Consider the following 1,121,398-nt stretch of genomic DNA (forward strand, 5'->3'; position numbering starts at 1 on the left):
CAAAGTTAATCAGCAGTGTACAGAGATCTCACGCTAGTATCAATAAGACAGGTATCTATCTGTTAACATGGACTGAAGGAGAAGCATTGGCAGGAGCTTCTAAGCAATTCCCAAACATGATCTTTAAAACCAGAGAAGGAGAGATGATCAGATTCCATCTTCATACTCTGATAGAAACAGTTCCCCTTCTCCCTGGGAGTTGATGATTCTCCTGCACGTGTTAGAACTCTTGGAACAGCCAAATGAACAGAATCGTGAGAACGTGAACTACACAGCCAGTGCTTGTGCTTTCTGCCAGAGCACTGGTGAGAAAATCATCAAACCAGTAAGCAGGGTACTTGCCCAGTAATATGGTAGTACTGGACGGTCGGGACCAGTGCATCCGCTGTATGTGTCCGCTCTCCATTCAGCTCCACGGGCAAGTTTTTTAAAGGCTTCAGCTTGGCAGCTTTGGAACAGAATGGCCCAAACCCAATTCAAATGCCAGAATTTGTTTTAAGAGTGATGTTTATGGTCTAAATTAATAATTTGAAATGTTCCTTCCAGTCACAAATTTCATATGTTTATTTGATTTATAGTGCTTTTTGTGTGTGTGTGTGCTTTTCTTTTTTTTTTACTTTAATTGTACCATGGCCATTTATTTAAAACTACAGACTTTATAGACTCAAATCTAACTTGTGATTGTTTGCTTGTTTTATTACAATCATGAATTACATGCTTATAGATTGCTTGGTGACGCAGTCAGTCAATTCAATGAAGAATTTTAGAGATCAGATAGAAACCCCGGACATCTCCGGGAAGGTTCACATGATTTATTTTTCTATAGTATGGAACCTCTGACTCAGACCGTCAATGTCCACTCCTGATTTCACTTTTATTTCATGCATGATCCTAACCCCGTAGCCTCCTAAGACATGTTGCAACTAAAACACGCCCCTGCGCCTCTGCACTGGCAGGTGTTTACTTTTGCATAACAACAGAGATCATTAGATCTATCATGGCTCCAAATCACCGTTGACACACAGGTGGTCCGATGTCTTTATTACTGATCGCTATTGCATAGTCCTGAGAGCTATTGACGAGGAGGTAAAAGTTCACTCATCATTGCTTCAGCGCTCTCTTATCTGGACAAATCAGATTTAGCCAAAACTTTTTACAGTATGGAACCATTTTCCTATGCATTTCAACAATTACTCAATACCTTACTGTGGAATCAGCTGCCTCAAATTAAGATCGTAGAAAGCACTGATGTCTCAGATTTGATAATTGAATTTTATAATTGAATTATGTATTACCTTGACTTGTTTCTGTGTTTATTTGTGTAACTTGTTCTCACAGTTGGAATTTTTTTTTTACCAAAGTATGAAATAAACAGTCTATGGTTTATGCTGTATTATCTTTTTAAGCTGTGAAAAATTGTAATATGGCTCAGAATCTTTTAAGTCCAGTTCAGACACATGGCACGGGTGCATTGCATTTGGGTTCAGACATCTTATTTGCTCTTAAAAGGAAAAAAAAAGCATGTACTGCGAACAGTGGTGAAACACTGGTACAGAGAGAAAGCAATCAAGCTTTGCCACGTCTTCAAGTTAACAACTCGCTGAACATGTTGGATTTGTGTGGTGTTTTTGTTGTAGAATTCGGTTTCTCTGAGGTCCTTGAACAGAGTCTCTCTCTCGCTGTCCAAGTTTCCATTCATGCTTCTCATTACACAGCACGTTGAGTTTTTATGGAGACTTGTAAAATCATGAATTACAGCACTTTAAAATGGATTTTGACACCATTATGTGGCCGTGCTTGTATAAATTCCTTTGATTGTATAACCAAAGACTTATAATTGTCACAAAACAAGACAGTTAATTTTTTACTGCAGGGTAAATGATTATAAACCAGAAAAGATACACTGAAGGTCAGTTACAAGAACAAAAACTAACATTAGGGAAAGAGTTCCTTTTTCAACCTCTCTCTCTCTCTCTGGTATGCACAGCTAGATTGGAGAGGAGTTTGGGGTTCAGTTCATACTTTATACCAAGAAAACCCAAGTCTCAGCACTCATGCAAAAGGCTCACTTTCCTTAGAACTGACAGCACAGGGGCCCCTCCAGCACACCACCGGCTCCCCCATGAAGTCTGAGTCTCACAACCGCAGACTGCACAGTCTGCATGCCAAAAAATCATTTTTTTTCCGCAATGGAAAAAGTTCCCATTTATTCATTTATTTATTAGTCTTTTAAAAATACAATTATGCAACTTTCTGGTGTGTTACGCATTGTAGACCCAAGAAAAATCAAAATCCTATCAAAACCCTATCAAAACCCTTCAAATGAATGTGGAAAAAAAAGGACTCAAAAGACCACAAACAAAACCTTTGGTGATGAAAAATGTTTAAGCTTTCATTTTCATTTATTTTAATTAGAATTAATAAAACCATCTTGTGTTAAATTATTATAGATATGAATTTGTATTGTGTGGCATTTGCAGAAGTTTATTTTTAGGGTATTATTGCAAGCAATTCAAATTGAATTGCATATTAACTACCATATTTCCTGTTGAAATCCTATAAAATAAACCACAGTTTGTGATATATAGTATTGATCTCTTACTCCTTGCAGTGACACTTTATACAGATTGATTATTTGTGACCATTAAGTAGTATATTGCTGAACGAAATGATTGTTTTCTCAATGTAATCTAGTTCTAATGTTTGTCATTGCATTTTATATTTTTTTAGTATTACTGCATATAGTGGGGTTTATGGTTATGGATAATATAATGTTTGATTTTAATGTGTTTAATCATTCTCAATATAAATTCCATAGGATCTAGTACATTAGTACATATATGTAATTATATTTCAATTTCTCATAATGTGTCATCCTTTTTAATTTTGCAGCTATAATAGATGTTATTTCTTATAGAATTAACATGTGTTACAGAGTTAATAAATTATAATGTCAAAATCATTAGATTACATTCAAAATAATTATAAACTCAGAAGTGTTATTTTTTATAAAAAGTTACTTCATTTTAAAATAGTTTCAATTAAACATTAATTTTATACATTATATATATATATATATATATATATATATATATATATATCAAAAAGATTTTTCACATTAAAAGGAAATAATAGTTATTTTAACAAACCATAATTAGATCATTGTATTTGTTATGCGCGTGTTAATTAGATAATTTATATTTTCATTTAATTTAGCTTTATTTATTTTTTTTACTGGAAGTGAAAATGCAGATTGTATTCAGTCTATATTTCAGTTTTGAACATCTTACTGCTCTGAATCTGCTTTGTCTGAAAGGAGCAAAATCATTTTAAAATTATACAACAAGTCAAATAAAAAATAAAAAATAAAAAGCAATAATTCAGCAGTCCTGACCTGCACATGTTATTTTTCTTTTGGATTCAGAATAAACGGGGTGAAACTCTGCTTGCTTGAGACCCCAGTCCCGGATCACTGTCTATATAATCTTGTGTGTTCTACAGTGCTCTGCTCACACACTTCTGCAGCCTGCCAGAGCTTTTGAAGCAGAGCTGGAGGAGAACGGCGGAGCGGTCAGAATAAAGGTGGCACTCAGTCAAAACAATTCCAGCTATCGCAGCAAAGGCCCTCGCACAGATGAAGAGGCTCCTTTCATGAGCATGGAAATGTGGAACTGATACAGCCAGGGGGGAAGCCCTTGAAGAGACGATCCTCAGGAAACAGTCCAAACAAACAGAGTCATGGGAATGATCTGAATCCCATCTACCTGTATGTGGTGTCTGGCCACTGCTGCATTTACACAATATTACTATTAGAGGTTCACCATATGTTATGCCAATGCTTCCAAACTTCCAGAATTGAAATGTATTTTATATATAGATATTTATTTATTATTACATTTGAAACACTGACCTATGGAATATGTGCATGTGTGAGACCTCTGATAATTGTGGATGTCTGTGTTTATAGGTGCATTTCCAGAGTGTATATGCATATAGAATATGGCACAGGGTGCTGAATAGTACAAGTGGATAACCACTCCGCTGTAGCTCAGAGCAGCTGTGGGCCGCAGATGAAAGTCACAATTAGTAAAGCTAATTTTAATGTCATTTTGTACCCAATACAAACTCTCCAACACATTTCAGATGGTTGTATGCACTAAAATATACACAGGAGATGGAGCACATCTGAGTAACACATTCAGTGACTCCAAAGCAGCGCAGGTACACTTGAACAAACAGCAACTGCAAAAGCAAAACGTACATGACAACCAGAGAAAAGGCGGAAGGCTTGCGAGAGCTTTAAGAGAAATACTTCAAGCAGATATAATGGGAGACACGGGTCACTGCGTGAAAGTGAACGGCACCGGCCCTCGTTTGGGTTTACTTTATTCCTAGTTCTGTTCTGGAGGCCTGTGCGGGTCTGCGCTCCTCTGTGCAGTGTGTGTTAGCTGAGCATGCACAAAGTCAAGAGAACGGAATGGAGCAGCACAGAGATCTAACAATCTCACTCAGCAGTCATGACCGCACCCGTAAACAGGGGGTTACGGCTGGAACAATAATCGATTCATGTCATTAATTCATTATCTCTTTGCTTGTGATTATTTCTTGTGCTGAATAAGCATTATCTATACTGGCAAGAATTGTGATGGTCATCTAAAGCTAGGAAGCATCAGCTGCACTGCTAGCGAGATGTTGGGTCTCTCTGTCTTCCTGTTCTCCATAAAGGGGTGCTGGGGGGTGCCATGCAAATTAAAACTGGGCATTGGAAAATGACTTGAGTTCAGCCCCCCTTCTACTGTGGCCTGGCTTTATTATTAAAATGTCAACAAGAGAAAAGCAGGTAGAGAGAAAAAGAAAAGGAGTGTGCGGGAGACAGGCAGGGAGAAAGTCGCTGCACACTCTAAGGAGAAAGATTTCTATATAGAACTTTTTAAGGTTCTTTGGTGTGCTTCATATATGGAACCCTAAAAGGGTCTATATAGAACCATTTTAGAGGGTTCTTTTGAAAGAACCCTATATGGTTCTAGATTGAACCCAAAGGGTTCTAAATAGAACCATCAAGGGTTCATTATAGAACCCCTATCAAGGACAGGATTAAGGGCACCTTTTAATTTATTTTTCTACTTTTTAGATAAAACATGCTTGAAGATAATCGGTTTTCATTTTTAGCCGATAAACCGCTCATTTTAAAAATCATTATAGTGGGGAGTGCACCATTCTAATCAATAATCTATGTTTTATTTTAATCGGAGTCCGACACAACCGATTCAGTGCCAGATTTTAATATTTGTAAATTCTGATTTGAATAAAATGATGGTGTGAATTCGTCACAGCATTGCATTGACCAACACAGCATGGTACATAATGAAAGAACCCCCCTCTACTGCAGCTCTCCACAGTGTGGGATCACTGCCTGGGCTGTTTCCAGATAACGCAGTATAGAACATTGATTTCATTTGAGTAAATCATACTGAGAGACTAGGGATGAACAATCTGGAAAGAGTTCTGCTATTTTAATTAAACTGGAGTGTATAAATCATAAAAATATCCAAACAGTCCTGGGCACCACAGGAAGGAGAAATGAAGTGGCTGCACGGTCATGCTGTGGATCAAGCTGCTTTCATTATTAATGCTGATAAAATGAGCTACTTGGTTGTGAATATCCATCTTGCAAAAACAGCCACAGCCTCTGTTTTGAGGAATTGATGCCAAAACTGAAGACTTGTTAAAACGGGAAATACATTTGTAGTAGGAAACCAGCGTCTAAAAAATAAAAATATAAATGCAACTGGTATTGTATTCTATTAACACAGTTAACATCCCACTGTACTGCACTATAGCGCTTTTAAAAAGAGACCAGATGGCTCAGCATCATTTTAGTGACACTGGCAGTTACAAAGAGACCCCAGTACAAGCAACACTTACAAGCAGAGATTCAACATTTCCATAATTTCTTATATATATATATATATATATATATATATATATATATATATATATATATATATATATATATATATATATATATATATATAATTAGTAATTCAAACAATCCTCAGGCTGCAGCTGAAGCTGTGAGCATTCAAGTTTTTACTGGTTTGGAAGCTGCTTGTCTCTTGAAACATGTGGTCAGCTGTTGTGCTTGCATGTGGTCAGATGATCAAAGGCTGAGCCTCTCTGTAATTGTCCCCCGCTGCTCGGCTACTCTGTCCAGGATCAAGGCCCCAGCAGGTGGGAGGAAAGGCATGAGAATGGGCTGAGTGGGAATGAGACACGGAGAGAGGCCCAGCCTCGAACAAATAAAGACTTCCTATGGACTCTTCCCTGACACCGCAGTGGCGGATGAGTGAAAAATGAAGCCTGGACACATTTCTTGTTTTTTTTAAAAGCCTGGGTTTTGGGGGGGGGGGGGGGGGGGGGAATGGAAAGAGAGAGGGAGGGAGTGTTCTTTCAATCATTTGTAGCCGGTTTTGATTTTTGTTTTGTGTTTTGGGGTTTCTTCCATCTCTCTTCTGAGCACAGCCCGACAGCAGTGGGGGTACGTTTAGGGTTTGTTTACCGGGCCGGACAGCAAGCTGCTAACTCACACAGCTTATGGTGCTTCACATGTTTGTGAAAATCACTGAAATGATTTTTACTGCTGTCTGTCATTGTTTGCCCAGTGCTGCTGCCCTGCGCCAGATGGCTTTTTATTGTCATCAGTGTCTGCACCTTGCCATTGGATCACAGCGAGCTTGTGTAAGGGAGTGACTGACTGAAGGAGTGCGAGTCGCACGTGTGAGTCAGCAGACAAATGGTGCAGGGAGTAAAGTAACTTAAAAGGATTAAGGGGGGTCTTTTCACAGATATTCAGACATGTTTACAACTCATCTTTAAGCTCCAGATAAACAAAAACTTTCATAAAGGACAAAATGGTATATTTACACTTCCCAATGTAGGAAAAATATTTTTTCAAATGAAGAGGACACATATCCCCTTTGAAAAAAAACATACATGCATTATTAAACAGATACACAGATAGGAAACTTAACATGGTAAAATTGTGCACACAGTGACTGAAGGAGATATATATTTGTTTGCCTGCCAAGATCATCAAAGCTTTTAATTACAAGCTTTTAAATTGTCCAGAATCTTAGAAAATAATTAACCACATCTGACTGAATTGGGCCCTTTTAATTGTCTTGCAAATCCCCATTATTTAATTGCAATTAAACCAGAAAAACATTATTATAATTATTTGTTTATTTAGCAGACGTCTTTATCCAAGGCGACTTACAGAGACTAGGGTGTATGCATCAGCTGCAGAGTCACTTACAATTACGTCTCACCCGAAAGACGGAGCATAAGGAGGTTAAGTGACTTGCTCAGTGGCTGAGGTGGGATTTGAACCAGGGACCTCCTGGTTACAAGGCTGTTTCTTTAACCACTGGTCCACACTGCCTCCTAAGCTTCATAGCAGAGAGCAGATAGCAGCACATTTTGTAGACACAACTATAGCTGGCATGCCTTTGTTTTTTAATAGGGCCTCCAACAATTAAAACCGAAGTTGTAGAGCGAGTCATTGAAGCAAGGGTCACAGTAACACGGCTTCCATTTACAAATGTGTCTTCATTTAGTTTCTACGTTTTCCATGGAAGTAAATTTGCTGAACTCTAAGGGGTTTTATTCAGGTTTTTTTTTTCTTCCCCCTTTCATATTCTTAATCCCGTCTTTGAGGAGGAGAGAGGCAGCCGCTCCTAACGGGGGAAGGCTGGCTGCTGAACGGCAGGCTTCTCTACAGCTGGCACACCTGCTGGTCTGAGGCGTACTCCTGAATTACACTCTCCCTTGATCACAGCTCCCCCGACACCACAGAGACAGAGGCACTGCAGCTACCGGACAGGCACTGGGAGCCCGTGTTAGACTAGTGCAGGAGCTGAGGGACTGGGAGAGAGGCAGTGTGAAGTGCATCTTAGAGCTGAGGGACTGGGAGGGAGGCAGTGGCCTACTGGTTAGGGCTGAGGGACTGGGAGGGAGGCAGTGAGGCCTACTGGTTGCAGCTGAGAGATAAACTAGATTTGTGAGACTTTGTATTGTATTCTTTTTTACTGGATTCATGTCAAGATTGAAAGGAATATTCAAGTATTTTCATGTACAGTGGATTCATTTTCTCTGTAGTGACTCCCTATTTAATTCAGTACTATTAAAAGGAAACAGTCTGCACGTTCTGTAAAAGTCTTTTACAAAAAAAAAACTGCACATAGACCAAAATGGCAAATAAAAATAAATAAATATGTGAAGTTTTCTGTTCTTTACTGATTTAACCCTTTGCTGATCTGTCTCCCGCGCATAATCCTTTACGTTATGTAGTCCAGACCACATATTTTTGACTGTAAAAGTTGTAATATGCTTACTTGTTTCTCTTACAATAGTCTATTAATTCGAGGTTTTGACTAACAAATTAGTTGTGTTTTGAATACAGCTGAAAATACTTGCTGTTTTCATCCATGCAACACAAATGTAATAGAATACTTCAAATTAAGTTGAATGCATTTTATTGTTTTACACTATTAACTATTCTTAAATGACCGAATTTAAGAAAGCCTGATCATACACAGATGTTTCTTGTCTTTAGCAAAAAATTAGAGAAGATAAAACAAAAACAGAAATTGTATTGGATATGCATTCTGCACTTAAAAGACTGAAGGGGGTTTAACTACTGGTTCAGTTAATGAATATCATTACATTATACTAAACCTTACCCTAAACAGCCTGCAGGCATGCTCAGCAGCCTGAACCAGTCGTGCATTAAGCGGAACACCCTCATTGATTTTCAGTTGTCACCTTTTCCACTAACCCTCTGCAGGGCAGACTTGTAGAAGAGGGACCATTGTGTTTAACAGCAGAGTTTCGGCGGGTATTTTAGGCAGCCCAACGTACTGGATTGGTGTGGACCAGATCTATAGCAATCGCCTGTAGCTTTTTGAAGCTCACAAGTTTAAAGCACTTATGGTCTCAATACAGCTCTCAGAATCCACAAAGTACAGCTGGTACACCAAGGTTTAATATAAACCTGTCCCCTTGCAATAGTCTTTTGAGGGTGTGGGGGAGGATTTCAACTTCTGCAGTACTTATTATGAGCCAATCAAACTAAAACGCTTTTGCACTTTTTAAAACAGGATTCATAATTTTTTGCAAAAATGTTAAAAAAAAATAACAAAGGTGGAGGCTTTCATGGTACTAGGGATAGACATCCATTAGCCTTTCAGTCTTAAAAGATGAACAGTATTTGCATATGGTGTTTCCTAATGCCCATCAGGTGGCTGTCAGTTATAGATTAATGAATTGGCCCTTTTGGTAACTGTTAATTGTGCTATTATTATCTCTGTGCTTGTTTAAACATTAACACCTTCAGTTCTTGTTGTCCCATCCCTTGGTGCTAGGCTGAAAGTCCACTATCCCCAGGAAATACACAACTTGTGCCAGACTAGGGTGAGGTTTGCATTGTTGAAGAATGGGGGAATTGCTACTCGGGTCGTTTGTTTAATGTATTTATATATTTGTTTAGCTCTAAAAGCAATTGAGGTAGCAGTGTACACACTGATTATGGTTCATTTCCTGTATAGTCTAGTTGAAATGAATTCTAATGGTCTAGCGGTTATTCCTATGAATCGGGGGATCTGTAAAGCTTGGAAATACATTAGAAAAGCTATTGAAAATATATTCAGATGTTATTGCCAATACAATACTATAGGAATTCATATTCAGTCTTTTTTTTATATATAAGTTATCAAGAGAGGAAAATTACATTTCAGGCCAAATTGGAGATTGTAAACTGAACAGTCTGAAAAATCTTATTCCACATTCACTCTGGCCAAGATAAAATCAAAGCTTATTCCCCAGTTTAGATTTGAACCGAGGTCTTTCATGGCGATTGTGAGGCCTTGCCAGCGACCCCACAAACAATCCTTGTGGATCAATCCCAGAAATCTGCTTTTACCAGTTATGCAAAACATCCCACTAATAACTGGCTCCTCAGAGCTCTTGTGTTTTGTTTTTTGTTTGTTTGTTTTATTGCATAAGGGTCATAACTTCCTCCCCTTTCCACCAACTACAATGGCAGCTCACGTTTCACATCGAAGCTGAGCCACAGATGGCAGATGGTTCTCTCTGAATGTTTAAAGTAATGCTGACCCAAACTATTCTTGTTAACCACTTAATGACCCTCAGGACCTTTTCATTTCCATGCCTATCATAAAAAAACAAGCTGTTTGATTGCCGTTCGACATCCTGCAGCTTTCGTGGGTATGTGTGCTGCAATCTGCATTCGCAAGCGTACACAGACAAGCACGCACCCTCCCTCCCTCCCTCGGCATCCCGCTCTCCGTGTCAATCAGGAATGCAAATTGAAAGCTATTTGAATGTCTGATGAGAGCTTCCTGCTCATTTATGGGGCGGTAAGCATATGGAGGATAAAGGAACGATGGGGACGGGATAGATTAAAAGCAATCACACTTTCAATTTGCAATCAATCAAGCAGTCTTGTTTCCCGTGTGTGTGCGTGCATGCGTGTGTGTGTGTGTGTGTGTGTGCTTTAAACAGATTTCATTAGCCCTCATGCATTTCACTGGGTTTGCACTACGACAGTGATTTCTGGTTTTGTTTTTCCGCTAGGTGTTGGGTCTGGGGATATGACAAATAACAGGTGGTGTGTACTTTAAGGACCAATTTAAAGTAACAACCCTTTAAACAAACACTAAACGGCTGGTTCTCTCACTAAATGTTTTTTAATTTGCAAGAATCCTTTGCAAAAGCGTGCCTCATTATGCTAACATGTTGCATGTATAACAGGCAGTGTGCTGACATTACGGATTCTGTCGGTGAAATGAGGTTAAATGCTCTAAACCCACGAATGCAGACGACCCCGACTCTTTTGCATGGTGGTTAAGGCGCTCGCTTGCAGTGTGCAGGGTCGCCGGTTCACCTGCTCACAGCCTGCTCACACTGTGCACAATCACTACAATACCAGACACCCCACACACAAGGTGTTCACTTATCAGAAATCACAAAAGCAGAGATTGTACTCATGAACTACCAGCAAACATAAAAAACAAACTTCAGAACTATGAAGAACGTTCTATGCACTGGATATTTATTCAAAGCTATTTAGTTCAAATCGTCACGCAAGCAAACAAGCAAGAAATACAGAACTCAGATGCTTAATGCTGAGTTTGAAAGCTGCCTTAACTGTTTTTTTTGTTTTCAATTTATTTTAGACTTGTAATTTAAGTTTTTTTTCCTTAAAGAAAAACAAAATGCAATTAATGAGAATTTGGAGTAAATAGCTTTTGAGAATCTAGGCCAGGAAGTAGTGGGATTAAATCATTAAAGGCTAGTGGTTGATTTTTCACAGGCGATTTATAACAGTTCAAAGAGGCTGCTACAATAAAACTCAGGTACAGCACCAGTAATCTGATAAGGTGTCTCACTATTGGCTTGTAGGCGGAAGGTGTTAACAGCATTGCTGAGCACATGGATTTAATACCGTTCCACTCCAGACCCAATACTGGAAGGATCATCATGTGTGACATTAATTTACCACACTGAACATCGCTTTTAAGGCAGAATGAAATATGTGAAGACTGCTTTGGGGAAACTGAAGGGAAACATGGTCAGCGATTCAATTGTCTTTGTACACTGCTGTGCAAAAGTCTTAGACATCTACTCTGATGCATTATGAGCATCAACAATTTACTCAAAGCCTCCACTAGTGTTTCCTACTATTATAACAACCTTGACTCGCATAAAGAAGGAAAAACATTGAGTGAAATAGCTCGCGTCACTCGATTTTCAAGGTGTGGTATCCGAAGCATAATCAACAAGTACAGAGAAACATCATCTGTAATTGACAAACCCAGAACTGGAAGACCCAAAACGCTGTCTAACAAGGATGAGCAACACTTTATGATAATATCCTTACGGAATAGAAAGAAGACAAGTGTTGAATTGACAACAGAACTGGCAGAAGGCACAGGTGGGCAGCACTCAGTATTCAAAGGTATGAAATCAGGGCTTTATTGTGAAGTGGTCTTTATACTGCCAGGGCTGAGGTTTTACTGTACATCTCGAAGTCTCACTTTTGGGGTACAATACAAATGAAGTAAACCTCTTATTTGAATCGTATTTAGCCTTTAAACCTCACCAGACACTTATTTTAAACTCTGATCAATTCAACCAAGACTTACAGCGATTGGCAGAGTTCTGCATTCCATTATTAACCCTTACCAGCCCAGCCAAAGCAAGGAGAGAGAGAGAGAGAGAGAGAGAGAGTGAGAGAGAGAGAGAGAGAGAGAGAGAAGGGAGGGAGGGAGACGCTCAACTCCAAATAATTATACAGTATCTTACACCTCTACGCTGAAACTAAGTTGCTTTGGTACTGAAGAGACACAGTCAGACCTGCAGATACCAGCATTATGAAGAAAAAAAAAACATGATTATGACGCCAAGAAAATGTTCAGCCAGAATTCTTGCAAGTGAGACATCATTTCTCATCCGTGTGCGCAGTAAGCTTAATCTGCCACTGGTGTTGTGAGCTATTACATCAATTACAGGGGATGAAGCTGACAGCTGTAATTATATATCTCTATGGTGATTATGTATAGCATGTCATGGAGACCAGCAAGCTACCTACTTTTGCTCTCATTTAGGCAGTCAGTTGTCAGAGCAAAGTGGCAGAGTGGGAGTAGTGCTGAGCAGGGAGAGGAATCACAAGAATGGAGCTGGAGAGCCCCCTGTTAATTGCACACAAGACTCTTCATCATTTTCTGGAACAAGTTTAATGCCACCCTTCCAGCAATCTTCATATTGTCTTGTTATAGAACTCAATATAGAATGCAATTTCTTGTTGGCATCCTGCATATCTATCTATCTACATTGTATATATATATATATATATACATACACACTTTTGCACAAACAATTGCTGGGATGATAAAAAAAATATGTAATAAATTGTTGTTAATAATAATAATAATAATAATAATAATAATAATAATAATAATAATAATAATAATAATAATATTGCTATAAAAATTCTCCAAAAACTGCCCCTGCAATCAGTGATATAGTTAAAGATTTCAATGCATCTTAATAACTTGTTTTTTTACCAGATATTTTCATGCCAAGATAATACGTAAAATGAATAAATGTCCAGCTGCAGTATCACATGCACCAGTGCACTGTGCGTGGAAGGACTAGGAATGGATCATATTCTACTGCACAACAGCCTCTTGCCTGTCACATTGATCATTCCCCACCACTTTGCATTCATAATGGACCCCCCCCCCCCCCACCGTTAACACGCGTGATGCACTGTTCCATTTCCAATGGCAGACACGCCAGGAAACCTGACATGGGTGCGGTCGACCAACCTCCAAAGCTAAAACCCACCATACACTCAGCCAGCCAACCGCATGACAGTACAGAAAAGAAAGCCCGCCTCTGGTTTGAAAGGAAGCCAATGGGATGGGTGAACGTATTAGCCCTGTTATTTGGCCCGCGGTGTTGTCAATCACAGCAGATCAGTTTTATACGGTTCATGAACAGAAGCCCAGGGAATGAAACAGGGTCTTGGGTAGAAACTGTATTTTAAAACATAAAACTGAGGTGTTCAATTCCCACTCCTTCATACATGGGAACGAGAGGCGCGGTGCACCATTCATGTTTACAGGTTTACAAATACAGTCAAACCCAGTCCAGTAATGTCATCCTCCAATTACTGTCAACACATTGAAATGGATGGCAGTCAATGGGGACTAGCTCCTCACAGTACACTTTATCACGCTCCGGTTAAAATGTTAACTTGTCTTCTGTTTTTTTAATGCTTATTTTGAAAGGTTATAAACTTGTGCTCAGTCCCTTTGAAGTGATTTTAAAAAGTGTTGGACAGTATTGCAGATATGAATGTAATTTGCATGGTGCAAATTAACATCACAAACCTACCTCCCCACCTTCCCATTGGAAAAACACAGAGGCTCCAGGAGGTAAACACAAGGACCAGGGCCCCACTGACGTCATCATTTCTGCAGGGGGGGGGGGGGGGGACGCACAGACCAAAGTTGGGAGGTGAAGGCACTGTCCCAACATAAGATGATGCACAGCTTGTTTTAGCTAAACATATTCAGAAAACAGCAATATTACGGTACAGAGGTTTTCCGCTTGCAAACTTCATTCATATTAATCATTGTGCTGATTAGCTGTCCAGAAGTTAGGTTTATTTTCCTTTTTAATTTATTACCTGCAGGCGTGGGTTGGCAGGCAGGCAGACGGTATTGAAGAAGGAATCTGCTCACCTCATAATAAATCGATGCCTCAGAGACCCATTCAGCGAGAGCCTGGTAAGGCGAAGGTGAAAACAGTCCCTTAGACCTGCTAATCTGTGCTGGGGTTGTGAGACTGTGGAACAACAGAAGGCAAACACTAAGTTAACCAGCAGAATACTTCAGCAAGTGAAAAATGTGTTTGACAGGACTGAAATATTGGGCCTGGACATGCCTTCACAGTGCCAAGCAAATGGTGTCAAAATCCATAGGCATGCAAGGGACACACCCTAACTCTCCATTAGCAAAACTGTGTCAAGCACTGACAACCTACATATAATGCAGGGATGAAATAAGACTCCCATTGCATAGCAGTTTGATCCATTCCTGGTTTAGTAAGACACACCTGAGCTTGTTACCTATACACTTTGGCTAATGAAGCTGGTAGTAAAACCTGGAATGGGTGAATCTGCTATGCAATGGGTCTTATTTCTTATTGTATTGATAGTGGTATTTGGTATCCACTTGAAAGATAAAGTATAACGTCACGTCCATTGTATGAAGGCTGTTTCTGGTGTTCAGCTGCTACCCCTAACTGCCCCCCTCCCTCCCTCAATTCACCTCCTATTTTCCACATGACAGGGTAGATCAGGAAACATGCTTTTGTCTGGCAAGTCTAACTGGCCTCATCAAACCTGTCACAGACATTTCGTCTGTGGCTTGTGCCACTCCACTCCTTGTCAGGGGGATTATTTACCATGTCATGTGTGCTGCAGTTTGGCGCACACCCTCCTGCACTTGGTGTAACTCATATTCTTTAAGCTATTCAGCCAAAAGCTTCCTAAAAGGAACATTTTCTTGATTAATATTTAAAAAGAAACGGCGTGATTTTGACATTTCCAGAGTCCTTAATGTTGCGTTACATGTGTTACATTCAGTTAAGTGAGAAATATGACGTTGTTTGTATTTAAGTTAAAAAGACTTTGAATTATGAGAGTCTTTTGCATTTAAAGGAATATTAATTTACAGCAGGAATATATCATTAACAAACAAAACTAACAGCTGTGGAAGTAAAAGTGATACATTGTGTGTTACATTGTCTAAATTGACCTAATTCTGAAGATGTTGCATTTTCAAAGGAAGTAGCCTCTTGGTATATTTTAAGACGTGTGTACTCTCTCACGCACGTTCAACACAGCGCAACAGAATCAACACACATACTGCCACTAGCTCCATTAACATCGTACCTGATCCTTACATGATCCTGACCAGCTGTTTGACTAAACTAGGCATGTACCGTGCATGTGCGCTGGCACTAGATTTGAGTACACTTTTTAATTTACAAGTTAAAGCCCACTTTCCTACCCATATAACACACTGCATCGCACAGGATAATGTCTCCTCTATTTAAACCAGCTCTTACTACAGCTCTCATTATGAGACAAGCCCGCTCCCAACAAAAGAAAACAGGGCTGGTCTGGAAGCAGAGAGAGTATGTAATTAATGAAAATCCAGACGTCGTCTTCCGTTTTGATATCCCACAGTCTTTATTCTCTCTGATACAAAAGCAAGGAGCCGGGGCTCGTCTTTTGTTCTCAGTTAGCAGTGCAGTTTGTGGCAGTAGAGGAATGTGTGAGAACGCTCCATCCCTGGGAAGAGTGCCCTCGGGACCGGGAGGCATTTCACCATGGTACCACCACGGCGCAACAAGGCCACCCAAATTTAACCTTACCAGGCTGGGAGAGGAGTTATTAGAGATCTGAAATAATGAAGCCCAAATCGTTTTTTTAGTTATTTACAGCGATCTTTACAGCGCTGTAGTTTACAAAACTTAATTTACTTCTTACAGCAGCTTGCCTCCCGGTTCGCAGCATTAACAGTACGGTTTTCCTTTCTCAAAGGAAATGCACTTTGGAGTGAAGACCTTAATAAACCTGCCCTGCTGTGCTGTCGCCGTTTCTGCTAATTACCCTGCCACATCTGTACAGTGCGTCAAAACAATATTTATGTCACCTTCCACGTAGCACGCAAGGGAAAACAAACATGATGTGGCAATATTGAAAAGCAGTCTAACGCTGGTAAAAATAAAATCTCAAAATGGTCAGGGACACGTAGGTTTGACTTGCCGCTCACAACGTTCTCGCTTGTCTCTAGGTCCGATACGGGGGAGCCCTGTATATCTGAGACTAAAGGTCTGACCTCTCCAATGACACCTCAATTAAAGAAGCTGCACTTTCTTTCATGTAACAGAAATCCTCAGTAGTACACACTGTCATGAGCAATTACAGTTCCATCCCACTGAGAAGGGCCTGGCTGGGTCTCCAGTTTCCACGACGATGAATAAGGACTGCCCACAGAACAATGCTCCGGAGGGCCTAACCCTGAAGTTCAAAATAATGATTCCGTGGACAATTAATTAATAAATAAAAAGCGAGAGAAAAGCCTGAGATGAGATCTGGAGACCGCATCGGTGCCCGTTGTCATCTGTCGCTAATTGAATGTGACGCAATGATCTGATAAAACTCTAGGGGTACTTCGGTTTATCACAGAATATCGAGGCATCCTGTTCTGGGGTGACTGCTTTTGGAGCGGATTTAATTAGCGTACGGTTTATTACAAATTAATAGAGATGGGTGAGCAGTTTAGGGTTGGTAAAAAGGTTTCAATGCAGTTTCAATGAAGTTCACCAGGGTGTGGTGCAGTGTTCATGAGACTTTCCTCAAGGACTTTAAACACCCAACCAACCTCATCATGAGTAACTGTTAAAGAAATGAAGGGATTGATTGGATCAATCCTTGCCACAGCTAGATTTTTTAGAGCATTTTACAGCACCAGACCACTTATTTAGAGGTAAACCCAGGATAACCATGGATAGGTGGTTGATTGAATCCAGTGTGATTCCCCAGTGCTGTAAAACACTCAGCTGTGGCTTTCCCCAGTGGCTATAGGATGATCAAATCAACCCCTTCAGTTGATTAAATGTAAATCTGGTATTGCGGACTGCTATGCACAGAATAATCATCAGACTACCTAAACAAAGCTATCCATTACTTGTTCTGAGTACAGGCTTTGCGCTGGAAAGCGGTGCAGAATTAGTGCAAATGCAACGATAGTGTTCGACTCGGGGCCGGCAGCAAGGGGGGTCCTTAGGGGGCCATGTCCCCCTCAGATTAGATCGAGCAACCCCCTCTGTAGGGTCCCCTTTTCTCACAATGTGTGACGTTTTCTAATCTGAGCATTTCGAGGGTCTCGTCACAGTGCAGCGTGAATGCACACATCTACATCCCAGTTCAACGTCACTGAAATCACTGCTGCTGCTTTCGTTTCTCCTATGAAGGGGGCACACTCTTCTCTTAACACTATCACCCTCTATTGTAGCTTGGAGAAACCTGAGAGTGGGGGTGAGACATTATTAGAAGTGCAGAGAGAGTTTCTCTTTGAACTCCCTTCCTCCTTTATTATCACTTTCATTGTTTTATTTTTAGGGCGATGGATCTGATCATTTAATTGATGTTGCGTCTTCAAGGCTGACCCATCCACAGTGGTTGTTCTCCGGAGAGATTTCACAGAAGCAGCGGGGGACGCAAGCAAGAGTTCCCCGGCTCTCCACGTTCCACCGACCGGCTTTGATGTTTCTCCAAACTAAACCTGCTACCTTTACCCTCTTTGTGTGTTTTTTTTTTTTCTGGATGAAGACTTTGACTGGGATAGTTCAAAGCATTTCTGAGTGATTGCTTTCATGCAAGTGGATGTCCAAGATGTGTCTACGAAGCCTTCCTGCCTCGCAATAGCACTGCCCACTCTACACAAGTATTCAAAACATTCGCTGATGGTGATTAATACAGGGGCTGGTTTCATATCACCGTACGCAATCGAGTAACTTACATCACGGCCCAGATCTGTGAATGATGTCAGCTTTCTGAAGGTATTCAAATTACGCTAAACCAGGTAAGTGGAGACTACTCGTGCATTAGGAATCCGCACTGAAAGACACAAACCGTTTTAGTGAATCAGTTCAAAATGCACGCCAATCATCTAGAATAAGAACAAACAAACACATCTGTCCGACCTTTTGGCGCCTCAAAGGTCAATGTCATTTTTTTGGGCTGAACGAGTTGGATTCGGTGCAGTAAATTACTTCCAGATTTTCACACCTAGGGCCCCGATTTACAAAAAACTAAAAACAGGCAAATTATACTTTTCCATATTTACCTCAACAGTATAACTGAGCAAAACACAGCCCTTAGTAACACAGTGTTTTGAACAAACTGTGCACTAAAATAGTTAAAAGCTAGCCAGGATTCCATTTTCATTTTTACAGATCCTGAGCTTCACAGAGTTACAAACAGGGGCAGGAATCTGTAGCACTTTTCCAGGAGAATTCCTTGAGGACCCGAACCATAAAGCATTAGCACACTGAGAAATGCATAAGCGTTAACAGAATACATTAAACAAATTACAAATGTATAAAAAGAAAATAAGGCTTTATTTTGTATTTCTGTACTACTCTAGAGCACCAAATGCCTGAAGGTCGTGAATAATATAAATGGTGAATGTATTAATGCATTTAAAATTAGCCTGTTAAGACATATAAAAAAGTATGACAAATAATATGAACTGAATATCCTTGTTATAATCTAATAAATAAATGCATGTGATCCCTAAACTCGATACAGTAGCTGGCTCCTTTCTGTCTGAAAAGTGGGGGGCCAGTATCAGCAAATCAAATTAAGAAAGGTCCATTTGCATTGTAAAAACCCATGGATAATCCTGTTTGACCTGGGAACCTGTTTTTTTTTTTAATTGCCTGCTGGACGGCTTTCCAGTAGCAACTCAGCATTCTAAATGCTGATGGCACAGTGCAAGGAGGCTTCCTGGAGAGAGTGGTATCTTTTGACCTTTTCCCAGAGGTCAAAGAGAATTTAACACTGAGATCCCAGATTCTTCCAAGGAGATAATAGGCAGTTTTTCCCCCGCGGGGGGTGTCGCGGAGGAGATAAACATGCAGTATGCATTTACACTCTGCAAATATTACTGCAAATGAATGATTGCATCAACTGCAAATTGACAGCATGTGTCACCAATTCCATCAACTCGGTTTTATTTACTTCCAAGCCAGGGAACTCCTGCTTGCTATCCCGAGTATGTAATGTGAGCTACTTCACACGTAGCTGCTTTTTAAATAGAGACATTAAGCTGCTCAATGCAAGTTTATTAAGAATCATGAGTGGGAGTTTGTCCACAAGAATCAGCCCTATCTAATTATTCCTTCAGTCATGTTTTCCCCTGGTGGAAGATGATGAATTACATGTACTGGAAACAGGAGCTCCCTATTTATCCACAGGTCAGACTGCAGGGCGGCAGAGTCCTCTGGAAGCAAGTTTAAATCTGTTCTGGGGACCTTGCCTGTCCAAATGGGATTTTTACAGGAAAGGTCAAAGCCTAATTAATACAAGCTATCTGCAACACAAAAGAAGCCATTTCACATACTGAAACAGCATCAAAATGGCAAAATCTGAATATGCCTAGAGTGTGGCATTGAAAATGAAGCAAGGAATAAAGACATTTAATCACACCGGCATTGCAATAATTACTTTGTGCTGGGTGAGATAGCAAGGCTAATCCAGAACTTTAAATGAATGTGTATGATGGTTTAAAATGGTAAACGGCTGGTTACACAGCAGGTTCATCCATCAGCCATTTAAACGCTCAATAATAAAACGCTGATGCACAACTAAAAGATTTCAAAGAGACAAACTGCCCTTGTTTTCAGATTCCATGCGGTCTGCTTGGGGTGGCGGTGTACAGTGGCCTAGCCTGCTACTATTAACAGTATTTCTGAGAAACGCCAAATCCCGGATTACAGTAAGTGGCAGGGAGGCTGTGCGTATCTGTGGCTCTGCTCAGGTCCCTGGCAGACCAGCTCATTTCAGCAGCTTCATCCTTTTGCAGGTTTCGTGCTTTATCTAGACTTTCACACTTCTTCTTAGGCCTGCCATCTGACAGCTGGGAGATACAAGTCAGTCCAGCGTGACGGTGTAAACAGAATGGAGCCCCTTGATTTGAGGAGAGCTCTGCTCAGACACTAAGCTGGATAATTACAGGGCTGGAATTTCCAGCAGCTCTTGCCTGCCCCTAAATTTGGATTGCGGACCGACAACAAGAAGATATATTTATATGCTTATTTTTTTTTTGAATGCACTTGGGGAGGTACAAACATCATATTAGAAATTAAGAGCTTCTGTATATATATTCATGTAATATATTAATATATTGTGGCTATAGCCATGCATGCAGGTTATTTTCATTCAAATCTTATTTTATCCAAGGTCATAAAATGTATTTTAATGTTTTGATAAAAAAGTATTAAAACACCCATATATATTCACAAATCTCAGCAGTCAACCCTAATTGCTGGTGGGTACAATTGGAAAGAGAAATACAATCATCAGATTCTTGAACATTTACTGTCGTTTAACCTGCATCCTTACAGGTTAATCAAATAAAAACATGCCAAGCAACAACAGTATGAAGCAGCGAATACGTATCCACACACATAGCAGACATCCATGTTTTACCATTTTGAATGTGAAGCTACAAATATACCAGAGAACACAAACGCTGCCTAAGGGTTAGGTCTGCATGTATGCCTCATTAATAGTCCTTACAAACAGGTGCTGCTGATCAAGCAGTTTGCAGAGCCCTGTCAGACCAATGCAAACCAGCCGGTTAACTCTTGCAGCGACAACAGAAAGTGGATTTGTTTCCCCTTACCCTGATGCCCCCCCCCCCCCCCCGGTTGTGATAATGCAGTCGCTTCTCCTGGCACACACACCCCCTGGTTATGGGGGGTTGGGTCTTGACCTTGTATTGGTGTTTGACCCCCCCCCCCCCCCCCCCCCCGGGACAGGGCCTGTCGTCTGTCTTGGGTTTCGGCTCGCTCTCGCCCGACGCCTTCCACTGCTGCACCTGTCAGCCATCAATAGACCTCCCCCTGGGATCTTTCAGCAGCCAGAGTGTACGGTGATGCTGAATACCCTGCTTAACTCATCACTGCAGGACCACAAAGCAGCAGCACACTTTACCACATCACCGAGTCATTCTGGTTACTGACTGCACAGTCTGTTCTGTTATTAATTCAATAGTCTCATTACTTATTACTTGGAATGACTTGTTTTTCTTAACTAGAGTGTGTGTGTGTGTATATATATATATATAATTAACAAAATATTACGGTTCAAGCAGCATATTTAGATTTTATAATAAAAAATGCAACATATAAAAAAAAAAGACACACCCACACCCACCCACACACACACACACGCACACACACACGCACACCCACACCCACCCACACACACACGCACCCACACCCACCCACACACACACGCACACACACACGCACACCCACACCCACCCACACACACACGCACGCACACACACACACACGCACACCCACACCCACCCACACACACACGCACGCACACACACACGCACACCCACACCCACCCACACACACACGCACACACACACGCACACCCACACCCACACACACACACACGCACACACACACACGCACGCACACACACACTCACACCCACACCCACCCACACACACACGCACGCACACACACACACACGCACACCCACACCCACCCACACACACACGCACGCACACACACACGCACACCCACACCCACCCACACACACACGCACGCACACACACACGCACACCCACACCCACCCACACACACGCACACCCACACCCACCCACACACACACGCACGCACACACACACACACACACACAAGTGAATCCACCAAATCCTCCACAGTACAGTATATACAGGCGGTACAGCCCTCCACAGTACAGTGAAAGATTGCTCACCACCATACAAATGGGACAGTAGTTCTGAAGATGCATAGCCTTCATTAGCACATGCCATGCCTGATATGCTACTATCTGTGTTCTGGGCCATTTATAAATTAAATTCCAAAATAGGACAAGAAATCGTTATTTGGCAGTTGATTAAAAAACAAAACTAGGTTGTCTACCCTGCGTGAATCCCCTGCAGTGAACAGCACTGGTGTCTGTTGGTCAGCGCTGGCCGTTTGCTGGTTTTCAGCCGGTTCTGCAGACTTGGTGCTGGCGAGGAGCAGCTTCAACTGGTCTAACTAAGACCTGTGTGCCGGGTTTAACGCAGATCCCTCCGTGCGTGTTCTGATCACACCAGCATGCAGGATCTGAAGCTAGGTTAAACTGTCATCTTCATCCGTCTGCGTTTTCACAGCTGTCACCTGACACAAACATAAACAACTCTGCTTCCGAAAACAGCGTCATCTGCATTTAAACAGGAGGGCAACAACAACCACACAAACAAACAAACAAACAAACAAACAAAGCTGAAACCATTTTCACTAGCACAGCAGTGAAAGACCACTATTTATTCAAATAGAAGTAAGTTGTTTGCCAGCAGCACCTGTACTGCGTTACGAGATAGGCCACACACAAAGGAACTGTTTAATTTATCCTCCATAGCCTACCATACAAAGTGCACATCGCGAGGTGATAGTGTTAATATACACAGTTAGCATGCGTGTGATTGTGACGTTGCAATTGCATTACTATAAAGTGGCGTTTACTTTAAGAACGCCTGCAAAAAATGCGTTTCTGAACTTACAGTAGAAGTAACAGCTCCGCGCACCGCTGCTTCTGACGTCATGGTAAAAGAGAACCAGCCAGCATCACTTTTAATGATGGATGGGGTGTCCAGCACAATTCTGACAACCAACATCCCGACCTATAGTTTTAGTTTTGACCCGCTGATGTCACTTCCTGAATGACCTGCAATATAATAAAACTTTTTTTTTTTCTTCACACTGTGTTATTTTGAATTTTGTTAGTTGTTCTTTAAACACATGTTAACACCTGCGCTGTACCAGACTGGGGCACCTTTAGGGTTTATTATTACAACAAGTTATCATCCTGCCCTTGTCGTTCATATGAATTGATTTGAATGTAATGTTTTATGGAGTTGCAATAACATATCCCGTAAATACCTGAAAGGTTAATGACTCAATTGCGACTCAAATAATAATTTCCATTAACCGGTCACTGGGGGCTATAATAATGACAGTTTGGTCACACACAGTCCCCGCCGGCAAAGAGACCATTAAATTGCGCTTTATGCAACAGGCAGCCCCATTTATCACCTCTATATGAAACAGATACAGCTCATGGAATGCGATCTGCAGTGAATTACCCTGTATAGATTTCTGTATTCATTGTGCGTTTTCTTAGGTTATGCCTCTGAATTTTGGGTGCTTTTTTATTTCTATATTGTTGTGATCTAAATCAGAAATTATCCTGAAAACAAATGTTCTTAAAGGAAGTATTTTATAGTAAGTACTTAGAAAAGTGTATTTGCACCCTGGAAAAAAAAAGGCATGATAATGCATGATAATAAAACAACTAGCCATATTTTCAAAGGGTTTACTCCAATCTTTATTAACTCTGCTTTCAGAGATCATTTGTTAGGTGTAGCTTGCATTGTATTAGCTTCTATAATTCATCTTCCTGAGCTTGCAAAGGAAATGTGTCCTGCAGATGAAGGTGCTACCCAGACATGCATATTCAAAAACAAAAATGATAACGCTTTATTTTGAGTGGCAGACATAAGTATTGCATTAATATGCAATTAACCACATTGTGTCTAACAGGCAGCCTGTGTAACATTATTCAGGTAGTATGGATAGCTTATAGAATAACATCTCTAACTCTACACAGGCCTCCCAGTCTTTGGATGTCTTTCTTTTTACTGGAGCAGGAAATTACCAAGTCTAAAAACAACATCTTTAACATGCATATGAAATGCGAGCTCCAATGGCAGTCTAAGGATAGACACACTCATGCATGGCATATCTATTTACTGCTTATTAACATGGAACTAAACTTCAGCAAATGGTTCATTGCATATTCATGAAATACTTATCTGTGCCACGCAAAATAAAGAGGTACTGGAAAATTATAACAAAAAGTATTCTTTGCAACAGTAAATGGTTACCTACCTAAAAACTTTTACTGGGTTCTGTATTATATATTGGTGATGATGGAAAAAAATGTAATTCAAAAGTGTTGGTACTGCAATCTTGTTCTTTAATCTTCTGTGTTGTGTTTTATTGAGGATGCATGTTGCAGCCTTGCAGCCATAACTCTGATATAGTGAGGGCCTTTAAGGAATAAGGGTTGGAGCTCAAGGGAGGCTGTAATGAATACCAATTATGTCTTGAAATAACTTGTGAACTCAAATGAAAAGCTCTGCAAGGCAAGTAAGATGTAATTAAGGATAACAATGCTGTTGCATAGATTTCCAGCGCTTTCTCGTCTGCACACACCTTCACATACACATTATATCCTAATACAATACCATGCAGAACACATAGCATGCCATGACTCCAAACACGCTGAATCATTTCACTTAAACACACCATTCTATTGCAGGTTGTAATGACACTTGGATCAGCAGAGTTTGGATCCATTTACTGCTAAAGAGCAAGGTATCTCCACTAACTTTCTGTGTTTTTAATAGTGTCTGTTATAAGTTTCACTGATTGTGTGTCCTCAGTCCTTGTCATGTGTATTCATAATGCACGCCTTTCAGACCGCAACTCTACTTTGCTGTTTCACAAGGCACAATGCAGCTTCTGCATTTACCCTGGGGAAGACTGCTTTGCAGTGCATAAAGGAACCCTTCAGTCCAGTAAACGTAATGATTATAAAAGCCCTTGTGTCATTTTTGTGCAGCTTGCTCTTTGATAAGTTGTGAAAAGATTCTGCTTCGCTTAGCCCACATGGTGATGGTGAAAACAGTTGTGTCAAGTGTGTCAGGAAGCCAGCACACAGGCAATGGTGCAAATTCTGACAGCGCGGCCACGGGGAATCCAAAAACAAGAGCATTTCTGAAAGTGCATAAGAGAGATAATGGGCTCATCATTTTAAAGGATTTGCACAAGCACCCTCCTAGCTGGGAAATCATTCTCACTGCTTACATTTTTACTAGGGCTGTGCCAAAATTGTCTTCAAGAAGTATTTATAGGCAGGTATTCCACGACTCCATTCACTACCATGTTGATTTCAAAACAAGAAAAGCTGTTCCCCTCACGTTTACAATTGAGCGTCAATCAATGGCAATTCACTTCCGCATTGAGTGTTTTAAAAGCCGATTGGAAGATTAAGTTATTTATTATTTTAAACTGACAATGAAAAGCACAATCAGAGGAAAAATGAAAAAGAAGGGCATTTAATTCAAATGCTCTCAAACAAACCTTAAATATATTGCAATATACTGAAAAAGATATTTGCAATATATTTTGTTTCCGCACTTTCTGAAATGCATTTGTTGTTGGCTCAGGGTGTGGTTTCCGTTAACAATGTGTTGATATAGCACTTATTCAGGAGTGCATGCTTTATGAAAATGTCTTTTTAATGTATGAGGTACGAGACTGAGATGGTTCAGTAAAGAAAACTGATACTAGATGTTTTACCATTGCAGGAGCCGGTACGGTCATCACCCTGCTTCAGAACCACCAGGGGATAATCATCAATGGCAAACCTGATATTTCCTGTCAGCCATTTTGTCCTGCGCGCAGAGGTAAACAGTTGGCAGTCATGTGGTCCTCAGACAGGACCCCTGTGAGGAGGCTTGTCCCATTTCCTGCCCGTACACATTCTTCTTTACTTTTGAACCGGGCACTGCAGTCCATCTGTGAGCTTCATAGACTCCACTTACACAACCTGCACACATAGTGTGGATGATAAATGGCCATTGACTTGCCAATGCGGCACAATATTTCAATTTCCTGCCTGGGTTGAGGTATTTCAGAGGTTGACTGGAGTTCATAGGCACAGTATGGTGCCCACTGCTCTGTGAGGCTGTCATTGGTTGACTTGAACCAAAACCTGAACACTTCACTGAGTGCATTCCAGGGGCAGCTTCAGAGGTTGCCAGCTAACCACCAAAAGGGCAAACGCCATGCTTCTGTAGCACACTGATTCAGTCTTTCTTGAGTGTGGGCAGGGAAATGATAGATAGATGGATGGATGCAGAGATAAATGATATCGCAAGTGCAGGTATTGTAGTCTGCCTGTATATATTTTCAACTCTCAACTTGACAAAGAAGTTTTCTAAAAAAAACCTTTCTTTCTTTCTTTCTTTCTTTCTTTCTTTCCATCTTCTCCCATCTGCTTATTCTGCACACCACAGGTCAATGTACCAGAAATAGCATGAATTGAGACCCACAGGCTGGTATTACCACACAAAAACCCAGTCTATGACAGGTAACTCAATGGTTTCCACTAAAAACGGGGTTCATGAGCATGGTATTGTGTGGATTTCTGTTTCCAGCAAGCGCAGTGACTAGGGAAGCAATGTGGGTGACTAGGTGGTGCTGACTACATGCTTAGAGATCCTGAAACCGGCTGCTACAGCTCAGGTCCAGCCTCACCCAGTGACAAGGAGCCAGGGGGCTGTGGAGGTGCTGTGGAGTCAGGATATCCTGGTTTAGAATCCCATTGCAGCCAAGCGTTCAGAAGCAGAACACATGCTCACTGGAAACTGAATGCTGCACATCAGATGCGCTAAATGGAAAAAAAAAAGAAATGTGTACGTCTAAGATCCCCTCTGCTAGCCACGTCACTCACAACAAAAGGGCTTAAATGCTCCAAAGCCGAGCTTCAATTAATGGGCCAGCAGCAGGAACTGACTGGAAGCGCTCAGCCGGAAATTTCATACAGGTTTCCCTGGATCTGCTCCGGTCGATCCCAGCTCGGATTATCAGAGAATTCCAGACTCATTGGAAGGGGGCTGGGGGGGGGCGGGGGGGAGTTGCAGGGCAGCCGGAGATTTCTACACCTTAAAGCTGGGTTTATCATCCACACAGTGGTGCAGCAGTCCTGTTCTCCTGCATAGGGATGGATAATAAATGAAAGCATCCCTAAAAAATAACATGCATGTATACAAACACATGGATTATTAATGAGTTCAGAGCAGGGAGTGGTTGGGAGTTACTGCGGGGGGGGGGAGAGGGGGGGGGCAATATGCTGCTGTCGCTTGGATACCACGGAATATGAAGACTACAGGGGGGTGGGGGGAGCTCGAAGGACAGGATTAAGGAGGAAAATACTGTAATAAAAATGTGAGCCTTGGGGTATGGAAAGGAGTTTGGTGATTTTGTTTCTAATTAAGCTATTATATTGCGTTGAGTTTTTACAGTTTTTATTGGGACAGACTTTTTTTTTAAGGAAACGCTACATCAGCTGAAGTTTGATGACGTGGCAACCGCCAGCCAGCCAGCCAGCTTTTAGAAGGATCAGCTTGCCAGTACATCAGTCCTTGATGCTCGTAGGCACCCTGGAAGGCTAATCGCCTGTCTGTTTTTTAATGAGCTCGTTTTTGATCAAAGGCCTTCCTCATTAGAATAGTGTGACCTTGTAAAGTTTAATAGTGTGATGATGTAATATAATGTGGATATAAGCAGACAGATACAGCGATCATTGTTAATGAATAACAGCATGTGAGTGTATGTACACAATGTATATATAGAGAGAGAGAGAGGAGAGAGAGAGAGAGAGAGAGAGAGAGAGAGAGAGAGAGAATAATAGAGGGGCTTCAGTGAGTTACAGGAAAATAATTTCATCTAGGGTTTCTGTGACGTCATAAATTACGAGAGCAGTTTTCTTAAACGTAGTGTTTCAGTGCTGTACAGACGTTCTGTGTCGTTATCCGTTTCTCCAGTTTCTCTGAGATACGAATGTACCAGCTTTACATCTTTTTTTTTTTTTTAACGTATTCTCATTTTGTTGATCATTACTGAACACTTCTGTCCTGTGGGTGTTGTCGAGTGATTGAAAACGAGACATTTTGTGTTTGAATTGAAAGTGACGGTCTCGAGGAGTCGAATGGGTCAAAGTTCAAGTATATTTTCATCTAGAGGAATTATCACTTTTTAACATCACTACTGTGGTATTATGCCTTTTTTTTAGAATTGCTCAGGATGCAAATATAGTCCTCATCCATGTTTTTTTTTTTATAATTTATGTATTTTTTTGTGTGTGTTTTAATTTTTTTTTATCTTTCCAATATATATTTTCAAAATTAATCTGAAGTGGAAAACCCATAAAATTTGGAATCAGGTCAAAAAAAAAAAAAAAAAGACAACAGCAGGGTAGCCAGAATGAATTTTCCGTTGTTCTGTTTTTTATTTAACAGTATCACATAAGCTTAATTATATGTGTGCCCACCTTTGTTAAGGTGTTGTTAATGCCAGGGGCATGCCTTAAAACTGCCAGTGTGGCGCTTTCTCATTTATTGTCCTCCTCTGTGGTGTCTGCGCTGCACGCTGGCAACATTTAAAAGGAAACATAAAACTTCATGTGGTCGTGTATCTCCGACTGCGCCTGTAGCTGCTTTCAATGGAGATTAAAGCTCCACAAATACAGTAGCAAGTACTGGCAGGCAGAGCTGAGACCATCAGACCTCCTGGCAGGAGGGCAATGGGAAAGCACACAGGCTCTGGACCTGGAGCTGAAGGTTACAGCCACTGTGCCGGATATTCAGAAGCAAAGTGTCTCGTCTCGTATGTGGACAGTAAAGAATACTGTGGGCTAGCTTCTCATAGCTTTTACACTGTGCTCCAATAGCACCTTCAAGAAAGGAAAGCACACCCAATACAGTCACCAAATCAGAAATAAACGACTCCAACATTTCATTTAGGGGCTGGTCAGTATAATTGTAATTAGGGGGGGGGGGTTCTTCTATTTAGACAGAAATGCTGTTTAAAACAACCTAAAAAGCATTGTGTATTTATTTATTTTGTTTATAATAAATGTTTTAATTGCTGGTGCAGCCTCTGTTGTTTTTGCAGTTTAATTTGAATATAAAATTGTGCTTGACGGACAGTGATCTGTGACAGTTCTACAGCAATAGCCAGGGCCGACCCTGAACAGCATTCAAGTCTAGATACTCAGATCGAGCAAGAAATCCCCTTTCAATGTCACTGAAGATGCTGAAGCTGAGACGGTGGCTGTGATTATTTTTCCTTCCCAAGAGCTGGTCAGCGATTTAAGGGAAATGAATTGGCTTTGAAACAGCCACATGCATGCAGGGTCAAACAGAACACAGCCTTTAGTTACAGATTCATAAATAACCTTTGAGAGTTACGGGTTTCCTGCACGTGAGAATCCACTGCACCCCCCCCCCTAAGGAAACAAACAACATGTCCAATAAATACATTGAATCTGCCCTCTAGATTTCAGAACGGCACAGATGATCTGTGAGATCCACAGCCCCAGTGGTGCAGAGCAGCTGAAAGCAGGGCGAGGGCTACAGGCATCGAGAAGGAGCTGGTGCCAGCATGGTGCTGGGGGGGGGGCAACGTCACAGCCTTCTCCACCCCAGAAGCCTTGTGGATTGGAAAAGGGATCTGGAAGATCCTGTTTTTCAGATCAGCTGCTGATCCCTGAATCCCCCTCGAGGCTGTTAGTCATTTCATCTTGTATCATTGCCTTAAGAAGTGGCCACCAGATACTGCAGCACTAAGTGTAGCACAGCAGGGCTTGTTTTCATATGCTTGTCCCTTGTTCTGAAAAAAAAAGATGTCTCTTGATCTGCAATTAAGCCCCCAAACCAAAATGGTTTTAAAGCTAATCTGGAGTTAATTACAGTATTCGTTATTTAAATGATATATATTTTTTTGAATTTGTATTCGAGGTGGGTAGAACCAAGCACTTAACTCCCACTGACTGGTAAATCCATGCCTTTTTAATTCAGATGTCTTATTTCACCTTGATCTTCCTGTCACTCTTCCTCCATGGCACTCTTGGTAAGTGTCATTAATTAAGATGTTATTACAAATGAACTAGCGCCTGCTTTTCTATTTAGGTGCTGTTGAAAAGTCGTAATGGTCAGGAATTCTTCAATGGCATTTATTTTAGAGTGTAAGAGTGATATATATTAGTAAGTATGTTGCTCAAGTCAGATTTAACCTCAGTCCTCTAGAGGTGTAAGTCGAATGTGTTTTATCTGTACTGGCAGACCACCTAGCGTGTTAATACATATAAGATATACACAAGAGGGTTCTGTGCCCTGATCATAGAGTTTATCCATCTGACATGAGCACCATTGCAGGGTTAGTTATGTAACCTTTCTCAGCTCCTCAGCTAACCCCTTATCAATGCTGCCGTATGGGCAAAATGACCATGCAAATTTACTGTGGTAAACTTGCGCCTGTTTCCAGCACCCCCTCCCCCCCCCCCCATGCTAATAGTTTAGCTTGAAATTGAACTTATCCATCACAATCCTTTCTCGGTCCTCTGTTAACATATGAATCCTTTCTATTTGCATGCATAGTGCTGCTTGCCAGCCCCAGCTCTTCCACAGGCCCCCGGCATGGCAATGCTCTTTTGTTTCTTTCTGCATCAATCTAGATCAAGGCCATTAGAGGATATTTGCACTTCCTGTGTGCTTCTGGATTTCACAGGCATGGGGGTCCGGGTGCTGCCCACCGCTCAGGGAAAACATATCTACTGCAGATTGAACTGGAGATCGGACCGGGGCTCCTCTCTTGTCAAGTAATGATGAATGATGATGGGGTTTGTCTTAGCTGCTGACTGACTGATTGATTGAGCCAGTTGCCTGTGGGGGGTGGAGAAGGGCTGTGAGCTCAGCAGGTAAACTCTTGTTCTCCAGCTGTTGCAAACCATTTCAATTTTAATTGCCTTTTTTTGTGTGGGGGGGGGGGGGGGCTGTTTTGAAACACATTTTCAGAGAGGATTAAAAGGATCAGCACACAGTACTAAACTAGCAACTAGCTTTTTTTTACATTTGCCGTTCACAATATTGCAGTTTCTCTCTGAAAAAACAAATGTCTTTGCATTTGCTTGAAAAGCAAGCCCTCTGCATTTGTGTGAGCATCAGAAATGCTTCTCTACTATCTCTATATTGTAACATAGTGTTACTGAATTAGTTAGCATTGTATTATGCTGTCTGCACTATCTCAATAAGAGGGCTATGTAATGACCCTTCAGAGCCACGCTGTAGAGAGAGGGGGCTGGAGGGGGAGAGGAGCTCAAGAGGGCAGATAGAGCTACACACTTTTGTCACATTACTCATTAGATGCACTTACAACAGAACTGTTCTGTATGTGCAGCACAGTGGATGGTAACTGCAGTGTGACTGCATGTCATTTAAGTTCCTTCTTTGTGTAATCAGACATGCTGCAGCAAGGATGCATGTGTCAGAGACAGTCCTCACTTGCGCGGCTCAAACAGACATGCGCTTGTGTCCGGGTAATGTGTTCAGTGGCTGTAAAGTGACTCTGTGGAAATACATGTCCACAACTCAATAAAAAGCAGCAGGTAGAGGCTCCAGGCTGTGAGAGGTGGGGTTGTAGGGGAGCTAAGAGTCTGGAAGTGTCATTGCATTACCTTCTCAGTATAGCCACACCGTTTGTTTCAGGGGGCCTCCATTCTTGGTATGACGGAAACATTTTCACAGGGATACTCAACACCACTTGATTGATGCTGTCCATAAATCCAGCTTGTCTTGTTGGGCCGTGGCGTGCTTTTACTGTGAGCAGGGCCCCTTCACCTCCTTTTATCCCCGGAACTGTAGGAAAAGGACTCCTCCCCTTGGACACAACACGGGGAATCTTAAGTGATGAGAATAAACGAACAAACCCTCCATAAAGCAGTTGAAAAATACATTATTTAAAACAGTTTTGCGAATAGAGCCAAGTATTTCATTTGAAATGTTGGCCACTATATTGAAAATGTTTTCAGAAGTTTGTTTTTTTAATATATGTTGTGTACAAAATAAATGGAAGCCAAAACGAAACTCTGCGAGTAGCCTGTCGAAGCATCATGTAACATAGAGACCTGCTGTTGGAACTTTTCCTTTCTGGAAGAATGCTGACTGAGGCAGGGAGAAATCTTGATTTAATTAAGCAGGAGTGGAAAGGCTTGCTGTCGCTGGGTACCTGTGGGGCAGCTCCTACTGGGATAAAATCTGGTCCAGACAGCTCCCAACGTGTTCATTAGACTCTGATTAGGTTTTACGCAGGTGGGAAAGGTTAGTCGGCACTGACAGTGAATAGTACTGATTGTGTTCAGCATAAAACGCCATCTGTTTCGACAGGGGAAGAAGGGGGGAAGTCTCAGCTACCAGTCTGTGAAAGGTCAGCTTTTTTCTTTTCAAAAGCCGTGCCCACCTGGCTGGGTACAGAGAGAGGAGAGACAGTGGAGAGAGAGAGAGGGGTTGGGCTGATGGCATTGTCGTGGAAAACAAATCAAGGTCTTTACTGAGCTCAGGGGTCATTTTTAATAAGCTTGTTCATGATGAATACAAAATAGGTTGAAAATATGTCACGAGATTCTGTATATTTTCTTTGAATTTAATAGGAGGGCATTGTGTTTGTACAGAATTACATTTGAATTACTGTGCCCTTTTCGCAAACTTTAAGGACTGTTTTAAGGAAAGTTTAGTTAGGGATTTATAATAATGACCCCACACCAGTGTGGGGGATCTAAAGTCCAGGGACCTGGGACTCTGACCAGCTCTTGGAAGCTCATGGTTGATCCTTGCCAGTGGAAAGGGTGAATGCCAAGGAAAACCAGGGAATGTGTAAAATACTGGTCAGTATTTACACCTTCTTGAGAGGTTTGCAAATTGCATCAGACTGGAGGTGAACTTTTAATTTCATTTGCTTTAAGGGAAAAGGACGGTTACTTTTGCAGATGAATCCTTTTCCGTGCAGCTGTTGAAGTATTAAATGGCTGTGGGCAGAAGAAGTGAGCAGGTTTGGGGATGAGAAACACAGAGATGAAGTTGTGCTTCTCCATCTCGTGCATACAAATCAAACCAGATCCTTAAAACAGAATTTTTGATCGTTCTGTGTCAAGTCCACTTGTCTCCGAGCATCATCTCTTTAGCGGGAGACACAGGAGAGTGTTTGAAGCAGCTCCTGGATTGTGTGCAAGGCAGCATTGCTCTCTTACTTCAACACTGTCCACAGCTGCTGTTGCATTTTAATGTTACACCTGCAGAACCGTCAGATTTCATTTATCTCGTTTAAATGAGTGCCTAACTAAAACTACTCCACAAACAAGGCGGCACTATACTGTGTGTTACACACGCATTGAAACAGTGCACTCTGCATCGGCTACATTATATATGACATATAAGCAGAAATCATGCATTTCTGGGGAAAACTATCTAGCAGGTATTTTGTGTTCCTTTGTATTCTGGTATACTGGAGTCCCTGCAAACCAAAGGGACGAGTGAAATTAGCTTGATGGAGCGCTTGTGCTAATAATCAAACAAACGGACTGCTGTCGTTCTCCCACTGAAGCACCGGATGGCAGTAGAGGGGCACTATGCAGAGCTGCCAAGAGGGAACAACATGAAGGGGCTCGAGAGCACAAAACAGCAGGAACCATAGGGTGCGGTGGATTATGAAAAATATCTGACCCACAGAGGTCAACCTGGGCATGCTGAGAGGTCATGGGGTCACCCTGCACTGGTGGGGTATGCTTCTTAAACTCCGTTCCCCCCCACACACACACCCCCTATGGATAATTGTTGACGACTGTAAGTCTGCTAAGAAATAAATAAATAATAAGAAGAAGAAGAATTCTCCTCTAGTTATACCACTCCTGATCTACAGTGCCATGGTATGCTCTGTCCCTCTCCAGTACTCCACTCTCTCCTGGATACAGTGCTCAGGGTTCATTCCATTAGGAATTGATTTGAAAAAGGAATAGGAATTGGAATTGGGAATTAATTTGAAAGAATTCAGAGTTCATTATGGACACTGGACAGGTGTTCAGCCTGGATTTAAGCAGGCTGTTAGTCCGTGTCTGAGGCAGGTTATGATTGATTGTGATATTCCTTCTCTCTACTCCGACACTCTCTAAGTTTTGGCAGGACAATACGAATATAACTCATTTCCAGCTAACATTCGCACCCCACGGCCAGATGTTCCCTTCAGAAAGCCTGTCAGCCAGAACATCTTTCTCTAAAGAAGAAGGAAAAGAATCCTGCAGTGTAAATACTCACCATTCCCTGGATCCGCATCCTTCTTCTGCTTCATGCTTCCTATTTGAATCCTGCAGTGTAAATACTCACCATTCCCTGGATCCGCATCCCTCTTCTGCTTCATGCTTCCTATTTGAATCCTGCAGTGTAAATACTCACCATTCCCTGGATCCGCATCCCTCTTCTGCTTCATGCTTCCTATTTGAATCCTGCAGTGTAAATACTCACCATTCCCTGGATCCGCATCCCTCTTCTGCTTCATGCTTCCTATTTGAACCCTGCAGTGTAAATACTCACCATTCCCTGGATCCGCATCCTTCTTCTGCTTCATGCTTCCTATTTGAATCCTGCAGTGTAAATACTCTCCATTCCCTGGATCTGCATCCCTCTTCTGCTTCATGCTTCCTATTTGAATCCTGCAGTGTAAATACTCTCCATTCCCTGGATCTGCATCCCTCTTCTGCTTCATGCTTCCTATTTGAATCCTGCAGTGTAAATACTCTCCATTCCCTGGATCCGCATCCCTCTTCTGCTTCATGCTTCCTATTTGGTAACATTTTAAGTTGTTGTGACAAACTCTAAGTTGCTTAGAGTTGACGACGCAACTTGGTTTATTGAGGAGGGTTAAGAGGAAAAAAAAAAAAACCCTGAGCACATTAAGACATGTCAGCCTGATATTAGACAGCCTGAAATGTGTGTACATAACCGTGCCATGGCTGAGCACCCCTGCTGAGAAAAGGCACAGCAAAGCTTCTCTAACCGGCATACCTCTGGGATCGCTAATGATTCATTAGTGAGTGTCATTAAGTGAAGCAAATGTCACCCAAGCTTCCTGGGGAAGCTGTCACTCCGTTTCTGAGGAGTGCAGCTCCCTGGGCAGCACAGGCTCCAGCCTGCAAAAAGACAGCGCAGTCTGACATCTGCTGGCAGCTACAAGAACTGCAACACGTTTTTTTTTGTTTTTTTTCTCAACACAAAGCCCTAAAGAATTATATAAACTCGTACATTTCCTCCGAAACGTTACTTGTTAATAACCCCTATTGGAAAAGCAGGCACAGTATGCTGTTTATCATATTCGTTGAGTTCATTGATTGTTTGGCCACCTCAATTTAACAATACACCAAAAAAACAAAAACGTGTTACAGCTGTTTCTGCAAATTGTAATGCTTCCTGAGGTATCAGTCACTTGTCTGTCTTGCAGCAGGAACTTAACGTTTGCTTTAGCTTGTTTTTCCTATGCTTTGCCTTGATTCCCCCCTGTGCTTTACAATACTTTCATTATGTGCAAAATCGTTTGCTGTTTGCAATCAAAATATCACTCAGGCTATCATTTCTCTCAGATGACAGCGGTCCTTTCCATTTGAAGAGGTTTGCTTCCCCAGTTACTCATCTTGACCGGATACTAAGTGTGCTGGCTCTTGAACTCGCATCCCGGGGTGCTGCGGTCCTCCGCTCTGACCGGATCCGGTCCGATCTGATCAGATGAACAGGCTAGACTGGGTCAGCTGAGTGCTCCTGATGGGAGGCCTCTGAGCAGTGATTCTCCCTGGGTATAGAGCTGTTTGCGGTTTTGAATTCTCTGTATACCGAGGTCTTTAGTGAGCTCCTGTTTTCTGAAAGGAGACATGTTCACTTTAACATTAACAACACTAGAACCAAACAAATCTGTCGTGCAATTGAAGGCATCTTCCGCAATCTCATGTTCTTCTTCTTGTTGTTGTGTTTTGATTTTTAATTTAAGTACCACTAGCACGGGATTTTGTATTTTCAAAAAATAGGAGTTAATATGAAAATATGTCTCTGTATGTCTAAACATACACAGACAGACACCGCAATGCAGACATGCACACACACAGATACACTGAAATACACGCACACACATACACACACAAAGCAGCATGTGACGCCTCAGCTGGGCTGTGCAGATAACTAATCTTCCTAAAGACTAAAAGGCAGGTGTGTGCCGTGAACACAAAGGAGGAGATAAACAGGGGGTGGCTGCAGCAAAAGGGATCCCATTGAGAGCCATCATCCCCTCTTCCTGTGCCACTAACCACTCACGCTGAGCTCAAGGAGCCTGGGGAAGAGGCTGGGGCTCGCAGGAAATTGCCCCGCTCCCTTCTTTGCTCGTGCTCAGGGTAGCGTGTGGCCACCTGCTTAATGGCTGACCCCTCTCCTTTATCTGGTTTGCACCCAAGTTCAAGTGCAGCAACAGTTTGCGAGCTCGGGACAAGAGAGACAAGTTCATTGGGAGTGATGGGCTGTCAGCCTTTGATGGGAATTAAAGGGGGTCCGGCAGCCCCTCCCCTCTCTGTGAGTGTGTCTAATGGGGCTCCGCAATTCAACTGGGCTTCCTTTGTGTTTTAATTATTATTTTTTAAATCTTGGTAGACACTCTGGTCTTGTGGTTGCAGGGCTGCACCTTGGAGGAAGTGTGGCCTAATGGTTAAAGCAGAGGGGCTGGTAGGGAGGTAGTGTGGCATGGACTGGACTGGGAGTTAGTGTGGCCTAGCGGTTTAAGCTGAGGGGCTGCGTGGTTTGGTTGTAATGGTTTGAGAGGAGAATCTCTCTGGCTGTATCTCCACCTATTGCCATGGTCATTACAAATGTATGTCCGCATCTCTGGTTTATGACAGACAACTTCTAGCATTAGAAAACATGTTTTTTAAATTAGATTCTTTTTGTGGCCCTTGTTTTTGCGGTTAATGATTATGGTGTTTGTCGTGCTTTTGCTCCTTGATTTAATGCAGATTGACAATAGCGTTTGCTCACAGCTTGCCTGTGGTAGGGTCCAACCAGTTAACACACTGGCACCATGCCCGCTGCTGTGTGCAAGGTGGGTAGGTGAGTCTGCAGACCCCCGCCGAGGGCGCTGTGAATGGCAGACGGAACATTTTGAAAGGTTTGCTTGTCTGATAGTCTCAGCTCCTGTTTGCTGTTCCTGCACCAGTCACAACAAGAAGCCCAAAGCATGTTTTGCAATCAAGTGAGGCCACCTAGCATGCCAGAGGCGGCTGCTGATTGGTCTTATGATGTGTATTTTCAGGGAAGTTTGTCAGCTAGAAAGATTTAATTAAAGTGCACTTTGTTCTGTTCTGGTGCCTGCTCTGTGCTGCCTGTCTTGCTCTCTGCCTGTCTTGCATGAATGAGGCGCCGGTGCTCAGTGGCTGCTCTGAGGATCCTCAGTGAGAGGTCGATGGGGGGAATCAGCCTCCCCTGAATGGGGCTTACATCTAAGAAGACACTTTATTTTTCTACACTTGAAGTTTGTTGTCTTTTGTGTCCATTATCCTATTCAGCTCTGGCTTTCATGCAGCTGTACTTCAACTAAAAAGTCTTTGTGCGGCATCCATGAATGTGCCGAATGTGTCTGTGGCAGGTAGTCCTTACACCAAGTTAATCTCCTGAAAGGGGCTATACAAGCACTTTGAAATTCTCTGTTCCTGATTGAGTGTGATCATCAATCGGGCACTTCTCTCCTTTGTCAGCCCAGACCACTTCTATGAATGTTAAGCACGGACAGTGACAATGGGTGCCAAGTGTAGCAGAAATAACCACCACCGCAGCCAAAGGAAAAACAGAAGTAATTACTTAAAAACTGTTTGGGGATCTGAAACCAACGCTATTGTGCAAGCAGGAGAAGTGCCCTTTTCAAGACAAGCATCGGTGTGTTAAAAACAAAAAGAAAGAAAAAGGAAAAAAAAGCTTGGCTTTATTCTTTAAGAAAATAGATCCACTCTTTCAAACTCCAAACTTTGCTCCTGTAACAACAACACTTGTCAACAGGCTGGACTCTGATGGTGAAGCTCAGTCGGTGCTATCTGCATGCTGTTTCCTGGGATAGTTTAAAGGAGTGGTGATGCTCAGGCATTATGGTATCTGGTCAGGTCAAGGGTTTGATCCCTGCCCTGCTTAACCAGTGATGGCTGGCTGCTTCTCCAAAGGGCTGCTCAATCCCACACAGTCCCACAGCCCTCCTGAGGAAGACTGCAGTCCCTCATCAAGGAGCTGGCCCAAGCAGAATGAACTCCAGCGCAATTCCTTTATGCATTTACAGGCCTTTATGAATACAGCTCTCTGTTATCAGTGTGCAAAATGTTGATTGTGCCCCAATGAACGAAAAAAAGGGGATGAAATTCAACTCAGTTGTTTCTTACACACGTTACACCAAAAGAATCTAACATGTCTTCATGTCTTGCTGTAGTCTGTTCATGGTTTTCCACTGGTAATATCATGACAACCACATGGTATGGGTTTTTTTGAAGTACAAGCATGCACATCTATGCGCTCGTATGCACCCCCTCACACACACACACACACACACACACACACACACACACACACACACACACACACACACACACACATACGAACGTGCATGCACATGCACGCGCACACACACATACACACAGTGTCTCTCTCTCTCACACTCACACACACACACAGTGTCTCTCTCTCACACACACACACAGTGTCTCTCTCTCACACACACACACACACACACACAGTGTCTCTCTCACACACACACACACACACACACACAGTGTCTCTCTCTCAAACACACACAGTGTCTCTCACACACACACAGTGTCTCTCTCTCTCTCACACACACACACACACAGTGTCTCTCTCACACACACACACACACACACAGTGTCTCTTTCTCACACACACACACAGTGTCTCTCTCTCTCTCACACACACACACACACAGTGTCTCTCTCACACACACACACACACACACAGTGTCTCTTTCTCACACACACACACAGTGTCTCTCTCTCTCTCACACACACACACACACAGTGTCTCTCTCACACACACACACACACACACACAGTGTCTCTCTCTCTCACACACACACACACACACACACAGTGTCTCTCTCTCTCACACAAACACACATTAACTATCCACATCTTTCTCTCCCTCCCTGGCTCTCTCCTCTCACGCTGCGACAATTCCTTTCCCCCTAAAAAGCGCTCTCTTTATCCATTGCAGCAATTAACTGGTTGAAAAGTATAATAAGGGAAGCAATTAAGAGGTGACAAAGTAAAAGGAGCTCCCGTTTGCCCTTCGAGGTCAAGTGAGTGTCCTGCCACTGAGCGTGGCAGCAGCAGCACGCCCTCTTTGAAAAGCTGTGTTTTTCCGGAGCACCACCATGGCTCCCTCACCCGAGCAGTGCCGTATCGCTTGTCTCGGCCCCCACAATCTCAATCTGATGATGAGGGCTAATTAGGGGCTGTCTTCCCTTAAACAGGCTGCGCTAATTGCAGTTTGTTCCTCTCATTAGTGTCAAGGAAAACAAAAATGTGTTTCTCGTGCAGCAAGACAAGGTGTAAGCAAGCCACGCAAACGTGACTATCTCCTTTTGGAGATTTCCTTGCTGTCATCACAAGCTTGAGTGCCCTGCTAATCCGCATTACATTGTATAGCAGCAGATATGAGAGGCCTCGCCTCCCACACTCACTTCTTAGAAAACCAATTCACTCCCAAAATAACATTTCAATTTATTTTTTATAAAGGAGGGCTCATTTATAAAGCTTCTGCCTGTTTTGTTGCATTTCTTTAGCGCTTTTGGGTTCAATTTCAAATAAAAGAAGGTGTTTAATCAGATTTTAATTCTGGATGCAAACACTACATAGTCTAAAGAAGCACATTACTTTATATAGTCACTTTATATATTCAACTCATCCTCTTATGACCCTATTTGTGCACCCAGGGCCCGAACTGGGATATCGTTTAAACATCATAATATACCATGCGATAATAACGGAGATGTGCAAAAGTGGATTTACAGGTGTACTTAAAAGAATGATCCTACCATGCTCACGTAACTTCACTGTGCTTTATGCTTTACTGTGCAATGGTGCCACAGCAGACTAACCAATATAAACGTGTTAATGCCAGCTCTGTCTGTAGAGCTGGTGCCTTTCTTATGAAGAGTTACCCTTTCCAAGAAGGAATAAACATTTGCGTCCCATCAGGGTCCAGACACTTTACTGTGTTTGGCATTGTCAGCACCCCCCTCAGTTCTTGAGCTATTCTGGGGTGTTCACTTGTACCCTGCCAGGACAGTATGCTGTTCTCTAATGAAAATAAGCAGCCCTGTGATTCAGGTGTGCGTCTCGCCGTGATTAATTAAGAGTCACAGCTGCAGGTCATGGCAGCGCCCGGGGCACACTTCTCCCTGTGTCTCTTCATCGGAGCAGCTTCTGTAGGAGAGATCCACTGAGTCACGCCACCCAGAATACAGGGGCTCCTCATCCCACCCGTCAGTTTATTAGGGCAGGGAAGAGATCTGTCCTCTTAAACCTGGGGGGTTCAATCCTGGTCCTGGAGGGCCACTCCACTCCAGGTTTACCAGGTACAGTGCTATAATGAAGTACTTCAGGGTTCAATTAAACAAGTTAGAACAGGGTTGGAACAAAGACCAGGAGTGGATGGGCCAACGCTGGCCACCTCTGTCTTCAACAGATCTCTCAGCCCTGCGCAACACTGAAACAAGTCCCCTCAAATGGAGAGTGTTGTTCAACCAAAAGTCGAAGCACAGCTCGGACAAAACGCGCGACGCTTATCTCACGGCCATGTCGTGTGTCGTCTTGATTTCGACCCCCCTGACACTTCTGGTGGGTTAGGAAAAAAAGACCAGAAACTACAAAGAGCTATGTCTCCCTCTTGTGTTCAAGTTTGGTCACTGCAGAGATCAAAATCTGTTTGCTTCTCCTAACAAGTGATCACGTGATTTATCCCTGATGATGGGAAAGGGTTCAGATTGTCTCGTTTTATTTCTTTAGTGTTTTTATGAGTTTATTTTTTAAATTTTATAAAACGTGTGTAATCTGGTTTTAATTATCGACTTAAACATTGAGCAGGGGGTACTCGGGTCCTATTGCATCACACACTAAACAAACACGCCACCAGAAGCTTCAGTTCATTAGTCCTGTACATATTCAATAAAAGACAGCATGAGCACTTCTTAACAGCTACGATGGTACTGAGTGATTCTTTTCTAGCAGGGAAAATAAAAATACCAGACAAAGGTGACTAGCCTCAAACTGCTTACCAATTAAACAATTTAGAACAGGGTTGGAACAAAGACCAGGACTGGATAAAGCAACTTTGGCCCCCATTCCTATAGGACACGAGTGCACAAATCCGATCCATGAGACCGTAATCCTCCGGGTTTTATAGCTATCATTAAATAATTGAATGAAAAAGACCTGAACAGAATTAAGTAATTCAGGGCAGAGAGGAATAAGGACCCGGAGTGCTCCGGACCCTCTAAACCAGGATTATGCTCAGCCTGGCCTCTGGTCATGTTTCCAGTGTAGTTCAGAACACACAGCTGCCGCTGTAAGTACATCACAGAAACAAAGTGAGGAACATGCTGACAGATCAATGCATTATAAACTGAAGAGGCCAGTCAATCTGAAAGCAAACCCCCTCTATAGCACTGTATTTACAGATCCAGCTGTACAAATGCATGTATGAATATGTACAGTGGATCACAATCTTTACAGAAAAATCACAAATAAAACTATGGTAACTAATTAGGAATCTGTAGAGTGGGGATGTATCATCCTGGACCAGGTTTATATCGGGGCAATGCAATTATTAACTAGCAAGAACAAAGACCTGGTGCCCAGTTTAGAGGAGTCTATTTTGGGACAGTTGGTCTACAGGAGACCGGCCAATACAGTCAGTGTGTGCATTCCTACAAGCACCCTGGACAGCGTGTGTGCGGTCTGTGTATAGTTTTTCTTATAGCTTTGTGTGTATTGTATATCCCTTATCGCTAAGCGGAATATGTTGCGTACAGCTGAGCCTGGACATTAGCAGCCGGTTCACACGAATCAGACACGAGTAACTCAGCTGTTACGCAAGAAGATTAAAAACACAGATGTTATCAAACGCCACAAAAATCACAAGGCTAGTATTTATATCCACTACGCACAATACGTCTACGGTGCTGTGTATAGCCAAGTGTGAGCAATAATTAGGGCTAATTAAGCATGATGTAATGTATAACGGGGTGCGTGCACGACATGAGCTAACAACAGTCCCAATCTAATTTTATTACATTTGTCGTTTCCATGTTATTGATGCAAATTGAAAACACGTGTTGTGAATTCAGGATTCCTCTTTTTAAAGATAGCTCTTTTTGAGTGCTGTGTCTTAAAATAGCATCCTCCGGAACAAGCCCATATAAACCTCTGGGTCTCCGATGGTACGCTCCCGTTGTTTAAAGACACAGATGCTGCTGTTCTCCAGAGATAACCGAAGCCACTTGGAAGGGGGGATTGTACCCAGAGAAGAGACCGTGCCGTTTTCAGACGAGATAGCCCAAACGCACGCACCTGTGTGCTGCATCCTGAGGTTGTCTAATAAAAAGAAGTAACATATTTTGCCTGACAGTAAATATGCTGACAGGAATCGGGATTAATGTTGACGAGCAGCACTCCAGCGCCGGCGAATAAAATGGGAGCCCTGTGCTCTAACCACAGCAGCGCGCCGCCAGCGGGAGAGTGCAGAGGTTTGGGGGAGTGAAGAGATTCGATCACGGCACCATCAGCATCAAACTCACAACAAAGCAGGATGTCACCCATAAAAACAAATCCACCGGCAGGAGGTAAGATTACATTATTATCAGTTACAAACATGCATATATGTGTTTTTTATGTGGGCGGCGGATTTAATCCCATTTGGGAAATTGACAGGGTACAGTATATACCCCCATCCCTGATAATGAATCCTTTTTTCAACCCCGTGGATTAAAATGTAATTTATTGCAGTCCTAAATGTGGAACACCATGCTGTTAATCGATAATAGTAGAGTTTATATAAAACGATACAGCCTAATAAAACAAGGGTGTGTGATTCAGCGTTGTCCGGCATGGCATCCAGAGTAAAGCCATGTATATTGACAGTATGTTTACATTTAAAAAATGATATGCATGGTGTATTCTTTACTGTCAGCACACACACACACACATCAGAGGCTTGTACACAGGTTCTAAATCAAAGCCCACACTCTGACTGACAATAACAAGAGAGCTCGTTTCAGGGATGGCGCACAGCGTTGACTAGATCGGCACATCCAGATGTGCATGCTTTCTGAACACCTATCCTTAATAATGAATGTATGTACTGCCGAATTCCGTATTGCAGTTTCACGTTATACTATCGCCTATAGTCCTGTAACAGTGAGGGTATAGTTAAAAGTACACGTATCGATTCAGTGTATATTTATATTCTTTCAACTGCATACCTTGTCTGCACATGTGTACAATCCTACGTTTTTTTTCTTTCTTTTGTGACAGGTTGCTGGATGAAGATTTAAAAAGAAAACACACACATTACGAATGATGAATGTGGGATTTACTTCAGTTATATTTATTTGTATAATTTAGCTTCTTTTCTTTATTTTGTAATTCTATGCGTTGTATTTATTTATTTGTTCAACTATACAATGCCCAGCTTTTTCGATTCCCCCCGTGGTTACAATTCCACTCCGGGCCGCTGGGATGCGGGCGGCGCGGCCTCTCTGTCCTCCTCCTTGGTGAACAGCGTGGTGAAGATGGCCCTGCTCTCCCTCATCGTCTGCACCTCCCTCTTCGGGAACGTGGTGGTGCTTCTGGTGTTCCAGCGCAAGCCCCAGCTCCTGCACGTGGCCAACCGCTTCGTTCTCAACCTGCTGACTGCGGACCTCTTCCAGACCGTCCTGGTGATGCCCTTTGCGATCGTCGCCACCGTGCCCGACGTGTGGCCCCTGGACCGCCGGCTGTGCCAGGCCCTGGTGGTCCTTATGCACTTGTTCGCCTTTGCCGGGGTCAACACCATCATCGTGGTGTCTGTCGATAGGTACCTGGCCATCATCCACCCGCTCTCCTACCCGGCCAGGATGACCCCTCGCCGGGGGACCAACCTGATCGCCTGCACCTGGGTCCTGAGCGTCCTGCAGAGCACCCCGCCGCTCTACGGCTGGGGGGTCATCGACTTCGACAGGCGCCACCACTCCTGCACGCTCATCTGGTCCTCCAGCTACTCCTACTCCGCCCTGGTGGCCGTGTTCTCCTTCTGGGTGCCCGTCTGCATCATGCTGGGCTGCTACTGGATGGTGTTCAGGGCTGCCAGGAGGCAGAACAACCTAGTTCACCCGGTGCAAGCTGCCAAGCACAACCACAGCACTGCAGATAACCATCAGTGCCAAAAGGAGGAGGAGCAGCAGCAGCAGCAGCAGCCGCCCCCGGAGGGCTCCGTCTACCCCATCAGGGTGCGCCACAGACGCTTCCACTACCACTGCAAAGCGGCCAAAGTGGTCTTTGTCATCATGTCTTCTTACATCTTCAGCATGGGCCCTTACAGCGTCCTCGGCACGCTCTCCATCAGCTCCAGCGCCCCCGTCCCGCCCTGGATCGTCTCCCTGGCCCTCGTCTTGTTCTTTTTCCAGTGCTGCATCCACCCCTACATCTACGGCTACATGCACCGCAGTGTCCGCAGGGAGTTCCTGGCCCTGCTCTGCGGCTCCTTCTGCAAGCAGGTGCGACCGCCGCGCGGCTCCGGAGCGGACAGCTGCTTCACGGTGACGGCCGGCCGGCCGACGCACACCCACTTCCCCGGTGCGGCTGCCAGGATCTGCCCCCTGAGGACCTGGGAGGAAGGCACCACGTCGTCCTCCCCCACCGAGGGCATGTCCAAGGAGAGCAGGAAGGACACGACCTCGATCAGCTTCAGCTCAGAAAAAGAACTGAACGTCCTGCCGAAGTGATAAGAACCGCATACGATGTCACACGCTGTATCATCACTTGTACGCTTTTGCAAGCCTCTTGCAGCTATAACATCTTGTACACGGCGGGGCATGGAGTCTACAAGATGTTCGGAGGCACCCTGAGTAATCTCACACAGTCTCAGAGAGAGCCGTGTGTGCACTGTGCAGTGTTGTAGGCCGAGGATCTCATAAAACCAGGGGATCCGAGAGGGCCATGAGAGGTATAAGAAGATATTATTAAAGGATTAGGTGCTTTAGGTTAAATTGGTTTGGTTGTTTCAACAAACCAACTCAACCTCCACTTTCATCCTAATCTAGTTAACTACCTAATTTCACCTACGAAACTTGGACTGCGATGACTGTCCACAACCTGAATTTGGGCACCTCAGGTCTAGATGTATACTAATTACATCCAAGCGTGCATGCATCATGCATGTATTGTACAGCTCAAGTATACTGGTGTACATTACCTGAAAAACCTGATAGGGTTCACATTATTAATAGTGTTTGAAAATCTCGTTGGTACGCATTAGTGACTTTCACCATGAACTCATCTGTTCTTCAGTGTATACTGTTTTGATTCAACTGGTTTTAACACAGCGGCCCCCTTTGACAAACTCAATAACCCCCGAATTCAAAACCGAGGACCGTACAGTAGCTTCTGTACCCCTTGACTGGTTCGGTTTCCAAATTTCTACCATTGCCTCCCACACAGCTGTCACTGGGAGCCCTGTTTTTATAGGGATGTTTCCAGTTTCCTGCTACACATAATACTTTGTAACTGCAAGCAAGGTCTGTGTGGAAGCTGCAATTAGAAGAGACAAAAAAAAATGTAAAAATTCATATATTTGTGTGTATGTATCGGTCTCTATCTGATGTCTATACCTTAGTAATTTCTCAGAAAGAAGTCATATGTCAAACAACTATATTATATCATGTTTTCTAAATAAGAACGATTTGTAATTAGAAAGAACTGGAGTTTTTCTACAGTATTTACCATTGTGAAAGTGTTTTGGCAGGAATGCTCTGGAGACATTATGAAAACCTTACGGCATTCAAGTGCCGATGAATCTGCACTCATACACATTATTTCATTTACTCAAAAAAAAAGTTTCTAATGCAATATCTGGAAGTTTAGACAATCACACTACCTATCGATGAAAATCCAAGAGGAAATGTATTAGCTAATGCGTTTTGTATTGTGCTGTTAATTATTTCATATGTATATAATCTATTTAAATCAAAGAAAGTGAATATTGGTAAATACTAGCTTTTGTAGAGAAGTATTTAATTTTTATAGTTTACAATTTATGGCTCAAACTGTTTATATGATGAAGTAAAACTCTTGTACGTTTTTTTTTTTTCTGAGAATTTCCTTCTTTCAAAAACATGTTGACTTCCTTTGTGGTTCATAAGCACACAGCCATTATTGGTTGTGTTGAACGGTGTATTGGCAGGTCTTTTAAAACAATTAAGGCTTATCAGCTTTCAAAACAGCCTGGATTTCCATGTTACTGCTACCGTTGAGAAGACTTTAAAGAGCAGCAAGCGGGTCTGCAGAGTGGGATTAAACAGAGCGCTGTGTATCCCATAACAGAAGCATCTGTTCTATAATAAAACAATAGATAACAGAACGTTAATGCAAATTTGAGAGAGTACAGAAGCTAATCAAATCTTTCCATACTCCTTCTACAAAGCTAGCAGATTGTCTACAGAATGCTATTACAAGCCAGTGTCCTTGTAGTAGGCTCAATTTGTGTCATCCTGGTAGATTGCAGAGATTTGCTTTCAGCACTGATTGGAGTCTAGTGAGGTAAAGCTCAAGCAGAGACACACTGATGTACCTGTCATTCACAGGGACAAGCAGAGGCAGTATTTTCACCATCAATGTCAGAGAGGAGCTGCTCATCTGCTCCGCGGTGAGAGAAGGGATGCACTTTGAAAAGATGCTTTCGTTTGAAATGCAGGGGAGATCGAGTGGGGGGGAAAGGTGCGTGTCCCAGTGGGGCAGGAGTAATGGAACTAATAAAGTGGTGTGGCTGTTCAGGATTTCTGCAAGCAGCATCCATGAAAACACACAGCTTTGTGTTCAAAGTTTGTAACAATTTTTTTTTAAATAAAAAAAGCACAACAATTTTGGTAAAGGGCACTGGCATTTTAAAGAAATAAAAAAGGTTATTAAAGTATACAGGGTATTATGTACACGTATTTATCAGTTGCTTATTGATGGACAAAAAAAAAAATGTATATATAAAAAGAACACACAGCAAAGGAAAAAAAAACTAAAATCACATTTTAAAGTCATTACCAGAGCAGTTGACATTATTTTCCCTCAAATAAAGGGAGATATTTAATAAAAGGCCAAAGTAGTCTACAGTCCAATTCTCAATTGCCCACCACGCGCAGGTAAACTTCATAATGGCTAGGGTCAGACACCAATAGAGTGTACAGTGCATGCATTTAGATACCTGGTACTCATTAAAACATCCGTTGCAACTGTGGCTGACAGATAACCAAGTAAAGACTGTAGTTGTGACAAGCTTTTGAGTTATTCTGCAAGAAGAAAAGAAAGATCTATGTCTCAATGATTTAAAAAAAAGCTGCTTCAATTTAAAATGGATACATTTACCCCCCTCCCCAAACATGGAATCTTTGGAGTAAAACACAACCAGCCGACACAATGCTTCAGAAAAAAATCAAAACAAACACACACCAAAACAAAAGTAATAAAAACAACAGAATATCGTTTTAGACTTTCGCCAAACAAACAAGTGACAAAAGTATATCTTTAAATCTTAAATATGTCATGTTTTCATACAGTCTTACAAACTTCTGCTATTTATACCAGTTACTGAAAAACAAAAGTGTGCATTGGATTTACCCCCTGCAAAGTAAACCCAGGACCAATGCAAGGCTGTCCGGGACAATGCAGAGTTTCAGTCCACCTTGACCACACTGTAGATCTTGTTTACAAACCAGAAGCATGCGAAAAACCCAATCGTGCCTGAAAATAAAAAAACAAGAGAGAGAATACAAAACAATTACACATGTGAGGTCTGTAGGGAAGCAACACAACCCAAATCTAAATAAAGCTAGGTTTGATAAGGTAGTACAAGATTAGTGCCAGCCAACATATTAGCAATCGCTCCATACGTGGAATAAGTTCTTACAGAAATGCCTGTAGATTTATCTATTTAGGTTCTAAAATGCAATACTCTTCATGTGGTCAAAATTGTAAATACAGTAAATTCATAAAAGAAATAAAAAGCACTACCGGCCAAACGTTTTATCATGCCAGCATCAAGGTTACGAACTACAGGCAAGTCTCCTGAATAAACTCGCTATGCACACATTTATACAGGCGGATGAAGGCTTCTCCGACTGGGAAAAACTGGAAGGAGAACACGATTCCATTAACATCGAAAGTCAAACGAATGATAAAAAGGTATTAGCCCTTTGTTTACATCACACTTTACAGACACACAACAGTGTAGAAACACAGCGCATCATTACAATACCACGAACAACTCGGGTAACGGGCAACTGGCAGTAAAGTACAGAAAAAGAAGAAACCTCGGCAGCTGATCGGGGTTACAAATGATTCTACTGGGAGAAAAAAAGGAGGGGGGGGTTAAAATGCCAATTCTCCCATCCAAAACGTGCGGCTATTCAAGCTGAAAGATATCTTTAAACCTCAGGCAGTAATAAAAGGCTCAGATTGCTCGCAGCTTGTTAGCCAGAAAACTGATTACTGGAGAGAAATGGCGAGAGGTCTCAGGAACCGGGGAGAGGTCCTAACATATCTGAACATCAAGGTCATCCTCCTTGGAACCGGATACAGTCTGAGCAGCAAACCCCCCCCCCCCCCCCCTCATTAAAAACAGAACCCATTCAAACCACAAAGAAATATGTCACTTAAAACAAAATGAATGGCTACTCAGAAAGTCCTCGAATGAATTAATTTTCCGGTACTTCAGTGCTGAGCCAGGAGGCCTTGCGCTGGAAAACAAAGAAGAGCACAAGTAGGTATTCTCTGTACTAACTGCCAGTAAGTGTATGCCCAGAGAACACATTTCACATGCTACCATACTGATTCAGAAAACACTAATATGCACTTCGTTTAATTCTGTAAAATATACATGTCTGTCTACAAAGTAAATGGTAAAAACGAAGCCGATACGTAGCTGTATTGAGGATGAATGTTATTTATACTGTAGATGTATTGAGGGGGCATGTATTTATATTGTAGATGTACCGAGGGTGTATGTATTTATATTGTAGATGTATTGAGGATGCATGTATTTATATATTTGTATGGTACTTTCCAATATTACATTACACAGTGGTTACAGCCAAGCAATTTATATCCATACTTCTGGGAGTTGTATTTTTCTGCAATTAATCAAAAGCAAGACTTTCAATATCCCTCCTTTTGTTTAAATATGTTTTGCAGTTTCTTTTGTCGTTCCATGTGCACGGTTCGTAACTCCAGCAGGTCGTCATGGGGGCGGATTAAAAGCACAAGCAACATGCAGTCAGCCTGTTTATACATTTAGAAAGTTATTTAAAAAGAACAATCGTCTCAGCACAACTAAAACTATCGCATCTTTCAATTAAGAAATGCGTCTCGTAACCCGTCAATCTAAACACTCGTCTTGGGTTCCCGAGTGAAGCTATGGAGAAACTACCATCAAAGCAGCCAAGCGCCTCAGCCATGGTCTTCTTCTAAATAAAAATGGGTTATGTCACAAAAAACCAGACCCCCAGCTGGAAAGCCTTCGTCTGGACTCGGTGCACAGGGGAAGGTTTTTCAGTGAACGCTGCAAACGTCTCTGTAACGCACACATCCCACATCCCTGGTTGTTATCCATCTTCGTGTTTCGAGTGCTAGCCTGGAGACGTTGCCATAACAGCAGTAATAGGGGCTCCTGATGAATCTATTATAATTCATGGCAACAAAAAATGCCTGTTGTTGAAATGTTTTTGAAGCATGGGAGGGAACTGCTTCGAATGAGACCCTTTCAAGTCGTCTTCTTTTAATGGTATCATTAAGGTTGTACACGATTACACAGAGGCTTTTCTGAGATCCCCCACTGCCAATCCTGCCTAACCTCTTTCTCCCTCAAAATGATCTTCAATCATTCCTTTTCATTAAATTATTCTAATGTGAGAAGATTGAAGACCATGTTTTTTCAGTAATCAAGAGAGTAAAAAAATAGCCTGGTTATACTAGGTAAACGGGGAAAGCAGCATTGATTCCCTCAAAAAGGGGTATTTGAAGATCTTTTTATATTTTGTTCTTGTTTTTCTTACGCATTTACTTTAAAATGCTGCCCGCACACAGAATATAGAGATCATCTCTTGGTATCGTTCTCTATAAAATATAATTCACTGTGTTCTTTATATGCATTTAATGCAGTGGAAAGGTATTTTTTTTTAGATATTCAACAAGCCTTTTATATTGCTTTGATGTGCTTTTGCGTACTTGCAAATAAATCCATACATTAAAATAGGCATCATTAAGGGCTCATTGAATCATGCAGATAACGTGGTGCAGATAATATTTTTACAGCGGTGGTAAAGGGAATAATTTAAATTCGACTGCAGCCGATTCCTGCTCTTTTAAAGCTCTGGTACCTCCAGATAAGGCTGTTTTGCACACTGTACAGCCGAGATGGATTCAGAGGAACACAGAGCCTATTGTCTAAGAAAAAAAATATATATATATTAAAAAAAAAAAACCCTCCACAGCTGTGGTGACTCAGAGGCGCTACAAACACATTCTGCAGTTACTAAAAATACATACTTGTATACAATCAGTTTTCATTGAGCTCTGAGTAAACCGGTTTCCATGTTCACCACATCTGAAAATATGCTGGTATTTTCAGCTGAGCACACAAGAGAAGGCAAACCTGGCAAACGGGGACAAGCAGCAGGACAGGAACAGCTGGAAATCTGCGGGCGTGTATAAAACACCTGACGGGATCACATTCCATTAAAACATTGTGGATTTCTTTAATACTTTAATACCATGAAGTATACCGTGATTTATCTGTTGAATAAAACCTTTTTTTTGGCAGGGGACTGGGACAGTATTAATGTAATGCATGCATCTACTATCTGCACTCCCTTATAGCCATCAGGTGGAACGGGACACCACAGACGCACTTAGTGTGGGCACTGTAGGGCAGGATGGAATACTGGGCATGCTTTATGAGCAAGTCAGTTATTGAACATACTGGACTTCACACACACACACACACACACACACACACACACAGCGAGCGAGAGAGAGACACACAGACACACACCCACACAGAGAGAGAGAGAGAGACCCACACCCACAGAGAGAGAGAGACACACACACACACACACACACACACACACACAGAGACACACAGACACACACACACACAGAGAGCGAGAGAGAGACACACAGACCCACACCCACAGAGAGACACACATACACAGAGAGACAGACAGACAGACAGAGAGTATATCTGTAGCCAGACAGCAGCAGTGCTTTTGCCATATAAAACGTTATTCAGACAGAAAGCACTGGGCACTATTTTCATGGCATTATTATTATTATTCCTAAAAATGTGGTTTCCCTTCTGTCTACCAAGAGAAGGTTTTAGAGCAACACACTCAGCTACGCAACTCCTAAAAATAGACTAAAAAAACTACTCCAGGCACGGCACTGATAAGGGGAGCAGAGGCGTTCTTTGTGTTAAAATGCGACATCATGTACCTTGCTTGAGCTCTGCAGGTCATCCTAATTTCAATCACAGATCGTAGTCAGGGGCTGCGATCCCCCTCTATCCCCCCCCCCACCCACCCCCTCCCTCCTTGGAAAGGGATTCTAATCTACATTTCAACACACATACACTAAAGCGATTATTTATATATTCCCCATCTAAAAAAAAGGCTAATGTAGGTTCTGTTTACTTATATATGTGTACTTGCTAATACTGAGGAAGTATTTGCTTTTGAAGCTCTAACAATAAAGAGAAGACTCTGGGGTTTCTCCCACCCAAAAGGACGCTGGCTTTCCATTTCATTACCACTCGTTAGGATGCTGACAGCCTCTCTGCTTGTAAACCCACGGCTCATTAGTTTATCAGCTCTGTCAATATTGGCATGGTTCTCATGTGCATGGCACCTTGCAATAAAAAATAAAAAAAATAGCAATGAGGAAATTGAATTAACTGGGTTAACCACAAATCACGCCTTCTCTAGAACCACATATACAGCCTTCAGACTAAAATGTGTCAACATTTCCATTGCGATTCTGTATGAGTATGTGCCGGCACACCTGCATTTTTATTCTTGTTCATTTGACTTTATATTCTGCATTTGTCTGACGCAACACGGAAGGAAATGGTGCAACAAGAAACGTTACCCATAAATACTCAAGCACAGGGTCTGCCTGCGATCAGAAATGAGCCCAGAATATCCTGTCTGTCTCACAGTCCGCAGCTCTGGAGAAACGGCAAATATATTTGCCCACAAGACAAAGCGCGGATGAGTGTTTTCAGGTCGACAGACCCAAAGAGCGAAGGAGCCTGTAGTCTGAGCTGCCTGGTCGTCCGCTCTGCTGGAGAGGGAGGTCCCTTAACTCCCAGAGAAAGCCGAACAGCACCCCAGGCATTACAGCTGCTCAAGACCGCAGTCACCCACCACGGGGAGCTGCCACTCAACAGCGTGCCCAGGGAGGCAGGGCTGAAAAATCAACACTGACAATAACAGCAGCAGTAGTGGAGCTCCAGTCAAACAGATGTCTTAATCCTGAAATCGCAAAACCAAGCACATCTCCTCTCCCTGTGCTACACAAGGGGGTTCACCATAAAACGGGACATAACCCATTGAACTTGCCATCAAACCGAGATCCTTGTCTTGACAGCAGACAAGACAGCAGGATCTGGTTTTGATCCACTTCACATGAAGTTCTTGAGAGCAGGAGCCGGAGTCAGGCTCACAGGCATCATTTTCTATTAATAAAAGGGGTATTTCAGTCTGTATCAGACATGGGGAAAATATCAGAAAAGGAACCGTCCTGGTTTCTTACTGAGAATTGTATAGAAACGTACTATTCCTAAAACCCTATCTGTGTGATGGGTAAGAAGTGATCCAGCACGTGAACCCTAATCCATAGTGGTTATAATGCTATCGGTTGCAAAGGGAGTTGAGTAACGTTATGGCAGAAACACCCAAGAGAACGTGCATTATTATTTATGAAAGACGCACCTCAAGCACAATGAACACGTACTGTAGTAGAAAATCATGGGGCTTTTACTGGTTTCAATGTTTGAGAGCGTGTAACCATCAGTTTCTTTACTGGCTGGTGGGTAACCTGGTATTTATAACTGTTGATTCACTTTTCCATATATCATTTGTTCTTTAAAAACAGGCAAGTATTGTGATCGTTAACAAAATAAACCCCAACTACAAAAAAAATGTAAAATAATAAATAAAGACAAATCGATATTTTGAACCAAGGATCTCCTGTTGCCCATCAGGTGTACCTTTTTAACCAGTTAAACCTGTCCTCATTGTTCTGTTGTTCGTGGGTTCAATCCACGGTGGGGGACACTGCTGCTCTACCCTTGAGCAAGGTACTTTACCTAGATTGCTCCAGTAAAAACCCAGCTGTATAAATGGCTAATTGTATGTAAAAATAATGTGATATCTTGTAGCAATTGTAAGTCGCCCTGGATAAGGGCGTCAGCTAAGAAATAAATAATAATAATAATAATAATAATAATCACACCCCAGAAACATGCCAGCAACAACATCTCTGAAACTGCCAAACCAGTTACGTTTATTTCACTAAACCCACACGGAGAGGAGATCACAATGTTCCTGAAAGCCAGTAAAATCCTAGTAAACCGTATGCGTGTTGATCATCAGCATTACTGGTACATCCTTCTTTGTGTCTATAATCTCAAGAGGACCAGTACGTTACTGCTATCTCACAACAGTGTGCGACTGCTCTTTGCAGACTATTGAAGGATCTTACCTGTAAAGAGGAAGAATATAAGGACCATGATCATGGTGTATCCGAAGTATAAGATAGTGCTGGCCGCCCCTGTGATCTGTAGCTTGGAGAAGAAGTAATGGACTGCATAAACAAAGAGGTAAACAGCTGTGAAGCCGCTGGTTAGGAATGACCTCCACCACCAGTGATAGTCCTGAAAATGAAAAACAAAAAGGGCAGTTTTATTAGCAGATAAAACTAGCTACGTTCCCATTAGACACACATATCTAAAGACGTACTATACTATTCACACGTACCCCTGCCCGGTTTCCCCGTTTAAAGTCAACATGCACAGTCAAGGTGAACCGATTTTACTGCGATGTAAAAGTTAAGTCGTGCATGCAAAGCCGTCATTCGCAAGCAAGAACGTCCGTATGTTTCCTGTAAGCAGTTTGAAATAGGAACCGACTCGCCGAGCAGTGCTTTCTTCCCACCCACCCTCCCCCATTGCTAACTGGGATACACACGCGTCGAGTGCTACTTCACTATTGCTGCAATCAGCATTATGTGGGTTGAGGGAGGGGGTGACACTGAAGGTTTTCTTCTTGGTAAAATGTATAAATGAATCGTCAGTTTTAAAATTACCTCTGCACAGAGGTGGAAGTAGCACAACAGGATAGTAGCCTCCGAGCAGGTGATGAGGAGAATTAGAAATACCAGAAAGAGGAATCCAAACATGTAGTACATTTGGTGGGACCTGCAAGAAAGAAAGAAAATAAAAACGCCATTTAGCCAGTCACCCACAATTCAGCCCCTGTAGTTATGTCAATTATCATATTGATGATGATGATGATAAATACTAATTACAAAACAATACTTACCAGATGCTGTTCAGAATGAAGAACAGCTGAATAAAAATGCACCCGAAGGGCAGTATGCCACCCATTACGATGCCAGGCAGCGGCTTGGTGAAAAACGACTGCTCTGGAATCTGACGAGGAATCTGGTTTGTCCGCACTGGGTGTTCAATGGACTAAGTAAATAAATACATACATACACATTTTTAAAAAAGCAGGTTTACATACACGTATTACACTGTGATATTAAGCTAGAGCAGGGGCGGCCAAAATTGGCAGTCCTGGTCTTTGATCCAATCCAGTTCTAAATCATCACATCTGATAATATGAACAAACTGAAAAACTCCTTCAAGTCCCTAAAGTACTTAACTGTACCTGTTAAACCTGCGGAGAAATGACTGTTTTCCTCGTCAGAAAAAAAACACAAATAAATTGTTAAAATATCTTGGTCTGTTTCATAAAATGAAGGCTTTAAACAAGTGTGTAGACAACACACGTGATTTAAGCTTTGCAGTACTTACTCTTTTTTTAAATCCAAAGTAAGCCCCCAAAAAGGTGAGAGGCACAGAGATGCCAAACCACATGGCCAGAACCGCCACCAGCGTGCCGAAGGGGATGGCGGCCGAAGAGCCTTTCACCCAGAGAATCAGGTTCATGATGAAGAAATCAGAAAACACGACCCTGCCAGTGCATCAAAAGGAAAGGAGTGTCACTTCTGTTACAAGGAGAACAGACTGCAGAGAACTTACAATTCATTAGATAGCTCAGCATTGGAGGACTTGGAATTTCTGCATTATTAAAATCGAGGCAAGACTACTGAACAAATGAAAGTTCTTCAAAATGCAAGCACTGAGCAGAGAAGGAGGATTGACAATGTGCCACAGTTACTCACCCAGGACACAAGAGCGCTGTCAGCAGAACATTGGTCTTCCATTTTTCACCTCCAAACGCTGAGGAAAATAAGAAGAAAAACAAATGATCACATTGGTGATCATCCACCATGCATGACAAGTATGCATCTGCTTGCAAGACTAAGCCATTTTTAAATGTCTGATCAGACAAGCCTTAAATCCCCCTCACGGTACAGTCTGTCGTAAGCTTCAGCTCTGTTTAACGCACTTACTTTTATACATGCGAGCGGACACGTATCCTGCTGGCGTCCCCAGTAAAACCCACAGCACCACTGAACACGTCATCAGAGCACCCCGGTTTGCAGGAGACAGGAAACCAAGACAGGCCAAAACTGGGTGGAAATGAAAAAACAATATATATTTCAGTTCAAATGTATTATTATTTTACAAGCAGAATTATAGATTATATTAATTATATTGTATTGCTTGAACAAGAGATAGTAATACCGGGCCCAGTGTTTATCAAGAGAGAATGGAGATATTTATAACATTCAGGATAACTGAAGTTAATGAAGTTATTGACGGGGTGAGGGGACAATTTCACTCTCCAGGAGAAATGACCCCAAAAAAATGCAAGACTACCTTAAAAGAAGGGCTTGCAAACAGGGATCTCTTTAACCTTACCTAACACCAGGATATATGTACCTTTCAAAAACTGCCCATTTGACACAGATATAACGAGTGGACGTGCGCAGTGGAAGGTACAATGGCTTTAAGGGCAGTGTGTCTTTGCAGTGCACTCACACAGTGTAATGAAGGTCATTATGAAGATCTGGGTGCCTTGGCCGAGGAAGACAGACAGCAGCATGCCCTTTCTGGGGGGCCTGAAGATGTCTCCGTGCACCTGCTTCCACCCAGACTCCTCCTGAGCCTCCTCCTGTAGGGAGCAAGAACAGCAACACTCGGCTCTGTTAGGGAGTACCCACGCAACAAGACGCGACAGAGAGGGAGCTCAGCTCTGTTACTGAGTACCCACGCAACAAGACCCGACAGAGAGGGAGCTCAGCTCTGTCAGGGAGTACCCACGCAACAAGACCCGACAGAGAGGGAGCTCAGCTCTGTTACTGAGTACCCACGCAACAAGACCCGACAGAGAGGGAGCTCAGCTCTGTTACTGAGTACCCACGCAACAAGACCCAACAGAGAGGGAGCTCAGCTCTGTCAGGGAGTACCCACGCAACAAGACCCGACAGAGAGGGAGCTCAGCTCTGTCAGGGAGTACCCACGCAACAAGACCCGACAGAGAGGGAGCTCCTTACAATGAAGGTCTGGTTTGGTACATTACATTACAGGATAACCACGAAGAATAAACACTGCACTCCAGTATTCAAAGCTCACGCACACTCTAGCACATGCGCTGCCACCATTTGACTGTTGTGTTCTGTGGATGCAAATGTGTTGCATTTAAATATTTACAGCACGCCAATGTTTGTGCAAGCCCACTGAAATAGTCAATGAAGGCACAGCCCCATGGGTTGTCTCAGGAAAGCACAACGCTCCGCTTGCTGTTTTCCAACAGACCGAAGCTGGCTGTCTGTAATAAGCTCAAGATCAGGCTCACTATAGTGAACGTGCACACCTTCAATTACTTCTGCCAGCTAGACTTGGTATTGAAGGGTTAGCAAACTTCACTTTGACGAGCCTGGAAAATCAGCTTAGAAGGAAAGGTATTTGTTGGTCCTTCTACTTCGACAGTTTAGCAAAAACACGATCATGCGCGCGTGTCTGGCGAGCAGTGATCTTCCACCCTGCGTGCAAATGCTGCTGCAAGACTACAGTACCTGATCAACCTGGTTGTACCTGGCGATGTCCTTATGCAGAGTTCGCAGCATGATCATTGCCACCATGCCAGACAGGAACAGCACAATAACCAAGGAGTTCATTATACTGTGGAGAAGTATGAGAATGCAAAAAATTAACAGGGAGCACACACACACACACACACACACACACACACACACACACACACATATAGAATATATTACATAATAAAAGTACCGAGACACAGCAGGCAGATCTATTCGTCCATGCAAAGTAGGTTTAGAAACTAGCCCTGCACCCACCACTGGGTTTGAGTAATAAATCCCTTAACAGGGGCCTGATTGCTCTAACTCCCATCTCCTGATCATTTCAATAGTATACTTCCTTCAGGGGACTTAATGAAGGACTAGAGTGAGCTTCTAAAAATACAAAAAGTTAAACAAAAAATGTGGACGAGCCGTAACAGCCCTCAATAATCAGCTGAAAACGTGAGCACACCCATACACAGTGCAAATGTAGACGCCCACTATATCTCTGCATCAATAATGCATTCCCTTCAGTCCTGCTGTTTTTATTTCTGCATGCGTAGAAAACCCACGAGTGAAAACCCCAGCCATGCCCGCATACAAGGGGAAGCGGGATAAGAAAAGAGAAAGAAATGCCCATGTTACTTTTAGTAATAATTGCTAAGTTCGTACCTAAACCACTGAATATTGGTGTGTGGCATGGATTCAAGAATGTAGTCCCACCGGGAGGCCCACTTGATATGATTGTCTTTCTATAAATGAGAGAAACATCAGCTGCTTTCAGGAATGCTGAGATTGAGTAAAGTGTCCAGGTTTAATAACAACACATTTTAAAACATGGTGGCACACTTACAACATAGTGAACAGAGTAGGTGTAGACGAAATCCAATTTGCCATTAAAGTCACTAGAAACCTCCATTGCAGGACTAGATTCACAATTCAGATTCTTTTCATCAGTGTTCTTGTAACTAGAGATGAAGGGGGAAAAGGATGTACTGTCAGTGCATGGCACACACACACACATTATATATTCAAGCAGAACTGAGGAGAGTTTGTTTTTATTATTATTATTGGTTGCTTCAGTGTGAGGTTGTCATTCATTAACAGCACACATCAAACCCCTTTTAGTCTTTGTTGCATGTGTAAATCACAATAGAAGTTCTACTCTGTCTAACATGCCCTTAATAAATACATGAACACATATATAAATAAATAAAGCATACTTCCCCATTTTTAATTATTAAGCTTGTACGTCTTCATCGGTGTAAAATTAAAACATAAAAGCCAAGCTGCCCTTACTCTATTACAGCTGATGCATTGCGAGAAGAACACAAGCTGTACTTATGTAACCTGATCGATTACATTTAGACGTAACTTTTGCGGTTAACAAAATTAGAGTAAGTTATCACAGTTAAAAGAATGCTCCAAAAAAAATTACACAGTAGCCTGTCTTCTAATGAGGACAATGGCACTTAAGGGGTTAATACAATGCACTACAATCATGTGATATTTCCCCTGCCTGGCAATAAGCAATAATGCATGGTTTTCAACTGACATGCCTGCTCAGCCTTCCCCATTAAATTACCTCTTTGGTTCCAGCTTCGCAGCCACCAGCCGTGCTCCTTCCCAGCCCTCCCCCTCCCCGCTGTGGTACGTAATGGTGATGTCCACGTGATTGAAGAGGTAGAAGGTGTTCTTCTTATTGAACTCGGACTGCAAACAAACACAAGACAAAACTCTGGCTTTTTTTTTTTTTTTTTTTGCTCCCCCTCTGGTCAAAGAACAACACCTGCCCAGAAAAGCACGACTGCTCTAGCTGTAAAGCATAATGTGCAGAGACCAAGGCTTTATAAAACATCTACAAAACTCTCAATGGTATGTCTAATACTTCGGGTGTGACCAGTAGTTGCTACTGCTTACTTTAGTTTTGTTCACCCTTTAATTGGTGATGCTGCTGCTAACTGGTCTGACAACTTAAACTGTTTTTTGTCTATGTGGAATGTGTTAACAAACCTAACTATGTATAGACTTATTATGCATAGTTTTGACCACAAGATCAAGATGGCAAGCTGAGCAAAAAGACTCACGTTAATAACGCAGGCATCTTGGGGTCGCCCATCCTGAGTCACGTAGCACCCAATGGGGAACCCGGGATTGCAATACTTTTGCCCGTCTTCAACATCGTAACACCAAGTGACCGGCATGTTATCAATGATCCTAATTAAAAACAAGAAGAACAGCTTATTTAATGTTATTTATATGTGTTCTCCATTTTGTTTACTATATAAAATTATTTGAAGTGTTTTACATCTTGGAAATCAGAATTTGCTTTAAACAGGGCTCACTGTGAAATTAGCAGGTGGGTTTTTTTACAGCCTCACTGTTCCTATTTCTTCAACATGGATTCCAAGGAACAAGAAAGTAAAAAGTATCCTGAAAGCTTGCATTAAACAAATAACCGAAACAATTTGCCAAGCGCACAGAACACACAAAGGCCCCCCCAACAACAGACTGCACATCATTGTAATAATCCACAGCTTTACTCACCAGTGGTGTTGATAATTGAGTTCCATCCCCTTCTTGAGAAAAGCCATCTTAACCTTGTCATCTGCATTGCTGGGATCATACGTTTTTTTGCAAACCAGCTTGCATTTTTCTTCCTTCATAAAATTAAACTGCAATTGTGGGGAAAAACGTTAGATATTCACTTTATGTGTGTATCAGTAAGTGCATGCAGACTCAATTGCATTATATATATATATATATATATATATATCTATACACACACACACACACCAGGGATTATGCAGTTTTGCATGTATTTGAACATAACAGACAAGGTGGATGTAGTAGCTCTTAATCTCTGGAATTGTACACGTGCGCTGAGGTAAATGTTCTGCGGACATGACCCAATATCTTGAAATAAACAATCACTTATTTCATGTTGCATCAGATACCTTGTAAGGTGAAGACTCAATTCTCTCTCCAAACAGCACCTGGCCCAGGTTTTCGGAGGGCCTCCTCTCAGATGCTTCTTGACAGAAGTCGAAACTTTAAAAATACAAATAAAAAGATACTGCTTGAGCACATTCCAAAAGTGCAGCTCGGCAACACTTCACAAGCTTCACTTTTACCAGGTCTAATAAAGCCTGTGACGATAGCAAGTGAAAAACACTGAACAGCATTGTCTACAGTGCAATTACTCTGAAGTCCACCGTGACAGCATCTGTAGATTTAATAATCCCAACATCAATCCTGAAGTCTTATACTTACGCATCGTATTCATAAGGCAACACCGATTCTACAGAGTCCAGTCTGTTCACAAAGAGTTCAAAGACAGACTGAAATTAGAAACAAAAAAGGAAAACCATCAATAAAAGCTGAAGCTGCCAAATCCAGATACTACAACACAAAGAGCTAGGCTTGTCGGGGTAAAGCGGAGGCACGCTTAACTTAATGTGTCAAAATAATACCACTTCCAACTTGTAGAAAATCACATTGAACCCTTTCAGCCCTGAATTATTTTTGTTGAGCTGAAGAACAGGAACTCCTTTATGAGACACACATGAGAACAGGACAATAAAAGATATATATATTTCATACATTTCTACAATGCCTCAGACTTGAGTCCCATGAGGTTCCACCATGATTTACGATGGCACGTGTTAACATACGGTACTAAGGCGGGACCTTGCGTGTAATGTGATCTGCAGTCTTGTGAAAGGACATGCTTTTGTTTGTTTTATTTTGTTTGCTTGCCTTGCCTTGCAGGATGTCTGTTACTGCTTTACTTCCTTCTTCATTTTACCCCGGGAGTGTCTTCAGGGTCACAGCATGTTAGTGACTGAAGTCAGTCAATAGGGGAAGGGGACGATCTCACCCTCTAATACAGAGCCCCATGGGGAGGTTCCACCCCTGAGCCTAATCACACCACTAACATGAGTGAATGGGCTTCTATGTAAATGACCGAGAGCAATTAGAGTTTTGTTCTTGCATCTGATGTGTACCACACATTTTTGTAAATTACTCTCCATAAGGGATACTTAAGTTTAATGTGTCACTTATTTTTCAGTGTGTTATTTTATTGTCAGTGCGAACACGTACCTCATCTGACCCACTTCTACTATTTTTGTATAGTTCGAAACATTAATTTTCTTTTGAATATTCATAAACTGATTTATGTTTTGTCCCCATTCCTTATAGACTAAAAATATTATATTGTTGTGCAAGTATTTCAATTTAGTTTTTGATCAAGCTAGTAGTTACTATGCCCAGCAATTGCCACAATAATCTGAATTTGATTGGCCAACATAATCAGGTGATGTGTTTGTGACGTGACAGAGAGCCACGTTTAAACGTTTTTCGATCCTCTGAGTCTAAACGTTATTTGATCCTCTGACGTCTAAACGTTATTTAATCCTCTGACGTCTAAACGTATTCTGTATCCTAGGATACAGTGTAGGGCTGCTTATTACAATGTCAGAGTCAAAATTAAACAGCATTTTAATAAAAAAAAAAAATATTGTGTATTTCCTAGAAAATAGTACCCGGAAAATATTTAATAGACAAATCGGGTATAACTCAGTAAAAACCGACGTCCAGTTAAAAAAAAATCGTGTAATTTTTCTGTAAAATTTGTAATAAACCGCAGGCACGGTACACTACAGATACAGTACCCAAATAAAACATTTATGTATTTTAACTTATATTTATTGGACATTATAAAACAGAATTGACTGACTGCCAGTGAGCGCGGAAAACGTATAATGATGTATACAGTACCCTAGTTATATGAGAAAGCGTGATAGTGAAAAACATCCACTTACAAATGTTACCAAAAAAATAAATTCCAAGTAGTGCCCAAGGTTGCAAATAAACTAATACTTCAAACAAGGCAGGTAGGCATGAAGGCGATAGGAAGGATCTTACCTCGTTAGTGTACGTAACTAATGTTACAAGATAGTTTAGTCAAGACACTTCAATGCGTCGCGTTATGTGTATTTATGTGACATATACTTACCTATCCGACAGGACAGCCTGCTACTACTAATACTAAGGGCACGTCACTACAACAAACCCGCCTCATAACGTTAAACTGAAAGCCTTTTAACTCATTATATAAACACAACTGCACCCTAATTGTAACTAAATTAAAATTAAACACATACGGTATGGTATTAGAAAATAAACTCTTGCTTACCTTGCAGTTTGGGCTCCCTTTACCTTCCTCGCAGAAACTTACAGGAGCCAACCCCGGAAGATAGAAACTGTGGCTGCAAGTCGCTGCTGATAATAATATCGTGCAGACAAATAACAAACGAGATTGGGGACAGTGCTTCATCCTGCTACAGGTCTACAGAACACACTGCTGTCTTTATATTCACGCGTTCCGCTGATACAGGGAGCCCAGGCGGCGACTGGTACGGTTGAGCAGGTTGCACTGGGTTCCAGTTTGCACAACCCGTTTTGTAAAGCTGACGTTACTAGAGGAATGGCTGTCACTCCCTCGCAGGCTGCTGGGTAAAAGTAATACAGAGAACGCAAAAAATTCTGGAGCGGCACGTTGTCGTACGTCGTGAAGAAAGTGACAGAACGATGCCTCTCTCTCTCTCTCTCTTTATGATTCGAGGGTTTCGTTTCATTGTGTCACTACCACCTGCTGGATCGGCGTACTACTAACCACAGTCTCACTGTGCTTTTCGTCTGTCTTCCAGTCTTTTATTAGTTGTTTATTTAGCAGACGCCTTTATCCAAGGCGACTTACAGAGACTAGGGTGTGTGAACTATGCATCAGCTGCAGAGACACTTACAACAACGTCTCACCCAAAGACGGAGCACAAGGAGATTAAGTGACTTGCTCAGGGTCACACACAATGAGCGGGTGGCTTAGGTGGGATTTGAACCGGGATCCTCCTGGTTATAAGCCCTTTTCTTTAACCACTGGACCACACAGTCTCCTTTACCAATCCGATTATGAGTTCCGCAGTATTCAGTACGTAACAAATGCCTAATGACATTAACCCTGTGTTTAGAATCTGCTTACACAGATGCAGAATCTCACATTCAAGCACTGATTTAAGCAATGTTTTAGTCTTGGGTTAAAACATTGAGAATAAACATCAAACCCTATCTGACACAGTTAAGATGCAATTAATTAATACAATTGGGCTTCAAAAGTCCTTAACATTTTTTGTTCTTAAACCAATCCTTAAGAGTTTAAATATGTAGTAAATATGAACATTGCTTAAAACAATATGAATCAGATAATAGGCACTCTAGTGATCTATGCATTGAACTTAGTTAATTATTAACCCATGATGTGCCATTGTCCTCATTTGAGGACAGGCTACTTTGTCATTTTGTGGAGTATTTTTTTCAAAGAAACCCCTATTTGTTATTTTATGGGTTAAAATAATGAGTTATCTGTCGGAGGGGTTTGTCGAGATTATGTGAAGTAACCTGGCCATTGCTTTTGATTGATTACTTGTTTTAAACGTGTGGGGGTAGATAATGGGTTTCATTGTTTTCTGTATTGTGTTCTGATAATGCTGTTAACTGCTGTCGAATCGTCTCACATTCAGATTACAAAGGGCTGCTGTCTGAACGCTTCGACAAATGACGTTTTGTGTGCTAAAAAAAATATATATATTATTTCCCCAAATGTAGCCCAGCATCTTTAATTTTATATATTTTACTGGTGTGTGTGGTTTATCTGTATTCATTTATGGAGGCCAAGCGACAGTATACTTGCTAATACAATAATATGTCCATCTAAACGCTGTGGTATCAATGCTAGTCCCATCGTTTTTTTCTCTTGAAAACTGTAACCTGGAGAAGTTCTCATCAAGACGCTGCTGTAAACGAGCTAAGTGTAGCTCATATAGCTTTCCTGAATAAAAAAAATAAAATAAATAAATAAATAAATAATCAATCGACCCACGGCTAACCCCCGAAACGAAAAATGTGTTTCTATAGAAACTAAATATAATCCTTATAAACATTTTCAATTGTTTTGTTATTTAGGTAATAAAAAAACAAGTCTGTTGAATGTGGACCATAAATCAATTATGCGATGTTACTGAACTGAGAGCTAGTGTTGTGGTTATCTAGTTTTCTACACATTAATTGCTATTATTACATAACGGTATACATACATTAAAATGTACAGTATTTATATCTTAATTATATAACACGGTATAAATACAAACTGGCTTTTCCTTTTATGTATGTTTCTACAGAATATTAGTGCTTTTTAAAATCATATTTTTAAAGAGATTGTTATACGGTATCGGTGTTATTGATTTTGGACACTATATTTGAAGATACACCGGCTTAACTTAGTTTACGTTCATTTAGATCTCCAGCAATCTTCCAAACGAGAGCCCAGCATGCCCGTGTATGTAAATATATTACAAATCGCACCCGGGGCGCCGCGCGCAGCCTCGCTCTGAAGCCTTGCACGTGACCACTATAAAACGCCAGCCGCCTTTGTTTGCTTCTCATTGCGTACTTTCATTTTCACAGGAGAGGTAAGAGGGGTTTGTTATTAATTACAAGTGGTGGTAGTACTACTGGGTGTTGTAAAATACATATGTGAATCTGCGTATATCGAAAATGCATGCGCTTCGAAACATTTCTCATATTTAAGAATCGTTTTTTTTTTTATTAGTAAACATTTCTAAACGGTAGTTTAGCGCAGCGCCAACTGGCCCTGTGAATAGACGCCATTTTAGAAAATCTTATACTTATGAAGTTATGTATTGCGTTGTTGATGACGTGTGTGTGTGTGTTTTGGCTGGGCTTTCGGTTTTTATCGATACAAGTAATGTGTTTTAATTCGGTTTGTATTCTCAGCTTCGGAAAGGAAAGCCTGCTTGCTGGGAGAGTCATTGTTTGTAATCCGCCATTTTGTTTGGTGGACCAGCACGTTTCGCGGCCTGTACAGCCAGTAACTGTCACACCAGGCTGTAGATCCCTGCTGAAATAATAATTTGCTTCACATACAAAATCAAATCTGTTACATACTCGTACACCTTGATTGTTTTAAACTAATGTGATAAAGGCGTTGTTGGAAGGACTTGCCATGTTCTAAAACATGAATCTGTACTTCACGTACCCAAATGTATCAGCATGTATTTAAGATGCGCTGATTCATGAAAATAATTCAATCAAACTACTCATTTTTAAACAAAATAACTCATGCGGGCGTGTTCAGTTCCTCTTGGCCCGTGCTAGTTTTGACTCTCGAATATAAGCTAGTATTCTAAACTTTGCATTAACGCATTATATGTAAAGTCCAGTGTGCTGTAGAGCAGAGCCCTATACATCCTAATCAGTACAGCAACACGCGTTTCTATACTCTTTCTCTTTTAGATTATAACAAACAAAAAAGCCGCAATCATGGCTGAGGCTGACCGACCAGGGAAACTCTTCGTTGGCGGCTTGAACACCGAGACAAACGAGAAGGCCCTTGAACAGTATTTCACCAAATACGGCAGAGTAGTGGAAGGTAGGCCTGGAACGTATTGAAGTTAACCAGGGGTCAGTGTAGCACTGTAGTCTGCCACAGTTTGTAAACTAACGTGCATCAACTAGGAAGGCACGTGTTGCAGTATTTCTGGGTGCATTTTCGTCGCCAGCAAATTTACAGTAAATACAGTATTTGGTCGGAAATGCTTATCAACGTGGGTGATTTTAGCAAATGGGAGAAACTTGTAGTTTAAGCACTTATAATTAAGTGAAACGGTTTGAAGTGTGGCAAACCTAGAGAAACAATAGTCCTCCTGAAGACAAACCCTTATCTGTACAAGCTATGATGATAAAATGTGGCTTTGATCAATTATGAACTGATGATGCCTTCTTTGTCCTCTAAGAAGTTCTGAGCTTGCATGCTTGATACATTACTGTGATAAACTATTCTGTACATCAGACTAAATTCTACCTTTTCTCTTTGCTTTAAGTGCTGTTGATGAAAGATCGTGAAACAAACAAATCAAGAGGCTTTGCTTTTGTGACCTTTGAGAACCCAGCTGATGCAAAGGATGCTGCAAGGGAAATGAATGGAAAGGTATTGTCAGCAGGGAATTCTAGATTGTAATGACATCACCGCTGCACGCCACCCCTACCTGTGTCACTGTTAAACTTCTTTATTATTCTAGACCCTTGAGGGCAAACCAATCAAAGTAGAACAAGCAACAAAGCCGTCATTTGAAACTGCCCTTGGTCGACGAGGGCCTCCATCCCTTCATCCAAGGAGCCGCGGACCGCCGAGAGGACCTAGAGGCGCTCGAGGAGGACCCACAAGAGGTAATTGCTGTAGGCAAAAATGTGCACTATTTCCAGCAATTAACATTTTCAGAAGACTTTTCTCAAAGATGGTAACATTAAGTGACCCCAAACCTTTGGCACATATGTTGGCTGTGATTGAAAAATGTGGCTTTGATCAATTACAAACTGATATAGCCCATCCTGTCTCCTCTAAGAAGTTCTGAGCTTGCATCATGTCAAGATGTTTTCCACAGATATATTCTGTCTACAGAATGGTACTTGTAGGGTTTAATATTGTGTGTTTTTTGGCTTTCTCCTCCAAGGCATGTCATCTAGAGGTCCACCACCAATGAAGAGAGGGCCTCCCATTCGCAATGGTGGCCCTCCACCCAAGAGATCTGCTCCTTCAGGACCATTGGGACGGGGTAAGTGTCTTGGCTATTAAAAGGAGATGTGCTTAACTAGCAGCTGCTGTTGGACTATATAACAAACTGTGTACATCAATGTGTCTAGGCTTAACCATTGAGATTTGTGTACATCCTAGTACTGATCTATATGGGTATTTTAAAATTCATTTTGGCAACTTGAAACAATAGACGCTATTCACTTAGTGTAGTGCAGCATTGTGAAAATGCTGTGCTGTCAGTGCTTGTCTTTGTACTAGTGTGAGCTGTGATGAAAAAATGTGGCATTGATCAGTTGTAAAATGATATTGCCTATGTTGTCCTCTAAGAAGTTCTGAGCTTGCATCATGAAAATAATTTACTCCTAGATTTGTAGATGCACTATAACAGGATATATTTGTTTTAAACTAGATAAAGGAAACTAATCCTCCTTCACTTTTTAGCTCCCATGTCCAGGGAAAGGGATCCTTATGGTCCACCTCCTCCACGAAGAGACGCAATGATGTCCAGAAGAGACGATTATCCATCTCCACGAGATGACCATTATAGTACCAAAGACAGGTATGTTTAGTATTTCAACATCCTTACAATTGTATGGCTTTATGACCATTCAGGCTACAATGTCAAAGTAAGCTTTTAGTTTTTGTTTATTTTATAGCCTGTTAGTTATTTATAACATGTGGCCCTTTTTTCTCCAGTTACTCGAGCCGGGATTACATCAGCTCCAGAGATTCAAGAGACTATGCTCCACCACCAAGGGACTATGCTTATCGTGAATACCCACATTCCAGTTCCCGTGAAGAATATGGAGGATCAATGTCACGGGCATACAGGTATTCAGTCATCTCTATGAATATACAATAGTACTTAAATTATACTCCCCTTTTTAATTCGAACGGACTGCACTTTTCTCACCCTCAAAGATGTTTGCCTGGCTTTTTTCTTTAGTGACCGTGATGGATATGGGGGTGGCAGAGAGTCTCGGGGCTACCTGGAACGTCCCAGTGCCGCTTCCTATAGGGACCCATATGACAGCTACGGTAAGATTAGCTATTTATAGTGCATCTGCACTAAAGCTTGTGTAGAAGTACGTTCCAGAATGTAGGACTTTGTGAACATGGAAATAATGCCTCTGAATTTCAAGCTATTTTTTTTCCTGGAAAACCGTGCATGGTAACTTGCTGTGCAGAACGCAGTTCAACAAAATGTCAATTTCTACAAGGAAGCTTGCACTTGACCTTTGCGGAAATCCGTTGCCACGTTCCCAGCTCAAATGGCAAGAGAAAAATGCCAATCTGGTGTTCTGCAATACCACCTGGAATTTCAAAAGGAATGAGAAAAAGGAACGCCAAGCCGCTTCTAAAGGAAACCTGCTCAGTGGCATGTTGGGTGTGTCTTTATCCTCGAGGCAGTAAATGCAGTTGCCACCCTCCTGTAAATTGATGCTGGTGGATAGTTTTAAGGGGGTGCTAAATTTTAGTCTACAATCCCTTAAATTTTTTTCACGGTGGTGGGGAGGGATTGTGTAAACTTGTCCACTGGTTTGAAGGGCTATTTTTAAATTCATAATTTTTGGGAGGGGGAGGGGGGGGTGGGATCTAAAAGAAACCAAAGAAACAATCACAAAACCATACAAAAGTCACTGAAATCCTACCTGCACTTAACCAGTAAATTCAAATGTCCTGTAATGGCTAATGGGAGCTACCCCATGCAACAGCAGTATATTTAAAAAAAAAAAAAAAAAAAAAAAATGCGAAAATGTTTAACTCTTGATATAAACATGCCATTACCTGACCCATTGACCCTGCAGGTAACTCGCGCAGCGCCCCACCTTCAAGGGGCCCTCCACCATCCTACGGTGGAAGTGGCGGAAGCAGTCGCTATGACGATTATGGCAGCAGTTCCCGAGATGGATATGGAAGTCGCGACAGTTACCCCAGCAGCAGAAGCGACCCTTACTCAGCCAGCCGTGGCGAGCGTATTGGCAGGCAGGAGAGGGGGCCAGCCCCACCACTCGAGAGAGGCTACCCTCCTCGAGATTCTTACAGCAGCTCCAGCCGTGGCGCACCTAGGGGTGCCCGAGGAGGAAGTAGATCCGATAGGGGCATTGGCAGAAGCAGATACTAAAATGGACCACAAAAAAAAAAAGCCTGAATCATATACAAAATGTTTTTAGCTCCAAAACAAACAAAGTGAAAAACAAAAGGAGACTGAACTTTTGAGGACTGGACAAAAACAAAACAAGGCTTAAGTTTTTTATTTATTGTTGAGCTTTTCCCATGCCCTACCCCTAACACCTGTTTCATTTGAGAAGCGTTAAATTGAGTGTTTATAATTGCATTTTTTTATTTGTTCGTACTACAGTAAGTTTTTTAAACAGTGATTTGTGTGCTTGTTTAAAAACTTTTTTGTACACTAGTGCTGTTAAACTGAAAAGTATTCTTTCCCTGGAGTAACATGCCTTCATTTACAAATAAAGTTTTTATCAAAATGAAAAATGGTTGGAGAGAACTAAATTTCAGTACCTTGTATGCAAAAAGCTGCATTTCTAAAGCTTCTACTGCCTCTTCCTGAAGTTCAACTGAGCCCCATAACCCCATCCTCTCTTCCCCCATACTGCCTCAAGAAAGTAACTGGAATCTTTAACTATAGATCAAATTACATAAGTCACATTTTATAAGTGCTAAGTTAACTTTACCCATATTTAACTTGCCACTTGTATTGGGCCAATGGTTTCCCTGTAAGGAACATGGGCAAATGTTTCTCACCCAAACTCTTTACAACAGTGTATAGTGTCTCCGTTCAAAAGGATCTTCGTCATGCATAAAGAATAAGCTATGAGGGCTTACAGCGACCTAGCCAAAGAAAACTACAACCAAAACGCAAGCGAGTCATTTCAGCATTCAGAAGGTTTAAACAAGTTGCCCGTGAAACAGCAGATGGTAAGCAAAGCAAACTTTTTTTTTTCCGTCTAAGTGCAATATGACGTGAATAGCCTTCTCCACAGTGGTTGGTACAATTGCACGCACACTGTGCTACATCAGTTTTGAAACTATTACCTCAGAGGGCTGACATCAATCCTTCACAATGAAAAAGCAATGCTGCAGAGCAGCGCGAGCCTCCCAGATTCTGCATTTTGCAAATAGAGATTTGATCTCGATATGGCTTTGTGGTATACTTTTCTATTGACAATCTTAAATGCAGAGCTCCAAATGTGCAGAAGTAAAGCGCCTGATGAAGTGCTTAAATGGAAGGCTGTTCATATTCATCCTAAATGTTTTTTTTATATGTATTTAACTCAAACCGTAAAATGAACTCTATTTAATTGATTGTGGATTTGAATGTTAGGGCTCCAAGTTCAACACTGGGATTTTAAGAACGGTTCTTGGATAATGCAGTAGGTGCAAGCTGTTCCAAAATATTTTGCGGCACGACTTCATGCCTTTTAAACAGGGAGTAAAGGCGACAGGGAAGTGCTCTATTTAAAGAAAAAAAAAAAAAAAAAACACGCAAATAAGTGGACTCAATGATGGCAATGGCTTGGAAGTCAAACTAATCTGGAAAAGTAAAAAGGACCAAAAGCAACTTAAATCTTGGTTTTAATCTTCTGAAGAAAAGAAATATTTACTTTGACTTGGGACAAGCGCATATGTGTTTTAAATGTGATCCTGGGTTTAACGTAAGTGGTATTTCATTTTCTTTTTCTTTTTAAATAGTTATTGGTGGTCTAATGTTCGCTTGTTTATTGCAGGATGACGTGCTGTAGCAGATTAGTTTGCTAAATAGCAATTTCTTCCGCAAATTCGGTCTGAGGTTTGGCCGAGTAAACCAATACCATAAGAGAACTACATGGTAAGCTTGTTTCATATAAATATTGGCATTAAGTTGGTCTTTTTAACTAATTTACTTTCTCGCTTCATTTTTCATAAGTAAATGTATAATGCTACTAATGTTTGTTAATCTTAAACCCTGTTAACAATTTAATAAGAGGGGGGGGGGGGGGGGGGGACACACGCTTCAGTGCTTTGAAATCTAAAGGAAAACTGTTCTGTATTTATAGCTGTTAGGCTCCTTCGTAAAATAGTATATGGATGTTGAGACCAGACCATATTTGAATGGAATGTTTTAACTGGATTGACTAAATGTTGTAACGTTTTGTTTTGCACAGGTGAACCAGTGGCGAGATTGTACAGGAGCGTGCTGTTGCTGCATGGTTCTCTAAAGACCAGCAAAGTCCTTGAAGCAGTGGAAGCTATCATTGAAAGTGATCATTTTGAAGTTATTAACCTTTTTCAATAAAAAAAAAAAAAAATAAAGATTCTTTGTGAATTTCCAATACTGTTCTGCTCTTTTAATATTCAGTTGCAGCACCACTGAAAGGTTGTGTATGCACACATGCATTTTTGCAGACATACCTGGTGAGTGTCCGGGGAAATAATACTTAAGATGGGGGTAGGGGTCTATTAAATTGATTTAAAGTGATGGATCTTAATATCCCTGCCATTCAAATAATACAAAATAAAAAAATAAAAATAAAACTCTTGTAGCAGAAAAATACTTAATATGTAAGCTTGCAGTGTTAGACATGTCTTGTACATTCAACATTGGTTGACAAGTAACTGAAGTGAAATAAGAGCATGTGCATTCAGATACAGCTTGTCGTTTTGAGGAGGGGAGGGGGGAGGGGAGACTGTCCTGTAAACTATTAACTAGTGTAGGCAGTGAAGTTTGAGATACTGTACTATTGAATGTGCCTATCTGGAAGTGCAGAAATGACAGGCCAGTTTTGAATATCCAGGACACATGCATGAATTGGTATGTAAAATCTAGGTGATCCTGTATGTGTTGTGACTTTTGTATCATTCTGAGTTTCAAAAGGATATTCTAATAATGCTATTTTATATATATTTTTAATGTTATATAAACTTCATGAACAAATATATGTTACATCCATTGGCCAATGCACAATCGCAAAACAAAAGAAGTCGCTGAGACCCCGGTCAACTTGGAATAATAGCTGTGTTTAAATACACGTGTCTGTTTCTGCTTAAATTGAAATGGCTTTTCGGGAAGCGAGAAGGGGAGTATTTTTTTTTTCTTCTGCTAAACAAGATCGTGGCTTGCCCACTGTCTCTAAACCCCACATCCAATCAGCAACTAGTGTTGATACCAATAATAATATACTGAACGAAGAAATATCACAAACGCTGGTTATGAGGGGCGCAGGAGCCGCTGCATTCTGCTAAACTTGTTAAACGTGGTTGTACAGAAAAAAAGCAGAAGTGCCGATATCATCGCGGATGTGGGTTAGATATTTTAATTAACTGATCTTGCTTAGCGGGGTGTCACCAGCCCGGCCTGCAGCAGCAATGAACCCGGAGGAGCAGACGGTCACCTGGCTCATATCCTTGGGGGTTTTGAATTCACCCAAAAAAATCATTGCGGACCCAGAGGATTTCTTAAAATCGTGCTTGAAAGATGGCGTGGTGCTCTGCAAACTCATGGAGCGGCTTGTGCCGGAGTCTGTACAAAAGGTAAACTGAAACCTGCCAAATATGGAAGCGTCATTCTTTTTATAACTCTGGGTAGAATGATTAAATTAGTGCGCGGAAATATTGTATTATTAAATACATTATTTTCACTGTAATTCAAGCATGTGTTCCGGCTGCAGGGTTTCAAAGTTATAATGGGCTTAATGTTTAAAACAAAGGCGCTGGAGTAAATAAATGAAGTAAGGAAGCACGCGCTGGTTTCACAGTAAAGCAAACAAGTGCGATTCAGAAGTCGTTCAGAACTCTGAAAATGAAAGCACATGCAAGGGGCACTCAGGCACTGCTATTACTGCTTGTAATTATTGTTACAAATTGTAAGCCATGAAAAAATAATTTTAAGAAAATGATTTAAAAAAAAAAAAAAAAAAAAATGCAGCCATCATGTCTGAATCTTCAGTGTTTTTTTTACTTCCTGTAAATTACCAGACAGGTTTAACGCATTTCAAATGACGCATAATCACTAATAATAATAATATATATATATATTAAAGTCACATTTAAACATACATTTAAAAAAAACAACTCAGAAACAAAACTTTTTTACAATACCCTGATATGATGCTTGGAATGTTATCAGTTGTTTTCAATACAAAGGGTGTGTTACTTCCTTACAGAAGTTTTAGCATGTAGCATGATGGCAATGCGTGAAGCAGTCAAGTTGAAGCATGAAAGTGTCGTAAGAATGTGAGCTGTTGACAGCTACATGTCCTTACAAAGACATGCTGCAGGCAGCTTCTGGGAAATACAGTAATGCAAATACAATGTAGTCAACCAGTATAATACAGTTCATTACTGACTGCATTCAGTATTAGCTATTGGTAAAAAAGCAGTACTACCTTAAAATAATTGTAGGAGCCGAATTGCAATTTTGTATTTAGATTATAAAAAATAATGTATTTTTTTATTTTATTTTATTTTATTTTATTTAGATATTATTACTGTTTATGGATTGGTATGTGCTCATTTTCTATGCAATGCGCCCTCAAGTGGTAGTTTTGTTTATAGCTAATGATATTATTATTTTAGAATGCGGTTTTGAAAGTAAACGGTAAAAAGAACACAGATGACGCAGTGAGTTTTTGTAAGCAGAGGCAAATACAGTTCTTCCCTATAAGTTAGTGATCAGCCTATGTGTCAGCCGCACGAAGAGCACAGCGTGTGGTTTTCACTAACTCTACTTTGCAGAATAAATTATTATTTAACAAATTACATTTGTTGGAAATCGGGACTGTCCCGACCATATAGGGACTGTTGGCATGTGGGAGGGACACTATGCCAGCTTTTCCGAACACACATACGAGCACATTCCACATGCGCATGTGTACCAGTTGATTCATACCAAGCAATATCCACTAAAAAGCATAGCTTTCCAAAACAGTGTGTGTGTATCTTAGATAGATAGATAGATAGATAGATAGATAGATAGATAAATAGATAGATAGATATACGCACATGCGTGGTCTTGGTATAGATTTGCAATAATGTGCTTGCGGTTAGAAAGATATTACTACATTACAATAGCTAGTATAATACTAATTCGGTGCTTAGTTACATTGCCCGTTTTCAGGGTTTTCTTTTTCATTATTTTGGGTTACAGTTAATTTAACGTTTGTTCTAATTGAAGCAACTGTTCTCACTAAGTCTCGACCGATTCAAATGTCGATACTGTGTTCATGGAGATTTCGCAAAACCACAGGATGCAATCACCCAATTGACAATTGTCATTGTTTTCAAAAGTAAAGTTTGGGATCATTTCCGTGCCCTCTTGGGTTAAGAGGATGATGTTTGTTTTTTTGTTGTTGTTTCGCAAGTTTCGGCCCTTTAACAAACCGGCAAGAACTCACGCTACTCCTATTACTGCGCACTGTCAAAGTAAGCAGTATTAGATATTTCTACTACCTTATAGAAACTGAGTGCTTTGCAACTCCCTGGTATTTTACATTAAAATACAGTATCAGCTCCATTGACCAAATGGTGCTCATGACACGGTACTGCTTACAGGAACAATACAATTGGTATCTTGTGCCGTACCCAACCTAGATTAGGTCTGGATACAAGGTAAGTAATCAGCCTTGTACAATGTTCCTGCGACTGTAGTAAAACGACACACGGTTTTGTTAGTAATTTAGGGAAGTGACCCACTCTTCCACTCCGCTGCTTGAGGACACGCAACACGTGTCAGCCGGCACGGTACGTCACATCCTCCCGACAGCTTCCTGGTGTGACAGCTCTGTGAACTGGGGGGAGTCGGGGGGGGGGTAGTGGGGATTTTTAGGCTACTTTCCTAACTGAATAAAAACAAAACACGCCTGTGGCAGAAGCGATACGAAATATTTTGTCAGTGTCCGTGTGTTTAAGATATCAGTTATGATGGAGTGGAAATAGAAGCTCTTACTTTTTTTAATATATATATTTCTGTATTCTGTTTGGTGTTGTTTTTTTTTTTTTAGTTCTGTCAGGAACCGAAAAGCGAGGCAGACTGCCTGACCAACATACGAGAGTTTCTGAAAGGCTGTTCAGCGTTAAAAATCGAGGTGAGTTTAAATTCAGGCGTTGTCCGTTATATTTCTAATCATTCATATTTGTACTGTTTACTTTGAAGGTGTTTTAAACCATGCACAACGAGTCAGCGAGGACAGTTTTCGGTGACATTTTTTTTTAGTGTTATTAAAAGTTCTGTAGTTTGTATTAACATCGTAACTTAATAACGCGAGGGTCAGATGTGTTGTCGGACTGAAAATGACTGTTTGAAAGCATTGGGTAGTCGTGAGCCACATGTATGACTTCCATACTGTACTGCAGGACATGTTACAGTACCAGTAACCTACACTTCGCAGAGCCAATGGCGCTGTTTGTATTCAATGTGTGTACGTGTTTGTGAGTGCATTGTTTTTAAGATTACTTCAGTCTTTCCCATACTGCTGTACATGTATGTCATAAGCCCCTATTTGTTGTAGGGCTTAATATGTTAAGATTTAAACCAGTGGTACCCAAACAGGGGGTGGTGTGGATTGCTGGCTGGTTTCAGGAGGGTGCTGCACATGCACAGATATTCCCTGCCAAGCAACCTGACAAATCAGCGAAGTGGGACAAGCCCACTTATTCATTACAACAGAGTACTCCTGTTTGTGTAATCTGACCAAAAAAATCAAATACAAACCTCTTCCAATTCCGAATGCTGCTTACTGACCGCAGCTGAACCATGTTCCAGGATTGTCAGGGTACTGTGTCCCTGGGTCCCCAGTATAAACTATTACAATAACTGGAACTGAAATTAAATAAGCACAGCCAGTGTGCAAGGAGTCATGGGTCAGAGGGTGTGGTCGCTGACACACTTATCCTCCCAACACCTTGTTCCGTCATCATTGAACAAAAAAAAAAAAGTGCTATATATAAATATAAGGTATTTTTTTAAAAATGCACCCAAATGCAGACAATGCATTTCTTTTCTCAGCTTTCACTTCTACTCTGAAGCTGATAAAGAGGAAGCGACAGACCCCACAGGCCTGTTTGCAAAGTTTCCAGCTAACAGTTTGAATCAGCACGTCTTTTTGTTTGTTTTATCTGAGGTACTGCTGTAATTCTTGTACCCTGTAAGGATTTGTATCCCTTGGTGACAGCGATGTAGTTGAGACGCCCTTACTTGTATGTATTTTGAACTTGCTGGACGTACTGCAGGGATTGCCATTGCTTAGCAGTTTGAGCCACTCCAGTGTGAGTTTAATTCGACACACCTTAGTTTTATAAGTGACTCACCACTAACACTCACAGGAAAATGTGGTATTGCTTAAAGTACAATGGGAGTCATATTTCTCCCCGTACCCCTCACTTTTTTAATGTAATGCACTTCAGTACTAGTAGACAAATCTGCAGTTGTGTGGTTACTGGTGGTGCAATCTTTGTCTAGACTAGTACAGTATATATTGGGCAAAAAGTTTTTAAAGGAATCATCTGTCATTTGAAAATGTTCTCTTTGGATGGTGCTTTTGCTAACGGACTCCTCGTCTGTTCTGGCAGGGGTTTGAAGCAGAAAACCTGTATGCAGGGGAGAACTTCGGCAAGGTGCTCAATACACTTCTGGCTGTCAACATTGCCACACAGGGTAAGATAATAGCAGAGCGTGGTTTTTTTTGTAACATTTGTCCTGTTTTGATAAAAGGACCTTTTTGACTGCCAGCCTTTCATTTCTAGTCCTGACGGTCAACATGCCTTACAGTCTGTTCCCAGGAGCAGTATAAATGAAGCACTGACTTTTTTATTGGCGTGTTTTCTTCATAGTGACATTTTGTACAGCATGATTTTAGCAAAGCAGCGCATCAGTCATTCAACCTCATTGCTATTAAAATAACTGCAGCATAGTGTCTGGATCGACTCTTATGCAAAGTGACTGCTGCTGGACTCCGTCCAGGGCTTTCGGAGAACACAAAGGTGCCCTTTATGGACTCAGTAGTAGCCTCTTCTCCGCTGACAGCTCTGTATGCTTCATTATTAAAATTATTATTTTATTTATAGCAGACACAGCTTTATTGTACTATATTGGCACCCCATTGTGTAACTGAACTGTCTTGAGTTACACTCCTCTTGTATGAACCCTTAACAAAAACACCACAGTATATATAATCTACAGAGTACTTCTATGTTGCAATGAACAACCAGTATAAAACATGCAGGTCTTCTAAAAGGGGTGCCCAGTTTATTCTGTAAACTTTCCATTTATTATTTCATCCCTGGTTTAACAACGAGTAGTTGATTGATGCAATCCAGGGTGATTCCTCAGTGCTGTACAATGCTCTAATAATAGAAAGTGCTTTGGCAACAACTCTGCCAAATCTGTTTTGTGCTGTGGAAAAGCCAGTGTAGCACCTCTGTGAATATTGTCTGAAAAGGGCCACTGTACATCTTGGTAATTAAACCTGGATGGATCTCTGAATCTCAGCCAAATTCTTGCCTTACTCACTGCACAGCAAGCTGCATGCATTGCTAACTGTAATGTGACTTAATTGACACAGACTTGCTGTACATTTGTACCCAGTACGGTCTCTCGTCTGTAGAACTGCCTAGCAAATCTAGATAACAATAGTAAAGTTTCTTCTTGAAGAAACCCACATGGATAGCTCTACTTCAAGCAAGCTGCCGCCCTGCCTGCCTGGATAACATTTTCTTATAGACTGGCTTGAACTTGTGGGACTGGTCGTGAGACACTGGACTTTATCTCACTTCCCCAACAACACAGTTTGTGAGCCGCAGTGTCGTGCCAGCCCGATCGGGAGCGTGCTGGCTATTCTCAGTTGGGTTTGCCTTGCCAACAATCTGCTTCATTCCCTGTCCTTTTTCAAGAGTGCCACAATAGATGGCTCATATTGCTTAGTAGAATATCAAGGTAATCCAGATGAACAGACATCGTCTTTATCGAAACCTATATGACAGTTAATGTGTTTTATTGCTGGCTATAGAAGTTTTTAATTAAAAAAAAAAATCTTTTACTGCTGTTGCAATAAAGAAAAGATTATTTACAATAATGTAACCATCAGTGATGTGCTCTAACTTTATAAGGATAAATCAAAACTGTTTGAACTTGTCATCAAGTTTCGCGTTAATACACCTGTTCTTTCTGCTTTCGCTTTTTGCAAATCCAGTAGAGTAGTAGGCTAGATGCCAGATGAGACACTGTGTCTTTCCATCAGATGAGAAGTGACACAAAGGTCGTTGGGAGTCTCGTGTGAAGTTGAGCTGTGCTGAATTAATTACATGGGTTTCCTCAAAGGAAACACTTCTGTTATGTATTTGTTTATTTGATTGTGTCAGATCGCAGAGGCTAAGCAGGGTCAGGCAAGGTCAGTGCTTCAGCTGGAGACCTCCCAGGTACAACAGCTGCTCTGTAGGATGTTTCTCTGTACTCAGGTTCAGAACTCAACAGATGTCCCAGTACAAGCTGTCTAATGGTATAGCAGTGTCTACTCCAAGAGTTTGTGTCTTTTTAAAGCAAAGGACATAACAAATTGACTAACTGTTTTAACTGAATATGTAGAATACCAATTCGTGCAAAAACCAGGGCGCATAGCTATAACTATATCTACAGGTAAGATCTGTTCTCTGAGCAGTGGTCTTCTCTGTTTTGAAGACATTGTACAATTGACAGACTAACTGACTGCTCACACAGGTAATTGCTGCAGGTCAGTCCTGCCCTGCCCTGCAGAACTCAGACCCTGTCTGCCGTACACCCAGTTATTTAAGACTATTTGCTAATCGAGAGTTTTCTTTAGGTCTTTCCCCGATGTTTAGTGCTGCAATAGATATGTTTTACTACTGTTATTGCTCTCACAATAAAGTGCTTATTTGTGTGGGAGTTTTATTACAGCTGTGTTACAAAAGAATAAAACAAAGTATACAGAATTGAATTAGGATCATAATTCTGCCATGGCTGTATACCAGTAACATTTAATTATGTAAGTAATTTGTTTGGTTGCTGAAAGCAGATAGAATCCTGTAGTGTGTGTTTTTTAAAAAAAAAAAATTTTATCTCTCTCATTGTTTTAGTTGGCGAAATAACCTGCTTATGGTAGTAAAGAAGACACAATGTTATGTTGCTGTTTTTAAAGATCTCAAATACACAACTGCTGCTGTAAAACTGGTTAAGAGTACAGGAATCAGAAACTGAAAGTCAAAGCTGGAAATCTGATACCAGCATTGGGAAGACTTGTAGAATGAAATAGAAAACTAAGAACAAGACCATGTGTTAATTCAAGGCACCAGCTGTCTGCCGAGAGCCTGGTTTGTGACGTGGACACCTGTCTGAAGAGCTGAGACCCACCAGATTCGTACGTGGGCCTACAGCAGTAATTTGATGGATGTATCTTTTAACCATTAAGTTTTGAAAAGTGGTATTCATCAGTGCTCAGAAGTTTACCCTCACTTTTGTTACTGAAGTTATGGGTCAATGTGTCTTTTTTAAAGCTTGCTGTTCACTAATCAAAACATTGAACTCTACATACATTGGTATTGTCCTTCTCAATTTGTTGAGCCTCCCAGCTCTTTTTCTTATTTCTTATTTATTTTTTAAATTTATTATGTTTCTTTTTTCAACAGATCGAATAGTAGAAAGATCATGTCAACGCTCCAACTCGCAAAGTCATAGCCAGACTGCCAGCTCCCAGAGTGCATTGTCTTCCAGAACCACCAAGTCTTTGCGCAGACAATCAAAAAACGGGGTAAATAACTAAAATGAATTATCCCAGATACCCATCACAGCTGGACCAAAGAGACGTGAGATGTGAAGCTAGCTGCGATTTAAGCCCTTTTGAAGCTAAGAATACGTTGGAGGAGTTTTAGAATATTTTGTGCTGGATCTAGTAGGTACCGCACGCTGAAGCTGGTTGCGAAGATGAAAGTAGCTGGTGGTTCAAACCCGGGACTAAGCTCCGAGGTCCTGAGGTTGAATGCCCACTTGTCCTCAGCTGTCCCTGCCACAATGTGTGTGACCCTGTGAGTCATTAGGGGTGCGTCTCTTGTTCTGGGCTTTAGTCCCACGCCAAGCAGGACCCCCCAACTGGAAATGGGATGTCACAGTGCTCATATTTACCAGTTTTTGCATTTGTCGCACTGTTTTTGTTTTCTTCTTTAAGGAAATGACGGAGAACGGGGGTCAGCAGCAGGCAGTGGTGAAGGCCCGGTTTAACTTTAAGCAGAATAACGAGGACGAGCTTTCCTTCTCCAAGGGCGATGTGATCTGCGTGACGCGCATGGAGGATGGCGGCTGGTGGGAGGGCAACCTGAACGGGAAAACGGGCTGGTTCCCCAGTAACTACGTCAGAGAGATCAAATCTTCAGGTAATCTTCCCCAGTACCGGGTCTCTTTGACTGAAGTTGTGTACTCCAGGATACTTCCACATTAATCTATGTGTGGTCTTGGCCAGGCTCTTGGTGGTCCTGCATCACCACAGTCACAGCTGGCCCTTAAGACCCCCTGTGAGCTGACCCACAATTTTTTTTTTTTTAAATAAGGATAACATAAGGGTAACTATATATTATAAATACATTTTAGGTGTCGGCCTCACATGAATATAATGGTCTGCTATGTATTATTTGTCTAATATACTATTCATCTTTGTCATGCCACATTATCAGTGTTGTTTGTGATCTGGCACCCATTTAAATGCTCTTACGTTTAGTTGTGGACTATTTTACAGTAAAGTACATTTCACCAATTTCTGTGCCATCATCTTTACTGCTGTAATAATCATCTTTTTATTTCTCTGTAATTTTCTGCAGATAAACCTGTATCTCCCAAGGCTCTGAAGGGATTCGACACACCTCAGCTTACAAAGAATTATTACAATGTGGTATGGCTCTTTGAACCTTGCACAAAACAAATTACATTTGAGTTGTGATTAATCTCATGCTTATTAATGTGAGAAGGAGGTGGGCCCCCAGTAAAGTGGTATGTACCAGTATGCACCTGACACTGTCCGTCCCCTCTGAGTTCCTCATTCCAGAGCAGAACAAAGCACTATCTCACGTTAGCAACATAATCTTCAAAGAACAAGAAGAATATGAGTCTGTTTGCATGTACTATAAATCAATTGAGTTGTAAGTCATTATTGTATGAAATGCATTATAATTGATTGTTTGCTGTTTTACTGGAAGGCCTGGCAGCGCCTGTATTGCAGTGTGTAAAGGGTTAATGGGCACAGCATTGCTGTCGTCCCAAACAATACGGGTGTTGGCAGGAATTCTGGGTCACGATTGTGCACAGGCTAGGATTTAAGATCTAAAGAAATCTGTATTCACACACTCTGCTCTTAATGCCCACATTGTGGTGGTATTGTAGGCCAGCCTTTTTCCCAGGATTGCAGCTGCCCCCAAGCCATGGCACATGGGTTCTAATGACGTTATAGGCCTTGAGATGGTTGTAGTGCAGAACTGGGAGATAATGGGACTTGCCATCCTGGTAGAACATGCTGTGATTTCTCCAAACTAGTCCAAAACTGTGTGATCCTTTTTAAAATATATATAATTACTGTTTGTCTCTTAAGTCTTTGAGTAGTGTTCGACCCAAGCATTGATATCTTCTGTGGTCTGTATAAGAGCTGCAGAAAATAATTAAGGTCTTTTTTTTATTTTCTTTCAGGTAGTGCAGGATATCCTTGAAAATGAACGCGAGTATTCAAAAGAGCTTCAGACTCTGCTCACCAGCTACCTGAGGCCCCTGCAGTCCAGTGAGAAGTGAGTCAGAGTGGGTGTTGTGTGAGGCGCATGAGGTTGTTGAGTTCTATGAAACCTGCCACACTGGCGTTTTTATCACAGCCAGGGCTGGGGGTCAGCTCCCTTTTCTCAACTCCTATTCCAGTTCCAATTCCTTTTTAAAATCAATTCCAAGCTTGAAGGATTTGGAATTGGAATTGATTTTAGAAAGTAATTGGAATTGATTAAAAGGGAGTTGACCCCAGCCCTGATTCCAGCCCTCAGTTATTATGTAATCCGCGATCTTCGTTTTGATCCTGAACTGTTTGCTGATTGACTTATCAAGCTCAATGTTTACATTTTCTTTTGAAGGTTGGCTACAGCAGATGGCATTTGTTTAATGGGGAACTTGGAAGACATTTTCACTTTTCAGCAGAGTATTTGTCAAACATTGGAAGAATGTACAAAGTAGGTGCTGTGAAGCAAATAATTATTTTCACAACTCATTTGTTTGTTTGTTTGTTTGGAGTGTATTGTTGATATCTGAGGGGGTGGGGAGTAATTTGTAAAAGGACCTTCAACCGGTGTATTTGGGTGAAGCACATAAATGTAGTGTATGTAGTGGTTTAATTTTCTAAAGCTATAAATGTCCATGTGTGAAAAAAAAAAATAGCAGCACAGAATTTCTATTTGTCTTTTTTTATATTTTAGAGTACAAGGTTGCAGCCTTTGGAGCGAAAGTTTTGTAAAACAGGCTCATATATTTGGAATGAATAGTTTACATTTCTTTCTTTTTTTAAAAAAAGAATTGACAATCATTGCACAAAATATTTCTTCAATATATGTCGAGCGTTTTCACACTGAATGCACAAACTTGATTGATGCAGGCAGCTTTCTAGGCTTCGAGGAAACTTCTAACCTGTGTTTCAGGCTCCCGGAAGCTCAGCAGAGGTTAGGTGGCTGTTTGCTGAACCTGATGCCTCAGATAAAGAGCCTGTACCTGGCATACTGCTCGAACCACCCCTCTGCAGTCTGTGTGCTCACTGATCACAGGTAAGCCAGGGCAACTACGTTAGGTATGGTAGCTGGGGTCCGTGACACGAGCCGGGAGACTTTTAAACCTTAAAATATTATGAATATAATACTTTACAATGTGGTCATACTTTAATAGTGTGTGTGTTCACAATCAGTGCAGTCAATCAGAATCTATGTTTATGGACAAAAACATAAAATATATAATATAATCACTGTGTTTTAAGAGTGATTTACTCGATTTCATTTTTTCTAAAAGTCTATTGTGATAAGCACGCTTCCTCCAGACTGCATGTCACTTCCTTTTCTAAACCCCCACTGGGTGGCACTCTGTACATTCAAACGTTCTTTTCTTTAAATAGTCCGGTGCCTGCAGGTTGAGTCAAGTATTGACACCCTGTCATTTTTAAATTATAAATGTAACTGTCATTTAGCTGTAAATGAATACATTTAGTAAAAGCCTGTCTGAATGTATTAGTGACAAGTTAATTCAATATTAATTTAACATTCGATGAGAAAATGTAGTGAACGATACAGTAATACGTTTAGGTGTTGGTAAGTACTGATACCCTTTCAGTATTATTCATTAGCATTCAGTTGCACATCCTCTAGATTTTTGTATACATCACATTGTACAAGCTTTTGCACAAGTCTGGGGGATCTTTCTTTGCCGTTTTTCACAACAGAGGACTATCGACTGCTCTGTACTTGAAGTATTTTTCTTCCCCAGCCTATTGAACTCGATCCTGCAATGCTCGATTGGATTCAGAACTCGAGGTAGTCCATGCTATGGACAGGGTTAAAACAATTATTAGGGGCGCATCAGTGTATCTGTGCATCACACTCGCTTGTACGTATGTGAAAACTCCCACCATTCTAAAGAAGTTAAGAAGATCAAATATCAGCATCCCTTTGATCTACATTGACATCGCAACATGTGCGTGAAAGTAACTTTCCTGGTAACGGTAAAATAACTTATTGTTGCATCTGTAACATGGGCTTAAAAAAGCCAATACCATCCTGTTGGGCTTTTTCAAATGTCACTTTTTATTATCAGTCGTCAATCAATAGAAGTTGTGTTACAACGTTGTGGCCTTTTATCTTTTATTGAGAGTGCTGTTGAGAGATCAAAGACAGGAACAGTGCCTCTTTATCTCATGCAATAGTATTGCAGTGGTTGAACTGAACAGGTAATATGTACGTTCTTTTGAAGAGCAAAAAGTACCTAATCTTTAAGAAGGTTGAATCCTTTTTTAACCCCATGTTACAGATCTGTAGGTACTTCCTAGAAAATGGTATTGGCTTAACAAAAAACGCAATTATGTAAAAAAAATAAATAAATATGGAGGTCCCCTTTTTTCTTTTTTTTCTTCCCCTAGGTGCAGTAGCATGTCAGTTAAGGGCTCTGCAACTTAAAAAGCCCTTTATAGTATGGAAACTAAATGTGTAACCATAGACGGGAAAACTGTGGAAAGGTTCTCTCAGGAATCTTATTTTAGTATAAAACAGAACACGAACGAGGGACACCGCAGCTTCTAATGATGAAAACTCACGCAGAAATGTATTTCAAATGTATTTATTTGTTTGATATATATATTTGAAATATCCCTTATAAAAATAAAAAATAGAATAAATGGATAATTGCTTTAGAATACATTTTAATAAAAATGATGCTGTAAACGTATACTTGTATGCAAGTTAAAGATTTTGGTTTCAATTCGCGGTGTGTGTGATTTGTAGTACGTGACTCTTCAGTTACCACTAGATAAAGTGTTGCATAGCTAGCAACAGTGTTTACAGCAAAATGTGTAGGTTTTTATGCAGATCGTCTGCATTTTAAGTGATAAAACTGCTAGGTCATTTGAAAGTTACGTGATAAGTTTTCAGTTTAGAAATTGGAAAATAGCATTTACTATGTTTTGAGACTAATGCCACCGGGGGCAGTGCAAAAGTTGTGATGTTTAAGAATCACAAGCTTATGGTAACTTGTGTGCGTAATGGTTGTCTGTGCGTTGGGGAAAGCGAAGGGAGTTGTGTAAGGGCTTGTAATCTGTGGCTAGCAGGTTTTCTCGGGATGCAACACATTTGGTTGCTGTCAGGTTTCGGTGAGGTAGACGGAAATGTTAACCTTTCCGTTATATTTAGAAGAATTTGACACGGTCAGGAAAAACAACGACGGTGTTTCCACAGAATTTACTTCAGACGTATTTATTTGAAATGTATTTAAAACTGTTTATGTGTAGACCTTGTTTTGTATTGGGTAAATTAACCTGTAATTTAGTATCTCCATGAGGAGAGCTTGTATGAGTTTGCAAACCCGCAACAGCACCTACCCCTGGTAATATCTCACAAACCATTTAAGCTGGCAACTTCGTATGTTCAGCGTTCTAGAAACGCCTTGGGCAAAATCTAACGGCCCCTTTCACTTTGACCTAAGACGGACGCTATATTGGGGTCATGTAAAATTTATTTCTTGGTTTAAGGGAGATCAAGACCTTTGAGATACTGGTTGCACACATGAATTCCGTTATTATCTTAGTCAGTGTTGATCATGGGGGGGGCGTGCAAAAAATAAAATGATCTTGTGGAATTGAAATGTTTTTCAATTTAGTGAAACGGAACATAAAATCCACCAAATAGTTTGTCATGCATCAACATAAAATAAATGCAATAAAAAATGCTTTCAGATGCTAGATTGCAGGTTAAAGAGGAATGTTATTATGTTAAGGCATGGGAAACTAGACATTGTGAGTCCTCACCACACCTGGAAAAGCACCCTTTAAGTAGGTTATCTTGTTTTCAAACTCTGGGTTTTTTCACCGTTTTGTGGGTTTCTATGTACAGGCAGCCTCCTCGTGTTGATGATTTAAAGTTGGTGAAATTAGGTTTAAAATCAAATTTAAATACTGCCATGTCCTTTTGGCGTAGAATAAACACGAAAAGGAGGAGGAATTAAAAAAGAAAAAGTGGACAGATTTATGAGAATCGCAGAATCCCGTTGCCTTTCTTTTCCACCTGTGGTTTTCTCCTTGCAGCACTGTAACTTCGTGGTACTTATCCTAGTACCGTACCTTATTGAAGCACAGTATTCAAGGCAGTATTTTGAAGGACTGTTCTTGCTTTGTCTTTCCAGTGATGAGTTGGATAAGTTTATGGAGAGCCAGGGTGCCAGCAGCCCTGGGATTCTCACCCTGACCACCAGTCTGAGCAAGCCTTTCATGAGGCTGGACAGGTACCCCACCCTGCTGCAGGAGCTGGAGAGACACGTTGAGGTAAGCCGTGCTCTGGCTGTGTTGTTAGCATTAACTGTTTCGTATATTGCCACCTCATATGGGGGCAGATTAAAAAATAAATTAAAAAATCTGTTCTAGTCTTTATATAGGGACCTGGAAGATGCAAATGCATGATGTCCTCATGCCAAGTTCAATTCAAAATATATTTCTGTCCAGAACTACAGATTTTCTTTTTTTCTGGATGTCTGATCAGCCTGTGAAAACCTCTTGGTAGCATCACGGCTTCAGCTGTTAGTAACCAAATAAAAGTGCCAATTCTGGTAACAGTTTCTAGCCAGTGAGAAATATGTCTGCACCATTGTTGTATAAGGGTACATAATTAGGATAAACAATTAAAAATCTCAGGCTGGTCCTATGTTCAGTAAAAATATCAGCTACAGTTTGTCCCAATATGTTGCATAAGTAATAACACAGGAGGCTTCAACGTTATGTAACAGCGCCTTGTTGTTCACGCTGCAGCCTGTCTGAAAACCTGTTTAGTACATATGTGTTGTCTATTTAGGATTTGTGGTTAAAGCCAGATTCTTACTTCACTCACTTTAGACCAAACACTGTGACACCTAGACCACCCCAAGACTAATTCCAAAAAATTTAAACACAATGCAACACTTGTATAATACCTGCTCCTTCCATGTAATGATTGAAGTGTGAAAATAGCCCCATTATCAGCTTCTCGGATCAGTTCTTTTCTGTTCAAAAAGGAAGCTGAAGCCTGTTGTCACTGCTCGGCTGTGCAAAGATGAAGTAAGGTTTCTTGCCACAATATTGGGGGTTAGCTGTACAGGCAAACAGTCGGGGAGGATGTAGTATTATTTTCTTCTTTGTCTTTCTTCCTTTGCATTGAAATTTCAGTTTGCATTTGTGTTTTAGGTGAAATATCATTTCATTCATTTGTAGTGTCATCTACCAGTTTCACGCTGGTAAAATGTATATTCTGAAGTTGACATTTCAGTAAGACAACATAATCAAGTTTTCCCCCAGGAGAGGGGGAATAAGGACTTGTAGTCCGAAGCATCTTGATATAATTGATTTTTTATTTTTTTTTAATCAGTTATTCACATTTTTTGTGTACCTACATTACCTTTATATTTTGTGACATCAATTAGTATTAAATAGATGTGCAATTGCATATTAAGTTAATATTTAATAAATAGGCAGTAACTGGTTTCTTGCTGAATGTTAACCAAATGTCGATTGAAAATGTAATTGCATATCAAGTCCATTTATATTACGTTTTGTTACCCTTGAAAATATGTAATTTCCCATTGTTTACATGTTTTCAATTAAAAATATAGTTAATCTGACTTAAATGTTAATGGAAAGTAACAAGGAATAATTGAACATGAATTTAATATCAATTGCCTATTTATTAAATATTAATGTAACATTAATTGAATATGCAATTGCATATCTGTTTAATATTAATTTAACATTAATTGAATATGCAATTGCATATCTGTTTAATATTAATTTATGCCATGCAATATAAAGCGTTACCCTTCTTTCTTTTTGATTTTGCTACTTTGGGTAGACGGCGGTTTTCCTTTTTCAAATTAAATATAAAAAAATGTGTTTGTAGGTTGAATAATAATACTAGGCCTGCTGTTATCAGCTTGGCAAAAGTATTTCTGTACATACAGGCCTTTAAGATATTGCTAAGAGAGTACGTCTTGAATGTGTTTTGCAAGAAAACAAACCTGTGCGTAATGCAGCATAAACGGCAAGTTGTATTTATTTATTTTTTTAATTAATTTGCATTTTAATTTCATTTGTTTTTCAATAGGAGGCCCATCCTGACTACAGTGATATCCTGAAAGCAATAGCAGCGTTCAAAAATCTTGTGGTAAGATGATTTCCTGTTGTTTGAGGTACCGGTAACAGTGTGGTGTGCATTAAACCATCTCCATCGTGGGGAGCATCCAATAACACGGGTCACATGCAGTGAAATAAAAGCGGCCAAATTACAATATCAGAACTGCTATTGTTGTCTTCTATACGGTTTGCAAGGTAGTTTTACTCAAAAATGATCATTTGGCTCCATTCAAATTTGGTAACTTACAATAGCATCTTGGCTAAGGAAGCTGCTTTAATAAGTTTGGTTCTGTCCTTGTACTGTTCGAGGAAGCTACACGTTTTGTACTTCTTGTATTCCGTTGATTGTGCCCTGCCTATCAGAGTTGTTTTACTGAGTGGGCAATTTGAAAACACGGCAGTGTCTTAACAAAGCTAGTAATAAACATCTTGAGGGGCTGGACTTCAGAGCCTTCAAATAACCTTCAGAGTTGTTTCGTTACCTGTTTTGTTACCGTTTCAGTTTTTAAATAGAAACGTAGTTTGCAGGAAATCCTTCCTCTCTTTGGGTATATGTAACAAAAATTGTAATCAGACAGCACATGCCTTGAAAAGCAATCCCATGTGGAAAAAGTAAACGAGTTGATCTCAGAAAGAGATTGCAATTTACATGCAGCTGTTTCTGAAGACCTAAACTGTATGCTTTGCGTGTATGCATCAGATAGTATACATGCACAGGGAAGGCGTGAGTCAGATGTTTTCCGGTAGTGGCCCGCATTGTGTCTTTCTGATGAGGGGGTGTTCATTATCAAAGGTTACATTGGGGTTGGTGATTCCACTGGATTTGCATGATTGGTTGCAGTCTTTTGGCAGAATGTTAGTAGGCTGCTTTGTCACAACAGTTGAAATGTTAAGAGGATTAAAAAGGGGGACTCCCTTTTTTTTTTTTTGCAGAACACAAAATCAATACCAATTTAACCTTACCCAAAGGTGGGTTGAGAGTAGTAGAGAGTTAGATATATTTTTGGTTTCTGGCATAAAAAAAATAAATAATTCCATACCACACATATGAATACATTTTAAATGGCATTTTAAATCTGCAGTTATGTTCCATCTTTGCATGTTTGTTTGTTTCTGTTACTACTTGCCATTGTTTATGTGCACAGAGAGAGCAAAGCAAATTAAATCAAAAAATAAAACATGCTTGATAAAATCCCCTTCTTCCTCCTCTCTCGCACCGCAGACGCAATGCCAGGATCTCCGCAAACGAAAAAACCTGGAGCTCCAGATCCTATCGGAGCCGATCCAAGGCTGGGAAGGGGAGAACATGAGGTCCTTGGGCACCGTCCTGTACATGTCGCAGGTCATGGTGCAGAGCGGGTCGAGCGAGGTAAGGACTCGGAGCTAGGCAATATAGAAACACTAACTCGGTACTGCAAAAAAAGAAATTGTTGCACACATATAGAACCGAAATATATTCTGTTTACTTGAAAAACAACATGTATTAAAAAATAATGCATAAATAAATAAGTAAATAAAAAAAAAACGGAAACAAACTGGTTTTGTCTAGATGTGCCCAGTGGAATTGTTTTGTGCTCCATTCATTTTTTATTGAAAAGGAATTTGCTTTGGAACAGCTGGAGGTGAAGAATTGATTTGATTTGTTTTAATGAATATTGTTGAAGCTTCCGGGTATACCAGCTTGCAGGGCTCCTTGGTATCGGAACTGAGAAATAAAACTAGATCATCAGATCAGATTTGCATAGGCCACTATTATCTAAATATCTATGAAAATTACCACAGTGGAAAAAAACCCCAAACCATCCATTGTTTAATCTCCTAGTTTCACACACGTTTGCATTTAAATAGAGCAAGAAAATCGCTTCCCACGGTTATATTAATTTAAATTATCATAGTGGAAAACAACCCCCCTGTCTCATTCCACAGTCTTAAACCTGCAATAAATTCACTGGAAAAAGAAAAGGAAAACATGTTTATAGTGAGAGAGCGCGTACAGTCACCAATATTGTTGACATATTAAAAGGAAATGTAGTGCTGTCAATGAAGACCCGAGTCTTATCAGGATTATCCAGAAACGCTGGTGAAGACTAAGAACATTAACCAAGAAAAACAAGTTTACAGCTCCCTTATTGGAAAGATACATTTTATATGGTGAGTCAAGGTAACAAAAAAAAAAAAAAAAAAAACACCATGGTACTAAAGGTGACTGCACGGATTCAAGTCCTATCCTTGAGGGGCAAATATTTGATATTTACATTTGTTTAAAAAAAAAAAAAAAACTAAATAAATGAATAAATAAGTTGTAGGGTTGTGTTTTCATATTTGCAATAAAACTTCACAAAGGTCACACGTAGACAAATGCAAAACTGAGCCTGTGTTCGTCTTTGTAACGCAGGATAAAGAGGAGCGATACTTCATGCTGTTTCCCTCTGTTCTTCTGATGCTCTCTGCCAGCCCGCGCATGAGTGGGTTCATATACCAGGTAGGTGGGAAGCTTGTAGAACAGAACAGACCCTCAACGAGGCAGTCCTTTAGAGGGATAGCTTTAGCTTCAGCTCCTGGTTCAGTAAATGTTCTTGTTTTGTCTTTTTTTTTGTTCCTCCCCGTTTACATGGTGTGGGACCGGACCGGACCTGCAGCGATCCGGTTTCACGTGTGAAGCTAGAAGGGTCTATAAATAAATAAACCAACCAAGGGCCGCCATGTTGAAACGTTGCATTTACAGTAGTGCTGGCGAAAGGGGAATTCAGTCCAGGTCTTTGTCGTTCACGTTTTGAAAATGAAATCAAAATCTCTTTTTATACATCTACGGAAGGTAGAATACTGCGGCTGTCTTTGTTCCGGTTTTGTTTCCCAGTAAAATGTTCACGGCCAATGCTAAGGAAATACATTTCCCATTCTCCTCTTAATTAAATTACACTAATGACCTGTAAGGAGCTATATGGACGCAGCATTAATACATAGTTTAAGTGTTTACTCGTTTTTTTTCTTTTAAAGGATACCCTTATGTAAAGCGGGTGTAATAATAAAAAACGGTTTGCTGCACTAAGGATTTTTTTTGTTTAACATTTTCATTGGCTGGTGGTGATTTATAATGCAGTTCAATTTAACTTCATTAATCTGCACTGTAAAAACAAGACAGCCTTCTAATCTCTTTGTCAGGGAAAATTGCCATTAACGGGGATGACTGTGACCAAACAGACTGACGACAGCGAGACAAATCAATATGCCTTTGAAATCACAGGTTAGTGCCTCTCCCTTATGAAGCCTCATTAGCTGAGAGCACTCCTTGCAAAGTCTCAGAACATGTGGTAGAACACATTCCTGTTTTAGATACGTTGTTCACAAAAAACACTAAATCAATTTTTGCCCCATGCAGGGAACATGATTGAGCGCATCACAGTGTGCTGCTGTAACCAACAGGAGCTGCAGGAGTGGGTGGAGCACTTGCACACTCTCACCAGAGGGGGCAGTCCAGGAGGAACAATAGTAAAGGTACCAGACACCCATTTGAGCTGCTCTGCATAATTATAGAGTTCGAGCCTTTCTGTGGTGCCCGCCTTTATTGGTGGGTGGGTGGGGGTTTGTGAAGCTAAGTGATCATCCATGGCCAGTCCTGTGCAGTCAGTGCCAGGGCAGCACACACTTTGTAATCGAGTAAGCTTCACATGCATTAAATATCAGTAAGTATAAGAAGTTTGTGTCATTAACTTTTAATATTATCCGTTCCTGTGGTTTTGTAAAAGTATTGGACAGGCAGTTGCCTAGCTGGTCCTTGCTGAGCTGCGCTATACAAATCCAAATGTCATGTTGTGTTTTATTGTGCTGTATTGCATGGCGATTCATTACTTGCTCTGAACCCATTTGCAGAATGTGGAAGGGAGGTCGAGCTCTGCTGTCAGCACTCCCTCCCACCAGACCTTCTCTCAGGTGTTCAGCGCCTCCAGCCGAGGCCCCCTGGAGCCCCCGAAGATCGCCAAGCCCTGGTCCCTGAGCTGCCTGCGACCGGCACCCCCGCTCAAGCCCTCCGCCGCGCTGGGATACAAGGAGGTAAGGACTTCTTCCTGATCGCTTTTGTTTGTGTTTTGTTATTTATTTATTTTTTAAATGGTCTTTTGACACGGTTTTAAAAGCAGTGCTTCTGGTCAGTCTGAGACGTGAGTTGCTATTTCTACAATCGGGCATCCTATCCAAAAACACTGTTGCACGTTCGAGGTTTTGAAACCACAGCAAACAAGAAGTTTGCAGCAAAAGTACAAATAAGAGACTCAACTTCTGTCTATGTAATTGTTCATAGATCTACCCCCACCCCCTACATTTTTTTTTCCTTCTGCAAGTTTTAATACCGTCCAAAAAAAAGAAAAAAAGTTCTACATGACCTCTTCCTCTTTCGCCATATAGATGGATACCAAAGAGATGAAAATCTGCAAACTATCAATTTCAAAGCACTGTTTTTTCAACTGACTATAATCTTTTGCTCCTTGCTGGTACATCATTTCTGAATTGAGAGTTGACATGTTCCATTAAAACTCAAGGTCAACATTTTACTCTTTCAGACAGTCCAATTAGAGTCTGAACCACATATATCTAACTCCCTATGCCTCTCTTCCCTTTTTTTCCATGCAGTCTGATCTATTTCTGTCTGGTTTTGTAAATCAAGTACACACTGATTTCTATCAACGAGGTTGCATGGCTTTGAGTTTCTTTGGGAACTGCATGAGAAGATTTGTTTGGTTTCCCCTCCAGATTTAGCACGGAACTACTGCCTCTGAAGAGATACTGCTTCCAGCACTAACACCAACTAGGGTGGGACTGATCTGTTTTGGGGTTGCGGCGGGCGGGATAGGGGTGTGTGAAATGATCGGACTGTTTTATTCACCAGCCTTTTCTCATGCACATCTTCTCTTTCTTTCCATATTCACTACTGTAGAGGATGTCTTATATCCTGAAGGTAAGGCTAGATCGCTGTTTGTGAGTGTCTCGTGCTGCCAGGTGTGTGTATTTGTTGTGCTGGCTGCTGCGTTGGTGTTTTATTTATTTATTTATGTATGTATGTATTGCTGCCTTATCACAGGGCTCCAGGTGGCAACTAAACCTAAATATTTTAGCAACTTGATTTCTTAACTTGGGTGTCTTTTTTTGATGCTTCTTTCTTTAAAAGACCGGTGGTAGAACTGTTGGCTTTCGTTCCTGCATCCTGACGTCGATACCAAGTTATAAAATCAGGCTGCAGAATAAGTTGGAGAGTTAGAAATCTATGTGCAAAAAAAAAAAAAAGATTGAAAATGAAGGCTCTGGAGGGACCAGGTATCCTAGCAACTTCAGATCTGACCAGGCGGGGGGATTTCTGGATATCTCACCAGGCGGGGGGATTTCTAGTCTCAATTTATACTTTACTTTCAAAAGCGAGACTGTCTGGAGCCCTGTCATATCTTGCTGGAGTTTTCCCCTACTGCAACTCATTTCTTTGTTTTTGTGGGGTTTTTTTTTATATATATTTTTAAATAAGCGTTATAAAGGTCATTTCAATACAGAACATGGGGATCGATATGTTCACTAGTTATAAATTACTGTACTGAAGTTTCAGAAAGGTTTTAATTGAGTTTATCCAGATAAACAGTGTAGCTCTCTTGACTTAGGAGCTAAGGCACTTTTAACCTTATTCCCCAAGGGCTGCATATTGCCGCACATTTCACTAAAGTTACAGCTTATCTCGGTTATGGTTATTTTTGGGGGGTTACCAGTTTGGATTCCACATGTACAGTAATCCTCGACATCCCATTATATAATCAAATGTTCGGAGTATTGCCTGTGTTCTGCCAAGCCAGATTTCCATAGCTCACTTAGCACCCAAGGCATGCTGGTTGTGTTGCACAATCACAAGTAAAAGATGACACCGTTTCAACATTCAAACTCTTTGTCAGGTGTAGTCCTCAAGTACCCCCCAACAGTCCAGGTTAATTGTTTCAATCACTCAACCACCCTTAATTGTCCTCACTCGGTACATACACCCAGCAACAGGGAAACACATTAACCTACAGGTGTGCCTGTAATGCATCAGGTCAGTCAACAGCCTCTTTACAGTTGTCATTTTATGAAAGTACCGTTGCTAGCCTGTGCTGTAGTCATTTTTTTGGCAGAGTAATTTGTCGGTGTATTGCAGAACTTTCTGCAGTAGAATTAGTTTCTCTGCACTTCAAAACCCACGTTGCTCTCATTCTCACAAACCACTGTTCTGTCGTAGGACTCCGGTAAAAGCCCCCGAACAATGAAAAAGTTTCTTCCCAAGAGAAAAACAGAAAGAAAGACATCATCTGATGATGAATTTCTGCTCAGGAAAAGTAAGTTGATTTTTTTTTTTGTGTGTTTTTTTCTATTAAAAAATATATATATATATTTATGGATGCATGCAGTGTTAAAGCATCAGGAATATTTTTACCTGCAGGAAACTGTTCAAAAGTTCATGCAAAAACTCCCTCGATGGGCCTGGCACAGTGCCGTCTGTGTAAGCCGATTTCCTGCCGTGATCGGCATCTTCAACCCATGAGGGCCCTTGCCAGACTGCTTCCCCCCCCCCCCCCCCTCCTCTCTCAAGGGTGTCTTTCACATGCCTCTCCCAGAAGCAACAGAGCTCAGCCAGGGGAGGCAATGGAATACCCTTTTAGTTACTCTCTTGGGCCCACATTGCAAGGCTCTTATGAACAATGCATCACAGCCCCATGCATTAAACTTACTTTTGTTTCTTTGCCTTTTGGTCTGTCTGCCTTTTAATTTCCTCTTTGCCTGAGTTTCTTAGCCTCTCTTTTTTCACAGGCACCGCAGCTCTTGAGGAAGATGCCCAGATTCTGAAGGTCATCGAAGCCTACTGCACTGGAGCCAGCTTTCATCACACCATCAGCTCCAGTAAGGGAACTGCACTGGGACTCCACTGTGTCCTGTTTTATGTAATGTGTGTGTGTGTGTGTGTAATGCATTATACTTTTACCAAAGGTGAAAAATCATAAAAAATCTGTTGGGTAGCTTTTGACGTCACTCCCAGTATTAACTATGAAACTGTGTTGTAGTTACAGTACCCTTTTGCCCCTTCATACCCTTTTAATGAATGCAGTCCATTTGCAGTTTTTTGTCAGTGCTGGTTCTCAGAAACAGGATCTTTAACTTCTCGGTACTCTTGTGTGTATCTGTACAGGATATTTAAACAGACTTACAATGAGATGCAGCTTGTAGACTGGGGCATGTGCCAGAATCTTTTAGATGGGAGGTCCTGATTGCAATTATTATATCAGTATTTACCACAGTGTCATTTTCACCACAAAAAAAAAGAAAATGAATTACTCTAATTTGATAAGGGTTGGTTTTGATCTTCATGAGGAACAAAGAAAAGGAAACGCTGGCTTGTTTTTGTTTGCTGAACAGGACGCTCTCAAGCACAGCACAAACTCAAGATCTGCTGCGCTTGCTTGGGTATTGGGTGTTCTTCATGGGGAGGGGGGATTCATGAAAAATGGTCTTTGCAACTGGAATGATTATGCTGTCATTTACTGTTAACAATATGTGTGTATTTAACATGTCGTAAAACATAATTCACACCCACACTCAACTCTTCTTTATTCACAGCTTCTCGAAAAGAGCCTGTTCCACAGGTGCTACTGCCTGAAGAGGAAAAAATAATTGTTGAGGAAACCAAGAGCAATGGTCAGACTGTCATAGAGGAAAAGTAAGGAGAACATTCGACCGGCCACAGTATATTCAGGCAGACAGTAGCACCACTGAAAACGAGTTGCATCTCCTGCATAAATACTCCGGAACGTTTCGCTGACTTCCTGTGCCGTTCCAGGTCTCCCAGTACACCTAATTGGTCCCACATGAGTTTGTTATGAGTCCACAGTGACTGTTTTAGCACAACTTATAGTAAAACTTGTTCTGTTTCCGTTTCTGTTGGGGCTTGATTTACAGGACTCTCTTGAGCTTGACATACTGCACTTGAGTTCATGTCAGGTTTGTGTGTGTTCCAATACTGTGCTTGGATACATTCCATCTAGGAATAGAAATAAAATGGCAGTAAATTCTGCCATGCAAACGGATACTCCTAATCTCTTTCCTGTATCGTAGCAGTGCAATATAACACCTTACCTGTATTTTTCTTGTCCTGCTTCCTCTCCAGGAGTCTTGTTGATGCTGTTTATGCTTTAAAGGACGAGGTACATGAACTAAAGAAGGTAACGGACCCTGTAGAAGTGTTTATTTCACCCCTGCATCCCAAATGAAAAAAGAAAATTGTAACTGTAGTCTTTTAAGGTTTCTATTGTTCTTTGATCCCCAGCAATGGAAAGAGATCTGTACATGGTATTTTGAAGGCAGGCATATGGAGCCTAATGCTCAGCGCTGTGAAGATTCCCTCTCGCGATTTTAATGAATTACTTCTGTTGCATTTTTTAAAATCTTTTTTTTTTCTTTAGGAAAATAAAAGAATGAAGCAGTGCTTGGAGGAAGAGCAGAGGTCTCGTAAGGAGTTGGAGAAAGTTGTGAGGAAAATGGTGAAGCAGAAGAATGACTGCACCTGGGAGGACACCAGCCATTAACTCCGCTGTCCCCGCGGTGGTGTGTCTGTGTGTGGGTGTGTATGTCTGTGTGTGTGTGTGTTTGTGTCTGTCTGGGTCTGCTCGATTTCTTTGAAAGCTGCTGGCAGTTTCAGCGGATTAACGTTTTCAAAAGGGGAATTACTGGGAAGTGAAACTGGATGGAAGTGCCACTTTCTGACATTCCCTGTGCTCTGCATTGGAAATTTTGAGTTTTTTGTTTTTATCTTTTTTTTTTTTTTTTTTTTTTTTTCAGTTGGGGACGGGGGGGTATAGATTCGGTTTGAAATGAGAAAAAAAAACAAGTGTTATTACAGACAAACAAAATATTTTGCAAGGTTGCAATGTGGTTTCTCTCTCTCTCTCTCTCTCTCTCTCTCTCTCTCTCTCTCTCTCTCTCTCTCTCTCTCTCTCTCTCTCTCTCTCTCTCTCTCTCTCTCTCTCTCTCTCTCTCTCTCTCTCTCTCCTCTCTCTCTCTCTCTCTCTCTCTCTCTCTCTCTCTCTCTCTCTCTCTCTCTCTCTCTCGTCATATTGAATGAAATACCTCATTCGCTTCAGTCTCTGACTTGAACTTTGCAGTAAATTACATTGGAATTCCTGCCTTGCAACTCTTCCATTCGCCCTTCTGGGTGCTCAGAAGAAGCTGTCTGCATGGTCCACTACTGAAGCAAAATAGAGAGTGTAACCAGTGCCTTCTGTCATTCTCACTTTCTGAAAAATCTGTGAAACCAGGGGCCGGAGAGCTATTGGGTGCCTTTGAAGACTTGTGTTGTAAAAGCCATCTAAATGTCAATGCATCAAATGATGCAAAGTGCCAGCAGTGCTCCTGGGGAAATACGCAAATGCATGCACAGCTTTTTAGATAGGAGGTACAAAGTAGAAGTTTCAGCCCTTCCAGGATCCAGTCGAGGTCCTGCATTGGGCTGTTGGGAGTCCACCGGACTTGACGGTTTTAAAATCCTGCAAGCAGCTGTTTGAACTGGCTTCTGATTATGTGGTCTTTATATATATATATATATATATATATATATATATATATATAAATATATATATATATATATAACTGTTGTTCTCTTGTTATTGTTTACTGTTGTAAAATGTTATGACAGCTTGCTTAATGTTCAAAAAACTATCCCACTGATCCGAAACACCTTCTGCTCCAAACTGTACTGCAAAGGCTTTGTTAAATGCGGTTCATTTTACCATGTGTTTTGGTGTTATTTTTTAAATGTATCTATATCGCTCAATCCTGCGTGTGTGTGTGTGTATTTGTACAGTATATGGTGGGTAGTGATGAACATAATTTATGTTTTGCAGTCCTTTTGTTGAATCCACAAAGCTGTCAGGGATATCTATTAATCTAATATAAATGTATAGAATAAAAACTATAGAAACGGGCAAACAAATATGTACATTCTTTTTATATACCAAAAAAAAGCTCTTTCTGCTATTCTTTATTTGAAGATAATCCAGAAATAAATAAAACTTGTCCTATTTATTTTTCATTAATATTATACCATTTTCAAAATATTCTTGGTACTCTCGTGAATTGTGCTGGTATTGGGGTAGCGATATGGGTTTTCTTGCTCGCTGTGGCGACTGCCTTACAGATGCTAATTCTCCTCTTTAGACCAGCATCTCCTCTGAGCTGTACACGGTCAGGTGTCTGGTGAATGCACACCATGCATAAGCCTGCAGGGCTCGACCCCACTGCCTTCCACCCTGCACTTCAGCCATGAAACCACTGCACTGCATCTGTCCCCACACTGTAAACAAACCACAGTCTAAACAAGCAAACAGAAATGTCATTCCCCGATACGCACAAGCGTCCGACCGTTGGGTACTTGATGAACTGCTGGGCTATTTTTGTTTTTTAGCAGGGTGACCCTTGCATTGCTGGAGGACGCGTACGGTTCTGCAGTAAATAAATAAAATGGAACATCTTTACAGACTGCTCCGTTGTAGCCATGCAGTCTTATATCTGTTTAAATCAGGATGTAAATGAATGTGTGTGTTTGGGTTTATAACCCTCCAGTGCTGGATGGGTTTAGTGGGAATTCACTCTAATCTGCAGCTTTTTTTATTATTTACAAGTTTACTGTTTGCAGATGTATGCTATGCAATATTATTATAAATATTATTTTCTGACCGCTCTTAATTGTTATGATTGAGTAAGGCATTTCTTTTAATAAAAAAAAAACTATAAAGAAATGTATGGTGTTTTTATTGCCTTGTGCATCATCATCACACCCACCACCATCCTTCTAATGTTTTTATTCAATACAATATTTCCAAGTGATCTGCGGCAGGCAAAGTTGCACTAAAATGCAGTACAGTAGAGTCTATTTATAATCTTGGCAGGAAAAATCTGTTAAAATCTACATGCTACCGACAGTGAAACGGCAAGATAAGCAATATCAGAGGTGGCAGGGGTTGATAAAATGGTGTTTTGAGTTGTATTTTGCAGAGTAGACAAGATGAAGTGAGAGAGACAAATACAGGAAACCCACGAGTCACAGAAATGTAAATTAAAAAAAAGTGTATGGATTCTTCTGTCCTGTTCTTTCGATGGTGTTTAGATGTGTAATGAAAATGATCAGGTGCCAGGAATTGGGCCCACGCTAAATCCCTCCATCGTTACCTAGGTCTTGTTTTGGATAAGTATTTGGTTGAAGACCTGCAGACTCGTGTGACACGTTTTCAGATCGGCATTAGCAGGTGCTTCATTGCTTGATTACTTTTACTAACACGTCCCTAGAGTTCTTCTAAACACCAGGGCTAGTAGAACCCTTTTCCTCCTACCTTGGCTGGATATTCTCAGCAGATCACATACATTCAAGGTTCATTCAAAGGTCAAGTTGTTTTGAACACAGTTTTAGTTGACTTGCAGTAATGTGTGTTAAACCTTCAGGAAAATTGCACTAGTCTATGACGCAGCTCCAGGCTACTTGTTCTCTGAACAGCGCTCTGATATTGCAGATGAAACACCAAAAGAGCTTGCACTAAAAAAAGGCATACTATAGCAAATATTTAATACCAAGAATTGATGTGTGATTGAAAAGGAACTCATACTGTAGGTGTTTGGCATTTCCTGTGCTAAACAGTTGCATGCAGTACTGACTTGATGGAAGTGGTCAACAGTCCAGTACTGGGGGTCAATTTCTTGTTCATTTCAGTGTTCGTTTTCAGTTAAGTAAGCCTGTGCCAAATTTAAACCGCAATGGACCAGTTATTTAATAAAATAAATAAATAAAAAAGAAAAGAAATGGTCTCACTCGCGGTAATGTCTTGATGTAACTAAAGAATGCGCTTCTTCCTGAGAGGTGTAGAGTAAAATGTTATGACAGGAAAGACTGACAAACATATCCTGTCAGAAGTGTTGAATTGGGCTGGCCCAAGCAGGGGGGGAGCTGAGTGTCACAGTTTCCATGAAGCGGAGGGAATGAGTCTGCACTACATTTACACTGCCTGGAAAAGCTTGCCTATAGAATAAGCGACTGTCTCAATGATTTTCTTTAAATAACTCGCAGCATGCCACTTAGGAAACATAAGTTCACCTTTTCACGAAAATGCAACCTTTTGAAAAAAATCTCTGAGACTGGTGATGGCTTTCTCGACAGGCCTTTACTTTTGTATTGAATCTGAAAAAAAAAAATGTATTTGCCTTAGCCACAGAAAAAGGGCCTGCTTGTATCACAATGTGCTGCTGTGCCCATTGCCTTGTTTCAGGGGTCTTGGATTAGTCTTTTGACAACCCCCCCCCCCCCCCCCCAAAAAAAAAAAAAACAAAAACACAGAGAACTGCACTGGAGCAATAGGCTAAATAGAAATACATTGTGTTATTCCCAACTAATAAATAAATAACTAAAAATGACATTGATCAACTGTCAGACAGTCTGTGTTAATGGACAGTCATGCGCAGGGTGCATGTTGGCGTGTGGAGGTTGTTAGAGGCGCAGGCTCTGTCAATGATAGCTTCTGACCCTGTACTGTTATTACTTTGGTCTATTTTGAGCACAGAGGGGTATTCTGGCGCTCTTACGAGAAAGGTGACGCTGCTGCTGCAGGGGGGGCAGTTCTCGGACAAAACGCGCCAGTCTCATCTGCAGCTGACCTAGGTGAGCTGTACTGTAATTGTGTTAACACCTTAAGGGCTTGCGCCTTCCTGCAGCAAAGTAATGTGTTTCTTGTGAACAGTAGAGGGTGGTCTGTAAACCGTTAATGCGTTGTGTTGATGAACTTTTTGCTTTTGGGGAAACCGAAAGAAGAGCAATAAAACAGACCAGTTCTATTATCACAGTCAAGGGCTTTTTCCTTTGGAAGGTCATACAAGCTGAAATGTTGTAGTGAATATATATATATAGAGAGAGAGAGAGATGGGGAGAAAGATTCCTAGAATGTTTCCTAGTTACTTTGTATATACCATATTTATTGTGACCTGTGTACTGCATCAGTGAGATAATCAAGGAACCACATCGTGTAGCTAAAGGGACTTTGCATGCAGATAGCAGTGTGGATGAATCACATTACATGCTTATCACACAACTTGAGGTGATGTGTGACAAAATGCCCGGCCTCCTACAGATTCATGTCTAAAAGCTGGAATCAATCATGAAATAGAATCGTGACCTATATACATAAATCATTTACAGTCAGACTGAGTAAAAACACAACTACTATGGTCAGAATCAAGGGGCTTATTTTCCAAACAGTAAATTGATTTTCAGTAAAAGTTACTTTAAAAAAAGCTTTTCTGCCTTTGTTTTTCACCTTGAATTCAAGCTCCTGTCCTTTAAGATCTCAGGTAGCTTTAATCTTGGACTCCCTAATTTTACCAAAGAGGGTCTGTAAAACCAGCAATATAATCATATTTTGTCACTTAATTAAACAATAATAACAGATATTTATTTGTAAAAACATATGCAGAGACATGACTTAAAAGGTTAAAAAAAAAAAAAAAGCTGTCAAGATCTTTATCTGTCTTTTGTAGCGGTATGCACTCTCCTGCTAAATATAATAGCTTTGAAAAGACAGCGACCACAAGCGCAAAAGTGCAGGGGAGCTGAGAAGAGCTGAGCTGAGCGCATGATGAGTGTGGGATGAAGGGGTGTTTAGCTGCCTCTACATGTAATTATCTGGAAATTCATGAAGTGTAGAGGCAGAGAGAGAGAGAGGTGTGACACATTTGTTCTGTCAGTAAGATCCATGGCTGGGTTTTGATCCAGGCGGTGTACAGCAGTGTGAAGCTTGTCGTGCCCTGTGGACATTCAGGGGCGCCCTCCACAGTATTTTGGGGGTGGGGGGGTTACGTATTGCTAGGTGCTAGGCCCAATAGCAGTGACTCATGTGTGAGCTTTTGGAACAGTACCTATTGTGTATAAATAAGTATATCTGTCTGTTTGATTTATACCCATTTTAGTAGGCCAAAGAGAGATTGTGTGTCTATCTAAAATGTATCCAATATACAAATGTGATCATAGACCAACAACCAGGCTACTTTACATCCACTCTGTATTGCATAACAAGTTAGCTGCAAGTAGTAATGGACCACCTATTTGTAATTCTTGTCAAGCGAAGCATTTCCCAGGGCTGCTGTTTCCCTTCAATACTGTGCATAGCTATGTACCTTCTTACTAAGAGTTTCATAGATCCCTCCCTACCCTTCAGGTCCTGTCTATGTCACTGCGCACACTATGAGTTCTGCTTTATGTCAATCAGATTTTCAGTTTCTCGAAAAGACCCGCCAGATAGCACATCCTGTGACAGCTCTGTGCACCAAAAGAGCGTTTCCATGACCCTTGTTAAAGGTCAGTAAAACACACAGCTGATTTCTAAGAAATGGAAACCATTAAAAAAAAACAAAGACCCCTCATCTCATGTTGTTTGTTTGTTTGTGGCAGCGATATTGCTTTGGTGTGGTAAATACCATCGTGACCCAGTTTCATAAACCTGATCTGAGCTGCACCACAATGACCACATTGCATTGACTGACAGCTTTATTATTATTTTAATTATGCACATAAACAACAGCGTCATACCTGGAGAGCAGAGAGAGGTGGCCTGTAATCACGTGCCGGCACGATTCTGTTGCATCACTTTATACAAAAGAACATTATCGCACGGTGATTACAGCTCTGCCAGTGGCGGCAGAGAGAAGAGCGAGACAGATTCCACCCTCTAGACCAGATCACCATTGAGTCTCTTACCATAATCAGGAGAGCTCCTTCTACTCGGACCTCTGGTGGTAGACATCCACTGTAAAATCAATGACTGCCTTATGTCGAAAACCTTATTCAGAAGACCTACCAGCTTCAGCAAGAGAGAATTCTCATCTTTGATCAAGAGTAAACCACTCGCCAATAGATCACCAGCCAACAAGTCTGATCAACAGAAAGCCTTGCCAAGGCCCGTCCAGCCCAGCTGGAGACGCACTTGAAAGGGAAGTGGGAGGGGCAGCCTCTGCATCTGAACCAGTCTGACTGATGACATGGCCTCAGAAACAGCGGATCTTCCATGTCAACTAAACACACAGCATTACTCACACAGCCCACCTCGATTATAAATAACACATGTGGAAAAACATATCTACTCGCTATGAAAAGCAATGACTGGTCCCACAAAGACCTTCTAGTTCTGAGATCGGTCGAACCACGATGCACGCGACGCAGGACGCTTAAAATAATAATCTTCTTATACAGCGCCCCCGATATACCCCTGCTATAGCAAGAACACTATAAAGGAGACCATGCCTAAGACCTACAGTGAATGCCTATAGAATATCGAATGGAGTGCTGTAGGGTACAAGTTGATATCCACTCTGCAAGAGCTCAGGGTTGAGTGGGATTAGAGCCTGATTTTATCTTACAGCTCCCTATACTGTACAGCTGATTGTACCATAACATCTGATATAAGGCATTGCAGGTGGCTGTATTACATCAATATAAGGGTCTACGATACATTAGAGCTGTTTATCGTCCCTTAAAAATATGATTTAGAACAAGGGAAAACTGCAGCTCACAAAATGATGCTACATTTTTTTGGATTAAAAGAAAGCAGGAACTACAGAAAAAATGTAAAACATGACGCAGAATTAAACACAATGTTCTTGTTTATATAAATACATTTTCAAAAAATGAAATACTCATGACAATATAAAAGAAACATATTGACTTGCAGAATGATACATAGAACAATTTTAGCAACACATTTGCCGTTACCATAAATACATTTGAGCTCTTCATTTAGCTTTCACACCATTGATGTGAAAAAAAAACTGAATAATAAATTACTTTACTTTTTACTAATCGAAGATACAAAAACACTAACATGTACAGTTCAGTGGTTTTACAAAAATGTTGTGAGTGAGTCAGAGAAAAAAAAATCCCTATTCATTCACAAAGAGCACATGGCACCACGCGGTATGCTCAGGTCTCAGAAGCACGTCGCTTGGAATGAGCAGTTTAGTTTGTTTGAAATTTGACAGAATCAGTGCTGAGAGCATACACAAAAAAACAGAACAGTGATCCTTACAAAACACAGGTGAAAAATCAGGCATGACTCCCAATGGGCATTGGATCACAGCGAGGTTATCCTGTAAATGCCTGGTCGGGCTCCAGTGGAGACTGTGCAGCATTTCAGTCATGACCCCCCAATGCACCTGAATGAACCTGATCAGGAATGCCAGCTTCACAGCATGTGCAATGGTAGTCCAAACAAGCAGGGTCTGGGTGAAATCCTCTGCAGGCAAAATGTGTCCCTCCAGATAACTTTCTGCCCTTGATGGTCTCTGTAGGCACGTGGTATGGCTGCATGCTACCAGGCGATAAGAATCAAGGCAGATTCATGCTCGCTGGCCACGCTGCTTTGATTAGAGGTATGTTTTTAAATTTGATTCCATTCTAGCTGGAGCCGGGAAGCCCATCCTTCTTTAGAAAACGACAGTTGAATGTTTTGAATGTTTCCATTGTGAAATATCCGGACTGCACATGCGTAAAGCGTTCACGTCTCAGTGGCCTTTTATGAACCCACTGTGCTGTGCATGTATTTAACAATCTGTGTCTATGCTGGCATTTTTACTAGGTGAACCGTTTCTCGTTCTGTATCTGTCAGGGGAGACTTCAGGGGATTATATACATTCTATGCACTATGCAAAAATAGAATTGGAAAAATATATTCTTTTTTTCTTTAGTAGAAAAATAAATAAATAATTATATATTTTTTTACATTTTTGATTGGTTATTTTACCATGGAATGAACATAAATACACATGGACTTGCATCATAGCTAAGCTGTAGTGCTACTGTTTAAAGCACAGGATTATTGTACAGGTTCTTTTTAAGACTTTAAGCTGTGCTTGGCATGGTTTATACAAGACACATCTTTCCAAAGTATTGCCTCCCGTCTTTTTTTAACACCAGTTCAATTTACTAAACTAGAACCAGGTAACTAAATAGAATTGACAAAAACAACTAGGTGTGTGTTTTTTTCAGCTTGAATTTTCTCCTTTAAAAAAGTGGGGTTGGAATTAAACACTGGGGCAAACCTATTGAAAATATGCCCCTTTCTTTCCTACAGATTCATAGTAAATTATTATAATGTCAAAAATCAATTACATGGAACACTTATTCGAATTAGCGCTATTCACAGTTCTAGTACTCACGATGCCATCGTCTATGAATGCATCACGAAGGATGTGTTTCAATAGAACTAAATCAAGAATACTCCTACTTCCTGTATACAAGATAGAATTTGTTTTTGAAATATTCAGTAGAAACATCTCATGCGTATCCTATATTGTTCCTGTTGTCTGGTGTTTGACTTGTACACTTGTCGTCCAAATTGAAGCCATAGCCACAGGATGCTGGTTCTTTTTCTTTCTTTTTTTTTTTTTTTTTTTTTTTGCTTCTTTATTGTTTTCCATAGTAAGCCAAACAGTGTTTTTTTCTTTCACAAGTCTATTGCAGAACTAATCCAAACAGTGTTGCCGTGCCGTTCCAATGCAAGATTGATAAATCAGACACGTTCACGTACACTCGGTCATCCTCCTTCAGTGTGAACACCGCTCCCTGATACAGCGTGTGCAGCTCAGGGTATGGATTTGCAGCTACGTCGCGGCCCGGCGTGCTATACGACCTCAACAGCGGGGTCTCCTTTCCAGAAATATCTTTCTGCACAATGCATTGGCTGAAAGGGCTGGTTCGCGGCTTTTTTACGAAGGTGGTTTGAGAATAGATATAGTAATTTCCAGGTCTCTTGATCCGTAAGGAGCCAGTGCTTTCTTCGTAGATCACGGATCTGGTGGTCAACAGCATGTGGTCTTTAGACCAGAGTTTAATGGTGTTTCCTGAAAGAAAAAAACAAAAGCAGGTTATTATTATTATTATTATTATTATTATTATTATTATTATTATTATTATTATTATTATTATTATTATTATTATTATTATTATTATTATAAGTGGTGTGCAGATAGTCGTACTCGTAATTGCCTTTAAGAAGTATTTATCAGCAGGTATTAAATAAATCCATTCATTGATGTGTCGATTTCGAAACAAGAAAAACTGTCCCTCCTTCACCTTTACAACTGAGTACCGAGCAGTGACAATTCACAATTCCACAGTGAGTGTTTTAAAAGCCGATTGGAAGAGAATTTTCCTCTCAACTGGGGCGCTGATATGTTCTACTGCCGTTCTGAGGTTGTAAACTGACAATTAATGTTGTCGGTGCGACAGTATAATTGTAAGTGATCCAGGTGAGAAACAGCATCATTAGAGATCATTATCCTTGAATTCCGGTTGTAGATAACTGCTACAGGACGTTGAACAGGGTTACATTGCAATGCCAAACAACTGACCACTGCACACACACACCATAAGGTGGAATTAAAACAGCTCTCTCCTTACCTGATAGGCTGGTTAACGGGGAGGGAGATCGAACGGTCAGCTGGGCAACTATTTTTGGTTCTTGGCTGTCCTGATTCTGATCTGAAGTGAGTTGACCTGAAACAAGAAATCAGAAAGTTAAACAACAGTACATCATGCCCTTTATTGCGAGACAATGCGGGGTTAATCAACAAATTGTTAATGTTACTAAACCAGGCTTTAAAAAACGCTGATAACACTTTGCATTGTGTCTCCTAATTACTGTGTATTTACATAGCAGCTACTTAGTAAATACATGTGCACTTACACACAATTACAATGTTAGTATGCAGAGTTACAATGGACTTAATGCCTCAATCTTTTTGCACTATATATGGGAGTACACCATTGTATCAGAAAAGGCTTAGGGTTATATCATCCAAAAAGATTCACACATTAAGTACTTAACTATGCATAATAACATTGTAGTTATGTGTAAGTACACACGTATGTACTAAGTAACTACTCTGTAACTAGAGACGCAATGTAAAGTGTTACCCAAACGTCTTTAAATAACAGTTCAATTGTAGATAATAACTAAATAGACAATAACACACCTTTCATCATTTCAGCTTTCTCAGTATCCTTCAGTCTTGAAATAATCTTGACATGTGAAAAGAGGAAAGTAGGTTAGTAATCCACTTTATCAGAGTATGTATGCTCATAGAAATGCTGTATTTAAAAATATCATTTACCCCTGGAAGCAGCTTCTGAAAATCCGTTATGACCTTCCCACAGTCCAGGTGTGTATTTTTGATGTCGCTTCTTGGGTTTTCACATTGCTTTATTCTTTTTAGCACCACCATATCTTCATGGTAGCTCATCAGAGTCTGGACCTGTAACACACAACAGCACACACGCTTAGTCTACAAACACAGTGTACCACAAATATACAGCAGCAAATCCAATTACACAAGAGGAATTAGTCCAAAGAACTGGATGAGCTGATAATTACAATGTAACCAGGCCTGCATTGCACTGCATTGTAACTACATGGGAAGAATCAAAGTTTAGTTAGGTGTTGATCAACTACACCAGCATTCAATTTGTAATTAACCTTGTAGTTAAACAGTACTTACACTGTAACCACGTGCGTTTTACATTATAATCAATGACCCCCAAATAGTATCTCTGTTTAAAGTCTTACACAACATTTCTGTTTGTATTTAATAGTGGGGATATATCATATCTTTATTGAGGTTGTACGTGACCAAAAGTACCAAATAGCTACTTGTAATGGTGATGGAAGAAATGTTATTTCTAGTTGTAATGGCTGCATGTCACCCTAACACATGCCGTAGCAAATCACATGGGAACCTCACAGGACTCCTAGGTTCTGAGCTAGCGTATAAGTATATGTAAAGAAAATCCTGTTCTCATGTATAAAGGAGCTTATTCTTCAACGCGACAAAAATAATTCAGGACTGAAAGGGTTCAAGTTTTTAGTCCATCATCAGTGATCATGGTATCTCATCACACATCAAACAAAGTAGCCCACCAAGACGAGATATCCGATGCATATTGTACTGTGGCTCTCATGCATTGTCACATTGCTAGTAATCAAGCATGTAGATGTAATAGATATGGACTGCATTGTAACTACATGTGTAATTGCAATGTAATAAATGCTATTTAGACACAAGGCTTCTCTTTTCTCTTTTGGGCTCAGTGCCAAACGTTGTGATCAGTTTAGCGCTCCCCGCCCCCACACCTGCCCCCAGCCCCTTTACTTTGAATAAGCTCAAATTGTGCTCATTATCAAAGTGGTTTCACACTTCCTCTACCCGTGTTTTCAATTGTTGTTTAACAGCAATGCTGGTTTGAAAAACCACTTCTCCCCCAAACTGCGTAATGCAATTCACAGTGTGCCGTTCTTCTACTTCTACAGACTGCTTCAGCAAAACCATTTGAAAAAGTCTGGGATTTTTAGCCTTATCGCATATTATCATGCTTTCAACACATTTTCACCACTATTTTTAATACAAATTATATATTATATCTATGAGAATGATGTTAGCCGATTGTTAAAAACAAGTCTAACTACTCATCACATTGTTACCAAATACATTTCCAGACATTAAGAAGGACGGCCCGATAATTAGCCAGGTTATGCAACTGCTGTCAAAGACAATGATTTGCACATTTGGGCCGTTTACACAGAAAACAAGTTGTGCAAAAACGGCGTTCACTTGTGGTTTTGTGACTTTGTGCTTCTGTTAATCACTGTAATCACCTTACTGCCAAGCTGAGAACAAGTCCTGAGTCAGAAGTGACAACACATGGAGACTAACACCAGACTGATTCATGAGTTCATATTAACAATACAAAATAAACTGGTAGCACACTGGATAGCCCAGACAACATGCACTGGGACAGAACCAACTATGATCATAGCTTTCTTTTAAATATAAAAAAATTGAATGGTGACTAATCAAGCCATCCAGTTCATGATGATTAATAATAATAATAATAATAATAATAATAATAATAATAATAATAATAATAATAATAATAATAATAATAAAAACATTCTCTTTATAAATGTGAAATACAGCGTCACCTCTAGGACTAGCCGGTCAACTGCTTACCAGTTGGGAAGTCATTTTGACTTGCCAGCCAGACACCTAGATAAATTACAATCTGTCTTCTAGAAGCAGTAACGTATCTTTAGATTGTACAAGGACTAGCATCATGGCTTCTCTTACTAGCCATTAATAAGAAGTGAGAATAATTCAGCAATCCATAGCAATCAGGGCTCCAGTAATGCTCTACCAGACTAGTTTCTGGGTTTTTGATTCAAACTCAACAGTCACTAGCAAAACTCACCATTTCTGACAAATAGTGTCTGGTTCTTCCACAGAACCGGGAGGTTTTTCATGATCATTTGATCAGAGTTCCAGGTTATGCCAGACTAACCACCCTGTAACATTACTTCCCTATTCGGTTCTCATCCTGGGTCCTTTGAGGTCAAGCTGCTCATACCCCAGCCAAGCCCATCCCATCCCTGCTGGAAATCCCCAAACCTTGTGGTTTGCCCATGAAGTGAACAGCAAAATCTGGGAACTGAAACCCCCTGGTTTTCTGGTTTCTGTAAGTTTCACTACAGAGGAAACGTGACTGCTGAAAAAACGTTTACTTTTATTTTCTGACCACCATTACAATCTCTTGAACCATTAAAGCCATTCAGACAGACTTTTAGTTGAAATGTTTGTCATTAAATTCACTAAGTTTCTTTTATTACGGTATTTCTAAATCTCTTGAACCAACGTGACCTGCTTGAAAGCCCTTTACAGCTACCATCTCTGAACCCAGAAGGACATTGTGCTACAACAGAGAAGAGTCCACCGAGAATCCTGATGCACACACACCTAGACAGAAAAGACAAGCCTCTACTATCAATACACTTTTACTTTTGAATGTCTGCGAGGAGATTGTAAGTCTTCACTCTGATAATGTAAGATACCGACAGCAGTCTTACCTCGTCAATTCTTTTAAATATATACATGAAAAGGAAGGCTGATCCGACCATCTGAGCCAAAATCAAGAAGCCCAAGAAGCCCATGAAGGATCTCATGGTCGGCAGTAGAGCTCTGGAGCTGGGTGCTGGTGGCGGTGGAGGCAGGGTGGTGGTGTAGGTGTTTATCATGCTGTTGCCTGGAGCAGGTGCAGAGGAGATGAATGGAGAAGTGTGTGCTTCAGAGCTCCGTGCTGTACTGAGACACTTCTTGCTGAGCCTCACTGTTAAATGCCACTTCCTGGATGCTTTGCCTTGCAGCGTCTCTGCTTTCTTCTGTCATTTTTGAACCCGCTGAATGCACACGGCCTGTTATCACACTTCACACTTTCTTTCCGTGTGCATTTCCACACATTTTCCCGTTCTGCTGGATGATTGATCGTCATCAGGTACTTCAAAGCTCTACCTTGAGCTCTGTGGTTACACACTTGGCCGCAGCTCGCAGTCTTCTCTTGCTGGGTTGTTGGTTGTTCCACCTTTCCAGTGCTAGTCATTGGATGGAAAACGAGATTTAGCTGGTATACTTACCAACTGTAGAATTCTCTGCCTGTCTAATCAAAATGACAATTTTGTTGTCCTACCGAATCTATTATGGTAACATTCTCATTATCCTCATGCATTCACAAACACAAAGCAAGCCAGATTTATCAAGATCATTACACTAAATTGCAATTTGTATTCTTGTGAAAGACAAATTCAATTGTTTAAGTGGCATAACTAGGAGTCTCTAAATGAAACTTTTATTCTCGCCAGGTACAGAATAATGATTTTAACCCCTTGTTGTTTTCTTTTCCAAGCAGACTAAACATTTTGGCTTGTGCCCTTATCAGTGTTCACCTCATCCTGGCTGAAGTAAAAACTTGGATGTTTTACAGACCCTATCCAACTGCGTGTAAAGCACATTTAATTGCTTACCATAAAATGTAAATTGAAAAGAAAAAAAAAACTCAGTAGAGGTTACTAAATACAAAGCAGCATCTGCAGGGAGGTAACTTAAACAAAACAGCAGTGGGATGATTAAAAATAAAAAATGCAGTACCTTAGAATGCAGCATTTGAAGAGCGCTGATGTGTGACTTGATCATCTGAGCTCAGAAATAAAACAGCTTCCTGTAAATAGCAATGGTTTTGCTTTTAAAAATAACTAATGGGAGACTGCATTAATAAAGCGGGGGTGTGGCGTAAACAGCATGAGCTCTGCTGTTAAGCGCACATACAAATGAACTGATTGCAAAGATACAATAATTACCCAGCCTGCAGAGGGTTCTCATGTTAGCCCTGTAATGGGGAATACAAATGGGTCTCTGAATTGGCTTGCGATCGAGGCAGACCTGTCCCTGACAGAGGCGACTGCTGCAGCAATATTCAGTATCACTGCTTTGTAACCTTGTCTGGACCAATGTCTGGCTCTCCATCTGAGAAGATCCTAAACCACAGGTAAGCACGACTGACTACTGGGCAGCGTACAGCCTTGCACAACTACCTGGTCTGAGAGATTAGACTCTGTGCCCAGACGAGACTGACATTGCTACATAGAAACTTGAAGCTGCACTCTACCTGGATAAGAACCCCCCTGTGTTTGATCTTAGATTCAAATCCATTATCTCCTGCCTTTTACTTTTACCACTGTATGAGGGGTGACCAAACTCAAACCCTCAGCCTTATTGCTGAAGTCTAGTGTTCTCAACACTGCTTGAAAAACTATCAAGTCAAGGCTTGCTCAATCTAGTCTCTACACAAGAGCAGAGTGAGAATGCTCTTGCTGTAGGATGTGGTTTTCTACAGCAGTGACCAAGCCTTGAAATCTTGATAAGTCTTTTCTCAGGAAAAGAGGTATGTTTTGCTTTTTCTTTTATCTCGAATGAAAGCAAATCTAACTAAATAATCTGACATTTCTAAATCATTTTCCAGCTAACGCACTCTTTTTATGCAGAGTCTGCAGTAGAATGAGACAGCAGCCATTATGTGCTTGTGAGTTTACTTCCCATGTTAGGTCAGTGGCACTGTCTGCAGTAAGACACAATGCCAACACGATCCATGAGAGCTTCCCCTCACAGCTCTGCCAGCAATCACACCAATCCATCCTGACATGCAATTCAGCCTTATCAGAGCCCATTTCAAACTCCACTACGATACCAGCACAGAGCTCACTGCTCTCTTGATTTTACAGTCATCGGTATCAGTTAAAAGATCTTATTGTTCCACTCTTGTAGATCTGGTTACAAGCTTTCTCGTAATGACTGTTTTCTCAGGGTGCAGGCCACTGCGCTTCTCCTTGTCTATCTGTACGCTCGTGTTTAGGGTAACTGATACGCAACATAAACAAAACATTAGAAACTCTGCCGACAACTCACACTGAGAGGAAAGACAGCCGAATCACACTGAAAGACAGCCGAATCACACTGAAAGACAGCCGAATCACACTGAAAGACAGCCGAATCACACTGAAAGACAGCAGAATCGGAAGAGGATTCTGAACAGAGCTGCCGTTGACTGCATGTATGGTTAGAGCACTTACTAGGCCCCTGCTCCTTCCTAAACTGTACAAACGTTTGGTTCAACCAAGGCAAGTATATCTTTTTTATTATTATTATTAATAAAACTGGTTAAAGCTGGAATCTTCTGAAACTATTTCAAAGTATACCACGTGACACGAACAAAACTGAGATGATCAAAAGGCAGAGACCGACACATTGCTGACTTTTCATTTACGAGGGTGGATTTCGCAGCAGACAGTTTTATTTTGTTTCTTCTGATATGAAATAGGGTTCTATATGATCGATTTATTTAGCTTTAAACTGCCGCAGATGTCCCAAGTCCCTTGGGTGACCTTTGATAGTTTCACTGTAATTCTCAATATTCATTTGAAATATGCATGCCTTTCCTCATATACCTAGTTTGTACAGAAAACTTTAAACAAAAATTTAATCAGGTGCATTGCATCTACAAAATATATAGTTTAGTTCCAAAACACTTTTGGCCATACACATGGAAACCAGATGAATATCGGGATTGTTAGTGCTGCCCAGTTAATGGGGTCGTGAAACATTTCGAAGTTTTACACACAGTCAGTGATGAATAATGGGACTGTTTTTTCATTAAACAAATCAATTCAAGTTATTACACTCCAATTACCCACAAGACTTGCTGTAACGTGCGGTTCTGAATGACTGTGTCTCTCTCAGGGTCTCCTGTTACCTGTGGTTTTCTTTTTATTGGGGGGGGTGCTATCTCCTCTCAGATCTCACATCAGTTTGATATCCGCCAAGACAGCAGAAAGTATTGCAACCTCAATTCCCAGGGTGTGCAAGTCATATCTGTCTCTATAATCGACTCATCGACAACGACACAGACCCACTTTTCAAATACTGCTACAGCAGCACGGTACTGATCATGAGAGACAATGATGTCAGGTCCTGTCTGACAAACTCTGAGGAAGAAATGTGACCAATCTGTGCGTGAACTTTACACCCTACAGAAGAGCCTTCAGGGTTTAATAATGTACATGTTAATACACTGTGTGTGTAGGGTTCCGCTTATTGTCATAAGAGGCATCATCTCTTGCAGTTTGGGCTGTTCATGCAACAAAGATTATACTCATGAACAACTATTAAACATTTCCATTGAACTTTAGACTTGTGTTCTATGCATGATAAGACATCTATACATGATATGTGCTTGTATTTTGTCAAATCTTAATGTTTTAATTTAGCATATTTTCCTTGTTGCATGCTGACAGCACTCCATCTTATCTTGCAATCTCTCTCGGGTTTAAACTGCCCGACATCTGATAGGAAAGCAGTTGACGTCTACTCCCTTCCTTCACTGCAAGGTAGAACTCATCATCTCATTGCACTGAGCAGGCAGAGTATAACCGTCAATGCCACCAAACCAAGCTGGGCATGGGGGAAAAATGAACTCACACTAGACATCAGGCAAGTGGAAAATATAAAGAGCCTGAGGTTTCTTATAGCAAGGGATTGAAACCTCAGATGCTGCAAGACTGGTGTGTAACTGTACCACAGTATGACACAACAGGACTAAAGGCAAGCCATGATTCACTTGGCATTTTCTTACAGGTAGTTTCAATATTAATTCACTTCAAGATGAATCCTTCGCTGGAAGAAAATAGTTTTCTCTATCGCTTCTTTTTTTTCGTTCTTCGGTAAAAACATTTATTCTAACTGCTTTGTTTTCTCTTCGGAGAAATACAGGATCCCATTCACAAAAAAACTGCCATGTGAAGTTGTGGGCTGCAGACTATGAAAAGCAGCAGTATCACTGGCAATAGTTCATTGAAACCCATTGTACTATGTGATTAGAATTTAAGCTGTTTAACAATAATAACGTTTTAACAGAAATGAGCTAAACAGTGGTTTGTGTGTTTGTTTTCAATGCACAAGTCCAGTTATAAAAGTTCACCTCAGTAATTTTGTATAGTATTTTTGCAGTTTTTTTTCATTCTGTCCCCATGTTTATACTATGCATTGCAATATTATTATAATTATTTATTTCTTAGCAGACGCCCTTATCCAGGGCGACTTACAATTGTTACAAGATATCACATTATACATTATTTTTACATACAATTACCCATTTATACAGTTGGGTTTTTACTGGAGCAATCTAGGTAAAGTACTTTGCTCAAGGGTACAACAGCAGTGTCCCCCACTGGGGATTGAACCCATGATCCTCCGGTCAAGAGTCCAGAGCCCTAACCACTACTCCACACTGCTGCCCCACACTGCAATAGGTTATCATGTTTTTAAAAAGGCTTTACCATACCTCTCTAGGCTGTGCAACGCTTACCTATGCTTTAGTACACTTTCCCTGGGCATTATCACACATATTGCAATGATCTTACCATAGAACATTTTATTCAGGGCAGCTCAGCTCTGAGACTGCTTCAGAGTTGAAAGGTCACAATCCAGGCAACTGCAGGTAACCCTCACGGACTGCAAGACAAGAAGACAGCCAGTGAAGAATTGAGATCTTAGAGAATGCTTGCTCACATTATAGAAATGTAATCGTGAAACAAATGATTGCGCTGCTCTGAGGATTCAAACACCTCCACAGCTGTGCAGGCAGCAGCCCAGCGCATGCTGACAGTTGCAGTAATTTCTTCTTCACCCTTCGAGATAAAGAGGATTGCTGCTCAGAGGCTTGTGGGTTTGAGGCGGGGGGGTGGGGGGCTACAGTTAAAGGTGTTGGAGGGCTTTTGATTCTCAGTGGTTAGAGTGCTAATACAGTAACACAATGCTATTACAGTAACACAATGCTATTACAGTAACAAGGCACGCTGAACCTTGCAGCTTTTCTTATCTTTTGCATTGCAGACAGCAAAATCAGCCTACGCTTATCAATACACTGCTATTCTCATAACAAGACTATTAAGATCCATCTTACTGCAGATTCAAATCAGGGCCTTTCATAACATTGTATATGAGTTGCTTTTAGTTTTTTTTGTTTTGTTTTCCATTTTCAAAGAAAACAGGATCAAGGTAGAGCATTAATGGAGATTCATTAAAAAAAAATGTAGGCATTACTAAATAAATCGTGTGAGAGAGAGAAAAGAGGTGTCATCTGCACTTCACAGCGTTTGTTTCCTGTGATTTTTCTGAGCTGTTTCTCCCAGGCTTGGGGCTTCCCCAGTGCACTGTGTTCAGACGCTGGCTCAGCGTATGCGTCTGCAGCAGGTGTCCAGTTTGCTGGTCACACTCGTTTCTTGTTTTCACACTTCAAAGTAGCCTTGCAGCTGAATCACTTTACACGGAAAGAAGAGCTTCCCTCAACGGGAACTCATTTCTCATCACTGTGCTCTCTTGAAATGTTCCTGTGATTCAACTGTGGATACTTGCCTTTAAGAAGCATTTACAGAATGCCAGTCAAGCGTCAGCGCCCCGGATGAGAAGGAAAATTCACTTCCAATCAGCTTTTAAAACACTCACTGCAGAAGTGAATTGCAATTGATTGGTACTCAGTTGTAAAGGTGAGGGAAGGACAGCTTTTCTTGTTTTGAAATCAACATATTAATGAATGAATATTACAGTTTTCCTCTATTTAGATCAATAGACCCCAGTATGCAATAGAAGCCATTTATTGGTTCAGTCTACCCTCATCAAGCTGGGTCAATATTTGTATTGATCATTTCTTAAAAAGCACAATGAGCTTTCAAAGAGAATTGCAGTCTCTTGAACCAGCAGCTAGCGCAGTGCCGGAATTCCCAACAAGGAGCGCATGACTCCAGGGTGCTGTTCGATCTGCTTAAGGAGCAGCAGGACTCTCACCTGTGCCATTCACTATGTGGATCTTGTGAAGTGGGCAGTTTTGAAAGAAGCACATAATATAAGAAACATGTGGTTCCATTTTTAAAACTGATACCTGGCAATTTAATCAAATTCAGTATCCGGTCTACACATGATCTGATCTCCCTCCAGGAGTCATTCAATTCATTATTGTTTCATTGTCATGAACCACAAACAGAGGAAGCAAATATATGTCCCCAGGATTTGGAGCTGGACTGAGCCAATTGTATGCAACAGGTCAAAGGATCCAACTCATCTCCGTGTTCTGGGTGGAAAGCTGATAGCAGGCTTTATCCAGAGGTTCCGGGGGGGGGGGGGGGGGGGGACAGTGGCATGGGACCATGCAGTGCGCTGTGCTCCAACGGGGAGTTTTCATTATTATCTAAATCATCCTTTTCCTGACTTTGAGCTTAGCTAGAGATCCTACAGTAAGTGAACAACCTTCCTCGTTCCAATGAATCATGTGAAAATGTGACCTTTCAACTCTGCCAGCCCCACGTATTTTACATTTACAGCACATAGGCAAAGTTGAAAGATCACACTGTCACATGATTTGAATTGAACAAGGCAGGCTGTTCAGTGTTCAGGATTCTTGAGATGAGCTCAAAGTAGCTCAAAATCAGGTAAAGGCACATTTTGAGAAAACATATGATTTAATAACATAACCAGAATGATTAGAAACACCATACAGTAGTGACGGAATAATCAAATCAAATAAATTCAATGACATTCGAAGCTCATTGTTCACTTATTGGAAATCTTGCTTATGTGCAACACTGTGTTCCAAAGCTCCATTTATTTTTTCTTTTCACACAGGGAGCTGGTGGCAATTACAAAGACAGACCACAAGGTGTCAGCAGATGCCAAAGAGCTACAGCAGAGGAAGCTGGATCCATGTAAATATAAAGCAGAAGGTAAATTACAAAGTGCCAGCCTCTGTTTGCTGCGAGGCAGCTGACAGACTGCTCCGAGATACCCTAGCAATATAAGAGAATAAAACTACCTGAAACATTCACACAGGGTTATATTCACAAAACATGAAGGACTGAGGTGGAGAAGCTCTAATCCTCTTGAAAATGAGATGGACAAGCTCTCACAAAGCAGATGCAGGGTCTGCTGGAGAAGCTGTGCATACACTCGACACCTTCTGCTGTGCTGGATGTGCAGGTTGTTGGCTATAGTCCTTATAATTACAAAAGCATTTGGATCGGCAGCCACAGATGCTGCTGTGCTTTGCCAGACTGTAATTGCTTCGCTTTATTTTGGCTGTGATGGAACTGGCCCCCAGGGTCCTTTATTATAGGAGCCATTCAACCCAATCTGCTTAGCTGCTAGCATTGCTCAAGAAAGCACGTGAAACGTCTGACTTGCCAGTAATCAGATTTCAATCCCAGTACCTTTATTCTACAGTTCAATCCAAGCCCTGAGCAAGCCCTCATTAGGGCTAGCCTTACCTCGTAATGAGCCAATAAACACAAGGTGCTAATGGAAACGCGACACTGTGAAACCAAGCCGATTGTAAGCATGTTAGCGTAAGGCAGGGGTCTCGAACCCAGGTCCTGGAGAGCTGCAGGGTTTCCTGGTGTTCATTCAGCTGAGCTCTCAGTTACTGAACTGAACCAATCATTGGTTTAATTAGTCCAAATTAAAAGGTGTTCCAGATCTGTAGCCATTGATGATGTAAAGACACCTAGAAAAGCTGCAGGACTCTCCAGGACCAGGGCTGGAGACCCCTGCTGTAAGGTATAGAAATACTACAGCGTGTTTACAATCTGTTCCATGAGGTGAATGTTTAATTATTCAACACAAATAGCTGGGTTCACAGACCCCAATTAGCACTAACCCCGGACTATCCACTGTTACATTAGGTAAGACTCCCATTGCACAGCAGTTTGATCCATTCCTGTTTTTACTAGTTTAGTAAGACACACCTGAGCTTGCTACCTGCACAATGTGGCTAATCAAGCACATATTAAAACCTGGAATGGATGAAACTGCTATGCAATAGGAGTCTTATTTCCATCCCTGATGTAGTTCAAGATTAGTGCAAATGGGGGTCTGTGAAACCGGCAGTCACATCTCCAGTGAATGATTTGAATGTGGTTCTGAAATCACACCCCATACCATACCATAATAAATAAGGAGTGCCGTGCGTTTCACTGAAACTCACCTGTAGCTTGTCATCTGATCTTCAGCTGAGTTTATTATCAGTCTTTCTTCCTGAGAGGATCACCTGAAGCTGCTGGTAACCTGAAAATCAGGTACAGCAATCATGTCTGTACATCTCTGAGTGGCAGAGACTGTACAGCAGTGTGGCTTCAGTCTACAATTATATATGCTCAAAGCAATTCATGTTATAGAAATTGCCAAATCCTGTTTTACAATAATGCTTAATTACACTTGTGTCATTTTTAATGCAAAACGGTCGTTAGGAAAAGGAAATAACAAAGTTCCATTGCCCACCCTCCCTCCATATGTCAACATAGTGAAGGATCCTCATGGACATCATATACACATGCTTACATCTCTGAATTGTTAATAGCAGTAAATATCCTTAAAAGACAACACCTTTGAAGTCCACATTTAAAGGCTACACACTATTCAGCTTAAGAGATATATTTTAATTATTGTAAGCCATGAGACACATATTTAAACACACAAATAACAAATATATTACTTCAGAATGCCACAGCCATATGCATCGTTTCCTTCACGTGTTCACATCAGCAGCCACACAATACTAAGGACAGTAAGCAGCTCTTCATGTCCAGATGCAAGTCACTATTATCCAGAGAGTGAACCAGTACATTCTCCCTCTGTGGCATATCGAATGTTTAAACATACAGTACATGTTGGGTACAGCAAGTAAGACACAATTGGACTTCTAGTTGCCTGGCAATGACATAGCATACCACAAAGGGTCAAACGTGAAGCAGCCAATCATTTTTTTATTTCTTTTCATTATTCAGAATGCTGTTCCCTTATGAGCCCAGACAAACAATAAAGTATTTACAAAAAAATATATATATTCTGTTTTGTTTTGTCTTACTGGGCTATAGCTGACCTTGAATAATACATGCATAACCTCCTGCTGCTGCAAGTAGTCTCCTGAGCGGTGCTCAGCTTATTAAAATGTAAATAATGATATTGATCTCCCCCATACCCTCAGGAACTGTGTGATATCACCCCTTTATAACCCATACACTGTTATATACATTTGAGCAATACCTCTTTATAGGACAATAATATAGGTACTTTACTGAGTCACACGCAATTGAATGTGCAGTACTGGCTTGATCTATGAGAGTGCAGATTAGTAGATTAGTAGTCTGGTAAAAACACGCTTCATAAATTCGATTTACAGATTTAGTGAGTTATAGATGTATGTATAAAACCTTTTTTTTTTTTTTTTTTGGTGATGAATAAAGACAAAATAATTTGAAAATAGCCCCAATTATTAAACTGACCCAGAACCAGCTGGTCATTTGTGAATACAAAAGAACTGCTTCCATATACAGACAAATCGAGCACACCTGTTAAGAACAGAAGCCCTCTTTCCCAAAAACAATTAAAACTACTGTATTTCCACTGGTGTGCAGGAAAATATAACCAGAGATGTTATTAGCTTAAGAAAACAAGGATTAAATACACCTTAGAAAGTACAGTCGTCATTCAATAGTCATTCAGTTCCTGTTGTTACACCAACGTTAGCTATTTGTTCATTTAAAGCAACATTCCTTCCTTGCAACGTGTCCATATATCTGTGGATATTCGTCCTCCACCTGATTTTTATTTGTATTTATGATTTCTTCATTTCTCCATTGAAAACAATGGTTTTCTTTTGAATGGCACTTCAAAATGAGTTTGCAATACTGTGGTTTTGTGTTCTTCTGGGTAGAGTATCACTGATAAATCTCTGAAACCAGGATAAGCGCTCCGGAGCATTTGAGCTGTTATTTTGGTTTGTTTTTTCAATCAGTATTTTGGCAAGAATAGCTGGCTGCAGTGACGCTGTCTCTGAGTTCTATCCTGGCTCACAGTGCCAGCTTGTGAAAAGCAATTGTTCTTCGATTGTGCTCCATGGAGTTGTACTTTAAAATACTTTGTGATTTTCACACACCTGTATAAAGATCAGATGCCAGACTGGTTTATGCATGTTCTAATACCAGTAGAGATCCTTCTTCTTTTCCGGTGCTTGGATCACTGAAAAAGAAATATGAATATGAATATGCCATCTACCTGAGCTGAATTCATCGACAAGCTGTATTATTACCCTAAAGAAATAGCAACCAAAGCTTTTACATCACAGCATCACCAGCAATGGCAATGGAACCTCACCAAAAAGAAACCGCCTGTGCAGTCTAGTACTGTATAGTCTCCTTGAAAGTGTTCCCTGGGCCCACTTCCTTAAATTCCATTTAAAAGGGTTCCAATACCTGAGTCAAGGCTCAGTGCTGTCCCCGCTGCCTCCCTGAAGCGTGCTGGGGGGTGCCCTGCCCAGGAGGGGGGCTGCTCTGGTTCGGAGGCCGCGCCCAGGCTGGTGCTGGCGGTTCCCCTCTCGCTGTGCAGCAGGTTGAGGAAGGAGCTCGTTCCAGGGAGCTCCTGGCCCACGGGGTGAGGGTACACACCCAACGGGGGCCCGAAGCTGCCGCTGTCCCGCACAGGGAAAGGCCAGGGGCCAGGAGGCTGGCTGGGGGAGCTGTGTAACACCCCCGAGGAGGTGCTGAAGTGAATTCGGGAGGAGGTGGGTGCAGGGTACTGACTGCCGGCCCAGGAGGCACCTGGCAAATCCCACAGCACTGGTGGCGAGGGCTCACCTGAAACACACAACAACACAGTGAAGGAGAGAGAGTGAGTGCAGATGAGACACACAACAACACAGAGGAGAGAGAGAGCGAGTGCAGATGAGACACACAACAACACAGAGGAGAGAGTGCAGATGAAACACACTAACACAGAGAGAGAGCGAGTACAGGTGAAACAGACACCCAGGCGGGCCATGGGTTTCCTGCTTCAAAACGAATGGCTGAATGGATTTGATGAGAAGTTAGTGAAGGACTACCCTTTATTTATATATGTTGAGCTTGAAGATCTACACCTGTGGATCTACACTATCCAACACCAGCTGAGTGGTGACCCTCATTTCAGCCTCTTGTTCATTATTGAGATTTGTTGCTAATTGTTTTTATTGTGATGTCAATGCAGCACACAGTTACCATGTGTGTTGGCAGCGCTAGCAGCGCTGGCAGCGCTGGGAGCGCTGGCAGTGGAGGAGACGGCTCTCCATCCCTTGTTCCTGGTGCTCAGGTCCCTGGGTTTTTTGGTTTTGTTGAGGGCTCTGGAGAAGTGCTCGTCCACCACGCTGTTGATGTCCCCCTGAAAGTAGGTGAAGAGGACATAGTTGGACTGGCCCTCGCTGTCTGCAGGCTGCTCTATCGTCATCGGGGGACTTCCACGCTTCCCCTCCATCGCAGCGGCTTCTTCACTCCTGCCAACCATCAAACCATCATTAACCCTGGAGGAAACCAACTGTGTAGCAAGGGTCCTGCTGGAGAGTCACTCCACTAGGGTTAACAGGAAGAATTAAAAACTCCCTCCATCGCTTCAACACTAATCTAGAGCATTAGGAAAGACTATAAGGGGCAGCTTTTCTCCCCTCTGGTTTAAATGGTTACAGATCCTGCTCTCAGGTGGCTCTGCTGTGTTCTCGTTATTTAATTGAACAGCCTTGTCTTGTTCTAGACACATCTTAGATTGTGTAATTTGACCCAGGAGGAGTCTGGAACAAGGGCCTAGTTTTGGAACGGACTAAAAAGGACACTAATGAGTGTTGTTATCTACAGGAGCACAACATGAGCTCAAAAGCCCGAGTTTGAGAGTTAACAAAGGGGATGCACACTCACACACACACACACACACACACACGCACAAGCACAAATGTACACGCATGCACACACACACATGCACAAATGCGCACGCATGCACACACATACATGCACATGCAAACACAGACACGTACACAATGACATCCTGTAGCCATGCTAGATCTTCTGTGGGCTCCAACTGTAAGACACTGATAGAGACAAGTGACGTCACATCACTGAGTACTAGGAAAAAATATGAGTAGGCTACCGACGTAAATAAAGACATTGTATAGAGTCATTCCAGGGGTTACTGTGAGCTTATGTCTGACCAATACCTATCCATGGTTTTCATAAGCTAGCTCGGCTGTGAATAACAAAGCTGCCTGAAAAGTGCAGAAATGAGTCTTAATATCTCTGACAGGGCACTTCACAGGAAGACTTCCAGAGCTCCTCGATTAAGGAAATACATTGATGGAGAGCAGGGATTCTCGAAATATGAATTCACAGTTTAGATGTGTTCTTTTTTGTATTAAATATTGTATTATAAAAGTATGAATAATTCCGTTTTTGTATGCATTCTGAAGACAGATATAGAAGGAGTGTTTCCCCGGTCTCGTGTAATTTCACGGCAGTTACTCTATCCCAGCAGTTAAAGCACGTTCATTCCTATCGCTGTGCACGTTGTCTATGCAGATAGACAGAGCCCCGCTGCTCCCGTGCTGCATTGACCCGTGGGTTACTTCGCTTCTATTTCCTTAACCCGTTTCACACTTCATCTACTTAAACCAGGTCTAAATAATGGCAAATCACAACGATCTTCCATCAATATTTAGAGACTACACATTAGATACTATTCATTTAGAAGAAAAAATGCGACTGAGGGAAACGTATTGCAATATCTTACATGTATAGATAGGACTGAGTTGCTTTAGGAGTATGAGTGCTATGGTAAAGCTAACCCTATACACCCTATACACATCTTTATCGATTCTGTATTCGCCTTGTGTAAATGACTCCCCTAAAATACAGCTAGCAAGTATACATTCCTGAATGCAAGATCATTTCAAGATAAGCCAGCCATGAAAAACAGGTGCATTCGTACATATAGAAGGCTATTAACAAATGACATGCTGTTTTTAATTACTTGCCTGTGTGAGTTTTCTTCTTTGCTGTGACAGTATTCTTAAACTGCGTGATCTTCGGCAATATTGTAACGCATACTAATCCCCCGATCCCCGTTTCTTCAGCAGTGGAAAAACAAGGGTATAGAAGTGAGCAGCTCCTTCTCGTGCGCGCCTCCTCACCTGTAGAATTTCGAGTTCTTCAGGTGCTGTGACGTCACTGAGAAGAGCGATTGCTAATTTGATAAGAGCACTGAGGCTGCGTCCCCTTGCTCTTGCAGCCAATAGGCTTCCCCGCTGAGGTTCGCGTGGAGATACAGGTGTTGCTTCCGTCAGGTATGAACAGAATGCGCCCCGTCAGGTTAGCCTGGCTGTATGGCTGCAGGGTGTCATTGTTAATAACATGAATAAAGCTTCATCCAAGCCACGCACACACACACATATCCTGCTGTTATTATTGCTTCAGCAGTCAGAATGTGCATGTAAAGCCAACCACTTGTACAATTCACTACTAAAGCTGTTATAAAAGAAAAAACAGTAGTGTTTTTTTTTTTTTTTCAAATCTCCACTTACACCTGAAGGGTTGTGCATTGTTTACCTCATCTTAACGACGCTCTTTCCAATTTAGTTTTTATATAACTTTCATATTTACAATACGTAACTATAACTCCTTCGCGTGCTCCGCAGAAATGTGCTCAAACTGGAGTGTAGAGAAAGGCGGCCCCATACTAATATACTATACCTGCCTGTACCCCGAGGTACTAGATAGGGTTACAGTATATCCATATCGATGTGTTTAATACGCGCATGATAGGCGTACGTTTTCGTAACGTGCTTCATTTATTTAATGTGTATTTTAAAGATAGATATAGATATATAGAGATAGACACAGATAGATATATAGATAGATAGATAGATAGATAGATAGATGGATAGATAGATAGATAGATAGATAGATAGATAGATAGATAGATAGATAGATAGATAGATAGATAGATAGGTGAATGTGAAGGGTCGTTATTTTACTTATGAAGCCTGTGTTAATTTGTTTCTGTAACTTCCTTACAGATACAACCAATTGTACTGCAGGACAAGCAATTTTAGGTGCATTATAGAAATTGCAGGGACACCAGTAATTGAAGAAAATGGTCTGTTGCTTACAGTATGCGAGGTAGCATATTCAAACGTTGAAATGAATGGGAAAATAACCCCAGCGTCCTATAAATGAACGTAAAAGGTTCGAGCTCACAAGAGACCAATTACTTACATGGAACCATTGCACCCCAGAGAGCATTTCAATCGATGCCTCATTAGAGATTCTTAAATTCACTTTTCGTTTTAAAGCTTTTTTTTTTTTTTGTCAGCCAACCATAAATTGGGTAACTGGGTACTGCAGCTCTGCCTTTTCAGAGTAATTTCTGTAATGAATGAATGTTTTTTTTAAAATAGCTGCATTGGTTCAGAGATGTGAAAAGGTACAAATCTATACACAATTTTCATATATTTTGCCTGAAGGTTGTTAGATGTTAAAATGCTCGTCGGTACACATGTACGGTAAAGCAACCTCTACGCCATGCCTGGAGCTTCTCTATAAGGAAGATGGATGGGGCTCTGTCCTGGAGACAAACCAAGCACATTATCTGTATGGAATGAAAGTAACAATTACATGCAATGCAAATCACCAGACAACCAGGTCGGGTACTCTGTTTAGATTTGATTTTATTAAAACAGCTGCTGCTGTACACATTGCAACAAAAACAGAAATACAGAAATCAATGGAAAGCAGACCCCAAGCTGCAGTGCCTCCTCAACCGAGTCTACGGGAAAGCCAGCGATCTCTGAATGTCAAATCCATCGCAACGTCTACACCGCTCTCTGTGTGTGTGTGTGTGTGTGTGTGTGTGTGTGTGTGTGTGTGTGTGTGTGTGTGTGTTACACAACAATTAGAGATCGAAAGGCCAGCGACTCAGTGAAAAATTCATCTTCAAGACATACTTACTTTATCTTACAATCATGAAAAAAAATGTAAAAAGACACAGTCGCATACTTCATACACAAGCTTCGAAATCGTCTTGTTTTAGGCATGGTACCGCAGGTATAATGGGTTATCTTTTAGTTAATTACTTTGCAAATGCATTGCAGAAACTGTAAAAAAAAAAAAAAGATTCTAGTATAAACGTCCTGCTTATTATGGATTTGACACTTTCGAAATGCAGAACAACTGCACAGACTGTATGGTTATGTGCTGGCTAGTCATACGTGTTTTACTCTTCATAACCCACTCAGTTCCACTGCAGCCCAGCAATCTCCAGCTCTGGCGAAGTTACCAAACCAAGCAGCAAGACCCCAACGCTCACAGGCCCAGGCACACGACACAATGTCTATTGCATGGACACAGCGGCAGATCTCCGTGCCACTGCCTGTGCATTTACTAAAATCTACCCCTTTGTGTACCAAGGTTACAATAAACTGCGTCTATAACAGTGGATGTGAATGGGAATTTGCGTTTTTTAAAAGTATGCAAAATGCCAGAGAGGGCTCGACCTAATGACTTAAACACCAACAGTATCTACCAGATCAATTGATCCGCCACCCCCCTCCCCCCCCCCCCCCCCCCCCCCCCCCCCCCCCCCCCCCGACACACACGCATTCTATAAGGCAGCTTGTTGAGGCCATTGGGAATAAAAAAAAATGATGTCACAATCACAAGATAATTGATCTCAGGATCTCCAGTAAATGGAAGTCATTACTTCCGTGTTCCAGACACCCATTTATCTATCTCAGGAAAACTGAAGATAATTGTTTCTGTTTTCTCGAGGTCCTGAGATCCCGCTGGCCTCAGGGAGCCGTCCTCGTACTTTCACCCCTGCTGCGCACAGAAAAGCGTATCACAACTGACAATCAACATCTGTTTATTATGTAATGGTAAAAAAAAAAAAAAAAATGCAGAAAATCTTGGATTAAAATGAAAAGCAACGAGAAGAAGAAAGACCAGGAACTGCAAAACAACAGCATTTTTTTCCCTTTTACATCAGGGGCTACTGGTACAGCACTTTGTTTTCAGTCCCTTCCTTGTACAAACAGGGTCTCGGATCAGGAATCGCTGATGGTTGCATTACCCCACCCAGCTGTTCCAGTGGCTTATACATCCTCTCGTCTGTTTAAGCTTCATCCACATCCTCCTTCTCATCCTCGCTGTCTGCCAGGCTGCTGTCTGTCGACTCGACTCCGGGATCCTCCGAAACGCTGCTCCCGTTCCCCTGGGCCGCCTCCTCTTCCTCCACAGGCCCCCCAGGCTCAGGGCTCCTTGCTGGGGGCTCTTCCGTGTTCTCCGTTGGGGGCTGGGGCCCATCTTCCTTGGGGGGCCCCTCCCCTTTGGGGGCCTCTTTCTCCACAGACACAGCCGAGTTGTCCCCCAGGAACGAGGACCATCCTTTCAGTCTCTCGTCCCGCTCCCTCGACGTCTCCTCAATCTGCGCAGAGAGGACATAAGAGATCATGCCAAACTACTAAGAGTCCTGCATTTCCTCTCTCTCTGCATGTAGGCGTGTCTCAACAGGTACAAAGCTGCACATGTCTGGGCACACTTAGACCCTCAGCTTACAGTTAAAACATAAAAAAACAGCAACTGAAAAAACATTTTTAAATGTATTTGAGTATTATTTTACACAGACTAATTCGGATCTGCACATTTCTCAATATTTCAAACAGGTTTATAGCTCATCACTGGAAGTGTTTTTGTTGAGCGGTTCTGTTCTGTATTGGAAAGCTGAAATGTTTGCTCTGTGTGAATGCAAGCTTACAGCACATGAAGGAGAGTGACGTAAGAGACAGTGAAGCTACCTTGTTTGATTATTATGAAAAGCACTTTTAAAGTGCATGAAAACATTAACAGGAGAGGAACACGACTCCTACTTTACCTGGTAATCCGTCTTCCCGTCCCACAATTCTGCAGACAGCTTTCGTCCCCCGAACCAGCGACCATTTAGAGCCAGCTGGCAGACATCCGCCTCCTCAGGCTCTTTGAAAGCTACTGAAGCCACTCCGTCCGGGTGCCTCTGAGACCAGAAACCAGGGGGGGTGTTAAAGTAGCACAGGGGTCAGGGGCGGGAGTTAAGGGGCTACACAAAACTAAAACCATTGTTAATGGGCTGGGAAATGGGTCAGACAGATATACATATGAACGTGGCTCTGGGGATGCAGGTACAGAATAGAAAATAAAATATAGGACAGGGATAGAAATAAGACTCTTGTTGCACAGCATTTTTATTTATTCCTGGAGTTACTGAGAATTTAATAAGACACACCTGAGCTTGTTACCTGTGCACTGTGGCTAATCAATCTTAAAACCTGGAATAAGGGAAGCTGCTATGCAATAGGAGTCTTATTACCATCCCTGTAATATAATACTGCCCACAATGGAAAATCAGACCCAATCAGCCTCCATACTCACATCGAAAATGAGGACTTTCTTGACTTGGCCAAACTTCTCGCACTCTGTCCTCAGGTCCTCTCCGATCTCATTCAGCACCAGCGGATCCTCCTGTGAAACACACAAGCATTCGGACTCTGATCATCCGTCTGCCTCACCACCTCAATGAACCAAGCCTGCCCCGCTGGGAGCACGACCCAAAAAAAACACTGACAGTGACAGACAAGTGGACCCTGAGTTCAACTAAACCCAACAGGACCATTTCCACTGGTCTGGAATCCGTGGGATAAAGGGTTTAAGAGAGCAGTGCCATGTGTGAAAACAGCAACACAGTCTATTGAGGAGGAGTTTTACAAATGAGCTGCTGGCATTTCAGCAGGAAACAATAAATACAGTCTAATAAATTACTGTAGTAAACACCCTCCAACAACACCCACAAAGTCAGGGATTTTATTTTATTGGTATGTATTGCCCACATTTTGTTCTTCTCCATAACATATAGAACACAAAATAAATGGTTGTTTTTTTACTGTGAGTAACTGCCACAGAAAAAACGTGCTACTGCATCGTAAAACTGGATACTTCTTTACATGAGAGAGCAAGTCACGAGACACTAACACATTCCCTGCAGAACAGGACTGCAGGAGATCACTCAGAAACTGATCCTGTGTCCACTGAAGACCACCTGGGGCCCGTCCCAGGCTGATGCAGTCATTACTCTAGTGACATTTCCTACCGTATAGAATGTATCACCATCACGTATTGAAAACTGTCAATGAAGCGAATAGCAATCACATGGGTTCAAGTTGCGTCGATTGTGCAATATTTAGATTGTGTGGTTAGAAGAGCTCAAACAAGGAAGGTAGAAATTGTGCAACACTGGGGTCTTAGACCTAGCTGTAACTTGTTTGGACTGGCAGGCATCTGACTCAGGTGCAGATCTAAACATCTGAAAGCCCTTGTATTCAAGTACCATATTTTAAAGTCCTTTATGTTACTGAGCACTGCTCTAAGATAAACTAATTGCACACAGGTGCTTTAGTTCCATTATCTGCAGAGCGGACCTCAAAATACAAGCGGGCTTGATCAAGTGTTTGTTCTAAGAGAACCTGCTTGAAACGGACAAACATGATGGGAACAGAGAAAGAATAACATACGGCATCCGCACACAGTTCATGCAGGGGCCAGCTACTAATAACATAATGCATCAACATGAGATACTGTAAGATGGGCTTGAAAAGCAATGCAGCATTACAAACTGGGGGACGATGAATTCTGATTCATTTCTAAAACATGCAAACCCATCACAAGAAGCGGTTCATTTCAACACAACCTGTAGTTTATGAATGACAGCAACATCATAGTTGAACAACTATACAATAAAAACGATTGGATTTATAGTATAATGATTTCTATTATACACCATTCGATTTGAACGATACACTGCTGTATAAACGAGACACTCAGGCGAACACAAATATTTTTGATTATGGTCAAATCGAGCAGGGAAGATTCATTCTGCTGTTATAATTTTTTCCAATACAAACTATTCATAGCAATTTCAAGTTAACATAGGAATACAGCTCAAATTTCAGTCCAGCTATTTTAGTAGAACGCACTGCATGTACCAGAGTCCTTGAAACTGACACGATCTCCCTTCCAGTTTGAAATTAAATACACCTTCATTTAACTGTCAGTATAAACTTCTCAAAACTGGTCTCGTTGCTCAACAATCATTAAGAGCTTAAAACACCGGTACAACTACAAAGTGATTTTATACTTAAAAACACACAACTGCGGGCCTCGAAACTGTAATTCAAATTAAAATGCTGTAATTGAACTCGTCTGCTGGGTAAAGTTCCCCTGAACTAAAGAACGAAACGCAGCGTCTGTATAAATTTTGACACACCTCAAATTCCACAGTCATACCGCACACGAGGCCAGCCAGTTCTGCTGGATTTTACTCAAGTGATTATTAGCAATTAAAAAAAAAAAAAGAAAGAAAAGGTGTTTATTTAGTGACTCATAAGTGCGGTACGAATGTGGTTTCAGGCAGACAGTTAATAAATGACAGCACCATGAAGTGGAGGAGGGAGTGGGGATGCACAGAGCCCTGTTTTCAAGGGCATGAGTACTAAATGTAGAAAGTGAAACAGAGCAAGTGCCTTGAGACAGCAGACCTTCCAAGCAATGTGGGTGACAGAGAAGCAGCAGACTTCACTCATTCACACCATGCGTTACACAACCAGGCAATCGTTACTTTGTATAAAGCAGACATTTATTTTACACAGTTAAGGATTCTAGTTTAGGCACTGCGTGTTTTAATATACAGGGTGGTATCTGTACTTCAGTCATTTATTAACTCCTTATTTTTTTTGAAAGATAAAAAAATTCACCAGAAATGTACAAAACTGATAAATAAACAACGTGAGAAGGTTTAAGATATCTACAGAACTTTTAATCTGTTTGATAAAACTTTTAAATACTAGTTTTGTAAAGTCAAGATTATTTTTTTTTTATTATTTTATTTTTTTCCCCTTTCAAAAAACAGAGTTAAGTAGACTGGAGCACTATTGGTAAATAGTAAATATGACCCATTTTATATGCTGAATGCAATGATCAAACGTGTGCCAAAAGAAGAGTACGAAAGGAAATTTATAATTATGAGCAAACATATTTTAAGACAATTATTTCTCTTTTTTTTTCATTTTTCTCCCACTTTGGAATGCCCAATTATTATTATTTTCCTCCTTCACCGCGGCGATTCCCCACACAGCTCAGGGACCCGAGGCTCAGTGGGTGTCCTCCGATCCCACGAGCCAATCAGAGTCTTTTTACACCCAGGAACTCGAGAGCGGATGTCCGCAGGCTACCGGTCTCTGGAGGACAAGGACCAGCCCAGCAAATCTCCGCCCCCATGCTCACTCTGCGCCACAGAGCGATGAGGAGAAACAGTCTAAACAGAATCCCACCTCGCCAACGCCAATGCGGAGCCCCGCAGTCCCCAACGAAACCCGGCTGCGCTCGCACAACCAGGATTCGTACCTGCGATCTCTGTTTGCATGACTCACCTGCATACCACACGGCAGTGCTTTCACCAGGTGAGCCATTCGGGGACCTCCCTTATTTTTCTTTTTTGTTTGCAAAAATACTGCCCCCTCCTGGTTAATTCTGTACTTACTTTTGCTAACATATCAAAACACTCTAAAGCAGATCATTATGATCAGTTGCTTCAGTCCCAAATGGTCTTACACATGTTAATTTCACCAACTAACATTGATATATTTTAAGTGAAGGGGGGCTGTTAGAATGATTCACACTGTGGCTGTACCCATCGCCAAAGATCATGACGTATTTAATAAGCGCACAGCTGCGCCCGGTTGTCCTGTCTGGAACGGTGGCGATACTGAGCCTACCTCAAAGTCCTTGGGATGGAACATGTTCCTGATGATAAGAACCCGCTCGTGCCTCAGTCGAGCCTCGCCTGGCTTCTTCTCTGGCTTCCAGTCCAGCTGCCTGGGAGTGGGGAGAGATGTTAAATATACTGACATACGCAACACAAGCCTGCCGCGTTACTGAGACAGGAGAGGAGATGAAACTGGCTTCCCCTTGTGCGGCACCCACTCTCGTTTTTGCTCAAGGCTAAAACAAGACCCACTTGCCCTTTGCGGTTGCTTCCAGTCTCTCCCAGTAAAACTGCTTTGTAATGGTGGAACTGTATGAAAGACCATCCCTGCACCGCATTATATTTCAATACCAGTTGTGATGTGGACCACCAAGAACTGGGCTGAGAAAACCCAACCCAGAGAGTGAAGGACGTCCACCCACCCCACCTACTCAAACTCAACAGCTGCAGTTTTAAAAGCATACTTCTGTTGCCTCAGGAGCCTCTTGCGGTAGTCTTTGTTCTTCTTCTTCTTCTTGCTGGAGTCGTACTGGCCCTTGAGCTCGAAATGCGCTGCCTCCACGTGCAGCCTGTACCCCCGGATCTCAGACTCATCGATCAGCTTCTCCGCCAGCTCCACCGACTCCTTCTACAGAACAAGGGCACGGAGCCAGCAATCAGAGGGTTTGCAGGGGTAACAGCGGGGCTGGAAATAAGACTCCCATTGCACAGCACTATGATCCATTCCTGGTTTTGCTGTGTGTTTAATAAGACCCTCCAGCTTGTTACTGATGCACTGTGGGTAATCAAGCTCATATTAAAACCTGGAATGGGTGACACTGCTATGCAATGGGAGTCTTACTTCCCATCCCTGATTAAGCAATGCCATTTTTTCCTCTTTTCAATTCCTTTTTAAAATGATTTCCCAATTCCAATTCCTTTGAAGGAATTGATATTTTAGAGACGTAATAATTGTTGTGATTGCTCAAGTGCTTTCATTTGAAGCCAGTGTATCTGACTAACAGTGACTTCAATTGAAGTAATTTGTTGCCACACGTCAGGACACCAAAACTCTGGATCCACTGAAAATCAACATCCCTGGGCTCCCTTCTATGACAGCTGGGGAGCTAAAGACAGCATGGGCTTTGCTCTGATGGGATCTGGAACTTCAGTCTTTGAATAACTGTGTAACTGACTGTGCCAGCACACAAGATCAAGCTGGTTACTGACCTTGAGATAACAACACAGCCCGTCTCCCTTCTGGTTCCCTTGGTTATCCCTGTAGAGCTTCACTTTATACTCCTCTGTGATGGGGTCTCGCATGATAATCCCACACTTGGACATGACCTCCACAAACTCATCAGGGGTGATATCCAGCGGTAAGCCTGACAGAGAAACAGCCAGTCAGAACGAGAAACAGAGAGAGAGAGATGAAGGACAGAGAGACAGGCAGGCAGGCAGGCAAACAGAATCACTTTGACAGAACAGCAGACCAAAACACAAAGACAGAGGTGTCAAACCTGCCATTCAGATACATTCATAAGGTTGTTTCTACAGAAAAAAAAATAAATCACTAGTCTTAACGAGTCTACTGTATTGTGTAACAGTCACATACTGCAATACAGATAAGACTTTATGTGGCACTATATACAGTAATAGCTGTTATTAAAGCTACCTGAATTAAGCGGTCATCTGATTTTACAAGCCAGACTTTGAGTTTCTCTGCTGTCTAGGCCCGTGACTCCCTGTGGTGCCCAGTTGTATGTGTCTAGCTGTCTAGGCTCATCACAGATCTGACTTGGTATTACTGGCAGCGAGGCCAGTGATCTTGCTTACCCGACACGTAGACATTCGTGTTTTTCCCTTCGTCCACATCAAACCAACCTGCAAAACAAAGCAGCTTTTAATAATCATACACAGTAAAAATAATAAGTAATTAAAAAGCAGCATTCTTGTTGTCACTAAAGATTTCAGTAGAGTATCCACACTCAGGATAACTCCAGCTCCATACTCTTTGCTGCATATTCAGCACTGGACTGTGGCGAGTGACGCGAGGTGCCTGACTTTACTGTAACTAAAGATTAAAAGCTGAGCTCCTCACCCGGATCGCATTTCCGCTTCTCTCCTTTCTGTTTGCCCTCTTTAGCCTGTGAAGCCTCAGCGCCATCTGCTGGTGGTTTCTTGGCATCCCCACCCTGGGTAGCAGGGCCCGGCTGATCAGCCGAGGCAGGCGTGCTCTCAGACTCCTCCGTATTGAAGCCATAGTTGGCGTGATAAGCTGCCAGAAAGTCTTCTGTTAACTGCAGGGTGAGATTTGAAGCAAGACTGCAAAAGCCTGAAGCACAAAGTGAACATTAACACCATAATGTTCACTCACGTTAGTCAACAGGGATGGAAATAAGACTCCCACTGCACAGCAGTTTGATCCATTCCTGGTTTTACTATGTGTTTAATGAGACCCCCCAGCTTGCTACTGATGCACTGTGGGTAATCAAGCACATATTAAAACCTGGAATGGGTGAAACTGCTACGCAATAGGAGTCTTATTGCCATCCCAGAGTCAAGTAAAAAAAATTGCAAGGGACGACTGTGAAGCCCTATGGTGGATAGTTCAGTATGATCCCTTAAACAGGACCAATAAAATGAGACGCAGTAAAGCTACTGACATTAGGGGCCAGATAGCTGCAGAAACACCTTTCAACTATTATAAAAATCACTCAGAGCATCCCTTTCAATCCCACATTATCTTCCACGATTGTTTTTTCCCCGCATTCTCTATGGTGGTTTATATGAACTGGATGCATGCGCTGGATACTGAGACATGTCCAAGAGCTCTGGTCATATACACACCTTCGGGAACCATGCCCTCTTTTCGTGGTCCCAGTCATACACCGTCCCGTCTTCAGGATCCACGTAGGTGTTGGGGTCCTCTCCGCCCCCCTCCTCCCGGCTCCCCCCGTACAGCTGCTGCAATCGCAGCTGCTCGTGGAATTCGTTGTTTCCATCAGATTTGCCGCTCATCTATCCGTGGACCAAACAACACACATGGGGAGGGAAAAAAGGCGTGTTTATTTAACTGAAATACCAACCAAAAAGCTTAAGGGGTCTTGAAATCGTCTTTGTTTTGCATTATTATTAACACCTGGTTCTCCTGACGAAGAGGACGATCACACCTCGCATGTACGCCTTTTTTAATCGCTAGTTATATCTGCAGTCTTTGGGGGATGCGTTTTAAATTGTTGCGGGGTACAACAACTTTAAATGCACGTATAACTACCTAACACCTTGCATAGTCTTTACTGACAACCATATATTCAACATTGAAAATACGATGATTCGAAATGGGCAGCGAAGATAGACGTACCGTAAACTGTAACTTACTTAATGAATATATGACAGCTATTTGTTTAACTACCTCTATATATACGTTAATATTAACCAACATTTACAATAAACACAACTCGATTATGAGGAAAAAACTAGTGTCAAAACCTGACAGTAAAATGCACAAAACCGTTGTATACAAAGTAAATAACACCGTACAAATACACACAACATTGTGATTTACAACACACTGTCGCAAACGGATTATACTGACAATGTTCCCATCTTGCACAGTTAAGTGTTTACTACTATTAGTGTCTTAATTACCTCAGAGTTTGAAAGAAATACCCGGACCTTCACTAAGGAGCAAGGAGCACGCGGAAATACTTCCGAGGTCGTAGGGAGGAACTTCCTGTACTGTAGTCTGTGGACACCACATGGTTACAGAGGCTGGCTAGTTATCTGAATGACAAGGATTATATAATTATTTATTTCTTAGCAGACACCCTTATCCAGGGCGACTTACAATTGTTAGAAGGTATCACATTATACATTATTTCACATTATACAGATATCACATTATTTTTTACATACAATTACCCATTTATACAGTTGGGTTTTTACTGGAGCAATCTAGGTAAAGTACCTTGCTCAAGGGTACAACAGCAGTGTCCCCCACTGGGGATTGAACCCACGACCCTCCGGTCAAGAGTCCAGAGCCCTAACCACTACTCCCTGCTAATCCGTGGTAAGTGACGGGAAACGGGTCAGAGTGGCAATTGCTAGAAGCTGTTTTTTATTTCATTTTCTCGTTTATCAAGCCAGTTTTACATAGGGAGGAGGCACTTTTGGGAAACCCTAAATTCGTGTCATAAAAATGAAACAACTCATGTGATTAGCATATCTTCAAGGGTCTGTAGTAGATCAGATGCTCCACACGGTGGCAGCACAGTCCTTTTGGTAAATAGGCACTCAAAGTTAGTGTTAGTTCCCTACCTGCGGATTGAACTAACAGAAGTGTGTGCTACATGTGGATCAGGCTATTCTCTGTGAGCCCGTAATAAATGCATCAGTGCATACATAACCAAATACCCAGTCTTGCTTTCAGATTGACACTGAAAACTAATTTAGGTGTTTATGTGTCTGTGCTGTTAATTGAAACTCAACTCAACCAACGCAAAACTGCACGTCTGCTATGTTTGTAAATCACTGATAAATGTAGCAGCAAACCCTGGAGGAGTTGAAAGAGCATTGCGGAATTGTTATATTATTTACGCACTCTGTTTGTAATAAATGCACATGCTTTTCAGAGTGGATGCTCATGCATTGTGGTGAAATAGGATAGCACTTTCTGTCCAGTAAATGACTGGATTGATTTTCAATGACTCGCTGCCTTTGAGTTATCGATATGAAGGGACTATAACTGAAGCTCACGAGCCAGTGTCGCAGTACGCAGCTGAATTCTCCAAAGTTAATGCGCCCGTTAATATGAATTTTCACGAGCAGAACATTACCGGGTTCCATTTGCCTCGGAGCAATCAAGTCTTTTTTTATTTGTAATTTATTTAAAAAAAATGTTGCCCCAAAAGCGATTGAGGTAAACTGAAAGATAAATGCTCCATATAAAACGAGCCTGTCGATGAAAACCAGCAGCACAGCAACAAGCTGCATGCTTACAGATGCTCATCCGATTATTGGATTGAGTTACAAGGAGTGGATCCAATTAAGAAGGACGGCATCGCTACCAGCCTGCATCTCTTAAACCAGGGGTAGCGATGGAGGTCAATTCAATAGTGAAGGGTCTGGCTGGAATAAGGTCCTGCGATGGAATGGATTGGAAGGGCCAAGGTTGCCTAGCCCTGTCTTAACCTTTCGTTTGCTCTGATAATGTCAGTCCTTCTCTCTAAACAGAAGCACAACACTACGTGTTACACAAGCTTGCTAGTACTAATTCGTTCTGTATAATTCGGTTAATCAGTTAACTAAACAGCCAAATGCGCTTGGCAATAAACCAGTCCCAGATGAAGGGTGGAGAGCAAGTTTAAACTTGGGTTGCGATCGCAAGCTGCCTGCGACACAACCTATTGCAATGCAGACTTGTGATTTAACTTTTTTTGTTTTGTGTTGTTAGCTAAGGCTAGATGGAGAGTCTATTCTGCTGTTATTTAGAGGTATATGAACGTGGTCAAACAGTTGGTTATATTTTAACGGATGTGCTTTGAATGGGTTAAATCAGTGAAGGAAGGCAAGCACTTGTGAGGAGAAGAGTACACATAGGGCAGCAGTGTGGAGTAGTGGTTAGGGCTCTGGACTCCTGACCAGAGGGTTGTGGGTTCAATCCCCAGTGGGGGACACTGCTGTTGTACCCTTGAGCAAGGTACTTTACCTAGATTGCTCCAGTAAAAACCCAACTGTATAAATGGGGAATTGTATGTAAAAATAATGTGATATCTGTATAATGTGAAATAATGTGATATGTTGTAACAATTGTAAGTCGCCCTGGATAAGGGCGTCTGCTAAGAAATAAATAATAATAATAATAACTGCACATTGCTTCATTAAACTCAGCCGTGCGCAAACAGTATTGACTGTTCAATCCAGTCTAATCCATCTGGAAAGAGCTATGACAGAGACAGGTATATTTTACTGTATGGCTTTTCTCTGTGTACGATGCAGTGGGGTGTAGCCATGGATGTCCTATCCCATCATGAATATGTATGTGTCGGACTCTAGTTATCTCATTGGGATCCCACTGCAGCTGCCTAATTCATAAAAAAAAGAAAACGCTGAAAGAAAAACAAAGTGCGCATTTTCTGTCACACCGTACTAATTTCATACAGCGTCGTTCATGCATCCCAGGACGCTTTCCAAAATCGATTCTACAAAACTAACCAAAAGCCTCGTCAAAAAGGCAAGTCTTAGCCTAAACTTAGAAATGTCTCTGCATACTTAATTAAACTGTGATGAGAATTCTACCCTAAAGCAATTTATTATATTGTATAGCTATGTACACTATCGGCAGTGTTAAACAGAAAAAAATAAATGCTCTCTTATTTTCCGATTGCTTTTATTACAGTGCCTGTATTAATGGGGGGGGGGGGGGGGTTACAAGCACATCAAACCCTAACAAGACATTTCTTGAGCGCACTCCCATTTCTTGTTTCTCGGCTTTCGCACTGCGGTGATTTCACTCCTTCATCTCTGTATCTCGCTCTGCACCACTCAGTTAAACATCGTGCCACTGCAGCAGAAACAGTCTAATCCAGGACTGAATGCACTTTATCATGGGGAACTGCCTTCAATTAGGAGGAATAATCACTGTGCTTTGCGTGGTCGCAAGAGATAATCCATTTTCAGTCAATCGGCACATTCTATAACAAGCAAAGTACCTTCAACTTCAAGACAAATCTTTCGATTCAATCTTGATGGATGTTTCCTAACTTGTGAGAATGGGAATTGTTCAGTCGCCATCTGCTCTTTTTAGAGATGCATTTGGGAAACTCTCCCTGTCTGCACAGATATCTATTTATAGCAGATGCAATCAGAAACCTATTTCCTAATCCAATACCAGACAGGTAGTAATCAACGCTCAATATCAAAATATAAACTCTTGGCAAAACATTTCAAATAGAAACATCAATATTTAATAAGTTATGACTAGGCCAGGCTGTTAATTAAGACTCGCTGACCCCCATCAGCCTGCATTAATAATGTTAGGAACACACTGAGACCTGAATGAACCCTCTTGCGTGTTGAGGGAGGCCAGTGATTGCACAGAGACCGGGGGCCAGTGTAAAGTGGGTTTCCCGGAGGCACCTGTTTCCGGATGTGCGGGTGTTCCTCCCCGGGCATGTTGCAGGCACTCCTGACCAGCGTCCTGGCGATCAGGATGTAGTAGACGGAGATGATGGCAAGAGGGACGAGGTAGAAGGTGAGGAAGCAGAGCAGCGAGTGAATCTCCTGCAGGGCTCTCTCTGAGACCGGGTAGGGCGCACACGTCTCGAAGGTGCTGCTGATTCCCATGACATTGAACGAATACAGGTCTGAGAAGACAGCCTCCGGGACTGCGAACAGCATGGACAGCATCCAGATACATCCCACCTTGCAGATGGTCCACAGCACCGCGTCCGAGCCCTGCAGGTCCATCGGCCTGACGATCGCTCTGTACCTGAAATGAGACACAGCCACCCGGCTCACTGCAGGCAGCAGGAATCGCAGACTAGCAAGGAAACACATCTCACAGTCTTGGATGGGTTCTGTTTTGTTCACATTTTGCATAGCGCACAGTGACACTCATGGCCAAATGTACTTGCAGGGTTTTATTTTCCTATGTATACTGAGCATCAAAAGAAACTTATCACTTATATTTGAGCATCAAAAGAAACATCACTTATATTTGGATAAAATTCACTAGATGTGATTGAAAAATGACAAACTCTGTTTTAGAGCAGGTGCAGTGACTTTTTATTGTGCTGATTAACAATTGACCTCATGAAGATGCTGCAAAATGATCTGACGATCTTGGGCAGGTGTTGTGACTCTTGGTCTCCCAGTTCATGGCCTGTCATTGACAGAGTGTGTCTGGTTATACTGTCTCACCAGGTTTGAAATTGCTGACTGTGAGCACCCAAGATGGCGAGCCAAAGTACGCTGCCCTAGTCCAGCCTCCAACATGCCGATTGCACAAAGGCGCTGCTCTCTTGACAGACATGGCATACTGTTTTTTTCTGTGATTTTCTTTATTGCTTGCAATTTAACAGCTGAAATCACTCCATATCCAGTTCCAATCAACTGTCTCACTAATTAGGTGATGAAGTGCATATGCTTCAGTCAGAGTCACTCAAGCGTGTCATGGTCAAGGATGAATGATTAAAAAGAAACCAAAAAACATTTCGTCAATGACCATCATTTATATACCTTATTTCGAAAATAAATGTGTTATAATAGTGCTAAGTCTCTTTTGATGCTCGGTATATTATTGCTAAGGAAACGGTGCCCCCAACCCCCAGCGACTGATAACCATTTTTCTTTTACAAAACAAAAGGGGGACGCATGATATTATGATGAAATTGTACCTACATTCCCAAACTGGATGTTTTCAGCTAATATAACTGCATGTTCATTTCTTCTTTAACATTGACTGAATGATACATTCCGAAGAGGTCAACCCGAGCAAAAACTAGAGGAGCTTGAATACAAAATGATGCATTCTTCAGCTTCGTTTGACCTTTCTGTGGCAGAATTCATTCAAAATTTATAGAGGCACTACGCTTGCAAAAGTCATTTTGCAATGTCCCCACGCTTTTCCCGCGGTTCGGGGGTGTGCCCCTGTTGGAAAGAGACATTTCCTAGAAACTAAAACAGTAATTACTGCTCTTCTGTATTTGTATGGATTGAATGAACCCTTCATTGACACGGAGAAGAAAAGCTAATTAAAGAAAAATAATAATTTACTAATCATCCATCCTGATCACAATCCCAGTTTTAAAAGTGATAAATCTCGTTAAATGCAGATCAAAAAACTAATAAGTTACTGTTTGAAAAAAACAGACCATAGCGGTGCCTGGATTGTTATGAGTTCCGAGGACTGGGGTGATAACAACAGAAGCTAAACAGAGAAAGTGAATCCGTCACTGGGACCGCTCACCGACTGAGGCCAGCTGGATGAAAAGAGATGATCTTGCAGCCAGCTCTGCCAAAGAGCCCAGTATCAGCAAAGTAGCGACTGGCGTCCACCGGCACGCAGGTCAGCAAAAGCAGCAGGTCTCCCACAGCCAGGCTGGCAATAAAGATGTTGGGGGCTGTCTGCATGGACTTGACCGTGAAAAACACTTTAATCAGGATGACGTTTCCTAGGAGACCCACAGCGATGATGGTGCCGTAGACAGACAGGACCGTGCAGAGAACGGCCTGTGCAACGGGCGCTTCTTGAGCTGGCCCGCTGTCCAAGGTGCTGAAATTCTGAGCGCTGCTTGAATCACCGGGCTCGGCGCTGCTGGATGTTGTCGAAGTCTCTTTGGAAGAGCTCATGGGGAAAGTCACAATCTTCAAAATAATATCGTGAATCTCAATTAAAACTGTCTTTTACCACAGACTGTTTTTTTGTTTTTTTTAACACAATGGAACTGCTACACATACTTTAAAAAAGGTTCTGTGTGGGTTAATGCTTACTTCAGATCTGCAAGCCAGCCCAGCGTGTAGTTAAGCAGACTTCTTGTCTCGTGGTGTAAAGTAAGAACGGGTACAAAGTGGGTGGAGCATCTGCTGATTGGTGACAGACGCACGTGCAGTGACTCTTGTTACTCCTCTGGTCAGTGGGGCACATTGTACTGGTTTAGTTGCAGTGCACGTTGCATTTCCCATCAAGCATGGGGCGTTTCTGTACTGTAGTTTTTTGCAAAACAAAACTTCATCCTTGAATTCACAAAACATAATTGAATTGTATAGCCTACTATTCTATAACTATTCGCTCTGTGCTGTTTTGTGTTATAAGTATACATCAAAAGTCCAAGCTTCACTACAGTACAGAACTGTAATCTAAACTGACAGAGCAACTTATTAAAAAATCAACACTTCCAAATAAAGACTACTGTAAAATGCTTTCATAGAGCAAGCTCGAGGCGCGTACTGGCAGTTGCAAGTGGTAGACACACGTCCGGCTGTTCACACTGGACTGTATATTTCAAATATTGCATTTCACTTCAAACATGCATTAGACTACCACAGAAGCACATCGGGTATTGTGACCAAAACATTTTTCCGGGGCCCCTTTTGTGGCTGTGGGCTCCAGGGGAATTTCCCTGCTCCCTCGGTGGGCCTGCTCAATTTGAAGGCATTTACTGAATGTTTTATCGTTACGCATGAAATGCTTATTTTTTTGTCAGTCTTTCTGTATCAAGCACGTTGTGCATTCCGAGCACCGGCCTTCCTTCTGAATGGCTTTTACCTGGAGACCTCAAAAGTCAGATTCAAACAAAAACTCTCCTTGTCACACACTTGCATTGAATATTTTTCCTTTGTTATTTATTTTTTATCTGATTTTCTTTAAAGCCTGCTGTTATGTTCAGCTGTCAACAACAACAGAAAGGTCTGCTGTGTTATCGCAAGCAGGGACCACACAACACGCGGCTGAGCTGACGTGGAAGCTTTTAGGAAGCGCAGTCCTTGTTGTCACATCGTTTGTTTTCCTCTTGACCTAGATGCTCCAAGCGTGTTTCTTTGTGGACCTCTCAGACGCTTTGTTCCATTCAGGACAGAGTTAAAAGTGATCTGAAGGCTGATACGCGGACTGAATAAGAAGCGCCGGGGGTGTGGGGAACTGGAAAGGTCAGATATCTCTGCAATCTTCCGCTGGGTTTCCTCGGTGTACAACGAAAACAACTTCAGGTAGCAGACAGATCCGACACTGTGTGTGTGTGTGTCTCACCGAGCGAAAAGGAGAGATCAAAACAGGGCCAAGGGCGGCTGCTGCGGTACTCTGATCTCTCCTCACACTCCATTACTGACTAAAGAAAGCAACAATCACGAACTTCCTTTAACATACTTACCGCAATTTTGATCACCCGGGATGCATCATTTCAGCCCCCTGTTTGAGATTACTAAAACACCTTTGAAGTACCTGGAAATATCTAATTGCATGGCGCCCCCCTCCCATAGGTGTATCCTGGAAGCCCAGGCTGCTTATGCAATACCGACCCGTTTATTTTAGTTTAATATTCATTCTTAAGATTTTTGAATATGTCGATGCAGGCTACTAGTCAAAACAGCAGTCAAAAAATCTACTTTTAGTGTTGCTATACCTCTTTCTATTAAGTGGTTTATGTTTTTTTTCAACGTACACACAGTGCCAACAGGTGTGCAAATGCTGTAATTGCAGTATAAGTTTGTTATCTGATACAGCAGTCTTCACAAAACAAGCATGCACTGCACTTTACCCTGTGATTATCATACACAATGTGTGCATCTAATGTAGCAATACAATATATAATAATGTTTCTATTACAGCAAACTACAATGTATACAAATATGACAAGGATGTGTCTATTACTCATCCTGGGTTTATTTGTGGATTTATGTGTACAATCGTTCATGATTTCAAGAATGACATTAGACCATTACATAGTTGATTGTGCATATGTACACAATCAACAATCGTTTTCTTTTCCCCATATCTGGGAATGCAATTAAAAGGATGTATTGTCACATAAAAAAAAATCAATGCATTAAAACAGCATCTGAAATTAAGAGCATAAAATACAATTTAACTAAACAATAACAGGAATAATAATAATTAGTGCCAATAAAAAAATAAAACTGGCACCCACAAAGGGCAGGTTCTGCAAGGCTGGCTTTGTGAAGATTAGGCAACCTGAATATGAGCCATTCACTTAAACAGGGCGAGTGTACCCCCAAGAGACTGAATGGTGTATATCTACCAATACATACAGTAATTATATATATTCTAACTATGGTTCTTCTCACTGCTGTACGTCCAGACAGCACCCCCTTGTGGTACTGTGGTGGAAATGTTAAGACTGAAGGACAGTTTAAGGCTGGCGCTGCGGTCCTGGGTCCAGTGTTCCTGACAGGGAGAGGGTGAGAGAGGGGTCACTTCTTCCAGGAGGGCTGCTGGTAGTGCACTTCCAACCCATTCGTCTGAACTCTGAACACGCTGGGGAATGAGGGGCTGCTGCTTGTGGAAGAGGCTGCCAAAGGGTTTTCATAGACCAGATCTGAAGGGAAATAAAGATCAGACAGAGATATGTGTGTATGTGTCTGTCTGTTTGCACCAGGTATAGAGTGTGGCCCGTCTGTCTGCACCAATTCCCCTTTGTTTCAATTTATTATTTTTTCAATATAAAGAATTTCAATCTTCCTCTACATTTCTATTGTTTTTCCCCCCCTTGGAAAATGCCACTGCAGTTTTCTTATTCCCCTTTGGTAGGTTCAGTCCATCAAAATACAGGATACAAGACAGTTGTATGATATAAAACCAAGATATAAACTAACTGCAATAGGAATTAGATTTATTTATTTAATTGTTCGTCTTTTAACACATTATAAAATCCATGCTCTAACCCCACCCCACCCTGATAAGAAACCCCAGCAGGGCCAGAGCTGCTTGGATGCTGCCTGGATGGTGTTTTGAAGCTGGCTGTTGTGCTGTTTGCTGACTCTTCACGCAGTAGCCTCCTCCCAGCGAGGTCTGGCTATGTTTCTTACCTAGGTGGGATCCCACGGTAGAGATGAGCTTCCTCCCGGAGTCAGACCCATTGGAGGTGCTGCTGGTGGAGTTGGACTTGTGAGACTTGACCGATTTCACTGAGGGGCTGCGGGCCGCTTGATTCGCTCTGGACCGGCCATTTGTACCAGACCTGCTCCAGTCTGGAAAAGAAAAGTCGTCTTTCTTCTTAATATTTGTATTAGCAGCAGCTGCATCAGACTTTGAGACCGTGTTTGTGTTAGATGCTTTTTCAACTCCTAACACTATGCACAACTTTTAAGACCTTAGACTATCATTAGAAGGGCAAAGCAATTTAGTTACATCAACACAGTGCACATTGCTTGCCATGCCACCACTAGTTATATCTATAAAATATAAGAATACACAGGGACAGAGAAGCGAGTTCCTGAGCCTCCTCCCCTGTAGAGCCAGAGGGATTCTTTTAAATAGTAACATACCTGAGTATTCGTTAAGCCTGAATCTGCCACAGCACAGGTGGATCCTCCACTGCTTACGGACGTTCTCTTTCAGCAGGCAGTGAAACACGAAGATGAAGAACCCTGGGAGAGGGGTGACGACAATGCAGCCCTATATTGCATTAACAGCATAGCCAGATACCCCAAGGTGACAGCACAGCACAGTGCGGCAAAGCCTAGTGAAAGCATGCTAATGCATTGGCAGAAATGGCCAAACTTGACGAGGTAATGTACAGCGCTTCATTGCCCTCATCCGAATTCAGACAGGGGAACTGTCTTCAGAGTTTGCATTTGCTCTTACCTTGCAGGGAGTTGCAGATGGAGAAAAGGTAGAGGAATGGCACCTTGGCAGGGCCCCAGGCGAAGCAGCCAAAGCCCCAGGTGAGCCCCAGCAGGAAGGTTAGGCTGACCACGCTCTTCAGGTTGGACAGATGCCCGCTCTGGCTGCCTGCCGGATTCCTGGCCTTCAGGCTGTGGATCTGGACCAGCACCACAATGAACACAGCCAGGTTGCACACCAGGATCAGCAGGAAGTAGGCCACCACCGACACGTAGAAGGCCACGTTGTCCTGGACCCAGCAGCTGCAGGAGACCCATGCAGAGAAGAGCAATCAATCACCCGGGTTCAATCCACACACTCCAGGGGTGGTGCAACATCATTAAATCAGCCACAGCAGGTTTGCTTTCACTGACAATGGAGTTCAGAAATACATTGTTCCACATTCTCTCCCTTAATTGTATTTGTTTATCACTTCATATAAAAACAGAAACAAGAGGCGCTACTCACAACACATCCTCTGGAGTCTTGGCTGGGCCGATAGATTCAGCAGACACTCCACTTCCATAAAAGTCTTTGTTGATCGCCAGTACAATGCTGACAACTACCAGTGGAACCCCTGTACAGAGAAAGCGAGAGAGAGAGAGAGAGAGAGAGAGAGAGAGAGAGAGAGCGAGAGAGAGAGAGTAACCGTTTGAATTTTAATGTAGTTTGGGAGGAGGTACATCCTCCAACACATGACACATCAGCCTCTTTATTAATCAGACACTTCAGGCTTTTCAACTTAGATCGCAATGCATTCTGGTACATTTAACCTGTCTCAGGTACCTTTCACTTGTTTCTTTTCTTTAAGACAAGCAGGACTACACTTACCAGAATGCATTGGGGTGTGACTTAAAAAGCCTGAACTGTCCCAAACTGTCCCAGTGAACAGTCATATGGTAACCAAGACTAACCGTAACCATAGCCCCTCAGACAAGCTGAGGCCAGGTACACAGCACTCACCCCAGCCAATGGAGCAGAGCTTGAGGATGTAGGAGTGCACGTAGATGTTGAAGACCTTGACGAGCGCGAAGTACATGTGCACAGCTGCCAGCAGCATCCAGGTGAAGGAGGCCAGCAGGGAGTAGTGCAGGGTGACAGCCAGGCAGATGCACAGGCCGTGGTTACCGAAGGAGGCCAGCCAGGTGTTGATCAGGAACAGCAGGTTCAGCAGCAGCAGGGCGGCGGACAGGTTCATCAGGATCTTCGAGGGGTAGTCCTGACGCAGCTTACTGGCACGAGACAATGAGAGGGCAGGGACATGGGCAGCTAGTTCCCCCGATTGCCACTAACCTTGGGACTACATTACTTGATGTCTGACAGTTCTAGAGGATGGAGTGAGGAGAGGGAGGGAATGTGGATAAGTGCAGGGAGAGAGAGATAAAAATAATGAGAGGTGAGGGAGAGGAAGCTGGGACAGAGATGGGTAAGACAAAAGGAGAGCTCTATGTGTGCCACACTGACTGGAGATACTCACTCGAAGGCTATGTAGGACAGCAAGGTGACGGTCAGGAAGATGGAGGACAGACCACAGCCAACGTACGTGATCATGGTCATGATACGATCATCCAGGGCACTGATTGGGGTCCTGGACAGGTCCTGCACAGACAGGACAGAGGAGGGGAGGGTCTTATTTCTAAGTAACGTTTAGAAGGTTTTTTGGTTTTTTTTGCACTCTACAAAGCTTTCCCTTATTCAATGCCGTACGTAATGCATTGCCCAACATTCAACTTTGTTTGAAAAATACGCTTTGTATTGTTAAATACAAATATTATTTGTAAAGATAGGAGAGGGAGAGAGAGGGGTGGAGGGGTGGTGAGGGTGACTTGCCATCAGCACTCCGAAGTGGGTGAGATGGTCACACAGACAGGTGGTGTGGTTCAGACTGGTGCTGTTCATTCGACAGCCCTCGGAGCTCCAACCTCCCAGCCCATCTGTAACTCAAGAATACACATGCTGTCCTGGCAGTATATAGAGACACACACAAACTGTACACAGGATACAACACACACCTTACACAAACAGACTACACACAACACACACACATATTACATCTCCTCCTTAGTTTGTCCCTTAAGTGCTCCTTGAGTTTAAGGGTGTTGCAGAGAGCAGCTCAACACATTAACTCTAAAAGGCAGAGTGAAAGCTTTACTTACTGTTCCCATTCAAGTCCCAAAACACACACTCCACGGATTCATTGTACTGAGAAAATAAAGAACAAAATAAAGATGTCACAGTGTCAGCACCAACATGCAGAAAAAAACTGTGTTCTCGGTTCCAGGCACGCGTACAGTACGTGTCTATCCTTGAAATACAGCAGCAATTCTAAAAGTGCTCAGGTTACTGTAGGATCTACTGCTGCAGTTGCAGGACAAATGCACTGCTCTCTGACTTTCTGAAGTGCCACAGTAATGTAAATGACATACCATTAACCAAGTGTATTAATGTGGTTTAGGGCTTAGGGTTAGGGGTTAGGGGTTAGGGGTATGTGCATTTAACAGAGGTGTGTGTGGTTGGATAATCTCTCCCAAACTAGATGAAACAGTAGCATATGAAGAATAATATAAGTCCACCTATACTTTACTTTTCTATACTCCAGTGTATTAGTGAGATACAGTGAAATGCTAAATACAAATGTAGTTATTTACAATAATCAAAACAAACAATAACACCAGTAGGAGGCTGTGTGGTCCAGTGGTTAAAGAAAAGGGCTTGTAACCAGGAGGTCCCCGGTTCAAATCCCACCTCAGCCACTGACTCATTGTGTGACCCTGAGCAAGTCACTTAACCTCCTTGTGCTCCGTCTTTCGGGTGAGACGTAATTGTAAGTGACTCTGCAGCTGATGCATAGCTCACACACCCTAGTCTCTGTAAGTCGCCTTGGATAAAGGTGTCTGCTAAATAAACTAATAAATATAGCAAATGGATTATTTAAACACACAGCGAAAGAGAAGGTACTTTAGATGGACTGTTTTTTCTTTTTTTGTTTTAGCCCAGCCTGCACCTGAAACAACATTAGAGTCTTTTGAAGCCCACAACCCCCAGCTCTAACCAGCAGAGACCCAGTGCAAGAGGGACTGGCTGGGCCTGGTCACACTGTACCTGAGACCCAGTGCAAGAGGGACTGGCTGGGCCTGGTCACATTGTACCTGAGACCCAGTGCAAGAGGGACTGGCTGTGTCTGATCACACTGTACCTGAGACCCAGTGCAAGAGGGACTGGCTGGGCCTGGTCACACTGTACCTGAGACCCAGTGCAAGAGGGACTGGCTGTGCCTGGTCACACTGTACCTGAGACCCAGCGCAAGAGGGACTGGCTGGGCCTGGTCACATTGTACCTGAGACCCAGTGCAAGAGGGACTGGCTGGGCCTGGTTACACTGACTGTACCTGAGACCCAGCGCAAGAGGGACTGGCTGTGCCTGGTCACACTGTACCTGAGACCCAGTGCAAGAGGGACTGGCTGGGCCTGGTCACACTGTAACCCAGTGCAAGAGGTACTGGCTGGGCCTGGTCACACTGTACCTGATTAGGCTTTAAGTGCTGGAGAGTTATGGTTACTGGGTCTGTCAGATCACGAATGGTGACGTTGGTCACAGTGGCAGAAACAACGTACGTGTTCAGGATTCTGTCTCTCAGTATTGAGTCCTGAAAAACAACAGAGAAATGCAATTAACACCATGCAATTAACACCATGCAATTAACACAAATCGATTAACACCGTGCAATTAACACAAATCAATTAATACCATGCAATTAACAATAATCCATTCAAAGAAAATAAATAAGACCAGCTGCTAAAATTGTTATTTTCAAATGAGTTTTTCCTTTTACCCTGGTTACTCACCTGGAAGAGCACAGTTTTCCCGTAGAAAGTGAACTGGACCCGAGCCATGGTTCTGTTGCGCTTTTGAAAAAGGTGTTTTTCCAGAGAGCGAGGCAGGGAAATGTACGCCACGGTGTCATCAAACGGGTCCTGATTGATGAAAGTCTGGTTCGGGAGATAAGGGTTCAGGAAGGTAAGCAATACACTGAGACTGCTGAAGACGGAGAAGCAGGGGCATGGCTAGTAACAAGCAGGTTCCAAGCAAGAGCGCGTGTGTCCTGCAGCTAAAACCTGAACTGCTTTCTTTCTTCATCTGGTAAAGGAATTATACATGACCATGAAACTGAACTTGATGGTGGGACCCTGGGAAAGCCAGACAGCCCTAACCATTCTTCAGATCATTACCTGGAGGTCGTGGCCTTGGATGAAGGACGTCACTCCGAAGGCAAGTCCATCGAATTGGGAGGAGTTGATGTTTAAGACCGTCAGGGCCAGCATGGGGGACGTGATGCTGACCGACTCTCCGTCGAAGCTCATCGTGTTTCCAATGCTCTCTGTGATCTCCAGGATTCTGCAGGGGAGGGAGGGCACGGGGTTAAGAGATCAGTGGCTATTGCTGACCGCTTGCTTGCATTCACTTGTGCACATCAATTTGTGAGCTAAAGGAATGCTGTATCACACCTGAATATATCCCATGATATGAGTATTTAATTATTAAGATTTACCCCTTCAGACCGAGGTCTCATCGCAACATACAAATAACAATTACAGTGTACAAACAACACAATAAAAACATGTGCGGTTCAGACTTAATCAGCAGTGTACAGAGATCAAAGAACAGCATAAATAAGACATGTATCTATTTGTTGATGTGGATTGAAGGAGGAGAAGCATTGGCAGGTTCTAAGCAATTCCCTCCATGCCCATTCCTCCTGCCCCCCCTCCATGCCCACACCCCCGCTCCAACTCACTGGTTGGCAACAGGCTGCAGGTTGCTCTCCGTCTCCATGATGTTTGTGACGATGTCGACGATGGTCAGTCCGAGGGAAGGAGTGACCTCCCCGACCTTCATGACCTCCACCACCTTGCTGACAACGATCTCCACTTCCTGACGGTTCATCTTAGGGGAGTTGCTCGTCAGGTTCTTAATCAGCTCAGCGACCACCAGGGCGTTGTCTGTCAACACACAAACGCGCACGTGCACGCACACACATGCGTTATAACATCCCGCCAGCTACCTCTCCCTCTCCTTCTCTTTCACTCCTTCCTCTCTCTCTCTTCTTTCTCTCTAATTCGCTTTCCTTCCTTTCATTCCTCTCTCCCACTTTCTCTTTCTCTCCTCCTCTTTACTGCTCCTCTCTCCTCCATCCCCTTTCCTTCTATCCAGATCACCCTCCCTGCAGCAGCCTGACCCCTGTGGGACTGACCGGTGGTGACATCGACTTTCGCCAGATCTACGATATTGTCCAGGAGGCTGGACACTGTGGGGCAGGAATTCAGCATCGGATTGGCCCACTTGGCTCGGTCAGTATCCCTGTTCACATCACTGCAGACAGTGAGAGGAGAGAGAGAGAGAGAGAGAGAGAGAGAGAGAGAGAGAGAGAGAGAGAGAGCAAGAGAGAGAGAGAGAGAGATACGCTCTTGAGTTACAGCAACTAATTTCCAAGAGTGTCCCAGAGACATCAAACAGAAGAATCAGTCCCAGCAATCATCTCTCCACACAAACAGCATATACACTGCTGTCCTGTGCACACAGACGAAGAAAGAGCACCCCAGGACCACCAACACTGACATGGTAATCCTGCTAATCCCTGAATCAGAGGGTTTCACTGGGATTATATGAACCTGGCTGTATGAGGAAAAAGAAGAGCGAGCCTGGAAAAAGTATCAACAGCAATGTAATAAGCGAACTGGTGGGAATGTTGCTGTGCAAAGTGTTTGCATATTATTACCTCTCTGCTTTATTACCCCCCCAGGAAAACCTGGTTAAAACGTGCCAAACACACCTGCCTCTAATTTAAAATCCGTGCCAGCATCAGAACTTTCATTAAGAGCTTCCGAATATGACTTATTGCTCTTAATATCTACTGAATGTCCTTTATCATTTATGACTGGTAGATTAGAGCTTTATAACCCACTGTGACATGACAATTACATTTTAACTGCATAATTAACAGCCTAACTTTTGACCCTGAACTTTAAAGAAAATGACAGAGTGGAACCGCTGTCGTTTTCAACAAATAAATACATAAATAAATGAAAGGGAATTTCAGAAGAAGAAATGTTTTACTCTGTGGCACAGCACAGCGCCAGCATGTATTCATGGTGCATTCATGGTTATGGAGCTTTCAAACTCATCACATAGCACTGCCTGGTACACATGCACGAAAGACGGCAGAGGGTGACTTCGGTGATGATTCAAGCTCAACTCCAACCTCATTCCTGACAAATAAAGACCAAACTAGACATAGTCTTGTGCTTGACCTCAGATCATCAGGAACTACAGTCATTTTTAAAGTGTAGATATTTTACATTTATATCCAGTTCCCATTCTGATGGAACTGAAAGCATTCCCATGATTAAATGTGTATATTATGTTTGTAAAGTGACTTTTCCTACCATTTTCTCATGGCAAAGTGATTGGGGTTCCCCGTGCAGCCCAGCGAGGCAGTGTGCCCCGCTTTGATCTCGGGCCAGGTGTAGTTCCCCTTGGAGAATGAGTGTGTCACCTCAGCGGGGCAGGCACCTGGGTCTGGGACAAGACGAGGATTAGTTATTTATTAAGGGAGTCTTCTTCACAGTGCACTGGCCCGAACGCATAGCTGCAGTGAAAACGAATAGAAGCAATACCAATGAGCTGGATGTGGATAGTCGCGGGATCAGCCCTCACGGAAATCGACCCATCTGTGTAGTTGCTGTTCTGTATCAGCAACCTCTTGATCAGTTCCTTTGTCTCGGCTTCGTTGGCCTCTGAAGTCACCTGCAGTAGAATCTTACAGCCATAACTGCCGGGTGGAAAACATAGATAAAAGAACGTCAAAATTAAAATCTGAATACAAATCCACTCTGTTTTGTTCAATTTAAACCGAAATGTAGTTTGTTTTTTTTCCCCACAGTGAAATATAAAGAATCTGTAGTAATGGATGGTGGGGAGCTGCAGGTATATAGGCTGTTAGACTGGATAGCCAGGTGTCAGGAATGAGCCATAGGGCTCACGGTGAGAGCGAGAGAGAACGGTCTTGAGAGCTTGCTGTTTAGTCTGTTCCCTCGAACCTATTTCATTGTGAATACCTGCTCCAGTAATAGATGTGTTCAACCTGCTGGGTAAATAATAGCACCTGCTTCAATTCTGCACTTTGGAAATACATTTTGAAAACTACATGACATTGTCCTGGCTGTTTTACATCCTGCACCGATCCTGGCTGGTAAGACTACCTTGAGGAAGAACCCCACGGTTCAGGGATGGATTTACTGAATTATCCTACCTGGCTGTGGTCGACAGAGTCTGTTTTCTCCTCTGTAAGGGAAAAACAAAATGGAAAGCAATGTCAGCGTGTCTCCTGTCCAGTGGAGTCTGGTGGGGGGATCTTAGAGAGGTCAGTGAATCGGAGAGAATGGTCTCCCAGGGAAGTTTCAGCTCTCTTGCAGGTGTGTGGCGGGCAGCTCTCATGGCGCCCCCTGTCTGATCTTGAAAGCATGTGTCTTCAGTGAGCAAGTTCACCCAGGAAGCACTGTACAGCAGCTCAGCATCTCTGCTGCTGTGGTCCAGCCAATGCACTGTGAAAGCCAGTGGCTAGTTCCATGAAACACATTCAGTCAAATTGTATAGTAAGCATTTAGCAGGAATCAGCTTAACCCATTTAATACCGTGTTGTATGCAACCAGGCCATCTCTTTCTTTCCCTACACTGATGTGGCAGCCAGTGATCTATCCTTGATGAAGGTTTACCACAGTACTTTTTGCTCTGTATTCTTGCAGTTTCCCCATGCTTTTCCCATGGTTATACTATGCATTTATCATAGTTTATCCTGGTTTGGCATGTTTATTAACATGCTTTACCATACCTCGCTACTCTTTACAATGCTTACCTGTGCTTTGCCATGCTTTCACTGTGCTTTATTACACTAGGGTTTTACTGTGGTAAGCTTTTGTAAGGGATGGTCAGTGAAGTGCAGAATAACAATAACCTGCTACTCACTCTGTGGTCCCTGAGACTCCTCCTGGCAGGATCAGTCCCATACCCAGACGGCATTCGACTAGAAAAAATATTGGAATCAGGATTCAAGGATCATTCATCCATCTCCTTCACACAGACCAGCCAATCCTACTGTTGCACATAAAACTGTTGCCGTTCCACTGAGCCTTTTTCAACCCATAATTGAAGCCACCAGTAAGCATGCCCTCTCTCTTGACTTTGCAATCAAAGTCTGTCAGAAACTTCAAACAGGGTTTGCTTAGTTCCAAAAAAAGTTTTACAAATACAGGAAACAAGTCTAATCTAACGTTTGCTCTGATGCCACTAACAAATATAATGTCTAATGCGCTGCGGTCTGCTTCAGAAGTAACTCTAAAGACAACATAATGTACAGACAAAGCCAATCCATCACAGACAGGCTATGTAGAACGCACAGCGTCGGCTCCATGTGATTTGGTGTACAGTACCTTACTGAATTGTTGGATACAATCAGATGAGACACAGTCATCTTATCCTCAGGCAAAATCCATCTGAGCTGTTACCAAGCAAAGAAAATAAATTAGTGAATAAATACTGAAAACATTAATTAATTAATTAATTAATTAATTAATTAATTAATAAATACAAGGTGTAAACCCTTACCCAGATCATAATTTTCTCTGTTACAAATGCAAGGTCTGTCACTGCATTGCTGACCAGGACATTCATTCCAATTTTATAGAAATTAACTGTAACAGATAAAAACACAGATAGATAACAAAAAATACATACATACATGCACACATATATATATACATACACACATGCATACATACATACATGCATACATACATATATACATACATACATACATACATACTGTAATTTGTGGATGCTGGTCCCACTGTACTAAAGGACATATCTATTTGAGTAGTTAGTTTACAGTCCATCTTATATTACCAGCAGGGGTCAACAGAACCCATAATAGCAGCGTGCCACATGACACAGGTCTGAGAATGCTACTTTCAGAACACTGTTCTTCCCAGACCAAAAACTGGGCCAAATTAAAATCTTTTGAAAGCATAAATAAATAAATAAATAAATAGACTATTCAAAACAGCCTTGAGTAATGTGATCTAAACTCACACTTGAAAAAGTTAGGTATACATTGTAAATGGATCTGTGAGTTCAGGTTTAATTTGAAGTTGCAAACTATTTCTGGATTACAAGCAACACTGGAAGGTGAAGTGAAAAGATACCTTGAAGAGTGGGGCTGGGGCCTGGTATTGTGGGTGTGGCCATGCTGGTGTGGGTGGGTCTGGGAGTGGACTGGAACAGAGACGAATTCTGTGGGGGCGGTTCTAGGAGAAACGTCAATCAAACTGTGAGGAAAAAACTATCAAAACTAGATTTGGGTAATTGGTTTAAATGGAATTTGTGACTATTGCTCCACCCTACCTGTGGTGGCACTGTTTGTATTCTGAGCAGTCGTAGTCACAGCTTTTGTGGTTGAGGTTGTGGTTGAGGTCGTGGTTGAGGTCGTGGCTGAAGTCGTGGCTGAGGTCATGGTTGAGGTCCTGGCTGAGGTCGTGGTTGAGGTCGTGGCTGAGGTTGTGGTTGAAGTCATCGTTGAGGTCTTTGCTGAGGTCAGCTTTGCTGCTGTAAACACTGAGGCCATTGAGGTAGCTAAGAAAAAAGAGAAACTAGATGTGACTGGTAATCTTTGGTAAATAAAGGAATGAATAATCCAAAACACAGAACTATAAAGGAGGGTGAAATTACAACAAGCATTCTCATGCCAGTTGAAAGCATTTATCTTGTTTGGGCTCATGGCTTCAGTACAGCTAGTCTACTGGTAGATTTGAGTCACAATTAAAACTCATATTTTATGACATGGTTGGAGCAGAACCTGTCTGACTGGCTCCCTCTGACCTGGGTTCAGTTCCAGTGTTCTCAAACCTCACCAGACCTCCGTAGGGTACAGAGCTCTCCTCAGCCCTGGTTGTGTGGCCTATAGGGGTCGCTGTTGAACACAAACCTGTAGCAGAGCTCGTCCTCCCTGGAGTGGTGGTTTCCGTAACAGTCGACACACGGGTTGTCGTTACCGTGGTTACAGGGCAAGGGGGGCCTGGAGTTTTAGGAACAACAACATTTTTTATTTAATGAATGTATCTGTTGATTTACTAAAAAGTAAGTCTGCATTTAGTAAGTACAGTGATGCCAATTAGCTTCACTGCTTTAATCAGTGTACTGGTTTGAGGACAGCGAGTTCTGTTGCTGGTTCGATTTAGTTTTTGCAGTCCCTGCTGTGTCGCCAGACTGCGAAACACTTTCTCCACCATTCGTAATTCAAACACTCCTAATCAAAAGATCTTGATAAACGCGAAAAGAAAACAGGTAAACGGCTCCAGCTGTTTGCGATCTTCTACACAAATACTCACTTTGTTTGTTCCCGAAAAAATATCGCACGTCAACGTGACGTTAGGGGGCTAGTATGAATTCTAGAATATCTAGGCCTACAGGCTCACAGAAAGCTCTTTGTAATCTGCTGATTAAAGAAGACAGTTTAACGCCCAGTTGGGATGTCATTGTTACCACTGCAGCAGCATCTAGTGCTTTGCCATCGAAGATCCTTTGGCACGGATACACACCTGGGACCGCACTAATCTGCCATGCAGTGCTGGTGGCCGTGGTGACAGGCAGGGTGAAGATTGTTACCGGAGTTACCTGCCCGGTAGTGGAGGCACCTCTATGCCTCTTGGCTGGGGTACAAGGGAAGAAAAGAATAAATAAGGAAATACACAGTGCAGCAACTCCAAAATAAAACTCAATTGTATACCTGTCATAGGTGTTTCTGTTTCACTCAAGGGGGAGGGGGTTAGCAGTTACACTTACATTCACAGCCTGTTTGTAATGTCTGACAGGTGGCACTGAAAAAGCCCCCCCCCCTTCCCCGCCCCTCTCTTCCCTAGGGCACCCTTGTAAAGGAGATGGCTCAGCAGCAGTGGCTCGGCTGTTCGTACCGATAGGCTGGATCCTGATGCTGCCTGGCTTGGCTGCCACAGTGTAGATCCCTTCGGTGTAGTTGTGGCTCTCCAGAAGCTGTAGGATCTGTTCCTGGGTTTGAGTTTCATTAGCTTCAGTGTCCACTATCAGCTCAGCTCCACAGCCCAAACTGTCAGGAAACAAACAGACGGAAGAGTGAAAAGAAGAGGTATAGTAGCACCCCACTTCAACTGGTAGAAAGCGCAAGCACTGGCTGTGTCGTGTACACGCTCACGATTCTGTTCGATTGGCTGCTTCAAGAGTTCTAACTCGTCCGGGAGAATGATCTTTTCATATCAACTCCTGGGGAGACGTGGAACTGTTTCCATCACAGTATGAAGATGGAATCTGATCATCTCTCCTTCTCTGGTTTTAAACATCGTGTTTGGGAATTGCTTAGAAGCTCCTGCCAATGCTTCTCCTTCAGTCCTTACATTCTTAGTTTACAGTGCTCTGAAATCATTAATTTGCCATTTCATTTCCGCAAACAGGCCCTTCAGCCACATGTACGGATATTGTAATTGCATTACAATAACTGCACTGCAGTGCCGTGTGCAATTACGTTGCGTATAATGGCACCTGAATCACTGTGAGATTAGCTGGTCTACCTGAATTGTATTGGGGATGACCTGCCATGAACTTCCCTCCAATCCTGTTGGGAACAAAACATAGAAAAAGTTCAGTTTTATCTTTCCCCTGCTGCAGAATTTATTACCATTTTATTATTAATATTTCCTGAGGGCTAACGTTTAAATTGCTGTAATTATTAAACCATTTTAAACGTTATAAATAAACCATTTCCATAGCTATGCCCCTGTCAAACACTTGTAGTAAAAAGGAATGATAGGTACACACAAGCCAGTATTAAACAAAGCATATTAAGGGTGGATGTAGGTTTTTTCAGTTACTCACTATTTCAGTGCCTTCCCCAACAGAATCAGCCCTCCTGCTTTAAACAACGAGACAGAAAGTCACATGACTTGGTCCAAATACACAACGACACACTGTACATAAAATAGACACTGTTCCACTCATTGAGTTTCTTACCTCGGAGGTTGAAAAGAGACACTGATGTTCAGCAAAAACATCTCATAGGGAAGAATCTGACAGAGCTGTTAAATAAAAAGCGAAAGTTAAAGAAATGTATGTATAAATATAAATGACTTAGTATGATTGAAGTATAAATCTTACCCATTTAATAACAAGGCTTGCAACTACATCTAAATCAATATTCCCTTGACCATCCACTCTGGTCATCCAAATGGTCATTTCTATTTGATAGAAAGTCCCAGCTGAAAAAAAGAAAGGAAGAAAGAAAGAAAGAAAGAAAGAAAGAAAGAAACTATTAACAATCCTGTTACCTCCTGTTACCAAATTGCGTATTGAAAGACATTGCATATTCATGATAAGAAATGATAATAATAATAATAATAATAATAATAATAATAATAATAATAATAATAATAATAATAATAATAATAATAATACAAACCTGAAGGCAGCTGAGCAGGCGTTGTCACTGCAGAAAAAATAAAATCTGTTATCAATCTCCATTTGTATTAACTCCTTTACAATATTAACATACTGGAGCCCTCTTGAGCCAACTAAAGCACTATACGTGTCTCAGAGTACTTTACTACAAAGCAAAGTAGAGAGTTTGCTGCGGTATGCTGTGCTGTGGTAAAAGCACAGCAACATGCAGAAGAGCATAAAGCACAGTGAAAGCAATACAAAAAGCATGGTGCTCTTGGTACCTGCACAGTATATTCATGGTAAATCATAGGGACCCAAGATTGTGTAGCCACAGCAAGACTCTCACCACCCACCCGCGCCCCCCTCCCCCCTTAACCCCTAACCCCTTAACTCCAATAGAGAGACAGACGGCTGTGAACTGCTGCTCTAGCTAACAGGGATTCAGTTTTAACCCGCTTACAAGCAGCGCACAGGCAGCTCTAAACTCATTAAACTGTGCGCAAGGGAATACTCCTGCACTGCAGCGGGACTGCGACTGTACGAACCTGAGAACAGGACACAAGCACAGCTCAGTATCCAAGCAGGATAGAAGAGGCTGTGGGGAGCCTTGGTGCAGCATATTGGAGCCCTGATTCTGTTCATGTTCAGTCTGAGAAAGGAAATGGCAAACGGGTTATGCGAAGATTAAACAGCATTTTAAATACACTGGGTTTAGGTTCAATATTCTTTCGCTGTATTTAAGGGGGGGGGGGGGGGTAGCGGGGAAAACAAAAATGCTAAAACAGAAATTAAAGTTTTGTATCCACTTTTTTTTTAAAAGGGGGCAAAGGCTAAATAAATCTTTTTTTTTTTTATAGCACTTTCCAAGTAGATGCTATACTTCCTCAATTATATTACGGTTGTCAAAAAAAAAGTTATTTATAGTATGCAATTCGCAGAATGTTTCCCCATTTCAGCGCTGAAATAACTTTCTGTACAGCAGCAGTGTGTAGAGTACTTTATAATCTGAGAGATGGGTTTTACGTGTTTAAATTGGCCAGTGTTGGACCACTCAGTACAGTGATGATTCCTGTAACCATTACAAATACAGCATACAAATACACTCTCTCTTCATTGTGTTACTTTCATTTACAACCTACAGGAAGCCTATTGTACCCTTTGGGGGATATAGACAAACTAGACTGTCAACAAGGTATACTTTGTGATAAAGAGTGAGACTGAGGGGCAATCTCGTAAACAGAATGATTCAGACTGAAGTTTAAATCGAACATGATTGTGGAACATTGGACTGCAGCTTTAAGTAGACTAATTTAGTGTGGTGTGGGTTGACATATTTCTTAAATTGCCATTTACAATGTGTTTATAATTACGAAACCAGTTCTTGTGCTATTAACATAAACTATATGTGTGTGTGTGTGTGTGTGTGTGTGTGTGTGTGTGTGTGTGTGTGTGTGTGTGTGTGTGTGTGTGTAAAACAAACAGTAGACTCGTTATATTAAAATAAATGATCAAATAAAAATGTGTATTAGGTATTAAAAAAAACTACTATTTTTTCATCTTTTTTACCGCATTATAAAATAAACATTCAGATAAAATAAGCTATACAATGAACATTAAAAAAAGGAAACTTACCTGGCAGTGTTGTATTCATGTGGAAATCTTTGTATTATTAAAACAGCCGACTATTAATCTCTTCTAACATACAGTGGCGCAGCATTTATCTCGGGTGGAACATTTCTTTTGAAGCCTCTAAGCCGTTCTTACTCTTTGTCACGGTTGTTGCATACAAAAAAAAAAAAAAAAAAAAAAAAAGGTAAAGCTCTCTCCTTGTCCTGTCCGCGAGCCCGGTCTCGTGTCTTGGTCTCGAATTGAAAATGATGAAGTGACCTCATCGCTCCATTCCATAAGCGCGCAGTTGTTGTTCACACAGGTAAATACCACGTCAGACACACACCTTGAAAACTCGGGCTATAGATAACACATCCTTTCAATTTCTCAATTTGCCCAGGTCTCAGAGTTAGACATCAATAGACTCAGGTTCATATATATATATATATATCTTTCAAGGCTTTTTTTTTTTTTTTTTTTTTTGCAAACAGAAATGTCTACTAACGTTATACCAAAGTAACGCAGAGACAATAACCTTGCTGTGGTACTTCAAAATATCCTCAGTAAGGGGTTTGTATATGCTTATTATTAAGCAATAATACATTTATTTTACCCAAACCAAGATGCTATGCAAAAGTATTCTTTTTTTTTTAATATGGTGTAAGATTGTCATATAAAAATGCTTAGTTGTTTTTCTTAGTATGCCTGGTAGCCAAACACACAGAAACATTTACCTACAGAGTTCAAAATGATTTTGATCATTTTTTTAGCTCCTGTTAAATAGAAGATTCATATGAGACCATGCAGCTTCAATCAGTTCAAAATCCAATGTGTTTTACAAAGCTGTTAACTGCATTGATCAGCAGTCCATAGTTCACTTAGAGACTGGCCTGCAAAGTCAGCTATAATTTGTCTTGTGTGCAAAATGGCTGCCAAACACAGTATTTTCACTTTTCTCAGGATTTGGCGCTCGCGCGATGACAGAATAAACCCAATAGTACTGGTATCTGGTGTAAGGTCTGCATGGGCCTGAAGGAAAATGTGACACAGTCTACTGTGTGTGTTGTCTCAGCCAATGCAACAGCTGGCACTGTGTGTAAACCCTGAGAGCTTACCTGTGCTGACAGGACGCACACACTCACTAAAGCTTAAATAGCCCAGAAGATGTCTTTATTGGTATTGCATGATAAACACAGACTTAATTAAGAACTCTGTGCCAGGGAACGGGCAGTGTCTCACCGTCTGTGATGTCACGATGGAAGACTTCTGTTGCTCATAGTGTCTGGGTGTTGCAGTTAAGCAATACAAGTTCTTTTGCAGTAACCAGATTCTGGCTGGCTGGCTGGAATCACAGTTCTTTTTCCCTTTCTGCCAAAGAAAGTCCAACCCAAAGTTTGCTGGTATGATGAGACTGAGTTCCGCTTTCCTGCTTAGGCACAGTATTGAAAGCTTCACTACACTGTTAAAACCAATGCAGTGTCATGGTTTTTTTTTGTAAATGTCTGGACAATCTATACATTTGCAGAAAAACATATTCCAAATATCTGAAAGAAAAATCCAATTACAAATCTAAAAGGAATAAGAAACGGTTGCACACTGCCCACAAGGACCTCTCGAGTTGCTTACTTCTGGTTTAGTAACTTTTTGGGGTATGTGTTTAAAATCTGACAAATGTGTTTGTTCGGAACATTGAGAAGTCTGTGTGAGTGACACCTGAGCAGGACTGTCCAATCACAGTCCTATGTGAGTGTCACCTGAGCAGGAGTGTCCAATCACAGTCCTATCTGAGTGTCACCTGAGCAGGAGTGTCCAATCACAGCCCTGAGAGCCATTCCTGTCCAGGCTTAACAGATACCATGAACTACAACAGGGTCTGGATGGAGGTTTGATTCAATTAAATCATTTAGAACAGGGCTGGAACAATGACCAGGACTGGAAGGACCAACCCTGGCCACCCCTGTACTAGAGTATTTTACCTGGTTAAAATGAGTTTAGGTAACCATAGGAACAGGAAAAAACAGCTGTTCTATATTAAATATCAGGCCCAACATGATTAGGAGCTTTATGGTGTTCTGGGAAAATAAACATCCTGCATTGATTAGCGGTTGACATAATCCAAGGCTTATGGAACAAAGAAATCGAACTCCTCCATAGATCTCGCTTGGAGAAAGCTGATCTTTGCTCGCTGACCTCTGCATACTGAGTTTTACTGCCTGATTCAATAAGTAACACATTCATTGAACAGAGATACTTCTGCATGATGTGTGCGTTTGAGGCCCTCTCTGGGGACCGAGAGACAGTCCAGCCGCGCTCTTCCTCAAAGGAAATGAAAGACAGTACTGGGTGAGTTATTGAGTTATCCAGGACTTTAAACACTCACTCGTTCCATGAACCACACACTCACCAAGCCAGGCTCCTCTGCACATTAGAGAGCTTCTCAGGTGCAGTACTCAGCACTGTTTGATAAAGGCTTCTCATCTAAACGAGCTGGCTGGTTGGACTCATTGCGGGCCTGGCTATAAGAACTTGAGAAAGTTTACGTACAAGAGAAAGCCATGCAAAGAAATCACTGCTGGTCCAGGAGCTGGAGGGAGTTTATATAGAGTTTGCATGGGAACACTTTGCAGAGCTGCTGAGAGAAAAACAAGAAACAGGAGAGCAAAGAAACTGAGCAGGAGGAGGCACACAACTCAAAGGCAGCAAGACCGCAGAAACAGCAGTGTGGATCATGCAGGGCATCCAACGCCTGTAGGTCTCATTGCATGAGCTGTTTCATATGCGACCATTCCTCCATCTGGATCACATTGAAAACATCAGGAGGCTGCATTTCATATATATATATTTTTTTTAAATTTAGTCGTTGCCAATTAGTTTTTATTATTTTCTCCCCAATTTGAAATGCCCAATTATTTTTTAGGCTCAGCTCACCGCTACCACCCCTGCGCTGACTCGGGAGGGGCGAAGATGAACACACGCTGTCCTCCGAAGCGTGTGCCGTCAGCCGCCCGCTTTTTTACACACTGCGAACTCACCGTGCAGCCGCCTCAGAACTACAGCGTCGGAGGACAACGCAGCTCTGGGCAGCTTACAGGCAAGCCCGCAGGCGTCCGGCCAGACTACAGGGGTCGCTGGTGCGCGGTGAGCCGAGGACACCCTGGCCGACCTAACCCTCCCTCCCCCCGGGCGACGCTCGGCCAATTGAGCGCCGCCCCCTGGAAGCTCCCGTCCACGGTCGGCTGTGGAATAGCTGGAGGCTGCATTTCAAAAGCAAGCACAGCACTTTCTAATCCCCTCATAAGAGAAGGCCACAGTGTGTTTACACAGCTTCTTAGAGCTTAGCCGTTTTTTTTTCCCACGCTTGTACTGCACACTTGCTGTTCTGTACCATGGTTAACCATAATTCCTAGTGATTCCATGCTTTACCATGCTTTTACTGTGCAACTTGCAAATCTTTATACTTTTACCACGGTCTAGTGCAGTAAGTTTTTCTAAGGTAAAGCTCCTGTATCAATAAACACAAGACATGCTATGCCCACAAACACACACACACACTGACACACACACACACTGTCACACCCACACACACACACACACACACTGACACACAAACACACACACACACACTGACACACACACACTGACACACACACACACACCCACACTGACACACACATACACACACACACACACACACTGACACACACACGCACACACACACACTGACACACATGCACACACTGACACACATGCACACGCACACACACACACACACACTGACACACACGCACACACTGACAAACACACACACACTGTCACACCCACACACACACACACACACACTGACACACAAACACACACACACACACTGACACACATGCACGCACACGCACGCACACACACACACACTGACACACACACACACACCCACACTGACACACACATACACACACACGCACACACACTGACACACACACGCACACACACGCACACACTGACACACATGCACACACACACACACACACACCCACACTGACACACACGCACACACACACACACACACACACTCTTCACACAGCCCTTCCCTCTTTCCTGGGGGCGGCTCTCTCAGCAGCTCTCTTCCTTCTCGTTCTCTCAGACCACACAGATCCCAGGGGGTTGTGCAAAGACAGTGAACTTCAGTCATCACCACACAGAGAGAGCCAAGAAGCAGCCGCACCCAGCCCCCCGGCCCCGACCCGACTCTGCACCTGCCTTCAGCCTGGCAGCAGTTCATATTCCTCAGGTTAAAGAGGGGCTCTGTTCAAGCTTCTTCACTGTATCCAAGAGCATTGGGATCATTCTCATTGTACAACAGCACAGCGTGTCATCACTGAACTGCAGTGTCGGAGAACATTTCTTCTACCAGGAACAAATATTCGGACCCTCCAGGAACCATTATTTGGGAATATTGGTTCCCATTCCGAATATTTGTACCTCCTTATTTTTTATGTGTAACAAAGTAATCTTTTTTTTGCAAATAAGTCTATATCCATGCACTTTCAACTATAACCTTCATTTCAAGACTTACCTAACCCTGACCCTAACCCTAAACTAGTACCATCCAGGTCCAGTCTCACCGGCACACAGAAATGATACGAAGCTACTGCCCCATGAATTTTTTACCTTTATTTTATTATTTTATTTTATGATCATGTATTCTGGCCACCCGTCATGTGTGTTCTTTTTTTTTCTTTTTCTGGTCACACACTGATAGCTAATCCACTGGGTTCTCTGTCTCCTTATCCATTGTGAATCACCAAAAAGGCTTATCTGACAGATACCTGCTTTTATGAAGCCACTGTGCAAACAGAGATGATCCCCCGATGACGCCAGCTTTGAGTTTATTTAACGTTTTAACTTTTTCATTTTTGGTGTTTGGGGTTTGTCGTGGTTCTTCATAGGGGCTGGAGCCTGAAATCCTTTAGATTGACACTCATGAACGTTGTGGGTGGAAAGCCAGTCTCCTCTGAAGAATACCTTTTGAGATCCTTGTATCAGTACTTCAGTTACAGTGTTAAGAATAATGTTTTTTTTAATGGCGTTCTTGCAATCATCAAGGGGTCACTTGACGATCTCAAAGTGTGATCCGGTTTACAGGGAATAAGTAACTGATCTAAACAGGCTGCTCCAGAACCATGAACCAGGAAGCCAATGTAGTGACCTTCAAACTGAGGAAATACGACAAACAGACTTGCGTGTGCAGTAAGATCCCACCACTTTAAAGGGCAATCGTTTCCAGTGGCTGTGCAGTTCGACTGCAGTCAAGCTACACACACACACACAGCTGATTCTTCCACTAGGGGGCTAGCGCTGCAGTTCAGAGAGCTCTCTAACACCAAAACTCATGAACAGCAACCTGGTGGCTTGCTTTCCAAATCGTTTGTCTAGAAATCTCTCTTGGCGTACACGATTACTTTGGCATCTGTTTAATCTCCTTTAGGCTTCAATGACGGACTCTGGTAATCAGAGCTGATTAAACACAGCCCTCCCCTTGGCATTCAAATCAGCTTGGCAAGCTCTCAGCTACAACGAACTGCCACTGGCAAAGCATAGTGGTAAAGCGTGGAAAAATACGGGAGTCTTATTAATGTTTACCTTGGCAAATTTGCATAGTGTTTGACCCATCTTTACCGCAATTACTGTAAGTTCTCAAGTTACACAGTTTTCAGATCGAGAGTTCAATTCTAAATGGATCAAAATAAATGCAGGAGTTGATGCATTACCCTCCCAAATTATGAAAAGAGTTATGAGATCTGTTTGCTCATTGCTCATTGTGGGTACAGTGCCAGAGATATGGAAAGTTTCAAACAGCAGAGATAACGTCAGCTTTATGAATTGTAATACCCGTAATGATTTAATTACGAGCAAAGCAAACAGGAAACTAGATACACTGTCCACCATTTTCCAGAGTGAAGAATCATAAAGCGATTGCAAGTCAGCTGTTAGCAGTGATTTATAACAGCAGACATCACCCGAAATAAACTCGATGGCCTCGGGAGAAGAAATCCCTCGATTACTATTCACTCTCTATAAATGAACACACTTTCCTTTAACCGTCCATAATAAACCTGAAGCTTAGGCACCCTTATTAAAGTTTACCACAGTAAAAGCGTAGCGAGGTGGCTAATATATGTCAGTGATCGGCCTGATGTTTTACATTGGACCCCTGCAAGGTCTGTGCTCTGTCATCACAACACAAGACATAGCATTGCTTTTCCTCTGAGGCTGTAAAAGGTTTTTTCAAAGGGGCGTCATTTTTGATCACATGGCATCCTGGGGAAAATGTTAGCATTCAACAGAACTCCATGGTACAGATCCAACATGGTGCCCAACAAAACCATTTAGAATGCTCATGGAGAAGCTTCCAAACATTCTCATTCTATAAACCTTGGGTGCCAAGGTTAGGGTTAGGGTTAGGGTTAGGGTTAGGGTTAGGGTTTTGAATTTTGAAGCCAAGAGGACTAAGAACTAGGGTTGCCACCTCTGAGGTACAAAAAACCAGGACCTCCGAATGGGAAGGAGGTGGTGTTAAAAGTTTAAACTCTCTTTAAAAATCTTCTATTCATCCAATAGGAAACACTGATAATATCACCACCATAGTATTGACAACCAATTCATATTGTGCGTCTGCTGCAGGAATATTGTCTCCTGATGTATCTACCTTGTGCTCAATTTAGTGTCCCGGGAAGGCATATCGAATTCCTAGGACACCTTCCTCAAAACCCGGATGATCCAGGGAAATCATGGACAGGTGTGAACCCTACTGAGAACAATGGTAACAGTTTAAACTTGCAGCCTGCAGACCACATTGCTGTTCAGAGTAATTGCTGTTTTATACAGTTACTCCATTGTACTCCTCTCTCAATATTTGCCTTTCCTTTACACTTGCTTCAAAAGCAGAGCCTGCATCACTTCCCTTCAGACACAGCTGCAAGCCTCCCAGCCTCCAGGCAGTAGAGAACCACACAGTGCCTTTCTCTTACTGTACCCCCAATTGTTAATCAGCAATAATAATACTATGAGATCCTATTCTCCTTAATCAGTGCAAAGCTATTCCAATATTGAGACTGTGATTGGAACTTCCGATAGGGTTTCCATGCAGGTTGCCAGGGAACAGCGAGTATTGCACCCATCAGCCACCAAGTCGGATGCTGCATGCTGGTACCATATATAATGTGTGTAAATATTTATATGCAGTGTGTGCACATTGTCCGTTTCACTGTTCTGGTGCTCTTGTGTAATGTAACTTGTATACTGCATAGAGCTTGGATCAGTGATCAAAGCACATTTTCATACCATTTATAAAAGGGTTCCTGTCTCATCTACAGTATGGGGCACGCCGACAGTAGCTTCTTTCTTTACGAGTTATGCTGTTGTGATCTGCCATCGTGTCTAATCTATACGTTTGCAAGCATTGTAAATTAAGAAAAGCTGTCGCCCTCTTGTGGTGGAGATCCAATACTGCAGCAGGGAGTTCTGAGCAGCAGGCAGGTGTGGGCATCTCTCAGGGAAGGTTTGTTTGGACCCGGGGTCGTGTAGTTTCGATTTCCAGTCTTGAAGCGTTTACTGCACATTTGTTTTTGTATGAGAAAAATAATGGTCCAATTTTTGCACTGAAAAACACTGGCCAAATTCACAAGCATGAGATTTAAAAAAAAAAAAAAAAAAAAAAAGTCCTATAAAGTTAATATGCAACCTCCATAGCTGAGTATAAGCAGGAGTCTCTAGTGATGCACAAAAAAAACAAAAATAACATTTCTGAGAAAGGGGCCTTTTACCCCCACGGGGGCTCCTTACCCCCACATGCCACTCCAATATATGTTCACTCAAAAACACACGTCACTCAAACGTTTGAACAATTCAGAATGATCTTTTATCAACAGCATTTTAATTCATATAACACCATCAAGAAGGGCTCTTTTTCAACATCCCTGCGTATATGATGACGCTCTGATGGGTTTTCTGGTGTGCGTTCGAGGCATAGTGCTGAATCTGGAGGAGAAACACAAATAAAACCAACGAGGAACAGTATAGCTTCTGAGTGCTACCATTGAGACTCCACTGTGACTGTGAATTAAGAGTCTTTCATCATCCAGCCGACATGTGGGACAGTTTGAAATGCTGCTTTTTTTAAAGAAAGTCAAAAGGTATAAAGATTTTAATCTTGGAGACTAAAATACCTAGATCAGGCATGGAAATAATAATAATAATAATAATAATAATAATAATAATAATAATAATAATAATAATAATAATAATAATATTAATAATAATAATAATAATCTAGGCTATTTAGTATTGAACAATCTCATTTGTTACAATTCTGTAACTTTAACTTTGTCATTTTTCACTGTACACACTTTTTCAGTCAAACTACAACACAAGCGAAGACTGTGCTATAGCTGCCCTTGACAAACTTACATTAGGGCCTAGCTAGATAGTCCCTGCTAAATAAACTTCTCCTAGTAATACCATACAAAGTGTCATATTTGTGTTAAAAAAAACAAAAAACCTTCCTAGCTTGAAATTTATATCATAAGGGAGTAAGATTCCTCCTATAGGCCTCCCATAGGCCTCTTACCCCACCCTACCCTACCTTTGGGGAACTCTTGAAACTATGAAGCTGTGTTGGCATTAATCATCGTTAACAGTGAATATAATTGAGAAGGAGGAACTGAAAGCGCAGTTCATCGTGAAGGAGCCCATTGTGAAGGTGGTGATGAGGTCCTGAAATCAGTTGATGTGACGGACTGATAAGCCAGCTTGCCAGCGGGTAGAAGAGAGCCACAATACCCCCGTGTATCCCTCCCTGCAACACCAGCACATGGACAAGGAAGTCGTGTGTGTAGCTAAAAGGATTGGAAAAAGGGGAAGCTTTTCAAGGCTGTCTCACTTCTTTTTTTTTTTTTTTTTTTGGCACAATTAGCTTACCTGTCCGCGCCAGGTGGACATGAAATGCCGTTAGAGCGCTCACAACAAGGAAGCCTGAGTGACTCCAAGCGTGCGTTTATTATTTGCATAGTGGAGTGCACAGTTGTTATTGTGTTTAATTCTTTTTTAATCTGACAGTTCTTTGTAAACCCACAACGCCATGCGCCCCACCCACGCCTCTGGTTAGATATAATTCACAAAGCTGCATTGTATCATCTACCCCCGTACTTTCTGAACACTTCAGAGCTGTGCACATGCGTGTACACCTCCTATGAATCAGTTTCTTTCAGCACACGGTTTGATTGCTTTTTAAAATGAAATTGATTGTAAAAAGCTATAGAAATGTCATTCTTTGCTATAAACGCGTCTATATGTTTTCCGCATCCACGGTGTTAGTTCTGTCTTTGTGTGTGCTTATCAAAGCCACTGAGTTTAAACTGCCAGTGCAGCGCTTCCCAGCCTTTTTCAATGCAGGCTCCACCTTGGTGTTTGGACCACTAGCATTTTTAAACTAATGTATATGTATATGTAGAAAGTACCGCATTTATATAACGTACCTAGCTTAACGAGATCCCGGGGCTCGACTCTTCGCTACCAGTTCATCAAGGAATGTTCAGGAAGCAATGAGAACACTTAAAAAATGATTGGACAGTGTTTCCTGAAGTACTGTTGACAGAATCTCCTTTTGGCATATAGTCTTGTGAGATATTAAACCTGGCTGAATAAACCCATATAATAACATGTAGCTGAATCGATCATTCCAACTACGGTACAGTTCACAAGTCAAGCTACAAATACAGCCTCCTTTTGTTTCACATTTCTATTTTGTTGTGGTTTAATAAATATTATGTTTAACCGTCAAATGTTGTGAAATAACATGTTTGTGTGGGGTGGGGCCCAGAGGGATACTTCTTAAAGTAGCCTGATGATTTGATTGAGTGTGTTTGAGCGCAAGCAGTGTGTGATCTTATTTCAGAAGTGCGGAGGCCTCTCTCTCTCGGACAAACAGCCTCAGTCTGGGTAGAACACACTGAGGTAAGAGATGAGGACAGTGTTGTGTCATGAGTGGAAGATGGGAATGTGAGACGACTCTACCGCACAGCTCGACATCCCTGAAACGCTGCTGAAGCGAAAGGTACACTTGAGTAAAAGCGCAGAGACATCCGCAGCCGACACATGTTTCCAGCTGCCATTCAGTTAAAAAAAGTACAGCTAAGACGTTTCACAGCTTCAGTTCTTTTGGAGTTCTTGTCGAAATGTAAAAACCGCAGCCTCTGTATACAGACTGATACCTTTTCCCGCAGCAATGCCCCCATTCAGAGGTCAAGCACAGGCATCAAAGCAGTCTTGATGTGGTCAGCCGCGATTGGACTTGTTTAATCAGCTAGCTGCTTCAGAAACGGGTCCCTGAACGTTGCCTGGTGTTTCATTGGCCAACAGAGAGTGGTGTCAGTTGTGAGCTACTCTTTATATGGAACTGGTCACAAGGCAGGAGTTTACTGTGCAGGGTTTGCAGGGCGAGGTGGATTCTGCATGCAAACTTGGTGCAAGTTGGGGGTAGGATTTGAATGATCTCATTCTTACCTGTGGTACCTAACTTCTGCACAGACCATAGAGCTAAAGAGAGTTTCAACATGCTTGCTAACTTCACCACCCACACACCTACACACCCACCTACACAAACACCTACACACACGCCCACTTAGACCTACACACACACACACCCACCTACACACACCTACACACACGCATACGCACACACACCTACACACACACACACACACCTACACACCCACCTACACAAACACCTACACACACGCCCACCTAGACCTACACACACACACACCCACCTACACACACCTACACACACGCATACGCACACACACCTACACACACACACACACACCTACACACCCACCTACACACACGCACACGCACATACACCTACACACACACACACACCCACACACCTACACACACCCACACACCTACGCACACGCACATACACCTACACACACACACACACCCCTACACACACACCCACCTACACACACACGCCCACCTAGTCCTACACACACACACACCCACCTACACACACCTACACACACACACACACACAGATAGCCGCTCTCCAGCGTCACTGGCACTCGGTGACATGCAGCGACACATGCAGGTAGTGAGAAGGTCAGGTAACTGTGAGTGTTTCCAAGCATGACAGCAGATATACAGCTCCCAGTTTGTAAAGCATCCAGGAGTGTAAATATTACATTTCACTTACAATTCTGCCCTAATAAGATACCAGTTGCAAATGTTTCAGAGCAGTTAGTAACTGATTGTGTGAAATGGACAGAAAATATCCCACAGTGTGAAGCTTCCCTAATTCCTAGATGCAAAGGAGCATGGCGCTCCTCTTCGCTTTGGGGACTCTGCTGTGCTAGGACAGACAGCTGAACTTGTTCTTCCACTTGTTTGAGACTGGCAGCTGGCACAATTAGCAGTTGAGAGGGGAACTCCCTTTTGTGTGGGTCATGTGGCTGACTTTAGTTCACCAAACCACTCTCGCCAGGGTGATATAGAGTGGATCCTGCTCTCCATGGCATGCTGAGTGCAGCTGTGTTTTCTACATAGACTGTGCCGACTTGCTTAGTGCTTTTGACCAGTCTGCTGTATAATATGCATAACACTGGCTGTACTCACAAAACTACCAAGCAAAAACTACAGTCGGACGGTTTTCCCTAAAACATTGCACTGCCAGTGGTCATGGCAGCAATTTAATATTGGCATCGTGGCTTGTCATACTGGAAACCCCTCAGCATCAGAATTAGTCCTTAGAGATTTTAGTTAGGAAGGTGAAACTGTAAGAAAGCTTACTGTACGCAGGCTGCCCCCTGTTTTAAGGGTCAGGGTTAAGCAGGGTGCAGAAGGAAATCCTGCACTGGGACAGAACAGGCACGCCTAGCATACATACAGTACACAGGCACACAATAACCCAACATCACTGCATTTGGCTCTGAAAGGTGAAAGCGCACTTCTTCATTTTAATTCTTTTTTTTTTTAAGACACAATGGTCCCTTATGGAAGCTCAGTATTGAACGCTCTCTGTTTTCAGCTTGGTGGCCTTAACTCTGACTCCCCTCTTTGTTCAAGTTCAGGGGCTTGTCAGGGGAATTCCGAAGACACCTGTTGTGTGGGCGGAGACTTGAGCTGCAGCCAGCCAATCCGATCAAAGAGTGCCTCCACTAGCCCCTCTCCTCCTGTTTAAAACAGTATTTCCAGACTTGTCTGGAGAGAGGAGAGTGACAGTGTGTGTGAACCAGTTCCTTGCTGCACGCTTGACTGTCTGGGAAGCAGAGACCAGAGACTGCACATGTGTTAGCCTTTCAATTCTTCCACAAGGTAAGACATTTTGAACTCATGAACTGAACTTGTACTTTTAAATATTTGCATTTAGAAAGGTAAGCACATACACTGATATTAAAACGCAGTGCATTCTTCACCTTATATAAACAACTGTAGTTATAAGTATACAGTAAGTACAGATAGGCTGTTATTACAGTGACTGTAGTTACAATATAATGCTTTTGTAAACTGAAGTGTAGTTTAACTGCAATGCTCTGAGAAAATGACATTGTGAAAAAAGAAAAACACTGTGAACGGTTCTTTCCTTTAAGACACCAGAGAGCAGTTCTGCATATGAAATTCAAAGAGTGTTCTGATGAATGCCTGTGGAGTTCTGGGAAGGGTTTGGTCAATGCAGATGGAGTCTGGTTAAAGTCTGCAAAGGCGGCATCCAGCACACAATCTGCGCCTCTCTGAGCCTGGCACAGTAACGTAACATCGCATTCCACAGAGACGTGCAGCAGCAGCCTGTTAAATATGAAGAGCCGACACCTGCAGTGTTCACCAGTGGAGGGCGCAGTCTGGCTCTTCACTGAATACCTCTACACAGTGCGGGTTTGAATTCTCATCATTACCGGATGGAAAAACACTCTCACTTGAGATACAGTCAATACACAGATTTGTATATGGGTGTTAATTGGATGTTTAGGGCACTGTTTTAGGATGTTGTAACTGATACGTTTTTCAAGCCGATTAAAAGGGGAAGTTGAATGTTATTTCTTGCAGAGCCCCAGCTGCTCAGATCGCAGTGAGAGCCAGTGCAATGGACCTCTCTGAACTCACAATATCCCTGCTGGTAAGTCAGACTCTAACCTGAGCTTCATGAGCAGGACATCTCCAGCATTACAGCCTTCCCACACACCATGCAGGGTTAGGGCTTTCAAACTGCAATGTAAAGACACATGGACACGCAATATCATTAACAATCACATGTTCTAGATATTTTCAAGCAGAGACGTTGCACTGTAGCTGTTGTTTGTTTCTGCAGGTGTGATGCTTGGTGACATTTTATCAAATGAACTGGGGAGCTCTATGGCATGTTTCTAAGTGTTTGCTGTCTGCCTCTAATCCAGCTGTTAGTGTATTTACCGCGGACGCTTTGCTGTGTCCGGTTATACAAAGAGAGTAAGAGAAAGAACACTCAGCTTGGTTATGAGAACGCCACGGAACACTTAGAAACATAGTTTAACTAGTCATTACATCTAAATTAAAAAAAAATACTTCATCTGTTTTTTATAGTGGTTTAAACGTGTAGAATGCTTTGCGAGATCTCCGCGCGTATCAGCGATAGCAGTTGCTGCTGGTACAACCCCAACACTAAACACAACGTCTGATATAAACGAGGATCCCTCCCAGACAGTAAAAACGCCTGCCTGTACATATTAGCTTCCATTATACCGCACGGCGCTGTACTGCACTGTAGAGTATTGAACGGTGTCCGTGTACCTGTCCGTCTCCAGGTGTGGTGTGTGCTCTGCGGCTCCTGCTCCAGCTGCAGTGATACGCAGTACCGCGCCTCTGACGGGAGCTGTAAGGAGTGCCAGCCGTGTCCCGCGGGTGAAGAGCCCCAGGAGGTAAGATCCTGGAGAAGGGTGTGCGTGTAGCAAGGAGGGCAGGATTGTACCGCTGCGTTTAAAACTGAATAAACCGGACAAGCGTGGCATTCCTGAGCGGTGTCAAAACTGTGGAAGAATGTGAACCTGAGCGTGTGAACGTGCAACCACAGCCTTGAAACATGCTTTTATAATCAATTCCATTGCCTCTTATTGGCATTGCAATATGTATGATAGACAGCGGAGTGTTTTCCCCTCTCCCCTCCAGGACTGCGGAATTGACTCTGGGTGGCCGGTACAATGCGTGCCCTGTGAGGACGGCCGGTACAGCGCTGACCGGGACTTGAACCCGTGCTGGTCCTGCACACAGTGCCACGTTCAGAACCGGGAGGAGCTCTCCCCATGCCAGCACACCGCCAACGCCAAGTGTGGCCGCTGTTTAAAAGGGTAGGTGTTCCAACTCCTGCGGGGGAGGCTTCAAACAAAAATTTCCCTGCGCTGTGATTGAATCTACCCTGTTTGCGCAGCGGGACGCACACCTGTAACAAAGTGCACTCCCTGCACCTCAGCGCCCCCTGCTGGTGTGACCCTGCCCCTCTTCCCTTTCCTAGGTTCTTTGAGCTCAAACGCACAGACGGGGGGTCGGAGCTGGTCTGCATCCCCTGTGCCGGCACCGACGTGATGAGCCGCAAGGAGTGCCAAGGTACCCATCACTGAGGGGCACGGTTCTGGGGTGATAAGGCATGGCTTTTTAGTAAGCTCAAAGAAGTATTCTATAGTCCCTTTCCAGGATTGCACCTGTTTCATGTTGCATGATAGAAGTATGGGATATTTTCACTTCAATGAAGGACCGTTTTCAATACTAAATATGGTGAAGTGGAAAACCCAGGCCTGAGCAACAAGCAGAGAAACCCGGACGAAGCAGACACACAGGCACTGGGAACCTGACAGCAAGTTTAACCCTATCCTGCATTGAGTTCAGTACGCTGGACATTGAATTCGGAGGTGCAGCCGTGTCATTTATGATGTTCAAATCTTTGCCTGCATGCATGCATGCATTTGTGTGTGCATTGGGTTCAGCTGAGACAGCAGGGGGCACTTCATCCATATAATAATACAGGTGTGGAATAGCTGCAGTAGATTAGCAGCTCAAACACTCAGTGAAATACTGCCCTGGGGCTGGCGCTGTGCAGAACACCGCGGTGTGCTGGACAAGCTTCTCAGGTTCCTAAGAGCTGTTGTGTGCCCCCAGTGACGGAGCCCCCTGAGACCTCCATGGCTGTGATCGGCATGGTCTCAGCTGCCTCCACCTTCGCACTGGTGCTGCTGCTCTGGATCCTCGTGTTCATCACCAAGCAGATCAGTGAGTTAACAGCCTGGCCAGACACAGAGACACTGCCCAGCACAGACAGCTTGAAAGCAGATCAGAGACACAGAGACACTGCCCAGCACAGATCAGAGACACAGAGACACTGCCCAGCACAGACAGGTTGAAAGCAGATCAGAGACACAGAGACACTGCCCAGCACAGACAGGTTGAAAGCAGATCAGAGACACAGAGACACTGCCCAGCACAGACAGGTTGAAAGCAGATCAGAGACACAGAGACACTGCCCAGCACAGACAGGTTGAAAGCAGATCAGAGACACAGAGACACTGCCCAGCACAGATCAGAGACACAGAGACACTGCCCAGCACAGACAGGTTGAAAGCAGATCAGAGACACAGAGACACTGCCCAGCACAGACAGGTTGAAAGCAGATCAGAGACACAGAGACACTGCCCAGCACAGACAGGTTGAAAGCAGACCAGAGACACAGAGACACTGCCCAGCACAGACAGGTTGAAAGCAGATCAGAGACACAGAGACACTGCCCAGCACAGACAGCTTGAAAGCAGATCAGTGACACAGAGACACTGCCCAGCACAGACAGGTTGAAAGCAGATCAGTGACACAGAGACACTGCCCAGCACAGACAGGTTGAAAGCAGATCAGAGACACAGAGACACTGCCCAGCACAGACAGGTTGAAAGCAGATGAGAGACACAGAGACACTGCCCAGCACAGATCAGAGACACAGAGACACTGCCCAGCACAGACAGGTTGAAAGCAGATCAGAGACACAGAGACACTGCCCAGCACAGACAGGTTGAAAGCTGGGTTGTTATGAATACTGATATTAGTGTAGAACGGGTTCAATGTGACCTCGAAGGACGTGGAGCAGGGCTGTCAGTTTGTATAGTACTGTAGGTGTGTTGCTGAATTTCACTCCCGAAGCCTTCCCTGGAGACAGGAGTTAATCTTAAACACTGAAACACTTTGTAGACTAGCGCCAGTGAATCTGTGCCGTCATGGCTGCCCATTGACAGTGTTAAAAAAACAAGTGCATTAGAGAACCATTGACCTGCCTGTTTCTGACCTGTGCTCCTGTGCTCGTTGCGTGCAGGACGAGGGTACAAGGGCTCCCTCCAGCCCAGCAGACTCCCGGACCCTCTAACTGACCTCATCACTCAGTACTCGCCAAAGGAAGTACAGCCTCTCCGACAGGAAGTGACCCCGAAGGACCTGGAGCAGGGCTGTCACTGTCCGGATGACTCCCCCAGGTAGACCCTCGCAACCTCTCTGCCTCCTCCTCCTCCTCCTCGCTCGGATTAGATTATATGTTTAAGTGCTGCAGTGTACTAGGGTAAAAGCTCAGCAAACTGTTCAGCATAGTGCAAGCATGGTATGCACGCAAAAGTATTACTGGGCAAACTGTTTCTGACTTTTCTATACATGGCTACAGAATCCTACTTGTTTTATAACTGCACTGCTTCTCTCTCTATATATATTATATATCCGTATCTCTCCGCTCAGATCACTGAGCTCGCTGATTCCAGAGAAGGAGACCCCACCCCATTCTATTGTCATCAATGTCACCACCAATATCAAGCCCCCCTCTGAAGGGGAGGAGCAAGAGTGGGGGGAAGGGCCGGGTGACACCACCCTGTTACAGGAGGAGGTGAGAGGACAGCCAAGTCTCACCTGACTTTCTTTCAACACCGGGTGACGCTGTATGCCATCCACAGAAGTGAAGACATTTGCCAAAGAGCAGTAAATTGGGACAAACAACACCAGAGTAAATATCGCTCACAGTATAGACTGTAAACACATTGTAACTGCAATATCAGATGAAAGCGCTAGTACAGCATTATTATATTTGATATACATATATAAATTTGTTTTATTAACGGTTCCCATGCCCTACTTTCCACTAGGCAGGAAGTCTACCAGACAGGAAGGTGATTTCAGGCCTCCCTTCTAAACCCTGCCCATTTATGTTCACGTGGAGGCTCTTGGTCACCATGGAAACAGTCACCCTGCAGAGAGAGGAAAAACACGGACAGGGTTCCGAAGGGAGGTGAGGCATCACCTTCCTGCTTTAAAGGCAAGCCCACAGTACGATGAAATAAGCCCAGCTCTAGCCTTTACAGAACGAGAAGGCAGCACACTAGTGTATTGTACCCTAAAGGTATATTTCATATACTGACACGCTCTTGTGTTCCCCACAGCAGATGGAACACCAGCTGGAGGAGATCTGCAGATTAGCTGAGGGTATGTTTCCATATACAGGGCAACACAAATCTCTATCTGTAAGTAAAAAATAATAGTTACTTAAACGACATAGCTGAGATACGATCGGAGATATGAAAGGAAAGCAGGTTTATACGTTTCAGAATGGTAAAGTGAGAGAGAGAGAGAGAGAGAGAGAGAGAGAGAGAGAGAGAGAGAGAGAGAGAGAGAGAGAGAGAGAGCTAGGGTCAAGCAAGGCAATTAGTGCTTCCTGTCTCTTTTTTTTTTTTTGGTGGGCTGTCATCAGTGCTAACCCTCACATTTCATTTGGGATTGACTGATGTCTCTGCAGAAACCCCAGTGCAGAGGGTAACAGAGCATATTGAGGAAAGGTTACAAAAGTGCATCCTCCTGGGCACAATCAGTGGCACTTCTCAGTGTGAATTAGCAGTTCTGAAAACGCTGAGCTGACACAGCCCTGTGCCTCACCCAGTCCTGTCAATGCAATCCACTTCTTTTACCAGAATACAAACAGCCATTGAAATGCAGATCTAGTTTACAAAGGGAGCCCTGGGAGAAAGCAGCACAAAATGACATACAACAAAAAAAAAAGTTTTGAGAGAGTTGAATAACTTTTTCATATTCAACGCTATTGTGTGATTATTGTATTTTCCTTGATCTTATTTTGGAATTGATCTCGCATTCTTTCAAATCCAGCGACAGAACGACCGGGAGAATTGTGCTGTTCCAAATTACACAGCATTGCAGTGCATTGCATTGTATTGCAAAGTCATTCTCTAAAATGATCTGCTTATTTGAGGTTTCCCATACGTTGTGCTTGTTATATAAAAATAAATAAACCTTAGTGGAGTGTTATAGCAATCAAATACATACACATACACTGCCATCAAAATAGTACTGGAAGATCCTCGACTGTATTAAATAATAGCTTTAATTGAGGCCCCTGTGTTCCAGTGCTGTCCCGTTACTCGTAATTTGGTAGCGGATATAGTGCCCCTATATGCTCAGCATTGAGCATGGAAAGAACACTGATCCTAAAGCAAGGCTGTATGATTGAATCCTGCCCTAAGAATCTGAGTGAATGGCTTGAGATGATAGTAAGCGAATGCTCTTTCCTCCCCGCAGGACAGAGCCTGGAGCAGCTGGACTATGACAGTGTGCATGAGCTGTCTCTGCTGGTGGACTCTAGGGGGAGCCGGGCTCTGCGCAGGCTGGGCTGGGCTCTGGGGGTCCGGCCTGACATCCTCAATAACCTACACGGGTTCCAGGAGCTCTTCGAATACCTGCGCACCTCCACCTACATGCAGCTGCCAGAGCTGGCCCGCGCCGCTGCACGCATCCACAGGGCAGACCTGGTCGACAGGCTGCACCAGGGCCTGGCCGCCACGGAGAGGGCCCCCAGGAGCTAGGGCCCGCCCCCTCCCACTCCTCCCTCTCCTCCTGCACACAGACAGGTGCTGGTGTCTAAGTGTGGAAGTTACACAGCTTCTCAGGAAGCAGACCCAGTGACAGAGCTCTGCGTTTTATTAAGACAGACTGTGAAAGGAGAAGCAGTTATTCAACCCTTCATACAGAAAAAAAAGACACTGATGTGCAATTTAACACCTTTCTTTCAGATAATGCATGTTGATGATACAGGTGTCCTTAACTCGTTATTATTTCCCTCTACTTCATGTTCTGTTTCTTGTCTTGATGCTTTCACTGTAGCCATAGAAAGCACCCTGACTCAATGGAAGGGTACGTTGACTTAAAAGAGGTATGACGTCAGCTTCCTGTCTGAAAAGCAAGCACACTTCAATTTGAATTCATCACTTGCTTTATTTATTTTAGGCAGAACTAGAAGTGGATCTTGGAATGCACTGGAAGTTCTGTCCAAGCGTTTAAAGTTCTAGAATAATCTTGAGACTGCATGCGTTTTTATTTATTTAAGGTTTGCACTGGAACTTCGTTGAAGAGTTCATAAACCATTGCATAAAAGACTTGCTTTTGAATCTGATTGTGTCAAACATTTCACTGATTTTGAGAAGAGTCATTTTTTCCTAATATATCTGCTGGTGTTTAAAAGCCTTAGTGAAACAAAACAAAACTTTGATGTTACAGCTCAGGGGGTTACTTTGTGAGCTCTTAGGAGCTTAGTTGTTTATTGCTAGTTTTGTAAAATTAGCAAATTGTTTAAAAAATAAAAATGTGCAAGTTAAGCACTGAAGTAAATAGTTTGTAAGAAACAGTGAACACTGTGGGAATGGGAGTCAACCAGTTACCAATAGACATAATAACTACCTGTTTAAAGATAGAGAACAAAATGGAGACCTAAGTTCAAGAAGTTTCTAAATATAGGTTTACTGTGCTGGGAAAATTGCACATAAGATAATTGCTAATGTAAGACTAAGGAAAGGACCATGTCTCCTAATGTGTTGATCTTCTGAGTTTACACTTTGCTGTTGTTGCTTGGTTCTGAGCATTGTCAGGAAAGAGTTTCAGTTTAATGGTTTTTGTAGTGAATTTGTACAGATGTTTGTTTTTTCTTAAAGGCAGCTCTTTTTCATGGTTCTCAAGCCACTACAGCCACACCTAAAGCCTATAGAGAAAGATATGGGGTAATTGGGTCATACAATTTAAAGCTGCAGTACCCCATATTACACAGAAAGGTTATTCGCTGATGCACGTTTACCACAGTCTTCCATGGTTTAACCTTCATTGGGTTTAGAAAGCGGCCCTTGCTGTCCAGTTTGTTTACAGTGTGTTTGTTTACATTCCCCAGTCAAAGAGTGTTTTGGCAGTCAGGGCAGAGTATTGGAAAACAATTTTCTTGAATTCAAGGTCTCGCAAAGTTTTATAAAGTTTTAGACTAGCTCATAAAAAGGCCTGCGTGCTTTCTGAGCCTCTATCCCGTCTGCCTGCCTGCCTGCCTGTCTGAGTGTTAAGTAACACAGCGCTCCTGAATATTTCAAACCCTGGGTAACTGAGCCCCGAGCTCAGCGTGTATTCCCTTATCTCCCATGAAAAATGAATGAGGCAGCTACAGCCTTAATGTGCTGTAATGGAGAGGATGGGGAAGGGGGGAGATGGTGGTGGTGGTGTGGGGGCGGGTATCAATGCTGGTGCATTGCAGGCCTGGAGAGAGGTCCCATCAGCACACCCATCCAAGACCTCCACTGCATCTAAACTGTACTGGCACCAACAGCGGCAGAGTTCAGCTCTGGGGTTACTCAATAGTTTAACTACTGCAAGATAACTGTAATCACACTGCCACTGCAATCTGAGATGCTATGATAATGTTGCCAGCTTATTCTGCACACTTTGTCCACTGTATTGCAATTTAGCTGCACTTCATAGCTGCAATTTCAGATTCATTTGTACAATAAGAATAGTGACAGCGGCTAACAAGATTGCTGTTAGGCTGCAGTATAACTACAGTGCTGCAACTGCAGTCTAATGCTGGGGATCCTTGTTTCTATCTTTTTCTGTCTTGGTCCTTTTTGTACATGTTTTTTGGTCAGATGATTCATTGTACAGCAGCATTTTGTATCTGTGTATTGTGATGACATGCCTCCTGCAAACTGAACTTGTGAAGAAACTGTTACTTATTGTGAATAAAATGTACATGTTTCCTTTGTAAATCAATTGTAATAAATAAGTGTGTCGATCATGTAGTGATGTGTAGTCAGATTAATAAACAGACACGACACACAGGATATCCCTCTCGCAGGCACATCGGAGCGTCATCTAATACTTGGGTGAAATATGTGAATTTCCCTTTGATAGAAGTATTTCCCATCTCAGCCTCACATTGCAGGTCATTTGAATAGAACTGTTGTTTCCCGTTCCCCTTTAATTCAATCACTATCTTTGTGGTAATATGTTTATTAAAGGTGTGCATTTGTCTGAAAGACATGAGAGGCTCTTCGCGCATGGTCCTGCTGCTGGGCTGCCCACGTCACCTTGCCCACTCAGACTCTCATTTCAATACGAATGAAACATGAAAGGAAGCACAAACAAAGAATCAGACCCTTTTTGTTTGCCCACAGATAGCTTAAAAACAAATGGAAATTCTGGAAAAGCTCTATATTTTTACATCAATAATGAGTGATTTCCATTACAATACAAAATGACCCCAGTTCAATTATTACATTTGCAATGCACAGTGAAGGAGTTAATTTAAAACTTGATTTGGATATTCCTTATGGAAAGTAGCCCACGCCCATTATACTCTGTGTTCCTCCTCGCTGTTATTTTAAACAGTTGTTCAGCAAGACGGGCAGGCCCACAAAGGCTACCTGTTTCACAATATATGAGCAATTAGGCATCCTGAGTCATCAAACCACCGAATGTACACAAATGAAAAAATATAGATTGTGCTTTCTTTCCAATCTCTCCTTCTCCTGTCCATAGCAGCCCCGATATAGAATTTTACAAAGAGAACAAGGGAAATGAATTTAGACCATGCTAGGGGAAAGTCAAAAGGGTGAACGTCCATAAAGAGTAAAAGATGGATTACTTTGTTATTGTAAAACAGGATAAGCCGTGCTGGTCCATATACCAATATTTACCTTCAGTGTGCGCCTGAAGAAGAGACCTTGGTGATTGGAAAGTTCATGTTATAAAACTTATCACCAAAAATATAATATGCTGTTTGTCTTTGTATAATAAAGATTGGGTAGTTTTGCAACCTAAACTAAAAGAACAGCTATAGATAGATAGATAGATAGATAGATAGATAGATAGATAGATAGATAGATAGATAGATAGATAGATAGATATTGTGAAATGCTGTTCTATTCTTGCAGTATTCTAGTACTGTAGTGTTGTAAGATTTCTATAAGATATCCAGTGAAGCAATTCACAGTTTAGATTAGATCTGATGAATGGGACCGTGTATGGGACGCAATTTGTAACAGAGTATGCATGTACGTTGAGGAGAGTATTTTGGTTAATTATACTGCCATTTAATGAGCAGAGGTGAACGCTCTACTGTTTACAAGGCCTGGTTATGAGGAGGGCTCTGAGCACCCTCGTTGCCATGGCTGCAGGTACTCATCAGCTGCGAATGGCACATACAGTCTCTGAATTAAAAAGGTGCTGCTTAACGGTTTGAGATAACATGCAAATATAGGAGATAAACGCACTTCATATTCAATATTAACAGACCCGATACTTTGTATTGCTATGCATCCCAACTCAGTACATTCAGGTTACAGTGGGTTGGAGGGTTAATTTATTTCTTACCCTTTACTAAAGTACTATCGCTTTGGTCTTTTCGTTGTGCTAAATTGATGTTTTTACAACCCCCCCCCAGAAAGGACTGCAAACTCACCTGCTACCCGCACATAACCAGTTGGCGGCGCTCTCTCCCGGCCTCTTCTCGAGTTAACCCCGTGCTCGCTCAGTGCGCGCTCCCGGTCAGTCGGCGGAAAATCAGCTGAAAAGATGGCGGAGGGCGCGACGTCTCTGAAGGGACTGCGAGCACAAATGGGTAAGAAATACAATCACAACAAACAAATATTAAGTTAATTGTATCTCTTGAACCCAAGCGACACGCTCAGACCCTACTTTTTCATTGAACAAAGCGAGGGTTTAAAGTTTAAGCGAGATTTGAAAAGTCGCTGTTGTTTTTTTTTTTTTTTTTCGACAGAGAGGGGGTGGCTGTAGCCGGGTAGAATGTATAGGGCAAATAAAAAGTTTATTAAATCGTTATACTTGAATTGTAGTCTTTTCTTTGCCGATCGATGTACTGTTTGTAAACACTTAGCAGGGCATTGGAAGGGAAGTTGGGGGTACAGAGGTAATTTGGTATATTTTTGATGTCAGTGACAGTTACATTTAATTTTGGTGGCACAGTTGACAGCCGGCGTCTGGCGCCAGGCTCGTGATGGAGATTTATGCAGAGATATTACAAGGGTGGTGTTGTAAATAAATAAATCCATATTAGTAACCAATTAAGAAAATAGCATTAAGATTCATCTGTTCCTGTTTTGCTGGCAGTGACACAGTCGGCTTCCAAGCGATTCAGGGACTGAAGCAAAACTTAGAAGGTTGCATCTGCTAAAATTGAATCGTATACTGTATTGAATGTAATGTAAATACTACTGTGTCAGACCGACAGTAGCCTATTAGTTCAGTCCCGTAAAGCCTTCATACAGTCACATTGCAATTGGAAGTATTGCTTTGTGGTTGATGCCTTTACGAATTGTTCTTTTTATACACTTTACATTTGATTAAACTCTTCCGATTTTAATATTGTGCATGATTACCTACGGGTGGTACAAGTGTGTGGCCTTCGCACAGTTTTTTTATACAGCGATTTCTGTTTTTACAAGGTTTTCATTTTCATGGCAGTCGAATTGTCAGCCCCCAAGCAATAACACGGGGCTGCTGACTCTACCTAACACAAGAATTTCATATTTTTAATAATATATGACATTGTAGTTGGTAAATACTGCCGCGTGAATGCATGTGAAACATTAGAGGGATGTATTAAACCATTGACTGCGGGCCTTGCAGTTCAGCTATAAAAAAAAAAAAAATTAAAAAAACCGTATGTGATCATATTTCTTCTGTAGAATATATATTTTTGTTGTTTATACCGCTCGAGAATAGAATACATAGGCAGGGCATTCAGGTGTGTGCATGGTTTAATAATTTCAAGAAATAAAAACAACTGGTTTAACAAACTTATTTTTGTTAAATACCTTCAGTTTGAAGCAGAGCTTTATGATTGTACTGTCTTGCCACTCATTCAAAGACAGGCAGACATGCAAGTGTCTAGAAATCAGACTCCCAGTTTTAAACTGCACATTAACATTACAGTTTTATTTGATCTCTGGGGTCTTCCTTGCATAATGCTAATAAGATTACAATTAGGTGCTAGTGTAATGCACAGTGTGTCACCCATATATACTTTATTGAAAAAGTAGCATCATTAAACCAGGCCTGACTTAATAGCTTAATATGTAAGAAGTCCTGCTTTGAAATTCTGTGTCGTACTCTTGTGATTAGACTGTCTCGTTGTGGGCATATGTGAGTTGTTGAGAAGCTATCTCTGTTATACAGTTCCTGTAAATCTGAAGATCAAAAGCTTATCTATAAAGCTAAAGTTTGGGTGTGTTATTGCTATCGGAGCATAGCAGTTTCGCTCCTAAAATAAAAACTGGGAAGTGACAGAATGTTACCAGCGGTTCACAGGAAGTGGAGGGGATCTGTAGTGCTGGAGGCCTTTATAAAACTGCAGTCTGGAGCCAAGAACAGTGCTGCTTTGATTTTTTTTTTTTTTTTTAAGTCTGTCTGTCTGGAAAGTGTATACTGGCTGTTTTCTAGCCCTGAACAGACCAGCCCTGACAAACTAACAAGTGCAAAATGAAAACAAAAACAAGTTCAATGTGCCTGCAATTGGGGGTGATGGTGTAGATTCATAACAAGCTCATGCAGTTCTACAAATATAAACCGGTCTAATGAACATGCTTTGCCATCAGCCTGGATGTAGGCTAGCTTAGTCATCTGGTGAACACATTGCTGTTTGCTAGATCTGAGGCATTATTTTAATCTCAAAAGATTTCATTTACATACATAATTTTATAAACGGTGGCATGTAATTTGCTGTACATGCAAACAGGGCCGTTTCAGAAATGTTGTTTTTTGAGTTTTCAAAATGATTAAGCTTGTTCATGTTTAGGGTGTTTATGGTAATGTTAATCGCCGTCATCAAAGTTCTATGTTAACAGCATCAATGATGACATCTGACACTGCCATTACAATGCAGCGTTTTACACTTCTTAGCTGGATACCAATACATTTATTTATACTATAGCAATACATTGTCGGCTTCAGGTGGATCATATTGCAGAGACATTTTGCATTATCATTTGCTCCTTGGAGTAAAAGTGGATTAGTGCTAGACTTCTAATGCTGTCACAAGTGAACATATTTTGGTGATCTCATCATATTTTGGTTTTATGTGAACAGTTGTCTGCATTGATTTTCAGAACAAGAGGTTGAGTGTAGTGTAATCACACAGACTTTTTATGACAATCTGTTGGTATTAGTTTGGAAAAAAAAGTACCAGGGAGCTGGTAGGGAAATTATTCATGGAAAATTGTACTCTTGCACACACCTGAACTTAATCAGACACGCCATGCATCTTATGCTGAGACTTTAAAGTTTCATTTTCAACCTTCTGGTTTCCTGTTTGTTCTTTTTATCTTTTTAAGTGCATTGAGATTTAGTTGTTGGTCAGTATGATATAAGAAAGTTAGTGTGACTGTATGTGTGATGTAAAGGAATATAACCAGTTTTCATCTCCCAAGTCCGAACCTCACTACGGCACTTACGTACACAATAATAAATGACTGCTTCCTGCTGTTAGTCACGTATGATCATCTCCACTGTGCTGTAAATAGCACTGGCTTACCACTGAGTGAATGTGTCCCCAGTAATCCTGTACAAATCTGTATTGTGTGTGAGCTGCTGAGCACCGTGCTCGCTGTGGGCGGCTGCTGCTGGGTTAAAGGCTGCATTGTTGGAGCACAGGCGCATTCACAGAGGCAGCTGCATTACGCGACTTCCTGCTGGATAAATCAAGTCAAAGTTTCTGCAGGAAGGTCCTCAGTGGATGAAAAGAAGTGCCTTTAGGCGCGCAAAAACATCTCTGTGGGTTTGAAAGATTGGATTCATAATGGATGTTCAGATGCCCATGAATATGTTCTTCAGAGTTTTACTTATTTCTTAGTTGAGTTGGTTTATTATCAGATTGAAATATTGACACTGAGTGTCAGTTCTGTTTGGAGGCCTGTATTTTGCTTTGTCATCTTAGTCTTTTGTGGTAACACATGTAAATATTCTCATGTAAATAAGTTAGTATCATTGGAACAGGATCACTGGCTGCCACTAACCCCTTGTTTGAATGTATGCAGTATTTTGTCTCTTACGCTTATTGACCTAGCTACACCACAAACATGGTTAATGCAGCATGTGAAAATACACATCTGTTTAAAATACTTTAATAGTTTCATAAAATACTTTGCATTCTCACTTTGAGTACCAATGTTCAATTAATTAAGCATATTATTATTATTATTATTATTATTATTATTTAATTTTTCGCTCTGACGTTCTTTTTAACAAACAGTATCCAATAGTTGTTAATGCCATGGTGATAGCTTGCCTGGGTGCAGTTTTTCTGTTCTCTGTTTTGGCATTGAAAGGACAGAAGGTACAACATGTATCTGGTTTTGCTGGCAGGTTTTGTAGAACCCTGTATTCCTTTTTCATTGTGTGTTTCTGTCTCCTATGTCAGTAAAATATCTTTCTGCATGAACTGCAAGCAGGGAAATATTGACTGCAATTTGCACATGATTGAGTAGTGTTGGCTTGTAGCTAGTTTTTGTATGGAGGCTATTTCTGTACTGTCTGCCCTGGTTGGACCCGGGGCCTTTTTGGTAATATGCAGCTGTCTCTCTTCTCTACATAGGTATTTAGGCTGTGTGTGTTATAATCAACCCCATTTACACTAGCATTATGGAAAGTGTGTGTTCTTTCCTTGCCCCTAGCATGTGTGTTTGTACTGCTGCATACCTAACTAAGAGAGTCTAGCTAAGCTCCTGCTGATTGTGGGTGTGTCACTACAGAAGTACGTGGGTTTTTTTTTTCATTTAAAAGATGCAAAATGCCAGATAAACTATTAGATTGTGCTGGTAATAAATATTTTGTTATCCCGTTGTTGTTGTTGAGTATTATTATTATTATTATTATTATTATTATTATTATTATTTTGTTGAAATTTGAACCTATTGCATTATAGCGTTGGTTGTGATTTAAAGTATGTTTGTCAGTTGTGTTAAGCAGCAGTGTGTTGGTGCAGGAAAGGTCGCTCTGCTCTAAAACAGGATCTGTCTTAAACAGCAGCTTCTACAGTCTGCACAAATAATACCATTGGTCATGGCAACAGTTGCTATGCAGATATTAGGAAAGCAGAGTTGTGGGTGAACTTTGCGAGTTTGTCTCTAAGCCGTAACACGTGATGATGAGAGTCGAGTCATTCTTTTTTTCTTTGTTTATTGAACTTCGGGAAAACAGAACACAATGTGTGAAATGGAGAACCATGTTGCAGCATTAAAAATACATGTCTATAAAACCAGCTATATAATTCTTTGTGGGCATTTTAACACTTTTGTAAAGTAAAAGGGCTGAAAGCAGTGGTGTCTCATGCTTTATATCTATTAATCAGGTATTGTGGTCTGTACTGTATTTGGCTTCTGTCAAACGCACGCACATTAATCATGTACTTCTACCTGTCAGAGTGAGAGCCCAACACCAGGCCTGAAACCACTGTCCTGGTCTGTGCCATGGAAAAGAAGACTCCTGTTGCATAGCAGTGTTCCATTCATTCCAGCTTTTACTATGATCCTAAATCCACAGTGTAGGGCCTAATAGATAATGCATTTGCATGTGTCTAATTGCCATGCTTGAAGATGGATTGGCTCAAGATGTTTTTTTAAGGTCCCTTTTCCTTGTCTGTCCTTGTTCCTGTGGGACAGTAATGCAGCTGACATTTTCTCATGCAATTTCTCTGGGAACAAGCAGATCGCAGTGGTCCACATGACCCTCTGGCATCTTGCATGCTCTGTCTTGAAATTTGAAGTAAGCCTCCACATTATAAATGAACAGGCATAATACTTACCAAGCTGTACTTTGAACACCAAAAGCTATTATTGCATACACTTACAATGTTAAATATCTAATAGTATTTATCTTGCTAGGGGGCTGGTTGATGGGTTATGTTCCTATTAGCGCCACCCCCCTTTCCCATAATGCACACTGCCTGTTCTGGTACTGTAGATGGAGCTGGTCTGGGTCTGGTTCTGGAGGAGATTGCCTTCTCAACTTCCCACATATTCCCAAATGCTTTGACTTTCAAACATCAAAAGGGATCAACCATTAAAAAATCCAGCAGCAAGTTGGTGGCCAGGGGCTAGGGCTCTCGTCTCCGTGTAAATAGCTGTGTAATTTCTCCCCGGCAAATGAAAATAGAAAATCAATGTGTGTTTCGCTGGTAATCAAAGGGCCATTTCATCCGTTTATTGTGCTTTGGTTAACAGCTAAAGTATTTGACCTGCAGCAACTTCCGTGTGATTCAAGCCTTGTTGTTCAAGTGATCCGCAGAAGCTTTTAAAAGATGCAGTTCCTTAGTCAAAATTGGTATGTTTTAAGATTTGTTTTTGAGTTTTATTTGAAGACTTGTTTATTTAATAAAAAATGTTATTCTTTAATCAGTAATTACCACAAGCAATATAGTCATGAAAGCTGTGAATTCTACATACAGTGGATAACAAGGCACATTTAATATGAATATTGTGGTCCTAGTTTAAACCTTGACCATTTACAGCCCATATTGAAAGATATGCAGTAAGTATTCAGCCAGGTCTGGGGGGGTTTGTTCATGGATTGATTTTGTGGCCATGCTGGACCAGTTCAGACTCCAGAGTTACCACTGCTGCTCTTCTGAAGTAGAGATTGACATGTGATCTTAAATGTACAGATTATGTACAGTATCTTCCTAAAGAGGAGATTGTTCATCTCGCATATTAAATGTTATGTAAATTAGCACAAAAAAACACATTCCCAATATTTCCACTTAAACACATTAAGACACTACACAGCATATAACACATATTTACATACATGCACTCTTCTACAGTACTGAGAAAAAGAAAGCTGTCACAAGCAGTTTAAAAAACCCAGGGTTTGTTGTTTGGCTGAGGTATTTGATTCATCTACTTCTAACTATAAAGAAATGAACTGCTACCATGCACTGTGGAGTTTTCTGTTTTAATCACAAGCGTACAGTTCTGGGAAATGGCTCACTGATCTATAGGGGGGGAATGCAGCATTACCAAATTGATCCGAGGTGGTTCGATAGAAACTTGCTTTACAGATTTAGTTTTCAAAGCTGAAAATGAATTTGATTATTATGTCCAGCTTCTCAAAACGTGTCTTGGTTAAACATGTTTCCAGTTTGACTTCTTATTAAATTCATAAATGGTTTCAGTGCATAAATAATTGGCGATCTGTAAGTTACTGTAGCAGTCTTAACATTTTGTTATTGTCAATTATATGGGAACCCTAATCCCCAGATGGTGTACTTTTTCAGAGTAGTTACTAGTAATTGCTCTATTGAAGGATATCATTTGGGAACCACTTGCATAAATCTGATTAAAATTGTCACGATGACACAAGAGTCATGGTGACCTACTGTTTAAAGCACATAACAGAATAACTCCTATAAATCTTACCTAATACAACGTCAGACTGGTTTTGTATTTATAACAATGCTTATATTATGATAAGCAAGTATTTGATTTCCCATAGCTGTTATCCCTGTGCGTGTGCTTTAGGTACACAAGGGATACCGCCCTAGTGTTACTTGTCAGCCCCTCATTTATTACCACTGGAAATGAGGACAATGACCTTGCTTGCAGAAATTATTATTAACGTTTGGGGTGACCTCCTCAAAGAGAGCCTCCTGCTGTGGTTAGCAATTATAAAATGACACACTGTGACTTTAACTGTTTTTCTCTTATTGTTATGATTTTGGTTGAGGCCAGGTGGAATACAGAATGACTATTTTAGGGGGAAACACATCCTTTTCGTGTTGCTGAATTAATCCGAGGTATTGAGCCTAGCTGCAGGAAGTGACGGGTGAGGAGAGCATTGTTTCCAGGCACTGCGTTACTGAAACCAGGGTCCCCTGGAGTCAGCTCAGATCTGCTGAAGCAACATTGTGCTGCTCAGCAGTTTAGAGCTCCTGGCATGATCACATGAGGCAAGACGGCGTGACTGAGCTTCATGTCCAGGGACACAAGCCAGAGGAAAGGATTGTTGCTAAGACTGAAACGGTTGCCGTAGAGATTTTGCTTTTCGTCCTTCCTTCATACTTCCTTCCTCTCTCTCTCTCTCTCTCTCTTCAAAACACTTGGGGGATCGAGCTAGACACTTGGTTCATTTGTTTGTTTTAATCAGTAGAAAACCCATTAAGGTAAAACCTTGTAGAAGAGAATTCAGTTTTCTTCAGATTTTCAATTGAAAGCAAACGGGGCAGAATCAAATGGTTCCAGAAAGGTAATGTTTTCCTTAATAATTTTGAACGGTGTGGAAAATGCAAACCCAGCTTATCTGCCATTTTTAATTTGCTGAAAAAGACGCACATTCACTTTTAATTCATAGTAATTATTACAATGGTAGATAATAAAATGAAATAACTTTTGAGCAATGTCCTGTCCTCCTAGGGGGATCTTGCATTCAGGTGCATGAAATGGCCGTCCCTGCTTGGCTTGAGAGAACCAACCAGATCACAGTCCAAGGCGCTGTGTGTCCAAGCCAGATATGAACAGACCCATTTATTGTGCAGTTCAGATCTGGTAGTTTATCAAAACCCTTGACAGAATTCAGTCGCAGCTGCACACTATAGTCAGAGCTTCTTTCCGTTTTCAATGCCTCTGTCTTTTACTCTAAGTTTGTTGTGTTTATTTATTTCTCCCTTGTTTGGTGCTGTTTGCAGTTGCTGCAGCCGAAGCCCAAGCCGAGGAGAGGCGGGGCCAGACTGGAACCAGTCCTCTTCCAGCAGCGTCACCGACAGGAAGCAACACTAGGACAGGCGCCAGGCCAGGTATTCATTGTATTCATTTATTTAAAATGCATTGTGAAATATTATTATTATTATTATTTATTTCTAAGCAGACGCCCTTATCCAGGGCGACTTACAATTGTTACAAGATATCACATTATACATTATTTCACATTATACAGATATCACATTATTTTACATACAATTACCCATTTATACAGTTGGGTTTTTACTGGAGCAATCTAGGTAAAGTACCTTGCTCAAGGGTACAACAGCAGTGTCCCCCACTGGGGATTGAACCCACAACCCTCCGGTCAAGAGTCCAGAGCCCTAACCACTACTCCACACTGCTGCCCTATAACATCTGTTGTTCCTCCGTAACTCCAAACACTACATTATGAACTCAAATAGTTTGGGCTAATGCCTTTAGCGTAAGCCGAGTTGCAATAGAGATGACCAATGAAGCCCCACTGGTAAGAACAGTTTACGTTATCGACAAAGTGAGTCTGGTAATTTGTTCTTGCAGTACTCGATGGAGCAACACTAAGGATAGACGACAGGCTGAGGGTGGCTAAGGAGAGAAGGGAGGAACAGCACAAGCAACACGGTAACTCCCGTTTTACATAATATGCTGCAGAATGGTGACAATACTTTTGTGTGTTTTTTTTCTCTTTTGTGTTGGACTGCTATTCACAGGGACGGGTTATAAGAATTAGACTGAGCTTCCATTTGAACACATGGTCTCCTGGCTCTTTAATTAACATATCCACATTGCCCATTGCCCATTGTCATATATTTTGGGGGGGGAAATCTAGACTTCAATTTGGGATCAATTTCCTTTCCCAACTGGTGACCCTTACCCCACGTGTTGCACAGTGTGGAGTGCAGAGCATGCAAACAGATGGGGGTCATTAACAAACACGTTGATTAATTGGCTGCCTTGGTGTGTGTTTCGTTTCCCTGTCTAGCTGCTAGAGAAACCCAAATACTTGAACGAGAGAAAAAGGCAAAGTTGCTGTATGAGAAACAGATGGAGGAGCGACAGAGAAAGCTGGAAGAACAGCGGAAGAAGGAGGAGCAGCGGAGGTCTGCAGTGGAGGAAAAGAGAAAGCAGAAAATGGTGGAGGAGAAGGTAGGAAGTCTTCGGATCCAGCATTACCCTCCCTGCCTAGCCATTTCTATTGAAGAAAGATCAGTGTACTGTATGCTTAAACATCAAATGAACATTCGGTAATGTAGGATAGTGAAAGATCGAGAAACTGGTTTTAAATCACCATTACCATGCAGATTTCATGTCTGTTTTAGAATCTAAGAATCAAAGTGTGTTCATTGGTGCTGTATGTTCCACTTCTCTCTAGTGTTTTGTTAGGCAGGAAATTGGGAAATGTTATGATTTGCATAGAACAGGTCGATCTCATTTCTCAACTAGAATATAACTTATTTATTTTAATAAGATATATAAGTAAGGATGGGGGTTGCTTGTTTGAATAAGTTATTTGCAATGGCTTAGTCTTTGCATTTTGTTATCAGTATTAAAGTTAAATTAAAATGATTTCCTTCCTGTCAGGCATGCAAAGTAAGATCGGTGTCTAGCAGTGTATCATGTCTACATTTGAACATTTAGTGCTTAGTTTAGCTTTTTGGGGCTTGAATAACATCTGAGAGATTAAATGCATATTTGAATTTGTACATCATGACTAAGGAACTCAAAGACAATGGTTGATCACTTGACATTCAACGCAGATAGCAGGATGAGGTAAAACAGCTACAGGGAAGAAAATAATTAAAACTCACTATTGGAGGAACAGAATTTTGAAGCTGCTTACTTATTAAGGTCCATGTACATCCTGGGGCGGAGCAGTGACACAAGCCATCTCTTGCTTTTTAATAGTGTTGTTTGATCTGTTAACCACAAAGCAAACAGACCATATGTCATTTTTCATTATGACTCTCTATAGATGGTTAGAAATGACCTGGGCCAGAATCCAGGTTACAAAAGCCAGTGTTCTGGAAAGAATAAGCTCGCTCAGCCACCAAGAGCTCCCTTCCTCCCCCGTCCATCTCAATCTCTCTCTACACTCCCGCAATCACCCTTGTGGCACAGCAGACTTTTGAGGTAGCGTTCTGAATGCAGCTCTCTGTAACTGCTTCTTGGCATCTGTAGGAGCACTACGAAGCAGTGATGCTGCGCAGTTTGGAACGCAGCCAGCGACTGGAGCAGAGGCAGAAGAGATGGTCCTGGGGTGGAGCTGTGACTGTGGAATCTGACAGTAGAACTGGTAAGGAATACAAGTATTACATTTATTTTATCATTTCTTAACCTTTTATCCTGTTATATACTGGTATATACAGAAAGAGACTGTTGAGAGATGTTCAATGGCATGCAAATGTTTCATTGACTGTATACTTGTGTATATATATATGTCAGTTCTTCAGGAATTGTACCTAAATCCAAGGGTTGCTTATGCTTTCAGGAATAATTTGCTCAGTTCTAGTGATCTATTACCAGTAAATACGGCAGAAAGCAATTCAAACTGTAGCAGATTGTGCTCGGTTGTTTTTCTGCTGGGTGCAGAAATGTGACATTAATCTGAAAAGTATTGCAACGTTCTGGCCAAATAGCAGCCTAACCCACAGAAGCCTGATTTGAATTGTTAATTGAAAAGCTCTTGAAAGTAGGCTATTAATATTAGCAAGCTGAATTTGTAATTGGAGTCTGAATTTGTGAGGTGATAATTTGAACATGTCACAGGGCTGTTGAGTAACTGCGTAGTTACATCATAGGACTGGTGCAGTGCAATCGCACATCAGATTAAAACAGAAGGCTCTCCACCTCCATTCAGCCCTCCTGGTGTGTGCGTGTGTGGACAGAAAACAGGTTTATATTATAAAAAAGGCATGGGCTTTTTTACTGTTGAGATTATCTACAGAGCTGAGTGCACAGTTTTGTTTTTCAACAGTATAATGTCACAATACAATGCAGTCTTTAGCAGTACTGGACTTGCTTTTACATGACCGTGCAACTTTCATAACTTAAAATAATTAGAACTTATAATACTATTTAAACTGTCCATTTCAGGCATTTCTAGGCTTTTGAAATCACAATCTATCAAACCATTAATAAAGTTTCCCAGTGCATCAATAGAATGCATATTGGTTCTAGGTTATTGATCAGTCTCCTCCACTCGTGAGTAAAGGACTGTATAACTAGACCATGGCTCTGCCACTAGTTAATATCAGGCCTTCCCTCACGGCTCTGGCAAGCCTGACAGGGCTCTGTGCACTGACTGACTTGTGATTAATGTTCTTGTTCATGATTTAGTTTGTAGCTTTTCTTCCCCCCCCCCCCCCCCCCCCCTCTGTCTTTCTCCTGTCTAATTTCTCTTTTGTCCAGGTGATCAAGGAACAGACCCGACACATCCTGTAGATTTAATTGACTCTTCCTCTCCTGCAGAGCCTCAGACCGTGCAAGAAGGTGGTTCTGATGGTTTATCAAATAATCTCACAGATGGCTGATAACCTGCTGCCTGCTCTCACACTAACTCTCAACTAACTTGTTCATTATATTTTGAGTTTTTATCATAAGCAGTCCTTCAAGCTGTCCAGTCAATGAGCACTTAACAAAGGCCACTTTTAAGTATCAAATGCACTCACTTGATCTTGTTTTATTTTAGATGGCTTGTTTTGCATGGATATATTATGTGTGTATATATATATATATATATATATATATATATATATATATATATATATAATTTTTAACTGCTCACATCATCAGCTTTTCACAGGTTTGGTTTTATTTACAAACTAACGCACTTTGCTCTTATTAACAAACATGTATTGCAGAATGTATTCCAGGATATCATTAGACTGATTTGACACATCAAAAAAAAACTGCTGACAAACAAATCTATTTTTATATATAAAACTGCATATAAAACATAGAAATTTGCAATACTATATTATTTAAGGACTCCAGGATGCAGTTTTACTTTATATCATTTGTACTACTGTAAAAGTCAAAACACTGTCCTGATTGGAGCAGTGCAATACACGCCTCTTTGGACAAAAATATTAAACAAACATATTAACCAGCTGGAAACTCCAGAGGAATCTGATGATCTTTCCAGGGTAAAATTAGCCTCAATGCATGCCCAGCTGATGGGCTGTATTATTTAAATTCAGTGAGCCTCTTAAATAAATGTAAGTCTGTAAGGACATTCCCTGAGAATTTTTTTCTCTGACAAATAACAACCAGTAAGAAACTTTCTTTCTCTTGCATCCAGTTGACAAACGCTCTGCATCCACAATGAACCTGAAACAGACAGATTCTGTTATCAACAAACGTCTTTCCTCATCGTCTGCTACCCTCATGAATTCCCCCGACAAAAGTAAGTAACTTTGGTACAGGCCGTTCATCATGAGCACAAGCACACAGACTTCTTTTCCCAGAGCCTTTGAATTCCAGTGTTCTTTAATCTATCTTGTTAATGTTTAGGTTGTGCAAGGTTTAATTCCAGTTTATCACGGACAGTGCACCGTTCTGCGAAGAAAAGATGCCCAGAAAACCTGGTAAAAAACAAAAAAAACAAACAGCTGTCCTGCTGCAGTATTTCTTGTGTGCTGCTCTGGATCATACACAAAGACTGTCCTTGATCACAGTCCTCCAGCGTGGCTGATTATGAGCCTGCATGCCTCTTCGGATCAAAAGATAGCATTGCTATCATTCATGCTTCACAGATTGATTCTATATTTTACTAAAATGAAAAGAGCTGTGGCTATACTATATATTACTTCAGTGAATTTTGAAATCAGGAGTTTGATACCCTACGGAAGTCTACAGTGTATCGTAGGTTGCTAGAGGCAACCGTTTATTGTAAGCTGCTCTTTAATGAACACAGAATGCTGTTTGTCTTTCATATATCTACTGTATATGTGTATCGAGTGATATTTGTTATAATAAACAAATCAGACAAGCTATAAATGTGATGTTTCATAGGCGCTAGACCTCAGATAATTTAATAATTAACCATGGTGTCAATTAACTTTATATAGCTACTGATAAAATAGACCCCAGTATTTAAAACCATGTACTGTATTCACAGGAAATAGAGCTTTGCTGATTCTTGTCATCATTCTTTAACAAACATGTTTGTGACCCTTAGAATGTCTGCTTCGGTACAGCAGAGGGCTCTTGAAGGTCATACACAGTTTATCAATTACCTGTCAAACTAATTTACTACTGCCAAGAGAGAAATATTGACAAGGTTGGGCTTTATCTAAGTGAATGACTTTAACACAATAAAATATGTTCCTCAGGATACTGCTAGATTAATAGCCACTTGTTTAGCAACTGTGAAAGCTAAAACCAAAATCCTGTTACTGTGAATTTGTCAGATTCACTGATTATGACTAAAAATCATCAAAAGTTTTGAAAATTAATTCAAAAATTAATTCATGACCTATAGGCGCCCATCCAGAGCACCTGAACTATGTTCCCCTCTTTTCCTCTTCCATTCAGGTAGTAATCATGGTTACGGGTTCTTGCATGGCCGCTAACGGGTTTATTACTGTTAGTATTGGATGGTGTTTCTCCTTCCATTGTCAGGATACAAAAGAACATGGGCCAACACAAGAGATTATGAGATTGATTTTGCTTTATTATTGTATAATCTTTCAAGGGACATGCAGTACAATTTTTTAAAGCGACATAGTTTTCTTTACCCTTTTTGTTTCCGAATGTAACAAAACTTGCTGTTTATTCTCAGGTGCCCAAAGGAGGAGTTCTTCCCTTAACAGATTGGCTAATAAGGCCACCCAGCCCCCTAAGGAGCCCCAAAAACTATCTCAGAGGGAGCAGACAGGTGCAGGAACCCATTTCATATAGATTATTATTATTATTATTATTATTATTATTATTATTAATTTACTACTTTTTTGTTTGCCTCGGATAGAAAGATAGCCCCCTTTGCATAACAGTTTGAGCAATTTAATGTTTTACTTTGAACTGTTAGGCATGAAAGAAACTAACAAATAGTAAAGAAAAGACATTTAACTATATAACTTAACCAGCATCTTTGCAAGACATTTCAGTCAATTGTGGACAGTTATTCTGGACCCTTTTTAAAGCAGTTCAACTCATAACCACATACTGTGCAGCCCTGTGTAGTGTGTGTGTGTGCATGTGCTTATAAAATATAGGATAGATAAGCAGGTTATGTGTGCCTGATGAGATTACACTCATATCTAATAATCTGTCATTCAGCTATTAAAACAATGTACCTTTCATCCAGTATCTTCTATAACACTTTACTATGTGTGTTCTTAACCAGGAAGTTTGATTGAGAGCACGCTTATCATAAAACATGACCAGATTAAGAGCGAAAGGTGACAGTCATTTACATAGACGAAACAGGATAGAAATATAACTGTTAAAGATACAGGCTTTTGATTTATGGTCTGTTTGTTTTAGTGTTTAAATATAATTTATACACACACACACACACACACACGCACAACTGTTGCATAGTAGGTGGTGAACAGCTTACGTCACTAGAAGACAGTTTACGACCATTTATAAATACTATCCCTTTTATAATGCCTTTTGTGTACAACCTTATAATGAAGCCATGACCATCCTATTTTATAAAGGGCCTCCTTATAACGAGGTAGCTCTGTACAGTACACAGATACATTTAAGTAACTGTACTATCATCAGTAACATTGTTGCCCTTGGTTACTTATTCGTAGGCTCTGTCCTGAAGAAGAGGAGCTCTTCATTAAGTAGACTGGGAAGTAAATCCCAGGCCTCTCCAATGCTAGAGAAAGGGACAAAGGAGGAAGAACAAGGTGCTAGCAGCAATCGCTCACGCTTCCTATGCATATTAACAGCTATAAAATAAAAAAAGAAACCTATGTGGCAGCATTAACTTTACCATGACCTAGGAGCCAAGAATAACTGGCTTACGTGCTAAATGCTTAAGCTGCAGAGAAGTGCTGAGGCCAACACACTGTGGAGCATTTTTATCCCCACATAGGCTTGCTTGGGACCCACGTTCCCTTTGTGCTTTCTATGGCTTGCTGATGTGCTTCTTGTGACTGGTGCTTCAAGGCACAGTATTGGTCTGTACGTCTGCAGACACTAACAACAAACTAACAAATGCACTTTATTTATTCTTGAACAGGAGGAGCTTCTGTGGTTAATTAGCACGCCACATTCTTTAACACAGCTTGTGTGTGTTTGTGTTTACTTTGACATGGTTCAGCTAAATCGTGCAGGTTTTATTTCTTCTTAATTGCTTGCTACAAAACAAGTGTCTACATCCTGCTTAATTCAAAATCAGCAATTGCTGCCTGTTCTATAAACTGTAACTAACAAGCTTTTTACAGAGGCATTCCCCAGGTATCAAATTACCATGCTCAGGAGGTGTTTGAGATTTTGTATCACATCATCAGCTGTGAATTAAACAGTTTACAAGTATTAACATAAATAATGCCATGTACAAATAAAACTTCTTTAACTCAAGTCTGAAGGAAACAGAAAAAAAATAATAATTGTAACACAGAACTTCTAATTCATTGGTTACAGCACACATTTATATGTGTGAAATCAGTGAATAAAGTTTTATTAACTGCAACATCAAGTTATATTTCCGGTTTAAAAGATAATTAACATTAAATACATAGTGGGGTAGGGAAGGGATTTGTAGTTATTTTGTTACTTTTGAGTTGAAGAAGTTTATTGTAATAATTTCAAAGATTTTTTTTTAATTTTATTTATTTAATAAGGTACAGGGTATGCATAAACTCAACTCTGAATACTGCCGAGTAATGTATAATCATCTCCGAACACTAGGCTTTCACTTTGAGAATTTAATTAAACCAGACCCTCATCAGATTCCAAACCATCTCGGTCATGTGATTGTCCTATTGCAGCTTCTCTGCAATGGATCTGACTGCAGCCATTTCAAGAAATGTGTTTTGCAGATGTTTGTTTTTATTTGTTTTAGTAGTCCCCTGTTCTGAAAACCTGTTTGCTAAGCAATGTTTTTGGTGCAATCTAATCTCCTGCTCTTCCCCAAGGATAAAGAGCATTTCAGAAAAAGACTGCAGCTAACATTTGCTGCAGATTTATGTTTCCCCTTTGTCTTAACCTGGTGTTTTTACACTTTTTATTCTGGGCTTTTATTAACACCACTACTGCAAAGAAAGCATTTACATTTTTATTTAAATGTTGTTTTTGCAGAAAGAGCATATCACAGATTGGTTTAATCCTTTTCCCTACATTACAAACCTGCTCTTCATCTTTTTATTTCTTTGGGTTTGTTTTAATTGGCATGTGTTGAATGCAATGCACCTGAACCTAACACTACCTTAATTATCACAATGCACTGGTTTCTGTTTGTTTATTTTTTATTTGTTAATTTATTTTTTCCATTTCTCCTGCTTGGTTTATTCACGTGGACTCCTCTGTTTCCCCCCTGTTTGTTTGTTTGTTTGTTTGTTTTCTTTGGTTCGGTACTTGGGTTTAGCTCGTCGTTCTCACGCCAGTGCCCTGGATAGCGGTTTCATCAGTCGCCTGCTCACTCCCACACAGGCCTCCTTAGCTAGGAGCAAGAGTACAGCTGCCTTGTCGGCAGAAGGATCAGTTCCCCCAGGTAATGGGCACCACGCATAGAGAAAGAAGCCAGCAGGTTCCCTGGCCAGCGCTTGTGTTGTGTTGTGTGTGCGTACAACTGCATTGTAGTGATATATACAAGTTAACAGCCTGCTGTTCTATGCAGAGCACCCAAAGTGAAGCACCCAAAATGAAGCTGCTATTCCTCTCGTAGTCGTTGGTCTTGAGTGAGTATTAACTCCCCAGTTCATTGATGAAGCGTAGATCAAGGCTTAAGCACTTTTATAGTATTAGCATGTCATTATCTCTCTTGACACCCTTTACTTTCCAAGGTCCTATGGGTGCAACTCAAGTGAACTCATTTTGTGTAAGCAATAAAGTGTATTTATTTTTTTCCTTGAGGTGCAAATTTGGATTAAAACAACAGTTACAACTTCAGATTAAGCACTCTGGTGATTTGTACAATACAATAGTATCATGCAGTTATATACCAGTTTATTTAAAAACAAAAGAGAATTTAAAGTACAACATAGCAGCCTCTGCGTAGGGTACAGTAAATGAAATACTACCCTATCCACACTACCTAAATAATACCATGAGATTGCCATTCACTTCATTCACAGTCCTGTTTTCAACACACGATGCTTGTGCGTTATTTCGCTAGATATTAGTCCTAGCTGGATGGATTTTAAATGTTCATATTGAGAAGATCTACTGAGAATTCTATTCATTCAAAGTTTTAATGTAGTTTAGTACTGTGTGCATTTAAATGTAATTATCAGTTTGTATTGTTGGTGTGCAGCAGATGTGGCTGGATATGTGAACTAAGGCCAAGGCTATATGAGCAAGTGGATTAACGTGTAATTCCCTGAATCTAGTGTACCAACTCTCCCTAGTTTATTTTATAGAAAGGTTATACAGGATTGAAAGTTTAATTTAATTTGAAATGCAATCAATGGAAATCAGTGTGCATTCTGATTATGCAGCTTTCAGCTCTTTCTCCAGTTTAAAGGACAGCCTGGCATGCACTGTGCTGCTGCTGCTCACATGCTAACTGTGTGATTTTGGGGGTGGGGTGCTGTCTTGTGCTGTGTGAGCTATGGTTGTTCTCCGCCATCAGCTATATTTTCCTTGAATTTGTTAAAAGCGTATGTGGTCTAACGTGCCCAATCTTGTTTTGTATTTTTCTTCCCCTCTCCCCCCCGCTTGCTTGCTGTCTTTCTCTCTGCGCTTGTCTCTTTTTCCGTTTGGCTTTTCTCCAATGCCCTAACTTTATCAGAGTCTCACCTCTGTCCTCGTTCAGCCTCTGCCAGCTCCATTCACCCCCCCAAAGGACCCCTGCGCAGCCGTAGCATCGACCGGCAGAAAGGAGGCCCCCCCTCCACAGCCTCCTCCGATGGAGCCCCTGAGAACACGCAGGTGAGTCCAGAGGATAGCGTGCAATGTGTCTGGATACATAACCTGGGTCCCTACTCCTTTGTCATGTAGCTGGGTGTAGTGGCCGGTGCTTTGCATATGTTTATCGGATTATCTAGCTGCAGCACAGATTTATATTAAAATAATACACATTAGGTCATTGAACTTTGTGTTTATCTGTCGCAGTTATATAATGATAATGAACTAACAAGATGATATGGTTATCAGTATTTTTTCAATGTGATTTTAGTAATTGACACTAAAATAATTGATCATAATCTATTTTGAGCCCAACTCTGGTGCATTGTATACTTGCTATCTTTAGTTTCAAACTGCAATTTGGTCTTGTTTGTGCATGCCAGATATTATCTGTTCATATGCGTCTGTTATTCTTTGTACATGCAAGCATGTGTGGGTATCCGTGGGGATATATAATAATAGTCAAGGGTATAAAAAAAATAGATAATGCCTACATATATATGTGGCCATGGCAACAGCTTCTGCACAGATCTACCTCTTGTACTGCTGTCTCTGTAACACAGTGACAAGGCCATTTCACATGAGATGGCTGAATAAATGAGGTCTGTAATCTGTAGGAAATTATTTTAACACCACATGTACGACCCATTTCCGAACACCATAAATAAATGCGGTTCTGTGCCTGCAAGAACTTGGGCCTGGATTCTTCCACAGTTCCACTGTGTAAATCAAGCCCTAATACGTATGCAAAAGATGCTCCGTACATTACAGTTAAAGAGTAAGTAGCGGGGTTCACACAAATATAGCGTTGCACGTCCCCACATGTTGCTACATCTATTTAAATCACGTACCTGTCATTTTGATTTTCATTAACACCTTGACAACTTTTTACACTTATAACTTTAAAGTCTGTTTCAAACCTCTTTAAAATGGCCTCTCCAGTGCACTGGGGTTTGAGATCTGTCTCTAAATTACTGCTGGAAGAGCGATTGTAGAAAAGAAAAAAAAAAAAACAAGAAGTGCTCTGGCTTTTCTGTTCCGTACCACACCATGGATCGTTATTGCTGTGTTACCTGTTTGACAATGTGGGCAATAATCCTTACACTATCAGGTGGTTGTATTTTTATTGTACGGTGCCTTTCACATGAAAGTCATCAATCTAAAAATACATTAGAGACCCTGTTCTCAAACAAAATCATTGCCAGCTCAAACATTAGTAGCAATTTAATTATTGTTTGTTTTTAACTTTTTCCACGATCTTGGCATTTATAGTCATACTTTCTGATAGGTCATGAAATATTGTACGTCAGGCGATGAGATCAATGCTTTTTTTTATTCTTCTTTAAAACTCAGAAACCAGAAAAGCAAAAGCGTCCTCCTTCTCCAGCAGGGAAGAGGCCCCCCTCCCCTTCCAACCTGCAAGGGCGGCGCCGATCTCCCTCTCCCTCTCCGTCCCCAGCCACCACAGCCAAGAGACCGCCCTCCCCTTCCACAGCCAAGTAAGACACTGATTTGTATTTTATAAAGCTCAGGTTCTTGTAGTAGATAAATTACTGTGCTTTCTGATTCGATTTACAGTACTTATTATTATTATTATTATTATTATTATTATTATTATTATTATTATTATTATTATTATTTATTTCTTAGCTGACGCCCTTATCCAGGGCGACTAACAATTGTTGCTTGCTTATCTTTTCTAACTCCTGCTTTGGCCTCCTTGTGCAGGCCAAGCCCCCGGAATCGCCCCCCGTCCCCCAGCGGGGTGAAGCAGCGCCCCTCTTCCCCGCAGCCTGCTGCGAAGCCAGTCCCCATCCAGCGACCCGCTCTCACCCCCACGGGACCCCCCACCCTCCGGAAGAGGGAGCCCAAACCAAAGGAGAGCCCTGCAGTGGCGCCCGAGTCGCCCCAGTCCCCCGAGCCTGCAGTAGCCACCAGCAGCAAGACCAAAGAGGGTGGGCGACTGCTTCAGTTTTTTTTTTAATATCAAATAAGTTTTTTTTTTTAAATACTGAAATACTGAGCTGAGTGATGGAGAATTGTGGCCTTGCACTAGAACAGAGCTCCAAGGGTTAACTTGATGGTCTATCTTTACTGATAATAAAAAAACAGTTCTGTCTTTTGTCAGCCTACTGTAAAATAAAAATCTAGGTAGCGCCATCTTGTGGTCAGAATTAGGTTTTGCAACCTCCATCTCACTGCTGAAATAATGGAGGAGAAAAGGCATCTAAAAGCACATGCTAGAAATTATAAAGATCGGTTTGCCTTTACCTTTTATTCTGTTTTATTATTTGTATTTTAAGTCTCTTTTTTTATTGGAACTTCACATTGTATGTCTAATCTGGTGCTTCCTTGCTATACAGTACATCTTGTCATGTGTTATTACTATTCATTATCTGCCTGCTCTTACATTGTGCCCCGCATGTGTGTCATGCTTGAGAATAGATATTTAACATTCTCTCTCTGCTCACGTAGATCGCTGGCTCACGGCACACTGCAGATGTTATCTAGGGAAACAAAGAACCATTGATGATCGATGCAGTTTACTGATACTGTTTTAAGAGGCCAGCAGCTTTCATATAAAGACTTGATACAGCCCAGACTAGCCCATTTTGGTATTTTTTTCTTCTATAAATGATATACAATTGAAGAGGTTATTTGCAAAACCAGCCACCTCACTAGAAAAACTGTGAAATGATCTGTTGGCATATTCTTACAGATTCGATGGATATAAAGCATTGTCCGGTGGGCAATATCTTCAAATGTCACTTGTCATTTATGTTCAAAATTGGTTGATAAATGCATCTTGACTTGAAATTTTGTGCTCTGACAATTTGCCAACTGTTAGAATTTGGCTGCCTAAGGGTGTAACTAGAATGAATTATTATACCTAACATGACCACTGGGTAGCCATTCAGCTGTAGAATTCATTTTTAATATTCTGCTCATCTCATGAAACTGCAAATTCTTAGGTGATCTTATAAACATGAGCTGCTGTCAGTCTGCAGCACTCAGTCCTGCCTCTCACCTATGAAGGTTGTTCTTTTCTTTGCCTTTAAAATAAAAATGATATTCTCTTGCTGTAAACAATTAAACGATGGTCTCTTTCTTACAGAATTATCCATTTAACTAGAAATACTAATAAATGTATGCACATTTTTGGTTGTGTGTATAAAGTTATGTATTAGATAAACAATTCTATTCATGTGGTGGTGGTGGTGGTTGTTGTTGTTGTTATGTATTATTAATTTGCTGCTTGTTGTTGTCTAGATCCGAGCGCCAAAAATATTGCAGGGACCACTTCTGCTGAAGAGGCAGCTAAAATCCTGTCTGAGAATCGTCGCTTGGCTCGAGAGCAGAAAGAACGAGAAGAGCTGGAGAGGGTGCAGAGGCAAGAGGAGGAGAGGTAAGCATCGAGCAGGTCTGCAGCCAGACCACCTTGCACTCTGATCTCAGAAGCTAAGCAAGGATGGGCCTGGTCACTGCATGGGTGCGAGTCCTCCAAGGAACACTAGCGTTGCTTCTGGGCTGCAACTCTTCATGGTGTTTGAAGGACACGTTGCTGCTGGAGATGGCACTTTTAAATTCCATTTGCTATCTAATATGCGGACACTATGGCATTGTTATGACAAAGAAAAAAAAGACATCTCCTCAAGTCTTTTTAAAATGTAATTTGAAAGCTTTAAATTCCCCTAACCCAATTTTAATTGTGACCGGTTACCCTGGAAATAAGAGGCCAAATTCTGGTTGCTAAAATATAAAAAAATTGTAAATTCAATTCTGTTTTTTACTGTGAGCTTAATATTGTGAACACTGTGCATAGATCACAGAGAAGACACATTGTAAAATGTGTATCTGGAGCTGCTGAGCAGTGAGAGTCGTGTTCCCCACCCTGGATGTTAACACTCCCCTTTGACTTCGCAGGATAAGGAAAGAGGAGCAGCAGCTGCGTGAGGAGGAGGAGAGGGCCAGACGGGAGGAAGAGCAGCGCAGACTGGAGGAGGAGAGGAAGAAGGAGGAGGAAGAGAGAGAGCGCCTGGAGGAAGTGGAGAGAGCCAGGCTCGCGAGAGAGGAGCTGGAGAAGCAGGCTGAGCTGCAGCTGCAGGTGAGTGGAACAGGGTGTGTGGCTGCATCAATGTGTCTGAGTCTGTCCTTGTGACGTTCTCTCAGTCACTGCACATTTCTGCATGCCTGTTCCTGAGTCTGTCTCGTCTCTTGGGTTCTCACAGAGAGAAGAAGCCGATGCTCTTGCTCTGAAGGAGGCTGAGAAACAGAGGCTGGAAAGAGAGAGGGTAATGCAGAAGAACCAGCAGGAGCGTATTGCGAGGAAGAAGGTGGGGATCACAGAATGGTGTGGGGTTGGGTTGTGGTGCTATACAGAGAGAGAAACAGATTTTACATTCCCTGTACAATATACAACCAGCAGGTGGCAGCATGAGACATACAGCTGTGGGGCAAAAGTTTTGCATCTCCCTATAGAATTAACTAATTTTACTTCATGAAGTCAAATGAATCCTGCTGAATAATGTTATGTTAACATATTAAATTACATACTGCTTCTGTACTTTTCCATATACTTAGAAAAACTGACAAAAAATTGAAAAATGTGACATTTTGAAATCTTAACATGAAATACTGTACTACTGTTATGGCTTCCTGTAGACTTGCAATATCATGTTGTAGTTTCTTTGATTACATGATGTTAAATAAAATATCTAAATTATATTCACATAGTTGTTTTTTAACTTTTATTGTCTCAATCCTAAAATTTTAGGTGATGCAAAACTTCTGGAATAAAGCAGGTGTTACAATGCAACAACATTTTGTGATTTGTGCTTTGTAAAAACATGCCATACCATAATGGACAACAGTAAAAAAAAAACACACACATAGTGTAACTGTAAGAACTCAGAGCATGTATGATATACTTTCTGTTTGTTCATAACTTTTGTAACAGAGGATTGAAGAAATAATGAAGAGAACAAGAAAGGGGGAGCAAAACGATTCAAAGGTATGTTTTCTTCTATGATACAGTATTTTGTATGAATATTTATATTATGAACAACGTTTGAACTTACAAGTTATTTAAAGAGCAACTATCAAACTTGATCTAATCCTGGAAAACAGAGAACATGTACTGTGTTACAGCATTTGCCAAAAACCACAGAGACAAAAGGTTCCCTGTATACTAAATATTGTGTGGGAATTAGAACCGTTCCAGTTAGCGTTCATTATGAAGGCCTACATTGTAAATAGAAGCATAAATGACCCCTGTTATGTTAAAGCAGCATACCCATTTCAGATATTCTTGCTACTTTGTGTTCGTCCAGCAGCTGTTTATCATAAGTTAAAATAGTTTTATTTTTCTACAGAGAGATGAGAAGTCTGATAACCAGGGCTCTGATGATAATGATGAGGACAAGATGTCAAATACTGAGAGTGATGACAAGGGTAAAGAGTAAACCTCTCTTCCTCTTCCCATGATTACCTGGAATCTGGCCCACTGTTAACTGTGTATCTTTACTCACACACTTATTAAGTAGACATTATTAAGTGTGCACAGTCAGTTAGTTATTTCCTGGAGAACAAGAAGAAAGGTTTGTTACAAGGAAAAATGTGCAAATGTCAGTGTAGCTTCTGCCTTTTTATGGAAGAGTCCTAGCAAAGTGCTTTAACAGATGAGGTAGTTTGTAGTGCTGTCCTGAAATGTGTCTTGTAACAGATGGAGAGGAGAACGAGACAGACGACTTTGAAGAAACAGACGCCCTTGAGGAAAGTGAGACTGAAGTTGTGAGCATGCCAACAGAATCGGAGACTGCAACTCAGGGTCATCCTGAAGCAGAGAGTGTGACTCAAGATAAGGAGGCTGTACCTGAAGAGGGAAAGGGAGCTCCAGAGGAAGCGGAAGCGAAGGTTGTATCTCCTGATGAGGGTGTGGTGACTGGGAGTGTGAACGGAGGGATGGAGGTTGAAGACAAAGAGAACAACAATGGGAGATATTTAGAGACCGTCCAGCCTGTAGCAGTCAGGTTTGTAAACTGCTATTCCTGTGATGTTGTTTTTTTTTTGTTTTTTTTTTTACATATATAACTGAGTTGAAATATAAGTAAGTCATTAGAAGGTTTAGCTTTTTTTTTTTGTATAGAATCCTTTTAAGTGGGCTAGTTGTGCAAGTTTAGTGATCCTCTAGACATATTAAACACATTTACTCATATGTGAAAGAAACTGGACACTTGCAGAGTTTTCCAGATTGATAGTTGACAGAGTATACAGGTCCAGGATGTATCTGAACTTGTGTTTTAATCGGATAGCTCAATAATCTTTATCGCTTCTACTTACTTGATGTGAGAGCTGTACTTGGATGGATTCAGTGCAGTTAGTTTTATGTTCTTCACTGTCATTTCGCTTTTTGATTTTCAGCCTAACCCCCAAATCCAAACTGGTGGAATCCTCCGAATTCCTGCATGTGAACGAGGATGACAAAGTGGGACGTTTGCCGAACCTGAACGGGAAGTCAGGCTCTTGGACCTTTGAGGAACTGATAGATCTTGGAGTTCATTCCAAGACGGCCGTAATAACTGTAGACAGCATGAACCAAAACCTGATCGACGCTGCAGGCATTCCTGAGGGCCCCAAAGTTGCTTTTGAAGATAAGACTGTGATGGCGATGAGCAAACCCATGGAAGCTGTGTCAGGTAGGGTCTCTTCAGTCTGTTCTGCTAGTGACATTGTTTTCTGTTTAAATCAGAAATGAGCATAAAAGAACTTCAGTTTTGCGTTCTCTTTTTAGTTTTGTAGTCTTTCCGAGCAAAAGTCATGGAATCGACTCCACTCTTAAGCAAACACTTTTCCTTGGGCAAATATACTTTCTATCCCAATTACTACATTTTTTCTGTCTTTTTTTTTTTATCAGAAATGTAATTGCTGCCGGCCCGGAAGGTCTGTGATCGTTGCACTCCAAGAATCCTGTCTTTTACTGAGTACTGGAGACCTTTGATAAGAAAAAACTAAAAACGATGCTGCTTTGAGGAAGAGAATGAGAGAGAGATAACCGGGTAGCATCAAGATTGAAACCATGGCCAGGAAGCCCGCGTTGAAGAGCAGCAATGTGGATTGCTCATTTTGCACCTCGATATACATATAAAACATGCTTCAGGGAATTCATTCCTTTACTGTGCTGTGCTGCTTTCTCTTGGATTTCAACTTAACATGATTTTTCTTTTTTTTTTTCCTTTTTTTTTTTAGGGGGAGCAGGGGGGTTCATCATAATTTATTCAGCCAGTTTCGTAACATACATTTTTTGGTTTTAGTCCATAAAATGTGTACAGTAATATTCTCTTGATTTTTGCAATGTAAAAATAGGCAGAGATCAATAACAGCAAAATAAAAAAATAAAAGTAAAATTCTCCTTTTTAGATATTTTTGATTTTATTGGCCAGTTTTCCTCTATTGCAATCCCCAAACCTCATTACCCCTTACCCCCAGCCTCATACCACTGCCTGAAAAACTCCCCAAGGAAAAGTGGGATATTAGCTTAAAAAGGCTTCCGCACATGTGCTCTGTTAGTGCCTGTTTCTGGAAAGCACAAGCTGAAGCGGTGATCCGGAAGGGGTACTTTGATGTGTTTGCACCCTGCATATTCACTTCTAAATACATAGCAAGTTCACGAAGTTTCTGGGTGCCTAAACCCAGTATGTGTTCTAAATAGTGTCTGGAGGCTATGGCTATTGTATATGTTGCCTTGCTGGTATAAAGACTTTCATTTTTATTAGTTGTGTTCAGGAGACAGGCCACTGCATCTTGCTTAGTACTTTACCGGCTGCCGCAGAGTGAATGCAGCTTAGCCCTACCAGAGGCCAATGACTTGTGCTTAGAGCTGTGAGGTCTGCTGTCTGAGCCGTGGGCTGTTGCCATGTCTTGGTGTTTTAGGTTGTCTTGTATACTGTACAGTGCTAACAAACATTGACTAAGGCATTTCACAGAAAAGATGGGTAGGTAGGTTCTGCCTTCGGGCACTGCTAGAGTGTAAACCGTGAAGGTAAAAAGGGCAACCAGGAAGCACATGCTGTCATTTGTCGGTCCTGGACCAGCTGTTGTGTTTTTTTGCTTTTTAAAATTACGTGAAGAAACGTCTTGTGTTTCTCTTGGTAAACTTAGCAGCTGGTGATATTCTGCATGATTTTGAGCTCTTTTCAAGCTCTTTGATAGAACAGTACTTCAATGTTAATATTGCATACAGTCTTGTAGTAATTGTACAATTGTGTTTCCCAAAGTACAGTGTCTGGAGCTAGTAATGAGAGACGGTTTCTGAAGGGCCACAAACACACACAGGAGCCCCTAGGGGCTGAGCTTCAAATGCCGGTGGCCTGTTTTGAATGAAAGGTTAATTGTTGTTGTATGTGTAAGTCTTTTCAATGTTATGTTCTTTTAAGTAGTATTATTGCAATATTACTGCACTAATAAAGACTAGGATAAACTCAGTACTTTGCCGCTTACCATTTAAATATTGACTTATTTTTAAATAAATATAATTTTGCTTATCATTTATATGTATTTAAGTATATTTCTACATATTTTACGTGTGTGTGTGTGTGTTATTGTATTGTGTGTACATAAACAGTATTAGGCCGTGAAGCCATTTTGTTGCTGGTGATACTGAATATTTTTTTTAACTGCTTTCTAAACTTGTATCTTCCTAGTCCTGCTTCATTTCAGTTTCGCCTTGTTGGACTTGAACCTTTTGTTTTGTTTTGTTACTTAATTGTTCAAGAAAAAACACGTCAATTGTACTTTAATAGAATATTTTGTATGTAAACGTGTGTTTGCACGGGTTCAAAATACATCAGCTATTGCAAGTTCTTGGATAAAAATGCTTAATGCTCTGGCTTGCGTAATTCCAGCTGGTTCCTGCTTGCAATACCGCATGTGAAGTTTCTGTGTCTGCAGCAAGAATTATATGGATCAAGCCAACACTGCTGTGAGATTTATTTATATTGATGCCGTAAAACAGTGCGGATTTAAAACATTTTCAGTCCCCTTTGGGAAAGGAAAAAAAAGCCCTGGTTGCAAAGGTTAATCAAGTACTGGAATCCAGAACCTGCTATAGGCCTGGTGCTTCCCATCCCCATTCTCTTACAGGAGAGCCATTTCAATGAAGGGCCAACTGCTAATGCCTAAAATACAATTTTTTTCTGTGTCCTTTCCCCTCTGTTTGATTCTGAGTTGAGCTTCTACTCCTGGGGATACCCATTATCTCTGAGCAGGAGATATGTAGTATCCAAGCAACTAGTTCTGTAGAGTTTTATACTGTACCACAAATGTAGGATACAGCCTAGGAACTTTGGGGCAGCTAGCTGACTGCCTCAGAGCGCTGCCGGTACTTCTGTGCCTCTCAATTTAAACTTGTTGCATGCATTAACCTATTACTAAAATAGCCCTACATCTGGCTAAATAGCGTATGTACTACCTTTGTAATTTGTATGCCTTACTGCATGAGTTAATGACTTGCCTGTGTTCTGTTGGGAAGCCATTTGTATATAATGCAATACTAAAATAGGAAAGTTGTCAACATTGTTTTCAACCATAGAGATGAATGCCCCCAATTTCCTCTCTGAGAATGTAATGCTTAGAAAAAATACATATATTGCAGTCTTGTTAAAGTGTTTGTATCCTTAACCCCCCCCCACCCCGCTATTGACGAAACATTGCTTTCATATATAATAAACAAACACAAACGTAGTGAAGTGTATATATAAAAAGTAATAACCTTTCTTGGGCTTTGAAAGCATGCACCATTAGACCTGTGTGTGTGTGTGTGTGTAAAAACAGTATATAAAGAACTTGACTACGTTTGTTTATTTTGTTTTGTGTTCTTTCAATGTTACATAAAATCCTCAGGCAGGAGAGACGCTGCTTAAAAAAAGCACAGATTTGTCTTGTTGGAAACCCTTTTTGTCTTTTACAAACAATAATAATAAAACCCCATTCTGGTTGCAATGTTTTAGACTAGAGCAGTGCCTTAGACAAGAATCAGTTGTGTATTTTTGTAAAATAGCTTACCCTGGACATGACAATCATTTTGCAAGCGGTCTCTGAAGATGTCTCTTGCTGTGCAGATGTTGTTGAATGCTCTGTTCACAGCTCTATGTAAATAGATCTTAAATGTACTGATAAAATATGAAGCGTTAAATAAAGTTTTGCAAAATTAAAAAAAGGATGAACATATTTGTGTAGCGTATTTGATCAGCTGCTGCCTAGATTGTAAATAAATACACAGATATATGTGCATCATTTTCACCCAGTTTATTCTTGCATTTAATTGCCATTTCACTGGAAAATGTAATGTTACTCAAATATTCATGATTACAGCAAGTCATTAATATGTGTGGTTAGAGTATTGACACAATGTTTCAACATGCTCACCTGCCCTATTGTAAGATTAAAATTAAAAGATTATATATATATATATATATATATATATATATATATATATATATATATATATATATATGATATATAGATATATATATATATATATATATATATATATATATATATATATATATATATATATATGATATATAGATATATAGATATATATATATATTTTATATCCCTAAATATTAGTTAATATATGTGCTTACATAAAGTAGTTGCTTACTGTTATTTAGCTAACTGTCATAAATCACCCTTACAAATACTTAAAGCTGTATTAATGCTGCTTTCAAGAAAATCCATACTACTGTCAGAGCAAAAGCATTCCAGAAAAAAAGGCCCTTAATCATAAATGCAATTCAAACCCTTAGCAAAGATCCATAAAGTAATTGGTTATCATGCATGCTTACGAAGTCTGAATTACTTCAATAGATAAATGCTGATTTCTTGGGGAGGAAGCAGTAAAAAATAAAATCATTTCAAGCCTGCATAGTGAGCCATCACTTTGACACTGCCACTTGATTGCTGATGCTTTTGGTTTGCATTCCATTACATCTGCAGCTGACTCAGTTCTAGTAATGCAGGTGCCTGTCTAACTATAATCATGCAAGGGGCGTGCTAGTGCAACTTGAATTACAATATAGGCCCACTATACTGAACTTGTTTCAAATCGTTTCTTCTCCCCTCTCGAGGTGTACAGGCCTGTACCCCTGCTGTTCACAGCTTCTTGGCGCAGTCCGGGCAGTAGATGGCTTCACTGTGGGTGACGAAGTGCTTGTTGGCCAGCGAGAGGGAGCACTTCTTGCAGGTGAAGCAGTACTCATGCCAGGATTGTCCCTCGTAATTCACCACATTGGTCCCTTTCCCAAATCCTTGAAAATGAAGAAAGACATTTTTTTATATATATTAGTTAGCTTGCCTAATGCTTTCTCTTTTAAACCCTGTGGATTGTCTTCGTTCGCATTCCGCTTTCCAGTTTCTAAACTGGCGTCTATCGCTGGGGATAATGACCGCTAAGCTTCTAGTCTTGGAACTGTTATGGGTTTTGTATTAAGCATCCTAAACACATTAAAAATAATTCACCTGAAAATTGTAACACACTGGGCTTTCCTGCAAGATAATGAATCCTTGGGATGTGTAACTGTGGCCATGGTCAATTATCTATCTTGTATTGCTAACGGAGTGTCACTCCTTAAATACTGCAGTGCTGTGACGTGGCTTGAGATCACGTAGCCTCTCAGAGGCATGCCCAGGAGATGGATTTTGATTCAAAAGCTACAGAAGGTTTTGTGACAAGACTGAGGGCTATTTGTAATGGGATTGAAGGGGTCTGGCATTTCGGACTCTTTAGATCGGGTCTGGACCCGAATCACAGAAATGGAACCGGAACACAGAGTGAAGAGCGACTCACCGGTGATGGGGTTGTCGCAGCCGGAGCACTTCTTGGCCACGGTGGTCTTGTAGCAGTCCACGCAGTACAGGTGGTCCTCGTGGGCAGTGAAGCGCTGCCCAGCCAGGGGTTTCTTGCAGGTGTTGCAGACGAAGCACTCTGAGTGCCAGGGCTGGTCCTGGTAGCTGACCCCACCAGAAGTAATGGCCTGTGAGCAACGACAAACATGACCACATGCCGGCTCAGACACCAGGGCCCCCTCCCTCTCAGAACTACATTTAAACCGCATTCATTTCTTACAATAGGTTCTAGTTTAGCAGCTCTGTACCGGTATATAAATTGCTGCTGTGTAATATTTTTTTCTCTCTCGGGCCACTGACACATGCAATACACTGCTAGCCGTTGATGAGAACACCCCTGTACCTACACGGTCCAGTTTGAAACGGAGGTGCCCGAACACACACAGATTACCAGCTGAAGCTAGCCAGGTTTGTCAGCTGGGAGGGGGGAGAGGGGAGAGCGTTACCTTCTTGCAGTGGACGCAGATCTTGGCAAACTTCTTCTCGTGGCAGGAGGTACAGTAAGTGTCCTCTCCCTTGGTCAGGAAGCTCTGTGATCCGATGGGGAGCTTGCACTGGAAGCAGGTGAAGCACTCCTCGTGCCAGGTGTTGCCCTTGTACGCCACACTCTGAGTTCCTGCACAGACCATGTGTTTTTACATTGGTTAGTTAGAAACGTTTTCTGAACAATCAGGTACAACAGTCGTCCTTTTACTCGTTGCACACACACACACACACACACAAAACAACATCTTGAGAAATCAGCAACACACAGGCACGCCTAGAGGGGTCAGCACTGGTAACATATAGGACGCACAACAGCAGGCGCCAGCACTTGACACGTGGGTGCTCTTGCAGGCGTGGTACCTGGCAGAACGGGTTTGTAGCAGCCGTGGCAGCGGGCAGAGTCCTCCCGGGAGCTGCACTTGTTGCACAGGATCTTGTCGTCCTTGGCGGAGAAGGGCTCGTTGCCCAGGGGCTTGTAGCACTTAGCGCAGCGGAAACAATCCTCGTGCCAGTACCGGTTCTTATGGTGCAGCTCCTGCAGAGACAGAGGAGCAGGGCACGGATTGAGACAGCCATAACACTGCGTTAATAAACCCTACCATGGATCGCACAATTGATATGGGTTTTTTTTAATGCTGTTTTGGGGATCAGTTGATTCCACACATAGATGCAAACCAGGGAGAAATTGTGTAAAACTGGGTCCTGTTTTATCATACTCTTAACACCCAAAGCATCGGAAGCGTTACACTTTTAATAAACTTCCATTTAATTATTGAAAAAGGAAACTTATGCCCAGACCCTAACTGGAGCCAGTTTGTTGGGATCCTGCCCCCACCTTGGCGTCTGATCCGATGGGGCGCCGGCACTCTGCGCAGGTGTTGGCGCAGAACTTGTCGAAGCAGCGCAGGCAGCAGTGCTTCTCGTCCTTCTTGATGTACTTCTTGCCGTACAGAGAGTCGTGGCAGTAATGGCAGTCGAAGCGGTCTGTCATGGTGTTGATCGTGTAGCTGCGCGGACCTGCGTGAACAATGGAAACGGCCGTACACACTCACTACAGTAGCATTGTGATCATCGCCCTGTTCTTTCTCTCGCTCTAGGATGCTTGTGTCAAATAGCTGCTTACTAGTTTCTAGTATTGATACATATTCTACCAGTTACACACCTACTATACAAGGATTACATTATTACCAATATGTTTCATAATGTCTTTATAGATTTCCTCGACCTTGGTAAAATCTTTACAAAGGTAAACAATAACACCTTAAGTGGGAAGTGCTTGTAACTCCTGAAATGAATAGAAGTAAAACATAATGTTAAAATCCTGGGAATTAAAGTACATGACCTTACAGGGCCTGCCATTTAGTGCGTGTTAATAACCGTCCATCCTTAAATACCACGTTTATAGACGTCTTATAAATGGATTTTTGGATTGCAGCGCATTCACAGGTTTCCCCCTCGTCCTGCAATTGTACATTGCAGTACCAGCATTTCACCAGCGAGAGGCGCCAGAGTTCAACTCAGCCGGACGCTGCCTTGCAGAGTGAAGCTGCTCTGTTTTCAAAAGGGTCCAGTGCAAACCACACCCAACAGAAGCCTGCACTGATCTTACACAGAAAGCTTAGCAACAATCAAAAGAGGGAGCTGAACCCTTCCAGTGGTACGAGACTCGCACAGTCCTTCAACGGCTGCTCTGGATAGCCCAGGGCTGGTGAATCTCCACGGAGCAACATTTCTTAACAGTTGTGCAGTTTATACTACCAGCCAGGCGGATTAAAAGACCAGCACACCCACACTTTACATTCTTATGTTTATAAATCATGTCCCCGTTTGTCATCAGTGGAGCCTTGGTACTAAAATAATCTGTCTGCGTCTTGCAATGACATTTCTAAAGAAATCTAACAGTTTTTTTTTTTTTTTCTGAAAGCTCTCTGGTAGTGTGCAGGGCAAGGCCTGTAACGCTGTCTAGCGAATGTCAACTTTACACTGTCCACCTCCCCCAACAGGTTTGAATGTGACAGGGGGTGCCCATTAAACCCTCTCTCCTGTCTCTTTATTGCAGTCCTGTGAAATTATAAAATCCTATTGTTTTTCATTGAATCTGTTTAATTAACCAGATGTTGGCGTATAAAATCGCTGATGGAACAACAATTATGATAACATGTTGTTAGCCTGTAGTTCTTCAGCAAATCCCAGCTTGTTCCTTGAAATCGAAGTCAAGCAGACCAGCGTTTCGGCTTGTGTCTTTGTTCAGTGTACATGAGCCGGATGTGCAGCATTTCAAAAGATATTAAAAGAGGTGCCTTTTAAAAAGACGCTACTGAAGCCAGAAAATACCAAGCTGAATTTGAGACAGCAGGCGGCTTCACTGCTCCAAACTGCCTTCTTTCTTCTGTCTGCCTGATGCCAGTGAAATGCAGCCGAACGACATTAGGTCATAGCACAGTAAAACTCTGTGCATAGCTTATAACTGCACACATAATTACCAACAGATGCTGTAACTGCCCACGTAATTACAAACAGATGTCCATAAATCAGAGGGTTTCAGCGTTGAGCCATACAGAACAAGATTCTAATAACACGTTTCCATGGGGGGGGGGGGCGTCATTGTATTTATAGAAAACATAGATCACCCCTTTCATGCTGCCAACATATCATTATCACCATCATAAATCACAGAGTCCCTTTAAACCAATAAAGAACCTCACCCACGAGCATTCCATGTTCCAAGTTCCAAGCAGCCAGGCAGCCTCTCACACTGCAGCCTTTCTCATTGAGCAGCGACACGTACAGCAGCATTAACCATCCTTGGCTTGAGTTTCACGTGTTGAAGGTTCAGACCCCTAGTGCCCTGTATTCAAGGTACCGGGTCAGAGACAGAACGAGTGAACTCAGATCACACACAGGCCTTCGTGTTGAAAACCTGACTGTGAATGAAGTGGAATGGCAGACTCCTGGTTTCAATGCATGGCTCGTTGTTCAGGCAGCGTGGACAGGCTCTCACGATACAGCTCTGCACTGGAGCAGAAGCTTCACCCACACCCAGGTCGTGTGCACTTTGTTAGACCCCCAGCTGGGTTCTTCTCATTCTACTGAAAAAGCTTTTGGACGACCTGTTCTCCTCCAGCCCTGAATCCAGGGAATGATTTCAGTGTCAAAATATGAATTCCCGAGTGGATAACGACTACAGCTGTGCAGTAGGGATCACTTGCAAGTCCAGTATTAGTCATCCTAAATCCTAGTGCTGGGGGGGGGCAGACAGTGCCAGATTCTGCTGTGAAGTGCCCACCTGCCACCATGTCAACACTGAAGAGCATTAAATGCCACGCAGGCTTTAGAGGGGATCTAGCAGTGCCAAAGACAAATACAGAGAATTGACAACACAGAGCCAAGAAATGCAATTGAGTATAGCATAGAGAGCTCAGTACTGGGGATCTGAGAGCAACCAAATTCAATACAAGAGAACTCCGTACTGGGGATCCGAGCGCCAGCTAATTCAGTACAAGAGAACTCCGTGCTGGGGATTCTGAGAGCAAGTAAATTCAATATAATATAGAGAACAGTACTGGGGATCTGAGAGCCAGCTAATTCAATACAACAGAACTCAGGACTGAGGATCTGAGACACAGCAAACCCAATACAATACAGAGAACTCTGAACTGGGGGATCTGAGACACAGCAAACCCAATACAATACAGAGAACTCTGAACTGGGGGATCTGAGACACAGCAAACCCAACACAATACAGAGAACTCTGAACTGGGGGATCTGAGACACAGCAAACCCAACACAATACAGAGAACTCTGAACTGGGGGATCTGAGACACAGCAAACCCAACACAATACAGAGAACTCTGAACTGGGGGATCTGAGACACAGCAAACCCAACACAATACAGAGAACTCTGAACTGGGGGATCTGAGACACAGCAAACCCAACACAATACAGAGAACTCTGAACTGGGGGATCTGAGACACAGCAAACCCAACACAATACAGAGAACTCTGAACTGGGGGATCTGAGACACAGCAAACCCAACACAATACAGAGAACTCTGAACTGGGGGATCTGAGACACAGCAAACCCAACACAATACAGAGAACTCTGAACTGGGGGATCTGAGACACAGCAAACCCAACACAATACAGAGAACTCTGAACTGGGGATCTGAGACACAGCAAACCCAACACAATACAGAGAACTCTGAACTGGGGGATCTGAGACACAGCAAACCCAACACAATACAGAGAACTCTGAACTGGGGGATCTGAGACACAGCAAACCCAACACAATACAGAGAACTCTGAACTGGGGGATCTGAGACACAGCAAACCCAACACAATACAGAGAACTCTGAACTGGGGATCTGAGACACAGCAAACCCAACACAATACAGAGAACTCTGAACTGGGGGATCTGAGACACAGCAAACCCAACACAATACAGAGAACTCTGAACTGGGGATCCCAGCCTTCAAGTCGAACAGAAAAGTAAATATCAAGCTTAGCGAGCAAGTTTCTGCCTCGACCCTGATCACTGCTACAATTTACAAGGAAAAAAAAACATTAATTACAATACAATCCAGAAACTTCACTCAGCTTCATGTAAACCACAAGCAAGTCCCGAGACTCCGCTTCATGTAAACCACAAGCAGTAACAAATAGTAACCACCGCTTGCTTACCTGAGTGCCTCTGAGTAGCCATTGTGTGACAGAGAGAGACAGAGAGAGAGCGACTGTCCAGCCTTCAGCTGATTAGGCTCTGGGCAGTGTGGTGGCTGACCCTTCCAGGGGAGGGATATTAATACACCCTCCCGTCCCCTCCCAGGATGAAACCTCCAAATCTGCCTCTAAACCATTCAGACCATTTTAGGATATCCAGCAAAAGAATAGGAGCCAGGAGAGAAAGGGCAAGAGAGAGAGAGGGGGGGAGACCGGGCAAATACCTCTGGTATTACTACAGACAGAAAAGATAGTGTGAAAGAGATGTGTGTGTTTATAAGTGTCCGGTGGCTGCCTCTAAGCAAGCGGAGAGTGTATTTCTCATTCACTCTTTGCAGTGTCTGGTCTGTCACATAAAGAGTGCAGGATCTCCTCTTTCAGTGAGATTGCTGTACAAGGGTAGCTGTTGCCAAAAGGCTCCAGTGGGGAGGTGATTATAACGTGTGTGTGTGTTGCCTGTTAGCGTGTGCATCCCTGTGAGTGCATGATATCCATCAGGAGGACATCAGTGTTTTACTGTATTGAAGAACAGGCTTTACTGAGGACAGAACCCTTTTCATTTGTACTGCTGTGGAGAACCATGAGAATGCAGTTTGAAATCTAGCCTTGGTGGGTGTGTGTGTGTGTGTGTGTGTGTGTGTGTGTGTGTGTGTGTGTGTGTGCGCGCGTCGTGTGGGCCTGTTTGATGCACACGCCAAGACCAGAGAGAAGCCAAGACCTCCGCTATTTGGGTGTTTTTCATATGGGGGAAAAAAACAATATGTGAACTGTTCTGATACTCAGACTGAGAGCTTGGGGTTCTCTTAACAACTGACATACCTGGGAGAATGTGTGTGTGTGTGTGCGTGCGTGCGTGTCAGTGAGTCTGAGTGGGATGGAATGACTCATACAGGAAACTATGTGATTGTGAGTCTAGCCAAGTTTATACAGCCAAAAATCCAACATGAGTTCAAATATATTAAACACAGCATTTATCAATCTGACGAAGGAATGCTGCAGACAACGGATTCAATAAAGACACAAAAATTCAGTCCGGCATATTGGAGCCAGCGAACTCAACTCTGTATTGAGAGGCACATTGGAGCCAGCAAACTCAACTCTGTATTGAGAGGCACATTGGAGCCAGCAAACTCAACTCTGTATTGAGAGGCACATTGGAGCCAGCAAACTCAACTCTGTATTGAGGCACACTGAAGCCAGCAAATGCAACTCTGTATTGAGAGGCACATGAATCCAGCAAATTCAATATGAGAGCATAACTGTAGTGATGCAAATTCAATTGTAAAAATGTAAAAAGGGGCTTGAGGGGATTTCGGCGAAGCCCATTTGCAGTAATAAGCAAACTAATCCAAACAAATGGGGAGTGAGTTTGTGGTCAGTCTAAATTCGGCTCTCGTTGGAAATGCTATTAGAAGGCTCCGTTTGTGCCAGATTGTATTAACCAGACCTCTGGTTTACAGCAATATGTTTTGGTAATGAATGCTGCTTCCTCCCTGGAGATCTAGTTATCAATAATGTATTGAGTCTGCTGGACCCAATTAGCCAGGATACAATCCCTCTCCCTCTCCCCTCTCAGTAATGCTCTGTCCTCACTGATAGCAGCTGGGCTGCTGACTAATTCTTTCCCCTTTCAATCCATGCTCTGGACGACGAGGAAGCCAGCAGCATTGTGATCATCGCCCTCCTCTCTCTCCGGAATACTTAAGTCAAATAATTGTTCGCTAGTTTCTTTTAGTATTCATGCATACCCTACCACTGACAGCTTCATAGTTCTGGACAAGCATTCTATTCACTAATTATTCGCAATGTCATTCCAGAACTTAAAATAAAATCTTAACACAGGAAGGTAAACAATAACACCTTAAGTGGGAAGTGCTTACAAACTGAGTGAGTACTGGAAGAACAAAGAGCTGGCGAGCCCTGTGGAACCCAGAGCATTCTCCAGCGAGGGAGGGAGAGGTGGGGGAGTGGGGTGGACAAATACAAAGAGAGAATCGGGTACATGGAGAGAGAGTAATGAAAGAAAGAGAGAGAGAACTACTACAAGGAACTTGGGAACCTTTCCACTGTATGTCTCTCTCAAGTCTTCTGCATCCTGCAGTTTAAAATCGGTGCTCAATTCTGACCCCGGGATCCAATCCAGTCCAGTCCAGGTTTTTCGTCCAAGCAGGTTCTAAAACAATGAACTAGTTCAGGACCGGCTTGGAATAAAGACCAGGACCGGAATGGATCTCGCGGTCCAGAACTGAGATCCACTAATCTAAATGTATGTCATCGACGTTTACAAAGTTTCTTCTAGGAACGTCAGGAGCTGCAGCGGTATGATCTGTTCCTGGGAAGGCCATCGTTTAGTAGGGATCTGTGTATTTTTCAGAAGGGAGAGCTGCTGTTTTGCAGCTGTTTTTTTCACTCTGTTTCTGCCACTCCGTGTGCATACCTTGGCTGCTGTCCTGCCCTTTGCTGCGCTGTGCATTGCTTAAATGGGTCTGGATGGAAAGGTCTGGTCTAGACCACAAGACAATGTTGCATTGTCTTCCAATTAACTAGAATTACATCCCGATGGATGCCAGTTCTGTTCTGGAGAGCGCTGAAATCAAAACCACTCTCTCTTAACCCTCTCTCGCTCTCTCAACCCTCTCACTCTCGATCCCTGGATGTGGAGCGTTCTGCTTTAATTGTGTGAATAAAAATGACCTTGGTGGAACAGGAATGTGTTTTTGAGAATTAGCCAGAGGAATCTGGCTAGAAAGAAACAGCTGTAGTTACCAACAAGGAGCAGTTGATTTTATTCATTAGTTTTCTTGCTAATTATGCTGCTCAAATTGTTACAATACAGTTTGCTTTTATATAGTGTTCTTCATGCAGAGCACCCCAGGGCGATTTACAGTAAAAAAGATTCAACTGTGTCAGCATTTCTATAGACTGGGGCAGAGTTCCAGAGGCACGGGGCAGAACAACTAAAAGCCCCTCCTGATTCGAAGTGACTTCTTGGAACCCCCAGTTGTTCAGCATTTACTGATTACACGCTGAGACTAGGAGCACAGGTACCAACAGCTCCTGCAAACACCGAGGACCAAGGCCATGTAGGGCATTAGAAATAGTGAGCAGAATTTTAAACTCAGTCCTGAATTTAACAGGAAGCCAGTGCAGTGACTGAAGAATGGGAGTGACATGTTGTGAACGGCTGGTATACGTCAGCAGTTAAAGGAGATGTTTATTTACTGAAAGGAACACTGCTCAGCACACTGGAAGGTATTTTACGTGTTATCGTTCCAATCAGGTTGTGCAGCCTGTGGTATGAGAGCACATAGTTGAGATAGCTTCCTGTCTCCAGAGCACTCTGCACCCTGTGGAGGCATCCTTGCAAACAGCAGTCTGTGCTCCGACCAGGGGCTACAGAAATAGCCAGTAATCCTGCAAGCCAGCCCACCCACCAGAGACAGAAGCACTGCAAACGGGGATCGACAGACGAGCTGCACAGCTGAAAAGGGTCACTTCAAAACAAAATCAGGGAAAATAAATCTGATTTACTGTCGGTAATCCGAATCTGCATCTCATTAAAGTTTTAAATTACAGGAAAACATCAGTATTGAGAACTTACCTTATTACAAAGCAGCCCTGCGTCTCACAACATGATCTGCATAATTAGAGCACGCTGTTATACATATTGTATCATTACAGTGTGCTGTTATACATATTGTATCATTACAGTGTGCTGTTATACATACTGTATCATTAGAACGTGCTGTTATGTCTCAAACGGACAGGCAGGAGCTCTGAGACTCTGTTGAAATGTAAGAAACGGCACTGTCGCAGTTAGATTACTCTAGCACTTTCTCGCTTGTTTCATTCTGTTTAATTCTTGCCCTTGGGTCTCTTGTGGAATTTGCTTCCAGAGTTTCGGGTTGCCTCACCCCCACCTCCCTCGCCTGCCGTCCTGCCAGAACTTCATCGACAGCAGCACAGGGGCGCAATACAAACAATGAGAAGCCCAAATGGAAACGCAAACTGACCTGATCCTCTTTACGTGATGAAACTGTGAACCCTCTCTGCAGGACTGCAGCTTGGAGACTGGCTGAAACGCACAGGATATGCAGCTTGGAGACTGGCCGAAACGCCCAGGATATGTTGTCTCGCTGAAATGAGAGATCACTTCAGACTCACATTTGACACACATTCTGCAGGTCTTGTTTTTTATTATTCTTTAATCCTGCAAGGATACAAGCTTTTTTTATGGACCTTTTTTTTTTTGTTTAGTTCAGCATTTCATTTGTAACAGATCTATTCATTGAAATATGTAGACACCTCAGTATAATATAACACTATAGAGCATCTCACTGCTGTATGCTATAATACTCTCTGTATTAGAGTCTCTCTCCCCCAAAAAGTCATTTGTAATTTTTTTTTTTTTCTTAAAAGTAATGGTTTGGTTCCAGGAAGTGATGCATTGTCTGACAAAGAACCCCAGTTTACTACAAATGACATTTCAAGATGTTAACAGCAAAATAATGTTTTTGGAGTGTCCCCTCTGAACCTGGCCCCCCACTGAGGGAAGGGGGTTTGTTGGGATTTTAATAATGGAAGTTTTATTTTGGCTAAGGCAAATGTCTTGAAGAAAAAAGAAATAATAATAATAATAATAATAATAATAATAATAATAATAATAATAATAATGATGGAAGAAAACGGAAACTAACCCCCGTTGCTGTGTGGGGCTGGCTTGAACTTGGGGTTCTGTATATGTAAGGTTACACCTCTAAAGTTATCCACAAACCCAACTCCAATGACTGGGATTGTGCAACAAAAAGAAATGCAAAGTTCAGAGAAACGTTCCCCGCCCTGCGCTCCAGTGTTGGTGTGGTGAAGCCCCATTCCCCTGACATGGAAAGAGGCCTGCACTGTATTCAAACACCAAAGGAGACCAGTTCATCTGTAGAGCGTGCGTGAGGGATGACATCACGGTAAATGCAGCGATTGAGAAGATTCGTCAAGATCCGCAAGAACAGACCTGCTGCTCCCAGGCTCTTAACTAACAAACAGACAGCATCTAAAATAAACCCATTCACAGATCCGTAACAGGCAAAGGAAGCATTACCGCTCCCCTGAAGAATGCTGTGGATAGGGAACGGGCCACAGCGACTCCAGCAGCTGGTGTTAAACCAACACCATGAACGGTTTCTATTTCTGAAACATATTCTTTAGTGTTTCCTCTCCTCCTTTAAGGAAGCACGCCCCCCCCCCCCCCAACCCCCCAACCCAACCCAACCCAACCCAATGGACAGTCAAAACCAAACATTTATCTTGTTTCTTTTTAGCCCCCCCCCAGCTCTCCCCCGGCTGCTGGCTCACTTCACTGTTGCCGGGCGACTGTTGTTCTCTTTGACTTCTTTACTATCTGTGTAAGAGGGCTATAAAAACATCGACTGACTCACTGACTCAATAGAACACAACAGGCCACGGTCACCACGGCAACCCTGAAACACAGCGCTGTGCCAGAGGGGTGTCTGGGGGATAGCTGGCCTTAGCACTGCCTGCAGTCTGAGACACTAGAGCAGGCGGGACAGCTGTTATCGGTACCAAGCGACCGGGGGCTTTATCAGCTTACTGAAGAGTTATTTGTATCCCTCACTGCGACTGCTGTATGATAAGGAAAGATATTGGTTTTTAAAAGGGACACAACCCTGAAGAACGTTGTCACACTATTACATGAGTTTTCAAATATGAGCATTCAAATGCAGAGGTCGGCTTTCCCAGATTGCGGTTCAAAAGAAAGGGCCCTTTGTTATGTGCCAGGACGGATCAGAGGATTGAGGCTTCTTCCCATTACCGCCTTGAGTCTCGTTTCTATCTGCCAAGCAGCCTACTTGGCACAATGTTCAGTAAGTGACCGAGGCACCGGGAATCACCTTTCATTCAGCCAGCGTCCACAACGGGTCACATTATTGCTCCTGAATCTCGGGGGTCTTACTGCTCTTATACGTCAGTGCAGCACAGGTATTGCAGGTATCCCATGTAGGCTACTGAAGGTTAAACAGAGGATTTATATTTTCAGGCTGTTGGGATAGGACTAATGAAAGCAGCGTGATTTGATTAACAGCACCTGACTGTGTTATCGTTGTTTAGCTTATCGTGGTTTAACAACACCTCGTCTCATTGCTTTGGACCTGGTGCACACTCATGCTCCTAGTGCGGTCCCTCGCAACAGCCCAAGAGAACGGACATGGGATTTGAGATTAGCTTGTCAAACACCATGTATCTGAACAAGTAAAAAAACGAAACCACAAAAGGTCGAAATTTGATCCCAGGGTTCCGGTGACTTAGCTCTTGTAGTTCATCGTGTCATCAGAACCCCTTGATTGAATTACTGTATTATTCATTTTATTACAGTCAACCCACAATACAAATACAAAGATAAACTGTTCAGTTTTAGCCCCCCCGAGATCAGAGTGGGTATTTTAATTTGCTAAACACTCCTATGATAAGCTTGCTGCCTCACAACTGCACGCAATCCTGGACCTTAATCTTGGCAAACTGTGCACATTGTTTCAGAGAACAAAGAAGATCAGAAAACATGGAGCCAAAACCAGCAGAATCGTTTCCCTTTTGTGTGTGTGTGTGTGTGTGTGTGTGTGTGTGTGCGTGCGTGTGTGTGTGCGTGCGTGCGTGCGTGTGTGTGTGTGCATGTGTGCGTGCGTGCGTGTGTGTGTGTGCGTGCGTGCGTGATTGATGGGGAGGTTTGTTTTCAAACTTGTATTCTAGAGATTGCACTGTGATATCATGCCTACCAACCAATCAGAAATCATACCTCAGCTGAGTGCCAAGCAGTCGTACAAACGTGAGAAATCTGAGCCGGCTCTTTCCCACGATAGTTCAAGTTGACGATCGTTTTGGTCAACATCTTCGTCTGTGTTATACAGCCACCGAACGTCACTCCTTTACAATGATTTTTAATTATTATTTTTTTTTTATGTCATCAGGCTCCTAGTCCGACCTTATAAAAGTGTAATAAAGCACAGTGAAAACATGCCAAAACACAGGGAAGCATTGTAAGGGACAGCGAGGAATGGTGAAGCATATTAATCGACATGGAAAACCAGGGTAAACTATTCTAAAAGCATGGTAAAACTTCAAAGAATCTGTGGCAAGCTTTTAGAAGGGCGTTCCATTGATACAGTATATCCACGGAGCAGCAGAGCCAGCCTCGCTTCCAAACAGACCTGCTAAATTGTCAAACCGGTCATTAGAGTTTCTTTGAAACAATATTCTGGCCGGCCTGGATTTCCAATCCCTGGATGAAACCTGCACACATTCCCGCAGTAGACCCCATCTGCAGGAAGGCGCAGGCGGAGCAGTGGTGTTCCCCTTGGGAAGCCTGCTCTAGGCTAGTGCCCACACCTCTCATGCCAACCTCGCCTCTATAATCCTCCAAGAAGGGGCCGGATTACTTTGGGTCTCAATTAGGGTGTTAATGGTTTAGCATTTAAATGTTATTCATCTTGCTTAAACATAGCTTTCATTTCAGTTCAGATCTGCTGTCCATTTTAAAGAAGAGCTCCACTGTCATCTACTGATCAGCTACTTCGGAACGAGAAGCCTACAGCACATGTCTGCGGCAGCGACGCAGATTCTGAACTCCTGTAAAAGCAATTTGTCATCCACTATATCAGTAACTGCATTCAGATCTACTCGCTGTCACCATTGTGAATAGTATATATATATATATTTGTGCAGTGTTTGTACAGCAGCGTGGTTGCAGTACAGAGGGATGTATGTTGTCTCACACAGTGTTGCAGTAATGTAACTGTTTGTTCAGGTATTGTTGCTGGGTTTGCTCAGCAGGAATGACATCATGTACTTGGCTAGCCTCACAATAAGAAACAGAGGCAATAAAACGGTCCTGTGGGTTTGGGTGGACAGGAACAAGCAGATTGACCTGCACTCACAGATTCCATTACCGACACACACACACACACACACACACACACACTCAGTGCTCTTAGGACAAGTGAAAAGAAAGTCGTCTCAGTTATTCTGTAGACCAGCCTAAAACACTCTAGCACCGACTCCGCCAAAACCATCAATGTGCTTGATTGCGATCACGTTTTCAATCAATCAATCAAGAAGATGCTCCCGACACACACACACACACACACACACACAGACTGAACCACCACACACACACACACACACACACCAGTGATGCAAACCTGGTAAGATTCTTTACACATCCATAAACACGCTAACAACCCCTAACTTTATAATTATTGACAGTTATTAACAGGAAACCAATAAACCCCAACCCGAACCTTAAGCTGAAAACTGTTTTAATGAGATTTATATCGCTCTAAATCAAGCGATTGGCGTAAATAGCGTTTTCGGGAGAGATAAAAAAAAAAAAAAAAAAAGAAGAAACGAAAACAGGTCAAATATTAACTAAAAAAGGGAGTCTCCAGCTAAAATAAAGAGCGAGACCTGGCGCGTTTGCAAAAAGCTAATTATAGTTCTGGTATGTGTCTGTGCAAGGATGCAGCGCCTTCACCAGTGAGAATCGGCACGTTTCACTACAGATGGCTTTCGCTGTCTACTGCTTTAATTCAGACAAGAACCAATAAATAGATTGAAATGCAGCCGCGGAACAAGTTAACTTTTAAGAGCACCAAAATCGAAAAGTATTGTTTTTAAAAAGTTTTCTTACAACTCTTATGTAAAAGTTATAATTCCATCCCCTAAATAAATAAATAGAATGTATATATTGTATTGACACAATCTGACAGCATATACGCATAGCCTACGGTACAGAATGCAACAGGTACTACAGGCAGTTTTTCAAGTGAATATGTTCGGATATCCTTAGCTGGTCTATCAGGGTATGATGCAAAAAAAGACTTTACTTAAAAAAAAATAATAATACATACATAAAATGCAAATTGCATAAACATAAAACAATATCTACAGGAGGACATCTCTTCATCAGTGCTATTTAATTGTGAACCGCTCACTTACCGACACCGTGCGCTGTTGCAATCCTGCCACCCTCTCGCCTCCGCGGGGATCTGAAAAGGGGAAGTCGGGACTGGCTGCTTTCTTTCCTGGTTTAATCATTTAAAGGAAAAAAAAAACTCAAGTGGTTGCGACCGGAGACGGGATTTGATCCAAACCCCACTAAATGCATATGAACGATGATCTCAACATCACGAAGTTACGAGCGCTCGCTGCCATTGGCCAGCCTCATAAGCGCTACCACAAGGAGCGCGTCTCCAGATCCAGTACAAGCGCAAAGCAAACATCTCAACACACCCTGATCGAAAGGGTTCACTTCACCGCTGCTGCAGTATCACTGGGGGCGGCTAAGCCCTTAGGGTACACAAGGAACTGAGCGCTTCTTCAAACGGGTTATTCTTCAGGAAACTGACCATTTGGGTGATCACATCCAAAAGTAAATTGCAAAAAAAAGCTGGCATTTTATTTGTGGGATACAGATGTTCCGTTTAACTTCAAGGGTTCAAACAAGGAGATAAACCCGACTTCAGCGCAGACAACCGAACAGACTGTAGGAGGAGATATCAGGTGTATAGTTTCTCTCTTAAATGAACAAGGAAAAATACAAAATACAATACAAACATACTCCTTAAAAAAAGTTGTTTTTTATGATTTTTCCAAAAACATTTATTTAAAAGTGTTTGGGGAAAAATCATAACTTTATTATTATTATTATTATTATTATTATTATTATTATTATTATTATTATTTTTTTTTTTTTTTTTTTTAAAGGAGTGTTTTTTCAGGTAATAAAATGTAGTTGTGTTATCGCCAATCTCCCCCTTTGAAAATAAAGGAAGGAATCAGCTGGATTCAAAGAGTCAAATACAAAGAGTCTTTTAATAAACTAGTCCTGACACATTTACACCCCTGCCAGCTTTACTGTAGCGCTGCTAAAGCAAGTTTATCTTACCAGACTGCTTCAACACTAACTGTGTGTCTCAGTGAGGCTGCAGCTTCACTCTCTGTTGGCAGCGCCATGTAAACACTCTGAAGTGCCTGGGCTCTGACTTCTTAATAAATAGGATGACAATAACTGCAAAGCCATTGAAAGGTTTAACTCTTCAAGTGGTTAGTGGTCTGCACTGAAGAATCTTCTTCCTCACTGTGCAGCTCATGCGTTACAAGCTGTAGCAGGAGGCTGGGTTTGTGTTGCATTAGCATTAGCACACATTGCTGTAGACTTAAATATATGCTGTAGAACCAAAAAGGTCATTTTAGGATGGACTGAGGTCAACCGTCCGTGTAATTCAAATTCAGATGTATTTATTTAACTAGGATAGAACTCTTGAGATCTCATTTTCATGGGGGTCCTGGCAAGAGAAGGCAACAAGAAACAACTTTATATAAAAACAATTTAAAAAGCAGTCAAACAACTTAAAAATATAACAAAAACTAAAACAATTCAATGTATTTACAGCAATCTCAGCCCTGGTCAGATTGAAAATAGATACTGAGGAGCGATTGAAAAAAGGTGTTGTGAAGAGGCTGTTTTCATGTTTGAAGACAATGAATTCAAGATGCTTGATATACAGACACGCTGGCTCGTATTAGATCTCAATTTGGGGATTTTAAAAGTAGGCACATGACATGATCTTTGTGCACAGGTATAGTTACGCGTCTCTAACAGAGATGTAAGGTAACTTACACCTTATTAAACTGAACACACAGGCTAACAGCCTTAATCTCGTTTGGCTTCTGGGATCTGTGTAATGCTCTGCTGAAGGCTGCAGGCAGCAGCAGTGTGCACCGCTGACCTGGGGAGTCCATTCAGTCTCTCTAGCAGCACATCTGAATACCGCCACTGTTCAGATCAGCTGGCTCTTCCAGTCCTGGTCTTTGTTCCAACCCTGGAGTGGACTGGCCCTCCAGGGCCGTGATTGGATATGCCTGGTTTAGATTGTTAAAATAAGGCTCCTGTTTCGAGTTCCAACAATCTGTGACATTCCTCTGAAGGACCCTAGTTTAATGATTAAAAACCATGGCAGTATTTCGATCAGTCGAACAGTCACCCTTCACTGGGTTCATACCACTTTCACCTGTACAGGGGGCTCCTCCAGCCACGTTCCCCTGTGTTCCAGAATCGCCTGTGAGTTCAGCTGCACAAGAAGGAGGTGCTTCTCCAAGGCAGAGCCTTTTCTCAGCAAACACTGATAATGGAGCTTTGCGCAGGTATTGTGTGTGTCACTGGCAGCAGAGTCAACAGTTCATCGAAACTCCAGCGAAACCAGATAGCTGTTCACCCTATCGATGACCTGAACTAGATACAGATGTAGGGTGCATCTACAATGAGTAACACAACATGCATCTGGGAGGAAGGAGGGCTGGATGGGAACGAAAGAATCCGTTCAGGGGGAGGTTACATCTACAAATAATAACAGTATTCTTGTATTTAATGCATCACAAAAGCAAAAAACAAAACATAATAATAATAAAAGGATTGCTCGGTGTCATCTGAAGTTACCAAATAAAACTAGTTTCAGGCATCAAACCCCTTCAAGATGTCTCTGTGTTGAGAGAAGGAACCAGCTAACTTCCAGCACGCCTTTATAAATAAACAAAATAAAAAAAGTGACTTCAAAGTACACTGCGGTGAATCACATCAGCGATGCACATGCTTCAGTGCTCAGGCTTTGGGCCATGTTATTACTAACAGACTGGAACAGTTAGAAAGCAAGACTTTAAAAGAAGGCTCTGCTAAAGGATTTTTTTGGTTGAAACTCATTTTTGTGGCAATCCCAGATTATTAGGGATAGGGACTAGACTGTTGCACAGAATCAGAAAGAAACGAGAAGGGAATCGCCTAGAAACAGTGGACTTGGCCCTCCCACTATCCAGAGTGCACGGAATTATTTTTTTCAAATCTTACTCAGGGCAAAGTAATTTCACTTGGACTGCAACCAGGAGTTTTAAAATGCCAGCGTTTGAGAGATGATCCCAAGGTTAGGACAGGGGACACGTCAACAGGATTCACTATAAACTCATGAGTTTCATTAACTGTGTAAAACAGACAAAGGCCCCTTTCACTGAGCCAGAAAAAAAACTGGATGCCTGTAAATTTTACAAGATCGCTTCATCTAATCCTTTCTTTTACTCCTTTTTCCTCCCACTGTATCCCAAAACCAGAAAAGAAATATCTTGCAATACAACTTGATTAGTTCATTCTGAAGGCTGATGTTAATTAAACTGTTTCAGAAGGCTGTTAGGAGCTCCTTAACACATGGCCTGGAAGAGTTGTCATGATTGTGATGCTGCTATGAGACCGCAATTCTGTATTGAACAGGAGAGCTGTTGCTATTACACAGTACACACTGGTTTCCTACCAGGGCTACAGTTGCAGGAACCTTTGCAAGTTCACTGGTGCAAAGGAGAGTCCTGTACATATGAGAGGTGGCTGTCAGTTCCCTCTTCAGATTGAACTCTGTGCCCTGGAGACACTTTATAAAAGTTTACCATGTATTTCTGCACAGTATTTCTACAGTTTTCCCCACGCATCTACCGTAGATTTCCCTGGTTTACAGAGTTATTCTTTACAATGCTTACCTATGCTTTACCATGCTTTCACCGGGCTTTATTACACTTTGCAATGCTTTCTGCAATGGGAAACGGTTAGGAGGGACCTGGTGTGTGGTTTAACTGCTGTATTAACTCTTTCTGGTGCTGGAATCCTGAAGATCAAGCCTCGCTGTAGGAGGTGTCATTTCTGCACTGTGTGTGTGTGGTGTCGGCAGCCAGAGGAGGAAACGGTTTCCATATTCATCTAGATGCAGTCAGGGCTTTTGTTTTCTGCAAAAAAAGTGCTTGGGCTAGCAAGAGCTAACGAAATCCCCAGAGCTTCCCTCGCATGTTAATATTTCCCTGTGTTATTTTATCAAACGCGCATAGCTTAGAGTCCTGCCCTTATAAGGAGGTGCAGCCCGTTACCTGATTCTGATCCATGCCGGAGAAGGCCCCTTGTGTAAAAAAAACGTCCCATTTGCTTCGGCTGACAAGAAACCTGCTTTACATCTCCCTCTCCTCATCTGTCTAGGAAACGGAGAAAGATTTGCAAAACAAAAATCCACCTTGACTGTGATACAGAACATTAAACAAGACAGAGGCTCTCAGATTCCATTCACTGCTGTCATCAACAGAAACCCTGTCTATTATTATTATTATTACTACATGAAAGCAATCTTCAAAGTGCAGTGATATATATATATATTCCCCATGCAAGAACAACAGTGTATTTATGGGAGACACAAGACTGAGGATGGTCACCACCATTGTCATGCACTGCAGATAACAGCCAAACCATCAGCGAGGCGCTAACCCCTGGCAGCGAAGACGTTCTTACCTGAAACAAGAAGATCTGGCATGATGCTTCTGCAGGAATCAGAGGTTCACTGTCACATGTACTTTTCCTTTGGTGAGGCTGCTCTGCTCCCGATCTCTGAAGCCCTTTCTATACCATCACCTCTGGCATTGAGGGGCACCTGTTCAAGCACCTGTGTACCCCCGGGGCTCGGACCCTCGCTTCTTAGGCACACAACGCTCTCATTCCACACCGATCAAGACACTGCTGGCTTACAGCAGCTGATAGCAGCATGAGAACAGCTGATCTCCCGCAGACAGGAGTTAGAAGCCTTTTGTGTTTGTTGCAGAGTTGACTAGGCTTCCTTTGCCAGTTGTGGCCTCTTTTTAAACTCAAGCACTTCCCCACAGCCAACACAGTGTAGCCATTACACGCATATTCAAAACCAGACTGAATTCTGAACACACGCCATAGCGATGAAGTGCTTTGTCCAGTTGGCCAGATTGTGACCCCTAAAGCCACAGCCAGTGGTTCATGCTGCACAGTTATCAAGAAGAGCAAAGATTTGCTCCGTGTCCCATTTGTGTTGTGAACTGCCGAGCTGTGTCGTACTGTTTGTGCCGTGCAATGCAGCATCTCAAGGCTCTTCACAGCTCAGGGACTGCATTAGGCAAACACACTGCAACAACCATTGAGCACTCGCCAGCAAAAACCAAGGAAACCAAGGAAAGCAAAACCAGAAAAAAAAAAACCACAACATTCACAGTAAACAGCACCAGCATTTTAAACAAAACGCATGGTTATTTATTCATCATTCCATGCGCATCAACAATGACGTTATATTTACAGTTAGTGTGGAAAACAAGTCAGTAAATGCAACATGTTAAACAGAAGCACATTATCAATTCAATTCAAACAACCCGCAGTCAAATCCAACACTGATCCACCGTATCTTAAAGCCCACCTCTTGAATGTCTAATATTAATGTGTAGGAATACTTTGCGGGATACAAAATGTTCAACAGACAGATTGTAAAATGAAGAAACTGCGTTAGTTCTGAAGCTTCTGTACCCCGGGCGCCTGACCCATCGAATCGCTACTAGATTTGGAAACAAGACTTCTTTGCATTGCAATTTGAGCCGTCCTGGGTCTTAGTTCCATCCACTTGAGATGAACTGGGTAAGGAGTGGAGATTAACACCTCAGGGGGGCTTTGATTCACAGTGAAACCTGGACTGCTTAATGCTCAGAGTAAACACCCAGTTCTGGAGAAGCTGTACATTCACCCCTACTACAGTGCAAAAGGTCAACAATACCAGTTAAATCATTTGAACCCCACAATATTCCCATGTTTTGCAATCTCTACTGAAAGGTTAACCGCCTGGTGTTTTAGGAAGATGTTGAACTCTTGCACTCTTCCCCCAATCACTGAGGAGGTGAAGTTCTTAGGGGTTCAAAGTACTTGTATTGGGTTCCGATCGCTCGTGCTGAATCAGAGGTTTCAGGGAGCTGCTGGAACATAGTGAAGAAACCAGACTGCCTTCTGTGGGCGTGAGCAAACTTTAAAACCATCTAAAACCGAGAAATGGTAGAACCCCAGTGAGGGGGGGTGGAACAAACCAGGACATAACCACCAGTGAATTCCAGATGACTGGCTTTCAAACACCCCAGCACGTACACACCTTACAAGGCCAGCCGACTACAGCAGCTTCAATACTACCTCAAGTTTTACAACAACCCCCACCCCCCAAAAAAAAGTATTAAATAATTCAAAATATACAGACAAAATGCTTTCTACACACTAGATATGGTTAAGATGCACAAAGCGTCTTTTAAAAAAAAGAACATCCTTATGAAGTTCCTGCACGGCAGGAGATAAAGATGTCAGTGGCTGCTAGGGGATACTCGGTGCCATTCACAGCCCTGTCAGGCAGCTTGCAGGATGCAGGCACTGCTGTGAAGTCACTTTCTTTTTTTAATTTATTCATCAGCAGGAAAATACTGATGCAGCTTCCTGCGATAGCTGGGCTGGGAGGGTTTGTTCCTGTTGTCAGTATTCTTTGGCTGCTCAGGGCTATTTTGAGCTACACTTTCCGGACCCTTCATGATTTCAGCTTCAATAGAATACATATTTATTACTTCATAAAAAGAGAACCATTATAATAAAAAAAGAATGCGGTTTAAGCTCTCACTTTGTTAACCCAGCCATCACGTGTGAGAGCAAAGTCATTCAACTCCTGTTTCTTGAGGCTGTGTTTTGTATTTTTATCGTTTTTATTATAAAAACACGACTTGTTTTTAACTTGACTGAAGTAGAATAACTATTTCCTTGGAAGTGGAAAGAAATGCAGATTTAAAATCCCTCCAGGACTTGGAGTTGAGAACCACAGCATTTCAACAAAGCGCTTTTCATAGTGCGAGGATCCGCAGGTGAATCAGCAGAGCAGTCCTACACGTGGTGAGCAATCACTGCACACTTTGCATGAGCAGGTAACACTCAACACACAACTGTCACTAACTAGTAGTGTGCTTGTGCCCATGGACGGGTTAAAAATGCTCTCTCATCCTCTTCATCGCTCTCTCACCACCCTATTTCTTCATACAGGACTCTGCTCCTTTTCACAGAGAGAAATAAGACTCCTGTTGCACAGCAGTTTCACACATTCCAGATTTTACCACGAGCTTGATTAGCCACAGTGTACAGGAAACAAGTGCAGGTGTGAAAACTCAATAGTAAAACCAGGAACGGGTTGAACTGCTATGCAACGGGAGTCTATTTCCACTGCTGCTTTTTATCCACGCTCTCTTATCTGTTCATTCTTTTCTTTTAGCGCACAGTCACAAAACACAACAACGTTATTAAGCGGATTCGACAAAACACAGCATGCCAATCGCTGAGGAGTGAGCAGAAAGCACAGCGGCTGCAGATACGACATCACAGGCCTCCCAAACCACAGAGCCGGGGACATCACCCCTCCCAGGCAACGCTACTGCCCTCTGCGCATCGTTCACCTTCAACAACACTGAGCAGCTCGCTTCCATTCTGCAATTCAGAATATTACTTTACAGAGATTGTACACCAGCCAGACTCTCAATGACAAACTCATTTTTCTAGAAAGCGCATTTCTACAAAGTTCCAGAGTACAGCGCAAAGTCCTGGGAAGGGGGACTCTCTCAGATGCCACATAAAAATCGCTGGAACATGAAAGTAAACACTTTTGCACAGTAAATACGGATAGTGAGAAGTTGTGTTTCCTATCCAGCACTCCCGCTGGGGACAGTTACTGCAGTAGTTTCCAGCACCATGGTGCACAATGACCTCACATGGCAGCCTCAGGCAAGGGCGGCTGTCTTTGCCATTACCGAATCCTGCTCTATTCTATTACCGCGATCTCGTTTTAGCAGACAGCTTGCACAGGCATACAGCAAGGTAAGAACACAGCCCAATAGCATCTGATAAAATGTATTAAAAAAGAAATAGAAAATGTTAATAATCAGGCACACCACCTTTTAAGTGCTGTTGCAATCACCATCAGTAAACTCCAACAGACACACCCAAGAAAATAAAGAAAAAAAGGTGTACACTTTGTTATATTTATACATATATATAAAAAATATTCTGAACTTTGTTTTTGCACATTCGAGGGACACGCATGCATGCTTGTTTTCGTTTTTTTACGCTGCGGCACAACAGAGGAGACACTGGCTGAGCATGGATGGGCAGACACCAGCAACGGCACGACAACTTTTACAAAAGGAGAGAGAGAGAGGTGTTTGTGGGGCTGTGTGTCTGTCTCTGTCTGCAGAGCGAGGGGAGGGGGGGGTCCTGGGCTCACAGCCTGTGGCGGCGCGAGGCTGCCCCCCCGTCAGGGAGGGTGAGGGGGGGCTCCGAGTCGTCCATGGGCAGCACCAGCCGGGTGCCACGGATCACCAGCTCGTGGTCCCCGAATGCCAGCTCGTGGTCCAGAGCCTCGTCGGAGCCCACAGGCCCCTGCCGGCGAGACATGCCCGAGGCGGACGAGTCCGTGGTGACGGTGGAGTCCCCGAACGTCAGGCTGATGTCACCGTCGTTCAGGATCAGGTCCGAATCATCGTCCTTCAGCTGCTCCTGGTTCTGGAAGCAGACCCAACAACACCACACAGGGCACGAGCGTTAGGACCGGTACGGACAAGATCGGCTCAATTCCTGCCTTTCAATTCCAGTTCTTTCAAAGGGATTGGAATTGATATTTTAGAGACACAATCCTTGTTGCGACTGTTCAACTGCTTTCATTTGGAAGCCAATTAAATGGACTAACAGTGACTTCGATTTCAGTGATTGGTTGCCACTGTGATTTTAAGAGAATACTGCCGACTGCAGTTTTTATTTTTAATCAACGATGTGCTGGAATTGATGAAAAGGGAATCGGATTTGATTAACAGGAATCGAGCCCAGCCCTGGTTACGCAGCAGCGAGGATAGCCAGTCTGGTCTGGAGGCCCTTGCTTTCAGAGCTGCCCTCCAGTAAATTATGAAACAAGGAGAGTCCCGAAACCCAGGACCGGACACAGGTCTAGGGTGAGTTTTAACCTTGTTGGGACCTCTCTGTTTTGTGAATGCTTCTATCAAGCTCTTAGTAAAACCAGGAGGGGCTCAATCCAGTTATTATCAGATCAGGGTCCCTGAACACCTTCTGAACAGCCCGAGGAGGACCAGGGTCACTGGAGCGCTTGCAATGGAAGCTAAAATAAGAATCGTTAACGGCTATTTTTAAACACTCTTCAACACAGCACTGTTCATTCCTTAAAGAACAAAAAAATAATCGAAATGTCTGCCACTTCATGGAGACTTTCCAGAAATACGAAATTAAAACTAAATCACACAGACATGGCCAAGCAGGCCCTGTCCAGGGTTTTGTTTTGTAACCATTGGAAACTGGTTACTCGTTATAATCATCAAACCACAAACACAAACAAAACAGCTTTTTAGTGAAAAATGCAGTTCTGTTACCAGCAACCACAAAAATGTTTCAAAAGAACTGCTCTCTGCCAAAAGCATGACCCGTTTCAGGCATTGTGTCTCTTCTTTTATTTACAGTGTATAAAGAACAGCTACAACCCGAGATCACAAGATAACAACTCCACTTCGATATTCCCAGAGTTTAAGACAGAGCAAATCCATTATACAGAAAAGCTCAACAGACAGATTAAGTGTGTGTTAAATTCTTCTGTTGAGTGAACTTGCTAACCAACATGTCATTGTTTAGTTAGTAAATTAGTCAGCATGTGTATTCTGGCTTAATGATTAATGTGAGTGTTGTGTGTTTAACCAAATGCCCTGAGAAGAAACTAAATGCATTTAGTTAAAATAACTGATTTCCTTAAAATAACTGAGCCCCTGCCTCTCCTTGGACCCCCTTACCTCGTAGGCCTGAATGCTGGTAAGACACCGTGCCAGGGGCCCGCAGCAGGAGGGCAGGGTGGCAGTGAGCGGGGGCCCGCTGTGAGTCAGGATGGGCTTCAGATAACTGGGGGTTACTGGAGTTAAGGGTTCTTTACACCAAGCACAGTGATGTGCATCATCAGACACTGAAGCCCGTCACTGTCTGAAACAAAGCTGCATTGAACTGTGCACTTGAAAAAAAACACAGCAGATCATCACAGCATGCTGAACCCCATCAAAACTGCAGCTCAGCACAGCACAGTGAGCACCCATTTTAAAACCTTGTCTTTCTACGCTTTCAAATTGCACAGATAAACAAGGTGACACAAGCAGTAGAGAGAGAGACAGGCAAGCATGTGGTGTTCTTGCATCTTGCTGCTCCTTCTCGGGCATGAACAGTAGGGGGCAGTGCAAACACAGTAACTGCTCCAGCCCTGCTGAGAGATTCTGAACAGCACTGTTCTGCAGGTGTAGGAGCGCCCTCTGCTGCACAATATCAGGAACTGCCATTTATTCACAGTACAAGAGTGCAGCTTCACTCTTTCAAAAGGATACTTGTGGTCGAAGTTGTACCACATTCTGAACAGCCAGGCGCTCTCCTGTTTGGTGCTTTGACGAGCCCCTCCGTCCGCCACGATCTGCAAGTTTGATGTAGTAAAGAATCATATAAACACTTGTATATGTGTATCAACTGTATTATTATGATTGCTGATCATTTTGAATGCTTACACAAATGTAACAATAATACCACGCCACTGCGGATTCACTTTGTGTTTTCTTTTACACAGTTCTGAACTCAAGTAACCACATAGCTTACATTTTCAGTGTGTACAGAATGGTCGTGATCCGAATCCACTCCAACCCTAAAAGACACACAAATAAAAGAAATGTAAGTCCCCTAGTAGTTCAAAACGTCTCTGTTTAATCGTACGATTCTCTAGTGTTGATTCTGCTCAGATGATTCGCCATGCTTACTAACTACACCAGAAAGACATGCTTCTGAAAAGACTCCCCCCCCCAACAAATCAGCACGGAGAAGCGAGGTGGGAAGTGGGGGATATCGTGGAAATGTAAGTTCACAGGTTTTCAAAGGATGAACCGTGTGAAAAAAAAAAAAAAAAAAGACCTGAAGATCATGTTAAAACACGGCTAGGTAAAGGTGGGCATGCAGCTGCCGACACCAGCAATACTGAGGTATGAACCCCCCTGATCCACAAGCAGATATATAGGAGCTTCCATATATCAAGGGCAGTGCATTAGGTCTAGAAACAAAAACACTGTCCCTGTTCCTTGATTAGAAGATCCAGTACATTTTTGTTTACAAATGAACACCTGTATTATATCAGAGCTGGCTTGTGTTTACTAATGCTGACCGTGTGTAAATAGTTCCTGGTTAACCAGGCTCTGCTACTTGGCTATTCTGTACATACCCCCAGGCCCCGCCCCTCCTCCCCCAGGCCCCGCCCCCTCACCGGATCCTGAGCCAGGACAGCATCTGTGTGGTGCCGCCCCCGAACACCCAGACAGTGAAGAAGACGATGAGCAGGGTGGTGCTGAACATCATCTGCCTGGCGTAGGTGGCCGTGTCCCGGATAGACAGCGCGAACGTCATGGCTCCACGCAGACCTGAAACACAGCAAGACAGACCCCAGGCCAGGCCCTGTAACCAAGCAGCACGTGCATCAACGCACACAGCGGCAAACACACCTCGGCTCACATCCTCAAAGCGTTCACTCCAGTCTTCACTAACTCCTTTGAAAAGAGGTTTCACAAAACCAGAAGCAAACAGCTACGTTACTCTCAGGGTGTTTGTTTCTCACTTTGTAACACACACGCTCGCAAGCCAACAGGAACACGCACAACTCAACACACACATTTCACAAAAGACGTAGACCTTGTGTGATCAGATTGCCAAGCTCCTTTTTTTGAGACTTTAGAATATACCCTGAACTTAAATCAATGTATCTTATCAGAGCTCAAGAAAACACAATTAGGAAAACAGAAGAGTAGTCAAAGACACACCAGCACAGACACACAGACCCAGCAGGTACCTGCAAACATCATCATGTGCTGGAAGTTGGATCCAATCTTGTTCCTCCGGCCCAGGTTCAGCAGGAAGGACAGCGGGTAGATGTTGGCGGCTCTCCCCAGGAAAATAGCCAGCTGGAGGCAGAGCTGTTAAAGAATACCCCCTCACCATGCACAACACCCATCACATACGCACACAATCTAATTATGCACAAGATGGGTAAAACAGTGACGGATAGCAATACTAAATATCATAAACCCGAGGACTCTTTCCAATCCATTCTTATGGTACAGTATGTAGCAATGTGAATGGGCAAGTTAATAAATCGAATTTCAAAATGTACTAACCAGGGTAGAACACTTGAGATACACATCTCGTTCTCAAGGGGGTCTTTGAATGAAGAACCAACGCTGTGTAGATCATTCAAACTGACCCCATTATATACCAAGAAGGATACAAAAGCCCCCACGATGAAAGTGGGATTGAAGACGTGGTTCTGAAAAGTGAACAGTGTCAGGCCCATGTAGGAGAAAATGAAATTCTCAGCCAGGAAATTCAGGACTTCGAATAACTAGACAAAACACACAAAAACGGGTTTAACGCTGGGCACAGAAGACCTGTTCATTCAATCACTAGCTTCCCTACTAGCTGAGGAAAGCAATGCATTAATATTTGCAATGGAGACCGACATGCAGTCAATACAACTCATAAATCCAGATTACCTGGAAGTCTAAAGATCAGTCACTTTTCTTTAAAGTGTGAAGCACACCAATTTAACAAAACCGGTACATTGCTCATTGTAACCTGCACATTCAAAACCTGGCAAGTGAATTCCAAGTCAATTTACTCTCTTAAAATCAATTTCAAAAGCATAAATCTGCTTTGCTTTTGGATTGCGATTGGTTTGGTTTGTAAATATGCCAAAATAAAAAAAGATTGGTTTGCTTAGTTTAGCTAGAGCTATATTATTTTCTAAGATTTTTCTGGGCATCAGTTACCAAGCTTTTAAAAACCAAGCCCCGAGTCTGTCATTGTCAGGCGAGAGGTATGCATCAGTTTGAGAATCAAAATCCTTTAGATTTGAGCCGATGCGCGCCTTAAAGATGACAGCATTGGAGCGGATCTGATGCGCAATGGCAGATCGCAACTTCCGTTGAAGTGCTTAGAAAGCAATGCATACTTGCACCCTCCACTGAACGCTGGCCCGCCCACACCCCCTAGCTGTTAGACTCCAGTTCAAGCTGAGCTTTACCTGCTTGGTTCTGTCCTGGGACTCTGGAGACAGGTTGTTGTAGGTGTAATGAGCCTGAGTGATTCCACAGAACAGCACAGCTACCACGCCTGTAGAGTGGGGATACAGAGAACGACAGAGCACTCCTCCAAATCACATTTCACGCTCCCCTTTATCTGAAGCAGCTGGCCAGCAATGCGTTCTTACAGCAAGCTAATTAAAAAGTTCCACCAAGGTCACGTTTTTGACAAGATTATTATTATTCAAAGAACTTTGTATTTCAAACAAAACTTTTTTCTGTTAAGTGGAGATCATTTAATCTTGTAATACGCTTGTTTCTATTTGAACTGGTACAGCGGCCCTGTGCACTGATATTACAGACAGGTTAACACCGTGGGTCTGGCAGATCTGCTGCCCTCCCACACCTCTCACTAGAACAGTGCCTTTCTTCCCAGGTGCCCTCGGAGAACACAGATAGCTGGGGCATTGTATGGTAGTGTATTTCGTTGTATTGTATTGCATTGTATTGTAAGGTATGGTACTGAATTGTACCATGCGAGAGATAGGGTCAGCCGCTCAGATTCGGCTGCAGTCTCTCTACCTGTGAATCCGCAGGCCTCGGCCAGAAGGAAGGTGCTCCAGGACATCAGGAAGAAGAGAGCCGTCTCCAACAGCGGGAAATCCCGCAGCTTCGTGAACTTGGTAACGTGCGGACAGAGAGAGGGGGAGTCAAGGAGCAAAACCCTGCCTCCCTGCGTGCACGTGGATCTCAAACACCAGGTCTGTCTGCCTCGCTGATTTCAAACACCAGGTCTGTCTGCCTCGCTGATCTCAAACACCAGGTCTGTCTGCCTCGCTGATCTCAAACATCAGGTCTGTCTGCCTCGCTGATCTCAAACACCAGGTCTGTTTGCCTCGCTGCGTGCACGCTGATCTCAAACACCAGGTCTGTCTGCCTCGCTGATCTCAAACACCAGGTCTGTCTGCCTCGCTGATCTCAAACACCAGGTCTGTTTCTGTCTTACAAACTGGCTCCATAAAGGAGGAGGCGGCTGTGGTAATAGTAGACCAGTTAATAATACTATGACACTAAAATAAAATGTAATTAATAATCTTATAGCACTTACAATATTTGTACATGAATGATTTCTACATATTTTGGGTGCAGTGTGCACTTCATCTGCTGTGTATGTTTTTTCTTTGCAAGTGTATGCTTGTGTGTACAGCTTGTGTTTAGTTACCAACGGTATAAAGCAAGAACAAACAAGATTAAAAAAAAAAAAAATGTTCAAGTTGCATGTAAAGAAACATTTAAACGTGGTTTTGCAATAGACTACTGTGTGTGTGTGTGTGTGCGCGCGTGCGTGCGTGTGTGTGCGTGCGCAAGGTTCCCCAACAGTAACAAAGGATATCAAGGCAGTCATGACTCCGGTTGCCGCTCCCAAGGCGAAGGAGCCGCTGAAGATTCCCAGGAAGATCCCGAAGGATTTGAACACGGCACTCACGTCGAAGGTGTGGTGGTTGTCTCCGGCTGGCTGGTAAGCGACGATTGACCTGAGAACCCACAGCAATGACAATGAGATCCAGCTCCCACCCGGGTTCTACAGGGCATCTAACCTCAGTGCAAAGCAAGGACCGTTTCCTGCCAGCTGCTGAAGGAACTAGTGGGAGGTAGGTGGTGTTTTCAAGCAAAATTCCACAAGTGAATCTAAACACTACAACATGGAAAACTGGATGGGACTGGACAAGAACGGACAACTTTAAAATTGCCCAGTTGTTAAAAATAACTTTGACTGGCTGTATAAATCACCCTCTGAAATAAACTAAAAGATTAAAGCACTACTTGACAGGCACATCATAACATTGCTCATGCAGAATAACCTTGCAGAAGACGCAGCCTCTTCTGAGTCTCAATTTACATTTCCAGATTCCTGCCATTAACTGACCATCAGGGAGAAGACATTAGCCACGGTGCTGCCAGTCAGAAGTTAAACAGACCGAGGCGATTTTTTATCTGCACACTTACTGCCTAAACTGCTTCGTTCTGATCCTCGGGGGGGGGGGGGGGGGGGAATACTGGGTTTTGTTCCAACCAGTTTAATACAGTTAAATAAATAAATAACTAAATAAATATATTTGAGGCTGCCAAAAACAGGTTTCAGTGCATTTATAATCAAAGCATACAGTACTGGTTGTAACAAACACCTGGACTAAAGACGAGGCTTCAGTGCTACTGGTCTAAATGATCCCCTCTCTCCGTTTCTCAGGAGGAAGGGGAGCTGGTAGTGTGGGACTAGCAGGGATAAACAAGACCTGATACTCCAAGTACATTCAACAGCGGTCTCAGGAGTATGTTTGCTAGTAACATACATGTTAGGATGTAACAAAAAAAAATTGAAAAGGTATCTGCAAAGACCAGTCACCAGGACGCAGACTCTAACATCCTTCATGAACCGAGGGAAGCCCTCATGAAGTTTGATCAGGTTTGGGTGAGCGTTAATCAAGATGTAGCCGATTGTTTAAACGGGACATACAGCGCGTTAGGGGAAGCCAAGGGTCTTAAGATAATATTAAAAAGAAAGAAAGCAGGCAAAGACAGAGGACCTTATTCATCAAGCCTTCACACACACCAGTACATTCAGAAAAGAAAACAAAAGGTCCTTGTTTAAGCAAACCAGGACGACAGGACGACAGGAGTCGTAGTTAGGAAACATCTGAAACAAAACAGCAAATTACCAGGATTTGTCATCACCCCCCCACCCCCCACCCCCCACCCCCCACCCCCCAGCTGAAACACACAATACGTGAGATAAATGCCCACCAGAGTTACTTTGCATTGAATGTACTAGTGATGTGTTACACTGCCAGTACCAGCAGTGACTGCTGGTAATTTGCTGTGTGCAGATCTAGCACTCCAGCAGTGTCACTCAGGAGGAGCTGCCCTGATAGAGCAGAGCCACACTACAAGCACCACAGCACAGCTCATCGCAGCACAGCTCAGCAAAGCACACCCATTAGTCATTATCCCCTGCATGTCCGCCAGGCTGCGAACCGTTTCCGAAACTGTGGCATTGACCTGCTCCACGTGAAGCCTGTGGGCGGAGTGCTTTCCAAAATAAATAAGAATTCTGCAAGTAAACAATGCGCGGGTCAGGGGTTAGTTATCATCACACAGCAAAGCACAGCACAGCGTAGCATATTCCACTGTGTTAAAACATGCATGTGACACAGCAGCGTTACATTTCAGAACATTGCACTGTGTTAGAACATGGGATTTCTACAACAGGGTTCTATTTCAGAACATTCCACTGTGTTACTACAAACTTAGACACACCAGAGGTTGCTACCTTTGTGCGGTGGTTTGTCTAAAAGCACATTTACAAAGTCTATAACAAAACTGAACTGTATGAACCAGTGGGGCTCCACCCCATTTAAAAGAAGACAGGCACATAAACGTACTGCACTGTGTTGCAGTGCTGTTAGGGTCTCTTGAGGTAGTAAGCGGCTATTGCACGGACAAAAACAACACAATTCCTAGACCACAGCTTCATTCCCTTCCTGTGAAAACACAGCGATTCTCTTTCATCTGAACCAGCAGCAGGTCTGAAAGCTGCTGCCTTTTACATCGTGGGGTTAGGCCCTTCTGTTTACCAAGGTTATAAAAATCATCACAGCAGAGAGGGCTTGAATCACTTCTGCAGATCCGAGACTCAAGACACTGAGAAAGACTTCTAGTCGAATCACATAGCATTGAATGTGTTCACATTTCTTAACTTTGTACGGTTTAGTGTTTAGTAGTTACAGACAGCGTTGGGGTCAGTTCCTGTGTTACAATTCCAATTCCTTTTCCAATCAGAATTCCTTTTTAAAATCACTTCGAAGGAACTGGAATTGATATTTTAGAGTCAGAATAACGGTTGCGATTGTTCAACTGCTTTCATTTGAAGCCAGTTTAATTGACTAACAGGGACTTCAATCGAAGTCATTTGTTGCCACTGCGAGAAGCTCGTTTCAGCAGAATTTGGATCAGTGATGTGCTGGAATTGATGAAAAGGGAATGGGAATGGATTTTAAAGAGGAATTGGAATTAAAGTACAGGAAGTGAGCCCGACCCTGGCGACGGATGGGGTTCAGGTCCACTGTGTTGTATTTGCATTGACTCACGAGGACAGCACGATGGCCACTGCGTCGTTCAGGACACTCTCTCCGAAGAGGAGCGCATACAGATCCACGTCCACCTGCAGCTCGTGGAATATCGCCAGCACCGTCACTGCAGGGGACAGTTCAAAATCCTTATCAGAAATGCATGACACGTCACATTCTGCACAGAGAGTAGAACCAGGGGGCAGAAATGGAAGCGAAGTAAAAAGCACATTTAGAACAGGAGTCAGGAAGCACTTTTATACACAGAGCAGCTACCAGGTGACGTAGTAGGATCTAAAACACTGGGAACATTTACAAAGAGACGGGATTCTGTGCTTTTAAATGAGAATGGTGTGCTAACAAGGGACCAGCCTTGATGGGTCGAATGGTCTTTTCTCGTTCCCAAACTTCTCTTATGTTCTCCAGTTCATTGCACATCACAAATTCCTACAAGTAGCCATACCTACCCTTCTTTCAAAGCAACTTTCACAGGCGATTCTAGAATTGTTTTATGAGCGAAATAACGTTTGAAAAACGCTCACGGTGTAAAACTCAGCAATGTTTCAGGGGCTGGATAGGGGCTCATTTATGAGCACTTGTATGCAAAGGGATAGGTGTGGAGGCTAAGTGCGGAGATAACAAGGAAAGCGAGTTGTTGCTCAAGAAGGCTCCTGCTGACACAGAATTGCGATACTTCCCCATGCACTGTATACTGTATCCATCCCTCTCCCAGGTACACTAGAAATGTCCCTCTGCTACAGTACCTACCTGGGTCAGTGGCGGATACAATGGCACCAAAAAACAGGCAGTCTGTGAAGTAGAAATCTCCTCCCAGCTGACCGACCCAATTCATGAGCATTACACACCCATACATAATCGACCTGGCCAAGAAAAACAAACAGAAAACAAACTCCTAACAACCAAGAGGGCTTGGCATCCTTAAGCTGAGGGCACACAAAGCCACGTTTCCAGGGACAGCGGCTTGAAACCTGGTTCCAGGAGACCTCGTTTGAGGCAACTCTGCCGTATCAAACCCCAAGTCTCCCCTGGTGCGCCGTGCAGTGGACTGAAACCAAGTTCCAAGACACAAAGTGGCTTTGTTTTCCCCTGAGCTTTAAAATGCGGTGGAAGTTATTGACGAATCAGTTACTGTACTATAAAACTAAACAAACATCAAGTTAGCATCTTAATAAAACTGAAACTTGGCAGTTCGCCACCAAACAAGGCTTGGTATGAGTGCTATATTGTGTATGGTTGATCTGAGGGGAGAGTAACTCAAAGCAGACTAGATTTCTGTATGGTTTAAATACAATGTCTTTGTGTCACTGTACTTACCCAATAACAAAACAGGACAGGATGGTTCCAATAAAAGCATAGGCGAGAATAGATCCCAGATTCCTGAAGAAATGCCTCTGAAACACACAATGAGACAAGTCGCTTTCTTACACACGACCCCAATCATAATCTCTGCAACCTGCTATTAAAAGAACTAGCACAAGAACAACTGCAAAAATACATTGTGTATGGCCTTGTAATACCATCCTTCTTCTCAGCCTGTGTCTGCGCAGTAACGGGACAGAACTGCAGTGCAGAACTAGAAGGGAAACCTGCAGTTCAGCAGAGGCTCAGAAGCACCTACCCTTTTGAGACTGTATCCCGCATTGAATATAATAGGAGGGAGCAGAATGTTAAAGAACACTTCGGGGTCAAAGGTCACCTGAAAGCAAAAACATAAAACGTGACGTTAACGCCCACTTGCATACAACATCCAGCACATAACCCCAGCACCAGAAACGAACCACTCGCCTCTAGGATTTCCATGAGTACACTAACCAACTGCAGGGATACAAAGCAGACTCCAACTGCATAGCAGTTTAACCCATTCCAGGTTCTACTGCAGTCAAAGTGTACAGGTAACAAGTTCAGGTGTGTCTTATTAATGGATCACAGTGCTATGCAATAGGAGTCTTATTTCCATCTCTGAAATGGCATATAATAGTAACTCTATGTATCCACTACAGACAAAGTTATGAAGCTGTATTTAAGAGGGTAATGCATATAAACACATTTAAGGGTGCCTTTGCTAGAACGGATTAGCCCGTATCACATGATTGTTCAATAATAATCATTCTTGTTTGTTCAGGTGACAGAAGAGTACTTTGCTTTAAGACTCCAGACCCGAGCTGAAGGCTAAGCAGCAGCGCTGCTCCCTCTGTGTAAAGAATAAGCCGTGTTTACCTTGCGGAGCATCTCGTTGTCCTGCACATCGTTCACCTCCTTGGGGTTGATCTCTCCCTTCAGTGTGTACTCATAGAACTTGCCGCTCATGTTCACCAGCAGCGTGGCAGGGCTGGAGTTCACGTGGCAGCTGAGCGTCACGTTGCTGACGTCCCGGGGCACGTGGATTCCATAGCGCAGCACCACGCCCACCAGCAAACCTGCACGCAAACACACAGATCCAGACATGGAAATGAGACTCCCGTTGCACAGCAGCTTGATCCATTCCTGGTTTTTCTAGGAGTTTATTAAGACACACCTGAGCTTGTTACCTGTACACTGTGGCTAATCAAGCTCCTAGTAAAACCTGGAATGGGTGAAGCTGCTATGGAGTCTTATTTCCATCCCTGTACTTGACAAACATCAGATGAAGGGGCTTGGCTCTCAGCACATTAAACATAAAGAAATAAATGAAATTCACAAAAAACTTGAAGGAATGTTTTTATAAGCACTGTTTTTGCAGATCATGAAGCCCTGTTTAAGAGACGGTTCGAAGTTTATCCTCATTTTTCCAAAGCAACGTTTAGTCTAACAGTATGACAATAAACGCTCAAAAAATAACAGTCCCTGGAGTCTGCTGTTGCCATCAATATCAGGGGTTCAGAGTTGGATCCAAACTATTTTTTACTTGATTGAATAAAGTCTATCAGGAATAATCTTTGATGTGAAGTTAAACAGCAAGTGTTAAGGGGCATTGCACTTGGCAAAAAAAACAAAAACAAACAAACACCGCAAAAAAAGCAGTGGAAAGTTATTGTTACTCAAAATATGTTGTTGCTTTTCTTGTATACAGTGAAACCTGAATCAACCGGTCTCTGAACAGCACAAAACTAAGACCATCTTCAACACAATGATCTGTGGTTTCGTTGCTGCTGTTTTACAGTATGCAGTCTGGTGAGCATTATCCAGGCACAGCCAGGATAAGTCAAGGTAAGTCAGGAGTGCATATTCCCTGCCAAAGACGTGTTACATGTGACACGTGTCAATACTGTGAAAAAATAAGGTCACCATGACCTACACCAACTCCAGGGACAGACTGCATAAATGCACACATGGCTTACCTCCAACTAAACTGGGCGGTATATTGGTTCAGTACTGGGAGATCATTTGAAAAAGCTGATCTGAATGTGGAACCGTCCCAAACCCAATCCAATGGAAGCTTACAGTTTGCCTCTGATGACATCACAATGGTCACTTTTCAAGGCGAGGTCCAGTACAATATCTGCTGGAAATTTCGTTTTTTGCGGGGGGGGGGGCTTTCCAAAGCAACAGTATTCACTGATTACATGGTTATCATCACTTTAATTATAAACAACAACAAACTGCCACCTGCTGGCAACTGCAGAAAAAGATCATTTATTTACACTGCAAGCACAGTCTCCCCAAAAACACATTGCACAGGACTTTCTTATATATATATAAATACTACACTCTGTGTGTAACAAAAACAGGTCTTTGATTAGAAGAGCCACACAGGCGACCATCACATGTTTCTTGACAATGCTTGACTGGCAGTGTTTAAAAAACCACCACACCGCAAACCCATTGCGCTTATCTTCTCAATTGCAAACGCTGCATCAGAAACACAGCATGCGATATTGTTTTAGGGCATTCCTCTTGCGTACCAGATCAACAAGCTAGTCTGGCCTTTCCTGTTAGCAGATCAGTGCCTATGCATACTGTTGTTACTAAGATTGAAAAACACGCAACCAACGAGACAAAGCTACTGAACCTGCGGCACGGTCAGCAGTTGTCAACATTATACCCGCCACACACTCCCAGTGATAGGCCTATGCTATTCTGTGCTGGTAAGTGGTACTTTATGGTCTGAGATTATGAATGTATCACGCCCCTGTCCATAGCATGCACACGCATACTGACCAGCCTGCCATCACAACACATGCATTTAATTAATGAGCAGTGCAGTCCCTCACCGTAGATCATAGCCAGGCCGGTTTCGTGCAGAAACCTGAAGCGGCGGTGTTTGAAAAGCCAGATGGTGAGGATGGTAAGGGTCAGGAGCATGATGAAAATTAAGAGATTGGCGCTGTCCTGCCTGTGGCTCGCCTCAGCCTGTTTCTCTGTCACAATGTCTTCCATGGCACTGTCGTCCGCGCCGCACGAACACAGAGACGCCAGCAGCAGGCAGGCTAGCACGGAGAAAGGCAGTGTTGGCGAGCCCCTCGGAGCCGCGGCTTTTCTGGTTTTGGAACCCATGGCCAGGTATCCGCTCTCCGCTTCCCTCCTTGCTGGTTGTCGTTCCTCTTCCAGCGGGGGCCGGGGTAGCTGTTCCTGTTTCGCACACTCACTCCCCACTCTTCCAGAACAAACATGTCATGTGACAGGGGAGTGGCTGGCTTCGCAGCTCACCCACCGGAAGCGCGCTGTAGCTATGGAGACGGGTCATGAGCGCGCTGTAGAAAAAAGAGAGGACGCGTAATCAGTGCGCGCCCACCCCTCCTCAGCGCTGTACTCCGGACGACATCACGCTGCGCCAGCGCTCTCTCTCTCCGGTGAAGATGGCTTCGTCTGTTTGGAAAGGGCTGGTCGGTGTCGGGCTCTTAGCGTTGGCTCATTCGGCATTTTCAGCGGCTCAGCGTGAGTAGAAACCCCAGTCTTTAGTATTTGCAGGACCGGATTTGTCCGAAGGGATGCCAGGTGTTGCTGGTTTCAGTGGAGCATTTTCCGGAGGATCTTTTGCATTTAGGGACTCGGGCCCTGTTGCCGGGTTTATTCCCATTAATAGTACTAATAATATTATTATATACACAAATAAATGCTGATATTGTCTTATTTCCCTCAAACAGATGAACAGGACCACATTGTTTACCGAACTATATGCCACGGTGTATTCTGTCCTCGTTATGTGTTGCTGTATGAAGTCACTGCTACACAATGCAGAGTCGTCACCGTACGCTTTGTTTTCTTGTGAACGGGAGGCTCCGCAACGTACTGTTATCGGTGTGAGGTGACTTTATTTCATGGTGCCCGGATATAAAATAAACACAAACATTTAGAAACCGCTTAACGGACTATACCCGATTCCAGTGTTGCGTGACAGAGATCGACGGTGGATTCAGTTGACGTTTGTTAAAATAATCCTCTCTCACTAGTGTGTATTTGTGAGCCCTGCTGAGTCATCGCAGGAAGAAACCCCGCTATGAAGCAAAACATAACGCAACGAGTCGATGTTTCAGCGGTTACAGGCTGCAGGTGTAGATATGGGGAAGCGAGTACAGTAGAAACGCGACGCCACACTCGTTTACAGCTTCAGGCCCCGGTGTATTAAACGATCGCTTCCAAAAACCATAACTCTCAAATGAAGTTTCATTTTGCCGTTCCCTGCTGTAATTAAAAACAGTTATAATAACGGTTTGCTTTTTTACATGGCATGTAAACCATGCGCCACGATGTGTGTTAACTACCACAGTGTGCATACGTAGTGCACGGCATTTTCAATGTGTCCAGGTTTTACTGTGAGCTAGTCACACTTGAACGTGTTATACCTAGATACACAGTGGCCAATTAAGCTGCTAGTAAAACCTGGAATGGATCCAATTTTGATGCAGTGGTTTTTTTTTTGTCGTCACTTTTATTTCATAAATATAATTTATTACAGCAGAATTTACTTCTAATTTAATGTAACGAATAGGGTTTGTTTGTAAACCTGAATCACACAACATAACCGGCGGATTTTACAAACCCCAGTTACTGCTAACCATCGACGACCTTACATTAGGTAGACCAATATTTGGGCTAAATTGGGTCTGTAAAATCAGACCACTCTGGGCTTTCCTGGAAGCATAGATAGAAGCAGGTGAGGAGTGACTACTTCAGCTCAAAGTAAAGTTGCTCAAAGTGCTAAGCAATGGGAGTCTTTCGATTCCTACAGAATGATTTGCAACACAATAATAAAACAGAACCCTAAAATGTTGCTTCTGCCTGAAGGTTAGCTCTATGATTTGATGCTGGTGTCTGACAGGTGAGTATTCTGACTGTGTAGACTGTGCAAAATAGTTTCTCAACTTTTCAACAAGATCCTTTCACAACTGTTGTAGAGGAGAAAGAGCTGAGTGGTACAGTCCCACGTGTTGTGCCTTTGTTACCCTGTAAGCACGTTTTTAAGCAGTGCTTTTAATATATATGCCTATTTTCCTTTCTTTAGATCGGTCCTATATGCGACTAACGGAAAAGGAGAATGAAACACTACCGATCGATGTAAGTGCTTGCTTGTTCAGATTTGTTTTATGTCTCTCTTGGAGTTTAGTGTCCAGTGATTAGACTGTCCTGGGATTCAACTTCTTCAAGCAAAACTTGAACTGTTTGAACAATTGTTGAAGTCAGGTTCATTCAGTTGGTTCAGCTAGTGATGGGCATGGGATCAATATATCCAAATCAGTCATGTGTGACTTGTCTTCATAAAAATGATAATCCGCACAGTAAAAATTTATAATCCTGCCATGTTCCGTCTGAGCAGAAGTACTGTAGTTTACTGTTGATGCTGGTTTGCTGTGCATCGTTTCAGCTGCAGTTCCAGTACCAGTAATAATCTCTCTGTTGTGTTTGCTTTTGTAGATTGTCCTTCAGACACTGCTGGCCTTTGTGGTAACTTGTTATGGCATTGTACATATTGCGGGGGAATTTAAAGACATGGACGCTACGTCAGAGCTGAAAAACAAGTATGTTTGTTTCATCACCAACACGCCACACTTTATAGATATTGTATGTATATTGTCTATTATACATTCTATAATATTGTCTTCTGTATAGATATTGTATGTATATTGTCTGTTCTTTTCCGATTGATTTGAACTTGCAGGTTAGTCTCATTTGCCCAGGTACTGTCTTAAGGTTGCCATTTTTAGCCTTAGAGTCTTGGCCAATTTTAACTAAATTTCTTCCATGTAATCTTGTATGCACGTCCCCACGGCCATTTATTACTAGACTGTCTAATGTGAAAGTGGTAGAAAAATATCTTTGTGAACCTAGTGTGGCTTTCCTGCTCTATATACCCTGACAAGACCTTATGCCTAAACCAAACCCCTGCTTTTTTCTGCTATTTTCAGGACTTTTGACACGCTGAGAAATCATCCTTCGTTCTACCTTTTTAACCACCGGGGCAGAGTGCTTTTCCAGCCCCCTGAGACCACCCCCGTCCCCAGGCAGCAAGCGCTGAACTGCAACCCGCTGAGGTTACGGAAACTAGAGCATCACTGAGACTTCCTTCCTTCCACCTTTCTGTATTAAATATTAAAATCTAACTCTCCGGGGTGTAAAAAAAAAATGAGTATCTGCTTTAAAAAAAAAAAAAAATCTTCCATTACTTGCCTTATAGTTGATGTGTTTTTTTTGTTTTTTTTTTCTTTAGACTGTGCTAACTCCTTTGCGTGGGGGAGGGAGGGAGGGGGGGTTGTCCTGCTTGTATATTAGTCCCACGTAAAAGTAAATTAAAGTGACTGAACCAAGTCAGGGATCTGCCCTCTACTCTAATCAAACAACGTGTTGTTCGAACCTTAGGCTACTGAACATTTTTGTCTGCCTTGCTGTTAAGACTGTGAGGTATTTAAGGATTTTTTTTTTTTTACACCCTGCTAAGCAAATGTAATAAGATACAGTAGAAGATGTATAACTTATTTAGTGACAGTATTTATACATTGCTGTTCAGGATTTTGTAATACAGTAGTTGAAAAAAATTAATAAACCGTCTTCATTGGAAATGAAACAATAAAACATGCATTTGTGATATTGGGAAATAGCAATTTAATATTGCTAATAAATTAAGGAAACTTTCATACATTTTAAAAGCCAATACTGCAGGTCATTTTCTGTTCCATGTTTGTTATGTACAAAAGAAAAAATATGCATCAAATCATTTTTAACTTAATAAAGTCTGTTTTGAAAATGTGTGCTCAAGCATTATGTTTTAAATGGATTACATAATAAAAGGTAAGAACATAAATAATAACTTGCTTCTAACTATCAGTGAATTGTACTGCCTAACAAATAGTTAATCCTGATTATATTGTGAATTGATCACTGCTGGCTTGAGAGCTACTCTATCTCCTGCTGTTTAAAGTCCCAGAGACTGTCAATAGGCACAGTTTTATCGCACTGGAAAACAGATCCATGTATAAAAACCACATTTTGCTCCTGGTTGAAATAAAAACTTGGGAGAAGGTTTGCAATGAACACTCGTGATTAAAATGAGTACAGTGGTAGACCCATGGCCCGTAGTGGATATAGAACACAATGCATGCATTATTATCTTTAAAAGAAAATAAACTAGTAAGGAACTGCTTCAGCAGATTTTAGTGCTTGATACTAGTTTCATAACACTTGAGTTTTGGTTTCCTTTCAGACATCCTGGAGGAAACAGCTTTGACAAACAGTAACCAAGGTGTTTTGTGACACTGGGACTTGGCATGTTGTGTAACAGAATAAAACAGAACTGGACGACATCTGTAATAAGACTTGGGAGGATAAAAATATTTTTAAAAAGTATGGTAGTTAACCCTGGTGTTTCTCATCCTGGCTACTTTTACTGCTGCTCTTCATGAGCTGCCTTCACAGATACGGTTAAGAGGAGACGGCGAGCACCCAATGCACACATTCACACTGTACAGGCAAACCTGCTTACAACTGCTCAAGGGACCAGCTAAAAGCTGCCCTAATACCCAAGTCATTTAGCACAGGTGGGGCTGAAATGACACACAGCACGTGTGATGGAAGGCTGCAGAAAACAGGTACTTTGTAGTTTTAAGTTAGGTGCCCACACATGGTTCATCACTTCCACTCTACCTTGTCCATGTGGTTAATACAGCGTCCACTCCACACATGTAAACGGCAACACTATTTTTTCTCTGACATTTATTTTTTTCTTTTTTTAAAAAAAGATTTAATAAAATGTTCATTTATATTATATAATAACAGTTACAAAAAGTTCTTTTTATACAGTTTATTTTCTTTAAAATATTTTTTATCTTACGGTCTGGTAAGAATACTGTCCAAAAATAATCTCTTTGTTATTTTTTTTGTATGAATATTAAAAAGTAAAATACACTTTCATTAAAAAAACAAAACCATTACGGATTGCTTAAGTACTGGGAAAGATTGGGACAATATGGGAACAATCAAACCAGCCTAAATGAACCGAACCAAACAGACATGGACTGCAGTTCAAACCTGACCAGATAGACCCAGACTACCTTTAACACTTTCCATCAAACCCGTCTAAATATCCAGCTATGTGCTTCCGTTTCCATCATAACCTTGGGAAATCAAAACTCTGAGCTCAAAGCGATGTGTGATCACGATCAAGCACAGATCAATCAAACTGAAAACCTAAAATTGTATTTGAGCAAACAGAATGCACAACCAATCATTACCGTTAAAATAAAAGCAAAAAGCGCAGATTTACGCACTTCTGCCTCGTACCAACTGCTCGAGCGATCTGGACATGCCTGCTGCAAGCTGCAATGGACCAGATTAACGAAAACCAAAATGCAGGATTGGGTTTGGAGCTTTAGGCAACATGTTGCACATTTCAAAGGAAACCTTATTTTGCAAGTGCTGCTGGACGCTTCAATCGATTAGAACAGTCTTGTTGGTCAATAAAGGCCTAGTCTGGTCAGGTCGGGTCGGGTTGGGAGCTGCCCAGGTCCATTTTTTTTTATGCGAGTTTCTTTGCCTTGTACGACCCAATTCTAAAAATGGTGGGGAAAAAAACGAAAAGAAGTTGCAGACAGAGGATTAAGAATGAAAAACAAAAAGCCTGAGGTAGATTAAAGTTTCCTCATCGAGTCACAGGGTTTTCATTGGTGTCAATGAACAGGAGGAGCAGGGCTGTGGGTAATTACTCCTAATCTTTACAAATCCCCACACCCTCACCCCGCCTTCTCCTGCTCACTGCTGTGACACATGCCCGTCTCTTGGGTCTGGGGAGGGTGCAGCTCTGCTTAACAGTCTGAAGTCTTATTAAAAATCACAGTTGCAGATTTGAACTCTACCCTGTTGCTTGGATGTATATGACGGTGGAGGGTATGTGGGTGTGAGATGGATTAAAAGAAGCTGGGATGTATTTCTGCAAAGCTGTGACATCCTCCACTCACCTTTTCAATTATCATCAAGGTAACCTTACTGATGTGCAATATTTATTATTTCAGGCATTGGTCCTATGTCCAATGTTGTCATCCTCCCACCCCACCTTTACCCTCACGTGGGGTAGCAACAGTCAATGGCTGCTCTGTGCCATAGCCCTTGGGGCAGGTGGAAGTCTAGACCGCCCACACTTGGAACGTGTTTAGACTTGTGAGGAAACTAAGAGTCCCCCTGCTACTCCCTCTCCCTCCTCGAGTCATTCAGTCACTGCGGAGGTTATCCTGAGCACCGAGGAGCCTGGCTTATGCTGGCAGGATTTTGGCAAAAAAAGGGGAGGCGGAGAGGGAAGGTTTGGCTGGCCAGGCCCTTCTCCTCTCGTACCCTCCTCCCTCTCCGGTAAACCGCTCCGTCTTCGTCGCACTCTGGCGGTTCGTCCGTGGCGCTCGAGCCTTTGCCCGCTGTTGGGCAGGCGTTTCTCCACAGGTGCAGCGCGGGGCCCTGGTTACCTGTCGTGGACGTTGTTCACGCTGTTGGGCCGGTACTTCTCCTCCATCTCCTCCAGTGCAGTCTCCAGCTGCTGGATCAGCACCCGCTTCTTAAACCTGCAGCGAGGGAGATGGGGGGGGAGTTCATGTGAAGAGGCATTTTCACTTAGTCAATTCATCGGAAAACAGGATCCCTTTAAATCCACCCTACTGGTCCCTACCTGGGAGTTTTCCAAAATGCACTACAGGAGATTCTGTACACAAAATAATTCAGTTTTCACATGCAGCTGTTTCCATCAACCTAATACACATCCATTATCTCACAAGCTCATCCGAGTAAGGGTTTATTGCTTACAATGGGTGAAGTAAAACTGAACTATTATCTGCTCACACCTTCACACCTATGGACCAGTGTGCCCCTGCCCCTTATCAGAACGGAATGAAGGGTAGCGTACCTGGCTGCCTCCTTGATGGTGTGGTGGATGAAGTATCTCTGCACCTCCAGAGGTCCCTTCACTTCTTCAAGTAGTTGGAATACTGTCTCATAATCTGAAATCACAGACAGCAGAGCTCAGGTGATGAACAATGGTGACAACTTTAAAACCAACAGTGTTATTGCAATATGACTTTTAAATGCACATATTTATCTCCTCTAGCACACAAATAAGACATTCAAACTGCGAAACACCAAAATCTACAACACAGCATATCGTCAATTGGCACATTTTTATATGCACTTGTTTAAAATGAATGAGGAACGTTGCTTCTACAGGAAATGTTAAGAACCAAAATTTAGGAACTGAATAAGTTTCAAAAACAGCACAGAAACTAGCGAGAGCTTGAGGATCTGAGATTAAAATAATATTAGAAAAATTGTGCATGGGGGTCACATGTGCAATTTAAAGATGTGTGTGCGTAGTGCTCCATACTCACTCCTGCCTGGCTTGCGAACCTCCTTTAAGACCCGAGACCGGAGCTCTGCATTGGACCCATCAAGAGGCAGGACACTGCCAACCCTGAGTGCTCCGGGCAATGCGGACTCGGCACTGCTCTCCATCGCCCCCTCCTGGTCTGGAGGAGCCCCTTCCTCACAGTTCTCAGCAGGGCCTGCCCCTCTGTCCACAGCAACAGGGTCTGGCCTGTCGTCCAGCCCGTCCTCACTCAGACACCCCACATCCTCCGGCTGGGACTCTGCCTCGACCGCTGTCCCCGTCAGTCTGTCCTCAGGGGTCAGGGACGTCACTTCTAACCCGTCCAGCGCCGTCCAGTTCTCAGGCTTCCTCTCCCCGTTACTCTCCACTACCATCACGCTGTTCACCTCCACGCCTGGAAAGAGAGAGCGAGAAGAACCAATGCAATACAGATCACAACACATACAGGGCATGTACCGTTCCACACACTCCTAATGTCAGGGATCCCACAAGACAAGACCGAGTCATTCCAGTAGGACTGTGCAAATAAAGACGACTGTCACACAGAGCCATCGTCTGGTTTCTGGTAGTTCTACCTGTTGAGGTGGTTACATTTAAAGGAAAATAACAAAACGCCACACTCACACAATCTCATTTGTTTATGATGATCCTCAAACTAATTTAGAATAATTTAGAGCCAGGTCGATCACGGTGTGGCCCTACCTTTTTGCAGTGGGATGGGTTTGATTAAGTTCTGGTGGCTCTGTCCCCCGGGGGAGGAGGGTGGCCCCTTGCCCACCACGTGGTTAGTGATTATGGGGGGCGTCTGCGGCCGGCGAAGCAAGGGGGACATGCTCCTCCGTCTCTTCAGGGCCGCAGCAGAGTTGGGGTCTCCTGCGCTCCTCTTCAGCTTGTTCTGGGGGCTCGCCACAAACTCGTCCGCCTCATCAATCATCATTCCCTGCAGGGGAGGAAAATGGGAAAGGTTTAAAACAAAAAAAACAACAACATGAACAAATGAATGGCAGTGCAGGGCAGGATGAAACTACTGTTCTTGGTCAAGCTATAGCCCGAGGCCAATATCACGCGAGAATGTTTTGGGTACCTTCTTGTCCTGTTTAAAAGGGTTCCCGAATGTGTGCAGGCGTTTCGGCTGGTCCGGGTCGATTTCTCGGAGGGGTGACGTCATCATCTTCAGGTACTCCTGATAATTCCCCATCTGAGCCACAGGGATGCTGTGCAGGTAGTCTGGAAGAGGTAGGACTTACTCAATAACAAACTAACAGTGTACAATGCACCTTTGTGCACAATGCAACAATGTTCTGCCACACAGCTGATGCATATCCACTCCCTGAACAATGTTTAGCCTCAATTCAGGCTTGGATTTGTATCATTTTAAACAGAAGTTGACCCAGAAACTACACAGTTTGCATGAACTCACGTCTTAACTGTAGAGAAGTTATTGTAGTCTTATTCAGTTATAAAAATAAATGCATGTTTAATAAACCCCACTGCTGTGTTGCAGTCGGGTCGGAGGGGATGCGACAGTCACCTTCATCTTGTCCGCGGATGAGTTTCTGCGTTGTTCTCAGCAGGTTGGACCTCATTCGGGTCAGCTGATCCAGGAGATTCCTCCGGGGAATGTCAAACGCGTTCCTGTACGCCTGCGGCTTCAGGTCCTGGTGGGGCAGCAAGAAATTAGAACACAAGTAAAAAAAAAAAAAGAAAACTACCAAAAACAGATCCATCAGCTCCATCAGCTCCATGTGTGAGTGCGTCACTGTACCTTGTTCAATAGTGCTATCTGGAAGCCTGCAAACTCCTTCAGGTTGATATCGGTGAGCATGAGGGGGGCCTCCCCAGTGATCCCCTGCAGGAGCTGTTTGAAATCCTTGCGGTGTGCCAGTGAAAGTGCATTGGAGTGGTTCTTAACTTTGATCCCCGTTTCCTGGGGAGGCTTTTTACCAACAGACACTATGAGCCGGTCCGACTCCATTTTAGCCTGTGAAGTACAGAAGGGGGAGGCGGAGAAGAGACATGGTTAGACAACGCCAGTGCAGCTGCTATAATAATACTTTTGCTGTAATCGTGGTGTGTGCAAACCAGCAGTAAATGTTACATTAAACAAAACTTACCAAGAAGGCAATAATGTCTTAAAATCCCCAATACAACATATATATAAAATATATTGGGTATTATTTTGCTATGTTATCTGAATATTGTAAAGTATTGTGAAAGTTTCAGAAACCATTCTCTCATATACACACACATTATCATATTGTCCAACAGTTAGACAGACTCTGCGTACCTGCTGGCTGAGTTTCTTGAGGTAAGAGATGACGCTGTAGCTGAGCCCACAGTCCATGTTATCAGAGATCAGATTTGGGGCTCCCATCATTCGTAACGCCTTCTTTAATGGCTGGGGAAGAAAGCAGGAGAGTCAGCGGTGACCACAAAGAACCAGCAATTAAGAAAAAAAAAAAAAAAAAGCAGTTAGTGGGGCACTCTGCTTGCTTAAAGTCTAGTAACAGTAATCCCAGAGCAATGGTAATTCACAGGCTGCAGCAGGACCTACCAATAAGAAGTAAGGAGGCATGTTCTTCAGGTACGTCTCAAAAGCCTGGCGCCATTTCATGTTAGGTTTCAGTTTATGCACTTTGAACAAGTCATCTGGAAAAAGAACAGAAACAAAATCAAACTGGAGACAACTGGAGACGGGGGGGACTCAAACTGTATTGAAGCAAGACGAAAGATTTAGCTGTAACCATGATTATCAGACCGCCCCCCACCCCCAGACACACACCACCTACCTAACAATGGCAATAAGACTGGGTAGTTGTAAGGCATCACAAAGAGGTTGACGCAGGTTAAGGTAGTGCTGGCTTTCAGGTACCCGAAAGGCTGCCCCAGGTCACTGTACTTCCCACTGCTGTTTACAAACACCTGCAGACAGACAAGAAAGACTGGAATATGAATGAGCACTCTCCATGGACAGCACAGCGTTCTGTACTCTGACATGCCATGGAAACCCATGCTGCAGGCTTACACTTGTGTGGGTGTGTGGTTTATTTAACTCTATTACTGATGTACAGCTATGGCCAAAAGTTTAGCTGTTTTAAGGGCAGCAGTGTGGAGTAGTGGTTAGGGCTCTGGACTCTTGACCGGAGGGTTGTGGGTTCAATCCCAGGTGGGGGATGATGCTGCTGTACCCTTGAGCAAGGTACTTTACCTAGATTGCTCCAGTAAAAACCCAACAGTATAAATGGGTAACTGTGTGTAAAAAAAAATATATATATATATATATTTATATGTAAAAATAATGTGATATATTGTAACAATTGTAAGTCGCCCTGGATAAGGGTGTCTGCTAAGAAATAATAATAATAATAATAATAATAATAATAATAATAATAATAATAATAATAATAATAATAATAATAACCTAGAATTTTAGGATTGAGACATAATTAAAACTACAAAGCGGTATGTAATTCCATATGTTAACGGAACATTATTCAGCAGGTTTCATTCGACTTTATGGAGCAACATGTGTTAATTCTACAGGGCGATGCACAGCTTTTGGCCATAGCTATAGATCTTCTCATAGTGGGGTTTCTTGTAATCACATCTGTTACAAGCTTTCTAAAATACAATAAACCTGAACCAAGCAGCCAGTATTCCGCAGCAATCCCATGCTCAGTTTCTTTGGAGACCCGCTGATTCAGGTCTTCACTGTATGAAGTTACCTGCCAGCACACGTGCGGGGACTTGCGCTCCAGGATGTACTGTGTGAGCGGCGAGGGCTCCAGCTCGTATTTGTCGAAGGGCAGCTTGTCGATCACCATGGGCTCACAGTCCACACAGGAGAACCGTACAATGGGGTGGGAAGTCCGGGGAGGCTGGAGGACAAACACAAGCATACTTAAACCACAGAGAAGACAGAAACACGATGCACATCACAGTGCTTCCTCATTCTAAAAGTAATCTATTATAGTGCGAAAACTGTTTCTGGACTACCAATCACATCAAATGATAAAATAACACTAGGACACTCCTGCAAAGACTGCATGCATGTATCCTTACCAGAGTGGGGGAGTTCTGATCGGGCCAGAAGGATTCGGGGATGGGCCAGTGTCCGACAGGTACGCCGGTTTTGGGGTTGGGGCGCACGTAGATCACTTTGTGGCAGCTGTGCCATGGCTGGGGAGAGAACGAGGATGTGGGCCTGGCTGGGTCAACAAGACCGTCTGTGGAAATACAGGACAGACACAGGTGTAAAATCTGCAGAGTGAGAAGTGCTTATCCTATGTATTGCAATAGATGTTGGATCACGCTTTATGTTAAACTGCTATGCAGTGGGAGTCTTCTTTCCATCCCTGTGATGTAACGGCTCGGTTACCTTCCCCCACAGGCGGCGGATCAGGTCCTGTCTTCTCAAAGTTGATCACCACTCCGCTCTGCACCTTCTGCACCAGCGACTCCAAGCACTGATTCAGCATCCGCTGGGTTCGGACACAATAAGACCGGCCTGCGGGAAGAAAAATTAAAAAAAATAAATAAATGAAATTAAAGGCTTCGAGCCAAGGCAGGCAGTGTTTAGCCATCGCACACATTTACAGCAAACTCTGAACTGTATGCTGATGGAGAGTTGTGAGAGTGTGTCAGACAAAGAGTTACTGTATTTGCTTCCCCAAGACGAGCTGCATTCACAGAGAGAGAGAGAGAGGAGACACAGAGACACAGAGAGAGAAACAAAAGGAACCACACTGTCTCAGTTAAAGCAGTGCTGGCTATGGCTGGACCCACCTCCAGTGACCTCGCACATCTGCGTGATGGCAGACTCGTCTGTGGGGACGCTGCCCAGCTGCTCCGGCTCGAGGGAGGAGGCGCCCGGCAGACGCAGCACCAGCGCAAACAGCCTCTGGTCCCAGCGGAACGGCTCCTTCGTCAGCTCGCTGCCCGGCAGGGGCGAGTTCAGGGGCAGGTGCAGCTGCGGGAACAAAGAGAGGAACCGTTCAACTTCCAGAGCCCGGGTACACGAGAGACATATACACCCACCCCAGGTACACGAGAGACATATACACCCACCCCAGGTACACGAGAGGCATATACACCCACCCCAGGTACACGAGAGGCAAATACACCCACCCCAGGTACACGAGAGACATATACACCCACCCCAGGTACACGAGAGGCATATACACCCACCCCAGGTACACGAGAGGCATATACACCCACCCCAGGTACACGAGAGGCATATACACCCACCCCAGGTACACGAGAGGCATATACACCCACCCCAGGTACACGAGAGGCATATACACCCACCCCAGGTACACGAGAGGCATATACACCCACCCCAGGTACACGAGAGGCATATACACCCACCCCAGGTACACGAGAGGCATATACACCCACCCCAGGTACACGAGAGGCATATACACCCACTCCCCTGAACAAAGAACACAAACAAGACAAAACGGGTTTTTGTTTTCTCATGATGAGATATACATTGTATAGCACAGTATGTGAATTTATATTCAGGCAAACCGTTCAGTATTAGCGTTACAATCACAAGTCAAAAAACATTTTAAATACATATACTTGGAAGCTAGGTGCAACATTTCAACTTACATACATACAGCCGCCAGCATATTACCAGGTCACAATCAGCTCTGACCTCTGACGCAGCTTTTCTCCCACTATCTCAACTCTAACCACGCTTGCACACTCACCTCCTCTTGCACGCCAGAGCTGTGAGTCAGCTTGCTCCCATCAGTGATGGTGATGATCACCGAGGGCTCCAGAAAAAAGGGGTTTCTTCCCTAGAATGAGAAATTGTATTTAATATAAAAAAGATTTCACTACAACAAGCAATACTGTTTGTCGTAGTTGCGTTTGTGGAGAGCGGCTGGGTTTACCTGTCCATAGTTGTCGATGCCGGACACCAGCCTGTTGAGGTTGAGCAGGTCAAAGGAGGAGCGCAGCGCCTGGCCCAGTGTGGTCAGCCCCAAAGCATGCAGGTTCTTCAGCTCGTTCATAAAGGTGGCGTGATTCTCCTTCCAGCCAGCCTAACAAGCAACAACACAGATTTATAGAGCTTCTGATTTTTGCTTTTAAGAGATTAAAAAACAAAAAAACACCCCCAGTACAAAAAAAATAAAAAGCTGTGCATATCCAATGAACATCGGAAAAACACTGGGAACGGTTACTCAATTCACGCTGACTTCACCCCTTTCCCTGTGAAAATGTCCCTCCTTCCTGACTTGTATCTATCATTGATTTGTTCTGAATACATTAAACCCACCCCAACTACTCAGCTGTAGTAAATTCCTGCATTTCTATTGAAGGATTGGAACAAGCTTGCGAGATTTCAAACGAGATGTTCTTGCTCGAGCTATAATTGCAGTACTAGAGGTAGTATTTACACGTTCGGGGAATTGAAAACACAATTGCAAATTGTGGCGAAAAAAAAACACACAAACACCCCAGAAGGATTTCGTTGTGGCAGAAAGCAAAGGAAAGAAGGTAAAATTGAAGTGTGCAAGTACTGTCGAGTTACTATACATATTGGGACAGAAAAAAAAACTAAAAGTTACCGAAAATAACAGTATATATGCAGTATATAAAATGAGAAAGCCCAGAAAACAAAACAAATTTACATGAAATTTATAAAAACAGAAGCCCCAATTCTTATTACTCGTGATATTGAGTCAAATAATAATGCTTTTTGTACACTTCAGATTTGCTGAGATTTTTGATCTATTTAATTATTTTATTTACTGTTTTAAACTTGTCACAAGACACACAGTACTCAGGGGATAAATGTGATACTGTGTGTGCCCACGTGGAGCAGCCTGTACTTCTGTAAGGAACATGAGATTTAGATTCCTGGAGCGTGCTTTTCCTGAATGACCAAGCATCCCAAGGCACTTCACAATACCTCAAGTCAAGGCTGGTTAATTGGAGATGGAGTATGCAGAGCTAACAGAGTCAGATTGATGTCGCAGGGAGTTCCAGCCGTCACATGAATGCAGTACAGCTCAATCCATCTCCCTACCGGAATACTTCCACATAAGAAACTGTCCTGATGACGTGCGCGACCGCTTGCAGAGCGCAAACCGATTTATATTCTGCAAGTTGCTTGTGAATGGCTTGCTGGGTTGATTTGAAAACGTGTATATTCCATCATAATGGTGGGAGAACAAAAACACACAGCTGCATTAACTTTGGGTTTAATAGAAGGCAAGTGCTTAATGCCATGTAATGGGAAGCAATGGGTAGCCTGGTGCTGTGCACTGGGAGGCAGCAACAAGTGAAACACACACGGCAATGTGTTTGGTAGGTAATGGGGACTGCAGTGTGATTGCCCAGCACTGTCATGTGATGGAAGAGGATCCGTACACGACTGGTTTGTCTGCAATGTGATTACAGGAGTCTGGAATGCAGTTCAAGAGGCTCCGTCTCCGCAGACTGGGGAAGGGTTAGGATTTGTTGTGGGTGGCGTCACATTTAGATAGACCATTATTATTATTATTACTATTATTATTATTTATTTCTTAGCAGACGCCCTTATCCAGGGCGACTTACAATCGCAAGCAAATACAAATACATTCAAGTGTTAGAAACAAAAAAAAAAAAAAAAAAACCAAGGCTGCAGTTGGTTGGGAAGAACACGTTCCTGTGGTTTTTGTGCGCCTACAAGATAACCATATCTTTAAAATACATCTGCAGAAAGCCTTCCGATCCACATCTCTCTGCAACAGCAATGGCTATCCGCTCATCAAGTGCTGGGAGCAGCTCCACAGTGATCTGGGAGTGGGAATCACTACCCATTCTGGAATGCTGCCTTTCTTATCAATACAGTCAAAAAGAAGGAGTCAGCCTGCGATCAGCACCCACCAGGCAAGCCCAGGCACTTCCAGTCCAGGTCTCTCTCCCAGCAACATCTTTAAAAACATTGCACTGAACCAATCAAACATCTGACCAGGTCCTTGAGTATTTGATTGTTAAATTCTGCCACTTACACCCTGGAATGGGCTGGATGCTCAGGTTACACACACCTTGTCCTTGAACTCCACAACGGAATAGTTTCAGTGAATCCCGGAGCCCTGCGGACCAGAGGGGTGTCCCGGTGAAATTGTTCATATCAGATTTCTCTTAACAGGGAAGATCAATCGGAATTATCAGCAACCCCAGTTGTGTGGCTGGGGTTAAATGCAAGGCAAGGCAGTGTGCTGCTACTGTACCAAGTGATTGCTGTAGAGTAATAGGCTTCACTCAACAAGATCCAACACAGCCATCAATCTCTCCCTCACCGCAGGCAGTGCCGCTCGAGGGCAGAGGAGAGGGGGGCATCGATTCACACTGCGAATCTTCAAGCTCTCACGCTGCTGTGGCTCCTGCCAGCACAGCTCCCATCTCCTCTCCTCCAGGGCTCATCAGGAGCAAGCTAACCAGAGTAGCCATGGAAAGGTTTCCTTTTTCTTATGCAAACAAGCTGCATTCACCAGACATGTATTTTCCGGACCGGTGGGTGGTGCCCACCCTGCATTGAGATTCCACAGCCAGCGGGGATCAATCATTTCTGCACGAAAGATCTTTTGAATCAAAAACAAGTAACACACATTCCTCCGGCTTTAACACAGTCTTGGCTGTGCTTGACATTGCGTAAAAAAAATATTTTTTTTTTAAAAAAAGCAAGCAGGAGACTTATTTTAGATTGCGAAATACTTTCGACTCAAGGCACTACTGCAAAGTGTTAGGCAACACTTATTTGAAGGAGAACACTTGTGCTCCAGAACCGCATCTCAGCGTCACAGGAAATCACAGGTGGTGGTTTTGCCACATGCAGGCTGCAAAGTCATCTTATCCCTGGTTAGCCTTCCCTCTGTGTAAGAGTGAACTCTAGTTACTCAAGTGCACCTCCCTCTCCCTCTCCATGTTACTTTGCTGAAGTGATGTCATCCCTTTCTGCTCTGTCCCTGGTGCTGTGTGGCATGTGCTTCACCCATGCGTGCAATCGAGTTTGTTTCATCAGTGTAGCGCAGGCCTTCTCTGCAGCTCTGAGGCAGGCAGGCAGGCTCTCGGGAGCTCAGCTGAAGTGCTATTCATTCACAACGGGCCCAAGGAGAGACGGAGAAGATCTCAGACGAATGTGATTCGAACGGGTTCAAAAATCAGAACAAATACTGCGGAACACGGTTAAAACTAAATGCACCGTGGGAATGCTTTAACAAAACGGGAGGTCTAGACTCTCCCAGAACACTGTGGAGGCTCAGCATTCGGATGAAATCTTGCATCGGTGCAGACAGAGGAGGCTAGAACACCCAGGGGCTGCCTGGCACTCAGCCAGTAAAAGAAAGCGAAAACACTGACAGAAACACAAAATCACCACCTCTGGCAATGTCACGTCTGATTGCTTTGTTTTATAGGGTGGGGGCAGAAATATGTAAACAAACCAACGGATTTAAAAACAGTAGTGCATTAGCTGTCGCTTGCCCCTGGGGCAAATGTTGGGCAAATGTTGTAACGTTTTGCAGGAGCAGCACGGACGTGGAGCATGGGGAGGGGGGGTTGGGGGGGGGGGGGGTTGTATGTCTTTTATAGGAAAGACAGTTTTTTATTAATACTAGAGAAAGCACTAGGGATTGGGTAACTACCATTTGTCCACATAGAGACAGACAAGACACAGGGCTGGGCAGTTCCTCAAGGTGCAGTATCAAACAGTCACTGCATGGAGGTGTATCCCGACTAGTATTATATCCTACTGTTGCTCATTTACTAGAAAGCCATGCCCATCAAGGCCATGGATTAAATTATGAAATATTTTGCTGGTCTGTGATTACAGTGGCTGTGTGTGCGCATGCTGTTGTGGGGGCAGAGGGTTATAACATCAGCACCTTAATGACACAAATTTTAAAAAAGGCCTAAAATAGGTTTGCACTGTCTTGTCGCCTTTTACCAATAAACCTGCAAGGAGGTGAGCCATTGAGACGATATGCGAGGGGAAGACACGGGAGGCGGTGCAGTCGCCAACGTCCAACCAGGTCCATGCGTGTCCCCCAGCACGTCACGCGTGACGTGACGGCGGCTCATAAATCTCCCCGCCTCCATCTCAGCGCTCGAGCTCCCCCAATACAAAAGCAAAATGTCCGCCATCTTCACAGGCTGTGCTGCTCCGGCTCTGCGGGTATTTTGATCAAAAGTAGCCGTTTCTCGCCGCCGGGGGGGCGCCCCAACCCCGTATCTACGAACCAGAAGGGCTTTAGAGTCTCAATGTCAGAAAAATATTTCCGGTTAACCAATAAAAACACAATTTAAGAGGATTTATTTACCTTAACTCCGTATGGTGGCTCATCAAATGTAACTAGCATGTACCTGTCGCCTCTACTAGCAGGGTCTCGGGCACGCAGCTGTTAAAGAAAACGAAACAATACACGTTAATGCCGATTAATTTTAAAGGGACCCTGAACTCCTCAAAAGGCAAAAATAAAAGTCGGGGTAAAATGATCCTTTACCTTCATAAAGATCTCAACCGCGCCTTTAGCGATGTCCAGATACGTCGTACCCAAATAAGTCCGCTGGTTCATAGAAGCGGACGTGTCTATCAGAAAAAGTAAAATAGGCATTTTTTAAAATATGTTTATAAAAAAAGAAAATCTAGAATAAACATAGGGCCTATTTTGCGGCCTGGGTGCGTGTGTGTATATATATAATGTGTGTGTGTGTATATATTGTTGTTATAATCTGCCCCCCCGAGAGGGTCGCAGTGCCTCCCCTGCCGCCGCCTGTCTCTCTCTGTCTTTAACTGAGCACTGCTGGGGCTCGCGCTGATAGATAACTTCTCTTCCGAACCCACCGGAACGCCCGAGTTCTCCTGCCACTACGCCATTGGCCGGGGACAGGTTCGGTGGCCACGCCTCTGTTCTTTTTTATAATTTTAATATTCAATGAGGCTGGCGAGCCAGCGCGCGCGCACTCCACAACGTTTTTTTTTTTTGTTTTTTTTAAATCTCCGAAGAGCACGAGCAATTTTTTTTTAATAATTTCTAATTTTGCATATTTAATGAGATATGAAGGGGCGCGCATGGATGGGTCCGGCGGTTTAATTATTTGTAAATGATAAAAGAAAGTAGGCGGGATAAGTTTATGATATATATATATATATATATATATATATATATATATATATAGATAGATAGATAGATAGATAGATAGATAGAGATATATATAGATATAGTTATATAGATATAGATATAACTGATTTTATTTTAGGAACGGACACGTTGTTGCACGTGTATCTGGAAAATGCATATTTAAATACTGTGCAATTCACACACACACACACACACGCCATGATACTCCTTGTAAGCGCGGTCACGTCTTTGAAACGGGAAACGCAAGTACTCTCCCGCTCCAGCGTGACATGGCTTCTTGTGCTGATAGTTTGGTTTTGGTTTGGCAGCGCATCTGCACAGCGGTCATGTGAAGGAGCACTCGGGTAGGGGAATGTGGGCTGGGAGGGCTCTGGAGTCAGGGGGACATGCCGTGCCAAAGTAGCCTGTTTTACACTTTGCAGAGCTCCGATGTTTACGTGTATCACTGTGACTCACGCATACCACACTACACTTCGTAAATATTGTTTCATGGTTCTGTCTGACTAAATTAGTTCTGATCTGAACCGCACTTAAACAAGGGTGAAACCTAAAATGAGACTAAAAGAGGTGTCCAAAAGTTGTAAAATATAATGATATATAATATATACCTCTGAGTGTGTGTGTATTTATTTTTCAGGACTCACTTTCTCTCATTTACCCTTCTTTAACACAGGAAGCTACACTGGTTTAGAGCACTGGATTTCTTTAGAATATGATTCTTCCTGTGGAATATGGTAAAATATATTTATAAAATAATAAATAAATAAATAAAAAATAATTGCAGCTCAGACTGTAACTGTCTTGTGAAAACGTATGTATAGTAATAGTGACACTCCTGTAACATTGTTAAAAAATGTTTTTAAGTGAACTCGCTGACAAACTATTGAGTACTGTATTTTAAGTACTTATTGAGTACTATGTTTTAAATACACCCAAACTGTTGTTATTAATAGGAAACAACAACAATGACATTATGGCTGAAATTGCTTCCCCTTTTACTCCTATGATTTATACTGTGCTTAGAACTCCTACTGAACTAATACATTAAAAAGTGTGTGTGTGTGTGTGTGTGTTTAACCAGTGAATCAGCCCCTCTAAATAAGTTCAGCCGACAGGACCACTGCACATGCAGCCGTAGAGTTCAGCTTGAAAATCTTTATATTTAAAAGAACAAACAAATAAAAAAGAGGATTTCAGTGAACAAATAAACAAAAACACAGCAGTAGTTTCAGAAGTTCGAAAGACAGAGCTTTGACACAGTACTTTTCTTACACTTTCGCCTCACTGAAAATAATGATTTTCTTTAATAAAGTGCACTGGGATCCGGCGTGCCCTGAATGCAGTCGGGCATCAGTCTAATCGTGCAAAAGGGAAGTTTGTGTTGCATGTTTATTCTTTGTAGATTTCTTGTCATCCATGCACTAATATGACAATATACTTCTGTTGAAGCAATCTCAGAGGATGCATGGTACTGAGACCACAAAACATTGTTGAAACACAGAGCTAGAAAAAAAATACCCCATGTACAAATTGTTGCTGAAGTCCCAACAAGTATCTAGTGCTAATCTAGTACGCAGGCCCGTCTGCTGTGCAGACTGACCCGCTTCGTGTTTAGGGCTGTCTGTGCGCGCCGTGCTCCACGCCTACTGACGTCACACCACGGCGCTGGAGGAATTCCCTGGGCCCACCAGTATCCCAGCATCCACCGTGCCGAACTGCAGCAGACTGACAAAGAAAAAGAGAAAAAAACAACAGGGTGGGATTTAAACAACAATATAGAAAAAAAAAAAATTAACGTGGGTAAGATCGCTCGTTCCTAATTATTATTATTATTATTATTATTATTTTAAGAAAGGGAATCTGTGCAGGGTGTTGCCTTACGAGAATTGGGAATTTGATCCCGGTCTCTCTTGGTTTAAGTAGCATAAAAATACAATATATATATATATATATATATAATATAGGCAGGGCTTTGTCTGATAATAATAATAATGATATCATTGAGACATGCATCTAAGGCCGATCCAAGCCGTTATATTGATTATACAGTACGGTACTGGATGTGTGTTTGTTTCCAGCACAGACAGCTAAATGGGTTCACTTTAGGAGCACTTCGTGAAATGAAGTACTGTTCTTGGTTAGCGGTGTGGCTGTTTGCATTCGTGTGCGGTCATTCTCGGTGGAGCATCGCTACTGTAACTGTATATATTGGTTACAAAGTGAACGCACATTAACGGGCACAGTATGAGCCTGCTCCGGGAGGCACACCCCATGACAATGACGTTAGGCTTGTGAGAGGGACACCCCCGTTAGTACACCCGCGTTTCGGTCTCCGTGTACTACAGTGGTTATGCTTGGACGACGGCAATGCGGTGTCGCTTAGCTAAGAAGTATTTTAATTTGAACGCAATTTTACATTACATACGAGCCACCTATGCCAGGAAGACGGTTCTACTAAAATAAACACCTGCACTGATTTATTTGTTTATTTCAACAACCACACAGCTTTGTAGAAATGTCCTGACCCGGTATCAACAGGCTGGACACGATAGGTGCGTTTGGGTGGGGGAGTTGTAAATGACGATGTTGGGAGACCGTTATATCAAATGCAATGAAAATGTGCAAGTCAGGTCATTGTGAGCTACCTACCTATCAGCAAAGGTGCTTTTTTGTTATGTTTTGAAACGTCTCTGACCGACATTGAGAAATTATATATATATTTAAAATTCCGTACAGTGCAGGTATTGGGAAACACTTTCGTACTGCTTCATATCTGCAGCTGTCTGTAAACAGACTCACGTGACTAGCCACGTGGATCTGAGTGCGAGCGTCAGAGAGAGAGAGAGAGAGAGAGAGAGAGAGGGGGAGGGAGGGGGAGGGGAGTTTGTTTTATTATAATAGCCACCGTTACAGCCGTTTCAACCCTGCTAGTGTTTAACGTTTAAAATATACTTCCTTACTTTTATTTGAACTCTAATACTGAAACACACACGTGGTCAGGCTGGGATATGACTGGGGGGGGAGGGTTTGTGTTGGGAAATCGGTCCCCTCTACCCAATAAAGAAGCCTATCAAAAATCTACATTTATTAGACTGGATTTATTTTTTTAAAATAAAAACGTAAGAAAATGCGATTTTAACTACGATGCTCCCTCCTATCGTGTGTTTTTGTAGGCTGTATGCCATGTAACCGGCCCTTGAAAAGTGTAAATAAAAAGCTACGGTCAAGGTGAAAGGCTGAGAAGCTGCTTACCCTGAACACAACACAGGGCTGGACTTGCACAACATGGAGATGGTGTGCCCTGTCCACAGGGCTTGCTGTTCAGGTAGGGGGCGTCAGTAACACCTCTGTTCACACAGGGCGCTCACGATGCAGGCGAGGCGTTGAGACTGAAGTGAGGAAGAGGAGAAACCTCAGAGTCCGGAGCAACGCGAGCGTGTGGAGCTGCACAGAGAGAGAGAGAGAGAGCGAGCCCGTGCCAATGCAGCAGCACAGACGGCAGCCTGAGCTGGTGGAAGGAAGTCTTCCCGTCTTCGTGTTCCCCACGGAACTCCTGTTCTACGCTGACGACCAGGCCTCACACAAGCAGGTGCTCACCCTCTACAACCCCTACGAGTTCGCCTTGAAATTCAAAGGTAGGTGAAGCAGCTGCAGCCCGGTTCACACGCAGGGCTGCCTTTATCATATGCGGAGGGGTCTTCATTTAGCCTGTTCACAGTCATTCCTGGAACTCTTCTCGGCCCCGGAATCCAAGCCTGTGGAATCCTATTTGCCGGCTCTTTTTCAGAGTCAGAGTTTCAACATATTTTATTCCAGCCTTCATTTGGTTGCAGGCTAAATCCACACAACAGTGTTTCTGCCCAGGTGAGCTAGTCAGGTTCATTAAAAAGACGCGACTAGATGAGCATCGGCATTACTGCAGGAACCCGAGCAAACATCCACAGAACAAGCTGGAACAGCAGAGTCCGGTAGAACCAAGCACCAGCATCCAATTGAGAAGCAGACAGTCTCAAAGTGGGTTCAATGATTAGGAGACAGCTAAATCTAGCTCTACTTTTAGCTTTCCTGAAAGAAAACCATTATTGCATCACAGAAGTGACCGGGTCACCGAATTCCATTTTCACATTAGAGGTTCTAAAGAACTTCTGATTGTTCTTGTTGTTTGTTCTTGCCGGTCATGTATTAAAGCACTTTACCGTGTAGCAAATGCATGGCCCTGCTCGGTGCAGGCAGTGCAGCAGAGGGCTGGCCCGGGGGAGGAGGTGCAGGCAGGGGGCTGGCCCGGGGGAGGAGGTGCAGGCAGGGGGCTGGCCCGGGGGAGGAGGTGCAGGCAGCGCAGCAGGGGGCTGGCCCGGGGGAGGAGGTGCAGGCAGCGGGCTGGCCCGGGGGGAGGAGGTGCAGGCAGCGCAGCAGGGGGCTGGCCCGGGGGAGGAGGTGCAGGCAGGGGGCTGGCCCGGGGGAGGAGGTGCAGGCAGGGGGCTGGCCCGGGGGAGGAGGTGCAGGCAGGGGGCTGGCCCGGGGGAGGAGGTGCAGGCAGCGCAGCAGGGGGCTGGCCCGGGGGAGGAGGTGCAGGCAGCGCAGCAGGGGGCTGGCCCGGGGGAGGAGGTGCAGGCAGGGGGCTGGCCCGGGGGAGGAGGTGCAGGCAGCGCAGCAGGGGGCTGGCCCGGGGGAGGAGGTGCAGGCAGGGGGCTGGCCCGGGGGAGGAGGTGCAGGCAGCGCAGGAGGGGGCTGGCCCGGGGGAGGAGGTGCAGGCAGCGCAGCAGAGGGCTGGCCCGGGGGAGGAGGTGCAGGCAGGGGGCTGGCCCGGGGGAGGAGGTGCAGGCAGGGGGCTGGCCCGGGGGAGGAGGTGCAGGCAGCGCAGCAGGGGGCTGGCCCGGGGGAGGAGGTGCAGGCAGCGCAGCAGGGGGCTGGCCCGGGGGAGGAGGTGCAGGCAGGGGGCTGGCCCGGGGGAGGAGGTGCAGGCAGGGGGCTGGCCCGGGGGAGGAGGTGCAGGCAGCGCAGCAGGGGGCTGGCCCGGGGGAGGAGGTGCAGGCAGGGGGCTGGCCCGGGGGAGGAGGTGCAGGCAGGGGGCTGGCCCGGGGGAGGAGGTGCAGGCAGCGCAGGAGGGGGCTGGCCCGGGGGAGGAGGTGCAGGCAGGGGGCTGGCCCGGGAGAGGAGGTGCAGGCAGGGGGCTGGCCCGGGGGAGGAGGTGCAGGCAGGGGGCTGGCCCGGGAGAGGAGGTGCAGGCAGGGGGCTGGCCCGGGGGAGGAGGTGCAGGCAGGGCAGCAGGGGGCTGACCCGGGGGAGGAGGTGCAGGCAGGGGGCTGGCCCGGGGGAGGAGGTGCAGGCAGCCTGTATCCTGGAGCACAGACATGTCCGCTGTGCCACTCGCACTTCCCTCATGGATTTGTATTCGGTGTCCTTTTTCAGTCCTGTGCACAGCTCCCAACAAGTATGCGGTGGTGGATTCCGCTGGCGCTGTGAAGCCACAATGCTGCGTTGACATGTAAGTACAGAGCCCTTTCTTCAGGCATGCCAGTTCAGACACCCGACAGGCTGCAGAAACTCAGTTCTCTCGGTCTGTTTTAGAAGTGAAAAAAAAACCCTGTCCAACCAGTCAACAGCCTGTACATTTGTGCTTGCTCGTTGCTGATGTAGTTCCATTGAGAGTTTACAGAGCAGGTTTTTTCTGTATAGCGTATTAGAGTGGGCCTCTCAAGAGAGGGTATTTCATAGCAGTTACACTATATAGCGTCCGTCAGGAAGTGATTCCTACAGACTTATGCGCCTTGTCGCTGAAGATCAGGCGTGGCCAGAGTTGGCTTTTCCATGCCTGGTCTTTGTTCCAGCCCTGTTCTAAATGGTTTAATTTAACCAATGAAACCTCCATCCAGACCCTGATGTAGTGAATTCTCTCATGTTACCCGTTAAACCTGGAGTGGAATAGCCCTCCAGGACCGGGATTGGAACCCCCTGCTCTAGACATGTAGCTGCGTGTGGAAAGCAAGCCCTCTGCTGGTCAGTGATGGTGTTGTTCTCATGCAGTGTGATCCGTCACCGGGACGTGCGCGCCTGTCACTACGGCGTGATAGACAAGTTCCGGCTGCAGGTGTCGGAGCAGAGCCAGCGCAAGGCCCTGGGGCGGAAGGAGGTGATCGCTACTCTGCTGCCCTCCACACAGGAGCCCCGGCAGCACAAACAGCAGCAGCAGCAGCAGGAGGAGGAGAAGAGGATCAAAGAGCACCTGGCAGAGAGCGTCTTCTTTGAGCAAGCGTCCTTCCAGCAAGGTAATACCACAGCCAGCCACCAGGGGGCACGCTTAGAGTCACACTTTAAGAACAATCAATTATACAAACCGGATTAAAAAAGAAATAAATAAATAATGTTCTTTAAAAATAAGTGTAAAGCAACAAAGCTACCCTTTATAATTCAAGCATATCATCTGGCCTTTTAATGCTGCACTACCGATTTTCACTCTAGTTCAAACCTTCAGTTTGGTGCAGTGAAGCAGCTCAGTCCCCTTTGCTCCTTCACAGTCTCCAGCTCGCTACGTTGGAAAGCTGTGCCTTGATTTATTCACCGACTCCCCTGTTCGGTTCTGTGCGTGTCATGTTTCTCTGTCATTTCATTTCCTTACGCGCAGGTCTATCAGTGCCTTTCAGTGGGTGCTTGTCCAGCATTGCCCTGGTGGCTGTAACCCCAAAGCTGTCCGTTTCCCTCCCTCTCTAGAAAGCAGAGCAGCCACTGCAGGGCCCAGCCTCCTCACCGTGTTCCTGGGCCTGGTGTGTGTGGCCGCACTCATGCTGCCCACACTGGGTGAACTCGAGTCCAGAGTGCCTGTCTACCTCCATTTAAGTGTTAACAAGAAACTGGTAGCTGCTTATGTATTAGGTGAGTACCAGCCACACCGAGAGCAGAGGAGGGTGATGGAAAAAAACAAAATGACTCACTGCGGGGGCTCCGGAGCTCTCTTTACATCTCCACTGATCGGTGTTTATACAGAGGGAGGAACACACAAGAGCAGATCAGCGCTGTGGTTAACCCATTATCTACCAAATTCATTTTCCTTTGAAAACAAGATCACAACACAAGCTGTATTAATTACATTTAGACTTCACTTTCACGATTAACAAAATGAGAGCAAGTTATCATAAGAGTATAGAGAAATTTAAAAAACAGGAAGATGTCAGTTAAAAATCTTCCAAAGAGTTACAAAGCCGCCTGTCCTCCAATGAGAACAATGGCCCTTAATGGGTTCCTTCTTTCAGATTGAGGCTATGACTTCTTTAGTAGATTACTAGAAATATTGTCAGGAAAACTCGTTTTGATTGTGTGTATTTATTTCACGCAGGTCTCGTCACAATGGTTGTTCTTCGGACATGAAGTGCCCCGGGTTCTAGTAACCTTGTGAATGGATTTGGGAGGAGCGCACTGCAGACACGCGGAGTGGAAACTGACCGGGGAGTGGGGCGGGGCGGGGAAGTCATTTCATAATAAATCACGTGTTTAAACTGTTACAGCGACACAGAGAAGGGAATGCATCACGCGACGTTCTAGCAGGACGGGCTGAGAGCACAGTGCTTCTCCAAGCAGGGGGCTGTCCGGGGAGAGGGAGGGGGGTCCCGATTCAGAGACAACGCTGCAGGGTTTTCTATAGAAAAACTGAAACATTTTATTAAAGTGTCATTCAAATCTAACCCCTTGCCTGCCTCCTTGTTATTTTTTGGTTGCCCCGTTTCCATTAACAGGGCAACAGCACCCCACCCTGATAAAGTCCCAGCTTCTTTCTTTAAACACACTTGATCTGCACATCAGTAACCTCCTTATATGCTTGGAGCCTATTAACAGATTCATGGACCACAGCAACAGCTTTAAAACATCGCAGGAGGGGCGATTCCAGGATGTTTCTGAGATCAAATATTGTTTTTTAGACATAAAACTCCTCTGGATAAGTGGCAGTGGATGAAGCTCGCTCCAGCTCAGGGATTGGCTGAAAGCTGGTTGCCAAGGGAGACAGTGTTCTGTTGTTGTGTCTGTGCGTACCTTCTGATGGTGTGAAGGGAGGTCTGCTCCCTCACTGTGGTACAGAGTGGTCACAAAGCCAGCATTGTTAGGATGCGCTGGATTAGGGATTGCACCGCTTCCAGCACTCTTCATCTACAGGGAGCTGCTCTCCATGAAACCCTCCCCTCTCCCAGGAGTGAAGCATCCATTACACACTGTGCTTTTTATAGGGGGATTTGTCTTTGCTGCATTTATTTAAATACACTTCAACCTCATAAACCAGATATGGTCAAAAAAGCAAAGTTAAAAGGGTATACTTGAGTATGTTAAAAAGCATGCCTGTCTTTAGACTCCTCAAGCAATTGAAGGGAAAAGACAGAAAGGCCTACGGATGCTAAAAACAGTACCAAGTGCCGTTTTACTCCTTGACTGACCTCCTTATCCCTTTGTGAATTGCTACAGCACAGTAAAGGGTATTAGAAGCGGCTCACCCGGAGCAGAACCGTATTCCCGTCATGATCCTCACTCTGCCTGCGCTGCTGGCTGACAGGGCTGCGGGGCCGGAGCAGGCTGGGGGGCCAGGTGCCCGATACCGGGGACGCTGAACTCCAGCACTGCCGAGCGCACGGGAGCGGGCTTCATCTCGGGGGGAAGACTCTTCAGAGCCAGCTGGACCTCGGAGCCCGGGCCGGATCGGGACACAGAGAAGCAGCAGAACCCCTCCCCGCACAGGAGCCTCTCGCTCCAACACGCAGAACAGCCACGGCTCAGCATTGACCTCCCGCAGCAGAGGGGCCATGCAGCCGTGCAGAGCGCGGACACAGCCAGGGTCAGCGAGGAGGCGGAGGGTCACTAAGGAGCCAGGGCTCTCCTCCACAAACAGTGGAACAGACCCGTCCAGATAGGAAACAACCAGCTGAATTTAAAAAAATAAATAAATAAAAAAAATGTTGTACAGCACGTAAATATATATTAAGTTAAAACAAAAGTTTTTAAAAGCTCAGTATGAAGGATAGAAAAGTGCCTAAAATAGCACATTTATTTATTATTGAAAAAGGGTCAATTTTATAGCATATTATAAAAACGCCAACGCAACAGTTAAAGTTCAATACATTTTGAACACAACCATTAACTCACATTTTGCAGCATCTCACTGGCAATAGCCAATTGTGTCAAGGACTATCAATATAGTCATTTAATAAAAACGCCCGCTTTCCAGCATGAACACAAAACAACTGTGCACTGGCAATATTATTATACTTACTCTCCACCTCCTGCTTCGGAATCCTTCATCTCGTAATTCCGCACTGCGAGAACCCTCTGCCGGTACTTCCTTACGGAAACATATTAGTTTGCAAGGCAAGACGACAGCTTCCATGTGAAGGTGCTTAGGAATGCCGACCAGCCCCGTGACACCCAGACAGAACTCTCCATCCGCACCACTGACACTGTAGCCACGCCCCTTCGACAAGACCACTTGCCATGTTCTTGAAGTTTCAAATTATCCGGATTGAATAAAAAGCAGATGTTACTACCAGCAAGTTTTTTTTTTTTTTTCTGGCCCAAGGCAGCCGATTCTGCTTCTGCCAGTAGCTGCACAAAACGAATTCTTCATATAACCCACCTAACCCCAACTGGCATCTGGCTTCGTACCGGCAATAGGAAACCCCAGCAAGTCTGCTGCCAGAAGATAGTCCACAGGTAGTAACCACTTCATCTTAATAAACCCACTCACTGACATCAAGGGATGACGTCATCACACACACACCAACGTGAATCGGAGACAGAGAGACGAGGCAAACAAGCAGCTGTACAGAGAATCGTTTATTTACTTCCTAGACAGAAGAAAATCGCTTTAAGTTTTGCAATGCGTAAACACATAAAGCATGTAACACAGGGATTACAGCAACAGAGGGGGCAGGACAATTCCCAATCTCACTGGAAGCCAGTTTGACTGACTAACAGGGACTTCAAATTGAAGTAACGTGTTGCCACTGTGAGAAGCTCACTTTAACACAATACTGCTAATTGCAATTGTGATCAAGGCCGTGTTGAAATCGAAAGGGAATCAATTTTAAAAAGGAACTGGGAATTGACCACAACCCTGGTGGGGTTATTGTACAGAAATCATGCTGCCTTCTGGGACTTTACAATATGCACATTCCCTTTAAGAGAGAGCGAAGAAAATACAATCCCACAGGTACACGTGGAAAACACGGAAACAACAGAGGACCCCACAGGTACACGTGGAATACACGGAAACAGAGGATCAAACCTGTACAAGGTGCTTCTTGTATTAACAAATAAAGAACAATCAAACAGAAGGGTTACCAGAAACACACATTGTATACACACACAATTTCATAAACCTTAAAAATAAATCATTTTTATTAAACCTCCTCATCAATCTTTGCTGGTTTCTTTAAATCTACAATCTTGATGAGATTACATATCTCTCTCTATCTCGATCAAGCCGGTGAAAGCAGCCCATTCTTGGTTTTAGAACATATTTACACACCATACTTACAAACAATTGCACCAAAGCAACATGTAGACTGTTTCACGGAAATTTAAATTTTGAACTTTTTTTTTTTGTAAACTTAGCAAATAAATCTACCTAAATGAAATATATATATATTACATATTTATAAAATAAATTTAAAATGAAAATACTACAACCAACCCCTTAACACTGACTTTGCACACAATTACATAGTGTATAATTATATATATATATATATATATATATATATATATATATATATATATATATATATATATATATATATATATACATATATACACACACACATACAAAATGGCACAGAATATTTGATTTATAAAACCATTGTAGAAGTGGTGATCATTTTTTGAACCCCCTGCCACCCCAAAGAAAGTATTGCAGGTTTGCTGTTTGTTTTTGTTTTTTTACATTTAAAAATCTCCCCATGAATGTTCAGCCTGTCTGTCGGTCATCCATCTGCCGAATCACAGAGCGCAGATCACTACAAGCACAAAAGACGAGAAGTGTGGTCTGGACTGAGCTTCACAGAGCTTTTAATACAACCCCATGGAGACTGCAGAACAGGGACGCCGACTTTTCATTAAACTCCAAGTACAATTCTGAACAGGAATAATGATCTCATGCTGCAAACGAGAGAGCAATTCACTGGAGCAAAAATCACTTCATAACGAGTTCATCTCTCTGGCACCGTAGCCTATAGACTCTCATATTAGAAACTTGGTGCGATACTGTAGAACGCTTCTTAATAACAGTCCGATCCTGGCTGACGAGAACACACACGTATAATTAGCCAGGCTTCGAGCAGTCAGATGGAAACAGCACTGGATGTAGTGTCAGGATATCTGTGATAATATGCTTGAAGAGGGAAGAGCACACCATGGTGCTGAACAGCGAAGTCACTGTGGAATCTGAACACTTGGGCAAGACTTTACACAGGCTGGGAAACTCGTTGAACACACTGCATGTGATCAGAGCAGATTCAGCAGGTGCTGGGACCGGAGCATTCCTGCAATCCCAGTTTTTAATATACACCTGCAACACAAACGATGTCACACAGCCCAACTGGTGGATCTCCAAACCATTCACATTACAGCTGCTCTTCAACAAACACATTCTGCCAGCACTGTGAAATAAAAAGCATCCTGCAGGCTTGAACCAGTAACTGCAGTGCTCAACTCCACTCCCAAACACCCGCACGTCTTTACTCTGCCCACTGCAACGCCAACCAGGTTTAAAGAGACGCCATGCCTGTCCTTGATCAAGCCCTTCAAGCAGCTTCAAGACTGCTTGGGTATCAAGACAGTCCCCATGAGATTGTTCTAAAGTGCACAGTGGAAGCAGCAGCTCATGAAGAATGACCCTCCCCCTTTAAAAGGTATCCTCTTTATAACCGTTACCAAATATATTAAACTCTTATTCTTCCATTAGAATAAGAATCAGCCTACTGTAATCTATTCATTCAATGAAACTCCCGTTCGAATGGGTCTTCCAATACTGCAGCTGGGGTTACAGTTCACTTGTACTGGTTAAAAAAAGCAAAAAGGGGTGCAGATCTGCAGAAACGGGGTACAGTCTGTACGCTTCGTTTTAGCTGCGCGAGAAACCCTCATCTAGTGTCCAATCCCTGTATAAGCATATTACCCAAGATTGTGTTTCAGATTGCAAGCAGCAATGATGAATTATACATTTAGAAATTTGAGCTACTCCGGGTTTTACTGGGAGTTAATCCCACCCTAACGCGTTCTCTCTGGCTCGACTAACTTAACATGAAAACCTGGAGTGGCCCAAACTGCTATTCAACTTCAGCAATATTTACATCCCAGCAGCACTAAACATTTAAACAAAAAGAAAGGGGTTCATTTACCATCATTTCCAGTTTAAACTTGTCAGTTATCAAGCCGCTCAGAGCTAGCAATGTTACAAGATCAGTCTTTTTCTATTAGAGGGAGAAAAACAACCCAATTCTTTTGCCACTTTTCCCGTAAGCACGCCCCCTTACCCTTCTGAAAATTAAACAGATGCCATTGTTAAGAAATCGTCCCCAGCTGCTTTGAGCCTGCAGGGCATGCAGATTCACCAGCACCCCCTGTCCATCGATCTCTTCATCTAACACTGAACTGCAAGTTAGTGCACCTCACTCACACCAAACAAAAAAAAAAATGTTCTGAAATTGGCTAAATTGTTCTCCATTAATGTTAAACCATCCTTAAAGTAAAAGAACAAAAACTCAGACAAGTAACTAAGCCCAGCAGCTGCTGTGCCTGGGTGCTTGGTTCAGCGGAAGGTCACTTGGGAGACAGGTTGTGCACAGGGCTGAATGAAGAGCAGGGGCACTGTGACGAGGAGGAGGAGGAGGAGGAGGAGGAGGAGGCAGGGGAGTCCGAGGAGGAGCCCAGTCTGCGCAGACTGCCGTCCAGGAGCCGCGACGAGAGACTGCAGAGAAAGGCAGAGATCAGTGCTGGGAACTCATTCAAACCACTCATATGGTCCTACACCTGAAGGGGCCGGGACCCCGATGCACTGTTACCGTCATCTTCGTCAGCCTTCTTAATGAAGTAGTTTGTGATGAAGCTCCTAATGCAATCAAGAGAACTGCGGACTTAAGACTGAATCAGACAGCTGTGCGGGAGAGGAGAGTCATGTGACGTAGCTTACCTATTACACTAGTTCCTGCTCCACTACACCACTGCTGTCTATCGAATACAGTACAGAACAGTGTTCCAGCTCCACTGCTGTCTATAGAATACAGTACAGAAGTGTTCCAGCTCCACTACACCACTGTTTAAAACACCACGTTACATTTGGCATGCTCAAAACAGCACCCCCCCCCCCCCCAATATGTGACTAATAAATCTCTTAATAAAACCTGGACCGGTGAACCTGCTATGCAACAGGAGTCTTCTTCCCATCCCTGTGTATGGTCATGCATGTTGGAGTATTATACTACCACTCAGCCTGTGCTGGGAGACTGGTGGCCCTGTTAACTCCATGTGGTTTAGTCTAGCATGTCAGTGATCTGTCCGGACTCCCGATGGAGAGACAGGGAGCCGGAACCAGTGCAGCCCGCGAGCCCCCAGGCAGAGGCCCGGTCCAACTCCGAGCTGCTACATGCAATGGAAGAGACCCTGTCACACAAAGGGTTAATGATACCCTCGAGTACTGGCACAGTATGTACATCTAAATATCAAAAGGAGGTGTAAATACACCTGCTCAGACAGTTGGGCTACGGGATGAATTGCATTGTGCTTTGACTTCATCTAACACACAGCACGGACTCTGGACTGGCTGCATTCTCCCCGGGGAGCATCCTCCCGAGCCTCACCAGGAGCCGAGGTCGGGCAGGTGCGACATGTCGGGAGTCAGCATGGTGCTCGTCCCCTGGAACAGTCTCTTTGGCTGGCTCTCCGTTTCCATTTCACCTGCAAAACACACACGAAAGATGAGGTTTTTGGTTAGGGAAGCAAACACACAAAATAGAACATGCAGGTGTTTGAGGGGCTACTGGTTAATAAAACACACTTATTACTTTAATATTTATATACATCTCACTTTTTTAATGTGATCACTCCCCTGCTAGTGTCACACGTTTCTAACCAAGAAAAGTATTTGAATCCAAATCCCAGGGATTAGAGGCGGAAGTATATTTAATCATGATGATGGTATTTATACCTTTTCTTTTGAGAGGTCCAAGGGCACTCGGCCGGATACAGTTAATAGGACTTTGACTCCTTCGTCTGCAACATAAATAAACACAATCACGTATTGAAACGCTTGCTGGTCTCCTGCTCTGTGGTTCTGAAGGGGCTGCGTGCAGGTGCTGATCTGTGGTTCTGAAGGGGCTGCGTGCAGGTGCTGCTCTGTGGTTCTGAAGGGGCTGCTCTGTGGTTCTGAAGGGGCTGCATGCAGGGGCTGATCTGTGGTTCTGAAGGGGCTGCGTGCAGGTGCTGCTCTGTGGTTCTGAAGGGGCTGCTCTGTGGTTCTGAAGGGGCTGCATGCAGGGGCTGCTCTGTGGTTTTGAAGGGGCTGCATGCAGGTGCTGATCTGTGGTTCTGAAGGGGCTGCGTGCAGGTGCTGCTCTGTGGTTCTGAAGGGGCTGCTCTGTGGTTCTGAAGGGGCTGCATGCAGGGGCTGATCTGTGGTTCTGAAGGGGCTGCGTGCAGGTGCTGCTCTGTGGTTCTGAAGGGGCTGCTCTGTGGTTCTGAAGGGGCTGCATGCAGGGGCTGATCTGTGGTTCTGAAGGGGCTGCGTGCAGGTGCTGCTCTGTGGTTCTGAAGGGGCTGCATGCAGGGGCTGCTCTGTGGTTCTGAAGGGGCTGCTCTGTGGTTGTTTTTTTTGGATGGTTTGACTCACGTTGCAAAGCGCCTGGTGGGACTGGGGACAGGGCTGGGAGGAAGCCCATTACTGCTCACGAAGATCTGCAGAGACGGCGAGAAACATTGCTGAAACAAAACAAACACACACATTTTACAGGGTGGTAACAAGGCTCACACACTGAACTGAATTACGTGTCAATACCAGCATTAACACAACACTAAACATTCACTGGAAGACGGCGCCAATTAGTAAAGAGTTTGCATTGAAGGAAACTAAATGAAATAAATCTTTCCACAAATGACTCGAAAGCTGCCTCACTATTAAGGCCACATTCTGCTGGTCCCTTGACTTGCCTCAATAGTAGACTGATAAAAAGCGTTTCTGTTTTTGAAGGCGGAACTCCTACAAAACAAAGATGTAATTGCAACAGCAGTACCAGAACTGGCATGTGAACTAGTAGGGTTAATGCCAGGGGGCACTGGTAACGCCCCAGCACTCCCAGTACCTGCTGCAGCATGAGAAGATGCAAACTACAGCCAAGTCTCTTACCTTCCCAATCCCTCTGGTGGGAGACGGAGCTGGGGACACGGGAACAAAATCAATCCGCTTCGGAGACGCCGACTTGTCCAAGTCATTATCGCTCTGAGACGAAACAAGAGAAGCTCTCAGAAATAACCAGCAACAGCGCTAGTCATGGCAGAGACTTAATACCACATCTGAGCTGGTTACCTGTGCACGCTGTGACTAATCAAGCTCGTAATAAAACCTGGACTGGGTGAACCTGCTATGCAACAGTAGTCTTACTCCCATCCCTGTGTATGGTCATGCATGTTGGAGTATTATACTACCACTCAGCCTGTGCTGGGAGACTGGTGGCCCTGTTAACTCCATGTGGTTTAGTCTAGCATGTCAGTGATCTGTCCGGACTCCCGATGGAGAGACAGGGAGCCGGAACCAGTGCAGCCCGCGAGCCCCCAGGCAGAGGCCCGGTCCAACTCCGAGCTGCTACATGCATAACAATTCTCATATACCATGAAGTAGCTATCGATTGTATTAAACTGCAGCGTCATCACAAACGCTCTCATGCTGCAAAACCAGGATGTTTCAATGAGAGAATTGGAAAGAACAAACTGAAGGGCAAGTACAGAGCTGTATAAACAACAAAACCCGACAGCAATAGCACTGCCAGGTATAATGCATTTCTGACAGACGAGTCTGTCACTTCCATGCCTCTGAACACTGCATTATTACAGCTCTGTAGCTGTGCCACTGAATAAAGGGCACCTTTCACTTACCAGGCTAAGACTCTCCTCCCAGGACTGGCTCATCTGCATGGCTGCCTGCACCTCCCTTAAAAAGGGAAAAACAGAGGTGTGAGCACACAGGCAGCAGGCATTAGAATCCCTCACTAACACACACACACACACAGATCAACGGGTGCAAAAACGTACATGTGTTTCATTGCAAGTGAATGACATAGCCATCCTGATAGGTTCCCCACACTCACCTCTCCCGTGCAGTCTCCCGGTTCATCACGTCGACGCCTTCCTCCTGAAGGACACAGTGAAACTCAGCCTCTGTATGCACAGCGCCATTAAACTACACCTCATCTACCGTCTTGCAGAGTTTGCACAGATTTAGTTTGTTATTGTCACCACTACCACCTTCCCTCTGTATACACATTTCATAAGCCTAGGCTCACAACACAGCTGACATGGGATCAGTGGCAGTACTTACAGCGAGCGTTTCACTGCATACCTGATAACACAGTGCTTTAACACAATTGAAAATGCATAGATAAAAAGAGATTAACATCCAAAACTAGCTGGTAGAATTGGAGATCTGTACCTGTTTGATCTGATGGAGCCGGCTGCTGGGAACACGAATAGGCGAAGAGGGAGGGATCTGGAAAGGAAGAGACACACATGAGCGTCCAGGACAGCGCACACCGCTGCTCCGAGACACGCGTCGGCGTCCAGGACAGCGCACACCGCTGCTCCGAGACACGCGTCAGCGTACAGGACAGCGCACACCGCTGCTCCGAGACACGCGTCGGCGTCCAGGACAGCGCACACCGCTGCTCCGAGACACGCGTCAGCGTACAGGACAGCGCACACCGCTGCTCCGAGACACGCGTCGGCGTCCAGGACAGCGCACACCGCTGCTCCGAGACACGCGTCGGCGTACAGGACAGCGCACACCGCTGCTCCGAGACACGCGTCGGCGTCCAGGACAGCGCACACCGCTGCTCCGAGACACGCGTCAGCGTACAGGACAGCGCACACCGCTGCTCCGAGACACGCGTCGGCGTCCAGGACAGCACACACCGCTGCTCCGAGACACGCGTCAGCGTACAGGACAGCGCACACCGCTGCTCCGAGACACGCGTCAGCGTACAGGACAGCGCACACCGCTGCTCCGAGACACGCGTCAGCGTACAGGACAGCGCACACCGCTGCTCCGAGACACGCGTCGGCGTCCAGGACAGCACACACCGCTGCTCCGAGACACGCGTCGGCGTACAGGACAGCGCACACCGCTGCTCCGAGACACGCGTCAGCGTACAGGACAGCGCACACCGCTGCTCCGAGACACGCGTCAGCGTACAGGACAGCGCACACCGCTGCTCCGAGACACGCGCCGGCGTCCAGGACAGCGCACACCGCTGCTCCGAGACACGCGTCAGCGTACAGGACAGCGCACACCGCTGCTCCGAGACACGCGCCGGCGTCCAGGACAGCGCACACCGCTGCTCCGAGACACGCGTCAGCGTACAGGACAGCGCACACCGCTGCTCCGAGACACGCGTCAGCGTCCAGGACAGCACACACCGCTGCTCCGAGACACGCGTCAGCGTACAGGACAGCGCACACCGCTGCTCCGAGACACGCGTCGGCGTCCAGGACAGCGCACACCGCTGCTCCGAGACACGCGCCGGCGTCCAGGACAGCGCACACCGCTGCTCCGAGACACGCGTCGGCGTCCAGGACAGCGCAGGCTTTTCAGAACAACTCTGTGCATTCTGAAGCTATTTCTGACATCACCAACAGGACTGAGGAAAAGCATCACGTTTTATTCTAATATTGTATCTTGATATAATCTCAGTGTTAGAGAGCCCGTCACTGCTGAGAGAGAGGCAGGCTTACCAGACTGTGGCGGTACATCTCAGTGTAAGAGAGCCCGTCACTGCTGAGAGAGAGGCAGGCTTACCAGACTGTGGCTGTACATTTCAGTGTTAGAGAGCCCGTCACTGCTGAGAGAGAGGCAGGCTTACCAGACTGTGGCTGTACATCTCAGTGTTAGAGAGCCCGTCACTGCTGAGAGAGGCAGGCTTACCAGACTGTGGCTGTACATCAGTGTAAGAGAGCCCGTCACTGCTGAGAGAGAGAGGCAGGCTTACCAGACTGTGGCGGGTCACAACTGTTGTGCTGTTTCTCCGACTGCGCAGCGTTTCTCCCTCGAACACCAGAGTGTTATCACTAAAACAGAGGAGAAAAAAAAGAAAACGTTTAGTGAAATGAACCATGTACAGCACAGGCTTATCAACACACATTACTATCCAACTGCCCGAACCCCTTACTGGTCAAGATAATTGGATAAGCTTTGATTACCTCAGGGATGGAAATAAGACTTCCGTTGCATAGCAGTTTCATCCATTGCTGGTTTTACTATGTTTAATAAGCCACTGAGCTGGTTACCTGTGCACGCTGTGACTAACCAAGCTCGCAATAAAACCTGGACTGGGTGAACCTGCTATGCAACAGGAGTCTTCTTCCCATCCCTGTGTATGGTCATGCATGTTGGAGTATTATACTACCACTCAGCCTGTGCTGGGAGACTGGTGGCCCTGTTAACTCCATGTGGTTTAGTCTAGCATGTCAGTGATCTGTCCGGACTCCCGATGGAGAGACAGGGAGCCGGAACCAGTGCAGCCCGCGAGCCCCCAGGCAGAGGCCCGGTCCAACTCCGAGCTGCTACATGCAGGGGTATTAATAGCGCTGTAACTACAAGAGCAGCATGCCTGCCATTTAATACAGGGAAGCAGCATTTGGTAATTTAAATAAGAAAGTAGTTACATTGTTTGGCCACAGGTGGCACAACATGCTATGCAAAAGTCTCAGTGAAAGAAGAATAAGGGACACTAAATATTGATCCTATCATTAGGGTTCAAACTCCTAGCAAAACTAAAAGTTAACATTCTGAGGGTTTAAATGCCACTTACAAAATGGGGTGTAACTAATTATTCTAGTAACCTGACCTAACCCCCATCAACGGACACCGATTAAAACCACGGTGAACGCTCCCAAAAAGCGATTTAGCATTGTTAAAATAATCAAACAACAAATCATTCTGTAATTAAATAACAAAACTACACATTAATAAATACCTGCACTTCGATGAAAAAAACAAGCAGTCCAGAGAAGCAGAGTCTCTTACCTTAGCCCGTTTATCATGGGGGCACTGCTGGACCGTCTCAGGTTCCCGTCCGACATGGATACGGGGATACTCAGGTCCAGTTCCATCTTCTCTTGAGTCATGATCACAGGAATACCGCACGTACAATTTACAAGTATTACACGTACTGGCGGGGCTGCTTCAGCGCACCATTTAAAAACTATAGCGCGTAAACAGTGACTATATAAACTGTGCTGGTGCGATGAAGAGGGAGGCGACCTAGCTCACATTCACACTATGACTAATACACACAAATACGGTTCCATGGTTTGGTTTTTCTTTAGAGCAAACGGGTTTAGCAGCAAGTCTTTGTTCTATTTACTTATTTAAACAAAAAAAAAAACGTATTAGTTTTTTTAAACGACACCCGGCGCTTGGTTTACAGGAGGCGAGCCTCATGCAAACTCAACGTTTCTCACACTAGACCCAACAAATTAAAACTAACAACTCAAGCCAAAATATAAATATATACATAATAAATAAAGTATACAAAAAATATATATTTTCACCTGGCTCGCTTAAACTGTGACAATAAAATGCAAACAAATACAAATCTAAAGCATCTCGCTTCTTTGCTCAGGCCGAGAACCAGCCAAAAAAAAAACACACACAGGGGCTCAAGTTATGCAGCAACCGGTGCATGCAGCCCCCTTGCAGAAGGGGTTAGAGAAACGCTTCCCGCTCCGAGTGTGTTGCAGAGATCCCCAGCTCCTGCCTCCAGCCGCTCCTCTGGATCGATGGATTCTGTTATTTAGTTGCGCTCGAGATGAAGCAGCTCTGTTTATCCCTCTGCCTCGCGCTGCCGCAACTCTCCTTCCTCTACCGAACCTCCCGCCCCTTTTCCTACCCGATCCGGTGATTGACAGCTGTAACGGCCAATGAGTGCGTCTCAACCAGCCGGCCTGGAGGCATGCGGAGCCAACCAGACAACCAATGGACGGCATTTCCTGGAGCAGAGCCCCGATTTATCTATTTATTTTGAAATAGAATATTTTGCTATCATTTCTCAAAACGTGTTGCCTGGTATTTTGCTCAGACTTCGTTTCCGATATAAGATCAAGAATAATATATATATGTTTTAAAAAAAATAGGATTAGGATTTGAGGATTCTTGTAATTTCAATTAATGTTTTTGTTTTTTCAGTATCAGTACGGAAATAACGTTTATTTTTTATGAATACCTATTACTGACGGTTTGTAAGAAAGAGGACGATAAGGGGAAATACTTCTTCAGAACACAAGAGGGCGCTCTCTCAGCGGCATTGCGGTACTGCATTGTCTGCAGTATTACTTTTTAAAACTGCAGTAACACAGTGCATCCTAGAGATGGCGCCAGAAGCACAACACTATTTCTGGAGTTTAGAAAACTGTGTCGACGATGCAAGAAACGAGAAAGGCAAGAACTATTGAATAAGCAGAACTTTTCCACAGACAGACAAAAAGGTGACGCTGAAGACACGGCACACCGTTATAAGAGTGGGCGATAGTAAATGTGCACACATGCACTCACTTTATCAAGAATAACTTATCTGTTTAAGAACGAGATGCAAAAGCTACAAAGCCACAGGTGCAATGTTAATCCACTTTGAAAGGACCCAGTGGTCTAATAAATTCATTTATTTAACCAGGAGATTTACCCATTGAGACCGAGGCCTCGTTTACAAGAGGTTCTGGAAAACAGATCAAAATAACAATTAGTGTACAAATCACACAATAAAAACAGCGTACAGAGATCTATCTGTTAACGTGGATTGAAGGAGAAGCATTGGCAGGAGCTTCTAAGCAATTCCCAAACACGATGTTTAAAACCAGAGAAGGAGAGATGATCAGATTCCATCTTCATACTGTGATGGAAACAGTTCCACGTCTCCCCGGGAGTTGATATGAAAAGATCATTCTCCCGGACGAGTTAGAACTCTTGAAGCAGCCAGTCGAACAGAATCGTGAGCGTGTACACGACACAGCCAGTGCTTGTGCTTTCTACCAGAGACAGGGACAGGGAAGTACCAAGCATTTAAAAACCTTAAACACAAATCAATAGCAATGGGAAAGCCTTTGTTTGCTAAGTGAGAGCCTGCCTCGTTTTCTGTACAATCATGTGTCAAAGGGGAACAGTGTGGCCAGCATTGCTGCATCCTCCACACTCCTGCACCCATGCCAGGGGATGAAGTAGATGCATGTGACCACAGTGACACAGACAGTACTGTACCCAGAGGACACAGCTACTCACTGCCTGGGGCTCCTCCATCAAAGTGCGACTGGAAAACTTCTCTACTGTTATAATAAAATCTTTAGAAAAAACCTCCGCTGCAGTTTGCCGCTGCTGTCCGATGCTTCACCATACCAGCCTGTGTTTCAGCTTGTTCAGAATGCTGCTGCTGAACAGTCTAGAACAGTAGAATGCTGCTGCTGCTGAACAGTCTACAACAGTAGAATGCTGCTGCTGAACAGTCTAGAATAGTAGAATGATGCTGCTGCTGAACAGTCTAGAACAGTAGAATGCTGCTGCTGAACAGTCTAGAATAGTAGAATGATGCTGCTGCTGAACAGTCTAGAATAGTAGAATGATGCTGCTGCTGAACAGTCTAGAACAGTAGAATGCTGCTGCTGAACAGTCTAGAACAGTAGAATGCTGCTGCTGAACAGTCTAGAACAGTAGAATGCTGCTGCTGAACAGTCTAGAACAGTAGAATGCTGCTGCTGCTGCTGCTGCTGACGTACAGTCTAGAACACTCACAGGGAGACCCCCTATAAAGAAACAGAAGTTTCTTCTGTCTGGGGCTGTGCAGCGGTTTTGAAGTGTCCACTCTGACTCAGCCCTCCTCAGCTCTGCATTGTTTGATTCCCAGAAACAATCTCCCCACACCCTGGGGACTCAGTGCTGCGTCTCAGAGTCTTTTTCCTTTCTAAACACTGGCGTTGCTCAGAATCAGATTGCCTCCACTCCCCACCATGCCCTACCAAATGGAAGACCCTGTCCCTCGCACCCGAGTAGAGCCGAAGGAGGCTGTTAAGCTCACGCGCTCACACGGAGCAGCTGCACACGTCCTCGAGCCAGGGAGACTCCGTTCAGAGTTTAGCATGACAGGCTTGTCTGTAAACTCTACCCAGCTTTCCCATGCTTGCCTTTTTCCACTTCTGTCACGTTCTCATTGACTTTACGTTGTTCTCAGGTTGCTTTATCTCAATTTTTTTTGGAGTGACCCAAATTGGAGGCTTTGCCATGCCTTAAACACACAGAAGTAAAGAAAACTTCAGTATCAAAAATAACTCCACGACGATCACGAGGTGAAACTGCACTGAAGCTGTGAAAACATTGCTGAATGTTTTCAGTTTGGCAGAAAAGAAGATACCGCGCTGAAGCTAAAAGCTTGTATTGGACACACATTTCAGCTGAGAGTGTGTGTGTGTGTGTAGTGTGTGTGTGTGTGTGTGTGTGTGAGAGAGAGAGAGTGTGTGTGTGTGTGAGAGAGAGAGAGTGTGTGTGTGTGTGTGTGTGTGTGTGTGTGTGTGTGTGTGTGTGTGTGTGTGTGTGAGAGAGAGAGTGTGTGTGTGTGTGTGTGTGTGTGTGTGTGTGTGTGTGTGTGTGTGTGTGTATCGTGAGCCCTCTCTCCTGGGCTGTGCTCAGCTCCCTCACCTGCACGCTCTGTGCTGGGACAGCCTGCCTGGTTTTGCTTTCTTGTTGACAGAGCTGAGCCCTCTGCTTCATTCTGCACCTCCCTGCGTGCACGTCTCAAACAGGAAGTGGAGATTCAGCCGTCGTAGAGCAGTTAGCGCTCAGTGGAGCTAGGCAGTCCTTAATCAGGCTCAGTGCATTTTGTGGGAGTTGGAAAGAACTGACATTATTTTATATTAACTTAATATGAATCCTGCTGCTGCTGCTGCTGTTTCCCCAGTCTGACTGACTCATCGACCTCCTTATTAGCATCAAAATACAATTAAATACGACTGACTAAGCTTCAGGATAGCAATTCATGGAACAAGCTGAATTAATAACCACACAGACAGTAAGGCTTGCTGGCCCCTCCAGATAGGGGCTGAGCATTGTGAATGCATTCAGTTTCAGGAATGCTGGTTAAGTGGCAGGGGCCTGAAGCGATGAATATTACGGAGAGTTTTTCTCATGCCATCTGGCCCCCTTGTCTGTCCTGAACTAAAGCGCTCATCTGTGTGTCACATGGACGGTGTTCTGCACACAGTGAAGGCAGGCGCGTCTCCAGCAGTGAAGGCAGATGTGTCTCCAGCCTCAGGACACTGGTCTCTTTCTCAGACACTAATTGAAGACATGAGAAACACATCGAGCCTGCTGATGAGGAGGATGACCCGCCCTGTGTGCGCTCGCAGCGCCCCCCGCAGGCCGTGAGGTGCCATTACCTGCTGTAAGCTGGCACACCTGTATGAAGTGGTGTCTCTCTCAGACAAAGAGCAGAGCTGTTCTACAACAAACAACAAGACTGAACAAGACGACAGGTGGCCAGCATCTATTATTCATTGTAACATTTACTCAGATGAAAAGGATCAGCAGTGTTTAAAACAGCACTATTGAAGGTAGCTGCATTCTGAAGTCCCTCAGGTACTATTGAAACTGCACTAGGGTACTTCAGCTGCGATCTGTCTATACTCATGCAGAACCATCACATATCCGCTCCATATCTCTGTGTATTTGTTTGTTCACAGGTTTTCTGGTGTATTTAGTTCAATATTGAAGACCACGTACAGGTACATGTTGTGATCCATGTGACAATAGAGTTGAATATCTTTTGCAACACATTGACTGTCCACATACTGTTATGAATAGATGCAGAGACAGGACAGTTAACAGGGTACAGCTGCGCACACCGGTACTGAAGGAGACACACTGTTCAAATACAATGCATGCTGGGAAGAGCCAGGAAACCAAACTTCAGCATCAAAATACTGGGAGAAGCGTTTCAAACTCCTACAGCACTGTGTTCATCAGAGAGTTATTAGTGTGTTCGTGATGAACCATTTGTGTCAAAAACAGAAAACAACGCTCTGAAAATATCTGCACAATACAATAAAAGTACAAGCAAAGAAAAGGGGTGGGGGGTGCGGGGCAGGAATTATGTTGCAAAAGCTAAAAAAAAAACCCACTTCATTTTTAAAGCTTGATTTTAAGAACCTTGGTTTTATGGCACAAATGGGTCAGCAGTATACAGAGCTGCTTCTTAAAGGGGAAGCCCTGTCTGTGTTTACCAGCTGTAGATGACATCTGCATTGCACTGTGGTCCCATAGTTTCCACCCCAACACACACCATAATAAAACACACGTTTCCTCTGTAAAGCACCGTAGTTTTGACCAGGTTTTACCGAGCTGGAAGTATACACTGTTGAGCTGCTGTCAGTGCAGTATGTAAGTCTGGATGGACAGACGCACAGCACCCTTCTGGAAGGTACAGCAGTTTGTGACAGGACAGTCGCACAGTAAGTTTGCAGTTCACTATGCTTTTCCCATGCTAATACGATGTGTAAAGCAAGCATTTCTAGTGCATTACTATGCAGGGTTTTCCAGTGTTGCACCGTGCATGCTTGTGAGAGTTACCATGAATTCACTGCCGGTGCTCTGCTTCAATGCACTCAGCTCTGATTTGACCATGCGGTACAGCAGTAAGCTTATGGAAGGGCATGCATGCATGTGAAGCATGTCTGTGTTTGCTGCTTCCTGATTGTGCTCTAGATGTCTGAGAGTCTGCTCTGCTCGAAGGCGTGGCTGTGCTCTCGTCTTTACGGTAAGGGGCATGGGCACTGTGCCACCGGGAGGCTCGGGTCACTGCAGTCAGGGGCACAAGAGGAAGGAAGTGGAGTGACTCAGCTACTCTAAACAAAGTGCTCACAAATGAACCCAGCGCACGCACTGCAAGTCTGGAATGAGCTCAGCCAGCCTGGATAGGAAGTTTACCATGATATATTTACCATGCAGTTCTACCTGGCTTTCTCCATGCTTCTGCTGTGCCTTACTGTGCTTCACCATTGTTGTGTCCACTAAGCCTCCCTGCACTTTGCTGTGTTTCTTCCACACTGTGCTGCTCGTGTCTCCGCCTGCATAGCTGGGTGCCCCGCCCTGTGCTATTTCAGAAAGCCTAACACATTGACATTAATTAACCCTACCTGTACCTCCAATAATAAACTGAGAAACACCCCCCACACAGAGAGAGACACACACACACTCACACCCACGCAGAGACACACACAGAGATACACACACACACACCCACGCAGAGAGATACACATGCACACACACACCCATGAAGAGACACACACCCCCACGCAGAGACACACGCGCTCACACACACAGCCACGCAGAGACACACGCACACCCACGCAGAGAGACACACACTCACACACACACAAACAGACTCACACACACACACACACACGCACACCCACGCAGAGAGACACGCACTCACAGAGACACACGCACTCACACACACAGCCACGCAGAGAGACACGCACTCACACACACACACACCCACACAGAGAGACACGCACTCACAGAGACACACGCACTCACACACAGCCACGCAGAGACACACATGCACTCACACACACAGCCACGCAGACACATGCACCCACGCAGACACACACACTCACACTCACACCCATGCAGACGCATACACACACACATAGGCGAGAGAGACACCCACGCAGAGACACACCCACACACACACAAACAGACTTACACACACAGATACACACACACACACACCCATGCAGAGAGAGAGACACAAACAGACACACACACACACAAACAGACTCACACAAACAAACAAACAGACTCACACACACACACACACATGGGAAGTCGCTCTGAATGGTCCAGCTGTGTGTTTCTCTTCTGCTCTGCCAGTTCTGCTGTTGTGGTTTCAGTAAATGATGTTTTCAAACTGCAAATAATGGTTTCCCCAAAACCTGAAACAGGTTTCAAAGCTGCAGTGCCCCTCCTCCATCATTTTATATATATATATATATATATATATATATATATATATGTGTGTGTGTGTGTGTGTGTATTATATAGAGTGTAGATAGCACTGTTACTCAGGGGGGAGTGCTTGCACCACACTCTCACACAGTTCAGATCTAGTGATGTGCACTCTGCTCCAGTTTCCTATACTTTCAGTTGTGACTCTATGAACAAAACAGAAGCTAGGCTGAATCCACAGGACGTTTTCATTCCACTGATTATAGGAAACATTTGCTCTAACCATTAGGCCATGCATTGCCTCCCTCCTCAGCTCTAACCGCAATTTCTTTAGGATTCAAATCCAACGCGCAAGCCATGGTTCCTGTCACAACTCAATATAAGGGTTCTGCTGTAATATGGCCCCCATGGTTTCTTTGTAATTGTGCGCCGCATAAAGACTTGCGTGGGGGGGGGGGGTATGCAACACCAATGAAAACACATGACACCTGTGCACCCCACGCTTCACCCAAGACACCTGATTGTGATTCTCTTAAAAACAATCCAGCGCGTCAGCTCGATCGTACAGCAGTATCTGCAGCGCAGCCTCCACGCCGTATCCCAAACGAGATCATACGCGTCTCAGGGCTCATAATAAACTGACGCTCTGCTGTCAAGGTTTTCAAATGCACTCATGACAGCACTGGCGCCGAAGTCTCAAGCAGCGAGTAATACGTACACGATCCAGATGTGAAAGTTAACAACTACACTCGCAGTTTGTTTATGACGCTTTCGTCCCGTCTGCTGCTTTTAAAAGGGGATGTCGCATCTTTTAAAGCTCCCACAACGCCTTGCAGGACCCTACAATGAAATTCAAGAAGTTTTTTTTTTTGTTTTGTTTTGTTTCGGCGCCATTTTCGATTGGGTTGGAGGTAAGGAGAGATTTTTTGGGGGATTATTTTTCCGGATTTTTCTCGATTGCATTGATCGAGGCGTTCCGAAACACAACTCGTCCGGGATGTGAATTCCGCGGTCCGGTGTCGGTCTGAGCGCGTTTTCAGAATGCGGGCTCCTTTTTTTAAAAATGTAGTCTTTAAAAAAAAAAAAAAATAGAAATAAAGTCCGGACGATAGCGATAGAAATAACAAGATGCGGTATAAAGGAAATGAATAAAAGTGAAGGGCATTTCAAATGATTACATTCATACGGGTTTTGTGTAGATAAAAAAACACATATGGGTTGACTGTTAAATAAAACGATCTGAAGCGTGAAAGTGAGAACGATATTCCGGATTCAACGAACTGAACTCACAAGTGACTGGAAAGATTTGTTTTTTTGCATAATTAGGCTGTAATGACAAGTTACCATATATGAATACAAAAAAAAATAATAATAATCGATGTGTAATAAATCTTGTCTTGTAACGATGGCTTTTAGCACACTGTAGTTTTTAATCACACTGAAGCAGAGTTATTCGTTTTGTTTTTTTCACTATTAGTTCTATCTAGAGTTTTTGTTTTGTTTAGACGTGGGTACAGTGAGTTGCGTTTGGCTGCTGACGACTAAGCGCAGTGTATGTATTTTTTAATTTATTTTGTACTGTTTTTTAAAAAAAAAAAAACTTTGTAGCTCCCTGTAATATTGTTGTTTCGCGTGTCGGTTAGCGAGACGCTAGTTTGAAAAGTACAAAACGAAATAAGCTTTGATGTTTTAGAAGAAAAAAACACGTAACATCAAAGCGGTAACCCCCGGAGCGAAGACTTCTGATGTCGTGCATTTTGTTTAAGAGAAGTCTTTGTATTGTGACTGGTCATGTGCTTCTGTTTGTCTCCAGACCGTAACATGTTCTTACCCACGGGCTGTGAATTGCTGTTTGATTTCAAAGATGATGTGTTAATTATTAGTATATTATTATTATTATCACTCATCGTGGACTCTGGCGTTTCAGTAAGTGTGCAGCAGTTTGCGTATGTGAGAAACGTGTGAACAAATACAATTATACTGCGTTTTTATAAAGCGTGTCTGTCTCACGACACAAAAACACGACTCGTTAGCTTTATTTAATGTGTTCTGTGCATTCAGTACAAATACCGGTAACTACAATTAGCCTAAGTACGAGGAGTGTTTTTACATTGGAGTGCTTTACATTTCCCAGTAAAGTCATATCCCCAGTGCGACCTTCAGAGAGCCCAACAGAAACCAGTTATTTTTTCAATATGATCCAAAATGCTATCTTGGTTAACATATTATAAAATGTCATTGCGCGCAGTGTGTGTTTTTCTGTTTGTTTTTTAATAACTGATCCGCTTATAAAATTATAATTCGCATATTCATAGGCCTATTGTACAATCTGTTTTTTCTTGTCACTTCACTTGTTTTTTTGCTGAAATACATTTGTTGTACGTTTTCAATAAACTCTTCAATAGTACTAATAGCAGCCCTTTCTCCGGGAAGGGTCCATGAGCCACATTCCTTGCTTGCTCGAAGTGTCTCAATTTGATACAGAAATACTGTCAGTGTGACGCACGCCGGCTCCCGTGCGTGCTCTGAAGTTCTGAACCCCTTCGCAGTGCGCGCAGCTCCTGTCCTGCACGGCTGTCACCGGATACATCCACAGGTAGGTTATATTAATCAGCAGCTTGCTTTTCACGGGCTCTGATTGGTTCGTTTTCTGATTAAGTCCATGATCGGACCTGCAATGTTAATGCCGAGGTTACCAAACCCCTGCAATACGTCATAAAGGACAGGTACTGTATCGGGGAGGGACCAGTGATAAATCCGGACCCCCGCTGGGATGAGAACTGGTTTTGCACACCGTGCGTGGGCGAAAAAGATTGCGTAAACGAATAATGCGTGCGCGGCGTGGACTTGAAAGCTCTGTTGTGAAAACTCGTCAGAGTATGCCCCTGCTTGTCTGTGACGTCATCAGGGGCTCCTGTTCAAAGGCAGCTGCTTTGCTTGAACTTGCGTAAAGGTCACCTGACAGCTGAGTGGACGAGCCGGCTTTCCAGGCTGCGGTAGACGCCAGCCCTGACCGGTTACAACTGCGCTCTGTAATATAGACGGGTCTGCTCTGGAAAACGCCTGTTAATACAAGATCTACGTGGAAACAAGTGACATAACCTACCAGGATATTTATTAATTGATTAATTATTAATTGAGACAGTTCATTATTTAAGATGAGAACAAGCATACAAGTAAATAAACGTGAACACAATTAAAGCACAATTATTTAGTATGGCTTGTCTGTATTTTCAGCTTTCTGTTCCAGGCTCCCCCCGTGTCCGCAGTGGCTCCGGCAGGCCTGCACACCAGTAGGCTGGACCCAGGGAGTCGGGCCTTGGTGTCCACTTGGCTGGCTTTCATGAAGAGATCTGAAGCGTGCCGTACCACTGCTGACCACCAGGGGGCTCACACTGTCTTCGGAACGCCAAGAATTGCTGGCAGGAAGCTGAACCAGCTATCTGAACCTGTGTGTGTGCAGGTTGACTGTTAGGAGTTGTTCATGCACCTGTAAGAGAAGGAACAATACATTTAACAGGGGCTGCTCAGACTCCTGGCTGCGGAATCATTTACACAGTTTACTTCATTGATGGTAGTTGGGGAAACGCAGTCTCGGGTACAGCCGGGCTGGTGTGAGTTTTTTCTAACCTGGCATCAGCGAGTTAACTGTGAAAGTGATCCTTGCAGCGATGTCACTGCACAGTCAGGGTGCTGAAGCCTGAGCTGCAGGAGTCAGCTTTTGCAACCCCAGGTGTCTATGTGTGTATATCTCTGTTTTGAATTGCAATTGCACTGTGTGGCTCTCAGCAGAGGGCAGCAGGGGGTGGTTTTTGAATTTTCAGTCACAGGGAAAGAGCAAGATGGATACGCAGCGGGTGGTGTGAGAGCGTTGACCCTGGAGAGTGGGATGAGGGATTTTCTATGAGGTAAGAGGGGGCGTGGTCTCACTCACTGGGGGAGGAGCCTGCAGCAGCTGGGCTGCGGCTCCCTGCTCTCAACTGGGGTTCAGGGCTGGGCTCCGGCTCCCTGCTCTCAACTGGGGTTCAGGGCTGGGCTCTGGCTCCCTGCTCTCAGCTGGTGTAGCAGCACATCATGGTTTGCAGTGATTGGGAGATACAGACCATTCTGAGCTGCTTCACTGTGTGTGGAGGCCTCCAGTGCTTTGTGTTCATCCTCCTGTATCTGCAGGTGCAGCCCTCGTGAGGCTCCTGCTCCTCCTTCATGTGGGGCTGCATGCTGGACTGGGTGGAGATTGTCAGAAGTGCTCCAGCAGCACGGAAATACTGGAGTTTCACTTTCCATCTCCAGTATTGCGTTTCTGCTCTAGCAAGGCTGGCACTACATTACAGCACTGCCCCTTTAGAGTTAGATATAGAGATAGACAGATAGCTAGATATGTAGATAGATGGATATATACATATAGATGGATGGATATATGGGGCTGTCGCTCTTGGTGCTGTATGCAGCAGCCCACACTGACACAGTCTTTGAATCTACCAGGTTGAAACAGTAGATTGTGTTGTAAATGCTGTAATGTAGGTTTGTTTTTACAAACAAACACACATGACAAAACAAAGCCTACCCCGTCTTGGGATCCTATTTAAACAGCACTTTTCCTGTCTGAAGCAGGACAGGCTAAGCCAGTTCTCACCTCTGAACACATCGGTTCTCCTTTTAAACAGCGCAGCGTGGGCTCTCCATCCTCCCTCCCAGACAGCGTGACCCTGGCCCTTTACAAGGGCTCTTCATTACCATGCATGCGATCCATTTCAACAATGAAACAGACAAGGAACTCTTTCATATCCTTCACCCAGATAGAGCACGTGTTCCTGGAGCCCAGGGTCCTAAAGACTCCCAATGAATGTCTGGAACATACACTACATGTGCCCTGTAACTGTGGCTCTCAAAGTTTGTCTTGGTCAGACCCCCCCTTCTCCCCATTAAAATAATTAATAAGCGATAGAAACATCTAAATCTAGATTTTATTTTATTGATAAAGTAAGTATATGACTATTAAGACACAAACTGACACTCTGCTGTTACCAGTGTCACAATGGAATGTCTATTGCAGCCATTTCTTATAGTGCAGTACGGGGTTAGCGTGTGATGTGGTCCTTTCACCCCGAAACCTCTCCGCCAGCCCCCAGGGGGTCCCAACGCCCCACTTTGAGAACCACTAGCACAATGTACAATACAAACGTACAGGCATCTGGGGCTGCAACGGTGTACTTGTGCACATCTGTGTCTGTGTGTGTGTGTTGAGAGCACATTATTAGGGCGATTCATAATTTGCACAACGTTGTTTTAACACTGTTTTCAATTCTATTTAAAGAACATTACTGAACAACTCTCTTATGGTCAAATGCTGCCACTGTCACCCAGTGTCCCTGTCTTGCAGCGTCCGTGTCACACAGCGTCCCTGTCAGAGAGTTCCTGTCACACAGCGTCCCTGTCAGAGAGTCCCTGTCACACAGCGTCCCTGTCAGAGAGTCCCTGTCACACAGCGTCCCTGTCACAGCGTTCCTGTCACACAGCGTCCCTGTCAGAGTCCCTGTCACACAGCGTCCCTGTCAGAGAGTCCCTGTCAGAGTCCCGGTCACACAGCGTCCCTGTCAGAGAGTCCCTGTCACACAGCGTCCCTGTCAGAGAGTCCCTGTCAGAGAGTCCCTGTCACACACATTTTTCCTTTGCATACCGTGCAAATTACAAATCACCCTGCATATCAGATTCGACTTCTGAACAAATCGACAAAGTTTCACAAAATGTTGCAATGATGCTTTAATTTAGACCAACAGACAATTAACATTCAACAATTTAAATTACACTAATCGTGAGAAGCCTCCGCTTCAGTTCAGGGTCAGAACGCGGCTGCGTTATACTTTACATGCCCTCGAGTTCACTGGGAGGCCTCCTTTTTCTTTTTTTTTTTTACAGCTGAAGTTTCTTTGTTTTCTGCTAGTTTCTTTTTAAAAGACCCGGCCTGCTTTATAAAACTTTATAATGTTTCATGCTGCATTGATCAACTTGATTAAGGGGACAGTGTGGATGCAGTGTGTGTGTGTGTATATATATAGTTATATATTTTTGGTTGTTTTTTTGGAAGGAGGTATATCAGCAGCATATAAAAATGAATGAAACCTCAAGGTTTTTTGGGGGATTTACATGAAAGGGTTCAATGATTTTAATAAATAATGGGTTTTTTTTTTTTTTTTTAACCATTTAAACCTTTTCATTTTTCCATAGTGCAGTCAAACCTCGTCCATATTTCTCTCAATTTGTCCACAGCTCAGTGTGGTTTGAACGGTCATGTTTCGAGTGTTCTTCGTTTCACTGCAGCGTCTGCACGGACGATTATCAGGAGCTCCCTCTGGATTTACTAACAGCTGAAATATTTTAATTGACATCAAAGCATGAAGTGCGCGTGTCTCTAATAAACGCTTTGGAAGTGAGTAGCTGGCTGCAGGTTCGAGAGGGACAGCAGCCTGCACGGTGTGTCGGGGGACGCTGGAAGGGTCCCGTGCCACCAAGAAACAGCAAATACAAAACAGATCCTTAAAGCATTGCTTTTAAAATATAAAACAATCTAACAGTTCACAAGAATAGAATCATTCCCAGCTCGGCGTTGGACAGGGCTCTTCATGCTTTGTACTTCTCTTTGCCGTGTTCACTGATCACACAGATATGCTGAGAGAGAGAGAGAGAGAGAAGGTCAGTGTATCATTTTCATGTTGATGTTAAACTTTTTGCTTAACTCGTTCTGCAATCCATATAGGATTATAATGAAACACTTTTCTGAAACACTGTTCAAATGTGTGTCTGCTTGGGTTAGTTGATAAGATTAACTGAGCTCTTAACTAACCACAGTGTTTCTGTGTCTTGCACAGGAATGAGACAGGGGCTTACCATAAGCAGTACTCGGCTACCACAGTATACTTACATTGAGATCTCTAAAGTACTCGTTATAGTCTAGCGCATATCCCACGAGGTACTTGTCAGGAACTTCAAATCCTACAACTGAAAAGAGAACTTCATTCATTGATTTGTCGTGTCTCAAACAAGCCCTGGAAACTTTGCAGGAGGCTTGGTGTATATCTGCTTTTTAAATGCGTGTACATGAAAGCAATGCAGACCCCTGGAAGACTGACATCAACTAGGTACCATTGATGCTTATCAGACAAAACCCCAAGGATCACTCACAGTCTGGTCTGTATCCGACACTCCTGGGCGTTCTCTTCACCAGCAAGCTGTTGAGACAGAGGATTGACATATAGATCAACCACAGAAACAGCACAGGCTTGCATTACAAGCACAGAGCCCACATTACAACATCACAGGCCTGCATCACTACCAGCATCTAAAAACAGCTGGAGGTGGGGGGCACTGAGGACCCACAGAGAGCGCTCTGCACAGAACCACACTGAGGATCCACGGAGAGCGCTCTGCACAGAACCACACTGAGGATCCACAGAGAGCGCTCTGCACAGAACCACACTGAAAATCCACAGAGAGACTGCACAGAACCACACTGAGGATCCACAGAGAGCGCTCTGCACAGAACCACACTGAAAATCCACAGAGAGACTGCACAGAACCACACTGAGGATCCACAGAGAGCGCTCTGCACAGAACCACACTGAAAATCCACAGAGAGACTGCACAGAACCACACTGAGGATCCACAGAGAGACTGCACAGAACCACACTGAGGATCCACAGAGAGACTGCACAGAACCACACTGAGGATCCACAGAGAGCGCTCTGCACAGAACCACACTGAAAATCCACAGAGAGACTGCACAGAACCACACTGAGGATCCACAGAGAGCGCTCTGCACAGAACCACACTGAAAATCCACAGAGAGACTGCACAGAACCACACTGAGGATCCACAGAGAGACTGCACAGAACCACACTGAGGATCCACAGAGAGACTGCACAGAACCACACTGAGGACCCACAGACAGCGCTCTGCAAAGAACCACACTGAGGATCCACGGAGAGCGCTCTGCACAGAACCACACTGAGGATCCACAGACAGCGCTCTGCACAGAACCACACTGAGGATCCACGGAGAGCGCTCTGCACAGAACCACACTGAGGATCCACAGACAGCGCTCTGCACAGAACCACACTGAGGATCCACGGAGAGCGCTCTGCACAGAACCACACTGAGGATCCACAGAGAGCACTCTGCACAGAACCACACTGAGGATCCACAGAGAGCGCTCTGCACAGAACCACACTGAGGATCCACAGAGAGCCTGCACAGAACCACACTGAGGATCCACAGAGAGCGCTCTGCACAGAACCACACTGAGGATCCACAGAGAGCGCTCTGCACAGAACCACACTGAGGATCCACGGAGAGCGCTCTGCACAGAACCACACTGAGGATCCACAGAGAGACTGCACAGAACCACAGAGGACCCACAGTCCCCATTGAATTGAATTGAGAGGGAGGTCTACATGTTGATCTGGTCTTATTATAAATAAGGAGGGTAGTGTAGCGCAGGGATGAAGGCTGATCATCTCAATCGCTGGCTGTGTTAACATGCTGTGTTCATAGAAGTGCAGTCAGCTATGCCCTTCACAATCACAAGGGGATGCAATACCACTCACTCCCACCAGAGGGTACTACAGCACCGTTGCTCTGCAAGACGTCACAAAGGCCACCTGTCCGTGCTGCTTGTAGTACAGCAGCTGTGCAGCTGGGGAGAGGAGACAGGCTTTGAAGAACAGGCTACAGCAATTCAAAACGGAGCCCATCAGCTTACCTCGCCACCTTTACCATCTTGGGGTTGAACTGTTTCAGCAACTTCAGTAAAGTCTTCATGGTTTTGCCTGTGTCGATAATGTCCTGGAATAAAAACAAGGCAAATGTAACAAGAAATATAATAAATCCATGAGCAGCAAGTCGGAAAACAAACCACACAATGAGCTTTAGAGATGCAGAGACTCTAAAAGCAGGCTGCATCCGCCATCCCCACTGTGGTTTCAGTCTGGCTTACGAGTTCTGAGTTTGCAGTGAGACTTCTTAGACTGGTCTGATGAGCAAGAATTTATAATAAATCACCACTCACCTCAACTATCAGGACGTTCTGTGAGAGAGAGGGAGAGAGAGATAAAGATTAGATTGCATTTAAAAAGGTGCAATCTTACTACATCGATGATGTCATGGTTTTTAAGCCCTACCTTCCCAGTCAGTGTAGAAAGGTCGTCTCCCCCGATAACTTTGATTTCACCCGTCGACTGATCATTCTGAAAGGGAAAAAGAAACCACAAAACAGCACGATAAATAACCTGCAGACAGACAGACAGATCCACTTCAAGGGTGCCACTCCTGTCCTATTTTGGGGATTTTTGATTAGTGGGTTGCTTGCTAATTGATGGCCATGTTTAAGACTTTTAAATACCCAAGTTTGTAGAGTAACTGAGGGCTATCTGAATCCTACTGGCGGTGTCCCCCTGAGCCTTAGCGATCGTGAAATGGGAAGGGGGCCCTCGGCCGTGCACAGCAGGGAGCAGAGGGTTCAATCCCTTACACAGTAGCTCTTGAGCCTGATGAAGTCCACTGTCATGGGGATGGACTTGTCGCTGTTGCGGTTCAAGGCCTTGATGTAATCCAGCAGGTCAGCGAAGAACTTGTACCCGCCCTTCAGGACGCACAGCGCCACGATGTGGTGACCGCCCATATCACGCATGATGTCACGGGCCAGGCGCTCCGTCCTGCAGGGGGAGAGAGAGAGATCGCACCCATCTGTTAGCTTGCCTGCGTTGAGGGTGTCCCTGGATTGATTCCTCTCGCCTCCTACACCCGCACTCTGCAGGGTCAGACGGCACAGATCCAGGACGTGACCTGAGCTATCTGTCTGCATCTCACCCCGGCAGCTGGAAGTACTGATCTAGAAATCACAGCCCAGTCGTGACCGAGCAGATCACAAGCAAACTCACAGCAGAAGAGTCTGAGGAATCCAGCTCAATCACACACAGAGAGAGGCTGTGTAGGATTGTGAGGATGAGAGATGGATTGATTGCACATCACTGTCTACTGCATGTGAACTCACTTTAACAAGGAGGACGACTCGCTGGCCTCGTTGTGCACTGAACACGCGCACGCACACGCACACGCAAGGATCAAATCCACCCTGTTTACAGAGTTCCTCTGTAAAGCCAAACTTTAACTCCCTTATAAATGAATGACCTTTTTAAATAAAATGCTTTTTTCTTTGTGTCGGTGTCCCTGGTAGTTTTCCCCAAGGTCTCATTTTATCAGCTGTCAATAGAAGTGTTTCACTTGTATTGAGGGGGAAGGTGTGGGATGCACTGCCAGGGAACATGAACAGTTTACAGTCCACAGGTCAAGGCATCTGTGCAAACACAGTCACTGTAATGATTAACCAGTTTGCGCTGCAAGCCCTGAACGGTACTGTACACAGGCTGTGATTGTGTTGTGTGAGGGACTCAGCTTTGCTATTCCGCAATAGCGGGCTGCAGTTATGAGTGGAGTTATCTTTCCTATCCTGCAATAGTGCAACAGAGTTCTTTCTCCTAGACCTCTATACAGGTCTGCAGTGTTGAAAGAGCTAATGAGGAGATTGGAGATCGACTCCACATTTCAAGGTACTGACAGAACAGGGTCTCCATTCTGAGCTGGTCTGTACATGGAGCTGGTCTGTACATGGAGCTGGTCTGTACGTGGAGCTGGTCTACGGAAGGAACTGTAGGTATGTGTACCGGGGCATGAGCTGGGTGCAAACCGCTGACCAAACCAAAACATGCCAAGACGGCTGGCATCCTCTCAGAATCTGTCAGGGCAGTGCATAAGGGCTGGTAATAAGACTCCCATTGCATTGGTTTTTAATACGAGCTTGATTAGCCCCAGTGTATAGGTAACAAGCTCAGCGTGTCTTACTAAACTCATAGTAAAACCAGGAATGGATCACACTGCTCTGCAATGGGAGTCTCATTTCCATCCCCGTTACATAAACAAGCTTGTGCTTGCAATCCAGTGAAAAGGGCTAGCAGCAGCAGCAGCAGGGGTGCAGACCTGTCCATGATGAGGCCGTGTGGGATGAAGACTCGCTCCAGGTCGTCCGCATAGTGCTTGGGTATACAGAACAGATCCAGGTCATAGCCTTGCTCCTCATCACTGAGCTGCAACACAAACACAAAGACCAGTGAACAAGGATCCTCCAGGGCATTGCGAAGAACAGGATCTCAGAACGAAAGCGTGCTCTCATTCCACACGACTGAGACTGAACAAACAGAAGAGAAACCTGGAATTCAAAAAACACAGCGAGGACAGCAATGGAAAGCAATCGTATCAGAGTAATGAAAAGACAGAAGAGTGAACACACGACACTCTCAATGCACACCTCTCTGATCCTACACTTACTTTCTATAGGGACATCGCCCCGATCAACATGCTCCACAATAACGAATGATTTACTTCCAGGGTGACGATCGTACTGCAGTTCAACCCCCCCTCCCCTCTCTATCACGTGACTGCGATCTATTCCATGCTGGTGTGCAGCTCAGAGTCACAGCCCAGGCCACTGTGAACACGCCTGTGCAGCGTGGCTGAGAGCTCTGAGGGAGTCAGCCTCCTCTCATTTGATTTGAGTGGTAAGCTTAAACCGCACTCGTTTACAGCTAAACCACTAATCTACTGCGTGACCTTGACAAGGACAAAATAAGGGATAGGAAAGCAGACAGCATCCCTGAAGGTATTTCATTGCAGGCATCTGTAAAAGGACGAGGTGCTTTGAGACCAGCTATCTCCGTTCGGTTTCATTCACTTTAAATATCACCCCTATGTATTCATATTTCTATAAGAAAGCACTATTCCACACCCAATTTCAATCTTGTACAAGCAAGTAGCAAAATATTACTTATGCGTTGCTCATCATTCTATAGTTTTATATAATTGTTTGGGAGATGCAAGAGCGCAGGGCCCTGATCCGTGCTCAAAATGGGGTAAGTGCGTGATTCAAGGAGGAGGCGTTTTCCTGTTTTGACCTGTGCGCTCTGCTCTGAGCTTTCTCTACACAGAGTTTTTTTGCTAACCATTCTAGTCAATATGAACTACCTTTCTAAAGGGAAGTAAGAAACAATGCGATCTACAGAAAGAAAAACACAGTAACTCAGTGTTGGAAAATAAACAGCAACACATAAATAAATACATACATACATACATACATACATACCCAGGCGTCGCGTGTCCACTTTGTTTTCCGACGTGTGTATTATTATCGTGTCTATGTTATTATTACTGTATCTATGTTATCATTTCTATGTTATAGTGCAACTCATTTTTTTTCACCCAGTAACACCGTATCGCAACATGGCAGCCTTGACTGTTTACACCACACTGAAATCCGATACATTGCAAACTACTCTGAATCATTGAAACTCACAGGCACACGCAGTTTGGGTACTGTGCAGAATGAAAAGCCCTGACTAGTATTATTTGTTTTAATCCAGCTCGCCTGTTTATTGACAACTAGATTGTTATTCGGCTCCATTTGGCAGACAGCACCGTGTGCCAATTAACAAATATATATTACAAAATAAAGACTCTGTAAGAACAGGGATCTCACTGACCACACTTCCTTCCCCTGCAACACATACCCAATACACGAGACTTGCATAACACGCATTAAAACAATACATAACAGAGGAGCGATGGTGCTACATTGTCTCCTGTCAGTACACACCTCCTTTTCCGCTAGCCCCGCTTTCTGCTTTGACACAGCAGGCGGTAAATAAGCCCGCCGGCGCAGTCACTTACCACGATGCAGGAGTTGTCCGTCGCCATGCCGCTTGTATGGTTATTACTACAGGCTACAGTGCTAGTCTACCGCTCGCTCGCTTCGCCTTCTCCCGACCCCGGTTTCTCTTTACTTGAGCTCGCAGCTAATACGGTGTGGTACACGGGACGGAAGCACGTTTTGCTCGGGGTTAGGTTTGAGGGTGATGGTACACGGGACGGAAGCACGCTTTGGTCGGGACTAGGCTAAGGGGCTGAGTGAAGAACGCAAACGAAGCGCCGCCCACCACGCTTTCAATTGCGTTTCCCAATGCAGCCGCAGCCCCTGCTTCGTAGTGACACAAATAATAAAACGCAGTGCAGCAGACAGGCCGCTCCAGCAGCACTGTATGATAATATGTGCACCGTGTCGACCTGGGGCGCAGACACGCAGCACGCTGGAGTATCCCCTAGCACGCGTCCTCAGGGCATCAGATGACTCTTAATGGTTAGGTATTGGGGTAGGGGTAGGGTTTAGGCTGGGGTTGCTAAGGTCAGGGTGTGTTCGTGGAGATGCCGTGCTCCGGAATTTAACTTGTGCATGCTTGTCAGATGCCCTCGAGTCCTCTGATGGCCTCAGAATACTTTCTAGGAGATTATTCCTTTACGCTTCTGCCGACGCGTCCTTTTGGAATGGCTCTACGTCAACACGGTCCTATTAATACACGCGCATTAAACAGCACGCATGGAACATCTTAGAGAATAGCAACATGTTACGTCATGTTTTTATCGTTTGCAAGCTGAAGGGAGAATTAATCTTAGCTCACTAAAAAAAGGCCCTGTATTAATTATCTATCGTGCCGTTTTGGGGGGCTTATATAATAATAATAATAATAATAATAATAATAATAATATTTTCTTTTTTAATTAATGCATTTTTTAAGTTTTAAGGGACAATTTTTTAGGTCAAGAGGTGGAAGGATATTTCGTTTTTTTTTTTTTTATTATTATTTATTTAGTTGACCCATTTTATAAGCGCAATAAAGCACTTCAGGGTGTGGGATATACTTGGCTTCGCCCGGGGCGTGTGGATATTACCCGAAAGCAGAGCCGGATGAACGCAGGGGCGTTATATAATTATAATATAATTTAGAATAAGTAACGTGTGACTGTGTGGATCTGAACAACACGGCTGTGTATTGAGTTGGAGCAGAGACTCTCTGATCCTGTGACTCGACCTTTTTCTCGTTTTAAGTTTGATTCAGCTTTACAATTGGTATATGATATTTAAAAACCCAAACTGGAATAACAATGCGTCTGTTCAACTCCACCAAACCCCATAATTAACCCTACTTGCAGGATTGTATGAATGCATTCATAGCAGCCCAGTAGCTCAGTGGTGTTGAACCCCAGCCTCCTGCAGTGAAAGGGGTTACAGACCAGTGAATTCCCCCCACTCCCCAGACCATGAGCCCGGACTGCAGCAGCACTGAACCCACATAAACACCGTGTGAGGCTGACATGAGAAGCACAAGGACACCAGAACTCTCCCATTAAAATAAATTCCACTACCGAACAGAAAAAAACTGAATACCACTCCCACAGCCGATGCCATCAGAGGAAAATGAGCTTTATTTCAGTTTCGTTTAGTGCCTGCAGGGCCAGCACGGGTTTTCATGCGGAAAACATGAATAGCTACTTCGCTGTTCCCACGTTACCTCGTTAAAAACACGAGGAAGAGGAAGAGGGCACGCCCAGTGCGGGGTCCTGTCGGATCAAACCAGAGCGTCAGGAATCCATGCGAACCTGGCTCAATTTATACATGGAGCAGAAAAAACGTGCAACCGAATACTATCCTGCAGGTTACTTCTTTCAACCAGAAGAACAGCGCCACCTGGTGTCTAAACAAAGTAATTGTGGCTTACTTTTTTATCTTAAAGGACACCAGAAAAGTCTGTAGCACGAGCAATATTTGCATTTGCCCCATTTTCTTCTGTTGAAGACATTTCGGTTCTTTGCTTGTATTTCCTATTTCAGTTTGGAGTATGCAGATATGTCAGACAATGCTATATCTATCTATCTATCTATAACAGTCACAGGGAGATTAATTAATTGTGATCAGGAATTGAATTAAATATTCTACAGAACCAGGGAGAACTACAAAAATACATACATAAACACAAACTCTCCCAGATCGAGTAGCATAGATCAGCCCATTCTATTTCTCTTATAGGTGATTGTACTGTCACTGGGTTTTTTTTAGGAGTGACATATCTCAAAGTTGAGATTAATGACTTTATCAAGAAACACTGAGAGGGGAGGGGGAGAAAGTTTCAGGCACAGAATAACCAAAAAATGGTAGAGACCAAATACTGGATTTAGAGTAGTAACAAAACACAGAGCTCATGCTAACACAAGGCTTTTAATCCAGACCTCTTGAATATAAAGCAAGCCACAGATCTTTACAATTACAAGGTAATAAAATATTATACATGTTTTTGAAAAAAAAAAAAAAACAAAGAAAAAAAACAAACAAAAACAAACCAAAGATCCTTGTCACTTAGAGAGAAAGAGAGAGGACATAACAAAGAGTTTTCAGTTCATGAAGTTGCTGCTCCCGTTTCCTGAAGAAAGAGTCAACCAAAAAGGGTGCATTTTTCTTCCACTTTTTTTTTTTTTCTTTAAGACTTGATAAAAGGACATCTGGGTTGATCATGAGTGAGAATCAGTCCAGCTTCCCCCCCAAACTGGATCCCAGCCAGTGCTGGATCTCCCAAAAGCATGATGCCGTTGCAGACGAGTCAGTCTTCCTCTGTGTTAATCTTCCTGCTACCTGTGCAGAGCACTTTGACTTCCTTGTGTAATGTAACCCCCTAACCCCACAGGACATAAGCAGGTGTGTGCGAGAGAGTGTGTGTAGGCAGGGGAAGCAGCGTCGGGTATGAACATATTTAAAATATGTACACTTCATCTTTCAGCTCACCGTTCTTACTCCACCTGTGGAAACACACATTACATTTAGAAAGACAACAGATCTCCCTTCAGTCACTGCGTGGACAATTGTACCATGTTAAGTTTCCTATCTATGTATCTATTTGATAATGCATACATGTTTTTTCAAAAGACTAAATAATAAAGGGTGAACGAAGGGGATCATCTAATAAGCAGGAGCCTGTTTGACGGTTGCTGGTATGTTTGTTAAGTAGCTCTGAAGCACACTGCTCCTGTAGTGTGATAACCCTGCTGATTCCCTGCATGTCTGGCGTGCAGGGGAAACGCAGTGCCGTACCTAGTTGCCGTTGAGTTGCTGCGGGGGGTTGGTGCCGTCACGGTCGATGCCAGCCCTCTCTCGACTGCGGCTCTCTCTCTCCTCGTCTTCCTCATCCCGCTCTTCATTACCACTGTGGTTCTTACAGTACAGCCTGGGAAATAAACACAGGCAAGAGTCCATCTCACACACACCTTACAGCTTGAGAAACACTGACAAGAGTCCATCTCACACACACCTTACAGCTTGAGAAACACCGGCAAGAGTCCGGCTCACACACACCTTACAGCTTGAGAAACACCGACAAGAGTCCATCTCACACACACCTTACAGCATGAGAAACACAGGCAAGAGTCCATCTCACACACACCTTACAGCTTGAGAAACACAGGCAAGAGTCCGGCTCACACACAGCTTACAGCTTGAGAAAAACAGGCAAGAGTCCATCTCACACACACCTTACAGCTTGAGAAACACCGACAAGAGTCCATCTCACACACACCTTACAGCTTGAGAAACACAGGCAAGAGTCCGGCTCACACACAGCTTACAGCTTGAGAAAAACAGGCAAGAGTCCATCTCACACACACCTTACAGCTTGAGAAACACCGACAAGAGTCCATCTCACACACACCTTACAGCTTGAGAAACACCGACAAGAGTCCATCTCACACACACCTTACAGCTTGAGAAACACCGACAAGAGTCCATCTCACACACACCTTACAGCTTGAGAAACACCGACAAGAGTCCATCTCACACACAGCTTACAGCTTGAGAAACACAGGCAAGAGTCCAGCTCACACACACACCTTACAGCTTGAGAAACACAGGCAAGAGTCCATCTCACACACACCTTACAGCTTGAGAAACACAGGCAAGTTAGTCTCTCTCTCTCTCTCACACACACACGTTGCAGCTTGAGAAACACAGCTAGTGAACTACACAAAAAAGCATTCCGTTTAAAGAACAAAGAGAGAAAGAAACCAAGTTAGAAGGGCAAGACGAAAAAGAAGAGAAAGGGAGGGCTGCCCTGCGTGGCTCACTTGTAGATGCCTCTGGCCATGTTCTCGATGTACTTGGCTTTATCCTGCAGGCCGCAGTGATAGTGATAGGTCTTCACGCAGGCTTTGATTTCACAGCCAATGGCGGCCCCTGGCTGACTGCAGAGGGTGCATTTCTGTAAGGCACGGGGGGGGGGGAGAGAACAGGGGTCAGTCATCCTGCACGAAAGAGAATTATTACACCTAGGCTTCCTCTGACGAGATCACAACCCTTCACATTATTAAATCTGCCTTTGTTTAATACTACAGAAGATGCATTTCCACTGCCCGCAGGTGGGCTCACACCAGCTCTTGTGCACACATTTAAAATAATCTTTTTAAATTAGCCCCTTTCCCTGTTTCAGGCCGTGCTGTAATGCTTTCCGTTCCCCATTCTCCAGAGAGCTGAATGGACCAGCTTTCATTGGAACAGCACGCTCCAAAAGCACAGTGTTGCCCAGCAGGGGGGCTCAGCAGCAGGCGTGCCCAGACACCCGGAACACCCACCATTCTCTTGCCCCGCTTGATCTCCTGGATGACGGTTTTAATCTCGAAGTTTCCAAACTCAGCCCTGGAGGTGGTGGTGAGCTGCACGGTGCCGGAGGCAAACAGCTGGAAGACACAAACCAAAGCGAGTTACACCCGTGCTGGGTGTGCAGCACTCGCCTGTGCTGTGCTGGTTTAGACGAGACACTGAAGCCCCTTCCCTTCCTGCATGCGCTACGTACCATGCACTTGTAATGCGCTGCCACCTTCTTGGCGCTGGAGGCATGCAGCATGCCTCGGGTCTCGTTCTCTTCCTCCCCCGCGTGGCAGAACCCACAGCGGAGGCCAGCGTCACTGGGGCTGCCTCTGAGGGGGGAGCGGTCCCGCTGCACACAAGACAGACAAACACAAACACAGCAGAACAGATTAATAACGAGGCAGACACACACAGGCAAAGGGTTAATAAAGGGGCAGCAGTGTGGAGTAGTGGTTAGGGCTCTGGACTCTTGACCGGAGGGTCGTGGGTTCAATCCCAGGTGGGGGGAAACTGCTGCACTTTACCTAGATTGCTCCAGTAAAAACCCAACTGTATAAATGGGTAATTGTGTGTAAAAAAAAAAATAATGTAAATGTATGTAAAAAATAATGTGATATCTTGTAACAATTGTAAGTCGCCCTGGATAAGGGCGTCTGCTAAGAAATAAATAATAATAATAATAATAATAATAATAATAAATACACACACACACGCAGGCAAAGGGTTAATAATGAACACACACACACACTGGCAAAAGGTTAATAATGAACACACACACTCAGATTCAGATACAGAAATATTAGCATGCTGTAATTATTGGGATTTGATTTATCGATGTGTTTGCTACCCAGGTGCAGCCTGTGGACGAGTCTGTTGTTCACTGCAGTGCTGTATGTGCAGCCAGGAGGAGGGAGGGAGGGAGGGAGGGTTTGGGAGTGAGGAGCCAGCGCAGAGCTCTTACATGTGACGCGCTCTCAACGTCGTCGTTGCCGTGCGAGGAGGTGGAGCGCGTGTCCTCAGACTGCCCACGGGAGCTGGGTGCTTTGGGTCGCCCCTTCTCGAGCCGCTCCCTGCCCCTCCCCCGCGGCGGGGAGGAGTCGGAATCGTTCACACCCCCCTCCAGCTCGTCTGCAGCACGGAAGAGAAACACAGGGGGTCAGGCATGAAGCAGAAAAAAAAAAAACTCAAACTTACACGCACTTACACATAGCTGGGACAACCGAGCCCAGACTGGCTATGACAAGGCATATACTAATACATTGGCAAGTGCTTTGACAAGACTATCCCATACCCCCTAAGTACAGTACACTACAAAACACAATGGCTTCTATTGGAGCAGATGTCTTATTTACAGAGATGCCCCCTGTCCCTTGAACAGGACTGTCTACACTATACACCTACCATCACTGGAGTCCTGTGTAGCACCCCGATGCTTACGGCAATAAACTCTGTCAAGGAAAAGGAACATATAGATCTTTATATACATTTAGGAACAGCACTCGGGGCTAAAGCCCTGTCTGCGGAAGCGGCCGCAGACTTCAGCAGAAACGCTGGGGGCTCAGTAGGCATATTTAGTAGTGATTGTAACAGTTTTACACACAAAATCACAGCACAGAATGCAAGAGGTGCGTGCAAGTCTGGTAGTTCAAGTGATTGAATTGGATGGGCTTATTGTAATGTGATGGGCTTAGCTTAGATTTAACTGGCATTCACCTATTTTTCACTGTATGTTAAGACGGGCCGTCAGCAACGGGCCAGCTGAGAGAATATGAATACTGAGTTTAAGATTTAAATCAGTTCTTAACCCTAAAAGCAACGGCTCAAAGACTGCAGTTCAGTTTTAAACGGGCCAGTCAGGTAAACAGCGCCGCCTGTCTGTCTGCACCGATGCCATATGTTTTCAAAATACAGCAGCTCTGTATTCCTGAAAGCGTTGCAGTGCCCCAGCCTGGTCCCTGCAGCGCTGCCATGCTCCTTACAGGTAGAGGCCCTGCGACGGCTTCTCTTTGACCTGAGCCTCATCCCACAGCGCACAGTAATAGTGGTAGGTCCTGCGGCACGTCTTCACGTCACAGCCGATGGTGGCTCCCGGCCGGTGGCAAGACGAGCACATCTGAGAGAAACAAACCGAACAGAGAGAACGTTTAAAACACGCACAGGAAATGGAACTGCCAACCAACTGTAGGGCCGGAAAAAAAGACCTCTCATTGCACAGCAGTTTGATCCGTCCCTGGTTCTACTAGGAGTTTAGTAGTGCACACCTGAGCTTGTTACCTATACACTGGGGCTAATCAGGCTGGTAGTAAAACAGGTGATGCAAATAGGAGTCTTAATTCCATTCCTGGAACTGTAATAAATCGCTACCCCCCCCCCCACCCACCCACCACACCCACACCCACACACCACACCCACACCCACACCCCACTAAGGGTAAAGCTTTTAAAAGACTTTGTTTCTCATTCAAATGAACCTGGCACTCACCAGCTTGTTCCCTCTCTTTAGCTCCTTCTTCACGTCCTCGATGGAGAAGCCTCCGATGTTCTCGCTGTCCGAGTGCGACGTCACCAGCGCAGACGAGAAGAGCTGGGAGGGAACAGGTTCATGTGTTAGCAATACAATTGCCATCGTTTTTGATTATTTTTTTTTAACATCTCTGTCCATAAATTAATTTGACGGTTATAACTTTGGGTCTTCCAGTCAAAATATTTTCCTAAAAATTCTTACCATCGGCTACTAAAAGCATTACGTCAACCGGCAAGGGAATTACGTATGCCTAACACAGTAAATACGAAGTTTGCATCTCAAATGGTTTCCGAGCGATGTGCTGTTGAACGTGCAGCAGCGTGAGCGGACGTTGAGGGATGACCCACTTACCAGACACTTGTGATGCGCTGCCACCTTCTGGTTGTCGGACACGAGCAGCTGCCCACACTCCTTGTCCTTGCTGGTCCTACAGAAGGAACACTTCCGCAGCTTGGCAGCTCCTTTCTTCTGCCCAGCCGAGCTCGACATGGTTTGCTTCAGCACATACACACACACACACGAGATGAAGTTACACAATACAAAAGGAAATTCCTTTATCGCGCACGCATGCACTACACACAGGACAAAGGAACACTGTTTCTGCATGTTTATATGCAACCTCAGACTGGGACCTGGGAGTCCCGGTGAGGTTCCAACGTGATTTCAGATGGCACGTGTTATTACTATTATTATTTTTATTTATTTATTAGCAGACACCCTTATCCAGGGCGACTTACAATTGTTACAGGTAATCACATTATTTTTACATACAATTGCCCATTTATACAGTTGGGTTTTTACTGGAGCAATCTAGGTAAAGTACCTTGCTCAAGGGTACAGCAGCAGTGTCCCCCACCTGGGATTGAACCCATGACCCTCCGGTCAAGAGTCCAGAGCTCTAACCTCTACTCCACACTGCTGCCCTGTTAACATACAGCACGAAGATGAGGCAGGACCTGGAGGTACAGCCAGGACTGAAAGGGTTAAAGAGTAAGCAGCTTTAAACTCCCCCCCCCCCATCCCATCCCATCCCATCCCATCCCATCCCATCCCATCCACTAAATTAAAGTGTGTGGCCTGTATCATGCATGCAGCCTGGGGATAACACACGGTGGCAGAGAAAGGGTTAATTTATACCAGACAACACGTGCAATGGAACTGGGCTGAGATCATCACAGAATACATCTGGGTGACCAACACAAAGTCAGTATCTACAAGTGTGCGGTCTCCATCAAGCATCAACCAGCAAAGGTCACATGACCTCAACAGGGCAACTTTATCGGGTCAGAGGTCCATGTAAAGGTCATCAATACATCTGCCATGCTGTGCTGCTACAGCCTTGCAAATATGAAGTCGCTATCTCAAATGGTACTTGGGATATGACTTTCATACAGGGCGGTGGTGATAGCTCTCAGAATGACTGCCAGGAAAGGGTTAATTTTTCTTGTACAATGCCCAAGATCAAAGATGACCTACAGCATCACAGAATCCAACTCTGTACCGAGTGCCGTGGCAACATCTCCAAGTTCTAGGTCTTTATCGTCCAGAAACCAAGAGAGTCACATGACCACAACATGGCAGTCTTATCAGGTCACAGGTCCGAGTGTAAGGTACCGTTAGATTGTGCCCAAGGAGGTGAACGCTTAACCCTGGAAATATCAAGTCATCTTCCGAGGCTGTTCATGAGACTGGGCGGTAGAAGAAGCGGCAGTGATTGAAGAATAACATCGACACTCTTCTTATGTTCGCTCTGTATGCCTCACTACTTTGGCTCGCTAAATATATGAGAATTGAAAACAACACACTATTAATTTTATAATGCGTACAAATAATACTATTGTTGACTAGCTCTCTGAAATGTATCAACGTTATCGCTGGATGAAATCAAGCACTGGCCGTGACGAAGGCGTCGCGGGTTTAAATAAATAAATAAATAAATAAATAAATAAAGGGTTAAAATTTCACCTCATCCTGTAAAAAAAAATTAAAAGTTAAACAAACAAAAAATAGATATGTTATTGTAACATATTCACTTCAATGACTTAACTAAATGGTTAAACGGTTAAGAAAAACTGCAATCACTGCCAAAATGTATTTACATGATTATTATTATTATTATTAATTCTAATTATTACAATTAATATTAGTAATATTAACAATGATAAGGTTATATATCGTATAGCCGCGCTGTGATATTATTAGACTCCACGGCTCTCGCGCGCTACTCACACAGCAACCGTCGACAAAAAAAATAAAATACAAACCTGAGCGACCGACACGAAACACAAAATAACACACTCTGTGCTTACAAACTGCACAAACACAACACTGCACTCTTAAAATGCGTCTGTATACTACATTTCAAACCCGTCCTGGGACAAATATATAAACCGCGGGATGTACATTAAAAAAATAACAACTCACCAAAAATAAAAAACACTTTTTTTTTTTTAAGGGGTGTGGGGTACCCCAAATGTATTTGGCTCCGGGGGCCACAACTAAACGCCCCTGCCTGTTCGGCTCGGGGGCCCACTGGATTTGATGCGATTAAACAGAGCAGGCCACGGAGCGGATGGAAACACTCGGGAGTCTCGGTAGCCCATCCAATAGCAGAAATTATTTTAGAAACCTTTTTTTTAAAAAGTCTCAAATTAAGGGGTGACCCGCTTGTCTCAGTAAAGCGCAGTCGAGCTACATCGCAACAGACGGTACCAGAAACAAGAGCGGGTGGGGGGGGGGGGGCTCCATCACGTCCACTCATACCACAGACCCCAGTGGGACACACCACACGGTCAAACTAGCGAGAGAGGCTAACGAGGGCTGCAACTCATACCTTACCCTTCCAAGCCGTGCTAGCGTTGCACTCGCGTTGCTCCGTTGGATGGTAGTTTTAAAAAAAATGTGTTTTTCCAATTGCGATGCGAGAGCGCTGGCGGATTGCGCGGCGTCCACTGCGTTGCAGTCAGGTGACGTTGCGGCGTAGAAAACAAGGACGGGCTGCTCTAGCTGACGTAACCACGCACAGGATGTGACAAGCCCTGCCCGTTTGCTGCGAACACCCACGTCTAGTATGAGAGAAAACAAAAGCGAACCTGTTTTTGCCGTCGCCATTGCAAATCATGTCAGAAGTATGCTTTAAATGTGTTGTGAGTTTGCAAACATCACCGCTTTTTCAGTGGTTTCCACAACGTAAAAGTCTAGCTGCCCATGATACTGTTGATTAATTTGTGCAAGCCGGTGCCTCACCCCAGCATAAGCTTGAAAGTAATATTAACGTTACTATAAGTTTTATAAATTGTAATATTTTGACACCGTGCAATTGCAAGGGATTCAATGAGTCGTTATTAAAAAGTTATTGCATCTGCAAATAATTTAATATCACAGTCAGAAAACAAAGCGCAAGCCGAGTATATTTTACAGGAAATGTCGTCTCGCTTGCCAACACCTAACATGGTGGCAAAGGCTTCACTTCACTCTGCCCAAAATGCATTTGAGGTCACGTGGTTCTCGCAGACTCTCCCCATTCGTTTGGCTCCACCGTACTCTTCTGTGTATATATATATATATATAAGGTACAGCGGATAGTATAATATTTTAGGAGGAACATTAAAAAAAAAACTTGGCAGCAATGGAAACACGACAGCCGTGCCTCTTTTGCGCGCGTCACCACATTTGGGCGGTGCTTCACGCCCCTCGCTCCGAGTCCTTTCAATAATTTTATACAGCATGAAAGTGCTCATTTTGATAAATGAATTATTGATAAGTAGAATGAAGTATTGGCATTGCTTTGCTGTGGATAAAGTATATACGTTGTATTGCCCATTGTACTGTCTGATTAATACCGCTTCGATACAATACTTTGACAGTATGTTAAATATATTATGAACATCAGTAGGACCGGCAACATTATAATAAATACATGTAAATAATAACATATCTGTAGCTGGCCAAAAAAAAAAAAAAACATACTTGAAAAGATTTATTTCAGGCTCCATTTTGATTAACATTATAAGTCGATGTGTTTTTCACACTGCAAACTGATGAGAAGAACGTGCTTTGCTTTCTCTCTGCTTCCTAAGTTTTATCGTGCAGCTGCATTGCAAAGCAGGACCCGAGCTTCACGTGGAAGCAGCGGCGCCGTCTCGCTTCCTCGCACTCTGATTGGACCTCGGCGTTATCAATCCGCGCGCCGCTCGCTCGCGAGCTCCGCAAACACCGCCTAGCTACGGAGAGAGAGAAAGAGAGAAAGAGAGAGAAAGAGAGAGAGAGGAAGGGGCCGGACAGAAGTGAGAGACAGTTTATATGCTGAGCGGCTGTCAAGGTAAGGCTTGGGGACACATTGTATTACGTTTTTATTTTACTTTCAACACTAGCGAACACGGAAGACGGATTTAGGTGAGTGTTCAGCGCTGTGTTTTATATTATCGGTCTGAAGCCTTGCTAAGTGTACGTGCGTCCTCCTTTATTCTCCGATTCGTCTCTTCTTTTTCAGAAAGAAAGAACATGCACATTTAAAGAGTGGAAGGAAATGACATGAAAAACAGTTTTTAAACACGGAACAAATAGTCTATTAAAATGTCCTCTAATGAACTGCCTTTATTTTCGGTGTGTGTTTGTTTTGTTGTTGTATTATTAGCTGGAGTATAAAAGGTCATTTAGAAAAAGTAGTTTTCATTGGTCGTATATATTTTATAATATGTTTTTTTTTTTTCCGAAGACAATTGACTGATACCGGATATTGGTTTGGAAAAGTACCAGCTCACACACACAGACACATCTGCGCAACGTAGTAGGCAGAGACGAGGAACTCTCCTAGATAATTCAGCATTAATATCACAACAAAGAGAGGGTGACACATACCGAATTAAAAAGTAATGGACAGACGCTCATAAACGTCAATTAAATAGCTGCGAGCTGTGCTTTGTGTCGTGACGTTAGCCGGGGAACCAGAACAGCGTAGCGAATATAAATCTAGCGAGCGAAATAACTCTGATGCCTGAACGTTGAAAAGCCCTGCGAATGAACGAGTCAGCTGCTGCAGTCAGTACCCACACTAGATTATAATTTGTATCGTCAGTATAATAATAATGACTGTATAGAAGAACCTACGCAGTAACTAAAACAAACACACCAAAAAAAAGAAAGATTCGGTGGAACAGGAAACGTCGCATTGATCTGAATCTGTGTTGAACAGGACATGTTTCAGGAGGACATTATTCATTTGTAAAATTAACTCTGATGGCGGTGATTTTTTAAAAAAGAAACAAACTGATGGTTATACAAAACCGCCAGCCTGTAATATACGTCGGGGAAGTGGGTTACAATAAACCACTTCACTTCAAACATGCCAGCTATCTTAAACTGTATAATTTGGAGGTTAAAAACGCCCTTCTGTTAAAGTTTATATAAATCAATACCAGGTTCTACGCTGTGTTAAAGACGATTTCTTTTTCCCGTGCCCCTTGTCTTTTTGAATTGTATTCCCACCCACGGTACTGCATTGTAGTATTTCCTCACCAGAAATAGAGAACTCCCTCAATGCGACGCGCACAACGCCCTCTTTGATGAGTCGCATTCCCAGGGACGGATGTAAGTGGCGTTCTGGACCCGGGGTTCACGTGTTACATAATGCGGTGATGGACTAAGTACAGTCGTCTCGCTTATCGATGACAGCTCCATTAAAGCGGAGATGCGTTAAATGCCTGCACACTCCTCATTTAAATGAACTGTATTGTTGTGCTTTTAATATAACCCTCGTGAAAGGAGCGTAACATACTGACATTTTGCATTGTGAGATGTAATGCCAAAACTAGCTTCCAAAAAGAACAGAGGGTGCTAGTCACTTAGGATATGACGTGTGGCAGCTGATATGACCCGTGCCAGCTCCCAGCTATGCTGCTGCTTCTATGAAGGAATGTACAAAGCCAGAAAACGGCTCTTGACTTTAACCCCCCCCCCCGAAATACATGCATGCAACACATCCTTGTAGGAAACTTTAGCTTGGTATTGGGGGCTGCCTGGGGGTAGGTGTACTGGATATGGACACGTTCAAGCAAATAAAGCTGTAGAAATAGCAGGGCTTTGTTAGTTAAACCTGTGAACCTGTTTGAAGATTCTGGAACATATAATAGACGCACCTGTCATGAATTGAACCTCTAATGCAGGCAGAATGACAGTGATACTGTTAGCTTGCTGTAAGGACTGCAGTGCGATACATAACTGCATAAACGTTTGTGGATAGCAATGCATATTCCCCCATTACTTCTGTATCTTGAAGGATAATAACGTAGCAGATTCATTTCACTGAAAAAAAGAGTTGTGTTAATAATTGCTGATCTAATAGTTTATTATCTTCTGCTGCCTGTTTCTGTTGTCTTGCCAGTCTCAATGGTTACTGGTAGTCACCTGGCTTCATGAATACAGATTGCAGCTTCCATCTTCACAAAGACTGCCCACACCTGCCTCCTGCAGTAGATATCTGCGCTGTACCATTGAGGGCCATTACCATTTATTGGACAGAGTCCAGGCCACACATCTGACACTGTTACTGTAGTCCAGTCATCCACAGCCTTATACAAGGTGGAGACCACAGTAGTGCTTGGAGATTGTCTCACAGACCTCCTCCAAAAACTACACATCCCACTGCTTTAGAAAAACTGCAAGTAACTGTAAAGATGCAGAAGAACAGGATGCTGTCAGGCGACAGCTTGTTTGACAAAATGCTGTCTTGCCTGTAGCAGATAAGGCAGTTTTGATGTGTGGGGGGCAATTCTAATTACAGTTACAGCACCATTGTTTTCTGAAATTGCAATCACAGTGCTATTTCGTTCAATTACAGTTAGTTATGCTGCAGTAATTACAATGCACTAAAAAGTAGCATAAACAACTCTACACATGAACACGTTTACTCTCTTTATTCTATATAACCAATCAACAATCCCAGGTACAAATAATGATCGTATGACAAGTGTTTGGGACAGACTTGCAGTTTCTGAAATGCTGTGTAATTCTGAACTATCTTTATATAATGAATGTCCTGTTAATCTAGTCAGTAACCACAGTGATCTCAGTCGGGGGCTTGTCTGTCCGGTGCTCCAGCCATACCTGCTGCTCTAATCTCTTCTGTTCTTTCATGCAGGTGTAAGTAAGCAGCCCCCTTTCTCCCCTCACGCAAAGGGCGCCATCACAGACTCCTAAACATGCCTTTCCCCTTCGGAAAATCACAGAAAAATCCTGCCGAAATTGTCAAGAGTTTAAAAGAGAACGTGGCTGTATTGGAAAAACTCGAGCCAACGGAAACCAAGAAATGTGAAAAGGTGATTTTTTTATCTTGGGGAATCCCGTGTCCAGTTGTGATTAAACTTGGTATGGGCATTCTTGAGCATCGGTGCATCGCATCATTCTAACTTGTTCGAGTATTGATGTCACATTCACCATAGCAACCAGACCTGTTGCGTGTGCCTGTATTCAAGCATATATTTGAAGCACTCCTTGAAGCATGGGAATATGAGGTAATACTTTCTTAACAGTACTTTGAAGATGCATAAACATTATAGCTTTTTAGCAGTGCTTTATCTTTTTTTCAATGTTCACAGTGCTGCTGCTGCTCTGGTTGTGTTTTTTGCACTTATTTTTTCCAGAGAGAAACTCAGCCCTCATTTAGGTCACTGACACGCGTCAAGCTTGATGTCACCTTCCTATTCATGAAGCACACAACAACACGAGTGAAACGATTATACAGAAAAATGAAATAGAGTGCGGGGGGGGGGGGGGGCACCAAATCACCATTTTCAGTATTACAGTTTTTTTTTTTTTATGTATTTTTTTATATGCAAGTCAGATAAACAGGGAGCCCTGTAGTTGACTTTGTTGCAGTGTGTTTGAGCAGCGCTTCGCTCTCCCCTCCCCCCCGCAGGTGACTGAAGAGATGTCAAAGAGCCTGGCCTCCCTGAAGGAGGTCCTGTACGGCACCAGTGACAAGGAGCCGCAGACGGAGGCCGTGGCACAGCTGGCCCAGGAGCTGTACAACACCAACCTGCTGATCGCACTGATAGCCAACCTGCAGAGGATAGACTTCGAGGTGAGGGGGGTGTGAGTGAGGACAAGGGTGAGGGGGGTGCTGCATGTGTAGCACCGACCTGCTGAGCACGTCCATAGCCAACCTGAACATACTGAAGCAGCATATCCACACAGCTGTCACCCCTACCAATACAGAACTACTATTATTATTATTATTATTATTATTATTATTATTATTATTATTATTATTATTATTATTATTTAGTTAGGTATTTGTGTTTGGTATTCTTGTGAAAATAGAAACGGCTGAGGTGCTGTACGAATCGTTAAGGTAAAAAAACAAAACTGTCCAACTAATAATTTCATATGTTGTACTCAGGGCAAGAAGGACGTGGTCCAGATTTTCAGTAACATCCTGCGCAGACAGATTGGCACCCGGACCCCGACTGTGGAGTACATCTCCTCTCACACACAGATACTCTTCATGCTGCTGAAGGGGTGAGCAAGCTGGGTAAAGTACTGGAGGAGCTCCCCACTCTAACTCAACTGTCCTAGGGGGTTTGAACGCGTTCATATCTGAGCCCATCAGCAAACGCTAGCTTTAAGGGTCCGATGTTTAGGTTGAAATTCACACTTCTCTCAAATGAAATTAAATTCTGGTACCGAAATGTTACCAAATCAAAGTTGCTCGGCTCCAAAACCTAATAGATTGAATGACATTGACCTTTTGAGGTAGCTCAGGGTCAGCTTTAGAAAAATCTCTGCTCACTAAACACAGACGAGCCATGTCTCATTTGAATTTCTGTTGGCATGAAGAATCTTCATCATTCTGCCTGCCCCACACCTCAGACAGCAGGAGGCTGTGTGGTCCAGTGGTTAAAGAAAAGGGCTTGTAACCAGGTGGTCCCCGGTTCAAATCCCACCTCGGCCACCCGCTCATTGTGTGTGACCCTGAGCAAGTCACTTAACCTCCTTGTGCTCCGTCTTTCGGGTGAGACGTAATTGTAAGTGACTCTGCAGCCGATGCATAGTTCACACACCCTAGTCTCTGTAAGTTGCCTTGGATAAAGGCGTCTGCTAAATAAACAAGTAATAATAATAAAATGCAGATTACATATTTGCATTGTTATGAAAGCGTCATCATCACTGGAATGTGCCAGTGACCTTGACCTCTAGCTTATAGTATGTTAATGTTACTGTGAAGTGAATTGTTTTCTGGATCGGCGATATTAATCCTTGAAAACGCGCTTTTAAAAACAGTAGCGCAGTTCTGATATTTGGATGATCAGAGGGCCTCCAGTGAGACACCAAGTAAGGGGGCAGGATGCCTTGCAGGTTCAAACGTGTTGGCAGCCCCTGGGAGCGTGGCTCGTTCTCTCCCTGACAGCCTTGTTCCCGGTGCAGGTACGAGAGTCCGGAGGTGGCTCTGAACTGCGGGATGATGCTGCGGGAGTGTCTTCGTCACGAGCCGCTGGCCCGCACCATCCTCTTCTCAGAGCAGCTGTACAACTTCTTCAGATACGTGGAGCTGTCCACCTTCGACATCGCCTCGGACGCCTTCGCCTCCTTCAAGGTGAAGCAAGGACTCCGCTTTTTAGAATTTTTTTACAGAGTAGCAGATTATGGGAAAAGTACATGGTTAGATTATTAATAAATGTATTCCAATTTTTCTATGTAAGATAGTAGATACTGCACGTACATGAATAGATATAAAGTTACACACATATTTACAGAGCAGTTGCTCGTGCATATATGTTTTCATTTATATGTGATGCTATAAAACCTGAATGATATAATAATGAAGTGAGTATATCGGGCTGGGGTTGTGATTTCAGGGGGAGGAGGGTTGTATTGACCGAATATCTTCACCCTGTCATGCTGCTGCTGCTGCTGCTGCATAGTGCGCTCAATTTTACAAACTCATTTACATGGTTTAACAGTATTTGATTTCCAAATAACCCTCCGGTAACCACAGTGTCAGGTGATCAAAAGGAGAATAATACTTTGTTTAACAATACATTTTGTTTGTGCTTTTGCTTTTTTACATTTCAGGACCTGCTGACCAGGCACAAGATCATGTGTGCGGACTTCTTGGAGACAAATTATGATCGAGTAAGTCTTTTATAATCATTATTCTATGCTTCTTTCTTTCTTTCTTTGTTTTCTGTAGTATTCGCTTTCAAAGTTACATCATATTTATAATGGTATGTGTATGTATATATATATATATGTGTGTGTGTATGTGTGTATATATATATATATATATATATATATATATATATATATATAATATAAAAAAAAAGTATATAAATTGTAATGATTTGTGTTTTAGGTGTTTACAGAGTATGAGAAGCTGCTGCATTCAGAAAATTATGTGACCAAACGACAGTCTTTGAAGGTACTGCTTAACTGCATTGATTACTTTATTGTGAGACACATCTGCCATGGCAACACAGTACACAGCAGCAGTGAATTGCATTACAAAAACAATACAATAGAAGGACACGTTAATAGAAGAACAGCGTTCTCCAAACACCTCGTTATGGCTTTGCATGAACTCAGTTTGTCACTGATTTGTCCTCGATATTATGATTGCATTGTGGAAAATATATGGAAATATAACATGGTTGCGTCAGGTAGAAAAGTGACTGCTTGGAAGGTCTATTAAATCCTGGAACCGTAGAAATACACGGTAGACTGCAAAGTGACAACAGTTCTGAAGACATGGGTAATGGTATTCAGTAGTGTTGTGCTTTGTGAGAAGACGTTGGTATAAGAGACAGGGTCAGGTGTATATCATAACTTCTACCATGAGCATGTGCTGCGCTTGTGATTGAATTGAATGCATGGTCTCTCTCACAGTTGCTGGGAGAGCTGCTGCTGGACCGACACAACTTCACAGTCATGACCAAGTACATCAGCCGGCCCGAGAACCTCAAGCTGATGATGAACATGCTGAGAGACAACAGCCGCAATATCCAGTTCGAGGCTTTTCATGTCTTCAAGGTGAGCCAGGGAGTGGAGCATACTGACCTGAACCAGGGGGGTGGAGCACACTGAACTGAACCAGGGGGGTGGAGCACACTGAACTGAACCAGGGGGGTGGAGCACACCGAACTGAACCAGGGGGGTGGAGCGCGCCGAACTGAACCAGGGGGGTGGAGCACACCGAACTGAACCAGGGGGGTGGAGCACACTGAACTGAACCAGGGGGGTGGAGCACACTGAACTGAACCAGGGGGGTGGAGCACACTGAACTGAACCAGGGGGGTGGAGCACACCGAACTGAACCAGGGGGGTGGAGCACACTGAACTGAACCAGGGGGGTGGAGCACACTGAACTGAACCAGGGGGGTGGAGCACACCGAACTGAACCAGGGGGGTGGAGCACACCGAACTGAACCAGAGGGGTGGATCACACCGAACTGAAAGCAGGGTTCTGAGATTATAACATTTGCACGGCAAGACGCAAGTCTCCAGCTATACAGGAGATAAATGCATTCCATGAAAAAAAGAAAAATCAATTAAAAATATATTTATTATGTGTTCAGATGTTTTGTTTTTGAAGCTGTTTTCAATATTTCATGCATTAAAGTCTTAAAAGGAAATCTTAAAGAAAGCACGCTCTTACCACTTTCCTTCATTGCGACCCAGGTGTTTGTTGCGAACCCCAACAAGACGCAGCCGGTGATGGACATCCTCCTGAAGAACCAGACCAAGCTGATGGAGTTCCTCAGCAAGTTTCAGTCGGACCGTTCGGACGACGAGCAGTTCTGTGACGAGAAGAACTACCTGATCAAACAGATCCGGGACCTGAAGAGACCCCCCGCGCCACAGGAGGGCTAGCCCTGATCACCCCCGCCCCCTCCTCAACCTGCCCCTACCCCCGAGGAAACAACCTGCTCAAGCACATCCGGGCCCCGGAGAGACTCCCAGCACTGCAGGGGACCTGGCTCTGCTCAACCTGCCCCTGCCCTCTTAGCTGCTGCAAAAATCCAAGACCACCAGGGCCACAGGAGGCCCCACTAACCCAGCCCCTGCACCCGCTGCCAAGAGAAAATCCTTCAATTCACCATAACCAAGAGCATAACCAATAACTACAAAATATACCTCCTTCTTAGGGTGCCTGGGCTTAAAATAATAATAATAATAATAATAATAATAATAATAATAATAATAATAATAATGAAACACAGCAACATGGGAGGTGTGTGCATGATTTATGTGCAGCAGGTTATTTGAATTGTAGTATTGTATATTTTTTTAGGAAGCTCATCTCTATCTGTCACATGCAGTGCTGTCTGCTGGGCTTTAGTCTCAATAAGGGATTGTAATTTATGTAACAGAGATGGGCAACTGTGGTCCCCAAGGGTTATTCCAGTCCAGGTAATAGAGGTGTCATTATTTACTGAAATTAGGCACTTGATCCTGATACACATGTTGGTATTTCTGTCCTTCGGTGCACACAATTGAGTGATTACCAAAGACTCTTGGATACTGTTGAGGCTGTTTAATGATTTTGCATGCACTAGAAAGCAGTGGACCTTGTTGGAACAGCAACCTGGACTGGAATAGCCCCTCTTTGTCCACCCTGGGAGGAAGGGAGATGGTCAGAGGGAGAGTAGGTGGGTTCCTGCTAAGAAGAAGTTAATTTAAGTTCCTGTTTTAACAAGTTATAAATATTATTTACAATGTTGGCCTGCACACTGTCTTGCACACTTTAGTAATATGCCTTATAGCCTCCTATCACAGTCCTGTGTGCGGCTGCAGTACCCCCCCCCCCCTCCTCTAGCTGAACTGTGATTAGATACTTCATGAGCTGTGCTGGTACTGACAGGAAGAAGCACAGGTACTGGGAAGCTGTCAATTGCTTCCCCCCTGCAGCACTAAACAGTGCCGCTTGGTTCCTGTGTGCAAGCAGGGATTTGTAGAACTGTAGAAAAAGGGGTCGTGTATTAATGTCAAATACAATAACAACTTAACCTTACCAACCCTACAAAAACGAATCCGGAACTAGAATCCAATAGCAGTGTAGGGCATGATGATGAATACAAAGAACTACTGTGTAGAAAAAGCATTTTAAAGCAGCACACGAAATGTAAGGAATGTGCCCAAAAAATGCACTTTGTCAGGATGCTATAAAATATAAATGTGTGCATGCTTATAAAAAAAACAAGAAGGGTAAGAACCAACCCAATTGACCGTGCTAGCAGACACACAATGCATTACTACTAGGCAGGGTGTGATCTAGGCTGGGATTCAGCAGCCCTGCGTTTGAAAAGGACTTTGTGGGGTGGGGTGACTGCGATGTACGGCACTTCCGCCTCGTTTAAGCTGCTCCCAGTGTGATTTAATGAATTGAGCATGAATACACATGGGGGCTAGGGAGTGGAATTAAACTCGAAATGACCTGAACTGCTTCACTTAGCTGCTGCTGCTGAACCAGGACAAATCTTTGCCATGGTGTGGGAGAGGCTGCAATTACAAACCTGCAGCATGATGTTGCTGCTCTTTGTTACGCCTGAGTGTAAATCTGCGCTTTTCATTTTGGGCATTAGAAGACTGGCAATGTAATCACAGCAAGAGAAATGCTGTCCACCAGTGATTTGAAATTGCTGTTAATTAACCATTCCTTTCATGATTGTTAATAGAAATCTAGTATTGCATGCACAAGTGTGCAAACCCAGATTGTATTTGTTTTTTGGGCAAGGTCTTTTCTAACATTTCAAAATGTTCCTGGTTTAAAAAAAAACAAAGTGGTTTGAAGTAATGCTGCCTGGACAGAGTGAAGTGGAACAGTTGTGTGAGAGTGACCTGTGTGATGGCTGTACCCACACTCACACTGATGCACAAACATTTTCAATATTGTATATAGGAGCATTTTATGCACCAAAAAAAGCACCCCAAATGAAACAATGATTTGTTAATGTTTCCAGATTTTAGAAACACCACCACCTCCAGCCCCCGGTGCCAGAGCCTCCTGGTGAGCACTGCCCTTGGCCAGCCTGCAGTTCCTGTAGGAACACTCGAGATGTTCATTCAAAGGGCTGCTAACGGAAACAACGTGAGTTTCTTTTAAGTGCCGACAACTGAGCGCAAGCGAAACGACAAAACCCTCCAAAATAAAGACAAACATCTAAATATGCTCCGATATTAAAATGTAACGTGGTCAGATCTGGACAGTAGCTGTGTTACATTGCAATGGTCTTGCTGTCCAGGCAGCGTCTTGAGCAGTTCAAGGCTAAGCTAGTAGAGCAGAGCGTTGAGAATGCGGGACTGATCAGGACTGCATTTCTGTTATGGTTGGCATGTGATGTTTGTGCTTTACAAAGGACACCTTGTTCCCTGGCATATCCATGACCACGCCCAGTACAGTGTATGGCGTATCTGTGGTTCACAACCGTAGAAGTCCAGCTTTTAAACCAGTCCCATCAGAGCCAAACGTAAACAGGCTGACGACTGAGCCGGTCCGTGTTTTACTGAGAGTTTACTTAGTAATACCTTTTTTTTAGATTATTATTATTATTATTATTATTATTATTTAAACAATTAGATTATTAATATTTCGAAAAAGTCATGGGGCATCTTATGTCGACGAGATGTATAACTCAGTAGTAAATGTTGCTGTAACACAGATTTATATCAACCAAGATGGACACACTGATGTATGTATGTATGTGTGGGTGGTTTAGTGTGGAAGTAAACCCAATTCAAATATATAGGGCTGGTTTCACAGACCCTGATTGGCACTAATCTCGGATTACCTTGCCTAACATTAGGAAGTTTAAGATTGGTGTGAAACTAGCCATGTATGTATAAATGGGGGGGTGTTTGTAGTACTAATTCTCTTGCTTTTTACCTTTTTAACATAATAATAATAAGCAACTACAGTTCTGCAAACTGCTACCTTTGTTTCTGCCATTGTTGATGGCTTTCCTGTCTCCAAACATTGCCTGTTGGGGAGCTAATGACTTGTACATAATGTTTATTTTATGTGGTGATACAATGGTGTTGGAAGTATATTTAAGAAAATAAAATTCCTTTCATACCTGTTTTACAATCGTTTCTTTCTAATATTTTGTATACACTTGTAAAATAACTGTTCTCAATCTGTGCTGCATCTCCTCTTCTGTGACTCCGGTCCACCTTGGTTCAGAACCTTACTGGTGTTCAGTGTAGGACGAGGATGCAGGAAACCCTGGTCCTACTAGCTAGGGTGGGGGTCTGCTGTGTATGGATGTGTGTCAGACCTCCTGTGTAATTCAGCAGAGGAATCAATGTCATGACTGATATATTTATATCTTCAATACGCGAGTGTTCCTTACTCTAACACCGATGGGGCCACCATACTTTTACTATATCAAAAATAAAAGCACTCCAGGGTTCAATAAAAAATACCACTTTTATTAAAATATGCTGAAACAATGTACCAAGACAGCAGCGCTTGGAAAATCCATCGTGAAAACCTGTTAGAATTTCAGGAAGTCCTCGATCCAGAAGCCCCAACAATTCACATCTGAAGACACTGCCGTTGTGCAGTCTTTACAGAAGAGTGTCAGGATCAGAGAAACAAACACAACAGGCACATAGTTTTACCTAAATGGATATTTTCAAGCTAATCCTCCCTTTGCTTCTACGCTATAATATCGCATTACATTATTTGGGTGCCCGTGAGAGCGGTCTATGATTTCTTGGTCCTGTCAATGTCATCAACGTGATGAAGACTCGCAAGAAAGTTAAGTCACTTGACAAAGTGTAGATTCCAACATGTGTGCAAAGTGATAATGACTATGATTGACTCGTTTGTTGTTGCCCCTTTACAGCAAATGTCTATTTCCGGATCAGCTCTACTCAAACTTAGCAGTGAAGGTGTCCTGCATCTCCTGGGCAGGTAAGCTAGCAAAGTGCCTCCTGAGCAACTCCAAGGCATTCAGGCTCCGGCCGTGCCTCTGTTTCTCCACAGCAAGCTCGCTTCGGGCAGCCTCCAGGTCCCTCTGCAGCCTCCTGACGGCCGCCTCGCGCTGCACCTGTGCCAGCTGCTCCTGCCTCAGCCTCTCTGCCTCCTGCTCCTGTCTCAACCTCCCCAGCTCTGCGGCCAGCTCCCTGTTGTGCAGGGTGAGCTCCTGGATTTCCGACCTGGCTTTCTGCAGCTCCTGGGCCAGGCCTCGGGAGTGGGCTGCCCTCTCCCGCACCTCTCGCGCCAGGGCCTCCAGTCTGGCGTCTCTCCTGCCAGCTTCCCTCTGAAGCGTCTGTAGATGCAGGGCCCTGCGTTCGTTCTGCTGCTGGGCGCTGGCCAGGTCCCTCTCCCTGGACCCCAGAGCCTGCTCCAGCGACCCTCGCTCGCCACGCTGCTTTTCAATCTCTTCCAGAGCCTCAGCCAGGCGGGTTTCCAGCCGTCGGCGCTCCGAGTCTCCCTGGCGCATCTCCTGCCGCAGAGCGGACAGCTCCTGCGCAGTCCAGATGCATGGCTCCATCACTTCTCTGGCGTGCTCCTCTTTTGAGGCAGGCTCCGTGCTGTTCTCTGAGGCAGTGGAGATAGTGCTAGTGGTGGTGGTGGTGGGGACAGTGGAGGACAGCTCCACCTTGGTTCCTCTCTGAGGATCCCAAACCATCCTCTTCGCTAGGCGGTCCCTCCTGTCCTGTCTCTCCCCCTCCTGCAGCTCTCTCAGTGCCCCCCGATAGATCTCCTGAACTCGCTCTGTTCTCTGGGCAGCCAGCTTCTCAGATAGCAGGAGAGGGGGTCGTGTCCCGGGGGTGAGGCTGTTCTCTAGCAGGTCCAGCGCGGTGAAGCGAGGGGGGAACAGCTGAGACACCCAGTGAGGCTCCCCCTCCTTCTCCCTGTTCTCAGTATCTTCCATTGCTTCACTCTTAATATTTTCTACCTGTCGGTGATGGAAAAAAATCCATTACATTAAAGCCATAAAACCTCAATCACCATACAGCGTGAGTGAATTATTTTCTAAATGTTTGTCTTTTGATAATTTAGAGTAGTTCATGTATACAAAACTCCAAACAGGTCGGTTGAAGGAATATACAGTAGCTTGCTGTTAGCTATCAGCCTGCTAAATGTTCGGCATTACGCTGAAACTGGCCGCTGAGAGGCAGACACTTACAGTCATTGAGAACACAACACACGGTATTCTCTTTTGTTTTGAGGTCGTACAAACTGGCAGAACGGAACCGATAACTTAAATCTACTACCAATTATTATTACTATCAATTATTACACTGCAGTATTATCAAACACAATATCCGGGAAGAACTGTCGTCTGTAAAAACAAAATACATGAGGACGAATTCCAGGAGCTAGTGATTCAAAATAAACATTACATTTAATAATTATACATAATTATTCCCAAATTAAAAACGGGGTCCTGGACAATGTATTTACTTTACATGCAGAGAAACGCCAAACGCATACCAGTATACTTTACGACACTGAAACTCGCCTCGGTAATTCTTGTTTCATATAATCAAACCTGCAACAGAAAACGCATGCTACATAAAACGTGTGTGTATTTACATATTAAAAAAAACATTACGTAAATCAACTCCACGCAGGGCCTCGTATCCATAGAGACGCGTACCTCACCACCAACTATGTGAATAAACCAGAGTGGCTCCTCTCTCCACAGAGTAAGAGTTAGTTGTTCTTCTAGCGCCCTCTAGCGGAGTGGATGCTGCATGTACAATCACGAGTGAAGCGTAAAATCTAAATGACCATAATAGTAAATACGACTACTGGGCTACAGCTTACACGAATCCCACAACTGCGTATAATACTGATCTTCCATTGGGGACATGCATCACAGAAAAAGCATTGAAATGCATCTAAACAAAAATAACGACTTGAAATGCTAATGTTGAAAAGGTGTAACACTGCAAAATAACTAAGATTAGACGCACCCAAGGATAAAAAACAATCGAACCATTAAATATATCAAATAAAATCTGGGAGAAAACTGAACGGTGGGAGCTGAGTTTTTATAGGTGCTTATCTTAACAATATCCCCATTTCAACATTACAATTGAATTGGTTCACTTTTCAACACACACACACACATACATATATGAAAATAAATCGTATTTATTTTAAGGTGATAACAGCCTGTTGAGCAACCTTGAATCGTACATTTAATTATAGTCGTTTTAAAGACAGATTTTACAAATAAATGAATATTAAAAAAGTCATTGTGTTGGCCCTTTGTTCCCAGCCGACTAACACGCAGGAAGTGGGGTGAAGGGGCGCGAGGTCCGGAGTGGGGGTAGGGAGGGACGGTCGGGGCTCGGGCTGTTATCCTGCTGCGGGTCGGTGAGGCTGCAGTGTGCGTGGAGATGCTCTGTCCTGCAGCCGTGCCACCCGGCCCGCCTGCACTGGGGTCCAAAACAGCAAGCTGGAGTCTCCACGACATTCCAAAAAAAAGTAAGGCGAATGAATGAATGGCATTTTGAATTGCTGTACAGGCTAGAATCACTCGTTTGTTAACTGCTTGAGCATATTAACACAAATTAAAGTTATTCAGATCAAAACTGTATTAATGAAACAAACAGAGGAAGGGACCGTTTACAGATTGAGGCAGTCTTAAATTACAGATGAAAGGAGTGCCATGTTTTAATTCATAATGACAGCGTAATTAAAACCAGCGCTCACACCAGTAGAAGGCATGGGAGCCTCCTTACAGCATCAATAGCAGCTGTCTGTGAGGGTTCATGCTAATGCCGGTAAAAAAAACTAATGAACAAAACCACTGCTTAACATCAACGCTGAAGAAGGGAAGTGCTTCTATTGTTTTTCCCTTCAGCATGAAGAGAAACGGGCAGCTCCGTCCAGTTTGTTTTGCGCTGCTGAAGCAGACTCACCAATCCTACTGGCAGCGTCTGTCCTGCACTGCAAAGAGATTGCCGTGATAATGTGATAGACATGCAAGTCGAAAGAAATACTCAACGCTCTCTGAACTCGTTAGACTCGCAACATGTCATGTGTGGGGTTTCTTTTTTTTCCAACAAAAATACAAAACAATTTAAATTAAAAAAATTAAACAAAGTAGGGCACGTTAACCCTTGAAATAATGCCTGCAGTTTTACATTTATTTCATTAATATTCAACTTGTAGCCTAGTTTATTATTATTATTATTATTATTATTATTATTATTATTATTATTATTTAGTAGTAGTATTATTATAGTGTTGTTTTAATAATAATAATAATAATAATAATAATAATAATAATAATAATAATAATAACTACTACTATTACTACTACGACTAACACCAATCAATTGGGTTTATTAAAAATACGCATTTTATGTTTTAAAACAAACAGTTTGTGTTGTCAGGAAACGTGTTGTCCTTAAACAAAAATTATAATAAACGCGAAGTTCATTTCTGCTGTTTTCTTCAAGTTTCCTTTTATAATTTGAGTACAGTAATATGGCTCTTTATATAGTCGTGTGGTGGAGTTGTGGTTTGTAACTAACTGGTTATCTTTATAAATTACAGCAATATTAGTTGTAATTACTTTACAGTGGGGAAAAAAAAACACCATTTGTAAGAATAATGATAATTAAACGAACGTTTCACTTTGAAAATATTTAAAGCAGAAGCAACAGATCTAAATAATCACTTAACAACCGAGGGTCTTCAGAACAAAACGTGGATATAAATCAAATCAATATTCACAAACACACTTTAGAATACTGAGATCATATATATTACACAACAGTGTAAAAACACATTTTCAATTGCATTGTGAGGACTGTGGTTTCTTCACATGCCTCATTTTTACTGCATGGTGTTTGTAGTGTTTGTACCTAGAGGAACATGATAAATGAAGCGTGCCGGGGGTTGCGTAACACCTGCATGTTTTTCAGGTATGTAACTTCATCACCTGCGTCACTGTGTCAACAACTGATATGAACACCGTGTTCTGAAGAGAGAACATTCTTGAGAAGCACTTGCATTTAAAAAAAAACAAAAAACGCGTTTCCCCTCTCGCACTGAAGAACGGATACGACTCTGAAGAGTTGAGAAATAGTTTTAGTTTGCTACAAGGCATGGGGGTTTCTCTGTGGGCGGGCTGTCGGTTTGGGGGGAAAAAAAAAGAAAAAAACAACACTGTTTATACGAATGCTTTAACGCTATTGCCCATATTTGTATCCAAACATTTTACTGAACTCGAATCAAGTTTCTGTTTGTTTGTATTAACCCTTCACATTTGAACATGCCTTTGCCTTGCTTGAATACATGTGCGTAAAATATATTTCTAAATATATGTGCGGAGAGGGAGAGAGAGGGAGAGGGAGAGTGAGAGAGAGGGAGAGAGAGAGAGGGGGGGAGGGAGGTCTGTTTTGTGAATGGTTTTAGCTTCGTGCTGAAGTCTGCAGGGTTACTCTGTGTCAGTGTGTGGGTGAGGGGATGAGGGGATGAGGGGGTGGGGTTGGGAGTGGGTGAGGGGTAGGGAAGGAAGGAAGGATGGATCAGGATGGAAGGTTAAAGGTCTCGCACCTCATAGCAGACACGCATGATGGTCGTGTACTCTAGAAGCGGTTCACCCTCACCGTGTTCTTATTTTATTGAATCTGTATCTGTATATATATATATATATATATATATATATATATATATATATATATATATATATATATATATATTTATTAGAAACAAAAATGATGTGTCTATTTATTATTATCCTTACCTAAAAAAATGTTTTTCAAAAGCGATTTCACTCATGGCGTGTCTTTGTTCAACGAATTAGAAACTTTCTCGTTCTCGTAACATGTGAATGTGCAGCCATTTCACTTTCAAAATGACCCATCGAGACCTCTGCATCTGGGTCTCTCTCTCTCTCTCTCTCTCTCTCTCTCTCTCTCTCTCTCTCTCTCTCTGTGTGTGTGCTTTAACTAATTTTGAATTATTCAAGCTAAACGGATTTTAAGCGGTAATTGGTTAATCATTTAAAATTTTAAATAGTATTATTTATTAATTATATTGAAAAGTATTTGAACAGTAATATAATTCGAACACACACAAAAAAAGTTATCAATTCTCATTCCAGCCGTTCACCAGTTTTTTGGTTTTTTTTTAAAACTAACTTATTATGTTTTTACAAAATAAACAGGAGTTTTACATAAGTTTTCAGTTGGATTATTTAACTAATAAATTGAAGTTTTCTTTGTATTATTATTATTATTATTATTATGTATTCGTTATTTATTTATTATTATTATTTGTACATTTCAATCACATCAAACCCGTTGCATTTAAAAAGGCACGGAGCGCGTTACTCGCTCTCCATTCATGTGTAAGGAATTCTAATGAAGACAATGAGATTGATTATGATAATCGCTCTGGGCGGATATGGTCGCTTTCCCTCCCCGAATCTGTTTGAGATTTTTTTGGGGGGGGCAGGAGCAGCATCACGTGATCATACCACATTCGCGCCACTTTCGGAAACTTTTCTCAGCCCTCTCCAGAGTTTGAATCTACAAAACAAAGGTAACGTGTCTTCATTTTATATGCGCAGTTAATGGTGTAATTAATCGATCGCATTGATTTAAAAAAAGGGGGGGGGGGGGGGGGGCTGTGTTTTTCTATTATCTCGCATGCAATGCTGAGCAGTCCGTGTTAATAATAATAATAATAATAATAATAATTGTGCAGCAGAAACAATGCTCGTCTTTCTTATTTTCATTGTGGTTTGTATATTAATAAAACACCAGCACTCGCTTGCACTGCCCATAATATACCGCATGTATGCATTTAAAAAACGTTGCCATTGTTATATGAACACATTTTTCGTATTGCTGTCATTACTGCAGCACCTCACCTGTTGTATACAGATGGGGGGGGGGCAGTCTTGATCAGAATGGCACGCTGTGTACCGTGAGTTTGTACGCGGAGTCTGTTACCATTAGCGATAATGTGCAGTGCAGTGTGCGGCTGCAGTCGTTGCTGTTTGAAATTCACATGGCGCCCACTGGATTGCTGTGTTGCAATCTGGACCTCCGTACATCACAAGCTCCGTTGTTGTTTTGCTGTTCAAAAAAAATAAAAAAAAATGGAAGAATGCACGCGTGCGTTGAGTCTCTGCAAATCCTTATACTCCAAGTGCCGGTTTGGGGGAGCGAGTCCCGCCGTGCAGTGTGGGGAGGTGCAGGTTACGGTAAGCTGTTTATTGCAGTTAAATTACAATAGTAACGTGTTGACAATGCGGGACGGGGGTTCCCTTTGCTGTGACTGTGTAAATAAGCGTTTCTAAACTAGTGTAGCGTGGTGTAAAAAATAAACATTCAAAAGAACCGACTACGCAGCCGTGTTTTATTTGGGGGGGGGGGGGATTTGTTTGATAAAATTGCATTACAAACAGTTAGACCCTGGCAGGTTTCAAGCACATGGCGTCAGTGGTCAATCTCACCCGTATTACTTCTACCTCATAAGGGCCCTAGACAAAAATAAATAAATAATAAACTGTTTGTTTCTGATTGCGCCTGTGCAAGAGAGCGGTGAGGGACTTGTAGTTTTCAGTGCTTTGTCGTTACAGATAACTCTTTTCTTTGTAATTAACTAATTAATTTAAAATGAGAGATGTGTGTGTATATATGTATATAATATTCTTTGTAAATTCCCTAGAACAACCCAGTGGTCTACTCTGGGAGCCATGTGGTAAGCATAGCCAGGTTAACGCGTGTATCATTACTAGTTTTATATCGATTGATTTGCCTGGGCCTGTGCAGTTTATAAGTAGGGATAGGTAGTACATGCACCTAGAAACCAAACAGTTTATTTGAATCCGAGAATTTCCCAAACGCTTGACTAATCTGCCTTGAACCGGTGTCGCTGAGTTTCATCCGGAAAGCCTGGTGTCACCCCTAGGCCCAGAACTAGTGTGTAAAAGCGCCGTGCTCTATACTAACACAGCTAGGGATGAAGCGAGTTATTTTGAAAAAAAAATATGCAATTAAATAAATTAAAATTATTCAATTTGTCAGACGCTGTGGTAAATATCAAACAAACCAAACAGTGTATACGCTGTTAACAGTGATGTATCCCTGAGTGATATTTCATAGTTTTACGGTATTGTAAGAAATGTTTATTTTTTAAAGACTGGTCTTTGTTAATGACCAGGTCCTTCCTAGAGGTCAGGTCTTTGTGTTTGGCGGGGTTTAGAGTCTCTCTTTTTAAATCCAGTCTGATCTTGCCTTCTTCCCCTCGCCTTGTTTCTCCACAGACCCCGCCTCCCCTTCCTGAGCGCCTTTCTTTATAATCCCAGCACGAGGGGCGCTGCACGTGGGGGGCTCCTCTGCACCTCCTCGCGTTTGCAAACCCGCGGACATGCGTGCAAACCGTGCAGCCAGAGAGAGTTCGTTTGGTGATGTTTTCAACGGAGTTCCAGGTAAATCTTTAATTGCAAAGGTCAGGCTTGGGTTGTGATGAACGGCCGCAAACAGTTTGGGTTTGTAATATAACGATGTGTTCGCTGGGGAGTTTCAACATGCGACCAGGCACAGCGCTTTTTGCTGTACAAACAGAAGTGTGTTGCTGATGAAACGTTTGCTTTTGTGTGCGTGTTTTCTAATTACGTAATTGTAGTCTTTTAAAAGCACATCAAAATCGGATTACGCAACATAGTTAAAAGCGAGGCGTCAGTGTGTGGAAGATGGACACGGTTTGGCGCGGATATCCGGTTAGGCATGATCGATGGGATTTATTAAGTAAACACGTTTGTATTTTTTTTTGCATGGGATGCGAGTCAAATGCTGGTGTTTTACAAACAATCGATAACTGAAGTTCAGGTGAAGATGTGTATTGCATGCTGTGTAACCAAGCTTGACAAGTTTTCGTTGCAATCTTAGTTTAAACACTTGAGCACAGTATAGTATATTTAAACAAATACTTTGGTGTCTTTATCAGGAATATAAGTAATTTTTTTTTGTAAATCTCCGCTTTCTGTAGTGTGGGGGGGGGGGGGGGGTGAATAGATCGTCCATTCTATTGTGGTGTGGGCTCTGAGCGGGAGATTGCGTCATTCCGCTCAGGCGCCTTGCGTGTGACGAGAGCGTACGTACAGCAAATCATTGTATCTGAAAGTTGTAATGATCTTCAGTAATTACACCACATATCAATCTGTTAACCGCAACGCGCGGGTCTGATCGACAGCTCTGCTCTATTGCCATTTAACGTTCAATTTGACTATTGGACCACTTAGCATTTTTAAGGAGATTATGGCGCCTATCTGAGCTGCCATACCTTTTTATTCTTGTTGCTGGTTGATCTTTTCCATTAGCCCCTGTTGTCTTTGAAACCCTTGATTCCTTCTAATTGTTTAAAGTAGAGAGTTATATTGACTTGGGATCGATATGCATGCATTTGTAGCTGGGGTTCAAGTCCTAATGCACTCTGCTTCCAAGCACAAGGCAAGCCCTGTTTGTACCATTACTGTGGAACTACAGGCTTGCGTTGCAGGCACAGTATCAACTTCATGCACGCTGAATCAGTAGTTTATTTTGGTGCGGCGGGGGGGGGGGGGGGGAGCTGGCTCTGTGAGCGTTTGCATTACTGACCCTGCGCTACGGGGTGCTGTGCAGCATGTAGAGGCTTCATTCTCCTCTTGTTGTCTCGGCAGGTTCGGATGCTTTGGAAAGAAGCTGGATGAGGAACATCTGAACTGACTCTGAAGGATGAAGAACATGGCAGGAATGTTTGTGCAAAAGTCCTTACAGTGCAGATAGCCGGCACTCTGACTGCAGTGCAAACACTACCATTGCCTTGCTGATTTGCTTGCTTGTGTTTTTTTTTTGTTTTTTTTTTAGTCCTTTTTCAGTGCTTTCTAGGGGACTGGAAGCGGGCGAGCGCGTCTTGGTGTCTGGCTGCCCGTCCTGCTGTGGTATTTATGTTAAGGTGCATCTAGTGCAGTTAGTGAACTAGCCTAGAATCTACTGCGCTGGGTGCTCCTTCTGGCATACATGCTGCACTGTGCTTCAGGGCTGGCCCTGGTCCGGTATATCAGCCTGGAGAGACGTGCTCTCTGTTCAGAAGAGGTCTGTGTGTGAGACCCCAGCCTTGTATGATGATGTGTTACAATCCAGTCTGTTCAATCTGTCATGTTTGTAGGAAGTGTCGTTTCAGAAATTGCTTAACTTTTTTTGTGTGTTAGGAACTGCTAATAAATTTGACTCTTCATGGTGTGAAGTGCTTGCTTTCAAGACCTGAAAAGTCTTCAGGTGTCGTGTTTTGTATGTCACTGTAGCTCACATGTGTCTCCTGCATCTGTCTCCACAGAGATTTGAGGCTGGCTGTGTGTATTTGCTGTCATTGTCAGAAAGCCACGCAGAGTGCAGGAAGGAGATCCACGCTTCCTTGCAGGGACTTGTGTGTGACCTGGCCAGGGCACAGAGACTGTCTGTCTGCGCAGCATCAAAGTGCTCACAGTGCAGGTAGTGGTGACTTCAATCTACTGCACAGTGGGCACTTCTAGTGGTGCCTGACACTTGAATCTCCTCCTCCCTGTGTGTGTGTGTGTTACGTACAGTGTGGGTTTGATTTTTGTGAGGCACGCAGATACCGGTTAGTTTTGCTGGTTTGCATCCAGCTTTGAGATTCCTCCGCTGTGCAAATCCATGCAAAACTCGCTGTGGCTGCGAGCAGCGTCCGTCCTGCTGCTTCTGATTTGCATGCTTGCTTTCTCACTGGGGTTCCTTTCATTTTGTTTATGCATTTACTTCAAATATAATCCATGTGAAAGATGGCAAGGATGCGTCTGCAGTGCTTTTGAAATGTATTGGGTCCAGGCCTTTACGTTGCTCTGGATTAGATCTGGAATGCAGAGCAAGCTTGCTGTGGAGTGTTCCGGTGTAACCCTGCTTGCTCGGGGACAGGGTGTATTGCTGCGGAGTGTTCCGGTGTAACCCTGCTTGCTCGGGGACAGGGTGTATTGCTGTGGAGTGTTCCGATGTAACCCTGCTTGCTCGGGGACAGGGTGTATTGCTGTGGAGTGTTCCGGTGTAACCCTGCTTGCTCGGGGACAGGGTGTATTGCTGTGGAGTGTTCCGGTGTAACCCTGCTTGCTCGGGGACAGGGTGTATTGCTGTGGAGTGTTCCGGTGTAACCCTGCTTGCTCGGGGACAGGGTGTATTGCTGTGGAGTGTTCCGGTGTAACCCTGCTTGCTCGGGGACAGGGTGTATTGCTGCGGAGTGTTCCGGTGTAACCCTGCTTGCTCGGGGACAGGGTGTATTGCTGTGGAATGTTCCGGTGTAACCCTGCTTGCTCGGGGACAGGGTGTATTGCTGTGGAGTGTTCCGGTGTAACCCTGCTTGCTCGGGGACAGGGTGTATTGCTGTGGAGTGTTCCGGTGTAACCCTGCTTGCTCGGGGACAGGGTGTATTGCTGTGGAGTGTTCCGGTGTAACCCTGCTTGCTCGGGGACAGGGTGTATTGCTGTGGAGTGTTCCGGTGTAACCCTGCTTGCTCGGGGACAGGGTGCAGAGAAAGTGAAGGTGCACTGGAAGGAGGAAGTGACGTCTTGGGTCCCCTGTAAGCAGGAATGTGGCGGGGGGCTCCAGTCTTGCTGTTTTCGGGTGGGTGGCGTTGCAATCTTATTCAAACGTTTAAAAATTGCACGGTATCCATCTGTAATCCGCGAGATACTCGCATCTCCAGGGCGTGTGGCAGTGATTGCTGGCCATGCAGTAAAATATTCAACCGAGCTTCTGAGTTACAGGCAAGTGGTCTGCTTGTTTTATTGCTTTTATTTAATTATTTTACTTTTAGTTTTAAAATAATAAATGTAATAATAAACATTCAGAATTGTCTGTGTATTGTTTTCAGTGTGTTACAAACAGTTTGCATGCATTGTTACTCAAGGATGCATGGTTTACTTTATTGTGATTTTTCAAAACTTGCTCCTGCCCTAGAATTGCTCGCTACGACAACACCTCGCGTTTGTACCCCAAAATTCTCAACACTTTTATTTAGTTAGTTTTTGCTTTTTTCCTTGTTTCTATGACATACACAATAACTAATGGTTTCACTGGGCAAATTTATTTATTAATGTTTTCCCCCCCAGTGTGGAAATGTACCTTTTGGAACTCGTGAGCACCCTCTTGTGGCGAGTGGAACAGACCGGGGACTGTAATGGGTTCTCAATATGGATGGAAAACAATGTAAACTTCAACTAGTGAGTCCAATCATGGCTCCAGTGTAATGCAAACATGCACAGCTTGTTCTGAAAAGATGAAGCATGTATGCATATTGAAAGTGCAAGTTTTAAATTCAAACTAAAAATGGATGTGTCTCCCAATAAAGCCACATTTGAAAGCTGGGTGGCGCCACAGATTGAAGTTGCCGGTTCTGTATAAAAGTCTGTTTAGTGACGGTAATGAATGTGTTTTTAAATGTTCCGGGACAGTCAAACCCGTCCTTTGTTTATTCAGGTAAAACCATTAAAATCAAGTTGACCTGGCCAGGCTACGTCATCTCACCGTGTGAGACGCGTGCGCCTGCTAATACCCTGGACCTGTGTGGAGTGGAAACCAGTAAAACCTGTTTGGAAACCAGTAAGATGTGCTGTCATGGTTTTGCTAACTTGTAAATATATACAGGTCTGTGTTTGTAAATATAACCACTGACCCATTTATATTTGCATCTTTAGCCGGGCGCCGGGTTTTTGTGTGTGTCATGAGTACAGTTCTCCACTAGGTGGCAGCAATTGCGTTTTCTTTCGTCGCTTAACGCGGCAGTAACTGTTTAAAAGGTGTGTTGTGCCGTTGATTGAGCAGCAGCTGTCACATAAAATCAACAGTAAAGTATTCTTAAGCAATTTCCTCAGCGCTTTCAAACCACGGGCACGGATACTGCAACAAGCCCATTTACATGGGGGGGGGGGGGGGGGGGTTAGGAGAAGTATAAATTAAAGGAAGGTGTTTTTTTTTTTTTTTTTTAAGGTTCTTGTGTAGCCGTTGAAACTCGCTACCCTTTATAAACAGTGTTTACAGTAAACGATTTAGGGGCAAATGTGTAAAATCAAAGCGACTGTTTGAGCAACAGTGAGGGGAGAGCATATGAATCCGTATTTAATAATGTGTTCATGAATTGCATTTTCCAAAAAAGAAAGCAAAATAGAACCATAATACAAATCCTAAATGTTAAATTAGCAATTCATACTAAATAAACTACAGATTATAATGAATAAGACAAAGTATTATTTAATAGCAGAATATTGGTATACTATTAATAATTTTTCCTATTAAAACCAATGCTGATAACTGTAATACTTTCTAACAATGTTGAACAGTTACACGACTGTAACTAATTGCTGTGAAATATGCAGCGACATATGTTTCGTTTAATGTAGAACAACATGGAAAATGGACCGGAATTTGCATTTAAATTGATGCTACTTTTCCAGCTGTCTGGAGACCGCGCCCTCTCGTTCAGCAAACCAACGGGAAAGCACAGACCGGGCGAAACAGTCCACACAAAACCGGAGGAAAAGCGAGGAGGCATCGGGAAACGGTGTGGCTATGGGCTCGAGTTCAGGTGAATGAGTAACCCAGGCTGCAGACACTGACCCACAGGGCACGGTCCTTACCTGAATCAATGCCACGTTTTAGTTTCTACAGATAGTCTGCAGTTTTTCAACCAAATAATTCGAAAGGAGTTCATGCTGGTTGATAAAGACAACACAAAGACGTCACTAATTAAAATTCGCGAGGGATTAAGAGCAGTTATACGCGCCGGTCCATGTGGGAAGGTAACTTGGTGAGCGCAGCCTCCTCTGATCCATATTTTAACGATGTTAATTACATTCTTGGCTGAGCACGAAGGTTAATTGTGAGGCGTTTAAATCAAGAGGGAGTCCCGGCAGACACGCTCTCGACTAAGCCGGGCGAGGATCAGGATCTAGGTACATCGGATCCTCAGAAGATGGAAATGATGATCGCTGTCGCACGCCGTGCATTAACAGAAAGTGAGAGAATAATTAATATGAATCATCTAGCCGGAGGCAGGCTTGCTCTGTGAGAGAGAGAGAGAGCTAGGAAGCTGTTTGGTTAACTAATCACCGTCGCTTTTGCAAGTGATCCTTCGTGCTTCCCTCTCATAAGACGGTGTAGGATTGTAAGGGCGCATTTACTGCGGTGCGTTTACACGCAGTTGAGAAGACGCGTATGCCTTTATAATCGATTATATTAGAAAGCAGCACGGTAAGGACTGTGTTATGTGTGACGCTCACTCCGCTGATAAGATTATAATTTAAAGCATGTCCATTCGACAGTGGCTTCATTTGTGTAGTTCATTTCCAATATGCGTAAGAACAGGGGTGGCCAAAGTTGGAGAATCCACTCCTGGTCTTTGTTCCAACCCTGTTCTAAATTATTTAATTGAACCAATTAAACGTGCAGCCAGAGCAGACCCTGAAGGACTTCAGGAGCTCATTTTTACCTGTTAAACGTGGAGTGGACTGGCTCTCCGGGACCGCGATTCGACACCCCTGCATTAAAAAAAACATGTCCATCGATTATACAACCTCCGAGACAGACGCGTAGCAGCGCAGGAAAGACAACGGGCTATTTACTAATAAGCACTGATACAGCTGAGACAGACGGATGGATAGATAGAGAGATGGATGGATAGATAGATAGATAGACACACAGATATCGTCACTCCACCCCAGGTTTGTGAACGCGCTCTCCCGGGTACGCGCATCCCGTCTGCCCGCCCTGTGATTTGAAACAGATTCAGTCAGCAGTGAGCAGCACCGCCGCTGGCAGCCGAGCAGAGAGCAGAGAGCTGTGCTGAGGACGACACGCAACGCAACTGCAAACGACTTTTGTTCTCAGTCTTTTTTTTTTTAAAAAAAAAGACTTTAACAGTGAAGCCCGACGCGCATGTTTTTGAAACAACAGTGCAAATATGCAGCCACAGAGAGGAATCTGAGAAGTTTTTGAAAGCAAGCTTTTTTTTTGAGCGATTAATTACAGCTATTTGAGTTACTAATACCTGATATAGTACTAAAGAAGCTGGTTTCTGAAAATAAAACACCGCTTCAGTTTAATCAGCTTGTGTAAGGATTTTAAATAGCCTTGTGGCGCCCTGGTGTGCTGTGTCTGTAGATAACTGTTATTACCGCTCTGACGCGGTCCGAGTGCCATGGCAGGTAGCCGGGCGCCAGGTGTGTTGTTGCTAGGGCTACTCCAGCTCGCGCAGTCCAGCGGGCAGGTACCCAGCTGTCTCGAGGTGCGCTCGTCCTTTCAGCTCCTGCACCCAGGGGTGAAGTGGGCACCCGAGAAGCCCGTCTCAGGTATGTACATTGAGCTGTACGTTATATTCCACTGTGTTTATAACTACATACCGAAGATTGACTTCATAACTTCTGCAGAGAACATTCTGACTATAAGCTTCTTGATGAACTAACACCCTTTTTATTTCCTCATTGCGCTTGAGTTGTTTCCTAGTAAATTTATAACAATGGGAGGAAAAAAGTTTTTGTTTGGAGCGAAAGCCTTTCCATAATGTGCTATGATATGCTGTTTTACAGTTCTGTAGTTTTAAACATGCACGCATTCAGAAAAGTCTATTGTGTTCGCATTTGCAAGAGCAGGTCTGTGCACAGCAACGCGTGTCGTTTATTGCTAAATCCGGTTCTGTAAACAAAGAATTGCAATGTAGAGTCTGTCAGGGTTTAATACTGCAGACTGAAAACACAAATACAGCACTGGATGCGCCGGGAACGGAAACGGTGACATCATAACCATTCCCTTACTGAACTGCCTCTATTGGAATAGCAGATGAAGACTGAAATCAGGATGTTTCAAATAGACCTGTGCTTCAGATTGCAAGTGAGATTGTACCTTTGACCTTGGGGTTAGAATCCGAATCTTAGGAGGAGCTGAGAATGTTGAAGGATGGACTGAGGGGGTCAAAACAGAAACACATTGCATTCAACGAAGTTGCAAATTCAAGGAAGTTGCAAATGTTCGAATCTGGATCATTTATAAGAACTTGGGTATATAAATGTGTGTGTGTGTGTGTGTATTTAGCTAGTTGAGTGTATTAAGCATGCAAAACTTAATTGCTGCTTTGCATAAATAATGGTGTTGAAATCTATGTACTGTGAGGGCATGTTAAGAGTGTGAGTGAGTGTCCTGCTGGTTCATCACACTGCTTCACCTGCTCCTTCATATAGGAGTGTGTGTTTACAGAACCTCTATATGAAGCTGAACACACTGTAAGCCAGTTACAGCACTGTTTGTCCCTGTCCTCTCCAGTTAGTAAACAGTGAAGCCCTGCTGGAGGGGATTCATTCTGTGTCTCGGTGGACCATGCGTGGCTTCACAATTCGTTCCTGTGTCGCTGTCATCTTGCACCAGTTTTGCGGTTGGATTCAGCTGCGTCTGGCAAATGAATGTAGACGTTCTTAATTGAAATTGGAAAATGGGAATCGCTGGTACAATAACACTGCTGTCAAGCCGTCCTGATTGGGTTTCAGACTCTGCCTTTGGGGTTCAGGTCTGTACAGGGCGTGCAAACGTGTCTCTCCGTGACCCTCCTGTACTGAATCTCTCTCGTCCTTCTGTGTGTGCCTCTCTCTTCCTTCTCGTTACTTATTCCTCTGTCTCTCTGTCTGGAGTGTCTCCTTGTGTGTCTGTCTTCCTGTTTGTCTCGCTCCCTCTATGGTTTCTTCTTAAAGTACATTTTAGCGTGTCTCAGGTATCACAAGGAAACTGACCATTTGGACGACCAGATCCAGCCTGTCAGTACATTTCAAACCCTGTTTCGTGCACCTCGTTGCAAAAAAAAAAAAAAAAAAGCAAGCTAGCATCATTTTATCTGTGGGACACATCACATATGTGCTTGTACCTTAAAGGGTTAATTTGAGGGCGCGCTGCTGCAGAAATAGTGACACCATGTACAAGCTCTCCCTTTCCAAACTGCCCTCTCTCCTTGTCTCGTCAGTGATGTTTGAGACATCAGACCTAGAAAACTGTAGACAGGAGCTGTGCTTTAGTGTGGAGGACAGGAGAGTGGGGCTGTGGGGACTGGTGCGGAGGTACTGTTTGAAGAAAGAGAATGGAATCATCATCATCATAATAATAATAATAATAATAATAATAACGCTGCATGTGGCACCAAGGGAACTCTGTGTGCCAGTGGGACCTTTCATACAGAATGAGAAATCGCACGCTGCTCGGAGAGCATGAAAGAAGAAAAAAGGGGAAAACAAAACAAAAAACCTCCGAGCCTCATCTATTCTGTGTTATTGTGTGTCTTTGAAAATAATCAAGGGTTCTGAGCACTCAAGGGAAGTCTGTTTCAGAACAAAAGAGACCTTTTGATATTGCCTTACTGTAAAGAAAACACACACTGAGACACACACACACACACTCACACACATACACACAGCTGGGGGCTAGGTGAGATAGTAGGACAGCACTGCAGATCTGGGTTCAAATCCAGCCTTGCTATATAAACAGGAGATGTTCAGAAAGTTCTAAGATGCAAGCTGCTTCTATTGGGCTGGATCTGTGCACAGGCACTTTTTCTGAAAGCAGTGAATCAGTTGAACGGTACAGTATAATGCTATCTTGAACCAACATAGCTGCAGGTAGGAGATGTTTACTTTGTTTCATTAGGGTTGGTAACACTGGTGGCAGGAGTTTGCTGGTGCTGTTGTTTTCATAACAAGCTCTTAATGGCGAGCAGCGTCTCCGTGTCTCTTCAACAGGTGCTGCCAGTGTGTTTAACCCATTAAATCTTAAAAGGCTGGTCTGAAACGCATTGCAAGACTACCATCAGATCAGAGGTTCACAATTTCTATTCTCTTAGCAAGACAGCATGCAAAAACAGCGTCAAACCATCACGTCCTTTACATCTCGGCTTTTTAATAATCTGGATGTCGAACGGGATGAAAATACTTTTCAGCATTTTACAAAACAGGTTCCCAGCTTGCATTCGCTGGAGAAGCTGGTACTAAAAGCTTTTCCCCAGATTGTTGTGCATTTTAGTTTTCAGGGTAGTTGTGAAAGAGATGCCCAGAGTGCTTTTCTGTTTAATGCAGCATTAATGAAAGGCATCTTTCATCGCAGGTGGATAGACATTAGGATGAAAGTGTCAATTGTTACCAAAGCCAGTGATTCCAGTTGCTAGTTTTTCAGTCTCCGCCTCTCCCTTTTAAGATGATGATATCGACTTCTTGTTTTCTTCCATTATCTGAAATTAGCCCCATCTTCTCTCTTTCATGCATTCTTCCCTGTGGTATTGATTCCAGATATTACGCTATCTGTTTAAACGCGATGGGCAACGTGCAGAGAATATCGGAGGTGATTCTGGTGCTTCACGCGTCACCCGGCGGTTTATTAGGAACAATAAAAGATGCACAGCAGTGTTCTGAGGCTCTCTACCTTTCTGTGCATATTGATTATGAAAATTGTTTAATTTAGTGTTCTTCGTGAAGTAGACACAGGACTGTAACTCAACACTGGAGAACCTGAAACCACTCAGCCTGATTGAAAACACCGTCCAGCAGTAATAGAAATAGAAAGAATTCAAATGAAACTGGAAGGCTTTTGCTTGTTTAGCTTAGTGTTCCTCAATCTTAAGATCTCAGAACGCTGAACTCATTCAGAGTTTAAAATATATGAAGTAGTCCTTCCCCACCACAGGGTTACCTGAGGGTTACCCTAGATTGCCATGCTTATTAATTTACAATAACAGCATTTACAGCACGTTGCCATGCTTTATTACACTTTGCTATGCTTTATTACACTTTGCCATGCTTTATTACACTTTGCTATGCTTTATTACACTTTGCCATGCTTTATTACACTTTGCCATGCTTTATTACACGTTGCCATGCTTTATTACACTTTGCCATGCTTTATTACACTTTGCCATGCTTTATTACACATTGCCATGCTTTATTACACTTTGCCATGCTTTATTACACGTTGCCACGCTTTTACGATGGGACACTTTTGCGTTCCCCTCAACCTTATCTTGTGCCATAGCAGACCCAGGCTGGGGTTCAGTATATAAAGGGTGCTGCTGCTGCTGGTCTTGCAGCGGGCTTAAAGAGGTACTGGATAACAAAACGAATCAAGTCTGGGATGTTTTGGGCGACCGTAATTGTACTTTTGTAATTCAGTAGTTGTTTAAAGCCAATGTAGAAGTTTACCTTGGTCAAATCCTAGCACAGTGTAATAAAGCATGGTAGAGCACATGTAAGCATTGGAAAGCCCAGAGAGGTACAGTAAACGATATTAAAAAGCAGAGTGACCGCGGTCAAATGAATGGTCAGTGTAACCATGGGAAAGCTGCGAAATTACCAGGCACGTTACCAGGGCACCTTTTTATAATGGCAAGGACCGCGGTGCCGTAGTTCAAACGGAACCCCACTTACCCAGAAAAGGCGTTCTCATGACTAATCAATGGGTTTCGGAGCCCTGGTACAAATTCACGACAGCACAGTGGGCTGCAGTGTATCCTGCATGATTGCTGTACAGATGTGACTGCCCTGGGAAATCCCATAGTGTTGTTTACTCTACCATCAGTCACCCGCGTGTCAATTCTGCCTGTCGGGTTAATTATTTAAACTGACAAGCACCACACTGGGAGATGCTTTCATTCCCCATCGGCTCCTAGAGCAGCCGTATATACTGTTGAATCAATTCCGCTACCAGCAGGAGGCTGTTTTTTCTAGCCTTGACTGCTATGTGTTATTGCTAGGCTGATTCCTGGTGTCTGATACAGGTTCGTTTTTCCATTGCAGTCGCGGACCAAAGTGTTGTATTTTTTTTTTATTCTGATCTGCATTGCTTTCTTGTACTCCCAACCTCCTGACACTACAGACACTGATTAAAAATAACAGATGGGCATGCAATACTGATGTTTAATGCAAGATACCTTTTAGTGCTTTTCTGTTAATTCTGCATTTCTATTTGTATTCTGTGGCATTCAGGCATGTCGTTTGATGAACCTTGGTGCTTTGTTGGGCTTGATCTTGCAAAAGAAAGCATCTTCTGTGTCGAATCGATTCTCTGCGCGCAGTTTACAGTGACGTGTATTTATATCTAAAGGCAACATTCATGTCACTTTAATTATCCAGTTTAATGGCTTGTATTTGCTAGCACAAATGATTCCTGCGAATCCAGTTCTCTCTGTGGATGCATGACCTTTGCATAGCTAGCACGGTGAGTGACGTGCCTTGTTGAAATGCAGGCTCGGTTTTATTATTTGGTACATCCTGAGCTGACTGCTCAGTCTCCCTGTCCCACCGAACCCTTTCGTTTCTAACATGAGAAAAAAAAACATCTTCATTTTACAAAATTTGAAACATAATAATGGATGGATTTCAGACGTTGTGCATCTCTGCAGCAAACGTTTCCACCCAAAGTCTTTTTCAGCGTCTGCGATGTTTTACATTTGACTTTTAAATCATATTGCTCAATTTTTTTTTTTTGTAAGGGATAAACTGTAATAAGTGGTCAAAGTAAGATGCTGTTTTCGAGTACTGTTTAGCACAAGAAAGTGGATTATTTGACAATTTATTCATGAGTTGCTCATCCCATTTTAAAACATTTCTAATTCAACTGATGCCAATCAAAACGCCAGCGACAAATACCATCGCTACTGCAATTAAACCATGTTAGTCTTAACAATTTAATACAGACTCTATGAGACAGGCAAACGGGCAGTGCACTACTGTGGGTATGGTGAATGGGGTTTAGCTGAAGAATCCACAGTCCTTTAACAAAACCACAGCTCTCTAATCCACAGCATTCGTTGAATTAGAAAATGAATCCTCGAGGATCAGTTATGCTTTAGCGTACCTCTCTGTGCTTTACAGTGTTTAGCTGCTGTGTGCTTGACCATGCTGTCACTGTGCTGTTCTCGATCGCTGTGCAGTGCTTTTGCGATGGTAGATGCTCTCAGGGTGCAGCCTCTGTTAACACTGTGATTGCTGGTTCCAGGGTCGGACCTGCAGGTGTGCCTCCCCAAGGGGCCTACGTGCTGCTCCCGCAGGATGGAGGAGCGGTACCAGGCAGCGGCGAAGCAGAGCATGGAGCTCAGCATGCAGGCCTCCAGCACCGAGCTCAAGTCCCTCATCATCCAGAACGCAGCGCTCTTCCAGGGTAGGACACTGTGCACGCTTACCCTTGAACGCATTAGCAGTGAGTGCTGGGGTGTCTGACTGGCTCAATGGAACGGAGAGAGAGTTCAGTACTGGGTGTCTTCGTGTATGGTTGATAGTTTAATGCACAGCCATGTGTTGGACGTTTAACATTTTTAACTGTTGACAAAAATAGGCAGGTCAAGTGTAGACGTTAGCCTTAACATGCAGTATGGGCCAGTTATTTCTTCCCAGTATGTTCCATATGCAGCTGCATTCTGCACACACACAGAGCCTGAGTGACTAGCTGTGCATTAGTCCTGTAGTTCTGTCTGCTTCTCTCTCTGTATCAGATACAGAGCCTGGGTGACTAGCTGTGGATTGCTACTGTAGTTCTTTCACCTTGAGTTTTACAGGATTTCTTTTGAAGCAGCCATCTATTAAATTGTGTGAAGTGAAAGGCGTACAGGTTGAATGCTCTGTGGGAGTGTTTAAATATAGAAAACAATATCTTTCATCCAATTCTCTGTAGAGAGAGAAACAGAAATAGAGGAAGGAGGGACCAGGAAAAAGAGAGTGAAGGAAGAGGGGTTGAAAGAATTAAACATTGGGATAGAGATAGGAAAAAAGAGAGAGGTAGAAAGAAAGGGAAGGAATAGGGAAAGATGGATAGAGATGAGAGGAAAATGGGCAGAGATAGAGTGGAAACCAGAGACTTGAAAGAGGGGGCAGGAAAAAGAGAGATTATTGAAGGAATAAGGGTAGAAAGAAAATAAATGATTGGAATAGAGTGAAAAAAGAAGGGATGAGACAGATTGAGGAAGAGAGAGAAAGCTAGGAGGGATGAAAGAGAGGACAATGAGGTGAGAAGTAAAAAGGGATGCAAAGAAAAGAGAAAAAAAGACTGTGTTTAAAATCCATCACAAACTGTCCTGTTGTACTATCAAGCTGAAAGCGTGTGGTGTCAAAAAAAGGGTTTGTTTCTTCTGCACCCCCACAGATAAATCACGATTAATAATAAATAAATACAAAGTTCAGATAAGGCCAGTCAGTCACTCAGTCATATCGTTACAAAAGAAAATGAATCCGTTTCAGTGTCGGGCTCCACAGCCGGTCTGTCAAGATGAGCACAGGGAATTCTAGAAAAGCATATTAAAAACCAAGGCCAATCAGGATCAACATGGCAAAAAGGAAGTCACAGATAATGAGAGTTAAGACTTGTGATAACCGTGGAGTTTATTATCGGCTCCCCTTTTGAGTTGGAAAGGGCATTTGGAAGACTGCAGGCTTTTCAAATCCTCCCGAAGCCCTGCCTCTTTTTGAAAGTGCAGAACGAGCAAAGACACATTGTGTGTGAGGACTAAAACCAACGGTACCAGAATAAAACTAGCCAGATGAAACGAGTCGAGTGAAGGAAGGAGCTCTTCATTTATTTGCTCCAAGCTGTTTCTGTCTAGTTGTTATAAATGTCAGAACTATTTCCTTCCTCTCTGAAGGGTTTGCCCTTGCTTTAAGAGAGCCAGCCTTTAACTGTGCGCTGTTGGGTCACTGCAGATCTGCAGAGGCAGCACCTCCATTTTAAATTCCATCAGGTAAATGATTTTATATATATAAGAAAAAAGTCAAGAATATTCCTTTGATAGTGAAAGTTTATTCATGCTGATCTGATCCTTTTGTAATTGGAAGATCAGATTCTAATTTATTATTATTATTATTTATTTCTTAGCAGACACCCTTATCCAGGGTGACTTACAATTTTTACAACATATCACATTATACATTATTTCACATTATACAGATATCACATTATTTTTACAATTACAATTACCCATTTATACAGTTGGGTTTTTACTGGAGCAATCTAGGTAAAGTACCTTGCTCAAGGGTACAACAGCAGTGTCCCCCACTGGGGATTGAACCCACAACCCTCCAGTCAAGAGTCCAGAGCCCTAACCACTACGCCACACTGCTGTGTGGACAGCCCTGTTAAGTTGCTCTAAGGTATCAAACACTAACAGGTCAGGGATTTAACCTGTATTGAATTCAGATTGGATTGACATAGCAGTAAGCACCTATCCATAATGCACTGCACTCTTTCAGGTTCGGCATGTGCTGTATTAGTGACTACTGACAGCATTTAACAAGGGCTGTTTTAACGTTGCCCTTTCAAGTCAAACCAGGTGTGTGTTTATTTACTGTAGTTGTGTCTGCATTCATGGCAAGGGTAAACCTTACTTTCTTTTTTTTTTAAATTTAGTAATCGCCAATTTTATTATTTTCTCCCAATTTGGCATATCCAATTATTTTTAGGCTCAGCTGTCCTCCGAAGCGTGTGCCGTCAGCCGACTGCTTTTTTTCACACTGCAGACTCACCGTGCAGCCGCCCAGAGCTACAGCGTTGAAGGACAACGCAGCTTACAGGCAAGCCTGCAGGCATCCGGCCAGACTACAGGGGTCGCTGGTGCGCAGTGAGACGAGGACACCCTGACTCGAACCAGCGACCTCCAGGCTATAGGGGGCATCCTGCACTCCACTCGGAGTGCCTTTACCAGATGCCCCACTCAGGAGCCCCTGAGGGGTAAACCTTTGTAAGGGGTCCCTGTTGAATTCACATCGCAGTAATCACTGATTCAAGCCAAACGTTTTATATTATACTCCCAGTCCTGCATGAAACCATCATCGTGAAGCAGCATTCAGAATGTAACCCTGGAAAGCTTGGAGGCTGTACACATGCACGGTGTCTCAGGAAAGCGCTCCGTTACCTTCATGCACAACAGGGGCTCTTTTTATTTGGGGTCTGGAGCTGGGTCTTATTAGCGCGCAGGATGATGATTCCTGTACAGCACTGCTGTCTCAACAGCTTTCAATGCTTCTGTACAATCAGCATGTGTCTCACAGCAGGGGGAAAAAACACAACACACAGGAAGCTGCTTTGTTGGGGTTTTAAGCTTGCCAGCCTTGAAGCAGCAGGTAGGCAGAGCCATGGGAATGGAGAGACTGAGTTTGATTGGCTGCTTTAGACTCCGAGGTGGTGAGGTCAGGGGCTTTGCGGGAGAGCCAAGCCATGTGCTTCTGCACTCTGTGCTCCACCTGGAATGCAGGGAAGAGGCTATTATTATTATTATTATTATTATTATTATTATTATTATTATTAATAATAATAATAATAATAATAATAATAATAATATTATTATTAGGTGATCTGATCTTTCCAGCTTTATTGTTGTTGTTAATATTGTACGCTGTCTATAGATCTCATCGTGTGCAGAGAAGTTTAGTACAATTGAAGTTCCTGCATTGTGTGTAGGGTTGTATAAGAGATGTACATTTGTATTATTACGGATTCACTTTGTTTATTTATTTGTAATCAGTTGGATCCACGGTTAGCTACCCAATTTGAAATGCTCAATTCTGAAGATTGCAATGACTGTTAGAAAGGCTGATGAACCCTGAAATCACATGCACGCACGCACGCACGCACACACACGCACACACACACTCAGACACACACTGACACTCATATCGTCGCACTGTAACGGATGTGAATGAATTTTAATGCATTCCGATAAAACGCTGACTTAGTGTTGAGGTGGTGAAATTTCTATCTTGCAGTAAGGAGATAATTCATTAAGAAGCATCCTTGGCTGTCGATTTTGCAGCATTTAATTAATATATATTTTATGCCCTGGACAGAGGGAGGTGTACTCCCAGCGGACTCACAGTGTGGGTCAGGGTTAATGATTTTATAAAGCCAGGAGTCTGGGAACAGCTCTTTTATGAGGAGCGCACTTGTTTTTTTTTTTAAAGCAGTTTGGAATAACCTCCAGCAAAGCCAGTGGAAATAAAGAGCCAGCTTTCACATCGCCTGTTAACAGAGACATACACATGTGCATTATTATTGTATTAGAATTTTCAGAAGGCAAACAAACTGCATGAAATACACACCAGTCCCTGTGTTTTATTTATTTTTTTGTTGGTTTTGTTTTTTGTGTGCAAACAAGACATCCCCACTTAATAGAAAGGGAAAAAAAAACGGTAAATAAATCAAAAGAAAAAATACTAATAAAAAAGGGAGTTTGGGGATATTCATCAATTTATTTAAGAAAAGTGTTAACAAAGTAAATCAAAACCGGACTGGTACCTGTGTGCACCTGGAGCCTGTGGACCGGACACCATGTGACTGCCATTAGGACATCAGTATGGGCTGGCCCCTGAGCTTTGTATCATTTGAAATGTTTCTGCTTGGTGTTCATCCCTGCCATGCTCTGCTGCGGTACACCCAGCATTAACCAGTCCAGGAGATTCCAAAGAGCTTCCGATCAGGAGCCAGCGTGAGCCAAACAGAACATGACACTGAATAACATCATAGAAAGCGTTGCCACGGGCAGCTTGCACTGTAGTCCTGCAGTTCTTTCACTGTGCATGTACTGTGTGCACACCTCCTGAAGGGGCGTGTGCGTGCGTGCAAACGCTGAAACGCAATAGATCAATCACAGAGGCTGTGTAGAGTCTCAATATAGTGCTTCAGACTTTACTCCTCTAAAAAACAAAATCCAACTCGAAGGTCTTATCCCTCCTCGGTGGGCACACCACACAAATAGTTGTTTTGGTCGGCACAGGCGGAAGGGAGGAATAAGTCTATTGCACCAGTTCTGAAACTGGAATCGACTCCAGTGGCAGGAAGGAGCAGTCCATTTATTCCTCTGGGTAGTTTCTTGCATTGTGAAATGACGTGTGCCTTTGCATTTTGCTTTAAGACAGTGGGGGTTCCATTATTAAGCTGTGCCCTGTGGCTCTGCAGCAGCTCCTGTTTCAATTGCGGATTGCAGTCAGGGCACAAACACCTTGCATGAAGCTCCTTGCATGTGAAAATCAATACCTAAATGAAACACTGTACTGACAATAACACCTTGCATTTCCACATCGCTGCCCTGGAATCTCCTGACACACGCCTGAGGCATCATGTGATCGAGTTGAATGTGTTTTTAAGAACTTTACCACTTTATAAAAACCGTGCAGTAAAGGAGAAGACATCAGCACTAAAACAGCCTTTCATATCTTGTGCGTTGTCCATGACAGTGTTTGCAGTCTCCCCCTACACTGTGTTTTCCGGTAGATGTTTTCAATTTCACAAGATTCATTGACGTCAAGGCTTGATTGTGAATAGTTCATATTAGCCAGGGAATGATGAGAGCCACACAGGCATTGACTGGTCTGTCTGTCAGGTGGAAACAGGGTCCAGCGCTCAATATCCCTTTTGAGAGCGTGTGACCCCCCCACCCCCATGTGCTGTATTACAACATTTGAGCAACAGAGAAATGAAAATGAGTGAGGGGGGGCCTATCCAAGTTTGCACCTTCATAGCAGCTGGTTGATCTCAAAAGTGTGGTCTTAAAGGATAGCAGCGCCTCAGCATCAACACCATGGCTTGATATCCCAATGAAGCGTCTCCTGCTGTCTGTCCTGAGACTAGCATTCCACCCAGGGCATTACACAGCCTTCTCTCTCGTCCCCTTGTTTGATTGTAATGTGTGTGCACATTGTTTGAAATTGTTCTAGGTCTTGTCCAGGTAAACAAGGTGCCCTCGAGGTGACGATGATTCACCACCGCCCCTGCATCCTCCCCTAAATATACAAGTAATGCATGCACTGAAACACACAGCGCCACTGAGCTGACCTCTAGTGACTGATGGGAAAATATCCACATCGATTGATTACTTAGGTAAATGAAACCCAATTCAGATGAAAACAGGATTTGTTCTAATCTGGGAAACACTTACTGTTCCATGGAGACTGCGTTGCATTAGGAAGTGGAAAGGGTGTGTGTGTGTGTGTGTGTGTGTGTGTGACAGTGTGTGTGTGAGAGTGTTATTAGTTTGTGTGTGTGTGAGAGAGTTTGTAAGAGTGTTAATAGTGTGTGTGTGTCTCATAGTGTGTGTTAATAGTGGGGTCTGTCTCATTTGGTAAAAACAACAGCTTATTAACAATTCATCTGAAAGAATGGTCTGTTTAATAATGCATGGCGGAGCAGTGTGTGTATCTGGGTGTATTAGAAGCTCCTGGGGAGGAGGGGAGGCTGGGGGGCTGGGGGGCTGGGGGGTGATTGTAATAGGAAGAGAAATGTTTGGGTGGCTGGATACCCTGGACACCATCCCAGGCACTTTGGAACCAGCAAGCCAGCCTTTACTAATATTGGATTTCTTGGTTTTGTCGGTTGTGAGTAATGATTACATATCTATAACAAAGGCATTAGACACTGTACATGTGTTCCACATGAAGATTTATCTGACCAAAGGAAAAAAGGGCAGCGCGTTTTTATTGTAATGAAGACTCGAGAAAAACACTAAATCACTTGTTCTATGAATGAATCATCTGTGACTTTACACACACAGAATCTTTAATTAAGGAAAGTCAAAGGGGGCTCCCGAGTGGCGCTCCGCGTGGAGTGCAGGATGCGCTCTATAGCCTGGAGGTCCCCGGTTCGAGTCCAGGCTATTCCACTGCCGGCCGTGGATGGGAGCTTCCAGGGGGCGGCGCACAATTGGCCGAGCACCGCCTGGAGGAAGCGATGGCCTCTGATGACGGATTGCTCTAGGATTACAGATCCTGTGTAAAATGACTAATTAGTTAACAGTATTCAATAGAGGGAGGCAGAGGCTGCTGATTCCCCTGGTGGATTAGAGGAATTGATAGGACTTTTGAGCGAGTGACTGAGAGAGCGAGTGTTGAGAAAACAGATATGCTAAATCTAATCACCCTTCCAGGAATTGAGCACAAAAGCACTTTATAAAGCAGGGGAAACCAGGAGGGCTGTCAAGCTGTTTTACAGAGCGAGGGAGGGAGCGAGGAAGGGATGGATTCACACAGAGACAGAATCCCAACAGCACGCTGTGTTCCTGCTGCTCTCAGGGATGGATTCACACAGAGACAGAATCCCAACAGCACGCTGTGTTACTGCTGCTCTCAGGGATGGATTCACACAGAGACAGAATCCCAACAGCACACTGTGTTCCTGCTGCTCTCAGGGATGGATTCACACAGAGACAGAATCCCAACAGCACACTGTGTTACTGCTGCTCTCAGGGATGGATTCACACAGAGACAGAATCCCAACAGCACGCTGTGTTCCTGCTGCTCTCAGGGATGGATTCACACAGAGACAGAATCCCAACAGCACGCTGTGTTACTGCTGCTCTCAGGGATGGATTCACACAGAGACAGAATCCCAACAGCACGCTGTGTTACTGCTGCTCTCAGGGATGGATTCACACAGAGACAGAATCCCAACAGCACACTGTGTTCCTGCTGCTCTCAGGGATGGATTCACACAGAGACACCAGCCCCCTGTGCAGTGTGTAACTCCTGGGGTTCTGTGAAGGGCTCCCATTCGCTGACCACCAGCCCCCTGTGCAGTGTGTAACTCCTGGGGTTCTGTGAAGGGCTCCCATCCAGACCCTGACCAGGCCTGACTCTGCGTAGCTTCAGAGATAAGTTTGTAAGGCTGCAAAGAAGTCAGCCAGGCTCCTTGTGATTGTGAGACGGCTGAGAGAGCTGTTGCTTGCTGCAGTTAATTAGGGCGCTTGCATAATGAAACGAGGGCTGGCATTAAGGCAGGCTGGTGCCTCGTCTCAGCCAGCAGCAGTGATGAGAGGCTGACTGCTCCTTGTTAGGAACTGAATAACAAAACGTCAGAGAGGAGCCAATCAATGTGCCGAGTTCGTTAGCAAAGTTGTGAGTTTGTGAAGCAAATTGGTTCATTAATCTGCATCGCTGTGGCCCTGCTAATTAACCTGCTCAGTTAGACTCAAGATGCCGGTCTTTGTGAGTCAAAGGAAGAAAAAAACAAAAGTATAACAATGTCTTTTCATGAAGATCCAGGACAGGGTTCTGGGAGCTGATGATTGGCCTTTTCTTTTCATGATCTAAACGCACAACATCTGAAAAAGAAACCAAGATCTCTGTTCTGCATTCTCAAAGCTTTTTACTCCAAATCAGCAGTTAATAACGCAATTCCAGTTCTAAAAGGAATAAATAACAACAGCGTTTTTAACTTTCTGAAAACATCAAAGAGTAATTTGGATAAGAGAGCTTTCAGGATGTGAGGCTTCAAAGATATAGTCTGTTTGTCACGTTTCTCTCTCTCTCTCTGTCTCTCTTTCGCTCACTCTCTCTCTCTGTTATTCATAAGTTTTAAACCTTTAAAGCCAGACATATTGTTCCTGACAAGGCAGAGCCCGTAATGATAAATATTTGATCATGTTCTTCAGAGTGTGAATACAAAGGCAGGGGAGAAGTTGGGGCGCTCAGCTTCGTTTGCATTCCTGACTTCGTCTCCCCCTCACCGCCACCCTCCTGTGATCCACTCTGCTGACAACAGGACCTGAGGAGGCAGCCAGTGATCTCCCATTGGACCCAGTTTGAGGGGATTGCTTCTCAGCTGGGCCCTGGCAGCCCAGGCTGCACTTGCTGTCCCGTTTGCAATGCAGAGCTCCCTGGAACGCTAACTTTGATAAATGTTCCTGTCTGACACCAATTCCATGACATAATTACTGAGCATGCCTTCAATTAGCTCACGATGCAGGGTCAAGATCCCAACATTATTTCATCGCTGACCCATCTGATCGTTTTATTATTATAGAAGGCAGTAGTGCAAGATTAATAACGAATAAAACATATATATATTTTTTTGAAAGGTAGCTTTTAAGATTACATCAGCCCCTCCATGAAATTTTGAAAGCGTTTTTAAAACTCCTCTTAATTGATTTATCATTACGACTAACACAGCAGACCTGCACTGAAACTATCATAAAAGTCAAGAACCCCCCTAAAAATGGTTTTCAGTATAAGCGCTACGCTCTATCTGGCTGTGTGCGCACTGTCTACATTTGAAACAGTTCATTGGAATTCATCACTTCTCTTTTAGAATGTTATGACGGTAATGGGCGGCCGGGGGGGGGGGTCCGGGTTGAGTTCTCCAGTCTCAGGGGGCTCGGGGGCGGACAGTAATGTGGCTCTCACAGCATTCTGGTCCCCGTCCCCTGATGCACTTCTCTGCAGCCGTTCTTTCCTCCTCGCAAGTCTTCCCTCGCTAATCCCTCAGGTCTGGCACTGCCCACAGAAGCTGACACATTACCAGCTAACTTTACACTCACAGAACAGGCTTACTCTGCATAAGAGACAGCGTCAGAGAAAGAGAGAGAGGCTTGGACTTAGTCAAGTGGACCCTTAGATTAGGGGTTGTTTTATTATTCACAATGAAAACCTGGAATGAAAAACAGGGGCAGTAGTCGATGTCTTGGCTCTGTGTGATTTAGACTATTTTTCACCAAAAATAACCCTGTCAATGTTATTGCTCCCTCTGTCTTTGAAATCTTTCCAGCGATGCGTATCTGATCTGTGTCAGGATCTGCAGTCACATTGAACAGCTTGCAGATAGCCAGCTTCATCTGACAGGAAGGATGTCTTTTTTTTTCTTGCAGTGCGTGCCGACTTTGCCCTGTCGTTTATTCAAAGTGCAGCGGCGGCTCCTCCCTTACCCGGCGGGGCTGGCGCGCTCACCTTCAGGATTAATTATCCAGCGCTGCCCCGGCCTGTTTAAAAGGGTCAGCTCCTCGCTGGCGGGCTCTTAAACAGCGGCTTTGGCTCTCCGTCAGGAACACAGCGACAGAGAGGTGAGGGGAGGCCGTCTACCGCTAGGACTGCGCGCTGATTAAAATAGGGGCTTCCATTGTCCTGGTGAAAGAAATCATTTGAAATATTCCCCTCCAGGCAGGCAGAGTTAAGAGCCCAGGGAAAGCTGTCTTAGGATGTAACCTAGTTAATAATAACACTGCTAATACTTCTGTAATAATACTCTACCACGTTAAACACAGCAGCACCATGTGAGATGCAATGCAGCTAGAACCTCACATTCCAGCTGCACGTTGTGGTGCTGAAGCCTTTGAATAGGATTTAAACCAAATATCTACCAGTGGGTAGTGGAAAGAAATGCAAAATGTTTCACGTGTTTGCAGTTATGCCTAAGAGAGAGAGAGAGGTGGATAGACAGAAGGGTGGATGGATAGATAGAGAGAAATAGATCGACAGATAGATGGATAACTAGATAGAAAGACAGATGGATGGATGGATGAATAGATCGATAGATAGTTTGATAACTAGATAGATGAAGCGTTCAATATAAAGACGTGGGATTGCGGTGTTGGCGGGGGTGTGATTGAAGGCAGCGTGCGAGTGTGAGGGGGGGGGGGGCGGGGGGGGCTGACAGTGCTTTGATCAGCCGGGTAGCAGAGACAGAGGAAGAGGCGACGCTCTGCACAGCAACACATACTGGGGTTTAATAAGGCAAAAATCTAACCAAATGAATTTTATTTTATAACTGAAGGGAGTATTAGTGTGGCTGGAGCGTTTGATGTTTAGAACTGCAATCTGCTGCAGACTGAATTCATTTTTTCCTTTTTTCTCCATTTGTTAAACGTTTTCACTGTCAGCTAGTGACATGTTGAGTGACAGAGTGACATGAGGAATGGGGGCCAGGGCAGGAAATCTTGCCAAATGTTGCTGTAAATTTTCCTTTGATTGCAACTGAGCACACAGTGCCTACCGGTGGATAGATGCTGTAACTGCACTTTTCATCTACCAAGCTGGTCTTTAAGCTGACACACTTTTTAGCACCTCCCCTTCTGACCTATTCCCATTGTAAAAGCACAGCGAAGTGTAATACAGCTCAATGGAAACATGGCAAAGCACAGGTAGGCATTGTAAAGCACAGAGAGGCAAATGGGAAAATCTGCAAAGTATACTGTGCAAATTTCGGGTTGTACCATGCTTCACAAACCGGGTCCACAGATCCATCGAGAGTAACTCCCTCTGTGCTCCTTTGCTTAACTAACATTCTTTAAAAGACAGCGCTGATAGTCGACAGGGGGGCTCTGAAACAGCTGGCTGCGTCCGACCTGCGGGGGTGCCCTGCTGAGCAAGAGAACTATATATAAATATATATATATATATTCTTGATTTGGATGAATTCAGGCAAGGCATGAAAGTGGTGCCTTCTGGATCTCTCCGAGGCAGGGGGTGATTCTGTCAATTACCCAGCCTCTATACTCGGCAGCTCTCCTGTCGCTCCGTGCCAGATGACGAACAGGCAAGCGCTACCCCAGCCAGCACTCCATTAGCAAAGCTCCCTGAAGCACGGGGCCTCCGCTGCTCTTCTATGGAAATGCCTGCTGTTTAATCTGCTTGTGGTTTAAAAGCCAGTTGACACGGCGCTGCAGTACCTGTGCTTGTCAGTAGCTTTTTACTGCTCCAGTCAATCACTGTCAGGCAGTGTGTGATGTGCTGTGGGTGACTCTCTCTCTCTCTCTCTCTCTCTCTCTCTCTCTCGCACCTCTCTGAAACGCAAGACAGTGCTCTTGGCATGGTACTGGTGTAATGAACGCTGTTGTGTGACGCAGTGCCGATCGGTTTCGCACCCCTGTTTGGGAGCTTTCTACCTGGATGACATCACAGTCACATGATACTCTGTCCAACACGTGGTCTGGAAACCCCAGCGTGATTATGAAGGCTAGTTTGACATCTTGTTATTTATAAATCGAAAAAACTTCCCAACCCCTATAAGATGGAAACTACGATAACCTTGAAAATGACTTTGGGGACTGTAAGGACCCCAGGACTCATTCTCTAGTCCCCTTGCAAACAGTACACTGCATCTCAGTATAATGATGTTCAACACAGAAAGCTCTCCAGTAATGAAGCAGACTGTGCCACCGCAGTCAGCTGGCTTTGATTGTGTTTGTGGTAAACGAGGAAGCCAGGGTACGCCAGTAATCAAAAGGTGTGATTGACTCCCGTGTAGAAGTATCAAATCTCATTACAAATAACGAACCCAGTAGTGTAAGGGAGACGTGCAGATCTCTCTCTCTCTCTCTTTCTCTCTCTCTCTCTCTCTCTCTCTCGCTTTCTTTTGTTCTGAAACTTCAAAAACACCCCATCTTGTTATGTTGATTTTTTTTTTACACACTTTCTTAGGGTTTATTTTTAAAGCAGTTGCAAGAGTCTTCTTCCGCTAGTCTATTTTGTCAGTGAACTATAAAAGCTATCAGCTGCAGACAGGAGGAGAGGGAGAGAGAGAGACAGGGGGGTAGATAGAGAGAGAGAGAGTGAGAAAGAGAGAGAGAGAGAGAGAGAGAGAGAGAGATGGGGGAGAGCGGGAGAGTGCTGCTTCCTCAGTGTGGGCTCCCTGCAGAGTTTGCCTGCGAGGATTGCAATGGCACTTGTGAAAGCAGATGCAAGTCTTTGCCCTGTCTAATCTCCCTGCCATTCCATGAACATTAACTTGACATTTAGAAATATAGTTTCTGAAAGCCATTATCTCACTGCTGCTGCACTTTTCAATCTTTTATTTTTTTTTGTAGCTCTCTCTCCTTTTTGCTTATCTTACGACAACATCTAACAATTTACAAGACCAAGAATAAATGCATTTCGAAATTCTGCGAGGCGTATCGAAACGAGAACAAAACGCGATCAATAAATACAAGACTCGAAGTTCTTCTGCTTGAATAAACTCCTTTTTAAAATCCCAACTCCAGTTGGAGAGCCTGGAGCTCCCAGCTACAGCAGCACCTGCTCCTGAACAAACAGGAGCTTCTAGAAGTGATTCTCGCTAATCCAATAATACCACCGTGCCTTACCTGTTATACATGTCACCTTATGAACGTTTCCCATAGCAAAGCATTGCAAAGTGCAATAAAGTCTAGTGAAAACATGCTAAAGAACAGGGTGTGTGAAACCAGCCCAGTACAGTACGTGGTACAAAGTCAAAGAAGGTTTAATATGCAAAGTTAAAGAAAGTTTTCAGTTTGATACAAACAACTCAATGCATTCTACATAGAGTCCAATGATCCATGCAGCTCCCAGCACTATCACATTACAGCCTTGTCAGTTGAGGTATGTTACACGCAGTTACATGCATTCCTCATGTCACTCAATGCAAAGTGGAACAGATCCTCAGTAACCACTAGCTATCGTCTTGCACAGCTCTGATAGAATTAAACAGCGTGAGAGCTGAGGAGAGGGAGAACTGTGTAGCAGCTATTCAGTGCGCTCAGGTAAAATAAAAGCACGTGTATCTGAAGCACCAGCCTTTTCCGCAGGGCTAGTGAACTGATGCGTCGTGCTGAAACAGCAGTCTGCTGTGGGGCGCTGCGGCTCGAAGCGCTGTGATTGTGTGTCGCCGGGGAGGGGTCTGAGATAGAATACACAGCCCTGTACATACAGCTCGGGTAATTGAAAGGGATACGCAGCAGATTTGATCTGTCAAGCCCGGATTTATGCTCATCCGTACCTGGCTTCCATGTCATTAAGAAAAAGATTGCTATTGATCCCAGGAGAGAGAGACAGAGCCCCACTCCATCGCTCGCTGTGGAGACTGCTTGCTGCCTGTCTCTTCCTATCTCTCTCTCTCTCTATCTCTCTCTCCCTCTGTCTATCTTTTTATATCTCCCTCTCCTTTTGTCCACCTCCCCCTTTTTCTCTCCCTTTCCCCCTCTCCTCCCTCTCCCCCTCCTCTCTCTCCATGTCTCCATCTCCCTCACCTCCTCTCCCTCTCCCACTTTCTCTCCTCTCCCTCTCCCCTCCTCTCTCTCCTTGTCTCCCTCTCCTCTCCCTCTCCCCCTCCTCTCTCTCCATGTCTCCCTCTCCCTCGCCTCCTCTCCCTCTCCCACTTTCTCTCCTCTCCCTCTCCCCTCCTCTCTCTCCTTGTCTCCCTCTCCTCTCCCTCTCCCCCTCCTCTCTCTCCTTGTCTCCCTCTCCTCTCCCTCTCCCCCTTCTCTCTCTCCTCTCCCTCTCCCCTCCTCTCTCTCCTTGTCTCCTCTCCTCTCCCTCTTGCCCTCCTCTCTCCCTCTCCCCTCCTCTCTCTCCCTCTCCTCCTCCTCTCTCTCCTTGTCTCCCTCTCCTCTCCCTCCCTCTCCCCCTCCTCTCTCTCCTTGTCTCCCTCTCCCCCTCCTCTTTCTCCTCTCCCTTTCCCCTCCTCTCTCTCCTTGTCTCCCTCTCCCCTCCTCTCTCTCCTAGTCTCCCTCTCCTCTCCCTCTCCCCCTCCTCTCTCTCCTCTCCCTCTCCCCTCCTCTCTCTCCTTGTCTCCTCTCCTCTCCCTCTCCCCTCCTCTCTCTCCATGTCTCCCTCTCCTCCTCTCTCTCTTTCTCCCTCTCTCTGGTGGGATGTAAATCTCTAGTAGAAGCAGCTGTGAAGGGTATGGCAGGGTCTTGAAATCTACTTGGCTCCCCGTGAAAATGCCTGCTACCTCCAACACGGAGCGCTGCGCACACACACAGACACACACGCACACACACACACACACGCACAGACACACACACACACACACACACAGATGCACAGACACACATGCACACGCACACACTCACAGACACACACATATACACAAACACGCAGGCAGGCAGGCATTAGTTACAAAAACACTATTTAAAGTGTTTGTTTAGGTGAAATTGTTGTTATTTTTGATCTTAAAACCAAGAGCTGAATCATATTGCATAAATAACTTCAAACACTCCATCTGCCTGCAACGAGTAAAAGAACCCAAGGAGACAGCGTGATGAATAATCAGACGAAGTGTTTGTAATCATGCAGCCATCCTCCCAGTCTGGGAACTATATTCTACTCCATCCCTAAACTCTAACCACTAGGTCACACTGCCTCCCTCCCAGTCCCACAGCTCTAACCACTAGGACACCATTGCCTCCCTCCCAGTCCCACTGCTCTAACCACTAGGACACCATTGCCTCCCTCCCAGTCCCACAGCTCTAACCACTAGGTCACACTGCCTCCCTCCCAGTCCCACAGCTCTAACCACTAGGTCACACTGCCTCCCTCCCAGTCCCACAGCTCTAACCACTAGGACACCATTGCCTCCCTCCCAGTCCCACAGCTCTAACCACTAGGACACCATTGCCTCCCTCCCAGTCCCACAGCTCTAACCACTAGGTCACACTGCCTCCCTCCCAGTCCCACAGCTCTAACCACTAGGTCACACTGCCTCCCTCCCAGTCCCACAGCTCTAACCACTAGGACACCATTGCCTCCCTCCCAGTCCCACAGCTCTAACCACTAGGACACTATTGCCTCCCTCCCAGTCCCACAGCTCTAACCACTAGGTCACACTGCCTCCCTCCCAGTCCCACAGGTTGTATTGACTCCGCCATGGAGAAACAAAATAGCCGTATAAAATTTCAAGCATTGCTATTTTTTTTTTATCCCTGTCTCATTTCTCCTGCAAAGTGATAATTCTGATTTACTGGCAGCAGTAATTACAGATCCAGTCTGTTACTGGAACACCTGGAGCCGTGCCACCCGCCTCTTATCCAGGGACCCGTCCCCCTGCAGGACACAAATACCCTTCATCCAGGAAGCCGACGGAGGGATGGGATTCAACAACCGACAAGGACAAGAGCCATTTATCGCTCACCTCGACACTCCCTCCCTCCCAACGCCTAGCCTCTACACTGCGTTTCCTCCAGTCCCTTGGTTTTACCTGTTGGAGCCTAGTGTTTAGGGCTGTACTGGGAGGCAGTGTAACCTAGTGGACAGTACTGAGAGACTGGGAGGGTGGACCCAACCCTCCTCTTCAACTTCACTGACATCCGATCCTGTCTCCATGCGATCTTCGCTTAACCCTGTCTCTCCGAGCGTCTGGGAATTGGCCATGCACAGACCTACAGTGCAGTACATGCTCACATACAGCAGACGAGGTGCTTCAGGTCCTGCGTCAGACAGGAACAGTCTGGCTTGTAAAGCACATGACAGATCTGCCAGCAGCAGCAGGTGCCTCCCAGGTTGAATCAGGCAGGTCGTAACGGGGTCACGTTCTCTCCTCCACGGAGATCTGTCTTTCCGATGGAGTAATTAAAGGTGAAGCACACTTCTCCTGCCCAGTCACCGCTAGAGAAACCGGAGCGTGCCATCAGAGATCACGTATTGACCACAGAGCAGCACTGAAATCCATCTCTCGCCAGGAAGGGCAGGATGTGAAACTGAACGCCAGTATCCCGCTATTCCTCTGTTCTGAGCAGAATGGTACAGTACCCATTTCCACCAGCAATGGCACTTCTACAATCATTGAATCTCGTCGGAAACTTTTTTCTAGGGACCCCAATGGGTTTGAGTGGGCATTTGATATTTAGTCTGTGTTAACACAGTTCTCCATACCCACCTACTGGATGCTACTAATAATTGACTCCCAGCGCTGTGGCGTTACCACAGTACAGCTCGCTGCCCTGTCCTGTATGCTATCTTTAAAACAAAGCTCATGGACTGTGCGTGCTGTAGATTATGTGAGGCACCACTGGGGCCTGCAGTAGCCTGTAATGGCTCTGTGTCTTGATTGTATCAGTTCAGTGTTCAGACATCAGGATGGAAACTGAAGCAGAGACAATAAATACATACTCTATCTCTCACACACACACACACATGCAAAACCCTTGACACCCCCTCCCCTCACACCCTTGCTGATTTGGTATTCAATGCGTTCTGCATGCTATTAATCAAAGAGGAAGTGTAACGCTAGCACAGCAGGAACGCAGGCTGGAAATCAAATCAGAGACCCGGCAAGCTTCTCCAAAAGAGGTTTGAAGGGTAATGCTAATGTTAGGTTTTGCATATGCTTCAGGAGGACCAGTTATTTAGCTTGTAGTGCAGTAAAAGAGGACAGCGTCTTCAGCATATTGAAAAATAAAAAAAAACTAAAACTAAAGAAAAGGTTTGAGCTGAGCGGAGAGTGGCGGCAGTGCTTTGCTGATTGAACTGTTTAAAACTGAGTCCCCCCCCAAATAACCCTGAAGAGTGGGCTTTGCAAACTCAGCAACCACAGTTTTTTTGAATTGCTGTTTTTAAATTGCAGTGTTCAAGTGGCCTGAGCGAGAAAGCTTCTCGTCTGCTGGATTTCACTGAAGCTCCTCTTGCGATGCTGCAGGTGGCAGAGGCGCCACGTTAGTCCACTTGTGGGGTTGGGAACCCAGTCCAAACTCAGTTTAACAGAATCGCTGGTGAAACTTTGTTTTATAATACTGGAGTCTAATTGGCTGCACTCCGTTGGTCAGTCTAGTTGTGCTCCATTGGGTCCCTGTGATCTCTGTGATGTCCATGAAGTATACTGCACCTCACTAAGCCTGCTTACCCATGTGAGGTCTGATCAGATCACTCTACAAGAATAGGGATACTGGGGCAGTGCAGGCTTTTTAACTGGAACCGCAATGCATTCTGGGAAGTGTAGTCCTGCTGTGAATGGTAACCCTTTAAAAGAAGTATTGGACACAGACCTGCCTACTTTCGCCTCTATAAACATGCAGTAGGAGTCTTATTTCCATCCCTGGCGATCATAGGCCCTGTTTTTCACTGTGCTGTAATGACAGGTCAGTGCTTATTTATATTATTGAGATCATAAAGGATGCTATTGTAAGACAGAGTTTCCCATGTCACTGGTGGCCTGGTCTACCCTGACATTAAAGTAAAAAATACTGGACTCCAGGCTTGCCTTGATTTACACATTTTATAACTGAGCAGTTTTTAAAACATCTGAGACAGTGTTCACCTTGTGCAGCCAGATCAGAGTGTAGCACAAACGTTTCATATTAAAAGACATGCAGCATCAAAATGCATTTGAGATAAGGAGAAAGGAAGGGTCTATACTTGACTCCATGCACGATAATCTCCCTCTCTGTGTTTGACATTTTCCTTTTCCTATTACGTTTACTTTCACGCCCCTCGAGAGTTTCAGCACAACCTGAAGAGGGGAAGTGACGAATCTCTGCACAATCCTGAGCTGTATTCTGGAGCAAACAGACTGAAGTGTTCTCCAGTCGTTGCATTATTAAAATGTGTCTTTGCACCTGATCCGAAATAAATGTGAGTGCGTGTGTGGGCGCGTGCGTGCGTGCGTGTGTTTGTGTGTGTGTGTGCGCGTGTGTGTGCGTGTGTGTGTGTGTGTGCGTGTGTGGACTGAAGGGGCAGTTCAGGGTTCAAAAGCTCCACATGTAACCTGCTCTTGACTTGCAGTATTAAGAGCTTTCTAATAGTGTGGCGGCTGCTTAGCAGAAAATAAACCGCACCCCTGGGGAAGTTGAAAGCTGGCATACCAGCATTTCAGTGAAAGTCATTTTTAGTCTTTTAAAACGAATCTGAACTTTAATCTAAGAAGTGCATTCTGCTTGCTTGCTTTACTTAAAATTGTACATTGTTTAATGAAAAAAATGATAAAATTCTGCACTGTGTTCAGAGCTGTCAAAGACCTAAAGAAGCGCTTTATACAGAGATGAATGAGTGCACCATAAACTTATAGCACTGTATAATATAACAGTCTTCATCTTTCTGCAGGATTTCCTTCCTGTCTCACTGGAGAGTACAGGAGAACTCCATGATCATTAACCTGCCCTGTCCCTTTGACGGCGCCCCCTGCTGTAACCGTGTCTCTCCCTGTTGTTTCTCCAGAGGCGTTTGACGTGGTGGTCCGGCACGCACGCAACTACACGGCGCTGCTGTTCCGGGGGCAGTGGGCGGGGCTGGCGGGTGAGGCGTGGGGCCCGGTGACACAACTCTTCAAGGACGTGTCCCTCTACATCCTGGGCTTGGACACCAGCGTGGACGACATGGTCAACTCCTTCTTCGACAGCCTCTTTCCCGCGGTGTATCGACGCCTGCTCAGCGGGCCCGCGGGGGGCTCCGGGGACCAGCCCTCGGAGGAGTGCCTGAGGGCCGCGCGGAGGGACACGGGGGCCTTCGGACCCCTGCCCAAGCTCATCATGACCCGCATGTCCCGCTCCCTGCTGGCGGCCCGCGTCTTCCTGCAGGCGCTGAACCTGGGCATCGAGGTGGTCAACACGACAGACCACCTGCGCTTCGGCAAGGACTGCGGCCGCACCCTGCTGCGGCTCTGGTACTGCCCGCACTGCCAGGGCCTGCTGGAGGCCAGGCCCTGCCTGGGGTTCTGCCAGGCTGTGATGCAGGGCTGCCTGCTGCAGCTGTCCGAGGTGCAGCCCTACTGGCAGGGCTACATCGAGGGGCTGGCGGGGCTGGCGGGAGGCATGCAGGGGGTGTACGACCTGGAGAATGTGCTGCTCAAACTCCACACGCTCGTCAGGGACGCCGTGCTGCACGCACACAGGAACCGGCTGCGCCTGGCCGCTCTGGTGAGTCCCTTCCTACATCACTGCAGGGGTGCTTGTATCGGGTCTCTATAGAGGGTGGTGCGGGGTGTCCTGAACTGAGGGGTGTCCTGGAAAAACCTGATTAACCCACAATTTCATTTATTTTAGAGAACCTGCCCTTACATCCTATTACCAACACAATTTCCCGGAAACTACGTTTTTCCACCACATAAACAAAAAATAAAAAAAAAGTTTTTTGATTGACTCTAAATTGCCCTCTGTGTGAGTGTGTGAGTGAGTGTGTGTGTGTGTGGTGCCCTGCGATGGACTGGCGTCCCGTCCAGGGCGTAGTCTCGCCTTGTGCCCTGTGTATGCCGGGTTAGGCTCCGGCTCACCGCGACCCTGTAAAGGAGTAAGCGGTTAATGATAATGGATAGATGGATGGATGGTTTTTGATGGTAAAATGTATCAAATCAGGTAAATTCTGAAATTGCAGGGTAGCACATTTTTCTGGGAGACCCCCTCTTACACTATTCCCCAGGGTGTTACTGGCTGCTCTGTGTGCATTGTTCTCCTCATTGAATTCTGACTTCAGACTCCAGGTATTAGTTTCTGGTTCCAGGTATTAGTTTGTGCAGCTGTGAGAGCCTGGGATATCCCATCACAGTGAACTCTGTAACAGGGTCATCGCAGTTCCAAATCCTAGCCATGTTCCTACATGCAGTATAACGTGATTAAAAAGGCACCAGAACACAGCGACTGTTTTTAATTTTTTTTTTTTTCATGCTCACAGCTTTCTGTCACAAGGCAGCGTTGCAGCCCAGTTTTGGATCAGCCTGCTGGCTTAAAAACACACTTTGAAAAATTATTTTTGTTTTAATTTTTTTTTTGAAAGTGTGAACTTTTGACATCAAATCCCTTTTCTCCCAAGATTACATAAAATCTTAACCAGCGTGCTGCTACAGTACTTAACATCTCAATTATTCACATCCTCTGTTTCATTACTTCAGCAGCTTTGCTTTGGAGCAGCATTGGCTTCACTTCAGCATGTAAATGTGAATGACTGAGGAGTGTCATGACCGGGAATAACATCCGACAGGGAGATGCAGCTTTTATATAGCAATGTTTAGCGGTCATTTTGTGACCCCTCCAGCTCAGTTCAGCACAGCACACAATCTCGGACACCCGGGAGAGTAACAGGTCCTTATGCCTCTGTATCTCTCTCTCCTTCTCTTTCCCTCTGCCCCCTGCCTCCGTACTGGGAAGCTGCATGATTTATGAAGCTCTATTTTTAACAGCTATCGTGCAGAATGGAGGGGAAGACTTGAAGACGCGCACACATGGGAGGGAGTCCGGGAGACAGAACCAGGAGACGTTATGGCTGAACTCTGTATGTCTGTGTGTTCAGTTCTAGCATCCCAATCTCTTCTGTATCCACACTCCGAGCACTGTAGACTGTCAGTCAGCCAGCTTCTGTACCCAAACACTTGGGGGTAAGAGTTTGAGATGCGGTAGGAGGTTCTGTATGTCTGCATTCTGCGGAACAGGCATGACTCCTGAAACTCAAAGCAAACCAACAGAAAAAGTTACAGTTCTTTGTGGTTTAAAAATATATTTATCTTTTTTATTTTGTTGGCTATTGAAGGCCCTGGGGTACCCAGTTCTGTGTCTTGGTTCATCCGTAACTCCAATGATACATGTGTATTGCAACAAGCAACCACAAGGGAGAGAGTGAGAGACATTGTCTGCAGATGAAATCAATTTGTCAGGAATTATTACAATTTCTCCTTTCTCTGCGCACTGCAGTCGGCCAGTTGGCTAATGAGATTTTAAATCTCCCCGGGGGCCCGTAGAGGCGGGTTTACAGCCTCCCTCCCCCGCACAGGAACCCGCAGAGCTCCTTGTCAGCGTTGCCTTGGGGGCACCACAGCTCTGCGCACCATCTAAGAGAGGAACTTAATTACATCCTCTTGTCCTCGGGGTGAGAGGTCAGCTGTCTCCCTCAGCCACAGCGAGCCTCGCTGATACACAATTAGATTTGAAATTAGAGTCAGTCAGTACTAGTTGGAGGGCAGAAATCTCCCATTTCCCATGCTTTCCCTCAAGAGCTGGACTTTGAACCTGTTTCTACAGAACTTTCCTTACTTTCATTTCCTTAGCTTCAATACCGGTTCCACTGTACTCTCGCTGCTCTCGTTGTACCGGGCTCCAGTGGTTCTTATTTCACTTTGTGTTTTAACCTTGTCAGATCAAATCTCTGCTCCTTGTTCCACTCATTTTCCCTGGCTCAAGGACACGTGCAGCTGCACGCTTGTCTCTGCTTCCGATTGATAACATACTGGGCCTTTACAAAGTATCTAATGCTCGTGTTTGAGGAGTCTCCTCACCAGTCCGAATCCTCAGACCCTTCTAAGATACAAGAATGTCTTTACAGGCAGGGCTGAGAGTAGCGCAGAGAAAGGCCTGGTCGGAAGTCTTCAGTCTCGATTTCAAAGTGTGAACAAACAGTCCGGCCTGCATTAATCCAGCTGGTACCTGGCGAGCAGAGCCTCACAGGTGACCAGGAACACGAGGGAAGATCAGGTGGGATCTGCTGGGAAAACACAGCCAGGTAGTGGGAAGAGATTGGACTTGCCCTTGCCCAGACCTTGTTGACAAGCATTACTGAATTGATGATCAGGTGCCCGAGGACACTCTGGGCTTCATAAAGTAATAGGGACAGGACCGAGGACACTCGGGGCTTCATAAAGTAATAGGGACAGGACCGAGGACACTCAGGGATTCATAAAGTAATAGGGACAGGACCGAGGACACTCAGGGCTTCATAAATTATCAACGGAACTTCCATACCCTCTGCGTTCCAAAGAACACTGATGACAGCGAGCCTCTCGTCTTGGGCTCCCAGTTTTTTTTATCTTTGCTTTGAAGCTCGCAATGGTGATCTGGTCTCTCTCTCTCTCTCTCTCTCTCTCTCTCTCTCTCTCTCTCTCTCTCTCGAAGACAATGCATCAGTGATAATTACAGTGACTGGGCTTTCCTCTCGGGATTCTAGAATGAACGTATTAAAGTTTGTTGCCTTGGCGATTTATCTTCCGTATCCTTCTGAAAAGTGCAACAATGCAAACTTTTATTCCTGTCATAATACCACTAATAGCCTGAATAACAGCAATACATGGAGTCTGATGGACTGTTTTAGCCATAGTGTCTTTAAGAAGCAGTGTCTGTGTGGGATTATGGACTGGGATGGAGGCAGTGTGGCCTAGAGGTTAGAGTTTATGGATTGGGATGGAGGCAGTGTGGCCTAGTGGTTAGAGTTTATGGACTGGGATGGAGACATTGTGGCCTAGCGGTTACAGTTTATGGACTGGGATGGAGACATTGTGGCTTAGTGGTTAGTTTATGGACTGGGATGGAGACATTGTGGCTTAGTGGTTAGTTTATGGACTGGGATGGAGGCTTGTGTGGCTTAGTGGTTAGTTTATGGACTGGGAGGGAGGCAGCATGGCCTAGCGGTTAGAGTTTATGGACTGGGATGGAGGCATTGTGGCTTAGTGGTTAGTTTATGGACTGGGATGGAGACATTGTGGCTTAGTGGTTAGTTTATGGACTGGGATGGAGGCTTGTGTGGCTTAGTGGTTAGTTTATGGACTGGGAGGGAGGCAGTATGGCCTAGCAGTTAGAGTTTATGGACTGGGATGGAGGCATTGTGGCTTAGTGGTTAGTTTATGGACTGGGATGGAGGCATTGTGGCTTAGTGGTTAGTTTATGGACTGGGATGGAGGCTGTGTGGCTTAGTGGTTAGAGTTTATAGACTGGGAGGGAGTCCATGTCATTTAGACAATGCAATCCACTGACTTGTACACTTCAGCCTGGTGTATAACCTTGAACCCGCAGTCCCAGATCCCCTAACAGTACTGAGCCCCACAGCCAGCCCCAATCTCTAATGAACATGTTGAGCTCAGCCAGCTTGCTTTCTTATCATGAATCAGTATTCAGTGGGGAGGATGTTCCAGCATTCACTTAGGACAGCAATACAATTAGTTGTTCGTGGTGTGGCAGATTCAAGTCTGTAATGCATCCCTGGAGAAATTAAAATGGCAAATCATTAAACACAAGCAAAACATTAACATGCATTTGCATTTTAATTACACCTGGAGAGAGTGTGTGCGTTGGTCTCTTACTGATAGAGGGTTATGAGGCGTCGAGCACAATGTCAGTACAGATCAGGGGGAAGGTCCTTATTCACCCTCTTGCTGTGTGGGACTTTGGGGAAAACAAAATGAAAAGATCAAAGCTCTCGAGTCAGACGAGTGCTATCTATTAGGGGTGTAACGATCCACTGATGTCACCATGTGATACAAATCATGATATGCAGGTCACGGTACGATATGTATGAGCCCGGGAGAGTGTGTCTCCACCCCCACTATAAAGCACACTTATTCTTCATTGGAGAGCTGCTCATAATCTACAATGAGCCCGGGAGAGTGTGTCTCCACCCCCTCTATAAAGCACACTTATTCTTCATTGGAGAGCTGCTCATAATCTACAATGAGCCCGGGAGAGTGTGTCTCCACCCCCTCTATAAAGCACACTTATTCAATGGACCCGTGCTGTGCTCTCTCTCTCTCTCTCCCTCTCTCTCTCTCACACACACACACTGACAAAATATCTTCCCTGTTTATTTGATGTATTTTTCCTTTAATTGGAAAACAGGAAAGTAAAGTACAAATCAGCAATATAAAAACACAGACTCATTTCTTACCTGCCTCCCAAAATGCGACGCGGGTAACAAATTCTTTCACTTGTCTTTTTTTCCCCCCTTAGTTCTATAGAACGGGTGTTTTTGTCTTGATTTCAATCAGGCTATTTTACTTCTTGGCTGTTTACGATTTACTTCTCTCCCTGTCCCCCGCAGGTCAGCGGTATGTGTGGTCGCTCCTCGCAGCGGCTAGCTCACTCCCCCAAGGACGGGCCTGCTCACCAGCGAGGGCTCAAGAGCGCCCCCGTCGACCCTCATGAAACACTGGCTGGACGCAGAAGGTACGCTGCACTTCCAGCACACGACCACCAGGGGGCAGAGCTCCCGTGTGTCAGGCTGTTGATTCCACTGCTGTCTGTGGCTAACAGGACCTCCTTAATTACAATGTAAAAACGAATCTCAGAGCAGAAACCGTGCAAAATAACTTGGAAGGTCTTTTTAAGGACTGAAGTTGTTTCTTACTGGCTGTGTAATGGATTGATAAGCTTTGTTGGGTACAGTTATAAATACAGGTACATTAACCACCCTGTTGCTACACTGCACTTTTGTTAAATTATTTAATATAAGTACTTCTAGCAAAATGGCTTTGTTAAATACATGCTGTTAGCATGTGGAGCTCCAGCCTCACAGTCACTGAAATGCATGCTAAGTGCATGTGCTAAATATGACCCTCTCTGTCATGCGTGCACACGTGTAACGTGTTAAGTTTCCTATCTAAGTTTTAGCAGGGAAGCTTCTCGATCCCATAGAGTTTACACAGACTGTTTTAAACAAATTAATAAATGGTGATGTTGCGACTCCTAACCCAGGTTGCTCTTTGTTTGTGTACCTCCAGGGAGTTCATCGACACCCTGCAAGGGTTCACTCATTTCTACAGCAGCCTGCCGGAGGCGCTGTGCAGCCGTGAGTCTGCCGTGCTCAACGACTCCCTCTGCTGGAACGGGCAGGACATCGCGGAGAGGTGAGAGATGGCCAGGCTGCTGCTGCAGCTGGGAGGGGAGACTCTATTGAGTTAAACGCAGGAGCACAAGGCTTGTGTTCAGGGGATTGGGAGAAGTGTTCCTCATACATCGTGCATGCCTTGTACAGTACATGGGAGCAACAGCACCTGTGACAGAGGAACATGGAAGGAACACGGGTCATTAACAGGGCGGAATGCAAAAAGAATCAGAACATGGAGGAGGTGCACGACACGTCCAGATGGTATTCCAGTGGGATTCAGTCAGGATTCATTTGGAATCTGAGGATGTTATTTTAAAGTGTTTCCGTTTAGTTTATTGAAAAGCTGTCTAAATAGTAGCAGCTGCACGAAGATGCTGCTTCATACGTTTCCAGCTCGTTCGAAATGTTGTATGTTTATAAATTAGCAGTCTTTTCAAACCCAGAAAAACCCTTTTATTAGGAAACTTCAGAAGAGATCTTCTGGAGTTCAATGAGCCATATATGCAAGCATGGTAAATCACATCATAATACTACTACTACTACTACTACTACTACTACTACTACTACTAATAATAATAATAATAATAATAATAATAATAATAATAATAATAATAATAATAATAATATATCCAGATACTTTCAAGCTGCCAATTCCCTGTTCTTCCATGTTCAGTACATTGCGTGGGTAAGCTAAGAGGTGCAGTGCTGAGCCTCGAGGTGAAATATCTGTTAAATTAACAGCAGTGATGAAGTAGATGGCGGTAGTGACTGTGGGCCCCCCCGGGGGGTTAATTAACGCTGTGACCCTGAGCAGCAGGCGCGCCCCCCTCTCAATGTCTCTCAATGTCAGCCGCGTAGCGCACCGGTTAACAGAGTCCCGGGGATCAGTCCAGGGGCCAGCCTGCCCTCTGTGTCCAGCATCACCCCCTCCCCCCCCACCTCCCTTCTGCTCCTCCCCAAATCTCCAAGCAGACTCTGCTCAGGGCAGGGGTTCTGTATAGAGTGGCAATGGATGCACAAGTATAAGGCAGCTACAGTGGGACAAGGCTGTCACTGGCAGAACGAATGTGAAAACCTAGACAGTCATGGGCCAGCCAGTCCATGAAAAGAAGCCAGTCTTTAATAAAAATTTTAAACAGGTCCCACCTAGTGGTCAGTCTGTAGTAGTGTTGTGCATTGTACACAGAACAGGAGCTGGGTGCACAGTGACTTGATTCATAAACTTTTTAAATTATATAAAGGAACGTTTACAACAGTTATTACATGTTTCCGTGTGTGTGTGTGTGTGTGTTGCACGCCTGTCACATCAAACGTCAGGAATGCACATGCTGCAGTGAGCTCTGTGTATGTTCTTAAAGGGTATATAAGGATCTTTTTATTGTATTGTGTTACATGTTCCCATGTGTTGCTACAACTGTTTATGTAAGGTGTGTGTGTGTTTGTTTATTTATTTATTTATTTATTTATTACGTTTTTATCACTTTTTAAAATTTAAAAATTGCATTCCTTACCTCAAGATGACATCACATGTACCTGCATGGACCTCTCAGAACTACATTTCCCATCATCCTCCTGCTTCACTGTGCTTCACTGGGGTGTACTGTGAGCACGTACTGTGCGTTTTCAAAGCTCTCTTTTTGGTGTTTCTGGTGCTCACCTGACTGCGCTGTCCTGACTGTCCCCACCCCTGCGCTGTCCTGACTGTCCCCACCCCTGCCCTGTCAACACGTCTAGAATCATTCTCAGCGTGTTGCTCTGTCTGCCGCTGTGAATCATCTCGCACAACATCAGAAGGACAATTCCACTGCCCACTAACACGCTTCAGGAATGTAACTCCTGCGCTGAGCATCATGGCTTTGGAAAGCTGGTTTAATTACAGCAGTCACTGATTTAATACAGGAAAGTCTTCCTGTGTTACACTAGGCCCTCTGCCAACAAGCCTGCTTGTGGAGGGCTTTGTGAGAGACACACTCACTCTCGTGTGTTTGAGCAGCTTGGAGCTGCTGATTTTAACGTGTTTAAATGATCCACCCGCTACACGATCTGAATCCTTTCCATCACTCAGACGTACTGTTGTTTTTGCTAGTGACAAGTGTGTGAGTAACGAACGAAAGGGATTGCACAGTGGATCACTCTGCTGTCGTTTGCTTGTCTTCCTCCCTTTCTTTTGTCTCTTTTCCTCTCTCTCACCACTATCCTTCTTTTTCTCCCTCCCTCCCTCTCTCCGTCCCACACTCCTTTTTGCTCTTTCTACCTTATCTTTCACTCCCTGTTGTTCTCTCTCACACCACTCCTCTCTTTCTTTCTGTCTCCCCCTCTCTCGCACTCTCTGCCTCGCCCTCGCTCTCTCTCTGATCCACGCATGCTGGCTTCTCTCATCGGCTGCTATTTTAAGATGCATGTTGGCAATGAAAGACAAATCGCCTTTGATGACAACCGATGGGGGGAGCAGTTTGGAATGCACTGGCATTGAGTCTGCTGGTCTCATCTTAGCTTAACCGTTGTACACAACTCAATTCAAAGCTATTTACAGGGTCAGAAACCCACAGCAAGTCCTGGGTTTCAGAACTGTCCTCGGGTATGTTATTTGAACGGTCAGGAGGCAGAAAATTGATCACTCCCATTAGTAAACCTGCAGACTCAGGTGAGACTCATTCATGTTGTGATGCGTGCCGTCCTTTTCAGACAACAGGTCAAGTCAATAGTAAACCTAAACAAGGGTAGTTCTGAAACCCAGGACTGGGTGCCGCGCTGGTGTGAGTTTCTAACTGTGCCTGTAGAGTCCTTCCAAATAAAGATCTGGCACCTGAGCTCCGTTCATAAAGTTTATTCAGGACGAGAAAAAAAGAAGAAAGCCAGCATAAAGCTGATTGTGGAAATTCCTCTTTGAGTAACAAAGCTGGCGCAGCTGGTGTCTTTGTCATGTTTGTAAGTGAAAGCGGGCAGTGCAGGTACTCAGGCTTCAATCCTCCCTTTTTCTGTTGATTTGCAGAAATATATATATCAATTGAAAAAGACACAAGTGAAAGCAATGGGAGGCTCCAGAGGCACCGGCGCACTGAACACCCAGCTGGATAAGCATTCCTCTGGGAGCCTCGTCAGATCTGTTTAAGTCAGACACGTCTCTGTTCTTGCTTAGTTAGCATCCCTCCACCTCTTCCTTGCCCTCCATCCTCGAGGTTTTCATCCTTCTCTTTCACTGAGCAACCTCGTCTTCTAAGAGCAAAGCGGAGAAACGCATTCCTTTATTTAGTGTGCTCAGTGGAAACAGCAACGCTCTGCACTTTCACCTGAGGAAATGCTGATTCTCAAGGCTGACACACACCCTTAATCACACGTCCTGTCTGTGATTACACCGCAGACAGAAGCTCGAGGAACATTTCCCATGGAATCCACTAGGTGGAGCTGCTGGCGTTGTGAGAGCAGCCTGAGCCTGCATCCATGATGAGGCTCATGTGTGAGACCGCAGGGTAACAGTGCCTTCAGAACAGAGGGATTCAGTTTAACCATTTAAAGAGGTTTTTTTAGCATGTCAACACCTAACTGTCTTAATAAAAAGCATTACAAAAAATATCTTTCAGTACTGAAGTATTGAAGGTTACTGAAGGCGCCATTAAAAAAATAATACCCCCCTGTGAGTGTCCCGCAGTTAAAGGGATCAAGTTAATAAATAATCAAGCGCAGTGTGGGGTTTCCGGCACACATGTGGCTTTCTGTTTAGTAATTATGTTGGCAGCAGTGATTCAGGAAGTTGTCAAGGAAGCGACAGGAAATCATGGAAGGTGTTTGAAGCGCAGGGCCAGCTGAGAAAAGCCAGTCAGAGCAGAGCAGGGGGAAGAGATTCTGATTCTGCTAAAACGCCCCCCCCCCCCCCCCCCCTTGGGAGTTACATGTTCCTAAAATGATCAGGTGACAGCGAGCTGGCCCACAGTCCCTCAGGGGTTGGCTTATTACAGTTGAGAGCAGATCTGACCCACACTACATAAACAGTGTGTGGGAGTTCTGTAGACCACGATGGGTGCAGGACAAGTGAAGTTCTGCCTGTTGCTTTTGCTGGGCTTTTCTCTGAACAGGTCACATACAGCAGGGGTGTCCAAACCTGGCCTATTCCACTCCTGGTCTTTGTTCTAACCCTGTTCTAAATGGTTTAATTGAACCAATCAAACCTCCATCCAGACCCTGAAGCGGCTCATTTTCTCATTTTACCTGTTAAACGTGGAGTGGAGTGTCCCTCCAGGACCGGGATTGGACCCCACTGACCTGCAGTGTCCTGGTCTTACTGAAACCTGAAGTCTGCGCTGTCTGAAACAGAAAATGATACAGGAAGTGAATCTGAACAAGGAGAAGAAGACACAAACGCAATAGTTCAGATAACTCTGACATTCCAAACCCACTCCAAGGAGCGCTCAGAGTTTCCAGGCCAGCATTCCACACCCTCTTAAAGAAGCAGTCTTTGTGCTCGGTGGTCTCAACAGACAGGACATCTAATATGGGCGATACAGATCCATACTGACACAGGGGTGTGTGGACAGATGGCCTTTCTATTTAGGTGGTCTTGAACAGCAGGTTCGACTCCGAATTGAACCGTGGTGGGTCTAAATAAATACAGATTCACAGATCAGCAGGCTCCTATTCTAACGCTCTCTGCAGTGGTGGTATTGAGATGCGCCTCTGGCCTCTGTTTAGACACACAGCGCAGAGCAGAGCAGGCTACAGCGCATGCGTTTCCATTGATTTCTATTTATTTGAACCCCTGTCTGCTGTCTGCCCTGCAGGTACCCTCCCCCGGGAGTGAAGAAAGTGCAGACGCACAGCCCAGACACCAAGCCCAAGGCGCTGGAGCCAGTTATCAACCAGATCATCGACAAACTGAAACACATTAATCAGGTACAGCCCTGCTGCATACCTAGCAAGGTGTGCGGTGATCTCCCTGATACCATGACTGCAGGACTACACTCCCTCTGCTCAGTCAGGGCAATAACAAGCACCACATGGGGGCTCATCAATGCAATCAAATCAATCCATTATCACACATGACACATAGCTGCACATCTCAAACACATGGCCCAGTATGATGGCACAATGTCGCCGATATGAGAGCATGATAACACACACGCAGCTCTTCAGTCAAACATGCCAAGCAGGTCCTGCTGCCTCTGCCCAGCTGAGATACCCCGGTGACGTCACTCCGAGCTCCCCCTGATAATCAGCTCTGTGAAACAGATAAGCTGGGCAGCGCGGCGTGACCTGCGGTGTGTGGGTGGGAGATTAAACACGCCTCATTGAACCCAAAACCAGATTAGCGAATCTGAGACCTGAGAAACATTTATTTTTATTTTAGTGCAGTAGATACAATGTTTCATCTGTCTGCCGCCTTCAGTGCACATTAATGTCACTCCCAGTTCAGTCACTTACAGACCTGTACTTTACCAGACTAGGAATTGTGCTGTGTGTTCTGCGCACAGCATGCAATCTGTACACTGGATAAAATGCGCTGGAATTGTGATAAATCTGCAGCAGTAATCTGTTCATCTCTGAAAGGTGGTTTGCTGTGTCTTGTCTTGATTTTTACCAGCACCGTCGGATAGCTGTACTTTAACCATGCTTGTCTATCTTTGCCACCTTTTTTTTAAGTTTTTTTTTTTTTTTTTTTTTAAATGCTCTCCCGTAGCTTTAAGAGCGTGCTGCGTGCTGTATTCTGAGCACGAGGTGTGCAGCGCTATAGTGCCCTGCTATCAGTTTAAACCTGAGTGGCGGAGAGGCATTTCTGTTGAACGCTGCAGGATGGATGACATCCTTTCAAGTCTATTAAATATCGGCTTACCCGGGCCGGCTCTCACAGTCCTGTCTTTGACCAATGCCACAAGGTAATGTTACAGCTGGTGCATCTGGCTTGTGTGAGGGTCCCAGGGGAGCCCAGGTCTTTGTGTTAGAGACAGAGTGAGGGTTTTCAGCTCTCCCCAGCTCAGCGGTGTGGTACTAGCAGCGAGCAGCTCTGGTGCTTTGCTGGTTTTCAATAGAGAAACTCCCTACTCTTGGGCGTCCGCAGCTGAAGATGGGCCTGCCCCTGCACCGGGGAGCCTCGCTGCACTGAGAACAGGTGAAAAAACAGCTGGAATTAATGATCTGTTTGATCCTAACGTGCCTCTCCCAGACTCAGAGCTTCACCCAACAGCAGGACCACAGCTGTTCAGTCATTCTTTTCGCTTTTACTGTATAAATACTTTTTATAAAGTACTGCTTGGTAAAAGAACAGTTTAGGAAAGTTTATTGAAAACATGTTAAAGCACAAGGGAGCAGAGTAGAGGACAGGAGAGCAGGGTACAGCACAGGGGAGCAGGGTAGAGGACAGGAGAGCAGGGTACAGCACAGGGGAGCAGGGTACAGCACAGGGGAGCAGGGTACAGCACAGGGGAGCAGGGTACAGCACAGGGGAGCAGGGTACAGCACAGGGGAGCACAGTAGAGGACAGGGGAGCAGTGCAGAAGCAAAGCTAAGCATACATGTTAATAAAGAATAGGAAAGCAGGTTGAAATCATGGGCAAGCACATTCAAAGTGAACATGGTAGAAGCAGACGATGAAAGCATATGGGAGCCCCAGCATGGGGAAGCACAGCCAGACATGGTAGAAGCATTAAAAAGAGCAGGAGGAAGTGTGTGGCAGCATGCATATGGTTCACATCCAGTGCAGCCTCGTTATATCCCTGCAGCAGTGGGGAGCCACGATTAAGAGGCTGTGCTGTATGTGCTCGGCGCTATAATGAGAATGACATTTGCAAGTGAAATGCAATTATGTGGGTAATGGGGGCCCAGCCATACAGCTCTGTAAATCTTCACTGCCCCCTAACCCCACCCCAGCATGGGGACAGGGCCTCTCGTTTAATGAAACAGCCCCATGTGCGCAGCGAAGGGTCTGTCCCCACGGTGAAGCACTGACAACCCCAGCCTCTGTTACCATTAAGAGTTATTAAATATGAACAGACATTTCCACATTCACCCGTCTGCCTGAGCGTGAGGGCGCGCACACTCTGGGGAGATACCAGCCTGCAGTGCACGCTCTGATAGCCAGGGGGCGCTGCAGTTTACCTTCCAGGACGCAGAGTGCTGCCAAGCTGTGTGTTGATTGAAGCCAGCGCTCATCCCTCTCTCTCTCTCTCTCTCTCTCTCTCTCCCTCTCTCTCTCTCTCTCTCTCTCTCTCTCTCTCTCTCTCTCTCTCTCTCTCTCTCTCTCTCTCTCTTCCCCCGTGTCTCTCTGCTTCCCTCCCTGTCTCCCAGTCTAATTAATAGCAGGCTCTGGGAAAGTTTCACAGCATCAGGTAATGGAATTCAGAAACACAAAACAAAAAAACAGAACCAAGCTGTTCTGTATTACTGCCAGCTCTCAGCATGGCCTCTACTAGGACTATCTATCTCTCTATCTCTCTATCGTTAACATTAGAACCTGATTCCTCATTATTGTTGAAGTCTGCTCTCTGCAGTGCTTGCGTCCTCCGATGTGATATTTCTGGTTTCCCATGGTTTGTTTTTCCTTTGACTCTGGCATAGACATGTCCTCCTGCCTCAGCACCACCATAAGTAAGCAAATAAGCCATTAGGTTTTTTTGAATGAAGTTTGACACCTCATAAAAAACAACACTAAACCGACCCTTTATTGCAGCGGGGGGCTCTGTCGCCAGGCAAAACTTCTCCTCTTTAGGAAGCAGGAACATCTGGGCACATGTGGATTGGATTTCCCCAAACCAGCTCTCCCTGTGTTCAGGATGCCCTGACAAACCTCTAACACCACCCCGTACTTCATGCACTTTAAATACCCCGCTGGGTTTTGTAATCCTAATACACAGAGAGATATATTTGAAGATACATTTTGCTCTGTTCTCTTCACTCAAATCTCCTTTTTTCCAATCTCTGTCTGCCACTCCCCCCATCCCCCTTCTCCCACCTTCTCTCTCTCTCTCTCTCTCTCTTGCTCCCCTGCCCTCTCTCCTGCTGGTCAGGGGTTACACAGAGCACTTGAGAATCTTGTTCATCCTAATTAGTCTGACTTCTAATTTCTACACAACCCCCCCCCCCACTCCCCATGCCTGTGCTCCCAGTGACCCCAGCGCCTCACACAGCTCCTGAGCCACTGCTTTCTAGCTGGTTAGCCATTACACTGCCACTACACAGAAACTACATCCTATCCTAGACAAGCAGGGAAACATGACAATGAACAGTATTGTAAACACGAGAAAGCCATAAACTAAAGTGAAACAGACTGCTGTCTTGGTTAAATAATGGCAGCGAAGTGTGTCTCTCTCTCTCTCTCTCTCTCTCTCTCTCTCTCTCTCTCTCTCTCTCTCTCTCTCTCTCTCTCTCGTCTGGCTCAGGGGAGTGGGTGGGGGGGTCATGCCTCAGTCATGCAGGGTGGAAATAGGAGCCCTATCATGGGTCAAAGGTCAGGTTTCCTGTTTCCTGCCCCGGCTAGTTTTGTGTGGTTTTATTGTTGAGGTCGTTTTTTGATCCGGTTTTCAGAGTCAGATTCAAACAGACTTTGGGGATTCTAATTGAAACTGTAGACGTGGGAAAAAAGCAACTCCTGCCTGCTTTGCACGGCCGTTCCCTGGCACTGCAGCTCTGATGCTGCACATCTCACTGAAGAATTGAACAGTGATAGCAGAAACACGCTGCAAAACAAAAGGCTTGAAAAAGATGTGTTAGACGGGGCTTCCTTGTTAATTCACTATATGACTTCAATCTAAAGAAAATCTATTAGGGACGGGCCCTTACACGGTGAAATGAATGTACAGTTTACTGTGAATTCATAAATCAGTCAGTTATGGGAGTGTGGAATAACAAGGCAGCCCTCTTCACTGGAGCTGTGCTTTAACACACATGTTAAGTGTGGGAGAATCCTGTGTAATTTGACCTCTCGTTCCTCCAGAGATCCCTGATCTCTGTCTGCTGGGCTCCCTTGCAGTTATTAGTGTTGTGGTGATGATAAATCCCCCAGTCACAATGCACCTGCAGGCATGACTCTCCAGTTTCACCCAGCCTGACCTCTGACCCCGGTGCCAGAGCCCCGAGTGGCTCACATGACCTGCTGTTCCTCATAGCCAGTTACACAGCTCTCCGTCTGATGCCATACTTCATCCCTCCCCTAGGGGAGCTGTCTGTTACAGATTGACTGTATTACAGACTGCAGCGCTGTCCCCTTCAAAGAGTTTACAGAGGAATTCTACGTTAAAAGCAAAGTGTAGTTAATGCACATTGAAATCATTCTAAAGCACAGAAAAGCAAAGTAAATCACAGAAAACATGTAAGCATGTGAGGCTGCACGATGACTGGGAAAATGTACTGCCGTCAACGACCAATCAGGAAATAGCTGTTTAAAAATATTGCCTAGTCATTTTTTGTTACTGCATTTTATTACCCTAATCTAATTTGAACCGTATCAATATTATCCACAGTTTCAACATGACGTATAATGTTGTTTACCTCAATTACCCTGTAGTTACTGGTAGACCATAAAATGATATCATTGCAATGCAGCGTTTTAACAGTGGCGCACTGACACTGTCACAGAGATACAGAGACACACACAAAACCTGGAGACTGGAATCCAGCACAGACAGGAACCAGACTCTGTGGTACCAGCGTTCCAGTGGTATATCATATAGCAAGATTCTACAGATTGGTTTTGCAGTCGAGGAGTGGGTGGGTGGGGTGCGAATAGCTAGGAATTTGGGTCAAATGATGATAATATGTACATATAATATGAGGGAGGGGCCGCTGGACTCCAGCCTGGCCTGGCTCTCTGGAATCCCAGCTCACCGCTGGTCCTGGCAGGCAGTGTAGACCCTTGGGACAGTGAGTCTGCTTCTCAACACAGCTGGAAAAACTCCCTCCTGCCAGCAGCACTCCACACAGCCAGCGGCGCCTCTGCTTATTTACAACAGTTTGCTGCGTTCTCCTGTGTTTCAGCATTCTCTGCACGGTACTCTTTGGATCTGAATGCTAGAAAGTAGCTTACTCACCTCTTAAAACCTGCTAGCTGCTGTATTACTCAGTGTGCCCCTGCTAGAACACTGCTCCTTTACAGTGGAGCTGAGCTTAGCCACAGTTTAGCTGCATGCTGTCTCCTGCAGTGAGTATGGTCCGATTTTAATATAGCCACTTCCTGTGGTACTACAGGTTGGATCCAATCACGTACTGAGCCTTCAGAAGGGCAGCGTTTATTATCGTGTGTTTGTTTATCACACTCCCAATCAAGCCTATCTGAAGTCATTCATTCGAAACCCAACAAAAATAAAACAAAATAGAACAAAACTAAAATGAAATGAAAAATAAAAATGCCTCAGCCTCTAGGAAACTCGCCAAAGTGTATTGAACTCAATCTCTGGTACATTTTGTCTGGAGAAACAAAAGCTGGAAGTTCCAGGGTTGATATTGTTACTGTGCCTCTTCAGTGCTCAAAAGCAGAGTCCCTGCCCTCAAAAAAAACCCCATTTGGGCTGCTAAGAAAACGTTCAGCTTCCCAGTGATCAGGGGAGCAGTGATAATTACAGTGAAGCTGCTGAAGAGAAATGGATGTGACCCCTTTATTTACAGCACCTCGAATCTCAGCCCGATATTCGTGTTCAGAGGGGATTGGTTTTTTAGTTTTTTTTTACCAACACACAATCTACTAAGATTTAAGTCCAACAATTTTTAAAAGCAAACAGTTTTTGATGCCGTACTTGTTACAAAACAACATCTTTACGTGTAAAACCCTTCGCTTTCTGAGCTGCCAATGTTTTGTATAGAAAAAAAACAGACTTTTCAGTTGAGCAAAAGCTTTGTTACACTGCAGACGAAACGTTTGCCTGCTTCTTTAACTGCTTTTTTTTGCTAAGTTACAGATTTAAAAGAAATAGGTCAGGGGGAACAGTTCTTGGAAGCACTTGGGAAGTTTGAAGAAGATTTAAAAGCTGGAAACCTATAAATCCCTCCAGCAATAGTCTGCAAACAGAAGCTCCTTTGAGAAGCACGTGTGCATCAAACCGCAGGGCTGGCCAGTAAAACATGCAATATCTACATGACCATGTATCGTTTGATATCGCAAAAAATCAACCAATGCTGTGGAAACATAATTCTCTGAATATATGTACAGATCTGTTCTCTCTGGCTGCAGTGTGCATGGATTCAGTAAAACAAGCAGTCTATGCCACTATTCAATCAATTAATGACTCTCATTATTACCAATTTTAGATTGATTCTCTCTCTCTCTCCCTCTCTCTTCACCCCCTCTCCCCCTCTCCCTCTCCCTATTTACCCCCACTTCCCCTCCCTCTCTTCACCTCTCCCTCTCTCTCCCTCTCTCTCTTCATCCCCACTCTTTCTCTCTTCACCTCTCTCTCCCTCTCTCTCTTCATCCCCACTCCCCCTCTTTTTCTTCACCTCCCTCTCTCTTCATCCCCACTCCCCCTCTCTCTCTCTTCACCTCCCTCTCTCTCTCTTCACCCTCACTCCCCCTCCCTCTCTCTCTTCACCTCCCTCCCTCTGTCCCTCTCTCTTTTCACCCCCCCCCCCCCCCGTCCCTCTCAGTTGCTGCGGAGGGTGTCGGCCCCAAGGCGCAGGGTGAAGGGTCGCCCAGCAGGGGGCGAGCTGGAGGAGGAGGCACTGGAGAGCGGGGACTGTGATGACGAGGACGAGTGCAGTGGCTCCGGCCAGGGGGGGGCACCACCGTACCGCAGGAGACTGCGCATATTCACAGGTAAATCAAACCTGAGCTGCAGAGAGATCCCACTACTGCAAACCACTGCGCATAATCACAGGTGAATCAGTCTGTGAACAGCATGGACCTTAAAAAGTATTTTTTTCCATTGCTTTATAAGGGGAAAAAATGGCATCCTCATATGAGGTCATCATGCATATGCGTCTTCCATATCTCCCCATATAAAGACTAGAAGAGAGTTTTTTTAACCGTCGCCATGCATGAAAGGTTTAAGACTGCAAAGGGTCAGGATGGAAGAGAGTGGAAGTGAGCTGGCCTGAAACTGGTCTGTTTGCACACTACCAGCGTCACTGTAACCCCTACACTGACACTTGCAGCCCCATAACTCTATTATTTACTGATTTACTGTTAATCCACAAGTTCAGAAATACAGCGATTTTCAGTTTTCTGCTCACGACCGCAATAAAAACTCAACAAGGTACGGTCACAAACTGCACACAGCAGGCGAAAAGTACCCTCTTATTACCTGGAAGATCCTCAGTCTATAAAAACAGGTAAAACAGCCCTGAAAAGCGCTGAGATCACTCTGCTGCAAACCACAGCGGCTATTCACAGGTGAAACAACACTGCAGTGCCTGTTTCCTTCTCGCTCTCCTCCAGCATTTGAATTCAGGGTGAAGAATAGGACCTCTATTATACAGCTGGGTGTGGCGCTCCACTCCGCTCTCTCAGCCAGATTCCTACAGTGCAGCTCATTCTACCATTTCACTGAACCTGCTGGGAGCTTTTGAGCCTTAGCGTCCATCTGGTTCGTTCGGTACCACCCCGCCCCGCCTCACGCTATCCCTGTCTCTGAGGAAACACGCTGACTCCAAAGACAATCCAAAAATGTTCAAGGAAAACAATGAAAAATAAGAAAGAAGGGCTGGTTGAATATTGCAATTTAAATTGCTGCAGCTGAACAAACAGTGTGGGAGCTGCTCTGTGTTATTGCCGTGCTGCTCCAGATCCTTGGATTCCTGGGTATCTGCAGGGCCGTGGTTAGCAGGGAGAGGTGCTCAGCAGGGCGTTGTGTGAACGGACACAGCCTCACATGTGCTGGTGTGTCAGGGGTTACGGGACAGGAGTCTGGAGATAAATGAACCGCAAACCCGACCGGACATGCACACAGAACTGCTTTATATAGGCAGAATCCTAGTGCTAGCAGTGCAGATTACAGGGGCATGCATGACCATCTAATAACCACGGTGTTAGAAGTGTGAGAAAACATGCCCTGTACCATGTTAGCAAGGCAATTTCCATGTAATTACAGAAGCATTATTTAAACAATCTGTGCAATGCGTTGTATCTGCTGGCATGCAGATACGCCTCCACGCCTTTAAAGCCTGGAGAAGGGTCCGTACTGACAGACAGTGCTTATAAACACGCACGCCAGCCACCGGCATCTCCCCCTCGGAGCAAGTCAATCAAAACATTACACAGGGGGGGGGACAACTGCCCCTCGGCTGCGGCGCGTCAAACACGAGCCAGGAGCACACAGGAGACTCTCAGCGAGCTTGAGGCACATAGTGTTCTCTACTAAACTGGTGACAGCATTCAGATTTTATAATGGTGTGTTTTATATACTGTGCAGCTCTCTGCATGCCCTGCAGGGGAAGAGCAGCAGTCAAGCTGTTTGTTGAGACTTTGCAAACCTGGTTTGAAGTGTCCTCAGACAATACCAATACTACAGAGAGCAAATACGTTCATTCCTTGTGGTATAAAAGCCTTTCTTTAAAAGATAAAGCCATGGTTGACAGGGAAAGCCAGCCCAGGTGCTGTTTGCTGGGGGACAGACAATGCAGCTGGAGAGCGATATAGAGCAGAGCATTGTGTTCCTCAGCCCACATCACAAAGCAGACGTGATAACAGCACAACTGTGGAGACGCTGCCGGACGGGGGGCTGAGGGTTTCTCTGCACGAGCCGTCCTGCAGGAGTGGAATGAAAGCCCTGCCTGCGATACAGACACAATAACCCGGGGGGCATTGGAAAGCCCTGACACAAACAAATACACAGCTGCATCAAATGAATAGCTTTGGCAACATTGCTTTGCTGGTTCTTGTATGAGAGCTGGTAGGAACTTTGCTCCCTTACCAAATGGTCTTCAGCGGCAATGCAGACAGGCAGTGGCGCTGCAGCAGCAATGCAGACAGGCAGTGGCGCTGCAGCAGCAATGCAGACAGACAGTGGCGCTGCAGCAGCAATGCAGACAGGCAGTGGCGCTGCAGCAGCAATGCAGACAGGCAGTGGCGCTGCAGCAGCAATGCAGACAGGCAGTGGCGCTGCAGCAGCAATGCAGACAGGCAGTGGCGCTGCAGCAGCAATGCAGACAGGCAGTGGCGCTGCAGCAGCAATGCAGACAGGCAGTGGCGCTGCAGCAGCAATGCGATGCTTCACCTGGGTTAGCGCAAGAGCAGCTACAATGGTGTGAGGCTGCCATTGACAAATAGGTAATATATAGGTATGAATCAGCACACAGCAATTTGTGATTAATACCGTGGTCTGCTATCGATTCTGTTGGGGTTCTTCAGAATAATACACACAAGCATCATAATGACTTGTGTTATTGGTATGATAATAACAATAATTTCATTCTTTCTTTCTTTATTACAGTCTCTGTTGGTGACTTGGGACAAGCACATTTGCAAACTAAAATAATAGAACTGCCCCAGTGTTCTCTGAGCCAAAGGCATTCTTGCCTGTGTGTGTTTCCATACCACACACTCACACTCACCGGGGTCTGTTTTAATGGTCTTAATACTGCCCCATTTCTTATTTGTTTCACGATGAGTGGTGTTAATAAGATGTTTAATAAACCCTCCAGACTGGGGCACCTGCTGGGATTAATATAAAGCGAGCCAGTATTCATATCCAACGCTGTTTGCATTGCAACAGCCTGCAGGGTGTCACTCACCAGCGCTTCCTCCTGTCCTGTGTGTGTGTGTGTGTGTGTGTGTGAGGAGAGCAGATGTTTCACAAGCTGGAAACGGTCACACACTCATGTGTAAGCGCCCCAGACTGCCAAAGCCGCACGAGAAACATGCTAAAAATAACAAGGACTGGTTCAACCACAGTGTTCCGACATTCCAGCAGCGCTATCAACAGCACAGTACAGGCCCCCACCTCTCCTCTCCCCCAAAAACATTTCTGAAACATGGCAACATCTGTGTAAACAGAGCGTGGGCGTGGGCATGGGCAGGAGGGCAGGGTGTAGAGCTGCCCACAGTTTGAGAAGGGGCAGCATTCTTCACACGGCATCTCTTTATCCCAGCTGTTTCTGCTCCTGTATAAAATGTACACTCTGCCTTTTTTTGGGGGGGGGGAGGAAATCTATATTTTCCAAAAGCAGAAATAGCTTGAAACTAAGCAAAACAACAGCTAATCAGTGCGGCTGCACGCCAGTTTAAGGCTTAACTGCGGTGCACCACGGCAAGCGCGGTAAAGCAGTGTGGTGCAGGGATGGAAATAAGACTCCTGTTGCATAGCAGTTTCCCCCGTCCCAGGTTTTAATGTATGCCTCGTCAGGGGGATGAGAGGAGGTTAAAAGTTCTATAACCACGAATGCAGGTGAGCCTGGCTGTTAAGACACTCGTTTGCTGTGTGCGAGGGCGCCGGGTCACACCCAGCCTCCACACCTTTACAAAGTGTCAAACCTCAATGTTGCTTTCCTGGAGAAAGATTTGAAATCATTTTAAAAAATGAGAGTGACGTAAACGTCCCTGTCCTCCAGCCCTCGCCAGACCGAGCCTGTGGTTGCCGGGGCGTTATGACAGGGTTACTATGAGTTTCTACACTGCTGTATCTGTGTCCCTGACGCTTTCTGCACAGAGCTCAGCTGTAAAAATGTTTTTTTACTTTATTTATTTTCAAATCTAATTCGGCACGTTATGTGTGCGGTGTGCTGGGTTGCTGGCGTGTTCAAGGCAGTTATATAAAGAAGTCGGTACTTTTTCCCCTCTCGCTGTAAATGAAATGGTGTTGACTTGCATTTGCCACACAAAGCGGCCATTGATGAACCAGGCTGGAATGCAGGCTGTACCAGATATAACTCAGGGCAGCCTGCAAAGCAAAATAACCAATTACCACTCACACACACACACACACACACCGCACACACCCGCGCACACACACACACACACGCACACACACACACCGCGCACACACCCGCGCACACACACACACACACACACGCACGCACGCGCGCACACACACACACCCGCGCGCACACACTCACTCACTCACACACAGACTCGTGTGTTTGTGTGACTCTGTGTTTGTGTGTGTGTCTCTGTGTTTGGGTGACTGTGTGTTTATGCATGCATGTTTGTCTCTGTGTCTTTGTGACTGTGTCTGTGTGAGTGAGTGCGTCTGTGTGACAGTGTGTGTTTGTGCGTTTTTGTGACTGTGTGTGTCTCTGTGTGTGTGCATGCAGGTGTGTCTGTGTGTCTGTGTGACCGTGTCTGTGTGACTGTGTGAGTCGCTGTGTGTGTGCTGAGGTAATGGACAGGCGCCAGTGTCGAGGGCAGGAATGTGCAGCCCTGAGTCCTGGTGACGAGCATAAAGAGCTCCTTGAGAAGAATTCCTGGAGCTTTCATTCCCCCATCCTCTCTCTTTCTCTCTCTCTCTCTCTCTCCCTACCCCGTCCCTCTCTCTCTCTCTCTCTCTCTCTCTCTCTCTCTCCCTCTCCAACACCTTAGCACTCGCTTCCTTATTTTTTTCTTGAGATAAGGGCCCTACAAGTGAAGGGGCCCAATACTGAAAAAAGAAACAGGGCCCCTCCCTTCAAACCCCACTCCAGCATGATGGCTTTGCTTGCCTGTCCCCAGTCACTCTCTCCTCTCTCTCTCTCTCTCTCTCTCTCTTGCCAAAGTTATTCATTTGTACAATAACAGACCAGCAATCGCGGAGGAGGAAGCAGCATTGCTCTGGGGGGCGGTTGTGTTTGTGTTGGCCCTGGAGAGCTGGATTCACAGCAGCCTGCGTGGGCAGCACGACGCTCTCAGTCTCGCTGGACACACTGATGCACGGGCAGCGCTGGCTGCCCCCAGTCCTGTCTCTGTTAGGACTGCCTTGCTGAGATTGCACGCTGTTTCCATGTAGGGGAGCGAGGGGTCAGGACTGAAGACAGTTTGAGACGCATTAGCCAGTGCAGGAGGAATCCAACCAGGCCAGATTGCTGACCTGTGCCGGAATGTGCCCTGGACCTCCCCTCTTACTGGACTCAGGACTGTGACATCGCTGTGTCTCTCGTCCTCTGTGGGTTTTCCTTCTTTAGATTCACTTTCTGTATCATTTTTGTTGACATCCTGGTGACTTTTACAAACTCAGAAGTGTAAAGCACTCCAGTGGACTGAAAAGGGCCCTCAATCTTATAATTGCTTTTTGTAAAATTCAATGACAATATCTCCAACCAGACTCTCAGTGATAGATGCTGTCTGTGTGAGTGTGAGTGAGTGTGCAGTGCTAGGTGCTGTCTGTGTGAGTGAGTGTGCAGTGCTAGGTACACTGTGTAAGTGTGAGTGAGTGTGCAGTGCTAGGTGCACTGTGTGAGTGAGTGTGCAGTGCTAGGTGCACTGTGTGAGTGAGTGTGCAGTGCTAGGTGCACTGTGTGAGTGAGTGTGCAGTGCTAGGTGCACTATGTGAGTGTGCAGTGCTAGGTACACTGTGTGAGTGTGCAGTGCTAGGTGCACTGTGTGAGTGAGTGTGCAGTGCTAGGTGCACTATGTGAGTGTGCAGTGCTAGGTGCACTGTGTGAGTGTGCAGTGCTAGGTGCACTGTGTGAGTGAGTGTGCAGTGCTAGGTGCACTGTGTGAGTGTGCAGTGCTTGGTGCACTGTGTGAGTGTGAGTGAGTGTGCAGTGCTTGGTGCACTGTGTGAGTGTGTAAATGTATGGAAGCCCCAGTCCTCCTGTCTGGGCAGAGGGGAGGGCACAGCTGGGAGCCACATGTCCACCAGCACATGACTTGTTTTCTGGAGCCCTGAAAACAAACAAACAGTAAATCGTCTTCCTGCTCCGACAGCACTGTCCAACATGCTGTCCTTTAATGCCTTTCTAAAGGAGAGACAGGAGTCGGACAGAAAGGGTTGTAAAATGCGTGTTTGAGTTGGGTTCGCTCAGAAGGAAGAAGGCTGTTCTTTTTTTATTACCTCGACTTGAAAGAAGGAAGCCTCCTCAGACCTTTGCACTCCTGCGCTGACCTTTCACCTGTGGAGTTTTGTAGTAACATGATCTATACACAGGAAGCTGTCTTGTAAACTCTCTGTTCGTTTTTATGTACGGCGTGGAACTCCTTCTGAACTTCACAAACTGCGTCCAAGCAAGCAAGCATTCCGGTGTAATTGTACCGCGAAGAAACTTAACAAACTGCAGAAAATCTACAGGCTTTATATCCTCAGGATTGTGGAGCATTTTTCTTCTTTTGCATTGACTGCTTTTGACACGTGAGACTCCCTCCCAGCTGAGCTGAGGCAGTGAGGAGACTCTGTAGCCACTATGGTGCCCCGCACAGTGACACAGTCATTCAGTGAGTGTGGGTAGTTTGAAGTGGCGGTGATTACCCTTCATCAATGTGTGTGTGCCGCACTTCCCTTGTTAAAGCGCTTTTAAGGTGTCTCCATGCGTGAACAAAGCGCACATTAAACCAAGACAATTGGGTACAAAATGCACGTCATGACACCTCAGGAGGCTTTCTTTACATGAGCTGCCAGACGTCAATGACGATAAACTCCAGCAACTGGGCTGGATTCGATATAAGCACAGTTCTGAGATGTTAATAAGCATCTTGGGGTAATTATTCCACACTGCATGGGTAAGTCAGTCAGTGTGTGCGTGAGTCAGTGCGTACACCCTGCTCTCTCTCTCTCTCTCTCTCTCTCTCTCTCTCTCTCTCTCTCTCTCTCTCTCTCTCTCTCTCTCTCTCTCTCTCTCTCTCCGGCTGCAACATGTGCAGTAAAACCTGGCCCTCTCTCCCTGTTAAACAGCTCCAGTCTTCATTGGCTTGAGTCAGGGCTGTAAATCAAAGCGGTGCAGGGTTAGCTGTCCCCGCTTAACCTCTGGAGAGCACCTGTATCCGCTCGTTTGAACCCAGGCGGAGCGGTGGGGATCACAGCAGCAGCAGGGGCAACGCAGCTCTTTGAAAACCCACAGGTGCTGTTCACTAATTCTAACTGGGTATTATTAGACCCCAGCCGGGGAGAGAGGAGTATAGCCTCGGGACCCAAGTTAGTACACAGATCAAAACAGAGTCGCGGGTTTAACAAAACAAAATAAAAACCGATTGCTTTTCTAACAAGCTAATGAAAATAATACAGCTGGAGCGAAGCAGACAGCGGAAGAACACGCTCTGTGATGTTCAGGGTCTGTTAGCTGATGGATCGTACACACAACGTGTGCAACAGCAAGGCTTCTAATTGCCCTCAGATTGCATTTGGAGTGCTTTAAGGGGTAATTACCGCCCCTTCAAACGCGTTTTAAACAGGCCGTAATGTTTCAATGAATCTTAGCAGAGAGTGTTGTTGTTTATCAGCAACTTCAAAGGCGTGTGTGTTGCAATAGCACTTGATGTCGTGCAGTGGGGCCTGCAGTAAGGCTAGACACCCCCCCCCCCCCATTTGCATTCTGTAGCTTAAAATACTAACTTCCAAACTCCCTGCTGACACTGCATTCATATAGTTGGTTTTAAAATAGGGTAGCTACCTCCTGTGAGTGCTGGGCTGCCCCTCACCCCCACACCCCCACTCGGGTACAAGGAAACGAGTCTGCTTCAGCTTCCCATGGTAAAAGCATAGCAAAGCGTAGTGAAGCACAGGGAAAGCGTGGTCAAGCATGTAAAGAAACATCTTAAGCGAGTCGATGTGGAGTGTTATTCCTGTGGCACGTCATTGCTTACTGCATGTCTTTACCCTGATGTGTTTCAGAGCCAGGGAGGGGGGTCGGGGTGATGTGTTAACTGCATGACCTTTTATTTCCATCCAGCTAAAAAAAATAAGAATAATTGAATCCTGCTGGGCCTGCAGTTCAGTCTGGAAGAGTGTCATAATGAGAAGAAGAAAAGAAAACGCTTTCATGTTTATTTGTTTACTGCGTCCTGTCTAACGAGAGCAACACCGTGTTCTTCCCAGGGATAGTCTGAGCAGTGAATCAGGAGGTTGGGGTCGAGGGAAACCTAACCCACACAAAGTTGCTGCTCTCTTAGCCCCCTGTGGGACTCTGCTGCAGAGCAGCTATCCCGCTGCCATTTCTTCCCACACTTAATCAAGGGAAGCGGGGCGGGGTCCAGAGGGCAGCAGTGGTAACACAGCCTGTTCTAATAAAGCCAGACTAGCTGGAGCGACCTTCCACTTTGTGAAAACGCTAAGCTCCCTGATAAGCGCCAGTTTAAACAGCCCCTGTACTTCTGCAAGATTCAGTCAGTCAATGTTTGAGTAACGCTTGTTTCTCGTATTGTGGCGCTTTTAAATTGCAGATCGTCTGTATTTGCAGAGTATATGCAGCACAGTTACATGCATGAACGCGTGCCCTTTGAGGAATGTGGCTTTGTTTTTTTGCAACCAGTCTCTGCCACTGTCGCCTAGTAATCAGATCAAAAAAAATATCCTGCCTGTCCCTTTATAACAGTGAACTGGGTTACATTGGAACGCTAATTACCACGCTTGTACTGTGCTTTCCCACACTTTACCATACTTTTCTGTGCTTGATAAAAAATAAAAAAAAATAGTCAATCGTAAACTCTAACATAAATTCCAAAATACTTTAAGCTGCCAATTACTGCTGAAGGCCTTGGCTGAGATGTTTGCCTGGTTGAGAGCGACTAGGCGCACACTGTGTATTAATCATGCTTTACAATACCCCTGCATGCTTTACCATACCCCTGCATGCTTACCTAGGCTTCAGCATGCTTTACCATACCCCTGCATGCTTACCTAGGCTTCAGCATGCTTTACCATACCCCTGCATGCTTACCTAGGCTTCATCATGCTTTACCATACCCCTGCATGCTTTACCATACCCCTGCATGCTTACCTAGGCTTCAGCATGCTTTACCATACCCCTGCATGCTTACCTAGGCTTCATCATGCTTTACCATACCCCTGCATGCTTACCTAGGCTTCAGCATGCTTTACCATACCCCTACATGCTTACCTAGGCTTCAGCATGCTTTACCATACCCCTGCATGCTTACCTAGGCTTCATCATGCTTTACCATACCCCTGCATGCTTTACCATACCCCTGCATGCTTTACCATACCCCTGCATGCTTACCTAGGCTTCAGCATGATTTACCATACCCCTGCATGCTTACCTAGGCTTCAGCATGCTTTACCATACCCCTGCAATGTTACCCAGGCTTCACTTTTATTTACAATTTGAACATCAGAGTTGGTGTGTGTGTGAGTGTCTGTATTGGTGTTTCATATGAAATCTCCTGCTGTTTTTCAGATCCTCTGCTCTACATTATCAAAGGGCTTGCTCAACTCCAAAAACACTTGGAAACTCAGTTCACAACATGCACTTCGGGTGCTTTGGGCAAAGAGAAATAAAGTCGTTTTTTGTTTTTTTTAAAGTTCCTCTGCTGGTCAGTAAGGCAGCCGTAATCCAATAAGAACTGGATAACAAGCAGACACTCAGATAGAAATAAACAGTTTGTAAACGCTCTCCCATTAGCTTCCTAATTACAAGGGGGCACATTCAGTCATTGTTTTCTGTTTATCCAATTAACACACACATGTTTCAGAAGGGGGACCTCACACTGGGTAATCTCCTAACAGCGCCGTTACTTTTAACCTTAAAACAAAAGCCACTAGCAACGTAACCCGAGGCCGCTTGTGTGATTTGTATGTGTAACCTGAGCACGAGGATCTCTGCTTAACTCAGCAGACTGAACCCTGCCCCTCGCTGCAGCGAGACACGCAAGCAGAGTCTGGGACGAGGCCTTATTAATTATTCAAATGCACGGCAAACTGTCTTTCTTTCGCTAGTAAAAAAAAGAAATCAACTCAGTAATGAAATTAGACAAACATTTCTAGAGAAGTTCAGTGTCTTTTTTTCCCCCCTCAAAGTTGCTCTCCTAAATGTTTGTCTAATTGTAGTTTTTTTAATAGTGATGAACAGAGGGACATATGCTTGAAGAATTCACCCCAGTGCTGGAGTTTACTTTGGGTTTTTTCTTTTTTTAGTTTTTTTTTGTAAAAGTAAACAAAATGAGATGAATACAGGACTAGCCAGATAAGCAGGGGGCCCTTAAAAGGTATGCATGTGAAATATCAGAGTTATCTTATCAAATGCATTCTTTTCTGTTTAGTAGATTCACTTGGTATCATTTTCTGTTTCAGTCATCTGGAAGTTTAAAGCACCCCAGCAGTGTCAGTGGAGCTCTCAGAATCATGCAGGAGGAAGATAAAGGGCTACTGTATGCACTGTGGTGCACCAGGTGTGCATGAGTGCTAGACATGATTCTGAGAGCTCAGATAAAGGGCTGCTGTATGCACTGTGGTGCACCAGGTGTGCATGAGTGCTAGACATGATTCTGAGAGCTCAGATAAAGGGCTGCTGTATGCACTGTGGTGCACCAGGTGTGCATGAGTGCTAGACATGATTCTGAGAGCTCAGATAAAGGGCTACTGTATGCACTGTGGTGCACCAGGTGTGCATGAGTGCTAGACATGATTCTGAGAGCTCAGATAAAGGGCTGCTGTATGCACTGTGGTGCACCAGGTGTGCATGAGTGCTAGACATGATTCTGAGAGCTCAGATAAAGGGCTGCTGTATGCACTGTGGTGCACCAGGTGTGCATGAGTGCTAGACATGATTCTGAGAGCTCAGATAAAGGGCTGCTGTATGCACTGTGGTGCACCAGGTGTGCATGAGTGCTAGACATGATTCTGAGAGCTCAGATAAAGGGCTGCTGTATGCACTGTGGTGCACCAGGTGTGCATGAGTGCTAGACATGATTCTGAGAGCTCAGATAAAGGGCTGCTGTATGCACTGTGGTGCACCAGGTGTGCATGAGTGCTAGACATGATTCTGAGAGCTCAGATAAAGGGCTGCTGTATGCACTGTGGTGCACCAGGTGTGCATGAGTGCTAGACATGATTCTGAGAGCTCAGATAAAGAGCTGCTGTATGCACCAGATGTGCATGATTGCTAGACATGATTCTGAGAGCTCAGATAAAGGGCTGCTGTATGCACTGTGGTGCACCAGATGTGCATGAGTGCTAGACATGATTCTGAGAGCTCTGTCGAGGCCAAATGATTTCTTCACACAGCAACCAGGATGTGACGACAGTAACAGAAAATGATACAAAGTTAATCTTAACAGGAATGAGAATGCATTTGTTCAATGACTCTTATCTTTCACACTGTACAGCAACATTTTGTTTTCCATGATTAAGTTTGAAAATGCCTAGACTGTGCATGTGTAACAGGGCGGACCCCGCGCACCTCAAGCAAGCTTCTTAACCACCATGCAAAAGAGCCGGGCTCGTCTGCAGAGTCTCACACAACACTGCCCGTCACACAGTCCTTGTTTACAGTGGTTCACTCAGGGTGGGACCCTCACTGCTGTCAGCTTTGAGAACAGAAGCCAATTTTCCAGGCTAGTTCTGAACATGAGTCTTTATTGTTTACACAGAGCTGAGCTGTAGTCATACTTGATGAAAAATTGGATATGAAAGAAGTGTATGAAAAAAGTCAAAGAAGAATGTTAATAATGAGAACATGGAGCATCAGACAGTAAACAAAGGAAAAGCAGCCACCCGGCCTGCGAGGAGATGTTTCTTTTCAATTATTAATAGGAATGGTATTTTCTGTTTACTTATGTTTCTGATTTAGTTGAGAAAAACAAGCCCCAGGGAAGAAGAATTGAAATTTGTTAAACACAATAAAAGAGGAGAGATGTTTATCCAATGAGCCCAGCGGGAGAGTGTTCTTTATCCCTGCATATTTCACAAACTTTAATATTGCTCGGCATTATTAATATGACTCACATTAGTAATGTCATTTTTCATAACTCCCTACTGGACAAATTGTACCCTTCCTATTGTACCTTTATAAATGTTTCCCATAGTAAAAGCATAGTCAAGTGTAATAAAGCACGATAAAGCATAGATAAGCATTGTAAAGCACAGAGGTATGGTAAAGCATAGATAAGCATTGTAAAGCACAGAGAGGTATGGTAAAGCAATGGGGAAGCATTGTAAAGCACAGAGGTTTGGTAAAGCATAGGGAAGCATTGTAAAGCACAGAGAGGTATGGTAAAGCATAGATAAGCATTGTAAAGCACAGAGAGTTTTGGTAAATCATATTAGAAGCATGGTAAACTATAGTAAATGCACAGCTACTGATCTTAAATCGCACACTGTGGCTGGGGCTCACTGGAATTCAGAGAAGCATCTTGAACACGCGGGTCTGGATTTATCACAGGCTGTACATCCCCAACTCATTCGGACCGCTCGGTTCAAACTTGGCTTTTTAATGCCTTCCGAAAAAAAAGCCTGCTCCTCAGAAGCTCACCCTTCATCCGTTAACAAGGACCATGAAATAGAAATAATGAGACGAGTCCGAGGGACATGTGGAAAGAGAGAACAGCGTGGAGACGCGCTGCCAGCCCCCGGGGCCGTGGGGAAGAGAGAGAAACTGAGTGCCACTGCGCTGCGGTAATGAGTGCTTTAGTGGCTTAAGACCTAATTAGGTTAAAGGCAGGGAGAGTGCTGCAGGGCGTGTGGGGGCCAGAGAGACTCAGGAGCGATCTGCAGGGCACACTGGGCTGGGAAAGGTCAGGAATACTGAAATTCCCTTCTCAGAGTTTATCACAGTAAAAGCATAGCACAGTGTAATGAAGAAGAGGGGGAGCATGGTAAAGCACAGAGACACAGGGTGACGGGATGCTGCAACAAGACTCAAACAGAACTCTAGTGTCGAATAAATCATTTAGAAAAAGGGCGAACAGAAAGATTGTTAAGGAATGAACCCATTAAGTACCAAATTGAAACACAGAAAAAATTAGAACACAGGCTGTATTTATGTAATTTGATACATTTCTTCAAAGACAAAAATGTAATTCCTTAGTTTTGGCTACAAACTGCTGCGTCCAATTCTGAAGCCCGTCAGGTCAGATGTTCCTGTAATCAGAACATTGAAATTTCACAGCGGCTAAGAATCTCAAGTAGAAAAGGGAGGTTTATCATCACTGCAGGCTGGAAAACACCAAGAAGCGTGTGATGTTTAGGCTTCAGTTTCTGATTTTATATTGAAGCGTCATCAAAGCATCAGAAGGGATATATTTGCTGAATCAACAGTTACATTTAGACCTAACTTTTGCAGTTAACAAAATTAGAGTAAGTTAAAGAGAAAATGAAAATGTTCCAAAAAAATGAGGACAGAGGCACCTAAAGGGCTAACGAGGAACAACTTTTTGTAGCCATTACAGTTTTTTTGTTTTTATCATTCAGGAGAAATGGTGCAGTCTTTTGTGCTGGAGCCAGAGTTTAGTCAATATTTGCCAGATTGCTCTGCTGTTTCTCTCTCTCTCTCTCTCTCTCTCTCTCTCTCTCTCTCTCTCTCTCTCTCTCTCTCTCTCTCTCTCTCTCTCTCTCTTTGTCCTCCAATGCAAAAAACAAAAAGCAATGAAAACAACCTTCTTTTGTGGTTCTTTATCACCACTTCATTCCTCCCTGTTTCAGCCCTTGCTTTGAACCATGGCTTTCTTTTTCCAGTCGTGTTAGAGCGTCCCAGGTAACCTGAGATGCTGGGCTCGATCACAAAAGCTTTGTCTCAGCAGTTATTTAAAGAGAGTCTGTTTTGATTCATGAAACGTTTTGTTTGCATGGAGCTGTCCTCGACCGTTAAAACCAGGACTAACAAGACAACCGCTCCTAATGAATATCAAACTTTAATTTATCCACTTCAGAAGATCAATAACTCGCCAATTATTTGATATCTTGTATTTTCTACTTTGATGTATTGTTTTCTTGTATTATATAACTTGGCTGTTTGACTGGATAGTACATTGTCCATACTGTCAATTATCCATATGTTTCATTTATCATTGTCAAGAAGAAAAGAAAAACAACTGTAAAACATACATTTAAAAAATGAACTGCAGTAAAATGAATTGGGCTCTTTGTTTCATGGAAAATATATGTCTAATTCTTCCATATTTTGGGCAGCTTGCCACTCTAATTATGCCTCCCCTCCCGCTCCTCTCTTTACAGAGTTAGCAGACGACCTGGAAATGGATGACATCATTTTCCACAAGCAGCTTCTGCCCCCCCACCAGGGTAAAGAAGGCCGGGGGTCACGACCTCTGCCAGGGTGCAGTGCCCGGCCTGTCTCCTCCCACCTCGCTGTCCTCGCTGTCTCACTGACTCTCCTCGGACCCCACTGACCGACCCTGTGAGCTTGGACACTTGAACACTCGGGCCCATCGAGGGGCCACACCACCCAGTACCTCCCAGTACATCCCAGTACCACCCCGTACCATCCAGTACCTCCCAGTATATCCCAGTACCACCCAGTACCTCCCAGTATATCCCAGTACCATCCAGTACCACCCATTACTTCCCAGTACTTTCCAGTACTTCCCAGTACCATCCATTATCTCCCAGTACTTTCCAGTACCTCCCAATACCACCCAATACTTCCCAGTACCACCCAGCTTGTAAATAAGTGTGCTGTCAGCGGCTTCGTGTTGTTATTGTGCTCAGCGTTACTTCTGGCAAAACTTGAATCTTGCAGGGCTGGAGGCAGGATTCCTTTTCACTGCTTGTAGGTTTGATCCAGCCGTTTCACTGTTAGCACTCTGTGCTTGAGTGTGAGCAGGGGGTGTTCATGTCAGGACCGCAAGCAGAGTGTAAAAGAGCCAGACTCCACTGCAGGAGTGGTTCTAGATCTTTCAACCTCACGACAGGAATGGAATCCAAAACGGCCCGCCCCTTTTCTTTAACACAGAACTCACACACAAAAATAGTTTGCATTCCAGCTTAGTATATAGACATTATAAATGCAGATGCCTAACTAACTTGTAAAAATACCCCAGAAATATTAATATACTGCAAGTTTGAATTCAAGTTGTATCAGGTGTTCTTGACAAAATATACGTATAAGGTAAACGTAATTAATTCACTCGGTGATGATGTCATCGGATTGAGATTATCACAGGATCATGTGCCTGGTAACCAGTACAGAGAGGAGAGCGGGCAGACCTTGTTTGTGTGTCTAAATAGATCTGTCTCTCTCAGTCAGTTTTCTTCTACCCTAAAATACTGCAACTGGTACCTGGAGTTCTGGATTTGGATTCAGATCTGGGGTCAGGGATATTGGACAGCCATGTGGCCCATATTATTCTCAGTCTCATATCTGATGAACCCTATACCAGATCCCCACAGCAGCGTGCTCTACCCAGGGGCAGCACCCCCCAGCTCTGCACCGCGGCAGCGTGTTCTACCCAGGGGCAGCACCCCCCAGCTCTGCACCACGACAGGGGGAGCACTGCAGCTGCAGCCCCGGTTAGGTCAGAGTCGTTACTCTTCTGTCCGTCTCTCTCACTGAAAATCAGAACCATCCTTTTAAAATGATGTGTTTTTGAAAAACTGAGTAAATGCCACAAAATAATAATACACATGGCAAAATACAATTTCCATTAAAATAATAACAATGATAATTAAAAACAGGGATTGCTATTGCTGATTGAGTCTTGTACTGTATATGAGCACCGGGGTGTAGTCAGTGCATCACTGTGGTTTGCAGCGAGCAGGAGAGATCATCTGTGGCTGGATGGCTGATGAGTGGTGTCTGTGAATCTTGTTCTTCCTGCATGTCTGTGTGTACAGTATGTGTGTCTGGCTGTGTGGGACTGTGTGCATTCATCTCTGTAAGTATGCATGTCTGCGTGGAGCTGTGCACTACAGCAAACCCCCAGAGAGAAAATGCGCTTCACTCACAACAAGAGCTGAATTTATCTTACTAAGAAATTCTATTAAAAAAAAAAATCATTTAAAAACTGTAGCGGCAGGCAGAGTTCCCAGTCTCCCACCCCTTCCACTCCTTCCATCCCTCTTCCCAGTGACAGCTCCAGTCCTGCCCCACGGCTGGATTCCCCATCTACTGTGGGATAAAGCATCCCCCCCCCAGGGCTGCCCTACCTCTCCCCTCAATCATTGCTGCCCCCTACGGGCCAAACAGGCATCAATCATCCAGAAACGACACGAGTACAGCTGTGCTCTGCTCATTTTCTTTGACCTGCTCAGTCTACCTGTGAAATAGTGTCTACCAGCACCCCAGTGAAGAGCCTGCCTCATCTGCAGGCCTGCCAGCAGTGTGTGTGGAGGTGTAGGGATACCATGACCATCCAAGAAAATGTTTGTAACGGACGGAAATAGTGAAAGATTAACTTTGTGTATAAGAAGGGTGCTGCGTGGCAAGGAAATGCCTCACAGTATGAATGCAGATACAGCGATCCAAATCACACGCTTCATAGAACTGATAGCGCTCCGTCTAGAGAAGCAGGGATCAGTATCCGCAACTGTGTCATTATCTGTAGAGCAGCATATTTATAGCTGGGTTCAGAGAGTCCAGATACTGGACAGGCTGTCTCCAATCCCCTCCCTCCCTGTGCGTTAGAAAGTGCGTCAAACTGGCAGAGCAACTGGCGAGCAGGGGATAGACGTGTGCTTGTTGGGGTGTCTGTGAATGCTGGAATGCCCCGTCCCAGCACAGCTGCGGGGACGGCCAGTCAAAGCCTGAGATTGAGTGGGAGCAGCAGGCAGCGGTTTGGCTTGGCCACCGTGGGACGCCCCTGATCCTCGCCCCCCCCCCCCCCCCCTTCAGCAGGGATTAACAGTGACAGAACCCAGCGGAACTGCAGCAGCCTGATTTATAACCCCCTGATTATGAAGGATGGACGCCCCTCTCTGCACTCCTCCAGTCTTCAACACAGCTCTGCTTCATTAGAGTGCTGTTTTGGTGGTGGGGTGGAAGATTACTGGGGTTGTATCTTGGAAGATTTGTAACTTCTGATGTTATGTCAGGCTAATTTTATGTATGTATTATTTTAAGAATATGTGTCCCCACTCAGGGTGTGCGTACCTCACTGCTTCCCTCCTGTCCGCCCTGTCTGCGTGCCTCAGCCCAGACCTCAGCCTTCTCAGCAAAGGGAGGCAGATCCAGCACACACACACAAACCAGAGACTTCGTTGATTTGAGGGGGGTTCCACTCCACAGTGTTCAGTGCTGTAGTGAAAGCAGTCCTGAAAATTCCTTTTAGAACCCTGACAGGCACAGCTTTCAGAACGCTGGATGAGGTCGTTCTCTCTCCCACCAGCAGGGGGTGAACCCTCCAGGTAAGCACACAGAGGTCACATCTGATACTGGGAATCATTGAGGGCAGGGACACTAGACCAGAAACTAACAACTAGCACGGTATCTGTAATGCACGCACTGGAAATGCTGGGGTGTCACTTTGTGATGGGGTTCGGGGTGCAAGGAAGTGGGATTTAATCTACAAAACAGACTGTAAGGGGGTTGCAATGTACTGTCAAGCAGTGCAGTACCATAACCATACAAACCAGTACTGGCAACGAACTCCCAGCATCATTCTCAGAGCAAAACCAGTTCCTGTCATTGCAGGAATGTCTAATGAATTTCTAACTGGGTATTGGCTGAAAATAACAATCTAAACAAAAGGGTTTCTAGAAATTAACACAGCATGTTACCCATAATTATACAGTCCAAAGATATGTAGCAATACTAACAGAAATCAGTCACATTCCTTGACAAACTTTTCAACTGAAAGTCTCTGGCTTGAAGACTGGCTCTGAAGAAAAGGGTTTTTGCTGAAAGGTTTCCCCGAGGATTTCATTAGGTTCTTTAAGCATGTTAACTCACTTTGCTGTTAGCTGTGAGAAAACAAGAGTTAGTTTTGATCTCATATTTCTCAAGTCAAACCAAAGATGGCATACCTAAAGTATGAGTAACGGTATAAACAGAAGTCATGTTATACACAGTGCAGGACTGGAGTCAAGCCCAGGGAAAATGGGACTTCAACCATTTAGCATGGGGTTCAGCAACTTGCTTTCCAATTGCTGTTGCAAAACATGCGTAACTTTCAGCAATCAGTTATTAACCAAACAGACTTCTCAGTCCCTCATTGCATTGCTCTTTCATTTATTAACACCAATAGAAACTATTTCCATAGATAATGTTTGTCAGGTAATTCCAATGTCTCTTTAGATGTTCATTTCGATGTAGCTGTGGCAGGGTGTTAACAAGGCCACTAATGCTACAGTCCTGTGGCTTGATTAACTTGGGCATGCCTTTTTAATTTGATCAAAGGGCTCCTAATGGTGAATAAATGCTAATCGCACCAACAGCACTGAATCAACAGAAATGGCAGGCTTATCTGTGAGTATGTATTGAATGTTAATCGGTGTTGTGTGAGATTAAACAGAGATTTAATTCAATCGTGTTGTTCTATGCTAACGGCAGGCTGATAGGAGAACTCCATGTCAAGGACCCAGCAGAGCCAGTGAGGACCCGTTAATCCCTCCACTGCTTTGGGGAGGGGGAGGGGTCTTTCCCCTGCAGGAAGGTCATTATGAGTCACAATGGAATCTAAAAGCATGGCCCTGCTATTGGTGTACTTTGTCATACACTGTAGAGATTTGGATTTGATCAAAGCCTGGGTCCATTCCAGCCACGATCAGTGTGTTAGAATTCTGAGAACTGTAGCACTCTCACGATTGGCAGCAGTGAGAACCAATAGGCATCTTTACAGGCAGTCAGAGAGGCTAAGACATGAGCTTGCATGGAGACTGGCCCGCCCCCTCAAACCCTCATGATCCAGGCTGTACAGTCCCAGCTGCAGGGATAACCACAGGACACCAGTTTGTACAAACGCATTGAAGAGACATGCTGTAAAGTGTATCTCATTTACTGTGTGACTCCAGAATGCACTAAGTGTGGATTTTGTGTGAATGTATTGATGGAGGTTTAAAAGCCTTCTATGTCACAGTCTATCTCCATTTCTGACCTGCTAGATCGAGGGGAAAAGACGACAGACAAGTACTGAGCGGCTGAAACAGATCTGTCGAGAAGAGGGGCAAAATATATTCCACAGACATGAACAAGCTCTGCCATTGCCAAATCACCAAATCATCTGGAAGATTTCAAAGAGAACGCCTCACTCACACATTGACACACACGGACGCGCGCGCACACACACACACACACACACACACACTGACACAGTGTCTCTGTCTCACACACACACAGACACACACACACACGCAGTGTCTCTGTCTCACACACACACACACATGCAGTGTCTCTGTCTCACACACACACAGCCTCACATTGACACACACTGACTCCCATCACATTTGCATGGCTCTCAGGTTTCACTTGTGTAATCTGGGAAGCTCAGGGACCCCAGCAGAGGAATTCCTGGCTACAATAGCGAAGAGAATGAGCATTCTTGTGCAAACGACCCCCCCCCACCCCCACCCCCACACACTCACTCTCTCATGTTATCTACAAGTCTCGACTTGTTGACTGGGGCGGGGGGGGGGAGGGCTTTACTTATAGATCCCCGGACAGCAAGCAACATCCATTTGTAAAAAATTAAATTAAAAAACATAAAGCAATTAAAATAAATAAATAAATAAATAAAAACAAGCACATGTAACTCTGAGGTCCAGATTACAGCCGCTATCACTCACTGGACCTTGGCAACTCATAACAAGAAAGTCTGCTTCTGAACATTTACTTTTTTTAGCACTTGCTTTGACCAGAACACTGCAGGGTCCAGACAGAGTTAAACCGCGTCAGAAAATGCATGTCCCGGTGACACCTTCATTGCATGTCCCGGTGACACCTTCACTGCATGTCCCGGTGACACCTTCACTGCATGTCCCGGTGACACCTTCACTGCATGTCCCGGTGACACCTTCACCGCATGTCCCGGTGACACCTTCACCGCATGCCCCGGTGACTCCTTCACCGCATGCCCCGGTGACACCTTCACCGCATGTCCCGGTGACACCTTCACCGCATGCCCCGGTGACACCTTCACCGCATGCCCCGGTGACACCTTCACTGCATGCCCCGGTGACACCTTCACTGCATGCCCCGGTGACTCCTTCACTGCATGCCCCGGTGACACCTTCACTGCATGCCCCGGTGACTCCTTCACTGCATGCCCCGGTGACACCTTCACCGCATGCCCCGGTGACTCCTTCACCGCATGCCCCGGTGACACCTTCACTGCATGTCCCGGTGACACCTTCACTGCATGTCCCGGTGACACCTTCACTGCATGTCCCGGTGACACCTTCACTGCGGAACCGGTTTCAAATGCATCAATAAAATCACCACATGAAAACATCGAGTTGTGTTTCAGCTGACTTCAGCACTAAGCTGAGTTTGAGAACTGGGACAAAGCACATCAAAGCCTGGCAGAGAAGCTCAGCTCAGTGATCGCAGCCGATTCCTGGGTTATGTTATGAAGCTCTGTGGCTTTGACCAGCTAACACGGCGGATCTAACAGGAATCGGAAGCGGCCATCCACTTCTGGCTCTGTTGATTGTTCGGGCAGGTGTGATCTTGGAGGCATGTGTCGTTTGCATCGCTGTCAGGAATGTTCAGCACAGCCCCCAGTCAATGTGTCCAGTACTGCCAGTGCACCCCACCACCCTGGTGGACTCAGAAGCAGTCCACAGCTTTTCCAGCACAGCCACGGCAATGCAGGATGTAGCAGCACGTGGCTCAAAGCTGAACTCAGCGGCCCGTGCTGCTCATTGCAATAAAACAGGTACATCAGCTCTAAGACAGAACCATCAAGGATGTATTACTGCATGCTGGAAATCACACGTGTGTCTCACAGCTTTAAAAGCACTGTGTATAGTGTGTGTGTGTGTCTTTGTGTTTGGGATCTTACAGGAGTTTTATGACTGGAGGTCACAATGAGGCTGAGCTGGGATTTGAACCCAGGATCTTCTGGCATCTGGTCCTGGTACCTGGACACACACATTCAATACAGTTCATTAGGAAAATACCAGGTCGCCATCTGTCAGTCCCTTTCATCTTTATAAAGAACAATTTACTATCTCCCTTTATAACAGGTAAGGGATTTCCCGGGATCTAATATTGATATCTAACTTGCACAACATATTATTTAATAAATGTGATAGATAGACAGATAGATAGATAGATAGATAGATAGATAGATAGATAGATAGATAGATAGATAGATAGATAGATAGATAGATAGAAAACAAACACACTGAGATTAAAATCTCCTTTTGAAGTGTGACCTCAGGCGCCCAAGAGATTTCTTCAGAAACTCAAAACATCCTAGAGCATTCACAGAGCCACGCAAACCAATCAAAGAAACTATGCCTGGCAGCATTAGAGGTACCCACGCTTCCAAACATACAATACAACTCTGAATCAGAGCGAAGCCTGGGAGAATCCGAGAAAGCGCTTTTTAAAGATAATCCTCTATACATGACATGTCCTATAAGTATCTGTGGGTGTCAGTGTCTAGTGTCTCGCTAGCTGTGCAGTGTGGCTCTCTGCGTGGTAGATAATAGGAGTTACTAAAAGGAAAGAAACATGCTAGAAGATTTTGAAAGATGCAGTCTGTTTTTTTTTTTTTTTTTTTCTAAAATGAAATCTAACTTAGAAAACCGGTCTGAAACCAGTTTGGGGTCTTTAAATACCCTCTCAAGTTGTGTTCTAGTTGGGTGATATTAACAGGTGTTCATTTAGTTTCAGAGTTAAATAAAATAACAATGATGCAAATTTATATCTAACCGGGGAAAAAAAAAAATCTGAATTGTTATGTAACTTCTTATACATGAAAACACTTGAATCCATTCCAGAAGCTCCAGTCCGGGTATCGGTTACACGCTGTACTGTAGGCCAGGGTGGAATCCGTTCCTGTAATTTCCATGTCTGGAATTCTGGTTGGCCGGCTTGGCTTGGTCTTTGTCCAAAGCCTGTGCGTGATCTCGGAAGCTTGCCTGGGTGGTTTTAGAAACGGGGACCTCGCGGAGAAGACAAACCACGCTAACGCACAGTCCTCCGGAGCAAAGCGACCAACTCAGCCCTGTCTCCCAGCCGGGCACACATCGAAAGCAGCTAAAATTGAACTTTCGTGGCTTCTCCATTGCTCTTTTAATATTGTCCTACAAGCTATTTTTTTTGTTGACATTAATCAACTTGGCAGACTTTTTTTTTTTCTTGAAGATAATCAAAGCAATCCTTTTTATAAAAAACTTTTTTTTAACACAAACTTTTTAAATCAATTCTCTCTCTCTTATTTTTTAAAGGAGAACTTTGATTTTGAAGTCGTCTTGAAAAAAAAAACAGAAGGAAAAAATATTTTATTTGAAGAAATACTAAAGAGAAAAAAAAACGTAATATTGATGGTGGTTTGTCTTTTTTTCTTTCTTTTTTTTTTTTTGCAAACACCAGACAGTAAATCTCCGATTCCAAAACGAGGGCCCCGGACGGACTGTGCGTTTGGGAAAGTCTATAGCACAACACAGCAAACTATCAAAAACCGCTGCACAGCTTTTGCAGTTGTGAAAAAGTTGAACTAGTGTTTTAATCGATTCTCTTTTAGGTCCTACATTTTTTAATTGTCCTCACACTATGGCTGGGATCAACGTGCTGTCTCTGGTTTGGGCTTCTGCTGTGCTTTTGGTTGCGGTGCGTGCAGAACTGAAGACCAGAACCTGCACCGAAGTGAGGCTCGCGTACGGGTCCAAGGGTTTTAATCACAATGACGTACCACACCAAGGAGTGAACGGTGAGTCCCTTTTAAAATGCATCTGAGCGATACTGCTCTTAAAACTTTCAAACCGGCTATATACCAAAAGGTGGCTTAGAAAAGGGGAAACATACAGCAAGTCCTGCTATTTAAATGTACAGTAAAAACACATTTCTAGTGGATGCACTCCGACTGTCTCCAAAACAAAGCGGAAAAAAGTGTGTACAGTACTAGGCTCGTGTATCTGTACTGAGCTGAATGTTTTTGTTGTATTGTTTAAAATCATATCGTGTTAGATCTACAACAAACCAAACACCCACTCTGGTTTATCCCAGTAAAACGTGTTAGCGTTATGCACAGACATCCAAGAAGCTGCAACTTACACATTTAAAAATACAAATCAACACAGCCCAATGATATGCGCGTATGAAAATCGTTACGCCGTGAAATGATTTTTAGGGAATACAAAAAATGAAATTTTCAGCTTCTTGGTGAGCCGACGAGTGTGTTTGTGTCTATTTGTGTTTGTAACACATTTAGAAGTTGACTGTGCGCGTCCCACGCGAGTCGTGGAAACTCCAGGGGAAGTGTGATAAAGTTGTTGTGTTAATTGTTCGGTATACAGTGCAAAGCATTGTAGCCACACGGGTTAATGTTTTCTAAGATGTTAACTTTGAGAGACTTGCTACACTGATGCCGTGTATTAATAATATACCACTCCCACGGCACAGAAGAGAAATTAACACGAACCACTTTTGATTCATTTATTACATGCATCTCCTGTGAAATGCAGATGGTGATCTGCCTGTATTTCTTTCGAGTTGTATAAGTATACACGGTCTGTGTTTTCTGTGTTCAGATCAGGAGTTTACTTTTTGGATAAATTGCCTCGATCACTGGAAAAATGAACATTCCTAATCCAGCCACCTTTATTCCCGTGTGATATATAGTCCTGTACCTACTGTCTTACTCGGCTTGTAAATTCAGATTGATTCGGGTCTGGGGTTCAGATCAGAGAGACCCGCAATTGTTGGAGGATGGCGAGGTGGCGTTACTCACTCGGGGTTAGTTAATGTGTATGCAATTAGTGAATTGAGCGCACTGTAGGAGATTTTTAACTTTGCTTTGTTCTCGTTAATGGTCATGTAAATGAGGAGATTTAATCTTGGGGGGGCTCTCAGATGGCCCCTCTGTTTTTAGCGTCAGGCAAGGTGTGAAGTATAAATCTATTGTTAGTGCTTTAGTTTCTCTTATTGTGGATTATTTGTTAGGAATTCGGATTTTGGCTTCGGTAATTACTGGCCCCCGCTCTCGGGGAGCCGAGGGGGGCTCAAACAGTACAGTATACTATATCTTTATTTTAAACTAGAAGGGGGGGAGGATGGGGTGCATCTTGTGTAAGGAAAGGTGGACTGCCTGCACGGTTCCTCAATGGCCTTATTCACACAGGAGTCGCTGAGCCTGGGGTCGCGTTTTTCGTTAAAAACACTTTCGAGGGTTTCCAGTACTGCAAGCCCGCATACAAGTTCAAAGCTGGCTTTTTCACTTTTTTTAAAAAGAAACACACACACACACACACACACAAATAAGTAGATATTATAAGGAACATGTTTTGAGCATAATTATTATTATTTTTTTTTAAATAAAACTGGGAACTTTGTACGCTGAGGATCTAACGTATTCCAACTTTAATTCTAAATATAAGCCCCCTAAAAGTGATTTACAAATGTCAGCGTTATCATTTCACACACACCATGTATGCGGTATAATTAAACTGGATATTTTTTTTTTTTACTGTACCTTTGTTTTTTTTTCAATACCTGTAAGATCTAACAGAAGCGGTGACGTTATGACGAAGAGGCTGCCTTAGGCTACGTGTTACTGTGTTGTACAATGTTAATTTAAACACCTAAGCGGTGCGCGTTTCATTCGCGAACGAAAGGCTGGTTTCACTGTGTTTAAGAGGTCCAGTCAACCGGCAGCGGCTCATCCCGTTCTGTCACGAGTTTCATAGGAAACTGAACGGCTCGCTTACTTAACACACCCAATGCAAACGGGCTTGTGGGTGTTCCAAGTGGAAGTATTTATACTATTTGTGTAATGCAGTGAGGGACTGAGAGTGTAGCCTACTGGTCACAGTGAGGGACTGGGAGGCAGGTGCTGTAGCCTACTGGTTACAGTGAGGGACTGGGAGGCAGGCGATGTGGGCCAGTGATTTAGAGTGAAATCCTCTGGAAGGGAGTCTGGCATGAGGCAGTGTGTTGTACAGCTCATTTGTGAGGGTCTGGGGAGGAGGCAGGTTGACTTGGTGTTTGGCTGCGTGGACTGGGAGGGAGGCAGTGGATGTTTTGTGTTTTAAAACCCTCTGCGATGGCTCATCTTGAATACAATGGCTCCCTGTTTGCAGGACCCAACAGCAAGGTAATTACAGCAGACAATCACTTAACAACAAGTGCATTTTGAAACAAGGGCGTCAGGCTGGACAGAGGTTCTTTATCAGGATCTCTTCTCTAAGGAAATGATGCTTTCCTGTTTCTGACTGAGTGAATCAGTTCCAGAGAGGTGGATGATGATGGGGCAAAGCTTGAGAAACACAAAGATTTATGAGGCATATCTCCGCCTGGCAGATAGTAAACCAGGAGTGGATCAAACTGCAATGGAATTGGGTCTTAGTTCTGTCCCTGGAACTAGAGAGACCTAGAGGTCCACACAGGCTCCTGTGGGGGGTGTGACGTCGGCTCTTCAAATTGTTTTCCACCTCCTCTGTTTATATCCTGTCTTGCATTTCTCAGACTGTTTGCTGGCTTTTATTTTGTAATCACCCGGTTGGTGGTGCCAAGCCCGCCTTGCTCTGGTCACAGATGCCCAGGAAGCTGATGCAAACAGCCATTTCCTCCACGGAGATGCTGATTAGCTTCGGGGAACCCGAGGAGCTGCTTCAACTCAACTGCGTCCGAGGGAATTGGGGGGGGGGGGGGGGCTGGCTGGGTGCACGGTCGGTACCCCACCCAGTACCCCACCTTCCTGGGCACTAGATTCTGTCATTGCCCTTGTGCGTGACCATGGGGACTAGTTCATTCTGCTGGAGTCCCTGTAATGCAGAATAGTTTAGTCTTGCGTATCGCAAAGCATGTGGAGAGTTGCAGGATATAAAACATTGCAGCGTGCAGCAGGATTAGGGACGGGAAACTGGTCCTGGAGGGCTAGTCCACTTATTCAGGTATAGCTGGTATCTGGAATAGCTGGCGACTTTGGCAGCTGGACGGAGGACGAACTGGTTCAATTAAACGGATAAGGACTCAGTTGGCACACACAAGCCCAGCGTTGCCAGTTGCAATAGACAGTATCAACACATGCTTGCGTTAGTATCGGTATCATTGTTTTGTAGTTGGATGTTAGGTTTAATACACACTGAACATACTGAAGCCTGCCTGGATAATTCTTCCGATGGAGACGAGCTGGGGTCTTGCTGTGCTGCATGTGGTTTGCGGGGTGGGCATAGTGTTCCTCTAGCTGCGTGGTTTTTGCTCGTTCTGGGAGTATTTGGATGGAACTGGCGGCACCCAGAGCCACAAGAGATTTCCCAGCCAGTCGGTGATGTCTCCAGAGCGCTTTCAGGAACGTTGTAATTGCTGCACAGCTCCATGCGAATAACAGAGATTAAAGCACATCCCTGCTATTAGAGCCTCTGCTGGATAAGGTGCAAGCACAGCTGCACTGCCAGTTTCTCCAGGGTCTTTGCTTTGGATTACTGACATTAGTACTGAAGTGGCATTCTAGCTGCTAGTAAACACTTTAGCTATCCTGTAAATCCCCCTCTTGCCGCCAGAAAAAAAAAAAACTTGCTGAGCTTTGGTTGTGTCTCTCGTTCATGTCCTCCCTCTCTTTCTCTTGCTGTCGTCCCTCTTTCTCTTTCCTCTCCCCTGCTGTTGCCTGTCTCGCTCTCTCCCCCTCCTCTCTCTCGACAGTGTCTTTTATTTCCCTGTCTCAATGACCCAGCGCTCTCCATTCTCCCAGCGAACAATGGAGGTGCCCCTTTTAGCCACATTCCTGCGCGGACCACCAAGGACCTCTCTCTCTCTCTCTCTCTCTCTTTCTCGCAGCGCCAGCCCCGCTCAACGTGCAACAATACCCAGCGCTGCTGGGACTGTGTCTCAGAAACGCAAGAGTGTTCAGGGAAAGAGCATTCATGGGAGGCTAGGAAACGCACGCACACACACACTATATAGATCTGAGGAATGGCATTGCAAATGGACTCCTTAAAATAGAAAGCAGTTGAAGGTTAAACATTTAGAATACTGCTTTACTGTTCACTAGATGTCAGTCATGCATGTAGAATATGAGGCCGTCGTGTTTATGCAGTTGTATTCAGAAAATATTCCATGGAAGATGCATACATGTTGATGGGATCTCTTTGTATGCAAATGCACACCCCTCGCTCGCTCGCTCGCTCTGACACAGAGACACACACACAGGCAGAGCCAGTCAGGCTGGGGTGAATACCTTGGCCCTCTGCAATAAAGGGCTGCCAATCTTCAGTATCTCCACGCACTCCAAATATGCATTCATTACTCACTCCAGCAGCACGCCCTCAGACTAATTTACAACATCTGAGCTCTCGACACTGTGTGCTGCTTTAGCAGCCCCCTGCTTGAGAGTGAATACGTCTGTCCTGCTGGAATGAGGGTCTGGAGGGTGGATAGAGAGAGAGACGTGTCCCATTGTGAGTGAGAGCCTGCTTTTACACGTGTACCAGCCGAACTGTCTTAAACTGTCGGTTTAAATAGAACTCCGCACACCTGCCTCTGGAATGGTGTGATAACCCTCCACACTGACACTGTGCTTCACTGCTGGTTAGTTTCAACCTGCTGTAACTAGTCAGTCAGTAATACGAACCTGATGCAGGGGATTGTGTGGGGGGGGTGGGTTTTCATATTTCAGTTGTGCAACGTAACCAGAGTTGAGAAATTCAGCTCTGGCAACCAGGAGCGCCAGACAGCCGCCAGACCAGAGAGAATGGAAATCTCCCTGAGCGAGGCGGCTGTGTGATTGAAGCACGAAGCAGCCTTTACCTGACCACCTCTGCTGGGACTCCAGTCCCAGGGGAGCTTGAAAGGCTCAAGCGACCGGACACCTTCCAGAGAGCTCCTTTTAAACCATGCTGCAGACCTGGGGCTTGTGAAGGACTGACTAGCTCTGCGTTCGTGCAGCTGAATGTGTCATGACATAGAAAAGGAACTTCTGAGAAATAACTTGGTTGCTGTTGGGAGCAGTTCAAATAGTTTTTGGCGGTTTGGAGTTCTGATTCAGCGCTATGGGAGTGTGGTAACACAAGTTTCATCCCACACACAAACAAATCCTTTACAGGTCAAGCATCCTACTTTAAGCACTGGAAGTAAGTAAGCTACACAAACTGTGTCCCGCGCCCGTAATGGCTGGCTTGGCGAGGTGCATTACAAGTCTGTAATTGGAGCCGGCTGCATGAGATGCTGTTCAGCAGAAGACATGCTGGGTTTGTTGTGTCTGATAACAGCAGTAAAACCAAAACTCTGCATCGTGGATTGTGCAGTACAGAGCTAAATACTGTACACTGGTACAGAATCCTTCATCCTGCTGAGTCATGACGATCTGCATGTGGTTATCAAATTCAATTAGCTTTTATTTATTTGTTAGTGAAGTCGTTAGTGTGGGAAAGTTGAGGAACAGTAACTTAACCTCCCACCCTTTTGCTGTGCAGTCTGTCTGTGAGATGTGATAAAGGGTTCAAGTTCTCAGCACTTGCTTGCTGTTGCATTGCATAGCTCTTAAGTTCCAAATATATTCTAGATGTCGATATAATTGCACGTTTCATATGAGTAGTAATTATGTAAACCGACACGTTGCTTGTTTTAAGTGGATGTTTTTGAGTTGTAGTTTCTGTGTGTAATAATGGGTCTGTTTATTACTGGCTTTTTATTTTCTTAGTCTCCTCCTCCTTCCCTCTTGCTCTCTCCCTCATCCTCTCTTCTCTCTCGTTTCTCCCCCTGCGTTTTCTCACTGTCTCCACAGACGTGCTGTGCTCCGATGCACCGTACCTGTGCTGGCTTGTCAAACAGCCAAGTTAAGAAAACAAACCCTGGATCTCTCTCTCTCACTCTCCTGAAAGCCGCTGCGCAGGGTGCCGCTGCACGCATTTCATTTGAGATGTGACTCCCGATAGCGAGGAGTCATTTCAGCACAGACATGATGGTGATGAGGTTGATATGAACAGAATCAACTTCCCTCGGATCTGTCGGCACCTCTTTTAAACATTAAAGCTTCAGTCCTGTGTATTTAAAAAAAAAAAAAACATTCAGCAAGATTGAGCTGGCTTTTGTAAGGGGGGGGGGGGGGTTAAATGGCTCCCAGGATATGACAAGAGAGCCTCCCTCTGTCAACTGCACTTGAGTATGTTGTAAGAGTAATACACAGTGTGCTTTTTCAGGTGAGCTGTACACTTCTCTGTCCAGACTGACTTCGAGTGTGGGATCTTGAGCCTGTGACCAGGGGAGATCCTGGCTGCTTTGAAGCTTGGTTAGACCACAGCGTTCTGGGCCAACCACCCTCTCCTGTCCAAGCCCCCGATTTCAGGAATAGTGCAGCGTTGTGAAGTGAGCTGTGTGGGAAAGAAGCTCGCCCAGGCTTCTCTGTGACTCCAGGCCCCCCAATAGGGAGTTTTCTTTGGCAAAGCGTTAGTTCAAGAATGCAGACTTGTTGCCAGGATGAATAACCATTGCATTTCAGACCGGTGCCTGTCACATTATTACCTATTGTCATAATAATTGTAATTCGAGGCTGGTTCCCTTCCCAACACAATCCCAGTTCTCTCTCTCTCTCTCTCTCTCTCTCTCTCTCTCTCTCTTTTTTCTTTCTTTCTGTGCTGCTGAAGGGTGCAGGAGGAAGTCGGGTGTGGAAGGTGGACATCTTGACGTAGTTTGAACCATTCCAGCTTTTATAGTTCCACCTGAGATTCATTAGACAAACTAGAGAAGTCCATCAACTTCCTAGAAAAAGCAGTAACGTCCGGGACAGCTTTGGAGCGGTCATTTTTCTTGCTCACCCTGCACATTTAAGGGGAATCACTTCATATCGAAATGTGTGCTGGACACTGTGCCCCCTGCACCCTACTGTTGCTCCTAAATTTGTCATGATCTGATCATAAAAGCTCCTGCCAGGTTGCGATTTTTCTGTTGGTTCATTTTTGTTCCGAGACCCGCGATGACTGTTTCACTTTGGAATGTTGGTAAATGGAGTGTCTTGATTGGCTGAGAGGCACTTAATGATTTGTAATAAGCAGGGTCACAGTACAAAGAAAGAGGGGGTGGGTGTGCTGCCGCCAAATGGCTGTGTGTGTAATCAGTGGGTGTGATCCAGTCTCGCACTGCTTAGGAATGAGCAGGGTGCTGGAGTTAAACCAACACGTATTCTACCCAGATGTGATGACATCTATATGACTCCTAATCTTTACAGCGTCTTGTGCTGTTAAATGTTTTTTTCCCCCCATGTAGATCATATTATCTGGCTTACAAAATTCTGAGCAGTTCTCATTGGGGGTGGAAAAATATGCATGCTAATCCCTGCAGAACCCAGAATGGTTTGGATCCCCACTATCCACCCCTCCCAGTTTAAATCACTCCCATCTGGAGCTGATGTCAGCCTCCAAAGGCTTGGTACGACTCTGCCTGCTGATTAGATAAACACAGGGCTGTCAGTCCAGCACCTTTGAAAATCAAATCCCACATCCTTGCAAAATAAATACAGACAGGGAAGATTCAACATGTAGTTTATGTAGACGTCCTTCCCTACCCTGGCAATGGATGAATGAATCTCCGAGTGTGCCACAGTACTGTGATTAGTGAGATGCATACATACATACCAAAGACAAGGTTCCAGAACCACTATGTAACTGTTTCAGCACTGCATTAAATTCCATTCAGCGGTAAACGCACACGGCCCCCGGACATGGTGTTTGTTGCAGTTCCCAGCAGCAGTGTTAATGTTTGCCGTGGCTGAGCGATCAGGGATTGCCTCAGACTCTCTCCCTGGGATTTGTGGCCCGGAGCCCAGCGATAGACACTGTTTTATGTTTAACTTCTAAACAGGCCTTGCTGCTCCAGCCAGACAGCTCGGAGTGGCGGTGGAACTTGTGGCATCTGTGAGCGTGTGTAGCTCTGTGTGTGTGCGTGTGCAGCTCTGTGTGTGTTTGTGTGTGTGTGATTTTCCTTGCTGTGCAGTTATGGAGGTGTGCGCGCAAAACTATATCTTTCCAAATATCTGCACAATAGATAGGAATAGCGAATGCCTTCCCAGGTTGTGATGCTGATGAAGGAAGGAGATGATAGTGCTTGTTTACTTGACTCATGTCTTGCTTCACATTCTTTGATTTATTGCTAATCGTGGACTACCCAGTGTTAACATGGGCAAGGTAAAAACTACAGCAAGCACCTAGGTTCAGAATTAGTGGAGCCACCCTGGACCCACGTAACCTGGATATCCTGGTATCTGATCTCTGGACAGACCCTCTTATCAACCTCCTGAAAATAGATTGAATGCCTAACGTGGCATTTCCTGCTTTCCCAGCTGGTGTTGGAGTCGGATTCTGGAAAAACGCTTTCTGTTTTCAATCTATTTTGGGCGTGTTTTAACTCTTATTCCCGAATGCATATCCGAAGTACAGTAAGAAAGTTCACTTTGAATTTTGTAGTTTTTTGCGACATTTCCACTCCTTTCACCTGGATTGGAACTCCAGGATTTAAATTTGAGAAAATGTTTTGCAGATTACACGTGATTTGCAAATAATCCCCAAACTATAAATTTATACCAGGGTGGAAATAAGACTCCTATTGCATAGCAGTTTGATCCATTCCTTATTTCCATCCCAGCTCTACAAGAATAAACACATAATTCAAACCAAACTTTTTTTCCCCTCTCTCTCTATTTCACAGACACACAATGACAATAAGACCCACCATATCAATAAACTTCCAGTCCAGATCAGTGCTGCTCCTTGTCTGTGAGCCCATACTTGCCCCACGCTGTTCTGCAGTGGCATCATATTGCTGTCCCTGTTGTCTTTCCATCCCTGCCATGTGTGCAGTTACTGTCTGTCGGGGGCGCTTGAGTCCTGGGAAGGTGTCATGAGTTTTGAGGGGTGCTGAAAAGCTTGTTTCCGTTGACAGACACAGTGCAGCGGGGGGGGGCGGGGATTTCCTCCTTGTTAGGAGGGAAGTTTCTTTCTCGAACCGTTTCCTGGAGCTCTTCTGGCAGGAATAATAAAAAGTCAAATAAGCAGTGCTGATTCTGCAGCGCCAGTCCGAGGCCAGGACACCTCGGCTGGCAGCTCTGCCAGTCTCGCCTTCCTGCCAGAGCTGGAGAGTGAGGAGGTGTTGACAGCCACCCGCCGTTTCAGGAAAGGAGAGCTGTCCCAATCAGTGACTCTTTGGTTTCCTTAATTATTGCGAGAGGACCTGCAGCCGCCTGCTAAATCTGCCTCGTACTGTAAGCGACGGCCGCTTTGGCAGCCAGTGTGTGTGTGTTCATTTTACAGAGCCGGTGCTGTGCGGTGATTAGGAGAGAGGCAGTGTAACCAGGAGCTACTCTCAGCAATAACCTGCTAAAAACGTTGTGTAGTGTGAAGCATAGCTTGTGTGTGTGTGCTGGATGTGTTGTGTGTTTGCACTTCAGTGTTCGAGTGGAGAGAGAGAGAGAGAATTGCCCTCGTCTTTACTGTTTGCGTGGGAGTGCAGCTGCTGTGAAGGTTTTCTGTTTGACATCTCGAAGATGTCGTTTGTTTATTATGGGGTCTCTGTTTTGTTGCTGTAGTAACAATACTGATTCGGCAGACCAGGGGAGAGCCAAACCAAGCAGGGCTGCTGGGAGTTCATCCATCTCTCTCACTGTGGGCCTAGGGGAGCGAGAGAGGTGTACATGGTTACTGTTACTTTATTTATTTATATTCTCCTTTTAAGAGGGTCCCTTATGTATTTTCAATAAACCTAACTTTGTTTCTTTTTTGCTAGTGTGATTTAGAAGCAGTGTGGTGAGAGTGGTGGGTCTTGTCTTTGGAGCTGAGAGACTGGGAGTAGAGGAAGCAGTGTTGCCCTAGTTCTTAGAGCTGGGGCAGGTCAGACAGCGTGGCCTTGGCCTGATGGATGAGAGCACAGTTTAACTTGACAAATTGATCTTTATTGGTGCCGTACATCCTGCTTAGAGGGCTGGGAGGAGAGTTTGGGAGGGAGAGCAGGCAGATAAAGGGCTGGAACCTTGTTGGTCAGACATTTTGAATTCCTGAGGTTGGTTTCCTGTGAGCTGCAGTGGTGCTTGAAGAAAGAACTCTGATCAAATTCCAGAGAGGGTGGGGGAGGGAGGAGAGGAGGGGGTCCATGCATCTTCTGAGATCACACTCCAGAGGAGAGGAGAGGGTCCATGCATCCTCTCTGTGAGATCACACTTGTTTCTAACCCCAACTAGTTTGAAAAGAATAGGAGCTGGTGAGGGTAGTGAGACTTTGGGGTGGGGTGCTGCTCAATGTTATCTGTAAAAAGCACACAATGGATGGGCATGTTAACTGTTTTATTACTTTATTCATTACAACGCACTGATACTGCTGCTATGACATTTATTGGTGTGTATGTATATTCAAAGGATGCTAGAATGCAGCTCATTGTGGAATTTGAATGTTTGTGTGTGTTTTTTGTTTTTTTTTATACCCGTGACAGATCTGAAACGATCTCTTGGGTAGAAGCAGAACACATTTGTTTTGCAGTTGGAAGTCATGTGAGTGAGAGGGAGGGGGAGGGAGGACTCTTGCACCACCTGAAGAACACGCTGTGTGATCAGTCAACGCCCATGTTGAGACTGGACCGCACTGTGTAACAGTAGGGGTTTGTACTGGCTGCTGCGTCGTGGCTGAAAACCTTTTCTAGAGCACTTGTGAGCTATTCCAGGTTTCTCCACACACACAGTTAGAGAAGATGGTAATGCATCGTGTTGCTGCTGCTTTTCCACCCAGCATGTCATGCTGTGTTTCCATTGAGCACACGTTCCTTAGACTCCTGCAGGAAAGTCCTACACTTCTCCCTTTCCTGTGCTGCTGTCTTCTAAACCACACTCCTGTTGTGCAGTTGTGAATACTGTTGAGACAGGAGTTTTGAGCCAGTGTGAGCAGTCTGAGATAGTGGTGGAAACAGACCGGCATGGATGAGAGAGAGAGACTGAGAGAGAGAGACTGAGAGACTGAGAGACTGACACGGATGCTTTGCGTTTGAAGGATCTCTGTCTAAACTGTTTATGTCCAGGCGTCCCAAGCTTGTCTGACGGATGACAGAGTGCTCAGCACGCTGTCTAGCGCGAGAGCCTGCGAAGGGAAGCTCTGGTCCAGCAGGACAAATGTTTATTTTAAAGAGATCCTAAGAAAAGCATTGAGCCAGATACTGAAGGACAGCTACGGCAGGACTGGGTCATTGAAACTCCAGCGAGCGGGATCCCTGGTCTGCACAAGCAGATGTAATGCGTTTGCCAGAGGAATTTATATAACTGAGTGTGTGTTGTATTGAAGTCAACATCAACATGAACTGGTTGAGTTTCCCAGAGTAATCAGTCTTGCTTTAATGCAACTTTTTACTGTCGATCTGGTGTTGTGCTGAAGTTGTCTAAGCCTTAATCCTGTGTGGTTTGTATGATTAATGGGTTTAGAAGTTTTAGAGACACTGAATTTTGAAACTAGAAATACCACTGTTAGTAAGGGGGTGGGGTGGGGAGGCAGCGGTAATCAATCTGGGGATTGAACACGTCCTTTTACTGGTGACAAGTGGAAACAAGGTTACTGGTCACAGTGGGAGCCTGGCCTCTCGACCGCTGTCTCGTTTCCTCCGGTAATGGGTCACTCACCCCCCATTCTGGCAATCCGCAGAGAAGCATGAGAGAGGCTGGAACCGGGACTGTCCTAAGAGGGGGGCGGGGGGGGGCTGAGCGTGCCAGACTGTACCAATGGGGGGGTGACCTTTCTGGGACAAGGCACTGTTAACCTTTTGGCTACTGCTTCATGTTGAAGGGAGGGGGGCAGAGGGGATCTCACGCCAGTGGATGCTAAGGGAGGGAGGGGGTGGTAATCCTGACTCAGTACAGAAGGCAATTTGGTCAGACAAGGTTAAGGAAGTGACTAAGTCGTTAGCAATTTAAACCTGGATTGACCGGCACATTCTTCATCCATGCGTGAACACAATGCTGCTGGTAATTGCTGAGGAACAAGTGTTGGGAGAGTTGAGAAGCTCGTGGTTATTGCCCTGGGGCAGGGGGAGGGTAGGTTACTGTTTCTATGCATCCAAGGGCCATTTAATTAGCAGGGGGCTCATTCGCTTGCGCTTTGGAGGCCTGAGTTGGAATCCGTCTTGGATCGTAAGTGAAATGCGTTTGCCGTTCTCCACTTCATTTCACAGCAGTTGAGTTTGGCACGCTGTGTTCCACAGTTTGTCCAGGATTGTTGAGGTGCGTCGCCAGTGTTTTGCAGAAGCTTGCAGAGTTCCCACCTGCTTTCATCCCGGGGAGGCTGGGGGGATTAGAAAGGGTATAGCAAGCTGAAGATAGTTCCTGTATCTGAGGTTTCTTTGAGTGTCAGAGCGTGGCTGGTTGCTGTGGATGGGAGAGAAGGATGTGCCGTTCAGCCCTGATGTCTTATTGAATCTCTCCGCTGTACTATTTATACACAAGGCACAGCTACAGATTATTTTTTTTTTTTTTATAGCGCGTCTGCTTAATATCCCCACAGAGCCTCCTCTACGGTTCAGCTAATTTGCAGTTGCATGGGTCTTGTGGAAAGCAGTTTTAACCCTGCGTGGTCATGTCCCTGAGACCTTGGCACAGAAGGGGGCTAGATTTTTATTGTACAATATAAAATAAATACCAGTGCATGTGAACTGTGCAGCCTGCTCTGCAGCCTTTGCTTGCCGGGTCTGTTAATCATTAGCGTGCAGGCTGGGGAGAGACTGTAATACACAGAGCTGTTGGTTGTTTCTTGGAAGGAATGTTTTATTGCGTTTTGTTTTTGCAGAGTAAAGTTTGCTTCCCCTGCTCTCTGTTCTGTAATAGCAGGGTTAGAGGGCCGAGCCAGCCACATTTCTAAATGGGTCCCTGCTGCGGTTTCTCCTCGTATGTACAAGACGTGACAGCGCTGCGGCTCCAGCGGTGTCCGCCTGCACGGGCTTGTTTGTGCGGACGGACTCTGCTGTGGGGTTTGGCCCCGGTCCAGTCCTGTCCTTGCTGACCGACTCTTTTGCCCCTTCACGCCTGCTCGCAGCCGCCTGCCTCTGCAATTCAAGCTTGCTCTTTTGAAATGCTTTTAATAAGAGATTTCCACTTCTGGTTCACAGGGCTCAGAATAACCCTGCTTTTGCAACTAAGCCCATTTCTGCATAGTGTCCCATATATGGGACGCCTAGTTCTGTGACACCTCCCGACACTTCAATGGTATGCATAACGCTACTGCAGTTGTGTGCCCTAATGCTAAGAGCTATAGAATGAATATTGAGTAACCTGTTTCTCTTCTACAAAGCTAGGCTGTTGAACACAAATCCCAGTTGTTCGTGTAAGAGTGGTGAGGTCACGCAGCATGGACGCACTCGTGCAGTAAAGCTGGCTGTGGTTCTGGAGCTGGAAGCTTTGCAGGAGGCTATCAGGTTGATTGCAGGGCCGCTGAGAGGTTTGTTTCTCACAGAAAAGCCGGGCTCCGCCTGACTGAAAGCCTTCCTAAGCTCTATTCCATTAGCTAAAATAATGGAGACAAAGAATTCCTTTCAGGCAGACGTGGCTGAGGTATTCAAGACACCCCGAGAGGCCAGACAGGGACTGTGCAGCAGGACCTGGGATCCCAGACTGCTCTAGTGTAGATATTCTTAAATCCATGGTTAGCGTTGCATCAGAGGTTAATCTGTGGCACCTCCATACCAGAACACTTCAATACATGTTCTCTGATAAGCCATGCAAAGTACAAGGGAGTCGCTTGTGCTTGTTTTTGTTATTAGAACCACCTTGTTAAAAATGTTGCTAAAATCCCCAGGTTCCAGTAATCAGGGCAGTGAGGGTCTTGCTGTGGTCTGCAGCAGGAGGTTTGCAAACGGTGACGGCTTCAGCACATAGGACTTCAATGGATCACCTGATGGATGTTGGGAGAGTTAGGTTCACACTTCTCCTCGACACAGTAGTTCTAACAAACAGGAGCTGGAGGGTTTTGGAAGTGCGATGTTGTGGTTTGGTTCTCGACAGGAAGGTGATGTTGGGCTTCCTTCTAAACCCTGTCCACAGAAAAAAATGATATCCGCTAGATTCTGAGTATTTGAATGCGCTGGGAGTTTTTCGTAGAATCTTGCTGCACTCTCTGAACTGTGATGCACTCAGTAATGGAATTGAGGTATTTAGTAATTGCTCTTGTGTTGAAGAGAGTAGACGGGACAGTATTGCCAGTACTGTACAGGGTTATTCAGTCAGTGGGGAGTGGTCTGGGCTCCTGTATGAACTTGTCCAGCTCTTTTCTCTTGTTCTTGTTCTCTCATTTAATAAACGTGCAGTTTCAGTTCTCTTCTGTTCTCAAATTCAAACATGTGAACAGTCTTCATTCTCTGGTACAGTTGAATTAGCCCAGCTGAATGTGTAACAATGAAGGAACATTAGACTGTTTTACAGTCCGGTCCATCAGTGCTCGTTTGGTATAGAGTGACAATGGCTCTTCTAAAGGATCCCAATGATTCAGCATTAACAACATGGCTAGGAACCCCGTTCCATACCCTCCCCACTCTGTATAAACAAGTGTCTTCAGCCTGTCTGCAATTCATTTCCAGCTTTGTCCATAAAGTATTGGTTAGGGTTGGCTTCATCAGCTCCTTTAGATATTTTTAAAGACCCCCCCCCAGCTCCTGGTTGTTGTTTGTAATGTGCATGGCCTGTCTGAGTGCTGTGTAACTGTAATGCTGCCCCTCTTCTTGCAGGTGCCCAGTTGAAGGTGTGCCCGCAGGGCTTCACATGCTGCACCCCTGAGATGGAGGAGAAGCTGAGCCAGCAGAGCCGCACTGACCTCCGAGCCCCAGTGACCCAGCTGAGCTCCAACCTGCAGAGCACCTTCACACAGCGCCACCGTCGCTTTGACCGTGAGTCCACTGCCTCTCCCCTCTCTCCCTGTCTCTCAGGGCTGCTAAACCCTGGCACCAAGCCAGGCCCATCAATCTTCAACTGCTTTTAATAGGAGAGATGTAACCAAAAGAGATTTTACATTCCAGTCTCTGTCATTAACCACGAGGGCCACGCTGTCTCCCAGCTCTAACCACGAGAGCCACGCTGTCTCCCAGCTCTAACCACGAGGGCCACGCTGTCTCCCTGCTCTAACCACGAGAGCCACACTGTCTCCCTGCTCTAACCACGAGGGCCACGCTGTCTCCCAGCTCTAACCACGAGGGCCACGCTGTCTCCCAGCTCTAACCACTAGGGCCACGCTGTCTCCCTGCTCTAACCACGAGGGCCACGCTGTCTCCCAGCTCCTCAGCTCTCTCCTGGCTCGTTCTTGTATTCAATCAATACATGAGGCTGGTCTTGGCCAGATGTGAAGTGGAATGTGACGTTGCAGAATGTGCGGCCGCAGCCACTTTCTCTTGCCAGGTCTGTCGTTAACCTCTTGTGTGCTGCAGGGTTATGGCTTTCTTTGGGAGGCCTCCCATTCCACAGCACTTCAGGGTTTATTGCATGTGGTTTACAGACATACCTGGACGTATACATTTACATTTGTTTAAATCTCTGAACCTGAACAAGCAAACCCACTGAACTCCAAAAAAGATTTCCCAGGTTGAATTCACACGCCCACAGCTGACGAAGGCAAGCATCTCTTTCAGCTGCTAAACGCGAAGAGCAAAGAACAAAGAACTTCCAACTGTGTCTCTCTGTGAAACCGAACCTCACAAAACTAACTGAAAGTAATATTGTCCAGGCTGTTTGCTTTTTAAGTCACGAAATGGAAACTCTGTCGTTTTTTTTTTCTTTCTCTTTCTCTCCACTGTTCACCTCTTTTGTACTCCCAGCTTTGTGTCCTTATCTGTGCGGATCAGAGCTCTGCAGCGAGGCACACCTGCAGGGTGGTGCCCCACATCCCTCCCTCCCTCCCTCCCTCCCTCGTGGAGCGTCTCCTGGGAATGGAGGGGCCCCTCTGTGGGACGTGGCTGAGGAGCAGGGTTGAGACTTCAGTTTAACTTGCATGCAATACAATTCATGATTGTGTTCAGAAGTCCCAGAAGATTCCCTAACCAGCAACAGTCCTGGTTGCGTTAACTGCTGAATATCCTGGTCTCGTGCCCCCATCAGGGGGAGATGCCTGCAGAGCAGTGAATCAGTCTGGCATCACCTGCAGTCTGGAACATGGAAAACACAAGGAAACATTGGCAAGAGCTTTCTTTTTATAACCCTTTAAAACTAAGCAGGGATACACACGAAAACTAGCCCCTGCGCTTTCCTTTGGAATAGTTCAATATTTCGCCCCTGTGTTTTAAACCAGTAAAAATGGTGTCCCCTTTTCAGGTTTGACCGTTTTCAAGAGTAGCCCTTGTTTTGGTTCGATGAGGGTGGGGTTATCTGCTTTCAAACTGGAACTCTTTTCAATGACATGTAGACCTCCCTCCTTTTTAAAACTAATGTACAATATATATATATAATATATATATATATATATATATATATATATATATATATATATATATATATATTTTAAACTGTCTTGCACTCGATTGATAGTCTTGAATTTTTTGGGTAAGTTTAGTATTTCTAGCCTGAAGGTGGCTGAGGTGTCTCTCTCATGGGCTCAGCATGTTTGTTCCTGGGCTGCAGAACGACTCTCCGCTGTGCTGTGAAACGAGACTGTGAACGGTGTGAGCACACAGGCTGGGGCGGGAGGAAGTGATAATTGGGTTTGGAGAGGGGAGGGGGGCTTGGCGTGCCCTTCCACATGGTTTAACACCATGAGAGGAGCAGGAGAATTGAAGTGGAATTCCTGCTCTGGAGTCACAGTCCGGCACCTCATATTCTGAGTGTGGAGCTGGGAGTCTCTGCAGCTTTCAAACACATCGGGGTGTGCTTTCTATGTTTAATGTTTGAGAGTTTCGGGTATTCAAGGGACGGTTTCACAAAGCACTTCTAGGGAGCAGTCTGTTAAATCCAGTTTAAAGCAACAGAATAAACTGCAAGAATGTTTCTTCTAAAGACTATTCAAACTGAATTCTACACTACAAAACCATGTGCAGATCTGTCTTTAATATTGTTAAAAACAGGTAGAAAGAAGAGAACTTGCTTTGTGAAACTGAACCTCCACTATTTTCTCTTACTTTCAAGTGGTACAGCTTGAAAGGTAAATCACGTTTCATTTACTCTGAAATGAAAGAAGGGGGAAGCTGAAAAGCTGATTAAACATTGAAAATGCTTATTGTGGGAGTGTGTGCTTCCCCACGAAGGAGTCCAATTAGGATGTGGGGGGACGGGGGACGGGGGACAGAGAGGTAGATGGCATTCCTTAGGATTAAGCTGGGTTATTGTTCCTGCTCCGCTGTGTGGGGAGCAGGCTGAAGCCGCCCTCTCCCTGTCTGGGGTGAGTCGTGAGAGAGAAGGGGGCGGGATTTACAGGTCAGAGGCTACCAACCTAGACATTGGTTTTATTAAATAATCCTATTGAAATTCCCATTGAGGAAGGGAAGGGCGGGGGAGAAGGAATGTGGGCACAAAAATGCCATTTATAGTAGCCAGGCCTACTCACTGGCTGTCCGTTAAGGAGCCTTAAAAAAGAAAGAATGTATAGACAGATCTGTTCTGCCATTCTAGCTTCACATCAAAAGTCCCCTTCGTCACTGCGGTTCTATTGAACGTGGTGTTCTGTGATGTAGAAGCACAAGCAGCCAGACTGGCGCGCTTTGTAACCGCGTTGATTTAATGAGGCGTGTGTTTTGATTTCACTTCGATTCCTTTTCCTAAACCAAACAGAAATTCTTTTTTTCTTCATTCTTCAAAACGGTTGCATGCCCCTGGATGCCAGTTAAATTAAATTAAAACTAATGGGGAGACGGAGCGAAAGGTTACAAGTGTAGTTACATCTACGCAAGTATAACATTGTTGTCATGTGCATTTGATCCGCAGGTTAGAGCAGAAAGCTGGTCTCTCACTGTAACTGTTTCCTCTCCTTGTCACTCATGATAATCCTTTTATGGCTCTTACTGACTTGGCTTTTGCAATAAAGAAGGGTTTTTTTAAAGATCTCTTACATGAACTTCCTCTCGTGTCTCCAGAGTTCTTCAAGGAGCTGCTGGACAACGCGGAGCGCTCCCTGCACGACATGTTCACCCGGACGTACGGAGTCATGTACGTGCAGAACGCAGAGCTCTTCAAGCAGTTCTTCCAGGACCTCAAGCGCTACTACGTGAGCGGGGGGGTGAACCTGGAGCAGATGCTGTCCGAGTTCTGGGCTGGGCTGCTGGAGCGCATGTTCAAGCTGGTCAATGTCCAGTACCATTTCACTGAGGAGTACATGGAGTGTGTCAGCAAGCACACTGAGCAGCTCAAGCCCTTCGGAGACGTGCCTCGCAAGCTCAAACTGCAGGTCACGCGCTCCTTTGTGGCGGCCAGGACTTTCGCACAGGGGCTGGCGGTCATTGGCGACGTGGTCAGCAAAGTGTCCACGGTGAGTTTTTTAAAAATGTCAATATGAACAACGCTTTGCTGTTGCAGTGCACAGTTGGCCTTCCGGGAAGAAATCATGTGACATTGTTACATTTGAACTCCAATTGTTTAATGGTATAGTATAGAAGCCAGTGGAGTCTGAGTTCAAAGGTCACAATGTCACATGATTTCTCAAGACCAGGAAGCAAAACTGCTGGTTAAAGCAATAGAGAAAATGATAATTCTTACAGAACTCACAGCATTCAGAGTGACTGGGGGGGGGGGAGCAATATCTATAGATGAGTGTCTGTTAATTACATTGACAGCTGTATGTCCTTTTAAAGGGCTGACGAAGCAGGCTCGCTCGCTCGCTGTCTGTCACTGTAGCCCGGAGCTGAAACTCCTTATTCTAAAAGAAAACATTTAGCTTGAGAGGATACTCCAAGACCGCGGCCTTTACAGCTTGCAGATGTGGAACTCCTCAAGTTTTCCATTTCTCTTCGTCGAGGGAGGATTAATCAGTGAGAATCTAAACACAGACCCCCACCCCGTCTCTCCAGGGAGCCTCAGGAATCCCTCCATCACTGGGGAAGCTATTTCCCCCTTGTGCTGAAGGCAGACAGGCAGCGTTGATAGACTAGACCGAGTAAACTGTGTTGTCCTCATCCCAAAGTACCATTCTGGAAACCAATCTAGTTCTAATGGGTTAACCTCGTCACTGGTTATCAGCCTATCAATAACTCCACCTCCCCCTTATCAGTTGCAGATTGGGAAACTGCAGCAGGGATGAAATATGTCTGTGCACCAGGCTGTAAGCAAAGCCCAAGCAGCAGAGTTTAAACAAACCAGTCAGACCTAGTGGGAGGGGAGGGGAGCTCCCCGCTTGTTTGATCAGGTGAGACGTGTCCAGTTATCGGGGGCACTGATGTGTACAGATCGTACAGGCGCTGTTTATTCCAGAGTCCAGGGTCCACTCTCTGGCTGGGATCAGGGTCACCCTTGTTGAGTTTCATGTGCTTGATAGCAGCTTGCACTGCAGCAAAACTTGAAGCTAATATTGGGGGGGGAAAAAAAAGTCAACCTAAGTTGGTAATACCAAAAAATGTATAGCTGCTTCAGCTGACACATCACCTCAAGCTATTGAACTTAAACAGCTTGATTTGAAGTGAACGGCGTGCATTCAGAAACTGTGGTGTAGTCGGACCGAACGCAGTGTTGAGGTCGATTTAAAACAGCAATGCAAAAGACTGGGATTGGGATGCGAGGCTGGCGGAGGCCAAGTTGTGCCTGAAATGTTTTCTAGAAGCCATGTCTCCGTGTGAAAAGGATGGGTCTTTCGGAATGGAAGGGATGCTCAACTAACCCCTCTCTCTTGCTGCGCTGCCCCCTACAGGTGAACGCATCTCCGGACTGCGTGAGAGCTGCCATGAAGATGATGTACTGTCCCTACTGCAGCGGGCAGGTGGCACTCAAGCCCTGCCCCAATTACTGCCTCAACGTGATGAAGGGCTGCCTCGCGAACCAGGCCGACATGGACACGGAGTGGAACAACGTCATGGGTGCGTTAGCGCCGCCTGCTGGGCGCAGTGTGAAGTCTGTGCGCTGTTGTTTGGGGTGTGTCCTCTTAGGTCTGGAAGCTTCATGGTCATTAAGCGGTGCTGTTTTGTGTGTGTTGTTGCATGCAGTTCTAACGTACCTCGTACGCATTGCCAACTTGCTGGGCTACAAGCATGTAGTTTTGAATGGTGAAGGCCACAGCGCAAACATCGCTCACAACTGTATACAAATTCACATCAATCCAATCCGCTTTCATAGCGTGGGAACTTAAACAACAAACCTGTGAGTGCTGCGTGTGTTTTGAGATGCTCCTTTTAAAACCTGTATGTAAAGCTTGTGGAACATCAATAGCGGGCAGCACATTTGGAGAATTTACACCCCCCCCCCCCCCCCCATCCCCCCTTAACCAAAAAATAAGGGTTCAGTCAGACCCCCTGCCTTCCCACCCCATCAAGAAAAGAAAAAGAAAAAATCTGAATTCCTGACAGGCCGTCTCTGCTGGAGGCCTGAATGTGTTCTGTGTGTCGGCTCTGAAAGCCAGCCTCGCATTCCTGAGCACAGCGCCTCACAAAGCATCTGCAGCCAGAGCAACAGCCCTCCCCCACTCCCCACTCCCCCCACACAGCTCACTTCTCTTCATGTTACATTTCAAATGGTAGATAGAAAGTGCCTCTTTAACTGCACCCGGTTACACTGCAGAGTCACTGCTCCTCTGGCTTCTTCAGAAATCAGTAATGACTTCAGTGCAGCCGTAGTGCATGAAATGATTCCACACTGTGGTGAAGGGGCTGAAGGTTCACCTTGTTTGGTATCTATTCCCTCGTTCTCTCGGTACTGATAATGAGTTGTATAAGGATTCAAAGCTGTGATGGAGGGGTTAGGGGCTGGCTGATCGTTCTCTCCGCTCTCCAATCTCCCCGCTGCCTGCTTTCTTCCACTCACACTTGAGACTGGGAGCCGGCTGGCCGGCCAGGAGAGTGTTGAACTCGCTGCCAGAAGTTTGATTCACTGAGCCTCTTTTAAAGTGGGCTTAAGACCATACTTGTTGAACCTAGCGTTTTTAAAAGATGCACAGGCGCCTAAATACATTAGAAAATCTTGGTGCTAAATGCAAAAGTCTTCTTTTAAAAGACGTTTTTAAACAGGTTTTAAACAGACGCAAGGCTGGTTAATGCAGCTGGTATCCAGCAGAAGAGCCCAGGCAGAGGACTTGGTGACTCTCTGGCACCTCCTAGTGGTGGAAGGGCCTTTGTGTCGTCAGAAATGAACAGTTGGTTTTGATTTGTCAGTGAGTGGGAAGTCTGACCCTTTTTTTTTTATCTCATGTTCTACTGCTGCCATGGGCAATGTAGGCAAAGTGTTTGTGTGGCAATGCTGGACTGTGAATCTTCAGTCTGTTGAATCTGTACACTGCTACTGACCCATGTCCAGCAGATTACACTGCTCTAACAAGGGTGTCGAATTTTCAAGGGAGTCCCAGCCATTAATAGACAGGAAAGGAGGAAGTTACAAAGCAGACCTGTATAGATTGAACTTGCATTGGTGTGAAGACAGTGGGCTGGTGCCTCTGTGAACGCATCTGACCCACGATTGTGCCCCACAGATGCCATGCTGAACCTGGCAGAGAGACTAGAGGGCCCCTTCAACATTGAGGCTGTGATGGACCCCATTGATGTCAAGATCTCAGATGCCATCATGAACATGCAAGAAAACAGCATGCAGGTCTCCCAGAAGGTGGGGCTGTTTCAGTTGATCTCAATGAAGCGCTCTGAATGCAGCCACTGTTTTCAGATAATCAGAGTAGTTCTTTGTGACGCATGTTTTTTCCAGGACAGTCCCAGCACTGTCTAGAATATCTTTGTTTGTGAAGTCTGTCTGTGGAAACCTGTACCTGTTTTGTCATATTGTGTCTGATGTCATGACAGTGTCTGTCTGCCAGCTCCACAGCATTCTTAATGGTATTAGTCATCCTCTACATCTGTAGCTGTTTGTGTTTCTGTGTGTAGAAACATTCATTTCCTATCCTGGCTAGGATCACGTGAAGGTACATTCCACCTGTTTTGTTTTTTGAAAACATTTCATGTTGTGTCTTCATGTCATGTAAATGCTGTGTTGAGTGGAGCTAGCTTTCTCCCACCCGTATTCAGGCCTGTAGTGTTGAAAGAGTTAACTGTGTCCTGTGTTTGTTGGTTCTCTCTCAGGTGTTCCAGGGGTGTGGGCAGCCCAGGCCTGCTGTTCCAGATCGCGTCTCGCGCTCGGCTCCTGATGGCGGGTTCAATGCCAGGTTCCGCCCCTACAACCCGGAGGAGAGGCCCACTACTGCAGCGGGCACCAGCCTTGACAGACTGGTAAGACTTCTACCCCAATACAGGCTGCGTACCAACTTGATACCCCCTGACATTCGGTTATTCTCAAAGGCCAACACTACCCAGGGGTATCTGCATCTGTCCTCGGGGGCCGGCTAGTGTGATGTGTGTCTCATTTCCAAGAGCTGGTGTTGGATCATCCTGTTTCTGCATCTGCATGTTACAATTAGACCATTTCGAGCTAGGGACAGTTTCTGAAATGTAATCGTCTTGCTTTTCTTTTTAAAATTACATTTCTGAAGGTATTTTCTGATGAGTATCATGCAGCTGGCCATCTTCCATTCTGTGTAAAGCTGCGGTGTGAATTATAATCTTAAGAATTCCTGCAGCAAATCTAAATTAGCAGTCAGGCTTCCAGTCTCTCTATGCATGACTGGACTGGCGCATGGGCTGCTGTGACCCGAGCTTCACAGACACATGATCTTAATTCTCTCCAGCCTGACCTCCCCTCTCACTGTGTGCCCGTGCAGGTCCCTGATGTGAAGAAGCACCTCAAACTGGCAAAGAAGTTCTGGTCCACGCTGCCGGAGAGCGTGTGCGCGGGAGAGCTGATAAGCGCTGGAGACGAGTGCTGGAACGGCACAGCAAAGAGCAGGTAAAATGTTCTTTCAAAGCTTTTGTTTATTCTGATGCACACGTTGCACTGGAGCTTTTAACTTGAGTCTGTTCCTTTTGTAACACAGTTTCTGAACTTGCGCGTGTGTTTTGCAGGTACGATTCTGTGGTGATGGGAAATGGTTTAGCCAACCAGGTGGCCAACCCCGATGTGGAGGTTGACATCACCAAGCCGGACTTGGTGATTCGCCAACAGATAATGGTGCTCCGCCTGATGACCAACAGGCTGAAGAGCGCCCACAACGGCCATGATGTCACCTTCTTTGACATGAGTGAGTGCTGTTCAGATACACCCGCTGCTTTTGATGGCTTTACTGAAATGCCTTTAGGTCATCATTAATCTGGTGTGCTGATTTAAACTTTAAGATTTCACCGTTTGACTGTGCAATTTTACACCTTTTTTTATTATGAGTTTTTAAAAGGTTAAAAGGTTTTTTATTTGTGATGAAAGATTTTTAAAGAATGAAATGCACGCCCAGAAAAAGACTAGGATTCCCGGGTCGGTTATGTGCAACGTAACGCCTACTGATCCTATCTGAAGTTTTGCAAAATGCCCATTTCTTCTCAATGCGGGAGATGCCCATGACGAGCGTTAAGATTGATTCATTTGAGCTGTATAAATGACAAGGTGGTGCTGTTTTGCGTCCTGCCTCTCATTGTGCTGGTTTTGTTCTGTGCCCGCAGGTGAGGATGGCAGCGGGGAGGAGAGTGGCAGCGGGTGCGAGGGCCAGCATTGTACGTCCGATTTCGTCTTCACCCCCACCATCACCAAGATCCCTCCAGTGATCGTGAGATTGGGTGAAGCTTCGGGGGCAGTCAGTCTGCCACTGACCAGCTTTGTCCTGCTGCTGGGAGCTGCAGCTCTGGCCATGCTGGCCTCTCGGAGATAATCTCTCTGGCGGTAGTAGGAGGACTTTGTCAACGCACAGAGACTGTCTTAAAGAACATGGTCAGCACCTGGCCTTTGTTTGTCATCTGGGGACTTGTGCTTTTTTATTTTAGAAACCAATTATTCAACGGACATCAGTGTACAGCTTAGGGCCTCCAACCCAACCACTTTTTTTTTTTTTTTTTTAAACAGCATTTTGTTTTGCCATTCAAAAAATGTAAATAGTCACCCTGTGTGTGAGTGAGTGTGTGTGTGAGAGAGAGAGAGAGAGAATGCATAAATCAGTTTTCAGTTAATGGGTTCCGCCCCTCTCGCCACCACACGTGCCCCCATTGCTTCTGTTAAAATAACTTATTTTGAGGTTTGTGATATTCATAAACCTCCAGTGAGAATCCCTGATATATAATACTAGCAAGAGTTGTGGGTCTGATGGTCCTTTTCTTAAAATAAAATAAATGGGTCTTGATTGTTGCATTGTACATATAGATTAATAGGTCCTGGGGAACTCTGTGTTCATCCCTGATCAGAAACACACCCAGCAGCTTCCTAGTGGTGTTGGTGTGAAGTCTGCAGGCTGAGGTACAGTGTAAGCAAGCAGGGTGCCCAGGATGGGTCACTCAGAAATCGCTTGAACCCCCTGCAGACCGTGCATGCAGGTGATGAGTGTTTGAGGAGCGAGGATTTCATACACAAGTTTGCGTTCAATGCAAACTTGTCCCGTGCTGATGAGAAGTCAGTTGAATATTTTTTTAAGACCAGAGAATCCCGGTCTGTAGGACCGGTGACATTATACCAAGATTTAATGAATGAAACTAAAAAGATACTCGAAGAATGACCTGTGCTTGTGTTCCCCATAGAGACCATGCGCTGCCAGCCAGCTGTGTGTGGGTGTGGGTGCGTGCGTGCGTGTGTGGAAATGTAAAGAATGCACCCCAGCCAAAATTTTCAAGTCCAAACCCATCCCTTTTTTAACTTTTTTTTTTTTTAATAATTAATAGCCAGATATTCACAAGCCTGGAGATTTGAACAAAGCCCTCACTTAGGGGCTACATCTGGCTGTGGCTTTAACAGCAGCTTGCAGTGAATTCTGTTGGTGCTTTCCTTCTCTATGCTTGTTTTTGTATTCACATGAAACGGGGGGCGGACTGACTGCTAAGCTGTTACTGCCAAACTTTTCTCTCCCCTAAAGCTGATGTCATTATTACAAGTCTGTACTGGTGTGTGTTGGGATGGGGGTGTCGGTCCGGATTCTGTCCCGTTGGGGGGTGACTGAGACACAAGGTGGTCAGGATCCCTTGCCCGACCCCTCCACCCGGATCAGGGTCACGACGTCTGGCAGAGAATGAACTGGGTGGGGTTCAAACCCACCTCCCTGAAGGTGCGAGATGTGAGCAGCTGGAAGATTGTAAATAAGGACAGCAATGTTATAAATAATATAGAGGTCTCTGAAAGAGGCAATAACAATCCAATGAAAAGTTTTTTGTACGTATCGGATAACAATGACTGGAGGAGAGATTATAGATATTAAAAAGTGATGAAAGTAAACAAACGTGTCCTAGTCTTGTCAAATTTAAAGACTGCAAATACTTTTTTTTTTTTTTTTCCCCCACTTGGTTTGGAAATAGAAATGAAATAATTTTATAGCTGTATTTTAAAATAACAAAATAATAATTAAAAAAAGATAAATAAATAAATGAACCCAAGCTTCATACAGGTGCTGATTGGATGAGCCTGTTTTTCATACAGGTGCTGATTGGCTGAGCCTGTTTTTCATTCAGGTGCTGATTGGCTGAGCCTGTTTTTCATTCAGGTGCTGATTGGCTGAGCCTGTTTTTCATTCAGGTGCTGATTGGCTGAGCCTGTTTTTCATTCAGGTGCTGATTGGATGAGCCTGTTTTTCATTCAGGTGCTGATTGGATGAGCCTGTTTTTCATTCAGGTGCATGCATGTTTTGGACATGTTTTCAGCTGTTGCAGAACTTGTTGTCATCCTGTTGCAGTACAGATGTTGCCCTGCTTGTGTATCCATTCTCATTAGCACAGTGCAGTACACAGGAGAGCAATACAGCAGAAAAAGACACTAAAAGGGCCATTAGTGTCATGTTACGTTAGCATGCAAATGCTTGCATAATTCTCTTGCCCTGTAATTGCAGTCAACAAATCGCCCATCGGATGGTGTCGAGCGCTTAAAAGGATGGATGACTGTAAGAGATGAAACTGACACCCTGAAATGTTGATAAATAAACCCAGCAGGCCCCCAAGAGGATACCCTTTCAGAGGCCTCTTCTGAGTCATAACCATAAGCTTGGTTATTATCAATACAGAATAAATTACTAACTTGGAGCCCTGGGGGTATCCGTACATTCCGTAACTGAGATGAAGGTTTGCCTTAAAAGGATATGTTGCCTGCCTGGTTTGTCCTGTCTTTATTTTCAAAGAACTGGGTTAATTGACCTTGCAGTCTGTGTGGAGCATGGCTTTTCTGTGGGAGCTGGTGGTGCAGTGGGCTAATCTCACAGCCTTGTCTCCCTGAAGACAGCAGTTCAAATCCAGCTCCCGGAGGCGAGTTCCTGAGGTAGGTAATGATGTTGGTTGTGTTTCCACAGATGGAGGAGGATGATAAAATAATGCTTCATCATTCGAGCCTTTTCATGGATGTGCAATACTCAGACTGCAAATGTGAGAGTAAACTTCAAGCCTGTATTTCAATAAGGAAACAGCAGAGGGCGCTACAGTGTTTAGGGTAACTGTCAAGAAGAGTTGGGCCAGCCTGCCAGGATCAGTTTCTTTGCGTATTGATGTGAATAAAGCGACACGTCCCATTTCACTTACACGAGAGACACTATTTGACAGGGCTGGTGGTGGTGATGATAATTTCACTACCAATAAAACACACCAACTTGAATTAAAATGCTGTCCTATATTTGCGAGGGGCTGAAAATAAACCTGCCGAAACCCGGGATCGAACCAGGGACCTTTAGATCTTCAGTCTAACGCTCTCCCAACTGAGCTATTTCGGCGGCGGTGGAAGAGAACTGTATGAGAGCAAGCACAGAACGATAATATGTGTCTGTGTTTAGAGCAATGGTTTATTCAATAAAGACCATGGTATAATTGTAAAGAATGTTAATATAAAATAAAATAAAACTCCAAAACTGTACCAAATGTGTCCATGCGCTCCATACAAGAAACATCCAGTACGCCGTGTACCAAAAAAAAAAACACATTACACTGACGAGCCAGTCAAGCAAATCAAACTCCGGTGCTTTTGTAACTGATTCATTCGGGTCTGACATTTCTACATCGATTGTGTGCAGGCTGTGCGAGAGTGCGAGATTAACCAACCCATGCATTAAATGAAGGCGAAACAGATTTATTAGCAGTCGTTAAATGTACAGCAAATGCAATTGCCTGGCGTTTAATTTAACAACATGTTTGAGTAATGTAGACGCCATGCATATTCCGTGTGCCTTACAATGCGCGCTGCTGAAGTGTAAGTGAACCGAGACAGACTTCAGGCAGCTGGGTTTATCAGCGTTCTAGAATAAGAACCTTCAGGAATTCTGAATTCGTTTGGGGGAGATGGATTATTATTATTATTATTAGTAGTAGTAGTAGTATTATTATTAGTAGTAGTATTAGTAATCGTAGTAGGATTGCTGTTACAAACTTTAAATAACCAGCAGACCATACATATATAACCTGTTTTGTTAAATTGCATTCATTTCTGTAGAAATGCTGCATTATAATTGTTTTAAAGGAAATTGGTGGTTTTTACATGACAGTAATGTTATCTATTGTAAAGGTTTGGCAGCGAGACCAAGGCGTGGCTGTCTGTTTTCTGTTGTAAAAGCAGCCGCTGCACCGTATGCAATACCAGCTCGGTCTCTTGCATGTTGTGAGCATTCTGCATTACAAAACGCATCGAGGACCGATTGCGTTACCTGGATATACCAACACCCGTGAAACCATCTTTCTGTTCCGGGCCTTTTTTACGTTTCAAACTCAAACATTGTGTTGTACTTTTTTTTTCTCTTTACAATAGGCGTGCTTAAAATGCATGTCGTTTGGAGAATCGCTAGATTGGGGCAGGACTCACTCACAAACAAATTCAGCAGTGTACTACAATACAGCAATTACACTTTGAGCCCACAAGGGGGCGGGCGTTATGCGCTGACCCAACGAAGTGCTACTGGATTTAAATAGTTTGCATTTAAATCTAGACTCGAGATGGAAGACATCTATTCAGTTTTGCTTTGATTATATTTTAACATCAAACTTTGTATTTCAATTTTCTTTTTTCCCTCTTTCAGATCTAAACACCAAGTCACACTGCCTTCCAGTCACACTGTTTCAGTCTCTCTGCAATATTATTATTATTATTTATTTCTTAGCAGACGCCCTTATCCAGGGCTACTTACAATTGTTACAAGATATCACATTATTTTCACATACAATTACCCATTTATACAGTTGGGTTTTTACTGGAGCAATCTAGGTAAAGTACCTTGCTCAAGGGTACAGCAGCAATGTCCCCTAACTGGGATTGAACCCACGACCCTCCGGTCAAGAGTCCAGAGCCCTAACCACTACTCCACACTGCTGCCCATCAACCTCCACACTGATACCCTTCAACCTCACACTGTTTCAGTCTCTCTGCAATACCCTTCAACCTCACACTGTTTCAGTGTGTGTGCAATACCCTTCAACCTCACACTGTTTCAGTCTCTCTGCAATACCCTTCAACCTCACACTGTTTCAATGTGTGCAATACCCTTCAACCTCACACTGTTTCAGTGTGTGTGCAATACCCTTCAACCTCACACTGTTTCAGTGTGTGTGCAATACCCTTCAACCTCACACTGTTTCAGTGTGTGTGCAATACCCTTCAACCTCACACTGTTTCAGTCTCCCTGCAATACCCTTCAACCTCACACTGTTTCAGTCTCTCTGCAATACCCTTCAACCTCACACTGTTTCAGTGTGTGTGCAATACCCTTCAACCTCACACTATTTCAATGTGTGTGCAATACCCTTCAACCTCACACTGTTTCTCAGTCTCTCTGCCACAAGATCACACTGCTTCATAGTCTATCAATCAAGGACTAGTACCATTCACTCAGCTCTAACCACTAGGCCACACTGACTGCCTCCCAGTCCCTCAGCTCTAACCACTAGGCCACATTGACTGCCTCCCAGTCCCTCAGCTCTAACCATAAGGCCACACTGCCTCCCAGTCCCTCAGCTCTAATCATTAGGCCACACTGCCTCCCAGTCCCTCAGCTCTAACCACAAGGCCACACTGACTCCCAGTCCCTCAGCTCTAACCGCAAGGCTACCCTGCCTCATGTACTCGATCAGCACTACACTCTTTGATAATTATCCTGCAGCACAAACGAATACAGAATCCAATTGTAAGCTAAGAATAACAAATTAGGAACAACTGCATGATTAATAATTAATGCAAGCTCAGTCTTCTGGCTTGGATTTCTGAATTCATTGGAACAAACACAAGCAAAGCATAGCCCTGCAGAGAAACCCAATCCATGCAAATAAATATATAAATACGAATGCATTGTGTGAAATGAGCGCTGCATCTACCAAGTCCCAAGTCTCAGTTAGGGTTAGGGTTAGGGTTTCCACCTGTCCCATTTTAACATGTTTTGAGGAAGGTGTCCCAGGATTTCAGCACGCCTTCCCAGAGCAATGCAGTTCCCTAAAGCAACATCACACTGCCAGTAGCAGAGCACAGGCTAGATAAAGATACACTATCCCTGACATACACACAAAATATCTTGCTTTGTAAAAACAAATTGATCTACAAGGTTGCGGTTAGATTTGTGCTTCAATCTCTGGGTTTTGTTGTGTAACTGTCACCTTAAAATGAAAGACAGGGATCCTGGCCGTCACCCCTGACCTCTCTGTGATTTCCTTCTCTGGGAGCCGTGACCTCATTGTATTTATATCAGTCGCTGTGACCTGTTTCAAACGCGCAGGTGCCGGACGCGACCGCTGGGGCAGGCCTGGGTCACACAGGATCACCAACGTGCAGATACAGCTGCGTGGCTGGCAAGACAACACGGGCTCCCCTCTCCTCTCTCGTTAATCAGGGCTTGCACAGCTGTCTGCAGAGCGCTCGCAATACACGGCACACGGTGACCTCTCACCCAGCCTGGCCTTGCTCCTGGATTATTGATAACCCTCCTGTGCAAAAAACCCAGCATAAACACATCCAGGCAACGACTCATAAGAGGCCAGGTGCTGCATATTCACTCAGTTACCATACAGTGCCTACCGGCAGACCTGAGGTCGCTCCGCACTGTGTAATTGTAATTATACTATAGAATTGATCAATTCCAGTTCAATTCCACGCCTATCCAAGCTTAACCCTTCGCAGTTCCAGCTTGTGTTTGACGCACAGCGAACGTTACTCTCGTATTTTCAGCCTCTTTCAGTGACCCCATCTGTTTGGATCTAATGAGTTATATTGTAGGTTTCTGTATGTCTACCTGCCACGATTACTGCTGTGTTATTTACAATAAATGCACTAACCATGTTCATGTGTGCAGCTATCTATGCTACTTTTTAGTGAGCTTGTAATTATTAATGCAGCATCACTGTAACTGGACTGCTAATTCCAGCAAACAATGCTGCTGTAATTGGAAACGACCCCAGGTTTGCCTACCAGTGTGTGAGTCTGGGCGAGGCTGCATCAACACTGTACCCACAGCAGCGACTACAGGGATCAGTATGTGATTACAGCTCATGATATTATAGACACTTAGCAGTATATGCAAGCCCCTGACTCTGATGTGATACAGCCAGCAGGTGGGAATGACCTCACTAGCTATGCTGTTTCTTCTTCTTATTTAAATATACATTATAAAATCCATTGCACCAGGTGCTCTGTGAGATACAAGCTGATTTCTACCCACTCAACATACAGACCCATTTATACAAGGCTATACAAAGAGGCTTGCTGATCCCAAAACCATGGGTCCTGTTGGAGAAATAATATTATCAAGTCAGTATTTTTTATACAACATACAGCACATGAAAAAAAACCCACTTGCTGCTAAACTCCTCTCAACTCCCCCTCTTCTATTTGTTACTGTGCAGGGGAGACACCCCCAGGCCCACACACAGATGGTTAGGAGAATGTTCACCGTCCCAATTCCGTTCCAAGAGCCTACGGAATGCCTGCGGAATGTCTACGGAGTTCTGTTCCAGGAATCCCCTGCAGAGTCTTGGAGGCGCAGCCTGACTTTCTCATCTTCAGAGGCGTCAGTCTGCAGCAAGCGTTACACACTTAGCACGGTTCAAGTTTCTCAAAAGGGCTTCCGGGTCCCAGATCAGGCCTCTTCCAATTTCACTGCAGTTTGAGGTTATCTTAAGAAACCTGTCGAAGCTGTTTCTCTCATCTAAAATGATTATTTTTTTCAATAAAAATGAAAATGGGAAAGGTTAAGTATCACATAAAGAAATGCAGCAGGATTCTCCAGCAATGTCCAAACCCCTAAGCTCAATTCTAACCCAGTGTTTGGACAGCATGTGCGTGTTGGTGTGCTCATGCCAGCTCCATTCTGAAGGACAGTCGCGTTGCACTCCATTGACTCCTCGTTTGAGTTAAACTGCAATTCATTACTTATCCCCCCGTTCTTGATTCCAGAATCTATTCGTCATTGCTTTTTCATCTCTTCGTGATTGGAACAATTTGTATCTGTAGCTTGTACACTGGGCAGATAATGAAATAATCATCTGTGCATCTCGTGAGGGCCTTTCTTCACTCAGATCTCTCCCCCTCGCTCCTCTCCCCTTCCACAGACCACCCTTTTATTATCACGTGGAAGCACGTGGTTTGTCTGGTCTGGCCTTAGCTGCTGGGATGCCAGCATGAGGGTTGAGGTTATGGGTCAACAAGGGGCAGGGACATTCCATTGCTGCTGACCAGTACAAAGCTGGACTGGTTTTGAGCAAGGGGGTACAGCCTTTCACAATGACGCTACTGCCCCCAAAATCAACGAGGGTCGACAAAGCCTCTTCCAACACGCAAACATGCATTCAATTCCATTAACTGTGCCTGTGAGTTACTGCTGTCTAAAAACAGAGCGAGGCATCAGAGAAGGAATAGATCAGAATGCAGGGCTGACGGGAATATTAATGACGTGCAGGCAAACTGCACTCCCACTTTAATATCATTATCGTTAACCACGAACTAACAAGGTCTAATTGGTCTCGTGCATTAACATGCCATTGCTAATGGCGAGAAAGACCAAGGTCCTTGTCATTAGAATGGAGGTCTTATTAGTGAAAGTATGGTGGCACTAATTGCTTAATGAAGGAAATCAATTAGTCCGATTTGCATGTGTAAATGAGGATGCATCAGGGCTCACCGTCAGCCACCACGGCACCCGATTGCAGGTGCGTTGAGCAATTTGAAATTGAAATATTCAGCCTGTTCAGGACCTTCAATAAAACCGCTTGTGAATAGGATCCTAACACGTAAGTTAACAAGCGCTTTGTCACATTGTTTCCGAGCCCCCAGCAGACTTCCCAGAATGGGAGTGTGCATTACAAGCAAGGAGCAGGGGTTCTATTGCAATGGCTTTCCCACAGTGCCTTTCTAAAAGGAGAACCTGCAGCGTTCTGTAGTGTGTGCTTCACCCTGTCTCTCTCCCACGCAGCCAGTGGAATTGCATAATTGCATTCAGACTTGTAATGGGGCGTCAGTAACGTGCGGTAGCGGCTCCATCTGCATACTAGCACTGCATGACCTTTCTGAGATGCAGGGTGACATTTACTGAGACTCGCACACACGGGCGGTCGAGGGAGCCCTTCTTCATTATTCCCAGTTCTTTTTTTTTCTTTTTTTTTTTGATTGGCTCCTTTTTGCTTTTTCTCAGTCGTTTCTCATTCAGTCTCATTCAGAAGGCTATTATTTGCACCAGGTTTTACAGAAGCCCTGTGTGATTCTGTCTACAGTAAGACCGAAACAAGATATCAGGTACCTCTTGTGGTTAAGAAATAAAAAACTGCTTATAATAATAATTCCCTCAGTGGACATAAATGAATAAATTAACAGATGGATCCCCCTCCGTTTTTTCTCCCTGGCTTAAGGACATGTGCCACATCAACAGATGAGTCTCAATACTGAGCAGCCTTCATTCCTCTGCCCTGTGCTGCGGGAGAGCCGGGCGAGACACTGAACATTTTTCTTTCTCTTTCTTTTCACCTTTAAAATTAAACTGGAAACAGCAGACTGCTGCTCCTGCAACGTGGACAGAGGGGCTTTGTGAAACTGGACCCTGACTTCCAGCACATCCTGGAGTGCTGGGCTGCATGCTGAGAGGCGAGATGGCTGGTGTGTTCATGCGGGTCCTGCCTGCTGTGTCACTCTGAGGTTACTCTGTCAGGCTGCACAATGGCAGGGAGCCACGCGGGGCTTATCATCGCAGCTGATCTGACAGCGATCCTCACAGCCGCGGTGCGCATTCTCATCTCCAGCGCGAGCGCGGCCCAGCTCCAAGTGTTATCTGGGATCGCTGGAGCTTGGAGGAGAGGACGTTCTGAGATTATCAAATCAATGACACTGGGGTTATTAGTCATGCTCGGCCGAGGTGCTTGACACCAGACTGATGTTCTCCCTCGCTCGAATGCTCTGCAGCTATTCTCCTGAAGCAGAGAGAGGGACAGAGAGGGTAATGAATGCTCTGCAGCTATACCCCTGAAGCAGAGAGAGGGACGGAGAGGGTAATGAATGCTCTGCAGCTATACCCCTGAAGCAGAGAGAGGGACGGAGAGGGTAATGAATGCTCTGCAGCTATATCCCTGAAGCAGAGAGAGGGATGGACAGGGTAATGAATGCTCAGGACGGCTGTGCTGTGTTGAGGCAGAACTCCAGATCTATCAGGTCACTCGTTTAGGGAGTCTCCCGTTTCACTGCTCCGTTCAGGAGGACTAAAGGTCGTCACAACAGCAAATCAATACGTCTCAATCAACTGGCACTTTTTTTGGAAAAGTTTTTCATTGCTCCTGCCTTAACCCTTCCGAGGCACCACATATCTGCCTTTTATCAGACAGCCCCCCACAGCCCCTGTAATAACTACAGCAAACAGCAGTGTACTGCCACCAACATCTCTGCTTTGTAATTACAAGCTGATGACTGAAGCGGATGCTGCTATTCTGAGGTTTAGTCAGGATCGCAGGTCTTACTGTGTATTAAAAGGTAAAGTGTTTGGTCTGAAACCAAATCTCTTTTTTAGTTAGGGTCTTGTAATTTCTGCACAATGGCATTGTGTGGATTTTTAATCTGCACACAGTGCCACCCGGTGTCAGGCTGTTGTAAGTGCACTTTGTTAGATTTGAGGAAACTAGCACCTCAGGAGTACACAGAGACCGATACATTCCCAGAGCTTTACACACCCTCACAGTAAAGTTACCAAATCACAAATAAACTACATGTCCTTGAGCTGCCTGTAACCAGGCTCAAGTTGTTGGTGGATTTGGAGTAAGAAGCCGGCAGTCTCGTACAAGGCTGTGTTTTCAGAGCTGCTCTGTCTCCCTCCACAGTGTGATTCAGAGGAGCTTGCCAGGTTCAGCATGACAAATCCCGACCCTGAGGGACAGCTATAGCTTTAAAATGAAAAAAAAAAAATTCAATAGGTTTAAACTGCCAGGGTTTTAATACTGATGGACGGCGTGCCAAGGACTTAAAGGGATTTTACAGCATTGACGATTTCATTTGAATAGATTTTACTTCACTGGGATTATTTATTTATTAATTTATTTGAAATTCAGCATTCCTTGTTAAACGGATCTGATCACACTGGAGGAATGGGAAAGCCTCGGAACGTTTTGAAAGGGGTCAGTCAGAGCCCTGCAGAACTGGGAATGGAGTGTTTATGACGTACTCGCTTTTTTAAGGGGTTTTAAAAGCTGACGATTAAACAATTCCACGAATTTCATTTCTGTGCAGGTCTTACGTGTGCAGTTTTGAAAGAAACACACACTATTATCAAATCTTTTCATTTTAACAAACGATGCTGTATCTGGCACCAATGGGATAAAGAGAGCGGGTAGACACTGTCTTTACTTTTAAATGTTCTAAATTGTGGTGGATCTGAACACTAGTCATTTTTGCTAACAGGACCATAGCTGGCGTATTAAAGATCGTAACAGACAGAAACGCTTCACAGAGACTCGCCTGCACTGTTCAGCGTTTGATTTTCATAATGTCAATTAGGGATCCGCATCTGTTAAGCTATATATATATATACACACACACACATTATTTATTAAACGTGTCCCATGCCTCATACCTATACTACGCTTTTAACATGCTTGGTCGTGATTTTTACACTAGTTCCCATTCTTCTGGGTTCTAACCATGTTTGCCTTGTATATAGCGGCTATTTTTAAAATTAGGGTTAAACTCAAACCCAAAATGGCAGCGGTAGAGGGTTATTGCTATAATAAAATCGTTAATTAGAAAGAGGCTCCTGTGTTTGTTACACTAATAACATGCTGCAGCAAACGCCTGCAGAGCGCTGTGCGTGTGACACGCGTGCTTACAGAACACCTTCAAGCACGTTCAGGTCGGATTTAAGGGCAGGCAGTGTTTCAAACAGGGCTCTTCTCTGTGGTTCATGGTACCGAAACCACCAAAACGAGATGCTGCACCTCCTTGAACAATCCCCGCACCGCCCCCCCTCCGTGGAAGTAAAGGAGGCTGTCTGGATGACGTCACCCCCTCCCCAGTCCTAATACATTGGCTGGCTGGCCAGGATGTGAGCCCACGCGTTCTCCAGCCCGCTCCGCGACGGATGTTCGTATTTCTTTCCTGTGATTTACATGCCCTGACATCTCCCGTAATGAGCTCCCCAGTGCAAAATGCCAGTCGTGAAATGCAGCACTCGGCTAATCTATTGTTCCCTGACCCTACAAGTGCTGGGGTCGTGGATTCAATCGGGTAAATGTTACAGGATGTAATTAAGTATGCTTTGCTGATGTGACTCAGACACCCCCACACCCCCTGTGCACACCCTTGACCGTGCTACTCTCTACACTAAACTCCAAGCGCTGCGTATTGTGCACAGCGTCCCGTTGTTGGAGGGCAGTACACAGTTAACCCAGCAGAGTATTCAGACAGCCCTGCTGTTTTTTTGATCCCTGGGGTGGGACACTTGTCCGTTTTCGAGCACGGGTGCGTTTCGAAACCCTACAAGAAACACATCCTAGAAGACTTCTACAAGACCCGTTTTAAACGGTTATAGCGGCTTTTAGAAAGCACTAAGGAAAAAAACAGCGATATTATAACCGTGTGCTTTAATGGCACTGCATACATGCCAAACAAACCCAACAGTGATCATGACGGCGCCATAATCCCATTGAATCCTCGGGCAGTTGCTAAATGCTACTAAAGGGGGCTGATGTTTGATTTTGGCCACTTACTGACGCAAGCAGTACTTGTGCACTGATAGCTTCAACTGCAGCAGAGCTTCGGTTGTGTTTAGTATCAATCAGCGGTTTTAGACATGGATGTGCCCGTTGGGCTTAATATTACATCACTGCAATTGTCCATCCAATTTTATCAGTCCTAGAGATGACACAGATCCTTTCTTTCCAGCGGGGCTTTCATTCGCTATCCTTGGAAAATGTGAGCTGCAGCAGATGAGTGGGATGAGATATAGCAGCAGAGAGTGCAGCGGATTCCCCCGTAATGCCTGTGCCCGCGAGGATTCACAATATTAGCATTACCTCAGTACCAGCTAGTGGCTGCAGTATAACGCATTGGTGGTGCCCTTGAATAACTAAAACGCGCTTTGACAGGACAGAGAAGCGCGATGTGCCAGCGCAGTCGAGTTCGCTTGCGTCGGTTCTTTTGTCAGGTAGCTGGATCTAGCTCCGCAAAATGAATACAAGGTGACAGTGGAGCGCCGGGGAATGGAAATGTTTGTGTTTCGCGCACACCGAGGGGACTTACAGCCGCTCTCTGACAGCTGGGAGATTGGGAAAGATTAATAACATAATCGTGTAATGTGTGGCGACTGCGGATTTAAGACAGGCTGACAGGTTCAGTACTACGAAACAGCAGCCTATAGAGAACGAAATGCCATTCATCTTCTTAAGGCACACAAACACCTTTCCCAGATCCGAGCTCCTGGAGACGCGGCTGCAGACAGAGGGAGCAAAGCCCGTGTGATTATCACCCGACGCCCTCTCACCCTCACAGCAACACACTCTCTCGAGTCTTTCATTTCCATGCGCCGCCCCTACAATAGAGCACTTCCACGAAGGCATTGCTTTGCATTCTCTTGTTTCTCTCTGTTTTAAATTATTTAAAGTATGGCGGGTCTCATTGTAGCCTTGTAGGGAACGGCGTGCAGAGCAACACACGTTGATATCTGACGCGACACAGGTTGTGTTTCGGCGCCACGCCGTAATGACCCCGTCAAATGTTTAACACATGTGTCTGTTTACTGCGCAATCGCGCATTGCACAAGGAAAGTGTTTGTACTGAGTGACCTGCGATTTGCTGAAACAGCTCTATAGGGAAATTAAACCGGGAAAGTGCAGGCATAACTGCTCATTTAAACTAATAGCGTGCCGTTAAACTGCGCACATTGTCAGTCAAATCAATACGTCACCTGCTCTGGACAAAACGGCCCCTTGATGGCTCAATACTGAGGGAGGGCCGTGGTTTGCCCTTTCAGAGGTGCACTTGCTAGCAGTTTAAAAAACGTTTTCCCATCCTTTCATTACCTGTAATGACACACCTCTACCCCTGCGCCTGGTCACTGTGGAGATGAACGTGTGAATGATCCGCGCTTTGTTTGGTTTCGTCAGAGGATTTCTGAATGGTTCTGGTTTGGAGTTGCGCGCCTGCGCGTGTGCTGACCGCAGGGAATTGGAACACCCAACACCTCCTGCACATGGCACCCTTCCGATTGGTTGAGAAGGTGTCACGCTGACTTTATCACCGCGCACTATATATTGTTTAGTTGTTGTTAATACACTCAAAACCTGAACCGGGTGAAACTGCGATGCAACAGGACTCCTCAAAACCTGAACCGGGTGAAACTGCGATGCAACAGGACTCCTCAAAACCTGAACCGGGTGAAACTGCGATGCAACAGGACTCCTCAAAACCTGAACCGGGTGAAACTGCGATGCAACAGGACTCCTCAAAACCTGAACCGGGTGAAACTGCGATGCAACAAGACTCTTATCTCCATCCCTGGAATGAGTTTGGTTTTACTTCTAAACTAAAAACACTTAATTATACAAACCCACATTATACTGATATTAATAAAGTTACTATATACTAAAAGAAACCAAGTTGATATGTATATATATATACACACACACACACACACACACAGAGGTATATACGCATACTAGAGCATACAAATACATTTGTAAATCAAATTAAGTTTGTATCTGTAAGATCTTCTGTATCTCTTGTTCTTCCCATGAGTACAGCACGTATACACTGAAAGAACACTGAAAGTGTTGCGTTGCATGTTTTTAGTTAATTAAGTTAATAAACACATGAATAGGCTATTATTAACTTGGTAAATAGACTAAAGAATGGGATTGAATTAACGTTGAATGGATTTGAATGAATCGCTGTGGGGGAGCCATCATCGCTTCCCTCCCGACCCACCCCACCCCACCCACCCCACACACCCCACCCAAACGCGTCCTGCTGTGAAAGAAGAAAAAAAACAAAACCGAAATCACTTGCTGTGTCCGCGCTGAGGCTGTCGGGAAAGGAAGGCTGGCGCTGCTCATGGAGGTATAAACCGAGGCTGCAGCACAAAGAGAGACTGATTATATATATATATATATATATATGTGTGTGTGTGTGTGTGTGTGCCTGTCCGCATGCATCGTTTTATTCCTTGCTCAGAACGAGAAATCAGATAGCCAGCCCTAGTCAACGCGGGCTCTACAGTGCGAGTGAGTAATGCGCGTAGATTTACCCAGTGAACATGGATGACAAGTCCAACAAGCTTCTCTTGGCGTTGGTTATGCTGTGTCTCTTTGGCGTCATCGTATTGCAGTACGTTTGCCCGGGCACCGAATGCCAGTTGCTTTTGCGCCTTCATGCCGGCTGGGGCACGTCTTCTTCAGCGGGCGGCGCTGCGGCTTTCTCCGGCGGTGGCGGCGACCCTTACCGGGCAGAGGACGGGACCCTGTCTCGCTTCGTGCCCCGCTTCCACTTCTCTGAGGACGAGCTGCGGCGCGCAGTGGACTTCAACATCAAGGGGGACGACGTGATCGTTTTCCTGCACATCCAGAAGACTGGGGGCACAACCTTCGGGCGACACCTGGTCCGCAACATCCTGCTGGAGCAGCCGTGCGAGTGCCGGGCCGGCCAGAAGAAGTGTACCTGCCTCCGGCCCGGAAAGAAGGAGACCTGGCTGTTCTCTCGGTTCTCCACGGGCTGGAGCTGCGGGCTGCACGCAGACTGGACCGAGCTCACGAACTGCGTGCCGGCGCTCATGGACATCACGACGGAGCCCACGCCGCAGAAACCCCGCAGGTGGGTACAGATTACACGACTGCTACACAGATCGATTAGGATTTTATCCCGGTGCTATATCATGCGTGGTATTTCAAGGCTAGCAATACTCTCTGTCGTTCACGTTGCGGTACCTATCTTTAGAAATTCAGGGCGCTAGTTGCCCCTTTTCTGTGACTGCGTAGTTGAACTGTGATCTTTTGTTTTCAATTTCATATCACCCTGAACATTGAGCTACTAAGTATAGGAACCGGGTAACAAGCAGTGCGTCTAAGGGCAGGAAGTAAATCTACATCGATCTACAAGAAATCAAATTGTATTTTTACCATACAATACCCGGGACATCCGTAGTTCAGAATGCACGTACGTGTCTTTTAATTGTGTAAAGCAGTATTTAGGCTATGCATTAGTTAATGAGATGAAACGGGTTCTGTGTAATGTTGTGTCGCCGCTCCTCGGTGGATTTCATACTGAAATCGAATTAAAATGCTGTGTGAACGTCTATCGCGACCGGCCACCGCTCTGATCCAGGCATACAGCGGACACGCGTTTTCGGCTGGTGGCTTCATCGTTAAGATTATACACGCATGCCGTGGCAGATGCAATTACATTTCTTCATGTTTAAATACCCTGTTAATGGTCGGATAATACGCTGTTAATCAATTCGGCCCACTCTGGCTGTCCTTTTAATAGGGAAATCCCGGCCCCACATTAGCTGAATTATTTATTGTCTGTTGCTGTGCTGTTTGCTCAGGACAATGGGCCTGTAAAATGGAATGGCTTAGCTGACAAAGTAAAAAATGCCACCAGCAGGGAGTGAATATTTTAGCAGGAGAACAGTCCTCTTAAATAGCTTTGAAATGAGCATTCTTTGGTGTGATCTGTCTATTTTATTACAAGACCCTGGGTTTAGGGAGACAGAAGTAGCTGGGGGTGGGGGGAGAGGAGAGTTCCTTTATAATCCTGTTCTGTTCATGGATCTCCATGATCCAGCAGAGCCTGCCCGGAGTGCAGCTGAGCAGGGCTGGGCTCAGTTACTTTTTTTCAATACCATGTACAACCTTTCACCAACACATGCGATTGCACAGGCTCTACGTGTATTTTGCAAGGATAGGTTTGCTCAATAAAGGAATTGATAGAGTTTAATAAGACACACCTGGGCTTGTTACTGCTACACTGGGGCAACTCCAGCACATATTAAAACCAGCACGGGGTGAACCTGCAGTGCAACAGGAGTCTTATTCCCATCCCTGATATCCCATGCTCGCACAGCACACCAGTGCCCACACAGCTCTCCAGGCTGGAGTCTCCGAGGCACGCTGCGGCGTTGCCAGGTTGCTGATGTCTGTGGGCAGGCTGGCTGCCTTGCTTAGTCTCCTGACTGGAGCTGGCAGCTCCCTGAGCAGATGGGCGCTGCGTTTACACACAGGAGGGGGAAGCAGGGGAATCAGGGAGGGTTGCATGCACTCCTATTACAGTGGAGGATTGTTACAGCATCTTTGAAACACAGGTTTCGATTTATTAGTTCTTTTTTTTGTCTGTCTTATGAGGATGTGAGTGTTTATGATTAGCTGGGCTATGGAACTATTGCTTTTCCAAATGTTCTGGATCCATCCGTAATGTAGAGCAGCGGTGGCTGTGAAAGATAGTCTGAGTGATCCGCCGGAGAGAGTCCCGGAGCTCTAACCACTAAGCTGCACTCCATCCTTCCCAGCCCCTCGGCTCTAGCTGCTAGACTAGGCAAACCGTTTGTCTTCCCTGTCTCCCAGTCCCTGGGTTCTAACCACCAAGCCGTGCTGCTTCCCTCGCTCTCTCTGTACCACAGCTTGAAGCTCTAGACCGCATGCCTCTATTCCCTCCCAGTCCCATGACTCTAACCACTGGAACCAGACAGTGCTGCGCCAGTGAAGGCTGTAGCCCCCTGCTTGTAACTAAAATGCAGTAAATGATCAGGAAGTTGATAACTGGGTAATAACAGTTGTCACTGATAGGAATCTCTTGTGCCGACTGGAGTGATTTATTTATTTATTCATTCATTCCCCTTGAGGAGGGGAGGAGCGGGGGCGCTATGCCGGATTTGTTCCTCCTTTCCGGTAACATTGAGAGATCCTGGGATTAGAGGAAATTGAAGCTGGGCTCAAACCAGTGCAGGGCTGCTGTGTGAGGAGGCCGGAGGGATAAGGGGTGATATTCACAGAGAGGGGAGAGGCATTGCTCACACCCTGATTCTCCATTGCTTCCCTGAGACACGAGAGGTATTGCAGGAGTACGTTTACCTCTCCTCCTATCAGGATGGGATTTCTGTTTGAATTTGACACCTCGTTGACTCTCTATTTCAGTATATAGTGAAGCCTTCTTAACACAAGCAGACTGACTTTGTTATTGCTAGGCTGTTGTAGGTTTGCAATGGAGACTCTTTAGAGTCTTGATTTCTCTCTTTCTTTTAGAAGTCTACTGTGGAATATAGATGATTTTTGTATATATATAGATTCCTATAGAGGCTCTTTCTGTAAGGGTTGGAGCAAACAATCTAAGTGTGTTTGTTTGTACGGGGGGGTATTTTATTAACGGCTGATAACTGCCCCCACAATGTCATTAGCAAGAAATGCAAGTCTGTTTGTTCCAACTGCTGGAGCGGATCTGTCTTTGAAAGGCGCTAATTGACAACGCAGTGCTGCTTTGTGAACAGATTGTGTGAGTGAGTGAGTGAGCAGGCAGGCCGGGACCCCAGAAGATCTCTCACATTATAGACAGGAATGGAAACGCTGTTCCTTGTCAGCCACACCTGGTAGAGGGATGTGAAGAAAACACCACTTGAAGCACGCCATCCCCTGTCTAGGGAGAACGCTGGTGTGTGTGACCTAGTTACTCTGCCTCTTCTGACAATACTGTGTGTGTGTGTTTAGTTGTGGTAGCTTTTGACATGCCCTTGGGGAAAACGGGGGCTGGTTCAATCCAGCGCCTGATGAATAAATTCAGTGGCTGAATTACATCGAATGGATGTGGCCTTTTGTGATCAGTTTTAATTCCAGGGATGGGACGGGACAGGACAGCGTGGGGGAGGAGGGAGGGAGGGGGGAGGAGGGAGGGGGAGGGGTGATCACAGCAAAGGAAAAGAGGCAGAGAGAGAGAGACAGCGGGGTAGTGAGAGAAGGGGGGTGGGGAGTGTGTGTAAATGGAGAGAAAGTAATGAAGGAGAGAAGCTACACAGTGGTCCAAGTGGAAGCCTGATCATGTTACAGTGACTGGATTGGAAAAGCACTCTTGAGGAAGTACAGTGTAAAGTGCTGCACTCAGTGGAAATGGCAGAGAATTGCTGTCGGTTTGCAGTGCGATTTGAGAACAGCACGCTCGGGAGACGATGGAGGGTTTAATTCAAATAGGTAAGTGTTTAAAATTTGAAATTGGAGAGTGCTCGCCACACAGACGTGCTCGCTGGAGGAATCGAGGGATGTCACCTAACGTTGAATGCATTGTGGGGATTGTAATCCGGCAGTATGAAACATGAACAGACTAGAATCGCATACACAAGCCTTGTAACTGCTGTGGAGAGTTCACATTTGAAAAGGGCAGGTCCAATCAGAATGCTCAGCCCCTCCCTCCCAGTCACCTGTGTTGGCCTCCGCATGATTATTCAGTTCAGACACACAGAGCTGCTGTAACTGAGGTGCTGGAGTTGTGTGCGTCTCCAAAGTCTTTACTGTTTGTCTGGACTTCCTTGTCGCAGGGCACTAAATCATTCAAGCTGGGCTTTTAGAGGTATAATAATGAAGTGAATGAGTCCCTAATGGGGGAGCAGAGTAATCCACACAGTCTCATTTGAAGTTATCGCGTCCCTCTCTCTGTGATTTAGCGCAAACGAAGTGTCTTTTGCAAGGGAATGTTCTGGCAAACTGAATTATGTGCTAATGCTGAAATGTTCCCAAAGGAACAGCCATGTTAAAGCACGGGACAGACTCATTCATTTAGAGAGCTGCCCAATTGCTATTTTAATTTCATTGAGATCTGTCAAGTTTTCAAGAAGGCCACACAGCCTCCCTCCCTCCCTGTCCTTCTGCTCCAACCACTAGGTCACTGGAGGAGGAGGAGGAGGAGGAGGAGGAGGAGGAGGAGAGAGAGGAGGAGGTGGAGAGGGAGGAGAGAGAGGAGGAGGTGGAGAGGGAGGGAGGGAGAGGGAGGAGGGGAGGGGAGGGAGGGAGGAGGAGGGGACGGAGGGAGGGAGGGGAGGGGAGGGAGGAGGAGGAGGAGGAGGAGGAGGGGAGGGAGGAGGAGGAGGAGAGAGAGGAGGAGGTGGAGAGGGAGGAGGAGGAGGAGGAGGAGGAGGAGGAGGAGGAGAGAGAGGAGGAGGTGGAGAGGGAGGAGAGAGAGGAGGAGGTGGAGAGGGAGGGAGGGAGAGGGAGGAGGGGAGGGGAGGGGAGGGAGGGAGGGAGGAGGAGGGGACGGAGGGAGGGAGGGGAGGGGAGGGAGGAGGAGGAGGAGGAGGAGGGGAGGGAGGAGGAGGAGGAGAGAGAGGAGGAGGTGGAGAGGGAGGGAGGAGGAGGAGGAGGAGGGGAGAGGGAGGAGGAGGAGGAGGAGGAGGAGGAGGAGGAGGAGGAGGAGGGGAGGGAGGGAGGGAGGGAGGGAGGAGGTGTTGATAATGCCGCTCTCTGTAAGCGCGTCCTGGACAGTGCAGTCCAGTGCCTCCCTGCATGCCTGCACAGCGCTTCACCTGCCTGTTGGTTTGTCCGATTCAATTCCTCACATCTGGCACACGGTAGAATTGAAATACTTTATGTTCAGATACTGTGACCCCTGAAAACCTCTCGGCAAACCGATTTGGATGCCTTTGTCAAGTTTCTGCTGCCGTTTGCAAAGTTAAATTGTATAAGAGATGTCATGTTGCACAGTTTGAATAAGCAGAGTGAAGCTGAGTACTGCTGACAGCTCCATCTGTGCGACAAAACACCACAAATATATTTCTTTATTTATTTAAGTGAATGAGGGTGGTGGAGCCAGTTGGGCCTGGCAGTCTCACGCCTCCTTTCAGTGTTGACAGTGGGGTTGGCACCTACGCCATCGCTAGACTTGATCCACACTCTTAATATGAATGTGTTTAGAGAGTCTATTCTCTAAATAAATTCTCTTCTAACTTGGCTCTTTCGGTGTTATGTTACGTTGATGTGTCCAGCATAAAGTGATAGGCTGGGACAGCTGGCTTTTCTGAGCAGTGCTATCGTTTCTCAGGGAGTGTCTGGCAGTAACTGTGCATGCGTGCGTGTGTGTGCGTGTGCATGTGTTGATTATAAATAGGTATTCCAATCTGTATTCGATCATATTAATGTCCTGTCATCGCACACATTTGGAGGAGACCTGGCGCATGTGTGCAGATTAGTCCACAGTGCAGTAAAGCTGTACTGGTTTCCTCAAACGGCATCGCCTCGGATGTGAACCCCCTGATTTGTACTGATTCCTGCTCTTTACTGAGGGCTGAGGGGGAGCAATATATTTATAAATCTCCTTCTGAAAGACTGTACCTTCTGTGTCCTTGAGCCTGGGGCAGACAGACTGGAGGGAGGGGGGCACCCGTGCTGTAGGCTCTGTCCCAAACCACAGTGTAACTGAGCCCTGGCCAGCCCGCCCCAGGGCAGCTCGGAGCGTGATCTGAGCTGGGTTTGTGTCTCCAGTTCTCCACGTCGTTTCCTGATGCAGGTGCGTGGGTGACTGCCCTTCGGGGTCGTGTTGCAGGGCGATCCTGGGCGGACCCAGATTTCCTATTTCGGGACAGAATGATGAAATGGAATAAATCCCTCTGCGTGGGTCCCAGACCGGCTGAGCACTATATCACAGTGAACTCTGTGTGCTGATCACCGGATTGATTATTGCCAGCTAATCGATAGGAGCCTTTGTCGGCTGGTCTTTGGGTTTCTCTCTAGTCTTGATGTTCAGACCCTGCTGTCTGCCGCTCTCGTCAGGATACATTTTTTTTTATTTTAAGCACACTTAATCCCGCAATGCTTTCAAATCAGTTTGTGCACTACAGTAGTGATGGAAAAGATTACTGTGAGTTTTATAATCATTTTGCAATCGCATCTCTTTGGAGAAATGCTTCCCGATCATGTCGCTCCTAACGAGGGGTGAGAGGAGGTGTGTGTCTGTCTGGAGGAAGCCCTGTGATCCCTCTTCATCCACAGACCCTGATTGCTCACACGCCTCGCCCGCCACGTGCCATTAGTCTCCGTCAGCTCGGACTGCTGGTCCTGGTTACTGTCCGGTCAGCCTGGACCAGCCAGCCTTCCTAACAGAGCTCTGCTGCCCTCCGACTGCCCTCCGAGGGGGGACAGAGAGAGGCACTTTGAGAAGAGGACCGTCACAGTGGGTGAATGTGGATTGACGTCATGAAGATGAGCGTGCAGTGACTTCTGAAAATTAACTAATTCTCTGTCTGCTTGCATTAAAAGCACCTCCCCCAGCACGTCCATGAGAGCTGAACAGCCCAGGCTTGTGTCCCGTGTACTGGAGTTGAACAGCAGCCTGTTTGCAGCCGGGCCCCTCTCCCAGCACTGAAACGTTAATCACAGCGTCGCGGTCTGAGGTCAGAGCAGGGATGTGTTAAATGGAGAGCGATGTGTTGGAGACGGCAGGGATCAGAGTTGAACTGTGGGTGCATCTATAAAAGCATTGCTCTACATCCAGTGCAAGATCTAGAAAACCACCCGACTGTAACCTCTTTAAACTAACACTCTGAGGGGTGTTAAAAATCAGCAGCCTATCCTGACTGAGCTAACAGTCTTGTGTGCACCCCGTCCCTCTCACACTTGTTGACACACAAGCCAGCACTCCAAGCAGACTGGAGCCCCCTCCCAGTTTAAATGACAGGTCTTGTGTAAACCGCAGCTTCACAGCTTTGCACTGGCTTTGTGACTCAGGGTAGGGTGCAGCTGCAGCCTCTCAGAACAGGATCTTAGCAACAGGCCTGGCTCTGACAGCAGCAGTAAATCCTGTCTCCCTTCGCTGTGCCCTGAAGGTCACTGCCGAGGCTCTGCTAATGAAACCGTCGAGACGGGCTCTGGCTCCAGCACAGATGCACCCCTACCTTCACCCATCGTACTGTCCAGTCCCAGGGCTGGGAATACAGGAGCAATCCTTCACTCCTGCAGCCACGGGTCATAGTTAAACAGGCAGACGGCTTTAACTGCTCTAGGATTGAAGTCTTGCAGTATTTTAAATGCAGCCAATACCTCAAAGCGCTCTCTAGCTAATGAACGCTGTGGTAGGCTCTTCACTTGCACCCGAGCTTGTTACCTGTACACTGGGGCTAGTCAAGCTGCCAGTGAAACCTGGAGTGGGTGAAAGTGCTGTATTCTGGAAGAGTCTGCTCCCTGAGCTGGGAGATGTTAGTGCAGCATGACTGACGTGAATCGATGATTGAGCTGATGCCAGTTATTTTCCAGCATCACCAAGCCCAAAAGTTTGAGTGTAAGAATTGAAACACAGAAGTAACAGAAATAATGAAATAAATGTAATGAGAGCCTGGGCGCCCTCTCGTCTGCAGGCAGTGCTGCTGTGTATGAAGGGTTTGAGGCAGACTGCAGTGGATAGTTTTCACCGCTCCTCGGTCTCCGGATGTGAATTTTTAATTGCGCAGCCGGATCATTTTCCGTAAATGGAACTTCAGACTCAATTAGTGATGTCACCTCCAATATTCCATCACTTGCTGTCTGTCTCCCTGCCGCCCTCTGCTGGCCAAGCAATGGAACTACACGTGACATTCGCGCACTGGCTATCTAAATCCTATTTATACAAAGTGTGATTCGGGTGTTCCTGACTGCGATATTAACCCTTGCAGTGCTGGAGGAGCCCTCTTCTCCACTCCCACGGTGCAGTGACAGAATACACACGCCATTGATTCAGGCTGGAGGTCTTTGGTGCTTTTTTCCCACAACTCCAGTTAACAGCCTGTGGATTTATTTTCTTCAGGCTCTTCTGCGCTCACCGTTCAGCTGTTTTTGTTTTTTATTCCAGCTGAGGGATCTTCAAGGTGCTGTTGAAGCAATGGATGGGAAGAGTGACAAACGTGGGCATGCTAGAGCAATGCTGCCATCTAAATGTGTTTTCTGGTACTGCAACTACACAAAAATAAATAAAACGGTGAACTTAGTTTTGGGACAAACGTCAGTGCAGAAGCAGTGGTTGGGTGACGAGGCAACTCCCTTGAAAAAGAGACTTGAATCTCGACAGGACTTTCCTGGTTAAATAATTCTGTTCATTTGGCTGTTTCAAGAGTTCTAACTCGTCCGGGAGAATGATCTTTTCATATCAACTCCCGGGGAGACATGGAACTGTTTCCATCACAGTATGAAGATGGAATCTGATCATCTCTCCTTCTCTGGTTTTAAACATCGTGTTTGGGAATTGCTTAGAAGCTCCTGCCAATGCTTCTTAACAGATAGTGTGAGATCTCTGTACGCTGCTGATTAACTCTGACCCACACGTGTTTGTATTGTGAGGTTTGTACTTTGCGATTGTTATTGTATTGTGTAACAGGACCCCCTTGTGAACGAGGCCTCGGTCTCAATGGGTAAATCTCCCGGTTAAATAATAATCTTTCTTTTTCCTCTCTCTTGCAGGAACTACTACTACATCACGATCCTGCGGGACCCGGTGTCACGGTACCTGAGCGAGTGGCGTCACGTGCAGCGGGGGGCCACGTGGAAGGCGTCTCTGCACGTGTGCGACGGGCGTGCCCCCACCCCCTCCGAGCTGCCCACCTGCTACTCGGGGGACGACTGGTCGGGCTGCACGCTGGCAGACTTCATGGACTGCCCCTATAACCTGGCCAGCAACCGGCAGACGCGCATGCTGGCTGACCTCAGCCTGGTGGGCTGCTACAACCTGTCTGTGATGGGCGAGGAGCAGCGCAGCCGCGCCCTGCTGGAGAGCGCCAAGCGCAACCTCAAGGAGATGGCCTTCTTCGGGCTGACGGAGTTCCAGCGCAAGACCCAGTACCTGTTCGAGCGCACCTTCCACATGCGCTTCATCAGCCCCTTCACCCAGTTCAACAGCACGCGGGCCACCAGCGTGGAGGTGGAGCCCGAGACCCAGCGGCGCATCCGGGAGCTCAACGTCCTGGACGTGGAGCTCTACGAGTACGCCCGGGACCTCTTCCTGCAGAGGTTCCAGTCCGCCCGGCAGCAGGAGCACAGGGAGGCCAGGAGGAGGCGCCAGCAGGAGAGGAGGCAGCTCCAACGGAGCCGGCTGCAGTGGGTGCGGCAGGAGGAGGAGGAGCTAGCCTGGGGGCAGGAGGAGAACTCCACTGGGGGAGACTACATGGGCAATGTGGAGAGGTGGCGGCGGTAATGCAGGGCTCGTGGGGGGCTGGGGGCGTCACGTTCTCTAACCCTCGTTCGCTAGTTTTGAGAGAGGGTGGGACTTCTTGATCCAGATTGGGGTGGGGGGGGGGGGATGTCAAGTGTTTACACTGTGCTCGGGTGGGGGGGGAAAACTGAAATCAAATTGTGTTTTTTTTTTTTTTTTCAATGCTAAACTGAAGCCATTGTGAATTCACACTAGACTCGGAACCAAAGCGAGTTCACCCCATAATGAAACTGAAGCGAATTCAGTTGAAAGTAAAAAAGCCATCCCGAATTCACATTGAACTTGAACCAGAAGTGAATTCACTGTGGACTTTTTTCAGATTTAAGACTGCAATCATTTCTGAAGTCGTTCCAGATTTGAAAGCGGCTGCGCTTCTCTTGTTTTATTCTATGGAAGGACCCGGAGCCTGTTGAACCCGTGTCTCTAAAGAGACGGCATGCCGAAACATCCCCCTCCTGAGGGGGCTTAGAATTTTACCATTTTAACTTCCGACAGCCTCGGCTTGCTTGGTTTATTTATTATACCTTTTAAATGTGAGAATCAAGTCTTCAGACACTGTGCAGGATTAACAATATATACCAACGTCTGTACTGTAACACGTGGCAGTTCTAGGGTTGTTGAGGTACCATCAGTCAATAGGAGCGATCCAATCCCATCTCAGCCTGTTAGAACACTTCTACTGTGTCTCATGAACATTCCAGAAGTACTCTCAGTTCAGAATCGTGCAATAGGAAGATCAAGCTTATTTTTATTTGTAACCCTGGGAATTCTGTCTTTTTTTAATATGTGCAAAATCGAATTAGTTTAACAAACACAAAAAAAACCACCTGAACTTTGCATCAGGGGCTCGTTTTAAGGCTGGCTTGGTGGGTGGGCCTGGTTGCTGCTGCTGGTACCAGAACTGTGTGATTTCGAAATGAACTCCCATTGCATAGCCGTCCTGCAGTGCTGAGTCGTTCCGGGTTTTACTTTCCCAGTTGTGTAGACCGGTAATCCTGCAATGACTGCTGCCTAGACTCTGCACTGGGAGCTTGACGTCGGATCCCCTGACTGGACCTCATGTTTTGAATGATCCAGTGCATCGTTCACACTGACCTGCTCTTCCACTGGGATTCTGTCTCCTCTTCTACGTCATGCAATGCTGTCGTCTACACACACACACTGTAAGATGTCTTAACTGTCTTATGCAAGCGTTTTGGGGCTATGATACCTGTGTCAAACTCATTCTGAGCTTGTTCGGAGCATGCCTGCGCTTCCTGATCTGAGCGATCACGTGACACGCGATTCTATTGGCTCCTCCTGCTTCTGTATAGCACCGGGGGCCAACAGATTAGAGCAAGCGGTGGGTCACATGTTAGGCTGGGAGAAACACACCTGGTTAAAACACAGCCTTTTGCAAGTCAGCTCAAAATCAGTTCAAAGCCAGCAAGGCAGAGCTGCATTGCACTGGACTGCCTTGTGACCTCAACATCATAGCCGTGTATGGATGGATGTGTAACCTTGATCCGCGCACTCCCTTCCTGTGAGCCCAAACTAGAACTGGTTTCTGATGTCCAGTTTCCTTTTTGAAGCCTTAAGTAAATGTGACGCTGACTGTAGGAAAGGAGTGGAGGGAGTGGAGCTCAGATGGGGAGGGGGCGGAGCTCAGACGGGGAGGGGGCGGGGCTCAGACAGGGATGGGGCGGGGGAGGGGCGTGTTCTCACTTCACCTATTTAATTTGTTTACATGTGCATGGGGACTGCATTCTGTCTGTAAATATGTTGATTTTGTACATAGGGAATGTCTGAGACTGAAGGACGCTTTGCCATAAATAAAATGCCTTCTGCTTTTAATGGTGTCCTTGCTTTCCTTAAAAAACCCCTCAACTAAACCTTTAAAACATTTTTTGCTTTGCTTTTTTATTTTTTTTACCCTGTCAACTGCGATGCACTTTATAAACAACAGGGGGCACTGAATACTAAACAATTCAGCCATTCCTATCAGAAAAAAAACTAAATACAAATCCATCCCTTACTTAAAAAAAAAAGTTAATGAATTCTTTAGGTGCTCCATCAAGTGAAAGATGTGTTTATTTTTGTTTTTTTCCCCCCCTAATGTTACCAGATTCCGGTATGCAACTCCTTGATTTCAGTGTAGATAAATCCACACTCCCAAGAGCATGTAGTGATCAGGGCACACTGCTGTGCTGTGCTCCTCCCCTGACTTCACACCTTCCAGGTCCATACCTGTTGAGACAGAGGCAGCTTTAACAAGCAGGCAGGACAATACAATACACACTGCCCCTGCAGCCACGAGAGTCTGAAGAACAACAGTGATAGAGTGATCCTGGACCAGCTTATACGGCTGCTTTCACAGGCCCCAATTAGAGGCTTCAAAAGGGGGCCGTTCCAATCGGTGTGGTGTTTTACTTGTGGTTACACTGCTGTCCACTGGTGGGCGCAGTTGAGACGACCTGACATCACTTCGGATACCAATGTGTTTTTTTTTATTTTCTTTTATAATGAAGTCCCCTATTGTACCACACTGTGACGCCCCAGAGATGTTGTTTCTCCAAATCCCAGTGAAGGGCAGGTCCAGGGAGGGCGATCAGTCTGTGATTATAGTGATTAGAGAGAGAGGTGTAGCTGCTGGAGGCGGAGGCTGGGAGCAGGGCACTTATTTTACCAGCGGGGGAATGACAGTGATTTTCTACACTGATGCACAGTGTGCGAGTGGGGCTGAGATCGCTCTGGTGTCTCCCTCGAGTCTGGCAGAGCGCCCGCAGTTCTGCTCTAAGAATCCCTCCAGAGTCTGCAACAGCTTGCAACACTCTTCTGTTTTTGTTTTTCTGTTCATCTGCCGCTTGCATGAATTTTAATTGTCATTGAAGTGGAGGGACGGCAGCCCCAGCTGCAGCCAGCCAAGGTCTTTACGTGACCCTCTGGGCTCTGAGTTTAGCAGGGTAATGACCGCTCTCATGCATTTCACTGCTGGAGGCCTCAGGTCTGACTCTCGGCCTCCTCCCAGCCTGCTTGCTCGGCTCCAGGATTCCTTGACAATCTTGCAGGTTTTACCAGGTATGGAGAATCCTAACTGGAAAGAACGGACTTCCTTATTTTATTCTAATCAATTGGCAGTGTGACGGCAGCTCTGCTCCGGTGTAGCACCAGACACAACCTGTGATGCAGAGTCTGCAGCGTGACCTCGTTTCCCTCCAGCTCTGCGGTAAGAGCAGTGTAATAACAAAGTGCTCGCTCTTTCACATTGCTGTGATAAAGACTGGCTTCAGTTACACACTACTGTACACAGGTGATCGATCAAGCCAGCTGCGTAACATGAATGCAGACAGTGGAGAAGGAGAGAGAGTGAACGAGAGAGGGTTGGGCTGAGGGGGCGGGGAGTGAGGAGGGAGAGTGTTCAAATTGCATGCATGGGGGTGGGGGGGTGAGCCCTAGCCCAGGACCCCCTCTCCTGCCTGTCTGGACAGCGCACACACACACAGCGCCTTGCACTTCACACCAGCTATGCACAGCCCACCCTGACAGCTCTACAAAGACAGAACACCTTAGATTACAATCTGTATTTAACAGCAATTTATCTTCCTGTTTTGTCCATTTAAATTAACTAGTATCCTATACTGCTGTTCTGCCAGACAGCTCACAGCACTAAATAACTGTTTAATAAGGGGCTGTAGTATTTTTCCCTGTGTTCTGTGCAAATTGCACTTAGGACTGAAGTTGCAGCTGGTCCTGCTAATTATTAAACCTCTTATTTGCATGTGTCTGGCACGTGTTTATAGATATTACCTCTGATGACCTGCTGAACAGCACAGACAGTGTTGTCATTTAGAACGTGGCTGGACTCGGGCAGGACATTTAGCTTTGCTCGTTTTATTTTACGATGGAGTGAATTTAGTTGGACGATGTCCAGCGTTACTAAAAATACGATAACTAAAACAGTTCTGAAAAAAATGTTACGTGAGATTAAGTAGCTTGCCATCATTTTAGTGCATTTGCTTCAGTTATTTCCACTGCCATGTTTTTGCCGTCTGTCTGTGAGCTTGCTTGAGAATCCACACAGCGTGCCTCGTTCCACTCACATCATGTGACACTGCGACCTTTCAACTTTCCAGGCCCCACATACTTGACAAATATAAATACAGACAGAGTAGATGGGGCTAGCTAGAGTTGAAAGGGTGGGAAGAACTCAATGCTGGAGCACAAATAAGAATGACATATATATATGTATTTGTATTACATTTTTAAATAACATACATGCAATCTTATAATACAAACATTCTCAAATACATAACACTTCAACATCCATACATGAATAAATCGAAACCCACAACCCAACCCAGACCCTCACTGATCGTTTGTACATAACAAGAATACAGCAGTACGATAACAAAGGCTACAGCATTGTTTAAAAGTCACTGCAGTGAGCCGACAGTAATATATTTGTAATTGTAATTGTTTTTGTAATTCATTTATAAATGGACCCCTCATTTTAAGGAAGTCGTTTAATTTTCCTTCATCTGTCTCTTCTTTTTGGTCAGCTAAGAAACATGCACACAGCATCCACTCTGTGCTGGACTCTGCAGCGGTGTGGGGAGTGGGGAGTGAAACACTGGTGTGAAATTCTGTTCAGAGCCGACAGGAGCAGAGAGCACCTCTACCAGCCCAGTGAAGACAGCTCCTTAAACACAGAGCAGCTACCCAACCTTGGGGCTTGGGGCCTTGCTCACTATGAATGAGTTATTCTGGGATGTTGCTTTGAATGTGCTGCATACACCATGATCCAGCTTGTTAACAGAGCAAGTAAAGATCAAACAAACAGGCACGTTGAAGGACAGCTATGCTGCTGCCCTCCCCAGCCACGCCTGGAGCCGCATATTTCCATAGAACTGACTCTCACTTTGCATGTGTCTGTGTGTGAGTGCGTGTGGATGAGGGCTTGAGGGGGAGAGAGAGAGAAACGCAATGAAATTACAACTGCAGTACAACCATTTCAGTTTTAATTCAACTACAAGAGGTTTTAATAGGTAGTCCAAAAATACAAAGCGTTTATATAAACCAGGGGTGGCCAGTTGGTCCTGCCACTCCTGGTCTTTGTTCCAACCCTGTTCTGACGTGTTTAATTGAATCAATGAAACCTCTACCCAGACCCTGAAGCTCTTAATCCTCTCATGTTACCTGTTAAACCTGGAGTGGAGTAGCACTCCAGGATCAGGACTGGACCCCCTGCTATAAAGGGAAGTCGACAGTAGTGGGTCATGTTTTGGGGCACGCCTCCAGTTCAGATTGAGGGGGTCCTTCTGTTCATGTCTTAGTACTTACGTATGCGGTGCTGCTGGGAGAAAGCTGAGCGTCTGAGATTGAGTAACTCGGCTGAGATTGAGCGGGCTGCAGAAATATGCGTTATTAAAATGGGCTTGTCAGTGTGTCATTTCATTTTTGGCGCTCTGTATTATTTGAGAGCCCCAGGCAGGCTTGCAGTACTGCGCTGTCGGCTCTTGCTCTGCAGTCAGACTCCTTCGTTTTGTCGAGTCTCTTCATGATTAATGAGCCCCGAGCAGCAAGCCGCATTATTATGCCAGCCCACAGCTCTTTTCATTTAGGTAGGAAGCTGTTAGTTAGCACCAGCACCGGCTGCAGCTAAAGGTCACATTTCCAACAAAACCTGAAGGCGTTATAGCACCTCGAAGACAAATTGTAAGGCACTTAATACCACCTCTGCAATTTGGGTTAAAGATGTTGGAGTCTGTGGGCTGACAAGATGAATCAAGCCTGGGAATAGATTAAAATATCCAGCTGGTAACGAGGAACCGTGGAAGACAAGCAAGGAGACTGAGCTTTAGGATTAGTTAAGGTGTCGCACAGATCTGGGAGATTTGTGTTTGTTACTCCCAGTGGGAACTAAGCTGGGAGTGGAATGGCCTAAGGGGAAAAAGAGATTTCGAAAGCCCTTAGTTAAATTCTTTTATCAAACAAGTACGGACACAACGCGGTGCTCCCTTAAGCAGTGATCCCTTTCTCGCTGCTCCTGGAAAAGTGCACAGAGCCAGGCTTCAGAGCAAGGCTTCTCCTGCACACCCTCTATAGAGAAAGAGTGAGGTAAAGAGCTGGTAGATTACTGAGAAATCTGAATCTGCACTGCGCGGTACCGTCTCCAGTGTGCTAGTACACGCGTGAAGGCATCTGTCGCTGTCCGTCGGAATGTGAATTTGCCTACTAGTCTGACACTGTCTGAAGCCATTTGGTATTTGCTGCTATTAATGCATCATATGTATGAGTTTGCACAAGGCAGGACAGCATGTTGCACAGTTCAGAGTGATGATGACTTTGCACAAGGCAGGACAGCATGTTGCACAGTTCAGAGTGATGATGACTTTGCACAAGGCAGGACAGCATGTTGCACAGTTCAGAGTGATGATGACTTTGCACAAGGCAGGACCGCATGTTGCACAGTTCAGAGTGATGATGACTTTGCACAAGGCAGGACAGCATATTGCACAGTTCAGAGTGGTGATGCATCTTCTCTGGGTCTCCTCCTAGTCTGAACAACCCATCCTGTGAAGAGAGGGCTGAAGGAAAGAACTGGACGACAGTATGGTGTCCATTTAACAGATCTTCTAAGCAGTGTCAGATCTAAACCCTTGTTGCCATGCCAGCCAGTAAACACCTGATCCCAGAGCTGTGATATGCTGTTACTTGAAGACACAGACCGATGTGCCGAAAAACGATGGAGTTTGGGCCTCAAATATCACAATGATCTTAACTTTATGCATTCTTCTTTCTCCTTTTAGTCCCACTTTGAATATTATTTTCTGTTTCAGCCACCAGTAGGGCATGCAAAGTGAATTTGTCTAGACAGGCCTTTCGGAGTGAGACACTCCTTTCGTCACTGCTTTAGCAGTCTGACTCCTAAAACAAAAGGCGTATTCATTTTATTTCAATTTAACAAATCTCACTCCTGTTCTTTTTTTTTTTTTAACTCGCTCTCACGCTAACCTGGACTGGGCATTTCTTACGTGTCTGTGGCGCGTCTGAAAAACGAGGTCCGGTGACTGCTGACCGCTGTGTTATGTGAATCATATGCTGGCTCACCGTGTACAGTACCGGTCCAGTAAGTTAGTTGTAAAAACACAAGTGCCGTGAAAGCACCATGTTCTCATCTGAACGTTACCATGACAGCGGACAGACTGTCCTAGGTATAGCGGTTCCTCTTGGCTGGAACGTACCAAACTTCCCCACAGAAACACAACTAAAAACGAAGCAAAAACACAACTAAAAACAAACAGCGACTGTAAACGCCACTCGAAGCAATCAAAGCAAACCGGTACAAAGCCAGTTATCACACGTATTTCAAGCTGAACCCGTCAAGCACCGCGGGCTGAGTGAAAAAGCTGGACGGTATTAATACAGCGTGTCATTTAGTCGGACGTGCCCGCCCCATTGCTGCTGCTTGCTGAGCGCTGCTCCGGTGACGCTGCCCTCGCTGGCGTTCGCATGGCAGCCGAGGCTCCACGCCCACCCGCTGCACACCGAGACAGGGATTCCCCTAAAATGGTGGCACGTCTTTATTGTGTCGTACTAGTAACTCGGGAAGCAGCGGCAGACAGCACTTAACCTCCCATTCCCTTCTTGTACATTTTTTTCTTTCTTTTTAGCTTAATGTGCGGGCAGTTTATGTATTTCATTTTTAAAATAAATCTATTGTTCTGTGTTTTTGCATTCACGTTCTCTCTCCGCCCTACTTAAGATAACTGACTACAGTTCGCATTGAAGCAAGCATACAAGGTAAGATTATTATTATTATTATTATTATTATTATTATTATTATTATTATTATTTCATTTCGTGGTGTAGTTTTAATGCATTTGTATTTTGCACGGTATTTGCTCTCGTTATATTAAGAAGGTACATGTGGGCAGACAGACGCATGCTCTCCGCTGAGAGTTTGTACAGTCACTACATTAGCATGTAGCATGTTTAATACTCGGAAGTAAGTTACAAAATCAATATTGATCTAACTTATGTTCTGTAATTTGTCTATTGCCACAAGTGGCTGATTCGCAGTACGTTTTGAGATGTGCGTGTTACATTTATTGGTTTGATTATAGTTGTGTTATGAAGGGTGATTTTGATCAAGTTGCTTTAAAACGACTGTTTTTATTGATTTGTTTGTTTTATTTATGTTTTATTTTTACTGCGTTGTAACACGTCCGACAACAAAACATCGGTCCACGTTAGAAAGGTGTGTAGTACTGTAGATTGTTCATTTAATTTTTCAGCGGTTATTAAATGTGTTGAATTTATTGTTATGCATATAAATTGTATGTCTTATTACAATATAAAATAAATGAACGCATTACCCATCCACGCGGTACGCGGCTTAAACAACACGCTGGTGGAGGAGACACGCAACCTGCTGTCATGTTCAAATACTTCAATATGTCCTTTAAAACAGGCTGCGTGACTTTGCTGCAGATGCGTGCATGCGGACCCAGTCTGGCTACGTGCGTGCTGGCTTTCTGTCCTCACAAGCCAGGCTAGTGGAAACCAGCCCATGGAGGTGGAGGTGGGGCTGCCGCTCAGGCTTTGTTTTCTTACCTGTGGTAACCAGGTGGCTGAGCCTCTGGAGAACAAGGTGAACCACTCCACGCTGAGAAGCACTCACTAGCAGATGGGAGGGTGGGAGGGACCTGGCAATCTAGCCGCTTGACCCCAAACGACCTGACTTATTTATAAGTGACCACGCGCTGTTTTATTTAATAGTGTCTCTCCCAGTCCCTCGTGGGCTCTGCTGCTCTCCCACCAGCCCCTGAGCTGGAACCAGGGCTGGGGGCAAAACCGTTTTTCAATTCCAGCTCCTATTTAAAATCAGCTTTCAATACCAGTGCCACTCGAAGGAAAAAAGGTACTCTTCAGAGCCTCCCTGTACCCCGAGCCTGAAGCCTTCTCCTGCCCGCCAGTCTGCAGCGTGCACAGAGTCCAGGCTGTGTCCTCGTTGGCACCTGAATGCTAAGCAGTAATTGAAGTGGCAGGATGTTGTAATCCTGTAATTAGAGGGAGCTAACAGGCCGTGCCGTGTTTAGGATGGATCAGGTGTCGCCCGCGGGGATCGTGTTGCTGATCCTGCAGCCCACCCTCTGCCCTGTTTCATTGGCACTCGCGTGCATTTGAAAGAAGCTGTGACCGACACTGATCTGTAACATTCAAACTGGCTCTGATCACACCTGCAGTACCTAAAAGGCTCTGCATCATGCGTTTTGACTAGAAGTCTTTTTATAGGACTGAAGTCTTTTTTTATTGTTCTTTTTTTTTAACCCTAAAATGATGCACGCAGTTAATGACGTTTCCGATTTATACAGTACATGTGAATTGATCTTTGCTATTTTGGACATTTTCAGTGTCTTGACTGGGATTACAGACAATGGTACAAATCTCCCACTGAACAGCAATAAGGCTGTGTGATATTTTGTAAGAGTGCTTCTAGTTATGCGAGGGCGTTCCTGTGTGTCAGTCTTACCTGGCCTGTGGATGCCTGGGTGCCGTGTTCTCAAAAAAAAAAAAAAGAAAAAGAACCCCTCTTTAAAAACAGGAGAGCACAGCCTTCTTGTGTAGCTCCGTTACCACTAGTGACCCTGGGAAGCTGAGCACGTGGCTGCCTGCTGAGACGTGACCTCTCAGATCTGCACTTTCACTTTTCTCTGAGAGAGAGTGAGAGAGAGAGAGAGCGAGAGAGAGAGAGAGAGAGAGACTCACTCACACACACACTTTAACCCTTCACTCCCACCTGGTAGCTCAGTGTCGTTCAAGGGGAGCGTGGACTAGCTTTACTTTTCCAAGTGTCCCTCGTTCAGGTTTACTGGTCACATGATACCACAGTGTTGTGTCTGCTCAATACAGCCGGGGAGTTTACCTTTTACAACACATTCTTGATTAATGCTGCGGTTTTGTTAGGAAGCCCCCTCCCTTTTGTAAATGCAACATCGATCTCAAAAGGCCTTTCATCTCGGTTAAGTAAATAAGGCATTATGAGGCTGTGCTAACTGGACAGGCTTTAGTTAAAGCCCCCCCACCCCCCCTTTCCTTTAAGCACTCTGCTGCTAATGGGCCTGTGTGGTGAGGATCTCCCTATCTAATGGGCTGATTGAGATGTGATATCCCTGAACCCACGCAAGAGGATTTCGCCTCAAACATCTGCTTCCATTGAAGCTGCAAGTCCGAGATTACAGTAAATACCCTTAAGCCAGACCCGCTGCCTGTTGATTTGATCTGACTGCATCCATATGTACAGTAGGTTATAGCTGACCCGGTCTCCTGTGGCTTAATGTGCATCTTCTCAAGTGCAAATGAAGCAAGACTATCCCATGAAGAGACCGGGCCAGCTGTACATGGCAGAAGCAATGAATGATGTACTAAAACACTGTTTCAAGTGTCAACGAGGCAAACGAGCAACGAGGCAAACAAGCAACGAGGCAAACGAAGCAAACGATGCAAATGAAGCAAACGAGCAGGCCCCACGTCGGACGGGAGGTTTGCTTGTGTGTGCTTCCGAAGGACAGACGAGCGATGTCTGTTTTCGATAGAGGAGGGGGGCTGCGTGTGAGTGGGCGGGAGGAAGCGAGTGTGAAAGAGAAGGGTGTCTGTTTGCATGTGTAAGTGAGAGAGCAGGCGCAGTGCAGCAGCCTCTGAGTGCTCCACTGCGTGTTTCTATGAGAGTGTGTGAGGGAGGGAGCCTCCCCCAGCCCTCTGCTGCTGCTTGATTGGCTCCCCCTGCAGAGAGCGGGGCCTTCCCCCTAGACTGAGCTGGGTATTTTGGCGGCACATGTGAGTGACTGACTGACAGGCTGAACTACCAGTCACCATCATTACCTATCTGCAAGGGAAGTGGTTGAGCTGACTTCCTTCAGCCAGCCTGAGTGGTTTATTTTTTTTAGCGCACAGAGTGAAGAGAAGAGGGGAGCAGGGCTAGAGAATGAGAGAAACGCAGCTGCTGCTTGTGCTAGTCTGGGCTCACACATTGCTGCACCGTCGCACAATCCGCAGGCGCTTCTGAATGGGGAAGCAGGCAGGAGCAGTTGCATGAGGTAAAGGGATTACAGTAATGCCTCTCTCTCTCTCTCTCTCCCTCTCTCTCGCACACTCACTCTCGTCTGCTTTCTTCTTTACCCTCTTTCTTCACCCCCCCGTTCTCTCTCCATTTCTTTTTCTCTTCCTTTTTTTTCACACTCACTCCTCTCCACCTCGCCTGCAGCACGTTCTGTGCCGTGCGTTTGCCAAACAGGATGCTACGTGAGCCTTTTTTTTTTTTTCTTTGTGTGTTTGTTGAATCGCATCGGGTTCGTGTATCTCCAGAGAACAGCACGTGGAGCCAAGTCTGCAGAGAGTGAGCCCGCAAATCCGAGGTCTGTAAACTTCAGCGTGGGGCTTAGAACAAGATCCGACTTTTTTTGTTTTAAATGTTTTAATTTGTTTTTTTGTCGAACAGGATATGCAGTAAGGGAGAACGTTTTGGCTGCAGAAAGCAGAGTGTCTTGAAACCTGAAAGATTTAAAATACAAGATAAAAACCTAGCTGGGAACAGTCCATTCGTTACAGTGAAGCAGGTCTGCTTGTTTGTAGGAGTGCCGTGTCTCCAGCAGCTCAAGCCTGCTTTGCCATTATAATTAGGCGGTAAAGACCTCTGGATTCAGTGCCAGTCCGTTTTTGGCGCTCCTATCTCGAGCACAGAAATCACAATAAAGTCATAAACGTTTTCCGAGATAAAGACGGCAGATGTCTGAACCTGTGCGGCACAGTTTTAGGTATAAAAAAACGATTATTCCTATTGTCCTGTGTTGATTTTTAAACTAACGAAGGGGCGTGCAGCGTTAGCGTGGAAGGAATCTGGAGGGGTAACAGCAGTATATGAGAGAGAAATAAAAAAGGGGCACATTTGCATTGGGCGATCTTCAGAGCGAGAGAGGTGTAGAGATAGGGAAAGCAGCTGCAAAGAGACCTTTGTCTTTCAGTTTGCATTTTTCTTAACTTCTGTTTGTTTCCCAAACCTGGCATGTACAGTATCAAGGTTGTGCCTAATGAACTATTTTACTGTGCTTCGGGGGACCGCGTACAAATATGTAGGTCATTTGAAAAAAAGTGCCAGCTCTTCATTTTATTAAAAGGAGGAAAGGGAGAGCATGTAATGAAACATTATGTTTTCTAGGTGTAAGGCTGAAAAACAACAGCGTTTCAAGAAAAGTCCCTTGAGTGCAAAGGCGACGTTTGTGATGTATAGAACAGTTTTATGTTTTTGTCCAGGCATTGACATTTAGACATTGCCCCTGGAGGACGCAAGGAACGCTCGCTCGTGCTTTTCTAAGCTTGCTACTGATTAACCCCTTAGGTTTTCTTTTTTTTTTTTAAGACCACCTTTTGTTTTTAGATCTAGAAATGCTATTCTGAACAACAGGTGATCTGCTAAAGCACAGAGAATTACCTGGGTTCGTTTTTCTTTATTTTTGTACGAATAACTGCATTGTCTGCAGCTGGGTCAGTGCTCAGCTTTAGCAGTGCTTGGAGAGTTTTCCTTGTATTTGGACAGTGGGATACTATATGTATATATATATATATATATATATATATATATATATATATATATATATATATATATATATATATATAATGTGTGTGTCCATTATCAGTCCTCGTGTTTGCTCAACAAATACAGCACTCCCTACTTTCCTGCATGTAAAAAAAAATAATGTGAAAAAATCTGGAGGTCGGGGTAGTCAATTCGTGAAGGCTCCCTGCACAGTAAAGCAGAGCATGCACAATGTATTACTGTCACACAGCCTTGCCAAATGCATGAATCGTGGCTTTGTTTGCATACCTGTTTAGATAAAACTGTGACAGTCGTTGCACTGTGTGCCTGTTCATGTACCACAGCATGCCGTATTGGTGAGTGATCAAAAAGCAATTCGATCTTTGGGGCAAGTTGCAACAGAAAGCTGTTGGCGGTCCCGGAAATGATCTTATTTAAGGGTTTGGCTTTGCTGCGTGTGCGTCCTGTCCTGTCTGCTCATCGCTTTGGTACAGGCACCCGTGATCCTGAGCCATGGCAACAGTTTACCTGCAGTGCAGGCTTTCAGCAGCCACAGAGCCTGCTGACTGAAGGCTGCTGTAGCGTGCGCTGGGGTTAGTGCACAGCCTTACCAGCGTTTAGAACTGCCATACACTGTACAGGAACGCCGGCGATAGAGCAGCTACTGGAGAAGGAGAAGCTGCTGTGAAACCGTTTCACTTCCCCAGTCGCTGGTCAGAAAAGGGGTTTTAAAACTTTGCTAAAGGAGAAGCAGAAAAGGGTGCTGGTGCAGAAATACTTTCATGCTGTGTAATGTGGTATTTTATTGGATTGATTTACAGTAGGTTAGCATAGTCTTGACATCCCTGTTGATTTGATAGTGAACCGGTATCGCGGGCTGCCTTCATACTTCTGTGAGCGATCTGCAGCTGGGGGCTTGGAGGAACCAGGGAAGAGACAAGTGCAGGAATGGCAAGCAGGACAGTCTGTGGGTGCTTTGCAGTACTGTGTACAGCTTGTGAGAGAGAGGTTTCAGCGCCGTCGCCAGATTCTTAGCAGTTCTCTTTTTTTTTCTATTTTTAGTTTTCTCGATACGCAGGCTGTAGATACACATTCTCAGTTCCTTGCTAATTTTGCAACATTAGCCATGCTTTTAAATTCTGCTTCCCTCCACGCTACACACATCCAGAATCCTGGTGTAAAAACATCTGTAACGTACGTCTCACTGTGTGCATACAAGTCACATGATGCACACGTACTGAACAGTGGGCCTAACGCACACATTTTTTTAAAATAACCAACTAAAATAGGATATAGCCGTGCCCTGGACTGCAGTGTGCTGGACTGCAGTGTGCTGTAATAAGAGGCGTGCCCTGGACTGCAGTGTGCTGGACTGCAGTGTGCTGTAATAAGAGGCGTGCCCTGGACTGCAGTGTGCTGGACTGCAGTGTGCTGTAATAAGAGCCAGTCAGGAAGTGCTGGTCAGTGAGGTGGGGGGGGGGAAGTGTTACGCAGAGATATTTTACAGTGAGAGGCCAGAGCTGGGTATCGCACTCTCACTTCCTGTTCTGGGCTCTACTGTCAGCAGCAACTGCGTAGCAGAGAAGGCCTGTGTGTTGACCTAGAACATAAGAAAGAACGATTGCCAGCTTTGCAGAGTGGAAGGGAGCAGAGGCAAGTTGCAGCCTGTGGATCTGGGCTAACTGCACTGCTGGTAGATTCCAGGGTTACTGTGTCTCTATTTACTTTGTGCAGTTTACTGTTTATCCTGTAGGATTTTCAAAGCATTACTGCAGTGCTAGACTGTATAGAATCTGCTGGCTCTCACATCCCCAGTACTGAGTATTCTATATTATATTGAATTGGCTGGCTCTCAGATCCCCAGTTCTGAGTTCTCTGTACTGAATTGGCTGGCTCTCAGTTTTGCTCTCCTGCACTAACACTGTGAACGGCTTACCCTCAGATCTTTTTCTACACCATACTGAATTGGCAGACTTTCACTTGGTGTGTGTGTGTGTGTATATATCTAGGTGTTTGAGTTTGTGTGCATGAGGTTGAAAACAGCCAGCGGCAGGGGGGGATGGGGGAGGGGTTACAACACCCTATTGCTGTGGCTCTATGCGGAGAGCGAGTGAATGGGCCTGTCTGCAATACTGAGCAGCTCTGACTTGAGCCTCCATGAGCCAGGATCTGTGGGTGTTTGGAACGAGTGACTGGCAGACAGACAGCAGGCAGTGTGAGAGGGATAGGGAGGGCTGTCTGGTGCAGGAGTCTGGACTGCAGAGAGCATTGCAATGGCCAGAGGAGCATGGGGACAGACACGGGGCTGAGCAAGGTGACCCAGTTTCATCCAGCAGCCCTGTCGCTGAGCATCCCAAACTCCCCAAAGCAGACTGGAAGACCTACACTGCGATCTCTGAAGGACAATAAGACACATTAACAACTGCACAGTACGGTTACAGGCTCCTCACATCATTGCTGGCAAGCGGCAGATTTATTTAAAGAAAAGCATTGTTAAATCCTTACATATTAGGAGAATAATGAGTCTTGCGTGACTCAGAAGTAACATTACTTTTTAACAGTGTGACGACAGTGATGCAAGTATGCATAGACCCCCTAACTTAAAACGGGCAGTTTGTAAGTCACCTCACATCTGCAAACTGCAACCCACACACAGAAATAGGTTTCATGGGTTGCTATCTACTGATCAAACCCAGAAGAAGAAGAAATCTGAAAGACGGTAGGAGTCACTACTATGGTTTTTTTTGGGGGGGGTTTAGTTTTGTTTTGTAACCCGATCATCAACTTACAAACAAGTTAAGATGTCCTGCAAAAGCAGTGGAGTGGAAGGAAAGGACATCTTGAAAAGCGAGTCTTGCAGCTTGGAGTAAATTGATAGATTTAAAGGACTCCGTGCAATGTAAGCAGCAACCCAGGACAGGATAGCTGGAGTGGAAGAATACTCCTGGTGGCTGTGCACAACATGCATGCATTCTCAAGAGGCTGCCCTTTACAGAGGTGTAACTATTCACGCATCCACAATACAGAGCGCGTCACACCACACGCAGGTCACATTGCAGCGCATATCAGCGTAGCTCCACTCAGAGCTGCAGACCGGTGAACTCCTGTCGTGTGCCGTGCCATTCATGTTGTTGCACAAAGCGTAGAAACGTTCACCTGCTTGATTTTCTGTATTATTTTCCAGGGCAGAATGATACAGAATTGCCATTGTTTATAGAAACAGAAGTGCGCACTCACTGTTGATGTGTTTCTCTCTCTCGCTCTTACACACACACACACACACACACAGACACACCCTCACTATCTCTCTCTCTCTCTCACACACACACATGCTCACTATCTCTCTCTCTCTCACACACACACACAGACACAGGCACATGCAAGTTAAAGGAATTGGTTTGATTTTTAAATAGCTGGCAATGCTGATGGGCACCACGAGACGCTAAAGAGACGGGTGAATTACAGCCTTGTTGTGTTTGTTTGTATTAAAAAGCCTCCCGAACGTTTCCTTTGTTCTGCTGTGTGCTGTGGTGGGCAGGGCTGTGTTAATAAGGCTCACTGCAGTGCTACCTTGAGGCTTGTGGCTGCTGCACCTTTCACTGGCACAGGTCCACAGACTGAGACAATCCCATGCTATCTGGAGCAGTCGCACAGAGGCTGGCTCGCTCTCTCTCTCTCTTCATGCTCCCACCATCAATCTCTGTCTTTCTATCTGTCTCTCTGTCTGACTGCCTCTTCCCTCCCTCAGCCTCTCTGTTTCTCCTTTAACAGTTTTTACAAAGCTTCTCTCCCGTTTCCTCCGCACCTCACTAGACGCTTCGATGGCTGCGTTTCCCTGACCTCCAGTAATTAAAACTCGCAACGTGTTCAGTGTGTTTCTGTCCCCTCCCCTGTTTCAATGACACAGTGTCTGCAATGTAACCCCCCACCTCGTATCTGAGTTGCATAGATATAGCATTAATGCACCAGAGAGAGAGAGAAAGACTGACTCTGTCTGTTTTTTTTCTTCCCTCTGTGCAGCGGGCATAGCAATGAGAGTGTCTGCCAGAGAGAGGAAAAAACAGAGAGAGAGATCAATATGAAAGAATCGTCTTTATTGGTCGATTGCCTGGTAGCTCTCTGCAATGGCGCTCCTTATTGGCTGATGCCTTGTACCACGCGCAGCAGCAGCATGTGGAGAAATGCCCTCTCTCTCTCTCTCTCTCTCTCTCTCTCTCTCTGTTTTTTTTTTAATATCTACTACAATGGCTGCTGACTCCTCTGAGTCGTCACTGCAACGTTGCTGTCTACGTCGGAGGAGGCTTTCCTCCTTTTTGTTTCAGATAACAAGCCTCTACAGCAAGCAGCATCGCTCGGCACAGCACACCGTCTGCAGCTCAGCTTATCACAGCTGCACCAGGGAGTTACTGCAGGGAGGCTGTTAGACAAACGAGAAGCGAGTCTGTCTGCCCGCCTGCCTGCCTGCCTCCCAGCCTGCCTGGCTTTTTCCTGTCTGCTGGATTTTCGTTTGCCTTAATCCTGATCTGATAGACTGACTGACTCACTGACAGCCTGTTTGATTTTTAATGACGCCCTTTTCTCTCTCTTTTTTTATATTAAAATAAAAACAGATTGCTGGAAAGAAAGAAGAAGTGCCTTCTCCTGAAACAATAAGAACGAGCGAAGCTGCCAGAGAGACACAGCCAGACATCCACCACAACCAAACAGCCCTGCTCGGATCCCTGGTCTCTCTCTCTCTCTCTCTCTCTCTCTCTGGTTTTTACTTTCTCTCTCTCTCTCTCTCCCTCCCTTCCTTTCTCTCTTTTTGTGCTCGGCTGGGGAATTTGGCCTTTTTCGCACCCATCCCTCATCCAGACAGCAAGTCATCCATTCTCCTGCCGCTGATCACTGGAGCTGGTATTTAAGGATTTGTTTTATTCTGTCATTTTTTTTTTTGTTGCCCTGGTTCGGACAGCCTTTTATTTATTTTTCGTATTTTTTTTATTTTTGAATTGTCGTGGTGAAGGACGGCAGGGAAGAAAGTTGTTTTTGGCTGTGTCCTCCCTCCCTGCCTGCCTGCCTGCCTGCCTGCCTGTCTGCCTGACTGACTGACTGCCTTTCTTGGTTTGTTTATTTTTGATTTTTATGTTACTGGTGGGACTCTGAAGGAGAGAACGAGAGAAAAACTGAATTAAAGGATAAACAAAAGGAAGTCGCTGTTCCCCAGAGGAGGAGTGCGGGTTGCTTCATTAGAAAAGAAGAGACAGCTCGTATTCATTATTTTTGTATTAAGTCGTCAAGTTAATTAATCAGGACTCGCACCTTGTATCCAACCCCCTGCTCGCCCGACACACACAATGCGAAAGTGACTTAATCAAAACTTTCACTAAATTCACTTTGTGAAGAGCTGGACTCTCTGTTTCAATCCCCCGGAAGGTATTTCATCTTCTTAATCAGGGCAGCACTAGTGCAAGGGCTGACGTTTCGGTGTCAAATCTTTGTCTTTGTTCTTTGTTTTCAACCAAAGCTCCAAGTTAGATCACACTTTTATCGTTTTTATTATTATTATTATATTATTTTTTCATTCTGTTTTATTTTTTTGGGGGGTGTGGAAAGAGAAGGGGCCCTTATTTTGATCTCCCCTCCCCCTGCACACTGTGCTTTGACTCCAGTCCTGTGCCATGGCTGTAAATGTATCGATGAGCCGTGACACAAAATGGCTGACTCTGGAAGTTTGCCGGGAGTTCCAGAGAGGCACCTGCTCCCGCTCGGACGCCGAGTGCAAATTCGCCCACCCGGCGAGGAGCTGCCACGTGGAGAACGGCCGAGTCATCGCCTGCTTCGACTCGCTCAAGGTAAGAGAGGCATGCCTGCTCCCTCCACAGCTGTGGGGCTGAGCTCCCAGCCGGCTCTGCCCCTCCCGTCTCTCCCTCTGCCCCCGTCCAGGGCTTCCTCTGAACCGCGCTGTCCTAACCTGATTTGTGTATGAAAGTAATTGAGTGTAAAGAATGATTGCCGGGCTCTTGTCTGAAGCCTTGGAGGCTAGGACTGCCGTTTCACATGCCCCATCAACAGAGCAGCACAGATTGAAACGAAATATATTTGAGCCCCGGCTGAAACAAAACCCTGGACTGCTGGAGGTCCCCTGGACTGGAGTTGGGGGAGCCACAGATTCATTATATGATCTTTCCAGTGTACTCTCAATACTTGGTCTTTTTTAAATGTATATATTTTTTTTCCCTGTAGACCATTTCAATTCTATGTATAATAATTATATTGATTTAATTCTGTACATGTTGGTGCAATGGTATTATTATTATTATTATTATTATTATTATTATTGATATATGCTGAGATTTCCACAGGGTAGCCCTGTTCTAATTTTCCTGTCCTGGAAAGGGGGTGCAAGGGTCTCTCAGCCTCCACACGCATCGTGCCCTCTGTGGTGAGTGAGACAGCACTGCAGTGACAGCTGCTCGCCTGTGACGGGGTCTGTCTGGTTCTGTGACTCGTCCTGTCTGCTCGGGACTCGTTTGCATGCAGGCCTCCTTGCAGAAATCAAGTGAAAGCGGAAATGGCATCCGATCACCGCCTGACCTCATCCCAGCGAGCGCGTGTCCGCTGAGCCACCCTGGGCTCCTCCGTTTTGTGCTGGAAAATCCAGAATCCTTAAAAACAGTTCCGAATATGAACACGTTGTTAGTGAGCTGGAGCGTGACGAACTGCAGGCTTTTCTGGGCTTTACAATAAATTATTATTTCTTAGCAATTTTTTTTTTTTTTAAGTGAAAGGTACACAGAAGCTGAACCAGTAGTCTGTCTAGGAAGTTGAAAAATGTGTTTGGGGTTAGTGAGACAGTGGGTTAAAACCTGCATGTGCTGCTTTGCTGCTGGTGTAACGGATCATTTACAGGAGGTACGTTTCACTGTAGGGAGGTTTATTTCTGTAGTTTGTGGGATGGGTGTTTTTTTGTGAGCTGTAAACAAAATGCTTTGTGTGGGTTTTTGTGTCTGTTGCTCTGGCAGTACTGAAGTGTTTCCAAGCAGAAATGGCGCGGACTGTGATGACGTCAGGAAGGGTTAGTCTCCATGGCACAGGAATTCCTGGTATCTGAGTGTGTTGTGTTTTTTTATTTTATTTTATATAAAGGATAGCTTCCACAAAAATAAGCAAGTTGTTTTGTGATGTGAGCGATCTGCTAAGGGCTAAGCTGAGACCCCCATTTAATGTGTGACCTGAGCCATATCTTTAACACAGACGAATCCGAGAGCCTGGACAATCACCAGACTGCCTGTGTGATTATCATCTGAAAATAGCCTCTTCATGCAGTTTGCCCAGTTTGCAGGTAAGGGATGGCAGTGCGGAGGAGTGTGATCGCACAGGGAATGAAATCCGATCAGCACTGGACTGCTGTCATGCATCATGACCTCATGTGAGGATGCTGGTTTTCCACCATGTGTTTCATGCATGAAAGGGTTGTGCTATACATTGAGTCCAAGAACAGGGTTTATACTAGGGGTGGGCACCAGTACCGATATTTTGATATGATATCGATAATAATTTCCATATCGTGAGATCGTGATATTACATTTATTTTAAAAAAAATTTTACGTACTTTTTATTGCTAATACAGCTAAATATACAAACACAGTATAATCAAGCTTATTTTATATCAACATATAAAAACCCTATACATGCCAATCGTGGTCTATCTATCTATCTATCTATCTATCTCTATCTATATATACACACACAATTTCAGACAGTTACGACCATGATTTATTATGAAACAGTCCTCAAACATAAATAATTCAATTGCATAGAACACATTAGTGCTTGAACAGTTAGATATAATACATCTGATAATGCAACGAACAAAAACAGAACTGAACTCTGAACTTTACACCCTACTGGCTTCTGCTGTCACCTTGTCTTTATTTGACACGACAAACGCGTAGCAGAAAAACGAATTGGATTCGTTTGGAGAGTACTTTCATAAACTGACTATGCGCTAATAGAATTATAATGACACGCAAACAGTATATGCTAACTGACTGAAACAGTTTAATAGAGCAGTGCTGAAACTAATGACACGTTTTTAAAAATCTAGGCACAATTGAAATAAATAAATGGATTTTAACGTAATAACTCCGGTTCACAGAGGTAGCTCTGTTTATTTTCATGCTGCATACGCACCATAGGCTATCCGTTTCGAGAGATGCGCATGCTTCAGCGGTTCATTACTTGCACTATTATGAATGTATTTTGAAATTGTGAACTTTCGGTATTATATATATGAGATGTGCTTTTAAATCATAAAAACATATCTCTCAATAATGCAAAATTCGGCATGACCCCGTACTTAATACTTGTAGAGGTTTCGTGAGTCAGCAGTTCCACACGCAGAGCGGCTGACTAATAACTTCCAGACTGGCTAAAGTGTGTGCGCGTGAAGCACAGAAATATTTCGGTTTTGAGGCGGCTGACGATGGAATAGTGAAGCAATAGAACAAGACCTTGTTTTTCTCCATGGATATTGTGAAGGAAAAACAGCACTAAGAGTTACAGTGAGTTATTGCTTTTCATACGTAAATATCAACATCTGTATGTTGAAATTGTGTTGTTGTATTTCTGTGTTTTGGAAGACTTCGATATTATCGATATACAATTCTCATATCGTTGCCTACCTCCAGTTTATACGTTTTGTTTGAAATATTTCCTCACTGAATTCCATTTTTCCTCATTCTGTTTTTAAGCACTATTAACATTATCCTGGCCCTCAAGATATGATGATGATCCTGGCTAGAGTACAGATTGAGGTCGATAACAATGACAACAGAATTGTTTGCTCTCTTCATTAGGAAACCCTGGTGCAGGCAGTTAACCTTTCTGCCAAGGGGGAAACAAAAAAAAACCCATGAATTATACAGCCGACTCTGAGCACCCAAATGACAGGAAATTGATTTTACTGAAACTTTGTGGACAAAAGCTTTCAGACAGGCTCTGCCATGAACCCGGATTTCACAGGGCTGAATCCATTACTGCAGTCAGGCTTAATTATTGATATCTCTGCACTGACGAGGCGCTGAGGACTCGCTACGTTCCACCAGCTTTGAGTCTCTGCTGTGTCTGTGATGATGATCTAAACCAGATCCAGAGAGCTCTTGGAGACAGAAAAACAACGGGAGAAAAAAAAAGGTTGAAGTGGACAACACGTCCCTTCAGGATTTCTGTACCCGTTGAGCCATCTCTTCAAAGTGTCTGCTGTCTTTAATGGCTATAGACCCACTTAATAACAACGTTGCTACATGCAATAAAAATGAGCCAGAAAATGTGGACATGTTAGTATGGTGGGATTAACGTCCGCCACTCTAGATTATTAAAATGTTTGTTTTTTGGGTTGTTTATCCACGGAGCGCAGTGTGGCACACAAACCATTATTCCAGGTCGATTCTCTAGTAGAAATCAGGCTTTCAGAATCAGGTTTCCATTCAGGTTTCTAGCCTGCTCAAGAAAGGTTCTAACTGCTCCAACTGTGTGTAGCTCAAACTGAAAAAGGCAGAGTCCTTAATCACGAAACAGAGTAGTCGCTGCTACAGGCTTAGCATTCTGCTTAGCAGACCTTTACCGGAAAAGAGGAACGCTCCCAAAGATGCTTTTAACTGATCTCTAAGACTGGTAATCCTGCTGGATGATCTTCTTGTGCTTTACTGGGGCAGATTTAAGGTGATGATTGCCGATGCTGTATTCACCCTACAGCTGTGATCCTGGTGTCCCTCAGAGAATAGGTGCAGTCGCTTTTTTTTAAACTGTACTGAGAGGTTGTGTCCCTCTCCCTCGCTCGTTGAGAGGTCCAGTCTGTGTGTCCCTCAATCACTGAGAAGTCCAGTCTGTGTCCAGGCCAGGGCTCCGTTTCTGTTTGCTGGAGGCTGTGAGGGGAAGCATTGCCAGAGAGACTCCTGGGACTTGTAGTTTTATTAGGCAGGCTTGCAGGTACTGGTGTAGATGACACAATGCTTTCATGTTCACAGCTCAGTCCTTATAATACCTCACAGCATCTTATTAGGAGAGCGATGTGAGGTTTAACAAGAAATTCAAATGACTTTTAGCAAGGAAAGAGTATCCTATGAAAGCACACATTCGTTTAGTGTTTCCCCCCTGCTGCGAGTGAATGGAAAGAAGACACATGTCCTGACTCATTAGCAGGCTGATTGACTTAATTAACGGTAATATTCTACTATCTTCCTGGTCTGGCACTCCGTATATTACATTTAGGAGCGTGCCATTACCGCCCCATGCCCTGTTCTGTCTGCTAATGGATCAGTAATGCCCTCTACTGCCTTGTGTGCTAGGAAAGCTGTGGAGATGCATCTCCTTTTACAGCACGTGGAATGCTTTTCCAGATCCGTTGACATTCCAGAATGCTACCCCATCAAGATTCCAAGCATTCCAATAGAGAAGCAGAGTGAAAACATCCCGTTTTCCTCAAGTTTGCTAAACACTGGTTTGTGATTTTAGTGTTACAGATGCACTAGATACAGCCAGATGAAAATCCCTGTGCTCTAACCCAGTCTGAGGTAGCTGTCCTCTCCCCCGTACTCCTCCTCTCTGCTGGAATGCTGTCTTTATCCACTTTGCAGTTATGCCAAGGCTGAGACTCAGATACAAGGCCGCTGTAAACTCCCTACTCCTTTTCAGTAGAAAGGAACTTAGCAAAGGAGATCAGCTCCAATAGATTTAAACACGGTTTTATAAGAACAAAGTATGAAACAGTAATCAAATACCTTTTGACTGCAGATCAGCGTCACAGTGCAGCCCATTTCATGTCACTGATAATATTTTAGCAGCAGATTTGCTGCCCTGGTTATCTTAAGAAAGATTGCTGTCCTGTTCCAAGTGAACAGGGGGTGCTAAATCTCTCGTCTGTTTAAACTTGATGGGTGAAGTGGATCTGGAGTGGCCACTTGCTGCTACAGTACATCCTCCCATCTCCTGTCTGTTGGTTTTGAATGGAGGAGATTACTTCAAAATGTTGAACATATGGCAGCAGTTAGGATAAAAAAGAGAGCTGAAAATTAGAATGAAAGTGCTTAGGATTTTGGACTTACTTTGTAAGGGGGGGGGGTGGTTTCCTAAATGCTTCCCCAGAATCCTGCGCGGTATTTCGAATTTGCAAGCATTTATTTCCACTAAAGCTGTGCTGGCTTGTGAGTGTGTCGGTGCCCAGCCTGGCTGTTCTCTTCAGCAGCAGCAGCGAGGGGGGCTCTGAGAGATGAACTGGGTCACTTTTCATTCGTTTGGTCACTCATTATTAATGTGAATTATTTGTGTCACTGAAGGAGCATTTAATAGCACTTTTTATAACGTAATTATATGTAGTAAAAAATGCGTACCCACAATATCTGCCCACGTGTCTACATTCTTTATAAAAGTACAGTGTTCAGATATTTGAGCAGAATGTTCTGACTTTGTAGCAGTTTGTTTTTCGATTGTAATATGTTCGTTGCTCATCTTCTTTTTGTCGGTGGTTAGCTGGTAGGTAGTGCTTTTCGTCTCACTGGAAGTAGCCCTGATACACTGGAGTCTGCTTTGCATTCTGCTGGGCTTGCTGATGTGGATTTTCCACGCTATGCAGCTACAGTGGAGCTCCGCCTCTCCTCCCTCCTGCCTTGCTGGCTTGCTACTTCAAAACATAATGGAAAAGGTGTGCTGTCCTGCTTGTGAGCTTTGCATACCAGTGCCAATACTTTCTGATAACTTTGTTATTTAAAAAAAGACAGAAAAGGTAGCAGTCCACATGCTTATCAGCTTACAAAATTTTTTCGCTATCGGGCAATTCATTTTAGCATTAATGCAGGAAAGCAAAACCCATTCCAGGAAATACTAGGCGTGCTGAAACCTTGGGCAGCTTCAAGCCTCTGTGCTAAAAGAGTTCTCTGTTTGCTCAGGCTTGGTTTTCTTTTGGTCGTTACTTGGGGGAATTTTAATAATTCACTGAGTCTCATTGATTTTATCAACGCACTGTCCTTGGAGAGATTGATCGAAGTTTCTTTCTTGCGCATTCATTTCCTCTCCGGTCTGGGTTTGTCCTAGTGACCGTTTCTCAAAACTAAATTCAGAATTCAAAGCTTACAACCCTTTTATAGTAGCCTCCAAGGACACACTCGCACACACAAGCCCCTGAAATCGAGTTGGCCAGCTGTGACCTTGTCTGGAGCTGACTCACCCAATAAAAGGTACAGAATTGGATTAGCGGAGTCATACAGAACAAGACTGTCCAATAAAAAGAGAGTCTTGATTTGTGTATTAATTCAGATTTGTCATCCACTGCTGGGATCATTGAATCCCACCGTGGTGCCTCTGTCCAGATGAGAGAGATATTATTGCTCTTCTGCAGTGGAGTGAGCCCTTGTTGTTTAGAGTTGTTCTGTTTATTTATTTTTTTGATTGCTGCGCTGCAATGTTCTTCTGTACTGAACTACTGAAAATCATCAAATAAAACGCTTCCCGTTAATAATTAGCATGACAGAGCTGCCATCAGGTAGCGAATTCCTTAGTAAAACCCCATTTGAAATCCACTTGTAAATCAGAAGCAACACATTTTCAGAAGGCTGCTTCTGGTGCATCAGCAGCAGTTTGTTTGGCTGTGGTGCGGGTTGAACTGCAGTCACAGTGCAGTCCTTGCACTGCAGACTAATGCCTTATAATGTGATGTTAGTCATGTTGAGAGTGTTTTTTTCCTGCTCACTCTTTGTGTGTGGTATACACGCTCACACGATTAGACGTAGCCACCCAACACTTCAAAGCAGACAGAATAGATCAGTGGTAAAGCACGACAGTGAAATTCTGTGCTCGCACATTTGTGAGTGTGCAGGGCCTCTGCTAAGAATAGTAATTCTGGGATTCATTTCAAGGTGAGAGTGAACTTGTGCTTGGGTAGCAATGGGAAATGCAAATCGATTCAGCAGATAAAAAGGAGCGAGAACAAGCCGTGCCTTTGTGTCAGGTGCGTTTCAGCCGTGCTGGACAAGGTGAAGGACAGCTACCAACACTGTACTGCAGCTTAACTCTGCCAGAACAGAATCCAATCTCACACTCATTTTTTATTGCCTTGTCTAGAATAAACCCTGGAGTTTGGGGCTTCTGTATTAACCGATAATCGAGTCTAGTGCAGCTTTGTAAGACACTCGCTCCCCCTGTGTTTGCGGGCAGCTAACTGCACTGCTTGTGTTTTGCAGTATATACAGGCTGTCCAGGATTTATAGTACAGAAAATATGCTCCCCTTATCCCCAGCAGCTAGAAAGTCATGCTTGTCTGCCTGCAGGGCGGTATCTCAGCTACCTCCGCAGTCTCAGAGGGGGCTGTTCAAGCTGGCCCGTGTTTAGGAGGAGGTGAGGGAAGGAAGCCTTTTGAAATGAACACAGTAATGAATGGATTTATTTTATACCTGCTGATTTTTAAACACTTCTTAGACTCCTAGTATATGAATTGGTGTCACCCAGAAGTGGGAGAAACGGGCTGCGTTTTAAAAACGGATTCCCGGTTTTGTTGTTTTCCCTGCAGGGCCGCTGCACTCGGGAGAACTGCAAGTACCTCCACCCACCGCCCCACCTGAAGACCCAGCTGGAGATCAACGGGAGGAACAACCTCATCCACCAGAAGACAGCAGCTGCCATGATGGCACAGCAGATGCAATTCATGATGCCTGGAACCCAGCTGCAGCCCATGGTGAGAGGGAGAGGGAGAGGGAGAGGGAGAGGGAGAGGGAGAGGGGGAGGGGGAGGGGGAGGGGGAGGGGGAGGGGGAGGGGAGAGGGAGAGGGGGAGGGGGAGGGGAGAGGGAGAGGGGGAGGGGGAGGGGGAGGGGGAGAGGGAGAGGGGGAGGAGAGGGGGAGAGGGGGAGGGGAGGGAGAGGGGGAGAGGGGGAGGGGAGGGAGAGGGGGAGAGGGGGAGGGGGAGAGGGGGAGAGGGAGGGGGAGGGGGAGGGGGAGGGGGAGAGAGGGACACCACACAGACAGACCAGTCCAGGTCTTCAAGTAGAATCTGTTTTCGTGCCCCTCATGCAAAACATATCCCAACCAGGAACATTTGAAGGTATAATCCCAGTTTAATAAAACAGCAGTACTAGCTGCGCTCCCGATTTGAGCTGTCATAACAACCGGTGAGCTTCACTGAAACACATGGATTGATATAAATCCACCCCAAGACCTAGCGAACAAACCAGAGAAACAGAAAAGATACCAAGAAAGAGCAGTAATCCGGCTGCAGTTCACCCATGTCGTCTCTCTTGTTTAAAACGCCCATGATTAAATCCAGGCACTGTCAGTAATCCGTTGTAAACTGAGCTCAGTGACAGACTCAGCGTTTCTGATGCGTCACATCCGCGGAGCGGTCCTGTCTGGGGTTAAACACACCCGTCATATCAAAGTCAGTTAGGTTACATTATCTGACGGGATAACTTTGCTACTGTTTAACAAATGGGCTGAGCAACACATGTGAGCGGGACGGTTTGGTTAGACACGTTAAACAAGTTTCTTATGTGAATGTTATTTGCTTTTGCGGTAGTCGCCTACCCCTTATCTTCTTGACTTGTGTACTCTGACTTGTGCAAACTGAAAGTTTCCCATAGTAAAAAGCAGAGGGCATTACGAAGACCAGAGAGGTATTGGATTATGATAAAGCATATTCAAAAACACGACAAACCACAGTAAATGTATAGTCTAGCCATGGGGGTGGGGTGAATGACTGAGCAGATGTTTGCAAGGGCAGTTGTGCATTAAATGGCATCGCTGCCATTCCACTGATTTGATGCTGTTGGCTCTGCTGACTCCTGTGTTTTTGCGCCTCTCTGCCTCTCGCTCCCTCTCTCCTCTGCAGACCACGTTCCCTATGACGTCCTCCTTGGCCAGCAGCCCCGCCATGGCCTCCTTCAGCCCGTACCTGAGTCACATGAGCTCTGGGATGGGCCTGGTTCCCGAGCTCTTCCCCAACACTCCCATGCTGGTCTCTGGGAACCCCACGGTCGCTGTCGGGGGCAGCTCTGCCGGGCAGAAGCACATGCGCACCGACAAGCTGGAGGTAGGGTGCAGGCAGTGTTCGCTTGAGAGAGAGGAGCTCAGTGCACCGCTCCCAGGTGCAAGGGGTCTCATAATTCAGACATCACAGGCAGTGTCAGATAATGCGCTGGGCAGGACATTCAGGCTTGGTAGTATGCCTGTTTCTGTGTCTGACTGTGAGGGCCCCCGTGCCTGAATCTGTCCCCTCCCCTCTAGGTGTGCCGTGAGTTCCAGCGAGGGAACTGCACGAGGGGGGAGACCGACTGCCGCTACGCCCACCCCATGGAGACGGCCATGATCGACGGCTGTGAGAACTCCGTCGTCGTGTGCATGGACTACATCAAGGGCCGCTGCAGCCGTGAGAAGTGCAAGTACTTCCACCCGCCCACGCATCTCCAGGCCAAGATCAAGGCAGCTCAGCACCAGGCCAACCAGAACGCCGCCACAGCAGCAGCCATGGTAAGAGCTCCTGAGTCCGCTGTGTCTCCAAGCTGCCAGGATACATCCCACAACCTGCAGCCTCCCACCGTGCTCAGAAGCTTTAAAATCAGAAAGGAAGATTTACAAAGTTAAGCCTAGCCAAGAGTTGCAGCACATTTTGAAATGTAAGTGGAGACGGGCTGAGGGCAGAGAGTGGCGAGGGTATGGAGTGGGTTACCTAGCCGTGTCGTTGATGCTGAATCACTGGGATCCTGTAAGACCCGAATGGCATCTACTCAGGGCGGCCTGTCGCTTTGTTAATTTGTAAATTGAGAATCGGATCGACCTGCCCTTATAAGATTTGGTTGGTTCAGATGATTTTTTTGTTCTTCTTAACCAGTAATCCAGTCCCACTTACTGTGAGTTTTGACTCTTATGAAATCCACCCCAGTGATACTGTGTTGTTTTTGGGTGCAGATACAATTAAGGTAGTACTGAAAATCCTCTGCTTTCATCTCTTCTTCATGCTTCTCAAAGTCTGTTACAGCCCAATTAGCTGCATTGTGTTTTTTTGTGAACTGTTTGACTTTAAATTATTTATCTGCGACTATTCTGCACCTTTTTTGTTTTTCCATTGTGCCTTTTTGAAAGCGCTTTTAAATAATGCAGCGGGTCTTGGAATGGTACAATACTTCATCACCCCTTTGACGCCTGTAACAAAAGCAGGTGCTGTTTGTTTGCTGTGAGATTTCAGCTGCTGCCCCCCCTCCCCCTTTGTAAGCCTCTTGTGTCTACACAGCATCGTAGTGGTTAACTTGGGAGCCCCAGGGCTAGTGCCACATAATAATTCAAAGACCTTAAATGAACCTTTTCATGCATATCTATATATATATATATAAATGTGTAAATGTGTCCCTAGAAACTGTGCATGCAACCCTTCATAAACAGTACATGGAAAAAGAGGAGCCATTTCAAATAGGCTTTGAGTCCTTGAGCTCCGTTTGCACTGCCTCCCTCTGTTCTGGTTTCTAATATAATATATATATATATATATATATATATATATATATATATATATATATATATATATATATATATATATATATATATATATATATATACATACATACATGTGGTTGTTGGTTGCTGTAATTCATTTGAATTTGATTGATTTCTTTTTTGTTTGACGGTCACCTCCTTCATGTGTTAATGCATTTTTGTGTTTTTCTCCTCCCCCTCCCCTTGCCCTTTTCATCCTCCCTACAATGCATTGCTCTCCCTCGGCCCGCCCCTGCTTGCCGTTTCTGTTAATACGCTTGAACCCTATTCGCTCATTGCCATCATGCGCCCGTTGCCTGCTAACTCAGACCCAGCCAGACGCCCGATCCCTGAAGCGACCCCTGCAGCCGACCCTTGACCTGGTACTTTCACCTTTCACCTTCTTGCTTTGCATGTAGCCCATGTGTAGTTTGACGACCTGCTGCTTCATCACTGTGAAGGGCACAGCTTGTTTATTTCTGTCCTGAAAACACCTCACTGCATTTAGATGGTGGTGTCAGATGTCAGGGTTGTATTGCTATGGGTAAGGTTGTTTTTATCCAACCTGAACACACAAACCTGACTACAGCGCTCCCTCGCTGTTTCATCATTGTGTAATTCACCATGTGTGAGGCAGACAGCAGAATAAACAGGTAGCTCTTTTGCTCTCCAAGCTTATATCTTTACGCTTGTTGCTTGAGTGATTTACACAACCCTTTTGCCCACAACCAGAGAATGAACAGTGTGGCTACTTCCTTCAGAAGTGCTAGTTCTGCAAGGGGAATGCACACCATCCACTTGTCCTATTTATCATCACCCTGTTATTGTCGACTCCTTGGTTAATATTTCAGTATGGGAGTCTGATGGCAGTGTTTCCTGGGTGCATTGCCCCCCCTTGTGGACATAGATGAAACAAGCAGTGCTCTTTCTGGTTACAGCATGGCTTTCCTTTTAGAGCTGCATTGCATCCTCATCCATCAAACCATTTTGTGTCTTTATACAGAATATTTTAGTCATGCTCCCTCCCACACAAAAAAAACAACATTGATTTAATTATTTCTCAGAGATGCAAATAAGACTCCTATTGCATAGCAGTTTCACCCATTCCAGGTTTTAAAATGTGCTTGTTTAGCTCCAGTGTTTTTGGTAACAAGCTCAGGTGTGTCTTATTAGACTCCCAGTAAAAACAGCAATGTCTCAAAGTGCTATCCAGTGGGAGTTTCCATCCCGGTTTGTGGTCCACTGGAAAACCTGGATGCGTGTGGTTTTGGATCAGCCAGGGAGATGTAGGGAACCTGTAGTGCAAACTCCGAGCCGTGGCTCTGTGTGTCTGTCCGTGCAGCATGATCCTGAGGAAGGTGCAATAGCAGATACTCTTCACTGTTTTACCTCCTCTACCAGTCCTCTGCACGTAAACAGTATTGGCCACTGGCTCCCTTCTGTATCTTAGCTAAATTGTATTTATGTAATCTATTTGATACAATATACTGTGTTGTGACCAATAGCCTCTCTAGTAACACTACAATAGACTGCAATAGACTGCCATTCACGTTTCTATAGCGCCGTTCATCACAAGGATCCCAAATCCCTTCACACAAAAAATGAACAATTAAACCATTCAATTAAAAACATACAAGTGTAACAAGATGTGTTTGCAGCACACCCCGTGTCATTTTCAATGGGCTACCTGAGAGAAATGTAGTTAATCAGGTTAAACTTGTACAGTGCATGCTTCGTGCACACATAAAAAGAGGAGGAAACGGGAGAGAGTAGTTTAGTGCTCTGTAATACTCTCCTGCACAGCCCCATGTTAACAACATCTAACTAACTGAACTGCATTACAGCTACTGTACAGTTAGTTCAAACAAGAACTATTTGGTAAGGCAGCTGTTGTGTTTGTGCAGCATTTCAAACCTTTGCACTGAAGCTGTTCATTAAATAAATGGACATTTTGTCTCTAGACTGCTTTGATGTTGTGCCTTGTGCTTTGCTGAATCATAAAACACAGAGCTGAGCAGATCTGTGTGCCAGCTGTCACTCAGTGGGAGAATCACTTCCAGCCTGTCCACTCTACCTGCGGTTAACTGCAGTTACAGTGCGTGTGTGTGTCTGTGAGAGTGTGAGGGCGTGAGTGAGCAGGCTGGCCTCTCTCCTTCCTCTCTGTCTCTCACAGCCTCGCTCTGTCTCTCCCCCGCACACAGGCTCTTCCTCCAGGGGCCCTGCAGCCGTTACCAAAGAGGCCAGCGCTCGAGAAAGCCAACGGTGGCACCACTGTCTTCAACCCCAGCATGAGCATGTTTCATTACCAGCAGGCCCTGGCCAACATGCAGATGCAGATGCAGATGCAGCAGCCAGCCTTCATACCGACAGGTGAGGGCGGAGCTACGGGGGCGGGGCCTCAGGGAGGGGGGAGGGGCAGAACGATACGTTGCAAACATCGAATGAAAAAATATAATACTAGTGAGATCTTCTTCATGGGCTCAAGGTATTCATGGTAGACAAGCACATACTAGGGCTGGTCCAAATGTTCAATCCTCGATAATCAGAATGTTTGGAGAAATTGTAACCAGCAAGAAAAGAGAGGTGGAAAGTAGCGATGGTCGTATTTTAACTTGAGAAGATTGATTGTTCCAACTCTAGTATATAACACAAACACGCACGCACGCACGCACGCGCAAACACAAGCACAAGCATGCACACAAACACACGCACACGCACACACACACACACACACACACACACGCACACACACACACGCACACGCTCATCTCAGCCCACACCCAGGGGAGCTCTAACAAAAAGCCTATCTTGTGCCCATGACTGCAGTTTTTCAGGCTCTTATTTTTTATTTTTTTTATTTGTTACTGTTGTTGCTTACACTTTTTAGACTCACTAACAAATGTTTTCTTTATCTTTTTTTTCGTCCCCCTTTGAAATCCATCTCCTTTCCCGCCTCACTGCATGATGTTGCAGGGTCTGTTCTGTGCATGACTCCCACTGCTGGCGTTGGTAGGTTCCCCTTCTTCAAAATCTCCATCTCAGCACACCGGATTGTACCACTGGACTGTACCTGGGGGGGGGGGGGGGGGGTCAAGCAGGCAGAGAGGTGTACAGTACAGCAATAAAACGAGTAGCTCTGGCAGACTAAATTCCAGTCACAGTTAAGTGCGCTCTGTTGTTACAGGGAGGTAGTCTGTTGGGTCATTCCCATTGTCCAGCCCCTCTTAGTTCAGTTTAGTGTCTTAGTGAACTCACTTTGTGTACACCCGGGCCAGCACAGGTACATTTTAATAGTGCAAAGAGAGGCCGTCTCTTAAATAGAGAGCTGCTCTGCTCTGATGGCTGGCAGTTGACAGGGTTCTGGGTATAAACTGCTGTGTGATCCTGACCCTTCCTCTTCTGAACAGCCCTTTCACCTCTCACGAGCAGAGGAGTACGCTCTGAAGAGCACAGGCACGTCTCATTTGCTGGATAAACAATACATCCGTTTGCTTGGAAAAGTGGAACACAAAGAAAAGAAATTGGAGATTCTGAATGAAATCACTCACGGCCAGTCTCGCAGGCCCTGGTTAGCGCTGCCCTCGGACTAGTAAACGCTCCCTTTAGACACGTAGTCAGAGAGCAGTGCTAATCGGGGTCTGTGAAAAATATAAAACCAATCGGTCATGTTTTGCTCTTTTTAGTTATTTTAAAAAAATCAATGATTTGTTACTTCGCCTACTTGTGTGTTGTCAGGATCCCCCAGATACAGCCCTGGTCAGTTCTTAATACTAACACAGTGCACTTAGTGTTCTGTGTGTGTGTGCGAGTGTGTTTGAGTCCAGTTGTGTGTGTGTGTGTGTGTGTGTGTTTGAGTCCAGTTGCGTGCGAGTGTGTGTGTGTGTGTGTGTGTGTGTGTGTGTGTGTGTGTGTGTGTGTGTGTTTGAGTCCAGGTGTGTGTGTGTGTGTGTGTGTTTGAGTCCAGTTGCGTGCGAGTGTGTGTGTGTGTGTGTGTGTGTGTGTGTTTGAGTCCAGTTGCGTCCGTGCGTGCGTGCGTGTTTGTTTGAGTCCAGTTGTGTGCGTTTGTGTGTGTACATGTGTATGTGTTTGAGTCTAGTTGCGTGCGTGCGTGTCTGTGTGTGTTTGAGTACAGTTGCGTGCGTGCGTGCGTGCTTGTTTGTTTGAGTCCAGTTGTGTGTGTGTGTGTGTGTGTGTGTATGTGTTTGAGTCCAGGTGCGTGCGTGCGTGTGTGTGTGTGTGTTTGAGTCCAGGTGCGTGCGTGCGTGCGTGTGTGTGTGTGTGTTTGAGTCCAGGTGCGTGCGTGTGTGTGTGTGTGTGTGTGTGTGTGTTTGAGTCCAGGTGCGTGCGTGCGTGTGTGCGCGTGTGTGTGTGTGTGTGTGTGTGTGTGTGTTTGAGTCCAGGTGCGTGCGTGCGTGTGTGCGCGTGTGTGTTGTGTTGTGTGTGTGTGTGTGTGTGTGTGTGTGTGTGTTGTGTTGTGTGTGTGTGTGTGTGTGTGTGCGTGTGTGTGTGTGTGTGTGTGTGTGTGGTTGGATGGGTTTCTTGTGTGCATCCAGTCATCACTTGAATGTCTCCTGGGCACTTTCCTTTGTGAACAGCCTTCCCTAAAGCTGCTACAGAGAGGGGCTGATCCAGTCCTGTTGTTTTGTTCTAACCAGGTCATTAAACATGCATTTGAGATCTGAAATCACAAGAAGCGGATCTCAGTCATTGTTTTGCGCTCAGGCTGCACTGGTTAGAACAGCAACGTGCACTGCAGTGCCCTGCCCTGGGGAAGGCTGCTCTGTGTACTGCACTAGTGCCAGGAAACCTGCCTATAGGCTGGAATGGACTGTGAGCTTTTTCTCTGACTACTCCCCTTCCCCCCTCATCGTAGGACTCCTCAAATCCCCAATGCCTGGCAATGACTGCAGCTGGGAGAGGCGGGACTGGAGCAGCTGCAGGCTCCCCCACAGCCGCTACCTGTCAATGCCTGGATTAACTGGTGAGGGACATATCTGTGTGTGTTTTCCTCCCATGTTACACCCCACCCCACCCCTAAACTTCAATCAGGAGATCACTTCCTCCTGTGCTTCTGAAAATTGTGATCTTCATTTACCCCCCCTCCCTCCCCCATGCAAAAGCCATTGCTAAATCTAGATTATTTATTTATTTATTTATCTATTTATTTATTTATTTATATATTTATTTATAAAGCGTAGCAAGTCCAGTACTTTAATTGGAGATCTCCCCCACCATTAGACAGGCAGACATATTTATCAGGCTTTTGTTTGTTTTGTTTAGGATTGTGTTGCGTGTGATTTCATTTGAATGTGTCGGTTAACTGTGTTTCTAATGGGGTCCTGGCAAGAGAAGACGACAAGAAAAAACATCATAAAATCAACGGCAAAAAGGGGCAAATCATTCAAACAGGACAGAAACACATTTTATAACAATCAGATAAACAGTAATACAAAATAAAAGCATCTAACAAATCCAATGTGCACCATCCTGGTCATAGTCAGTGTTTACAGGATTCACAGCCCTGGTCAGATTGAACATAGATCTTGAGGACTGATGTAAAAAGGTGTTGTGAAGCAGCTGTGTTAATGTTTGAAAACAATGCGTTCCCAAGATGAGATGCTTGATATACAAAGAAAGGAAAGGTGTGTGTGAGGTGTGCAGTGTGTCTGGCAGCTTGCTGTGTTGTAAGGACTCTGGAAAGGTGTGTGTGAGGTGTGCAGTGTGTCTGGCAGCTTGCTGTGTTGTAAGGGCTCTTGAAAGGTGTGTGTGAGGTGTGCAGTGTGTCTGGCAGCTTGCTGTGTTGTAAGGACTCTTGAAAGGTGTGTGTGAGGTGTGCAGTGTGTCTGGCAGCTTGCTGTGTTGTAAGGGCTCTTGAAAGGTGTGTGTGAGGTGTGCAGTGTGTCTGGCAGCTTGCTGTGTTGTAAGGACTGGAAAGGTGTGTGTGAGGTGTGCAGTGTGTCTGGCAGCTTGCTGTGTTGTAAGGACTCTTGAAAGGTGTGTGTGAGGTGTGCAGTGTGTCTGGCAGCTTGCTGTGTTGTAAGGACTCTGGAAAGGTGTGTGTGAGGTGTGCAGTGTGTCTGGCAGCTTGCTGTGTTGTAAGGACTCTGGAAAGGTGTGTGTGAGGTGTGCAGTGTGTCTGGCAGCTTGCTGTGTTGTAAGGACTCTTGAAAGGTGTGTGTGAGGTGTGCAGTGTGTCTGGCAGCTTGCTGTGTTGTAAGGGCTCTTGAAAGGTGTGTGTGAGGTGTGCAGTGTGTGAATCAGGATGAGTGGTTTGTATTAAGACATGCACATGGTGGTGTTTGTTTAGAGATACATTATTCTGTGCTGTTAATGTACTGCGTGTTTTCAGTTCTCTTTTATTCAGATTGTAATCAGCTTTCCCCTTTTTTCTCTTGTTTCTTTTCTTTTCCCATGCTGTCCTTTTTTTTTTTTTCCTTTCTGTCGATGCATGCCCGCGTCCTGGTGGTTAAATCATCATGGTGATGTCACATGACCTGTCGCTGTGATCTGCCTCGCCTTCCCCCCCACATGTTGCCATGGTTACCATACCGCTCCTCCTTCCTGCCTCTCGCTCCCATGGCTCCCTTCTGAAAGTTCCCATGATGCACAGTGCTACGCCCTCCACTGTTACTTCAGCAGCAGCGTCTGTCACGAGTGTCCCTTTCGCTGAGTCTGCGGCTGCCAGTCAGGTTTGCCCCTTAAAATGGCTTTACTGTAGACTGCCAGCTCTAGACAGCTCTACTCTGATTACTTGTGCTTCGTTCTGGTTTTTAAACATGCTGCTATTGTTGTAGAAACAAAAACACATCCCAAGATGAAGTGACTGACTCTCTGGAACCCTCCCGCTCTGCCGTAGACAAGAAACTTTATGATGGACCAAATAAAAGTTTGGTGCAGCTGTTCTAAGCTATTCCCAAACAACTTTATTTTGAATAACCAATGATTTACAGGAACGAACACAGAATATAAAGAACGCAGAGTAAGTTAAATTACTGGAACGTTCCCTATTCTGTGTCATTTTTTTTAGTGCTGCTTTAGACTGCTCAACAGATTGAGGGATGCAGGGATGAAGTCTCAGTTACAAATATTTACAAAAGGTTGCAATAGCTGCAACAAACAAGGACTGCAGCAGAAAAGCCGTCTGCGGTTCCTTTGCAGGCTGGCCCGCTGTTGCTGTTACACTCTGCTCTCACTGTAGCTGCTGGCTTGTCCAATGAGAGATGCACACAGTGTGTTTGAGAGGGTAGGGATGGAGGATGGGAGGTTCCTTATAAACTGACTTCAGATTGCCGTCACTACATCTTCAAGATGCGATTGCTTGTTTTTTTTTTTTTATCTGCTTGTTCTCCTTGGGGATAAAAGGGGGATAAGAAAATGAAACGGAAAAAACAGTAAAATAAAAAATTACAAGAAACGTTTTGTGACGACTCTTTTAAAACACGTACTCTGTCTGCTTTATTCTGGTGCCTGAATTTTTTTTTTTTTTTTTTTTTTTTGAAAGCCATTTTAAAACAGTCTTTCTTCAATTTCAGATCCCCACGCTATCTGTCGATGAACTGAACAGCAACATGTTTGTCTCTCAGATGTAGCCGTGGCCAGCCGAACAGTACGTTGCTTTTAAATCGCTCTGGTAAAGCATTACATTTCATTCACATCCTGCCTATGAGGCTTCCTCTTTGGTGGCAGGATTGTATTTAGTTTAGTTCCTCCCCTTTAATAATGCTGCGGGAGGTAAGAGGCCGTGCTGTGTGTGTTCCTTGTTCAGACTAGAATGTGTCAGTGTAATGGCATTGTGGGGTAAACGGGAGCCACAGCCATGCAACCTACGGTGGGTCACGCTGTATAAAGGGAGGTCAGTGCATGTAGAGAAGTGTCCTGAATTTCACTTTACAAGACTGGAAAATAATCAGACAGTGTTCATTCCAGGGGGCTGCATTGCTGACCGGGTGTTTCCCATTCTCCTAGCAGTCTTCTTACCCAGCATGTAGGGGAATGGAGATGATCAGGTGACCTTGGCACACGTAGAGCTGCTAAGGCAGTGACCCGCTTGACCTTCGTCTTCGAGTGCTGAGTGATAAATGCAGGAATGTATGAGCAAGGAAAACCAGGTTAGACAATCAGCCACAGCCACCGTGGAAAAGAGAGTAGTTAGGGGTTGGTTGTACCTGAGTGGAGTTACAGCTGAATACAAGCTATAGTCACGCAGGCTCTGAGCCATTAGAGTGTATATATATATATATGTATATATATATATATATATATATGTATATATATATATATATATATATATATATATATATATATATATATATATATATATATACATATATATATATATATATAGCAGGCATAGAGGCATACACAGAGAGATAAGCTCCCAGTACCTCCAGGTCATTGGGATCAGCGGCGCGTGCCTGAGGCTCACTCCCAGGGGAAGGCAACTTCATCGATTGCCTTATCTCTGTTAATGCTAGTGGCATGTTATTGTATCTAAATCAATGATTTTCAGTGTGGAATGTAATGTGGGTATTTGGAACTAATACATGGTAAACCTTGTTAAGATTTGAAACCTGGTAAGAGTAATTTAATTCCATGTTTCCCTTCGTTTGAAACCACACAAGCACAGCCCCCAGACAAACTCCTTAGACAAACCGGGTTCTCTGTTTTTGCTTCATCTCTTCCTGTTCTGTTCTTTCCTCAGGCCGGGCGCTCCGAGGTTCTGCAGCAGCAAAGTGGATCTCTGGTGTGTTTCCATGGAAACCCGGTCAACCCTAGTGCCCCCACGGCAAAGTCCACAGTAAGCCTAATCCAGCCCACACGTTAACCAAAAAAAAGAATTCAAGGGAATAATAATGATGATGATGATAATAATAATAATAAGAAGAATGATGTCCGAATAATTCAGATGTTAAAGAGACACGTTTCCAATACCAGACGGATGTGAATGTGAAAGATGCTGACCGCACAGAGAGGCAGGGTGAGGTGCTGTGCTGCCCTGCGCAGCGCAGCGCACAGACAACAAAGAGCAGGCTTTTTAAAACTTCACTTGAAAAAGAAAAAATAACGTAAGACTGTTGCTTTTACAGAATATTCAAAATGGATATTTTTTATTGTCCTGTGTCTGTTTTTATTTTTCATAAAAAAAAAAAAAAAAAGACGCAGAAAGTGTTATCACTATGTTCTGTTTACATCAAAGTATATGTGTTTGTTTGGGGAAAGGGGGTGGGAGTGGGGATAATACTATTGCTAATAATGTAAGTGTTTGATGAGTGTACCCGAACCACATGGTTTTAATAATGATAATCAGTCAGCACTTGGAGATGTGGCTGCACCTTCACTGCACACGTTGTTTGGTTCCCCTAGAGCTCAAGGACGGTGAAACTTTTAAAACGATAGGGCTGAGCCAGTTTATACCTCGCTCTGGATATTACTTTAAATGTCTGCCCCGGACACTATCAGTTATACATTGGAGGATTATGATGAAAAAAAAACCAAACCCCTTATAAATAAAGGGGGATTATCATGTTTTTCAATAATGATGACGGCGACGTCTTTAATAAATTTGAAAAATGTCATTTTTTTCCGCCACTCTGTTCAGTTGTGGTTTGTGAAACCAGCTGATGGCCTACTAACCTGGGATTACTGGTCTAATTCCAGTCCAGGTCCAAAATACTGACCTGCCCACATTTCTGCACCCCCGGCTAGTCCATAAGCAAGTCCTCAGGACTCCCCTGAAAACGAGACAGTGTCGCATCTCAACGCTGTCCAATCCTGCAGCAGCGCGGGATGAGGCTCGTGTCGCTCACCTGCAGAGTTCAGACGCAGCCGTGTACCTGTGTGGGTTTGGGTGCAGCCACTTTGAACTGTATATCTGTATATTTTGAAGGTTGGGTACGTGATCACATTCCCTGGTCCTCCGTTGGCTCGGTACGCTTTGATTCCGGGATGGACACAAGTTGTCCTTTTGTTTTATGCATCGGAAACAAAAATATTATCAAAATCCGGACAGCCGTGGGAATCTGATCACGTGAATACTACAGTGATGGCCAACAGGTTTGCATCACCCTATATAGAATGAACTAGTTTTGCTTCATGAAGTCCAATGAAACCTGCTGAATAATGTTACACTGGCATATTGAATTACATACCGCTTTCTAATGTGAAATACTGTTCTACTATCATGGCTTCCGGTAGACTTTTGCGACATAGTTTGGTAGTTTCTTTGATTTACATGATGTTAAATAAACGGTCTAAATAGTCTCAATCCTAGAATTCTAGGTGATGCTAATTTTTTGGCCATGGCTGTAGCCTCAGCCTGTGTTAGTGCCTGATAAAGAGTTCATGAGCTGAAGTTTAAAAGCACTATTTCTCCCGAGCTTGGCTGGAGAGGACCCTTCTGTCAGCCCTCCCTCTCTCTCTGTCTCTCCTGGCACTGCCGCCTCGCCTCGAAGGGTTTTGTGTAAATGGAAAGGGGCTTTACTGCACTGTTCAGCTGCTGTATTGTTTTTCATTGTTGTTTTTTGGAGGGGTTGTGTGGTGGCTGTGGGTTTGGTTTGGCGGTGGGTGAAAAGCTTGTCCTTTTAAAGGTTGGTAGATGAGAGAGGAGGCTGGGATCCTGCTTTCCATGTGTTTGACATGTTGGATGATCTCATCTATAGGCTGGCCGCTGCGCTGACTTGACCTAACCCATGGGGAGTGAGCAGGGTGTGAGTGACCTGACGTAGCGACAGGTGCTGGGTAATAATCAGAAAGGGAGGGTTTTTTTTATTAGGGGAGGGGGTGACCACCAGCCATTGAGTGTATTGAGGCTCTGAGGCCTTCGAGAGTCTCACAAACCTTCATCTGTTGGCAGAGCCCAGCATGGTGCAGCACACAAAGCTTAGCATAGCTGCACCCCTCTTTCACTTACGAACACAGTGGCTGATGTAGATTTCTTTTCAAGTGGGATATTCAGGGTGGATTGGTAGATTTTCAGACCCAGGTGTGGTTGGAGCATCGAAAAGCTTGAAGCACTAAAAAAAAAAAAAAAAAAAAAAGAAAGGAAAGGAAAACATTTTTATATATATATAGATATATAATGAGTTTGGGGGAACGGAGCGCCATGTGCAGGCAGCACTATTTGAATTCGTTGTGCAATGACATTGACTTGGTACTTTTGTGTCTTTGTAGTTTTCAGTAAGTTAGTCGTCGAGACTTTAAATTTGAGCTTAAATCACGGTAGTGATCTTTTATTTTTACTTTTAGAAACAAAGTCCCTGAATTGGAACAGTGACTCTAAACAGAACGGACCTTTTCCCCCGCTGTGCTGTGAGAGACAGGGCTTGGGGTGGGCTGGATAGTGAGCCACGCTGGGGTGTGGAAGAGTGTGCAGCAGTGTGCACGCTCACAGGATCTCTTGGAAAAGTGTGCAGCAGTGTGCACGCTCACAGGACCTCTTGGAAGAGTGTGCAGCAGTGTGCACGCTCACAGGATCTCTTGGAAGGGTGTGCAGCAGTGTGCACGCTCACAGGACTTCTTGGAAGGGTGTGCAGCAGTGTGCACGCTCATAGGACTTCTTGGAAGAGTGTACAGCAGTATGGACGCTCACAGGACCTCTTGGAAGAGTGTGCAGCAGTGTCCACGCTCACAGGACTTCTTGGAAGAGTGTGCAGCAGTGTGCACAGGACCTCTTGGAAGAGTGTGCAGCAGTGTGCACGCTCACAGGACTCCTGGCCATTACCGCAGGTAGCAAGAGAGAAAGACTCGTGGAGCTCGTATTCATTTAATGTTAAACAATAGAAATTAAAGTAACTGGAAATTAAATTTGCCTTTGCATATACCTCTACACAATCCCGTTGCTGCATGTCCTATAATATGCACAACTGTTTAGAGTATTTAAATCCTCCCCCCCCTCCAGTTGTTTGCTCCAATGGCACCCATGCTACCCATGCTCTGCTTCCCAGCCTCCCAGAACAGAACTCCCTGCCCAGCCTGGCGTCTCTCAGCCTGCCCCGCCCCAGCCCTGGATCCAGAGAGCAGCTGGAACAGGCTGCAGGTCCTGCACATAGACAAGGAAGAAAGAAATATATATAACTATGAATAGTTTTATTGACATGGAAATATTTAGAAGAAAAAAGATTGTCCTGAACAGACATGCTGTTATTTTTCTAAGAGTGTTTTTAAGCATACTTAATTTTTTTTCCATGCATTCCACGGAAGTGTTCACAGTGTCAATTTAGATTTTTAATTTATTATCCAAAGTTATTTTCTCTTTTATTATTATTATAATTATTATTATTATTGTTATTGTTGTTGTTATTATTATTATTATTATTATTATTATTATTATTATTTTTATTATTTTTCTCAGCCTTCTACAAACTGTGTACAAGACCCAGCTGAACTGTGTGGGTTTCATGGGTCTTAAAGCGAGGATGTGGACCGGGGGGTGGGGGGTGATGGGGGGGGGGGGGGGGGGGATTTTTACCTGGAGTAAAACATTTTTTAAGAAATTGTTAAAAAACAAACAAACAAAAAAAAAAAACAACCGAACATCATTTTTTCTGAAATGCTTGCTAAGGGCAGGTCAGTAATTAGCGCGGGAGCTCTGTGTGTGGCTCTACTGTTCCTTGTGCAGTGCCACGTGTAACCAGAGCTCTTCACTAAAGGTAGACAGCTGGCAGTCTCGCTCAGTCAAGCAGCAGGTTGCTTTGTCTGAATCACACTGTTTCAGTCAGCTGGAGGGCAGCCTGGGGACCTTGTTTACAAGGGCCTCTAGACGTCAGGTCCAGCGCTTTCCATCCCCCTCCTTTTCAACGTCCCGGGTTGCTGAAGGAGGAGGGAGTGCTGCAGCGTCTCGAGTGAGGAGCTTGAATGCGTGACGGGACTGTGTCTCTGCATCTCCTGAACTGCTTGGCACAGTGGAATTTTCACATCAAGAAAGGACATTTCCTTTCTAGTGCCCGAACGTTAACAGGAACTGCTGCTTCTTAACAGGACCGTATTCAATTAGATTCGAGAGAAAGGGGAGGGTTCTGCTGTGAAACATTGAAAACCAGACTTCGATACACAGTCTGAAGGGGAAATAGAAACATACAGAGTATGTGAGACTTTACTTTGAAAACCCGGTTTTTCTTTTTGTCTCTTTTTTTTGTATTCTAGTGGGTTATAATACCTTCACAAAAGAATCATGCCTTTTGAATCCTGCTGAGTGGATTTTGTAGGAAAATGACTTGATTATAACCATGTGCCTCTTGGATAGGGGGCCTTAGACTTTTTAAGTACAGCTTTTAAAGACTGTACCGTCTCTTTAAGAGGATTTAGCTAGCTAGCATAATCCAAGTGTAAATACAGTAATAGCACACGTATACAGTAGCTACTCATCCACATGCTTACATCTCCCACTTTCTTACATGTTATTGCTATCATTTTTTTAAAGTTTTTAAAATAGCTTTTTTTCATTATTATTTTATAAGCTTTTATCGCAGTTAAGTAGTGACTAATGTTTTGGAAGGCGTGCTCAGTGGTATTTTAGGAATTTTAACACTTGTATTTTTTCTACCAAAAAAAAAAGACATTTAGCATTTTATTTCCCATACATCAAACATACTGAAGCATGATAATGGAATATTAACTCGATTTCATAAATAGTTTGTGTAGTTTACAGTTTAAAAACTAAAGAAAGAAAAAATAACAGTAAATTAATAATCCATTTGTATGTAACTCTTTACAATGATAGATTCATTGTTGACTATGATATTAAGTTGTTGTTGTTGTTGTTGCTATGGCAACAAAACTACAACGTGGCTACCTTTGTATACCTTAATTGTGAAATGAAAGTAAATCATTTTTCACATGTAAATTGATAATGTACAACAGCATTAACTTATTAAAAATGGTACAGTTAGACACTGTCATATAAACCGATTTTGTTGTTCTATTGAATATTTTGTAAAGGGAAAAAAAAGTAATCCAAAGTCCCTGGAGATCAGGTGTGTAGATTTTTTTTTTTTACATTTTTTTTTTAGATCAGGAGTTTCAAAGCTTATGGAATTTGCATCTGAGTTTTATAGCTAACAGAATCGCTGGTGGTGGGGAATGGGGCTTTTCAGTGTCTAATAGCAGAGGGCACCCTGGGATTGTAACAATTCGAACGTGCAAAACACACAGCCACCTCTCCTGCTGTAAGGACCCATGGCACAGCGGTGGTCATCGTGTTGACTGGAAGGAAGGGCATTTTAAATCTTACAAGTTGAAATCCCCCCTGTGGCCTCAGTGTAACAATCAAACGTGCGTCTGGTCAAGCTCTAACCCTATCACGCCTCGCGACCTCACATGGGGACGGATAAGGAAACTCTCTTCTAGTCTTTACATGGGGAGATGTGGCAGACCCAAGTGCATGGTAACCACAGTGATATGAGGAGGCCATGCTTTTTTTCCCCCCCAGCTATTTTCAATATTTGATGCATGAAAGGGTTAACCTGCCCCCCCCCATTGTTTTCTCTGTGATATTTTCTTACTGAGTGCTGCATTGGGACAGGTCAGTGGTTACACTTGTAAGTTTTAAAACGTCGCCAGGATGGGATGAGCGAAACAGGAAACGATGTGCTAGAATCAATACAGATAGTCTAGTTAATATAACTGTGATGCTTCATACCCTCTTTAAACCCTTCCTGTCCATGAAGTGCTCTTACAAGGGGCAGTCCAGATGCATTGCAGTCAGTCTCTCCCCCCAGTGCTTCACCAGGGTTCACAGTGTTGAAGCTTGCATATGCTGCAGTTCAGTGTACGAATGTGTGATATTCACCCTATTTGCACTTATGTACATAGTTCAATGAAAGAAATATTCAGAGCGTATTTTGAATATAAAAACCCCAGGTCTGTATTGTTGTTAATGCAGGGGTGTGTTTGTAAAAGAGCTAGGCGTTACTACGGCTTGGAGGGATTTTTCGCTATAAAACGTATCTGAAAGCATGACGTTGCTTCGCTGTTGTAAAAAAGCTTAGTAGTTTTGCTCTAGCTTACAGTACGACAGGCAGGTCCAGTTTTCATCGATGTCTACTGCTTCCCATTGTTACAGTGTAGCACACTACTGTCAGTCTTAATAATCTCCATTCTGTATGTTTATGAATACGGGAATATCGGAAAACTGGCAGACCTGGAACTGAGATCATTAGCAGAGTTTTCATAGTGTGTACCGCGCGCGAATGGCTGATCGCCAGCCCTGCTTCATGAATTGATACCAAAGATGTTGCCACGGAGCGCAGGGCCGGTGAAACGGGGCTGTTGTTTGTTTGCTGGTGGGTGCAGAGCGTCGCCCCGCAGCACAGTCCCAGTGCCGTGATGTTAAAGGACAGCAGAGCCCCAGTTCACTCAGTTCCGATCCAGATCTGTTCTGGGAAGCTGGGCTCTGTGAATTCATCTCACCAGACGCCCACGGAGCTGTTGAGTTTGAAAGTGAAACCTGTAAAAACGTTGCTAATGATCTGCATTCAGCAGTGTTGGAATATGTACAGCGAATCAGTCAGACAAGGAACTCATTCGAGGGGTTTTATTTAGTTTGTTTTTTTATTATTATTATTATTTTTTTTTTCCAAATCTTTTTATTTTTTCAATTAATGAAAAAAAATAAAAATAGTAGTAAGGAGTCGCAAAAACTTTTTTCTTCATGCAAATCGGAAAAAAAATAAAAGTTAACTCACCAGGTCTAACACACACACACACACATGCACACACGCACACGCAACCACACACACAACCACACACACGCACAACCACACTCATACACACACACACACACCCCTACACACCCACCTACACACACGCCCACCTAGTCCTACACACACACACAATCCCCCCCCCCCACACACACAACCTCACACACTCACGCACGTACACAAACACACTCACACAACCACACACACACACAACCCCACACACACAACCACACACACAAACACACTCACACACACGCTCACAGGGAAAGGCTCTGTTTATGCGATATTGTACATTTAATGCTGTTCGGTAGTGTTGGGAGCCAATAATTTTGTTGCCATGGCGCTTGTATCCTAGCAGAAGAGGTGGCGGAGGGGGGAACTCTTGACAGATTTTAAGGGGGGGGAACCCCAGGCCCTTGTTGTTATTTCACAAATTAAGAAGTGTATTATTAACAAAATTGAGAACCTGGGGGGTGATCACCTAATATTGGGAGGGTGTGGGGTGAATCTGAACTGCACTGGATTGAAACTGCTCTTCCACTGCAGCGGAAAACCCAACAGTCAGTTTCATCGTTCTCAGTACTGTGTATTCAGAACTCAGTACTGGAGTGGCATCTGACAGCCAGCAAATTCTATAGAGTCCAGGTAACTCAGTACTGCGGATCTGAGAGTATACTGTGTAGAACTCAGTACTGCGGATCTGAGAGTATACTGTATAGAACTCAGTACTGCGGATCTGAGAGTATACTGTATAGAACTCAGTACTGCGGATCTGAGAGTATACTGTATAGAACTCAGTACTGCGGATCTGAGAGTATACTGTATAGAACTCAGTACTGCGGATCTGAGAGTATACTGTATAGAACTCAGTACTGCGGATCTGAGAGTATACTGTATAGAACTCAGTACTGCGGATCTGAGAGTATACTGTATAGAACTCAGTACTGCGGATCTGAGAGTATACTGTGTAGAACTCAGTACTGCGGATCTGAGAGTATACTGTATAGAACTCAGTACTGCGGATCTGAGAGTATACTGTATAGAACTCAGTACTGCGGATCTGAGAGTATACTGTATAGAACTCAGTACTGCGGATCTGAGAGTATACTGTATAGAACTCAGTACTGCGGATCTGAGAGATGCTGTGCAATGCTCCCTGGATGCTGCAGGTATTCTTCTCAAAGCCATAACACCAGGAGTCCCCTCCCCTTCACCTACAACTGACTGGATAGATAAATGCTTTTGAGTTTTTCATTTTCTCTCTCTCTCTCTGCTATATTAGCTGTAGTGCTTGTATGTGCTTTAGAATTGTTATGCTAATCTTTTCAGTATATACAAATATAAATATATATATATAAATATATATATTACTTCTGTTATTTTTTGACCTTTTAATAAAGCACTAAAATACAGTTGTGTTTGGAGTTTTTTTTTTTTTGTCTGTCTGTTAAAATATTCTGTGAATGTCACTCAGTGATCCCTGTACTAACCAGGCCTGGCCTGGCTTAGGGACTGGAAGCTTACATGACCAGGCTTCACAAAGTGGTACGAAGTCTTGAGCTGAGCTGAGCTGCAGTGGCAAGACCGACCGGCCGGCCGACATCTAGAGAGGATCTCTAACAAAGAGCTTCCCCAGCACTGGGGCTGAGAAACGAAGCACAAGGGTTACAAAGATTGTTCTACAAATGAAAGAAAAAACATTTCTGATCATGTTCCAGGTCACATGTTTGAAGTACCCAGTAACTATACTTTAATGCTGCACAGCTCCTGCCCATTCCAGCCTGAGTAAAGAAACGGGTTGTCTTTAAAGAACAGGACAGCCTGAGACCTCGTCATCACCAGCAGCTAGAACCAGCATCCCAGCATTCCCCCAGCGCGGCAACACAAAACTTCAATATGCAGCACAAAGAAATCTAGAGAAGAAATGATTTTATTGACTTGGAATAGCAATGTAACCCATCACATCAAGAAATAGCAGAGATTACAGATCAGCCAATAAACCCACGCAATTACTGCCAAGAAACCTGTGCAGAACCTCTGGTAGCGCCTCGTGTGTCGGGTATTATTGATTCATTGAACTATTATAACATATATATACATATGGTCCTTAAATGCAGCTATGGACTGGCTGTACAGAACATTAATGTGGCTAGTTTTAGTGCCATTAGTTACACTGCAGAGGCACTATAAATAGTCATTACAAGTCATTTACTGTAGCTGTGCAGTTATGATACAGTGTAGTCCCTATTTAACTACATGTGTGTTACAAAATGATACAAACACCAGAGCTTGACAGGTAGTAGAGGTAATTACTAGCAGCAGTAACTAGTAACTGCAGGTCTGAATGCATTGTGCTCAGTAGTGCTTGGTGTCTCTGGACTCTGAGCCCCCTTGCACTGAGATGTATTGCCTCATTGCAAGTGCTTGAAAGGGAAGGGATTGCAGCGGCCCCAGTGGTACACAGCTCCCATGTTGCAGCGCTGTCCTGTTTAAGCCCCCGGGTCGTTACGCTGCTTCACTGAAGTCCATCTTGCTCTTGACCTTCTCGAATATCTGTAGCACCTTGGCAGCAGGAACAGCGCCCTCTCTCAGGAAGGACAGCTTTCCTACAGGGGCAGAAACGACAGGTAAAGATGATGCCAGTCAGTGGACTTTACAGGGGCTCTCCAGTAACCTGGCCAATTAAGCATTAAATCACACACGCTGATACGATGCTGTTTTGCTGTGGAACTCAAACTATAGTGCAAGGCATAGCATTGATTACACTAGTGTTCGTGAATTTGTTTTCTTTTTAAGACAGCCTGCTGAATTGTATTTGTAGAATATCATTTAGACAGTCGTGTTCACCTTGCAGACAGGCTGCCATGGTCGGTGCATGAGGTGCCCATGGGGAACGAGCTCTGTATAAAAGGAAGAGTCCGTACCTTCATCAATCTTGGTGCAGATGACGACGGTGGAGGACACGAGTTCCGTGGAGTCTCCGTCACACAGCACCCCATCCAGCTTGTCTCCCAGCCTCCTGGAACAGACACGCAGAGCGGAGCGGGTCAGTACAGGGAGCAGAGGGAAGGCATGGGGCCTGATTCCATGCAGTCAGCTGAGACGATACTGAACTGGATGTAAGTAAAGAACAGCCCCTGCTAGGTACAGCACGGCTCTCATTTACTGCGTCAAAGCCTGAAAACTGGCAGGTTTGAAGCTTCAGGTTTCACAATGTGTTTAGGCACACACAAACTGCAACAGTAGAGCACTCTGCAGTACTGGGTGGAGTTATCCATCCTAGAGACCTGTGTACAGATCTGCGGTGTTGAAAGATGTCTGGCCCTGGAGGAGCTGCAATATTAATGTGTCAGTCGAGAGAAATCCCACCAACCACTGAAGTTGTTTTCAAAGCTGTGACTGAACATTGTTAGTTGAGAGGTCTAGGAGAGGGGCGGCTCCCTGCACTTACATGACGACCATGTCGTGGTGGGTGCTGTCCGGCTGCCCGCTGGGATTGGCTGAGGTGATGGCCAGGGGGCCGGTCATGTCCAGCAGGTGGGTGGTCACCGTGAGGTCAGAGATGCGGATCATGATGCTGTCCTTGGTTCCCACGTAGTCGTAGGCCAGGCCAACACCTGGACAGGGGAGGGGAGGGGAGGGGGGGTTGAAATGAGGGGTTTGTGCCGTGTCTGAGAACCACCAGAACAGCTCCGACACTGGGTCTCAGAACACCAGCGGGGAAAGAAAGGCATACTTCTACACTTGAAGCCATCCCTCTCTAGAGCAATGCTGAAATGCACATTCTGAACATTAAAATATATATATTCAGGCAGATAAAGGGGGTGTATTTTAAGGACAGGGGCAGAGCCCTATGCAGAAAGACAGGGTGTCCCAAGACTACAAAAAGGGTATTTTAAACAGTATATATTAGAAGCTACTACAGAAGGGACATTTTTTAGACTAGCTAATACTGTACTGCTGTTGTTTTACAGGATATTGCATCATCAGAGGCTTCGTAACCGTTGCATAATAGTTTGAGCAATTCCAGCTTTCAGTGGGAGGTTGAAGAGTGTTGTGGAGCTCACAAAGGAGCACTGTAACTGCTGCGCTGTTGGAGCCGCGCTGCGGTTGAAACACTGTGGAGACACTCACCCAGCTTCTTGAGCCACTCCCCCTTCCTGACGATGCAGCCAATCCCACCGGGGTAGACGTTCCTCATGAACTCCCAGAGCAGCGGACTGAAGGGCGGGGCCACCGCCTCCAGCTGCTTCAGATTACCAATCGTCAGACAGATGGGCTTCTCCAGGGGGCGGTCCTACGAGAGAACATAGCCAAATTAACACCTCGCTCAACTACGATGGGCCCCACAAAATTCCAAAACGGTAGCAAACAATGGTGGCGGGTCTATTGGAACCCCAGCGGAGCAGCTGGCATGATATTCCGATTCCGAGGAAACGTGCCGTTGCAGCATGTGACTGATTCTCCAGCAGGCTCTTTTGTCAGATTTCTAATCACCTTGATGTTGTAAATGCGCTCGATGGCAGCGGGGTGTTTGCAGGAGGCAGCCAGCGTGTAGACCGTGTCCGAGGGGATCCCGCACACACCCCCGGACTCCAGGATACCCGCGATGCTCTGCAGGCCGCTGGTCTTCCGCGAGCCTGGGGTGGGGCAGGGCGGGGGGGCAGGCTCGCCCTTGTTACTCTTCCCAGCCTGCAGCCCAGACAGAGACAGACAGACGAACACAGAGAGAGAGAGAGAGAGACAGAGACCGTTCAATTACAGCATACGTCAAGACTCTCTTGGTTGTGTCCCACAAATAAAAAGATGCAAACGTTGAGGTGCACGAAACAGGCTTGACATTTTACTGACAGGTTGGAAGTGCTCATCCAAATGGTCAGTTTCCTCGTGAGTCACACTCAAATGTATTTCAAGAAGAAACTGTTTGTACAATTCCTTGTCTATCATAAGAGGGTAACAGCAGACCTGTTAGAGGTCCTGAGAAGACAATGCCACTTCAAAACAGCACTACAGGCTTCTATTAAAACACACTTTGAAACTATATCATTAGTTGTAACCAAGGTTACCATTTTAGTCGTCAAGCCATTACAAAAACAAAAACATCTTTAGTTGCTCTGCTGTCAGTCTGAAAGCAAAACAGCAGAACAGTATCTCTGCTGTCATTTGATACTTTCTACTGCAGATGCCTTCTCTCTATGGATGCTGACCAGCACTCCGTCAGACAGCAGCGGACTCTTTGATCAGTGATTGCAGTGTAAAGCACCTGGATCAGAGGGGGTCCCATTGGAAGGAGCTTCCTCTCAAACAGGTAGTTCGCGAAGGAGGCGGTCGCTCCGTACATACAGACCACACTGAACAGGGCCAGGAACACACCTGAGTGGAGAGAAGGGGGCGACAGTTAGGGATTGACTGACTGAATCACAGAACGCATGCGTGAATGGGCAAACGAATCATGCATTCAATCATTCACACAGAATAAAACAGTAAAAATAAAATCTACAGATAGATCAGAATTCCCCCCCCGTCACTCTGCCCATCGGCTCTGCACTGGTAAGCTGTTGCCTAGGGTTACCAGCTGTCCCTGTTTTCCCTGGATCATCCCAAATTCAATATGCCTTCCCGGGACACTAAATGCCAGCACCATACATTGAACACAAGTCAGCTAAATCAGAATACAATATTCCTGCAACAGAATCACAATATGAATTGGTTGTCAATACTATAGTAGTAATAGTGCCAGTGTTTCCTGTTGCAGGAATACAGGATTTCTACAGAGAGTTTACACTTTTAACAACCCCCCCCCCCACTTCCGTTCAGAGGTCCCGTTACTGTTACCATGGGAACAGTTTCACAATACGTCTAAAAGGAAGCCAGTGTCGGTACAGGACCATAGTGTTTACCAAAAAAAAAAAAAAAAAAAAAAGTAAAAAGAGACTTCAAGAGGAGCTGGGGGGCTGACCTTCGAGAGGAAGCGGCAGTGTGTGCAGAGTGAACAACAGGAAGCAGACGATGAGCCCCTCCATCAGAACAGCCAGGGTCAGGAGAACCAGATTGGAGTAGGCAGCTGAGAGAGACGGGGGGGCAGAGATTAGTGTTACACACCTCTCACACACAGCAGGGACAGGAAGTACTGCTACGATTATTCTAACACAGACCTGCTGTATAGAATATCACACGACTACCAGGGACTGTGAGTGACTGATCAGTGGAAGAGACCGTGACTCACCCATGATGATGATGAAGGCGTTGATGACGAGGAAGGCAACTGCGCCAACGGAGAACCCGTGTAGAGAGGGATTACTGATCCCGAGCAGGGGGCCTGGTGATGGGGGGAGGGTTAACACACAGTCAACGACCCAGAAAACACTGCAGTGCATTGGACTGACAGTACTGTAAAAACTCATAGAATACTACAGCTGTAGTTTGCAGATTTCACAGCTTATACAGAAGGGTTAATAAGATTTACACCTGCATAAAAAATAGAGATATCAAAACTATGTAGATAAACTTGACTTGTATATTTTACATTACTAGAAATATAAAGGCAGACGGGATGACCAAGGGAAAGTTTTACCTGCAAACCTCAGCCAGGTCCAGACTGCCCAGACGGCTGCGTAGGAGAAGGGCAGCGTGGGGCCAAAGCGGCGCCCCCCTCGCACCTGCAGCCGCGACACGTAGAGCTGGACGAGGGTCCCGGGGATCAGCACCCAGGGCACGGATAGGTAAGAGCGCTGCGAGTCCGGGAGGGAGGGCTGCAGGGCTGAGAGGGCAGCCAGGCCGTTGCACAGGAAGAAGAGGGCGTCGGGGAGCTGGGCGCGGTGCTCCGAGGGGCCCCCAAGGGGAGGCATGTCCTGGGCATGGCAGAGGTGGCGTTTCAGCCTGAACAGCGCCGCCTGCAGCCTGGGGGCGCTCACGAGCCGCACGCCCAGGGGCAGGAGCACCTTCTCTGCGATGGAGTTCACCAGGCTGATGAAGGAGATGTAGAGGCAGAGCAGAGCGTACAGAGAGCAGGCCACCCCGAAGAAGAGGGAGCGAGACCCGCGGGGGATCTGGGGCAGGGTGGAGACGGTGAGGAAGGCGAACAGGCTGTTCTGGAACAGCTCAGTCTTGTCGCGGCTCAGGGACAGCAGGCACAGCAGCAGGGCAGCCACCAGGAAGAACCAGCCCCCCAGCATGCCCGCCCGAGCCTGGCCCACGCCCTCCCCCTCACTGCCCAGGAGCACCGACACCACAAACGCCTCCCAGGCCTGTACCAGCCAGTAGGTGTAGTGCAGCGCGAACTTGGTGCCATGGAACACGTCGTTCCGCAGGTAGGCGTAGTAGCTGGCCAGGAGCTGGGCCGTGGCATTGAGGCTGACCCACAGCGCCCCCACCAGGAAGGAGGGCGTGTAGTTGAAGCAGTAGAAGGCCAGGATCACTGCAGAGACCACGTCGCTCATGTTCCCCAGCGCCATGGGCTCCGCGTACTTGCTGTTCTTCTTCTTCTCCTCCTCCTCCTCGCCCCGACTGGCCTGCCTCCGCTGTGACGGCTTGATCCTGGCGCCCAGCAGCAGCACGTCGAAGAGGGCGTTGCCGAAGCCCGGCAGGACGTGGCGCTGGTAGATCCCTTTGAGGAGCAGAGCCATCGCCCCGTAGAGGCCGAACAGGACAATGACCAGCTGGGCCACTCCGGCCACCACCAACGCCCACGTGGCAAACTGCCCCACCGCCTCGAACACCAGCGTCACGGTGATGGCTCCGAACACGAAGGGCATCACGTAGTTGGCCGTGGCCGAGCAGAAAGACACCACGAAAGCCACGCCGGTGTAGGCCACCAGCCCAGCGACGGCCGCCTTGCTGATCTGGGGCGCCGCAGTGCTGGCCCCCAGGCTCAGGAGCTCGTAGGCCCCTGCGATGATGCGCGTGGTCCCATAGCTGCCCCACAGTGCCGAGAAGGCCAGGAACGTGGTCCCCGCCAGGTGGTCGTACTTCCTGAAGGTGAGGAGGCCAGCCAGCAGCTGCACCACGCCTCCGATCAGAATGAGGTGCACGCCTGGGAAACACAAAACAGAATAGCTGTTCCCAATCACGCTACAGTTTTGAGCACTACTGTCTGCTCACCAGAACATGTGCTCGTCTCAGAAAACAGTTAAACAAAGCCAGCTACGGCAAAATACAGCAAGAGAATAAAACATGCCATTAAACAAAAACATCTAACAAGTAACACTAAAAGACAAATGATCTGACTAAAAGTTTATTTTACTATTACTGCAGATATATATTCTTATAGCTGTGGATAAAATGTAAGGTAAATAAGTAATACACACACACACACACACACACTCTCTCTCTCTCACTCTCTCTCTCTCTCCCCCTCTCTATCCCCCCTCTCTCTCACTCCCCCCTCTCTCTCTCCCCCTCTCTATCCCCCCCTCTCTCTCTCCCCCTCTCTCTCCCCCCCTCTCTCTCCCCCCCTCTCCTCCCCTCTCTATCCCCCCCTCTCTCTCTCCCTCTCTTTCTCCTCCCCTCTCTATCCCCCCTCTCTCACTCCCCCCTCTCTCCTCCCCTCTCTCTCCCTCTCTCTCCTCCCCCCTCTCTCCTCCCCTCTCTATCCCCCCTCTCTCACTCCCCCCTCTCTCTCTCTCCCTCTCTCTCCCCCCCTCTCTCCTCCCCCCTCTCCCCCCCCCTCTCTCTCTGTACCTGCGATTGTGTTCTCCACTCCCGTGGCTGCCTGGCCGGTGACGGCTCCAGTGAAGTTCTGCAGAGCCACGTAGAAGGCACTGATGACGTTAGCAAGCAGACCCAGCACTGACGGCTCGCTGTAGAACACCGAAGCAAAGCCCTCCGACATCCTGCCACACACACACACAGGACCTGATGCATAGCAAATCATGCCACCCGGTGGCCACTTGTCTACATTGCATCATGCATTTCCTTTAAACTGATTTGCACAATAATGGCTGTTTTGAAATATTTCAACTGACACATCAAAGGATAGGATGCAAGGCAAACCCCATCAAATACTTCAAACACATCACAACATGTCTGCTACTAAATAAATAATAATAATAACATGTACAAGATGAACATTTAGACACTTTTCAACACACATGACAATTTTACAAATCCTTTCATCAGCACCTCAGAAATAACCCTAAAACTACAGGTAATATTGTGGTCACAAAATAACTGAGAACATTTTAATTTGATATCAAAGGCTTAGGGATGACTCAATAACCTGCAGCTTTTAAAAATACATCTTAGCCATTTAGAAAAACATTTAATCAATTTGTAAGGATCCCTTTCACCCTATAATTCTGTGAAATTTGGATGAGACAATAACAAATACAAATATATAAATTAAATAAAGCAAAATAAAATGAATGCCAAATTCACTTACCTTTTTTCCCTAGATTTAGCCCACCTCTGTAGATGCTGTGCGTGGCACTGTCTCTCCCCTCTGTCTGTATGTGATGCTGTGCGTGGCACTGTCTCTCCTATCTGTCTGTATGTGATCCTGTGCGTGGCACTGTCTCTCCTATCTGTCTGTATGTGATGCTGTGCGTGGCACTGTCTCTCCCCTCTGTCTGTATGTGATGCTGTGCGTGGCACTGTCTCTCCTATCTGTCTGTATGTGATCCTGTGTGTGGCACTGTCTCTCCTATCTGTCTGTATGTGATGCTGTGCGTGGCACTGTCTCTCCTATCTGTCTGTATGTGATGCTGTGCGTGGCACTGTCTCTCTCGCTGTGTCTGTATGTGATGCTGTGTGTGGCACTCTCTCCCCTCTGTCTCTCTTTATAACGGGACTCACTAAGAAGTTGAATTGATTCATTTCCTCATTATTTACCCCATGCTCCGCTCAGACACTCCCCCAGATATATTTAGAGCTTCCTGTTAAACATTCTCCATTGGTTGGCTGCACACTTGTACAGGCATTCTGATGCTGATAACGTCTAGAGCAGTATATGTATAAACATACACACGGGCGGCTGAAATGATGGTCACCAGCCTTCAAATAAAGAATAAGAATTCCCCTTCATCTCACTCAGACCCTTTACTTACTAAATATCCTCTTTAAATATATGCAAATGATTTTAAATCCCACAGTAGCAAAGTAATGATGGAAAAATATTCTTCATATATTTTTATATACATATAGCTATATATATATATGAGACCCTGCTATTGATGCCAGACAGCCATCTGAATGTCTATGTATCAGATGTAAAATGACATTCCTAGCTGTGCTGTTTAATTTCTCTTATTTATAGTGTATTACTAGGTACCATAGGGTGCAGTGTATCTGAGTATCAGGAAGTTACGGCTCCACTTGTGCAACCTGCAGACCTCTTACTAAATCTTCAATAGCACCACACTGCTTCTGTGCTGAGGGGCACTGCTAGCACAAAGGCAGACACAGAGGTGGAAACCAGTGGTAACACTGGCATAGTCTGACACAGCAATGCTATCACAATGCTATGAACCCCCCTCCCATACACGCTGGTAATGAGTTCCAGTACCATGGCAGCATTTCAGTATTGCAGTACCATTGTGCTGTGTCTGTTCCAAGTGGATTTCCATTGCTGGTAATGCTGCGTGTGTGTGCGTGTGTGTGTGTGTGTGTGTGTGTGTGTGTGTGTGTGTGTGTGTGTGTGTGTGTGTGCGTGTGCTATTGGTTCTGGTATTATACAGTGGTGTGTGTGTGTGTGTGTGTCTGTGTGGGTGGGTGTGGGTGTATAAGTAAGGATTAGAGAAATTAAAATTCTGCATGCATGCCCTTTTCTGTTTCCTTGTTAAACGAGGTATTAAAACGGACTGTGCTTTTCAACGGGATCTCTGACAGATCAGACAGGCCGTTCAGTGAGAAGGCTCTCAGGTAGGGTTACCATGTGACTCCATGTACACTGAGACAGTTTGGGGCAGTTCAAGCTTTTCAGCTCCCATCGCAGGTCTAGCAGGATGTTTGCACACAGCGGCCTAAAATCATAAATCATTCTTCCTTTTTCTATAACCCAACATGGTTAGACTGTGGATGTTGCAAACATCTGTTTCCCTAAATATATTTAAAAAAAACAAGGAGATCACGTTACATACTGTCCTAGTTGGAGAACTGTGTTGTATAGACCCAGTTAGTCACCATAGAGGACATATGAACCTCACACAAGGTGCATCTATACTGTGTGTTATTGGTGTAGTGCTTAGGGAACATGGCAAAGCAGAAGAGTGGATGGTGCACCTCAAAGCAAACTATCGAAACAGGGGGTTTAAATGAATTGATTCTAATGGCGTAGACCTGGTGCATGTCAAAGTTGCCAGAGAGCTGTACACTGAACTATACGTTTCCACGGTATCCTGCTACAAGGGTGCATTATTGGGTGCTATTATAAGCATGTAAGTTGGGTAGAAGTATTAAAAGGGTAGCGGGCACTTCAACTGCAGTAGTTGCAGCATCTGTATCACAGACTGCAGTTTCAATGTGGAAATCAAGGACCAGCATCCACATCAGGGCTGAAAATAACAGTGAACGATATGGGGAAGAGGAGGGCTGCAGAGGACAGGGAAGAGGAGGGCTGCAGAGGACGGTGAAGTTGCAAAGGTATCAATCCTAGTAAAGAGGCCAGCTCCTCAGCGCAGCCCCCGGGCCCGCTCAGGTGAACAAGTGAGCCTGCAGATTGCCTCTCTTGTCTTGCTCAAGCCTGTGGTGAGAGGGTTTCGATAAGAGCTTGCTGAAATACATGAGTGACAATTTGCTAACAGGAAAGGTGTCTTACTTAAGAAAAACCAAAACCCGGTGTCCATTATGTTTGGTGATAAGAACACCAGAAAAGTGTTGTTTTTTTTCGTTAAGGATTGGAGAGCACTGCCATAAGATATTTTCTCTGTATTTTTTCAGTTTTGCAACTGCTGATAGGTCTATGTGCTGTCAGGAGTAATTAGTGCAATCTGGTGGAAGATGACGGTTGCAGAGGATTGTGAAATCTGAATGATGTCAAATCCATATGCACAATTAGCCAAACTATATGCAATCCTCCTAGTGCGGTCTACCAGTAAATTTATACTCCTCCCTGACTGCAGTCTGCTCTACTGGTCTGTATTTTACACCTGGGTGGAATTCAGCACTTTTTTGGGTGACATAAATGCCAAACCGTTTGAATCTATGTAATCAATTAACCCACAGTTGCCCTTCTGAAAGTGCTGCTTGACCCAGTTAGCTGTCCTATTAGCTTCATTTGACACTGACGTCACACTGACATGTTTTGGTTTAATCTGATTGGGTTACACCGCAGGGGGCCGGACTTTACTGTATGAAGGACAGGCCTGGTTCTGATGGGATTTTATAAATGCATACTACCATCTAGTGGCCATGTGTGGTAACAACAACAAAAAAAAAGAATTCCATTTTTAACCCTTTGCAGTGTCCAATATATTTGACAAAATGGGCATTAAAAGGGTATCGGAACATACCCAGGGCAGTAAGGGGTTAACATACAGCAGGACTGGAATGAGGCCATGCCTCAGAACCTCCAACAGCACAGTGTTGCCTAACACCAACCCATGGGCGGCGGGGGATGGGGGGAGGGGGGGGGTCCCCCCCCCCAATCCAGGTAAGCCCCGTTCTCAGGATACAGTTTCAGTAACAGGAGCGGTCTAGCTGCATGCTGGCTTTATAAAGCACTGTGTTTGAGGTTCCAGAGGACATGTCCAGTCCTGTTCATTGCTGCTGGTGATGTAATATTAATATCCTTCCAGGACAGAGCGCTGTCGGTGTGTCACAATACATCTGGAGGGGCATCAGCAGAACCGAAACGGCACCTTAACACCCCAAATTCCCATTGATCGCTGCAACAGTCCTGCTGTGTGGCTTTCACATTGCGTGCTGCTGTCTGGACAGGGCTGCACAGCGCTGTGCTCCTGCTCACTGATGCTTCATCCAAACAGTCCTGCTGTGTGGCTTTCACATTGCGTGCTGCTGTCTGGACAGGGCTGCACAGCGCTGTGCTCCTGCTCACTGATGCTTCATCCAAACAGTCCTGCTGTGTGGCTTTCACATTGCGTGCTGCAGCCTGGACAGGGCTGCACAGCGCTGTGCTCCTGCTCACTGATGCTTCATCCAAACAGTCCTGCTGTGTGGCTTTCACATTGCGTGCTGCTGCCTGGACAGGGCTGCACAGCGCTGTGCTCCTGCTCACTGATGCTTCATCCAAACAGTCCTGCTGTGTGGCTTTCACATTGCGTGCTGCTGTCTGGACAGGGCTGCACAGCGCTGTGCTCCTGCTCACTGATGCTTCATCCAAACAGTCCTGCTGTGTGGCTTTCACATTGCGTGCTGCTGTCTGGACAGGGCTGCACAGCGCTGTGCTCCTGCTCACTGATGCTTCATCCAAACAGTCCTGCTGTGTGGCTTTCACATTGCGTGCTGCTGTCTGGACAGGGCTGCACAGCGCTGTGCTCCTGCTCACTGATGCTTCATCCAAACAGTCCTGCTGTGTGGCTTTCACATTGCGTGCTGCTGTCTGGACAGGGCTGCACAGCGCTGTGCTCCTGCTCACTGATGCTTCATCCAAACAGTCCTGCTGTGTGGCTTTCACATTGCGTGCTGCTGTCTGGACAGGGCTGCACAGCGCTGTGCTCCTGCTCACTGATGCTTCATCCAAACAGTCCTGCTGTGTGGCTTTCACATTGCGTGCTGCTGTCTGGACAGGGCTGCACAGCGCTGTGCTCCTGCTCACTGATGCTTCATCCAAACAGTCCTGCTGTGTGGCTTTCACATTGCGTGCTGCTGCCTGGACAGGGCTGCACAGCGCTGTGCTCCTGCTCACTGATGCTTCATCCAAACAGTCCTGCTGTGTGGCTTTCACATTGCGTGCTGCTGCCTGGACAGGGCTGCACAGCGCTGTGCTCCTGCTCACTGATGCTTCATCCAAACAGTCCTGCTGTGTGGCTTTCACATTGAGGGCTGCACAGCGCTGTGCTTTATTACACTTTGCTGTGCTTTTACTATGGGGAAATTGTACAAGGGGGAACAAGCCTTAAAGTGTGCAGCAGCCTTTTCAATCTAAACATGACAAATCCTTCTTCCTTTTTATTCAAGAACTGGAGGTGCAGATCATCTTGAAATGACTCTGCTTTAACAAGAAATCATGAGGCATTAAAAACTGCTGCGTGGCTGTGAGTTTCACTTCAGTCTTTACACATCTTTAACTACGGATGTGAAAACAAACGTCTGAAACTGTTTTCTTTCCTCTGTGACAAGATCAGCAATGCCATTGCGGTTGGTGGCATTATCAGTTGTCAGTGCGATAGAAGTGTCTGTGTATCTGCGTGTGATCCGAGTCCCTCCTTAGACTCGGAGTTTGATTAGGTTCAGGTGCACACAGGCTAAGAGCCGATTCCTCTGAACCCCATCGAGAGCTGGCATGTAAACATCGGTTTTCGGATCATTAAAAAAAAGAATTATTAATCAGTTACTTTTCTTATTTGTGTGTTTGTGTGTGTGTGTGCACCATGAAGTGCATACAATTCAATTTGGGTTTCCGTTTCCTTTAAACCAGGACAGATTCGTTGGGTCTTCTTTGAATCAGATATAACAGACAGGGCGTCCCCGGTGTGTGAAAAACTCGCAACCCGGGCAGCTTAACGCCCAGTATTTATTGCAAGCCTATGTTTTGCATGGGACAACTTGAAACATTTGCCCCGATCCTTCAATTGAAACCGCCCTGCTCGTTGCAATCTTTATGAGCTTTCAGATTTCAGTAGGTTCTGTAAAAATACACTGAAACGCCAGGGGGCGCACGATCTCTTCCACCATAGAGTGCATGAGCGCAAGGGCGGTTATCCATACATTACAAGAACCATAGAGATTTCTATATGTTCTCTAGGAAGGTTTTTTATTTTCTTGCAAGATCTCGTCAGCAGTGCTGATTGAAGATTTGTGAGCGCTGTTTCCGGTTTCAGGCCCCCGAACGAGAGAGAGAGAGAGAGGGAGGGCGAGTTTCAATTTCAACGCAAGCAGAGGGACGAGGGTCTGCAACAATGGAGTGAAATTAAACCTTTAAATGAGAAAAAAATACATATCCAGCGAGGGGGCCGCCAGCCAGCCGCATGCAAGTCGCCGTGTGTTCTCGTCTGATTGTTTCAGAGAATTCACCACCTTTTTAGTGTGTTGTTATTTTAAAAATTTCGGCATTTTGTTGTTGTAAATAAAAACAGAATCGCACAGGAAGCAGAAGGAAGGTATCTCGATCGCGGTTATATCTTGTTTTTATATGCATTTTTTTTTTAAGGCGTAACAAACTTGCAGAACTGCTCCTGCTGTGTACACAAAATCTTTAGATTATTATGATTTTTTTTTAAAAACACATCATCGTTACGGTGTTTGCGCCAGTTACCTACGATCAGATTAAAACCAGTGCAGCGAAAAACAAAATAGCTGTTAGTGCTGTAGTTGTGCACAGCTTAATTTTATAGGCTATTCGTATTTAACAATTCTGGGGTTGAATGTTCAAACAGTATCTCCTGTCTTCCTGTCTGCAATATTAGGAGTGCAGTATTTGCTTCTGGCCTATCCGCTACAGCGCCGTTTTGAGTGGGTAGTGCACAGAAATATACACACTTTATTATTTTTCTTGTCGCTTTAAATACTACTAATAAATCAAATAATAATAAAGCAGTTGCCTTTTTTTAATATATATATTTTTTTCATTATTTATTTTTGAAATAAAAAAGCAATAACGCCTTGCTAAATGTAAACAAGGTAGCTAGGTTTCTAATTTAAAGATTTCAATCTGTGATTTGGTTTCAGAGTTTCAGTATTTAGTAGTAATTGTCGTTAGTTGAAACATGATGAAGGGGCGTAGGACTGACGCTTTATAGACCTCTTCTTTTGTTTAGTAGCATTTTCAATATTTCAATTCGTGTATTGTAGACGTCAGCACCCACAGTGCTGGTTTGTTACCGGGACTCCGATGAGGGAGTACAAAGTTGTGGTGCTGGGGAGCGGAGGGGTGGGCAAGTCGGCGCTCACGGTGCAGTTTGTGACTGGCACGTTTATCGAGAAGTATGACCCGACCATCGAAGATTTCTATCGGAAAGAGATCGAGGTGGACTCCTCGCCCTCGGTCCTGGAGATCCTAGACACGGCGGGGACAGAGCAGTTCGCCTCTATGCGGGACCTGTACATCAAGAATGGCCAGGGGTTCATACTGGTGTACAGCCTTGTCAACCAGCAATCCTTCCAGGTGAGAGCACGGGGATTTCCATGGAAATACGAAGGGTCCCAGTTACACCGTGTGAGCCATTCCCGGTGATCCTATTACACGGACATTACTACCCATGTATATATTTGTTACTTTTTTTTTTTTTTTTTAGTTTTTTTTAGTTTATGTAAGCTGTATTGAATGTATTTCAAAGTGCTTTGACGTTCATGTTTTGTTGTGCCGATTCCAAGCTGTGCACTTGTATTACCCCACATGTGATTCAGTCTCTCTGTCTCCCTCTTCTCATCGATATACAAGGACACGCAACATGTGCGTCTGGGAAGTTATTTTCACCTTTGCTGCTCGTTTAGTTTGAGTGCTCCGTCTGAACAGGAAATTCAGTTTCCTTCTTGAGCCACTGTAGAAAGACAAACCTGTAAATAAGCTGCCTTCTCTAAACGAGGGTGAAAGTAGAGGAGTAGAGCTGGCATTCATACAGGAGAGCGCCTTCCACGTGTCTCAGTGCTGCACACACCTCTGAAGACTTCTCCTGTTGCATAGCAGTTTCACCCATTCCAGGTTTTAATAAGAGCTTGATTAGCCCCAGTTTATAGGTAACAAGCTCAGCTGTGTGACGCTGGCAGATCATGGTCATGCCCCAGGAGAACAGACCTGACCCTGAGTAAGTTAGGGTTGTTTCTACCTGTCAGGCTTGCAAATAAACCGCCTTCCTTTGGGAATACTGGAGTGTGATTTTTAGCAAGGCAAAACCCTTCCTGGATAGCAGAATTGCAGAATCTGTGCAAGCTGCTCCACCCATGCAATCCCCAGCCAGAACAATGATAGGGATTTGATTTTGCGTGATGCACTCCAGTCCATGTCCTTCCCTGATTTATTTCACTAAACCTTTTTAATATCCCGCAACTGCAGGACATCCGGCCCATGAGGGACCAGATCGTGCGAGTGAAGCGCTACGAGAAGGTGCCGCTGATCCTGGTGGGGAACAAGGTGGACCTGGAGAGCGAGCGCGAGGTGTCGGGGGCGGACGGGCGCACCCTGGCCCAGGAGTGGGGCTGCCCCTTCATGGAGACCTCTGCCAAGAGCAAGACCATGGTGGATGAACTGTTTGCTGAGATTGTGCGGCAGATGAACTACGCCTCGCTGCCCGAGAAGCAGGACCAGTGCTGCACCACCTGTGTCGTCCAGTGAGGGCCCAGCAGGGAGGACCTGGAACCGTGGCCACACCAAAAACAGGTGAGCCGGCACGCAGTCGTGACCGCAGGGCAGGAAGTGTGGGTCGAGGGAGGTAGAGCTGGTTAGACCCGAGAGACAGGAAAAAGAAGGTAGTTTGTCTTGCCCTAAGATTTGATTTTATGTATGGAGCTGTTCTCTTTTATAGCAGCTTTAGTGCTGTGTGGTTTCTGCGATGTAGGCTTAATTGGACAGACTGCACTGCGGAGGTCGCTTGTTATTTTTTTGTCAGGTTTTCTGTTTTGGAAATCACGTCTGCTTTCCAGCCATGCACAGGAACAAAACTAGGTAGTGCGTTCATTCCACTGGCTCCTAATTGAGGTTTCCTCTTTTCAAAGCATTTGCAGAGGTGGGATGCTCATATCTCTTGTAAGATGTACAGGGTAAATGTATCATTCCTCTGCTAGGTTTGAACTAGGTTCCAGAGATTAAGGCAATGAGGGGAAAAACAAACCTACTCTAAATGGTTCTGTGTTGCCTCTTGCAGTGTGCTTGTGGGCTGGGAGGTGCTGAGTGGAGGGGGGGGGGTGCATAGTTGGCACAGCTGCTATCATACACATCACAGAAAGAATTGTGCATGAAGAGCACACTCAGTAAATACTGGAAACATTTCAGAGAGAGCGAGAGAAAGGAAACTCGAGGCTCACAACATCCTGAGTTGTTTCAAAACAGGAAACAGCCCCCCCCAGCTGCTTGAACCCCCCCCCCCGCGCTGTGTTGCATTGGCTGCCTGTTTTTGTGCATGCTGTCGGAAGAGGGGGGGTCCCCAGATCCTGGAAAGTGACACGAGTGCATCTGCCAAGTGATTCCCCATTTTAGACGTTGCTCCGTCTATGTTTGATCATTTGTTGTGATTCTCCAGCACAGATTCATGTTGTTGTGTTGCTCGGAGAAAGTTTACTGCCAGAACTTCCACGAACGTGTCGTTGACCCTGACCCACTAAATCTGTCTAAAGGACAACGGTGTACAAGAGGGGAATTTTGTGTACGCGCGATGCCCCCAAAAATGTTTTACCTATAATGGAATTACTGTGGGGTATATCTGCAGAAAGGAACTGGTCAATTGCCATGTTATTATTTTTAGTTTGTTTTTTTTCACCCATGTGTATCAAATCCTATGTAGACCAGCTTGTTGTGGTCCCCCATATAAAGCAATGGAAAACAAATACATTATATATGTGTCCAAAACACATGAAAGGGTTAAACAACTGGAGCATGTTCAGCACACTCCTTTCCTCTAGAACTCTCTCTCGTCTGCAGAGTCATGTGTGATCGTAGATCTGGAGTCTATGATCAGATCTTCCTGTGCGTCAGGCCTTCAGCGTTTCTTCTCTCTCTCTCTCCCCCCTGCAGATACGTTATCTCGGAGGAAACCTCGCACAGCCGCTGCATTGAAGACCTTAACTAGCCCATCAGGTGCAGATCTGAGCCTTGAACCCCGATCTCTGTGCCGGGGCCCGTGCTTGCCAACAAACAAGCCAATTGGGTGAGCCGCTCCAGCGGCCTGCTTCATACTACAGAGCACACGTACTGGCTGTTTTTAATTTTTTTTCTGTCTACCTTTAAATAGTTTTAATATAATATCCTAATTCAAAGAAAGAAAGAAAATCGAAGTGTGTTCTGGTATGGAGGGGCGTTTTCCAAGGAGGTGCTAGAACAACATCTCTGCTTTCTTTTGTTCTTTCTACCCTTCACTCGGTTTTTTTTTTCTTTTACAGTTATTCTTCCAGAGTTAACAATATTAGTATGCAAGAGTCCCCCTTTTTATATCCCCTCCCTCAATTTAATAAATGATTTTTTTTCATTTAAAAAGTTTGTTTAATTCAATACAGTATTAGATACTCCTTGCCTTGTTCTCTTTTTCTTTGTCTGCACAATGTTTTAATGAACAGTGAATTGAGCCTTAAAGATTCGTTGGAGTATCTGTGTATATTTGACCTTGTCACTTCTGCATCGTTTGGATTCACGAGGCAGCCCATCCTTGCTAGTAACAGGACTGTTCTCTTGCTGTGCTTCCCTTTGCACGTGTTGCACCTGATCCTCCAGCATTCACAATACTGTTGCATCCAAATATTTCAGCAGCAAGTTCATAACCTGGCTAGAAATGTGCACTAGCCGTGCTGCACCCGGTCCTGGGTTTCAGAACTGCCTAATTGAAATGATCAGGAGCCAGCAGTTTGGTGGTTCAAATAAACTGTTCCTCCCTTACTGCATGAACAACTCGCGTTCGTAAACCTACAGACTCAGGGGTGACTGACTGTGCTTTCACATTGCACTGAAACAAACAAACCAAACAGTCCTTTTGCCCAAACGGACCAAGATCACCTCTTGAGAAGAACTCTGTTCAGTTCCTTTCAAAGGAACTCTGAAAGGGACTGAGTTATTTTGGAGCGTTCTCATCTGCTTCCAAAATGAAACGAACCGCACTCGCTTTAAAATAACCAGCCCAAATGAACCAAGACTGACTGCACCCTTATCCATGCTGTGATGAGAATCGCTTAGTTCAGAGCAGATTTACCAGCGCTCTGACCTGGTCATTTAAAAAACATATCCCTTAACAAGAGAAGTTCTGAAACCCAGGGCTTGGCCGTGTCGTGGGATCATGTGCAAATGAAACTGGTGTTAATTATTTTTATTTACTTTTAATAATGAAATCTCAATAAAGTGTTTTTTTTTTCATATTGTTTTATTTATGTTTGTTTTATTATTCCAGTTAATACTGCTGTTATTTTTAATGACTGCCCTGTCTCGCTGTGTTTCCATGTTCTGATCATCTTCAGACACAGAATCATTCGGGACTCTGATCTGTAAAGTTTTCCTGCTGATTGTTTTTTTATTTTTCAGTTAAATCTACTACAAGCTTCCTCATGAAATCTCTGAAGCTCACGCTTTGCCGCTGGTGTTTTTCATTTCGTTCACACAGAAGCTCAGCTTGAGTCTTTTCAAACCCGTCTCCCTTGAATCAGTTTTGTGGGTGCGAGAGTGAACGGGCGGAGGGATGTGAAATCTGCCTGTAACTGTTGCTCAGATCCTGGAGAATACTTGTTAGGCTAGTATAAAGTTTCTAATAAAATTTAATTTTATAGCCATTTGTTTTTCTTTTTTCGTTTTGTGCTCGGGGGACATTAAAAGAATTTAAAGTGCATTAATGTACTGCATCAAAATGCCCTGCAAAGGTTTCAATCTTAAAAGGTGTAGTTACATCTTACTCTATCGTCAATAACATAACGTTCTTCCACGACCCTTCATTTAAATAGGGCCCCCCCTCCCCCTCCCCCTCCCCTTCCCCTCCTCTCCTCCCCCTCCCCTCCTCCCCACCCCTCCTCCCCACCCCTCCCCACCCCTCCTCCCCACCCCTCCCCACCCCTCCTCCCCCCCTCCCCACCCCTCCCCTCCCCCCCTCCCCACCCCTCCCCTACCCTCCCCACCCCTCCCCTCCCCCCCTCCCCACCCCTCCCCTCCCCACCCCTCCCCTACCCTCCCCTCCTCCCCACCCCTCCCCTCCCCCCCTCCCCTCCCCTCCCCTCCCCACCCCTCCCCTCCCCACCCCTCCCCACCCCTCCCCTCCCCTCCCCCCCTCCCCACCTCTCCCCTCCCCTCCCCTCCTCCCCACCCCTCCCCTCCCCTCCCCACCCCTCCTCCCCACCCCTCCCCTCCCCTCCCCTCCCCACCCCACCCCTCCCCTCCCCTCCCCACCCCTCCTCCCCTCCCCACCCCTCCCCCCTCCCCACCCCTCCCCCCCTCCCCACCCCTCCCCCCCTCCCCACCCCTCCCCCCCTCCCCCCCCCTCCCCACCCCTCCCCCCCTCCCCACCCCTCCCCACCCCTCCCCCGAGTTCCAGATTCAGTTAAACGCCGCTGTGTTCCCACTAGGTCATTTTGAAGCTACACTGCGGTTGTGCAGATTTAAGTAACTTCCAGTAGCTGTCCCCCTCGAGGTGTTGAAGTACTGAAAACTACAAAGCGTGGATTCCTACAGGCACTACAGACACCACTGCTCTTAGAATTACAGGGAGAAGAAAACAAACGTGAGCATGCGATTCGGGTTTAACTCCAGCAGAGGGCACTGAAGAATGCTTTTGTATTTATTCTGTTAGGACTAACAATTCATTCATTGAAATACAGAAAACATTTACAAGATAAAGGTTCTGTTTTTACAGTTTCCTAAACATTATCTCAAGAATTTGTGTTGTTAGCGATCCAGCACTACAAAGAAGCAGCTCCCAATTAAGATCTTGCATTTTCCTTGCTGCTGGGACAAAAGTAGTGCAGATTTCATACCACCCTTCAAGTAGGAGAAACAATATGGATTACAGTGCATAATAAAAGAAGTTTTATGAGGATATATATTCCTGTCCAGCATGTCTAAGCCTTTAGTCCAGTCAAGGCTCGGGTCCTCTGTGCGCTCAGCTGCCGTTCGGCTGCCAGCAGGGCGCTCTTGGAGCAGCAAGCCGTGACCAGCCAGAGCGCCTTGCCCTCCACGTCTGAGCTGCTGCAGCCTGAAAGAGACGGAAGCAGGGATGGGAAGACTCCTCCTGCTGCATAGCAGTTTCATCCATTTCAGGTTTTAATACAAGCTTGATCAGCCACAGTGTACAGCTAACCAGCTCAGGTGTGTCTTACTAAACTTATAGTAAAACCAGGAATGGATCAACCTGCTATGCAAAGGGAATGTTAGGTGAAAGCGTGTTTGAGCAAGGTGGCGTTTACTGTGTACTGTGAAGGGGAGTGTGCAGGACACTGCTGGCTGTCTCCACCTCACTCCTACCTGACTGAGAGGCAGGCTGCTGGACCTGTCGATTGAGAGAATCCCAGTGTCCGACCATGCTCTGGGGTTTGAGGATGTTTTCCATGGTAACCTCAGACTCGCTCTCTGTCTCTCCCTCTTCCTCCTCCCCCTTTCCCCTGCAGCAGCACTGCTCCACCTTGCAATAGAGCCCCCACGTGCAAACATCGAGTCCGCAGCCTGTCCACTTGTGGAAAGCAAGGGACTGGAGGAAGGCGTACATGGGGTTCAGAACAGCCTGGAACAAAACACATAACGTCACCTCTCCCCATGCACCCCGAAAGTGCAGGCCACCCCAACCACCACTGTGGTTTGTGTTTGAACTACTGCAAGCCCACATCGGTGTGATTTCAAACAAGCGTTTTGCATTCAGGTACCAGTGCTGAGGAAGACTGTACTAAAGCATCACTTGTGTACTTTGATATCTCACACATGATCATTTTGAGCTTGTTGACCAAGATCACAGGGCCAGTTGGCGTGTGCTCCGAGTGTAAACTCACAGTGGACAGGGAACTCTAGCTGGTGGTTGCTAGGAGACGTTACCGTGAGCACCCAGGTGGTGAGGGCTGCTGATCGCAGGGCCTGTGAGGGGGCGGAGCTCCAGGCAAGGTCCGTGTCAATTAGGAGCAGCAGTGCCTCGCTGAGGACGTTAGGCAGCCAGCTGGACAGAGACACAGACAGGGGTCACCAGTTTATAACAAGGCTATGCACTGCGGCGTGGAATGTATTGAAGGAGTCACAGCAGCTGAAGGTGAGCAGTGAAACATCCACTGGGGGATCCCCTATCGGCTCGTGTTGGTTTACAGGCAGCACAGCAGAGCTGTTATTATTGCAGTAACTGTTGGCGGCCACTAGAGGGAGACACACCCCCACACTCACCACACAGTAAAGGCGACCATGATCTTCAGGAAGCGTTGCCTGATGTTTTTCATCTGGAGCCTCTCGCTGGCAGTGTAGGAGCCGCTCTGCTGCTTCAGGAGAGTCGACACTGTTCAAGCGCAAGACAGCGAGGCGTAATTCTCCGTGCTCTTCCAAAACAACAAGCCCCATCCGACAAACTCAATCATTCACTGAATGACAGTCACCAATACATGCAACCAGGGATGCAAAGAATACTCCCAATGCAAAGCAGTGTGACCCACTCCTGGTTTTACTAAGAGTTTATTAAGACTCACCTGAGCTTGTAACCTGTACACTGGGTCTAATCAAGCATGTGTTAAACCTGGAATGGGTGAAACTGCTATGCAATGGGAGTCTTATTGCCATCCCTGCATGCAACATTTCTAAAATAATGAAATCCACCTTCTTCACACTACTGCTACCACCTTGTTTAATACCTGCATTTCTGGAAGGGCAGATTCTGGTATTTCTGCATAATAGTGCATATTTTGAAAATTGAGGCAAGGAACATTGTTAGATTTATTATAATTCCATTGTTGAAAAAAAAAACAAGTAAGTAGACAGACACCCCGACCTGAAGCCAGGGTCCTGGACAGAAGGGGTGGGTTGGCCAGCAGCACGAGGAGGAGAGGCAGGTATGTGGCGAGGTAGTGAGGGATTGCATACTTCAGATTCCTCTCGCAGCTACAGAGGAGAGACTCTCGTTAAAACACACTCTCTCGATCCCAAAGAAAACGCCATTATCAGACTCCTACAGTATGACCACATGGCTTTTAAACTCAATGCATTCGGGTGCGGTCTCCTGAAGGACTACAAGTACCAAAAGCCACTGCGAAGCAAAAAAAAAAAAAAAGAAAGAAATCCTGAACTGTGCCAGTGTTCACCTGGTCACCCTTCTTCCAACCCTGCCTTCACACACCGTGTTACCTGGAGACTGGAGTCTGGAACAGGAGAGACAACCCAGGAACACAGATGATGGCGGACAGTCCCCAGGACAGCACGTGATAAAGAATCATCGAACTGTAGAGGCAACGAACCAAACCGCAATCCATTATACAGACAGACAGACATACATACATACATATTCTACGCGAGTCACTCATTGCATGCAATGTTTTCTGTTTTAGCACGTGCATGAACAACGCACACGATGTCAGCCTTTAGTGTTTTTTGTTGCAGATCGCGCTGCTTCCTCACCGCGGCGTCGTGGGTTCCTGTACCTGCCGATACACCTCGATGGCATAAAACAGCGTCCACCAGACCTGAGCGCCCTGCAGGAAGAACTGGATCCACAGCTGCGGGGTTCAGAAAAGATCATTTAATACAGCAGGTATGGAAATGAGTCTCCTGTTGCAAAGCACGTTCACCCATTTCAGGTGTTAATACGAGCTTATACAGCCTTGTATTTTCATCTTTAGAAGCAGTCTGCCTTTGACATACTTTCATTAAGGATATTTCAACATTTCAAAAACAGCGCTATAGATTAAAAATGACTGTTGCTTCCAGGTACCCCAATAACATCCTGTGCTTTAGGTTAATTTCACTCCAAAACAGCTGGAATCAGACTTCAGAGACGAGGAAGTGTTTACACAAACAAAAGTAGGATCAATGATAACGGTGCTGCGGCTAACACACCACATAGACTGGTAAGACAAGGATGTCACTTTATGCTGAGGAGCATGACAAAATGACAGGAACTAAATAAATAAATAAATAAATAAATAAATAAATAAATAAATAAAAAACTTTCTTTACCGAGCTGAGGACGCAGAAACTCCCGAGCCACACGGTCTGCTCCCTGGGCAGTGCCTGCTGGATAAAGGAGAGCCACACGGCGGACCGCACCAGGATTCCTGTCAATGCACAATTCAAGCTGCTGGGTGTGACCGAGTCTGTGACGTATACAGTATTTTAGATACTTACTGTAGTTTCTATTGCTTATATGGGGGGGGAATTGTATCCTCATTATTATTATTATTTATTTCTTAGCCGACGCCCTTATCCAGGGCGACTTACAATTCTTACAAGATATCACATTATTTTTACATACAATTACCCATTTATGCAGTTGGGTTTTTACTGGAGCAATCTAGGTAAAGTACCTTGCACAAGGGTACAGCAGCAGTGTCCCCCAGCTGGGATTGAACCCACGACCCTCCGGTCAAGAGTCCAGAGCCCTAACCACTAATCCACACTGCTGCCCCATATGCTCATATGAGGCAATCTTCCATATAAAGACTAGACGAGAGGGTTTTTTGTATCTGTCCCCATGCATTAAAGTGTTAAACAACACAACAGCAGTGCTCCTAACCAAGATCTGCGTGTGTGCTTTCTTCCAGAGTTTCACCTCCAGTTTGCTCCGCGATTTGTACACAGTACTGCAGCTAGTTAAGGTCATAAAAAGTAAGCTGTGTTTTGGCTCAGGGAAGGCACACTCTTTCCCCCCTTTGTTTAGTACGTACTTTAAAAAAAACTATGAAACATTTTACAAGAAAAACCTAAAAGCTCACATTACTGTAACAACCTTATTTTAAATGTGGATGTAAACGATACTTTGTTACATTTCGATTTATTTATTTATTTATTTATTTATTTATGTATTTATTTATTATTCTGTTTTGTTTTCGTTCATTTAAAGAAAAAACATTAAGTTACAATAAGTTATTTTAAAAAGAAAACAAAAACACAAAGAATTTGTTTCTTCAAAACGGAATTCATTTTCTCACCGGCGCAGCCGACAAAGTTACAGGCTGTGATGATGAAGGCTACCCGGTCCTGACTCCCGGGGCGCGGGGGGTCGGCTCGCTTCAGCCGCCGCCGCCGGTACTCGCTCCACAGTCTGGGCAGGTTGTGAACCCCCACCCCGATCAGCGACAGGAACGCGCAGGCCACGCTGAGCCGATGATAGGCAGCCGTGTTCAAGCTCACGAGTCCGGCGGAGGCGGCGTCTTGGAAACAGCAAAACGACTGGAACCTCGGGGAAGCCATTCCACAATGTCACCCCCATCTACCGAGAAAGGGGAGGAGCGGGGCAGTTTAGCAGCATTTAATGGGGCAGGATACCCTATGCATCACTTCATCAGAGACAGCACTTGATATTTCTACCTCTCAAAAACCAAACACTGTGTAATTCAATTTGCACTCATCCGATCTGCAGTATAAATATTTAACTTATATACCTCATTTGCCATCCCACCAGTACCATGCTCACAATACTATATTATTGAATTTGCCGGCTCTCAGCTCCCCTTGGGCCTATACGGTGAACTCCACACTGTATTGAATTTGCGGGCTCACAAATTAAAAGTACAGTGCATTACTCGGTTTGACTTTCCAGGTGACACAAGTGTTAAACTCTATTTCCATGTTTGTATTGCAATTTGTTTTGTTTTAATTAGTTCCCCGAGTTCCCTGCTAAACAGTATGTCCTGCACGCCACATGCATGCATGCAATCTTCAAACATGAGTAAACAGAAAACAACATGCACGTGAGCGCCTCAAACATGTTCCTTGGTTCCCATTGGTTAGAGCGGCAAGGCCCGTGACCTGTGATTGGAGAGTGAGGGGAGTGGGCGTGCCGCGGGCCGCCCCTCACGTTTTATAGAGCATGCAGTTCTGCAGACAGGTCCTTGTAAAACAGAGTCGCGGGATACTTTGGAAAGATAGGAGTGAACTATTTAGACAGTATTATTAACTGTGTAGGAGGAAAACCGAGGGTAGAGAAAAAATAAGGTGTTTTTGCCTCCCATAAATATTTTTTATCATCTGGGAAACAAATAACAAAGAACAAAAAAAAAAAACATTCTATTAACGCTATATATTGAGAACGTGCTCTTTTGAATAACCATGAAGCAGAATTTAAGTGTACCCGGATTTCTGAGCAAACTGTGGGCTTTGGTGGAGGATCATTCAACAAATGATCTCATTTGCTGGAGTCGAGTGAGTAGAATATGTTACAGCGGGCTGTATGAAATGTAATGAAGAAATTCTGCCAGGTGTGTGTGTCATTTGCCGTGCCGTTTGAACTTCCAGCGAAACCAATACGTCTAAACTCGCGATCGAGTACCGAAAGCAAAAATATCTCTATTCATACGCAGATGCCTGCAGTTTTTATTAGTATGATTTGTGTTAGAACTGCTTTGATACGAGTGGAATACCAACTGCGTCACTAGAATTCTGGCCGCGCTGAAGCATGATCTGTGGGCGTGGTCGTGCCAGATATGTGCTAGTAGCGAACATTAGAATTATTTATGTTTTAAATTCCCTTGAATTATGCAATGCGCGATCTTATAATACCGTAACGTGTATTTACTGCCTTATGGTGATACAGGTAGTGTTTTTTACCATTCATTGTGTACAGTGTTGTAAATGCGCGAGTGTACGTATTTGTAAATAGAATACAGCGCAGCGATTCCGTGTCGGGCACGTATCAAAATCAGGGAAAAACACGCGTTTCCTTTTGTGATGAAATAAAAAAAAAAAATCAAGGTTTTAAAAATGCTTTTTGTTTAAACTGTGAATATGAAAACATGAAGAATTGGTTTGTGAAGAGCAGGCGCGTTTGCGCTAGTACTGTGCAATGCGCATCAGGTTTATTATTAGGACAGTCTGCATATATCAATTTAAATGCGCCACCAAACACTGCCTTAAAAAATGAGTGTGTCCAGGACTAGCTGACCTTCATTGGTCGAGTCTTTTTACCGAGTCCCGCCCCCCAAGAACCTGGATTCTGGATTGGCTGATCCACAGACTGGGGTCTGCTTCGTGTCTTTCCAGGCTGGGGCTACGTGTGGCACACTTGCATTTCCAAGTATAGACGCACTTGTAAAATAAAGCGCTTGTTTGTTATCACGTAGGCGCTCCTGGGTTTTACCACGCACGTATTTAAATAAATCAATCACAGTAGTAAATATTTTACATATAACTACAGTGCATTCATAACAATGAACATTTCATTTGCGATTTAAATCGTGTGGGCGTGGATGTGTGTTTATAATATCTATTTATCTATCAGGTGTTGCAGCAATTGTCAATTAAAAACCAATCAATCCAATAATTAATCATTAATTGAAAAATAGCCATATACATTTAAACTTAACGAGGACAATTTTCACCAATAAATTGAACATGTTTTTATAATCAATTGTTAATATATGCATAGTGTAATTATACAATACTTGATATATTAAAACCCTTTAAAATACAGCCATATATTCTGCAATACGTTCCAGATCATATTACATAGTTCAATTAAACACAGTTATTCAATACAAAAGATTAAAGGACATTAGAACGCAGTTCTCAAGAATTGTTCTAACTAATGTTTGCAGTACTGTGGCAAAGCACACATAATAATGTCAAACGTGGTAAGGGTAGGACAGCGTGGTTCTCTGCTAGGTGTACACATGAGTGCAGTATTCATCAGACGCCAGGTCCAGTCAGATCTGTCAAGTCAGTCACATGGTGCTGCATGAATTCCATGTCTAGGCTCTGCAGTATATTTCCAAGAACAATCTGTTTGAAAAGCATTGCAAGCTGGACCATGTCTCCAAGCTCGCTGTGCTTTGGGCGCTTGGTTGAAGAACTCGTGTTCATTTCAGCACAGTCTTGCTCTTTGATGCTTTTGATAATAGAAGTACTCCACCGGTGTTTAAAAACCCTCTTGCCATTCCTGTTTAGGAAGGATCCAACTGATTCCTTCCTTTATTTTCAAACATTTGATTCATTTCCTATATTGTCAATGGAAAAGCAAGCTCTTCCATGGCAGTGAGATAGCACAGTTCCCTAATTCATTATTATCCTGTACTGGTCCTCCTTGTGGGGCTGGGTTCCAGTCCAGCTGATTCCTGCCTTTATTTTCAAAGAATTTGTTTATTTACCTTAGTGTTGAACAAGGCTTCCCTGTGAGAGCTGGCAGTGCAGTGGGCTAATCCCCTGCCTTCTCTCTCTGAAGATGGCATTTCCAATCCAGCTCCTGGACGTGAGTTCCTGAGGTAAGCAGTGGTGTTGGTTGTAACTGATAATGTTGGTTGTGTTTCCACAGATGGAGGGGAGGATAAAGATCTGACCCCCCCTGCCAGGGAGGAGAGTACAATAACATTATTGAATGCACACAATAAGAATCATTTTTAAAGACTTGAAGTACTGCCTTCCTCTTTGGTCAGGTAGCAACACCCTCACCTTCCACTCTCTTCCCTGGCAGGGGGCCAGGCCCCCCATTCATCTTTGTCCTCCTCCCTCCCTAGGACAGGTCCTCTCCTCCTCCATCTGTGGAAACACAACCAACATCATTGCTTCTCAGGAACTCCAGGAGCTGGATTTGAACAGGCATTTTCAGGGAGGATAAGCCATGGGATTAGCCCACTGCGGCAGCAGCTCCCACTGGAAAACCTTATTCCACACCGATTATAAGGTAAATGAACGCGTTCTTTGAAAATAAAGGAAGTGATGCGCTGGATGTGATCCCACTCCCCCAAGGAAGAACAGTACAGCATGCTCATGAATTAGCCCACTGTGTCATCTCACTGCCGTGGAAGAGCTTGGGGATACATTGTGATATTCAACTTGCTTTCATTTGTGACTTGAATCCAGTGCTCTACCATCTGAGCTACCCAGAGAACTGCGTAACACTGCTGTAAAATGCCAACTCGATACAGAGTTGTTTTTCAACTCTCAATATATCTCAGAGCCGCATGCTGTCTGTTTAATAACACCTCTGGTCTATAAAACTCTGCTTTTAAATGGGATTAATCCATTCCATGACCTGCATACTTAAGTCCATTAGTGCTTGCATCAACAGCTTCTAAGCTGGTCTGGTCAAGGCTTCCAAGCGTGTGGGCTCAGACAGTAACCATAGCAACGACCTGTCATGTGTCACTGTCCATGCTTTTATTATTGGTTCCATTTTCATCATTGTGTTGTTGCTGGTAAAAGTTCCTACAGGAAGTTAGATTTGAATATGTATATGTATTGAGATTTCTTTGAAGGCAGGCTTCATAGGCAGTGTGATATAATATGCTGATCGGGACATTGAGGCTCTAAAGGCAGTATTATAAATTGTGCTGGTGGGCTGCGCTCTGTTAAATGGGCCCTGTGGATGATCTGCAGCACACATCAAAGTGATCTGAATTAGCTCCTCGAGGCGTAACCCTTTCATGCATCTTTATATGGGGACACATGGAAGACCCAAGTGCATGATCCGCATATGAACATGACATTTTTCCAAATTTATTTATTTATTTATTTTTATTGTATTTTTTATAAAGCAATGAAAACTGAAAATGATATTTGTGTCCAAAACTACTTTTTTCAGCTATTAAATATATATATGTATGTATTTCCTGCATGAAAGGGTTAGTTTCACACAAAGAAATGGGCAGACAGCCAGTATTAACAGTGAGCCTATGATCCTGACTTAGGAACACCCTGTATGTAATATATAGATATAATATATAAAGATGTGAGCATGGAGCTCCATGTTGTATTGCAGTTCTGCTCTAGTGTACTACAGCGTTGTCTCGTGCCCTCCCCCCTCCCTCCCTCTCTCTCTCTCTTCAGAACGGCTCCTGTTTCCTGGTGTCGAACGAGCTGCGTTTCTCCAAAGAGGTCCTCCCGCTGTACTTCAAACACAACAACATGGCCAGCTTCGTCCGGCAGCTCAACATGTGTACGTTGCTTAACCTGGAGCCCGTCCTCTTGTTTGAAATCAGCCAGCGAGGCTTTCAAACTCTGTAGGGTACTCCCTTTGGAAACCAGCTGTTGCAGCTCATTGGGCTTTTCCAGTGAAATACAAAATAATAATAATTGTAAATATAAGAATGGCATATACAGTTAGTAATCATTGCGGTCAGTAATCGCCCTGCTTTGCCTCCTTTCTGTTGCAGACGGGTTCCACAAAGTGGTTCATGTTGACATGGGGCTGCCCCGGGAGCAGGAGGAGGTCATCGAGTTCCAGCACCCCCACTTCCGCTGCGGAGAGACCCAGCTGCTGGGGAACATCAGGAGGAAGGTGCGCAGCGCTGTCCAGCTGTGCACACACCGAACCATAACCACACACACACACACAACCAGCTGTGCACACACCGAACCATAACCACACACACACACAACCAGCTATGCACACACCGAACCATAACCACACACACACACAACCAGCTGTGCACACACAGAACCATAAACACACACACACACAACCAGCTGTGCACACACCAAACCATAACCACACACACACACAACCAGCTGTGCACACACCGTGCCATAACCACACACTCACACACAACCAGCTGTGCACACACCGAACCATAACCACACACAACCAGCTGTGCACACACCGAACCACAAACACACACACACACACACACACACACACACAACCAGCTGTGCACACACCGAACCACAAACACACACACACACACACACACACACACAACCAGCTGTGCACACACCGAACCACAAACACACACACACACACACACACAACCAGCTGTGCACACACCGAACCACAAACACACACACACACACACACACACACACAACCAGCTGTGCACACACCGAACCATAAACACACACGACCCCAGCTCTACACCAGCTCTGGGATATTTTTCAACTTTAATACAATGTTCTATATAATGGCTTTGATAGCATTTTGAAAATCAGCGAATATCTAAATCATGAACGAATATTCGAACATGAAAATTCCATGTTGGTCCCAACACTATTTAAAAATCCTTAGAGTCACTCCAGGTGAGATCCCTCGAGCAAGCTTTCAAATGATCCAGTGCATTGTGCTGGTTCCACTGGTATTCATACAACAGAGTGCAGCATGCTGGCTCACTCTCCCCCTCCTCCTCCCCCAGGTATCCATCAGCAGGGGGGAGGAGGTCAAACTGAAGCAGCAGGAGATGTCCAAAATCCTGCTGGAAGTCATGCAGGTCAAAGGTCGACAGCAAGTGGCTGATTCCAAGCTTCTGGCCATCAAACAGTAAGTGACTTGGTTAGAGTGGAGGGACTGGGGGTGGAGGGAGGCAGTGTGCCCTAGTGGTTAGAGCGGAGGGACTGGGGGTGGAGGGATGCAGTGTGCCCTAGTGGTTAGAGCGGAGGGACTGGGGGTGGAGGGAGGCAGTGTGCCCTAGTGGTTAGAGTGGAGGGACTGGGGGTGGAGGGAGGCAGTGTGCCCTAGTGGTTAGAGCGGAGGGACTGGGGGTGGAGGGAGGCAGTGTGCCCTAGTGGTTAGAGTGGAGGGACTGGGGGTGGAGGGAGGCAGTGTGCCCTAGTGGTTAGAGGGACTGGGGGTGGAGGGAGGCAGTGTGCCCTAGTGGTTAGAGCGGAGGGACTGGGGGTGGAGGGAGGCAGTGTGTCCTAGTGGTTAGAGCGGAGGGACTGGGGGTGGAGGGAGGCAGTGTGCCCTAGTGGTTAGAGTGGAGGGACTGGGGGTGGAGGGAGGCAGTGTGTCCTAGTGGTTAGAGTGGAGGGACTGGGGGTGGAGGGAGGCAGTGTGCCCTAGTGGTTAGAGCGGAGGGACTGGGGGTGGAGGGAGGCAGTGTGCCCTAGTGGTTAGAGCAGAGTGACTGGGGGTGGAGGGAGGCAGTGTGCCCTAGTGGTTAGAGTGGAGGGACTGGGGGTGGAGGGAGGCAGTGTGCCCTAGTGGTTAGAGCGGAGGGACTGGGGGTGGAGGGAGGCAGTGTGTCCTAGTGGTTAGAGTGGAGGGACTGGGGGTGGAGGGAGGCAGTGTGTCCTAGTGGTTAGAGTGGAGGGACTGGGGGTGGAGGGAGGCAGTGTGCCCTAGTGGTTAGAGCGGAGGGACTGGGGGTGGAGGGAGGCAGTGTGTCCTAGTGGTTAGAGTGGAGGGACTGGGGGTGGAGGGAGGCAGTGTGCCCTAGTGGTTAGAGCGGAGGGACTGGGGATGGAGGGAGGCAGTGTGCCCTAGTGGTTAGAGCTGAGGGACTGGGGATGGAGGGAGGCAGTGTACCCTAGTGGTTAGAGTGGAGGGACTGGGTGTGGAGGGAGGCAGTGTGCCCTAGTGGTTAGAGCGGAGGGACTGGGGGTGGAGGGAGGCAGTGTGCCCTAGTGGTTAGAGCGGAGGGACTGGGTGTGGAGGGAGGCAGTGTGCCCTAGTGGTTAGAGCGGAGGGACTGGGGGTGGAGGGAGGCAGTGTGCCCTAGTGGTTAGAGTGGAGGGACTGGGGGTGGAGGGAGGCAGTGTGCCCTAGTGGTTAGAGTGGAGGGACTGGGTGTGGAGGGAGGCAGTGTGCCCTAGTGGTTAGAGCGGAGGGACTGGGGGTGGAGGGAGGCAGTGTGTCCTAGTGGTTAGAGCGGAGGGACTGGGGGTGGAGGGAGGCAGTGTGCCCTAGTGGTTAGAGTGGAGGGACTGGGGGTGGAGGGAGGCAGTGTGCCCTAGTGGTTAGAGTGGAGGGACTGGGGGTGGAGGGAGGCAGTGTGCCCTAGTGGTTAGAGCGGAGTGACTGGGGATGGAGGGAGGCAGTGTGCCCTAGTGGTTAGAGCTGAGGGATATCAGCATAGTGTTTTATTGTTTTCTTTTGTTTTCCCAGAGAGAATGAAACCCTGTGGAATGAAGTTTCCTCTCTGAGACAGAAGCACCACCAGCAACACAAAATCACTCGCAAGGTGAGGAGCTCGAGGTCGGGGCAGTGTGAGCCTGCACCCTGCCCTGCTCAATAACGCCTCTGCACCCTGCCCTGCTCAATAACGCCTCTGCACCCTGCCCTGCTCAATAACGTCTCCCTCTCTTCTTTAAACAGATCATTCACTTCATCGCCAGCATGGTGCAGTCCAAGAGCGTGTCAGGAATCAAAAGGAAGCTGTAAGGATTCCCAGTGTTAAATCACCTCGCACTGCAGTGTATCTGGATAGGGTTACAGGGGTGATAAACTTTAAACAAAACCTAGAACACAAAGGCAAAGCTAATGTTTTCTTTCGCAGGTGAGTTGGGATGACTCTCAGCGCAGGTCCCTGGTTCTCTCTCTCTCTCTGTCCTGCAGGCCCTTAATGCACAATAGTTCCGGAATTTACCACTCCAGCCCCAAATACAGCCGTCCAATCAGAATTGAGTCGGATCAGGAGCCCTCGGCTATCCAGGGGAACCTGCAGAACAGCAGCGTGTACCCGGGGGGCGTGATCATCTCTGACATCACACACGTGCTGGAGCGGCGGGCAGTGGGGCCCTGGCAGGGAGATCCCGGGCGCAGCGGGTATGGGGGGCGAGGGGGGGGTGGAGACAGTGGAGGGGAGGGGAGGGGAGGGTTGATTCAGTAAGGAATCGTTTTATTTCATCGATGAGGAGAAACGATCCCTGGCGGTTGTGCCTCTCTAACCAGGGGGAGCGTCAGAGCCAACATGACGCTCCCTCTAGAATCCCCCAGTGAAGACCGGCGACTTTGCACAGCCAGGAACTCAGCCTGCACACCCACTGCTTTCTTATTTGCACATGATTAATACACACACATACAGCATAAATACAAAACAGTAGGGTCCTACGAAAGGTGTGTGTCTGTGTTTGTGCGAGCGTGTGCTTCTGTGTGTGGGTCTGAAAGCGCGCTTTGTCTCCGAGCGTGTGTGTTGATTGATCACTGGTGTGGTTCCCTCTCTCTGCAGAGCCTTCGATGTTAACTGGAGACCCTCTGAGCCGGAGACCCTATTGAAGCAGGAGATTGACCACCTGGTGCCCAGTGCTGCCCCCTGCGCCCTCGCCCCCAGTGACCTCTACCACTCCCTGCTGGAGGAGAGCGGCACTGCAGGGCCCGAGGAGGCCTCTACAGAATGGTACGGACCGGCCTGGCGCTATACTGCCCACGGGCGTGTTTCTGCATGTCTCTACCGTCGATCCTCAAACAAATAATGCAGATCACCCGAGATTAACCGGAACAAAGAGTCAGGGATTCCACTGCTGTTACAAGAGAGCTTGAGCTTTCTTATCCTGTTGAACTCCCATTCTGCATCCTCTAGTTAATCCTGTCGAGTGTGCTGCACTAATGCTTCCCTCTCGCTTCCCTCCCAGGGGGGAGATTGTGGACCACCTAGCCCAGAAGCACTGCTCTCTGTCCAGCTCGCCGCACGTCAACATGGAGCTGCTGCAGGATGTGAGTGTCTCTGCCCTGTCCTGTGCACGAGTACTGCTCTGGTCAGAGGTATTGCTCTCATTATAACCCTGCCTCTCCTCTCTCCCCTCACAGCTCTTAGCACCCTGCCCGGGACCCTCCTGTCTGGAAACGGCAAGGCCCTGGGACATGGTGAGCATCTCAATAACAAGAACAACAGGATGATTCATAAAAACAGGAACGTTATTAATAAGCTGCCCTTGTCCCTCTTTGTCGTTTGTGTACAGAAACGACACAAGATGGCGCGGAAGGAGCCCGGCTGCTCACAGACACCGGAGGTCAATGGTACGGGTCTCTCAAACAGCTGCTAAATTATTTGATATTGTGGAAAAGCATCCTGATGATTACCTTGCTTACATATACCTGAGCAGGGGTGGTGTTCATCAGTGACGTCACTCTCTCTCTCTCCTCTCTCTCTCTCGCTCTCTCTCTCGCTCTCTGTGTCTCTTTCTCGCTCTCTCCCCCCTCTGTCTCGCTCTCGCTCTCTGTCTCTCTCCCCCTCTCTCTGTCTTTCTCTCTCCCTCTCTCTCTCTCTCCCTCTCTTGCGCTCTCGCTCTCTGTCTCCCCCCCCCCCCCCCCCGTCAATTCAAAATTCAAATTCAAAATTCAAAAAATGCTTTATTGGCATGACAAAATGGAATTGAGTTTTGCCAAAGCAAAACTGTCTCTCGCTCTCTCTCGTAGCAGAGATGGTGCAGTACGAGGAGGACATCCTGCCCTCGCTGCTGGAGCTGGCAGAGGAGGCCTTGGGCGCAGGGTGCTACCTCGGGGAGCTGCCCCAGGACCCCCTGAGCCACAGGCACCACCTCTCCTGCAGCTAAACACCCAGCCAGGAGAGCGTGGGGAGACCCGGGGCTGAGCCCTCTGCACCCTGAGAGCACTGCTAGAGGACTTGCTTCTGCTCCGTGGAAGGGGAGAAGCAGAACTGTTCTATTGTGGAGACCTCGATTCACATCTTGTGAGCAGGGCTGGGCTCAATTCAGCCTTTTAATCACTTCCAGTTCCTTTTGAAAATACATTCCCAATTCCTTTGTATCAATTCCAATTCCAAGTAAGGACCGGGAATGGGAATTGGAGAATTAATTTTAAATGGAATTGGAATTTTTATTATTATTTCTTCATTGTTTTGTTATTAATCAGTTTTATCAGGATATTGTTGACTGGGAATAGACCCTGTAATTAACAATGTGTGCAGTTCGGGGTTAGGGCTGTGTGTTTTTACTGGGTATGAGTGCACATTAGCTCCATCTTGTGGACAGTCGTTATAATGCAGTCTCACTGCAGCAGTGCAAAGAGCTTCATGTGGTAATACAGCCTGAAGAACAGTAACCGCACACATCAAACTGGTTATCCTGGGATACTCTTAAACAATGTGCTTGATAAATAAACACTCAAATAACCTCTAATGGTCTTCACAGTTTGACACAATTCAGACAGAAAAAATAAACATTAAATGGGACAGAAAACTACGAGCCAGAATATTGTAGGTTGTGAACAGCTTCGTTTCACAGATCGCTGAGCTGCATTGTGTTAGGAATGTATGGGCCTGCGGTTCTGAAGCACAAGAAGTGGTGACAGGCAGCAAAATTTAAAAAAAAAAAAAAAAAAAAAAAAAAAAAGAATTCTTGAGAATTAACAAAGACTAATTTTTATAAAGGTATATACATATAAATATAAACACATGTTTTTTTTTTTTCTCAGTATGGGCTGAGGGTTACTTATATTACATGTTTCTTGCAGTAAAGAATGATTCTGTTTTTTATAAGTCTGTGTTTATGGGGAAGTGAATAGTTAAGGTAATTTCAGCGCTGTCTCTCTCACCTGACAGGTGTGCGGAGAGACACCTAGGGGCAATGCGGGGAGTTTTTGGTTCACCTGGTGACCTACATTTTAACCAAGATGGGTGTCATCAGAGAACGTGAAAGTTCAAATGATTACCGTCGATTTGCTAACGAATCTAGTTTTCTTATTGTATGACTTGAGTGCTCTTATAAACAACAAAGGTGAAAGAAACTGCCCCGCCTGATGAGCAGACAAGGGAATGGTAGTGAGTGTGTGTCAGAGAAACTCTGCATTCAGCATGTCATCGCCGTCCCCTCAAGCGACTGCGAACCACAAAGAGCACTTCGAAATAATTCAGTTTGTCAGTCAAAAAAAAAAAAAAAGTTTGAATTCTGAAGGCTGTGATGTAATGTTGAAAGTGTTCACGTTTCGGCTATGTTTCATACTGTGTAAATGCATTTTTATGATATAAAATATATATATGTAAGTGGTCTTGGGTCTAGGACAGTTCTTGTGATGTGTGCTTATTGTGTTAAACCTGCTGGGATTGATATTTCATTTCATACCCCCTTACCGATGACGGGCCAGTCTAATGCTAGAATTCACCATCTTACTCTAACCTTAACTGTAACATAAATATCAAGAAAAAAAGGGGTTTCAAATCCTTCAGAAGAAAAAGGGTTTAGGTGTTCTCCGATTGAGAGGTGATCTGGCAAATGAGATCATGAGAGGAGAGGGGAGGTGTGACACACACACACACACACACACGCACGCACACATGGCAGAGGCAGGGAGATCGCTAAGCGGCAAGCCCAGACTGCCTGAAACAGTTGCAGCGCTCTCACTACCCAGGGGCTGTGCGCTCCTCCAGCTCCACAGGCTTGCTTTGTTTTGTTACTGCAGCTGTGGGACTCCGGCCGTCTCGCCAGGACTCCCTTGGTAAGGAGACGAGCCTCTCGATGCGTCACAGTGGAGGCTTCTTCAGTAAAAGGCTTTAACTTGCTGGCTGAAGATGGTTTCCAGCAAACCTGGATTTCAGTCTGTGACTCGTGTTCTGGATTTTGCGGATGGTGTTACCATACAGCAGGCATTTATTGGGCTCTTCAGCAACAGCTTGAGAGTCTTTTACACTGCAGAGCTGAAAGAGTAAACACTGAGCAAGAGACTCCACTTCCAAGTTTCAATCCAAATACGGAAAGCAGCCGGGAGACACCTGAAAGGAAACTATAATTACTGGAGCACAAACTGCGACCCGCGGGAGCTATGACTGGAGCCTGACCATGGAGAGGACGTCACCACCCACAGCCGAGGTTCACAGATCCCCAGGCTTTCCTGAGAACCTGCCCCTCTACCTGGGGCTCTTTGTTGGCTTGCTGGTGCTTCTCTTGACCTTTGTAGCCCTCCTGGTGTGCAGGCTGAAGCAGCCTGTGTCCCCGGCGACCCCTGTGGATGTGGAGAGGGCATCACAGCCACCGGGGTTCACTGAGCTGGCGCTCCTGTCTTCAGAAGAGGGTGCGTTACCACCAGGACCCAGCAGGTGGTGGTATTGAGGCAGGTTTAGATCAGGATGCCGAGTCACCGAAGCTTGTCTCGTTTATGGCCAATCAGTAATGGAAATGACAAAAGACCAGGTGAGTGAATGCTGCAAGAGTATGATTCTGCACTGATTAAATACTTGCATTCCCATTCATGCAACTGAAAGTGTTCTTCATAATGTTAAAGCATTTTAAAAAAAATGTATTATACATAATATTCAAGGTGGAAAATGCATTGTATTTTTGTTATGGGATGTAATCAACAGAGGGTGCAGTAGTGATACCGGGCAGTGAATAGTTAATCCAATGAAAGCACTGCTCGTTAGCAGCAGATGCGCTAGTACCAGGTAACAGCTGGTCTTAATGGCAAACGGCTCTTGTCGGTTCCCTCTGTTTCGTGTAGGCGGAGAGCTGAGTGATCAGATGAGCGCACAGTCCCTCGGGCCCCTTTAGAAGCGGCACTAACAGCACACCTAATGGTAACTGCCAGCCAGGTTTCCATGGAGACCGGTGGTAAAAATGTGCAGGGCAAACCGCATCTGAAGGGCATGCCAGTATTGCATCAACATTTTCAGCGTATCTGATCTGGAGGGATTCGAGGATCTGTCAGTCTAGTTTTGTATTGAACGGTGCTCTACAGATGCAGCGCTGGATCGCACACACACACACACACACACGGGTTTGTTCTATATATCTGTGTATGTCTGCAGACTGTCTGGCTGTGCGCATGTGTCATATACACTTCTAAACTGTGCATGCATGCTCTATATAGCCTCAGTCAAGGTTGGGAGTCAGAACTCCGTGAAACCAACCAGTTGGCCTGTAGCTACCGGAAACGCCACAGTGCGAGCGGACAGCCCTAACCTTTAACTCGTTACAAGTAATACACCTTCAAGATTATAATATAATTATATAATCCTGCTTCGTGCTATTAAACCCGTCATGAAGTCCGTGTTCGTCACGGTGGGGACAACAAGCTTCGATGAATTAATATCGTGCGTAACATCAGAAGACGTCATCCAGGTAATTTACTGTTAAACTCGTATTACATAATCGTATTATTATTATTTACCTAAATTAACTCGGTGTGCAGATATTAAAACTCGTTTTTTATTGTCAGTGCAGCCGTTTGTCAGTTTGGACCCGCGTCAGAAGTAATTCTGCAGATGCATTGTGATTCCGGACCTCTAATGAATGTGATTGATAGCTCGCTAAGCCAATCGAAACTAAACGAGTGCGAGGTGAGAAAGGGGCGGGGCGTATCTGCCCTATTGTGTTGAATATTCAGCGGGTCTGTTTTCCAGAATTTATATTCACTGACTCGCACCGCATTTAAACACGGCTCTTACAACTGAATTCATTCCCTCCTCAGCAAGTATTGTGCCTCCACCCAGAGGGGCACAATAGAAAGGTTCTGGTGGTATGCGGTGTTCAGGGTCGGTACTCAAGAGACAAAGGAGTTTTAATTACCCACATGTCTCGGGTGTAAATTATAAGATAAACGACTTTTGATCAAATATAGAAATGCATTTGTTAACCACATAGCAAGTTTTCCAAAAAAAAAAAAAAAACGACACGGCACCACAGGTGCTAACTGTCCATTCATGTAAACCTCAGATCTGGCAACACTGTGAACATTGCCAAGAATTCAATATAGCGCCAACACAGCTACCCATAATATCTGTGCTGTATACAACACTATTTGCACAGTTAGTTTTGAAACCGTTATGTAAAACCACCCAACCAGTTAATAATAATAATAATAATAATAATAATAATAATAATAATAATAATAATAAGGGACAAAAAAGTATACTCCTATTAAACAGTAATAAAACTTGGGTACGTTTAGCAGCGGTTGTTTGGTAACAGAAATAAAAATCACAGAGAGGGATGAACTTAATTTAAGTCAGGGCAGTTAAATATGTCAGTTCGGCGCTCAGTTATTTTTGAGTTGAAAATATACTTCTGCAGGAGTGAGTTATTATGCGCAATGACTTGTTCTGAGTGCTCTTAAACATTTCGATCCCTCAGTATTGAGACACTCCGGTGGTGCAGATAGACCCAGCCTTGAGTTTTGTGTTGTCAGAGTGACACGCCCGTTCGTGTATGAATTCCCAATCCCACGGTTTCCTTCCAGGCGCTTCGGGAGCTTGGTTACGGCAGACTGGTTCTGCAGATCGGACGCGGCGCTGTCGAACCTGCTCCGTACAGCTCGGCCGAGTTTACACTCGAGGTGTTCCGATACAAGGATTCCATAACAGGAGAGATCCGAACCGCCGACCTCGTCATCAGCCATGCGGGTAAGACAAACACCGTTCGTGCTGTGTTACTAAGCATGCTTGTAAGGTTTGATTGAATTCATATATCAGCTTACCGATTCCATGTACAGAGAGGGACAGTTCAGGCTTTTCCACTCGCATCGCAGTGCATTCTGGTACGTTTTACCTGTCTCAGGTGCCTTTCACAGCAGGACTACACTTACCAGAATGCATTGGGGTGCGAGTTGAAAGGCCTGAACTGTCCTCATGTACATGGAGTCGTATGGTAACCCTCTATATCAGGGGTCTCCAGCCTGGTCCCAGAGAGCCCCTGCCAAGCAGGTTTTCTAGGTGTCTTTACATCATCAGTGGCTAAAGATCTGGAACACCTGTTAACCTGGACTAATTAAGCCAATAATTGGTTCAATTAAGCAACAGAGATCGGATGAAATGAAACCCAGCAGCCCCAGCAGCTGCCCAGGCCCAGGGTTGGAGAGCCCTGCTCTCTATAGTCGATATTGATTGAGACAGGCATTTGAAATGTCTTTGTATCAGATAGTTTGTAGCAGATGGAAATGATGTCACATTATAATGAGCGTCAGTGTTTCTTTATTCTTGATTACAATCCCCCACTCTGACCTCTCTTGTGGAATGGATATCTGCTGATGACTACATCACCCAGTACGATACATTGTTACTGCTAAACAGACACAAGGGTTCAAGTTCACTGCCTCATTAATTACTAGGTAGTATTGTAACATTTACAGTTAGCTAGGCTCTAACCCAAAGCTGCTCCTTGCAATGGTTACTTCCAAGCAAGTTCTACATCTACATAATATACCGTCCGTGCGTTCGTTTAGCTTTCAAAATCAGCAGTGCAGCAGCTTTCAGATCTTGATTTGATTAAGGCAGTCATGAGTGAGTCAGATTATCTAAACCTGCCTTCCACCTTTATACAAGTGCCCCACAGTGAGAGCATGGCAGAGTGTAATAAAGCACAGTGAAAGCATGGCAAAGGAAAAGGTGAGCATTGTAAAGAATATTAATAAGCTTGTTGAAGCAGGGTAAATGCTGTTGTAGAGGTTGAAAGACGCTATATGAATGGCGCTCCTGTCTCGTCAGGTGCGGGGAGCTGCCTGGAGACCCTGGGAGCCGGGACGCCTCTCCTGGTTGTTATAAACGATCAGCTGATGAACAATCACCAGTTAGAGCTGGCCAGACAGCTGCACCGGGACGGACATCTCTACTACTGCACCTGCAGGTCAGCTCAGCCAGCTTCATTACTACTGCACCTGCAGGTCAGCTCAGCAAGCTTCATTACTACTGCACCTGCAGGTCAGCTCAGCCAGCTTCATTACTACTGCACCTGCAGGTCAGTGCAGCCAGCTTCATTACTACTGCACCTGCAGGTCAGCTCAGCCAGCTTCATTACTACTGCACCTGCAGGTCAGCACAGCCAGCTTCATTACTACTGCACCTGCAGGTCAGCTCAGCCAGCTTCATTACTACTGCACCTGCAGGTCAGCACAGCCAGCTTCATTACTACTGCACCTGCAGGTCAGCTCAGCCAGCTTCATTACTACTGCACCTGCAGGTCAGCACAGCCAGCTTCATTACTACTGCACCTGCAGGTCAGCTCAGCCAGCTTCATTACTACTGCACCTGCAGGTCAGCTCAGCCAGCTTCATTACTACTGCACCTGCAGGTCAGCACAGCCAGCTTCATTACTACTGCACCTGCAGGTCAGCTCAGCCAGCTTCATTACTACTGCAGCTGCAGGTCAGCTCAGCCAGCTTCATTACTACTGCACCTGCAGGTCAGCACAGCCAGCTTCATTACTACTGCACCTGCAGGTCAGCACAGCCAGCTTCATTACTACTGCACCTGCAGGTCAGCACAGCCAGCTTCATTACTACTGCACCTGCAGGTCAGCTCAGCCAGCTTCATTACTACTGCACCTGCAGGTCAGCTCAGCCAGCTTCATTACTACTGCACCTGCAGGTCAAATATAATACAATTAAAATACAATTTTCCCCCAAACCTTTAATAGCTGAAGTTTCCATTACTGATGTGTATTTCAAACCTGTTATCTGATCCAGATCACACAAGCACCTTCCTGTCTGAATCAAGGAAGTAGAGCAGAGGGAGGCTGTTCAGCAGCATAACAGCCCCCCTCGGTTACAGCAGCACAGAGCAGAGGGAGGCTGACAAGCACAGGAAGCACAGTTACTGCCCCCAACGTTATTAAAGCAAATTGAACGACACTGCGGTAAAAGGTTAATTAAAAAGGCCAACAAGTACGTGTACAGACTGTGGTTTGTGTGTGTGTGTGTGTGTGCACGTCAGTCTTTCCTCTAAACCTGTTTGGGGTGGGAGGACAGGCACAGATGTTAACGAACTACTGGCTGGGCTAAAAATAAGTTACACTAAGCAGCTATACTCAGGAGCTGTGTGTAATTGTAGCACATGACAAAGACTGAAGACCAGTGAATGCTCTGCGTATTTATTTAAAACGTCTTCAGTGCTCCCTCTGTGTCTGTGCGATCCACAGAAGATCATTGTGTGTTATAGTGTGTGCTGCCGTTGCAACAGCAAATCTTTATCTATGGTGTCCACACCTTAACACCATCCCCAATGAGATAAGATAAGGCAGGGGCGTTGACACAGCAGGAAAAGCTGTTGTTCTTTACAAGAAAGATAGATTTTCATCAGCAGAGGTTGCAGCTCCGAGAGCAAGCCTGCGAGGTGTGTAAATTGCACTGGGCTGTTCAGGAGAGCCCCACTGATTCTGTAAGCATCTGTGTCTCTAACTTCGTCAGATCAGTCTGCTCTCCGCTGGTGTAATAGAACACAGTGTGTGTTATAGAACAGCGATTGATCCTGTCTTCTTAACCCCCCCCCCCCCAGGACACTCTCGGACACTTTGAAGACGATGGATCTCTCTGCACTTAACCCTTTCCTGCCCGGCCAGACAGAGAAGTTTGCCACATTCCTGGACAAAGCAGTTGGGCTGCAGTGAACGAAGCCTCTTAATGTTTCATTTTACAGACAGAAGTCACGGTGAAAGCTGTGCTGTACACTAAAGGGTCTCTGTTTGTTTGTGTTTTATCTCAGCAAGGGTTTATATTTACAGGATTTCCCAACACGCTAAGGTGAACCCGCTCCCACGCCCCTCATCCTGTGATGTTTTGTCTGATATTTTGCAGTGAATTTGAAACTGGTGATAGAATTCTGAGGTTTGATTCTGAGGTCAAACAAAGGCATCAGCCTCAGCCTTGACCTGACTTTGTTTCTTCTCAGCTTTACCTTGGCATTGCGACTGAGCGTTTTGAAGTTCTGATTGAAGGACATTGATCCGTGTGCTGTGGGCAGCTGGCCCAGCTATACTGGTTTGACTGGAACTGCCTGTTTTCTACCCCGGACTGTCATGTGTTTCAGCTTTTGCTTGTTAAAGAAACCGTTAATAAACCAGTAGAGAGTGCTGGATAACCATGTATTTGCTAAGTTGTCTCTGTTGTATTTTGGGGTATGTCTCAGTCACTAAATTGCATTGTACAGCCTTACTTACAAACCACCAATTTAAAACCAGTAAGAACAAAAGAAAGGTTACAAACGAGAGGAGGCCCCATTCAGCCCATCTTGCTCGTTTGGTTGTTAGTAGCTTATTGATCCCAGAATCTCGTCAAGCAGCTTCTTGAAGGATCCCAGGGTGTCAGCTTCAACAACATTACTGGGGAGTTGGTTCCAGACCCTCACAATTCTCTGTGTAAAAAAGTGCCTGCTATTTTCTGTTCTGAATGCCCCTTTATCTAATCTCCATCTGTGACCCCTGGTCCTTGTTTCTTTTTTCAGAAACAGCCCCCCCCCCCTCCTCTCTCCCTCTTCACACTACAATGTGTCTCTGATTAAAGTGAGGAATCACAACTAGAATATTTGTTTCCGGTACAGTTGTAAATAAGTTGTGTTCATCATGCTGCTAAGTTTCTTCTCCTAGTAGGGAATCCCATGTGGAATTTTTCAAAGTTACTTAGATCTAATCTAAGTAAGTTTTGCTGCTTTTCGCTGGCTTTCACATCTCACCATGTCATACTAAACAAGTGTCGCTATAGTCAGTAAATTTGAAACAGCCTGAAACCTGGTTGAGGAGGCAGGTAGAATCGGGTCCAGAACCCTTTTGAAAATCAGCTGGACTGAAAGTTCTTTTTAAATGGGTCAAATTTACTGTTAAAAACAAAACTGCTTGGAGCTAGGGGTCAGTTTCACAAAGCACTGTCCGCACTTTCAAAAAAACAATGTTTTTAGACAGAACGACAAAGTTTAGTAGAAATCCACTCAGCGAGTCTGTATGATTAAATGTATTATTTTTTTTTAATTATGGAATTGAATTGGATTTAGCAGACTGCTACCTGGACTTGCTTTGTGAAACCAGCCCCAGGAGATTGAAATTTTACCAAGAGACTTCAACCTAATGAAAGCACTAAGCACTAAGCTGATGCGTGTGTGGTGCTGGGTTCCGGTTGTCAGCGAGATCTTGAACAGGAAATGAAAATGCATATATATCTGTGTCGAGCTGCACCACAGATGCACAAGCAAGCACCGTTTCATCAGCAGAGAGCAGAGAATCGTGGCTGTCAGCAAAGGGAAATACCAGAGTTACCGAGTGATGGAGCGGGGAGCAGCACTGGTACTGACTGTGCTACTTCTCCGAGGGTTTGAGTGCAGCGGGGAGGCCAGCACTGGTAAGCGTGTGTGTGTGTTTTGTTCATTTTGTTATATTGTTTCTCAGCAGGAAATAATGACACCTCCGCCACAAGTACCCCCCTTGGCGAGGCTGGTTTGTAGACGTGTGTTTCGCTGGGTGGTTTGTTTTTGGTTTCAAACTAGTTTGTGACACGTCTCATGTTTGTTTTCGGGTTCAAAGTAACAATTTGGTAAGACACTTGAGGTTTTGAAATCGTTTTTAAGTCTTACCTGTAATAACTGGTTTACCTAAAGTGGAACAGGAAGTGTGGTCGGATATGTTTTCGCAATCGGCCAGTGTCAGCTGAGCCCGAGGGGAGCCAGATCGCTGCTGGGCTCCCTTTCAGCTCCTTCTGGGGAACTTCAAGCAATCAAATTCTGTTTCTATAGCGCCTTTCATGACAAGCCATCCCAAAGTAAAAACGCCTGATAAAACACGACCAAACTTCGCAAAAAAGATCAGTCATTAAACAGAGTGTTGAATTTTTATTTTTTAAAATAGGCTTCCAGGAGATTGGTTAGCAGGGATCTGTTTTCCTGGTCCTCGGCTCTGTTTTCTGAGCAGGTTAGTGTCCGTGTGTTCATGTGTTACAGAACACATTAGATCTGAAGATGAGAGCTTACATTCAAAAATAATGTATTATATTTCAGTTGTGCTCCTATGTAACAACTGATTTTTTTTTAAGTGAATTATTTTCACGCTGAGATTGAAATGAAAAGCCTGTTTTTAAAACTGTTCTAGACAGTTCCTGACGCCTCCTGTAAAAACAGTCGACAGTTTGGAACACTTTTAGGAATGTCAGTTTATTTTATTAAAAAAAACATATATATATATATAATGTAGCTGTCTTAATTAAGGTCCCTATTGAGGTGTGATTGCCTGCTATTTCAATCACAGCTATACAAGCTCCTAAAGTAATGTTCATGTATCTTCATGCCTGGGCCTGTGTTCCTACACCAGTTTTTAATTGATACACAAGCCATCTCAAGTGTAAGATCATGCAGTGATGATGAACACGATGGCGGTGGGGTGGGGATTTCCTTCAGCGTTTCTGTTCGACACTCCGTCTCATTTCTTGTTTCACTGTGGGCAGCCCCCGCTTTCAAAATCCCTTCAGTGCAAAAGAAAAACAGTTTCTTAGAAGCAGGGCTAAAAACACCAGGCAAGGCTGCTCCAGCCTCACAGCTTCACTGAGTCAGGGATTGTGTGTGTGTGCCCTTGCATTGGAGAAGATCATACTGCTCTTATAAAGAAGGGTTAGGAAGCCTGGCAATCCTTCCTAGTGCATGTGGACTAGCTTAATCTACCACCACTGCTATTAACATCATACATAAACGTTTTTTTTATCTGTGGTGTACCTAACCAAGGAAACGTGGGGATCACAATCTCAACCCGCACTAGATCAGAAGTTGTGTTTGTTTGTGAACGGTTTTGAAAAGGAAAATAAATATAGGGTAGAGAAGTGACAGTAAACGTTGAATGTATATAACCTGTAAGTATGCCGGTGCCTGTCTCTCAAAGCGCCAGTGAAAGAGACCTTTTTATAAAATTAATATATGTGTTTCTCGGGACCCCTGGGTGACCTCAGCAGCCCCCCTAGGGTCCCTAGACCCCAGTTTGAGAACCACTGAACTAGATCACTCAGCGAATGTATATTGGTAGCTGTTGAATGACATGCCGCACTGTAATAGCACATTCATTCCTGTAAGATCACCACATGACATTTACTGAATTCCAACGAACTAACATTGCCTCGCGCCACTCACTCTCTCTCTCTCTCTCTCTCTCTCTCACTCACTCACTCACTCACTCATTATTACAGTAGGAGGGTGTGATTGGAAAGCCTGTCCTCGTGTACATGGACTCACATGGTAACCCTATGCTCACTGCTTACTGTGACTGTGTATTGCACAGGAGGGTGCTCAGTTAGCAGGAATGTTACAGCGTGGTGTGTAACGCGCTACCAGGAAATGTGGGTTTGCATGTAATTCCATTACAGAAACTGTGCGCTTACAAGTCTCAAAACAGTACCTGTTAAGTACAACAAATTAGATGATGCTGTTTTATCCCGTACAGAAACATGTGCTTGTTTTGTATGCATGGAACTTTACATGAATCCTAAAGCAGGTGTGCCGGTCCAAAGTTTCATGTGTAGTAAAATGTTATTTGAATTACGGGTATTAACGCTGAGGATAAACATTGCACCTAATGTGCTGGAATCAGCTCTCCGATACAGTGTGACTGCAGCGTCTCTCCGTGCAGGTGTGCGCTGCCTCATCCATGACGAGGACTACACTGAGTGCACCTGGAAGGAGACGGGCAGGCCAGACCGCAACTACACCTTCCAGAGCAGGTGAGGGCGCCACTGAGCCACTGCTTTCAATGATAAACCCACTGCACTGCCCAGCACTATACCTGTCATGAGAGTCTGCAGACAGCCAAGGAGTTTTAATAAGGCGTTCCAGCAGTAAGCTGCCTCAGTGCAGCCTGCGGTGCAAGCTCTGTGCAATCCCACCTTTTAGGAACCAGTAAAAGAAAGCCGTGTGCTTGCTGCTGGAGTTCCTGCACAAGCACTGCTGCAGGGGGGGCTGTTTCAAGCCTCTCTGTGCCAGACTTTCCTCTCCAGCATGGTTAATGTGCTTTTCTCTTTGACAACTAACAGTGCAGGTATGGGCAGGTTTCCATTGGGATTCTACCAATGCGCTTTTGTAATTCGTTGGTATTCTGCAGGGTATGGTCTAACGTACAGTTTTGTTGGTGCACTGGCTTCATGTCTTACTGTTTCTGAACCAGGTACAGGACAGGCGCTGAGTATGCAGAGTGCCCGAGTTACACCCAGGTGGAGGGCTACAATGTGGGCTGCAGACTGGAGTACAACTCCCACATGCGCTTTTCAACTTTCCAAGTGCTGCTGTCCTCAGCCAACAATATGGCCATCTGGAACAAAGACATCTACCTGAAACCATTAGGTACCACAGCCATTGTCTAACTACCCAGTGTGTCAGAGGCTGTGATTACAAGCACTGCGCTTCTCTATTGGTTAATGTTGTTTTCTCTCTCTGTCTGTGTGTCAGTGAAACTGTACTCCCCAGTAAACCTGACCGTGGTCAACAGCAGCAGCAATGGTCTGTACCTGTACTGGAACACCAGCATGAGCAAATCCAAGTGCCTGGAGTCCATAGTGAGGTATAGAAGCAGCGCAGACTCTGCCTGGCAGGTAAGGAGCTGCGCCTTTTATTAAGCATTCCTGCGAGAGCAGCTTTTATGAGTTTGTAAATCTGCAGCTGCCGCTGCCACACCTAATACTGCTAATATCTCAAAACGATGTGAATGCTCCTCATTAACGGGCAGCACTTGACTCTCTCTGCCCCCCCCCCCCCCAGAACTCCCCAGCATTTACTTCTCTGAGGTACTTTAACTTGCCCTTTCCCGATGCTGAAGAGCTGTATGAGTTCCAAGTGAAGGTCAGGATCAATGAGTTCTGTGGCAAATCTGACTACTGGAGTGACTGGAGCCAGCCTGCGTACTGGGGGAGCAATGCCACCAGTAAAGGTACGTCTGAACCCCAAAGCCTGTCTCCCATCAGCACGCAGTTTGTCATGCTGGCAGGGCTGAATCGATCATGGACAATAACACAGGATTTCCTGATCAAAGCTTCGACTAAACTCAACTCTGGGTTTCTGATGTGAATTGTCTGATTTCCGATGCAGCTTGTGTTTTAACTATGTAATGCGCTGCTTACTAAACAGAGAGCCTTGTTTTATCCATGTACAGAGGTGGAAATAAGGCTCCCATTGCATAGCAGTGTGATCCGTATCCTGGTTTTGCTATATGATTTTAATAAGACACACCTGAGCTTGTTACCTACACACTGGGGCTAGTTAAGCTTGTATTAAGACCTGGAATGGGTGAAAGTGCTATGCAGTAGGAGTCTTATTTCCGTCCTTGCTGTAGAGTTTGATCCCCCAGTGGGTTTTGCTTTGACGTGTGAATATGTTAGATTGGGACGGTGGAGTTTAGTTTGCAGTTAGTGCTGCATGTAATCGCTGCATTCTTCCCATAAGAAGTGTTGCTTTTGCCTCCTAACAGAGCAGAACAATCCAGGAGTGCAATACTGTGTTTCTCCCCTCAGCCTGCATTGTGTTCCAATGCACGAGACAGCGAAGGGCAGTGTAATAGTTTAGTGCTGACAGCGATTGCTCTTATTGCACTCCAAAAAAAAAAAAAGAGAAGCGATTAGAACAAACAGCCGCAGGGGTAGCAGGGACGACGAGCACTGATACAGAGTTTCTCTGTTGTTTTTGTCTTCTTGGGCTGTCCCCTGACCCCTCAGACACAGACATTCACTTCAGCTTCAACCCCTCTGTGGTCATCTATCCCATCATGGGCTCGGCCGTGCTGCTCATCCTCGCCTGCTGTCTGATCCACAATGAACGGTAGGTCACGCTGTGTGCCTGAGCCAGGGGCTTGTCTCTGTGCTGCCGTGTCACCAGGGGCACGGCTAAGGGGATGAATCGTGAAGCCCATACCCCGGACTGCCTCTCTGCAGTGGATGTTCAGTCTCTGCCTCAGGCCCCTGGCTCAGTCCCTGACTGTGCTTTCTGTCCCACAGACTGCGCATCATCCTGGTGCCCGTCATCCCCAACCCTGGGAAGAATTTCGAGGAACTCTTCAACAGCTACGACGGGAACTTCCAGGTATGGAAACTGGGTGTGTGAAGAGGCAAGGACCTATTGATGTAGCCTGGTGATCTAACTACTGTATCTAACCGTCCTTCTTTCCCTGTCCTCCCTCTCCTTCTCCCCATCACTCTCCCTTCTCAACTCCGTGTCCTCTCTCTTATCTCTCGCTCCCTCTCCCCATCCCCTCCTCTCTCCCCTCCCCCCCCCTCCCTTCCTCTCTCCCCTCCTCTCCCCTCTCTCCCTGCAGGAGTGGCTTCATGTTTCCAAGGACATCGTGGACGGATTCAAGCCTAACTTCTCCGAGCCGGTGTGCACAGTGAAGGAGCGGGCGGGGAGCGTATCTGACAGCTGCGGGGGCCCGGGGGGGTCCGTGAGATCCGACTGCTCTCTCCTCATCCCCGAAGACGACCCCGACTGCGTCTCCACCAGCAGTGCCTCCTCCAGCTCCACCCTGCCGGCCCCCCCCTACGAGGTGTAACCAGGGCCCCCCAACCAGCCACCACAGCCCCCTGGGGAAGGGTGGAGCGCCACCCAACCATTCACACATGCGTCCCTCATTCACCTCGCAGTGTTGCTTCACTTCATATCGGTTCAGTACTCTCCTCATGCGGTTCAGGGATCTCTGCTCAGATCCCAGCGGGCTCTCTGTTGCTCTTGTCACTTGGTTCTTAGTCACACAGAGAAGGCATCGATCTGAGCTGCAGCAGCTTGGCTCAGCCATACAGGCTACCATCTGGTAATTGCAGATCAGCAAGCCTCACTTGATACAATGCAGTAGAGGCACTCGAATCCATGTACGTTTCAAATGACCTCTAGCACACTTCTCATCTGAGATCTCGGGCTGTTCTAACTTGCACAGCTCCTATGGTTTGTACTGAAAGGTATTCAGTTTTCAGGATGAAACTTACTGTCTTGATACGGTTTAAAAGGAGTTTGTTTATAGTAGATGCTCCTAAGTTTTTTTTTGTTTTAATTTGATTAAGTTGTTTGTATTGGTTGTGTTCATTTGAATTTGTGTTTTTAACCTTCTTAACCAGAGCTCCCTTGAAAAGATATTGTAATCTCAGTGGGACTTTCTCCAGAGCCGTGTGTGTGTGTGGTCAGAGGGAAGATTGACATGCCTTTGGAATGCAGGTGGAGGCTGTGCAGAAACGTGGACTGGACCAGCCCTCGAGGAGCAGGGCTGAGGAGCTCGGGAGATTGACATGCCTTTGGAATGCAGGTGGAGGCTGTGCAGAAACGCGGACTGGACCAGCCCTCGAGGAGCAGGGCTGAGGAGCTCGGGAGGTACCAGCCACTGTCCTCACTGTGGTCTACAGCTGCAATTTTTGTTACTTACAAAATGAAGGAAAAGCACTATCTGAGCATGTCCTTGCTGCTGCGTTAAGACTGCTGTCTACATTCTGCTCCGCTTATGAATATTATATTGTTTGCTGCCAAAAAAAAATGATACGTTTTTAGGATTTCATGTTCTTGTGTGTCGTTTCAACTAGGGTTAATGTCGAATGCTGTTATTAAAATGTTTAGAATGTGTAGCGCTCCATAGCCTTTGTGCAAATACACACATATATATTTTTATATTTGTTAAGTTTTGTAAAAGCTGCATAATCAAATAAAACATATTCTTTTTTTAAACCCAAGTTCTGCTGACTGTTTGTTTGTTTCACATCCCTGCTTTGGTCATATTGGAAGTAGACGGTGATGTCATCAGTGTCACTGTAGACGAGGTCTGTATCGCTTGGCCACTTTACAAACAAACTGACAGAGACGAGAAACCTGACATTGAACAGCAATACGCCTCTAGGAATACCACCTGTGATCATTGCGCTAACTGCTCAATGTACGTCCAGTGTTTGGAAAGCCTGTGCAAAGCATGCAATGGCTCCAGAGGTACCCCCTAAACCTTTTCGACTGATTCTGGCTTCATAACCCCTGTATACATGTCCCTCAAAAGAGGGGAGTCTCAAGTCTTTTGGTTCTGTTGCTTCCCTGTGCACGTAGACAGGAAGCAGCTATCAGCCCATCTTTCCACAGGAAGCAGCGGAGATGGGCAGCAGCTCTGAGACGTTTCTTTTACAGCTGTGTGTGTGTATGTGTGTGTGTGTGTGTATGTGTGTGCGTGCGTGTGTGTGTGTGTGCGAGCGCTATTTAATTTATAAAGTTTTGCTACAGCAAGCATTTAAAGGATTAATGAAAGAAAAAACTGAAGACAATAACCATGATGACATCATATCCTGTCTAACAGCAGATGATTATGACTTCATGATGTGCCCCCCAGACACACAGCAGCGCACGTGCTGGCACTCGCTCACTCACCTGAGTCTGCGCACCTGGACTGACGCACACACACACACACACACTCGCTCACTCACCTGAGTCTGCGCACCTGGACTGACGCACGCACACACACACACACACACTCGCTCACTCACCTGAGTCTGCGCACCTGGACTGACGCTCACACGAACTCACACACTCAAGCTCCTGCATGCAGCTCCTGCCCTCTTCACATCATGTTCATCTGCATTAAACATGGAGGTAAGGAATGTCAAGGTGTTCTGGTAGTCTAGTTTCTCCAACCCTCTCTTCTGCTTCTGTTAGCACATCACTGTCATTATTATTATTAGTAGTAGTATTAAGGAGTAATAATAATAATAGGCTGTTTTCACTCCTCTCCCTATCCCTAATGTATTTCAATGTTAACATGCTTATTGTATTATTAAATAGCATTTGAAACTGGTTTGGTCTCTTTAGACAACCAGCAGTTCTTGGCAAACACCAACTGCCCCCTGATTCTGTTACTGCAGTACCTGAAGCATAAGCTGGAGCTGCCAAAGGCAGGTAAGACCCACCTGGGCAGGGCTTCACACACACACGCACACACACACACCAATGAAGCAGCCATTCATGTGAAACTGTGTGTAAAACAGGGGCCCGGCTGGCTGCTGGGAAGGGCCTGTAGAATCAATGTGCTTCTCCGGACTCTGCCGCTCGGGTCCTCTTGTGGTTTAGCTGCGTGCCAGAGGGCTGGAGAGGGCAGCCGGCGTCCCTTTAGTAAACATTCATGGAGGCTGCGGGCCGAGTGGGTGTCCTGTGTTAACGAAGCCCTTTGATCTTTAAATAGAAGCTGAGTCTACAGTGAAGAGTGAGTGCAGTGCTTCCTGCCCCTCTGGACACCTGCCCCCCCCACTGCTCTGCCTGTTTCTGATCCCCACTCTTAAACGCGTACGGAATTAACCCCTGAAGGACCAATGCATGTTAAACACCCGCACATAATTCTCATGCACAGCAATTGCTCGGATATGCATGGCTGGCTGTGTGAATAATGTTGTGCGCCTCTGCTTGGCGTCCTTGCGTTTCAGATCTGATTGACCTGTGTGATGAGAAGGGGATTCTGAAGCTGCTCTTCCTCTACAGAACCCCCCTGGAGAGTGCCAGCCGACTGCTCTACACCCGGGGCACTTACATCGTGTGCCGAGTCAACCGTGAGAGGGGGGGGGGGGGGGCACCAAACCAAACCAAACCTTCCCTCCCTTTGAAGCGACTACCACCCCCTCACTCAACATACCTCCTTATTGATAGATTTTAAATATACTGATATTGCGCAGGTCAAAATGCTCCTTTCTTTCTCTCTTTCTTTCTTATTATGAATTCCAAATCCTTTTTTTTTTTGGAAACTCATCTCGCAGCATGCTGAGTGTTTTCTTTTTTTTTAGACGGCTCTGAGATAGTGAGGCGGTACAGATAGATGTAGTTTTTTGTTCCGTGCTACACTGCTAGGTAAAGTACTTCTTTGTTCTTGACGGTTCTGTTTAATTTGTTTGATTTTTAGAGAACAAAGCAGACAGAGGCTACACATCCATTACCCCAATCCTGACCAGCCCTGAGACAGAAATGCAAGGTACTGCACGATGATCTGTTTGTGAAAGTGAGGGCTTATCCCGAGGTTCTCAGTACGTATTTACAAATATTCTCTTAGGTCAAGCAGCGCTTTTTAAAATTGATAATAAACTAATACACCCTCTTCCAGGTAACTGAAAACTGGTTTCACGAACTGCACGATTTACTGAACGAGTCAAAATGAGCATTAAAAAAAACACAGTCCCTACATATTTAAAATTCATGACTGTATATAAAAACTATAATAAAATAGTGTGTCTCTTCAATGGTCTCATAGGAAAGGTCTGAAACAAAGCTTGCACAGTGAGTCTATGTGAAGGACGGAGACAAGCCCGCTGTACTGCACTGCCCCCTAGTGTATAGCACTGGAACTTCTTATAGTTTGCAGTGGTTGAAGCACACCTAGGCAGTAGTTTCAGCCACAGCAGTGTCTGTAGTCCTGTCTTGTCTGTGTGTGATTCAAGAGTCGCAGCAGGGAGGCACAAGTGGAGCAGCTTTCTTTCTTTTATTCATTTCTTTGATTCATTTTATTGCATCACATCTTGATTTTTGTACCCATTGCAAAAGGTTCCCACTTCCAGAATCTCTCAAGTTACACCCCCTAGATTCCGAGTGCTCTCCCTTCTCTGCACTTGATCACAGCCTGACTGCTTACTGTCCCAAAAGAGTGAGCTGAAATTCACCTGCTACCCCAGAATCATTACAGTGTTTACTGAGGAACTAGGAGTGAAATCGCTTCTGAATCCTATCTCTGTGCCTGTGTTTGTCTTTGTGTCTATATATCTGTGTTGTGTCTGTTTATCTGTGTTGTGTTGTGTCTTTGCTGTGTGCTTGCATCGTGCCTGTGTCGTTGTGTCTGTGTATCTGTGTTGTGTCTATGTATATGTGTTGTGTCTGTGTATCTGTGTTGTGTCTGTGTATCTGTGTTGTGTCTGTGTATCTGTGTTGTGTCTATGTATATGTGTTGTGTCTGTGTATCTGTGTTGTGTCTGTGTATCTGTGTTGTGTCTGTGTATCTGTGTTGTGTCTATGTATATGTGTTGTGTCTGTGTATCTGTGTTGTGTCTGTGTATCTGTGTTGTGTCTGTTTATCTGTGTTGTGTCTGTTTATCTGTGTTGTGTCTATGTATCTGTGTTGTGTCTGTGTATCTGTGTTGTGTCTGTGTATCTGTGTTGTGTCTATGTATCTGTGTTGTGTCTGTGTATCTGTGTTGTGTCTGTGTATCTGTGTTGTGTCTGTTTATCTGTGTTGTGTCTGTTTATCTGTGTTGTGTCTGTGTATCTGTGTTGTGTCTATGTATCTGTGTTGTGTCTGTGTATCTGTGTTGTGTCTGTTTATCTGTGTTGTGTCTGTTTATCTGTGTTGTGTCTGTGTATCTGTGTTGTGTCTGTGTATCTGTGTTGTGTCTGTTTATCTGTGTTGTGTCTGTTTATCTGTGTTGTGTCTGTTTATCTGTGTCGTGTTGTGTCTTTGCTGTTTGTGTTGTGTGCTTGTATTATTTCTCTGTGTGGTCTTTGCTGTTTGTATCTGTGTTGTGTCTGTTTATCTGTGTTGTGTCTGTGTATCTGTGTTGTGTCTGTTTATCTGTGTTGTGTCTGTGTATCTGTGTTGTGTCTGTGTATCTGTGTTGTGTCTGTGTATCTGTGTTGTGTCTGTGTATCTGTGTTGTGTCTGTGTATCTGTGTTGTGTCTGTTTATCTGTGTCGTGTCAGAGTTGCTGCAGGCCCAGGTTGGGAATCTGGAGAAGGCCCGTCTGAAGCAGCACCAGGCCCGGGTTCAGGAGAGGAGGCTGCAGCTGGTGAGCGACGGCGTTGTGCCCGCTGCTCAATCCAGCTCGACGGTAAGCTTCAAACCACAAACGCACCTCACTTTCAATTCAAACCAACCGAGACGCTGAGTTTCTTAGAGCTTCCAGCTTTTCCAGGGCACTGACCTGAATTCCCTGTGTCTCAGATGAGAGGCAAAGCGGGAGGGAAAGCCGGGCATGTGAACTTGGAAATCCTGGAAGAGGAGCCCTTGAGGAAGATTGTGGGGAAGAAGACACTGAAGGGATCATTATAATCACAGTAAAATACTGCAGTAAGTGCTCTTTAATGGGTAGAAATGTGAATATTGCAGATACATATCAGACTGCAGGTGAGCAATAACAGAAGGGTGTTTTAACTGACTGGACTCACTGCGGCTACAATCTCAAAGCTCTTTACTCCAAATGGAGGTTTTTGTTTTGTTTTTTCAGAAAAGGGGAACTCGCACCCAATAAAGTCACCCGAACAGAAATAAAACACTGACACGATTAATGCTAGGACTGGGAGGGGTTCTTAAGCTGTTGTCTGATCTGTTATAATTGTAATTGGTGTTGCACTAATGCCATGTAAATGTCTTTGAGAAATCCAGCCCTCTTCTGTTGGCTCATCCAATCACAGAGTCTTCAAACAGCAAGAGCCAACCAATCGAAAGCAGAACTGCAGCTTGGAGTCAACCGGATCCCACCGTGGATCCACCTGCTGACCAGAGTGGAAGACAGTCATGACGACCCTGATGAACTGCGTGCTGATGGGAGACAGGCTTTGGGGTTCAGACGTACCTTTACTGGTGGCATTGCTCCCCCAGTACGCAGGCTGGCTCCAGTCACTCCAGTAGTCAGATGTGCCACAGAACTCATTGATCCTGACCTTCACTTGGAACTCATACAGCTCTTCAGCATCGGCAAAGGGCAAGTTAAAGTACCTCAGAGAAGTAAATGTTGGGGAGTTCTGGGGGGGGAAGCACAGAATGGAGCACATTGACAAATATCAGCCATCTCTAAGTTCGAAGGAGCCAATGCTTCTGAAGCTATGCACTTCGATCTGATTAAAAACCAGCCCGATACCACATGGCCTGCATGCAGAATACACAGAGGGGTTCGGAAACAATTCCTCACACAGGAAGCTTGAATCCAATTGGACTGTGCACAGCAACAAGGCTATTACCGCTCTTCAATCAACACTGGTGCTGGGTGAGACCGCCAAACCCATCTCCATTTGCCCCAAGCCTAGCTCAAACCCAGGTCCAGATGCGCTAGAAGTGAATATACATGTAAAGTGATAGATTTCATTAACCCCCAGTACCATCAAGCTCCTATAAGAAGTCTATCGCCACACTCCGACTCTTCTGCACTTATAAAAGGTGCAGCTCCTTACCTGCCAGGCAGAGTCCGCGCTGCTTCTATACCTCACTATGGACTCCAGGCACTGGGATTTGCTCATGCTGGTGTTCCAGTACAGGTACAGACCATTGCTGCTGCTGTTGACCACGGTCAGGTTTACTGGGGAGTACAGTTTCACTGACACACAGACAGAGAGAGAAAACAACATTAGCCAATAGAGAAGCGCAGTGCTTGTAATCACAGCCTCTGACACACTGGGTAGTTAGACAATGGCTGTGGTACCTAATGGTTTCAGGTAGATGTCTTTGTTCCAGATGGCCGTGTTGTTGGCTGAGGACAGCTGCACTTGGAAAGTTGCAAAGCGCATGTGGGAGTTGTACTCCAGTCTGCAGCCCACATTGTAGCCCTCCACCTGGGTGTAACTCGGGCACTCTGCATACTCAGCGCCTGTCCTGTACCTGGTTCAGAAACAGTAAGACATGAAGCCAGTGCACCAACAAAACTGCATGTTAGACCATACCCTGCAGAATACCAACGAATTACAAAAGCGCATTGGTAGAATCCCAATGGAAACCTGCCCATACCTGCACTGTTAGTTGTCAAAGAGAAAAGCACATTAACCATGCTGGAGAGGAAAGTCTGGTACAGACAGGCTTGAAACAGCCCCCCCCTGCAGCAGTGCTTGTGCAGGAACTCCAGCTGCAAGCACACAGCTTTCTTTTACTGGTTCCTAAAAGGTGGGATTGCACAGAGCTTGCACCGCAGGCTGCACTGAGGCAGCTTACTGCTGGAACGCCTTATTAAAACTCATGGGCTGCCTGCAGACTCTCATGACAGGTATAGTGCTGGGCAGTGCAGTGGGTTTATCATTGAAAGCAGTGGCTCAGTGGCGCCCTCACCTGCTCTGGAAGGTGTAGTTGCGGTCTGGCCTGCCCGTCTCCTTCCAGGTGCACTCAGTGTAGTCCTCGTCATGGATGAGGCAGCGCACACCTGCACGGAGAGACGCTGCAGTCACACTGTATCGGAGAGCTGATTCCAGCACATTAGGTGCAATGTTTATCCTCAGCGTTAATACCCGTAATTCAAATAACATTTTACTACACATGAAACTTTGGACCGGCACACCTGCTTTAGGATTCATGTAAAGTTCCATGCATACAAAACAAGCACATGTTTCTGTACAGGATGAAACAGCATCATCTAATTTGTTGTACTTAACAGGTACTGTTTTGAGACTTGTAAGCGCACAGTTTATGTACTGGAATTACATGCAAACCCACATTTCCATGATGGGATAGATGACCACAGAGGGGTTGAAGCTGAAGTGAATGTCTGTGTCTGAGGGGTCAGGGGACAGCCCAAGAAGACAAAAACAACAGAGAAACTCTGTATCAGTGTTCGTCGTCCCTGCTACCCCTGCGGCTGTTTGTTCTAATCTCTTCTCTTTTTTTTTTTTTGGAGTGCAATAAGAGCAATCGCTGTCAGCACTATACTATTACACTGCCCTTCGCTGTCTCGTGCATTGGAACACAATGCAGGCTGAGGTGAGAAACACAGTATTGCACTCCTGGATTGTTCTGCTCTGTTAGGAGGCAAAAGCAACACTTCTTATGGGACGAATGCAGCGATTACATGCAGCACTAACTGCAAACTAAACTCCACCGTCCCAACCTAACATATTCACACGTCAAAGCAAAACCCACTGGGGGATCAAACTCTACAGCAAGGATGGAAATAAGACTCCTACTGCATAGCACTTTCACCCATTCCAGGTCTTAATACAAGCTTAACTAGCCCCAGTGTGTAGGTAACAAGCTCAGGTGGGTCTTATTAAAATCATATAGCAAAACCAGGATACGGGTCACACTGCTATGCAATGGGAGCCTTATTTCCACCTCTGTACATGGATAAAACAAGGCTCTCTGTTTAGTAAGCAGCGCATTACATAGTTAAAACACAAACTGCATCGGAAATCAGACAATTCACATCAGAAACCCAGAGTTGAGTTTAGTCGAAGCTTTGATCAGGAAATCCTGTGTTATTGTCCATGATCGATTCAGCCCTGCCAGCATGACAAACTGCGTGCTGATGGGAGACAGGCTTTGGGGTTCAGACGTACCTTTACTGGTGGCATTGCTCCCCCAGTACGCAGGCTGGCTCCAGTCACTCCAGTAGTCAGATGTGCCACAGAACTCATTGATCCTGACCTTCACTTGGAACTCATACGGCTCTTCAGCATCAGCAAAGGGCAAGTTAAAGTACCTCTGAGAAGTAAATGCTGGGGAGTTCTGGGGGGGCAGAGAGAGTCAAGTGCTGCCCGTTAATGAGGAGCATTCACATCGTTTTGAGATATTAGCAGTATTAGGTGTGGCAGTGACAGCTGCAGATTTGCAAACTCATAAAAGCTGCTCTCGCAGGAATGCTTAATAAAAGGCGCAGCTCCTTACCTGCCAGGCAGAGTCTGCGCTGCTTCTATACCTCACTATGGACTCCAGGCACTGGGATTTGCTCATGCTGGTGTCCCAGTACAGGTACAGACCATTGCTGCTGCTGTTGACCACGGTCAGGTTTACTGGGGAGTACAGTTTCACTGACACACAGACAGAGAGAGAAAACAACATTAGCCAATAGAGAAGCGCAGTGCTTGTAATCACAGCCTCTGACACACTGGGTAGTTAGACAATGGCTGTGGTACCTAATGGTTTCAGGTAGATGTCTTTGTTCCAGATGGCCGTGTTGTTGGCTGAGGACAGCTGCACTTGGAAAGTTGCAAAGCGCATGTGGGAGTTGTACTCCAGTCTGCAGCCCACATTGTAGCCCTCCACCTGGGTGTAACTCGGGCACTCTGCATACTCAGCGCCTGTCCTGTACCTGGTTCAGAAACAGTAAGACATGAAGCCAGTGCACCAACAAAACTGCATGTTAGACCATACCCTGCAGAATACCAACGAATTACAAAAGCGCATTGGTAGAATCCCAATGGAAACCTGCCCATACCTGCACTGTTAGTTGTCAAAGAGAAAAGCACATTAACCATGCTGGAGAGGAAAGTCTGGCACAGACAGGCTTGAAACAGCCCCCCCTGCAGCAGTGCTTGTGCAGGAACTCCAGCTGCAAGCACACGGCTTTCTTTTACTGGTTCCTAAAAGGTGGGATTGCACAGAGCTTGCACCGCAGGCTGCACTGAGGCAGCTTACTGCTGGAACGCCTTATTAAAACTCATGGGCTGCCTGCAGACTCTCATGACAGGTATAGTGCTGGGCAGTGCAGTGGGTTTATCATTGAAAGCAGTGGCTCAGTGGCGCCCTCACCTGCTCTGGAAGGTGTAGTTGCGGTCTGGCCTGCCCGTCTCCTTCCAGGTGCACTCAGTGTAGTCCTCGTCATGGATGAGGCAGCGCACACCTGCACGGAGAGACGCTGCAGTCACACTGTATCGGAGAGCTGATTCCAGCACATTAGGTGCAATGTTTATCCTCAGCGTTAATACCCGTAATTCAAATAACATTTTACTACACATGAAACTTTGGACCGGCACACCTGCTTTAGGATTCATGTAAAGTTCCATGCATACAAAACAAGCACATGTTTCTGTACGGGATAAAACAGCATCATCTAATTTGTTGTACTTAACAGGTACTGTTTTGAGACTTGTAAGCGCACAGTTTATGTACTGGAATTACATGCAAACCCACATTTCCATGATGGGATAGATGACCACAGAGGGGTTGAAGCTGAAGTGAATGTCTGTGTCTGAGGGGTCAGGGGACAGCCCAAGAAGACAAAAACAACAGAGAAACTCTGTATCAGTGTTCGTCGTCCCTGCTACCCCTGCGGCTGTTTGTTCTAATCTCTTCTCTTTTTTTTTTTTTGGAGTGCAATAAGAGCAATCGCTGTCAGCACTATACTATTACACTGCCCTTCGCTGTCTCGTGCATTGGAACACAATGCAGGCTGAGGTGAGAAACACAGTATTGCACTCCTGGATTGTTCTGCTCTGTTAGGAGGCAAAAGCAACACTTCTTATGGGACGAATGCAGCGATTACATGCAGCACTAACTGCAAACTAAACTCCACCGTCCCAACCTAACATATTCACACGTCAAAGCAAAACCCACTGGGGGATCAAACTCTACAGCAAGGATGGAAATAAGACTCCTACTGCATAGCACTTTCACCCATTCCAGGTCTTAATACAAGCTTAACTAGCCCCAGTGTGTAGGTAACAAGCTCAGGTGGGTCTTATTAAAATCATATAGCAAAACCAGGATACGGATCACACTGCTATGCAATGGGAGCCTTATTTCCACCTCTGTACATGGATAAAACAAGGCTCTCTGTTTAGTAAGCAGCGCATTACATAGTTAAAACACAAACTGCATCGGAAATCAGACAATTCACATCAGAAACCCAGAGTTGAGTTTAGTCGAAGCTTTGATCAGGAAATCCTGTGTTATTGTCCATGATCGATTCAGCCCTGCCAGCATGACAAACTGCGTGCTGATGGGAGACAGGCTTTGGGGTTCAGACGTACCTTTACTGGTGGCATTGCTCCCCCAGTACGCAGGCTGGCTCCAGTCACTCCAGTAGTCAGATGTGCCACAGAACTCATTGATCCTGACCTTCACTTGGAACTCATACGGCTCTTCAGCATCAGCAAAGGGCAAGTTAAAGTACCTCTGAGAAGTAAATGCTGGGGAGTTCTGGGGGGGCAGAGAGAGTCAAGTGCTGCCCGTTAATGAGGAGCATTCACATCGTTTTGAGATATTAGCAGTATTAGGTGTGGCAGTGACAGCTGCAGATTTGCAAACTCATAAAAGCTGCTCTCGCAGGAATGCTTAATAAAAGGCGCAGCTCCTTACCTGCCAGGCAGAGTCTGCGCTGCTTCTATACCTCACTATGGACTCCAGGCACTGGGATTTGCTCATGCTGGTGTCCCAGTACAGGTACAGACCATTGCTGCTGCTGTTGACCACGGTCAGGTTTACTGGGGAGTACAGTTTCACTGACACACAGACAGAGAGAGAAAACAACATTAGCCAATAGAGAAGCGCAGTGCTTGTAATCACAGCCTCTGACACACTGGGTAGTTAGACAATGGCTGTGGTACCTAATGGTTTCAGGTAGATGTCTTTGTTCCAGATGGCCGTGTTGTTGGCTGAGGACAGCTGCACTTGGAAAGTTGCAAAGCGCATGTGGGAGTTGTACTCCAGTCTGCAGCCCACATTGTAGCCCTCCACCTGGGTGTAACTCGGGCACTCTGCATACTCAGCGCCTGTCCTGTACCTGGTTCAGAAACAGTAAGACATGAAGCCAGTGCACCAACAAAACTGCATGTTAGACCATACCCTGCAGAATACCAACGAATTACAAAAGCGCATTGGTAGAATCCCAATGGAAACCTGCCCATACCTGCACTGTTAGTTGTCAAAGAGAAAAGCACATTAACCATGCTGGAGAGGAAAGTCTGGCACAGACAGGCTTGAAACAGCCCCCCCTGCAGCAGTGCTTGTGCAGGAACTCCAGCTGCAAGCACACGGCTTTCTTTTACTGGTTCCTAAAAGGTGGGATTGCACAGAGCTTGCACCGCAGGCTGCACTGAGGCAGCTTACTGCTGGAACGCCTTATTAAAACTCATGGGCTGCCTGCAGACTCTCATGACAGGTATAGTGCTGGGCAGTGCAGTGGGTTTATCATTGAAAGCAGTGGCTCAGTGGCGCCCTCACCTGCTCTGGAAGGTGTAGTTGCGGTCTGGCCTGCCCGTCTCCTTCCAGGTGCACTCAGTGTAGTCCTCGTCATGGATGAGGCAGCGCACACCTGCACGGAGAGACGCTGCAGTCACACTGTATCGGAGAGCTGATTCCAGCACATTAGGTGCAATGTTTATCCTCAGCGTTAATACCCGTAATTCAAATAACATTTTACTACACATGAAACTTTGGACCGGCACACCTGCTTTAGGATTCATGTAAAGTTCCATGCATACAAAACAAGCACATGTTTCTGTACAGGATGAAACAGCATCATCTAATTTGTTGTACTTAACAGGTACTGTTTTGAGACTTGTAAGCGCACAGTTTATGTACTGGAATTACATGCAAACCCACATTTCCATGATGGGATAGATGACCACAGAGGGGTTGAAGCTGAAGTGAATGTCTGTGTCTGAGGGGTCAGGGGACAGCCCAAGAAGACAAAAACAACAGAGAAACTCTGTATCAGTGTTCGTCGTCCCTGCTACCCCTGCGGCTGTTTGTTCTAATCTCTTCTCTTTTTTTTTTTTTGGAGTGCAATAAGAGCAATCGCTGTCAGCACTATACTATTACACTGCCCTTCGCTGTCTCGTGCATTGGAACACAATGCAGGCTGAGGTGAGAAACACAGTATTGCACTCCTGGATTGTTCTGCTCTGTTAGGAGGCAAAAGCAACACTTCTTATGGGACGAATGCAGCGATTACATGCAGCACTAACTGCAAACTAAACTCCACCGTCCCAACCTAACATATTCACACGTCAAAGCAAAACCCACTGGGGGATCAAACTCTACAGCAAGGATGGAAATAAGACTCCTACTGCATAGCACTTTCACCCATTCCAGGTCTTAATACAAGCTTAACTAGCCCCAGTGTGTAGGTAACAAGCTCAGGTGGGTCTTATTAAAATCATATAGCAAAACCAGGATACGGGTCACACTGCTATGCAATGGGAGCCTTATTTCCACCTCTGTACATGGATAAAACAAGGCTCTCTGTTTAGTAAGCAGCGCATTACATAGTTAAAACACAAACTGCATCGGAAATCAGACAATTCACATCAGAAACCCAGAGTTGAGTTTAGTCGAAGCTTTGATCAGGAAATCCTGTGTTATTGTCCATGATCGATTCAGCCCTGCCAGCATGACAAACTGCGTGCTGATGGGAGACAGGCTTTGGGGTTCAGACGTACCTTTACTGGTGGCATTGCTCCCCCAGTACGCAGGCTGGCTCCAGTCACTCCAGTAGTCAGATGTGCCACAGAACTCATTGATCCTGACCTTCACTTGGAACTCATACGGCTCTTCAGCATCAGCAAAGGGCAAGTTAAAGTACCTCTGAGAAGTAAATGCTGGGGAGTTCTGGGGGGGCAGAGAGAGTCAAGTGCTGCCCGTTAATGAGGAGCATTCACATCGTTTTGAGATATTAGCAGTATTAGGTGTGGCAGTGACAGCTGCAGATTTGCAAACTCATAAAAGCTGCTCTCGCAGGAATGCTTAATAAAAGGCGCAGCTCCTTACCTGCCAGGCAGAGTCTGCGCTGCTTCTATACCTCACTATGGACTCCAGGCACTGGGATTTGCTCATGCTGGTGTCCCAGTACAGGTACAGACCATTGCTGCTGCTGTTGACCACGGTCAGGTTTACTGGGGAGTACAGTTTCACTGACACACAGACAGAGAGAGAAAACAACATTAGCCAATAGAGAAGCGCAGTGCTTGTAATCACAGCCTCTGACACACTGGGTAGTTAGACAATGGCTGTGGTACCTAATGGTTTCAGGTTGATGTCTTTGTTCCAGATGGCCATGTTGTTGGCTGAGGACAGCTGCACTTGGAAAGTTGCAAAGCGCATGTGGGAGTTGTACTCCAGTCTGCAGCCCACATTGTAGCCCTCCACCTGGGTGTAACTCGGGCACTCTGCATACTCAGCGCCTGTCCTGTACCTGGTTCAGAAACAGTAAGACATGAAGCCAGTGCACCAACAAAACTGCATGTTAGACCATACCCTGCAGAATACCAACGAATTACAAAAGCGCATTGGTAGAATCCCAATGGAAACCTGCCCATACCTGCACTGTTAGTTGTCAAAGAGAAAAGCACATTAACCATGCTGGAGAGGAAAGTCTGGCACAGACAGGCTTGAAACAGCCCCCCCTGCAGCAGTGCTTGTGCAGGAACTCCAGCTGCAAGCACACGGCTTTCTTTTACTGGTTCCTAAAAGGTGGGATTGCACAGAGCTTGCACCGCAGGCTGCACTGAGGCAGCTTACTGCTGGAGCACCTAATTAAAACTCATGGGCTGCCTGCAGACTCTCATGACAGGTATAGTGCTGGGCAGTGCAGTGGGTTTATCATTGAAAGCAGTGGCTCAGTGGCGCCCTCACCTGCTCTGGAAGGTGTAGTTGCGGTCTGGCCTGCCCGTCTCCTTCCAGGTGCACTCAGTGTAGTCCTCGTCATGGATGAGGCAGCGCACACCTGCACGGAGGTGATCAAATAGCTTCAGGTTCACCTGCACTGCGGTTTTCTTTTTTTTTTTTGTTGTTGTTATTTACTCATAGCCCAATGCATTCTGGTACTTGTAGTCCTGTCTGTGTCTCTTAAAGGGGAAGTCTTGCTGGGTGTTTTTAAGGTGAATGATAAATGAGCAATGGCAAATCATAAAACACCTGTCAACCAGCTGTGAAAGCTTGTGTATACATGTATTCAGTAGAGCCTATTAAAAGGTATCGCCAAGAAAAAAAGAACAGCAAAAAACTATCACCATCTGGACAAGCATAGAGTATCCTATTTTAAAGACTGAAAGAAAAATGTGTAAAGAAGGACTTACACGAGTCACAGACCTGTGATGTTTTTATATTACTGTGATGTTTTTATATTACTGTGCCGATCAAAAGAAACGCACTTACCGAGTTCCCTACCGCCGTCTACTGCGCTGAACACGACAGCAAACACGAGTACCGCTATCAGAGACATCCCAAAGAGTAATACTGCTGGACCGTCAGCCCGCTGCGTCTAGGGGGAGAGGCGATCTTCTGAAGCTTATAAAAGGTTTTCGAAATTTATCTTCAGCCCAAAACAGACCTCCTTTTTGTGAGTGGGCTGTTATTGTCGATGTTCCTGTTTTGATTGAGTTCCGTTAAAAAGTATGTTCAGGATTAAGAAATGGGGTGTGGTTCATTTATATAAACAGACCCAGAATGAGTCATCTTCTGGGAAATTGAAAAAAAAAAAAAAAAAAAAAAAATCTGGAATTAAGCAATGTCCTATTTTTTTTCATTGATAAATAATAATAATAATAATAATAATAATAATAATAATAATAATAATAATAATAATAATAAAATGAAACACGAGCTCTTTTTAAATCAAGGTAGCGGATTATTCCAGCCCATAGAACACGCGCTCAGTAAGTCTGTAAAGAGCTGACAGGACCAGGGACCCGATTAGGGTTGTTAAAAATGGAACCTCTAGAAATCTTAAAACCATCCAATAATAATAATATATGATCACATTCACGCTGTGCGTCGATTGCAGCGATATTATCTTGGTTTGTTAACGTGTGCTCCGTTTACGGGACTGGTGTCGCTGTAACAATCGCATTTACAAGTGTGTGGAAGCATAGGGTTAAAAACCAGGAATCTCTTCAGAACGGCATATTGAAATCCCGGGACACCTTCTTCAAAACCGGGACGATCCTGGGAAAACAAGGACAGGTAGCAACCCAAGAACCGTCCAAACACCAAGCAGCGCTCAGCTGGTGACGAGATAGGTAGCTAAATCAAATCTCAGACACATACACCAAATATATCCGTTTCGTTTCTTCGTTTCTTTCAATGCACAGTGCATATTAAACAATGACTTCTAAACTTTGAATTTATTTTTCTTTTTTTTTTGGGGGGGGGGGGGGGGGGCTGTTTAACCAGCTCCTCGACCAGCACCAAGAACCAACAGGACCAGCAAACCCAGCAGCTGTGCAAACGAGAAGCGAAACCGTGACAATTTGACACAACTTTCCCCATCGGGTATCGAAAGCGATACCAGACACCGCTGTGATTTAACGGCAGCTTGCCTTGCGGTCATGTACTTCTGTCAAGTGTACTTCTCAGAATTAGCTCTGGATCTCCCCGCCTCCCTATTTCATGAGAGCGTGTAGTTAAACGTGTGTCGAGATGGAAATGCACAGTGCTGAGCCGTGTGATCCTAGGAACATTTGGAGTAATATCTAGCCATACAGTTCTAAACACAATAAGAAGGTTTGTAAAGATCCTGCCTTGTGAGACTTTAATAGACTACTCGCATGCTAATATACTGTGGAAATGACACGCGTGTATCACACTTCTGCATTTAAGGGGTACTAGAAATAACTAAACCAGGGGTCCAATTGCGGTCCACATTTAACAGGTAAACACTGCTTCAGCATCTGGGTGGATGTTTAATTGCTTGAATTAAACAGCTTAGACCAGGGTTGGAACACAGACCGGGAGTCGAAGGACCAACTCTAGACAACCCTGGAGCAACCCAAGAAGCCAGAACATGTCGCGTAGTCTCTGCAGTGACGGAGACATGGGTAAAGGCTTCCTGTCGAAACGTCTGTCTAACGTTTAACTAAGTATTTTCATGTTATGACTGTGCCATATGAGCCATAATAAGATTTAAAAAAAAAAAAAAAAAAAAAAAAACACATAGAGAGGACCAATCAGTCACAACAATGATGAAGTATTTCTCTGGAAAGCTGTCAGCTTCACTTGATCATACACTGTCCACACTCTTCTACTTCCTGACTAACAGTGACACGCGTCTCTGTGCTCGGGGTTCAAAGCAGTGTGCTGTTGCTGCTTGCAGTGAGGTGCTATATCAACTGTGAACACATGAGGGCAGCAGAGGTGCACGTCGCACCCCTCTGCTCAGCCGCTTCTCTCAGCTCCAGTAAACAACCCCCTGCCTGACGAAGCTTTCACTCAAGCAAGCAGGACTGTGCTGGTAGGGATGGATGCCCACGTCTAAAGATCACCTGGCACAAAACATGTACTTTTTTTTAAAAAGAGGTCTCCTCATGCCCTTATAGTAAAGACACATTCTTCCTGGTGTCATATTGCTCCAGTGATCTCATTGTGGTTGCTCTGAGCCTGGGATGGCTGCTCCTGCACTGTACCGTGAGAGAGGAGTGGGCAGGGGGTGTTTTCACCCCACAATCCTGGTAGGAATGTGACCGCTGGCGTACCCCTGGGCTGAGCGCACAATGGGGCCGATTGTTAACGAGTTAATCAGAATGCAGATTGGGCTCTTTGCTAGTCCTCTCGTTTACTTGTTTATGTGCTTCGTTTTCTCAGTCTCAAGCCCCTGCTTCCTTTTCTCGTAATCTTGTGGATAATAGCGTCTGGCCTCCTGAGCTCCCTGCTTTATCAGAAAGCAGGCTTGGTTTACACGTTGCTGTTTCTGTTAACATTCGTCACATTCAAATGTATTTATTTAAGCAGGACAGATCCCTCGAGCTGCACGCCTCATTGTCAAGGGGGTCCTGGCACGAGAAGGCTGTTCTTATGTTTGAAGACAATCTCAAGATGAGATGCCTGATATACAAAGACACGCTGGCCCCTATAGAACTCAATTTGGGGATTTTAAAGGTAGGCATATGACATGATCTTAGTGCACAGAGTTACGCGTCTCTAACAGAGATGTAAGGTAACTGGAAGCATTGCCAGTGTGCAACTAAACACAACAAATGGGAGAGCCTTCTATTCTCCAGACAGAGCCCCTGGGCCTCTGAACCCTGTCTGCTGCTTGTTGTTCTGAAAGCTAGATTGATCTGTGCCAGCTTCTGCGAGGCAGTATGAGGCCTGTTTCATAGGTCCAGTCAATGTCCTTTAAATACCTTTTGAGTTATTGAGTACCGCTGCATGTTGGTACCAGTGTACTAGTGAGTCAGGACCTCTGTACTGTTCCAGACCCCCTCACTTGTCACTGGTGCTCATGCAGTGCACTGCTAATGGCTAAGCCTGGGCATGGGGGGGTGCCCAATACTGGCTCTTCCACTCCTGGTCTTTGTTCCAACCCTGTTTTAAATGGTTTAATTCATCCAATTGAAACTGCACCCACACCCTTACGTAGTTCATGATATCACTGTCCCTGTTAAACCTGGAGTGGAATAGCCCTCCAGGACTGTGACTGGACATCTCTCATAGGATATGGTAATGGTATCGCAATGGTATTTTTTTAAACCCCTCTTTAAGGGAGCGTACAGAGGAACAAAATACAGATTTTGTTTGTTTCTTGCACCAGCTCACTAACCAGTATTCAAAGTCTCTTGCACCACCTTGCCAGCTGCAACTAACTGAGCACATCCAACTTTGCAACAGTGTAGGGTTTTTAAATCCATTGTATTATTGACTTTGCTTATGCATTTTCAAGTTCAATCACAATTGCCCGAGATCCGTACACTTTTGAGACGATCCCTTACCCTTAAGGATGATGTCACCTCCAGGCGCTGTGATTGGTGGGTATGAATACCGGTATGTTACCAAGCTGAAAGAAGTGAGAAAATGATAAACAACAGATATTATTAGAACTGAGACAACAGTGGAAAGGTTTTTTTTTCCTGTTTCTTATTAATATGTGTCATTTTTTTTCTTCTCACGAATCAATTTTAGGTTACTTTTGCGGTGAGCAAACACAGCCCACTACTGCCTGGGTTGAAATTGTGTGGCTTTGCTGTTTACAAGATGAGGATTCTAGTCATGTTAATCTAAATGTTCCAGAAAAACAAACTACAGAGCAGTGCAAGAAGCAGCCTTCCAGCTGCAGTGGCCCGCAGTCCTGCTGAGCTCCACACTCACCTACAATCCCTTGCTCTCTGTTCACCCATGTTCTGTGTTCCCCTTATCAGAAAGCAGCTCTCCCCAAGGCAGTCACTGGGTGAGCCACAAAGGCGCCAGTATGCAATAACAGTATGCATCTTTTAATGTCATCTCCAAGCTGGGTTCCCTTGTTAAAGTTTATCATGCTCTCTACATTTGTTTTGCAATCCCCCCACATGCTTCTGGGATGCATTTCCATCGTGTAGAGAAGCATACCTCCAGGGGGGAGACTCTAGAATTCTTTAGGCAGCTTTTTCACTAATTCATCTCAATCCCTATAATTATGTCAAGTTTCACGCAGATCTGTTTTGTATTTTCTCCTGGAAGTACTGAAATAACAAGTGGACATTTTCTCCTTATCCAGTCGAATCTAATGTAAAAAAAGGAAGGTTTTCAGATGCTGCAAAGCGCCTCTATCTGTGCTGTTCAGACAGCTGGGGCAGGCGAGGTGTGGGGATGTATTTTCTGTACACAGCATCACAGCAATGCCTTCGTTTATTCTAACAGGCAGGAATAATTACTGGGACTCTGGAATGGAGAGCAGCTGGAAGGAGGCTGTTTACCAGCATGCAGCCGAAGCAGTGCAGTGGAAACCCTGCAGAAGAAGGAGCCCGGCTGCCCTGAACTTGAGGGAATAAAACAGCATTGTCTGCTTTCTCTCTGCGCTGTAGCTAAGCATTCCCGTGCACTCTGATTTGGGATTTTAGTTAGCTATGTGCAGAAAGAAGGCAACACGCCAGACGTTGTGAGCAGCAGCACCTGAAACACAAGGAGCATTGACACAACGCCTGCTGAACAGTTTGATTCTGTGATATTGAATGGGATGAGCCGCTTCTCCTGGTCCCAGTATAACCCGAGTTCTTATGGCAGGTTCTTGTGACTGGCCCGTGTTTGTTTTGTTATATACTGCATTCCGCACTGCAAGGCGCCTTCTTCATTTAGTGCAGGGGTGGTAGATAATGTTCTCTCTTTGATTTGTCTGTTTTCTCATGGCCATGTATTTAATTGAGTATTCACCTTGGGAGGGCTCCGGCCATGAAAGTCTCTATATTCTAGTACTGCTTGGTGTAGTTTATTTTCATCATCGAGGAATTCAACTAGCCTTCTTCCTTGTGTATATATATATACACCCTCTCTATAAATACACTGTCTATACACACGCACACACACACACACGCACGCACACACACGCACACACGCACGCACGCACACAAGCACGCACACACGCTCCAGTCAGGGGAGCAGGCCTGTAGTTGACCAGGGGGTAGTGCAGTCTCTCACCAGCAGGGGGTGCTGCTAAAGGGAAGGCAGTACCAAGACAGCGTGTGCTCTACTGTACATGGCAGCTGTTTAAACCAAGGAACTCTTAATGTCCTACCCCAGAGGCTGTGTTCAGATAACAGCAGTGAACCATGAGGCTGCTGCTGGGTCAGTGTTTGCCCCGTGCACACGCCATGCTCAGCATGGCTGAAGGGATGAGCCACGCTGTCACAAAACGAACGCTGGGGGCATCTCTGTTATCTAACCAGACACGTGTGTTACTAATAACAATCCCATCATGATTATGTGTCCCATGCTGAAGTGGAGGGCCCTTCAGAAAGACACGGTCAGTGATCTGCAGGTCGCTCTTTAAATCTAAAGACGCTTCAGAGGGCACTTGCTGTTGGACAGGGAGCGCTCCACTCAGACTGGTAACCCACTGCCTGCTTCATTGAGGTAACTCCCATTGTTGGAATGAGTTTTCCCTGCCTGCTCCGCTGCAATACTGACTCTGCGTCACATACTGTATGTGGTAAGATTACACAACTAGACACAGGAAGAGGTTTGTGTCTAAGACTGAAACCCTGAACGCTGCTGGTTTGTTATAATTCCCCCGTCTTGCAGCATCCACTCTGCCAGTCACTGTCAAAGTCATTCTTTCACTTCTGCCAGGGGATAAAGGGACAGCTATGCAGTCTCACCATTGGGAAATTCACCTAGAAGAAATTGCAACGAGGAGGAGTTGAGACAAGTAGTACAGTAAACCACAGGGAAGTGGAATTCCATACATTAGCAAGTCATACACTGCACAGTATAGTGCTTCATACACTGTGCACGGTATAGTGCTTCATACACTGTGCACAGTATAGTGCTTCATACACTGTGCACGGTATAGTGCTTCATACACTGTGCACAGTATAGTGCTTCATACACTGTGCACGGTATAGTGCTTCATACACTGCACAGTATAGTGCTTCATACACTGTGCACAGTATAGTGCTTCATACACTGCACAGTATAGTGCTTCATACACTGTGCACGGTATAGTGCTTCATACACTGCACAGTATAGTGCTTCATACACTGTGCACGGTATAGTGCTTCATACACTGTGCACAGTATAGTGCTTCATACACTGTGCACAGTATAGTGCTTCATACACTGTGCACAGTATAGTGCTTCATACACTGTGCACAGTATAGTGCTTCATACACTGTGCACGGTATAGTGCTTCATACACTGTGCACAGTATAGTGCTTCATACACTGTGCACGGTATAGTGCTTCATACACTGCACAGTATAGTGCTTCATACACTGTGCACAGTATAGTGCTTCATACACTGCACAGTATAGTGCTTCATACACTGTGCACAGTATAGTGCTTCATACACTGCACAGTATAGTGCTTCATACACTGTGCACGGTATAGTGCTTCATACACTGTGCACAGTATAGTGCTTCATACACTGTGCACAGTATAGTGCTTCATACACTGTGCACAGTATAGTGCTTCATACACTGTGCACAGTAGAGGGGGCCCCCCTTATTCACAACCACAGAGCGGGAGGTCACAGGGCACACCTGGTTGCCATGGAGAGTGTTCCAGAGCTCTAGGTTAGCTCAGTCCCGCTTCACTCTTGGTGAAGTTACGAGCTGGCTGGGAAATCAGGTTTTATTATCACACAAAGTTATGGAGTCCTGCCGGAGGCCTCGTCACCACCTGGAACTGGAAGTGACATCAGTACGCAACACATGGAAAAAAAGGTCTCTTAAATTGACAAAGGGAACTACTTTTTCCAGAGTCTCTATACTGTATTGATAACTCAGCACAGTACTGAGTTATCTAGACTAGACTGTATTGAATTTTCTGGCTCTCAGATCCCCAGTCCTGAGTTCTGTTGTATTGAATTTGCTGGCTCTCAGATCTCCAGTCCTGAGTTCTCTAGATGTATCCTCAGTTGCTCAGAGTACACAGCTCTCTATTCATTTGACTGGATGTGTGCACGAGCAGCTGCTCATGTTATTTTAGTTGATGGGACACTGTGCAGGATTACTGTATAATAGGTTTCAGCTGTCTTTATGCAGTGAGAAGGTCATCACGTACAAGAAGTAACTCTGGGCCCAGTTGCATCACATTAGTTGAAATCCCTTATTTTTCATAAACTTGCATTCATTTCCTGAGCACGATTGCTTTCGCTGCAGTGTCTGCTAAATTGCTAATCTGCTGATTTGCATGCTGCCATTTCAACATTGCAAAAAATAAGCAACTGAGGAGATCACCGGAAGTGTTTCTCACAACAACACAGACCTGTTTTTTTAATGCTGACTGCTTTGGTGGTGGCTTTGCTAAATGTGTAAAACACTGACCCCAATCCTTCAGTATTGAAATGTTTAGTTGGACCTAAAAGTGAGATCTTAGAGACTAGGAGGCAGTGTGGCCTAGTGATTAGTGCTTAGGGACTGGGAGGCAGTGTGTCCAAGCAGGTATAGCTGAGGGACTGGGAGGCAGTGTGACCTAATGGTTATAGCTGAGGAACTGGGAGGCAATTTGGCTTAGTGGTTTAAGCGGAGGGACTGGGAGGTAATGTGGCTTAGTGGTTAAAGCTTGGGGACTGGGAGGCAGAGTGGACGAGTGATTACATCCACTTGTCACTTCAGGAGCAGGCAGGTAGCTGTCTGGACTCTGTGCACCTCTCATGACCTCATTTAATACTGACATGATCCTTTGTTCACAAGAGACTAAGCTGATAGGGCTGTGGTGTAGATCAAGGATGGCGCAGAGAGACTTATGAGAAAGCATGGAGAAGCACAGAGTACGCTAAACCGAGGACAAAGACTATAGCAGCATGGTAAAGCATTGGAAAGTACAGTCAACCAAATACAGAGGAGTGGAAAAGCATGGTGAATGAGTGCAGTACATATATGCTCTTCACGTCTCATGTTCATTTGTGTTGTGTATGTGTAACACCGAGAAGAAGAAAATATATACCAGTATAGAGCCAGAAAGAACATCGTCAGAAAGTGATATATATATTACTAACCTAAAGTTGTAATTTTAATATTATTTTTTTCTACTGTGCAAATAATGCAACTGTACTTCAGTGCTTGCAAAAATTGAAATATTTGAAAAAAATGTATACGTATGCATTTTAAGAGTGTGTGCATACATACCATATTATATAATAATAATAATAATAATAATAATAATAATAATACCGTTTGTGGAATCACGGAACAGCAGCACTTCGAATGGACAACTATGTCTGCTTCAAAGAAGTTGGGTCCTGTTTTTGTAATAGAGTCACAATGAAAAGCTTTTTAACGGTGTTCAGTTTTTTGGTATTTGATAGAATCCGCAAGACAAGTACGCAAACTGTGCGCAGCCGCTGTAGAACAGACCAACGCACGCTTTCCTATTGGCTGTGTGTGCTCAATAATGATTGGCTGAGGTCACCCCACACTGTTACTGGGCGGAATGTAAATTAAAAAAAAAAAAGAAATGTAAAAAAAAACAAAAAAAAAAACAGAGGTGTTTGTCTTTCCTGCTTTACGGCCCAGCGATCCCTTCTCAATGTCTCGCCCACTTTTTATTTAAACACTTCCCGTGCCAAGCAATCGTTATTCGGCGTCACGTCTCCACGCTCCGCTACTTTCTTTTTATTGCGGCTCTCGCGGATATTATATAAATGCTGGACTGGACCGGACCGCGGACCTGCAGTTATAAAGCAAGCTGCGGGTTCTGGTTGTGTTTGGTTACCCTGCAATGCTCCACGCGTAGAAATAATTATCTTTTTTTCTTTGTGCAGAAGTTCTGAGTTCCTCTATACCCCTTCACTCACTGCGTGTAATTGTACCATGCTTCGTTATCTGTGGATCTATTCTCGAAACTCCACAGAGTTCACACAAACTGTTTTAAAATGTATAAACATTCCAATTTAAAAGATCGTGAACGAAGGGGGTATACTATTGCATTGAATGACTGTGCAGGCTCGACCCAGAACCAATTGCACTATTGAGTGTGAATTACATTTCGTGGCTTAAAAAATTCACATGAACTTTCCACCTCTGTGCGTCATTTAGGGTTCCTGTAGATGTTCCAAGTAAGAGCGATCTCGTCCAGTATTTGCATGTGCAGTTTACTCATCAAGCACCTGCAGTGGTTATTTCAATACACAGGCTGCATAGCATCGGGAGCGTCCGGTCTGCTGTGTGAGCATCGGGAGCGTGCGCTCTAGTCCGGTCTGCTGTGTGAGCATCGGGAGCGTGCGCTCTAGTCCGGTCTGCTGTGTGAGCATCGGGAGCGTGCGCTCTAGTCCGGTCTGCTGTGTGAGCATCGGGAGCGTGCGCTCTAGTCCGGTCTGCTGTGTGAGCATCGGGAGCGTGCGCTCTAGTCCGGTCTGCTGTGTGAGCATCGGGAGCGTGCGCTCTAGTCCGGTCTGCTGTGTGAGCATCGGGAGCGTGCGCTCTAGTCCGGTCTGCTGTGTGAGCATCGGGAGCGTGCGCTCTAGTCCGGTCTGCTGTGTGAGCATCGGGAGCGTGCGCTCTAGTCCGGTCTGCTGTGTGAGCATGCTTGCATATCCTTTACCATGCTTTTTCACTGTGCTTTATTACACTTTGCTATGCTTTTTTTATTATCTACTCTGGCAAACTTGTATAAGTGTTCAGAGTTTATAAATAAATGGCAACTAACTAAGCAAGGAAAAATTGTAAAAAAAAAATAATAATAATACTTAATAATAAAAAAGGGTTATTGCTTTCCGGCCCATACAAAGTGTTTGAGCCAGGAAAGGGACCACATTGCGTGGGAGAGAAGCGTCTCGGAGTGACGCTCACTGGAGTTCTGGCAGCGAGGCCTCTGCTATTAACCAAGCCTAATCCCTCCCTGGGCGGGACTCAAGTGCTTCATGCTGAACAGCCGTTTGTAGTGACTGGCAGAGTAAAGAGTGTATTAAACAGGTTTATAATGAAAGCATTGAACAAACAACAAGGGAAAAATAAGCGCAATGACGTCCAGCCTCATCCCACGTCCCATTCCCAGCGGAATGAAATATTAAAAATGACCAGAGTAAAAGCACAGTGAAAGCACGGTAAAGCACAGGCACGTATTGTAAAGAATAGCGAGGTATGGTAAAGCATATTAATAAACATGGCAAAACCAGGGTGGACTGGTAAATGCACAGTATAGCCAGGGGAAAAGTGCAACAATACAGGCAGCCTTGCGTATGTTTTAGATGTTAAACTGCAGTTCCAGACAGTGCAGCAGTTATTCAGTGCAGTCCTCTCTGTCGTTGGTTAATTTTTAATTTTTTTTTATGATGTCTCAATCCTAAAATTCTAGGCGATGCAAAACTTTTGGCCAGAGCTGTATTCATGTAACTAAAGAGCCATAGAAGAAAAATCAACAGCACAAAAGAAAAACAAGCACCTTCTGTTTTGCATTCTAAACTATTAATAGATTTGCATCTGTGATTGCTTTTAATGCAAGACAGTGAGCTGGCTCTGTAAGAACCCTGTCAGCATTCAGTGCGTTGCACAATATGCTCCACAGACTGCTGTTTTTGTATTGGGCCTGCAGAGTGCTCAGTGTGTGGTACTGGTTCAGTGTTTCTGTACATCACGGCAGAGCTGCTTTTTGGATGTATAACCGGTCCATACCAGCAAACCTATCTGATTCTAAGACAGAGGGAGCTGCTTGGATAAAGGTTTTTAGACAATGGATTCCCTGCCATTGTCCAGGATTGAGGTCCTCTAATCTAACAAGGGATTAGACTATGGACAATCCCACCAGCAACACCTAAAAACACATTCTAGTGTTCATACCTCAGTGGAGACGGAGCACTTTTTGCTCAGGACAGTATTGCTGTGGTAATGCATCTAGTCGGTAATGCTGCTGAAGATGCTGCTGCTTTTCAAAGCTGCGATGATGCTCTTTCTCAACCTCAGGGCTCTTTGTGGCTTTCGTGATTGCATTTTTGCGATCTGATGAGGGACCTCGTCTCATTTCCAAGGGGGTCGGTCTGGCAGGAGATGTTAGATCAGGCTGGAATGTTTAATCACAAGCACACTGAAGGAGTGACTCAGTGGAAGAGTTTCAGAAGAGCTGGACCAGCGGCAGTGAAGTTCTGCACATGCGACCCTGCGTTCAGATCATGGGCTGGCCCGGCGGACACAGCAGGGCTGTGGTCAACCTCCCGGCCGCCTCGTAAACAGCTCACAACCAAGCAACGTATTTCAGAGCATGAAACTCTGAGATCAGTTCCATGCAACTATACCGTGAGGACTGACATTGCAAAGAGCATTCACTGAGTTCACTGGGGAAAGGAAAGTGAAAACCCATCACTGATTCACACTCACATGAGCAAGGGCCACCAAGCTGCAGAAGGCGATCTCTTACCAAAGGGGGTGAGCCAGCGTTAACGGTAACAATCAAAGGGCTATACTGTCAAAGCAAGCGTTTACTCCAGTCTTTAATTAACTCTGGTTTTTAAATGAGAAAACTTGGGAGCTTCTGGTTAACTCTGTTTTTTTTTTTTTTGTTCCTTTTACGGAAATGGGAGTTCAATAAAAAAAAAAAAAAAACTGTTGTTCACCTGATCGGGGAGATTTCATTTCATTGATGATCCTCTGATGAAGAATACATGATTGCACACACTGAGACATACTGACTGGTGCACACAACAAGCTGATCCACTCGCTCATTCAGCGTGTCCGCCCCAGTGCCAGGAGCTCTCTTACCCCTCGGGGCTTCTCCACTCCGGTTTGAACAGAACTAGACGGGCATTCAGACACCCTGGCTACTGTCCCAGGGTTTCGAGCTCTGAAGAAGCCGTTTGCTTCACTTTTCCTGTTACTTTTGCTGTTTATTTGTTTACAGATTACATGGGGCTGTGTAATGAACCTCAATTAAACGATATTAATAACAATATTGCACAAACAGGGACAGGTGCCAACCCAGACAGACAGACACTGTGCTCCAGATACTGAAGATTTCTATAACGTGCTACAGAATGTCCAAGGCCTTCTCTGTCGCCGGGGAAATGCACCCCCATCGCGTGAAAACAAAACCCTCACGGAGGCACGTATAAATTACCTCTACATTACGTGCCACCCCCCCTTCTTCCTCTTTCATCAAAGCTGTTACATTACCGTGCCACCCTCCCCTACTGCTCAAACGAAATAGCATCTGCTGCAGTGGGGCGGGGCTGAACGGCAAGACTGGCAGGTAATTTTCCACAGCGCTCTGACGCTCATTGGTCTTCTCAAGAGCCCTAAAAAAAAAAAAACTCATCCGGGACTTTGATTGGCTCCTGGGCGCTCTACAGGCCGTTCCTTTAGTCCCGCCCTCGGGGTTCTGGGATTGGCTGAGCCCCGCTGAGAACTGTCAGTCTGGTTGTTTTTTTTTTTTTTTTCTCTCTGTGCCCGGACTTGTAGATTGTACCGTCGGTCGGGTCTTTGTTAGTTAGCAAGTAGGACTGGAGCCGGATCAATGCACTAACCAAGAAGAAAATGATCATCTGTGCAAAAAATATGGACTTCCCTCTAGGAAACCAGTGCCAGCGACTCCAGACTCAGGTACCGAGGCATTTCTGAAATACAGCTGCTTTTATTTTAAGAACGCTTCAATGCAGTTTAGAACATTATTTACATGAAAGGAAACTTCTCCAAATATAAAAGTTGTTCATTCATTCGCTAGATCCGCAGCAAATGACGTTCATGTGTGTTTCTATCACTTTTCATTTAATTTTCAGAGTAATGTCTTTTGTTATTTAGAAACGTCATGTGAAAAAAATACAGCCTTTTGAGCGCAGGTCCTATAAGCTTTATGGATGGAGGGGGAGATCGTGTGGTAGCTTATTTGTATGAATGAATGGGAGGTGCTTTTTTCTTCTATATTTTAGTAGAATGTTTTGGACCGTTTTATCCTTTCAGAGCCTTTATTATACCGATTTCCTAGTGCGATTCAAATGTGATTGATTTTGACATGTCATCGGACATAACAGAATCCCTGAAGAACCGTCTAGAAATGCAGGCTTTTGTGTTTTAATGATCTTTGTTTTCTGTTAAGTGTCAATGTAATCGTTGTGTTTCTGTGTCTTTTATTATTTATTTATTTTTTAAAAATAAATGTCTTAACGCGTTCAAAACTTTTCAATGCATGATAAAAACAGACTCGAATTATTAAGAGGCGGATGAAATATTCATGTTTTCATCTGGGAAGATGATATTTAGACTTGGAAAACAAATACTGCATTGGAAAAAATAGTTCATTTTAACGTCCAAAGCAAATGCATAGTTAACTGCCTGTTTACAGAAAACAGGAAAATGCCATTGTATTTGGCTGTGATTGATAGGTTATTGGTTGTTTTTAGGATGCAGTAAGATGTTTACCCCCCCCCCCCGCCCCCACTTTTTTTTTTTTTTTGAAAATTGAAGAATGTTCAGGGTAGATGGTTTAATTCATTATTCTCATTCTTCATCAAAGTGTAGTTATGATCTAAGCTTGGAAATAACGTGTCAGTGCCTCAGTCTAGTTCATTTTGAATAATCTACCATTGTCAACATCATGGTGTGTTAGGAATTGGCCTTTCTTTGGATGTCGCATGTTTGTAATAGGATTGCACATTCCAACATACCCCGAACCTGTCTGTCCTGTGTATTCATAACCCTGTACACTATATTCGGTTATAATTTTCTCTCACTGCTTTTCATGCTAGTCTTTAGCTACTACTAAATTATAATATAGTGGCCAGTTAATCCCCTGTACATAACATTTTGCGAGACTTTAATGTAAGTCACTTAAGTATGATATAAAACTAATTGATATATGATCGTTCTCGTAGCAGGTCTATGTTTTAAGCTAATGGTCTGAGAGGAGGGGGGTTACGAGTAAATACTCGATTTTGTATTTTAGCAATGTTGGAGCTCAGTTGCGGGGCACGCATACTCCAGTCTTATTTAATCTGTGAACCTGAAAGCTCTGGGGTTCAGTGGGTCTTTTAAATGTGGTATTGAACTCGGTCCCTTTGTGCTGGGATGCTGGGTGCTGCCAATCAAAGTTGTTTTTCTCCTGTTCTGCTGCAGTTCCCTCGTTGAGCGGGAGGGGGCGCTCCTGGCAGGGACCTTGTTTACTGCGCTTTTTCACATTCTGAGAACAATAGAGGCTTTTTCTCCCCACTTAAAAATATATATATAACCGTATATATATATATACATCATGAACAGGTTATTTTTTAATGTCGTATGTCTTTTTTATTCCCTTTTTTATAATCTCAATTCTTTAACACACTTCCTATTTTTGTTACCCATTCATTTTCCCTTTTATTTATTCCCTCCTTCCTCGGCTTGCTGTCCAATTAGCTGTTGCAGTGTCCAGGTCTGGGCTAAACAGTCAGGGGTTAAATATATTTATTGTTTTGTTTTTCTTGGTGCAGAAGTTAACCCCCGCCCCTCCCAAATTCAACAGACAAAAACTACAATGAAGATGACAGACAGAAAACTAACTTTGGTTCTTTCTTTCTGTCCTTTCTTTCTCTCTCTTTCTTTCTCATTTTTTTCTTTGCTTTGTTTTCTCCTCCTTCCTCTTTTTTTTTCTTCAGTAATTATATTTCTCCAGGGTGCTTTCTAAAGAGTCAGCCACCCTCTCTAACTGCGCATTCCCGCAGACAAGCACCAAGGCAGACAGTTCATGCAGCATTTGAACAAAAAAAAAAAAATACTTTCCACATGTGCAACTGCATCAAATCAGCTCAAATACCCCCTGCATCAGAAGAACCGTTTCTGCTTTTTAATGTCAAGCTGCTTTACCCAATGCCTGGGCGCCTGGTGTGGGTGTGCAAAAACAAGAAGATAAGGAAACTCATCTGGCTTTAAAACTAGACCAGCTCTGCCCCCCCTCCCTCTCCCCTCCCCCTCCCCTCCCCTCCCCTCCCTCGCCACTCTGAAAGAGATGCACAAATAACAAGCTTGAAAACAAGGGGGTTAGTGAACGGCAGCAGCTTAGTCTGCGTTGAGAGAGGGGGGGAAAAGAGGAGGGAGAAAAGGGGGGCTGGATGAATGGTTTGCAGATTAAAATGAAATACTGGATTCTGATATATTTATCTCAGTGCTGGGTCCCAGTCCCGAGACCTAACTGCTGTGCTCCTGCCCCGAGCATTCTAGAATGTGTGTGAGCACTGGGGTTCCAGGAGCGCATTGCGACTGCCTCCCTGTCTGTGCCCAGATCCCCTTTGTGTGTTACGGGGTGTGAAAGGCGGATAAGTGGGTAGTGCCAGTGCACAGTGTTCTACCCTTCTAAGTGAGTTATCGGACCATGATTTCACTTTACGTTTACCGTACACTGCAGTACACCTGATAACATCTCTGTTGACACAGTGTCAGGCAGGCTGACAGTGCCCTCCACTGGTCAGTGCTTCATCAGGGTAATACATGCTAGGGGATTGGTTTGCGTGTGTGTGTGTGCACTCTGTGTGTGTTTGTGCACTCTGTGTGTGTGTGTGTGCACTCTGTGTGTGTGTGTGGTGTTCCTGTATCATGCCACTCTCAGTGTAAACTCATTATGTTTTGCCCTGGATTATCTCTGGTCTAGGTGTCAGCAGTGTTATAGGAAGAGCCTCAGACACACAGAGGATAAAAGCTTGCGTTGTCTGGTCCTGTTCAAGTTAAGCTTGTTTAGGGTGACGAGCACTGGCAGTCCTCACCCTCTCGTCTTGTTTGCAATGCCTACAAACCCCCTGACCCTGCTAGCCTCGCTGTGGGCTTTGCATCGCTCTGTTTATTATTTATTTAAACTCGGGAGGTATTTTTCACAGAACTGTTTTGAGTTCACACTCTGTTCTCCAGCGCTGTCACTACCCTGAAACTCTACTAATGAGCCCTAGTCTGCACTCTCCCATGGTCCGCTCTCCAGCGCTGTCACTATAGCATGCTGTAGTCTAGTCCTGATTCCGTGCACCACAGTCAGATGGCTCTGAACTCCTTGCCCTGCAGTGGGCTGGCTGTGTGGTGAACTTCCTCCAACCCTGACAGCAATGTTGGCTAAACAAGCCTGGACGTGCCTCTTTGAGGAATCCTGCTACCCTGAACTACAATAGAGATAATTCTGTAGAGTCACAATAGAGATAATTCTGTAGAATCACAATAGAGGTAATTCTGTAGAATCACAATAGAGATTATTCTGTAGAATCCCAATAGAGACTATTCTGAGTGTGTAGAAAGCTGTGGTTTTAACAGATTCACAGCCCCTCGTTGCCTTGGCTTGGTGGAGCGCTTTGTATTAACACAGATGAACAACAGCACTGGGTACAGTAAGGGAGCTGGGGAAGAACCCAAATACAAGAAGAAGATCTCGACATGACCTTCAAACACTCTGCCATGCAGCAACACTAACAAGACGTCTCTTTGGACGTTGGTTAAGATTTAAAATGCACTAGGTATGTCCCAAAAACATGACGTACAAAAACAATGGTCGAAATAGCGCGGTGTTTACCGCAGTGTACAAACGATTTGTGGGGACCTTAACGAAGAGATATAACGTGTTTCTAGTATGCAAACTCCTTGTTTGGTTGGGGTAGCGGGCGAGTTTAAAGTAAGACAGAATAAAAAAAACACTTTAATTCGGTGTTTAGTAGTTCTTTTTATAGGATGGTGAAGGTGGGACGCGGACACACTGTATAATTAATGTGTCGTAATCATGTCAAACGCAGAACTGTACAGTATAAAAAAATGTCGTTACTTTAACCACATACAGCGAACAAAGGAAGACTTGGAAATCAAGCCCTTCTGAGTCAGTGGAAGCAGTTTCTACCTTATTATTACAGGCTTCGAGCAGCGCTACGTGTCATCGGCAATTGACACAAAAGAAAAATGCACATTATTGTCGAGAGAGCATGAAAAAAAATAAAAAGGGACAGGCAGTGAATGGATATATATATATATATATATGTATTTAAAAGCGGATAGAGTGGCCGGTGTTTTTCCACTGTGTGAGAGCGCAGGCCGGGCGATGATGACCACGCCCCCTCTCAGCTGCCGGAGGTGATGTCATCAGCATGCTTCCAGTTCTGCGGAGCGCCGCATCTGTAGTTCTGTAAATAGAAGAATATGCGGTTCGTTTGTCGGGTGTTACGACTGTGATCGATAATTAAACTAAATATCAGGTTACAATATAACGGGGATTTTATTATTATTATTGTTAATGTTACTAGTACTTTGCATTGTTGTTTTTGTAAGTGTGTGTTTTGTCTTGTGCATTGAAAATGCGAAATTTGTTTTTGAGTCGTTCAACTGGGAGTGATGCAAAAGCACAAATACAGCTATACAGCCTACCAGATGATTTCAATGATGCTAGTTGCTGGTTTGAATGAAAAAAAATGGAGGCACATCAGTTTTAAATGAACTTGTCAGGACTTTAATTGTTGTTCTTTACCAGCACTTTGCAAACATTTTCTGTAAACTAAAAGCACGCATGGTGATCACAAGTCATTTTTGTTTTTCTTTTATTATAAAAATAACAAATCCTGTTTTTTTTTTAATGCTCAAGTTTAGTTTCAAGAAAGACAATATTTTTTTTCTTTTTTTGTATTTTTTTCTGTAGAGATTCTCTGAAATTCTACGGAAACCAAAATGTGTGTTTGTGTGTAGGTTACAGTAACTGCCACCCAGAAGTCAGTTGCCTGCCTGCTTGTCTCTTTGGCAGGCAGGGGGCATGGGAGGGAGGTTGGTGTCTGCACAGACTTACCCAACCCTCTGCCCCTGACTCAGGGGTGACAGGCAGAGCTGTGCAGCGACTGCCACCCAGACAGACCCCGCACACTCTTTCCTGTCTCTGCTTCCTTCCAGACTCTGCAACCACTTACAGTTCTCAGCTGGGACCCAAACCACGCTGCCTGTACAGCAAACCCTCAAACCACTGTGCTGTTTCGTCTGAGCTGTACAGCTGCATTTACCTAGACATTTAAAACATTGATAACAGTAGAATGCATTTACTGATGCGCTCAAATTAGAATAGAAATGAAATTGGAAATGAAATGGCAGCCGTGGGCGTTGTAGTCTTCATTTCTTCTTTACTGGTCCACGTGAGCACCATTTCATGGAAACTGTATATACAAGTTCATGTGTGGGACCTGTCTAATGATTGGGATGTGTACACTATTTGCAGAGTATAAAAGGCGTTACATCTGTATAAAGCATTTTAATCAAATGCATGATCCACATAGTTCAGATGCTCTGCATAGCTGTGCTGGGTGATACTGTGCCATGCATTGTGGTTTGTGTTTGTGCACACTGATGCACAGACCTAGTCATGCTCTGAGCTCCAGCTGCAGGCAGCACACTGATGCACAGACCTAGTCATGCTCTGATCTCAAGCTGCAGGATCAGCGTGGGGGCAGAAGGATGGCATTTGCATTTATATAGTGGTTTTCACCCACACAAGATCTCAAAGAGCATCGCTAGTGATTGAGTCATCTCTCGAGTGCAGCCTCCTGGTTAACTCTGCCGCGCCACACAGCAGCTTTCATTTTATTTCTGCGCTCACATTTTTACACGGTTGGTCGTGGAGGAAGTTTATTCACCAGGAGCTAGGCAGGGATGCATGGTGCTAAATCTCTCTTGATATCTACAGTATCTACCTCTCAGTGACCCCCTGCCTGCCTGGGATTCACAGACTGGTGTCCAGGGGTCTGAACTGCTTTTCCACACTGAGCCGTGCAGCTTGTTTTTCTTCTTTTGAATTCCCTCTTGTAAGACTGATCAAGTGAAGGTCCATGCGATTGCCACACAATCATAGCTCTTGGCGTTTCACAGACACAGATTTGATGTCTGAGCTGAGCTTTCCTGGCACTATTTCTGGCAGCTGATCTCCAGCACTGGCTTGGCTGCACGTAAGTGGACTGTGTGCCAGGTTCCAGCTGGTCATACTGGTGCAGAGCCTGTGAATCTGCTAGGAGAACAATCCAAACCAGTGTGGGGTTACCACTTGATTCACAAAAGAAAAGCTATCGGGAAGTATTTGGTTGGTTTTAATGGTAGATTTTTCCATTCTATTCAGCTGTACTGTAATACATCAATTATACCAATGTAATACCAAGTATATAAGGAAGGTAACGTCAGCGCATGTAAAGTCAGTCGTGTATTTCACTCTGGATAATGTTGCACAATGATAAATCAGTGGAAGGGTAGGGACCACTTTACACTACTCTATAAAAATGTAGCATTTAAAATGCAAAGTGATTAAATACCATTAAAATATATATATATATATATATATATATATACAGTGTATATATATATATATATATATATATATATATATATATATATATATATATGTGTATATATATATATATATATATATATATATATATATATATATATATATATATATATATATATATGTGTATATATATATATATATATATATATATATATATATGTATATATATATATAATTTGTGTCCCTCTTTAGAATGGGGTGAGAATTCCAGGCCCGAGTGTCCGTCCGGATTGTGGAATGATGAGGACGTGACAGCAGGCAGATTTAAGTGACAGTCATGTGTGCGAATGGCTAAAAATGTTCCCTGGCTCCTCAGCTGGAATGCACAGTGTTTTCACAGAGCGCTGAAGTGGGTCAATGCCCTGCCCACCAATACCATCTCCTCTGCAGCTCTGCATGAAGCTGATCCTGCAGTCTACAGTGTCAGCCGGTCTGTCTGTGTATCACACTGTCCATCTAAAGAGGGTTCCTTCTGTCTGTCTGTGTATCTGTCTACTGTGTCTGTCTGTCCAGGTACACACAGGCGTTGTAGTCCCACGTAAACAGTAAACGCATTCAGTCAAAAATGTGTTTAGAAAGCTGTTTGGCGTGCAGGGCCTGTGCTGCACCTTCCAGTCCTGAGAGATGCAGTCTGGCATTGTGTGTAACCCTGCGTGCGCTCTGTGAAGAGCACAGTGTGTGCTGAAGTAATCGGCTGGTCAGAGCACAAACGCAGGGGGGTTGCAAGCAGCTTGGCTGGGGGTGTGGGATCACTGGAACACAGACCTGGAGACACTTAGAAATATAATTACAATGCCAGCAGCGTTGTTGGCTGAAATTCCAATTCCAATGATTTTCGTTCAATTACAGTTACAGTGATGCTGCAGTAATTGCAATTAAAGGCTAAAGGAACATAACCCAGCAGTAATAATCACAGGTGCAAACACGCAATATAACTGTAGCTTTGTCAAACAGATGGGGTCGCTGAAAATACGAGAGTAACGTTCGCTGTGTGTCAAACACAAGCTGGAACTGCGAAGGGTTAAGCTTGGATAGGCGTGGAATTGAACTGGAATTGATCAAATATATCAACTACAAGTATGCAGGTTCAAGGTTCAAGTGCAATGATTGTAATTCATTTCAATTCCATTGAGCCCTGCAGTGCTGCAATGTGAAAGAGGCTGTGCATCTCCTGTGCTTTACTGTGCAGAACTGCAATAAACCCGAGCCAGATAGAAGCAGCTCACACCCAGCCCAATGATGATCTAAGCAGGTTTAATAAGTAGCCTGGAGATACACTGTACTGAGATCATCTCCAGGCATGTTTCACAACATGTCCAGGACTGAGGCATCTCTCCTTGCCCTAATGGTTAAGCATGCCCTTCAGGGCGGGATTGAATAAGAACACTTTGATACAAGAGCATTTCCTTTAGTCCTCACTCTCAGAGAGAATACAGTTCATTGCAAAATCTGTGCTTCGTGGGTACTCATAAACACTACAAAGAAACGTGTGTAATTAGGAGTGTTTCCATACCGAGCTGAAAGAACAGCAAAGTGTAGGAAAGCATAGTGCAAGCACTGTGAAAGCACTGCCAATTAGAAAGCAGAGAGAAGTGGGTAAAGGGCTGTACAAAGTTTACACTGAGATGCATGTGGTTTATGTTGTGGTGTGCTTGCTGTGGTCAGGCTTACAAGTACAAGCGCCAGGAATGGTACTGAAAGAAAATCCTTCAAATAAAAGAACAGTTACTGAAGCACGTCATTAAGGTTGTTTTACGGTGTTTGATTTCTCTCTGTCTCGTTCACGTACGTGTTGAAAAGCTAGGGCAGCTGTTTGCAAGAGACAAAATGAAAGCTCTCTCACAAAATGACCGTCGAGGTTGGCAGAGTGAGTCCTTCCCTTGGCTCTCTGTCGCTCCCTGCCTTCTGTCTCCACACTGCTCTCTCCACACTGCTGTCTCTCAACTGCTCTCTCTTCACTGCTCTCTCTCCACACTGCTCTCTCTCTCTCTCTTCACTGCTCTCTCTCTCCACTGCTCTCTCTCTCTCTTCACTGCTCTCTCCACATTGCTCTCTCCATGCTGTTTCTGACGCCTTCCTTCTCGTGTGATTACACCAGAGCTGATCGACACCTAACAACATATCGATACTGAGTAACTTTCATATTCTGAATAGGGTTTAACCTGTGCTTTAAATACTGGAAATGAAAGAAACATGGCTGGAATAAGTTAGCAAAAAATGTGCCAGTCTGTCCCCCCAGTGGCTGATGGCTGGAACTGCATGAAGTTGTTCACTAGTTGGTGTGTTTAGTTTCAAGTCTTTCTCTTCTGAGGGCTTTGCTTTGAGTGCCAGTCAGATTAATAAAGCCCAGTGTGGATTTTAAACAAGGTGATATATTGTTAACTACAAAATGCTGTGTACTCACTCAGTTTAATCAAGATCTTATGATTTAATTATTTAACATTGTTTAATATCCTGGATACACGCACAGCTGCTGTTGGTTGTACAGTGTTTGTTTTTCACAGTCCTGCCCTCCCCCCTCCCTGTGCCTCGATAGAGCCACCTCTTTAAGAAGCTGCAGCCAGGGCTTTAAATAGAACGGTACCCTGGATAAACACACCTCTTGAACCGCGGGAGGGTTATTATTCCTGACGCAGATCCTGTTTGTTGTGGTGCTGTTGAGATCAATAGCAGCCGGAGCCCCTGTGAGCCCCCAGCGTGAACACGCTGACTCTGAGGACTAGAAGGAGCTGCAGCTGTCCCAGCGCCTCCTTCAGGAATCGGAACCCATTCCTCTCTCAGTCCCACACTCTCTCTCTGGGCCTTCTCCTCTTTCCTTTCCTCACTCTGCGCTCACATGCACCCCCCCCCCACCGCGCTCTCCTTGTCACTCGCATTCTCTCCTTCCTCCGCTCTCGTCTCTCCCCCGCCCCTCTTTTACTTCTCCATTTCTTTATCTCTCCCTGTGGGTGTTGTACTGTGCTCTCTCTCCCTCTCTCTCTGAGCTCCTCTTCATCCAGATCCCCATCCTGTTGAGGCTGTTCTTGTGTCGTTGTTTCCAAGCTCTGCCGGTGGAATTTTAATATGGGTCCCCCTGAATTTGTGTGCCCCCAGAAACAAATATTCTGTGAATATGTGTGCCCCCAGCGAACGCTTGTTTGTTCCCCCCCACATGCATGTTTGTTATTTATCTGTTTGTATGTACATTCTGCATGTGCAATGCTAGTGAATGGGAGCTATGTTTGCTGGCTGTTCTCATGTATCATTGTAGGTGAGACTGGATCTGTCAGAACAGTGGATGGTATAAATTAAGGGTTCGGTTAAGGAAAGTGGTCTTAAAATTAAAGTTTTCGATGAAAATGCATGGGTATAGACTTATATGCAAAGAAAAATCACTTTGTTACAAAACAGTAAGGGGTTACAGATATTCGGAAGTGGAACCAATTTTCCTGAATGTTGCTTCCTGGGGGAGCATGTATTCTCTGACGCGGCTCTCTGTCTCTTCTCCCAGGTGGTAAAGGTGAGTTCGGAGAAGGAGCGCCCGCAGCTGCTGTTCGTGAAGGCTCTGGCCAGCAGGGGGCGCCTGGACTCGGTCACCCAGCAGATGGGCTACCACCCGCAGTACCTGGATAGCTTCCTGCGCACCCAGCACTACATCCTGCACATGGACGGGCCGCTGCCCTTCCACTACCGCCACTACATCGCCATCATGGTGAGCCCCCCTCCCTCACCGCTCCTGGGGCTGAGCACCCCCACCACTGTACTTAGAACTGGATCGAGGGGCTTTTCACATGGATGCAAATAGATTCCTCTCATAAAAGCAGAAGTACGAATGCTAGAAACTAGTCAACCGTTTGGGCTGAGGGATAGTCAGTGTAATTATGCATGTTCTTGATGTGCTGTGCTGTTTGTCTCCAGTTTCTACAGTGTAGATGTAAGGGGTTCAGGGGTTCAGGGTCACGGTCAGGGTCAGGGTCAGGGTCAGGGTCAGGGTCAGGGTCAGGGTCAGGGTAATGATAGTCAGTGTAATTATGCATGCTCTTGATGTGCCGTGCTGTTTGTCTCCAGTTTCTACAGTGTAGATTTCATGGGTTCAGGGGGTCAGGGTCAGGGTCAGGGTCAGGGTCAGGGTCAGGGTAATGATAATCATTGTAATTATACATGTTCTTGATGTGCTGTGCTGTGTGTCTGTCTGTTCTTCAGGCTGCAGCCCGTCATCACTGCCGGTATCTAGTCTCTCTGCACTCCGCCCAGTTCCTGCGAGTGGGAGGCGACCCCGCGTGGCTCCAGGGCCTGGACTCCGCCCCCCAGCGCCTGCGCAACCTTCACGAGATCAACAAGGTGCTGGCTCACCGGCCTTGGCTCGTCGCCCGGGAGCACATTGAGGTAGGACCCGGGTTCAATGACATGGGGTCACTTTGAATTCACTAAACAAACCCCATGTCTCTGATCAGACTTGTACAGCCTCTGTGGAAGACCAGGGAGCAGTGTCTGTGCTGTACACTGTACAGTAAAGCTCTCTCTCTCTCTCTCTCTCTCTCTAGTCCCTCTTGAAGATTGGGGAGCAGTGCTGGTCAATGGCAGAGCTGGTCCAGGCAGTGGTGTTACTGGCTCACTGCCACGCTCTGGCCAGCTTCGTGTTTGGGGTGGGGATAGAGCAGGACCCCCCCGTCCCAGGGACCCCCGGGAACCCCAACCTCGGCAGCTACTGCTTCTGCGACACGGCCAACGGCAACGCAGCCTGCACCCCTGAGAACCTGCGCTCCCACCGCCGCAGGGTGAGTCCGCAACAGCGCATGGGCTTTTACTGCAGTCCAGTTTGTTCCAGTGGATGAGAGCAGCATGCAGTACCATACACTGGAATTCAGTTTTGCTGGGTAACTCAGTCTGGTAACACAGTGATGTCTGGCAGTGCAGGGGTTATTTGGCACTAGCTGACCTGCAAAGCAAGGTTTTTGGTTTTGCCAACACTGGGAAATGCAAGTGGAGGTTTACACCCAACAAGAGCAGCAAAGAGTGTGTTTGCAGCCAGTGTTGACAACGACGTCTTGAGAGCACAGCGGGGCTTTCTGCTGGCTTTGTTTGTGTTTGAAACTCGAAAGAAGCAGAGGCCTTTGTTTTCTGACGCCAGTGTCTCTGTGTGTGTGTGTGTGTGTGTGTGTGTGTGTGTGTGTGTGTGTGTGTGTGTTTGCAGTCCCTGGACTCGAGCTGCGAGGCGGGAGCCCTGCGAGACAGGATGCAGAGGCTGCAGGGAGAGAAGGAGCGACGAGGGGAGCGTAAGATCACAGCGCAGGGGGACCAGGAGGAAGGTAGGGGCAGACCTGGAGACAGAGACAGTGCTCCTAACACCAGGAAGCATGTCATACAGGCACTGATTGCTTCATTTCCAGTGTGCAGAATCAGTGCCAGAGCTGTATTAGTGTCCATGGCGATTGCACCCCATATCGATCTATCTGTTATATGGAAAAGTAGCAGATCTTCAAGGTTATTATACTGTCTTTATTCTGTTCTTCAATCAAAAGATCCATAATGACCTTTGGGATCAATGCTGCATAACCATTGTGTTTCACACTGGTGCTGCCTCAGCGACCTTTAAACCAAACCCTCCTGCTGTGTTTCTGTGCTGCGTGTTTATGTGAGATATAGGCAGGTATACTGTGTGTATCCTAGTTAGTGTAAGTCTAACACAGAGTCTGCAGACTGTGCTTGTGGTGTTCGCTCCTCTGAGTGCCGTCCCGTCCCGTCCCCCAGATCTGGAGGAGAAGCCGCCCCGTCCCACTGACCTGTCCTGCTTCCTGTCGGACCCCGAGTTCAGATACCAGGAGTTCACACGGCGCAATGAGGACCACTTCCAGGTGTTCAGGGTCCAGGTGAGGGGCTTTCAACACAACACATTGTAACACATTGTAACACAGCAGAACATACAATAATACAACACAATACAGCAAACCATAACACAGCACAGTGCAACAGAACAAATTGCAGTACAACACATTGATAACATAACACCGCACAGTACACTGCGCATTGCAACACCACCCCGCATGTATTGCACATAGACTAGGACACAGTCCGGACGCTGCCTGCCTGCTGTAACCGCATGCTCTCGTTTCTCTTGCAGGATTACTCCTGGGAGGATCACGGCTTCTCTCTGGTGAACCGGCTCTACTCGGACATCGGCCACCTGCTGGACGAGCGCTTCCGTACAGTGACCAGCCTGCAGAACGGCCTCCTGGGAGAGGGGCAGGGCTCCGACCTGAAGAGAGCCGTCTGGAACTACATCCACTGCATGTTTGGCATCAGGTAACCTGGCCGGCACTGCGCTCTGAAGGGTGCAGCCGCACACCACAAGCACTTTATTTTTGCATGCGTTTCCTATGCTTATACTATGCTTTGCCACAGTTTACCATGTTTATTAATATGCTTTACCATACCTCACATTTCTTTCCCATGCTTAGCTTTCCCATGTGTTCACTGTGAGTTATTGCACTTTGCTATGCTTTTACAATGGTAAGCTTTTATAAGGGTAATTCACTTCAGGATAACGTATTTGACCAGTGTAGTCAGCCGGACTGACTTGAGTAAAGTCCACAGCCCTCTAATTCAGTGTTGAGTGCGTTGGTCGTTTCTGGAGACGCACTGTCCTGGCAGCGCTGCTAATCCGTGGTGTTCTAGTAAACACATTGTCAAGGTGTGGAGGGGTTAGGGAGGGAGTACAGGCTGAAGGAATGTCAGAAAGGGTTTGCTGGAAAGCGCTGCAGCGACTCGGTTTTCCTGTCACTGCTAGCTGTTTGATTTGCGTAACCTTGGCTCTGTGTAGACCCCAGTGAGTGTGTGAGTGCAGGCAGCCTGTCCTGACCGGGCTGCCCCTGTGTTCTGAGTGCAGCTATGATGACTATGACTACGGAGAGGTGAACCACTTGCTGGAGAGGAGTCTGAAGCTGTACATCAAGACCGTGACCTGCCACCCAGAGAAAACCAAATCCCAGCTTCTCCACTGCTGCTGGAAACAGCTGAAGCAGGCTGAGAAGGTGAGGAGGGAGGAGGGGGGAGGGGGGAGCTTCACGTGTCATGTAAAAGTTCTTGTGTCGCTGCATATTAGGGTGTAGGTTACGTGGAGTCTGTGACTATCCCTAACCCAAGCCCTTTCTTCAGGCTCTGTGGCCAACATGCTGCCTCTGTCTGTCTGTCGAGCTCTGTTTATATTTACACTGCAGACAGACAGACACAGACATCACTGCAGGGTATTCAACCCACAGCTACCAGAGAGCACATTAAAACTACAAGTACGATTGCACAGCATGCAGGACTTGTAAGAGTATTTATTCACGTGTTCTCAGACAAGATTAACCCTTCCTGACTGGACTTGACATGCTTGTTTCCTTTGCTTTTCTTTCTGTCTCTCAGGTCCATGTGAACCTGCTCATCATGGAGGCCAGGATGCAAGCGGAACTTCTGTATGCACTTCGGGCAATAACCCAGCACATGACTGCATAGACTGGAGAGAGGGAGGGAGGGAGGGAGGGAGGGAGTGTGCAGGAGAGTACGATGAGAGAGAGAGCGAGTGTGCAGGAGAGTACGATGAGAGAGAGAGAGAGCGAGTGTGCAGGAGAGTACGATGAGAGAGAGAGCGAGTGTGCAGGAGAGTACGATGAGAGAGAGAGAGCGAGTGTGCAGGAGAGTACGATGAGAGAGAGAGCGAGTGTGCAGGAGAGTACGATGAGAGAGAGAGAGAGCGAGTGTGCAGGAGAGTACGATGAGAGAGAGAGCGAGTGTGCAGGAGAGTACGATGAGAGAGAGAGAGCGAGTGTGCAGGAGAGTACGATGAGAGAGAGTGAGTGTGCAGGAGAGTACGATGAGAGAGAGTGAGTGTGCAGGAGAGTACGATGAGAGAGAGTGAGTGTGCAGGAGAGTACGATGAGAGAGAGAGAGAGTGTGCAGGAGAGTACGATGAGAGAGAGTGAGTGTGCAGGAGAGTACGATGAGAGAGAGAGAGAGTGTGCAGGAGAGTACGATGAGAGAGAGAGAGAGCGAGTGTGCAGGAGAGTACGATGAGAGAGAGAGAGAGCGAGTGTGCAGGAGAGTACGATGAGAGAGAGAGAGCGAGTGTGCAGGAGAGTACGATGAGAGAGAGAGAGCGAGTGTGCAGGACTGGTCTGTCTCCACATCACAACTGGACACAGATCATACTTGAATCGTGGAAGGGGCCTTTTTTTTTTTTTTGAATTCTCTTCGCTTGATACTTTTTTATTTCTCGACACTTCTTAATTTGTTTTTGTTTTTAGCCGTGGATGCAGTGCCGCGGCAGTTAATGTGCAATTGTTGTTATTGTTATTGTTATTAATAATATTATTATAATCTAGACTGTGAGGCAAAACGAGCATTGGGACTGAAGCGTGTGGGTCAAACCGGGCTGCACGAACTGGTATTTAGTTTTCTTTTTTAGTTTTTTTAATTTGAGTTTGACTTTCATATTTTGTTCTTGTTGTCTAAAGGGCAGCTGAAGCTCTGTGTTTTGTCCTTTTTTAATTAAAAAAAAAAAAAAATTCAACGCACTGGGGCTTCGCTCAGCATTTAGAGCCGGCTGATCATTCAGGTCTTTAATCAGAATATATTGTTGGCTGCAATTGTAACGGTAGGTGCAGAAAACGAAAATGCACGCCCAAAACCGAGCAACAGACACAAACCAACAAACATTTCAGGGTGTTTTAAAAAACGCTGAAGGGTGTTAAAAAAAAATAAAAAATAACATGAAGGGGACAGGAGGACTTTATTTATATATGTAAAGAAACAGAAGAAAAACACTATGTTAAAAAAAACAGCACTTTTGAAAAAACAAAACAGTTGATTTTTGTCCTCGTAAAAAAAAAAAAAAAAGAACAAAAGAAATTGTACAATCACAACCCCAATCTGAATACGTGCCAGCTAGGACAGGGGTGCTCAGTCAGTCCTACACAATTCAGTTGTTCCAGCTGTTCTGTCTGGTTGCTCGGCTGCAGTTTTCATTTAGACTGGGATGTGTTCCGATAAATGGCTTCCCACTGCGGCACAACCCTGAGCGTCTTGGTTCCTCCCTGGCCTGGCTCTGTTGTGTGCGTTCGTGGTGCACCAGGGAGTTGAAGCCGTCCTTGTATGTGCTTCAGAAGTCCTGCTTCAGTTGAGCTTGACGTTTCTGTTGGGCTGTGATTGCAATGGGAGTGAACAGGTACTATAGATAACTGATAACGAGACATGTGAAACTTCAGTTTGCTGATTGGTCTGAAAGATGTCATTGTGAGGTGCACAGAGAGGCTTTCATGAGGACTGGGAGGTAAAAGGTTCAAACATCAGAACACAGCCTTGGACAGAAGAGCTGGACATATTAAAATCAAACATTAAATGAAACATTTAGGAAGAGTGGGAGGGGGAGATCAAGGTACGATGCACATGTCATTAAATATAGTTTTCTATAATTCTGTTGTTTTTTTTTTGTGCTGCTAAATTCCATCTACTGTGTTGTACCCTGAATATTTCAGAAGCAGTAGCTTTGGAAGGCCTTTATGGTCATGTTGTTTAAAAAAACAAAAAAAAAAGATGTATGTTATGTTATGTATGTAAGTATTGTATGTATCTTCGGTCTGAATGATCCAAGACATTTGAGGATCAGTAGAAGCCGGTCAGGCCCCAGTGCTAGTGCCTCTCTAGCGGGACGGCCCGGGTTCTGTGTGCTGTACACTCGCTGTGCTCACCGCTCGCTCCCTGAGCTCTGGAGAGGGCAGGATGGCACCCCAGCAGTATTATCTCATTAAGAACAGCACACAGTGCTGCTGAAACTCAAAGCAGTGGACTTTCACTTCGGACTCAACTGAATTTGACCGATTTATCGCGGCACCACAACACAGCGTTGGTGCTGAACGATTCAACAGCACTCCCTCAATTCACTGGATTGGAGGCCTCTGGTTGGCTGGCTGATCTTCACTCTTTGGCCAATCGGGAGGTCTGTCCCGGTGACATCACAATGCAGACCCACTCCAGCACCTTCCCAGAAAACAGAACAAAGCTCCATGGACCCAGGACTCAGAGGGGATAGACACGCCCCTTTATCAACAGTGAACAAGTCCTGTCCCCCTCCCATAAAGACAAGCTTCAGCGGCCTGTCCCACTTCAACACAAAGCAGCCCCCCGGAACACTTTGACTTTGCCCCCACCTCGTTTGTGAAGGCGCCGGGACTGAGAGTCAGAGAAGCAGTGCATGACTACAGCCTCTGAGTTCAATATTTACCACGTAAATGTATGGACAAAAACTGAATCCGAGCAAACAAACAAACAAACGAAAAAAAACAAAAAAAGTTGTTTTTGGAAAAGAAAGAGACTTATTTTTTCTATAAAGATAAATATGTTTGACATGTTCCATTTCTGGTGTGTGTGTGTGTTTTTATTGTTTTATTTCGGTCTCCTTTTATTATGAATATTATCAGTGTCTCACCCTGAACAGCTTTGTAAGCTAATGGTGAGAAAGCATCAAAAATCAACCGATTCATACAAACCTAGCAGTACACTGGTAAAACGAAAAAAGATAGCTTTATTTGATTTAGTGATTTACACATACCAGGAAAGCCCAGGTTAGCACAGTCAGCTTGTTTACAAGAGGGACGGGGGGACGGGGGGGTCTCCCCTGTAGCGCAGAACCCATTCATTGGACTGCACGTTCTTTCATTTCTGTTGCTGTTAAGCTGCTGTATTTGTTGCCGTTGAGCGTGTCTCGCGTGTTCCTGAGAGCACGTCTGTGTGTTTTCAGGGCTGCTTGAGCTCCGCTGTGGGCTGCCTGCTTTGTTTCGTTATGTAGATTTAGAGGGAGAGCAGCCAGACCCCCCCACGTAAGAGAGAGCGTGTGCAACAACATCACATCCCTGAGACAAAGCCAACAAAAACACAAACTGCAGAGCGAGGCTGAGGAACAGAACTACTGATGCAGAGAGGGAGAGGGAGCGAGAGAGAGGGAGCAAGAGAGAGGGAGGAGGAGGGAGCGAGAGAGGGAGAGGGAGGGAGCAAGAGGAGGGAGGGGGAGGAGGAGGGAGAGAGCGAGAGAGAGGGAGCGAGAGAGGGAGAGGGAATGAGAGGGAGGGAGAGGGAGGAGGAGGGAGGGAGGGAGAGGGAGGGAGCAAGAGAGGGAGGAGGAGGGAGGGAGAGGGAGCGAGGCGAAGTGAGAGACGGAGGAGGGAGAGGGAGTGAGACGAAGTGAGAGAGGGAGGAGGAGGGGAGGGTCACTGCTACAATCAGCCACTCAGCCCTGCACCTGGGAGACTGATCTCGGGTAAACCCCAGCAATGGCCAGCGCTGGTGTGTGCTGCTTAGAGGTGCTGCCCGTGCTGGTTCAGGAGCTGTTTAAACTGGACCACGGAAAAATCAGGTCCGTTACAAAGTTCCACTACTGTGAACTGGTTGTCAAGCAGGAGTTGTCTACACTATTAGAAAATAGCTGAACCAAGAACCATTATTTTTGTCCTTTGTCTAAATATCCAGTGTTGTTAATTGCAACCAAGCCAGGTGTCTTGACTAGTTTTTAAACACTTTAAAATAACTTAATAGCTTTGTAAAGTAAACCGACATACTTACACTGTCTAAACTGCTATTAAGTATGTAATCAAATATACACTTTCCATTCTGAAAGCAAACTCAAATAACAAGAATTACCAGTGCAACAGCTGTTGATGATGGTGTGCCTCCACAGTTCCATTTTCTCTGATTAAAAAGTTCTGTTTTTAACCACTAGATGGGGAAGGTGGACAGACAGGAAGCTCGTTTGTTTTTCTATTGCAGTAGCAGCGCGCCCCCTGCTGTTAAAAAATCCCGTCGTATTTATTAATTAACAACATTTAAAACTGCTTTGCAGTCGTGTATAACGTTTGCCTTCTAATTGTAGGAAGTTATTTAAGGGTCTTGTATTCAATACGCAGTATTGATAAACCAGGCAGTGAGTTGAGAAGGTGGAAACAGTGTGCGCGGTGAATCCGTTTGCATCCAGCTGAATTATTGAGATCAGAGTTACTTCTCCAACACATCCCGACCCTGACATTACAGTGTGATAGAGACGCGGGCGGTAATGATCATCCAGTGAAATCTGTTACTTCTCAGTTCTCGGACTCCACATGCATGCAGAGTGCTAACATTGCCGGAGTCCTAACGTGACATCCTCCCTGCAGCACAGTAAGTTCACGTTTGGATATGCGTCAGTGAAACGTACATGCAGTTTATTATAGACTGGTCTATGTTGCTGATTCAGTTTGACCCGCACGTGTTTTTATTGTGTTGTCTGTGCGTTGTAATTGATATTTACACATTGCAATGGTCGTTTTATTGTTTTCCAGGAACCCCTTGTAAACGAGGCCTCGGTCTCAGTGGGTAAATCTCCTGGTTATATATACATATATATGGATATTAATTCTAGCCATGCAGTAGGTATCTCTCTCTCTTTCTCTCTCTGAGATGAGCCCTGCAGAGGCTGTGCAATGTGCTGGCTGTTCCCTAGGCCTTTAGAAAAGTCTGGACTCTGAATCCCAGCTCTCAATGAATAGCCCCATTGTGTGAGTCGGCTCTCCCTCTCCTCCTCCCCCCCCTCCCTTGTTATTTGTTCTGGAACTGTCTGGGCTGTTTTAGAAGTGCCTGTTGGAACGGATTGCCTTGGACCCCACTGAATATCAGTCCCACTCTCGTATTCATCCTGACTCTTATAAATTCCAGTTATAGTTATAAAACCATTCTATTTGTGTCGTGCCAGTTTAGAAAATGCACTGTCATCTGAAAGCACAGACACTGCAGTGAGAGGCCAGCTCTTATCACATCACTGTGGTTCCGGATTCTCCACAGCTTCCACAATCCGTGACACGTCACAGTACATTGTGACATCACTGAGGGCTTTCTCAACGCCACCCTAACTGGCACTAATCCTGGACTGCCTTGCCGAAGGGACCGTTAGGAGGTTCAAGATTAGTGCAAACCGGTGGCTGAAACCAGCAGGAAGACTGCCCACAGAAAATGAATGATTCATTTTCAGAGTTAAGCCACAGAGAAAGATAATCTCATTGGAACGGGTATGTTTTCTTAAGGCTGGCTATCTGTGTGTGTACTCAAGACTCATGCCATGTGTTTAATTGTTTGTTTAGCTGACTCACTCATTTATCCACATGGTTCTGGTTTCCCAGATCCTGCTCCGCACTTTAATCTTGCACTCCCTTACCTGAGGTAAGGTTGAGTCATTAATCAAAAACATAACTTCAAAGTCATCTCTCATCTCAAAAAAAAAAAAAAAACATAACACAGGAGTTTAGATAAAAATTCATTTTAATTTGTTAAACAACGATGCCGAATTTCCTGTTTTTTCTTTTTTTTTTTTTCTTCCACAATCAGACATATCTTAGATAACTTTACAATATGTAAAGTGGGATTTGGAGAGGTAAAAAACAAAACACAAACATATCCTGAATTAAAATGAAACGATTACATTTTACATGGCTTGGCTATGCACAACTCCCCAAAAGTCTACCCTCAATAACAACTAAAACGATGAAGAATCAAAAAACAAGGGATGAGTACAGCTTTGTGTTTAAAACTACTTTTCAACTTGTTGAAAAAAAAAAAAAAATACAAAACATGAAAAGATTAATATTAATACACAATCCACTGGCAAAACCACCTCCCGAGAGAACACACCAGGAGCAGCCAGACTGAGCAGCTCTGCAACCGGGATTACATTTTTAAATTTTAAAAGTACCAAACATAATCTGTGATAAAAAGACGGCTGTGATTATGCTACGCTGAAACAGCTAAAGTTGCACATTATATTTATCAAATCTAAAGCTGAGGGAACACAAAGCCACTTTGTGTCTTAGAGCTTGGTTTCAGGAGACTAGGTTTCAGTCCACTGCACGGCGCACTAGGGGAGACTTGGGGATTGATACGGCAAAGTTGCCTCAAACGAGGTCTCCTGGAACCAGGTTTCAAGCCGCTGTCCCTGGAAACGTGGCTTGGTGTGCCCTCAGATTTAGTTATTTGTTACTTGGTGGCCTCAGTAAAGAGAACTGTGGTATTGCAATTCAAACGCAGCCACAGTCAGTGCTGCGTTTGAAACCCCACTGCCCTGCACACTGAGTTGACACACTGCACTGCAGTTGGTGTGGATGTTATCTGTTGAAGGCTGTGCACCTGTCTATAATGTACAGGTACAGGCACTGTCAGGAACGCACTCACTCTTTTAGGGCACGTTCACGTTGCACTGATTCAGCCCTGGTGCTCCTACAACAGTTCAGCTCCGCTATATCAAGCATGTGATCAAACAAAGGAGTTTCAGCAATACTTCGACTCTTTAAAATATAACAACAACAATGCTTTACAGTCTCAAGCCACCCAGCCACATGAAGAATCACAAACAGCAACGTGATTAATAAGAAACAAAGTGAAACTCTTCCGTGGTGTAGAAGTCGCTCTGTTGCATCCGTTGTTTTTTTTTTCTTCATTTTGTAAACAAATAAAATATTTTCAGGGAAGAAAACAGATTTATATATTTTATATATTTCGTTCTCCCTTTTGCAAGCTGTTTTGTTTTTGTAAAACAATATATAGCAAACATGAATGTTTTTGTATTATTATCATCATCATCATCTTCATAATCCTCATAACCAGCCAATGCTTTTCATTTGTAACCACCCTGAGAGTTAATGGCTAGTTCACGTTTAAGCAGATTTCAAACAGGTTGTGTCTAACAAGACGTGATGGAAATTGCTTCAAAATGAAGCAGCTGAGAGGAGTGCTTGATGGACCTACGAAACCCAACACATGCCCTGTATAGAGATGTGAATGACACTGTGGGTCACTCAGTGGACTGCAGTCCTCTGTGAATGACATTGTGGGTCACTCAGTGGACTGCAGTCCTCTGTGAATGACATTGTGGGTCACTCAGTGGACTGCAGTCCTCTGTGAATGACATTGTGGGTCACTCAGTGGACTGCAGTCCTCTGTGAATGACATTGTGGGTCATTGTGCATGTTTCAGACACGAATGCTTCTTAAAATCGGGTCAACCGTAGGCTCTCCTGGTAATATTAATAAAGCGATCTCGCTGCTCCATCCTTCAAGCTCACTCTGCAAATCTGCTTATTTCATTTTTAAAATGCATTTGCTTTTAAGCAATTGTAAGCTTATTGATGCTGAAATACTTTTCTCCGTTTTGTTCCTATTCTGTACGCAGTCAAATTAGTGTTTGTTCGGTTATGTACAAATCTACACTGATTTTATCTTTTACAAAATAAAAGAATATATAGAAAACGACCGTTAAAAATGGGCTGAAACTGTTAGTTCTCTCTGCCCGTTTTAGTAATTTTTTTTATTTTTTTTAATATAAATGTATAATCTCTTTAAATGCAATATTTAACTAGTTTACCTCAATCTTGATTATACTATTGTCAAAAATACTTGTTTCACGTACTGAAGTAACTTCTTACAAAATAAGGTTAGTATACAGAAAATAAATCATTTCAAGAATAGAAAACAAGCCATTCTCTAAAATCCAGCTCCAGCCTAACCCTTCTGGAATAAGGGTGAGAATGAGCTGCCTGATTCGTTTGCTTATAAAATACATTGAAAATAATGTTAAAAGTGAATGGTACCTTTTCTCCTTTTTAAAAGACTTGGGTTTATAAAGCTATTTACATGTTGCACTGTACAAAGAACAAAAGCAATTTCAATTATTATTTTTTTTTAATTGCAAAAAGATCATCCGATGAGTTCTAGAACAGTATTTCAGAATGCTCTAGAACTCAGACTAAATTCATTGGGTTGCATTCCAGAATAGATTCTTTTATTTTTTGTACAGACCTCAGCCTGTTGCTGAATCGGTTGCTAAGCCCTGGTGCTCCAACACCACACTCCAAATGACGCGCAGGCAGAGAACAGCAAAGGCTTTGTTCTGTTCAGTTTAGTTTCTTCCCACGGGAAAGGATCGGTGGGCTTCTTTATTTATTAATGTCACCATATTTAAAAGACACCCCAAATCGTACCACCTATTTTAAGCGCTGAAAGTAATAAAAGGGATAAAACAAACACACGAAACAAACAAAAGCATTCCCCGCTGAGTGACCCTTCCTCCCAATCTGCGCTGATTAAACACAAGCTGTGCCGCGAGGTGCTGCCTTTTGTGTGCAGACCAGCAAACTCAATGAAGGAGCGGCAGGCTAGTGTCTCAGTGTGCCGGCAATCCCACCCACAATCACCATGTACTGAGCCGTCTGCATTCTGTCAAAACAGCAGGCTGCTGAGATCCATGCTGGAGGGAATACGGGAACACAACGTTCACTCTACAGCACGGGGTGCCAGGCTGCACAGCACCTCTCTCTCTGTCGCGTTCTCATCAAAATGTGTTCAGAGAAGCTGAAATTCGTTTTTTTGGTTGGCAGATGACACAAACATGAGGTCTGGACAACATGTGTGTGTGTGTGTGTATATATATATTGTAAATATCTGTGCAGTGATTTGTATGGCCAAGTGTCTTCATAACCCTTACGAAGCTGCTGCGAGGGTTGTGAGTTCAGCTTCCAGTCCACACAGCGGCATGAAGGAACTGCATGGGGTCTGGGGCTCTGGAGAATCCTGTGTGAAGGAAAAGCAAAAACAATGACACAATTCAACAAACTACAATGAACTGCACGCTACAGAATACATATCACTGTGCAGCTGGTTGATTTACATTCAAAATGGGGAGAATAACTGCGCCCAATATTCTCCAAAGAAACACTGCTGAAGAATGCACAGCTGTTTATACAAGTCTATACAGGCATCAAAAAAGGGGCATGAAAATAAAGCCTTAAGAAATTATTGCTTTATCTATAATGGGTTTTCCAGCGTCTCTTCCACTCCATTTCTCTCTGTATGCAATTTACCTGTGGGACACTGGATACTGAATCCACCGACATGCACGCACGCACGCGCACACACTGACACACGCACTGAAAACAGAATCTTTCATTTACTTCATTGCTACATTGCTGAATCTTTGTTCGAAGGTCGTGACTCAGAACTGGGGCAGTGAGGCTGTGTGCTGCCGTAAAGGCCTCTCAAACAAATTAATTACCCGCACAGCTCAAAGTGCCCAGGGCCGATTCACCTACACGCTGCTATTGAGCTCTGGAGGGCCCTCGAAATGGAATCTGTAAACACCCTCGCCTCCATCCTGTTCATCCAGGACGGGGGCCACTAGACCATGCTTCAGCATTAGTGGAGTGGGAGAGAGCAGATCCATCCACAAGCACTGAAACAATGAGTAAGGCTAAGTGAAGAGGAGAGTGGGCTCTTAAAGGGTACGACAGGAACAGCGCGGCTGAGTAATCAGCAGGAACAGCCTACAGCACTGCAGAGTTCACAGCAGAACCTGGAGAAAGCACGGGGGTGGCAGGAGCACAGCTTCACACAATGATTCACAAGGAGCAGGCTCTAATGAATACTGCAGATTCTTCTGCTCATCTTTGTGCTTTTCTAATATCAAGGAGTGCCTCTCGAGATGAAAATCATGCTGGAGCACGCGCGCGGTTACTCTCCATTTGAGCATTCACGCATTTAAATTACAGACGTCCCTTTTCTAAAATCGTATTTTGCACAATTCTCACACTGCTCGTCTGCACAATTTCCTGGCATTTTCCCTTTTCTACTGAAAACGTACTGAACTCCCACCCATTTTAAACACAGCCATGGTTTACAATGGGCCTGCATCTTCACAACACCACATTTTCAGAAGATTGCTAAAAACATTTTAATACAAGACAAGAGTCAACTTGTTAACGAAACTAGCTGTAGGTGACATTTTCATGTGACTCAGAGCAAGACATCGGGGGGACAAAACTGCTTGAAAAAGTCACGCACTACAACCAGCTGCTGCAACAGATGGCTACAAACAGTCCTCCTGTGCTGCATTGTCCCTCCCCCTGCTAAACAAACACATACCTGCAAGGGGCGTTGAGGGACTAACTGGGAACCCAGCTGTGGGAGGAGGCCTGGCTGGTGGCAGGGCTGGGGTAGCTCGGATTGGTGTTCAGGATGGGGTCGAAGTTGAAGTCCATGCCCTCTCCGTCCATGAGGTCGCTGTTGATGATGTAATCCACGTCGCAGTCCAGGTTCTCTGTGAACATGTCAATGTCCAGGTCGGTGGGCAGCTTGTCCTGTCCTGTGAGGAAGCACCCGGAGCTTCCGAAGGGGCCCATTCCAGGGAGCCCCCCAGCAGACGAGGAGGGCATCCCGCCCAGGAGCGGCCCAGCCGAGGGGCTGCCGGGACCCTGGGCCAGCTGGGCCTTCAGAGCCGCCAGGTGGGCAGAGTCCTGGCCCATTCCCGGGACCAGCATTTCCAATCCCAGCTGCTGGACGGAATTCCCCAGCTGGGCTCGGTATTGTTGCTGCTGCTGTTGCTGGAGTGACATGGTCAGTAGGGTGCCCTGCTCCTGGCTCTTCCCTAAAAGCTGCTGCTGCTGCTGCCCTGCCACTTTCCCTCGGCTCAGCTGGCCATCCAGGATCAGCAGGTTGGAAGCACTCTGGCTCGGCATCAAGGGGTCAACCTGGGTCATCATGACATCGCTGGGAGGCGGCGAGTCGGAGGTCAGGAGGGCCTCTAGGCTGGAGGGAAGACGCTCGGTTCTGCCCACACCGCCTCCGAAGCGCCCGCCCACCCTATTGGCGCCGGCAGGGCTGGGCAAGGGCTTGAACAGAGAGTTGCCAAAGTTGGCGGTGGCGGTGCTGCCTGCGTTTTTGTTCTGCTGCATCGCCTGTGCCACCGACACTGCTGCTGCCGCCGCTACCGCAGCTTGCTCCCGTTTGTTCTGCTGGAGCTGCCGAAAGGAGGAGAAGCTGGCGCTCCTCGGGAGCAGGGTGGCTGCTGAGGGGAGGGTAGTGGTGCCGGGAGAGCTGGCGGAGGGGCTGCTGTTGCTGTGCTGCTGCTGCTGAGACGACATGAGATTGAGGCCGTCGATGAGCTCCAGCTCCTCCAGCAGGGTCTCTGTGAGGGTGGGCGGCACGCTGGTGGCCGAGTAGGTAGCCAGGGTGGCGTGGAGGTCGTCCTCGTCCAGGCCTTCGTCGTCCTCGTGCCCGGGGGCGATGGGGGACAGCCGGCCGCTCAGGGTGCTGGCGTTGGAGCTGGTGCGACGCCGGAAGCTGGTCCAGATATCGGGGTCGTCCAGGCTGCTGCGGGACGAGGGGCTGCTGCTGCTGACGCCCCACTTGGGGAGCTGCTGCTGGGAGCCTCCGCCAGGACTGTCCGCACCCCCGCCTGGCCCCTCAGCGGCGGCGGCGGCTGCCTTCTTAGTCTTGGCTGCGCGGATTCGGCTCTTCAGGAGCTTGCTGCTGTTGTCCATGGAGGCTGCGCGACGCCTGGGGGATTTGCCGGTCTTCCCCCCCTCCGGGTTCAGCATCCACCAGGAGCTCTTGCCGGTCGACTCGTTGTGCATGCGCAGGAACTTGTTGTGCAGAGACAGGTTGTGGCGGATGGAGTTCTGTACAGGGCAGGGGGAGGGGGGAGGAGTATATGTTAATACGCTTTGAATACATTGTGCTCTTCAATTACAAGATCCATTTATTTTTGTCCCCATAAGTGGCGCCCCTTACAGTTTCGTGCACCATCAGAGAATCAAATGCATGCAGTCTAACTTGCAATAAGATAGAAATAATAACAAAAAAAGCAATAATAATAATAATAATAATAATAATAATAATAATAATAATAATAACCTTCCATCCTGCAGAGCTGTTGCTGTCCCCTTTGTCCTTGAAGTAAGGCACTGTTTTGACCATCCAGTCATATATCTGGGCAAGGGTCAGTCTTTTTTCAGGGGAGTTTTCGATGGCTTGACTGATTAGCTCTGCATAGGACTGATTCCCCCAGGCATTCCGGCGGGAGGAGCCTTTCCTCGGGGTAGCCCCGCCCACCCCCGCTTGAACTCCACCCTCGGGCACCGCTACTGTCTCAGGCTCTGAAATGATTGGCAGAGGCTCCTGCTTCTCTTCCTCAGTGGGCGGGGTCCCCGCGGCAGACTCCGCCCCATCGCCCCCCTCCTGTTTGACAGTGGATATGTCGGGCCGAGGCAGAGGCCAGGTGCATGATCTCGGGCGACTTTGAGGCTCAAAGTCCGGGTCGATTTCAACTAAGGTTGTCTGCTCTTCCTCCATAGTTTTTTTTTTCTTTTTTTTCTTGAATGCGAGCTATTTACTATATATATTTATAATAATTAAAAACAGTTTTAGAAAAATTTAAAAAAAAAAATTGCTTTAAAATGTCCCCAAAAAGTATTGTATCAACATGGTATTGCCAAAGACTAATAATAATAATAAAATAATAACTATAAAAGATGTCACGCGTGTTCAGGAAGCTGCACCTAAGTCCTGATTACTCATTTGAGTCACCATCCTCTGCATAAAGGAGATTCCTACAGAACGGCAGGGTTAAAACATGCTTGTAATCTGCATGCTGCGCTGAAGCGCAAAATCACGGATCGGAGATTAAAGGGAATAGTAATCTCCTTAATAGTAAAACCTGCCGCTTTACTGGCAGACGTGATCAGCAGGCTGGAAAACGCGGTTTCTGTTTGTGGCATTAAAAAAAAAAATCCAGACACAAAAGAAATTCTTCAATGAGTCGGTGAATTAAAACATCTGGACAGTGCTGTTTACATCCGTGAAAACAAACGAGTCCCGTATCCGATACGTTTACCAAGAAAGAAGCTAAAACTGGCGCCGGCAGCTCCCTGTGTTAATCGACGTGTTTAATGTGTTTATTGAATCGCCCCCTTGATAAAACAGCTGCCTCGAGTATTCCTGAATGAATATGAAAACTGACGGCTGTGCATTAAACTCCTTCAGAACGAACAGGTGGCATTCGCGATTAATAATTCAGATAGTTACCAAACCAAGCCTATTTATTGTGCTTAGACTTCCAATTCAACGTGTTTTTAAATGCGAATTATAGACTTTAAAATATATACTTTATATATTTGCATAGAGCAATAAAAACACTTTACAACAGCGTGCAACCAACGGGATCTCTTTAGCAGATCAAGCAGGTATGACTACGAGACATCCAGCACAGCGGTGTCACAGGTGAGGGGGCTGAGTGACAGCTTCCAGTCTCGGGGCTTAAGCAAGGTGGCTCCCAATTTCATAACAGATTACCAGCAGCATCCAAAAAACTCGGCATCGCACCTTCACAGCAAAACCCTCCAAAGTACAGAAAGTCCGGCTCAAGATTATTTTGCTCAGCTCAACAAGTCAGTGTGAGCCAGCGGCGTGTGAATTTAACTACTCCAACCCATTCACCGCAGAACTGTACAATCCAGTCTCGTTGCATCCAAAAAAACAAAACAGTTACCGTTCAGATCCTCCTTTGGTGTGAAATTCAAATGTTATTATTAAGTTGTCCCGAAATTACCTCCGCGCTTTTCAGAGAACATAATCCGTTCGGGAGTTATGAAAAACATATATGCAATTCAGCGCCTTGCTGTGTCACTCGCGGAGTATTATATTAGCGGCACCAGCAGCAAGTATGGATTCCTAAAACAAAAAGCTAAAAATGGTTTAAAAAGCTTCAATAAATTGGCATGAAAAAAAATTGCAAGCTGTTGTTGTTTTTTTTAAGTTTGCAAGACCGGCGGTGGAGGCTGGCGCGTGTTGCTATCTGCCATGTTCTTCCAGCACACTGCAGCCTCGCGCTTCCCAGCAGAAGCCCCTCTCGCGCACTCCCTCCCTCCCGACCGAACAAACACCTTCGACTCGAGTTAAAAACCGCAGCGAGCTTCACTCCAGCTTCGGTTCAATACGTAACAACACTTACAAAAAACAAACAAAAAACGATTTCGCGAACCTCCGCTCGTTATTCCCAATCTCTGGAACCAGATTCTTCGTCCCTCGTAGTTTTTTTTTTGTTTTGTTTTGACTCGACGAAGACTCCCGTCTGACGTATGTTTATCACAGCGGAGCAACGCACACTGCGCAGGCGTGCGGAAGGTTGCCGGGAAAGCTGGGAAATGTAGTTTTTAAAAAACGCACACAAGAAATTAGCCTGCAAAAACCCGTTGTGTAAAATGCAGAGAAATGCGTTAGTTTGTGTTTTAGGGGTACAGAGATCATCCAAAACTAGTTAGGCGCTGTGAATAATAACAAGAAGGATCTGTTTCGACCAAATTCAAAACAGTCACCGTGTTTGAATCTTCACGATAAGATAAGTAATATTAAAATACTGGATATAATTATGCATTGCTATTGTATAATGTATTCGAACAATGGATAACAATAATGTTTCTGTGTATTTTGAACTGACAAGTACCATAATGCACATGTAGATGGAGATAAGTGATAACAAAACAAAGCCATTTGTATGTCTCGCAAATAAATTAGAAGGGCCGTCTGCCAAACGAACCCTTGTGAGATCTAACTGTCCTTTAAAGAATTGTACAAAGATCAAACCTCTCGTTCGTACGTTCGTAAAAAGTACTAAAAATATAGTACAACATAGAGGGCTTCAGGCTGAGAGGCAAACCACAATCCCCACAATGCTTCGCGCAGACGTCTCAACCCCACATCTGTGGGTGGAGCGGATTTTGGAAGAGTTTTGGATGATGCAATCCCAAAGGAAAAGCAAAAGCACGAGGATGGGTGGCTGTGAACATCAGCAGTTAGGCGAAACTAGCGATGAAAAGGTCTGTGGGGCAGACTGTGTCAAAAGTGTGATACGCGTCGAACAAACACAAGCCAAAAACCGCATCAACCATGCTTTCTAAAGTAGAATTACACTATTGTAGAATACAGTTCCTATGCGCATGTGTAGTTTCACTCCCAGACAGTAGTTATGTTACATTCCAGAGAAAAAAGTGATGGAAACAATACAATGGAGCACACTTTTACCCGGCCTGCCTATAGTGTGTAAGGGTGGTGGTGTGCATTTTTATTTATTTTTTCTCTCCCGTGTGAAACCGTCTGTTTGGCATGTAGTTGAGAGGGTGAGTCACTCACAAATAGCATGTGAAGTCAGTGCTAAAAGCCACAAATCAGATCATCGTGACTTCTTGGGCAATATCATCCCCAGATACCAATTCTTACGCAAGACGGTTTCCCAACCTCGCGCCTCGAGTGTTTTTAGGGTGTTCTGAAGTGATTGCGTCACATATGCGATTTACATAGCCAGTTAATTAAAGCTACACCCCCTTATAACATAAATGACTTAATTTGCCTTCTTATTCCTTTTGTTATTTCACGTTTTCACTTGTGTAATGAGCATTAAATAAACAAAACTAAAGGAATTTTCATTTTAAACTTTATTAGCATTCACGAATTCACAACGTATGAATTACAAAAGTGCGAAAACAATATTATTAAAAAAAAAAAAAAAAAAATTACTCAATGAAAAAAACATATTTGTAAACGTAATTTGCAAGAAATAATAGGCTATTACATAAATAGACCAGTAAACTACACACACACACACAACACCTACAACAAACAGAAAAACCTGGCTGCTTGCCGGGAGTTGTAGTTTCTCGTTCCCCCTCCCTCCTCCCCCGTTCTTATTGGCTGGGTGGGTGGCGAATGCTCTTTGGTCATTTTTTGGCCGGGCGCTTGTCTTTTTTTTTCTTCTATTTGTTACAATTGTTGTCTATCAATCTCAGGGGCGGTACCGTTCTATTTTCTCGTCTCCTATTGGTTTTCGTGGCGCTCTATCGCTGAAGGGGCAGGTTCTGCTGTCGCGCTCCAGTCTCTCGCAGTCCCCAAGTGGCAGCTCGGAGCTGAAAATGTCGGAACCTACGGTAGCGGACACCCGCCGGTTAAACTCCAAGCCGCAGGACTTGACTGATGCCTATGGGCCACCTAGCAACTTCCTCGAAATTGACGTTTTCAATCCACAGACCATTGGCGTCGGCAGGACCAGATACACTACTTACGAGCTCCGGATGCGGGTGAGTCACCTGAGCAATGAGATGGAGGGAAGGGGTCAGAGAAATCCAGTCCGGGGATTCAGTACGGGCCTTGGTAGAAATAAGGGTTCAGTTAAAACCGAGTCTGCGGATTTTGACACACACGGCCCTCGTTAATTACCGGGTGAATAATTTTATCCGTTCAACAACAATGAGCTGTACGGGCGTCGGTTTGAATAGACTTCTGGAAGAATCTTAGTACGATAGAAAATGCATATGCAAACCCGAGGATTTACTCCGGGCCTGTTGGTTTTGTTTTTTGTGAAATGGGTGGGGAATAAAGCGACCCATCTCTGTACATGTTTCACACATCCACCCAAGCAAGGACTCCTGCTTTGGAGGTGTGCCGCAGTAAACACAGCAGCTAGCAAAATAAGTGAGCCTTGGCTTAATTAAAAGGTTACTGACGTATGTAAACTAAACGCATTATTAGTTAATATGCGATTAACGTTTAGGAAACCTATTCAATCATTATTACCATTACTGCTATTAAATACATTCGAGTTCAGAAACGTATTGCTACAAACAGGAGAAATAAAACGACACAAAAAAGGCAATTTTACTCGTAAAAACTTATTGTTGCGATGGAGAGATTACCTGAAAAAAGTCTTTAGCAACATTACCAGCCCTGTCACGATTCGGCCCCACGAAGAATTGTCCTAACGCCATGTCTCTTTCTGTACTCGCAACGTAAATATTCATTTTGATAAGTGGGAGACCAGAATCCCACTTTAACAAAGGAATCATGAGTGTGTTGCATGAAGCACCAGCAGCTACATATTATAACATACACTCGATGTGTTCACTAGTTGTATTTTCCCTAAACCACGAAATGCAGCCCATGGTTACATGTATGGCTGTAATTTACTGTGTGGGTAGTTTGACACAGTTCTTTTAACTCTAGTCTCTGGCTAATCGTTAAATGGTTTTCAGTAAGTTTTCATGATATAGTAACTAGTATATCTCTATAGTTAATTGCGTTGACCAGCGTCTTTAAACCTCCCCACTTTAAGTGCAAAGTTCACACCCATTGAGCTCAGCTGTTTAACAGTTACAATCAAATTGTACTCGTGGCGGTAGTGAAGAAAATGGATCTCCAGTTTAATGATACAATAGCGGGCTGTTGGGTTTGTAAAATAATGCTTTATTTCAATTATTTGAACAGGTTCCAGAACCCCAGTCGCTGCTGCTGTCAGCATTAATTGCTGATGAACTGCTGGCAATGATTTGCTGTCTGTTTGAAAGGGTCTTCCTTGTCTAACTGTGGCAAGCTTTTCCTTCCTTCCTTCCTCCCTACACAAAGCACTGCAAGTAGTTTTTATGTAGATTGCCCCAAGGAGTTTTTTTCTTCTGATTTGCAATGTAGTTTTTAAGTAATAGTGGTTAAGGCTTCCACAGTTGCACATTTTACAGATCTGTTGCTGTAAATGTAACTCTGTCAGTCCTGGCAGGACCTCAAGGTCCCTCCTTATCTTAGTACTGTATGTTAACACAGGCAGTCAGAAATCACCTTGGAACCTCATCGGACTCCTAGGTCCCAGTCTGTACTGTATCAATATATGTAAAAAGAAAAAAAAAAAAAAAAAGCTTGTCCTGTTCTCCTGCATACTCACTAAAGGAGTTCCTTGTTCAGTTTGACACAAATAATGAAAGCCTTCAGTGTTTTTGTAATAGTCTTGCCAGGTCCTCAAAGAAGCATGCTCTGCGGTCCAAGAACCCACACAATGAAAAAGTCAAATCAGCATGTAGCCATCGTGTGTTTAAAGAACCAGCACACAATGTACTAAGATAAACCGTTGAAGTCATAGCAAAGAAACTGAATAAGGCATACGAGTTCAGTGGATGGCTTCTCTGAGTTTTAGTTTGAACAGTCAGGAGTAGGCAGCTCAATTGAAGCGTGCACGTGTTTTAAACTTGACACCCTCAATGATGGCTTCAGTCCCAAAAGCACAATGTGTCGCAGATAGGGTGGAGTATCTGTGAATTGTACTGCCGTCACGCCACAGAAGAGCTTGTGAATTACCCGCACAATACTTCCCAAGATGTGGCGCTGACTGGAGCCCTTTGTGTGTTCATCCTGCAGGTTGCAACAGCTCCTGAAGATGTTTGCACAGTGACTGAGTAAATTAGATTGTGGTGGATGTTTAATCACAGTCTCTGCAGCACGTCTCTGCTTGAATCCACTTCAACATTCCTGTTTCCATGCAGCTGCTATTAAAGTGAATACCTGTACTCTGCTTCCATACAACATGGACCCCTTGATTTTTGGAAGCTATAATGATATTGAAATGGTGAAGGGATGCTATTAAATAATGCACTGCACAGCTTGTGTTTTGTTGCCTCAACAGATTTTTTTTCCAAGGGAAGTGAAACTTCCCTTCCTGACCACAAATCTCAGTATTTGATATCCCTGATGTTAACCTCGCTGCTAAACCAAGCTGTGTACAGTAATTTAAAAAAAGCAATTCAGTTAAGCAGAGAAAATACTAACCCCTCCCTCTGTAAATTAAAATTTAAATGTATGAATGTACAATTTTATATTGGAGATTGAAAAATGGTTATATTGGATAACTTCAACAATGAGTGACGCAGCAAAAGTCTGATTGGATCGAGGACTATAATGCATTTGAGGAAGAACAAAGCATGCCTAATTAGAAAGGTAGAAGATGCCCAGGGCTGAGCTGATTTCTTGGCTGAGTTAGTGTCAAGGCAGTGCTGCTCTGATAAGGAGCTCTTGAGGCAGCATTCCTATCTCGAGTAATGTAGCATTCACTTCTTCCATAACCAGCAAGAGGTCCTCCACAACCATGCTGACAGCACAAAAAAATATAGAATACAAATAATTAACTAAACTGCTACTTTCCTAAGTAAGTTTTTTTTTTTTTTTTTCGTCGTCTTGTAATACCTGCCTATAAGCGTCAGTATTAATACAATATATCAGTGGCTTTTGTAGAGCCTGTAATGTACTTCTTCTTGGGTATCTACCGGTGTGTGTGTGTGTGTGTGTGGGAGAGATAGATAGAGCAGGGTGGGGAGGAAGGATCCACAGGCAGACGGAGGCAGGGAGATACTGCAGTGAAGGGTGCAGGAACAGCTTATCAGAGGAAGTAAGACACAAAAGGCTGCAATGGCTTTCAGGGAGGGAGGGAGTTCTGGAGTGAAGTTGTAGAACAGTGAGTCGTTCAAAGCCACTGCCGTATGAAACTTGCTGTTACTGCAGTTTATCGTTCTTGTGCAAGCGTGTTCTGTGTCTGCGACTATTTGAAGAAGTAGTTTACCAGTGATTTATACAAGTACGATTTTCCAGGGACTTTTCAAAACTCACTTTTTAGGTTTCCCCAATAAACTTGAATTCCTGATTTTGCACAGTTAATCTGTGTTCTTTAGTAGATTTGCATTTAGTTTCAGAAACGTAGAGAGCGGTAATCCTCAAGTTCCCAACCCTTAAAAGGGATGTTGTCTACATTTTTCCCAATATTTAATTTCTTCCCTGTTTTAATATCCTGTAGAGCTTTTTATTTTATGTTTTTGTTTTGAATGTCTTTTCTGTTTCATTATTGGCCATGCTTGTATAATAAACTTTACCCAAATTAGCATTTTGCTGCAATAGTTAATAAGCATGGAAAATAATAATCTACGAAGAAATATATCATTTTATAGAGCACACCTACTAGAATATAGAGCAGGTAAATGAATAATAGGGCTGTGTAGATGACCTTAAACAGCCATGTGCATTGAGTGTTGCAGTACAAATCAAATCAGTTTCTCTTCTACAGACCAACCTCCCCATCTTTAAAATGAAGGATTCCTGTGTGAGGAGAAGGTACAGCGATTTCGAATGGTTAAAGAATGAGCTGGAAAGAGACAGCAAGGTAAGAGACTGAGCAAGACCAGGGGAACCTGGCTAATCTTGTATTGTATTGTATTAGTTGTAGTGAAGGGAAGGGTCCATCAGTAAAGCAGACCTCCGGTGTTTCTCAGTGCAGCTACAGCTGTCTCTGTAGAACGCTAAGCAATGTGTTCAGTAGATCAGATCCTGACGTAGGTTACATTTGAGCCTGTGTGTGTGAAGCGCTCTTTGTGTTGGCTGTGTTTCAGATCGTAGTGCCCCCGCTGCCTGGGAAAGCCCTGAAGAGGCAGCTCCCCTTCCGAGGGGACGAGGGGATCTTTGAGGAATCCTTCATCGAGGAGAGACGGGTGGGCCTGGAACAGTTCATCAACAAGTACGTGCCAAACACACACACGGATGCACACCGAGACACACACTGAGACACACCCCTCATCTGATACCATGAAGTGTGTATCTGTGCCCATTTGTATTGTTTATTCAGTATAGGAAACTGTGAAACTATTTAATTAGTTCTCCTAGAGCAGGGTCCTTCCACTCCAGGTCTTTGTTCCAGCCCTGTTCTAGATTGTTTAATTGAATCAATTACCCTGAAGTAGTTCATTCTTGTTTTATCTGTTAAACCTGTCGTGGAGTGATGGCCCTCCCCTGTCCTAGAGTTTCCTGTCTGTAAAGTTACTTGTTGAAAGGTGGTAGTAAAAGCAGCTTTAAGATTGAATGTGTTTGGGTTTACCACTGGGGCCCCCACCTGGTAGAGAATGGGAATGGGAATGTTATTGTGCCTGACTTTCTTCCAGAATAGTAAACCGTTCCTGTGTCTGTCTGTTTGCTGCCCCTGCAGGATAGCGGGGCACCCCCTGGCGCAGAACGAACGCTGCCTGCACATGTTCCTGCAGGAGGAGACCATCGACAGGAACTACGTCCCGGGAAAAGTACGCCAGTAGGGGGCGCGCTCCCCCTTAGCTATTTTCTTCCATTCCACCCTTACTCTTGCGCAAAATAACATTTATTTTTACACTCAGATTATATATGTATATAAGCAGCCATCACTTCTGCATTTCTTACGTTTGTTCTCTTTTAATCGCCATTTTATTGGGCAGCAGTATTATTGGGGATTTGCTTGAATTGTATTTATTTTTTCAATTTTGCAAATATAGTTTAAATAATAAATGATGGGTGGGAGTGTGGATTTAGTGCTGAGAGAGAGGGTGGGAGGCAGTGTGGAGCTCTGATTATAGCAGGAGGGCTGGGTGGGAGGCAGTGTGGCGCTCTGATTATAGCAGGAGGGCTGGGTGGGAGGCAGTGTGGCGCTCTGATTATAGCAGGAGGGCTGGGTGGGAGGCAGTGTGGCTCTGATTATAGCAGGAGGGCTGGGTGGGAGGCAGTGTGGCTCTGATTATAGCAGGAGGGCTGGGTGGGAGGCAGTGTGGCGCTCTGATTATAGCAGGAGGGCTGGGTGGGAGGCAGTGTGGCGCTCTGATTATAGCAGGAGGGCTGGGTGGGAGGCAGTGTGGCTCTCTGATTATAGCAGGAGGGCTGAGTGGGAGGCAGTTTGTGGTTATAACGGGAGGACTGGCTGGGAGGCAGAGTAGCTCTCTGGTTAGAGTAGTGTGACCTCATGACTAATAATGTTGTTAGAGTTCATTATTTTAAGCAATGGAGAGTTTTTATGGGCTTCACTGCACACGCCTTGCATGGATGCTAGTGTTCAGAGCTGGGGAATGGGAGGGAATTCTGCTTTTAAAATCTACAGCTTTTGCCTCTTGAACTAATCATCTGCTCCTGCAAGTCACTGTGCCCCCTCAATGCCCTATTCTACTCACAGATTTATAAATGTATACATGCATGACGTGGTTGTACTCTAGGGGGCAGAATGTGGAGCCAAAATCTAATTTTGGGAGGGTTACTTACAGCTGCTGCCCACCCAGCTGTCCCAAAACAGGGTAGGGGATTAGAGAAGTAATGGGTGACCTAGAAAAGAGTACAGCAGAGGAGCCCTCGGGTACTCTAGCTCCACATCACCCAGCGTTCATGCTGCTTCTCACCCCGAATTTACAAAAGGGATGGAGGCAGGCTGTTGAGGGCCTTCAGTTTAGAAGGGCATGGTACTAATGTACTGTTTCAATTTCTGTAGCTATTACATCCCAGAATCTACCTCTGAACAGTTCAACCTTCATTGAATCAAATAAGTAAATGTTATTTAATTTCATTTTGAATCTATAGCCCCAGTGATCCAGAGAAGCTGTGCATTCCACCAGGTCCTAGCCGTTTGTTTTATTGCAAGTCTCATCACGATAAAGCCAACGCTGCCTCAACACAGGTGAACCGACAAGCTACACTCAGCTCTCTTTGTTTGTATGTACATGTAAATACTGTATATATATATATATATATCAACTGCTTGAAGATTAGCAAAATGCAGCAACACAAACTGTGTGTGTGTGCACGCAGCGATGCTTGGGAGACTGCATTTTGCTAAATCTGGATGAAATTCTCAGCCGACTTAAAGTGGTTTGTTTGCTCACAGCTCTTATCTTAATAATGTGTGTTACCAATTTAATGCTGAGACAGCTACTCGGGGACAGCAGTTAAGCTGTCCCCCGCTTCACCCACCATCACCGGCACTGTCTGTTGTGTGCGTATTAACAGCGGAGTTGTGTGCTTCTGTCGGTGCACGTGCACGCACGCTCGCACAAGTGTCTGATTCGGAGCACGCATGGGCTTTGAGGTTCAGTGAACACAAAATGTTATTTTACAAAATCGTATTAATGTTGCTTAGAAAAAGGAATCTCGACATGTTTTAGAAGGCAGAGGGAGAGTTCTGAAGGTGTCTTCTGTCTCTGGGTTACCAGGGCAAGCTCTTACTCCACCCCACCCCCCTTTTGGTTGGCCGCCTTGGATTTGGGGTGTAAAATGCTAAAGAAATGGGAAAACGTTTCAATGAGAGAACAGCTTTTTTTTTTTTTCTTTTTTTTGTAGTTTGTATTCCTTCAGTTATTGACATATTGCTCGATATTTTGTTGGCTTCCTCCAATGGGGTATTTAATATCATATTCCATTTATATTTTTGAAAATTTTGCCTAAAAAGAAATCCATGAATCTCCCACCACTAAGAGGGCCCATAACCTTTAGAGTGACCCCCTGCCTTTCAGTTCTGGAGTAGGTTAGAAATCCTGTGATTTCATTGGTGCTCGGAGCTGCTTCTCTGATTTGATTTGTCACTGTATTGCCCAATCAATCTTCAGTAACCCTTTATCAAACAAAAAAGAAAGGGACATGTCTTCCTGAAACATCCCACCACATTTTGATTTCCACAAACAGAGACTGAGTACATTTTATATGAAAACATGCTGGTGTTGCATTATCCTTTATATATAAATATTTACTTTGTATTGTTGTTATTATTTAGCCACTTTTCACATATGTAACTGCTGTGAAAATTAGCCTGGGCTTCAATAAATAAAAATAATGATGTCAAGAAAAATGTCATGTCAGATAATCATGTTCATATAAACCACTGTGAAAACCAGCAGAGACTCGTGTGCAAGTTCTTTCCCCTGGGGTTGGATTCCATTCATCCTAGCAGAACCCCACCCCTATTAGGAAGAAGGCAAAGCGCCTCACTTTAAACATAGCCACGTGGGTTGCAGCGGGGAGCATTGCATGTATTGCTGTGAGTAGCTGATTGCCTGCATGTGTTAAGTGGAGTTCTCTGGGGAATGGACGCAGACCAGCAAAGAAAGCATTGGGGTTACACACGGGGTTCAGACCCACACGGAGGAAGGGGGCTGTTTTATAGGGCTGCACCCTGGGCTGCTTTTCAAAGTGAAGGAAAATATGAAACATAGGAGGCTGTGTGGTCCAGTGGTTAAAGAAAAGGGCTTGTAACCAGGAGGTCCCCGGTTCAAATCCCATCTCAGCCACTGACTCATTGTGTGACCCTGAGCAAGTCACTTAACCTCCTTGTGCTCCGTATTTCGGGTGAGACGTAATTGTAAGTGGCTCTGCAGCTGATGCATAGTTCACAAACCCTAGTCTGTAAGTCGCCTTGGATAAAGGCGTCTGCTAAATAAACAAATAAAATAATAATAATTTACTGCAATGAATGCAGTGTTGTGTACATTGCTAATGGGTTAAAACATGGGTGTAAAAATACTGGTAAATGAGTCTGTAATTCTATGAGCCAATGCTTTCACTGGGATTTCAAATGTCACAAAGGCTCCTGTTCACAGATTCCATTGACTCCAAGCAGAAGCAGCCCATCATTTTTTTATCTGATTTGATTTGTTTTATATAAAATAAAGTCCACACCACCTGCCACATAATGGCTTTATTACGGGATGTATTGAGTTGACATGGAGGCTCACTATTATAAACGCCTTGCATTTTATCAATTCAGATCACTTCTAGTACACTGGATGGACCTTGTAAAGTACTTTTGTTTGAAGTACATTGTAACAGCCACACCCCCTTATGCTGGTTGCATTACAAGCAATGACCAATAGAAGCCACATGACATGTCTGGCTGTCTGGCTGAGGACCTTGATTCCCTCACTTGATCCAGAACAACCACCAGCTATTAACCCAGAAAAGCGAAGGGTGGTTTTTCTTCACCCATGATGAAGAATTTCCAATGTGTTTTTGAGATGTTAAGAGTGTTACCTCTGCTCTGTTTACCAATCATTAAGCAGAATCGTGATGACTACCTGGCAATACAGGGAGCAGTTCTGCCAATGGTGGTTTGGCGAGTTGGGAGAGGCAATTATTTGATACTCTGTGGTTTTACCTGTTCTCTTCTGATTTTCCTAGGAAAAAAAACACAAAAACATTACAGTAGTTTAAACTGTGGTTTAGAAATGCTGGTATTACTGGAGCATGCACTATCATGATAAAGAAAAAGATAGTAACACAATCAAAAAACATTCACTCACGAGTTTCTAAGGCGTCCAGTACAGGTTTGTATTGAGCGTGTTAAACTTGAACATCACTGAGGAGATTCACCGGCGATGAAAGATCGAGAAGACCCTGGAAACAGCAGAGCAATGGACACCGCATACCCAGGCTAGAGCTAGGGCCTCTAAAAATGTGAGTCCTACTGTTAACCAGCAGGGGTCGCTGTGAAACCAAAGCTGTGACCCGGTGCTTTGCAGACTCTTCCCAGCATCTCCCATCCATCCAGCAAGATACAGATACAGGACAAGACTAAACGAGATTCACCTGTCACCAGGAAACCAAAATAATGTCATAGATTTTTTTCACCCTCAAGGTGAAACAGGTGTTAATTAAAGGAATAACATGTTAGTTAGTTTGACGAGGGTCATAATTAAACTAATAAAATGTTTGTTAGTTTGACTGGCGGGTCCTGTCCCATTAAGGGGCGTGGTCTACTTCTATTAAAACCCAGGTGCTGGAACCTGCAACCTGTCTGTAATCGTGACAGGTTGCACGTCGCTGATTATTGATAGATAAGCAATACAAATACGTACAGTATCTAGTCATTGCTGAAGTGCTTTGGTTTATGATTTTGAATCGCACTGCGAATACTGTTAAATGCTGTGTTTATGTCATCAGTTCTGAGGTTTAACGTCAGAAAAGATACCATTGGCATGCCTCCCTATATTCGAGCGACAAGAAAAAACTCGAAAGGTCCGTGGTGGGTTTTGTTGTGTGCAACTTTACCAGCTGTAATTCAGTCTGTACAACACCGTTCATTCAGTGCACACAGCACTGGCACGGTAACGTTATGATCCGCGCTATTCAGGTGAGCACACAAGTTTTGATCAATAGAAATGACTACATGACGGTACCGATATCCAAACACAGCAAGGCACACGTAGATGTTTAAAAAAAGCTTTTGAGCACAATGTCGTTTACAGCTGTGTCATTACTATTATTTATTTATTTATTTATGTGTTTGTTTTTAGTTTATTTAGCAGACGCCTTTATCCAAGGCGACTTACAGAGACTAGGGTGTGTGAACTATGCATCAGCTGCAGAGTCACTTACAACTACGCCTCACCCGAAAGACGGAGCACAAGGAGGTTAAGTGACTTGCTCAGGGTCACACAATGAGTCAGTGGCTGAGGTGGGATTTGAACCAGGGACTGCCTGGTTACAAGCCCTTTTCTTTAACCACTGGACCACACAGCCTCCTTGTTTGTTTGTTTCTTAGCAGACGCCCTTATCCAAGGCGACAGTTGTTACAAAATATCGCAATACAAAGTATCACATTACAGATAAGTTATGAAGTCCAGTAAAATCAGTAGAAAATATGTATCTAATGTTATTTACTATATTTTGCGATACTTTACATTTTGAAGCTTGGTACAGATTTGCACCAATATACTGTACCGGTATTTTTTTTATTGCTGGACGAATAAATCCGTTATAAAAAATGTATGAATTACACAGATTCGCCTAAACCCGTCTGCATTGTAGCTAAGTTTTTGAACTGGCATTGGGTCTGCAGCACAATGAAGGTTTATGTGCAATCCCGTTTCTACACTGTACCTCCACCCGGGTTGTTCGCCTTGGTGCACATGTGGTTTAGTGTTATTTGAAGGAAAACGAACAAAATGACACCACAGACATGGTATTTCATTTTCTATTTTTTTTAATAAATGCAGCTACGCCGTTGATTGGCCTGTCTGGCTATGCCATTTCCGTCCCATTATTCCAACTCGTCCGGTGATTGGCCCAGCGACAAGGGTCCCGGCTGCGATTTGTGTACCGCCATTGGCTGGCCTGGGTCCAGTGGGTCAAAACTCAAATTTGATTGGTTTGTCTGTGAAAAACGGGATAAACGAGGTTTGAATTTTGCAAAACCTGCCGAAGACGAACGCATGCGAGAGAGGCTTCGGGGCTGGGCAGTAGTTTAGTGATTACAATTTAAAACCAACAGTATTATTATGATTTAAACAATACAAAGGCGCCTTGACGATAGAACTAATTACGCGTGCTGAAATAGTTTTAAATAAGCCGCTACGTACTGCCTGTATTCAGGACTTTATAAACAGGATATATTTAAATCAGTCATTAAATCGACTAAACGCGTTCCATGCAGCGCAAGTTGAATGTAATTATTTAGTTTATAACGCCAGTGGTTCTTGGCTGAAGTGTTTTGTTTTTTTCAATCGGATTGTGAAAGCATATTATTTTTTGTCTGAAAATGTTTCACTAATCGTCGGCTGTGTTAAAATAGCTTGGTTTCTGACAACTAAATACAGTACTGTACAGAATATTTCATTTTGGTTCTCTATAGACTTGAACCCTGAATATATTCGTTACTTAGGCCGGCAAGATACCGCGCACATTCACATAAACATCTGAAGCTTTGAAATGGTAAGAATTTCTGTTAAAGCTGCTACTGTTTTTATTTCTGTTTATACAAGTATGGTGTCTGACCACTAGTAAAGCGTGGGTTACAGTTAACGCGACGTGATGGTACGGCATTGCTCAATGTGACCGTTGCTAGCATTAAAATTTTTTTTATTATTAGTGTTGATGTTCTAACAATTTGGACTTCCGCTCACAATAGGCTATTATGATTGACCAAATCATTCAAAAACACAATACATAGGCTTTGGCAGTCAAACCCCAGTAAAAGTTGTAAAATAAGTCTTTTTAAAACAGTACTGCCCCACAACTATGTCAAAAGTACCCCAAAGTGTAGTCCTTGATGTCATCAGTGTAGTACACAGTATAGTAAAACGCACACGATTCTGATGCATATACACAAAGACCAGCACAGACTTCTGGGTGAGACCTTTGTTTAAATGTGTTACATACATGTATTGTTAGCCATGCTGCAAATGGCTACAATGTGTAAAAACTGTGCTTTTTGTGTCGCATTCAAAATATGCCCTACTGTATAATTAAATTGCATGGGGGGGGGGGGGGGGCTGTATGAGCTCAGGGACTGAATTTAATAATAGCGAAGGGGGAGGGGGGGAATGAATAGCAGGAATCTGAATAAAACCAGTTGTTTTGTAACTTAATAGTTTAGCACTATGCCGGTATAGCATTGGGTTCTTGGTGAACGTCACTGTTTTTCTCTCTCTTCCTCCCTCCCAGGCGACTCAAAAGGTCAATCTGTCCAGTCAAGTCCTGGTTTTGAGACGCCGTTCTCTCCCTCTACTCAGACAGAAGTCCCTCCCAAACCCAGAGGCGGCAGCAGCCCCCCCAAAACTGGTGAGCCAGCCCCCACTGGTGAAAGAAGGAGGGACCCTGAGACGGCAGCCCCTGAAAGACCGGAATAACGTCCAGATCGGAGGTCTTGAAAAGCACTGTTTAGAGAGGATTGCTTCAGCAGGTGCCCCGGAGGGGAAGCTACTGAGACGGCAAGCTGTTAACAGCAGGAGGTTCAGCCTGGGGGATGGGGATTTGAGACGGACACCGAAGCACAGCGGGGTGGAGGCAGTGGGGATGGCTGTTGAGAGCTCTCTGAACGGCCCGCCTGCCTGCGGGGAGAAGGGTCTGGAAAGAGACGGAAGAAGCTTTCTCCTGATGGAGGGAGGGGTGGGGTGGAGTCCAGGATGCCCTGCTTCTGGAGGAACGGGGAGCGCTGACAATTGCACCTTTGAGAAAGCGGATTGCGACTCAGCAGAAATGCTGCTGGGTTTGGAGAAGGAGGCTCCCGGCAGCCCCTCTGTTGAGACGCTCCAGGGTACTGTGGTGCTGAGCGGCTACGAGGAGGAGGCAGAAACAAGCCAAGACCCTCCAAGCGCTGCCCGGGTTCAATGCGATGACATTGTTGAGCAAGTCCTTGAACTAGAAGGGGGCGGGACAGAACCCGAGCTGGACCCCTCACCTATACTCCAGGGGAACGAGCTGGACCCCCCACCTATACTCCAGCTGAATGAGCAGTTAGCCAGTTGCCGATATTTTAGCACCCCAGTAGCGGCTGAACTGTCAAAGAAGAGATATCTGAGCCCCGTCCTGGAGGAGTGTTGCTCTCTAGATCACAGGGGAAGGTCTCCACACATGGTCCCCTCCCCCAGCAAGCACCCTTTGCAAGCCACTTCAATAAAGAAAGAGAAGGAGGAGGCGTCAGTGAAAACCCCTGCCCTGTTTTGTAGCTTTTTTGCAGAGGAGTGTGTCACCGTCGTCAACCAGATTCTTAGCAATCCTTCAACCCCAGGAACCCCCTGGAAATGTGCTCAGCCAACCAGGGATGGAAGCAATGTGGACGTTTCTACCATTGAGGCAGAGCCCCTTCCTTGTGACTGGACCCCCATGAAGTCTTTCATAGAGCAGTCTTGCGTCAATCCCGAGACCTCTGACATGTGGGGGGTGAGCCTCCTGGACTTGGAGAACCTTAACCTGCAGCTGGTGGAGCTGAAAGAAACCATGGAGGAGGGAGGAGGAGGGCGACGGGAGGAGGAGGACGAGAGCAAGGCTGCTGGATCCTCGCTGCGTGACTTGGTGTCGGCCGAGTCCTGCGCCCTTGCGCTGCTGGAACGGGTGAGAGTGCTGAGAAGTCGCTTTCTGTCCTCGCAAGGAAAGAATTGCAGGGAGCCACCTGAGAAAAAGGAGTGCGGGAATGCCACAGTGCTGCTGGAAACTGTGGAGGAAGCAGAGGAGTCGTCAGGCAGCGGCTCCTACAGAGCGTCCGACGCGGCTCCGGAAAGTCTGGAAAAAAAAGAGGAGGGCACGTCTCCCGGCGTTGGGGGCAATGCCACCATCGATCTGCCCAACACCGTGGTGGACCTGAATGCCACCATTGATCTTCCCAACACCATGGTGGACCTGAAGAATGCCACCATGGAATTGCCAAATGCCACCATGGACCTGAAGAATGCAGCAGGAATGGAAGTGGAGCCAGCAAAGGGGGAGGCTGACCACAACCAGACCTGGGAACTGAAGCGTGGAGCTGCAGGGGGAGTGCCTGAAGGAGAGAGGGGAGCCGCTGACCAGGTGGCAGGCAGGGGGCCTCCCAGCGAGAGCACTTTCAGCCGCAGTGTCTTGACCAGCCCTGTGGTTTCCCAGCAGGGCCAGGATTGCTTCCTGCCGTGGCCTGCAGACGGCAGCCCAGATATCAAGTCCTCCTGCCTGGTCACCTCGACCCCACTTGCCGGGCCCAAATTCCAGCAGGGCAAAGCAATGAAGTGCCTCTCCTTCAACAGGGATTCTAGTGCCCTGTTCAGCATTTCGAGTGGGGAGGGCAGCAGCACTCAAGTATCTGCCAGCAGCAGCAGCAGCAGCAGCAGCAATAAGCCACTCCAATCGAACGCTCAGCCCAGCACCCTGCCAACTCGAGCCAGCCAGAGCATCCGTCCCCCCAATATTCTGGGGCAGCAAAAGACTCTCCTGCCCCCGTCGGCGACAGGGCTGCCCACTTTGCCTAGAAAGTCGCTGGTGCCCCCATCGCTCCGCTCCACACGCCCCAAGACCCTGGTGCCTCCGGGGGCGGTGCATTCACAACGCCCCTCTCTGGGGATCCCCCACTTTGGCCTCCCTTCCGGACCAGCCCGCCCCAGCCCCGGGGTCAAGATGCAGAGACCCCCCAGGCCAGCATCTGTGAAGAAGCCTGAAAGAGGAGGAGGGAAGAGCTCCAGCACAGCAGAGGTAAACCCTGACACCCCCACCAGCAGATGAACTAAACCATCTGAATGGTAAACCGTGTTGGCAGATGAGATTCCCTGGCGTGTCCGACAGTAATAACCTCCGGTTTTGCTGTGAGGTTTCAGTAGTCGCTGCTATGAAATGAGAATGCATGCTGTGATTCATTAATGATATATTTGTTGTTTTTGCAGACTTCTGCCTTCACTCCAGCGTGCAACTCTACAAAGCCAGCTTCGAGTGGCCTCAAGCCTCCTGCAGCTGCCGGTGAGAAAGGGCTTCGTCACGCTGACCGCCCTCAAGAATAACAGTCTCAGTATGATTCTGTGATGCATTGTGATCTTAATACAACGTAACCTGTTTCACTGTCCTGCCATTGGGAATGAAAACCTGAATGAACTGGTCACCAGGGCGGTTCGTCCATAACTTCAGACACCATAAAACCTTCGGTAGTACTAAGCTTGGAGTAAACCAGTGATTTGACAGCATCCTCTGGGGTTTACAGTATGGTACCTGTGTGGTTCAATTGCCTTTTTAAATACGCAGGTTTCTGTGTACCTCAAGTGCTGCATGGCTCACCGCTGTATTGCTTATTAAACAGGCTTGTGTTGCTTTAGGTACCAAGGCGCTGGGCTCCAGCCTTCCCAAGCCAGCCGTCTCAGGGACGAGGCCCCCCCACATGTCTCTGCAGGGGCCCAAGGTGTCTGCTGACCTGAAAGGGAGGGAAGTCCGAAAGCCAGGCTCAGCCAGCCCCAGAGGTCTAGCTACAAACAGTATGTCATTCAGTAATATATACAGCAGTCTCCGGCTCAGAGAACACCCCACGGGAAGCAGGCAAAGTGTTCTCTAAGACGGAGCTGACCACCAGACATGAATCAATAAATACATATGTATTACTTGTCATGACGCACATGCATCAGCATATCAAATGAACAGAATAACTAAGAGAAAAGCAATAGGCAAGTGTATATTAATAAACTGTAATAAAAGTTAATAAACTAACTGTCAAACTAAATGAACACAGCACCCCTACACATGTTAATAAATGCAGCAGTCGCATAGGCAGTGTTCTCCTAGGAGGCGTTCCTATACGCAGGGACTACTGCAGTACGATATCAGTATTTAATATCCGGCAGCACTAAAGAAAATTGACAGCAGCATGATATGAAAAACGTCTCAAAGACACGATCGTCTTGTTCATTTCCTGTCTCTCTGTATATTCTTTACATTTTACTGCTTTACCTTTCATGATTTGATGGCAGACCTCTGCTGGTGGTTATGATGCTTATAACCCAGAAGAAGAATTTCCGTCAGTGCAGCCGAGTAGCTGTGCTGGTGCTAAAGACAGGGAGCTAGGAGGTCTTGTAACTCATCTTCACTGAATTCATTCTGCCAAGTTGCAGGTTCAGCCATTCCAGGCCCCAGTGGGATTACCCAGAAGCCCTCGGGGCCTGCAGCTGCCTCTGGGGAGCGGAGGCAGTCTGGGAAATTCCGAGACGCTGAGGAAAGCAGCCTTCCAACGGCAAAGAGGCAGAAAATCGGTACGGAGGGCTTTTCTTTGCTTTATTAACTCCATGTTTGAGTTGATTTAGGTTGGGTAAATTGTGCAGAACAGGGACAGAATCTAACCTTTCCATAGACAAGCATCACAGCTGGCACCATATCAGGATTTCAACCTTGAACCTCCTTGCTCCCAGTCTTTGCTATAAAGAGCCCTTTCCAGGATTCTGTTCTTGCCTAGTCTGTATTTATGCTGGTAAGCGGTAATCCATAGGAACACTGCTCACTCCATTTTCGGGTCACAAAGTTGAGTAAGCTTTCTGAACAGTGCAGTGTGTGTGGGATGCCATATCATTGTGCTAGTCTTTGCTGCACCACTGATGATGCTAGTAACTGGAGTTGAAACTTGTGTATCTCTCTCTATATTCTTTTCCCTGATGTCTGCTGACTGTTCCCTTCTTGTAAGATGACCCGTTCCAGGGATGTGTGAGTTCTCAGAGCTCTCTTCACGTAACTGCATCTTTTATTTGATCGTGCAGTTCCAGGCTCGTCGATCCCAAGTGTCTGCAGGATTCCCCTGAAGCCCACAGCATCTGCTTCTGCCCCAAGAGGACTGCTGAGGCCATCTGTGAGACAGTCTGGGAAATATCAAAGACTGCAGCAGAGCAGCCTGGTGACTCCCAAGAGGCAGATAAGAGGTAGGAGGCTGTCCTTTCTTTCAGGGGTGCAGTAGAGGCTTTCATGTTACTGAGCTCACCCAATTTGTGATGAACTCAATAAGGACAGCTGTGACTGAAGATGCGTTCGTGTAACATTATACATTTCAAGTGTTCTCTAAAACGCAACTTTGACAGGCTTTTAAAGAATTTTCATTGTCATCCTGCCCTGCCATTTTCTTTCCCAAGGCCCTACCCCACCACCGGGCAGTGCCAAACCAAGAGCGACTCCCCTGAAACAAACTGTGGGTAAGAAGTGTTGACTATGATCAGCTATCTCAACTGAGTTCTTTATATTTGAAGTTCCACAGTACTGAGATTCTCCTCTTTCTTCCCAGGTCCTTTCACCTCTGCCAACTTCACATTTGAACCCAAGCAGCAATCTGTGAGCCCACCCAAACAAACTGAGGGTAAGACCGGTCTGAGCAACGCTTAGATTTCTTTTCTTTGTTCTGGGGAGTGGGGAAGTGTCTTTGGTAATCTCCACTCCAGTTCTGCTGTGTTGATCTCTGCTGCATATTGAACACATAGTGCCTGTATTTTAAAACAGGGTCAGTATTGATGTACTAACTCTACAGAGATGTAATATTGACTTGCTAACCTGCTTTTGTTTCTTACCAGTTACTGTCCTGTCCGCCAACCTCACATTCGAACCCGAGCAGCCAGACTCCAGTCCAGCAAAACAAACTCCGGGTAAGAGGAGTCGCTGCTGACTGCTTCGTTATCTGCACTGCCCTGGCTGTGTGCTGAGTTAGCTGCACTGTATAGAGCTGTTCACTCTCCCTAATGCACACTCAGCACAGAGCTAGCACTGCAGATGTGTGAGCCAGCAGATTCAGTGGAAGTTACCTGCATCTCGGATTCCCAACCCATGACTGTGTCCTATTGAATTTGCAAGGATATTGTACGCTAACTTCCTACTTCTGTCATCCCAGGTCCTGCTCCATCAACCAAACTCACATGTGAACCAGAGCAGCCAGCCGTGAGCCCACCTGAACAAACCGAAGGTAAGACAGGTCTGAGTAATGTACCACTGAGGTACCAGTGAGCCGTGCTGAGCAATGCACCAGTGAGCCGTGCCGAGCAGTGCACCAGTGAGCCGTGCCGAGCAGTGCACCAGTGAGCCGTGCCGAGCAGTGCACCAGTGAGCCGTGCCGAGCAGTGCACCAGTGAGCCGTGCCGAGCAGTGCACCAGTGAGCCGTGCCGAGCAGTGCACCAGTGAGCAGTGCTGAGTAAAGGAGTGGAGTTCGCTGGCTGTCCGATATTCCTGTCTAATCTTGTGAACTTGCGTTCCTTCCCAGGTCCTGCTTCTCAAGTGGACCTTGCATCTGAACCGGAGCAGCCAGCTGCAAGCCCACTGAAGCAAGCTGAGGGTGAGGCTCCGCTGTGTTGAGTGTGCTCGCTGTCACAAGGCCAGTGCCTGCGCTGCAGAGTGTTTTGTGGGCGCTTGGTTATCTAGATGGGAGTTGTTGTTTACGCTCCCTGTCCTTGCTGTGAACAAAACTGATGTCCTGATCTTTATTCCTTTCTTTCCTCAGGTGCTGCCACACCTTCCAGCCTGCCAGGAGCCGAGGGTAAGACCTGTACTGTACCGAACAGTCTGCCAGGAGCAGAGGGTAAGACCTGTACTGTACCAAACAGCCTGGTGTATGTTTTGGCTTTTGAATTTCCAATATTGCTTTTATATTTGCAGATTCAAACATTAGTGACTGCACTGGGGTTCAAAATGAGAACGTAGAGAGAGAGTTTGGGGTTCTCTCTCTCTCTCTCTCTCTCTCTCTCTCTCTCTCTCTCTCTCTCTCTCTCTCTCTCTCTCACGTTTTCTTCGTCCTCCTTCCTAGAGCCTGCCCCACCTCTGGACCCCGCCCCAGAACACGAGCCCCCCACCACTAGTAGTCCAGAACAATCAGAGGGTAAGACTCTTCTGAGTGATCTTACTGCTGTGAGCTCTTGATCAGCTTTGCTCTTGCTCCCCCCTATCTATTTCTCCAACATTGAGCCCTGTGTTTAATTCACAGCTGAGCTGATTGTATCCCCAGGCTTTAGCCAGTGTGGTTGCTGATGTAGTGATTTTCTTTGGCAACCTGCTTTTTTCTTCCTTCCCAGGGTCTGTTCCCTCTTCTGCCAATATCACATTTGAACCCGAGCAGCCTGCTGTTAGCCCACTAAAGCAAACCGAGGGTAAGGGGAGTGGGGGGAACCTCCTGAGCTCTGATCCCCAGTACTTACTTCAGTCTATTTTCAGCACGCTTGCTGATGCACCTACAGTTGTGCTATGGTGACCTTGCTGTTTCTCTTTTTGTTCTCCTTGGTAATGGCTTGCTGCATTATTGAAGCTTGTGTGTTAGATATAGGCCGTCATGTCTGTCTGTCTGTCTGTCTGTCCTCAGGATAACTTTTTTGTTTTGTTTTTTTCCCTCTCGGATCTAGTGCAATCCAACTGCCCCAAACCTGAACCCTGCCAGCCAGCGGCCAGCCCCCTTAAAGAAAATCAAGGTACTGAGCTCTCTAAATTTGCATCTCTTGGTGTATGCTGTTTAAGCCCCTTCCTCTAAGAAACTACACTGATGAATTCACAGCTGCACATGCAGTACCACTGAATACCTACCAGAGGGCAATATTTCTTTTTTTATTATTATTTTTTTTTTTGTCACATTTGTATTTTATTAATAATAGTAAGCCAGTCTTCAGGTGGTTTCAATCAAAACAAAGCCAATCACATGCGATGCATACACCAGGCGTCGGCTGATGGTATTCTGAGCTGCCCTGGCACAGAGATGGTATTCTGATGTAGTTTATCTGTGAAAGCAAATGACTTGGTACAGCGCAGATACACGGCTAGCTTCTGTACTTTACACAGCATGGAAGCAGCTTCTAGATTCAGGCTCTATTCCTGTTCTTTAGGACCTTCTGCGGCCTCTGACACTGTTTATATCGTTCAGAGAACTACATTGGTGTTTATATGCCATGTTTGTGTTCTATATCTGTATAATAATTCGTCGTCATGGCATTAGTTTTCATTGCTATGGTGACGACATGCAGATCTACTTGCACACTAAACCTGATGCTGCTTTGGCTGTTTCTGTGCTTGAATGACTGCCTGACCTGAAATTCAAACTTGGATGCAGCAGAATTTTCTGCAATGAAATCTTAGCAAGACAGCTGTCATGCTATTGGGTTCTCCACACCAGCTGTGTAAAGTTGGTAGTTTTTAGTTTGGTCATTGATGGACCTGAGATTTAGTCCTACGTCCTGAATTTAAAAATCTAGGTGTTAAATTTGACTCTGCGTTGTCTTTTGAGGCCCTTGTTAGAAATATATTTTTTTCATCTACGAAATGTCGCTCGCCTCAGATCCTCTTTGTGAATGTCTGATGTGGAGAAACTGACACATGCCTTCATTTTATTGAGAATTGACTAGACTAGTGGGTTGCAATACATTCAAAATTCTGCTGCTGTAGTTTTAACAAGAAAAAAGAAAGCATGACCGTGTAACAGCAGTTTTAGCATCTCTCCATGGTTACCAGTTAAATATAGAATTGACTGTAAGATCTTGCTGCTGGCCTTCAAGGCCTTGAATAGCCTGGGTCCATCTTACGTCAAGGATCTGCTTTGCTGCTACTTTCCCCAACGCAGCCTGCGCTCAGCTAAAAATGAACTCCTTTCCGTGCCAAGAGCACAATTATGAACTGTGGGAGATCGTGCCTTTTGCTCTTTGGCCTCAAGACTCTGGAACTCCCTTCCAAGGTCTGTCAGGGACTCAGAGTCTGTGTGTTTAAATCGCGCCTCAAGACTCCTTTTTATACATTGGCTTACTGCACTGCATTGTTTTTAGTGTATTGTTTTATGTATTTTTCTGTAAGCACTTTGGGATTTCTTTTAATGAAATGTGCTATACAAAATAATTATTATATTTGGTCTTATTTCCCTAGTGTGAGACAAAGCACATTCACAGTTGAGGTCTGCATGTTCTTCTTTGCTTCACCAAGGTCAGCAGAAACCCAGATAACAAGAAGTTACACTTCAGCATTAATCATGAATTGCTGCTATTGAGGAGGCACAGACCTACTGAATCGTGGAAGATTGCAGGCAGCTCAGCAAACACTAACAGCTTGATAGGATATGAGTTTTGCTCCATTCATAGATGGCAAAGCGCCGTACCCACGCATCACAAGGTCAAACGACAAGGCTGGTGATTACAAGCTGCTGATGTACCCCAGCTATGTACAGCTTGATTAAGAGTTCATTAACCCAGCATTGATTCAGAGCTTACATTAAACACAGGGAAATCACGCAACAATTTCTCACTACTTCTTCCCCATTTAAAGGGGACACACAAAATGATTGCAATTGATATAAAACCTTGCAACATACACGCCCTGTCATCTCTCTCCTAATGATCTCCAGCAGATGTGTTGGTTCATGGTTGTGGTGTTTGTGGTTTCAGGCTACAGAGAGTGTGAGCAGTGTGCGTGGTACCAGCACGAGAATCAGACACTGACTGAAACTATCCGGGCTCTCCGGGAGAGACTGGCCAAAGGTAGGGTCACGGCTGCATGCTTCTGTTGGGCTTGTATTGTGCAGGGATGGAAACCACTCCTATTGCATAGCAGTGTCACCCATTCCAGGTTTCATATTAGCCACAGTCTATAGCAGGGGTGGGCAATCCTGGTCCTGGAGGGCCGGTGTCCCTCCTGGCTTTTGTTCCAACTGTGCTCTAAATTACTTAATTGTACTGATTATTACCAATTATTGGTCTAATTAAGTAATTTAGAGCACAGTTGGAACAAAAGCCAGGAGGGACACCGGCCCTCCAGGACCAGGATTGCCCACCCCTGGTCTATAGGTACAAAGCTCCGGTCAATATATATATTTTTTGCTTGTTGTAAAACCAGGAATGGATGAGAGCTGCTGATGGAATATTTAGTGTACGGGATCCACGGTCTCAGGAGGACCACATCCATCAGTCGCAGGAACTGAAGCAGTTTTTTTTCCAGGGCCAAAGTGGTTCTCTAGAGATTCTGTTTCATTTTCGAAAGGTTTAATTTTAAAATATTTATATATATTTTTTTTTTTAATAAACTTTAATATATTTAGAAATGTTGGGTAACTACTCGGATAGCCCGGAACAAGAAAGGGTACAGTTTAAAATAAATGTGTACAACACTAAGAGAAAAAACTATTCCCACTGTATAGTAAACTCCTAATAACACTCATTTTAACATGCATATTTCTGATAATGATTACAAGTTCCGACAGCATTTCAAATGCTTCATGTTTAGGATAACGTTTAATTGTTTAAGCTCTGAACTGTTAAGTCCTCTCTGTTTTGCATGCGTTCAGACTTGTGTGGAAGAGGTAACTGTTGTACTGTAACGTGCAGCCCTGGGTCTGACTCCGCTGCACCTTTCCCATCTGTAGCACAGCTCCTGTTTAAACTCCTCCTCTTCAAATTTCACTTCATTGTGTCTGTTGCAGAGACTCATGACTGCTAACCCGGGTGGATGGAGGAGATCCCATACAAAAAGCAGATGTATGCAATATGCTCTGAAATCCAAATATTGTTTTTTAAAGACACTTTTTTGAAATCTAAGCTCAATGAGATATTAAAAAAAACAAACGTAACATATATCATGCATGAATAATTTTCTATTCTTGCTGTATCTGGAATGTGATAATTGTGCTCTGTTTTTAGCTCTTGTTATTCATACGAGATGGCCATCGGTTGTCTTATGTAATTAAATGTGTTTTGTAAATAAATATTTGCACCATAAATATGCGCAGTGGTTTTGTTGTGCGCACCAGACAGGTGTGGATTTGGACCCATCATAAATAAAATGCAGTCCCTGCAATGTAATATTGTACAGGACCAGAAATGAGCTCCCTGGTTCTGAATTCCTCTTTGTAACAGCGTGCCCCTTGCTTGTAAGGATTTCTGTTGTAGAAGAGTCTTCACAGCTGCTGTTTTGTGCCCACGTCAGTTTCCACCCCTGCTGTCAATTGGCTGCTCCCAACAGTTGTCACCTGGCTTAACCCATTCAATACCAAGTACATTTCAATGGAAATGAAAATAAAAACACAGTTAAACGTGCCAAAAAATGACCTGTCCCCCTGCAGCGCTAGCAGAGCGTGAATGACGAGGAAGATGAGGGGAGGGGAGGTCTGACCGCTGGTGGAACAGGATTGTTAAGTATCACTGTGCCAAGTGCTGCTATCACTGGTGCATTTGCATGGAATGTACTGTGCGGTGCTTTGTGCTGCTTTGGTATGAAAAGCGCTATGTAAATGTGGCGGGGGTGTGGTGAGGTGTGAGTCAGGGGCATGTGTGCCATGCCTGTGGATGGGAAAGAACTTGTGTTTATATATTCACAACTCATTTTTGCACAACAGTAGGGTCTGTAGATAGTTGGTCTTGATGAAAGTTTAAAGTGAGCACATAGCTTGAGGTTACCTAGTTGTAGGGTGTATGTGTATTTCAGGTGCCTGACGCCTCTCAGAACAATTCCCAGAATGCAATGCAATGTGTGTTAATAACTGAACTGTACCCTGTACATAATCCTACATTGCTGGCTGTACTAATGAGACAGGCTGAATGAATCCAGCCTACTTGGTTGGATATTGTTTGCCCAAAGTTGGAGAGTTAGCCTCTCGCTCCCATACGTTATACTGTAGAGCACAACATAACAAATGCTTGACTCTCCCAACTTACTCTACCCTGCTGGCAAGGATCGCCTACACACACGGGACCTCTGGCTAATTCTAGCTGGAGTAATCCTGTCTTAAAAGGATGCAAAGGGAAATGGATACAATCTTGGAGATGTTATGCAACATACTTTGAATTACTAGGGTCTCAGACACTCCTTGGAAAAGGAATCTATTCAGCACTGTTTAGATAAGAGGCTGCTGCTGGAAAGCGCTGCTCATGTCTCACTTGGGTGCTGCTGCTGCTGCTGCTGCTGTCTAACAAGCTGTCTCTGTTTACGACGCTGTCTTGCTGTGGAAGTTCCAGCAGAGCCTGGCGTTGTTCTGCGTTTACTACAACACACCAGCTCCTGCAGCAAAGGCTTGAGAGACACTGAATCTACGCTTATTAACCTGGAAGCAAATCATTTACAATGTGCATCTCCTCGAAATGTGACCCAATTTAACAGGATTAAACCGAGGCAAAGCTTTAAAGAACGAAAAGCTGTAAAAGGCAGCAGACTGAACTCGTGTTCTAATGAAAATGTAGATCTAAAAAGCAATGTGTGTTCATCAGTTTAAGATAAGATGATCCTAATGCACTTCTAAAAACGGGGTCATTGCTGTGTTACTACGAAAACGCTTGCCCAGAATGGGAGCCTTTGAGCAGTCCAGATGAGGCGGAAGGTTTCAAATACATGAAATAACAGAATATAACAAAAACTATTTAAAAAAATTGTGAAAACTGCCCCTGTGCTGCCTGTTTTAATGAAGACTCAATTATGGTCGATGGCTGCTCTCCTTACAAACACATTGAGAGACATTTTTGTACAAAGACTACTGTATACCATCAAATGTGAGATTTCATGTTTATTGCCTGGGGTCGTTTTATGCAACCACCTCTCAAAAAAACTAAAACAAACAAGCATGTAAGATGAGAAGGTCAGGAAATGGATTATTCTATAAAGAGGCGGCTGAGATAGAATGAAAGATTTGCCTCTTTTTGCAATCACATCTCACAAATAGAGGGCATAGAGTCTGTTTGTATCTTAGAGAACAGCCAGATTTGTATTGCCAAGATGCTCGTGATGAATGTGGAAATTGCATGAGAGAATAAGTCTAGCTGAGCTTTCATGACGCCCAATAAAGAAAGAATGGTTTGCTTGCTGATGCACCTGCCCTCTCTGTCTCAGCCATTGCTGTAAACTGAGCTGTACGTGATCTGCCCCCTGCTCGCCCACTCACTCGTCAGAGCTCCACTTTGCGTTGTCTGCAGCAGCTAGAAGAGAGAGAGACAGCAGCCAGCATACAAGATTACAAAAAAACAACATGGCCTTCTGTGGCAGGTACAGTACAGCAACGTTCCCCTGCGTTTGCATCCTTCATGTCACAGTCAAAGGGTTATCTTGATGATGCAGCTTTTAAGTGACTTGTGTAAGAGCCGTTCTGCAGAATTCTGCTCACACGCCTGTTACTAGCAGGGCTGACTCGGCCATCTTAAGTTCACTGAAAGTCTGATGAAACGTGACGTCTATCTTGTAGTCCTAGAATTCCAGCACACTTTTGTATTTGAAATGGTAAAGTCTACAACGATGGCAACAGAAACATTTAGATATCTCTTAGCTAATGCACTATATGTGCCATGGTTACGTCTTTTGAATGTCTCTTCTTAAACGTTGCCATGTCAATGTCATTGAATTGTATTGTAGTGGGATGCATGGTGGGTGGTCAGATACTTGGCAATGACTTAATTCAGCTGGTTTGGAGCTGCACATTCATTTTTTTATGCATTGGCCATTTCATTTAACCTTTGACTGTATTGAGGTCATGCAAAATAAAGATGTACCCAGTTTCAACAGAAATGCAACTGCTAAAATAAGATGGGTGACCAGAGAAAAGCATGTCTTCTAATACAGCCTTAGAGGAAGAACCCATGCCAGGTACCGCACCATGCATGTTCTAAAAGACAACCTTCAGGCCTGTGTGCATGATCACAGTGCAAGCCCCGTGCTCAGTATCTCAGCCCCACGCAGGCTCCCCAGCTGACCAGGGGGGGCTGGGTCGTTTGTGTCTTACATTGTGCAGTATTTTAAAACCACGTGGAAGCGCATGTGTGTCAGAGCCCCTGTCTGTCAAGGAGCACAGAATGCCTTTGGCATTATATAAAGTGCATATAGCTTAAAAAATAGATCAAAATACAGACACACATAGCCAGGCTTTGCCTCAAAGGAATGGCCTTAAGCTGTTACTTTGCTAGCTTTTTCAAATAAAACCTGGCCTCTGCCAGGTAGCAATAAAAAGAACAGGAACTCGACACTTGGCATCCCACTAATTTTTACTAGAGTGTCTGATTTGCATGTTAATGAGGCAGCACACTGGCACAGCAGCGTGTGTGGTGAAATCAGAGAGAGAGAGATCACTAACTGGAGAGCTCAGAAAACAGTTAGCACTCAAAAAAGAACTCAAAGCTGTGCCATCTCAGCCTGGTAATATAAAACCGTCTCAGTGTGGCCAGTGTAAAGAATCCGAATTCTTCATGGGTGGGATTAGGGGCCCATCATAGCGAATGTAGAACAACACTGTCAATTGTTGAAATCTAAAGCAACTTCTCGCCTTTCATCATTGAAGGGTATTAATTACAAAATGTATATAGCAATACAACGCTCTACACAATAGAAACCATACATAGAGTCTGCATGTTACTGTTTAAGTTCAGAAATTGGTTAGATTACACACCCTTTTTACATATATATATAGATAGATAGATAGATAGATATCTCTATATGTCCTGGCTCTAGTCTTGGCATGCATGGTTTATGATATGGTATAACATCTTTACATGGGATTATTGGATTCAATGGCAGTGAGCTGCTATTTAACCCAGAGTCCTAATACAGACCCTAATGCAGAAGAAACAGCTTCAGGGTGTAGCCAATGACACTGAGCAGCTGGCAATGAAGGAGCAGCAGGTACCCCTGGCAGCCGGGGGGCAGAGTGAAACCCCTGCCCAGGTTGCATCAGCAGCAGCAGCATGCCACTGATGAAACCAGCCAGCCCATGATAGCAGTCATTGAGCTGTGTGTGCCACCCACTGAAACCACTGTCAAAAACACCCTGCTGCTAATAATACCACTTCCCATTCAAGGCTGTGTGATGTGCAAGAAATCTTTGAATTGCAACGCCAGCGCATTCTATTTTATTATGTACAATGCCTTTTGATTACAACCCTTTAATTGCAACAAGTCAAATAGGAATCCAAGATGGCCATTTAAATGTGTTGCTGGAGCTTGTTTGTATACATTAACTTTAAAATTGCCAAACTTATCAAACTGCGCAATGCACGCTACTGGTTAAAGCCTTTTATCTCAAATATCCGCAGTGCTGAACCCACACACACCCACTGTCTGTGGCTTGTGTGCAATGTTCAGTGCCAGTTAAATGACACCTTTCCAGTCAGATACTGGACTGCTTGCTGCTGCTGCTGCTGCTGCTGTAATAAGACTCCTGGTTGCATCAGAAAATAAACCGCAGAATGCTGGCACTGCATCGCCCTGCGGCATTCTGGGGGATGGAGTTTTATTCAGCCTGAAGAGTCCTCATTCAGCCCCTAATTTGGAAGAAACGGCTTCAGTGTGCAGATCTCAACACTTCACAGGAACACAATCCCCTCTCTGAATGGCTCATCCGTTACTGTAAGCGCATATCAAGTGTTCCTCTCCGGTGCAAGACGAGCAGTGTGATTTGGGAATGCGCTAATAAAACTTTTTTGGTTTATGAGGCAATTGTGGAGAGCACAGGCACAGACTCTTGCTTCTGTTTGCGTAACGTGGGGAGTTCTTGTCATGATTTGCATTAGCACATGCTCACAAAGGAAATGCGAATCCCATCTATGTTGTCACGTGAGAATTCCAGAATAGGTCGGACAGAACCAGAATTCTGCAGAATTCCAGAGTAGGTCGGACAGAACCAGAATTCTGCAGAATTCCAGAGTAGGTCGGACAGAACCATTCTAGAATGGGCTCAAATTCTCAATTTGCAAACATCATAGAAAAGGCTGCACCTGTGATTTTTTTTATTCAAATCTGTCTCTTTTTTAACATTAAAAGGGGCGTTTTCTTGGGCTTTTGGTGACAGATCCCGTTTCATAGATGGGCAGGTGGTACTGACTTCACTGCTGGCAATGAACAGTTTGTATCTTCATATAGTCTTTGTTGTGGGGTCGTTTGCGCGAATTGTCTGTATGGATCTTTTTTTCCCCTCTCGTCTTCATCTCGTTACAATTTATGAATGGGAAATAAACACCGTTTACCACTCCGTGTGCGGATTCCACACAATGTTTTGAAACGGCAAAACACTGACGTTTCAATGACGCACCCACGTCCTTTGTAACAAAGCCTTATTTGGAAACCCGTTTCCTTCTCTTGATTCACCGAGTGTTATACAAAGGCATCAACATTCAAATCGAGACGCACATGTACGGCACAATACTCTGTTTCGACAGGAGACATACAACCAACACTATTAAAACACAATAACGAAAAGAAGCAGAAAGAGTAGTTTTTTCTTTCTTCCGTGAGTGTAAATTGCGCTTGTATTCTTGATAATACGGTGAGTACCGCCTCTTGTTGAGCCGCCACGATGCCTTTAGTTTCCGTGAGGGTGGGTTATCATCATTATTGAAATCCAGCAGTGAGGGTGAAGCTTGCTGTGTTAAACATCCTACTTGTTCCTGGCTACTTCTGTCCTTTTTGACAGGTAATGACAGCTCTATTTATCATCACTCTCTCTTCATAGCTGTCGCATTATCAATATTATATTCATAGTGAGTTATTCTGTGAGCGGGCGGTGAAACGGAATGTATGGACTCGCATCCAAACCCACGCTGGAGTCGGGTTCAGAACGACGTGGGTGACGCGAGTAGGGAGGGAACGTTATTATCGAGAAAATTAATTCAATGTTTTACCAGAATAAAAAACAAAACACAACGTTGTATATAATGATCCGTTTGTTTTCAAACCACGATTTTACTAGCGCGTGTTTGCGATCTGAGTTGTGTACAATTTTGAATGGATATATATATATATATATATATATATATATATATATATATATATGGACATGGTATATGTGACTCGTGTGCTTAATGTAAAAAGAAACGCTTTTCAGATTTGTAATCAAGGTTCTGGTTATGAACCTCACACACACATGATATTCATGTTAAATATTGCATCAGAAAGCGGGCTGGTTCAGTATTGACTTTCTCTGTCTGAGTGCTGATGGCAGGTTGAAACTGTAGCCGGTGTGAGTCTGTATAAGTGTAACACACACAGACACACACCGATCACGAGTTAGGATTTGTCTGGGATTTGTATCTGTGTTTTTGACCAGCGCAGGATTAAGTTAACGCGGCTGATTAAGCTGTGGGCGCCATACCACATGAAAAGGATTTAAGCAGCTATTGTTAAAATGAGTTCAACTTCAAGCAAGACACGTTTTTTTTTTCTTTTTCGCTTTTATGTCTGTTCCAATATATCAGGTAATTTTACTATAGTATATAGTCTATATATAAATAATTGAAGGCTTCCGGTCGCACTGGCAACGATTTTAAAGTTGCATCAGCCTTACTTCCCCTTAATGACTGTACCCGCCGAAACACTGCTACTGCTGTGGATGTCCCCGGTCATTGTGTGTACAGGTTTGTTTCAGTGATCGCGTTTTTAATACTACGATCAGCAGAAATATGAACACACAAATATAAACACTGGCAGCGGAGTTGTTTTGGACACAATAAATACATTGCATATTTTTTCCATTGCTTTATGGGGGAGAAAATGGCATCCTCTTATGAGGTCATCGTGCATTTGCTTATCCTCCCCATATAAAGACTAGAAGAGCGTTTGTTTTTATCCGTCTCCTTGCATGAAGGGTTAATAGTACGCTTTGAATGCTTGTTGCTGACATGTGATTGTAACCACGCACACACATACACCCCTCCATCGCTTCAATACCATTGGCTGAAGCTCACTTATTTGTTATGCAAAAGCATCAGATAACATGTTTGAACTGTATTCAAGGTCGGCAATGTGTTTTGTTTTCTTTTTTTTTTGCATATTAGAGAACTCTCCACTCCTTAAGCACCAAAAAATCCTCCATCCCCAGCTTCATGCACTTTGGTTTGTGTTTAAAGTCGGTCACATTGGGAATGGGGTGAGCAGACTAAATAAACAGCCAGCAAAAACAAACACCTTTAGTTTGCAGGTGGCGTTTTACAAAGCTTTTGAGTGGCTCGGTACTACTGTGTTTGAACTCAGTCGTGTGTTTTATTACTTTGAGCTCAATCTGAATTACAGCAGAGGAACGTTCGCTATAGGATTTGGGTCTGTTGTGGAATTGTTTAGCTTTGATTACCTTGGCTGCAGCAGAGAAGCCACGCTGGCACAAGGATGTGCTTGAGAGAGCGTGCGTGTGTGCGTGTGTGTGTGTGTGTGTTTTCTGTTGCTAAGTTACCATGATCCTTGTGTATCCAGATTAACCTTCAATGCTAATTCTACTGTATTACCAGCAGGGAAGTCCGAGCCCTTGAGCTTGAAGGGAATACACTACCGTGCTTGTTACCCCACGCTGCTGAAGAGGGACAGTTCGAAGGCTTGTGTCCGTGTTCATTTTGCTCATGCAGTGAATTTCAGAGTGTTCCATGCAGCAGGTCTTGCTAGTGCAGTGTGTGAGCGAGACTAACCTAACCTCGTGGGAGTTTGGTGAGGCTGTGCTTGTGGCACTCGGTCAGCTCCCAGAATTCAACGCTCTCGGCAGTCCTGGATCGAAATCCTGAGGAGTGAAGCGTGAAGGAGTGAAGACCCCTGTTGCATAGCAGTTTCACCCAGTCCAGGTTTTACTACGAGCTTGATTAGCCACAGCGTACAGGTAACAAGTGCAGGTGTGTTTTATTAAACTCCTTGTAAAACCAGGAATGGATCAAACTGCTATGCAATGGGAGTCTTATTTCCATCCCTGAGGTCTGTTGAGGGGCAGCGGTGCTGTTGAATGCCTCCCCTCCCTTTGATAAGAATTGCTGTGAAAATGAGTTGCAAGAAAAGCAGTGCTTTTAGGTCCAATTCTGAAGAGGGTAACGGATCATTAGCAGGAGGGCGTGTTTTTGTTGTTTTTTTTGGATGGAGACGAGTTGTTCATCGTCCTGCTAAAAGTGTTCCAATTTAATAACAGCAAGCAATGAATAGATCCATGTGCCCCACCCCATAGTATCAGACTCACAGAGCCGTCTCTGCTGACTAATGAATGAGCCACAAAGACTGGCCTGTTAGTTGATGGTTGTGAAAAGTGGTGGGATTAGGAAACTTGGGAAAGGTTATAAGAAGGAGGATTGTCTGAGAGGATTATCGTTAATCGCTACCTGTACACTCCCAACGTTGCGGCGCTATCCTCTGAGAAGGTGCAGGGGGGGGGGGGCGGAGGGTGCTCGGAGGTACCCTGGCAGCGCTGCTTCTCGCTGACTCCCTGGCAGCAACATCACAGAGACGAGCGGTGCCCATATTAATAGAGGATCTGGGGAGAGGCAGCGTCTGAGAGGCTGTGAAGATATGCAGACTCACGTAGCTGCCTGTCTCTGTTAACAAAAGCAGGCCCCTCTTAATGAAACTATCATTCAGGAAGAGAGGTGGGGGGGGCGGCCTCTAAACAGTGCCACAGGATTCTCATCCGCTACAGAGACTGATACACAGAAACAGCCAGAGCACATGTTTTTGTGCAGGGCTGGCATTGCCTCGCAACAAGCCACTTGTTCTTGTCTTTCCTATGGCATGTTCCGTGCCAGTGCCTACATTCAGCACTCTACCTCAGCTAGATGAGCCTCAGCATGTGTGGACCAGTCTTTATGCCAGCCCTGTATACACAGTATACCTCAATCCTCCTGCTTTCTGTCTTTCCCTGAAGCCCTTGTCGTCACATTTATGCAAGTGCATCCCTCTGCTGTCAGGACACGGACAATGGGATTGCAAACGAGCTGGCTTCGTGCCGAGTGATGGAGGACTAGGGGCCGGAAATCCTGGATTTGAGACAAAGTCTCCGCTTGAAACGGACAGGGCTGCCAGCCGTCTCTGAGCTCTGAGCTCGATGTACAGCAGGCTTTGGTGGTGTGTTCTGTGAACGTTCCAGATCCATGTAATGGGTTTGCTCAGGAGAGCCAGCTTCTCAACGTTCCGGTTTGTTTAACATACCTTTGTCAAGTGGAAGTGTGTTTTGAACACAAACGCTTGAGGTACTTGAAGGCTTCTGATGCCACTGTGAAAGTGTGTGTGTGTGTGTTATTGTGCAGCTCGTTGAGGAACAGAGTGGTTGACATGGAGATCGTAGACCTGCTGTGCTTGCTAAGCGGTGTCCCTGGGAGGTGGGATTGAAAGAATAGGCTAATCACTGTGTGAGGCAGGCTTTGAGAGGTTCAGCACGATGGAATTGTGCACACGTAGGGTTAGTCTGGTCCCAAGACCCAGTCAGTTGAGCACTAATCCCGTCGTGGACTCCACGTGGTTAGGATCAGGGCCAGTGCGTGGCAGGATTAACGTCTCTATACCTGAGAGAGAGAGAGAGAGAGAGCTAGGCAGGGTGGCGCTGCTGTATCAAAGCTTGAGCACAGCTTGTCAAGGTATTGACTTTGGGTTTCAGAGTGGTGGAGCGTGACGCGACTCAACGCCCCGGACAGGGTTTGTTGATCTCAAACTGCGGCTTCAGAAATGGAGAAAGAGTGTGGTTTAGATATGCAAGGCCAGGACTGTGTACAACAGTAAAAGCAATGTAGGACTGCACTGGCACTGTCCCTAGACTGGCTGCACTCTGTTTATTGAGATCAGTGTTGCTAAAGTCACTGGGATTTCGAAGAGGAGGGCAGAGGGGAGCCGTGACTTCCTCTGGTTAAACCGGCTAGAACGAGAACATCAGTCATGTTGTGCTTGTGGCGGGCATTCTACTGATGTGGATGCAAGCGTCCCGCCCCCCTGAATAACTGGCTCAGGTGTGTAAAATCCAGGGTAACCAGTCCTCGCCTGCCTCTGCCTCTCCCTCCCAGACAGGACTTGATCTGCACTGGCTTCACACAGAGGAGGAGGGGGTGGGAGGGAATCACGCGGTGCTTTCACAGGGTTACTGCGTTTTTCCTTCCATTACCTCGTTACGCACGTATCGCCTGTCAAACGCATTTAAATATTTATCCGGCTGTGAGAAGACAGGGGACAGCCGATGAAAGGGTCTGGGTTTGCTCTGGCAAACTTCCAGCCTCAGAGCAGAGCAGTGTCGCTGGGCTACATCACTGCCCTCGTGATGTATAGGGTGACTTTCGGGGGCTAGATTAAGTTACCGTTGCTTTTAGAAAACAGGACAGCATTTTAAAACCTCTGTTGGCAGCGTGTCTGCATCCAATTACAGACCCAATTTCTGTTCCGCAGGAAGCACCTCCAGCCCCCAATAGCCTTTGTGACCCTCCCTCAGACTTCATTCAACACAAGGAGACGAGAGGGGCTGCTGTGGGGTTTCTTAAGTGTTGGCTCTTCACAGGAGAAGCAGTGCCCTCCTTGAAGCTGTAATCCACTGCACACGGGTCCTGACAACAAGAGGCTTGTTTTTGTTGGTCTGGCAGGCAGCCGTGACCTTTATGGCTTTCTATAGAAACAAGCTGGTTTCTTGCCCTGCAGATGTTCAATGTTACAGATTTCAAAACCAAACGGTTGCATACATGAAGCCCCAGGTGCAGTTTGATCCATTCCTGGTTTTGCTTTGAGTTTAATAAAAAGACACACCTGAGTTTGTTCTTTGCACACTGGGGCGTAAAACCTGGGCTGTGGATGTTACTTGCTTCACTCGTTTTAATCCTCTTTGAATGTTCACTTTTGCTTTAAAATAATAGCAGTGTGGAGTAGTGGTTAGGGCACTGGACTCTTGACCGGAGGGTCGTGGGTTCAATCCCCGGTGGGGACACTGCTGCTGTACCCTTGAGCAAGGTACTTTACCTAGATTGCTCCAGTAAAAACCCAACTGTATAAATGGGTAATTGTATGTAAAAATAATGTGATATCTTGTAACACTTGTAAGTCACCCTGGATAAGGGCGTCTGCTAAGAAATAATTAATAATAATAATAATAATAATAATAATAGTAGGGTGCCAGGCTGCTGTGGGTGTGGGTCATGTGTCACGCAAGCTAGCTGCTCACTTTCCTGTTAGACGTGTGTGCGTTTCTTTATTTCTCAACAAGGTGTCTTTTGTTACTGCTTCTGTAAGGAATGCGCGACTTTAAAAGCATTCCTTAGGAAACTGACAGCGATCTGAGGACCAGCAGGGCAGCCCACGCAGCCAGCCCGTGCGGTGGAGCAGGAATATCCAGGAGTGGCATACGCTTGGAGCTGCAAGTGAACTGCGTTTCAGTGATCCTTATTAAAAAGCCTCCTCTCAGTATAGCACACACTGTGTGTCCTGCCTGGAGCCTCACTGTAGGAGAGTCTGAATGTGAATGATATGTATTTGCTTACGATTGTAAGTCGCCCTGGATAAGGGCGTCTGCTAAGAAATAAATAATAATAATAATATAGGCAAACCCTACCTGTAACTGAGGGACACACCTGGTGTCTTTCATTCAGGCATCTGCTGTTCCAGGTTTTGGCATACAAAAGGAATGCTGTTACAGTCACTTCTAGGTAAGGACCTCACAGTAAGTTGTGCTTACAGTAAGTGGATGAACAGATAATGACAAAAACAGATTGCAAGAGGAACAGGGAAGTAAATATAGATATTTACAAAAAGTAATAAAATGAATCGGGGGGAAAAAAAAAATTCATAATTGCTTCATAGGTCCAGGAAGTTAAGTAAGTGCTGGAAAATACAGACCACTGTGGAAATCCATTGTAGCTGTTGTTTTAATGTCGGTATCAGTTTACTTTAGCCTGCCTCGTCACACGGGCTCCATCGGTCCCACCCTCAAAGGTGCCCAGACTCTGTAACACCTTTGTCTTTATCGGTCGCTCAGGAATCTGCTGGTTCACGGTTGTTGGCAGGAAGGATCGTGAAACTAGAAGTCTTTTCAATATATTTTCACACAGGAAACCCACTTGTTGATCACAGTGGAAAATGCAGCGCACTGTGCTTTAGAAATCATTCTCTGATTGTGTAGAAATATTTTATTGATGTTTGGTTACTAACGTAAGCCAGTTTGAAGCAGCTGCTAAATTTTGGGGAGGAACGCTATTGTTTTTTTTTTACTAGTCGTTGTAATTGAATGATCGCATTGTAATTGAAGGATCGCATTGACATTGTAATTGAATGATCGCATTGGCATTGTAATTGAATGATTGCATTGGCATTGACCCTTGCTCTGATTGTTGCTGATACTGGTGACAGGCGTGTTGTTGGTAAGGTCCTCCAGTTGTGATGAAATAGGGGATCTCTAGAACTGATCTCTTGTTCTGATTCCACACAAGACTCTACAGCTTCCTTGTGGTCGATACGATACAAGCAAGCTGTGGTTTCTTGTGTCAGAGTGGGAGGGATGTGTACCGAGCTGAGAGGGTAGAAAAGAGCCAGCCACACACACACACACACACACTCACACACTCACACACTCACACGCACAGCGTCCTGGGTGCTGCGTTTATATCACGAGAAGCTGCTGCCAGGACTGCGGAGGGAACAAGACCAGCCAGGGTATTGCTGTTCATTTACTTTTATTGTCATGTTGCTGTTTGATTTGAACACTCTTAACAGGAATTTGGTACATTTTAAATTGAACTGGAATGGACTTTGGGAGGGTAACATAACGGAGAATACTTTCGGCATTTAGAGTCTGGTGGTAAAGTGAGTTTGAGGAGTTTATTCACAGGTTATATTATTAAAAATACACGTATTTGATCATTTCAGCTTTAAAAAGATGCTTCGACGGCTAGGTCTTTATCAGAAACATCACTGTCTTGAATTATAAAGTTGAAATGCAAGTCTGGACTTTGTCTGAGCACCACACCTTTCTTTTTAGGATTGCGTTTCTTTCTTTTTAAACGCGCACATCGATGCCAGGTTGTAATCCTGCCCGTTGTCTTGTGTTGGCAGCTCTTAGAAGAAGACTCTCTCGCCATGGCTGGTAAGAAGATGGCTCAGTACGGGAAGCAGCTGCTGCGCCGACGTGCCCTGGACTGTAGCATGGAGGAGACTCGCTTCGCACGCTGCCTGTCCACGCTGGACCTCGTGGCGCTGGGCGTGGGCAGCACGCTGGGCGCCGGTGTGTACGTGCTGGCGGGGGAAGTAGCCAGGGAGAAGGCAGGACCTGCTATCGTACTCTGCTTCCTCATCGCTGCCCTGTCCTCCGTCCTCGCCGGCCTGTGCTACGCTGAATTCGGGGCGCGGGTCCCCAAGACCGGCTCGGCGTACCTCTACAGCTACGTGACCGTCGGAGAGATCTGGGCGTTCATCACCGGCTGGAATCTGATTCTCTCGTATGTCATAGGTGAGTGCGCTTTGTTACAGTGAAAAACACGCGCAAGATGTGGGGTTAAAATAGATGAGAAATCGCTGTTTTGGTTTAGGGTAGAAGTAACGTGCATGGTTAAAACCAACTGGTCAATTGCAACAATGGAAAGAGAGATAAAAGGAATATATAAAAAAAAAAAGAATGGATATATTTCCAATGTAGTTTGCCAATAGGGTGTAGCTACAGTTTTAGATGCCAGTACTGAATGTACTTGTTCAATAGAAAGTGCAAAAAGAAAAGGTTTTATATCCAATGCCAAAAGCAGCGGACAGATTAACAGATCCGATTCTGTCTGTTACACCTACACACCGCCCTCAAGACATTGCTGAAAAACGCTTGGTAGTTTTCCACATGAGGCAGAACTTGAGTGAAGTTGTATTGTAATGTATGATCTCTCCAGGGTGATTAGCTGTACTGTTTAAGAAATCTCATTATTATTATTCAAACAATGCGTACTGTATAGGGTGCTGTAAGATACAAGCTGATTTCAGACCCAGCTCAAGATCAGAGCGGTCAGAAAGCCGCTCCGATCTCTCGTGGAGTGGTACTGGGACCCTGTATGCCTGATCTCTGTCCGGAGCGGTCCTAACGTGTCCTCTCTGTGCTCAGGTACAGCGAGCGTGGCCCGGGCGTGGAGCTCCACGTTCGATAACCTGGTGGAGCAGAAGATCTCCATCTTCTTCAAGGCTTCCGTGTCCATCAGGGTGCCGGGGGTACTGGCTGAGTACCCCGACATCTTTGCACTTATCCTGGTGATGCTGCTGACAGGTGAGGGAGTCCTCGAGACGGGACGGGGGGCGGTACATTCTGTTTTGAGTTGTTTTATTTCAATGTGGTTGTTTTTTTCACATTGTAATGGCACTTTTTATTCTTTTTTTTTTTTTTTTTCCTGAAGCATATACCAGTGTTATTCAGGACTGGGCTCAGCTGGTATACATAAACTACAGAGCCCAGTAGACTGCTGCTAGGATTCTTTTCCATTCCAGGTTTACTGGTTCACACGGAAGGATTCATTTAACACTTGATCGGAGGTTTGCTGTAAGGACAGATCTCTTGCGATGCCAGTGTTCAACCTACTCCCTGTCTCCCGTGTCTCGCAGGTCTGCTGGCGTTTGGCGTGAGCGAGTCGGCGCTGGTCAATAAGATTTTCACCGGGGTGAACCTGGTGGTGCTGGGCTTCGTCATCATCTCGGGCTTCGTGAAGGGAGACGCGCACAACTGGAGCCTGACCCAGGAGGACTTCTACAACCACACCAACACCTTCTCCTCCAGCAACGCCAGCGCCGAGAGCTTCGGGGCCGGCGGCTTTGCCCCCTTCGGCTTCACGGGCATCCTGTCGGGCGCAGCCACCTGCTTCTACGCCTTCGTTGGGTTCGACTGCATCGCCACCACGAGTAAGACACGGGTTCCAGGCTCTAACTGACGCCCATCGGTTCTTTATCTGTTGGAGTTAGCTTTTAGTTAACTGTCTATTTTCATTCTCTCTACTTTATCAACCCCTGATTTATTTTCACTTTTTCTGATTCTCTCTCTCTCTCTCTCTCTCTTTGTTAACCGTCTCTTTCTTTGTCTCTCTCTCTTTCCATCTTTCTGTCATTGCTAACTATCAATCCACCCCTCTCTCTCTCTCTCTCGCTTTCCTCTTTCTCTCATTCCTTACTCCCTCTCTCTATCTCAATACACGTTCTTTATAAAACAGCAGCACATCAGTAAATCTATTGCACTGAGAGGATCAGAGAACACTTGTCTGATAATAGCCGTGGATGTCTGACAACACTAGCCGTGTGCTGCTGCATACCAGTCGGGAGGTGTGTGGCTCAGCGAGGAGTGTGCTGTGCTGTGCTGTGTCTCACTCTCCCATGCCACCCCCAGGTGAAGAGGCTAAGAACCCCCAGCGCTCCATCCCCATTGGCATCGTGGCCTCGCTGCTCATCTGCTTCTTCGCGTACTTCGGGGTGTCGGCTGCGCTCACGCTCATGATGCCTTACTACATCCTGGACACCCAGAGCCCCCTCCCCGAGGCCTTCCAGTACGTGGGCTGGGGCCCCGCGCGCTACATCGTGGCCGTGGGCTCGCTCTGTGCTCTCTCCACCAGGTGGGTAACCAGCCAGTCTGCCCTGGCTGACAGCATTGATCACGCACGCACACACACACGCACGCACGCGCCTTCACACGCACGCAGACACACTCGCGCACGCACACACGCACACACTCTCGCACGCACTCAAGCTACACACAGCTCTGCCAATACAGTGCTCCCACATTACGTCATGACTCAGTGATACATGTCATGTTTTTACAGTGTTTTTCCCGAATTTCTTCATTTTATGGTTTGAAGTTATGGAAGATATATTTGAACCACCTTTGAATGTAAATAAACACATTCCAATATTGTTGTTATTGTTGTTGTTAACAGTGATAAAGCCCAGTGGTGCGTGACTAACCCCTGTCTCCTCTCCTCTCCCCCAGTCTGCTGGGCTCCATGTTCCCCATGCCCCGGGTCATCTACGCCATGGCTGAGGACGGGCTACTCTTCCGCTTCCTGTCCCGCATGAACAAGAAGACCAAGACCCCCCTGCTGGCCACCATCGTCTCGGGGGTCATCGCAGGTACAGCGGGGGCGCGGGAGGGGGTGCACACGCTAACTCAAGTGTCGGATTCCACAGGAGGGGTCGTTTTTAAACAACTTTCGCACAGGACTGAAAATCAATGTAGAAACAGATGGCCTGCTGAATTAGTCTTTTTCATTCGGTAATCTTTAAAACCAGTGATTTAACAGATAAACAACAAAGAAATGTACGAAGAGTAAGAGCTAACCCGGTCCTCTCCTCTCCTCTCCTCTCCCCTGCAGCGCTCATGGCTTTCCTCTTTGAGCTGGCAGCTCTGGTGGATCTCATGTCGATCGGGACCCTGCTGGCGTATTCCCTCGTTGCCGTCTGCGTGCTCATCCTTAGGTCAGTGCACAAAACAAACCTGACCTCCAGCATGGTGTTAGAGCATGAATTAAAAACATATTGTATAACATGCATTAAATAAAACCGTGGTAAGACAAGTAGCACGTACAGTCACGTGAATAGGACCCTTCCTAGGATGCACAGCTGAGTGTATGCTTGGGTCCTCCTCCCAGGTACCAGCCAGGCTCGCTGAGCAGCCCCGGTCAGTGTGAGAAGATGGTGGATCTGAGCGGAGAGAAGACTGCGATGAACGACTCGGACAGCGGAGACGAGTTTGCCTGCGAGACCGTCCCTCTGAAGGAGAAGTTCACCATGAAGCTGCTCTTCGTCCCCAACTGTGACTTCCCCACCAAGACATCCGGGCTCATCGTCTACATCACCACCGCCACCATCTGTGAGTCTGAAAGGCTGCTTCATACACTTTGATTATTCTCAACTGCGGCACGATGGGAGGGTGACCAGTAAACCCAGGCATGGATCAAACTGCTCTGCAGTGGGAGTCTTATTTCCATCCCTGTCATGACAGCAGTGTCAGCGCTGGTTCCTGTGTTTGAATCTCTCCCTGTCTCTCCCACAGCGCTGGTGTTCACAGTGCTGTGCTGTGTCCTGTCTGTGAAGATGCCCTCCCTGGTTGCCGGGGAGCCCTTGTGGGTGACGGTCTGCGCTGTCCTGGCGGCCGTGTCTATCGTCTGCATCGCCATCATCTGGAGACAGCCTGAGAGCCGAGAGTCCCTCACGTTCAAGGTGAGCTGGGGAGGACGGGCAGCGCACTGAAGAATATGTATCTCACATGAACACTGAAGTATTGCAAACAGGGAATTAGCACAGAGCTGTTATAAAGGAAGCCGACGTGCAGTGTAATGTCAACATGGCCCAACGGTGAATTGTTCACGTGTTGTTTTATGAAGTACGAGTACATTGGGGAGGTATTGGAAAACATCTCCCTTTTAAAAATACAACCGTGTTCCTGGTGTTGAAATGAAGGAGCTTCCCTAGCTTTGTATACAAGGGAAACAAAGCGAGCTTCTGTTTTCCGTTTCATCTCTTGGCTGGAGTGTGTGCCGGTGTGTTTGCCTGCCTCTGTGCTGAAGGCTCTGTTCTGTTTACAGGTCCCCTTCCTGCCTCTGCTGCCCCTCTTCAGTATCTTTGTCAATGTCTACCTCATGATGCAGCTCGACGCAGGGACCTGGGTGCGATTCGCTGTCTGGATGACTATAGGTGAGTTTCAATCTCCGTACCGGATCATTTCAATATTGTATTTCACTAATGCTTTGCAGTAAATGCCTTGTGTTTCATCTCTCTTGCTCTCGCTCTCTCTCTCTCTCTCATCAAATGCTCAATCATACATTGAATGTTTTTTGGTTTTGTTTTATTTTCTCCAGGATTTCTGATTTATTTCGCCTACGGGATCCGGAACAGCTCCGTGGCTCAGAGCTCGGCAGATAAAGACAAACACGAGGCAGCCCTCGGAGCCAAGACCCCCATTTACCTGAAGGAGGAGCCTGGGACTGAGAGCTCCGGAGCTTGAGAGAGAGTGAAGGAAGGAAGGGTGTCCACCACTGAACCAGCTCCGTCAGCCACCTCAAGCAGGAGGTCAAATTAACCCAGAGAAATGAACTTCCATGTGTGCGTGTGTGTGTCTGTGTCCAGTACATTAATGTATATGTTGTATCATACTGTATAGAGATATTTATTTGTATGCATTAAATATAGTTGCTTGGGTTTGGGGAATGGGATTCTCGGCACACAGGACTGAATCTGTCCGCTGTGCAAAACTGAGTCTTCCTTCAAACCCTGTTGCAAAACTACCTGTGCAGTGCAAGTCAGATTGTACATGTGCAAGCGTCTGTATATTTATTAAAGCTGGCAGTATGCATATATACTGTGTGTGTATAGAAGTGTGCAGACAATGGATGTTTATTTACATGTAAATTGTAGAGCATTAATCCCATAACATGCTTTTAGAAAACTGCCATGAACTGAACTAAACTGAAATGTAGAAATTCCAACCAGACAGTAGCTCCGGTGTGAGCCGGGCCCGCGTGCCACTGCCTCATTGTTTTATATAATCACTAAACATCAGGGTGAAGCAAAGCCTGTTGTACAGTATTCAGCAAAGAAAGGCAGAATCTATAGCAGAAATGTATTGTATCTATAGCGTCTCATTTTACACGTGTGTGTGTTTTGCACAGTGGTTGGGACTAACCAAAAAAAGTGAACTGAACTGAAAACACTAGGCTTACAGGAATCCGACTTGATCTGTTTGTTGTGTGTCTTGCCTTCTGTTACTGAACCATCTTAATCCCAGATCATTTGCAGAGGTTTGTGTTTGTAAATATTTCAAGACGAGAGTTCAGGGCTGAACTTTTGTCAAACAATTTGTTACTTTTCATTTGTTTTGATCTTTATCAATGACCTTGTGCGTGTGTGTGTATAGGCCATCTGTTTTTAAATATCTTTCTTCATCTCTGTGATGGATTTGTCGAGGTATTGAGGCTGGTGAAGCACAGCTAGTCCAATTTGTTTTCACATTGTTTGATTTTCTTGATTTATTTAATGAAATGCATTTATATTTCATGAAACCTCCTTTAATCAAAAGCAGAGTCTGGCTTCTGCGTCCTCGCCCTGTGTTGTAAACGTAGTCCTGGTTTCACAGTTCTTTTTGATTCCTGTGTTACAGCGTACAGATTAATAATAATAATAATAATATGCGGTTGATCGCTGATTTCTGTATCCAGTCTATTGTATCTATTTATAAGTTTGTTTAAATCAAACCTCGTTTGTCTCCGGGATTGTTCCCAGTATGACCTGCCATTTGAAATGCTGCGATCTTCCAGAAAAGACAGACAAACAGACAGACAGACAGACATGACCACTGTGGTGTTAAGGTCCTTGTTTCAATATTTATGAAACCACCCCTTGGTATTTAATAACTTGAATCTCCAGTATGTTTTGTAATGTCAGTGATGGTCCGAAACGCAGCTATAAAACAGATCCTAGTGTTGCTTTGTGCAGTCCGGCAATGCAGGGGAGCGAGTCTATTATGTTACAATAAGTTGTATTTCTCACTGGACTGCTAGTCCCTCAAAGTAAAAAGCAGGCAGCTTGGAGATACACAGCATGCTGTGTAAGTGTGAACACAGCGCCCCAAAACGTGGAGATTTATTTACATGCAAATTGTAGGGCAATAATGTCATAACTGTTTAGAGCATGGCGCTGTGGAGTGAACTAAAGTGAAATGTAGAAATTGGATACGCTGGTATTGTGGATTACCAGGCTGAAAGAGCAGGAGAGGGGGGCAGTCTGTGAGACTGCATGCTGAACGTGATGCAGCTGGTGTGTGTGTTTCACACTGAGATTATTCATGGCTTTGTGTTTACTTCAGAGCTTGCTTCTGTTGATCTGTGGGCTGCGTTGCGATGATGATGTTGTAATATTTGTTTGGAGGTGATTCAGCGCTATGTAATAATATTTTTTTTATCTATTTTTGTAAATAGAAGGGTGATATTTTGGTATTAAATGTACTTTAGTCAGAGAAACACTTGCATCTGTATTTTAAAAAAAAATGGATGAAAGATTTTGAGCTGGATGACTCAAGTTTTAAACTATTATTATTATTATTATTATTATTATTATTATTATTATTATTATTATTATTATTATTATTATTATTATTATTGTTATTATCTACTATTTGTTCTAAAACAATGTTACGCTAGCAATGTTACGCTTATTAACATGTTCAGTTTTTCCAAACTGTTCTTCAGCAGACCGCTGTGCTTTTACTGCAGTGAAGATCCAAACAGAACCCACTTTCGCTTCTGTATGTAACCCAAGTACACCTGCAAGTCCACTGTAGCCTTCTGTTCTGTATGCACCAGGCCCGCCTCTGTGCATTCTGGGTCCTGGCCTATTTGAAAAGCACTGTCTCATTTCTCTAATGTTGTGGATTGCTTTCTGCTTTTGTAAATGTGTATATATTTTTTTCTGTACTGTTTGTACAGAAATGTGCTTTGTTTTTTTAAATAAAAATCTGCATTAATCATTTCTGTATTGTGGTATATTCTATCCTAGCGCCTCTTATAAAAGTGTCCCATAGTAAAGGCAACATGTAGTAAAGCATAGGTAAGCATTGTAAAGCCCAGAGAAGTGTGGTAAAACAAATCAAAATAATAAAAAAAACATGATAAATCATTGTGCACTATGGGAAAACTGCTAATGGGCTGGAAATGTACCATGGGAAACTTTTAATAAAGGATATTATTATTATTATTATTATTATTATTATTATTATTATTTATTTCTTAGCAGACGCCCTTATCCAGGGCGACTTACAATCGTAAGCAAATACATTTCAAGTGTTACAACACAAGTAATACAATAAGAGCAAGAAATACAATTTTGTTCAAGCAAAGTACAAGTGTGACAAACCACAATTCAATAATACAGCAGATAATAGTGATAGTTACATCAGGATATGATTAAATAGTGATAGTTACATCAGGATGTGATTAAATACAAAGTACTACAGGTTAAACACTTGGCAGATTACAGTATTCTGAAGTACAGGATTAAATGCAGTAAAATAGGGGGCAGATAAGAGCAAAATAAAGCACATTTACACGAAGGGTGATAGTGTCCCAGGATACAAACAGAGGAGTTCTACAGGTGCTGTTTGAAGAGGTGAGTCTTAAGGAGGCGCCGGAATGTGGTCAGGGACTGATAATAATACAATATTTTATTGTATTATATTATTTTATTCCATGGTTTCTTTTACTGTTAACCTCTCGGTACATGGCATACAAACCCCACATTACAGCAAATCAATACATCTTAATACAGTTGCTGACAAGGTGTTCACATTTCAAATGCCCTTGAGCTGTAAAACCCCTTTTTGCAAATGACCTAGATGCGAGGAAACAGTTTACCTCGTCTAACACGTTGTAATACAATTAGCCTGATTGCAAAGACTTTGCTACGTAGAGGGATTGGGGAAGCCTAACGCGGGGGCTGAACTGACTGGAGCTCAGCTGCACCCCAGTGGGTTTTTACTTTTCTTGCAGTTCTCTGAGCACCTGCAGATCAGCTCAAAGATCTGCTCAGAAGCATGCTGTTCAGGGGCACACTTATTACAGAGCTGCAACCTTCCCATAAGGCACGGGCTATTTCAGTCTCATGCTCCTAATTGCTTAAAGCTTTGATCGTTGGTGTGCTCAAAATAGAGGACTTCCTGGAGATGAGGCTTTCATTTCACCAAGCATTCGTATACAGTGGCAACTATTGTCTTTGATTAAAAAAGTAATTGGTGATGATGTGGCATGTGCTTTAGATATTGAAGAGTAAAGTTGAGAGGCGTTCATGGGAAACGGGCTGTGAAATATACAACATGTGGTCCATTTGAGCTGTATCTGTATTCAGATCCCCCATTCAGGCGGGTCAGAGGCACGGAGCTGTTGTGAGACCCAGAACTCCTGTTCACACAGGTCTGTGACCTTGACGAATTTGGTAAGCTGAAGAGTGCTTTACCAGGGTGTCCAAACCCAGTCCTGGAGGGCCATCCCACTCCAGGTTTAACAGCTCAAGCTACAGAACTCATGACTTCAGGGTCCGGTTTGGGTCAGTTCAACAATTTAGAACAAAGGCCAGGAGTGGCAATGCTAACTTTGGTCACCACTGGTTTAGATGCAGTAAGATCATGGTTTAGATGCAGTGAGATCATGGTTTAGATGCAGTAAGGTCATGGTTTAGATGCAGTGAGGTCATGGTTTAGATGCAGTGAGGTCATGGTTTAGATGCAGTAAGGTCATGGTTTAGATGCAGTAAGATCATGGTTTAGATGCAGTGAGGTCATGGTTTAGATGCAGTGAGGTCATGGTTTAGATGCAGTAAGATCATGGTTTAGATGCAGTAAGGTCATGGTTTAGATGCAGTAAGGTCATGGTTTAGATGCAGTGAGGTCATGGTTTAGATGCAGTGAGGTCATGGTTTAGATGCAGTGAGGTCATGGTTTAGATGCAGTAAGGTCATGGTTTAGATGCAGTAAGGTCATGGTTTAGATGCAGTAAGGTCACAGCCAGCTATTGGTCAGTATTATTGGATTGCTGTCACAGTTGTTTTCTTCCTTCCTTTATCATTGCTATCATTTTAATCGCCAGCACACAGAATCAGCATGCAAACCCCAGAGTTCATCTTAGAATCACTGTAACATACATATCACTGGCTAAACCAGAACGGGAAATTACAACCTTGAGAGGTGCCAGAGAGATCCTGTTTGTATCCAAATGCAGTCGCTTAAACTCTAAACCAAAGCCAGACTGCGTTGCACAACAGCGCTGGTGTGCAATCTGTCCCATCCTATGATGTGTTTCCTGAGCGGTAAAAGCAACCGGCAGAGAGGGCGGGGTACTGGTTTAGAACATGATGTCTTTAGTTAAACAAAAAAACAGCGGGGAGGGGTTATTGCTAAAGAGGTGGAGACACTCGGCGTGGACAAGTGAGTGACGTAGCTGCCGGGTGAACGCAGTGTATGCTGGTAGTCGTATGTTTTGTCACCATTTTGCAACATTTTAAACAACTGAAATAATTTATTTTTTAAAAAAAGGAACATTTTCGAATGTGTATTACATGCATCGATAGTTTGGCTTTCCGTGCAGCTGCACTGTTGGCTGGCCAGTTTGTCTACACCACCCAAGGTAGTTGCAGACAGGCACACGAGCTTACCTTCTGTCGGTCACTCACACATCCCATCCTCAGTCATGCTGCTACATTCAGCAGCAGGAGGTTATATTTGCCATGCGTAAGCTCTGTTTTATTCAGAGGAGAAAAACGAAACTGTAAACATCTTTTTTTTTTTGCTTACGTTTTTAGTGTTTTTGAATACTCGTTACATTTTACAAGAAACACCCGTACAGTACACAGCTGCTATTATAATTGTGTATGGGTAGCACCTTTAAAATAATCACTAGGAATTGTATTATTTTAAGTTTAAAAGCTTGTGAAAAATAATAACTGTATAAAATGCAGTCTTAACAAAACTGGGGCAGACCAACATGTATCGGAAGATTCGGCTCCGTGGTGAAAGCAGTTGAATAGTTTAACGCTCTGCAATGCTTTATGAAATATAAATGTGACATTTTGTATAAGGACCCCTTCAATTAAATGAAATAAATAAATTAATTAAAATAGCATGTAGTTATATTTGCTCTAAATATTTTACATAATCATATATTATTAAAATGTTTAGGTTTGTTTCGAACACGTTTTAAGAATACTGTGTTATGGATGATTCCAAAAACGCTTCGTAGGTAGTTTAAAAAAACACACGTTTGGGAGCAGTTTTGTGAGGACTAAAACTACACTTCCCGGCACACCTTGCGGAGTTTCGTTTCCTGAGTGATGGGGCCCAGCTGATTTCCGGTGTCTTTAAATCGGCTGCCATTAGCTGTCCGGTGTGTGTGTGTGTGTGTTTTCAAGCGGAGAAAAAAAAAGATATAGCCAGCCGCTGACATGGTTTGAGACGCTGTCGTAAAAGAGAATATTAACGCTAGCAAATTGGCTTTTCTTGTTTGGTTTGTGTCCTGTTCGTTAAAAACGTTGTTGCGTTGTTCGAGCTGCTTCCCGTTTCCTTGCAGTAAATGCTAGAGAAATCAGTGTTATTGATAATTCGTGTTTCACTTGCCAGCGGTTAGCAGTTCCGGTTATTCTTGTTTACGTTCACAACAGGTAATATCTGTATGTTTATTTTTAAAAGAAACTGTAATTACGGGAAAAAAAAACAAACCATTCAATTCCAATACGTACTTCCTGTCTTACGAGTACACTACAGATGGGATTTGGAAAGACTCCAGGGAAGGCCTGTATATTACAGTTAAATGTATGTTTGTACTTCTGTTTAACGCAATTGTGAAGAGTTACATGTAGTTAGAGCGGATCGTGTACTAACAGTGCACCTCCTTATTAACCAACTGTAACATTATACATTCCGAGCAGCGATCATTTGTAGGTAGCTATACTGAAATATATAATATATATGGTACATATCGGGGTGGATTTTGAAGTTATTTGCACTTGTATGTGTTCCGACGGTAGGCGACGAGTATTTTCGTGCTCTGAAGTGTCCTGTAAGCGCCGGGCTGGTCAGTGCCAGGCGGTGTGACGCTGTGGCGGTACAAATAGCAGCCTCATTGTAAATACTCTGCCTCTCCGAACAAAGATCCAGACAGACCTGAATCAACGACATGACCTCACACCACGACCCAGACACGGTAAGTCACTGTTTTTCAGCACATTTTTTTTCTAGTAAACCTATACTTTTTTTAAAAAATATTTGTTTGTTTTAGTGGCTTATTTTTGGTGAGAACCCCCCCCCCGTTGCTAGGGAAACCAGCTGTCTCGGCTTCTATGAGATTGTCCCAAATCTATTAAATTACCCCTACCCCCTGTTGAGAGGAGGGGTGGGTTGGGAATACAATTGAATGTGATCCCAGGATTTTAGGTTTGAGGACAAGTAGGCCAATTTACTACCCCCCCCCCCCCCCCCCCCATCTAGTGGGACTGTTACAAACTGTTTGTGTACTGTTTACCCTGAAAACACACAGAGCAATGTGAAACCAGCTGTGTTGTCGGATACAACCCTTAGATACTTTGTTTACTGGGCTGCTCTCCAGATCTGTTTTGGTCAAACAAACCCCCAGTCCGGCTCGTGCATGTCTCTGCTGTGTTTCACGTGGACGTCTGGCGGGGGCCGGATGGATAGCGGCGGGGCCAGGCCACTCGCAGGATTCTAGGGGAACTGAGGATCTACTTTGGGGTCTGGGCTATTGGGCAAGGACGCTATAGAGGAAGAACGTGTGTGTGTGTGTAGGGGTTCCGATCAAGGCTGAGCTGGGTCAGTGGCAGAGGTAAGGGAGCGTTGGGGGCTGTGTTACAAAGAGGTAGAGGGGTTGAAAGGTACATCAATGCCTTGTAAATGACTTCCAACTCCCCCCACATGGTCATGTGAAGCAGGCTAGAGAAAGGTCTGGGGGTAGTCGTTTTGTTAAACGTGTCCATCTCGTCCCCAGCATCAGACACAAGCCTCAGCGCTTTGATCCAGGACACACTGGTGTTTGGAAATAGACTGGTTGGAGATGACGGGACAGCTCCTTTTGGCCCCGCCAACACCTGCCCTTCTGTCAACCCCAGGGGCAAGCTGGAGTCGGGAATGTGGCCAGTCATGGAGTCCAAGCCCTGCTGTTAGCTAGTGTGTGTGAGGCGTGACACAAGTGTACAAGTTACTAAATTTATACAGATTGTCAGCCTGCCTCCTAAATACTGCATTTAGATAACCCCTTCTAAAAGTAGACCGACACATTTATAGTACATCGCATAGAAGGAAATGAGGCTCCTATTGCATAGCAGTTTCAGCCATTGCAGGTTAATACGTGCTTGATTTTCCCTAGTGTATAGGTAACAAGCTCAGATTTACCTTCTTAAACTCGTAGTAAAATCAGGATTGGATCAAAACTATGCAGTGGGAGTTTTACCCCATCCCTGCATTACATATTCTATGAAACTCTGCACCCCCCCTCCCCCCCCCCAAAAAGACAGAAAAAATGTCAAAACTGGTGTCTGACTTGATATACTAGTTCTGTACATCCACGTGCAATTAGTAGCAAAAAATGACATAGGGGCTAAAGGTTGGCTCTTCAGTGGAAGTTGGGTTAACCCCTTATCTTCCGCCTGTTCTCTTTGGAGCTACAGCAGGTTGGTGTTGGATTGCACTGGTTTATTTTTGTTTTGCAGGACTGTCCTGATCTTATGTGAGAACTGCCATCTCAACTCTTCAGGGAATACCTTAAATATCACCCTTGCATACCCTCAGCAGGGCACAGAGAAAATGAGTTTGCCACACACACCCCCCCCCCAGCAACAGTGCCGGGTTATTTCATTTGAGGACAGTTGGCTTTAGTATTCCTAGGCTCGCATGCAGTGCTGTACCCCACTCTGACAGTCACAGTCCCCAGCCTGCTAGCTCAGTCTTGCCCCCTCCCGTGTTGGAGTTTTTGCAGCGGGGATACTCTGGGGTTACAGCTATTCAATGCTGACTTTTCTGGGTGAGTTTAGATAAGTTTTGCTGTTGTGAAGCACATATGATTAAACCAAGGCAGCACACATTTTAGAAATTGCAATCTGGCACACACACAAAAAAATACAAATAAAAATCCTTAACAAACAAACTTTTTAGAAGTGTACTGTATCGTCTACTAGAGCACAACACCCACTCTCATCAATGAGATGGCATGTGATATATAAAAAATTAAATAAATAAAAAAAAATACATATACAACCTGTGCAGTAGTAAGCAACTATGCCCTTAGAATTAAAAAGGTTTGTTGCCCATAACCCCCCCTCCACCCCTTCACATCCTTCAGCAGTAGCACTGTATGTCTAACCCTGGGTCTTTTTTAAAAGCACTCTAATGCATGACATGACAGCTGCACGGAACCTGATGGGGAAGCTGGTTATTTATTTATTAGGGCAGAACATATCTACACAGTTAAAGCAAGAGCGCTGTGCCCTCACAGCTTGACATGTATAGCTTTGTTTCCATGGAGACCTTGCTGCGAAGAGCCAGGCCTGCACTGTCAAGGTAGCACGTTCCAGAAAGAGTGCGCAGGGCTGCAAGCTTCATTTGTGATCTTCTAGTGTGGTATATTTACAGAACTGTGTGCTTCTACATGTGCTGCTCAGGGTTGGGGTTCTTAAGTCCCTCTATTGGCTGTTATAGAACTTGCCTTGCACATTTTGTTCTGTTTAACAATCTACAGAAATGCTGGGCATCCTGTGCCTGCTGTTTGTGTCTTGGAAGACTCTGCAGGATTGGTGTTAGTCAGCCAGCCATTTGGTTTGTGCTAATCGCTTCAAAGCTGTGTCATCTGGGTGGGCAGATGTTTGAGAGGGGGAGGGGGCAGGGGCAATACTGGCCCAAATAACGCTTCCTACCCATTCTTTGCAAGACCCCTCCTGCAACACGGCTGCTTTAGCCGTCATTCCATTTTGTGTTTTTTTTTTAATCGGGCAGCCCTGAGCATAATTAGACATGCCTTTGTATTCTGTTTATATGAACACTTTGTTTTCAGCAGATGCCTCTTGGGGGTAAAGCTACTGTAAACCTTTCCTAGACTTGGAAATTACAGCAGGATACTGCAACTGAACAACACCACGAAGAAAAGAGCAGTACAGTGTTAAACACAAACCCACACTGCTTGCCAGCTGTCTCGCTGAAGAACTGTGAGGCATTAACACCTTTTGTGGGGCTGTGGTTGTATCCTGTTGAGGCTGACTTTGCAGTCTGTCAAAGTGGATTCAGTTTAGTCTTTTAAAGATGTTGTTGGCCACTTTAGCGAGCTCTTTCCAAATAGCACTCTTCATCACCGGTTCAAGACAGACCACAGCATGGATACACAGTGTATTTATTGTGTCTTTGTGACTGGCGTCTGCTGCTACAGCTTGGAAGCAAGAATGCTCTAGTTGTCTTCGTTTTTTAATATACACCAGCGTTGCTGCCAAACAAAGGACAATGCCAGCCCAGCATGACATCCTAGCAGTGAAAATGTAATAACACAACCCTGAGCTGTCCTGAACACCTGGGGTTAGGTTATCGCATTAGCAAATTCCTCCTAAATGAAGTTTAAACTGCGTCAGCTATGGCTGCATTGTGTAAATGTGCTGTGAAGACAGACGGCTGCACTGGTTCGAACAATACGGCTGTATTTCTTTTTTTATACACAGTCGGGTTAAGTTGATCTCTTAATATAGTTTAAGCAACCCTAATTATAAGCCATGTTCAGATGATCTGCTCGTGATCAAAGAGCTCTTGAGCACATTGTTCCATGCTTATTTGCAAGGCAGCAGAGACTGAAACGCGGGTGTTAAAGCTGTGACATATTTAAAGCATTTTGACTTTGCAACAGCAGTCAAAATGTTCTATTAATGCTGCAGACTTCATGAAGCTGAATTCACACTGTCAGTGTTGTTGTGGTTTTGAAGTTTATCTTCTCATGCCCAGCAAACCCCACTGTACTGCTGATACTGGCCTGAGGAGCTGCTGATACTTGCCTGAGGAGAGGAGCTGCTGATACTGGCTTGCTGAGTCAGTCTGCTGGAGTAAAGTGCTCCCGTTCTAGATGCATCAGTATGCACGGACGGTAAATGCATTTAGGAGATGGGACATGATGTATGAAGTTGTTCTGTATCAGGAAGACAAACTGCACAACTATCTGGGGTATAGGAGCTGCTTCTAGAAAACGGTGTTTTTGTTTTTTTAAAACGGTAGATTTCACATGCAGTAGAACTCATTCTTTCAGCATGTAAAATGTTTACAGTTTTTCTATTGAAAGGTTCATTGCTAACAAAAACAAAGTCATTTTCTTATTTTTTGTTAACGATTATGATCAGGAACGCCAAACAAACCACTATTCTGAGCACAGTTCAGACTGTACATGGATTTATTTATTTTTTGTAGCTTTTTTGTTTTGGCAAAGTGTATAGTGTGAAAGACTTTACTGATTCTCCTGTCACTTACTGCCAACAACAAAATAAATAACGTAACTGTTTTCTGACATGCTATGTAATTGAAATGAAAACGAAGTGTGATACACCCTGCAGAACAAACACCCTGGTTTCTATTTAAACAAGCTGTGGGCTCTCTGCGTCTTTCTCTTTCATATATGGAACGACACCGTCGCTAGACGTGCGTGGTTTAGGTCTCCTGTGGCCTGTAGCAGTTTGTCGGTAGAGTTGTTTGGAACGGGTTATTCTAGTTTTTGCTCTGGAGGAAGGGAAGCGCTCTTGTGTTCTGTGGAAAGCGGTGCCGGCTGGATTCCATGGCTCATTGAGTGGGGAATGCTGGTATGTGAAGCTGGAGAAACGCCTTTGCAACAAGTGGACCATTTTCTTCTCTGAGTGGGGCAGAATCAACAGCCCACATGGTAATAAAGGCTCCATTCTCTCTGCGTCTGATTAAAAATCCATAAACTCTGCCTTTCCACCATGGAGGCCATTTAGAGAAATCTCAAAGCAAGACCTCCCTGAACCTTCCTGTTCTGTTGAGTTTGGCTGGCCCTGCGGCTATGAAGTGTGCTTGTCTTGGGAGGAGGAGGTGGAGGGGGAGGTATATCTCTGACTACGTTGACCAGTGGGTGTGATCTGTTCTGAGTGTTTTGAACCCGTGTTTTGTTTTCCAGCTGAACCTGCGGCTGATCCTGGTGAGCGGGAAGACGGAGGAGTTCACCTTCTCCCCCAGCGACTCCGCGGCTGACATCGCCAAACACGTTTACGAGAACTGGCCAATGGGTGAGCAAGGGCTTCTGCCACGCCGCACCTCCACCGGGCTGTGGGGGCCCACAGCACTGATACACAAGCGTGGTCAATTTCCATCGTCTTTAATAGGAATTCCGACAGTCTGTTATTGCTATTGTCTGAACGCTAGAAAGTAGTTCCTTTCTCTTTGCGTGGATGTTCGGGGGGAGGGGAGGGATTAGGAAGTGTTTGCAAGCCACTGACGCATCCAGTTAAATCTGCTGTGGCTTACCGTTCCGTGGTCTCTTTACAAGGGATTTAACAAAATAAAAACTACCCTGCTGGTTCCAGACTGCCAGTGCACTTAACAGCCTTGTTTTACATGGACTGTTTAGGTCTCCTTTGAACTGGATCCGAATAGAATCGTGTGGTGTTTTTTTTTTTTTTTTCGTAAAGATAACTGGGTTGCCTGGTGTAGAGCGTAAGGCTTGACCCCAGTATCTGACCCCCCAATAAGGGGTTAAAGTCCCATCAGAAAGGCGACCCCACACACCCCCCCTCCAGCAGCAGCACAGTGGCCTCTTAATTTTCTGATCAGGAGCAGATTAAGACCAGCACCCACTCAGCTTAGTTTATCGGGTCCCAGATGGTGTGGCTGCAGGCATTACATTTGTGTGTGTATCTATCGCTCTCTGTTGTATTGCGTTTAATTTCTTAAGTCTCTAAACTTCATGAGAAGCTCTTCATTTTGTGTGCTGTTGCTTCCAGTGGTATACAATACTACAGCATTTATGTGGATGAGACTGCATGCGGAGAGTCTCCTATCTCGTCAACTGTAAAAATCAGCTAGCTTTGTTTGGCATTTCTCCTGGCATCCCCCCGACGTGCTGATCAATGGGAGTCTGTCCGCCTGACCGCTGCCCTTTTAAAACCTGTGCTGTCTAGCAGGTGTACATACCTGTGCGAGTGTGTGTTGATTTTGCTGCGCCCCTTGGTGTATTTGTTTGGAGAATCTGTTGCTGTGCTTCGCTCTTGCTGGATGGATAGTTAAATAATTAGGGAGTTACGCCTGGGGGGGCTAAATACCAGACTTGAGTCCAGGTCACAAAGAGCAAAATCTAAAGATTAAACCATTTAAAGGATGATTCATCCCCCAAGCAAAATATGAACACATTTTTACAGCGCATAGTTAAACCCACATAGGGTAGATATGTAGAAATCAAATATGGAAGTTATTATATATGACTTGATCCTTTTGCTGTAGGTATATGATTGTTCCTATTGCTATAACTTAGTTATTTCAGTAGGGCTTGTTTTATGATTTGATGTTTATAGCGTAGGAAGGGTTTTCCTGATAACTGCCTGTTGTAAGCTGTGCTCTAATGCGAGTGTGTGTGTCCCGCTGCAGACTGGGAGGACGAGCAGGTGAGCAGCCCCATCATCCTGCGACTCATCTACCAGGGCCGGTTCCTGCATGGCAACGTCACGCTGGGAGGTAAGCAGGGGAGCGAGGAGGAGGATGCCTAAGCTCATGGGGGGGGGGGGGGGGCGGGGAGGGTTAGATCGCCTTTCATTTCTAAAAGCTCAAAACTTCAACTTTGATCTCCAGGGAAGCCTGTTATTCCTGCCTCCATACTAATAAATTCCTCTTGTGTGTAGCAAAGATTAGGGCACTACATGCAAATTTTTTTAATGCATTTGGGGAAGAAAATGTACCTGCCTATTTAGTCCATTTGCTTGTGTCCTGGATAATATTTCCTCTTGTATTGTGAGGTACGGTACTCCTTGTTAAGTGACTGGTCTGGTGGACCAAAATCTGTTGAGGCTAATCTGGTTCATAAAAATCAATACAGTAGTTCCCCAGGCGATGTGAGCTGTGCTGTGCACTGCAGGGCTCTTTCACCAGTGCTGCACTGCTTTCCCAGCTGGACTCTTAATTGGTTCAGAGCAATCAAAAGTAGGAAGTGCTCTGAGATTTCCTTCCTCTGTTTAAAATAACACAATCCTCTAATTTGTAGCTGGCAAGCCAGTGTTGACTTGTATTGAGATCTGAAGATCTTGTGTCTGCTGCATGAACCGTTTCTCCAGTTTGTCTAGATATCCTATCCCTTTTTTATTTATTCTCCATACAGCAAGTTAAAGTGCCGACACCTAGAAGGCATTTGGTGTTTTAATTGGGGTTTTATTATTTTGAGTTTTGGACATTGCCCAGACACTGATCTTATGTGTAAATGCCAGCGTTGTGCTGCAGTCTGTTCCCCCCTGGTTGAGCTGTGCATGTGGCGCCCCCTGCTGATTCTCATGCCTTTCCCTTCCCAGCTCTGAAGCTTCCTCCTGGGAGGACCACAGTGATGCACCTGGTGGCCCGCGAGACGCTGCCTGAGCCGAACTCCCACGGTAAACCCACTGATCGGAATAGATCCTCTCACACTGCTACAGCTGGAGAACGTCAACACGAGCTAGTCGTGTAGTGCACTAAATTTATTCTCAACACCGGGGCAGGCTAGTAGCCAGACTTTAATAGCTGAAGCCTTTAAGATGTCTAAACAGGTGTATAGTAAGCCTGTGTGTCTCTTTTGCAGGTCAGAGAAACCGTGAGAAGACTACAGAGAGCAGCTGCTGCCTGCTTTTGTAAACCCCCCCTCCCAATCCCTCTCCCCCTTTACCCCCCCCCCCCTTCCACAGACGGACGTTCCTTCTCGAACCTTTCTCCATCCCAAGCGCTCAGAAAACAAGGAAGACTGTCGCTGCAAAACCAGTGACTGTCTCTGTGGACACAAACGAGAACTTAAACAAATAAAATCCCCCAACTAATAATTACATGAACATATAACTTTTATTTAAACAAATCCTTCATCATTTTATACCTTGATGTGCTGAACGGTTTCCACAAGACGATCTACCCCCACCCCCAAAACTACTGCGGTGGCAAGTGTTGTATTGAAGAGAGAAAGGATCCGGACATCATAAAGCATTATTTTTTTTTTTTTATTTCTGCGGAGCAGAGAGCATGCTATGTGAACTTTATTTTTTGTTGTGAAACAAAGCTGTTCTTTATTTTGATCCCCTCCCCAACTTCTCCAGCAGGGGGCAGAAGGGGAATCATAATCAGTGGCTTATTACAGACTGCGGCCATGGCCTGCTTTCTTTTTTCTAAAAAACTTGGATGGATTTGAAGAAACGGGAACCCAAGCCTTGCTTTGGGTATAAATAAACACAAAGGAGCCAGTGAGGTAGAATGGGTCCAGGGTGTTACAGCCAAGTTTCTTTTCTTTGCGTGTTGGGGGGAGCTCAATCATTCAGTGCCAAGCGGTTTCACACTGTTTGCCTCCCAGATGATCACTGCGATGATGCCGAACTCTGCAGCGTGGCCTGTGCTTGTGAAGAAGTACCAATGAAAAGAAAAACACAATGCCTTTGTGATTTTTAAAATTAAACTGCACCAAGAAATAAAAAACTAGAAGAAAAAGTTCCTGGCCTAAACGAACGTCTGATTTATCTGCTAAATAACAATGCAGCCCTGTAATCCCAGTGTCCCGTGCCAGCTGCTTTTAAACTAGTTATGTGTCTGCGGTGCCAGAACTCTCCACGGCCTGTCTGCTTCTTGATATACCTCTCTGTGTATAATGAGCACTTCCCCCAGTCAATTCTATTGCATTGAAGGAAGGTATTAAGGCAAGGATGCCTTTGCATACAATACAAAGCCCATTTTCCTACTTTCCTGGGTCAAGAAGTTTTCTGCACATACAGCCCATTGATCAGTTAACACAAGCGCCCATGAATAGAACAACTCGATAAAAGAATTTGCATTTTATGGAACAGATACGGGACACGCAAGGACCTGAACTGTACTGATGTTATAAAACTAAAATACTAGTTTGTCATGAAAAAGGAACTTTTTTTTTTTTTTTTAAATCGATTAAATAAGCCTAAAACTGCCAGGCATGGTGCAGTATATTGTAATCCTGAAGTAAAATTGGTCCAAGCAGCTAATCTGCCTGTCAGAAAAAAAACTATCGATTTGGTTGTGGAGAACAAATACATGGTTATTCGCATAAATAACGGGGTGGGTGAGAGACATGAAGTGGCAGATTCAGTGTTTCTGTACAGATGTAAATTATTTAAAAGACATACAGCTTGGGGTAACTTGTGCCTGCAGTGTGCTGTGTGCAGAATCAGAGTTTAAGTGAAAATAAGGGAATCTAAGTAATCGCAGAGAACTGGTGGGTAAAGTGTGAGTGCCAGGTGTCCTTCAGAAATGGGGACTCTTCTATTTAAGCAGCACAGAAGGGGCTTTGTTTGAATTTCTTTTTCTAATTTCATGATCGTACTCTCAGTGGAACTGGCTCGTTTCATTCATGGTCTCAGGAAAGTTCCAGGGTTCCCCCAGAGTAGATCTCTACAGGTAGCAGCAAGTCAAACAGTGGATTCAGGTGTTGCCCTGTGTGTGCCCTGCTCCGAAGGGTAATAAAACAAGTGAGGGGCATTTATATTTTTACGGGTCACATTAGCATAGGTTCTCGGAAGTCAGATTTTTCTATTTAACTTCTTGTTTTCCAAACTTTTACCTTTTGACAGGTGAAACCGTTCTTTTCCTGCCAACACAGCACTACAGGTTCACTTCCTGTGTGACAAGCAATAGGACCCCACCTGCTGCTATGGGAAAGGATGTGGGGCTGAATGGGTCCTATTACCTGTCCCATGCGAAGTCTAGCAGGGAAAAGGGGATTCACGGGAGAGAGAATGGATTTAGGAAAATAAAACTATTAACAGCAGTCCAAGGGCTTGAGAGAATGTATTGCTAATGAGTTTAACTGATCAGCTCAGTGTAAGAACCCACTTCAAGGCATGCTCAGTTTGGCTGGTCAGTGGAGAAATTCACGCTCTGAGCCGCTCGCTAACTTAACGCACCCAGTGTGTGTTTTTTAAATTTATTATAAACCTTGGCTTTTGCCCTCTCTGTGATAGCCGTGTACTAAAGCAGTTAGTCAGCCTAAATACCTTTCCTTAGCTTAGCAAGCCCAAAACAGAAACGGGCATGCTTAAGACATAAACTTAGTTATAACTAGTCATAGTTTAATACTCTTGTGTAATTCTCTTAATTGCTAGTGTTTACTCTCTGCAGTCGCAGTCATATTTTTATTTTTGCTAAGAAAGTAAATGACTGTGATAAAACACTAACATGCATAGCTTTATTTACAGCTACGGAAGCAGATCATTAATTGACTACCTGTATTGGCATTCAGATGTGTAGCAGCATCTTCTGCAGTTGTAATTCACATGTGCAATAAAAAATAAAGTAATGGAAGAAGAGCGTTTTTTGTGGCCAGTAACTGCACTGGTATTGGTTGTGGCTTCCCTGCAGCTACAAGTAAATGATGTAGAATTTAGTTTCTGCTAATGCAAGTGACTCCCAGCATTGTTAGTTCAAATCCCTGCAACATTAATAGTTTGCTCCCGTGCTACTTCTGGTAAATGTTGCTGTTTTTTACTTTTAAACCTGCTTTGTACTGTAGTCCAGGAAGCGGGCTTCTTGCAGCATCTTAACGGTTGAGGTAAAATGAGGATGTGGTTGTAATAAATCTACTGGCAGGCTTGTTGTTGCTGTCTGTGCACCTTGAGATCCGAACGCAGGCGAGGGGGGTCTGTCTGTCTTGTACTGAAGATAATCAGTGTTTTAACAGTCAGTGTTACTAAAGGTCTACTGCACAGTTATTCAACAAATCACATTTGCATTGCGCTTGCCAGTCTCCCACCTGTAATTGCTGTGTGCATGGTCTAAACGTATCAACTACTAAACAAACAAACACAATACACCGCGCATTTGATATAAGGAGCTGACGCACCTTCGAATACCACTTGAGTCTAGCGGACAGAACCCTTCATTTCTAAATGACATGTTAAAAGGCTTCGATTATATGTTACCTCAATAGCAACTTTTGATCTCGTCCTTTGCTGAAAATCTTTAGATTTCAGGTTTGTTCAAGCACTGCTCTATGCAGCTGATTTCTATATCCTGGTACATCAGAGCTGGACTGATCTGATGAAAAGGTCTCATCTCAAAGCATCAGTTTAGACTTTAGCAATGTATAGTGTTGTAATGGAAAAACCTGCAAGTAAAAGCAATGCTATATAAAGACCTTTAGCACAGCAACAGGGAAGTGGTGATAATGCTTGTAGGATAGAAAATCGATTTGAAAGTCCCTGATTATCGCTCCACTAAGGGGGAGACTGCAGGGCTGCTGTCTGTAACACTGCATGGAACAGAGCCAAATGAATAATCATTAATGTTCTGCATTAGTCTGGTGTTGTATTAAAAAGCAGCCCTGTTAACATGCCAAAAACTGTTGGCAAGTGTGATGTGCAAGTTATTTCAACCCAGATTAAACACTGCAGTCTGGCGGCAAGCCTCACTTTTAATATTGAAATGCGTTCTTGTTACAGAGTCAGTCATTTTGTACTTAATATTCGTGTTTTATTTGTTATGTTAAACATGGAAATATTATAATTACAAATCCTAAATAGTATTTTTATTCTTTGTATCCTGTTTTTTGTTTTTTTTTTGGTTTAAGTTTGAAATTGCTGCTTATCCACAGTGAAAGATCAATTTTGAAGAAGTGAGGTTGTGATATTGGTGCAGTTGTGTTGTGAACAGCCATCCACTGGTAACAAAGACTTCAGTGTTTGTAAATGAGTGCCAGCTGATGACACGGCGAACAGTTTGTGTTGTAAATAAAATCTACAATAAGAAATGGTCTGCTTTAAGCTTGTATTCTAAATGAATAAATAACAATCAGTTTCACAGGGATGAGTGTGTTCTGTGTTCATTGCCAAGCAGGTATATACAGTGCTGAGTCCTATGGGAACCCTCCAGCTAAGAAGGACTTGTTATGTAATTGATTGGAAGACCATCATGTGGCACCTGGAGCAGTTTGGATAGAGAAGGTTCTGCTTGGAAACCCCAAGCAAGACTCTCACCCCATACTTGAGAGGCTCAGCCACAAAGCTCCTCTCCTGTCCCGCAGGTGAAGCTGCTGAACGAGTTAACAAGTTCATTCGAGAAGACAGGCAGTATGTCGCTGCTTCCTTTCTTCTCTTCACTTTGTATGCATTTCATCTGCTGTGTTAATGCTGTATTTATTACCCCCAAACCAGGGCAGAGACAGTAAATATGGTCTCATTTGCTTGGTTCTGTCTTCTCTTCAAGGCAAAATAGAATTGTATTTGTTTGTTCTTGCTTTTTAAGGGAGGTCTGCCAAGGTTGAACATGTCATAATATTAGGAGAAATCCTGTCTCTCTCAGTGCCCCACATGACTTAATTCTTTTAAAGTAGGAAATCCAGGCTTTGAGCACCGCCCCACTGTAAAAAGCATGCTATACTGTACTCGATGTTATTGAACAGCAAGACGATGCTATTAATCCAGGAGGCTGTCAGTGTCTGTGTCTCTATTCACTTGTGATGATGAGCTGAAGGCATTTTATTTTTGCTTTTAAAGTTTCTTTTTATTAGTAATGATGTTTTCCTCCACCAAGCAAAGTAGTTCCAGTTCCAATGATCACAGACTGCAAAGCCAATAGTCTTCCATATATTGACATGCAGTATTTGGCTGTCACTCCTCGGTTAGAAGGGTAATCTATGACATTCAGCTCTGTATATAATATTGAACATTACAGCCTGAACATGTTTTGGGATCACTGGAAAACAATTGAAAATCATTGTAAAATCCCCCCTTCAGGAAATATATATGAGAGTAGAAAAATATGGTTTTTCCCTGTTTTAATGGACAAACTGTGTCTACTTTGTGTTGACTGGAGGTGGCGCCTGTGGTCCGTTTCTGTAATTTGCAACAGCGCTAGAGAAGACTGCTGCTTCAGGCTTTTGTTCCAGAGCGCCACTCAAGTTCAGGCTTGAATCATAGAGTTGAATGGTCTTTTTATCACTCTTTGTGGGTATCCTTACAGAATGCAGAGTGGGGATTTTGTATGCTTTGAAAGGAGGTATAAGTGCAGTGCACAAAAATGGTAAAAAATGAAAAGCTTTTTTTGGATGTACACAAAAAGTTTAAATGACTAAACAATCTTTAGCTGTGCAGAAGGAAAGAACAGAGCAGAAAACGTGTTCTTTTTCAAGAATTCTGTGGGTGATTCTGGAGTGTCAGAATAGAATGTTCATTCCAAGAGGTTCCAAAGTTCCTAGTTTGAAGATGAACTCATGTTCCCTTTGTTTGTTTATATATATATACATATATATATATATATATATAATATAGTACAGTACTAACAGTGTACGTATGAAGGCAGTGTCCTGAAGAGGTTAATATAACACTAAAACTCAAAACTCGGTTACAGATTTGCTACCTTTGACTGCAGTTAAAATGTATGCTCAGTAAATTAATAAAGCATTAAAACAACACTAAGCTACCAGTACATTTTTTCATTCACACATCAGAATCTGCCAAGCCTGCAAAGCTAGCAGTTAAAAGCCACCAGCAGTATTGTTAGTGTTGGCCAAATGGATAGGGAATCAGATTTCTGGTAGCACAGACAAAGGGTTAGTTTTTCTTTAAGTTACTTTGCTTACGATTAGACTCAGTATATATATATACATACACTGTATAGTGGATCAGCAATATGATACAAAAATGTAAAAACTGCATATAATTGTCATATTTGTGAGCTCTCATCTGAATGAGTGGAGATATGCAGTAGGAGGGAAGGGAAGCCACAGACTTGAGGGATTGTTTTTTCATATGTTATTTTTCTTCTTCAGTTTAACGAGTTGAAGAGGTTGGGGTCCAAGTTTCCAGTTGATGCTGGCTGAATGCTTTTTTTTTTTTACATTTTCTTTAAAGAAAAATAAAACCCATTCATTTCTTAGCATTTCTTATGTAACTGACATACCTTAGTTGTGCTCCAAAATATTCCTGATTGCAGATCCAAATATGTAAATCATTATTGTGTGTAGCGGTTTGGTTTTCGTTTTTTTCGATTTGCTTTGTGCGATAGTGTGAGTGTTAATCCAATCAAATGACCTCACACTGGATAAAAACACAAAGTGAGCTGGATGAGAACATCTGGACTGAACCATGGGAAAACCATCCAGAACGTGAACACGCAGTCCAAGCAAAACTAAGCAAACACTCTGTTTGTCTGCTAGACTGGGATTTTGACATTGCGATAAACCCTTTATCTTAACGCCTGTCTTCTGGACTAGAAGTTAATTTATGAAAGTCAACTCCAGTTAAGCAGTGGGAGGACGGTAAGTCTGCAGTGTAACTGTCCTGTAGCCTTGTCACTGAATCTGAAATCACTATAACAACTCTAACATTGTGACAGTTGATTTTAATTGCCCTATAGGGAGAAAGTGGAATATATATAAAGTGTGAGTCACTTTTTTGTGTTTATGTTTGAGAGCCAAAATCTATGTGTGCGTGTGCAGGAAAACCCCTGTGCCAAACTGCAAAGTAAGAACTTGAAATAATTGCACAGCGCAGTGTGCAGCATTACTATTGCACTGCAAACATGCCTTCTGTTGTTCGTGTCTCTGAAATTGCCATCTGCTGTGCAGTTCTGTGTCATTGTCCCAGATTATAAAACACTTCACTCTCATGTTGCATTGCATCCGGCAGCACTGGACACTGAACGCTGGACACCTGTAAACAGAGGTTCGAAACTACAATGGGGTGTTGGTTCCTAGCACTTAACTGTAATTGCTACAGAACAACGCTGCAGCTGGCAGGAAAGTATGGAGAGTGAAATTACCTTCCCTTGGCCGCCAGCCTGTTCTCTACGTGACAGTGTATTTATTACCAGGGAATCGGGGTGTGTGTATGAGAGAGAGAGAGAGAGGGAGGGAAGCCCAGTCCTGGTTCCACACTTACTGTTCTTGATCTGGAAATGAACATCTTGAGGTGCATCAGAAACATATTAGCACGCACAAATAGAAACTTTTCAATTCAGAGAGTCATGTTTCTGTGAAGCGAATGATGCAGTTAGCTGTTCTGGTTAGAGGTTTCCATTGAACCACTGGAGCTCAAGGACAGTAAGCCAATATAAACACCAGGGCATGCTGCGTGCAGTTTCTGCTTAATCGCTCTGACCAACTTTTCAATCAGCTTCACAGCCGACGCACAATCTATCATTGTTTTCTAATAATTCAGTTTTTTTAACAGAATTGACTGTTTATTTTCCCCCTCACTAGAACAAGTGACAGCCAAGAAACTATTACATGCTATTACTGAATTGCTGTCTGCTCTTGTTCAGCCTGGCAGCGCAAGGAGTCCCAAGCCCTTGTATAGCAAATCTCTGTGCGCTTGTAATGCAGCCAGAGCCCCTCTCCCTTCCTCTGCTCTCCAGCCCTGGCTCCAGGTTACTTCTCACCTTGTGAGCCTTCCAGCATTGAGAACATGTGCAGTTAAACTGGAGTGAAAGTCCAGCAGCAAACTGGAACAATGAGAGCACTTAGACTGCAGTGTGACTGCTTTGAACCTACTGTAGTCTAATCTCACTGCTGCATTCGCACATGAGCTATAGGGCTGGAAATCTCATATGATTATATATATATATATATATATATATATATATATATATATATATATATATATATAGTGCAAGGTGGAGAAATGGTGTGGAAAAAAGTGTGTCCCCTGTTATTAGTTTAGTTTTGAAAAAGTTGAGTTTGCGCTCCTTGATGGAGTTAGGCTTTTGTTTTGATTAAACCTTTTGTTTATCTGTGAATAAAAATGCATGAAAGTGCTAAATTTGCAGTTTCTGTGTCTGGGTCAAGTACTTTAAGGTTATATATATATATCATTCAGAATATATATATTCTGAATGAGCTAAGGAGTCAAACACACAGCTTTATACCAGTGGCGGCTCATAGTTAATTAAACACGTGTGATATGCACACAAGGGCTTTACTAGTGCCCCCTACAGACATGTTTTTAATTGCATCATTGTGTTCCACCATGGCTTGTTCTCTTCCAGAATTCAGAGCCTGTGTGGATATACCCAAGCACAGAGACCTCATGCTGACCCTGTGTGAGTCTGTGGGGAGGCCAGGCAGAGGCTGCCCAAGCACAGAGACCTCATGCTGACCCTGTGTGAGTCTGTGGGGAGGCCAGGCACAGGCTGCCCAAGCACAGAGACCTCATGCCCGCCCTGTGTGAGTCTGTGGGGAGGCCAGGCACAGGCTGCCCAAGCACAGAGACCTCATGCCCGCCCTGTGTGAGTCTGTGGAGAGACCAGGCACAGGCTGCCCAAGCACAGAGACCTCATGCTCACCCTGTGTGAGTCTGTGGGGAGGCCAGGCACAGGCTGCCCAAGCACAGAGACCTCATGCTGACCCTGTGTGAGTATGTGGGGAGGCCAGGCACAGGCTGCCCAAGCACAGAGACCTCATGCTGACCCTGTGTGAGTCTGTGGGGAGACCAGGCACAGGCTGCCCAAGCACAGAGACCTCATACCACATGCCAGCCCTGTGTGAGTCTGTGGGGAGACCAGGCAGAGGCTGCCCAAGCACAGAGACCTCATGCTGACCCTGTGTGAGTCTGTGGGGAGGCCAGGCACAGGCTGCCCAAGCACAGAGACCTCATGCCAGCCCTGTGTGAGTCTGTGGGAAGGCCAGGCAGAGGCTGCCCAAGCACAGAGACCTCATACCACATGCCAGCCCTGTGTGAGTCTGTGGAGAGACCAGGCACAGGCTGCCCAAGCACAGAGACCTCATGCTGACCCTGTGTGAGTCTGTGGGAAGGCCAGGCAGAGGCTGCCCAAGCACAGAGACCTCATGCTGACCCTGTGTGAGTCTGTGGGGAGGCCAGGCACAGGCTGCCCAAGCACAGAGACCTCATGCCAGCCCTGTGTGAGTCTGTGGGGAGGCCAGGCACAGGCTGCCCAAGCACAGAGACCTCATGCTGACCCTGTGTGAGTCTGTGGGGAGGCCAGGCAGAGGCTGCCCAAGCACAGAGACCTCATGCTGACCCTGTGTGAGTCTGTGGGGAGGCCAGGCACAGGCTGCCCAAGCACAGAGACCTCATGCCAGCCCTGTGTGAGTCTGTGGGGAGGCCAGGCACAGGCTGCCCAAGCACAGAGACCTCATGCTGACCCTGTGTGAGTCTGTGGTGAGGCCAGGCACACGCTGCCCAAGCACACAGACCTCATGCCAGCCCTGTTTGAGTTGGGAGGCCAGTTTTCCATAGCTGGTACTCTCCAGTTTTTGTAACCAATAAAAACATAATCCACATCTGTATTTGATTCATTGCATGACATGATTGAAACTGCTAATTTGGAGGTAAATTGGTTGCAGGTGGTAGAGAAAAAAAAAATAAAGCTAATTCCAAGCATGTCTTGAAAAGAAGCCGACTTTTTTAATAGCCATTTAACTATTGAGTTTAGTTGAAAAATATGATATAGTACTGCAGCCATGGATATTTTCCATTCCTCCTCCCCTCCCTTTTTATATTCACATTAAAGATGCTTTGAAAACCCAGCGAGGGAATGTCTTTTCTGGAAATGAAAAACAGTGTCAGAAGAGGCAGTAAAGTCATGGGTGGACAGTACAGTGCAATGCATCCACAGCAATGGAAACAGAGCAAACATGAAGACTTGTTACAATGTTATTAATGTGTAAACCTTTTTGCAAGCTATAACCCTAACCCTTTTCTGAAACAATTGTGTACTTACACATGTCCTGCAAAAAAGATAAGTACATTGTAACTGTGCATAATAAGATTGTAATTACGTGCAAATCCACAGATTATAATGAGCGACAAAGTGTGGCTTGCTGGAGTCCAAGTCGATCTGCAGCCACTGTTGTTAAGCGTGTGGGAGTGAGTGGCAGAGTGCAAGGGTACAATCCTTAGGGTCTGCCCTGGTATCCTGCCTGTACACTGTATTCGTTGGCATGTAGTATTTGTTGGTTGAGCATCCTGTTGGTTCCTCCTGGAGTCCTGACGCTGCAGTCCACCGACTCTGTTCTTATGGAGTCTGAGCTCACGCTGTAGATCCTCTTCCAATGCTCTCACATGGGACCGGGGGGGGCGTGTCGCTGGAATGCTTGCACACTTACCTCCTCTAAACAGGACCAGCAAGTCTCTGCTGCTGTAAAACGGGCTGATTTTGTTTTCCGAGAGACAGAAGCCGGAGTGTTTTCACTCCCCCTCGTTGCACCTTTGGGGGTCGAAGGTTCAAACCAGGTTTAAGGACGTTGTTGACTTGCCTCTGGCTCTCGAGGGAGGCGCCAGGACTGTGAAATGTAATACAAGTAATTTGATTTCACTCTTGGCAGATGCTTATTTCCTTTTTTTTCTGCTGACATGTCCTTTCTTGCACACAGTATGTTTTGCAGCTGACGGATTGTGGTAGCATTGAGGTGCTCAAGCAGGAGAAGCAGTCAGAGTGGACTGGGTGTAGACTGCAGAGCGCTAGGTGAGGTTAAAAGCTCTGAATGCAGAGGAGCCTGGCTCTTTGCATTGTGGTTAAGACGGTCGCCAGTAATTACATAAAACTTTAAGAAACTCAAGGAAACAAAAGCTTTGGGCTGATGTCTTCATCAGCTGAGTGTTAATACAGTTAGGTTCTGCTCAGATCGGGTTCATATCTTGACAACTAACATGATTCTACTATGTTATAATATTGCAGTATACTTGTACAGCTACTGATGGACAGAGAGCGTAAAAACCAAACTGGAATTCAAAAAATGAAATAAGACAGACGTAATCAAAACGGCTTCACTGGATTGTAAATAAGAGAGCAGCTGCTGTCTTTTCCTCCACTTTGATTATGTTATGTGACACCACTCTTAATAAACGGGGCTTTGGATCAAAGACAAGGTTCTAATTACTGAGACGGTTTGCAGCTTGGCTCGGAGCAGGGTTCATCTGTGTGTAACACATACAAATACAAAATAACACAAAACATGACCAGCCTGGCCCACGCTCACAGTCAGACCCTCAGCACAGGCAGTCAGCCCTCAGCCTGACGCTGTCCACGAACACATTCCAACTTCATCAAACCCTGCAGGCAAATAATGTTGGTCAAGGTTTACTAAAACCCAAACAGCTCAAAATTTAGCAAGGTTTACTAAAACCCAAACAGCTCAACATTTAGCAAGGTTCACTAAAACCCAAACAGCTCAACATTTAGCAAGGTTCACTAAAACCCAAACAGCTCAACATTTAGCAAGGTTCACTAAAACCCAAACAGCTCAACATTTAGCAAGGTTCACTAAAACCCAAACAGCTCAACATTTAGCAAGGTTCACTAAAAACCAAACAGCTCAACATTTAGCAAGGTTTACTAAAACCCAAACAGCTCAACATTTAGCAAGGTTTACTAAAACCCAAACAGCTCAACATTTAGCAAGGTTCACTAAAACCCAAACAGCTCAACATTTAGCAAGGTTCACTAAAACCCAAACAGCTCAACATTTAGCAAGGTTCACTAAAACCCAAACAGCTCAACATTTAGCAAGGTTCACTAAAACCCAAACAGCTCAACATTTAGCAAGGTTTACTAAAACCCAAACAGCTCAACATTTGGCAAGGTTCACTAAAACCCAAGCCTAGCATAGAACTGGCCATTTTCTCTGAGTTTAAGAGCATATTTTTTTATTAGTATCCAGATCTAGTTGTTCAGGGAATAGAAATTGTATTGAGTAGCAGTTTTACTGGGAGCTGAATTAATCAAACCAAAGCTAATAACAGCTGTGCTGGAACCTGCTTCATATCTGGCAAGCAACTTTCTATTTTTTTTATTATTTTTTCTATTCAATTTTTTTTATTATTGTTGTGAACTCACGGCAAGTTTCTGAAATACTTACTAAAACAAATTCACTGAAAACAAATTGTCACAATTTGTTTTTGCAAGTGGCTAAACCAATCAACTGATTAGGAATGAAAAGTTCCCAATGATAAGGGGGTCAGTGAAAATATTACCGCATCTAATTCAGCGAGTTTAAAACCTTCGTTCCTGCACCTTGTAGAGATGATGATGATTATTATTATTATTATTATTATTATTATTATTATTATTATTATTATTATTATGTAGTCATTTAGCAGACCCTTTTATCCAAAGCGATTACAATAAGACCTTGTTTTTACGTCTCATACTGTATCACCTGTATTGACATGTGCTTTAAAGTGGGTCAGTGAAAAAAACAACTGTATAGAAATCCCTGTTCTTCTTCTTCTGACTATAACCCCATAGTGAGACCCAGTAAACTGCAACTGCACTACCCCCTCACACTGAGTATTGGATTTGGCTTGCTAATGCAGGCTCTCCAGGACATTCAAGTATGCTTTAGTCACCGCAGGCTGTTGTATGAATTCAGAGACCCCCACCCCCTTAGTGCACAGCACCGAGCCCTTGACTCTCCCACTCTGTCTCCCTCCCTCCCTCGCTATCTTTCTCTCCTTCCCTCCCTCCCTTTCTTTCCTTCCTTCCTTATCTTGCCATATAAAAAAAATGGTGCCGTTCAAAAACACTAGTTTCCTATAGATTCCTGCTTTACATACTGTGCAGTAGCATGTTATATAGGGAACTCGTATAGGTTTCAAGACCCTGAATAAGTGGAAGCGTTTGTCGTTACATTTATCCTGTGTTTCTAGCTTATGTAAGTCTCCCTCCCTCTATCTCTCGGTCTCCCAGTCCCTCTCTGTGTCTGACTCACACTCAGGCAGCCCAGGTGATGAGGCGAGTGACAGGAGTTTGGCGGGGGCGGGGGCGGGGGCGGGGGCGGGGGCGGGGGGGGGGGCTGGTATTTCATGTGGGAGTCACTGCTACAGCTATGATCCATCTGCTCTAACCCCTGAGAGGTGCTCTCTGGCAGGGCTGCAACGTCTTTATGAGGAACACAGAGACAAGCAACGTCTGCAAGCTTTCAAAACCCAGAAAAAAAAGGCAGTTTTGTTTTTCTTATTTTTTTTTTTTTAATCCAAGCAGACTGCCACATTTAACCATTTCAATGGTACGTTATTGCGTTAATAAAATGACATCCAAGCTTAATTATCTCCCCAAATGCAACAGCAGGGCCATGGGTGTGTGAGTGTGTGTGTGTGCGTGCGCGTGTGCGTGTGTGTGTGAGTGTGCGTGTGTGTGAGAGTGTGAGTGCGTGTGTGTGTCTGTGTGTGTGAGTGTGAGTGTGTGTGAGTGTGTGTGTGTGTGTGTGTGTCAGTGTGTGTGTCAGTGTGTGTGTCTGTGTGTGAGTGTGTGTGTCTGTGTGTGTGAGTGTGTGTGTGTGTGTGAGTGTGTGTGCGAGTGTGTGTGAGTGTGTGTGAGTGTGTGCGTGTGTGTGTGTGAGTGTGTGTGTGTGTCAGTGTGTGTGTGTGTGCGCTCCTTGGTTAAAAGAAGAATAATCTATTCAGTAAACAGCCCCAGCTTGTAGGATTGTGGAGTCTGGCTAGAAAGTAAATCTTCTCTAAACAATGTCTGCAAACCCGCTTGGAATGCAATGGGATAATCATTACTGCCGCAGAACTGGAAAGGGAATGGGAAGCTTGGCCTGCAGTTGTAATGTCATCTCAAACACTGAAGCTCATGCTGGTTATCCTTCTAAAATACAGCTTGGAAAAAGTGAGTGAGAAGCCGACGTACTCGCACCTGGAGGTCAGTGAATGCTAAACGTTTGGTTGCTCCTACAAGTCTTCTAAAATCAGGAGGGGCGAGGGGGTCTTTAGTTGTTCTGCTCCTGCCTTTGGAACTGCGTCCCAAGTCAAGTCAGGAATGCTGGCCCAGTCGAATCGTTTCAATCACATATTTGTTTGAGTTAGTTAGCGTATTGGATTGATTGTCCCGTGGCTTTTTTGAGTTTTTATTGTTAAGTGCCCTAAGATGCTCTGCATGAAGAGCCCTAAAAAAAAAAAAAAAAACTGTATTAAAGTTGTTTCAGAAATCAGCCAAATGGAAGTGACATGTCTATAGCCGAACACTCTGGATTTCAAGCTTTGTGAAAACTAATTGAATAAAAAGTGATCTCCATGCGACAGCGCGCTCCCATTGTGACGATCGCTGTATAAAGGAGAGCCTGATAGCGAGGTCTATCTATGTACAGACGTGCTCAAATTTGTTGGTACCCTTACAACTCATTGAAATAATGCTTCATTCCTCCTGAAAAGTGATGAAAATAAAAGCTATTTTATCATGTATACTTGCATGCCTTTGGTATGTCATAGAATAAAGCAAAGCAGCTGTGAAAAGAGATGAATTATTGCTTATTCTACAAAGATATTCTAAAATGGCCTGGACACATTTGTTGGTACCCCTTAGAAAAGATAATAAATAATTGGATTAAAGTGATATTTCAAACTAATTAGTTTCTTTAATTAGTATCACACATGTCTCCAATCTTGTAATCAGTCATTCAGCCTATTTAAATGGAGAAAAGTAGTCACTGTGCTGTTTGGTATCATTGTGTGCACCACACTGAACATGGACCAGAGAAAGCAAAGGAGAGAGTTGTCTGAGGAGATCAGAAAGAAAATAATAGACAAGCATGGTAAAGGTAAAGGCTACAAGACCATCTCCAAGCAGCTTGATGTTCCTGTGACAACAGTTGCAAATATTATTAAGAAGTTTAAGGTCCATGGAACTGTAGCCAACCTCCCTGGGCGCGGCCGCAAGAGGAAAATCGACCCCAGATTGAACAGAAGGATAGTGCGAATGGTAGAAAAAGAACCAAGGATAACTGCCAAAGAGATACAAGCTGAACTCCAAGGTGAAGGTACGTCAGTTTCTGATCGCACCATCCGTCGCTTTTTGAGCGAAAGTGGGCTCCATGGAAGAAGACCCAGGAGGACTCCACTTTTGACAGAAAAACATAAAAAAGCCAGACTGGAATTTGCTAAAATGCATATTGACAAGCCACAATCCTTCTGGGAGAATGTCCTTTGGACAGTTGAGTCAAAACTGGAGCTTTTTGGCAAGTCACATCAGCTGTATGTTCACAGACGAAAAAATGAAGCTTTCATAGAAAAGAACACCATACCTACAGTGAAACATGGAGGAGGCTCGGTTATGTTTTGGGGCTGCTTTGCTGCGCCTGGCACAAGGTGCCTTGAATCTGTGCAGGGCACAATGAAATCTCAAGACTATCAAGGCATTCTGGAGCGAAACGTACTGCCCAGTGTCAGAAAGCTCTGTCTCAGTCGCAGGTCATGGGTCCTCCAACAGGATAATGACCCAAAACACACAGCTAAAAGCACCCAAGAATGGATAAGAACAAAACATTGGACTATTCTGAAGTGGCCTATGAGTCCTGATCTGAATCCTATCGAACATCTATGGAAAGAGCTGAAACTTGCAGTCTGGAGAAGACACCCATCAAACCTGAGACAGCTGGAGCAGTTTGCTCCGGAAGAGTGGGCCAAACTACCTGTTAACAGGTGCAGAAGTCTCATTGAGAGCTACAGAAAACGTTTGATTGCAGTGATTGCCTCTAAAGGTTGTGCAACAAAATATTAGGTTAGCGGTCCCATCATTTTTGTCCATGCCATTTTCATTTGTTTTCTTATTTACAATATTATGTTGAATAAAAAATCAAAAGCAAAGTCTGATTTCTATTAAATATGGAATAAACAATGGTGGATGCCAATTACTTTTGTCAGTTTCAAGTTATTTCAGAGAAAATTGTGCATTCTTCATTTTTTGTGGAAGGGTACCAACAAATTTGAGCACGTCTGTATATTCCAGCTTGCTGGGCCCATTCACTGCCTGGACTTCTGAGTGTTCTGGGAATTCAGAGTTTGAAAAGAGCTGTGTTGTGGTTTTTGCTTTCTTTGTTTGCTTTGAATTCAGTAAGAACTTAAACGCCTTTCATCATGCATAGAGATTTGCAGCGCACATGGGCCAAGCCATTATATGAGAACGCTTGTTACTGAATTAAACAAACCCCCCCCCCTCCAGAAACAGTCTCGATGCCAAACCCCAGTGAATTCCTGCAGAGGGGAAAAACATGTAGCAGGAAAAGGAGCCGCACGCCCCCCTTCTCTTTTTGTGAGCAATAATACTGCCCTATACATCTCGCTTTGCCCTGTGCTGCATTGATAGGAGAGACCGTGGCTATCATAGAAATGTTTAGCACAGCACTCTGAATGCTCTTCTACAGAGATCTTTAGATGATCTTCCAGCTACGATCCTCATAGGACATCAGCCTCAGCAGTGCCCAGGTCTGAATTCTTGTTTTTCCATGTTTTCTTTTTCCAGTTTGAATTCCTTGCAGGGCTTGGTGAAGTTGGAATGCGTCACCTGACAACACCAAGCAGCCTCAGGTTACTGTTAAACTTTGCAAGAATGTCAAAGTCTTTATTAATAATTGCTGGTATGAGAGTAGTGCTAGCAATGACCTAACAATTACATTTATATGAGGCTTCTAACATGGTTTAACCCTAATCTGTATAGCTCCTTGATAGCACTGTGCTTTTACCATGGTCTGGCACAGCTGGATAGATCTGATCAAGCTGCTTAGTGACCTGGATTATTTTCCATTGCTGTTAAACATTCGGACTACTCAATGTTCATTTAGATAAGGTAATCAAAGATTAGAGCTAATCAGGGTCCGGGAAACTTGCCGAAAAACTTGTAGTCGAAAGGCTGATCATTCATTGAGTGGAGTTTCTTTCAGTATTTCTAGACCTGTGTTCTCTCCCTGCTCCCTGATCAAACCTCCAGACATTGCAACATTGACGTTCTAGAAGCCTGTCATTTGAAGCATGGACAGTGTGCACTGTGCCTCAGGAAAGTCTGTCCTCGTAGAAAAGGGGAGTAACGGTTTCACCACAGCAATGTCTGATGGACTGGGTGAAGTTAAACAAGCAGGAAACACAAGAGCTTATTAGTGAGTTCAAAGCTGCCGTTTGTTGTCAGGCTAACGTCAGGCCACGTGTAGCAAACAGTGTACTCCCGCCCTGAACCTGTGGGGTAGGTCTCTTCAGCCACTCTTCATGTTCTTCTGTAGCAGGTTCCTACCCCAGCCCAGGAGAGCAGCCAGGGCCCCCTGTCAGGATCTGATATCACCAGCGCTTCAGCCAGCCGGAGGTAGAGAGGGAGGGTGGGAGGTAGAGAGGGACACCTGAAACCCAGGGGCCCAGTACAGGATATCAGAGCCACATGCAAATGCAATACAGCCCTCCCTGGGGAATGAGCTATTTGCTTCTACTGGAAAATCCCAGACAGCACTCTCAATAGCCTGGGTGTCCAGTGACCGCAGTGGGACCGCATATCAAAGGAGCGCCGCAGGTGAGACCCACCGGCTCAAAGGCAAGAGGGATCAAGTGACTCCTGCTTACCTAGACCTCGGCTGTCGTCTTGCTTTTTCAATAGCAGCTCATTACAGGGAACTCCTCCCCAGGTAAGGGGATCCATCCACGGGCAGCGCTGTGTGTTTAAGCTGGTCCCAGCTGGTGGTTCAAATTCAATTGTAATGGAAGAACGATTACAATGAGACGAGGCTTCCGTTGTTAGAATGGTACCATAGCTGGAATTTTCATTTTTCATTTGTTCTATTCTTTCCCCCTGGTTATACCAGCATGTATCATAGTTTATCATGTTTTGTCATGTCTTTTTAATATGCTTTACCATACCAATGCTTACCTATGCTTTACCATGTTTTAGTACACTGTGCTATTCTGTTAATGTGGTAAACTTTTATAAGAGGCAGTCCCTAATCCTTGGCAATGGTCCAGTGTGTTGAGTAATCATTTAAACCAGACCCTACACCAGTGGTGTACACAGCCAGCTCCATAAATGTAAAGCTTTATTTAGATTTTACTCATTTTTGAGAAAATGGTCGGGATACTGCTGAACAGCAAGCAACTTCTGGAAAAAACGTGGGGAGGGGGGCGCTGGGGCCAGGAGCTGTGGAAACCTTTTCACATGATTCAAGTTTATTATTGATAGATAAGCCTGTGTTTCCTTACTGTGACACCCCAGTGGGTTCAGAAGATTAGCTGCTGTAATACATCAGCAAACCCCGTCGATCACACTCCTTCAGCGACGCTGCGGGGGTCAGGGGTCACTAGAAAAGCAGGACTGTACCAACAGTAATGTTTTGGGGACTAAAGTTTGATTTTTTCACAAGCAGTGGCACACTGAGGGCAAACCATTCTGCAGCACCCCCGCGGGAGTCTGCAGGCCCTCCACAGGCTTGTCCAGCAGATTTATGGTTTATTAAATATCCAATAATAAACCCGGGAGCTGTTTTCCCTAATCTAGCAGTTAGAATAAATGAAGGTTTTGTTGAAGGGAATGCTACTGTTGTTTTAAACTGTGCTCATGCTGGACCACACTGCCTCTCAGTCCCTCGGCTCTAAACACTGGTCTGCCGGCTCCCACCGATCCCTCGCTCTCCCACCTACAGTCCCTGCTACACAGCTCTAATGCTTCCTGCAGCGTCCTATTAAGGGCTGTGTGCTTGGAAAAGTTTTGATATCAGCGAGTGTTTGGGTCCTGGGCTGAGACTCATTGTGATGAGGACCTGCCTTCCTGAGCTGCAGGTCTGTCTGCATGTGTATATCCCCACCCTCCCCCCACCCCTCTGTGACCCACCCAGCCTCTTGGGGTTACCTGGCAACCCAGCTGCACAGCCCCTCATTGTTTCTTCCTGACGAGAGGAATGCAGTGGGAAAGCTGATAACAGGCATCCACTCCCTCTACAGTCCCTTTGTCTGCAAAGTGAAAAGCAGGTGAGCCCTTCCCACCACTCAACAAAAACTCAAAGGTATCAATACAGGCCCTTTACACAAACCACAAGCCCCAAACCCAGCCAAGACAAGAGTATTCACACATTACAGGCTGATCTCATAGGGTTCATGCATCGAGTGCCATTGAAGGCATTGCAGGCCCATGCATTTATGATTACAGCTCTGTACAGCCTCATATTGTTTATGGTGCATCAGCTAGTTCAAATGAAGTTGTGTTTGCAGAATCCCCCGTCCGACCCTCCCCAAACACACATCCTGCCATACATGTGAAAAGCCACGCGTTTCCCAGCTCACCCCAACTACATAGCCAGCATCTTGTTTACAAATTGTTGTTATAATTCTGAAAGGCTCCCAGTGTCAGAGACTGCTAATCCATCACATACAAAAGAACAAACAAAAAAAGCATCTGCTTCCATCTGTGATCCATCCTGCACGCTCGTGCAGATCAGACCGCACATACCCAGGAGATTGTTCTAGATCAGATTTTATACAGAACTTCCAACCCCCACTCCCTCCCAGTCTGCGCTCACCTGCACTCCCCCCATAACCGATATCCCAGCTCCCAGCTTTTTCTTATCCCCAGAATAATTCTGTCAAAGCTCCAATAAAGATGAAAAACGAAATGCATAGTGAAAATATGTTATTCTAGACAGGTGAATGCAGCAGTACAAACAGCAAAGTGACAGTGAAAAACGACGCTTGTAAATGGTTCTCTGGGTAATCCATGTGCGGATGCTCCACACTTGTGCATAAAAAGGACCTCCACAGTGAGGTTGAGGCTTTTGACACTTTTCATTGTAAACTTTCATGAGAGTGCTGTGTGCAATACTGTCTCCTCTGTTTGGAGCAGCTACTGTCTGTGTATACCATATTAGCCCTGAGCAAGACTAACATATAGAGACAGTATTACACTATACATCAAAGGGATGCTATATAAAGACACATTGATTGATTGATATACTGTATATATTTGATGTGTTTAATACCTGCAGCATGTTCTATGATTAAAATGTGAAAAATTCAACAAACAAGAATTATACATGCTTAATTATACGCTCCAAATGTAACTGAAACAACATCAAATGACAAATGACAGGCTGGGTTGTATTACAGTCATATCCCGCTCTCTGGCTCTTCTCTGAATAAATGCTGTTTGTTCTTTTATTAAATCAAACGTTCGGGGGAAACGGTCTTTGTGTTGAGATAAATGATGGAGCTCTTCAGCTCCGCTACCCCGGGGAAATAATTGAGTCTGGAATGCTGTGAGCACAGTGTGCACATCTTTGTACCCCCCGGTGGAATGCATTTGTCGTCTGTCCCCCCCCCCCCCCCCCATGCATGTTTGTTATTTATCTGTTTGTATGTAAATTCTGCATGTGCAATGCTAGTGAATGGGAGCTATGTCTGCAGGCTGTTCTCATGACTGGATGGTACAAGTTTAGGGTTAGGGAAAGTGTGCTGAGCCTGTACTTCCTCTGGTCTGACCCTGGTCCTTGGACTTCTCCCTCGAGTCTTGATAAGACTTGGTGTTCTGGAAGCTCTCCTTGTTCTTTCCTGCTCAGGACTCCTATCTGATAAGAGAGAGAGAGAGAGAGAGAGAGAGCGAGCGAGTGGGTGTTTCACATATGTGTTTTCTTTCCTCTTGAAATGAGATTTTATTTTCCTCCGTCAAACTGCAGATGACTTCATTGGATTCCGATGTGACTCATCTCAGCGTCACTATCCTAAAGGCCCAGACTGGCCTCTGCAGACAGATCGGGGGCTCCAGCCTCACGAAACACAGCTGCTTTCGATACTCGCTCCCAGATACCGGGCTCTCCGCTGGGGTGCAGGAAGTATTCTACACCTGCTGGCATGAGGGGGGTTTGCAAGGGCAGAGAGGCAGTTCACGGGGGTATTTGCCACCTGCACATCTCCTAACAACTACCTTGTTCTCCTAGAAAACATGGAGCTGTTCCCATTTGAAACATGCCTACTCCTTGACCCAATGAAGCGACCCTGTATCTGAGAGCTCCCTAATAGAAGTACGTGTTCTGAGTCCATACCGTTTCTGTGACTTGTCTGTGAGTAATCTCTAGGTAATCTGTGAGTAGTTATAATGGAAAGAGACCCCCACTAATCACTGTGGGACCAGCGCAGTGGAAGCGTGGTTTAAATGATTCACAGTCCAGGTCCACGCAGAAGAGAAGCCTGTTCATTTGGAAAAAAGCCAAACACCTTCCTCGCTGTAAATCTCAGCAACAGCAAAGCATTCTTAGCATGGTGCAATTAAATACTTGGATAATACAGAGAAGATATAATTCCTTGTTGGTCAATTTAACAGTTTGTTCAATTAAGTCTGTGTATTACAATGCTTTAAACTGTAAAATGTTACACCTTAAACTATAAATATTTTCAATCTTTGATGCAGCTGGTGTCTTTTTCTTTAAGGACATTGTAAAGAAATGGTGCAGCTCTATGCCATGTGTGCTCAATCATTTACATATCTGAGTTTCAGCTGTGCTGTGTGAACAGTTTTCAACAAACCAGCTCAATTCCGGGACACAGCGTGGCTGTCTGTTTTCACAGCCCTGGAGCACCTCCGTCACACAGCCAGGGTTATTCTAAGAAGTTGCTGATCAAATTCACACCTTCCAAACATGACAGGAAGTCAGCTTCCCAGCGGAGCCTCTCAATGAATCCTGAAGCCTGACTGCGATGCTGATATGAGGGGATGAAGGCCAAGGCTGATGGAAAAGGGACGCTTGTGCCAACACCAAGTTTTTGTGGCCGTCATTCTGGGTCGGCTGCCAACTTACCCATGCACTCAAAAATGTAACCACGTAAATATGATCCACATGGCATCCTCAACTTGAAATGTTTAACGCTATCTAGACATCCCCATCTATAAAAATGGATGAAGACTCCTCATAGACCCACTTAAAATATGATCCATATGACTTTCCATATGTAAGACAGTTTAATTTCTGTGACAGTGCAGTGAATTGAGCAGTTGGAGCAGTCCTGTTTGCTGTAAAGAGACATGAATGGAACAGAACTTCAATACCAGAAAGCCCTTAAAAATAAGCGCTTGAAGTTTTTAAGTTCTGGAACAAAATGTAGTAAAAGCTTCGACCCATCCCCATAAACACACAGGAATATGACCGATTCTTTACTGCTTTTGTTCAAGTTTAAACAAGGCACTTACAGAGAGGGCACTGGACCTCGTAATGACCCCCTGCAGAGATTCACATACCACAACAAACAGGAATGCCCCTTTGAAAAACAAGCAGGGTGGGGAAGCGGTCAACTGGAACAAATTACTGGGGAGTTGAGCAGCTCTGTGGCAGCCAGTGGGGTAGCAAGAAAAAGCAAAGGAAACGCCACTTGAACCTGCTTCCTTTTTAAATAATCTTAATCCAAAACCCTAAGCGCAGTACAGAAACCAGGACCAGAGCACAGAGTTGGAAATGAAGTGGAGCTAGACTGAGGATAGAGGGAAGGAGAGGTGCATTCACACAACGAGTGGTGAAGGGTATGGAATGGGCTACCTAGGGTTACCGTGTCATCCAGGAACACTGGGATCCTTTAAGACCAAACTTGACAAAGTTCTGAGATCAATCAGCTGCTAATAACCGGACGAGCTTAGATGGGCTGAATGGCCCCCCCTTGCTCGTAAACTTTCTTATGTTCTAATGACTCACAAGGTAAAGCTCTGTCATGAGGAGCCGTGTATTGCTGAGTCCAGATTGACCCAGAGCCTGACATTCCACAGTGTCCCTAGAGGAGCGGACTGGAGGTGAAGTGAAGACAGGGCAGAGAGGTCAAGGGCAGAGGTCAGGAAGAGCCACTCTGGCCAGGCAAGAGCAAACATCGGAGGAATCTGCCTGGCCGGGGGGTTCAGGTACAGGTCAAGGTTTCATTTGACCTTTACCTGCAGTATAGGTGAGTCCCATACTTTCACCAGCAGTGGTATGTGAGGAATCCCAACAGAGAGAGAGAGCGAGAGCAAGGATGAAAGCAAACAGTCCTGTGAGAGGGGTATCTGTGTGCGCGTGTCACTTTGTAAGTCTGTCTCATTGTGTTTCTGTTTGCACAGGGAGCACCGGGGTAAAGCACAGTAAATGCATGCTATTGGCTTGGGAAAAGCTTATACAAGCAATTGTAGACAGCAGACATTTCTGAGTGTGTGTGTGTGAGTGTGAGTGTGTGGGTGTTAGTTTTGTTGAAGCTACAGATTCTTCTAGGGAAGCCCATATCAATCTATAGTACTGTACATTTTCATGTTCCACGTTGTATGCTAAAGTAAACTATATGCACACTGCTGTGATATTTTTTTATTTGGGAGAATAGGGTTAACAAGATTTCCTGTGCAGGGTCTCACCTGGTTGCTCTCCTCCCCTTGTCTCAGAGCAGGGTGACATCGATCTCAGCCCAGTCCAGTCTGGGAGCTTCTGAAGTAGCAGGAGAGTGCACTGGAACAGGTAGGGCACTAGGACCCCGAGGGGTCTGAGACAGGACTCCATTCCATTAAAAAACACTGTGCGCCTTGGAGCCAGGCAGAGAACATCTCCCACACTGAGCACAGCACAGCACAGCACAGCACAGCACAGCCGGACTCAGGGACACAGAGACACACAGACAACCCCGGACAGCCTCTCTCCAGTGACCGAAAACACCAGGTCCAAGGGCTTGGGTCTGAACCTCCATCATAGAAATGGGAATTAGTTGGAGAGACAAAGTGACTTCCATTGGAAGAGAACAAATGTGATTTGATTTAAAGTAGACAGACTGGCAGATTGACCAGGTAACTCTATTTTGTTTATTTATTTATATATATATATATATATATATTTTTAATTTCATTTCGATTGTGTCTTTTCTTATTTAATATAGGGATACTGGTTAACTGCTGTGAAGTGAAGTGTTTCAAATTGGAACAAGGCTAAAGTTGTGTTGAGAGTCTGAACTTGAGCTGCACTTGGACTGCAGATTTGCGCTCCCCTGTTCCAGTGCTGTGAGCATGCTTGCTCTAGTGTAGTTATCTGAAGCTATGCAGCTGCAGCACAGCTATACTGGGGAACAGTTAGAAGGCAGTCTAACACACTACCTGCCCCAGATTAATGTGCTTACACTGCAGTCCAGCTGGGTAGAATCAGGTTCCCCCGACGCTATGGAAGGGTGGCCATGTGGTTAGACCTGTGGACTGAGAGCTAGTGGATTCGGGTTCTACAACCCTGGGTTAGGAAGTCTCTAAGAAGCAAAGTTCCAGGTGGCTCAGTGATTAGAGTGGAGGTCCAGGGCCTTGGAGGTCAGCGATTTGAATTCCAGGAGGTTTCTAGTAATTGCGGTACGATAAAGCAGTTTGAAAACCACAAGGACACCACAACCCTCTACAGAGATGAGGCTGACACAATGTTTCAGCTCTGACATGACAGGGAGAGAGGGAGAAACAGAGAGAGAGAGAAATAGAGAGCCGAGGAATGAAAACTGTACAGGACAGCAGGCTTACAAGACTTTCAAAAAGGTAAAAACTAAGTTCGAAAAATCTCTCTCACTAAACAGGAATCCTACACAAAAGAGACTATTCTTGCCACCCAAACTAAATGTTTAACAGCACAAATCCCAGGAGTGTGCCCCTGACTGCCTGGCATGATCACACGCATCCCAGGAGTGTGCACCTGACTGCCTGGCATGATCACACACATCCCAGGGAGTGTGCCCCTGACTGCCTGGCATGATCACACACATCCCAGGAGTGTGCCCCTGGCTGCCTGGCATGATCACACACATCCCAGGAGTGTGCCCCTGACTGCCTGGCATGATCACACACATCCCAGGAGTGTGCCCCTGACTGCCTGGCATGATCACACACATCCCAGGAGTGTGCCCCTGACTGCCTGGCATGATCACACACATCCCAGGAGTGTGCCCCTGACTGCCTGGCATGATCACACACATCCCAGGAGTGTGCCCCTGACTGCCTGGCATGATCACACACATCCCAGGAGTGTGCCCCTGACTGCCTGGCATGATCACACACATCCCAGGAGTGTGCCCCTGACTGCCTGACATGATCACACACATCCCAGGAGTGTGCCCCCGACTGCCTGACATGATCACACACATCCCAGGAGTGTGCCCCTGACTGCCTGACATGATCACACACATCCCAGGGAGTGTGCCCCTGACTGCCTGGCATGATCACACACATCCCAGGGAGTGTGCCCCTGACTGCCTGGCATGATCACACACATCCCAGGAGTGTGCCCCTGACTGCCTGGCATGATCACACACATCCCAGGGAGTGTGCCCCTGACTGCCTGGCATGATCACACACATCCCAGGAGTGTGCCCCCGACTGCCTGGTATGATCACACACATCCCAGGAGTGTGCCCCTGACTGCCTGGCATGATCACACACATCCCAGGAGTGTGCCCCTGACTGTCTGGCATGATCACACACATCCCAGGAGTGTGCCCCTGACTGTCTGGCATGATCACACACATCCCAGGGAGTGTGCCCCTGACCGCCTGACATGATCATACACATCCCAGGAGTGTGCCCCTGACTGCCTGGTATGATCACACACATCCCAGGAGTGTGCCCCTGACCGCCTGGCATGATCACACACATCCCAGGGAGTGTGCCCCTGACTGCCTGGCATGATCACCTACTGGATAGCTAGTAGCAATAGTTTTTTTATTTTTGTTTTATTAATGGGGTAACATAAAGTTGATTGCAACACAACTGGGCGATGCGTACCAAGGCAACACAAATCAAAGCTCTGTAGCGACACTTCAAAGATTATGATGCGATGATCCGCAGAGCATTTTTAAACGAAATACAAGCTGAAAAAAGGAATGTAGGGTGGGTCACTTTGAACAAGCAGCAACAGCTAAGAGCTGAATATTCCTAGGGCTGTTAACGCCCAAACAGTGTACAGAAACAGCAGTGAGGTTGCTGTGGCGTAGATCATTGAAGTGAAGTGTGGAGTAGTGTCTTAAAAGAAGCCATAACATAGGCCTGCACATTCTCTACAACAAAGAGTGCTTCTGTCTAAAAGCAGGCTCTTTGTGTCAGCGTCCCTCTGGTTGCTGAGGTGTGTACACAGCCAGGCGTTGCTGCTTGTACTGTGATTGGATTGTTCCTCCCTGTACTCTGAGAGCACAGCGCAGCTCTGCAGAGCTCTGAGAGCACAGCACAGCTCTGCAGAGCTCTGAGAGCACAGCGCAGCTCTGCAGAGCTCTGAGAGCACAGCGCAGCTCTGCAGAGCTCTGAGAGCACAGCGCAGCCACATGCCTCGATTTGTTCTGCTGCTACCAGGCGTCTGCTCTCCTCTCTCTCCCTCACCAGCAGAGCCTGCTGGCCCCTTTTTCTAGCAGCTTATCAAACTCGCACACACCCTCCCTCGCTCACACTGACACAAACATGTACATGTTTTGCATAGCTACCCTTCTGGAGACACTGTTCTGCAATTAATAACTCTTCACTCACAGAAAGGAAAGCTACAGATTTGTACTCTTAGCAACAGAGATTTATTTGAGTGAAAATATTTTGTTTTTCCGAGTGGGGTGCGCTCTATATTATTGGCTTGTCAGGACTTTAAAAAAATGTACTTTCCACAAACGCACCCAGAACTGTTAATGTGAGCGGTGGAGGGGAGTGGAGGGGAGGAGAGGGTAGGGAAGGTAGGTTGAGGGGTGTATAGTATGTAAGCCCTTTTCACAAAGATCAAACTCATGTGGGTGGTAAAATATTTAGACCTCTAAAGTATCTATTATAGAATTCAAGAGACAAACACTGTATCACAAGCAAGGAAAGGAAGCAGCCACAGAAAGTAGCAAATAAACTGATACATTTCTTCCACAAAACAAAAAATAAAAACCAAACAAACAAGCAAGCACTGAAGCATTTGAAAGTACTGGAGGTGTTTTAATTACAATTAGTTCTGCGTCTCTTGCTTATTACGAACTTGAAATGTGAGACTGCCCTCTTCTGGCCAAATTTAGCTATTGCTCCTGTTAATTTCCATCATTTAAAACATTTTTGCTTTTCAAAGTGTTTTTTTTCTGCTATTGCTCAGCAGTGTGGAATGTGTATTGATCCTCGCCATTGTGACAATATTGGTATAGCAGAACAGTAATCAAATCACCTTAATAAACCCCTGAAATGTGTTTCTCTGTTATTTGCCCTACAGGTGCGTCCCTGAAATGTTTCAACAAGCAAAAGCCAACTTTCCCTCCTCCTCTACCTTCCTCCTCCTCCTCCTCTCCCTCCACCCCTCCCTCCCTACTGGGGCTCCCGGTCACCCCCACATCCCCTCCGTGGTGCCCCACGCCACCCTGTTCCTGTCCAGCCCTCGCTTCAGCGCCCGGCCCCAGCTGGACTTCACCACGTACTGCAACTCCAGCTGCTACCAGCAGGGGGAGTTGCCGGCCAGCCGGGAGTCCCTGAGCGAAAGGCTGGCCTACGAGACTTTGTACGCTGATGGCAGGCGCACCCTGACCACCGTGGACCTGGAGGAGGAGGGGGAGGACACCGCAGCTCAGCCTCCACCCACCAGGGGGAGCCCCGTCCCAGCTCCTCACCGGAGGCGCAAGCGTCAGATCTACGGGGCGGACGGCCGTTTCAACATCAGGGGAAACAACTTCTTGCTTGACTACCCGTTCTCCACAGCCGTGCGCATCTCCACGGGCTGCACCGGGGTCCTGGTGTCGGAGAGCCATGTCCTCACGGCCGCCCACTGCGTGCATGATGGGAAGGATTACGTCAAGGGCGCCCGCAAGCTGAGAGTGGGCTTCCTGGTGCCCCCCAGCAACGCCACCCGGACCGGGCACCCCTCCTCCTCTGCCAGGTCTGTGAAGACGGCGGCCGTGCGGTGGGTCAGGGTGAAGCGAACCCGGGTCCCCAAAGGCTGGATCCAGGGCCCCCAAGAGATCAGCATGGACTTCGACTACTCCCTGCTGGAGCTGCGCTGGCCCCACAAGCAGCCCTACATGCGGCTCTCGGTAGCCCCGTCAGCAAAGGACCTGGCTGGGAAGAGGATCCACTTCTCTGGGTTCGACAGTGACCGCCCCGGGGAGCTGGTGTATCGGTTCTGCCCGGTGGAGGACGAGTCCAATGATCTGATCTACCAGCACTGCGACGCCCGGCCGGGGGCCAGCGGCTCGGGGGTGTACGGCCGTGTGTGGGACCCCGTCGCAGAGCGCTGGGAGAGGAAGGTCATCGGAGTCTTCTCCGGACACCAGTGGCTGGAGGTCAACGGGGAGAACCACGACTTCAACGTGGCTGTGCGTCTCACGCCGCTCAAGTTTGCACAGATCTGCTACTGGGTTCGAGGGAACCACGTGGACTGCCAGCAGGACTGAGAACCAAACCCAAACTCTGTCTGTGCACTAAACAGCACAAACATCAAACGTATCAAACTTAAAGAAGCACGACTCGAGGAGAGCAGACTCCCAAAGGCCTGGGTTTGTTTTTCTTTGTTAGGCGGTCTTTTGTTTTATTTTATTTTTTAAACTTTAAAGCACTTTTTTTTCTTTCTTGATTTAATTCAAGTATGAGCAAAACTGTGATCCCAGTCTTGGATCTAACAGTTATGCAGCTCAACAATCATGCTTTTGTGCACTATAACGGGTCATCAATAACTATTAAACACTCAATAGTGCTAAGTTAAAAAAAAAAACACTACAAGAAGTTCAGTGATAAACGTCTCAATTAAGCCTGACACTCATACTAACTAGAAGTCCACCCCTCTAAGCTCTCCAGCTGTGCTCGACAGGGTCACAATGCCTCAGCTGTATCCACTGAGCCTCTCGGCCTGCCCGTGTCAGTGGGTGATTGGCACAGTATAACACAGCCCTTCTTTGCACGTGTCTCATAGATTAAGAAGGAAAGATTGTTGGATGCATTGATTCTCTTAAAAACCGTCTCCCGTGGAATGTTTCTTGCAATGTATTTTTGGAAAAAATGGCTTTATCTATTTTAATAAACTAAATTTTAAACTGTTTGCTTTTCTTGTCACACGTGTCAGAGAATCACATCTACCCACTTACACACTGTCCATTACAGTACCCTGGGTTTCTCCATTGCCTCTATCCCAGTCTTACCCACTGGAGAATACTCATTCAGTCCACAGTGACTGGATACCTATTGTAACGATACAATAATATCACAATATGATACTAGGCATTGCGATACATGTGGTGGTCCTGATGCTTTTAGATCAAATGATCATTTAATGATGGATTCTTTTGTCAAAAGACACAAATGTAATGAGTTAAGGAGATCATGTATTCACGCTAACTATAAAACACAGTTGCTCTTCATTCAGCTGAGCTGTGTTGTGCTTTTGGTTTGGTATCATGATACGAACGATACAGACCTCCACTAGGATGCAGTATGCCATGTAAAGAAAGTATCAGATTCATGGATACATGATGAACCGTTAAACCCCTGATACCCTAATTAAGTTTGGTTGCGTATAAAGAAACCACATGGTTCCCACCACATTCCAGTAGACCCAGGAGGAGTCAAGTGCCACACCAGTCCTGCAGCTTGTAGGGGAGGGGAACAGTACTTTACAAATGGATTTCATAGTCTGTTCAGCGAATCAGGTTTGTGCAGCGTAGTGGCGACAAATCGAAATACAACCTACCAGATGCACCCGCCAAGTGCGCCCACCTTTAGCCAATCACACTAGTGCTAGAAGTCACATGATCTCCTCACTCCTCACAAGAGTCATTCTCATTGATTCCTTATTGACCAGCAGCTGATAGAATGTTAGACAACGTTTTTTTAAACATGTGTTTGCCACAACATACCTGAACTCTTTTCACATGTTAAAGGAGTGCCAACCATCCTTTAACAAGCCCTGTATTGCCTTATCTTGTTAGTTTATTAGCAGTATGACTGGTCTACTTTTTACTGGGCTGAGAATCTTTTGTTTCTTCAGTTTGGGCCTGTCTGATGAAAATTTATTTTGCAAAGCACTCTTAAAAATGAGGTAATGATGGGAGACACAGACAGAGCATTAATCATGCATGTGTTTATGCGCCGTGTTTAATGTATCCATGGTGACGGTAGGATTTACTGGGATTTACTGGGCCCTGGTGCAAGGCTGTGACTGTGACGTGTTACCGCTCCCTCTGTAAAACAACGCAGCTCATGGCAATTGGAGCCAGAAAAACTACACCCCCCAGAATCCTTCGCAAGGGAGGCAAGAGGCGGGGTTCCAAAACGCGTCGTTCGTTACGCTCAACGTTGGCGCAGCGTGAGGGGAAGGGGAAACTTGTCCAAGATGGCGGCGACCACTGAGAATAGCAATGCCGGCGCTGGCAGTAAAAGAAAACACTTAGGAATCCCCGAAGCAGTGTTTGTGGTAAGGAGGGGAGCGGGGAGGTGTATCTGGGTATTTTATAAAGCACGACTGGCTGGGTCATGGACCTCTGATACGGAGATTGCTGTCTGGATCGGCCGCCGCTCGCCAGTCACATCCTTAAATGGCAGCGCCTGAGACGCGCCTCGATACAGTAACCGCGCCGAGGAGGCAGCTATTGTGAGGAAAAGGGTGGGATCACAAGGATACCAAACTCAGAGACGGTTCAAAAAAACACGGGCTTATCCTTTTTAATGGGATAGACCATCTTTACTTGAAGAGGTATAGAATGGGATTATTCAATTCAAATACAAATAAAAAAAAATGAATTTAACAATAATATTTCAAGCGTCCAGATTTTTCAATGTTACCACTTGCCTGTTTGTCAGTGTGTCAGTTACACGCTGATATATAGAGTGTCTTAATAATGGATGATGTTTGCGCATCGCGTTTAAATAAAGGATCCTCAGTTGTTTGTCAGCGTATAATATACCTATCAGATATCTTCCATGGATGTCACTTAAGACAGCTGCGTATAATTTTTTTTTGTTTTTACTGTCTTGGTGCGTATCAAGATTAATAACAGGAAAAAAGTTTCTAATATAATTTGGATCTGTTTTTATTTCTAGGATTTTTTTTATTGTGCCCTACTACCAAAAAAAAAAAAAAGATGCTGGAGTTATGCTATGATGTTTGACAGGTGGCACTATGCTGGTACTGTTGCACAAACCGAATTCCCAAGGCCAGTCCTGTTTAGTGGTGACTGCAGTGGGTTTGTAGAGATCCGTGCTATCATCTAGAACTGTCTACAGGCAGCCAGGGACACAGACATCCCTTCTCAATGTCAGTGCAGTGTTTGAAAATGAAGAGGCACTGATACCAACAGCTAAAACTGCCCTGTGGCGTGGGATCAAACTGCCCTGTGGCAACATGAGTCCTCAAGAACTAGGGAGCACAGGAGCAAAAACCTTTCATTACAAAGAACACTCTGGGTTTACATGTAATCAACAGATACCCAAGAAATACAGAGGCTTTTAATGGAAATGTTTAGTCTTTGGCACTATGGCTTGGGCCAAATATATATATATATATATATATATATAATATATATATGTGTGTGTGTGTGTACACAAATGGTTAAATTAAAGTATTTATTTCAGCATGTTTCACACAAAAAGCCCTTCAGCTGAATAGAAAGGAAAGTAAACACAGTGCATGTACATCCAAAAAAACCTTTTCATTTTTGTACACTGCAGTTATACCGCCTTTCAAACATATATACATACACACACACACACACACACCCCATATATGTGTGTGTTTTTCTTATTGTCTTCCCCCTCTCTCTTGGTCAGGAGGATGTGGAAGCGTTCATGAAGCTGCCTGGCAATTGCACAGCGGACGCAGTGCTGAGGAAACTGGATGAGCAGTATCAGAAATACAAGTTCATGGAGCTGAACCTGGCTCAGAAGAAACTGAGGTAGGACAGGAGCACAGCACAGCACAGGGATGCAAACAAGAGCAGTCTCACCCAGCACAGCACAGGGATGCAAACAAGAGCAGTCTCACCCAGTCCAGCACAGGGATGCAAACAAGAGCAGTCTCACCCAGCACAGCACAGGGGTGCAAACAAGAGCAGTCTCACCCAGCACAGCACAGGGATGCAAACAAGAGCAGTCTCACCCAGTCCAGCACAGGGGTGCAAACAAGAGCAGTCTCACCCAGCACAGCACAGGGGTGCAAACAAGAGCAGTCTCACCCAGCACAGCACAGGGATGCAAACAAGAGCAGTCTCACCCAGTCCAGCTTGTAATACGAGCTTGATTAGCCCCAGTGTATAGCTGTCTTATTCAACTCCTAGCAAAACCAGGATTGGATCAAACTGCTATGCAATGGGAGTCTTAAATAGAAATACATATTTCAATCGATGACACCAAGCCACTTTGCACTACTGACTTTTTTATCTTTTTCCTTCCAGGTTAAGAAGTCAGATCCCCCAAATTAAACAGACATTAGAAATTTTAAGACACATGCAGAAGAAAAAGGTAAGGGACGTTTTTAAGTTACATCAGTTCAGTGTCGTTGATCAGCTGGAAAATTACATTTCCTACTGTTCATTTTGTCCATTTATTAATTTTTTTAAATTTCAAAATGTTCAGAATGTACCGCACTAGAACAACTGCTTCCTCTGCTTAGTTTATGGATTAAAAAAACAACCAAAAAAACCCAACATTTAGGTCAAATCCATTCATTGTATAAACTGGCTTACGTTTCTGTCCCTTGCAGGAGACCACAGATCCCATGGAAACCCGATTTCTATTGGCTGACAACCTCTACTGCAAAGCCTTGGTCCCACCCACAGATAAAGTGTGCTTGTGGTTAGGGGTAAGTGTGCATCCTGTTTGCTCTGCTCGTGTCCAGTTTTTGTACCACATGGACAGTGAGTTAGACGGATGATTGCTTGATTGTATATTATTACCTTCACTTGAGAGATGATGGCAGTGCATTGGCTGTCACGTTTCAGAGAGAGGCAAGTCTTATTAAACTCCTAGTAAAACCAGAACTGGATTTAACTGCAATGCAATGGGAGTCTTCTTTCCATTGAAGTAACCCTTGGTGGAATTCTTGATGGTGCTTTTGTGAAATCTTTAAGTTGCATACCAGTAGGGTTTCTCTGTAGAGCAGGGAGTATGTTTGAATGTGACGTGATAAACCCTGTGCAGGCGAATGTGATGCTGGAGTACGATATAGACGAGGCCCAGGCGCTGCTAGAGAAGAACCTGGCCACCGCCACACGGAACCTGGACTCGCTGGAGGAGGACCTGGACTTCCTCCGAGACCAGTTCACCACCACCGAGGTCAGTATCCTTTCACAATGGAGCAGCACCTCATCCACACACATGTGCACACCTTTGAGGCTGGGCTGATCCCGCTGATAACCGCACTGCTGCTACTTTAAAGAAAGTACCAGGTGAAATAATTCCTATCCCAACTTTTATTTCATCCCTAGGATTCAATAATTAAGGAGCTGCCATCCTTACAGTGGCTTTTAAAAAGTGCCAAATAACACGTGAACACTGCAAGAAATGCCCCCAAAAAACAGTTCTTGTGTCTTTCACAGTTCTTGTTTGTTTTGTTATTTGCTACTTTTTAAAATTCTATAAGGATGGTTGCCCTGTAATGAATGTGATGGTGATGTAATTTGAGACCAGCATTAGAGAGTAGCGCTGTGCTGAAGGTATGGTTTACTCAGCTCAAGTATTGAGAGCAGCATTAGAGAGTAGCGCTGTGCTGAAGGTATGATTTACTCAGCTCAAGTATTGAGAGTAGCGCTGTGCTGAAGGTATGATTTACTCAGCTCAAGTACTGAGAGCAGCATTAGAGAGTAGCGCTGTGCTCAAGGTATGGTTTACTCAGCTCAAGTATTGAGAGCAGCATTAGAGAGTAGCGCTGTGCTCAAGGTATGATTTACTCAGCTCAAGTATTGATGGCTGTTGGGTTTGGGCTCAGTTCCTGTTTTTCAATTCCATTGCCAATTCCTTTTTTAAATCCATTTCCAATTTAAATTCCAATTCCCTTTTCATCAATTCCAATTACAAATTGCAATTAGCAGCATTCTGTTAAAACGAGCTTCTCGCAGTGGCAACAAATGACTTCAGTTGAAGTCCCTGTTAGTCAATTAAACTGGCTTTAAATGAAAGCATTTGAACAGTTATTATGTCTCTAAAATATCAATTCCAGAAAGGAATTGGAATTGATTTGAAAGAGGAATTGGAACTGTAGAACAGGAATGGACCCCAGCCCTGGTTGGGGAGGCTCCTGGATCCAGCCTTTGTCTTTCTTGTGCTGTGATAACCGCGCACCTCAGTCTTCCTTAACCAGCCCCCCTCTCAGACATGGCGCGCGTGTACAACTGGGACGTGAAGAGGAGGAACAAGGACAACCCTTCCAAGAGCGGCGACAAGTCTTAAGGGACACGCCTTTCTCAAGAGCCCAGCATTCTTTTCTGTTCTATAAAATCAGCAAGTTTATTTTTTTATTTTATTCAGAGACTGGATATCCTTCACACTCACACCACTTTCCAAGCCAACAGATCCCCGCTAGCGGCGAGGCAAGGCGCAAGAGTCAGAGCCTCGGCACGCTTGGAGTAGCCCGTGGAGGCGGTGATTGGGGGCAGTGGCTGATGGGCGTCCTTGTATACATTCTATAACCAGGCATTCAGCAGTATTGCTGTGGCCACTTAAGAGTGACCCTGTGGCCACCAAAACCATTTAGAGTTCCACTGGCCACCCCCTTTTTTTTTTTTTTTTTTTTAATTAGCACCACGCCTTTCAAGTTTAGTGGAGAAGCTGTGGCTGCCAGTGCACTGTGGTATTTATTTGTCTGTATAAAGAAAAGAAAAAAAAAAAGCCAAGTTGATTTGACGCATGGTCTGATGTGTGTGTGCTTGTTTTATCTATGAAATGAATTGTTATTGAAGAACAATGTTGATGGTGTCCTTGTTAATAGCTAAGCTCTGATCGTTAATCCTGGTCTGCACTCCTCCACCCCTCCCAAGTGTTTCTGCACCGTTCCCTTGTAACCACAGCGACCCCTGCAGGTGAAATGCCTCGGGCGCCGTGGAAGAGTGTCTCCCCTCTCATCTTGTCTTTGTAGTGTGTTGTAGCTGGCAATGGCAGGGTTGATCCAGCCAAGTATTCTCATTAGTAATCACTTCAGGGAGTGGATAGCTCCAGTGTATCCTCTTCAACCACACAAAGAACAGAGGCCCCCTCTCGCCTGCAGTCTCTGCACAGCACTCTAGATTGATCTGCAACGCCACAAATCACCTGCTCTGAGCTCTGTGCTGAAAGACTTGACCCGCCTCCCTTCCATACCAGTGCTTCCCCACTCTAACCCTTGATGACTGTTCCACTCCAGGACTTTGTTCAGTGACGGCAGGGAAGGAAAGACCTGTTGCCGAGCAGTGTGAGCCATTCCTGGTTTTACTAGGAGTTTAATAAGAGGCACTGGAGCTGATCAAGCACATGCTCAAACCTGGAGTGGCTGAATCTGCTATGCAATAGAGGTCTCTTCTATCTCTGAACTGGACTTGAATGCACTCGAGTGCCTGAGTTGGGAACCGCTGCTCTGCACCCCTGGATCTCAGCTGTGTTTCCCAAGTTACGTTAAACGGCTTGTTTTATCCTCCGAACGCACTGGCACACGACAACACCAAACTTGGCGCACGCTGGTTAATGTAAAAAAAAAAAATTCAGTGATTGGAAGTTGCCAGCAAAACAAATAAATGCAATTCCAACAGTCTGGATGAATCTCCTCTCTCTCATTACTGTGCAGTCGGTAAAGGTCAGACAGACCTTTAATTCTGAAAGAAGACCGAACATCAAGGTTAGATACCCAGGCAGACTGGGACGAGGGGTTACTGTTGCATTCACCTAGGTGCTGTGCTGGGCTTGCCAAGGTGGAGCTAGTAGGTCCATCTGGCTCGTTTGGTCGTGTTGCTTTCTAAACTAGTGTTGAAATAAAAGGTTCAGCCACACTATAGGATGCAGAATTTGGGGGTCTTGTTCCTGCAAAGCTGCATACTAAGGGAGGGGAATAAGAACCCCATTTCATAGCAGTCCAAACAAACCCAGATTTGTTGAATGTGAGCCTTGCAGAATGATATGGGCTGTGTCTTCATTTAGCTACAGTCTGCAAAGCTTCAAATGACTCTGCAGTTCTGGAAGAGCCTCTCGTGCCTTGGTAAGTGAGTTTATATGGTTAATGAAGGGGTCTCCGTGCAGACTGAATCCACACACACCACCACACAAAGCACGGAAAAGCCTCTGCACAAATTCTGCCTTGAACACGGGCATAGAAATATTTGCTGACTTCATGCAGGTTAATATTCAAAAGCCCAGCTGGCAGTATACAGAAATAAAATAGGAATTCATAATTCAAAGAGAAACCTCTCTGGTTATAGAGGAGGAGATTAGCAACTGCAAGTTCTCCAGCCATTGACTGCACACAACAAAATGGAAGAGTATTTATAAGCAGTGCTTGAGGCTGTCTGGAGAAGAGGTCTCTGCGGGGTAGGATGAACCAGAGGACACTCCCTCTGCGTCTTTTATTTCACAGTGTACTCTGCTGCCATCTACTGTCCAAAATTAATATTACAGGTTGAAATGTCAACAGCACTAGCTCGTTCAATAGAAGACTTGAATTACTGAGGCTGGAAATGTCTGGTTAATGGAAGTTTAAACCTTTTGTATAAACTTCTTTACCATTGAAACTATCATACATATTTTGATAGAAAAAGTTGGTTTAGTATATATATATTTAGTATATATATATACTGTATATATTTTTTTACGTTTATTTGTTTTATATTTTACATAGAGTATTTTGTTTGCACAGTAACTTTAAAAAAGAAAGATCCTTTTTAAACAGTACATTTTCAATTCAAAGTTTAGTAAGAAACATTGCTGTTTAAGATTTGAAATGAGTGTGCAGTATTGACCCTCTCGCCATGCCTGTCAGACTTGGTGACTATGAGTAGGGATTTGCCTCCTGTATATATGACAGAATACATACTAGAAGGTTAAGTGGGGCAGTCTGAGATTAGGTGGGCAGGCAGAGACCCACATTGTCCAGTGGGTGCACAAGAGTCAGTCCAGGAACAGTCAAAGCTGTAGCTCCTTTATTTGCCAGTTTGCACACTGCCACTCCTTTCCTAAGCTGTCATGACAGAAGGGTCTAACACGGGGGTGTCAAACTCCAGCCCTCGAGGGCAGCAGGGTCTTCTGGTTTTCATTCCAACTTAAGCTCTCAATTAACATCATTGATCTAATTATTTGTTCAATTTGACATATTTAATGTTTTTCAAGGTCTTTTACAGTTGATGGTTTTAAAAATGAACTTGATTCAAGGTACACTACCTGTGAAACATTGTGAGGCCTGAAGAGAAGTGTTAAATGTGTCAAATTAATCAAATAATTAGACCAATTAAGTAATTGAGAGCTTGGGTGGAACGAAAGCCAGAAGACGCTGCGGCCCTCCAGGAGCTGAGTTTGACACCCCTGGTCTAACAAGTTCAAGTTTTCCCATTGAAAATCTGTGCACTTTTACTCCATGGGTAACTCCAGATCCATAATTACATCTACTGGCTAAAGATATATCAGGATACAAGTGAAATGAGAGCATCCCCTTAGTCTGTGCTGTAAGCAAGTTTGTGGTCACATGTTTCGCTAAGCCTGTATAGAGTTGCGTGCAACTGATCAGTTGAATGCTGGAAAATTAATGAGAAAGATCCAAATTGCCCCTTCTAAAATATTCCCATGCTAAACATGCTTTCTTACAGCCATGCTTGTACTGTGTAGTGACTGAGTCTCAGCATAGATTGCAAAGCTTCTCTAGGATTTAACTTTAAACTCATATATATAGTGAATGTGTTGTAATTTGGCATGGTCTGATTAGCCTGACTGAAGTGTCAGTAGGGTTAAGTGCTACTAAATATAGCAATGCAGGTTTGTATGTCTATCACAAATAGCCCATCTCCCCAAGCCAGCGTGTTAGAAGTATTTCAAGGAACCAGAGACCCGATGACCAGTTGGGGTAATAAAGCCAGACAGGATAAAAGATATCACACTTTGTTCAGTTTCACAAGAAAAGTTTTTTGAGTCACATTTTGTTTTAGTACATGTTACATTTCTCTTGCTAAATACAGGCGTTGTTTTCTATAACCCAGTACAGCTACATAAATCGTACAGCTTGAGTTGAAAATTCACATTTGAGCACTTCTACTGGTTAGGAATTAGCATTGTGGAGCTATTACTGTAGAAAGCACTGACTGAGCTGGTGCAGAGAGCTTGCACTGATGACCTGGAACTACAGGGGTAGTTCTGCATAAGCCACTGGTGTACCGAGAGGGGAGAGGGGGTCAAAGGAGCTGGGTGTTTCAGATCGGAAGCAGAACACACCTGTTTCTTATTCATAAGAGTCCATCCTTCCAGGACAGAGATGGTAGTGTTTCTGTCCCTCAACCCCAGGAAGGAGTGTGCTTTTGTGGGAGTCACACCCACTCGGAGAGAAAGAGTCCAAGATGCTTTAGTTACCTTCCCAATTCTCTGCAACTGGGTTACCCAGCAACAGAAGCAGCACGTCTCACTCAGTCTTATCATGGGGGAGTATTGGATTTCTAAAGCAGCCCCATCCAGCTTTAAAACAGAGTGCAGTCCAAGCAGCTAAGAGAAGTCCCGTTGTTTGAAATGAACTGTGTGGGCTCGGCTCGGTTACCCAGCTGTTTAGTCGCTTTGCTGCGGAGGGTGGCAGGGCTTTGAGGAAAGAAGCAAGCTCCAGCAAGGGTTAACAGGACAGCTCCTTGCAAGCTGCTCATTCTTCAGGCATCAGAGAAGTGGGTTAGACAGCCTCCTAGCACAGGAGAGAGAGAGAACCCAGCACCAAGACCCAGTAATTTGCTGTGGCCCCTTCAGGTAAGCACTTTTCCAGTGGCTCCAGTCCGACACCACCTCTCAGCAGCAGGGACCCAAGCCAACGCCAGCCCTGGCGGTTGAGAAGCAATGAGGTGCGGAGAGTCCACAGAGGCCCATTCAGCTTGTAAATGTGCTTATAGGCAGCTGAACCCATGCCAGGAATACAAGGGAGCCAGTCTGAGCTACACCTGGGCATCACAGGGTGGCACAGCCAGTGTCTGAGCTACACCTGGGCATCACAGGGTGGCAGTGCCAGTGTCTGAGCTACACCTGGGCATCACAGGGTGGCAGTGCCAGTGTCTGAGCTACACCTGGGCATCACAGGGTGGCAGTGCCAGTGTCTGAGCTACACCTGGGCATCATTTACTACGATGAGCTGATTTCTGTTCTATTGTGAAATGCTTCAGCTAACGGCAGGATTCAATTTGAATAATGGTGCCACTATCTTTATAGCAGCTTTTTAAAAAGTACCAAAAAAACCCGAAATAACATCTGTGATTAAGGTAACTCATGTGTTTTTCTTGCCATTTTAAATCAATTCAGTCAGTTTTTGCTATTTGGTAGTTTTTGAAATCCTCATAAAGATAAGACTGCCAAACGTAACACTAGGATTACTGGCCCCCGAGCAGTGGGGGCACAAAATAATGAAGAGGCCACAAGACGCGTCGTGCGCAGCGCTTGAGAGGCGCTACACTGTGCTGGTAAACAGTATGTTTTGAGTGCCGTGGGAAGCTGATTTCAATCCTCTCTTAAATAACACTGGCACTGTGCCAGGAAACTGTTGACCCTCCTTGTGCAATTAACTGTGTTTTTGTTTATATTGTTAATTAAGAATGCCAGTCAGCTCAAAAGCAATTAATTCCAGTCTGGAGGGGAGTTGCGCTAGCCCGTACTGTATACACTAAGCACTGTATATACAGGTGGGTATGCTCTGATGTCACTTTGCATAGCAGGGCAATCAGACCTAACACGCTACTGCTGATGAGTACCCTTCTGTTATCTTTGTAAACACTGCATTACCTTACACTTTCCAGGATTTATTCTAAAAAATATTAGTGTTTCAATCTAATGATATTCATTTTACCATTGAAACAAAACAGCGGTTACTGGAGGAAAAAAAACCAAAAAAAAAAACATGTGCAGTAAGAAACATTGATTTTTTTTTTTATTTCTATACATGACATGATGAGAATCAAGACAACCCACACTGTCCGAAATAAATGTGCCTTGCTATTAGTTGAAGAATTGCTGGAAATGGCAAGGCAATGCATTCCTGGTGGGCACCGCTGGTTCTAGTATATATTTAGTAGACGTGGGATTGCCACAGTTGAAGATGCCAGAGGCCATGCAGCACCCACACTGTCGGTCAATGACACACCTAAGTTAGCTGCTCGTATTGTTTGCTATTATTGTTTCATACAGTATATTAATACATTGCCTAAACAGCTGGAGCTCTGCATTACAGCAACAATGTCCGTGGACGTTTTGAAAAGCTAAACAATAAAAACATAACAACCAAACAAAAGAAAGAAAGGAGGGAAGGAAGGAGGGAGATGCCACATTTCAAATTGCCCAGGTGTGGAAGGAGAAGCACTTCATTCCCTCTCTCCAAAACAAAAGAGAGGGAGGGAGATCCCAGTGAACGTCCGCTCCTGTGCTGGCAGCTCCCTCCCTCCCTGCTTGTGTGTCCGGCTGCGGTGGGATTAGCAGAGACACCGGCGGTCACTCTTCATAACCTCCTCGGAGGAGTGCACCACGTTGGGCACGAAGCCGCTCTTGACCCCCTCCCAGCCCTCCTGGATGGTGATGTCTCCTCGCTTGACCAGCTCGAAGATGTCCCGTGTCAGCTCGGTGAAGGCCTTCTCCACGTTGATGGCGTCCCGCGCCGAGGTCTCCACGTACCTCATCCCGTAGGAGCCCGCCAGCTTCTCCGCCTCCTGCCGGCTCACCTGCCGCCTCCCGTCCAGGTCGCACTTGTGCCCCACCAGCACGAAGACGATCTGGTGCGGCTGCACGTGGCTGCGCGCCTCCTCCAGCCACTCGTGCACGTTCTGGAAGGAGCGCCGGTTGGTGATGTCGAACAGCAGCAGCCCGCCCACTGAGTTGCGGTAGTAAGCGCGCGTGATGGACCTGCGGAAGAGAGAAAAACCGATTTAAAAAAACAAAAGTCAAGCTATGGAACTAAATCAATCGGATGAGTTTTAGTGGTCTAATCTGGCCTCACGGACTACCCACACAGGCCTGGGAGCGAGATTGTGTAAGAGAAAGAGCAAGTGACCTCGGAAACATTGCAAATATCTCAAAGGGGTGATTGAGCAGAATAGTTACGTGGCGTCTGCAGCTACAAGTGCTTTAAGCAATCACTGAAACATGAAGCCCTTCAGAGGGAAAGCGAATCTGTCAGCTCTCCTGTACTTAGCCTTTCGTTTTGTGAAACTACTTGCTTGTAAAAAAAAAAGGTGCTAGACTGGTCCCACCACCGTTTCTCATGGCTAAGCTGAGAACGCTAAACTCGTTTTATGTGGGACTCAAACCACAGCTGCAGTACAGGGCCCATGGGGTTCAGAGAGCTCAGTACTGGTTTCTTGTGAAACGGGTCAGATGAACATGGGGGAAGAAAGCAGGCTGCTAAGAAATAAATAATGCTAAGAAATAAATAATAATAAAGCAGGAAAGTAAAAACGTGTAAATCATGCAGCACGATAACATTACACACAGTTACACATATAGAGTACATAAACACTTCCAACATATACACTCCTAATCTATCTGTCTATCTATATTTCAGCCTTGAGCAGCACTAAACTGAAATTGAACACCAATGATGGCAAATTATGAATGCAAGCATATTGTTTAATTCCGCCGGTACCAGGTCCTAGCGAGACTGCGCCCCCACCACGCCCCTGCTCCTCACTGTTATCATCATCACCACCCCTCCCCTCCCCCCCCATACCTGAATCGCTCCTGCCCCGCAGTGTCCCAGATCTGTAGTTTAATGCGTTTCCCCGGCTCGATCTCCACCAGCCGCGAGAAGAAATCCACACCGACCGTGGGGTCGGACACCTGGGCGAAGCGTCCCTCGGTGAACCGCCGAATGAGGCACGACTTTCCGACCGTAGAATCACCAATCACGATCATCCGGAACTGGTACAGCCATATCGCCTCCATCTCGCCTGATCTCTGTCAGACACACAGAGCTAACTGCAGTAGCGTATTGTCCGGCAGTAGCAACACACACTTAAAAAAAATAAATAAATTAAGGGTGCTTCTAAATTTAAACTACGCTTGACTTAAATAAAGTAGTTTTTTTTAAATGTTGTATTTATTGTTGGTTTGCCTCTTATTTGAAACTGAGCAAATGCTTGAAAAAAATATTATGCAAGTCAAAATCACAACAGGTTCAGTCACCTTTTAACACCGTCATGAACTCGTAGAAAACACCGACAACTTGATACTATAAACTAGTTTGATAGCTTTTGTTTTGAAAATAAATAAATAAAGCAAACCGTCGTTATAAATCCAGTACGCATTAATTGCCCAGATATCGGCGGGTTTGGGGTAAACAGAAGCTCCAGATCATATACTGGTTTTCTCCAGATTCCTAGCTCTTCAGATATTAAAAATAAACACCGATGCAATTCTCATCTCGGATTGGCCTGCTCCTGCAAGAGCTCTAGGTATACCAGCAGCAAGGGGAACATAAATCCTTAAAACACATCAATATGAATATGTTCAAAGCTTTTTTCCCCTCTTCTAACTCCAGTGATCGCAGTTTCCCCTGGCTCGCAGCCTATCCTCCACTCCTCTGCTGCTCAAACTGCAGTGCTGTGTGGCGAGACCTTCGTTTTCTAAACAAATAAGCCTCTAGCTGAGCTCTCTATTGTGCAAAAACAGATTGAAATTCCAGGGCGAGTGCTGTAGTTATTACACCCGCACCGGCTCTATCTTTCAGGCTCCAACACAGCTTTTTGACAGACAATGTCTCGGGAAACTCCAAGGTCAGTTGGCCTCCATTTTGCAAATATCAGCAATCTCAAACAGAGATTATAAATGTTTATTTATTTATTTTTTTTCAGGATTTTTTTCACGTTTTAATTAATTGGTCACAGAGCTGTATCTCCTGACACAAGCTATCGGTTACTTTGCCCATTTATGAATTAGTTTAATGATTCGTTTTTCTATGTATTTATTTATTATTAATCTATTATTATTAGTCTAGTAGTGTTTTTGGTGTTTTGTTTTCGTAAAAAGTAAACAACTCACTTAATCACACCGTCTATCTAGTGCACGGATTCTTCAAACATATTAAATAAATTTCGGTCCTACACAAACAAATAAAGAAAGCAATTTATGTCGTTGTAGTTTTCGTGTTTTCATAAGCTGTCAGTAGACGCAGGCAACAAAAACATCATATCATATCCATATTTCTATTTTTTTTTTAAATTACTGCACAGGAACCATTTAATAAACCGCATTAAACGTCTTCAAAAGAAAAAAAAAGCTTGTTTGAAATTATTTCTTTGGAAAACAGATGACAGGAAGACACATATCTAAAGGCCTCCTCTCATCCATAAAAAAAAAAAAAAAAACACAACCAAAAAGCACTCGCGCTGCAGCGATAATCACGCGATTAAAGGGTTAAATGGTTTTGCGTCAATTTCCTTATCAGTTTTGGTGTCTGGAAAGGTGCTGGCATCGTCCTGCTTTCGTAGCTGATTGCTTCATTCCAGTTTCCCCATGTTGTAAAGATGGAGAGGTGTTTGGAAAATGCTGATGAAATGGCAGCAACATCAGCACCATACCGCCTGACTCATCGCAGCATCAGTACCAGCACCGTATTAACCCAAACAGAGGCGGCCTTACTGCCTGTTCTACAATCCGCTCCATGCAATTACCGTAACAACTGTTGTATACTGGTCGGTTATAAATTCACTGTGTTGTATAAATTACAATGCCTCAGTCGTCAGTCTTTAATCAGCAATTCCCTCCGCTCCTTAGCTCGAGTCAGGTGACCACACTGCCTCCCCTCCCGGGTTCAGTTCCTAATCTCTGCCACGACGCCACACTGTCTCACTCCCACTCACTCAGCTCGAACCTCCAGTCCTGGTTTTTGTTCCAGCCAGGAACCAGCTTTACACACGCATTTGTTTTTTTTTGTGCACGCCAGGCAGCTCTCTAAGACTTCAAACGGCACGTTAGTTTTAGAGTCACCACGTACATCCCTACTGGACTGCAATGCAAATTAATAATACAAATAAACAAATAAATAAATACATTGACCACATTTGGCCCCGAATTCCAATTCCAGTCCAGGTTTTTATTCCACGGTTCAGCTTCAGTTGCATTGCATGGCCGTTTCTATGGTAGTTATTCAACTGTATGTTTGTCCATCTGGTGTAACTATGTAGGGATGCATCGAGCAAAAGCCTGGACTGGAAAGTGATTTTGATGCCAGATTTTGTCTGTGTCTTGTCTATACCACGAGACTTGGCCACACTGCTTTCATTCCATTCCCTCAGCTCAAATGAAAATACCTGCACCGCCTGCCTCCCTGTCCATCAACTCTAACCTCTAGGCCATGCATTAAAAGTCTGAAGGAACTTTCTGGACTGAATTTAAATCCGAAATGAATAACGTAGAAACACAAAGTCATTTCCAGTTTTGAGAAACTGTTTTAATATGTGTTTACTGAGAGATGCCACGTCTGCTCCATACCGTCTGATGAGGGTATGGTACGAGTGTGGGAAAACAGAAAACGTGGTGCGTGCTGGGAATTGTAGTCGAGCTTCTCTCTTAGCCAACCACAACGTAAGAACTCCTCGGATAAAACTACAACTCCCTGCATGGACAGTCACAGAATGAAAAGGGGCGGGGGGTGTTTGAATGCTGTGTGCCTCAGTTGACAGTGATATAAAACAGATAGGAGAAAGAGAGAGCGATGATTCTATGGAAAGTACATGAAAGTTTGTTAGTGAAAAATAAACTAGTTTACATGAAAAACAATAGGTTTGCTAAGAAATGCTACAGAAAAAAAACTGATCCGGAGTGTGTTGTAAATTAAAGTGTAAAGAGACGGTAAGAAAGAACACAATTTCAGCAGTTTAATAACTTTACAGGATGCGACTGTTCTGTAACCGTGGTTTGGAAGCGAATACATTTCTAAGATTTCTGCTCTATTTGCGGTAAGATCAGTATTGAGAGATAAATATATGTTTAACTAAAAAAAAAAAAAAAAAAAAAAAAACACTTGAAGGGGCAAACACGTTACGCACTTTATTGAATTTAAAATGATGCACACCAGCGTGTAAGCTGTTATAAAGTACTGCGGATCGGTGGGACACAAGCGCTTTCGCTCCGTTTATTTCACAACACCACACCGCTCAGTTTTACCCCAAGTGATCCGGATTATCTGTTTGAACGCGCCGCACCTGGCACGATGCCGGAGCCGCAGCAGGAGTTTCTTTTCAAGGTTCTCGTGATCGGGGATCTCGGCGTGGGGAAGACTTCCATCATCAAGCGGTACGTGCATCAGATCTTCTCCCAACACTACAGAGCGACCATCGGGGTGGATTTTGCACTGAAGGTGCTCAACTGGGACAATAACACAGTAATTCGACTGCAGTTGTGGGACATAGCAGGTAAGAAGCAGGTAGAATCATTTGTTTTCATCTTTCACTATTATTATTATTATTATTATTATTATTATTATTATTATTATTATTATTATTATTATTATTATTTCAACAAGTGGCACCTTGTTTTGAAGTAGTAAAAGCTGCTGATCTGCTTGTCCCTCTAGTCTTGTGGAATGTGTCTGTTGTGTAAGTCTTCCAGAAGGCAGTCTCATGCTCATATTAGGATCACATGAGGTGGAAATTCAGTGCCAGGAATTTAACACACATGAGGAGACTGGCTCACATGAACAAGCACAGACGCGCGCACACACACACACACACACACACACACACACTCAATAGCAATGACACACACACACACACACACACACACACACTCAATAGCAGTGACACACAGTGGCTCTATTGCAGACACACACACACACACACTCAATAGCAGTGACACACAGTGGCTCTATTGCAGACACACACTCAATAGCAGTGACACACACTGGCTCTATTGCAGACACACACACACACGCTCGCTCAATAGCAGTGACACACAGTGGCTGTATTGCAGACACACATTAAGTTTAGCATCCCGTCTCTCTTCATGTGATAGTCCCTCCCAGTCCAGCCGGCCCCGGTCCTCACGGCTGTTTCTTGCTTGTTTGCTGGGGCAGGTCAGGAGCGCTATGGGAACATGACCCGGGTGTATTACCGGGAGGCGGTGGGGGCCTTCGTGGTGTTCGACGTGGCGCGGGCCTCCACCTTCGACGCCGTGCTCAAGTGGAAGAGCGACCTGGACTCCAAGGTGACCCTCGCCAACGGCAAGCCCGTCCCCGCTGTCCTGCTGGCCAACAAGGCTGACCAGTCACGGGACGGCCTGAGCCCTCAGCTGCCCAAGCTCGACCATTTCTGCAAGGAACACGGCTTTGCAGGCTGGTTCGAGACCTCCGCCAAGGTAGGAGCTGCCTTCCTCTCCCCTCTCTATCTGCTTGATTATTGTGCCAGCTCTACTAATGCAGCACAGAGTGAAGTCTGCAGACACACCAGCTCTTTCAGCCCGCTGTCCTATACCCTCCAGTGCTTCACAGTGATATAAGCACTTGTCTGATTGGCCGTAGAAGCTGCATGTATGATACTGTGTTTGGGTGACACTCAGGAGTTTGTGTAAGAGGGCTGAACAGATCTATTATATTTCAATGCACAGTGTGCCAGCGAGGGTTTACAGCTGATCTCCTGCCCCCTGTCCTCTGGTATGTAATCACATGCGTAGTGCTCTTACATGCACAGCGGATCGCACTCCTTTAAAATACATCTAAAAAAGAAAGGGTTATGTGAGCATTGCTGACAGGCTCCCTCTGCTGGTTGGTATTTGTGAATGCAGGGATTACCAAAACTACACATTTTCTTATGAGGAACCATAAAAGGAAAACAGCAAGTTCCAAGGCAAGAGGAAAAGGTTATGACGTGAATCCGGCTACAGTAAAGGGAAGAGCTTTTTATTTGAGGTTGTGGATTTTAAGTAGACCGAATGTTTGATCAAAGATGAACATCATAAAACTCTTAGCAGCACAATCAACCTGCAGTCATAAGAAAAAACAACCCAGCTGTGACACTGCCATGTAAACACCTAGAACAGCTCTTGGTTTGAGGCAGCGTGGTGTATGTATGGTGTGGGGGTGGGCTGCCTGACGCACGCCCATGGTAATGCACAGAGACTCGCGTGGACTAGAAAAGAGTGTGAGCAAACAAAATGAGAACCCTGGAGCAGAACTCCATCGCTCTCGTACAGAGACGCTAATTAAATCTGCACAGAGGCGTGAGGGATTGCGTGTGTGTGAGATTCATCCATAACTATACAACACTCAATAGTGCTACATTTAGAAATACTGAAAGAAACTTTAAATACAGTGAAAAAAAAAAAGATTCTTCTAACAGTGTGTCTGCCTCTGTGTGTGTCTCTCTGCGTGCATGTCCGTCTCTGTGTGTGTTTCTCTGCATGCATGTCTGTGTCTCTGTGTGTGTCTCTGCGTGCATGTCTGTCTCTGTGTGTGTTTCTCTGCATGCATGTCTGTGTCTCTGTGTGTGTCTCTGCGTGCATGTGTGTGTGCTTGTGTGTCTCTGCGTGCATGACTGAACTCTTTCTTGTACATTTTGCAAATGGATCAGGAGCTGCTTCTTTATTGCAGGAGAACACGAACATCGTGGAGGCGGCGCGCTGCCTGGTGGAGAACATCCTGTCCAACGAGGAGGGCTCCGGAGGGGACTCGGACCCCGAGATCGTCCTGCCCGGCCTCAACAACAACACCAAACACAGCGGCAGCAGCTGCACGCTCTGCTCCAGGTTTTAGAGGACTGCTGCTGGACAGGAGCGTACAGAAACAAGAACAAAGAAACAAGTGTGATTTCCACCTGCGCGTCCGAAAGCATCGGAAACCGAGGCCGTGTGGCCTGGAGATTAGAGATTGTGTCGTAGTCCTTCAAGCTGAGAGGTGTGCTGGATTCCCCCAGGTGTGCATTACCTCCCCCAGATGAAGGCTGGTTTTGCAGCTCTGCTGTCGTCCCCACTGGCTCATGCTGATTTTCTGTAACTTCCATGTTTGATTCAAAGCGTTTCTCTTGTCTTTCTCATGTTTGACACATTTTCATGTCCTCACAAATAAAAATTTCCTAATACTTCCTGCTTTGTCCAGGAGCTTCATTTGTTTTTGCATGTATTCCTCTGGGGATTAGGGGGGATCTTCTCAGGATTCTGTTCATTTGGCTGTTCCAAGGCTTCAAACACGTTTGGGAGAATTACCTTCGGCATATCAACTCCCATAGTAAGAAGATGGACATCTCTCCTTCTCTGGTTTTAAACATCGTGTTTGGGAATTGCTTAGAAGCTCCTGCCAATGATTCTCCTTCAGTCCACGTTAACAGATAGATACCTGTCTTATTGATACTAGTGTGGGATCTCTGTACACTGCTGATTAACTTTGAACCGCAGTGGGCTAATTCACTAGCATGCTGTGCTGTTCCTCTTTGAAGGACTGAGAGCAAATCCAGGTGATTTCTTCCTTTATTTTCCAAGAAATGGTTAATTGACCTTATAGTCAGTGTGAAACACATATTTCCTGTGGGTGCTGGTGGCGCAGCGGGCTAATCACACAGCCTTCTCTCCCTGAAGACGGTGATTCAAATCCAGCTCCTGGAGGTGAGTTCCTGAGGTTAGTAATGATGTTGGTTGTGTTTCCACAGATGGAGATGGAGATGGAGGAGCAGAAGACCTGCCCTGAGGAGGTAGGAGAGGATGTGAAGGGGGGGGTCTGCCCCGCCCCCGCCAGGCAGGAGAGTGGAAGGAGGGTACTGAGAATACAGGTTTGTAGCAAAACCGAGGGGATAATCGTGACAGCATTTTTTTTTTTTTTTTTTGTGCTTGACTTTCTGTTGGTTAACTGTTGAGTTTAATTATGAAAGAATGCATGCATCTATTCTGAATCGCATTGTATTTTTAAATATGGTTATGATATTGATTTCATAGAGAAACACTACTCACCCTGGTTTTACGTTTTTATATGGTAAAATAGTGATAGTTCCCTTTTCTCTTTGGACTGTAACCAATATCCGGTCAGGAGAAATCCAAGTTATTTAAAACCCTGCATGATCTAGATCAGTGGTGAACTGTCAGTATATTTAAATCAGTATTTATTTAATTCTGACCCTCCTGATGAGTCATTGAGGCAAAGGTATACTAGTTATTCCAAGAGCTCCCATTCCATTTGCAATGCTTTAATAATGTTCAACATATTTAGACGTACATTAGGAAAAATGTTTTTTTTATTATGCAGCAAAAATAATAATAAATGTACTCACCACTACATGAAACTTCAGAATCAAATACACGTCTTAATGGTTTTAAATGATCTAATGATTTACTTACTTTTTCAGAACTAGTCCATTGCTGTTAAATGTATAAATGGTAACATATACATACATTTTGCATTAATTAAAAATATAATCTGTGTAAATTGGAAACATGTGGCTGGTGCACACTGCATTCATAGGTTTCCCTGTTTACACCAAACTACCCTAGAAAAGAAACACACACACACACTTACACAATCTTTATGTACAATAAGCACCGATCCACAGTGCAACAATTCATAGGAACACATGCCCCTCCCCTAACCCCAACACAGCAGGCAATACCCTTTAAAACACTACCCTATCACAGAAATGCATAGCAACAATACAAACTCCATGTAGAAGGAATTAGAGAGTTATACAACTTAGCAATAATAGTTTAGAAGAAGTTTATACTTAATATTGTCTTAAAGGTGGCTCAATTAACTTAAAAAAAAAAAAACCAACACAGGAAAAGATGACCAACAGAAGGAAGTGAAGCAGGGGCTTGACCATCTCTTAAAGGGTAAGTAGCTTCAAATATTCCTTTCTGTGATGTTTACACCCATCCCATCCCCAATACTGAATTCAGATATTTCTCTCTTTATCACAATCTATCAGATCACTGATGAAAGCTACTCAGTACTTGAATGTACCCGCGATGAAGGTGGCGAGTTGTAAGGGTACTAGACCAGGCTATTGCTTTGGCATAGGTCACTATACCAGGCTATTGCTTTGGCATAGGTCACTATACCGGGCTATTGCTTTGGAATCAGAAAGTTATCAAAAGGAGCTGGCAACTTGCATTCGACAGGCAAAGACAATGCCAGGTGAATACTGAAGTCAGGCTGCATACAGCGTACAGGTGTCTTTAAGGAAATAGATTTGTAGAATTCCAGGTTCAATACCTCGACTGCCTACTTTATTCGTTTTGCACTACCCCACTGCCAATTGCACTAAAACGAATCCACACACAGAGCACAGGGACACTGGAAAACTCTTGGGACGTCACTTTTGTTTCTATACAAGTACTGTATGATCGTATCACTTTGTACCAGTTTACTAAATCAACTCCTAATGAGAGCTTTAACATACAACCAGGAGCAGGTTCAGACCACTCTGCAAAGGAGGGGGGGGGGGGGGGGGGGGGAGCACTTTTACTTCCCCCTGAATTGTGCAATTGTGTAGAGAGTGAACTGCAAGGCAAACATGAGCAGCATGAGGTAATGAAATATAGACTCTGCATTCCAACAGCAATGAGAAGGTCTGCGCAGAGCAGAGCAGTGTACAGTAACAGCCCTTCAAGGGAAGGTAGTTTGTGTGCTCACAATGGGAATGGGAGATTCGTAGTAGTGCCAGGCTGTTCCTACGAGCCAGTACTGAAGCGGCTAACTCACTTGCCTGATGTGTAACAAACCACCTTTGTCTAACTGATGAATTCTTCAAGCTCTCCAAACTAACATCACATGGTATTGCTTAAAAACCCCAGCTCTGGAGTCACCTTTATATACAGCATTGTTTATTTATGTACTTCAATCGTAAAAGACAGATATAATACAATTAACACTGTCTGCCGTTTTAGAAAGAATTGACAAAACCAGCAAGGCTTCTGCAGCCTCAGTACCAACTTAATATTAAAACCCAACGTATAGCAACTTTAAGTGCAAAGATTGCAATAGTTTAAGTTAAGGTTTTAGTGGTTGCCCAGTATATTCCTTTCCCACCTGATACAGCATTAGAGTGTACTCAGAGCAGTGACCTAATAGGACCAGCAAAGGACCCTGCATGCTTACAACCAGTAGGTTATACTGTGACCAGTTTATTTATATATATTTTTTTAACCATACGCGTGTATATCTGTTAATTCTAGGCACCAGCACTCAAACACAAGAAATCAATTGTGCTTTCATTAAATCGTTGTTTTCCTTAATATGCTACAGTTAAATGTAAAAGCTGTATTTTGTAAACAGGTGTCAGTGCCCTCCAGCATCTACTGAATGCTTGCACAGATTCCAGGAGATCACCCGCCAGTCCTGGAGTCTAAACTAAACCCAGCATGAGCAGCATGAATGAAATGAAGAGAGGACGGGGTGGTGGGGGTACACACAGACCAGTGACGTAGTAAAAGAGCTACTGCCCATTCACAAACCATTGCAGATCTTCCCAAGTACAGCCGAGCACCAGGCAACCTGCCTGGGACACTGGGCTCGTCTGCATTCTTTGCACACCATGATCAGCACATGTTTAAAATGGAAGCAGAAAGGAAAAGCATCTTGGGCTGTGGGAGTTTCCTAACTGGACCTAATTTGACAGCTTGGCAGGACATCACTGTGTAGCGGACAGGGTGAATTAGAACAAAATACTAACACATGTTATATAAACAAAGACCCCCCCCCCCCAGGCCAAGTCACACTGCCGCCAACAATGCTTGGAAAGGTCAGGTCATTGACTGAACATGCAGTGAACCCTCACAGTCCGCACGCACTTTCCTTTCCGGTTCCTTCATGGACGCAGGCTTTTTCTTCTTAGAAAAGTACATTTGCAACACAGAAAGAAATAAAAAAAAAACAACTAAAACTAAAGAACGTGCTTGTTGGGCTCTTACAAAAAAAAATAAAAAAAATACATACTGTATTATGACCTTTAGAATCTTGAGTAAACCAGTCTTTATAAAAAAAAAACACTGCGTACAAAGTAAAAGCGCACGATTACATTAAAAAACCCATTTTCTACATGGCATTAAAACCTGTCAACTCTTTTATTGTAAATAAATACATCCAAAAATCTTGGAAATGCATCTTCCAAGCACAGGAATCTTTTGGCATAAAAAATCCGATGTAAAAGGAAAAAGCCGCAGTATCCCCTTTTAATGAACCTTTACTGACTGGGATTGAAAACTATAGAAACGTTCGCAGATGATAAGAAGCTTGAGGACGACGACATCCTGAGTAATTATTTACAACACTGAAGAGAAGCGCAGTTCAAGATCTTCCCTGATGCATGACAGGCAGGGATATCCCTGTAGAAGTAGCATGTATTCAAATATCCGTGTGCAAGGGAGAGGGGGTCAAAAGGGGGTACCAGGGGAAACACCAGCTCCACCTTTCCCAGCAAGGGGTGCTGTTGAGTGAAACATGGATCTCATACAGCAGGGGGGCTTTACCAGGTAGAAGAGGCTAGTCCAGTCCAGATCTTTGTTCCAACCTTGTTGTATGACCTAAACATATTTATTTAATAAATCTGTTTTAAAATGGGACTGGAATGGAGTGGCCTACCTAGCCAGGTCCTAAACTAACACCAGACTACAGCAGGGCTGCCCGTGACCCTCTCCACCTTCCCCTATAAAAAGTCCAGTCCAGGTTTTTGTTCCAACCAGGACAATACATTGAAATTGTTAATCTGCACAGCTTTCTTGTGGCACCGCTCTCAGTCTTTGACAGGTTATGGTTCGGGCAACAAAAAAAATCAAAACTACATGGATATGGCAAATCGGGATCAGAAGTGTGCAGCCCTGGAACGGCCAGGTTAGAAAGAAGGTGGAGGTACACCCCTCTAACCCTAAACACATACTGTACAGTGAAAGAGAATTCCTGCAGTCTGGAATCAGCCATACCACAGAACACAGGTTACTGGGGATACTGCAGGTTTTTATAACACAGACACATACTGTACAAACATACATGTACATCGACTATACATATCCTGTGTATGCGAATAGAAACTTCCTGTATAGAAAAAGGTGACACTTCGGCTTGGTTTTCTTTATATTCCAGCGAATGGCATTGTTTGTGCAGTTTTTATGTATTTATTTATTTATTTATATATATATATATATATATATATATTATATATATATATATATATATATATATATATATATATATATATATATATATATATATATATATGTCTTGTGCTGAATGCTGTACTACAATTCCGGTGGCACTATCTAGGTTGAACAGTATTATCATCTGAAAAAAATAAATACAAAATAAAATAAAAATATATATGTATATGTGTGTGTATATATATATCCCCAGGCTCTTTGTCCCCAGTTGTTGCTAATCAAAGTCAAGCACTGTACAGATCTATTTCAGAAGACAAACTACTCATGCCACAATTCTCCCACTAGGGTGTGCTGTGGTATAAAACATCTCTCTGACAAAGGGACAATGTGGGGGTACAGTAAATTGGGGGGGGGGGGGGGTAATGGCAACCTAACACGTGTTTTTGGCAACCTCATTTTGATTGATTAAGTTTAAGTGAGGGTAGAGTATTTTGCTGTTTCCTATAGTGCTTTCTAAGTGACACTGGGCTAAATGGTAGATACAATGCCTGTCTCAAGAGAAAATGAGATTGAGATTCTTCCATCCTGCTCACAGCATGTCTTCAACAGTGTCCAGCCATGGATGGAAATATGACTCCCATCAGACAGCAGTTTGAGCAATGCCACTTGAACTTGTGACCTATAACCGAGTCCGATTAAACTCACAGTAACACCTGGAGTGGCTCAGACTGCTAGTCAAGGAGTCTTATTTCTGTCCTAGTTGTAGCTCATACATGGATTATAACAAATTACGATTAGGATCAAAACAGTGCACAGCTCATCAGTAATGCACACAATGAAACAGTCCAACCCTTACACTGCTATAACCTGTCTGCAACAGCCACATCTACAGAGTAAACACGGGGGGGGGGGGGGGCTGATTACAGCTTGCACTTGAATGCTGTCCAGTCAGTCTCCCCACCCCGCATTGTAATGCCCATAATATGAGAATCTCAATGGCAGTTCCTGATCTCGTAGATACTGGAGAAAAAAAAAAAAAGAAAACTCAAGCAAGAGAATTAGTGGAACTCAACAGCACAGTGAAAGGAGAAAAAAAAGATTTGAAGGAGGTTTGGCAACACTTAAAGGATCTTAGATTTATACAATCTGAAAACCAACCTGCACATTTTGAACACCAGGTACATTCCTAAAGGACAAACCCTACCCCATGCCCAGGTGAAAATGCATTGGTATTTAAAAACACCAGCAGATAAAAGCACAAAATTCAGGTATCCACACCCAAACAGGTACTTCGTCTCTCCAAATACTCCAGATACCGAAACACCTGGGGAACCAGTGACGCAAGTACCTTGTTAAGGTCACTAAACTCTCTCAGACACCCAAGCCCCAAACAGACAGATGGGTGAAGATCAGAGAAAACAAATACAAGGGAAAGAGAGGCGTTCAAGAAGTCAAATAGCCATAGAACGAAACATCTGGTCAAGCCATACACCCAGTAACCCTGCAAACCTGCGGGGTTGGTGTAGTTTCAGTGAGGTGAGCCGATACACCTGCTAAGACCAGTAGATAGAAATACACACAAACTCTACCAATGAGGGTATTCAGTGCATGGATATATGCTGTCTCTTTCACAAACACATTCCCATTCTTTTCTGACCTGCGGTGTTCTTTTTCTAAGAAATACTGTTAGACATTACATGCCAGGGTTACCATTTTAAAAGCAGACTCTACTATAAAAGAGCCTGGCAGACCAAGAGCGAGGTGGCTGTTTCAGACAGGGGCTCCAGTGCTGCGCAGGGGGGCAGGTTAATAAGAGTTACTGGAGCAGTAGGAAAGCAACAGTTGTGAGTCTCTGTGCCGCTTCCTCCTCGCCTCTCCTCGCTCTATTTGGGGTTCATTTTGCCTTCAACAAGCTGGCTTTGTCTTCTCTACATGAACTGCATCTGGAAGTGAAAGAAAACAAAAACTCAGTCAGATCAGAGCTCCGGAGTAGAGACAGTGTACAGCAGCCCCAAACAACACGAGTGTACACTGAAGCGCTTCTTAGAACCACTAGCCTCAAAGTAATAGCACGGTTTTAACCAAGTGCCACACAGATTGAGTAGTGTGCAAGGCTCTTGTTTAAAGACAGTGTGTTACAGGGTTTTAATTCAAGCAACTTCAGTTTCACCCTAAGGGCTGCATTTTCCTCTTTCCCTTACCAAGCTGTGTTGAAATGACCTCTTCATTTAACGTATGTCATTTAAACAGTAAAAGGAAAACATGTGTAACTGCAGGAAGAGTGATCACAGCATTACTACAAAATGAATGAAGTCATTCCTTATTACAACACAGCGGTAAATAGGACCCTGTATTGCTTTATTCAGATTGTTGCTGGAGCAGGCATCCTTCTGATCAAACCCAGTGCAGTGAATGGCGGACGGGAGCTGGGGGGCAGTGTTACCTGCGCTCCAGGGACGGGTGCGAAGGGGTTCGTAGGTCTCAGGACCGGCTGGTTGTACATCATGGGTTGAGGGGCCATCATGGGGACTGTTCCTATCTGCTGGGGAACCTGGGACGAGGAAAGAGAGAGAAGCGGGGGTTACTGGCACGAGATCTTGTGTAGGAATCTGTGAGTGAACCTGGCATGCGGATGGATGCCTCACACATTCATGAATATAACTTGGCAGATGCTGGCAAATATTTTAATTTAAAAAAATGTAGAAGGTCTAATGACAACGCTCAGAGACTCTGTAAAATAGATAGGGTTGGGTGTTTAAGGTTATAGAAGAGTTAAATCGCAGATGAATCCTTACCATTCCCATTCCATACATAGGCACTTGAGGTGTTGCCATAGGGTATGCCATGGGTGCTGGTACCGGCTAAGGAGAGACAGGGGGGGGGGGGGGGGGGGGGACAGATTCAGAGTTATTACTGGAGGCTCTCAATCATTACAGAGCAAACTCATGCACTGTACAGAAATCGTCATACTGTTATTTATTAGAACAAGCGAGAGCACTGAAGGGCTAGGACTGGATCTGGGATTGAATGTGTTAGTTTGAAACCCCAAGTAAACCTTTGCAGGGTGTCTGTATAACCATCAGATTAAAGTCCTGTGATGAAAGTGAAACATCCGTCTTGGAGTCAGGTATTACTCAAAATGTATTTAACAAGGGAAGAATCACACTCCAGAAACGATACCTTGCATTAAATATACTTACATAGCCAGCATAGAGAACTCCGTTCTGAGTTAAGCAGAGACAGAGAAAAAAGTAAAAAGGAAAAAAATGGGAGTGAAACAGAATGAAGAGACAGATTGAGAAAGAAAGAAACAAAGAGATAGCAGAGGTTAGCAATAAAATGAAAGTTCCAGATTTTACAACATAGCTCAGAGCATTAAACCTCAAAGTACAGCTGCAGCTGGGTTAGACGCGTTCATTTCAGCACCTGTAATGGTAGTTCCATTAAACTTCCACAGTGAAGATTTCATTTTGGCCGTTGCTTGCAGGCAAAAAATTCCCATCTCACAGACCCTGCCCTGTATTGCGTTTGTAGAAAGTTCAGAAGATTTCAAAAGGCATGCATGCAAGAAGCAGTGAAGGAGTCAGGAGTTTGATGATCTTCCAAGCCCCCCTCCCCCTCACAGCCCCCCTGAGACAGGCTCACCATCTGCGGTACTGCCACGGGTGCTGGAGCCATGGGCGTCGCGTTCCACGCAGTGGTGGTGGACATGGTTTTAGACTGCCAGTGCGTACCGCCTGTCAGCTTCTTCTCCCCAGGCTGGGTCCACAGCATATCTGGCCTGCAAATCAGAGACACAAGCACAGTCAGACACACCAATAAAAGCTCTGCTTTTATTACTAAATGACAGCAGTACCCACATTTACTGTACTGCTTTGATTGACACTTACTTGGCCAGTGCACCACCAAAATGAAGATCTGTAACAGAACAAAACAAACACAACAACGTAAGAGAAAGCCATGAATATTTAGAATATTTCAGGTCCTGGCAGCTCACTGGTCCTTTCATTGCTAGAGAACACTGCTGCTCTCTGTAGCACTTTGCAAAGCAGCAGAGCTCAGAAGCACTTCTAGCAGCAGCGTCCACACACTTACTGCCCACGAGGCTTGCGAGGGAGGAGTCGAGGTCGTTAGCCAGCAGCTTGCCTCCCTGCTGCTGCTGCTGCTGCTGCTGCCGTCCCACTGCTGGAGAGCTGCTCTGTGTCGACACTGTGGGCTTCAGGAGATCACCTAGCGGATCCAACCCTGCCCAAACAAACACATGCAATGCCTTACTGCTGTGGGCAGAGCAAACGGGATCAAAGCACACACAATCAAGGTTTTACTCCTCTAACTCAGTTAGAAAGAGAAAAGCCACCAAATTAAAGTGGGTTATAAAAACATGTCTTTGGGTAGCTGACAGGGATATAGTCATAATATCTGTGTATTTGATATTGTGCTATGTACTGTAAACAATTCAATACTCTTGTTTCACCGTTTGTCCTTTGTCACTGCTAAAACATATGGTATATAGTTTCACGGAAGCATAAATAAATACATCAATAAATAAAATATCTTTAATGCAGGTTTACAGTGTCAAGTGAAAGAAACAAAAGCCCCACTCACCAATTCAATAAAGCCCCCACGAGACCCCGAAAGGATGTAAATGAAAAAGAGAAAGAAATATTTAAGTACAGATCCACTTAACCCACACAGTCTACCACCTTCTCCAAGAACTTTATACATACACAAGGATGTGCTAACCAGTTTTAAAATCCATTTGATCAGCACTAGCAATATTATAACTTTCCTTCCCTGCCTTGATTTTGTATATTCATTTTAAGACAACACTGTAGACTCAAAGCTGCTGCCGTTAGACCATATGACCTACAGCATAGGCACTTTAATGCAAGAAGTAAAGAACCAAAAGTTTGTCAGCACAATGACCAGGGGACCAGTAATAATGTTCATTAGCAGTGTGGGTTAGCACTCCATGAAGATGAACTATCAATGGCAGGTGTAATGTAATAAAACCTGCTATTCAGACCTCAATGGCTAATTGACCAATCAAATACAATCTGTTATTATCAAAGGAAATACAATCTGTTAATATCAAAGCTTCAGACGAGCAAAGACTCAAGCCCAGAGCTATGACGGGTCAGGACTCGCTGCAGACAGAGCAGAGATCACACTGGCTCTGCGGGGCGCACTTTACCGCTTGTGGTCTTCACATCGTTATTGGCAACTTTAGTCCCGAACACAGCATCGAAATCTACATTCATTGCGGACAATGGAACGGTCTGTGGCATGGAGCGGGGGTCCAAACCTGGGGAGGGAGAGACACCAATCATCAATAACATCTGAGCAGCTTGTTTCAGGGGGGGCAATCCTGAACATTTAACGTATTGCAATAAAACAGCATGCAGAGAAATGCAGCGCACCTCCCCAGGCAGTGTTGACGGAGGTGGAGATGGCCGGAGTGCTCTGCACTGTGGGGACGAACACAGGCTGCAGGTCGAACAGGTCGCTGGCGAGGTTTGGCATGCTGTGGAGAGAAGAACACAACGTGTCATTACAGAGCATCGATTTTAACAACGAGTGATATAAAAACCAACAAAACACTGACAAAATCTCCAAGTGCTGGTAATTTGGGGTAAGCATACTTCACATGCTGCTTCTGCACTTAAATTACACGGCATCGAAAAATATGTATTTAACAAAAATAATAAATACATTACAAGACTCTAAGGAAGACTCACTAAATTGAATAAGTGCAATGCAATGGGAGTCCTATCTATTGCACTTAAAATGAAGCTCTGAATATAGCCCTACATTAAAAGGTATTCTCCTTGTTAGCACTGCACAGGTAGTGTACATGTTAGACGTTCTCAGAGGAACGGTTAAGCAGCGGTACCTGTTGGTGGAGGGAGCAGTGGCAGGGGTTGAGAAGAGGTCCAAGCCAGTGGTGGCGCTGGTGTTGGCACTGCCCCCAGACTGGGAAATGGGAGACACGGTTGGAGTCTGCATCCCGATTTCCTTCAAACGCTGTTCCTATCAGCAAACACACATTACTGAGGATGCGGTCTCAGACCTGCTAGGGAGGCTGAGATGTTAACAAGCGGTGGATTCCTGCTTTACTAAACAACATGCCAGATTCTAAGCAATTCCACCAGGGCAAAGTTTGCACCAAAAAAAACCCAAAAAACACAAGCATTTATTGTGTCAATGTGTACTCCAGGTAAGGTCTCTAACAGAAATCTACTGTGTCATCTTGCGCTTGTCATGCTCACATTTGCATTTGTGGTGCATCGTCTTGTCTAAGGATTTAAAGGGTAGGTAGCTCCTCTGGGATCAGTTCAATCTGTGTGTGTCTGTTTTTGTGAGTGCGAGACGGCCACCCTCGCAGAGAGCACACACACGTTGAAAGCTGTCTGCTGTGCGGAAGGTTATAATCTTCTGTGTAACAGGATAACCTGCAAGTCTGCAAGGCTTAACCGTTTACCTTGAGAAGCTGCCCTGAGATAACCCCTTACAGGCTGTAGTACTGGGACAATGCAATGGATGTATCTCTGGGAAGCCCCCATATAGTTTAGGGAATGCAGAGATCTGTACAGTATATAGGGGCACAGTATTTAAAGCATAGCCTGGCCTGTATTAACCATCAATAAGGGTGCACTGTTTGCTTTGAAAGACTGTAGCCAGACGTGTTAAAACTCTCTACAGTGGTACATTATTTACTATGAATCCTGAGAGACTTTAGAGACCACGTCTCGCAAACCCCAACGCAGCTATGCCATGCGAAGGTTTATGTTTATCTCAGAGTTTTGAAGCTGTCGTGTTGCTCTTTCAGAGGACTCTCTATAGGGGGCACAGCACCCACCTTGAGGGACTGGAGCCTGGCCTGCTCCTCCTCCAGAGCCTGCTGCTTCTCCTTCTCATCCATTCTGCTGAAGGACATGCCTGTGTTGGACAGAGTGGACACGGCACTGGACAGGGTGCTTGCTCTGGGGAAAAACAACGATGTAGTCAACAATACAGCACGTTGACACTTGCACCACGTATCTGCATTTCAATTTGCAAGTTACCTTTCATGACAGATAACAGAATGCATAAGTGCAATATGTGGGCATGTTACATTGGGAGGACAGGTTCCACATAGAAGTAGCTATGAACTACCACAGAAATGGAAACAAATGCAAATGTGCACTCTATGGAAATGGTGCTGAATGAGAAGAGATCTTAGCAAGGAGACAAAACGATTGGGCTAATCACGCCATTATGTGGGTCAATGCAGACCTAGAGCTAGAAATCAGGGAGGGTGCTGTACCTGCTGGCTGCAGAGAACTCCTTGGTCTTCTTGCCCTCCAGAGAAGCCAGGTGCTGCTCCAGTGCTTCCAGCAGACTGCTGGGGGCCTGCAGGGGGGGCAGGGGGGTTAAACAGGGATGTGAGACACTTCAGAGCAGAGACAGGACACAGCACACTTTATCAGCACAGCACTGAGGAACAGGCTTCATGATGCACTTTCCTTTAGCATGGTTACATGCCTCAAGCCTACATATAGAAACACACACTGGCTACATGCTTTTTATTAGTGTTTATTCCATGCTAGCATATATACAGACCTGAGAAGAAATGTACCTGTAAATATAACTGCTTTTTAGAAGAAATGTCCAGCACAATAAAACAGAACACTCAAATAATCTCCACAGGGTTGAATATATGCTCACATACACAAGCTATACAGGTTATTTTTGGTTTCCAAATTCTTGTCTAGAGCTAGCTGTTGTCAGTTTTATCTCGAGGACAGTATCTTTTATTCCTAGTATTGCTATGAGAGAGCACAAAGAAAGTGGACACTGCGATGGTGCTAAAGATTAATTGGATAACCACATTCAAAATAAATAACAGTTCTATTTGAAACATACTTTAGGATGTGTAGGTTGGTTCGCTTTCTTGTGCTTTCTTTCTTATAATCACTACAAAAATCTTAAGAGCACAATAAGAAAGCCATGGACATCGTCATGCTTTTGTCCTGTAGATTTGCCTTCTTTTAACTAGCTTTCCCTGGAGCTTTACAAATGGGTAATCCCTCATATTCCATGCTGTGTGTAGGTACTCAAAGAAGTTGGAAGCCAAAATTTCTATCAGTCGCTACTCTGTGCGTGACATTGAAAGAAAATCTCTCAAGATGCCCAGCATTGATAAATGCAAAATACCAACTTAGGGCGCAGACAATTCCGGTTTTCAATTCCAATTCCTTTTTCAAATCAATTCCTTCAGAGGAATTGCAATTTATATTTTACAGACATAATTGCTGTGACTGTTCAACTGCTTTCATTTGAAGCCAATTTAACTAAGCGACTACAGGTGCTGCCACTGTGAGAAGCTGATTTTAACAAAATACTACCAATTGTAATTTTATCAATAATGTGTTTGAATTGATTAAAAGGGAACGGGATTAGGAATTCATTTTAAAAAAGGAAATGGATTAAAAAACAGGAATTGATCCCAACCTTGATACCACCTATTAGAAAATAAAATAAAAGGAAATTCAAACAATCTCTTGTGGTAAAAAAGCATCCACTGCTCTCCCCACAGCTATTTGTTAAAGATGACAATCAGCCCAAGCACCAGTCTGTAGGTGTTCATTTGAGTTATGTGGCCGTGTTCTTTCTATGACAATTTGCACAAGCCAACACAACTAACATCAATACTGTATGGCGGACAGTCAATACAAACCAAATCACACATACTGTTGCACAAATAGCCAACAGTTAAACCATTTTTTAATAGATTATTCTGTTCTTTAAATTATTAATACATCCCGTTGGCACAGCCATGCATAATGTATAATTATATTAGTTAAGCAATATATGAAACAGCGCAAATAAATCACTATACAGAACAATTTATAACCCGCTCCCCCCAGCCCAGTGCCCTGTACCTGGTGCTTTCTTTCATTTATCCCATCAAGACTGGCTGCTTCATTTTGGTAAATGATATATATTCCTTTTCTGGGAATACTTGTAAAAGCGGATTCATACTTCACTCTTGTGAATGCACTTCAAGTTGATGATATAATTGAGAATAATTAAAGTCAGACAATCACTGACTAAAAAGTAGTCAGGCAGTCGTATGATAAAAGAGACCAGAGACTGCTCTGAGTGGCGGTCACATGACGAAATAGGAACCAGCTTTCAGGTAGCATTCAAGTTAAACCAATACTGTCCATGTGCATTGGTAAACCTTTAATTGGATTTTTTATTTTTAAATTGCATAATTACTTTAGCATAACAAGAGGAAATGTAACGCTACACAGTAGAAAAATAGAATGGCTAAAAATAAATACTATACCCTGCATTTACAATGCAGAGCTGAGGCCTACAATGTGCATTTTATGATGAATGGTGAGTCTGTCCTGTCTCTTTAAAACTCATTGCTCTCACTGCATTTAAGAAGCCTGTCTTTCAGCTGAACATTGCTGGCGCTGTATCCATATCCACACACACACACACACACAGAGTGGAAGCCTGTAGGGTGAGCAGGGAATGGAAGTGTTACAATGAAGCCACATGGAGAAATCGAGATGAAATGCACACTGACCTGTGTAAGATCTGGAATGTCACCATGATCAATTCCAACTTGCTGTCTCACAAAAACAAAACAAAAAGGGGGAATAAGAAAAGAAAATATATAACAAAAGGATCCATTACTCCATGCAGTGATTGTAAAAAACAGAAAAAAGGGTTCTGCATGCTTACACAGACAGACAGACAGACTGGATTGAAATGGGTTGCACATTTAAATGCCTGGGACTGGTGCAGTACTGTGGCCTGGGCCAGTGGATCACTGTGCTCACATAACCGCGAGATGAGGAAATATATAATTAACAATCAAGCGATTTATTTCTGTCTCTGTTGCTCTTGACCAGCTCCGTCGGTCATGACTGAACCTGGTGCCTCATTTCCATTGGCTCTACAGGCTTCAGCTGCCCACGGCTAGCCGCTGAAATCAAATGTGCGTTTCTGTGCTTTTTTCCAAACCTGGCCCACCTCCGAAATTCTTGCTGTGCGTCAAAGGTCACTGGGGGATTGTGGGATTGTATTGGGTTTTGTTATAAAGAAACCGGCAGTAACAAATACATTTAACCGACGTCTCAGTGCAAATAAAGAGGAATCTGGTTGAGAAGGAGAGCACAGCCAAACCAACAGCCAGGCTCCGTCATTGTGTTTATCATGAATAAAAAATAAACCATGCTGCACAACTCAGCCTAAATATGCAACGATCAAGCTTGACACTGCCGTTTCCCAGCTCTGTGTGCTGCACTGCCAGACTGTGAACTCAGTGCTGTGCAAATCATTAACTCCATGCAGCAAAGGGCTGCAGGCAGAGCACACAAAATGCAGAAACCCAAACCTGCCAAGTCATCTCAAAAGAAATCATTACTTCAGCATTTGCAATTAAAACAGAAGCTCAACTAAACATGTACTGTAACACTTAACTGAAATAATACTAATAATAATAATAATCATAATAATCATAATAATGCACCATAATTACATATACATTATTTATAACGCAATCTAAATAAATTAGGTTCCACATTTTCCATTTCTTGTGTTGCCCTCCAGGAGTTTAGAAATGGTTGTGGTGCACAATGTTTTAGGGGAGACTCATAGACAGTGCTGCACCAGCCCTGCACAAGCAAGCTGATGTAATAAAAAGAGGCTCCACTCTACCTCAGCCACTTTGAGAAACTCAGACAGCTTGGTCATCCTGTAGAGGAATTTCTTATACATTTCCACGGCTTCTTTACACTGGTTCTTCTTCATGTCAAAGTATTTCTCTTTAAAATGAACAGACAAACAAAACAATGTATGCAATGTATGCAATCGTTATCTGCGTCATCTGCACTTAAAAGAAGTGTTGGTGCCACGATGGAACAGCACAAATTTAAGACAGCAAAACACACTCAGCATTACCCTATTAAAAAACAATCACCCACAATCTGGAAATATACAAAGTTATTGGAGCACGACTGACTGCCATGTGTACTTCATGCATACAGTAATTGAACATTTACAAAGATACACCCTTAATATGTCCACCTAGTCAAGCACACAAAAATCACTTTTACAACGCTACCCATATAAATGACGAAAGATTGTAGTTACTGTACCAAACAAACCTACTACCCCAGTCATGCGTCATTCACACAGCTAGGAGACCTGGAGAGGCTCCCTTACCCAGCAGGTTGATGACACCCTCATTGTACGCTGCAAAGAGACGGATGGAGTCTTTGAAGAGCAGCATGAAGGCAGTGTTGATCACCCCATTGGTCAGCTCATTGGGGTTCGCCTGCGTGACACCACAAAAGAGCAGAAACAGACTTAGCTCCTTCTGCAGAACCACCCCACCGCACGTTACGATAACACCAAACACAACACAAGTTCTAATATAGCGGGAGAAGAAATCCTTGGTACAGCTTACTTCAAAATCCAACAGTGCGTCCAGCTGGTTCTGAATAATCGGGAGGGTCTTTATCAGCTTCTCTGCATTCATGGTGCGCATAACTCCATCGATTCTGCAAGGAAATCCCCATCACCGACATCAACATCTTCTCTGCTTTAAGACCATGACCATTACAGTACACAGGGCAACACAGTGTAGCAAAGCAGATTGTGTTCTCTACCTAATCTAGTGCCCCATTAGGGTTTTTATATGCAACATTTTAAATCATAGTAGTTACTCCGACCAAGTTAAAATAAAGGATGGGAAAACTACCCTAAACCTACACAGGACCAAACTACACAGAACATCTTGGCTACTGCTACAACTACTGCTATCTGTTCCTAATGCAATTAAAAAAGGGAAGTCACGCTTGCCCCAGTTGTGTCTTGTTAAAGTGAGCCAGATCTACATTACATCTTTACAGGGTGACCCTTTTTTGTATAGAACGCAGCCCTCTTTGTAGACCTCACATTTCCATATGGGTGGTCCCTTTATTCTTTGGGTTTTTCTACATGTTTTTCTGAACAGACACGTATTGCACTTCAGTTTATAGATCATGTATATCACAAATACCCTCTCTTCATTTTGGTGAAGTCCACAGCGACGAGCCTATAGGAGAGGGCCTTTTCGTTCAGGTACCGGCTGTAGCGCCTGATAAAGGTAGACATGTCATAGCCTGCAGGAGGGATAAACAAAGCAAATGCCACGATTTAACCCTCTTCATGTTTCTGTACAACTGTACATGCCATTTCAGACCTGCAGTCAACCCATCTTGTATCTTCTTGTTGCACGACGGTCAGTGACAGACTTCATATGAAGCGACTAACAATTTATGATTCATATCTGACACATACACACAAATAGTAGACCTGAAATAGCAACAAGTTATCTTTTCATGGGCAGATCTCAGGGTTGGATATCAATTACAACGTGCTGTTCCCATTTCTGCACAGTTATCTGTACCGACCACAGGTGTGAGCATCCCTTCCCAAGGCTTTCTAACACTGCGGCTTCCTCATTCTGGGAAACTACCCAAATGGAAGCCAGGTTTTGGCTGTTGGGCATCGCTGCTGACAGACGTTCTTGCTAAGAGCAAATGCCTCTCGACGAATTTCATTAGGAGCGGTAGAAAAATCACAGAGAAATCTCCCAGGGAACAGTGATGTGCTACATACCTTGCAATGCACCTTTGTCCAGGAAGTTATTTAGGTTAAAGAGAGTATTTCTGGAAGCCAAGTACTGGATGAAACGCTGGGGGAGAAAGAAAAAAAAGAAAAAAAGAAAAAAAGGGGGATATTTAATTCATCCCAGAGCTTTTTCAACATGTTAATCCTGAACAGGTGATAAAATGTAAATCAAAAAGCTCTGGAAAAAATATCATAGTTGAAGCAGGTTTCAATGAGCTTACAGGCTGTCATGAGGCATTTATAAAGAGATCATTCGAAGGTGGAAATACTAGATATCTGTACAGAAACAGTAGTAGGAATAGTTTTGGAATCCCCTATAATCAGATTGAAGCCAGGTTTAAGTTTAAACAAACACAACATGTAATGCAAGCCTCCTCTTCAATGTCCTTTGACAATGAGGCACAGCCTGCCACAGCTGGCTCCAACACACAGCAGAGCTTATAGGAAGGAATCTGGGGATTCCCACTGTATAACCTGTGGCTGAAAGACAGTGTACCTGTATCACCCAGCCCACATTCACAAACCTGGAGTGAACTACTCTCAAGCAAAGCATGCAAATAATGCAGTTTTCACTTTCAAATTCACACTGTAGCGATCACTAAATACATGTTCAAGTGAGGACTGGCTACAGATCAAATCACGAAACCGCTCAGACCAACTTTCCAGGGACTAAAACTCCTTTCTCCAGCGCTGCAGACCACTGAACAAGCCACTGTGCTGCTAGCTCACAGTTCTCTTAATAAATACTAAGGACATCAGACTTGCTTGAAGTGCATACCACTGTCTCTGATCTTGGAAGCAAAGTGAGGCTGGACCTGGTCAGTACAGGGAATGGGACGCACACACAAGGAAACAACACCTGCTGCTGCTACTGAAGGTGATGCTGGTGGGTCAGGAGACGGACTGAATCAATTCCCCAAGAACGGTGTGAGGATCCATTGAAATGGACTTTAAAATGATAGTTTTGCAACACCCCCAGTTGTTTTCTCCGACACAGCGATGGTGTAAAGACTCATTGCCTGGTTGTTGCAACACCTCGACTCAAAGCGCAGCTGCCTTGTGTAAGACGTGTTACACACAGCGTAACGTTGGGCAAGCGGATCTCCAGAGCACACATTCAGTATGGGTAAATAAATGAATCGTGTGTGTGTGTCTGCGGAGGCCTGTGAAGGAGGCTGCAGTTCAGTTACTCAGCGCACTCTATCTGCTGTCTCCACAGCAGAGGCAGTACCCTTATCTCAGCCCCACACCCTCACCAGACACTGCCCTGAATCCTCCAGCCTGCGATTTATCTCTGACCCCTTACTCCAGGTTAACAGAATCTCAATGTCTTGGCACAGCCTCCCTGTCCCTCAGTCTGCTGCAGGAACACGATAAAGGAGTAACAGTGGGGAGACTTCATTACTTAAACATATCCTCAGGCTGAGTGTGAAAATAACTGTTAAAAATTGAGTCATACAGGCTGAATTGGGATGACTATGGCAGTCATTCACTTCTACTTCACCAGGAGAAGAAACATCTCTTTTCAACGTGGGGAGGGATTTTGTAATCCTATGGGTATAGAAGAGCTTTCTGCATTGCTTTGAGTCTGTACCTAGCTATTACTTGTTCCAGGACCTCACACTGCTTGTGTAAACTAAGCTTTTGTTACCTTACAAACAACAAGCACGCTATCAGCTAAATGCGTGGATAATCCAGCGCGTCTGCCCCTCTCCACAGCACACACTTACCTCGTTTCCGTACATCATGAGGTGGTGGGTTGTGATCAGTGCTTTAAACACGACCACCCAGCTGCTGCTGGCAGACCTTTCAAAGAGAGTGTCTGCCAGCTGAGGGATGCTCACATTCATCTCGTTTGTACAATGGATCAGATCTGTAGGGAACAAGGGGGCAGGTTAGGGCCTGTCTGGTGCTTCACAGACTACACACCTTTCTATCTGCTTAGGGCAGGAAAGCCATGACAATAGCTCCAGTATTACAGTACTTAAGAAATGACAGAAGAGATGATTCATTTTACACCAGAACAGTAGCCATCACTGGTTTAGCTCATAGTACTGAACCAGACACCCTCTCTCTCACACACACACACAAAACCCTTAATCAAAACGTCTAGACAGAAAGGCCTAATTCATTAAAGAAAAAAAAAAAAGTATTGTGTCTATCCGTCACTTTCTCTTCCACTAGAATACTTGTAATTCAAAAGATGATTATATCAGCTGTACTCATTCTTGATTTATAAGACTTCCACATTCAGGTTTTTTTTTATGTTTACATAAGAAAATATTTTTTTTTGGCGCTCTCACATGGCACAATGTAACACCGGACCCAAAGTATAAGAGAACTGATTCCAGGGCGAGTGAATGGAGTTCTGCTTTTTTCACCAAGCAGCTGCACCCAGAGAACAGTGATAACATCTTCACTTCCTGAGTGCTGCTATTCATCAGAAAACAAGCCCATATTCAAGCACTGCAGTACTAGGATGGAAGGGCCAATGCAAGGTTAATGACAGGAAATGCATCATCGCAGCAACGACAAAGGACCTGCGTGACAGCACTCCGACCCATCCGATAAGAATATTCACACGGTTCATTTAACACGCATCACTGTGAAGGAGGAATCAAATAAGCGGTGTGCTACTGTGGCTCCAGGTGTCATCAATGTGCATAGAGCTGTCCACCCGTTATTAAAAGAAAAACAGAAAGACTGGACACAAATACAACTGCATAGCTAACTTAACAGCAGCATTAACAGTTTAATAGCTTTAGATTGACTTGCAGTCTTTTCAAATTCATTAAGGGCCTTGAATGGGATACTGCAACATCTAAATGAAATGCTGAAGACCTCAGCTGGGTTAACAGTACACACGCACAGGCACGCACACACACACAGACACGCACGCACGCACACACAGACATGCGCGCACGCACACACACACACAGACACACGCTCACAGGCACACACGCAGACACGCACGCACGCAGACACACACGCACACTGAACTACAGACAGCAGGAGGGATCCCAGTAAAAACGACATAGTTATCATTAAGTTGACCAGATACAGTACAAACCACACATTTAACTGCACAGGCAAGATTTTGAAAAAAAAAAAACACATCATAAAAAATATTGAGATCACACTGCCTGTAGCCAGCCTTCCACTTGCACACTGGTTAGCAGGTGAACATCACAGAAGGTTATAACCACTTCCATTGTGTGCCTCAGTCTCTCAGCTCTAACCACTAGATATCAAGGAGCGCATCCTAGTTCTTATCAAGTTTAAAATCTGACTGATGCATCCCCAAGTTTAAAATCTCTGGTGCATCCCCAAAAGTTTCCAGATAGCATAAAGTATTTTGTGTGTGTTATATATATATATATATATATATATAATCACACACACACAGGTTGAATTTTAAAATCTGATAAGGAACAATAAGAAAATGAAGGATGGAAACAGACTGCCATCGCATAGCAGTTTGTGCTCTTCCAGGTTTTAACGGAGCTTTAAGGATGATTTTCTTCTTAATAACCCCCCAGTCAGGATGCATAGTCCCGCGAGGTCATGATAAAACCTGGGGGGGACATGCAGGTATCTGTATCTGTATGTGAAACTTACATGTTTACAGGTGTGTGCAGGGGATGTATGTAGTCCACAGCGATTGTCTTTTTCTTTTCGAAACTAGACGTGGCAGGATTCTCTTCCCACTTCATGCATGCTATCACAGGTCCCCTCTTTTCTACTTAAGATATTATGGTTCATTGCTTTTATCTTATACTTCAATTTGGAATATGCAGATCACTCAAAAATAATAACATAAAGTGTATGCTGCTACCTGGTACCGAATCACTGATGTGTTGCATTTCAAACTGAATCCAATGGTCTAGTTGATCAATCAGAGACCATGTGAACTAAGCGAAGGTACCAGGCTGCACCAGGCCGCCCGTTGCCCTGTATTACTAAAAACACTTGCATGTCCTGAACTACCGTCGCTAATAATGTTTTTAAACATTGGACTGCACTGCTTTAATATGATACACCTAACCTGTGCAAGGTGGCTAATTATAAATCTCACAGCAAACACTATCCCTAATGAACACACAATGTAAGATACATCACTGTGATCCCAACCAACCAACCCCCCTATGTGTGGTTCAGGTTCAAATTCAAGGCATTCCTGCACATTTCTGTACTGCATTACCATTTTGAAGCAATCAAGATTATAATATGTTTTTAATAATGCGGTACTTTTTCCAGCTGACAGCTAGCTCACCGACTTCTTGAATAAATCCAGTTGGCAGAATACTAACGTCGGCTGCTGGGACAGCAACACAGTACCCCGATTCATTAACACAGTATATATATATATATATATATATATACTTACAATCCATATGCTTCTTTTTGGGTCCATTGACTTCGTGTGTGGTGGCCTTACACACCGCTTTACTAATTGCAGAACCAGTCATACTGTGCTGAGCCGCTGCGATCCGATCTGTTATTGACTGCCCCGACATATTTACAGACAAGCGTTAGAAAAAAAAATCACTAATAAATGCAGATTTTAAAATGAGTGTTCCGGTTTGTTTTTTTTAAAGGCAAACGGTGGTAACAAAAAATGGTTTAGACGCAGACGCAATACATAAGACGGTAAAAAATAGAGATGAAACAAGCCGGTTTTCAGAAAATGAGTTAAACTGAAACATATATAAATGTTAGTAACAATGACGGATATGTTATTTTGGTACGGTGAGCACACTGGATGGTAGACACAGCACAGGCCTGGGAGTCTTTTTTTGACAGATCTGAAAACGTAATGAACAGAACTTAAACTGTCATTAAACTGCCCCGTCTAAAAAAAAAAACTTTCAAGACACAAACAAAAACATAATAAAAATGAAATAGAAAAAAAAATAACTCTAAAGTAAGGAATACACAATTTAAAAAAAAAAAAAAAATCGTGTCTCACAAAAAAAACAGGTAATATCCAAAGCTGGTTTATCAAACTGTTTCGGGTTCCGGAATCTCACACAGACAGCAAAATCAGAATAGTCTTTTTTTCGAATTTGCTGGCGAAAATGTGAATTTTACGCACGAGTACTACGCTAAATGTAACTGATTGAGTTAAGATTTGTTCCGTCAATTCATTTGGTCTCCTTTTCATCGGCTTTTTAAATTTTTTATTCCGGTGTATTTGATATTGTGTTTTACTCCCAGAGACAAAATGGCTGTGCGACAATCAGGTGATCTGAGGATGGGCTGGGGTTGGATTTAGGAGGGGGCGGGGCTCTTAAGGTGGACGTGTCAACTAAGAATCAATTATTTCTAAATATTTTCCACTTGTGTTATTTTTTTTTTTTAGCAAAATAAAATTCTCTAAATAAATTGAGTCGCAATGTTAACTTTAAATCAATGACTATCGTGTTTATTTACACAACGGCAAATTATTTAAACACACAAGCAAACAAAATCCTCGTCTCGTCTCAGGACACAGACACACATACCGGTACATGCCTTAAGGAAGTATCGTGCATTCCTCGGGTAACTGAATTCCCTGCGTTTTAGACTTGCATTATGTTTTGCATTCCTGCTTTGTCGTTATGCAGTATTAACCAGGGTTTACAAGGCAAGGCGTTCAAAGTGGCGACAGAATGTACACTGCAGCATTAGTAGTGATATTTAAAAAGGAAACGCATATAAATGAGGTTGCAGCCTGGATATGGGGTGCTAATTACAACCCTGCTTTCAAAATCCAATACTCAATGCTTCTAAGCATTTTACAGACGACTAACAGCTAACCACCCTAGGCCTTATGAACTGCACAATCCTGGTTAGTCCACTTTACTTCATAACAATCCACAATTTTGCTGTTCCCCTCCACCTTAAGAGCAGCCCTGGAGTTAGTGTGAGCGTGTGTGTCTGCCAGTCCTGTCTCAGTGCCAATCCACAAGCAGAGAACTGCCTGCCATGAGTTCACAGCTTAGTCCAACCTCTGCCAGTGCCGGCATTTACAGAACCAAGCCACATGTTGCTCAATCTCCATCTCTCATTCTCGTCAGCTCAGAAAGGACACGGATAAAAAGAAGAAGGAAGCACCTGGGATACGCGGCCCACACTTTTGAATAAATATTCTGTCCCTCTCTCTCTTTGTCGTGTGTGAAATGCAGTATATAGAAGCTGCATCTCCCTGTTGCAGGCCGACTTTGTGAAGTGTTGCGTTGCTGCTGGAGTCCCATCCAGATTGAAGAGAAGACCCCAGGTGCACACGCTCAGCAGCTCGCGTGGATCAAGTGAGCAAGCGGTTTCAGAAGCTAAACGAAGCACATTGCCTCATTCCCCTGGGCCTCGATGCACTAGCATCCAAACTCATCCAAGTTTCTCATCAGCCGTTTCACACAGCCTTGACCGATGCGTGGTGACCCACACTGCTGTATACCTGTATCATGCAGTATAATAAAACATGGGTGAATGCATGGTAAACCACACAGAAATGCTCACACATTGTAAAAAAAGAGAAAGAAAACCATTGTAAAGCACAGTAAACCCTTTGCATAACCACTGGAAAAGCACGTGAAGATGCTGAACATTGCTGAGTTCATTTGCCTTGGTATTTACCACTCTGCAGATTTTTGGCAGAACTGCAATATTGTATAGTATACTTTTTGAATGTAGTTTTATCTTCCATGCATGTGAGTGTGCGGGTGCCCCACTGTCCTCTGCTACAGAATACAGCGCTGTGTGGGAGACGGTGCACTGAGGAAACAGTCAGTGTCCCAGGCACTGCTCTTACAAGCTCCACAGAGCTCTATTCCTGCTTCTGGTTTGCACAGTCTAGTCGGCGTCCCTGTACAGTGTGTTATTTGCATGCGTACCTTGTGGGGAAGTGAAGAGAGCGGTTTACATGAACCCCAGTCTGCACTGAGGATGCAGGGAGGACGAGCTGCACTTAACAGCTTCAGGAAGTGGTTTCTGTAGCAGGACGAGACATCGTTTACCAGAGATATCCTGTTAACTAACCTGAGCGGATCAGCGATCATTAGTACAAAAATACATTGTAAACTTCCATAAATGTATTTTGTACATTAAACAATTCACAATGAACTAAAAACAAATACAAAACCAGTCAGAACGCAGCAGGTGATGCTCATTGTGTTATTATTTTCAACACTTCCTAAGTGGAGTAATTCTGCACAAAATGTAATCTGCCTTTTTAGTTCTAGAACACAGTGATTTATTCAACATAAGTTACTAATCTGTGAAAATAGCCCCCTAGGTTTTCAGACAGTCAGGCTAAACAAAAATATTAACTTTGCTAGGGTGAACAGGCTGGAGAGGTGCAACAGCAGGGCCAGGAGACAATATTTGACCTGTGTTGGAATTTTTCCAGAAAAAAAAAGATAAAAGCCAAGGCTGGCATTCCTTCAGTTACAACAGTCCTCAAAGAAACGCCACCTAGTGGCACTTTTCAGAATCATCTCCATGACAACTGGAGCTGGCGCTGTGTTAGCATGTCATCATAGCAACTGCAGCGGCAGGCTGTTTTCATCTGGGATTGCTTACCAACCGGAGGTACAGCACTGTTAAGTCTATCTCCATGGCAACACATGCCACACATCTTTTCTTTTCCCGATGGCAACAATCTACAACTAATGAAAAAGTAGTAGTTTCAAATGACGTATTCATATATTTGTTTTTACTGTTGCCATTACCTTTTTAGCATGCTTAAAATCATTCAAAACGGTTCTTATTGCAAATATTAAAATAACGTCGCACCTCTTGTGGTAGTGCCGATAATTACTTTGATAAACAGCCTTCATTATCAGTCAGCAAGGCGACCCAATTGCATGCATTCCAGTTCACTTGCAAGATTGTCCTTCGGGACCACTTAAATGGCCCTTGAACTAGAGAGCTTGCCTGTTTCAGACCGGCCTCTTCTGGTGTTAATAAATCTCATTTAGTGCCTGTTGTGAAGTCCACCACACCATACTGTGATATATTGTTGTGAAAGCTAGCCGTGTAGGGAAGCATACACTTCAAGCCTGTCTGTATAGTAAAGCATGGTATTTTCAACACCCGATTAGTGATATTACTGGATCTGATCAACTGCTCTGCACAGTCTCAAATCTTTAGCGCAGCCCCTGCTGATAATTCCAACAAATGCTGTTGAGCTGGTGACCAGCAAGAGTTGGGAACTGGGACCTGTTTTTACTGGTTTCCTACGGGACACCAAGCTGGTATGTCAAACCCCACCACAGGTTTCCAGTTTAGATTAATTTCAGAGTGTAAACAATGCTGTTCTTTTTGTTTAGATGCATTGCAGTCTAAGGATAAGCCAGTGCTGGTAACTGCTGGAATTTCACTAGGCTTGTACAATAATATCATTTCATTTGGAAATGTACATAGGCATATTTTATCTGCTACTCCCACACAGTAGATTGAAAAAGTGTCTTTCCTGGAGTCCTTGGAGAAGCTTTTGAAACATGATCTTTGCCTCCTGCCTCAGCCTGCCCTACAGGGACCTCCTGCCTAAACGGATGAGCTCATCAGAAAAATCCTTTACTCAGACGGCCTGCCTGCAAAAGTACCCAGGGCTTACTGTGCTTTACACATCACCCAATGGGACCAGCTTCACATGTGCCATTGTATTAAAGTAAACACAAATGGACTTAACACTCCACCCCCCCACACCCCTCCTTTGTAGCACCAAGTGTCCCGACTGAATTCAGGGAAATGTCTGAGGGCTGGGAGATAAGAGCTGACAGCTGGAGAGAGGGGACTGTCTATTTTTGGGTTTGTCGGCCCTGAGCACCACATTCCGTGCTCCTCCCCGGCTCGGAAGGCACACTTTTCAACCTCCTCTCCGCTTCTCTCTGCTTCTAGTCTTTCTTCGTGTTTCCCAGGCCCAGAAACTTCCAGAAGAGCAACCGGAGAAGTACTTCAGCTGAAGCGGACTGCATGCGCTTTCACTTACTGAGAGGAAAAGAAACCTGCCAGGTTCTGTTAGTCCAAGCCAGCTAATTTGAGAGCGGCTCAGTGTGATCATGGCTCTCCTCTGTTACAACAAAGGCTGCGGAGAAAGATACAACCAAGAGGAGAACTCTGATGGTGAGCCGAGAGCACTTTTCTATCCTATCTGAGACTGAGAAAGCATAGCTTAGACATAGTGCTGGCCTGCAAGTACCATCAAAGCCAGCACTATGACTACTGCTACTAATGCTGCTCACTACTATTGGAGTAATAAGGGCTGGGAATTCATTAACTAATAGGCAACTAATAAGTATTGTCGCCAGTTTTTAAATCTTTTTTTTTTATCTTGCTTTGATTGGTAAGTAAACTGTTTGTTTAAGACAGATTCTGGCGATGTGAGAGGAAGATTACAATCATTGGTTTAAAGGCAGCTGCAGTACCCCCCACTGCCACTTGTATGCGCTGTAACCTAATCAGCTTGAGGGAATTGGACTGACCCGAGTCAACCGCCAGAACCAAACTTAGCAAACTTTAAAAATATATATATATATATGTAATCAGCTCACATTCCATTAATCAGACGGGTCACTGAAAACTAATCAACTCGTTCCTAATGGGCAGGATCACTCCTACACCTCTGTGTCTTCATTCATACGCAGGCACGTGTTGAGAGGGAGAGGGGGTTGTGGGAGGGGGCAAGCAGTTTCTCCTGAGTCTGCTTTTCCCAGCTGCTCTCAGAGACAGCTGCGCGAGGCACGGGAATGCAAAGTGACACAAGGTAGGGAGGAGGGGGGGTGGTAGAATGGAGAGGTGTGAGAGAGAGAGAGAGAGAGACCTTAGTATTGTAATGCTACAAGTCTCAAATTCACCTTCTCCTCCTCCTTCTTCTTCTTCTTCTTCTTCTTCTTCTTCTTCTTCTTCTTCTTCTTCTTCTTCTTCTCTTTTCTCTGCCCCACAGATGCCTGCCTCTATCACTCAGGGTACCCCATATTCCACGATGCCTTGAAGGTAAGCACCCCCATTTCACTGCTTTATTTTCACTGATCTTTGGATCATTGTGTTCATTGTTTTTATATTTATTGTAAGCCTCTGAAAGCCCCTGATTTAGGGCACAGCCCAATGTCTTCTTTGACAGTGTGATAGGGATGCTGGGGGACTTGGCACAGCTGTTCATCACTGTTCATTTAAAGATATTCAGAGCAACAGGTCTGCTGAGGTGCAGAACCTACCTTATTCAAAACAGAGTCCTGTCCCCTCGGTTTTGGTTGTTGGGAAAGTAAACTTTTTCATTTATATTGTTTTTGAATTCTCAGTATCGTTGTATAGCTGAATAACTTTTGCCTGCTGTTTGCTTTCAGGGCTGGTCATGCTGTAGAAAAAAGACGACTGACTTCTCTGAGTTCCTGTCTATAAAGGTACAGAAAGCTGGCACGGTCCTGCTCCAGTGCAGCAGCAGTCACTGCATTCACAGTGCATGGGGGTCTGTGTGAAACCCAGCTGGCACGGTCCTGCTCCAGTGCAGCAGCGGTCACTGCATTCACAATGCATGGGGGTCTGTGTGAAACCCAGCTGGCACGGTCCTGCTCCAGTGTAGCAGCGGTCACTGCATTCACAGTGCATGGGGGTCTGTGTGAAACCCAGCTGGTGTTTGAAGATCCTCCGAGTGCAAAGGTTGGGTTTGTTCAGCCTTGTTTAAAAGGAATGCTGACCACGGGCTACATTCTCAAAGTAATTTTTTCCAAATTGCCACCCAGAAATAAACAATTTGGATATTTAAATCAATGGCTTATGATTGGTCTACAAATGCAAATGATGTTTTGCACGAACGATTATTCTGAGTAAATAGCTAAAAAAAACACACAAAAAAATGTAGGACAGAACTGAAAGTTTGATAATGACACTAATAATTAATAAAAAGAAAATAGACTTCAGCAGAAAGTTTGCGAGATCTTTTTTGGTTTATCAAGCTTCACCGCATTCCCCTTGCTTCGCCCTGATCATGCTGCACCGCTTCACCCTGCTACAATAATAAATCCTCTGTTTGCTTGTGCTTCTGCAGGGCTGCACTCGGGGTCGCCATAGCAACGAGAAACCCACCGAGCCCATGCGGCCGCAGGTCAGCTCCGACAAGGCTGGCAGTGAGCGCCCCCCTGTGGACACCGAGATCATCTTCAGCGGTCCCAAGTCAGCGGAGAAGCTGCAGAGGGAGAGGCCCAGGTACCTGAGGGGCGAGTCTTCCCTATTTACATTTCAGAACCAGCATTACAATCTCTTCAACCGGCATGACAAGCTGCAAACCAGTACATACTAGCAGCGTTGCAGACAACTGACAAAACCGTCTGCCCAACCCTCAGCAAATATGTGGAGTGCAAACAGATTCCTAAGAGACTTGCTGGTCTGATTGTCAGTGACCTGCTCATTGGTACCTTGTCATAACATTCCGTTCCACATGTGTGGATGTGTACTGTGACAGGGTGCTGACCATGGTTCACATCCATGACGGGGGAGTCCGTGTTGCTGACACACCTTGTTTTGTGTGTTGCAGTTCTGAGGAGCCCAAGACCAAGCTGCCCGTCACAGTGTCCCAGTCTCTCAAACAGGCTCTGGAGAAACTGCGGGCATCCGAGACAAACGAAGCTGCCCAGAAAGGTAATGGTGTTTCAGCCAGTGCCTTCATTACCCCATTCAATCACACCACATGCTGGACCCTTGCTCAGAGGGTTGTTAACATTTATGTCAGCTGCCAGATCTCAATTATTCCAAGTCATTGTTTTCAAGCGAGTGTCAGTTTCACCTCCAGGGTAATCTGCCAAGCAGAAAATCCTAGTGATGGCATTGTTAGTTGTGGAGGACCCTGCTGTTGATTTTCACGTCCACCCTGCCTCACCCCACAGCTATAACCCCTCCCTCGCTCTCTTTGCAGACAGTAATGTGGTGATCCCTGGAACCAGGTGCAAGAACTCGGGCTGCAAGACGGTACGTTTAGGAATCCTGCACAGCTGGGACGGGGCTGGTTGCAACTGAAACGCTAACACGAAACAATCTGGTTCTGAATCCACAATACAAGAAGATGGTGCTGGCGTGACGTCAGTAACAATGACAATGAGTTGCATTTGGCCATTTCATTGCTCTATCCCAATAAAACTCTGAGCCGATGCAGCTCTTACTGCAGATTTCTTTTCTGATCCCTCAACAAGCTTCCCTTCTCCATGGGACCTAAATAAGCAGTGGAATTTAAGTATTGTTTATTTAAAATCAGCACTTTTTTTAAGGGAGTTTGTATTTGATCTTAGACAGGGGTTAATTTGTAAACAAAAAGGTACTGAATCTTATAATTAAGGATGAGGTATAGCATTGCTGTTTATAAACCTAATGTACTGACCTGGCTTTACTGTAGCTCCCATATATGCTTCAAGCTCTCATCTATTATACGGGTCTTCATTTGAAAACCGGTGCGATTCAGCACAGATGAAGCCCTGGTGTTAGATGACTTCTCTGTAACGCATTGGGGTCTCAGTTTGACAGTTTGAATGACAGCGGCTCTTGGTTTGTTTCCTCAGTCTTACGGCGGTCCAGAGACAAATGCTGAGGCCTGTATCCATCACCCTGGGGCCCCTGTCTTCCATGAAGGGTACGATGACTCTTCAGCTTTCAAACATAACCAGTGCTAATCAAGGTGGGTTCTTTTCCCTTTTAGTTGGGATGATTAACCTAATGTGTTTTCTTGTCTTTTCTAGGTATAAATACTGGAGCTGCTGCTGTATAAAAACCACTGACTTCAACGCCTTCCTGGACCAGAAGGGCTGCACCACAGGCAAACACACCTGGGTCCAGAAAAAAGTACTTCAGCCTTCCCACATTACTGACAGCTGGCGGCTCTTTAACTATATCCTTCTTTCTTCCCCGCGAGGGGTGATTTCTGCTCATTTCCACTGCCTTTCCCCAGGTATAGCTGAGCTGGACGGTCTGGGAGAGGTGTAGCTGGAGGGTGTTTCCACTGACGTTCAGCTACACCTCAGACAGAGCAGTTTCGTAGCTCATACCCAACGGTGCCAAGCTGTGCTGTGCGGAGGTACGTCACCGAAAGCCGTGTGCTAAAGAGACTGTTTGGAACAATGGCGGCTGTAAGCGAAGGCTGCGGTGAAAACAAACCAGACACAGGTGTTGCTTCATGACCAAACCTCATTAATAAGACTACTGACAGCCGTGTAAAGACTGGAAATAAAAACAGCCACACATGCTTGTTCAACTTCGTCCACCTTCGCTTATTTGCATGTATTCAATCAATCCCACAATCCAACGTGACCGTTTACTGCCGCACTACTACTTCCTGGGTCAGCGATACCTGACACAATTCCACTGGAACGCAGACAGTCGTCTTTAACTACGCCTCGCTCAGCTCTACCTGGGAAAAGGCAGTGAAAACAAGGCATGGAAACACGGTGATAAACTCCCGTTACAGCTGTGTGATTGAAGCTATGCATGAGGAGTTCTCTGTAAGGTCCTCAGACTGGTAGATGCCTCCGTGCGAGCTCAGATGCCCCCCTTTTCTGTTGCAGAACAAGAAGATGGTGGCGTGCCGGCATGATTGGCACCAGACGGGCAGCCAGGTGGTGATCACAGTGTATGCCAAGAACGCAGTGCAGGAGCAGTCCTACATCGAGGCCAACCGCACCACGGTGGGTGGTTATTCCAAAAAAACAAACCTTACTGGAGATGCACAGTGTATTATAACTTAACATTGTACCATTACCAAGTAAATGTGATGTTATGAAAGTATGGCTTTTCAGTGCCTTCTACAGCAGCCCTGTGTAATGTGGATCATGAGCTCTCCCTTTTTCCTTTTTGTTTTCTCAGCTGACCATCCACATCCAGTTTGACGGGGACAAAGAGTTTCACCAGGAACTCCATCTCTGGGGGGTCAGTATTCAAATCATAGACTGACTTCTGTATCGCTGTCTGTCTGCCTGCAAAGGCTGTACTGTTTTTAAAACAGTGTGATTTCCGAAAGGGGGTTTTCAATACCGTTTTTAAAAACCTTATGTAGTTCACTACCCATTTTGAGAATTAAGAATCCTATACTATGTCCTACTAGCGACCACACACCAGCAAGCTGATGTATTTTCCCCAGCGAAAAAACCAGCCAAACAGCTTTAGCTAGTGCCACGTGAGGAGTGCTGGGCTCACCGCCTGCGTTCCTGTCTCCCCCTGCAGGTGATCAGCGTGGAGCGGAGCGCTGTGAAAATGGTGCCCTCCAAGGTGGAGCTGACCCTGGTCAAGGCGGACGCCGTGTCCTGGGGCAAGCTGGAGGACCCGCGGGCGCGGGCCGAGCAAGCGAGCGAGAGCGTGGAGGAGAGCGGGCCCAGCGAGGAGGCCAGGCCTGTCTGGGATGACTCCGATGACGATATCAGTATCAGCGACTCTGACGAGGAGTACACGAAATAGCACCCCTGCTTTCTTTTTATTTATATATCCCTCATTTCCTTTGACCTCCTCACCATGTATCCCGGCTTCACTCTCTCCTATCTCCCATTACCTCCCTTTCTCCCATTTACCTTGTTCGAAATTCCAGTAAAGACCAGTACTGGTTTCATGCCAGTTAGCTGTGCTGGTTTTCAACTGGCTGTGCTGTTTCTAAAGATAATGCTGATTAAAGAGCAGGTTTTGCTGGTTTAAAAAAAATCCTATACTAATCCACACCCTTAACTAAATATACTGTAGTTGCTAGAAATATCTTTTCCTACCCCATTTCTACACTGTCCAGCAATACCATTAAAAGTGTCATTATTATTAACACAGTGACCTCAACAGTACAACTACATGACTAATTAATGACGGCAACACACATACTAATACTGTGTGTCAGTAGTGAAGGATCTATTTACTGTTGTGCTGCTGTGAGTCTGAATGTCTGATTGGCTCGTCAATGTCCACATTGTATTGCATACGTCTGTTACACTGGAATCCTAATAAAATATGTGTTGACTAGAATGCTGGCGTTGTTTGCAGTTCTTTAAAAGTCTGCCTGCTCATAACAAGTAGAATACATTCTCTTTTTAGCTAGTATACATATTTCATCATTGAGATATACTTGTTTGAAGACGATGGTGCCTGAAATGCCAACTTTCCACTTGCACAGAGATGCCAAGATCACAGCGTCCAAATGAGTGAGGTGTAATGGTTCAATTCTCATATCTTATTTTAGGAGTGAGAGTGCTAAAACTAACCCCCCCCTCCCCCCACCCCCAAAAAAAGTTTCTAAAATGAGTGATTCTCAGTGCAAATGCGTGAGACTTGACATATCCGCAAGCCTGTGGGCCTGCCTGTGATAGACTGCTGGGTTCACTGTGTGAAGTCTTGAGGTTGTGTCTGAAACGGTGTGTCTCGGAGGCAACTTCATAGGAATTGAATGCAAAAAAAGAGCCATCAAACACGTTGACGAGGTCTGCTTCCTGGAAGTAGAATTCACAGGAGGCTTAACTACACTATATGAATAGACGTGCAATGAATGACATACGCGTACTTCCCAACATTTGGAAACTATTCAGCGGGACGCTGAATTTGCCTGTATGTATACGAGTATGAAATTGATCATGACTGCATTACACGGGACACGCCAACCCTTCAATTCAATAGTTTTGCTTATAGGCTAGTTCACAAATTCCTGCATATAAATCATTCAGTTAACCTTTGCCAGTGTTCACTTTCTCCACTTACAATTTGTAAGTTAAAATACATTATGACTGCACTTAGGTAAACAAATCACTTTGCTATAGCCAGTTAAACCTTAAGAGTCAGGACTGAAGGACTTTAACAACTACAAACTAATTCCAAACCGTCTTGTAATAATTTATTTATTGCATTGGAATTAATACAATATATTAAATCAATTAAATACAAACTCTTTTTTGTCTTGTGTTATTTTTTTTCTGTGAAAATACGTTTTCTTGTTGCTGTTAAGAAATTGCATTAACTCACGTTTAGTCATTATGTGAATCGGAATGCACTACGCACATCAAAGAAAAAACAGCTTGGACTGCTTGAAGTGAGGGACGCTCATGATCATCCGATGGCTTTAGGATTTTCCTTCTGCTTATGCGAGTTCTGCTTCGGGAATCCCCGGCTGCAATCGTGAGTATCCACTGACTGTTCTGTCACTGGAATATCCCTGTTTCAGGATCTCCGACTCCACTCGTCTCTAGCCTCGTGAATTTCCGTAAACACTCGGCTTTTGTCGTACGGGAAGGGGCAAGCCTTCGCTGTGAATGATGCCGCTGGAAAGATGGCCGCTTTCGGGATCCTAAGTTGCGAACACCGGCCCCTGAAGCGGCCAAGACTTGGGCCTCCCGATGTTTATCCACAGGACCCCAAGCAGAAAGAGGTGAGGCACAGGGAAACTGGCTTATTTGCCGGTGGAGAGTGGACGGGGAACGGGGAGAATAACTGACCGGCTTGGAAAGGGGGCTTGCAGGATAGTCCGAGGATGAGGTATGGGCCTGCTGTGGAGCTTCACTCAGAAACAATAACAATGCATAATATACAAACGTTGTATTTTTAAATAAGCTAAAGGCGTTTAAACTTAACGGTCTTAAACCAGCAGCACTGGATTCAGTTACCATACCTTCCGTTTAACGTCACATCAGTGAGGGTAAACAGAAAGAAAGCCTGAAAAACGATGTAAATATATTCACTAATATTAATTGACGATATAAATCAAATCCTAATTTACAAACGCATTCCCCTGTGCCGATTTATTATCAAGCCCTTGTTGCTTGTTTTTAAGTCGTAGTCTAATTCATTAGAAAACCAAATAACTCAATTCTAGAGTAGATTACTGGTTTATAGAAGGTAAGGCTGACATTTTTTTTATTTCATCCCTGCTTATACATCTGTCATAATTCTGTATATAGGTGTAGCTGCCCATAGTTTTAGAAAGTTTCATGATGTAATATACACTGTGGAACATTGTTAGTATTACAAAAACACATGTGTTGCTTTCCTGAGGGTCAAGAGAGATTTAACTAAGCATTAGAATTCTTACTGCATCATACACCCAGACTGAGAGAGTGGCTAGCAGGTCAGACTACCTGCTTTTGTTTGATTAAAGCTTAGTGCACCAGCATAGTGCCACAGCATTTAAGGCAGAGAGCACCACCCTGCTCCACTCAAGCAGATGTTGGTGGCTTTGCCCGTTTACAGTAAAGGTGCCCACATTGATGGAATAAGCGTTAATATTATTATTATTATTTATTTCTTAGCAGATGTTGTTACAACATATCACATTATTTCACATTTTACAGATATCACATTATTTTTACATACAATTACCCATTTATACAGTTGGGTTATTACTGGAGCATTCTAGGTAAAGTACCTTGCTCAAGGGTACAACAGCAGTGTCCCCCACTGGGGATTGAACCCACAACCCTCCGGTCAAGAGTCCAGAGCCCTAACCACTACTCCACACTGCTGCCCTGGGGTGCAGCATGTGTTTTTGTATCTGCAGCATAGCTCTTCTGCAGAACTTGATGTGCGTGAATGGTATTCCCCCAAACTGTGAGTTTGCAGGAAAGCAGATTCTGTTTGATACAGTGGTACTTCAGTGACAAAGCATTTAAAGATGTTTGTGAGTCAGAAAGCGCTGTCATGAAACTTAACATTGTTTTTTTCGTTTCCAGGATGAGTTGACAGCACTGAATGTGAAACAGGGGTTCAATAACCAGCCGGCAGTTTCGGGGGACGAACATGGCAGTGCGAAAAATGTCAACTTTAACCCCTCCAAGGTAAGAAAAGGCTCCCCATGCTGTACTGCGTGCATGTCGCAGTGAGAGTGCAGCAGTGGTTTTAGTTTGGTTGCCATCAATGCTTTACCATTACTGACAACGTGCCTGAATTGGATTACCAGGTTCTGTAATCTCCCTGTCCTGATTCTTTTGCATTGGATTTTTCTCTCTGTGTTGGATTTGCAATCTCAATTGCTACCCAGATTCTCAGTATGACCTCCCTTATATGTTTAGCATTTTGTTTCCTCTGCATTGTATTTTTGGCTTGAGCTGTTTTCAATATGAATCCCCTGTTTGACAGGGAAGTGAGTTGTAAAGGAGTGTCTCAACAGTGTTTGTGAATTGCAGAACTAGGATTTAGTACCTCATTGCAGTAGTAATGCCCATCTCATTCAAATTACCTGACTAGGCATGGCAGTCCTCGCTCAAAGTGCTTGTTTGGTTTTCCTCGTTCGCAGATCAGTTCGAATTTCAGCAGCATTATTGCTGAGAAGCTGCGGTGCAACACATTCCCTGACACAGGCAAGAGGAAACCCCAAGTCAACCAGAAGGATAATTTCTGGCTGGTTACAGCGAGATCCCAGAGCTCCATCAACAACTGGTTCACAGACCTAGCAGGAACTAAACCCCTCACCCAGCTCGCCAAGAAGGTACAGGGATTCAGTTTGAATTGATTACTTGACCAGGGAAGACCCCATTTAGAGATGCACCATATGTATGCTGGAACATACATTAACAGTTACAAGTAAAGAAACGTATATTAATCTCTTCTGTCACTTTTGACATTTTGATTGTGTAGTGGGCTGTGCCGCAGAAACAGATCAGCACTAATCGGGCTACTTTAGCTAAGCTATAGTAAAGTATTTCAAGATTAGTGCTGATCAGGGTCTATATAACCAGCCTCGTAAGTGTTTTTTTTTTTTTTTTGCAAGGGTTTTGATTGTAATGCATGCAAGAATGTGGGTAGATTACCACCTTCTCGCTCTTGTTAACCTCTGTTTCATGTCCTAGGTGCCGATATTCAGTAAGAAGGAGGAGGTGTTTGGCTATTTGGCAAAATACACTGTGCCGGTTATGCGGGCGGCCTGGCTAATCAAAATGACATGCGCATACTACGCTGCCATCACCGAGACCAAAGTGAAGAAGAGGCATGTGATCGACCCCTGCATAGGTAATGTAAAGAAAGATGCATGTTTATGCAACCAGGAAAGCTACCCAATAAACTTTGTTTACCACACAACATTTCCAACATTTTAAAAGGTTCATTTCTAGTTGATTGATGCAAAAATATCCACTCCTGGAAAAATGGCATTGAATAAAATCCTTATAATTAAACATTTCGCTCATGGACTGCCCAAGAGTGTGCCAGAGTGTTAGGTTTTGTATTAGGATACAATAATGTGTCATGACATTTTGGCATAAAAAAAGAATAACGGGGTGTTCTAGCATGGACTGTACGATACTCTTCAATGTACACTTTTCTGAAGGTCTCTCGCTGCCCCCTTGCAGAGTGGACACAAATAATCACCAAGTACCTCTGGGAGCAGCTCCAGAAAGTAGCTGAGTTTTACCGGCAGTCGTCCAGCCAGGGCTGTGGCTCTCCACTACCAGCCACACCAGTGGAGGTGGAGACTGCAATGAAACAGTGGGAGTACAACGAGAAACTAGCCATGTTCATGTTCCAGGTGAGCGCAGTGCCCTCTGTGTACAGACTGACACTATTGTCTGTGGCTGTGAAAGCTGCTTTGGCAAGTTTAGCACATGTTTTTCTCTGTAAGGCTGATGTACTCTACTTATAAAATATCTGTCAAAGTGCACTTGCTCTGTGTGTGAAAGCTCTTTCTCCGAATATATATTGTCTCTGTGCCTGGTGCTGACTGTTTCTGTTTTCTGTGTGTCATTCAGGACGGCATGCTGGACAGACACGAGTTCCTGACCTGGGTTCTCGAGTGCTTTGAGAAGATCAGGCCTGGAGAGGACGAGCTACTGAAGCTGCTCCTGCCCCTCATGCTGCAGGTACCTGTGGGAAACTCAACCCGAATAAGCTTAATATAAAAACAGTATGGAATAAAAAATGGAAAAGAACTGGAATTCCAATATAGGCAGTTTTAATCCACCAGATGGCAGCACAATCTCTTTTGTAACTAGCAGGATTACAGTACACTTGCAGTACATCCACATCATTGCACCAATTCATGTTTATTTGCTGGACTGTTTTCTGTTTGCAGTGCATTTTACAATCCCAAGCAAAATAATAATGACCCTTACCTTTCCTGTGTTTTTGCAGTACTCTGGAGAGTTTGTGCAGTCTGCCTACCTCTCGAGGCGACTGGCCTATTTCTGCACTCGCCGGCTAGCGTTACTGCTGAGTGATGGGAGTGTGGGTCCAGGACCGGGAGGGCACCAGGCCCACGGGATCTCAGCACAGCCTGGGAACGCTCTGCCACAGACGCCAACCCCCCAACCTGCTGGGGGGAACCAGCCCCAAACTCCCTTCACCGACTTCTACATCTGCCCGCAGCACCGGCCTCTGGTCTTTGGACTTAGCTGCATGTTACAGGTGGGACTCCCTTGCCCGGTGCCTCATAAAAAGACTGGGCTGTTAAGTTTTTCAATGAGCTAAATTAAAAAAAAATGCCTCAGCCTGAATGCAATCTATACAGGTCTTGTTTCCATCGCTGGATTGTGGGCACAAACTATATATCCTCCCACAATGTCTGTATCGCTCACAAGTGTTCTTTCTGTGTCCCTGGCTCTAGAGTATCGTGCTGTGCTGCCCCAGTGCTCTAGTGTGGCACTACTCCCTAATGGACAGCAGGAACAAGACTGGCTCGCCTTTGGATCTGCTGCCCATAGCACCATCCAACCTGCCCATGCCAGGGGGGAACACGTCCTTTACACAGCAGGTAAGGGGGGACAGATGATTCAGATGGGAATGTGTGTTTTCATGGGTGTGCTGTGTGGGCTGTTTTTCACAGTATACCTTCCCTTATTTCCCAGGTCAGAGCAAAGGTTAGAGAGATTGAGGAGCAGATCAAAGAGCGTGGCCAGGCTGTGGAAGTCAGGTGGTCGTTCGATAAGTGCCAGGAAACCACAGCAGGTAAAGGGGGACTTATCAGGAGATATCCTCGGGTTACAAAATCAGTGGAATCAAATTCGCAAAGCCACAGTAATGGGAAGTAAAAGTGACACGTGCAACAGTCTTAGATGCCATGTTTTATTCTCATATTAGGGTTCACGATTGGACGCGTCCTGCACACTCTGGAGGTCCTGGACAGCCACAGCTTCGAGAAGTCTGACTTCAGCAACTCCTTGGACTCCCTCTACAACCGCATCTTTGGCGCGGGCCAGAGCAAGGACGGTCACGAGGTGAGACTGAGCTCTTTCACACATGTTGCCAACTTCTATAGGGATAGGAATTGAAGCGATGGTTATACAGCAGTATGCACAAGAAACTACAATATTTTTGTGTTTTAAATTCCGTTCTCAACCCTAATAAGCACTACAGCTTTGTTATAGCGATGTCAGATATGGCAAGTAGTTGGATGGGATTTAAAAATAACTATGGTATAATTCTACCATGTTACCACAAAGGAACTTTGGGGTTTACAGTAACTTGGTATTCGGAAATGAAGGTGTACACCACAAGGGCTACCCTGCAAAACAAATCTTGCTGTGTTGATGGTTAGTGACTTGTCCACAGATGTCCCCGGATGATGACGCGGTGGTGACCCTGCTGTGCGAGTGGGCGGTGAGTTGCAAGAGGTCTGGGCGGCACCGAGCCATGGTGGTGGCAAAACTCCTAGAGAAGAGGCAGGCTGAGATCGAGGCCGAGGTAAGCTGGGAGCTCATTTTAACACCATGTCATGAAGCAGAAACAGCAAACTATCTGATGAACTGTGTCTGGGACCTCTCTTCATGAAGAAACACCAAATGGTTTATTTAATGCAAGAAGTCAGCAAGAAGACACTATTAGCATACCTTATGACCAGCAATGTAAGAATGTTGTATACAAACTGATATGCCAGATCAGTCACAACAAGTAGTAAAACAGCAGTAGTTTGATTGAAGTTCTTCAGGCCAGATAGAACTGCTCTTCTGGTGGCAGTATGTAATAGAAATCTAAAGTAGTTTTACACTACAGTCCAATGTAATCGGTAACGCTTGTGATGTACTTATGATGTGTGTGTGTGTGTGTGTGTGTGTGTGTGTGTGTGTGTATATATATATATATATATATAAAAAGTTTTGCACCCTAGCTGTATAATAGTTTTTGTGTATAGAGTTGTTGCACAGTGGTCTCTGTGTTTCTCCTTGCAGAGGTGTGGGGAGTCTGAAGTCGTGGATGAGAAGGGCTCTGTTTCCTCAGGATCACTTTCTGCTGCTACTCTGCCAGTCTTCCAGGACGTCTTGCTGCAGTTCCTGGACACGCAGGCTCCCACACTCAGTATGTCATCTTCCAGAGCAGGTTTAAACCCATGGCTTGTGAAATTAAGATTAACGATTTCACTGGTGAGGGGCTGATGGTATGGTAAAAAATATACAGTGTGTCTTTATACCACTGTAATTCAGTCCTGAAGTCAATTCCTGTGAGTACATTTTTAAATGTATTTTATGCTTTGTCTCTCTCTCTAGCTGAGCCAGGGAATGAGAGTGAGCGTGTGGAGTTCTCGAACCTGGTGCTCCTGTTCTGTGAACTCATCCGGCATGACGTTTTCTCGCACAACATCTACATGTGCACGCTGATCTCGCGAGGGGACCTGGCCTCTGACTCCCACCTTCCCCGCCCCCGCTCCCCCAGCGAGGAGCCTGCTGACGAGTCAGACCGCAAGGAGCAAGAGGCTGGGGGTGGGGGCAAGATGGAGGTACGGACTCGCAGTGCCTTGTGCCCGTGCTTAAAATCTAAGGATTCTCCTGCCCTTTATTTTTCTATTCTACAAATTAAAATAGTATATCAAAAAATCTTATATGCATTTAAAATCATAAGCCAGATCAACATGTCTCTTATTTTACATTTTTTTTCTCCCGCCAGGATGCTGGCCTCTCCGAGTCAATGGAGATTGATCAGAACTCCAGCGCCATTTTCGACGAGGTAATAAGTTAATGCAGCGGTGTCAAAACAAGGTTAAGTGTTTATGTATCAGTAACAAGAATCAAGGCAGTAACCCACTATACAGAAATGGTGCAAACACTTAACAGGAAACAGCTGTTTTTTTGCAATGTGATTTAGCAAAACAGTGTCTTGGATGTACTTGATCCTCAGTTAATGACAGCATGCTTGAGTCAGAGGGTGCTGCATGATCCTCCTGCAAAGCATCTTTGTGATGTAGTCCTGTCCATTTGAAATTGAAGCCCTTGCTCCCCTCCCTATCAGAATTGATTCATATTACAATTCTTGTGAAAATGCAGGCTAATTTATGCCTTGGTAACTCATTATAATTGGATTAGTCTGTTAGGATTCTGTGTTATTTATACAGTTTTTCTGCAGCTTCCTGAATGATGGTTTGTATCTCCCTCCCCTCTCCCCCTTTTCATTCAGATGTTCTCTCCTCCGATGCACTGTGAGTCCAAGGGCAGCCCCTCCCCGGAGAAACCCACCCCAGAACAGGATGGGAAAACTCTGGCCAAGGACAAGGGCCCCGACCCGGCATTCCCCCTGGTGTACGAGCTGCCTCGGCACATCCAGTACGCAACGCACTTCCCCATCCCCCAGGTAAACGCTGCCAACTTGCATTCCCAAGTACTATAAACGCCATCTAATCTGTAGCTTTGCTGTGTTGTGTGCTGACTGCTGAAACTGCACCACACTCAATAGGACTTAAACACATTCCTCCGAATTTCAAACATGTGGGTTTGAGACTTGCATTGGAGTCTGCCTAATAGAAACTCTAAACCCTGTCACAGCTGCTTTCCTCATTGATGTTTATTATGCGTTCCACTGAGCTCCCATCACTCACTTTGTTCCCTACAGGAGGAGAGTGCCAGCCACGAGTGTAACCAGCGGTTAGTGGTTCTGTACGGTGTGGGGAAGCAGCGAGACGAAGCACGGCACGCCATCAAGAAAATCACCAAAGATATCCTGAAGGTGCTGAACCGGAAAAGCACAGCAGAAACTGGTGAGTCGGGCTGTTTGGCACATGTGGGCACATTAGGCAAAGGAACTGAACCGTGTCACATGATTGTGTCTCATCTGCACAGAGCCCATATCTGTTAGTGGACCATAAAACATACAAAAGCAAAGATGTTGTGTACCTGACTAGTCTGAACATCTGTGACCCAGACTGCAGCTGTTTAATCAAGGTCCTCTGTAGAAGGAATAGAAAACAACTACTCATCACTCTACAGCTGTATTCAGAAGGTGGAGAGGCTCAGGCTTATAAACGCCAGGAATTTGAAACGCTGTCAGCAGATCTTCCTATACAGGCTAGAGAGATAATTTGAGCGCAGATGACAGTAAACTGGACGGCTTATTAGAACCAGACTGGCAACCTGTTAACAATTTTCAGGAGAGTCGTTTGCAGATTGGACTCTGATCTCTAGTCTGGTAGCTGATCTCCTGCTGTGTTCAGGAGGACACTTGGAGGGGGGGTTGTCCTTGAAGTCTTTTAAACCCTTTTTCTAGTTTTGTTGTTCTCAGACCTATGGCAGCTGGTTTTATCACAGATATTTTGTATCGACTCCGGCACAAATTGGATGATGAGTGGTGGTGTGTGTTGTTTTTTTAAAACTGACCAATTTTAATGTCCTTCATGCTCATTCCCGTGGTGTTTTTGTGATCTGTTTTTTTTTTTCTCCTGCAGGAGGTGAAGAAGGACAGAAGCGGAAGAGGAATAAGCCCGAAGCTTTCCCCACAGCTGAAGATATCTTCTCCAAATTCCAGCATCTCTCCCACTTCGACCAGCACCAGGTCACCTCTCAGGTAAGAGACACACACTTGCCCTCACCTTGGCTTCCCACTGCTTGCAGCCTGAATGTTCTGGGATGGGAGCTGTTTTTTAAACGTTTCCTTGTTCTGTGTGCTTGGCAGGTGTCTCGGAATGTCCTGGAACAGATCACCAGCTTTGCCTTGGGGATGTCATACCACCTGCCACTGGTCCAGCACATCCAGTTCATCTTCGACCTCATGGAATACTCCCTCAACATCAGTGGCCTCATTGACTTTGCCATTCAGGTACCTGGCCCTCTGCTTGTGAAAGGTCCTTCCCTGCCAGTGTCCCTCAGTTTAGCCCTGGACAACCCCCTGTGAGCTTAAAAAACATAAACTCCACCCCCTTTTTTGTTGCAAAACTGAGTAGAAAATAGTTTCTGAAAATGCCTTTATCAATGTAATGTCATGTATTTTATAAAACATTCGACAGTGCTAAATTTAGAAATACTGAAAGAAAACAAAGGCAAACATTTTGACCTGCAGTCTTCAGTGTCTTCAGTGCTGATTCCTATTCTTATCGGTGGATGATGTGGGACAATATAAATGGAACCAGCACCTAAGCAGCCCAGTGGGTTGTGTCTGATTGCCCTGCTCTGTGTCTCTCCTGGGCAGCTTCTGAACGAGCTAAGCCTGGTGGAGGCGGAGCTGCTGCTGAAGTCCTCCAGCCTGGTTGGCAGCTACACCACAGGGCTGTGCCTGGGCATCGTGGCCGTGCTTCGGAGGTACCACTCCTGCCTCATTCTCAACCCCGACCAGACGGCACAGGTCTTTGACGGGTGAGCCTTGCATCTCCTCTTCTTCATTGCACTTCACAGGCCCAACCTTTTAGTAAATCTGTATCCCAGTCTGGGGGGGTCCTGTGTGACTTGGTGTGTCAGTGAGTGATTACGCTGTGTGGCGTCCCCTGCAGGTTGCGTATTGTGGTGAAGCATGGAGTGAACCCTGCAGACTGCTCCTCGGCAGAGCGCTGCATCCTGGCCTACCTGTACGACCTCTACACCTCCTGCAGCCATCTCAAGAGCAAGTTCGGGGAGATCTTCAGGTAAACAAGGAACGAGAGTCTGCAGAGAGAAAATATTCATTTCATTCAAGTCACTGCTTTCAGTATCATATGCACATTTTATCATTTTATATATCGATTTTGTTTATTACATTATTGTCACTGTTAAGGTTAGAACTCTGACATATCCAGTAAATTCAAGCATTAGCAGATATAAACTGTAACTAGCCATGTGTGTGTAAACGCAGTGTCTGATGTGTCTTTGTACAGTGATTTCTGCTCAAAGGTGAAGAACTCCATATACTGCAACATTGACCCGTCAGACTCCAACATGCTGTGGGACCCCGAGTTCATGATCGACACCATCGAGAATCCCTCGGCTCACAACTTCAGCCACTCCATGGCAGGCAAGATCCTCAACGACAACCCAGCCAACCGTTACAGCTTTGTGTGCAATGTGCTCATGTACGTGTGTGTGGGCCACCACGACCCCGAGAGGTAAACACTACAAAATGCTCAAGACTTCTTTGTCTCTTGATTTGCTTGAAATTATTTGTACGGTGTCTAGCTTAAGGGCAATTCAGTTTTCAGTAATCATGTTTTTTATTCCCATTAATTGCAGGTTTTTTCATAGTACGTCCTGCTCAGACACTTTTTTTTTGTCTGCTTTTTTGGTTTTCGTCTTTAAAACACTAATGCTGGGACACTAAACCTTTTATGCTTTTCACACCAGAAACGTAATTTCTGATAATATGATTATCGATAATAAAGACTAAAGTAATTATTGATAAAACCCTGATAATAGATTATTGTTCCAGCCCTAGCATAACCCCCGCCGGTCTTTCGCTCTCGTTTTGTTTCCTGGACAGAGTGAATGACATTGGGATCCTGTGTGCAGAGCTCACTGCCTACTGTCGGTCCCTGAGTGCGGAGTGGCTGGGCGTACTCAAGGCTCTCTGCTGCTCCTCCAACAACGGAAACTGTGGCTTCAATGACCTGCTCTGCAACGTGGATGTAAGGACCCCTCTCAGGTCTCCAGAAACGTAAACAAGGGAGAGAGGAAAGTGCATGATGAGCAGATCAGAGCTCGGCAAAGGATGTTAAATCCCTTTTGTGTATTCTGTGATTGAGAAACATTTTCTAGTGTTCTAAACCATTTTGTCAAGGCACCCCTCCCCCGCTCTCCAGAATTGAATTTTTGCTTTTGAGGAAACCAACCACATATTTAGACAATTTGAGGCAGATTTGCAAATAGTTTTCAAGCCCAGGGGGTCTGTCGGAATATACAGGCTGTTTCCAGGAGCCTGTGCTTTTTACCCGTTCTATTGATTCATAGATAATCTAGTCTGCAGGCAGCCCAGCATCTTTAAAAAAACAACTGAATTCATCACAAATTCATTTATCAAGCATGTGTTGACTGGTTTGCACCTGTTAGGCAAAAATAAATACATTATTTGTATCTTTTTAATGATCTAGCTGTCACAGAAAACTCCCAACAGAAATCATTTCTCTTCTTTTTTTTCCCTCCTCCCCCCCATATACTCAGGTGAGTGATCTCTCTTTCCATGACTCCCTGGCGACCTTTGTTGCGATCTTGATTGCCCGCCAGTGCCTGCTGTTGGAGGATCTGGTCCGCTGTGTGGCGATTCCTTCACTTCTTAATGCAGGCGAGTGCTGCTTCGTCCAGGTTCTGTACCTGAGGTTTTGACTCTCGTAAGCATAGGAATATACACAGTGTACAGATGCGTTTTATTTTTAAATGTTTACCAATAAGACTAGAGAGATCTCTAAGGCTGAAAGAAGGAATCTTGCCTCTTTTTTTTTTTTTTTCAAACTATATTTTTCTGAAGTGCTGAAATAAGAGCTTGAAGTAGTTCGAGCAAATAGTCAGGAGGGTAGGCAGCATGGTCCCAGGTTACAGCAAGGTTCTGTGTATTGCAGACGCTACTTTAATGTCGGGTGGGGGCTGGTGATGGGCTTCCTTTGATCTTTGCCTCCAGAGACTCTTCCACTCCTGGGAGCTTTGTTCTGGAGCCAGTGATCTGTCAGGCCTGGGGATTGAAAGCATCTCTCCCTACCTTCGATATCAAGGACACACTGAAAGGAGGGTTAGTGTGGGATCGAGGGTTACTGAAAGGAGTTTGAGATGTTGCCAGATGTGCAGGGGCCTCCTTAGGACTTGGGAATAGGGGATCGGCGAAGCGTATCAAATACTGTGATCTGGTGTTCAGAACTGAACTAGTTATACTTCAAGAATGGGAAGAAGTGTTTTGTAGTGGTTCTGGGACTGGTTTCTCTGAATCGCGCTCTCTTTCTCCATCTGTCTCTGTAGCCTGCAGTGAGCAGGATTCGGAACCCGGTGCCAGGCTAACCTGCAGGATTCTCCTCCATCTCTTCAAAACCCCGCAGCGCAACCCCTGCCATCAGGACAACAGCAAGTCAGGTACACTTTTTACGATGGTATATCAATTCCACATGCTCACAGTATTTTTAATCAGTGCTGTGTAAGTGAACAAGCACTGTCTCCTCCTTCCCCTTCGTCTACAGATAAGCCCACGGTTGGAATCCGGTCCTCCTGTGATCGCCACTTACTGGCTGCTTCCCAGAACAGCATTGTGGTAGGAGCTGTCTTTGCAGTCCTGAAGGCAGTCTTCATGTTGGGTAAGCATCACTGTGACAGCCAGTTTCTTCTTTTTAATCCTTGTTCACCTTGATATTGAGTATTACCACTTATTAGGTATTTAAGTACAAACCAATGGTAATAAGTGTACACTGTCTTGTTTTTAAATATGTATGCATATTTGGTTCAGTGACAGGGAAGCCTGATAATCTGATAAGGGGACACCTTTTTGATTGGGAGAGGGTGGGGTGGAAAAATAAATGAATAAAAAAAAAAGTAGTTCCTTAACTTCAACTTGCTCAGAATAACCCTTTAGAGAAGTACAGATTGGGGACTCTCCTGACTCTCGGCCTCCTTCCTTCCCCTCTCTAGGTGATGCTGAATTGAAGGGCTCGGGGTTCTCTCACCCTGCGGGGCTGGATGACATTACGGAAGATGACCTGTGCTCCAAGAAGACAGGTGGCCGCTCAGTCTCTATAGAAACGGCTAGCTTGGATGCGTATGCCAAGTACGTGCTGAAGAGTATCTGCCAGCAGGTAGGCCTGTGGGAGGCTAGCAAAGCCAAGTCCTGTTACTTTAATTTACTTTCTTTTCTTTTCTTCTTCATCCTTGTTGTTTCTTCCATCTTTAAGCATGCCCATTTATTTTCATGTTTCGAACAGTGCCACAAAAGTAGGCCTTGCTTTTGTTCACATATAGATCCTTTTCTCTGGCTTTTGTCTTCCTATTAAAAAGGCAGTAATGCAGTGGTTACTGGGCTTGTGCACACACACAACTACTCATCTCTGTCTTCCATCGCTTTCCTTTTTTTACACGCTCTCCTTCCCTTTGACCTCTCTTGCTGAAGGAGTGGGTGGGGGAGCGCTGCCTCAAGTCTCTCTCGGAGGACAGCAGTGCTCTGCAGGACCCCGTCCTCGTCAACATCCAGGCCCAGCGCCTCCTGCAACTCATCTGCTACCCGCACCGGCAGCTGGACAGCGAGGAGGGGGATAACCCGCAGAGACAGAGGATCAAACGCATCCTGCAGGTCAGCTACAGCCGCAGGGAGGAGCCATGGGATTTCACTCGAGTCCTTTCTGCAATGGAATATAGATTGTTAAACATAATTTGAACCATGTGATGCACGGAATTGTGTGTCAGTCCATTCCAACTTACTTAAATATCGGGGGAATATATACATGTATATATATGTATGTATGGCTAGAATTTATTGACTTGAACTTTTGTATTTTCCACCCCACCACATGGCTGAATCGAGGGAAGTGAAGCTTAGTGCATCAGTACAGGAGCCAGACATTTTTAAGGCTGAGCTGAGTCAGGCATCTTTCCAGGCTTGAAGCAAAAACATTAGCTGAGCCAGTGAAAAGAGATCCTGTGGAGACTGAGCAAAGGGAATTGATATTGTGTGTTCCTTATTTCATTTTTACTAGTAGATTTATATATCTGCGCTGCAGCATAATTCACTGCAAAGTTTTACAAGAAGTATATTTATTTAAGAAAAGGGCTGTCTCTTAGTCCTGATATAAATGCTGTTTCTCTGCTAGCAATGATAGAAATTGATCCTGGGATATAATTATTTTGGGGGGGGGGGGGGCAAGAGATGGGTAAAAGCTGGGGGGAGGGGTGGCAAGAGATGGGTAACATCTGCAAGATTAGAGGCAAGGGGAAGTAGGTAACTGTTTAAAGGGTTGTATGGAATTTGTTCCTTGACCCATTCCATTTTGCTGGGATGGGAACTTTGTTCAATGTGTTTTTAAGCTACATTTGTGTCTCCTACAGAATATGGATCAGTGGACCATGAGACAATCCTCTTTGGAGCTCCAGCTCATGATCAAACAGAGCACAGGCAATGTAAGTCAGTCTACACTGGGGTGTGTCTGTGGAGGTGGTTTTGCAGGCTCAGGAAGTGTTGGTTAGAGATTAACATGAAGCAGGCATGAGCACTGCAGGAGCAAGGGAGTGACTCCTAGTGCAAAACTCAGTGTGCTACACCACTGATGACACAAAACAGTGGTTACTGTATTTTCCCATTTACGAGTTTACATTTGTTTCAGACTAACATTCTTCCCTCTAGTGATGCATTCTTCTGAAGGATTCCTGTAGCAGGGATGGAAATACGACTCTTATTACACAGCAGTTTTGCCCATTCCAGTTTTTTACAACATGCTTGATTAGCCACAATGTGCAGGTAACAAGCTCAGGTGTGTCTTGTTAAACTCATAGTAAAACCAGGAATGGATCAGACGGCTATGCAATGGGAGTCTTCTTTCCAGCCCCGTGCAGCAATTCCCTAAATGGAAATGCAATTGAATAATATCTCAGTGGAAGATTTAGTCAGTTTAATCAGAAATTTGTTTCTGCATTGGTATTTATTTATTTCTGTATGATTGCTCCAGGAGTTAAACTCCCTGCTGGAGAACATTGCGAAGGCGACTATCGAGGTGTTCCAGAAATCAGCCGAGATGAACTCCAGCAACCCCTCTGGGAACGGGTCAGCGGGGCCGGGCAACATCGGCAGCGCAGTGACCAACAGCAACAACGCCAGCAAGCTGAAGCCAGTCCTGAGGTGTGTAACTCTGCTGCTGTGGGGCCTGCCTGACTTCAGCACTGCTGCTTCTCTGTGTTAGACTAACATTGTAAAGTCCTCCCTCTGGCATTGTTTTATCTATGATAAGACAGATCCACTGAAGTGCAACACAGATTGACTGCTCATATTTGTGGACATTCACAAGGACAAGACCATCACTTAAGGTTTTAACCCCCCTGTCTCTGTTTTAATTTCACCCTCTGCAGCTCGTCAGAGCGCTCAGGAGTCTGGCTGGTGGCCCCCCTCATCGCCAAGCTAGCCACGTCTGTGCAGGGCCACGTGCTGAAGGCTGCGGGAGAGGAGCTGGAGAAGGGGCAGCACCTGGGATCCTCGTCCCGCAAGGAGAGGGACCGGCAGAAACAGAAGAGGTGAGTGACGCACGCAAACACAGTAATCGTTGCTGACTCAAACACATGGCCGTCAGATCGCGTGAATATGTATCGATTTATGCACAGATGTCCATATAATGTATGCATTTTCACAGTCTAACCTCAACTGTAAGTTAAGTCCCCTGTGATGACTAGGCCTGTAATTAGGTATCTGTTTTTTTTTTGTTTTTGTTGGTGCAATTCCAGCATGTCTCTGCTGAGCCAGCAGCCCTTCCTGTCACTGGTGCTGACGTGCCTGAAAGGGCAGGACGAGCAGAGAGAGGGGCTCCTCACCTCCCTCTACAGCCAGGTCCAGCAGGTAGGGACGGTCTCTTCAAATAATTGGCAGAAATGCTTTACAGCATGTAGAGTTTAGACTCTGGTGATAACATTTGATTTCTTGCTTTTCAGATTGTCACCAACTGGCGCGAGGACCAGTATCAGGATGACTGTAAAGCCAAACAGCTGATGCATGAAGCCTTGAAACTGCGGCTCAACCTGGTGAGGAGGGGGCTGGGCAGTACAGAGGAGGGGGTATTTTCTTGAGGCACAGCAAAATTAGTCCTGGTGTGTGCTTCACGGCTGAGGAGGCCAGTTTGGCTTAGATGTCGTATACATGTTTCAGACTGAATATTTACAACCAGCTAGTGTTGTAAAGAACTGTTTTGCAGTTCTGGTTCCCGCAGTTGTAAGCGTTCAGTAACCGTAACACAGAGATCAAGAAGGAATGATTTGGGTTTCTTAAAGAAAGCGGATTGCTTTATTTTGTCCTGCAGGTGGGAGGCATGTTCGACACGGTCCAGCGCAGCACCCAACAGACCACCGAGTGGGCCGTCCTCCTCCTGGACATCATCAGCAGTGGCACGGTCGACATGCAGTCCAACAAGTAGGGACAGCTTTCCCTCTCCACTCCCAGCCATGGGGCTCTCCTGTCTTCATTGTGTGGTGCATACCCTGTGTTGGAGAGAGAGTGAGATAGAGCAGGTTTATATTAGACGATCAATCCTTGCTTTTGGGTCAGAACCTTTCCCATGTGTAAGACGCTGGTGGAGAGCAACTAAATAACCCAATCCCCCCCCCCCCACCTCCCTCCTTGTGCAGGATGCGAGTAACACGCTGCAATCACCCAAGTGGTGGGTGTTGTGTTTTTCTTTGACGTTTGTAAAGGCGAAGCGCGTCTCGCTTTTTGTTTTTTTTTACTCCTTTCCTGCTGTGTTTTTTTTTTTGTTTTCTTCTCACTGTGCCGCAGTAATTTGTTCCCTTGTTTCCTCTGTTTCTGACCGGCCTGTATTTCTGTCCCCCAGCAGTGCTGAATCTCTGTCTTTCTGTTCCAGCGAGCTGTTCACCACAGTACTGGACATGCTCAGTGTTCTCATTAATGGCACTCTGGCGGCTGACATGTCCAGCATCTCTCAGGGCAGCATGGAGGAGAACAAGAGGGCCTACATGAACCTGGTCAAGAAACTCAGGGTAAGGCAATGGTTAATGCTTTGCAATTCATTTAATGTCAAGGCTGGCAGGGGGTTATGGTAGCCTTTTTTATGACTACCATCTTTTGGAATGCAACATTTATTCACTTTCAAGGATGGAACAGCATTTTGAGCCCACACAGGTTTTTCTATGGGTTTAATTAGCTGCGACACACCATGCATCTTTTGTAGAAGTTACCATTTTATGTTTGCAATTGTGTATTTCCTATACCTGCAGTGTGAGACACACAGGGCCATTTGCATAAAAAAATCTTTCTTTAGCTCATAAATGGGGCTTTAAAGATGTAATTGTTAATTCTGGACTTGCGGGAACTTTAGATATATAGTTAGTTGGAGTGGGAGTCTGGATTTATAAACTCAGTTTATTGAAATCCATGTTTCTCCTCTCTCTTCCCTCCCACCCCAATAGAAAGAGCTTGGGGACAGACAATCGGAGAGCCTGGAGAAGGTGCGTCAGCTGCTCCCCCTCCCCAAACAGACCCGGGACGTCATCACCTGCGAGCCCCAGGGCTCCCTCATCGACACCAAAGGGAACAAGATTGCCGGCTTCGACTCGCTCTTCAAGAAGGAGGTGAGATACAATGCAGACATACAGCACCTTTCATCGCACTGCCCGCACCACAGTCACTCACCTTTACTGTGCTTTACTGTAATTGCTTCATGATGTGTAAAAACTGACTCTCTTTCCGCTCCAGGGTTTACAGGTGTCAACGAAACAGAAGATCTCCCCCTGGGACGTGTTCGAGGGTCTAAAGCACTCCGCGCCGCTGTCCTGGGGCTGGTTCGGGACGGTGCGTGTAGACCGCAAGGTGACCAAGTTTGAGGAGCAGCAGCGCCTCCTGCTCTATCACACCCACCTGAAGCCCAAACCGCGCAGCTACTACCTGGAGCCCCTGCCTCTGCCCCCCGAGGAGGAGGAGCCCCCTACCCCCGTCCCGCCCGAGCCCGAGAAGAAGCCCATCGAGGCCGTCAAGCCGGAGAAGATCGCCCCCGCCACCACAGACTCCAGCAAGAAGAAACCGAGCAAGAAGAAGCGCAACCAGTCCACCAGCAAGACAGAGGTGAGGGACAGCTTGACCTGCATACATCAACTAAAACCAGGATTAAAATAAAACATAAATACATATGTATTCACACATCTCAACATAATCAAGTAACGATGGCATTTCTTTTTACCACATTAGGATTATGGTGCCAGCACACAGCGTGGGGTATCCTATGTGGGAGGGATGCCACCAGACCTCGTGCATGCCCAGTCAGGACACCCCTTTAACAGGATGGGGTACGTGCAACCCCCAATGGGGATGTACACACAGAACCAGCCTCTGCCAGCAGGTAACTTCTCAGGAACTTCTCTAAATAAAGTCTGTTTGAAAATGGTTGGTTGCTAAAGTATGTGTGTGATAACAAGGCCACTTGGACTATTGGATTCACTGTCTGAGACAGTGTAGCCATTAGCAGGGGCTCTTTGTTTTTGATGCTTTTAACAGTCTTCGGTGCAGTTTCATGTGTATTCTGCCATGACATGCTTTTCCCTGGCACTCCTTTACAGGCCTGTTTATTTTGAAGTAGCCCTCACAGGACATTGAGTGCTGTGCCTGTTTGGTCCTCCTCCCTGACTTTGGGTAAACAGCTGTCCTCCAGCGCCATTCAGCATTGTTCAGTTCATAAGCATCTATTGTTTAAAACAGCTGCCATGGTGTTTTGCTATTTCAGAGCAAAATGAATCATCGCAGGAGACTGTTGGAAAGGAGCTTTTATTTTTATAGGCTTTCTCAACATGTGGCGACCAAAGGGAGTTTTGAGGAGGAGGAGTCCCCAGGGACTTGTCTGTTTTGTCTTGTCTTGGTCATAGTTGTTTCCATCTCCCAGTCTAAACTAAAATTACAGTGTTCTCTCATAACTAGTAGACCCTTAACAGCCCAGAATGATTGTCAGGTTGTGTGGTCATGGCTCCTATTGTCCCCATAATGCCATTTCACTTGCATTCTCGCATATCTGTAGAACCCTCAGACTTCCTTTCTGCCAGCACTGTCTAGTTTTTAAATTGGTTTCACGCAGCAAAAGCACATCTGCGTGATCTGAACTCTCCCAGACAGGGCAGGAGAGCATTGAGGGGGGGAAACTGTGAATTGTTGATAACCGTGCAGAGTGAAAATTACATGGCAGCCACGATGGAAAATATGTATGTTTGACTTGAACATCATGTCTACATGGAACTCCTGCATTCAATATACTTTTACACTGGTTGTTCCAGGGGCTGGGTTAGGGATCACAGATGTGTTCTGTCAGGATGCTAATAATTTACTGTGCTGTTTCAGCCTGCAGCTAGATTCAAAGAAAATAGAGATTAGCATTCTTATGAACATTTTTACAAGGGAAACAGTGGAGACTACCTCTCCTAAAATCTGGCTGTGGGTTAGTAAAATCAGACAGGGAGATGATGTAGTGAAAGGTGTAGCGTAAGATAGGCACTTGCTTACTGTCATGATACATCATTTCAGGTCAGTACAGATTTTCTGAAAGGGATAAAACAATTTTTACAGCGCAACACAAGCAAAAACTTGTGAAGTAGTTAATTTATCTGAAAAGTTGACCAGTTTCATATCCTTAACATTTGTTCTCTAATAAATTAGCTTTTGCCGTCGCTTCAAACTGGGTCCCCCTGATGTCAAATTCGAGGACAGGTATGGGCTCCTGTGTAAGAACTAAAATAATGAATGTGGTTTTTACCAGGAGGCCCCCGGTTGGACACGACGTATCGCCCCTCCCGCACCATTTCTATGGGGAAGTTGATGCCAAACCGCCCCCCTTACACTGGGATGATGCCTGGCATGCCGGGGACGATGACTGGGATGATGGGACTGGATCAGCAGCAGTACAAAATGGGACCTTACAAGCAGCCCCCTATGGCACAGGGGCAAATGCTGCGGCAGCAACTGCAGGCTAAACTGGTAAGACCAAATGATTCGTTTGGAGAGAAGTAAGCGATGTTTGACTGGTGAGTAGAGCAGAGGGACTGGGAGTCGATTTGCACAGCTGGTAAGAACAGAGCTAGTCGGTAGAGAAGAGAACATGGGGATGTTGTGGTTTGTTAGAGAGAGATAGATAAATAATGCACAGGGTGCAACATCGTAGAGTCAGTGTGAGATGGGTTCATGGGTATTAAAGCTGATGTCACGTTCCTTTGTTTCACAGCAGAGCCAGGGCATGTTGGGGCAGCAGGTGCGACAGATGGCTCCTAATCCCCCCTATGGGGGGATGCAACCTTCACAGGTGAGTTCTACTTTTGATTGCATTGGGCATGTTTGACTGTACTTTATTACAACTTTCATGTTCCTGCCTCTTCCTGTAGATCCTATGTTTTATCTTTTCAGCAATGCATATAATTAATTATTTTCCAGAATATGTCCCAAGGATATACCACCTATGGCTCTCACATGGGGATGCAGCAGCACCCCTCCCAGCCAACTGGAATGGTTCCTCCCACTTACACCAACCAGCCTTTCCAGGGTGGACACCCAGGTGCAAACCCAGCCATGGTGGACCCCCTTAGGCAGATGCAACAGAGGCCGAGTGGCTACGTTCATCAGCAGGCTCCGGGTTACGGGCACCCAATCCAGAACACACAGAGGTCAGTTACGCAGGGAATGGCCCTGTGTAGAACCATAACATGCTATTTGGTTTTCTGTGGTTGGGAGAATAGTGTTTTAAATAAAAAAAGTACCGTATTTTCATTTTAAGAGACTGACCCCCGTGTTGTTCACTGGTCTTTGCAGGTTTTCCCATCCGCCCATCCAGCAGACGCCCATGATGCCCGGAATGACTCACATGACCAACCAGGGTGTACACGCAGGAATGAGGTCGACGCCGATGCTGGCAGAGCAGCAGCAACAGCAGCAGCAACAACAGCAACAACAGCAGCAGCAGCAGCAGCAGCAGCAATACCTGAGACAGCAGCAAGCTTTGAGGGTGAGAATCCTTGTTCGTGTTAGATAAATCATTTAAGAGCCATGTAGGTTTGTTGCTCAGATGTTGAGGCTCACTGATTTTAGTTTTGGTATGTTGTGCGCACATAACCAGAGCAGCTTGGTTGCATACAGCCGGTTGCTAAGCAGGTTGCCCAGTGTATGTGGTTAACCCTTTCATACATGACATTTGAAGCTGAAAAAAAGTAGTTTGACACATAATAAATTGCTTTGTGGAAAAGATTGCATCTTCATATGAGATCTTCATGCATTTCCATCTTTCATATGTCCCCATATCCGTCCCCATATGAGCTTGCCATGCGTGAAAGGGTTAAGGTTCTTATGTTGTGTGTTTTTTAATGCATCTTATTATAGGCCTCTTGTATTTGGACCTATTCAGTGCAGTAACTAGCAGGCTATTGCTGTAGCACCTCAATCGATGAGTAATTAGTGAGTGTAACGGGCAGTGTTGTGTGATACACTGCCGTTACGGGATTCTGTCCTATCCCTGGTCGGCTCTTTTGCATTGTGGTTAAGACGCTCGTTTGCGGTGTGCGGGGTTGCCGGTTCGCGCCCAGCCTCTGCCCTGCTACACCAGGTTAAAACAAATCACTTGTATTCATTACATTTTGTATTTGTTGTATTTGCCTTCTAGCAGCAGCAGCAACAGCAGCAGCAGGTTCAGCAGCAGCAACAGCAACAACAGCAGCAGCAGCAGCAGGTTCAGCAGCAGCAACAACAGCAACAAGTTCAGCAACAAGTTCAGCAACAGCAGGTTCAGCAGCAGCAGCAGCAGCAGCAGCAGCAGCAACAGCAGCAGCAGCAGGTATCCGCCGCTCAACCCCCAGCACAGGCACAGGCTCTGGGAATGCAGCCTCTGCCGCCCCAGCAACCCATGGTAAGGGATTCTGCACAGTGTTAGGAGTTAGGATATGTGCTCCCTTATTTAGCAGCCAGTCAATATAAGTGGGGTAGCTGGGGAACAAGCCAGCCTCTTGCAATGTGCTTGTTATCTAAGAATCATCCGCCTCCTAAAGGCTTCTAAAGATGTAACCTCACAATAAACATACACACAGTGCTCCCTTGTTTTGCTTTCTGATTTCCGCATAGAGTAGGATAAGCCGTGCTGGTTAATAGTTTTATTTTTTTATTCATTTTAAAAGTTTTTGTTGCCAGGTATGATGGTTAAAGTGGAAGTTGTCCATATGTCAACACTTATATTAAGAGAACCACTTGCTAAAGAGACGTATTGTCCAGCTGTATGTGTCACACTTAAGTTTTATATAGGCATACAGTGGAATTATAGCTGTGGTAGGGGATGCATTTTTTAAATTGAAATTGATAAACATGGTTGGAAAATTGGAAGTTTAACAGAAATAAAAACAAATACAAAAATAATGCCTGATTTTAACTTGGAATATTATTGCGTTTAAAAAGCACCCTGTTCTGTAAACAGCGATACAAGTGTGTCTAATCAGCACAGCTTTTGATGACGCTGGTAGGCTTATTGAGAACACACTCTGTTCAACAAGCTCAGAAACACATTCTCATGAGCGAGGATAAAATAGCCTCTGTCCAGTAGCTTGCCTGTGAGCCTGCATATAAATAATTGCTGAAAAAACAGCAGCAGCTATCTGTCTGAGCCACCTTGTGGTCTGAGCTGTGTGCTGGTCAGGGCTCCGCAGCCTCCTTGTGCCTGGTTTACTAATTCTTTCACAGGATGCTCAGTGTGGGCCAGGTACTTCCTAAAAATAAAGGGATTTACAAAGCAGAAGCCTTTTAAAAATGCAGAGCGTTATTGTAGTATAGGAAAGAGAACTCCACTAAAACCAGCAGAGCAGTAAAGCAATGTTGCGTGTGCCCTGAAGCATTTATTTATTATTGTGTTGTACAGTTCCCCAGGCAGGGCATGCAGCAGACACAGCAGCAACAACAGACGGCAGCGCTGGTGCGACAGCTTCAACAGCAGCTCTCAAGTAAGGACCTGATCTCCCTATCTCGCTCCCTGCTTTATGTTCTCTCCTCCCCTCTCTGTTAAAATATACATTCGTGATATTATTGTGTAACGTTTTTTATTTTTGTATTCTCCTCCAACAGATACTCAGCCCCAGCAGAACACTACCACGTATTACTGACCCTGGGGGTTCTTGGGAAGGGGGGTGTGTGGGGGGTGGGGGGTGGGGGGGGATAAGAAAGAAAAAAGAAAATAAATGCACCACAGAGCTGCAACTACTGCCACTGCTGCAACCAGGGGGCCCTTTTGGAAAGCATTGTTTCTCGGTGCCAAGGAGGTGCTGGAGGCCACCAGCAGTGCACAGGTCTCTGTAGGATATAAGCCCTGTTCAGCCACATGCATTGAGAAACAGGTTAGGGCTGGAGAAAGGAAGAGATAATTTATGCTGCCGGTTTGGAGGACACAGTGGAGTTCTCTTTCTGTTTCTCTCCTCTAGACACAAAAAGACATGTTTACTCATGACTGTTGCTGATCTCTACTGACTCCACTTGGAACAAGGAATTTTTATTTTCTTTTTTTTCTCCAAGAAGAGTCTTGCTGTGGAATAACAATCAAAGGAGTTTTGTGGAGGAGAACATGGAGTTTGTGTATAAAATAAACAACAAAATTATTATAATAATAATAATGCAATTTTTTAATTTCAATTTGTAAAATTCTTTTTTTTTCTCATTAAAATCATGTCTGAGTTTTTATCAGTCTTTTGATGTCTGTATTGGTTTTCTCATCTGTAAATCATATTAAATATATCCACAGCATCACATTTGCATTTATAAGTGTGTTTGGAAGCATAGCTCCATCTAGTCCAAGTATAATCTACTTATGCCAGCATTTGTTAGCTTGCAAATTGAATACCGAGACTTCAGTATTTTGTGTGAGATAGGATTTCAACAGATTGAAAGCATGTGGATTAATAGTTACTGAGGTGGTTTGGGCAGTTTATTGATACTTCTGTACAGAGACTTTATCAAGCTATACAAAGTTATCGCTACAATGACATGAAAATAACTTCAATAATGAGAACATGTTGGAGAAACCACAAAACAATTTGGTGCATTTTGACTTTCACTGTGTATAGAATGCTGATGGAAAGGGGCAGCAAATGAAGATGGATGAATGCAGCACAAATCATGAAGAGTCAGTCGCTGCACTCTAATGTAACTGTCGGAGTGATGGTTGCTAACTTCACAAATCTATGTTTTATATTGGAAATGCTTGTTGCATATCTATGAATCACAATAATCTACCTTGTGCATTTCTATATGTGGTTAGAGGAGACTATCAAGAACAATGACCTTTGCAGGCATACTGAAGTGTCTTGTAAACAAGGGGTCAGAGTGGGATTAATGGGCAATAAATGTTTCCTCACCAAAGCACCACTAATTTTTTCCTCTGTAAAGATGTTTGTACTATATTACAGAATCCGTTAAGGACAATACGGACTATATATTTTGTACTTCGATGAGGTGATTATGCTCAGTCCTGGTGAGCACCTCAGTAAAATAACCAAATGCATATATTTAACACATCATGAATTTTGCATTAAGTCAATGGCAGGCTTACCTGATCGTCTGTATAATATAAAGTAATAAGGGGTTGCATTACTAATGAAGATGGAAGTAATCCAATATGGAAACTCCCACACTCTGGGCTGTATTTAATCACTCTAACGTGTTTTATAAGACATGCCAAACTGTGCTGTGATTATATATAAAACAGATGCTGGGGAGATATAAAAAATCTATATTTCTTTAAAAAATATTCCACATTGCATAAAAGAAAACCCCAGCAGTACTGGGTGTTCATACATATTTTAATATTTACAAACACTATCAAACTTTTTACTCCTGACATTTCCATAAATTAAAAAAAAATAATATTGAATTTATTGTTTTAAGATGGGACTTGAGTGGTGATCTGTGAGGCATCAGACTTTTTTTTTTTTTTTTTTTTTGGTTTTCAAGTTCAAAACATCCCTCTTTTAAGTCCATGAATTGAAAATGAATGCAAACAAGCCCAGTTGGTTTAGTGTTGAGTTTGGTAGTGCCTATATTTGCTTTTCTATGCAGTTCTATTCTTTGATCTTAGCATAGTGCAAATCACAGGTATTTAACAAAAGTTTGCTGAATTTTAACACATTGTTATTCGTATGCGTGATGGTGATTTACTGACTTCAGAGCTGTATTCCAGTGGTCTGGTATTTTTCAATACTTTGTGTACTATCTCTTCATAATACCTGCAAATATGTGGCTTTGAAGTCCATACCAAGAGCATTCTTTACGTTACATTTGTAAATCCCTGAGTTCAATAGCACTGGGTTCTGGATGACCAGAGTCCCCTCTGGTGTCATGTGAATGCCACCCTGAGTGGCAAAGCGATTGCTAGGCACAAGCGTGGTGCGGCCTGGAAGAGTCCAAGATATATCTGGCTTCGGTATGCCGAAAGCCACGCAAGTCAGCTGCACAGGGGAGCCCCTGTTCACCCTCGTGATGGATGGAGGAGCACTGGTGATACGGGGAGGATACACTATTACTATGACCGGGATTGACACCGATGAAGTGCCAAACTCGTTGGTGGCTTTGCAAGAGTAGGTCCCCCTATCCGAGGTGAGAGTCTCACGAAGCTGGAGAGTGCCGTTGATTAAATAGGATGCCCGTCCGATAACCTGTGGCTTGTCCATTACCAGGCCGTTGGCTAAAGTCCAGTAGATAGTGGGCTGAGGCCAGCCCTCAACAGAGCAGTGAAGGTTCAGGTTTTCCCCGTATGAAACCCTCACCTGCCCTGGTGGACCGTGCAGCTTGGGTTTCCTCCCTGGCTCCAAGATATAACGTTTCTCTGCCTGTCCAGCCGTATTTCTTGCCATGCATCGATAAGCCCCTGCATCAGTTGAGACAGAGCTCAGTATTTGTAGTGTCCCATTGCCCTTGACATGAAGGAACCTCATGAGCCTGGTGCCTGGTGCCAGCAGGGTGCCATTGGGCAGCACCCATGTGATCTGTGGAGCAGGTTTACCATGTGTAATACAATCTAGGTTGATAGCCTTGCCTCCTGGTTTGAGGATAACTGCTTCGTTTTGAGGCAATTTGAAGCTGGGCCTTTCTGCTGTAGCTATCACCTCTAGTTCAACTTCCAGCCTTGCTTCTCCCATCTCGTTGCGTGCCATACATAGAAACTGACCTGCATCAGACCTTCTCAGGCCCCTCAGCTCTAAACTACCATTCCTGTGAACCTGAAATCTGCCACCCAAGTAGGGTGTTGGCAGAGTGATGCCGTATGATGTTGTCCAGCTGACCTGTGGCTCAGGCAAACCCTCCACATTGCAGGCCAACATCTTTGTCTGATAGGAAACTGCTGTTGCCTTTATGGTACTGTTTCCTGCTTGTCTGTTGATCTGAGGTTCTTTGCCTTCAACCTCCAGCTTCACATTCTTTATGTCGTCTCCCTCTGTGTTTCGTGCAATGCAAGCGTACGTCCCACTGTCTGCAACACCCACCTTCCTGATAACCAAAGTGCCATCTGCGAGTACCTGGTATCTGGTGTTGGAGACTGTGATTATGTCATTTCTTGGGGACAACCATATGATTGTCGGGGCCGGCTCCCCAATGGCCTCACATTTCATGTAAGCGGGCTCCCCGATTCTGCCCCACAGCGCTGTCTGTTCCTTGAATAAGATGCTGGGAGAGTCTGGGACCACCCTGACGCTGACTCTCATCTCGTCCTTCCCCAGCTTGTTCTCTGCGTAGCAGGTGTAGTCTCCCTCATCTCTCACGCCCATCTGCTTCAGGAAGAGAGTCCCATTTCCGATGACGTAGCGACGGGAACGCGCCCCGCTGTCGTCTGACTGGAGTGCGTTGTTGATCATGGTCCCGTCCGGGAGGCTCCAGGTCACCTCTGGGTTTGGAAGCCCCGAAGCCACGCAGTCCACTTGAAAGTTTCCCCCGTAAGACACACTCTTCTGAGCTCCTCCCGTGCGCTCGATTTTGGGTGGTTTCATCAAAACCTCCAGCTGGAAGAGAGCCATCTCCTGATCGTTGAGGCTTCTGGACATGCAGATGTAATCGCCGCTATCTCGCTCCGTTAGCGACTGGATCCTTAGCGTGCCATTGGGGAAGGCTGTGGTTTGTCTCTCTGGGCTGAAATAGAAAGAAAGAACTACTTTTTTTGCTTTCACCCATTTGTTATACAAAAGAAACCCATCAACATAAATTCTAAAACAAACAAAAAGTATGAAAGAAAAAAAAAAAAAACCCTGTTAACTGTTTATATGTTCTCATCCAGTTCATAGATGGTGCTTTTGGAAGTGGCTGACTTGAGGACGCTGTCTTTCATATCTTTTGCTTTAACATTAATTAGGGTTCTCTGAAACTCGTCGATGGGACTACATGCTTTAGACAAGGAAAGCAGCGGGCAATAAATACATGACCAACAGAGTGGAATTGTGTGGCTGACTTATAAAAGGCTTCTTTAACTCATTCCCCCTCTCGTTTCATTTTAGAAAATAAAAATGATCTGGTGCAAAAACTGTGTTGAAGAAAACCAATGTGGTCGGTAGTGATGTAAATATATTAATTTATATTAAAAAAAACTATTTTAAACCATAGTAATAATACAATTAATTTGATTTTACCTGTAGCGATAATCCACCAGCTTTTTGGATGGGAGTCTCCAGAGAACTCCATGCTGTGTGTCCTCAGACACTGGACAGTGCAGGTAGATGGTGGACCCATACATGGCTGTCACTCTGTGCTGCTGTGAGGGGGTGTACTTGAGGATGCTGGTTTCATGTTTGACATGCAGATGCACCAATCGCTTGCTGGTACCCACTGTGTTTGTGGCAGAACACTCATACACTCCTGAATCGGATGGAGAAACATTCATCACAAAGAGCGTCCCGTTGAGGAAAACAAAAAGTCTTCTGCCTAAGAACTGAGAGGGCTTTATCTGCATCCCTCCAGGAAGGGTCCACTTCTGGAGGGGCTCGGGCTCCCCCCTGGTTGTGCAGTGGATGTAGATGCTACGGCCAACAGTCAGTGCTACGTTCTCTGAGGCCTCTTCGTTGATAGAGGGAGGCAGAGCTACAACATGGAGGTGGTACGTCACAGTGTCAGCACCAGCTGCGTTGCTGGCAATACACTTGTAGTCACCCTTACTGGAGAAGTTGGCTGCTTGTAGCCTTAGCGTGCCATTGAGAAGGAGAGCCCCTCTAGTGTCAACTGGCCCGGAACTGCGTACAAATGTCCTGTCTGAAAGAATCCAGGAGATTTGTGCCCGAGGTTTGCCCTCTGCAATGCACTCCAGGTCAACAGAACGCCCTATATAGACTGAAACGTCCTTCGAAGTTGGGTTTTTAATCCTGGGAGGCTGTGTCAGAACCGTAAGAGTAATTACCATCCGGTCTGACCCGAATTTATTCTGTGCCGTGCAGAGATACTGCCCTCGGTCTTGCAGCTGTACATTTTGTATTACAAATGTACCATTATGTAAAACTTCAAACCTCTGACCATGACTTGTGTTGGCTTGCATAGTAGCACCTGTCCAAATAAACGTAAAAGTTAAAAATCAGTCGGTAAGTAATATCTGCCAGCAATAATTTCCATCAAATTAGTCAGTTTCACTTCTGGCAGGTCAGAAGAACAAGGTCATTGGGTTAGAGAGAGGTCTCACAGAGACTCTCTCCAAGGATTCCCTCATCAAGGGGGTTCCTATTCCAACATTGCCACAGGAACTTTTAGCAGCAAAGGGGCCTCTGTTTGAGAAACTTGTAGGCCAATGAAAGTCTCTCTCTATGGTGCCAAGACCTGACATAATGATTAAAAGTCACACTCTGGTATAATTTACAATCCATGCGTACCCAACTACAGAACAATACAAGGTACTTGCTGCTTGGAGTATCTTGGCTTAAAGTTCCCTGTAAAGTTTCTCTGTATTCAATTTCCCAGTAGATGGATCTAAGATCCCCCCGCCCCCAATACCTAGTTTTCTTTATTAATTGTGAAATTTCCAAGAACTTCAGTAATGTTTTTTCTTTTTGAAATATAACAGCTCTATGGCAGCAGGGGTCTCCAATCCTGGTCCTGGAGGGCCGTTGTCCCTCCTGGTTTTGTTCCAATTGTTCCCTAAATTACATAATTGGACCAATTAAGTGCTTATTAGAAGCTTAATTGATCCACAGTTGGAACAAAAACCATGAGGGACACTGGCCCTCCAGGACCAGGATTGGAGACCCCTGGTCTACAGTAATACATTTATTAGGACTGAGAATCTGTGGTCTTAGATCCTGTAGTTCAGATTCCTGAATCCCACACAACCTTAGCTAGACACAGCTGAGCTACAATCAAGCTGTGTTGTAAGCTATTAACAATGAGCTTGTTCTAAAAAGATGAAAATAGAAGTGCCTACCTGTAGATACCTTGGTCCAGGACAATGAGGGTGGGGGGTCTCCTGAAGCCTTGCATGGCAGAAACACATTTGTCTCTGCCAGTGCTGGCACACTGACTGAATTCACAGAAAAGATTCTCGGCTTTATTCCTTTGCCCATCTGATTCGGGAGTGGCAAAGCAGTGCTGGATTTCCTTGGTAGCCAGTGGTTGTAGTGCCAGTGACCGCCAAATAAAACACTTGGGGTAGAGGAAGGCTGGCTTGTGGTAAAAGGTAGAGATGGGTATACTGGGGTCACTGGCCTGTAGTGCTTTGGAGAGGCCGGGGGTGGTCGAGGGTGCAAGCTGGGCTGGTTTATCTTTGGCTGGTGGGTGATGCTTCTGCCTTCCTGCACAGGATGGTAGGGGTCAACAGAGGGATGTCTGTATTGGTTCCACAGTCTGGATACCAGTGTAGATTCTCCAGCTCTGCTTTCAGTGGAGCTTTTTGGAGGATGAAAGGTTGGGTACAGAGTTTGTTTTTCAGTTAGGGAAGCTGTCACAGGGACAAAGGCAGCTGGTTTGGCAGTCAGTGCTGTGATTTCTGGACGGTTAGTAACCACAGAGTCTCTGCTGTCAATGTGGTGGAAAGGCCAAGCCCTGATGGGGTGTGATGGGTAGCGTTGAGTGCCGTGATTTGAGGGCCAGGCTGGTGCCCTGCTATTAGTGGCCAATGGGAAAGTGGTGATGGAAGGGTGGTAGGTAGGAGGTGCTTGGAAACCTGCCTTGGGGTATTTACGAGAGGACTGGGGGCTGTTCCCCTGGACAAATGGATTCAGAGGGCTTTCTGATTTGCTTCTCAAAGAACCTTCATGCCCTTTGATTATTTTTGACTGCGTTTCCCTTTGAAGGCTGCTTGATTCCTGGAAGGCCTGTCCTCCATTTACAACTTTCTCAGATGCCCCAGTGGATTTCCTTGAACTTGATGCTGTTAAAGATTTATATTTTGGCTTTTGAGAATTTCCTGCAGGAAATGTGGTATTAGGTTTTGGGGGAAGGGGGGTAGGCTGAGGTTCCGCTAAAGGAGGGGACAGTGTAGACTGTGAAGGAAAAGACACTGGAATATATGGAAGAGGATGTTTGATGTTTGTTTTCTGGACCGGAGGCTGCATCACAACAGGGGGCAAAGCTTTTGTTATTTCAAACCTTGGCTGTTCTGTAGCCCTCCACTGTTTTCCAATGGGTGTCTGAGGGGTAGTACCTTGTTTATCACTCCTGGTGGATTGGTGGAAAATTATCCTGGTAGAAGATGTCCCAGATGGAAAAATTTTGAGCTTTGTCTCTTTGGGAAGCCAAACAATTTTCCCTACATTGTTGGCTGAGGGCAAGATATTATTGTCATTCTTGCCATGTAAGATATTGTTTACTGGCTTGTGGTGTTCCCACATAGGTGCTTGGGTGGTCTGGAGTCTGTAGTTTGAAGAGGCAGTAAAGCTACTGGCCTTTCCTGTTGATTCAATAGCTTTAGGGATCTTGGTGGCAGCCAACTGCAGGCCATGACGTGCTCCAGAAAATGTATCATGTGGGTCAAAATTCTTGTCCTTTTCAATTTTGAAGGTGGATGATGATGTAGCGTTTGCTTCTTTTGTTTTGGTTGGGAGGTGGTCTGTTTGAACTATAGTAGCGTTCCTGCTGGGGATGGAAATTGGTCGCAACCCAGAAGATACGGTGGGACCTGAATCAGTTTGTATACATCCAACTCTGCTTGAGCTGTTTATTTTCAAATCTGTGATTTCTCCTGTCTGCTTTCTGTTAATTAAAACAGGGCGAATCCCAACCATTGATGTAAAGCTACTTTGTGTTGGTAAAGGGGAACGCGGCAGTGGTTTCTGAGAAGACACAATTGGACGATATCTGCGTTGAAAGGGTCTTCGGCGTCTCTGTTGAGGCGTCCGCCCAATGGGCTTTCCTTCCGCCGTGACTCTAGTTTTTTGGCCTTCCTGCATTTTGTTGTCTGGTTTCGGAGCCTGTGCCTTCCATTGTGCACCAGGAGTTGGCCCTGGGCTGTTTGAATGGGTTGAGGGAAATACATTTTGACTGGGCGTTACTGACATAGTTTTAGGCAGAACTGGTTCTATGTAATGAGGAGACGTTGATGTCTCAGGAATCTGCTTTGGGAGTAATGTTGGAGTTGGCTGCAAGGGTTCAAATTCATCTTCTGTAGATTCAGATTCTTTTTCAGTGTATCCAGGTGGCATTGGCACCTCCTGAGTTATAGTGTTTTCATGTATTTCAGGAATGCCAGAAGTTGTCTCAGCAGGGGGCTTAGCATGAGCTTTGGCCAGTAACTGAGCCCAGCGTTTGGGGTCAATGTCTTTTACTGACAGGTTTGTTCTCCTCTTGCCCTCCCATGACTTACTTCCTTGCTGGTCCTGACTGGTAGACCCCTTTCGGACTGTACCTGCAGGCCTCCTGGTGGTCTTGTCAGAGACCCCATGGTGTTCCACCCTGCCGCTCTGCGGTTCCCCTCCACCTGACCCCAGTTCCTCCTCCTCTGTTGACTGGTACCTCTGGTAGGACATTTTGGCTGTTGACTCTTTATTGTGTCCACCTGGCCGGGATAGATCTAAATTCACTTTTTCTTTGATTACAACGAGATGGGAAAGCATGTCTGCCCCATAAAGGTTGCTGGCCAAGCAGCTGTATTCTCCAGCGTCCTCTTGGGAAACCTTTGTGATGATCAGAGTCCCGTTCTCCGAAACATACCTTCTACTGCTTCGGGTCAATGGTAATAAGATTATATTTTGAGGGAGGAACCAGCTGATATTGTTGGGGAGAGCCGAGGAGACAGAGCAGGGAAGAGTTAGAGAGTCACCACTGTGCAAAGACATTTCTTTGCCATTTAGAGTCTCTGGGCTGAGCAGTAGTTCCCTCACAGTTAACCTGAAAGGCACCAAATCAACTTCATCCTCACTCTGGGCAAGGCAATAGTAAACTCCTGAGTCTGAAACATCCACAGGCTTTATAACTAAATTGCCATTTTTAGATACCACCAGACGGTCGTGAGTAGCATTGGCTCTAGACAAATCTGGAAGGATCCACTCAAATGTAACTTTCTCAGAACTCACCACTTCGCATCCCAGAGTTACCTTGGTCCCGTCCAAAACAGCCTTCACCCTCCCCTCAGGCCCTCTTCGTATCATGACCCAGGCGGTGGAGACAGAGTTGTGCTCCCCCCAGCTGCTGAAGCTGTGTGAGATATGGGTGGTGTAATTCAGGACCAGCTTGGTAGTGGTGGTTTTCCTTCTGTTCAGCTGGACGCTCACATTGGGCTGCAAAAGCCAGGCTGGCTCTGCTAGCAGGTGTCCCTTGAGCTCTGTAAAATAGGGGGTGTCTTCACTTGGTACCTGCCTGTACTGGAAGGTGGTTTGGGATGCATTCTGTAACATCTGACCCCGTTGTAGTATAGCAGGGCTCTCGTAGTAGTAGGCAATGAGCCTCCACAGCCTTTGAAGCTCATCCTTCTCAATCTCGCATTCCAGAAAGGCTTGCAAGCTTACATTGACTGCCAGCTCTCCCTGCTCGCCTAGGTGCTCCCAGACCACCGGTGCTCCTTCTCTTGGAAGCTTGACTTTGCAGCCAACGTGGGCCATGTTTTCCTGGTTATCCGACAGGACAAAGGTGAGTTGGCCCAACGGGGGCTTAAAGTCTTGAGCGGACAAGGGTTCAGGCTCTGAGTCCTCCCAGGCATTCTCACTCTGCTTCAGCGGAGACTGGATCTCTGGTTTATCGCAGGAGAATTCTTCCGGGGAATGGTGGAAGACTTGGCTGCTGTTGAGGGATTGAGGAGAGAAACACAAGGCGCAGCTCTCTGACTCTCGCTCTTTCTTGCACTTTATCACCCCTGCAAGAAAAATATTGTTTCAAACCTTACAATCTTGTGCTAGATTAGCTGAAACATGTAAACTGTACACTGATTTTCTGGTGCTTGATTCTTGATTTCGCAAGTTTTGGAACTGGGATGGGATTATGGTTTAAAGACACTTTTCCCCACCCCTCTTCCAGATTACCAGTCGTACCTTCGGCCTTCTTGTTCCACTCCACCAGCCACTGCAGCTGACAGTCACAGGTCCAGGGGTTGCCGTGGAGATGGAGCACCTCCAGGTCACCCAAGGGCTGCAGAGCTCCAGGCAGAAGGAACTGCAGCTGGTTGTCGGAGAGGTAGAGGTGGCGGAGGGAGGAACCCCAAAAGCGCCCGAGAAAGGAGAGCGTCACGAAGGTGTGGGGGTGCAGGTCCCTTAAGCGGTTCCCTTCCAGCTGCAGCAGCCTGAGCACTGTTAACCCGGTGAAGGAGAAAGGCTCGATGAACTCGATGACGTTGTGATCCAGGTGGAGGCGGACCAGACGGGTCAAGCCTTTGAAGGTCTGGGGGTTGACGACCTTCAGCTTATTGTAGCTGAGTTTGAGGATCTGGCAGTGAAAAAATAAACAATCCATTTTGTCAGTTATTGGTGGGGTTTATAACAGAAAAGCCGCAGTGTGCTACCCTTGAATCTATTGTGCAGACCTCACAAGGGTGTTACCAACTTCACTGTACCTCCTTATTGTTGTTCAAATAAACTAGGGCCAACACTAAAGAGCAGTCCTTTTCTCTTTTTCGTGTCGCTGTTGTCCCCCAAACAAGTGTTGTACAGTGATCAGTGGAACACTGAAGATAATAAGAGGTAGTAAAACCATTTAGGGGGTTCAAAAGTGCTGCTTGGTAACTGCTGGGTGCTTCTGGTCTACTTAGAAAGAGTAAGCAAAGGTACCTGGAGAGACTGCAGGTGCTGGAATGCCCCTTTGGACACAGGCCCGATGCTGTTCCCGTGCAGCATCAGCATCTCCAGACGGCTGAGACCTGAGAACGCAGAGTCCCCCACAGCTTGGATATTGTTGTAGCTGAAGGGGACAGCATTTCATACAGAGGATTAGAGACCATAATTATGTTGTTAGGTGTTAAAATAAGAAGGTTTGGGATCTATCTGTTGTGGGCATGTTTTAGCTCTGATACATTCTGTGTTTTAATATGATCAGACCTCAAACATGCCCATAACAGAGAGATCACAACACTTCTTATTTATACATGCCCATAACAGAGAGATCACAACACTTCTTATTTATACATGCCCATAACAGAGAGATCACAACACTTCTTATTTATACATGCCCATAACAGAGAGATCACAACACTTCTTATTTATACATGCCCATAACAGAGAGATCACAACACTTCTTATTTATACATGCCCATAACAGAGAGATCACAACACTTCTTATTTATACATGCCCATAACAGAGAGATCACAACACTTCTTATTTATACATGCCCATAACAGAGAGATCGCAACACTTCTTATTTATACATGCCCATAACAGAGAGATCACAACACTTCTTATTTATACATGCCCATAACAGAGAGATCACAACACTTCTTATTTATACATGCCCATAACAGAGAGATCACAACACTTCTTATTTATACATGCCCATAACAGAGAGATCACAACACTTCTTATTTATACATGCCCATAACAGAGAGATCACAACACTTCTTATTTATACATGCCCATAACAGAGAGATCGCAACACTTCTTATTTATACATGCCCATAACAGAGAGATTGCAACACTTCTTATTTATACATGCCCATAACAGAGAGATTGCAACACTTCTTATTTATACATGCCCATAACAGAGAGATCACAACACTTCTTATTTATACATGCCCATAACAGAGAGATCACAACACTTCTTATTTATACATGCCCATAACAGAGAGATCACAACACTTCTTATTTATACATGCCCATAACAGAGAGATTGCAACACTTCTTATTTATACATGCCCATAACAGAGAGATCGCAACACTTCTTATTTATACATGCCCATAACAGAGAGATCGCAACACTTCTTATTTATACATGCCCATAACAGAGAGATCACAACACTTCTTATTTATACATGCCCATAACAGAGAGATCACAACACTTCTTATTTATACATGCCCATAACAGAGAGATCACAACACTTCTTATTTATACATGCCCATAACAGAGAGATCACAACACTTCTTATTTATACATGCCCATAACAGAGAGATCACAACACTTCTTATTTATACATGCCCACAACAGAGAGATCGCAACACTTCTTATTTATACATACCCATAACAGAGAGATTGCAACACTTCTTATTTATACATGCCCATAACAGAGAGATCGCAACACTTCTTATTTATACATGCCCATAACAGAGAGATCGCAACACTTCTTATTTATACATGCCCATAACAGAGAGATCGCAACACTTCTTATTTATACATGCCCATAACAGAGAGATCACAACACTTCTTATTTATACATGCCCATAACAGAGAGATTGCAACACTTCTTATTTATACATGCCCATAACAGAGAGATCACAACACTTCTTATTTATACATGCCCATAACAGAGAGATTGCAACACTTCTTATTTATACATGCCCATAACAGAGAGATCACAACACTTCTTATTTATACATGCCCATAACAGAGAGATCGCAACACTTCTTATTTATACATGCCCATAACAGAGAGATCGCAACACTTCTTATTTATACATGCCCATAACAGAGAGATCACAACACTTCTTATTTATACATGCCCATAACAGAGAGATTGCAACACTTCTTATTTATACATGCCCATAACAGAGAGATCACAACACTTCTTATTTATACATGCCCATAACAGAGAGATTGCAACACTTCTTATTTATACATGCCCATAACAGAGAGATCACAACACTTCTTATTTATACATGCCCATAACAGAGAGATTGCAACACTTCTTATTTATACATGCCCATAACAGAGAGATCGCAACACTTCTTATTTATACATGCCCATAACAGAGAGATCACAACACTTCTTATTTATCCAGTCCATTCACATATTTGACTAATTCATTTGTTATAGGCTAATTAATACTAAATGTGCAGTATCAGCCTCATATCAACGTTTATTTATATTTACCCTGATACCATATCTATTAATCATGACACATTTACTGCAGTTAAATATCATGAACCACATGAAGCCCACGTCTATGACCTCCAGACCTGCACAGATTAGTACAGCACACAAAAGGACTGTCTTGCTTGCTTTGCATGAGGAAGAGCTCAGTGTCTTACCCCAGGTTGATGCGCTGGGCGTCGTGGGGGAGACTGGGTGGCACGGAGGTGAGGTGGCGGAAGGTGCAGTGCACTTCATTGGGACTGGGGCAGCTGCAGGACTGGGGGCAGGCATGTAGGGCGAGGGGCAACCCAAACAGGAGGACAAGGGCCCAGGACGGAGCGATGCCCGGCGGTGACATCTCCCTGCTCCACACACTACATCATCCGCCCTGCTCAAAGAAGGAAGAGGTTGGTTAGTGGGTTAAACTTCATGTATTAGTTTAGATTGAGTATCACATATCAATAGACTGTGATCATTACCACCTGCCCCCAAATAACACATGTGAAACTGAAAGAATAACGTTGAAAAATAACCCCACATGTTGAACATCACAAGAAAAATAATTGTTTTAAAAAAAGAACCTTTTTTTTACTGATTGTTTAACTGCTTCTATACAGCAGGTTTGTGTGGTGTATTGGACATCACTAAACAGATATGCGAAGCAGCTGAAGTTTAACTTGATTGGCAAGGTAAATGACGTCTGAATAGTGGAGTGAATGTTACCTGCTGCTCTGTATTTAAATGTTGCTTTAAATAAATATGTTACTTTTTCTTTAAGTGATGCAATACACACAAGTATGCATTTACCTTTATTCAGCTTTGCAGACATGTTAAAACTCTTTGTAAATTGCTATTGAGTTTGAGCTCTCAATAACACTTGATCGTATTTACAGCACGCAATAAAAATAATGTGTTTCACAGAACATAATATCAGTTTATAGTATTGTTGTATTTGAAAGCCTTGATACATTTTTTTGATTTACTACTGTAAGATGTGACATTAAATCAAATGCATTGTATACAGTTATGCATGTAGAAAAATGTAATGCATACAAAATGGCAATTGTAGTGTGTCAAGAGTTTAAGACCAATGCACTGCTTGTGCAATTCCAATGCCAGCCGTGCTGCAGTTCATATGCATTCAGCTACAATTATACTTTAATATCCTGTCCTGCCTCATCAATCCACACTATTAGAATTTCATCACTGCACCTGGCTGTGATAGCGATTTCGTGTCTAATGCTGTCAAAACTAAGCTTGCAAACAAACAAAAAAAAGCCATTAATGAACGCAAGCCTGAACAAGCTGAACTAGAATTTTTTTGTAATCATTTTTTATTTGCAGCCAAAAAAAAAAAAAAAAAAAGCCAATTACTAGTTTGGATTTTAGTCAATTTTCCCAATACAGCAAAGGTGAATGAGAATGGAATAGAAAAAAAAGGAAAAGAAAAGTGAAATAATGCTAATCAATAAGGCGAAAAGAAAAGTGACAGAGGGAGGGAGTGAGCATGGATTTGTCTGCCAGCCTGCCTGCTTCACGCTGTGTGTCATTACAAGCTATCAGTGTAATGTAGTTATGAATATGGCAGTGTGCCACGGCTCCCACAAGCCACTGTATCAGGCTAGTTGCTGCTTATTTTTACAAAATGATTTAATCCATCAAGCTGAGCCCCTGTCAGTAATGCAGTGAGGGGGCTATTTAATTTGAGGGCGGTTTAGCCAAGGCTAACAGCTACAGTACTGTCTGTTTTAAAAGTTTACTAATGATTCTGCTCTCCTGCCTGGGGTACCTTTCCTAATTTCCCTCTGATCCTGAGGCTCTGAAGGAGTTCGGAGGTTGGGTAGCTGTCAGGTCTGTGATCTCTGTCCATGACGGCTCAGCTGCCATGTGACTCTCTGTTTAACCCTTTCCAGACTGCTGAAAGGAATGAAGCCCTTCCCTCCAGTCGCTAACAGCTAAAATCGTTATCAGGCAAATCATTATCACTAGCCAGCAGCTAGTGCTGTTGAAAAGTGCTTGTTAATACCTTGTCTTCATATGGCACAGAACATGTTTACGCAGACAGGTTTAGTTTGTGCTGTTTTTGTTTTACTTCCTATCTGGTTAGCACGATTTTACTGATTTCTGCTGGAATCACTGTTATATATATATTAACCTTTTCAGCTCTTCTTATGAATAATGGCTTTCCCGCTGTCTAACATCTGTGTGGGAACTTTAATTCTACATCTGCTCTGATCTTGTTTGAACTTTCCTGCTGTGTAATGAAGTGACGTTTGAAGTTAAGAGTTAATCTGTTGTATCTTCATGATGGGACTCTCACTAGTAAACTCCCCTGCAACTTTGACCCAAAACGGCACGGCCAAGCCGAGTGCAGGGCAAGCCGATTAGCACCACTTGATGAAACACTGCTTGATCACAGCCATGATACCTTGAATGTGACTGGGCAGTACTTTTAAAACCAGTACTTCACAGCACTAACTTAACGCTGCAATGATCACAGGCACACACAATTCTGTAATTATTGTAAAGCAAAGGCAAATACTGTAAAGTGCTGTAAAATGGGTCAGGATAAACACTTTTACCATAGAGTGACTTGTCAGAAAACCTGCAAAATTCATGCCTCAGGTTTCAACACAACACGCTGTAAAAGTGAGTCAGTCACTGCAATGCTGCCTAACTATCCCTTCTCTTCTAGCTTTATGCTGAATTCTTTAGATTTTTGGCTTCTTAATATGATCCTGCCACTCTGTCTAAGTCTACCCAGGATCTACTCTTTTGAATCATGATTAAAATAATATATATATGTATATATTGTTATTTACCTCCACCCCTCCCCAAAAAAGTTTTGGAAATATGATTCACAGGAATAAAATCATACATAAATATACACTTACAGACAATAACGAGTATGCAATATTATATGATATATGTTCTTAATTTCTTACCTGAAAACTCTGGAAGCAAAATGTAATTTGCGACACCGGAAAACACCATGGAACTCCCCTTCCAGAACTCGATTCCAGGTAATTCTGTCCTATAAAAGTTTTCTCCCCCTTCAAGGCCCTCCTTTGCAGTATTCCCTCCTGGTGGCTGAGGGGGCCAGAGCTCCGAGAGGTGCAGAGGGGGAGCTCAGCCCTGGCTAGTCTACTGGAGCAGTTCCTCCTCCTCGTCTCCACACCTGGATTTGTATTTAGGCTTGTGCCTCATCTCTCTCTCTCTCTGTGAGTGCTGTGCTGGATGAAGGAGGAATGCCTGTCCCTGGCAGCTGTACAAGGCACACACACACACTCACTCTCTCTCCCAGGTGCTGTCTCTCTTGTGATTGTCTGTGAGGTGCCTCTATCTCTGCCTCCTTCCTGTCTTTACTGTTGGTTTTGTTTCTTCCTCCCTCCCTCACTGTCTGTCTGTCTGTCTGTCTGTCTGTCTGTCTGTCTGTCTGTCTGTTTGTCGGTCTGTCTGTCTGTCTCCCTCTCTCTTTTCTAACTTCTGTAACTTCTGATCTCTCCCTCACTTTCTCATTTACATTTTTATCTGAAAAGAAAAAAATTTCGTTAACACAGTTATGATGTGTGTGTGTCCTACCTTCACTCACTCATTCACTCACTCACTCAGAGGTACAGAACCCCCTTTATTTCAGTAAATTCAACCTCAAAACCCCTCTACTCCGGCTCTACAAAACCACTGAGCCGTTTGATTTCCAATTAGGTGTGCATCCCCTATAAAAACACCAGCATCCAATTGGTAAATCAGCTACAGAGATAACATGCTCTGCAATATAAGATGAATAGGCTGTAAATGTCACTTACAGTACCATAACTGGAACCATATTGTAACTGTAGCACTAGGGCAGTCGAATGGTTGCACAGTGCAGTTATTTGTTCCAGTTTCTTGTACTTTGTAGTTTCTTTTGAAGCGGGATGCCTCACTAGGGCTCAATTATGAAAACATCTTCCTGAATGCTTTTTTGAACCCCTGCCCAGTCTCTCTCATCAGCAGCGTTTTGTCTTTCAGCGCCCTCCCTGTCCCCTTTAATAAGAACAGTGCCCTGGTGGTGCCAGCCCTCTGCTCTGCACACACTGATCCATTCACTGGCCATGCTTTCACTGAAAGGAGATAAGACTGCCAGCCACTCTCCATGGCTTTGATTGCTGGAGCCGGGCAGGCAGATCAGAAACACGCCTTCACTCCTCAATCCAGCCCCAACAGCTCTGTACTCCAAAAAAGTGATCTGACATTTACAGTAGAATACGGCACTGTATGTTAAATGCATAGGTGGCTGTGTTTAGATTATATCAGGGTGTTTCTTCATTGGGAATGTCGTTGTCTCCCCTGTTTCTTCTGCTATTGCTGGTCAATGCCAATGTGAGACGTGGGCAGCGTGAAAGTAATCTGATAAACGGGACTGCTCCACCTCCCCACGTTTTATAGAGGAACCTCAGCACACTTTCATTGGCATTCCCCTGCAGTTGTTTTTCATATTAAAGCCTGATGCTGACCCGCAGGCAGTACGTTCCTTTTTACATCAATGTACTCAATGATGACAGAACTGGCTAAGCCATCCAATTGCATCTCTAATTACATTGTAAATATTGTTCTGAACCACATGGGTAATACAGCATCATTACAAAGGTTTTTGGCAAATGTCTAACATTGGTTTTGCAATTAAACATGTAGTTGTATTGTAGCTACAGGATAATATGTTTAACTTCTGTGTAAAATGTAGATCCCAATTGCATTTCCTGGCCCCCTACCCACCTGGGATTCTCATCATCCTTCCTGTTTCATCCCTTTTTCAATCAATGAGCTCGTAGCAGGAAGACCAACTCTCAATCCTTCCCAGAAGTTTTTCCCATCAAAAGTGAAAACATTCATATTGTTATAAAGGAATATTTTTCGTTCATGTTCTTTAAACATCTGGGTTTAGACCCTCTTACAACTTCTTTGTACAGTAGCTAGATGTTTTTTTCTGACTGCTCACATGAACCAGTAAGCAGCCCCCCTTCTCCTACTGCTAATGTATGTACATCACGCGCTCCCTCTGCTTATCCCAGGATCTAAACATCTATAGTCATGGCCAGGTCTCAGCAGTGCTGCTCCAATCACACAGTCCTGTCCAGAACCACGGCCTCAATGTGCCCCTGCCTCCCTCCCTCCCACCCTGAAGACATCCCGGCGTGGTCGTTCTGTCCAGCACACCGCCGCCACCGCGATACATCGAACAGAAAATACGAAACAGAAGCAAAAGTCCTGGGTTTTAGGAGGTGCATAAAAAAACACTAGCGTCTTGAGAATGAATTGAGTTCATAAAGAGATTTCCTGGGGGATGTGTAAATCAGCTGTACTCCCTCTCTCTGCTCCCTCTCACCTTTTCTTTCCCTGCTTTCTCTCGCTCTCCCCTTTGAAGCTGGGGAGAGTGTAGGTCTGGTTTGCAGCTGTTTATTAAATGCAGTTAAACTGCAACCTGAAGATCCATTGCACAGTAACTTGCACTGCTCATAAACAGCCACCACTGAGCTGCAGGACCTGCAGTGGTTTGGGATTTTAGTGCCACAGCTTTTCTTGACCTGTGCAATTACAGTAGCAGCTCTGAATAAATTCAACCTGCTTGTTACTCTACCTATCAGGGTTATACCTGCCTGATCACTTGTATTGTCAGGGATATGCAGCTTTTATATATTGCAGAATACATGGGAGGCCATTTAGATAACACAATGCATTGCAGCAGGTGTGTCCAGCCCCTGTATGTATAATTGACACAATTTATTACAAGTTATTTCTGAAGGATTTTTCCACTGAGATGCAAGCGCATTCACAGGCGCATCTGATGTATTGCAGAAAGCATGTCAGGTTCAAGCACAAATCCAAGACTAGTTTTCATTTGTTTTGTCTGGGAAGGGAGAGGGGAGAAGGTGGGGGTGTTGGAGCTTCATCTGTGTTATCCAATCTAGCCTGGACTTTAATCTGCAGGATTTTTAAAATACCTCCCTGCTTATTGTCTGGATTATAGAATTCCATCCCTGGAGACATTCTGCTATTTATTGAAGCAGGACAGACTTCTGGGATGCCGTATCTGAGACTCATTATTCAGGGCACAGCTATAAACCCTTCACCCAGAAGTTAACATTATAGCAAACCCTGCTTCCAATCTATACATTTCTATGTCAAAGGGATTTAATTACAAACTCAGGATCCCCCCCACCCCCTCTGAAAAACCACACACAATATACTTTAATTAAAAAACATACCTAATACCAAACATAATGACATTTAATTACACACTGTTCACCTGCTTTACACACAGCCTGTCTGCGATTTTCAAAGCTGTACAGCTGAAACTATTATCCCAAGCATAATTTGTAGTTTTCCCCAGGTCTTCCAAGGTGGCTATTAATCAGCTCCAGATTATAAAAATGTTTACAACACAGGGAAACCAGCCGCCAAGCTCTTCAATGAGGGTCACCGGATGAAACAACTGAACTGCAAAAAAATAACTCAAAACACTGACCCTAACCCCTAACCCCTAACCCCTAACTCCTAACCCCTAACCCCAACCCCCAACCCCTAACCCCAACCCCTAACCCCAACCCCTAACCCCAACCCCTAACCCATAACCCCAACCCCAACCCCAACCCCAACCCCAACAACTAAACAGCAAAAAGACTCGTAACATTCTATCAGGAGGCTTATGTGATGTAGTTGCAGGTTATGGGGGCTAAAACAGACATTAGAAAATGATCGCAGTGATGCAGCCATAAAATGGCTCTAATTTAATGTTGCATCTCATAGTGATACATTTTAAGAAAATCAAGGTTTACAATCACAGCAATACTAAATGCTGATATTATGCTCTATGAAATGTTTTTTTTTTTTATTGCATGCTGTAAATACTGTAAATCGTTATCTAGAGCTCAAACCAATTTATGACCACGTTTTCACATGTTTACAAACGCGGGAGAGTGCCCATCTTCACACACAACCTGGGCTGCTGATCCAGCTGATTATATATTTCAGTGAGGTCTTGCACAAATCGATTTTTATTTCACTCATTAAGGCTGGAACATGTTTCCAGATTAAAGAACCAGAGACAGTTTAAAAAAAAGGGTTTGTGGAATTTTCACCCCTAACAGCATGGGGGTCTTAATGAAATCAAATCTCAAGCTGTTTAGATTAATAGACCCTGTCCCTCTTACTCCCTGTTCCTTTCCCTGTCTCACAGATTCTGGGGCTCTCCTTTTCCTATTTCACAGATTCTGGGGCTCCCCTTTCCCTATCTCACAGATTCTGGGGCTCCCCTTTCCCTATCTCACACATCCCAGAAACCGTATAATTGTCCGGACAGTGGTCTGCGGGACCACCTCACAGAGGACAGGCAGGCAGGCAGTCAGCCCTCACCAAGACACACCCCAGCCCTGGAGCTGCGCTTTCGAGGTATGGCTGTCAATGAGCCGCTGATGAACGCCATCGCCTCCCCTGCTCCTGCTCCCACATGTTCATCTCTCATCTGCCATTCAGGAGATGAGAAGAGTCTTGCTGTGAAGCTGAACACAAAATTGTAAAAATGGTCTGCCCCAAAATTGGCAGGCCCTTCAGGTTCTTGTCTGTGCACATCAATAGATTTGTGATAGATGAATGCACTTAATTAAATAATAATACTGTATATGATTTATGTCTTTATTTATATTTTGGCAGATATTGTTAAGGTCTTGGACTCTTTCCTCAGGCAGTGACTGTTTGTTAAATCTCAAGCTTTTAGTAAAGGACTTCAATGCTCCTGTTGTTAGCTTCAGATCGCTCTTCAGTTGCTGTGACTGCAATACAATGTGTGTGTGTTTGTGTGTGGCACTTAAGGGGTATTGCCTTCTTTTTAAATTACAATTTATATTTTTTTCTGTGGTTCCATTGTTTGTAAAACCTTTGAAATGTCTAGATTTGCATTCCATTCTACAATCAAATAATGACAGACTGGAGCCCAGCGTCTGAGAGATTTCAAGAAGGGGAGTCTGTCTGTTTTATATGTTATAGCCTCTGAATTATGGAATCAGGTAGCTTTGTGCATGAGGAGAAGCCTCTGTATGTCTCATCTGAGCTGAAGGAAGTCTGGACCAGAGCAGGACTTTAATAAATGGTCTCCAGGGAGCACAAGGTCAGAGGAGCTGTCTTGTGGATGAGGAGTTACCGGTAGCAAGGTCCAGTGTCGTTTGTCGACACTAAAGAGGTCACTGCAATACTTTGAAGCATAACAATGTAAACCCCAGTGTTCTGGACACATTCCAATAGAAGTCAAAGGATTCCCAGCCTTTCTCTGCTACATTTCACTTTATAAAATAGTCCATACCCCCCCAGCTCCACAAATATATGAATGATGTCATCCTGTCGGACAGATTTTGTTGGAAACAATTTGCTGTACTTAGATAGTTATGACGCAAATGGCTTCTAGCAAGCCAGTGAGTGAGTGACACAGTCATAATTTAAGTGTAATTTCTTTCAAACTTCATTCTTTAACCTCAATTTACATTATAACATAGTCATTTACTCCTACATAACAGTTCTCTTGGGATTAGCGTTTTACAAGCATTAAAAGCCAGTAGGTAGCAATACATATAACAATGTAATATTTTGCAGTTTTATTATAAAGAATTGTAAATGCTGTTACTTCCATGTATTACTTGTTCTGTGATGCCTTATTGAAACAGTATCACTCCTCTATTAAGTATCTATAACAGGTTAATTAACTCCTTATAAATTCCACCTTAATATAAAGTTCTACCATCTTTCTAATTGCATTCTTTCACCTCAGTTTCTGCTAAGGACTCAAATGCAGAGAATAAGGGGGCGGTCTACCTAACTTTTTCCAGCTGTAAGTGTCTCTTCTTGCACCCAACGTGACCTGCTCTCAATGTATAAATGACACTGCTGCTCACAGCAGGAGAGCACTCAGGGCTGAAGGAGGGAAGCCTGTTGGCTGCGCAGTCATGCCTCTTACCACATAGAGCTGGGTCAGCAATGGGGCGTATATCTGTAACTGGGTGTGATTGTGCTTGTTTGTCAGTCACTTCACTTGTGCCAGGCTTAAGAGCAGCACGGTAACAGAGAGATCCGGAGGAGAATCATTTATGAATTTCATAACGATGTCCTCGTATTATTCTATTTTTAAGCCCTAACAGGATGATTTTCTTTCTTGTTTTCTGTCCCTCTCTCCCTCTCCTTATCTTTTTTTGGCTCGGCTCTCCTCTCCTCTCCTCTCCTCTCCTCTCCTCTCCTCTCTCATAATGGTCTACTCTTCCTGGTTCCTCAGGTGTTTATCAAACCCAGCTGTCGCTCCAGACTGCACCATTAATTCTCCTTGCCTCTTTGTTCTTCACCTGCTTCACAATGCTTTTTCTACGACACACTGCAGTAAACACGTTTCTAATGGCCCAGCACAGCTTGTCTGAGTGCAGACCATGCCCTGCGTGCTGAGATAAGTGCAGCTGATCCTGTAGGTGTTGCCAGGTACAATCCCTCCTTGGCTCCAGGTGAAAGCCATGAAGGCATTAAGGAAAACACAATTCTAATCGCTGCTAACATCTGCTGCCAGATCTTATTAACATTTCATAATAACACTTTTTATGAGCGGGAAGCCTGGGGTTATCATTACCCTTCATTTCAAGTGATCTGGGATTGAGAGAGAGTGAGGGGGCATGGCAATACTCCACTACGATGTGGGGGCTCTATCATACTGATCATAGAGTCCTGTCAATCTATATGGGGGGGGGGGGGGGGATTACTAAGAGACGCTTGATTGTTGTTTGTTAAAGAGTTGAATAGTCTCTTCCTGTTGCTTAGCATTCTTATCTTCTTATGGCATGGAGGTTCTCAGACACTGCTGCAGACATGTACTGTTTCACTTTTAAAATAACAGACCACCCTGATAATGCCACATACAGACAGTAGATATTATTATCATGGTGGCACTGTAAAATAAGCACCTCATAATGAAGGATTAGGGTTAGGATTAGAGGCTGGGCTGGAATTTCATATGAATTAGAGTGGAAACCATCTTCAGGTTTTCATTAAAGAACCCGCAGTCTCAGGTCTGCAAAGGAGGAGCTTGTGTTATTTATACTCTCTTCCGCAGTCAGTGGTACTTATCTCCATGAAGACGCTCTTATCTAAAGTGTTACCTCTTCATTACATTCCTGTGAAAACAAATGAGACCGGCTGTGTTCTCATAATTATATCCTGCATTTAAACAGCTGGCAGTGTGCTGGTAACCATAAATATCTTACCCAGCAAAACCCATGAAAATATTGACTGAAACAGTAAAGAACAAGGGTCTACAGACGAGCAGTGACGGTCAAAACATGACATATTTACTATGGAAGTTGTTTTACCTTTAATGGGACTATTATATAGGGCTGCCACCTCTGAGGCACAAGAATGGGACCTCTGAATGGAAGGGGGGTGTTAAAAGTGTAAACTCTCTGTAGAAATCCTGTATTCATGCAATAGGAAACACTGGCAATATTACTACTATAGTATTGATGACCAATTCATCAATTGCAGGAATATTGTATCCTGATTTAGCTGACTTGTGTTCAATTTATGGTGCTGGCATTTAGTGTCCCAGGAAGGCATATTGAATTTGGGATGATCCAGGGAAAACGGGGTACAGATGGGTACCCTACCACCATACCATAGAAATAAACATGTATAGTGCCACATTCTTCTTTTTTTTATGAAAATCGGTGTACTAAAAGATACTGCTGTTTTAGTATCTTTTAGTATTTCTTAATTCAGCACTATTGAGTGTTAAATAGTTATGGAAGATAATAGATGTGTATAGAATCCTAGGTAAAAAAATGTTTTGCTCATTTCAAGTCATTTCCAACTTTGCATCCATTACATAGTATTCGACAGACACAGGAACAAATGAGAATGGGGCAATAGACAAGTTCATTTCTGAAATACACCTTGCGGTAGTTCCACTAAAGGTAAGAAATAAAATAATAACAAAAACTTCAATAGTAAATATGTCATTTTTGGCCGTGACTTTGTGCGCAGCCGAGATCAATAGGGTTTAACGAGCCATGTGACAGATCACTCCGTCTCACAGTCTGTGCTCTTATCAGTCCCTCACCACAAGCACATAAATCAAAAAGCAGAAGGTTTCTATTATGAAAAAGCTATTGCCTTTCCAGCACTCTGCTATCAGAGCAGAGACATTCCTTTCAAGCCAAACAGCATGCCTGGTCTAGTGCTGTCTAAAATGGGCAAATCATTTCATCCACCTCTAATTCTCCCCTGGGGGTCAATTAAAAAACATCTGCAAAATGCTAAATATTCTCAACCACAACAGGTACCAAAAACGAATGCAAGTATTAATCTCTGCACAGGGACCCTGCAACTGGCAGCTACAGGATTGTGTGGTTCATTTCGAATTCCTGCACCTCCCTAATAAAACTTTACTGTGGAGCTGGCACGCCTTGATACAATCTGGAATGTTTTATTTTAATGCACACTTACTATGGACACATGGATTCAAATAGTTTTAAAACTATACAGCATTGTGTGTTTTTGTTTTTAAGAATGCTTATTCTATCAAACCGTGATGTCTGGTCACACTAGCAAAGTGTGGTTCTAGTGGTTAAAGCTGAGAGAACGGGAGGGAGGCAGTGTGGTTCTAGTGGTTAAAGCTGAGAGAAGGAGGCAGTGTGGTTCTAGTGGTTAAAGCTGAGAGAAGGAGGCAGTGTGGTTCTAGTGGTTAAAGCTGAGAGAACGGGAGGGAGGCAGTGTGGTTCTAGCGGTTAAAGCTGAGAGAAGGAGGCAGTGTGGTTCTAGTGGTTAAAGCTGAGAGAACGGGAGGGAGGCAGTGTGGTTCTAGCGGTTAGTTAGATCAGTGAATAGGAGGGAGGCAGTGTGGTCTTGATCATCCACAACTCATCTTTGTTTTGGCAGTATTGTTAAGCATTTTAATATAATGATGTTGATAGAAGACCACACAAGGATTATCTAAGTAAGTCTGTTGTGCGTTCCTGTGCGGGTAAGCTTCCTCTAACATATTCAGGAAGAGTGAGTCTGAGTCTTATAAACAGCTGCTGGAAGGAAATCTGACCACCTCATTAACTGCACCTCATTAACTGTAGTAATTAATCTGACTTTAATGGAAAGCTCCTGAACAGCATCTCTGAAGTCTCAAGAGAAGCCACCTCTATCCTTCTCATGTGACTGTGCAGCTTGAAATTCCAGGCATGAACTCCAATTACAGCACAATACCACACTGCATCTCAGCGTGCACCGCCTGGCAGCCCTTTCTCAGATTACTGGACATGGCTTCCTCCCAGTCTCCAAGTCTTTAACTACACAACCCCAGCCCTCACCTCCTACAAACTACCTATTTATACTGCTAAATCATAGTGCCTCCCAGTCTGTCATCTCTCACCACCAAGCTCCAGTGACTTGTAGATATTAACATAGATCCAATGCAAGCACTGCTGATTTCTTTGATTACAGTGACCCCTGCTGGAGCATAAACAATAGATACATGTCAGAAATGGGTAAATTAGCAGCCGTCTGTCTTTAATGTATTGCCCATTTGTAGTATCTAGTTATTAAATTATTATTATTATTATTATTATTATTATTATTATTATTATTATTATTAAAGCACCATAATCCTTGCTTGGTTTGATTCTACTGTACAAGAAGAATATACTATTATTATCACTGCATGCTAGTATCTGCTGCCACCTAGCTCTGAATTCAAGTACTCTAACTGGTGTTGAAAAGCTGCATTGAGCAAATGTGGCTCTATCTCTGTGCATAGTGCTTTATATAACGGTGCAGCACAACTGCAGTGTTCTTCAAAGAGATCTGTGTTGTTCTCGGTAGTGGCTATTGCTATTGTCTTTGAACAAAAACAAGGCGTTCAACAGCCGCTGGTTTGTATTTGTTGTACCAATGACTCACCTCCCCAAAAAAGCATCATCTAGATATGTATAATTACCTTAAGGAATTCGTTTTATATGGGTCCATTTACAACACAGCTATTAGGACCTGCAAAACAACTGTTTCCATGTGTTTCGGAAACATTGCAAAAAAAAAGTACTGTAGGTATGCAGTGTCTGAGCCAAAGTCACAGAATGCATTTGAAAGGTCTTCTGTGCGAAGGGATTGAGACAAACTCCTCTAGCAATGACATCGTTAAGAAAGGGCTCCTGTATTCCCTGAGAGAGAATGCCAGGGTTTGGAGCAAGCAGTGTTCTGCTGACAGTGTTAACACACCTAGCCAAGGAATACTCTTTTCTCTGTTTCATGCATGAGTTGTACATGCAACAGTCTCAGTTATGAGACACATTACTTCTTTAAGAAGAAGCAGGTGACAAGGCGCATGGTCAGGACCCAAACCTCAGATTGAGTTGCTGCAAAGCAATCAGAAAACAGGAACCAGCAATCATGCAAGGTATGTGCAGATGTCTTTGTTGTGATGGCCTGGAGGAACAATGCTGTTCCCATGCTTAATTAGCATGGTGTTTGTTTTGGAGGGCGGATGCCACTGAATTGCATGGAGTTTTGGGAATGTGCAATTCACTCTTGTACTCCAAAGATGCAACCAAAACATTTCTGTTTAGAATGGAGTTTTGAACCCTCATGCAAGCTCTGAAAATAACTGTTTAAATTACTGAAAGTACTTTTTATGCTGCTCATTTTTTATTTGATGTACATGGAAGGTTCTGGGTTAATATCACTAGATAAAGAATGGTTGTACTTTACCATAGTTGCTGAAGCTTCACTGTGCTTTCCCATACTTTCTCTCTTATTTTTCTCATCTTTACTACAACGTACAGTGCTTTTACCACAGCTCATCAGTCGCACTGCCCACCAAGTCCAGATCTGCCAGGTGTCGAGCGTATTTAATTCTGTGTTGGTGCTGTATTGTGATATGGACTACTGTCCACTTAGGGATAGGCGGAGATCATGAAAATGACTTCACTCTCAGATTCATTCACATTTGAACTCAAGGCTAGGTCATTAGCTGACTACATCACGCTTTGACCTGAATACTCTGATTCATTTAGCAAGGTCTTCTATTTGTTTTCAGAGACTGACAAGTAGGGCTTGAAGGGATGTTGAGCCGCACTTGTATCTCTTCAGTTTTGTTATAAACTCTGCATCCTTAACTTTGTTACTGTTTAAATGATCTCCCAAGTGAATAGACTGAAATAAAATACATGGTGTGAGCCTGACAAGATATTCTTCAAATCAGCTGAATCTGAAAATATAATTCTGTCAATGTTACAGTTTTACATCACAAAAACACTGCATCTAAACATGTTATCTCAACAACAGGGAAACATTTATTTGAGTTTTTTACAGAATCTCACACATTAGACATTTGTTTCTTTATTTTCAATTTACTTTAACTAGGATAACAAGAAGTCTCTTTTACAGGGAGGTCCCTGGGGACGAGCTACGACACTGTTACATATTGTTACTGATACACCTTTATCCATCTTTTTACATTTTTTTATTAGATTTTATATATACCGGTATTTGAACTTTGGTCAAACCTAGAGGATGATTAAATAATTTCACACTCTGAATCTTCACGACATATTAACTATAAATCTTGCAAGGACACTCAACACCTATTGACAGACAGCATAGTTCAAAGCAGTAAAAACAGTCAAGAATAAGTTTAGCCAGTAAATGTGCGCAGTCATTTAACAGTTTAACGCACCTTTCCCATGCTGACAAACAAAATCTAGCCAGTATTCTGATGTCTAATTGTATTTCATGTGAAATGTAAAACCCGAGCCGTCCAGTTTTTGCCCATTTTGCAACTCTGAGCATACGGCTCCAGGAGATGAACGGAGCACCTCTGGATCCGGGGATCAATCAGAATCCGGGGAGCCAGTGCGACAGCAAACCAGCAAACCTCTGCATGCATCGCGACGCACCAGGAAAGAAAGCAGACGGCAGAGTCTGTATCGAGAGGGTGCAGTCCTGGAGCTATGATAGTTAACAAGCGAAGCTGCCTGCTAAATATGAATGCCTTTATCAAAGACCTGGCCACACTACCAGTGCTGGTGCTGTATGCAGCACAGACACGATTACCAAGTCTTCAGAGAGTTGCAGGAAGAATTGCCGAAGAACAAAAGAGACTTCCTTGTTGAAGGAGACCAAAGTGTAGAGCTACCCGGGATACCAGAGTTGGGCTGGCAGTATTTAGATCAATGGAATGGAATAGACCCCACATGCCTTTCAAACTGTATTAAAATTATGCTTATCTGAATGCACCCTGTAAAACGATTGGCTAGTTGATCCATTCAAATGACTGCTGCTGAGTGACTGACTGCTAGAGACAGATCACAGTTTTACTTCAGTCTTGCAGTCTTCCTGGCTGACATGATGTGGTATGTGACATACAGCAATAGCATGGACCAGTTCGTTTCTGGACTTGATCAGTGCAAAGGGCTTCCAGCACAGGCATTTTAGACACTGAACCCGGAGCTCTTTATTCATACAGCATAATATGATGGGACTGGTAAACACTGGCAGATCAATCAAGAATTCGGCAGCGGTTTCAAAACACTCGCTCTGGTCGGTGATGAAGGGGAGCACTCCTTCTGCAGGGACAATGGGGAAAGAAAGAGCAGTGAACAGGCAAACATCAGGGCAGTGCTTTCATCTCAAAATACATCAATTAAGAATCCATCTTATAAAGCTCATACTGAAAGCTGGGACGGCTCAAACTGCTACTGCATGCAATGAATTTAAGTTATACACTGAATAACACCATGGAGCGGGCGTTCCTGCTAGAATAATTTCGAGCAACCTGATGTTAAATTCTTAAGGGTCCAACATGAAGCTCAATAGGAAATCACGCGTTAATGTAATTACAACTAATACAAAAAACAAGACAGATGTATGAAAAAAGTATGTTAATAGTCTTACCTGGGGTATGCACAGCTAAAGTGATCAGAAAAATAGCAGAAAATATTTTCGTGAGTCTAATGTTTGTATCCTGGTTTCTGTGCGTGCGCCGAGCGCTCTTAAACACAGTGTGCAGGATGTGGATGTAGAAGTACATGGTCAGGGGGAGAAACACGCTGATCTTCATCAGCATTCGAATCTTCATGGTTTTGTCATTGAGGTTGGTGAAACAGGTATGGTTAACGCTGTCGTAATGGCCATTCTTCATGCCAAGAAGGTGCTCGGATAGCTCTTCGATGAACACGGGCAAAAGCGGAGAAAGCAGTTCAAAAGCTAGAAACAGTTTGTGGTTGACGATTTTCCAGCCACACACGATAACGGTGTAGATGGAGAATGAAATAAAGGACACGTAACAGAAGGAGAGGGTGCTGGTGATTTGCTTTATGTTGACCATTATTTCACAAAACGTCAAACCCAGACGCCACATCCTGTGGCTGTGCCAGTCAATCACCAGCGGCCACAGTGACATATTGACGATGTTGCAGATGGTGATTCCAAGGATGAACCCCACAATGTTCTTCTTGATCTTCTTTTCTTTGCCCTGCAAGCACATCACAACCGAAGTAAAAATGACCATATTAAGGCACAGTCCTGGAAGCAGCAATATGCACCTTAAAGAAGTAGAGAAGTCAAAATAGATGTTGATATTACAGTAGTAGGTGGAGTTTTGATCCATGTCTGAAGAAGAGAGGTACTCACAAAGAAAACTGCAGACTGGCTACTACAAACTAGTTTGTAAACTGAAGATGCATCCACAGGGCTGTACACCAAAATACATCCCCAGGTCTGCTGTTGACTCAGCTGTTCAGAAGATATCAAGTCAGTGTTAACAGGTGATGGTCAACCTGAATGTATAGAATCACATTCGACAAGACTGCGTTAATCACCTGGTTTAAACCCATCCAAATCATCTGTGGGTTATACATGTTTACGTGTCCCCAGTCTTTCCAGGAAGGACTTGTTTTCCCTTTTTCATTCCCTGTGGAATTAATTACTGGGGTTTTATTTTTCTGATCCTCTCATTTGACCAACTACCTTCATTAGGAAGAACATGAGCTGTGTCAGAGATCTCAAGATGTGAAAGCTACGTCAGACAAACCTTCACTTACTTTGCACTTACTGTAAACTATACCGTATTATACATTAAGCTTCACCTGTGATGTTGCCGTGGATAAAGGCATCTGCCAAATAAATAAATAAATAAATAAATAAATAATCTCTCTCCTCTGGAAAAGTTTCATGAATATTTTATTTTTATTCATTAAAAAAACTAAGACAAAACATTATTTAAATAACTCCCTGCTATTTTAAGTAGAAGAATCTAAAACCAAGACAGAATTTTTTACACTACAGCCTATAATTTGCCAATACCAAGCAAATGCTTTGTGGAAATTCATACTGGGATTGAGTTCTAGCCTTGTTAATATACCCTGGATTGCATGGGTACCAACTGGTGCCAAAACCAGTATCTGAATGAGTCAAAGAAAAACTATTATTATTATTATTATTATTATTATTATTATTATTATTATTATTTATTTCTTAGCAGACGCCCTTATCCAGGGCGACTTACAATCGTAAGCAAATACATTTCAAGTGTTACAATACAAGTAATACAATAAGAGCAAGACTATGTACCAAATATATCCATTGAACTACATTTTTAGTGAATTGCTGTGCATGCGACTTTGTAAGAGAATCTTACAAGTATTTATGATGTTTTATTGAATGTCATCTTGCTGAAATGCAGGTGGACATATTTGCATGCTAATGTCCCAGAGCAGGATTTGGTATTGCAGACTAACCTAAGTTTGCTCTGTGTGGGTGCACAATTCTTGTTGAAGTCTATTTTTCATCTAATTAAGTTGCTCATGAATTTCACATCATTAACTCCCCTTTACTTCCTTTACAGCTTGAAATGCGTAAATCTCTCTAATGAGCTTGTGAGCCTGTTTGTACTGGTTTATTTAATTAGCGAAGTCACCTCCATGTATCCCCCCCCCTTCTCTTTATGAAAGCCCATGGCAGTTGTGTTTCAAATGGGATCCTTATTTTAAATTCAAGCATTTTTCTGCGTAAACTGACCACTCATTGTCTGATTCTGATGTATCATTTTACTTTGCTATCAGCATTGATACATGTAACAAGTATCCAGTCTAACACAATGTCTAGTAGCAATAAGATCTATTTTTGGGGAATTAGTCCTGTTGTTGGAATCGATAGCCCCCTTTTTTGAAAATTAGCCCACTTTATTGTAAAGACTGATATTGCTTTGAGGCCAATACCCTGGAAATGCTGCTATCAATTCTAACATAACATTGACATGGTCGATTTGCACAGCACTAGAGATTTTACACAAGGTCCCGATATCCTGTTCTGTGATAAAAAGAAATGGACGGTTCGCACAGGACTAAATTTCACAGATGTTGGTAAAAATTCTGAATCCACCTGTTTATGTGGTGATTTTTGGTCCTGTGCAAATTGAGCTTTAGTCTTCTATTGTTTGAAGTCTTTAGTGCTCACATTTTAGCTAATACTCATGCCAAAACAGGTCACTTGGCATAGTGCTTTAAAAAGACAAAACAGATTACCTAAGTACAGGTGCTAGAAAAATACCTCAATCCAGTGAAGACTTTCTAGAGCAACTTGTCTGAACTCAGAGCCTGTCTATATCTAATTCCTCATATTCCACTAAGATTAGTGTGCCAGGGCTCTGCTATCAATAGTTATCGCTCTCACTGCGCATCGTTATAAAGTGTATGAAGGACAGTTAAATCTCTGAGAGCGATGTGGAGGAGCTGATCAAACTGCGCATTGTTATAAAGTATATGAAGGACAGTTAAATCTGTGAGAGCGATGTGGAGGAGCTGATCAAACTGCGCATTGTTATAAAGTCTATGAAGGACAGTTAAATCTCTGAGAGCGATGTGGAGGAGCTGATCAAACTGCACATTGTTATAAAGTATATGAAGGACAGTTAAATCTCTGAGAGCGATGTGGAGGAGCTGATCAAACTGTGCATTGTTATAAAGTATATGAAGGACAGTTAAATCTCTGAGAGCGAAGTGGAGGAGCTGATCAAATCCGAATGCCTGATGCTTCAGTGTTGTACTGCAGCAACGCTGAGCCATAATGAAAAGAAAAGAAACTGAATCTTTAATCTGTATCAGAGTGCTAGTAGATCTTAAAGCTTATTGCCGTTTTATATTTTTAATGTTATGGTGTTCTGAGGCTCAATGTTGTTGCAGTGTAGGACTAATGTGCTATCCTAGCTGGATGCTTATTAGAGTGCAGGAATACACTGTGGGCCATATTATTAGGGATTGTATCCCAGTTCTAAGTTAACCCCCAAAGCAGCTTCAAATACGTAACTTTGAGAGGTTAATTTAAAATCTTGTACATGTACCTTAGCCATTTCCTTCAGTATCATATTGCAGTTGTTTTATCCTTTTAAAATAGACAGTGCAAGCCTTTTTTTGCATGATATAACCCGAACCCTAACCCTAACCCTTTTCTGATATATTGTGTACTTACATATACCATGCAAAAAGATTTACACACTAAGTCAATTGTAACTATTTGTAAAGATGTGTAAGTACACCTGTATTTACTAAGTAACTACTATGTAAATACACAGTAATTAGAGACACAATGTAAACTGTTACCGTTTATTTCAGGATTTCACATTTGTCAAGTATGCTGTTATACCAGGAAGCCTATAAAGGATGACTTTGAAAAATGTGCACATTTTAAACAGAGGTATTACAGGCAAGCAAAGAAACAGAAGATCTTCAATGGGAGAATAATCTCTCCTCCCTTGAAATAATACAAAATGTCATTAGATTTTCATGAGACGTTTTCTCTTTGAACACTCTGTCTGATAAAAAAATAAAAACAATTGTATTACTTCCTGTCCATGCTGAACACATTTGTACTGAGCATGGCGTGCACACCTAGCGTACGCCTCAGTTTCATGACTTCACTTTTATTTATTGCTTTTAAATGTCTGCAGATAGCTTTAGGCTATGGGGAGCCCATGCACCGCTTAGACAAAAACAACTGATAAGATTATCCACTGTTAAGACAAGCACATACAAGGAAGAAAAATGAATAATCCACATGGAGAAAAATATGAAAAAAAATCTGCACCAGGAACCCACTTTATATATTCAACCGCATAACTATGGAATTGGGTTATCTTGCTGAGATACACACAGGAGTTTACAGCAGGTGCTGTATAATCATATTGAGCTGCTTGAAGAGACACATGACCCCGATTACAAGCTGCGGCAGTGCTAGCCTCAATCCATTGTTACAGGACATGCTGAACTGGCACACACTCAAATAGCTCCATTTATCTTACCTCGGAAGCACTTTTGTTTATGTATTAGCTTCCATTCACTGGTTTACTGCTACATAGGCATATTCCTTTATATTTCAATTCGAAATGAAAGCATTGCTTTTCATTCTGTTACAATCTGCATATTCTTTACATCACATTTTTGCATTGGCTACAACCACTTTGCGCTGCCACATCAAGCTGAGAGTTGTAGATATGGTTATCTTGGGACAGTGCACCAGATAAGCCAGGTAAATTGTGCACTGTGTCAGTTGGTTTACAGTCTCGGAATATTGCATGTGTCTGCGTTTTGGATTCAGAAAGTCCTGGGAATCTCATCTAACACCATGCAGTTCAGATTGAATGAACAAGATGATGCAAGCGATTCTCATTGTACTGTGCACCTGACCTTGAGTTTTGCAGAACAACTTACTGGATAATTAAAGCAAAGCTGGATTCAAGGAAGCACCGTGTCACACCAGGGACTCAGATGCTCAGATTTTCCCCCCTCTTTGCAAAGCAATTCCTTTTTTTTCCCCAAAGCAATAGCACTTTGAAGCCATCCTCATCTCTGTCTGAATCTGTAAAAAACAGAAAATTTCAATAGAAATTCCTTTGTTAACCCATTAAGTGCCATTGTTTTTGTTTGAGGACAAGCTACTTTGTAATTTTTCAGAGCATATTTAACTGGCATCTAACTGTTATTTTCATTTTCTCTTTAACTATATTGTATAAGAAATATTGATTTTCCAAAATCCTGAATACTGAATATTTTATTTTATTGATTTATTTAGTCTAATATTCGCTGAACTGTTCTAGACTTTCGTTGGTTTCTTTAGCAAAAACGTTCTTTTGTTTTCATCAAAGAGAAGATGTCTTGCAATAACTCACAAGTTAAATAGCTCACAAGTTAAACAGGGTCTTATACATCACCTAGCAGAAGTGCTGCTTTGTAGTCTAAGTGGATATTACAGAAGAGCGACCGAATGGTCATTAACGACTAATACTGAATCATTCACTAGTTGGTTTCAAGCTGTTCAAACATCCGGTTGTAAACCCTGCAGCACTTGAGTAACTCAGCTATGATTGCTGCTCTGTCTTTTTCGTGTTGCACTCAATAAAACTCAGCTGCACCCCACTGAGAGAGATGAATAACAAGCCTTCCCCTCAATATTGCATTCCCGTAATAAGACATGATAATGAATGATTTAAATATGTTCCCCTTGTTGCAGTTTTTATTTTTTATTTATTTTTTTATCCAAGGACAAAGAGTTCGCCGAGTTTCATAAATCATTTGACGTTGTCTGAAACAATAAATACATCATTTTTTATTTTCCTGTTTTTGGACATTCATGCAAAACAGTTTCACATACTGTTCTCAACTGCACTACTAACTAAAGAACTTGCTTCTTCTTTGAAGAAAGAAACAAACAAACCTCAAACCCAGGTTTGAAATGAATTCCTTGAATCAACAGGTTCGGTTGCACAGAATCGCTAAGCACTGTTCTTTGGTTTAGGAAATGTTCTTTTTGACAGCAAGCATTTGTCAGGATAGCCACTGAGGTATCATAACAATTGCAGAGAGAATGTGCTGTTATTTGCTTGTGTTTTATAACCCTTATATATGCTGTACATGTACTGTACAAGTGTTGTCTACCAATTACAAATCATGACAAAAAAAACTCTATCTGCATCTTTCTTTGTGTTGGAACGATGCAGAAATTGTTCATATATGTCTTTTATTTCAATTTCCCTCACCTTTCAAGGCCTTATTGTTTCAGTGCACTGTCATATTTCTTCTGCTGATCCGACAAAATCCAGCAACACTTTGAGCTGATGAAATGTACGCTGTAGTCAATTTAATTCAGGAACTGACAAACATTTCAGAAGCTGTGCTGACACCAGTCCTTAACACAGTACCGCACTGCTTATCCTCCAGGACTTTAGTTACTCCTCACAGCATTGTCGGCTGTAAACCATGGAACATGTAACAGTGTTCAAATGTACATTTGGGTGATTTACGTTATTTACTGCAACACAGGTTGGTGATACTCAATCGTACCCAAACTGATTGATGGCCTCCAGCTATTTACTTGTGTACTCTACTGATACAGTTTTCATTTTTTATTGAAATATTCAAATAGTGTTATGAATATTTCTATAGTGTTACGATTGAGTATCACCAACCTGTGTTCCGTTATTTACTGCAACACAGGTTGGTGATACTCAATCGTACCCAAACTGATTGATGGCCTCCAGCTATTTACTTGTGTACAGTAATGATACAGTTTTCCTTTTTTTATAGAAATATTCAAATAGTGTTATGAATACTAAAACAAATGAACAAATTCCTGCCTGTGCAAACGTGGACTCAACACAGTCTCAGATTGATACTGTTTGTTTCTTATATCATTATCACAAACGTCCCCAGCTTTTACTTTCATGGTTATATCTCCTTTAAAGTTAAAAAGAGTTTACTGTGACAAGTAGATCAATGTAACAAAAACAACAATTAATTAAAAAGCAACGCACACACATCTTTCGCACTGCCTTTTAACAAACAAATGAATCTTCATCAGTTTGGAATGAATAAAATCCATCTAGTTTCCTTGTGTGTTGAGCTCTGAGTAGATGACAGATGAGTTCCATTGCTATTAAAGATTCCATTGGGAGCTTTCTGAACAGCTTCCCTGTAATCTCTACTCGTTGTATTCATTACCATAATTAACTCTGCCCCTGCTTGAATACCTGCTGGAGTGCCGCACGTATTTTTTAGAAGCTCAGGACAATCGCAGTGACAAGAGTAATATCCTTTTAGGCTGAGAAGGAGAAGGATGGAAGTAGTTTTTCTAACCGTATCTGATCAAGACATCAGCCGAATGGATAATCAATTTAGAGAGATGTATGCTAATTGCTCAGAAACAAATCGTTTCATTTGCTCATGGAAATGATTATTAACAGGAGGGGGCATGAAAAAGAGAAAGCATTTATCAAGACTAACTTCACTGCACTGCGGCCAATATGAGATTTTTGATGTATTTTACCCTTTGCTGTGTAGACGTTCCTCGGATGTATCGGGAGTAACGTGGGTTAAATATATCAGGCTAAATAACAGGAGTACCTGACTATGTGTGACATGTTATAGAATGGAACTGTGGACCTAGGCTAGGTATGGTCTGAAGCATTATATATATTATAGTCAGTACACCGATGAAGGCTGACACCCTTGTTGTCAGGTGTCTGTATCTAGGTTTACTATAATATATGAAGAACTGCCTGCTTCTGTGAGGTACGATACAGCATTTCTTTTAGTTTCAGTACGATCTGTGGAATTGTGGATAGAAGCCAAAGCTTTAGATTTGCGAGATCTGTCTGCGTTTATAAGTATTCTTCAGCACTGCTATAGTTCCTAGATGCTGACTGTAGATGTCAGTATTTCACTTTCATCTCTGTGATCCATGCTCCTCTAGTCTGACTCAGTAAGGGTGGCAAAAGGTTTGGTTTATTTCATCAATGAAGGTACATTATCAAAATTACACGGCACGGGGCACTGAATTGAACTTGTTGCAATCACCATTTATCTTCCCGCCCTCCAAACTGTTTCTCCTTTGGAAAATCACTTGATAGCACACAAAGCCTTTTGAAATCTCGTCTCTTTTGAGATCGGTACTTTTGTCCGAGTTTAATGCATTCTCATAACGTTTTGTTCATTTGAAGATTATGCCTACATTATATAAATGAATTGTGTGCACTGGTGCATTAAATATTCCAATAGAAGCGACCAGTGAAACACAGACCTCTGGGGTGTGAGCAGGTGCTTAAATCCACAGTGGTTTCGTATCTCACTGGGGAAGGAAGTGCTTTGAAAAGAAAGCCTTTGTGAACTGTTGAGGAGCTTGAGCACACTCCAGGCAGGATGAAAAGTAAGAAGCAGTCCTATTGACCAGGATATTCCTAATGTTCTCATATAATTCTAGATAACACGTGTCTCTAATGACTGTATTTACATAGCAGTTACTTAGTAAACACATGGTCAGCATCCTTAGCAGCAACACTGCAGGGTACATTGGGCACTAGTCTCTCCTGCAGTAGCTCACCTCAATGCTGCTTTGTGCAGAGAAGCAGCCTGCAGTGGCTGCCCTTCTCCAGACAGCTGGGCTGTTTGCTGAGTTCACAGATTCTCTGCATCATCAACATATCAAACTATTGCGTTTATGTTCAGGAAGCCCCACAGGGCAGAACATCACTCCTGCCATCTGTGATCCGAGGCTGCTGCAGAATAAAAAAAAAAAATCTCTCTATGCATGTTATTATAGTTTGCACCTTTAAACATATTAAAAAACAAACAAACAGGTACTGTTGTCATATTTAAAGCTGTGTAAATCTTTTTGCACAATATAACGCTTACCCTAAACCAAAACCAAACCCTAACCCTAAACCTTTTCTGATACAATTGTGTACTTACCTATATCGTGCAAAAAGATTTGCACATGAAGTCTGTTGTAACTGCATAATAACATTGTGACTATGTGTAAGTACACATGTATTTACTATGTCACTACTATGTTAATACATCGTAATTAGAGACATGCAGTGTAAAGTGTTGCCATTCTTTTGCTGTCATGATTCTAAGGGAAACACACAGAGCACATGCTAGTAATGGGTTCCAGAGGGATCCACACTAGCTTGACAACCTAGGAGGCTTCACCAAGCTCTTGGGATAAGTTCTCCAATTATAAAATCTTAAATTCTTTGAAAAGCATACCGGTATTAAAAACAAAAGGGGGGAATGGGTTGTACTACAGCAGTCATGAGAATTAGCATTTCAACCACATTATGTGATACTGACCAGAGCTTAAATAATTAACCACCGGTACTCTGATACCAAGCGCAATCAGTGTCCCGGAGGAATTTAAAATTTAATGAAACAGATCTCTCTGTACATCTGCAGCAGAGGAAAATACAAAATCTCCACTGGCATCATAAGGAGAAGCAGCACTGTCTTCTTTCAGAAAGGCTTGAGAGCCTGTCTCTCTGTGCTGTGTACTGCTGAAGAATAACAGTTTATCATAATAACGCTGCCAGTGCTCACTGACCTGCTGCTTGGCCAGTATGGCAATAGGCTGGATAAATGACCATCCACCGGATGATGCCTCCTGTTTGTGCTCATCTTAATGACATTCCAAGAGACGTCAACGCCCTCATACATTAATGAAAGATGATTCTCCAGACGCATCTGTCATTCCAGGACAAAGGTAATGAAACTGACACAGTAAATGTGAATTGATTTTGTATTCATTATCATTCCAGATTAGTCCCTAAGGCTTTGGTGTTACCAAATCTTTTCTGGGGATGCCCTCTCTATACCTGGCACTAAGAGCCAAGGATTCAGCTGCAGTGAGTCTTAAGCCTGAGAGCCCACTGGTACGAGGGTTGTTCTTTACAACACAGAGAATAGCACACATGACGACTGGCTCTCTGTTACAGACATGGTGCGCATTTTGTCTTGAGATTCACACACACATGAAGAAGATTTTGAGAGTCAGACCTGGTCGATTCTCTGACTATAGGTTTTATTTGCAATCAGACGAGTGATGTTAATCTTACATAGTTAATGTATGTGATTTGTTAGCAGGGAGATTGTGATGAAACAACTTCTTCTTATCCTAGAGAGGTTCCTATCAACAGATTGCCTGTACATTACCGGCAATACAGGAGAGCACTGATTGCTTTAGTAGATTTTCAGGTTCTTGCAGAATAAAGAAAGAAGGTATGTCTGACTGTACCTATTGAGAATGTGCCAATCAAGGAATCTTTTATCATTTAACAACTACAGTGTGCCCTGGAAACAACACGACTTTCAATTTCAGAAGCAAGTCATTATTCGTAATATTACCCTCATAAACCTTTTTCTTTTTTTTGAAAATGTAAAATTACATAAAGACATTGTAATGATGTGTAAGCACACATATATTTACTAAGTAACTACTATGTACATACACAGTAATTAGAGACACGAAGTGTAAAGTATTACCCTAAAGAAAATGAAAATGTGGGTTGTCAGGTTTTTCCAGGAGACACATTTAACTAATTCAAAAGTCAGATTTCCTGAGGAATTTGTATTAAGTGCATATGGAGTAATCAAAACCTTTAACTGCATTTAACACCCGTCTTTGAAAGTGTGTCAAGAATTGCCATTCACTTTACAGTAAATGCACCTTTAAATATGACCACTCATAACTAATTGCATTCACTGTTACCAACCTTTACTATAAAGTACTGACAATATTTGTTAAAACCTTTTAAAAAAAAAACGAAGATAGGATAAAATATGTTTAGCATTGCTCTGCAATTCAAGAGCCATACCACCCTGCTATCAGCTGTTTGTTGTATGGACCAATCATACTCACAATGGCTTTGCTGCATGACACAGAAACAGCAGCAGCGAGTACAGTAGCAGAATACTAATCAGGAACGCTCCACTGTGCTGTGGTTTGATCTCAGTAGAGGACGACTGTGGTGCCATTAGCTCCGGTTTATTTGTATAAATATAACATGAATACCAATGCTTGGAGAGCAGCTGATATACAAAGGCTAGATCTAGAGGTAAGAAACTAAACCCACGTTATATCCAAGTTTTCATAAGAGGAAGACACCCCTCTCCCGGAAAGAACTGCATTAGCAACATTCAAGTCTCTGAAGAGTTCGCATGAATACCATCATATAAGAGGGGAATTATAACGTGGGCGCTGTATGTTTTGATGGAATTCCCCCTTTGCATTTTGAACTCTTTAAAGACCAGGCTGTTTTTATAATTACTAATGACCCCCTTTTTTAACCCTCTAAGGTACACAAGGAATTGAGCAGTTGTTCTTTTCTTAAAATACATTTGAGAGCTACTCAAGTATATCATGAGGAGGAAGCTGAGCATTTGGATGAGCAGATTCAACCTGTCAGTAAATGTTAAACCCTGTTTCATGGACCTCATTGCAAAAACAAGAAAGATTGCCTCAGTTATATTTGCGGGACACATATGTCCCTTATACTGTACCTTAAAGGGTTAAGGTTCAGGTTCAGCTTTTCCCATTGAAGAATCACAGCAGCCTTAAGATCTCAAAATACTATCAGCCGCTGCCTTTAACCTTTTTCGTAACAAGAGTGGGTTATTGAAGTCTGTTGCTTGCATTGGGAGATGCAGACAGCAGGCTGGGATAATCCACACACTGAACATCTCTCAGAGTTGCAGCACTAGCAGCCCTGCAGGAGCTGATGGAGTGTGTGGGAGAGTGAAGTGCAAAGAGCACATGTCTGGGGCTCTCAAATGGAGAAGTTAACAAGGATCAAACAATATAGGAACAGCAAGGGAAGTGGCACTGCACTTGCTTCAATGAGTTGCCTGGGGTTTTCCCAAGTGGAATGGTTTATTGTAATATGAATAGACCTAGCAGAGCTTGACTAAGAACACTCTTATTGTAACAGTTTTGTACCATGTTTTTTCCATTCTTCTACCGTATATATTTACCTTTCTTTCTACTGTGTTTTTACTATACATCAGTTTCTCTGTACAGTTACTATGTTTCGCTATACTTTACAATGATTTTACCATGGTGTCCCACAGTTAACTTTTATAAGGATAAAGGCGTCTCTCAGGGGGTTGTGAGGTAGTTATGTAATGATCCTTTACTAATTGGTTACTGTACCTTTAAGGGATGCATATAGTTCATTAGCACCACCTATTAGCTAGAAGAATATATCAGTCGCAAGGGGGGTGCTGTGTGGACCTATGCTCTGTATGGTTTGAAGCATTTCACTACTAAAATAAACATGCTCTGTGCTTGTACCAGCAATCCGCATCTGGACTCACTATACTGCTTTCTGGCCTAGATTAAGATTAACCAGCCTGCCCAGCATTACAGTTTCTTGTGGTGTCTGTACGACATTCTTCAAGTCAGTGTTATAGGGGACTGCTGTGAGAAGCAATACAAATCCAACGCTGAGGGTGCACCAAGCTCACTGTGCAAACTAACTGACAATTTTACAGTGAGAAATGCCTAGACTTAGCAAAGAGATAGGCATGACACAAGCTTATAGTGTTCGACAAAGGAGTTACACAGGTGGTGACTAAAGAGTGAACAAGAATGTGGATGGTAGGACAACTGCAATAAATATCTTGGCATCCCTGAATGGATAACTGTCCCCTCTTTAAAACATATGCAAACGATTTCAATGAGCAGCCTGTGTCACATGTGTCATCCCAAATGTGATCCACTTACCACCAATGCAGTATGACTGAGTAGCTATTTTCTCTTCTTTTTACCCTCATTACCCTGCCTAATAACTGCCAAGGACAACACTACATTAAATACTGCACCAGCCTTGTGTAACGGGCAGTGTTGTGTGATACAGCTCTAAAACCACAAAGCAGACGAGCCCGGGTCTTCATGGTTGAGGAGCTTGCTTGCAGTGCGCGAGGTCGTCGGTCGAGCCCAGCCTCCACTCCCGTTACACCTGGCAGTCACAATTCAGAAAAACTCGTTTTTTTTTAGAGAATACATTTTACGCTGGTAGCAAATGCATCATATTTGGGGTACCATTATGCCTGTGAATGTCTTGCTCATTTAAAATGTTATGCATATTATTATAGAGGAGACGATCATCTATTCTTGGACAACAAGATATTTAATAAGGGTCTGCGTGAGGGGAAAATGGGAAATCAAATCTCCATCGCCTGTTCTGTAAAACCTTTGTCCTGTAGTGTATGAAGAACAGGTTGAGGGTGTGCGGCTGAGAGGCTGTACTGGAATTCAGATACAGCAAGAGCTCAATAGGACAGAAATGAGAAAACGATGGAACAAGAAAGGCAGATAAGAGACAGAGAAAGAGAGAGATAAGAAAGCAAGGGAATGTAAAGAGGTGCTGTGTGTCATGAAATAATCCCCCCTGCCCTATCAAAAATAAGACCCCCCCCCAATTGAATTTTCTTCAACAGCTTGTTTAGGATCTCCTTGTTGTTTGCTGCAGACCGGGTTAAGAGATGCTAGCGATTGCACCCTATGTGGTAGGAAAGCCACTCTGCATCTTATCTCTTCAGGCGGTGGTGAGGCTGGCGTATTGATGGGAACATGATGTGGTACTAATAGAAGTAGCGTGCGCTGTGGAATAAAAAGTCAGGTTCAAGGGCCCTATGTGTTTGCTCAGAAGCAGGGGGAAACTCGACAGGGGATCTGAGCTGCAGTGACAGACGGGAATATGATGACCTGAAAAAGAAAAACTCTTCCCTGAGGTAATAGCTTCTACACGACTGCAAGATTGTGTTCAGTACAATACACAAGGGTAGCTATCTGGAATGGACATTTTCACATACCTCAGTTTGTGTGTGTTGGTGAGTGTTGCAGTGATGATGTAATTGCTGGGGGGCTGGGGTCAAGCTTGTGATGATGATGGTTGATGATGAGGGTGAAGGGGGGGGATGATGGAACTTGATGATGTAATACTTAAACGATTCCATTGTAGCTGCTCCTTGACTACTATTGCTCTTCAGTATAGCACCACACTGCACTGAAGCTATGGACAACCAGTAACAGCAGGGCACACATGCCCTTCACTGGAGAGGTATCAAGACTATGGGGTGCATTTTAATGATTTTAAAAATACCACCACAAGTAAACCAGGTCTAATTTGGACTTCAATCCACAAACTGTGCCTGTATTATTTGTTTATTTAGCAGATGCCTTTATCCAAGGCGACTTACAGAGACTAGGGTGTGTGAACTATGCATCAGCTGCAGAGTCACTTACAACAACGTCTCACCCGCAAGACGGAGCACAAGGAGGTTAAGGGACTTGCTCAGGGTCACACAGTGAGTCAGTGAGTGAGCCAGGATTTGAACCGGGGACCTCCTGGTTACAAGCCCTTTTCTTTAACCACTGGACCACACAGCCCTCTACTTCTACCAGTGAGGTGTGTGTGTCATTGATGGACACACAAAGAGAACCTGGCAACAGAAATCGGACCACATACTCTGTTTTATTTATCATATTTCTATAATTAGCCTTAGAAAAAAACCCAACTGATTGCAACAGTGATCCAAATCTCAATCCTTCATATTGTTTATATTTGCAAGCATGATGTTCTAGAGTGCCACCTAGTGACTGACAATTACTGTGCTGCTCCCTAGTGATAATAATTCCGGTAAGTGATCCTTCTCCTTGGGTTATCAGCCATGAAATCCATAGGTGTCTAGAACACCAACCCATTCAAACCAGATGCAAAGTTTCATTCAATTTCAGCAACTCAGTCATGAGTTATAACTCGCCAAAGAAAAGCATTAGACAGAAAAGCAGAGTACCTCTCCCTCGGTGGGGCTGCGGTAATGAAAGAAGCTGGGGTTTGAGAATGGATTTCAAGCTGTCAAACACAGCCCCGTCATGTGTCTCATCTAACTGAGCACGTTTCACCTTCACCTTATGTTTATTTCTTTTGCTGAAGAGACCGTTTCTCCATTAGACTGGCTGACAGCCCCACACTGGAGTTAGCAGCCCTCTGGGGAGCTATAGCAGTGAGAGAGTAAGAAGGCAGACAGAATTATTAATCATCTCGCCGTGGGCTGCTGATCTAGGGAGAAGGGTATCATCCACACCACACCCTCACTGCCCGCTTGCTGATAAACAATCCTAAATTACCTGATAATTACACATTTATGATGCTCCATAAAAACGGTGTTCTTTGTTTTGCACTCGTAAAACTGAAGGTTAAATCTATTATGGCATGAGATTTATTTCTATAAATTAATGCTTATTATTTTGAGAAGTCTTTTGCACTGGCTGTATAGATAAACACTGATGCTGATTACTTATGTTGATAGAAATATGGCGTATTGCAAACACAAATCTCAGCCTCATGGACTATATTTCACACTGTGTGCAGGCACTGCGTCCTTCCCGTAGTAAATGCATGATTTGGGTAATTTGCCCACAGTGGAAAACCGAGTCCATAATCTCAATCAACCTGGCTTAATTTGAAGCAGCTGGATGCAATCAGTTAACACCTTCGTCAAGCCACCCACAAACATTTTAAAAAGGGTGTGTGCACAAAACAGTTTTTCAGTTTTTTAATAACATCAAAATCCTGTGCAGCTGTCGTTACCTACTACAAAATGATTTTTTTTTTTTTTTGTTTTGCTGTTGCTGCGGTATCATCTAGCAGGTACTGTAACGTCTGAACTTAATTGTTTCTGATGCTTTTTTATTTTTAATGTATTCTCTGTCAAAAGAAAAAAACAAACAGCATTATTAAAAAAAATATACATTGCAGCAATGCAATTCTCAGCGTTTCAATCTAGTCTGTCATTTATTTTTATTTTTCTAAATGAAAAGAACACCTTTTTGTTGTTGTTGTTTTGTTCTTGACTCCGAGAATCTCAGAAGATGTGTCTAAAAGATAATATTACCCCCTACAGTTAAATAGATTGATAAATTGAGGGTAACACTTTACACTGTGTCTCTAATTACTGTGTATTTACATAGTAGGTACTTATCATTATTGCACCACGGTACCATATATCAGTACCCGTATTGGGACCACAATGCACGGTTTGTTCCATTAAGTTGTCATCGCTGGGGATGCTGTGGGCTACTAATGGTTCTGCAAGAATTTCAGCCGAAAAGTATAAAGATATAATTCTGTTAGGGTCCCAAAGGTACCGTTTATGCAAGGGAACTTATAACAAGGTGGGCCAAAAGTTGCACAAAAGTCATTTTTATGATTCGAGATCTCGAACTGTCATTCCTGTCAGAATGTGCGAGAATTTTGACTAACCCTGCATTTAAGACAAATGTTCAAGCCTAGAATATCAATATTATTGCCTTTTTGATAGGATAGCACAGTTTGGATAATGTCTGTATTAAAGGTTTATTCTGATATTGAGCTGTAATCATTCTGAAGTGTGTACTAGCTAAATCACGAAAGGATACGTTCAAACACTGCAGTGCACAACGCATAGAAAATTCAGTTACAATACAAATCAATAACTCTTTATGAGACAGCCATGCAAAAACAGCTATCCTTTGCAGTTTGGCTGCTCAGGTGACCCTTCACTAACCCCCCTCTTTAGATCTGAACGTCAAGTAATTGCTTCTCCTCGCTCTTGTTGAGGAAAATGCGACATGAACGAAGCAGCGCTGTCTTGGAGCTGGTTTAAACGGCAGCGATCTCTGGCCATATGGAGCCTGCATATTGTATGTGACTCTGGCAAGAACACCAAGCTGAATTCCATAATGACTCCCAAATGGAACATCTGCTGGATCATTGTCTGTGAAATTCTTACTAAAAGCAGAACTTCAGAGACTTTGATTCTGAAGTAGGCTGCAATGTGTGTCTGAAATGCAGGAGCCCTGAAACAAACAAACAAACTGCACATCGCAGTGCTCATACCTCCATAACACAGCACAGCACATCAATCTAACTAGGGCACAGCACGCTGCTTTACTGAAAATGAGCACATCAAGCTATCTGACCTGAGGGAGCTGTGAAATGACAGAAATAGCTCAATGTGGAGAGGTTTGGTTTTGGATTTTTCAAGGCGATAATGACTCTTCATTGAAGTTACTTGATCCCCACTAGGAATTAAGATTTGCATGTGGAAAAAATGAAAGTAAAAAGTTAGACACACACAATAGAAGCTAATGATTGAATTACATTGTCATGGTACACTGAAGAAATCGCTTCCTCATTAAAATATAATTTTCTGGTACATGACAAGGACATTCTGAACAGGGTTCTTAAGGCGGTTCCGTTTAGGAGGGAGGCCTTGAGAAACTGGTTCAAGGACTTTCTCCCATTGGCACACAGGCACTGAACAGGCCTAAGGCAAGACCATTTTTCACAACATTTAGAACTCAGACATTTGCCTCCTAATTTGCTCTTGAGATGTCAAAATGAAAGCTTTATGGTGCATACTTGAAGGATTTTGAATAAACTATTCCATTAGGAATCGCGATTTCAACTTAACCCATTTGTAGTTCTCGCTTTCAAGACAAGTACAAGTGCTGATGTTACTCTCCGATAAGCGTTTTCAGTATTTCTGCCTTTTACATGCACGTCCCTGTAGGCCAGTTGATTCTACCTTTAGCATCTTGATTACCTAAATAAATGATACTCCCAGCACTCCCTTTACTCTAAGTGCCTTGGCATGCTATTCCATTTTTTTTCCTAGTAGGTGCGTTTTTCAACCTGAAATCCTCAACAAAAAACATTACAACCTTTAAAGTCACCGACCTTGATGGACTTATGCAGTAGAAGCAAGTTGCTTATGCGCATCTGTGTGCAAAATGCAAATAGTGAGGATAGTGTTGGCTGGCACCCAGAACAGCTCAGTAAAAAGCACAGCGACGGTTCCTTGAATGTGCTGGCTTGGCATGTCTGAGTGAAGGAGGCAGACGAAGGGCAATGCATTTCACTAAGCCCTGGGTAGGAGGAACCTGCTGATTAATGCGCTGTTCATTTGTTATAACACTTGAAGACTGACCTTTTGTTTGACAGACTGCTGAGGATCCTAGCGTTACTTTATCTTTCTATATGAACTGATCTGGCAGAGAAGATTTCTCTAGCAGGATTCGTCATGCTTACCAATATCTTTCTCTCATAGGGGCAACTGAGTGGCCCAGTTATTCTTAAGACTTCACCAAATACATATTGGAGGGGAGCGGATATTTCACTACTAAGATGAGAAGTAGGTTCATTTTAGGAATATCCCATTAATTATAGCGTTAGCCTGTAGAATTGGTCTCTTTATAAAAGCTGTCAAATACAACTGAAAACATGTGTGTGTGTGTGTGCACATAATAAAGAGTTCAGTCAGGAAACTCATGCAATAGATTATTTATTAAAGCTTAGACTAGACTACAGTATACATATTTTTACACTACATTCTTTGGCCTTTGGACTCACCTTTCGAGGTACCCCTTTTTTCAGTATCAGTTCTTTTGTATATGTTCACATGTCTGTAAACTAAGAATGTTTTGTTGCTCTTAAAGATGTATTGTCTTAATCTCTGTTTCTGTCATGTGCTGAAACATTGGCTTTAACTATCTCAACATAATTACATGATATCTTTAGCAGTAAAGACACAAGTGGATAATGTAAGCTATTTATTTGTAGACCTTGCTGTAAAACAAAGTTTGAGCATCCACATTTAAGGTTTTGCTGTACTTGATAAACTGTGTGAGGTATTTCATGCTGCGTTTTCTTGTTGCAACGAACAGTACATTTCCATTGATGTAGAGGCCACTTCGGTGACTCAACCCCTTTTCTAGCCGAATTCATGAATTCATGGGTAGAAAAAGACACAGATGAAATGCGTTCTCTTGTGACGCTTGTTGAAACACAAGTACAGTGTAATGAAGGGCTTCTTTTCCTCCAGTGGTAACGAGTGCGCCCGGTCTTTATTATGACAGCATTGGCATCTAGCTCCCGAATGGCACTAGTTTAAAGGTTTTGGCCCCCTGAGGAGTAATCTCATTTAGAACTGCTGAGAGATGGTGATTAAAGCCATTGCCTAATTTGTAAGCAGTCAATCAACCTCTTTCTTCCAATAATAAGCATCGTATGGTCTCACTGTATGTGGTTGAGCTGACATGTCTGACAGTTATCAATGCATTTGTCCGTGGGTAGCTATTCAAAATGATCAGAGTGGAAATAACACCCAGCACGCATCGTTCTGGCGCTAATAAGTCTTCATGCAAACCACGAGCTTCTTAAAGGAGTATTACCCACCGTTTGTAGGAATGAGCTGTCAGCCATGCCCAGGGACTCTTCTAATGGAACTATATTGAGTCTGAGAACTCAAACCACTTCTGGCCTTTCTGATCACTTTGTATTGGACATAACACTCAGTCTTTCATGGTTCATGAGCTGATAAAACTGCTGCTGTGTATCTTCGGAGCTGACAAATAGCAAAACAACAATTTACAAAGCCGTACGTCTTGAAAGTATCAAAAGTTGCATTCATTATTCATTACTGTAGCTCACATGTTACAACAATTCTGGGATTTCCAATCAATATATTTGATCAGGTTTCATACGAGGCAGTATACTCAACATCCTCTTTCTTCATTTCCACACCATCAGTTTGTGGAGTAAGTGTCTTCTCTCTCAAGGTGAATGATGGTGGTATTTTGTACCTGTTCTCCAGTAGATATCTTCAGGATCATGGGGCTCCACTTTAATGATTGAAATGTCATCAGAAATGAATGGCAGCTGTTAACGCCACAGTCTAAATAACCCATGCATTTTACAGATCTCAACAGTGGAGTATACTTGATGAAGAACCACACTCAAATGAACCATCTCGTAGTGACGTTCTACGCATAACTCCAAACCCAAGCATGAGACTAGACCTGAAACTCTTTAACGAACTGAAACTCAGCCTAAATCAGAGCTGGTACAGTGACTGAAAATCATAAAAATCATACAAATAAAAAGGTTGCTTCAAAACAGATACTCAGCTGCACAGACCTGCATTGTTGTTCAAGCCGCTGTGTCATTGGAAATACATAGTTCATTATGAGAACTCAGCGTGAGATAGCAAAACAAAATGATAAGAAAGACAAATTGTAAACAAACATGTTTAATGAACCATAGGGTTCGTTACAGATGGAATTGGATCTGCTTTAGGTAACAGCAGGTGTGGAAATTAAAATGAAGATAACGTGGGCTTCTGTGGAACTGTGCAATTCCTCTGAAATGTAAAGCGTGTGTTAGTAAGATTGCAGACTATAGAAGAAGCCCCCTAGTTGTCCATTCATTATTTATACTGCACTTAAAAGCCTAATCATGTTACAGGCTTGTTTTGCCTGGTTTAGCCTTGGGAAACAATATACCTAACAAAAACAGAAGCTCGTTAAAATGATTAATACTGACGGGAACTGCACCAGAAACAAGGTCTTTAAATAGACCCCCTTTTTAGAACAGGTTACGCTGCACACAAGAATAGCTGGTCTTGGATCATGAACAACACTGCTAAGAGCAAGGGCCATTGCTAGCAGTATTGAAATCATGCAACATTAATCACCTCAGCAGGTAAGATGACAGCATAACTATTTTTGACTTCAAACCTTAATAAACACGGCTCTAAGTTTGATACCTTTTGACCCGAACCCTAAGGCTGCTTGTACTCACTGCAATAGAAAACTGCTCACTGTTTCATGTCACAGCCGCTCTAAATGTCAGGGAGATTTGTGAGCAGCTTGCACTTGTGGGAAACGCTTCTGCACTTTATAACCCAGGAGGGGGATTTTTCTCAGCAGAACAAAATGAATTGGGGAGTGGAAGGGCTGCTGAGAAGGGGAGGGTCAGTCTGACAGGCGTCTAGCGACTCCACAGGGTCCAAACCAAGTTGATCTACGAGTGTTAAGAGGGGAAGACACCTATACACTGCATTGCAGGATAAAAGAAACCTTTTTCACGCAACGTTAATTTAGGTAAGGAGGTCCAAGAAACCAAATGATAGTCTCTTAATTGATTATTAATCCTCACTATTGATTAACAATACGCAGGTATCTGAAAACCCTAACTCTTCTATCAAGGCTTAGCTGTGTGCAGACCGCATGGGATTCATTAAATGAACACACCACATGGAATTCAGCAGCACTGCTTACTGGGTGTGAGTCTGGTCCTTATGGATATTGTTCAGACTTGAGAACCTCAGGGCTAGAGCCACTATGCCTGGTGTGACGCATGTATCAAATGACCAGCTGTGTGTTCCCACACAATAACACTTTCATGTAAAATCAATTTGGCAATTCGTGTTCAGGCAGCACCTAATTGCTTCTAGTGCTGTATGATACGTACATAATTCATATTATGACAAATCTTAACCATTAGATGGCAACCTGCCCCTAAAAAGTCGTGACCACAAAAGAGAATTTACATAGTTTTGCAAGGAAAAATATCACAATATACAGGAGAAAAACGGTTAATTTCCTTACTGTGCATTTACAGCATGTGAGGCACAAATTAAAACAGCAAACAGGTCATTTCATTTAATAGACAGTGGATCCATATTTATTGTTTTGCTTTATCTCTCCAATGTTGTATTAATCTGTTCCTGTGCGTATAAATAATACAGCAGCAGCCCACAAGCAGTGGTGCAGTGATCTACGGGTGCAGTGATCTATGGGTTCAGTGCACATCAGTTAAATCAAGCAACCAGCAAAATTAATGACTAATTAAAAGTACATTCATTTAACTTGAAAACGAATACAATAGATTTGTTTACCAACACAGTATTTGAAGAATTCCTGTTTCTTCCAATTCAGACCTAACATGCTTTTTTTCTTCCTGTATTTAGAGATAACTTGTAACTGACGTGACCACAGTCATGGCCCCAGGGCCCCAAGGGGTCAGTGTGCAAAGAACCACTGGCAATGCACGTCAGCGTCAGGCTTTTAAAAAAACATTTCTTAACAAAACATTCCTTAATACAGATTGTGAATACCCTTATCAAAGTTTACCATAGTAAAAGCATTGCAAAGTGTAATAAAGCATAGTGCAGGCATAGTAAAGAATAGTGAAAGCATTGTACAACCCACAGAGATATCCTAAACCACATTAAAAAAACAAACAATGGCAAACCATGGTAAACTATGGGAAATGCATAGTATAGCCATTGGAAACGCATGGGGAAACTGCATATTCCCTGCAAACCTTTATAAAATAACCAGTGCCGTGGTGTTACATCAGGTAACACATGTTGTAATTGCACTGTAGTAGCAGCAAGCATGGGTGATTATCCAGGTATTACAATGCAATCGCATGGCTAGTCATGCCCTATTCAAACTGCGCTTGTATGTCTTCACAATGTGACTGAAAAACAGCTGGTAAAGTTAGTTAAGTATTATTTAACAGTAAACGTCTCCTGCTTTTAATGTTACCAAAAAGAATCCTATAAAAAAAACCCTATGAAAAACCAGCTCCTGTTAGCATCCTAAATCCATTAAATACTGCCAGTGGGGAAGTAACAGTTCTATGGCCCATTTAAAATGAATTAGTGAACGGGTCTATGCAAATAGTTTTGTTATAATAATCAATGCATTGATTGTGATGAGAAAGACAACAGTAGTAGTTTGGTGTAAAATCCATACCTGCTTTTGACGGGGGGACTCTTCAATGGAGACCATTAGTGTGACTAGCACAGGCTATTGTTTGTGAGAAGATCAGAAAAGATCACAATGAACGTTGGGAACATTGGTTCAAGACGGGCTGAGTTCAGAGACAGAAAGCCTGCAGTAAAGAGTGGCATGAAACCAGAGAGACTCACTGGGCTCCTTCTGAAGCCTGCTCTGTCGAGACATTCGTTCTCATAGCACATCTTTTGAAAGGTCACCGGGTATGTTTTCAGTAGCATTTCCTCAGCGTACATCAAAGCTGCATCAAAGGGACTGGTAATGTGCTAAAGCAAAAATAAACCTTCTCTTATCCATTACCTTACAGAAAAAAAGGGTCGCTTTGGTACAACTATGATAGCAGTAACTTACCCTGAAGAAAACCCCGTCTAGAACCAGTTGCAGACTGGAAACACAATGGATCTAGATCAAATATGGCAATACTGGTCTTGACATTGTGGTACTGATGTGGCACTATGGTACGGTGAGAGAGTCCCTGTGTGTGGTGGCTCATACCATTGGAATACCATTGGTAAAGTATGTCAGAACATGAAACCAGTTACCTCTGATCGCTTTCTACCAGCTTCTCATACCAGGGCCATTACCACTAAACACAGAACCCCTGTATTGCCATAGACAACTCTTTAGTACCATTAAGGGAAAACTATATATATATATATATATATATATATATATATATATATATATTACAGTGTTATTATGCATAGTTAGAATGTACCTAATGTGTCAATCATTTTGCACAACTTAGGGGGGTAAAGGATAGGGATAGGGATAGGGTTATGTCATGCAACAAAATGTACAAATTAAGTGCATTGTATCTATGCATAATAACATTGTAATGATGTGTAAGTACACATGTATTTACTAAGTAACGACTATGTAAATACACAGTAATTAGAGACACTTCATGTAAAGTGTTACCAAACATCTCGTCTTGAAGAGTCTTCCTTTTAGAAGCCGTCCTCAGAAGCCTGAATGCTCAGTGCCTCATACTTGCCTGCAGACTGATGGTGCACTGTGTACTTTTGCTTACTCTGACCTCATGTTGCTAATCTCCTCCAGTGTACTTGTAGCTCTCTCTCATATTGCCGTTCTTTGTAAATGTCACCAGTGTGTTCATCAAAGATGAGTAAACCGAAAGCAGAACCCAGCTCGGCTCAGTGTGATAATCTTCTCATTCTCTGGGGCACTGCCTTTAATCTCCTAGATATGTTTAATTTAATTTGTTTTTTTTTTAAGTGTTAGATTCCACTTAATTGTGTTTGATAATACACTCCTGCATTGACTCATGTGTACTTATCAAACACATGAGCCGATGCGCTTAAAAACAAACAAGAACAAAACAAAACAAAAAAAAAACAATGAAACATGACATTGGTATAATTACTTAGATAAGTTGTGTGTGTGCTTAATAATGCTTAAGGGAAGTGTGTTTGTTATTGTGAATAAAATCGTGTATAATGTCAGCTGTAAGAAAGATGTAAGATTTTTTAAAGAACAAAGCATGGGTTGAGCTCTCATTTCTGCAAGAGGAAAGAGAGTAAAAATAATTGAAACACTTTCAAAGAACAGCCTTGTTTGACTTACGTTGTCCTTTTTTTAACAGGCACAACCAATTGCCATTTAATAATAAATTATTCAAACACTATTTTATTTCTCAGAGTTGTATGTTAAGAATGTAATCCATAATTTACTGCATTCGTAACAATTAATAGTGAAACGTCTTAGGGTTGCCATATCAGGTATCATGACATGTTTAAATATGCATGTGACATTACATTACACTGGAAAGAAATAAAAAACAAAACAAAAAAATTTAATCAACCCCAATTTTCGCTTAGCACCGTGAGTAATACATAATTAATACAGTCATTATGAAGTCTACGCTCACTATTCAAAACCGATTTCCTTTCTGTGTGAGATAAGGGAGTCAATAAGACTCTTTCTGAGAAACAAATAGGATAAACCCTTTGTTGTGTTTCATGGAGAATTTTATCTCAATATGTTAACCAGTGCTTTTCCAATTATGAACTCTGCATCTAATTATCACGGATCAAAAGACCAGGAAAGTCATTTGGACGTGTTAGAATGAGTCAGTTTCAGACACAGTTTTAAAGTCGTGCTGCCTCGTCTTTCTGGTGTTAAGAAACATTAAAGGGCTAACACATTGTTGGACGCATAAGCGGCATCTATACACATGTAATAACATAGTAATAACCGGGTGATGATCAATGTTTCCTGTTATTACAAGTGTTAATAGTACACCAATAACCTGTGTCGTGGTGTTACATCAGGTAACACATGTTGTACATGGACTGTAGTTACCAAGTAGTAGCAGCAAGCATGGGTGATTATCCAGGTATTACAATGTAATTGCATGGCTATTCATGCCTTGTAATCTAAAGTGATATCACAGGTGTAATTGCTTTAGTGACAATGTTCCATCGAGCTGCCCAATGTAGTCCCTCTGTCTGACATTCCACACTAGTTCCGAAAATGATCAAATGCATGCACTTCCTCTACTATATTATGCAATAGGATTATTCATTTTAATTCAGATTTATCCTGAACTTGAATCAGAGAAAATGAGGACGTTATCTGGATTTTCAAATAGGTTCAGGTTTCTACCAAATCAAATTGAGGCTCAGCCCTAAATCATATTATATTGAATAGTTGTAATATATTTCTAGCAATACAGGAGCTAATATATTACAACTCTGAAAGTACTGCAGGCTGATGAATGGATTTCATTCTTCACAGTTTACAAGAGCCATATATTACTTACACAAAACTCTAGTAATTAAGACTACAGGCTTGAGCATTTTTAAAATTGTATTTTTTATTTTTACACCTTTCCCACATTTAATGGCAAAAAGAATTGCATGGCATAACATTACACACATTTCTAGGAATCTCATATATTGCCTTTATCATAATATGTTTATTTTCTTTTTATGGTTTTGTGTCAGGATATTATGCATTGGCTGTACATGTGAAAGCACAATATTGTTGCTTGTATATTTTGAAACAAATACATATCATTTGCCATTAATCTGTATTATTTTTTATATTATAGTCTTTACTAATAAGCTTTGAAAATGATGTGTCTTTGCTTAATTGGAACAAAATGTTCTTCAATATGTGATCAGCACCAGTGCTGTTCAATAAAGTTAATTTATGAAAGCAATGAAAAACATCCAATAAAGCTATGATACTCTAAAGTGAAGTGGTCATGTTTTAATGAGAAAACGCCATGTTCAGTAATAATAGCTTCTGGATCACCGAATGACATTAAGTGTACCACACACACACACACGCACACACACACACACACACACAGAAGTGTCCAAGTTATTAAAGGGACACTGTAATTGCCACAGCCAGCACAAATGACAATATTAACCTTTTCTGTCAGCAGGAATATGCACACACAGTAACATAACAGCTGCAGCGGCATGACAGCATTATCAACATACTATATCGTACAAATGTAAAGATTTGCAATGCGATAGTGGAGACTTAGATTCATATTTGTAGATGTTTGTTTTGATATACTGATAATAATGTACAGGATTATAAGGTAAAGGGCTTCCTGGAATATATATTTAAACCTATGGGGGCACTACGCCTTTAAGTGTGTATGTAACAGCTGCTGGCTCTTAGACAATGTTAGTTGAAACAGAATGACAGGTAAGTTGTGATTAGCACATTTTAAACCAGTATAAGCCAATAAAGTAACAAACCATATTAAACAAATTATTGAAGCTGTTGCATCTGAGCTTTCGGAACTAGGCTAGACAGAATCAAATACAATCAGATGGTTCTATAAGGGCTCAGAAGATGATGATGAAAAGCAAATGCATTCCCACAAGCCTCTTTCACCTGCTAATGGCTCAGAGGTTTTGAAAGCACTTACTGTATTGCAAAGCTCTAATCATCAGATATGCTTTTCTTCCTGTTCCACAGGGCTCCAATAAACATAAGGAAAGGTGCAATGATAGAAAAATAAATGCTTTTATTGGAGTGCTTTGATAGAGTATGAAAAGATAAATGCATTCATCAAAGCTTGACGTTTAGCTGCTCTGGCCCTTGGCCGTCATGTATTTTTAATGCAGGTATTTTTATACTTTGTTCATGCATTTGATAAAGAAAAGCCTTTTTTTCTTGCAGGTATTTTCAGTATTAGGGTATTGTACTGGCTGAAATCCCAGAGTAAGTGCTATCCTTGTCATTACACTTAGAGCAATGGCATAGCTGGTGCAGCAGATTCATCACTGTGCTTATGTCCCTGGCTGCTTGCCACACAGGCTTGTGTAGCTTCTGTTCATCAGCTCTGTGGGAAGTCTCTGTTCTGCAAGGTTTTTAAGCTGAAGAATACAGACAGAACCCAGAAAAAAAGCCAGCGGTGCTGCTTGGGTTCACAGCTTAACTTATTAGATGCTTAAATGGACAACACTTTACATTAAGTGTCTCTAATTACTGTGTAGAGTGAGGGTTATATCATGCAAAAAGATTTACACATTAAATACATTGCAACTATGCATAAAACATTGTCCTAGGACCCCATAATGCCAACAAAATCCCAGGGTCATGTGTATCTATGAATTGTACCTCAGAGCCACTAAGGGTGTGAGCATACTATCTATTTGACAAAACCAGTAAACAGTCATTCCCACGAATCTATAAAAGTGTGACCCTGACTTTATGCAAACATGGGCATATTATTACAAAGGACAACACCCATAGGAAGAAAGTAAAGTCACCTTGTGCTTCTGAGCTGAAATCACACCAAAGGCTCCAGAGACCTAATAAAGATAGCATACTAGCTTTGCAAAATCAATATGCATTGAATTAAATATCGTTTTAGAGTTTTACAGATGTACTATTACATTATTATATGATTATATAGATCTAAAAAGGAAGTCATTGATACAGACAGCAGTGGCACTACAAAGGCATTGGGGTGTAGATTTATACAGCTCTTGCATTCTAGTGCCTGTCCAATACAGGGCAGCAGTGTGGAGTAGTGGTTAGGGCTCTGGACTCTTGACTGGAGGGTTGTGGGTTCAATCCCCAGTGGGGGACACTGCTGTTGTACCCTTGAGCAAGGTACTTTACCTAGATTGCTCCAGTAAAAACCCAACTGTATAAATGGGTAATTGTATGTAAAAATAATGTGATATCTTGTAACCATTGTAAGTCGCCCTGGATAAGGGCGTCTGCTAAGAAATAAATAATAATAATAATAATAATAATAATTTAATCTGAATCTTTAACGACGCTGATCCATTTTGTTGCCGCAGGTTTTGCTCCATATCGCACACGGTATAATGCTAAGTTTAGCAGATAGGATCTGTCCTAACGTAACCTTCAAAGACAAGTTCTTCATCTAACCATTGCAGGTATCTGGGTGCCCTTAAAAGTTTATTCTTAGCTGTACTTGTGGTACTTCATAATTTCTTACCTCTAACAGATTCAGTCTTACATTTCCACAGGTGTGAAACTTCAGGGATATTGTGTATTGTGTGTGTGTGTTTGTTTTTTTAAACTAGTGTAAAAACAACGTTTTATTAAACTTTTAGCATAGGTATTGTACCTGGATGCAGCGATTTATTTATAAGCGTTGCATTTGAAATATTTTGATATCCTGAATTAACATGAACCAGAGTCCTCAAATACAGAAGGCCCTCAAAATCGCGTAATAATTGCACACGTCCTATAAAGACTAAATATGCCATCCTGGTATCAAATCGAGAGTTTATCGGATTATAGTCGAATGCAAGTCTACAGACTAGGAGTGTACGATGACATTTTGGTGATGTGTGCACTAGTAAGGCAGTTATCATTGTCACCATCACCCTATAGGGGTTCCGATTTTTTGAATGAGAAATCTTTGAGTGAAAAACTGCTGCAAAAGATTCTCACCACAAAAAAGAGGGGCCAGTAATAATGTTATTAAAGCCAATATGATATTTCAAAACACACTTTTCAAAGCCCTGGTTAGCACTCCTTTATGTATATGTTTCTTGAAATGCAATACATCTGCAATTTATTTGTATTCATTTCAGTATTAACAGAACCCTTCCGGCTAGTGGTGCCGCTATTCGCTTGTTTTTACTTCTGTGAATCAGATTTAATATCTGTGTTTCCAATTGAATTATCACGGGAGTCATTGGAACGGGGGAGTGTTTAGAAGCAATTGAAAATCATTTTGTTTTGTTCTGTAAGCTACTTCCCGATTCTGCAAATTGCTTCAACTTTGAAAATATCTATACTTGAATTCATTTTCCAGACTCTGCATTAAAATAAACATGGGAAATAAAAATACAAATTATACATTCAATATACAGCCCCCCCCCACACACAACCCCCACCCACATTTTTTTACATCTATGTTAATTTTTAATTATATGGTAGTGCTTAAAATCCATTCTCAATATCTTATCATCATGACATGTACGGGGAGAATAATGTGCATTGCAGAAAGCAGAACATTGCTAATTAAAAATGCCAGGCTAATTTGTTTCACTCTCTGAACACTGACATTGTGCCTGTGGGTTGTTGTGCAGTCGCTGTCAGTCGGTTGTTTGAATTTAAATAACTAGAATTTTCACTCTGCTCTTTTTTTGCTCTCGAGTCAAAATAGTTCCCAGTGTATTTTGAAGATGTCCATTACATATCTGGCAATGCATTTTTAGAGACAAGTGTAAAATATAGTGACAAATGAAGAATGAAGAAATATTTTAAACCGCACGGGCTGCCTAAGAGATCCAGCCCAAACTCTAACCTAAAAACACATTTGAAAAAGTGTCTTTGTACAGCATTATTTTTCATTAACTTTGCCTTTGGCTCAGGACACCTAACTAGAGGAGGCAACCACTGCATCAGGCATTACTGTTTAAAAATAACATCCAATAATAGGGTTCTCCAAAGGCCTTTCCAGCTGGGAGAGCCACCCAGCTGAAGAACCCCGAGACGCCCGCCTTGCAGAAGCTACTGTGCCTTTAACGATAAGGATTGATTGCGCTGCTATCTGGCTAGATCACTTGAGCGCGGTGGGTTTGTCTTGACACAACATTTAACAAATCAGAGAGTTGACAATGAAGGTGGAAAGTAGCAAACCGAAATGGAGGATGAAAAAGAAAAAGAAAATGTTGTCAACGAAGAGCAACTTGTAGAAAGCGAATAGGAAGAACTGCAAGAGGGGCCAGTGTGTAAAAAAAAGAAACAGTGTGATAGTGGGGATGTTATTATGTGAGAAAGAAACATGGACATGGCTTTTTTACAGCAAGGAATTAGGAGGTCTGATGTGGAAGCTCTGTCAGAAACACAAAAAATATCGCAAAGGATCATGGGGTAAATGAAGCAGTGTAGCCTGGGTATGAATTAGGATGGATTATTATTCATTATTCAATATCTTATTATTATTAAAATACTTTGCATTATTATATATTTAAGGTAAGCCAATTTTATTTTTCTGTTAAAAGTGCTCCCGGCTATAATGCTCTGCCATCCAGCTGTACAGAATTCCTGGGGAGAACCCTGAATAAAATAAATACAAAATAATAATACTGATGCTTTATCTGGGATGGAAGCCAAGCTAGCCACCATGCTTCAGGGGTTTCCAGAAGTGTTCGCATAATTCTAAAATAGTTCTGGAGAGGTATCTCTAGTGAACCAGGAAGATAGGATATCCACAGAAAGGTCTACAGGCATTGTTATAACTTATATAGACACGTTCCACACTATTTGTGTTAAGTGGGTGAATAAATCACTTGTTGCTGGAAACACCAGCAGGATAATTATTATATATTGATCCAGGTTCACCGGGCCAGTGTGTTTTTAAGTTTGCATCGAAATGCATTTGAGTACATGTAGTCCTGTATTACAGAATAAAAGATACTGTGTGTTTAAAAGGCAAGCAAAAAGATTGATACATTAGGTACATTGTAACTATGCATAATAACATTGTAATTATGTGTAAGCACACATGTACTTACTAAGTAACCACTATGTAAAGGAACAGTAATTAGAGACACTTAATGTAAAGTGATACCCAACCTCTTGTGTTGCTGATTCACCCCACAGAGCCTAACGGCTTCAGTATAACCTGAACAGGAAACAAGGTAACCTTGCTTAAGATAAGTGCTTTGTCACAATTAACATCGGTAATCAGGAAAGAATGATGGCAGAGATAACAGACCTTTGGCATTAACTAATATAGAAACATTCCTCTAAATATGTGCAATATGATTTTGTTGTTCATCTTAGTGAAGAAAATTACAGGAGAGTGAGCCAACCGGAGGTGGAGCTTGTCAGTCATCAAAAAGGTCACTTTGACATGCAAGCTTTGATTGGTGCTTGAAGGAGCAATGACATTCAGAACTATGCTGTAGGAACATCTTTCATTATTTTGAGATTCTTTTTTATATTTTAACAAAAACTTTGTTGAAAGAATCAGAATCTAGGTCATAGTGACCTACTTTTGTTTTTGGATATGTTCCAGACTCTGATTCGTTGGGATAATTAAGAATATTGTTTCAGAGCCTTTGAATGAATGGTTATAAGACGTTATTCAGCTTTGATACTGTATTGGTGGTGGCTTAACCTTTCCCAGCCCCTCCAGTTTGGTAATTGTTTGGCATTGCTTTTGGGTTCATCGAAATGTATTCAATAAGGAAACCCCACCCATGAAAAAGGTTTTCAGGTTTTATAGGACACGTTCCATTTGGGCGTCAACAACAGTAGAACCAGGTAGGACCTCCATGCTGTGGCCACCCAGTTTCCTGGAATCATGGGAGAATCATGTGTCCCACTATTACACACAGGTACAAACTGTCTCTCATCTTTGGTAGGCTACAGTACCTATTAGACCAGCAATCTCCTAACTTCCATCAGCTAACTGTCTGACACAACTATGGATCTGTTTGGCATCCTGACGCTTCCTGAAACAGTGTGTAGCGGCGTCTGTATGCAAAGGCGAGAGACACACGCAGCAGCAAAACATTGTCATTAAGTTTACTTTTCGAGCGTTTGATAAACTTCATTCAATGAATGTATTTGAGGAGTTCTCCGCTGTGCATGGCCGGTGTTCATTTATAAATCATGCAGTTTATGCCCTGGAGCATATTGCTGGTGTTTCTACCCCACAGAGACGGTTTCTTTAATGGGATTATCTATGTTCTCGCCTGGTGATCCATCAAGAAACCAATATAATATTTTACTGTTAGCATTCTGGGATCTCACTGATAGTGAAAGGCAAACATATTGCAAGATATAAAATGCCATTAATCAAAAAGACATAGAAAATGATGTTTTCAACAGAAAACCCTGCCTTATTCACCATTTAATATTATTAAAATAAACTCACAGCATTTGTGTGGTGAATGAAATGAAATTCTTTTTTTCAGAAACGCAACCTCAAATCACTAAATAAATACCAAAAAGAAAACGTGGCTTCATTCTGAGGTAATGCTTTTTCTTACTTTTTTTTTTTTTGGGGGGGGGGGGGGGGGGGCAAAGCTTTGACTCATGGGTGACTTAAATTATGTTTATTTAAAGTATGTTTTTATGAAGGAAAAACAAAGTTTTCATATCCGTAAAACCGTTGTGGAATGTTCTTAAATAAGCTGTGAGTAAAAAACCGTTTCATGAATATCAAACTTCATTATATGAAATAATTATAGAAAGGCACAATCAAACTGAAATAGGCACCTGTATTTTTTATTATGTTTTTAAGCAGTTTGCAGTACAATGCAGTACAATAGTGCAATGTTTAATAAAGGAAGCCATCTGAAATGTTTACAGAAAATGCCCTTCTTCAGCATCAAGGGCAAATGACACTGTTATACACTCATTGTTTCAAGCTCCGACGACCCACAAACAAATAACATGATTACTTTTGGAATAGGAAGTGTGGTACGCTTGTGACGGTGAATGATGCTGCTTGCATCCCTGTCTGATTTAGAATGGCATCAGGATTCATAAACAAAAGATCTCTGGCTTAATGAACGATGATGAGAAAGGGCTTTCTTCATGGTTGTTGCATCACTTTGGCTGCTGGGCATAACAGAGAGATACATTTTAGTGTGATATTTAAATACAAAACCGATTAACACGTTTTAGGCAGTATAAACCATTTTCAACAAGCACCCCTTCGTAACATCTTAGAGTGCTATGGAACTAGAATAACATGATTCTAATTGATGACTTAAAAAATAATGTGATTGAGTTTGGAAACCCAAAGCGGACCCACTCTTTCAAACAGAGCTAGCAGTAAATGAACTCTACAGGCAGCTTATGAATTGTCATGCTCAATCTGTAGGCGTTCAAACCAGGTCTTTTCAAGTAGAGAGCTTTAACCCCCCATTGTATTCAAGAAAGAAGGCGTCTCCCTCAGTCAGCCTTGCAAGGGTAAGTGTAATCTGTTCAGTGCCATAAATGAAGTACATGGGAAATCAGATGAAACCTTTGAATTCAGAATGAAGGATCCTTAAATCTTCATAGTTCTTTCTTTCTTTGCATTAAGAAATACCTGCATCCCAATTATACCATCCCAAAGGAGGATATAAGCAGTCAGGTATTTTATGGTTTGTAAATTGATCTGTAAAGTAAAACATTTTGGCAGTATTACTTGCCTGGCCAATTAATTGTCTTGGAACCATAAATCCAAGATGCAACAAATGTGGGTAATACTTTACATGAAGTGTATCTAACTACTGTGTATTTACATAGTACTTACTTAGTAAGTACATGGGTACTTACACATAATTACAATGTTATTATGTATAGTTACAATGTATATATGCAAGTACACAATTATATCAGAAAAGCGTCAGTGTTAGGTTTAGAGTTAGGGTAGATGGTTAGGTTTCATTTTTACACATTAAGTACATTGTAACTATGCATAATAACATTATAAGAACACATGTATTTACTAAGTTACTACTATGTAAATGCACAGTAATTAGAGACACTTCATGTAAAGTGTTACCCACGTGTATGCTGCTGTCTCTCCAGGACCTCCTTGTAAATGAGATCTGCAATCTCCAGGGTTTTGTTTCTGTCCAGCAGTAGGGCACTGTTCAAATAAAAGAGCTCATTAAAAGCAAAAGATGCTACATCTTGTCAATAAATCAATGGGGTTGATTGCTTTCGCCTTTCCCTTCTGCTGGATGTAGACATGTATCTTTTGAGGATCAATAATGTTTCCAAGTAACTAAATAGCTGAATCAATACCCAACCCAGACTGGTTTAAATTCAAAGCCTTCCAAATCTGTGTAATTCTGTCTCTGGTAGAAATGAGATATATTTAAGACATATAGTTTATCTGTCTGTCAGTCACCTCTCTCTTTCTCTTTCCGTATATTAAACCAGGTTAACATATAAATATAAAATTGAATTTGATATTTTAGGTGATACACATTCCCTTTGTCCTTCATGTTAATCAGACTTAGGTCAAACTAAATAACTTAATAACTGTTACGTTTTGCCACTTTTTTTTTTTTTTTTACCTCATGAGACATTTAAGGCATCTGCAAAGTATCTTGCGAGCAAGCACTGCAGAGGTAAATGAAATAGTAACTAGTAAACCAGCAAAGATGAAACCTGACGGGATATTTATGAAGTCACAGGGTCATCTAGTGCCCTTGGAGTCCGAGACAGAAGCATAAACCGTATGGCAAACTGTGAAACGCAATGTTGCGTTGAAAGACAAACAAACCAAAAACAAACAAATAACCACAAATCATGCGATTTATTCATGCAGAAATGTATTACCCTGTGGGAACCTGACATTTCATTATAACATAAATGGATAAGAAATAGGAATGGATCTTGACATAACTGGCACAATGCAACAGGAGATAATATAAAATGACAAGATACTTTTTAGCACACCTATTTTTATTGAGCTGGGGGATCCTTTCAAATACTCTAATACGCTTGACCACCAAGGGTGTATATATAGAAACCCAGTTTACAAGACGATTAAATACCAGTATGAAGACAATCTTTCCATTATGAATGAATGGAAAATGCACCTGGTTTTTGCATTCAATTTAGAACGTCTTTTAATGTCTTACAGGGAAATAATGCAAGTGTTTGATTAAATAATTTGAAGTAAATATGCAATGTCTTTATTTCAAATTCTGCTATAAACTATGGTTTTAGAGTGCTTGATTGCCTGCGGGAGATCATTCCAGAGCCTGAGTGCGTAACAGCAAAATGCCTGATCACCCACAGAACAAAGCTTTAGTTCTAGGAATTCTTCACAGACCAGAGGTCGTATTACAAGCAGGAATGTACTTTTTTAACAGGTCTCAGTTGGTCGTCTTAACTTATGCGTTCTTTGTGTTGTTTAGATTCACTTTTGTGTACTCATCACATCCTCAATAGAGCTCTAAGAATCATACATAACCTTTAAGAACAACAGGTACACCAGGGTGTAACCATTTATCAGTCCCCCCTGCAACACTGCCCCGGATGTATAAAAAAAAACAACATTTGCTTTAATGCAGTTTGCATAGCTGTTGTGACATATCTGAAAGAAGCAGAATTGGGTTAAAGTTATGGATAGCAGAGGGGCAGTAGTGGTGTTCATCTGATCAGAACCACATTGAGGCCCAGCATATATTGTAAGTACTCAGGACTGTGTGTATTCCTCTGGCTTGCTCCGGTGGAGCAGGCTCTTCGGCAGAGCAGTAGGACATGCATTAGTGCAGCTGGAGGAGCAGATAGCAAGCAGCAGGTGTTAAAAGCTAAAAACGATGCTGGCAGCTTGCCACCAAACCCGCTCCACGGCTCAAACAAAAGAAGCCATCTAAACATTTTATCCTGCCAACATTGCTTAAGTCTGTGAGCTAAATATTTATAAAATAGTAGGAGAACGAGGACAACAGTCGTAAAGGAGGTACATGTGCCATGAAGTTTGTGGGAATATTTTGGATGATAAGAGCTCTCAAACTTGGTCCATTTGTATGTACGATATAGGTTCTATATCCCCTTCGGTCACAAAATAAATTAAAACAGTTTGTGTGGACTTTGAAAAAACATATATGTGTTATAAAATAGATACATGGATAGGAACCGTAATGTGGTACAATTGTGCACGCAGTGACTGAAGAGCTATAGAGTCAAAGTTACCCCATTTTAGGGTCATAATTTCAATGATAATGACCGTATAGTACAGGATTTTCACAATTCTTTTCATAAAGCCTCCAATTGGTTAATTCACATGAAATCACTCTTTTTTTAACATTTCATATTAAGTTTTTTTTTTTTTTTTTTTTTTAACTCCAATCAGATTCTGATTCCAAAATGATCGAAATCACTAAGTGACAACTGAAATATTTTGTGCACCTCTTTTAATGAATCCACCAAATAATTATTATTTAGAAAAAGGGGACCATAATACAGAAAAACAATTATTTTACAGCAGCGCTGTTTTGTTTTAATAACCTGTGTTGTTGCTGATAATTTGAGTACCAGCTGTTTATCTGCCATCTGTTGTTCTCCAAGGACCCAGCTGAATATTACATGTGCTCATCACAGGAGACCTTTCTACGGTTAAATATTTTTTAAATAAATGCAGAAATAATCATATTCTGCAGCAGCAAAATCAACAGTAGCAACAGCGACCTGTATATTTTATTGAACTTCGCAAGCAAGGTGCTTCAAGAACTGACTTGAAAATGTCCTGCCACGGTCTAATGTAGCTTTAAACCTGATTGCATCATACATCTTTTGGATATTCTTGAAAAGAGTCAATACAAATCCAAAACCGTATCAATCTATATTTATTGGCAGAACTGGCTTGCCTAGGAAAATGCAGGTCAGCCCAAACCTCAACTTTTACTCTAGCCGTAACCCGAACCCTAACACATATAGGTAACCCGAACACTTTTCAATACATATGGAATTCATTTACAACACTCGAACACTGCACTTTGCTGTGTATTACTCTCCTTGTGTAGATATAAAAGCTTATTGAAAAAAGAAAGTTCCCTGGTTTATTGTAATGACATAAACACGGTTCAGTGAAATTGCCTTCTAGAGAGCCCCACTTCTCCCAGCCTGAACACATACCCCAGTGCTTCAGTCTGCCTGCGACTCTGCACTGTTCTGCTGACTTAGCGATGAAGCAGATCAATAGAGGCCAGGCTCTCATTAATGTGTCCTTTTGATTCTTGAACCTGTGTAATCAATGTCCCTTTCAAGTGCATGGAAAAGGTCAGTAGCTGGTAGTTTTCTTTCTCCATTGTTTTCAACTCAGTCAATAGCAAGGTAGAATACATTGCTTTTTTACTTTTTGTGTCTCTTTTATTGAGGACACAGAAAACTCATTCTCTACCACCCAAAGGGTGATGGGTGGAAAAATATACTTTTATCAAAGCATTTAAGCTTGAGATAAGCTAAAAGTGTATTAAATGTGATCTATATCAGAGTTTATCCATCAAACCCACCTCAGCTCTAAAATTGGCAAAGGTTTACTGGCAAGTTCTTGCATAAGGTAAGAGACAGATGATGGCAGGATGTTTATCCCATACGTAATGTTGTTCATCTGGTAAAATCCTAGTCACCTGCAGAAGAGGATGCAAATCTTGGGGAAGTGCTTTTCACTTACCTGTGCAAGGAGATGGGGTGGAAAGTCCTTCTCTTAAAGACGAAGGCAGAAGTGTGGTTAACAGCTTTAACATGCCAAGCACAATGCAATCCTGCCCACAATCCGATAGTCTGTAGCGTGGATTTGATTTTGTGGCGCCAGCAAGGCCTTCCAGAGTGATCAACCAAGATCCACTGATCCATCCATTAACTAGATATGAGGTTTTTTTAAACAATGGCTGGCTTGGCCATTGAGTCAGTTGAAAGTGTTGTTTTTTTCAAGGCTTGCCTATGGGATGTGATATGAAGTCACCTCGGACACCCATGTCTTGGTTGCACGTTGCCGTCCCACTCTTTAGCTGAGCTCCCAGTGTAGAGGAGAGCAGTCTTTCAATCCAGTTTAGGGATTATTTTTTAATGGGACTGCAGGTCTTACTGTACATGTGGATACACCTGAATGCAAATTAGTTTGGTTGTGCAGCGCTGGCCCCTGGTGGAGCTCCAAAACACTGCTTTCTTATTCAAACTCTCCTGGAGTAAGCAATGAATATTACAGCAGAACCTTCTTAACTGGTTTCAAACATCCCATTCTAGTGCAGGTTTATGTTATATTCATTCCATAAATAGTTATCTGATGTGCAAAGAACAATTAGTATAGACACTGACACATAATGCAAATTGAGACTAGTTGGAATTAAAGACTGGACTGATATGGAATTGTGGTGCTGGGTTTTCCCATTCTGGTGCTACATTGGCATGGTTTTCATTACAGGAGAGTAGCTGTTATTCACTTCATGATAATATTGGACTGCTTTCTCCAAGATAAAATGAGTGGTGGGGACCAACCAAGACATAGCTTTGCTGTAATATATGAGCCTTCAGTGCTTTCCTATTGGCCTGGTGTTGAGGGCTATTTGCAGCCTCTCTGGCACATCAACACACACGACCGCCGTGATGATGGCTCCAGGGATCAACCAAAGTGTGGCCTCCCTAGCATCTCCCTAGCACCTCGGCATAAAATGAGTAGGAACTTGTTTGCAACGGAAACAGGAACAATACTTTCTTTAACTTGAATATGGCTACAGGGTCAAACTGTCCAGTAAGATATAATGGGTGTATGCCATTAAGATGTGTGTCTTAATTACGTGTTTCAGAGTACGACTGGCTTTTAAATGTTAAGGGAGCTTTTGTTCTTGGTTGACAGCATCCTCTTCTAGAGAACTGTATGCTTTCTGCACATTTACCATGACTTGGAAAAATCTATACAAATCCACAAAATCTACATGGAAATGTAATCCCTTGGTTTCAAGTAGGGTTTTGAGGACTGTCATTTGCAATCAGTGAAATTCCCCATGAAATGAACACAATGGTCACATTTAAATATCACCCTAGTAGCAGGTTCTTTGGGCTATAATGACATCTGAATATTGTAGTATGTTGCATAATAAATAGTTCCTTGTAATTCTAGTTCTTAGGCAGCTGTTACACACTTGAAGTGCCACATCTACTATTCGTCCTTGATAGAAAATGTGTTTCCAAGTGTCTACTCAGCCATTTGGGCACTGCTATCTGCCCATGTAATTGTTTTACCAGTTTAATAATGGAAATATAGTTCAACTGCATATTATACTCCGTGCTCTCGCTCTCTCTCCTCTCTCTCTCTCTCTCTCTCTCTCTCTCTCTCTCTCTCTCTCTCTCTCTCTCTCTCTCTCATGACTCAGTTTGCATACACAGCTTGTAAACTTCCTGAAAGTTGGAAAATTCAACCTGAATTGTAAACCCGGTTTTGTGAAATTGTCCAACAGAAAACAAAAGCTTCTGAACTCAACCATAACAACTCAACTCTGGAACATTGAAGAGGACACAAGACAGTGATATTACTTTCCACTGTACCATGAAATAAATTACCACAAATAATTTGCTTTACTCCAAATTGCTGCTGAGCTGTAATTTTATCTAATTACATGCCAGTCTGATGCGGCAGTAAAGCTTTGTTAGTTTGCTAGTAAGCATTAACAGCCCCCTCTTGTAATGAGATGCCACTTTGGGATCTATTGATTGCACACATTTATACTGCATTATCCCAGCATAAAGAAAACACACAAAAAAAAGCCTAGAGAATCTAAAGCCTTTTTCAAGTTTGCATGAGGAGGAAAGGGCATATCCTTTCTTTTTTTTCATGCGGTAGCTAATCTATGCAAGTATAGAAATGTGCACGTAAGCACATACAGGCAGTCGATTAAATTTAATTCTACTGTTTCTTTGGTTCAGCATTACTGATGACTCAAGGTTTGCCCTTGAAACACTCTCATTTTGTTAAATAATCTGTGAATAATTTATATTTTATACCTTAATGCCTACAATTTACCAAGTTGATTTCCAGGGACCTGACACGTATTCCCAATGATATCCAAAAAAATAAAGAGATATTATCAAGACAATATCAGAACAGCCTGGAAGGCTATCAGCACACACATTAAGAAGGCTGTGTGTACATATCAGGATCATAGACATGGAACCCGTGGTGGAACATTGGAACATCTTTACAGTTCTTTCTGAACAGTTCCGACTGGGATTGTGAAAACAAATTAGGTGTGAGTATCGTATTATGCAATCACTAGAAACAATTAAAGTGCTGCTTATCTAATAGTATTGAGTATAATGACACCAAACAAAACCTCCTAGTTCCCTTTATTGCCATGATTTTTACTTTATTGCCACTTTATAGTTCTAAGTGCAATTACCGAAGGCAGCATTCTTTTACATCATGCAAAATAATAATTCTATATTTTTTTATGATGTTTTTTATGTGAGGCTTATTTCCTTGATTCTCTGCAGACCTCTGTTTAGCTTCATTGGAGGAGTTCTAGCCCCCAGTCAACCCCCCTCCACCCCTCCGTGCTTGCAATGGTGCAGAAGCTCATGCATTATTGAGCCTCCTCATTCCAGCTCCAATGATGTTTCCTCAGGTTTCAGCAATCACAACTGGAAGAGTATAATACCTTAACCTATTGGAGAGGCCATTACAAAAACCATGAGTTCAGTATTATATTGATTACATTGCACAATGGGAGTTCATAGCGCAGGTTTCCATGTCTGCCCAACAGTAGATTCATTTTTATTTAAACCATTTTGGGCATCGCATGGATTGCGGGGGAGGCAGGCAGCAAGCCAAACAAGTTTAATTTGCTTACCTTTTAAAATTGGTAACACTTCAGTTTATGGATCCAATATAGAGTATGATGTAATAATATATTAAAACAGTCTTATAATATTTTATATATTGTAATACAGTGTTATTATTTCTAACCTATAACTTTTAATAGCACAATTAATAACATGTTCATAGAACCAATACTAATCAATCACCTTTAAATGTTACCTTGTCTCTGTAAGTTGCCTTTGATAAAGGCGTCTGTTAAATAAACTAATAATAATAATAATAATAATAATAATAATAATAATAATAATAATAATAATAATAATAATAATAATAATAAATAAATAAATAAATAAATAAAGACAACGCATATGGGATTTATTGAAACCTTCTGTACAACTGATTAAGAAAGCAACATAAATGCCAAAAGCCTTGCACATGCATGAATGATATTCTTTATTGCCAGAACCTGCTCTTTTATGCTCCAATTTGAAATAATTTTCTAGGACAGCAATCCTCCAGGCCCACTCTACCAAAAGTCACTCTAAAAATAGCAGCTACATTGATCTGTGCTGACAATGATGAAAACTATAGGTTTTACGTTATTGAAAAATTGAAAGAAGCCTGATTTTTTTTTTTCACAGTGCTCACTGATTTCTCAAAAGGCACTTTATAAATAGATACAAAGTTATTTTCCTCACTTCTATCAGACACACATGGAAAGCTTTGCCTGGATGCACTGTATGGTCTCAGAACCGTGAACGAAGCAGGTTAAAACCCAAGCTCAACAGAACTGGTTTTGCTTTTAATTTTGCATTCAGCCACCGCCCTGCTTCAGATGTATGGAAACATGCTCTTGTCCATTCACGATCACTAAGCCTTAGTCCTGCTTTCCTAGAGGATTCTGATACTACCGCTGAACAAGAAGATAATTAGGAACATTTAAATAATACAATGAAGAGCATACCACGTCTCCGAATTGCATGAGACACCAAAATACCAGCGGTGAAAAGTTTGCAAGAACTACATTTTTAATACTGAACTTATATTGCTGACGGTGGTAGCAATAGTGCTTACATAAGGACGCGACTCTAAATGAGTTATCCAGGGGATTCATGGTCTGCTGTTTTTATTTAAGTGAAATTCATCTTCACCACAGCATCGGATGTGCAACTCAAACCTGCATTTACCACCCAGTTTATTACCATTTAATAACACCGTCTTGATAAAATAAGCTGAAGAGTTTTGTTGTCAGTATAGAAATATAGTGACTCAGTATCAGGTGTTTAAGTAAATGAGGTAAACTTTTCACTCAGAACATGAAAATGCATTCAGTGTGAGGAGTGAGATTATGAGAAGTGTTAGTTCATGACAGAATGCATGCCTTATACATGTGTGGTCCAGTGGTTAAAGAAAAGGGCTTGCAACCAGGAGGTCCCCGGTTCAAAACCCGGCTCACTGTTTGACCCTGAGCAAGTCACTTAACCTCCCTGTGCTCCGTCTTTCCGGTGAGATGTTGTTGTAAGTGACTTTGCTGTTGATGCATAGTTCACACACCCTAGCCTGTGTAAGTCACCTTGGATAAAGGTGTCTGCTATATAAACAAATAATAATAATAATAATAATAATGTGATCATTTTTTACAAAGGAACATGGAATGAATACGGGTAATTAATTCCACATTAATTAACAGGGCTCAATTCAAAATGAATGACTTCAGAACTCAGAGGAAGTGCATAAGATATTCAGGTGTTATTCCTGTGGTATTCATCTATCTGTGGTATTCATTAAAACTAGCAAGAAACAAATTGGAACAAAAACATATCGACTGTTCTTTCCTTTCACAAGGTTTTTGTGCATACCATTACTTCAAACTTTGAACTTTCTAGCTTCAAGGGGGTCTAGAGTGACAAGCCTAATGAGGAGATCTCTGCTTCGGGGGTTGAGTAAGACATTAAGAATAAGTAGGCCGATATGATAAGTGCTTGAGTTCGGATTTCCTTCAGACTTTTCTAAGCCCCTTGATAAGCCCCCAGACTGAAATCAGAACATCTAGAAGCTCTATAAAGTCTCTTCATTTGGATACATTGCAGATCGCATTCATTTAGCTAATCCCTGAAAAGAAAACGGAATGGAGTCAATTACAGGTCTATATCCCTCTTAAATGCAGAGTTCAGCATCTGAAGTTGTGCCAGCGTGTTAAACAGAGTTGTTAGGAAGCCTGTCACAAGGGACTGAGGCTCTTAAAATTCTGTTACATCACCCCGTGGCACAGTAAATCTCATTGCATCATGCCATTAGATGAAGCAAATGAAACACTTGCTGGATCAGAGAGCAATGCAGTTCAGACAGGAAGTTATGAGAGAGAGCTGTCAGTATGCAATAACCAGCTCTGATACCAAGAGTTTGCCGGCCCTCCATCGTAGATCTTACCTGTGTGTAGGTGTAATAGTGTGGAGGCTGGATGTGAACCATCGCCCCACGCACCGCACTGCTTGATCATGGGCCGTTCTCTCACAGTTGGTATTTATTCATGGTGCATGTAAAGTCTCAGATGTGGTCACTATTATCGTCAAGGAAGGTACATCATGGTCCTTTTACATAACATTGATGTTATGAGCTACAAGGATTGATCCTTGGTCTTCTGGTTTAGAAATCAGCATGTTACCTTCTGCACTAAGAGCCAGTCAAATAGGAGCAGGATTCTAGAATATAATTATTGGTTAACTCTACAGGACGCCGGGCTCCATCAAGAACAGATTTAGCATGGCCATGAATTCTGACACCTGCTCATTTTACTGACACAGTATCAGCATCACAGCTTAAGCTGAGTTTTCTCTGAAAAGGTTACATTCTAAGATGTGCAACAAGAAGATTGTACAAGACATTTTTTATTACATCAAAATGATTGAAAGGGCAAATACAACACTCAGTTCTATTTTGAAGGTGTCTTACAGCAGCAGATAAATGTCCTTAATTCAATTAATTATCCCTCAAAGCTAGAAATAAGTCTTTATTTGATGCATTACTGTTTCTTTTCATTAGAATAGCATGTGCTCATATTAAAATATTGCTCAGAATTGGATGACAGATCCTTTGTCCTTGATTCCCTGCAGCAGTCAGTGCCCAAGGGTTGGGGATATGAGATCAAATACATTTACAAATACATTTACTCTGCTTTGCTTTACAAGTTCCCTTCATGTATATTAAAATTGTGGGTTAGCTGTGGTTTAACTATGTGAACGTCATTTATTTTAGGTGCTAACAAATATAATGCATATTTTCTCTAAAATTATATTTGCTATTTGACTCCAGTATAGATGGTGAAACATTCAACTTGACAAGTCTGGAATCAATCTATACTTTGTAGCAGCAGAAATAGTCATATCATAAATGCAAACGTCTGAGCGTGTACGGGCCTGTGTGCATGTATGTGATGGTTATATTTATACTTATTTAAATATCTACTTAAGAAGTGGAAGCAGCCCAAGATATATCTCCCTTTTGGACTATAGAAGTTGGTTGGTTTGGGTGGGACCAGCACCCAGATGATCAGGCACAGTGGTGGGTTTGGGTGGGATCAGCACCCAGATAACCAGGCACAGCCTCAAGAACCATGTACAAGGTTCTGCACAATGCTCTTTGTAGAATTTTGCAGAAGCCAGTGTTCTAAACATGTCTTGAGAATTCTATGTAGTCTATGTAACTAATGCCAGCCCAACTTTCTCATGTGTACTGAGTTCACTGAAGTTGAAAAGGTCCATGAGTCAGGAGATTAAAATGCGTAATGAATAAATAAAGAGGACAACAGACCCACATTGCAACAAATTCTTGCTGTCCTTGTCCAGATGTTGAGATTTCCCTTTAATAAATGACACAGGTCAAAAGCTGCTGAATGTGCAGCATGACTAGTCCAATTCCCAGGTGTGGTGCCGTTCCGATTGCAATTTAATTACAGTTAAATGCAATCACAGACCAGCTGAGGCATGAGATTAACGAAGCAGATATTTTGTAGCAGGTTTTCAAATGCAAGCCCCCAAGATAGCAATGCAGGCATGACTAATTCAGCAGCTTTTTAAACTGGCTTTCGTTCCCTTTTTGAGCTTAAAGGCATTGAAAAGGAAACCTATTTGGACACAAAATATATTATGGATAAAATGATCTATTTATTTAAAGGACCCCAAAATAATGAATTTAGTAAATATTACCTTGAGATTCGATGTAAGTCCCCTCTCATTCTTGCTTATGAAAAAGCCTCAAAAGTTTTTTATGGTAGGCAGGAAATTCTAAATATTCAACAGCTTCATATGAGGAACTGTCCAGGTATGGGTGACTGATTCCCACATTCATGTGATGCACAGGAGACAGGAGTTACTATGTACTTCATGTGTAAATATTTTTGCACGATATATGTAAGTACACAGCTGTAGCAGAAAATGGTTTGTTTAGAGTCAGGGTCAGGGTTGGGGTTATATTGTGCAAAAAGATGTAGACATGAAGTACATTGTAACAGTGCATAATAACAATATCATGTGTCACCTTTTGTTCTGCAGTTATAGGTTTAACAGAGTCCCAAGTCAAACTGATTTGATCTTGGTCTGCTGCCGATGAAAACAAATGAGACCACAGCACTATCAACCCGGTTCAACATATCAACTGCGACTACATCTACAGTGCATTAAGTGCATCCTGGATAGAGGCAGCCTTCACGTTTTTCAAAAGCTTTGAACAAAAGCTTTGGAATATAAAAAGCTTCTGCTTGGCACAGCAATGGCCCCTTTGTTTAATTTTATAATGTTTTAATTGATTCCTTTGTATGTTTTTCTTCTCTCTTTTTCTCAGAAGAAATAAGTCCATTTGAATGCAAATGAACAAAGCCAAATGATTTTCTACGGCTGACATTAATAGACAAGGACATTGTCTATTTAATTGTCGTTAAAACCATATGAACGAGTTTCGCGACCGCAGTACACCAGATCTCAATCTGCTGACGCTTTTTCACAGTCAAAACATTTCCTGTGGAAAGGAATACTCTATTATAAGCCTAAACGTGGATGTGGAAAAAGCACAAAGGCAGAGTGCTTGTAAAGTCTTGCATTTGTTTTGAACTGAATCCCTTCATTTCCTGGATTACTATACATCAGAAGAACCACAAAAGTTTGATTGCATTCATTCAAAGATTAGTGACACTAAAAGTAATGTGCAATGTCTTCCCTGTCGTGGCTCACACAGGAGCCTTCTGTGATTCCACTTCTATGCAGTAGACGTGTAATCTGCACAGTAACCCAAGCGAGCGTCTTAACCACTGTACAAAAGTCAGGCTTGTTAGTATGAGTAGATGCTGAGATGGTAACCTCGTCTCATCTGAAGGGGTCAGAAGCGTAGCGACAGTGCGTCACTCACAGGCACGGCGCTGCTCCTTTTTAAATCCACCCATAGGAAGACTGTTAAATTCCACGGTCATGCCAATGATACACAAATTGGTTTGGTTTTAGGAATTCATATAGCTATTGTCAGGAAGCACTCTCACTCTATCTGACTGACTGTCATCGATCCAGGAGGTTGCTCAATCCATTACAATGAAATGCTGGTAGGACAATGGGGTTTTACTCATTGTCTGTCGGCACCTGGCTGTATGAAGCTCTGTTTCTAAAGTCCAGGAGTTCAAATTGCAAACTTGATTTGTTAATGTTAAATGGTTTGAGAAACTTTCCTATTGTATAATCCACGGGAAGGTGGAGCCTGTCATTGTTAACCTTAGTGGATTCAGTACTGGAGGGAAACAATAAAACTAAGCCTGTATTCTGGCTATCAGGTCTCTTTGTATTGATCATCTGCTCCAGTTATGTGCTTTGTTTATTATAAGCCTGGTAGAATGTTGTGAACTAAAGCATCTATTTGGTCACTATTTCACGGGTCGTTCATTTTCCGGAAACTCCCAGTATAAAAATCAGCATGTGAGCTCATGAATTGTATGCAACACACCAAAAAAAAGCTTAGTTTTTAATTACATTTTGCAACAAGTTTGGGTAGCTTGTTACTCCCCAGCACAGAAGCCCCGGTCAGGCTGACAGAGGTGCTGTCATGCGCTACGCAGTACAGCTGTGGACCACTAGAGGGAGCTAATCATGCAACACAGCTGAAACAGCTTGGTTAGGACTGAGCCAGAATTTAGATGCATTTGTGCCTTGTTTAACTCTGCCATTTGTGTCTTGTGTCACCTTCTCTACAGAGCTGACCTGGCTTTCTGCACTACTTCTTCTAGAGTTCTTGTTTGTTTGCTGATTGTGTTTTCTGCCCAGTAGTAGCTGTACTCAACACCCACAGCAAACAGCAGCATTTACATGTATTATTTACTCTGGGCCTAGGGGTCTGCATGTGCTTTTTGGGAGAGATTATCTGGAGCCAATAAGATTAGAAAGTTGAGCAGTATGGATCAGTATGGCACCAGGGAATACTGAACTGAAAGCAATTTCCATGTTCCACAAGGACTACTTAGAAATAGCTGGGCTCTTATGCAACCTATGGGCGATCTTGCAATGTCAGGCACTAAAACATTTTTTGAAATGTTATGCTTTATTGTATTTACAGTGTTCAAGAAAACTGATGGAAGATGAATGGGCCAATTTAAATATTTCCAAAACACCCTGAACATGTTTTAGTGAATGTCTCATTATTAAGAATATATGTCATTATTAAGAGCATATTACAGATTATTACCAAGGCATTTTCACTAGTGTAAAGCTATGTTACGTTATAAACAGTTTTAAAGTTTATTTTACAGTAAGCATGATATGTTTCTTTTGTTAAACAACGTGTATAATGTAAGACACGTGGCATTTCACTGCTGTGGTGTGAAACTGGCATTGGGATACTTACAGCTGATGTACATTCAGTCTTTCCATTCACTCCAGTACAGTTTTTCTTTTTTGATTTGCCTTTCCCTCCGTTGTCATTTAGCGGGTCCTTATCCTACTGAAGAGTTTGAGAATCTGTGAACTGAAGTGATACCAATGAACTACTTACACATAATTACAATAACATTGTAATTATGTGTAAGTACACATGTATTTACTAAGTAACTACTATGTAAATACACAGTAATTAGAGACACTTCATTTGAAGTGTTTCCATGTATTTATTCAAGGCTTTACATCATGATTCAAGCAATGTGTTAATATTAAATGACCAATGGTTTATATATTGGCTTGGTAAAAAAAATAATGCTCAAGTTGGTGGCATGCTGGTGTTTGAAAGGTACATACTTTCCATGTATATCATCGATCACTCCACAGAAGACCCTGCAGTTTAATGGTAACATTCTTAGAGCTGTAAAACAAACAATCTAAATTGATCCACACCTGTGTTACCCCGTTCACAGCACCCAAACAATACACGATGATCAGGTGTTGAAAAAGTAATTGTAAATGGATTTTCAAAGCACATTAAATAAGCATAATTGAGTTACTGTGGATATCGTCTTTGTTGCACAGATTCATATTTTCCTCAAGTACTTTTCCCAGCTGGGGTTAATGGCATATGGTTATGACCATCCAGCTATGACAAGTAAAACTGCCTTTTCACCCAGGTCAAATATTTTTCTTTTGACTGCTAAAACAAGCCCAAGAACAAATGCATTTTATATTCTGAGCATTAAATAATATATTTTGGAATGCCTGAGTCATTTAAATAAACAGACATCATCAGAAAGCTTTTATTAAAATTTTAATGAAAACAGGAGAGCGTATTGAAGTACCAGTAAACGTAATATTCATTTCCAGCACAGTCCTGCTGTGCTTAAAAATAAACCTTTTTTTTCCAATTTGCATGAAATACATATACTGTATATATATATATATTTTTTTTTTAAAGAAATACAAATGAAACAAAACCTAATGAAAGCAAAACATTGCATCTTAAAAGACTAGAATGAAGTTCAGCCCAGACAAGTTGCTAAAAGAATCTGCTGCAGCACTGATAATGCTGTTTCCAATCCCCTGGGAGACCAGCTTTATGATTCAGCGGTATTTACTGTAGCTATGCAATAAAAAAAGCCTTTATATTATACCATTATCATGCATAAGGATTCTTTCTTCTTTGTAGTACTTATTGGATTGCTTAAATATACAATACCCTCTGCCCAAGCCCCCTTTGTTGGAGGCTGCAGCCTTTTATGCAGAAGGCTGAGTACATTATTAAACACATTTTTCACAACTTTGTCCTCTTATAAAATCTAAGAGGGGCTGACAGAAGATAACATGTCTACATTGTTTTCACCAATGCCATCAATACATTGAGAAATGGGTTCTTAAGCTACCTAGGGCTGGATTTTCACTGTCCCTTATTAAGTTCTGTTGACAAAGAGACCCTTTATTTGATTGAGACACGCATTATGAAGGTAAAGGTCGTTAAGGAGAAAAAGGAGCACACTAAATAGGCATAATTGCAGGAGATGGGATTATAATGACGGTTTTTCACCTTAGAGGTCACTTAAATTGATTGATGAATTATTTATCGAATCACCTAGGATGCTTTATGTGTTTCTTCTGATTTGTTTGGAGTGGCAGTAGCCCTGGCAATCAGAGAGCTGGACCTCAGAAACATCTCCTTTAAAGACTGGGTGAGGGGTTTCCTTGTTCCCTGCTGTTTATATTCATTTAGCTGGCTTTAATTGATTGCAGATTTGTTTATCTATGGGCAATTATCAATTTGAAATTGCTGAAACTCCATAAATAAAATGAAATACAAAAATATATTAAAGTAAAAAGTATAGTTGTCACTGTGATGCCCATCCAGTCGTCTTCAGAAAGGACCTTGTGGTGCAACGCTGGTTAAATTGGCTACGCTGATGTGCTAGCAAAGCGCTAGGACTTCCAGATTCCAGAAATTACTCACTAACCAATCTCTCTATTTCCTACAACTCTTGTGTTTTTAATATGAAATGCTATGAAAGTGTTCAGCATTTTTTTGTTTGTCTGCTATTTCTAGGACCCCGGAATTTTTTACGCTATCCATCTCAACGCAGATATGATTATTATTTTTAATTATTTAAATTAGTTTTAGTTTTATAATAAATGTGTAAAAAAAAGAAGCAAATACATACCTAAGCTCTGCCATAAAGTAATACAGCTATCATTATGAGCAATTATTCACTCGTATCTTTAAATATTTATTAAGCAGGTGCCTCTTGACGGCCTTTTTAATATTTTCCACTGTCAGTTCTAAATTGATTGCAGTGTTAGTTTTCTGACTTTAAGGCTACTCTGCGCTTTTAGCGGCTTTTAAAAACTGATCTCTTGTGAAAGGAATAGAATAAATATCAGCAAGTGCATTTGAAATTACAATATAGTGGTGTCTGGTATAAATGTATATCAAAGAAATTGCGGGGACGCTCTGAGCATATTAACTTGCCAGTTCAGAGCAAGGGTTCCTCTAATAGTATTTGATTATATGTAGCCAGAATATATTTCAGTACATGCAGGCCAGGTGTTTGGAAATAATATTCCAGTGTCTGATCTTCAAGAAAGATGTGCTTGCAAAGGTGACGATGCACAGTGGGGGAGATCACACATTTGTCACTGACACACTTGCAAATGCTATTTGCATAGTTGCAGGCATAGCTGCAGAAAGCAGGGTTTTGATCTTGAAACCGTCAGCTTGGTTGATTAATAATTGATTGAATCACGCTGCATACTTTACCTATTTCTTTTGATTTTTGCATAGTAAAATGAGTAATTGTTACTTATTGCGAATGAGATGATGTCATTTTTTAAAGTTTGGATAAGGACGTTTTGCAGTGCAGAAGAAACAAAGCATTAATCATGAACTTTGCTAGGTTTTGTTGAGCAGTATTTCAATACATATAATAAAATATCCTGTGAAAGCAAGGTGAACAGGATATTAAAAAAATAAATAAATAAATAACAGTGCACTTAAATATACTGGATGAGGACTCCTACTGTATCTCTCTCACTGTAGGGAACCCCAGAGTATTGTTTAGGAGATGGACTGAAACTGTAGTGTGAATGTAATTTCACAAATAACTAAATGAAGCATGAAAAGCATATTTTCTATGTTAAGTGCAAATTACATCTAGCCATGTCTTGGTCAATGACCGAAACTAATGGTTTAAAAGTGTTAAAAAAAATACAAAATGAAAAAAGTGAAGAATAAGTTTCGATAGTCTGCTAGGCAGCAGTCTCCTAAGAGCAGAGCTTGTGTGGATAATGGTTCTCAGGTCAAAGGCATGCTTTGAATTCAAAGGCATCTATTCTGGATATGCAGGTCTGTGTCTTTACAGCTATACTTTATCAAACTTACAGTAACAGTGACACTCTGTATGTTTGGGTATTATATAAGCCATGCATCACCTGGTAACAAGATCACAGGATCATCTGCAAAGTGTCAAAAGAAATCTGTCCACTTTCACCAAGTAGGTCATTAGGATGGCAGTAACAGACGGACTGTCATTTTAATTTCCTTACCATTTAGTCAGATCACACCTTGTGAGAAAAACGGGTGTGACATTTGGTATTACATGGTCTCAAATGTACAGCTATGGCCAAAGGTTTTGCATCACCCAATAGAATTGACACATTTGTGCTTCATAAAGTCGAATGAACCCTGCTGAATAATGTTACATTAACATATTGAATTACACACCATATACTGCCAAAAAAACTGCCAAAAATGGAAAAATGTGACATTTCAAAATCTAACATAACATACTGTACTATGATGTTAATGTTAAATAAAAGATCAAAATTATGTCCCTATACATATTTTTTAAAATTACGTCTCAATCCTAAAATTCTAGGTGATGCAAAACCTTTGGCCATAACTGTACATAGATTAATATAATCTTTTTTTTTGTGTCCACTCTGAACGAATATAACTTTGCAACAGTTTATTTGAACAGTGAAAATCAATCTGATGGTTAACATCATGTCTGCAAAGTGGCCTCGTTTTTTAGAGGGCTCCTGTTCCCCGCAGTCCAGTGCATGTGTTCCCAAAACCACTTCCCTCTACAATAAACTGCTCCACAGGTATTGCAAACCGAATTCAGCGCACAAAAGGTGAAACCAAACCATGGTGTAAATACCTGGATCCTGTCCATATCATTGTCAGCTGTTAATAAACATTTGGGTCTGAAAGAATTGTAAGGAAATGAAACGTCAAAGAGAGAGAGAATTAAAAAAAATATCTGTGTGTAGTTATCTCCTAACAGGATCTCCAGTCTGCATAGCCACTGCACAAGCCCCAAACCACAGACACCTCTGATTGAATGAGTCTGATGCGGTATGTGTGTCTGGACACGCACACATTTATTTTGTTTTTAAATCCTATAGTGTTTTAAGTGACACAGCCAGCTAGAACTCAAGGGAAGCTGAGTCTGTTTTGTGTTGGTTATTACACAGATCAATCATACTGATTCACTGGAGAGCTCCCAGGTCGTGGGAGGCACCCTCTTATATGTCATACAGTTACTTACACAGACTTGTCATCTTTCTTCTGTAGAGTTTCCTTCGAAATCAGTAAACAACAGAACCAACAAACCACAAAATCAGAAACAAAATCATATATAAAATTCCTGTAGATCTGAATCACAACCACAATTAGACCTTAATGCGAAAGAAACCAAATATCAATCAAGGGAATTAATTCTGTTTTTACAGAGAGATCATCTCATTATTGTTATTATTTACAGAGATATCATCTTATTATTGTTATTTTATTATTTTTTAAAGGTTTTAATTATGCCTGCTGTGTTTCCATGACTTGGAAGATAGAAGTTTTATTTTCTGAAATGCATTTGTATTATTAGAGAACGTTCACTGTTTTCCCAATTGTATTGCGTATGCACGGCAATGACTGAGCTGAGTGTACCTGCGTGTCAAGTACAACAGTGGACTGTAAATCGTGGAGCAATGTCTTTGGAAGGTTGCAAGCATTGGAATGTTGTGACCATCGTTTTGAAAAATGACACACTCTTTTGGTGTTACAATGACTGGATTGTGTTAAGAATTAGTAGCACTGCAGTACCAAAGCGCAATCCCATTGCAATACTGCTGCTTTTCAGATATTGAACTTGCATATCCATCATAAGGCTCCACCTCATTGCAGGGCACTACGTTTGTACAGAGATTATTAAAGATGCATTAGAAGGCACTGCAGTAAATTAGGCTTTGCCTAAGGTGAGGCAAAACAGCAGGTAGTCTTTGAGTGGGAGAATGACTAAGTGCACTAAGAATATGGAAATGAAGTTTGTGTAAAACAGACTATGGTACACTTGCTGACATGTACAATAAATGTAGCACACGTTCAACAGACTTAAATACCTAAATTGATGATGGTAACCAAAATGAAGTTCAGGAGAAAAGAAAACAGAGACAGGGCCTCTTGCAGCTGCAGTGACATGTATGTCTCAGAGAATCTATTTTAAGAAACACTTATTCAATAAAGAATGACAAGAATGGATTGATAACTTTCACCTTTTTTTTGAGGGGTTGCATTGATTGATAGTATCAGAAGACTACAATTTATTGTACTGCATTTATTGCACTGCAGCAGTACAGCTACAGCAACACAGACCGCCACTGTTGAAATTGTCAGCTGCGGTTTAGTCAGCATGTGTAGAATGAAACAAGTGACATTTGTGTGTAGAAAGCCGGATGCATATTTTCTGCAGGCCTCTGGCATTGCTACACACCGCTATGCCAATATTTGTCTTGACTGAATTGTTCTTCTGCAAAGGCAGGGATTGTGTTAATTGCTTTGCTGCTGTGTGCTTACTGGGATTTGTCTTCATTTGCTGGAATGCGTTTCATTCCTTGTCATTTGGTGGACTGTAAAGAGCCACTTACATTTTGAATGACTTATTAATTGTTGTGTAAAGCTAATAATGTATTTTTAAATGGCCTGTAGTGATTAACCACTGTGCTTCCTTGTACCTAGGGAGGCGTGGATTATGTGTAATGTATTTTTTTATACTATTCTATTTTTTCCCCTTTGTTCTTCTGAAATACCAGTTTAGAGGTATTTTGACAAGGACTGGAATCGTATTCCAGGGACTGGTAGATTATTTTGCTGGTTCTAAGATGAATGCATGCTGTGTATCTACTGGAGGGTCCTCCCTCAAATACTGTTCATTCTCATTTGCTGTCAGATATTGCCTCTATTGCAATCATTTTTTATTAAGCGATTAATAGCAGTAGTTCAGAACATCTTGCACCACTAGAGTGAATCAGAAATGTCTCAAAACCCACTTGGAAAGGGTTGACACTGCCTGACAATCAGAAAAGGCTACTGAGACACTCCAACCCATCCCATCCCATCCAATAGCAATGAACAGCAGGCAACTGGGTTATATTTAGCTGGGTTACTGGTGACGTAATCTGTGTTGGAAGTTGTCCCTTCTACTGAAAAGAACGTAATGTTCCCCATTTCATTATGCCATAAATTCAATTAAAACAATTAAAAAAAAAATCCAGTTATTGTTTTAATATATTAAATTACTATATAAACAGAATCAATGAGACATGGATTAACTGTGGAACTGGAACTAGAAGCAGTTTGTTTTTTAATGGTAATTCCAGTTCTGTTTCTGCAGCTGCTGCTCTCTTGCAGATCTCTGCCGGAGGCTCTGTTCTGAGGTGCTGTATGTTGTAATTTGTGGTTTTGTTAAGATAAAGCCTGGTGCCGCTGCACTGATGTCAAGGCCCCTCTTGAGAATACCGCTCTTGAGAATTCAGCTTGTCCTTACCTGTAAAGTTTAGATAAATTGTCAGAAGTACAAAAAAAGTGCTTCAGCAGAGCGGTTTTACAAGACTGAAGCATCTCTCTTTTTGGTTGACCACTCTTCTATAATTACTTGTTAAAACAGCTGTTAAATCCTCAATCAGATAAAGATCTAGCATGCAAATTGTTATGACTGCACTTTTTTTTTAATGAAATGAATACATGCTTTCCATTGCTCGGTAGTATAACCTGTGTTTCTGCGTGCAACCCCTTGCGCTAGCACTCACAAACAGCCACTGCAATGTCCTCACTGCCGTTCCAAGTCACAGAGCTGTGGACCTGGCTCAAGACCTGAAAGCACCCAAGGGGAGGAACTTAGGCAAGTACCCCTGATACTCATCAGCAGACCTAAATTAGATGCCAGTTATTTAATCTGATGTGACATGACTCTGAAGCCAGTCTTGAGTTCGATTAACATGCCCTCCTCTATCGAAGGGAAGCAAGCCATTTGTACAGGGAGTTTTTGTTTATTTCTGGATTTAAGAACTGACATGACAACCATAAATAACAGAGTTATTGATTTCCGTTTAAGTGCTTTAGCAGAGAGATGGTACAACTGGAGAAAACAGTTAGTTCATTTGTTCATAGCAAAAGATACGTCTCGGCAAAACCTTTTACACATAAAACAAGATGTCTATCCTTTCCGATGGAGCTCCTTGTTTTCTCTGTGCCACTGAGATCATTGTAGTCACAACCATCGAAACACACCCCGCTGCTAGACACAGCCTTCCAGCAAGGGTCGGGATGCTTTATTACAGGGCAGTGTGTACTGGATGTTGCTGGCATTCAATGCAAGATTGTAAACATGTTCTCTTTTTATTCCTGTATCATTTCTGTATAACATTAGTTCCCTATGGAACGGGGAAGCAAGGTGTGAAACTTCTAAATAATGATACAAAATGGACCAGCTTCAATTCATTCTGACCGCAGTGTGAAAAGTAATATTGTCCACTGGTCGTTGGATAGAAGATAGAAGTGGCTAACATTTCACATTAAGTGCCTGTGCCTACACTGTAACAGCACTGTAATGACTCAGTAATTACATGTAAGTTACAATGCTTAATTACAGAGTGCCAAATGTTGGCACCTGATAAACTGACTGTGTGACTGTGTATTTACAATGTAATTACTAGGTAAGCACATGTGCAATTACAATACATTTAGAGACATTCAATGTACCGAAGAATACATACAATTTTGTGGCACCACCTGTAAGTATATTCCAGACAGTCAAAACACCACAGGGTTAATAGAAGTCAACTTGCCCATCGACCTGAACAAAATAAATAAATAAATAGCTTGTCATTTACATGCATTATTTAGGACATCAAATCAAGCATTAAGTTATTGAAATGATTTAGCTGGCTGTACAATTTGCAGCAAAAAGCATGTGTTAATTTCATTAAAAAAGTGCACTGTCATAACATTTCACATGTTAGGTCTTTATCTGATCGGGGATTTAATAGCTGTTTTAACAAGTAATTATAGAAGAGCGGTCAACCGAAAAGAGAGATGCTCCAGTCTCTGCTGAAGCGCTTTTTTGTACTGACATTTTCTTGTACTGACAACTTTATAGGTAAGGACAAGCTGAACTGGATCGACTGTGGGTTCCAGAGCTGTTGTCCTGTTCTCAAGCACCTACATAAATCTCTGGGCACTGCACCTACAGAACCAGCGGAAAGGGTGCGCTGACCTTTGACAACGGTGGGTCATAACTTCTCTGGAACATTAATCCAGCCTGAAAACGTTTGGAACCTGATATGCTTGGAAAGGGATATACATGGGAGAAGGAAGGGGGGGAGGACGGACGACCTACTGGGGCCACTCATCTGAGCAGAGTCCCGGAAGAGGCAGCCAGGTGAGCTGTAAAATGTAATAAGTGCGAATGACACACAGCATCTTGAAAATTGAAGCAGTGCATTTTAAATTAGTGACGGTCTCCCAGGAAAGAAGATCCTGTTGAATTAAATCACAGTGTGCTGACAAAGAGACTTAAAGCTATCATAAATACATTTGCTGATGAAAAATCGTGTGCAATAACTGACTGTGAGACTGTGGGCTGGGAAGATATAGGGGGCTGGTAGTTTCAGTACCAGCTCCAGTGCTGGGCCCTTATACAGCAAAATATATTACTGGTGCAATTTACTGTCAACATGACCTAACAGTGAATGACTAACCTAACCTAACACTGTATTTAGAAACTGTTAAGAATTCTATCATGGATACCAAACATTATTTATTTTTCAAAATCAACCTTTTAAAAAAACAGGGTAGATAATAGAATAATTGGTTTTTAAAGAGGCATAGAAATGTCTACAGCAAAATTCATAATTATTACTGTGCAATTATCTCTGCACATCTTTCATATGAATGTGTTGTTAAATGTGCAATTCAAGGCTGTAGTAAACATACATGACTATTGCAATTATCTCACGGGGGGAGCATGCTTCATCTGTCTTTTTATGAAGTGATTCAGAAACTTGACAATCAATTCAAGATCAATCCTTTCACAAAGTGGTCCCATTGGTTTTTAAATTTGATGGCCGTAATCTCCACTGAATTACATTTTTTTAATGTTTACATTTAAAAAGAAATGTTTTAGCTGCAATAAAAATGCATTGCACAAAAACAAACTAATACCTTCAACCACACCAAGATTTTATGTGTTTGGACGAGTGTGACATTGCAATATTTTTTCTACATCTTCTGGCTATATATAGATGTTCTGTCAGCATTGCTCTGTGTGAATTAGATGAGGGTAGTACCAGACATTTCCCTTCTTCCTGCTCCTTTCGCTTACAATAAGCCTCATTATGCTTGCATTATGTTGGAGGGAATCAAGCTCAAGGTCAAGCAAAAGATCTTCATCTTCTGATGACAAGCTATCATTTTATTTCCCTCTCATAACATACAATAGAGTGGACTGCTAATGCAGTGCACAGAACCACATACAAATAAACCTGAGTACTTTCAATCTACAGCTTAATTCAAATTAATTAAATGAAGACATTCATGATGATTGCTTATCCCTGTTAATACAAGGCTGTCTGGCAAAGAGTTTTATGTCATGCACTGGACGGACAGACAGCCAGTTAGATAAGCATGCTGTTGACTGCACAGTTAATATGGCAGTCCAAATTCCATCATCCATCCAGTGCTAAATTAAGTCAATTGTTCTATTCATTTGAAGCTATTAATAGACCTAAAATACCCCAAGGCATTTTTACTTAATCACATTCATTTAGTATTTTCATACATAAACTGCTTTCCCAGCTGTGAATACTACTTTTGTAACAGTGCAGAAATACATCCCCAGTACATATGTTGCTGCAGCCCTTGTATTTAAAAGCATGGTACAAGAAAGATCAAATAAAACAGTGTCTGGTTATGTGTTTCAAGGGGCTGGTCTGTATTCATGACAGCCTATCGCCTCCAGCAAACAACTGCAGTGCTAAGTAAGGGGTTTTATTAGAACCAGATCAATATATTGATGCAGTTTAGTTTCCTTAATTATCAGAACTTTTGCTTTTAAGTTCGGACGCTCAAGTCCCAAAGAAAATAAGCTTAAGACTTTGTAATAGAGATGTGTCTGTTAAAAAAAAATCCTGTAAACCCTTCCATTTAGTGCCAGTGCCTCATACATTACATAACCACGCCTCATTCCTAACATGCTCACTCCTAACATAAAATGCAAAGCGAGACGAGAGACAGCAACACAGACGCAGCGTGGGTATTTATGTGCTGAGAACATTGTATCATGATCACAGCCCACTGAGATTCAGCTATCTAGTGTAGCAGGGGGCTAATGACAGCCTGACTTGGGAAGGGGTGTGCATGTGCAGTATAATACAAACTGGTATTTTATACACATGTTTTTCTTCCTGGGAGATGTGGAGTCAATGAAGGCTAGATATGGTACTAGTTTGCTCTAGTGCATCGTAGCTTATTAAACCTTCCCAAATGATCTTTAATGAGAATGCAGTGGCACTGCAATGATAGAGCCATAGTACAGGGGAATGGGGTTTTTCCTGACAGCGAGTTTTATTTGAAGGAATGTTCTGCTGTTTTACTGTCCTGTAACTTTTTCAGGATGTTTGCAATCTCATTGCAATCAATCAAGTTTGGGAGTTTATGTATTTATGTATTTATGTATTTTTAAGGTGCTTTAAACTTGAAGCTGACATAAACACGTGTTAACAAAGGCTATATCTCCCTTTAACATAGGTTTTGTAAAAATATATTACTGTGACCATGTACACCGACTGGACTGCATAAGTGAGTGTCTCTGTAAGGAACTGAATATTGAAGTTCAATCACTTGAAAGTGGAAAAATAACTGTAGAACTGTCTGTGCTAAAAATGTCTGTTTGAGACATAACAGGAAACTGCTTCTGGAAGGTTTGCAGGTAAGAAGTACAGAGACATTTCAAAATGCATGTGTTAAAACCATGTGAGAAGTGCGATAGGTAAGACATCTTGGTGTTGATAGTTTTAAAATAAGCTTAAACAGCAAATAAGTTGTTTGCAACAAGGTATAAATAGCGTCAGCATAAAGCACGCTGATCTGAGCTGCAATCCGAAAACACCTCCAACCTCTCTCTCTACCGCCTGGAGAGGCCATGCTGCGTACACTCCCAGTAACCATTTCCACTGGTTTTCCACTGCTTTCCACCGTTTATTGGCTATACACTGATTTAATTTTTTTTGTATCAGGGGTGTTTTATAATTGATAATGACGATGGTAAAATGCTGTAATTGTAAGAAATCAATGAACACAGCACTGCAGTTTCTAATATGTGTATAAAAGGGTAATCTTTGTTCTGAAGTGTGTAATCTCTCAAGGTAAAGGTACCACATGCTCAGATTTGGTGCACTGCAGCACTGTTCCTCTCCGGGGGAGCGACTACACTGGCATCCATTCCAGTGCCACTGCGATTACCTGAGAAATGTGCTTTTAAGTACAGTACATTTGTTTGTGTTTTATTCAATTACCTCATAGTACTTCCTTTTGGCATATCACTATCAGATTGCTTAGTTTAGCTGGCAGGGTGCATTAAGTGAGGCAAACAGTAAAGATTAATCACAAAGATTGTTTTGGTGGGGGCCTGTGATTCAGAATAAAAAATAAACAGTCCGGGGAATAAAAATTCCCTCCATACAGCACTGGTAAATGCAATAATACAGCATGCTTTCCCTCATTCTGCCTGTTTATCACATGCTTTTAGAAAGATGGCTTCAATGAGTGTGATTGTAGTTCAGTATTGATGCTTCTGTAAACAATTTGCAGGCTCTGATGAACGTGCAAAGAGGTGAGATTTTTCGACTCGCTGCTGATGGAAACATTTGAACGTAGATCTCAGAAGGTGAAGGCTTTAAACGGCAATGGCACCCAGTCCATTTAAGTCTGCCGATTTCATTAAATGGGCTTCCGTCAGTCACTGATTCGGCAATGATAAAAGGTTCAGTCTGCAACGTTTGAATAGAAAAAAAAAGCCTTTAATGGAAATGCATGTGTATCATTACAGTTTGTGATATGATGTGCAGTGGAAATCCAGTTTGTATTATTATAACCCTGGGGTATGCAGACAAAGAATTTTGATTAGGCAGCAGCATTGGGTTACTAAGAGAAAAAACAGCTTCTAGGCAATGGACTTGACTGCATGATGTTCTGCCTTACTTAATCTTTCAATGGAGGCAGTGTTTGAGCAAGGCCTGTGGTAAACAGCAATTATTTAATTTTATTCAGAAAAGTGCAACTCATCAACTATCGGGTCAGTTGGTATTATATCCAACAGACCCAAAAGTTTAAAAAGATATCTCTAAAAACAGGGAAATCTGGATCTAAAATGATATGCACTGTAACAAGCACAATTGTTTTAATTTTTAATTTTTACTGATGAGCCGATTAATTCAGTAGTACAAATCCACAACTTTCAAGCTGAAAGTGGATCTATACTTAGCCATATAACTGTTCAGCAGTTACTACATGGACTTGTACAGTATTTTGTGTGTTTGCACTTATATCTGTTTTAATAAGGAGCTTTCTCAGCTTTAATAACGTGCTTCGTCATTCTATTTGTTGGATGCATAACAGCAGTTAATTATCCATGTAGAGTTCATTGTCAACAGCTAGGAAGGACTCTGTGTCTCTGCAGAAAGTAAAAAAGAACTCATTCTCATGTTCTGTCTTTATAACGTTTTAGGGGTAGATTCAATCAAAAGATATGGCGCTGTTAATTCCCTGTGTTATGGTGCTATTCAATCACACTTCCAGACATAGAAGGCATTTGCCAAACACACCACTGCTAAAACCTTATGATGTTGAAAGAATAAGTACCTTGGGGACTGAAGGTAATAGTACAGATTTGAAAAAAAAAAAATACATGAAAGATCTGTATTATGAATTACGAATCAATATAAATCATCAGAAAAAATATATATATACTGTATATATATGCAGAAACAGATTGATCACAGGGAATGCATACTGTATAGTAGAATATTAAATCTGATGGAGCCTTAGTTGTGAACGTTAAAAAAAGACTTCCGTGCTAGCCCCCTGTGACAGAGAAAGAATGAATCTTGTGCTAATTCAAAGATGGACAATTGTCTTTGTTGTGGGAGGTCAGATCGTGTCTATTATAAGCATTGATGTTAAGAAAGGTGGGCCACTATATATATATATATATATATATATATATATATATATATATATATATATATATATATATATATATATATATAATAGCTCATTTCAATGTGACGTCACTTCAATATGCTACAAACGATCTGATACAAGCCATGGCTGTATCACATTAACATCATGATCTACTATACAGTATTAATATATTCTCAGTGGTAGATACTGTAGCAATACTTTTTTTCAACAGTATGTAAAAAACACAACAAGTAAAGGGTGCGTGCAAGCCACTTGTCTCCAGTAAAACAATGGCATTGCATTATGCATTCATCTTACAAGGTATGCCTGCTGCATGATGATGAGCCGGTTAGACACCATGCCTTCCAAATCAGCCGTGTTTGCGCAAGGTGAGCCTCCTCATGCAAAAGGCTTCAATAAACAATCTGATGAAAAGGAAGCCTTTAAAAAATGTTATATTATATATTTTATATTATTTATACAGTGATAGAAATGAGAACATGCCAAACACATAACTTGAGATTATTAAATTAAGTATTAGGATACACTCTAACCCCCCCCCCCCTTCTTATGCTCATTGAAATGGATGTTGGAGCTTTTATTTCTAAATGAAAGACGGCACTGTCTTTTTTTTTTTACGTTGGCTTCTAGAATACGTAATGCTAAAATGCGTTAAAAAAAACAGTTTAAAGGAATAAGGATGATGACATTGTCAGTAAGGTGCTGAATCTGTGCTCCAATTGAAGACACACGGTCTACTCAGTTTAACTGAAAGCCACCGATGTGATGATTACAGTAGAGGTTTAGTCTCAGGGGTGCCTCTCCACCTGCCAGGCATGCCAGTCACTAGTCACAAATGCAGGCTGGCAGTCAGCAATGTCACTTAGCCTCCATCTTCCATTTTCTTCCAATATATCCTGTGATATTTACTGTAAACCGTTTCGTTTTTCTCATGAGCAACAGTGCGGTACTTTATAGCTACAAAACACAGTGGGATCAGCTCAATTGTTTATAATTGAAATCATTAAAAAACAAACAACAACATACTTTTGCAGGAAGAAATAAATAACATCCCGGTGATGCCAATCGAACTAAAGAAGTAGCCCTTACTCTTGAACTGAATGCAATACAGTTTTATTCTCATTAAGCTGTTTCAAGCGTTAGATTCTTGAGCACCAGTTTTTTTTTTTTTTTTACTCCATTGTTACTCCATCCAGTCATGGTGAAATGATCTGGATTCTACATAACCTCATTCATCTCGGCCACAGCAGACAGCACACAGTATCTCCTTGGAATGACGGAGTGTAGCTAATGTGTCAGTTGAAACATCCACAGCAGGGGAAGGGGATTTTAATATAAAGAAATTCATAAAGAAATAAAAACAGCAGTGAGAGCATATTAATAACTGGATGCACATCCCTGGGGCTGTTGCATCTGCAAACTGACAGTATAAAAAGTATAATTCATTAAAGTACGCTTCACCTACACTGTGGAGTGCACATTACAACACAGCTTTCTCTCCCTGCAGGCCTGCCAGGTTTAGGTTATTTTCATTTTTTTTATTCTAGTCTCATATTCAGAGGACCCTTCCACACAGTATACACTGACTTGACTGGTTCACTGACAGGACGGAGGAAAGGTCTGCGTTGTACATTGATGGTATGGCTGGCGCCTTAAATCATAGGGGAGCTGTCATGTCATTTCTGCATGCCCAATGTGACTTGCATCTTTGCAATGACTTTACATTAACACCCTGTGCGGAGCCCAGCACATCCACAGGGGTGACCAGCCTTAGTGTCAGTTATCTACTTCCGCAGCTACACCAAACCTCTTCCGGTCAGCTGTTGTTGTGTAAGGGGGCAGTGCTGTATAATACACTGCCATCCTGTCCCCTGTCGGTGAGATGAGGTTAAAAGCTCTAAAACCACGGGTGCAAAGGAGCCTGGTCACCGGTTCACGTACAGCATCTGCTCTGTTACAGCTGCATACCAAGTTTCATTGCTTTCGAGTGCCTTTGTTCTCCCAGTGCAAGACTCCCATTCTTTTGTTTGTTAAGCATGAAAAGTACATTTGAAAGCAAATACTGTACAGAAGCAAGCATACCTTCACACTTATTATTTATTTCTTAGCAGACACCCTTATCCAGGGCGACTTATAATTGTTACAAGATATCACATTATTTTTACATACAATTACATTATTTTTACATACAGTTACCCATTTATACAGTTGGGTTTTTACTGGAGCAATCTAGGTAAAGTACCTTGCTCAAGGGTACAGCAGCAGTGTCCCCCACCTGGGGTTGAACCCACGACCCTCCGGTAAAGAGTCCGGAGCCCTAACCACTACTCCACACTGCTGCCCTATACAATTACCTAATGTACAATGGTTAGAATGGTTAATAGTGTCATACTATTGCCAAAGCACATAAAAGTGCAGTAAAGCATATTAAAGATATTGAGATTGCCACCACTAACCTTCGACCAGATATTGTCTTGTGGTCTGGATCAGCACACCTTGTTCACCTGGTAGAGTTAACATTGCCATGGGAGGATGCTGTAGATGAGGCGTATGAGAGGAAGAAACTGCGGTATGCTCAACTAGCCACTGAAGCGGAACAGCGAGGATGGAGAGTCCGGGTTTACCCAGTGGAGGTGGGTTGTCGAGGATTTGTGGCACACCCTACAACCCGGTTTCTCAGAGACGTCGGATTCAATGGCCAAGAGTTGCGTCGCACAGTGAAGAACTTATCTGAAGCAGCTGAGAGGAGCAGCAACTGGCTGTGGTTGAGACGGAAAGATTCTGGCTGGGGATCTCAAGCACAATAGAAAGAAAGAAACGCTGATGTACAGGTAAGTAAGCTGGGCTGAGTTGAGTGGGGGACGGAGGGGGGTGATGCTGGGACGCCAGAATCACCGTCGAGCCCTCTTGAGGTGTCGTGGGCTAGTCGACGAAACACTGAGGATGGAAGGTGCCCACTTGAAGACCCCAGAGATGTACCCTACTTAGCTCAATCCAGACGGTTGTCATGCTGATGCGCTGGGGAGGCCGCACTGTGGTTGATCTCCGGAGCCAGCATCGCAGCCGTTGTGTGTGCTGATGCGCCAGGGAGGCAAAATAAGCTGATCCCTGGAGCCAGCATTACACTTCAGCCATTAACACCAGACAGAAGGATATCTACATCATCATCTGGAAGGAAGCGCAAATGGGTGGAGACACATATGGATCACATTAGTTTACTGTAAAGCTACGTCTTAGTTGGTGCTTATCTTGGCGAGAGCCGAGTTCAAATCAGCATGAAGTTTTAACATCTACTCTCGTGTAATGGAAATCGTGAATCACAGATAAGAATGGAAAGCATAGTGAAGAACAGTAAAGATGCAGTATACGTACGAGAAAAAGAATGGAACAGGCAACTTTATTGTACAAAAAATACTATGGCTAACTTTTTTTAACAGGTTTTGAAAATGAAACTCTTAATAATACTCCTTGGCACTGTAATCCAGTTTCTGCATAAACATCTGGTCCAGTTCTAAGCCGATAAAGGCAACTTGTCAAGAAATAAAAGAGAGTTGACAATGATGTGTCAGTTTCAGTGTCAACCCTCACAAAAGACACATTTAATAATCAAAGAGGCTTACTGCCTACAATGGGAACGCGGCAGCTCATAATTATAACTGCCTCAGCTTTAAGCCTATTAGTGACAGCCTGTGAAGGTGTTCTGCTATTCAAGGAAGGAGGAAGCTTAGTTGACCAGAAAGACCTTCAGCATGAACTGAGAATATAAATGAGGAAAGAAAAAACTTAGAAGACATATGATATGTCACGAGCGAGATTCTATATTTAATAATCTGATTACCATTTTTATGAACTTTTAAAGACATGAAGCATTCCAGCTGTCTAAAGGACTCGGAACGTGGTTCATATCATGTGCACAAGGTCATGGGCTGCCTCTTACTTGTCAGTCAAAATGCTATCAGTCCTTCCGATCTGCGTGCAGATAAATGTGAATGCAAAGGCTGTAGGCTCCATGAAAGCGAGAGCTAGGTCTGGTTTGGTCTGCACATACATAATGCAACTGCTGACGCAGGTAGACACTGCTCTTGTTATGTCTTTAAATGTTTGTATCTTGATGGATGATCATACTGTAGGAATTACAATTGGCGTTCTGGTGTTGGGAAGCAGAGGAGTGCAACCATATTGAGCCGAGGTCTCGCATTCAAATGTTGCAGTAAAGTCGATGGGAAGAACACTTTACATTGTGTCTCTAATTACTGTGTATTTACATAGTAGTTACTTAGTAAATACATTACAGTGCTATTATGCATAGTTACAATGTACCGTATTTCTACCAAGGGTAAGGTTAGGGTTAGGCTCTGTCATGCAGAAACTGCATAATAACATTGTAATTATGTGCAAGCACACATGTATTTACTAAGTAACTACTATGTAAATACACATTAATTAGAGACACAATGTAAAGTGTTACATTGTAAGTATCTATAAAGTATTTGTACTGTACAATTGACAGTGTCTGTTTTTCTGGTGAGGTGCAGTGTTAATGGTGTGGATTTACATGAACTGTATCAATGTATCTGTCCCTCCCATCCTGTGTGCATCTAGCCACTTCCCTACATTACCAGATAATCTGGACAATCATTGTATTTGTGTCTCTGTACATTACCTCAAATAACTTTTCTTTTGCTATATAAAAATCCACTTAAAGGCTGCCCTCTAAAACTATCCCATATATTTGGTTCTTTTTACTAAATTGCTCTTTATGGTGTAGATGCAGATGTGCTTTCTGAATCTGCATTCATAATATTAGCATGCTAGTATAAGCATCCTGCTGTTTACCAGAAATGAACGCTTCCTGTTAATGCATTTGGATGTCTGGCTTTTTATTAACAGCAAGAAAGATAAAGAAAACGAGCTATGAATAACAGCACAGCTCAGCTCCTTCCTGTGATACAGCCCGCTGGGCTTCAGAATCATTGCATTTGAAAAGCATCTGTGTTTTTGACTTCCTGCTTTCTAAATTCATACATTTGTACTGATTTTGTGCAGTTTCATTTAATATTTTTTAACAAACTTTATCCGCACCCTTCACAGCTATTGCCTTGAAAAAGGCTGTGTGGTCCAGTGGTTAAAGAAAAGGGCTTGTAACCAGAAGGTCCCAGTTCAAATCCCACCTCAGCCACTGACTCATTGTGTGACCCTGAGCAAGTCACTTAACCTCCTTGTGCTCCGTCTTTCGGGTGAGATGTAATTGTAAGTCACTCTGCAGCTGATGCATAGTTCACACACCCTAGTCTCTGTAAGTTGCCTTGGATAAAGGTGTCTGCTGAATAAATAAACAAATAAATAAAAAAATTACTGCTGTAAATCGTGCATTTCCCATGACTGACCTACAAGCTGCTCCTGCTTCTTTATTGCTATACAAAGAAGGCTTCTGCTCCAAACGTTTGTCATTGAATTTTTGTTTATTTTAATATATATCCCCTTCAGTCACTGTGTGCACAATTGTACAATGTTAAGTTTCCTATCTATGTATCTGTTTTATAATGCATAATGTTTTTTTTTCACAGTTATGGCATGGCAACTTCTCATACGCCATACAGTTCACATAAACTGTTTTAAAATTTGTAAAAAATGTTATTAGTAATGTGTGACCGAAGGGGATCCATGGAAAGGTCCACCCCTGAATGTAATGAGACAAACAAATATAAAAATGAAGTAACCCTTTTCATTGACAGAGCTTTTGTTTAGGTCTAGTAGCATTCCCATTAAGTATTGTGTTATTTCCACATGAACTGAAAATAAGTAGACCAGCACATTTAGGAAATGTCATCAAAGTGTGTTCAGTTACCACACTGCAGATTCCCCAGTCTCCTTACCATGTAACATTTAATAATTCAAAACGTACATGTGTGGCTACTGGAAAACTGGCAGCCGCAGTGTTCATGAATGATTGATTTTATTTTTTTGCAATAAAGGAAACCTCTGTATATCTGGACACTATCTTGGTCGACTCCAGCATTATATAAAAAGCCTGTGGATCTTCCACTATTCTGTGCATTACCAGGTCAACACAATCTCACTCAACTGGACAAGAAGAAGGAAATCCATGACACCCAGAGAATGTGAAGCAAACCATTTCTCCAGTCCTCCTGATTGGAAATACCGGATAACACTTTACATTGTGTCTCGAACTGCGGTGTATTTACATAGTAGTTACTTAGTAAATACATGTGCACTTACACATCATTACGATGGTATTATGCATAGTTACAGTCTACTTAAAGTGTACATCTTTTTGCACGCACTAACCCTATCCCTAACCCTCAGGTTTATTTTGGCCATCGTGCCGTTTGTTTTTGTATAGGTGTTTTGTTTTGTTAAAACTATTTACTTTGAAATAAATCTGCACACCAGCGCATTGCACTCACAGTACTGTGTATCTGTTTCCTGGTCTGACGTCACCATCAGCTATCCTGTTCACAATCATGCAAAAGGATTTACACGTTAAGTACATTGTAACTATGCATAATACCATTGTAATTATGTGCAAGTATACATGCCTTTACTAAGTAACTACTATGTAAATACATAGTAATTAGACACTTAATGCAACGTGTTACCACAAGAAGAATATACCACTGACCGGTTTTGATCTATCAGTGTTTAAATGTGCTTCCTGTCTTATGATTGCGAGATCCAGGATTGGATGATTTCCATTGTTTGCTTGTGTCTGTCGTTCCTGTTTTTTTCATATCTTTCCCGCAGTGGTGTAAAGCATGCAAGCCCCCTGGCAGGATTGAAGATGCAGACTCTTGTTTTTTTTTTTTAAGATGCTCTTGATATCTGCAGATGGGATTTTTTTTTGTTGTTGTTTCATAATCTGCCTTTCCTCCTCTGTGTTTGGGTGTCAAGATGATTGTCGTAATGATAGAATGTCATGAGCTACTGTTGTCTGATTGCAACAATCAACCAAAAGGATGTTTTGGGAACGGACAATATTTGTTTGGTAGCTCTTCCAACAATCACAGGGATGTCAGATTCAGTCAGCTGCATGTGTTCATCAGAGCTGGCCGGTCTCAGCTGTATACAGTATGTGTGCAATCAATAACAATTGTGTGGGATATATTAAACTGTAGAGTATTCTGTCTCTCCAGGCCAGTTTGACTGACACTTGAGCAGTGGCTCCTGAAACCTGAACAGGGACAGGGGGACCGACAGAATGAAATGGAGTGACCAGTTAAATCTGCAGTCCATCTCCAAGATGAAGATAAACTGTCCAGTACTGTGGTATTAATTTCATCATTCTATCTATTAGTATTCCGCAATCGCGTGGCTTATGTGTAGCGTATGTGCTTGTAAATGGGACTTCAAAACTGATGGAAATGTAACAGGGGTCAGTCCAGCTTTCCTACCTCACCATCTTTTATTCTTTTCATTTGTTTTACATGGGAATTAGAAACTACGTTGTGTTTCTGATAGGAGGAGCCCCTCTCTAATCATACGCCTCCTTGTCATTTCTTTGTTTGGTCCTCCTCCTCCCCTGCCGCCACCTTGCAGCATGCCTTGTCCAGGGGGAAGGTGGTCCAGGGTGCCACCTGTCCTGCCCGCTGGCTATAACTGTCATCAATCCGCTCCAATACCCAGTCCACACTCAATAATGCGCAATCAACTTAGACTGAAACCACGTGATTGCCATACACTGCAGTCCCAGTCACAGGCATTGTGCTTTATATAGGAAGTGGGAATAGGCCATTAACGCGTGCCATATTTCCCTTTTGTATCCAAACTCATAACGATTCATCCATTTAACTTTAGACATACGATAGAAATACATTCAGACAAGCAATTTGTCAATGCCTTTTCTTATATCAACTGACAAGACTTCTCGTCAGAATGTTTGTCTAAGTGCATTACCAACTCACAATGGGGACTCTGATAAATGATGCTGCTGCTATCCTACACTGCTATACAAAGTACCAGCAAGCAAACAAACAAACAAGAAACAAATAAGAAAATGATAAAAAATATAATTAATTTCGTTGTCAGGTTTTGGGATAACATGACTGAAAATTATCTTTATCACAATTTTTTATTTTTTATTTGTTATTTCGCTGCGAGGGTAGAGGAGCAATAAATGTGATCTAATTCCAGTCTGTGTTTTTATATGAAGATACGTCCTTTATATGATAAAAAAAAAAAAAATCAACCAATGATATTGCACTGTAAATGTAAAGCAAAACCGAGGCACTTTTTTGTTGGTAATGAATTGTACTGTAGTACAATTGTACTGTAGTACTCATTTATAAACTAATGCAAAGGTATAATAATACTGTATACCACCTGATCTTGCTTAAAAAAGAGTTTAAAAATGCATTTAAACAAATCTAACTCAGTGTGAATGATATGATCGACCTGGAGCTGATAAACCCTAAGTAGTGATCTGACGTCTGCTGAGTTTTAACTGGCCACCTGATGCCAACAAATGAATAAAAAAAGCTGTAGCTACTGTATGTCTTCTTCTTTTTGTTTGAAATAAAAGGGCAATTCAATTTAAAGCAGAAGGCCCATGCATTGAAGTCCAGCCCAGAAGCCTTGCAGGCTTATTGGATTTTTTTGCACGGGTTACAACCACTTAGCTGTATCCACATGAATCTCGGGGACCTGTGGATTTTTTGCCTTGTATTTCCAGGGGGAACTCATTTTGCCAAGGACACATGCAATGAATACATTGCCACAAGGACAAGGCAATCTTTTTCTATTACAGAACTTGAATACAGAGTTGCCACACAATGTCCCTGTGTACAGTGATGCATGGTTGCAGTTAAATATAAGCTCAGAGCTTATGATATGGCAATTTATAAAACTCACTGTGTCTTTATTTTTATTGACATGCCTCACAGCTCGCTGCAAACATTTTACTGCTATTTCCAATTTACAGCCAAAGTCATCACAGCCAAATAGCAACTTGGATATCTATTATAATAAGTACATTCATAACAAGGCCAGTGCACTTTCCATTAGGGAATGGCTGGAATTTTCAGATCTATCTATTTGCTACAGGAGGACTCTAACAGGTTATTTTTTTTTAATGAATTGTCTTTACTTCATTACAATGTTACAGAAAATGGAATGGCTGTTCCCTCAGTGAAGAAATGACCTTCAAGAATACCTAGAGGTCCCTTGCTTTAAGCTGTAATAATGTAGAAGATGAAATCCATACCATGTGAGTATGAGGGAGCATGCTTTTACGTTTCAGTGCCTTCATATATTAGGCTTCAGATCTATTCGTTTTACATTAATATGCATTGGGCATTTCCTCTGTGTAAATCACTATGTATTAAAGAATTTTCATTACTTCATAATATGCAAGTATGTTGCAATTATTTAAAATGAAGCATTATTAGCTTTGCAAAATGTTTCCCCTTTAAGGGTTTTAGCCTAAGGTTATATATACACCAGAAATAGATCATTCAATGAAGCAAAATAAACATTCAGAATTCTAGTTCCATATTAAAGAATATTGCAATTGAAGATAATTTTAAATTTAAGATAAAAAAAAAAATCTGCTTCTGTTTACCTGTCTTTATGCTGGACAGCATCTTTACATTTAGTATTTGCAATTCAAATAGCAATGCAAAGGCTGAATACACACACACACACACACACACATATATATGTATATAGAGTCATAACATGTACATTTGAATAGCCATGACCATGAGTGTTGATGTGCATATGGGTCTGAATATGCTGACATAAATAGTTGTACAGTACTTGATTAATATCTGTTGCAGTTGGAGTCAGCATTGGCATTTCATTTATCAACATGGTGCAGACTGTAAAAGTGAATTTCAAACAACTAAGCTAACATAAGGAAAGCAGATGGTACAGGGCCTCGAGCACACAACGATAAAACACAAGAGTACTTGGTGGAGGTCAGCGCATTCACTGTTATTAAATGTTACATTCAAATCATAAGGAATGCTAATGCTGTCGGTTTTTCTAAATAAAATACAACTGGAATCCACCGCTTCTTACCATCCATGGTTTATATATCCTTTATCTGATAATTAAATCATGACTGCAATCAAATGTTATTGCACTCTTTCTTGCTGTTACCTCTGTCTTACAGTATAGGAGATATATAAATATACATATAGATGCTCTCAGGATGGATGCTTGAGTGCATGACTGGAGGGTTATTAACACTAGCTGAGGGTGTTTTAACATTACCTAGTATATTAACGGCAGATACACAATACTCACTGATTATATTTAATGGTTTTGAATGACGACAGATTGAAATACCCCATGGCTGGTTTCACATACCTTTATTGGCCCTAATCTATTGTTATTTTAGGTAAGGTAGTCCAAGATTAGTGTGAATCCCTTTAATTAAAATGTGGCCCTTCATACCAGTTTGACTTTTAGAAGGTATATTTTTTCCAGCACCCAAACCACACCTCAAAATTGATTGTCCTAAAAAAATTGTTTACCAGCAGCTGTAATGAATGCTTCATGGTTAGACATCATCTACCTCTGAATCAGATCCTTCCTCATTAGTAAAATGTTTATTACTCATCGTTGAACTGTAACAGACCTTTATTAACACAGATGTTCAATGAATCATTCATTGAGAGTGTGTATTCTGCCCTGTGGTTCATTAAATTGTGTGACAGATTACAGCGCATTAACTGGAAATAAATACTTAACAGATTCATGACACTTCATTTGAGGCAGACCGTAAGAAACATAACTTCATAGGGTCAAAACAATACTGTATAGAATCCCAGATATAATTCGGATTTGGCTGCAATCAGGTGAAATGATCAGACTGTGCAGTTGTGCTCTGTTAAGGACATGGCTTTTGACCAATCAGCATGCAGAGTTTTTTTAATTCCTCAGTAATAAATGCACACCAGTTAGACAGTAACCCCATTGTAACCACACACATGCACGTGTACTGTCATTGCAGCTGCATTAGAAAAGGCTGCTTTCAGACATGGCGCCTCAGTTTTGTATTCTCAATATTAATGCTGGTCTAATAAAAGGTCTAAGTGTGCCCATAGTGATCTTTATACAAACTAATAAATCCAAGAGAAAGGTTTCAAATCCATGGATTTCAAGTCGTTAACCAAAATAATTACATTATTTTTCTCCTTACTGCCGCACCAGCTCTGTTGAAACTTGTTCAAATAGCCCCAGTGCATTCATTTATAGAGAATTAGAACCAGACAAAAATAAGCCGCAGGTTCTTCATTGCAATGACTCCCCAGGTCCCGAAAAAGTTATTGCAAAATCAAACACTCTCCCATTTCCAAGTGACCATGCAATCTATCTAGAAGAGTCTGTTATAATCAAGTTTTTGGTTAGTGGACATCAACATTTCTTATAGCTTTAGCCTATACAGTACATGCAGTAGAAAAACTAATTGCAGCTTTTTAAATTAGCTTTGCTAATACTGCAATAGTTGTGACTGATTCACTTTCAGGCTGTCGATAAAACAATTGTCATGTCTTGGCAGCTCTGGTTTATTTTACACAATAGCACAGTAAAGTGATTTGTAAATTTGTCAGAAGGCGGAATTTATAGATTGTGAAAAATGATGTTTTTCTACCTGCCGATAGCAAGAGTGACAGAAGGAACGATGAACATCGCAATCTCAGCCCAGTACTGTCTTCAAAGCATTGAGCCTGTGTAGTATTTTTCATGTCAGACTAAGAAAATGTCAATAAATAGGACCAAAATATTATAGTACTATGACGACTGAACCTTGAAATTGGCAATAAAAATGGGCAGGAGTTTATAAGAGTTGCAGGGATGCCTTTGTTTTGTTTATAAAAGAGAATTCAAACTCCAAAACAAGTAAGTACAATCACTGAAGTTGTACTGTACTGGAAGCTGAGAAGCACACACGGACCAAACACAGCAATCCAGTGACTCTGCGTTTCCATTTCCAGCTCATTCGTCAATAAACAGATCAGAAAAAGAAAAGAATGAAGAAAGTGTTATCTTCACTGGTGCAGGTCCTTACTTTAACTGAAAACTACAAACTCCCAGTAGAGTAATAAAGGAAAGTTAAAACAATGGGAGGATTACTGGGGCTTTGCTCTGGGAACACCATTTGCCAGCAACAACTTTATCTGTGTACTGCATGTGCCGAGTACTTTGGCATACCGTTTATTTTTAGCCACTGCAAAGTAATGCATCACTTTGTTTCCTTTCCAATTTGAAACCGCTGATTACACATTCATAAAACTGTCCTGTTTTTACAAGCCTGGTAACAAACTGGCTTTGAACATTTAACTGAGCTTGCTAATCACGCAGCTAATTTGTTTTTAGTCACCGGTTGCTAATTATGTATTAAATATTAAATATCAATTTAATAACAGATAGGGGAAAAGGGATAAATATCAGGATGGCTACGTGGATGGAATGTAGGGTAGGTTTTGATTGGTGGGCCAATCAGTCAATTGATTATTAAATCTGGTTTGAATGATGCAGGTGTGTATAATAGGCTGCATGTGGGCTGTATGGTCAGTCTTGTGGAGACTGGGGCTTAGGAAGAAGCACCAGTGGGTTGCTGCCAAAAGTAGAAAAAAGTTATAACTCATTATTATTTGTTAAAAAAAATAGTACTTAATTTTTGGGAGATTAAAGAACTCAATAGCATCGCTATTTTAGTGGATGCCTGATTTCCTGCCTTTTTGCCTTTTTGCTTTTACTTACCCCTTACAATGTAGTTTCAGTTCATGGTTTTATGTCACAACTAATTGTTGTTATATGTGTTACCATGAAGTCATCTCTCTCAGCAATAGCATCTTTTACTGAAAGTCTAAGTTGAAAAAAAAATCCTTTGACGGAACTGCAGTTCCAGGTTACTTTATCAAATTTTAATAACAATCACCCAAGAACATTTAAAAAACTGTTGTCAATTCTAAATTAAGAGGCACGTGATTAGCACAGGTTTAGATGTGTTGCTTGCGTATTAGTTATTTAAATTAATTTGCATTGATATCAGACAACATCAATTTAACTACATTCGCTCAATAACAATAACAAAATGCTGTCTGATTTTGTCTAACCCTTTGAGATGCTAACATCAGCAGCCATCCAGAATCATTTCCCCCTGAGGTCTAACTTGATAGCACATAAAATGTTATATAGTGTCTGTCAGGGCCACTTGATTGGCAAGCATCTCTGTTATCATGCAAAGGCACCATTTAACAAGACGAAAAAGCCTTTGACATTGAAACGTTTTCTATTTGAGCACAGACATAGTTAGTGTATCATTGCTTTGGTACAGAATGAACAATAATTACCCATACACTTCTGCAGATAATGATGTTGTTTTTAAATGGTTTCATTTTCACATTAGTCTGAAGCAAGTGCAAAGACAAACAACATGTATTTTTAAAATGTATTTTTCAAAACCTGCAGTAGGAGTTCATCTTTGTGAATATTGAGATGGATTTATATTTAATATGCATTAAATCGTATCATGTAAGAGCCACCTTTGTAGAAACATTCCCTAATAACTGCAAGCACAATGGTGTTTGTGCCTGAGGGTACACTTGATTGCACTTGTGTCTTTCCTTTGAATTTTATGCTGACAATTCTACTGATTCAATCTGCTCTTTACACACTCATCTTGAGATTTGCCATGGGAGTGAGTTTGCAGTGGGGTCTATTTAATTGAACTTAACTACAAATCACTACGCAGAACCCTCCCTGGCGTTTGGTGGTGGTATTTACATCAATTAAATAGACCCTAATGTTTTTATTTACATCTACATTATATGTGGATTGTATGCTTGTGTCAACGAAAGCCTGCAAGGATTTACACCTGTGAACGCGTTGGACTGTATGGTTTCATAATGTTCGGTGAACAAAACAGGCACATAGAAAAGCTTCCTCCAAATCTATGGAAATCTAACCTCATAGATCTCTCAGCATAAACATTTGCAAGTGACTGAGAGTTTGCAGTTAATTGAAATTCTATAAATTCATTATCTCCATTCCCTATATATCCTTATTCCATGCATCTGGATCCCAAAGGATGCAAACCAATCCCAGTAAATAACAATTTCAGATTAGAGGAATCGAAGAGAAAAAGACTACGTTAAAATAAAAATCAGCAACGTTTTGCTTGAGACAGCATAAGCTTACTGTAGGTATGCAGGTACTGCAGTATATTTTCCCCAATTACATTTCCAAGGATCTTTGAGAACAATCAAGACAAGTCAGTGACCTGTGACCTACATTACCCAATTTAAAGACGTTTTTATTTCAGCTGTTTCATACCGCATGTGATGTTGTCAAACCATCAAGTCTAACAATGACTGAGTGAGCTATATGTGAAAGGCAAATTAGAAAACCTTTACCCTCACCAAGTAAGTTCATTCATTTTAATCTCAACTGTGTAGTGTATTCAATACACTTCAAATTAATAACATGGTTATTATTCAAATTAGCATAGCCAATGTACTATGACTTATATTACCAGAGTCATATAAGGTTATATTTTCTCTGTGTCATTCTTCTTCTTCTTCTTCTTCTTCTTCTTCTTCTTCTTCTTCTTCTTCTTCTTCTTCTTCTTCTTCTTAGTTTTATTAGTATTATTATTATATATCTTTTAAAATGACCACTACAAATGAAAACACCACGTCTTAGAGGGCACACCAGCTGCACATTTCTGTAATGCATATGTGTGTGTGTGTGTGTGTGTGTGTGTGTGAATGTGTGTATGTGTGTCTGTGTGTGTGTGTGTGTGTGTGAATGTGTGTGTGTGTCTGTGTGTGTGTGTGTGTGTGTGTGAATGTGTGTGTGTGTGTCTGTGTGTGTGTGTGTGAATGTGTGTGTGTGTGTCTGTGTGTGTGTGTGTGAATGTGTGTGTGTGTGTGTCTGTGAATGTGTGTATGTGTGTGTGTGTGCGTGTGTGCGTGTGTGTGTCTGTGTGTGTGTGTGTGTGTCTGTGTGTGTGTGTGTGTGAATGTGTGTATGTGTGTGTGTGTGCGTGTGTGCGTGTGTGTGTCTGTGTGTGTGTGTGTGTGTGAATGTGTGTCTCTGTGTGTGTGTGTGTGTGTTTGTGTGTGTGAATGTGTGTGTGTGATCAATAGTTTTGCCTTTAAGAGTTACAAATTGGTTTGCTTTTAATATTACATCAACGTCCTTAAGCTAATATAGGATGAACATACCTGTGGATCAAACCCCTGTCTCCGGGTGCAAAGACCAACAAGCTACCTGCCGGCTATGATAAAGATCCAGGCCCCACTTACAGGGCAGAGAAAGAGAGATGCAACATTATTTTATAAGTTACTCTGTTGTGTGTAGGATGTCTCTGATTGTTTTAAGAGATGCCATGTCATGCAGGTAAAGCGTGCAAAATAATTCCAATTCTAACAAGAGACAAACCATGAATTAACTTATTAAAGCGGAGATTGTACTCAGGATCTGCTATTAAACATACTTCTGCGCACGGGATGCCATCTGTACACAGGATCTGATGTGTTGGAATGCTGACACGTCCTTAACGAAGATTGTTTGGTTTCTCTTACGTCTTTTAGAATACTTAACCCAGTCAGCTGCCAAAGTACTTCATTACAGTTTTTAAATCATAAGAGCCAAGCTTGTGGCTTCTGATGGTTTCTGCTCGTTGAGAAGGTTGAGCTAGATGCGGGCCACCACAGGTGAGAATACAATAAAAGTGCCTCACCTGTGTCACCAACCACAACTCTGTACATTACTCTCTTCATTCCATCTGAGTGATCGCAGAAAACCATTCAGAGGAATAACACTTTTTTTTATATACTGACATTAAATCCATCGGTTTGGTAATTGACAGGAATGATCTCATAAAGCCTGAACTAATAAAGAGCTTGAACAGCAGAGAAAATAAAAAAAAAAATTGATTGCAAGGGTTTATTAATAGAGTTTCTCAGAATTATTAAGATTATTCATGAGTCTCTCACCATTCCAGATAACGATGACATAATAAGAGGCACATGTTGTCTCTTCCCCTCCAGCCCCAGCTGAAAATGCACTCAGAGATCAGAATATTAGATTTTAAATAACAGAATAAAACTTCAGGCAATAACTGATGTACTACAAATCATTCATTTAATTTCCAGAGCTGCGTGATGTACTGCTTCAGGTGTCTGAATTAATTAGGGACCTGAGAAAATGAAAATTGCCCTCGATGTAGAAAGTATCAGGCTTTCAACAAGTTTAACAGACTAAACAAACCCTTATTTCTCAACAAACTCAGAAACAGCTTAATTATTCCCATTACATCCTCCCACCTTCTTGCTCATATTACTTTTAATGTAGCGACTATTTATTTATTTATTTTTTTAAACATAGCCTTCAGCATAAACATGTTAATCTTAGACTTGTCACTGCTTCTCCCACTAAAGCCCACTGATGCTTGTACATTTCAGTTCTGAATATTTGCTTGAATATCATAAGGCTTAATCAATCTGAGGACAAGCACGCTATTTCACTATGAACTCTGCTGTTGACTGTGTCTTTCGGAAGAGACCTGCATGTAGTCTAATTTGTAAAACATTAATATTTGACTCTGTACAGCAGCAGGTGTAAACTGTGTTAACAGTTATGTACTGTCATCACGCAAAATGGCTTATTTATTTGAGCATAATTTTACTTTCTCCTCTGTGGACAACAGATGATCATGTGTTAATTGTACTTTTTCCATACCTGCCATGTTTAATATAACTTACGCTGTGTGTGGTACAGTATTGTGATTTTAAAACCTTGGTCAGAACTCGTTTAGAGGTGTTTGCATGCTCTAATTATTTAATGGAATTCATATGTCGTTAAATAAGTCTAACAAAACTGTGTTCCAAAAAAATTGATACAAAATACAGTACATGCTGCTTTTTTTTTGTTTTATAAAACATAACTAGCGTGCATGAATATTACACGAGTTCAGAAAAAAAAACAGCTTTGATAAAAAAAAAATAATCTACAGGTCCTGCTAAACAACTTTTCTGTCTAATTGTGTAGTAGTCAGCTATTCGGGCCTGAAGGCATCAAAGGGGAGCTTATTGGACATGTTTGAAATTCTTCCCTCATTTTCTGTTTCCATAGAAACCATAGGAAAGGTCAGGCACTGCATCTCCTTACTTAAAAAAGCTGAAATGCAACATTGTCAGTACTATATAATTAAAATAAAACAGCGTCATTTTGTTCTCACCTAAGACTTTCCATTCCTCGTACTAATTAGCGTTGAATAATATATGTAGGTTTATAGCGCTTGGATTATTACAGGTTAATAGATGTGCTGTAGACTCAAGTGAATACAAATAAAACTTTAATACCACTTGCAGTCAGCTCACATGTTCCGTTGGCATCTTCCAGGAAGGTCTCCATGGCGACACATCTCAACCAACAGATTAGAGATGCAGATTTTAAATTTGATAAACTGTTTGGAAACAACAGTATGTGCATTGCCATTCCTGAACAAAATTCAATGGGATTGCTTAACAATACAAAATACGGATACATCTCCTATGGAAAATTCAACAGTGCAGTAGATACCTCTACGTACAGTACAAAATCATCAGCTTGCTACTCATCCAATGCCATTGAGGATCATTTGTTAAAGAGAACCACAGTGAAGAACATGGTTCCCATTGTTTCTATAGCTTGATTCACATGCTATACTTTACATTCACTGTATATCATCTCGCGTCCCTTAAAGAAGAAAGAGATGAATGTTTGTTCCAAGGGGGATTATTGTTTTCGTTTTAAGAAGCTGTTTAATATGAAGGCTGCATAACACGTTTCACTGGCTGAAGGCTGGCTGTCACACCATAAAATGACGATCATTTGTTTTGCTGGGAAGGAATATTGGCTGAATGGGAGGCTGTTAATCAGCTGGCTCAGATACACATTCACTTTGCTTGCCAGTCCCCTTGGACGCCAATGCAGTTTATTTTCTTACTCTTAACCAATTTACTCCTTCACTGATATAATGTGTCCTCTTCCCCGTCTCTATCACAGACAGGTCCCTGACCAACCGTCCTTCATCCGGTATGGTTATCACCGGGATCACCAAACTGCAATCGGAGTGCCTTGGTTTATCAGTTACTGAAATAGCTTCAGTACCCAACGAATGGTGTTTAATGGACTGACTTCCGATCACTCAAGCAACCTACTCTAAAAGACTAAGTATACATTTCAGGTTTTGCCATCAGTGTTTAATGGGACGGGTTCAATGGAATAATGTCAAGTGCACTTCAATGACTTTACTGATGGCCAGTCTTCCCCTGGAGCCAGACTTCGCTCATGTGGAACATAGATAGCCAATGTGTGTACAGTAGCATGGCATTAATTTGTTGTTTAACACTGAATGAAACATACAGGTCTATTTACTTGGCAGTGAAGGTGGATTGCATGTGTGCGTTTTCAGTCCATGCTCAGTGGATGTCATCGTAGCTGAGGTGTTTCAAAGTCTGTGCGTTAGATGTTCTCTGTAGAAGGGAAAATACGTATTTAGTAATAAATCCAGTGCAAACCATCTGGTGGCACACTGAAAGTGTGTACTGCAAAACTCATGTATATTTTGTAAGTCTATCATACAGTATATGGACAATTCTCAGTTAACACAAGAATTTCACCCTGATCCTAATCAGTATGCATGGAACATGCAAGACTTGCACTGCCTGCTAACCCAAATGGCACTTAAATTACACTCCATTACATTGATAGAATGCCTCCAAGAGTGTAGAATCTTACAAATGAAAGTGAGTAGTTTTAATGGTTTTAAGTTATATGGTTCATATCAAATAAACATTTACGATATATTGAGGATCCAACTTTATCCATGGAGGTCAAACACATAAACATGCTTCTTTGCAGGAGCTGGTGCATAGATTAATTCTTAGTACTGGTAACTATAACTATAATTTAATTAAACTGTCATGACTATCTGAATGTATTATCGGATTAAAGAATAAACTCATTTAACCTTCCATTAGGTGCAGTACTGGTATGTGACTAGGCTTATTGCATACTCATCTGCATACTGCACAACTGTTTGCACTATTAGGGTTTACTACAGGACATTTGCACAATATGTCATGGTTAAGGCTTATTCTAAAAGCACGCACCAAATTCTAGCATTAGCTATACATATATATTAGCTGGATAACTCTAGAATTGTCCACAATTGGCCCGGATAGCCTTTATAAATTGTATACGAAGAACATTATGCTGTTCCTGTGAGAGTGTTCAAAGAAAAAAATAAAAAATCTTGTGTTCCAGTACTCCTTTCCATCGTAATAAAAGAGTCTTTATTCAGCAGAGAAACACTGCTGAAGAAAAGCGACTAGCTGCAGTTATCAAGTCAAATTGTTCTTGCAAATGACAGTGTGCAGGTGGAGGAGGTTCAGGTGACGTCCTCTGTTAACCACCCCTGCCATTTGGCTGAATCAAGGACAACTCACAATAGTTGTACTTCAATATTTGTACTTATAACAAAATTATATTTTGGGGAAAATACCTTTGTTAATACATGTTGTTGATGCATGGAGGTCTATCTATAATCACGGAATTGGGTGCTAATTGCATGGAGTAAATATTAGTAAAGGACAATTACAGTGTAACTGCAGTAACTTGTATTTTTACTTCTATTCCACTGTGATCTATTCTATTGATCACAGAAAAGATCCCCTTCAGTCACCGTGTGCATAATTGTACCATGTTAAGTTTCCTATCTATGTATATATTTTATAATGCATATGTGCTTTTTTTCTGGCAGGTGAACTTATCGAACTCCATAGAGCTCACACAAACTTTTAAAAATGTAATTACAAATTTGTGTCCGAAGGGGATCTATATCGAAATGTGTGTTTTGTTTTGTGTTTTGGAAGTGAAAGCAGGCTGAAATCCCGGGACACACTTATTTCCAATGCTAGACGATCCAAGAAAAAAAAATCCCAGCACAGATAGCAAGCCTATTCTTAATACTGCCACCCTTTGAATCCCCCCATCTGTTTATATCATTAAATAGAGCCCATCGTCTTCAAAGCACCCTGCCACAGACATGCTTACTGTTCACTGGAGGAATGGATGTATCAGTCTTTTAATATGTAGAATCAAAATAACAGAAAATAATAAACTCACAGCTTCCTCCCATTCACTCAGTCCCAATGCTGTACATAACCCACCAGGTCTTGAGTCTTGATCTTTTCTGATAAAGATAGGTATGAATTAAAGGTTGCATACCATATATGCAATTTGCTGCATGGCTTCAGAATAGCATTATTTGCATTCTCTTCCATGAAACACAGTTTATAATGAATAATGTATATCGTTCTATGTGCCCAGTTATTTGGACTAGAATATGGAATAACACAAGAAAAATGTAACATTTCTTACTTACGTATTCTAGGGCTTTAGGACCAGAAGGGCACACTATTCCCTGTGTGCAAGCCAACTTAGTTTGGAAAAGGTGAACTCAATTCCCATGCAGTTAAGAACAGGTCACAAGGAGTCCCTGCTGTTATTAAAGGCTTTATCCTCTAGAGATTTTCTGCAAATCCCAATTTTAGCTGTGGCTCTGAATAGTGAATGGAGGCTTTCACATCTGCAATTAAAGTAATGGCCTCAGAGAAAGACGCATCCCTTATTGTGCTGTAAAGAAAACTCCCAAACATGACAATGACAACGCAACCGGATCAAAACAGGGACTTAAGAGCTTTAACCAGACTACAAATATGGGGAGAAAAAAAAGATCTTTAGGTTGATGAAGCTCAGAGGCAGGTGATTTAATGTTTAGTTACAAGTGAAATTACAAAATCCTAATGGATTCAGTGGTGTGAGTTTAGGGATGATTTTAATGCATTCCGGAGAATACTCAGAAAATCACTCTTTGTTACACGAACAGAACCAGCAAAGATCTAACACTATTGTCCATACATACAATAACCTTACCCTTTTCTGCTAATGCGGTAGAGGTTATGTTTGAACATACTGGCTGAATCTCTGTACTCTTAAGATTCAAACTGATCTTATTTCAATGTATAATTAGTGAATGTAGAAGGTAAACCTGTGCAATTCATGACCTTTGGGACTACTGCACCAGTGGTATTTGAGGAGTGGAACATGTGCAGTATCTCAGCAGATATTCTCATGATGCGTCGGGCTGAAATAAATATGATCTGAAACTCTGATTTGTCAGTAAGCAAGCCTCTTGGGGGATTTCCTAAGTGTGATGAATGTGTTTCTATTTGTCTTTATTGAATGTTAGATAGAAGACAGTTTGGGACTGGGGTTTGTAACACTGCAACTGACTATCACATGAAGGATCCAGAGTACAGTCCATCCCTACCGAGCTGAGGGCTCCACACATGAAAGTAACACATGGAAATGGATTCATCGTTGATTCTTTGCTTTTGTAGTATTATGCTGAAGGGAAAAAACAGATTTCAGCAGAAGTGTCATGTATAGACCCAGCCTGGGGTTGAGCACTAAATCACCATGGGTTTATCAAAGTTAGAGTTTTTTTGATGCACAGTGCTGCTTTAAAAAGGCTCCCACAAACTCCACTTGTGATGTGATGAATAAGAGATTCTAGTCAAAACCTTGGAAGTGAATTCACTGCATATGCAGTATGTTTCTGATGATCTGGTCCCATATGGTTACATCATTCAGTACAAATACTGAATTGTAAATGAGCTGAGTTACACACCTGGTGGCTACAGTACAGCAACTCAAAAGCATGACCTGGCGCAAACAAAGGGAATGAACCGATGAAAACAGCAGAGTGAAATCAGATGAGCAGCATTAAGGAAACCTTGCTGCCTCTATTAGAAAATTATCAAATGAGTTCAATTGAGTTAGAGGTCATTTAACCAAAAATGCATGGTCCTACCAGTCACCTACCTAGAGCACAAGTACACCCATCCATAAGAGAGTTTGATAGAGCTTCAGCATCTCTATGAGTTAATGGACTGAGCTTGTGCCCAGAACACTCCACAAAGCCACGGTGGTGATACATATGCATACTGTACATGTGTGGAGAGATGAGAACAAGGCAGCAATTCACTAGATGGGGAACACTGACATCAGTGAACCACAAGAGTGCAGCACAAACAGTTTGAACGTCAGCCGAGCCCCACCTGTGGATTCTTTCAGTTTTGATCTTTTTGATGCCAAGGCATCAGCTATGTTTGAGAACCCAATGCCAAATTATAAACTTGTGCTCGATTTCCATCTTAGGGTCAAGGAATCATTAGAGATGGCATTTTCTATGCAGAAGGAATATTTCAGAATTATGATGTAAAAAAACCCCCAAAAAACACGAACAACAATGAGCTGTTTTTTTGCCGTCATCGTCGTTGTCCCTAATCACACTAAAAAATAACCTATTTTTTCCCAGAGCTTCAAACTTTGTACAGATGTACTGGGTTATCTAAATTAAATATACAATACATTACTTCTGAGAATTCCCTTCCATACTTTTCTTTAAAAGAAATGCACTATTCTTGTGAAGGTGACTCTTTTAGCTTAACTAGGGCTGTGTCTTACCTTTTCAGAAGTGCATTTTTTATTTTGCCATCCTTCATAGGGGACTGTCAATGAATTGGAAGCATGCAGTTTTCATATGGCCTAAATACGTCAGCAATATGTAGTGAACAATATTTAGCACATAGTAAACTTCTCTGGCTTGAGAGGGGAGGGGAAAACGTATGTGCTGGTTCCATTATAGGGGCTAGGGTTTGAATTAAGACAACCCACGAGAGAGTGTCCACCTCAGGGCTTTAGGTTCTACTACTGCCTTCCTGTGATATTAAATATTAAATTGATGGCTTTCCTCTGCTTACCCTGTGGATACTTTGATGCTTATGCAAGGATGTATTTAACGTCACTAGCGTTTTAAACATGCATACATTTTAATTGAATTGATATTCAGTATATAAAATAATATACGCACAGAGGTGTTGAACAAGATAGAAGCATATTGTAAAGCTCAGGCAATGTTTCAATGGGAGAACCTTTATAAAATTTATATATAAAGATTGTAGACATGCAGGTCTTTTGAGTGAGTCAAACACAGCAAGAGAAGCATCTTAAAAATGTAATTTGCAGAAACAATTTCTTAAATTGGAGGCTCATGTTCTCATTGATTGCAAATGTCTTGGCTTTTCATCAACCACAGTGGAGTAAATTGCAGCATTGAGCATCCCTGGTTTCTTTTGTAAGACAGAACACAGAATCACAGAGCAGAGTCACAGGGATCAAAACAAAGCGCAATCTGTCTATGTGTTCACCTACAGATAGGACAGAACCTGAATGGAATTACAATTTTGACTTTTAAGAACATAATAGAGGTTGATTGCATTTGTGAAAAAAAAAACAAAAAAAAAAAACGTTTGCACATTAACAATGAAACCGTTTGTTTCTGTTCAGGGGCTTTGCTTATTGAATTGCATGTGTTGACTGGTTAATGAATGATGATGTTCTGTACAAGGGACAACAAACAATACCAAACAATACTTGATAGAAGTGGTGCATGCAGTCATATTGTAGTGATATTGATGAGACCTCATAGAGATGAAAGAAACCCAATTATGTCCTGCAATTCTGATCCTCAGGACATCAGCTTCAAACACTCACTGTATTATATACTTAGTATGTGCAATTATAATTTTAACATTTATATTATGTTATTGGCAGGTCATTCTAGCATTAACCAGTGTCATCTCAGAATGACCCAACTTCTGCCTTTACCAGTAATGCACTCCAAACTGTGTGCTCAGCACACGGAACAATAACATTTAGCAATTTAAGAGCTTGTCAAGGAATATGCAGCATATGTAATGTCCCAGTATCACACAGCGGCATAAATCAAAGTGCTTTTAAAGAACAGCTGCTGTACGTGAACAAATACATTTAACAATCTCGCACATCAGTCCCTCACCTGGTTTACTCAAAGCGGACATACAGTACATGATGAATTAAAAATGCATTTCTGCAGCCTAGAGCACTTTTAAACAACACCAGAACCCGATAGCGCAAGGAGCATCTGTCAGTTTCCTTCTATCACCATTGTGAGCACAAGAGCAGATCACGGCTATTTCTGTTCATGTGCCGCGTTCCCACAGGGGATGGGTCTATGCAATGTGCCATCGGAAATAATTTCATGCACCACTGCAGTCCCCTGAAACTAATTTAACGTTCTGTTTGGTTGCTGCAGCATCCTTACTTCAAAAGACACAGTTTTGCACTGCTTTCCTACCCTTGGGTGAAGTTCACCGTGTCTTATTTTTTTATAAATAGTTTCATTTCAGGGGGTAACCGGGATATGCAAGACTCCTGTTTCTGTGGTCAAATTCTGAAGGTCAAATCTGTTACAGCGAAATGGTAAAATCCTTTTTGTAATTATAAAATTTGAAACGCAATCCAATAATAAGCAAAGCAAGATAACACTTTACATGCGGTGCCCCTAATTCCTGCGTATTTACAAAGAAGCTACTTAGTAAATGCATGTGTACTTATATCGTGTAAAAAAAAGGTACATTATTAAAGGTTTTCATGATTACTGAAAAGGGGGGACAGTTTATTACTCAAACGTTTTAATGACACATAACACTTTAGTTTAAGGATCCCATATACAGTAGACAATCAATAATGCACTTACAAGTGTTATGTTAGACATTTAGAAACAATAACAGCGTTATAAGAATAGCTGAGGCATTGTTAACAAACCTTAATATTTCCATAACATGTCCTTATAAGCCATGAAACTTTACACTTGTAATGTGTCATTAAAATGCTATCATTGTTCTTTGTTATCACGAAACCATTTATAGATGTTTTATTAAATCAATGTTTAATGTATTTATTGTAATCCTTAAACTAAGCTAATACATACCCAAATTACAAAAGACATTTCAACAGCATTCCATATATATATATATATATATATATATATATATATATATATATTTAATCTTAGTTGATGAGCTACTTTTTTCTTATAGGATATTAGGTTGAAAAACATGTGTTCCTGAGTTTTCACATTATTATGAAAAGGTTTTCTCTGAATGCCATGAAGAATGATGACTTCAAACAGTTTGGGAGGTTCAGTAGTAAGAGAATGCTGCAGACACAAATGGCTGAGATCTAATCTCCCTGGGTTTTGTTGAGATAACCCGAGTTTATGACATGATTAGATTGGAAGTCAGAATGCAGAAAATGCAGATCCTTCCTGGTATAGATCTCCAAGGCTTGACTGAAAGCAAAATGAAATAGCCTGGATCTGATGTCAGAACCCCCCTGGCTTTATAGCAAAAACAAACAGCAAGGCTTGTGTTTAAAATGATATATCATTAAAACATGTATGAAAAAGAATGCTTGTGGCACACATCATTTCCAGACACTTTACAATGAATACTGATTTTTTTCAAGCGGTTTAGCACTGGCTTAAAAATCAATGGATTCTGCTCTGATTCTAGATGTCTACAAAAAGAAACTGACATTCTTCCAGAACAAGACCATGTGGACATGTCTTGCAAATTAATATAGGCCTCATTGATAAACCATTAGAATAGCAATCGGTGCATTTCATTCTCATACAATTACCCGCATGCTAATGCTAATATGGTTCATGTTAATGCTTTCTGACCGTGTCCTTGCTTATTCACATAGATCCACTTCCACTGGGGGAGTGAATGAATGCAAGCCTGGCTACATTGCTTGCGGAGACTCCAGGGCACCCCCACCTGTGACACTGCAGCATTTACACGGTGTATCTTACTCACGGAGCACAATGTGTTTTTTTCCCATCCCGTTTATAAAGAGCTAGTGATATAGGAGATGGGATTGAGATAGGAGATTGGATTGCTTTTAGTAATCAATTAATAGGGATCTCGAAGCTACAGCCATGTCAAGGTTACAACATTCTCATTGACATGCGGATTGCACCTCACGGTAAGCTGCTGGCTGCCACTACATGTAACGTGCTGTAGCAGCATGCATTTAAGGCAACTCATTTAAGAAAACATATACTTTTTTTTTCCCCTAGCACCATACAGTATTATGCACTACAGAAATATAAAGAAATCAACTGGCAAAGGGACTGAGTCTGCTTAGTGTGTCTGTGATTTACTGGGCAGGATGAGGTAACCACTTAGTTGAAAGTTAATGTACTGGTAGTTGTTTGTTTTGGATTGGCTGCTAAGTTTCAGCATATACAGTATAGTGCAACATCAATTTACCAGACCAGTGGGGGACGTTAGCAGCTCCATCAACATATTTTCTGGATAATTGATGCACATGCTGAAAGTAACAGGGATGCATTGCAAGAAATGAAAACTAATGTAAGTGCCTAGCATTGCCTTCTTTAAAAGAATGATGCTGCCAGTTACAAACCAGGGTAGCCTGAAAAATATCACCTAACACATTTTATAAAAAATATATAGTAATCAGAAATATGTTTTGTACCCAGGTAGAGGTGTGGTTAATAGACTTCCGGACACTCGACTCTGTGCTGCATTATTCAACTGTTACAGTGAAACATTGACAGAAAAAGCATCAGGTAGTTCTGTCCAAGCAAATTAAAGTATTATCAAAAATTAAAGATATTGTGAGTAATTTAAAAGAAAAAAATGAAAATAAAATATATGAAAAAAAAAATATGAATTATCCTAAAGGGTATTATATATTTCCACCAATCCCATTTGATATTACTTTACTGTGATCAATGAATAGAAGGGATTGCTGATTTTATACAGTAAGCTCAGACTGCTGATTTAGTAGTCCTTGTGTCTGGGCAGAGATGTCATTTATCACAATTAAATCCTGCCATGTTATAATAAAATCAGCTTTTCGAAAGTGACAGATGTTTATTGGAACAAATGCACAATTGTGTTATGTAGTCAACAGTAGTAAAACAGTGGAGTTGGGGCTTCTTGCATGAAATATATGCCCTGAAGCTCTCTACCATATACAGTGGGTAGGATCGGACCATTCTCTAAAGTGGGGGTGGGAGTACAAGTGGGTATGAATGTACTAAATCTTTTCTCCTACTTATTCAGAAAGTCTGCAGCAATGCTATTTCCCTCCCAATGCCTACACTTTGCCACTAGACCCATGCAGTACAGGATTGTTCCTTCAATACTTGATTGAATTCATTTTAAATCTAGCGCCCAGCAGAAGAGCTAATATTCGTTAAATAATCGTTATGTCAGGGGCACCCGGGTCACGATCAGTTTAATGAATCCCCAGATTCTCGCAGTGTCTTCTCTTCTATTGCCATTGCTGCCGGGGTGCTTTACTTTCAACTTTCACGTCAATACAGAACAGTAAAGGAAACTACATGGATAGAGAGACAATACCGTGATGCCTGAAGGTTTAAATAGAATAGTGCCTGACTGTGGTGTTACATGAAATATCCTTGAGATGAATGATGGCTATTGAGGCCAGGTTTTGTAGCTGTGGTTGTACTGTACTGTATTTGTTCTTTACACAGCGGCAGTGCCAAGTGGCCACGTGACTTTATAGCCATGTAATTGCTTGACTTCAAACCGTAGTTTTTGCAATCTACAATTTTTGCAGCCTGCTTTTTTCCATATTGCTGGGAGCAGACCTGAAGAGTAGGCTATTACATTTGCGAAATGAGGTGGAAATGGGATTGGTGGCATTCAATACAGAGATAATTGTTCTATGCATAGAAAAGCAGGAGTGGTTTAAAAGCAATACATATCATTTAGTTTTATTTACCGGGTGGCATTAAATGAAATGTGTCTCATTTTAAGCAAACAGTACAGTAGTTTAAATATTTAGCTTCTCAAGAGAATTAAAACATCTATTATTCTACATATAGATATTGGTAACATTTTAATTTAGGGAACCGTTATAGGTGGATATATGCAATTATGTAATCACATAATATTATAATGTGTAACAGTAATGTGTCAATGAATAGTGTATTGTAATTCAGTGTTATTAATTTTAATCAGAATCCATTATAACATGATTAATAACACGTGTATAGATTGTTGTTAACAGATGCCTGAACTGTATTACATAGATATTGTTTTGTGTACAGATTACACAGAACATAATCTTTTTGGAATTGATAGCTCTTTGTATTTGGAAATTATCCAAATCTTTTTGGAATTGATAGCCCTTTTTATTTGGAAATTGTCCAAATATTTTTGGAATCGATAGTCCTAACCGATAGGTTTGTCCCTTCCAAGACAGAAGCTGCTTAAAAAAAACAGGGCTGTCTCGAAACCTGATAACTAAGGTTTGTGCGAATTTGTATGCATTTCTGCCATATATTGAACACAATAAACCTTTTACCTATCCAAAACACACAAGCTACGCTCTATCTGATAATTATTCTGGTCTTCACCTACCTGCTGTTTGGAACACAATAAACAAGTTTATCAGTCCTGTAATATCAAGGTAAAACAGCATAGCCTCTCCCTGTCTAACTAGTCCTAATAAAATCATACAACAACATTAAAAATGTCAGCCTCTCAAATGGTACATCTGTGTGAATAAATCAAGAGAGGATAAAGCAATTTGGTAAAATAAAAGGAATCCCGGTTCCCTCCCTTGATATGTTTCCAGCGTTTATTATTTATTAAAGGGCAGGAAGTCTTCTCAGGGACAAGGGCATTCCTTTCAGCTTCAAGAGTTTCAATTCCAGGCATCCCGGGAAACTGGGATTCTCATAGTTTTCAACCTTCATTTTTTTGTCCCAGTCAGAAACAGTTAACTGGTTTTGCTATTGCATTCAGTGCTCAGCAAGTTAACTGATAAGGTTATACTAGCCGTTTAATAGTTACTGTGCAGCTTCTGACCTGTTTCTGTCTTTAAGTTTTAAGAAACTGGCAGATCAGACTTTATGTGCTCATTTCTGTGAGCCCTTTGGATAGAAAAAGGACACCCAAAGTGCAACCGAGAAGAAGGTCTCGATTAAACAAATGTATTTATTTTTGCCAAAATCATAGGACTTTCTGAATCTGTAACAGACTGTGAAATAAAGCAGCAAAGGATACAGGACTGGGTAGGATTTCCCTTTTTTTCAAATACATATATTACCAAAAAGAATATTACAACGAGTTAAGTCTTTTTAAAATTGTTTTATTAGGCCTATTCAGTGTCTTCCAAAAACGGCTCAGCCACAAAACTCAATACTCAAGAATAGAGATTTCACAATATAGAGAAACAATTATATTCGCTAAATCCTTAACTTTAATAACAGCACAGCAAGACACAATTATTTACCAAATACATGTTTTGCCTGAATGCTTTATTAAGTTCTATTTGTCCCCAAAGTGATGCACAATCCTCTCCAGTCAATACACCCTGAGCCCTTTTTATCCACGTGTCATGCATGCACTCTGGCACATAAGGGGAGGATATGAACACAATGTCTTTACTTAAATAGTAGCTGGAAGCAACTCTGTGAACTAAAGGGCTGTTTAATTATACAGTTGCTTTCATCCGTAGACCTGCAGAATAATAAGATTTGGTCCTGCATACTTTCCTACTGAGGGGTACAAAAATAAAAAAGACCTTTAACTAAATAATATCCTCTTCACACAATCTAATTGGGAGCATTTATCTGCTTATAACAAGATGCAAAATAATGAGAAACAGTAGAGCTGATGTTTTCATCATTCGTAACCTTCTTCGGTATTTTCAAATCTTTTTTTTTTTTTTTTTTTTTTTAATAATTAACTGTCCATATGCAGTCATTAAAAACGAGAAGCGCAAAACAGTTATGAATACTCTGAAATGCGATACCATTTACCAGATGGTGTTACACTTTGAATCTCAGAATCAGCAGCCTGTTAGTGAAGGTAACCCTCATCTCCTTGCCGGGATTGAAACCTGATTTGCAGTGCTCATGTTGCTTTCTGAGACAGCATACACAATGACGTGCTCTTCACTGAGTGCACAAAAACCTTTTCCAGTGTCAATATATTGAGATGCAAGCTAAGCAGATATTAACAGACCGATTCTATTTTATTAACTTCAGTATTTAATACAAATAGCAAATAAGTATATTTTAGCAACGCAGTGCTGTTCGTTTTTTATAATTCAGGGTTATCCCGCAAGGACAGGCTTGTACACTTGCTATAAACGTCTTTCTGTTTTTTCTCCAGCACAGAGACAATGAAGGGCTATTAGTCTGGACTCTTTTGCCTGTAAATTGGCAGTGACAGGTTTTTATTATAGTTATCTAAAAATGTTATTTTAAGGACAGGCCTCGTGAGAAGAGATGTCCCAAATGGCAGCAATCAATGACATGCGGAAACATTAAAACTGGAGTCATGCAATAAAAAACCATCATTCAATAAGAATGTTCAACCATTTAACCAATAAACCTTTACATAGGAGTCAACTGAATATATTGTATCGTGCTCAATATATTATCGCTTATGATTCAACATGCAGTCTAACAGTCCAGTAATTAAAAAAGGATTCTGTAATGTTTTATGCAAGGCAATGAAAATTGGGAGTTGTTATGCCAACCAAACCAAATCCAACAAAATGGGCTACATTCTCAAATATATGTACTCCAAATCCTCACTAGCACAGTTCTTTTCAGAGAGGAGAAAACAAGCACAATTAAATGAACAAACCAGAAATAAACCACTCAGGCATGCAACTTAATTGGTGTGTTTTTTTTTCAATAGAGAAAAAAAAGTGCGCTTATAAAATCTAACCCAATGTCAATCAATCTTTATTTTTGAATAGTGCTTTTAATGAGGGTCACCACAAAGCACTTTACATGAAGACAAAAACAAAAGAAAAAACTAATAAAGTAATACCAGTGATTGGAATAACAAGAGTATGATTTTAGATAACTGGATACGCCAGACTATAAAAATGTGTTTTTAATGGAGATTTAAAAACATCAATGAGGGAGCTTCCCTTACAGTACTGGGCAGCTCATTCCAGAATTTCGGAGCAATACAGCAGAAGCATCTACCACCTTTGTATACTGTGTTCTAACATTAATCACAAATCAGAATACAAAATCTCTAATTGCATATATGTACTGTACGAGGGTTCAAATGATTCCGAACTGAGAGATACCACACACCAAAGGTCATGGAAATATTAATGGCATAAGTTTATTTTTCATTCTGGAAAGTTGGCACAATGTATTTATTTCCTTCACATAAAATAAATACATCCTTTAATGAGAGCTGCTGGGACACTCGAGATACAGTCCCATACAATGCTGTTGATTTAAGTTTGGGTTGCAGAGCCTAGGAGGGTCTCAATGCTCTTATTCCTGGCACCCAGGAGGACACTTTCTGCTTCCCCCGCACTCCTTTATATTTCATGGCTTCACAATGCTGCTGTGTAATTGCCAGCCTCAGCAGGAAAGGAGATTTACTTTGCTCATTAAGTTTGGAATTTCTTGTTGTAACATTGAAGCCATTCTGTAGGTATTGAACTGCTAAATTAGCACCTGATAAATCCCTACGCATTATTCATCTGTTTGGGTCTTTCTTTTTTTTTTTTTTGGTACCCTTTTTTTTTATATATCATGAGGGAAAAACAAAACAGGTAACCGTAAGCAGAATTATTTTAATTATTTGCTGGCTTTTGCGACAGTGTTAGAATCTAAAGCTTCCAGAATTGAATCAGCTGGAACATCAATATTCTTTTTAAACAATGCTTACAGAAGAGGCTTGATAACATCAGCAGAGGGAGGCTTGAATAGATTTACATGGTGATTTTAATACAGATACAGATCACACAGCATATTTCTAATGTATTTTTAATAAAGGTTTTGGTTTTTTTTACAGCTGGTGCTGTTTTTCTTGATGTGCTCTTTTTTCGCATACGTTTCTATAGTACATTAAGCTGACAACCTGCCTTTTGTTATTTTCAGAGCAGCATAAAAACAAGACAACGGATTAACTACCGCTACAAGAGGGAGCAGAAAATGTAATTAAAACAAGATATCCATCTGTAACAGCCGAAAAAGCAACTTAAAGGTTCTGAAATTGCTTTAAAAACTTGGTAAGAATCAATAGTCGTACCTTGCACAAAGACATAGCATGTTTGCACAGTGGGAAGTAATGATACCCTAACTACTGATAGACAAAATCTTCTCAATTCAGCATAACAGCAGGAGCATTTATATTGATTGTCAAAGAGGCCATCAGATATAGATAACCAACTGGGATGGAAATTGATTTTTAAATTGTTCATCCTTAACAAATAATACATGCTATATGCTCCTTGCATAATCTTGTGAGCTATATTTGCGTAAGGAAGGCTGAAAGGTGGAACTCTTTTAAGTGGGGTTAGCAGGTGAGACAGCTTTAAGAGACGCCCTGTGTCTGGAAGAGGTGCAACAACTACACTTGATTTCTAATTAGTCTGCTTTTTAATGGGGCTCCTCATGAGGCAGAGAGAAGCTGCTATGCGAAGCAGAAAGTTGATGTTTTGTCTCAGCAAAAGTTGCTACAAAGAAGCACGGTAATTAGAATTCAAGCTGGCAGCTTCTGGAGCAATCTGAGCAATTTACTGCAAGCATATATATTTGACATGGATTCAATAAGGTTCAGCTCTTAGTTTAATTTACTTCATGTTGTTGAAAAGAGACAGGGGGCTGTTCAATTACATAAACAGTGATCTAAGTACCTGTAACATTATAGCTCTTTATGAAACAAAATGAGTTAATTCTATAGGGTGATGCAAAACCTTAGGCCAAAGTTGTAGATCATTAAAAATGGGTCCCTTTACTTACCTAAGTTATGACAACCTACAGCATCTCCTTCGGTGCATGTGAGACTCTTCGTGCATTGTGTAGTGATGTGCAAACCAGTTGCTAAGACAGCAGTTACATGGATCCCAGGGATATTATGTGAAAGACCTGGGAAAAGCGCTTCCTGTCCATCACTGTCAATATGAGTTGCTGCACAATACTAGATTATTTGGATTGAGGTCTCCACAGCTCAAAGGTGATGACCCCCAGGGTGAGGCTTGATGGTGCTGACTAAGCTAGTTCTCCACTCCCATCGAGGCAACTGAAGAAACAACTGCATTGATCTCTGCTGATTGCTGTGCTCCATAAAGCTGTCAGCTTTCTGTTTAATTAGTCATTTAGCAGACGCTTTTATCCAAAGTGACTTACAGAGACTAGGGGGTGAACTATGCATTACAACTGATGCTGCAGGGTCACCTATAGGACTTTGGTTGTGTCTCATCTGAAGGATGGAGCACAAGGAGGTTAAGTGACTTGCTCAGGGTCACACACAGTGAGTCAGTGGCAGAGCTGGGATTTGAACCGGGAACCTCCTGGTAACAAGCCCCTTTCTCTAACCACTGGACCACCAAGCCTCCTTCTGTGGAGAGCAGCAATCTTCACAAATTCAAGCAGCTGTTTCTTCTTTTGTTTGTGGAGCTCTACATCACAGTTTAAATAAACTGAAGTTTCCTGCAGTCTGCAAATGGATGTAATATGCAAAAAAACCCCCAAAAAACAGATTTCCTATTTGGTCTTTCAAAGCCGTAGACATTAGGACTGTTGAGGGTATCCTGGATGTGGAGCAATTAAAACATGGCATGTATGGTGTGCACTTGCAGTATACAGAAAGAGTGTATTCATTCATTAGTTGGTGTTCAAAGGTATATGTTCTTTTTCTTGTCTTAGCTGTGCTCCAATCAGATCCTCTATTTTTACTCATGTTGTCCTTGGGTAGATGGCTTCTATTTAATCAACACCTGTCTAACCAAGGCTTTATCATTAGTTTGAAAACACTGTTACATTATCTTCCACTTACATTTTTTTCTTCCAATTATACTGCTTGTTAAGAGAGCAACCAAGCTGCGGGCCTGCTTGCCTTTCCAGGAGTAAGCAGAGGTGCTGGAGTGGCTCTCTGAGTATGTGTGAAACGCACTGGGCCTGTGTTACAGCAGTTTGAAGACTTGAGTATTCAGCAAATACAGCTGAGAATATTCAAGGCTTTGATGAGCTCAGGATTCACGGTTTGATTATGTTGTACTTCGAGGAAGGCTCTGCTGACTCAACCGATAATAAATATTTAATCAAAACTGTGGTTCCTGCAGAATAATTATATTGTGGCTACAGTTTGATGAAACCCACAGAAATCGATTGCTGGGAGCACTATGTGGTTATGTGTTATTATTGTGGCAAAACATTACAGTAATATTGACTATTGTAATTGCACTGTAATAAAACAGTAATTTGCACATATGGTTCTGCAGGTACAACCCAACGGGGGTGGGGGGGGTGGGGTTGTGATAAAACCAGGAGTGCCATGTTTGTAACGGATACTCATTTATACTTGTTGCTCGGCACTGCTCTAGTAACCATTAACCAGTTACTGCATGTATCTAACTCATTACCATTTAGTTTAAAGTATGGTATGATGTAAATAAGAGCAAGGGAGATCTCCAAAAGCTATGTAAAAGCTGCGTACTATATTATCAGTGCTTATTATCTCCTTTCACTTGCTTCTTGTGTTCTTATACAAAGAACGGCTTCATTCTTTATTAGCATTCTGCCCTAAGAAAAGACTTCAGATAACCATCAATACAAAGCAGGATCAGAACACGCCTGTATAATAGAATTTCACTTTTGTATTTTCTTCAAATGTGATCAAACAATAAAAATGAAAAACATTTTCATTTTTTTTTTTTAGAATAATGCAGACTGCAGATTATAGGAGCGCATTTGCTGGTGCATGTTTAGTCTCAGTGCAGAAAGTGCATTGCGTATTTTAGGTGAGCTCCTTGAGATAAAATGCAAATGTTCTGGCAGTGCCCTTGGAAGGTCTCTCAGAGAGGCTTTGCCTCAGGGCTTTTCAGATCTGCTTTGTGCCTCTGCTTGGAAGCCTGCAGGCACACATCCCCCCCCGTGCCTGTAAAACAGAGAAGAGTGAGCTGCAAGTCTAAGGAGACAATGGAACAATCTGATTGCTGCAATACTTTTTCAAAGTTGCAGCTTTCCCTTTAAATGATAAGTACCCTGACTAGTTATTGTCCATGAATTATGTTTAATAGAGCTGTATTTTATTATAAAGGTAGATGTGTTTTTAGGCTATACTATAAAGCTATTTGGATTACCCAGCTCATAAATACAGTCAGACAGAATTTGCTGATTCGCCGAGGAAGTGCTAGCAATGGAATTGGCCCGAAGAGGATTATGAGGATTCAGTTTATATAACATATGCATATAGTACAATTTCAGCGTACACTGCTGTGCAAAAGTCTTAGACACATTCAGGAGTTACAGTATATATATCGATGTTATGAGCATCAACAATTTACTCAAAGCCTCCACTAGTGTTTCCACTATTATAACAACTTTGACTGTAATTAATACAGCTTAGTTTGGGTGAGAAGAAACCAAGCTTATCATTTAGCAATCTTTAATTCACATTGATCAGAATCTTCAAAAACAACTCAAAGTAAACTGTACATGAGCAGCTAATATGAAGTGTTGTAGTAGCTAATCCATCACATTTACCCAGTGGTTCTCAACAGGGGTCAACGTCAAGGAAAATATTGTTGACAAAGAATTTTTTGAAAAGGAAACGTTTCTGGGAGTTGACGTCACTACACGAGTTGATCCAAATCATTCCCTTTAATGCCTTGTCTCAGGATGACAATAAGGGTAAAAATACAATGAAAGAGTTAGAGCAGTGGGCTTTTGAAGCTATTTTGTTTTTCACACATTATTAGGACATTAGTGCTGTTTAGCCCCTGGAGAGATTGAATAACTGAATAATAATAATAATAACTTGAGTCAAAGTTATATTAAGACTAGAGAGTTACGGGAGACAGTTATGACAACTTGTCTGACTCGTGTAATGAAAGCTGACAGGCTCACTGCACCAGCGACTTCGCACAGTAGCAGCCTTAGATCGTTTCCAAGGCCCACACGCAGGGCCTTGTCTAGCTGAGAGGGGAGGAAGTGCTGTGCAGTTTAATTAGTACATTCAAAATTAGGAGGTAATCATCTCTCTCCAAGAATTAGCATAGGCATGGAAAGATCCCATTCTCAAGATCAATTATCAAATTAGATAAGCACAAGCTAATTGCGTAACTTACTATTCCCTATTATCTCTATGACTATTACTGCACATAATTGCATGTATACGAATATGGCTATTCTTTTCCGCTGTTAAATCTGGTTTTCATGACAGTTGTGAGAAGGACAGCAGTGTACACAGAGTGCGTCTCTTTGTTTCTCCACTGGAGGGACGTCACGGGAGAGCTCAACCACACTGGTGCCAACATGAGGAGAGGACACCTTCTTACAAGAGGGATAATCTAGTTCTGTGCAAGTTCTGTTAACATGAATAAAAAAACTCATGAATGCATTTGACATAATAAAGTACAGTATGCATTTTAAAAGTGTGCAGAGAGAGAGAGAGAGAGAGAGAGAGAGAGAGCGAGAGAGAGAGAGAGAGAGAGAGAGAGAGAGAGACTAGAAATACTTAAGGAAGAAAAAAAGTAAGTGATAAATAGTAGCTACCACCTTTCGGCTTCCGCCTAGCAGTTTCTGTCATGCTATCTGAAAAAGGCGGAAGCTAATTATTGCTGGAGCTAATTATTAAAACAGTGAGTTTTCAGTTTATCAGTTTTTTTTTATTTTTTATAGCACTGACAGTCTCAAACTAAACAAAACTGAGAGGTTCAGACCTTTGAAATCCAGCTGTAAATTCACAAAGCCACCCAGTGTGTGTATTTACAGTGAGCTCAGCTCAAGCATTCTGTATGATTCCAATCCCATTAACCCTTGAATTGAACCTTAGTGTTTCCAGAGTCCTGTGCCATATACTGTAGATGGTGATGCAGCGAGGTGTCAGTACATGGTAAAGTACATGCGAGTCTGGTGTGTGCAGTTCTAATAGCGAACACAATCAGCCACCGCATTGCAAACATGGCAGATCTCACAAGCTCCATCATCATGTCAAGCTGGCTTTCAGGAGAAATAGAGTGAATGATATTTTACTACATGTTTTAATGTTATCACCTCTGCTCAGGAACGTGAAATCTAGTTGGACAACTGCGTCTTGCTGGCATTTCTGGTCCAACAGTGATTTATATATATATATATATATATATATATATATATATATATATATATATATATATAGATGTAGATACCCACGAGATAACAGGGTTTACTGGCCAATCTGACCTTGAGTGGGTGTAAAACAGCTTGCATTTTACACAGCACCCTTTATTATATAATTTTTATACTATTTATCTTTTTTTATTCTTAATTTTTTTTCTTCCTGTTACTAAAATATAATATAGTCAAGTCAAATAGACCAGATTTTAGTGAAAGGCTTCTCTGGCTGTGTTCACAGTCAGGATGCTTATCATCATGTTAATATTGTTAGCACTTGAAACCCCGTCACTTTGCATTCCATGTCTGCGCTGTGCTGATATCCATTTCACCTTTAGCTGCACAGCCACTCAAGCAGCGGAACTCATTTCACATACACATTAGCCATTTGGTTCTACAAATCAATTATATAAGCAGCCCTGTTTCACCGAACCTTGCTTTACAACAATAGTGTGTACATCTCCATTTAAATGCATGCATTTTTATAATGTTGTTTAATGCATGCTAGCCATCATAAGCCTTTTCAATCCAGGGAACTCATCCTACTGTTTCAAAATGTTTAAGCAGTGCAGCTGGGTTACAACAGCAGCATACAGATAGGGTCAGTTTTGTTCCCTACAGGAAATCAGCAGCATCTTACAATATGCAGTCAATTCTCCGTACAGACGAAAGCAAGAAAAAAGAAATGGGGTGGTTTTGGCCCCCCATATTAATAGAAGTGCTGGGTGTTAGCGTAACTATAGAAGATAATGAGGTTAATGCATTGCAGGCTGTTCTGGCAAGCACTGCTTGACTAAAGAAAAATGACAGGATCAATAATTTGCATTCACGGGACCATTAAGTGAAATTGTTTGTGAAGCTTTTGTTTAAGAATGCTACAGCATGGTCGCAAAAAACGTTTTTAGAAGAAGATACACTTGTTATAAATGCTTTCTTGTTACAAACGATTTCTCTTTTTCTTCTTTGTTTCATTTTACCGATACAGATTTTAACCAATCAGCATGCATGCAGTTCATTCAATTTGTGAAGAAACCGATTAAATAAATATTTAAAGTATAAAGTAAGATTTAAAACAGATTATCTTTCGGGTATTTTTTTTGTTTTGTTTTTACTGCACTAACCCCCCCCCCCCACACACACACCACGGCTCAGGAGAACTGAAGGTCAAGTCCATTACCTCTTTGCAGTCTGGAGCACTCCCCAGCAGATGCCTGCGAGCTTCCGCCCCCTGGAGGTCAATAGCAAGCCATGCAGCTGTCCGTTTCAGCTCACCGGGTGCCTGACCATTAGGGGTCACTGTAGTGCATGAGCCAGAGACAAATACAATTCTAAAACGGTCTGGTTTTTAGAATTTTCTTTCTTTAATGCTAACATTGACTCATTTTTGCACTTTGTTCCACCCACCCCTTCAATTAAAAAAAATAAAATAAGAAAGATGCTTTCTGCTGTTTTAAAAACAAAAAAAAGCTCTTATAAGTAGAAGATATTTTTAGAAATACCAAAAGGCTTCTAGTCGCAATGTTTGTTAAAGAATATTCCTACTTGCTTTTCGTATTTCTGCCAAATAAGATCTGACAGGGTCCCATCACCTGCTGGCAGATTAAAACTGCTCTCCTATCAGTCCTTGAAAACACCAATGGGACTCAGAGCCTTCTAGTGAAGGAGATAAAGGGGAGATTTCAAAGTGACCTCCATAGGTCACTCCTACAACAGAACATTAATAACAAAACAAGACACTGTTGTGCACCTGCAATTATATGAGCCGCTGCACAGACAACACAAGCATAGCTTATCAGAAACAATCAAACAGTGTTTGTTTTTCATGCACCTAATATACATTTCAATGCATCAATGCTGTTTTATTTTTTATTTCGTTTTTCACTCATAAACTGCTGTTTACTTTTACAATGTCAAAATGCCAATCTATTCTATTCAGATGATAATGCTTTTGTTTATTTGTTTTTTTGTTTCACTTCAAGCATAAGCAAGCCCTCTTTGAAGATAGATGCAGACAGTCAACACATTGTGTCATTGTAGTTTAAGAAGCAGTGTGGAGCAGTCACTTTGTTTAATGGAGTAATCCTCATTATCCTAGGAAAAAAAAACAATGGCAGTACAGTAGACTCTCCCCAACCCGTTTGGAGGGGATCCTGTTCAGAATTGAATGGAGTAATAATTGGATCTATGCTAGATTTACATTTCTGATACTTATATTTTATCAAGCACCTGTAATAACCTTTTTTATTTTATAAAACATACAGGGACTGCTGGAAATGTTACACTTTACATTAAGTGTCTGTAAGTACTGTGCATTTACATAGTAGTTACTTAGCAAATACATGTGTTCTTACACATCATTACAATGTTATTATGCATAGTTACAATGTACTTAATGTGTAAATTTTTGTGTGCAATATGTGTAAGTACACAACTGTATCAGGTTAAGTTAATAGTTAAGGTTAACCCTTTTTTAATACAATTGTGTACTTACATATATTGCACAAAAATATTTACACATTAACTACATTGTAACTATGCATACTATCATTATAATTATGTATAAGTACACATGTATTTATAAGTAACTACTATGTAAATGCACAATAATTAAAGACACTTAATGTTACAGAAATGTTTGGCACACTTATCCTAGAATTATGATACTGGTTAGACTTCTGCTGCTGCTTTTAGCATGTATTTCAGTATGATAGAATTAAAGGGCAGAGGTTTGTATTAGTGAAGCTATACTGTAACTGAGAGTGCCAATAACCAGGAAGCTTCTCGTTGGATTCCAAATGCTGCTCCATCAAAAGAAAACACATGCTTTGCAAAGAGACCTCCGGAAGGCATGTGGAGATTAAACAAATGAACGGATAAGACATTGATTCATTGAAAGACTTTACTTCTCTTGTGCATCCATTCGTCATTAAGAAATAACAAGCCAGACTTTTCCTATTGGTGATCGAAGAGTACTGTTACTCCTTGGAAATATCTGCATTGCAAAAGTCAGAGAACTTTGAGCTAAGGGAAAACAGGAAATACCCAGGCCAGCAGCCTGAATTTTGAACAGCTGTTTTGAGGCATTTGTTTGGTGGGCCCTGGAGAACAGTTTAGACAAAAAGTGCAAGAGATATTGATTGCTGTGCTTTTCATTTGCCCATTGTAAAACAGCACACGTAAGACAAAAAGAAGCCAAAGATGGATTAAGGATCAGCAATACCATCAAAGCACTTTCGTAACAAATAGTAATTCATATATAGTGGTGCATTTCTAATTAATCTTGGGAACTCCCTATAGTGATATCTTTGAGTCAGGATCAACAGAAAACATACAAAAAAAATATACAAAAAAAAAACAAAAAACTGTTTAAATCCAAAATGTTAAAAATGTATATATATATTTTTTTTTTGTGATGAATTTCTTTCATGTAATCGTTTGCAGGTGTCTCCAAAAACTGTATAAGATTTCCAGCCATTCAACAAGCTCTACCAAGGTCTCAACCAAAGGCTTTCACAATGAGACAGCTCTGAGATGCATAATTGCATACAGGTTGTCATCACACAGAGGCCATTTAGAGGTAATTCTAAGAATAAGCAGTTCTGTGTACCCACAGGGGCCTATTTGAATTATCTGAACTGGCATGGTTCTTAATTAATACCGCCATCCTAAAATGTGTGTAAATGCATTAAGTAAATCATCCCTGGGAGGAAACACAAGCAGGATTAATACGGAGATAAAGAGTGGCAGTGTTACTGTCCCCCCACTGTTTAGATCAATAAAATGCTTGATGCTTGCCTATCTGATGTCATTTTCTCTTTAATTCTGCTGCGTACCGCAAAGCCAGACTAGACTCACCAGCTTCGTACCTGGTATTCACATCATGATTCTATCATGACCTGTTGAGTTCATCTCCCTGTCTCTCTTCTCTTCTTCCTGAGCCTGTCATCTCTGCTTCTGTGGCTGGGCCAGTATGTGTGCTCATTCTTGCTTCTGAATTCGGATCATTGTTATTAATTAAAGTAGGCTTCACTCATCAGACGAATGTGGAACTGCTGTTTGAGCTGGAATTGTGTTTCATATTAGAAGCTGGTGTGTCACTGGAGTGTGTTGCCCTGCTACAGACAAATCACTTTAAAGTAGCAGAAAACACAGGGAAAGCATTACATCAGAAAAGCATGGTAAGCTTTTCAAAGGGGTTTGTTTTTAACAATAACTAATTAACACCCAGAGGACGCTACAAATCTCTGAAGTAGTTCAAAGGTGCTTAGTGATGTTGCTAGGGAGTAAATCATTGAATGATAGAATGAAATATTAAAAAGTAAAAAAATAAAAAATAAGAGAGAAGTATGCCAGGTTGCATTAAAATAAATGTGTATACATTTCACCAAGCCGTTACATCGTTATAGATTGGTGTTAATTTAATGCAGCCAATTGTCAGAGACATTCAAGTCAATGCAAATGAATAATTTCACTAAAGACACGTATATATACACAGCTAAATAGCTGAAGAGCAAACTCATTCAGACTTCCTACATATTTGCCACACAGAAAGGTGTGATGAAAGACCTTTCACTGTAACCTGGAGACTTTTAATCTCAGGAACGGCTCTTCTTTTTGAGAGCACAGATTCCAATCAGAGATCTGCTGAGTGCCTCTCTTAATCTGTAACGTTTCACATCACACACTCCAGTGCAGCCTTCGCAGTTTCACAACTGTGAGGAATAAACAGCTGTGAATCTGCATGTAAATTAGAACAACTCCCACTGCCAGCTTTCGGTGTAGCATGGCAAATGCATAAATCATTTTCTCAAAAAAGACTTAAATGCAAACCAAAAAAATAAAAAGCTTTATAAATCCCATTTGGTTATTGTTATTTTAACCTTTCAGTGACAGCGACGCGATGACTTTGTCAAGCAGATCCTTCGCCACGGCGCAATTTTAATCTGGTTGGTCACTGTTTTATACGTTTATTTTATTTACAGTACATGTTCCGAATATTTCCATGACTTAAATTTAATAATCTGACGATGTACACTTCCTGAACCAATTCCCTTTATAGTGTTGCAACTTTCTTTTTTCAAGAAGTCTCTTTAAATCTAGAGACAATGTAGGTTCAGGTTTAAAATATGATTATTATTATTATTATTTTCCAAGGAGATGTCTGGGTGAATGCAGATCATTAGGAGGCAGCAGAGATGTTACATTACATAGTCAGCAGGATAACATTTGAACACAACAGGCTGGATTCTGGAAGCATTTTACTGAATCATTAGCATGACTTTTTTTCATAAAGTAGCACAAGCAAAACTCAGACATTAAATGTGTGAGCTGTAAATATCTGTTGTTGATGCGGCACACTTTGAAATCAATGTTGAATATCTCTATATAATTTCATAGAATTTTGGAGTTACATATGAAAAGCTCTGAATAATGACTTAAAAGTGAGTTATGAAGATGACTTTAAAAGGATTCATAATTATTTCAGTGGAATACCATAGCAAACTGTTGGACCTATTGGGAATTGCAGACATTACTTTAAAAGCATAAGCGTTGTAACGATTTGGAGTAAAAAGCTGTGAGAAGTCCAACAAGTACCAAATACAATTTCCTTGGAAAAAATCAGAACACAAGCTGTATTTATGTAATTTGATACATTACATTTAGACTTGTTAGCAAAATTAGAGTAAGTTATCGTGTGTGTGTGTCTGTCTGTCTGTGTGTATGTGTGTGTGCGTGTGTGCGTGCGTGTGTGTGTCTGTGTGTGCGTGTGTTTGTCTGTCTGTGTGTGTGTGTGTGTGTTTGTGTGTGTGTGTGTCTGTGTGTGCGTGTGTGTGTTTGTGTGTGTGTTTGTGTGTGTGTGTCTGTGTGTGCATGTGTGTGTTTGTGTGTGTGTGTGTCTGTGTGTGCGTGTGTGTTTGTGTCTGTGTGTGTCTGTGTGTGTGTGTGTCTGTGTATGCGTGTGTGTGTGTGTGTGTCTGTGTGTGTGTCTGTGTGTGTGTGTCTGTGTGTGTGTGTGTGTGTGTTGGTATTGGCGGTCTCATGTTGACGCTCCCTCAGATTCCTTTCTAAGTCGACGGATGAATATGCTTGGGGTCATTATCTTGTTTGAGCATGGATCCAACAACCAATTAGTTCCAAGCCAGATAGAATGCAATGACGCTGAAATGTGGCAAGCTACTTCTCCTTAGTGATGCTGTTGTTTTTCTTATCTTGCCAGTACGAGTTTGAAATAGCTCCCAACAACAAACAACCCTTCACTGCTGTTCCATCGTACTTACAGACGGAACAACGCCTCAACCTGGACCTCTTTATTACTTCCTGTGCAAAACAAAATATAATCATTCATGACAAAGTAAGCTTCTGCATGTTAGTGTTTTTTTTAAACTTGTTCAATATTAGAAGCTCTTTTTAAATAATGTTGTGTATGATCATGATTAAATTCAATAATAAATAATAAACACAACTGACTAAATGAAGGTAATAATTAGAATCTTTAAGATATGTCTTTGTTCCAAATATTCTCTCTCTCTCTCTCTCTCTCTCTCTCTCTCTCTCTCTCTCTCTCTCTCTCTCTCTCTCTCTCTCTCTCTCTCTCTCTCTCTCTCCCCCAATGGAATAAGATATTCTTAAGCAACAATTATATTCATCTAATTTTCCAATGCACTCAAATGTTGGTGAATTCAGTGGATTCTGCCTTTGCATATGTATAAAAGGAGGCACTTATGACTGAGGCTTCAGAACATTGGTCTTTATTGTGTGGGCTGGAATATTCTGTACTTACTCATTTGCTCTGCCCTAGTTTATGCAACTGTGCCAACCCACAGCAGCAGCCTCTTAGTTACTTGAATAATACAAAAAATATGCCTTTGTTTAAGACTGTTTCCATTTCCATTTTTATTTTTCATGTTTTAATTGCACTGGTCATGCATACAGTTCACAAGGGAGTGTCCCACCCCCGTCCCCTGTGTTATGCCATACAGATTGTGCAGATCATGCTGGATGTATAAATAAAAGATGTGTAACTACACCCCGCTCGCAGACCCACTGCTTACTAAATATATGCATATATTATATCTAATATATCTATGCACAATGTTTTAAACAGCAATCCCTCCTAGAAGTGCAGTGATGTCCTTAGTATATTTACCACTAATGAAAAACAATTGGACATTTGCTCTTGAATCTCCCCTCAAACTGGGTTTCTGCAATGGTGAAGGCCAAGACTGTTATACATTCAGTGCTTAAAAAGAGAAACAAATCTCCCTCCAAGTCGTCCTGCTTTTATTAATTTAGCTCAATACTTGTAAGAGATTATTATACTGTATGGGTATGTGAGTGAGAGTGCTGTTCGGGAGTGTTGTTGCAGACTGATTTGTTTGATAAATGGTTCCTCGGTTAACAGCAGAACAATAAAACACCGGGAGATGATTAAGGAATTGGTGTGGATTGGGCAGCAGGGAGAGAGGAGAGGGGAGCAAGGAGTGGATAGCAGGATGCTGAGAGCAGGGACCCCTAGCGCCCCTCAACTACAATGAGTTTATTCGGAAGGTTTCTATTTGGTAGTTTTGTTTATTTATTTCTTCATTCGTAAGCTCGGTATAATTATAACGGTAATATGAGCTGATGTGGCCTAGGTTCAGAGTTGAACGGCGGAAACAGTACAGCACTGATGAAGCAAGCTCCATCTACAAGAGTGAAGCATGCAGTGTGTAGTGTTTTTTTTTTTATAGTAAACGAAGGACGACAACACTTCTAATCTGCAGTATCTGTGGGGAGAGAGACTGTGAAAGGCAGGGCTTTTGAAGAAGTGACATCATTATTTTGGAGCACAGATTTTAGTGAAGTATTTATGTGTTTTAATTCAATGCCTCTGGATATACATATCCTCTCATTATAACAGACAGCCAAACCTTTTCTGGGAAGACATGGGCTTTGATGGGCTGATTTTAAAATGTACTGATGCAGTCTGCTAGGGGCTATTAAGGACAGTTCTAAAACAGACTATAGTGACAGTGGATTGTGTAGAAATGTAGCTGTTTTTGGTCATAAAATGCTCAAAACGGCACCAGACAACAGTAAAAAATGAACAGCTACAGAAGGACCAGGCAGTCACCTTGCCCTCATGACCCCAACCCACTGTCTAAGTTGTGGCTCTGTACTTCAGTCACCTCTCCCTCATGACCTCAATCCACAGTCTAAGTTGTGACTCTGTTCGTCAGTCACCTAGCCCTCATGACCTCAACCCGCTGTCTAAGTTGTGACTCTGTACTTCAGTCACCTAGCCCTCATGACCTCAACCCGCTGTCTAAGTTGTGACTCTGTTCTTCAGTTACCTAACCCTCATGACCTCAACCCGCTGTCTAAGTTGTGACTCTGTTCTGAATTTGAAAAATGTTGAACCCAGATGAACCCATCTCCTGTAGTGTGATTGCAGCGTGAAGGTGGATTGCATGACATACCTGACTGTTTTTTTTAAACCCATTTTCTCATAGTATTTCAAAGAATCGCTCAACCCTATCCAAACCCGCTACCTAGGTAGTGAAAATAAGCTTAAGCCGAATTACATTTTACAAGTTATCAGAGGGAGTGCTGCCAGAAAAGCAATGTCTGAAAGAACATGAATTTGAATTTTAATGGCTCATGTCTCAACACTGCAGCAAATGATATGTCAATAGATATGCACTGGTTACTGGAACATTTTTCATTTCTAATTATTAAATGCCAAACTTCATCTGCTTTCTTTTTTGCGAAGGAAGGAAAGCACGTTTATGCATCATGGCACTTCTACCCTACAAGCTATTTTTTTCTCGATGTCTTGAACATGACACAACTACAGTAGAGAGTCAATTATCCGATCTTTATGAAACCGTACTGTCTAATCAACCGAACGCACCTGTAATCACGTGATGAATTCCGTGTGGTTTTATTACACACAGCTTCTGTTGCTAAAACAGCTACGAGATTTAGCTGCCAAAAAAGGACCAGCAGACTGAGGCTAATGAAAGTTGCAGAATTATTCAGACCACAAAAACCTTAGATGGAGCATTGTGTGCTTTACATTTTTGCCTCGTTCTTGATTTTTCGTCTATTTCTTCAGCAAGGGTTGGAGATCCTGTCTATGTTATTGAGCAGCCAAGAACTTGTTATTCATTTCATTCATTTCAATTGCATGTTATTACAATGCCTTAACAGCAAGTATCAAAGTATAGAAACATTTTACAGAATTTTTGATGTTTTAATGATTCCTGAAGTTCTGTAATGTGTCAAAGTTGTACTTAATTGTATTTTTTGATGATTTTCAAAGTTTGGTATATGGTACATTTAATTACAGTATTTCATTACCTTACCTGTAGGTGTTAAAGTTTTACTGAATTAGAATAGGTTACTATCTATATATCATCAATAGGTACTTGTGTACTAAGTGTCTGCCGATCTCACAAGCCTAAAGCCAGAATTGCTTTTACGCTGAGCAATCCAGAGCAGAGGTGGGCAGGCTACAGATCAGCCCAGCTTTTTTATCCACTCTGAATGTGCTCAGTGTCTGGCCAGTAGGGTTCGTTGTTGCACGATGAGGAGAAGGAATCCCTTCCAGTTTCCCATCCCTCACCTCGGGAGCACCAGAGCTAATGTGACGCCCCCTTCGGAGTCCCCAGCAAAGTTCGGCCTCTTTGCACAGACCAGATGCGAACTGGTGCCATCCAAACTGTATGACTCATCCTGTGCTCCCAGTGGCAGCACTTTAACTGGATGAGCCACTCGAGGGACCCTGATTCATTTGGATTCTGCCCTGGGATGTGGTGTGCTAGCAGGAGACAAGCCTTGATGGAACAAACATCAACATTTCTTATGTGCTTAATAACCCATAATCGTATTACTCAGAGTTCTTGGTTGACTTATCTTATCTTGGAATCTGTCTGTAGTAACCCTTTAATAAAGAAATAAAATTATGATAACTTTCTTACTTTTGCAATGTATAACCTTGTTTTCTTGTCTTCTATTTGCTTCATAAAGTGAAGGTTGGATCTGGTCATCGAAATTGTCAGTTTGCTCATAATACTTGAATCACTCTCAAATGTCTTTTAAGAAGAAACTGTTGGAACAACTGATGTGATTAAAGTATTCACATGGTTAATGCACTTTCTTCTTGACTATATACTCACAGCAATTAGAATGTTTATTAAAAAGCATATTTTCCTTTAGGATTTTCATAAACCGGGCTGGGAAGTGCCAGCCAAATTGAAACATTTTTGTTAAGCTGTGAACATTTTAATCTTAGAGGGTCAGAAAATCAGGCCAGAGCATCTTTAATTCCACTGCTTACAGGCTAAGACACTAAATTAAAATGCAAATGCAGTGTGGAACTGAGATAACGAGAGGCACCCCACTAGCCATTGTTAACCTAGAGATCCAAATAAAAAAACACTGACCCATGCCAATGCACGATACTCACATTGATTTTTTAAAAATCTTGCTGCCACAGTATATTCTGATTGCTGTCCATTAATGAAGTCACTACACATGCCTGTTAAGAGCATAATGCTCACTTCATTTAAATACTGTGTGTATGCAACTGTCTAAAACCTTATATTTTAACAACACTTTATTCTACAGTTGGGAGGTTATTCTACAGTTGTGCTAAACCCTGCCAGCGTGCCAACTGCCCAGATGGGGAAAGGGATGCTTTAAAGAACTCACTAACACATGGCGGGATGTGCTGTGGAAACTGGACCTCATGATTAGGGAAAGCATGTGATTGCTACAGGCCACTGACTGTAATAAACACAGATGCAGCTGGACCGCTTGCCAGGAAAACGAGGACATTTGAGAAAAAAAAAGAAGCACACAACATGGACTTGCCAGAAAGCAACATACTATCAAGCTTCTGAAGAAAACTGACTATGCAAGCTCAGAGACTATACACTGCAGTAGATAAAGCTGAGTCCGAACATTTCAATGACTGTTCTGTACAGCAAACAGTAAACACTGGGCAAATCGTTTCTCAAGTCTTTGAAACAAACTGTGGAGACCAGCTCTTCACATGCAATTTTAAAACACTTTATGAAGCAAATAGAAGACAAGAAAACAAGGTTATAAAAATGAAAACCAGGGCCAAAAATAGTAAAGCCAAATGCATGCATGATGTTTTTTATTTCAACATAAATATCCACCGACAAAAAGTTTGCGCTGTTGTCCAAGAATAGAATAGCAAGGAAGACTGGTGATGGTGATTGGTAGTGACTGGAGCCCCTTCTTACCGGGGGTTTGATTCAGGACACTGGAATGGAGAGTGCTCCTCAGCTGGTGTGTCCCAAAGTCCAGGCTCCAGATGTGTCACACAGGACTCTGAGCAGCTGTAGGCACACTGTCATCCACTCCTGCTGAGCTCATCCCCAGGCTGTAAGGGGGAAACAGCAGTCCTCTCCACAACCTGAGGACACTGTCTGCTCTGCTCCAAACACAGTACAGCATTCGTTTAATCTATTTATAGTCTGTTAAATGTTAGTGATGTATATTTTTTTGCTGTTGTGCAAAGGAATACAATACAGGGATACAATACCATATAAAACAAGCAAGAAGCGTCTTGAAACAATACTTTCACCGCTCCTTACAGTCCTTACTAGTTTTACACAAAATGTGTCTTTGCCTTTGCTTCAGAATTGAACTTAGCTAAGCAGTACTTCTGTTCTTACCAGACAGCAAACCCCACCTATTTTCTCCCATTGCAATACAGTGTGCAAGTGAATGACATAGGCAACCACAAGCAGCCATGTGTCTTAAGAAGACACAAATGTGGCACCTCTTTAATGACTGGATTGATTTAGAGTTTATTGTGAACCGAAGCTGTTTTTTGTATATCAGGCTAATTCTGTTTAGTGTTCACTACCAGTATATGCCATTGAAAAATTGTTGATGCCTTTGGTGATGTATGGATGAGTCAAGCCTCTGCTTCCCTGCCAGGCAAGTGGGTATAGAAATCAGACCCCAATGATTTTTAAAGCTGTGTTTTTTACTGTTCAAATTTATCCTGCAGCCTCCAAGCAAGAACAACACTTTTTTTTTTTTTTATAAATTAAATACCGGTTGTGTTGCCTACGGAAGGCTCTACTATTTTTCTACCAACCCCAGTTTTCTTTTTTCCAAGCCCCTGTTCCTTTTTTAACATTGAAGAAATGGCATATCAATTATTGCATTGAAATGCTACTGCATTGCAATTTTGAAAAGTTCAAATAGGAGCATCATTTCTTGCTGAGCATTCCAGTTTACCCGAGTGCTGCTGAATTTCTGTGGTAGTACTCTGAGCAGCTGACATTTTCCCCAGCAGTAATCAGAACTGAAGGACCCCAAACGCTGACACCCTGTGGTACCATGGTTAAGGAGGCGGAACACGTGGGGTTTAGTTAGGAACGTATGCATTTCTTGGCCGAATGGATCAAGGTATGTCTGTATTATTTATAATGGCTTCCAACATATTAATTAGCTATGTAACCATTTTGAGTGTTTTTAAGAATATATTATTATCATTACTATTATATGTTTTTTTTAAGATTATGAGCATGACAGGTTGTGGTTTAAATGCTGCGTGAGACAGTGAATGGGTTGCTGATGCTGTTTGCTGCCTGCATACAAATGTGAGGAAATGAACTAGTAGTGTACTGTGTGAATATAGGCCACAACAGGCCCTCAGGCTTTTGTTCCCATTAGGGCTTGCTTCTTTAAGAACTGTGTATATAATTCTGCTTGTAAAACAAACCAGTAATAGCAAAGGAATATTTGATACATAATTGTTATGATATTTATTTAGATTGCAATGCTTAGCCCATGTCAAGTGTGCATATTTTATTTACTGTTTTTTTAATTAGCTAAGGCAAATCAAAGAGAAGGATTGAGTCTCCATTATCCCCTGTGTAGATATAAACTAACAGGACTGACTGAAAGATCAAAAGCGCATTTGTGACCAGCTCCATTTAGGTTCTTATTTAGAAAAATTGGCATGCACTAAGAGCGATTCTCCTGTCACTTTACATGCTTCAATTAGTGAGGAAAAGGGAAAAAAATACAAGGTTATGGAAAGTGCAGATGTTTCACCAGTGAATCCCAAGATTATGAAATGACTGGAGTTTCACTGGAAATGACTCCATCAAGCAGATAAATGAACAACACAGGCTTCCCTGAGCATAGTGGTCTGGAGGGAAACAAAATGCAAAAAGATCTAAATAAATACCCTTGGTTGCTTTTCCTCGGGCTAAACAGAAAGTCACCGTGGGAAGGATGTTTTGTGAATCTCTTGTGTCTGCTCTGGAGAAGTCTCTTGCAATGCCCTTGAAACCCATCTGGCGGGCAGTCTGTTTGGCATCTGCCACAGGTCTGGCTCTTGTACCCTCAGGCTGTGCTGAGTGTCCTGCATGGGAGCAAGGGTCAGGAAAACTAGAGCGTGGCTGTAGAGTCCGTCCCGACTCAGGAGCTCAAACTGGCTCAGGATGCTACTGTAAATATCTGCGGCTCGTGGCCTTCACACTGGGATGTCTTTTGGTCAGCCAAAATTGTAACCATATGCCTCTTAGAGTTACAGTATGACTCCATGTATACTAGGACAGTTTGGGACAGTTCAGGCTTTTCAGCTCACATCGTAATGCATTCTGGTACGTTTTACCTGTCTCAGGTACCTTTCACAGCAGGACTACACTTACCAGAATGCATTGGGGTGTGAGTTGAAAAGCCTGACCTGTCCCGCACTGTCCTGGCATACATGGAATCATATGGTAACCTTATCTTTTCTGGGAACTGCTACATGAAAAAAAATGATAGAGTTCCATGCAACAACAAAAACCTGTTTCAATTTAAAAGTGACAGATTTAAAGAGAGAAAACACCCATAGGTAATGTTATTATTATTATTATTATTATTATTATTATTATTATTATTATTATTATTATTATTATTATTAATTTTCTTAGGAGACACCCTTATATTTTTATTACTTTTTCCAACTTTAGGAGTTGCGTTTGGATTTTGTTTTTTAAGGTTCTCAATCCCAAAGCGGGTACATAGCCCCAGGAAAGATCTACACAAGAATTATAATTTTTTTGCTTAAGAATAGAAAGCTTCTGTTGTATAAAGTTCTGCATGCTTCTGTCAACTCCATTGACACTTGCCAGGATATCATGCATCTCTTCTGCGAATCAGATGAAAAATAGGTTCTGCTTTAATTCTTTTACAAATATCAGTGACCTTTGCGGGGGAACATGATGGCAAGAGAATGGGCTTGACCTTTAGTTTTAGTGCGGATAATAGACACTGTCACTTTCTACCTATGCCTCCCATAGGCATTTCATTCAGGGATTTCTGTTAGATTTTAAGCCCTACGGGATCTAATTTACTTTATTAGGAAAGTCAAGGCAGTTTTCCCATATGAAACTTTAGCAGCAGATTGGTAGCACTTTAGTTTCAGAATCCATGATCAATCAATAATAATTGTGATAAATGAGTTATAAACAATGTTATAAACATGTTATGAATAATATAATAAAAAGGCTATACAGTACTATTGCAGTGGTGCATATGTAAGTAAGACATGTAAAATAAACCTTATAATTACTGTATAACATTATTTACACTAGTAATTGTACATTTGCACTGAGAATAGCACAGAGGATATAAGCTATGCTTTTGCAGTTTCCATGCCTATAATACTCTGGTTTACTGCACTTGCCTGTGCACACTACAGCATGATGCTGTGACCTTTTTTTTTTTTTTACAAAGCTATACTGCAGAAAACCTTTAATTAGGGTGTTATTTCTTCTTTACTCTTTCATTGGAAATACATCGGGGAATATTCTTGGCCTTGAAACAGGGTAATATTTTTCAAATTACTGTTTTGGTATACACACTATAAATGTCAACAGTGTGGGCCTACAAGTTAATAGAATTAATCACAGAGCCTCCAGTAAAACTTTTAAAGGATGATTTGGTTTAGATCAACGACAATGTAATGGATATTTTAACTTCTCAAGGTTAATTCAAATTTAATTTGGAGCGGCTAATGTTATTCTATTGTGAAGGGAAGAAATTAAAACTGATGCAAATGATATTGTTCTCATTCACAGTCCTCATCTGTCCGTCTTAAATGACTTCAAACTAATCTCCCTTGGAACGATTCCCCATAGAAAAACACACATTCATTTTCCATTCAAAGCTGGTGCAAAACGCTGACTGAAAACATGATACATGAGTTTAGATAGCACCATTTCATTCCATAGCAGATAACAAGTGACAGATATTGAAATCCAATTCAGACAAATGCCTGCATGAACCTTAAGAAAAAGAAAATTAAATTACCAAACAAACTCTAGATTTTATATTGTTTGTGTTTATTTAATTTGACTTTTTTTTCCTGAAGAGTATAGACACACACGCACACACACACACACACACACACACACACACACACACACACACACACACACACACACACACACACACACACACACACTATCTTCAGAGTTTGTGATTGGAATTTAACACTGCCTATTATCAGGTCAGTAGAAGATCAAATACAATCTGACATTATATAGAACCAACAGCTAATGGAATGCAAATAATCAGTCTGCGCTCTGCAACTCTCCTGCTGAACCTCTATCTGTGGATTTCATTTGATTTTGTGTGCTAGCTAACGCTTAATTCCACAGTCTGCAGTATTTCTTAAAGTAAAGCGCTTTCATGACCACTGCCCGCCCCCTTATCCTTTAGGATTAGTATTCCTCATTATCAGCAATCACTTTATAATTAAAAATGCTGTAGCATGGCCAAGGGGCTTTGTCTTCACTTTTTCAATTTGATTCTCAATTCCCAGTTTCCGATTCTCATATAACATGTCAATAAAGATTGTCTGCTCTGTTTTTTTTTTGTTTTGTTTTTTTTTTAGCAAGGGGCAAAACAATGAAAAAGATTCACCTGTGCAGGAGTGTGTGAGCGACTGAGATTCATCCTGCACTGGGTTCCTTTAAGCTTTCAGTGTCATTGTGAATTCATTGAAAACTATTGGTTTTGTTGATGAATGCCCCTAGCAGCAGGTCCTGTACTTAATAGCTATTGCAATCAGTGTGATTCAAATGTTTTTGGAGCTGACAAAATATCTATCCTGTGTGCAATGCAATCATTGCAGAATTGCTCAGATCTCTGGTCCTGCTCGCATTCAGACGGTCATCCATTTTCTTGCAATGCTGCCTGCTATCCTAATGGCCTCTGCATTAACATGGTGATCTACGTCATAACTACGAATCCCTTTCCCCTCCTTGAATCACATCAGCCCTCCTGCTTTCAACTGTATGAATTATCCTCTTGCCAAAAGGATATTTTTTTGGATGCGTGTTCAGCCACTGGAGACCCATGCAACCAATGACAATGCAGTGACCCTTGAATTAGGCTGCCCGACACCTTCATGCCTGATGCTGACTCTTACTGTAGATGTGCCTGCCTTCTGACATGCCAGAATCTTCCAATCACTCCCTACCACTGCCCACCTCTTTCATCAGACTTTGTCAGGGCAAAGGATGTGCTGATGAGTCTTGAATCAATAAACCGAATCTTAGCCTGGAAAGCCTGTACTGATCTGATAGCATGCTGACACAGGTGTTCTTGCAGTGGGAAATCTAATAATATTTTAGTTTTAAAGTGCTTTACAATGCATTACATTTTGTTTGGTTGCTCATTGCATACTGTCAAAAAGAGAGAGAGAAAGAGAGAGAAATCTTTTCAAATCTACAAACAGATCCCCTTTTTCCCCCTTGGCCACACTCATTCTACTTGATTCAAGGCATTCACATTCATGATATTCAGGTTTTTCAATGCTGTCCCGTTATTGGCCATGCATGTTGTCCCCTTTCCTGATGTCCCCTGGTGATTCTGCTCCATGACTCTTCCTGTGCATGGCTCCTGTCTCTTACTAATCGTACCATCAACGTGCATATCCCATCCTCCCGTCTCTCACGAGTGATTTTACTGTGGGCATATCTTTCCCACAAACCAGTTGATGTGATGAGATATTGCTATTTAATCTCTGCTACATGGCTTATAAATTTCAAAGGCAAGTTTTTCATTTTTTTTCCTTCGTGTAATTTATTTTGTATTCATGCATTACCGGTTTTGTTTCTGGTTCATCATGGAATATGCACTCATCGATGCATCATGCTGTCGTTCTCTATTTTGTTCATGCTTATTATTTCTATGAGATTTCCGTTCTAGTTGGGTGACATTTCTGCATTCCATTTATCTGTTCGTTGAACAAAGAATTTGGTGGAAACATCAATGACAGCAGCACATTTTCAGAAGTCGAACAAAGAGAAAATAAATGTACAGCCGACCCAAAACTTACCACCAATGCCCTTGAGTGATTTCACAGTGTCTGCTTCCACTGGAGCAGTCATGCCTGAGGACAGAACTGGGAAAACTTCTGAAAGCACTCCCCTTTCTGAAGATCAGACTTAACAAATCCATTAAGGACCGGTAGGATGAGTGGTTTGAATCGCTTCAGTGCAGGTGGTTGTTATTTTGTTAAGAACCTATATTGACCTAAAACAAACCTGGGTCTATTCAATTAACCTAAACAATGGTGCATATAAATACTGTCAAGGCTTTAATATTATGCATTTTATTTTGCTAGTGTTTTGCTTTTTATAAAATCACCTTCTTTAATGAAATAATGGTGATATTTAGATTGGCCACCGTTTATTCTGCACAGTCCTCAACGTCTGTGTACATAATCAGTAATAATAATAAAATACCGAACATTGTGGGTTTCTGTGTACATTTGGAAAGCTTGGAAAGGTCATACTCATAAAATATATTCCATAGCTGAAAAAAAGATTATAAACAAATAAGCTATAATCATTAAAAAAATGTCACTGATAAAAAAAATATATAATTGTAACATGCATTCTAAGAGGGAGGGCTCAATTAAAAGGCTGTTTACAGATTGCAAACTATCAGTTTGCATTGTGTGCAGATGGCAAACCTGCTGAAAGCACAACAACAGAAAGAAAAACACATTGTTAACGTGCACTAAAGGTTATAAAAACAAATGTGTCCATTTCCTGTTCAGTGGTGTTTAGACCAGGAAGGAAGACTCAGACACAGAAGCTGCAGGTTAAACGCTCAGGCACACGTTTATTAACAAACAAACGAATAACAGAACACTAAACAGAACACAGAACAAAACACATTAACAAACTAAACAGCACAAGGGTCAAAACAAAAGGTCTACAAAAACACTACAAGCAAACACATTCACCTCTCAACAACATCAACCCCAATCATTACTAATCTAACATCTGTGATCACCCTCTTTATACACCCACATGCTTTTGCAGGGAGGATTTTAACTCCCTCCCTGCCACCCAATACCCCCCCCCCCCCCCCCCCTCCCCACACACACACCTGTCCCTCGGCAGGGCTTTCACCCTGCCACACTGCCACAATGTGTTATAAAAGGTTTTAACAGTTATTAACAAGGGGTAACAGTTTCTTACATTTCTAGTTTAAGCTCCATGTCATATTATAAGCAATTATAACATTTCTTATAAACACCTTAATGACATGTATAGCACTGATAGCACTGTATTAGTATCATGAACACATGCTTTATAACACATGTATAGATATGCATGATCGACTATAATGTAATAAAGGCAAACACTGAGGTAACACGGTATTTTAAGTGGTTATGTATCTGAATCATTTAATAATATACATCCAACAACCTGTTAAAGCAAATAAAGATCTCAGAAAGGTATTACGGTATTGCAGTGTTAATATGTCTAGTTACAATCTATGCTAACTGTTAATAGCATAATAGTAATATGTTTATAGATTGTGTATACCTTACCTCCGAATGCACTCCTTACAGACTTACATCTTCATACTGTCTTCAAGACAGCGTTGAGAGACAAGTATCAAGTAAAGGGTTAAGATGGTTAACCAATAGCATTTAGTGAACCTAATGTTCTCGCAATGTAGCATTGAACTAAATGTAGTAACATGACATCAGATGTTTGAGAATATGTGGGTGAATAAAGGCTCTCCGTATTTTACTTCATTGTGATTAGTAACTCTCTACGATTATACTTGTACAGCAAGTATAAGAACCTCCCTCTGCTCTGTGTGGAAGTAGGTTGTTTCCTGTACAGCAAGTATAAGAACCTCCCTCTGCACTGTGTGGAAGTAGGCTGCTATATGCATAGTATGACCCTCCCGCTGCTATTTGCATAGTATAGGAGACATGATAAAAGATTGCAGGAAATTCTAAGCATTAAAGCACCCATTTGTCTCTCCGAATCTATTTCAACTTCATCAATCTCACACCCCATCGCTTCGTCTGGCATAGATGGTTCAGCAGTATCAATGATGACAGCGTAACACACAACATTGCCTGTTAAACAAGCACAGAGTTAAAAAACAAACAAACATGTATTTATGCAGGTTGACCAGATGCATTTTCATGATGAGCTAGCTTGCAGGGGGTAACAGTATGTGCAGAACTACAAATATGTAGCAAGGCCATGCACGCAATTAAAATGATATACTTCTGCGTGCATTGAATAAACATGTAGATGCATCCCACAAATAAAGCTTGCTATTAAAAAGCATGGAAAGTAAGGCACTTTTCTAACAGTGCAGAGAGTCACTTTGGTGTACCTTTGTATGCGAAAGCAAGTAAATCCCCTGGGAGGGCTCTGTTGGATTGCCAGCATTTATATAATTAAAATACAGCTTGGTGCATACCTTTGATTTCTTATCTAATGAGCTTTTCACAAAACGTTTTGGTGATCTCAGCACTTTTCCCAACACTCATCAATATTTAATTTGAAAATATTGTCAGCTTCAATATCTTTAGAAACTCTTTATTTAAATCTTCAATTTGCTAGCTTAGAGAATAGCTCATTTTAAACATGTATCTATTTGAATTGAGGTCAGTACTGAAATACAAAAGTTGTTTCTTCTCTTTATACCATAGTGCTTGGAAAATGTGCCATATAAAACCTTTTAAATCTTCAAATAATATGTTTGGATTGTAAAGATGTCAGCGCATTTCTGGTATGACACGAGACATTTAGTAATGAAGTTAAAAAAAAGAATACACTCAGCAGAATAAAAACAGTATTGGCACCAAGTGCCCTGCTGAAAACTATTAGCATGTATTGTGCTAACAGATCTAAATGTTCAGAGAGGGAATGGGCACAGATCCTCAAATATATACAGCATGTATCTTTCTCTGATTTGGTCAGGCAGTAGCTAATCTGAGACTTTTTAAAAATATATATACTGTATATTTTAAATGATGTAGAAAATTTATTGCCATTAATATTGCTTAGTTTTACCATTACAATAGGTTTGAACTGATCTTTCTTTCTGTTGAATAAACAATAATATTTAGCATTTGCTTCAATACATTGTTTTTGCATTATTTCACATACCCTCACATGCACTGAATTTCAAGAGAAATCAAATGAAATACTGTCCAAACATATTCCTTTTTGGTATGTACCAGTACACCGGAAAGCCATTGCAATACCATTGTGACCAGTTCACTACTATCTTAGGGCTATATAACCAGCTATGAGTTATGAACTGGGATTTTAATATCCCAGTCCCAATAGTGTTTTCATGGTGGCAAAAATATAGCAGAGTTTGTTGAAGCTATATATGTTAAAATGTATTTAAAAATGTAAGCCGATGCAATTGTTGCATGTGCTGTGACATTATAGTTGTGATCTGTCAGTCAAGAGCCAAGGCTACAGGTCGTTGCAGATTTACATGATCATCTTCACAGTGTCACAATGTTTCCAGTCAACCCAGACTGTTAAAATTCAACCATCAACAGTACAACGCAGTGACTGCTGAAGAAGAACTGAAGTGTCAGCAGCCAGAGAGACGCACCTTCCTGGGAAGCATTAGAATTGACAAAGGTAGCAGGACATGGGCATGAGATCCCTCTTTATATGGTCAGATGATTCAAAGAGAGAAAACTGTAGCCAAAATACTCAGGACTGAAGTCTCTTTATTGGATTCACATAACCAGCTTGGACTCACAATGCTGACCACAATAAAAACATAAATGAATAATTGAAAACCTACTTGAAATGTTCTGAAACAATGCAAGGAAACCTGTATACATTTGCTGTGGTCAATTATTTAAGATGAATTAAGTGTGATGTAGCACCTTTGTCTATCGCTATAGCATATAACCATCATGTAAGGATTATTTACTGGTCCCTAAACACACACACACAGACACACAAAAGCCAGCATATACATAGCTCCTGTCTCATTGTTTGAGTGGCAAGAGGTACATCTTACCTGGTGTTGAGTTTCTGTGATATGGGTCACAATGGTTTGTCTGTGGACTTGATCCATCATGTGACCAGAGTTGTGTTTTCCGGTGGTGGTTTTCTGAGTGTTGTGGGATGGCCATTCGCTATCATGTCCTTTGTGAAGTCACCAAGATGCCTCTGCTTTCCAATGATTGTTGCTGAATAGTTGCACAGACTCCCACACTGTGCACATAGGTGAATTAAATCTGAAATAACTAAAATCTGAAAAAAAGTAAAAAGGGAAACGTGACAGTACAGATTAAACGCGAAGATCGGTTTCTGCTTGCTGAAGGATTGGATTTGTTGATTCAAGATTAATGAAGGAATGTCAAAAACATTATGAGGATCAACATTCTACAGAATGAAATCCTGAACACTAGCCTGCTGAAAACCAATGCTCTTTTCTGGCCGAGCTGCTTTTCAAAAATATTATCTCCATTTTCATTACTTTTCTAGCTTCAAATCTGAAGGGGTCTTTACCATGGGGACTATCAGCGCATTTCTAATAGAACTCATGAAATAGAAAATCAAGGATGTCATCATGCCACATGGTAGCTGCCAGCGGAACTGTACAAAAGACGGAGACAGCATCTTGCTTTAAAAATAGCAAAAACAGAAGGAAAGTAAAACATTGAAAAGGCAAATAAATCAGTAAATGTGTTCATTAAAATGTTTTAAAATCACAATAAAATAATGTTCTTTCCATACTGTACAGCAAAATAGCTGAAAGACAAGGGGTATGAAGGAAGATTCTATAGACATATTGGCAGTGACATCATCTTTCCAGGTTCAGCCCCCTGGTAGGCATGACAACCATGACAGCATTCTCTTGGTATCCGTCTTATCCAATCCAGTGGAACACCGGTCTGGAAATGCATGAGTAGGCTCACACTTGTAGCAGGTTTTTAACTATACCTCATTACAATGTAATAACACAGTAATTACACAGGAGGCTGTGTAGTTACACTGTAAACACATGCTTATTTCCAACATTCAAATCTTTTGGCAGCTGCAACTGTCTTAAACACACAGTTGTGAATTTTCGAGTGCTTGTTTTTTAACACCTGACACATGAATTGTTTGCTTATTAGGTATCTTCCTGCAAGTTCAACAGCAACAATCCTATCTGGAAGTGTCCGATTTCTAAGCAAGATGTACACATTCCAATCTACTACCGTCAACGAGACACAAATCATGCTGGAATAGTTATAGCAGTCCTTGCAGCAAAACAGAGATCACCCCACTTATAATGTAGAGGCATTTTAGCACACCTGCTATAAACTTGGATAGCATCAGAAACCATGAATAATTAAAAGTTTATTCTATTTTTTTTTTCGCATCCTCCAACCCATTTGCAGCCTGACAGATCTAGTCACTGTGCTAAAACAGCTACCGATGACGCAACGATAGAGTTGCAACGTTTCTTTACAACGCTGTAAATGAAACTGAAGAGCGCTGTGGTGCGGTGTGGTAACTCAAGAGTCTCTGCAGCAAATACAATAACAAGTATGATTAGCAGTAAGCTGTGTGTTGCGAGATACAAGATTAAGGAGGAGTGCACACATGATCAATAGTATTGGAAACACGAATTGTCAAGTTGAAGAACTGAAATACACTGGCTATCCATCAGACATAATAAATTCAATAAAGATCAAGATCTGTCACCTGAATGTATGCAACCCCAGCTTTCCCGGATCTGATAAAATAGCCACCTTGGTTTACAGCTCAGTCATTTTCTCGATGTTGAAGGTTTTCTCAGGGAAAGATAGCTCTGGTCTTTGGACAGTTGATGGAAGCCGATTGACTGGACTGTATGGCAATTAAATGATGTACAAGAGTTTTTTTTTAAAGCTGTACATAATGTTTGACATGTTTGAATAATTACTTTAACATGTAAATGGGGAACAGTGAATAAGAAAAAAAAATGTTTTAAGGATTCAAATTGAACAATAATCTCATCATTTGTTTTGCTCTAGCTGCAAAGCTCACTATGTCTGTGTTTAACTAGATTTTGTTTCTATTAACAAACAATGGATTTTTTTTCATAGATAGTCCTTCCTCTTCCCAGATACAAACACAGCATTTCCCACCTCTCCACATTTTTCATCCTCTCTTCCTGGACTGATTAGGAGCTGTGTTCATGAGATCAATATTTTTCTACATCACTACCTTCAAGGCACCAATGTGCACGGATTAGTCATGGCTGTCAACACAATCTGTCAAGGGGGGCACATTCACTGAAAAATAATTTTAAAAAAGTACCCATTTTACTTAGCAGTGTGTGGTAGTGGATAGGGCTCTGGACTCTTGACCGGAGGGTTGTGGGTTCAATCCCCAGTGGGGGACACTGTTGCCGTACCCTTGAGCAAGGTACTTTACCTAGATTGCTCCAGTAAAAACCCAACTGTATAAATGGGTAATTGTATGTAAAAATAATGTGATATCTGTATAATGTGAAATAATGTATAATGTGATATCTTGTAACAATTGTAAGTCGCCCTGGATAAGGGCGTCTGCTAAGAAATAAAAATAATAATATTAATAATAATAATAATAACAAAACAGTTTTCTGACAAACTGGAAAGAATCAATTCTGTGTCGCTACTTCTCAGAAAATCTACTGTATAAACCACACGTAGAGAGAACTATTTATATATCAGCCAATGCCCAGTACTTTGAAATAATAATAATAGTAATAATAATAATAATAATAATAATAATAATAATAATAATAATAATAATAATAATATTTTTGGTTCATAAAAGCAGCGGTACGAGTCGTAACAGTGGTATATCTAAAGAACTATTGTCATTGTATTTGTATTCTATACCAACCCTTGGTAATATAATATCTTACAATCCAAAGGTCATTTATCTATACTATTTCTATGCAGATAAATGTCAGACTACATAACCTTATACACGAAATGTAATAGCAGCTTCGGCGCCCTCCTTATGAGATGTTAATAGAATCTGAGTGTAGGAAGCAATTTCTTTCCAAATCTGAAAAGAGATGGTCACTTTTAAATCCTTGCAATGTTAATGCATACGCAGGACGTGAGGCAATGAAAGTTCACAACTTGGTGTTCTCGGCTGAGTTTTTGATCAGGTGTTGAAAGTGTTTACTGTTCTTGTTGTGATGATCGACTCGATTCACCACAGTGTAACTCATGAGTTATTTAAAGACTGCTTGCTTATAGTCTGATTTGAGTTATTAAATACGATTTGGTAACACTTTACATGTCTCTAAGCACACTGTAACTGTGTTGTAATAACACAGTTATTACCCAGGTATGCATGTAGTTACAATGCAACAACATGCCTTATTACAAAATGAAAAGATGTTGGAAGTTGTATTAGCTAGCATATCGTACTGACAATTTTGAGCTGGGACGCAGTAGACAAGTAAAGGTTAATTCAGCCACAGCACAGTAAGCAAAGTACTTTAGTATCTTATAAATATTTTGTATGGACTTGCAAAAGTCATGCAGATAATTGGTGGTATAAAAATGAAAAGCATCACATATCCTTCATATATTACAATATGCATCCTGTACACTGATGTTTCATTACTGCATGGTCCCTTCTTCTAAGTGTTACCTTTTTTTCTGTAGATTGCGTTTTTTGAAGTAATGGATTGCTTCATTATTGCAGACACTCCTTATATAGCAAAAGGATTTAGGATACAGAAATTATATGATGTGCATATTCCCATCTCAGAAATTGTGTGCAAAACTAAATACCCTGATTCCTGGAGCTTTGTTTTGATCATCTGGATGTTACTTAATGCATGTCTCTGCAGCAAAGCTATTTGGATGAGGCACGCTTTAATCTAACCTCAGTGTGTATTCTTTGATGTATAAGATGCAGGGATAGCCAGAAGCATGCTATTTATCATAATAAACCTTCCACTTTATAGTGTAGCTAAATGTATTACGTTAACGAAAACCTCTGTTATTGGTTTTGCATACGGTAAGAGCATTTTAAAGAAATATTGAAATCCACGGGAGAACACCTAGGAAATGTGGCTGTACATACTAACATGAATACACTCTTCAATTCCATGGAACCCCTTTAAGGTCTGTTCATAGCAACGCAGTCACACACACAACTACCACATTGTTCCCACAGCATATTGAATTCATAGTAAACATCAGACATCAAAAGCAAATGCAACTCATCTGAGATGAAAAAAGCCTGCAAGGTATGTAATGTTAAGACTAGAATGGTGCATAATCAAATCCTAATACTGTTCTGTTTTCTTCTTCTTCTTATAGCAGAAATTCTACATTGATTTAGGCAGTTTGAGAGAAAACGTATCATAGTTTGGCTACAGAAAGGGTTAACAATGATTCCAGCACCATCTAATGTGTTAGACACAGGTATTTTGCTTACTTTTGCATTTTAAACTATCTTTTTTTAAAAGCTCCCAGTTTGCATCTTTAAAATCATGTTGCACAATTACCTCAACCCCATGACAAATAAATAAAACTGAAACTAAAGCATATCTGGCTATAATTGCTCATCATTTTACGAATCATTGCAAGTATGAACTGCTTTCAGCACAATTTAAAGTCCTTAGCACGCTGCTGTATCAGTTTAATAAAGTTCCAGTGTCTTGTGGAGACAGAACGCAGACATGTCATGATGCACCAGGAATGGCACGCGGATGAGTTGTGTGTCCGCACCTACACAAGCCTCTCTATAGCCATTAACCATTACCCAGCCATTGAATATTTTTCTCACTGAAATGGGGTTGTGTGTTCACCCTACGTGAAAATGTCACACGTAGAGACAATTACTACACAGTCAAGAGAAACCATCTGATTAAAATCAGTTGGGCTTGTCATATCCCAAATAATCCAAAACGTTCTTACATTTTTCAGATGTTTGAAAAAGTTCTGTAGATGGTTGAACCAAGCATGAACGTCAAGATATTTAAAAAAAAAAACGACACAAATACATGTGATGGAAACACAATGTCTGGGGTTTGAAAGATAGTTACAGTTAAACTGAGATGAGATAAGATAAGAAACAAAGAAGAAACATGGGTGGTAACTCTACAAACACAAACATAGCAATCGTGTATATTATAGCATGACTGTGTATTGCAATAGTGTGGTATTATCTCTAATTATAATTTGTTAATAAGATAAACAAACAATTAAAGACCTGCAAGCTGTACCTATCACTATGGACCCAGTCTAAACAAATTAAAATCAATACAGATGTATGTAATATGTTGGAGGTGATCAGCAGTCATCCATCTGTCTGTGGATGGTCTTTAAAGTTCACTCTCACAAAGGCCACACTTACTCTGCACTTCAACGGGATGCATTGTCAGTATCACTCATAATCCCCTGAATTGAATTCCTGCTCAAGTCGTGACCTTGACAGTTCTGATACAGTGATCTTTGAAGTGGATATTTCAGTAGCATTTTTTAATAACAGCATGAATTGCTAAAACATGACTTTTTGAAGTTCATGATCCCACAGTTATATGTCAGCACATCTGTGTGATTGCACTGTATGTGTGTGCTTGCACATATATTGTTTTTGAGATATGAGACAGTTTTTCCCTCAACTAAAGCTTTCCCTCAGTACAATATTGAAAACACTTCAGTTAAGAATTCCCACACACACTGTGCAGAAGCCACATGGTTCAGGTAATACCTCCCACAGGCTCAAACTGCATTAGGAAAAATGCTGAACATGCAAATGGGATTTCTCAAGTAAAATGTGCTGACAGGGGCCTTGCATTTCACTAGAACTATATTAACATTCAGCCTTCTTCAAAAAGCACTCCCTTACAAAGGTGTACCACAGGTGCAGCGCTGCAAAGTATGATACTGTATGGTAAAGCAAGGTAAATCATATAGGCAAGCATGGCAAAACAGTGCTGGTAGTGCATGGTTTTATGGTAAAGCATGGTAAATGCGGAATACAGACAGTAAATATAATCAAGTCATGAATAATCCATTACAGTAAATGCTGGTGTCGCGAAAGATAGCAGACTTAGCCTACAATTGAACTGTTCATAAGATCGCAATAATTAATGTTTTTAAAAACACCTGTACACAGCTTACCATCACAAGCAGCTCCGTCGGAAATCAGACACAACACAAGTGGGATTGAGCACCAGACAACATACACAGTACCACTGCAATGCAAGTACTACAGTGTGCCTGCAATGATCATTTATACATGTGTTCACTACTGGAGAATGGATGAGCACTGCAGTACTTGGTGGATATACACATACTACCACTGTGTTATAGGAGAAGCTCTACTAATTCAGGGCACCTGTGATCCCTTTGGTTCTAACTGGCCTCTGTCTGCCTGCATTGCCTCCAGAATTACATTGCATTGAACACCCTTTGAAATGGATTCGCTGCGCAGAACCCTGAGTGACATCTCCACGTGGTTTCTGCAATAAAGGAGGACCCCTTAATCATATAAACCTCAGGTCATGATGCAGAAAATGGCTTATGCCAGCAGAGTGGCAGATATACACATTCATGTCGATTACCCAATTGACAGAAGGGCCAGATACCCACCCCACAGCCTCAAGACAAGTCTTCCATTTCTGAAGAACCAGAGTTTTCCTTCTTGACAGCACTTGGTTGAACAGACTGGTAAGCAAGCTTTCCACATTGCGGATTTAGCAGAACTGATGTATGGACTTCCATGCAGGCTCAGTTCAAGACTCTGTAAAAGGCAGTAATACTGTAGGAACCATAGACGTAACATGTTTTTAACAAACAGTGATTGGCCAGGCGATTGCTGGCTGAGTAGCACAGTGGCATCATGCAGAAACCTTTTGATTGAATACCGCCATATGGAAAATAACAGGAGGAAACAGCAGGGTTGGGCTTCACTGTTCCAAAACTCACATTCACATTTGTGACTGAATCCCCACATACTCTACCCTCTTAATAATAACAGAGAAAAAAAATTCTAATAGAACACCTCCTGTTCTCCTCCAATAACTACTCATAACTCTAACTGGCATACTATTTACTTGATACAAAGCCTACGCAATACCAAATCCAGTTGGAGCCTGGTCCTAATTAATTGGGTTTTCAAAAACACACCAGTAAAGCAGCACTGTTAAGGATTTCTCTCTTTTGTTTTCACTCTGGAGGTGAAAATTAATTAACTGATTTTGCCAGCCAATTATGTAGACTTTATGCTCTATTGACAAGATTCTGTCTGCCACTGCTGTACTTCATCCTTATACTGTCACTGCATGTGCTTCATTATCAGTAATTGGCCCTTGTTCAGGCACACAGTACACAGTATCGGAATTCGAATATAAAACATTGAATGAACAGAAAGAAATTAGAGGCCTTTTTGTCTATCTGTAGCTTCTAGTATGATCAACCCCCATTGTGTTCTATTTAAATGATAATAATAATAATGTAGAACCCAGCTATTATTAAACTGCATATACAAGGCTCTCTCTATAAACACATCTGTCGATACCTGTTTGTTTCAGTAGTGCTTTAGTTTATGTTATAAGTAGTTTTCTACAATCGGCAAACATGGTATTAATTATGTTATTAACAATTAGATTGCCATTAACACTCTATTACACTATGCTTTTGTTAATGTTCGATGTTACCAGCGTAATTTAAGCAATTGAAGTCTAAAACCCTGTCTTCAAAAAAGACTGTTTCATTCTTAGGGCCTGTTCACACTGGAGCTTTTTTTCGTACTCAGTACGGTTCGGTTCGTTTGGAGAACAGAGTGAACTTCAAATTCTGATTGGCAAACGAACCGAACAGAACCGAACTGAGACCACTAGAAGAGGTAGCCTTTTGAAGAAGATGTGTGTTGAGTAGATGTGTATTGTACCACGAGTAGATTCTTTTGAGTGAACTACTTTATTCTCTGAATTTAATTACAGATTGTTTTTTTCTTTACCTGTGCTGTAGAACATGTATCCGTGCGGAGTTGCTATGTGAGCTTCTTTCATACAGAGTGGCATGGATCGTGGCCTGATGTACAGGAAGAGATAATGGGTTCTATTTTAATAATCCAGGAACGTTTGATCTTGGGCCCTTTATTTACCAGTTTACCAAGGTTATAAATACCAATGACCCAACGATGCTCTCTTTAGTGTATTTTTGTGTCACGAAAACAGCTATTTTAAAACCAGCAAATGCTGCCATATTTAGATTTTCATTGTGTTTCCAGGGGGATCAGGCACCAGTTCTACCAGTCAGTTATTAATTCCCCTGGTAACGTCCAGGGCCGAAAGCATTATTGCTGTTATAAGCAGTCTCAAGTAGAAATACATTAAAAACCCTTTAATCTGTGTTCTGTGTTTGTTTCACCAGCTTACGCTTTGAATCGTTTGTTCTGAATTTCTTGAGAAATAACGATCAGAGAGACTGCTTCTTTTAGTTTCCAGTGTCCTGTCAGTCTTCTAATTATTTATGAAGTGTGTACAGCCTCAAATTCCTGAACAGATCGAAGATAGGGTAATAAAAAATCCCTAGTACCCCTGCTGCTGCTTTTTATAAAATATATTAAACTCGCCCTGCTAGTCAGAGCCACAGAAACAGTGGTGTGGGGTAGATGTCTGGGAAACAGAGCATGAAGATTCAGCATGAAAATGTCTTCCTATTCTCTCTGAAGTGGGATCACAGGATTCCCAATCAATGAGCCTGAAAGCATGGCATGTGGGCTGTCATACTCCAGAAAACAATCAAGTAATAGCTGCTACAGCATGCTTAATAACACCATTACGTAGGGGTTTACTGTATCGAACATGGACTAATAGTGAATGATCCAACATGGACCAATCGTGAATGATCGAACACCGCGGGCTCATATCATTCAGCATAACCCCACATGCATTTGGTTTATGTATACATTATACATGGCAGTATTTACATTTTGTTTCTGTTGATATGCCTTTCTCAAGGGAATGTGTGTTCAAAGTCAGACAGTGGCGGTAACTGTATGTATACATTGCATGGTAAATGAATAACAGATAACTCCACAACTAACAGAGTGTATATTAAAATTGTGCTACTAAAGCAGTCTTCTATTACAGTGAGCAATCCTTATCAGTGTGTTTTAAACCCTTACCACATACCACTCCATTGACTAGAAATGCCACATGAGGAAAGTGCAGGCGTTTAATAACACTGTTGAGTAAGAAATAAAAAGTTTTCTAAGCAGTTACTTTTCAAGGAGAGACTCTCCTTAGAGAGTTAAGGAATTGATATCCTGGGGGCCAGGTTGCTGTGAAACAAGGGAGGCTTGAACATCTCTGCCTGACTGTATCAAGAGGGATTTTAGTTTATCTCTTAAGAGAAAAATGCACCTTACAGTAGACACCAGAATAACAAGCCCTGGAGATCCTTTAGAATCATTAGCAGACCACTGCAGTGCTGGTAATGGCAGCACAATGGATTGAGAACAAATACAGCAGAGCGGTTCAGATAGAGTTTTTTCCACAGTATTGTCAAATGCCTGTGTGAAAGTGAGTAAATACACAATAGGCGTACACCTCTAATTCTAATTGTATTCCTTGAAATGTTGTGTTCTGTTAGCCGGCAGAATATATATGCAAGTGTTTGAATAAACTGCTGACTCCCCTTGCCGTTGTGCAAAGAATGCATTTCATTATCCACGTGTAACGCTCCATATTTACAAAGGTCAGACCTTTGTTTAAAAAAAAAAAATGACAATTGTATACTGACATTTACCCTGCATCAGTTTTATACAGTAAAGGAAAATACAGAAATCTGTATTTATCGCAAAGTAAAATGTGACCTATCAATTCCTGACCACACCCGCCTTTTTAAATGGATTCTATAGCTGAGGCTAGAAGGCTATTGTTAATTATTTAGTGGGGCTGCTTGGAAACAGTAGACATGAATACATATATAGGCATTTATCCAGGTAGAATGCTGTGCTTTGAATCTCATACTGATCAAGCCATGGAGGAACTGAAGCAACATTTAACACGTTTGCGGCAGACGGGTCTACAAAATGGGATTTTTGCCTGATGGACCCAATGTAATCTTTACCATGGAGGTTGTGTCACCTCTAATGGAACCACCATAGGCTACTTTTGCAGACATGAACTTATCTGCTGCCACCTTCTTATTTTTCCCATGCCTATCCAATCCTATGTTGGGCAATCCAATTCCGCTAATGTTAAGGACATTTTCTTTTTACCAGTTTGTTGAACGTGAGCATCATTTTTAAACAGTATGATCTTTTATTAAGACAAAGTAGACAAGATTATCATCCTTTGCTTTAACCCACAGTTTGAGCCCACAGGCCTTGATTGGGATTTCACACAACTGACCTAAATAGCCATGGTGCTGCAGTAGAATGAAGCTGATTATCAACCAAAAGAAAAGACCAATGCCATGCACAATAGCAAAAAAAAAACCCAAACAAACAGCTGCACTGGTTACTCACCCTCACTCCATCTTCCACTCAGCTCGTCCAGATGGGAGGCTGTTAAGCCACAATGTTGACTGCTAATGCTAAGACATGCATTCCTTTCCAGATTAGCAGAATGAAATGACCCTGACCTTGTTCTCTTTCTCGAGATTAGCTAACCCATCGCTACACTGGCTGGCTCAGCCCCGGGGCCTCCAAGTGAATTTCCCCAGTACACTTGTGTTGTTGCTAAAGCAATTTCCTGCAAAATGCTAGGCTACACTGATGACTTGATTAACTTCAGGGTACCAGCTCGGGGGTGAGGCCACAGGAGACCCTCTCTCCATGGTGGTCCCTCGGCTGTGCTGTAACTACAGCTGCCCGCCTTCTTGCATTCATCCCCCATGCTAGGAATACTTCACTGTTTCAGACACTGAACAAAAATACGCCGGGTATTTTATAATCAGGTAGCTGCCAGAGCAAGCTACAAATGAGAGCTGCATTGTCGGTTCCCATACATTGTGTTCTATCCATGCTGGAGTGTTGGTATTTCATGCAGTATATCCTAATATCACATCTTTCTCCTGTGAGCTGACAATTAACTACAAACCTCAAAGGGTTCAGCTTTTGCCAAAAAATAAAATACATGAGATTTAATCTTGCCATAGACCCCCCGCCCCAATTTTAAATCTGACATATTAAGTATGAATTATTCTTGTCCCTTACTTTATTTTGACTTAAATCATTTCAGAAATATTTATTGCATTAATTAAAATGTATTCTTCTCATAACCCCCCTCTCCCCAGTTCTGACATAACATCATTTCAGATACATTTATTACACCAGTATTAACACACATTTCTGCCGTACCTCTCTCTGGAATTTTGACTACAAATCAATGTATGGCCCCAGTATGTTTTACTGTTTTGTATTATCTGTTTGGTCAATTAACCTAAATGAATAGACTCAATATACAATCACTGTCTCTCTCTCTCTCTGTCTCACAATTCCACCCCCACCCACTCACACACACACTTATAAAGTTCATTCTGCTTATCATTTTGTCTATCCTGATTCTTCCAAAAAGGTAATCCAGCTGTGTCAATAAGCTATTGATTTGGTTAAAATCAGCCGCATATGACCTGTGTACATTTTGCTATATGGCAGTGTGAAAATTTAATCAGCAACAACATGTGTGATTTTGTGAATCTAGATGCTTTCCTTTTTTTAAAAAAGCTATTGAACGTAAGCCTTGCTTCCTTTATTATTCCAAGGCCTTTCTAGGAAAACTTGCCATTGCATAAATGTTTTGACAAGAGAGGCAACACAAGTTCATAGCAATCCTGCTCTGTGTGGTAATTGCACTGAAGTATCCATAAATAACTTTAATTATAAAGCGATCAAAACTGAAACAGTGAAACTGCTCAACCTCTGCACTTGTCTCCAGAAAAAAAACATTCATATAGAACATTAGGAGTGAGACTAAACAATACACACATAGGGGAAGCAAAGGCCATGTGGTAGATTTGATATTCTAAATACTTATTTAACTCTGTGTTAATGCTGACGGTCTTTTCCCCCAGTCTGCTTCATTAAAATAGACCCCAGTGTTATATATAAATAAACAAATAAACAAACAAACAGTACTCAAAGGTTAATTTGCTTTCAAGGTTTAAGAAATGGATAAGCTGAAGAGCCATACTCCACCGACAACAACAAGAAAAAATAGTGAAGATAACCTTTTGCCCTGAAAAATAAATCATATAAACGTTTTTAGGTAAACAACATACAAAAAGATATAAGGCTGTATTCTTTTTAAGAAGGATTTATATAAATCCAGCATGAAGAGATATTGATGTATTAATGAAATTTATAATTAAAGTTCGGGAGGAGGGTCAGACACCAATCTCCGCATCACCAAATTGAATCATTCAATTTACACATTAGCTAATTTAAATTGTTAGCACTATAAATACCCTCTTCACTTATCTCTCAGTTGCGTTTTGATTTCATCGTAACCCACCACCTCCCCATCTCCACCTTTCTTAATAACAGTTTTTATGTTTTATCAAATGGGGGTCTCAGCCTCGTCCAGTTGGCCGGGCAGCGAACCCTCAAACCAAGTTAGGTTTGGTGCCAAATGAATGTGTATATACAGCATACTTTTCTGTTAAATCGCATACTCCGCATTCTCTACAATAAATATTTGTACTAAAACATTTTGTGATTGGTGTTTGTCCCGAACTACTGAAACTCCATTGGTGTTTGAGGAGCAGAGGGGTTTGTTGAATGTAGGGTGTGTTTAAGGGGAATTAACGTACAATTGGATTACCACGGACAGTCGAGTACTGTATTAATAGGTCTATTTCTGGTAAGGGGGAACACTGCTTTGTTGCTGACAAATCAGCGGCGTGACTGCAACAGGTGTGGTGGAAGCCTACACTGAAAGTGAGAAAAGAAAAGCTTACCTACAGGAGAAACGGCCACGTGCTGTCCCCCCAGTTAGAACCCGATGTGAGCATGTGTGGGATGAGTTAGGAGGAAGACTTCATCAAAAGAGGCGTCACCAAAGACGACACCGGTTGCCCTCCTAACCAAGCAGAACATTCCAGAAAGATTGATGTGCTGCAGTGGTGTAAAGCCTAAATATGTTAAGACGGTAACACTATTGATTTCTGTTATTGCTCCACAGTGTCTCCTATAGTTTATTATTATTATTATTATTATTATTATTATTATTATTATTATTATTATTATTATTATTATTGATACTACTACTACGACTACTACTACTACTACTACTACTACTACTACTACTACTGTTCCAGCTAAAAAAAATGAATATACAGAATTAGGGTGCCCACAGAAACAAGATTCTAATAGGGAAGACAAATATGATTGATAAACAAGAAAACACATTACGCGGTAAAACATATATAAACGTGTAGCAATGGTTCAAACAAACTACAGATGAAGACTAAAATAAAGCACATGGTTCCTTTACAGTACCGTACCTACATCCCACACTGTGCATCAAGTGCATATGTAATTGTTAAAATTCACTTGTTTTCTTTGCTGTATTGGAATTCGCCGTTGGATTTCAGCACCATTGACAGCTCCCCCATATGTTTGACAACATTAAGTGAGTTTATTTAAAACCTCTGCTTGTGGGCAAGTTTTTTGGTGCCCGTTTAGGGAGCTGCTTCAGCTAAGCATCCCTTGAGGAATAGGTTGAAAGTTGAATCTGCTAGATGCATTATGAACAACATGTTAAAAGACCTATTCGCAAGTGTCCAGTGATCTGTCTTCTCCATGAAGGTATTTGCTGGGGATGTAGTTACTTTGGAAGACACAAGTCAGGTTCGAAGTGCTCTTTCACTTGACCTGCATGTAACCCAGATGTACCCTGTATAATACAGCGTGCCACCCGTTAACCCTTTAAGGTACAAGGGACAACGTGATGCAAACGCTCGTGCTTTTACAATGACGTGCACGGAACAGTGTTTAAAATGTAGTGACAGGTTGGATCTGGTCATCCAGATTTTCAGTTTCCTCACTCTCAAATGAATTTTAAGAAGAACCCGTTTGAACAAGCGCACAATTCCTTGTGTACCTTAAGGGGTTAAACAACATCAGTGATTTACTAGTTAGGTGTGGCTTGCCAGCAACCATAACATATTTTTTTTCCTCAGATTTAATAGCAATGTCAAGTACTGTACCGGTAGCTCATATTTTAGAAATTAGTTTTCGTGACGTGCTCACAAAAGCACAGCAGGAACGTGATTTGCATTAAACTAATATTATCTGTATTGCAGGAGAAGTTGCTATCCCAAGACACAATGTTTTTTTTTTCTGTGTCTTCTAGTATTATTTATGGTTGCAGTAAATAACAATACAGTTAAATGAGATTAATTCATTATTCAGCAGTCATGGTACGTGATCTGAAAAAAAGAAAACCCGCTAGCACTGTAATTTATCACAGTTTATTTCAGCATTTGCTTAAGTTATATCATCCAACAATATCACGTATTATTATATATATATATATATATATATATATTGATGATCAGCTACATGTTTTTTTACCTTTAAAATAGTAATGCTTCGAAAAGCAGAATAATTATAGTTGTCATTCCGTTGCATAAGATGTAAGTGTAATTCTTAAACATTTGGTTTACAGTGAACCCTGTGGTTTCACAGACCCTCATTAGCTCTATAGTCTTGGACTACCTTACCTAAGGTAACATCAGCTAGTCCAAGATTAGTGCTAGTTGGTGCCTGTGAAACCAGTCGCTTGTGTTCTAACTATGTAGGGCTTATAGTAAGCGGAGTTTTAAAACGGTAGCCTAAAATATAAAGTATACTGTAACCATTTTAAGGTGACATTAGGGTTAGCGGATCGTATTACATACCGCGTGAAATGCTCTTATTAGAATGATATAATCTGCAAGCATAAGCACCTGCTATATACCGCAGTGTTTAGCCTTCTGCACGAATGGAAGAGATGAGTTCAAGAAATAAAAATAATAAAATTGTGATTATGACGGTCTCCTTCCGTGCCTTTGTAATGATATGGAAACGGTGATAGAAATTGGAAGCACAATGCACTAGGTTATCCAGTTAGTGTACAAAGCAGGCGGGCGCAGTAGTTGTTTCATTTTGTAAGTAAATGCCATTACGAAGCGCAGCTATTTCAAGGCAGATGGGGTCTTTGAAAAAGCGACCTCTGCAGCTTTACAAAACGGTGAATGGTTGTTTTAAATTACAGTCCACGTGAAGCTAGCGCGTTTCTATTGATCGCCCCTCAGTGTTGGCTAACGCGGCACTGGTGCTGTGCAGTATGGCTCTGCAGTTGTGAGGATGCTAGAGATGCTGCTTTAATTCAACGTCAGATCAAGTTTGATCAATATCCCCCTGCTGGCCCAATTGGAAGAGCCTTATTCACAATCCGCGCTGGTCCTCCCGGTCTACCACCATCTTTGGGATACCTCACTTATTTTTTTCAGTGGCAGAGAATTTGATCCGCAACCCAGCTTGCATTTCAACCTGACTGGGGCACTGTGAAAGAAAAAGAAAAGAAAGAAAGGGCTGAAGAATAAAAAACTGGAGGATTGCCTCAGCGTTGCAAGGCTGTGAATACATGCTTCTGCCTTTTCACTTTCGGTTTAGGAGTTGAATTTAGAGGTTGGAGAAAATGGGACGTAGCGTTGTACAGACTGTCTTTTTTCTAATGTGGCTTGTCGGTAAATCGTTTGGTGGCTTTCCTAACACGATCAGTATAGGTAAGTAATCTTTATGCAAAACTAGTAAAACAAAAAGAAAAAAAAGAAAAAAGAAAAAACAAAAAAACGTTATCGGTTTTGTGTGTAGCGTTAAAACAAAGCGCGCTGGATCTTTTTGTGCAGCGGACATCAGTGACTGTGTTTAAGTTTGAAATTGATAAACTTGCTACTGAGTCTGCAGCTCTTAGAAATCTGCTTTGCCCTAATGGTTGTGGTTTAAAAAACAAAAAACAAACAAACAAAAAAACACACACACAAAAGGCTGGATTTCGCATCAAAATCTAATGCGAATCTAATCTAAAGATCAAGTTACTTGATCTTTAGAATTATGAAAAGATAATTAAAAAAGAAGGATGTCTGATTAGAAATATGTGTGACATACCGGAATAACAATGTAACCTACTTTGAATAAGACCTCAATAAACTCTTACGCATCAGTAGACTAGCGCAGAAATCACCAAGGGTGTTCTTAGTTGCTATAGTTTAATAAGAATGTTGTTAGAGTTGGATAAACCGAGGCTTTATACAGTATATATGAAACCATACACAATGCATATAGCGCTTGTGAATACCCTTTTTGCTGGCATTTAACAAGAAGACTATTGTTATTCAATCTACATCTAAATAAACCAATGATCTGTAAACGGAGGAATTAATCAATGCAGCTGCACGGGGTCCATGTTTCTCAGCTCTGCGCATTTACACAGGCATACCAGGTATATTCAGTAGTACATACAATACAGGTCATGTTGTATTTGGCTCTGTTTTATTAACATGTAAGCGGTAATAGAGCATCCTCTCTTTTTAAATCCTTGATGTTATCTTTTTTTTTTTTTTACTTGTTGTTTTAGGAGGACTTTTCATGAGATCTACAGCGCAGGAGCACAGCGCTTTCAGGTTTGCCGTACAACTGTACAACACAAATCAAAATGTGACCGAAAAACCCTTTAATCTGAACTATCATGTGGATCACCTCGAATCATCCAACAGCTTTTCTGTGACTCATGCTTGTGAGTACCCCTTTTGGATTTCGCTAAAGCTTGTTTTTCTTTTGTACGCTTTCTGTGTTTTCCCGGAGGACCGAAAGCTTTCTTCTTTTTCGCCTGGAAGATGTGTTCTTTGAGTCCCCCCCCCCCCCCCCCCCATCTCTTTTCCATTGCTGTGTGTAATAAACGAAGGTACAAGATAAGAGCGACTGTAATACATTGGGGCAGTGTTATTAAAAGCATTACGATGGCATCTATATAATTAGTAGGCTACTGAGTTGCAATCTAGTCACGCTTTATCGATGGAGCTTCTGTGCAAAGGAATTAAGACGTGCAGTCCGTCCACTTGCTAGTTTTGACCATGCAGTACTGCAATCCAGTAAAGTACAATGTTACCTTAACAGTGCCTGTCCAAAATGATGCTCATTTATTTATTTATGCATTTATTTATTTATTTATGTATTGATCTCATTGTTTGTTTGTTTATTAATTTTGCGACAGTATCATTGGGTTTGGAAGTGTGGTTTCTGTGCGAATGATGAATGAAATTGAATAAAACTCCGTTGTTTTGCTTAGTTGTCGCTTTTATATTTGGTGACTTAATCGATTTTAATAAAACTGAGGAAAATATGGCGGGTTGCAGATGCTATTCCATTTTACGATTTTTATTTATTTATTTATTTATTTATTTATTTATTTATTTATTTATTTTTCATTCTTTGCATGAATCGCCTCCCGTAAAAGTAGTGAGAAACTGGTATATATATATATATATATATATATATATATATATATATATATATATATATATATATATATATATATATATGTAAGCAGTGCAGATAAACTAAACATATGAACGTCAGTCTTGTTAAACACTTGTGTCATAGTCGGTAATGTAGTCTGCACAGTATGTTTCAGTGCTGAGGTGCAGTAAACATTTGTAGGTCACATTCTCTCGATATGTAGGTCATTAAGTAAAATGCTCACATGCATTATTTTTAGCATACTACCACATTAATGTCCCTGGAGTGTTATTCGAAGGTATGCTGATTTCATTCCAATAACGAGTAAACAGCTAAAGCATTGACATTAACAATACAGCCCTGCAATGTATGTGTGGGGCTTGTGTAAATGTGTGTGAGGAGGTCATGGCGCAGAGCCCACAACATGTTTTCTATCAGGATTTCTACATTTACCTGCTGGATAAGGCACCATTTGTTTTGACTGCTCTGTTGGCATTAGAAAAATGAAGTAGTCATGTCTTTACAGATTCAATGTGGAACTGTAAGCAATATCAGGTGGTAATATAACCCTCATTCCCATAATCAGAGTTGGAAACCCTTACTGATACAAAGACTAGTAAAGGAAAACCCTGCAGGAGAATTTAAAGGATTGTTCTCCCGATAATAGGCTATCGTGCATTGATTTAGGTGGATTCTGCTGTCATATAAATGCACAGAATTGTGTCTTTATGGAAACGCATTGTATTGACAGGCAATAAAACAGCACTGTGTATACTAGCAGTAAACACATTAAGTGAAGTTATTATTTATTAGCACATTGGTAACATGTTTCAACTGTTAGAGCCATGGTGAACTATCATGCTGACGACATGGGTGAGTCAGTACTGAAGGGAACTGATTTCTTCCACTTACACACTTCTGCCATGCAGATGAAAACTCATTGCATCAGCTTGGATGGCTCACAGCCTAATTCAGAGTTGGTAATAGCCTTTCCTATTCAAATCTGACCTGATCTGTATAACAGGTAGTATTGTGTATGTATAATCTGTCCTTATTCTTGGCTTACAATGCCTTACTTAATGGTATAATTATATAAAGGTATATTGTGCTAAGCATTCCATAGAATTACAATGTAGTGCTTTGTGTGGTGCTTAAGTGGTAGGACAAAGATTCAAATGGTTATTACCTGGCATGGCTAAAAATAGAATCCTTTGACCAAGGTCATGGAAGGTGGTCTTCTGTAATAGAACTATACTGTATCTGAATAAGCTATGCAGTGTGTAGGCTTGTCCCATTTTAATGCTGATTTGAAATGGTCTCCTCCAGTGTTGGACTATATCATATCTGTATGGGAATCACTAGACCACCATTAAAACATGCCCATTCCATTTGAATTCTAAATAATTGGATTAGCAATTTCAATGCAGCCAAGATGATGACGTTCTCTCCATGCTGGAATGATTGATTGAGCGTCGCACACTGTCCACGTGAACTCCTTGTGTTCTCTTACTTTTTCTATAAAGTTTCATTGCCAGCTGTGTAAACTTCTTACATGCTTAACATCCTGTAACAATACCAACGCTACCAATGCATAACTAAGGGGTTGATTTGATCCAACTCGACTCCACATAACCATGTATTTTTGATGCAGCCCAGGGTGATTTCCTAGTGCTGTAAAATGCTGTAACAATACCCAGCTGTTTCGCTTTGGGGTATAGGTTGATCGAATGAACCCCTTATTCAAGTGGTTTAAAATTGTTAACCTAGTTTATAAAAAGCATTGGTCCAGAAAAAAATTATAATTATATCAAGTATAACATTGTATAAAACCAAACTTGATTAAAAGGTTCCTTTAGAGAAGTGAGTAAAAGTTAAAGTGGGGTTTGTATTAATGAGAAACAGATCTATTGAAGTACTATAGGGCAGGGAACACGGGTTGTGTTTTGTTTTTACACAAAATTACAATGCATTGTTTAAATTCAATAAAGGAGTAGCAGCTATCTAGTCATAGGCAGAACCAGTTTATTAATTATTAATTATGGATTCATGGCAGTTTTTACTTGTTGTGTAAACCCTTTATTTAATTAAGCTGTTATCAATGCTAATGTACAAAAGGATTATACAACCAGTAAATACTTAACAGCACCACTGTCTGTCAGGATGGTCCTGGCACTGTGTGAATAATATTACATTGAGTTGAAAGACTACAGTAATTAAAATCATGCAATATGAAGGCAAGGCGAGCAATGTAAATGTTTTAGAGAAGCCTTTTCACACCCACAAAATATTTGACTTGGAAATAACACCAAGTATCTTCATGTCTGGTTATTGGAACCCATATTTGTATATGACTAAGACATGCGCACCAACTCTAAGGTGAGGAATGAAAAGCAATGCTTAGCGTGTGTAAAGGAGATGAATCATTTTTAATTGACTTTTGCTGTACATGCTTTTGTTTAAATATTTTGAATGTACCGGATGCATGGAAGATTGGCGGAAGAAATAAGTTCTTGTGTATGGTTCAGTTAGTCTGGAATAGATGACTCATTTAATGTTCTTATGCTATTTATGTTAGCCTTGCTCATACCAAATAGCTGCGTCAATATATGTTCTACCATGAATGCGGTGTGCTTTGCATGTTTCTTGTGTAGAAGGTTTAATTGTGCTCATATTGTAATGCTCGAGTGAACTGTCTGATAGCTTAGTTCTCCCGGTATTAACCTCACAACAGGTTATGCTTAGTTTTGAGTCGTTTCTTCTTCAGTGGTCTTCAGTTTCAAGAGGTATTGTAACAGCATAGCAGCTCTTCACAATGGTGCCCATGTTCTAATAAAGTAGGTTGACTGTATTTTTGGGTTCACACCATCATATGCCCACAAGTCAGTGTGTGAGGGACCCAGACATACTGGAGACTTTAACTTTGATATTGGCTTGCAGGGAGCAGTCCCAGGGAACTAACAGTGCTGCATCTTTCTTCTCTCCTCCTGTACTGTACTACAGTACATCTCCCCCAGCCTCTGCAGTGTCAGCTCATTAGCACACAGATCTCATATTCCCTGGCATTGCACAAATTGCTTCTCTACACCTTTCCAGCCAACAAATGCTTATGGATAGAGATCTGGTTGCAAAAAAACCCCCAAAACTAGAAACAGAAACTGTGAACTCAAGGTTAGCAGCAGTAACATTTGCTAGCAAAGCATTGTCAATAAAATAATCTGTGCAATTTCATGCATGTTGCTCATGCAGCAAGAGGTGAGGGAGAATGGGGCCTGATTGCAGAATCTAATTAATCCAGTGACAGACTCTTTGCTAAATCGAAATGGTCCATTGGGAATCTGCGCTCCATTCAATTTTATCACCAGACTTCTTATACAGTAAATGTCCTGTCAATAGAATAAAATTTCAAAAATCCACTAAAATTGGAACATGCTAATTAATAAAGCTATAAAATGATTTGAGCAATTCAAGAAATATGAATATTTGCTATTTTGATGTCACAGTAAACATCAGAATCTTCATTGTTAGCTGTGAGTGCACTTCATTTGTCCATTAACTGCAGTGGTATGTTGTTTCCCTGCTTCCCTCTTCTCGCGTCTTGCTATGTTTCTGATTGTGTTGAACAGGCAATTCTGCAGCAGTGTATTGATGACCTTGAAGCGAATTGTACAGACTCAATTCTGTCTCGTATTGCCTCAGTGCAATTTTTGCATAATGTAGCATCCAGAACTAGTAAGAACCACTTCAGTGCATTTAAAGGATGTGCAGCAGGTAAACACATTAGTTATCTGAATGTAACAGAGCAGAGGCTGGGTGCGAACCGGCGACCCAGTGCACCGCAGGTGAGCACCTTAACCACAATGCAAAAGAGCCGGGCCTCGTCTGCATTCGTGGTTTTAGACCTTTTAACCTCCTCTCATCTCACCGACAGGGGACAGAATCCGTGCCGGCAGTGTATCACACAACACTGCCTGTTATCCTACCTAATATATTATTCAGCTTTTTTAGATTCACTTTGTATCATTTTCTTATTTATTTCAGTCATCACATTCTGGTGACCGCAGTTGAAAGCCCCCCTACGGCCATGACAGATCTTTCACTCTACAGTATATCAGGTACACGGTTTACCTGTCCCCTGCAATACTCTGCCCTGTGGGGATGGAAGAAATACCTCATTTGCTGTAAGTGGTGCAACTGTGCTACAGATGAAATAAAAAGTCTGTAGCAGAGACTGACAGTGCAGCAGCTCGATTTGATGCTTGGGCGTACGATTGTTTTAAATGCAAAAACATATCATTGATATAGAAGGAAGAGAGTTTCCAGCAGCCCCCCCTTCCAGCTCTAAAGCTATGCAGTCTGCATGTTAATCGGTAGAATCACATTCATTAACATGCTTTTAATGCATTGCAGCACTTGACGTGCAATGTTCATGACACAGTGCATTGAGAGACAGCACCCAAGGTTAAATATTTGTAGGCATTATATTTGGCATTATTATTGCATACTGTACACAATCTAGTTTTCTTCCTTTCACAGTGTACATATTTAATTCAAGGTTGCAACAGTATGCTGTCGTTCTGTACAAACAGAAATACAGGTGCGCCCCCAGAAATCTTTCACATGGTGCGCACAACTGAACCACACCAACGTCCCTTCTCATGCAGATAACGGCTCTGCATCACCGTGCTGTAAAGGGTTTCAGCCAGTCAGAGTGCTGCATTTATGTTCTTTCCTGAGTTTCACAGCACCTACACTATCCTATTAGAAAACTGCAATCAAATATACACAGCGCGCTGCCATCTAGACAGAACAGGAACTACAGTGGAAGCCAAATAGTCCACAACAACAATGAAAGCTACAAATTAACCCATTTGAAATACAGACTTAAACTAGGGGAAAAACCAGCTCACAAATCTGTTATGCTGGTTCCATTTCTGATCATTTTACTCTCACAATCACTACAACTAATTATTACTCATGCCCTAAGCATGGCATATAAACATTAACTTTGTTTTTTATGTTACACATGACAAAACAGGCAGTTAAAAAATAAACCATCAATAACAGTAATAGTAATATTAGGAATAAACTCTCGGGGCAAGATCAACGACGAGACCGAAGGTGGAGGATCCGTGTCACCAGAAGCCCGAGATACAATGACAGGCTTTTTATTGCACACCTTGGTGTACTTTACTTGTTATAATTAGTTGTAGCCGTTTACAATAGCTTGTAAAAGTAGCACACATGGCCATTTCCCTTCCCTTGTTCTTTTAATGCTTTTGTTTTGCCCTTCACTTTCTTGTGTTTTTGTGAAGTCTGTCTGGTTAATGTAGTACATTGAACTGTCATATTCGTGTCGTTTTAAATACCCGTTTTTGCTTCCCAGTATAGTGTAATGTTGTCCAGTTGCTGTACTGGTATTTGATGAATTTTCCTGTTTTCTCCATTTTCTTCCACTTAAGCTTTTAGTAAATTTATATCACGCTACGTCTTTTTTTCTTGTGGAAGCATTTTCCTGATTTTTAATGAACACGTCTCTGTTTTCATCAGTAACGTTTTGAAATCTGGTCATCCTTTTCATTAAGCTGCCAGTCTGTGAGCTGCGGTGAAGTCAGTTAAGATGCACATGCGACCTGTACATAATAACCCTTATAATCTTACAGCTGCACATAATAAGACTGTAAACTCAGGGAGTTCTAATATAATCAATAGGGCTGTAAATGGTTACTGCTGATAATAATAATAATAATAATAATAATAATAATAATAATAATAATAATAATAATAATTAGGAAAATACATTATTAATTTTAATATACGTAAGCCACTAAAAAAATTAAAATACAAACAAATCTTTAAATGTGCACTTACCGTGCTCATCCTGGAAAAGCAGCAGAATTCAGATCATGCAGCTGTACTGTACTAACATTCGGTTTGGATTCAGTGTTTTTACTGATTTTTTTTCCCTCTGACATTCTGGATCATCAGAAGAGAGATTTTTGCTCTTTTTTGAAGCTGCAACCAAACGTATCTGCTTCCGTTTGCTCATTACTACCACTAAATAAACAGGGTGGTTATTGACAGTAGCAATAACAGATAGGTGTGTCTTATAACTTTTAAGTAAAATATTAACAACACTGCAGGAATGCATCGGGCTACATCCCATAAAACAGCACAGGTCTCCGTGAGTTTCTGTGGACGTTGTGTGGCAGCTGGCCCGCATTTAGACACAGCTTGTTCAGTTTTGCATATGACACTCTCACATTGAAGCTTTAGAAAGAGATTTGTTCCTGCGAAGGGTACAGCCATGAAAGCATCTGTATGCTACAGGGAACATTAGTAGTGACTATGTGGCACATTAAGACTGCACACATGCCTTATACCCACTCAACTATTAAATCAGTGTCAGCTAATGCATGTAGATGTTTGTTTCGCTTAATAAACAAAAGACGAAATCTGGAATGGAGAAAATACCTTTAAGATATGGCTATTAAAATTAAAGTCATTGCAAAGTGGTCTTTTAGTCACCTTTGTAAGCTTATAAAGGTAATGTATGTTCTGCAGTGTTGAGGACAGAGTTAGAACAATGCTGAAAGAACTAAATAAAACTAAAGCTTTTTTATTTTTGTCTTTTGACTAGAAGGACTCAGGACAGTTTCTTGGTTGAAATAATCACAACAATTGCTAATCTTTGGTGATCTAATAGAATGGAAGAAACATCTTTGCATAGGCAACAGAATCGTGTATCGGATATTAAAGACAAGTGTAAAGCACTGTGGCTGGAGGGCAGTTTTATGATCAAATACAGAAAAGTACGATAACACAAGTGCAACAATTAATATCTCCAAGAAATGGCACAATCTAATCTTCTACCCATTGTACTTAACATACTAACTGCTTCTCTCTCTCTCTCTCTCTCTCTCTCTCTCTCTCTCTCTCTCTCTCTCTCTCTCTCTCTCCTCAATTTTGAAGCCTACAAAGTGCAAAGAGGAAAGTCAGATTGTAACTGTAATAATATCAGTAGCATTTGCAGGAACGGTCATTTAAATTGTTGTTCCAGGTACAGCAGTTACTTGCTAGCTTCATGCTGTTATAATTATTGTATTCCTTTCTGATTTGCTTTACCTTGGCCCTTTCCTCAGACTGGGGCCCTTGTTGCTGACAATTGACTTGTTCTGTAACAAAGGACACATGTATTGCGCTTTAAAAATCATCCGTCAATACAATACAATGCATGCTTCTATTTCTATAGAGCCTTCCCCGGCAGAATCTTAAATCACTTTAGATATAAAGAGTTAGTAAACCAGGGGAAAACAGAACTTTAAGGCCATTAATTCTGGAGTCTTGGGGCATAGTAGCTAGACTTTACTTTAAATCCAGTGGTTGTTTTTGAATTAGTGTCCTGCAGCAAATCCATATTCACCATTGGTTTAAATCCTAGGAAGATCAAAGGCAGCTGGTTAAGAATGAGCTGAAAGTGCTGGCTGCAAGCAAGCAATAGCAAACACGATGATGAAAAAAATAAACTCCTTTGCTTTTAGCTGTGAAAATATTAATGGTCAAGATTTCGTTTCTTTATCTTTAGCTGGTGCGTGAAGTATGATGCTAACAGCCTTGCACCTCTATCTTATACCATTTATTAGCATATTCCCCCTGATTTCTATTAGACAGATTTGCTTTGGTTCTTGCCTGTGCTGTCCCTACCCAGTGTCTCATTCTTCATCCTGTCACTTAGCTAATGGTGTGTATCCCCTCTCCCTTTTTATTGGATTCTCCAGATTTCCTCCACACCCTCAGACGGCTGCTTGGCCGGCACTTTCTGCAGTCTGCTGCCGTACATCAAAAATGTAACGCAAAATACAAAATCGTTTCCCTTTTCCGCGTTAAAACGGTGGAATTCGTTACAGACCTAATGTGGTATGCTAGCTTAAAAAGAATGTGCTTCCACCAAATAAAGATTTTTATAAATACACCAAATCCCTAACTATATAGATATATAGTTAGGGGTGCATTTACAGTATGGTAGTCATTTTAGTCTTGCTTCTGTGCAGCATGTACGCAAAATATTCAAATGTATGCCTGCACTGTTTCCAGATCATTCAGTTCAAATAATTTTATAAGCAAACATTCCTAAAGATTAACGCATGATCCTGATTTTCTGGTTCATGTAGAAGCAGCCCTCTCCAGATTCAAGTTCTTTATGACAAGAGGAAATAAGCAGTTTCAGTCACTCAGTTCTGCAGTACAGTCCCGATGATGCCTCTGTTGTGGTCATTTTCCTAACCAGACATGCATTTCAACATCTCAAAGCATGTTTGAAACAGCATATTTAAAAAAGATCATATTTTATTTAATACATTTCAAGGTTAAAAGAGATACCCACCCCCCCCAAAAAAAAAAACCTATGGGAAGCTGTATAATTTACACAAGAAGAACATAAGCTGTAAATTATTTAAGTTAACCGCAATCCATTCTGAAACCAGAAGGCAATTTTATTTTATATTATATCCTATAAATTTGATTTGATGGTGCTGAGTATTACTGAGTATTCCTGCCTTTTTCTGTTACCCTGGAGTGGAGCATTAAAACAGTACTGCCTTGCCACAGGCTGATGAAGCTGCACACCACAGCCCACTCACACCTCATGTGTTCTTGTGTTCCTGACGCCATCTTTACTGTGGGGAAACAATGGCTGTAAAAGTGAAAACCACAATTATGGTAATTTGTGGAAATCATTGGAACATTTGAATTTTAAATGCAACATATTTGGAAGGGCTGTTTAGACACATTTCACACTCTCAAGAACTATTCAATATTTTAATCATTAAAATCTTGGCAGGACAACTTTTCGCACCCCATAGTGTTTACATAAACAGTTTTTAAAATTTCAAAAAATTTAACATCTGTGAACAAAGGGGATATATATCTTTTTTTTCCTTCTGGCATAATAAAGAATACAGATCTGCCTTATTTCATACAAGAGGCAGAATGCTTTTATAATAAGGCATGCTTCCTTAAGTCCTCACAGTGTCTTTGATCAAAGGCATGTTGTTGCTTATATGCAACCCCACATGGGTCAGGTTTTAGTGCTCATTACATACCCCCCTTAGCTCTGGCCAATCTAAAGCCTATTTGATCGATAGGGTGACAGCCTCGGGACACCATCACTGTGGTGAATTTGAGTGCAGAGAGCTTTCTTGTCATATAGATCTCTCCCCCTAACATCTGCAGCATGATAAAGATCAAACAGTACACTCCTATTATCTTAAAGAAAGAATGTCCTTTGTGTCAGCAAATCAAGATTTTCCTTCAGGACTGTCAGTAATCCAATCCATATCCCCGATGGCATTCCACATGAAAATAAGATTTAGAATAAAGGTTACGCTGTAAACCTTTCAAGTGTAATGTATGCAAGGGTGTTGCAAACTCTAACTGTACACTATTTGATTTTTTCCCCCCACCTTCCCAGTTGTCAGAGTGATCAGGGATACAGCAAGTAAAATGTATTGCAGTGGCTTAGCGTTCGTCTTTAAGGGTCCTGGATTCAAATCCTGGCTTAAATTAGTGGTTGAGTACAGCGCTGTAGACACTTCAGAGAAAGAGGGTTTTGCGTATGCAGCCATGGAGGGAAGAGAAAGAGAGAGACCGTGTCTGCCAGGGCTGTGTTGAGGTTGGACAATTATAGAACCACAATAACTTTTCCCTGGACTGCTGTACCTGCTGAAAGGGATGGGGGACTTGCAGACTCAGGCATTGTGAATGAAATGTTTAAAAATACACATGCCTCTTTGTTTTTCTGGTTAGTCTCTTCTAAAAGAGTAGTATGGTAAACCGTACTATAAGCAGAGCCATGTGTGGTAAAGCATAGTAAATGATAGGCAAGCATAGTGAATCACTGGGAAATATGGTAAAGCAAGGTAAGACCAAGGAAACTATAGGAAAGAGCAGTAAGTGCATATTCAAGAATGGGAAAAGCACAGTAAAACGCAACATTACTGTACAAATATATAGTTCTCAGCTTTTTATAAGGGCTAACTCTTATTGGCAGTGCAGTGTCACTGAGTTTGATGTTAGGAAATCTAAGAGGTAGCTTAAAAGAGAGTTGATTTGTAACCATTTTGTATATCCCTTTTTAAAGCTAGAGCTGTCCCTATACTGACCATGGCATCAGGCTTTGCCTAGTTGAACCACAGGCTTGAATACCAAAGAAAGCAAACAGGAGCACCCCAAGACCCGTTCCTTTTAAAGCTTTCAGGGATTATTGTTGTTAGGTGAGGACCTGAAGTGTGCCATGAACCACATACCAAACCTTCAGAAGTGCATATTAGCTAGATAAGAGCTGAAAGATTATATAGCCTAGGAAGGGATGTAATAATAAAGTCCTCTCAGAGAGTCTAGTGATTTAAAATAGCGGTTTCACAATGCACTGTTCATTATGTTCAGCATTTCAAGCCATGCTTTCATACTCACATAGCCTCAAAGCCACTAGATAAGTCTTTAACTGCGATGTGGTCTTGAGCATTGGAGTTGCCCCAGTTATTGGTGTGTGGAAGTTTAGTGAACTCAAAGTGACCCACTGTCAAAAACTTGGGAAGATGTTGAAAGGAGATTTCATTCTGTCGCTACCGCAGGGAGGACTTGGAGTAAAGTGACTCAAGGAAAGAAAAAACAAGAACAAAGAGCAAATTGAACAGTTTTCATGACTGAGACGGCATCAGCCTAACGTTCAAGTCTAAAAACAGCAACTTGTCTAGTGACCATGCTGTGAACCTCTCCTCCGAGACCTGTCTGCAGTTCAAGAAGGCAGCTGACAGGCAGCGTGAATGTAATACCATGTTTCTAAGTTTCAAGAAAAGTTTTTAAGAAAAGCAAGCACATCACCTCAAGAAAGCTTAGTAAATATGGGACATGGGACACAGGGCACCCCACCCCCCAAAAACCTCTCAACACACACAACACATAAATAATCAAATTATATTACAAAATGTTACAGAATGTTTCACCTGAGATATATGCTGGTTTTCATTTATAATTAGGGCTGTCAATTAATCACAGTTAACTTCTGCGATTAACACGTACATTTTTTGGGAGATTAATTTTTTTAATGCACATTAATCGCACTCCTGTCTTGTCCCTCTTAGCACACCGTAATTCATTTCCTGCAGCACCATTTTAGTGCATGCCAGGACTGAATGAGTGTAGTCATCATTTGAATATAAAATTAGTCACGGAACTGCATTATGTAGCTCGTACTGTTTGTTTTGTATACACAGGGCTTTCTTCACAGCCATGTTATCCTGTGACTCGTACTGTTTGTTTTGTATACACAGGGCTTTCTTCACAGCCGTGGTATCCTGTGGCTCGTACTGTTTGTTTTGTATACACAGGGCTTTCTTCACAGCCGTGGTATCCTGTGGCTCGTACTGTTTGTTTTGTATACACAGGGCTTTCTTCACAGCCGTGGTATCCTGTGGCTCGTACTGTTTGTTTTGTATACACAGGGCTTTCTTCACAGCCGTGGTATCCTGTGGCTCGTACTGTTTGTTTTGTATACACAGGGCTTTCTTCACAGCCGTGGTATCCTGTGGCTCGTACTGTTTGTTTTGTATACACAGGGCTTTCTTCACAGCCGTGGTATCCTGTGGCTCGTACTGTTTGTTTTGTATACACAGGGCTTTCTTCACAGCCGTGGTATCCTGTGGCTCGTACTGTTTGTTTTGTATACACAGGGCTTTCTTCACAGCCGTGGTATCCTGTGGCTCGTACTGTTTGTTTTGTATACACAGGGCTTTCTTCACAGCCGTGGTATCCTGTGGCTCGTACTATTTGTTTTGTATACACAGGGCTTTCTTCACAGCCGTGGTATCCTGTGGCTCGTACTGTTTGTTTTGTATACACAGGGCTTTCTTCACAGCCGTGGTATTCTGGTTCCATGCTTATGGATTTTTTTTGTAAATCATCTTTAATAAACGGAGCTCTTTAATTATTCCAGGCACTTGATGCTTTTCATCAATCAATAATATGGTTCGAGTTGTTTACCCTTGCTACCCTTGTTTACGCTCATTCATTTAGAAAACAATCCTAAAATGCTTCATACTTCCAGCACATTTATAGTACAGTATATATACATACTGCACACCAAGAGCAAAAGATCAGTCAGGATTTGATGAAAGATGAGTGGCCTCTAACTCACTGTGGCAAAGTGCCCCCCCCTGTGTGTGTTATGTTACGTGTTGTGTGTAAATGTTGGTGTATAGGCATTGGTACACGGGATATAAGCGGTCTGTGTTTCACGTGTGTGTAAATTGTATATTTGTATTTAGGCACGGGGATGGCACATCACATCACGTGCAAGTAAAAACTAATATGTGAGCACGGGGAATTGCACTTTAATTAATTCACGTGCAGTTGTACCGAGATTCCAATTGAATGATTGACTAGCAATCGAATCTCGGTACAACTGCATAAAAGCTGCATGTTTTCACTCACTGGGGGTTAGGTGTTCGGTGAGTGGAGAACGGGATAGGAGACGGAGGTAGTAATTGTTAGTAAAATAAGTAGTAAAAGAAGCTCACCGTGTTTGTCTGTGTAGTTCGTTTTGTCTGTCTGTTTATTTTGGCTCAAGTGCCGTGTCCTGTTTTTGTGTTTTGTTACAAACGTTTATTTTCTGTCTGTTTATTCATTAAATGCTGAGCAAAAGCATTCGCTCAGCTCCACCAAACTCCACATCTCTCTGTCGTTTGTGTTCCTGTCTTCTGGTCTGACGTCACCCACTCCGGCCGTCTTTGTGACACTCACTGAGTCTGTAAATCTGTCTGAATTAGGATTACACCGAGATACCTCTATGAGGGCTGCTAGAGGAGCAGTAGAGGAATGTTGTGACGGCCGGACCTCATTTGCTGCGGGATTGCAAGGATACAGATCTGATGCAATGCTGTGTAGTGGTGCATTTCAACAGTATCAGATCACAAGGGTCAGAAGAATAGCCAGCTCCAAAATGGAAAGGCAGCGAGATGTAGCCGACAGCATTCAACTGACTGCAGACTGAATTTTTTTAATCAGGCTCGAGATGTTACTTGTTTTATTTCACCCGTGGCACAGCAGTCTACAGTAAATGCAGCATACGCATGCCTTTTGATGTACACTCTACATCACGTCTGCTTAAAGCAATCAATAGTTTATCCAGCAATGAATGTATCGATAATTAGTCCTGATCATTGACCTGTTCTAGTCACTGCGCTTGTCAAGATCAATTAAAACAGAACTGGAATGCAAACGGAGGGTTGCATTGCTCAATAAATGGGATGCTTCCAGATTCCATACTGCTACTGAACGTTCTTTGTGCAAACTGCGGATTGTCATTAGTTGAACAGCGTGTGTGCCGGGAATTTCAGGCAGACTTGCCGTTCTCTGATCCCCGTGTTTTAAGTGAACGTTTTATCGGAGAGGTTTGTAAAAGATTGACATTTTATCATGTGAATTAGTCCCATACATCAGATACCGTCTTTTCTCACAAGAGGCAGCTCTTTATGTTGGCCCATCAAGGCTGTCACTTAAGCTCATGTTTCATCAAGTCGCTAAACCTATTAGCATTTCAATAGGATTAATCCTTTCAACAGACGTTTACAATGCTTACTGATACTGCGCCGTACAGTTACATGGGAGCACTCTGCTTGCTTACTGTAACTTCCTAAAAGGAAGTACTGTGAAGGTGTTTTCTTACTGCAGCTCTAGCTGTGCATTCTGCAGTGGTATCAGTTTCAAGACCAACGTCAATACGTCACCCACTGACAGGGGTTAGGCTCTGTGAACGCGTAATACGCCATGTATGACATCATCTCAGACCAGTTATAGCAAATGTGTGTGTGTGTGTGTGTGTTTGAGTGCCTTGCTTGGGAAAATAAGTTTAAAGTAAAGTAAAATTAAACAGTATATATAATTATTACGTTAATAATATTGAAATGAATACTAGGGCAATGCTAGGCAATGCCAACATTTCACTGTGCCTGTAACAATAACAGGAGAGTATGTTTGTTACATCTTGCTGGAGCGCATTTAGTAAAAAATCTACAGCAAAAAAAAAAAAAAAAAAAAACCAGGACAGGGCTGCACATTCTGCTCTATTTGTTTCAGAAAAATATGAATAGTCCTGTCAGCTCCAGGTATTGTGGGGTGTGCAGTTAATCGGCAGAAAATGGTATTTAAAAAAAGAAAATTCATTTTCCCAATCCCTTATGTTGTACTAAGCAGAGGAGTGTTGCATAAATTAGATAACATAGGAGCAGGTAATCCCAGAAGGGATTTCGGCCAAAACAGTGTCAAAATACCATAGGCATTCTGTGATTGGTTTGCGTATGAATGAATGATTCATCATCTGATTCAGCTATCAAAGGCAATTTAGATTCAAGCGCAATGGTTTCAAATACATTGGAATCAATGAATGTCAGCTGGTGCACTGATTGGCTGAAAGTACCTAGAGCATAGAATGCATGAGATTAAATTCTTATTTGGCTAATTTGCCTTAAAAGATGCAAGGAAACCCTTCCTCCATTCTGTCGCACAGTTCGGGGGATGGTTGCTGTCCCTGACTCCTCTCCTCCATGTCTGCACGATACAGTGTGGTCCTGTACACATGACCGATTGTTTGAGACAGATCTTGGAGGGGATCTGAGTCACTACAGTTGCCCCCCTTTTCCGACACTAGAAAAGATCAGCAGCTCTATGCTGGATTGAGCTATCTTGTTTTTAGAGAATGAACACACTTTTTTAATTAAACATCAAACAGCGTCAAAAGAAGATACAGCCTTCTCAAGACATTGCCTGGTGAGCTTCTTAAAGAGCATGAAAAGAGAAGAAAGAATAGTTGTTTATTCACATGCATTATTCAGGCGGTTATCATTGAGGAGTACGTGTTGTACCGCATGGATAGCCTTGGGTTTTCCTAAAGCTTGGATTTAGATGTTCATTTACGAGCTGGTTCAAAAATCTTAAAAAGTAAGATCTGAGTAACAAATAGGTCAGTGACAGCTTGATTTTTAACCACCTGTTGCTGCAAGGGATTCAAGGGATGCATAACCGCTTTGTCATGTGTGCATGGCGTACTGCAACAAAACAAATGGATACATTGTTTTTTTTTAATGTTCACACACATTTAAACCCACTGCCATTAGCCTTCGGTTTGACCGGATGCTGGATATCATGCATTTTGCCCCTCTCAGTGCATCTCCATACAGTATTTCTCCACTCAGTGGCTCTCTGTACTGTATCCTCAACTTTCTTATTGATTTTCATTACGCAGCGTGGCCCATTTTTAACACAAGCATAAATCTCAGAGATCCCAAAGATGTCTTGCTGAAGGGGATTCTAGACTAGACAGGAATTGACCTCCTTCTATGGATTAATAAGGATGTGATTCTAGCCACTTTGCAGTGAAGTATTCATTCTCCTCCCTGGCTCCTGTTCTTCATAAAATTCCACTCAGGGTGAACAAGGGGCTTAAACACGGCCTTGCTATTTGCTGCAGTGAAGCTTGGAAAGAAAGGTACACAACTGAGTGGTCTTTGCTGATTGTTTCCAAGAGGTTTCCCCATTGTGAGCAATTTAGTTTAGAGCCTGTATCATATTACAGTTATTACGTTGGACAGCTGATTTGCACATCAAAGGAAGCCTTTCTCCGTAGACAAAAGGCTGAGTACAAGTATCAGATTGATAGTTACGTACAGTAGACAGAGGAGCAAATATGAAGACCCTTTTATGTCTGTGCATGTACGGTACACTCTCCAGTGGAGTCCATCTGGGGAGGGGGTAAATGTAGTGAAATAATAAGGAATTATTGTGTCATCACAGAATAGCCTGGAGGCTGATACGTGTCAACTGCTCATTCAGTCTGACTGACTTAATCGTGAGATTAGTGTTTTTTTTACTGTTCTGCATGGAAGTTAACCTGGACTGAAATGATAACAAATCCTCTGCAACTCCAGCTTACAGAAAAGATTTGGACTATTACCATGCTGGGCCGCTCAGCAAAAAGCCTTCCTTCAGATTGTCTTACCCTTGGTGGTAAAAAACGAACAAACAAAAACTAAAGAAATATGTGGCACTGCAGTTTGTCTTTGAACCTTTCTGGTATTTTTTTATTTTTGTTTCTGTGAAATATAACTGTCAATATTATTCAGACTGTTGCCATGGGGCTTTTTCTTCTGTGTGGGACTTTGTGCCATGGCAGCATTTCCTCCTCTCTTTTTGCTTCTGCTGTTAGTATTTTAAAGGCCTGATCATTAATAAATCTGGATTTTGTGGTAGTCACCTGAAGACCCCCCCCCCCCCCCCAAAAAAAAAAACCACACACACAAAAAATATAAACACAGTCAGCAGTGCACAGTCAGCTATACTCTGTGCTGTTAGTAAAAAGGGATATAAATGGCATTTATTTTCCACTCAGCTTCTGGGACTGGTTGAAGTACTGTGGTCCTTGAGCCAAGGTATTCACATGGGTAAGAGCTGTCCTCTGTGACTCAGCATCTTTCACCCCACACACCTCCGGAGGAAGCTAGAGATAATTGAACCGTGCAGGGCCTTTTCAAATGACCAGTATAGACTGTTACACATTGCACAAACCATGTGGCACATTTAGCGCCCCCCCCCCCCACCACACCACCCCCTAGCCAGAAGTGCCACCTCTAGGGCTTTGAAAAAGTCACAGAACCAACACTTTCGTTCCATTAAATATGATCGGGAGGATTTAGAAAAACAGCAAGTGTCAGAGAGAGCGCTTTCTAAATTCCTTCCTTTAACCTCGGTAACCTTGTGTTAACGTTACGTGGTTGTATGTTTGTAAAAAAAAAACAACAGCAGCAGCAGGGACAAATTGATTTCCCGACTGCAGAGCTGAGGCTCAGAGTATCAACCTTCCAGAACCATAACAGCTGCATCAACGGGAGAAAGCCGTGGCGGTAGCATTCGGAGAGCTTATCACCTCCTTGTAATTCAACTTGCTCGGGCTGGAAGCGGGGTGTGTGGGGCCTTGACTACTGTCTCAGTAAGCTGTGGTTTTAAACTGACATCCGACAACTTTTGAAAGCCAAAATATGGTAATGTTACAAAATTAGAAAAACTATTTGAGAGCGTTAACGACTTAAGAGACCTTAGGGTTAGGGTTAACCTTAGCCAATAATGGATTTTCCACTGGAAGGATTTTGAGGACTGAAAACGTACAAATAAACTGTCAGTTTTGTGTTCTGAAGCTGGGTCTCGTCAAGCGTGTAGCGTCAGAACCCAAGTGCTCAAAGCGTGTCTGAAATGCAGATTCCTCGCCGCATTATAACTGCCGCAGATATAACCTGTGAATCGCCTGCCAGTCCTCATTCTACCTCTGTGCTGTATTATCATTCTGAACAGGATGTGGAGGCAGATCACAACAGAGAGTTTTCATTGTGGATTCACCTCTGTAATGAAGGAGACAGTGTTCTGTTGTGGATCAGGTTCTCGTCACTACTGGTCATGAATTCAGAAGTTAAATTTCATTAGCGGTGCTGGGACCAGGGACCTGTATTGTAGCCTTCATCACCAAGGATGTTATGGTATGCTAGTATTCATGGTGTGCTTAATATGAATCATGATACGATAAATTTGAGTACTGGAGGATAGCAGCAGCCCTGGAGGAAAATAACAAGTCACAAGGAATTAATTCCAGCCTCACCACAGCTCCTCAGTAATGATTTTAAAGCTGATGTGGGTTTTTTTTGGACATTAAAGAATACTGCTGGAATATTGAAGAGATCAATATGCTGGGCATGTCCTGTATCACCACTGTAACTATAATACAGAAAAAAGACAGCATCAGTCAAAAGCTAAAGTTATAATAGCAATTTAACTGGTATTCATGAGTAAGCTTTCTAAATCCCACAATAAATCATTTTCCATCAAATTCTCCTTTTCTATGAATAAAATAATGGGAAAAAAATCCATGGAGGAAATCAGCTGGCAAAAGACCATATTTTGTTATGCCAATACTGATCTGTATTTACTGCTATTCTCACTCTGATTAGCACTCTTAAACTGCAATCTGTACTTCCTGAAAACCATGGCCCTAGATACAGGAAAATATGGTCGCTTTTATCTGCGTTCTGTTTTTACCAAAGCTTATATTTTTTATTAAAACGAGTGCATAAGTAATTGCAAGTGACAAATTATATGTTACAATATCTCAATAAAACATAGGACAGAATTTGAACAAAAACAAGACATCTCTAGGAAGCTGCAGGCCAGAGGCGGTGAGCATGCAGCAGAGAGCTGCAATAAATACCGACGAGTGGAGAGAATGACAGATAATATTAATGAGTATCGAGTAGAAAGACGCTTTCTATAACACTTGGGATGAGGCCCTCCAGTTTCACTGTGCCTTTGAACATTACTGATATAGGGTTTAATGACTTGAGGCGGGAGGCTGCTTCTGATGTTTGCACAAAATCACAAAAAACGAATACTAGGCAGTGTGAGGTGATTAGGTGTTCTTCCCTGGTGCATCACTGTACAGTTAACGTTTAAATGTGTTACAGTTTTCAATTAGAACAATAGCTCTTGCTTTATGTACATGGTTGTTCCCGTGGTACCAGTTGGTTTAACCTGGGCTCATACCAGGTGGAAGTTAAAAGGACTGTCTAGGGTCAATGCTGCTTTCATTCAGCCCATTTCATTGCTGTAGTTGTCATGGTCTGGGCTTGCATTCTGATTCCTCCAACTGCCCTGCTGCTCTTAAACAATGGTTGTTTGAACTTTGTAGATTTCTACCCTAGCAGCCTATCGAATATCATACAACAAGAGCTTTCCATGAAATTCTTTGTGCTCCCAGAAATCTGTGTATGCGAAACATGATTACAACAAAAGGTTTGCCTTTTACATTCCTGAATTCGGCTTGCGTCACTGCATTATTTTAAGTTGACAATTAAAATAAAAAGCTGAAATGCTTTTCCACGTCAAGACAAATGATTAAAAGGAGTCCCAGTTGGCGGAATCCCCTAGAAGAGTCTTGGCCCAGCTTGTGATGACAAGGTCGAGGTCATTTTGAACTTCAAGAGAAAAAAAGGAAAAGGAAAACGCGAGTGTGATCCGCAGTGACATTTACTGCAAACAATTTCCATCTTCAGGCTATTTCAGATCCCTGTTCACTCTGGAGGAGGGAGTGCATGTCAGCCAGAGATACTGAAATCCGATCATTACTTTCCTGAGGGAAAGAACAAGAATATAGGGCAGCGCGTTCCGAACATTTTTCATCATTTATGCCGCAACTGCAATCCAATAATTAAATTTCCTGTTTTTGATCGTTGTTTAGATCTTGATAATTAGAACAAGCTATTTGATGACAGTAAAACTGCAGTGTTTAAAAATAAGTAGACATGTAAGCGAAAGAAAGAAATGTGAATTTGCTTTTCAACTGAAGATAATGACAGTGAATACACTGAGTTATTGTGACTGTAACTAAATATGCATTGTTAAAATGCAACATGACAAAAGGGAATCTCTGAACAAGAGAAAGTGATGAGGCATGGCCCCAGACCAGGGAAAGTGTATTGTACAGGAAGATACTTCCTGACTCGTAAGATCTGTTTGGGGAATCCCTGGCTTTCAGTTTGTTTGCTTTGTTTTTTTTTCTATTCTTCTTCATAAATTAAAAGCTACTTTCTTGTCATATTCTGTTCTAGTATTTTCCCTGTAAAATGTGTGTTTGTGTGTACCATGAAGCCTTTTTAGGTTTATTTACTCATCAACTACTAAAGTTCACTCACAGCTTGAAACAATCACCACTATTTTAACTCTGACAGCTATATATTATTAGGGACTCGATTTTAAAATAGACGCGCAATCGCAAATCCATTGAAACTCAATGGACTTGAATGCACCTCTATAAAAAAGAGGTGGGTTATAATCACAGAATAACTAGAACAAACTGTGCATGTAAAAATGGGTCCGAGTCATCCTCTTGGTCTGTTCCTTTTAATGTGTATTCTCTCTCTCTTTTTGTTTTGCGTTTTCCAATTATCTCTCTGATGTGTGTTCTTTCTCTCTCTCTCGTTCCAGTCTGCTCACAGTTCTCACGAGGAGTTTACGCCATCTTTGGCTTTTACGACAAGAAGTCAATGAACACGCTCACCTCGTTCTGTGGGGCCCTCCATACTTCCTTCGTCACGCCCAGTTACCCGACGGACGCCGATGTTCAGTTTGTCATCCAGATGAGGCCAGCGTTGAAAGGGGCCATCTTGAGTCTCCTCGCCCACTACAAATGGGAGAAGTTTGTGTACCTTTATGACACAGAAAGAGGTAGGTACATAACCTGCCCCTGATTCAGTTTGCATTTCAGTTTACCTTCCCAGTCTTGTTTAAATCTGCAAGAGGACAGATACATTGGAGAAGGCGTTTATTTAAAATGGGAGGCTCAAGTAACAGTGCCATGATTGTCCTGCTTCCTTGTTGCTCCGGCTTTTTTCGTGATTCCTGATTCCAGAAACAGATCATCATCTCTTTATTTAAATTGCTATCAATTATTTTGCAGGCCAGACCAATTTGTTTACTATTTTCCTAGAAAGCAATGTGAAGGGTGCACAGCAAGTCACCCTGTGTTTTTATTTATTTATTTATTTTTTATCTGGCTGCAAAGCACCCGATTTTTGGACAACTTGTTTATATCTTAAAACGTATTTCCATTCCAGTGGTGGGCTAATTTTTCCTGAGAAGAACAGATTCAAATAAATTCTTAATTTGTCTCAATTGGATTTATGATATATTTTAAGTTTATTTTTACTGAATAATTACTTTATTTTAGGTTTTTATTACTTTAATTCTCACAGTATAATCACTATTGAATGAAGCCTGTTTATAAAATCCAGTTTGTATTTTTGTATATATTATGCACATATGAGTAAAACACATTGCTTTTCAGTTCCTAAAGGTCAGTTAGCTTTATTTGGGTTTTGTTTTCTGTAAATTTGGACAATTGATTTAAATAAAGCAATCCGTTGCAGAATTGACGCATGATCTCAAGAACCCACTTCACTGAGATGCACATCAGCAGTTTCCCTCATTTCTTTTATTGCTGTGCGTTTACGTAAATCTGATTTGGGATGTCATCACACATGCATTACTGAGTTCTTCTGGAACTGTTATCTGTTCCTGATATGTACAAATGAAATAGCAGTTTTATTAGCTTGGCGAAGATGAACTAATATACATATATATCAGAAGTTCTTGCTGTGCTGCATCAAACCCCTTGCCATTTTCATGCCTGACAACACTTGGATTTATTGAGGAGCCGTCTTGATCAGAAGCCATAGCTCAGTGGAGCCTCTCTGATCACTTTCATGACACCAAAGAGAATTGAACACGATCAGCAGACATAACAGAAACACTCTCAAATCCTTTGCACCATGCCAAATGAAATACAGACAAGCAAACTACCAGTGCACCCACATTCAGAGGTTCCTTGTAATTATGTTTAATTGCACAATACCCAGAAGGTTAAAAAACATTACTGCATACATTTAAGAGTTCATGGTATTATAGCCAATTGCAGTTCGAAATGTCTAGAGGAGGAAAGGAGTGTATGATAAAAAATTGCTGACGATTTGTGCAAAATCTAGGCAGTTATCATGTGTGACAGAGAGACAGGCGGACACGATCAGTTCAAAAGGGTCCCAATTTTCTTTTTAAATGACCCTAATATCGCATTTATTATTACCTAATTATTTATACTAAAATGCAGGGCGTCAGTGCAGCACTAGTGCTGGCAAATTGAAACGTGATTGAGACTGAATGAAACAACTGGACTGGATCCTGAGCAAAATTGTTGCAACAGCCAAATATGGAGATGGAGTGGACAGGAAGTCATTGCTGGTATTTGGTAAACTGAAAGCAGTTTAAATCTTTATTACTGAGGCAGAACTTGATCCACTTGCCCAACAATGATGATGACATTTTATAGGCAGTTGCCCGAAACTGATGAACGGATTTTCACACTGACTGTAGCTGTGACTGCTGCTCCAAAGTAAACTGTGATTTGCCATTAGCAGGATTTTCTTTTTTTTTTTTTGGCAAAAGCTTTCTGCTATTTGCTGGATTTGTGATATTTAACTAAAGCTTTTCTCAAAAATAATTACTGTTGCAACTGCAAACTATGTTGTGGGGATAGTCTGCTGTCTGGTATTATATATATATATATATATAAATAAATAAATACATAAATAAAGAAGTCAAAGAAGGAGGCACGCTACCAAGGAATTATATTTTAATGTAGTATAAAATTATCCTGTTATAGGACAGCGATCAATTGCTAATATAAAAATACCTCATCATCTGCATACAAATCCACTTCATCTTAATCTTCCATACGTTCAAACAGTCTTTGTGTGTGTATATATATATATATATATATATTGATGTGGTAAACTTTCTAATCACCCTGTATATATAATCTGTAGACACTTCACATATACTGTAAAGAAGTTTATAATTCTCAAAGGAAGTTAAAATAAATGACAACCATTGACAGTTGCTAAATGTGGTTGACAGTACCTGAAACAGTGGTCTGTTCACCAGACTGAGCCTGAGCGATTGTGATGGGTCTTCACAAAGAGAAGGCTTCTCGAGAGCCTGGACGATAATGGATTTGTGAATGACTGCTTGCGGGACTCAGGCAAGGTAAAGGGCTATCTTTATGTCTGCGATACCAATGAAAACGAGTGACACCTAAGCTGTCATATTTTCTGATGATCTCACAAAACACTGCGTGCTGATCTCAAAGCTTGAATGCTGCCAGGAAGGTAGATTAAAATCACCGCTACAAAATAATACTGCAAAAATACCGGAAGCCATAATAGTAGTACAGTATTTCATGTTAGATTTTTCAATTTTTGGTCAGTTTGTTTTTAAGAATAGGGAAAACTACAAAGCGGTATGTAATTTAATATGCTAACGCAATATTATTCAGCAGGTTTCATTCGACTTCATGAAGCCATAGCTGTACATACATACATGCATTGATTGATTTTCAGTACAGGGTGTACCTTTCAGAACCTGTAGACACTGACTGGCTATTGGAAACTCAAAGGCTGCTTGCTTTCACCTGACATTCGTGAGGGCGAGCTGTGAACAGCAAGAGCAGAATGATTTTCTGGGTGAAAGCAGAGGCCAGCATCCATTTCAGAGTGTGACATTGCATTACCCAATAAAGCTGAAGCTGGGATTGGCAGTGATTGTTTGCAGTTTCCATGATACTGATATTGAGCTCCGGGCTGTGAACATTGTTTGTATATAAAAGCAAGCGTGTGTTTGTGAGAATTGTTTTGTGAACATGTCAGGTATGGTGTGACAGCAGTGTAGAACTGAAGCAATACAATTGACTGTGTTAAACATTACTTGCATTGTCTTGTGGGTGACATACTTTACATATGTTTGCACTGAAAACGATGAAGTGAGATTCTCTTGGATTCATTTTATTCAGCCTTGTTAAAGAAGTGCTGCATTTGAACTCGTTGGAGTATCTGGTCTTTTATTTATTTTTTGTCAATGCAAATGTGCAAGGATTGGCAGAATGACATTTAGTAATTACTGCTAATATCAGTCCTGAAAACTGCAGGCTTTATCTGCACAAAAAAAGACGTTCCCATACTGTTTAAATACTACTTATACAGAAAGTAGGTTGGTATGAAATCAATGTGCTTAACACTGTTGGTTGCCTTTATGGTGTCCTGCCCGCAGTAAAATCTGATTAATGATATGGTGCTAAACACCTCAGTAGGTTGGCTCTGCATTGGAACACAGGCTCATTACAGGAGTGGCAGGAAGAGGGTGATGGCAGGGCTATTCCACTGCAGAGGCCTCCCTAATGCACGCACCTTCTTTGGTATTCCAGACACTTTCATCAAGTTAGATTCATTTTTCCATTGCAGGGGGTGCTGTATGCATTGGCTGAATGTATTTTCTCATTGACTTAGTGCCAGTGCATGCCCGAGTTCGAAGGTAAGATCGTCCTTTGAGTAAAGCAATGCAAACCCCAGGGCAGCTGGCAGAATATTACCGCGGCGGGTAACCTTTTCATATATTGGCATATGAATAGTATCACAGATGTATGAACTAATACACGCTGCTAATCCATGATAGTACTCTGTAGTATGAGTAGCAGTGTGCTACAGGACATTTGTTCAAAATCCATTGTTTTGCAATGGCTGGCACTGCTGTGTTCTGCTAATGGTTCTGCTAGAGTTTCTGTGGAGGAATACATTGGCATTAAATATTCTGTAAGAGCGGAATCCAAAAGGGGTTTATTTCGAATCATCCCAGGCATAATGCCCTCTTTCCAGAGACATCTCTCTTTTTTAAAAGAAATTGGAAACACACTTGCTGTAGCCTTTTGCATTGGCGCTGTCTACATGACTGACGTTGATGAAACTTTGATCAGGGCGGGTAAACAGTCAGGGAGGATATGTGACATTTTATAACGTGAAAAAAAAAAAAAAAATTCTGCTCGATTAAATTGTGAAAAAATGAATCTCCGATCAATTCATTAGTTGATTAATCGGCACGATTAATCTGTTAATCGGAGCAGCCCTAATAAGAATAAGTGTTGGGTACTGTCTAATGTGTATTAACTTCCAAGCTCTGTGTTAGACTTACTGTCTGCAGAATAGTCTCAGGTTAGCTGAGGTTACAGAGTGAAGCCCACTTGGTCTATTTTTTCCCTAATTAAAGGGTGCTTCCACTTCAAAAGACCTGCTCCCTCAATTTACAATAACAGCACTGTTTATCTGCAATTCCTTTCAGCTTTAAAAATAATGAATAGTATCCATGGAATTGGCCAGCACAACAGAAACACAAGGCAGAGGGCCAAGTTGATTTTGAATTGGCTAATTAGCTGACCACACTTAAGAACCTTTCTCCTCCGCTGCCAAAAGCCCAATCAGAGGGTTGATTCAGTGGCAATGCTCTACCTTGCTCAAAAAGAGCCTACAGCACTTTCCCCTTTTGAAAAGCAGCTATTGTAAGTAGTAGCTCAAGCTAACATGTGCTACAGCTGGGTGCATATTATTTTTTGTTTATGTTTTTCCCGTAGTCTGTACCTTATCATTTTATATTCGTGCTGTGCGTTAGATTGAACTCTTCAACAACCTGTTAACCCTTCACTCTCCTGACGCCACCTTCTGAACTCGAAACGCTGGCTTTTCTTGGCTCCTGTTATTTTCCCAGGCTAACAGCAAACAAACAGCTAAACAGTGTTTCAGTGGCACTTTTTCTAGTGGCGCAGTCCTGTATTCCTCAAGCATGTTTGCTTTATGGCAATCCTTATTGGGGGAGCTATCAGCTATCAGGTTTCCTAATGATATGTACCTATAATGCATTGCTTCTGTTAGAACTGTTTTGCTGGGGGGGGAGGGGGGAGCAGAAATTATAACTTGAGCAATTAAGAGAAACTCAATGAACAGACCTTTGTGTCGATTCGTGTTGTGAAAAATGGTGGCTACAGTATAATTCTGCCAAAGTGATTTGACTCTTTCTGCCAAAGTGATTTGACTCTTTCTGTCGTATCATATCCAACATTCAGGTCACCATTCAGGCATTTTGAAATGGAAATTAGCTCTTGTTCTGAAAAGATAACGATGGGCGCTTTTGCGTTTTCTTTTTTCTACAGCAGTCTCTTTTAATAACCCTGGGAGAGAATATTCAGTTAATTACTACTGGTTATTATGATGCCTCAAAACATTCATTATAAAAATGTCATTGATCAAGGTTTGAAAGACTTTAAAATCACAAAAAGTCTTTGAAAATCTTTCTGTAGATCCCCAGGGTGGGCCAATGCTTGTGCTGAAACACTCTCTGGTACTGTAAATTATAATGGGTGAGTGAAATATTAGCAATTTGAATGATGCACTCAGTTAGTATGGGCTTTAAAATAACATGTATTGTTGCTTCATCCGCAAACATTATAACAAGACTTCATATCAGGAATGTAGTGTGCTAATGGCTCCAAACCCACAGGGTTTCCAATGGGCTTGTCTGGGAATACACTGGTATTGAACACACTGGTATTACACTGCATCAAAAACGAGTCAGGAAACCAGGGAGTACACTGGTGTTACACTGCATCAACAACGAGTCAGGAAACCAGGGAAACAATGTTGAAAGGACTGTTTGTTCTTTGTATTGATTTTTAAATAAATCAATGCAATATAATAAAATCGGGAAAGGTCTTGTTACTGATTGTATTAATTATTTGCAGTGGAGGTGTAAAGTCAAACAGCTGTTAATTAGGAGGCTGTATATCCAGATACATAATGAAAAGTACAGTATAATAAAAAAAATATTTGGACTCACTAGTGGTGTGGTTATAATCTTATTTAAAGCTGTTTTTTTTACTGCTACAATAAAACACATTCTGCAAGTTTTAGACTGTATATTTGAGTGAAAATGTCTAATAGATGAATCTGTTAAGAAACAACGACAACAAAGAACCCAGATGGAAATGGCTGAGTGTCTGAGGTGCTGGTATTGATAAGAATGATGGGCAGGTGGGGTTTAACTGCTGTATTAAAGCTGTAATAAAGTTTAGACACATTTCAAGAATACAGTCTGCTACCGATCTGAAGAAGAGCTGCGATTTCTCAATTGGATTTTAATGAAACATTGAGCTGCTTTTGCTGACTCAATCAAGGGGGAAAGTATCTTCCTACAAAACTGTTCTGTTTTAATGGCAAAGCACCAGCAAAGCCTGGGCATTGTAACATCACAAGCCTGTTGTGGGCAAGCTGAGGTATCACTGTAGGCCTGACTGAAACACTTTCTGTCTTATTGGAAAGAACTGAGGTAACCCTTAGTGCCTAATGTATGGGAATCTCGTCTCTACTGGAAACTGACTCGTTTACTAAAACCAAAGCAAGAATGCCCTGCGTTGGGAACCCTAATCAGCAATCACTGGCCCTTGCAGCAGAAGTTGGCACCAGCTGAATTGACTCATTGGCATTCTTGTCACACAGTTGGTTTGAAGGAGCCTTATTTTTTAACATAGAGCAGCTTCCAGAGCACCTACAGTAGAGTAGTTGTCTATAAGAATTAATGCCCCCGCCGATTCTAAAGGGAATCTAATCCCCGGAAAATGTATTACACAAGAAAAAAAGAAGTTGAATCTATTTGCCTTGAGAAGTTTGTGAAGCTAAATTTAACGCTTTGAATGAAGGTGAAGGAATGGTTGACGTTTGTCATTCTTTCTTTGCATAACACAATAATACTTGCATGAATGGTTTGCCACGTGTTTGATGACTGTTATGTAAGAGGGATTATGAATGTGTAGGAAACTCAATGAAGTGCATGGGAGAGATCTTGTTACCGGCTTTTGTTTTTCTACCTAGAAGCATCCTAACATAAATAAGAATGTGTGACAGAGATCGAATGATTCTTGTTGTTAGATCTCCTTCCTGACCTGTGAGGGTGCTGAGTAAAGGGAACAGAGTACCATGGACTAGAAGGCCCGACAGTTCATTCCCAGGGTTAGGCGGAAGTCGGCCATCTAGAAAGGGGACTGAGCTACGGTACACTAAATCATTGACCCAGAAGGTTAACGGTGTGGCATCCGCAGATTGGAGGAGCGGGTGCGCTCGTTAACCAAGGGGTCATGGTTGACGGTATATAAAGGGGATGTAGTGAGGTGATCTGTTCCTTTGTAAATGGTTAGAACAAACCTAAAAGGAGACTGGTGAAAACGAAAACGTGTTTCGTTTGTTTGTACTGTCGTGTTTATTGTGATTAGGTGGCTAACACGATCCGGAGCTGTCGCCAAAGCCCAGCACCAAACCGGACAACATCCTTGCACTTGTATCACGGAGAACTGTATTGCACCACGAGCACTAATTCACTCACTAACGGACTTGTGTATGTGTTTTGTGTTTCGTGTGGGTGTATAAAGAACAGGATTATTATTTCGGGACAAACCCGGGGATTATAAATAAAGTAACACACGCCGCTGTATTACTTAGCATCATTTATTGTTTACTGTTTGTTTTGCCGTCAGGCACTGGAATTACAAGTCATTAAACAACATTGCACCTGGATTATAATTGTCTGTCTGTTTATTGATCACCTGCACCTGCACACTGTTAACCATTTTACCACAGAATGACACATCAATCATACTTGTGTGTTTTTGAACCTGAATAACCTATCCCTATGCCGGTGTGTTTTACAATCCCCTTTTCCCCAATCATATAAACTCAAGTATTCTTGGAAAAGCCAATAAATTAGTTTGGGCATGATCAAGAAGAACACCTCAGCATGATACTATAGTGAACGAAGCCAATGGGAGTTGATAAATCCATGCATCTGCAGCATGGAGAATCACTGAATCAGTAAACTGCAGCACCTGTGTTTTCAACCGTGGCAGCATGGTCCCAATATACTTAAGTCTACCATCCTGACAAGAGCAGCATCATTTTACAGTATATATCATGCCAATGCACCTCTTTACAATCCAATCCGTGCTGCAGGAACTTTGTTATATGACAGAGAAGTTTTGAACAATTCTATAACTGCAATGTCATTGCATTACCCTGAAGAAAACACAAGGCAGAACCGTTATCAGACCACAGCGTTACCAACAATGGAAACACAATGGGTTTGGAAAGGGATATCTCACTGTGGTCCTGATACTGTGGCACACAAGTACTGATAAGGCAGCATCATACTGCAATGAATAGTGTATGTCAAAGTATGCAGCACCGTTTTACCAATGACTCATGCACTTGTAGGTGCTCTTGTGCTTGTCAGTACAGAACTACTAATACTACTGCCATTGTAGTGCCACAGCATTGGCAGATCCGTGGTTTTTACCCATCTCTTTGTCACTTACAGTTTCAGCGTAGCTCTCAAGAATGCTGCATTGCTTCACAGTCACTCCTGCTGGGCAAAGCAGCAAAAGGATCCTGGCATTAGGACAAAGCACCACCTACCAAGATCCAGCTTCAAACACCATGAAATTGTAGCCAGCAGCAATCTTTCTTGTACACCTGCATGCAAGACAAGCTGACCTGAATGCAACCTTTGATTGGCTCAAGTACCTTAGCAGATGTTGTGAAATGTGTGATTAATTTAATAAGCGGAATCATTTTTTTTGTCTATGGGGAAACCACAATTTAGAGGAAAAGTATGTAGGGAGCAAAATATAATTGTAAAATGTTTTTCTCTTGTAGTGTATTTTTATTGTTGGTTGTAATAAATATGTGCAGTTTTCTTTACAGCATCAACAGAAATGTCCTACCTGTTTGATTTGACATCTATTACCTCTCAGCAATGTAAAGCTGTATCAATGTATGAGCAGCAAGATAATGTTAATTGAATGCAAACTCTATACCAAAAGGTACACTAAAAGATGCATGCAACAAAGGAGCAGTAGGTGGGGCTTTCTCTGTGTCTGCGCTGCATTTGCTGGCGGATTATTCAGTACATATTTTTAAGATTCACGTGTTAGTTTCTAAAACCATTTTCAACCGGACATTCACTTCTAAACCTTTCTAGCTTGGATTAAGGGAATAGAAGGTGCTCGCTGTCTTCCGATTTATCATCTTATTGAAAAGAACACGATCAAGGATTAACATTCCATTTATATAGGCTTCATACATACTTACCTAGCTTAGCCTGCACTGTGGGGTCAATACCTTCAGCGACTGAAAAAATCTCACAAACATCATGATCCCTCATAGCTTCAAATTTACTTTACGATTCTGAAGTGAGCTGACAACAGATCAGATATGGGGATTTCCTTGATATCCTGAATGCTAAATCAGCAAACAAACAGAAACTCTGTCAATTCGCACACAGCTCTTGAACTCCGTTTCTCTTGTATGGTTTGAGCTGGTAACATTCCTAGTACCAGCAGAAGCTTTGATCATTTTGCATGCACCCCAAGGCTACTTCAGGTTTCAATTTTCAATAACCTACTTCAATACTAATGTACATGAAAACAAGGCCAGACCTTTCAGTCCTTCAGTTTGAAGTTACCAGAAACCCATTGTTTAGCTTCTTTTTATCATCCTGTCGATGCAAAAACATCTATCTGTGTATAAAATGGCTGAAAGAAACTGTGCAGATACAAGCAAACAAAGGAACAAAAATAGGGTCAGCAGTAACGCTGTCCCAGAGAGGAATAGCATGTTCTGTCTAGACTTTGCTTGACTCGGGGACATTGTTTGCGAAGATCTAGTTTAGTCAAGTCAATAAGTACCTTTTAGAAATTACCACCGCCTGAAATACTGCAGGACTATTGTAAAATCTTTATGTCTTCCTTGGTTTGGCCATTTATATTACAGGATGGGTCTGGATGCCACCAAAAGGCACTCTATTGATAATTGTTGCAGGCTGCTATATCACTGTCAGTAACCTGTTCATCAGATAATGGAAAGGTACACCCATTGCAGCTTTGCCATCAGTCACAGTAATGGCATCAATGAAGACCACCCTATCGGAGAACACAATGCTGTTGGCACAGAATAGCAGGTGTTCTTAGGATGAGGTGTGCACTGCGTAACGGTGGCTGAGCCCAGACATCATGCTTCAGATTTCATGGAACCAATAACGAATTGACAGAAGTGGGGGTTTTACAAGTAGATACTGGACCTGCTGTACCAGAAGGGATTTAATTGCACTTGTTTGCATGTTTGTTATAACAACGTTGAAATTGTTCATCTAAATTATATTTTGAGTTTTGTTATGTTCCACTGTTTGGTAATGGCAGGGGTGTTCAAAACCAAGACTGCAGCACCGGTCTCTTATAACTGGATCAGAGAGCGTCAGAGAAGCAGCTTGGGATGACTTTCTTTGAGCCTCTCATTAGAACTGCTATGTTTATTTGTTTAATGGTGCTATTCAATCCATTATAGGATAGACTCCATTAAATTATACACCACCGCAAAAAGACCCACACTGTATCATGAGGTCATGTTCAGGACATGCTAATGTGTTACAAAAAATAACAGCCTCTGGGTAGTCTATTGAAGTTTGCAATAGAAGAAGGAAATAATACATTCCTTTCCTTGGGCTGAGCCGTGACTTCCCAAAATGTGCCAAATCATCTCAAATTGTGTGGTGCTTTTTGTCTAGAAACAACATGTAAAATCATCAGGTTTTAACCGAATGCAAGCCGGGAGATCTATAGAAGGATAGGAGCCTCTAATAAAAGTTCAGAGAAGGTTGGTCAAAATGTTAACCAGAGTGTGACAGACAGGCAGGCAGGCAGGCAGGCAGGCAGGCAGGCAGGCAGACAGAGTCATACAGATAGGCAGACAGTCAGACAGACACGATCAGTGCAGAAGGGTCCATATTTTGAATGAGGATCCTACAAATGCTTAACATGTGTGTTACATGTAGACACATTATTCAATTAATCTGTTTAATCCCTCAATGTAATAGCTACATTTAAATGCAAATGATCAGAACTATCAGGATAACCATTTGAGAAGGAAGCTGTAAAAAGTGATCATGATGTGGGATTTGAATCAGTCCTTTCCAGAGCCATTTTAAATGCATGGAGCCGAAGTTCAGCAGTGTACTTGAATTTCCAGTAAACACAGTTAGCAAAGCCATTTGCTGTTCTCATAATGCTAAAAAGAAGTTCATGCATTGCAGCTTTTTTCTACCACCATTTTCTGCATATTCATTGTCATCACAAAAATCAATTTTAATGAACGGTAGTTTACCATGGGTGCCTTAACAGTTTTTTCTCTTTTTATAGCAGTGTGATCTTTAGTGCAGAGGTATTGTGTGAACACTCCATAGCCCAAAGCAGCTAAACCAATGTCAGAGATGATCAGCACACATGGAAGTGCAATTCTTCCTTGTCAATAAATCGGACTGCGGGCTATCCATGTCCCCTGCCCCCTGGTTTTGAGCTTTTTAAAAAGACATGCCATAACCCACCTAACCATTCTGTGTTGTGAGCACAGCCACTTTCATTTGCCATGTCTCTAACTCATCCCATTAAAGGTCTCAGCTAATTTGCTTTATACAGAAAAGCACTGGGGCCACACTGTTGGTAGTACCCAATGTAAGGCACACCTTTTGATGATGGCATATGCCAGCTCCAGTCTAGTGTGCTCCTCGCAGACAGCATTAGACTCCCAGCCTCAGAAGTTGGGTCATTTAGGTATTAGCTGAAGATTCATATGCATGACATGCATTTTAAATGACTCATACTGTACAATCATTTTAGTAAGCTGTTTTTAAGTACAGTAGATGTCTTGGCTAGACTTCATTTAAATTCATGGCTATGACCTTATACAGTATCTATATCCCTTTAAGGACCACTATCGTTACTACGCGATTTTTCTGTAGTGCATTTCTGGGGACGATTATTGTGTTGAGTGCATTTTTTAGTTCGAAATCTCTCCAATAATGCATGGTCCGTGGATTGCAGTAAATTTAACCGCTATCGGAAAGGCATCAAGTAATTCTATAGTCTTATTTTGTTTCAATGAGCAGTCTCAGATTAGGTACAAAGGACAAATATACAGCTTAACTATCTTTGCCTTATTCATAAAACAGCATCAAAAAACATCCAGCTGTTGTACATGCAGAAATTCAGAATGTAGCCTCAGCAGCCTGTGTCTGTGTTCAGAGAGGTTCTGCACTGTGTCTGTGTGGTTTGAAATGAAAACTGACAGCTAAGGCGAGTTCCTGAATTTCAGATGCATATTCATGTCTTGCTGTATATTGTTATTAATACAGATTTAATCTAAATTGGCGAGGAACTGTCGAGCGTTTAATTGGCAAATTATTTACAAGATCACAAGTGTAAACACCAATGTGAAATTGTTGATGATCAACAGATTATTTCATATTGGTAATTATATACAACAATATAAGATTTACAAGCACATAGAACTTTAGATTTCTCTCCAGGACATAGCATGTCCTGTCCACGTATATTTAAATAAAACAGTGCTGCATAGACATTACTGGCAGAGACCAGTGCAAGGTAAACAACATTTAGCCTGCAGCAAGGTTTTCTCATTTTGCTGTTGATTTTGAGCAGCATTATTTGCATGTAGAGTAAGTACTGTATCCTGTCTGGGTCTGAAATACAATCTTTTTAAGCATATGTATGACTTCAAGCACAAAAGAAGCCTCAACAATTATCTAGATAGTATAAGGTTTTTTTTTGTGTGTGTTTTTTTTAAGATCAAAGCAGTATGTACATTATGCATGATGCAATTAAGGAAGGGCATTAATTACTTCAGAGTAAAAAATCTGTTTAAAGTGCAGCTTACACTAGGAACACGACTGATTTGAATACCCAGTCTGGACTGATGAGCAGACATTGTGGAATCAATGTGGTTCTTCCTCAATAGTATTGTCGGGGGTTGGGAAAAGGATTGATTTCTGCATTGATTGCTCCACTCACGCTGGAAGAAGTCACATGACAGGGAGAGTCCTTTGACTTTTAGTTTATAAAAAGCCTCTGTGGAAAATACAAACATGCAGCAAACAGTGCAAGCGAGGAACTATTTTTATTTTGGTCCACAAACCAGCTGGATTGATTACAGGCCCTTTAAAGTCAAAGTTCAAGTCGGTTTTGATCTCACAGTCGCTGTGGATTGATTTCTTTTTTCTCACGCTGTTTGACTGTTTGTGATTTCCTTGAACAGTTGATTTTTATGGTATAGGTACAGATATTATCCACTGGCATCAGCTTCAAGAGAAACATAAACTAAAACCTGAATGTGATGTTTCAACAGAGCTTGGCAAACCTCCCTCCAGTAAACTTTTCTTAGCATCAGTGGTGTTCAATAGCTTTAGATAATGATCAAAATGATCATACTCAAATCAAAACAGTCTCTGGCCTCCCTAATATCCCAGTCTGTTTCTATTTGAAAGCCGTTATGATGAACTTCTTGCTGTAACGACAGTCATTTAAAGAGCTCAGATACTCTGCTGTAGCCCTGTAGAGGAGACAGGGGTACATGGAGAGGGAGGAGTAGTGAAACCCATGTGGGTCAGAGAGAATAGTACAAGCACAGTGCAGACAACGTGAGAATGAAACAGGCAAAATGTCAAAGATGTTGAAGGGTGCCCTTGAATGAGCCTGGAAAACTCATTTGTGTCGAAATCAAGCAAGTGTTTTATTTTGAATGGCTCCAGCCATGTAAGCAGTGTGCAGATAAGAACTGGACTGCGTAGTCGAGTCAGAGCTGTTTAGTATAAACTGGGTCGTGAATGCGTTTGTGCTTTAGTAAGGTCTCACTGTAGCAGGGCTTCATTCAGACTGCCGAGCGCATTAGCATAATCCCCAGTGACTGTTTCTGTGCAAGGAGAAATATCTATCATTTTTTGGATCAGCAATTTTTCATATCTGTGGAGAGCACTGCACTGCTGCGGATTGACTCAGTGAAGCCGAGCAGAAATCCAGCCCTCATGCTTCATACTAAAGAAAAAGCTTGATTAACAGTAATTGCATGTCTTTTGGTTGCGTCATGAGGTATTTCAGTTGGGTCTGTTTTAACCCTTATCTTACTAATTCCAGAGGCAGTCCTCTGGAATGGGAAAGCAGAGAGAAAAGTCGGGGGTGTTCTCCTTGCCTCCCTAAATGCTTTTGAAGGCATGCAAGTAGATATGCTGGGACCACTTTGTCTTGCCAGCCTCCGAATGTCATTTATAATGCATAAAACCTCTTTCTCTGTGTTGCAACTGTAAAAAACATGATATATTTTTCACAAAATAGCTTTTTTCCGTCAACGCTGCTCTTAAAAAGAAGGATTCTACAATCCCTCTGGGAGGTGAAAGTGCGCTGCTGGAGATGTTAGATGTAATCGAATGCAATATTATGAACATGGCTCTCTCTTGGTTTGACAAGCACTTGGACTATTCTACCCACAATGCATGAATATAAGTTGTTTTTGCTCTGCTGTGAGCCACACAAATCTGTTTAATTGGAAAGGAAAAATTGTATCTGACGCAGAGCAATGCAGTTCATAAACACATGCACATATAGATAAGGCAGCCAGTTAACAATAAAAAATGGTACAGCTGAATTGGTTCTAGTTTAAAAGAAGAAAATAACTTCTATCTGTCACTTAAGTTAACATCAGTGTGTTTGCTGGCAAGGGGCGCGGTTTTGTTTTCATCATCACAGACACAATGGTTTTGTGATAAGCGTTTTCCTATAGATCAGAGAGTTAACCTTGGCTCTTCTGTTCTGGATAGTGCCTTCATCAAGGTAGTGCTGGAGATCAATGAAATAACGAAGGTCTGGGTTGGAGCAAAGTCCTGCAATGGAATTTAATAAAAAAATGAATTTTGTCGACCCCTGCTATAGATCATTGCATTTGCTCCTGTAGTGTCATGCAATCTTTTAAAAGGGAAAAATAAGGTCAATGCTGAGTGATTAAGGGTTAAAGCAAACTTCAGTGGCATGCAACAATACAAGTGATAACAACCAAGGCTTTAAAATAAATCACACTGCCGAAGATCTGAAGATCAAGTTCACTTCTATAGATTGTACAGGTTGAAGTGAACTGGTTTCTTATTACTTCCTGTGCTGCAGGTGACTCTCACTTCCATGGTCGAGGCCACACTATAGGAGTGACCTGAAGCACAGGAAGCAGAAAGTCACCAGTTTAAACATGCTAGATCGTAAGTGTGGACCAGTTATAATTTTTGATAATGGTAAGATATTTTAAAGCCCAGGGGCCGGTTTTTCAAAATGTGTAATCTGGATAAAAGTGATCCGGATTTTGTCATCCTATATTTTGTGATCGAGATTACTTTTATCTGGATCATTTTGATCCATTTTTTTCTGGATTACGTTTATCCATATTACAAATAATTACGATTATGAAATGCAATTAAAAAAAAAAAAAAATTAATCTCGATCACAAAATACTGTTATCCAGATCACTGTTATCCAGATTACAAGTTTTTAAAAACCGGCCCCTGGTTATCCACTGAAGACCAGGATCTCCAGCTGTCCAGTCTGCTGAATTCCAGGCATTTTCCAGGCAACCCTACTGCCATATGTTACCAATGCAGAGGTTAAGAGCTGTCATTTTTGTTTCCAGGATTCTCCATTCTACAAGCAATCATGGAGTCAGCTGTGGCAAACAACTGGCAGGTGACCGCGCGGTCAGTGGGGAGTATAAGCGATCCACAGGAATTCAGACGCATCATTGAAGAAATGGACAGGCGGCAAGAGAAACACTACTTAATAGACTGTGAGGTCGAGAGGATAAATGCCATCCTGGAGCAGGTACGCTTTTCCAAGCTGTTAACTTGCTTGTTAGTTTTTTTTGTTTGATTGTTTGTAGCTTTTGGCAACGCTCGGGGGTGCAAGATAAACAGATAACAGTCAGTTGAAATACACTGCAACTTTAATCGCTTTTAAATGTAGCATAACCTTATTTTACTTAAAGTACAGCACTGTCATTAAAATAAAATGCAAAACAGCATCCTTGGAGGATAAAATTAAGATGAATGGATTTGCAATGTTTTATTAATGTGTTTGCAGCAAAGCTGTGGGAAGATGAGGAGAACACTGGCCTGCAGCTGCCTTCTACTTGTTCTTGAATCGAAGCTCCTTTCTTATCTTGGAAACTAGAAATGTGAATGCCGTTCCTTTTTAATGAGAGCCATTAATGCAAAGCAGTTTTGTGCTGTTGCTTACAGTAGAAGGTCATTACTTAATTAATTGGACCGTGTTAGTTTGTGTTAGTTTAGACACTGTATATTGGTTCATTCCACTGAACAACATTACACGATGAGTTCTATTTTAAGTTGTTTTTCGAGAATTTAATTTAAGCTGTAGCTGACTGTTAAACACAAAATAGTTTTCAGTGTTAATTAATTGTATTTAATTCAATTCCAGTGATCTCAGTTCCCTGACTTAATATAATCCTGGTACATTCCTTTTAAAATCTTTAAAATCTTAAAAGGATTTGACATAGATAACCTGAATCAATACTTTAAGCGCAGCACAGAAACCAGGACCAGAGGACACAATTTAATTAAGTGGAGATAGACTTAGGACAGAGGGAAGGAGATTCTTCTTCACACACAGAGTGGTGAGGGTATGGCATGGGATACCTAGTCATGTTGTTGAGCCTGAACCACTTGGATCCTTTAAGACCCAATTTGACATGGTTTTGAGATTCAGTTGCATTTACTAAGTTGTCAATGTGTAATTGAATTGTTACGAACGTAACTTAAATGAACCTTTTCTGGATATTTTCAGGTTTCTAGGTTCGTAGGTATGTTAGGAAAGTATTTGGTATGAAATGTTAGTTATTATTTCTTACAAACATAACTAAAGTCAATGGGTGTGAGTTTGAAATTTGATCGGTTTGCTTCTTTGGGAATTGATAAGCGATTTGGTGTGTTGTCATTGTAACATTGTTGCAGGAAGATGTGTCACGGACCATTGCAATTTTCGGAGTTCTGAAAAGAAAAATACTTACAGCACTTTAACATTTCCATTTTGTAGACGGACTGTATTCTTAATTGAGGTGCAGAGCTATTAATTACAAAGGGGGGAGGGGGGGTCATCTCATACAACAACCTCTCAGGTCTCAATGCAGCTGTATTTGTCAGGTTCATTAAGGAGTCATCTTCAGAGACAAATACTTTTTTGTGTGATGCTTTTGTGTCTTTACTACAGACTGCATTAACAGCTATTGCCTATACAGTGTGTGTAGAGGAGTCTTTCACGAGAGACAGGTTCCAGCTAATTATGCCAGCATTTATTCTCCTGCTCCAGTTAACCATCTAACTGACCTGGCATTTAAGGGCCATTAATCCCTGTATTCTTCATCTCCTCAGTGGGCATTTAATTAGCAGAAGTTTCAAGCTGTGAATATCTGTCTCTGTGTCTGGACACAAAGGTTTTGTTTTTTTCTTATTATGATTTCACTTGAAAGCCCTTAATGGTGACCTTTTTTCGCTCGTGTTTTTAAGTAAAAATCTTTCTCTCCTTTAGGGGAGCATGAGTATAATCTCACTTCCCAAACTTCCAATGATTCCACATAACAGCCTGGAAATAGTTTTCTCCAGAAGCTGCTCCGCTAAAAGGCACTGCCGTGCTGAAGGGAAGGGTGAGTCATACGATCAGGAGCTTGCTGTTTCAAATCCTGTGCTGACCAGTCATGTCTGGAGACCCAGAGGGAGCGCTACATTTGCCTTTGCCCTTTGGAGAACTGTGGAGTCATAGCTCATCTACTATGTCTGCAGATGCCTACAGATTTCAGTTGCTTGGGTGAAAAAAGGTGATTGGCGTGACGGCAGGAGTGAAGGTCGTTGGTTGATCCTCTTTCCTGATCGGCAGCATTAAAGCAGCATTCAGATTCACCGTTTCAAATTGGGTTGGAAAACATGGGGCTGAAATTTAAAAAACACACGATCAAAAGATATCTAAATAACAGCCTGCAAAAATGCCTTCTGGTGGCTTTATGCTATTTTACAATTGAAACAACTTTGGTACACATTCACAAACCACACGTGGTTGTGGTCTTTTGAATTTGGCAGCATTTCTAAGTGGATTTTAAGAGCAGAAATGATTAGATGAGGATAGATCATGACATGCTTCCCTATCAGTTTGAGCAGCAACACAGACGGCAGCCCCTGATGCCCCTGATTAAGATGTATAGGTTACAGAGGAGCCTGGATCTCCCCCTTTGGGCTTTCTTTGTCGCAGTCAGCTTTAAGGCAGCAACCTGCTCATCTTTGCAGTAACGAACAAGCAGGCATAAATGGGTGGCTACAGAAAAAAGGGCCTGCAAGCTGCTTAAGATGAGAGATCAGTTTGTAATGCTTGCCACGGGAACGGTTTGCAGCAAAACTACAGAAGCTCGTGGGAGTTGAGCACAAAGCATTCTGCCGTAGGGTACAACTGAGGGGCTTGCCCTAATTTGGAATGGAATGTGGAACTTGCATTTCCAAATCCTCTCAAGGTTCCGGAAAAAAGGCCTAGATACATTTGTACATTATCCCTTTATCAGTATAAAATGTTGCCTCTGTCTCCACTAAATAGTTTAAAGATCCTAGCACTTGCCGCTTTGTCACAAACGCTATTTTGAATTTATCTTTGGATTGCATAAGACCATGTGTGACACAGATACAAAGAGTACTGATTTTGACCTGCTGCGCCTATGTAAGGTGATGTCAGGCCCGTGTGTAACATCTTTGAGAACAGATTCCTGCAAAGAACTAAAACAGCATGCAGCTTTGCACATTGAAGCAAGCCCTAAAGACAGAGCTCTATCAAGCAGAGTGCCACTTGTTCCTGATTTTTTATTGAGCCTCTGGAATGGTAATGATTCCTCTCCATGTCTGGTCTTTGGAGAACAGCCTGTAACTACCTCTTTGTTTATGAAGAGGGCTACTGGGGAGAGAGAAAAAAATAATTAATGTTACGGTATTGGGAAAGTAAATCGACTAGGTATTGTTTTACATGAGCTGGAAGACACAGAGGGCTGTTTTCTTTTTTTTAATTTGCATAACGCCACAACACATCCTTTAGATGTACAGTAATGGGTTTCTGCCAGAATTACTGGCAGGAAAATGGGCATCCAGTGTTACAGAATGAAATTAATTTAACTGCAATCAATCTGCTTATGCACTACCACTTGCTCAGGAAAAGGGGTTCATGTCAGTCTTTCCTGGACATTGTTCTGATGTGATAAATCACATGAAAAAATCGTTCACAGTTACAGATTTGTCTAAATTCCATAACAGATGTCATCTCGTGCACAAGGTGGTGCAGGGCAATTCTACAGTTTTGCCTAGTTTAAGCAGCCAGAACTGTTATACCTGACATTGTAGTTCTAATTGATAGATCAATTGATAGTCTACTACTGAAGAGTCGATACTGAACAGGCATGGCCTAAGCCCTAATAAAGGAGATTCCAGCCTATGCTAGACAGGTTGAGATGTGAGGCTGGGTACTCCATTGCCCAGTGGACATTCCTGTTGTGATTTTGGGTGCTTCATTTGCAGAAATCCCTAACCTTGTTAGAGAAATAAATGAATACATCACTATTATGCAAACATTCCTTCTGTGGTGTTCTTTTCTGGAGGTAAGCTTATTTAATCCACTGGGGTACACTGCCAGGTAGAAAGGCTAGCTATCGAAGCTACATGCAGTTAATTGGAATACTATAAGATAATGGCCTCAGAGCCAACCGAGTCTCAAGGAAAGGAAATTAAGATAACTGTGCTCTTTGCATGTTGGGCTAAACAAGAGACGCACTTTGCTGCAGCTTTCAAAAGCAAGTTGGACCATTTTTCCTTGACACCCTCCAGCAGCAGGGCAACTATTGATTCAGCTTATGTTAATGGTGCCACAGAGTTAATGTTGCTGTGGAGCTTTGGCTTGTTGAACTCCTGCTCATTGCTTGGGTCATCAAGCAGACGAGAGAAGTTACATTTCAGAAGAGAGCTACTACTCCTTAAGGCAGTGAGCTCAATACCGTCATTCTGCTGAGTCAGGAGCAGGCAGGGAGGTTGGAAAGCTGGGCTACTGATGTTGACTAATGTGCCTGGTCTCAGGGGGAACCAGAAAGTAAAAGCAGGGAAGTGTGATGGATAGCAGTAGGCAGGTCCTGACTGCACGAGAGCCTACAGGACTTCTAACAATCCTGATATCTTCCCATCATCCACCTCACTCAGGCGGTGCGCTCTTCCACTGCACCAGGGCTGCATTAGCACAGCAGTTAGAATCTCTTTATCTGTGGATCGTCACAGGCTACCTATCAATCCCAGCAAGGTGTGGGGAGCACTACAGGTTAAGGGAATGATCCTAGATAATAAACAGAGATCAGCTCCCTCAGGGTCTATGCATGGTGGAGATGAATGTCAGGCTCCGGTTTGAAGATAAAGGAGAGATGCATTGTGGGTGCTGCAGTTGTTGTAGGCAGCAGAGTGGGATGGTATGTGTGTGCTACACATTGTTGCCTTGACCCAAAAAACGTCACACTAGGCTGGTGCATTTCTCCTACTGCTCACAAAGCTGCACTAGCATCCTGCTATGCAGTAGAGAGAAGGTATATTTAATACCTTAAAAATATAGCTCTGAATCACATTGCTATTTAGATAAACTGCTGTTAATTTACATTGAATAGAGAGGTTAAGAGTCAGTCTTGGGGAGAGTATCACCCCCGTTCTCCCTCCCTCCATCTACTTTATTAATGTGAGGAGCAGGCCATGCTTTATTAATGTGAGGAGCAGGCCATGTTGGGTTGCTCAGCAGTGAAGCCTGGAATCCATCAGAGCTCAGTGGAAGGAAGGAATGGAAAGCGAGCTGTAACTGGGTCATTTTGGGAAGCAGGATATTAACAGGAGGAGGATAATAGGGAAGGTGTCAAGTTTAATGAAATGTTACTAGGATTATGAAGATATCAGGATTCAAATGACGTGTCGGGATGTGTGAAATTGGCTTAAGCTAGGATTTTCCGAAAAAAAGAAAAAAACCCACTAGACCTAGAGAAGAAAAAATAGAGTAATATTTTAAAAAAAAAAAAACCTTAGGGAGTATTTAATTAGATTTGACATGCCAGTCATCAATCTGTCCATACCTTCAAATGCAGTCATGGCAGTCTTACCATTTTTGCCTATAGTCGAACCATTCATCTGACTCTCACAATGTAGTGGTTATTGAACAAAGGTGCTGTCTATCTTTAGTGAACGTCTTTGACTCTGAGGTGAAGCTTCTGGCTTTATGACCACATGTCCACAATTCAAACCCTGGCTTGCTGCAATACAAGATGTAAGCCTTCACATTTGGCCCTAATTATGAATTATGAAGTAAAACCATCCTGATAATACCTCCATCTGTGTAAAAACGTAATGAAGCTAAGCAAAAGCCAAACTGTCAGAGAGGAGTACAAATATATTGCAATGGAATGAAGTGAGAAAAAAAAAATATGACTGTTGGTTGAATTGATCAGGAAACAAAATGTTTGAGCATCTCATTAATTGACATTCTCTCTAAATATCAACCCATTTAGGGAAACACACTGTCAAATGTCAAACAAGTAAAAAAAAAAAAATCAATAAATTATCCTACCGTTTAAAAGAAATTGGATTTGCAAAATCATATTAGCACCCTACTTAGCAACACTTAGCATTGTATTGTGTATACAAATAATGAATAAGCCGGATACACAAAGTGGCTATTACCAGACCAGATTAGCATGTTGATGTTAAACAGACTTAATCCAGACAAAGAAAGGTGACATTAGGCTCGTTAACACAATTCGCCAAAGAAATGTGCAAGGTGAAATGAATGTCAAACAACTGGTAAATAAAAATTGTTTGGAGATTGCATTTTAAATGGAATATAGGACTGTACATGCACTCTAGAAAATGGAAAAGCATTTGATACATTGCAAAGCTGCTGTGCATTCCATCATTCTCTGGGCTACATTGCCAGCACAAGGAGAGGTGACAGTCCGGTAACTGCAGGAGAGTTTAAGAACACATTGAAACCGTGCAACGACAAAAACAGATTGCAAGATTGATCATGAAAATGGCCAATAGGCAAGAGAGCGTATGAGGAGGGGCATTGCTGTTACACTTGGAAGCGTTAAGATCATACCCTCCGCCCAGACAGCTAGAGCATGCTAAGCACAGCACAGTGGTGCTGCTAGGAAGCTGCAAGATCAACTGATGAAATAATCACCAGTGCTCTTTTTATTTGCTGAAAAAGGCTTCAGAGGTTAAAACAGGCTTGGTGTGGTTGAGGGAATTGCACTGGATGACATTGAACATGTGGAGGACAGGGTATGTGGTTGCAGCAGGACTCATTGTCCTGTCAGTAGCTATACAAGACATTGCATTACAGAAGGATTGAGGTGAAGACCCGGTTGATTTGTTAAATATATGTGAGTGGCTCTGCTACAGTATGCATGTAGAGGTCTGCAGGTGGTTCACCTATTGGAATCAGCTCATTGATGCAATCAACAGCCCTTCAAGAGCCTTAGCCCACATTTTAATGAACAGCTTTTCAGCACAGCCACTGACAGCTCGTCTTGGTTCACCATGAGCCCCTGTTCAGATGCTGGAGAGCTGTGAATATTTCCATTCTAGAATGACTTTTTTTTTTTAAGCACTGAAGCTAATAGGAATGTCATTTTAGATTTATTCAGATTAAAAGCCTGTCTGGATCTTTATGTCTCCAGGTGAAACTGTAAAGATGCATCACTCTCTGCGACAATACATCCCCATAAATGCTGAGGTACAGTAGAGATACTGCAGCTCCAGATATTTTTCCTTAGCTGTTATATTTATGAAGAGACCATGTTAAAGATTTTAAAGTCAGTGCATGCAGTATCCACTTGAGAGCAATACAAACATGTATATTATTGTTGTTAGTCAGTACAGTCTGTAGCAAACCCACTCTGAATTGGTTTTATTTTCTGTGAAAGGTTATGAATTCTCATTCTTTGCGTTCCCTTTGTGCCATTTAGCCCTATCTGTGTATTAAGGATGGATTTAGGGTGTAATTATTTTTTCATGCACATTAAGAAAAGGCTGAGACTTCTTTCCCCCGAAGGACTTCGAAAGAAGCTGATGCATTTCGTTCTCTCTGTGCTGGGGGTGGATTCAAATGAAGGGTTTAGAGGTAAAGACTGCTGCATTAATCCACTACACTTCATGATGGGAGTGGATTCACTCATGCCGCACAGGGGCAGCCAGTAATGACATTTGAATGCCAGAAGAAGCTATATTGTAGGGAAGGCTGTTTTTTTTTTTTTTTTAAAGAATTATGGTAAATAAAACCTGACTGTTCAGCTTTGAGACCTTTCAATGCCAAATGAGCGGTGGCAATGCAGTGGCACTACAATGGTAAAACAATGCTTTGCACAAAGGCAGCATGCAAAGGTACGAGCCATAGGTAGAACGTTTCCATCTCAACATTAGCATCACAGGCTTGCCATGTCTGATCCCTCTCCACTGTATTGCCATTGCGGGCAATGCTGTGGTCTGCTAATAGTTCTGCTAGGGTTTATTCAAGGGTAACACTCTAGCAGTACAATAGGATCCCAGTGGTATCTTGCTAGGGAAATAGGACATTCCGTATTATCCAGGTAAACAATATATGAATCTACTTTGAACCAGCACAGAGAGTACAACCCCAGCCAATCTAAGTGCATCCCAAACCAAACCTCTGGAAATAAAGCAACTAAAACACAATTACATGCCCGACATTACAGATTGTTTGCTTGGTAAAAAAGCACTCGGGTAGTGGCAATGTTATTAGGCAGCAACCTTACTGAGTCTCTGGTGTATGCCCACTGCATTTTGCCTCAATATGCTTAATTTCCCTGATATTTTATGCGACGGTAGCAAGAGATATAGGGCAGGATTTAAAAAAAACAGTGTTATTGTATCGAACTCGTGGTATAGTAACGAGAGCTTTAGTAGCACGTGATTTTCAAACGAAATGTGTTAATTAAATCAATCCGTTAATGCTTTGAAATTGAGTCGACAAGGTCGTTAATGAACGCATTTTTCGTTAAAAAGTTTAATTGTCGCAGGTCATGTACATCACTTCCTGTCTCAATGACTAAATAAGTGGAAATCATTAATCAAAATGCATGTTAATGAGATCGAGAAAAATGAATGGAAGCATAATTCACTGTACAGGGAGACGGCTCTCCCACCACGAGCAGCAGCCAAATGGAAATAAAAATGAGCTGTGCTGTTTAATTATTCTTATTTAACTGTATGTTATAAAAAATCTAGTAATGGCTGCTGTGTAAGGTCTATGCTGATTTTTTCACCCACTGGTGTATTTTGTATATGATGTTTAAACTGTGATAGAGAGTGTTGATACACCAGGGAGCTACAGTGTGATAGAGAGAGTACATAATAATTTTGCTTTTAACATTTTCCCCATTTAGAAACTGCTTCAGCACAAAGAGCCGCCCACAGGCATCCTTGCAGAGCAATCACACTCACAATAGCAGCTGCATTCATAGGTGCTCAGAAATTACCATTGCAGTTGCAACTCACTATTGCAGTACACTGTGTGACTCACCAAGAATGTTTCACAAGGTACAGTAAGTGAAATAAGAAAACTCAACATTTCAAATCAGTTGAATGTCAAGTTGTGTTTTTCTTTTTTTTTTTCTCTCTGCAGGTTGTAGTCCTTGGTAAACACAACCGTGGTTACCATTATGTTCTGGCTAACCTGGTAAGTGTTATCTGCTGGCATACAGTCCTTGCCTTTAAACTATCAGGCAACCACAATCAGGGCACATAAATATCCCCCATATGCATTCAAATATGAATACACTTTAGCCAAGTGGGTGGAACACTTTAATTAATGACATTATGCACAGTTCAGATATTTTGTGTAGCATGGGCATCACCTTTGTATAAGAGACCAGTAGAAGACCTAAAGGAATTAGCAAAAGCATGCTGTGAAATAAAATGTTATCATGCATGATGAGAAGCAAAGGCATGTAATAAGGTTGCGTGTTTCTGTACAGGGTGCAGTGGGTAGAGCTGTTAAACAATCCCAAGTGCTAGTTCTATTTGCCACATTACATCGCCTTCAGGAAATTTCACAGAATGTGCCTTAGCGTGGTGACACATACTGCATTCTAGTCCCCGTGCTGCAAAGTAATTGAGCACAATGTTCTGTTTTCTAATGCTCTCCTCTGTCGCGTCGTTTTTAATGTCCTTGCTCGTTCCAGGGCTTCTCGAATGTTAGCATGGAGAGGGTCCTGCAAGGCGGATCAAATATAACAGGGTTTCAGATTATCAACCCTGAAAACCCAATCGTACAGCAGTTCATGCAGCGCTGGGTCCGCCTGGATGAAAGAGAATTCCCTGAAGCGAAAAACACTCCGCTGAAGGTAAGCCTTTTATCATAGTGCAAGGGAATTGCTCCTGAAAAGGTTATGTCCTCCGCCTTGGCTTTTTGCAGTGCCATATGTCATCCTTAACAAAAATAAATAGTCAATACGACTTCATAGAAAATAGGTTCAAGTCTTAAAGCTGCCGGCACTTTTTTTATTGCATACATCACCTCTAGTTATCATCACACACACAGAGAAATTGAGGGGGTTTTTATGAAAAAAAAATGTGTGAAAAGAAAACAATATTCTGTGCGCTAAAACATATCTGGATGAGAGGAGATAATATAGGTAAAGAGATAAAAACAAAAGCTGTTTTAATGGTCTCCCATACTAAACGATCACACGCCATTATGGTCAACCCATAAATTATGTGGTTTTCAAAACCCCGAATAAGCTGGCCCTGTCTTGAGAAGCCAAGGAATTTCAATATCGTTGGCGACCTGGTAATGCATGTTTCATTGATTTCGACATCAATTTAATTTGCACTGAAATCTCAACGTGCAATTATTGTACAATTACTTTATGTAAGCACCATGCACTAAACCTCAGCAGCATTTGGTTTGATTGTTTTTGTAAAACTGTAATGTCTGTGCCTAGAAATAGCAGATAATAAACTAAAACTCAAGTCTCTCAGGTCAGTCAATGAAAAAGTAATGAATACTCACTGCCTTGCAAATCAGGCTAGAGTCTATTACCTATGTGGTGTCTGTATAGGAAGATGGGGGAAATGTGTGTGCCCTGTTCTATGAACACAGTGTAGCTGGAGTAAGCAGCACATTAATATAAACAACTTAACACAATTTTAAATAACATCTATCTCTACCTAAGCAATTCTAGAATATTTATTTACCAGACAAAAAGCTTGCTAAAATGCATGTACTGCGTTTCTAATTAGGAAATAAAATGATCTAGAGACCCAAATCTCAGTGTTTAATTGAATCAATTTGTGTCAACCTTTTTTTTTGCATGCTCATGCATTTGCAAGTTGAAAAAGAAATAGGTGGAAATTGAGATAGTTCTTTTGACACCAATTTAGAAAGATTCTACCAAGATCGCTAATATTATAGTGTATTAAGCAGGTGTGGAATAAACTAGAAAATTCAAACCACCATTCAGTATTCATTTATAGTGATTGACACAGTAACATGTAAGAGGTGTTAATGTTGTTATGTAACAGGTCACACAGTGTGATGTGTGTATTAAATACGGGTAGAATTGGCTTGTATTTTTGTTGGTCTGTTTGTGGGTGTTATCATTCAACGTATTACCTTATTTCAAGCATGGTTTGTGTTGCACAGGCTACAACTTATAAAGAAGCCTGGGTGTATTAAAAGTCATTTTGACCTCATATTCACATTTTTAGTATCTAATACTAAATGCAGGAGTTTGTGTCTACTTATCATGCAATTAATACTACTTAAATGATGCACGTGAAGACAATACCCAGGTATAGTTCCCGTGCCCTACATTGCCAACTATGTGTATACAGCAATAGTTAAAGAATTAGCAATGCCAGTTATTTTTGACTTTTGCTAAAAGATCTCATTGTTTTCTGCCAGTGTTAGTGGTGATTTAAAAGAGATATCATTCCTATGGCAGCTGTGGTCGAACTGCGGCAGCATTATAATGGAAAAGTAGGAATGCACATCCTTATGGCAGCCTAAATGTTCACATGCAGAATCCTTTTTTATTCCAGTTGTTAAATGCCAGTTTTGACCCCAAGCCATTTTAGAGCCATTCATCACATTAGTAATAATAATAACCCCATTCTGTCTCCCGATGTCGAGATCCTGTCTGACCGCAGTATGTTTAGTTGACATCAGTCACGGCAGGTCTAACACAAACACTGACATGCGTTCCAGAAAGCCTCTCCACTACCTTTAAGGAACTGATACTTTGTTTCGTTTCTTTCTGAAATTAATATTGGCTTCTAACAGTTTAAAATGCACAGTTATTTAATCATGCTTCCTTGCCTCCAATGTATCGAGCTGAAAATAAGACCTAGGCTAATTAAGGCATTATGAAATAGGTCACCCATTCTTTGATAGACCATTTCTGATGCATTTTAAAAAGGGATTCATATTATGCTAATGTATGCTCATGATATTAGCACAATTGAGTTAAAAGCCAACATATTACATTTTAATACAGCTCTTTATAATGTTTCGCATACTGTTTATTGGTGTGCTGGCGTGTTCCACTGCACAGAAGGTTGTATTGTTTTGTTAGGGGTATGAACTCCCTGTAACTGAGGATGTATCACTTTAATACAGATTCATGAGACTTGTTAATATTCCAGAAACTGGGTATTGCTGATATCTCAAATCAAGCTTAACAAAGTCATTAAAATAACACTTTTGTTTTACCATTTGCTCAAATTTGGAGCGTGTATCGTTCGTCTTATTCATATCTGCTTCATGATAACTTTCATGACAGTTTTGTTTGTCCCGCCCAGAAGGACAATTCATCTCTTATCAAGTGCTGTTAATATTTCATATGCCTTAGAAATTTAGTAATGGCATCTTCAAAAGGAAAAACTGTGCTTCAATACCGTCCGTGTTTCATTGACATCATGCAAGCATGCTGCTTGAACTCACCAATTGCAAGCAGTCTATGGCACATGGAGTTTTAAAACTTAACATGTCACTGTCCCAGTCACTCAAGTCAGTGAGGTGGGGTTATTCTACTGAATTCATTCTGTGGTAACGTACCAGAGTGATTGGTGCTTTCAATATATTGCGCATTTTCTTTAACTGAATCTGAACCCAACTGAATGAATCCATGACTGTGACTTAATCTTAATTTCTCTGTTGTGGATTGTTGGCATCTCCACCTAGAGAGACCACAGCGAATTAATTCTAGTCACAGAGCTGACACAGGAATCTATTGACTTTATAATGATTACATGTGTTATTGTTTGAAAAGCTATTCTCTGACAGCTATGTAGGGCACACTGTGGCATGTAGGACAGAGAGTCCTGTGTTTATCAGAAACGCTTGCCAAGCATGCCAGGCACTTTTAAAACATCACTTTCATAATTTTTTGCCAGCGGCTTTGTTTACTCACATCAAAGTACATTTCGCCTCTCTTTCAAGCTTTATGTATGATGAATATTTCATTAAAAAAACTTCAAACCAAAGTGGTTCAGTAAATTATTTTTTTAAGAGCAACAAAATTAGCTGAAACCCAAAACTTGATTTATATATATATATATATATATATATATATATATATAAGGACACATTATACAAATTCCAACTACTGATTACTACAGTGCAACCCCAGTGTGTGCTTGAGAATGCGTGACTGCTATGCTACCCTGTTCTCTGTGTTTCAGTACACGTCTGCTCTGACCCACGATGCCATACTCGTGATCGCTGAAGCCTTTCGGTACCTGAGACGGCAGCGGGTGGATGTGTCAAGAAGGGGCAGCACTGGAGACTGCTTAGCCAACCCTGCTGTACCCTGGAGCCAAGGCATTGACATTGAGAGAGCTCTGAAAATGGTAGGAGGGAACGTGCTGCTCCAATGCGTGCTATCAACTGCTTTAAAATCCTTTTATCACTGCTCCCCACCTTCATTGTTCTGAATCATTTGGTTATTATTATTATTATTATTATTATTATTATTATTATTATTATTATTATTATTATTATTATTATTATTAGAATAAATAATAATAATAATAATTTGTGATATGCAAGCATTACAGATAATCTTCTGCTTCCTGTTATGGTCTGATTCCAGCATGACTATTAATACTGAGACACAGGATAACGTTTGCCATTAAGGTACTCATGTCTCTTCATTCGTTGTGGTTTGTTTGCGTTCTTGCATTTCAGGTACAGGTTCAGGGCATGACAGGAAACATCCAGTTTGACACCTTTGGTCGGAGATCAAACTACACCATCGATGTGTACGAAATGAAAGCTGGCGGTTCCCGAAAGGTTCGTCTGTGCTGCTTTGAGTACATATAGGAAATCCCCAGGATCTGTATTGAAATGGGTTATCCTTTGATGTGTGTCATTGCAGAACCATATTTGGAATATTCCTTTGATGTGTGTCATTGCAGAACCATGTTTGGAATGTTTACAGTAATGAACATACTTTTTAATGGAACACATAGATGTGGTTTATTTAACGCTTTGAGAAACTACAGAAGGTAGATGTGGGTTTGATTCCCCATTCCCACTAGCTTAGCCAAGTTATTCCTGTGATTGAGTCCAGTGGAAGTGGAAATGAAAGGCTAAACTCCAGGGTAAACTGTCTGGCCCTTGGTGATGTCATTCTTCAGGTAACTATATTCAAATTCTGAAGTGAACCGATGTATGGCTACTCTGTCTGAAGATTGATTCTATATACAGTATATACAGCCCCAGAATAAGTTAAGTTCATCTGCAAGTCAGAGCAGGTTTATAATAACTGATTACATGGAGCAAAGACACACTGGTTTATATTGTCAGGACCATATGCTTTCCACTAGTAATTAAGAAAATATTTCAGCATAATCAGCTAACGTCCCAGTACTGACAGTCAGCCCTACACTGTGAGAATCTCCAGCTCAGGCTGCTCCCCACTGTTCAGTGAAGACCATGAATAACAAACTGTGCCCGGAAGCTGCAGCTGTCACACATGCTGAGCAAACTCTTGTGGTGGGTTTGTATTCAGCTTGTACAAGTGGATCAGGGTGCTCGGCTCAAATCCAGACTCCTCAACGGCTATAGGAATGGTCTGAGGTTTGAGACACTGCTTCCATGGCAACGTGTAAAAATAGAAATGAGGGCTTTAGAGCTTTTTAACATAAGAGCTGGGACTGTAGAGAACAACAGGGACACCTCAGCAGGGACGGGCAGTGCAGAGAAGAATCCCTCTTGCGGCGTGATGAGGTTGCTGTTCAGCCAGTTGTGCTGACTTTATTTCATGTATGTCTGCAAGGCACAGTGTCAGCATGAGGCATCACACAAGGTCAGCCCATTTAAAAAGCATGTTAAGGTTTTTTTTTTTTTTTTTTTAAAGTATTTGATTACATTTTTTAATGTTCTCAAAGTTTCTTTTAGTATTTCTAAATTTCGCACTATTGAGTGTTTTATAGGTCTTGATAAAGTGTATGTTAAGTGTTGAATATACAAAGGGAAAAACTGCATTTCATCCAAGCCTTTTTTTTCTTTGTGCAGGTTATAAAGCATGCCTTTTCTTGTGGAAACGTTAAGGCATTGTTGTGTCTTTTTGAACTGTGGGTGTTGATGTTTTATCTATTGCTATTGCGCGGCCTGTCTCGTAAGGATACACTCGATCGAGTTCAACCACCCTCATTCGAGGAAAGGTATTGATCTTGAGCGTGTAGCAGGGAGACAATCAGATCATAATGCTTGGGTTTCTTTCAGGTGGGCTATTGGAACGAATACGAGAGATTCGTGTACATCATGGATCAGCAGGTCACCAACGACTCCTCTTCTATGGAAAATCGAACGATCATAGTCACTACCATCATGGTACATTCACCTACATTCTTTTGATACTGATAAATGAACAAGCATTTGGAATGTAGGGTATTACAGGGAGGGATGGCGTTCTTATTTGGATTTAGTTATGTTGCCAGCTCCCACTGGGACATTCTTGCAAGATGATGCAGCTTAATGAAATTTCCTGGTGATCAAGTTTAAACAGTGATATTGTCAGGTATGCACGCACGCACGCACACACACACACACACACACACACACACACACACTGCGTGTGAGTAACGGCACATTATTTATAGCATATGTTTAATTCCCCTTTCCACATGTTTAGGAAGCTCCTTATGTGATGCTGAAGAAAAACTACGAGCAGCTGGAAGGGAATGAAAGATACGAAGGCTACTGTGTCGATTTAGCTTCTGAAATTGCGAAGCATGTTGGAATAAAATACAAACTGTCGGTTGTGGCAGATGGAAAATATGGAGCGAGAGACTCAGAAACTAAGATGTGGAACGGTATGGTGGGTGAACTTGTATACGGGGTAAGTATCGGAATTACATATTATATAACATCTTTTCACAATTATTAGATAAGAGACGCCCGTTTATGTACTGTAGGACAATGTAGATCCTGTATTAAACCATGATTACTACATTACCCTGAAACTGTAGCCATTTCATTTGACTACCCTGAGCAAAAATAACAGTTTATAATAATGCGCTTAGCAGAGTAATACAATCCTGTAAAAGAGTCATAAACCCATGTTTTGACTTTTAATTCGTGATGTCTGGTAAGATATATCAGGAGACAGAGAAAATCAAGCAACTTGGCATCCTTCCATCAATAATTGTGAGGCAGAAACATGTTGTTGTATTAAAAGCTTTTTAAGACATGGTATTGTGGAGCTGTGCTAACTAGAGCCTCAGTGTAGGGCAGCAGATCTCTTTAAGCAGTAGAGTGTGTCACATCTAATTTATAGAACAGCAGTTACTATGGATACACAACGGTTACTGACAAAGATGCAGGGTGTGTTCTTTTACCACATCGGAGCAAAGACCAGTGTATTCATATTTCTTTATTTATTTATCAGATAAATTTATAACGGGATCAAAGTCTCAGTTTTTCCAGCAGTATTGCACTGACAGCAGTCCAACAGTAATCCAGAATTACAGAGCTTTAGAACATAGTCTTAGCATACACAATATACAGCAACACTTTACATTACAACACTCTACCTGCACTGTCATTACACTCTCATAGCATAGTTATTACACATGTGGTTGTGTCGTTACAGTGCAACAACATGTTTAATTACAGTCGCTAATGCCTTTTCTAATTACACCATATTTTTCACATCAGACTATGTATTTACAATGGAATTACCATGACAGCACACATGCAGTTACACTGTAATTAAAGAGTAGTTAGAGACACCTAGTGTAACGTGTTACCGAACATACACTAAAGGGAATGCTATGTAGGTGCTGATAATAATGGTGCACTTACATGAAAACCTAATTCAACAGGGATAGCATTGCCATGAACAGAGATGGGATTGCTGATCTGGACACATTTTCTGTTATTAATTGATGCTTACAGTAGGAAATCATGAGACAGTTTATAAATAAACACACAGTTATATATTAATGGAACTTAAAAAACATGATGGTACCAAAGAATGGAACCAGTTATTCAATGGTATATTTCAATACCGTATAGAGAATTTTCTACCAAACCATTGTATTTGCGTGTTGTTAACATAGAGGATCAAAAAACGGCAGGATATATCAATCAATATCTCAATCCCAATCCAGTTACTCGCCTGGATACATCTGAACGGTATGTTTGATCTCTTTACCAAAGTCTGCACAAGGGTAACCCACTTCAATCATTTCAAGTCTAGATTGTAATTAGCTCATCATTTCCCATCCAAAACAGGTGACCGTAATCATTAACAAAGATTTATTGATCAGTTTATAACATAGCAAGCTGGGATGCTGTGTCAGTGTGTCTGCAGCGATAGGAACGAGGTTAGCTTTATTTATTGAATTGTTTATTGATTTACCCAGGAGAGTACTGTTCATGCTAAGATCGTGCTCTTCTTTCCAAGAGGGTCAAGGTAGGACAGCACAAGCAGACAGCTACAGCACATTTCAAATATGATAACGAGCAACAACAAATAAATCTATAGAAACAGCAAAAATAGACGGAGCTAAACATGCTGAGGGTGCTCAACAGCATATACCAAAAACGGGTTTTGTATAGCAGTGACATTTGATTTTTAAACAGCGTGATAAGGACATTTTTGGTTAACCTTTGATTATCTTTGTAAGGAATTTACCCTGGAATTTAGCAGGATACAGTTTTCATCTCTGAAACACTACAGCTTAGTTCCTCTTTCGCTGAATTTGTATTTTTTAAATCAGCATTTCTGGTGCAGTGTGTGAAGGTTGGGTGACCTTACTATCCAGTTTTCCAGCCATTAGTGGACCTGATTGCCTGATTTGATGCAGTAAATTAGGCTTGAAGTGAATTATCCAGGAGAAATACGAATATGTTGACCAACCTTCTCACACGCTACCCCAAAAAAACTCCTATCACTGGAAAGTGTATATGTACCTCACTGTGGGAAACACAGAACAATTGATTGCAATAGAAAATGACCTTTTGGCTGACCCATAAATGACCCATAAGTTGTCCTTTAAAAGTGTATTTATTGACTGCATTAGCGCTGTGTGTTACTGTCACACGCACTGCCGGAGAGCACATGTTATGATTGTTAATATTGCTATTGCATCTTGTGGTCTTGTTGTTGAAATCAGATGTTATTTATCGGTATTTGAAATATTCTTAAAGGAAAGCTCTGCAGAGGTTAAGTAAACACACAACTGTTAATGTTTTCAGTAGCTTGTCTTCAATTTGACACAGTCTGCTCCAGTGTTCTTATGTAACTTAATATGAAATTTGATTTCAGGCAGTTTCTATTTAATCCATTTAGTTTCTAACTTGCATGTTTGTTTTGCTAGGCTTAAGTCTGTAGTTCTTACTTGAATGCGAGATGAATTGTTGGCACCCTGTTAGATAAGAGTTAAACTACTTAAGAGCAGTGCCAGAGATACCAAATAAACACTCTAATCTGTCAAGAAGAATCTCATGATTTACACTGTCAAATGCAGCACTAAGATCCAAAAGAATTAATATTGATAAAGAGTCTGCTACCATTAATAGATCATTAGTAACGTTGACAAGGGCAGTCTCAGTGCTGTGAAGATGTCGAAAAACCAGATTGAAAAGGTTCATAAAGTTTGTAAGCAGTAAGGCGACAATTTAATTGCAGAGTGACAGCTCGTTCTAGTAGTTTAGCAAGAAAGGGCAGATTTGAAATAGGTCGAAAATGATTCAGATTATCCAAGGCCATGTGTGTTTTTTTAGGCACTGGCATGACAGTTGCAGTTTTGAAAGCTACTGGTACCACACCAGAACTCAGGGAATCATGTATGATATTTAATACCAAGGGGCAAAGCCTCACGAAACAGGACTGAAAAAGAGCAGAGGGAATAGAATCCAACAAACAGGAGGCGGATTTAATTCGAAGGACAAGATCTGTAAGAGATGCAGACGTAAGAGGACTATGGCACTAATGTTCCATTACACACAATATAGTCTTTGTACTCTGCTGTCTTTGTGCCTCTGCTTAACAGCAGCATTGCAACAAAGACTAGCGGCCTTCAGCCACACAAGAATTTAAAGAACGTGCTATATTCAGCAAATCACTCTATCCGGGCTTTCTATACAAGGTTCACAACACACATTCACATGGCAGTTCAGGGTTTTATACATACAGGCGAATGTTAAAATGTTGAACCGCTGTGTGATTACATCCCCTTGTGTGTTTCGAGGGATAATGCTAAAAGATCTGCAGTTATTCAGTTCACCTATACTAGCTTAGCAGCACCTTTTTACATGATCAATAAATCATTCTGACCATTAATTAGCCATTTATATGCAAATACACCTTCGATACAAAGGGCTGTTTAAAGGCTGTTTTATTAAGTGGAGAAAATTGCTAAGCCGCGTTCAGTTATATAGCTTACTTAATTGCTAAATAGCTCTGCCTTTTTCAAAGTTAACCTGTGATATAAAAGTGCAGCCTGAACAAGAGAAAATGGGGATCTGATTTTCAAAGCCTTATTTTCAGTATTGTCTTGTTCCTCCTGAGATACACTCGTCAAATGTCATTTTTGAGACGACAATGACGACTGTAGCGAGGATAAGGTTTCTTTCATTAAAAATGCAATTTTACCAAAGTGCTAACAATCTTTGGAATTTGAAGTGTAGCGGCTGTATTTCTCCTTATCAATATAGACCTTTAACACATTTACATTTGGAGAAGTCTATTTTAAATATGTCACCGCTAATTATTTCAATGCACAATTATGTATTTAAAACCAGCTTAATTAATGCAATCTGCCAATAATCTGTGCAGAACATTGTGCTGTAAATGCAAGAGCTTTTACAGATCAATGTCATCTCATAGGTAATGATTGATCGGGATAGATTTCCTGCAGTTTGTTAAAAAAAACTGTTGCAGGTTAATGTGTTGAATCATAAGGAGCAACGTATGAGGCTTACTTTTGAAAAGCTGCAGGTAAACCTGCAATTTCGTCATTAGGAGCTCCACAGATCACGTTTCCTGGCTGCTGATGTGAACGGCTGTTACTTCTAATAGATCTCTTTCTGGTTGAAAGAGTTCTGTAGGAGAAAAAAAGAGTAAAAAGCACAAAAGGCTTGTAATTACTTTTTCTACCATTAGATGACATTTCAAAATTAATTGAGGTTTGGCGATCTCAGACAGACTTTATTGGATAGTATTCAGACATTATCCGAGGTACCATTACGTGTGGTCTTGAAGAGAAACATATTACCAGTCTTAGCTCTGACAGACCTAAAGACTGCACAGCATAGACTTGCTAAGGAGTGATACTTCCTGTCCGTTACCTGTCCTTTAGTGCTAAGCAAACTATGTGTTACTTTGCTTCAAAATGCAAACAAGTACAGTAGGTGCTCATATTTTCTTTGCTAACAGTGCCCATTCATGATTTCCACCATGGCCAGCCAGGCTTTGTTATACAGCTTAGCCAAATGATGTACTGCTAAAACATTGCTTAAAGTCTGAACACTAATACAAAACGTTTTCCCGTTTCCAGAGAGCAGATATAGCTGTTGCACCGCTTACTATAACACTGGTACGAGAAGAAATGATTGACTTTTCTAAACCCTTTATGAGCTTGGGGATCTCCATTATGATAAAGAAGCCTCAAAAGTCCAAACCTGGAGTGTTCTCCTTCCTGGACCCATTGGCCTATGAAATTTGGATGTGTATAGTGTTTGCCTATATCGGAGTCAGTGTGGTGCTCTTCCTGGTCAGCCGATTCAGCCCTTATGAGTGGCATTTGGATGACAATGATGAAGCGCGTGACCCCCAGACCCCACCGGACCCGCCAAACGACTTTGGAATTTTTAATAGTCTCTGGTTTTCTCTGGGGGCCTTTATGCAGCAAGGATGCGATATTTCACCAAGGTTGGTTACCCATTACATCCATCCACCTTTTTGCATTTTATGGTCATTAGCTGATTATGGTGCATATATGTTATTTTTTTCCACTCCATTCTTTTATTTCTCTTCCCCCCATTCAAATGCAAGAGCTTCATCATCTAGCCGCCACGCATGCATCCATGCATTGCATCCACGAATAACTTATATACACCATGCCGACACTGTAAAATGCATAGGGTCATTTTGTTTTGTTTTTATTCCTGCAACACTTGGAGGGCTACCGTGTTTTTGCTGCATATCCCATTTTATGGTCATCAGCTTGGTGCATATAACATATTTGCAGTGCTTTTGCATTGGAGGACTCAGAAGCTTGAGAGCATAGCAGAGCGGTTGCAGCAGCATCAGCATTCATTTTGATGAAGCACCTTCAAGCGGGTTGCCTCATCGTAATGACTTTGTTTTCAATCATTTTAAACCCTGTCCTGTCTCTCTTTTCTTGTTTTTTCGCTGATTCATCTTTCAATCCATCCAATCTTCCATTACCGTTATTGCTTTCTCCAGCATCACTCTCAATGTTCCTAATAAGAAATGCCATTGTTCAACTTGTTGTTTTCTGATGTTGCAGGTTGTATCTTAATTAGAGCCCCTTTGTAGCTTGTTATACACCTCTTTGTTTATGCATGCAGCTGCTGCTCTGCAGCGACAATCATTCCTAGAGTCAATGATTGGTCTTGAGTTAACTAAATGCATGGTATGAATAGGGTTTTGAAAGGTGATCATTGCTGAATTATGTCATCTGTCATGTATGAAAAGCACTGGCGTTAAAACCACTCTCTAACCAAGATGTGGTCCACTTGAAATACACTGTAATACAATTAACTAGCGTGATCCTGTGCATCGGTGTTCCAGCTATAAACAGTATAGATTCACACTGAGCGCTACAGATGAAAAATCCAGATCCAAGATGTTTATAATTATGTGGAAAGTGTATCTATATCATGCTCTTTGGGCTTCACCCAGTGAATCCACGCTATAAACCTCCTCTTTATCGAACAAGCCCTGTTGAAGGCTACAGTTGGATAGCTCCTCAGTTTTATCAATAGTTTAACTGTAATTTAGTGCTTCTCTATAACAATTGCCTCATTATAGCAAAATGCTTAGCTCCCAAACATCTTCTATACTGTAGAAGTAGCAGCAGTAAGTGTGTCATCCTAATGCCTACAGCTGCATTGTAAATTTTATCCAAATTCTAGCCTGTCACAAAAATATAAAATCACAAATCGCTGCAGACCACCTCGATCGCCCTCTAATTGTCATGACCACTAGACATTACTCAAATGTTGATCCTGACAGTCGCCCGCCATTTAACTGTACCAAAACGTCAAGCCTTACTTTCATGTGCGGTACAAACAAAAATGCAGCTCTACCTGTACTGAAGAAGAACAGGAGAACAATATGGTCCTAACATGGAATTAAATAGTCTGCTAAAGTCTAAGGAATAGTGCGATGTGGGGTGTGCATATTTCCATATTTGATTAGCTATGAGGTCCCTTAATGACACACGTTAAGTGAATTATATTTTAAAAAAAATTAAAAAACAGTATTAATAATCCTTTTAATTCACGGAGTATTGAGACTAAAAATAAAATGTGATAATGCTACATGACCTTTTTTTTTATTAGATTTGACATTTTGTGTAGAAACTTCAGCTACAATTGACAAATTTGCTGAGCGTGAGGAGGGAGCCATTTTGATATATTCTTTTTTGTTGTGAAAAGCACTTACTGCACTGAGGTGTCCATTATGGACAGTGGTTAACTTAAAATTGTGAGAAACTGCAGTTCAAATCTTGGACCTACCTGGTATTCATTTCAGCTCTAACTCATACAAAATACCCACCTTGCATGGAACATAAAGCAATTGCTGGAGACGGAGGAATCAAATTGCAATGCTAACAGGGAGCCTGCTGTCATCCAGCTTCTCCCAACAACGGTTCTTTTTCAAGATCGCTTTTGCAGACCGTCAATTTTGTTCTTAATAATTACACCCAAAAGGGCCTGTCAGAATGATGTTTGACAACACTGACACGGAATGGAAAGATGCACGATTCCTGCTAAAACCTACACAGGAATCACATGTTCCATCCAGTAGTGTGAAGCTAAAACCTACACAGGAATCACATGTTCCATCCAGTACAGTGAAGCTAAAACCTAAACAGGACTCACATGTTCCATCCAGTACAGTGAAGCTAAAACCTAAACAGGAATCACATGTTCCATCCAGTACAGTGAAGCTAAAACCTAAACAGGACTCACATGTTCCATCCAGTACAGTGAAGCTAAAACCTACACAGGAATCACATGTTCCATCCAGTACAGTGAAGCTAAAACCTAAACAGGAATCACATGTTCCATCCAGTACAGTGAAGCTAAAACCTAAACAGGAATCACATGTTCCATCCAGTACAGTGAAGCTAAAACCTAAACAGGAATCACATGTTCCATCCAGTAGAGTGAAGCATGTGTCATTAGCCACACTCATGCTCTTCTTTTCTTTCAATGCTGTATAACCATTACGTCATCACATGCTCCGCGATGCATTTCATCTAAAGGTATGCATATATTTTTTTATATATTCCCACATCAAAGTTTGCTTGCTTATTACTTATTGATTATTTTATTTAGTCAGTCTAATCGCTTATTGTTGTAAACTGTAAAAAAAAAATAAAAAAAAAAAAAACAACCTGCATTACCATTTATCTGAACCAGATCTCTTGTGTTGATCCCCTGCTTAGTCTGGCTTTGAGCACTGTACATGCTATGAGTAAACAGTTCCAGTGCTTTGTCTTGATTGATGTTAAGGACAGATGACCGCTCTCACATAAGTGAAAGGGTTTGCAGCTTTCGTCTGCAGTGCATTGACTCAACTTTGATTTATGACTTTTGCTCTTAAAATAGATGACATGTAATAAGATTTATCAAGGCGTAAAATTCATAGAGCTTATTTTATTAATACCACTGGGTATTCTTTAGCCAAGCACATCCCTTTATTCATGTGACTTAACACCAGCTGAACCTGTATACAATAAGCTGTCCAGTTGAACTTTAACCCCTTATCGATATATTGTGACCACATGGCAACAGCTCATTTGGTATTTTAGCCGTCAGGGAGTTTAGGGTTTGGTTTGTTAAGTACAGTAGTTTATAGGACGATTCGTTGTTTTGCAATGCTTCTGTTACATTCAAATGGAACAATAACGTTAATAATGTTTATTAGTAATGTTTTGTTTTTCTGTTTGTTTTTTATAAATTCAGATCCCTGTCAGGACGAATTGTTGGAGGTGTGTGGTGGTTCTTCACCCTCATCATCATTTCATCCTACACCGCCAATCTTGCTGCTTTCCTCACTGTGGAGAGGATGGTGTCCCCCATTGAAAGTGCAGAAGATCTGGCCAAACAAACCGATATCGCGTACGGGACCCTGGACTCGGGCTCCACCAAAGAATTCTTTAGAGTGAGTCCTCACCTTTCTCTGGGTTTAAATCGTGTTGCTCCTTTCTGCCAGTTTGTATGCCACCCTGTTTTACGGCAGGATGTTTGTGAATGCACGTGCGGGTGCATGGGGGGATATATCCATACTCAAAGTGACAGACCGCTTTCGGTCAGAGGTCATCTTTTTTTACTCAGCAGGTAAGGATTGTATTTAGCAATTAGACGGATGGGTGTCAGTAGTTCATTGAGCAGGTATATAAGGAAACAGACTGCAATTAAGCAAATGGATAGGATGGTGTGGAATCAATAATGTATCAAAAACTGTTAATGAGGGAAGGCAGAGTAGACGTGATCCTTGTTCATGGAATAATCTAAATATCTAATCAATCATGCATGAGCAGTCAGAACCACTGCCTGAGAGGACTTCTCTGATACAACTAGAGACTCCCTACACAGGACGTATCAACTGATAGCAAGGGGTAAAACAAATGAACCAGTGACACCAGCTTATGATTCAGTGTGTTTAAAAGGAATCCATTTCCTACTGAACATGCTTGGTGAATTTCATGGTAGGGTGCTGGCGTTTGTTGAATACTGAAGCGAATGAATAGAGGTATGTTATTTGCCATATAAATGTTGTCCTTAAAAATGTGCTGCAGTATGCCATAGCAAATAATGTTTAGTAAGACATGGTAAAAAAAAAAAAAAAAGGTATGGAAGCAAGGAGGGGTAAAAACTGTGGTAAACCATGGTAAAGCTCAGTAAATGCATTGTTTGTGCACGGACATTGTACCTGCATGGACAAACTGCTAATACTATGAAAATGCACTTTTTATAAAGCCTGCCAATGGTGGTTTAACGTTACACACTTGGGAATGTGTATATACAGTATTAATATATATATATATATATATATATATATATATATATATATATATATATATATATATATATATATATATATATATATATATGTGCAGTAGGTTTGTGAGATAATTGAAAGGCAATTTTCTTTCTTTTTTTTTTTTTTTAAATATACTGCTTTTGAGTGCCCTAGTTACACTGTCAGACTTTAAATTGGAAATGACAAGCGGGAGCCTTGTTCCCATGGGAATTTTAATTAAAATGGTATTTGGCTGAACAAAAGAAATCCCCAAAATGATTATAGAGGTTCTTCAGTAAATAATAAAGTGCTCTAATCATTTCATTTTGGAATACATGAGCACTATTCCTATGAAGCAAATGTTCTTCATTGCAAAATAATAGCTCTTACATGTCCAGTTGCCCTCCACTCATATTCTCATCATTTTCTTTAAGTGGTAGCAGTCATTTTGAACCCTTGTGCATGTAAACTGTCTGGCTGTGCCAGTACACATTGCACGCCGTGGGTTTACAGTGTTTGCATGGAAAATCTTTACTGAGAAAGCCTGCCGCTCTTTCGCAATGACTCCCTTCAGTCTTCAAAAGAACTTCATGAAAATTCATATTTATAAGACTAGAAGATCATTTCCTGAAGAAGGAATGGTGTGAAGACAAGACAAGATCTTAAAACACACCGACTTATATTAAAAAAAAAAAAAAGTATTTCTGTAACCAGAATTAAATCAAATAACAATACGTGAATTGCAAAGTATCTGTGTTGTGTGTTCGGAAAAGTTCATTAAATTCCCGTCATGGTGAATCTGTAGATGGGTCAGCTGATTAAATCCCAGCTACAGGTAAATAATTATAGCTTCCTATAATTACTAGTGATGCACCCTGAATGAAGCAAGCATACAAATTCTGTGCGCGTTAATGACAGCTGTGGTAATTGGAAGATAATTTTGGTTTCGTACCTATTGTGTATGCGTACAGTGCATCAGTGATGACGCAGCTCTGGTGTTAATGAGTGGCAGTATACTGAAAACACATCTTCTTCCAAGCAACTTATTTACTTCAGAGGCTTTATTGTGAGCTGCTTTTCCTCAATTTAAATCACATTAAACTTGTTATTTTTCGCTCAGCCTTTCATTTCTGAAATTACTGATCCAGTGTGTGGATGCCATTTTTGGCCATATATCAGATGCTTGAGAATGTATGAAATGAGCTGGTATTACATGTTGCTGCTTGGTTAGGCTGGGCGAGTGTGTGCTTTCTGATATCAACAAGCCTTTATTTTCAATATCAAGACAAACATGAATTTCTGACCAGTATAGAAATATAGACAGAGGAATTAGCATGAATAGTAACTGTGTAACAGCTGGCGGTGTACGTGTGTTATTACAAGGAAAGGTCACAGTGTTACCCAGTTATTGCATCACAAAGCCATTTCCATGTAATTATACAGCACAGGAATCAATGGTATTACTCAGGTATTACAATGTAATTGCATATCTATTCATGCACTGTCACCTGAAGAAAACTTAAACTGATTTTTTTTTTTTTAAGCAACCTTGTCTTTACTATTTTTTTTTTAAATCTGCATTCTTAGGCCAGTCAACATTGTAATTGATGTAAGCTTTTACAATACATAATATAAGGCCAAGGATGTCTGTCATGCAAAGAAATAATCAAATTAGAGTTGGGGTTATGCTATCAGGATTTCTTATTGCTGGTCTTTAATAAGAAATTAAAATTGGGAAGTGGAGCCTGATGAGGACGCTTCATTGGTTCATTAAATATAGTACCAGGTCAGATCGTTTTGAAGGTCACAATATAAGTGATACTGCCAACTCAATCATGTCAGGGTTAGCCTGAGCTCAAGGTGTAACAGAAATGTGCACATTAAGATCATTTCAATTCATTTGATATGGAGATATAGTATTGTTGTGACAGGGTGACAATCCCTCGCATGTAAAGAGTATTTAGATTTGAGGTTTTTGTACCAGTACTTATTTTCATTTGCACTTACATATTCTACTATATAAATGTGCATACTTGTTCCACCAACTACATTAGTAACAGTGTTATCTTTATATTCCTATTTACATGTGTTTACTTTATTTATATTCGGCAGTCATTCGTATCTCTATTTCCTGGACCGCACAGTTTCACACTTTGGGGATTCTGTAAAACAACATTGCCCATAAAATCCAAAATGCCTCATTCATTTGACTCCAGACAATTTATTATAAAAGGGAGTACAAATGTGGGCCAGTGAATACATTCTTCTTTTATGGTGCGGTCGCTTGTCATAAAGTATTACAATAACTCTGAGTTGCTGCCTTCATGAGCAGCAATACCCAGTGGAGCGTGTTGAAAGGGAATCTAAAGCTCTGCTAATAACAGTGGAATACCAAATGAACCAAAAGCTCAGTTTATTTATTTCATACTGGATATGATTTAGCCATTGATTACATTCAACCCAGTGTCTGTCCATGATAGTCCTATCCCTGTTCATAAAGAATTCACAGTAGGTTCCGGGTTCCGTGGAATGTCTTGTTAATTATTGCTTACTTCCAATGAATTCACTTTAAGAAGTTGCTTGCCGATTACATTGTTCATAATGGAGCCTAAAATAAAATGTTATTGTGTCATCTTTAATGATGCTCTATTTGTCCAGCTTTAGCCTGCGTCAGGGTTTGCTCCAAGGGGTCAAATCTGTGATATTTAAAGCACCAGCCTGACATGTGTAGGCTCCTGCAATGGCATTCTTGAATGAAAGCAATTTGTATGGTGTGAAAGACCTCAAAATGTTGACCTGGAGAAAAGTCTTAGAAACCTGTCCTTTATCTCAGAAGTGTCCTTATTTAGCTAAACACAGATTGTAGCAAGGCCATGTATAAAAATACCATACATTAAGGGCCAGTCTACCTCTTTGTTGAAAACTAATTTAATCAACCTTTACGAATGCAGCATCAGGCTTATTCACCTAAAAAGCATGTTCCTGTTCTTATGCAATGCTGCTGATTAACAATGGATCACTCTGCTGAGCCCTTCTGAAAGTTTCCTTGAACTGCCACATTACACCAAGGATTACATTATGCACCCGGTTGTATATTTTATTTTTCAAAAAGAGATTCATGTTAATCCAGCATTTAAGTAATCCCGTTAATACGCATTTGACCAAAGTGACTTTAAAAAGTCTTATCACATTTTAATCCAGTTTGACTAAACTGAAGTGTCCTAATTCACCCTGATAACTGGTTTCAAGAGAACGGATGCTCACAAACCCAAGACAAATGACCTTTGCAGCTATTTAGCAGCACTTCTATAAATAAAGCTCCATGTCAGCACTGCGTGTGAGTTTGTTTTTTACACTTTGCTGAAAGTGTAAATTGCTTTTTTTAATTTCTGAGTGCTTGTTTTAATTGGGCTGTTACAGCGCAGGGAATCTGTGAAGAAGATGTGCAAAAAGGTTTAAATAATCTAACTGTAGGTAAATAATTAGATCTCATAATTGACTCTTTTAATCGTAATACCCATAAGAGAAAACCTTACGCTTTTAATGGATAGAATGATTAGTGTTGCTGATTTGCAGGGTCTGATGTTTGGAACTCAGCATTTTCAGCAGCTGGGAGATTATACCCTATACACACTACCTGGAACCATGGGATTGACATTCACCTCATTCACTATTGCAGTTTTAAAAAGCAGTGTGAAATGTGAATAGGCTATTAGATCCAGGCTTGTGGGAACCTGAGAATCTGGACTGCATTCTAATAGAGTATGCTGGCCCTCTAATGGTTGGGACACACAGGCTATAATATCAGCCCCTTATATTTTGAGGATATAGAAGCTGTCACAGCTCTCAGTAAGGACACAAATTAACACGCCCTGACTTGACTGTGCCCCCTTTCCCTTATAGCATTATCCCATAGTAAGTGTAATAAAGCATGGTGGATGCATGGTAAAGCATAGGCAAACACTGTAAAGCACAGAGAGGTCTGGTAAAGCATAGAGAAAAGGCATGGTAAACTTTGGTAAATGCTCACTATAACCATGGGGAAAGCATGGGAAGACCGCAAATGCACTGTGGTTAAATGTAAGGGTCTACCCTGGCACATACTCAGAATAAATGGTTCACACCTCAGCTATGCTTTTTTGGGTCTTGGTTGTGAAATGCATGGCTCTGCATGTGATCTAAAATAATGAAGATTACCCCCAGCAGACCTAGTGAGTTTTTTTTCTTTTTCTTTTATGCAGAGGCCCCAGGGTGTGCAGGAGATATTTGGATAAATGGCACACTCTGTTCCTTTTTGTAACCTTGTTATCGAACCACCTTTAAATGAGGATGGCACTTGGGCTTGTGTTTGTTCTGCACTGTAATGCTGCATGTTAATGTTACGTGCAGGCTGGTTCTCCTTTACTGGAACACACCAGCCTCGGGATAGCTTGCTTCTTGGGTGCATGTTTTCATTCTATACAGCAAGGCCTCTTCTGATGCATTACATTGTATTGTTTTGAGCTATGCAATGCTGGGTAAATATAAGAAACCGTACGGTGCTAAATGGTGAATGTGGATTTATTTTGTGTAATGCAGAAATGCCAGCAAAGCATGGCTAAAGTACCATGCAGTTCCATATGGAACACACAATGTTATGTATACAATGCAATATCGAATTGAAAGCAGCTAGAGTTACATGACTGTAGCTGGGCTTTCAAGAACCATCTGGACCGATTCCCTGTCAGATATCACTGACTTCAATCAGGGTTTAAAGACATCCAGGTGGCTTGCCAGTGTAGCAGGTTGGAGGCTGGGTGTGAACCACAAGCAAGTATCTTAACCACAATGCAAAAGAGCTGGGCTCGTCTTGGATAAAGGCACCTGCCAAATAAATAATAATAATAATAATAATAATAATAATAATAATAATAATAATAATAATAATAATAATAATAATAATCAGTATTTTGTGTGTTTTTTCAAACTATTCAATGAATCACTCAATTTGCATACACTTTATTGAATTTACTGCATCTAAAGACAAAAGCAAATCTTTTCTGAGCTTAATCAGCACACGTTCAAACACCTACTCTTCAATTGCTTCAACCTCCAGAATGGTAAATTAGCTCAACTGACTTCAATTATCCTCCAGGTGTTGGTACTTTAACTTTCTGCAATGTGCACTATTCTTTAAGTGATCAGAAATGTTTACAAAAATTCAACGCAATGATCATATGACTATTTAACAAATGTGATCATTGGTTAGTACAGCCCTATTGGTAGATAGTTCTTACATTAACAAAAGGATGTGTGTAGAGCAGCCTCTATCTGACTGACACATATTAAATACAGGGAATTAGTAAAGGACCCTAATACTGTAAAATACAGTGCTTGTACAATTTCTGTCAACGTGGACTGACCTTAAAATACTGCGAGAGCACGGTGCATGATTTTTATGAAAAGTACTGTTGTATTAGTTTTCTCAAACCTGCATTTCTTCACTTTGACATGATTTGGAACAGTTAATCCAATAGCAATATTCTGAAACGTTCTCTGAAAACCGTTACGTAAGAAGAAATTGTGTGGGCATGTAGCCACACTAATAAAGAGAACATGCACACACCTGGTAAGCAGCGACAGCATTACACTTTCACTCTGGGTATCTGGAGAATGTAACATAGCAGAATACAGGGTAAGCCTGTTTATAAAAAGGAATCACTAAAAGTAAACCATCATTATCCACAGTAAGGTTCGGAAACATTAATAAAGCAGGCCCCAGTGGACAAGCCACAGTCTGCAAGACAGGAGCAAAGAGTTCAGCCCAGCTCTGGATCAATAGAGGTAGGCCTTGCAGGTTTGCATTGAGGGAAGATATCAGTTTACATTCACTCCGAGATGTTTATAAGCCCTTTTCAGGTAACAAGTTTTTACAGACAAACTGTACGGGAGATGAAAATACACTGTGACCAAGGAATTGCCACCAGGATTTGAGAACTGTATCCTGGGATTTGGTATCCTCTAGTTAGAAAAGCCTCTAGCTCTCACCTGAATGTTATTTACCTGCCTGGTACACTCTGTACAGCAGCGCACATCATGGCATCCAGGCCCACTGATCAATGTTTCAGTACTTAAGCTTTATAAACATGTGATAACAGCTGTTACAATTTTATATGTTTGACTTATGCAGTTCTGTCCAAATTTATAGCGTTGTCATGTGAGCGTTGCTGTGTGTACAGGGCAGCGACTTTTACACTGATGGAACAAGAGCGCCAGGCACTATAAATCTTCATAGAGCTGCAGTAGCCCTAAGTCTAAAGTTTTTTAAAATGATGTGAAATTAAAATACAGTATGTCTGTATTGATTGTGATTTTTTTTTAAAAACATTATAATCGTATTCTGTTATTCTTTTATTTTTCTTTATATAACCCTAACGTGCCTGGCTTATTGAAGTAGCATGTGAGAGTGGGCAGGTAAATGAGTATGATGTAGACAGATGGAGGGATACACCTTTTCCTTTTCCTCCGCCTGTTTTCAAATCCACTGTCCGGGACTTTTGACGTTTTCCCTGGGATCTAGAGCCAAGTAACTGTAGCGGATTTGTTATTTGCATACTGTAATATCAACCTTTTGGTTGCAAGTGAAAAGGATTCCTGTTTTAACTCATGCATTTGTCTGTCCAGAAGATGTCAATGGGATCTAATGTAAACTCTTCCCAGGCTCCTTAAAGCAGCCGTTCACAGATACAATGTTAGTGGCCTCGCCAGGTCTTTTAAAAGCTAGAACTCTGTGATATCAGCTGCTCACACATACTGTACCTAGTGGACATACTGTACTGCAGTCCGCAAGCCAGTTCTTCCCTGTAGCCAATTAAAAAACGCAAAAAAAGCCCAGCAAGTAACAAGTTTGTTTGGCTTGAGGACTGTTTCAAAGTTTGGGTCCGATTTAGGTAACCTAGTCACGGCTGCCACAGTGTGACAGCATTAAGAGGTAAGCAGAATCTGCTGATTTCAGTTACATTTAAGACACTAGTATTGATGAATGAAGTCTATAAAGCACTGAGGCGGTACTCATTCTGGCTACAGCAATCAATTCCTTAAACCCTTCATTTATGGGTCTTTGCGGATCTGCTTTGTAACAGGCATTGCGTCCAGGGGGGCTCCAGAGAGGTGTCCTTCTCCTCGCCTGCTTCCTCTCCCAGGCCTGGGGAATCATGTTTTAATAATCAATTCCAAATCAGGAAAGACAGGCTCTGGGAAGGTTTCTATAGTGTATGCAAACCTGAAAAGAGGTTCTGTTTTTTAAATGGATGCAGTGTTTTAGTGTTTCACACTGTGGAGATCTAAGATATAAGATAGCAGGACTATGAAGGCCATGTTTTATTTTGGTGTGCTCAATGCTACAGAGGTAACATTTTCATATCTTGAACGAGCAATGATATCACAATCATATGAACCGACACGTGTGTTAAATTATGATGCATTACAAAAGTGTCAGCTTATCATCCACATTAGTAGAAATACGTTTATATTTCCCTCGTGACCATATAGCGTATTCAGTGGTCATTTAAAATGAGGTTTATCAGAGAGGTTTAACTATCTTATAAGTGTTTCAATATTACATTAAACATAACCATGTATCTTTAAAATTCAGATGATGGCAAAACTCATCCAAGATATCTTAAGCATTACTGATGCAGTATGTGACTAGATTTCAAGATATTTATGTACTTCTCAGCTACTCATTTGAATTTTTTTTTTATCGATTTCTTGAACTATTTGAAGATATCTAAAACATGCTATTTAAAGATATCTACAAATACTTCGAGATAGCTTACTAATAACTTAGATATATATAAAGAAATATCTTGAAATAAGTAATGATATCTTTATTTTAGTTTGCCAAACATCTGCCTAAGTACAGTGTTTAAAATATTTTTCTTTCTTTCTTTCTTTCTTTCTTTCTTTCTTTCTCCCCCCTCTTTCCCTATGCAGCGGTCGAAAATAGCCGTTTACGAGAAAATGTGGTCTTACATGAAATCCGCAGAACCCACTGTGTTTGCCAAGACAACACCGGATGGGGTTGCCCGGGTACGAAAGTCGAAGGGAAAGTTCGCCTTTCTTCTCGAATCCACCATGAACGAGTATATTGAGCAGCGGAAGCCCTGCGACACGTTGAAAGTGGGCGGGAACCTCGACTCTAAGGGCTATGGTGTGGCGACCCCCAAAGGCTCAGCATTAAGGTGGGTGGAATAATATAACAATATCATCCATGTTGTTATAGTATTCTACCCACCCTGATGTTTTGTGTTGTCTTTTTTTTCTTTCTTTGAGGACATCATGAGGTAACGGTTTTATGTGCTTTACTTTGCCTAAATTTGAAGGCTTTGCTTTTTAAAGAACAAAAAACCTGGTAAATTTTACTTATTTTTTTCTCAATGCATCCATTTCTTTCTTTCTTTCTTTCTTTCTTTCTTTCTTTCTTTCTTTCTTTCTTTCCCTCCTTCCCTCCCTCCCTCCCTCCCTCCTCCCTCCCTCCCTCCCTCCTTCCTTCCTTCCTTCCTCCCTCCCTCCCTCCTCCCTTCCTTCCTTCCTTTCTTCTTTTTGTCTCTTTCTTTCCTTCGTGTGCGCTGTCCTCTCTGACTGTTTGTTGTCGCTTTCATTTTACAGTTCAATGGTTTTTCAATTTACCTTATAAAAGCTGAGCTGTCACATGTGACGAATGTTAATTGCATGGTGTTTGTTGTTGTTTCTTTCTTCTCAAAGACAAGCTCCCCATCCCGCACACTTCAGTTCTGAGCAATGTTATCCTCCATGCCACCTTTCCAATATTTAACACTTTCTTTGCTGTACAAGCGTTTCTTATCTCTCCATATCCGTGAAATTCTTAACCAATTTGTCCTCTCGTGCTCCTTATATTATGATTATTACAATGATTCTTATGATTATTATTAATCGTCATTCTTATTATACGTTAGATTTCTCACAGACCTGTGCATTTTCTTACAAGCTATGTTTTATCGTTTCAAGAAATGCTGTTAACCTGGCAGTATTAAAACTGAATGAGCAAGGCCTCTTGGACAAATTGAAAAACAAATGGTGGTACGACAAAGGAGAGTGCGGCAGCGGGGGAGGTGACTCCAAGGTCAGCCTCAATGTCACCAGAATCGGGTACCTTAGTGCAGAGTAATCGGCAAGGCTGTTAACACGAAAAAAAAAATGGCAAACAAACACTCACTAGTCAAACAGCATTGATTAACATTGATGTGACTTTACCAGTATCATTAGCAATTGGGATCAAACTCAGGGACCCCCTACTTGCCTGATGAGGGGGGGGGGATAAAAGAACCAACAGATTGTTTGTGTTACTGAAGAGCCATTCGGGAGATAAAAAACATCTTCCAAACCAAATGTGTGTACAGGTCGTTTTCCAGCTGTATTATACAGTATGTGTAACTGCATCCATTTACAGAAGGGGTACAGAGTTGTTAAGGTCAGATTATATGAGCTTGTGACATGCAAGCAGGGGTATGAAATTATTCTTTAGACACGTTCTCAGTTAGTGATGGATTTCAAGGTTAACTTTATGTTCCCCTGCAAAGATGAACAGCACCGGTGTTTGGAAAGTTCACTCTGCTTTATGCATTTGGAGGGCAGTCTGTTTTCCAGAAACCCATGATGGTGCGTGTGTGTTCACTGGGTATTCAGAAGGACACGTGAATCATTCATTGAGCTTCAATGCAACGGCTCTGTTTCTATCTCACAGGCTTGACAGCCACACTGAAATTGAAAAGTTGAGGTTAATTGAAAATACAGCCAGAATTTCTGACTCGATCTCACATAATCATGATTGTATGCTATTTAGACACCATTTCACTTTTTTTCTCATTTTGCTCAGCAGTCACATGTTGTATAATTTGGATTTTAACTTAGCATACAGTGCCACCGGGTGGCCAGTGTTTGAATTGCTTTCTTATTCTGCATGACCTTAATGTATGAGTTTCGAAAGTTTTGAAAAAGAACCGGGATTTAGAATATAAGATTAGAAGATGTCTGCAGACGACAGTCTTTTTTTTTTTTTTTTTTTTTAAATCAATTTGCAAGTAAAATGTAATTTAGTTTCAGTCCTGAACATAGAACAAGCATCTGTCTTTATTGAAATTGCATTTTTTCCATGAGTCATAAAATAAGACTTAAGGAGGAATTTCATTCCATTTGTAAAATGAAGGATTGACAGGTGGCTGCTGGTTTTGTTGGAGCAGGAAGCATTATAGGAAAAACAAGGCTTTACATCTGCTTTTGCAATTGCAACGTTATCACTTGGCTTTGCCCTTTGTGTTGTGCTGTAGATCTCTAGGTTGTTTACTGGTCTATTATATCATGCAGATGTACAGATACTTCTCAATACAACACAACAGATTAAACTTGCGGTGTAATAAGACCACAATCCCTACAGCACAGGAAGTCTTCTGCTTCACCATGTGGCTGTCAGAACATGTTACTGGTCAATCAGATCAATTATGAAAGAAATAGCTTTCAACAGCAATACAGTTACAAATACACAGTTCAAAATGAGTTTATTGAAAAAATCCATCATAAGTACTGACACCCATTCATCATTCTTATGATTTTGCATAGCCTGGTTTTATTACAGCTTCTAAACATTTTGCACATGTTTTTTTGTGCCATGCTTCTCAGCATATCTGTGACAACTGCTCAGTAATCAAAGGCTGGCTGCTTTTCTCTCACATCTTCAGCTGTAGTCAGCAGTGCCCATATTAAAATATCAAAACACAGATTCAAAATGAACATTTATTGCAGGCTAGGGGAACGGTATATGAAATGATTGGTGTCAATAGTTATGGGCCCCACGTCTCCAGTCTCATTCCCCGGTGAGCAGCAGAAGGGACGGCTCATGGGGAGCCTCTAGGATGGGAGCCAGATGGTGTTGTACTGCTGAGCCTTGAGAGCAAGTCCCAGTGTGCACGGGCTTGCTCCTCCCAGCCCCTCTCCACAGACATCTCTGTGCTTACTTGCTGAAGCTACGAGCACAGTCTAGGGGGAATCCAGATCATCACGGGAAACAACCAGCCCGAAAGTGTATTTAAAAACAAAAGCACAGGTTTTCCCTGTCATCGACAGCAGCTGTTCCTGTCGACTCAATAGCAAGGCATTTACAACTGCAGGTTTCTACTGGAGTCAGGGTTCAGGAGATGACTTGATCCCTTATAATTTATAGAAGAAGCTACTGACATTTTGAGACGGAAATAAACAGGCATGGTTACATTTTATGAACATCACCCATGAGCCGATCCACCAACAATCCTGGTGCCATTTCCATTTCCGTCATTAAAGCACTTGGCTCATCACTAAGGAAAGGCTATTCCCCTGGTTGGCGTTGGGTATAGCTGTTTCTTCCTTGGTGTAAGAAGGACATAAGTACTATCCTCAAAAGCATGCAAAGTTCAGACCTTCTTACCAAGAAATTTGCCAAGAGAGACCGACATCATTATGATATTGCTTATGCTGCTTATGTTTCTCGTTTATTCATTGTTTTAAAAAATATAAATCTTTATACTTTCAACTGCATGTTTTAAAATACATTGTATGCAAGAGGCCCATGGCAAATCATTTTGATTGTGTTTTCCTACCCGAGAAAAAGGGGAAATAGATGCACAAACGGGATTGAGGTTCTAGTTTTAAACGTTTTTGAAGATCTGCGTAGTTAGCTGCAATCAAGCAGTGCATCTAGGAAATCCAAACACAGTCATGCAGAATCTTTCATCTCTTGCTTTTTGAAAACATTGCAAATTATTTAAAACAGCAAGCAAAGTAACCTGAACTTTGAAGAAAGAGTACAAAATCTCTGGAGGTAATTTCTCATTCTTGCATTCATCCAGATGGCCTGCTGTTTGGCCTCCTGCTGTCAAGCACACTACACACACACTTGTAATATCACAATACTCTGCTCAGAATATTTAATGCACATAGCATTATACTCCGATCTCATAAAGACGTTTACCTGGGTTTCTCTGCTAGAATGGGGTGTATACAATATGTTGCATGGAGTTAACAATGCAAATGTTTATAATTTTAAGATGAAAATGAATAAACAGAATCCTAAGAGGATCGGTGATAACATAATGCCTTGCAAACGAAATCCTACATGCCAGAGTGGTTACTATAGCATCCTCAAAGCAGACTGATTGTGAACTAGTTTGTTATGTAAGCCAGTGTGTGCCTGAAGCTGCTCTGCAGAAGTCTCTGAATCACTGCTTGCTTCCTCGGTACTAGACTGCGGTACAGAAGCTCTAGCACGGCACCTATTTTCTCTCCAGAAGAAAGAATGGCTATGGGAATTAGTCCTGTGGCTAATTGTTCTAGTTCAACATTAACCCAGACGCATCTATGCAAACAAACCCACAGTATGCCATGGTTACCCCTCACTTTTTCACTTTTTCCTGTGGTATGAAGTGTCCTCAATCCAAGGTAACCCAGGGGTTTGTTCCAATCAGTGTGTCCTGGAATCTGGAGGTGCTCTGTACGTGTCTGTAGGCTTCTTTTGTAAGGCGATGGCTACACTTCTCTTCAGCTGGCACACTATCCAGCTGGTTGTTTTCATTTGTCTATCTGGCAAGAATGGGTTCCCGTTTGATCAAACTTGTTAAGAACTGGTAAAGGAGCAGTAGATATATTAACCAGCTTATGAGTAACGTTTCAGTGTTCCATTTGATACTTCCTTCCCTCCCTCCTTGTTATACTTTATCACAGTGTGTGCCGATTACTCAAAGCGATATGGGTAGGCCCTGGCACCTTAGAATAGCTGTGGTATTTAAAAGGTAATAGACAGCTTGTCTGCACTCTGTGTTGTTGTATTGGCCAGGATCCCTGCTTTATCGCTTTGTAAAAACTGAAGTAGTTTAAAGATTGAATAACATAAAATAACATAATATAATGTTATTTATGTTATTTCCCACGTGAAGAACTCCTGTAAACCTTGCAGTATTGAAACTCAGTGAACAAGGCATCTTAGACAAGCTGAAAAACAAATGGTGGTACGATAAGGGTGAATGTGGAGCCAAGGACTCTGGAAGTAAGGTCAGTCACTGCAGGTCTTTTGTACTGATTCCAAAATTGCATTTTGACCTATTGTTCATATGCAAAGAACAGCAGTATTCAGAAAACGTATTTTCTTATTTATTTTTCTTTTTTTGGTTTGTTTGTTTTTAAATGAAAACAAATTTCAAACACTGTTATTATTTTTTTTAAAAACAATTAAAGTATTAAACTATTTTCCCAGTTACAGTACTTATTTACATTGTATTATCCAAAAGATTCATTCAAGTTTGTATTTTTATGTACAATTAAGAAAAACTGTATTATTATTATTATTATTATTATTATTATTATTATTATTATTATTATTATAGGAATAAGTACAGCATGCCTGGGGAATATGTGCAACTCATGTATAAATTTTATAGATAATTATTACTGATGCTAATATTTTTTATAATCTGGGTATTTAAAGATTGAGTAGTGTCATACTTGCTCATTCTCATACTTGACATCCATTAACTTTCTGAACCATTATGCTGCTGTCTTTATTTACCAAGTTTGCTATTAAAATCAATTTATTGGCGTTGTTACTTATTTGCATGGACAGCGTTTATTCGATTTTTCAACTTCATGCAGTGTGGTGGACAAACAAAATGTATTATTCTGACAAACTAGTCCAAGCTGACCTGCAAATGCCATGTGAAACGCAATGTGTGTTTGGAAGTTATGTTTGAAATAGTATTGTCTAAATAAATACATTTTGTTTGCACACTATATGATGTTAAGGAATGTTATAAACCTAATATTTAACCCTCTGAGTTCAAATAAGCACAGCAGATATGACTTTCCAACATAAAATTCTGGAATAATTGCCTTTAGATATTTATCCTTTAGCTATTTTGACTCTAAAATGACCTGCCGGTCCTCATAGGGTTAAACTGCAAATGGTAAAACTCTTAATAACTTCATTTTCAATAAATGAATTTGGTAGATAGCAGCAGCAAAATGGTTTAATGAACTTCACTGAGCTTGCTTATGAGTTGTAGGATTACAGACTTTAAAAAACAAAATAAGATTATTTCTCAGTGCTCAGATAGTCTAGAATATGATTAAACTACCATTTTTAATTTTTTTTTTTGTTTCTTTTTTACTGAGTCAGTTTAGTCAGTTTCGACCTGTGAGTTACTGCCTTCCTTTCAGTGGTGTCTCTCAAAAGAGCCACGGATCAGAGTAGATGGAAAATAACACGACATTCTCTACATTCACCAATCTAGCTTTACTCAGCAACAGACACTAGCAGTGACCATGGCTGTTCCTCCACTTGAGGATGGCAAGATGGCAGGAGTCCAAGGTTCCACCAATTTATTGGCAAATGCCAGTGAGGAACTTGGCAGTTAGATATTTGCTTCCAGCTCTTCATCCCACGACAAGAACCTAAGCTCTAATGATAGCCTTTTCTTGGGGGGGGGGGGGGGGGGGGGGTGGTGGTGGTTGTAGCAATATTGCATTAGCGTTAGCGTTAGAAACAGAGCATGAAGAAGGGGTCTGTATTTGGCTGTCGGCCTTGACTGGGATTTGAATGGGAGACCTTTCCAGAAGGGACAGAGACCAGGGTTATTGTTTGAGTGCAGCTTTATTCTTATTAGCTTGTTTTGTGCAAGCCCTGCTTCCTGTATGAGACATGCTAACTGTTCTGTTCACCTTTCTTAGGACAAGACAAGTGCACTGAGTTTGAGCAATGTGGCTGGAGTCTTCTATATTCTTGTTGGAGGGCTCGGGCTGGCCATGATGGTAGCTTTGATAGAGTTCTGTTACAAATCCCGAGCAGAGTCCAAAAGCCTGAAACTTGCAAAGAATACTCAAAACTTTAAACCTGTTCCCCCAACAAACACCCAGAACTTCGCCACCTACCGAGAAGGATACAACGTGTATGGAACAGAGAGTGTTAAAATCTAGGGGTATGAATGAGAATCCACTAACCCTGTACTGTGGGTCTTACTGTATATTTCATAATTGACTTGGCATTTATATTTTTTATTAATTTACTTTTTTCAGTTTTTCTGTCGTTTCTTTGTTTAGGTGTCAGACATTTTATGTTAGCTATTCGTTTAATAGCGTCCGTCTGTTTTCTTGAATGCAGTGTGTCAATAACATGCCCTTTCTAATTGGATCTGCTCTGTCTTACTGCTTTCCAGAACACTGTTTTTCTAAATAAAATGAGCCTGCCATTTCATGGAATGTGTAAAAGCCAGAACAAGCCAGAACAGTCATTAACTGATACTAACCAACCCAAAACTCACTTAGTAAGGGCACCACCGCTTGAAGGAGGGGAAGTATGGGGTGAGCCATGCGATTGTGGTTTGCACTTAGTTGCCTCTCTTAGCTGGGGGCCCACAGAGAGTGCTGTATTGGCCTTTGCGCTCCTGTGTGTTGGTGGTGGGGTGGAATTAGCTGGGCATAGCGGATGTCAGGCAGAGTTTGGTAACATCAGCTGCTTGGGATAGCATGTGGAAAGATCTTCCTTATTGAGTCCCACATTCAAAATACAATATAATACAGATAAAACATAAATATAAAAGATAACAGACTTGTCATTTAACCAACCCAGGGAAATCCTGAGCAAATCTGGAAGTATTCTTCTGTTTTTCAATGACACTGATGTCAACCCAATCCAGACCCATTTTGTCTTAGCAGGACTCAAGCCAGGACAGAACCGCTGGCAATGTGATTAATTATGACAACGAGTGCTTGTTCTGCCTTTTGCCCTTTCCCCTGTTCTGTTGCAATGTGGTGGTGGAGGTTCATTGTCTCTGTTTTCCTTAAGGGTGACATCTGTGACTGGGAGCGATGAAGAGAATGGCCGTGCCATGGGCCTCGACAACCCATGGTCACTGCAAGCTGCCCCCCCCCCCCCCCCCCCCGGGTGTCAGGCCTGGCACGATAATCGTTGACGATGCAACTGACTTGTTATTTAAAAGAAATGAATTCTTCCTTCAGTGCCTTATGGATCATTCACAGAGCCACAACAGCAATGCAACTCCTCACAGTAGTATATTGCTTTGCTTGATAAAATAAATGGAGAAATGACACATTTTTCTTCAAATGGGAAATCGTACTTTCTGGTTCGGATAAACTATTTCAAGAACAAAAGCGATCATTAGCTGCCCCTGCACAACTGGACACACTGTTCATGTGGACAATTGGAGAATATATCTAAGTTAAGAAGATACGATGGGAGTGGAGGGAGTCTTCTTCCTTGGTTTAAAATCTCCTCATCTTCATGCAGTTTGCTGACTTTAACGTCCCTTCGGCAAGGCAAGGCAACATGTGGTGTATTACAGAATGCTCTAGGTTCAACATTTTTGTTTCACATTACTACATTCAAAATAGAATTTCTGTTGGTGTGCTTCTCTCACGAAAGAACAGGACACCAATCTTCAGGCAGTTGTTGCTTTTAAAATGTATTAGCCCAAAGCTAATGTTAAAAAGTGGGGAAAAAATGTTTTATTTAAGACCCTAAGAATTTATGTCCTGCTGACCGACTTGTATAGAAATTGCCTATCAAAACTGTATGTGTGAAAAAGGTGTGCAACTTTGTTTACATCTAGTAAAGCCAACTGCAAAAGGAGTGCACGGAATTCATTTGTCATGAAAGCAATTTCCAAACTTGATTTTGTGCTAGATAGCTACTTAGCTAATATCAATTCTTGGGGGAGGGTGGGGGGGAGGGCATAATTGTGAGTTACTAAAACAGACTGTTCAAAAGAGCACCTGCATATTAATTACCTCTAATGTGACAGCATATGGTTTTATAGTGTGAAGTGTTCTCTTCCTGGCAGTCGCGCTGATGGAAGGTCATTTGAATGTACAATACAAGGGATATATACTGGAAAGAACAAAGCGACATCCAATTCTGAAGCACTTGTCACACCATGTTACAATTTACAATGCTTGGGATACAGAGCAGTAGAGCTCCAAATGCCAGCTATCATTGAGTTCAATACTTGTGCTAAATTCATTTCTACAAAGACCTGCCAATGCCTTTACAAATTTTTAGATCTTAGTTTTTGTTTTTAAGATGGACATTTCTGAATCAAGCTGTGTTAAGTTTTTTTTGTTGTGCAAAATTTGGCAAATATTGGAAACAAGGAGGCAAGGAGGCAAGGGGAGGCAAGGAAATCGTAACACATTTCAATCTAGAGATACCACTGTTAATATGTTTTACTTTCTCAAAGAAAACTAGGATTCCACTGTCTTTAAGAAATGTAAAAGAAAGAAAGAAACTGCGCTTTATGAATATAACTCAAAAATATTGCGGAAAGATAGTTTTCTATAAACTTTTTTTTTTTTTTAAAAAGAAGAAAACAATTTAGAAATAAATGAATTTAATGTAAAGAAAACTGTACACTTGTTCAAACAAATTTCACGAGAGCAAAAGCTTTTCAGGTGGGAGTTTGTTTAGATTTTTCTTACTTTTAAAACTGCATGTACAAAGTGGTGATTGCGTAACAATCCTTGCTATTTACTTAACGCTGCAGAAGGGCAGCAGTAGTAACTCCAGGACTTTTTTTGTTTTGCTTTTGTAACTACACTTCAGTGAAAAGAAAAATTGCCAAGCAGCCAAACGATTATAAAAGCATAAAAATAATAAAGAAAAAAAATAAATAAAACTGCATGTGAGAACATAAATAAATGATAAAGCCCCATTAATGAGGTATTGTACAAAGAATTTTAATACATTTTGTAAATAAACTGTATAGAAAATGCAGCGTCCTTGTGTTTCTTGCTAAGCGTTCTCTGAATGTGTGTGTGAGTGCTCTAATACAGCCTGCTTCTAACAAATGAAATGTGGAAGCAGCCAATGATCGGCATGGTGGGTCTGGAGTAAACCGACATGGGAACAGATCTATTTGATGTAACAATTACCAGCTTCCCACCAGTCGCATTTTGCCTTTAAAAATGGTGACCCAGCAGAATGTACTTGGACATTTAGTGGACATTTCATTGCAGTTAGTTTAGATATGAGCGATGACGTTTATGCAGTATTGAATGAGGAACTGAAAGACAGTTCATTTAACCCTGTATGTAGCTCTGCTGTACTTGTTTACCATCTAATAACTAATACTTGTTAAAAGCAATAGATACAAATCGACACAAACACAACAAATATCCCATACTGTCACAATCTTATTTTACATTTTAAAGGACACTGTGTGGTCCAGTGGTTAAAGAAAAGGGCTTGTAACCACAAGGTCCCCAGTTCAAATCCCACCTCAGCCACTGACTCATTGTGTGACCATGAGCAAGTCACTTAACCTCCTTGTGCTCCGTCTTTTGGGTGAGACGTAATTGTAAGTGACTCTGCAGCTGATGCATAGTTCACACACCCTAGTCTCTGTAAGTCGCCTTGGATAAAGGCTTCTGCTAAATAAACAGATAATAAAGGACATGTTTTTTTTTTTTGTTAACTATTGATAGCTACATGTTAAGAGATTTTGGGCCATATTTTTGAAGTGTTTCCTCCATTCTTTGATTAACTCCTATTATGAAAGGAGAAAAAAAAAACATGTTAATGTTACAAAATAAAAAAACAAAAGACCTTGAAAGTGCTTAGGAGGACTTGACATATGTATACCTCAGCTGCTTGGTTTTAGTTCTGTAAAATGAACAGGCATTTCACCTCTTTCAAAAAATAGGAATTAATAAAAGACTGACGTAAACGCTTTGAAAAATAGCCCAGTGTGTTTTATTGGTTGTAAGTGTTAAGTAGTCCTCTAGTCTGAACATTTGTTTGGGCATTTTAATAAAATCTATAGTACTTATTCTATCAGTTCTAACATACAAATGAATAACTGCAGCCATAAAACTGCATGATGGAAACTTGTATAGGGGCTGCAGGTATGGAAACTTGAGCAGGGAATATTTGTGTGAGTCTATGTAACATTTAACTATTTTTACAGTTAAAAAGGATGATTGTGAATAACAAGGAACGGGCAAAAAAATGAAGGAAATACAAAGAAACATCAAGGACAACAAAACGCTGCAGTGAAAATACTTAGGCACCTCAAACAGGTTTAAAATTAGAATCTATTAAGAACAACAACCATTAAGTATAATTGCTCCCAATTTTAGTTGCGATTTTAATTTGCGATTTTAATTGGATGACAATTACACTACGAAAGCTTAATGGTACACTGGGGGGTTTGCGAATTGCTGTCGACAGGGAAAGGCAGTTCCTGTTTGGACTGTTTTGTGAAGGAGAGGGAGCTAAGGGGAGTTAGTCATACAGCAGTCAGCCCCGGCTGTGAATGAGTGTGTTTCTTGTCCCGTGACAGAGGTGAGGTAGTCAGGGCGCAGGGCAGACTTTGTGAAAAAACAGGGGCCGAGCGGTTTGGTGATTTGCACAATACAAAATTTATCAATACCAACAACCTGAAGCAGCTGCACAGTCACCATGAAACAACAATATTATAAATTGAATCCTGTCGTGACTGTGTCAACCCAAGGAATGATACCTACTGCACACAGGCAGAATCCATTCTAATCTCCTGGGCAACTCAAATAATGAGCTTCTACACCGAAAAACATACCTGCCATAATTACTAGAAATTATTAGCAATTAGTAGGGACGTCTTCTGCAAACAAAAATCTACAGGTGTCTTTGGAAGCACAATATTGTGCGAGTATCTCTTATCTTGACCCACTTACATATAGGACTTCTACATTCTGTCATACTGTACATCATTGTTACACTGCAGGCCACACTGATTACACCAACACACGGGATGTTTCTCTCTCAATTAACCAGGAAATTATAAATATCACCAGGTTTACTACCTCTCCCATGCAGCTACCCTGCTTGGCTGAAACATTTTAAAGCACTTTTCTCCTTGAACTCAGATCAAGATTAAAATGGCTGAAAATGTTACCTTCAGCCAGTTGCTTACGTTTCTAGTTTTTAAATTTTTTTTTATAGAAGGCATGTAGAAGGTTGTACAGCCTGGCAGTGGAAGTTGGTCAAGGTGTCCTCTCTGACCTCCTCGTCCCTATGTTTAGCTGCCTGTGTTCCTGTGCTCCTGAGGCTGTCTGGCACTGCACACCATCACCTCCTGGGATCCCAGATTAAAGGGTCAGATCGCTCAAGGACAGTCAGCACACAGCTCAGCCTAGCTCAGCTCAGCCTGCTGAACCGCGCTTTACAAAGAGCACAACCTGCATCTTCTGTGCAATCCTGGACCACTGTGAAACCAATATGGTAAAGACATCTACAAATGTTCAGTTTATGGCTAAGTCTGTTCTGAACACATTTTCAATGTATAGTGGTGTTAGCACCTACAATATCACTACCCCAACTAGCACGCATTGCAATCAGAGAAAACGCATAGTTCCCATTTCAACTACTGTTAATTTGTCCAAACCAAAGTCTCTGTTCTTGCAGTTTCTGCTCCCCTGCACCACTGTGATATGCAACTATGGTGCAGGTGAAAGTGCTGTTTGTCAGCTTGACTTCATCATGTTAGTTTACCTTTAATTGCATCTGAATTACTGACACTTATTCTAATGTGTTAATGATTATTGTGTGATCGTTGGGATGAGTCACTTAACCCCTCTGCGCTGCACTGGGATATTCCAGGGAAATCATTTTTTATTAACTTTCTTAATCACTTTGAATGACATAATTAACCCATAATTTAAAACTGTGATGACTGGTTTCACATACTGTTAAGGCAACATGAGGTAGTCCCCAATGAGTGTTTATCAGGGCCAACCAAAAGTCATAAAACCTGTGGTTATATAGTATTAAAATAAATCAACAACTAACCAACCCTTTGACTAAACTGTTTTGAAAGGTTTTATTGCCTTATCTGTCCATATTCCTAAAGATTTTATGAATACAATCTTAATCTAGCAATGGAATAGCGAGAGAGCCCCCACCACAGAAATGTACATTCACAGGGCCAGCTTCACTGATAGTTTAGCTAGTACTAATGAAGGAAAATGATCAGCAGCAAAAACACAAGAAAAAATAAGAAAGACAAGGGCTCGTTACAGAAGAAATGAAATGTCCTCTTGTGACCCCAAACATTTCTCTTCATTGGTTTTCATTCACCTTTGATTGACAGTTGAGGCCCAAACAAATCAATTTTTAGGAAACAGCAATACCAATGGAAAACAATTTACATTAATTATAAATTAATTAGACTGTACACACAGTCCCAAAGGAATGTATACATTTTTTTTACATAATCCTTTCATGCATGAAATATTGAAAATAGCTGAAAAAATAGTTTGGACACATAGAGCATGATTTTCAAAAGGGACAAAATAAGCACTAGGTCTCAAAATGATTTTCAAAGCCTGATTACTGTAACAACATCACTTGATTTATATTTTTAAAGCTCAACAAGTGAATAAACGACTCCTTTCATCTAAGCCATATACTTAGTGACCAAAATTAGCTTTTAGAAATCACTTTGTGACCTAGTTATTAATTGGCCCCTCTTGAAAATCATGTTGGTAATATATTTTTCATTAAACATTTTTTCAATTTATTTCCATTGCTTTATAATGGCACCGTCATATGAAGTTATCATGCATTTGCATCTTCCATGTGTCCCCATATGAAGACCACAAGAGAGTTTGTTTAATCTGTCCCGATATGAGGTCACCAAGCGTGAAAGGGTTACATTAAAACCGGCCTCGAGGGAAGTATTAAGGTTTGTGAAATGTCTCTGGGGTGTCCTGCATTACTTCACCCACTCTCTTACCCTGCAAACAGCAACTCACCCTTGATGCCATCAGTTAACCAGCTAGAACTATCACCAGGGCTTGCACTTGAGTATTGCAGCAGATGGGGTCTGGCTCAGCATTAAGGAACAGGTCATTGATACTTACCCTTAGAACTGTTAATAAGAGTACAAATCACGGGGCATCGCTGTGTGTTGAGCATGTTAAGCATTCCATTCATTGAGTGTAATTAGGTTTTCCGCAGAGCATTTTTTTAAATCAATTATTTAAAAGATGTGCCGTTCATGACATATTTTTCTATGTCAAACCCTGAGCTGGTAACCAACAAAAGTTGGGAACTGGAAACACATTTACTGGTTTGTTTTCTGGGTGCCAGGCTGGTATAAAATAACTCAACACAGGTGTACAGCAATTATACACTAGAATAAATTGCCTTCCGAATGTTACACAGGGCTTTAAAATGACTATTTTTATTTAAACCAGCACAGCCAGCTGAACCAGCAAGCTCATTTAAAAACCAATATGACTGCCAGCTCTGGCAAGTATAACCCAGTGCTGGTCATTGCTGGGATTTCCATTAGGTTGAATGTGTCTCTTTTTTTCAGTACATTAATAATTCAGGCATTCCGTCTTGCCTACTGGGCACTGCAGCTGAATACAGTAAGTGAAAATGACCTTCAAACTATTTAGCTGGGTTTTGACTTTTTTATTTTCAGCAAGCCAAAAAAGACAGAATAGGACCTGACGTGAAGTTAACCTGACAATATCAGTCCTTCTGAACCATATTAGCACGGTCCCAGGAGGAGACTTGCTGCAGTCCTTATTTACAGCAAACGTAAGAATAAATCTCATCTGACTGCCATTTAGTTCTCATTGCGAGTTTCAGATTGTAAAACTTGACAGCACAGTTTTAATCACATGGGTGTTGTTCTCCAGAGAAGCTGCTGCAGTAGCAGCAATCTTTGCAAATCTCTTTACCCCGGGAGCATGTTCAATTTCTCCACACACTTCAGTTCATGAGACGGCTGCAGTCCTGTTCTCCAGCACGGCTCAATGAAAATTGATTTCCCTCTGCAGACGTAAATTGATTTGAATTGATTCCACTAACAACCCCCTGTGACCTTTTTTCACGGAACACTCTGCAGACACTAACACTCAATCTGTTTTCAAATGAATAATATGAACTATTTTGCTTCGGTAGGCACAATCCAACCAATATAAATCAATGGGGGGTGCTTCACTCACAGCTTTCTAAAAGCTCAAGCCAATCTCTCCCTTTTTCATAGTTGGTCAATTATCGATCTCACATTAGTGAAAGGATCTATAGTGCACTTGGGTACATTGTGACCTGCTCACAGAATGCAAAGTCAGTCTACGGATTGAAATATAACACGGTTCTGATTCCAAATTCCGAGCTCCAGTTGTTCAGAGCGCAAGACAAAGGAAACAAACAAAATGTAACAATCAATGCCATTGCACATTTAATTGTAGCAGGAGTGTAGCAGCGGCAGGGGTGGTGCTTTTTGGTTCATTTCTTAAATACCCAATGAAAAAACAAGTTCTTCCACAGAAGTGAGATGGCACAGTGGGCTATTTCACTAACATGCTATGCTGTTCCTCCTTGGAAGACTGGGTACAAATCTAGCTGATTTTTATTTTTTGTATTTTCAAGGACTTGGTTAATTTATCTTACTGTCATTGAAAAAGCAATTTTCCATGGAAGTGAGATGGCACAATGGGCTAATACACTGATTGGGGCTTTCAAATGAAGCTGATTGATTCTTCATTTTCAAAGAATTTGTTAATTTCCTATATATTCAATGAAAAACCAAGTGAGATGGCACAGTGGGCTAATTCTCTAGCATGCTGTGTTGCTGTCCTTCGAGTACTGGGTTCAGGGAGGAACCAGCTGGCGCTGAACCCAGTACCACAAGGAGGTCCAGCACAGCATGCTAACAAATTATCCCACGGTGCCATCTCATGTCCATGGAAGATTTATCTTGTCATTGATTATATGGTAAATTAACCGAGTCTTTGAAAATAAAGGAACGAACGGGTGAAAGGGAGAGGGGGAGCCACCAAACACGCTCAAAATTGGTAGTTTTAAACTATCACATGAGCGCTTGTCTGCTAAATTCACAATGCCAATAAACAGCTTCAAAAGGTTAAAATCCTCCCCAACTAGAATCAGTTATTTCTAGTTGATTTAAATATGCCCTTGCTACGTGTTATGGTGAGACCCAACCCAACCTTAAATAATATGAATATTAAAAGGGAGAGGATTTGGAAAATGTATTCGATATACAATGCTGACATTAAATATTAACACAGAGAGCTGGTGGTGGTCCTGTTGATATTCTATTCTGTGTCTAACCATGAAAATGTAATTCTAAGCTACTTACCCTTTAATAGCTTACATTGACAGTTTATATAACACAACGATTTCAAATGGAGATTAGTAAATCCGGTCCAATGATTGCTACATGCTGCATTTACATACATTTCTGTTTTAAGTAAGAGTGATGATGGTGAAGGCAGCAGGATGGCGTTGGGAAGCCAATTATTATTCCTCTACCATGAAGTCAACAGGGACACAAGATCAGTTTGAAGAATGAGAGAGAAGAAGAAAATCTTTTTTTATTATTTTCAAATAATCCCTGACTAGTGCTAAATGTTTCTATGTGTCATTGTTTCTGTGCATACATAAAAGAAAAAACCTAAAGAATTGCGGCCCCTGTGCAGAGCAGGCGAGTTGCTTTCTTGTTAAATCAAACAGGTCTTTTTTCTGTTCACGCTACACTTTGGTCGTCACCTGAACAACGAAGGGGGTAGAGTAAGCCCCCACAGGAAATCGACAATGAAGACCAACTCTTGTTCTGCGCTGTCATGCATCTTTTAATCCACCTGATTGGCGTATTAATTGGCTTCTCGACGGTCTATTTATATTCAGCTTCAATTAGACTACAAGTATGTTCAATGCTGTTTAATGCACATGTAAGTATCTTAGAGGACGTTAGCAGAACAACAAACGGTTAGTATTGCAGTTCAGATTGGTTCTGGGGGGTTTCTGAATGTTAAAGGTTTACTCAGAAAAGTCTTTGTCTAGCTGCAGGTCTGCCTAAAGTCCGGAGACAGTGCCGTCACCTTGCGAAGTCCTCAAACCGCTTGTGTAGTTGAGTTAACACGCAGGTGACCTCTGTTTGGCGCTGCGTTTTGAAGATGAATGAAGTGAAGCTCAGGGCTCATACATGAGTTACAACTGCATTCCTGCGGACACAACATTAGCGACTTCATCCAAAGTAGTTCAAGAAGTGGGTGAGTGTTTCACAGCACAGCACAGCAAGCAGTAAGAAGCTCGTTAGGAACTCAGTTGCCCTTATTTAGGATAACTGCCCTAGAAAACAACTTCAAACTACACACAGGAATACAGAAAGTAGCTATGCTTTCACGGGCGCATACACTAAGGGCTTATGTGACCTATCAACGGGACCTGTATGGAAAAACAGCAAACTGTAGTGTGCAATATAGGTCCTGCTTTAGGGGGGTGTTAGGGGGGTTAGCCTGTCCACAGTAATACACAAACAGATTTTTTTTTGTGTTTTTTTTTTAATGTTCCTTCTAGTTATGCATGTGTCACATCATAAAACTAATAATGTAGGACACAAGATAAACTGCCACTTTTACAATTTAAAAGACACAAGTTTAAACACAGTTCTCTAGTCTGTGTATTGTCTTTGATCTTACTGTTTGTTTTTTTTTACCATGTATCACAGATTGACCCATATATCTTTTTATTAGGAAAACTGATGTACTTTTAGCCATTGCTATAGATTGTGATGACTCAGCATCAGCACAGTTTAGTGTTTAATCACCAGTGTATGGTCTGGTCATGTGATCTTTCTATGACCTGAATTAAATCAATGTAAAAGTTCAATGATAGGCATCAATATCGGAATTAATTCAGGACGACTGTTAAATATTGCTTGAAAGACAACAGTGGGCACCTCTGGATTGACAGTACTTAGCTGCTTAGTCACTACAGGTGTATCAATTCAGCACAACTGCAACAAGCACATGATTAGTAAAATGAAGTAGTTTATACAGTACCTAACAGTACCACTAGCAAATACCATCCAAATTCAAACTCCTTGGATATTACTGAATGGCCGCTGATGCACTAATGAACTGGTTCAAATAAATTTATTTATTTATTTATTTCTTAGCAGATGCCCTTATCCAGGGCGACTTACAATTGTTACAAGATATCGCATTATTTTTACATACAATTCCCCATTTATACAGTTGGGTTTTTACTGGAGCAATCTAGGTAAAGTACCTTGCTCAAGGGTACAACAGCAGTGTCCCCCACTGGGGATTGAACCCACGACCCTCCGGTCAAGAGTCCAGAGCACTAACCACTACTCCACACTGCTGCCTAAATGAAACACTACTTGGTTTAGACTGTCAGACGACCTTTCTTGGCTCGTAGCTCGGTTTTTACCACTCGAGTGCTCTAACTGCCATCACTTGGTATGTGAAATGCTTTGCCGAGATATAAAAAACCTCATGTTAACGTATTAAATCACTGCATTGGGAAGTTTATTTCAGGGCACGTCATTGGCATTCTGCAGTCAAGGAGAGCTCCCTTGTTGGCTGTTCTATTTTACAGAGCGGCAGCCTGGAAGACTGATTTTGGGGCTCCCTGGAGCACCACAGACACTGTATCCCTAATAACAGCAGCGCCAACACCCCCTGCTGCTGCACTCACTCTTTGAGCTGCAGTTTTCAACACGTAATATACAAGGGCTTTGGAACAAAAGGGGAAACGCATCAGGAAGATTTTAAAAGAATCCCGTCCAAGACCCTTTTAATCGCTATGAATTAAAATGGTTAGCATCGATGGAGAGCGCTCTTTCCAAAACTTTACTGGTAGCTGACAGATTGCAATACAAGGCATATATTATTTAAAAGAAGAAAAAAATAAGAAGTGGGAAAAGAACTGTAAGCATGCGCTTTTAATTATTTAGATGTTTAACTGCTGTGCCTCTGGGCATCTCTTTTCAGAGATAACACACCAATTGTTTCGGCTGTGTGTGTTTGAAAATTAAAAATGGCAGAAGTTTGCAAACCCACTAATGGTTGTGAATTCCCTAAAGCTTTCTACAGATGGTTATTTTTCAAGATAAACCAATAGCATTCAGTCTAACAAGACCTCAAGCTAAAAAGAACAGATCTCCACTGAATTTAACAAAAGATTTTTCACAACTGGTGCCAATCTGAGTGCTGCATTTGTGCTCTTTTAGGCCAGTATTGAAACAGACTACAAAGGACCTCACCCTGATGTTACACACACACATTATATATATATATATATATATATATATATATATATATATATATATATATATATATATATATATATACAGCGCCTCCTCCACAGATGCTGGAATTGTAGTGGTTACAAGTACTTCTGAGATTTTTGCAGCAGCTCAAAACTGATCACTGTAAACCTGTTAAGGACAAACAAGTCTGTTAAAACCTTGGTACTGTGCTTTGGTTTACATGACACATTCTACACAGCCGTTCCGATGGAGAGAAGCGCTGGTTCACACTATATAGTGTCCGATGTAACCCTTCTGTGCAGTTTAAGCTTCTGCATGTTTTCATTGAAGTACCTTTTTTACATGTTCCTATGGTGTTTCTAATCATTAGTTCTGTTGCTCCCATCTTGAGTTATAATTGTCTCTCAAGAGCAAAACCAGCTAACCAGATTTTGAGAATTTCAGAAGTAACTCACAATAGTAAGGGACATATAAAAAGGCACTTGAAGCTGGTTGCATGTTGTTTGCGCTTTATCGTAAAGGAATTATCAATGTTTTTAATGTTACAGTTGGTGGCCTGAACTTGGTATAGTACGTATGTACATCTATAAGGGAAATTTTCAGCATTATGCTACAGCAAAGAGGCAAAATCCTTTCTTGCAGAAGGCTACAGTTATAAGATTTTTTTTTTTTTATATACCGTTGAACCTAACTAATGTTAATCGTGAAGTGAACGGACTAGCATTAAATAGGACCCCAAGTCCTTTGTCGCACTGCAAGCTGCTGGTTTAAGATTTGCCCTTGAGATTGTTTCTGGCAGGTCTCCGGGAACATTGTCTCAATTAGGAAAAAATAATTGATTTTTAAACCATGTCACATGCGTGTATAATTTAATGAAGAAATGTAGAAAGATGGAATGTCAAAACGACAAGAACGCTTGTCCTTGGGAGGGTTTTAAACATGCCGTCTCTTCCTATTAGTGTGCAGTCCACTGTGGAAAGGATTACAGCCCATTGTATTCTGGATTAACCTCCATCACGCTGCATTCAGACTTATATACATACATACAAACAATCATGCCATGTATAGATAATGCATTAGACTTGCATACATACAAACACACCATGTATAGAGAATGCATTATACTTACATACAAACACACCATGTATAGAGAATGCATTATACTTACATACAAACACACCATGTATAGAGAATGCATTATACTTACATACAAACACACCATGTATAGAGAATGCATTATACTTACATACAAACACACCATGTATAGAGAATGCATTATACTTACATACAAACACACCATGTATAGAGAATGCATTATACTTACATACAAACACACCATGTATAGATATACTTATACTTGGGGCTTCTGCTTTTCAGTTTTATTCATTTCATTTTTCAGGGTTTATTTTGAGCTATTTGAGTTTTATGTAAACCACTTTCTATATACTGTATGAAATTATTGTTTTCAGTTACTTTCCAAAATTCTTGAACAATCCTCCACTCTAGTAATTAAATCTCACCCGCGTGTTACAATCCTCCAATACAAATGTAGGAATTTGCTGTCACTAAGTAGTTGGGGTGGGTTTAAAGTATTCAGAACGAATCAACGCGAGATACAAGTCAGGGAGGTTACTGTATTTTATTTTATTTTTCAATAGGACAAGTCAACTAATTGAGTAACCATTTCCAGTGTTTATTGGATATGCACTGATTTCATTTTTATTTATTTAATTTATTTATTTATTTAAATCAGGGGTGTTTTATCAGTTAAAACCGAAACCCAGAAGCTCTAATTATACTGTACCTGGACACTTCTAGAAATGCATGGCTGGTAACAACATTGACTTAGAAGCTGCGTTTGTTCTTTCCAACGGCTCTGAATCTATATATTATACATTTACATTGAAACAATTGCATGAACCCACTGTGTTAGCTCCCCCCAAATAAATACTTAGAAAAAGCAACATGAGCCTGTTGGGATACTGGTTACATTAAGCAGCAAGATTTATAAATCAGGGAGTTCACAATAGGACAGACAATGCTGCTGGCACTGCATTTAACATTATAAAGCAAGTTCAATTTCCCCCAATCACTGTCATTCCTAATCTCAACACATGCTTATATAAAAAAAAAAAAGAAAAAGCTTTAGTACATAAAACAGTACCAATTCGCATTGCACAGCTCGAATCATTCAGCTGGTCAATTAAACCTATCAATTCAGCTTGACAGTAGGTATTAACACTTTTCAAATGTCCATGAAACAATGCATCTTCCCAGAGCACAAAGAATGACGCACACAATAGTTATTTACGACCCACTGAGAAAACTATCATTTATTTAGGAAAAAAAAAAAAAACTTACACTGGTAGAATACAGCAGATAAAAATTGCAAAAAAGTAATTCTGAAACTTTGACTAAATGTTGGCAATACAAATCTCCTGCGGTTATACAAGCCACACTTATATTTGTGTCATCAAGTTATTCAACTTTTATACAATTCATTTAAAAACATTGTGAGGAAAACACACACACACAAAAAAAATAATAATTGCAAGGAACATTTGAAATGAAACTAACAAATAATCTGATTTTAATTACAGGGAACCATTTTATTACTGTATACATAATATACAAATATACCATTTTCAATGTTTGAAACAGAGCTACTGCTAAGTATACATGGATTCAAAGAAAAATAAATAAAATGGAGTCCAAAATTAGATAAATGCCAAAAGAAGAAGTATATTTGTAATGGGGAAACACTGACAAAAACCCAAATGCTTTTCCATTTGGACATCCTGTAGGAACAGTCTGAACTCAATTACACGGTCCTGTTTGCAGCACATTGTGCTCAGAGTAAAGGGAAGCAGACTTTCAGCTGTTTACTGAAAATACACAGGAACGTAACGAAAAAGATCAGGTTAAAAAGACACCAACACACCGTTTTTATTTTTTAGGCAAAACAACAAAGAATATTTGTGCAGGCAGTAAATAAACACGTTATACTTTAGCTGGGTCCTCTGTTTTCACGGTGATCCATACAAAAAGGAAAAACAATAAAAGCCTAACTCCATAGCATCCAGATGCATTTTAGTAAAATCAGGTCTGAAATCGGGGACTGTGGCAGCCAACGGCAAATTTCATCTGAAACAATAATGAGCACATGTCAAACAATACATGCACATACAGACACGCCTCCTGTGCCCTGCTGGTCCCAGTTGAAAGCTCAGGATAGGTATTACAGTGATCTGCATGGCAGATTATAAAGTGCTGCCTGACTCTACTTGCGCCTGCTGTTTTAAAGGGGTATTGGGGGGTTCCACTACAAGGGCAACTGTTTCCTACAGAGGGGTTTTAGTTTATCCCTCCGTTTCAAAACCATGTAGCTTTCATTCAGGAATACCTTTTAACCCATCAAGTACCAAATACATCTCTCTGGAAAAACAAATACATCAGAATGCAAGCTGTATGTATGTAATCTGACACATTACATTTATATTACAAAGTAGCGTACTGTCTTAAATGGGTTAGTCACATGTATGGCACAGGTTACTGTGTTTGTTCACATAGGTTTTATTGTATTTAATACATCATGATTTATTAAATATAACACAGTATCAAGCCCAAAAGTGAAACGTTTGGAGAATAAATCACTTTTTTAAAGTTGGTGAAAGATGCACGTTTATGTTCTTCGTTTGAAAATATGGTCAACTATTACTATAGTAAAATTATTCACACAGAGAAACACATAGAGAGTGCATCACTTAGAGGCAGCAACTTGGCAAGTTTTCAATTTACCAACCATAATTACAGTGCATGTTCTTCAGCATCACTGGAGATAACATTGTATAATGCTATTCAGAAAACTGTTCATCTGAAATGATTACTGGAACAATTTTTTTTGTCTTTTTATATATACATAAATAAAGGCTTTCAGTTGATGAACTACAATTTGTAGGCAGTTAAAATTAGCTGTACAAATTCTCCAGTATATGATTGACTGCATACCACAAACTCTATGCAAGCATTCAAAGTTATACCATTACTTCAGAGTTGCTTGGACTGTTGTGTCTTAAACATGATTAGTTATTCTTTTCAACTCGGCTGTAGTTGAGTCTACAGATGTTATCTCTAGCCACAGATTTAGTAACATTTTCTAATAAATTATGTTAACACACCACTTACAACAATGCAATCCAATTTAAAACAAGGTCCTCTTGGTAGAAAATGGGACTGCAAAAGACCACTGACTAATGTGGAATTGTGAAACTACAGGTTTGTGAACCAGAGAAAACAGACAAACACACATAGGCCGTGTGTTCCTGTTTTAACCCCGTAGTCTTAAGGTCTGTGAAAATGAAGGTGTCTCGTTTCATTTCTCATCCCCCAGTTAAAACGTACAGATAAAGAAAATGTTATGATAATGAATTGTGGATAGAAAATAAGCCAGTCATGTACTGTTGTTTTCATAAAACAATAAATATTTGATTAAAATGCACAGTAGGAGAGGAATGTGTCTCTGCATGAACCTAGAACTTATTGTTAATGAAAAAAAGTCATGCAACGCCAACTCTCCCTTCAAGGCTGTGCATATGTCATCTGACACGTTGATTAAGTGTTGCAAAATAAGAATATGTTTTTAACAGCAGGTTCTGAAATGATTCCTCACCTTGGCTGCATCAACATACATTATCTATGCTTGTCCGATGATTTATGGGTACCATTGTTAAGGGAAATGTTTTGTTTAAAACTTCAGATGTCCAAAACTGCCTAACTTTGAGAACACCACACAAACCCATTCATTCTTCAAGTGTAAACATGTTTCATAAAATGTTCCAGACGATAAATAGCATTTTTAATTTGTATGAAGACTAAAAACAGTAAAAAAACAAATACAAAAATAAAAAAAAACTGTAAAAACAGCACTAGTTTGTGGGGTATATATACTAATATAAAAAAGATACACAAAAAAAACCAAAAAAAAGATATGCAAACTGCTGCAAAGCTCAAGTAATACAGCCAGCTGTGGAGCTAACAGAATATGGTGCTACATGCGATAATACTCTAGCAGCATTCTTCCTTGGAGATTGGTTTTGTTTACTTGAAAATTAAATGAAATATTTTTGTTTTTCCTATAGAAGTGGCTAATTGTAATAGCATCTGATAGGACGGTGTCTGCAGGTACAGGGGGTCCCAGCTGTCCAAACTCCACACATCAATTTGCCATGTGATCACCACGGGCACCAGCACAGCTCTGGCATTGCTTCTGTGCACTGGAAATGAGTGTCAAGGAGTGCCTCTATCTGCACACATGCTTAACTCACAGCGCTCTGGAAAGCCCCTGTTTGCAGCAGTGCAGTTTGACTGAAATGGAAGCATGTCTTTGAGTCTGAACAGATCTACAAAACAGATTTAAACAGTAAAGGATATTGTTTTTTGTCTTCCTTCGCTCCAGTGCTTTCCCTCTTCTCTTTCTTTTCAGCTTTTTCTTTATCGTGTCGCGACTCCTAGAGAAGGGGAAACAGGCAGAGTGACTTCAGTGATACACGGCACATTCATTGCCTTCTAGTCTTTGTTATACAGAGAACATGCAACAGGGTTTGAGATCGGCAATGTCCTGTTTTATCTAAAGAGCAACAGACAAAGAAATACACGCAGTTACTTCTTTCAAATAATGAAGTTGACTGCAAAAGCTACACAGACTTGTACTTTATTTAAAAGAATGGTATTCTATTAAACTGTTCGTGCCAATGTTTTTTTCCTCTTTGCATAACATGCAGATATGTATTCTTTATCATCATATAAAACAACTCCATAAAAGAAACCTAAAGTACCACAAAATAAAATAAAGCATGTCTAAAGGGCAGGTTTTAAATAAATACCTTTTTGCCTCCAGATGAACCCTTCTCCGGTTTGGCTGAATCACTTTTCTCTTTGCTAGATGATTTTGAGCTTTTGCTTTTTTCCTTCTCGTTGGGTTGTGGGGAATTGGACGGGCTTTCGCTCTTGCTGTGCTTTGAGGAGCCTGCAACATTCAACACCACCGCTTGTAGTTAGAAAGAGAACCGAGCGAAACACTAGAGGGCTCACCGATGAACTGAAAACAGAGATGCAGTCGGATCGGAAAGTGACGAGAAGCATCGTTTACACCCTTTCATTACTTACTTGTTCCATTTTCATCTTTCCGGCGTTTTAATTCTTGAGCCACTTCACGGTCACTGTTTGAATGATCCTTCAATAAAAAGAACATTTAAAATTCAGCAAATGACACGTTTACCCCAGCCATACATCTACTGAACTTAATGCAACACCCCACTATTATCTACATCAACCAGTTTCTACTGAACTTAATGCAATACCCCACTATCACCTACATCAACCAGTTTCTACTGAACTTAATGCAATACCCCACTATTATCTACATCAACCAGTTTCTACTGAACTTAATGCAATACCCCACTATCACCTACATCAACCAGGATTCTAAATGTACCATTTTTTTCAACGCATGAATGGGAAATTAATTTATCAATGGCCAACGGTAAAATAAGAGAACTGGTAAATCAATCAATCTCACTCCTCGTTCTACATTATATAGAAGAACATTACACTCATTTTCTTGCTGCAGTTACAGTGGATTTACCTATATATTAAGCACCAGATACAAACCCTAGCTGCTCTTATGGTAGTTGTTGGTTGATTTGTAGATTATTTAGTCTCATAACAGTCTGTAACATAGTGGAAATTCAATGTAGCTGATGGTACCAGAGAACACATTGAACATGCCTACTGAAGACTTGAGGGTTATTTCTTGCTTGTGAGAATCAGCTGGCTGTTGATGCACTCTACCATCTTAAATACAGACCAGTGGGGGTCTCGGGTAGAGGGTGGCGTGCTACTTACTCGTTTCCGCTCCTTCTTTTCTCTTTCTCTCGATCGATCCCTGGATTTCTCCATATCTTTCTTATCCACCTCCCTCTCTTTGCTCTTGGATAGTGTGGCTGTGCTGTGGTTGGTGTAGTGCTGGTGAAATTAAGGGACATGCACTTTATAATTGGGGTTACCGGTATGGTAAACTTAAAAGGATTAAACACTTATTCCTGGTGTCAAATGATTACACCTTTCCCAGTGTAAGAACCCAGTCCAACACAAAAGGCGCCGAAGAAGAATCGTTGTTGTTGGAAATGTTTGATTTTAAACATGAATGGGTATTTATATTATCTACAGTATAACATTTCAATCAGTTTAAAGCTACACATATCCACTGAACTTTCAAAGCAATGCATCACACAATTGCGGCACTACTTCTTACTCCACTTTTACAAAATACAGTATTAACTTGTGCCTTATTTTATTCCTCTGCAATAGAAAAAGTATGTACACTGGGAAAAACACTGGATCTCATTATACCATGCAGTGCTGAGCAGAGGGTTAGCTGCACACTTAATGCTTAATGCAAGCCTATATATATTACTGCACATTTATTTCCTTTGGCCTAATTAGGCCTATAAAAGATTCTGAATATTCCTTTTTTATTTGCAAAGTTATGTAAAGCTGCAGGCTCCTCTGTGTTCAAATAATCTCTAGCCAGCGAGGGCCTTTTATTTATTTTTGATTGTATTTGATTTTACTTGGCTCTATCAGAATCATGGTGTAACCAAAACCAAGCTATATAAATACCCGATTAACTGCAAACACCACATTAAGAATCGTGAAATAATAATGGGTGTAACAGTGGAACAGGTATCGAAGGAATGGATTCAATGTGACCACTTGTCTTCTAGAAGAAAACTGAAGGCATTAGCCAAAATGATTGTCTACTCGTTTCTCAGAAGAACAAACATACATATGATTCAATATATGGTGTTTACAACGGCATTGGGTGGCACTGAATATACTCGTACAATAGTCAATTATACGATCTTTAATGAACCGTACTGTCTAATCAACCGAACGCACCTGTAATCACGTGATGTATTACGTGTGGTGTATTACAAACACAGCTTCTGCTGCTGAAACGGCTATGAGATTTAGCTGCCAAAAAAAGGACCAGCAGACTGAGGCTAATGAAAGTTACAGAATTATTCAGACCACCAAAACCTTAGATGGAGCATTGAGTGCTTTAAATGGTTGCAGTTAAGCAAATTAAAACCTCGTTCTTGAATCTTCTCTATTTCGTCAGTAAGGGCTGGAGATCCTGTCTATGTTACTAAGCTGCTAAGAACTTTTATTTCATTCATTTCAATTGCATGTTATTACAATGCCTTAACAGAAAGTATCAGAGTATAGAAACAGTTTACTGAATTTTTGAAGTTTTTATGATTCCTGAAGTTCTATAATGTGTCAAAGTTGTACTGAATTGTATTTTCTGATGATTTTCAAAGTTTGGTATATGGTACGTTTAATTACAGTATTTCATTACCTTAACTGTAGGTGTTACAGTTTTACTGAATTGTATTAAATTTAATAATTTGTAAAGCTTTGTAATTTTGTATGCTTAATGTGACAGAATAGGTTACTAGCTGTATATCATCAGTAGGTACTTGTGCACGTTAACTTTATTCTATACATTATATTAAGGTACAGTAATTGTTATTAATACCTTATGCGAACTAGTATCGGTCCCAATTAGTTCAGACAATTGACTCTACTGTATTTCAAATTGTACAATCCTTAGACAGATTGAATTGCAAGCAAAATTGTAATCATACAAGTTTAGCATTTCATTTCCGAGGCATGTTTTTCAGCGTTCTGTCTTTTCTACATAATATATACCTCTCCCAGAGAGACAACCAATTATTGGGGAGGCATTCAAACACATTCTCTCCCTGACTTGTGTGTCACTCCTTACAACTGCCACTGTGCAGTTAAAGCGAGCTGAAGAGGATGCCCTCACTTCAGCATCACAGAGGGTAGCTGATGGATAGATGACACTTAGTGTGAGTTACAGTGCAGGATCCTGCAGTCACACCACAATCTCACCCTGCAGAGGCTTACACAGAGCAAAGACTTTCCACAGGGATTAGGGGACCACAGTGGATGACATGCACAAACAGCACCAATAATTAGTATCAGACTCCCAGCTCTACATCACACGCGACTGCTGAAGAATGCTTTGACAATTTCAGGGTTTACCGACTTGAGCAACGGCAAGCCGGCCACGGCTACACAAGCTGGAGACAAAGCTTTGCCTTGTCTGCATGGCTGCTGGACTCTGACAGTGCTTTCCATAATTAACACACACAGACGTGTAAGAACTCAACTTCGTATGACTGAGCAGCCCAGTAAGGGTTATTAGGGGAAGAGCCAAGTAACTTCGGAAGTTGCCTGAATTGTAACCTTTAATCTAATAAGATTCCGACAATAATTGTTGTACTTGTGTTCACTGTGGGTATACTACAGTGGACTGTGGTGAGAATCTAGCACCAAAGTCTAGCACCAATACTTGTTCTCAGCTAAAGTAACAGACATTTGAAAAGAAAAAGTAAGAAATGCTTTAGAAAATAAAAGTTCACCAGCAGAAAAAGCTTTGAGGGAAAATCAAAACTAAACTCAATGCCGAGACACAACATAAAATGCAATAGCTGAAAAAGCCTGGAGGTTAAACATGAGGTTGAGACCAGAGTGCTGTCACTGTTTTCTGCTTCAAAACCACACTCTCTTAATAAACAATCCTGTAGATAGAAAAATAATATTCAACGCTAAACGTTCAAGTGCCCATACACCCTGAAAACACTTGAAATTCTTTAAAACAGCTCTCTTTCAAGATTTAATAACTTCAAAAATCTTTTTTTTCCCCCCATGAGAAGTCATAAAAAAAATGTAAGACATGGGTGATTCTAATATTTAAGCAGTAATGCTTAATAACTTATTGATTGTTTGCCCAAGGAACAAGGGAGCTACATAACTGCTTTAGAATAATAGAGTTAGAAATGAAGAATGCTTTGATATTAAAACACAGACAATCCAAACCTTTGTGGCTGAATCCTTGAGTTCGTTGAGATTATCCTGTAGGAATGAATTGAGATGACAGATGAGCTGGAACAGTTCTCAGAAACCAGGAGATTGTGGAAGCATGGCTGGTGGTCACTCCACACATCCAGCTAGACCTTCAGGGACTAAGTCTTTGACATCGTTATTTGGAGACAAAAAGGCTTCAAACGTTAATCTTGGTTTCACAGCCTGGACCTAAAGCTCCTAACTGATGCTATTTCAAATATGTAATATTGTATTAACCTATATGTGTGTGTGTGTGTGTGTGTATGTATGTGTATGTATATATGCACATGGTACAACTTCACTATAACGAGCTTTCTCCAGTGTGAACGTGTTATTCTCTCAGTGAAAACAAGACCATGGTTGGCTAATTCAACGGGTGTGAGGAAGCAACTGCAACTAGCTAACTGCAGCCAGGCAACTGCAACCAGGCAACTGCAGCCAGGCAAAGGGAGTGAAGATGGGGAGTAAGAGATAGGCTTTGTCTCTGAAAACAACACTTCAAATCATCGATGATCTGGACAATAAAAGAAAATCGCAAGCTACAATCTGCCAAGAACTCAGCTAACAAGCGGCACTGTTGCAATCATTTCTTTCAAGAGGAAGGACATGCCATTACTATATTCAACATGTAAGAGTACAACTTGTCCTTTCTCATTTCTTTACTGTTTTCTTTTAAACATACCATTTAAATGTTGACCAATGTGAAGTAATCTTCAAAAAAGTATGATATATTGATGTTCAATTCAAATTGGGTGTTCTTTCATTATTCTGGTGAAGCAAACTACCAAAGCCTATTGTAGTGATCATCTTGATGTAACAAACATTTCTCCAGGTCCCATGGGGGTTCGTTACAGTGAAGTCAGACTGTACATCTATACAAATCCCTGAGAAAGAACTACTCTGCATATATCCAAATAAATGAAAAAGGGCAAGCCTAAATCATGTATTCTCATTTTTTTTTTTCTTAAAATTGACACCAGTTGTAATGTGGGTATTTCAAATTATAAAATGCTATAAGACTATCCTGCAAAATAAAACCCTAGCGTGGAGTGTTTGCGTGGGCGTGTGTGTGTGTGTGTGTGTGTGGGGGGGGGGGGGGGGGGGGAGGTTTTCGTGAATTCCAACAAGATTATTGTCCTACTCGCATTAAATATCTTCATGCTATTTAATTGTGTTTCAATGGAGCCTGGCTGCTTAAGAGCACAGCGGTTCTTGCTAGTGTTCTTTATGTATAATTAACAACTTACAGTCCAAAGGGGTTCAAAGCAATGGGAATGCAACGACTTCTTGGTAGGTTAGGGTACAGAAAGAATTAAAACACACGATGCCTGGAGTAGTGGCTACCCAGATCCCTCCTGAAGGCTACGCCCACGGTTTTGTGCTTGTTGATTTGCCACCTCAGCTTTCTCTTGGCTTGCTGGTGTGCTTGGCTGCTTTATATTCCTAACGCAGGCCTCAGCAGGACTGGCATGGGGGATAGGATGACCCTTTCGAGGGGAAGGTGAACAACGCAAGGGTGCACGCTGACTGAATACTGCAAATGCAACTACAGGAGACTGGAATGCCACAGACTTTTTTTTTTCTAAATGGATCTCCTTCTCAGAAGGCACACATCGGCAACAGGCTCATCAGGGGTCCTGATGAATCCAGAGGTATCCAGGTAAAACGCCCATGAACAATCCAGGAATTCTTCAGTGCAATACTTTCTTCAAAAAACAAACAAAAAGAAACACACTCTGCTGCTCCGCTTGGCTGGGAAGACCGTTTTGCTCATAGCGATATTGCACTCCCCCAAAAAAAAACAACACGACAAAAAAGTTAAAAAAAAAAAAAAATTCAGGCACTTGAATTTTTTTTTTCTGCATGCTGTTGTTGAATTTTTCACTCTCAAAAACATTTGTTATTTACAAAATTTGACTAAGTCCTTGAAGGATAACATTTCTTTTTAAAAAAAATATTTCATTCTACAAAATAAAAAACAAAAACAAAAACACAGTCCTCCAGTATAGACGTGGAATGCAGGTTTCTATTTCACCAAAACAAATTGACTCCAGAGGCTCCAGTGTGCACTTTACATCAACTTGGAGGGAGACGGACACTTTGAAGAACACCAGAAGGGCCAGAAATAGGGACGCTGCCTTCCTCAGGCTATACTAACCTTAACAGTGGAGGAATGTGATGGTGAAGAGTGGGTATCAAGTTTGCGTCGTTTTTGTTCTGGAAGTGGAAAGAGATTGTTTTGAGTATGGGAATTAGAAACACTGAACACACTACTGGCTTTCTACTTAACCCGCTACCCAACTTTATAGCTACAAGTAACCCCACCCCCCCAAAAAAACAAACAAACACACAAAACCACACACTCCTAATCCTAGGTACTTGAAAAGCTGTCCAGACTTCCACTCACCCCTCTCAGACTCTGAGGATTCAGACCGGGGAACGGGCGACTTCAAGGACCCAGCCACTGCTGCCTTCTCTCCTTTACTGCTCTCCTTAGTTTTGGCTTCCTTGGCTACATCTCTCTCCTTGGACGGCTCCTTCTCTCTCTCCTTCTCGGCAGATGACTTCGACTCGCCACCGCTCGCCTTTGCTTTGTCGTCCTTGCTGGCCTTCTCGTCTTTCTTGAACTTCTCCTTCTCGGATTTGGGGGTCTTCTCCTTGGTCTCCCGGGTCTTCTCCTCTTTGCCTGTCCTCTCTTCTTTCTGTTTCTCCTTCCCCGGGACTTTGGCCTCTGGAGTGGCAGCTGGTGTTTTCTCTTTCTTCTCCTTATTTTTTTCCTTCCCACTTTTGTCTTTGTCTTCCTTCTCCTTGATTAACTTTGTGCTAAGGTAAACCAACAAAAATGTCAGTCTATTTATAATGGTTATATCACAACCTATACCTGTAACAAACTAATGAAAGCCACTGAGAACAGCTACAGTTTAGTCAGCAGCCCAAGTACCACCACACTGCTTTACAATTGCACAGGGTACAATATATTTCAGTTTAACCCTTTGCGGTCCTTTGTCGGACTGGGTCCGACATCATTATAGCAACGCAATAAACGTGTGTCTAGTCGTTTTTTCTCCGGAAAAAGCTGAGAAAACCATTCAATTGCAAAAAAAAAAAAAAAAAAAAGGCGTATCTCATGAATAGTCATACATGGTATCAGGTATCAGATAACGGGGGCGGTCATAAGTAAACAAGTTGGCTGACTGAATCAGTGCACAGAAAACACGGACATTTGCATTTTTTGAGATGTTATAGTAATAAAATAATGACTTGGATCGCGTTATTGAGGAGTTTGGTGATAAAACGAGTGATCCGGAGATGATCGATCGGTATGTACAACTATTATTATTATTATTATTTATTTCTTACATAGGTGAACGCTATAGCAAACGAAAGGGTGGGGCGGGGCTGGAGATGCCTAGTGAGTGCTTTGTTGATATGCAGGGCCATTTAAACCCTGACACGCAATTAATAAATGGACCGCAAAGGGTTAAGAATGCCATTCTACAGTCAACCAAGCAATGAATAATGACTGCATACAAATACAAATCAAGCTCTCAAGGTGCTCTACAAAATAAATATATTCCTATATTAAATTTATTGCATAGCCTCAGCGAAATATTGAACAATTAAATAAAAAAAATAATATTAGTTTTTTTGCATTCAAATAGTTCCTTTAGTTCACATCGTAATATTCCGGATGCATTTCTCTCTGTTGCCTGTGCTTCTTTCTGTGATCCCTTCTTACCTATTCGTAGCACCATTTCCATTGCTGGTGGTGACCTTTGGTGTTGTATTGTTGGTTTTGCTTGCAGCTTTCACAGCACTCTGAGACTTCTCCTTGGATTTTTCTGTGCAAGATAAATACAGTTTCTGTAACCTTCTACATTCTGCACTCTGGGTTTATGACGTCAGGTAATCCAAGCCTCTGAAGAATATGATTTGCAGGCTGGGTTGTAAACACAATATGCTAGAAAGGGTGATGTTAAAGTACTGTATACGGGATACATTTAGAACCCTAAAACGGCTCAACAATAAAGCAAATTGAACCCATTTCAGTGATGTGATCGGAGCAGGGGATCGTAAAGTGGTTATGAGCCAGCCCTGGACCTCACCATTCTCCTCGGAGGCTCCCTCCTCGGGTTTGCCGGTGCTGGTGGTGGACGCAGGCTTGCCAGCGCTACCCGGTCCGTTCTGCACCGTGGTAGGGCCGGTGTTCCTCACTGGCAGCTCTTTGTGGTGGAACTCGTTCTCGGGCACCATGTACGGTTTCCTGCTTTTCAACTGCCCGGAATAGCTGCAAGTCGCACACATTGTTAAGAGGCACAAACAAACAAACAAACAAACAAAAAAAAAAATCAAAATGCATTAAAGAAAAACGAATACAGGTATTCGGAGTTTGCACATATTGCTGGTTGAGCGCAAAAAAAAAAAATGGATACGTGTTATTAAAATACAAAATTAAATATCAAGAATTTTGTTTGTGGATGGATTTTGTTTGTTACGTTGTTCTTGTTCTCAGCCAGCGATATATAAGCGTTTCCCTTGGGGATAAACCATGTAGGGAGAGGTTTCAGTTCAAGAACACTTAAGGGGTTGGGCTTGTCAACTTAAATGGTTTTGCTTCTTATTGTAGCTTCATCAAAAGGACAATGGAATTGTGTGTTTCTGCTGTTGGGCACTAGACCTACTTTTAGGGAATATACACAACCCAAAATATATATACAAATATATATTCGAAAAAAATATCAAAAAGTTTAAATCAATCAATCAATAAAACCCACTGTTCAAATACATTACAGTCACCAACAAGGGGAGTACAACGGTAAAACATAGAGCAAGCCCTTCAAGATCGTCTCCAAATTGACAGTTATCTTAATAGTGTCAGCTGGTGTGGACAGGAAGAGGAAGAGTTTTTTCTGCTGCAGTAAATTACTTTGTTTTTCCCTCACTGCACCAGCCATTAACTAATTCAGAAATTAATCTCTTTACAATGAACATCTGATAAGATCACTTCATCATGACCGGACGAAACTGGGGAGATGTGATCCCAGCAAGTCCACCTGTTAAAATGAATCATTTCCATTAGCCAACAACCGTGACCTTATCCTGCCATTTAATCTCAGAAGGTATTGACCGCAGTAAAATATAACCAGGAAACATGGGGAACAGGCTCCACATGTAATTAATGGGGCAGTATTTGCAGAGAAAATCAACAGCTTCTAATGCACCGCAAGCAGAAAACCTCAATTAAAAATAAATTGGAATGGCTATTGATAATCTCGTCTGCTGTAATTGCTATAGTTAGTCCCTGCACACATACAAGCATGTGCACAATGTTGGATGCCTCATTGGAAATTGCTCTCTGCACTCTTGAATGTTACAGCGGGGAAACCGATGACATTTTCAAATTGGAGAATCAGAAAGTTAAGAGACAGCAGGCAGGTACTAAGCACAAAATAACATCAAATTCAGCTGAAAGCTTTAGAGGGAAAGACGAGTAAGCCTCAGTATTGGAGCAACAGATCTCAAATCAGAAAATGTAATGGGAAGAAAAAAAAAAAGATTCAAATTGTATTTTCAGCCTGTGTTTTAACATGAACTGTATAAACGCTAAATCGCAGTGTATTGTAGTATCACTCAATTGTTGGTCACTCCGTTACCCCATAGCCAACGCATAAAGATCAGGCCTCTTCTCCTTCTCCTCCAGGCAGATCTTGTGCACCCTGCGCTCCAGGGCTTGCCCCAGGTTCAGCACTTTGGGGTAGCACAGCAGGATCTTGGTGAGCACAATCAGGATATTCCGGATGTGGGTGTATTCGCCAGTCTCCAAGCAGTGCACCGAAGCCTAGGGAGAGAAATACAACACAACATCCATTTCCAGTTTTTCAGGATTTCATTTAATTATTCCTTCAGATGACGTAAGCTAGAAAGAACAGCGCATACGCTGCCTGGTTGCAGAATGTAAGGCAGTATGGTCATGCCATTACACTAGGACTTGTGTTCTTGTTATGTTCTTTTACTTGCTGCTCCTGACAACACAGTTAAAAATGGGGAGCACTGTACTTACTTTAGTTCATTTATAGTGCAATCTTCAAAAGGGAAACAGTACTTACTTTAGTTAATTTATAATGCCACTTATGGACAACATGGCGGAAGTTTTCATAATCCAGCTGGTCTGCCTTGTTTCCTCCATCAAAACCAGTTGCCCGCAGAATGGTCAGGAACCCTGGGTAATTTCCACACTCCTAACAACGAAACAAAAATAAATTTGATTTAATTTTGAGACGATTAAAAAAAACCGCTGAACCTCAAGATTTACATTTGTAATGTATTTTTCTTCTCAAGCTTCTCTCTACTTCTGCTATTGATCAATAAAAAGGCATGTCTAAAATCAGCTTTAGTTTCAAAAGGTTGGTTTTGGTTTTACCTTTTCGTAAATGGCTCTGTCGCTGTGCCACCTTGTCACAGTATCCAGCATGCAGCAGAGGAAGCGCCCATAGCGCCGGGCCTCATTCTCTGTGCAGCTTGCCACAGTGTAGATAATGTCAGAGAAAACCTTAAGAGGAAAGAAAACGCAGGCATCTCAACGATTATTCTCTTTTAAGATGGTGCAGGTGATATTATTTACAGACTGGCTTAAAGTCCGTTGGTGCTAAAAAAATCTCCTAGTCCTACCTTATTACCCAAGTATAGCTCAGTCTTACCCTGTCGTAGCACAGGAGGGTGCAGAAGTTGGGTGTTCTCTGCTGGTGCACGAGCTCCACAAAGCGGGCGCAGTAAACTGCGTCAATGGCAGAGAAAATGCAGCGAGGAAATATGCACAGCTGGAGGAACTTTGTGATTGTCTCGTTCTTAGTGGATTCTGCAGAGAAACAAACCGCTTAAACCACAGTTACCGATCAGTAATGCCACAGGCCAGGGCATTCAGCATATATATTTATATATATATATATATTATATATATATATATATATATATATATATATATATATATATATTAGCTCAAAGAGCCAGCTGCCCATATATATATATATATATATATATATATATATATATATATATATATATATATATATAATATATATATATATATTGTTCAGCTATTTGTTCATTCGTTGCAAACACATAAAGTGGCAGAAAAGCCAGCGTCACAATTTCGATTACTCACACAGTCAGAACCTGAAGACACAAATTGACCTATTTCTTGGTTGAAAAGCTTTTTCTGTATTTGTCTGATCAGAAAAATAGCAACTGCTAAGATTCTGGCATTCACTTGTGTATAATGGCATTTTGTTTTTAAATTCAGATCACAAGATGCTGCTGGGCTGCCGATGAAACATTAGAAGATCTTTGCGATACCCACACAGGGGAGCGTCTCATTTACAGGGGGTTAATAACAAACCATTTCATGTATTTTGATATTTCAATTATTCATGGAGTATTAACATTAACATCTGTTCATGCAGTACTGGCGATATAATCCTCCATGTACCTGTTTTTGTGTGGCAAATTTTTACATTTCGCAGTATAAAAATTGACAAAAAATTGGATACCGGAAATAATTAATCTAGATGAGCTCTTAAAGGAAGAATGACAGAGTAGTGAAGAGCAGTGAGCAAATGATTCATACAAGTAATAGAAGTGTGACTTACTTGCTAAAAGCCAGTTGTCTTTCTCCAGTTTCAGCCTCTGCAGGACTCTCTGGACATGCTCCAGCTGCTTCTTCTCCTCCTCTTGAAGCTTGTCCTGAAGTGCAGTACACCTCTCCTTCTCCTTCTTCTTCTTGTTTGGGGGCTGATTGGTATTAAGGGGACAAAACCAAGACAAAAACACCACACACTATTAAAGTTCGGACAGGCCGGAACAGCGAGATGTGCTTTTGGTTTCCACTGGTGAGAATCAGACCTCGTCATAATTATTTATTATCAATTTAAATGTTACCGTATCCCCCCACTCCCATGGAAAGACACAGCCATTATAACAATTTAAAGATTTAAGGCAGCCAAGACCCCAGTATATGTTTTTATTAAAATGTATGATTAGCTTTTCCAGTATGCATACTTCGTATTACTCAAGCAGTTACATCCAATGCAGCGGTCATTACCTGCTGGATAATTGACTTGTGCAGCAGTTAGGTTTCCTGGGAAAAGGCACTTAATGGAAAAGAAGGTCAATTATCCATGGGCAGTGACCGCTGTGGAGGATATTAATGCATTATGAATAATTTTAAAAAGTTTTTTGTATGAAGACTTTTTTTTAAAATGTATTTTTCGGTTATAATTTGAACTCGATCGCTTAGGACTGCTTGGAATTTATGTCAGAGTTTAAGGTTTTTAAGATTCCTGTTAGCTTTACATGCACTGTCCTGTGGAATAATGATCACTCCACTGAGACTGTGCTGGCTGATACGATCTGTGTGACTTATATCAGAAATTAGGAAAAAGAAACCGTTCCGTTAACATATTCAATTAAAAATGCCATTAATGTATTTTAATACTGTATGTGTGCCAGAATATGCGTTTCAGAAAACAAGTATAGAATCCGACAAAGCACGTACCATTTCTGGATTTTCATCAATGGCTTTCATCTGAACTTTGAGTTTGTTGACCTCCCTGTCGTAGGCATTGTGTGGCACAGCGAGGTCATACATCGTGAGCGACCAGAACGTGGCATAGAACTGAGGGCTGATGTCATCCCAGACCTTGGGGGGGTGCAGGGAGACCACTGAATCGTGGACAGGAGCCATCACCAGATCGCAGGCCGCGATGTACTTGTGGACTTTCTGCTGCTGTCGGTTTCCCTTTTCAGTCTTCTTCAGCTCATCGTATTTAGACTGCAATGAGGGATTGTGCAAAATCAATTTGGCGTTGCTAAGTAGAACTACAACACTACAACTACAAAAAAAAAAAAAAGTTAAATACAATTAAAATATCTCCCCGCCTTTCATAAATTTAAGTAGACCCTGGCACTGCAGGAAGGACAGACTGCAGAAGGAAAAGACTAACCCCAGAACGGCCAACATCTGATAGGGACACTTGGCAAGACATTGGGGAGGCTTTTCAGGGTGCAGAAAATACATTGTGGGTGATGACAATTAATACACAACCCAAATGAAACACTAGAAAAGAAAAAAAGGAATTGTACAATGAACCATTCTACTATAAAAGGCCACACTAAAATAACCTGAGAAACATTAAATAAAATACACAATCCACAGATAAAGTGTATGTGTCAAATGTCGCCATAAAAATGGTCTAACAGCATTTTGTACAGAAATGAAAAATCTCTGCAGTGAAGATATAAAAACACCACCCACTCTTCAATTCAAGCCCCAGAGAGAGAAAGCCAGCAATGAAGTGGCAGCAGCTTTCACAGATCCTGGCTGGCAGTCAAGACTTATCAATTCTACTTACCAATATTTGGTGTGCGTACATGGGCCTTGACAAGAAAAATGCTGCATCGTGGGGCGTGTGGAATTGGTTACAGAGGATGTCCACGGACGGTACTCGCTTTATGTAATCTTCTGTGCTGAGATTGGATGCTAAAAATCCTCCAAACTGTACAAGTGTATCGTGACACTAAATGGAGGGGACAAAAAAAAAAAAAATTGTCAATCCTCAAGCACAAAGCGAGCGTACATGTGCACCCTGTATGTGAGCACTGATGACATGCAGATTCCACATGCCTGCCTTCAACTTCAATGCAAACGTTCCAGCCATGGAATACGGCAGCCAGGAGGGACACCTGCACACACAGCATCTATAATCACTGCAAGCAATTCGTTTTCACATACAGGTTCCAGTCCTGGAATCGATTATCTTTATCCACTTCAAAGGGCTCCAACATTCAGCAGGAATGGAGCTTAACTGTGCCAAATAGCATTGTGTATCTCAATTCACAATTTGCACACAATGTTTTTTTAATCCAAACCCATAGGCTTATAATAGTATTCTCCCCTCAACAAAGAGGATCATGTATTTACTGATGCTATTCATGCAGGAGAATGAATGAATCATTATGTTTTGTCCTGGTGGGGTGTTTCACCCCATAACACTGAAATTGCCCCACCCTGAAGGAGGTGGCACATCGAAACTGGGGTAATTTCAATATTCTGGGGTCAATAAACACACACTTCCCCAGCATCATGGGATTGTTGTTCCTTGTTTAAATACATCACAATGCATCAGGAATTAAAATAATATCCTGCCAATAATAATAATAATAATAATAATAATAATAATAATAATAATAATATAGAAGTTTAATGAGATGATTCAACTGAGCACAGAAGAATCCTAGACTAGCAGGAGAGTAATTTCTAGGGTCTGCATTTTCACTTGACTTCCAGACAGTACAATATGTTCACAATCTGTTCTTGAAGCCAATTACAGATTTGTGAGGCGCCAACGCCTCCGTGTCTGTAATACCTGCCTTTATGTAATAACCTTGCTTTACAGATTTTAAAAGTAAAAAAACGACAAATACATTTTTGCTAGATTTTTTTTTTTTTTCCCTTACTGCAGTGGGCTTGTACATTATTATGCGATTCTTCCATTCTGCAGCATTCCTTAAGTTAATACAGGGAGTGTAAATGTGCAGCTTTCTTGTATTTTTCTTGTCACTTTGGGAACGTGATGCAATTAATATTTCTCACTGAACTAAAAAAAAAAACATTTTAAAAATGATTTTCTTGACTAGTCATTTGGAAAATGCAAAGAAAAATGGGTGATCGTTTTTAAATACTGCAATTTGAATCATTCATGGATTAAAATGCATTATACTCCAAATCCTGTCTTTTGTATCCTAATGTTATGCAGTACCTTTAAAATGCAAGGTCTTTAGCTCCATCTGCAGTAAGAATGTACACAATTTGAATATGAAAGACGATTCAGACAATCCATCATTAGATTCTCTTTCAAACATCACATCTGGGAGATCACTCGACAAAAATATTCAGCTCGATAGAAGACGTCAGTCTGGTTGCTCTTCTATTTTATCAATATGTACATATTCACATGCACATGCTTTATTCATGTAACGAATATGCAGTCATTTTAGTTTCAGTTAAGTATGCTGCAGGAACAATCACATCAACGCTAAATATGGAGGGTGTCAAAAAGATGTATATATGTTTTAGATATCGTACAAATAAAAATACAAAGCCATGCTTAATATACGGGGCATTAACTAAGGCTTTACAATGCATTTTGTTTACTTCTTATTAGCCAAGCAACCTTATAAACAGCCCCCTTTTTTATTTTGATCTGTAGACGGTTTGATTTTTTTTTTTTTCTACTGTAATTCAGGCTATACAGATTTCTACAGAACAAAAATACACCGTTGCTTCCTGGTATATATGACATATCTGCATATCCCAATTGACAGGTAACGAACAAAGATGCTGCTCATTAAAAAGGCTTTTAAAAAGTACTGGTGATCGCTCCTTTAATTCGAGGGCTTGCAGTTGCACTGAACCGTTTGTTTTTACCTGATCGTAGAGCTTCCCAACAAGTTTGAGATGCTTCTCTCCCCCCTCCAGAAAGACAACTCCATTCCTCTGCTGGGCCATGAGCAGACAGAGGGGGAGAGCCAGCTCATGGTCCAGGAGAGCGTCCTTCAGCCTCTGGGATGATTTCTTGGTGTTCCGGATCTGTCCAAAATAGCCACCCTATCAAAGAACACATAGACGAGATGGCAATGAGATGACACTGAGACAGCAGTCAGCCAAACCAATCAGAGCCAATTCAGACTGTATAGAATACTGGCTGGAGCAGGAGGGCTCTCTGACACCAAGTTGACAGATCACAGTGCACCAATAAGGCCAATACAGGGATATGCTTTGCTACTTCATTGCACATAGCTGCTGCTGTGATGAGGGTGCCAAAGCAAGCTTTACCAGGGCCCTGTTGTAAAACCACTGCTTCATTCAGAGGAAGGCACAAAACTATGCAATAAGAAGTACACAAGGGAAAAAAACAAATAAAAAACCAAAACACACACCACCACTGAACTCTATGGATGCATTCTATAACCAGACAGTGCTACGATCTAAAAAAAACAAAAAAACAAAAAAAAAAACAAATCCACTTAAATTCCATTTGCTACATCGGGTTTGTTGCCTCAGGCTATCGCAAAGCTTTACTTTACACGGATAAGCAAGGCAAGCCCTGTAGAAATCAAACACAACGTGCTCATTTTTCAGGCTGATTCCTTACCTCTGCTTTTAACTGTTCCCCACCAGTCATGGCCTCGAGTTGTTCTTGTGTCATCTCGTCTGCAATTTCAATCCCAGCCATTTTCTGAACCACTTCTTTGAGAATTAGCAGATCAAAACTAAATAGATGAGACCACAAAGGAGTTATTAGAAAACAAGCAGGGGAGCCGAGCCGAGCTCAAGAAACGAACAAGACAAACAGCTCCGAAGTTATCTGGTTGAATTATTCATGCTGCCTTAATGCCCATATCTTTAGGGTATTCGATCACAGTTTAAACATCTTTTACATACCGTATGTTTTTTTTTATTTTGTTTCTTCGCTCAACTGAAAAAGCATTCCCAGCGGCCGGGGTGAATGCATTGGTCTTTGGATACATCTGGATGTTGTGTACTTTATTGAATACACCTTACCACCTGTCATGTCTTGAAATTACATACTAAAATGGACAAGTCAGATCACTCTAATGGTTAGAACAATGTAAAACTGCTATGTTATAAAACCAAAAAACACAACTGTATTTAGTGTTCTGGATATATGGAGCCCCTGCTTACAAATATCAGCCAAATAGAATGTGGTGGCAGAACAGACCTCAGCTGGGCAACATAATAAAAACTATAAAATGTGATTATTATACAGCAGCTCACACGAGGATACATAATACAGGTTACCATTTCCATACACACCTTTTTCCAGCTTTAAGCTGATTTGTCACATACTGAAGGAGACCTGCCAGCTCTATAGGGTACTTTCTGAAAACTGAACCACAAAGACTTGCAAGGCCTGTGGAAAAAGACAGTAAAATAAAATATAACAAAAACAAAACAGGGATCAGAAATGCATTTCTCCAACATGCAATAAAAGGAAAGCAACGGGACTGGTGCACCTTTTTAAATCGTTTCAACCCAGGATGGTGGCACGATGCACGGAGAGTGAACTGTTCTTAAAACGACTTACTCTGTAACCAGGCAGAAATGGTGGTGTCGTCATGCTTCATTTTCTCCTTCTCAGGATTTGCCAGCGCTTCAATAATGCAATCTTTTGAAAGGGTTAAGGACTATTAGCAAAGTGCTTCCTGCACCTGAATTTGAATTGTAAAATCCGAACCACCGACACCACATGCGGTATTATCTTCCAAACATGGATAAGCCTCCAGCCTAAAGCCAGACCCTTCAGCAAAGGCGAGAACAGGCATGGATGATTACAGGTAGCTGAATGCATCCTCCTGAGTCCAATTGAAGGCAGACAACAACCACAATGTTAACATATGCACATAGTGTGAGCAAGACAACAGGAAATATAAACATTGTCTCACAGACTAATTCAAATGCCAAATGCCAAACAGCAGGAAGTCACTGTATAAATAATACAACACATACTGGAGCTGACATGATGGGCATTGATGAGGGACAGATTTTCTTCAGGTGTCTCAGAATAGGAATCTGTTAAAATTGAAGCCACTGTCATACTGCGTTAATGTGTCTTACTTGAACTGTGTGATTTTGGTAAGAGGCACTTCTATTGTAAGCCTGACACTTTGTGGATATTTTTTCCATTATAAGTTTTACTGCATTTAGTGATGTTAATAAGGAGGCAATAAATCATGAATATAGAGTTATGGTTTTAGAGATGGGCTGTTATGAATTAAGACTGACCTCAAACACATTCTAATGGATGCAAGAGGATATTTTTGTAATATTATATTTTTTACAGTGCATCATTTAATCATCCGAAAAAAAGCTTTGCGTGCTTGTGTGAAACGAAATCATCAAGAGCAGTCCGGGTCTATAAAGAGCTTGTGAAGTAGTGAGAACGGCTCCAAGCTTTTTTATTACTTTCATGTCATATCCATATCGCAGAGCTCTTCATCATTTTCTTCAGCAAAAGCCAAAACAAAATGTTGCTTCCTGTCTCGCCAATTAAAAGTGTTCTAAATCATCTTAAAAAGGATACAAGCCAAGACATCGTAGTTCAGTGAAGTGAGATACTTCAGAGAATCGACAACAGGCGTTATGAGGTTGTCATACCACTGGATCTGAGACAACATCTAAAAAAAACAAAGACAGAACTTTCAGACACAGCGATAAAGAGGAACGACATGCATTGCTCTTCAAATCATTTTGGAACACGCCCCCCTCAAAGATATCCTAGAATTTCATAACAAAGGCCGTTCTATAAAAACTTCTCTCAGACAGTCTGTATCTATGTGGAGGTGTTTCGAAATGACACCTTCTCGTGCAAAACACAATGTAAAGCACTTTCTCTGAAAAATCATCTGTCACCTTAAAACAGTGCATGTTTTTTTTTTTTTTTTTTTAATATATCTAGTAAAATTCAGATGGTTTTGTCTTCAGGGCTTTTTTTGTTTTAAAAAAACAAAACAAAAAAAAAAACAAAAAAAACACACACATCTGTTTTCAGCTAGACTTCATACAAGAAGCCCTGGGCTCAAGTCTCACAGCTGCCTCTGCTGAAAATGCTATCAACAGGATGCATGTCAGTATACAGCAGACTCATTATTCAGACTCTGGTGACATGCACTTTGTTTTTATCAACTGATGTGGCACTTATCCTGTACTTCACCTGCACCTGGAGTTGAACCACTGGAGCAAGAGTTACAAGGTTAAAGGGTGCTTGTGCTGTTCAATTCTAATCTTGCTCCCCCAAGCCCTGTGGATCTGCCCTTGTGAGACAGACAGAAATCCTGACATGCTTCGTTTCACCCTCCACCATCACCACTCACAGTGAAAACACCATTCGACAAATTAACCTTCACTCTTAAATCACTCTTTCCTCCACTTGTCCAGATTGGATCTTACAAAAAATGTTTTTTTAAATAAGCCTTAAAAAGGGATGCTAATCCAGGGCTCTAAATTGGCAACAAAAAGGGCAAGGCCAAAATGGCCTTCCGTTTAATAGATTTGTAGAAACACCAAGGCCACTAAACATAAGTCAAGGCCAAAGTGTAGGATTCATATATAAAATAATTGACCACATAAAGAACCAACATAGTTTAACTTAATAACAATTTATTGATTCAGAAAATAGTTTTTTTTTTTATTATTTTTGTCAACCAGCAGCCTACAGCAATGGCCAAAAGTTTTGCATCACCTGGAATATTAGGTTTGAGACACAATTAAAAAAAAAAACCACTGTATTAACACAAAAGTCTGCCAAAAGCTATTAGCAGTACAGTATTTCACGTTAGATTTTGTTCAATTTTTGTCAGTTTTCCATGAAGTACTATGGAAAGCTACAAACCTGTATGTAATTCAATATATTAACGTAACATTATTCAGCAGGTTTCATTTCAACTTTCAGACAATTCAATCAAATGAGTTCATTCTCAAGGTGATGCCAAACTTTGTCCAGAGCTGTAGACTGGAGCCTGTGAGGACACAGCTCCCTGTGCTGAAGCCAGGCATTGGCTTTTCACTAATCCATAGGACCGTTCTTGTTAAATTTTAATAGCATATATTCTCCTCAGTTTAACATACACTAAATCTCGTTCCCGCGAGTAACATATACAATCAGAGTCACTGTGTTGCATTTATGGATAAAGCTACCAACTTTCAAAAACCTAAATCAGCAAATGATTAGCAAATACTGTTTCAGGTTAGCCAGCGTTCTTTCAATGAAAACTCTTCCTCACCTCAGTTTAATAATGATGTTTTTGTGCGAGGAACTTGTCTACACTGCCAGCTGGCTGCCAGGAAACAGAATGCTGGTAGGCGGAAGTTTTTTTAATTTCTTTTTTAAGTTGTGCATTAGTGTGGTGAAGCCAACTAATATTTACTCTCTCTAAAGTTAGTTGTTTTTCTGCATGTTATTCTACATCTGAGCTCCGACATAAAATACAATGAAGATGCATTTTGCTGTTGGAATTTTGTAAAAAGGCTATTGTATCGTCATGCTGCCTCGTGGCAACAATATCAATTTAGCAAAGGTTTAACAATTAACAGATTGATTTCTTTCAGTTTACGGGCAACTTATAAAAACCCGTTTGGTTTAGTTGTGGTAAAATAAGGGGATAACGGCAATTGAGGCCTATTCAAGTTAGTTACAGTAAATCATTTTATTTAACCTGAAAGAAAACCACTTGCATTTTTTTACTTTTTTTTTTCTGGACTCTAAGACGGCGCTATTACGCTCGCTAGAAATCCACGTTGTAATTTATTACATTACAGGGGAACAGTCTAACCACCAAATCAATACATGATTCTACATTAGGCTGTTTTTTATGTTAGCTACTTACTTCTCGTTTTGACATTACAAATGTGCGGTTGTTACCAGTCAGTCAATATTTTCAAAGGACACCATGAGAACAATGAAAATGTATGTTTCAACAGCAGAAAGAAAATAATCAAATGAGACCACATCAAACTTTCCCATTCGTCTTGCATTATCCAATGATATCTGTCGTAAGCAATAAAATACATACGTAATCAAAGAGAATGGTTGGGTTGCTGTGGCTCAGCTTTCCAATCTGTCTTCCAGAAGGCTTCACATTTTCCTTGGTCAATCGCCTAGAAAAGGAGTGCAGATGAAGTAGTGTAATCACACTTACAATACAGAGGAGTACTGAGGCAGTGTGTCAAAATAAACTCACTTATCTACAATGTTGTAGCGGACATTTTAATATCACCACCATGCTGTAAAATCTAAAAACAACAAATCAAAGACAGGCTCTGAATCTTCAATTAGCGAAGCCACATGATTAGCAGGAGCACCTCCTGCTTGTATTGCAGAGCTGAATAAAGGGTGTCTAATGGTTATGCTCTTCAACACCACTGAATACTTTCATTTCGACCAGATTTATCAAGGCCTTTGTTCCACACTGCAACTTAAAAGTGAAGCTAATTTGTTTGGAATATTAAGAGGTTTATATAATTGGTTGTACATGTTCCTTTCTCTAAAACAAGGTGCAAAGAGGTAAGAGACATTTATACATTTACACTTCAAGGAAATGATGCTGCCCAGACCCTTGCGTTGCTTTAAGCAAAGTGAGCAACATTTTACTGTGAATAACTTTTTTATTAAAACAGTCCCACCCCCTCCTCCACACTTGTTTATTTCGGTGTGGGAAAATATGAAGAAAAATAACTGGGAGGATTAAAATGAATGATTTAGATCAGTGGTTCCCAACCTTTTTCGAGGGACCACCTTGGTGTTTGGATTTTTCCCACAGACCACTTGCCATGCAACTGTTACCTCATGTAGCAAATTAAATCTATCCATTTCTAACGCAGCTGATTGCATCACTGAGTCGCCAACTTCGCTCAGCGTACATATAAAAAACACACTGGAATACGAAGACGAGGTGGGTGGGAAGCAATGTGAAAAATTAAATTATTGGAGAGTGTACAGGATGTTACTTACCACTACTGGTGGGCTGTGATGTGGAAATTTAAAGGGATTGGTGGCGCACAGTAGATAGGATTTACAGTATTTTGGTTAAATATGACAGCGTCAAGAACAGACTGTACACATTATTATTAGTGTTAATAGAATTTCCTTTATACATGTAGTCTTGTGAGATATTAAACCTGGCTGAATAAACCCATATAACAACATGGAGCTGAAATCGATCATTCACACTACAGTAAAGTTCACAAGTCAAGCTACAAATACAGCCTCCTTTTGTTTTGTTTTTTAAATAATGCTAGTAAAAAAATAAGTCTGTAATTTTGAAAAGACAAATGTGCCTTCATAAGTTATCGAATTAGTGTTTCTTTCACATTAGAAAGCAGTTTCAGTTAATGGTGGCTTTGAAGGCGATGCTTGGTATTGCATATTAATTTATAAACACACCCGTAATAAAAGTAAACAGATAAAAGGGGATAAACGCAGACTCCACGCATATCTTATGATGATATATCGCGTGGTTACAGCTGTCTGTTGTGATGCTTAGTAATAGTAGCAGCACAACGTGCGATTGTGTAGAAATGGGATTTTGCCATGCATTTGACATTAGAAAATGCAAAGGAATGGTTGAATGGTGGCACGCCTGCTGAACAAAATACGTCTTTATTGATGTACAAGTGAAATGAGGCTGCCCTGAAAACTGGAACAGCCCGAGGATAAACAAAGGCGGGCACATGTATGACAAATGCACTTCTTCAGCTCAGCAGCAGCTTTAATAATGAAGTGGCAGCTTAATACCGAAACTGGAAGATTCAGATTTTATAAACAGAACAATTTGTTCATATAAATCTGATAGGACGATGGCATCACAGTCACTTCAATTTTCAGTCGGGCACTTCAGTGCTTTTAGCTTTACAGGTTTCCAATCTATAACTCTTGCAAATGTACCACTCCACTGATCCCAACATTACATTACTGCAGCACTGCAGTCCCCAGCCATTTATCAAGGCCTGTGCTGATCAAAGCATTCCTGCTCACGTGATCAATCTGCAGGGAACCCCATCCCTGAAACACAATATTCTGCATAGGGACTCCTGAAAGGTTATTCTCCTCACTAGACATGTTTGGAAATCTGTGCAATTTTGGGAAATGCACTTTATTTCTTTATTTGACTTTGAATGGAAGCTTTATTAATGATTCAAGGAAATGATTGACCCAAGCAAGGCAAAACGTAGCAGATACATTTTGTGGCAGCACTGGTGATTTAAAGCAGATTGGGCAATGCTCATTCACGAATAAAGAAGATTTCAGTGATGCATCTGTGGTTTCTTTAGAATCAGACATTTTCCAAGAGGGCATTCTCACTAAGGGAATAAGTGATATTCATTCATGTGAACGGGGAAGAATTATAGACTTAAACCTGTAAGCCATGCCTAAAAGGTCAAACCTCTCCGGTCAAACTAGGCCTAATAATGGGGTTTTCTAATTAGGTAAATTACCAGGTGTAGGTAAAATCCTGCTTAACACTTTTACTCCCAGCTTCTAGCATGATTATCAGGTACAGTATACAGCGAATTACGGCTTCAGACATTTCCAAGTTCTTCACAGCTTGCCGAGTGAACTAGCCTACAAAGCGAGTTTGTGATAATGATGTGCTGGTGTGCTACAGACACTATTTATTCTCTCAGAAGGAAAGCCATTTTACCAGTTCAAACTGGAGAACGGTAATAGTAATTTTACCTTTTAATGTGGGGAATAATATCATACATACATACATACATATATACATACATACATACATACACACAAAGAAAGAAAATGAAATAAAAAAAGCCAAGACTTACTTCATAATATATTTGGCTCTGTCAACCGTTTGGGCTTTGACTTTTACAAGCAGAGGATGACTGTTGTAGGTTTCATTTTTCCACTGTCCATAAAGACGATACCTGAAAAGCACAACAGGATCCCACACATTTAACAATTTAGCAGAACCACCAAGGTAATACAGAGCATGCGAGACTCAGGAGTCAAACCTTGGAACACACAAGACAGGGTCCCAGCTTAACAATGGCATGATGGCTACGTTCAAATCTATTACATGTACCCCACTGTTTCTAGCTTTCATTTTCTTACAGTACTTGGACTATTACTAAAGAGACATCTCTTTGAAATTCAGAGTGAAATATACCAGAGTTGGTATGTCAACAGTACCAGGCTCATAATTGCCTTTTCATTAATCAAAACTAGGGAGTAGCTATGATAGTTAACAAATTAAAGTTGCATCGAAACATTTCTTAACATTAAAGTTGTGTTAAAAAAAAAAAAATTAATATATATATATATATATATATATATATATATATATATATATATATAAATAAAATAAGTAAAAATAAATATACAATAATATTGTAGTAAGCTACCTGTGCTGGTAGGGAAACATTTTGAATAATCCCCAGAGCTCCTCAGACATACAGGCATTACAGTCCATTAGTGTCAGCGAGGGGAGCAAAACCTGGTCTGTTATACTGAGAAAGCAGCTCAACAGTGTGTCCTAGGGAACAAAACAAATACACAAATAAGCTCAGCCCAGAAATAGACAGCAGCATCACATTACATGGGTTATATTTCGCTTAATGATGGGTTGCAACATTTAATCTTTTATATTATAACCTGCAAAACCCCGATCTAGTAATGAATAGTAATCTTTACTGCAGTTACATACACACAAAGACAAGCTAATAATGCATGCATAAAACATCAGCCTCTAGCTCTCAAATGAACAGAAAAAAAAACATTCCCAAGCCCCAGTAATCCAAGCATCAATTCTTAAAAGACTTTCCTACTTGTTATTTATTACGTGCCATGAATTGGAATAAATCAGAACCAACAAAAATTAGATACAACTCTTGATCTATCTGATCATTTTGACAGCACCTCATTTAAATTTAGGAGACATAACACCACCTCTCTTTAATTTCGTAAAAGAAAATACTGAAAACACCCGGGCAGGAATAAATATATCATAATCATTATAATTGAAAATTAAACTTTTTTTTTTTAATTTACCATTCTGTCCTTGTCCTCTTGTTTGTCATTTTGATACTGCAAGACAAGTAAAAACACATTACGCACATGTTAAAATGTATACACCGTGTCGAGCAAATCGATAGACTTTAGACACAAGCTTTGTAAAAGCTCTTTGGTTGTCACTGTCAATAAAAAAAGAGCCATTCAAGCTTCCATGACCGGCATATAAGCTGGGCTGGAATTCAAAGGGATACAGAAACCATTTTTTGCAACATGATGGAAGAAAACGACTCATAAGAAAAATGCAAACCCCTGGCCATTAACTTTGAGGACGTTTAAACAAATCTAAAGGATGTGGGACTGTACCGAGGAGCTGCAGCTGAGTTATCAGTTTTGCTCCCTCCTCTTCCACTGGATTTAATTTCACACGTGTCACATAGAAACAGGAAAGATGCTTTTAACAGCACATTCTACCAGAGGTAAAAGCCAATAAGCACAATTTATTTTTAGCGCACATTAAACTGCTGTTGTAAACGGTTAGTAGTCATCCTGACTGTCATTACATCAGCATTATACATCTGTACTGCCAGTGCTTTCTTTCCTACCAACAAACTGAAAGCAACATGGCAGGCAAAACTGTCAGCTCGGCACAGCACACAGAGGTTCTGTAATTTCAACAAGGATCACGCAGTCTCGTTACGTCTGCCCGACTCCACAAATGGATGCTTCAGTATCTTAATAACCTCTTTCATGAATCCTTTGCCCAAGCGCACAATCTTTGCAAACAAGACGGGGTCATGGGAAAGATGAGGGCCCAGGTAGCACAGCATGGTGAACACCTCCTTCCTCAGATCCTCAAATGCCTCAGCAGGCTTGGGAGCTTGCTTGCTTTTCAGCGGCCGATTGAGAGCTCCTTTGGCACCTTTAGGGACCCCAGCTCTGTAAAACCAATGAAACACAATGAGGAACACGGAAAGACAACACATTAACTTTCTAAGTTCGACGAAACTAAAATGGCTAAATTAATACAATTTCCAGTAGCAGTAGCCAACAGCTCAACTCTCTAAATAAAACTGTCAATACCCAACATATGCTACAGCGTAAACTGCACAGTAATAACCTCCTTTGGGGACAAAGCTGTATTAGACCAGGCAGACGGATCCCACTGTCTACAGAAGACAGACAGAGGTGCTGGCAACAAAGTATTACTGCATTGCATCTGCATCTGAACTACAGAGACCTCCAATTCTCAAGTCTCCAGTGATGTCAATCTAAAGTTCAGCCAGCACAAAATACAGCATCTATATCTTTATGCTGCTTATCAGAAAAGATGTACAACATACAAAAATTGTATTACTGCAAAAATACAGCGGAGGTTTTTGCTGTATAAATAACAGAACCTAAAAGATGGAATGTGCTCAAAACGCATAACATGTCAGAATTCCCCTGCGGAGTAAGTTCTGTTACCTTCGGTATAAGGGTTCGATGGTAATATGAAGCAGCTGACAAAGAGCGACAGCTATAGACTTATGGGATGCGGCATAAAACGAAGGCATCTGGTCCATGATACTCTGTGCGTGTTGCCAGTCACCAATCTTCAATAAAGCTTCCAGGAGCCCAAGCTTCTGGTTATCAGGGGGCTGGTAGAAAAAAATGTAAATTTCAGCATCAACACTAATTGGAAAATGTTTCATCATAACCTGCTAGCACATCCTCCTTCATGAATTATTCATCATGCTGTAAACAGAATAAATGTGGATTTTTATTCCTTCTTTAAAACGAAGACAGCATTTCATTGCAATGTCGTAAAATATTAGCAGAATAACAGGTTCCAAATAATAAACACACAAATCGGTAATTAATGGCAGTTTCATAAAAAAAGATCAAATACCCTTCAATTTTAAATGGAACAGCCTTTTTAAAAACTGGGCACTTTCTTCTCTGGTGACAACTTATTTTTTGCATTGATGGACCTGATCAAGTATCTTCCATTTCTGTTCAGTCATCACTCACTGTCAGCACTGTTTCAGTTACAGTTCCTCATGACTGATCACAGAAAAAAAGAGCATTACCTCATTTTAAAAGCAAGGTGATCTAGTAATAAAAAAAAATTGCAATCAAACTCCTCTTTGTAGAACGCAGCCCTTTCTGCAAAGTCTCTTAAGTAGTTCACTCAGGTCTCGTCTCCCTCATTAACAAACACTCACACTTAACGTTTCTGGAGTCGTGTGCAGTAATTGCTGTGAACTCAGATTCTGAATGGACTGGGATATGTACTAACCCCATAGCCAGGATCTAGGTGTATTGTATATATAATTATAATTAAGACAATACCGGATGAGATCCTAGGCATTTTTGTTGTTGTTTACAATAAAAAATATTTTCCGCTGTCTGAAATAATTTGTTCTGGGTCATGTTGCTCCAATAAAGACTTCTCCCTAGACTCTATGTTAAGGATGGCTAATCAGGGAATAAGACTCATTATTAGAGAGGTTTTATTTAGACTCATTATAGCGAACGAGCACACCTTCAATGGACTTCCATTTAGCTACCAGCCAACCTGGGACAAGGCTGGAGCCTAGGGGCGATCCATGAAAACACAGACTGCATACCTTTTCATTCTTCTCCTCCTCCTTTTCTTTTTCTTTATCCTTCTCCTCTGTCTTTTCAGAAGGCACCACAACCATAGTGAGCTTCCGGGCGATCTGCTTGGCTTCTGTAATCTCCCGCTTGTGTTCCTCCAGGATACTGGGATCCATAGGAAGCAGCTAGAAAAAAAAACAGCAAATAAAAACACTCAAACCAAAATGGCAAGAGATATAAGAGCTAATCCACTGTAATCTAACATAGAAAACAAACTACTTTTTACTGACTTGATCAGTGTACCAGTGGGGCTACCGCTTGACCTTAGAATTGGAAATTCAATTAATGTGGATTTAACTGTAAATACTGACTCTCAAATTACCATAAAAAATGACCTTCTCTTATAAACTGAGCCCTTGCTCATCACTGTGGAATAGTAATGTACACTTCCAATTACATACAATTCACCCACTTTCATTCTAAAATTATTGAGTTGCATTTTAAAAATAAGGCAGCTGCATCAAAGGAGGTTTGCTTGCCAGAGGATCTAACTGTTAATCACCAGCACCTGGTTTCGGACACATTACTAGTGGATTTAAATGACACTTCAATGCCCTTGGGGTGCACTGGGCACTTTGAGCGAGACGGTTTGCTTAAAAGGTCTTTAAAACAATCCAACATTCAGGTCATAGGGCAGCAGTGTGGAGTAGTGGTCAGGGCTCTGGACTCTTGACCGGAGGGTTGTGGGTTCAATCCCTGGTGGGTGACACTGCTGCTGTACCCTTGAGCAAGGTACTTTACCTAGATTGCTCCAGGAAAAACCCAACTGTATAAATGGGTAATTGTATGTAAAAATAATGTGATATCTTGTAACAATTGTAGTCGCCCTGGATAAGGGCATCTGCTAAGAAATAAATAATACCAAAGCGCACAGCATCAACCCTTTATCAACCCTAGTCGGCTCATTTGTTCAGAAGGATCAGCAGCTGCTTGATATGTCAAAGGGTTAAACACTAATACAGTTTGTTTTTGTTTTGATTTGTTACAATAGGTTTCATTTCGATGTGGCACGTTGTCATGAAGTGTAGCTGTTGCCTGGGCTAGTCTATGACAGGACATCATGTGGGTTTGCAGCATGAAGCGCTTACATGCACGTAGAGATCCTCCAGCTCGATCAAGTTATGCTGCAGCAGTGCAGCGGCGACATGATAAAGCGACGAGGGCGTCTCCCCGTTTGGTTCCTAGAATCAAACAGAGCAGTCATTAAATTAGAGCCCACTGTTTAAGACGGGCAGATCATTAAACTGAGTGGAATGCAATGGATTATTTCAACACAAGAGCAAGCACAGAAAAAACTGTTTACTAGAGCAAGACCCTCGCAATTAATAAAATCTGGGACTACGACTAAAAGCCATCAGTTCATAATGAGTTCAGATGGGGCTTTAAACACAGGCAGCGCACTGCTGATCTGTTGGCTTGATATACTTGCAATGCAACCTTTATCAAATCTAATAAGCGTAAGGCTTTAGCAACATTTCTGATCATTCTTTAGGTTTGTATATTCATAACGTACAGAAACAGTACAGTACAGATTAGGAATGGGGTAGATACACTTGGGTCTATTGAATTAATCTGGAGGATCTAAATACTGCCATCCTAAAACTTGTGACCTTGCTCTATGCACTGTATTTTATTGTATTGTTAACAAGAGGGTCAATAGATGACTCCAAGGGGTGAAAAACAGTATGGACAGCAATATTTAAATCTCTATAATTGACCCCATTCAATGTATATAAAAGAGTTACATCAGGAATCACTACTGTGGCTCACATTTAAATTTTAACAATAGCCCTTAAACATGAATACAATATATATATTTTTTAGAAAGCTAGAGAAAATATTCATTCATTCATTCATTCATTCATTCATTCATTCATTACCTGATAAAATTTAAATTTAAATCCCAAGATGTGACACAGTGTTTGTGCTTCACACATATAAGATTTAATAAGAGGTACGAAGAATTCGTCTTGATCGGATCTACATTCATAGACTTCAAGGATGATGTCCAACACACGGTTCGGGTCCAAATTAAAACATCCTGCGGGGGGAAAAGAGCAAGACTGTAAAACACTATCACACACACACGCATATTAACCTATAGCTACCAAAACACTGCGTTAGACCTGGTTATGTGTTAGAGAATAATACAAGCAGAGTAATACATCTTGCAACACGCGCTACTGGGTTTGAAGCTCAGACAACTTGCACTACCCAAAGAAATCATTGAAACCATTATTCTGATGTTATATGCCTTGACATAGCTGGAGGATGGTTATGTATTTTAATAAAAAGGACACAAGTGATTTAATGGCTTTCAACAGGCAGCCTCCAATTCAGCAGAGCTAAGGCTCTTGCGTTTGGTTTTCTTCCTCTGCGATGCATTACAATGCTTACCTATCAAAGACTTGATGTTCTCAAGGACTAAACGGCTGGTGATATTCCCGGACAAGTCTTGACCCAGCTCAGTTATCAACTTCGCATAGCCTTCATTTTCTTCTCTTAGCAAGTTAAACTTCTGTTGCTTATAACTGCAAAGAGAGAACACTAAAATTAATATTATTAAATATTTTAAAAAAATAGATTTATCATGAATGAAAGACACATATACACTGACTATTCGTTGCTGTATCGTATCTAAAATTAAATTAATAAAATAACGACTTGCAATCAGATCCAAATCTCCATCTATTACTCCTCTACTTCATTTGTTTTACATATGGTCCTTTGTACCGATTCAGGCTACTGAATCAGAATTATAATCACACCATTGTCTGCAAAACAACGGAACAGGATGGGGGAAAATGATTAGCAGACACAAGCTTATGTGGACCAGTCCTGAGAGCCTGTCCAACCTAATAATAATGATAATGCCTGATTATCTCTGAAGACAAGTAATATAAACGAGGGAGACAAATCACTACTGGCAGTACAAATCAGAAATCTACAAGAAAATTCATTTTAGAACAAATTGGCTCATTATTAGTGCAAATGTCTGTCCAGAGATGTTACAGTTCCAGTCTAAAATGTGAACAAGGAGTCTGGTCTGCAGATGAAATTCTCTCAGAAAACACAGTAACCCAGCTCAAATCTCAGCTGCCAAAACCCATACTGAGTGTCTACAAGCAAGGGCAGAATATAAACAACCTGTCTGTATTGTTTACTGGCTCTGTAGCCTTCATGCCTCTGGCAATCTACAAAGCCAGTCCCAGACTTCAATTACTTACAATAGTTTGGTTTTTATTTTGACAATTTTCTGATTAAACTGCTGGGCTTGCTTGATGAGTCCGAGGGATTCCAGAGTCTCGGGATCCAGCCTCTCCTTCAGCACCGTGTCCGGTACCAGGACCTAAAAAACAAAACCCAGGTGTGCTGAGCCCCTTCTGATGGGCTATTCCACGCAAGAGGGACGCACATTCATTTTGGGACATGCTGGCAATCAAAGGAAATCCTGCACTCTGAAGCGAGACAGCCATTGCAGAGCCTTCAAAGAGGCGTACTTTGAAAGCTTCAAGTCTGCTACAATTATTGACGCTATTTTAAATCTAGTTACAGGTCATCTTTAAAGCTTCCCTGAAGAATTTTCTCTTTTTTCCTAGAATAGTAATGTGGCCTTGTGAGGATGGTATAAAGACCGCGAGATGGAGGGAAATGTAGGTCCCTCACTCGCACCAAGCCAGCTAATCCAGGGGTCTAGGGAGAATTTCATGCAGAAATACCAACAATAATAATTTACTGAAAAAAGTGCTCACAAATCCATGCATGTTTTAAGCAGTGTTAGAAAGAGATAAATAAAATGTCTAGAGGAATACTGCCACCTAGTGACCACACGGAAAGTCATTTTGTTTTGTTTTTTTTTTATCTGGAAAAACACATTGATCATCTCACAAGCATTGTCCATTAAGTATTCCACTTTTAGTACCTCTGTGTAGTGATGATAGATAGAAAATCAGTAACAGGAGGGCTCTGCTGCCCTGACAGGGAGTCTAGGGTAAAAACTACCAGATACTGTAGAGTACAGTGTGAGTGGAACTTACCAAACACGCTCCAACCAACTGGGTAAAATGCTCTCGCTTATTTTTTTCTTCCAAGCAACCTGTTTCTATATCTACAAAAATAAATCACATAAATAAGTTATCGTATTTAAAAGTGAATTTCAGGCACATCCAAACATCAACACACATTAGAAAACACTAAGACAAACCTACCTAAAATGCAGAAAACATCAGCTAAAATTGACGACATATCTTCTCGAAATTCCTGTAATACAAATGAAAAAAAAACACACACAATACTGAGCATGATTTCTGTTGGAGTAAGTGTCAACATTTTGCTTTTTCAGGTCAGAATTGCTCAAACTCTGAGTAAAGTGTTTTGAAACAGCCAAACCTAAACATCAATTCACCCTGCGCTTAAACATCAAATCCAGAGGTAGAGTAACAAAATAATAAACCACGCCGTTTGGGGCCAAAACATGCTTTTGTTTCCCTAACATTTGAACACTGATTTCAACATAATCATAATATATTGCCATTGGCACAGCTCCCCTCCTCAGAGGAATTTCTGCTTCTCAAATGACTACATGCTCCAAGTACACACAGTACTTAATTGGCTTAGTAAAGCAAGTCTCGGTTGTACACTTACCATTACATCATTAAGAACGCTAGCAGCCTGATCAAGTTTGAGATTGCCTTTAATGACCTGCCACGCCAGCTCATACAGAGCAGCCTGGATATCTGTGGAAATGAAAACAAAGTCCAGAGAAATGAATTGCAGATCATTAATAATTCATTTTGCATACGTTATGAAGCCACTACAGGGAGAACAAAGACACTCCCACATGAAGCCAATTCAAATGGACACTGTTGCACATAAGAAGAATACAGGATAAATAGAAACACTGCTTTAAAAACAAAAGCCTATACGAACAGTGGGAAACAAATCAATGGTAATCATTTCTAAGTTGTGAAAAACAAAGTCCCAGTGATTACATTTCTCATTAAACACGATTCACTGGTATGAAGCTCATTCCAGTTCAGTTCATGGGCTGATTGTTCTACAGACGGAGATGGCAGTCTGTTATACAGTTCCAGCTCAACGATGCACAATTAAAAAGCCTTCCAAAGATTAAACTACTGCTGCACAGTACTCCCGCATCCAGAAGAGGGGCCTTTTAACTGTCAATGATGCCAATTAAAACAAAAAAAGAAAACTCAAATCTCAGAGTTAAGGCAGTGTTTAATGCCAACCCAGCAAAGAGCCAGTTAGTTGATGCCAGATTAAATGTGTCTCAACCTCTAAAGCTTGTAACAAAGCAGCAGGGTTTAAATCATACTGTAAGGTGCTGTTGTGAGGAATGTGACTCACGGAGAGGGCGACAATAAAGTAATCAACATACAGGGGGGTTAGAAAGTAAGTTTACCACATCAACACACCATATCACTGGCTTACTTTCTAATCACCCTGCACATTGTGAACTTCCAAAAAGAAATAACATGTTTATACCGTCATGCTCCTGTTTTCTTTCCAATGTGGCAGCTGAGCTTTCTACAACAACAAAGGGAAAAACATCTTGGTTTGATGATAAAATTAGACAGGACCAGCACTACAGGTCTGCCACCGCCACCGTTAAGATCACCTGTCCCCACAGTACTTTATAGAAACACAGTACACCACAAAATACAGACGGTTTAACATCAAAATCATTACACCCAATATTCATCATTCTTTTTCTGGGTGACTGCGTGCAACTCCATTGCATTTCGAAAAGGTCTTACAGGCCTGATAGGATGGGCGTATCCTTGCTCATTTCCCAAGGGAAATCAATAATTACTAAATGTTCTAAATATAATAACCCCTACTCCAAGAGCAGAACAACATGAACACTATGGTGCTGTAAATGCAATCATGTCCATCGTGACGGGTATGGAGTGAAACACATCCTTCACACTGTCCTTTACTGAAAATAGCCAAAATATTACAAGGTTGTCAGTGGCAACCTTTCTGCACAGCTTCCTACAGAACTCCACTGGGAGCAGAGCGCTGCAAACACAGCTCCCTTATGACCTACCCCTAGTCTGCAATATCACCCAGCATTGTCTCTGAGCAGCTCTTTCATGTATTCATTTTTACTTTCCACCCCTTCCACATGCCGACTAATGAGAGGGCAATCAGATTCAATTCAAGTACCTACTGTACCTGCATATGATTTTAATTGTAGCTGCACATGTTTATTGCAAGTGCCTCTGTTGATGTCTCTCAGTGATGTACAGTGTTTCAAACTTACCTCTTAATGTCACGTCATCACTTGGTTTACTTTCTGCAAGATTCCGACATAATTGTAAACTGTAAATACAAAAAGAAAAAAAAAACAGCTTAAATATCACCAATGACCAAGTTACCTCTGCCTTGAAAACACATCCCATATGCAGCACACACTTGTGTAAATGCAGGGCTACGCCCAGTGTGGTCTTCAACTCTCTCTAATACGTAAATCGCAAGATTTTTCTATTTTAATGTCCAACCCTTGTATTTGCCCAGTGATAGTTTCCTTTTAGTTCTTTTCACACGTTAAAAAAAGATCATGTTATTTATTGGCAAATGAACTAACAAGTACAAAGTACTAACAAGCCACATGATCATGAGCCTTACTCCTAAATACTGTCTGTACCACCCACTCTTAAATCTGTATTAAGAACTCAAACTGTACAGAAGCGAGTGCGGGCTTTGATGTTGTTGTGATAAGTACAGCTTTACGACACACGTCCTCAGACATAACAAACTGACATTACTCCTGTTCCATTACTGTATAATGAAGGACATCATTCTCAATCTGACAAAGACGTCACCAGGGGCTGGTTTTTCAAAACTTGGATAGAAATTATCCGGATTTTGTAATCCTATATTTTATGATCGAGATTCCTTTTTTAAATATATATATATTTCTTAATCTGAATTATTTGTAATCTGGATAAATGTAATCCAGCAGTGGCATTTTCTGAAAAAAACGATACAGATAAAAGTAATCTTGATCACAAAATGCAGATCAATTTTATCAAGTTTTGAAAAACCAGCCCCTGGTTTGCTACAGTAGAAATACATTATTTACACCTCAAGGGTTTTTAATTTGTGTTTCTTCATCTGTTAAATGTATCCCTTAAGGGGCTCAGAGACTCTTCCCAGCATCACAGTCTATACATTAGGCTTAGCACAATCCTCCCAATAGACAACCCTAGAATTATCAGAGCGCCATGTTCACAATGCTAAATGAATGAGACTTCCATACATGAGCAGGATGTGTAATGCCATATATTGATATTTGTAAATGTCATTTGTTTAAAGGCACTAGATTTTACAGTATGGTTCCTATGAAATCAAACGTTTACATAATGTGAATTGAGCAGGATATCCTGGGCACACTTCATAATATTAGAACAGCCAACCAGATACGAATGACGTTGAGTTAAGATAATTCTAAACGGATCTGACGTGTTCTTGGCCGTTGATAGTGTCCGTTTGCCTGGCATGCTGAATATAGGTTGGATTTTTTTTTTATCCCGGTTTATTTTCCATCATCTGGAAAAATCACCTCCAGAGGACTCAAAGCAGGGTGTGAAATCTGTTACAAGACGTCCCCAGAATCAGCTTCCTCCCACACCGAACCCTTGAAGCTCACTTACTGTAATGTTACCACTAAACTCTTGACGTTCTCCTATTTATTTGGCATGTCAAGCCTTAAGATCCATTTACTGTACGTCTTTGTATTAAATGCAAAGGAAACCGATGCATTAATAATATGAAAAAAAAAATAGGTCATGTGAGAGATGTATTTACTGCAATATGGTACTAATTATACATATAGCTATTTCAAGTCATAGTCCACCTGTATTACAATTGTATTATCTGATTTCAGCATTAAAACCATTCATAATTCTGATGTCAAATACTATAAAATCTTTGACTTATTTACAGACAAGTAGGATATTGCCTTCAGTTAAAGCAAAACCCAACTGCACTGTGTGTGCAGAATGAGGCAATGGGAATGCTGATAAATAACATGTCTGGAGGGCAACTAGTGCGCAAGGAGGAATTGCAAACAACAATCTCCAGGCTTAGTCCCCTGCTAATTATACTGAAAATAGTGCTCTGTTACTTGAGCTGATATCAAAGGACGGTAGCAAACAGTGGCTGTACGTTTAAAACAGGGGTGTCCAATCAGTCCTAGAGGGCTGTTCCACTCCAGGTTTATCAGGTAAAATCCACATCATTAACTAAATGCAGGATCTGGAAGGAGGTTTAATTGGTTCAGTTAAACAATTTAGAACAGGGCTGGAACAGTCCAACGTCGGTCATCCCTGATTCAGAAGAACGAGAACACTTTGTTGACCATCATTACAAACAGAAACTTCAAAACACTTTTCAGTCTGAAACACCTGAATTCACCAGCAGACCCCCCCCCCCCTCAAGGGTTTATGCGTACTTAGTGAAGGTGAGGGTTATTGGACTTTACTGTACTTACTCCGACGACTATTAAAAAGAAAACTACAGTAAAAAAACGTTGTATAAAAGAAAGGAGTGTAGCAGCACGTGTGTTGTGCTATTGTTCACTGTCATTTTTAAACCAATGATCCAAATGGGGGGGGGGGGGGGGGGGGGGGGGCATTTAAAAATACCGTGAAAATGTCTGCCGACAATAATGTAATGCAAGTAGTGGTGTACACTGTAAATGTAACGCAAGATATGGTCGTGTTAGCACCTAACGCGTCATTGGCATTTCCTGTTTCGAACTATGCTTGTGCAATATTTTTTTTTTTTTTTTTTTTTTAATTGGCCCCAGTATTGTATTGCTCTGCTGTATTATTAATATAGTCCTAGCAACAGTTTTCTTACTGCAGATCATATTTAACCCTGACTCACATTATTTGGTTGAAAATATCAATAGTCACATTGTTTAATATCCCTCGCTATATTATATATGCACACAGCATACCTGTGTTAAAAACACGAAATCGGATGGAGTTTACTGTAGGTGCAATAACTCTTTAATGTTCTTACTGACTGGGTAAGTTTACTTATTTGTCCCACGCCTCTGTACAGTAAAGTGTGCAACACAAAAAAATCCACACGCAAAAAGTGGAGCGCGATGAAACTCGATCGGGCGCCCAGGACAAGGCGTTGAGGTTGATTAGAAAGCGCTTTTTTTCAACCTCTCAGTTTGCTATATTCATCTAAGGTATTGCCATGCAATTTGCTGAAAGGAACGTCCCATCTCCTGTTGCTTATCCCGCTTTAATACCTCGATCCCCTGTATTAATCTCGCACGGCTCTGAGAGAGTAACTAGGTGGAGATGGAGACAATGCAGAAAGTACTAGTTTAACCCGTTCTGGTAACGTACTTTACAGACATCGACCCGGTCAGTTTCGCGTCCCTTGTAAGCATACTCGTTTCTTCACATATTTTGTTAACATCACAAAAGATTGCAACTCACAACTCATTTTTCCCCGATTTTTCCCAGTTTCTGATCCAATCAGCAGGTACCACCAACGCCGCCATCTTCCCCACTATACCGCACTTAGCCCGGATGTTTAGCACAAAGCCCCGGGTCAAAGGACACGTGCAGCTGCATGCCGGGACGAGCTGGGTGAGTTTATATCGCAACAGGTTTTTGTCTCGGAGCTTGTGTCGTGAAGTTTGTACAAGGCAGAGAATATGAAACGTTTCGAGTAAAATCGATCAAGTACAACACAGTACTACAACGCCAACACAAAACATTTCTCTACCCAACTTAGTTGCATACTAGGTGTTGCTTTGAACAAAATGGACCCTACGTTTTGGAAGATGTGCGCTTAATTTAAAAAAAAAATATGCACGCTACTTTTAGAGAGAGGCGGCACACTATAGAAAGATGCACACTTGGTAAAAAAAAAAATGCACATTACTTTTAGTAACATGAACGCTTTGTAGAAAAACGCACGCTACTTTTAAAACACACCTTTTTTTTTGGTATATTTGTGTTGTTGTTTTGCACATCAAAGCCACATACAAACGCCAGCATCCAGGAATATGCATGTGATACATTTACTAAAACATACATTATGGTAGAGTGTTAATGTATATTTTACTTTCAGTTAGGAATTGATTTGTTTATCGTTGTGCATTACAATAACCCATGCTTACTTACAAGGACCACCCATTTGAAATGTTAGGCCTGTATACCAGTGATTGATTTCCAGTCTCATTAATTGGTTTCATCCTTCAGGTTTGTAAAATGGCATTGTCAAAAATGAAAGTGCTTGCCACTAGAGGTCCCCCTTTGGCACCCGATGTGACAAGAAAACAAGGAAGTCGTATTATTACCAGTGTCTTTCAGTTGAGCTTCACTACCTTTTAATTAAACATGTTTCATAGGGGGGAAAAAAAGAAATAAATTAACCTTTACACCTGGTAATGGCCAAATATTTATATTAGTTCAAATAAAAATAAAAATAAATCACATGTAGAAATAGTTCATGATTTAAGAAACTATATTACGACTCAAACAAGTTTAACAGCTTTATTAATGTAAGTTACAAAATGCAAAATACAGAGGCATTTCATTCCCAGTCAGTAGGCAGAGAAGTGAATTCTTCATCTTGGAATGTGTTGTGGAGCGGCTTCTGCGGCTATGCGTCCTCCTCTAGGATCCACGTCTTCCCAAATTGATTTGACTTGAAAATGAACACGTCTATTTTCAAATGGCTTTTAAGTGCCAGTGGTATATGGACATGTCATTTCTGCATTGATTTCTGAGAAACACAATAAATGTGACCATTTACATGGTACTATCAGTTCTCTATTAACTTACTTAACTTAATTAAGAATAGCTTTTGAAAAGGGATATGGTAACAACTTGAAACTTGTGGGGTTTAGGGGAATTTTGCCATTGCCATGATGTATAGCAAATCCGGTCCAACATAAAAAAAAAACAATGCTGCTGCTTCTGCTTTGTATGCTGGGTCAGGAACTAACAGCTAGCAAACAGGTGTGCCATCAGATTAGTTTACTGTTGTCTAATTAGTCGTTCCAATCAAGACAGGTGCAGCACAACATTAAAACATGTTTTTAAATAAACGGTAAGCTCACACAGTCTGAAGAGTTGATGCATCACGCCTGGTGAGCATTTATCTGGTGAACCTGCACTGTGCCATGATATAGCTAGTATAACAATCATATATATATATATATATATATATATATATATATATATATATATATATATATATGTTTAAACTTTGTGTAAATTATTTTTTTTAATATTTCTTTTTATCAACCTATATATATATAATGTATGTATGTATGTATATGTATATGTATATAATAGTTTTGCAACATAAATTATCCAAAAAGAAGAATGTGTTTGTTCTCTTTCACAATAAACCATTAACAAAAAAATGTCCTGTCAGTGTCACCCTATTGGTTGCGTTCATGTGACGTTCAACGCGAACGTCAGTTTATGGTTGACAGACGGGACGGGTTGCTTTCTCTTCCACTCAGGCGAAGGAAGACGTTGTTTGGCGTACAGCGGAAAGGTACTGTAAGTATTCAGAATATTCTAGAAAGGAGAAAAGATGTTTGTCTAAGAGTACTGGTAACCAGTTAACTAGCATGAACAATCACGTGTACTGTACTGTCTAAACATATCGAAAGTGTAGAAAAAGCAAACAGCGATACTGTAAAGCATTGAAAGTAACATATTTTGCTGTAGAAATGATTTTGTTTTTGTTTTACTCTTATTTAAACACAACAAAGGGACACTAAGCGTATAATTAATACAGTACAAGTGGACGTAGTGGAGATTTAAATTAGGGACGGGCTTGGTTCATTTTTGCAGGGTCCTGACAGCTTCAGAAATGTGTAATTTGTAACAGCAGATGCAGTAAAACGAATACCATTCGGTTGACTGGAGTAATTTACTACACCTTAACAAGAGGTATGTGTCGTTGTAGCGTTATTATTTTTGGTTCTAAATGTGTAGCTGTTGTGTGAATAGGTGAAAGTTAAACTGTCGTGACAGCAGAATGCTGCTGGTGAGGTGAGGTGAGGTGGCATCATCTGCGTTGCAAACGTTTTATTTTCTAATATGATAAATCGCTGACGCGTTACGCGCAAGATAACCAACGCGGCATTAATATTGTCCAGATAGTGCAGTGCGCAAACGAGAGAGCAGGAAAAACACAAATTAAGTACAAATGGAAAGACTTTAATAGGTGTAGTTGCCAAAAACCTAAACGTTTACATTAATTGTATGAAATACATTTTCGCATTCTTAGATGACTAAATCCAATGAGTTGTGTAGCACAATGAGACGCACAGTTTGTCTCAAGAAATACCACTGGATGCCCTGCTCGCTGTAGTCAAATTGACCTGCTCCATGAAAAGTTATAAACTCATTTATCAAAGTATAATGTAGAGGGATCAATACAGAAATACCCAGTCTGTTTTTTAAAGTCTCTTAAAATCAAGGTATTGTACCCCTGTAAACCTCATGGGTGTATAGCAAATGACACTTTAAAGAGAAGGTCAATACCAGCATTTGACAGAGAAGCATGCTTGAGAACACCAAACTAAGTTAGTTTACAGACTGCCTAAGTTTGTCTTTTATTAAATAAAAATTTCCCTGCTGAAAAGAAAATAAAAATAGGTTGTGAATCTGTATTTCTGTACAAGTTACCTCATGTCAGTGTTTTTTTTTTTTTTTTTTTTTTGTGGTACAAACTACCTGAGGGGATTCTGCTGAAATTCCAAGGGATTCTCTGAAACTTTCCCGGGACTTCACTATAAACAATACAGGTATCTTGTTATTAGACTGAGAACGAAAAAAATCCACATGCGATGCCTTCACCCAACCACTCAAACTTCCCCCTACAGATCCACCCCCGCGCCCCAATCTGGTACTTTTACCTGGGCCCATACCATCAACCTCTCCTTTTTTTGATAGAAGGGAAAAAAACAAATCCTTTGAAAGCAGACATGAATTGTATTTCTATATTTGTTATTACCACAGAGCAGCCATGTTATTTCTGTTGGGAGTGCCTAAAACTGTTTATCTTGTAAGCATAACAAAAACAACATTTAAAAAATGGTAATTTATGTATAATCTGCACCATCTACAATTGAAAAGTAAAAGAGCCTGATATAAAAGGTTTTAAAACATATCTGATTTAAGTTAATGGTTAACAATGAAGGATAATTATGAGCGACTAGACTTTAAACCAAGGCTTTGTGTTAAAAATTAATGAAGTGGTTTTTACATCTGTGGGAAAAAAAAAAAACAGGAATTGAAGAATGAACATTGGTTCCAAGAATCAAGATCTTAAAACAATGCCCCCTTTACATGAATAATTTCCTTTACGGTGTGGCTTCCTCATCTTCCTCAGCACCCACAGAGACGTATTATCCCCGCTGGTGATGCACAGGCCCTGTCCATATGTTACACATGTCCTGCTTGTCCAGTTGGGACGCAGCTTGCTAAGAAAGTTTTTAATACAAGTTCAGTGACGTCCCTTCTGTTTGTCTGTCTGTCTGACCACCTTTCCGTCTGAAAGTTTTGCATGTCTAGTTGATTGTGCCAGTTCACAAAGAAGTATGATCTACTGTACGATCTCAATACCGCATTTGCTAATATAACATTAATGCTCTCTGACTAAAGTTTTTAGCTTGAACTGAAAAAGTGATGCTGATTTTAAGACACACAGGCACTTTCCTTATTTATTTTCCCAAAGCTTGTTACTCCAGTGTGTAAAGCGGTAATGTTTCAAGACTAGCAAGGAGCAACTCTGAATGTTAGTTTGAAGACCTGCAGTATTTGTGTCCATAGTTGCACAACTCGCCCAGTAAAGGCACTCCTGCATGGCGTGCAGGGTGAGTCTGGTTCAAATACAGATCTTGTTTAGCGGTTCACTGGCAGTGCTGCATTGTCCTTTGAGCTCCCATGGAAGGGGTTCTGGTGTTGGTCTGCCTCACCGCCCCACAGCGAGCTCTACTGGTCAGGGTGAACGAAGCCAGACACCTCCAGTTGCCTGGCTGTTGATCATTTCTCCTGGTTGGTACATGGGTTACAGCAACAGTCAAATTAGGCATTTAAAATCCATGAGAAAATGGGTGAATGCCCACAGTAATTGGGCACTAAGAGAAGAAAAAGCCATTCTCACACTGATCCAGTTTTTCGCTTCCCACTTCAGTTTCTATGGCTTCATCTTACTTCCCTGCTTTAACATTTTGTGAAGCGCAACTCGCTAATCCTTTTAGACTAGCCTCACTCGGGTATCGTGTCAGTGATACACACACACAGACGCACGCACGCACGCACGGACACACACACGCATACACACAGTGTCCCGTGCTTGGTTGTGGGTAGTGTATAAAGTAATGATTCTTACAATAGCCTCTCCATTTCTTAACTAACTCCTACTCTTTTGAAAGGAGAAAAATCCTAAAATTCAACTAAAATGACACAATGTTCTTATTTAGGAACCTGAGTGATGTGCAGAAATAATAACCAGATGTCCTTTAATAGAAGATGATGAACAGAGATGTTTTCTGTTGCTTACAGAAAGAAAGAGACTGCTTCAACAGTCAGGCCAGACCTTGACAGCAGCAGATTTTCACAGTACTCTGTTACCACTACTGGCAGAGTTCCATTAAAAATGTTTGCTATTTATGCTATAGGTCAATTGCAATTGCATACTTGTTTGGTTTGAGATGTGTCAGGTTTAATTGGTCTAGGATCATCCATTTGGGACTGTATTAACAAACAATTGTTAGTTATTTAAACTAATAATTGTTGTGAGATTAGATCCTGGGTGGGGAAACTGGTTTGACAAGGACAATGTGCTTGTCTGAGACAACTGGAAAAATAAGCAAGAGCCTCTGACAAAATGGAGGATAGGATTTTAACAGCCTGCCCATGCAGTTTTTTTTGCTCTGCTGAATCAGGACACCTGAGTTTGAACCATGTGTTGTGTACAACAGCATTCAAAATGGTTAATGGTAATAATTCTTAGCAACGATTGTTTTCTCAACAGAAGGAATCTAGCGCCTTACTGCACCCTAATTGTGGAAAGCTATGTTCAAGCTATAGCTGTTTGAGCTGGGTGGCTCCTGTGAGTCATAATCTCACAGAGTACACAGTGTTCCTCCTCCCTCTCACATGCCTCTATCCGGGCTGCATGTGACTCTCGGAATCTCTTAAAGGCACAGGATACTTGCACTGTGGTTACTGTTGCCATGGCTAAATAAGACACAGACCAACCCTGTTAGGTGTATCTAAACAAGATAGAAACCTGCACAACCAAAATACCACCTTTAAATATAATACCAAATTCTGCCAGTCCTCCGACACGTTTAATCTTAATTCAGGGGGAATGGAGTGACAATTATTAACAATAATTTGAGGGTCAGTGCTGCAGTAGAAATAAATCTGCACCCTGTGCATTATACAGATCCTTCACTGTTCATTCTTTTAATCCAGTTTTATAAATACTAATATATTATATTTGTATCTTACAGATTTCTATCTTATCTTTGCAAACATCTGCGATATGGCTTATTCCCAGTCTGACAACGACCTTGAATCGGACAACTGTGGGGACATGTCTGAAATCCACACACGGCTCCAGTCATTCCATAACTTCCCCAAGGATAACCTGGTATCTCATCAGAGGCTGGCCAGAGCTGGCTTTTTCTTCACAGGCAACTCCGACCGGGTCAGGTGCTTCAGCTGCAATCACACTGTGGAGAACTGGAGCAGTGGAGACGCCCCTGTAGAGAGGCATCAACAGGTGTCCCCTTGCTGCACCTACCTGAGCTGCACGCAGAGAGTCCCCTCCCAGCCAGCCACGCTCAACGGACACGCGGCCCCATCAACCAACAGTGCTGCGTACGACGAGGAAAGAGAGGATCTGGAGTACCGCCTGCGAACGGGAGAGGTTGTGGACGAGACTGACTATCCGAAACACCCTGACATGTGCAGAGAGGAAGCCAGGCTGGACACCTTCCAATCGTGGCCCCCGTCTGCCCCTGTGAGGCCCCGGGAGCTGGCCCAGGCCGGGTTCTATTACACCAACTCCAGGGACCGGGTCGAGTGCTTCTGCTGTGGTGGCATGCTGGGGAACTGGGAGCCTGGAGATGAAGCCTGGATGGAGCACGAGAGGCACTTCAGCAACTGCTTCTTCATCCTGGGCCACGAAGTGGGGAACATTCCTTGCCAGCAGCCCCCTGAAATGGATACAGTTCCGTACATGGGATCCTATGAGGAGCGTCTCCGCAGCTTCACTGGCCAGCAGCATCCCGTCGACCCAGAGAGGCTGGCGAGGGCTGGGTTTTACAGTACAGGTAGCGTATTTTTATAGAATGTATCTGACCCATTGCACATTGCATGTTTTACCATTCTGCATTGTAATGTAGGCTGAAGACTTGGTGTAACGCATATTTTTGAAAAGTTTTATATAGGCAAAAAGCCTCCTAAAGGAAACAATTTTAATATTTTTTAAAACTCTTAAGGAGTGATTTCCAGTTAAATGTTGCTGTAACACACATGACGTGGAATGGGTCATCTAACCAAATAAAAAGCATGTATTACACTTAAGTTCTAACTTTGAAATAAGTAGCGCTTATGTGACACTTCAATGTTTAGTGTCTGTATGTATGTCACACTTCTATATTTACATGTACATGCAGTAGATCATTGTAATGTACCTGTTTTTTTCTGATACAACTCCAGTTCTGCATTGTCAGGCACACGTGCAGTATGTTCGTAATGTGTGTTAAATTGTGTGTCCTTTCAGGTGAGCTGGACAAGGTGATGTGTTTCCAATGTGCAGGGGGTCTGAAGGGCTGGCAGGCTGATGAGGACCCCTGGGAGGAACATGCCAAATACTATCCAGGGTAAATAATTTTAAATGCAGTATTTAAAATCAGAACCTATATCTGGAGGATACTGTATCTGTATCTTGTCACTGCCAAGTGCTGTACAGATGATTTCAGTTTAACGTCGTTGTGCACTTTTATTTCCTTGCTTATTTTTAAACAGGTGTAACTTTCTTATTGCGGAGAAAGGCCAAGCGTTTGTGAACAGTATCCAGTTGGGAAATCCCTGCAGGAACTCTGCTGTAAGTGTAAGCTTCCAAGCATCCCTTATTCTCCTTCACTGCCTCTCTCTCTGAACAGAATCAGGTTTTTTACAGAAACCTTGAAGTTGTGGTAAGATGGTATGCATGCATAGCCCAGGTAATGCCTATTGATATATGCACATCACACTTTAGATAAGTATCGAATCTACAAAGCGTAGTTATGGCATCAAGTATCTTAGTGTGGTACAGTTTTGCATGTACATAGAGTGGCTGTAGGTCACTGTTTCATGATAATGAAAATCTCTCATTTCGTATTTTAAGCCATGGCTGGGCATGTATTTATTCAAATATTTGATGTGTTAACCTAGAGAGCGTTTTGTGCATGTAACGAAACGTTAAAACAGGTTGCTATTTGTCCCCTAACGTTATATTGAGCACGTGTGTACGTTTTATTAACGTGTCACAATTCTTCTATTTATTTCACAGGCAGAACGTGTTCCAAATGGACTGGCAGTACGACAAGAAGGTATTTGCCTGTTTTTATTGATCTCTTTTGTTTCAGAGGATTGAAGGAAGCTCAGGCTATTTACATTGCACCATTGGATTTTGCAGTACCAGTGTTTGGGTGGATTTGTGTTTTTATTTCTCTTAATCTTTCACAGATTCGGGCATCATGCAGTCCTCTGTAGTGCAGAGGGCTCTGGAGATGGGCTTCGATGCTGCAGAAGTTGAGAGAACAGCCCGGGAGAGGGTTTGTAAGACTGGGATGGAGTATGATTCAGTGGAAGCTCTGATCAGTGACCTGACCAGGGCTGAAAGTGAGTCAGAGGAAACACAAGATAAAGAGGGTAGGACTTTCACAAAAGTATCCTTTATTATTTTTTTTTTCTGTTGTACTTGAGTTGCATATCTGGTAATCCTATGAATCTATCAATCTTCCATCATTGATGTAGGCCTATTTATTGTAATGCAGTAAACTTCTATTTTATAATGTGGTCTAATGCTGTAAAGAAGGTGTCGGTATATAATCACATTGCTGTCGAGTTAAAAAAGAAAAAATACAATTACAACAAGCAAATATTTAAAAAAAAGGATGGCATTTACAAGCTTTATTCTACTTGAGTGGTTCGTTCTGTAGATAACATTCCAATTACTGTGGCCTTTCCCTGCATCAAGGACATTGTATTATGCAAATACTACGATATGTTGCTTTAAGATGGAATTTCTTTAATGGTGGACGAAAAGTATTGTAGCTTATATTAAAGATTACGCAATACATTGATGTCAATTAAAGCTTGTGATTGTGGAACCTGTTTATTTTATCAGACGGAGTGGTCTGAACTTGGAGCAAGCTGCGTACTTTTAAATAAAAAATATATGTGATGGCGATTTAAAGACTAATCCTTTCAAACTATTAGTACATGAAAAAATAGGTAAAACGTGCACAGGTAACTTGAACGCACAGGTTTGTATAGATAAGCCTACATTCTTGCTTATGCCGTATCTGTTCATTCTGGTGTCACAGCTGAGGTGTTGGAAGCACCCTCTTGTGGAAGAATTATATTTACTGAAAATGGCCAAACTGTAGTGATGCTGGTAATTTTGTTAGTTTCTATTTATCAATTTTTGTTTGGTTTTGTTTTATTACTTTTGAGAATGCAAACTTAAGTTTTTGTTAGATCCAACTAGGTAGCAAGTTCCTGTATCTGTTTGTGTGTTTTTATTTTAAATATTTATTCAATTTTTAATACAGTCTTATAATACAGAAATATTATCAAATAACATCCATACATGTGTGAATCTAAACCCCAAAACCATAACCTTCAGTGATAATTATTACAGAATAGGAAGAGTAATGTTACAAACATTAAGTCACTGGAGTAAGCAGACAGCAATGCATATCCTGTATCTGTTTTTATAATTAGTTTCTAAATGGGGCCCTGCATTTTAAGGAAGTCATTTCATTTGTGTTTTCCAGAGGAGGACCCTATGGAGAAGCTGAGGAAACTACAGCAGGAGAAGCTCTGTAAAGTCTGCATGGACAAAAACATTGCCATAGTCTTCATCCCCTGTGGACACCTGGTCACCTGCAAGAAGTGTTCCGAGGTCCTTAGTAAATGCCCCATATGCTGCGCACCTATCATTCAGAAGGTTAAAACCTACCTCTCGTGAACCCTGATTAATACTAGGATTGCATACGACTGTTCGTGTTCTACTTGGCAAAATATATACTAGAAGTGATTGGGACTCCTATCGGCATATTTTAAAGCAAGGCTGTGCTTTATTTCAGTCCCTGCCCATTACTGACTTTGTTGAAACGGCAGTAAAACGGCCGTTTTGACTTCTGACATTACAAGTAGACAAGAGATTTTTTTTTTTGTGGTTTAGCATTGCCGTGGGGCAGACACTTTAGCGTGTTTTAAAACTGTAAATCATATTCGTTCGACTTTGGCACATTTGGAACAATGCCTCAGCAAACAGGCAGGCAGTCCCCATTATGACATGTACTTCTCACTGACATAAAATGACATTCCTTGCAATAGATTAACAGTGAAGCTCAATTAATAGAACTCTCTGCAGCATAGTAGAAAGTATGTAATTGATACCCTATTCACTACCTAATAGCCCATTCTCTAAGTAATGCACAATAAACCTGTACTGAAAACCTGACTGAGCGGCTTTGGGTAGTGTGAATAGAGTACAAGTACTGGGGAAGGCTAGCCTTATTTGGGCAAACACAAAAGGGCTTTGGCGTTCAGCACTGAATAGTTGGAGCGGTGCGTTTTGTTTGTGCCTTCGGGGCTAAGAAAGATAATAATGCCAACAGGGAAACATGTATGTGCCCCTGACGCTGCCCCTCACAAGCCCACAGCAAAGCCTTGAATTTGAATAATAAACAGAAAGTGCAACGCTGTGACATGGAGACCCTGAATGTGTTGCTTGAAACCTCACCAGCTTGTATGAACTGTACAATGATGCTGCTGTACTGCTGGCATTGCTGAGCACTGAAGAGAGTTCATTAAGCTACTGGCCTAGGAAGTGCACAATTTGTGAAACTAAGAATGTATATATTGCTGTGGAAAAATACTATTTTTTAAATAATGATTCTTATATATCTATCTATATCTAATATATATATAATGTATCTATCCTTGCATTTAAATCATGTTATGCGTTCTTGTAAAGCAGTCGGGGGGGCTGTTCAGTTAACATAATATTAACACTTTCTACTTTAAATAAATGTGAAAGTCGTTATATAGATTTTCATAAACTATTTATACTATGATGTAGATTCTGATTGGTGGGGGGGACTTAGATATATTCTATTTAAAATCATTTATTTTACAGTCGAGCTAAAGATATATATATATATTGTATAGAGGTTATAGAAATGTGCTTCATATATTTTGAGAAGTATTGTACTGTAATGTTAATACAGTAATACATTAAGTTTCTGTGTACCACAATCATGTTCAGTTTAACACTAAAATATCATTTATTTGTAATTGTAATAGTGTTCTCTAAAATCCAGTGACAGTTTGATTGAACTGGAGACGGATAGTTTTGGTTAACATATAGGGGGTATAGACAGCTTCAATAACATTGAATACCTAGAGCTTATTTTTGCAGAAGACTATTTTTAACAATTATTTATTGTTAACTTTCATTGTGATTTACTTAGCTTTGCAACATCCCTTTTGTTAAATGCAAATTAAATGCATCCTCTTAAATGTATAGTACTAGTAAGTGTTTTTATTTTTCAAGCTTGCAGATGGTCATTAGGATGTATGCGCACTACTGAAACATGCAAACAGAAATATCTTGTATATTCTAAATGTCGCTTGCAAGCAATGGTCTAGGCTAATTATCATAATGATCTTCATGAACCTTTTCATACAGCCAAAGCTTTGCTGCTTTTAGCACATGCTGTATTTTATTCAATGAATGAATCTTTCTGATATGTATAATATATGCCTTTCTTGGTTAAATATTTCACTATAAACTAAAAGGATGCTACTATTTGTATTTATAGTAATTATTGGACTTGTAGTATAGTGTGTGTGTTTACAAATATGGTAGCATTTATTTCTGGAAGGGATGGTGAATGAAACTGCATCTTAATAGGAAAAAACATTCCAGTGGCACACTTAAGTGAGCACTAACACTCCAGCACAGTCTCTGAATACAGTTGTTAGTCTTTAAAATGCTGGTCTGGGACATCTGAAAAACTAATTTTGCTGAACAGAGACGACTGGTTTTGGTTAATGTAATAACAGACCATATATACAGTACATGTTTCTAATACAAACAGAGTATTAGTGTTTGCTATGAGTTCCAGTATTCCTAGTAGGAGTAATTGAGAGATGATAGTAAGTAGTGGAATTTGCCCTGCATGCAAAAAAGCTTTTTTTTAAAACTCTAATTTTCAATTAGATGGATCAATAAAGCACGCACCTTACCTGTAGCGGCAGTGTGCAGCATTTAAAACAGTCCCCTTACTTTAAATTGTCTGTTCCCTATCTGGGAAGGGGCTTATTTCTGTACTGCACCACAACACAGTAGTTAAGTGCTCATGCATTCTTTCAAATCAATTGATTTATTGGACTATGCCAGTCAAAATTTCTCAATTTACTGGAAACAAAGCCTTTAATGTTATTAATGTGGAGATTAACAGAAACCCCTTTTCGGAGCTGTGCGAAAACTTAGAGAAACTGAAGCATGTATGCTGGGAAGGTGATTCACATCAACACCCTGTTTAGTATGGTAAGTGTGAAAGCTGTGAAAAAAATAAAAAGCAATCCCATGTTATTCCCTTGACTAATTAGAAATGTAATTTGCAAAGTTAATAATTCATTAATTACCCAGAGTGTCCAGACCAGTTAATTTCACCATTCATCAGTTTGGAACCCCCTTTTTCAAAATGTGTTATTTATTGAAATAATTTAAGATTTCATTGACTTTTAAAACACCAGTGCTTTGCAGAAGCATTAATCGTGACAGTTGAAATAGTTTCCTTGCAGAACGCCACCTCGCATGGCAGACCTGATCCATCAGCGTCCTGAGAGCATCTTCCCTGCCAGGATAGCAGTCATAGAGGCAGGGAATGAAAGCACCCCCTATACAAGTATATTAACAAACGTTATTAATACTAGTGCTGTGTCTGTATGAGACAAAATGAGTTCAAATCTATTCAAATTCAGTTCAGGCGTTTCAATATAATATTACAAATAATAACGGCGTTACGTGTAAATATGTAAACATACACACATATATATGGTTTAACTATGATTATATATAGATAGATAGTAGTTAAACCGTTTGGTAAAGCGCTGGTGACTGCTGGGTCAGTATTGGGTGGACACTTGTTGGAGGGGAGAGTATATTGGTGCAGTAAAGATGTGTTACTGTTTATTGTCACGAGCAGTATGATCACTGCTATCCCTTTAATTCTGTTAAAGGTGTTTTGGTTCTTTGCTTGTATTTTGCACTTCAAATTGGAATCTGCAGACATACAGTACAGATACAGTACCTGGTACAGATACAAGTTACCTTGGTCATTGTTAAGTGAAATATGTGCATATTTGAAATGAAAAGAGCTGACGGTTTCTCCATACAATGATTACTGCACTCTACACGTGTAGCTTGTTGTGTTCCTGAATGGCAGAACAGTATGTGCAGGGAAATGAGATCTACACGACCTAATTGCTATACGATCTAAGCAATCCCTGATCTACATGACCTAACTGCTATACGATCTAAGCAATCCCTGATCTACATGACCTAACTGATATACGATCTAAGCAATCCCTGATCTACATGACCTAACTGCTATACGATCTAAGCAATCCCTGATCTACATGACCTAACTGCTATACGATCTAAGCAATCCCTGATCTACATGACCTAACTGATATAATGATGCAAATTGGTGCAGGCGCTGAGAGAGTTGTATTGTCAAGTAAACCTTTCTTAAGCCTCTCTTTACCCATAAATTTACAGTGGCAAATGTAACAATCTTCTATGCAATGCTCATAATACAGGTACTAAACATTGACCATAGATTAGCAGCATGCTCTCTGTGCTTCACTATGCATGACTACACTGGCTGTGCTTTTACAACGGGAAATGGGTAAGGTTGCTTTATTTTTATAAAGATTTTTTATCGCTTTGGTGTAATGTGATCCCAAAGTATCCAGGCTCAGTAACCTTTATCAAAATTCCCCATAGTGAAAGCATAGCAAAGTGTAATAAAGCCCAGTGAAAGCATGGTGAAGCACAGATAAACTTTATAAAGGCCAGCAAGGTATGGTAAAGCATTTTCTTTCTTTTTTTTTAAAAACATGGTAAGCTATGGTAAATGCAGAGTATAACCATGGGAAAAACATGTGGAAACTGCAAAAACACTGTGAAAAAATACTGTGGTAAACCTTTATAAGGGAAGTGTAAGTATCATAAATGTTTCCATTGAATACGAATAACTATGATCAACTACAACTGTGTCTTTCTTGTAGCTTTTAATTTCTCAGCAGGTACCATAGCCCCCTGTGTTGGTCTGAGAGGCCAGGCTGGCACACAGAGGTTCTATTTTAACAATCTAAACAGTAGCGGGTCTTAATACCACCGCTCTAAAAGTTATAAAACTGATTTGAGCAATAAAAAAATACTGCGTGTTTAGGGGAGATAAACTGGAAAGGGAACTCAGCAAGCGAAGAGGGCTGCTGTAGTGGTTAGTGGTGCATCTTCAGAGATATTTGAAAAATGTATGAGAAATGAAAAGGGGGGGGGGGGTGGAAGTTAACCAATTATATTGAATGAACTCTTTCAGTTTTGTTACATGTCTTTACTATATGAACATTCATAACTGGGTAAACAGTGTGTAACAAAGTTCAAGGATTTAAAACGCAGCAATACATACAATAACACTACAGTGTAATAGCATTCCTTATTGAGGCACATTTCGAATCTAACCTATTTCGGCTTTTGTTCTTGCCTCCCTCTCGAGCACAAATCCATGCAGAACAATGGGACGCTCGTCCCGCTACTGTACGTACACAAAGGCAGTCACTCCAAAATTCCCCTAGATGTCACTAAGTACACAGTTTGCGAAACACGTTCCCTCTGCCCGCCAGGTGGCGCCTCTGCAGCACGTCTCCCTTCTCCTCAAGCAGTGAAACAACAAACCGAACAGAGCAAGCGGGGTAAAAGAGAGAGAGTCCAAACCCGCTTCTGACCGCCACTTTCAAACTCCTCTGTCAAATAACCTGGTATAATTACAAAATACAGGTCTCGAACCGTCCCAAATCTGGATTACTACAACCATATGAGCCTGGGAGCCGGCCGAGGTCGACATCAGCGGCGAGGTAAGTTGTAAAATGGCGGAGAAGGTTCTAGAAGTTTGTTGGTTTGTGTTTTTGTTGGTTTGTGTCGGAGGTTCGTATCGGTGTCAGGAAGAGGGAACCAGAGAGGCGAGATAGAGAGGAATTTACAGAAGACACACAACTTAAACGCTATCGCTCTTTTTTTTTCCAGCCCCCCCAGATGTTTTGGATCGAGGCGATGTGATTAACATGCATTTTACCGTTTTCTCGTTTGTCATCCTCCCCTATGTAATGTCGGAAATGTGTTTATGACACAGCGGCGGAGTTATCGAAACTAAACTAGTCTGAAGCAAGATGGAGGACACAAGGACGAATTTTTCTTTTTTCAAAAGCAAAATTATAGTTGACCGTTTAGTCCTTGGGGGGATAGCAGTGTTTGTTGGGATATGGATGATTATTTCGACGGGACTGCAAATATACGTTGAGTTTTGGGTTAATTTCGGGGGAAAGGCAGAACATATTGCGTTGTTGTTAGGTCCGAGCCAAGATGGAGAATACGTCTCGACAGCTGCTCGACAGCCAGTGTGCAAGATGGAGGATGGTGCTGTTATTTCGTTTTCGAGTTTAAATATACAAGTTCATGTTTACGCTTAGTCGGGGTATTACGTTGGACTGGAGAATGTGTGATTAAATTACACACATTGTATTTTTATAATGAATGTAGAATAAATTTATGCTCAGTTGTATATGTGTGTATATATATATATATATATATATATATATATATATATATATATATATATATATATATATATGTATATTTGATTGCGCATAGTCTGGGCTGCCTGTGTTTGTTCTGTTTTGTTTTTTACTGTCGTGCAGTAATTTTAGATACTGGTACACACACAGCTGATAACCTTATAATACATATTTTTTTAACGTATATTTGAAGATGTTTGGTTCATACACTGCCCTCAAATGTAATGTAATATACAGGATTTGCGTGGAGTATTTTATAAGGTCTGGTTATTTTTACCGGCAACTTTAGGCCCGGCTCAATTCGTAAACAGCGATGTACATTTTAAGGAATACTGATGTATTTATGATTTCCACAAAATGAAGGTGGACATTTTACAAGTGATATTGGTGGAATTGAAGGGCATTCATTTTGAGATTTTTTATTATTATTATTATTATTATTATTATTAGGAGGGCGTTTTGGCGCCACTTTTGTATTTATTATCAAGTCCCAATTTTATTAAATGTGTGTGTGTGTATGTATATATATATATATATTATATATATATGAATGATCTCTCTGATGATTCATTGAGCATTGACTTAATCTTGCATGCGTTGTCTGTTTAATACTGTATTCTGAATCATGTTAGAGATCATTATTTTTGTCAGTATTGCCTTGTTCAAATTGAAATGAACATTTCCACTTGGCGTGAACTGATTTCATGTTTTGTTCGAATCGCCATTTGTGGATTTATAAATTCTACACGTTAACGCAGTTGTAACTTGGGGTGGGTGTAGGGTGGTATTTGTTTTGTCTTATTTAATAAACAAACTGCATTTGTTTAAATCAGTGAGTGCTTCCAGATGTGCATTTGTTTTCCATAGTTAAAAAAAAAAAAAAGGTTAATTCCATATAATAGGATTAAAAGCTAGCCCCTTCAGGTTAATTTGCTTTGTTGTAGAAATAAATTCACCACTCGGTTTAGCCACACCCTGTTTTAAGCATGGAAACAAACATTTTTTTTTTTAAAAGGGGTTGGGTGGCGCTAAATTCTCTTCCTTGACTGAGTTTAAAAAAAAAAAAAAAAGCTGTGTGAATAGTGTACACGACCAAAGCTCCGGTCGTGCATTATATCCAAACGCTTGGTGTCTAGGGTTTTTTTTTTTTTTTGTACCAGCCCCGGGTACCCAATTCTTGGCTAAAGTGCGTCATTTGATCACAGAACCTGCTGCTGCTGTTTTGTTTTCAGCTTGTTTATGTCTGCAAATAATGGTTTGTGCTGATTGGACGATGGGAGAGTCGAGGGGGAGGGGACACGGTCCTCGCATAGAGTTGGAATGCTGTGTGGTGTACTGTACAATGGCAATGGCATGAAGGGAAATAATTGCATTGATGCACCACGCTCTCACAGCTCGGGATGCAAACACTGCAAATTACATGGATGGAAATATCATATCATATAAGAAGTAGTGACTGCAGTTTTTGTATTAGTTGTTCAGAGGAAAGCCCCACTGTGTCTAAAGGAATGAAAACTATTGAAGGAGATACAAGTTGTCTTACTTAACTTAACTGTGGAATTGTGTGTCAGTGTTTTGTCAATGAAATTGAGCTCAGCAATGCGTTTTGCTAAGGACATGCCTCAAGCTTTTTGTAAACCAGCTGCATTTAAAATTCAGTCAACACAATCCCATGTTTGAATGACACTCACATATAATTGTAGGAAATACATTCCGTTACTAGCTGATGGGTTTTAAATGGTTTATTTCTAAAATACTGTAGTTGTAGCTAACTAAACTAAATCATCACAGACTTGCTATATATGGGTCTCAAATGTCCCTTTTTCAAATGAACAAATGTTCTAGCAAACATGTATTTTAATTTTAGATCATTTTATATAAGTCTTGCGTTGGTCCTTTCACCTGGAGTGTGAATGTGTTCCATTTGGAATAAAGCAGTTTCTGATCAAAGAAGTTCTCTAAATGGAGATTCATTTTAAACCAAATACTGAAGGTGTTACCCTCTCTGGCTTCAGAAACTCTTGCATGATCTCTTGTTTTACATGCTGGTATAATTCATTAATAGCTGTTTCAGTATAATATATAAGGCCTGCTAAGAAGTGTGTAACTTGCCTCCAAAGGAAGTAGAAATATGTTTTCCACAATATTGTAGGGACGCAAATGAAATGCATTAAGAGCTAATATACCAAAACATCATCTGATTTTGGAGAAACTTGTGTTGCATGTTTTACAGCAACTTTAAAAGTTTGAAAATGTAATTACTGTATCAGCATTTATTTGCTGGTGGTTGTTGCAGCATCATGGTAGTCCTGTGCAACACTGACTCCCCTAACTGCTATAACCAAGCATGAATACTTTACAAAAAATCAACAACTTATTCCTTTCAGACTTTCTTGGTGGCTCACGTTGCCATCATCAGCAGAGGCTGAGAATGAGATGTGCACTATTTCATTCATTGCATTTATTATCCAGTTAGTCATCCTAGATTAGTCTTTCTGTAAAGTTACTTGATGCTTAACAAATAAGTGTATATTAAAAACCTAAGGACTCTACTTTAGGTTTTGGCGCAGGCTACTATAGTCCTGTCTTGAAGGTATAGAGACACACACACTCACATTGGTTCTGATTGGTGGAGCCTACTCACGTTATAGAAGTTAAGTAAGGAGACTGCTTTTTTAAGTCTTAGATTCCCTATAGTTAATTCAAAACCCTTGACTCCTTGTTTGTTTTTAATGGGCTTGGCTGTTTCTTCAGTTGTATTACCCTTTGTGGAAGAGCATCACCACAAGGGAATTTTGAAAAGGTCCATTGCGTGTACCATATTAAAAATATGAACATCACATTGTATGAAACTTAACAAATAATTGTTGCAGTTAACACAGGTATACACAATCAGAATGATTAAACAAATAATCAATAAGATTGTTTATTTTATTTTTGAATAGTGCTAACACACAACCTATTGCATTACTGAGCATGCTGATAGTTTTGTACTTTGGGACAATTAACAATTGTACTGTTTCTGACTGGGAAATAGAAAATAGAGATTGTCACAGTTTTCCCAGGATGTCTGGTAACCCTAATGTTGTTCCACAAGACATTTTTTGTTTTTTTGCTCTACTTGTTTCCTTAGAATATGAATTAAACCGCAAAATGTTTACTTCCTAGTCAGGTTACCTTGTATAGTTTGTTCCCTATGTCCAAAAGGACAGAGTCCAGCTGTTGCTTATATTGAGGATTAGCAAGTGAACCAGACTCAGTGCATTTGCCAAACGGACCGAGACCATCTGTTTATGTGGACTCGGTACGGTTCATTTTCCAAGCGGACTTTGTTGTTCACACTTCACACCAATCGTACTGAACCGTACTGAGTGTGGACTAAACCCTCTAAACGGACCCAGTGTGAACACAGCCTAAGTCATTTTGATTCAAGTACCAATGTGCACAAGTAAACAACCCTGTTTTCTCTCATTGGTTGCCCATCTTGCTGCTTAAATGTTTTTTTGGATTTCCATTTCAGGCAGTCAACAGCTCTGTTTCATCTTGTTTCCAGTAAATCTTGAAATGCAGTTATTTATAACTACATCAAGGGCAGGTTTAAGGGTATTGTTGGGATATTCAGTAGAATAAATGTCACAGGATGTCAATTTATAGTTCATAATATGCCTTTCAGTGAAAATAATGCTTCCCACAGAACGAATTGGAGGCTGCCTAGCTAAATTGTTTCATGTTGTACCTATCGTGGTGATATGTTTTGCAACATAATCATTGTGTTTTTAGATTTGTATTAATTCCTACATTGTAGCTCATACAAAAGCTAGGGAGTAAAACCAAACACATTGATTGGCAGAGTTTTACATGTAAATGGAAAATATCACGTTTTCCAGGACATTTGTTTTGCTGTAATTTTGTTTACAAAATCTGAAAACTACCCTTCCCAGATCTTAAGTTGCGAAAACCCGGAAAGAGGAGCGGTCCTGAAGCTCATCGCATTGCTGTTGGACAGTGCGTTGTTGATACAAACACTGGATGCGCTGATGCTCCTATATATGTCTAAATTGTTGGTTGAGGGAAAAAGGGAGAAGAAAGTATGTGATTTGAAAATAGTCAACCATCTTTATACTGCCAGGTAAGGGCCATGGGCAAATATGGGCAATAAGCGAGGGTGGCGTTATAGTGAGGGTAAAAAAAAAACAACACACACAACCACCTATGTTTGCAATAAATTCATCTATTTTAAATTGTTATACAATTACAGTATCTCCAGAGCATTTTAATAAAACATTAATCTTTTTTTAAAACTACAATACTAGTTCTTAACACAACAGTAGGTAGTGACGTTTTATCATCTTTTCCCATCTGTATGATGGTTACTTTTGAGGAACAGTTTATACTTAAAAACTCATTTAGTTTCAAATCACCCAAACAATAATTCCATAAAAACAAGTGTATTTTTTTTATAATGTACTGCTCATGTGAACTTCGCGGTTTGTGTCACGACTGTGTTAGCCTGCTGAATACTATCCCCCATTGAACGATGCCATCTATTTATTTCACAAACCAATTTAAGCTCAACAGCATTCTTTTTTTAAGCAGTTAAAAAAAAAAACTGAATATGTACAGGCAAACACTTTGTTTAAAAAAAGTAAAAAAAAAAAAAAAAAAAAAAAAAAATTCTGCTGTTTACAAAACTGATGCTTTAGTTGAAATTAGCCTTAATTTGTACAAAACTTGCACGTAAACAAACACACTTTTTTTTTTTTTTTTTTAAACATTTTCTGTGGTTTATAAGAGTCACTTGTTGTAGACTGCGTCAAGCCTTTTTCAGGTTAAATAAACCGTTCCATTAAGGTAAGCCATTTATTTTTATCCATTATGTCTCCAATTGTCCGATTTTAACAGTAGTATGGAGTAGTGGTTAGGGACGCTTTAAAAGACTAAAGATGAATAAGTGCTTTTATACAAGGAGATGTATTTTACTTCTCACAAGACCTGTAGCCCAGGTATGTCTAAACATAAACCAAGGGGCCATATTTCTTCCCTGGATTCTCACACCACTTCATAAAAGTTAATGCAGGTTGTGTTGCAGAATCTGAAACTGCAGGTAGTGACTGCACTAGTCTCTTCTCTTGTTGCAAAACCTCACGCTGCTTTTTAGGAAGCATATTGAGAAGATCTGCCAACTCTAGGGCGTAGCTATAAGGTGTGTTGATTTATTTTATTGTGTTTTTTTTTTTTTTTTTTAAACACATTTTTTACGGATGCTCTGAATGCTACAATACCCTAATGCGGTAACCATTTACAGTGGGATTTACTGTAACAATGTGCTTGCTAAGTAGTTTTAGCAAAGTCATAACTGTTGAATTTATACTTACATAAGTGCCAACTGTGGCTTGTGAAATCTATTTTGTAGCCTCCTGTTGGCACTAGCAATGTAAACAGTCACCCTTTTTGTTGAGGATGTTTTGGTGAATTGATTGTATTTTATACTTCAATTTGGTGACAATGCAACGGATGAAAATTTGCAGACTGATTCCAAGTGGTTGGATCCTGACCTTTCATGGCAGCTCAGTGTGTGAATTACTACTTCTTTGCTGTCATCACTTGGAAACACAAGAACTAAATTTCATTCATCCCGGAGAAGTGACAGGGATTACCTTAATTGATTCTAGTGCGGTTTCATTTTTGCATGCTTGCTCTATAAAGTTTCGGTAAGTAAATAACGTATGCCAGTAATGGAATTAGACTGGAATAATAGTTGCATTTCATAAATATTGAAGGTTTTACATTCTGCAACCATTGTTTTAAAGCTCTTTTTTATTTTTTTATTTAAATAAACCCTAAAACATAATTTGGCACACTTGGATGTTTTTGTCCTTTCGTCATTTTAACATTTCTAATTATTTTAAAAAAATAAATAAATAAATAAATTTACAACTGCGGCATGAACTGGGGAGAGCAAGAAAGCAGAGCTGTCATAGCGTCGTGGGGCGAAATTCAAATCCAGAGCGCACTCTAAGGGGAAACAAAATAAAAACATACTGAGAAATAGCGGCAGGTCTGGCAAAAGATCTATGCAACCCCCTCTCTGCACTTTGATTGTAGTTGATCTGTTACACAGTTGCATTTTACATGTTACTGCTTTTAAATAGATTGTTTTAATAATTTGCGATCCCTGTCATTTCGTTCTTTTAAAAAAGGAACTAAATCTTTTGTATTGTTACAAACAATTGTTAGTGTACTGTATATATCATATTATTATTATTATTATTATTATTATTATTATTATTATTATTATTATTCATTCATTTGCAGTAGCAGTATTTGTAACAAGGCTAATTTGAAAAAATAAAATTTGTTAACTGCAATTGTATATAGTAAATGTGTTTTCTCGAGTATTCCTGTGACTGCTTAGGCGATTTTAACTAAAAATAAAGGACTTATGCATCATACAATTATGTATATATACAAGGTGAGATAATAATGTAGAAACATAATATAGTTATTTTGAAAACAAAAGGGTCTTTATTATTACAGTAATAAACAGTAAATTCACTTGTTTTACTCAAGGTGAAATTCTTCACATAACAAATGAGTCAGGAACTGCTATGTTGTGTCAAACACTGTTAAACGAATAACCATTTTCTCTCGTAGACTGCAAGATAAGTATATATTTTTTTTAAGATGAGTCCCACAATATGAACACAGCACTGTATTGTTTGTTTGTAGTACCACTCTGCCTCTTCCGCCTTTGTGGTTCGGGGAGGGGAAAACTCGTCATCCCTTCAATGGTCGTTATGACATCATCAAGCACGTATTGTAATTTAGATGGTATGCGTGCGCATTCTGACCTAAGTCGGCTTAGGTCCGAGGTGGCAATGTAAACGCAGCATAAGAACATGTATGCTTTTTTGTGTTGCACCAGTGCTGTAGGAACTTGAAACTGTCATTTATATCCTGCTGTGCAGCAGAGAGGGAATGCTTGTGTTCTCAGTACAGCTGTGCATTACTGTCACCCAAAATTCACAATGCTGTATCTCTTTAAATTATGAAAAACAGTTCTGTAATTTTCTTGTTAAATTTTGATTGAATCAGTCAGGCTACATTGCAGCTTTCAGAAATGTAGTTTTTCGCTGTATGTGGTTTATCACTTTGCTAATCTAGGCTGAACCTTATAGTCTTATTATACACATGTCTTACTACAGGAAGTTGGATATATCTTGGCGCTTGTTCTCAGCCTATGATCAAGTAGTGGTGGTGCTTTGAGTGTATATTATGGATCTGAATACATTGTTTATTTAGCTGTCCTTGTTAACCCCATTTTAGATTAATAAACCAAGGCACTTATGAAGTCAGATTTCTGAGGGAATTACAAAGTAATTGTCACCTGTCATCCCCATAGTCATTACAGAACAGGCAGAAGCTGTTGCATAATCAGTAATGTGCGATTTTTGGTTCTTAACCCTTATGAAGGCGTACTCAAATCTTCAGATAAATCCAAGAAGTCGTTCAGAAGTTGTAAGTTGCTTGCCCTCAGGTAAACCTCATTGTGAGACAATGCAGCTTCAGCATGTTTTATTTCCATGACATGAGTTTACAGACTTGCTGTGAGTTCAACTTACAGACATTAATTTGCTTCTGAATGGTGGCTTCCCCTATCGTGTTGAAATGTGTGTTTTAATTAGATAAACAGTATTTATTTATAAATGTTCTTGCTGTATAGATCGTGTTACTATAAATTTGAAAAATTGTATAGAAAGAATAACATGGCATTAGTTCTGGTAGTGTGTGAATTGGCAGTATTACTAATTCATGAACTGTGCTGAAAGAAACAAACTTACTGGGTGATTTGTGTTTTTATATCCTCAAACAGTGGGAAGTGAGCGTATTCATAGCGTATAATCAAACATACAAGAGTATTGTGTGTGAAAACAGCATTTTATGTTGTATACATTCAATCTAAACTAAACTAAAATGCATGCTCACAATTATATTAGCTCATGGACTAAATTACTATTGTTGTCCAAGGGACAAAATGCTTGAAAAATCTACTTGTCCTTCTTAAAAATCTACTTGTCTTCTCTTAAATACTTGCCCTGTCCCCGTCGCACAAAACACACCAAAAAAGTAGAATATAACTTGTCAGATTTCGGTTTTATTTAACAGTGAACACAATCAATCAATTAGTGACATAACAGGGGCAGATCTACCTTGTAGCTTGATGAGTTTACTAAATTCTAAGTCCAGGCCAATGCCTAATTTTTCACTATCGATATATCGTTCTCCAAAAAAGCAGATTACGTTATGAAACGGTAAAAAAAACACACAAAAAATGCAGCAATACACATGGAGCTGTACTGTAACATTGCTAATAACTATTATGCATATTAAACTGATTTTACAACATACTTTAAACGTTTCTTTCTGTGTAGTTTGGAACACATTTGCTAGTAAAAATGAACTAACCTACTACGAGTACAACTATAATAAGCAATACTTGGGATTTATTAAAGTATATATAAATAGCTTCTGCCTGTTTTCCACTCTTTCTCTAAGATAATTCAACTTCTGATGTACAGGTGTTTGTTGCATCACAGACACGAATTCATTGTCAACTGTTACTGCTGCTTAGTGAAATTCCGATTTTTGTTGACGTTCTTTCAGATTTGTAACTGCTAAACCCTAGATTTTTAAAGGATGTGTATAATCTGTCAAGTTTCTCAGATTTTTTTAAATTTTTTTTTTACTGTTTCTACCAAAATGCGCGCAATATTTAGAGCAGGCTCCATCAAATTCTGCAGACACAATATGTTTTTTCTTTTCTTTATTTCTATTATATACTTTTTTTCAAACAGTGTACAGCATTTTACAGCTATGTTATTCATTTTGTCCCATGATGGCTAACTGGAACACACTGCTGCAGCAGTTTAAAACCCTAATGGCTTTTTTTTTTTTTTTTTTTGACAGCAACATTCTTTCCCTGCACTACTCTCACTGAAATAAATACATACATTAATTAATACATAAACACATTGCCAGGAGATTTAGTCTATTTTAAAACATTAATACAATATTGTACAGAATCTTACATGAATTTAATTTCTATTCTAAACATTTGTCAATCTTTATGTTTTAATACTTTCACAAATTGATGGATTGTGCCTGTCCAATAAATAATATAGTAGTAGTAGTAATAATAATAATAATAAAAATAAAAATAATAATAATATAGCGTTTTTTTAATTAAAAAAATAAATAAAATAATATTAACTATGTAATATGGTGAATAGAAACGTGCATGGCTTTCTACAAAAATACAGTTTCTTTCTAGCAACAGAACAAACATGGGGAAAATAAAAATAAAAACTACTTGTCCGATGGGCAAAGTATAACTGCAAAACTTGTTGTCCTGGGCATCGAGCGATACGAATTGCACACCCCTGTACACAAGTAGGTTAACTTCAATCAGCTGATACTGAATGTCAGATTCACATCCTCCCCATATACATGTGTATACAATGTTGTATAGTTATGTTGTAGCAAAGCTGCTTTACAAGGTTTGACCCAAGACCAGGGAAACTGTCTTCCCCATATTTGCCAATTGACAAAACAGTGAAATTGGAGTGACCTTATACAAGCAACTACAATTTGATGACTTTAGAAGACCAGCTTTGTGAAAAGTTCTGATCAAGTCCATGCTAAAGATATTACTGCAGTGTGTGCCAGTTGGATTGTGGCTTTGCTAATTTGTAATTCAAAGCAGATGTTTAACTTTCAGTAAAATGATCTATGGCTGTAATTTTGCGTTCAATTGTGTTAATGATCTATCCTGTATTTGTATAGGATGTCCTTAGCCTTTTTGACAGAGGATGCCTGTCTGTAAAGGCAAAATAGGGGGAGTGCTTTTTTTTTTTTTTAAACAAAAAAAACACTTTGAGGTATTCATTGATTTGCTCAGTTATTATTATTGATTATATATCCATACAGATTGGATTATAGTAGGTTATTTTGCTGACAGTCTGCAAGCTGTTGCATAGTAACTGTTCCCTGTCGGCACTGGCAAGAACAAGTTTTGTATTCAATTTTAATTTGTGCTATGTATTAGAAGGACCTTGTAGATGTCTGCTGATGGATGCCAGAACATTTGTGCATAGGCACACACCTAAGACTTAAAACTGCTGTCATGAAATTATAGTTGTATGTCTTTTTAAAAGTTTCTAATTCAATACTGGACTCTCCCAAAGATTTGTTGAGACCTGATTAAGAACACAGGACTGCACTTTTAAGTATTTCTCAGAAATGTGTGTACATGAACATTGAAGCATGTTTGGAGAACACAGAATGCGTTGCACTTACTATATTGGCTGCTGCCCAGAAAATCTGGTAAATTTGTTGCAGGTGTTAAGCACATGCTGACTTGACCCAAGTAATTAAATACTTGTGGTAAAACAACAAATCCAAACCAAATGCTGGCTGGGTCCAGAAGCAGAAAGCCATCTGTGTAATGCATTAGTGTTAGCAAGATCTGTTTGACAAACAGTAGCGAGTCATCTGAGCCGATATAAATCAATTGTGTGCAGTTACAGAAGTTAGATTTTTCAGGGTTTTAATGAAGACAAATTTTGACACATGTTTGTGATTTAAATTAATTTTGATTGCAGACAGTTTCAGGATGAGCCAAGAGTTACCTTGATAATCCACTAGCAGAATGTTCAAGTTCTCCTAACTGTTGGAAATAACGATCACAAAGCTAAACCTTGTATCCCAAAATGTATTGATCTTTTTTGTGTTTATTTTATTTTAAGGACAAGTTTCCAGCTAAACAAACATTCACTATTTGTAATGAGTACATTTTCAGTACATTTAATTCATTAATAAAGTGGTAGTGTGTCTTCTAGCCTTTAAGTAAACAACCTGTGAGAATTTAATCTTAGTTCAGTAATGTATATGAAACAGTAAACCAGAATGAATACTTGGTTAGGATCTCTAGACTATTTAAATGCAGTATTGGTGTATTTTCTTGACTGCCAGTGATCGTTGCGGTGTTGCAGGTCAGCTGCTATTACTGCTATGTGATCAAATAATATGCAGTATTAACTGCTTATGGGCTAATGTTGGTTGAAGATTTCTAACCCTTAGTTTAACTGCATGGGTTGCAGATAACCTGCAGGAGACTGGGAAGTGCTTCTAAAACAGGAACAGAGCTGACGTGACAAAGCAGGGTTTAATGCTTGTCCTTAACTGTTTTATAATACAATGGGCAGAGACACTACCTTATTCAGTCAATTTGTCACAAACAGCTGGTGTCCTTTGCACACTGTCATGAGAGAGGTGTAGCGTAAAGGTTAGAGACTGCCTAATGACCCTGTTTACTGTTTACCAAGTGGAATGATAAGATCTAACAGGTTGTGCATCATAATGATTAACTAACAACGGTTGGGTTTGAAAGTGATACGTTTAAAAACAGAATGTTATGAAAACGCCGCTTTAAGCCGACCGTGTTCTGAGTACATGCTTTCCTGTGTAATTTTTTTTTTTTTTTTTTTTCAAATAAAATTGAATTAAACTAGAGTGTTTTTAACCATGAGACCATAATTCATTCCGGGCTAATCTTTAAAGAAATAGTTCTGGGACAATACAATGTGTTTTTTTATTGCTCAAGCTTTCCACACAGTCACTGTCTTTAAAACTGTTGAATCTAATTTCATTAAAATGTCTTTAGTACTCGTCAGTTTATTTTGATATTTACTAAAGTTATATAATACCCTATGTAATATCAGCTACTAAAAAGGAGATTGGATTTTGTTGCATCTATTATAATATATATAATATATTTTATTTGTCTAATTTCATCTTTTAGTATGTCACTCCTTTTTCAGCATCAAATGTCAAAACATGACCAAGTAGCGCATTGTAGAAACTTTTAGTTGTGAAGGCATAAAGTAGCAGTTGCTTACAAAAGAGCATTATCTACCCCTAGTGCTTATCAAAAGAACAACATGTCCTTTGCAGGAAAAGCCATAGGTGTTATTTGTGATACGTTGTGATACTTGTATATTTTGTTTTTATGAAGAGCTGGTGAGTTTTGAATTCAGCTTTTAAAATAAATAAATAAAATCCCCCCGCCTGATTTATAAAGTAGTGATAAATTATCCTTAAACTTACACTCAAAAGTCATGCCATTCATATTGCATGCAATTCATAAGTCATCCGTGTCAGACTACTGTAATGGCAATCCCAATACATTTTTGTGGCGATGGGTCTGTCCTGCAGGAACACATTATTGTACTTGTCATCAGTAGTTTCATATTGATGACTTCTCCAGCATTACATTTTCACGGAATGGTCAGAAAACCAGTATAGTAATTGAAAGACTATATGTGCTCTAAATCATTAGTGTTCTTCACAATCTGGATAAAACACTCTGCTTGCAATAGCACAAGATTTAATTTAAATGTTACAGCAGACACAACGCAAATGAGACTACTATCCAATGCGTTCATTTTAATGGATGAAGACCACTCATTTTGCTTTGATTTTTGTTTTTGTTATCGCTTGCCAGGCTGATTTGTTGAGCTTGTTCAGTGGAGAAGCTGAACAGTAGTAATGCTCAAGCCTCACTGACAAGGAGTACTTGAGACCAAAAGGAGTACAATGTTGCTCCCCTAGTGGTTAGTAAATGCAACGCATGTAACCAGGTTTCCAAAGTATAACTTTCTCTCTTGCGACCTGGTACTGTTTAACTAACATTAATAATGTTAAACATGAGGTTAGCTTTTTAACCTTGTATGTACTGTGTTTTGTGTTAAATTGTATTTTTTTGTGAAATCATCAAGAATTTTCCTTTATAAAAACCTCCTATATTATTTATTTATTTTTCATCAATTTGCCTGAGACTCGATTTCCACAATGGAACGAAACAGTCAATTTAAAAATCTATACCATTTTTTAAAATTTTTTTTTTTAAAGTTAAACTAGCGGGTATCTGGATGTCCTGCTTGACCAGTTCATGCATTCTAAAAATGAATTTGAAGAAACCGATTTATTATAATGTTTTGCTTTGTTTGAAGTTAACGCATGAATGTCATTGCATTTTCTTTTCTCTACCTCAGGATTTTGTTCCTAGGAAAGGGGACAAAAAGTGAGTCTTTGGGATATTGGTCCAGTCCTGTTTATGAAGAGAGTGGAAGTCCTTTCTAATTTGCAGTGGTACAGAAGATGTTAAAGAAATGATAGCAGCACCAGAATTACACACAGAGTTTAATTTTTCTCAGTAAGTCAGCTAATTATTTATTCTTTACTTTTCCTAATACTACTTTTTTTTTTTTTGTCGCAATTGCACATATAAAGCACTAATGGTTTGTAATTTCAGGGAAACTGATCCACACTTCTCATCTGATACTGACTTTGAAGATCCAGATGGAAGGAATCAAAAACCAAGCAAAGGAAAAGTAAGTAACATACCACTGGGATATTGGTTAAGTCAGTGCATTATACAGCCAGTTTCCATATTATCCAACTGGGTACAGTTTTAGCTGTATTTATACAACACCGATTTTAGATTAAAAAATGCCCAGTTTAATGACATTGAATGTGTCATGTATAAACTTTTTTTCCCCCCCTCAATTCAGACTATTAAAAAGGGTAAAAAAGTCCCAGGAGAGAAGGGGAAAGGTGGAGGCCTCAATCGGATGAATGGACACCACCAGGAAAATGGGATGGAAAACATGATGCTGTTTGAGGTGGTGAAAATGGGAAAGAGTGCCATGCAGGTTGGTATTAGTCGCAAAGTGATCAGGAGATGGGAAATGTGGTACCTTTAAAGTAAGACGGGGCAGCATTGATATAGTTATTACTGGTGTCCATTAATGCCACTGTAGCAGTTAAGGTTATTAAGTATGGTTCATGTGTTTGCTTCCTGCCCAGGCAGCAGAAAACTCCACATGCTGCAATCCTGTTCTTCCATGCTGCTGAAGTCAAGAGATTTAACTTGTATAAATGAAAGCAACGTTTATATTGTTCATTGTAAAATAGTGCTGGTCTAAATTAAATGTTCGTGGTGTAAATATTATTATAAAACACATTATTGAAGGTGATGACCATTTTATTTTTGCAGTCTGTCGTGGATGATTGGATAGAGTCCTACAAACACGACCGGGACATGGCACTTCTTGACCTCATCAACTTTTTCATCCAGTGTTCAGGCTGTAAAGGTAAGGTTAAACATTTTTATGGTAAAATTATATTTAAGTGTTCAGTTTAATAGGCGTTTGCATGCAAATTAATTAACTCTTTCATATCTACCTATTTTTTTTTGTTTCTTTTTGGTATGATTTTCTTATGCCAGTATTCCATGACTGATAACATTGTTTTGTAACATCTGGGGATTAAACAAAAGTATTAAGGCAAAAACAGGTTAATCGTTATTCTTTATGTTGCAGGTGTTGTATCGGCGGAAATGTTTAGACATATGCAGAATTCAGAAATAATTAGGAAGATGACAGAAGAGTTTGATGAGGTAAGAATTAGTTAACTGCACGTCAGCTAGCATTGGAAGAGTCCTCTTATCATACTACTTACTCCTCTTATACTCCTCTTATCTTATCACAATACTTTTATCTTCAATGATGTATTTATTAAAGTACTGTAGATAATTGTTTTTTTCAGACAGTCATAGAACGGAATAAGCACCACTGCTGCCAAGTGATAATTTTAGCCAATCGATAACTGAAAATGTCCAACCCTAATGACCATGTTAAACTATGAAGTTGTTTTTCCTCCTTCCTGATTTCAATCTTTTTCCTGCAATAGGACAGCGGTGACTACCCACTTACAATCGCTGGGCCCCAGTGGAAGAAGTTCAAGTCAAGTTTCTGTGAGTTCATCGGGGTTCTAGTTCGACAGTGTCAGTACAGTATCATATATGATGAATACATGATGGACACCGTGATCTCACTTCTAACAGGACTGTCTGACTCCCAGGTCAGAGCTTTCAGGCACACCAGCACATTGGCAGGTAATAAACACAGTTTCATTTCTGTTAACTGGAGAACAATTTAAAGCATGATGCATTTAAACTGTAATCAACATACAAAGGTTTTTGAAAAAACAAGCAACAAGTGTGCATTTTAAATTAAATTTACTGTATTTTGTCTTTTGAGGTTCAACAATACAGTGTATGTGTGGTCTTCAAGTATATGGATGTGTATTTTGCTGCTTCTCTTCAAGCCTGACTGACTGGAATAAGTCATTCAGCTTATTCTGTACATACACTGTGAGCTATAACATATTTACTGATATATCTATTTTATTTATAGCAATGAAGCTGATGACTGCCTTGGTAAACGTTGCACTGAATCTCAGCATTAATATGGACAACACGCAAAGGCAATATGAGACTGAGAGAAACAAAATGATTGGCAAGAGAGCCAATGATAAGCTAGAGCTCTTGTTACAGAAACGCAAGGAGGTAAGGTCTTTCACTCTTAGGGAAACATTTGTTAGCATTTTCCAAGTCAAGATACCTGTTTACTTTGAGGTTGCTTGCTACATCTAATGTTGATTTTGTACCAGTTGGGGGTTAAAACAAAATAAAAAGTTGTTTAAATCCATAACTAGTCAGAGTAACAACCAATCAAGAGAAAAACTACTCAGGGCATTTTAATAAAACGCAAAACAGTAACAGCAGCGCGTTTCTAAAACACAGATGTAAGACATTTCCCTTTTTCATCCCTGTCCAATAATTTTGTTTATTACAAAGTTTATATGCAATGCAACATGTAAAAATGGTTCCATTGCTCCTTGCATCCTCTTTAAAAAGAAAAAAAAACTCCAGAGGTCACATGTAGTGTACCAGCAGAACAGGGTTTTAGCTGTCGGAACAGAGGGCAGACCAGCAAACGCTGTCTTTTACATGAGGATCATCTAAAACATGACATATTTCAATGGAAACTCCTGAGAATTCAGACTTTGATTTGAAAAGAGCACGAGTGATTTTTTGAGTGCTGAAAGAAAAATTAAATAACTTTAAACCGCAAATCTGTAAATAGTTGTGATGCTGACAGCTTCCCACAGAGACATTGGTACATGCTCAACAACACTGATTTTATGTCATGAATAGGGGGATTTTCAAAAGAAATCGTTTTATGTCTATTTCTGCTACCGGTACCGTTATTTATACTGTATACTGTTTTGCATGTTAACTTTGTTAATCTGAAATAGTTACACTAGAAACATTATATAACTATGTTGATGCAATAGTTGTCTGTCGATAGTTGTCAAACGATGTGATGCATTGATACATCGATGTATCACCTCAGCCTTATTCATTAGTTGTTTTTATGGCCACTCATATCAAAAGTGTAGTGCAGCAACAAGCACTAAGTTATAATTGTTCACACTTGTGTTTAGAATATATTTTATTAGTCCTTTGTCAAGTAGTTACTGTAGATTAGCACAAGGACTGTATTGTTTAAAAAACAAAACAAAAAAAAACACCGATATATTTGTAAGAGTCATTTGAGTTTTAAAATTAAAATTGTTCTATTTCATAACACAAAAAACAGAAAGGTTTCTCGTTAATAGTTCATTCTTTGACTTAAACACCTATGGATCTGTTTATATAAACTTGACAATTAACACATTGTATTCACATCCCTTTCCCAGTTGTTTCTAATAATAATTGTAACTAGAGCTGTATGATACCAAAATACTAGAATGTATAATACTAACATTCCCATTACAGTGCTAGAGTTCTGTTTAACTAGCAGTGTTTATTATCAAGGTATTATATAACTTCATTACCTGCTGGGCCACCACCTAGCTGTTTCTAAAATGCTGAAATTTGTAGTGGATTTTTATTTTCTCATTAATTGACTGCCATTTATCTAATACTTAAAACAATGGTTCCATAGTTCACTTAGTGGTGGCAGTTAAAGTAACGTTAAATGGCAACCTTTAGCATGCCCTTTTTTGCATCAGATTTCCCCTCACCTAGGGTTCATTTGATCAGCCAGGATAATCTGGATATTATGAGTATTTTACTGTACCAGGGAATCCAAGGAATTGCATCAACTACAGTATTTATTGATAATCCAAAGGTAACCACAGATAGGTGGTTGATGCAATCCAAGGCAATTCTCCATTGCTGTAAAATGCTCAAAATCAAAACAAATCGAGCTGTGTCTTATCTTGGCAGAGTATAGGTTGATCAAATAAACCCCTTAGCCTAATTGGTTTAGCTTACTGAACTTCGTGTTCAGCCTGCATGAAATGAAGCATGCTAAACACCAACACAAATACGCTGCATGCAGAAAAACATGAAACCAGTAAGGACCCAGATTGTCCTTGGACAAGTACCAGACCAAGTAGGCTTAAAACAGCTACACATAGATGATAGGGGGCTTGTTACTCTGGTTCCAGAGAGCATAACTTTTTGTATGCTGCTTACCAGCTCCTCTTCAAGCACAGAGAATTATCTGACTGCCTATGTACATGGATGGACAAAGTTTGTGGGTGATGTAGCATGATATACTTGTGTGATTCTGGGCTGACATGACTACATATGTAGGTGTGGAATCTGCACACTGCATGTTGAAAGGTCTCTTGGTAAAGCAGTCATGTATTTGAAGCTGTTCTTGATTTTTATATTTAAATATGTTTTTATTTTTCCTCTTCTCAGCTTCAAGAAAATCAGGATGAAATTGAGAATATGATGAATGCAATATTCAAAGGTGTTTTTGTTCACAGATACCGGTAGGTGTATTTACAGAACTGCATAGTCAAAGGATGTGTGCTTGCATTGAAAATAAAGTAGAGCCTAATATATTCAACTATCATATCATGTCATGTCACTGTATTAAAGTTGATGGTTATATTATTTTTTTATTTATTCCCCCCTCCCCCCAATAAATAGAGGAAGAATTAAAAGTAATAAATCATGCCCAATATAAAGCCTAACATGAGTTTTTGTCATTTAACAGGTATTGAAAACATGTTTTAAGCTTTAGTTCTCTAGTGTAATGCAGGTACAACTTGTAATACTTGACCTGAAACAATTCAATTTAGTTTGTTTGATTAACAATGACTACACCTGTGGTATTGTTTTTTTTTTTTTTGTACTTGTATAAAGACATCGAACACCTTTCTGATTAACTGCAGAAAAATAAGATTTTTGTTTGTTTGTTTTCAGTGATGCTATAGCTGAAATCCGTGCAATCTGTATTGAAGAGATTGGTGTGTGGATGAAGATGTACAGTGATGCATTTCTCAATGACAGCTATTTAAAGTACGTGGGATGGACCATGCATGATAAGGTAACTTGTCATTCCTATAAAGATGCTTATTTCAACTAAGTAATGGCTAATCCGTTATACAGATTTGACACAGGTTTTGGAGAACAAAATAACCTGCATCTTGGACTACCTAAGGTAACTTTTAGTAGTCCCAAGATCAATGAAACCAAATGTATTCTTTTTACTGTCTGAGACCCTTTTATAGTTTATAAATCAGCCTTTTGAGAGCTATGGGATAAACCATGAAATGTCCATGGCTCTACTTTGCATTGCAAGGTGCAGTTTCTTGCTCTGCACACCTAATTTACAGAATTGTAACCAAACATTGAGTGCTTCTATTTACATTACATTCAGTCATTATCACTTTTGTTCAAGTCATGGTTCATTGTGTGCTAAGCATTCAGCAAAAATAAGATTGACTATTTTATAACCGGGATGTCGAGTCTGCTTCACTAACGAGGGTTTGTTGAATGGATTAAAAGCTGTAAATGTTTTGTTGTTGTCATATAAATTGTACTTCTTGTTTCAGCAAGGTGAAGTGAGACTTAAATGTCTGACAGCTCTGCAGGGTCTTTATTACAACAGAGAGCTTAATGCCAAGCTTGAGCTGTTCACAAGTCGTTTCAAGGTTAGTATTTATTTATCCTTCTGTTTCAAAGTGCTTTTTTTGATGTACAAGGCTATTGTTGTAATGCCCATACGTTATGGTTTACAGTACTTCAGAGATTAAGCTGCTTGGTGGTTTCTCTCGTTTGCATTGACCTGTAAGGTTACGTTGCAACTGCTACTGGCTCTGCAGTTTACGGTTCTTTATTTCAATCAGTCTTGTACAATGTACTTTTATTGAAGTTGATGACAAAATGAAGGTTATATTTCGAATTTAACTGAGGTGGTACTGAAATGCAGGCATTTATTTGGCATTGCTAAAGCTGTTATGATCTTAGTTGAGAGATTGGTGGAGAAACTGTAGTATACTTTAGTTTATTTTAATAAGGCTGCATGTTACAAGGAAAGTGAAATGTATTCATTTTTTTACTTTTTCAGGATCGAATTGTTTCAATGACACTGGATAAGGAGTATGATGTGGCAGTACAAGCAATAAAACTTTTAACCCTTGTATTACAGTAAGTATATTTTGTCAATACAATGTGTAGTAATTCACGTGCATGAAGTTTCAAATATAAACAGCAAAAAATTATGTAGAAAAAATATGTACTGTTAGTGTAATAACCAAGTTTTGATATTGGTACATTTTAAAGTTATTGTTTGATTTGCTTTAAAACTATATTTGTGGGACATTGTACTGTATTCAAAGTGTGTGTTCTCTTTCACAGTAGTAGTGATGAAGTTCTAACCTCGGAGGACTGTGAAAATGTCTATCACTTGGTTTACTCAGCTCATCGGCCAGTAGCTGTGGCAGCAGGAGAGTTCCTTTACAAAAAGTAAGTAATGCTGACTACTGACAGATTTTAGGCTCTAATATATGGAATTTAAATGAGTTTACACCATTTTGAATATACACACTTTTTCAGTGGCTCCTAAAAAGCTTGCTGCTGGTGTGTTTTTTTTTTTGGGTAGACTCTTTAGTCACAGGGATCCTGAAGAAGAAGGGATGCCTAAAAGGAGGGGCCGACAAAGTCCCAATGCTAACCTTGTGAAGACCTTGGTATTTTTCTTCTTGGAAAGTGAGGTAAGAGTGTGTTTTTATAAACGAGTATCATTTCTAGACCTGTGTTTTTTTTGTTTGTTTTCTTTTACAATACCTCATCGTTTTTGCCATCCATCTTCACTGCTTGGCTGGTGACCATTTAGTTTTTATATTTCCTTCGAACAGGACACTGTCCAAAATCAAAGATTGTGTTTTAATATTGTTGTACTTTGAAACATAAGAAATATTTCAGAATGAAGATAACTTGCAAGAAATGGTCTGGGTGGGTAGTGCAAAGGGCCCTTAAGCTAGGAAAATATATTAATACTTTCCATAAAGTGTTTTTAAAGCATTTAAATTTGCATCAGTGTATTTCCCTTATTTACTTTTAAGTTTAGCTGACCTTTTTTTTTCCTTCCTCCATATAAAGCTGCATGAGCATGCCGCCTACCTCGTGGACAGCATGTGGGACTGTGCCTCAGAGCTGTTGAAGGATTGGGAGTGTATGATCAGCCTTCTGCTAGAAGAACCACTTCCAGGAGAGGAAGGTAACTGGGTTCATTTATTTGAAATCAACACAATAAAGGATATTCATGTTATGCTTTTTGTGTTTGTGTGTGTGTTTTAAACTGGGACTTGTAGCAGGATGAGATGTGCATCATTCAATTGATTATCATGTGTTTAATGGAACATGCATAGAAAAAGAAAAAAAATTAATTTTAGTCTTCTAAAGTTTTGTGCACATTGGTGCAATCAAGTTTTAAGAGCAACAAGGGAGGACTGCTTTGTTGTGGAACCTGACTGTGTTGAATTCACTATAAACATTTTACCATGGCAAGAGATCAGAGGTAGGATCCTTTTGCTGGTCCTGTTTGACCCAAGATTGTGCTGATGCTGCAGTATGTTGTCAACCAGTGTCCAGGGATTGAGTGCATGTAATCACATCACACTCGCTCAGAATTCTTTTTAAACAAACCACTGCTGCACTTGCTAAGGAATGACAGCACGTTTCACTCCAAACCATCTGCTGTCACCCTGCTGCTGCTGATGCTGATGCTGGTGGAGGATATATTCTTGAGGCAGTGAAGCAACGCCCAACTTCATGACAACATAAATCCAATTGCTAACATTTTTTTTTGAGGGTGTCATCTTTTGATTTCAGTTAACATACCTTTCATAGTTAAATTAAATGGTGTATTATGAAATCAAATTACAGCCCAAACCATTTTAGTCCTTCATCTATTTTGAATCTGTGAACCATAGATTTTTTTTTTTTTTTTCTTCCCCTGCTGCAGAACATTAATTTTGAATGAACATTTCTAGTGATTTTCATTGGCAGTTAGCGGCCGACTTTAGCTTTTTACTCCTATATTGGAAAGCTTTGAAGTTCATATAATTAAAGTATGTTTCCCTTTTTTGCATGGGACCATAATTACCAGTTGAGTATACAGTGTTTTAAAACATTATAGACTGCTAGATCTTTCTGTACTAGTAAAGATTTGACTTCCTCGGTGTGTGCCTCCCAAAGTAACTAACTTTTATTAATTTTTTTTTTTTTAGCCCTGACGGACAGGCAGGAGACAGCACTGATTGAAATAATGCTGTGCACTATACGACAGGCATCGGAGTGCCACCCCCCTGTGGGAAGAGGAACTGGGAAAAGGGTAAGCAGAAGAAGTTATCATCTGGTGCCATTTTAGTATTTTAACAAATGCGTTTTGGCGTTTTTTGTTTTGCTTTTTTGTTATTTTTATAAACCGTTATTTAAACCTTTTTTTTAATGAATTATCCTCAATTTAAGATCCTGACATTTATTAAAGGGAAATAAGGAAGATGTCGATTTCATCTGGCTATCTTGAAGTAGATCTGTTTTTTTTTTCTTTTCTTTTTTTCTGTTTGTATATCAATCCTTGAATTTAGCTATTCAAATTCATCCGCAAATATGTGTTGGCATTTAACAGTCTGCAAAACCTCTAGGTGCTCACGGCGAAAGAGAAGAAATCCCAGCTTGATGATCGCACGAGAATAACAGAACTCTTTGCAGTGTCATTGCCTCAGTTATTATCCAAGGTATTTCAGTGTTCTTTTAAAGCAATATATGGATTAAATGCAACAAACTCTTAAAAATAAATAATAATCTTCCTTTTAAAGAAAGGTTTCATCCCAAATGCAAGTCTTTTAAAAGAAAACCAAAAAATACATATTCTGTTGTAGGAACAGTTTCTTCATGGATGAATGTGTCAGTAAAAACTTCAGGTCAGACTGAAACTAGGGCAATAAGCAAGTATATTTTATTCCGTCAGTTATAGCCCTGCTGTTGTATTTTTTTTTCTTAATCACCAGCAGTTACCTTGACAACCTTTTTTTTTTCCCCCCTAAATTCTGTCGCACTCTCATTCCCTCCCTGACATGTAGAGAGCAGGAATACACAGTATACAAAATGCTTTTTCCTCAAAGCAATATAAAATGTGATGACACTATTTTGTATGTTCAACTTTAAGCTTGAGAATTATGCAGTCCAATTGCTGTTTTGAGATACTTAGTTAGAATTTACACACTAGTGTCCATGTTGTACTCATCATTTGCAAGTTTTAAAATAGCTAAGCAGTTAATATATAAACTTTTTTTTATTTTTATTTTAAACAAATGTAGTCAGTGCTCTTGTACACACCTCGATTTTAATCTGAACAAACCCATATTAAATTAAACTTTTTGCTGGCGATCCTTCTAAATGCTCAGAATTCTTTATATAATACTTAACCTTTACTTGCACTTTATAACTCTCTCATTTGTACTTTTTAGTATTCTGTAGATGCAGAAAAGGTAACCAACTTGTTACAACTGCCACAGTACTTTGATTTGGAAATCTACACAACAGGCCGGTTGGAAAAGGTACAAGTGCATGTTTTCTTTTTCAGTTTAAATATCACCATGTGCTGGATATTTTCAAACGCTGTGCAAATTTCTGAAACTGACCTTTTTTGTATTACAACATACATTTTAGCAGTATTTACAGTTTGAATGTTGGAGAAAAAAGTGAATCTCATACAAAAGTATTTGGCTATATTGTTTTAAATTAGCATTAACTTTTTTTTTTTTATCTGAATTTCTAGCACTTGGATTCTTTGTTACGGCAAATCAGGGAAATTGTTGCGAAGCACACAGATACTGATGTTTTAGAGGCCTGCTCTAAAACCTGCCATGCCCTCTGCAATGAAGAGTTCACAATATTTAACAGGGTGGACATTGCAAGGAGCCAGATGTTGGATGAGCTTGTAGATAAGTTTAACCAGCTACTAGAGGACTTCTTGCAGGAGGTATGTATTGCAAATGTTTAATTTGATAATTAAAAACCTCAGTAATGGCTTGCCATCTTAAGCCCCTTTTCACACTGGCACGCCTACCCATGTCCTGACCCGGGTTCTGGCTACCCAGGTCACATTAACTAATATTTAATTCACATGGGGTTTTTAAGAGCAACATTATTAAATCCTTAAGTGAATGGCCAGAAAAAAAAGTGAATGGCCAGTTCAATCCAGAGAAGCTTGGATGGAAGTGTCCGTATCAAGCTGCTTCCGGGGGTTTTAATACACGTGTTGTCGACCCTGCTTTATCAAAAGCAGTGTGAAATCGTGTAGTCAACCCTCATGACACCAGGTTCTGACCTGGGTAGAGCATGCCAATGTGAAAGGGGTCTTACTTCTAACAAAGGCTGAAACAAGGGTCTAATAAATACTGTGTTTTTTAATTTTACAGGGAGAAGAGCCTGATGAGGACGATGCTTATCAGGTCTTATCTACACTGAAGAGGATCACAGCCTTTCATAAGTGAGTGAAGGGTATTTACTATAAATTATACATTTAAAAATGACAGTACAGTAGTAGCTAGTGTTAGCTGATAGGTGACTCTCTTCATAGTTCTAACCTTCCCTTTTTGTTTATGTGATTAATTCCCTCAGGAGGTTGGTATGAACAGAAATATATTGAAAAAATAAAACAAACTACAACATTAGGGAAAGAGATTTTGGAGGAGGAGGGTGTAATTCACACTTTTTAGAATTGTATATACTTTAAACCAATTTATTTATTATTTTAGCATCAGACAGATTTAATTTTAAATGAATGTATTTTAATATGTGTGTTAATTTATCATTTCAGTGCCCATGATCTCTCTCGGTGGGATTTGTTTAATAGCAACTACAAGTTACTTAAAACGGGCATTGAAAATGGGGATATGCCAGAACAGGTGTGTACTTCAGATTTTAAGTGGTTTTATTTAAACCAGGACATTACTCTATATAGTGGTGCCTCATTGCCTGTTTTTTATTTATTTTTTCCCCCAGATTGTTATTCATGCACTGCAGTGTACCCACTATGTTATCCTGTGGAATCTAGCCAAGATTTCAGAAGGCAGTTCGACAAAGGTCAGACAACTAATATTTAATCCTACACATGGGGTTTTTAAGAGCAACATTATTAAATCCTTAAGAGAATGGCCAGAAGAAAAATGCAGGTATCCTGCTGAGACGAGGTTTACCTGTGCAGTATAAACAGGAAACATGTTCTCCATGGTTAAGGAAAAAATAATAAATTCACTTGATTTATTTTTTGTGTTGTGCATGTATCCTCTGCAATTTCCATCATCATTTTATATTTAAGTATTAAACAAAATATAAATGACAGGTTTTACAATGCTGTTATGTGCCATTTTGCAGAAACTAAATCCATGTGTGTGTACTGTAAATGAATATGGCCTTTTTCTCATTTCTGTTTCTTCTGTTCCTACAGGATGATATGGTGAAATTGAGGAAACAGATGAGGGCTTTCTGTCAGGTCTGCCAGCACTACCTGACCAATGTTAATACAACAGTCAAAGAACAGGTCAGTAACACAAACACTGTCCAAAAGCAATGAGGTCCATATATCCTAAACACAGCGTTTTCATACTGATGTATAACAACCTTAAACTTGCCATTTTAAAAAACATTTTCATATGGCTCATATGGTGATAATATATTAATGGAAATTATATATATATATATATTTTTTTTTTAATTAAGGTAATGTGGTTTTTACATTGATAACCACTTGTTTTATAAAGCACTCCTAACAGCGTTTCACATTTGCTTCATAGGCCTTCACTATCCTTTGTGATGTCCTGATGATATTTAGCCATCAGATTGTATCAGGAGGTCGTGAAATCATGGAGCCCTTGGTTTACAATCCAGATTCCTCTCTGCAGTCTGACCTACTTAACTTTATTCTGGATCATGTTTTTATTGATCAGGATGATGACAGTAATAGTACAGGTAAGACCAGCATGCCCTTGCATTTTCAGAATAGAGAAGTGTTTTTCATTCATGTTATAATAACAGTAATCCTGATCTCCTCACTCACAACAATCGCAATAGGATCCAATGACTTGGAATAAAGTTAGCACAATTAAGTTACTCTTGAGACAGGTTCATTTAGGCAAGCACACAGTTAAGTTAAACTAGTATTAATGCAGTTACTGTTATTGGCCACCAGAGGGTATTTTGGTATTATGAACTGGTTTTCATTTCAGGTAACGTTTTATAAGAAGTTTTAGTTGTAATTTTTGAACTTTTTTTTTTTTTTTTTTTTAAACCAGATGGTCAGCAAGATGACGAAGCTGGTAAGATTGAAGCTTTGCACAAAAGACGAAACTTACTTGCAGCTTATTGTAAACTAATAGTTTATAATGTGGTGGAAATTAATACCGGGGCAGACATATTCAAACAATATATGAGGGTAAGTTATGGATCATTAGTCCTGGTTGCCTATGCTTTGCTTAAAGCTGTTTTTGAGATTATATATATATATATATATATATATATATATATATATATATATATATATATATATATATATATATATATATATATATATAATAAAACCTATCTTGCACTAATACATTGTTTTTCTTTCACCCTAGTATTACAATGACTATGGAGATATCATCAAAGAAACTATGAGCAAGACGAGACAAATAGACAAAATCCAATGTGCAAAAACCCTCATACTGAGCTTGCAACAGGTAAGAGAATGGTTACACTGCGCAAAGCAAACCCATATATTTTATAAAAGCCTACAGTGCTGTTAAACTTGCAAAGCTGTTGTAAATGTTAAATGTATACATGCATTCTGTAGACAGTATAGGCGCTATCTGTACAAAGTATCTTTTTTTAAATAGAGTAAGTATTAACATGATTAATATCTGTGCTAATATTTATGTGACTGAGATTCTGTTGATGGCTATCAAACGATTTGCCAAGTCATACAAAAAAAATAGAATCTCATTGCTCTATTAAAGTCTTGAATGGTTTTACACCTGCATTTCTAATGCATTTATATCCTTTAGTCCATATTTCTTGTGACAATAACAGCAGTGCATTGTTCTTTGTATTGCCTTTAGCTTTTTAATGAGATGCTCTCAGAGCTTGGCTCTAACTTTGACCGATCATCTTCAGCCTTCTGTGGTATTAAGGAGCTTGCTCGACGTTTCTCCTTGACGTTTGGGCTTGATCAAGTCAAAACAAGGGACGCGATTGCTATGTTACATAAGTAAGTAACTGAGAATTAATTATATTTTAACATGGTTAAACTCACATTTGTGTGTTGAATTCCTTATTAATATGAGCTGTAAATAAACTGTTCTAGAAATATGTATGGCCCAATACAAATTTAAGTATTTATGGATTCAAATTAAGTTTGATTTTCATTACTGTTCAAGCCACAAACATTTTCCTGCATATCAATGTATTTTATAATAAAAAAGCACAGTCTATCTAAAAGTTAAATATTTATATTGAAAACCCAAGGTGAATTGGCTTTCATTTTGAGGTTATATCTGTTAAAATGAATGTAACTGCTTTACATACAAATGTTTAGTTCCAGTTCATTTTAAAGTTTAATGTAATCTCACCAATCAAATACTGCAGCGATCAAAGTGAAAGATTAAAATGATTTGTTTTACTGTGTTTCAGAGACGGCATAGAATTTGCTTTCAAAGAGCCCAGCCCTCATGGTGAAGGGCACACTCCTGTTAATCTTGCCTTCTTGGATATCCTGAGTGAATTTTCCTCCAAACTGCTTCGGCAAGACAAGAAGACAGTGTAAGTGAACATACAAATAAAGTTGTTTGGTCAGATGGCTGCTGTTCAGTATTATATCAAAGTATGTGCTTTCTTTCTACGGAATACTTATTCTGAGTATAAAAATGTTTAACCTATGTGTTTGTAGCTGTCTTTCCAGGTGTTGAGAGATGCTTTTTGAGTAACAAAACTTCTTGTTTATCCAGGCATGTTTACCTTGAGAAGTTCATGACATTTCAGATGGCGCTACGCAGGGAGGATTGTTGGCTTCCCCTGATTTCCTACAGAAATTCCTTACAGGTTGGGGGAGATGACGATACAATGTCAGTAATCAGTGGAATAAGCAGTCGAGGCTCTGTGAGGAGTAAAAAGACAAAACCAGCCACTGCCAAGCGAAAAGTGGCAGAAGGTAAGCTGCATTTTAAAATCTTTCTGTAACTGCGTTGGTTCAACCTTGTTATGAATAAAGAACGTCACAGTTGTGTAGCCTGTCAACTGTCAGATAGCAGTAGCTTTAAAATGTAGGTTTTATATTGTTGTATTAAACCCAATTTATAATAATGGCATCACTGTGCTTTTTTAGTTGACTCGTTTCTGTTTAAGACCATGTGAAAGTGCTGTTTTTTTTATTTTATACACTATGACATTAATGCTGAGATGTTTTCTAGCTGAGGAAAGCAGTAGCAGTGATGGGATGTGGATGAACAGGGAACAGACACTGCAGAGCCCGGTTATGATGCAGACGCCGCACCTTACATCTACGGTCATGAGAGAACCCAAGAGGTTACGGCCGGAAGAAAGTTACCTGGGAGTCTACCCCATGCAGCCCGAGCAGCAACAGCAACAGCAGCAGCAGCAGCAGCACCATCATCCTCAAACTCCTATAGACTACAAGTAAGGAATTTCTGTTTAAGTGATAGTTAACAGGGAAGAATAAAGTAGGTTTGGAAAATATTCATATTTGTTTTTAGATGTTGCCTTTGTGAGAAAATAAAGTAATTTACCAGTGTAAATATGATGCTCTGTTAGTTTCACCTTGCCTACCCATATTTTAAAGTTCCCTGACGCATATAGATCGATTACTTTGCACAGTTTGACTGTTTTTTTTTTTTTAACGCATTAATTGACGATTTTAGACTTATTGTGAACAAATCTCCCCCAGTACCCAGGTTACTTGGATGTTGGCTCAGAGACAGCAAGAAGAAGCGAGACAGCAGCAAGAAAGAGCTGCCATGAATTACGCCAAATTGAGAACCAACCTGCAGCATGCAATGTAAGTGTGTGCATCCTTAACCACGATGAGCTTTGAAAAAGTACAATCAAACCACTTAATTTAAACTGCCCTATTTTCTCACTGGAGTGTTAAGTGTATCTAAAGTTGTTGCCCCTGCAGCTGTTTGATAAAAAGATTGCTTTTGTATTGGTGTATTTGTGCAATCCACAAAGTGTGACCAAGAAAGGGCATATAGACTTGGGTAACAGTGGTAAGGGGGTCTCATGGCTTTTGTTTTTTTTGTCTGTCCCTTTTTCAGCCGGCGTGGTACAGGACTAATGGAGGACGACGAAGAGCCAATAGTAGAAGATGTGATGATGTCTTCTGAAGGTCGCATTGAGGATCTCAATGAGGGCATGGATTTTGACACAATGGACATTGATTTGGTGAGAATTACTTTTAAAGTTCAGAACATTTATAGATTCAGTTTTCTGGCAGACACAGTAAAACTGAAATTAACTGTTTGCCGTATGGCCTGAAAATTGCTTAAGAAAGTGGCTGTGTATTCAAGGTGCCTCCTATTGAAAATAGCAGGTGGTGGTAAGTCAGTGAAGTATCCACTTCTACCACATGATGGAGCCATTTCATTTGTGAAAAAAAAACACTACACAGAAAATGGGGAAATAAAGTATATGTGTGTGCTTTTTCTGGTAAAGTCTCATTTTCCACTAGTACTACCACATAGATTTTAAAACAAAGCATTTTTTTTTTTTACTATGCAATTTCAACGTTGCTTCAAACTGCCACGTATCTGACGCATACAATCGATTAATTTGAAGATTTCCAGGCTTTTAAAAGGTAATTAACATTTTTTTTGCGAGACTGATTGAACAAAGACTTTTTTTCTTTTCTTTAGCCACCATCCAAAAACAGAAGAGAGAGAACAGAACTGAAACCTGACTACTTCGACCCTGCTTCCATCATGGAGGATTCTGTAAGTATTGCAATGATGAAGAATCATTCCAGCTAGTCCAGCAGACATTTACTCGGAGAAACCCATGCATGAATGTCATTTCTGATAAAGTGCTTTGCTTTCAGGCTGTATTTGATCCTCAGGCTGACTGATTTGAATGTTTTAATAAATGCTACCTTGCTAAAAGGCGCACCAATTATTTAAAATACATAAACTTACTTATCAGCTCTCAACATTGTTACTGGTCCCCCTTGTGTGTGAGAATATTTTCGTGGTTTGTTTATTTAGCCTATGCAGATATATATTTAGTATAACGCCCAAACAGTAATTTTCTGTGTAGGAGGAGCTGAAAGGCTATTGAAATCATACACTGTAGCATCAAAGCTATAGACCTTGCTATTGTAATGTCACTATATTGCCACTTGATGGCAATAAAGAACCTTAGTTTCACTGTCACTTCTTTACATAAGAAGCTTTCAAAACTGCCTTAACTTTCCTGTATTCATCAAAAGAGTATTAAAAACAAGTCTTAGAGGGCTTAAATAATTCTATTTGAAGTTTTAAAATGATTTAATTTGATATACCTCTGTTCCATGCACTTTTAAAAAAGGAATGTCTATTAAAAAAAAATATATATATATATATATATGTGTGTATGTGTATGTGTGTATATAATATATATATATATATATATATATATATATATATATATATATATATATATATATATATATATATATATATATATATATATATATATATATATATATATAATTATATACACACATACACATACACATACACATACACATACACATACACACATATATATATATATATATATATATATATATATATATACATATACAAAAGAAAGTCTGTTTGGGCTTACGTTCACTTCTCAAATAAGTACACCGACTTTAGTTTGTAGATTGAAGTCCCAGAGACCAATTGGTTGCACACTCAAAAATAGGACAGGATTTACTGTAGTCTTTTCTAAAGATTTTCTTCATTTTATTAGTTAAAAACATGTTTTTACTAAAACGAGCAAACAAACAAAAGAATAGTATTATTATTTATTTCTTAGCAGACGCCCTTATCCAGGGCGACTTACAATTGTTACAAGATATCACATTATTTCACATTATTTCACATTATACAGATATCACATTATTTATTTATTTTTACATACAATTACCCATTTATACAGATGGGTTTTTACTGGAGCAATGTAGGTAAAGTACCTTGCTCAAGGGTACAACAGCAGTGTCCCCCACTGGGGATTGAACCCACAACCCTCTGGTCAAGAGTCCAGAGCCCTAACCACTACTCCACACTGCTAATGTTAATAGTAGAACTACGCGTTTCAACACAACAGGTTTTCGTCAGGTTCACTATGTGTTTAATGTACTATTTCATGTATTATGCTACTATCATGTATTATGCTTTTTTTTTTTTTTTACTGTATCATGTATTATGCATTTCTCTATGTAAAGTATTATAGATTTTCTTGTTACTGCATCTTGTAAAGCGCTTTGGTGGTCCACTATGAAAGGTGCTATATAAAATAGATTGATGTATATGTATATATGTGGTGTGTGTGTGTGTGTGTGTGTTAATATCTAGCTTAACATTTATTTGATGTGGAAATAAATTGCGCGCACACACAAAGAAAACAAATGTGGTAATGTAGATATCGGATATGTAAAAATAAATATTCCTAGCATTGTTGAATTTTAAACTAACTGACTTCTTTTATTTTTTTTTAGGTTCTTGGAGTTTCAATGTTCTAAGCAGATTTTTCAGAAGATTTGCTGCAGTCTTTTTTTCGAGAAATCAAGGCAGTTCTATTACAGTAAACATCTTGATGCTGTACTGTTTTTTTTTCTCCTCTGGAGAATGTTTATTGGACATGCTGTTTGGACTAAGTGCATTTAGAGGCAATAATGTTTGCCTGCTGAGGTGATTTGTTAAAACTACTAAAGTTCATAATCGGTGGGTAAGCTTTCCCTAGTTAGTTGTGCAGTTGCTCACAATTTACAGAAGCTTTCAAGTCTAAATTTTAAATCCTGTCTATACAAAAAAATAATAAATTTAGCTTGTAGAACGGCACAGAACTTTGAAATGAGAGGGGTCACTCAGCAGATTATGAATCGGGTTATGTTAGTTTTGTGAACAAAGGAATGACAAGTTTAAGAACATAAAACAAGCCTTTGTTTAATGTACAGCTGTGTGTAAGAGAAAGCAATCCCATGTAAAGTATTAATTTATAAATGATTTATTGCTAATCGGTAGCAGCAGGTTTTCATGAATTAAGAAACGCATTTTTTATTTGTATTTTTAATGATGAAATGATTTACGAGCGTGATGAAAAGGCTGTAGTCGAACCTCTACATTTAAGTATGTGTTTGTTGTTTTTTTTTGTTGTTGTTGAAACATGAAAGGAAAAAAGATGTGCCAAAGGCTAATCATGTGTAGGCATATTCTGAATAATGAGCTCCAGAGCTAAATTCCTATTGGCACTGCTGTACCATCACAACAGTGCAGGAAACTAATGAGGATGACTGCTTGTACAAGTAGCCATTTAGCTTACCCAAAGATTAGAACTATGTTTGCTTGTCTTTTTTTTTTTTTTTGAGAGACTAATATTAAGGAAGCAAGTTCAAATCCTTCCAGTAGTGCCACTGTATTGTGTCTCTAATAAAATGAGCTTGGTATAGTATGTTTGCTGAAAATAATTCTCTAAACACAATTATACAGCTTATTAGAGTGTGGGAATAGGTATCTAAATTTTAAATAGTTATATATATAAATTGGTGCTGATTTTTATAATCGCGCGATTTGTTTAGTTTTTCTTACTTTTAAATTCCAACCTAAAATTCTAAGGTTTCAGAAATATAAGAAAATAAAAACAATGTTTAAAAATAAAAGCATGTGTATTCATGCTTTAAAAAAAAAGATTTTTAAATGTGTATTTTATATTGTTTTATCTTTGTCTTGGCAAACAGTCTTCAGGTTTCAGTACCTTTTTGTTTTTGCTATATATGTAAATTAGTTTGGATAACAGATTCATGAAGTTCTCCGTATTCTTTTAAAGTTGAAGTTTAATTTCAAATGTCCTTTCACAAACCCTTAAGTCTGTAACATAAAATCGTTTGAATTACTATTTGGAAATGAACTTTCATTCTGCAACGCTTGGGCAGCTACACACCGCTTAAGTAAACATTAACTTATAGTACAAATGTACTTTTTTATTTTTTATTATGTCTTGTTTATTGAGGTACATTCTTTATAATCATTCCATGCCTTAATATGCTTGCAATACAAAACTCCCTCTTTCTCTTGCAGAAATCTTCCATGTATCTAAATAAATAGTTATGTTTCAAGGATGTATTTTGGAGCTGTGGTAGCCAAGAACCATAGAAATGAACTAGTGTTATATTAAAACAGAGTAGAAATGTTATTGATACAGCATATGTTTTTGTGTTTTACGTAATTATTTTTACGTAATAAAATGACTCTTATGCTTTTCAAGAATACTGCCTAGTTTCAGACCACTGCATTAACAGAGCTGCTGAAAGGACTGTACAGTATATATATATATATACATTTCAGTGCAAGCTGGTTTTCTTCTTTTTTCTATTTTTAAAGGTGTGTTTCTTTGTGTGAGCAGTTCTTTTAAAGCTGTATGTTTTTCAATCAGCTTAAAATGTTTTATATATTTACCTTATCCCGTTGTCCTCCACCTCCTGTCGTCCACTGTACTGTTTCTGATTTGTATTTATGTCTGGAGACAGTAACTTTTTGAATAAAAGTAACCCTTCTGCAGTTGTGTGATAATCTTAAGTCCCACAAAAGGGCCAGCATCTTTATTTCATTAAAAAAAAACAAAAAACAAAAAAAAAAATCCTTTGCTTACCTACGTGTTGCGTTGTGTATAATTCATGTATTTCTTGGATTCAAATAGAACTTGGGTCCCGTTTTAAGACATAGGGACAGAACATGCTGATCGTTATCTGTCCTTGGGTTTTTTTTCCCCTCTTTCTGGCCCATCTAATTATAGACCTTAAGTCTCTAATCCATAAAAATATACATATTACAAAACTCCCCTCAAAATCTTTAGCTGTAATATGAACAAAAAGACAACTATTTTCCTATCTTAGCTTTTATTGGAAATGGAAAACCCGAGTAAGCTAATTGCAAGTTCTCATTTTAAGTGTACTTGTTCTGGCGAGGGCCCACATTTTGACCAGGTTAAAATATATGTATTGAATGTTGGTTTCAATGTAGCAGTCCAGCCTGAGACCGTAACCATGCTGCAGGCTTATAAAACATCTAGCAACTTTTCAATTTCCATTTAGAAGCGTGAAATCTCAAAAGCCATGGAACCAAAAAAAGTGTGCAATGCTAAAGCAAACCTCAGGTGTCAAGGTTTTTCTTTTGTGTGTGTGTGTTTGTTTTTTTTTTTTTTTACTTTTATATTGTCCTAAAATATCTGCCACTTGCTTATATTCTGACTTCAAAGGTGTTGTGGTTTCTGTATCTTAATAAATGTTTCCAGAATAGAGTAAAACACCCTCGTGTGAACCAACCGCGTCTTTGGGGGCAGGATGGTCTGATCGACTATAGATCATGTGCTCAGCTATACTCTCTATTTGTACAAGTACCAATTTAATGCATTATATATATATATCACTACAGAAGCTATTGTAAACCTCATAGTTACTTCAATTTAATGAGTTCTATAACCAGAATATATTCCAGTCTGGAGAACTTGAGGAATATTTGGTTTGCCTGGAGAATTCATGGAAAATTAGACTGTTTGTTTGTTTTTTAGCTTGCAATTATTTCTTATATGCCTCTGTTAGTAAGTACTCTTTGTGCTACCTACAATTGTTTTATCATGACAAAACATTGGCAGGGAAATGCTCTTTTTTTTTTTTTTTTTCTTTTTTTTTCCTACTGTGGAGTTGAAGGGTCACAATATCGCGCAATTTCTCAAACCAGGAAGCAAAGAGCAAAATCACCAAGCAAATTTGACTCGGCGGAACGCAAAAATATACATGTACTGGAACTGGCTGAGTTTCCCATCACAGTTTCTCTTTTATCTTTCGTCTGGCGTAGAGAATGCAAATATTCTTCGTCTACAGATTGCACGTGCTGACTAAGCTGCAAAGGTGCGAACTGCAAAACTAGTACAGATTTTATCAATGTATATTTTTCTATTTCAAGTAATTGGAAAAAAAAACCGGTGTGCGTTTATAGGACGTTTATTGTAGTTTGTTATTACACTTGTGTTCAATTTACTGAATATACTCAACAAACTTAAAATAAAAATAAATACCCCACTGCCCTTTTCTACTTTATTTCTGATGCATTTTATTTATATAGGTGAAACTAAATAAAAAGACAATGCACTCCCTATTCTTCAGTGTGTTCTATAATAGCCTGCTGTGCAAAATAAAATACTCTAGATATGGCTTCATTCTAAATACTGCCAAAGTTTTGCATCACCTACAGTTTTAGGATGGAAACATAATTTATATCTTATTTAGCATCATGTAATCAAAGTAAGTCTACCTGAAGCAGTAATAGTAGTAGTTTCATGTCAGATTTCAGTGTCACATTTTTAAATAATTTTTTCGTTGAGTATATGGAAAACTACAAAGCGGTATGTAATTCAGTATGTTAATGGAACATTACTTGGCAGGCTTCATTGGACTTAGTCATTTATATAGGGTGATGCAAAACTTTTTTGGCCATAGTTGTGCAAAATAAAATGAAACTAAGAGTTCACACCTAAATGATGTGTGGAGTCTCTGACTGAAACATTTCCCCCCCACCTGTAGTCAAAGAACACAAAACACCAGGAGGTTACTGGCTGTCAGTTGCAGCCGTTTATCACTTAACCCACATCCAAAGAAACGAATGATTAGACCGTGCTGCTGGAGTGCCTCGTCTGTGCAGTAAGTTCACGTTTAAAGGAAGCTTTGTAGTTAAGAGGTTTACAGTGCTTCATAGGCAGCTCAAACACTGCAGTGGATCCTCAAATTTGCTATTTTTTTTTTCAGACCCCTTGCTCACTATTTTTCTTGGCATTAATATCTGCTGCTGCTGCTTTTTTTTTTTTTTTTTAATCTATTGTAAGCTTCCTGAATTTAAAATAAAAACCTGGTACTTTTACCTTTTGACTTCACTTGCGCACTTGTCAATAATTCCAGAATTCTCATTTTATTACAGCTATTTTATTTGTGTTGTATAAATAACAGCATCTGCAGTGAACAGATGTCAATACGTAATTGCATAAATAAATACAAAATGCTCGGACAAACGCATAACTTTCTTTTAGACTGAAGAAAAGCCGTTAAGAAGTAACAGACACAGCTCATTTAATGATAAAGTATCATTCCTTGCAGCTTGCAGTGTCGTTCAACCATCTGGGACAACAAGTAACAACAATAATAATGTTAACCATCATAATAATAAGCCTAACAACCTCCTATTTAAACTTGTATGCCGTGTTGTTGATGAACCAGTTTTGCTGTTTTCTTTTAAATGCAATAAAAAAAAAAGCTTTGTTTCAGGTGTCTTTAATAACAATATTATAATTGTAATGTAACAGTGATTCTAAACAGCATACATACTGAGATCTCAAATTTTGTGTTTTATAATGGGACCTTCCATGCAACTTTAACTATAGATGCACAATAAGTATCAGAATAATATGTTAACTATTGCCAGTAATCACAAAGTTTTAACTATTGAGTTCTTAAAATAACATTTTGAAAATGTAGCAGTAATTTGAGTCCGGGAGCCTCTTGCCACCTTCCACAGCAGCAAGCTTGTGTGTGTCTGCTGACTGCCGGAGTTGTGAGGAAGGTACAATGTATATTCTGCCAGCTATAGTTACCAGCATTATTAAAAATATGGAAACAGGCTTTTCTTCCTGGAAAACATTAGATTTTAAAAAAGGTGGTGCTGTTGTAACAATAGGGGTATGTGGTTAACAGGATAGAAAGATAACTTGATTTATTCACTGAGCTGCTTTCATCAGGTTACTGCTAATAATAATAATAATGGTGTACAAATTGTATGTACAACATGTAATTTGAGAACTACACTTCCAATTATGATTTGACTTTGGACATTTCTGTGCACTTTATCATTAATGTTGTCTAGTCTGTGATTACCCGATATGGTTCACTGAGATCCAAAAGGTGTCTCTCTTGATTTAGAGGGAGCTAGTATATCCAGTTTAAGACTGGCAAGTTAGGAAAATGGTAGTCTGATGGAAAATACATTATAGAACAATACACAAAACTAACATGTTAAGGAAATAAAATACTGATTTTTTTTTCTTTTTTTTTATTTAGTCAGCTTTTCAGTTTTAGTAAACTAAATCAATGTAGGATTAGTCTGCTGTGGTCACATTGTGTTCAGTGTGATATTCTGGCTCTTTTATGAGTCTGCTTGCCATATTTAAGGACACACACGTGCCGTTCTGACTTCCAGCATTCTGGACACTCATCAGGACCAGTTGGGTTATACAAGCACTTGATGACACTTTGCATGGACATTGGGGAGCTATTTTACATACAATATTGCACAGGATGTTGACACCTAAACAGTAGTGCTAACTTTGCCTGTTTAGGAAGTATTGTCAAACATTTTGTTTCAGCAGTAATAATTAATTGAAAGTGGAGGTAGTACAGTAGTAGGGGGTATGAAAGTTTATAATGGAATGGCATGTGATACATCCAACCTTTGCTGTTTACACCAAGACACTTTGCAAAAGTCAGGCCTCTCAGAAGTGGAATTATTTCTGCTTTCCAGCTTCGGATTCCACCACTCCACTCCCCAGAAAAAAAACCCACCAGCTCCCTAAAATCAATCTGCTAGCAACGCGGCATAATTTCACACAGTGTAATTCACCCAGTCACTCTGTCATTGCAAAAAGATTTCCACAATAAGTACATTGTAACTATGCATAATAACAGTGTAATTATGTGTAAGTACACGTGTATTTAGTATGTAACGACTAATTAGAGACACTTAATGCAAAGTGTTACCAAACTATAAATGTGATTTTGATACGTACAAGAAGACATCTCCTGAAGTATCTTTCAAAAAATACCATCAACAGTCGTCTATTTAAACAAAACATTTGTTTGCAATATATTGCAAAACGGCACCAATAAATTATTTTTTTTACTATAGTTGTTTGAGATGATGAGACAATACACCGTTGGCATTTTTTAAAGTCTGAAATTAAACCAAGTCGTGAGGGTCAGTTAGAGCTCATTGTTGCCATACAGGTAGATTGTCCTTCCCACCTAATACAAAAGCAACTAATTTAGATACATCTTTACTAATTGGATGCCTTTGAACTCCTTCCCGGGATGGAGAGGGAGTGATTTATAAAAAGATTATGTTTTTATAATAATATAGTATTAACGGTTTGCTAAACAACGATAGAGCAATATCCTGTTTTAGCCTTGTAAGTATAACCTGCAACAGTAAGTGTAGGCGATATTGAAAACAATAAACTGTACGGTTGCTCCAAACTTTGACCTTCAATAGGGCGGTGGAAATGGGCAGCTTAGTAATAAGCTTAAAATGTTACTATTGCTGTGGTACTGGGTCATTGCACATGAGGGTGAGCAAACCAAAGGGTGGCACTTCACAAAGTGTAGAAGAACACTTTCATGAGGCAATGTATTATTTAAAAAATAGTTTTTCATATCAAAGGCCAGCCGCCCAGAACTCCATTTTGCAAAGCCAGACATACTGTACCTGCACCCACACAATAGTGAGCTTGCAGATTCCATTAGGGCGTCACACTTTCCTCCTGACAGCAAACCACCCTGAGAGATCAGTTTCCATGCTGTAGTTCAGGGGTAGTCAATTATTTTTTGTCAAGGTCCACATTTCTTGGTCAAGGTATAGTCAAGGTCCAGACTCATCTGAAAGTCAAGGTCCGAAACATTTTTCTTGCTGCAAGTGCCCC

At 42.7% G+C, this 1,121,398-nt stretch overlaps 50 protein-coding genes, 2 long non-coding RNA genes and 7 other non-coding genes across 149 annotated transcripts; 34 read left to right on the forward strand and 25 right to left on the reverse strand.

Annotated features, from left to right (window-relative positions):
* The first annotated feature begins 42,518 nt into the window (after positions 1-42,518).
* On the forward strand, positions 42,519-46,469 carry LOC117430498 (probable G-protein coupled receptor 101). Its single transcript, XM_034050568.3, has 2 exons — positions 42,519-43,017; positions 43,709-46,469. The coding sequence occupies exon 2, from the start codon at positions 43,858-43,860 to the stop codon at positions 45,154-45,156; it is 1,299 nt and encodes a 432-aa protein (XP_033906459.3). The 5' UTR covers positions 42,519-43,017; positions 43,709-43,857; the 3' UTR covers positions 45,157-46,469.
* Positions 46,470-47,290: 821 nt separating this feature from the next.
* Positions 47,291-63,268, reverse strand: LOC131701698 (transmembrane 9 superfamily member 2-like). The gene is made up of 17 exons (XM_059001181.1): positions 62,889-63,268; positions 60,962-61,029; positions 60,646-60,739; positions 60,236-60,363; positions 59,776-59,905; positions 59,274-59,401; positions 58,542-58,656; positions 58,361-58,440; positions 57,683-57,788; positions 56,646-56,778; positions 56,114-56,233; positions 55,883-55,940; positions 55,512-55,671; positions 55,015-55,166; positions 54,779-54,890; positions 54,176-54,347; positions 47,291-48,160 (listed from the first exon to the last, which is right to left on the reverse strand). Exons 1-17 carry the CDS (start codon positions 63,027-63,029, stop codon positions 48,093-48,095), a joined length of 1,965 nt encoding a protein of 654 aa, XP_058857164.1. The 5' UTR covers positions 63,030-63,268; the 3' UTR covers positions 47,291-48,092.
* A 1,860-nt stretch (positions 63,269-65,128) lies between these two features.
* On the forward strand, positions 65,129-71,695 carry LOC131701699 (RNA-binding motif protein, X chromosome-like). Of its 3 annotated transcripts, XR_009308955.1 has the most exons (10): positions 65,129-65,217; positions 66,062-66,197; positions 66,649-66,755; positions 66,847-66,994; positions 67,279-67,380; positions 67,803-67,920; positions 68,058-68,192; positions 68,308-68,399; positions 71,111-71,211; positions 71,528-71,695. XR_009308955.1 is itself a non-coding variant. In XM_059001182.1 (9 exons), exons 2-9 carry the CDS (start codon positions 66,089-66,091, stop codon positions 69,484-69,486), a joined length of 1,128 nt encoding a protein of 375 aa, XP_058857165.1. In that variant the 5' UTR covers positions 65,129-65,217; positions 66,062-66,088; the 3' UTR covers positions 69,487-69,857. The 3 variants fall into 3 exon arrangements, 2 of the variants coding, with proteins under 2 accessions (XP_058857165.1, XP_058857166.1); XM_059001182.1 differs by lacking the exons at positions 71,111-71,211; positions 71,528-71,695 and adding an exon at positions 69,170-69,857; XM_059001183.1 differs by lacking the exons at positions 66,062-66,197; positions 71,111-71,211; positions 71,528-71,695 and adding an exon at positions 69,170-69,857 and having other exon boundaries at positions 65,195-65,217.
* LOC131701800 (small nucleolar RNA SNORD61) lies at positions 66,498-66,574 on the forward strand. The gene has a single exon (XR_009309010.1). It is a non-coding gene; the product is annotated as a small nucleolar RNA SNORD61 (small nucleolar RNA).
* Positions 67,105-67,183, forward strand: LOC131701802 (small nucleolar RNA SNORD61). Its single transcript, XR_009309012.1, has one exon. It is a non-coding gene; the product is annotated as a small nucleolar RNA SNORD61 (small nucleolar RNA).
* LOC131701801 (small nucleolar RNA SNORD61) lies at positions 67,625-67,701 on the forward strand. The gene has a single exon (XR_009309011.1). It is a non-coding gene; the product is annotated as a small nucleolar RNA SNORD61 (small nucleolar RNA).
* An 823-nt stretch (positions 71,696-72,518) lies between the features above and the next one.
* LOC117412301 (rho guanine nucleotide exchange factor 6-like) lies at positions 72,519-99,018 on the forward strand. 3 transcript variants are annotated; one of them, XM_059001184.1, is made up of 22 exons: positions 72,519-72,893; positions 75,362-75,445; positions 76,929-77,013; positions 79,998-80,119; positions 80,534-80,738; positions 81,180-81,250; positions 82,039-82,133; positions 82,464-82,559; positions 83,022-83,144; positions 86,257-86,395; positions 88,200-88,259; positions 89,451-89,597; positions 90,624-90,710; positions 91,391-91,472; positions 91,608-91,723; positions 92,099-92,278; positions 93,159-93,179; positions 94,473-94,569; positions 95,042-95,131; positions 95,846-95,945; positions 96,393-96,447; positions 96,688-99,018. In XM_059001184.1, the coding sequence occupies exons 1-22, from the start codon at positions 72,729-72,731 to the stop codon at positions 96,808-96,810; spliced, it is 2,343 nt and encodes a 780-aa protein (XP_058857167.1). In that variant the 5' UTR covers positions 72,519-72,728; the 3' UTR covers positions 96,811-99,018. The 3 variants fall into 3 exon arrangements, with proteins under 3 accessions (XP_058857167.1, XP_058857168.1, XP_058857169.1); XM_059001186.1 differs by lacking the exon at positions 72,519-72,893 and adding an exon at positions 75,052-75,101; XM_059001185.1 differs by lacking the exon at positions 93,159-93,179 and having other exon boundaries at positions 72,525-72,893.
* Positions 99,019-105,671: 6,653 nt separating this feature from the next.
* LOC131701768 (CD40 ligand-like) lies at positions 105,672-110,670 on the reverse strand. Its single transcript, XM_059001637.1, has 5 exons — positions 110,206-110,670; positions 107,423-107,563; positions 107,285-107,330; positions 106,710-106,805; positions 105,672-106,150 (listed from the first exon to the last, which is right to left on the reverse strand). Exons 1-5 carry the CDS (start codon positions 110,371-110,373, stop codon positions 105,762-105,764), a joined length of 840 nt encoding a protein of 279 aa, XP_058857620.1. The 5' UTR covers positions 110,374-110,670; the 3' UTR covers positions 105,672-105,761.
* An 8,475-nt stretch (positions 110,671-119,145) lies between these two features.
* On the reverse strand, positions 119,146-123,740 carry LOC117430545 (transcription cofactor vestigial-like protein 1). The gene is made up of 4 exons (XM_059001406.1): positions 123,558-123,740; positions 121,762-122,033; positions 120,982-121,362; positions 119,146-120,748 (listed from the first exon to the last, which is right to left on the reverse strand). Exons 2-4 carry the CDS (start codon positions 122,012-122,014, stop codon positions 120,705-120,707), a joined length of 678 nt encoding a protein of 225 aa, XP_058857389.1. The 5' UTR covers positions 122,015-122,033; positions 123,558-123,740; the 3' UTR covers positions 119,146-120,704.
* Positions 123,741-126,121: 2,381 nt separating this feature from the next.
* Positions 126,122-135,132, reverse strand: LOC117430322 (HIV Tat-specific factor 1 homolog). The gene is made up of 10 exons (XM_034050253.3): positions 134,999-135,132; positions 134,198-134,368; positions 133,449-133,647; positions 133,184-133,231; positions 132,578-132,732; positions 131,833-131,996; positions 131,379-131,478; positions 127,984-128,073; positions 127,451-127,588; positions 126,122-127,003 (listed from the first exon to the last, which is right to left on the reverse strand). The coding sequence occupies exons 2-10, from the start codon at positions 134,366-134,368 to the stop codon at positions 126,692-126,694; spliced, it is 1,377 nt and encodes a 458-aa protein (XP_033906144.3). The 5' UTR covers positions 134,999-135,132; the 3' UTR covers positions 126,122-126,691.
* A 3,196-nt stretch (positions 135,133-138,328) lies between these two features.
* On the reverse strand, positions 138,329-140,701 carry LOC117412464 (phe13-bombesin receptor-like). Its single transcript, XM_059000526.1, has 2 exons — positions 140,323-140,701; positions 138,329-138,867 (listed from the first exon to the last, which is right to left on the reverse strand). The coding sequence occupies exons 1-2, from the start codon at positions 140,699-140,701 to the stop codon at positions 138,329-138,331; spliced, it is 918 nt and encodes a 305-aa protein (XP_058856509.1).
* Positions 140,702-142,423: 1,722 nt separating this feature from the next.
* Positions 142,424-159,130, reverse strand: LOC117963428 (adhesion G-protein coupled receptor G2-like). Of its 2 annotated transcripts, none has more exons than XM_059001517.1 (32): positions 158,838-159,130; positions 157,751-157,854; positions 157,225-157,251; positions 156,924-157,024; positions 156,780-156,844; positions 156,645-156,678; positions 156,341-156,384; positions 155,711-155,862; positions 155,339-155,449; positions 154,726-154,815; positions 154,146-154,373; positions 153,947-154,048; positions 153,351-153,436; positions 153,176-153,243; positions 152,712-152,769; positions 151,999-152,030; positions 151,364-151,518; positions 151,133-151,265; positions 149,941-150,059; positions 149,485-149,689; positions 148,919-149,084; positions 148,535-148,678; positions 148,213-148,335; positions 146,846-146,891; positions 146,520-146,623; positions 146,167-146,288; positions 145,653-145,921; positions 145,158-145,266; positions 144,672-144,952; positions 144,353-144,454; positions 143,894-144,055; positions 142,424-143,403 (listed from the first exon to the last, which is right to left on the reverse strand). In XM_059001517.1, exons 2-32 carry the CDS (start codon positions 157,845-157,847, stop codon positions 143,279-143,281), a joined length of 3,660 nt encoding a protein of 1,219 aa, XP_058857500.1. In that variant the 5' UTR covers positions 157,848-157,854; positions 158,838-159,130; the 3' UTR covers positions 142,424-143,278. The 2 variants fall into 2 exon arrangements, with proteins under 2 accessions (XP_058857500.1, XP_058857499.1); XM_059001516.1 differs by having other exon boundaries at positions 156,645-156,681.
* An 11,937-nt stretch (positions 159,131-171,067) lies between these two features.
* On the forward strand, positions 171,068-179,958 carry LOC131701744 (tumor necrosis factor receptor superfamily member EDAR-like). 2 transcript variants are annotated; one of them, XM_059001509.1, is made up of 10 exons: positions 171,068-171,179; positions 171,909-171,978; positions 172,643-172,756; positions 173,004-173,182; positions 173,347-173,438; positions 173,988-174,098; positions 175,183-175,339; positions 175,593-175,737; positions 176,288-176,330; positions 177,435-179,958. In XM_059001509.1, exons 2-10 carry the CDS (start codon positions 171,946-171,948, stop codon positions 177,716-177,718), a joined length of 1,158 nt encoding a protein of 385 aa, XP_058857492.1. In that variant the 5' UTR covers positions 171,068-171,179; positions 171,909-171,945; the 3' UTR covers positions 177,719-179,958. The 2 variants fall into 2 exon arrangements, with proteins under 2 accessions (XP_058857492.1, XP_058857493.1); XM_059001510.1 differs by having other exon boundaries at positions 176,291-176,330.
* A 1,712-nt stretch (positions 179,959-181,670) lies between these two features.
* LOC131701738 (ensconsin-like) lies at positions 181,671-209,752 on the forward strand. Of its 15 annotated transcripts, none has more exons than XM_059001471.1 (21): positions 181,671-181,782; positions 189,859-189,966; positions 190,451-190,531; positions 190,893-191,056; positions 192,089-192,203; positions 193,319-193,399; positions 194,211-194,315; positions 195,693-195,788; positions 196,675-196,773; positions 198,456-198,581; positions 199,821-199,960; positions 201,290-201,435; positions 201,665-201,891; positions 203,207-203,342; positions 203,861-204,041; positions 204,166-204,270; positions 204,894-204,947; positions 205,309-205,387; positions 205,659-205,965; positions 206,357-206,631; positions 206,850-209,752. In XM_059001471.1, the coding sequence occupies exons 1-21, from the start codon at positions 181,737-181,739 to the stop codon at positions 206,855-206,857; spliced, it is 2,679 nt and encodes an 892-aa protein (XP_058857454.1). In that variant the 5' UTR covers positions 181,671-181,736; the 3' UTR covers positions 206,858-209,752. The 15 variants fall into 15 exon arrangements, with proteins under 15 accessions (XP_058857454.1, XP_058857455.1, XP_058857458.1 ...); XM_059001472.1 differs by having other exon boundaries at positions 199,845-199,960; XM_059001475.1 differs by lacking the exon at positions 198,456-198,581.
* Positions 209,753-210,223: 471 nt separating this feature from the next.
* On the reverse strand, positions 210,224-226,205 carry LOC117412200 (four and a half LIM domains protein 1-like). Of its 4 annotated transcripts, XM_059001486.1 has the most exons (8): positions 226,048-226,205; positions 221,058-221,180; positions 220,646-220,681; positions 213,162-213,343; positions 212,687-212,861; positions 212,287-212,456; positions 211,782-211,968; positions 210,224-211,242 (listed from the first exon to the last, which is right to left on the reverse strand). In XM_059001486.1, exons 4-8 carry the CDS (start codon positions 213,315-213,317, stop codon positions 211,088-211,090), a joined length of 843 nt encoding a protein of 280 aa, XP_058857469.1. In that variant the 5' UTR covers positions 213,318-213,343; positions 220,646-220,681; positions 221,058-221,180; positions 226,048-226,205; the 3' UTR covers positions 210,224-211,087. The 4 variants fall into 4 exon arrangements, with proteins under 4 accessions (XP_058857469.1, XP_034758849.1, XP_033876225.1 ...); XM_034902958.2 differs by lacking the exon at positions 220,646-220,681; XM_034020334.3 differs by lacking the exons at positions 220,646-220,681; positions 221,058-221,180 and having other exon boundaries at positions 226,048-226,191.
* A 4,931-nt stretch (positions 226,206-231,136) lies between these two features.
* On the reverse strand, positions 231,137-247,839 carry LOC117430610 (sodium/hydrogen exchanger 6-like). Its single transcript, XM_059001391.1, has 16 exons — positions 247,412-247,839; positions 245,439-245,638; positions 244,840-244,917; positions 244,536-244,612; positions 243,969-244,081; positions 243,222-243,327; positions 240,470-240,611; positions 239,659-239,764; positions 239,079-239,167; positions 238,284-238,397; positions 237,849-237,960; positions 237,270-237,423; positions 236,615-236,660; positions 236,353-236,435; positions 235,777-235,882; positions 231,137-234,490 (listed from the first exon to the last, which is right to left on the reverse strand). Exons 1-16 carry the CDS (start codon positions 247,692-247,694, stop codon positions 234,209-234,211), a joined length of 2,091 nt encoding a protein of 696 aa, XP_058857374.1. The 5' UTR covers positions 247,695-247,839; the 3' UTR covers positions 231,137-234,208.
* Positions 247,840-247,911: 72 nt separating this feature from the next.
* LOC131701722 (ER membrane protein complex subunit 5-like) lies at positions 247,912-251,379 on the forward strand. The gene is made up of 4 exons (XM_059001392.1): positions 247,912-248,075; positions 249,643-249,695; positions 250,053-250,156; positions 250,544-251,379. The coding sequence occupies exons 1-4, from the start codon at positions 247,997-247,999 to the stop codon at positions 250,692-250,694; spliced, it is 387 nt and encodes a 128-aa protein (XP_058857375.1). The 5' UTR covers positions 247,912-247,996; the 3' UTR covers positions 250,695-251,379.
* Positions 251,380-251,500: 121 nt separating this feature from the next.
* LOC131701721 (integrator complex subunit 6-like) lies at positions 251,501-265,854 on the reverse strand. Its single transcript, XM_059001390.1, has 18 exons — positions 265,491-265,854; positions 265,308-265,385; positions 260,892-261,041; positions 260,706-260,795; positions 259,777-259,960; positions 259,370-259,498; positions 259,054-259,217; positions 258,717-258,869; positions 257,781-257,913; positions 257,546-257,640; positions 257,279-257,389; positions 256,757-256,972; positions 256,523-256,649; positions 256,076-256,218; positions 255,694-255,931; positions 254,993-255,385; positions 254,515-254,608; positions 251,501-254,176 (listed from the first exon to the last, which is right to left on the reverse strand). Exons 1-18 carry the CDS (start codon positions 265,599-265,601, stop codon positions 254,077-254,079), a joined length of 2,709 nt encoding a protein of 902 aa, XP_058857373.1. The 5' UTR covers positions 265,602-265,854; the 3' UTR covers positions 251,501-254,076.
* A 1,929-nt stretch (positions 265,855-267,783) lies between these two features.
* LOC117430834 (motile sperm domain-containing protein 1-like) lies at positions 267,784-273,805 on the forward strand. Its single transcript, XM_034051345.3, has 6 exons — positions 267,784-267,929; positions 269,489-269,764; positions 271,539-271,614; positions 272,154-272,395; positions 272,838-272,999; positions 273,460-273,805. Exons 2-6 carry the CDS (start codon positions 269,611-269,613, stop codon positions 273,489-273,491), a joined length of 666 nt encoding a protein of 221 aa, XP_033907236.2. The 5' UTR covers positions 267,784-267,929; positions 269,489-269,610; the 3' UTR covers positions 273,492-273,805.
* A 2,116-nt stretch (positions 273,806-275,921) lies between these two features.
* On the reverse strand, positions 275,922-286,313 carry LOC117430260 (P2R1A-PPP2R2A-interacting phosphatase regulator 1-like). 2 transcript variants are annotated; one of them, XM_059000851.1, is made up of 10 exons: positions 285,388-286,313; positions 284,351-284,429; positions 282,799-282,855; positions 282,458-282,501; positions 282,246-282,300; positions 281,500-281,592; positions 280,987-281,075; positions 280,306-280,370; positions 279,959-280,055; positions 275,922-279,069 (listed from the first exon to the last, which is right to left on the reverse strand). In XM_059000851.1, exons 1-10 carry the CDS (start codon positions 285,486-285,488, stop codon positions 278,922-278,924), a joined length of 828 nt encoding a protein of 275 aa, XP_058856834.1. In that variant the 5' UTR covers positions 285,489-286,313; the 3' UTR covers positions 275,922-278,921. The 2 variants fall into 2 exon arrangements, with proteins under 2 accessions (XP_058856834.1, XP_058856835.1); XM_059000852.1 differs by lacking the exons at positions 284,351-284,429; positions 285,388-286,313 and adding an exon at positions 284,097-284,129.
* On the reverse strand, positions 279,562-279,705 carry LOC117430984 (small nucleolar RNA U109). Its single transcript, XR_004548633.1, has one exon. It is a non-coding gene; the product is annotated as a small nucleolar RNA U109 (small nucleolar RNA).
* Positions 281,777-281,920, reverse strand: LOC117430982 (small nucleolar RNA U109). Its single transcript, XR_004548631.2, has one exon. It is a non-coding gene; the product is annotated as a small nucleolar RNA U109 (small nucleolar RNA).
* On the reverse strand, positions 284,746-284,889 carry LOC117430983 (small nucleolar RNA U109). The gene has a single exon (XR_004548632.1). It is a non-coding gene; the product is annotated as a small nucleolar RNA U109 (small nucleolar RNA).
* An 11,779-nt stretch (positions 286,314-298,092) lies between the features above and the next one.
* LOC117430476 (hypoxanthine-guanine phosphoribosyltransferase) lies at positions 298,093-305,626 on the reverse strand. The gene is made up of 9 exons (XM_034050534.3): positions 305,119-305,626; positions 303,376-303,482; positions 301,871-302,054; positions 301,521-301,586; positions 301,409-301,426; positions 301,103-301,185; positions 299,527-299,573; positions 299,267-299,343; positions 298,093-299,013 (listed from the first exon to the last, which is right to left on the reverse strand). Exons 1-9 carry the CDS (start codon positions 305,143-305,145, stop codon positions 298,966-298,968), a joined length of 657 nt encoding a protein of 218 aa, XP_033906425.2. The 5' UTR covers positions 305,146-305,626; the 3' UTR covers positions 298,093-298,965.
* LOC131701694 (uncharacterized) lies at positions 298,910-302,557 on the forward strand. The gene is made up of 2 exons (XR_009308953.1): positions 298,910-299,037; positions 299,214-302,557. It is a non-coding gene; the product is annotated as an uncharacterized LOC131701694 (long non-coding RNA).
* A 1,853-nt stretch (positions 305,627-307,479) lies between the features above and the next one.
* LOC117411894 (PHD finger protein 6-like) lies at positions 307,480-315,600 on the reverse strand. Of its 3 annotated transcripts, none has more exons than XM_059001158.1 (11): positions 315,267-315,600; positions 312,785-312,928; positions 312,392-312,493; positions 311,890-312,023; positions 311,312-311,358; positions 310,872-311,038; positions 310,116-310,259; positions 309,895-309,999; positions 309,391-309,524; positions 308,366-308,498; positions 307,480-308,073 (listed from the first exon to the last, which is right to left on the reverse strand). In XM_059001158.1, exons 2-10 carry the CDS (start codon positions 312,920-312,922, stop codon positions 308,366-308,368), a joined length of 1,104 nt encoding a protein of 367 aa, XP_058857141.1. In that variant the 5' UTR covers positions 312,923-312,928; positions 315,267-315,600; the 3' UTR covers positions 307,480-308,073. The 3 variants fall into 3 exon arrangements, with proteins under 3 accessions (XP_058857141.1, XP_058857140.1, XP_058857142.1); XM_059001157.1 differs by having other exon boundaries at positions 315,272-315,598; XM_059001159.1 differs by lacking the exon at positions 315,267-315,600 and adding an exon at positions 314,858-315,154.
* An 869-nt stretch (positions 315,601-316,469) lies between these two features.
* On the forward strand, positions 316,470-327,512 carry LOC131701693 (calcium-binding protein 39-like). 2 transcript variants are annotated; one of them, XM_059001162.1, is made up of 9 exons: positions 316,470-316,828; positions 319,572-319,749; positions 320,349-320,513; positions 320,832-320,950; positions 321,857-322,025; positions 322,505-322,564; positions 322,785-322,850; positions 323,315-323,458; positions 324,107-327,512. In XM_059001162.1, the coding sequence occupies exons 2-9, from the start codon at positions 319,633-319,635 to the stop codon at positions 324,296-324,298; spliced, it is 1,032 nt and encodes a 343-aa protein (XP_058857145.1). In that variant the 5' UTR covers positions 316,470-316,828; positions 319,572-319,632; the 3' UTR covers positions 324,299-327,512. The 2 variants fall into 2 exon arrangements, with proteins under 2 accessions (XP_058857145.1, XP_058857144.1); XM_059001161.1 differs by having other exon boundaries at positions 316,470-316,754.
* Positions 327,513-327,768: 256 nt separating this feature from the next.
* LOC117412668 (coiled-coil domain-containing protein 160 homolog) lies at positions 327,769-330,069 on the reverse strand. 3 transcript variants are annotated; one of them, XM_059001160.1, is made up of 2 exons: positions 329,902-329,988; positions 327,769-329,334 (listed from the first exon to the last, which is right to left on the reverse strand). In XM_059001160.1, the coding sequence occupies exon 2, from the start codon at positions 329,308-329,310 to the stop codon at positions 328,300-328,302; it is 1,011 nt and encodes a 336-aa protein (XP_058857143.1). In that variant the 5' UTR covers positions 329,311-329,334; positions 329,902-329,988; the 3' UTR covers positions 327,769-328,299. The 3 variants fall into 3 exon arrangements, with proteins under 3 accessions (XP_058857143.1, XP_033877106.3, XP_033877107.3); XM_034021215.3 differs by lacking the exon at positions 329,902-329,988 and adding an exon at positions 329,995-330,069 and having other exon boundaries at positions 327,770-329,334; XM_034021216.3 differs by having other exon boundaries at positions 327,770-329,334; positions 329,874-329,988.
* A 3,789-nt stretch (positions 330,070-333,858) lies between these two features.
* Positions 333,859-337,682, forward strand: LOC117411839 (uncharacterized). 2 transcript variants are annotated; one of them, XR_009308952.1, is made up of 3 exons: positions 333,859-333,947; positions 335,680-335,844; positions 337,075-337,682. It is a non-coding gene; the product is annotated as an uncharacterized LOC117411839 (long non-coding RNA). The 2 variants fall into 2 exon arrangements; XR_004545859.3 differs by lacking the exon at positions 333,859-333,947 and adding an exon at positions 334,305-334,614.
* Positions 337,683-340,876: 3,194 nt separating this feature from the next.
* On the forward strand, positions 340,877-399,702 carry LOC117430540 (glypican-3-like). 2 transcript variants are annotated; one of them, XM_034902822.2, is made up of 8 exons: positions 340,878-342,747; positions 348,416-348,577; positions 367,048-367,745; positions 372,619-372,743; positions 373,298-373,423; positions 378,180-378,291; positions 384,967-385,135; positions 399,348-399,702. In XM_034902822.2, the coding sequence occupies exons 1-8, from the start codon at positions 342,597-342,599 to the stop codon at positions 399,518-399,520; spliced, it is 1,716 nt and encodes a 571-aa protein (XP_034758713.2). In that variant the 5' UTR covers positions 340,878-342,596; the 3' UTR covers positions 399,521-399,702. The 2 variants fall into 2 exon arrangements, with proteins under 2 accessions (XP_034758715.2, XP_034758713.2); XM_034902824.2 differs by lacking the exon at positions 348,416-348,577 and having other exon boundaries at positions 340,877-342,747.
* Positions 399,703-407,075: 7,373 nt separating this feature from the next.
* LOC117430229 (glypican-4-like) lies at positions 407,076-433,571 on the forward strand. Its single transcript, XM_034902490.2, has 9 exons — positions 407,076-407,944; positions 422,902-423,060; positions 426,226-426,617; positions 427,989-428,154; positions 429,756-429,886; positions 430,354-430,500; positions 430,989-431,113; positions 431,230-431,405; positions 431,818-433,571. Exons 1-9 carry the CDS (start codon positions 407,788-407,790, stop codon positions 432,021-432,023), a joined length of 1,659 nt encoding a protein of 552 aa, XP_034758381.2. The 5' UTR covers positions 407,076-407,787; the 3' UTR covers positions 432,024-433,571.
* A 1,397-nt stretch (positions 433,572-434,968) lies between these two features.
* Positions 434,969-435,041, reverse strand: trnaf-gaa (transfer RNA phenylalanine (anticodon GAA)). Its single transcript has one exon. It is a non-coding gene; the product is annotated as a tRNA-Phe (tRNA).
* Positions 435,042-446,830: 11,789 nt separating this feature from the next.
* On the forward strand, positions 446,831-456,967 carry LOC131701636 (heparan-sulfate 6-O-sulfotransferase 2-like). The gene is made up of 2 exons (XM_059000629.1): positions 446,831-447,568; positions 456,154-456,967. The coding sequence occupies exons 1-2, from the start codon at positions 447,015-447,017 to the stop codon at positions 456,881-456,883; spliced, it is 1,284 nt and encodes a 427-aa protein (XP_058856612.1). The 5' UTR covers positions 446,831-447,014; the 3' UTR covers positions 456,884-456,967.
* Positions 456,968-464,334: 7,367 nt separating this feature from the next.
* LOC117430600 (muscleblind-like protein 3) lies at positions 464,335-497,745 on the forward strand. Of its 9 annotated transcripts, XM_059000570.1 has the most exons (13): positions 464,335-464,683; positions 467,830-467,979; positions 474,086-475,309; positions 483,019-483,183; positions 484,332-484,532; positions 484,727-484,969; positions 486,298-486,351; positions 488,170-488,338; positions 488,942-488,977; positions 490,842-490,949; positions 492,563-492,657; positions 493,501-493,574; positions 494,670-497,745. In XM_059000570.1, the coding sequence occupies exons 3-12, from the start codon at positions 475,136-475,138 to the stop codon at positions 493,555-493,557; spliced, it is 1,302 nt and encodes a 433-aa protein (XP_058856553.1). In that variant the 5' UTR covers positions 464,335-464,683; positions 467,830-467,979; positions 474,086-475,135; the 3' UTR covers positions 493,558-493,574; positions 494,670-497,745. The 9 variants fall into 9 exon arrangements, with proteins under 9 accessions (XP_058856553.1, XP_058856555.1, XP_058856552.1 ...); XM_059000572.1 differs by lacking the exon at positions 467,830-467,979 and having other exon boundaries at positions 493,501-493,598; XM_059000569.1 differs by lacking the exon at positions 467,830-467,979.
* Positions 497,746-503,575: 5,830 nt separating this feature from the next.
* Positions 503,576-511,398, reverse strand: LOC117962372 (uncharacterized). 2 transcript variants are annotated; one of them, XM_034902675.2, is made up of 11 exons: positions 511,043-511,398; positions 510,343-510,494; positions 508,238-509,695; positions 507,890-507,982; positions 507,623-507,727; positions 506,927-507,036; positions 506,161-506,355; positions 505,798-505,960; positions 505,115-505,280; positions 504,588-504,682; positions 503,576-504,269 (listed from the first exon to the last, which is right to left on the reverse strand). In XM_034902675.2, exons 2-11 carry the CDS (start codon positions 510,491-510,493, stop codon positions 504,169-504,171), a joined length of 2,637 nt encoding a protein of 878 aa, XP_034758566.2. In that variant the 5' UTR covers position 510,494; positions 511,043-511,398; the 3' UTR covers positions 503,576-504,168. The 2 variants fall into 2 exon arrangements, with proteins under 2 accessions (XP_034758566.2, XP_034758565.2); XM_034902674.2 differs by lacking the exon at positions 511,043-511,398 and having other exon boundaries at positions 510,343-511,016.
* Positions 511,399-516,464: 5,066 nt separating this feature from the next.
* On the forward strand, positions 516,465-522,180 carry LOC131701662 (ras-related protein Rap-2c-like). Its single transcript, XM_059000893.1, has 3 exons — positions 516,465-517,882; positions 518,771-519,094; positions 520,445-522,180. The coding sequence occupies exons 1-2, from the start codon at positions 517,610-517,612 to the stop codon at positions 519,047-519,049; spliced, it is 552 nt and encodes a 183-aa protein (XP_058856876.1). The 5' UTR covers positions 516,465-517,609; the 3' UTR covers positions 519,050-519,094; positions 520,445-522,180.
* Positions 522,181-522,979: 799 nt separating this feature from the next.
* On the reverse strand, positions 522,980-528,221 carry LOC131701661 (G-protein coupled receptor 143-like). 2 transcript variants are annotated; one of them, XM_059000891.1, is made up of 10 exons: positions 527,956-528,221; positions 527,503-527,783; positions 526,532-526,629; positions 525,974-526,071; positions 525,704-525,796; positions 525,351-525,460; positions 524,756-524,864; positions 524,420-524,537; positions 523,859-524,114; positions 522,980-523,589 (listed from the first exon to the last, which is right to left on the reverse strand). In XM_059000891.1, the coding sequence occupies exons 2-10, from the start codon at positions 527,762-527,764 to the stop codon at positions 523,456-523,458; spliced, it is 1,278 nt and encodes a 425-aa protein (XP_058856874.1). In that variant the 5' UTR covers positions 527,765-527,783; positions 527,956-528,221; the 3' UTR covers positions 522,980-523,455. The 2 variants fall into 2 exon arrangements, with proteins under 2 accessions (XP_058856874.1, XP_058856875.1); XM_059000892.1 differs by lacking the exon at positions 527,956-528,221 and having other exon boundaries at positions 527,503-527,887.
* Positions 528,222-528,390: 169 nt separating this feature from the next.
* LOC117430528 (heat shock factor protein 2-like) lies at positions 528,391-539,157 on the forward strand. 6 transcript variants are annotated; one of them, XM_059000660.1, is made up of 14 exons: positions 528,627-528,715; positions 530,661-530,769; positions 531,022-531,188; positions 532,334-532,442; positions 532,660-532,784; positions 533,632-533,756; positions 535,323-535,398; positions 535,533-535,594; positions 535,773-535,982; positions 536,386-536,553; positions 536,789-536,870; positions 536,964-537,020; positions 537,116-537,173; positions 537,573-539,157. In XM_059000660.1, exons 3-14 carry the CDS (start codon positions 531,126-531,128, stop codon positions 537,707-537,709), a joined length of 1,272 nt encoding a protein of 423 aa, XP_058856643.1. In that variant the 5' UTR covers positions 528,627-528,715; positions 530,661-530,769; positions 531,022-531,125; the 3' UTR covers positions 537,710-539,157. The 6 variants fall into 6 exon arrangements, with proteins under 6 accessions (XP_058856642.1, XP_058856641.1, XP_034759378.2 ...); XM_059000662.1 differs by having other exon boundaries at positions 531,027-531,188; XM_059000659.1 differs by lacking the exons at positions 530,661-530,769; positions 531,022-531,188 and having other exon boundaries at positions 528,391-528,715; positions 537,576-539,157.
* A 1,508-nt stretch (positions 539,158-540,665) lies between these two features.
* On the forward strand, positions 540,666-553,529 carry LOC117430222 (UDP-N-acetylglucosamine transferase subunit ALG13 homolog). Of its 8 annotated transcripts, none has more exons than XM_059000666.1 (10): positions 544,286-544,467; positions 545,374-546,408; positions 547,078-547,205; positions 549,470-549,560; positions 550,001-550,176; positions 550,282-550,424; positions 550,591-550,759; positions 551,541-551,643; positions 551,820-551,904; positions 552,137-553,529. In XM_059000666.1, the coding sequence occupies exons 3-10, from the start codon at positions 547,130-547,132 to the stop codon at positions 552,365-552,367; spliced, it is 1,074 nt and encodes a 357-aa protein (XP_058856649.1). In that variant the 5' UTR covers positions 544,286-544,467; positions 545,374-546,408; positions 547,078-547,129; the 3' UTR covers positions 552,368-553,529. The 8 variants fall into 8 exon arrangements, 6 of the variants coding, with proteins under 6 accessions (XP_058856650.1, XP_058856651.1, XP_058856652.1 ...); XM_059000665.1 differs by having other exon boundaries at positions 544,290-544,467; positions 546,865-547,205; XM_059000664.1 differs by having other exon boundaries at positions 544,290-544,467; positions 545,374-547,205.
* An 873-nt stretch (positions 553,530-554,402) lies between these two features.
* On the forward strand, positions 554,403-557,851 carry LOC117412462 (uncharacterized protein CXorf65 homolog). Its single transcript, XM_059000527.1, has 6 exons — positions 554,403-554,427; positions 554,644-554,730; positions 555,252-555,374; positions 555,722-555,790; positions 557,482-557,630; positions 557,744-557,851. Exons 1-6 carry the CDS (start codon positions 554,403-554,405, stop codon positions 557,849-557,851), a joined length of 561 nt encoding a protein of 186 aa, XP_058856510.1.
* On the reverse strand, positions 557,846-576,156 carry LOC117430325 (uncharacterized). Of its 5 annotated transcripts, none has more exons than XM_059001317.1 (21): positions 576,017-576,156; positions 571,520-573,516; positions 571,144-571,208; positions 567,593-567,698; positions 567,071-567,161; positions 566,455-566,630; positions 566,207-566,349; positions 565,879-566,047; positions 564,659-564,749; positions 564,043-564,218; positions 563,795-563,937; positions 563,467-563,635; positions 562,247-562,337; positions 561,631-561,806; positions 561,383-561,525; positions 561,055-561,223; positions 559,835-559,925; positions 559,218-559,393; positions 558,970-559,112; positions 558,375-558,543; positions 557,846-558,294 (listed from the first exon to the last, which is right to left on the reverse strand). In XM_059001317.1, exons 4-21 carry the CDS (start codon positions 567,657-567,659, stop codon positions 558,266-558,268), a joined length of 2,412 nt encoding a protein of 803 aa, XP_058857300.1. In that variant the 5' UTR covers positions 567,660-567,698; positions 571,144-571,208; positions 571,520-573,516; positions 576,017-576,156; the 3' UTR covers positions 557,846-558,265. The 5 variants fall into 5 exon arrangements, with proteins under 5 accessions (XP_058857300.1, XP_058857298.1, XP_058857297.1 ...); XM_059001315.1 differs by having other exon boundaries at positions 567,593-567,895; XM_059001314.1 differs by lacking the exon at positions 567,593-567,698 and having other exon boundaries at positions 557,846-558,291.
* Positions 576,157-580,212: 4,056 nt separating this feature from the next.
* Positions 580,213-597,443, forward strand: LOC117430347 (sestrin-3-like). Its single transcript, XM_034050303.3, has 9 exons — positions 580,213-580,372; positions 590,563-590,763; positions 591,255-591,437; positions 591,596-591,829; positions 592,246-592,360; positions 592,803-592,921; positions 593,173-593,354; positions 593,938-594,082; positions 594,459-597,443. Exons 1-9 carry the CDS (start codon positions 580,307-580,309, stop codon positions 594,546-594,548), a joined length of 1,335 nt encoding a protein of 444 aa, XP_033906194.3. The 5' UTR covers positions 580,213-580,306; the 3' UTR covers positions 594,549-597,443.
* A 3,215-nt stretch (positions 597,444-600,658) lies between these two features.
* LOC117430687 (forkhead box protein O4-like) lies at positions 600,659-609,046 on the reverse strand. The gene is made up of 3 exons (XM_034051039.3): positions 606,788-609,046; positions 605,018-606,552; positions 600,659-603,670 (listed from the first exon to the last, which is right to left on the reverse strand). Exons 1-2 carry the CDS (start codon positions 607,223-607,225, stop codon positions 605,038-605,040), a joined length of 1,953 nt encoding a protein of 650 aa, XP_033906930.3. The 5' UTR covers positions 607,226-609,046; the 3' UTR covers positions 600,659-603,670; positions 605,018-605,037.
* A 1,687-nt stretch (positions 609,047-610,733) lies between these two features.
* On the forward strand, positions 610,734-618,395 carry LOC117430195 (sorting nexin-12). Of its 3 annotated transcripts, XM_034050001.3 has the most exons (5): positions 610,748-611,001; positions 614,796-614,891; positions 615,118-615,242; positions 615,708-615,798; positions 617,090-618,395. In XM_034050001.3, exons 1-5 carry the CDS (start codon positions 610,837-610,839, stop codon positions 617,096-617,098), a joined length of 486 nt encoding a protein of 161 aa, XP_033905892.1. In that variant the 5' UTR covers positions 610,748-610,836; the 3' UTR covers positions 617,099-618,395. The 3 variants fall into 3 exon arrangements, with proteins under 3 accessions (XP_033905893.1, XP_033905891.1, XP_033905892.1); XM_034050002.3 differs by lacking the exon at positions 617,090-618,395 and having other exon boundaries at positions 610,734-611,001; positions 615,664-615,777; XM_034050000.3 differs by lacking the exon at positions 617,090-618,395 and having other exon boundaries at positions 610,742-611,001; positions 615,708-615,825.
* Positions 618,396-620,594: 2,199 nt separating this feature from the next.
* On the forward strand, positions 620,595-633,521 carry LOC117963312 (proteoglycan 4-like). Of its 5 annotated transcripts, none has more exons than XM_059001062.1 (17): positions 620,595-620,627; positions 622,940-625,432; positions 625,621-625,693; positions 626,044-626,199; positions 626,824-626,967; positions 627,466-627,624; positions 627,832-627,891; positions 627,981-628,052; positions 628,264-628,335; positions 628,578-628,649; positions 628,945-629,016; positions 629,182-629,259; positions 629,485-629,556; positions 629,750-629,824; positions 630,074-630,139; positions 632,090-632,182; positions 633,121-633,521. In XM_059001062.1, exons 1-17 carry the CDS (start codon positions 620,610-620,612, stop codon positions 633,135-633,137), a joined length of 3,792 nt encoding a protein of 1,263 aa, XP_058857045.1. In that variant the 5' UTR covers positions 620,595-620,609; the 3' UTR covers positions 633,138-633,521. The 5 variants fall into 5 exon arrangements, with proteins under 5 accessions (XP_058857045.1, XP_058857046.1, XP_058857048.1 ...); XM_059001063.1 differs by having other exon boundaries at positions 626,830-626,967; XM_059001064.1 differs by lacking the exon at positions 620,595-620,627 and adding an exon at positions 621,653-622,207.
* Positions 633,522-638,761: 5,240 nt separating this feature from the next.
* Positions 638,762-653,838, forward strand: LOC117412317 (cationic amino acid transporter 3-like). 5 transcript variants are annotated; one of them, XM_034020598.3, is made up of 11 exons: positions 638,762-638,931; positions 646,422-646,815; positions 647,449-647,607; positions 647,940-648,233; positions 648,712-648,934; positions 649,309-649,448; positions 649,691-649,793; positions 649,967-650,187; positions 650,371-650,537; positions 650,903-651,011; positions 651,176-653,838. In XM_034020598.3, the coding sequence occupies exons 2-11, from the start codon at positions 646,446-646,448 to the stop codon at positions 651,319-651,321; spliced, it is 1,932 nt and encodes a 643-aa protein (XP_033876489.3). In that variant the 5' UTR covers positions 638,762-638,931; positions 646,422-646,445; the 3' UTR covers positions 651,322-653,838. The 5 variants fall into 5 exon arrangements, with proteins under 5 accessions (XP_033876489.3, XP_033876487.3, XP_058856861.1 ...); XM_034020596.3 differs by lacking the exon at positions 638,762-638,931 and adding an exon at positions 638,938-639,078; XM_059000878.1 differs by lacking the exon at positions 638,762-638,931 and adding an exon at positions 639,824-639,859.
* A 3,277-nt stretch (positions 653,839-657,115) lies between these two features.
* Positions 657,116-669,882, forward strand: LOC117430614 (ubiquitin-like protein 3). Of its 4 annotated transcripts, none has more exons than XM_059000628.1 (6): positions 657,116-657,515; positions 658,006-658,057; positions 663,020-663,128; positions 664,483-664,569; positions 665,394-665,471; positions 665,657-669,882. In XM_059000628.1, the coding sequence occupies exons 2-6, from the start codon at positions 658,031-658,033 to the stop codon at positions 665,707-665,709; spliced, it is 354 nt and encodes a 117-aa protein (XP_058856611.1). In that variant the 5' UTR covers positions 657,116-657,515; positions 658,006-658,030; the 3' UTR covers positions 665,710-669,882. The 4 variants fall into 4 exon arrangements, with proteins under 4 accessions (XP_058856611.1, XP_058856610.1, XP_033906750.1 ...); XM_059000627.1 differs by having other exon boundaries at positions 657,124-657,666; positions 657,882-658,057; XM_034050859.3 differs by having other exon boundaries at positions 657,124-657,515; positions 657,882-658,057.
* Positions 669,883-689,227: 19,345 nt separating this feature from the next.
* Positions 689,228-694,762, forward strand: prss23 (serine protease 23). Its single transcript, XM_034903650.2, has 2 exons — positions 689,228-689,556; positions 692,951-694,762. Exon 2 carries the CDS (start codon positions 692,964-692,966, stop codon positions 694,119-694,121), a length of 1,158 nt encoding a protein of 385 aa, XP_034759541.2. The 5' UTR covers positions 689,228-689,556; positions 692,951-692,963; the 3' UTR covers positions 694,122-694,762.
* A 1,234-nt stretch (positions 694,763-695,996) lies between these two features.
* On the forward strand, positions 695,997-701,436 carry LOC117430460 (prefoldin subunit 3-like). Its single transcript, XM_059001670.1, has 6 exons — positions 695,997-696,133; positions 697,486-697,610; positions 698,109-698,175; positions 698,417-698,515; positions 698,854-698,992; positions 700,025-701,436. The coding sequence occupies exons 1-6, from the start codon at positions 696,053-696,055 to the stop codon at positions 700,099-700,101; spliced, it is 588 nt and encodes a 195-aa protein (XP_058857653.1). The 5' UTR covers positions 695,997-696,052; the 3' UTR covers positions 700,102-701,436.
* Positions 701,437-705,742: 4,306 nt separating this feature from the next.
* LOC117430703 (ras-related protein Rab-39B) lies at positions 705,743-709,589 on the reverse strand. The gene is made up of 2 exons (XM_034051068.3): positions 707,558-709,589; positions 705,743-706,734 (listed from the first exon to the last, which is right to left on the reverse strand). The coding sequence occupies exons 1-2, from the start codon at positions 707,770-707,772 to the stop codon at positions 706,308-706,310; spliced, it is 642 nt and encodes a 213-aa protein (XP_033906959.1). The 5' UTR covers positions 707,773-709,589; the 3' UTR covers positions 705,743-706,307.
* Positions 709,590-710,481: 892 nt separating this feature from the next.
* LOC117412062 (ras-related protein Rab-38-like) lies at positions 710,482-713,903 on the forward strand. The gene is made up of 3 exons (XM_059001669.1): positions 710,482-711,242; positions 711,902-712,182; positions 713,414-713,903. The coding sequence occupies exons 1-3, from the start codon at positions 711,041-711,043 to the stop codon at positions 713,573-713,575; spliced, it is 645 nt and encodes a 214-aa protein (XP_058857652.1). The 5' UTR covers positions 710,482-711,040; the 3' UTR covers positions 713,576-713,903.
* A 5,721-nt stretch (positions 713,904-719,624) lies between these two features.
* On the reverse strand, positions 719,625-736,836 carry LOC117430553 (phosphatidylinositol-binding clathrin assembly protein-like). Of its 5 annotated transcripts, none has more exons than XM_034050680.3 (20): positions 735,962-736,836; positions 733,305-733,447; positions 731,563-731,638; positions 730,961-731,063; positions 730,367-730,460; positions 730,123-730,234; positions 729,616-729,722; positions 728,480-728,521; positions 726,203-726,288; positions 725,756-725,879; positions 724,790-724,920; positions 724,317-724,420; positions 724,091-724,201; positions 722,992-723,141; positions 722,787-722,814; positions 722,542-722,677; positions 722,097-722,120; positions 721,692-721,757; positions 721,340-721,447; positions 719,625-720,839 (listed from the first exon to the last, which is right to left on the reverse strand). In XM_034050680.3, the coding sequence occupies exons 1-20, from the start codon at positions 736,089-736,091 to the stop codon at positions 720,825-720,827; spliced, it is 1,890 nt and encodes a 629-aa protein (XP_033906571.1). In that variant the 5' UTR covers positions 736,092-736,836; the 3' UTR covers positions 719,625-720,824. The 5 variants fall into 5 exon arrangements, with proteins under 5 accessions (XP_033906571.1, XP_033906572.1, XP_033906570.1 ...); XM_034050681.3 differs by having other exon boundaries at positions 722,992-723,126; positions 724,790-724,926; XM_034050679.3 differs by having other exon boundaries at positions 724,790-724,926.
* A 3,503-nt stretch (positions 736,837-740,339) lies between these two features.
* LOC117430527 (cysteine and histidine-rich domain-containing protein 1-like) lies at positions 740,340-746,532 on the forward strand. Its single transcript, XM_059001453.1, has 11 exons — positions 740,340-740,679; positions 741,500-741,549; positions 741,900-741,956; positions 742,601-742,758; positions 743,087-743,190; positions 743,465-743,517; positions 744,102-744,172; positions 744,279-744,381; positions 745,101-745,220; positions 745,399-745,461; positions 745,756-746,532. The coding sequence occupies exons 1-11, from the start codon at positions 740,616-740,618 to the stop codon at positions 745,984-745,986; spliced, it is 1,074 nt and encodes a 357-aa protein (XP_058857436.1). The 5' UTR covers positions 740,340-740,615; the 3' UTR covers positions 745,987-746,532.
* Positions 746,533-747,602: 1,070 nt separating this feature from the next.
* On the forward strand, positions 747,603-770,997 carry LOC117430587 (mediator of RNA polymerase II transcription subunit 12-like). Of its 5 annotated transcripts, none has more exons than XM_059000523.1 (44): positions 747,603-747,922; positions 749,220-749,324; positions 749,783-749,974; positions 750,336-750,495; positions 750,834-751,009; positions 751,230-751,340; positions 751,612-751,884; positions 752,084-752,230; positions 752,325-752,424; positions 752,557-752,693; positions 753,028-753,159; positions 753,645-753,771; positions 753,960-754,189; positions 754,357-754,416; positions 754,864-755,037; positions 755,296-755,440; positions 756,125-756,243; positions 756,352-756,495; positions 756,865-757,028; positions 757,163-757,294; positions 757,523-757,750; positions 758,122-758,266; positions 758,799-758,919; positions 759,585-759,695; positions 759,800-759,913; positions 760,245-760,408; positions 760,720-760,899; positions 761,652-761,723; positions 762,269-762,438; positions 762,666-762,827; positions 763,035-763,146; positions 763,239-763,328; positions 763,604-763,713; positions 764,162-764,297; positions 764,727-764,888; positions 765,013-765,378; positions 765,502-765,652; positions 767,054-767,271; positions 767,516-767,593; positions 767,722-767,951; positions 768,097-768,289; positions 768,941-769,111; positions 770,180-770,261; positions 770,383-770,997. In XM_059000523.1, exons 1-44 carry the CDS (start codon positions 747,824-747,826, stop codon positions 770,418-770,420), a joined length of 6,531 nt encoding a protein of 2,176 aa, XP_058856506.1. In that variant the 5' UTR covers positions 747,603-747,823; the 3' UTR covers positions 770,421-770,997. The 5 variants fall into 5 exon arrangements, with proteins under 5 accessions (XP_058856506.1, XP_058856504.1, XP_058856502.1 ...); XM_059000521.1 differs by having other exon boundaries at positions 747,605-747,922; positions 767,057-767,271; positions 768,941-769,183; XM_059000519.1 differs by having other exon boundaries at positions 747,606-747,922; positions 768,941-769,183.
* Positions 770,998-772,069: 1,072 nt separating this feature from the next.
* LOC117430588 (matrix-remodeling-associated protein 5-like) lies at positions 772,070-787,020 on the reverse strand. Its single transcript, XM_034903216.2, has 7 exons — positions 786,639-787,020; positions 783,870-784,081; positions 781,464-781,593; positions 780,732-781,122; positions 776,696-780,556; positions 774,924-775,827; positions 772,070-774,429 (listed from the first exon to the last, which is right to left on the reverse strand). The coding sequence occupies exons 2-7, from the start codon at positions 784,049-784,051 to the stop codon at positions 772,524-772,526; spliced, it is 7,374 nt and encodes a 2,457-aa protein (XP_034759107.2). The 5' UTR covers positions 784,052-784,081; positions 786,639-787,020; the 3' UTR covers positions 772,070-772,523.
* A 146,958-nt stretch (positions 787,021-933,978) lies between these two features.
* LOC117430906 (glutamate receptor 3-like) lies at positions 933,979-1,015,396 on the forward strand. 5 transcript variants are annotated; one of them, XR_009308940.1, is made up of 16 exons: positions 933,979-934,599; positions 935,451-935,609; positions 956,405-956,644; positions 972,409-972,596; positions 981,480-981,533; positions 982,039-982,200; positions 985,541-985,708; positions 986,046-986,150; positions 987,588-987,695; positions 987,997-988,203; positions 992,870-993,243; positions 996,534-996,732; positions 1,005,568-1,005,815; positions 1,006,603-1,006,717; positions 1,010,556-1,010,670; positions 1,012,342-1,012,474. XR_009308940.1 is itself a non-coding variant. In XM_059000853.1 (16 exons), exons 1-15 carry the CDS (start codon positions 934,512-934,514, stop codon positions 1,012,585-1,012,587), a joined length of 2,661 nt encoding a protein of 886 aa, XP_058856836.1. In that variant the 5' UTR covers positions 933,979-934,511; the 3' UTR covers positions 1,012,588-1,012,589; positions 1,013,456-1,015,396. The 5 variants fall into 5 exon arrangements, 3 of the variants coding, with proteins under 3 accessions (XP_058856836.1, XP_058856837.1, XP_058856838.1); XM_059000853.1 differs by lacking the exon at positions 1,010,556-1,010,670 and adding an exon at positions 1,013,456-1,015,396 and having other exon boundaries at positions 1,012,342-1,012,589; XM_059000854.1 differs by lacking the exon at positions 1,006,603-1,006,717 and adding an exon at positions 1,013,456-1,015,396 and having other exon boundaries at positions 1,012,342-1,012,589.
* An 11,631-nt stretch (positions 1,015,397-1,027,027) lies between these two features.
* Positions 1,027,028-1,067,581, reverse strand: LOC117430430 (THO complex subunit 2-like). Of its 3 annotated transcripts, XM_034902650.2 has the most exons (40): positions 1,067,452-1,067,581; positions 1,064,250-1,064,308; positions 1,063,469-1,063,510; positions 1,062,608-1,062,699; positions 1,062,172-1,062,223; positions 1,062,001-1,062,071; positions 1,061,191-1,061,312; positions 1,060,361-1,060,494; positions 1,059,844-1,060,004; positions 1,059,052-1,059,144; positions 1,057,933-1,058,088; positions 1,056,788-1,056,960; positions 1,056,064-1,056,259; positions 1,055,360-1,055,395; positions 1,054,714-1,054,844; positions 1,054,135-1,054,236; positions 1,051,368-1,051,452; positions 1,048,880-1,048,973; positions 1,047,884-1,047,964; positions 1,047,613-1,047,709; positions 1,046,930-1,047,047; positions 1,046,203-1,046,382; positions 1,044,128-1,044,292; positions 1,043,272-1,043,547; positions 1,042,367-1,042,508; positions 1,041,419-1,041,576; positions 1,041,142-1,041,270; positions 1,040,828-1,040,959; positions 1,040,375-1,040,559; positions 1,038,827-1,039,008; positions 1,038,460-1,038,562; positions 1,037,128-1,037,543; positions 1,036,879-1,036,937; positions 1,034,694-1,034,729; positions 1,031,625-1,031,744; positions 1,030,887-1,030,953; positions 1,030,604-1,030,746; positions 1,030,152-1,030,228; positions 1,029,391-1,029,438; positions 1,027,028-1,027,865 (listed from the first exon to the last, which is right to left on the reverse strand). In XM_034902650.2, exons 1-39 carry the CDS (start codon positions 1,067,514-1,067,516, stop codon positions 1,029,411-1,029,413), a joined length of 4,758 nt encoding a protein of 1,585 aa, XP_034758541.2. In that variant the 5' UTR covers positions 1,067,517-1,067,581; the 3' UTR covers positions 1,027,028-1,027,865; positions 1,029,391-1,029,410. The 3 variants fall into 3 exon arrangements, 2 of the variants coding, with proteins under 2 accessions (XP_034758541.2, XP_034758542.2); XM_034902651.2 differs by lacking the exon at positions 1,063,469-1,063,510; XR_009308972.1 differs by lacking the exons at positions 1,027,028-1,027,865; positions 1,029,391-1,029,438; positions 1,030,152-1,030,228; ... (1 more) ...; positions 1,030,887-1,030,953; positions 1,031,625-1,031,744 and having other exon boundaries at positions 1,035,968-1,036,937; positions 1,067,452-1,067,580.
* LOC117430831 (E3 ubiquitin-protein ligase XIAP-like) lies at positions 1,067,553-1,078,807 on the forward strand. 6 transcript variants are annotated; one of them, XM_059001419.1, is made up of 7 exons: positions 1,067,553-1,067,604; positions 1,073,511-1,074,335; positions 1,074,788-1,074,887; positions 1,075,033-1,075,117; positions 1,075,559-1,075,598; positions 1,075,735-1,075,920; positions 1,077,051-1,078,807. In XM_059001419.1, the coding sequence occupies exons 2-7, from the start codon at positions 1,073,543-1,073,545 to the stop codon at positions 1,077,242-1,077,244; spliced, it is 1,398 nt and encodes a 465-aa protein (XP_058857402.1). In that variant the 5' UTR covers positions 1,067,553-1,067,604; positions 1,073,511-1,073,542; the 3' UTR covers positions 1,077,245-1,078,807. The 6 variants fall into 6 exon arrangements, with proteins under 6 accessions (XP_058857402.1, XP_033907228.3, XP_058857398.1 ...); XM_034051337.3 differs by lacking the exon at positions 1,067,553-1,067,604 and adding an exon at positions 1,069,400-1,069,531; XM_059001415.1 differs by lacking the exon at positions 1,067,553-1,067,604 and adding an exon at positions 1,069,404-1,069,531 and having other exon boundaries at positions 1,075,033-1,075,111.
* A 3,366-nt stretch (positions 1,078,808-1,082,173) lies between these two features.
* LOC117430586 (cohesin subunit SA-2) lies at positions 1,082,174-1,116,219 on the forward strand. 2 transcript variants are annotated; one of them, XM_059000592.1, is made up of 34 exons: positions 1,082,174-1,082,433; positions 1,096,263-1,096,423; positions 1,096,523-1,096,601; positions 1,096,782-1,096,922; positions 1,097,267-1,097,363; positions 1,097,592-1,097,668; positions 1,097,962-1,098,166; positions 1,098,468-1,098,619; positions 1,100,831-1,100,904; positions 1,101,341-1,101,464; positions 1,101,973-1,102,071; positions 1,102,488-1,102,567; positions 1,102,781-1,102,885; positions 1,103,022-1,103,133; positions 1,103,522-1,103,639; positions 1,104,652-1,104,755; positions 1,105,069-1,105,161; positions 1,105,894-1,105,983; positions 1,106,205-1,106,408; positions 1,106,848-1,106,918; positions 1,107,249-1,107,336; positions 1,107,434-1,107,514; positions 1,107,879-1,107,971; positions 1,108,225-1,108,399; positions 1,108,723-1,108,862; positions 1,109,047-1,109,148; positions 1,109,527-1,109,675; positions 1,110,098-1,110,226; positions 1,110,412-1,110,614; positions 1,110,874-1,111,099; positions 1,111,368-1,111,478; positions 1,111,738-1,111,864; positions 1,112,335-1,112,412; positions 1,114,161-1,116,219. In XM_059000592.1, the coding sequence occupies exons 2-34, from the start codon at positions 1,096,380-1,096,382 to the stop codon at positions 1,114,182-1,114,184; spliced, it is 3,795 nt and encodes a 1,264-aa protein (XP_058856575.1). In that variant the 5' UTR covers positions 1,082,174-1,082,433; positions 1,096,263-1,096,379; the 3' UTR covers positions 1,114,185-1,116,219. The 2 variants fall into 2 exon arrangements, with proteins under 2 accessions (XP_058856575.1, XP_058856574.1); XM_059000591.1 differs by having other exon boundaries at positions 1,082,175-1,082,433; positions 1,102,778-1,102,885.
* Positions 1,116,220-1,121,398: the final 5,179 nt, after the last annotated feature.

Source organism: Acipenser ruthenus, chromosome 26 (assembly GCF_902713425.1).
Source record: "Acipenser ruthenus chromosome 26, fAciRut3.2 maternal haplotype, whole genome shotgun sequence".
NCBI lineage: Eukaryota > Metazoa > Chordata > Actinopteri > Acipenseriformes > Acipenseridae > Acipenser > Acipenser ruthenus.

Bases quoted from the DNA above. Each gene is read 5' to 3' on its own strand.
- LOC117430588 (XM_034903216.2), bottom strand. From the start codon at position 784,051: ATGTCACCGCCGGGCATCGCTCCGTCCTGGGCCCTTGTCCTCCTGTTT. The intron at 781,123-781,463 runs GTACCTTTGCTT...TTTCACTGCCAG, and splicing joins AGCACCTGCAGTCTCTCCAG to ATCCTCAAACTCAGCTACAA. The intron at 780,557-780,731 runs GTACGACTGGTA...TTTTTCTTGCAG, and splicing joins GTGGAACAAGAAGGCCGAAG to GGGTGATAAAGTGCAAGAAA.
- LOC117430322 (XM_034050253.3), bottom strand. From the start codon at position 134,368: ATGAGCGGCAAATCTGATGGAAACAACGAATTCCACGAGCAGCTGCGA. The intron at 128,074-131,378 runs GTAGGCTCAGTA...TGTGTTTCACAG, and splicing joins TCCATCCCAAGGACTTTGAG to GAGGATCCGCTGGTGCTGAA. The intron at 127,004-127,450 runs GTAAAGTAGGAG...CTCTCTGCGCAG, and splicing joins ACGGGAAGACGGATTACCAG to ATTGAGGAGACGTCGAGGGA.
- LOC131701661 (XM_059000891.1), bottom strand. From the start codon at position 527,764: ATGGCTTCCCCGAGGTTCCAGTCGTTTTGCTGTTTCCAAGACGCCGCC. The intron at 526,630-527,502 runs GTGAGAAAATGA...GTGCATTGACAG, and splicing joins TAACTTTGTCGGCTGCGCCG to GAATCCTGGTGCGGTCCGCC. The intron at 524,538-524,755 runs GTGAGTGTGGGG...GTCTCTGTCCAG, and splicing joins ATGGTCGCCTTTACTGTGTG to CTGGCTGCCTAACGTCCTCA.
- LOC117411894 (XM_059001157.1), bottom strand. From the start codon at position 315,544: ATGGCGACGGCAAAAACAGGTTCGCTTTTGTTTTCTCTCATACTAGAC. The intron at 311,359-311,889 runs GTAAGGAGCATG...TTTCCTTGACAG, and splicing joins CCGTCGCAGGGCCTCTACCT to AGTTTATTGCCGTAAGCATC. The intron at 310,000-310,115 runs GTACGTAGCGCA...TGTGTCTTCCAG, and splicing joins CAGCGCATTACAAGTGCATG to CTGTTTGCCTCCGGCACCGT.
- LOC117430687 (XM_034051039.3), bottom strand. From the start codon at position 607,225: ATGGAGGAAGAGCAGACAACCTTAGTTGAAATCGACCCGGACTTTGAG. The intron at 606,553-606,787 runs GTTATTATTATT...TGCCCTGTACAG, and splicing joins ACAGCTCTGCAGGATGGAAG to AACTCCATCCGCCACAACCT.
- LOC131701721 (XM_059001390.1), bottom strand. From the start codon at position 265,601: ATGCCTATTTTACTTTTTCTGATAGACACGTCCGCTTCTATGAACCAG. The intron at 257,914-258,716 runs GTAACTTCATAC...GTCTGTCTGCAG, and splicing joins CCCCGCACGTGTGCTGGCAG to GTGTTTGTAAACAGCAGTGG. The intron at 255,932-256,075 runs GTACCCAAAACA...CCTCCCCTGCAG, and splicing joins CTTTTAAACAGGACAAGAAG to GGAATGATGATTGATGAGGC.
- LOC131701693 (XM_059001162.1), top strand. From the start codon at position 319,633: ATGCCTTTCCCCTTCGGAAAATCACAGAAAAATCCTGCCGAAATTGTC. The intron at 320,951-321,856 runs GTGAGCAAGCTG...TTCCCGGTGCAG, and splicing joins CTCTTCATGCTGCTGAAGGG to GTACGAGAGTCCGGAGGTGG. The intron at 322,851-323,314 runs GTACTGCTTAAC...TCTCTCTCACAG, and splicing joins CCAAACGACAGTCTTTGAAG to TTGCTGGGAGAGCTGCTGCT.
- LOC131701698 (XM_059001181.1), bottom strand. From the start codon at position 63,029: ATGAAGCACTGTCCCCAATCTCGTTTGTTATTTGTCTGCACGATATTA. The intron at 60,740-60,961 runs GTAAGTATAAGA...GTATTTTTAAAG, and splicing joins TTGCCTTATGAATACGATGC to TTTCGACTTCTGTCAAGAAG. The intron at 59,906-60,235 runs GTGAGTAAAGCT...GTTTTTAATTAG, and splicing joins CTCAATTATCAACACCACTG to GATCATTGATAACATGCCGG.
- LOC117430222 (XM_059000666.1), top strand. From the start codon at position 547,130: ATGGAGCGGGGAGCAGCACTGGTACTGACTGTGCTACTTCTCCGAGGG. The intron at 550,177-550,281 runs GTACCACAGCCA...TCTGTGTGTCAG, and splicing joins CATCTACCTGAAACCATTAG to TGAAACTGTACTCCCCAGTA. The intron at 551,644-551,819 runs GTAGGTCACGCT...TCTGTCCCACAG, and splicing joins TGTCTGATCCACAATGAACG to ACTGCGCATCATCCTGGTGC.
- LOC117963428 (XM_059001516.1), bottom strand. From the start codon at position 157,847: ATGAACAGAATCAGGGCTCCAATATGCTGCACCAAGGCTCCCCACAGC. The intron at 148,679-148,918 runs GTAATGATCTGA...CTCCCGAACCAG, and splicing joins TCCAAGGCCACGACCTCCAG to ACTTTCATCAATCAGGACCC. The intron at 145,922-146,166 runs GTGAGTATCTCC...GTCTCGTGCCAG, and splicing joins CTGTCCTACATAGCCTTCGA to TAAGCTGCGTCAGGACTACC.
- LOC117430430 (XM_034902650.2), bottom strand. From the start codon at position 1,067,516: ATGGCGGCGTTGGTGGTACCTGCTGATTGGATCAGAAACTGGGAAAAA. The intron at 1,059,145-1,059,843 runs GTAATGAATGAA...GTTTGATTCTAG, and splicing joins TTAAATTTAAATTTTATCAG to GAACCAAACGGGGAGACGCC. The intron at 1,031,745-1,034,693 runs GTTTGGATTGTC...TAATTTCACCAG, and splicing joins TCAAGGATTCAGCCACAAAG to CACTACACCAACCACAGCAC.
- LOC117430703 (XM_034051068.3), bottom strand. From the start codon at position 707,772: ATGGAGGCGATATGGCTGTACCAGTTCCGGATGATCGTGATTGGTGAT. The intron at 706,735-707,557 runs GTATGGGGGGGG...TCTCTTCCGCAG, and splicing joins GCGGGGCAGGAGCGATTCAG to GTCCATCACGCGCGCTTACT.
- LOC117430498 (XM_034050568.3), top strand. From the start codon at position 43,858: ATGCCCAGCTTTTTCGATTCCCCCCGTGGTTACAATTCCACTCCGGGC.
- LOC117430229 (XM_034902490.2), top strand. From the start codon at position 407,788: ATGGCTGGGATCAACGTGCTGTCTCTGGTTTGGGCTTCTGCTGTGCTT. The intron at 407,945-422,901 runs GTGAGTCCCTTT...CTCTTCTTGCAG, and splicing joins ACCACACCAAGGAGTGAACG to GTGCCCAGTTGAAGGTGTGC. The intron at 431,406-431,817 runs GTGAGTGCTGTT...CTGTGCCCGCAG, and splicing joins TGTCACCTTCTTTGACATGA to GTGAGGATGGCAGCGGGGAG.
- LOC131701768 (XM_059001637.1), bottom strand. From the start codon at position 110,373: ATGATAAACACCTACACCACCACCCTGCCTCCACCGCCACCAGCACCC. The intron at 107,331-107,422 runs GTAAATGATATT...TCACATGTCAAG, and splicing joins TTCAGAAGCTGCTTCCAGGG to ATTATTTCAAGACTGAAGGA. The intron at 106,151-106,709 runs GTAAGGAGAGAG...TTTTTCTTTCAG, and splicing joins CCCGTTAACCAGCCTATCAG to GAAACACCATTAAACTCTGG.
- LOC117430586 (XM_059000591.1), top strand. From the start codon at position 1,096,380: ATGATAGCAGCACCAGAATTACACACAGAGTTTAATTTTTCTCA. The intron at 1,103,640-1,104,651 runs GTAACTGGGTTC...TTTTTTTTTTAG, and splicing joins ACCACTTCCAGGAGAGGAAG to CCCTGACGGACAGGCAGGAG. The intron at 1,104,756-1,105,068 runs GTAAGCAGAAGA...CAAAACCTCTAG, and splicing joins GAAGAGGAACTGGGAAAAGG to GTGCTCACGGCGAAAGAGAA.
- LOC117412462 (XM_059000527.1), top strand. From the start codon at position 554,403: ATGTTCATCTGCATTAAACATGGAG. The intron at 554,731-555,251 runs GTAAGACCCACC...CTTGCGTTTCAG, and splicing joins GCTGGAGCTGCCAAAGGCAG to ATCTGATTGACCTGTGTGAT. The intron at 555,791-557,481 runs GTACTGCACGAT...CTGTGTTGTGTC, and splicing joins CCCTGAGACAGAAATGCAAG to TGTTTATCTGTGTCGTGTCA.
- LOC117430540 (XM_034902822.2), top strand. From the start codon at position 342,597: ATGGCAGGTAGCCGGGCGCCAGGTGTGTTGTTGCTAGGGCTACTCCAG. The intron at 367,746-372,618 runs GTGAGTCCCTTC...TGTCCCCCGCAG, and splicing joins GGCTGCGCCTGGCCGCTCTG to GTCAGCGGTATGTGTGGTCG. The intron at 372,744-373,297 runs GTACGCTGCACT...GTGTACCTCCAG, and splicing joins ACACTGGCTGGACGCAGAAG to GGAGTTCATCGACACCCTGC.
- LOC117430325 (XM_059001313.1), bottom strand. From the start codon at position 571,638: ATGCATACTGTTATTGCATACTGGCGCCTTTGTGGCTCACCCAGTGAC. The intron at 563,636-563,794 runs GTAAGGAGCTGC...CTGCCCCCCCAG, and splicing joins GCGCAGACTCTGCCTGGCAG to AACTCCCCAGCATTTACTTC. The intron at 559,113-559,217 runs GTACCACAGCCA...TCTGTGTGTCAG, and splicing joins CATCTACCTGAAACCATTAG to TGAAACTGTACTCCCCAGTA.
- LOC117430347 (XM_034050303.3), top strand. From the start codon at position 580,307: ATGATCATCTGTGCAAAAAATATGGACTTCCCTCTAGGAAACCAGTGC. The intron at 580,373-590,562 runs GTACCGAGGCAT...CTCTTCTCCCAG, and splicing joins GCCAGCGACTCCAGACTCAG to GTGGTAAAGGTGAGTTCGGA. The intron at 593,355-593,937 runs GTAACCTGGCCG...TTCTGAGTGCAG, and splicing joins CACTGCATGTTTGGCATCAG to CTATGATGACTATGACTACG.
- LOC117430610 (XM_059001391.1), bottom strand. From the start codon at position 247,694: ATGGGTTCCAAAACCAGAAAAGCCGCGGCTCCGAGGGGCTCGCCAACA. The intron at 245,639-247,411 runs GTGAGGGACTGC...GTTTGCGTGCAG, and splicing joins CGGCCTGGCTATGATCTACG to GTTTGCTGGTGGGCGTGGTG. The intron at 244,613-244,839 runs GTAGGTGCTTCT...TGTGTGTTTCAG, and splicing joins CGGGATACAGTCTCAAAAGG to AGGCATTTCTTCAGGAATCT.
- LOC117412668 (XM_034021215.3), bottom strand. From the start codon at position 330,027: ATGGATACGAGGCCCTGCGTGGAGTTGATTTAC. The intron at 329,335-329,994 runs GTAATGTTTTTT...CATCACCGACAG, and splicing joins CCTGCGTGGAGTTGATTTAC to GTAGAAAATATTAAGAGTGA.
- LOC117430831 (XM_034051337.3), top strand. From the start codon at position 1,069,456: ATGGTTGACAGACGGGACGGGTTGCTTTCTCTTCCACTCAGGCGAAGG. The intron at 1,075,118-1,075,558 runs GTAAGCTTCCAA...TTTATTTCACAG, and splicing joins GCAGGAACTCTGCTGTAAGT to GCAGAACGTGTTCCAAATGG. The intron at 1,075,921-1,077,050 runs GTAGGACTTTCA...TGTGTTTTCCAG, and splicing joins GGAAACACAAGATAAAGAGG to AGGAGGACCCTATGGAGAAG.
- LOC117430614 (XM_059000628.1), top strand. From the start codon at position 658,031: ATGACCTCACACCACGACCCAGACACG. The intron at 658,058-663,019 runs GTAAGTCACTGT...TTTGTTTTCCAG, and splicing joins CACACCACGACCCAGACACG to CTGAACCTGCGGCTGATCCT. The intron at 663,129-664,482 runs GTGAGCAAGGGC...GTCCCGCTGCAG, and splicing joins TTACGAGAACTGGCCAATGG to ACTGGGAGGACGAGCAGGTG.
- LOC117430834 (XM_034051345.3), top strand. From the start codon at position 269,611: ATGCAGCAGCACAGACGGCAGCCTGAGCTGGTGGAAGGAAGTCTTCCC. The intron at 269,765-271,538 runs GTAGGTGAAGCA...GTCCTTTTTCAG, and splicing joins GTTCGCCTTGAAATTCAAAG to TCCTGTGCACAGCTCCCAAC. The intron at 272,396-272,837 runs GTAATACCACAG...CTCCCTCTCTAG, and splicing joins GCAAGCGTCCTTCCAGCAAG to AAAGCAGAGCAGCCACTGCA.
- LOC131701699 (XM_059001182.1), top strand. From the start codon at position 66,089: ATGGCTGAGGCTGACCGACCAGGGAAACTCTTCGTTGGCGGCTTGAAC. The intron at 66,756-66,846 runs GTATTGTCAGCA...TTATTATTCTAG, and splicing joins CAAGGGAAATGAATGGAAAG to ACCCTTGAGGGCAAACCAAT. The intron at 67,921-68,057 runs GTATGTTTAGTA...TTTTTTCTCCAG, and splicing joins CATTATAGTACCAAAGACAG to TTACTCGAGCCGGGATTACA.
- LOC117430528 (XM_059000658.1), top strand. From the start codon at position 528,623: ATGAAGCAGAATTTAAGTGTACCCGGATTTCTGAGCAAACTGTGGGCT. The intron at 535,399-535,532 runs GTGAGGAGCTCG...TTCTTTAAACAG, and splicing joins AACACAAAATCACTCGCAAG to ATCATTCACTTCATCGCCAG. The intron at 535,983-536,385 runs GTATGGGGGGCG...CTCTCTCTGCAG, and splicing joins GGAGATCCCGGGCGCAGCGG to AGCCTTCGATGTTAACTGGA.
- LOC131701738 (XM_059001471.1), top strand. From the start codon at position 181,737: ATGGCGGAGGGCGCGACGTCTCTGAAGGGACTGCGAGCACAAATGG. The intron at 191,057-192,088 runs GTAGGAAGTCTT...TGGCATCTGTAG, and splicing joins AGAAAATGGTGGAGGAGAAG to GAGCACTACGAAGCAGTGAT. The intron at 201,436-201,664 runs GTAAGACACTGA...CTCCTTGTGCAG, and splicing joins CCCTCCCCTTCCACAGCCAA to GCCAAGCCCCCGGAATCGCC.
- LOC131701662 (XM_059000893.1), top strand. From the start codon at position 517,610: ATGAGGGAGTACAAAGTTGTGGTGCTGGGGAGCGGAGGGGTGGGCAAG. The intron at 517,883-518,770 runs GTGAGAGCACGG...CCGCAACTGCAG, and splicing joins TCAACCAGCAATCCTTCCAG to GACATCCGGCCCATGAGGGA.
- LOC117430476 (XM_034050534.3), bottom strand. From the start codon at position 305,145: ATGGCGACGGACAACTCCTGCATCGTG. The intron at 301,587-301,870 runs GTAAGGGATTGA...TTTCCCTTTCAG, and splicing joins TCAGGCTCAAGAGCTACTGT to AATGATCAGTCGACGGGTGA. The intron at 299,344-299,526 runs GTGAGTGATCCT...TTCTCTTTTCAG, and splicing joins TGTCGGATACAGACCAGACT to TTGTAGGATTTGAAGTTCCT.
- LOC117430527 (XM_059001453.1), top strand. From the start codon at position 740,616: ATGGCTCTCCTCTGTTACAACAAAGGCTGCGGAGAAAGATACAACCAA. The intron at 743,191-743,464 runs GTAATGGTGTTT...CTCTCTTTGCAG, and splicing joins AAACGAAGCTGCCCAGAAAG to ACAGTAATGTGGTGATCCCT. The intron at 745,221-745,398 runs GTGGGTGGTTAT...TTGTTTTCTCAG, and splicing joins TCGAGGCCAACCGCACCACG to CTGACCATCCACATCCAGTT.
- prss23 (XM_034903650.2), top strand. From the start codon at position 692,964: ATGTTTCAACAAGCAAAAGCCAACTTTCCCTCCTCCTCTACCTTCCTC.
- LOC131701636 (XM_059000629.1), top strand. From the start codon at position 447,015: ATGGATGACAAGTCCAACAAGCTTCTCTTGGCGTTGGTTATGCTGTGT. The intron at 447,569-456,153 runs GTGGGTACAGAT...TCTCTCTTGCAG, and splicing joins ACGCCGCAGAAACCCCGCAG to GAACTACTACTACATCACGA.
- LOC117412200 (XM_034020331.3), bottom strand. From the start codon at position 217,027: ATGGCTACTCAGAGGCACTCAG. The intron at 213,344-217,005 runs GTAAGCAAGCGG...TTGTTCACGCAG, and splicing joins GGCTACTCAGAGGCACTCAG to GTCCGCGCAGCTACACGATC. The intron at 211,969-212,286 runs GTAACGCTCTCC...CGTTGCTCACAG, and splicing joins TCTGCGTCCACTGCAAGAAG to GCCATTACTTCTGGTGGGGT.
- LOC117430600 (XM_059000570.1), top strand. From the start codon at position 475,136: ATGGCTGTAAATGTATCGATGAGCCGTGACACAAAATGGCTGACTCTG. The intron at 475,310-483,018 runs GTAAGAGAGGCA...TTTTCCCTGCAG, and splicing joins CCTGCTTCGACTCGCTCAAG to GGCCGCTGCACTCGGGAGAA. The intron at 490,950-492,562 runs GTGAGGGACATA...CCCTTCTGAAAG, and splicing joins GTCAATGCCTGGATTAACTG to TTCCCATGATGCACAGTGCT.
- LOC117412317 (XM_059000878.1), top strand. From the start codon at position 639,839: ATGTCTGTTCCAATATATCAG. The intron at 647,608-647,939 runs GTGAGGGAGTCC...CGTGTCTCGCAG, and splicing joins CCTGGTGATGCTGCTGACAG to GTCTGCTGGCGTTTGGCGTG. The intron at 649,449-649,690 runs GTACAGCGGGGG...TCTCCCCTGCAG, and splicing joins CGTCTCGGGGGTCATCGCAG to CGCTCATGGCTTTCCTCTTT.
- LOC117412301 (XM_059001184.1), top strand. From the start codon at position 72,729: ATGAACCCGGAGGAGCAGACGGTCACCTGGCTCATATCCTTGGGGGTT. The intron at 91,473-91,607 runs GTTAGTGCCTCT...TGCCCCATGCAG, and splicing joins ATATGCCTTTGAAATCACAG to GGAACATGATTGAGCGCATC. The intron at 93,180-94,472 runs GTAAGGCTAGAT...GTTCTGTCGTAG, and splicing joins GGATGTCTTATATCCTGAAG to GACTCCGGTAAAAGCCCCCG.
- LOC117430260 (XM_059000851.1), bottom strand. From the start codon at position 285,488: ATGACTCAAGAGAAGATGGAACTGGACCTGAGTATCCCCGTATCCATG. The intron at 284,430-285,387 runs GTAAGAGACTCT...CCTCTGTTTTAG, and splicing joins CCCATGATAAACGGGCTAAG to TGATAACACTCTGGTGTTCG. The intron at 280,056-280,305 runs GTATAAATACCA...TGTGTTTTGCAG, and splicing joins TGGACCTCTCAAAAGAAAAG to GTGAAATGGAAACGGAGAGC.
- LOC117430460 (XM_059001670.1), top strand. From the start codon at position 696,053: ATGGCGGCGACCACTGAGAATAGCAATGCCGGCGCTGGCAGTAAAAGA. The intron at 696,134-697,485 runs GTAAGGAGGGGA...TCTCTTGGTCAG, and splicing joins TCCCCGAAGCAGTGTTTGTG to GAGGATGTGGAAGCGTTCAT. The intron at 698,516-698,853 runs GTAAGTGTGCAT...AACCCTGTGCAG, and splicing joins AAGTGTGCTTGTGGTTAGGG to GCGAATGTGATGCTGGAGTA.
- LOC117430545 (XM_059001406.1), bottom strand. From the start codon at position 122,014: ATGGAGGGGAAGCGTGGAAGTCCCCCGATGACGATAGAGCAGCCTGCA. The intron at 121,363-121,761 runs GTAACTGTGTGC...TGTGTGTTTCAG, and splicing joins TAGCGCTGCCAACACACATG to GTGAGCCCTCGCCACCAGTG. The intron at 120,749-120,981 runs GTATTGGAACCC...TTTCTTTTTCAG, and splicing joins AGCACTGAGCCTTGACTCAG to TGATCCAAGCACCGGAAAAG.
- LOC117430553 (XM_034050679.3), bottom strand. From the start codon at position 736,091: ATGTCGGGGCAGTCAATAACAGATCGGATCGCAGCGGCTCAGCACAGT. The intron at 726,289-728,479 runs GTCAGTGTGCAT...CCCCCCCTGCAG, and splicing joins ACATTCCAGATCTTACACAG to GCCCCCAGCAGTCTGCTGGA. The intron at 722,815-722,991 runs GTAAGTGTGTGG...GTTCTGTTACAG, and splicing joins CCTCGCAAGCCTCGTGGGCA to ATCTTCATTTTGGTGGTGCA.
- LOC117963312 (XM_059001062.1), top strand. The intron at 626,968-627,465 runs GTACGGAGGGCT...TTGATCGTGCAG, and splicing joins GGCAAAGAGGCAGAAAATCG to TTCCAGGCTCGTCGATCCCA. The intron at 629,825-630,073 runs GTAAGGGGAGTG...TCTCGGATCTAG, and splicing joins CCCACTAAAGCAAACCGAGG to TGCAATCCAACTGCCCCAAA.
- LOC117430587 (XM_059000519.1), top strand. From the start codon at position 747,824: ATGGCCGCTTTCGGGATCCTAAGTTGCGAACACCGGCCCCTGAAGCGG. The intron at 752,694-753,027 runs GTGAGACTGAGC...ACTTGTCCACAG, and splicing joins AGAGCAAGGACGGTCACGAG to ATGTCCCCGGATGATGACGC. The intron at 769,184-770,179 runs GTAAGGGATTCT...TGTGTTGTACAG, and splicing joins TGCCGCCCCAGCAACCCATG to TTCCCCAGGCAGGGCATGCA.
- LOC131701744 (XM_059001509.1), top strand. From the start codon at position 171,946: ATGGACCTCTCTGAACTCACAATATCCCTGCTG. The intron at 173,183-173,346 runs GTAGGTGTTCCA...TCCCTTTCCTAG, and splicing joins TGTGGCCGCTGTTTAAAAGG to GTTCTTTGAGCTCAAACGCA. The intron at 175,738-176,287 runs GTGAGAGGACAG...TGTTCCCCACAG, and splicing joins CCACCCTGTTACAGGAGGAG to CAGATGGAACACCAGCTGGA.
- LOC117430195 (XM_034050000.3), top strand. From the start codon at position 610,837: ATGTCGGAACCTACGGTAGCGGACACCCGCCGGTTAAACTCCAAGCCG. The intron at 611,002-614,795 runs GTGAGTCACCTG...TCTCTTCTACAG, and splicing joins CTTACGAGCTCCGGATGCGG to ACCAACCTCCCCATCTTTAA. The intron at 614,892-615,117 runs GTAAGAGACTGA...GCTGTGTTTCAG, and splicing joins AGCTGGAAAGAGACAGCAAG to ATCGTAGTGCCCCCGCTGCC.
- LOC117430906 (XM_059000853.1), top strand. From the start codon at position 934,512: ATGGGACGTAGCGTTGTACAGACTGTCTTTTTTCTAATGTGGCTTGTC. The intron at 981,534-982,038 runs GTAAGTGTTATC...TGCTCGTTCCAG, and splicing joins ATTATGTTCTGGCTAACCTG to GGCTTCTCGAATGTTAGCAT. The intron at 982,201-985,540 runs GTAAGCCTTTTA...TCTGTGTTTCAG, and splicing joins CGAAAAACACTCCGCTGAAG to TACACGTCTGCTCTGACCCA.
- LOC117962372 (XM_034902674.2), bottom strand. From the start codon at position 510,535: ATGATTTGCTATGCATCAGGTCCTGTGTGTGTGTGTGGCAGGATGTCG. The intron at 506,356-506,926 runs GTGCTTTACACT...TCTGGGCTGCAG, and splicing joins TGGGACCCCCTCTGATCCAG to GCTGGGAAGAGTAACAAGGG. The intron at 505,281-505,797 runs GTGAGTGTCTCC...TCCCCTGTCCAG, and splicing joins GGAGTGGCTCAAGAAGCTGG to GTGTTGGCCTGGCCTACGAC.
- LOC117412062 (XM_059001669.1), top strand. From the start codon at position 711,041: ATGCCGGAGCCGCAGCAGGAGTTTCTTTTCAAGGTTCTCGTGATCGGG. The intron at 711,243-711,901 runs GTAAGAAGCAGG...TTGCTGGGGCAG, and splicing joins GCAGTTGTGGGACATAGCAG to GTCAGGAGCGCTATGGGAAC. The intron at 712,183-713,413 runs GTAGGAGCTGCC...TCTTTATTGCAG, and splicing joins GGTTCGAGACCTCCGCCAAG to GAGAACACGAACATCGTGGA.
- LOC117412464 (XM_059000526.1), bottom strand. From the start codon at position 140,701: ATGAGCTCTTCCAAAGAGACTTCGACAACATCCAGCAGCGCCGAGCCC. The intron at 138,868-140,322 runs GTCGGTGAGCGG...TGCTGCCTGCAG, and splicing joins TTTTCATCCAGCTGGCCTCA to TGAGCCGGGTGGCTGTGTCT.
- LOC131701722 (XM_059001392.1), top strand. From the start codon at position 247,997: ATGGCTTCGTCTGTTTGGAAAGGGCTGGTCGGTGTCGGGCTCTTAGCG. The intron at 248,076-249,642 runs GTGAGTAGAAAC...TCCTTTCTTTAG, and splicing joins GGCATTTTCAGCGGCTCAGC to ATCGGTCCTATATGCGACTA. The intron at 249,696-250,052 runs GTAAGTGCTTGC...TTGCTTTTGTAG, and splicing joins ATGAAACACTACCGATCGAT to ATTGTCCTTCAGACACTGCT.